At 41.9% G+C, this 1,151,800-nt stretch overlaps 10 protein-coding genes, 1 long non-coding RNA gene, 1 other non-coding gene and 1 pseudogene across 36 annotated transcripts; 4 read left to right on the forward strand and 9 right to left on the reverse strand.

The window, feature by feature from the left end:
- Positions 1-77,339: 77,339 nt before the first annotated feature.
- Positions 77,340-116,466, reverse strand: LOC140489100 (cilia- and flagella-associated protein 95-like). The gene is made up of 6 exons (XM_072588340.1): positions 114,998-116,466; positions 111,788-111,902; positions 109,389-109,507; positions 97,868-97,936; positions 83,572-83,632; positions 77,340-81,505 (listed from the first exon to the last, which is right to left on the reverse strand). Exons 1-6 carry the CDS (start codon positions 115,114-115,116, stop codon positions 81,326-81,328), a joined length of 663 nt encoding a protein of 220 aa, XP_072444441.1. The 5' UTR covers positions 115,117-116,466; the 3' UTR covers positions 77,340-81,325.
- A 2,349-nt stretch (positions 116,467-118,815) lies between these two features.
- Positions 118,816-160,818, forward strand: ptar1 (protein prenyltransferase alpha subunit repeat containing 1). The gene is made up of 7 exons (XM_072588349.1): positions 118,816-118,945; positions 119,970-120,139; positions 124,041-124,107; positions 132,876-132,980; positions 139,261-139,474; positions 140,168-140,487; positions 153,959-160,818. Exons 1-7 carry the CDS (start codon positions 118,851-118,853, stop codon positions 154,296-154,298), a joined length of 1,311 nt encoding a protein of 436 aa, XP_072444450.1. The 5' UTR covers positions 118,816-118,850; the 3' UTR covers positions 154,299-160,818.
- Positions 160,819-171,581: 10,763 nt separating this feature from the next.
- Positions 171,582-375,889, forward strand: LOC140489122 (amyloid-beta A4 precursor protein-binding family A member 1-like). Of its 10 annotated transcripts, none has more exons than XM_072588360.1 (14): positions 171,582-171,749; positions 282,583-283,765; positions 309,292-309,396; positions 311,551-311,616; positions 324,138-324,177; positions 326,896-327,041; positions 335,477-335,509; positions 338,381-338,467; positions 344,208-344,393; positions 347,761-347,940; positions 350,880-351,092; positions 355,904-356,023; positions 360,596-360,736; positions 373,186-375,889. In XM_072588360.1, the coding sequence occupies exons 2-14, from the start codon at positions 282,638-282,640 to the stop codon at positions 373,255-373,257; spliced, it is 2,517 nt and encodes an 838-aa protein (XP_072444461.1). In that variant the 5' UTR covers positions 171,582-171,749; positions 282,583-282,637; the 3' UTR covers positions 373,258-375,889. The 10 variants fall into 10 exon arrangements, with proteins under 10 accessions (XP_072444461.1, XP_072444473.1, XP_072444470.1 ...); XM_072588372.1 differs by having other exon boundaries at positions 311,551-311,583; XM_072588369.1 differs by having other exon boundaries at positions 309,295-309,396.
- Positions 265,617-266,859, reverse strand: LOC140492417 (RNA-binding protein with multiple splicing 2-like). The gene is made up of 3 exons (XM_072591313.1): positions 266,672-266,859; positions 266,426-266,496; positions 265,617-266,227 (listed from the first exon to the last, which is right to left on the reverse strand). The coding sequence occupies exons 1-3, from the start codon at positions 266,857-266,859 to the stop codon at positions 265,617-265,619; spliced, it is 870 nt and encodes a 289-aa protein (XP_072447414.1).
- Positions 375,890-384,513: 8,624 nt separating the features above from the next.
- fam189a2 (family with sequence similarity 189 member A2) lies at positions 384,514-515,996 on the reverse strand. 3 transcript variants are annotated; one of them, XM_072588473.1, is made up of 11 exons: positions 515,416-515,995; positions 503,494-503,550; positions 445,442-445,552; positions 420,364-420,498; positions 417,129-417,236; positions 414,325-414,458; positions 412,812-412,941; positions 396,565-396,646; positions 392,787-392,945; positions 387,320-387,609; positions 384,514-385,322 (listed from the first exon to the last, which is right to left on the reverse strand). In XM_072588473.1, exons 1-11 carry the CDS (start codon positions 515,728-515,730, stop codon positions 385,113-385,115), a joined length of 1,731 nt encoding a protein of 576 aa, XP_072444574.1. In that variant the 5' UTR covers positions 515,731-515,995; the 3' UTR covers positions 384,514-385,112. The 3 variants fall into 3 exon arrangements, with proteins under 3 accessions (XP_072444574.1, XP_072444592.1, XP_072444583.1); XM_072588482.1 differs by having other exon boundaries at positions 384,515-385,322; positions 396,577-396,646; positions 515,416-515,993; XM_072588491.1 differs by lacking the exon at positions 445,442-445,552 and having other exon boundaries at positions 515,416-515,996.
- trnan-guu (transfer RNA asparagine (anticodon GUU)) lies at positions 404,009-404,082 on the reverse strand. The gene has a single exon. It is a non-coding gene; the product is annotated as a tRNA-Asn (tRNA).
- On the reverse strand, positions 424,548-425,462 carry LOC140489219 (beta-crystallin B1 pseudogene; annotated as a pseudogene).
- Positions 515,997-526,111: 10,115 nt separating the features above from the next.
- On the reverse strand, positions 526,112-660,072 carry tjp2a (tight junction protein 2a (zona occludens 2)). 6 transcript variants are annotated; one of them, XM_072588451.1, is made up of 23 exons: positions 659,928-660,072; positions 595,174-595,227; positions 593,945-594,069; positions 588,354-588,456; positions 583,072-583,711; positions 572,026-572,129; positions 569,233-569,386; positions 562,340-562,451; positions 561,421-561,548; positions 560,203-560,281; positions 553,365-553,515; positions 551,973-552,081; positions 549,184-549,406; positions 545,060-545,244; positions 543,014-543,109; positions 542,841-542,920; positions 537,686-537,896; positions 535,899-535,999; positions 534,160-534,384; positions 533,297-533,410; positions 531,627-531,998; positions 529,321-529,400; positions 526,112-526,905 (listed from the first exon to the last, which is right to left on the reverse strand). In XM_072588451.1, exons 2-23 carry the CDS (start codon positions 595,216-595,218, stop codon positions 526,731-526,733), a joined length of 3,612 nt encoding a protein of 1,203 aa, XP_072444552.1. In that variant the 5' UTR covers positions 595,219-595,227; positions 659,928-660,072; the 3' UTR covers positions 526,112-526,730. The 6 variants fall into 6 exon arrangements, with proteins under 6 accessions (XP_072444552.1, XP_072444542.1, XP_072444562.1 ...); XM_072588441.1 differs by lacking the exon at positions 659,928-660,072 and adding an exon at positions 638,370-638,574; XM_072588461.1 differs by lacking the exon at positions 659,928-660,072 and adding an exon at positions 613,414-613,432.
- LOC140489226 (uncharacterized) lies at positions 660,068-676,153 on the forward strand. The gene is made up of 3 exons (XR_011963113.1): positions 660,068-660,263; positions 667,720-667,804; positions 675,089-676,153. It is a non-coding gene; the product is annotated as an uncharacterized lncRNA (long non-coding RNA).
- On the reverse strand, positions 670,382-685,292 carry fxn (frataxin). 2 transcript variants are annotated; one of them, XM_072588513.1, is made up of 5 exons: positions 685,022-685,292; positions 677,003-677,091; positions 674,854-674,962; positions 673,524-673,621; positions 670,382-672,463 (listed from the first exon to the last, which is right to left on the reverse strand). In XM_072588513.1, exons 1-5 carry the CDS (start codon positions 685,241-685,243, stop codon positions 672,316-672,318), a joined length of 666 nt encoding a protein of 221 aa, XP_072444614.1. In that variant the 5' UTR covers positions 685,244-685,292; the 3' UTR covers positions 670,382-672,315. The 2 variants fall into 2 exon arrangements, with proteins under 2 accessions (XP_072444614.1, XP_072444605.1); XM_072588504.1 differs by having other exon boundaries at positions 674,842-674,962; positions 685,022-685,291.
- A 4,494-nt stretch (positions 685,293-689,786) lies between these two features.
- Positions 689,787-849,909, reverse strand: LOC140489230 (phosphatidylinositol 4-phosphate 5-kinase type-1 beta-like). Of its 6 annotated transcripts, none has more exons than XM_072588565.1 (15): positions 849,480-849,909; positions 753,185-753,267; positions 750,943-751,032; positions 749,397-749,527; positions 743,276-743,393; positions 740,082-740,234; positions 734,884-735,183; positions 726,882-727,093; positions 722,870-722,953; positions 720,898-720,946; positions 719,178-719,262; positions 717,379-717,537; positions 713,432-713,576; positions 705,574-705,691; positions 689,787-690,995 (listed from the first exon to the last, which is right to left on the reverse strand). In XM_072588565.1, exons 3-15 carry the CDS (start codon positions 751,030-751,032, stop codon positions 690,993-690,995), a joined length of 1,647 nt encoding a protein of 548 aa, XP_072444666.1. In that variant the 5' UTR covers positions 753,185-753,267; positions 849,480-849,909; the 3' UTR covers positions 689,787-690,992. The 6 variants fall into 6 exon arrangements, with proteins under 6 accessions (XP_072444666.1, XP_072444676.1, XP_072444648.1 ...); XM_072588575.1 differs by lacking the exon at positions 849,480-849,909 and adding an exon at positions 849,283-849,442; XM_072588547.1 differs by lacking the exon at positions 849,480-849,909 and adding an exon at positions 848,760-848,934.
- Positions 849,910-885,945: 36,036 nt separating this feature from the next.
- unc45b (unc-45 myosin chaperone B) lies at positions 885,946-954,169 on the forward strand. Of its 3 annotated transcripts, none has more exons than XM_072588608.1 (20): positions 885,946-886,052; positions 891,511-891,672; positions 892,474-892,510; positions 894,453-894,628; positions 896,454-896,543; positions 899,857-900,024; positions 906,309-906,477; positions 910,805-910,975; positions 911,580-911,751; positions 916,921-917,221; positions 922,943-923,037; positions 926,827-926,968; positions 931,170-931,310; positions 936,659-936,786; positions 941,736-941,802; positions 943,434-943,547; positions 945,383-945,498; positions 950,651-950,768; positions 951,822-951,977; positions 953,565-954,169. In XM_072588608.1, exons 2-20 carry the CDS (start codon positions 891,511-891,513, stop codon positions 953,823-953,825), a joined length of 2,784 nt encoding a protein of 927 aa, XP_072444709.1. In that variant the 5' UTR covers positions 885,946-886,052; the 3' UTR covers positions 953,826-954,169. The 3 variants fall into 3 exon arrangements, 2 of the variants coding, with proteins under 2 accessions (XP_072444709.1, XP_072444720.1); XM_072588619.1 differs by having other exon boundaries at positions 885,990-886,075; XR_011963115.1 differs by lacking the exon at positions 953,565-954,169 and having other exon boundaries at positions 945,383-945,501; positions 950,653-950,768; positions 951,822-951,973.
- An 18,268-nt stretch (positions 954,170-972,437) lies between these two features.
- Positions 972,438-1,148,182, reverse strand: pgm5 (phosphoglucomutase 5). Its single transcript, XM_072588634.1, has 11 exons — positions 1,147,624-1,148,182; positions 1,103,003-1,103,165; positions 1,099,961-1,100,107; positions 1,086,519-1,086,644; positions 1,083,527-1,083,717; positions 1,082,017-1,082,171; positions 1,021,238-1,021,353; positions 999,631-999,766; positions 998,951-999,134; positions 987,535-987,669; positions 972,438-972,965 (listed from the first exon to the last, which is right to left on the reverse strand). Exons 1-11 carry the CDS (start codon positions 1,147,879-1,147,881, stop codon positions 972,876-972,878), a joined length of 1,701 nt encoding a protein of 566 aa, XP_072444735.1. The 5' UTR covers positions 1,147,882-1,148,182; the 3' UTR covers positions 972,438-972,875.
- Between the last annotated feature and the right edge of the window lie 3,618 nt (positions 1,148,183-1,151,800).

Genomic DNA, 1,151,800 nt, shown 5'->3' on the forward strand with positions numbered 1-1,151,800 from the left:
AAGGGAATTGGGATGAGCTGAATGCTTCTTTGAAAGAGCCAGAACATGCAGAATGGGCCAATTGTCTCATTCTATGCAATCAGGTTCTATAGAATGGGTGGATTTATGAACTTGCAGTGCTAAGCTGCATCCAACACTTTTAGTTCAAAATATTAGACTGAAGTGAGTAGAATACACAGCTGTTGTGACCTTGACTGAACCAAAGTGGGCTGTGGGAATAATTAATGAGCGCCAGGAATGAAAATGAAGGGAAATAGTCTGCAAAATAGACCATGTAAAGTTCAATCCAGTTGTTGCAAATAGTTTTGAACAGACGAAGAAAGAATTGAAAGAAGGATGGAAACAAAAAGAAAGACTTGCATTTCTACAGGACCTTCTATGATTTCAGGACATCCCCAAATCACTGACAGTCAAGAACATTTCAAGTGTAACCATTGTTGCAATCCAGGAAATATCAGCAGCCAGTTTTGACTGGAAATGCTATAACTCTAGTACATCAGATGGATCGGTTTTTGTTCAATGTGTACAGGAGGGTTTCCCGACAAAGTATGTTGAAGGGCCGACAAGAGGAGAGGCCACACTGGGTCTGGTGCTTGGTAATGATGCTGGAAGAGCACAGCAGTTCAGGCAGCATCCAACGAGCAGCGAAATCGACGTTTCGGGCAAAAGCCCTTCATCAGGAATAAAGGCAGTGAGCCTGAAGCGTGGAGAGATAAGCTAGAGGAGGGTGGGGGTGGGGAGAGAGTAGCATAGAGGGACTCCCTGAGATTTTTGTAGAGAGAGGAGGAAAACTTCTTCAAGGCAGGCATCCTTGCAAGAGGATTCGCAGTAGGGTTAAAATCAACAAGGTAAAAACAATGACTGCAGATGCTGCAGATGCTGCCTTGAAGAAGTTTTCCTCCTCTCTCTACAAAAATCTCAGGGAGTCCCTCTATGCTACTCTCTCCCCTCCCCCACCCTCCTCTAGCTTATCTCTCCACGCTTCAGGCTCACTGCCTTTATTCCTGATGAAGGGCTTTTGCCCGAAACGTCGATTTCGCTGCTCGTTGGATGCTGCCTGAACTGCTGTGCTCTTCCAGCACCACTAATCCAGTATTTGGTTTTCAGCATCTGCAGTCATTGTTTTTACCTTGTTGATTTTAACCCTACTGCGAATCCTCTTGCAAGGATGCCTGCCTTGAAGAAGTTTTCCTCCTCTCTCTACAAGAATCTCAGGGAGTCCCTCTATGCTACTCTCTCCCCACCCCCACCCTCCTCTAGCTTATCTCTCTATGCTTCAGGCTCACTGCCTTTATTCCTGATGAAGGGCTTTTGCCCGAAACGTCGATTTCGCTGCTCGTTGGATGCTGCCTGAACTGCTGTGCTCTTCCAGCACCACTAATCCAGTATTTGGTTTTCAGCATCTGCAGTCATTGTTTTTACCTGCTTGGTAATGAACCAGGCCAGGTGTTTGATTCAGTTGTAGGTGAGCACTTTGGAGAGAGTGACCATAATTCAGTTACGTTTAGTTTAGCGATGGAAAGGGATAGGTACATGCCATAGATCAAGATGGGGCAAGGGCAATTATAATGCGATTAGGCAAGAATTAGGATGCATAGAATGGGGTAGCAAAATGCAAGGGATGCAGACAATGGAAATGTGGAGCTGTTTAAGAAACAGGTATTGCATGTCCTTGATTGGTATGTCCCTGTCAGGCAGGGAGGAAGCCCTAAGGTAAGGGAACTGTGGTTTGCTACAGAAAGTGCATCTCTTGTTAAGCAGAAGAAGGAGGCTTATGTGTTGATGAGGCAAGATGGTTCAGATGAGGTGATGGAGAGGTACAGATCAGCTCGGACGGATTTAAAGAGAGAGTTAAGAAGAGCAAAGAGAGGATACGGGCAGTCTTTAGCAAATAGAATAAAGTTGAATCCTAAAGCTTTCTATAGGTATGTGAGGAATAAGAGGATGACTAGAGTAGGAACAAGAATAGGTAAAAACAATGACTACTGATGCTGGAAACCAGATTCTGGACTAGTGATGCTGGAAGAGCACAGCAGTTCAGGCAGCATCCGAGAACCAGTAAAATCGACGTGTTGGGCAAAAGCCCTTCATCAGGAATAAAGGCAGAGAGCCTGAAGCGTGGAGAGATAAGCTAGAGGAGGGTAGGGATGGGGAGAAAGTAGCACAGAGTACAATGGGTGAGTGGAGGAGAGGATGAAGGTGATAGGTCAGGGAGGAGGGTGGAGTGGATAGGTGGAAAAGAAGATAGGCAGGTAGGTCAGGTCGTGGGGACAGTGCTGAGCTGGAAGTTTGGAACTAGGGTGAGGTGGGGGAAGGGGAAATGAGGAAACTGTTGAAGTCCACATTCACCAACACTTTCCACCCTGACCTTAAATTTACCTGGACCATCTCTGACACCTCCCTCCCCTTCCTGGACCTCTCCATCTCCATTAATGATGACCGCCTTGACACTGACATTTTTTACAAACCCACTGACTCCCACAGCTCCCTGGAGTACAACTCTTCCCACCCTACCTCTTGCAAAAATGCCATCCCGTATTCCCAATTCCTCCGCCTCCGCCGTATCTGCTCCCAGGAGGACCAGTTCCACCACAGAACACACCAGATGGCCTCCTTCTTTAGAGACCGCAATTTCCCTTCCCACGTGGTTAAAGATGCCCTCCAACGCATCTCGTCCACATCCCGCACCTCCACCCTCAGACCCCACCCCTCCAACCGTAACAAGGACAGAACGCCCCTGGTGCTCACCTTCCACCCTACCAACCTTCGCATAAACCAAATCATCCACCAAATTTCTGCCACCTCCAAAAAGACCCCACCACCAGGGATATATTTCCCTCCCCACCCCTTTCCGCCTTCCGCAAAGACCGTTCCCTCCATGACTACCTGGTCACATCCACGCCCCCCTACAACCCACCATCCCATCCTGGCACCTTCCCCTGCCACCGCAGGAACTGCAAAACCTGCGCCCACACCTCCTCCCTCACCTCCATCCAAAGCCCTAAAGGAGCCTTCCACATCCATCAAAGTTTTACCTGTACATCCACTAATATCATTTATTATATCCATTGCTCCCGATGTGGTCTTCTCTACATTGGGGAGACTGGATGCCTCCTAGCAGAGCACCAATCAACCACACCGCCCTGTGGCCCAACATTTCAACTCCCTCTCCCACTCTGCCGAGGACATGGAGGCCCTGGGCCTCCTTCACTGCCGCTCCCTCACCACCAAATGCCTGGAGGAAGAATGCCTCATCTTCCGCCTCGGAACACTTCAACCCCAGGGCATCAATGTGGACTTCAACAGTTTCCTCATTTCCCCTTCCCCCACCTCACCCTAGTTCCAAACTTCCAGCTCAGCACTGTCCCCATGACTTGTCCTACCTGCCTACCTTCTTTCCTACCAATCCACTCCACCCTCCTCCCTGACCTATCACCTTCATCCCCTCCCCCACTCACCTATTGTACTCTACGCTACTTTCTCCCCACCCCCACCCTCCTCTAGCTTATCTCTCCACGCTTCAGGCTCACTGCCTTTATTCCTGATGAAGGGATTTTGCCCGAAACGTCGATTTTACTGGTCCTAAGAACAAGAATAGGGCCAGTCAAAGACAGAAGTGGGAAGTTGTGTGTGGACCCTGTGGACATCGGAGAAGTGCTAAATGAACATTTCTCATCGCTTTTCACTCAGGAAAAGGAGAATATTGTAGAGGAGAAGAATGAGGTACGAGATATTAGACTAAAAAGGATTGAGGCTGGTTATGAACAGGTGTTATCGATTCTAGAAGAAGTGAAAGTAGACAAGTCCCCTCATGTCAATGAAGGTAGGGCAGTTGACGTGGTATACATGGACTTCAGTAAAGCCTTTGATAAGGTTCCAAATGGTAGGCTGCTGGAGAAAGTGCAGAGGTATGGAATTGAGGGTGATTTAGCAGTTTGGATTAGAAACTGGCTTTCTGAAAGAAAGCAGCGAGTAGTGGTTGATGGAAAATATTCAGCCTGGAGTCCGGTTACTAGTGGTGTGGTACAAGGATCTGTTTTGGGACCACTACTGTTTGTCATTTTTATAAATGACTTAGACGCAGGTATAGGTGGATGGATTAGTAAATTTACAGATGACACTAAAGTCGGTGGAGTAGGAAACAGTTTCGAAGAATGTTACAGGTTACAGGGGGACTTGGATAAACTGCAGGATTGCGCCGAGAGGTGGCAAATGGAGTTTAATGCAGCTAAATGTGAGGTGATGCACTTTGGGAAGAATAACAGGAAGGCAGAGTACTGGGTCAATGGAACGATTCTTGGTAGTGTGGATATGCAGAGGGATCTTAGAGTCCATGTACATAAATCCCTGAAAGTTGCCACCCAGGTGGATAGTGCTGTTAAGAAGGCATACGGTGTGTTAGGTTCCATTTGTAGAGGGAGCTGCAATATTATGCTGCAACTATACAAAACGTTAGTGCGGCCACACTTGGAATATTGTGTACAGTTCTGGTCGGCATATTTCGGGAAGGATGTGGAAGCATTAGAAAAGGTGCAGAGGAGATTTACGAGGATGTTGCCTGGTCTGGAGGGAAGGTCTTATGAGGAAAGGCTGAGAGACTTGGGTCTGTTCTCATTGCAAAGAAGAAGGCTAAGAGGGGATTTGATAGAGACACACAAGATGATCAGAGGATTAGTTCGGGTAGATAGTGAAAATCTTTTTCCTAGGATGAAGATGTCAGCTTGTACAAGGGGGCATAACTACAAATTGAGGGGTGATAGATTTAAGACAAATGTCAGAGGCAGGTTCTTTACTCAGAGCGTGGTAAGGGCGTGGAATGCCCTACCTGCTAATGTAGTTAACTCAGCCACATTAGGGAGCTTTAAACAATCCTTGGATGAGCACATGGATGATGATGGGATAGTGTAGGAGGATGGGCTGAGAATAGTTCACAGGTCGGCGCAACATCGAGGGCCAAAGGGCCTGTTCTGCGCTGTATAGTTCTATGTTTACGTAGCACAAACATACAGATAAAGAGCAGGATAGGCCATTCAGCCTCTCAAGCCTGCTCCATGACTTGATGTGATAATGGTTAATCTGACTGTGGCCTGTTTAACCTCTTGTCAATCAGGAATCTGTCTAACTTAGATTAGATTAGATTCCCTACAGTGTGGAAACAGGCCCTACGGCTCAACATGTCCACACTGACCCTCTGAAGAGGAACCCACCCAGACCTATTCCCCGACATTTACCCCAACTAATGCACCTAACACTACGGGCAACTTAGCATGGTCAATTCTCCTGACCTGCACATCTTTTGTGATTGTGGGAGGAAACTGGAGTACCTGGAGGAAACCCACACAGACACAGGGAGAATGTGCAAACTACACACAGTCAGTCGGGAATCAAACCCAGGACCCTGGTGCTGTGAGGCAGCAATGCTAACCACTGAACCACCGTCTTTAAAATATTCACTGACACAGTCTCCACTGCACACTGGGGAAGAGAATTTTACGACATTTATCCCTGTCTTAAATGAATGATTCCCTTTCTCTTAAACTTAGTTCTATTCTCTACCGCAAGGGAAAGCATTTTATCAATGTCCACGCTATAAATCATCTCTCATTCTTCTAAATTTCAATGGATAAAGGGCCCACCTACCCACCTTTTCTCATAAGATGACCCTCTCACCACAGGAATCAATTAAGTGAATCTTTCTTGGACTACTTCCAATATTATTATAACCTTTCTTAAAGAAAAGCTGTGCACAGTGCCCAGAGATGGGGTAGAATCTTCCATTCAGCAGCAAGCGTGGAAGAGAATGCAGTAAACATTCCAGCCCTTTAACACTTTGTAGTTAAACTGTCTTCCTTGCCGAGACTCTTGGTCAGGCAATTTTTCTTGACTAGGCTCCTGGACTTGGGTGCATTACTCTGATACCGGCAGAGCAGGACAAAACAGAAGAGCAGACCAGAGATGATATGGGCTTTGATGGCTGTGCCAGCATTTATTACTTACCCCTAATTGCCTTTGAGATGGTGGTGGTCAGCTGGCTTCTTGAGCTGTTGCAGTCCACTTTTTATAGCTATTCCCCAGTGTTAGTAGGACAGGACTGATAGGGTCTCGACCCATTGACAGTAAAGAAACGGCTATATAGTTTCAAGTCAAGATACAATGCAATTTGGAAGGGGATTTGCAGATGGTGGTATTCTCATGTATCTGCTGCCTTTGTCGCCCTAGGTGGTAAAGGTTGCAGGTTTGGAAGATGCTGTCTAAGGATTCTTGCTGAGTTGGAACTGTGCACCTTGTAGATGATACACAGAACCACTGTTGTGCTCCAGTAGTGAATAGAAGGAAATGTCGAAGGTGGCTGCTAATAAAGGAGGTTGTTTTGTCCTGAATGGTATCAAGCTTCTTGAATGGTGTTGGATCCGCCTTTATCCAGGCATATTCCATCACACTCCTGGCTTGTGCTATGTAGTTGATGGACAAGCTTTGAGGAGTGAATTAAGGGGTAAGTTACTCAGTGCAGAATTCCCTGCGTCTGACCAACTGTTGCAGCCATTGTATTTATGTGGCAAGTTCAATTCAGTTTCTGGTCAATTGTAAACCCCCCCACCCCCCCGGATATTGATAGCGGGGGACTAAATGATGGTAATGCCATTGAATGTCATGGGGTGATGGAAAGATTCTCTCTTGTTGAAGATGCACATTCCCTGCTACTTGTATGGCACAAATGTAACTTATCATTTGTAATCCATGATTAGTTTTTGACTAGGACATGGTCTGCTTGAATATCTGAAGAGTCATGAATGGAGCTGAACATTGTGCAATCACAGCTAACATTCCCACTTCTGACCTTATGATGGTGAGAAGGTCATTTATGAAGTTGCTGAGATGGTTGAGCACCTTCCAAACTGGCAATTTCTACCACCTAGGGAAACAAAGGCAGCAGATACATGAGCGTGGCAGGTTGAGCCTACAGCACTCCCCTTAGAAAACCCTGCAGGGATGTCCTGGAATGAGATGACAGACCTCCAGTTACTTTTCTTCATGCTAGATGTGACTTCAGGCATTTTCCCTCAGATTCCCATTTACTGGCTCTGCTGGGTCCCTCCTCTCCAGCCTTTCATTTTCACCCACACCTTCACTTACCTATCACATTCCCAGCTACCTTCCCCCCAGCTCCATCCCCCTCACATTTATCTCCCAGAGCCTCCCAGCCCACAAGCCTCGTTCCTGATGAAGGGCTTATGTCTGAAACATGATTCTCCTGCTCCTCTGATGCTGCCTGACTGGCTGCGCTTTTCCAGCACCACACTCTTCGACTCTGATCTCCAGCGTCTGCAGTCCTAACTTTCCACTTAATGCTACACTTGGTCAAGTGCTTCCTTGATGTCAAGGGCAGTCATCTGCACTTTCCCCTGTTAAGTTCAGCTCCTCTATCAACGTTTGAACAGGGCTGTAAAGAGGTCAGGAGCTAAGTGGGCGTGGAGAACCCAACCTGAGTGTCACTGAGCTGCTTATTATTGTGTGAATGCTGCTTGATAGTGCCCTCATTGATACCTGTTATCACTTTGCTGATAATCAAGAGGAGACTTAGAGGCAATGACCTAGTGGTATTATCGCTGGACTGTTAATCCAGAAACCCAGGTAATGTTCTGGGGATCTGGGTTTGAATCCCACGGTGAAATTAGAATTCAATAAATATCTGGAATTAAGAGTTTTAGTGAAACCATTGCTGATTGTCAGGAAAACCCTTTCTGGTTCACTAATGTCCTTTAGGGAAGGAAACTGCCATCCTTACCTGGTCTGGTCTTCATGTGACTCCAGATCCACAGCAGTGTGGTTGACTCTGAACTGCCCTATAAATAAATGCTGGCCTTGCCAGTGATGCCCTCATCCTGTGAATGAATAAAAGAAAGACTGAAAGGGCAGTGATTGGCCAGGTTGTATGTGTCTTCCTTTTTGTGGGCAAGTCGCAATTGGTCAACTTTCCACATTGTCAGGTAGATGCCAGTGTTGTAGCTGTACTGGAAAATCTTGGCTAGGAGTGTGGCTAGTTAATGGAGCACATATCTTCAGTAGTATTATCGTGAAATGGCAGAGACTAGAGCTTTAGATGAATTTGCTGAAGGCTGGCTTCAGTGATGCTGGGGACCTTGGAAAAGGATGGATCATCCACATAGCACTTCTGACTGAAGATATTTGCAAATGTCTCAGCCTTGTCTTTAGTCGACTAGAGAAAGATACTATGCTGAAGAGGTGTATTCAGTTTAATATATCTATCTCCATGTAAATAAAGACTGTTAGTGAAATAAAGAGAGTGAAAAATCCATATTCTAGATGAGGAAGAACTGAGGATGCTCAGAACTAGGAAAAGCCAAGTATAAACAAAAGAGTCTCAAACAATGCAGCTGTAGATGCCCAACACTATGTAGAACAAGAAAGAATACATTCTGACAGCAATATTCTCTTAAAGTAATTGTGTTGTAGCTTCCCTCACTCAGTCATCCTCTACACTCAGTCCAACTTAGACCGTCACCATCCAACCTTACTCAGGGCATGACATAGGCAAGGACCCTTCAGAGAGATCATGGCAGTGGATACTCCAAGAAATTCAGCAAGACGACCATGTCACCTCAAAGTGCAGTCATGAATCTGATGAATATATTGGTCTCTCACATCAACCTTAACTGGAAGGGGGAAACCTAATGCTGGTGAATCTGCACATGATGCAAATGCATCAACCCACCTTTCAAATTCCAACAATTTAATTACAAATATTCATCCCACAGACAGGAACCTGATTTTTGGCATCTTGCTCAATTACGTTCCCATGTCCATCTTGCTTTCTCTCATTCTGGGAGGACACAAGATTCCTCATGTGATCTCACCAACACTATACAACTTGTAACAAAACATCTCTACTTTTATAATCCATTCCTCTTGCAAATGGAAACAGTTTGGCATGGTACAGTGGCTCAGTGGGTAGCACTGCCACCTCACAGGCACCCAGTTTTGATTCCACTCTCTGTGTGGGGTTTGCACATTCTCCCTGTGTCTGTGTGGGTTTCTTCTGAGTGCTCCGGTTTCCTCCCACAGTCCAAAGATGTGTAGGTTAAGTGGACTGGCCTTGCTAAATTGCCTATAGTGTTCAGGAATGTGCAGATTAGATGGGTTAGCAATGGGGAGGTGGGGGGGGGGGTGGTGGGGGGGAGTGGGGTTCTGCTCTTCACTGGGTCAGTGTGGACTCTATCGGCCAAGTGGCCTGCTTCCACTGTAGGGATTCTATATAACATTCCATTTGTCTTCTTTATCATTTGTTGTACCTGAATTTTTTAGATTAGATTCCTTACAGTGTAGAAACAGGCTCTTCGGCCCAACCAGTCCACACCGATCCTCCGAAGAGTAACCCACCCTGAACCATTTCCCTCTTAACACTAACACTAGTGGGCAATTTAACATGACCAATTCACCTGATCTTTTGATTGTGGGAGGAAACCGGAGCACCCAGAGGAAACCCACGCAGAAACGGGGAGGATGTGCAAACTCCACACAGTCAGTCGCCCGAGGCTGGAATTGAACCTTGGACCCTGGTGCTGTGAGGCAGCAGTGCTAACCACTGAGTCACCATGCCGCCCTCTGACCTTTTATGTGATTCGTGCACCAGAACACCCAGATCGTGCTATACCTCACTCCTGCAATCTCTCTCCAGTTAAATCATCTATTGCTTTTCTATTCTGCCTGCCAACTTGGACACGTTCATATTTTCCCACATATACCCCACCTGTCAATTTTGTAAGCTCTCACTGAACCTTTTCATAGCCCTCTGCAGATTCTTCCATACTCCTCGCAATTTAGTCTTTTTGTGTGAGTGACAAATTTAGCAACCATACACTTCTTCCTTCAAGTCGTTATTTTAAATAATTCTAATGAAACAGCATTGATCTGATGTTTTATCTCTGTTTCTCTTTTCACCAATATTGTTGAGCATTTTCCATCTTTCCCTGTTCAATTGTTCGCATCAGTTATAGTTTGCTATCACTTTTGCTAATCAACCTTTTCTGAGATGTTGATCTACTGGATCAGGTGTACTTGAACCCAGGTTTCCCAGTCAGGGGCCAAGGACACTATCACTGTACTACTATTTTGCTGTTATTTAGTGTTACTTTAACTGTGACAACCTGTTTAACATCACTAAACGACATTGCAGTTTGCTTTGCTTTGTGAATGTCAACATGTTGTTCTGTGGTAGTAGAAATTAGACCAAAAAAACCACACATTTTTAAATAAAGCATTGTCAGGAATTAATGTTGCGCTTTCTGTGAATTTCACACCAGAGAAATTTGGGAAGTGTGTTTTGGTTAGACAGTAATGCCATGGGAGAACTGGCATCGGGCGATGGGTTCATTGTTTCGATTTTTGGTGTCATCTGTGACTCAACTTGTGGCACTTTCTCATCTCTGAAGCAGATGGTTTCAGGCTAGAATTTGACTCTAGAAGCTCCAGCACAAAAATTCAGCTCACAGTCCCGGTGCCGCACAATAGACAATAGACAATAAGTACAGGGGTAGGCCATTCGGCCCTTCGAGTCAGCATCACCATTCATTATGATCATCCACAATCAGTATTCTAATTCCTGCCTTATCCCCATAGCCCTTGATTCCACTATCTGTAAGAGCTCTATCCATCTCTTTCTTGAAATTATCCAGAGACATGGCCTCCAGTGCCTTCTGGGGCAGAGCATTTCATACAGTACGAAGGAAGTGCTTCTTAGAGCTTCTGTCTATTGGGTGCAAGATTAAAGGGAGGCTCCATATCTGCCATTTGAGGATGCAAATGATTCCATAATGCTAATTTGAACAGCAAGGGATTTATCCTCAGTCCCCAGGGGACATCCCTCAGCCAACATCACAAAAACAGACCATTTGGTCATTATCACTCTCTGCTGTTTGTGGAAGCTTGCTGCAAACCAACTGGCTGCAGCATTTTCTAAATTCCAACACACACTACTCTTCAAAAATAACTTAATTGGCTGTGAAACACTGTAGGAGGTCCTGAGGTCATGAAAACTGCTCTATGAATGTGTATCTCCCATTTTGTGTCAGGTGAGGTTAACAATTTATTTTCAATGAGTAATTGATCTGTGGCCCATGACAGAAATAAATTACTTGTAACTGGTAGGTGTTGTTTATGAGAGCCAAGATTATTCACTTAGCAGATTTCAACGAGATTTATTACTTGAAACAATCCTATAGATATAAAGGAAAAAAACGAGCAGCATTAAAGTGCTGCATTGGACAGTCTCCCTTCATAACTGTTGGACACATCAAACATCAATGAAGCTGGAGATTTTATATTCTAAGCTAAAAGCTCATAATACAACAACATATTGTACTTATACAGCATCCTTAACGTGGAGCAAACAGGATGGCATAGTGGCTCAGTGGTTATCACTACTGTCTCACAGCATCAGGGACCTGAATTTGATTCCAGCCTTGAGTGACTCTCTGCGTGGAGTTTGCATGTTCTCCCTGTATCTGTGTGGGTTTCTATTGAGTGCTTTGGTTTCATCCTACAGTTCAAAGATGTACAGGTTAGGTAGATTAGCTGTGCTAAATTACCCATAGTTTCGAAGGATGTGCCAGCTCAGTGGATTAGCCATGGTAAATATGGGGTAGGGATCTGGGTAGGATGCTCTTTGGAAGGTCAGTGATGGGCCAAATCACCTCTTACTGACTTTGTAGGCATTCATTGATTCTAAACATCCCAAGGCACTTTGTAGGAGAGATTATCAAGCACGGTGGGCGGCACGATGGCACAGTGGTTAGCACTGCTGCCTCACAGCGCCAGAGACCCGGGTTCAATTCCCGCCTCAGGCGACTGACTGTGTGGAGTTTGCACGTTCTCCCCGTGTCTGCGTGGGTTTCCTCCGGGTGCTCCAGTTTCCTCCCACAGTCCAAAGATGTGCAGGCCAGGTGAATTGGCCATGCTAAATTGCCCACAGTGTTAGGTAAGGGGTAGATGTAGATGTAGGGGTATGGGTGGGTTACCCTTCGGCGGGGCGGTGTGGACTTGTTGGGCCGAAGGGCCTGTTTCCACACTGTAAGTAATCTAATCTAATCTAAGTAATCTAATCTAATCTAATCTTTGAAGGGCTATCTCAAGGTGAGTATGAAGTAGCCAGGCTTAGGATGTGGGGGAGGAATTCCAGCTTATGATGCAGGCCACCACCGGTGAGGTAACCGAAATCCCAGATGCAAGTATTTCTTCCCATTAGTGCCCTGTCTCTTTAAGAATGCAAGAACTTGAGCAGCAGCTCAGAAAACAGCCATGACAGTGGTTTTTAGGTGGAGGATTATGCCAATTGCTTCCAGCCTGATTCTGAAGGAAGTAGAGGACATCTAGTTGTAGTTGTGGATAAATGTCACTTGACATCCAGGTGTACTCACAAGGACATTCACAGAGGAAGTACAGGGGTAGTACACATAAAGCACAGAGCAAAGACTCATCTCTATTGTTCAGGTACTGCATCGAAAAAAATTGTAGAGAAACATTTATCTTTGGCACTTTGGTAGAATTATAGTTCTCAACAATTAGTTGAGATGATAATTTGAGACCACCATCTATCTGCTGTCTGGGCATTAAATATCCAATAACCACTGTTTTGAGAAAGGTCAGGGGAGTTCTCTCCAGTGTTTTGACTAATATTTATCTCTCAATTAATATCACTGTGAAAGAGGACATCTGGTCAGAACTGTTTATGGCACCTGGATGTGTGCAGTAATGAAAATCATGGGATACAAAAATTGGGTAGAGAAGTGTAATTCTGATAGATCAGTCAGGACTTTATTCAGTAGCAAAGCAAGCTTGAGGGGTCAGGTGACCTCTCCTTGCTTCTAGACCATAAGAGATAGGAGCAGAGTATAGACTGTTCAGCCCCTTGAAACTACACTGATGTTCAATAGGATCATTGCTGATCTGACAATCCTCATCACTACTTCTGTGTGTTTTCCCCATAACCCTTGATCCTCTACGTTGTTAAAGTGGCTATTGCATTTTTATACATAACAAGAGTATGTTCACTTTGTACTTCAACAAGTACCTCATTGGCTCTGAAACACCCTGGGATATCTTGGGTTGTGAAAAAAACACAATGTAATAAAATAAGAATTGGAACAAGAGTAGACCCCTTGAGCCTGCTCTGCCCTCAATAAGGTCATGATTGATCTGACTGTGGACTTAACTCCACCTTCCTGACTCCCTTATCTATCAAAACTCTGTCTAACTCAGTCTTAAGTATATTCAATCATCCAATCTTCACTGCTATCTGGGGAAAAGACTTCCAAACATTAACAATAGTGAGAGGGAAGCGATTTATTCTCATCTCCATCTTAAACGTGAGACCCCTGGTTTTTGAAACTGTGTTCCCTCGTTCGAGATTCTGGCATCAGGTGAAACATCCCTTAAACACCCACATTGACACGTCCGCCCAGAAAATGCGCACCTTTCTATTCTTTCAGCAAGCTTGGCAAGCAACGTGGTTATGGCCTAATGTTCTTCGTGTCTGTCGTAAGGCACCTTCTCTGCTGTCAATGTGCATCACAGAAACTGGATGAGATTCTCAGAGAAGCACAGAGGACTGGAGAAAATTCATGCCTCTTGGGTTCAGTGTTTTTAGGAGCCTACTGTGGGGTAGCAGGTAGCACTCTCTCATCTAAGTCCCACTGAACACACTTACATGCCAAAATCTAGGCAGCCTCTTACACTGTGCTATCTTGAAGATAAACAAGAAAGTCCTCTTAGATGTCCTGGACAACATTTATTCCTTGATTAATACTGTTTAAAAAAAAGAGCATTTGGTCATTGCTGTTTGTTAGACCTTCCTGTGCACTACCTGGTTACTTCCTTTCCTATATTACAACAGTAACTGCACATGAGAAGTACTTCCTTACATATAAGCTCTTTGAAATTCCTGCAGTTATGAAAAGTGCTATATAAAAGCAAGTCTTTTCTTGTTAAATGAGGATGTGCATTTATGGCCTACTGTATGAATTTACTGAACATTTTTTTTTCAATTAATCAAGGTTGCATGCATAACTTAAAAATAGACCTTCATTGAAGCCAAAAATGTCATAAAATGGGAACCGTATGTGAATTAATGTCACTCATTCCCCTAAAATAACACCGTCACCTCATAAGGAAGTTTCCTTGAAATATGCTCTGAATGAGATCACCTATTTTAGTGGATAACTGTGTTGAATCTGTAAAATGGCTGTTTCATATTGCTTTCATTATGAACTATTAGATTGTTTAAGAAAAATGTCTTGCTGCATCAGCATAAGGAGAATTAAAAAGATTTCAGCTGCATGTTATGTATGACCCACTAGCACTTGGAGCACTGCATGTTCTTGGCAGGTCAGCACACACACTCCTCATGTAAAATAAATTCTTCAAATCAAAACAACTAACGACTTCTTCAATTTGGATGACTCGTCGAACCTACAATTGTCCCAGTCTGCCCTTCTACCCTGGTTCCAGGTACTGAGTGGGTCTAAACCAAATACATTTTATATCTAGATAGAGTCTTTAATATAGTTAAATATCCCAAGGCACATCACAAGGGTGTTTTTAAATGAATTTATACTTAACAACATAAGGAGATGCTAAGACCAAGTACTTACTCAGAGATAGGCTTAAGGGAGCATCTGGAAGGAGGAGGGGTAGAGAAGCTGAGTGGTATTGTGAGGTTACTCTGACTGCCGTCAATGGAGTGATAGAAATCAGGGATAGTCAGGGCAACAGTTTTGGAAGAGTGCAGCAATTTTGGTTGGTAGTAAGGATAAAGTTGAAAAGCTACGGAGATCTCCACCAGGTGGCAAAGTAGAGAGCTGCAGAAAGAGGTATAAACCTTGGCATAGATGGAGGATGTCACAATGCAGTTGCAGACAAGCTACAGTGGATTGTGAGGATGGCACAGGCCAATGAGAATGAGGTACTGTGAAAGCAGATTTCCTGGCAGCAGTAGGTAGAAGCAGCAGTAACAGCAGGAAAGATAGAAGAGATTATAGAGATAGTGAAGGGATGAGGCAGTGGACGGATTTGAAGATAAGGATCAGAATTTTAACATCAAGGTCTTATTGGACTGAAGACAACATAGATCAGTGAGCGCAGAAACTTGGTTTTCGGATCCAAGTAGCAGAGTTCTGTTTTTGGATAAGCCTGAGCTTCTAGAAGCTGGAAGATGGGAGTCTAGCTAGAAGATTAAGGTAAATACTGATGATGCTGTTGGGCTACCCTTATCTTATCAATGAAGGAGAAATTCTATTAGCATCCAACATAAGATCTAGGAAGAAAGCATTCAAGCATTTCTATCTCAGTACTTAACAGGTACTGAACCCCAAGTACTGCTCGTGTTTTCTGCAACCAAGGACTTTTCAACATCATTTTTTTTGTGCTCCTTTTACCTTCTTGTTTGGTTTTAACAAGACGTGGTATTCCAAAATTATCTTTATTGATAATACTTACAACCAGCATCACCAAGAAGAGATTTTCTGATCATTTTCTCATTGCATTTTGTGGGATTTTGCTGGGCACAAATTGCCTGCTGTGTTTGCTACATCGTAATGGTGACTACGTCGGTAAAGTTTACGGAATCCATATTCACAAATGAAAAGCTGTGTTAGTAGTTTGTTTAGGGGGGTCTTATGAACAGACATTAGCTGAAGAGAATAGCACCAAGTGAGTGCAGAGGTTTGTCAGAAAGAAATCAAGTACAGCTATGACAACTGAGGAGAACAAAAATAGGGTGACTCCTTCGCTAAGCTTTGAGAATCTACAACATCATTGTTGAAGGTAAAATATTTGAATTTTTATTTTTGCTTTTGTAACAAAACAATTTCAACCAACTTTTGTATTATACAAATAGTTTGTGATTTTAATCTTTTGTGTTACATGAACTTTGATGTTTTTTTGCTAAAAGTACACTGGAAACCTCATATCAATATGTTCAAAGGCTGACCATCAAGATAATTAAGTAACAAAGTTAAAGCTTATGGTTTATCAGGCCAGGTTTCACTCTGCCATCTCACTTGTCCTATACTTACATCAACTGAGTTGATAACAATGGCATGTTGCGCTAAATCAGCCTTTAAGTATACAGCAAAAGTCACTCCCTTAATGTCAACAAGGAGAAAAGTTGCAATCATGCTCAATGCTTCAAACTTTTCTTAAAAATCCGCTGTTTCAGTTTCCAAACAGTTAACATTCATAACCTGAAAATAAATAGTCAGAGACAAGTTCTAAATTGTGTTGAAAACCAGCCAAAACAAAATCATGAAAACTTTCCGTTAATGCACTGTGTGCTCAGTTGCAACTCCCATGGAACCAAAGTATTTTTAATCGAAACAAACCTATTTTGGTGAAGCAGCAGAAGTAGTTATAAAAGTGGCTTAGTGACATAATGCAAATGTGCTATTAAAACAGCAGAAAGAATTAGCTTTGGAAGCATTTCTTGGAAACGGTACCCTTGCATGTATATTAAACTGTCAGCCTGCTATTTCGGCCTTGTTGATCTTATCTCTTGTTTAATACACATCTACTTTTAAAAATAAGGAAAAGGGGGAAAGATTGAAAAGAAAATGGATTATGCAGTGCATTGGATAGAACGTGAACCATGCAATTAGATGTCACATTGATTTTTATTGACATGCAAAGTCTCTAAAGCTTCAAAATTAGACCAGGATTTGTGGAAGAAGTACCGGAACAATGCTCATTGTTCTTATAATCAGCCACCCATCCTGTGGTGAAAGAGAACTACACCATGAGCTGTGGATGGGTACAATTGCTGCTGGACAATTTTCACAGTTGCACTGGTAACATTGTACAAACAACACCTCTTCCCTTCCCCTATAGCCTCCTCCCATACGATCCCACACGCAGTGCAAAATGGTGGATTGGCTATGCTAAACATTGTCCTGTAGTGTCCAGGGTCGTGCCAGTTAAATGGGTTTCCCAGAGCTAAAAAATCCCATTTGAGATTACAGGGATAGGGATCTTGGTCTGGGTAGATGCTCTTTGGAGGGTCACTGTAGGCTTGATGAGCTGAAGAGCCTCCCTCTGCACTGTAGGGATTCTGTGATTCTATGAACACTAGATGTCATGACAGTTGACCATGCCAGCCTGGTCCAGGACTGCCACATAACTCCGTACAGTCTCAGCCATCTGAAAGAATGCCCAGGACTGCATGAAAACGGACCATCTTCACTCCACCAGAATCAGAGCCACCATCTTCTCCCCAAAGCTACACATTCACTGGATCTCTGCCACTGCACACATCTCCCACAAAGGCTCTTACTTACCAGCTTCATTATTGCCTGCAATATCTTCCTCACTCACCTTCCAACCCTATGTACCTTACGCACTGCTTAGTCACTCATTTCGAACACCTCCCAACCCACACTCAAAGTTCCAGCTGTGCTACTCACTTTTTTGTCTCCTTTAATACTCGTCCACCAAGTCAAGCGTGTGAGGGAATACCCTGCACTTGCCTGGATGGGTACAGCTCCAATATTACTCAAGCAAAGTTTGACACCATCCAGAACAAAGCAGCCGTTTGATTGCCACCACATTCACAAACTCTCTCCACCACCAATGCTCAATGTGTATATCTACAAGATGCACTGCACAAACTCACCAAGGTTCCTTAAACAGCACCTTCCAAACATATGACCGGTTGGAGCGGTTTGTCTTGGTACACAACTGAACTCTGACCTAGTTAAAAGGGACTTGAATTACCTTTCCCTGTCCTGTCCCCACAAGCAAACAGTTGATAGAGGGTTAGAAGGTGATAGGACAACTTACAACGTGTGTCTAAAATCATAGACACAGCTCTAATTATTAAGAAACACTGACTCTACCTTAAGTGCGAATACTGAAGGAGTACTGAATAGTCAGAAGTATGGTCTGTTGGAGAAAATTTAAAGTGAGATCCTGTCTGCCCTCTCAAGTGGACAGAAATATTCTATGTTGAGAGTATGGTGCTGGAAAAGCACGGCAGGTCAGGCAGCATCCGAGGAGCAGGAGAATCGACGTTTCGGGCATAAGTCCTTCCTCGGTTGCTGCCTGACCAGTTGTGCTTTTCCAGCACCACACTCTTGACTCTGATCTCCAGCGTCTGCGGTCCTCACTTTCTCCAAGAAATATTCCATGGTACTACTGCAAAGAAAAAAACAGGGGAGTTCTCTTCAGTGACCTGCCCAACATTTTGCTCAGCCACCATCACTTAGAAAACAGATTACCTGGTTGTTAATGCTACTTATGGGAGCTTACTGTGTGCAAATTGGCTGCTGGCTTTCCTACATTACAACAGTGACTATACATCAAGTAGCATGACTGTAAACCACTTTGAGAGGCCCTGTTGTTGTGAAAGACATTATATAAATGCAAGTTATTTCTTGTACTTCTTTGCCCAACATGACACAGTATTCCTTGTAGACAAGCAGGAGGCTGGAAGAGCACAGCAAACCAGGAGGCGTCAGGAGGTGGAGAAGTCAATGTTTCAGGTATAAGCCTTCTTCAGGTATGGAGGTGGGGGTAGGAGGAGCTGCATATAAAGAGGGGAGTTATGGATAGGGAGAAGGGCAGAGTGGTGAGGTGTTGATAGGTGAATACAGATGGTAGGTATGACCTGGTAGGTTGATAGCAGGAATCCTGTTGGTAGCTGGAAGGAGGGGAGGGGTGGAGGGATGGAAGAGAGGAGGTGGGGCTGGAAAGGGAGTCGGGGGCAGGTGGAAAGGTTATTTGAAGTTGAAGAATTCAGTGTTGGGTTCTTGGGGCTGTAGGCTGCACAGGTGGAAGCTGAGGTGTTGTTCCTCCAATTTGTGGTTTGATTTGCTGTAGCAATGGAGGAGGCCAAGGATGGACTTGTCAGAGAGGGAGTAGGAAAGAGAATTGAAATCACCGATATAGAAAAGATCATATCGGGAGCACTGAATACAGTAAACTAGGTTGGAGGAGAGGCAGGTGAACCTCTGTCTAACCTGGAAGAATTGTTTGGGACCCTGGCTGGACATGAGAGGAGTGCTCTGCCAGCAGGTTTTGCATCTTTTATAGTTGCAGGGGAAGGTACTGGAGGGTTTGTGAGAGGGTGGCAAAGGGAATGGTCCATGAGGAAGGGAGACAGAGGTGGGGAGGTGTTTGACGATGATACATTGGATGCGGCCATTGGTGGGGAGGAAAGTGAAGACAAGGGATACCATATCTTTATTATCATTTATATATTATCATTATTATTCATCCAGAGAATTTGTTAAGATCTGAAATGCCCTATCACTTCCCATTGGTGCTATCACTTCCCATTGCAACTTTTAAAAGGCAGTTGGACAAGTGATTCTGTCTTCTACTGATTAATTGCTGGTAATATACTACCCCGGCACCATGGGTCCTTGTCTTGGAAGTAGATTTTCATCTGGTGCCTTACAAATGTCTTTAGTAAATCCAAATATATTACATCTATTGGTTCCCCTATATCCTGCTTGTTCCCTCCTCAAAGAAGTCTAACAAACTTGCCAATTTCCCCTTCATAAAGCCATGCTGACTCTGCTTGACTTTATTTTATATTCCTACAAGCTCTGCTATTACAATCTTCATAATTGATTCTTACGTGTTCACAGTAACACATGTTAAGCTAACTAGGCCATAGCTACTTGATTTTTTTGTGTTTCACACTTGTTGAATAATTGTTATATTTGCAATTTTTCAACCCTTTTGGGATTTTCCAAGAATCCTTGGATTCTTGGAAGATTACTACCTGTGCACCCAATATCTCTGTAAAACCTTAGGGTTCAGCTGATCAGGCTCGGAGGAATTTAGCCCCATCAATTTCCTTAGTTTTTTTTCACTAGTGATACTCACTATGTGAACTTACTATCCACCCTGCCCCTTTATACCTTTGATTTTGTAGTACTTTTGGGATGTTATTGAAGGTTGATGCAAAGTATTTTTTCAATTCCTCTGCCATTTCCAGGTGTCCCCTTATTATTTGCCCAGTTTCATTCTTGAAGAAGCCAATGTCCTAGGGAGTGTTGCTGAACAAAGAGACCTTGGAGTGCAGGTTCATGGCACCTTAAAAGTAGAGTCGCAGGTGGATAAGATATTGAAGAAGGCATTTGGTATGCTTTCCTTTATTGATCAGAGTATGGAGTACTGAAGTTGGGAGGTCATGTTGCAGCTGTACAGAACATTGGTTAGGCCACTTTTGGAATATTGCATGCAATTCTGGTATCCTTACAATATATGTTAATGATATAGAAGGTGGTATTAGTAATAACATTAGCAAATTTGCTGAGGATACTAAGCTGGGTGGCAGGGTGAAATGTGAGGAGGATGTTGGGAGATTACAGGGTGACCTGGACAGGTTAGGTGAGTGGTCAGATGCATGGCAGATGCAGTTTAATGTGGATAAATGTAGGTTATCGACTTTGGTGGCAAGAACAGGAAGGCAGATTACTACCTCAATGGAATCAATTTAGGTAAAGGGGCAGTACAAAGAGATCTAGGTGTTTTTGTACACCAGTCAATGAAGGTAAGCATGCAGGTACAGCAGGTAGTGAAGAAGGCTAATAGCATGCTGGCCTTCATAACAAGAGGGATTGAGTATAGAAGCAAAGAGGTTCTTCTGCAGCTGTACAGGGCTGGAGTATTGTGTGCAGTTCTGGTCTCCAAATTTGAGGAAAGACATTCTGGCTATTGAAGGAGTGCAGCGTAGGTTCACGAGGTCAATTCCTGGAATGGCGGGACTACCTTACGCTGAAAGACTGGAGCGACTGGGCTTGTATACCCTTGAGTTTAGAAGACTGAGAGGGGATATGATTGAGACATATAAGATTATTAAAGGATTGGACACTCTGGAGGCAGGAAACATGTTTCCGCTGATGGGTGAGTGCCGAACCAGAGGACACAGCATAAAAATACGGGGTAGACCATTTAGGACAGAGATGAGGAGAAACTTCTTCACCCAGAGAGTGGTGGGTGTGTGGAATGCTCTGCCCCAGAGGGCAGTGGAGGCCCAGTCTCTGGATTTGTTTAAGAAAGAGTTGGATAGAGCTCTCAAGGATAGTGGAATCAAGGGTTATGGAGATAAAGCAGGAACAGGATACTGATTAAGGATGATCAGCCATGATCATATTGAATGGTGGTGCAGGCTCGAAGGGCAGAATGGCCTACTCCTGCACTTGTTGTCTATTGTGTACTGTCTACTGTCTATTGTTTCCTTCCTATTGAAAGGTGTTGTGAAACTTAAAAGGGTTCAGAAAAGATTTACAAGCATGTTGCCAGGGTTGGAGGATTTGAGCTATAGGGAGAGGCTGAACAGGCTGGGGCTGTTTTCCCTGGAGCGTAAGATGCTGAGGTGTAACCTTATAGAAGTTTATAAAATCATGAGGGGCATGGATAGGATAAATAGACAAAGCTTTTTCCCAGGGTGGGGGAGTCCAGAACTAGAGGGCATAGGTTTAGGGTGAGAAGGGAAAAATATAAAAGAGACTTAAGGGGCAACGTTTTCATGCAGAGGGTGGTATGTGTATGGAGCGAGCTGCCAGAGGAATGCTGCCAATTGCAGCATTTAAAAGGCAACTGAATGGGTGCATGAGAAGGAAGGGTTTAGAGGGATATGGGCCAAGTGCTGGCAAATGGGACTAGTTTAAGGTAGAATGTCTGGTTGGCATGGACGAGTTGAACTGAAGGGTCTGTTTCCATGCTGTACATCTTTAAGACTCTATGGCTCTAATGTTCACTTTGCCCTCTCCCTTCATTGCTACACTTTTAAATAACATTTTACTCTCGGTGTTTATATTAGTTGCGAGCTAGCCCTTCCTGTTTATTTTTTGCCTCTTTATTTTTGTTTTTGGTCATCTTTTGTTATCTTTTAAAATTTTCCCAATCCTCTACTTTGTCATTAATTTTGTCCACATTGTATGTTTATTTCTTTTAATTTAAAGTCTTAGAGTGATAGAGGTGTACAGCACGGAAACAGACCCTGCAGTTCAATTCGTCCATGCCAACCAGATACCCTACCTTAAACTAGTCCCATTTGCCAGTACTTGGCCCATATCCCTCTAAACCCTTCCTTCTCATACACCCTTTCAGTTGTCTTTTAAATGTTGCAATTGTACTAGCCTCCACCACTTCCTCTGGCAGCTCATTTCATACATGAACCACCCTCTGAGTGAAAAAGTTGCCCCTTAGGTCCTGTTTAATTTTTTTTCCCTTCTCACCCTAAACCTATGCCCTCTAGTTCTGGACTCCCCCGCCCCAGGAAAAAGACCTTGTGTGTTTACCCTATCCATGCTTCTCATGATTTTATGAACCTCTATAAGGTCACCCCTCAGCCTCCGATGCTCCGGGAAAACAGCCTCTCCCTATATCTCAAATCCTCCAACCCTGGCAACATACTTGTAAATCTTTTCTGAACCCTTTCAAGTCTCACAACATTCTTCCAACAGGAGGGAGATCATAATTGCACACAATATTCCAAAAGCAGTCTAACCAATGTCCTGTACAGCTGCAACATGGCCCCCCCAACTCATGTACTCAATGCTCTAACCAATGAAAGAAAGCATACCAAATGCCGCCTTCACCATCCTACCTACCTGTGACTCAACTTTCAAGGAACTATGAGCCTGCACTCCCAGGGTTTCTTTGTTCAGCAACACTCTCCAGGACCTTATCATTAAGTGTAAAGGTCTTGCCTTGATTTGCCTTTCCAAAATGCAGCACCTCACATTTATCTAAATTAAACTCCATTTGCCACTCCTCAGTCCATTGGCCCATCTGATCAAGATCCCATTGTAATCTGAGGTAACCTTCTTTGCTGTCCACCACACCTCCAATTTTGTTGTCATCTGCAAACTTACTAACGATACCTCCTATGTTCACATCCAAATCATTTATATAAATGATGAAAAGCAGTGGACCCAGCACCGATCCTTGTGGCACACCACTGGTCACAGGCTTCCAGTCTGAAAGGCAACCCTCCACCACCACCCTCTGTCTTCTACCTTCGAGCCAGTTCTGTATCCAAATGGCTAGTTCTCTCTGTATTCCATGAGATCTAACCTTGCTAACCAGTCTAGCATGAGAAACCTTGTTGAACACCTGTCTGAAGTCCAAATAGATCACATTCACCTCTCTGCCCTCATCAATCCTTTACATTACGTCTTCAAAAAACTCCATCGAGTTAGTGAGACATGATTTCCCACTCATAAAGCCATGTTGACTATCTCTAATCAGTCCTTGCCTTTCCAAACACATGCAAGTCCTGTCCCTCATGATTCCCTCCAACAACTTGCCCACCATCGATGTCAGGCTCACCGATCTATAGTTCCATGGCTTTTCCTTACCACCTTTCTTAAATTGTGGCACCCCGTTAGCCAACCTCCAGCTTTCCGGCACCTCACCTGTGACTATCAATAATACAAATATCTCAGCAAGAGGCCCAGTAATCACTTCCCTAGCTTCCTACAGAGTTCTAGGGTACACCTGACCAGCTCCTGGGGATATATCTACCTTTATACGTTTTTCAAGATGTCACCATCTCTTTACCCGCATTCCCTATGTCCTTCTCCACTGTAAACACTCATGCAAAATGCCTGTTTACTATCTCCTCCATCTCCTGCGGTTCCTCGCAATTTGACACGATCTTTAACCTCCTTGGTAAGCCATGGTTAAGTTTGTCCCTTCCTGGAGCCCCTCCTCACTCAGATACCTATTTGTTATGAGTCATGAACTGTTTTCTTAAACAACTATGATTGTTCCCCACTTTTCTTTACTTCTAAACTCTTTTCCCAGTCCAATGCAGCCAGCTTGGCCCTCATCCCTATGTTATTACCTTCATTTAAGCTAGCAGAGGTGTTACTAACTCAAGTTTCTTACTTTCAAACCGAATGCCACAATTTTATAAAGTTAAAAAAAATCACACAATACCAGGTTATAGTCCAACAGATTTATTTGGAAGCACTAGCTTTCGGAGCAGTGCTCCTCCATCAGATGGTTGTGGAGTATAAGATTGCTCTAAATTCTGTGTCTTAAGATCTTAACCTGGTGTTGTGTGATTTTTAACTTTGTACATCCCAGTCCAACACTGGCACCTCCAAATCATGATTACAATTTTATAGCTACTGTTTCTTAGGAGACATATTATTGAGATCATTTATTAATCTTGTCTCATGCATTACTAGATCCAAAATAGTCTGGTGCCTGGTTAAATCCACAACATATTGTTTGAGGAAGCTGTCCCCATTACAGTCAATGAATTCTTCCTCTCGGCTATCTTTGCCTTTAAAGTCACCCTTGATTAATGTAGGTTTTATATGCTCTCATTATCTCTTGATGTATTCTCTGTCCTAAAGCTACTGTTGGGGGGCCTATAGGTTACTTCCATTTAAGTCTCATTCCCTTGTTATTTCTTACCTCTGCCCATGTGGACTCTACATGATCCAATGCAAATTTTTCACACAACATTATTCCTAGTTTAAGTTCACTGATGAACAATATTCAATGTATGTTCTAAATTGGTGTGTGTCTCCACGCAGTGTTCACAACTCAAGCCTTAAACCAGACTGTGGAACTATAGGAACTGAATGAACAGCTCAACTTGTTGCTGTCCAGGTCATAGCCTACTGGGGCATTGAATGCTAATATACTGGCATGCTGCCCAATTTTATGCAGGACTTCCTGTTGTATAGCCACCTACTTTCTTCAGTAGCCTTTCCCCTTTTGAATTGAATTTCTTATCTTCATGATTTAGGACTTGGAAATATAAGGACAATGTTCACTCACTGAGTTGTACCCAAACAATAATTCTTGAGATTCTAAGCAGGATGTTTCCTTTAAGTATTCGAGTTCGACAGCCTTTGAAGTTAGCACTGGATCAGACACACATGTGACCTCAGAACATCGATTGCCTACTTGCTTAGTTGACCTTATAATTATTGACCTTGTGGGGACTGTTACTTCTTTCCCCATGACATATAGAGCACTGGAACATGCTTATGCTCCACATGAGCCTTGTCCCACCCATCGCAAGTCTCCTGTTATGTTGTTAGTGCATGATCTTGCCCTATGGGGAATTGGCCAGTTCCAGTGTACTAGTGATCGGCGTTTGTTTGCACACTCAAATGGAAGGAAAGTATCTTTTTCAAAAAAAGAACAGAAGGTAATCTGATCAGTTTTTGCAATGTTTTACAAGTGGAAGTCACCATAGACAGCTCCCTCATAAGAGTGCACCAATCAACCACACCGCCCTGTGGCCCAACATTTCAACTCCCCCTCCCACTCTGCCGAGGACATGGAGGTCCTGGGCCTCCTTCACCACTGATCCCTCACCTCCAGATGCCTGGAGGAAGAATGTCTCATCTCTGCCTCGGAACACTTCAACCCCAGGGCATCAATGTGGACTTCAAAAGTTTCCTCATTTCCCCTTCCCCCACCTCACCCTAGTTCCAAACTTCCAGCTCAGCACTGTCCCCATGACTTGTCTTACCTGCCTATCTTCTTTTCCACCTATCCACTCCACCCTCCTCCCTGACCTATCATCTTCATCCCCTCCCCCACTCACCCATTGTACTCTATGCTACTTTCTCCCCACCCCCGCCCTCCTCTAGCTTATCTCTCCACCCTTCAGGCTCTCTGCCTTTATTCCTGATGAAGGGCTTTTGCCCGAAACATCGATGTTACTGCTCCTTGGATGCTGCCTGAACTGCTGTGCTCTTCCAGCACCACTAATCCAGAAGCTCCCTCAGAAGAGTTGAAGCTGATGTTCACCACATTTCGGACAAAGGGCCTGGTTGAAAAGCAGAGCCTTCATGGTGGCCTTACAGGGACGGAACCTGTTCTGTTAGTCTGACTCTGCATCACAACACAGCTAACCAACTGCTGGCGGCAACATTTATCCCTCACAAACATCACTAAAAGAAGCAGTTGTCACCAAGGTGCTTTTTGCAGGAATTTGAAAATTGACTGCCACGTTTGCGACATCACAACAGTAACTATATCTCCAGAGGTATTGGTTGTAAAGCAATTTGGGAGGTCCAGAGGTCAGGAAAGGTGCGACATATGTATAAGTCTTCCTTTTGCCTATGCTCACAATATTGAGAAAAAACGTTCACTCTGCAATACACTCCAGTCCTCAAATATTTTACAGTCTTTGTTTAGCTAACACATTGTAGATTATTAAAATATTTTTACTACACAATGAATGCATCACAAACAGAAAACATATTGCTTTAGAAATGTGTTTCATATGTAACCCTGAACTCTATATTCTAGACTCATTGTACTTACTGAATTTACAATGCCACAGGGATAGAAATTGTACATTCTTTATGCCTCAGCACAGTTGCCCCAAACACTATCCCCTTGCTACTTTTCAATTCAGTTGTCAGGCATGGTAACCATGGGCAGTTTATCACAAGCATATACAGTGCAGAGTTTCCAATTCACCTTTGATGTAAAGAAAAATGAGGTCATCTAATGATGTCTTGTTGGCAATAAGTCAAAGAAGTGTACACAAAATCTTCTACACCCTTCATCTGTTCTGTATTCGAATGATTCCTCATGGGATATATTTGCAGTTGGTTTGGATATCAATGTAACCAGCAATTTGTGTTACATGCTCACCAACTATGTGAAAAACCGATTTAAAAAATTACAAGAGTCCATGGAGGGAGCTGTTTAAAAAAAAGTAAAATTTCCTTACCCAATGAAACCCCAATGGATTCTGTTTGTTTTATGGCTTGAGGGATTTTTACCATGGTTTTCCATAATTTGCACATTACGTTTGTGCGTTGCAAAGGGCATAACCATTTCATCTTCCAATTATATTTGTAACCTTTAATATTTATGGTCTGGTGTGTTGCAGAGCCTCACTAGATAATTTCTTGCCTCTGAGTTGAAAGGCTGTGGGTTCAAGCCCTGGTTTCCAAGATTTGAGCACAAAACCTGTGCTGACTTTCCCTGGGCTGGATTTTGTATCACTGCTAGTGATGAGATTTGTGTGGGCATGCTTTACAAGTGCTGCTTATAGAATGTTCTGCAATTTTCCAAGTGGGGATATGGGTGGAGAGATGACCAGCGACCTGTTCAACTCCAATTTACTGCCTTTGTGGCATTAGCCTGATTGCCACTATGGGCATCTCATTGAATCTGATACCACTGTTGGTATGTGCTTGCCACAATTCTTTTTTTGTCAATAGATTTTCTAGGGTTTGTCTGATTTTGTTTGTCTGAACGATTCTAAGGATTTTGCTTCCATCATTCCACCACAGAATAGCATAAGTCCATTCCAGATATTCACTCTGACTAACGAACAACTGCTGTTAGTCGTTTTTATTAAAACAATGTCTTTAGACATATTATGACACACTTCTGGGGTGGGTGGGACTTGAATTCAGGTATCTTGGTTCAGAGGTAGAGTCATTACCATTGCACCATCAAAACCCCTGGGCCTATATGATTATCAACAGTGGAGAATAGGCTGCTGGTATGTCTTATCAGGAGAGACACTTGTCTTAGTTAACAAGACAGTTCATTGCATGATAGTAATAAGTAGGGTTCACATTAACAGAGATAATGACTACTGACTTATAGGAGCTGTACAGAATAAATCTGTTCCCTGAGAAGGCCAGTGTAGAATTCCTTGTCTCTACCCATAGACTACATATAACAGTAATTGTGTAGAGCTAATGCAATCATAGCATTAATTCTTTGAGAGCCATTGCATTGTACAAAGTCTCTCCCAAGTTTTATTCCCATAGTAACTCATCAGGCAATCATCTATTTAACTAATACATTTAGAACAAATCCTGCTCACCCCTCTCTCCCAAGTCACTGCCTTCATAGATGTACTTATTCACAATTTTCCAGAATGTGCACTCTTCAGACTTGGGAAAATGGTTAATCTTTCAGTTGAGGACTGTTAATCTTGGTTCTGATCCATGTATCGTATCTGCATGGAAAGATGTTTCATCTCTTGGATGTCCTTCACAGAGGATGACATTTCATTGCAGACACTTGTTGATCTATTTCTTTCTCTGGAGGTCATAATCTTCTGATTTTCCTTTGGGAGGAATGCTTGCTGCCAGCTAGATGATTGCCTCACAATATCGTCTGAGTTACCTTTAAACTCTAGAGTTTTCATCATAGAGTTCAGCTGCTCTATTGTAACAAGTACTGTCTTCCTTGCAGTATCAGGATTTATGGACCTGACAACATCTTTCTGATTGCAAGAGGTATTCTCTTTTTTAGCATTGTCCTAGATGCTTAAGACTGAGCAATTTTTTCTTCTTTACTGTGACCTGTCTCTGTGAGCATTAGTCTGGCTCACATTGAATTATACACAGTTTATCTCCCTCACTTGTTTGACTATGTAGGATGCCCCTAGTTTGGTGAAGTAGACATCTTCAGTCAGTCGTATTATTATAAGGTTGCTGCTCAGCATTATTGTTGATGCAGCAGAATTGTCAATGTCAGTGACAGTGTGTTCTCCAACTGCTGTCTGCTAAAGATTTGTGAATAAGCTCAAGAGGGTTATATTACTCATTCTTGTTCTTAGTATTTGTTTCTTCTCACAGACTTGACTGAGCCTTTTTTTTTGGATCTTTTGTCAGTGATGACAGGAATGTTTTCCATACCTGACAGTCCTGTATAATCTCAGATTTCACAAGGAGCTATGAGATTATCAATTTCTTTTTAGATATTTGGTCATCATATCTTTGACTGTGGCCTGGCTGTACGCCTGGAACTGTCTAACTGTCCCCGACATATCTCTTCCAATATATCTTGCACCATTAACTTAGAAATAAAACACAGTGATTGGTTAGCACTGCTGCCTCACAGCGCCAGGGTCCAAGGTTCGATTCCAGCCTCGGGCGACTGTGTGGAGTTTGACCTTCTCCCTGTGTCTGCGTGGGTTTCCTCTGGGTGCTCCGGTTTCCTCCCACAATTGAAAGATGTGCAGGTCAGGTGAATTGGCCATGCTAAATTGCCCATAGCATTAGGTGAAGGGGTAAATGTAGGGGAATAGGTCTGGGTGGGTTGCGCTTCGGCAAGTCGGTGTGGACTTGTTAGGCCGAAGGACCTGTTTCCACATTGTAAGTAATCTAATCTGTAAATATAATCCATGAATTAAGGTTGATGGGAAACCAATTCAAATAAAATTTCTAACATCTGGACACAAGAAGCATCCAACGTTGCAAAGTGAGTTCCAAAGCCTAAACTTTATCATTTCATCATCTGGCTAGAAAGGAAAGCCTTTGGCAGCTGTTGCTCCAATCTCTCCATCTTTGGTTGTTTATAGATAAATCAATTTACTACAACAAATAAGAGAATGATGCCTTTTGCCAATGATGTGATCTGACAAAATGCACAATTACGTGCATAAGGATAGGTAGTGGCAGCCAGTTTTAAAACCAACACCCTATCTCCTGCATGGCAACAAACACTTCAATCTAATTGTATTAATGACAGAGGATAGGCCATTTGTCACTGTAAACAAAAGAAGATTCTGTCTCAGTTAACAAAATGGTTTATTGCATAATAGCTCTAAGTCCAGTTCACATCACTTGTCAGGCATAATATTATGGACTGATGGGAGCCTTGCAAAAAAGAGCTGTTAGCTATGAAGGCTAATATATAACCCCTCATCTCCATCCAAAGACTGTGCAACATTGCCACATTGGATCAAGATAATGCATCTTTGACAATACCATTTTCAGGAAGATTTGCTCATACAACATCTGTTAAACTTGATAATAGGGTCTGGAGCAATTAAAGGCTTGTTGCAAAGCTGAATACAGGGTGTGAGAATATTCTGGGGCATGATAGTGCACAGCTGTTGAGACTACAGCAGTATGTACTGTTGTTGCTGGTTTCATGTTTTGTAAAGAGAGGGAAGTTCTGGTGCTCAAGCTGTGGTGCACAATGTTGCCATCTTTAGAGCAGAGCAGGTCATGAATATGATTGGCCAGTTGGATGCTTGTTTGAACTCCAAGATGATTTGCCCCTGGATCTCCTGCTTACTATATTGTAAAAGGAAATGCCAGCAAGACTAGTTATGTCTGACAACACTGGAGGAATGGCAAGTGAGGGTATTGTGTAGATGGGAACTCACTGGTAGTGGCGTTCCCATGAATTTGCTACCTTGTCCTTCTCGGTGATAGAGGTAATGGGTTTGGTAGGTGCTTTCAAAAGAGCTTTGGTGAGTTAGTGCAATACTGTTTGAGATTTCACACAATGCTGCTACTGCATGTTGTGATGGTGGTGTGCATCACTGTGGCCATTGACTGGGTTGGATTTGTCCCTCCCTTTGTGCACAGTTCTGGCTAATTATTGGAGCACCAGTCTTCTGACCTATTGTTAGTACTTTGTCAGAGTCCATAGCTGTTGCAGCATCCAGTGCCTTTAGCCATTTCTACTTCTCAAGCGAAGTGAATTAAATTGATTGAAATTTCGCATCTGTGACACGAAGATTCTTGAAGAAGACTCGGCACTGGTTGAAGATGGACGTAAATAGTTCAGCCTTATCTTTTGCACTAGTGTATTAATCTCCCCATCATTGAGAAGCTGGATGTCTATGGAGCCTTGTCCTCCTCCAATGACTTGTTTAATTGTCTACCACTATTCACAACTGGATGCTTGGCATCCATCGAGAATAAATAACAACAAGAACAAGAAAGTCACAATTACATTTTATAACCATTTCATATGTGGCACTTGTGACAGAACCTGTCCCTCACAGGCTGGTCTCTTGGGCCACAAGCGTGTGAAGCAGTCCCATTCCCAAGGGATTTGACTTGCTGCATGTCCATCATGTTACATGGCTGGAGGGATACCAACAATGAGAATAACTGAACGTAATGGAAACATTTGGGGCAGAAACTTAAGGAGCCTGAGTAACATCGGCTATGTTGAGATTTGTAGCAGCATCGGATGAGTGGTTCGGTGAGGCCCTTCTTGACCTCAGGAACATTTTGCAAGCAGCAAGGTGTATTTCTCACTAGGCAGTGGTGAGTTGCCAATTAAGGAGGAATTATTACTCATTAAATGCCTTAATGGTGATCCAACGCACCTTATTAATATTAAGCCTCCCATCTAAGCAAACTCATCAAACAAGCTAGACATTGAGAAAACTGACTCTAAAGGTCATGGCGGGTACCTGGCGGATTCAGCTGGCCACTTGGTCTGAACATGCCCTATGCTGTGTCTGAATAAAGTGCATCACAGGGCATGAAGAACGGGCAGCAGCTGCATTCACCCCTCATCCACACACATTGGCACCCAGCATTTGACAACACCTCATGACCACCATGGCACCTCTCTGATACACTGGCAGATTCCACACTGGAGACTGGTCAGTGAAATGAAAGCTCGTGGGATACAATGCACTGTGGTGAGTTGGACCAAAAATTGGTACAAGGCAGGAAACATAGGATAGTGGTCGATAAACATTTTTGAGAATGGAAAACAGTTTCATGTGATATTTGCACAGGGGTCAGTGTTGGGGGCTTTGGTCTTTGTAGTACAGGCATATGATTTAAAGTTAAATTTGAAAAACATGAATAGAGAATTCGTAAACATGGAATACAGGGAGACCTAGCCATTTGGTTACAAAATTGGCTTGAAGGCAAGAGACAGAGGGTGGTGGTGGAGTGTTGCTTTTCAAACTGGAGACCTGTGACCAGTGGAGTGCTGCAAGGATAAGTGCTGGGTCCACTACATTTTGTAATTTATACAAAAGACTTGGGTTGAACATAGAAGGAATGGTTAGTATGTTTGCAGATGACACTAAAATTGGAGGTGTTCCTTGAGATCCCTGTAAGTGGAGTCATAGGTTGACAAGATAGTGAAGAAGGTATTTAGAATGTTTTCCTTTATTGGTCAATGCATTGAATATAGGAGTTGGGAGGTCTTGTTGCAGTCGTGCAGGACGTTGGTTAGCCCACTTTTGGAATACTGCATTCAATTCTGGTCTCTGTGCTATAGGACAGATGTTATGAAACTTGAAAGTATTCAGAAAAGATTTATAAGGATGTTGCCAGGGTTGGAGAACTTGAGCTACAGAAAGAGGCTGAATAGGCTATGGCTATTTTCCCTGGCTGAAGTGTGACCTTATAGATGTTTATAAAACTGTGAGGTCATGGATAGAGTGCATTGCCAAGTCTTTTTCCCAGGGTAGGGGAGTCCAAAACTAGAAGGCATAGGTTTAAGGGGAGAGGAGAAAGGTATAAAATGGACCTAAGGGGGCAACGTTTTCATGCAGAGGGTGGTGCATGTATGGAACGAGCTGGCAGAAGAGGTGATGGAGGCAATTGCAACATTTAAAAGGCATCTGGATGGGTTCATAAATAGGAATGGTTAAGAGGGATATGGGCCAAATAGGATTAGATTAATTTAGGATTTTTTTTTCTAATGTGAATACTGATGAAAAGTATGAATTTAGCACTTCCCCTATCTTCTCTGTCTCCACATACAACTTCCCACTATTATCCTTGATTGGCCCTAATCTTACTCCAGTCATTCTTTTATTTCTGATATACCTATAGAGAGCTTTAGGGTTTTCTTTGATCCTATTCATCAACAACTTCTCATGTTCCCTCCTGGCACCTCTTAACTCTCTCTTGAGGTCTTTCCTGGATAACTTGTAATCCTCAAGCCCCTAACTGAGCTATCACATCTTATCCTAACATAAACCTTCTTCCTCTTGACATGAGGTTCAACTTCCTTAGTAAACCATAGCTCCCGTGCTCGACAACTTCCTCCCTGCCCGACAGGTACATACTTATCAAGGATCTGCAGTAGCTGTTTCTTGAATAAGCTCCACATTTCAATTGTGCCCATCCCCTGCAGTTTCCTTCCCCATCCTAAATCTTGCCTAATCGCATTATAATTGCCTTTCCCCCAGCAATAACTCTTGCCCTGCTGTATATACCTATTTCTTTCCATCGCTAATGTGAACATAACCGAATTGTGGTCACTATAACCAAAGTGGTCACCTACCTTCATTACCCAGTACCAAATCTAATGTGGCCTTGCCCCTTGTTGGCTTGTCTACCTCTTGTGCACATTGGACAAAAACTGAACCATCCAAAGTACTTGAACTATAGTATTCCCAGTCAATATTTGTAAAGGTAAAGTCCCCCATAACAACTACCCTGTCACTCTCCCTCCTACTAAGGATCATCTTTGCAATCCTATCCTCTACATCTCTGGAACTATCAGAGGCCTATAGAAAACTCCAAACAGGGTGACCTCTCCTTTCCTGTTTCTAACCTCAGCCCATACTATCTCAGTAGACAAGTCCTCAAACGTCCTTTCTACAACTGTAATATTGTCCTTGACTAACAATGCTACACCCCCTTCTTTTATCATTTTCTCTGTTCTTACTAAAACATCTTCCTCATTTCCCCTTCCTCCAACATCATCCCAGTCCCAAGCCTCCAACTCTGCACCGCCCTCCAGACCTGTCTATCACCTTTCCCCATCTAAACCCCCCCTCCCCACCCCCCACCCCCTCCCCGGATCTATCACCTTCTCTCTCACCTTCACCCACTTATTGCTTCCTCAGTTATCTTGCCCCCAACTCCACCCCCTTCCCATTTATCTCTCAACATCCCCCCACCCCGGCCCACAAGCCTCATTCCCGATAAAGGGCTTATGCCTGAAACATTGATTCTCCTGCTCCTTAGATGCTGCCTGACCTGCTGTACTTTTCCAGCACCACACTCTTGACTTTATTTTTCTAAGCACAGAGGGGGCTGAGGAGTGACTTGATTGAGGTGTTCAAAATAATAAGGGGTTTGGATAGAGTAGCTGGGGAAAACCTATCATCAGGCTCCAGTATGGGTGGCCCCAGTCAAGTCTAGGGATGGGTGGGGGATGAGGTAGGGGGTGGGGATGTGGCTTGCGCTTGAGCCTGAGGTTGGAGCCACTGTGCTCAGGTGAGGGGCTAGGCCAGGGGCATTGGACAAGACCAGCACCACTGTAAGACCTTATTGAGTAGTCAATTGTCAATGGACACAGATTTAAAGTGATTGGCAGAAGCATTAAAAGGGACATGAGGAAAGACTGTTTCCACCAGAGAGGTGGGTGTCTGGAAGCTGTTGCCCAGTTTGGTTGTTGTGGTGGAAACCCACAACTCAGTTAAAAGGAACCTGGAGCTGCATCTGAAGTGTTGTAAACCCCAGCTTCTAGAAAGTGGGATTAGAAAGGGTGGCTAGTTTAGACACCCAGCCCTGACGCAATGGACTAAATAGCCTTTTTCTGTGCTGTAATCATTCTCTGATTCCATCTACTATGTTGAGTGGATTGGTGAAACCCAATTAGATTCGAAATCAAAAATGTCACATCATTCTATTTAAGGGCAGCTTTGACCAGTGGAAAGTTTAAATTTCATAACTTTCTTGCAAAATTCATTCAGTACTACATTTTATACCTCAAAATATTTAGATTGAATCAACCATGGTTGCTACTGAGTAATGTTTTGCCTGTTCCTACTCCTCACCACAAAGCATATGACTCCTGGATAAAACAGATTTGCACCTCAATCATTGCCGTACAGTTCATTCCTCCCTGGCTATATTGCTTTGTTTTTCTCGCTGACACAGCCAGCATTCAAGAGAGCAGAATACAGAATGGAGAGGAAGAGTGACTCTTTAATTTGGAAACTGATCCAGTTATACACACTTTAAAATGTTTTACTTTAAAGAGGCCATTATTAAATCAGAAAGAAAGTAGCTCTGACACAACCCATATAAGATTACCGTTCAAGTTTGAGAGCATCAAACATGAATTATAAGGCCAAAAATAGGGATGGTTGCTGGTGATTGCATAGTGCTCGATACCAAATCTAACTCTTCAACTGCTGAAGCAGTCCATGGCCAACATTCAGGCTTGAGCTGAAAGGGGGCAAGCAACATTCACCCCTAACAAGTGTCAGATATTGAAACAAGAGAGATTGTAACCATCGGCACTTGACGCTCAGTGGCATCACCATCATGAAGTAATTTGCCATCAACACCCTGCGGTTATCATTGACCAGGATCTGAACTGGACCAGTTCCATAAATACCGTGGATACAAGAGCATCTCAGAGGCTGGGATCTCTGTAGTGACTGATACCCCAAAGCATCTCCACCATCTACAAGGTACAAGTCAGAAGTGTACTGGAATACTCTGCATTGGCCTGAAATGAACACAGCTAGAACAACAGCTCGCCATCCACCACCTCTATTTCTGATGAAGGGCTTTTGCCTGAATTATCGATTTTCCTGCTCCTCGGATGCTGCCTGACCTGCTGTGCTTTTCCAGCACCGCACTGACCTAAATTCTGGTTTCCAGGATCTGCAGTCCTCACTTTTGCCTAACCATCCACCACCTTTCATATTCACTCATTCCACCACTGGTGCATAGTGGCAGCAGTGTGTACCAGCTACAGGATCACCACAGCAATTTACCAAGGCTTTTTTTAAAAAGCACTTCTCAAATCCATAACTGTGACCACCAAGAAAGATAAGAGGAGCTAATGTACATCCTCTCTAGTTTTCTTCCCCCAAGCCACACACAATGCTGACTTGTATCTACATTGCCATTCCTTTACTGTTTCTGAGTCAAAATCTTGCAACTCCTTCTCTGATAGCTCTGTGGGTGTACTTGCACCACAGTCCAAAGATGTGCAGGTCAGGTGAATTGGTCATGCTAAATTGCCCATAGGTTAGTTGCATTAGTCAAAGGGAAATGGGCCTGGGTGGGTTACTCTTCGGAGGGTCGGTGTGGACTTGTTCGGCTGACGGGCCTGTTTCCACACCGTAGAGAATCTTCAGCAGTACAAGAAAGTGGCTCACCACTACCGTCTCATGGACAATGAAGAATGTATAATAAATGCTGTTGTTGCCAGCGATGCCCATATTCAGTGACTGAATGTTTTTAAAAAATAGGAGCAAAAAGCAAAACCCAGATATGATTCTGCTCAATGCTATGTTACTTGAACACACAAAGAGGAAAGCACTTCACAATATACAGGATATTATTGAATGTCAGGCTGTTCCAAACAATAAGAACAGACAGTTTCCTATATTGTCATTCATATGGAATGTAATCACATTCATATTTATTTTCCAGGCAATAGGCCAATCAACTCAAATTGCAACTTTCTCTATCTTCTATGATCGACCCTGGGCACTGCCTCGGAAGGATTTCTAGATTCTAAATGGGTTCTGAGGAGATAGATGAGAATTGCTTCATGCTTTTTGCTGACGTGGAGTTTTGTTTTAGATTTGGGAAGTGGCTTTATTACCCCCTAAAAACTGACCGACTGGTTCATTGTGAGGACAGGACAATTCAAGTCCCTTTTAACTGGATAAAATTTCAACTGCATGCCAGGGCAAACTGGTAATCTAGATCAACGCATCTGACAGTTCGTGTATTTGGCACCACCCAACTAATATTCACATCATCTGTACATCTCTCCCTGGTACAGTTGTGCAATGGTGATATTGGAGTTATGCCTCACTCTGGCTTCTGACTATTCAGAAAATTGAAGTGACGCATCTCTGTAAAAAGAAATGCAGAAAGCAATCCAGATGTTGGGTATTTTCCATTCAGCACTCCTTTGTAATTCCCTTTTCATGTGGTGAAGGCCTGCTTCCTATCTTGTTTTGCATTGGCCAGTGCTGTTTTGAGTCGTGTGTCTGGGAATTTCCAAAAAGTATAAACCGGATACCAAATTTGAAAATAGAAGTCATTTATGCTGATGTGAGCACCATATCGAGTTAAGCTAAAACTTTATAAATCACTGGTTTGGCCTCAGCTGGAGTATTGTGGTTTTCTCTGAGCACTGCACTTTAGCAAAAATGTTCACATCTTGGGGAGGGTACTGAACAGATCTACTAAAATGGGGCCAGGAACGAGAGGCTTCAATTGTATAGAGAGTTTGGAGAAACTGGGGTTATTCTCCTTACAGCACAGAAGGTTAAGCGGGAAATTTAATACAAACGTTCAAAATCATGAAGGGTTTCGATAACAAGGAGAAAATTGTTTTCAGGAATAGTTTGTGTTCAGAAATTTAAGGTGAGTGTCAAAACAACTGGCATGTGAAGGAGCTTAGTGGGATGGAGTAGGTAAGGAGGTTTTGTTTAATGGTAAGGTGCTACAGTGTGAAATATATGTGGGGCTGCACAGTGGCTCAGCCTCACAGCACCAGGGAACCGGGTTCAATTCCAGCCTCAGGTGACTGTCTGTGTGGAGTTTGCACGTTCTCCCCGTGTCTGCATGGGTTTCCGTCGGGTGCTCTGGTTCCCTCCCACAGTCCAAAGATGTGCGGGCCAAGTGAATTGGCCATGCTAAATTGCCCGAAGTGTCAGGTGAATTAATCAGAGGGAAATGGGTCTGGATGGGTTACTCTTTGGAGGGTCGGTGTGGACTCGTTGGGCCGAAGGGCCTGTTTCCATACTGTAGGAAATCTAATATTGCCAGAAAGGAGCATAGTCAATAATAGCTTTCCAAAGGGATTTTAATGAATAATTGTAAGTGAAAAAACTTGGCAGCAATTTGTGGAAAGAGAGAAAGAGACAGGATAGACACAATAGCCTCATTCTGTGTTGTAGAATCCCTAATCTATGAATTATGGCTGCTATTTACCTCGAGTATGTTCTTTTTTGCAGGTCTGTGGGGCCTTTATTTCAAATCCTCATGCTGTGTTTGCTCTGATGTTTTTAACATCTGCCTTCAACAAGTTAGACTCTCAGGTTAACATTGTCTCTAAATTCGATGGGACTGGGTAGAGTTAACCAAGACTTTTACATAAAACCATCTTGCTTCTATCAACCTTTCACCTCATTATGTTTTCTACAGCACAGTCTGGCTGAAAAACTTTGTTTAAAATCAATTAGAAATTTTGTTGGCATTTTTTCCCCAAATGATTGCTTCCAAAAATTTCCCAGAGTCTTGGGTTGGCCAAATACATTTGGTCAATATTTCCTTATGTTTTTCCTATTCATTTAATTTACTTCCTGCTCTCTTGATACCTCACCTCTTTTAATTTCCATTGAACTGTTGAATCCCAATTGGCTTCCCTGACCCCAGGCTGAACTGCTGTTGTAAATGGTTCCTTCTCCTTCAAAACAGCCATCATCAGCCCATTCCTCAAAAAGCCTGCTTTTGACTAACCCCGTTCTTCAAAATTAATGAAACTGTTTTCACTTCCTAAATCTCTGCCCATTTTTCTGACAACTCTGTATGCTTCAATCCCTGCAATCATGTTTAGACCGATCCATAACATGGAATGCTCCATAATATAAATCACAAATGATGGATTACTGTATCTGTGATTTGGATAAACTATCCCTCTTCATCGTTCTTGACCCTTCTGCAGCTTGGACAGGAGTTGGTCGCATCAAACTCCAATGAATGCCTCTCCATTTTCATCTAGCTAGGTAGAATTGCAGTCACTAAGTTTCACTTTTCCTTAACCGTTTGTAATCAGAAAATTTAATGACTTCCTTCTTGCTTCCCACATGGTTACCTCTGAAATTGTTGCAAGGATTTATCCTTGGCTCCCTCCTCAAGTGTTGGATGCAGCATCTGAAGACAGTGTCAGTTTTCATATATTCACCAAACTGTGCCTCCTCATAACACCTCACGGACTCCTCCATGTTATAGTTGATGAATACTCCAATTGAGCTTGTAATGTAATCACAGAATCAGGCTATTCACCACATCAGGTCCACACAGATCCTCCAAAGAGCATCCCACCCAGCCCCACGCCTCCTACCCTATTCCCATAACTGATGCACCAAGCCCGTACATCCCTGGACACGATGGGTAATTCAGTATGGGCAATCCACTGGCCTGCACATCTTCAGACTGTGGAAGGGAACCGGAGCACCCAGAGGAAACCCCCACAGACACGGGGAGGACGTGCAAACTCCACACACAGATTCGCCCGAGGGTGGAATCAAACCTGTGTCACTGGTACTGTGAGGCAGCCATGCTAACCACTGAGACAACGTGCTATTGGTTCCTTTACTTTGAACACTCCCAAACATGCTTTCAGGATATTACACTCACTAGTGAAGAAGAACATTGAGTGCAAATGCTGCTGACTCCATCAGAACCATCTAATTTTTTGTTTGCAATATGCAAATTTTGACTTTTATAACATTCCCCTCCCTACCTCAGAATTTTAACATCATAATAATTATCTTTACAAGTGAGTATGTTTAATCTCTTTAAAATATTAAATAACTTCAGCTGTTATGTCACAAATCATTCATTGCACACTTTCAGATATAGTAACTTGAATTTATTCTGTGCCTTCAGCATAATAAAATATTCAAGTTTCTTAACAGGGGTGATCAACAAAATTCAATTTGACACCAAGTCACATAAAAGTACAGGTAACTAAGAGAATGGCCAAAGGTGATCAGCAAGGGGAAGCAAGTAGATAAGAGAAACAACTTAGAGGAGGGAGAGAGAGAGAGAAAGAGAGAGAGAGAGACCAGTCAAAGAAGGGTTGTTCAAGGTTTGAGGCCTGAGACGTCTGACCAGGATCAGAGCAATGAAAATTTGGAGATTTACATGAGGTTGGATTTGAAGGAGCATAGATATCTTGATGGATTCTGGGACTGGCAGAGGATCTTACAACAACACTGCTAGTTTTGCTGCTTTGAGTCGTAATTTGTAAGGCCTATTTTCAAAACAGTGAGTTTGAATAAATGTACAAACCTCTCAGATTCCATTTGGCTAAGGGTGGTGGGTGGAGGAGTAACAGGAGACACATCATTCATTCAAAAAAAAATTAGAAAACTGTGCAACTGGAAGGGAGGTCCATTGTCAGAAACCAGCTCTGCAGGAAATCAGTGCCAGCCCAGCAAGTATAGTAAAACATCAATTGTTCTCTGATGAAATTGGAGAGACTGGAATGATCTACTATGAAATTCCAACATAAATAAATATTTCCACAATTTCATCTTTGTGTAGCCAACATGAATGGACCACCATGAATATTGCTAAGCACTAATCATCCTCAGAGATGTCAGATTAGTTCGGTCGTGACTCATTGTTTACGCTGTTACCTCAGGAAAGCCATCTCTTGGACATTCTTGTCTTCACTCTTCATGTCAAGCAAGCATACCGCCATGTAATTCCAGGATTGTACAATGTGGAAATCTGTCTGGAATAACAATTCAAAATCTGGACAACAAACACCAATCTTCAAACAAAACCTGTTCCTGATTTCGGTTATATATTCAGAGACTTGCTGGCAAAGATTCTCCACTGGCCAGTCACCAACTACATTGTATCTGATAGGATTGTGTACAGTATTAAACCATGAAGGACAGTGAGCTCAGCTGTTCAGCAAACAACTTCATATTGATGAAACTTTCGGCAACGCATAAGCCCAATACAGGAGGTAGAATAAAATATTTTGTGACAGCATTTGATTTTGACGGTGTAGCTTTCATGACATACTTATAAAGTGAGCATTGAACAATTCACCTTTCAATTGTTACAGGGTGAAATTTGACTTTTTCTTGGCTAAATCCAAGTTGCGTTGAGTATTTTGGAGAAATTCCAGCCACAGGATCTAGCGTAATTTTTTTCATTGTATTTCATCCACCTACCTCACCCCGTGGCATCCCCCACTTCAACTGAAAGGAAAGGAGATGCTGTGATTTCACCTAAGCTGAAGAGCTGATGACCTTAAGTCATTCAGAATGGCATGGTATCTGGATAGGTCCATGTGAAATTTCTTCACTTCAAATATGATAGCAACATACTCGCATTTGATTGTGAATTTAAGACAAGAGGCAAATACTACCTGTCCTTCAAATCCATCAAGATATTCATTATGAAATTCCAACTCCTAATCCAACCAACAAAAATAAATAATTGCATTATGTAGGACCTTTAGTGTACTCAAGCATCCAAAGTTTGGAAAGGTCAGGTCCCACTAACTTGATTGAACTTTTGAGGTAACCAAGGTGATTGTGGGTAAAGCAGTGGATTTTGGTCTAAATAGATTTTAGTAAGGCTTTCGATAAGGTCTCTCAGGGTTCTACCAAAAGGTTAAGATGCATAGGATCCATGCTGACTTAGCTGCTTGGATTCAGAATTGGCTTGCCCATAAAAAACAGAATGTGGTGATGAAAGGGTGTTTCAATGTTGAAGGTCCGTGACTAGTGTTTTTTTGCAGAAATCATACTGGGACCCCTGCACATATAAATGTCTTGGATGAAAATATAGATAGGTGGGTTAGTAATTTTGTAGACAAGACAAAGATCAGCAGAGTTGTTGATAGTGTAGAAGGTTTTCAAAGGATAGAGCAGGATATAAATCAGTTGCAACTATGGGCAGAGAAATGGCAGATAGAGTTTAATCCAAGTAAGTGTCAGGTGCTGCATTTTGGGAGGTCAAATGTTAAGGAGAGGTATACAGTTAATGGCAGGACGCTCAACAGCATTAATGTGCAAAGGGATCTTGGGATTCAAGTCCATAGCTCCCTGAATGTGGCGACACAAGTAGATAGAGTGCTAATGAAGGCGTATGGCATACTAGGCCATTCATCCCATCGAGAGTGCTCTGCTGTTCAAGTTGCTCAACTCCATTCTCCCAATTTTTCCCCTTAACCTTAGATCCCCTTAATACTCAAGACCCTATCTATCTCAGTCTCAAAAATACTCAATGACCTGCCCCCCACAGCCTTCTGGGGCAATGAATTCCATAGATTCACCACTCTCTGGCTGAAGAAGTTTCTCCTTACCTCAGTTCTAAAAGGTCTGCCCTTTACTCTCAGACTGTGTCCTTGTGTCCTAGATGGAAACATCTTCCCAACATCTACTCTGTTCAGGCCATTCAGTATTCTGCATGTTTCAATTAGATACCCCCTCATCCTTCTAAACTCCATCAAGTATAGAACCAGAGTCCTCAAATGTTCCTCATATGTTAAGCTTTTCATTTCTGGGACTATTTTTATGAACCTCCTCTGAACACGCTCCAGGGCCAATACATCCTTCCTGAGATAGGGGCCCAAAACTGTGCACAATACTTCAAATGTGGCTTGATCAGAGCCTTATGGAGCATCAGAAGTACATCCCTGCTTTTATGTTCAAGTCCTCTCAAAATAAATGCTTCCTAACTACTGACTCAATCTGCAAGTTTACCTTGAGAGAATCCTGGACTAGAATTCCCCAAGTCTCTTTGCACTTCAGACTTCTGAATTTCTCCCCATTTAGAAAATAGTCTATGCCTCTGTTCTTCCTACCAAAGTGCCTCACACCCTCCCACGCTGTACTCCATCTCCCACTTCTTCGCCTACTCTCCTAAACTGTCCAAATCCTTCTGCAGCCTCCCGCCTCCTCAATGCTACCTGTCCCTCTGTATCATCTGCAAACTTAGCCAGAATGCCCTCAGTTCCTTCATATTGATTGTTAATGTAAAAAATTAAAAATTGTGGTCCCAACACTGAGCCCTGTGGAACACTTGTCATCGGCTGCCATACTGGAAAGGACCCTTCTATCCCCACTCTCTGCTTTCTGCCAGACAGCCAGGCTTCTATCCATGCTAGCACCTTGCCTCTAACACCATGGGCCCTATCTTACCCAGTAGCCTCCCATGCCACATTTTGTCAAAGACCTTCTTGAAGTCCAGGTAGATAACATCCATTGGCTCTTCTTGGTCTAACTTGCTTGTTACTTCCTCAAAGAATTCTAACAGATTTGTCAGGCATGACCTCCCTTGATGAAACCGTGCTGACCTTCCCCTATTTTACCATACACTTCCAAGTATTTAGAAATCTCATCCATCTTTTGCCTTACTCCCTTTTTAAAAAGAGTGTCACATTACTGATTTCCTCTGGGACCCTTCCTCATTCTAGCAATTCCTGAAAGATCACCACTAATATCTCTGCTATCTCTTCAGCTATGTCCCTTAGAACTCTGGGGTGTAGCCCATTTGGTGCAGGTGATTTATCCACCTTCAGGCCATTCAGTTTTTCTAGCACCTTCCCCTTGGTGATGGCTACCATACTCAGCTCTGCCCCCTCACTCTCTTGAATGTTTGGGATATTACTCATGTCTTCCACGATGAAGACTAACGTGAAGTAATTACTTAGTTCTTCAGTCATTTCCTATCTCTCCAGCATCATTTTTCAGCAGCCCAATGTCTACTTTTGTCTCTCTTTTGCCCTCTATATACCAAAAGAAACTCTTACAGTCTTCCTTTATATTACTGGCTAGCTTACCCTCACATTTGATCTTCTCCTTCCTTATTTCTTTTTTTGCTGCCCTCTGTTAGTCTTTGTAAGTTTCCCAATCCTCTGGTTTCCCATTGCCCTTTGCTACATTATATGCTTTGGCTTTTGCTTTTGTGCTTTCCCTGACTTCCCTAGTCAGCCAGGGTTGTCTCATCCTCTCTGTACCATGCCTCTTTTACCCCTCGGGATGAACCTCTCCTGTGTCTCCTGAATTACTCCCAGAAACTCCTACCATTGCTGTTCCACTGTCTCTCCTGCTAGGCTCCTCTCCCAGTCAATCCTACCCAGCTCCTCCCTCATGCCTCTGTAGTTGCCTTTATTCAGCTGTAATACCATTACCTCTGATTCTTTCTTCTCCCTCTCAAATTGCAAAGTAAATTCAAACATATTATGAATACTGCTTCTTCACCTTAAGCTCCTTTATCAAGTCTGCCTCATTGCACAACACTAAAGCTAGTATTGCCTGTTCCCGAAATGCTATCTCATAGACATTCCACAAATTCCTTTCCTTGCAATCCATTACCAACCTGATTTTCCCAGTCCATCTGCATATTGAAATCTCCCATCATCACTGTAACTTTGCCTTTCCTACACATATTTTTTATCTTCTGGTGCATCTTATGCCTTAGCTTCTGACTATTATTTGGAGGCCTGTACATAACTCCAACTATGGTTTTTGTCACCTTTGTGATTCCTCAATTCTACCCACACACAGTGTACACCATCTGACCCTACTTCATTTCTTGCTATTGATTTAATTTCATTTCTTTCTAATAAGGCAACCTCACCCCATCTGCTAAACTTCCTATCGTTTTGCTAGGATACTTATCCTTACAGCTCAGGGGATTGAGTACAGGAGCTGAAAATGTGTTGCTGGAAAAGCGCAGCAGGTCAGGCAGCATCCAAGGAACAGGAGAATCAACGTTTCGGGCATAGGCTTATTCTCCTGTTCCTTGGATGCTGCCTGACCTGCTGCGCTTTTCCAGCAACACATTTTCAGCTCTGATCTCCAGCATCTGCAGTCCTCACTTTCTCCTCGAAGATTGAGTACAGGAGTCAGGATGTCATGTTGCAGCTTTATAAGATTTTCGTTAGGCTACACTTAGACTACGGCATTCAATTCTGTTTGCCACATTACGAGAAGGATGTGGGGGCTTTGGAGAGGCTGCAGAAGAGGTATACCAGGATGCTGCCTGGATTAGAGGATATGAGCTGTAAGGAGAGGCTAAAAAACTTGGATTATTTTTATTGGAATGGCAGAGGCTGAGGGGAGGCTTGATAGAAGTCTATAAAATTTTGAAATGCATAGAAAGGGTTGGCGGTCAGAATCTTGTTCCCAGAGTTGAAATGTCTAATACTGGGCGTATGCATTTAAGGTGAGAGGAGGAAGTTCGAAGGAGATGTGAGGGGTAAGTTTTTACAAAGAGAGTGGTATGAGCCTGGAATGAGCTGCTAGGGCTGGTGATGGAGGCAGATATGATAGGGGTATTTAAAGGCCTTTTAGGTAAACACATGAATATGCAAGGAACAAAGGGATATGGATCAAGGGAAGGCACAAGGAATTCGTTTAATTTGGCCCCATGTTTGCCACAATGTCGTGGGCCGAAGGACCTGTTCCTGTGCTGTACAGTTTTATGTTCCAGATATTTCACAACAGCATTAACAAACAAAATTTTAACACCAAGACATAAGACGAAACGTGAGAACCAATGACCAGAAACTTGGTTATAGTGTCATCAAGGAGGTTTATTTTAAGGGTGTTTCAAAGAACAAAATAGCACAAGATTATAGAGGGCATCTAAGAGCTTGGGGCTTCTGCCTTATCTTTTGCGCCCATGTGCTAGGCTCTTCCATCATTGAGGATGAGGATATTTGTGGAGCATCCTCTTGCAGTGAAAGTTTAATTGTTCGTCACCATACACAACTGGATGTGACAGCACTGCAGAACCTAGATTTGCTCTGTTGGTTGTGGGATTGCTTAACTCTGTCTATCACTGCTGTTTGGCATGCATATTCTCTCTGAGTATAACAATCACCGGGTTATGAAGGCCCAAAGATTAGATTATGAGGAGAAATTACATGAAGTAAGATTATATTCTCTGGATAATAGATTTAATGGAGGATTTGATTAAAGTGTTTAGGACTTGGAAAAGATGTGAGATCGCATTTACAGGGATGGATTGAAGAAGCTGGGTTTTCTCTCCTTAGAGAAGAAAAAGTTGAGAGGATATTACACTAACATTCTCAGTACCATGAGGGGTCTAGACAGAGCAAATAGAGATGGCTGAATCTTACGTTTTTTTGGCTAAGTCTAAATTTCATCAAGGTTTTTGGAGGGATAGACCTAGCAAGTTTTCTTGCTAAGAATTTCCAAAGTGACCTCATGAAATACCTATCCTGCCCCCAATAGCATCCATCATAATCTGCTTACCATGTCCTACTCCCAGAACTACTTGCCACTCAGCAGATATCCTGGAATTTACCAGGCCCCCGAAATATTTTTAAAACTGCTGATACATTTGGATCAGCACTATCAGTTCAGAGCTGCCCTGCACTGATCCTGACATTTGCCCTACGCATGGCAGACAGGGCAAAGTTTGTGCCACAGGGAACTAGGGATCTTGCTGAATCTAGGACTTCCTCTTTCCCCAGGTCCAATAGTGGAAGCCAAGGCAATGGACCATGCCAGTCCAATCCGAGGTTGCCACCCAGGTTAGAACGGTCTGAAACCTTTGGAGGAATGCCGAGCACTGTTATCGTAGAATCATAGAATATGCAAGCAGGCGATTCAGCCCTTCAAATCCACACTGCCTCTCCGAAAATCATCCAGCCCAGACCCACCCCCTACCCTATCCCTGTTTCCCTGCATTTCCTATGGTTAATCAAGCTAGCTTGCACATCCTTGGTTGCTATCAGCAATTTAGCATGGCCAATCCACCCGACTGCACATCTTTGGATTGTGGGAGCAAACCGGAGTACCCGGAGAAAATAGATGCAGACAAAGGGAGAATGTGCAATCTCCTCACAAACAGTTGCCTGAGGATGGTGTTGAATCTCTCAGGTCCCTACTGCTATGAGGCAATAGTACTAAAAATTGAGCCACTGTGACTCCATAGGAAAAAGATCAATGTCCTTCACCACTCTCTCAGCATATGAGTCCCTATCTTCTCTTCAATACCTCACACTCACTCTATCTCTGTTACTGTATCACATCCCACCAAGGCTCAAACTCTTCCACTCTCATTATTATCTGTGTTATGGACTAGGCCAGACCATTGAAAATATTTTTGAGCAGGCAACCCAGACCACAACTTTGCAATTTGTTTCGGTAAGTGTACAGTGAAAATTACCCAAAGTAAGCTATCTAGGTTGACTACCAGCGTTTAAAACAGGCAAAATTACACAATGAAACACAAAGAACAAAATAAAGAAACTCTACAGAACTCAGTCTATCCAAACTAGACTTAATCATACTGTTCCAAATATACACAATAATCCCAATAACCGAAACCCCCTTAAAAGACAGCAAAAATAAAAATAGAACAGATGCTTACAGGTTAAAGTTAGAAGGACTGAAAGAGAGAGAGAGAGTTTCCACACAGCTCACTGTTGAACTCCTAACTAGTTCTGGCCTGAACTGAACTGCTAGAAAGCTGACCACTCCCCTTTCATTATACAGTTCACTTCTAAAACATGACCATTTTGGCCTGAAGTCTCACCTGTTTACATATAAACAAAAGGCTTCTCAAAATCCTTTTCATCTCAGTCTGATCAGAGCCTGGTCCGGTTTATGATCCCTCTGACAAAAAATGAGGGATGCAGTATCCTTGAGAAAAGGAACAGATTTTAGGAAAAAAAGGACCAGCTTTGTGACATCTGCAACATCTTCCCAGACTCACTCTCACCAACCCATCATCTGACAGCAGTAACCTGGCATATCTTCTGCAATGCCTACTCACTCATCTCGCAGCCCACACACCTGCACCAAGAGTAACAGCCGTGCCACACGTCTTCATCTGCCTTAATATCTGCCTCCCTCTCATTCTGAAGGAGCATAGCCCCCAATAAGGCAGAAGGAGTCAAGATGGGTTCAACACTGAGTTCCTCACCCCTTATATGGAGAAGATCTGAATCTGACCACTCCAAATGGCTGACTTGAGTACTGGAGGCTTCCCTTGACTAACTGTGCCAGAACTTAATGAGTTAAAGCTATCCCCCTTGACCTGCCTGTGCTAAATGGCAAAGGAGGCAAAGAATTAATATGAGCCTGGTATCTCTGGCTAAGGAGGAAACATGCAAAAGACAGGGCAATGCAAAGCAGGGATGCCTTGAATATCCAGAGAGGGTCAGGAGAAGTGAGCACTCTGCTAGTGAATGAAGTTCCCAGAAATGCAGCCTAGACCTGTCTGTGAGCTGGATGTGTGTCCCTGAGTCCTGGCTGCAATACTACAATGATAGTTACTGATGTAGCCAAAGTTTCAGCTTTGAAGAACAGAAGATTTCTTTAAGTGGATTGGCGATGTGCCATAAAGGTTCTTAGAGGCTGGTATTTGTCCAATGCCAATGTCTATATATATGGTGTGTGCGTGTGTGAGTGTGACTGGTGCCAACGGTATTCTGCAATGTTGGTATTCAGTGTTCAGCATGGCGGTCCTACAGAGCAAGCAGCAAATTGAATTCAGCAGGTGCCCAACTCTGATATCCATGTCACAATTTCTCAATATCCATCTTGTTTGGCACCTTTCGTAAGATAGGAAGCTGGTAAAAGTTGGGCCGTTAGCAGGTCACACAAAAACACAGTAATCATATTTAACTGGCAACTTGCTGCTGCCTCATGAGAAGCTCACCATGCTGTTTCCCAAAAGCACTAGAGATGGGTGGAGATACTCTCAACATTGGACTTCCAATTCTGCCACGTATCGCGCCATGCTCCATGTCACTCAGGTCCCTTTTAAATTCCATCCAGAGAAACTGACCTATTGGCACAAGGTTCAAGAACCAAATTTCACTGGTTTAAGAAGATTGGCAGCATTAATTTGTCTTCTTCTGCTCCTACTTTGTTATTTGGTTTGTATGTCTGTAAGGAGCCATGATAACTTGAGATAAAATCTGTTTATATGATAATCAGTTAGGATCTGGACTGCACCGTGTAAGGTAGTGGTAGTGGCAGCTTCACTTGACTTTTGAGCCAATGACCTGTTTAGTTTTGGCTAATACAATGGAAAATGTGAAACTGCCGCTAACTCTGTGACTTTTGTCCTAGTTCATATGTTTCAGTGAGAAACAAAAAGAGTCTGACCCTTGGGTTCTAGCAAAACTGCAAACGTTGCATAAAATGTCATAATAAAATTGCATGATGGAAAAATAGTTCAAACTTGGAGCATCAGCAAATCCCCAAAAGTCTTTGGAAGGTAAAATGAACATACACAAAGAAATCTCTGATATTTCAATGTAAGGGTAAGACAAACAGCTCCAGTGTGTCAAATAATCTTCTATTATCCTCATAACTCTTCAGGATTACTCTCTATTGAAGGACTCTTGTGTCTCTTACCTCCTATAAACGCCTTTTTTTTGTGGCGTGGAGGATTTACTAGATTGTGATCCAATCTCTTTTGTTCACTAGGGTTTAATCATAGCTCCCAGATATCACATTATAGCATTCTTGACCTCAATTTTCATCTTGACTCTAGCATATTGTCCTGTGTTTCTAAGGCAATGATTCATTTAAAAAGACTTTGATTCATATCTGGTTAGAAATAGAAATAAGCCTCATAATGCAAAAACACATGTCGCTCACAACTTCTTGTTCTGATCAAATTATGTGCCTTTCTGACAACCACACATGGGGCTGGTCTCAGTTACTGATTCACATTTTGACCTCCTAGTGAGTATAATAATCTCCTTGCGCATTGGCAACCTATGCATAAAAACAGATTACTATTGTTAATTCACTGATTATTCCTAAAGGATGGGGTTAGGGTTAGAGTTATCTTATCTTTAAAAGGCTGCTTGGGGAGTGAATGTTGTATCCAAATGTGGTGGTAGAGTTAGAGACAGAAATAGTGGAATTGGAGACTGAGCTGCAATTGGAGGACATGGGGATAAGTTTGAGATCAAGTATGTGGTGATGGTATTGATAGATATTAAGATGAAGATAGAGTTACAATTAGCACTGGTGATGGGAAAGGAGATGTTGAACATATTGAGGGTGCAGAAATGGGTGGATGTGGAACTGACGGTGGGGCAGTCACTGAAGGGACTTGTACAATGCTGGTTACTGAGTAATATCTCAGCCTTCAGCAAAATTCCTTAGGAATCCTCTTGTAGAAGGCTTCTGGAGTGGGGCTGAGCTATAGAAGGAAAATAGAACTGAATTAGGACAGTCAGTGGAACAGGTTAATAGAATCTCCTAGCTCCAGTAGAGCTGGACACCAATGACTTTGTAGATCCAACTGAAATGTCAAGATAAATGCTTGTACCATTGAATGCATCAATGCCCCAATGTTACCATGCTTTAACCATGCCAAGTTCAATGTTCTTTTGATTTTGCAACATGTCTCATTATCAAATGCCTCATTAGCTATGCCAATAGTTCCATGAGGAAATCTTTTGAGGAGAATTGCAGTAGGAAGACCATTGGGCAAACTCAAGGGAGCAGCAAATGGCAGAAAGAGAAAGTGCCCAGGGCTCAAAGATGCCAGTTTTCTTGATTGTTAGCTTGTTCATAAATGGAAAGGAGTCCAAAACCAGGGCCTATCCATAAAAGATAGACACTGATTAAACTACTCGGAATTTAGGAGAAACATCTTTATCCTGGGAGTGGTGCAAATGTCTAGGGTCATATGTATAACATACAGATATAACTAGTCTATCCATTAGGAAATTCAAGAGAATTCTTAATCCAGAGAGTGGTGAGAATATGGAACTCATTATCATAGAGAAAGGAGGTATGGCGATGGGTATACAGGACTTGATTCAAATTAAAGTATGGGCAACAGAGTGTTGAATGGTTGCAAGTTCACCAAAAGTGCAAGGTGGCATGCTGGCTGGGAGTGCATTGAGGCTGAAGGAAACAGAGGCACAGATGTGGAGTCATAAGAAAAGCAATGAAACTGTTACCCTTTGAAAGTATGATGCTTATTATTTTACTGATACGTGCACACACTACATGCCACCTGACATGGCAGATTGGTGTGGTCAGTTAGCTCACCAGGCTGAACAGTTAGCTTGTGGTGCAAAATAACTTCAACAGTGTGGTTGAAGGTAACACTCATGGCCTTTCTCCTCATTTTACCCACGGCATCAACTATGATGAAGCAACCCTCCGACAATGCAGATCATACATAGAGAGATATTGATATGAAATCTTCACGTCCCATAGAAACATTCATTTCTATAGCAGAGCTATCTCTGATCCAGATGTCATAATGCAATCCGTGGTTAGGATTCTATGGCAGCCAACCTTGTGATGGAGCCTCGTACAGAGAGAAGAATTCACGTTTACTTTTAAATTTTTCTTTTATTAGTAATAAGAATAATAAGTTGGCAAAAAAAATGGCTGTTTTGAGCAAGAATCTGACATCCCAACTGGATGTAGGAAGTTTGGTGCCACGAGGGTGGAGGAGTCAGGTGGCATATAGACGAAGTGTGGGGTGAGGAAGTTGCAGGCAGGAGAGTCACATGACTACACCTCTGAGAATGCATTCAACCAGAGTTGGCAACTCGCAGAACTTGGTCAAAACCTTAGCCCTTGGCTAAAGAAAGACTGTAATTCTTTATTTCTGTCTGCTTTATACTAAGAAGGACTGAAATGTTTAACGTTTAACCTATTTAATCACTTTTCTACTTTGTACTTAAGATTTTGTACCTAGATACCTTTGTACCGAAGATGACACTGGGAAGAGCAACTTGTACATGTTTCACTGCATTCCTGTATCACTGTACTTGAGTACCCATGACAATAAACTTAATTCTAAATTGGTGTGTATACATTGATTTTGTTGCATGTCATATATTTGGCTTTGGGACCACAGCCTCCAGCACATTGGAATATGCATCAGAATCATGTGTGTACTATCCATATCGCATGTGAAATTTCATTCAAAATGCGGTGAATTCAAGTGTCATTTATTATGTCAGGTGCGTGGCATTTACAAAAAATTAAGGCAATATTTAAATCTGCTCACTTCCACCACTGCAGTTATAGCAAAGCCGAAGAAAAGAATAATCTCTGAGACTGCAGGAGAATTAAATTGGAAGCCCTTTCAGAGGTGTGACAAAAGTAGACAAATTTAATCACTCTTCCCTTATCCTCAATGACCGCCTAATAAATTATAGAAAATGCCATCGATACTGTAGGCTATTTTTATTGCAGATGCAAGTAAAAGTTTCAGGTTAGGTCGATGTTGTTGTAAATCAGCTTGAAAGTGAACTCTGGATTTATGATAAAGAAAATAAATGAAGGATTAGATTCAGTACTGAAACTGTCAGAAGTTCAATGCACAGTGAAAGACAAATAGAAAAAGGAATGCTCATGAATCTCACACAGTGTTTCCTGACCGACCAGAGAGGGGAGTTTGGGTTGGTAAATGTTTTATGCATTACTGCAAAATCATAATGCTACTGGATATGATTACCCTGGCAAGGGAGATGCTGGTAAGAAACAGACCAGTAAATCACAGTGGCAGCTGTGTATATTGCAGTGAAAACTTCTCTCTCTTTCTCTGTCTCTCTCTTATTTTTGGCCCTTTGCCTCTTCTTTCCATTTTAATTTCCAAAACATTGACCTCAAGTAACTGATGCATCAAATGTAACAGAATGAAATCATAGAATTGTAAGGCTTACAGTACAGAAGGAACCCATTCAATCTCACTTTTAGTTTGTTAACTGAAGTTCTTGCTTTGATGCCACATTCCTGCCTTAACCCCATGTCCTTTAACATAACATAGTGTTACACTGACTATAAACCATGGCACCAGACCATTCAGACCAACTGCTCTCTGGTTCACCTCCTATCCCATCTACTTCAGCTCAGTCATAGAGTCATAGACTCCTCAGCATGGAGATAAGCTATTTGACCCAAACTGGTCCATGTCAACCAAAATGTCCGACCATGCTCACCCAATTTCCCTGCACTTCGCCCATATCCTCCTAATCCTCTCCTATCCATGTATTTCTTCAAATACCTTTTAAATGTTGTTAATGTACGTGCCTCCACTACTTCCACTAGCAGCTCATTCCATATGCATACCACCCTCTGTGTAAGAAAGTTGCTCCTCAGGTTTCCTTTTATTCTTTCCCCTCTAACTTTAAATAGATGCTCCCTGTCCTTGATTCCCCAACCCTGAGAAAGAAAACTGAGTGCATTTACCCTTTCTGTGTCTCTCAAGATCTTATACACCTCTATTAGGTTCCCCCTCAGTCTCCTACGCTCAAAGTCCTAGCTTGTCCAACCTCTCCCTAAAACTCAGGCCATTGAGTCATGGGAACATTATTGTAAATTTCTACTACACTGTTTCCAGTTTAATAACATACTTCCTATAACAAGGTGACCAAAACTGAACACAATACTCTAAGTGCGGCCTCACCAAGGTCCTGTACAAATGCAACATAACTTCCCAACTTCTATACTCAATGCCCTGACTGATGAAGGCCAGTGTGCCAAAAGCCTTCTTCACTGCCCTGTCTACCTTTGACTCCACTTTCAGAGAACCGTGCACCTGAACTCCAAGAATTCTCTGTTCCATTTCACTCCTAAGGCCCTACCATTCACCATGAAAGTTCTACCTGGATTTGACTTTCCAACAAATCTTCCTATTCCTTTCTCTTTCATAATATCTAAATCTCTCTTGAAAGCATCTGTTCAGTTAAACCAGCACCAAGCTCTGAGTAAATAAAGTTCTCCTGATTCTTTTTGTAATTTAGTAGTTGCTTATTAACTACCTTGTATTGATGTTTCATAGTGCGGGGGTCTTCTAGAAGTTAGCTTTACTCTTTCACACGATGTAAGCACCACTGGCTAGGTCAATATTCATTGCCCATCCCTGATTGTCTTTGAGAAGGTGGAGATCAGCCACCTTTTTGAACAACATATTGTAGGTATATCAACACTGTTTTTAAATGGTTTTTGGTCCAGCAATAAGTTTCTATTCACATCTTTCTGTGACCTCTCTCAGGTCTCCTCCAAATCCTCCCTTATCCACAAAATAGAACTATTCAAGCTTTCTCAATAGCTCTCCTTTCTGTTTAGCTACCGCCATAGTAAATCCAGTTCCCTTTAAAGGAATACTTTATTTCCTGTGTCGTAGCCTTGTCCATTAAGGTAGAGAGAAGGAACTTATACTTTTGTAGAGCCTTCAACAGCCTCAGACCATCCCAAAGTGCCTTACAGCCAAAGAAATGCAGTCACAGTTGTGACGCTGTAAACTTTGTCAATCCTATCACGCCATGACAATAAATCTTGCATCAGTTTGTGACTGTAGATGTTCATAAAAAGTGAAGCATTCGGCACTAATGTATTTTATCCATGTCCAATTTGTTGGGCTCCTACAGGTTGATAAGTGTCCTTGGCTGGATGGTAGAGGAAGAACTAATTAAGGATGTCAAAAAAGACCAAGCCAAGTTCTAGACAACAAACGGGGTTCAGGGTTATTAGAAAATCTCCAAGGTGACACTGTACTTCTCTTATTTTTGGCCTTTTGCTTCTTCTTTCCACATTAGTTAGATGGATCAAAGATCTCACCCTTCCTATCTTCTCCTGTAATTCAGTTTAATTGGGTTTGAAACCCTGATCTGCACCGTCGTTACCTCCCAGCTCAGTTCTTGCAGAGCTCTCTTGGTTGGACTCCTACCTTATGTCTTCCATAAATTTACTCATTCAAACTCTGCTGTTCTCATCCTAAATCATAACAAGTGCCATTCATGCATCACTCCTCATGTTCACTGACCCAATCGAGAAAAGACTTGACTTTTTAAAAAATCACGCTTGTCTTCAAATATGTCCATACGCTCATCCTACACTATTGCTGCAATCTCCCTCAGCCATCGGCCATACAGGTTCTCTGTACTCCTCCAATTGTGGCCTCATTTGCAATCCCAGTTTTTAGTGCCTCTCCATTAATAGCTACCTCAGCCCCAAAATTTGTAATTTCCTTCCTGAACTTCTTTTCCCTCTCTACTTCCCTCTCAACTCCTTTGAGGCACGCATAAAGCCAAAGACTAAACTTTGGGTCAACTGTCCTAATTTGTGGCTTAGTGACAACATTGTATCTGATTATGTTCCTATGAATTGCCTTGAAATGGTTGACTATGTTCAAAGTGCTTTACAAATGCAATTTTGTATTGGAAACTACTGCAATGCTGCCTGTTGTGATAGTTTTGAGATTTAGGCTGATCCAGTGAGGTGGAGATGGTACTATGGTTATGGAATTGATTGGTTTCCAATCTTCAGTGGGACACTGTATACAATGTGTGCACTTCTGAATTGAAAAATACTTTGCATTCCTCAATAGCTGAGGTAACATATATGAACTAAGAAGTTATCCATGGGAATGTGTGTTCATTTTTCCTGTTGGTATAACAAGGAGGTTTTCCAAAATCATGGAAACATATTTGTTCTCTGATTTCTGTGGAGGGATGTGTCACCACCCACTGTTATCCTGGTTCAGGGTGGGATTTAATTGCTAGTGTTCAGGAAGGTATGGAGTGGAAGTTATTGACATGATTACAGTGAAACTTGTAAATCATAGATACTTTTGTAAAGCCACCTTATTTATTTGGCCTTATATTTACAGGCACCCTTATTTTTAAAGTAATCCCTCAAAGGTTTGTAAAAGACATTCTAGCAGAATAAAGAGTTCATTAGCTGGCAGTAAAGAAACAACTCTCACTCTGGGACAGAGCTGTTCAAGCAGTCATTCCCAGAGATATTGTCAACATATTGTCTAGCTATCACCATTGTTAACAGCTAACCCGAGAATGCAACTTTAAAAAAAAGGGTTTTGTGATTTACACATGAAAGAAGTGAAACTATCACTGTATTCTAACAGATGAAAGGCTTAACAGACAATCAATTTTTCAATGTATACAGTTACATCACACTGCAAATGTTTGCTATAAATTCTGTGTTACAATTGAGCCCTCCACAATCACCTGATGAAGGAGCGTCGCTCCGAAAGCTAGTGTGCTTCCAATTAAACCTGTTGGACTATAACCTGGTGTTGTGTGATTTTTAACTTTGTACACCCCAGTCCAACACCAGCAATTCCAAATCATTCCCAGAGATAGAATACTTTCTGTGCTGCTGTGCATGCTGGGTAATGAGTTTGCCATTCCTCAGAAGCTGTTCCTTTCACTAAATCTCTAGCCATCTAATGTTGACCTGCCAAGATTAGCATCTTGTGAATTGGTAGCACAGGATGAATTGATAGTGGTCCTTGCTCAGCTGTCGCTTTGCCAAAGGCCACATTCCATGGTTTAAGTTATTAAGGCTGTCTGTAGTTTGTGTCATTTTTTGCAGATCTTTTTGTTTTGGGAAGATGTTTGTACAGATTTCCATGTACTCACAGGTATTTTCTGATGCAAGAGGAGAATTAAAAATGATTTAATCCAAAAAGATGACTTAGTGGGTAACTTTTTCACTGTCTCAGCTGACTCAATATTAGAGACGCCAATAGAGATCCATTTCATGATCTGTTATTTTATGCCCTCCATACTCCACCCATCATGAACAAATTGGCAGTTGAACAGGCAGTCATAAAATTGAGTGGAAAAACGAAGGACACTCTGTTACTCACCTGCCTACTGGAATCCTTACATCAATCAGACATTTATTAAACAGCCTGTCATTCTGTGGGCATATCAAAGCAAAATAATTGCCTCTCAAGAGTCCTTTTCTACTTCCACTGAGGTGCCACACAACATGACAAAGACCAACAGAACTTGCTGGCAAAACTCAGCAAGTGGAAAGAAATCAGTGTTAATGTTTCAAGTCCGGTGACTTCATCAGAATCCTGATTCACTGAATCACTGGGCGAGCAATCCATGACCCCAGGCTAATCTTCTGAGGACATCGGTTCAAATCCCACCATGTGGTAAGCTGGTCTAATAGCAACTGTGTAACCTTTGTCGATTGTTGTAACAGCACAACTGGCTCACTAATATCCTTCAGGGAAGGAAACTGCCATAATGATGTTGTCTGATCTACAGATGACTGAAGTCCCACAGTAATGTGGTTGACACTTAACTGCCCCTCTGGACAATTAGGGGTAAGCAAGAAATGGTGGTCTTGCCAGTGACATCCACATCCCATGAACACATTTCAACAAAGCATGTCTTGTAATGTAGTCACTGTTCTAATGTAGATAAGAGAAAATTTACCAGGATCACTATGGATGGCTATCATCCAGAGAGCTCACTGGAAAGTGTGGACATCAGCACTGAGCTCAGCAGTGAGGCTTTCCAGAGCCAAATAGCTTGTTGAAACTACTATCTCAGCCACATACCAGAACCAGAAGGAACCACTTAGGATGGCTTTGCCAAGCAATTAGATCCTGGTAAATCTATCCAATTGCTCTCCACATGTCCACAGGCTTCTGGGAAGGAGAGTTCCGGAGATCTGCTCCCCTTTGTGTGAAGAAGTGCTTCCTGACGCCACCCCTGAGTGATTGGGCTCTGATTTCAAGGCAATGGTTTGTTTAATGAATGCAACGTGATGCTGCATTACAACAAAACTAGGCCAAGGTGTCCAATTATTTGTAGGGATCTTCTTAAAGGTATTGTTTGGAATTACAGTGTTACTAAATTAGATTAGATTACTTACAGTGTGGAAACAGGCCCTTCGGCCCAACAAGTCCACACCGCCCTGCCGAAGTGCAAACCACCCATACCCTTACATCCACCCCTTACCTAACACTACGGGCAATTTAGCATGGCCAATTCACCTGACCTGCACATCTTTGGACTATGGGAGGAAACCAGAGCACCCGGAGGAAACCCACACAGACACGGGGAGAATGTGCAAACCCCACACAGTCAGTCGCCTGAGGCGGGAAGTGAACCCGGGTCTCTGGCGCTGTGAGGCAGCAGTGCTAACCACTGTGCCACCGTGCCACCCACCGTGTCAGGCTTGGCATTAAATATCACATAAGAAAAGCAAGAATTGTTAAAAAATAATACATACTAGAAGCTCAACAGGTTAATACACATTTTAAAAGAGAAGGAATGTTTGGTCCTCATCAATCTTTTAAAACCAGTGCTTAAATTTGCCACTTGCAAATTTCTGTTCTACTCTGATAAAATGTTTATACCAAACTCATTACTCATCATCTTTTTATTTAAGAGGCCCTGAAGCTGTTGTGGTTTCCATGGCTTCTGACATCTGGCTCTATTCTTTCTTCTCATCTCAAAACAAATCAGAGATCAAATGTTTTCATGGAATGTCCAAACATCAGGAAAGGATCAGCTGGTCTCTCAAACTGATCCAAAGTTTAAATCCTTAACCAATCCTCACCCTCACCCCTATCCCCTTCGCCGCCTCCTCCCTGCCTCCCATTTGTTTTCTCCACCTTCTCGTCACCACTTTCCAAATGTACTCAACTTTACCCTCCTCCTCTCCCTCCTGTTCTCTTCTCCGCCCCTCTTGCTCCCCCCATCCTTCACTGCTCCCCTACCCAATTCCCCAATCCCTCTTCTCTTGCCCTCTCTTTTTCCCCTACTTCCCAATCTCTTTTGTATCTTGCCCTTTATATCTCTCTGGTCCTCTTACTTCAAATCCTTCATCTCCTCACTCATTTTGCTCTCATGTTCCTCTGTTGTCTACCCCTACCCCTCCAACTCTCTGCATCATCATCTCTCTCCCCTCCCTCACTGTTTCTTCCTCTCCATTCCCCTATTTCTTCTCCTTGCTTCTCACTCCTTCATACTCTCCCTTCTTTGCCTACCCCCCCTTCACTCTTTCCTCTCATTCACCTTAACGTTTTCTTAACATTTTCACCTTCATTTCTCTTCACCCTTTCTCCTTCATCCCTCCTAATCCCTTTCTCCTTCTCCCCCTCTCCTCTCCTATCCAACCTTCTTCCTCTTCACCGTTACTCTTCATTCCTCTTTTATTCTCTCCCCTCCCCTCTACTCTTCACAACCCCCCTCATCTTTACTCCTTCCTCTATATCTCCCTTTCCTTCTCTCCAATACAACCCCTCCCTCTCCTTCACATTCTTCACTTAGCCTCTCTCTCTCTCTCTCTCGCTGTCTCTCTCTCTCTCTCTGTCTCTCTCTCTCTCTCTCCATCAACTACATAATGCCTGGGAACTAATAAGGGACTAATAAGAGAGGAAACATATTGGAATATTCCTCTCTGACCTGCCCCCACCCTTGAGTGATGGAAACCAGACTATGAAACTATCCAGACCATGAGCAATCTATAGAGACACATCTCCAAGTGCTGAGTGCACACTAAGAGTTCCACACTGCAGCAGAAACAGTCTGAAACCAAAATCCTTGAAAAGCTCACATAGCTCTAAAAACCTTTATTCGAATCGGGTCAGAGCTTGGCTCTGATTGTGTGCAGATGATTTATGTAATATCCCTGTAGGCTTTCCAGAAAAATTCAGTAATGAGACAGTGACCTCTTTCTGCTATGTCAGGCCATTGTTAGTGTTATTGTCAATGACATGGAGTGCTTAATTCCCCCCAAGCCTCGTCAGTATTGGACGCCCTGCTGTAGAATAAAGCCAAAAATAACAACAGTGCGGGTATCATCACAAGGAAATCAGACATCCACCAAATGATGGATTACTAAAGAGAAACTGGGACCACAGAGTGAGCAGGCAGGACAATAAATATTTCCTGCTTAGATCAGCAGTGATTGCAGATGTCACAGTAACTGTTTCCTTCCTCTATTGCCAATTACACAAAGTACACTTGACTTAATACAGCGGAACCCCCTCCCCCCTCCCCATGGGTGCATCACAAAGCAAAGGATGAGAACAGAGTGAAGGGCAGTGGATGGACAATCAATACAATTGTATTCTGGATTAGTGGTGCTGGAAGAGCACAGCAGTTCAGGCAGCACCCAAGGAGCTTCAAAATCGACGTTTCAGGCAAAAGCCCTTCATCAGGAATAAAGGCAGTGAGCTGCTGTGCTCTTCCAGCACCACTAATCCAGAATCTGGTTTCCAGCATCTGCAGTCATTGTTTTTACCCCAATACAATTGTATTGTTTAGTCATGGCCTATAGGCATATCTAGCTAGGCCAACATTTGTTGCCTGTCTCCAATTTACTTGGCGAAAGTACTGGTGAGCTGCCTTCTTCAACTGCTGCAGCTAATGGAATGGTAGGTACACCCGCAATGCTGTGAGGAAGAGAGTTTTCAGGAATTTGACCCAGTGATGGCAAAGGAATAGCGATATAATTAGTCAGGATGGTGAAAGGAAGGAAACTTACAGGTGGTGGTGTTCCCATATATCTACTGCCCTTGTCCTTTTAGATAACAGAGGCCATAGGTTTGGAAGGTGCTGGCAGAGGTGATTTAGTGAATTGCAGTGCATCTTGTAGATGATAGACATTACTGCCAAAGTATGTCAGTTGTGGGCAGAGTGAATGCTTAAAGTAATGAATCAGGTGCCAATCAAGAAAGTCCAGAGAAATATGTTTATTGCAGCTTTTGATGATGGGAAGCAGGACAAAGATAACTGAAGGCTTTTTGCCATCAGCAGTGGAGAATTGGATAGAATTATACAGAAATGAATCAGTCCTTGCAGCCCATTGCGCTGCCATTTATGTGGTACCCAAGCTTCCTCCTAAGCTATTACATTTTACCATGTCACCACATCTTTCTTTTTCTCTTTCCCTCATATCTCTGTCCGACTTCCCTCGAATAAATCTTTACTCCTCACCTCAACCACTTCCTGTGGTAGGGACTTTCACATTCTCAACACTCTCTCTGGGTAAAAAGGTTTCTCTTGAATTTCTATTTGTTTATTAAAGAAGAGATTTGGGCCACAGATCTGAAGGTGTAGCAGAAGTAGTTTGGTGTGACACCATGACAGGATTGGTAAATCACTAATAGGTATCCTCAAACATCAAACAGTTTCTTTTATTTCCCACTAGAACACCTGACATCATAAAAATAACAACCTCTGTCCTTCGTGGGTAAACTGAACTCAGACTCAGCAACACTTGTTCATAATTTATCTGTGGCTCTTTGCATAGTGCCCTTGTCCCTGTGTCAGAGGCTGTAGGCTCAGTCCCACTGCAAAAACCTGAGCACAACATCTCGACCTGACACTCCCAGTGCAGTGAGAGACAGTGAGGTCTGCAGATGCTAGAGATCAGAATTGAGAGTGTGTTGCTAGAAAAGCACAGCAGGTCAGGCAGCATCCGAGGAGCAGGGAAATTGACATTTTGGGCTGGAGAAGAGCTCCATTGCAGTACTGAAGGACCACTGCCCAGTTGGTAATGCCATTTTTTAGATGAGACATTGAACTGTGGTTGTGTCGGCATCCTGGGGTGGACACAAAAGGCCTCAACACTGATATTCCAATGAAGAGTGCAGATGAGCAGAGAGACCTCGGTGTCCATGTACACAGACACCTGAAAGTTGCCACCCAGATTGACAGGTTGATAAGAAGGCATACAGTGTTTTGGCCTTTATTAATAGAGGGATTGAGTTCTGCAACCAGGAGGTTATGCTGCAGCTGTACAAAGCTCTGGTACGGCCACATTTGGAGTATTGTGTACAGTTCTGGTCACTGCATTATAAGAAGGATGTGGAAGCTTTGGAAAGGGTGCAGAGGAGATTTACTAGGATGTTGCCTTGTATGGAAGGAATGTCTTACGAGGAAAGGCTGAGGGCCTTGAGGCTGTTCTCGTTAGAGAGAAGAAGGTTGAGAGGTGACTTAATAGAGACATACAAGGTAATCAGAGGGTTAGATAGGGTGGACAGGGAGAGCCTTTTTCCAAGTATGGGGACGGCAAACACTAGGGGACACAACTTTAAAAAAAACGAGGGGAGATAGGTATAAGACAGATGTCAGAGGTAGTTTCTTTACTCAGAGAGTAGTAAGGGTATGGAATGCTTTGCCTGCAACGGTAGTAGATTCGCCAAGTTTATGTGCATTTAAGTCGTCATTGGACAGGCATATGGACGTACATGGAATAGTGTAGGTGGGATGGGCTTCAGATTAGTATGACAGGGCGGCGCAACATCGAGGGCCGAAGGGCCTGTACTGTGCTGTAATGTTCTATGTTCTAAGTTCTAAGTTTTCCCCAGTGTCCTGAGACCAATAGCATCACTGAAAACAATCAGATTATCTCTCATTTATCTCACTGATGACTGTGAGATCATCCTGTGCACACATCGGCTGCTGCATTTCCCAAATTACAACCGTATTTGCATTTGATTGGACTGGGACTCCTCTTTGCCAATCAAGGTTCACTTGTACAGAAGTCTTAACTTTAATTAGTTCCCAATTGGAAGCAGCATCAGAATGTCCCCAGCTCTTGTTTCTTGTCTCCATGGGGAACGTTCTATACTAAATGTAGAAGCCTTTGCGATGAAAGCACCAGGAATACAGGGCTTAGTTTAATTGCGGCTACCTAAACATTGCTAAATCTATTGCATATAGTGATCCTAATAACTTTCAATTCCAAATGTTATGACAGTGACAGATTTAAGGTTTTTGGCAAAAGAAGCAAAAGAGATATCAGGAGAAACACTTCCATGTTGAAAATTAGAGTGCTCTGCCAGAGAGTGTGGTCGAGGCAGGTTCAATCACTGCATCCAAGAGGAATTTGGATTGTTATTTGAAAAGGAAGAATATGACGGGTTATGCGGAGGACATGGGGAATGGCGTTACATGCATTGCTCATTCAGAGAGCTGGCACAGACAAATTGGGTTGAAGATCCTTGTTCTGTGCCATAACGTGATTCTGTGATTCATGCTAGATGGAAAGAAAACCTTGGACCGAAATTGTGGTGCAGAGTCTAAGATTGTCTAAGTTGATCCAAATTCCCCATTCTTTTAAAAAATCTGTAGTTGAACCTAGTTACAGTGAGGACTTCTGAATTGGCATTTAGTTCTCCTTGTAACAATAACAGATGAGAGAAAATATGCTGATTTCCATTTGTACAGATATGACTGTATTGTATTAAACTTAGAAAAACAAAGTGAAGCAGACACAACATGAAAGGATCAGCAGAAATGTCTCCTTAGTGTGTTGATCACATCATTATTTGTTTTGTGATCACCCAAACTGCTTAAAGAAGTCCATATGTGCAGCCAGTAATCCACATATTGGTTAAACATTGCATAAAATCATAAAATATCATGATGTAATCAATGGCAGATGGCAGAGGTGGGGGAGGTGGGGGGGAATGGAATTCTGTATTTTCCTTCCCAACAGAGGAGCATGTGAAACACATTTCTCCTCAAATACAAGACCCACCAAGCACATTGAGAGACAGCCAAGACTTGAATAACAAATAGTGCAGGATTGTAACATTATTAAATAATGAAAGTAAATAGATATCTCTGCTCCTGGATCATTATCTGGTGGCAGTTCTGCCCAGTCAAAAAGTCACTATAGTCTGCTCTCTCATTAGGGAGAGAGAAAAATGATGAGATTAACCTGAAGGTCACCACCACACAGATGAGGGGCAAGGTTGAGAGGGCTGGGCTTATGTGGTGCTGTTAATCAAACCTGCACTGTTAAGATCACTGTGTGATATATACCAGCCATCTGGGTTAACCGAACCCCTTCTCCCTGATATAGACAGGAGATGTTTAAGTTTCCACCTGCCATCTCAGAGCAGAGAAGAGCTTTCCTCAGTGCCCTGGCCAATAGTTACTCCTTATCTAACAGAATGAGAAAAAGAAAACAATTATCTTGACTTGTATCTCATTGCTGTTTGATGGAGGGTGCTTTGTACAAATTGGCTGCTGCACTTCCAAGTTTAAAGCAGCAACTAAAATTCAAATGTACCTCCCCGGCATGCAGAGACATCCTGAGGTAGTGAGGGATTCGACATGAGTGTTGGTCTGTCTTTAGTTTCAACAATTCTCCTCTTGCAACAATGTAGCTTAACTATTGCACGGGACAAACCGATCGTTATCCCTTTATTTTTGTACTCAGTGCTGAAGATGATAAAATGTCATATGTGATTAATCTCCATGTTGGTTTTATCTATGAGCACTCATATTCCCAGGGCATTCTGGCTCAGCTATATACATACTGTGACTAAAAAAGTACTTCAGAAGTTGGGAATTCTGTGGAGAGTTACCAATTTCTGTCTTCCATCATCTACCAGGTACAAGTTCAGAGTGCGATGGAAGACTCTCAACTTGCCTGGATAAGTTCAGCCCCAACAACAGTCAAGAGGTTTGACACAGTCCGTGACAAATCAACTCACATGATTGGCATCCAGTCCATCGCATTCAACAATCAATCTTCCACCACAAACACACAGTGTCAGCAGTCTGCGACAACTACAAGATGCACTGCAGATACTCAGCAAGGCTCTTTCAACATCTCCTTTCAAAATCGTGACCTGTACCATCTAGAAACACAGGGTAGCTGATACAATAGGAACACCACCAGCTACAAACTCCCCTCCAAGCCACATATTATCCTGATGTAGTACAAGTTCCTTCACAATTGTTGGTTCAGAATCCTGAGACCCCCTTCCTAACAGCAATATATGCAGTCCAAGGTTTGTTGTAGTGCAAGAACACTGTTCTTTGGATATATATATAGGTGGACAATAAATGACAATCTGGGATTCTCACAACTTGTGAATGAATATTTCTTAAAACATCTGTGTTAAAACTTTGGTCACTTTATTCATCCACTCTCGTTCACATCCTCCACTGCCATAACACAAATTTGTTTTATTTTGGAATTGGTAATAAAAGCAAATGGGATCCTTGGATTCATGAATAGAGGCATGAAGCACAAAGACAATGAATTTTGCTAAAACCTTATTAATTAATGGACAGGCCTCTGCTGGAATATTGTGTTCAAGTCTGGGTACTGCACTTTAGGATGAATGTCAAGCTTTGGAGTGAGTACAGAAGAGATTAATGAGCATGGTATTAGGAATACAGGATTTCAGCCAAGGTGGAGAGACTAAGAAAACTGAAATTGCACTTCCCGGAGTGGAGAAGATTAACAAAAGAGAGGTGTTTAAGTTTCTGAGGGGTTTGACAGGAGGGTCAATAACCAGGGGACACAGTTTTAAGGAACTGGCAAGAGTTGAGATGAAGACAAACTTTTTTGACACAGCGAGTTGTTATAATCAGGAATGCACAATCTGAAAGGACAGCAGAGGTAGAGTCAATAGTGTCTTTCAAAAGGGAATTAAATAGGTACTTGAAGAGGAAAACAATGTAGGGCTATGTGGAAGAGCAATTGAATGAGACTAATTGGATTGCTCTTCTAGTGGGCCAAATGGCCTCCTTCAGTAATGCATGATTTTATAGTTATTGAAATGCTTGACAGAAAATATTTGCTTCACTATCTTAGTCCAGCATTGATCTGTCTGTTTTGAATTTAGATTTTCAATCTTATCATACTGCCTAGTAATGCAGAAACTTGCAATCCCATTTGTGAACAGAATTGTAATAACATTATTATCAGCCTGTCATCTCCAAGTCAGATGCCAAGTTCCATTGCTTAAGTCAGAATGTTTTGTTTCCTTTTCATAGTTACAATTACAGCAGAGTCTGAAACATAAAATAAGTGGCATCCCAAGCAACAACTTACCATTAAGCTTAACTTAACATTAAGTAACGTTTTATGGCATTACCACATGGTCCAGAATTATAAACAGCTAGCACAACAATAATACTACATCGTTCTGAGTGCACACTTGGGAGACTTTGTAAACTGCATTTTCGCAGGGGAAATAATTTATGTTTCAGTTGACAGATTCTTCGATAGAAATATATTAATAAACCCTGAGGAATAAAAGAATGCTTGAATGACAATTACAGAAATTGAAAACACCTTAAAAAAAAGAACTGGAAATATGATGTTGATTGTATTTTACCCAGCCACCCGTGGAAAATAGAAACATTGAAAATTTAATATAGAGAAGGAGCTCATTTAGCCCATCCTATCTATTGCCATCCTTAAATGAACTCCACAATCTAGGTCGCTACCCAGCCTCTGGTCTGTTCCATGCATGTTACAATGTTTCCAATTCATATTCCAGTCATTTTTAATTGCAATGACAGTCTCTCATCTTCCTGTGCTTTCAGGCAGTGAGTCAGACACCAACACAGTCAATTTTGCTTTAATCCTTCTACCAATGACTTTAAAACTAACCTCTCAGCTGTTGAAATGCATCCAACTGATCAATTCTCCCTAGGTCTGCCATAATTTTAAACAGCTCAATCAATCTCCCCTTAATCTCCACTGTTTACATGGTAAATCACACACTGCAAGTCAGCAGGAACTGGGGGCATGGATAGCAGTGAAGAGTCCCAGTTAAAAGGTACAAGACAACTCTGCGTCACTGGAGCGGGATGCTGAGTGCTTGGAGTCAACAGTTGCTGGCCCAGCAGAATATCTGTGAGGCTGTATAAGCACTTCAAGAAGTATTGCACACAACTGGAGAGAGACTAGAGTCTGTCTCAATGATGTGTACCATGGTACTCATATGGCCATGGACTTTGATGGGAAGAGTGTTCACCAGCATGGAATCATCAGACAGGTAATGTAATGCATTCTGGTCTTTTCCAATGGGACAGTGTACAGTTTGCCAGTTTAAAAAGGGAAGTCTCCCCCTGGTGGTTCAACGTTCCACCGAAAGTTAACATGTTCTTCATTCTTGATTATCGGGGAAGTCTGGGTGGACTAGGAGAGGAAAGCTTGAGAAAGGCCATGTAAGCATTGCTCAAGGTGCTTCCACTCCTGTCACTAAGTACCCGCATCCCCTCCCACAAACTCTCACTAACTCCAGAGCTTTCCCAGTCACATGCTAGCTCCTGTCCCAATGGCTGTGTCTGCCCTGCACAGGTCCAGCTGGGGCAACCTTTCATGGGACCATCACACACTCCAAACCATTGGCCAAGGGCATCTTAGTCCACACAGCAGGGCAATGAGCATCTAAGCCTGCTGAAGCCACAAGAGTTATAAAGAGGATTAAAAAGAAAAGAAAGGAAAAAGGATTTGTAATTGGGCCAATGGCAGCAGTAATGGGGAAATTGTGCTCTGTACTATTGGAACAGTTTACGTCTGAAGCATGCTGGCACCAGTATTCTTGCAAACCACATAAACTAGGGAAGTATAGAGGGAGTTATACAAAATATTAGTGCAAGGATCAAATGTGGAAAGATGTGGTATATCAAACAGTAGAGACAGAGAAGAAAATAAATTAACAATATGAGAAATGAAGGTTTGAAAATGGCAGGAAGGTACAGAGAGAAGAAACTAGGAATACGCCAACATTCAAGACTAAGTATTACAAAAATTAAAAACAGACAAACTTAAAGGCACTGAATGTAGAATCAGAATGAAGAAAACAATTATGCACATTGAATTAACTATATACATATAACCTAATAGCCTTTATGGAGACATGCCACAGGCTAACAAGGACTGAGTTCTGAATATTGAGGGGTTTATGACATTGGAGAAAAATAGGAAACTAGGTAAAGTTGGAGGGATAGTACCGTTAATTAACTCTGGCATTTGTGCAGTGCATAGAGGTAAACTTTGTTCAGAAGATCAGAATATCAATTCAGTTAGGGTTGAGATGAGGAGAAAGGTCTGTGTAAAGACTGTTTTTTAAAAACATTTTCCTGCATTTTTAATTATAGACTTAAATGAGAAAGTAACTTTTTAAAACCAAGGATTGCTGTAATATGACTGAATGTTGACACTCATTGTCGGCACTGTTTACACAGCTGCTTATTTGAGCAGTGGTTAACAATTGCAGATGAACTGGAGCTGAGGGGCTGTGTACAGATCAAACTTTGTTTGGCACAAGTAGCTGATTGGTCTATGACCAGTTATTGGTGACAAAGATCTTCCTCTTGCTCCCAACTATTCAATTTGTTCTCAGGTAGCTGAACAGGACAATTTTGGACTGTGAACAAGATACAGGGAAGATATCAGACCTCCACCAGCACAGGAGTTCTCTCTACAGTAAAACCCACCTTAAGCCTGATGAAAACCAATTTATTTTTCCTTAAGCAGTTGGTGTAAGCTGTGACTTTTAATTAAATTTTAGACTTTTTATAAGTGAACTAGCTGCCTTTTGCAAACCAGTGGAAGCATCTAGAGAAGGACAACCAAGAAGTACCATCTGATCAACATGAGATAGATCCTTCTTACTAGTAACAAATAGTAAGTTTTGTTAAGTACAGAAATCTGGCCTGTGCTCTAAGTCAGCCTGGGTATGAAAGTTAAGTAAATTGGGGGTCATTTGCATACTTGTAAATTTTTAAAACTTTTGTGATAAGACCAGGAATAACAGGGATTTAGTTCTAGTGCACTATTCTCGTGAAACATGACATGTAAGAGAAAGAAGTAGCTGGTGGGAGTTGTCCACAGGCTTTCTAACAGTAACCACTATTGAGGACAGAGTATACTAGGAGATATATGGTATGCTTGTGATAAAGGGATGGCATAATTATAGGCGACTTTAATCTGCACACAAAATGAAAAAATCAGATTGCAGTAGTAGCTTAGATGAGGAGACATAGGATTTTCAGATAGCTTCTTAGAGCAGCACCTTCTGGAACCAACCAGACAGGAGGTTAAACTAGACTTGACACTGTGTAATGGGATATAATTAATTAATGACCTCAGAGTAAAGGCATCTCGAGACAGCACTAGCCAAAATATCATTGAAATCTATATTCAGTTTCAAAGAGAGGGTATTAGTTCTCAAATTAATATTTTAAACTCAAATAAGGGCAACTATATGGTGTGAAAGCTAAACGAGCTGAAGCGAAATGGCAGACTAAGTTAGGGCATACATCAAAAGAGATGCCAGGCGTTGCATTTAAACATTTCAAACTACTCAATAAATGTATTTCTAATGTTAAAAAAGTTCTAAATGGAGAATCTACCATGCGTGGTTAACTAAAGATGTCAGGGAAAGCAAATAAATGTGCCAAAATGAGTAGCAACAAAATGATTGGTCAGATTATAAAGAAGAGGATAGAATGAGAGGATGAGAGGACGCTAACTAGGAATGTGAAAAAAGCTTCACCGGGTATTTTAAAAAGGAAAAGAGTAAGAAAAGTGAGCGTAGTTCTCTCCAGAGTGAGAATGGAGAGTTAAAAGGAGATAAAAAGAAAATGGCAACAAAGTGAAAAGAATATTATGCTTTGTTCTTCACTATAGAGAGTATAAAAAACATTCCAGTAATATCAGTGAATCAGGAACTGGAAGGGCGAGAGGAACTGGGTGAAATTATAATCTTGAAGGAAGACATACTAAGCAAACTGATTGAGCTAATGGTTGGTACATCTTCAGGTCCAAATGGATTTCATCCCAGGCTCTTAAAAATGGTGCCTAATGAGGTAATTTTCCAAAGTTTCCTAGATTCAGGAAAGATTCCATCAGACTGGAAATTAGCTAATATAATCCCTATGTTCCAGAAGGATATCATTATTTATGGAAGAATGGACATTCATTGGAAACAGCTCAAAGAAGCTTTATTAGATTAATACCTGGAAGGAGTCGATTATTACATAAGGATAGGTGGGACCAATTGGACTTGTTTCTCCTGGAGTCTAAAAGAGCGAAGGGGTGATTTGATTGAAGTAGTCCTTGATTGATCCTGAATGCCTCTTACAGTTAGGGGTCGCAAACTGAATTTTGGAACTTGGTGCTTCAGAGGATGCTGGAGATAGGGTCATCAAATATTTTTATGACAGATTTTATTTTCCCAAAGAGATCAAAGATTATTGGAGTAAATGGGAATGTGAAATCAAATGGGTCAGATGATGAATGGTGGGGCAGGCTCAAATGGCAAATGGGACACCTCTACTTCAATTTCAAATATTTGTACTTGTAATCACCATGTCAGAAACTGTTAACTCACAGTAATAACCCCAACTCCAACATCACTAACTGGTTACTAGTTACCTGCCTCTTCATATCCTGGTTCCTTGATCATCTGCATATTCTCTGAAGGAATTATTACTTCAGCAGGTGGTTAGGGAGAAAGCTATTTGTGCTACTGCCCTTGTTTCACATCTGAGATCTAAGGACTGCTGTGACAGCTGCAAAATGCAGATCAAAGTCAAAATCCTCAAGTGTGGAGTTTGCACGTCTTCCCCGTGTCTGCGTGGGTTTCCTCCGGGTGCTCCGGTTTCCTCCCACAGTCCAAAGCTGTACAGGTCAGGTGAATTGGCCATGCTAAATTGCCCATAGTGTTAGGTAAGGGGTAAATGTAGGGGTATGGGTGGGTTGCGCTTTGGCGGGGCGGTGTGGACTTCTTGGGCCGAAGGGCCTGTTTCCACACTGTAAGTAATCTAATCTAATCTAATCTAAAAAAATGCCAAAAACGTCTCCTTATTAATGTCAATAATTTCCGAAGCAGTGAAAACACTCCGAGAACAAATGCTATGAGCAAAATACTTTCACTTAGGCAAAGAAACAGCTGTCAGATCTCAATATTTAAAGGCTCTTTTGCCTGACAATTCCTCAGCCCCACAATTTCTCACCTTGTATCACCTGGCAAACAATACCTACTTAGCAGTCATCTGCTCAATGACACCCAGTTTGGGTTCTGTCATGGCCACTCAGCTCCTGACCGCATTACAGCCTGAGTTCATAAATGGACAAAAGAGCTGAATTCCAGAGGTGAGGTGACAGTGACTGACTGCCCCTTGACATCATGGTCTAGGACACATCCTGCAGAGATGTCCTGGATCTGAGCCAACTGACCTCCAACAACCTCAACCATCCTCCTTTGTGTCAGGAATGACTCTGACAAATGAAGAGATCTCCCCTATTTCCATTAATTCCAGTTTTGGTTAGGCTTTTTGGTACCACACTCAGTCAGATGATGGTAAGGGCAGTCACTCACACTTAAACTTGGAATTTAGCTCTTTTGTTCAGTTTGACCCAAATCTGAAATGAGGTCAGAAGCTGAAGGGACCTGGCGGAACGCAACTGAGCATCAGTGAACAGGTGATTGCTCAGCAAGTGCTGCTTGACAGCACTGTTGCCAAAGCTTCCATAAATTTGATGATGATTGAGAGTAGACTAATAGGGAAGTAACTGGCCAGGTTGGATTTGTCCTGCATTTTGTATACAGAACATACCTGATCAGTTTTGCATATTGCCAGGTAGACGCTAGTTTTTATTAACTATGCTGGAACAACTTGGCTAGGGGCACAGCAAGTTCTAGAAAATAAGTCTTCAGTACAATTATCAGAATGTCGTCAGGGTCTGTAACCTTTGTAGCTAATGTCATCAACCGTTTTGTAATATCACGTGGAGTGAATAAAATTGTCTGAAGACTGGCATCTGTGATGCATCTGAGCTACTTGTGCTGTGCGTCGGAAGTGAATCATCTATTTGGCACTTCTGCCTGAAGATGGTTGCAAATGCTTTAGCCATATCTTTTGAAATAATTTGCTGAGCTCTCTCATCATTGGGGATAGGATATTTGTGGAACTTTCTCTTCCTGTTAGTCAATTAATGGATGTGGCAGAATTCCAGAGCTTTCATACGTTCCATTTTTTGTGGGATTGTATAGCTCGGTCTATCACATGCTGCTTGTTCTGTTTGGCAAGTAAACATTTTTATGTTTTTGCTTTATTTGCTGGCATGCATTGACACTCCTAGCATGCTCTCCTACACACTGAAACAGGATGGCCCATCAGCTTAATGGTAATGGCAAAATTGGAGATCTGATGGACCACGAGGTTTGAGATTGTGGTTGAATACAGTTCTGCAGCTGCTCACAGTGTAATTTTTTTTATTATTAATTTATGAGATGAGGGCATCGCTGGCTGAGGCCTGCATTTATTGCCCATCCCAGAGGGTAGTTAAGAGTCAACCACACTGCTGTGGGTCTGGAGTCACATGTAGGTCAGACCAGGCAGTTTCCTTCCCTAAAGGACATGAACCAGGTGGGTTTTTCCAACATTCGACAATGGATTTGTGATCATCATTAGACCCATAATTCCAGATTTTTATTGAATTCAAATTCCATTATTTGTGGTTTCAGGATTCAAAGCTGGGTGCCCAGAATCTGATTTGGCTCTCTGGATTAACAGTCCAGCAATATCGCCATGAGGCCATCGCCTCCTCGAAATGATCCCCAATTCTGTGTTGCTGGATTTTTATCAAAGCTATCCAATTTAGCACAGTGGTCGTGCGATAAAACACAATGGAGGGTATCCTCAATGTGAAGAAGGTCTCTGCAAAGAATACGTGCTGGCCACCACTTACCAATATTGCCATGGACAGATACATCTGCAACACTTCGGTGATGACAAAATCGAGAAGGTTTTTCCCTCTTTGCGTTTTCTCCACAATCTGATCATATTGCACATACAGCAGCTATGTTCTTTAGGAGATAGCCACATCAGTCAGTAGTGATGCGAATGAACCACTCTTTGAGGTGAACATTGAAGCCAGCCACCCAGACCACATTCTGTTTGCTTGCCAACTTCAATATTTCTCCCAAATGATGTTCGACGTGGGCCAAAGTAGGGTAGGGTTGGGTGGGGAGGGGATGAAAGCTGGAGGTAGCAATCAACAGGAGACGACTTAACCTGATGCCGTGAGACTCCATGTGGTTCAGAGTCCACGTTGAAGACTCCCAGGGCAACACTGTCCCAATTGCTTACCAAAGGACCTCCACCTCTAGTTAAGATCTAACCACATTGCCATGGGTTTGGAGTCATATGTAGGCTACACCAGGGAAGGATTTTCCCTGAACCACTTCAGTTTATGACAGTTGAGGATAGTTAACCAGATTGTATTAATTGAATGAAATGCCACAAACTGCCACGGTGAAATCCCCATGTCAGTTGATTATCAGTCCAGTGGCATTACCACCACATCATCACTTTCACTGGAAACTGCATTTTATGCATTTTAGACCTGTCTGCCCAACAGGACTTCCTATAGGCTATTAAACACACCTAAGTTAAATATAGAGATGGTGGGTTCCTTATGGTTTGCTGACCACCAGCAGCTTCTAGTATTTTAACCCACCCACGTCAACAAGTTAAAATTCAACTCTCCCTAAGACACCAGACCACTAGTTGATCAAATGTTTATAAAATGTTTTTGTGTACAATTTTTGGCTTAAGTGATTTATTTCTGTCACAATGTAATTGGTACCTTTGGAACATTTGGAACAGGAAAAGCCCTTGAAACCTGCTCTGCTTTTCTAATTTAATGTGATTTACTTTTAAAATTTGAGTTAAGTAACTTGGTCCTGGCCATTTCAACCACAGACTGAGCCTTGAGTAACACAGAGTGCAGAAAAGAAAATGCAAGGTTTTCTGAGTAAAGAGACATGGAATGGAACAAAGAAGCTCATGAGAATTTGCATGGCAAAGACCCCATTAATTCTTTCTTTCTGCAGTTGGTACATTATGTTCAGATTACATCAGGCCAGCCTACAATCATAGTGTGGAAGTAGGCCATTCGGCTCATTGAGTTCATACTGACCCTCCATAGATTTGACCAAATTTGGAAATTATTTTTAACTGGCCTAAATCAGGACTTATGGGGGCAGTATTTGCATCAAACCCATCATTATTCAGACCATCATTGACCTCCAACAACTCTAATTTTAACTCGGAGATGGAGGCTAACTGGATAATCATGGTGCCAGCATGAAGACAAGAGCTGAAAATGTGTTGCTGGAAAAGTGCAGCAGGTCAGCCAGCATCCAAGGAGCAGGAGAATCGACATTTCAGGCATGAGCCCTTCCTGAGCCCGAAACATCAGTTCTCCTGCTCCTTGGATGCTGCCTGACCTGCTGCACTTTTCCAGCAACACATTTTCAGCTCTGATCTCCAGCATCTGCAGTCCTCAATTTCTCCTGCCAGCGTGAAGACAAGGAAACTTATTGCACACTAGAGGGCATAGGTTTAAGGTGAGAGAATTTAAAAAGAACCTGAGGAGTAACATTTTCATGCAGAAGGTGGTGTATGTTTGGAACGAGCTGCCAGAAGAAGTGGTGGAGGCTGGTACAATTGCAGCATTTAAAAGGCATCTGGACAGGTATATGAATAGGAAGGGTTTAGAGGGATATGAGCCAAATGCTGGCAAGTAGGACAAGATTAACTTATGATATCGGATTGGCATGGACAAGTTAGATTAAAGGGTCTATTTCCATGCTGTACAACTCAAGAGTCTCTGACTCCTGGCACTACTGTTAATAAAGCACAGAGTGATTCAGAAAGGATGATGGGAGCTGACATAAGTTATCACAATACAAAATGGCAAATAAGGTGACAGAAAGATAAGGGAAGCTGGGGTTGTTCTCCTTAGAACAGAGATGGTTGAAATCATGAACCATCTTTTTAGAATAGATCAGAAAGCATTTCCACTGACAGGTGACATGAGGAAAATGTATTTTAGCTTGCATGTTGGCACAATCTAAAATGTGCTGTCTGAAAGAATAGTGGAAAAAGAGTCAATAGCAACATTCAAAGGAAATTGGATGGAAGTGTGTTTGTGGTTTTACAGGACCATGGAGAAAGAGCAGGGGAATGGGTCCAGTTGGATAACAATTAAACAACACAGTGTATTGAATGGGCTTTTTTCCACATTGTACCATTTTGATGGAGCCAAATCTATTATAAAATTGTGTCTATTCAAATGGAACTTGTCTAACAGTGTTCAGTAGCATGTTTTGGAGGAATAGATTAGATCAGTGATTATATAATGAAGAAAATTTAGCCAGTGGAAAAATAATGTCACTTAGTGGTTGCCATGAAGGAAATATTATCAATTATAAATACGTGTTCAGGTCAAGTGGAAAGTTACTCATGTCTGCAGAAGATTGTCTTCAGCAATGATCCTGCACAAACCCCACCATAAGAAGTGTTAAGAGCCGCTACATAATTTAGTTTGCCACAGAATGACTTTACCTTGGAAACTGCAGCTGCCCACAGGCCAAAAACAGATTACTTCTGTCAGGCCAAAAACCAGACATCATCAAGGCTATTTTTCTGTTCTGCCTTTCCTATTTGCTCTCTCCCAAGCAAAGAAGAACTCCTTATTTTCCTCTCTAAAATGCTGCAAAGTATTCAGCAACTTCTGATTATTAAATCAGGAATAAGAAAAACTAAGGGTTAAATTATAAGGACAAGTTGCATCGATGACACTTGCATTCTCTTTTGTAGAGAAGAATATGGAGTGATCTGATTGAGGTGTTTACAGTGATTAAAAAGGATTTGATAGACAAGAGAGAGAGAGAGAAAAAATCTATTGATTATGGTGGGGGAATCTAGGAGGGGGACAACCTTAAAATGACGTCATTCAGGGGTGATGTTAGGAATCATGTCTTCACACAAAGGGTTGTGGAAATCTGAAACTAATTCCCTAAAAATCTGTCGAGACTGGGGGCTAATTGGATTGTTTGGAATTATTTTAGGCAAAGGCATTAAAGGTTATGGATTCAAAAGGAGTCAATGGAATTCAGACAGCGATCAGTAATGATTTAATTTAAGCGAATGACAAAACAGGTTCAAGGGCCTCTTTCTGATTCTCTGTTCCTCCCAATGATTCAATATTTTGATAATTTGGAACTTTTACTGCCTAGAAGGACAATGGCAGCAGAGATATGGGGACACAAACACATTGAAGTTCACCATTAAATCACATATCATCCTGACTTGGAAAAATATTGGTCATTCCTTCAATATTAAAGTCCTGTAAATCCATACCCAACAGCACCACAGGAACATCTTCATCAAACAGATTACAATAATTTACGATGATGCTCAGCTGCTAGCTTCTTCAGGACTATTAGGGATGGGTAACAAACATTTACCTTGCCTGCATTAGTTATAATAGTGTAAAAAGGACTGAAATTGGGCCAACTAGCATCATAAACATTTCTTAATTTCCCAATGTTTCATCTGTGTCTTCCCTCTTGCTGTGTCTGGTGCTATACATCATTAACAAGCTCTGCTTTCATGATGATATTGCTCTCCTACCCCTACACAGGACTGATGCCATTGGACAGTTGACGATGTTTAGCAGTAGCCAGCAGAGTACTGAAGATATAAAACTATTTGCCAGCTTAATACTTTGGGACTAGATATTTATCAAAGGCATTTCAAGATTTTTAAAATTCATTTTCTTGGTGACAATTGATGGGAAGCAGTGAGGAATATTCTTGTATTTAAACACCAAGAAGGCTTAGGACAGGTTCAAGTCATTAGGACAGGTTCAATGAAGTTGTCAATAAATGGTACATTTTTTTTCCAAATTCACCTTTTGATTGTCTCTACTGAATCCCTTGCATTATCAGTGATAGTGAGCACCCGGTGTGTTAGAAACAGCTGGGAACTTCCCTGGCTGCTTCTGAGGACACTACCAATATTCAGCATTTGATGACACAGCCTCCATTTGTGCCAATTTGGGGACGGGTTGGGGCATAAGGCTGTTCACTGGAAGCACCAGCCCATCCCCTATCATTGCCCCTGACACCCCTGAACCACCTCACCCGGAGAGAAAAAAAATGACATCATCGCCCCAGAAAAACTTAACTGCTTTCAAGTACATAACTGCACAGCTCAGCTCTCCCAGAGACTGCAGGCCTCTGACTGGCTGGCACACTCATACTGGGCTAGGCTGCAGTGGTGAAGCTCGTGGTTGGATGAGGAGCTCACCAGACAGCACTTGGTGTGTGGTCTTGCGATGTTTCTAACTGGCAGTGGCCAGGAGTTAATCACTCCTGATGTCTGTGTCCCAACACAGTGCACAAAGCAGTAAGCACCATGACGTGGATTTATAGTAAACAAACAGGCCATTCAGTCAAACTGGCCCATGTTACTCTTTGTGCTTCTGTATTTCCTTTCAATCTATTGCTCCATTCCTCTCTCCCTCATGTGCTCATCCAGCTTCCCCTTCAAATGCACATAATCCCGTGGTCTCAACTACTGCCTGTGATAGCGAGTTCCACATTCTCACAACTGCATTGGTGAAAACCATCTGGGTTATAATAGTGACGAGTTTGGATTTATGGCCCCTGCTTTTGGTCTCCTCCACAAGTGGAAACATCTCTATGTCTAGCCAATTTCCCTGTTGCATAAACATGGATGGGACTTGTGGCTTCGTCAGTTACTGATATTACAAGGGATACAGTGGAGGTTGCTGCAAATTAGATTGCAGAAATTGGCACCAGTTCCTGTAATTAGTGGTCACATCTATCATGCATATTCCTCACTGCTTTTGGTTCAGGTGGAGCCATGGGTACATCAGCCCATAGATTCTGAAGCAGGCATACCAGTTGAGGGAAACATTGCCTAATACCTCCTCTTCAGTCTATTCTTCCATGTAATTCTTCTCTGTACATTTCTGGTAAGATAGTCATATACAAGGATGAATGGGTTCCCCAAAATCATTTTCTGCACAAAAGTGCAGAAGCACTAAAGCAAAAAACTCTAAGGTGACTCTTGAAGTACTAACAACAAACCTATGGTACAAAAAGATTGCCATAAAAGAAGTTTAGAAAGTACCTGTGTTGCCTTCCTTAATTCTCATGCAACACTGAATATCTGCTTTAACAAGTGTGCATTCTAAGTGCATTACACCAGTTGAGTTTAAATTACTGACAGTCATTTAAAAGGACTTAAATATTGTTGAAGAGAGAGCTATGCTGCTGAAGCTTTTTGTCTTGCACTTGTCATGAATATAGGAGAGTCTACAGTTCCCTACACTGATTCCTCCAGGCCAGTTAGAGATGACTTACCAACCAATAGCACCTTTCTTTCTGTATTATAAATTATTGTGATTGTTTAAAATTTGGCATTCTTGCATTTTTCCTGATAAGTGTAATGTGAAGTTTCAATAATGGGTCACTCCTTTCAGTAATATTCAAATTATTGTCCATATAATCTCCAAGTGTGTAGCCAATGACAGCATCCAGTATCAGATACAGTTTAAAATAAGTACATGGGCAAATGTGTCAGGATCTGAGCATTTTCTTCCACTGCTTCTCTATTTCCAGAAAGCCATCAGAATACAAAGCAATTACATTTTACAAAAGCAAAGCACAACAGATACTGGAAATCTGAAATGGAAACCAATATTGCTCGAAATGCTCAGGAAGTCTGGCAGCATCTATGGAGAGAAAAACAAAGTTTGCATTTCAGATCAATGGCCATTTTCCCTTCCTGATGTAAAGTTGTCAACCTGAAGCATTGACAGTAGCTAAACCTCCCCTGGCAAATTACCTGCAAACCACCCTAGCACAGAAATGATTGTTATTATTGTGTGAATCATCCAACAAGTTTTGGTGATTGTTAATACATGAGGAATTTCTCCTTTGTTATATATTCTCCCATTAGCCTCACAAAAAAGATGCTACATAAAGGCAACTTGGTGTTGTTGGGAGACATAAGGATTCCTTAATCCAGGAATTTTCAGGCCAGTTCATGCTGAATCTAGAGTCTACGTATGACAATTTTGATCAGGATTTCTATGTCTAAGTAAATGTTGTGGCTCAGTTTTCTCGTCTCTTATTCACACAGCACAATGTCTGTGGAACACCAAAAAATGGGGCAAACATAATTTATGCTTTTATCATCTGTTTTCATTAGTTTCTGTCTCAAACTGAAAGGAGACAACAGCAATTTGTTTTTTTATTAGCACACTTATCACAGTAAATATCCCAAGATACTCCAACACAAATGTTACCAACAAAATTACACCTTTTATTATTGACTTGTGGGATACGAGTGTCACTGGCTGGCCAGCATTTATTGGCCATCCCACATATATCAGGAGGTATTAGGCCAGTTGACCAAATATTGGGTCAAAGGAGTAGGCCTTAAGGACTCTTAAAAGCAGATAGAGAAGCAGAGAGGTTTAGGTAAGGAATTCTGGACTTTTGGGCCCAGGCAATTAATATCGTGGCTATTGGCGAAGGAATGAATGAAATAAATCAGGAATGGTCAAGTGGCCAGAATTAGGGATCAAATGAGAGCCTCCATGGAAGGACAAACTAGAAAACAGTTTCTATTACTTATGTTTTCCAAATGAACATTTCAGCTGGACATGGTACAAAAATACTTCTGTTAACCTTAATAAAATAAAGATGTAGACCCATTTCTTGAAAATCTATTTTTTCTAATGATGTGGTTACCAAAAAAAAATGAAGTAGATTTTCCACTGAGGAAATGGAGAATATTTTGCTTTGTGGTGCATGGCTCAAGATGACTGAAGAGCAGGAGCTCTGATATATAGATTATAGACCTGGGGATTAATGTACAAAATTATCTCGATTATTCTGAGTCACCGATTATTTTGCAAGTCTGCAAAGGACCGTGTGTTCTACGAGGGTCCTATCTCAAATTTCCAACTCAAAAAGAACTGCCCCTGAATTCCCTTCATGATAAAATGGGCCAGTCCCTTGAGTTCTGCCACAGGGGAGACTGACGAAGCTGGAATTGCTCTCCTTAGAGCAACAAAGGTTAAAGGGAAGATTAATAGAGGTGTTCAAAATTGTGAAGAGTTTGAGTAGAGCAAACAGGGAAAAACTACTGCCAGTGACAGAAGAGTTAGTAACCAGACTTCACAGATTTAAAACGATTGGCAACATAAGAAAGCACTTCCTTTATGGAATAAATTATGGTGATCAGGATTTCTATTCATGAATATGTGGTGGAAACAGAATTGGATAAATACTTAGAGAGAAAAAAAAGAGTTACAGGAAAGTGCAGAGCGTGGGATGAATTTGAAACCTCTTTCAAAGAGCCAGCTCAGGCATGAGTGGCCAAATTGCCACCTTCTGTGCTCTATCATTCCAGGATTCTGGTTGCTCTGGTAATTCCAACCAAACAAAACAAAACTCCCAAGTGGCATGATACTGAAGAACTGTTTTCCCCTATGCAGCTTGAGGTACTGGAGGAGGCTGTCATTGCAGACTTTGAACCCAGAGAGATGCCCCATCAGTAGCCCAGCATTTAAAGTGGTGAAGGTGGGGAGGGTAAATCAGGATCTGATGAGATCCCTCTCACTTGAAGTGATGGGAGGTGCCAAGAGGAAGCAGACGGACTACTTTTCTCCACAAAGACAGAACCCTCTACTGATACTGGATAGTGTCATACCTAACGTTTTCCATGAGATGAATACCTGCAAAAGTTATATTATTCAAAATATCCCCTCAAGTCATGATAGCTTCCAGCATTGAAGTCACTGATAACCTTAGCACTTCTTAGCAGCCTTAATGCTGAAGCAATGTCTCAAGCTGTCTTCACGAGGTTGCACAGTTCATAAGAGACTTCCCACAATGTGTGACAGCTGTAAGTAATGAACTTCTCCACTCAGCTCTCATCACAAATACATTACATGGAGTTACACAGATTCTACAGCACAGAAACAGGCCACTCAGCCCAAGTGATCTCCTTTCACCTCTCCTCATCTCACCCTATCAGCATATCTTTCTATTCCTTAATCGCTTAAGTGTTTATACAGCTACCTGTAAAATTCATATCCACTCCCCGTGATAATGAGTCCAGATTCTCAGCACACTCTGTTGGGTTTATTGGTGACAATCTTAGATTGATATTCTCTCATTATGACCTTTCCCATAAGTGGAAGCATACATCCATCCTATCAAACCCCTTCAATTTTTTAAAAGACCTTAAGGAAACAAAGGCTTTGTCAAACAGTTATAATTTTAAAGAGTGTTTTAAGAAGGAGAGAAAGATGGAGAGGTTTCCTAAAGGTAGACCAAAGCTTAGGATCCACACAGCAATAGGCAGGGATGCCAATGATGGGAGCAATTAAAATTGGGGATGCTTAAAAGGCCAGAGTTGGATAAGTGCAGAAAAAAATAGATTGGAATGGGGTTAAGAATGATGACAGAAATGGAGAGTTGGAATGACAATTTTAAAGCTAAAGCATTGATTAACCAACTCAATAATTTACAGAACACAATGGGTGATGGGTGAATGGAGCCTGTACATTTACAATGCAGGCAGAAGTTTGGATAAGCTGAAGCTTAGAAAGGGTGTGAGATGCGAGGTTATTCAGCAGTACATTGGAAAATTTGTGTTGATGCAGAATGCCCATATCCTAGCAATGGAAGAGAAACAGACCCACTAGACCCAGAGTCAGTTAATCACTGAATAACAACACTGGGATTAATGAGATTACTTGACTGTCTAACATACCTGCCTCTGTTGCCAAACAATTCTGTATTCTATAAATTGAAGTCTCATACATTCACATTTGTTCTTAATTCTGTACAATAGAATGTAAATTACTTACATGCTTATTTCTTTCACAGTATGCATCAATGGGTAAAATATTTTTAAAATGATGAATGCAGTCAAGTATGCAATCTACATATAGGTTGATCAATTATCACAATTCTATTGATTATGGAATTTCAATTGTAAAGATTTCATTGAGTTTGAACCAACAGTAGGGAACTTTTCTCTGTTTATAATGCATTTCTGCAATCTGCAAACAAACCTTTGCTCAATTGTTCACAGCAACTGAAGCAAGAAATGTTCCAATCTGTTTATGGTCTTTGACAATGATCTTGACTTGACTTTTGACAAATTCAGCTGGTTAAATGTTAGTTGGTCAGGCAGTTATACAACTCATTCATTCCAAGCCCCCAGGCTTGGAATGGTGGAGGAAGGGGAAATCACATTCTGTGCAACTTTGACCAACTGTAACAATTTAAGAAGCAGTAGGTTATACCTTCATTGCTATTTGCTTAACAAACAATCTCAGTGCAATGGTCAACTGTATTATAAAATTGCTAAAAGCAATGAATAAATTGAGACGCACTGTCACGGAAATACACAAATAAAAGTAAGTGCTCCTCTTCAAGTGTGAAGGTTCATGGTGAAGATTGCAGATTTACTTCAAACGAGTAGCTATTGGGTTGGACGGAGGGAAGAGGGCTTTCCTGAGTTCAGAATTGGCATATATTCCGCTCTCATTCATCCAGGTGTTCCGGCCATGGCGACGGTAATCATCTGTGTCAACAAATTGTGAATGGCATCTTCTATAATCAACAGATTCCTTGGGAACCTCATCCTGTGAGCAGAAGAGGAGAAGGGAAGAGGGGGATGAAGGGAAAATCCTCACAACGTATGAAACAGGCTGAGTGGACTAAAGTACATTCCTGCCTGGTGATTTTGTATGCTCAGAATGATTGCCAATATGGAAAGTAAATTTGTAAACTGCTTTGATCAATCTCAGTAATGCAAGTAAAATTACATTAACCATGATCATTGCATGACACTTACCCTTGCGATCCTACATTTACCTACATTGTCCTGAAGCTAGAAGAGTTACATTTTGAGGACGGATTGCACAAACCCATTAGTCATTTGGGAGGTCAATTTAAAGCTTGAAAATGGCACTGATCGATTTTTGTTAGCCATGGCTATTCAGGGTTACAGAGCTGGGATAAATGTCAAAGTCTAATCATGATCTCATTGAATGACATAACAGATTTGATGGGCTGAACAGCCTCCTCCTCTTCTTGCAATGATTCAGAGGGCAATTGTTCCTCAGGGGATCAATCACATGATGTTTGTCTCCATCATAGTCACGTAGTTTAGTGCATGGTTCCACACCAATAGGTGTTGTGTAGGAAGTTGCAAGCACCAAGGACCAACAAGAGAAAGGGAAAGTGGCTTTCAGGGAAAACTGAAATTTGGAGGGGAAGGGTGGAAGGAATTTGGGCTCCACCTAAAACTAATAATAACTCATTGCTATTATATCAACAACTATCTATGCGAATGTGTTTGGCAGTGTGCATCATTTTCAATCTGAACCTGGGAATTACCTCCATTGTTGCAGAGAGAGTGTGGCAGTTGGATATGGGTTTGTGAAGCAACACAGAGAAGCAAATATTTTATTTGTCTATTGTCATTCATGATGTCAGCACACCATAAATACTTTATGGGCAATGAAATATTTTTGGAGTGTGGTAGCCAATTTATGCACAGCAAGATCCCACATTAGATTAGATTAGATTATCTATAGTGTGGAAACAGGCCCTTGGGCCCAACAAGTCCACACCGACCCTCCGAAGAGAAACCCACCCAGATTGATTTTCCCTCTGATTAAAGCACCTCACACTATGAGCAATTTAGCATGGCCAATTCACCTGACCTGCATATCCTTAGACTGTGGGAGGAAACCGGAGCACCCAGAGGAAACCTACGCAGACACAGGAAAAATGCGCAAACTCCACACAGACAGTCACCCAAGGCTGGAATTGAAGCTGGCACCCTGGTGCTGTGAGGCAGCAGTGCTAACCACTTAGCCACCGTGCTGCCCCAGTGATCATCAATGTGATAATCTGTTTTAGTGACATCATTTGAAAGATAAATAACATTCTAGGAAATAGGGAGAGGTAGCAACATAGAATCTTTCTTGTTCATCTGAGGCCTTAGTTTAACTCATTTCATCAAAAGATAGATGACATCTCTGAGCATACAATACCTCTGAATCTTGTACTCAAGGCTGTTGGCTGTTGGAGTTAAACTCACCAACATTTGACCCTGAGGCAAGAATGCTATCCAATGAGAAGTGGCTGACAATTGACGCTTGTCATGCTCAGAGCTTCTCCTGTTTCAATAGTTTAATGGTTTGCACTGTCAAAGTTGATATTATGTCAGTACTTTCCAGCTTCCACGCTTTGTGTTTTGCATTGGTAGAAAAATTATAACAAAACTGGAAGAAACTGTTAATTGCAATTTTATTGACAGCAGAGAGATCATGTCTGCCTAAAGTGGCATCTAGGCACCCACATCAAGCATATTCATTCTGAAATATTCAGAAAAATACACACTGTACTGTAGTACCTTATGTTTTGGTTTTTAAGCATAAACATTTCCACTTGGCAGTGCTGTAATGGAAAAGATTACAGAGGTGCCTAATTACTGGTGTCACAGTGGTCGGATGATGACGGTGGGCCAGCTTCTGCTAGCTATTAAGTCCAGTAGTCTTTATGGATGCCAAGGTAAACAATACTGAAGCACTTGGGGAGGTGGGGGCAGGGGTACAGGAATTCGACATTTAGCAATACAGTGCATATAAATATGCTTACAGCTAGGACACAAAGTTAGCAGAAGTCAAGTTAAACTTACTGGAGCCGGAATAAAATTGAGCGGAGGCATAAAATCATAATTATAGGTTGTCTCTGCATACCTGAAAAGAGATAAAGATAGAACAGAACTAACACCTGTATATGAACAGAGTAAAACAATTGGCATTGACAACAGAAATTGATGGAAGAGCTCAGCCAGCATCTGTGGAGAGATGTCAGAGTTAATGTTTCAGGTCAAGTGACTTCAAGGAACTTCAGAATTGAGGAAGGGTCACTTGACCTGAAATGTTAGCTCTGATCTCTCTTCACAGGCGCTGCCATACCTGCTGAGTTTTTCCAGCAACTTCGGTTTTTGTTTCTGGTTTACAGCATCAACAGTTCTTACGGTTTTTAAAACAATTGGCATATTCATAGAGAAAATCAAAAACTTTGCAATTTATGATGTGTGTGTCACATTTCACTCAGGATGCAGCAACATGCACTTTTACAAGTTATAGTCCAGAGCAATGATTAGTGATGGTAGAAGTGGCTCCAATTTTATTTCCATCACATGACTGATGAGAAATCTCTCCTGCTCTTGCCACCTGCCATTGGCATGTATTGGAAGGAGTGACACTCAACCTGTCTGGCTCCATTATAATTGCACCTACCTTGACCATCAAGTCCTGGGGTGTGAGTTGAACCAGATTGACTCAGAGGTAGGTATGCTACCCATGTTGCCACAAGACCTCTAATCTGCAGTGAGATGCCCTTTTTATTAATAACCAAGTAACTTTTCTATGTCCTATTTCAGCATGTCTTGCTGCAACCAAAGACAGAAAACATGAGTGTGATTTTTCTTTCAGTTTCCCAGGACAACAAAAGTGGAATATGGATTGGAATTCTCCCACATTCAGGTGAAATGTCTTTAAGTGAGATTCATGGTGTCTGATCCACCAGGGCTCTTTTCTCATGCAGTCAATTCATTACCAATGCAACTGAGCTCTAGAGGACCCATCTTATGGAATCACATGGCAGGAGAGGTGGAAGTGCATTCATTGTGACATTCATGCCAGGAAAGGAAAGGAAAGCTCACTCCTCACTCTGCAGGCAGGGAGCCAGACATGCTGCTGGTCTGGCTGGCAGAGAGGAAGGTTAACCTTTTACCTCTGGACCACCACTAACCCAAGCCAGTTTGGACCCAGATAGCAACCCAGGTCAGTACTATGTCCTGAGTCAGAAAGGACACCCAGCAATGAAGGAAGTTGTCCCTGATCTACTGTACTCTTCAAAGATAAAGGCAAACACCTTCTCTCTGCTACTTAATGCTTGCGTGTTGCAACACACTAACTCTGCCAATGATCTCGCCTCTCACAATTGCATGCATCACACCCAATCGATGGTTCTCACCCACTGCTAATCCTTCCTGTCCTCTGCACTTTCTACTAACTCAGTAGCTTTAGCTGTCCACCTCTCATTTACATGAATCACCACCAAGTACTGTTCCATCCACTTTCACCACCCTCAATCCTTTTGCTTAATTGCCACACAGACTGGCACACAATTAGGCCAAGACAACAAAGAGCAGCTGGGGGGGGGGGGGGGGGGGGGTGGGAAGAGGGTGAGGGAGTTGGGGGTTTTGGGCAAAGTGGTAACCATCAGGCTAATCACTTCCCAGAAGGAGAAACTTCTCAAATGAACTGAAGTGTGAATGGAGTCAATTGCCAGTCAATCCAGGAAACCTCATAATACTGCTCAGTGTCACTTGCCCATCAACCAACAAGGCAAACGCACTCTCAATCCACACATGCTTTTACCCTCTCAAACATCTCATTCTCAACTGATTCCCTTGCGCAATCATGAGAGACACCCAGTGTACCACTAAGAAGGATCAGCACCAAAGATTGTCAGCTCCACCTCCACCTCTAAGGAGCTCTCCGCTGAACACTCTGAAATGTACTGCTAAGGTATTCAGCTGGACCCGAGTCCAGCTCACAGGGTTTCACCTCAGTGGGTACACTCGTTAGATTAGACTCTGGAGCTCAGTTTGGGGAGTTAATCACTGACTGGTCTCCTCAGCATATTTGAGCAAGGAACACCCCAGTGGTCTCTGGCACTCAGAGGACTCCAGAGATTATCTCAGTTATTAATCATTGTCAAATGCACAAACAGACACAAGAAAAGCCAGCAGGTTTGTCAGAGATACTGAATAAACTGGATCAAAGTTTGGTGGGATCCACCAATGTTGTCAGAGCCGTACTGGCTCCAGCATGCACATATTTGTCTGTTTCTCTGCATGGACAGGTTAGTGACTACCATGGACACTACGATCCAGTCATTTCTGCTGGTTATGTGCATGGACATGCACTCCATCACTCTAGCCATGGGGACTCAGCATCAGATGGCAAGATGAGAGAGACTGTGATTTCGCTCCATGTACTTCTGACTGCCAGGGAGACAAGGGGGTACCAGCTGAAGGAGAAGTCACACAGCAAACTTTCAGCTCTCTGACCTTACACCAGGCTTCCTCCTTCCACATTGTCACCTGACCTGCGACATGTTTCCAGCGTTTTCTATTTGATGTTCAAGTTCTTCATTTGAGGGTATGATGGAAGATGAGAGAGTGCACATAACAATATAAATAAGCTCATGCTAAGAGATGTGTGCAGGCTCTTGGAACCACATCTTCCAATAAAATTCCAGTCCGCGCTTGTAAAGTTTATTGAATAAAGAGAATTTAATATCTGTATGGAGAAGGAGTTCCTAATCAACAGCTTCAATGCTTTGTAATGACCTCTTAATGTACATTCTTGATAGTAATACTAATGCAGTAATCTTTAGCTAAATTTAAATGTTCAGATGGCAAATGCAATCTATAAGAAAGGACATTAAGAACAAAGTTTTCATATTGAGTGAGAGATTACACTCAGACTGCCTTAGTTTAAGGCAACACTTTCTTTTCCTATCAGCAGGTTCCTTCTATTATCAGTATTCCGCTGCCATTATCAGTGTTATACAGGCATTATCAGTATTATGTTGTGTTTTCTTTATTGCATAAAATAAAGAGTTGACAGCCCTAATAGGGGCCATAAAGTAAAAGTGGAAATAGTGATTCTCCATAGGAAAAGCTCCACAAACCAAACCAGTATTCATTACACACAAGGAATGAGTTTTGAAGAGATTTACAAGAACAGTAGTAGAGAAGAGCGAATTAACTTCATGGAAAGAAACGTTAAAAAATACAACTGCTCCAGGCAGGAGAGAGAGAAGGTTAGGTTTGTTATGTGCCTGTGGAAACAACCAGCTTGTACCTCAGGTAGAGTACTGCCACCAACCTGTCTTCTTAACCTCACAGAGTCCTGGAGATGTACAGCACGGAATCAGACCCTTCAGTCTAACTCGTCCATGCCAACCAGATATCCTAACTTAATCTAGTCCCATTTGCCAGCTTTTAGCCCATATCTCTCTAAACCCTTCCTATTCATATACTCATCCAGATATCTTTTAAATGTTGTAATAGTATCAGCTTCCACCCCTTCCTTGGGCAGTTCATTCCATACACCATCACCCTCTCCGTGAAAAAGTTGCCCCTTAGGTGTCTTTAACCTATGTCATCTAGTTTTGCAATCCCCTACCCTGGGGAAAAGGCCCTGTCTAATTGCCCTAGCCATGTCCCTCATAATTTTATAAACTTCTCTAAGGTCTCTCAGTCTCTGACAATACAGGGAAAATGGCCCCAGCCTATTCAGCCTCTACCTATAGCTCAAACCTTCCAACCCTGGTAACATCCTTATAAATCTTTTCTGAACCTTTTCAAGTTTAACAACACGTGTCCTACAGCAGTGAGACCAGAACTGAATGTATATTCCAAAAGTGGCCTAACCAACTTGGTGTAGGTAGCAACATAACCTCCCAACTTCTATACTCAATGCGCCACTCAAGGCAAGCCCAACAAAAGCCTTCTTCACTACCTTATCTACTTGCGACTCCACTTGCATGGAACTAGGAACCTGCATACTAAGGTCTCTTTGTTCAGCAACACTTCAAAGGACCTCACCATTAAGTGTTTAGGTCCTGCCCTGATTTGCCCATGTAGCAGCTCACATTTATCTAGACTAAACTTTTTTCTGCCCCTTGGCCCATCGGCCCAGCTGATCAAGGTCCCATTGTAATCTGAGGTAACCTTCTTCACTGTCCACTACACCTCCAATTTTGGTGTCATCTGCAAACGTACTAACCATACCTGCTACATTCATATCCACATCATTTAGATAAATGACAAAAAATGGTGGACTAAAAGAAAACATTTCAATCAAGTTAAACAACCCCTTGTGGCGCTCAAAACAAAACCAAAAATTTAACAGTCAATCTAAATTTACAAAACTAGAACAGAAATTTATAAAGATCTAATCAGAATAATATTATCCAGGATGATGATGCATCATGTCAAAGTCTGGCAGCAATGAGAACTCGTGCTCTACTCCATGATTCTCCATTCATGACTGTATGTCTTCATCAGATTGGATGGGTCTTAAAACAGTCTTCAATATTAACTCTTCCAGAATCATTACCCGACTCAACAGGGATAAATTTAATTGAATAAAAGCAGAATATTTCACAAGTTGAAAATTTGAAATAAAATAGTGAAACTCAAAAGTTGGGAGCATCTGTGGAGACAGAAACAGAATTAATGTTTTGAGTCCAGTATAACTCTTCTGCAAAACTGAAAGGAACTGGAACATTATGGTTCTCGTTCTTGAGAAAGGGGGAGGAATAGCAAGTGGAACAAGTGGTGAGCATGCCCAGAGCAAAAGAAAAGCAGTGATAAAGGTAGGTAAAGGAGTGAAAGATATGTAAAATAGGTGTAAATGTTAGCTGAGGAAAGGAGAAGATGAGAGCTGCGAGAAGAGCAAACAAGAACATATGAGCGAGGAGCAGGAGTAGGCCATTCAGCCCCTCAACCGTGCCCTGCCATTTGCTGTGATCATGGCTGACCTCATCGTGGCCTCAACTCCACTTTCCTACCATTCTCCATAACCCTTTGGCCCATTACAAATTAAAAATCTGTCTATCCCCCCCTTAAATTTACTCAATGTCCCAGCATCCACCACACACTGAAAAAGTAAATTTCACAGACTTACAACACTTTGAGAGAAGTAATTTCTCCTCATCTGTTTTAAATCTGCTACCCCTTATCTTAAAACTATGACCTGTTGCTCCAGATTGCCCTACATGATGGAACATCCTTTTGACATTTGCTTTATCGGTCTCCCATAGCATCTTACATACCTCAATTAGATCTCCTCTCATTCTTCTAAACTCCAGAGAGTGTAGGTCTAAACTGCTCACTATCTCTCCTTAAGACAACCTCTCATTGCTGGAATCAATGGTGTAAACCTCCCTTGAACTGCCTCCAATACAACTGCATCCCTCCTCAAGTGTTGGGACCAAAATTGTACGCAACATTCCGGGTGCAGTCTCACTAATGCCTTGTACAGTTGTAGCAACACATTCTGTCTTTTATACTCTATTCCTTTAGCAATAAATGCCAAAATTCCATTTGCCTTCCTAATTACCTGCTGGACGTGCACATTAGTTTTCTGCGATTCATGCACAAAGACACGCAGATCCCTCTGCACCAAAGTACATGAAGGTTTCTCACCATTTAGATAATAAGTTGCCTTTCTATTTCTCCAGCCAACTTGGATAATCTCACACTTATCTACATAAACTCCATTTGCCAAATTTTGGCTCATTCACCTAACCTATCCATATCTATTTGTAAATTTCTCACTTCTTCATTGCAAACTTACTTTCCCACGTACTTTCATGTCATCTATAAATTTAACGGTAGTATTTTCTAGTAAGGCCAGTGGATGGTGATGATGGGAGAAACGTGCAGCATAGAGGTCATACTCTGAAGCTGTGGAACTCAATATTGAGACTTCAAGGCTGTGAAATATCGAAGGGTAAAATGAGTTGTTGTTCCTCCAGCTTCTGTTGAGATTTGTTGGAACACTGTAGCAGACCAAGGACATTTTTTCCTTGTAAGTATAGATAACAGGTCCTATAACAGTTCTGAATACTCTTTGCAGGGAGAAAGAAATCAAACCCATTGGAATTTCACTTTCCTCAGAGCTTCCCTGCAGTTGCAAAACAAAGGCATTTTCTACTCATGTAGAAAACTATTTACATTAATTTTGAGTCGGGGGAGGGGGGGGGTCTAAGAACTTAGCAGACCCTCATTATACATTGCCAAAAGACCTCAGACAGTGGTCTCTCCCCACTGTGTCTTGGCAACAGCTACCCCCAGCTTTAATGTGTCTCTTAGTACATAATCCTGGATATTGGAATGTGCCGGTCTGCAACAGTCGAGGTCAACTCTTTCCACTGGAATAACAACAGGTTTCAGGCAGACCAAAAAGTGCCTTTCACCAAGTTGATGGTCCTCCAGGAGCAGTCGATGTTTGTCTTGGTGTGGATCCCAGGGAACAGCCTGTAAAGCACAGAGTCCTGAATCGTGGAGTTCTCAGGATGAACCTTGGCAAAAACCATTGCATCACTCTCCATACCTTCTTTGCAAAGGTACATTCCAGAAGTAGATGTGAGAGTCTCCACACCAGCACAGCTGCTTTGCGGGCAGGTTACAAATGCTCATGAGTCTGCGCACTGACAGAGGATCCAAGCAGAAAATGGTGTCATCATCCATGTACAACGAGGCCTTGACCCGCAGGCTTTAGTGCCTAGAATAGTCACCCCTCTCAGGCTCACATCTTAATGAACCTGATGAACTCAGCTCTATAGAGACTTTAAAGACTCTGTACAAACAAGGCAGCAGAGAGTGGGAAGCCCTGCCTGACTGGGCATACATGAAGGATCTGATGGGCAGTGCCCTTTCCACAAGCTGCCAAGCTACTTCTTGGTACTCGTTGCAAAGTTCTGGTAATATTCTGCTAAATGACTTTGGCAGTCTGCTCAGAAACCCTGGTCTTTCCCACAAGGTCTTGAGGATGCTAAGTGCTGACCACTTCCTGATAAACTTGTGGTCCAAGCTGATTTTCTTTGCAAGTTTTTCTGTGAAAGACAGGTGATACAGAATGCTCCAACAACTTGGACCACTCTGTGGCACTGAGGCCAGGCCCATCCTTTGCAACACCGGGGACGGGTAGAACCTCAATACATGGTGACACTTGGTGTTCGCATACGGAGGGTCTATTCACAACTTGATGCAGCCACACACAGAGGTGGCCATCAGGAAGAGGGTGGCATTGTTCCCCCCTTATTCAGACCTTTGTATATGTCTCTGTGGACACTGTCCAGCTTTGACCTCCAGATAAAATGGATAATGACTTGGGTGACAGCAAAAGCACAGGTTCAAGGGAATGTGCTAGACCTGTGCCACATACAGAAACACCAACAGTACTTCACACCTAATGCTCCCACCTGCCAAGTTTCTACCTCACCCTGGTGATACACTCCTCCCTAGACTTTGCACATGCCCTGACCCCTCTATACTATATTCCCAGCACCTTCCGGTAATCTGTCCTGACAGTGAAGGGGATAAAGGATCTGTTGGCCCAGGTGCCAAAGAACATGGCCTCGTTTTTGCCTAGATTTACTTTGGCTCCTGAGGCCAGTTTGAACTGGTTACAAATGCTCATGAGTCTGTGCACTGACAGAGGATCCAAGCAGAAAACAGCATCATCATCCGTCTACAGGGATGCCTTGACCTGCAGGTTTCTACTGCTGGAATAGTCACCCCTCTCAGGCTCACATCCTTCCTGATGAACTTGGCTCTGTGGAGACTCTACAGACTCTATACAAACACGGCAGCAGAGAGTGGGAAGCCCTGTCTGACTCCAGATCTAATCAAGAAGCTTTCTGATTCCCACCCATTGATTGAGACTGCACTAATGACGTTGGTGTAGAGCAGTCAGATCCAATTGCAGATAACCTCCCCAAAGCCCATTTTGGAGACCATGTCTCTCATGTAGATGTGTGATATCCTGTCAAAGGCCTTCTCCTGGTACAGGTTGATGAGACAGGTGGCCACCTCCCTGTTCTGCACATTGGCGATCGTATCCCTGAGCCTCTCAGAGATCTTCCTGTCTGGTACAACGCAGGACAGCAATGTTAGCATGGGAGCAAGATGATTTAATGAAATGGCAAGCTACTAGCAATGTTCTACAAAGTGGTCTCCCAAAATCTATTTGGTCTGGCCAATGTAAAGGTGACTGCACTGAGAGCAGCAAATACAACAGTCTAGTTTGAAAGAAGTACAAGTAAAGCACAGCTTCACCAGCAGGGTGAATTTGGGACCTTGTACGGTAAGGAGGAACGTGAGAATGGGTAAGCATTTTGTTCAAACTTCTGAGGGCTGTTGACAGAGAAAATTGGGAGAAACTGTTTCCACTGATAGAAAGGTCAGTAACCAGAGATCACAGATATAATGAAATTAGAAAAACAACCAGAGTTGGGGAAAGTGAAGAGCCTTTATTTCATACAGTGAGTTATTGAGACCTGGAATGCACAGCAAGATATGGTGGTGGAAACTGATTCTATGCTAACTTTCAAAAGGATTTAATAAACACTTGGGGAGGAAAGAATTTGCTAGGCTTTTGGGAAAAGGTAGAGGAGTGGAGCAAATTGGGGGGTGGGGGGGGAAAAGCTTTCTCCATGATGGTGTGAATCTGGGTGCCATTTTCCTCTGTAGCAGTTGCTGAAAAGCAGCTGATATGGCTCACAATGTCAAAACAATCATCTCAACTCTAATTTAGGAAGATTACAGACAAATCACGAAGCTAACTGATAAGGAATTTATACTTACAATAAACTTAAAATAGTAAAATACTTTTCTCTTGAGATTGAGCTTTTGTCATGCATGGCTCAGACTCAGATGTCAACTCTGAGGTAAACCAATTCAACCATTAGTTCAGCATCAATGTGGTGTAAAATATAACCACAGACAACTGTTCCTCACTTGAATTTACATGAGCAATGACTAATGTTAAGCTAACCACAGATACAAGAATATTTGTAATTTTACTGTAAATCATCTGATTTCACCCCCCACCCTGGCGGGGGGGGGGGGGGGGGGGGGGGGGGGGGGGGGCGGTGGGAAAGGAGGAGGAATTTGCTACAGTTGTATAGTTTTGGCCTCCTTATTTAAAGAAACAATGTCAGAAGACGTTCAAAGGAAGTTCAGTCCACTGATTCCTGAGGTTATCATATAAGGAAAGATTGGTCTTGTATCCACTGGAATTTATAGGAATGGGAGGTAATTTTATTGAAACACATAAGATCTTGAGGGACTTGGCAGGGTAAATACTAGAAGGATGTTTCTCCAAGTGGGCAAGAGTAGAACCATAGGATACAATTTAAAAATAAGGAGTCACCGGTATAATAAGAAGAGTTTTGATGTACTCAAGAGGGTTTGAAATCTTTGGAACTCTCTTCTCCAGGCAGCTGTGGAGACAGGATCATTGAATATGTTTTTAAGGGAGGGATAGATAAAATCTTGATTAACAAGGGAGTCAATGGGTATGGGGAATTAGTAGGAAAGTGGAGTTGAAGCCACAGTCAGGTCAGCCATGATCATATTAAATGGCTCAGCAGGTTCAATGAGTCTGAATGTTCTATTCCTGCTCCAGATTAGTATATTCTTTGGTTCACTAACAGTTGCAGACACCCATCCATTTAACAAATAAACTTTATGAAAGCATTATGAGATTCATGTAAGTCATGATGATGTAGATTAGAATCCCTACAGTGTGGAAACAGGCCCTTCGGCCCAACAAGTCCACACCGACCCTCCGAAGAGTAACCCACCGAAACCCATTCCCCTACCCGATATTTACCCCTGACTAATGCACCTAACTTATACATCCCTGAACACTATGGGCAATTTAGCATGGTCACTGTAGGAGGAAACTGGTGCACCCGAAGGAAACCCATGCAGACACAGGGAGAATGTGCAAACTCCACAGACAGCCCGAAGCTGGAATTGAACCTGGATCCCTGGCAGCGTGAGTCAGCAGTACTAACCACTGAGCCACTGTGCCAGATCACATAACTCTGCTATCAGTAACAGAGAAGACATCAGTCTCGAATAAGCACATGGACAGGAGAGTTCTACATGTCAATGCTAGAGAGCTGTATTTGATACCCTAATACAAATGTAAATAAAGAATGATATTGTACACAAAAAGTTGAAGAACATTGCTTGGAGATAAGAACCAAACAAGCACAGGGATAGTGTAAGTACATACACCCACAAGCTGAGGGACTCCAGGCCTGTATCTTAACGTGCAGGTAGCAGTGTGGCTTAAAGCCCATCATAGAGCATGGTGACAGTGAGGGAAAAATACCCCAGAGTTAGCATCTGAAGCTAAAACAGAATCTAAAGGATAGAGCTGAAAAGGGAACACACTGAACAAAAGCCAAGTCCTTTGAAGAGTTTGAGCCAAAAAGGTGGAAAATGAGAAGACTACAAATGCAAGGGAAAAGACCTCAGAAGACTTCAATTATGGGGCTACAAAACACCAAAACCACAAAGGACAGAAAAAAAGACCCTCAGAAAACTTTGAAGCCACGAACCAGCAATATTCTGGAAGACAGTGAAGGATCAGAATACATTGTCGGTTAGAAGCAAAACCCAAGACCTCATCCAGGTCAATCAGGCATGGTAGGCCCCAGGGATGGCAACTGCAATAGAGATCCTGCTATTATCTCATGCATCTGACATGCAGTGAAGACCAAATTGGGAGCTCAGGAGCTCCTGAAGCAGCTACTTCAGTATTATAGAATGGCTTCAGCTGTGTATGCAAAGTATTGCAGTATACACATTTGGAGTACTACATACAATTCTAGTCCTCCTGCCCTAGGAAAGATGTTATTACATTGGAAAAGTTGCAAAAACAATTTATGAGGGTATTACGGAGACTGAATGGTTTCAGTTATAAGCAGAGGCTGAACAGGCTTGGACTTTTCTCCCCTGGAGCGTGGGAGGCTGAGGGGTGATCTCATAGAGGTTTCTGAAATCACGAGAGGCATAGAGAAGGTGAATAGCCAAGGTTTTTTCCCAAAGGTAAGGGAGTCCAAAACTATATGGCATAGGCTTAAAGTGAAAGGGGAAAGATCTGAAAAGGACCGGAGGGACAAGATGCTAGAGGAAGTGATAGAGATGGGTACAATTACTACATTTAAAAGACATTTGGACAGGTACATGGAGAGGAAAGGTTGAGAGGGATGTGGTCCAAATGCAGGCAAATGGGACTAGTTCAATTTCAGAAACCTGGTTGACACATATGAGTCGGGCTTGTTTCCATGCTGTACAGCTCTGACTCCAACGGTCCTGTAAACTCAGCCTGTTTTCATTTTCTGTAGATCCAAAGTTGATGATATTCTGCTAAGACATAGCATGGAAGAAAGTACTTCAGAACTTTTAGTATAAAGAGGGGTTAAAAATGGATGTACCAGTTTTAGAACACAACCTCAGGCCAAACAAAACCTCTCGAGGCCACAAGAAAGTAAACAACTACAGAAAACCCCACAGCAAAAAAAGCAGCAGAGGTTTTACAATTGTAGAAAGAGAGAAACATTTTGTCTACTTTAAAGCCTGAACAGATAGTCTGGTTAAGGGACAAGAAATCAGATGCTATGGTCATCAGAGAAACAGATCAACTAAAGATCTTATATTGTCAGAACACCTTCAAGAACATTCAGGAGGAATAAGAAGAATTGATCTTACTTGAGACAAGAACTAAGACTAAGTATGATTTTCACAGAATATGAGACAGCCACATCCACCCTACATCAGACAGTGGTCAGAGTAGTGCAACAATTCCAGACACAGTACAACACCATCACCCTACTGTAGAAAATTGCATTTATTTCAATGCAAGGGGCCTAACAGGGAAGGCAGATGAATTCAGGGCATGGTTAGGAACATGGGACTGGGATATCATAGCGATTACAGAAACATGGCTCAGGAATAGACAGGACTGTGTTCAGGATACAAATGCGACAGGAAGGACAGAAAGGGAAGCGAGAGAGGAGGGGGAGCGGCGTTTTTGGTAAGGGATAGCATTACAGCTGTACTGAGGGAGGATATTCCTGGAAATACATCCAGGGAAGTTATTTGGGTGGAACTGAGAAATATGAAAGGGATAATCACCTTATTGAGATTGCATTATAGACCCCCTAATAGTCAGAGGGAAATTAAGAAACAAATTTATAAGGAGATCTCAAGTTATCTGTAAGAATAATAGGGTGGTTATGGTAGGGGATTTTAACTTTCCAAACATAGACTGGGACTGCCATAGTGTTAAGGGTTTAGATGGAGAGGAATTTGTTAAGCATGTACAAGAAAATTTTCTGATTCAGTATGTGGATGTACCTACTAGGGAAGGTGCAAAACTTGACTTACTCTTGGGAGCACTTTGGGGCCTGTGACCATAATTCTATTAGTTTTAAAATAGTGATGGAAAAACATAGATCAGATCGAAAAGTTGAAGCTCTAAATGAGAAAAAGGCCTAATTTGATGGTATTAGGCAAGGACTTTCAAAAGTTGATTGGGGGCAGATGCTTGCAGGTAAAGGGACAGCTGGAAAATGGAAAGCCTTCAACTCTGTGGGAAACTAGGGAAGTGATTGCTGAGATATTTGTATCATTGATAGTCACAGGTGAGGTGCCAGAAGACTGGAGGTTGGCTAACATGATGTCACTGTTTAACAAGGGTGGCAAAGACAAGCCAGGGAACTGTGGACCAGTGAGCCTGACGTCGGTGGTAGGCAAGTTGTTGGAGGGAATCCTAAGGAATAGGATGTACATGTATTCAGAAAGGCAGGGACTGGTTAAGGATTAACTCCATATAATGCTTGGATTAAAATAATGTCTGTGTGTGTGGGAAATCATGTCTCACAAACGTAATTGAGTTTTTTGAAGAAGTAACAAAGAGGATTGATGAGGGCAGAGCAATAGATGTGATCTATATGGACTTCAGTAAGGCGTTCAACAAGGTTCCCCATGGGAGACTGATTAGCAAGGTTAGATCTCACAGAATACAGGGAGAACTAGCCATTAGGACACAGAACTGGCTCAAAGGTAGAAGACAGAGGGTAGTTGTGGAGTTTTGCTTTTCAGACTGGAGGACTGTGATCAGTGATGTGCCACAAGGATCGGTGCTGGGTCCACTACTTTTCATCATTTATATAAATGATTTGGATGTGAGCAGAAGAGGTATAGTTAGTAAAGTTGCAGATGACACCAAAATTGGAGGTGTAGTAGACAGTGAAGGTTACCTCAGATTACAACAGGATCTGGGCCAGATGGGCCAATGGGCTGAGAAGTGGCAGATGGAGTTTAATTTAGATAAATGTGAGGTGCTACATTTTGGGAAAGCAAATCTTAACAGGACTTATACACTTAATGGTAAGGTCTTAGAGAGACTTTGTGAGTGCAGGTTCATTGTTCCTTGAAAGTGGATTCGCAGGTAGATAGGATAGTGAAGAAGGCGTTTGGTATGGTTTCCTTTATTGGTCAGAGTATTGAGTACAGGAGTTGGGAGGTCATGTTGTGGCTGTATAGGACATTGGTTAGGCCACTTTTGGAATTTTGCATGCAATTCTGGTCTCCTTTCTATTGGAAGGATATTGCGAAACTTGAAAGAATTCAGAAATGATTTACAAAGATGTTGCCAGGATTGGAGGATATGAGCTATAGGGAGAAGCTGAATAGGCTGGGGCTGTTTTTTCTGGAGCGATGGAGGCTGAGGTTTATAAAATCATGAGGGGCATGGATAGAATAAACAGACAAGATCTTTTCCCTGAGTTGGGGGAGTCCAGAACTAGAGAGCATAGATTTAGGATGAGAGGGGAAAGATTTAAAAAGGGACCTAAGGGGCAACCTTTTCACGCAAAGGGTGATGTGTGTATGGAATGAGCTGCCAGACGAAGTGGTGGTGCCTGGTATAGTTACAGCATTTAAAAGGCATCTGGATAGTTATATGAATAGGAAGAGTTTAGAGGGATATGGGGCGGGTGCTGCACTGATTTAAGCTTCAAGGTAGGACATAATGACAAGTTTTAATATAATGAGTAGTCATGGCAAGTGAGTTTATTAAAAATGTACAAACCTACTAAATATTCCAATAGGCCCATAAATACCAACCCATTATACAATGGTGCAAACTGCAATCTGCAGAATGAAAAGGAAAATTTTAATTAGGCACAGGGTTAATTTAAGAATAATATTGAAATGCATATACTACCTCAATATGTAGCCAAATGTTTACTTTATTTCAAAATGCTAGTCCTTCTTAATTTTAATTTTATGTAAAATGCAAAAAACAACTTACAGTTTTGAATGCTCTGGAGGATGCCTTGGCAGAGCTGCATTTGCCTTTGTATTGAGGCCGCCGATTGTTCTGCAAATTGAACAGGAAACTCAAAGTTCAGCTAGTTATCGTTTATTGATAAATCATTAATATAGTGATGACAATATAAAAATAAGTTATCATAATTCATAACATTGTTATAGATTATCATTCTAATAAAAATGAAGCATAACATTTAAAAAATGCATAAAGAACTTTCAGTTTGCAAATAATTATATTAAGTTGCAAAATGCAGATCTCTATAATTTGCAGAATAATAATGAAACATTTACTGCTCTCTATAATTTGTATTGAAGTCTATAGATCAGAACTTATAGGAGTCCATTAAATTCTCAGTTATTTACATAGCTTTGCAAGTTTTGTAAAGAAAGACATTGGATTGTTTCAAAGCCTGTTCATTCCAGGTGTCCAGGACAAAGGTGTCTTTTCTTCTTAATTCCATCACACATTTACTTTTGTGTGATTGTGGGAAGATGTAGTGGCTATGAGAAGTGGAATGTCAGAGTTTTCTCACAAAGCTCAGACAGAACTTTTCCCATCTTTCAACAAGTGAATACATGCTCACTTATATAATAATACACATTCCCAGCAACCACCATCACTAGTTAAATACTTACAGGCTCTTCAGAGTCACTGCTTCATGGCTCACTTCTTGTGCCTCATATTACTTGAGAATGCATTCTCCTCTGATAATTAAATGGCGACATCTGAAACCAAGCTGCTGAGTATCGTTTGGGTTGTTCTGCAATCAGCAGACCAGTATTATGAACCAATACAATACTTACATACAATGGATGCTGAAACTCAATTGTGTGACAATTCGTCAACTTTCATTCTCAAAAATCTTTTGCAAGCCCCCATCCCTTCCCCATCTTTGAAATCGCCTCCAATCCAACAACCTTCTTCAACATACTCTTTAAAACCAACCTGTTTGACCAAGCATTTGCTGCATGTCATAATAACTCCATATAATACTTGGATTAAAATAATGTCTGATATTATGAGGGCCATTTAATTGTATTCAAGATGCTATATACAGATACTTCTCCACGTCAATATTGTTACTCAAGTTCTGAAGAGTCTCTATAATCATATGTACTTTTGATGGTTATAGGAAAGCTGGATGAAATGGAGGGAAGTTGTCCAAATGGGATAATTATGATGAACTTTCTAACATGTTTATTTTTAATTCAAAATTCTTCCAGCCAAATTATCCACCACGTTGATGTAAACATTCCTACAAGCTATTTTATTCTGGCAGAATAATCAAATGACTCAATTACACAACTCCAGCAATATTCACAGTGCTAATGTAACCAGGGATCCAGACAATAAATCCAGCCAGTTCATCCAAGAAAACATTGCTCAGTTTATGAGCACCTTATAAATTATAGTGGGAGTAGTCATTCCCACCAGCAGCTTCTGCTATTTTGTATTGGCTTTACTAGTGCAATTTGTCCAAGAGCAACCAAAACAACACAAAAAAAGCAAGGAATTTCAGTGTTAATTATGACCAGTGTAAATCAAGTTTTTGTGGCCTCTTCCCCAGGTTTAAAAACCAGGACTGGATGGTGTCCCTCTCCACAAAAATGGCCAGATCCCCAGATTAAAATAATAAGGATGGTGAGTTTTCTGTAATTGCGAATCATTGAGAAAACTTTTCACAATGAGCTGGTAGTTTTCAATGCACAAGCACAAGTTGGCTCATTTTAAAAGCTTTTAAATATTAAAATAAAATTGTTTTACCAAAGAAACTGACTTACCAGTTAAGCCATTAAATGTTTTGTTTTCACGTTATGTTCACTGATTTTTAATCAGGAAACATTAATTTAAGATGCTCATTTTAGTAATAAACACATTGATCAAATTACACCAGATTATTACTTTTTAATTTATCAAAAGAATATTCTACAAAGCAAAGTTAAAAATTGTGGTCTCTCACTGCAGCCCAATATCACTGGTTCATGGAAGATTTTATCTGCATGGTAATGAAAATGAGTTTGCGCTGAAACTTAAACCATAACTTCACTTTAAAAATTGGTATGTCTTACTAGCGATGCCATAAGGATAATGCAGCATTTCATAAATTCTACTTTTAGCTGTACCGGTCGGAGGACTGTGAGGACAGATTGGTGAAGATGGAGTCCTTTCTTAAGACCCTAGGGCCTTCCAGGAGTTAACTTCAGAGCAGGCGTCTTTTCTGAATGCCTGACAATCCAAGAAATACAGGAGGTGGATAGACAGCTCCAGAGTGGCAAAGTGCCCAGCCCAGAAAGATTTCAAAGTGAGATTTACAAGGAGTCTACAGATACGCTGAGGGGGGGGGGGGCACTGTTGGATATGTACAACTACTGGTACAGTCAGGACTGCCTCCCATCCTCTCTGAGAGAAGCAAATATTTCTCTTATTCTCAAGAGAGGGAAAGTGCTACAGGATTGCACTTTGTACAGGCCCATACCGTTACTAAATGCGGATTTTTAAATTCTGTCAAAAATGCTGGCATTGAGGTTAGAGACAGTTTTGCCCTTCATTGTAAAGGAGGACCAGACAGATCGTAGCTCTACTAATAATATGAGACTATAAAACATGGTCAATTCCGGGCTTGGTAGTCTCTCTGGATGCAGAGAAAGTATTTGACTGGGGGGAGTTGCCATACCTCTTTTATGGCCTGGACCTTTTTTGGTCTTGGAGGGGTTTTTGCCAGGTGGGTGGCAGTGTTATATAGTGACCCAAAAGCAGCGGTTCTCATTATTGGTATAAGGTCAGACAATTTGAGTATCGGCGAGGCAGCTGACAAGGGTGCCCTCTCTTGCCATTATTATTTACATTGGTGATTGAACCACTGGTAGAGGCCATCTGGAGGGATCCCAACATAATTGCCCTGGAAGTAGGATCAGGCAGGCATATGATCAGCCTTTACACGGATGACGTTCTTCTCTTTTTAACTTATCCAATTTCATCTGTGCCCCATTTAACACAAGTGATTCATTTACTTGATTCATTTTTGGGGTATAAAATTTTATGAAGTCGGAGGCCATGCCTGTGGAGGTACCTTACTAGAACGTCCAATCTTGGGGTGGTCACAGTGAGGTTTCCTGTATTTAGGCATTTATATCATCCCGGCCTTTAGTCAATTATATAAAGCTAAATTTATGCAGTTGCTAGATAAGATAAGACAGGACCTTCAGCACTGGGAGGATCCTCCGATATCCTGGTTGAGTAGAATACCTCTGGTCAAAATGAATGTTCTTCCTTGTTCATTATATCTCATGCGAATGCTGCCTTTGATGCTGCCTAGGCAAGCACTACGGAGGGGAGACTGGACGCCTCCTATTAGAGCGCTTTAGGGAACATCTGCGGGACACCCGCACCAATCAACCACACCGCCCTGTGACCCAACATTTCAACTCCCCCTCCCATTCTGCTGAGGACATGGAGGTCCTGGGCCACCTTCACCTACACTCCCTGACTACCAGATGCCTAGAGGAAGAACACCTCATCTTCCACCTCGGAACACTTCAACCCCAGGGCATCAATGTGGACTTCAACAGTTTCCTCATTTCCCCTTCCCCCACCTCACCCTAGTTCCAAACTTCCAGCTCAGCACTGTCCCCATGACTTGTCCTACCTGCCGATCTTCTTTTCCACTTATCCACTCCATCCTCCTCCCTGACCTATCACCTTCATCCCCTCCCCCACTCACCTATTGTACTCTATGCTACTTTCTCCCCACCCCCACCCTCCTCTAGCTTATCTCTCCACCCTTCAGGCTCTCTGCCTTTATTCCTGATGAAGGGCTTTTGCCCGAAATGTCGATTCTACTGGTCCTCGGATGCTGCCTGAACTGCTGTGCTCTTCCAGCACCACTAATCCAGAAAGCACTACGGAGGCTTTACAATTGGCTTGGATCTTTCATCTGGCATCATAGGCGGCCTCTTATTAAGCTGGCCAAATTGCAGCTTCCACAGAGGATGGGAGGTTTGGTTTCCCGGATTTTAAGAAATATCAATTGAGTTCCTTACTATCCTATGTGGCTGACTGGGCTTACTAGGACCCGCGGTCAATCTGATTGGACATCGAGACTTCCCAGGCAAAATGCCCCTTCATTGGCTGTTTATGGACAAGATTCATTTAAGATGCGTCTGGACAGATGCGTGAGTAGGTGGGGAGCAGAGGGATACAGATGCTTAGGAATTGGGTGACAGGTTTAGACAGTGGATTTGGATCAGCTCATGCTTGGAGGGCCAAAGGGCCTGTTCCTGGGCTGTAAATTTTCTTTGTTCTCTTTGTTCCAAGATGAGGACTGTTATGGACCATTGCAGAAATTCAATTGCCCTTAACACAGTTAAAGCACGGAGAATGATGTGACAAGATTAAGGCAACTTAAAAAAAACTTCCCCTTTCATTCCCATAGTAGGAATATTAGGATTCTGGCCAGTGTCAATGGACTCTGGCTTTAAGCTCTGGCAGTCTAGAGGAGTCTCCTATTTGGGAGATTTATTTGATGGGAAGTCATGATGTCTTTCGGGCAGCTGAGTCAGGAATATGAGGTATCCAGGAGGGACTTCTTTCATTACTTTCAGGTTAGGGACTTTATACAGAAAAAGACTATATTGATGGTTAGTCCCTATAGGTCAGATATGAAAAGAAGAGTGCTCGGTCTACGGGCGCTCTCTTGGTCAGCACCCTCTATCACTTGTTAGGAGGCAATGTTTCGAAGAACATTGAGTGACTATGCGGAATCTAGACTCGGGAATTGGGGGTGGCACTCTCATCAGAGGCATAGGAGGATATTTGGGAGAACATATGGAAGATTTTGATTTGTAATAGGAAGCAGGCTCTGCAAGTGAAGGTACTCCACAGTGCTCATTTGGCACCAGAGGGGCATGCAAAAATTAAGACAGGAGCGTCCCCAATGTGCTCCAAATGTAAAACAGATGTTGGCACTCTTACTCATTGCATGTGGTCATGCCATAAGCTTCACAGGTATTGGAGTGCCATTGCGAGTATTTTGGAAGAGGTCTTCACAATTGAGGTTAAGTTGGATCCAGTGTCCCTCCTTTTGGATTTGCCAAATCTCCCTTCTTTGGACATGCATGGGAAGAAACTATATAATATTCTTTCATTCTGTGCGAGGAAGAACATTCTAATCAGCTGGGTGTCAGAGAATCCCCCAGGACTCTCGGAGTGGTGTAGGTTAGTTATGAAGTACATCCCCCGGACTTCCTTATGAGTATAGTGCACTAGAACTGTTTTAATAGGATGTGGCGGACCTTTCTGAACTATATAGCTACAGACGTGTTGGGTATGTTGGTCAGGGCCTTTGTGTAGTCATGAGGGCTGTGTCTGGCGGTCCGGGGACCCCTGGGAGGAAGAATCCTGAACAAATACGGGTATACCTACTGATGCTCCCGGTGATGGGGGAATTGCACTAAGTGCATTAACTTAACCGAATGCAATTTAATATACCTTGGTTTAATTTAGTTTTTCTTTTAGTTATTTACTGAATTGCAGATTTTGTCATTTTTTTTCTCTCTCCTCAGTGGTTTGTGGAGTATAGTAGTTTGTTTGTTTACTGTTATTGCCATTATATTATAAGGTTGCTATACTGTTTTGTAGTGATTTTGTACTTTTGTAAAAAGATGAATTATTTTCTTAGTATTTACAAAAACAGAAATTGGTATGCCTAGCTCTTCAAGTGCACTCAAAACAGAAATCCTACCTCATGCATGTGAATGAGTCTGAAGGTATTCACATTTGATCATGGGATGCGAGTGTGATGAGCTAGGACAACATTTATTGCCTATTCCTAATTGCCATTGTGATGTGACATAGGTTATTTATATATATTTTAATATCGTGTATTATTGAGATCAGAGTTATAAATTTTAACTAGTGGCATATGGATTTTACAAAAGGATTTAGTGAATATCTTGTCAGTATTTCTGTAGCCATGGTGACTTCTTTTAAAAACATCTTGGAGAGTAATGGGTTTTTCTTACATTGTTCACTTGTAAACTTTTCCCAAAGTAAATTGTTGGGCATTACATTCAATCTCAGAATGTCAGGTTTTGCTTTCTTTTGATCAGGGCAAACACCCATTGCTTGATTCTTAAAACCTATTTTGTTTGTGCAATTTTGATTTAGGTGATGTTAAATTTGCAAGGCAGTCGCTTCTGAGAAAGGGAGAAGTTGAAAATATATGACCTTTCCAGACCAGAAGTGTTTAGTTAGAACACTGAAATTGCGATTAGAGCAGAGAAAGCTTACACTCAGTTACGTAACATACTAAGAAAGAAGCTATCAGTTTCTCCTGACAAGGAATTGAAGTCACAGCTAAATCATATCCTATGTGGGATAGAAAAGGTCATTCTCTATGATGTTTGAGTACTGTAATGGGATTTGTTGGAACTGATGGGATTACATTTTTATTGTGCATTTCAAGATCTCATATATATTGCTTTTTTTCCTACGTTATTTTGATTAGTAATCTTCTTCGAATTGATAAAGCCAAATTTGCAACAAGAAACTACCTCACTGAATCAAAAATAAAAATGAAATACTACCTCTCAAGCCAGATTTCAATCTGGCATCTTCCTTGGCCAGTAATGACATCAGCTAGGATCATCATAATTGAAAAGATGGTAGTGACCTGCATTTTTCAATCATAGCAGTCTATGTGGTATGGGTACACCTATGATCAGTAAGGGGCTTTCCCAGGTTTTGACCAGTGACAGTGAAGGAATGGTAATATTGTTCCAAGTCAGGATGGTGCAAAGCTTTAGGATAATCTACAGAATGCGTGATTCCCAAGTATCTGTTGGTCTTGCCCTTTTATATGGTGGATATATCATTGTTGGTTAATTGATGCCATTGCTGGGTGTTGCAGCCAGGGCAAAAGCGACACTGGCGACAACTGTGGTTCAAACAGTCACCAAATAACTTTCAATTTAAGGCTAAAAATGGGTAGGAAAAATTTCATCTTGCCATGAATGTGTGTGTCAGAGTGGAGTTGCCTAGGCCAAGATCGACATAAGTTGGAGTATAGAAGTCAGCCTGTTGAAAAAGAGAAGGGAGAGGGTTTTCAAGTGACCCATGCCTGGGGGCAAGGAGCATTTGCACTGGAATGGTTTCACTTTGCAAACTTAGTTTCTTTGATAAGTGGAAAAAAAATTAAGATTTAGAAACATAGCTGCTACAATCACTTCAAACTGATTGAGTACCATAATTTCTCAGTTAACTTTGCAGATGCGTTCTTGAGAAGTTCAATTTTAAGCGAATAGGGCTTTTCTTTTACAATCAGTATAAAAGCTGCAGTTGGCTTTCATTGAACCTTTCTTGTCAGAAAAACGCTGAAACATTAAAGTCTTAACGTGAAATACTACGCATGTGAAACTCATTTGTAAATTACTTCTAATAATTAAGAATATTTTAATAAAATAAAAGAAATATGCCAACTCTTTTTACTGACTTAATACTTTCCCCCTCTCCCGTAAGTCAGCCCCTCTGTCGAACAAACTCGCCCCCCTCCCTTCCTAACACTTTTCCATTACCTAGCCTCTTGCTCACTGATTGTCCCATTAATGGACTCTTCTGCCCACTAACTCTCTCTCATTTGCTGACTGTCTCCTGCTCCATCTTGGTTCTCTCCTGTTCATTGATCATCCTGCTCATCAGCTTTCCACTCGCTGGCCTGCTGTGTTACTGGCCATTTTCTTCTCCTGCTCACTTTTCATCCTCTCCTTCTTCTACTGCTAGACGACTTTCCTGCTTCCTTCCCAACATGTTCTCCCTCTGCAACTCTCACCTGCTTCCAACTCTCACCTATTGATTCTCTCCCTCCACAACTCTCTTTCCTGCTCAAAGCCTTCCCACTGGCTGACCCTCCAATTTGCCAGCCTTTGGTATTCATTCTCTCCCATGCCTTTCCTAACACTCTCCCACTTGCTGACCTTCCCATTTGCCACCTCTCCCTCTCCCAAACTTCCTCTTGTTCCATTTCCAACTCTCTCCTATTAAATGACACTGCTGCTGGCCAAAACTGCTACTGGCTGACATCTTCCCACTTGCTTCCTCTCCTGCTCACTGTCTCTCCTGCTCATTGCTTCCTTCTCCTGAATGCTCACAGTGAGGAAACAAGAAAGGGAGTCAGAATAGCTAGGAGTGTGTTTGAGATAGAAATGCAATACTGTTCCAATATCATTCCTAGTTTGCTGTTGGCATGTTACTTCTAACATGAAGTACTGATTTTGGGTGGGGTGGGGGGGTTGGTGGTGGAGGGATTCATCTTTACAAAAAAGGCAGTGGAGACCAGACTGTTACCCTATAAGCTCATAACATTGCGTTAAACTGGAGCTGAGATTGAGTGTTGAGATGTTGTATAGAAACGCAGTTACTGACAAAAAGACAAAGCAACGTTCAGAGCTGTGAAAGTGCCACTAAAAGCATTTGAAGAGCACAATGCAGATATAGGCACAGTGGGCTGAGGGGCCTCTTACTGTGTAGTAAGCCATCTGTGAATATGTGAATTATTTAGCTCAGCTCATAGAACCCTGTGCAAATAGGAGATTGGATTGTATTTGGCCTAAGGGATCCTTCAGTGAGAGCACATCCATTGACAGAGGAGAAGCATACTCTCAGAAGAGTGATTAATAGTTGTAGAATTGCCAAGGTTGTAAATCTGAAGCTCCAGCACATTCATGGCAGAACATACTAGGCCTTTCATTATTTTGGTTGACATTCCGGGTCCAAAGGGCAGAATAATCATGAATAAAAGGCAGAATGAAAATACTGCAGAGGACATCAAGCAAAAGGAATGAAGGCATGTCCAGTGTGGAAAACAGCATTTTCACAACAATAAACTGAATTATTTTACACACAGGTGTAAAAGTTAAAGTCGCCATTGTCCGAGGGGACCAGAGCCCTGTTGTCTCAGAGAGAGATTTAACCTGAGGGTCACCACACCTCAGACAAGAGACTAGGTTGGAAAGTTGGGAAGAGAGAACAAAGAACAAACAACATTACAGCACAGGAACAGGCCCTTCAGACCTCCAAGCCTGCACCAATTCAGATCCTCTATCAAAACCTGTCGTCTATTTTCTAAGGATCTATATCCCTCTGCTCCTTACCCATCCATGTATCTGTTCAGATACATTTTAAATTATGCTACCCTGCCTGCCTCTACCTCCTCCGCTGGCAATGCGTTCCAGGCACCCACCACCCTCTGTGTAAAGAACCTTCCATGCATATCTCCCTTAAACGTATCCCCTCTCACCTTTATCTCATGACCCCGAGTAATTGAATCCGCCATTTTGGGAAAACGCTTCTTACTATCCACCCTGTCTATACCTCTCATGATTCTGTAGACCTCAAATCAGGTCCCCCTTCAACCTCCATCTTTCTAATGAAAATAATCCTAATCTACTCAACCTCTCTTCATAGCTAATGCCCTCCACACCAGGCAGCATCCTGGTAAACCCCCCTGCCCCTCTCCAAAGCATCCACATCCTTTTAGTAGTATGACAAACAGAATTGTATGCAGTATTCCAAATGCAGCCAGACCAAAGTCCTATACAAACATAACATGACCTGTCAATTCGTGTACGCAATACCCTGGCCAATGAAGGAAAGTATGCCTTATGCCTTCTTGACCACTATCAACCTGCATTGCTACCTTCAAGGTAAGCAACGGACCTGAACACCTAGATCTCTCTGTACATAAATTTTCCCCAGGGCTCTTCCATTTACTGTATTGTTTGCTCTTGAATTGGATCTTCCAAAATGCATTATCTCATACTTGCCCAAGTTGAACTTCATCTGCCATTTCTCCATCCAACTCTCCAATCCATCTATATTCTACTGCATTCTCTGACAGTCCCCTTCACTATCTACTACTCCAGCAATCTTAGTGTCATCTGCAAACTTGTTCATGAGGTAACCTACACCTTCCTCCAAATCATTTACGCATATCACAAACAACAGTGGTCCCAACACAGATCCCTGTGGAACACCACTGGTCACAGTTCTCCATTTTGAGAAACTCCCTTCCACCACTACTTTTTGCTTCCTGCTGCCCAGCCAGTTCTATATCCATCTAGCTAGTATACACTGGACCCCATGCAACTTCACCTTCGCCATCAGCCCACCATGGGCAACCTTATCAAACGTGACATCTACAGCCCTTCATTCATTAATCAACTTTGTCACTTCCACAAAGAAGTCTACTAAGTTGGTAAGATATGACCTTCCCTGCACAAAACCATATTGCCTATCACTAATAAGCCCATTTCCCTCCAAATGTAAATAGATCCTGTCCTTCAGTATCTTCTCCAGCAGCTTCCCTACCATTGACATCAGGCTCACTGGTCTATAATTACCTGGATTATCCCTGATATCCTTCTTAAACAAGGGGACAATACTAGCAAGTCTCCAGTCCTCCGGGACCTCACCCATGTTCAAGGACGCTGCAAAGATATCTGTTAAGGCCCCAGCTATTTCCTCTCTAACTTCCTTTAGTAACTGAGGATAGATCCCATCCGGACCTGGGAACTTGTCCACCCAACACTTTAGAATACCCAACACTTCCTCCCTCCTTATGCCAACTTGACCTAGAGTGATCAAACATCTGTGCCCAACCTCAACATCCGGCATGTCCCTCTCCTTGGTGAATAGTGATGCAAAGTGCTCATTAAGAATCCCACTCATTTTCACTGACTCCACGCATAACTTCCCTCCTTTGTCCCTGAGTGGGCCAACCCTTTCTCTAGTTACCCTCTTGCTCCTTACATACAGCTTTCAGAGTGACGTCAGGGAACTGAACCCACACTGCTGGCATCACTCTGCATTGAAAATCAACTGTCCAGCCAACTGAGCTAACCAACACAACTGTATGGCTAAAAGAAAGTAGGTACAGAATGCTGTTGGAGAGATATCCGCCCAAGGTTCAGAGAAATCATACAACAGATTGGTTCAGTTAGGTCAATGGGTGTGACACAGTTTGTAACAGTTGGAATAATGACTGCAGAAGGAGAACATCAGATCAGCATATCGTTGGAAGGCCACTCCAAAATGGTACAGATCAGGTCTCACACAATGGTATAGCAGAGATCTTGACTCTAAGGACTGACTTAGCTTCATTTTATCTGTAACGCTAGAACAGATAGAACCAGAAATTGAAATCTATAACTATATCGCCACCTACTGACACAACTACTATGAAAGATATTGTTGTACTTGCATGGATAACAATTTACATTTCATAAAGCCTTTCTTGCAGTGAAACATGCCAAGTTACTTCAGAAAAATGATTATTAAACAAAAGTTGACAGCCAGGCACATCAAAATTTTAGCACATGTAAAATAAAGAAAATAAATTGGGCCTCGTCATAAGTATAATTTATCAATACAGATGATTACACTTGAAGAGTTTGCAAAAACCTTTAAGGTTACATTAATCAACTGCAGCATTCTCTCAATGACTTACCTCTTACGAAGTTCTTTTACCGCTGTTTTCTGATCCATTAATGGCATTTTTTCCCTGAGTCGATAATCGTCCTTAAAACTAATTTGAGACATGAATGCCTCTGACGTGGTGCTCCAGTCCTGCAACAAAATAAAAGTCAGATTTTAATTTCATGTACTGCTTCTCAGACTGAAGAAACTAGAAGTCCCACAAAATCTCCGTTAAATCTCAACATTGACCAACAGAAAGGAATACAGGAACACTGGGATGTCCCACAGACTTGTGAGCCTATACTGTCATTCTGTTGGAACATGGCTGATCTGTATATTAACATTGGTACTGCAACCATTAATACCTATAATCAGCAAGAGTCTTGTTAACCACAAAATTTTCAATTGGCCCATAGCCTCAAAAGTTTTCCAGGATAGGACAGTACCAGATTTCCATGAGCCTTTGTGCAAAGAAATGCTTTCTGAATTAATACCCAAGGATCCTTTCAGTTCAACTCAACAAAGAGTGGGAAATTGAAAATAATATAATGGGATTAATGTGAATTGATGCTCACAGCAAAAGTTGCTTAATCTTGAGAAATTATGAATACGAGAAGAAAGTGAGGACTGCAGATGCTGGAGATCAGAGCTGAAAATGTGTTGCTGGAAAAGCGCAGCAGGTCAAGCAGCATCCAAGGAGCAGAAGAATCGACGTTTCGGGCATGAGCCTGAAGAAGGTGGTTTGGGGTCAGTTTCATTTTTATTCCAGGACTTACAGAAGGTTTTCAGTCCTCTATCTTTTCCTGATAAATATTCAGCTTCAGTGTGTCAAAAGCCTGTGAAGACCCACACTATAATTCAGAATTTAGAAGGTTCTAGATGAGCATTCTTTCTAAGCTGTGTGGCTGCATGCTGGTCGGTGTGCTGGCGCGTTGACTTCTAGTTTTGGAATTTGCTGCCAAATACGGAGATCGGCACACTGAGGAAAAATATTTTAGAAGGAGCATTGTTTCACAGGTCAGGTAATTGCCCTAAGGAAATTTCAATTTCCTGGACAATATCTGCAGAGTTAGCTATGTCAGGATTTCTGCATGGTCCTGATGTTCACCTCCAGTCTTCAGTACTGCAAAGACCATCTCCTCAATGGAATTCCTCGGTTATTGTCACAGAGACTTTGTGGAGGACCAGATCACCCTCATGGGTGATGCTTATGGCACTCCCTAGTATTTCTTTCAGACCTATATGTAGACAGATAGCCCTTGTTTAACATCTTCTGCGAACATTAATACCACCAACAGTGCAGCATTCCTCAAATCTACACTAGGAATGCCAGTTGGTTTATATGCTCAACCTTTTTGAGACTGGGACTCGAACTCACAATATTCTGGGCTCAAGTTTACTTTTATGGAGGCGGAAAAGTTTTGAATGAATTATAATCTCCTCCTGAGGCCGCAGAGTGAGAAAGTCTACCCACCAAGTCTGGAGGGAAAATTAACTCCAAGTCAAATTATCTCCAAGGTCACAGTTTATTCTCTAATGATTCACATGGTATATTAATACAAATCATATTGCATCTTTGAAGGTTATTCCTAAAAATGGGGAAATCTTGTTTTATCATGGTGAATGGACCAGTTTGTACCCAGAAAGATCCTGCTCCCATCATCAATTCGCTTGGATGTGTATACAATCCATCAATACAACAAGCTTTGCCAAAATCTATTTTGACACCTTTGAGTACAGGAGTTGGGATGTGATGTTGAAGTTGTATGGGACATTGGTGAAGTTTTTTCTGGAGTACTGTGTCCAGTCTGGTCGCCCTGTTATAAGAAAGATATTATTAAACTGGAGAGGTTTCAGAAAAGATTGACCAAGTTGTTGCTGGGATTGTAGGGTTTGATTTATAAAAATAGACTGGAAAGATTAGGATTTTTTTCACTGGAGCACAGGAGGTTGAGGGGTGACCTATTTGAGATTTAGAAAATCATGAGGGGCACAGATAAGGTGAATGACCAGGATCCACTCCCACCCCCCTCAAGACTGGAGGAGTTCAAAGTTAGGGGGCATATTTTTAAAGTGAGGTGAAAGATTTAAAAAGGACATGAGGGCCAATCTTTTGTTTAGACAGAGAGTCATTGGTGTCTGGAATGATCTGCCAGAGAAAGTGACGGATGCAGGTACAGTTACAACATTTAAAAGACATTTGGATACATTTGAAGGTTTGGAGGGAGACGGACCAAGCTCAGGAAAGTGGGACTGGTTTAGTTTGGGGAACATGGTTGTGCGTGGCTGGTTGGACCAAAGGGTTTGTTTCCATGTTGTATGATCAGGAGTCAAATAGTGGATCTTAGCTCATCAACCTAAAGATAAAAATCGATCAAAAATTACAAAGTTGAAACAATATACTCATTTAATGATTCAAATGTCACTTACTCCTGGGGGAACACTTATAAACCGTTTGTACGTTGAGCGGTGTAAGTTTTTCCAATATCCCTCTGGGATAGCATCCATATCATAATCTTTAGGTTCTGCTTCTCTGTGCTGATACCTGCAAATGGAAAGATATGAAAACTCTTGACTCAAGATTGGAAAAGCACAGCAGGTCAGGCAGCATCAGAAGAGCAGGAAAATCAGGCAAAAGCCCTTCATTAGGAATGAGGCTGGGAGCCACGGGGGTGGAGAGATAAAATGATTCATAGTCATACAGCATGAAAACTCTTGAGTCCATTTTTTAAATTATTAATTGAAGGGATGTGGGCATTGTTGACCAGGCTAGTATTTATTGCCTATCCCTAACTGCCCTGGAGAAAGTGCTGGTGTGTTGCCATCATAAACCAATGCAGTCCATGTGGTATATCCACAATACTACCAGGAAGGGAGCCCTCATTTTTTGACCCAGCAAACAGTGAAGAAACAGTGATGTATTTCCAAGTCAGGATGGAGTGAGATATGTTGAGGGTGGTCTTCCCATGCGTCTGTTGGCCTTGTTCTTCTAGGTGACAGAGGTCATAGGTTTAGAAGGTGCCATCAAAGAAAACTTGGGCTCCAAACTCATCGACATTTACAGCACTAAAGGAGGTCATTCACCCCTTCACGTCTATGCCAGTCAACAGAGATCTGACTATATTGATTCCAACTTCCAGCTTTTGGCTCATCGCTCTGGAAACTCTGGCAAAACAACTGAATATCTAAGTACAACTAAAATGTTATTAGTGTTTCGGACTGCCACCACCTTTTCAGGCAGAGAATTCCAGATTCCTCTTACCCATGGCGTGAAAAAATTGTATTCTCAACTCTTACCTCTTACCTTAACTCTCTGCCCCCTGTTTAGTGACTCCTTGAACAATGGAAAAGATGCCTTCCTATCCATTCTGTCCATGTCCCTCAATCTTCTACATTTCTATCAGGTCTCTAAGGAAGACAATCCCAGCCTATCCTCATTTGGAGTGAATGTTACTGCCTTGGTGAGGGTGCAAAGGAAATTTTCTCGAATAGTATCTCGGATATGAGGGATTTCAATTATGTGGAGATGTCAAAGCATTCTCCTTAGGACAAAGAGGGCTAAGGGGAGATTTAATAGAAATGGGCAAAATCCTGAAGGACTTTGTTGGACTAAGTAAGGAAAAACTTTCTGGTGATTGGAGGGTCAGTAATCTAAAGATTCAGATTTAAGGTGATTGACAAGAAAGTCAGTAACATTTTGTGATCTCAAACTCGTTGCGTAAAGGGCATTGGAAGCAGATTCAATAATATCTTTCAAAAGGAATTTGGACAAATACACAAATATTCGACAGGAAAATACTGTTGTTGAGGAAGTAGGGGTAGTTGGATCTGTTTTACATTTAGCATTGGCAAAATGGGCCAAATGGCCTTTTTCTTTGCCCTCATGCTTCCCTGTGACTCATGATGTATATTTAAAATACAGTTTAATTTGTAAGATACCTAATCAGAGTGGTTAGATTTACGTCATGTGAAAAGCACGCATGCAAGCAGTGGACAGGGGCAGCAGTAGTTGGAGTGAGCAGAAATACAGCTCTAGACGATAAACACTACTGATCCAAAAGAGCAACTGGGACAGCACTAAAGCAAATGGTTAACCTGGGTCAGAAAGATGGCATCAACACTGAAGAAGACTCCACGTAGTTTCCTCAGTGTTCAAGGAATGCTTATTCATGGCTTTAGCCAAGACACCATTGCAGGACAAGTTGAGTTAGCAAGTCCCAAGAACTACCTCAGCTGGTACAGAGATTGTGGTTGCACTGTTAGTGTCATACAGAAGAAAAGCACAGAGAATCTCAAGGGGTCAGACCTCTCCTGTTTCTGTAGCAAGACCACCACTAAGTCAAAATGCTGTGGATTTGAGTTTCACTCCAGAGTCATGAAGACACAAGACCAAAAGATACAAGATATAGGAGCAGAAGGAGGCCATTTGGCCCATTGAGTCTGTTCTGCCATTCAGGCTGATCTGATAATCCTCAATTCCACTTTCCTGCCTTTTCCCCATAATTCTTGATCCCTTCACTGATTAAAAATATCTGTCTCAGCCTTAAATAATACATTTAACGACTCAGCCACACCAGCCCTTTGTGATGAAGAATTCCACAATTCACTACAACTTAAGAGAAGAAATTCCTCCTCACCTTTGTCCTAATGTGTGACCCCTTATTCTTGAATCTTGCCCGCCAGTCCTAGATTCTCCCAGGAGAAACAACCTTTCCTCATCTACCCTGTCAATTCCCAAAGAATCTTGTATACTTCAATAAGGTCACCTCTTGTTATTTTATACTCCAATGAGTTCAGGCCCAATCTACTTAAATTCTCCTCATTAGATGGTCCCTCCATACTTTGGATCAGTCTAGTGAACCTCAAGTCGAGGATGGCACTATCAGTGCAGCACTGAGGGAGCACTGAAATAACAAATTAAATCAGTTCTGAAGAGGGGCCACTAGATTTGAAACCTTAACTCTGTTTTCACTCCACAAATGCTGCCAAACATAGTTTTGCCAGCAAATTCTGTTTCTGTTTGTTTCAGATCTCCAGTATCTGTAGTTCTTTGTTTTATTATATCAGTCTTCCCCGTTTGATTGACTTGCTTTTACTTTAGAAGATAAGAAACACGAGTAAACCATTTAGCCCTTCAAGCCTGCTCCCATTGCTTCTACACTGAGAATACAGTTACTTCCTAATGACTTAGCTATGCAACAAAGACAAGTGAATGTTGCTTTGTAAAGCTAAGAGAATATTAGGGCAAACTGTGTGGCTACACCTCCTCTACAGTCCTCTGGCACTCCCACATAAATGACAGCAATGCCATAGCCCCAATGCAACATTCACAGCAAATTGTGGCCCAATAAACAAACTGTCATAATGTACAAGCAATGCTGACAGCACACACAACCTGTTCTCTGCCACCCCACCCTCTCTGTCTTCTCCAAACTTTGTGTCGACTTGATTTATAAAGCTGGCTGAACTACCCTCTTTGCCATTAGGATCATTTTCAGCATTAACAGAGGAAATAGAGCTGCAACATCCCAGAATACTCAATGGTAATGTACCAAAACAAAAGTGCTATTGTGGTTCCTACTGCCTTTATATTGAAGAAGCTATTCAAAGTTTAATAAAACTTCCAAATTGACCTCTTACCAGTTGCAGACTAACACGGGCCTGCTGTATTTCTTATAATTCGAGCGGAGAGTAAGAGAACCTTTTCGATCTGGATTATCCAGTTGAAAGTTCTGACGGATGTTCCAGTTTGCCCACATCGTGCTGCCCCACTAACCTTGGTTGGCTTGTGTGCTCACCCAAACTCTATCCACTGCTTTAGCCTCGTTATTTCCCTGCACCTCTCTGTCTCACCACACTCTTGTTATGGCTTGCTCCTCTAGCCAATAATTCCTTGGCACTTTCTCAGAAAGTACCCTTTCTCAATACTCTCTTAGTTTCTTTGATCTCTCCTGTCTTTTTCTCTCAGCTTAGTGCTGTCTCTCAATAATTGTCACAGTCTCTCCAATCTCTTGTTATTTCTTATCTTTCTCTCTCAGGTTTCTGCCTCACTTAATTCTCTTACTTATATTTGATGCATTTGTCTCATTTGTCAACTATCTTTCCCTCCCTTCCTCTGTTTGGTATATTTGCAACTCTGGCTGTTAATAAAATTTGTTGCCTTTACTGCCTTATCTGCCGTTATACTTTGTCTTCTCTCTGTCTGTTGCTTTCATTCACTTGATATCTCTCATTTTCTAAGCATCATTTTTCATGTTTCCTGCCTTTACTTTCTTTTAATTCTATTTGTGCTGGCTACCTTGTTTTAAATATCTTCCTCAATTCAATTCCTCTACCCCTTCCAATCTCCCTCTGATAGAGGCCTTCACACACTCCCTCTGATAGAGGCCTTCACACACTCTTTTGTCTCCTTCTTAAAGAGTACCTCTACATATCCTTTGCTCTAACTATTGGCTTATCATTACCTCCTTTATGTATCCTCTGCCAGTTATGGTTTTCTACAATGGTCATCTATATTCCTCCTTCTATCAGTTTATTCTATTAGCACTGTCTCTCTCTTACCAATTGTCTCTGTTGCTATCTCACTTCCTTCTGAATAGGGCTCTTATTTCTATCTGTTTCTCAATTCTCTCCTATCTCCCTCTCTCATCATCCCACCACGCAGTTGTCTTTTTAGATTTTGCCTGTCTCTCTTTATCTTTTTCAATTCCCTTCTATCACCTCTCAGTTCCCTCTACTTTTCTTATTTTAGTTCCCACTACTTCGCTCTCTCTTATTACTTTCCTGTCTCCCCTTCAGTCACCTGCTACCTCTCTCCTATTTCTCTTCTATCTCTCCCTCTGTTTCTTCCCTGCCACAGAGTGCTCTCCCTATCAATACAATCCTAGCTGTCACTCACCTCCTCTGCCTATCTCTCAGTTCCCTCCTAGCCCACAGTTGTCTGTTGTTGTTATTATAGTTACACCTCTCTCTCCCTGTCTTTCTTCCTCTCTGTAGCTCTTTAAAGAGACACTTTGCCCAGGGCTAAGTGAGGAGTCTGCTCGCCTTCTAAAGTAGCGCCGACTTTGCACTGGGCTTCGAAGCCGGCGGCTCTGAGGTTTATCCCAAGCAACAAAAGTGACTGAAACAAACGTTGTCCGGCGTTAAAATAGCAAAGCCCTGCGCACATTGCAATCATTTAACGCCGTTGCCATGGACGCTTGGGGCGGTGAACACTGAGTGGCCTTAAACGGAATCCCTACGCTGCTGAACTATTTCCCCAAAGTTGGCGAGTTTGCAAAAGTTGGTTGCAATTTACAAATTAAAATGTTCGATTTTAAATAAAGGTTTTATTTAATTTGTGATAGAGAAATAACAGTTAAGATTTGCAATAGGAAGGTAGCCACACATCTCCAGCCTGTACTGTGTTTTATGTATGCAATGTAATTACTTTTAAAAAGTGTCAGTTTGACTTCTCATGGTAAAATGCGTGTATTTTTAATATATTCAGCTATCAATAATATATTCAAACTCAACTAGACTCACCACATAAAGGCAGTGGCTACAAGAGCAGGTCAGAGGCTTGCAGCACTGCAGAGAGTAACTCACCTACTCACTCCCCAAAGCCTGTACACCAGCTAAAGGCAAGTCAGGAGTGTGATGGAATACTCCCCACTTGCCTGGATGGGTGCAGCTCCAACAACATTCAAGAAGCTTGACACCATCCAGGACAAAGCAGCCTGCTTGTTTGGCACTGTATACACACACATTCACTCCCTCCATCTACAAGATGCACTGCATAAATTCACCAAAAATCCTTACAAAGCCACAATCGCTTCCATCTAGAAGTACAAGGATAGCAGATATATGGGAACACCACCAACTTCCCGCTCCCGTCCAAGCCACTCACCATCCTTGGAAATGTATCACTTGGTCAAAATCCTGGAGTCACATTGTGGGTCAACCCACAGCAGGTGGACTACAGTAGTTCAAGAAGGCTGTTCACTATCACTTTCTCAAGGGCAGCTAGGGACGAGCAACAAATCGTCAGCCAGCAATGCCCGCATCCCACAAATGAGTGACAAAAAGTTTAAAAAACATTCAAGGTCTCAATCTGTTCATGATCTCATTGAATTGTGGAAAAGGTTTGAGGGGTTGAATGGCCTCCTCTTTGTATTCTTTCCTCATTAACAGTATCCCTGCTCTTTGTGTCAACCATTCCATGTGGTAGCAAATTCCACATTCCCACTCTTCTCTGGCTACAGAAGCTTCTTCCGAATTTCCTATTTGACTTATTCCGGGACAGTCTTATTTTGATGGCCCTACATTTGTTCCACTCCACTACCTATCTTTATGACTACCCTGCCAAAGCCACTCACAATTTTCAGGTGAATTTGTCACTGAGCCACAGAAAATAGGACATTTAGCTAAAAATCTGACCAAATAGGTAGATTTTAAATGGCATCTTGATGGATGATACTTAAGGATGAGGAAGACAGAGAATATTCCAGAACTTGGCACGCAGGTATCTGAAAGCTGGAGCGATGAAAATGGAGGACATGTATTTGGCCATTCCAGGAATCTCCTCTCTGAACCTCTGCACCTCTTATGCCCCTTTAAAGATGTCCCTAGAATCTCTATGTCTTCAATCATTTGTATGCCACTTGTTCCAAAAGTTCCTAATGTGCCTCATTGTCAAATTTTGTCTGACAGTACTCATAAACTGCTGCTTGATAGTGTTAAAGGAGCTACATAGATGCAAGTTATTGTTCATGACATTGAAATAATTCAATGTTGCCCCCTGCAGTTAGTGTTAACACATAATGGGTGGCCATTCAGCTCATCCTGTCTAGTCTGACATTCTTAACATCCAACAGATACTTGGATTTGAACCTCGAGCTTCCATCTTAGAGGCACCTGTGACACAAGACATGTCAGGTAAAGGTACATACGTCCTAGACACTATCACAGAGGGTATAAAGTAAGTGCTTTAGGCAGGTGACCCAGAATTGGATGGGTCTACCGAGCAAAATCGACAATCCAAATTAATTGACCCTGAAGCCCGTTACGATGTCTTGGGGATGATTACAAGTCGCTATATAAATGCAATTGGTTTAGTTATAAATTACTTGTTTGCGAAGGGGGTTGCCATGGTGAGGGCAAATGGGGATGGGGGAAAATCAAGCCTTCCAAATGTTTACTCATGTGGATTTTTGAATTTCATCGTTGAGTTGAGCACCTAGTTATTTGGGGGGGGGAGGGTATAAAAGTTGTCTGAATATAATCGGGGAGAAATCTTTCTTTTTCTTTTTAAGTTGTAAGTTCTGTCCTTTAAAATTGCAGAATCCCCAGGGGAAGGTTTTGCAACCAGGGGCTGAAGGTAGACCTCTGCCACCTTTCTGCTGCCCCGCTCCGTGGTCTGTTTTTCCAAGAACTTTTCAGTTCTCCCCTAAAAAAAAATATACAAATAAATGTTTGTCATGCCCCGGAAGTGTTGCTGCAGCCGGCGAGTTGAATGAGGAAGATGGCAGAGTCGGAAGAGGAGGTGGACGTTTTGGTTCAAAGGGTTGTCAAAGACATCGCCAACGCGTTCAGGAGGAACCCCAACATGTAAGTGTCGGCGTGCCGCAGTCCCGCGGGTGCATTGCCCACTGCCCCGGGGAGGGAGGGAGGGAGGTGAGACCACTGAGCTTCAGACAATAGCGCAGCCTGATCAATCCTCACTGTCACTGGCTGTTTTTAAAACAACCCAGGGGCTGGGAAAAGGGCAGTAAAAAGACAGAGCCTGGCGTTAGCCTCCAAGAGTCTCTCCTCTCTGAACATCATCAAACTTAAAAAAAAAAGCACAAGGTCTCTCTTTTTTTTAATTTCCAGATTGCAATCACAAACCGGCTGCCTGCTGGTCGCCGATGTAAACATCAGGGCACGATGCCGTTTTGTCCTTTTGTACATCTGAATTCTCTATCACTTGTGAATCCACTACGTTGGGGTGGGGTGGGGTGGAGGAGGCTTGATTGTCTCCTGTTTCAAAGTGACCCACTGACCTTTTTTAAAAAAAATTATAAAACACCCATTTTTTTTCCCTCTGACATTCACATTGAAAAATATTGTAAACGTGACTGTTTCTGTTGTCCTTCCGAGAGGATGTGGGCATTTGTCAGTGCATTTCCAATCAGCTCATCTTGTATGTTGATTTTTATTTTGCAATGGCTACAAAGGGAGGGAGGGGGGGTGGGGGACGTTCATCCCTTTGACCTCTTCCTAGCTCTGTACAAGTTATCTAGTTGCACTCCCTTTTTTTATTATATATTGTTCTGTGGCCTAGTATTCATTCTCCAATGCCTCCAGTGAATATGCCTCCACCACGTTCTCAAACAAAGCGTTGCTGACCCCAGCCATTGTGTGAGGACAGATTTCCTTGTGTTACCTTTCATTATTTTGGCCATTCACTTTAAATTGGTGCCTGCTGTTTCTTGACCAATTCAGCCAATTGGAGCACTAACTGGATGTGCAAAGACCAACTTGAAAAGCAAATTCAATCACGGTTTACCTGTGAAAGTAGCCATTTTTACTTGTGCTTTACTTCCTGTGTGGACACAGGGTGTTTTTAATTTCTTTTCCTGTGTTTTTGCAGTGATGAAATTGGATTGATTCCATGTCTTGAAGCCCGGTACAATCGGAGTCCTATAGTTTTTGTTGAAAATAAGCTTGGTGTGGAAAGCTGGTGTGTTAAGCTTCTTCTACCCTGTGTCCATAGCAAACTTGTTCTCTATAGGCAACGAAAGCTGTGGTTAGACAGAGATGGTAAGTGATTGCTATTTTACTAGCTGTTCAGCTAGACTTGCAATGAACAGTGAATTTCTTTTTTCTGTGACAGTATCCAATTTTTCAAGTATTGAAGCTCAGTGATAGTTTGCATTTATATAAAACTTCAAAGGATCAAGGTTTAAAAAAGTTCTAAAGTGGAATGTTGTCAAAACAAAATTTGACGCCAAAACACTTGGCCTGCTGTATGAAAGCTTGGTCTCAGGAGTGGATTTCAAGGACAGTGGTAAAGACATTGACGTGGATATGTTCAGGGATATGTTGGTGAGCTTGGGGCCTTAATGACTGGAGGCATGGCCACCATTGGAGTGATTTATCAATCCAGGATTTACCAGGAGTCAGAATTGGAGGAGTATAGAGATCTCAGTTGTTGGATGGCTGGAGTAGATGAAGAAGGATTTGAAATTTGGGTCCCAAGTTGAAGTATTATGGGACTTAGGTGTGATGGTGTTCAGTAGTCAAATTAGCAGAGATATAAAGAAGTGCAACTGATCTTCCAGAAATAACTAGCTGATAAATAACTGTGAGCGTGTGTATGTTGAGATGCCTTCTTAATGCAGGCCTATTTGATCTGGTTTTTGAAGTTTGAATTGTGCTTCATAAAAATCCACTCTTTCAAATTTATACGGTCTGTTTCCTGCGGCTGGGTAGTCTGTGTCTTTCCTATTCAGTATTATATCAGATTTCTCTAGCCTTACAGTTTCTGTCTTTCTCCCCACGTGGTGGCATTCCCTTTCACTCGGTATTTCAGCAATAAATTCCTCGTGGTATTGCAACAAATGTTTTTTTGGAACAACAATATAAAGTGCACCAACTGGGAATTTTGAAATGTTGTTCTTTCCTAAATGCTTGTTCCAGGTTGAAACTTCGTGCTAATTTTTTAAAAATTTAATGCTGGTGATGACAGATAATCTGTCAATACTTGTACCTATTCAACGATAATGTTAAGTTTTGGGACCTGGAGAAATTAATGACTAAATTGTATAACCACTTAAAAGTCTCTGTTTTTGTTCTCTTTCTGGGTAGCCCCTCTCCCTAGTAATCAGATGCTAAATTGCCATTTTAGCTTTCAGGTTTCTATCTATACATATGCAGAATTGGCACATATCTTTACATTTTTCTATTTTTAAGAAGTAACAGGATTAATTAAGTGGTTAAGTTTTTTGAAGAAGCAGCTATTGTAATCACAATGTGATTTTCTTTCTAGTCTCTATTTTAATGAGTAGCAATTTTACAGAATGCTTTTCAGAATGATTACAGTTTATTAAAGAAGATGAACACCTATTTTACAATCTCTATTATCAGAAGATTTTCATTTCTATTCCACAGTCACTCATGTTTTGATTTCTGTAATCTTTATCTCAGATCAAAAAATCAGTCTGAACAAGTGAATTTTATTTATGCCAAGCTCTGGTAAATGTAGTTTCATTGGAGCCTATCCTTGACTGACAAGAATTTATCAAGGCTGCAGGTGATGGAGAATTATAGTGAAGCCAAGTGTTCAACACAATGCACACACATGTGCAGGCATGTATGTGGTGAACCTGTTCCTGTTGCGGTTTCTGGGTTTTTTCCCATCTGTACGTTGTTAGCTGTGACACTGAGCTTAGATTCTTGCTGCTGTGTCAGTTGGTTCCATTCCCTATCCAAAGACTCCAGCACAATCCAGTTTGACACTCTCACTTTTCTGGGGAGTGCTGCACTATTGGAGATGCTGTCTTCCAGATGAGATACTGGCTACCCTCTCGGGTAGACATAAAGGTCTCAATGCATTATCCGTTTGAAGATCAGCAAGTCCTTTGTATTCTGGACGTGCATTGGATCTTCAACCAACCTTGTGCTTTTGACAAAAGAAAACTTATTTAATCTTTGCCTAGCTACTGTTTCTGGGATCCTTTGCTTGGTACAAATCGGCTGCCATATTTTCTACACTGAAGAGATGACATTTCAAAATTACTCCTTCTGTTTGGACTCTTGTAAGCTTGTGAAAGGCACCGTGTTATTTTCATTCTTAATCAACTCTTCTTCTGATTATGTGATCAGTACTATTGGTGTTGAGTGCTGGTCTTTGCCCCTTCCTCCTGTTGTCTTCGGTCTAAGGGCAGCAGTTAAAGTGGAACCACTCATCAGTAGCACACAACAGTAGTAATGTGAATTCCTGTTTGCTGTCTAGATGTTTGTGCTGTCCTATAATATTGGTACAAAGAATATCATGGGAAGAAATTGAATTAGTGTTCTGATTTGCTGCACATCTTGGTCCATATCAGAATAAACACAAAGGCAAAATAATGTGAATTTTTAAAAATATAAATATTAAGTATTGTAAAAATCTGTTTCATGTTGATAACCTATTAATTAGAATCAAATATTCACTCTAAACTTATTGTTAATCAGAAACCGTCAAAAGCCAAGTTCATTTGCACAAAACCAAGAAATTAGTACTTCCTCATTGAGACAGTTTCACGAAAACAGTTTCAAGATCTTTTCTCTCCTTGACTCTTCTTGGAAAATCATTCCATTTATTAATCTGGAGCTCTTCCAGATGTCTCTGCCCTATGCTTTCACTGGGTGCAGCATGTCCTAATTATGCAGCTTTATTAAAGGTTGCACTCCTCATTTGGCTGTTTGTTTTTTTTTGAAACACTTTACTGTCTTGCGGTCACCTCGTCGTAGGGTAGAAATAGACAGCGTCTTCAATCTTTGCTTCTTTTAGCTTTTGGACTCCTTTCTGAGCTCTTTAGCTTGAGCTGTCTCCTTGAGTGGCTGAACTGAGTGTAGCCCTGGTCTGACCATTGCAGTGAACAGTTTAGATCAAACCTCAAATTTCTTCATGTTTCTCATTTCTGACATCAGCGTGTCTTTTCATTTTAAATGTAGCCATTGCCATTTAGTTTTTAAGCATTATTTTTTTCTGACTGGATTACAACAATTTTGAATTCATGTGGCACCTCTAACATTTTAACACCCACCCCCCCCCCCCCAAGATATTTTTCAAGAGCAAGCAGACAAAATTTGACACTGAGCCACATAAGGATTTTTTGGGACACCTGGCCAAAATGCTTTAGTTAAAAAGACAGGTCTTGAGGACAGGGATGGAGGTTTGGCGATGGAATTTCAGTTTAGTTCCAAGGTAACTGAAGCCTTTCCACTAGTGGAGAAACAATTAAAAATCAGGAATGGGCAAAAGACCAGAATTGGCAAAGTGCAGCATTCACAGAGATGTAAAGGACATTATGGTGATGTTGAGGGTCGAGTCTACAGAGGGATTTGAACACCAAGACGACAGGTTTGTGTTGTGGCATGAGAGGATAGAGAGGCCAGTGAGCCGAGGTGGTGATGGATGAGTAAGTTTGGGTTTTTTCTTCCAAAGTGGAGTGCAAAACTTCTGATGAGCTGAAGTTTACAGGGAATGGCAAGTGGGAAGCCAGTCACGAGGGTGGGTGCTGGAATCATTCAGTCTGCCACTTTAGCCATGGTTGAACATTCAGTTTGATTGGTGAGATTTTGCTGAGATTTGGTGTGTAAACCAACATTTCTTTCTTCGAACAGAAGCATCCTGCATCATGGCCATCCTCACTCAATTGACAATCTGTATATTTATTCTTGTCTTGTAAGCAGTAATGAATTCTGATCCACCCCCAACTTTTCCAAATATAGCATTTTATAGCTCCTACATTCTAGAAAATTAGATTTTGAAGTTTGGACTATCTGCAGCTTGATAATTTGCTAGTGTCTGCAACGGAATTGGATTTAATGGAAACCTGTTCAATTCCTGGCACAGATTTTTGATTCATTTTATGTGAATATACGCTGTTAAATAAGATTGGTTAATACATTTTTGTTTCTTCCTCTCGCCCCCACATCTCTCCCTCCTCCTCAGCACTGACTGATCTCACTTGTACTCTGCTGCTTCTAAATCCAGACTTCACAACTGCCTGGAATGTCAGGTATGTCACAGTCAGCAAATGTCAATATCCGTGGCTGATTTGGATCCGAAACCTGACTCCACCGTGGCATTTATGACTAATTAATGTCTTTTAAAAGCTGTTGTGTTGTTCGCTCGTGGTGGAGTTACTTTCTGAAATTAGAGAAATGACATGCCTTGCATTTATATGGCACCATTCAGAAAGTGCCAAAGCCAGTTATGACTGAAAATTACTGTCACAAAGTGCAGTCAAATAATTTGTGCTCCGTAACCTGACAAAAAACGCACTGGATAACGAACAAATAAAATCTGATATCGATCAAGATACCAGGAAGGACTCCTGGCTCCCTTTTCTATTTTGCTTGAGTAGCAGCAATAGGATCTTTTTGATGGGTCTGAAAGGGGAAGACATTATCTTATTGGAGCACGTTTCAACCAGGCTTCTCCAGCATCCCAAAAGATTTTGTACTGTTTTCAGTTCCCAATTTTTTTTTTCCCCTAATATTGGTTTACATTGTGACAAGGAGGAGGCAGAGCAGGTTGGAGTTCCACAGAAGTTTGCGATTTATTTCAGAGGTACTTAATTAAGGAAAAAAAGTTGAAACCCTCTGATTTAGTGTTTCATCTATAAGCTAGCACCTCCATCGAATCAGCATTCCTCGGGTACTGCACTCGCTATATCCGTCTAGGTATTGTGCTAACGTTTCTGGAGTGGGTCTTAAGAGTCATACAGCACAGAAATAGACCCTGCAGTTCACCCAATGGATGCCGACCATAATCCCACACTAAACTAGTTCCACCTGTCTTCACTTACGATGGCTCAGTGGTTAGCACTGCTGCCTCACAGCACCAGGGTCCCAGGTTCGATTTCAGCCTCGGGCAACTGTCTGTGTGGAGTTTGCACATTCTCCCTGTGTCTGTGTGTGGTTTCCTCCCACAGTCCAAAGATGTGCAGTTTAGATGAATTGGGCAATTTAGCATAGCCATAGTGTTAGGTACATTAGTCAGATTGAAATGGGTCTGGGTGGGTTACTTTTTGGAGGGTCGGTGTGGACTTGTTGGGCTGAAGGGCCTGTTTCCACACTGTAGGGAATCTAATCTAATCTAATTATATCCCTCCATACATTTCTTACTGATGTTGTAACTGTACTGGAATCCACCACTGCTCCCTGGAAGTTATTCCACACACAAATCTGTTTGTTTCTTTTCTTAAAAAAAAGCCCCTTATGTCTTTTTTTAAAATCATGCTCCTTTCACCTGAGCCAGAAAGTTCTGGCTTGAAGATGGGGGAGCCCTACCCACAAGAATGGAATTAAAATTGCCTTTCTGTATTGACCAAGAATATTGGCATGTAACATTATTTTTCTGATGGTAATTAATTGATGCTGCAGAATTAGGCACTGATAACTCCAGTACTAATGTTCTGAGGATTCCACTTGAAACTCCCTTTACACAGAGGATGGTAAAATGATGTAATTAACCCATTTCCATTAACGTTGCTTGGGCCAAGTGGAAGACTTGATGGCACAATAAATGGAGGGATGTTAGAAAATGATTTGAATAAGGATCCATGGCGTCTATCCCTACTGTTTTCTGCAGGCTGCTGGTGACTGATCGTTGCAGCTCACTGGATGAAATTATATAGCACTTTTTTTTAATGTAGCAAGAATTACAAAGGACCTTTTTATGGGGTGATGGTGGTGTAGTGGTGATGTTACTGGGCTAGTAATTCAGGGAGGAGTAAGTTACTGCAGATGCTGGAATCTGTACTGAAAATAAAAAAATGCTGGAAATCACAATGGGTCAGGCAGTATCCATGGAGAGGGAGAGAGAGAGCAAACTAATGTTTTGAGTCTAGATGAGGGTTATCTAGACTCGAAAGATTAGCTTGTGTGCTCCCTCTGTCCATGGATGCTGCCTGATCATTGATTTCTAGTTTTTTTTTGTTTCAGTAATCCAGGGGCCCAGGCTAATGTTGTAAAGTCATGAGATCAAATGGCACCACTGTGCTGCTTAAATTTAACCAAAAAAAAATTGAGAATTGAAAGGCAATCAAACTTGTTGTAAAAACTCACCTGCTTCATTCATATCCTTTTTAGAGAAGCAAATCTGCTGCCCTTGCTTAGTATGGGCCTGCAACAAGGTACAACAATTAACTCAGGCAAAAAAAAACAGAAGTTGCTGGAAAAGCTCAGCAGGTCTGGCAGCATCTGTGAGGAGAAATCAGAGTTAATGTTTTGCATCTGGTTACCCTTCCTAGTTGGAGACAGAAAAGACTGCAGATGCTGGAATCCAACGTAGACAGACAGGAGGCTGGACGAACACAGCAAGCCAGGCAGCATCAGGAGGTGGAAAAGGTGGTGAAGAGTCTTGACTTGAAACTTTGACTTCTCCACTACCTGATGCTGCCTGGCCTACTGTGTTCATCCAGCATCCTGTTTGGTTGTGTTGAAATAGGCCTAGCAAGGTAACTGTACAAGGACAGTTAGGAATGGGTAACAATGATACCCATGTCCCATGAAAGAAGTTTTTTTAAAAAATCACAGGAAAGATTATTCAACAAAACTTGATACAGTGCCAGATGAAAGACTGGAACAAAAATCTTGGTTAGGGCGACACGTCGGCTCAGTGGTTAGCACTGCTGCCTTGCAGCGCCAGGGACCAAGCTTCAATTCCCACCTCTGGCGACAGTCTGTGTGGAGTTTGCACATTCTCCCCGTGTCTGTGTGGGTTTCCCTGCTCCTGCTTCCTCCCACAATCCAAAGTTGTGCAGGTTAGGTGAATTGACCATGCTAAATTGCCCGTAGTGTTGGATGCATTAGTCAGGTGTGGGTGAGTGGGTCTGGGTGGGTTTCTCTTTGGAGGGTTGGTGTGGACTTCTTGGGCTGAAGGGCCTGTTTCCATACTGTAGGGAGTCTAATCTAAGAAGTAGATTTTAAGCAGTGTCATAAAGGAGAATCAAGAGGTTTTGGGAAGGGAGTATGAGCTTAGGGCTCAGGTGACTGAAGAGACAGTGCTGTTGATGATGGCGTGATTAACATCAAAGATGCATTGGAGATCAGAATTGAAGGAGCAATTCAATCTGCTTGACTAAAAACATTTGGGCAGAATTTAAGACCATGCAACGATTTGAGAACAATGTTTTAATGCTTTCTAGACTAGATTTTAATTAGTCAGGAACTCCCCATCACTTGTGACTTCCCTTGACATAAAAGAGCCTCATTACATCCTATATTTGCTTCTGGGATGTGTGGCTAGCACAGAGTAAAACCTGCTGACCCCTGAAGCAAATTGTTGGTAGGCACCAGAGTTAAAAGGCCCACCTTGGTTCTATGGCACTCAATCTCCGTTATTTTAGAAGCTGTTGGATCCTTTAGCTCCCACCCTCCCACTCCATGCCACCTCATGCAATAAATACTGCAGGAAGACCATAAGACACAGCAGCAGAAATTAGGCCTTTCAGCCCATCAAATCTGGTCCACTATTCAATCATGGCTGAAAAATTTCTCAGCTGAAAATGTGTTGCTGGAAAAGCACAGCAGGTCAGGGAGCATCCAAGGAGCAGGAGAATCGACGTTTCGGGCATAAGCCTTCCTGTTCCGTCGATTCTCCTGTTCCTTGGATGCTGCCTGACCTGCTGCACTTTTCCAGCAACACATTTTCAGCTGTGATCTCCAGCATCTGCAGTCCTCACTTTCTCCCTGAAAAATTTCTCAGCCTCATTTTCCCACCTATTCCCCGTAACCCTTGATCCCTTTGACAATCAAGAATCTATCTAAGACCATTTTAAATACATTCAATGACCTGGCCTCCACAGCCTTCTGTAGCAGTGAATTCCATAGATTCACCACTCTCTGATTGAAGAAGTTTCTCCTTATCTCCATTGTGAAAGGTCTTGTCTTTACTCTCAGGCTATGCTCTCTGGTTCTAGTCTCCCCTACCAATGGAAACATCTTCCCAACATCCACTCTGTCCAGGTCATTCAGTATTCTGTATGTTTCAGTTAGATCTCCCCTCATCCTTCTAAACTCAGAGTATAAACCCAGAGGCCTGAAATGTTCCTTGTGTTAAGCTTTTCGTTCCTGGGACTATTCTCGTGAATCTCCTCTGAACATGCTCCAGGGCTAGTACATCCTTCCTGAGATAGGAAAACTGTGCACAATACTCCCAATGTGGCCTGACCAGAGCCTCCGAAGTACATCCCTGCTTTTATATTCAAGTCCTCTTAAAAATAAATGCCATCATTGCATTTGCCTTCCTAACTACTGACTCAATCTGCAAGTTTACCTTGAGAGAATCCTGGACTAGAACTCCTAAGTTTCTTTGCACTTCAGACTTCTGAACTTCTCCCCATTTAGAAAATAGTCCATGCCTCTATTCTTCCTACCAAACTGCATGACCTCACACTTTCCCACGTTAGACTCCATCTGCCACTTCTTTGCCCACTCTCCTAAACTGTCCAGATGCTTCTGCAGCCTCCCCTCCCCAACCATGCCACCAGTCCCTCTATCTGTCTTTGTATCATCTGCAAACGTAGCCAGAATGCCCTCCGTTCCATCATCTAGATCGTTAATGTATAAAGTGAAAAGCTGTGGTCCCAGCACTGAGCCTTGTGCAGCACCGCGTGTCACCGGCTGCCACCCTGAGAAGGATTTTGTTGTAAACTTCTACAAGAGAGCTCTCACCTCCGCACACTTGCTTCTGAAAAAACGTCAGTGTGAAAAGCATTCAAGGATTTTAAATCTCATCCCCCCCCCCCCCCCACCAACTGCTCAATTTCTCATAGAAAACATCAAGCACTTATTCAGTAACTCCATCAAAGACAATTGATCCTTTAATACTCTCTTTCGCCTGTCAGTCAAATTGAGCTAAGACCATCTGCTGAGGAATGGTTCTGAAACTTGGCCAAGCATTCATAATAGGAGAAAGTGAGGACTGCAGATGCTGGAGATCAGAGCTGAAAATGTGTTGCTGGAAAAGCGCAGCAGGTCAGGCAGCATCCAAGGAGCAGGAGAATCGACGTTTCGGGCATGCGCCCGAAGAATTCCTGAAGAAGAAGGGCTCATGCCCGAAACGTCGATTCTCCTGCCCCTTGGATGCTGCCTGACCTGCTGCGCTTTTCCAGCAACACATTTTCAGCAAGCAGTCATAGTCTCAGTAACTGCCCTTGGGAGATGTCAGCAGTGAACACTACTGAAGCTGCAGGAATAAATGGTATTAGCTTTCTATAACCTACACTAGGTGGCATTTTGATCCAGGCAGTCCAGCAGAAGATGACTCTAAAGGGGGGCTTCAACATTTTATTTCATCTTGAATAGGCTGGACATTTAAATCACTTTGGATTGTGACAGCTCAATAAATTTTGTTTTTAACCTCCCCTTTTAAGGGCATCCATGTCTATTCCATAAATTTGGGACTCTCACACTGCAGATTAAGACATCTGAACCAGCGGTCCATTTGAACACTGTGCTAATTTCAAATAGTCAGCTTGTGTTTCATGTCCCCATTCTCTGCCCCTAGAAAATGAAGTTGGGATCTATTGGCAATGCGGGATGGACTCCTGCATCCAGGTCCCTGCATCCAGGTCCCTGCCTGCCACATTGAAAGGTCAGTCAGCTTGGTTCCATGCAAATCCAGTCCTTTGACTGTGGATAGCAGCTGAGTGTTGAAATCCAACCACTACCAGAAAAGTGTAAATTTTGAGCTTAATAGGAATGTATTCAGTAGCTTCTGATGTGCTTTATTCTGTTTGGCTTCCTCCCAAATAGTACCTAAATTGTTTGCTTTTCTAAATGTTATGACTTATTTAAATTTATAAACATAGATGTATGACTTGTGAATGAGTGTACAGATATAGACACCAGATATTGGATAACCATGGAGATTCAGGGAAGGCGTCTTTACTTGTCTATGGTTTTTCTTCTCCGTCTGCCCTCAGTTTCACTCTCCCTCTTTCTTTTCTCTACCCAGAATTTGGACAGTAATTATCTCGAGCCTGTTTAATCTAGGAGTAGTAATCTTATTAAAATTAAGAGCTGTATTTACTTTTCCCAAACCATGTGCAGTGTATGTGTCTCTGGTTCTGTGATGTGAAGATGCTGGTGTTGGACTGGGGCGAGTAAAGTCAGAAGTCATATGACACCAGGTTATAATCTAACCGGTTTATTGGAAATCGCAAGTTTTTGGGATGTTGCTCCTTCACCTGACAAAGGAGCACCGCTCCAAAAGCATATAATTTCTAATAAACCTGCTGGACTATAACCTGGTGTCCTGTGGCTTCTGACTCTCTGGTTCTGGACAGCTAAACAAGCTTTGAGTGGGAGGGAATTTCACGTGTGCCAATGTATGCACTTTAAAGGCAACTTTGAACCCTGCTTCTTCAATTCCGAACTCTTCACTGTGACTGACCCTCTGATTTGAATTTTTTTTCTTCAAATTTTAACATCTATAGATAATGGATGTAGGTTTGCTGGCTGAGCTGCAAGTTTCATTTTCAAAATGAACCTTCCAGCTCAGCGAGCAAACCTACATCCAGAACCTCAACTTGAGCTATCAATCTTCTCAACTCGCTATTATATAGATAAAGTTGTAATATAGCATTAAAGCCTAGGAATTGTAGGACAGTAAGGAATACACAGTGAGTGGTATTGCACAGCTAGATTTTCATGTTTCCGAACACATGGGATTAATTAAATAACTCTTTCAAAGAGCTAGCATGGGTATGATTGATCAAATGGTCTCCTTTCTTTTCATGCTGTAGAATACTAGGTCTTGGAACAGGCTTTGATATGCCTGCTCAGAGACTCGGCTGAGTTGAATTGATTACTGGCAGTGCAGGTCATGTTTGGGTCTAAGTTTCAAGGCTGGAAGATAGTGCCGTGGTGGTAATCTCACTGGGCTAGAAATCCAGCAGCCCATGGTAATGCTGTGGGGACACTACCACTGCAGCCAGTACAATCCAGATTTGGTTCATAAAAACCTGGAATAGAAAAGTAGTCTCAGCAAAAGTGACCAGTACTGCCATCTCATTTAAAAATCCATCCAATTCCCTAATGTTTGTTTAATTCAAAACTGCCACCTTTTGCCTGGTCTAGCCTCCACAGGATTCCAAGCCCACAGCAATGTGCTGGTCTCTTGACTGTTCTCTGAATAGTCTAGCAAGTCCAATCAGTTCGAGGGCAATTAAGGATGGACAAGAGTGACTCTCCTATCCCATGAACAAGTAGAAGAGAGATAATTGTGGCAAATATTAGGCCAGCCTCCACCCCAATCTGATTCTGGCCAGTAAAATATGGGTAATGAAACGGGCACTTAATTGGTCACTGACTCGTGCGTGAGTGAGTGTTGCATGCAGATGGACAAAGGAAACCTGCTTTCTAGTACCTGTGTTACTTCATAAGGTGTCATTCTTTCCCAGAATTCAGAATATGAAACTATAGACCGAGTGGAGTCTGTATAATCTAATTGTATTTTAATATCGAGAACTTTACTCGAGAATGGATGTTTTACACGAGGATTGAGGAGCAATTTTCTGACCTGGTTCATAATTTTACACGGTTGCTATGATTATATTGGCTGAAAAACTGTCTCCATTACCCGTAGAGTTTTATTTGAATTGAGTCGGGAGGTCATGTTGTGGCTGTACAGGACATTGGTTAGACCACTGTTGGAATATTGAGTGCAATTCTGGTCTCCTTCCTATCGGAAAGATGTTGTGAAACTTGAAAGGGTTCAGAAAAGATTTACAAGGATGTTGCCAGGGTTGGAGGATTTGAGCTATAGGGAGAGGCTGAACAGGCTGGGGCTGTTTTCCCTGGAGCGTCGGAGGCTGAGGGGTGACCTTATAGAGGTTTACAAATATGAGGGGTATCGATATGGTAAATAAACAAAGTCTTTTCCCTGGGGTTGGGGAGTTGAGAATTAAGAGGGCATAGGTTTAAGGTGAGAAGGGAAGGATATAAAAGAGATCTAAGGGGCAACTTTTTCAAGCAGAGGGTGGCACGTGTATGGAATAAGCTGCCAGAGGAAGTGTTGGAGGCTGGTACAATTGCAACATTTAAAAGGCATTTGTATGGGTATATGAATAGGAAGGGTTTGGAGGGATATGGGCCAAGTGCTGGCAGGTGGGACCCTAGATTGGGTTGGGATATCTGGTCGGCATGGATGGGTTGGACCGAAGGGTCTATCTCCATGCTGTACATCTGACTCTGCCAGGAGTTAAATCCCACGCATACTTGCCCCAAAGTATCCTATTGTCCATTTCAGACAGCAAGGAAGAATCAACCATATTGATGTCTTGACTGGAGTCTCAGGCAGACCTGATAAGGATGTTAGGCTTCCTTCCCAGAAGGATATTTAGTGGCATAGATTTTTCTTGTGACCATCTAATTGCTGCTTCATCCCATTTTTTTGTTGCTACCAGCATTTAATTGCTAGGTTCTGTTTGTTCTTGTTTAACAAATGCTAATCTCAAATGTTAAACCTGCAATGTTGGGATTTTGAACACTGTCTCTCATTCTCTGAAATGATAAAGCAAGTCTCCAAGTTACTATTATAAGCAGCTAAAACTAAAAAGACTGATTTAATTGTTATTGTAGAAAACCAATTAAAGTACTGACATATTAATATTCACGAAAATGATCTTGCTGATACTATCATTGACGTGTGTTTAATGTATCTAACACCGACTTGACAGTTGTGTATGTGCTGGCTTTTTTTTTTGCCTAATTTTAATAACTGGAATCTACTTCATTTGATAACATGAGAGAATGATCCTGAAATATTTTCCAGAAAGGAACTGGTGCAGTTGGGAGCTTTAGATCCATTTAAGGATTTGTATCTCGGAAAATTGGCCTTAACAAAGTTCCCTAAAAGTCCAGAAACTTGGATTCACAGGTTTGTAAAAGAACACATCGTGCAATATTTTTGAAATGTTATTTGAATTATTTCAAATGTAATTGAACTTTTCTGTCCATTTTAATGTCTCACCTAGAATGTTTTAGTTGTATTACTTGAGAAACTGTTGTTCGCAAATACTCTTGGTGGGATCAAGGATGGCACTTTTTTTTTTAAAAAGACTTGCTTCACAGGAGGCATTTTATTTGAGTAAAACATTTGTCCTACTCTTGCTTCTTAGCTTCCCCCAATCTCCATCTGTCTGATTTCTATATCTCTGCTCCCTGGATTATAAGATTGCCATTATAGTTATGGGGACGTAGGGGGTGATTCAGCCTGTTGAATTTCTTTTCTTCCTTGAGTTATGGCAAATCCGGCAATTGTCACCCATCCCAGATTATCCTTGAACTGAGTCGATTATTCGGCTGTAATAGATGACTGTGAAGAGTGAACTATGGTTCGGAAGTAGACCAGACCACTTAGGAATGGCAGATTTCTGTTCTTCAGAGATGTTGTCAAATCCTATTCAGTTCACTAATGGTCACTGATGGTTGCCACCGTGGTCAGCACTTTCGAGACTAGTGTTTAATTTCTCATTTTTATTATTTGAATTTAAATTCCACCAGTTTCCATGTCGGGATCTGAGCCTTTGTCAGAGCTTGGTCCTCTAGTCCAGTGATATCATTCTGACTGTTACCTCCCATTGCTGATCTGCATTCTAGCATCACCTGCCAATCTTGACATACCTACTGATACTCTTGGCCGACATCTGTAAATCTCTGGTTTTAAATGGACGAATTATCCCAACTTTCTTTTTTAAGGAGGTGTTGGTGGTTTTGTTTAGTGGGAAGAACTTCTTCCGCTCACTGGAATTGGCTACTGCCCAGGTGTGACTCTGCTGTAGATTTTTCTTTCTGTGAGATTCAATATCCTCCACTTGCACAGTTTGAAAGTCTATGATGGCTGAGTGCGACATGATGGGTAACATTTCCCCAGTCTATTGCACTTAAACTGCATGTTGCAATGTTCAGTGTCACCATGACCCTGTAGTATGTGAATGAAATATATTTGCTGAAATGTCTTGAGGTCACTCTCTATCTCACATTAATTCTTTCTGCTTTTAGATGGGGAGTGGGGGAGCGGAAAAAACCCTTGATGGCTCACTGAAGCTCCTAGCCAGCCTGGACGAGAGCTGAATGTTAATTAATAGCTTTCTTTCTCCTGACTGACACAATTGTTCAGCACATGGTTATAAAATTAACTTGGTTAAAGTCATATTCTTCCATCTATGACTGGAAAACACCACCTTGTTCTTTACGTTAAGAATATTTATTTGCTTCAGTTAGGAACAGGAGATGGCAAATAGCCTCTCGAGCATGTCTTGTCAATCAGGGACTTCCTGTCCGAACTCTGTGTACTTGTTTGTAATTCGCACTGCACAGCATCGGACACTTCTGAGAATTCAGTTCTTGCACTGCTGCTGGAATCTTAGTTTTATGTCAAACCTTGTCTTCAGAAAGACATTTTCTTCCCCAATAATATTAGAGGCTAAAATATTAGTGTCTTGATGGACCCCTTTTGTAAATGTTAATCTGCTGAGTTAAGATTCGTTAATACAATTGAAATGTGATTTATGAACATGAATGATACCCTCTTTATTTCGTCTCTTTCTGTCTTCACTAACCCCTCCCCCGACCCATCACGCTCCCCACCCCCCACCCCCATCCCCACCTCCCCACCATGTCTGTGGTACCTTATGTATCGCAATATATGTACCCCATCCCCCACCGAAGGGGATTTAAAATCCTCGGCCAAACAAGCATGAGGAGAAATCTGATAAATTCCTCTTTCTGTTGTCTTGGTGACCAAATCTAACCCAGATCGTTGCTCTGCTCTGACCATAATAACGAAAGCTCTTTTCAATCTATTTTAAGACTAGATCCAGAAGAAATAGACTATTCAGCTTGCTTTATCATTCAATAAGATCATGTCTAATTTGACTTGAGTCTCACCCCAACTTATCTGTCTGTCCCATGTTCCCTTGTCAATCAAAAATCCATCCAAATAGCCTTAAATGTATTCCATCCCCCAGCCCCCAATGCTCTCTGGAGCAGAGAATTCCACACTACGTACACTCCGAAATTCCTCCTCCTCTCAATCTTCGAGACCCCTAAATGAAGTACCTCTGGGTGGAACTTTCCGCAAGAGAAACATTTTGGGCCACTTCAAAAGTGTTTCATTTTGGGAAGGAACAAAATTTTGGCTCACTTTCCTCTTTTTATTTAATGCTTGATTACAACAACTTGTGTTTATTTCGCACTTTTTTTTATTGTTTATAAAATATTCCAAAGTGTTTCACAGGTCACATTATAAGATAAAGTGTGACATTCAGCCGCATAATAACTGGATCAGATGACAAAAGTTATTGGTCAAGGAGGTTGGTTTTAAAGGGCATTTTAAGAGGTGTCAAGAATGAATTCCAAAACTTGAAATTGCTCAGGGAATTGAAACATGGCCATTGATGGTGAAACAATTCAAATCCTGGATGTGCGAGTGGCCAGAATTAGAGGAGCAGAGATCTGAGTAGTGAGCAGAAAGAGATTAGAAAGATGGGGAGACTAAGTATTGCACCTGCACATCCATCAATATCATTTATTGTATCCGTTGCTCCCGATGCAGTCTCCTCTACACTGGGGAGACTGGACGCCTCCTAGCAGAGCACTTTAGAGAACATCTCTGGGACACCCGCACCAATCAACCACACTTGTGGCCCAACCTGTGGCCCAACATTTCAACTCCCCCCTCCCACTCAGCCAAGGACATGGAGGTCCTGGGCCTCCTTCACCGCTGCCCCCTCACCACCAGGAAGAACGCCTCGTCTTCTGCCTCGGAACACTTCAATCCCAGGGCATCAATGTGGACTTCAACAGTTTCCTCATTTCCCCTTCCCTCACCTCACCCCAGCTCCAAACTTCCAGCTCAGCACTGTCCCCATGACTCGTCTTACCTGCCTATCTTCCTTTCCACCTATCCACTCCACCCTCCTCCCTGACCTATCACTTCATCCCCTCCCCCACTCACCTATTGTACTCTATGCTATTTTCTCCCCACCCCCATCCTCCTCTCATTTATCTCTCCACCCTTCAGGCACTCTGCCTGTATTCCTGATGAAGGGCTTTTGCCCGAAACGTCGATTTTACTGCTCCTCGGATGCTGCCTGAACTGCTGTGCTTTTCTAGCACCACTCTAATCTAGACTAGGTATTGCACAGTCAACGTAGCCCATCAGTAAGAACAGATGATAGGAGAACTTGAAATATAGGCATAGAAGTTGTAGAAGTAGTGATAGAAGACCTGATTAGGGATAATCAACATGGCTTTGTGCGTGGAAAATCATGTCTCACAAACTTGATTGAGTTTTTTTGAAGAAGTAACAAAGACGATTGAGGGCAGAGTGGTAGATGTGATCTATATGGACTTCACTAAGGCGTTTGACAAGGTTCCCCATGGGAGACTGATTAGCAAGGTTAGATCTCGTGGAATACAGGGAGAACTAGCCATTTGGATACAAAACTGGCTCAAAGGTAGAAGACAGAGGATGGTGGTGGAGGGTTGTTTTTCAGACTGAGGCCTGTGACCAGTGGAGTGCCACAAGGATCAGTGCACTCCAGTGCATTACATAAATGATTTGGATGCGAGCATTGGAGGTACAGTTAGCCAGTTTGCAGATGACACCAAAATTGGAGATGTAGTGGACAGCGAAGAGGGTTACCTCCGATTACAACAGAATCTTGACCAGATGGGCCAATGGGCTGAGAAGTGGCAGATGGAGTTTAATTCCGATAAATGCGAGGTGCTGCATTTTCGGAAAGCAAATCTTAGCAGGACTTATACACTTAATGGTAAGGTCCTAGGGAGTGTTGCTGAACAAAGAGATCTTAGAGTGCAGGTGCATGGCTCCTTGAAAGTGGCACTGCAGGTAGATAGGATAGGATAGTGAAGAAGGCGTTTGGTATGCTTTCTTTTATTGGTTAGAGTATTGAGTACAGGGGTTGGGAGGTCATGTTGCCGCTGTACAGGACATTGGTTAGGCCACTGTTGGAATATTGCGTGCAATTCTGGTCTACTTCCTATCAGAAAGATGTTGTGAAACTTGAAAGGGTTCAGAAAAGATTTAGGAGGATGTTGCCAGGGTTGGAGGATTTGAGCTACAGGGAGAGGCTGAACAGGCTGGGGCTGTTTTCCCTGGAGCGTTGGAAGCTGAGGGGTGACCTTGTAGAGGTTTACAAAACTGAGGGGCATGGATAGGGTAAATAGACAAAGTCTTTTCCCTGGGGTCGGGATATCGAGAACTAGAGGGCATAGGTTTAGGGTGAGAGGGGAAGGATATAAAAGAGACCTACAGGGCAACTCTTTCACACAGAGGGTGGTATGTGTATGAAATGAGCTGCCAGAAGAAGTGGTGGAGGCTGGTACAATTGCAGCATTTAAGAGGCATTTGAATGGGTATATGAATAGGAAGGGTTTGGAGGGATATTGGCTGGGTGCTGGCAGGTGGGACTAGATTGGGTTGGGATATCCGGTCGGCATGGACGGGTTGGACCGAAGGGTCTGTTTCCATCCTGTACGTCTCTATGACCATGACACTCTGACCTCTGGTGTATGGAGATTGGAATGTGGGGGACCAGCCAGAAATGTATTACAGTAGTTGAGCTCATGAAAGCAGGAATGCGAGTTTCAGCAACAGCTAAGTTAAGGTGGAAGCAATGTTGAGCAATGAAAGAGGTGGAAGCAGGTAATCTTAATGATTGAGTTTGGAAGCTCATTACAGGAGTACAAACAGACTGATTTAATCTTAGATTGTTACCAAGATGAAGAATGGACTTAGGTGGGGAACAGAGTTTGGAAAGGGAATTGAAAATGATGGCTTCAGTTTTCCCAGCTTATCTCCTCCAACCTGTCACTCTGCACGATCAGGGCTCAGTGGCCACGTTCTTTTTGCTTGTGACACGAATTGAATTGTCTCTACTTGCACCTTGCGAAAATAATTGACACAATTCCAGGTCCAGAACGAAATATTTAAAAGGAACATGGTGTCTGTTTGCAATCTATCTAATCATACATCGCCACCTTTAAAATTTGTTGTTTAAAATTTATAATTTTTATTTACAATAGTGTCAAAGTCTAATTACTTAGTTTGACAAATGAAAGCGCTACCTAATTTTGTGAAGTCCTGTTTTACTGTTTGTTCGCCATGTATTTAAATTGTCCATTGAAGAACCTTATCTCCATAATTCAGCGGTTGCCCTTGGGTGTTGACATCTTGAGCAAGACTGTGTAATCTTCAGCTAAAAGTAAAATTGAAGGCTGAGGGATAATTAACATTGGGGTGTGCAGATATAATTCAGCCACTCGGTACGTTGAGACTGTGCTGTCTGTTCTAAAGAGCAAACCAGTTGGTTCCACTCCCCTATTTCCCCATTTTTCTCCAAGTATTGGTTCAATTCCTTTTTGAAAGCTTCTATTGACAATAGACAATAGGTGCAGGAGTAGGCCATTCAGCCCTTCGAGCCTGCACCGCCATTCAATATGGCTGATCATTCCTAATCAGTATCCTCTTCCTGCCTTATCTCCATAACCCTTGATTCCACTATCTTTGAGAGCTCTGAATCTGTATCCACAATGTCAACCATTGCTAAAGTAGGTTATTTCTCATGTCCTCCCTGATTCCTCTGCCAGTCAACTTAAATCACCCACTGGAAACATTTTCTCTTTATTCACTGCATCAGAACCCGTCACAAGTTTATACATTTTTATCACAACTCAGCTTTTCCATCTCTGCTTTGAGCAGAACAACTCTGACGTGACTAGTCTTAGTGTAACTGTAATTCCTGTAAACAATGTAATAAATCTCTTCTGTGCCTTCTCCAGAGATTGAATATTCAACTCCAGCTGGAGACTGAACTGTGGCTTTTTATCCATTTTAAATTCCCTGTTTTTCTGCTCTGTGGCTCTTTGAGAACCTGGGTTTAGTAACTGCTTTGGTAATCTGTCCTGCCTCATTCAGTGTTTGATGTACAAATGCTCCCAGATCTCTCTCCTCCTTGAACTCCTTTTATATTATACCATTTAGCTTCTCTTTTAAAGTTTGGTTAGGAAGATTGAATTACTTCACATTTTTTTTCTAAATGCTGCTGCATCTGACATTCAGGTTTCTAAAGTTAAGCTTGCAATATGCCGAGTTTAGTCTCTAATAGTTGTGCCATCTTTGTTCCTAAAAGGCGTTGGGTATATCAGAAGGTTGTTCAAGAAGCCTGTCTTCCCAATTTGAGGAATAACGCCAACCTGGGAGTTCTGTCAACTGAACAAATGCATCGAATAATCCAGGATGAGATGGCAGTCTGCACTGATGCTGCTGGCAGGTACCCAAGCAATTACAATGCCTGGTCCCATCGCATTTGGATCCTTCAGCATGTAGCAAAGTGCAATCTTAAGGTACTCTCCTCACTCCTGGCTATAAACCAGCACAGAAGTGTGTGTGTGTGTGTGTGTGTGTGTGTGTGTGTGTGTGTGTGTGTGTGTGTGTGTGTGTGTGTTTATTTGACCCAAATGGTGTTTGTGTTACACACTACCTTCCTCCCACACCTCTTATCTCGATCAACATGTTCTTCTGCAACATCTCTTCTCCCCCGCCCCACTCCCCCAACCCATCCCCACGATTACCCAGTTTCTGATGGACTTAATGCTGCTTTTTTGCCTCATTCGCTTCCTCTGGTTGTGAATTCCAAATTCTCACCACTCTCTCTTGTTAAATACATTTTTCCCGAATTCTGTATTGGATCTATGAGTGCTAATCTTATCTTGGCTTTAAAAACAACGTGCTGGAAATACTCAGCAAATGTGGAGATCGAGACAAGATTGCTTTCTCATCAGACTTTAACATTCACAACCTGAAAGTGTTATCTCTTTCTTTCTCCCCACAGTTACTGTCAGGCCATCAGATTATTTACAGCATTTTCTGTGTTTTTATTTTCGATCTGGGTGTTTTACTTGGGTTTTGTATGGATCGCTTGTTCTTGGGCTTTCACAGCTGGGAAATGTCTTCTGTACGTCTACCCTTCCACTTCTGCGGAATTGCAAATTGTTTGCTTCTTGTTTCAGCCTTTCTTTCTTTTTTTTTCTCCTCAGATCCTCCTTGACGAATTGTCCAACACCAAGTACTGGGTGTCCACCCATGTCTCTGACCACAGCGGTTTCCATTATCGCCAGTTCCTGCTGAAGTCTGTGGCGGGCAGTTCAAGAAATGCAGCCATTGCAACCGCTGGGGGTCTGGTGAGGAAGTCCTCAAGTAAAGACCTTTGTGCCAGTCAGTCTACACCTGCGAAGGAGGAGGGCATGTCAGCAGAGACGTACACCGTAGACGTGCCCCTCATGATTGAAGAGGAAATGGAGCTTTGCACTGACCTCATTGAGTCATACCCAGGCCACGAAGCTCTGTGGTGTCACAGGTAAACTGACTGACTGCTGTGAACGAACCTTCTTTTAGTTTCTTTTGAAGTTAGGATATTCTTTTGAGTTTCTGTTGGAAGAGAGGGGAACACCGGTGAGAACAGTGACTACAGTCTTATTTCCAGTTTGTTTAGCTGTTTCAGTGGTTGTGTTTTTAGGTGAGCACTATGGGCCAAGGCAGAATAACCGTATATCATTACCTCAGGGCACCTTGAAGCACTTTACAGTCGTTGAAGTATTTTCAGAGTGTGGTCACTGTTAGAATGGAGGAAGCTCAACAACCCAAATTTATGCATTCTCACATCCCAAAAACAACAAAGTGATAATGATCAGATAATCTTTCATGTTTACACTGAGGAGATCCAAGTATTCTCCAGGCCACCCCAGGGATAATTTTCCTGTTCCTGTTTGAAATAGGAGCAGGAGATAGGTCACTGGGGACCCTGCAGCTTAATGCAGAAGGTCTCTGACCGAGTGCCTCTTTGTAAAAACACTGCCTGTCCAGGTGACCTCTGCCCCAGCCAGGAGCTGGGCAATGTCCCTCTTGACGTCAGACAGCATATCCCACAGGGGCCTACTTTCCCTGAAGAAAAAAAGAGGATTCCTTCCCAACACGTCTTTAAACTCAAGAATACACTGGGACAGTCAGCCTACATTTGTGTTCCAGCGTCTGCATTGGGACAGCTTCCTAACTCTGACGCACAACCTGAACCACTATTCAACCGGGCACAAACTCTGAGCAACTGATCCCAGTAAAATACTGCGGGAGTGCTGCACTTCTGGTGTGTCTTCTTTCAGGTGAGTTACTTAAACTAAGGCTCTCGGGTGGACGTGAAGGGTCCTGTTTTGAAGAGCAGAGACGTTCTGGCAAATATGTATCCCTCAAATGTTGCTGTGGTTATTATCATGTTTTGCTGAGTAGGTTTGAGGGGCTGATTGGCCGGCTGACATGCTGTTTGTGGGAGATCCCATGTTGTCTTCCTAAATTGGAGGTGCAATGGACAGGGAAGAAGGTTACCTCCGAGTACAATGGGATCTTGACCAGATGGGCCAATGGGCTGAGGAGTGGCAGATGGAGTTTAATTTAGATAACTGTGAGGTGTTGCATTTTGGGAAAGCAAATCAGAGCGGGACTTATACGCTTAATGGTAAGGCCCTGGGAGTGTTGCTGAACAAAGAGACCTTGGAGTGCAGGTTCATAGTTCCTTGAAAGTGGAGTCACAGGTAGATAGGATAGTGAAGAAGGCTTTTGGTATGCTTTCCTTTATTGGTCAGAACATTGAATATAGGAATTAGGAGCTCATGATGTGGCTGTACAGGATATTGGTTAGGCCACTTTTGGAATATTGTGTGCAGTTCTGGTCTCCTTCTTTCTATCAGAAGAATGTTGTGAAACTTGAAAGGGTTCAGAAAAGATTTACAAGGATTGTTGCCAGGATTGGAGGATTTGAGCTAGAGGAAGATGCTGAACAGGCTGGGGCTGTCTTCCCTGGAGCGACAGGCTGAGGGGGTCACCTTACAGAGATTTATAAAATCATGAGAGGCATGGATAGGATAAATAGACAAAGTCTTTTCTTTGGGGTGGGGGGAGTCCAGAACCATAGGGCATAGGTTTAGGGTGAGAGGGGAACAATTTAAAAAGGACTTAAGGGGCAACTTCTTGATGCAGAGGGTGGAACGTGTATGGGATGAGCTGCCAGAGGAAATGGTGGAGGCTGGTACAATTACAGCATTTAAAAGGCATCTGGATGGGTATATGAATAGGAAGGGTTTGGGGGGGATATGGGCCTGGTGCTGGCAGGTGGGACTAGATTAGGTTAGGATATCTGGTCGGCGTGGACAAGTTGGACCAAAGGGTCTGTTTCTATGCTGTACGTCTCTATTTATGGTGACTGCATTTTGAAGGACCTTCAGTGGCTATGAAGATCTGTTGGATATCCTGAGGGTTGCAAAAGGTGCAATAGCAATGTAAGCATCTTTGATCACTGTTTGCTTTAGATCAGACTTTGGTGTCATGACCTCCAGTAGAGTCTTGTGCAGCAGCAGAAAGCCATGTTTCTAGAAACTACGAGGCCCCTTTAAATATTTGTTCTTTTTTGGAATTTGTGGGTGTTGCGTAATGGACGACCTTGACTGGTCTTGCAAACAAAAAAGGGACGGTGGAAAAAAGTAGATGTAGTTCTAACTCACCCAAACACCACTCCTGTTGTCTGCCGAAGGTTTCCTTTCTGCTCGGCATCTGAAGTCTATCCACCTCCACCCTCACCGCTGCCTCCAACTCCTCGACAATGAAGATCTCACTCCCTCCCCTAGCATCCTGCTGAGCAGTTCTCATGCACCCCAAATCTTAACTCTGTTTGTCTGTCACAGTCTGAAATGGGGTTTCAAGGGGGTATAATGTTTGGGAAGCACTGCTTTAGCTCTGACTAGAATTGTAGCTCTTAAGCAATACCACCAGGTGGCACCAAAGTAACAAACTCATTGATTGCTTGACATAAGAATTAGGAGTAGGCTGTTCAGCCCCTCGATCCTGCCCTGCCATTTGATGCAATCGTGGCTGGTCTCATCTTGGCCTCAACTCCACTTCCCTGCCTATGCTCTATAACCGTTCAACCCATTACTAATTAAGTACCTGTCTATCTCCTCCTTTTAAATTTACTCAATATCCCAACATTCAGTGCACTTTGGGCTGCGAATTCTATAGATTCGTGAGCTTTGAGAGAAGTAATTTCTCCTTATTGGTTTTAAATCCACTAAAATTATGCCCTCATGTTCTAAATAGCCCTGGATGAGGAAACATCCTTTCTACGTCAACTTTCTTAATCCCCTCTAGCGTCTTAGACGCTCCGTTTTTTTTTTACATTTAACTTTGAAAGTCTCATGAAACAATTCAATATTCTTTAGCAAAAAAAAAAGTGGCTCCCTAATCTCTCAAAATCATATAGCATGTAAGAAGACAGTTCAGCTCATTATGATTGTACCAGTCCTTGGAAAGAGTTATCTAATTAGTCCAATCACCCTCCCTCACATTGCAGGGCTAATCAAGAAGAGTATTTCCCTGAAGCACTTACCTAATTCGCCTTTTGAAAGATAATATTGTCTGCTTCCACCACCATTTTTAGTCCGTGCATTCTAAATCACAACCTGCCGTGCTTATTTATGAGAACATTATCCTCCTCCTACCTGGTTCTTTTGCCAATTACCTTTAAATTTGCATAACGTAAACACTACTGTTTGCATCACCAATTCTGATCCAGCCTGTTAATCTCTGTAAAATATGGATCCAGTGATGCATTTGTCACTTCAACTTACGGAGAAAATAATTGAAGTCAAGGTAACCAAAACAGTTTAATTTCAAATTCTTTGAACAAAGAGAGTTCCTTTCAATATTTTACACTGTTTTAAGTGTGAAAGTACAGGTTAGCAAGTACCTTGTTTGCAGCATCCTGCAAGCTGTATAATTTCTATAGACGAGATGGACAAGGGCAACAGAGAGATGGAAACACCAGCTACCTTGTGAAGGTAGTTGCAATCCTGTACGATTGTCTGGAAAGGACTGGGGCCTTTGGGTTAGGTGTGGTGGGATTACGAGTTGATGGGATCAACAGGGCTTCTACCGAAGTCACAGCCAAACACTCTGATTTTCTTTTTGTTACAGTCTCCCTTACTGCTTTACTCTTTTTGTCTCTTTTGACAACTTTTGACAGTATCATTATGCTTAGAACCAAGGAGGAGGAAAAATAAGCGCTCAAATTCCTTTAGCTTTCATGAATCTGTGGATGTTTAAAGTTAATGTAGGAAATATCTGACCAAGAGCTGCCCCTGAAAGCACTGACCTTCCATGTGGTCTGATCCCCGCAATTGAGGACTGTTCCATTCCTTTTTAAAGGCAGAGAGTCAACATGCAGCATCTTGCAAAGGCTCGCTCCTCTCCGGGAGAAAAGATTAAATTCGTAAAGTCTGAACCCCATCTCATCTTTAAAATCTGGAGTCCGAGTGTGACCAAGATAAACTCTGATAGGTCAAATGAGTCTCCGCTACGGCTAAAACAGTAGCTCGTGATGCGACTGCGATAAGTTGCTGATGTGCTTTATTTGAAAGTGAGTGGGCAATTTTGAATGGATAAAGCAGACTCTGTTGAGTTATAATAGATTCCGATGGGATATTTTTAAATTCTAATTTGTCTGGCACATGTTCATTTTCCAAACACAAACAAAATTTGAAAGGTGCTAGAAATTCTCAGAATGAAGGTGTAAAAAGGGAAAGAAAGAAGTAATGTTCATCTTTCAGGATAATGCCAGTTATCAGAATTGGAAACGTTAATTGTAACAAATGAAGAGAGTTGAGGTAAGAACAACAGACATCACCTCTGGGGCCTCGATTATTTACAATCTAGTCAATGCCTTGGATGAAAAGGCCAGAATTGTAGCTAATTGACACCAAGGAAGTTAAGAAACTAGTTTTGTCAAGTGAGAACTGCAGATGCTGGAGGTCAGAGTTGAAGAGTGTGTTGCTGGAAACGCACAACAGGTCAGGCAGCATCCGAGGAGCAGGAGAGTCGACATTTCAGGCATAAGCCCTTCATTAGGAATGAGGCTTGTAAGCCAAGGGGGCTGAGAGATAAATGGGAGGGAGCGGGTGGGGGTGATGGTGATCGGGTGGAGCAGATAGATGGGAAGAAAGATAGTTAGGTAGGACCGTTCAAGAGTGGTGCAGAGTTGGAGGTTGGGTCTGGAATAAAGTGGAGGGAGGGGAAATAGGGAAACTGATGAATTCCACATTGATCCTGTGTAGTTGAGGCGTCCCAAGGTGGAAGATGAGGTGTCCTTCCTCTCCGCATTGGGTGGTTAGGGTTTGACGATGGAGGAGGCCCAGAACCTGTATGTCCTTAGCTGAGTGGGAGGGGGGAGTTAAGGTGTCCCACTCCATCCCCAATCCCAGATCAAGTCTACACCAGGTCCTAGCTCCCAGCCAAGGACATGGCATGTTTTCACCATGCTCCCCACTCCAGACCTTCCCCTCACCTGAGGACGAATGATCAGTCCTTAACAAAGGCTTGGCCTTCATCCCCTTGTGCTCCCGGATCGAGAAACTCGACACGCTTTGTGACATTGAACAGTTCTTTTGCCGCCTCCACCTCCAGACCCAACGTTTTCCACCAGGACTCCTGCCCACGGTCTGAGGACCCCTTCTCCCATCTCCAACATAGTCCGTCCACTTGCACATCCCCTGCTGGTCTGTTACCCGCCCTCCATCTCTTCATTTTCCAACTGCTGCCGTGACATTGACCGCCTCAACCTGTTTTTCCCCCCCCCACCCCCACCCACTCCAACCTCTCACCCTCACAACGCAAGCTCTCCACTCCCTTCGCTCCAACTCCAAACTCACTATCAAATCATCAGACCAACTCCTCCTACTGCCCCCTTGACCACCACCTCACCTCCCATCATCTCCCAGACCATCCAAAACCTTGTCACCTCAGGGGATCTCCAACCTCGTAGTCTGGGAACCCCGCCCCACCCAGTTCTACTTCTGACCCAAAATTCACAAACCTGACTGCCCTGGTCGACCCATTGTCTCAGCCTGCTCCTGCCCCACCGAACCTATCGGTGCATACCCTGACATCATCTTGTCCCCCTTCGTCAGGAACTCCCCACTTATGTTCAGGACATCACCCATGCCCTTCACCACCTCCATGGCTTCTGTTCCCCTGACCTCCAACTCCTTATCTTCACCCTGGACATCCAGTCCCTGTACACATCCATCAGCCATGACCAGGGCCTCTAAGCCCTCTGTTTCTTTCTCTCCTGCCGACCCAACCAGTACCCTTCCACTGACACCCTCATTCGACTGGTTAAACTGGTCCTCACTGTCAATACTTTCTCCTTCCAATCCTCCCACCTCCTCCAGACCAAAGGGGTAGCCATGGGCACCAGCATGGACCCCAGCTATGTCTGCTTCTTCATCGGGTACGTGGAAAAGTCAATCTTCCGCAGCTACACCGACACCTTTTTTCCTCTCTACATCGATGGCTGTATAGGAGCCACCTTGTGCTCCCATGTAGAGGTTGAACAGTGCATGAACTTCACAAACATCTTCCACCCCGACCTCAAGTTCACCTGGACCATATTGGACATCTCCCTCTCCCTTCCTGGACCTCTCCAACTCCATTTCTGGCAACTGATATAACACAGGCATCTACTACAAACCAATTCCCACTTTCTTGGACTACACCCCCTCCCACCCTGCCTCCTGTAAAGACATTGTCCCTTATTCCCAATTACTCTGCCTCTGCCGCATCTGTTCCCAGGAGAATCAGTTCCACCACAGAACATCCCAGATGGCCGCCTCTTTCAAAGACCACAATTTTCTCTCCCATGTGATCGATAATGCCCTCCAGCGCATCTCCTCCACATCCTGCACCTCTGCCCTTGGACCCACCCCTCCAATCACAACAAGGACAGAACCCCCCCAGTCCTCCCCTTCCACCCAACCAACCTCCTGATATACCACATCATTCTCCACCATGTCCACCATCTACAAACAGATCCCAACACCCAGAGGTATATTTCTCTCTCCACCCATTTCTACATTTCAGAGAGGCCATTCCCTCTGCGAATCCCTTGTCAGGTTCATGCTCCCCCCCCCAACCAACACACTCTCCCCTTCCCTGCCACAGCAAGAAGTGCAAAACCTGCACCCATATCTCCCCTTTTACCTTTGTCCAACAACCCAAAGGATCCTTCCATATCTGACAAAAATTTACCCGTACTTCCACACACATCATTTACTGCATCCGTTGCCCCCAATGTGGTCTCCTGTACATTCAGGAGACAGGATGCCAACTCGCAGATAGTTTCAGAGAACATCTCTGGGCCACCTGCACCAACCGACCCCACCGCCCTGTGGCTGAACATTTTAACTCCCGCCTCCCATTCTGCCAAGGACATGTGGGTCCTGGGCCGCCTCCATCGCCTAACCCTAACCACCCAACGCCTGGAGGAAGAACTCCTCATCTTGGGAGCTTCCAACCAACCACGGGACCAGTGTGGAATTCACCAGTTTCCACATTTCCCTCCCTCTTATCTTATCCCAGTCCCAACTTCCCAACTCAGCACCGCCCTCTTGAACTATTCCACCTGTCCATCTTCCTTACCATCTAAGCACTCCACCTTCCTCTCCGAGCTATCACATTTACCCTCACCTTCATGTACTTATGACATTCCCAGTTACCTTGCCCCCCCCACACCCCCACCACCCCCACCACCACCATCTCCCCACCACCACCACCACCTCCCATTTATCTCTCCGCCCCCTTGGCCCATAAGCCTCATTCCTGATGAAGGACCTAAGCCTGAAACATCGATTCTCCTGCTCCTCGAGTGCTGCCTGATTGTGGTGCTGGAAAAGCACACTCTTCAGTGTTGTGAAGTAGGGGTAAAAGTGAATGGGCAAACATCTGCCAGATGGAATATAGAATGAGAACTTTTCCATTTTGACAAGAGCAGCAAAGCAGCACGTTGTTCTAGTTGGACGGTGACTGCAGAATTCTGTTAGACGGATCTGGGTGTTTTAGCACATGAATCACATGGTTACTTTCCAGATATAGCGAGTGATTAGAATTGGGTTTTCTTGTCATGTATTTTCACGTACAGAGATACAAGGTACCTGTGTACAACATCTTAGCAAGGGAATGTTGGTGTTTATCACAGGATATGTAATATAGACATAGGGAAGTTCTACTGGGGCTGTACAAGATATTGGTGAGACCAAATTGGAAGCACCATTTTTTCATCTCCGTATTGGAGAAGCAGTTCATGGGCACGGTGGCTCAGTGGTTAGCACTGCTGCCTCACAGCACTAGGGATCCATGTTCGATTCCGGCCTCAGGCAACTGTCTGGGTGGAGTTTGCACATTCTCCCCGTGTCTGCGTGGGTTTCCTCCGGGTACTCTGGTTTCCTTCCACAGTCCAAAGATATGCAGGCCAGGTGAATTGGCCATGCTAAATTGCCCAAAGCGTTAGGTACATTAGTCAGAGGGAAATGGGCCTGGGTGGGTTACTCTTGGGAGGGTTGGTGTGGATTTGATGGGCCGAAGGGCCTGTTTCCAGTTTGGGATAGTATGCTTTGATATTTGGATTAATGATAAATGATCTTATAGAAATGAGATCTTGGGGAAAAAATCTGGTTGGATACCAGGAAAATGTTGCCTTGTGAGGGAGATCCCAATCCAAGAGCACGTGGTTTTAAAAACCAAAAGGTCATGTTTTCAAAACAGGCGAGGATAACTCATTTCGAGGGCTATTAATCTGTATTTTCTGGGGATCAGAATTTCAATGAAGGCTGTCTATTTGAACTTAATCAAGACTGAGTTGGATAGATTTGAGATAGGCAAGGGAGTCTAAGGTTATGGTGGGGGTGGAAGTGAGGTGGGGTAGGCCAGGAAGGGGGGAGAGATAAAATGGCGCTGACACAGACTGGAAAGTGGAATTAAAGCCCCAACTGAATCAGCCATGACCCTTTCAAATGCCAGGACAGGCTTGAAGGGCGAAGTGGAAATTAGGAAAAGGAATAGGCTATGTTGTTAAAAGGAAGGATCTGTAATGGGATGGAAAGCCAGAGATTAAATGACAGAAAAATGATGGTACATGTCAAAACTATTGGTGATGGGACAATGATGGAGATACCTGCCATGTAGAAGCATGACTGACTAACCTGTGAGTGGTTGCTTGTGAGCTTGCAGAAATGATGGGGAGGGAATTCCCTGTTCAAAGTCATTCCATGCCTGATCAATTCATGCAGCATCTGAAAGGGAAGGATGGGAAATCATCTGGGAGCCCCACTCACTGTCTGCCCCATTGGTCTTCTCTCGAAGTCTTATAACCGAATGTCAATTGCTATCCCTCATAACCTAGGAAAGTAGATGCGGATAATGTGAAACTGAAATATCCAACAAACATTTATTCCAGTTCACTATTGTCTACAAGTAATAACATTTGCAGGAGACAGTGAGGTCTGCAGATGCTGGAGATCAGAGTTGAGTGTGTGTTGCTGGAAAAGCGCAGCAGGTCAGGCAGCATCTGAGGAGCAGGAAAATCAATGTTTTGGGCTGGAGCCTTTCATCAGGAATGAGGCTGGCAGCCTCAGGGATGGAGAGATCTCTGGATGCTGCCTGACATGCTGTGCTTTTCTAGCAACACACTCTCCACTATAATAACATTTGCAGGCTAGTATCGGACTACCTAGTTTCAAGGAGCAGAATGTTTCCATTAAAGTGTCACATTTCAAGTGATCCTGGTTAAGGTGGTCTGACACCTTTTATACCCACAGGTACAGTGACAATCTCATGGGCATGTCTCTTAAAGCTGTACTGACTGAGACATTACACAGCCCTCACCTCCTGCTCCTCAATCCCTTCCCAGCCTTCCTGTGCCTGAAATCCAGCGATGGAGTGAGAATTGTATCGGGAGCAACTGCTGTCTCCCCACCGATGCTGCCATTACAGTCGAGCTGCTGGGCTCTGATCAGTCTTCAGCTCGAAGGTAAAACCTGCTGCTCACCTGTTAACTGCCAGGGTGGCAAGGAGACAATGTAGGATCTTTGTCAGTCCTCCCGCTGATCCCACACGTCAATTGTGGCTGGTCATTTGGTCATGTTTATCAGTAAGCCAACAAGGCAATTAGTCTTACACTTGCTCAGTTACTAGTTTGCATCACTTCAACACTGGGTATTGTGCAGTGGCTGTATTCTCACACTCTTTCATTAGAATTTACCTCTTTGTCTGTTTCGAATATCTCGCTATCACAGTTTGTTTGATAGCTCCTAGCTTTATGTGAGCCCACATTCCTCTGATCTCTATTTCCAAGCGTCACTGTTACTACATAAAATACCAATGCTCTGAGTCAGAGGTGTTTGTAAAAGAATCGGCTGAAGGTTTGCCTCCAATGGTTTCAATGGATGGGTTGCACCTGAACTGGAGGGGCACAGCTATCCTGAGTGAGAGGTTTGCTGGAGCTCTTCAGGAGGGTTTAAATTAATTTGGCAGGGGTTTGGGAACCGGCGCTAATGATCTGAGGATGGAGTAGCTAGTGAACAGCCAGATACAGCATCCAGACAGTCTGTGAGGAGGGATAGATGGTTGATAGGGCAAAATTGCAGTCAGTGTAATGAGTTGAAGTATCATGAATAACTGGGATGAACTTAGAGCGTGGATCAGTACTTGGAACTATGATGTTGTGGCCATTACAGAGACTTGGATATCACAGGGGCAGGAATAATTGTTGAATGTCTCAGGGTTTAGATGTTTTAAAAGGAATGGAGCAGGAGGTAAGAGGTGGGGCATTGCTAATCAGAGATAGTATCACAGCTGCAGAAAGGGAGGTCATCGAGGAGGGTTTGTCTACAGAGCCCGTATGGGTGGAAGTCAGAAACAGGAGAGGAGCAGTTATCTTATTGGGAGTTTTTTTTTCTACAGACCCCCTACACAGGAGCAGATTGGGAGGCAGTTTTTGGAAAGTTGCAGAAGTAACAGGGTTGTTGTCATGGGTGACTTCAACTTCCCTAATATTGATTGGAACCTCCTTAGTTCAAATAGTTCAAATGGAGCCGTTTTCATCAGGTGTGTGCAGGAAGGATTCCTGGCTCAATATGTAGATAGGCTAACTAGAGGGGGAGGCCATATTGGATTGGTGCTTAGCAACAAACCAGGCCAGATATCAGATCTCTCTGTGGGAGAGCATTTCGGTGATAGGGAGTTGTGAACATTGACCTTTCACTTTACTCATGGAGAGGGATAGAAGCAGACGTTATGGGAAAGTATTTAATTGGAGGAGGGCGAATTGCAATGCTCTTACCCAGGATCTGGGGCACCCAAATTGGGAACAGATGTTCTCAGGGAAATGCTTGACCGAAATGTGAAGGTTGTTTAGGGAGCACTTGCTGATAGAGCTGGACAGGTTTGTCCCACTGAGGCAAGGAAGGGATGGTAGGGTGAAGGAACCTTGGGTGACAAGGGATGTAGAACATCCAGTCAAGAGGAAGATGGAAGCTTACATAAGGTTGAGGAGGCAAGGATCAGACAGGGCTGTAGAGGGTTACAAGGTAGCCAGAAAGAAACTGAAGAATGGACTTAGTCGAACTAAAAGGTTGCATGAAAAAGATTTAATGGGTAGGATTAACGAAAACCCCAAAGCGTTTTACACTTACGTGAGGAACAAAAGGATGGCCAGAGTGAGGGTAGGGCCATTCAGGAATAATGGAGGGAACTTGTGCCCGAGTTGGGGAAGTCCTTAATGAAAACTTTGCTTCAGTATTCACTGCTGAGAGGGACCTTGTTGTTTATGAGAACAGCATGAAACAGGCTGATACATTTGAACAAGTTGATGTTAAAAAGGAGGGTGTGCTGAAAAGTTTGAAAAACATAAGGATGGATAAGTCTCCCAGGCCAGATGGGAAATGCCGAAGGTTACTACAGGAAGTGAAAGAAGAGATTGCTGTGCATTTGGTGATGATCTTTGCATCCTCACTGTCCACTGGAGTAGTGCCAGATGATTGGAGGGTGGCCAATGTTATTCCCTTGTTCTAGAAAGAGAATAGTGATAATCCTGGGAATTACAGATCAGTCAGTCTTGCGTCTGTGGTAGGCAAATTATTGGAGAGGATTGTGAGAGACCGGATTTATGATTACTTGAAAAATCATAGTTTGATTAGAGATAGTCAGGATGGCTTTGTGAGGGGCAGGTCATACCTCACAAAACTTATTGAATTATTTTGAGGATGTGACAAAATACATTGAAGGTAGAGCAGTGGATGTGGTTTACCTGGATTTTAGCAAGGCGTTTGATAAGGTTCCCCGTGGTAGGCTCATTCAGAAAGTAAGGAGGCAAGGGATACAATGAAATGTGGCTGTCTGGATACAGAATTGGCTGGCCCATAGAAGACCGAGGGTGGTACTAAATGGAAAATATTCACCCTGGAGCTCCATGACCAGTGGTTTTCTGCAGGGATCTGTTCTGGGACTTCTGCTCTTTGTAATTTTTGTAAATGATTTAGATCAGGAAGGGGAAGGGTGGATTAGTAAGTATGTCGATGACACGAAGGGTGGCAGATAGTGTGGAGGGTTGTTGTAGGTTGCAGTGGGACATTGACAGGACGTAGAGCAGAGTTGAGAAATGGCAGATGGAGTTCAACCTGGAAAAGTGTGAAATGATTTGATTTGGAAGTTGAGTACAGGGTTAAAGGCAGGATTCTTGGCAGTGTGGAGGTACAGAGGGATCTTTGAGTCCGTGTCCATAGATGTCTCAAAGTTGACAGCAAGTTGATAGGGTTGTTAAGAAGGCATATGGTGTGTTGGCTTTCATTTGCAGAGGGATTGAGTTTAAGAGCCACGAAGTTAGGCTGCAGCTCTATAGAGCCCTGGTTAGACCACACTTGGAATATTGTGTTCAGTTCTGGTCGCTTCATTATAGGAAGGATGTGGAAGCTTTAGAGAGGGTATAGAGAGATTTGCCAGGATGTTGCTTGGACTGAAAGGCATGTATTATGAAAAAAGGTTGAGGGAACCAGGGCTTTTCTCATTGGAGTGAAGAAGGACGAGAGGTGACTTGATAGGTGTACAAGATAATGAGAGGCATTGATAGTGAATTGTCAAAGACTTTTTTCCCAGGGCAGAAATGGCTATCACAAGGGGGCATAATTCTAAGGTGATTGGAGGAAGGTTTAGGGGAGATGTCAAAGGTTGGCTCTTTACACAGAGTGGTGGGTGCGTGAAATGCACTGGCAGTGGTGGTAATAGAATCAGATACATTAGGGGCATTTAACTGACTCTTGAATGGATGATAGTAAAATGAAGGGTATGTAGGATAAAAGGTCAGCACAGCATCGAGGGCCGAAGGGCCTGTACTGTACTGTGCTGTACTTCTATGCTCTGTGTTCTAAGAGGGGGAAAATGCAGTCTGTAAACCTCTGCAGCTTGCCATATGTATTAAGGCATCTTCCTGTTTGATTCCTACTATTTCCTGCCATAACCACAAAGGGTTAACAAACTTCTTTTGATATCTGAACGCCAGCTGATAATTAGTGCGCACGAGGTAACGCAAGCTTTGTCATTGTTCCTAAATCATACTGGAAGAATAGGTTCAAGGATAGGTATATGTAAGTATACCCATTGTCACACCACTCACTCCTGACTGCAATCTTGATATGATCTCACCATTTATCCAGTCACAAAACATGTGATCTGAGAAATCTTTTCAATGAACGTTGAGCATTTGAGTATCAAGGTACTTTTAAACTTCTGGAATGACCAGACGTAACACCTGTGATGTGCTGTGCTACATTAAACGCACTATGTAACTGGCAGCTGTTGTTGTAACTGATCCAGTTATATTTATTGCGGAGAGCTGCCAAGATTATCAGTAATGATCTCACGTCCTGCAGATTTTAAGCATCTGTTTTTCTGCCCTTTTGCAGGAGGTGTGTTTTCTACCTTTGGCATTGCTGGAACAGAGAGCGTCTTCAGGTCCTGTCTGATCCCAGCAAGAGGAGCGATGGAACAGTGGACAATGTTCAGATGGCCACTTCGGACAGTTACTCCTTTCAAGGCATGGATGTTGATGGTGTGGCTGACACAGCCAAGCAAGGCTATACGCAGGAAACCAAGCGCCTCAAACGTGGCCCTTCGCTAGACTTGAACAGCTTGCTGGAAGAACACCGATTCATTGATACAATCCTAGCCAATTGCACTAATATAGAGCAAGCCAGATTTGCTAGTGCTTACAGAAAGTGGTTAGACGTAGCTATAGGTCAGTAGTTGAGTCTAATTCAGATGTTTTTAAATTGGTCTTAAATCCCATTCCCTAACACAAACACTCACTCACTCACTATTCTGGTTTAAGCAGCTATGTTGCATGGCACCTTTTTTAAAGGGAACATTCATACTTTGTGTTCAATTTAAAGGGTGTACTCACTGGAACTTTTTTTTAAATAAAGCTATGTTTTATGGAGGTTTGTTCAACAGAAATGAACTTGCAAATTGAAATGTTACACATTTTCAAATCTCAGTGTTAGAGAGGGACTTCTCACTTTAAGTATGAAAATATGTCTAACTTTGTGCATTACCCATTTTTATCTCTATGCTTAAGTGATCAATCAAATGGCTTTTTCTTGTAAGTGTAACTGTGAAAATTGGTTATTTTCCACACCTCCCAAGCAAGAAATCAGACTTGGCAATGTTTTGTTTTTTTTTTGTTTTGGTTTAATCCCATCTGAATATATGAAGGTTTAGTTAACTCGTCACCGATTTAATATTTACCTACATAATAAAGAATGGTTCTTGTTCAGGAGTCAATTTTGGATAATGAAATAAGTAGGCAACATATGACTCCACTACAAACCCAACTCACTTGCTGAATTCAATGCCTAACTTGCATTGTGAAAATTGTTGGGCAATCTGGATAGAGTATTGGCTATGTAACTGACAACACAGCATTTGGATACATGGGTCTTTTTTCCAGTTGAGAAACTATAACTAGTCAGATCATACAAGCACTTGAGTATCTGATTTACAGTCTGTATCAATGACTTGAATGAAAGAAGTGAGCATATTGAAGCCAATCTAGGGGTTGGTACAAAAGTTGGGCAGGCAAGCAAATTGTGGAGGACGGAAGAGTTTGCGATGTGATGTAGATCGGATAAGTGAATGAGCAAATACTACTTCGTAGGAGGAATATTAATGGAGGTTCTCTTATTGGAATATTTGATGGAATTCTCAACCCAGGGAGAGATGTAGAGATTAGGGCCTTGAAGATATTCAAGGCTGAATTGTCAGATTTATAACCTGTAAGGAAGATGGGTTTTATGGGGCATAGGCAAGAAGGAATACCTGAGATGGGGATCAAGTCTTATTGAATGGTGGTGCATTTGAGAGACCATATGCTCTACCCTTTTGTGTTTTCTACTTCTTTCCTCTTTTAATCCTACACAGATGTGACTTTTTAAACACTAAGTCAGGTCAGCATGTTGAATGTTGAGATTTGGAGGGGGTGGGGGGGAGAAAACTAATCTGTCCAGGTAATCTGTTGCTGCAGCAGTACAGTGAACAGTAAGTGCCTCATTATAGAACAGTATGGTGCTTGTGTTGGATCCATTATACATGGCATCTCAGTCTCCAATTTCATTCTTCTTTTCTCCCCTGTTCGGCACACCTTTGCTAATGCCTGTAAAGCTGATATATCTGGTCTTGTTCAAAGCGGGACTCAATCAAAAGTGGCAAGGGTTGAAAAGAAAAGCTATTATTGAATAAAGGGTTGCAGTTTGCTGATGCTTTAGCTGCAGGGCAGAAATTCAAGGGGACTAGGGTGGAGAGAGTCTGCCCTCTCCCCTCTCTTCTTCTAGCTCCCTCCCCTCGACTTGAAATTCAGTGATAAACTGACAGACACAAAACTGCACCTCAGGAGTGCAGCTAGATCCCTGGACCCATGTCAGTTGCTGTATATTTTGTGTGTGTGTATGTTTGGGGGGGGGGGGGGAAGGTGGAGAGGTTCCCTCTCTGCAAAGGGCAGCCTCCACAAATAATAGCCCCTTTCTTCCAGCCACTTTATAAACTTTCCAAAACATGGGCTTCCCATCTCTGCCCGTGTCTTATTTGCACCAACCATATTATGGTATTGGTAAAGTAACATTGGGATCAGTTTGAGTTCTTCGCAACCTCCATTATTTATTTATTTGTGTGTGGTTGACTTTAGGTTCCCATCTGGTTTTATGGTGTTGAGCCTGGAGTTGGTGGCACGCTTGTTGTGAGCTGGGTACTCCAAAAGCTATTTTACATATCCCCCTCCCCATCCCCATCAAAACCAAACCAACAGGGCCATGTAATATCCGATGTGGTCTTTTTGTCGTCATCCTTCCAAGTGGGACAAATCCCAACCGATGAAATGGGAAAACAAGCAATCGCTTGTAGTGTACGGATCCAGTTTAATGAACTTAAAGCACAATCTTAAAGGAACCGTGTTATCTACAATTTTCCCTCCTGTCCATTAAAATCTAAGTGCAGCAGAATTACAGAGTGAAACAGCAGGGAGGGGGAGGCCATTACCTGCCATAACTGTCCTGTGCTTTTGAAGAAACAATCCACTTAGTCCCATTCTATTTTTCCCCATTGCCCTGATAAACACTTGAAGGAGGGAAAAAAAGACAATCCCCCTGTGAATTTTCTTTGAATCTACTTTCATTACCCTTTCTGACTATGCAGTCTAGGGCATCGAAATTGTGACCTGTATGGAAAGAGAACTTCCCTCATATCCCTCTCTTTTCTGTTTACATTTGACTCCTAATTTGACCAGTGACCTCTCCATTACTAATATTAAATATGTTTGTTCTCCTAAAAGTTCTAAAGTTTGTTGAGTTTTGTTTCAACTTGTACATTAAACGCAAAGCTCACTCCCACGAGAGTGCTAAATACAAACTCCGATGTCAAATTCTTTCAAAGGAGACAGGTTCTTCCAACAGCAGATGCTATTTTGCGTCATTTATAATATAAGAATATAGTTGTAGCTTGTGTCTTGTACAAACCCATCCTCCCATCATTTCTTTATTCATATTAGCAGGTTATTTGAGTGAACAAGTATGGTTTTAGTTTGAACATGAGCAAATACAATTCCCTGGTGATGTAACTGCTTGTGAGATTGATTCTCACTTTGCTTTCTCTGTTCTGTGAAAACAATATACCATAGCCTAGTTCCAATAACACGTAGCCTTATTGTTTAAATCATTGGAATTATTGTACTGTGAAGTAAATTGTCTTTATCTTGAGTGTTGCTGAAAAAAGACATTTGCTGAGGCTTTTTGTAATGTAGTTGTTGACAGTTCTCAAGAAATATTAAAGGGGAAATGCCATACTGTATGAAAGGAGAGTACTGATTGTTGGTAAGTGATTTCTAGTAGAGGCATTACCCGAGAGAATGTACTAGTTAAATGATGACTGTCAGAACCCACCATTCCTAGCTTAAACTCAAAACTGTGTCCAACATTAGATGTGATTCTATGAGTGGATAACAATTAATAAATACTCCTGTGGGTATGAAGATTTTGCTGAAACTAATATAGGATTGTCATTTGAGCATGCAGTGTGATGCACTTGTGTGTACTGGAAGCTACACAAATTAAAATACAGGATTTTGTACTTTATTGTTGGAAAGAACATGTAATATGTACATCAGTTTCAATACTATGACAATAATGTGACAGCTTTCTATGGTTCATTGAACAAGGTGTTGCCCTGAGAAATCAGACAATCTGTCTGATTTAAAATTTCAGTAAAGCTTGGTAATTAACTGCCAGTCATCATCAAACTTGCGTTCACCTTGGCACCATCCTTACCAATCAGATTCCACTTAACAACTGATCATGCTTCTCTCACACAGTATAAGCATTGTTTCCATCACCTTGTTGTTTCTTACAAACTGTCCTAATAAATAAAGTTGAAAACCTTTTTTAAAAAAAAAGAATTTTCAGCAGTACTCAAGTTCATAACCCTTTTGGACTATAGCTATCCAGATGTTAGGATTAATAACAGGATGGTTGAACATAAAAATGTGTGGATTAAATTAGTGTGGTGCACTTTTTAAAGGTAATCCAATTTACAAATTTGCTTTGTTTTAAATTGTAATTGTACAGTTTATTTTACAATACAACACAAGTACGAGAAATGGGAACAAGAATAGATCATGCAGTTTGTCAAGCCTGCTCTGTCATTTAGAATGATTGTGACTGATGTGAGCTTTGACTCACTTTCCCACTGATTCCCCATAACTACCATTGAAGAAAAATCCCTCTATCCCAACCTCGCATTCAATCTTTGACGAAGCATTCCCAAAAGCTAATATAGAGACTTTCAAGCGTTCCTACTGCGCTGAAAGAATTAATTTCTCCTTTTATATCAGTCCTGAATAGTTGCCCCCTTTCCCTGGGACTGTATCCCTGTGTTTTAGATTCCTAACCAGCCAAGTTATCTCTATGCTGCATCCTCTTCAGAATCTTGTATGCTTCAATAAGAGTGCTTCTTCTAGACTCCAGAGATTACAGACCCAAAACAAATGCATAATCTGAAGGTGGCCATTAAATTGTTTATGTGAAAATAGAAAGCAAATGTTTAGGTTGACTCTGTGGATGTTCTTCTGTCTCAAAAGTGGCAAGAATAAATTGTACAACACTGCAAGGTGCATGAGTAGAAAGTGCTGGTGCAATGACAGCATCGTGACTGCTTCAGTGTCATTGAAATGTGACATGGATAACAAAGTTCACAGCACTAACATTGCACCCACTGAAAGTTCAACATCGATATACTCAGCATATTTTTAGTACAGACACTATCTTTGATATATAACTTGAATATAGTGTGTATATGCTTTAAAATAGAAAATGCATTAATGCCAGACCAGTTAAGTGTTTCCAGCATTTACCCTTTTTTATATTTCAGGTTTCCAGCGGTATTTTGCTTTTGTAGTAATTTTTGTTTGTGACCCTTCTATAGGATTACTACTTGAAACACAACTCTACAGCAAATTAATCTTCCCCCAAAAAATGTTTTCAGGGAACATTTTCTTACAAATATCATCTGTTCTTCACATCTGTAGGAATATCTAAATGGATTGTTTTAAAGTTGCCCTTCCGTTTGACTTTCCGAATTTCTGTAAGGTATTGTGAGCCATGTGTGGTCCCTCTGTGCAATTTCTGAAGACATACTAAAATGGTAAAATTGTTTTTTGTTTGTACAGATCTTTAAGATAATAAAGAAGCAATATTGAAATAAATCTCACTTTAGTACTGTAACAAAATTGGTAACTGATCTTGGCAGCTTTATGGCATTAAGTTGTGCATTATATAGTCACACAGTTATTGCTGGATAATGATGCGCATTATTTTACTGTTGAAAGATGGCAGATTTGCCTTTCATTGGAATTTATATTTGAGTGGGCTTTCCAGAGTGCCAGTTGTATTGAAAAGTTAATTCTAAGGTTGATGCACACCTTTTAGTGAATTTAATTGCTTTTTCAACTTCTGCTAACTTTCAAAGAGTTGTGTATTTCTTTTATGGCCGTCCTGCAAATATCAGTGCCCTTATCCATGTGGGTAGGGAAGCGGGCGAACCAGGAAGAGTGGTCAAATATAGTTTGGATCCTTTTACATAAAGAGGAAGAAGGATGTTTATAGTTAAATTAACGCAGATTGTTTGGAGCAGGTATTCTGGTTCTAGGGACTAAAACAAATTAATGAAAACATTCTGCAGGTAAGGCAGGATCTGTGGAGAGAGAAACAACATTAATAATGTTGTTGATAATTTTCATTTTAGAACTTAAGAGGTTAGATGTAACTGGTTTTAAGGTTAAGGGTGAAAAAAAAGGTGTTAACAAAAGACCTTGGTAGATATCATCTAAAATGTAAGTTTGGATGACAGGAGATATTAATTGAGAGAAAGAATGGTGCTGCAAGGCAAAAAAGGATGGTAATGGGACAAAAAAATAAATAAAAGACAGAACCAGAGGAGCTGCTTTCTCAAATAAAATGGAAGCAGAGGTTATGATTCAAATTGAACTTGATACTGAGGCTCGAGGCTAAATGCTTGATTGGAAGGTTAGCATTAGTGTTGCCTGGGGACCAATAGGAAAGAGCATATTGTATTTTTCATAAGATACAAAGTTGCAAAAATGTAGTTTTCATTCAAACCACTTTTTTGAACCTTGTTCATACTTAGAACTTAACAAATACAGTTAACAGAGGAAAGGTTCATGAAACCGTTTTGGAACAGTTGAAAGAAGATGGTTTTAGAACTTATTTTGGTGGTTTGCTGTTTGAATAACTAATTCAAGTCAAAGAAGAGAAAATTGGATCTTTGTTTTAAATTATCCATTGGAGCAAAAGTTTCCATTCTGACCTGTTTAGTTGTACCAACTTCATACAAGAAGTCCCGGCAACTAAATAGGTTCTCTGTATGTTTTAGTAATACTGCATGCTAGCTGTGTTCCAGTACATAAAGACAGAAAATTCTGTAGAAACAGCCTCAAGACACAATAGTCCTATGCAAGAGGTTTTGTTCTAGCTATCATTGTGTTTGTGCCATTGAGTAGCACAGAATGCTATTGTGCTGCTGTCAAAATTAGTATTGTTACATGGCAATGACATTTGTTATTTATTATTAGGTGTGTTTTATACCTGTATACAGATTTCAAATCCATATTTGGAAAGTGATGTAGTTATTACATTGGATTGTAAATTAACTTTCTATTTATTCTGTAGTGGAGATGCTTTTAATAAAATGTTCTCTGTATGATTTATCTACTTGTAACTAATGGACTTATTGTAATTATGTAAGTGCTTTAATATGTAATCTGTTAAAAGCTTTTGCACTGGTCTGCTCATGGAAATTTGTTTGAGTATTACAGAACTACACCCTAAAGCAGTGCTGCTTTTTACATCATCCTGCACTAGCAATTGTCATATTTTGTTCGTCTGACTGAAACCATAGAACTATGGGGGGGTGCCTTAAGAGGGTTTTGGGAAAGAGATAACGAGGACAAAGAACTCATTTTAACCTTGCTTATGTTGTTTTATTTTTTTCCCCAATTTTTTGGATAGTCTTGTCATTGAATTTGAAAACCTCGTTGGAAATCTTATTCTACAACTCCAATACGTCTTCCTGAGAATTCTTTCCAGTGTCTTAACAAAATAATGGAAGCATCACTTTAGTGCTGCCAAGTTTTACAAACGTTTTGGGAAATTCTGTTTCTGATCCAGACTGCAATAACTTGTGACACAGTCAACATCACCAGTTGAATCTTGAGCAGAAATGTAGGTTTTCTTTTTAAAAAATGTTAGGATCTACATTTATCCATCTACCTCTGACAGAACCAACATGTTAGACTTTTGCTAAATATCAACTTTTTCGAGTTGAAATAAATGCTGGAGAAGGAGGACCGGTAGCAAATGTAATATTCTCCTCTTCACCCATCAGAGATGAGGAGATCGTTTATCTTCTGGCATGCAAGATAAATCCAAATGAGGTGCTGGGATAAAATGTGTTAGATGTTGTTAGTTCCGTGTCATGGTTTAGATATAAATAAATATCTCTGCTAACATCAGCAGGCCTGTTTGCTGCAACGTTCCCTAACCAAGGAACGTGCAGCACAGGAATATGTCATTCAGGACAACCTGCCCATGGTTTATGTCCACATGCATTTTCTTTAATCCCTCTTCATCTCATTTGAAACGGCATATCTCTTCTATTCCTGGCTTCCTTATCTTTGCCTAAACTGTTGTTTGCTCCAATAGTTTCTGACATACATCTGATTAGCACCTTTAACAAAAATACCTCGCCTATGCGTAGAAACCAACAGGACTTCTACAGTTTAGAATTAGAATACGGTTTATTGTCACATGAACCCACATGAGTGCAGTCAAATGTTTACAAAGCCACCACTTACTGAGCCCTCTTAAGTATAAAAGTACTTATGTATAGTATCTTAGGAATAAAGAACAATCAAGAAATAAAATTAACAAGTTCAGTATTACAGTCCTTCACACCATCATAGGTGCAAAGTACTTAACTACTAAATTTTAGGAATAAATTAGAAAAATAAAGAAATAAAAAGTTCAGCATTTCCTTCCCGCAGACCGTGCCAGGACGTTATCTCCAGTCCATGCCAAGCTCAACCTTATACTGCACAAAGGATGCAACCCTGCCCTGGGCACCAAGTTTAGTTATGTCTCATGTCTGGGCCATTGAAAGAAACCTGCTCCATCACAATCATAACAAAAACACACAATGATCCCACAATCCTTCAAAGCTAAGTTAGCAAAAGAGAACGATCTGACAAAGGTTTAGACTTTGTTTTAATGGATTGATTAACACTTCCAATTACCAAGGCTTCCAGTCTTTGTTTGAAGGGCTACATCCCAAATCCTAAATGCTGAGTCTTTAAAGTGTCAAAAATATCATTAACACAACGATTTATTGTTGTTGTCTTCCTTCCATCTTTGCAAGATGGTGGACATCAAATCAAATCGCTTGGGGATGGGGTAGATTTAGGTGGTACAGCTTGGTTGATGGCTGAAGAGATCAATCTATGAAACGTTCTGCCGCAAGTGTTGTGTATGAAGGGGTTATCAGGTATTTGTTTTTAGTTTTAGTGACTGTTGAAAATTAGTGACTGAGCGTCATGGTGGTGCATGCAGATCTACAGGTGATGTTGACATTTTTCCTCTTTCATCAGTTTATATCTACATGTTGTAAATATGGATGTCCTTCATATCAGAAAAAATGAAAGAAAGAACTGTGGATGCTGGAAATCTGATATTAAAACAAAAATTTCTGGAAAAACTCAGCAGTTCTGGCAGCATCTGTGGAGAGAAAGCAGAATTAACCGTTTGTGTCCAGTGGTCCTTCTTCAGAACATTAGTTTTTGGTAATGAAGAAGGGTTACACGACTTAAAATGGTAGCTCTGCTTTCTCTCCACAGATGCTGCCAGACCTGCTGAGTTTTTCCAAAGCAGAGCGACCATTTCAAGTCCTGTGACCCTTCTTAATGATCAGAAACTAATGTTCTGAAGAAGGACCACTGGACACAAACTGTTAACTCTGCTTTGTCTCTATAGATGCTGTCAGAACTGCTGAGTTTCTCCAGCAATTTCTGTTTTTGTTCCTTCGTGTCAAATGTGTAAGCATCCTTGAGGCAGAGCTTGGGTGTCTTACCGGTCTTCTGGCTCCAGCTGTCTCACTAGAGCAGAATATCTTTGGATATGTGTTTTTCTCCTATCGTATCTTGAGTCAGCAAAGTTATCTCTGCTTAATGAGTGCTGACATTCTCAGGATTTCTCTGTTGAGGGCATTTTGAAAAACAAACTATTCCTCATAGCCAGGCAATTAAAATGTTAAACAAATATTGAAATGACTGGCAACATGCAGATCAGATAGTATTTCTGCTCAGGACAAAGCGTTTTTTGGTATCCTTCAGTAGTCAAAAATCAAATGACAAACAACTGAATTCACAGGATCAAAGACAATGAGGGAGTGATAGCTGTGTGACCATTGGATAGTGAAACAGATCCTATTTGTCAAATAGTGGAAAAAAACTGTACCAAACCAAAAGATCAACTAAAGCAGTAAGAGGCGCAGGAAGAGATTTAAAAATTCAAAACCCAAAGTTCAGCTTTCAAAATATCTGATCGATATAATGGAGTTCATCAGTTTTGGAAAGAGCAATCAATAGCTCCACAAGCAATGATATGATCTGATGTAAGGTCTTCAAATATTAATTTTTAAAAACCATTTAAATGGAAATTTGTGCAAATGAGGGTCATTCCTGTTCACAGCTTTCTTTTGTTTCAATTGCAAAATAGAATCCAGATTTTGGTTGAAATGGAATCAGCTTATCTAAATATCTTTCACAAGAAACAAGGAGCAAGGGTAAAGGGACTGCCATCATTCTTGAGCAAGACGGTCTCTTGTATTCTGCATCCTGCTCACTCCCACAAGTGGACCTCACATACTATATGATTTGACCTTCATCTTTTTTCTTCCTACATTAGTTAAATCAATGTGTGGATGAGAGAGTGAAGCCTAGGATGCTCATGCTATGCACCAGATATTCCATTGGCGCTGCCAGTGAATTCACTTGTCCTGAGAGACAGCAGATAGAATCAACACATCTTACTGAAACTAGACTTAGACTTCATATCAATAACTGCTTTGTTTACACAAAAATACATGAATGGAAAGTATGCAGTTTTCACAAGAAGAATATATTTATCTGTGCAGAATCTTTTGAAATACTATCATTATGCAACTTATGTAACTTATGAGTACTTTCAGTAGTTGAACCCTTTGAAACTAAGTTGGTCCAGACTCCAGATACACCAATAGTGGGCATTAAAGTTATGAAGTTTGGCAATAGGGGAAACATAGTTAATTTCACTTTGAGGGTGGGGAATCTGAAACTAGTTGACATGTATATAAAATGTTCATAAAGTTAAAAAGGAACTCAGGAGACATTCTTTAGATAGATAGTGGTGACAGTGTGGAACACATTGCCAGAAGGTCTGCTTAAGGAAAACCACAGAAATGTGTTTAAAGGGAAGCTAAGTAAAAACATGAGGGAGAAAGGAAGTTGCTTAGGTGTAATGGAGGAGGTTCATAAAGTGCATAAACAATTGCATAGACTGACTGGCCTACTTCTGTGTTTTAAGCGATATGAAACTTTCAGATCAGAGTTGCAAATGGAAGTAGATTTGTACTTTGGCTTGAATGAAATGTCGTACAGACAATGCTTACTCCAGGCAAAAAAGTTCTTAAATTCTTGCCTGCAGAGGAAGAATATAGTCAAGGACAAAGTTAAAAATCACACAACACCAGGTTATAGTCCAACAGGTTTATTTGGAAGCACTAGCTTTCAGAACACTGCCCCTTGAGCGGCGCCCCTAAAACTCGTGCTTCCAAATAAACCTGTTGGACTGTGATTTGGTGTTGTGTGATTTTTAACTTTGTCTGTCTCAGTCCAACACTGGCATTTCCAAGTCATAGTCAAAGACAGTATCCTTATCCAAAAGGGAGTGAAACAAAAAATAGGGAACCATAGACCAAGTACTTAAAATTTCTCATTGGGAAATGTCAGAGTTTATATACAGGATGTAATAGCTGTTCATTTAGAAATACATGATAGAATCAAGCAGAATTAGACTGACTTCATGAAGAGGAAATCATCTCTGACAAATTTATTAGAATTCTTTGAGGAGGTAACAAGCAGGATAGATAAGAGGGAACTAGATGTGGTAATATATTTGGAGTTCTAAAATGTTATTTGACAAAGCACCACACACAAGGCTGTTAATTATGTAGTAGCCTGTGATATTGAAGGTGGTATATTACCTTGGATTGAGGATTTGCTGTCTAATTAAAGACAGGAGTGGGTGCATTTTCAGGATTGCAACTCGTGACTAATGGAATGCATTGGGATCAGTGCTACAGCCACAATTACTTGCAATATGCGTTAATGACTTGGCTGAGGAAAGTGAATGTACTCTTGTCATGTTTACAAATGACATAAAAATAGGTGAGATGGCAAGTTGTGAGGATGACACAAAAAGGGATATAAACAGATTAAGTGACTGGGCAAAAAAACTTGGGAGATGGAATATAATGTGGGAAACTATGAGTTATGAACTTTGGCAGGAAGAATAAGTAAGCTAAATATTATTTAAATGGAAAAAGAAAGCAGGAAGCTACAGCACAGAGGCATTTGGGAGCCCTTGTGCATAAATCACAAAAAGTTAATATACAAGTTCAGTAGGTCATTGGGCAGGCAAACGGAATGTTAGTGTTTATATCAGAAGGAATGGAACATAAAAATACTGAAGATTTGCTAAAACTATATAAGACACCAGTCAGACCACATCTAGAATACTGTGTACAGTTTTGGATCCTTTATCTATGGAAAGAAATACTAGCATTGGAGGCAGTCCAGAAAAGGTTCACTAGATTGATTCCAGGTAAGGAAGGATCTTCTTATGAAGAGAGATTGAGTAGATTGGGCCTGTACTCATTGGAGTTTAATGGAATGAAACACAACCATTTTGAAACAGATATGATTCTTAGCAGATTTGAAGAGAGCTTGTTTCCCCTTGTGACAGAATCTAGAACCATAGGGAATGACCGCAGAATATGGGATTGTCCATTTAAGACTGAGATGAGGAGGATTTGTTTTTGTCTCCGAAGGTAGTGGATCTGTGGAATTCTTTATTGCGGAATGCTGTGGAGGTTGGATCATTAAGTATAATCAAGGCTGAGATAGATAGATAGGTTTTAAATCAGTAAGGATATCAAGAGTTATAAGGAAAAGGCAAGAAAATGGAGATGAGAATTATCAGATCAACCATCGTCTCACTGAAAGGTGAAGAAGACTCAATGAGCTGAATGGCCTTCTTCTCCTCCGGTGTCTGTGCAATTTTATACCATAGAAAGTGATTGAGGACAAGACTATATGTGTTTACAAGAAGGAGTTAGATATAGCTCTTGTGGCTAAAGGGATCAAGAGATAAGGTGGGAGGGCTGGATGAGGGTATGGAACTCCATGATCGGCCATGATCATATCGAATGGTGGGCAGGCTTGAGGTGTCAAATGGCCCACTCCTGCACCTACCGTCTCTGTAGCTATGTGTCTTATGGTCATTATCTAGGTTGTGAGAGGGATGAGGGAGGTGGCTATGGGTATACAGATGTGTTGAAAATGATTTGATTGGTATAGTAGATATTCCAGTAGAGCTTGAGGGATATTTACTCTTTATTGTAATTATGGCGTAGAGATTGAGGTAAGCAGCATGAATTAAAGATTTGGGGGATTTCTGATCTAAGTACCCTTGAAAAAGAGTTGTAAAACCAATAATAAATCAATGTCCTGACCCTTTAATGTAACATACACTAAACTGAAAGGCTATTTAGCCCAACTTGTCTGTGATGGTGTTTAGGCTCCACATGGGCCTCATCCACCTCGACATTATCTCACCCTAACAGCATTTTTTTCTACTCCTTTCTCCCTCACATACATATCTAATTTCCCCTTAAATGTATCCGTGTTATTCACTTCATTCTTCCATGTGATTCAAGGCAGAGATCAAGACTGAATTTTCAAGATTGTTGGATTCTAGAAGAGACAAAATATATGGGGATCAGGCAGGAAAGTGGACTTAAGACAAAAGATTAGTTATGTTCATATTGAATGATGAACTCTATGATCTGATCTTGCTTTTGTTTCTTACGTTCCTGTCCTCATTCTCACCACATTCTGAATAAAGAAGTTTCTTCTGAATTTCCTATTATGACGGTATGGTGATTAGCACTGCTGTCTCACAGCGCCAGGGACCCAGGTTCAATTCAAGCCTCAGGCGACTGTGTGGAGTTTGCACATTCTCCCCATGTCTACGTGAGTTTCCTCCAAGTGCTCCGGTTTCCTCCCACAATCCAAAGATGTACAAGTCCAATCCCCATGTCTGCGTGGGTTTCCTCCAAGTGCTCTGGTTTCCTCCCACAATCCAAAGATGTACAACCATGCTAAGTTGCCCATAGTGTCTGGGTAGGTTACGCTTTGGAAGGTCAGTGTGGACTGGTGGGGACAAATGGCCTGTTTCCAGACTGTAAAGAAACTAATCTAATTACCATCTTACATTCATGAACTCTATTTTTGGACACCAACAGCAGAAACATTTCACAGAAACCTCTATCACTTATGGATTTTTAAATTGGGCAGTGGATTTGTTGTCCTGTAGGAAATACTCAAGGTTTTTAACTTTCTTATATTTTCTATGTTCAGCATTCTACTGTATTCACAGTAGCTGAGAGACCAGATGTCTTTTGGATTTATAGATTAACTGCACAAATTCTCTAATTCAATCTGGTTGTAGGATTTTACCATGAAACAGGCTTCTTAACCATGTCAATCTCAATTAATGCTGTGGCAGTCTGCCACTGTTTCAGTGCATTGTATCATGAGCCCAGTTGGTACCTAAACCTCAGGAGATGCCGTATTGACAAAAGCAAAGGGATTTAAGGTTTTGACGGAGCGGAAAGAGAGTTTCTTCTTGTGGGGAAAAGCATAAGTAGGGGTCACCCAGGCAAGACAATCATCAAGGCATCCAGTAAAGAATTCATAAGATACATCTTCACTCGAAGAGTGAAATGAATGTGGAACTCAACTACAGGGATTGTTAAAGAAAATAGTATAGACGCATTTAGGAGGAAGCTGGACAGTCATATGAGGAAGAAGAGGCTAGAGGTCATCTGGATAGATATAGATGAGGTAAAATGGGAGGAAGCTGGAGTGGGAGGAAAGAAAACACTGGAACAGACTAGATTTGTCAAATAGCCTGTTTCTGAACCTTCTAAACTGTGTAATTTTATGTATGCAATCATTCACAAACACAAAATAGTAGAAGTTGATATTTCTTATGTAATATCAGAAGTAGGTGGCAAGAGTTTTGTCAAGTGATGGATAATAATTCATATTGTGTCTTTAACACAGTAATCTGTCCAAAGATGATCCACAGAGTGTATTTCAAAATTTAACACTGAGCTGCACAAGAAACATTAGGGCAGGAGACAGAAGCAATCAAAGACTTAGTTTCAAAAGAGGGGAAACAGATGGAGACAGAGACTCAGGGGCAGAATTCCAGAGCTTAAGGCCTCACCACTTGAAGCCACAACTGCCCGATTACAAAAAACAGGTATTATCATTTTTTTTTAATGTGGCTTTATTAGTTTCTCTCCACTTCTACTTTTCCATTTAACCTATGTACATAGATTCCACTTGTGTCAGTTGATGTTTTCAGGACCATAACATAATTTTAAAATTACAACTGCTTCAGATGAGAAACACATGGACAACAAAACAGCAAGAAAGCAATTACGAAACAATGTATTTTCACTTTCTTCAGGAAATACTTTGAATTAAACAAATGTGCTCATTCCCTGCTCTAGAATGTTTTGTATCAGAAGCAAATGATTTCTGTACATTTAAGTAAGAGACAAGCACACACCACAGATTGCTAAGCAGTTCCATTCATTAAAAAGGTTAAAATTAACATAATGCACTAACCTAACCAAATTACAGCCCTTTAGATGGCAGTTCTGCAGCAGTTATTTCCCTGTGGACACAGAAGGTAGTTTCTCTTTAGGATCCCTGACATCAGGGTGTGTTGGTACTGAAGAATGGAGAAACAGCATCTGCTACTGCAGAGCTGAGAGGCATCACTCACTATAAACACATTAACCTGGAGAGATGGAAAACAGTGAAGCAGCTGCAATCCAATGCTTACATCAAATCTGCACAGCCATGCAAAAAAAAAATTCCTTGCATTTTGTATTGCATGTTTAATACAAGTGATAAATTCATCAGTTATTTTCCTTTATTTTTAAACATTTTACCCAAAAGTATATACCTCTGTATTTTGTGAAATTTTCCAGAATATAGAAATTGCTACCACAAGGAGTGATTGAAATGAATAGCGTAGATGAATTGAAGCAGACTAAAACAGAAGTTGCTGGTTAAAAAAATACTCAGCAGGTCTGACAACAATTGTGGTGAGCAAGCAAAGTTAACATTTTGGATCCAGTGACCCTTCCTCAGAACTAGTTGAGTTCTCTCTGCTGAGTTCTTTTCCAGTAATTTCTGTTTTTCTTGTTGATTTCCAGGATCTTTTGTTTTTGTTTTGCATTTAAGGAGGAGCTGGATGACCACCTGAGGGAGAAAAGACTATGGAGATATTCTGACAAGGTGAGATGAAAAAGGAATGAATAAAGATCCATGTGGAGCATTAACACCAGCATGGACCCGTTGGGCTGAATGGCCTGTTTTTGTGCAATAAGTTATGTGAAACAACAATTGTAGGGCTGAAGCACAAGGTTCTCCTTATGCCTATGTATTCTATAGTGTAGTAGTCATCACATTCGCTGAATGTGCAAAACATCCCCTGTTCAAAATCAGACAGAATGATCAGGCTAACTTGGGGCTCAGTTAGCTGGACAGGGTTTCAGAATGGTGGAAGTGGGTGCTGCAGATGCTGGAGATCAGAGTCAAGATTAAAGTGGTGCTGGAAAAGCACAGCAGGTCAGGTAGCATCCAAGGAGCAGGAAATCAACGCTTCGGGCAAAAGCCCTTCATCATTCCTGAGCTGGTTTCACAATACAGAGTGACACTAACAGTGTGGGTTCAATTCCCCTAGTAGTTGAGGTTACCATGAAGGACTCCTTCTCAACTTCTCCTCTTGCCTGATGGTAAGTCACTACCAGACGTCTCTCTCTGGTGAGTGAGTGGGACCTTGGCAGCATTACTTTTGTATCAGAGTTGCAAATGACTTATAAAGACTGTCAACATATCCTATTTCCCATGCAGACTCTGTAGCTACTATTTATTGTTAGTTCCTTTACCAGCCAAGTTAATAAACACATTTTGTCCAATTGATAAGTATTTTATCTCTGCTCTGTCTTTAAATATATGTAATTCCTTGGCTTTGAAGCTCAGCAACAACCTGAGGTGGTGAAAGATGCTGAGGAAATGAAAGTCTTGATTTTCTTTCCTCTTTGATCCATATGCAAAAGCTGTTTTCCAATTTAAGCAAAATCCCTGTGGCCATTTGGGAATCTATCAATAATCTTGCATTGTGCTCAAGGAAAAGTTGCACAGACCATAAAACCCTTGCAATGAGCTAGGAACTGCAGACAGGGAGGAGTGAGAGAGCAGGAAACTGCAAATATTATTTCCCCACCCGGTTTCTGAGCATGTTTCGATGAGGTTCCACAAGCCTAAATCTCTCTGTGTGAAATAAAAGAATTGGACCCCATTGCTGGTATTAAACATGTGATATTACCATGTTAAGCCTCTATCATCAGGAAAGTTGCAAGACCTGAAAGGTGAGGTCAGTATCAAGTGTTGAGTGATGGATAGAGGATAGAGGATAGAGATGGACCCTCAGTGTGGGAGTGATCCCTGGGTGTGACAATGACACATGAACTTTGGAGATTGACTCCGAGGTGACATCTGGGGTAAGTGGAGAGTTATACCTGAGTGCTGGCGTGATCCCTGGGGACTGCAGCGTGAGAAGGACCACTGGGGAATGGAGAATTAGTGCTGTGTGTCAGAGTAACCCATGGGGAATGAAGAATAACTCGAGGGTTGGATGATCCCTGGAAGTGAAAGCGAAGACTGGGGAATGGAGAGTGAATCTGAGTGTGACAGTGAGAGTGATCTGGGGACGGAGAATGATCCCTGGGTGTCAGAGTGACAATGGGGAGGGTGCAGAGTGACCCCTGGGTGACACAGTGACCATGGGATGTGGTAGAGAATTACCCCTGGGGGTGAGGGTGACCACAGGGGATATGGAGAGTGACCCCTGGCTGTGGAGCAAACATCTCAGACACTCCTGAGTCCGGGCCTGCGCAATGGTCCACCTTGCCGGGCCCGGCTCCCACGCATGCGTCTTGAACGCGGGCTGCCGGAGAGCCGCCGGCCGCCGGCCCCCACGCGCAGGCGCACTTCCCCCTGCAGCGTCTTCGCGCACCAGGGCCACTTCCTGTCTGAGTCCCTCTGCAAATCTGAGTGTGTCTCTGCAAGAACCACAGGGAGGATCAGCTGGCAACTAGAGAGCTTTAAACAATTACAAGAAAACGGGCAAAGTGCGCGCAATGCAATCACCTCCAGATCTTGAGGGGCTTTAGGAATCACAGGTATGTAGCAGCAGGCTTCTGGCTCCAATTTCCCTTTTTTTTGTGCAAAACGCTTTTAGTCATTTGCAGAGTATTTTGCGACAGATGTAAAAAAGGTGGGAGAAAGGATGCAGAAATCCCCCTACACACTTTCGTGCAAGAAAATAAACACATCAAAAAAAAAGCACCTTTAAAGCAGAGCAATTCAAGCGTATTTTTAACTTAGATATCATGCATATGATCCTCCAATCTGAATTGTGCATTGACTGGAACATCCTAGAGATGGTCCATCTTATTGTGAAGATGCTGTTCTCGCCCATCAGTTTACTGAGGATCATGCTGCAGTAATGCTTTGTTGTGTTGATATGGCATCTTTCCTGAGAATGTACAGTAGCAAGGTTATGGCAGACTGCAAACAGAAAACCTTTTTAAGATCTTGTTTTTGCCTTTCATTTGTTGGTGTGCTTACATGTGTATGATATGGGGAGGTGGGGAAAGAAAACCTATGTTGCATTGTCTTAACCCAGAGAGTGATGAATCTATCTTACAGTAACAAGATTTCATACATGATCCCACCTGTAAGCTCACTGTGAATTCTCCCAAGATCAGGCGGGAACAATTCCTCTGTTTTTAAAGGCTAACATGGTTACAGTATTTGATTTGCAAATTGTAATTATTTCAGCAGCAATGATAACCAACAGTGACTCAAGCAACATCATCATGATGATCTAGAAAACATCTCTGTGCATTTTTAGCAAATATAATAGCCATTGTTGCTGTTTTACTGGAATGCCAATTTTACGTTTCACATAACTGTACATAGGTTAAAAAAATACTATCTCTAGTTCAGAAGAGAGAAAGTGTTTAGATTCTACAGCTTTTACACAACACCATGTGTTGTATTTAATTTTGACAAGTGTCTGAAGGACATTTCATTCAGTTTCTTTCATTTGCCAATAATAACTTGAATGAGTCAGGAAGATAAAAGATTTGGTTAAGTAATATCCACCGTATGTTACATGAATGATAAAGTCCATAGGAGTATAAGATTAAAAACTGATTAATTGATCTGTGCGAGATAAACAACAGACTTGAAATTTTCAACCTCACTCTTTTGCAAATAGGCAGTTCCATTCATTCAATGGATGTTTGATTTTGAGGAATGACCTCTTCAGTATCGTGCTGCTTCTTGTTGATATCTGCAGATGTGGGTCAGCTTTCAGATGTATGCTTACAATATCCAACTCTTCCTCCCTCTGTCTTGACTGCTTCACTGTCTGTGATGTTAAATACTTTGTTCAGCATCCAGACTTGCAGAGCCATGCTTCGGTGAAATACTGAGAAGACTGATAATACCACAAATTCTGCTGCCTCACCATCAATTCTGCCCCTTCCCCAATAAAGGCCTCCGGTTGAATTAAGCTGTTGGCAGCTTTGCTGTTATATTTGACTCTGAGCTGAGTTTCTGACCACATGTCCTGTGCATCATGAAGGCTGCTTGCTTGCATGTGGTCAGCTATTCTGACCCCATTTCAGTCTGGCTGTGGCTGAAGCCCTTGTTCCTATCTTTGCCATCTTCATACTCAACTATTTTATTGCTCTCCGATTTTCTGCGTTATGTAAATGTAAGCTTTGCTGGCCACGTCCTAACTCTCACTAAAAGTCTCTCGCCCTTCTGCTTGCTGAGCAACATTGGCTCACTGGCCTCCAGAACCTCAGATTACAGTGTATCATTCTCGTGTTCAAGTAACCTCATGTTTTTGCCCATTCTGTGTCTGTAACCTCCTCTAGCTTAGTAATCCCTTGCTATATGCATCCTAACTCTCACCAAACTCTGTTCACCCATAACTGAACTGCTGTGAGCTGGGAGGAGGCCATTCAGTCCTTAGACCCAGCTGTATCACTCGCTCAGATCATGTCTGATCATCTACTTCAAGTTAATCATCATGTTCAAACTCTTTATCCCTTAATTCTCTTATTACTCAGCAGTTCATGCTTAAACAACACCTTAATTTTAAAATTCTCATCCTTCTTTTCCATTCTCTCCATAACCTCACCCCTCTGTGTCTCTGTAATCTCCTCCAGCCCTATACACCTGTGAAATATCCACACTCCTCCAATTCTGGCTTCTTGAACAGCCCCAGTTCTAATTGTTCCACTGTTGGTAACTGTGACGTCAAATGAAGGGAATTCCAACAGTCTGGAATTCCCTCCATAAATATCTCTACCTCTGTCTCTCCTCCTTCGTGGTGTTCTCATCGTGAGTACAGTCATCTAAAGCCAGGTGTGCTGAATGCATGATCCATCTGGAGTTTCTCCTGAAATCACATCATTGCTGATCCCAGACTTTAAGCAACTCGATTCATTTTGTGTTACCTAGCAAGGGCTAAATGCACATAGGAAATTGCAAAGGCGGTGGGACCTGACAACATTTCAGTTATAATAAGGAAGGCTTGTGTTCCAGAAATAGCTGCTTTTCTAGCCAAGCTGTTTCAATATAGTCCAACACCAACATCTACTCAACAATGTGGGAAATCACCATGGTTCATGAAAAGCAGCACAGATCTAACTCAGCCAGTTCCTATGGCCCTATCACTAGCAAGGAAATGGAAAATTTCATTGATTGTACTATCAAGCAGTACAGCCTCGCTTAGCTTAGGTTCTGTCAGGGCCACTCAAGTTTGATCTAGTCTGATCTCCTGACCTCCTCATAGCCTTGATTTAAACATGGACAAAAGGGCTGAATTCCAGAGGTGAGGTGAGAATGACTGTCCTTGACAGTGACTTTGTGAGAGTGACGTTGCCGAGGGTGGCATTAAGGAGCCCTAGCAAAATTGGAATGGGTGAGTATCGGAGCACTCACTCCTCTTGTTGGAGTCATACTGGCACATAGGAAGATGGTTGTGGTTTTTGGAAGTCAGTCAGCTCAGCTCCAGGACATCTCAGCAGAAGCTCCTTAGGGTAGTGTCCTGGGCTCAACCATCTTCAGCTGTTTCATCAATGATCCTCCATCCATCACAAGGCCAGTGGTGATGATTGTGCAATCATCAGTACCATTTGTAATTCCTCAGATGTTGAAGTCGTCCTTGTGTCCATATGAGGCAAGACCTGGACATGATTCAGGCTTAGGATGATAAGTTGCAAGTTACATATTTTCCTTGCAAAGTCAATGACAGTACATTGCTGAATCCCCTACTAATAACATCCTGGGGATTACCATTGATCAGAAACTGAATTGGAACGGCCATATAAAAACAGAGTAGGCCAGGGTCTTGTTATTCTTTGATAAGTAACTGACATCCTGATCCTCCAAAGTCTGTTCACCAGCTACAAAGCATGCATCACATCCCATGGGAGATAACAAAAATTTCTGTTATTTGTTCAGTGTCGCATTTAATTTGATAACACTGTCATGAATGTCCTAGGATGTTTACTACCTTAAAGGTGCTGTAGCAACATGGGCAAGTTCCTGAATTGATTTGTTGATGGTATGAATTAAAACATGCAAATAAGAAGATAGAAAAGCTTTAAAATTAATTGCCTTTTGTTCTTTGGTGTGGAATTCTATTAATCAATCTCATTTGTATTCTGTCAGCTGTGTCTGAAACCAGTAATACCAGTGTGTTGTTCACCAAGTCAAATTATCCCTTCACCGCGTGACATTATTATTATGTAGCATGGTGCTGTCGCACAGAAGGAGGCTATTTGGCCCGTCAAGCTTGTGCAAATGTTTTTCTCCACATGAGCCTTCTAGTCTAATTTCACTGTCCTGCCTGCTTTCTGTCGTTTTCATTACTTTTCAGGCATCTGAGTCTAATAGCATTTATTTTGGATGTGTTGCCATGGGGAATATATAAGAAGTAGGAGCAGGAGAAGTTGTTCCACTCTGGAGCTTGCTCCATCATTCAATAAGATCAATGCTGATTGAGGCCTTAACTCAATTTTCCTTTCTGACACTCAAAATTCTGGACTCCGCTGAGGGTGAAAAATCTGTCTAACTCAACTCTGAGTGTATTCTACGACCCAGCCTCCAATGACCGCTGTGATGGAGAACTTCTACAATAAATGATGCATTGAGAGAAGAAATGCCTCCTCATCTGTCTTAAACTTGAGACCCCTTATTTGTAAACTGTGCCCCTTAGTTCAAGATTCCCGTACAATGAGAAACGTCCTCCCATCATATATCCTCTCAGAATCTTAACTTTCAATAAGGTCACCTCTCATTCTTCTCAACTTCAATGGGTATCGGCCAAACTTTCTCGACTTTTCCTCAGAACTGGACCTTCTTATCTAGTGCACCTTCTTTGAACCTCCTCCGATGTGAATAAATTTCTCCTTATGTAGAGTCATAGAGATGTACAGCACTGACAAAGATCTTTCGGTTCAACCCGTCCATGTTGGCCAGATGGCCGAAATCAATCTAGTCCCATTTGGCCAATTGCTGTCTAAACTCTTCCTATTCGTGTATCCATCCAGATGCCTTTTAAATGTTGTAGTTGTACCTGCTTCCATCACTGGAGTATTGTGCACAGTTTTGGTCCCTTTATTTGAGGATAGATGTAGAGACATTGGAGGCAGTTCAGAGGAGGTTCACTAGATTGATCCCAGAGATGAGGAGTTTGTTGTATGAAGAGATATTGTACAGATTAGGCTAAACTCTATGGAATTTAGAACAATGAGGGGAGATCAAATTGAGGTTTTCAAGATGATAAAGGGTGTGGATAAAATAGACATGGAGCGGATGCTTCCTCTTGTGGGACATTCTCAGGTGATAGATCATAGTCTTTGGATAAAGGGTAGCAAATTTAAAACAATTGAGGAGCAACTACTTCTAAAAGTTTGTACATCTGTGGAATTTGCTACCCTAAAGTACAATGGATGCTGGGAGAGTGAGTATATTTGAGGAGGAGTTGGACAGACTTTTAATTGGTAATGGGTTATGGACAGAAGGGATATGGACAGAAGGCAGTAAAAAGAGGGTGAGGAACATATTAGCCATGATTGAATTGGAGAGCAGACTTGATGGGCCGAATGGCCTATTCAGCTCCAATATCTTATGAACTTCCTCTGGCAGCTCATTGACACCACCCTATGCGTGAAAAATTTGCACCCTAGGTCCCTTCTAAATCTTTCTCCTCACAACTTAAACCTGTGCCCTATAGTTTTGGACTCCCTTACCCTGAGGAAAAAACCTTGACTATTCACCCTATCCATGACCCTCATGATTTTATAAACCTCTATAAGGTCACCCCTCAGCCTCTGATGCTCCAAGGAAAATAGCACCAGCCTATTCAGCCTCTTCCCTCTAGCTCAAACCCTGGCAACATCTGAACCAAAACTCTGCATGGTACATTCTGTGTCCCATGACCTCTGTAGCAGATTTTTTAGAACACCTTTTTAATTCTCTTCTGTAATCACCTTCAGCTCACCATCTCTCTGAGATTTCTAGACTCATTCCAATCTGACACCTTGTATATCCCAAATTTTAATAGCTTCACCATTGGTGGCCATACCTTCAGCTGGCAATACTCTTGAATTCCTTCCTTAAATGTGTCTGCCATTCTCTTTTTCTCTCCCTCTCTTCTCCATTATAGCCCTTCTTTTAGACTGCCGCTTAAAATGACCATTTTGCCCAAATTTCTGGTCACCTGCCCTTCTGTAGTTTGGTGTGAAATTTTATGGTAACACTTTTGCTGAATGCAGTTGGAACGTTTTACTGTATCAAAGTCATTATACAAGCACAGGTTGTTGTGGCGAAGAGCATGCTTTTCCCTTATGTTTTTTATTCCATGTTTTATAACCTCTTGTGCCTGCTCTCTTTGGCCTTCATGACTCAGCCCCAAATTCAGCTCTTCTTGAACATTTGACCAATCTGAGAGTTAGACATCCAGGTTTGTACCACACAGTACAATACATTGATAACTTTGCTGTTGCAGGAAGGCCTGGGTCCATGTTTTACTGGAAAATTGCCCTGTGACGGGCAATTCAGAGCTGGAAAATTTGGAAATTGTCCTGATCTGAGAAAGGAATGTTTGAAATTTGGCAAACTCGATTGCAAAGTTTGCAAATGAGAGGGCAAACAAAGTTGAAAGTAGATTGCAGCAGGAATCCTTTACAAAATGACGGATTTTAATGTTTTCTTGACTCGTTTCCTCATGCTCTTGCCCAATTGACTAATCTTTGCTGACACTAAAGTGTGCATTTTTCAATTGGAAACATGCTATGAAAATAACAAACCTTGTGGCCTTCTAACCGCCCTGTTCTTTATCTAGACAGCCAAATCTGTAAAGATATTAATCATACTGTGCTGTTGGCTGGGACATGTAGTCTATAAATCTAGTTTGTAGATCCATATTCTTTCGGTGAGGAGATTGCACCATCTGCTCTGGAAAGTTGCGAGCAGCCTCCTGACACCTCTCGAGGCTAACCCTGCAGAGGTAATTGTGTGCTGTTGGTATCTGATCGAATGTGCTATAGCTCATTGGGATAGGCTATGACAGCTGAATTAAATTACATAGAATTACAACATTGAAACCAGCAATTCAGCCCAATTGGTCTTTCCAGCGTTTATGCTCCACATGAGCTTCCTCTGACCCTCCTTCACCTCGCCCTGACAATATATTCTTCTAGTCATTTCATTTATCCAGCTTCCCCCTAAATTCATCAATGGTATTAACTTCAGGCACTCCCTGTGATTGTGAGTTCCATATTTTCACCGCTCCGTGGATAAGGAGGTTTCTGCTGAATTCCCCATTGGATTTGTTAGTGACTTACATAGATTTAGTTTTGGACTTGCCCATAGGTGGAAACGTTTTCTGTATGTCTCCCCTGTCAAACCCTGTCATGGTTTTAAAGATCTCTCAGACAAGGCTATTTGTTATTGCTTTTCTAGGGAAGCTCAGACTTTTTATCAGGTTTTCCTGATGGGGTTTACTTCTCAGTTTGGGTACCATCCACTAAAAAACTCTTGGACCTTCTTCTGTGCTTGCGTCATTTTTTTTGTAATACAGTGAGCCAAGATTTTAACTTCCCAAGTGGGTACCACACATCGTTAATTTTCTTTTATTGCTGGCTGCCTCTGCTCTCAGTAGGCAGTAACAAACCCTTGAGCAGAAGGTGTGATCATAAAGTCATAGAGATGTACAGCATGGAAGCAGACCCTTCGGTTCAACTCGTCCATGCCAACCAGACATCCCAAACCAATCTAATCCCACCTGCCAGCACCCGGCCCATATCCCTCCAAACCCTTCCTATTCATATACCCATCCAGATGCCTTTGAAATGTTGCAATTGTACCAACCTCCACCACTTTGTCTAGCTGCTCATTCTATACACGTACCACCCTCTGCATGAAAAAGTTGCCCCTTAGGTCTCTTTTATATCTTTCCCCTCTCACCCTAAACTTATGCCGTCTATTTCTGGATTCCCCCCACCCCAGGGAGGAGACTTTGTCTATTTACCCTATCCATGCCCATCATAATTTTGTAAACCTCTGTAAGGTCACCCCTCAGCCTCCGACGCTCCAAGGACGACAACCCGAGCCTATTCAACCTCTCCTTATAGCTCAAATCCTCCAACCCTTGCAATGTCCTTATAAATCTTTTCTGAACCCTTTTAAGTTTCACAAATCCTTCTGATATGAAGGAGCCCAGAATTACTCGCAATATTCCCAAAAGTGGCCATCAGCCATGATCTTTTTGATTGGCGGCGCAGGCTTGAGGAGCTGAGTGGCCGCCTCCTGCTCTGGATTTGCATTTTCAGAACCCCCACACTCACATCACAAGTCATGTGATGTTGCTGTAACATGATTTCCTTACATAAGCCTGTGTTTTGGTTCATAGAACATAAGAGCAGGACTAGGCCATCCAACCTTTTGAGCCTGCTCAAATGGCTGATCATCCAACTGAGTCACCTGTTCCTGCTTTCACCCCATACCCTTTGATCCCTGTAACCCTAAGAACTATATGGATCTCCTTCTTGAAAACCATGCAGTATTGATATTTCCATAGGCTCACTACTCTCTGGCTGAAGAAATTTATCTCTATCTGACACCTAAATGGCCTGTCCATATGCTTAAACTGTGAGGCCGGTTCTGGACACCTCAGTCATCAGGAACATCCTTCCTATGTTTAGCCTGTCTAGTCCTGTTAGATTTTAAAGGTTTCTAGGAGATTCCCCCCCCCCCCTTCATTCTTCTAAACTCCAGTGGGCATACCCCAAACTCATCTGGTCTCTCTTTGTAGTTCAGTTCAGTCATCGCAGGAGTTAGTCTGGTAAATGGTTGTTGCAGTCCTTCCATAGCTAGAACATCCTTTCTCAGACAAGAAGACCAAAACTGAACATAGTATTTCAGGTAAGGTCTCATTAGGATCCTGTTCAATTGCATCAAGGTATCCCTGTTCCTGTCCTCTCAGCTCCTCTTGCTATAAAAGCCAACATACCATTTGCTTTCTTCACCGTCTGCTGCACTTGCATTCCTACTTTCATACTTGCATTCCTGATGAAGGACTTATACCCAAAACGCCGATTCTCCTGCTCCTCAGATGCGGCCTGACCTGCTGTTCTTTTCCAGCACCACACTCTTGACTCTGATCTCTCGCATCTGCAGTCCTCTCTTTCTCCTACTTTCATATACTGGCTCAACAGATATTTGTATTTCTCTCTCCATTCATTGTCCTTCAGGCCATGGACAGCAGATTAGAACTTTGTCTTTGAAGTTTGAATTCAAAGATGGAAATGTTGTTTCTTTCCTTTGTGAGATTCCATTGTGAGTTGTAGGACTCTGTGGTATTTCACTTCACTCCAGGTCAGGAATGATCCCCACCAGGCTCTGTATTTACATCGATGCCCAAGGAAAATACGCAGCTGCTGAAAACCCAAAAGAGAAACAGAAAATGCTGTTCGTGTTCGGGAGGTCAGGCAGCTTCTATGGAGGGAGAAAAGCATAATTAATGTTCTAGGTGGATGGCCTTTCTTCAGAACTGGAAAATATTAAGAATCGTAGCAAATGATTCTTTTGGATTGCTGAAGAGGGGGCAGGGTAACAGCAGAAGGGAAGGTCTGTGATTGGAGAGATTAAGTAATAAAAGAGGCATGACGGGCCAAGCTAAAAGAAGACTATAACAGGACAAGAAGCAAATGAGGGTGTGGTTGGGATTTACAGAGTTATCGCAAACAGCTACATTCCGAATAAAGGGAGACAAAGTCTGTGACCTGAAGCTGTTGAACTTGATGTTGTGTCTCGAAGGCTGTTAAGTCACTCATCGAGAGATATGGTGCCTTGAGCTTACATTAAGCATTACAGGAACAAGTAGGGAGGCTGAGGTAAGAATGAGAGTGAAGTGGGGAATTAAAATGACAGCAGACTGAAAGCTGGGGGTCAGATTTATAACTCTACAAGTGCATCCTGCAAGAGCTCTCTGCATCATGGATGAGACCCCGTTGTGAAAAGAGTAACTTGGAAGGAGAATTTAGGGCCTCTTAACAATGACAGGAGAGAAGGTAAAAGGGCAGGTGTTGAATTCCCTTGTCCTTTCTCAGCAGAGTGTCAGAGATGAGGGATGAGGTGTTAGAGTGAATCAGGGTGCCATAGAGGGAAGCATCTCTTTGGAATGACGAAGGGGAGGAGAGGTGGAGATATGTTTGATTGAGGTGACAGAAGTGGAAAATGATGAACCATTCAGTAAGGAGGCTGGTGGAACTGGAAGATTCAGGGCTGAAGGTGATTAGAGTAGAGGTGTGTGTGAAAGAGAATGGACAGGATGTAGTGAATATCAATTGATAGCCTATCCAAACAAATAGAGACAGAGAAGTCAAGAGAGGGAAAGAAAGATCTGAGATGGACTATGTGAAGGTGAGAGAATCAGAGGTAAAGTTGAATAACCTTTTCAGCATGGAGAAAGAGTAGGAAATGGCAGTGGTGTCATCATCACTGTACCAGAAAATGAGATGAGAGTAGCCCAATTAGGGCTGCAATAAAGAATGTTCCTTATAATCTACATATAAGGCCCAGGATCAGGGCACACCAGGAATATTGTGTGCAGTTTTGGACTCCTTATCTGAGGAAGGATGAACTTGCTATAGAGGGAGTGCAGCAAAGGTTTACCAAATTGATTACTGGGATGGCAGAATGAAGAGTGATTGGTTTGAATTAGTTAGGATTGTATTAGCTGGAGTTTAGAAGTACGAGGGGGGCGATCTAATAGAAACCTACGGAATTCTAATAGGACTAGACAGGTTAGATAAAGGAAGGATGTACCCAATGGTGGGGGAGTCCAAAACCAGCAATCAAAGCATAAGAGTAATAGGTAAATCTTTTAGGCCTGAGATAAAGAGAAACTTATTTTATATTCCTCACCCAGAAAGTGGTGACTCTGGAATTCACTACCACAGAAAGTGGTTTAGGCCACAACATTCTGTTTTCAGGATAAAGGTAAATATAGTTCCTGTAGCTAAAGGGATCAAAGGGTATGGGGATGGGGAGGGAAGGATTAGGGTACTGAGCTCAATGATCGGCCATGATCAAATTGAAGAGTGGAGCAGGCATGAGTTGTCAAATGGCCTAGTCTTTCTCCTATCTTCTGTATTTCTCGGTAGGATTAGTTTGGACTCTGACTGGTTCCCATATTTGGAGAAACTGAAAACAGTGGAAAGGAGAAGTTGTTCAATGTGAGAACAAGTTCAGCCAGGCAGAGGTAGTTGGTAGTAGGCATGGACCAGTCAGTTCTTTGTTCAAGGAGGAAGCGGATGTGGGATTTGTAGATCCACTTTGCTTGATGTGGTCGAAGGGTTTAATTGGCTCACTGTGATAGAGGATAAACCACTATACATCTTAACAAGATGTGGTTTATTGTGTGATAGCAAGTGTGGAGAAGTTATAGTAGCTAGCTGACTTTATCTCTGAGGAGACCTGTGGACATAGATCTGCACTGTGTAAGATTTAAGATGTTCTATCATATCCTGAACCAATCCTATAAGACATCATCTAATTGGGTGGAGTTTAATGCAGCCTCCAATATTAACCCTTTCAGAACCATTGACTTATACATATTCCCTAACTTTTATTCCCCATGTTGGTATTTGTATATTTGAATGTATGGTTAGCATTTGTACATTTAAGTATATAGTTACATTTGCCATGATTCTATCTCCTGACAACTTTCTGACATTACAAATTTGAGAGGTCTGGAAGTTTCAGAATTCATCCAGAAAATATTTACTTTGCACATGGAAGATTGGCTGTGACCAGCTTGAGGACTATTGACCTTGATTCTGATCTTGAGGGAGTGGTTGCTTGCAGTGCCAGTCATGTGGGTTACTCTGTCCTGGATGGTGTCAATCTACTCGAATATTGTTAGAGTTACGCTCATCCAGGCATTTGGGGGGTATTCCATCACACTCCTGAATTGTAAATGGTGAATGGGGGCTTTAGGGAGTCGCACACCACAGTATTCTTTCCTCTTCTAGCCCCTGTATTTATGTATCTAATTTAGTTCTGTTCCTGGTTGGTAGTAACCCTCAAGATGTTGGCAGTGTGGGCAATGTCATTAAATGTCAAGAACGCATGGGTAGACACACTTCTGTTGGAGATGGTTTTTGTGGCACAAAGTTGTCAGCCTAAGCTGTCAAACCAAAATCTTCCAAAAGGAATGAGAACTAACCTTGTTGCTAGCTTAATGGTAGCTGCCAGAATCCACAGCTGGCATCAAGTTTAGTGAAGACTCTACTTTTCTAAACTCTTATCTACCGTAGATATAGGGTAGATTTCCCTTTCTATTGCATCGTTGAGCTCTGCAAAATGCATGCCACCATGTAATGGTAAATATGTCATGACTTTTTTTTTCAAGTTACATTACATGTAACAAATGAACATATAAAATAAAAACAGTAGTTGGCCATTCAATAAGATCTGGTTGTGTTTTAGATTCCACATCCCCAGCTATCCTTGATAAGCTTTGATCCCCATGCCTAACAAGAATCTATCAGCCTCTTTGTGAAAGTATTCAATAACCCTACTTCCACCGCCTTGAACCAGGGAGTTCTAAACTTGCACAAACCTTGAAGAGAAAATGTTTCTCTTTATCGCTGTTGTAAAAGGACCGCATCCAATTTTAAAACATTGCTCTCTCGTTTGGACTGACCCACATTTCCAAGAGGAAATGTGAGGGATCTGACATTGTAGATGAGGAAATGTTTGTGCCCCTTGTGAGAGAGTCTAGGACCAGAGGGCATAAACTCAGAATCGCCATTTAAGACAGAGATAAGGAAAGATTTCTCCTCTCTGAAGGTAGAGAATCTGTGTAAAACAGACTTTTAATCAGTATAGCATTCAAGCATTATGGGGGGAAAGGCAGACAAATGGAATTGAGGAGTATGAGATCAACCATGATCTTACTGAATGTCAGATGGGCCATATTGCTGGATTCTGTTCTTATGTCTTGTGATCATATGGATTTGACAATATCTAATGATATCTCTATGCCTTTATAAGATCGAGCATTTTGATATCTTGCAAAATGTTTGTCGAAATAGTTGAGCTTTCAAAACTTTCTTTGCAGAAGCTGGCCTGAAAGCTGGCATGGATGCAGAACTTGAGGAGGATACAGAGGTGTTTCAGTGGGATTTGGACACATTGAGGGAATGGGCAAATCTGTGGCATTTGAAGAATAATATGGATAAAAATGAGGTTATCCACTTTGGTATCAAAAACAGAAAGGCTGATTATTATCTGAATCACAATGATTGGAAAGAGATGGTGAAGAAGACAAATTATCTCTCTCTTTCTTTTCTAAACTCAAGTGGAAACATGCCATACCCTTCCAACCTATCCTTATGCGACAACCCATTTATTTATGATGTTAATCTAGTTAGCTACTTTTCAACTGCCACCAATCCATTTATATTGTTCCTGAAATAAGGACAACAAAACTACTCAATGTGCTTGCGATTTGTCTCATCAGTGTCTTGTATAAATGTAGCACTCTTTAAGGTTCATTCCCCTTTGTAATAAAGACTAACATCTCATTAACCATCTTGACTACATTCTATACTTGCATACAGCTTTTTGAGGCTCACGCACTGGGACACTTAGTTCCCTCTCCACCCCAGAATCCCCATGTCATTCGCCATTTAAGGACTTGTCTGTTTTTTCATATTCCTGTCAAAATTAACAATGTCACATGTTTTTCAATATTATACTGTGTCTCGTATGCCTAAGCATTTAAATTCTCTATTTCCATCTGCAAACTTCTTACATGTTCTTAACACACTTTCTATTTATCTTGGTATCAGCTGTGAATTTACCTACTATGCCTTCACTCCATCGAAATCAGTGATGTCAGTTGTAGAAAGTTGAGGCCCAGCTCAGTCTCCTGTGGGGCTCCACTCATCATATCCTGCCAATCAGACAAAGGCCCATTCATGAATATTCTGTTTTCTGCCAAGCAGCCAATCTCCTATCCTTGCTAACATGTTACCCTGTGCGTCGCGAGTTTTTATTTTCCGTAATAGCCTTTGATGTGCCACCTAATCAAATACCTCTGGACCTCCAACTGTGGAACGTTTACAGTTCGTGTTGTTCCTTCAAATAATTCCCATAAATTATTTAAATATGATTTCTCTTTGTTGAAATGATGCTGACTCTTGTTGATTCCTTTGAGTTTTTTTAAAAGTATGCAGCTGTAATCTCTTCAGTGATTGATTCTACCACCTTCTCCATGATAGATGTCAAGCTGCAGTTCAATAATCTTGAATAGAAGGATTCTGTTTTCTTCTTTCCAGACTGATTGAACCTTTTCTGATTGGAAGGGATTTTGGAAATTTGACAACCAGCCATTTGCTAATTCACTTGTAGCTTCATCGTTTTGCTTAGTACTGATTCTGTAATGAGATAATTTAACAAATTTCCTGTCACAGGAATGTTTTTGTAGCTTCTAAAAAGAAGACAAAAGCAAAGTATTTGTTCATTTTATCTGTATTGTCTTATTATCTACTATTTACTCCCCGTTCTCACGTTCTAGAAGACCAACACTCATTTTACTTTTTTTCTTTTTAAATCCTTATTAAAATTGTTGCTATCCATTTTTAAATATCTATCTAGCTTCCTGTCATGCTCTAAGTTCTTTCTCCTGATTAACCTTTTCCATCCCATTCTTTGTATTGTGACCAATCATCTGAAGCAGACAAGGCTATGTGCCAAGTGCTGGAAAATGGGATGAGAATAGTTAAGTGGTGGTTTTTCATCAGCATAGATTTGATGAACTGAAGGTCTGGCCAGCCTTTATTGCCTGTCCCTAGTTGCCCTTGAGAAGGTGGTGGTGCCCCCCCCCCCTCCTTTCTTGAACTGGTGCTATCCACGTGCTGTCATTTGATCCACAATGCCCTTGAGGCATGAATTCCATGATTTTAAGCCAGTGATAGTGAAGGGACTGGATATATTTCCAAGTGAGGATGATGAGTGGCTTGGAGGAAAACTTGCAAGTGGTGGTGTTCCCATGTGTCTGCTGCCCTTGTCCTTCTAGGTGGAAGTGGTCATGGTTTGGATGGTTGTGTCGAAGAATCTTTGGTAAATTTCTGCAATGCGCCTTGTAGATAGTACACGTTTCAGTTTCTGCACAATGGTGCTGGAGAGAGTGGATGCTTGTGGACCTGATGCTAACTGTGATGATGCTGTGGCTTTAAGAAATTATTTAGTCCTTTTTTTTAAAGAGAGATTTTAAGGCAGAGGCAACAAGTGGTCTACCAGAATCACGAGAGTAAACAACTTGTGAGGCCTTGAGTGTTTTTTAATTTGGAACAATAGAAGCATCCTGAGTTTGTGTGGCCAAATTCCTGCAGAACTAGGATCCTTGGTTTAGCTTTCAGTCCTGGGTCAAGCTTCTCGAGAGTTGTTGGAGCTGCACCTGTCCAGGCAGAATGAGCAGCACGGTGGCACAGTGGTTAGCACTGCTGCCTCACAGCGCCAGAGACCTGAGTTCAATTCCCGCCTCAGGCGACTGACTGTATGGAGTTTGCACATTCTCCCCGTGTCTGTGTGGGTTTCCTCTGGGTGCTCCGATTTCCTCCCACTGACCCTTCACAACCACAACTTAGGTGCCAGGTATATCTCTAACCAGCAGAGAGATTGCCACCTGATACCCATTGATTCCAGTTTTGCTTGTGCTCCTTGCTACCAAGGGCTGTAACTCTCACCTCACCTGAACTTTTTCTGTGCCACAGACCTCTATGACTGTATGACTCAACTTTACACAATTAAATGATGTATTTTCAATTTTGATGCTTTCCCTAACTCCTTTAGTTGACCTCAGATGAATCTTGATGGTAGGAATACACTTATGTAATGACACACAAGCTAACCATAATAAAAACATTTATTTAGCATTTTCGCATTTGCTGGACATCACAAAAGACTTTACAATCCAAGTTTATAATCACTGCTGTCATTTAGGAAATGTGTATACAGTAAGTTCCCACAAACAGCGATGTGATAATGACAAGATTGTTTTTAACGAATGTTGTTTAAGAGATACTGGCCAGGACACTAAAATCAAATCTTCTTCATACAGTGCAATAGGATCTTTTGTGTCCAAAGAGGAGGAGTCTTGTTTAAAATGACTTTATAAAGCAGCAGCTGAGACAGGGCAATATTCCCTCAGTACTGCACAGGGAGCCCAGTTTGAATTTTGAAAAACAAAATACATTCTGCAGATTATACCTCTATTCCCTAAAGCTTAGAAAACTGAGAGATGAACTCATTAAAATTCTTAAGAGGCTAGACAGGGTAGTTGCTTGGAAGACATTTTTCCCATCTGGGAAAGCCAGAATGAGGAGTCTTAATATCAAAAGGGATTGAACATTGAAGACACAGATGAGAAGAAATTTCATACGGTCCAATGGTTGTGAAAATTTGTCATTTTCAATCTTGGAGAATTATAAATGCTCACGCATTTAATATATTTGAGACAGCTCAAGGGACTTTGGGTGCACTGGGACATGGGGATAAGGTGGTAAACTGGAGTTAATCATGATGAGTGGTGAGCCAGTCTTGAAAGGCTGAATGGCCTCGTCCTGCTATTTGCTGTTTTAAAATATAAAAGGACAAAGAGCTTTTGCAGCATTTAAACAGCAGAATCAGAGCATGACTATATAGAGGATGCATTTTTTTTTGCCATGTTGTTGAAAAGTGATGGTGACAGTGAAGTGGTGATATGGATGTACTGGAGGAGGAACGAGTGTTTTGATCATTTCTGGAAAGAATGGGCAGATCTCAAGTGGATCAGTCACTGCATTTTGGGGACACTCATGGAAGAGGTAGAAGAGACTTTAATCACAGTAGAAGTTTGTGAGACTTTGAAACTTAACTTACTTTCCGAGAGAACAGTGGAGGCGGAATCATTGAATATTTTTAAGGCAGAGATCGATAGTTTCTTGACTAACAAGAGAGTCACTGGTTTCTCAGACTGGGTGAGAGTGTGGAGTAGAGGCCACAAGCGGATCAGCTGTGATCTTACTTTGTGGCCTAGTCCTGCTCCGAATGTGTATGTAATTCCCCAATCCTCCTGAAGTTTGCCAATTAACCCAGCAATGAGATGATGGTCAGTTTAACAACTCGCTGAAGATGACAGAGAAACTGATGAGCTATTGATGAGGTAGGCTAATATCAGTCACAAATCCCCCTGAATATTCATAATTTGAGTTAAGACTAGTTAGTTAAAGACGCACAATGCCATGAATTTTTGAAGAAGTGATTGGGACAGACGGTTCAGTGATTTCCAAACCTTACTGATTGCAAATCCAACTTCCAGATCTGTCAGCTACCCCCACATCCAACCAGAATTCAGGCTTAATAGCTAACCCCATTTACGCCCCAGTATTGTACAAAATGTACATACTATAATGCTCTGTGCACAACTTAAACAATGGTGTAAAAGTACTCCTTGCCATTAATGTGATGGAAGAAGTTGTTTCTTGGAGCATAGGTGTGTATATTTTGGGAGTGTTAGTTTGAGTGATTGATAATGTTTCGGTTTTATTCCAGATAGCGGGGAAGTTGTAACCAAACCTCGACACTGTGAGGAAGAGCTGTTCGTACTTGGACAGAAAACTTATCCAAGTGCTGTGATTGGAAGCCATTTGGAAACGTCCAGCTAGATATCTTGTTTCTTTTTCAATCAATATATCTCGCAGCATTATGACAGCAGAAATATTTCTGAGATTGGGGCTGGTTTAGCTTTTTGTCTTTCTCATTGAAGAAACATATTCACGCCATTGCCTAAGCGGCTCAGTGTGATATCACCTTCAACACTGTCCTGTGAGTGCTGTTTATTACTTGCCATGATTTCTTGGGTATTTTGGAAACATTGTGTTCTTTTCCTATGCAAAGCCAGCACACATTTTGACTTTATCTTTGACTCAACTTTGTCCTGAATGTTGGAGCTGTCTCCTTTGAGAGAACTCTACAGTAACCTGGCCTTGGCCTGCTGCAGCAAAGTCTGTGGATTGTGCTGATTGTCTTTTCATGGATTCGATCTTGGTCATTTAGGGTTTGGGGCCTGCACACTTAGAAGCTGTAATGTCTTACTAGACTGTTACTGTTATGAGTTCTAGTCTGTCCTTCCTAGAATAAGGCTCTCTCAATTTCTTCAATACTCTAAATTCTTTATTTATACTAAGATATCCAATATAACAGAATACAGCTCTGCAGTACAGTTTTTCTCTCATGCTGAACCTTGCTCATGTTTGTCTCGGCTCTGCTCATGCCCGAACAGCAGCAGCATTTACGTTGTCATTATTGGTGCACTATATGTCACTATCCTATTTGCGATTTTTGAGAAGATTTGTAGCTCAGGTTGACGATATGTCTGCAACTTAGCTCGCTGAGCTGGGAGGTTTGTTTTCAAATATTTCAGAAGGACACCACTTTGACTGGGACAACACACACATCCTGGGACAGGCGAAACAGTGGCACGCACGTGAATTCTTAGAGGCATGGCATTCTAACCAGAACCCCATCAATAAACTTATCAATTTAGACCCTGTCTACCTTCCCTTGGGAAAAAAAAATGAACATGACATCACTCACCTTAAGAAACCAATACCTATAAATAGAGAGGCGGGACATACCACCAGCACTTCACCAGAGACTCTCACTGGTGATGTTACCTAGTCATGGTAATGAAACGTCTGAAAATAAACCTTGCAGTTCAGCAAGCCAACTTACATACTCACTATATAGATATTATTTAAACCCAAACCTTGAAGTCCTAGGTGTTATGTCTTTAGCAGAGAATATATCTGACAAGTTGCTATGAGAGTTAGGCCACAAATGGGTTTCTGGAAAGAATAATTTGACTTCATACTGTTCCTGCCCTGCCTCTGACTGTTCCCAACAGTGGTTAGCACTGCTGCTTCACAGCGCCAGGAACCCGGATTCAATTCCACCGTCGGACAACTAGCTGGGTGATGTTTGCATATTTTCCCCGAGTCTGCATGGATTTCCTCCAGGTGGCTCTGCTTTCCTCCCGCAATCCAAAGATGTGCAGGTTGGTAGAGTGGACATGGTAAATTGCCCCGTAGTGTCCAGAGATGTGCAGGCTGGGTGGATTAGTCATGGGAAATGCAAGGTTACAGAGATAGGGTGGGGTCTGGGTGGAATGCTGTTTGGAGCGTCAGTGCAGGCTTGATGGGCTAAATGGCCTCTTTCTGACTTTAGGGTTTTTATTATTCTGTGTTGAAGCAAAGTGTGATGAGCCAAAGCCTTGCCTTCAATGTGCGTGTGGCGTAAAACAATGATTTTCTTTGTCTTTGTTTGTGGGATGTTGGCATCACTGGCTAGGCCAGCCTTTATTGCCTATCACTAACTGGCCTGAGGAAGGGGTGGTGAACTGCATTTTTGAACCTCTGGAATCACTGGGGTACACTTACTATGTTGTAAGGAAGGGAGTTTCAGGATTTCAACCTAGCAACATATTTCCTGCTCAGGATGGTGCATGGCTTAGCAGTGAACTTGCAGGTGATGGTGTTACCCATGATGCTGTGGCCCTTGCCCTTCTCAATTGTAGAGGTTATGGAGATTTTGAAGGTGTTTTCTAAGGAGCATGTCGTTGCTTGGCACTTAAATATCATAACTGTTACTTTTTACTTGTCTACCCACATCTGGAGATTGTCTATATCTTGCTGCATTTGGACGTGAATTGCTTCAATATCTGAGGAGTCGTGAATGGTGCTGAACCATGTACAATCATTAACGAACATTCCCACTTTTAACCTTGCAACGAAGAGAAGGCCATTGGCAAAGCAGGCGAATATGGTTGGGCCTGTGACACCACACTGAGTATCTCTGTGTTGATATCCTGTGGTCAAGGTGATTGACCTCCAAGAATAACAGCAATTTTACATTGAGTATGACTCCAACCAGTGAAGAGCTTTCCTTTGATTTCTACTGACTCTTGTTTTTCTCAGGTTTGGTTGAGTGCAGCCTGTGTATCAAGAGCAGTCACTTTCACCTCTCTCCTTGAACTCAACTCTTTGTCTGTGATTGGACCAACACTGTAATTAAATAATTGTCAGATAGATGCAAGTATTATAAATGTACTGGAACAGCTTGGCTACCGTTTGGCAAGTTCTGGAGCGCAAGTCTTCAGTACAATTGCCAGAATGTTGACAGGGTTCATAGCCTTTTCAGTATCCAGTGCCAACCGGGTGAACACATTGACATGTGTGATGCTGGAAGAAGTCAGATGAATGATCCTCCCAGCGCTTCTGGCTGAAGATAAATGCAGTTTTTCCAGCTTTATTTTTTGGACTGACATAGTGGGCTCATCCATCACCAAGGATGAGGATGAATGTGGAGTCTCCGCCTCTTGGTAGTTGTTTAACTGTTCACCATCGTTCCACGACTGGAGAGGTATAAAATACTCTCCCTATTTATTTGATTCCCCTCGCAACAAATAATATTCTGTTAGCGCTTCTGATTACTTGCTGTGCTTGCCTATTGACCTTTTGTGATTCACGCACTAGAACACCTCTTTGCCACTCAGAGCTTTGCTATCTCTCACTACTTAGATAATTTAAAAAAATTCTTCCTCCCACATGTGAAATGGGAAGCGATTCCACTAAATCTCCTCTGATTGACAAACTGGAAGTGACAGGACTGTAGAGCTTACTTCTGATATGTTGGTCATGGGATCACCAAGCCCAATCTAATGTCTGCTGCTTCTGCTTGGCTTCACCAGGTTGATACCTTAGATTAGATTATTTACAGTGTGGAAACAGTCCCTTCGGCCCACAAGTCCACACTGACCCTCCAAAGAACAACCCACTCAGACCCATTCCCCCTACATTTACCTCTTCACCTAACACCACGGGCAATTTAGCATCGCCAATTCACCTAACCTGCACATCTTTGGACAGTGGGAGGAAACCGGAGCACCCGGAGGAAACCCACACAAACACGGGGAGAATGTGTGAATTCCACACAGACAGTTGCCCGAGGTGGGAATTGAACCCAGGTCTCTGGCGCTGTGAAGCAGCAGTGCTAACCACTGAGCCACTGTGCCTCCCTTTATAGATCTGCCTGATGCTGCTGTCCGTATGCCCTAGTGTACTTTTCATTGAATGTGTTGGATATTCCTGGCATGTGGTCATACCTTGTGATTGAATAGAATTTGGCTGCTGATGGCCTACAGCACCTCATAATTGTCCAGTTTTAAATTTAGTGAAATCACTTCCCATTTCACAGTGTTTAATGTGGGAGGAAGAATTTTTTTAAATTATCTAAATAGTGAGAGATAGCAGAGCTCTGAGTGGCAAAGAGGTGTTCTAGTGCGTGAATCATGAAAGGTTAATTGGCAAGTACAGCAAGTAACCAGGAGAGCCAACAGAGTGTTATTATTTTTTGCGAGGAGAATTGTATAAGTAGGGAGGTTATGCTTCACATATGCAGAGCATTGGTGAGGCCACGTTTGGAGTACTCTGTACAGAATTGGTCACATTATTTAAGAAAGGATGTAAATGGTTCTGAAGTATTTCCGAGACAGTTTTACTAGACTCATACCTGGAATGAGAGGGATGTCTTATGAGGAGAGGTTGGATAGGCAAGGCTTATTTCAGCTGGAGTCCAGAGTTTGGTGCTGGAAAAGCACGGCAGGTCAGGCAGCATCCGAGGAGCAGGAAATCGACGTTTCGGGCAAAAGCCCTTCTCGGGTGCTGCCTGACCCGCTGTGCTTTTGCAAGCACCACACTCTTGACTCTAATCTCCAGCATCTGCAGTTCTCACTTTCGCCTTGTATCTGCTGGAGTTCAGAAGAAGGTTGTTTCCTTTTGTGGGAGTATCTAGAACTAGGTGAGATCATTATTTATAGTAAGGGGTCACCTATTTAAGACAGACATAAGGATAATTCTCATTTCAGTGAGGCAAGAGTGCCTTCGGAACACTCCTTTCACTTAAAAGTGGTGGAGGAAGATTCTTTGAAGAATTTTTAAGGCATAGGTTGATAGATTCTTGATAATTAAGGGCATGAGATGTTCTTGGAGGAAGGTGGCCATGTAGAATAATCAAAAGGATGTTGTGAAACTTGAAAGGGTTCAGAAAAGATTTCCAAGGATGTCGCCAGGATTGGAACATCTGAGCTATAGGGAGACGCAGAATAGGCTGGGGCTATTTTCCCTGGAGCATTGGAGACTGAGGGGTGACCGTATCAAGGTTTGTAAAATCGTGAGAGGCATGGATAAGGTAAATAGACAAGGTCTTTTCCTCAGGGTGGGGGAGTCCAAAACTAGAGGGCATAGGTTTAGGGTGAGAGGACAATGATTTAAAAGGGGACCTAAGGGGCAACTTTTTCGTGCAAAGTGTGGTGCCTGTATGGAATGAGCTGCCAGAGGAAGTGGTGGAGGCTGGTACAATTACAACATTGAAAAAGCATCTGGATGGGAATATGAATAGGAAGGGTTTGGAGGGATATGGGCCAAGTGCTGACAAATGGGACTAGACTAGAATTTAGGATATCTGGTCAACATGGATGAATTGGACTAAAGGGTCTGTTTCTGTGCTGTAAATCTCTATGACCCTATGACTCTGACTTTACTGAGTGGTTCACGAGACTGATTGACCTGCTCCTGCACCTACATAGTTTGCTCATAACTAACTGAGTTACAATCACTAGGCAAAGGTAAAGTTGCCATGGTCCTACACGACCATAAGGCTTCTCTGTTATTAGAGAGGTGTTGGTTTAAGTTGACAGTCACCACGCCACAGGTGAGGGGAGAGGTTGAGGAGGAGAGGCCTTCATTGTAACCTCAGCAGGAACTGAATCTGTTCTATAGGCATCACTCTGCACGGCAAGTCTGTCAACTGATTACTGTCACTTAAATGCTCTCCTGTTGCTATTCCTTCTACCTCCCTAGCTTCATTTCCTACAACCAAGTCCAGAACTGTGCTCTCTTTTGTTGTATTTGCTACACATTGGCCAAAAGCATTGTCCTGAATGTATCTCAAGAATTCTATTCCCTCAACCCCTTTCTCAGCAAAGTTATTCAAGTTCATATTGGACTCATTAAAATCCCCTGTTGTTTTTGTATTTCTGAGATTTGCCCAACCCTACCAGCCCTCCCTGGGCATCTGTTGTATTGTTCCAACATTGTGAGTGCCCCCTTTTTATTCCTTAGTTCAATCCATATCGCCTCATTTGTTGGTCATTCTGACATAACTCTCACGGTAAGGAGAGAGTGTATTTATTTGATCAAAATTGTCACTATCCCTCCTTGTATTTATCTCCTGTCTATCCGGTCCGCAGACTCTATAAACAAGAACTGGTGCCAGTAATGGCCCTTCTGAAGTCATATTTCTGTGATAGTTATGATATTGTACTGCTACCTTTCTGTCTGAACCTTCAGCTATAGAATCATAGTGTTGTAGAGCATGGAAATAGACCCTGGTCAAACCAAACCATAATCCCAAACTAAAGTAATCTCACCTGTTTGCACGTGGCTCAGATCCCTCCAAACATTTCTTATTCATGTACTTATCCAAATCTTTTAAATATTGTAACTGTACCTGCATTCACCACTTCCTCTTAGGGTTCATTCCACACACGAACTCAGCTCTATGTAGAAAAAGTTGTCACTCATGTCCTTTTTAAAACTTTTGCCTCTAACCTTAAAAATATGTCCCCTTGTCATGAAATCCTGCAGCTGAGTGAAAAGGCACCTATCATTCACCTTATCTATGCTCCTCATGACTTTATAAATCCCAATAAGGGTCACCCCTCCACCTCCTACGCTGCAGTGAAAGAAATCTCAGCCTACCCAGCCTCTCTTATAATTCAAACACTCTCGCATCATCATGTCTTCTGAACTCTGTCCAGCTTCCTATAACATGGTCACCAGAACTGGATGCAGTACTCTAGTAGTGGATTTTGTCTGTATATTTGCTACATTCCTCACTTATGATCCCCAAAGTTGAAAAGCGTGGCGCTGGAAAAAGTACAGCAGTATCCAAGGAGCAGGAGAGTCGATGTTTCAGGCTGGGTCCTTCATCAGGATCCCCAAAGCCAAACTATACCCTTCTGCTCTTCCCCATGGCCCCTCCAAACCAAGCTGTGCCTGTCAACTCACACTCTTTCTTCCTCATGGCAACCTGTGATACTTCCATGCTTAATCACATTGTGAAGTCAAGTTAGCAAAGTCTTCCCTTGGGTAAAGCTTCTTCAACAAACTAATGGATGCTTGGACTTCCAACCAGGATGACCCTGCAGGGTGCAGCTCACGATCTACTCCAGAAAACACCCTTATCACAAAAACTGGGGTGCCCACATCCTGGAATCAGGTCCCAGTCATTGTTTTAAAGCTCATGGTATCACACTGAGTTTGCAAAAAAATCCAGTCTGTTGTAACCAAATGATGTTGTATTGGATTTATGAAGCTGTCAGGCAATTGGAAACTCAACTCCGCTGTTGATTTGGTCGGCAAAATCTAGCAATGAGAAAAAGCATTGTAAATCGAACTCATTCCCAAGTCAGTAATTCTATGGGACACTGTACTGTTTGACAAGGGCAGTAACTGAATTAATTTTTAGACTCTCTTTCCATCTACGTGCTTACCATTTCTGCAGCCTTGAATAGTATTAGCTCCTGTGCTGTGATGTAGGATTTTATAGCTCTGTAACATGAAAAGTATGGGACTTCTAAGGTCTTAAGTTATCAGCAGCAAAGAAGCACAGTATTTGTCTTTGTGTTGACTGTTAAGCTCGCTTTTACAGGCAGTATTGAGGTAAATAGTGTATAGATGCATTTAAAAGAAAGCTAGAGAAACGCAGAAGGGGAAGGGGTTATATCGATAGATTTAGATGAAGCAAGATAAACAGAGACTTGAGTGGTACATGAACACTAGCAATGACTATTTGGGTCGATTGGCCAGCTTGATCAAGTGTCTGTGTAGAGGAGATGGTTTCAGGCTATTGCTGAACAGGACTGCACCACACAATGCAATGGCTGCAGTCCAAATGAATCCCATTGCAGAATAGATTTGTCACTTTTGTATTTGTCTGATGATATAGTCTATTTTTCACTTTGTGCCAAGGTTTTGCTTCACTGGCTGAGATTCTTGCGTTGAATCATTGCACGTTGCCTGTGCAATTTCAGTGAGTGATTTCCATCATCACTTTGCCTCATCACTGAGTTCCTCTTGACACTATCCATCTTTAGCCATCTGCCCATTTCTCAATATCTCAGCAGGCACAATCACAGTGTAGAGTCTAGGTTTACACTAACATTCTCCATGCCACCAGACACCAACTAGGTTCAGGAGCCACCAGCCCCACAAACAAACTAGCTCCCCATATCCCTTCAAAGAAGCACCAACTGCTGCAAACATTCTCTCAAACAAATATGATCTGCTGTGACAGGATTTAAACGTGGGTCCCCAGAGCACTACCTGAGTCTCTGCATTAGCATTCTGGCGATAATACCACTGGGCGGTCACCTCCACTTGTGGACATAAAGGGATTTGTGGCACAATTTTAATGCAGATCAAGAGAGTTCTCCCTGTTATCTTGTTCAATAATTATCCCTTAACTGCCATTGCTAAAAGCACATTGTCTAGTTAATATCAGATTGTAGTTAGTGGGTGCTTGCTGTGCATAAATTGACCGCTGAATTCCCTACATCCTACGTCTGACTGCATTTCTGAAATATATTAGTGCTTTGGGTTGACCTGAGGTTGTGAATGGCGCTACAGAAATGCGAGTCTTTCCTGTGAAACTCAATGTTGAGTAGACATGACCTTGTGTTGCGTGGAGAGCTGAAGCAGTGTGCATTGCAGGATAGCGATGCATCGATGTGTGTGTGTGTGTGAACTGAATTTCAATCCACATTTTATTGTCCTACCCATCCTGCGAGTACAAAATGACTCACTCAGCACTTGTGCTGAGAAACGCTTCTGTGCAATAAAACTGCAAAGCACACAGTACTGAAACAGCTAGGTCACTTTTTTATGAATAGTAAAGGATTTGTTTGTCTTACTTCTGTTGCACAAACTGATTGTTGGCAGTGGGACACAGTGAGGGTGGCTTACGTTAGGTCAGCAGTCGTTTTGTGATATGTGGTGTCAGTTGCTGTGTGCTTATCTGATTGTGAGAGAGAAAATTGCCTCTTGGACACTGGAGGTTGAGGAGAGTGCCCTGATAGAGGATGTTCAAATGATCGAGATGCAGAACATAGAGAAAATGTTTGCACTTGAAGAATTGTCCACGATCAGAGGCCATCAAATGAAATTGTCAGAAGTGACTGATCACTCACGAATTCAGAGGAACTCCTTGAGCTAGAGAGTGGCTAGAATGTGGAGCTTGCTACTACAGAGAGTGGTAGAGGGAAATGGGTGAATGCTGTAGAGAGATTTAAGGGGAAGCTGGGTAGACATGTAAGGGAGAACAGAATAGAAGGAGAACATTTTGGTAAACAAACAATGGCAGGATTTATACAATTAAAAATAGAGCGTTCTTTGTGTTGTAGAATAGCTAGGGCTTCAGACAGATAATTCTTTGAAGTTTGCGTCACATGTAGACAGGGTGGTTAAGAAGGGGTTTAGCAGACTTGCTTTCATTGCTCAGACCTTTGAGTATAGGAGTTGGGATGTTGTGTTGAGGTTGCACAGGACATTGGTGAGGCCTCTTCTGGAGTACTACGTCCATTCTGGTTGTCTTATTACAGGAAGGATATTATTACGCTGGAGAGGGTTCAGAAAAGATTTATCAGGATGTTGCTGGAAATGGAAGGTTTGAGTTATAAGGAGAAGTTGGATAGATTGGGGTGTAGGAAGGTGAGGGGTGACCTTAGAGAGGTTTATAAAATCATGAGGGGCATAGATAAGATAAATAGCAAGGGTCCTTTCTTTAGGTTGGGGGGTTTCAAGACCTTGGGGCATATTTTTAAGGTGAGAGGAGAAAGATTTTAAAAAGGACATGAGGGGCAGTTTGTTTTTACACAAAGAGTAGTTAATGTGTGGAATGAACTGCCAGAGGCAGTGGTGGACGAGGGTACAGTTGCAATGTTTAAAAGACATTTGGGTAAGTACATGAATAAGAAATGTCTGGAGAGAAATGGGCCAGGAGCAGGCAGGTGGGACGAGTTTAGTTTGGGATTATGGTTGGCATGGACTGGTTGGATCAAAGGTCTGTTTGCGCGCTGTCTGACTCAATGACTCACAAAAAGGGTGAGATAAGGTATTATCGACAGAAGCTTGTGTGGAGCTTAGAGACCGACATGTTTTCAGACATTCGTTCAACTCTCTCTGAATCAAAATGCATGCTGGCTCACACCTGTACTTTTCCAGTTGAACACACATGCAGATATTGTATTTTTCACTTGTGTTAAGAATTATATTTTAGAGATGATACCTTTCCATATTTAAAGTGTCAGATCATTGAATCAAGGGTTCAGAGTTCAGGACCTGGTCAGGTGAAGACTAATGTTGGAGATGCTGGAGATGCTGGAGAAATAGAGTCGAAAAGTGTGGTGCCAGAAAAGCCCAGCAGGTCAGGCAGCATCCAAGAAGCAGGAGAGTCGATATTTCAAACGTTAGGAAGTGGAAGGGGGCTGTGAGATAAAAAAGCAGGGTGGAGCTGGGGGGGAAGGGTGCTGGGAAGGCGATAGGTGGATGTAGGGGAGGGTGGTGCGGAAAGGTGGGAAGGAAGATGGACAGGTCAAGAGGGCAGTGCCGAGTTGGAGGGTTGGATCTGGGATGAGGTCGGGGGAGGGGAGATGAGGAAACTGGTGAAGTTAACATTGATGCCGTGTGGTTGAAGGATTCCAAGGCAGAACATGAAGCGCGCTTCCTCCAGTTGACGAATGGCTTGGAGTTGGCAGTGGAGAAGGCCCAGGACTTGTACATGTCCTTGATATGGAGGGATGGGGAAGGGTGAGACTATGGAGAGAGGTACTGGGTACCTCATGTCAGTCACAGGGGTGAAGGATGAATGGGACTTGCTTCGAGAAAGGAACTGAAAGGATTAGTGTAAATGAGATGTGTTCTGAGCGAGTGGCTAATTTCCTGAACTTTCAAAATCAGAATGACTTGGTTCTGAGGACATTGGATATTTTACTTGGCAGATTCAAAAACATAATTCGAATTCAAGCCTTCGATATGACTGAAATTTTTGATGCATTAAGTTGTGTATTCTTCCCTTGATGATTTCTGTATTTTTCCATTTTTGTTGATGTTCTCTGCAGTAAACAAGTCTCTGAATAATATTCTGCCTCAGTAATCCGCAGTCATGATCTAGTAGCAAGTACTTTTACAGTCACTGGTTTCCTCACAGCTTTCTGCTAGGCTGACAGTGAAGCACTCCCTCAATACCTCCCCTCCAACTGTGCAACACTCCCACAATACTGACCCTCCAACTGTGCAGCACTCCCTCAGTGCTGCCCCTCCAACTGTGCAGCACTCCCTCAGTGCTGTCCCTTCAACTGTGCAGCACTCCCTCAGTGCTGCCCCTCCAACTGTGCAGCACTTCCTCAGTACTGCCCCTCCAACTGTGCAGCACTTCCTCAGTTCTGCCCCTCCAACTGTGCAGCACTTCCTCAGTGCTGTCCCTTCAACTGTGCAGCACTCCCTCAGTACTGCCCCTTCAACTGTGCAGCACTTCCTCAGTTCTGTCCCTCCAACTGTGCAGCACTCCCTCAGTGCTGTCCCTTCAACTGTGCAGCACCCCCTCAGTTCTGTCCCTCCAACTGTGCAGCACTCCCTCAGTGCTGTCCCTTCAACTGTGCAGCACCCCCTCAGTGCTGTCCCTTCAACTGTGCAGCACCCCCTCAGTTCTGCCCCTCCAACTGTGCAGCACCCCCTCAGTGCTGCCCCTCCAACTGTGCAGCACCCCCTCAGTTCTGCCCCTCCAACTGTGCAGCACCCCCTCAGTTCTGTCCCTCCAACTGTGCAGCACTCCCTCAGTGCTGTCCCTTCAACTGTGCAGCACCCCCTCAGTTCTGCCCCTCCAACTGTGCAGCACTCCCTCAGTTCTGCCCCTCCAACTCTGCAGCACTTCCTTAATACTGCCCCTCCAACTGTGCAGCACCCCCTCAGTTCTGCCCCTCCAACTGTGCAGCACCCCCTCAGTTCTGCCCCTCCAACTGTGCAGCACTCCCTCAGTGCTGTCCCTTCAACTGTGCAGCACTCCCTCAGTACTGCCCCTCCAACTGTGCAGCACCCCCTCAGTGCTGCCCCTCCAACTGTGCAGCACCCCCTCAGTTCTGCCCCTCCAACTGTGCAGCACTCCCTCAATGCTGCCCCTCCAACTGTACAGCGCTCCCTCAATACTGCCCCTCCAACTGTGCAGCACTCCCTCAATGCTGCCCCTCCAACTGTACAGCACTCCCTCAATGCTGCCCCTCCAACTGTACAGCGCTCCCTCAATACTGCCCCTTGCAACTGTGCAGCACTCCCTCAATACTGCCCCTCCAACTGTGCAGCACTCCCTCCGTACTGCCCCTCCAACTGTGCAGCACTCCCTCAATGCTGCCCCTCCAACTGTGCAGCACTCCCTCAATACTGCCCCTTGCAACTGTGCAGCACTACCTCAATACTGCCCCTCCAACTGTGCAGCACTCCCTCAATGCTGCCCCTCCAACTGTGCAGCACTCCCTCAATACTGCCCCTTGCAACTGTGCAGCACTCCCTCAATACTGCCCCTCCAACTGTGCAGCACTCCCTCAGTGCTGCCCCTTCAACTGTGCAGCACTCCCTCAGTGCTGCCCCTCCAACTGTGCAGCACTCCCTCAATACTGCCCCTCCAACTGTGCAGCACTTCCTTAATACTGCCCCTCTAACTCTGCAGCACTCCCTCCGTACTGCCCCTCCAACTATGCAGCACACCCTCAGTACTGCCCCTCTAACTATGTAGTACCCCCTAACAGTACTGCCTTTCAAACTGTGTAGCACCTGCTCAATACTGCCCTTGCATAGGTGCTCATTCCCTCAATATTGCCCCTCCAACAGTGTAGCATTCCCTCAGTGCTGACCCTCCAACTATGCAGCACTCCCTCAGTGCTGCCCCTCCAAGAGTGCAGCACTCCCTCAGTGCTGCCCCTCCAACTGTGCACCGCTTCCTCAATATTGCCCCTCCAACAGTGCAGTGCTCCCTCAGTTCTGCCCCTCCAAAAGTGCACAGCTTCCTCAGTACTGCCCCTCCAACAGTACAGTGCTCTCTCAATACTGCCTCTCTAGTGTCACAATGCTCCCTCAATATGGTCCCTCCAACAGTGCAGCACACCCTCAGTGCAGACCCTCCAATGGTGCAGCACTTCCTCTATGTTGCTACAAGCCTCAATTACTTATTACGCAATTGTGCAGCGTTCCCTCAGTACAGACCCTCCAATGGTGCAATGCTCCTTCTTTATGGACCCTCCAGTGGTGCAGTGCTCCCTCAGTGCAGACCCTCCAATGGTACAGTGCACCCTCAGTATGGACCCTCCACTGGTGCAGTGCACCTTCAGTGTGAACTCTCCAATGATGCAGTGCTCCCCCAGTATTGCCCCCTTGGGATAGTGCAGCTTTATCTCTGTACGGTGTCTCTGCAGCTGCAGCGCTCTATCATTACTGTTCATTAATGCAGCACCATGATGAATCCATTATCATGTATGTGGTGGGGATCACCATTGACAAAGAATGCAACTGGACAGCCATATCAAATACGAGAACATTGTACAAGAACAGCTCAGAGGTTGGGACTCAGCAGGGAGTAGATCACCTTCTGGTTCCTCAACTCCTGTCCACCATTACAAGCCCCAAACCAGCAGTGTAGTTAAAGACAACTCCTCCAACAATTAAGAAGCTCAGCACCATCCAGGTCAAAGCACCTCTTCTGATTTGTAGCCTATCTAAAACCTATGTACCACCCTCTTTCATCATCAGATGCTTAAAATTTCTGAATCAGAAATTATAAGTGATAACAAAGCAATGTTTTACATTGACTTGAAACATTTGTTTTCTGATGCATTACTTGAACAGATTTATATGTTTTTTATTTGAGAAAGTAGCAATATTTAATTTAAAATAGCTCAGTTAAACAGGCAGCTGCCTAGTAGTAGCAATTATGCAAATCCCTTGCCTGAATAAGGCATTGATTGCTGTAGCAGGAAGCTAAACTGGAAGGTGTCTCATCATAGTGTCATCTCAGAAAGGGATTTTAAGAATGCGTGGTAAAGGTGCACAGTCAGTATGAGGGAGACTTTGCCTGAGGGAGACTGAGGCTGTGTGAATATATCTGGGAGTTGTGTTCAAAGTGGGAATTGGGTGCAGAGGGGTAAAGAGGTGTTTAAAGCAAGTGTTATTTCAAGAAATAAAATGTGCTGTGTGGGGAGTTTGGTGAAAAGAGGGGAAGTGGTGGCTTTTTTCTTTTTTACAGTAAGTGTGTTAGTCAGTAAGAAACTACTACTAGGGACAGTCTTTAAAAGCATGTTATTTTTAAAGAAATAGCTATACTTGGATTTAATGGAGAAACGCCAAGAATAGGGGAGTCAGGGCCAATCGTATAAAGTAATATAAGTAATCTTCAGCAAAAGAATGTTGATATCAGGGACGTATAATGAAAATATGGCAGCTCAGCTCAGTCAAGTAGAATGTATGGCTTGTAATATGTGGGAAGAGCTTACTGGTCTCCTAGATGGCCACACGTGTGGCAAGTGCTATTACTGCAAATACTCATGCTCTGGGGTTCACAGCTGGAGTAACTCCAGGAATTGATCCCTCCCTCACTGGTGCCAGAGTCAAGGATGTCACCAAGAGGCTGCAGGATCAGAAGACATTCAATAAAGTGCCACATAAAAGGGTTTTGTACAAGAAAGGAGCTTACTCTATTGGGTGGCGGGGGCGGCTCGGTGGGTCAGTGGTTAGCACTGCTGCTTCACAGCGTCAGAGACCCGAGTTCAATTCCAGCCTCTGGCGACTGTCTGTGTGGAGTTTGTACATTCTCCCCGTATCTGCGTGGGTTTCCTCTGGGTGCTCCGGTTTCCTCTCACAATCCAAGGGTGTGCAGGTCAGGTGGATTGGCCATGCTAAATTGCCCACAGTGTTCAGGGATGTGTAGGTTAGATACATTAGTACATTAAATGTAGAATGATGTGGAATGGGTTTGGGTGGGATACTCTTCGGAGGGGTCGGTGTGGACTTGTTGGGCCGAAGGGTCTGTTTTCATACTGTAGGGATTCTTTAAAAAAACATAGTTACTGAAGAAGGGGATACTCATTTAAAACAGACAGGCAAAGAAATTACTTCTCCCACAGGGTAGTGATTAACGATTTGGTTCGAGTGACCCTTTACTGGATGTGGAACATTAAATCTGATTTCTTTCCACAGATATTGCCGGACCTGCTGAGCTTTTCCAGCAATTTCTTTGGCCCATCTTTTCCCTGTTGGTCATATAACCCTTATCTAGTTGCATTTTCCAGCACTTGACCCAGTAACCTGTGTGCCCAGTGTTTCAACCATTCATCTAAATACTTCTTAAAAGTTCTTGATTGTTCACAGCTGTACCATCCTTAACTCCCCTATGTGCCTCCTGTCCCTTATCTTAAATCTGTACCCTCCCATCCTGGTTATTAAACTCTCTAAGGCACAACACTTCATCACGTCTTACACCTTGACCATGATGCCTGAGCCTTCATTGCTGTAAGGAAAACAATCCCAGCTTATTTAGCTCCATTTCATAGCTGAAACACTGCAGCTCAGGCAACATATTGGTGAAGTAAAACCAGGTTGCTGGAGAAGCTCAACAGCATCTGTGGAAAGAGAATCACGTTAACATTTTGAGTCCAGTAAGAACCGTCTTCGCAACTGAAAGGGGTTGGGATATGGTTGTGACGATATTGGCCATAAGAAATAAGAACAGGAGTAGGCCATTCGGCCCCTCGAGTCTGCTCAGCCATTCAGTAGGATCGTGGCTCATCTGTGACAGGGCTTAGAGGGCAGCGGCGAGGAGGAGCGAGTGGAACAGATTGAATGGATGCCCAGAGCAACTCACAGGAGGGTTGCTAATGGTAGTGAAGGAGAGATAGAGATGTGAATGCAAGTGTGAAAAGGAGCAAAAGGATCCTCTCACTACTAACAGCAAAGTCAACAAGGCCTGATCTTGGGGGAGGTGGGATGGGAGTGATGGTCTGAAATAGTGGAATTTAAAATGAGTTCTTATACGTAAGACACCTTTCAGTAAAATAGGTGCTATCCAGCTGAGCCATGCTCAGTTGTGCCTTTACTTGACTCTATGGGTTCTGAAGAAGGGACAGTGGACATGAAATGTTAACTTTATTTTCTCTCCATACATGCTGCCAGACCTGTTGAGTTTTTTTTCCAGCACTTGCTGTTTTTGGTTGGTTGTGGTTTTTAGGTTCTGCAGTTTTTGGGTTTTTTGCTGTTTTTATCACTGATCATCTGGGCACTACCTTCCAGAGTGACTTGGGTTTTATTCTATATTTGTCTGTGCATCACCCATTATTGTACCTCCACTCTGTATCCACCCACTCCCCTGCTAATTTAGTTTAAACCCCCATTGTACCTCCCCTCCCTAACCCAATGCACTTGTACAGTCTTCTGTTTCCCCAGTGTTCCGGAAATCTAAGCTGTCCCTCCGAGTTCAGTTCTTCAGCTATGTTTTCATCTACACCTATTTCTGTACTCACTAACATGTGATACTGAGAATAATCAAGAGGTTAAAATCTAGGAGGTCTCTTCCATCTGCTACCTAGCTCCATAAATTCTAGTTGCTGATCTCAGCCCTCTACCTACCTTCGTCCTTGGCACTAATATGAGCCACAGCCATTGACTGTTCACCCTCTGCTTTCAGAGTGCCCTGCAGCCATTCAGTGCCACCCCTGATGTGATAAACCATTCTGTGGACACAGAAAGGCCTGTCTGAACCTTTCTCTATTGACTTTCCTATCACTATTGCTCTTCCTCTGTTTTTCTCTTGGGAGCTGAACTCGGAACACTTCGTGCTCACTTTTTTTTCAATTCAGAAAAAAAGCTGTTCTTGAGTGAGATGCATTCTGAGGCACTCCTGGTTGCCTGTTTGCCTCTCCTGCTTAACAGCCACTCCTTTCCTGACCTTTCTATTCCCTTCCAGCTCCTTGAGGTATCAGTGACGCGTCTAAAAATGTGCTGTCTACAAAAACCATCAGCCTCCCAGATGGACTGCAGCCGATATTCAGGCTCCAAACTCTGGTGCTCAAGCTGGTCCAATGGTGACACTGCTTGAGGGTACAGTTGCCCAGACTGCCCAGCCATGTCTATGCACCAAATGGGTCTGAGCTCCCCTGCCATGCCTTTAATTTAGATAACTCTTAACCAGAATTTAAGTAGGGATATTATTTAAGTTTCTTGCACTATTGACTTGAAATTGTTGAAAAGTAGAAATTCTTTGCCCTCACTGACAAATTAGCTCCATCCTCTGTGCCTATAAATTCTTTCTTTCCCTTTGTGCCAGTTTAGAAGTTTACATTTCACAAAATCACTGCGGTCGAAACCAAAGGTTTCAACAAGCAATCGGTTCCTGACTTTCTGGTGATGCCACTCTGACTTGTGTGGAACTCAGCTGAGCAGCTCTGGACAGGGCTGCCATGTGGATCTGATTCCCCTCATGCCCACAAGTTAAAACAGTATCTTGAAATAAAATGCTACATTTGCAGCAAGCGGTCCTAGCTCTTACACGGGATTGGCCCTCAACATTTCAAACTCTCACCCCTCCTTCCAGCAAATGGACAGTGTTACCACACTGCAGCAGAGTACTCCCTAATCCACCTTGGCCCTCTGTTACAGAGTCTTCATCTGTCATTTGACTGAGCAAGGGTGAGCCAGTGGTCACGGTGTGCATTGACTTGAGTAGGAAGGGGGATATGGTCCTGCAATCAGTATTTAAGGAGATGGGTAGAAAATTAACAAGAATAGAGTGATCTCCAGATTATTTCCAGTGTCATGTACAAGTGAGTATAAAACCAGGCATGGCTGAATGCAGAGATGGTGGAAGGGGAGGGCTCTAGATCCCTGGAACTGGCCCTCATGAAGATGGCGCCACTACAAGCCGGATGGATTGCACCAGGACAGAGCTGGGACAGAGGTTTTTACAGGGTATTTTGCTCATGCTGTTGGGGATGTGCTTTATACTAACTTGGTAGGGATATGGGAACCAGGAGCGAAGAATGCGAAGGTTCCCAGAATACTTGGAAAGATGGAATCAGTCGTGTAGAGAATAGTGAGCTAAAAGGTGAAGTCGGAGTAAGGGAGAAAGAAATTAAGTCCCAAGCAGAGTTGACATGCATGAATGTAATTACATGGCATAGGGTAAATAAGGTTGGAGAGTTATAGACATAGGTTGCAATGTGGAAATATGATGTTGTGGCGATAACAGAGATCTGGTTTAAGAAAGGGCAGGTGTTTACAAAGGATAGGATAGAAGGAGACATGTAGTATTCATTAAGCAGAGTATTACAGTGTTGGAAAAAGGGGACATTCCAAAAAATTCAAGGACAAAATCAAATTGTCCAGAGCTAAGGAGCAACAACAGTGTAATTCCATTGTTTAGTGTAGTCTATAGATGGTCAGCATGTTGGAAGGATGTAGAGAAACAAATGTGTAGGGAACTTACAGACAGATATCAAAATTCTAGAGTAGATCTAATGGGGACTGTAAATACTCAGGTATAGGCTGGCATACTGGTTGTGTAATGGACAGAGAAGGGCAGTGTTCCTAGATTGTATTCAGAAGAGTTTTTTATGGCATGTGTGTCCAATCCAACAAGAAAGGATGCATTGTTGTACCTGATTCTTGGAAATTAAGTGGGTCAAGCAGATCATGTGTCAGTAAGGGAAATTAGGAGACACTGATTATTGTATCGTTACGTACAAAATGATTGTGGAGAATGACAGCAGTCATTTTGGTGTAAAAATAGTAAATTGACAGAGACCTGACTTCAATGGGAGAAGAACAGAGCAGATCCAGATAGATTGGAACCAAAGTTTGGAAGTAGAAACTGTAATTGAGCAATGGGCTCTATTCAAAGAGGAGATGACTCGGGTACAGTAAAGGTACAGTTCCTCAAAAGCAAAAGAAGTAGAATAAACAATTTCAGAGCTCTCTGGTTGACAAAGGAGATAGAAATTAAAATAAAAGAAGAAAACGTGCTTACGGCAGTGTCACATAGTAAATATTGTTGAGAACTTGAGCTGAATACTGATGGCTGTGAAAGGAGGTGATAAAGCAAATGTGAAAAGCAAAGAGGAATTGCGAGAAAAGACTGGGGTAGCTAACATAAAGGGGAATCCCAATGTTTTCTCTAGATGCATCAAAAGGGTAGTTAAAAAGAGGAACAGGAACAATTGGGGATCAAAAAGATTGGTGACATAGTTGAAGTGTTCAGTGAATACTTTGCAATATATTTTTTACCAAGCAGATAGAGATAGCCCAGGCTGTGGTAACAGAAGGGGAAGCTATGTCACAAGGAATATGCAAGATTGAAATGGCTGAATTGTTGGTACTTAAAGTTGATAAGGCACTAAGATTGATGGGACGCAACCAAGGATATTGAAGAAACTAATTGTGTAAAATGCAGGGTTACTGGCATTGCAAGCTTATGTAAACTCAGTGGAGGTCCCAGAAGACTGGAGAATTGCAAACATTATGCCCTTGTTCAAAAAAGGTTGTAACAATTAGCCTAGTAATTACAGACCAATCAGTTCAGTGGTAGGAAAGCTTCTAGAAACAATTATTTGAGATAGAATTAGTAGTTATATGAATTATTAGGAAGAACCAGCATTGTTTCTGAAATTTTAACTAACTTGCTAGAATGTTTTGAAGAGATAATACAATGGCTCAATGAGGTTAATGCTGTTGATGTGCTGTATATGGACTTTCAGAAGGTGTTTGACACAGTGCCACACAATAGACTATTGAGATAAGTTAGAGCTTATGCAGTAAATGAGACAGTAGCAATATGGATACAAATTTGACTGAGTCAGTGGATATTTTTCAACCTGGAGAAGGTGCGAAGTAGAATTCCCCAAGGTTGGTATTGTTCTTCCTGTTATTTATTAAAGAGTAGTTCTTGTATGCAGAGGACAGTTTCAAAGTTTGTAGATGATACGAAACTTGAGAGTTGTGAAGAACTACAAAGGTACTTTGACAAGTTCCTAGAGTGGGCAGATAGGTGGCAGACAAAGTCCAATGCAGAGAAGAAGAAGATAAGGGTGGCATGGTGGCTCAGTGGTTAGCACCACTGCCTCACAGCACCAGGGACCTAGGTTCAACCCCGGACGACTGTCTGTGTGGAGTTTGCACATTTTCCCCATGTCTGCGTGGGTTTCCTGCGGCTGCTCCGGTTTCCTCCCACAGTCCAAAGAAGTGCAGGTCAGGTAAATTGGCCATGCTAAATTGCCCATAATGTTCAGATGTGTAGGTTAGGTGTGTTAGCCAGGGGTAAACATGGGATAATAGGGCAGGGAAATGGGTCTGGGTGGGTTACTCTTTGGAGGGTCGGTGTGGACTAGTTGGGCCGAAGGGCCTGTTTCCACACTGTAGGGATACTATGATCTACGATCTACGATCTATGATTACACATTTTGGTGGAAGAACCTGGACAGCAAATATAAAATACAGTATACGGTTTGAAAGCAGGTGTACGAGCAGAGCAACATCATCTATATTTGCACAAATCCATGGAAGATGGCAGGGTAGTGGAGAGAACAGTTGATAAAACATTCAAGAGTCCCTGGGGTTTATTATTGGGGGCACAGAATATATAAGAGCAAGGAAGTTCTGTTGCATTTGTATAAGACACTAATAAGGCTTCAGATGGGGGTTTGTGTATAGCTCTGTGCCACAGTATAGGAAGGTTGTGAGCACACTGGAGAGAGTGCAGAAAATATTTACAGGAATGGACCCAGGGATGAGACAATTCGTTGAGGATATGTTGGAGAGATTGACACTGTTCTCCATGGAGGGAATAAGGCTAAGATCTGACAAAAGTTTTCAAGATCAGGAAGGGGCTGGATAAATTAAATAGTGAGAAACTGTACCCACTTGTAAAAGAATCAAGAACAAAAAGACATGGATTTGACCGTGATTCGGAAAAGAAGCAAATGTGATGTGACAAAAATCTTTTTTAACACCGTGCAGGCAATTTAAGTTGAGGCATTCAAGAGGTCATTGAGTTAATTGTTTCTATTTAAGTACAGTGGAAACTCGATTATCCGAACGTGATGGGTGGGCAGTATTTTGTTTGGATAATCGATTATTCGGAGCATCAATTGAATGCCTTTCCTTTGGGGCTCGGAGTTTTTAAAGTCTGCTCCACGTTCAGGAGACTACGTTCAGCACAGCGCGTGAGGCCCTGCCCCCATCCCAGTCCAACCCCGCCCACCCCCAACACAGCCCCCCAGCAGCTGCCTCTGTGGGGTAAGTCTCCAAATAGCACTCATACACACAGCCACAGCCACACACACAACTTTTTACTGCAAATGTTTGACAGCTTCCACGTTTGCCCTCCACAGGACAATGTTAGAGAGATTATTCCTCCGGTTGGGGGGGGTATTTAGGGTACACCCCTCTGTAGAACTCCAGGGAAAGTGAGAGAGAGAGGGCAGTCAGTCATTTGGAGACGGTGCCTGTTTAATAACTAAACAAAAGATGTCATCACTGTTGGAAATACGTCTTTGCTGTAATGTTTCTGTTGGGACCTTGAGATGTCCTTTGGATAATCCGATTTTCGGATAATTGGTATTCGGATAATCGAGGTTCCCCTGTAATGTGCAAGGATATGGAAAAAAAGGCAGGATAATGACTCAAAGACATGAAACTCATTTGGAGAGCAAGTGTAGATGCGATGGGTTGAATGGCCTTCTTCTGTGCCACAACTCCAACATGATTCTGTGATATTTGAGAGATGCCGCACCTAAGTAGTTCAATATTTACAGATTCAGTAATATTGCTTTTGCACTTTGGATCTATTCAGTTCCGTCATGAACTCCTGTGCAATATTTTGAGGAAGTGCCGCTTTTGGTTAAAGTATGCTGGTTTTTAATCTGTGGTGTTGCTGGGATTTTGTCCAAATATAATGATACCATGTGCATCTTAGGTTGATCCAGCAAAGAGACCACTCAGCCATTCAAGTGAGCTATCCAATTTGTCCAAAGCTTTTGCTCTTTTCCCATGATTTTCCTGTACAAGTATTTATCTTGTTCCCTTCTGAAAGGTACTAATAAATGTGCTTCCACTGCTCTTTCAGCCATCCCAGTCAAATTGTAACTAACTGCACCAGAAACAATTCTGCTTATCCACCTCTTGTTGTTTTAATCAATCATTGTAACACTATCTTTCCTGGTTAGGAGTGTTTCCACATGTGAAAACAGCCAGCTGAGTAGCGATATTTGGAGACCTTAATTACCGCGATATTTGGTGCTTTTAGATATTTTCTTTGAAACCTGTTCAAAGATGTCATTACACATCCTCTGGAGTAGGTGGAACTTGAACCTGGACCTCCTGCCTTGGAGGTGGGAACATTACCACAAGAACCCTAAGAGCCGTGAAGGCTTCATGTTTTAGGTATAAATATCCAGCACCTGGAGAATAGATAGTTTCCCCATTCATTCTTGATTTGAGCATTGCTGTCAAGGTCACTATTAATTATCCATTCTTAGTTGCCCTTACAATTAGAACATGATTGTATTGCCAGCAGTTCAGAGAAAGTTCACTGGGATGACAAGGTTTGTACCTGACAAAAGGGTGAGCAGACCTTGGCCTGCACCCATTAGAACCTAGAAGAATGAGAGGTGATCTTATTGAAACATAGAGTCAGAAAGATGTACAGCATGGAAACAGACCCCTTTGGTCCAACTCGTCCATGCCGACCAGATATCCTAACCTAATCTAGTCCCGTTTGCCAACACTTGGCCCATATCCCTCTAAACCCTCCCTATTCAGAAATATTTTGGGGGACTTGAAAGGGTAATTGCTGAGAGAATGTTTTCTCCATGTGGGATAGTCAGTAATGAGAGGGAAAGTTTCTAACTGAAGGGACTTCCGCTTAAGGCAATGAATTAAGGCCTCACACAGATCAGTGAACGGTCTTGTTGAATGGTGGAATAGTTGCAAAGAGTCAAATGGCTGACTCTTGATGCCAACTTGTGTGTTTGTGTGTACAGAGGGAAGGCGGACTTTCTTCTCTGAGGGGCGTTAAACTTTTGAGGTTCACTACTCCCGAGAGCAGTTGTGCCTGGCTCATTGAATATGCTTAAGATTGAGGTAGATTTTTGATGGACAAGTGAGCCAAGGGTTATGGTGGGTGCAAGCTGGAAAGTGAAGTTAAGGCACAGTCAGATCAGTCATGACCATATTGAATGGGAGAGCAGGGTCAAGGAGCCAAATGGCCTACTCCTTCTCATTCTTGTACAAAGTGGTAAAGGTAAAGTTGCCTTTGTCCTAGGGGACCTTAGGGCTGCTATATCATAGAGAGGAAACTCTGGTGGTGAACTTAACCCGAGGGTCCCCACTCCTAGGGTGAGGGGTGAGATTGAGAAGATGTGATCTTCATGAAAACCTCAGCTGGTGTGGTAATTGAATCCGTGCTATTGGCATCACTCTGCATGACAAACCAGCTGTCCAGCAAACTGAGCCAACCTACTCCTGAAGACGATCAACCACCGTCATGAACTGCAGCTGAACCACAGTGCTGTTAATAAAGAAGTTCCAGGATTTGGACAATGGCAGTGGAGGGACAGTGTGGGTGGCACGGTGGCACAGTGGTTAGCACTGCTGCCTCACAGTGCCAGAGACCCGGGTTCAATTCCCGCCTCAGGCGACTGACTGTGTGGAGTTTGCACGTTCTCCCCGTGTCTGTGTGGGTTTCCTCCGGGTGCTCCAGTTTCCTCCCACAGTCCAAAGATGTGCAGGTCAGGTGAATTGGCCATACTAAATTGCCTGTAGTGTTAGGTAAGGGGTAGATGTAGGGGTATGGGTGGGTTGCGCTTCGGTGGGGCGGTGTGGACTTGTTGGGCCGAAGGGCCTGTTTCCACACAGTAAGTAATCTAATCTCAAAAAAAGGAACTATAGTTCCAAGTCAGGGTAGTAGGCAAATTGGAAATGGTGGCATTCCCAAGCATCTGCTGCCCTTGCCCTTCTAGGTGGCAGAGGTCATGGATTCGGAAGGTGCTGTTGAATGACCCTTAGTAAGTTGTTGCTTGTCGATGGCACACACTACTGCCACTGTGTCTCAATAGTGGACGGAGTAATTCTTTAAGATGGTGTCCTGGGATGTATTGACTGTACAGTAAATGGTAAATAAATCAAATAATTTCATGAATCATGAAAAATAAAATTGGCCAATGAATTGTTGATTGTGAAGTAAGACAGTAAATAATTTAAACCAGGACCCAAGCTCAGAGCACATTAAATAGAACCCTGATTACTACTTGTATACTGTATCACTATTCATTATGAATGAGATTAATGCCTATGATTAATTTGCAAGTGAGTCATATGGCACTGTACATATAAAGCGTATTAATAAAAAAAAAGCTAAAAATAATGCCAGGTGGAGGCTGTAGTGCAGTGGTGATGTCAGTAGACTTGCGAGTAAATCAGAGTCCTTAATATTCTGGGTAATAAGTTCAAATCTCACCCTAGCAGATGGCAAAAGTTGAATTCAATAAAAATCTGGAAATACATGTTAGTCTAGTGACAACCTTGCAGCCATGGTTGATTGTCATAAAAACACATCTGGATTGTTCATGTCCTTTAATATCCTTACGTTGCCCTTACCTGATCTGGCCTCAATGTGATTCTAGCCCCACAGCAACCTGGTTGACTCTTAACTGCTCTTTGAAATGGGAGAAAGTGAGGACTGTAGATGCTGGAGATTTGAGTTTAGATCAGAGTGGTGCTGGAAAAGCACAGCAGGTCAGGCAGCATCCGAGCAGCAGGAAAATCGATGCTTTGAGCAAAAGCCCTTCATCAGGAATGAGGGCTTCTCATTCCTGATGAAGGTCTTTTGCCTGAAACTTTGATTTTCCTGCACCTCGGATGCTGCCTGACCTGTTGTGCCCTTTGAAATGGCCAAGCAAGCACTTAGTTCAAGGACAATTAGGGATGGGTAATAAATGCTGGCTCAATAGCAATGCTGACATTCTGTAAATGAATAAAAAGTGTGTCACGTTGTTGCAGGTCTTGAGTGACAGCCTGAGTAATATCAAAATTGACCAAGACTGACAATTACCTCAGGTCGATAGCATAGAAACAGGCCATTTGGTGAAATGGTCCCTCCTCCAACCCAGCCAATCACAGCACCATCCTTTTCTTTAACCCTGTCAACCTTGATTTGAGGGAACTCTGTATTAACCAGGCCTTGGCCTGCTGCAGCTAAGACTTTGGATTTTGTTTCTCCCCAAGACGTTTGGCTCCTGATTGGCCATTCCTGGATTCTATACTGTCTCTGTTGTTGAGGCTGTATGGCATCCACACTTGGAGACTATCCTATCTTACTAGGCGGTCACTGTTTTGAGTCTCTAACATGCCTAGGTTACCCTTAGAGTGAGGCTTACTCAATCTCTTCAGTACTGAAAGCTATTTATACTGTGACATCCATCATGCTGAATACAGCTCTTGAGTTGGTTGTTTCTTCTCTGCTCCTCTTCAAATCTTAATCACTTGTTTGCTTCTCTCAGGGTAGCATGATTATTTACATCATTGTCATCAATGTATTCATATTAAGAACATATCATTCCATCCCTTTCTCCCTCATGTATTTATCTAGTTTCTGCTTAAATGTATGTACTGTTCACCTCAACCACTCTGTATGGTAATGAATTGCGCACACTACTCCCTGAGTGAAGGGTTTCTTTTGAATTCTCTACTGGATTTATATGTTACAATCTTACTATTTAGCTCCTGGTTATGGTTTTCCCTCACTAGTGGAAACATTTCTCCTGTGTTTACCAATCGATGCCCTTCGGAACTCCAAATACCTAGACCTTGATCAATATGTGAGAGAGAAGAATAGAAGAAATGTTGAGGGGATGGGAGAAAGTTGAGTGGGAGGAGGTCCATATGAAGCATCAATACTGATATTAACCACGTTGCTAGAATGGCTTCCTTATGTTCCGACCCAGGAGGAATTCTGTGTGGAGGTGCACTCTATTTAAAATCAACAGTCCAGGCTTACTCCCAGTTTTTGATGATTAGGTAGGAAAACTTCAGGTAACACGTGGGGAAGAGAAATTTGCTACAAGTTACTCCGGAAGTCTTAGCAATGAATCAGTGGAAATTGCTATTGCGTTGTGGAAATGATAGCTATTAGCTTTTTCTTTCAAAAAACGTTTAGACATCTTTAGATCCTCCTACACCCTCCCTATGAGGCCTTTGTACTCCTGCAGTTCTCTTGTTTTCAACACAGCTGGATTATCTTTTAACCCTAAACTCTCGACACTTTCACATGTAATCACACGACAAAATGAAACCAGTTTGATCAAAACCGTAAAGGATAATTAATGCTCTCTGATCTAGACCCAGTACTGTACTTTTAAGAGTGTCCTTTTCTTGATTAGTCTGTGGTTTGGTTCTGTTGTTTCTGTGAGAGGAGGAGGCACAGTATTCTGCAATAGACATATCTTTTTGTCAAGCACACTTATTAGCAAGCAATGGAGTTGTGAGGAAGGCACTTTATCTCCAGCAGGATGGCCTTCAGTTATGCTTTACTGTTCCGTGCTGTGATGAGACCATTGTTAATGCATAATTAACACTCATAACAATCTGCACGTAGGTACGTATCCTACAGGATAATTAAACAGCCCAGCCAAAACAGTATGTGGTCTGCTGGGATTTTGTGCTGCTGCAATGGTCCACTGACCTTGCTGGTTTCAGTCAGGCCACCTGGTGAATGTAATTCAACGATAACCCCACCTCCCATTAATTGAATTGTATACAGGCAGTGAGCATTAACGTGAATCCCTATGACTAGGTATAGACTAAAACAGTGGTTGTTGAGTTTTGAGTATGTCTCCTCATGTGTAAGTCTGTAAATAAATATGTAAGAGTGTAAAGATTGGCTCCAGTTCTATTCTTTACCAGCTATTTGTTTTGGAGAATGATATACTCCTTCAAGCTCTACAACTTCCTTATAATTTCTGATACCTCTGTATTCCTCCCATGTTAACAGTTTGTGTCTCTCAGTCAACATTGAAATGGAAAGCAGTTTATCCTGGTATAAGCCTACAAAATGGCCACACGCGTCACCATTGCTAACCATGCCTCCAACTGCCTGGACCCTGAACAGTGGCATCAGGTTCTCAGTCCTCACCCATCTCCAGCTCTCTTAACCCTCCTTTGATTTATTTTTGACCAAGCTTTTGGATGCTGTTTTAATTCATTCATAGATGTTGCTGGTTAGGCTGAGATTTATTTTCCATCACTAGTTGCTGTTGAGGTGATGGGGAGTACATGTACACATGCACGCACACGCGCACAGACACACAGTAATATAATCCCATATCAAGACAGTGTGGGGATTGAAGAGCAACGTGCTGATGGTGTTTCTGCTGAAGGAACCTTTGTGAGTTATTGTCCCTGGTACCTGCTTGTGTGGCAATAATTACACCTGTGAAGGGTCTTGCAACACTTCTGTTATGTTCAAGGTGTTCTATAAATGCACTTTCTTCCTACTGTATGATTCTATTTTCCTTTTTATGAAGAAATACCCATGAATGGTATCAGAGTTGAATAGATGGTGAAAACAGAGGGATGGCATGGTGGCTCATTGGTTAGCACTGCAGTCTCACAGCGCCAGGGACCCGGTTCATTTCTAGCCCTGGATGACTCTGTGTGGAGTTTGCACATTCTGCCTGTATCTGCGTGGGTTTCCTCCAGGTGCTGTGGTTTCCTCCCCCAGTCCAAAGATCTGCAGTTTAGGTGGTTTGGCTGTGCTAAATTTCCCCATAGTGTCTAGGGCTGTGTAGGCTAGGTGGATTAGCCATGGTTAATGTAGGATAACAGAGTAAGGGGTCTGGATGGGATATGCTTCAGAGGGTTGGTGTGTACTTGATGCGCTGAATGGTCTGTTTCCATCACTGCAGAGATTCTCTGATTCAATTCTAACTCTCAACATTGTCTGTTGAACCTATATTGAAAGCCTGCAAGGCAATTTCACAGGACCAAAGAGCAATCAAAGCTATCTGTAGCATTTGAAAACTTTTGACATTGTCATTGTGGCTGCAACAAGACATCAAATTACTTGTATTAATTGAAATGATTGTTAACAATTGAAATTGGGGGATTAAGAGAGACATCTGTAAAATTGTTAAATAATTCTGAAATTGCATTCAAGTTTCAAACGTAATCCATCATTAAAAAGCAAAGCACGGTCTATTAATTTTCCTTATCTGATTGACAGCGCTCTTAAACTGAACAGTGCCTTATTTTTTCTGCTAACTGAATTGCCTGACTTGCATCAAATTTTGCAAGACAGGAACAGGCGATTCAGTCTGAATGGTTTATTCCCTGCTCCCTCTTGGGCTGATATAGTTTCCCCTTAAGTGTATCTATAGATCTTTTTAATCAACTGGTTCAGACATCTTATAACACACCTAGAGCAGCTTGAATCAAGAACCTATTAAACCATACCATAACACTACCACTGCCCCAAGATAGCCCTTAAATGAATCAATCCTATTTGCTTTCAACCATTCACTACGTTAATGAGTTCTAGTTCTCAGCACTTTTTGGGTGAAGTGATTTCTTCAGAATTCCCTGTTGGATTTATTACTGACTACCTTACGGTGATGACCATGTGTTTTTGTCTCAAATGGAGTGAAAATAAGACAAAGCAAAATGAAAACTGGTTACCACACTACCAAAAGGATGTGCATGCTTTGGAGATGGTACAGAAAAGGTTTACCAGGCTGTTGCCTGGTCTGAGGGATTTTAGCTATGAAGAACCGTTTTGTTTTCGCTGGAAGTCAGGAGATTGAGGGAGCAACCTGATAGAAGTTTAAAAAAAGGGTCAGTGGCATGGATAGAGTGGAAAGTATAAGTCTGTTTCCCAGGTTGGAGGAGTCAATAACCGTGGGACACGAGTTCAACGAAAGGGACCTCCGGCAAATGGAACACCTTTAAAAACGAGATAGCTAGAGTTCAAGGTCTATATGTTCCTGTGTGGGTGAAAGGCAAGGTTGACAGGAATAGGGAACCATGGGTGACAACAGATATTCAGGCTTTGACCAGAAAAGAGGAGGAGGTATGGCGCAGGTTTCACGTATTTGGAAAGCTAAGGACTGATTAGGAATTGTCAACATGGCTTAGTTTGTGGGAAATCATGTCTCACGAACTTGATTGAGTTTTTTGAAAAAGTAACAAAGAGGATTGATGAGGATAGAGTGGTGGATGGCATCCGAATGGACTTCAGTGAGACTTTTGACAAGGTTCCCCATGGGAGACTGATGAGCAAGGTTAGATCTCATGGAAATACAGGGTGAACTAGCCATTTGGATACAGAACTGGCTCAAAGGTAGAAGACAGAGGGTGGTGATGGAGGGTTGATTTTCAGATTGGAGGCCTGTGACCAGTGGAGTGCCACAAGGATCGATGCTGGGTCCACTGCTTTTTGTCATTTATATAAGTGATTTGGATGTGAACATAGGAGGTATAGTTAGTAAGTTCGCAGATGATACCAATATTGGAGGTGTAGTGGATAACAAAGAAGGTTACCTCAGAGTACAACGGGATTTTGATCAGATGGGCCAATGGGCTGAGAAGTGGTAGATGGAGTTTAATTTAGATAAATGCGAGGTGCTGCCTTTCAGGAAAGCAAATCTTAGCAGGACTGAATGGTGAGGTCTGAGGGAGTGTTACTGAACAAAGAGACCTCAGAGTGCAGGCTCATAGCTCCTTGAAAGTAGAGTTAGAGATGGAAATGATAGTGAAGAAGGCATTTGGTATGCTTTCGTTTATTGGTGAGAGCATTGAGTACAGGAGTTGGGAGGTCATGTTGTGGCTGTACAGGACACTAGTTAGGCCACTGTTGGAATATTGTGTGCAATTCTGGTCTCCTTCCTATCAGAAAAATGTTGTGAAACTTAAAAGGATTTAGAAAAGATTTACAAGGATGTTGCCAGGGTTGGAGGATTTGACAAATGGGGAGAGGTTGAATAGGCTAGGGCTGTTTTCCCTGGAGCGTAAGAGGCTGTGGGGTGAGCTTATAGAGGTTTATAAAATCATGAAGGGCAAGGATAGGATAATAGACAGTCTTTTCCCTGGGCTGAGGGAGTCTAGGACTAGAGGGCATAGGTTTAGGATGAGAGGGGAAAGACATAAAAGAGACCTAAGGGACAACTTTTTCATGCAGAGATTGGTGCGTGTATGGAATGAGCTGCCAGAGGAAGTGGTGGAAGTTGGTACAATTGCAGCTTTTAAAAGCCATCTGGATGGGTATATGAATAGGAAGCATTTGGAGGAATACGGGCCAAGTGCTGGCAGGTGGACCTAGATTAGGTTAGGATATCTGGTCAGCATGGATGAGTTGGACTGTTTCTGTGCTGTACATCTCTGTGACTCTACATGTGAGGCAGGTTTCTCACACAAAGGGTGGTGAGTGTCTGGAAGGCACTGCCACAGGAGATGGTGGAAGCATTCAAGAAGCACCTGAACGAATACATAAATAGGAAAGAAACAGAGGGATGCAGATCCTGTCAGTGAAGACAGTTAAAATGGAAGGGCAAAATATGTCAGCTCAAGCTTGCAGGGCCAAAGGGCCTGTTCCTGTGTTATATTTTCCTTTGGCCGTCATTCTGTTTGTTCTTTGACTTGCTTCGCAGAATCAATGTGGCAATCTGTTTGAAGGTAAATTTTAAGTATTTTTGCCTGTGAAGGGAATCTGTACTGAATGGCTAAATAACATATCCAAAATGTCATGTCTCACTTGGAATGCGAATCATCTTTATTGTCTGCTTTCTAAATATGTCCTTCATGCTAAAACAAATACTCCCGAGGACTAGAATCTGCTTTCGGATTGATTGGATTGTTCAGAATTTTTTTTAGCCCTTCAGGTTTTTCTAATCTGCTCCAGTTGCCAAGTAGGTCTATTCTCCAATGAAGTCACACCAATTCAGGGATAATTAGAATTATTGAGCATCAGAGGAGGTACTTCAGCTCACTGTGCCTCTGCCGTCTCTCAGCAAAGCTGTCCAATGTAGCCCTATTCCCTTGTTCTTTCCTCATAATCCTGTAAATTGATCCTCTCCCAATGTAGGTCCAAGGGCATATTGAAAGTCACTATGAAATCTGCTTCTTTCAGGTCACGAATTGCAAATCATAAATTCACCAAGTAAATAAATTTCTGTTTTCCCTTGCATCACTTTATAAATTATTTTAGACCTGTGATCTCTCATTAACAACCCATTACATGAGAGAAACATTCTTCCTATTTGGTCTGTCAAAACCCCTCATTTTTGGATACTGAGAGTCATAGCACACCACTCTTCAGTCTAACTCATCCATAGTGACCATATATCCTAACCTAATCTAAACCCGTTTGTCCACATTTGGCCCATATCCCTCTAAATTCTTCCTATTCATGTACCCGTTCAGATGCCTTTTAAATGTTGTAATTGTACCAGCCTCCAACATTTCCTCTGGCAGCTCATTCCATACATGCACCACCCTCTGCATGAAAACCTTGCCCCTTAGGTCCCTTTTAAATTTTTCCCCAATCGTCCTGAACCTACGCCCTCTAGTTCTGGACTCCCCCCACCTCAGGGAAAAGACCTTGTCTATTTACCCTATCCATGCCCCTCATGATTTTATAAATCTCTGTAAGGCCACTCCTCAGCCTCTGATGCTCCAGGGAAAACAGCCCCAGCCTATTCAGCCTCTCCCTGTAGCTCAAATCCTCCAACCCTGGCAATATCCTTATAAATCTTTTCGGTACCCTTTCAACTTTCATAACATCCTTCCTATAGCAGGGAGACCAGAAATGCACACAATATTCCAGACGTAGCCTAACCAATGTCCTGTACAGCCACAACATGACCTCCTAACTCCTGTACACAATACTCTGACCAATAAAGGAAAGCATGCCAAACGCCACCTTCACTATCCTATCTACCTGCGACTCCACTTTCAAGAAGCTATGAACCTGCACTCCAAGGTGTCTTTATTTCGCAACACTCCCTAGGACCTTACCATTAAGTATATAAGTACTGCTGTGATTTGCCTTTCCAAAATGCAGCACCTCACATTTATCTAAATTAAACTCCATCTGTCACTTCTCAGTCCATTGGCCCATCTGATCAAGATCCCGTTGTACTCTGAGGTAACCTTCTTCGTTGTCCACTACACCTCCAATTTTGGTGTCGTCTGCAAACTTACTAACTATACCTCCTACATTCATATCCAAATCATTTCTATAAATGGTGAAAAGTAGAGGACCCAGCACCGATCCTTGTGTCACTCCAATGTCACAGGCCTCCAGTCTGAAAATCAACCCTCCACTACCACCCTCTGTCTTCTACCTTTGAGCCAGTTCTGTATCCAAATGGCTAGTTCTCCCTGTATTCCATGAGATCTAACCTTGCTCATCAGTCTCCCATGGGGAACCTTGTCGAATGCCTTACTGAAGTCCATATAGTTCAAGTCTACTGCTCTGCCCTCATCAATCCTCTTTGTTCCTTCTACAAAAAATGCAGTCAAGTTTGTGAAACATGATTTCCCACGCACAAGGCCATGTTGAGTATCCCTAATCAGTCCTTGCCTTTCCAAATACATGTAAATCCTGTCCCTCAGGATTCCCTCCAACAACCTGCCCACCACAGATATCAGGCTTGCTGCTCTATGGTCCATGATGTCTCTGATCATGTTTTTGGGATCCTTCGGGGGGAGGGAGAGCAGCCCCGAGTCGTGGTGCACATTTGCACCAACGACATAGGTCGGAAGAGAGATGGGGACTTGAGGCAGAAATTCAGGGAGCTAGGATGGAAGCTTAGAGCTAGGACAAACAGAGTTGTTTTCTCTGGTTTGCTGCCTGTGCCACGTGCTAGTGAGGTGAGGAATAGGGAGAGAAAGGAGTTGAACACGTGGCTACAGGGCTGGTGCAGGAGGGAGGGTTTCGGGACTTTGGATAATTGGAGCTCTCTCTGGGGTAGGTGGGACCTCTACAAGCAGGATGGTCTTCATCTAAACCAGAGGGGTACCAATATCCTGGGTGGTAAATTCGCTAAAGCTATTAAGGTGGATTTAAACTAATACAGCAGGGGGATGGGAACCAAAATTGTAGGACAGGTACAGAAGAGGATGAGAGTAGGGAGTTCCAAAAACAAGTATCTGACACTGGCAAGCGAGAACCTGGATTGAAATGTGTGTACTTCAACGCGAGGAGCATCCGAAATAAAGTGGGTGAACTGGCAACGTGGGTTGGTACCTGGGACTTCGATGTTGTGGCCATTACGGAGACATAGATAGAGCAGGGACAGGAATGGCTGTTGCAGGTTCCAGGATTCAGATGTTTCAGTAAGAATAGAGAAGATGGTAAAAGAGGGGGAGGTGTGGCATTGTTGATCAGGGACAATATTACAGTTGTAGAAAGGATGTTTGGGGACTCGTTAACTGAGGTAGTATGGGCTGAGGTTAGAAACAGGAAAGGAGAAGTCACCATGCTGGGAGTTTTCTATCGGCCTCCGAATAGTCCCAGAGATGTAGAGGAAAGGATAGCAAAGATGATTCTCGATAGGAGTGAGAGGCGCAGGGTAGTTGTCATGGGGGACTTCAACTATCCAAATATTGACTGGCATCACTACAGTACGAGTACTATAGATGGGCCAGTTTTTGTCCAGTGTGTGCAGGAGGGCTACAAGGGGTGAAGCCACATTAGATTTAGTACTGGGTAACGAGCCTGGCCAGGTGTTAGATTTGGAAGTAGGTGAGCACTTTGGAGACAGCGAGCACAATTCTGTCAGATTTACTTTAGTGATGGAAAGGGATAGGTGTACTCCACCGAGCAAGAGTTATAGCTGCGGGAAGGGAAATTACGATGCAATTAGGAAAGATTTAGGAAGCGTAGAATGGGGAAGGAAACTGCAGGGGATGAGCACATTAAAAAATGTGGAGCTTATTCAAGGAAAAGCTCCTGTGTGTCCTAGATAAGTATGTACCTGAGGTAGGGAGGAAGATATAGAACACATGAGCCGTGGTTTACTAAGGAAGTGGAATCCCTGGTCAAGAAGAAGAAGAAGGCTTATATTTAGGACAAAATGTGAAAACACAGTTAGGGCGCTTGAGGGTTACAAGGAAGTCAGGAAAGACCTAAAAAGAGAGCTCAGAAGAGCCAGGAGGGGACAGGAGAAGTTGTTGGTGGATAGGATCAGGATAGGTATGTCAGGAATAAAAGAAAGCCGAGAGTTAAATTAGAGCCAATCAAGGATAATAATGGGAAGTTGTGTGTGGAGTCAGAGGAGATAGGGGAAGCACTAAATAAATATTTTTTGACAGTGTTCACTATAGAAAATGAAAATGTTGGCAAGGAAGATACAGAGATACTTGATCTAGACTAGAAGAGATTGAGGTTCATAAGGAAGAGGTATTAGAAATACTGCAGTGTGTGAAAATAGACAAGTCCCCTGGGCCAGATGGGATCTATCCTTGGATCCTCTGGGAAGCAAGGGAAGAGATTTCTGAACCTTTAGCATTGATCTTCAAATCATCATTATCTACAGGAATAGTGCCTGAGGACTGGAGGATAGCAAATGTGGTTCCCTTGTTCAAAAAGGGTAGTAGAGACAACCCTGGTACTTACAGACCAGTGAGTCTCACTTCAGTTGTTGGTAAAGTGTTGGAAAAGGTTATAAGAAATAGGATTTATAAACATCTAGAAAAGAATAATCTGATCAGGGACAGTCAGCACGGTTTTGTGAAGGGTAGGTCGTGCCTAACGAATCTCATTGAGTTTTTTTGACAAAGTGACCAAACAGGTAGATGAGAGTAAACCGGTTGATGTGATGTACATGGATTTCAGCAAGGCGTTCAATAAGGTTCCCCACAGTCGGCTATTATACAAAATGCGGAGGAATGGGATTGTGGGAGACATAACAGTTTGGATCAGTAATTGGCTTGCTGAAAGAAAACAGAGGGTTGTAGTTGACGGAACATGTTCATCTTGGTGTCCAGTTACTAGCGGCGTACCACAAGGGTCGGTGTTGGGTCCACTGCTTTTCGTCATTTTTATAAATGACCTGGATGATGGCTTAGAAGGGTGGGTTAGTAAATTTGCGGACGACACTAAGGTTGGTGGAGTTGTGGATAGTGACGAAGGATGTAGTAGGTTGCGGAGAGACATAGATAGGATGCACTGCTGGGCTGAGAGATCGCAAATGGAGTTTAATGTGGACAAGTGTGAGGTGACACACTTTGGCCGGAATAATCGGAATGCAAAGTACTGGGCTAATGGTAGAATTCTTAGGCGTGCAGATGAGCAGAGAGATCTCAGTGTCCATGTACACAGATCCCTGAAAGTTGCCACACAGATTGACAGGGTTGTTAAATAGGCATACAGTGTTTGGCCTTTATTAATAGAGGGATTGAGTTCCGGAACCAGGAGGTTATGCTGCAGCTGTACAAAGCTCTGGTATGGCCACACTTGGAGTATTTTGTACAGTTCTGGTCACTGCATTATAAGAAGGATGTCGAAGCTTTGGAAAGGGTGCAGAGGAGATTTACTAGAATGTATGGAAGGAATGTCTTACGAGGAAAGGCTGAGGGCCTTGAGGCTGTTCTCGTTAGAGAGAAGAAGGTTGAGAGGTGACTTAATAGAGACATACAAGATAATCAGAGGGTTAGATAGGGTGGACACGGAGAGCCTTTTTCCAAGTATGGGGACGGCAAACACGAGGGGACACAACTTTAAAAAAAACGAGGGGAGATAGGTATAAGACAGATGTCAGAGGTAGTTTCTTTACTCAGAGTAGTGAGGGTATGAAATGCTTTGCCTGCATCGTTAATAGATTTCGCCAAGTTTAAGTGCATTTAAGTCGTCATTGGACAGGCAAATGGACGTACATGGAATAGTGTAGGTGGGGTGGGCTTCAGATTAGTATGACAGGGTGACAAAACATCGAGGGCCGAACGACCTGTACTGCGCTGTAATGTTCTATGTTCTATGGTTCCCTGGCTTGTCCTTACCACCTTTTTTAAATAGCGGCACCATGTTAGCCAACCTCCAGTCTTCCGGCACCTCACCTGTAACTATTGATGATACAAATATCTCAGCAAGAGGCTCAGCAATCACTCCCCTTGGTTCCCACAAAGTTCTAGGGTACACCTGATCAGGTCCTGGGGATCTATCCATTCTTATGCGTTTTAAGACAACCAGCACCACTACGTCTGCAATATGGACATTTTTCAAGATGTCATCATCTATTTCCCTACATTCTATATCTTCCGTGACCTTTTCCACAGTAAATACTGATGCAAAATACTCGTTTAGTGTCTCCCCCATCTCCAACGGCTCCACACAAAGGCCGCCTTGCTGATCTTTGATGGGTTCTCTTCTCTCCCTAGTTACCCTTTTGTCCTTAATATATTCATAAAGTACCTTTGGATTCTCCTTAATTCTATTTGCCAAAGCTACCTCGTGTCCCCTTTTTTGCCTTCCTAATTTCCCTCTTCAGTATATTCTTACTGCCTTTATACTCTAAGGATTCACTTGATATCTGATGTCTATGGCTGACAAAAGCTTCCTCCTTTTTCTTAAACAAAACCTCAATTTCTCTAGTCATCCAGCATTGCCTACATCTACCAGCCTTGCCTTTCACCCTAACAGGAATATACTGTCTCTGAAGTCTCGTTACCTAATTTCTGAAAGCTTCCCGTTTTGCCTTTGAACATCCGCCCCCAGTCAACTTTTGAAAGTTCTTGCCTAATGCTGTCAAAATTGGCCCTTCCTCCAATTGAGAGCTTCAGCTTTTAGATCTGGTTTATCCTTTTCCATCACTATTTTAAAACTAATAGGATTATGGTCGCTGGCCTCAAAGTGCTCCCCCACTGATGCCTCAGTCACCTGCCCTGCCTTATTTCCCAAGAGTAGGTTAGGTTTTGAAGCTTCTGTAGTAGGTACATCCACATACTGAATCAGAAAACTTTCTTGGACACACTTAAATTCTTCTCCATCTAAAATCTTAACACTATGTCAGTCCCAGCCTATGTTTGGAAAGTTAAAATCCCCGACCATAACCACCCTATTATTTTTACAGATAATTGCTGCTACATCAACTAAGACTATATCCCTTTAAAGCCAAATGCACGCACCTTCAAACACAGACAGGCCTAATGGCAAACATGTAACCGTAGACGATGGTCGATAAAAACCCCCTGCAGTCCACTAGTGTCCTAGTGGAAGGAAACCTGCTATTGTTACATAGTCTGACTTACATGTGATTCTGGACCTGCAATGATGTGATCGACTCTTGGCCCCTTCTCTATTAGCTCAGAAGCCATTTTAAAATTCAACCAAATTGATTTAGATCCGGAGTCACATATAGGTCAGAATGGGAAAAGGCAGCAGATTTCCCTCTGTAAAGAACATGAATGATCCAGAAAGTTGTTTACAACAATCAATGGTTGTTGTCATAGTAACCATCCCTGAGAAGAGCTTTACACTCCAGATTTATTAATTAGATTTGAGAAAATTTAAATTCAATGTCTTAAATATTCTTTATTTTAATCATTCCACTAAAGCTGGGTTATGTCCTAAAATCTGGAATACCTGTCCGAAACCCCTCTGCCTCTCTACCTCACATTTTTTCCTTCAATATACTAATTATAGCCTACCTCTTTTCTTCAGGCAGTGGATTAACTGACCTAATATCTATGCATGTGTGTTTGTTAATTGTTGTTTGATTATTGCTGCAATGAAGGGTTCTGGAGAATTTCACTACATCAGATGCATTATATGAATTCATGTTGTCGTTATGGCTTTATCCTAGTTGCAATTGTATAAGCCTGTGTAACAAACTGGAAAATAGCTGGCTTGTGAAATTGTGCTAAGTCTGAGGTAGAAAATAGGATTCTGGAAATGGAAAGGGGATATGGGAAAGATTCTGATGAGTTGGGATTGAAGGCCCAAAGAATTGTAGTAGTCCTTTTGTAAAATTGATGGAAAAGTATCCTGGAATTGTTTTCACAAGCAAAGAGTTGTGTTTATCGTGGAGTAGTAACACTGCAGTGCTGTTGCTTGATAATCACTAAGCTGAGCACATGCTGCTTCTTACTCCACCATTGGTGTTGATATAGACATAAGGTGCAGGTTCTTCAGTTCGATCTTCCCCAGAATCTTTAAACTATGAATTGTCTAACCCTCCAGGTTTCATTCTGTTTTTCTAATTGTCTGTTTTCTAAAGTGAACCTTGCCAGCATGTATAATATGCAAAGTAAATTTGCTGATCACTCATTGGTTCCAGGTATGGCAGTGCCTTGATTTTTAAAATTCTTGTTCTTGTTTTCAAGTTATTCCAAAGAATTGTGGTGTAATTCCCTCTGTAACCTCCTCCAGAACTGCAATTCTCTGTGATCCGTATATTCTAATTCTGGCCCCTTGCATCTGTATGACTTTAATTATTCCAGTGTCGATAGCTGTGACTGGTTGCCTGGGCATTACGTATTACAAGCTCAGAGCATCACGTCTTTATTAAACTGGCCATAAGATGCCTGCATGCAGTGAATTGGTTCCTCCTGCATTGTTTGTGTGACTGATAAGCTTGGAAGAAATTTTGTCAATGATTACATTTCAATCTGACCATCCACACAAAAAAATACAAATGAGTTGCCCAGGTCCTTCGTCATTTCCGTCACCTCCAAACGGACCCCACCGCCAAGGATATATTTCCCTCCCCACCCCTATCAGCATTCCGGAAAGACCACTCCCTCCGCGACTCCCTTGTCAGATCCACACTGCCCACCAACCCAACCTCCACTCCCAGCACCTTCCCCTGCAACCGCAAAAAATGCAAAACTTGCGCCCACACTTCCCTCCAAGGCTCCAAGGGATCCTTCAATATCCATCAGAAATTCACCTGCACCTCCACACACATCATTTACTGCATCCGTTGCACCCGATGTGGCCTCCTATACATTGGGGAGACAGGCCGCCTACTTGCGGAATGTTTCAGAGAACACCTCTGGGACACCCGCACCAACCAACCCAACCACCCCGTGGCTCAACACTTTAACTCCCCCTCCCACTCCGCCAAGGACATGCAGGTCCTTGGCCTCCTCCATCGCCAGACCATGGCAGCACCATGCCTGGAGGAAGAGCAACTCATCTTCTGCCTAGGAACCCTCCAACCACAAGGGATGAATACAGATTTCTCCAGATTCCTAATTTCCTCTCCCCCCACCTTTTCTCAGTCCCAATCCTCAGACTCAGCACCGCCTTCTTGACCTGCAATCTTCTTCCCGACCTCTCTGCCCCCACCCCCTCTGCCCCCGCCCCCTCTCTGGCCTATCACCCTCACCTTAACCTCCTTCCACCTATTGCATTCCCAACGCCCCTCCCCCAAGTCCCTCCTCCCTAACTTTTATCTTAGCCTGCTTGGCACACCCTCCTCATTCCTGAAGGAGGGCTTATGCCCGAAACGTCGATTCTCCTTCACCTTTGATGCTGCCTGATCTGCTGCGCTTTTCCAGCAACACATTTTTAAGCTCTGATCCCCAGCATCTGCAGTCCTCACTTTCTCCTCCTTGTACAAACAACAGGTCTCATACATTAACAACTGTTTGTTCCTCTAGCAGTTCCTCATTTGTTAGTCTCTTTACATACATGCCATGTGTGCAGGTTTTCAGCTTTTCATCCAGTCGGTCCACTGTTTTTCATCATTTATATAATGATTTGGATGTGAACATAGGAGGTATAGTTAATAAGTTTGCAGGTGACACCAAACTTGGAGGTGTAGTAGACAGCAAAGAAGTTTACCTCAGAGTACAATGGGCTCTTGATAGATGGGCAAATGGATTGAGGAGTGACAAATGTAATTGTACTAGCTTCCACCACTCCCCCTGGCAGCTCATTCCATACATGCACGACGGTCTGCATGAAAATATTACCCCTTAGGTTCCTTTTATATCTTTCCCCTCTCACCTTAAACATATACCCTTTAGGTAATTGTGAGGTGCTGCATTTTGGAAAGGTAAATCAGGACAGGACTTTATTCACTTAATGGTAAGGTCCTGGGAGTGTTGCTGAACAAAGAGACCTTGTCCTGCTGGTTGGTAGTTCCTTGAAAGTAGAATCATAGGTAGATAGGATAGTGAAGAAAGCATTTGGTATGCTTTCCTTTATTGATAAGAGCATTGAGTATAGGAGTTGGGAGGTCATGTTGCAGCTGTATAGGACATTGGTTAGGCCACTTTTGGAATATTGTGTGCAATTCTGGTCTCCCTCCATTTGGAAGGATGTTGAGAAACTTGAAAGGGTTCAGAAAAGATTTACAGAGATGTTGCCAGGGTTGGAGGATTTGAGCTACAGGCAGAGACTGAATGGACTGGGGCTATTTTCCCTGGAGCGTTAGAGGCTGAGGGGTGACCTTATAGAAGTTTATAAAATCTTGAGGGGCATGGATAGGGTAAACAGACAAGGTCTTTTTCCCAGGGTGAGGGAGTCCATGGCCTAGAAGGAATACTTTAGGGTGAGAGGGGAAAGATAGAAAAGAGACGTAAGGGGCAACTTTTTCACGCAGAGGGTGGAGCCTGTATTGAATGTGCTGCCAGAGGAAGTAATGGAGGCTGGTACAATTACAGCATTGAAAAGGCATCTTAATGGGTATATGAATAGGAAAGTTTTGGAGGGATATGGGCCAAGTGCAAGCAAATGGGACTATATTAATTTAGGACATCTGGTTGACATGGATGAGTTGAACTGAAGGGTCTGTTTCGTGTGGAACATCTCAATGACCATATGAGTGGTGCTGGGATAGGAACATTTATAGCCGTTGGCTTAGTCTGTGCTTTTGGCTCTGGCCTGCTTCTGTGTTCAATTTCTGTAGTTTCCTTTGGCTCTTAGCATCTTTCAGCAGTTCTGAAAATCTGTGTTCCTCTTTTAGTAGATATGCTTCTATACAACGCTTTAACTCTCAATGGCAGCTTCACTTTCAGACCATCTTATAAGCACACAGGACAGAAGTCTTACATGTGATGACTACCTATGTGGAAGTGACTACCTTACATAGAACAGAATCTGTATTATGATGGCTATCTACGTAGAAGTGACTGTCTTACATAGAACAGAATCTCTACAGTGTGAAAGTAGGCCATTTGTTCCATCAAATTCACATTGACCCTCCAAAGGGCAACCCAGCCACATCCACCCTATCCATGTAACCCTGCATTTCCAATGGCTAACCGACCTAGCACATCTCTGAACACTATGGGCAAATTAGCATGGCCAGTCCACCTAACCTGCACTTCTTTGGGCTGTGGGAGAAAACCAGAGCACCCAGAGGAAACCCACACAGGCACAGAGAGAATGTGCAAACTCCGTACAGACAGTTGTCACCCAAGGCTGAAATCGAACCCGGGTCCCTGGTGCTGTGAGGCAGCAATGCTAACCACTGAGCCAACGTACGGCAGATGTCACATGAAGTGGTACTTCAGGAAAGATATTTGCTCATGACTGTATTTTAATCCATACACTAAATTCTAGAATGCCCTCCCTGCTCCTCTCCTGTCTTTGTCTCACTTCTTTAAGATGCTGCTTGAAGCATTTGTCATTGCTGAGGTCCTAATATCTCCTCCCACAGCTCACTGTCTTACATTTGTCTGACAAAGGCCTGTGGAGCACCTTTGGATGATTAATATATTAAAGGCACCTCATGAATGTGGGTTGTTGCCATGCTAGTATTCAGTAATTAGAGCACAGCTGCTGTGTATATTGTTGACATATGGAATTTGCACTCCCAGTGCACACACTGCAGAACCCGATCATAAACACATAGCCCGAGGGAAGGGAACACAAGAATTGCAACGATTATTAGATTTAAAAAAATAAATCCTTGTTGTCTGTTTTTCTGGTTAGTGTGGTTGTAGTTTTCTTCCATCCCAGGTGACTGTAGAGTGAGTAAGGAAGCTTAGAATACGTATTTGCACTTCAAGTAATTGTCGGTTCAGAAGGCTAATTATATAATGCCCATCGTGACCTCGGGATATCCCAAACCTCTTGCCTATCCAATAAAATACTTTTGAACTTTAGTTTACCGTTGTAATGTAGGAAGTACGGCAGTCATTTTACACAGCAAGATTCCACAAATAGCAACATGATGACGACCAGACAACCTCTTTCATGCACATTGCTGGAGGGATAAACTTTGGCCAAGGCTCCAGGAATGTCTCCCTTACTGCTTGTTAACATAGTACCCTGGAATTGGTTACATCTATCAGAAAGGACAGCCGGGGTCTTGGTCTAAGGTCTCTTTGAAAAGCTGACACCTTCGACATTGCAGCATTCCTCAGCACCATACCAGGAGTGTCCATCAAGATTTTGTGCTCATGTCTCTCAAGTGGGACTGAGACTGATTCAGAGGCAAATATACTGGGCACTGATTCAGAGATAAAAGTTAATGAGTTATTCCACTGCAAAATCAGTTGATACCTGTAATAATAATTAAATGGCGTTTAAATTATCCTTGTGGAGGGAAAAAAAATCAACAGTACTTGTTAGATTCTAGGCTCTGTCTAAATCAACATTGAAATTAGTTCCATTTCAAATGCTTTAAATACAATTTCTATTTTTGTTCTATGTGCCTTTTGCACTGAATGCTGTGCTGTTAAAATATATATTTGAGAAAGCAGATTGCACTGTTACAGCTGCAATTATGTTTAACTGCTTGACGTGTTTAGGTTTTAATTTAATTTCCAATCTTTTATCTTGGAGTCGTCCCGTTGGCTTTTGTTCAGTTCCTTGCTTTTTTCAAAAAAATTTTCTAATCAACCTGTTCAGAGATATTATTACATATTTCTGGAGCAGGTGGAATGTGAATCCAGGCTTCCTGGCCCAGAGGGAGGGACACGACTGTGAGCCCCACTTCAGTTCCTTTGTTAACTGCTACAGTCCAGCATGTTGGAAAATAGATGCCCATGGTTTTGTATTCAGACCATCTGCAGCAGTCAGCTTCAGGCTAACCCCTCCCAACCTGGTAATTTTTGGAGAGGTTAGCATTAAAACTAAATAGAAAGCATAGAAAGCAGGAGTGGGTGTTCAGTACTGCGATTCTGCTCAACTACAAGTCTAAAAGGCCACATTTGTATCAATTCAATGCAATTGCAAACTATTCATTGAAAAAAATTTAAGCTACTAGTGTTATTGTTTTTTTTCAAAAGTCTCAGGCTGTGAAATCTATAAAGTAAAACTATTTTGTGCAAACTAAGTTCTTTTACTGACTTTATCCTCCCTTGTTTTTATCTCCTTTTTTTGTCACACTCTCTCTCTCCCTGTTCTTCCCCCATCTCTCTTTTACCCCCATCTCTCTTGCTGTTTCTTCCCCACCTCTGTTTCACCTCTTTTCCCTCTCTCTCTCCTCCTCCTCCGCTCTCCTTCCACTACCCGCCTTCCGTCTTTCCCTGCCACCCTCACTGTTTTGACCCACGCCAGTCCCAGGCCCTAGGCTAATCCAGGAAAGGACGGCAGACTTTGCTTTCCAAAGAACATTAGTGAACCAAATATGTGTTTCCGATCTTTGGCAATAGTTATATGATCAGAGTTTATTGAATTCAAATGTCACCATTTGCTATTGATATTGCCATTAGGTGATTGGCTGCCTTGTCTTGGTAGATACCCGTTGTTATATGTGCTAGAATACCACCAGCCTCTGTGGGTATTATTGACTGCCACCTTTGACTGGAGCTCAGGACCTATTTGGTTTATAGTGGTAAAGGAAAACCATTAATCGGCATTAATGAGAAGAGGTTCTTACCTTAAACTAGGTGTCATTTACTGCTCAATCGCAATCACTTATAAGTTACATTAGTGACACAAACTGAGATAATCAGGCGATCTGTGGAAATAGATATTCAGTATATCTAAATGCTAAGATTTTCTGCTGTTACCTGTCCATATCCTAATGAAATCACTGTGGGTGGAGCTTGATGAAATTTCCAACTTTATAACATTAATTCTTCCAAAGGACCAGGCCAGACATTGCTCTGATGATTGAAAGAGCGAATGGCTGTCACCAGTTCTGTCAAACTGGAACAGGTACAGCCTGTACACACGTTCCACCCATTCATACAAGCTCATGGCCGTCACATTAACATATGATTCCCTATCCTTTGCAGATAGAGAGAATATGTGTGGACACTGCAGCTGTTTCACCTCAACAAAGCAATTGACAGCCAGTCTGTGGTCCAATTGCCATGGCAATTAACATCTTGCCCAATCAGAATTAACCTGCATGGTCTAAATTTAGATAAAAGGGCGACTCAGCGGTCAGCACTGCTGCCTCACAGCACCAGGGACCCGGGTTCGATTCCAGCCTCGGGCAACTGTCCGTGTGGAGTTTGCACGTTTTCCCTGTGTCTGCGTTGGATTTCCTCCAGGTGCTCCGGTTTCCTCCCACAGTCTAAAGATGAACAGGTCAGGTGAACTGGTCATGCTAAATTGCCCATAGTGTTATGTACATTAGTCTGGGGTAAGTATAGGGTAATGGGTCTGGGTGGGTTACTCTTTGGAGGGTCGGTGTGGACTTGTTTAGATTAGAATTAGAATAGATTCCCTACAGTATGGAAACAGGCCCTTCAGCCCAACACGTCCACACTGATCCCCCAAAGAGTAACCCACCCCAGACCGATTCCCCTACATTTACCAAATGTTGGGCCAAATGGTCTGTTTCCACACTGTAGGGGGTCTAAATCTAAATTTAAGCAGAGCCTGGCAGTTAGTAGCTAATCATCATCTAGCCGGTGCATTTGATCCACCAATCAGAGTCAAGTTGCCAAGCAGTCAGCCCTTTTCCCATAACAGGGTGAAATGGTTGATTTCCCTTAACATTTGAATATCTTGAGAATTGTCCTAGGCTGGATTAAAAACCAGATGGAATGTGTCTTCTTTCAGCAATATTGAAGTTCTGTACTACCAAACAACAATTAATACCGATATTATCCTTCTAATAATGGCTACAAATACTTGCTTTTATTTAGCACCATGTGATTTCCTTACTCTATTAATAGCATTATAGAACGTAGGGGTAAAAGATGTAGGGGCAAGGTTATGCCAGTCAGCCTCTCAAGCCTGCTCTGCCATTTGATAAGAACGTTACTGATCAAATTGTGAGCTGAACTGCACATCCTCCTCTGGGTTAGCTGTCACCTACAGGCTATGTGTCTGGTGATGAGGGTCCACCTCCCCCCTCACTATTCAATTCCCCCTCTTTCCCCAGCCTCTTGATGTGAATACACATCCACCTGTTTGAAAAGTTAGTCACTGGTATCCACTAACCCACATTCCAGCAGAAGTGTGCATGATCAACAGCAATCACCATGAATTTATATAGCACCTTCGGTGCAGTATAATGCCCCAAAGCAGAGGAACAATTGCCAATCAGAATCTGACAGATTCGCTTCAAAAGACAAGTGAATAAAAATCTGGCAGAGAACTGGGTTTTGAGGAATGTTTTGAAGGGCAGAGAGTTGGAGAGATTTAGGGAGGGAATTCCAGAGGTTAAGGCCCAGCTAGCTAAAGGCACAACCATTGACAGTGAAGCCATTAAAATCTGGAATGCTGAAGAGACCAGAATTAGAATAGCATTGATATCGTAGAGTTAGAGAGGTCTACAGCACAGAAAAGGCTCTTTGGTCCTTCAGGTCTGCACTGATCAAAACCATGCTCTGACTATTCTAATCCCATTTTTCCAGAACTTAGGCCATAACCTTCTAAACCTTGGTATCCCAAGTGTACATCTAGATACTCCTTAAATGTTAGGGCGTTTCTGTCTCTACCAGTCTTACAGGCAATGACTTCTAGATTCCCACCGCCCTCTAGGTCAAAAAATCTTGCCTCACATCTCCTCTGAGCCTTTATCTTAAATCTATGTCCCTGGGGCTGGTCAGATGGGCTAATCAGAGGCAAATGGAATTCATTCTGGATGAGTGTGAGATGATGTGCTTGACCAGGACGAAACAAGATAAGGGAATATACGATGAATGGTAGGATCTGGGAAGCAGCGAGGATCAAGGGACCTTGGTGTGCATATCCTCTCATCCCTTCAGGTAGCAAGACTGGTGGATGACGTGGTGAAGAAGGCATACTGGATAGTTGTCTTTATTAGCTGAAGCGTAGAGTTTTAGAACAAGGGGTTTATGCTGGAACTGTATAAAACATTGGTTAAGCCAGAATTAGAGTATTATGTGCAGTTCTGGAATCCACATTATAGGAGGGATGATTACAATGGAGAGGCTGCAGAGGAGATTTACCAGAATATTTGCCTGGTCAATTTGTTATGAATAGAGATTGGATCGATTGGGGTTATTTTCATTTCAGCAGAGATAATGGGGGGGGGGGGGGGCACGTGATTGAGATGTATAAAACGGAGGGGCATAGACAGGCAGACAGGAAGAAATAGAGACATAAAAGCACAAGAAATGGGAGTGGAAGTAGGCCATTCCATTGTTCAATCAGGTCATAAACCTTTGTTTCCTCGTCAATCAAAACTCTGTTAAACCTGAAATATATTCAATGACCCAATCTCTGCTGCTCACTGCGGAAGAGAATTCTAAACAATAATGACTCTCTGATAGAAGAAATTCCTCCTCATCTTTGTTTCAAAAGAGGGACACTTTATCTTTAAAGTATATTCCTTGTTCTAGGAAGTGTCAAATGAGTTGAGCCTGTGTATCAGCAAAGCGTCATTTGAAAAAGATGTTTGTTTGACAGTTTTCCAGGCAGTGAGTAATGGGGTGAATTTTGCAAGCCTGCACCAAGGAACTTTACCAATGGTAGGAGTTGTTTCAGACACACGTCGTGCCACAGTGAAGTCAGTTAAAATACTGCAAGGTCTCACATTGGGCTGGTTTTCCACACTATTGGTGCACTTACCCAGTAACCCACAGGGTGAACAAGTGAGTGAATGAGTGGCTGGGTGAGAGACTAGACCAAAAGGTATAGGACCAGAGTTCGGCCATTTGGCCCATCCAGTGTGTTCCACCATTCGACCATGGCTGAATACATTTCTCAACCCCGTCTTTTTTTGTTCCCCCCCCCACCTCCCCACCGTAACTAATCAAGAACCTATCTATCTCTGTCTTAATACACTCCTTGACTTGACCTCCACAGGCTTCTGTGAAAATGAGTTCCACAGATTAACCATCCTCAGGCTGATGAAATTCCTCCTTATCTCAGGGGTTGTCTCCTCACTCTGAGGCTGTGTCCTCAAGTCCTAATCTTCCTTACTGTTGGAAACATCTTCTCCACATCTACTATCTCCAAGCCTCTGAACATTCTATCAGTTTCAGTTAGATCTCCACTCTTCCTTCTAAACTCCATTGAATACAGACCCAGAATTCTCAACCACTCCTCATATGAAATGCCCTTTATTCCCAAGATCTTTCTTGTAATCTCTTGATCTCCTTTATGAATGCTAACATTGCATTTTCCTTCCTAACGGCCACTGAATTTGCATGTTAACCTTAAGAGAATCCTGAACTAGGACTCCAAAGTTCCTTTGTGCTTCAGACTTCTGAAGTCTTTTCCCTTTAAAAAAATAATTCTACGCCTCTATTGTTCCTAATAAAGTGCATGACCTCACCCTTTCCAACATTGTATTCTGTCTGCCATTTCTTTGCCCACTCTCCTACCCTGTCCAAGTCCTTCTGCAGCCTCTCCCTTCCTGAAGACTATCTGCTTCTCCATCTGTCTTGGTGTTATCTACAAACGTAGCAACAATGACCTCAGTTCCTTCATCCAGATTGTTAATATATAACGTGAATAGTTGTCCCAACACTGATCCCTGTGAAACTCCTTTAGTTACTGGTTGCTACCCTGAAAAAGACTCCTTTGTCACTACTTTGTGCCATTTGCCAATCAGCCACTCTCTATCCATGCCAGTACCTTGCCCCTAATACCATGGGCTCTTATTTAGCAATGTCCTGTTTGGCACCTTGTCAAAGGCCTTCTGGAAATTCAAATGGATCATGTGCACTAACTCTCCTTTGTCTAACTTTCTTGTTACCACCTCAAATAATTCCAACAGATTTGTTAGGCATGACCTCCCCTTAATAAAGTCATGCTGTCTCAGCCCTATTTTACCATGCACTCCCAAGTAATCCATAATCTCATTCCTAATAATGGGCTCTTAAATCTTATCAATGACCAAGATCTGACTAATCTGCCTATAATTTCCCACCTTCTGCTTCTCTTCCTTTCTTAAACAGAGCCTCCCTGAAGGATCCACATCTGATGCCTCCACAATTTCCTTCATCTCCTTCAGAACTCTGGGGTGTAGTTCATCTAGTCCAGATGATCTATTCACCTTCAGGCCTTTCAGCTTCCCCAGCATATTCTCCTTAATGATGGCCACTCCACTCACCTCTGCTGCCTGACTCTCTTGAAGTTCTGTAATGCTACTGGTGTCTTCCAGTGTGACAACTAATCCAGAATATCTATTCAGTTCCTCTGCCGTTTCTTTGTTCTCCATTACTACTTTTCCAATGTCCAATGTTGCCACTTTTTTTTCCTTTTTATGTAACTAAAAAAAAGCTCTTGCAATCTTCTTTTATGTTACTCGCTAGCTTACCCTCATATTTCATCTTCTCCCTCCTTTTATGGCTTTTTAGTCATCCTCTATTGGTTTTTAAAGTCTTTCTAATTCTCGGTTTTCCACAAATCTTCACTACGTTGTATGCTTTCTCTATTGCTTCTCTGCTGTCCCTGACTTCCCTGTCAACCTCGGTTGCCTCTTCCTCCCGTCAGTGTGTGTTTTTCCTTGGAATGAACTTCTACTATGTCTCCTGAATTACCCCCTATCGGCGCTGGTCTATTGTCTTCCCTGTGAGGCTGCCCTTCCAATCAATTCTGGCCAGCTCCTTCCTCATGTCTTTATAGTTACCTTTACTCAATCGTAATACCGTTGCATCTGATTCCAGCTTCTCCCTCTCAGACTACAACGATGACATTTATCATCTTGTGGTCACTCCCCCTAGGAGTTCCTTTACCTTAAGCTTCCTGATCCAGTCTGCCTCAATACACATCACCAAATCCAGAATTGCTTGTTCCCTAGAGGGCTGTACCACAAGCTGTTCCAAAAACAATTGTAGGCAGAGCATGAGTTCCTTTACTTGGAATCTGCCACCATCCTGATTTTCCCAGTCTACCCATATATTGAAGACCCCATGAGTGTTGCAATAGTCTGAGTGAATGGTCTGCTAGGTAAATGTGTGAGACATACAGCCAACGTTGTCTTTCTCCTCTGGCCTCAAAAATATCAACAATACAGGTTGAGTGATTAGGAAAGTTCAGGCAAAATGTACCCCACTTGCATGTGAATTCTAGTGAGGCCAGTTCAGAATATGCCTCATCAGATGTGAACCATGTGAACTCTTAGTTTTAGTCTAACTGTCTCATATTCAATATGTCAGCTTACCTTCAGCAACATGCACATGCCATCATTATGGTCACGTAGCTTTTGACCTGAGGATATAAAAATCTCTCACTCCATCCTACCTGGGGCTTTGAATCATGATATGCTATTGAAAGTATGATGCTTTGTTATAACCTGTTAAACAGACACTGACATGCCTGTGAATGTAGTGTTTGCACATAATAACTAATTGTAATAATCTGTTGGATTCATTTATAACATGACATCTGTGCTTTGTTTTTATGTTTCAGTGTACAATGTAGGCCTTATGTCAGGTAAAATACCCTGCTTAAAGCAAAACTCATTATTGCTGCTGATTTGGACTTGGGCCTAATCCTTTTCTATCTGACTGTTGAAATGTGCCCCTTGCCCCCAGCCCCATGTGAAAGTGATGGACAACCCTGCTGTACATGGTACACTTGTCTCACTGATATGTTTCTGTCCCCCTCGAGATAAAAAAATCTTTTTCTCAGGTATCCTCATCTTAAACTTATGCCCTCTTATTTTAGACAGATCTGCCATGGGGTAGAGGGTCTCATAATTTACTCTGCAACACATTTCATTACAATACAGTGAATTCTTTCGTCCAAGTCACTGATACAGATTGTAAATAGTAGAAGGCCTCGAACTGATGCCAATGGCACTCTACAAGTGCCAGTTTGAGGTGGAGGTGATTATAGAGGTGGGGAGGAAGAACAATATCGTTGGAAGCAGAAACAAGAACAGGAATTTTAAAGATTTCATTTCAAGCAAAGAGAAAACAAAATAAATTCAGGTGTGGGGTCAAAGGACAGAAGGGAAGTAATAAACTATGTTTTTCAATGCAATGGAAAATTGATGAGTTTCTTCATTACTGTGTTTTTCATTTTTGCCAGCTGCTTTGTGAAATCTTGTGCTGTGACACAGATTGTGCTCTTCACTAACTGGCACAAAAATCCATAGAATTAAGTCGCATAAAATTTAAATATTAATAGGTCTCATTGCACTTTGATACTTAACACCCACAATTTTTATTCAATTCAGCAACATGTTACCAAATTATGCATTGTGAACATTTTAAATTTGATCCACTTGCACATCATCTGTGATTACAGAGAGGGTCGGGTGTTTAAAATGGGCCCTCCCACTGTATTTGTTAAATTTTTATCCTTAAACCTCTGCACATCTCTCTCTCTCTCTCTCTCTCTCTCTCTCCCTGTAAGACATTAAAAATCTCACACCAGGTTATAGTCCAACAGGTTTAATTGGAAGCACACTAGCTTTCGGAGCACCGCTCCTTCATCAGGTGATTTTAAGACAGCACTTAAAATCTAACTGTTTAACTAAGCTTGTGTCACCTCTCATAAATCTCCTTAAATAAAACATTTCCAGATTCTGTCTGATTTGTGTTCCTTGGAAGTACCTAGTCACATTTCACTACTCTGGATATATTTTGCTATGTAAATGCAAGTTTATTTTAGATTAGATACCCGACGGTATGGAAACTGGCCTTTCGGCCCAACAAATCTACACTAACTCTCCGGTGAGTAACCCACCCAGACCCATTCCCCTACCCTATATTTACTCCTGACGAATGCACCTCATGGGCAATTTTGCATGACCAGTTCACCTGAGCTGCACATCTTTTAGATTGTGGGAGGAAACTGGAGCACCCTGAGGGGAGAACATGCAGACATTGGGAGAATGTGCAAACCCCATACAGACAGTCGCCCGAGGCTAAAATCGAACCCAGGTCCCTGGTGCTGTGAGGCAGCAGTGCTAACCACTGAGCCACCGTGCCACCCTTATTGCAGTCTTTTTTAATAACCTCAGGAAGTCGTTTGAATTCCGAACGCTTTCAAATTGGAAAGTATTTTTGGTAGAGAAAGCTGACACCCTGGTGTTATCAGCAAATACTTATTTCTGAATCAACATCACTGGAACAGATTATCCTGCTCATTATCAAATTGATTTTTTTCATGGGAGCTTGCTGTGTGCAAAAACTGGTGCCCCGTTTCTTGTACTACAATTAGTGTCTACATTTCACAACTACTTGTTAGCTGTGAAGTGGTGGGGAGGTCCTGAGGTGGAGAAAGGTTCTATAGAAATGAAAATTCATTCTTTATTATATGAACATATGTGACAGATTTCTGAGTTTTCAGAGGCATCTGCTTGCCATTCATAGGACAACACGGTCGCTCACAGCGCCAGGAACCTGAATTCAATTCCTGCCTCAGGCGACTGTCTGGGTGGAGTTTGCTCACTCTCCCCAGTCCTGCTTCCACACTGAAGGGATTCTCTGATTCTAGTCTTGCCTGTGGTAGCCCTCTTGTGTGGCTGATGCTTGTTTTATGTTTGGGCCATGGATGTTTTTCTTGGTTTTGTTTGTGGTTGATGAGTGTTGCCTTGCCCGGTTGTAAATATAAATTATTACAAAGTCAGGTGCTCTGTTCGGCCACAAAGTGGTGATGGGTGTGAGTTGTTGCTCATTTCTACATTACCAGTTCTGACCAGGGTCAGAACTAAGATTTGTATGACTCATTGTCAAGCCAGGGCAATTTAACTGATATGTTCGATTTACCCTATCAAAGGTATTCCGTGATAGTGAAGCACGGTGGCTCAGTGGTTAGCACTGCTACCTCACAGTGCCAAGGACATGGGTTTGATTCCAGCCTCAGGTGACTGTCTGTGCATTCTCCCCGTCTCTATGGGCTTCCTCTGGGTGTTCCGGTTTCCTCCCAGAATCAAGAGGTGTGCAATTTAGATGAGTTGGCCATGCTAAATTGCCCATAGTGTTCAGGGATGTGTAGGTTAAGTGCATTAGGCAGGGGTAAATACAGAGTAATAGAGGAATGTGTCTGGGTGGGATACTGTTCAGAGGGTCAGTGTGGACTTGTTGGGTCAAATGGCCTGTTTCCGCACTGTAGGGAATCTATGATCTGTGATCCAAATGGAGCTCAGTTAGAGATTGGATATAATCTCAATGAATGGTGGAACAGGCTAAAGGGTAGGTGGATGCGTAGATCATTGCTACATAGCCCCCTCTCATGTTCCTTTTTTTTGGAGAGGTGTTGGTCAAGCCTTATACTATGTTCCAACTCGCACCCCCCTCCCTCCACCCCTTGATGCTAATCTGCATAATTGAGATAGGTGCAGCATACTGGGGGAGGGAGGTGGAGAGGGTTAAGGAGGAAATTCCAGACTTTGGGAACGAGACAACTGAAAGTATGGTCACCAATGATGGTGCTGAAGAGAGGAAAGTGAGAGGCCACCCTGAGAGGTATGCAGATATTTTGGAGGGATTTTGCCCTGCAGGAGAGCACAAGAGATCAGGAAGAGTGAGACCACAGGGAAAGACGAGGACAAGACTTTTAAATTAAAGTTGAGGCGTTCCTTAACCAGAAAGCATTGTAGGGTCAGCAAGTGAAGGAAAGGAAGATCTTTGCAACTTGGTGCAGCAGAGCTTTGGCTAGGCTGAAGTCTACATGGAGTGGAAAGTGCCGGTTATCCTCGAGAGTTTTGGAGTAATGAAGGCTGTATACTAAAAGCTTTGGACACTGATTTCCATTATCAGTGAGCTGAAGCAGTGGAGGTAGGTGGTCTTTGTGATGGAGAAGATAAAAATTCTGAGCTCTGGGTCGGAGGTTATGAGTCATCTAACTCCATGTCAGAGTGCAGCCCGATAAAAGGATGGAAGCAGTGGAGTCATAGAGATGGTATAGCACGGAAACAGATCCTTTGGTCCAACTTGTCCATGCCAACCAGATATCCTAACCTAATCTAGTCCCATTTGCCAGCACTTGGCCCATATTCTTCTCAATCCTTCCTATTCATATACCCATCCAGCTGCCTTTTAAATGTTGTAATCGTACCAGCTTCCACCATTTCCTCTGGCAGCTCATCCCATACACGCACCAGCCTCTGCGTGAAAACGTTGTCCCTTAGATCCCCTTTAAATCTTTCCCCTCTTACCTTAAACATTTGTCCTCTAGTTTTGGTCACCCCCATCTCAGGGAAAAGATTTTTCTGTTTACCCTGTCCATGCCCCTCATGATTTTACAAAACCTAGAAGTTTCCGCTTTCGCCTCTGACACTGCAGGGAAAATAGCCTCAGACTATTTAGTCTCTCCCCACTTCTGCTGGTTGAATGCTGTATTTGGAGAAGCAATGTGACAAATTGGAGATAGTGGGAACACTCTGGAAATATACAACACAAAGAGTCACATAGTGTGATAAAGCCAAAGTAACCAGTTTTGATGAGGCCCTTCAGTGGGTTGTAACTCATCATGAGCTGTCAGCCTTTGGTCACGTGGTCCAGACAGTGTTATGTTGACTGCCTTCATTCTGAAGAAGGGCTTTACCTGAAATGTCGACTTCTCCACCTCCTGATGTTGTCTGGATCGCCGTGGTCCTCCAGCCTCCTGCTTGTCTACTTTTCACTCTACTCAACAGGTTCAATCACCGTTTCAACTAACTAGGCAGTGTGTTACAGTTAATTCAGGGCTCTGTGACTGCTGTAATCTAGAGGTAAGGATAGTGATGGTCAAGGCTCCAATGTCTTCCCATCATGTGACTGTCCAGGAATCTCTTCTCTCCCCCCCCGCCCCCCCCGCCCCCCTCCGCCCCCTCCGCCCCCCTCCGCCCCCCTCCGCCCCCCTCCGCCCCCCTCCGCCCCCCTTTAATGCCTGCTGTTGGTGTGTGTTGGAGAGAGTTATAGATTTTTTAACCATGATATGAACCTGGGATGGAAATTGAAACCAGAGCTTTTTGCTCAGGGTCAGGGACATTACTTACTAAAGCACTGCTGAACTGTTAATTGCAGGTCAATTGTGGTTAAATATATGCAGGTGGAGGGTATTGATTGGGTTGGTACTTGAACATACATAAAGAGACATGTACTGATACTGTTAGGAGAAATGTACTTGTAATGTTGCATTTTGAAATGTAAATGGAATGAAGATTGGTGCTGGTTCAATTTTACTTTGACCAGCTCGATGTCAGAAGTTGGTTCAGACACAGCTTGAGAATTCTGTGAAATAAATGCTTTTAAAAAGCCAGAGACATGATCTGAGGTTTTTTCTATGCAGCAGGGTCGTTGTGGTCTGGAATTGGCTGCCTGAAGAAAGGTTGTAGAAGCACGTTCATTGTAACTTTCAAAAAGGAGTTGAATAAGTACTTTAAAACAGGAGCTCTGGGGAACAGGATTAATTGGAAAGCTCTTGTAGAAAGTAGGCATTGGTACAGTGGGATATATGGCCTCCTTCAGTGAAGTGATTCTACAGGATTGGACAGCTCCCTGTTTAGTATGCAGCAATATGTGTTGTCACATTGTGTATGCGCATCGATCTACAATCGCATTTTTTTAAAAAAAAGCTTGCCCTGTTGTAAAGTATTGCTCCTTCGCTTTCATGCGTGTGAGAGGGATTGTGCAGCTTGAACCTGCATAGTTAATCCAGGAAAGTACGCTTCAAAAATGTCTGGATTCCTGAAAGGGAAGCACTAGATCAAAATCGTTTGCTATGTATTTATTTTTCTCTGCAACTTTTTGAGGTTTGAACAATGGCATGGTGCATCACTTAACCCAATCAACACAGGGTCAGACAGGAACTAGCTATTCAGCCAGTTGATGCATCGAGAAATGAATTGTTTGATTCATTGTTTTGTGATTGAGGTTTTATTGTCACTTGTACTCAAGCACGGTATAGATTAGAATTAGAATTAGAATTAGAATCCTTACAATATGGAAACAGGCCCTTCAGCTCAACGAGTCCACACTGACCCTCCGAAGAGTAACCTACCCAGACCCATTCCCCTACCTTATATTTACTCCTGACTAATACACCTGACACTATGGGCAATTTAGCATGGCCATTTCACCTAACCTGCACATCTTTGGACTGTGGGAGGAAACTGGAGCACCCGGGGGAAACCCATACAGACACGGGGAGAATGTGCAAACTCCACACAGTCGCCCGAGGCTGGAATTGAACACGGGTCCCTGGTGCTGTGAGGCAGCAGTGCTAACCACTTAGCCACCGTGCTGTATGCAGTGTCGCCATTACTGGCACCATCTTGGGTACAAAGGTACTTAGGTACAAAATCTTAGGAACAAAAATGGAAAAATAAAGAAATAAGTTAAAAGGTCAACACAATAGTTTTTCTTGGTATAAAGTAGAAACATAAAGAAATAAAGTTAAATGTTAAAGTTCTTTCTTAAGCCATGGGCTTGCACACGCCCCATGTGGGACTGTCCCCACCAGGGGTCGCTCTTTCTTGCACTGGGCTAAGACCCGCCTGAACTATACTGCCATTGTGCTCAGGCTCAGGCTGGGGCCTAGCCACTGCAATGCTCCATCGCTGCTGCTGCCTCCACTCTGAGCTCTCTCCAGAAGGTAAGTTTTTTAAAAAAAGAGAAAACGATAAAAGAAGAAAAATAAAGAGAAATGGTTGAAATGGACGAGACCCTGGCTACTCTGCCACCACCATCTTGCAAAGGTTAGAGGTCAGTGCTGTCCAGAGAATAACCAGAGCTCACTGTGTTCCTGTAAATTCCCAAGGCCATGCCTGTTTGTCATCTTCTCTTTGTGACTCAAAGCATTTTTGGGAGACAGTGCTGGTTAGCATTTTGGGAAATTGCCAACTTGCCCTTTTTCTGTACCCACTTTAAGAATCTGATTCTGCTGTGGTCCTCCATCCTTCCAAAGCCAATGTGCTGATCAACAGCAAACAGTGTACACTGTCACTTCTGGACTGGGAGCAGAAAAGGACCAACTGAGCAACTTACGAAAGCACTGACTAGCACTGTCTCCCACGAATGCTTCGAGTCACAAAGAGAAAGAGATAAACAGGCAAGGCCTCAGGAATTTCCAGGGAATTCTCTGTACAGCACTTCTAAATCACATAGGTTGACGATTTAAACAATCAACTGATTCATTTTGCAAATGCTTCAACTGATACACGGTGGCAGCAGTGTGTACCATCCAAGGGATGCACTGCAGCAATTTGCCTTCCAAATCCATGATCTCAACTATTTAGAAGGGTAAGGGTAGGGGTCGCACAATGACTTGCAAGTTCCCCTCCAAGCCACTCACCATCCTGACTTGGAAATAGATGGTTGTTCCTTCAATGTCGCTGGTTCAAAATTAAGATGCTGCCTCCCTAACTGCACCGTGGGTATGTAGGGACTCAGGAAGGTGACTCACCACCACCTTCTCCAGCACAATTAGGGATGGACAATAAATGCCGGCTCAGCCAGTAATGTCCAAGCCTTGTCAAGAAACCTTAAAAAATCTTCATAATATTGCCATGGTCTAATGGATTAGATTGTGAAGAGAATATTTCTAATTGAGGCTTGTAGTCGTGGGAAGTGAAGCTTTGAGGGTTTGTGTTGGGTAAGTAGAAACTTTGCGGATGGTGGAGTCTAAGACAAGAAGCTTCTTCATCCAGAGAGTGGTGCAAATTGGCAGATGCTACCAAAGGGCATGGTTGAGTTGAGGGAAGGGAAACTGGATAAACACAAGGGAAAAGGAATTAGAGGACTCACACTGTACAATTCGATCAGGAAGGATAGAAGGGATGTAAACAGAGTGTTAGAGAAACAAAGCTGACCTGTGCAGTTTCTCTCTCCAGAGAGAAACTATTTATTAACCAGTACTTATGGGACCAGGAGTGTGCTAGTTGGTTAAATATTCTGGATATTCAAGAGGTCCACATAATCGATGTAAAAACACACTAAGTAAAAAAGTGTAATGGAGTGGTATGTTCGCTGTTATGCTTTATTTACAACATAAATCGCTTAAATAATAATGCAACTTGTCCTAAAATAAAACTTACTGGCAGAGAGCATCCTCAACTGACTATTCAGACATCGTGGTTGTTTGTGGTATTTGAGGAGAAATTGACTCCAAATTGAATCAGCCTTTAACATTTCAAAGTTAAAAATCACGCAACACCAGATTATAGTCCAACAGGTTTAATTGGAAGCACATTGGCTTTCAGAGCATCGCTTCTTCATCAGGTGGTAGTGGAGATCTCAATTCCAACACAGAATTCATGTAAAACTCCGTTATCTCACTTTTTAGATTAGAATCAATCTAACCATCATGGCATAGACAGAGAACACAGGGGGCCAACACCTTCAACATATTAGGTAAAAACAATGACTGTAGATGCTGGAAACCAAATTCTGGATTAGTGGTGCTGGAATAGCACAGCAGTTCAGGCAGCATCCAAGTAGGTGCCACCGCAGGAACTGTAAAACCTGTGCCCACACCTCCTCCCTCACCTCTATCCAAGACCCTAAAGGAGCCTTCCACATCCATCAAAGTTTTACTTGCACATCCACTAATATCATTTATTGTATCCGTTGCTCCCGATGCGGTCTCCTCTACACTGGGGAGACTGGGCGCCTCCTAGCAGAGCGCTTTAGGGAACATCTCCGGGACACCCACACCAATCAACCACACTACCCCGTGGCCCAACATTTCAACTCCCCTTCCTACTCTGCCGAGGACATGGAGGTCCTGGGCCTCCTTCACCGCCGCTCCCTCACCACCAGACGCCTGGAGGCAGAACGCCTCATCTTCCGCCTCGGAACACTTCAACCCCAGGGCATCAATGTGGACTTCAACAGTTTCCTCATTTCCCCTTCCTCCACCTCACCCTAGTTCTAAACTTCCAGCTCAGTAACTGTCCCCTTGACTTGTCCGGATTTGTCCTACTTGCCTATCTTCTTTTCCACCTATCCACTCCACCCTCTCCTCCTTGACCTATCACCTTCATCCCCTCCCCCACTCACCCATTGTACTCTATGCTACTTTCTCCCCACCCCCATCCTCCTCTAGCTTATCTCTCCACGCTTCAGACTCACTGCCTTTATTCCTGATGAAAGGCTTTTTCCCGAAACGTCGATTTCGAAGCTACTTGGATGCTGCCTGAACTGCTGTGCTCTTCCAGCACCACTAATCCAGAACCTTCAACATATTGTCTAGCTATCACCATTGTTCGCAGCTAACCCGAGAATGTAACATTTTAAATAAAAGGTTTTGTGATTTACACATGAAAGACGTGAAACTGTCATGGTATTCTAACAGATGAAAGACTTAACAGACAATCAATTTTTCAATGTATAATTTCAGTTACATCACACTGTAAATTTTTGCTATAAATTGTCCATGTTTGGACTGAGCCCTCCACTACCACCTGATGAAGGAGCGACGCTCCGAAAACTAGTGTGCTTCCAATTAAACCTGTTGGACTATAACCTGGTGTTGTGTGATTTTTAACTTTGTACACCCCAGTCCAACACCGGCATCTCCAAATCATGTTTAACATTTCATGTGGTCATTGAATTGAACAATAAGTATATTTACAAACTGTAATAATTGGACATAATAATACAGTAATCTTCCTGGTATTTGAGGTGTATCTTGCTGATTTATCCCAAGTGCTGGTTCATAAGGTGCTGGTTAAAATAAGATCACAGTACTTACAGGTGATGTTCCTTGCAATGTTTCCTGCTGCTGTGCAGACTTCCAAAATCTGTGTGTAGCAATAGCTTCTGGGAGTGGAATTCTTGCACTAGCACCCCAATTGAGATATGTGGAGTTTCCCAAAAGACTGTGTGGACACACAGGTTAGAGGGAATGTTACTGCCAGGTCAGCTGACATTCTCCAACTCTTTCTGCTTTTTTTTTCCTGATTTCCAGAAGTACTTCGCTTTTATTTAAGGATGGAAGGAAACTTGAGAAGATCATAAATCCTACTGTGCGGGCCTGTTGATTTCAAACTATATATAATGTAATTATATGACATAAACTAAGGCAGCTGGTTGGAATTAAGATGCAAATTGAGATGCAGACAATATGATTGAGTGGGTGAACAGTGTCATGAGACTGAATAACCTCCAGTTTCTATGATGCAGTGCAGTGGTAGCAATGTCTTTCAGGTACTGCTAGTGACTACATTGACTAACTGAATGCAACCCACTTTTTAAAACAGCCCAACTTGGGCTGGCATGGGCCAGCGGTGGGTGGAATTTCCTGGAAGTCCCAAGTGCAGAAAATGACACTGCGGTTAATGCTATCAAATTTATCCCTGTGATTTTTTGCATTGTTCACTTGCGACATTATTAGCACAAATAGACCTCAAATTAATTACTGCCAATGTATTGTACAGTAGTGTCCTGAGAACACACCGAGGTAGACCATGTGACCTATCATGCCTATTCTAGCCTTCTGAAAGAGTTATCCAGTTGATCCTAATTCCCTTTCTTTCCCCAAAGCCTGGGATTTGTTTTTTTTTTGTTCAGTCATGAACCTCCATTTTAAAGGTTACTCTCGAATCTGCTTCCACTACACGGCAGCTTTTCCAGATCACAACTCGCTGCATAAAACAAAAGTTCGCATCCTGCCTTAAATTCATGATTCGGAGATGTCGGTGTTGGACTGGCGTGTACAAAGTTAAAAATCACACAACACCAGGTTATAGTCCAACAGGTTTAATTGGTTTAATTGTGCTTCCAATTAAAGGGACTTAAGAATCATAGAATCCTTACAGTGTGCACACAGGCCATTTGGCCCAACAAGTCCACACTGACCCAGGTGTTGTGTGATTTTTAACTTTGCCTTAGGTTCATTTGCTATTCACTTTTTAAATCTCTGTCTTCTGATGACTGATGCTCCTGCCATTGGAAGCAGTTTCACCTGTCAAAGCCCTTCATAGTTTTGAACATCTCTGTCAAATTTCCTCAAACCTTCTCTGCTCTATCGAAGCCAAATCCTGCTGTTTCTGCATTACGTTATGCAACCTCATGCTTTTTATGGAGGGCAATCTAGGTGCCCAATGTTTTAAGCTTGAAGGATCCGTAGTATTTCTGTGCATCAAGATGTATAACAATTCGGCTAAGTGTAGTTCAGGCCTTGATAAACTTTAAAGGATGCTCACTGCCAAACTACAGACACCTCAGTCACACCAAAATCCGGTGACTTTTAGGCAAAGCCCTGAGAGTCATACAGCATGGAAACAGACCCTTTGGCCCAACTTGTCCATGCTGACTAGGTTTCCTAAACTTGTTGCCAGGGGAATTGTTGGATGCAGGTACAGTCACGCAGCATTTAAAAGACATTTGGATAAGTACATAAATAGGAAAGGATCAGAGGGATTTGGCCGAATGCAGATGAGTGGGACTAGCATGGTTTGGGAACATGGTTTGATAACTAGTCCCATTTGCCTGCATTAGGCCCATATCCCCCTAAATCTTTACTATCCATGTACCTGTCCAAATGTTTTTAAATGTTGGAATTGTACCAACCTCCACAATTTCCTCTGGCAGCTCATTCCATACATTCACCATCTTCTGCAAGAAAACGTTGCCCCTATGGGGTTGCTCAGTGGTTAGCACTGCTGCCTCACAGCAAAGGGAGCCAGGTCCAATCCCAGCCTCGGGCAACTATCTGTATGGAGTTTGTACATTCTCCCTGTGTCTGCATCAGTTTCCTCGAGGTGCTCCGGTTTCCTCCCACAGTCCAAAGATGTGCAGATTAGGTGAATTGGCCATGCTAAATTGCCCATAGTTTTCAGGGATGTGTAGGTTAGGTACATTAGTCAGGGGTAAATGTAGAGTAATGGGGGTAGGGAAGTGGGTCTGGGTGGGATACTCTTCAGAGGGTCTGTGTGGACTTGTTAGGCCAAATGGCCTGTTTGCACACTGTAAGGACCCTATGATTCTTAGGTCCCTTTTATATATTTCCCCTTTCACCTTAAACCAATGCCCTCTACTTTTTGATTCTGCTACCCTGGGGAAAAGACCTTGGTTATTCACTATATCTATGCCTCTCATGATTTTATAAACTTCTGTAAGGTCAGTCCTCAGCCTCTGACACTCCAGGGAAAACAGCTCCAGCCTATTCAGCCTCTCCCTATAGCTCAAATCTTCCAACACTGGCATCATTCTTGTAAATCTTTTCTGAACCCTTTCAAGTTTCACAAAATCTTTCCTCTAGTACGGAGAGCAGAATTGAACACAGTATCCCAGAAGTGGCCGAACCAATGTTCTGTACAGGTGCAACATAATTTCCCAAATCCTATGCTCAGTGCATTGACCAATAAAGACAAGCATACCAAACACCGCCTTCACTATCTTGCCTACCTGTGACTCTACTTTCAACGACCTATGAACCTGCACTCCAAGGTCTCTTTGTTCAGCCACACTCGTCTGGACTTATGCAGTGTATAAGTCCTGCTGTGATTTGCCTTTCCAAAATGCAGCACCTCTCATTTATCTAAATTAAACTCCATTTGCCACTCCTCGGCCCATTGGCCCATCTGATCAAGATCCTGTTGTACTCTGAGGTAACCTTCTTCGCTGTCCACTACACCTCCAATTATGGTCTCATCTGCAAACTTATTAACGATACCACCTTGTAATTCAAGGCTACCAGGTTACATCTGTGTAAATCTTTTTTGCATCCTTTCCAGTTTAATAACATCCTTTCCATAACTGGATGATCAGAATTATACACAGTATTCCAAATGTGGTCTTACCAATGTCTTGTACAGCTGTAACATGGCATCCCAACTCCTACACTTGGTTCTGACCAATGAAGGCAAGCGTGCCAAATGTCTTCATCTTCCATCCTGTCCACTGGTGACACCACTTTCAAGGAACTATGTATCTGCGTTCCTAGGTCTGTCTGTCCGACAACACTCCCCAAGGTCCTACCACTAACTGTGTAAGTCCTGTCCTGATTTGCCTTACCAAAAGGCAACACGTTACATTATCTAAATTAAACTTCATCTGCCATTCCTTAGCCCTCTTTCCCAGTTGATCAAGATCTCATGGTACTCTTAGATAATCTTCTCACTGTCCACTACACCACCAATTATATTGTCATCTGCAAACTTACTAACCATACCTCCCATATTGTCATCCAAATTATTTACATAAATTATGAACAACCCTGTACCACCACCCTCTGTCTCTTACCATCAAGCCAATTTTGTATCCAATTGGCTATCTCTCCCTGAATCCCATGTGATCTAACTGTACTCACCAGTCTACCATACTGAACCTTGTCAAAGGCCTTGCTAAAGTCCATATAGACAATATCTACTGTCTTCAGAAGATAAATGCCTTCATTTATCTTCTTGATCACCTCTTCAAAAAATTCAACCAAATTAGTGAGACTTGATTTCCCATGCACAAAACCATGCTGACTATCTCTAATCCATCCTTGCCTTTCCAAATGCATCTAGATCCTGTCTCTCAGGATCCCCTCTAACAACTTGCCCAGCATTTAAGTCAGCCTCTGCCTGAATGTGCAGGGATAAATCTATATTGGTGTATTATTTTCTTCAATCCTGGAGACTCAAGCTAGTCTTTGCAAAGAGTGAGATGGGTGTGGGTGTGGAGACATATCACTGAGTGGCATATGGTTTTGGCGCACTCCTTTGCTGACAGCTCAAATGATTGTGCTCTTCCCTTGCGTTGCAGTTATGCTGGAAGTATTGTTGGAAATCCTGGGTTCCTGTTTTCCATCCTTTCTCTGGAGATTATTAAAAGACTTGAAAAATAAGTTACATTTTATAATTGGAAAAAAAACCTCAAGATGCCACAAAGCACTTTCCAGTCAACAATGTATTTCTCAATTTTAGCAAATGCAGCCCCCCCCCCACCTGTGTACAGAGAAATCCCACATCTAGCAATGTCATAACCAGTTTTTGTGATGCTGGTTGAAGGATAATTGTTGTTGAGGATACTGGGGAGAAGGTCTCTCCTCGCCTTTGAACTGGTGGCAATGGGGTGTCTTCTATCTGTCTGAGCTTTCAGAAAAGGCCTCAGTTTAGCATCTGATCCCTCAGATGGTGCCTTCAACAGTGCAGTTCCCCCACCCCCCCACCCCCGCCCCCAGTACCCATGCTGGCGTGTAAACCTATGTTATGCACTCCAATGCAATACACCTAAAAGTTACATCAGGTGGATGTAAGAGTTTAGTTTCCATGGTACTGTCTCAATGAAGAGCAGGAGAATTCTCTCCACTGCCATGGTCAATATCAATACCAAATGAGCTCCAAGGAATCATTCCAGCCAATTACTAATTAAATTGGACAGGCAATCCTGCATTTATATAGAACGTCTTTCACAACCTCAGTATGTCCCAAAATGTTTTACAGCCAATGAACTGACTTCTTGAAATCTGGTCAAGTGTTGTACAGTTGGCAAACTGGCAGCCAATTTACTCACAGCAAGTTCCCACAAATCGTAATGAGCAGGTAGCCTGCTTTGAAGGATGGTTGAGGGATAAATATTAAATAGCTCGCTGTGGAGAACTACCTTTCTTCTGTGAAATAGTGACCATGGGATGTTGTGTGCACACTGGGATAAGCTGGGTCTTAAATTAATATCGCGTCTCAAAATGAATTAAAAACTTCCCAATGATCAGGATTTGTAGACCATCATTGCTGCGGCAACTTGGCAATTACTCAGATGAATGCTACAGACTAATTTCCAACCATTTTATTACAGCAATTCTCATATGCCTGCAAGCTAACATTATCAAACTTGTCTGAAACGCATTCCATAAAGCTGTCATTGCAAGAAATATATTTTACTTGCTTTGGAGTGCAGGAGATGAATCAACTTTGTACAGCCAGTGCTGTTAAAAACCCCAGATTAGCAACTTAACGACTGCTTTTTACTCGGCAGGGTTTTACTGTATGGCGTTCATATAACACAACATATGGAAGAACGCCTGATGAGGAAATATTTAAATTTTTTACATTCTATAATTAAAATTCTCCCTGCTGTGATTTTGCAGTTTTGTGATTTTATTTATGAATATTGAATTTTTCATCGAATAAAAGAAAGATTTTGGTGAATGGGTATTTAAACAAAAATAGCAGGTTTGAATCAACCTGCTTGAGTGTCTTATGACATGTCTCCAGGGCCAGAGACTTGAACCTGGACATTGTGGACCAGAGATAGGTATGCTACCACTGCACCAACAAAGGCCCTATCTCTTGACATTTCTTTTAGCAACAGCACAAACTCTTTTATTTTTGGAAGTCTTCTGGAGAATTTCTGGAATAAATGTTAAATAAAGTCTTGACAAATGTCTCCGAAATTGCAAGCAGCTCCCAAACCGTCAAAAGGGTTTGTTCACACCCAGTCAGCTGCTTATTGATGGAGAAGGGGTTAAATTGAGTGCTTCACGCTAACGTTTTCTCGGAGGCTCCCTTAAATGAGTGCTAGTGGACAATTGAAGTGGTAATTGGCTTTTCAGCACTGCTCTGGTTGGTCACTTCAAGCAGTGGCTTCAGTTCATTTATCAAGAAAGTGCCTTGCTTCAAATGCTTATAGTCTCCGACAGTGTACAACACCTAACTTATAGAACGAAAGCCTCTTTTGATCATTTAGAGGTAAAGGCTATTGAACCTAACATGGCTGTCACTTTTACCTTGGTGCATTCCATTGACTTTCACAGGCTGGCACTCTCGCAGGAGTTGTCACGTCCCCTGCTGCATGTGACATAGGTTAGGAGCCTGGTTCACTGCTGCTAACGGCAAAACACCCGTCAATCCAGCAGCAGATGGTCTGTGGCTCTGAAGACAACATTGGTACACTCGTATCTTCCAAATAAGCTTAAAACTTTGATCAGACCTCTGAGGAGCTGTGAGATAACTGGAGAATAGTTCAAAATTTACTGACACCTTCTGAATACAATTAATTTCCTTGCATAAGTATCAGACTGACACATTAAGAAAATCATACGCAAAAATAGAGTGCATTTCAATGTTTGTATGTCTGTTTATCTACTTAGAGTCATAGAGACATATAGCACAGAAACAGACCAATGCTTGTTGAGGATATGCCTGCTAGATATTACCTGCATACAAGCCACTGGCTATAAAATGAATCGTTCCTTGTATTTATTGTAAAGTTCTTTCACTGCTGGTTATAATAGTTGCATTCTTGTTTTCAAATGCTTCCAAGGCCTCAACACTCTCTACCTCTGTAACCTCTTGATGAAGGGCTTTTGCCCAAAACATCGATTTTCCTGCTCCTCTGATGCTGCCTGACCTGTTGTGCTTTTCCAGCACCACTCTAATCTCCAGCATCTGAAATACCCACTTTCACCTCTGTAACCTCCTCAAGCCCTACAATCTTTCAAGTGATCTTCACTTTAACTCTGGTCTCTAATCACTCCCATTTTAGTTGCTCCACCATTGGCGGCTGTCCCTAATACCTGGAATTCCGTCTCTAAACCACTCTGCCTCTTTCTCATTAAAACTTGACTTTTTCGACCAAACTTTTGACCATCTGTTCCAATATCATTGTGATTCATTAGCAAATCTCTCCTGGGAAGCATCTTGGGAGATGCTTTATGACAATCATAGAGTCATAGAGATGTACAGCATGGAAACAGACCCTTCGGTCCAACCCGTCCATGCTGACCAGATATCCCAACCCAATCTAGACCCACCTGCCAGCACCCGGCCAATATCCCTCCAAACCCTTCCTATTCATATACCCATCCAGATGCCCCTTAAATATTGCAATTGTACCAGCCTCCACCACTTCCTCTGGCAGCTCATTCCATACACGTACCACCCTCTGCGTGAAAACATTGCCCCTTAGGTCTCTTTTATATCTTTCCCCTCTCAACCTAAACCTATGTCCTTTAATTCTGGACTCCCCGACCCCAGGGCAAAGGCTTTGTCTATTTATCCTATCCATGCCCCTCATAATTTTGTAAACCTCTATAAGGTCACCCCTCAGCCTCCGACCCTCCAGGGAAAACAGCCCCAGCCTGTTCAGCCTCTCCCTGTAGATCAGATCCTCCAACTGTGGCAACATCCTTGTAAATCTTTTCTGAACCCTTTTGAGTTTCGCAACATCTTTCCGATAGGAAGGAGACCAGAATTGCATGCAATATTCCAACAGTAACTGAACCAATGTCCTGTACAGCCACAACATGACCTCCCAACTCCTGTACTCAATACTCTGCCCAATAAAGGAAAAGCATACCAAATGCCTTCTTCACTATCCTATCTACCTGCGACTCCACTTTCAAGGAGCTATGAACCTGCACTCCAAGGTCTCTTTGCTCAGCAACGCTCCCTAGGACCTTACCATTAAGTGTATAAGTCCTGCTAAGATTTGCTTTCCCAAAATGCAGCACTTCGCATTTGCCACTTCTCAGCCCATTGGCCCATCTGGCCCAGATCCTGTTGTAATCTGAGGTAACCCTCTTCACTGTCCACTACACCTCCAATTTTGGTGTCACCTGCAAATTTCTAACTGTACCTCTTATGCTCGCATCCAAATCATCTGTGTAAATGATAAAAAGTAGAGGGCCCAGCACCGATCCTTGTGGCACTCCACTGGTCACAGGCCTCCAGTCTGAAAAACAACCCTCCACTACCACCTTCTGTCTTCTACCTTTGAGCCAGTTCTGTATCCAAATGAATAGTTCTCCCTGTATTCCATGAGATCTAACCTTGCTAATCAGTCTCCCATGGGGAACCTTGTCGAACGCCTTACTGAAGTCCATATAGATCACATCTACTGCTCTGCCCTCATCAATCTTCTTTGTTACTTCAAAAAACGCAATCAAGTTTGTGAGACATGATTTTCCATGCACAAAGCCATGTTGACTATCCCAAATCAGTCCTTGCCTTTCCAAATACATGTACATCCTGTCCCTCAGGATTCCCTCCAAACAACTTGCCCAGCACCAAGGTCAGGCTCAGTGGTCTATAGTTCCCTGGCTTGTCCTTACCGACCTTCTTAAACAGTGGCACGTTAGCCAACATCCAGTCTTCCGGCACCTCACCTGTGAATATCGATGATACAAATATCTCAGCAAGAGGCCCAGCAATCACTTCTCTAGCTTCCCACAGAGTTCTCGGGTATACCTGATCAGGTCCTGGGGATTTATCCACTTTTAACCGTTTCAAGACATCCAGCACTTCCTCCTCTGTAATCTGGACATTTTGCAAGATGTCACCATCTATTTCCCTACAGTCTATATCTTCCATATCCTTTTCCACAGTAAATACTGATGCAAAATATTAATTTAGTATCTCCCCCATTTTCTGTGGCTCCACACAAAGGTGGCCTTGCTGACCTTTGAGGCGCCATATTCTCTCCCTAGTTACCCTTTTGTCCTTAATATATTTGTAATTTTAAAAAATATATTTTATATTTAAATTGTAATATTTAAATGTAATTTTCTAGAGCCAAGGGGTAAAGGAGCAACCTGCTGATATTGGCATGAAAGAAGCTCTTTGCACTGGGTGAGATAAAGGAGAGGTAGGGAAGATTAACTGCAGTTATCCAAACTGAGAAATGAAGATAAATGCAGGTTGAGGGAAAATTAGAGGCAGCAGATCACAATCCAAATAGTGACATTCACCATGACATTTAACATGACAATCTGTTAAACTGTGTAGTAGATCCCATGCTGAAAATGTGTTGCTGGAAAAGCGCAGCAGGTCAGGCAGCATCCAAGGAACAGGAGAATCGACGTTTCGGGCATAAGCCCTTCTTCAGGATTCTCCTGTTCCTTGGATTCCTGAAGAAGGGCATATGCCTGAAACGTTGATTCTCCTGTTCCTTGGATGCTGCCTGACCTGCTGCGCTTTTCCAGCAACACATTTTCAGCTCTGATCTCCAGCATCTGCAGTCCTCACTTTCTCCTAGTAGATCCCATGCCACTGTTAGAGATAAGACGAGGGAGTTTTCCCTGGTCTCCTCAGGATCAGTGGTCTCTCATCTAATATCATTCAAAAAAAATCTAATGATTGCCAGACCTTCAGTGGGAAGAAACTCCCCTGCATCTCAGCTTGAAATCACTATCCGCTGACTCTGAGACTAGAGCAGATTTGTGCGGAATTGGGAATATGCAGTTTTTGCCATTAGAGGAAAGGGAGCTGGATGTAATTCATCCAGGAGGGAATATCCCAACTCTGCAGGGTCATTTGAATTCCGTACCGGGTTTGAGAAGAGTCTCAGTTTGGCTGATGCAAGGACTTTAAACTGCATCTCGGAGTCACGAATCAATGAAGGAAATGTAAACACTCTTGGAAGACCAATGACTTCAATTGTCACGATCTAAGGGATTTAAAAAAAAATTCCCCCACCCATTAAACTTAGGGATGGGAAGTGAGAAACAGCTGCAACTATTAATAAATTGTGCCCAAAAAAGTGCCACGGATGACCATCTTCAATGAGAGAAAATCTGACCATTCCCTCTCGCTATTTAGTGGCATTACCATCACTGAAGGCCCCACTATCAACATCCTGGGCTTGTCATTGACCAGAAGCTGAACTGAATTGACATATAAATAATGACGACATACAAATCCTGCAAGTAACTCACCTCCTGACTCTCCAAAGCCTAACCACTATCTGCAAGGCATAAAGCAGGAGTTGTGATGGAATACACCCCAATTTGCCTGGATGAGTGCAGCTCCAACAACATTCAACAAATCTGACACCATCCAGGATAAAGCAGCCCGCTTGATTGGCACCACATCCACACTGTCTGCCACATGTTCAGTGTGCTCCGTCTACAAGATACACTGGTGCAATTCACCAAGGCTTTTTAGACAGCTCCTCTAAACCTACTATAGAAGGACAGGGGCAACAGCTCCTTGTGGACACACCACCTGCAAGCAACCCCCAAAACCATGCACCATCCTGACTTGAAAATGCGTCACCATTCCTTCAGGGTCGCTGAGTCTAAATACTGGAACTCCCTCCCTAACAGCATGGTGGATGTTCCTACATCACGTGGACTGCAGAGGTTCAAGAAGACAGCTCATCACCTTCTCCAGTGCATTTAGAAAAGGGTAATAAATGCCAGCCCAGCTAGAGATACCCACATCCCTTGAGTAAATCCAAAAGACCTGCACAAAGACACCATTTTTTACACTAGAGGTTTACAATAGAATCATTGAATCTTTACAGAGCAAAAAGAGGCTGTTTAGCCCATTGAGTCTGCACCAACCCTCCGAGCTGCATCCCACCCAAACCCTATCCTTGCAATGCCAAATTTTCCATGGCTAGCCCACCTAACCTGCACATCTTTGGACTGTGGGAGGGAACCGGAGCAACTAGAGGAAACCCACACAGAGGAAACGCAGGGGAGAATGTGCAAAACTCCACACAGACGGTCACCCAAAGCTGAAACCAAACCTGGGTCCCTGATGCTGTGAGGCAGCAATGCTAACCACTGGGCCAACCTCCCGCTTAAGATTTGAAAGCTTTGACTGGAAGATTTTTATCCCCTCCACTATCAAGCAAGCAGGAATAACAGCTGTACTAGATTGTTAAATTTTTTTCCCATGTCCACATAAATCCTGAGCTGTGCCCAGAGTGCATGCTGGGTAAGTGGCTGTTAAGTTGGAATGATTGGAGGAGATGAGGGGTGATGGGATGGGTGGCATGAGTTGACGTTGAACTTGGGAGGTCGGACTTGTGTGTGGATATGTGAGGGCTGGAGAGCCAAATGGCTTCTGAAACAATTGGGGACAAAGTTCTGGAAAACAGAGGTGGGCCTTCTAATGAGCCTGCCGTAGTACTTGCCTGTCCCTATGGCAACATATGATCTCCTTCTGGGGTTAGCAATTCTATGACTTAGGGGACTGCTCAGGAACTTGGATCCAGTGAACCAGGAAATTTCTGAGCCGTAGTCCTGGCAGCCAAAATGCAGCACTATGTTTCCAGTTCTAGACACTGCAGCAAAGGGGAAACAACCTGTCCAACCGTACTGTCGCGGTCTGTGTAAGAGTTGTTTGTTTCAATGAGATCACCTTTCATTCTTCTAAACTCTGGTCAAAGGCTTACTTATTGGGATTCTGCATTTCAAAGGCTTTTTGTTTGAAAGGGAAGCCTTTGGTACACATATAAATGAATTCCTGTTCACTGACATGTGTCAGAATTTACTTAAGAAGTGCCACAACATTGAATTCAGAAGTCAAGAATTGTGTATATATAACGTTTGCCTTTGCGTAAGGTCATATTTGAAATATTTTTCTGCCTTGGTGTTAAGAGCAGATTCCTGGCATATAAGAACATGTGTACCACAGAAACCTACCATTTGGCCCAACTGGTCTTAGCTGGATTTTTTGCTCCATACCAGCCTCTCCTCACCCTACACTATATATTCTTCTATTTCTTTCTCCTTCATATGTTTATTTACTTTCCCCCTAAAAGCATCTGTAGTCTTCACCTCAAATACTGAGATGGTGCGTTCCATATTCTCAGTATTTTCCATGTAAAGGTGATTCTCCTGACTCTACCCTTTTTGTTTCAAATGTTAACTCATTAACAGCCCCTGATTTATGTTTCCCTTTGAGAGAAAACATCTTGGCCAATGATTGTAAATCCAGAGAGTCAGAGAATCATACACCATGGAAATCCACCCTATACACCAACTCGTCCTCATCAACCAGATATCCTAAACTGATGTCATGTTGAAAGCTTGGAAGCTCATATTGGTCAAGTTTTAAGTGTTCTTACTCTATGAGAACATTTCAGATGTGTAGGAAAAAATCAGACTTTAACATCATGGTACTTTATTTAAAGCACGGACAGCTGCGAACAACTTCACACCTTACCCATTCCACAGGCAAACTGGCGGGACTTTTCATTCTTGCTTGCGCACCAACTCTGGAATTAAATGCCCAGTTCTTGGGTGGCATTGACTTGAGGAAGAATGGCTGTTCGGATGCCAGGAGTTGCCCAGCTCCTTTTTGTGGTAACCCTTTGAAGCTTCCAATCATGCGTAAGCTGGTGTCACATTTTACTAATTCGTTCATGGACTGTGTGTCTTCCCCATTGACAAGATGGTGTTGAGCCCCTTCTTGACCCTCTGCAGTGCACAAGTTGTAAGTATATCCTGTTGTTAGGAAGGGAGTTCTAAGATTTGACTCAACAACATTAATGTGGTGATAATAGATTTCCAAGTCAGGACAATATGTAGCTTGAAGGGAAACTTGCAGGTGGTGGTGTTCCTATTTCCTTGTCCTGGATAAGATCGCGGGTTTGGATGGTGATGTTGGAGGATCCTTGATGAGTTGCTGCTATGTGTTTCGCAGATGCAACACAATGCTGCCTCTGTATGTCAGTGATGATGGGAGTGCATGTTGAAGGCAGTGGATGTGGTACCAGTCTGGCAGGCTGCTCTGTCCTGGATGGTGTCAAGCTTCTTCAGTCTTGTTGGAGCTGCACTCAACCTGTTTTTGGAGATGTCTGCCTAAAGGTTACTGAGGCAAAATTCTCTAATAAAAGGAGCTTGTGTATTTCACATGATCTTCCTACCTGAGGGATATTAGGCAGGGCATTATGCCTGATGTGGAAAAATAATGCAGATTCAAACTCAAAAGGTCCCTGGTTGCACATTCCCTTGTGGAATGTGACGTAAAAACCTGTTCTGAAGGATTCAACGACAGGAGAACAAGGCTGAATATTTAACTGAGCATCCAAGTCAGCTGCCCAGAGAATCAGAGGGGAAATGAGAAGAATTTTTTTTAATGCAGTGAGTTGCTCTGATCTGGAAGGTGGTGCCTGAACTAACAGACAAAGCAAGTTCAGTGGTAACTTGCTAAAGGGAATTGGCTAAGTATTAGGGAAAATTGTGCAGGGTTATACAGAAAAGAAAGGCATTGAGGCATCGTTAGACAGCCCTTTGAAAGAACAAGCACAATTGATAGTGTAGTCACAATGGGCCAAATAGCCTTTTGTGCTGTAGAGTTCTGTGATACTAGGCACATTAGGGTTTAGGTGAGGAAAGTAATATAATTACAAATTAACTCTTCTACATCGTGGAGACAGAGCGTATACTCGCAGAGTGCTTCAGAGAACATTTCCAGGACACGTGCACCAACCAACCTCACTGCCCTGTGGCCGAACACTTTAACTCCCCCCCACCTCCCAGTCTGCCGAGGACATGCAGGTCCTGGGCCTCCTCCACCGCCAAACCCTCACCACCCTACACCTGGAGGAAGAACACCTCATGTTCTGCCTTGGGACCCTCCAATCACATGGTATCAACTAACTTCACCGGTTTTCTCATTTCCCTTCCCACCTTATCCCACTTCCAACCTTCCAGCTCAGCACCGCCCTCATAACCTGTTCATCTTCCTTCCCTCCTATCCACTCCACCCTCCTCTCTGACCTATCACCTTCACCCCCACCTCCATCCACCTATTGCACTCTCAGCTACCTTCCCCCTAGCCCCATCCCCCTCCCATATATCACTCCACCCAGCCTCATTCCTGACCAAGGGCTCTGGCTCGAAACGTCTATTTTCCTGCTCCTCGGATGCTGCCTGACCTGCTGTGCTTTTCCAGTGCCACACTCTCTACTCTAATTTCCAGTATCGACAGTCCTCACTTTTGCCTAATTACAAATCTGTCTAGTTTCAATTTTTACAAAAAATTGTACTTTTTGATATTTCTTGGTGATTTTGATAGCTGTTCAATTTGGATAATTATTTACTTGTTGCTATGAACTGACCTTGCAACAATCCTCCCCACTAAGTCAATTCCTTGTAAACACAATACAACAGTTATCAGAAATAACCTTGATTATTAATCTGTGCAATATAAACCTCATTCGTACCAATCAACATAGCTTTATAGGAATAATTTACATTTATGTCGTATCTTTAACACAGTAAATTTAGAATAGATTCCTTACAGTGTAGAAACAGGCCCTTCGGCCCAACCAGTCCACACAGACCCTCCGAAGAGTAACCCACTCAGACCCATTTCCCTCTGACTAATGCACCTAACACTATGGACAATTTAGCATGGCCAATTCACCTGACCTGCACATCTTTGTATTGTGGGTGGAAACCGGAGCACCCGGAGAAGACTCACACCGACACAGGGAGAACGTGCAAACTCCACACAGACAGTTGCCCAAGGCTGGAATCGAACCTGGGACCCTGATGCTGCGAGGCAGCAGTGCTAACCACTGAGCAGCCCCATTGTCTCAGGGTGCTTCATGGAGAAGATATGTGAGGTAACATTAGGGCAAGTAATCAGGAGCCTGTTCAGAGATCTTGGCTTTAACAAGCAACTTAAAGGGGAGGGGGAAAGAGTGAAAGTGGGAGATTGAGGAGTAGAATTTTTGAGCTTGAGTCTAAGAAACTGAAAGCATGGCTGTCAATATTGGTCAGATTAAAATCGGGAGATGCTCAAGGATAAAAGTATCCTGTACGATTGTCAATATGTTTCATCACATAGAAGGGCTATGATGAACTGCTGCTGTGCCATTAGGGACAGTGGCATAATTTCACACTCTATAATAAATAGAAATATGGTTTAAAAATAGTATGCTCTTACTGCCTGAATATGTTCCATGTCTTCACACTGTAGAGGTGTTGTATAAACATAGATGTTAATAAGGATCATTTCAGTATAATTTGAAGTGGATTTATAGACCTTCCCATCACTAAGAAAGGAAAAAAATAGAAAGAAAATGTTTGGAGAGAGGGTAAAAGTAGCTCATTCCCAGCGAATTTTCCAAATTAGGCAACACACTAGAAGACACGAGATATCAAATGTTCAACTCCAGTTCTGCCCCTGTGGTTCACTTCTGATTGCCTGATGTTTGAATCAGCCTCAAACCCCCATTTGCTTCACTGCTGCTTGTTGTATGGTCAATCATTGATTCTACAGCAGAACAGGCCATTCAACCCAACTGCTGTATTCTAAACTCTGTGAAATGCGCAAACCCCCACCCACACTACTTCACCTCACCTAATCAGCAGTATTTTCTCTTCCTATCTCCACCACATGCTTGTCTTCCCATTTTAAACACCCATACTGCTTACTAACTGGTGACCAGAATGACAGACGTTTTCCATTCAAAGAAAGTAATGTCATGCACAAGTGCATTCCCTACCTCCCAATGAGTCACTCATTGTGCTGCGATTTAAAGCACATCTTAGTTTATAACACTTCCTTTGTTACCTTTTATGTCGTCAGATCATCTGGCAGTTTTACAGTGAATGAAGTATCCTTTTGAAGAGCTTGTCATGATTATAATGTTGGGACTGCAGCAGTCAATTTGTGCATAGCAAACTCACAGACAATGGGACAATGGCTGTTTTTGTGAAGTGGATTAAGGGAGAGATATTTTTACACACTGCCCTTTTTCAGTGATCTTGCAGTGAGATATTTTACCTCCATCTGTCAGAGCAGGTGGGACCTTGCTTTTATGCCTCATCTGTAAGGTTCATTGCTATCAAAGTCCAGGGCACTTCACAGAACCAGATGTCAGCCAGCAATGAAGACTGAGCCACAGGGAGGAGTTGCTGGAATTTATACTTTGGCCAAAGAGATCATGTACAATAACAATATAATCTTTAATGTAGACAATGAAGGAGCTTCAAAATATAACAGTTGGAAAGAGATGAATGCATATTTCAGGAAGGACAGTTGAAAATTTGGCCAGAGACCCTGGGTGTGAGGGGGAGGGGGTGTGGCCTAGTGATATTAATGGCCCTTTTTTTGCTGTAGAAATAAATGACTGAAGACACAGCCAGCTGAACTGTTAATCCATAGACCCAGGTAATGTTCTGGTGACCAGAGTTCAAATCCCACCCTGTAGATGGTGGAATTTGAATTCAATAAGAAAAAACCCCGGAATTGAGTCTAATGACGACCATGAATCCATTGTCAGACAAACCTATCTGGTTCACTAATGTCCTTTAGGGAAGGAAACTGCTATTATTACCTGGCCTAGCCTACATGTGACTGCAGACCCCCAGTAATGTGGTTGACTCAACTGCCCTCTGGAGAATTAGCCATAGTTAATAAATGTTTGACACTCTCATTCTGTGAATAAAGAAAGAAAAAGGACTTGAGAGGAGGGAACTAGAGACATTTTTAGGGTTTGCTCCCTATTCAGAACTATAGTAAAGGGAACTGTAAGACACAAGAAGCAATGCCCAGAATTGAGGGTTCAGGAATTGTTCCCTATTTTTGTTGACCTTTATCCATACAAGCTGCTAAGAACTATATTCTTCCAGTTCTGGCCTCTGAGTTTTAATCACTACAGCTGTCTGGGTCAAGTTGTGACATTTTATTTCCTTCATTCCTTGAGAACATACATCTTGGACTCAGTGTAAATTGTTCCTCTTAAGCACAATGGGGCATTTGAATGCAATAAAGACACTATATCAATGCAAGTCAAATGTGGTCATGGGCAAGGATGAAGAGTTGTTAGATAATCTGTATACTATGAAGGTTATACTGAGGCAGAGTATGCAGGACTGTGCTGTGATCTGTTTGTCCTGCACAGACCTAACTCAAGGTTACCACTATCAGTAGAGATTGCCTTTTTAAAGCAGTTTTCCAATACAGTGATTGTAATTGCACAGATGGTTACATTACTGGTGTTGCAATTGAGATTGGAGCTTTGAGGTCTCACCTACAAATAATTTGCAGAGTGGACTTTAGGCATGAGTAACCTCTCACTGTTTGGGAAGATTAAGGTTATGAAATGTGACTAGAATAAGAGATCCTGTATGTCGAGGCAAAAACTGATAACATGAAATTGCATTGATATAGTGCCTTTACTGCAATGAATACCCTTGATGCTTCAGAGGAGTAATATCAGGAAAAAAAGATGATATTAAACCAGCTAAAGAGATTTTAGGTCAGATTCATAAGCAACTGATAAAAATCTGAAATAAACAAGTGCTAGATCATTCACTTCTGTCCATTTAGCTGTAAAATGTTTGTTCAATATGGTTTTGGAGAGAGTTTGCCTCCATCAGTGTGTTCTACTGATGAAGCAATACTTATTTTCTTGTGGTACAAGAGAAACATGTGGACATTATGGTATTGAAGAATTCACCAAACCTTTACTATAACTAACCATTATATATAAATATTCCTTGGGCATAAGTATTTAGGTCCTGATTGTGCCTCCAACATAATGATCAGGTCAAAAAAAATGGCCCATGTGAAAGTAGGTGGAGTTTGAGGGTGAGGTAAACTTAATGATGCTGAACAAATTTGGAGCAATTTGGACACCTGGGCGCTATTAGGTTCTTGAGATTAAGATGTGATGCATCTGCAACATACCAACTTCTATGAACAGCCACAATTTATTTCAGCAAGTACAAGCTTTTGGAGGATCACTTAACGCTCTTTGTGATGCTTGTGTAGCATGTCAAGTGAGGCTCCCGGAACAAGGGAACCATCCTCCCCTTATACAGGGTTTTACATCACAGTCAGTCATGCATGCAAGATCCAACCCCCACCATTCCCCCATAGTCATATGCTATCCGAAAACAAAGTAAAGCAATTAGATTATTTCCAGAAACAAAATGAGATTAGGTTATTCCTCAAAACATTAGATTGTCACATCCTACCTGCAAGACAGAAACCCTCCCCTCCCCAGACATCCAATGTCTTACATGTCAACATAACAATTCAACCCTTTAAACATCTCATTCCCTCCTTTTATCATTCCATGATAACCAAGTAAATGGGGCTGAAACAAAGATGCTACCAGTTTATTTATAAGAATCTGACAGCCACTATTTAAGTAAGTTATTGACACAACATACAGTGATTATAACAGAATTGTGGGAAAAAAATGTTCACCAGTAAAGTTCTTAAATCCAGTCCTTTGATCACTCACCTCCAAGTTGAGTGGAAGTAAACCAGTTGTCCAAAAAATCTCTTTCGGTAAAGTCCAACCTGAAAACAAATTCCAGTCTCTCCTTGTGTATCACTCCATGGAGAAATGTGAGTTCTTGGATAAGATCAGTTAAATACTTAACTGATGAGACTTCCATCCTTGTGGAGATGCTTCAGATGGATGACACCAGCACATCTGAGTGTGAAGTGCAGCAGCAGGGTAGGTGAACGCAGTATGTGAAATGGCAGGGGCCAGTTCTGTTGTGTACAGGCAATAGGGAGCCCAGGCTTCTGGACATGCAGGAATCAATGCTGTTCCTGCACGGTCATAGGGGTCGTGTGCAATGAAGTGTGCTCCCAAGGCAGGATGCATATCTGTGGGGTTAGGTGTAGCTGTCAGTTTGCTTTTGGCTATCATCTTGTTCACCTTTACAAATTCCACCCAGAGAGTCTGAGGATTTTCAGGATCAAATAGAATACTGTTTAATGCATTCTTTACTGCTTCTGCACTGCTGTCAAGTGTAACAAAGCCAACTGGCTGTTTTGATGTTAGCTTGACCAGCGAACCTGCATATTCCTTAAATGAAGGGAAGAGAAGGTAAAGCTCACGTGATTTAATATTCATAGGAAGGCTATTGATGGAAAGCACATGAACCTCTTCACTGTCGGCTTCATCAGTTTGTGGTGGTGACTGGGAAGCTGATTGAATCTGTTGTGTCACCCTCCTCTGGGCAGGTGGTGCTGGTAAAGTGTACAGGTCACCAGAATGGGTGTAATATGTTCCAGCGTTAATTGTCTATCTGAAGTGCTGAGGAAGGTTCCCAGGAATGTGACTTGGTGCTGAGTGTGCAATGGGTGACATTTCCAGGGGGCTGGCTAAGTGGAATGGGACTTTGATCAAGTTGGAGGGGCAGGTGGTGGTCTGAAGGCATGCTTTACCTGTGAATGGAGAGGTGTTAGAGACGATGTTAGCTGCTGAAAGTATCCTTGCATTTCCTCTCTTTGCCCACCTTGACCAAGAAGGTATCAGAATGAATACAGTCAACAAGCATTGGTAACAAAGATTCAGGTGTACACACTTGGCCAACTGGAATGATCCAGAGGCCTTTGACACAGAGTGCAAACACCCATTTGTTTTTTTTTCAGGGTCAGGGGCATCTCCCTGTAAACACTGCACAGGGATACCTGTTTGAGGCAGATAATCTATTTAGCACCTGCTGGTTCAGAGGACAATAGAATTGAGCTGTTACTGCATTTTTGGTGGCTTGATCAGCTCTGGCATTGCCAGTATCCTTATTGTCTATTACGTGGGTAGCACATTTGATTATGGTCAATTGCTTGGGGAGGATGGATTTGGAGGAGATCTCAGACATCGTGAGTTCTAAATAGGTGTCCAAGGTCAGAAATCCACTTTAGATTCGATTCCCTACAGTGTGGAAACAGGCCCTTTGGCACAACCAATCCATACCGACCCTCCGAAGAGTAACCCACCCAGACCCATTTCCCTCTGACTAATGCGCTTAGCACTATGGGCAATTTAGCATGGCCAATTCACCTGACCTGCACATCTTTGGACTGTGGGAGGAAACCGGAGCACCCGGAGGAAACCCACGCAGACACGGGGAGAATGTGCAAACTCCACACAGACAGTCGCCTGAGGCTGGAATCGAACCTGGGACCCTGTGCTGTGAGGCAGCAATGCTAACCACTGAGCCACCGTGCCGCCCCGATGTGGCCATAGCTGGTCATCTGTGTCCTTATTTTGAAGGATTGGCAGACCAGACGTTTCAGGAGGTACCTCCATCTTATTCCCATGCAATAGTCCGGATTGGTGTTTCAACGCTGATCCCTTTTTGTCTCTCTATTTTTCCTCTTTGTTTACACAATCCCCACACTGACTCTTCAGCACCACTCAAGACTTAGGGCTTCCCTCGTGATCACACTGATCACTCTGTGGTGTGTTATTCTTCCAGCTGGCCTGTTTAGATTTGTTATTTCCTCAGTAGTCTCTCCATGTGGATATTAATGTTTTCCACTTTAGTCCCCCTATTATGTTTCCAAATTGCCTCCTCTGCTTTTAAAGATTTATCTATGTCGCAAGTTTCTCCTATCATCAAGTTTCATTTCCCAATTTAAGCATCCTGACAGCAGCCTGGCCCATTCCTCATTTTGGGATGTCATCCCGGCATAACTGATGCAAAGTAGTTTCAACACTTTTTCAAATGTTTGTCCCATTTTTGAAGTCTCAACTTCCTAACTTATCTCTATTTAAAGTGCCCTCAATCTCCACACCCACTTCAGTGTCCTGACCTTAATGTGGGAAAATTTCCCATTGGTCTGAGGCAGGTTGATTGAGACAGACATTATCCTTTATCATATGTACTATGTTCTGGGGCCTCAAATCCCATGATTAGAGAGATCTAATCACCAAATTCCAGGGGTCCCTAACCTCCCTGGGGCAAACTGGTTGCATACAAGTGAGTAAGTTATTTCAGAAATTCCATCACTACAGAATCCCAGGGGATGAAGAGTTTAGTGAGGGAGATCAAGGTAAATCTTAGTGGGCCCATCTGTCTCTCATTACCGTCACACAGGTGATCACTTAATCTGCCTAGAAGCTCCATAAATGTTGGAATCCCACTCTTGTCACCAAATGTTAGGTTGCCTTCTTGAGATTCTTACATGTTTGATACAACTGCAACATGCCAACTTCTGTCAAGAGCCGTGATTTATTTCAGCAAGTCCAAGCTTTTGGAGGATCACTTAATACTCTGCTGCTTGTGGAGCATGTCAAGTGAGGCTCCCTGAACAAGGGAACCATCCTCCCTTTATATAGGGTTTTACATCACGGTCAGTTATGCACAAAAGACCCTGCCACTCCCCCATAGTCACATGCCACCCAAAAACAGTGTAAATGGATTAGATTATTTCCAGAAACAAATGAGAGATTAGGTTATTCCTTAACAGTATTTAGAGTATGATTAGATTACCACATCCTGCCTGCAAGACAAACCCCGCTCCTCCCACAACATCCAATTCCTTGTATTCAGAACAAATTAGCCCTTTAACTTCTTAGGGACGGTGGGAAAAGCCAGACCAGTCCCAAGCAAACTAGGATGTCTGTATCACCTTGCTTACTGATTCTGCCCCGACTCATTAGTTTTGAACTCCTGTCCTGATGTGCATGGTATTATTTAATAAAGTGAAATTAGTTTATGATGTTATGAAAACTACAGGTTAATGAAAAGATGGTGGGGGTTTAGAGGAAGGTGAATTCTTTTTAACTCCTCCTTGGGTGATATTCTCTCATTCTCAGAATGCGAGTCTTGCTGGCTTGGTCATTTATTCATCATCCCAAAACCCTTTTGCTGCCAATTAGGAGTGGAGTTTTTGTAATGGTTTGGATACATCCTGATGTCTTACAAAGACCATTTCCAAAGGCAGTTAAGAATTGCTGCGGGTCTGGTCTTATAGGTTGAGCAGATGAGGAGAGCATGCCAACTTTGCTGAAGGACTAGTAAACCAGATGGGTTTTTAACATTAATCTCAGTTTCAAGTTGTCATTACTGACCATGGCCAGTTTTGTGATTTATTTCAACACCAAATTAAAATACAGATTGTCCATGTGTGATTTTAACTCACAGCTCTGGGTTAAAAGCCCAGGAACATTAACTATACATGGATTGTTCTGTGTTTTAAAATAATCTTTCCTTAATGGCAACTCTTCTCTTGCAATTACTCATCTTTAGAAATGCAGCAAATCTGATGAATGAATACTGGTAATTGGGTGCCCTGACTCTCAGCTTGATTGCCCTACAACCTCCAGGCAGACCTAAAATGTCCTTACCTTCACTTAAAAGGTAAAGAAATAAATTGCATGCGGTTCTGGCAGCCAATAAATCAAGACATATTCCAGCTATTTTTGAAAAAAATGTAGTTACTTATATATTGTGGCAGCTTTTCTTTGGGGTGGGGATGGGGTGTGTGAAGTTAGCTCAGTTGTCTGACGAGATACCAGTCTAATGCCGCAACATTAGGTACACAGTCTCTGTTCTGGCCTGGCTTTTCATTCTGGCCTGTGCCCCCTTGCCTGATCCCACAACAAAATGAGGGCCTTCGTCATAATGTGGCAGCCATCAAGTAATAAGGAGAAGAACTTGGAGAAGTCACTCTTGTATGGAGCATGTCAGCTAATTTGTGTACAGCAAGCTCCCACAGCAGCAAGGAGATAATCTGACTTTAGAAGTGTTGGTTAGTGAATTGTATATTATCCAGAACACCTAGGGATATGCTCAGCTCTGTTTCAGAATAATATTCAGGCAAGGTCTTATTGTCCATTTGAAAAGGAACCTCATTTAAATATCCCAGCTGCAAGATGGCCTGCCTGACAGGGTCATCTGGGTTTGTGCTCAAGCCTCAAGTGGGTCTCAGGTGAGAGTCCACCCAGTTGAGCTAAAGCTGATTTTTAAAAAAAAACACAGCTAGTAAATCAAGACATGCCTGTTTTTGATAAAAAGTGTGAAATGGTTGCTGGTTCTTTGCAAAGGTAAATTTGAGATCACTGCATAATGGATACAGTCTGCTTCTGTGACCAAAGGAGCTTGGCCTGGGGAACAAGCTGTGCCGCTAAACACTGATCATTTGTCAGGGTAACAGCAGGACTGTGTGACAATTATTTTGCATTGGGGACAGCCCCATGACAGGGCCTGATAGTAGCAATATAATCCTTTCTTTGGAAACTGGGGCTGAATGAAATGTAGAGCGAAGCAGTGAAGGTCACCTCTGGCTGATGTTTGAGGGGTGGTATTGTAAATGAAATTAATTTTGGTCATGCCTTTGGGGAGGCCTCACTAATGAATTGATGCCTCTGCTTAAGAGGCAAGCCTGCAACACAGAGTGGAGGCTGTACTGGAATAGCTGCAAAGCGACTGTGGATTCGGATCCTGCGACAGTTTGTGAAATGGAATCTTTTTAAAAGAATTCTACCTGGCTGAGGGATGGTGGCAGGAAATAAGTGCCCAAAGCTGGACACGAATGATTTGTCACCACTCTCCTGTGAAAAGGAGTGAAGAAATAGAAACAGGAGGCAGCTTTTGGACCGTTGAGTCTGGATTAGAGTAGTGCTGGAAAAGCATAGCAGGTCAGGCAGCATCCGAGAAGCAGGGAGATTGACGTTTCGGGCAAAAGCCCTTTTGGACTGTTGAGCCTGTTGTGGTAGTTACGAAGATCATGGCTGATTTTGAAGTGGCTTTAATTTGTTTATGCCTATCTCCCATAACCCTGGACCCTTTTGTCAGTCCAACGTAGCCTTGACTGTATCCAATGACCCAGCCTCCACTGCTCTGTGGAGCGAATCCACATATTGGTGACTCTCAAGAAATTCCTGCTTTTCCTAGTCTTAATGGAGACACCCAATGTTTTTAAAAAATCATGCTTTTTCTTCTAGGTTCCTTCATAGGTAGAAAATTCTCTCACCATCTCATCTGGTCTACATGTGACTCCAAGTATCACACTGGAGTTAAGCCTAAATGCCTTGAGGCAGTTAAGATTGAAAAAGAGATGTTTATTTAGGTTGTAACTTTGCTTGTTACGCTGGAAGATTTGTTCTCCGATGTTTTGTCACCATGCTAGGTAACAGTGAGCCTCTATTGAAGCACTGGTGTACTGTCCCACTTTCTATTTGTCTTGGACTGTTGTGGTGAGTGATATCACTTCTGCTTCTTTGATAGGTTGGTAAATGGGGTCTAAATTGATTTATTTCTTGATGGAGTTCTGGTTTAAGTGCTGGGCCTCTAGGAATTCCTGTGTCTTTGTTTAGACAGTCCCAGGGTGGATGTATAGTCCCAGTCAAACTGGTGTCCCTCATTGTGTGCAAGCATACTAGTGCTAGTTGGTCATGTCTTTTATTGGCTAGTTGGTGCTCATGTATCCTGGTGACTAGTTTCCTGCCCATCTGTCCAATGTAATGTTCGTTGCATGACTGCAATAAGCCTTAAAATTGGACAGACTGGTAGGAAACTAGGCAGTAAAAGACATGACCAACTATCACTGGTATCCATACACTGACAATGAGGGGCACCAGTTTGACTGGGACAGGTTAAACAAAGTGTTATGACAGTGTAGACGCGTACTATATCTTTGAGTGTGGAAGCTGGCTCGGACTGAAGGCACAGAGTGTGCTGAACAATTAAAAAATGCACCACTTGGTTGTGAAACAAATAGCTGGGAACTGAGTTGCCATAGTATTCAAATTCAGCCAGCTTAAATTATGCCACAAAATACCAAAATCCATATCAACTTTTAATTTTAATGCTTTGACAAACCAATGAGATGTTCGGATGTTTTGGGGTACATAAAATCGGACATTTTGAACAGTTAGCCAGAGGGCAAAGAGCACCAACCAACGCAGAAACAGCTTGCAGAGCCCTTCTCTGAAAGGTACTTTTCATATTCAAATTATGAAGCAGAAGACCAAAGAAAAGACCCAGGAAAGTACAGAGAAAGATACCAAAGGAAACAGTGATAACTGCCTGGTTTTGAAAGTTGATTTTTTGTAAACTTAATTGGGGGGGGGGGTTTATCAGATCAGTGTGTTGTTGGAGAGTGGGAGATAGACAATTTGTTTAGACAGAGGATTACTGTGTAGGTAGTTGTTGTTTAATGTTCTTTTATTTCTGAGTTAAAGAATAAATTGTTAAAATTTTCTTCTTTACATGGAAGGATTTTTGTAGCTCTTGGTCACTCATTTTAACAGATTATGAGGTGAGTTTTACTGTAGGTCTGGTTTACATTAGTAGAAGGGTTTACCCTTGTCATAACAAAATACATGCACGGGGATTCCTTGAGACCCAGCATTCAAACCAGAACTACATCAACACTGATTTGGACCCCATTTGCCAACCTCTCAAAGAACTGGAAGTGATATCACCCACCAAACAGTCCAAGACAAATAGAAAGCAGGACAGTACAACAGTGTTTCAATGGAGACTCACTGATGATGTTGTCTCGCATGGTGATGAAATGTCCGAGAACAAATCTTCTAGACCAGCGAGTAAACTTACAACCCGAGCTACAAATCTTCACACAAAAAAAAAACAGACTTTGTGTAGTGCCCATTAGTGATCTGAATATTTCAAAGCATTTTATAGCCAACAAGTTGCAGGATAAACATTAAGCAGGGAAAATTCCACCGAGCTTGCCTGAAATTGTGACCACAGGATCCCTTCCATCCTCTTGGGAGGACAGACAGCTAGTTTTTCACTGGATCAAAATACTGGAATTCCCTCTAAGGGCATCATGGATCAACCTGCAATGCATGGACTTTCAGAGGCTTAAGATGACAGCTCATCACCCTGTTCTCACAGGTGACTAGCGATGAGCAGCAACACCCACGAGTGAATTTAAAAAATGAAGACTACAAGAAAAAGGAGCAGAAGCAGTCCATTTAGTCCATGAAGTCAGCTCCACCTTTCAATGCAATCATGGTATTTGAAATTCTCAACTCCTTTCCTGCATTTTCCTTAAGTCTTGATTCCCCTTACTGATTAAAAATCTGTTTTTTTCCTCAGCCTTGAATTCCTTGAATGACCTGCCTCAACAGCCCTCCAAATAATTCCACAAATGCATTACCCTGAAGGGAATTTCTCTCATCTATCTCAAATGTGCGACCCCTTATTCTGAGATTATGCCTTCTGGCCCTAGACAACAGGAAATCACCTTTTTTTTTGGAACCACCCTGTAAAGTTCCCCAAGAATCCTGTATGTTTCAATAAAATTACCTCTCATTCTACGAAACTCCAGTGAGTAGAGACCCAGCCTGTCCTCTCAAGATGGTCCCTCCACATTGGAATCAGCTGAGTGAAGCTTCCGTGGACTGTCTCCAATGTCAGTTTATCTTTCCTTTAGAAAAAGCAGACCAACACTGATCACTATTTTAGGTGCTAACTCGTGCTTAGCAAGACTCTTTTTATTCAATTCCTTTTGAAATGAAGGCCGACATTCCATTTGCCTTCCTTATTATCTCCTGAAGGTGAATGCTAGATTTGAGGTATGTGCACAAGAACCACCAAATCCCTATGTGCTGCACCTTGTTTCAGTTTTCCCCATTTAAATATTAACCTCCTCCATTACTCCTGACAAAGTGCATAGCCTCACATTTCCCATGTTATATTCCATCTGGCAAGTCTTTGTAGACTTGTTTAACTTGTCTGTATCTCTAGACTCATTCTCACCACTTGCTTTCCCACTTATTTATGAGTCCGCCACAAACTTGGCTACCCAAGTCATTAATGTTGTAAATAATTGTGTTCCCAGCACTGATCCCTGTGGCACTCTACTGGTTACAGGTTGCCATCCGTAAAAGGCCCCCACTTATTCAAGTCTGTTGGTTAGCCATCCTGTATCTACGCTAATATACCATCTCCAATACGGTGGCTTTTACATTGTTTAGTCTAATGAGTGCTTCCTTACCAAATAGGTATGGAAATCCAAATATATTTCATCCACTGCTTCCCCTTTATCCATCCTGCTTGCTACTTCCTCAAAGCATCCTATTAAGTTTGTCAGGCATGATTTCCCCTTCATGAAACTGTGCTGACTCTACTTGATCATATGTATTTTTGAAATGCATGTAATTTCTATTAAATCTTTATAATAGGTTAACATGTCATTGGAGAAAATATCTAATTAATCAATAGTTGCCTTTATTTTTTAAAAGAGAATATTACTTTTTCAGTTTTATATGCCTCTTTTATTAGAAAATTTCTATCGGTGCATCCTCTAATTTTAGCTACTTTTAATATCTCTCAGGTCCAGGAGACTTATTGCTGTTTAATTCTATTCATTTCCATCACATCTCTACTGTAAACTTGTATTTATTTTCTATCCTGTTTTTGCCCCTATTATTCTGTAATTTGAGTGCTATTAGCGTGATCTACTGTGAAGACTGTAATGTATTTTCTCAACTCCTCTCTGCCATTTCCTGGTTCCAGTTATGGTTTACCCAGCCTAGTTCTAAGGGGCCTATATTATACTTTGGCCTCTCTTTATGTACTTAAAAGAAGCTCTTGAATATTAATTGCAGGTTTGCCCTCAAAGTTTATCTTTGGTTCATTTTTAAAACATTCCCAATCTTCAGGTTTACGACTAATCTTTGCCACATTTTTCCCCCCTCTTTCAAAGCCTTAACATCCCAGTTAACCATGGTTGGCTTATCCTTTTCCTGTAATCCTCATTTCACTCATCCACAAGACCTTCATAACTTTTGGATGAAGGGAAGATGATAGTCTAGTGATAATGCCACTAGGCTATTAATCCAGAGATCCTGGTAATGTTCTGGGTACCTCAGTCCGAATCCTGCCATTGCAGTTGGTGGAATTTGAATAAATATCTGGAATTAGTAGTCATAAAGATCATTAACAGTTGATTGTTGAAAAAAATCTGGTTCACTAATGTCCTTTCAGGGAGGAATCTGCGGCCTGTACCTGATCTGGCCTACATGTGTGACTCCAATTTGGTTGGCACTTAAATGGCCCATTAGGGATGGGTAACTGGCCAGTGGCACCCATTTCCTGTGAATGAATAAAACAAGAGGCAGCAGCTCCTCGATTGTAATCCCCTGGATCATCATACGCATCCTCTCCTTGAACACAGACCAACATTGAATGATCTAATATGAGGGATGTGACTGCTTTCGAGGTAAGCATTCAAGAACTTTTCCCTTCCCTGATGTGGTGCAGTGTCTGCTGCTCGGATTCCAGCTCAATGCTGATCCAAAACTTTCTCAAGCTGCAAACATTTCCAACAGATATGTTTGTTCTGGTATCCAGCAGTTCACAGATGTTGCAGCAGCTGTGCATCCCTCATTTGATTTAGTTTATAAAGTGATAACTTTAGATTCCCTAGACTTTACACTGCATTGTTACTTTCTCATTTTAAAAAATGAAATCTTCTACTTCAAGTCAGAAATGTACAGCACAGAAACAGACTGTTTGGTCCAACTCATACATGCCAGCCAGATATTTAAATAAATCTAGACACATTTGAGCTGTATCCTTCTAAATCCTTCCTATTCATATACATATCCAGATCTCTTAAATATTGTAATTGGACCAGCCTCCACCACTTCCTCTGGCAGCCCATTCCACACATGTACCACCTTCTGCGTGAAAAAGTTGACCCTTAGGTCTCTTTTATATCTTTCCCCTCTCGCCCTAAACCTACACCCTCTAGTTCTGGACTCCCCCATCCCAGGGAAAAGACTTTGTCTATTTATCCTGTCCATGCCCCTCAATTTTATCAACCTTGATAAGGTCACTCCTCCACCTCTGACTCTCCAGCCTATTCAATCTCTCCCTATAGCTCAAATTCTCCAATCTTGGCAACATCCTTGTAAATCTCCTGAACCCTTTCAAGTTTCACAAAATGTTTCTGAGAGGAGGGAGACCAGAATTGCATGCAGTCTTCCAAAAGTGACCTAACCAATGTCCTGCACAGCCACAACATGACCTCCTAACTCTTACACTGTCCAATAAAGGCAAGCAAGCCAAACACCCCCTTCACTATCCTTCAACCTTTGACTCCACTCCAAGGAGTTTGTTTAACAACACTCCCCAATACCTCACCATTAAGTGTACAAGTCCTCTCCAGATTTGCCTTTCCAAAATGCAGCCTCTGACATTTATCTAAATTAAACTCCACTTGCCACTCCCCAGCCCATTAGTTAATCCGATCAAGATCCTATTGCACTGAGTGTTGAGGAAAATATCAAGTCTCATACTTAGATTCTTGTTTCAAGAAATTCTCATGAATTCATGAAGAGGCTGCTACACTCTTCACTGTCTCACAGCACTCTCTCCAGCTGAAGAGTTGGCCCATATTTATACAATGATACAAATAACTTTGCTTACTTCCACACTTCACCTTTGTTCTTTGATGTTGCTCAAGGACATAGAAAGTAACAAGTTCAAGATGCACTCCCTATGCTTCAAACTATAGTTACACAACCTCAGTTGTTATCGGGAGCAGTGTTTTCCACTACAGACGTCAGCCTGAGAGCCAAGATACCTTTTACCTTGGTCAAGTGTACTATTATGTAGCAGTATGCTACATTCTTACTACTTCCACACTGGAGGTAACCTTCTTCATTGTTGACTGTTGACTACACCTCCAATTTTGGCATCATTGGCAAGCTTACTAACTATACATCCTACATTCACATCTAAAATGTAAGTGACAAAAAGCAATGGACCCAGCACAGATCCTTGTGGCAATCAACTGGTCACAGCCCTCCAGTCTGAAAAGCAACTCTCAACCACCACCCTCTGTCTTCTACCTTCAAGCCGGTTCTGTATCCAAATGGCTAGTTCTCCCCGTATTCCATGGGATCTAACCTTGCCAACCAGTCTACCATGAGGAACCTTGTCAAACCTTGTCAGATCCCATCCACCTCAATCCTCTTCATCAAGAAACTCAATTAAGTTATTGAGACAATTTCCACCACACAAAACCACTTTAAAAAGTAGCTATGTTTAAGAGAAACAAGAAAACAAAAAAGCATCCTGGGGATCTAAAGCAAATTGGAGATCTTTGTTTTAGTTCACAGGCTAGAAATATTCACTGTTCCTACTTACTAATCAGCCTCCTTCCCTGCACTTCCACCACACTGTGGCTGTGGTTTGTGATGTCTCTCTAGCAATGGCCTCCTTTTATCATCTCCCACCTTGGAGAATTTATTTTCTGTAATAAACTCGAGTTAAAGAACATCAGTACCCATTTGCATCAAATTCCCACTTAAAACTAAATTTCCAAGCATATATTCACTCAGACCCCACCCCCACCCCCACCCCATGCAAAATGAAATGGAGAGCCTTCGTGTTGGTAGTGTTGCAGCTTACATTGGAAGAACAGTGGGAGGGTCTCTCATGTGTTTGGGCCAACAATCATACTCAACCACCAAAACTATGAAACACATTGTCAGATCATTCCCACTTTAGAGACTTGAGCTCATAGTCTAGGAAATACCATGTTTTGGAAGAGACTCCCCGTCTACCCAATCATGGGTGGATGTTAAAGGTCTCCATTCACTCCAGATAGTTCTTCTATAATGGGATGGTTGTGTTCTTGTGCAACAATTTGTTAGAGAAAGATCGCACTTTAGAAACAGCACTTAAAGTGTTGGCAATATAATTGCTTTACAGCCAATACACATTGTAAAGGTTTGCGCTTTCGCAACAGTGTCCCAAATTCAGCAATTGCATTATAGCGAATTCACGTTAATGAAACGTGCATTATAGCAGAACAATATGTATTTTAAAGAAGAACAGAAGTGTTTTCCTCGCTTGTCCTGGACAATGTTTACATCTTAACCAACCTTACTTTTGGGGGGGGAATGAACTACCTGATTATACGCTTCATTTTTGTTTTTGTGGGCTTATTAAATGCAATTATAACTAAAAGTTTCTTCCATAATGACTGTGACTAGGCTTCATTAAGTAGTTGTGAATTACAGGGTCACATCTCTAAAATAATTCAAAATGCATATACAGTAACTATCTCAAAAACAATGTAAAGAATGGGAGCGAGAGGAGGTCCTTCTGCCCATCAGTGCTGCTCCGTGGCCGTATCATGGCTGATCTTCTACCTCAATTCTTCACACTGTCCCCGTACCCTTTAATTCCTGTAGTATACCAAACTCTTAATGATCTCTGACGTCAGTGTCACGACAGAGCATCCACAGCCGTCTAGGGTGGAGAATTCCAAAGATGCTTTGAATGAAGAAAATTATTCTCATCTCAGTCCAAGATGAATAAACTTGTATTCTGAGGCTGTGCTTTCTTATTCGAGATTCTCCAGGTAGGGGAAACATCCTCCCGGTATCTGCTGTATCAAACCTTGTAAAAATTCTGTGCGTTTCAGTTGGATCAGCTCTCATTCTTTGAAACCCTGGAGAAAAGAAACATCATCGACTCGATTTTTCCTTGAATGTCACTGACCTGCTGCTGAGAGAAAGTTAATTGCTTTTCATTTGAAGAGCTGCCGATTAAATTTGAAAATATCTCCTCATTTTGCTGCAGGATCCAATTGGGATGGTTAGAAAGAAGCTATTAGCTCTGGTGGAGGCAGTGCAGAACAAACTCAACATTAGAACTAGGCCATTCTGATTGATTCCTTCGCACTAAGGAGAATGGAAATCTTTATCTCTCTTGTCTACAAAGCAAAGAAACTCAGGGTCAAATGGAAAATTTCAAAATGAAATTGATTGCTTTCACTAGGCAAAAGAGTTCAAGAATTTTAAAAATGGATTTAAATAGTAATTTTCACTAATATCATACATCTCAAAGCATGATGTACAGTTTAATTTCTGAAGTGTAGTTATTGTATTGTAGGAAACACAGCAGTCAATTAGCACACGACAAACTCCCAACAGTAGCAATGCATTGACGACTGGGTAATCTACTGTTATGATGTTTGCATTGAAGGAGAGATAATCGCCAGGACATGGAGGAGAACAGCCTTGCTCCTTTTCACCCCTAGTGCTGTGGATATATTGAACTCACCTGATATGTCAGAGGGCAACTTTGGTTTAACATCTCATGTGAAAGTATGCACCTCTGACAGGGCAACAGCCCTTCAATACTCCATTGGCTTGCTAGCTTCAATTCCTATGCTGAAACTCTACTGTCAGACTGGAACCTTGAAACCTGTAATTCAGACATGAGCATACTACCTGCTGAGCTACAGCTATGGAACCAAATTGTATCAGCAACAAGGCAGCCATCTTCTAAGCGAATGGTGAAATGGGTTGGAGGGGCTGATAGATCCATTCATGAACACTCATTCTCCCCACCCCCCACCCCCCACCCCCCCCCACCCCCCCCCCCCCCCCCCCCCAATCTACCCTGCAGTAACCTTCTGGACAGTATTCCTGTGGGATAGCCTGAGTATTGGACACTGATGTGTTTTATTGCTGCAGTGAAAGCCCAGATTTCCTCAGCCATTATTAACGCCTCTCAAGGGTACTAAATTAGATTACTTAATTACTTACAGTGTGGAAACAGGCCCTTCGGCCCAACAAGTCCACACCAACTCTCTGAACAGCAACCCACCCAGACCCATTCCCCTACACCTAACACTACGGGCAATTTAGCATGGTCAATTCACCTAACCTGCACATTTTTGTACTGTGGGAGAAAACCGGAGCACCCAGAGGAAACCCACACAGACACTGGGAGAATGTGCAAACTCCACACAGAGAGTTGCCTGAGGCAGGAATTGAACCCGGGTCTCTGGCGCTGTGAGGTAGTAGTGCTAACCACTGTGCCACTGTACTATCATCCAAACCACATAGCAGGAAGACGCAAGCCACTTCCTGACTATGAGTACTGTAACAGTTAGGATTTATTTCATAGCCTTGAATACTAAAACATCCCAACATTCTTTACAGTAATGTTGCAAATCAAATTTTGATGCAGAGCTACTTGCCATATTAGAAGAGGTGGGCTAAAGCTTGGCCATAAGAGGTAGGTTTTTACAGAGCAGCTTAATGGAGGAAAATAAGACCGAGAGGTTGAGAGGTTCAGGCAGGGAGTTCCTCAGTTTACAGCTGAGGGAGTGACTTTCAGTGGTGGAGTGATTTACGTTGGGATGTGTTAAAAGCCAGAGGATGGTAGGGAACTAGGATGGTTTTGGGGTGGGATGAGGTTACAGAGATAAAGAGGGATGAGAGAATTTGAAATTGAGGATGAGAGATTTTAATACTCAAGGAAGTTGGTTTGACTTAAAGATAATGTCAGCTTTTGAGTCAAAGGGTGATGGGTGAATGAAATTCACTGGGAGGAATGACAGGGACAGTCAAACATTGAAAGACCTTCATTTGGTGGAGGTTGGTAGTTTGGAGGTTAGGCAAAAGTGTTATGGCACTTCTTGGCAATTCATAGGATGCGTGTGTCACTGGTCAGGCCAGCATTTATTGTCCATCTCTAATTGCCTAGAGGGAAGTTACGAGTCAACCACATTGCTGTGGGTCTGGAGTCAATGTAAGCCAAGACCAGGTAAGGATGGCAGTTTCCTTCCCTAAAGGACATTAGTGAACTAGGTGGGTTTTTCCAACAATTGACAACAGTTTCATGATCATTATTAGACTGTTAATCACATTTTTAAAAAAAAGATTAATTCAGATTCTTCCAACTGCCATCGTGGGATTTGAACCCAGGTCCCCAGAACATTACCTGGGTCCCTGGATTAATGGTGTAGTGATAATACCAGTGGGCCAACGTCTGCCCAATTAGAATTGAAATCTTTGTTTTTAATTCAGTGACTGGGACATCACTGAGAGAGTCAGCATTTATTACCCTTGGAAAATAACTGAGTGGCTCACTAGGCCATGTCAGGGGGCAATTAAGAGTCAACCACATTGCTGTCAGTCTGGAGTGTGCATGAAGACCAGAACAGAAAAGTATGGCAGATTGGTTTCCCCAGAGGGCTTTGGTGAACCAGATAAATTTTGCAGCAGTCCGATTTCTGGTTCTGTTGAGATTATCACTGTTCTTTCTTTACCTTTCTCATTTTTGATTTGGAAAGTTGAGCTGAAATTGAGAATTGAACTTTGAGCAGCCCCTTGTTTTGGACAAGACAGTAAACAAATGGATGTTTGTTTATGAGAACTGGCCTGGAAAGATATTGTAGTTAGTTAGTTATAATTAACATTGCAGATCTTTCAGCTCCAGGATGTGTTACGCTCAAGGGCCCAGCAGCTGGTTGGATGTTGCATTGGTCGATCAAGGGGAGGTTAGAGCTAATCAGCCAACACACAGCTTGTGGAAAAATGAGAGAGAAGCCAGAAGCTGAACTGGGCTATGTGCTTGGAAACTGCTGGACTAGAAAAATGTGTTTGAGTTTTACTCTCTAGTTTTATATTCAGTTAAAGAATTATTGAATATTTTGAGAAAAGAATCCCAGTTTGTAAGAAAGAAGTGACGATGTGTTGGAGCCTGCAGGAAGCTGTTTGCATTGGCTGCTGTCTTCAGAATTTAAGCAAAATACAATCCCATGTGCCTGTAATACAACCCATCAGTCAAGGAATTTCCTAAAGGCTTTGTACTCTTTGTAGAAATAGTTAGCAAACTGGCTTGTTACAACTTCTTACTTTCTAGTTTATCCTTTAACTGGGTATGTGGGGGTGTGTGTGGGTGTGTCAATCAAAGAAGAGTAGCTTTAACTCATGAATACTAGTTAATTACCTTATTAGTTAGCTTTGCTCGACTAAAGTTACAATGTTAATAATTCGTTAATTTCTGTCTAAGTCATAAATTTAGTGTCTGTAATTGGCTGTTCTTAAACTTTGAGGATCGTCAGCTGTGTTGTGAATTCAGTATCAGTGAGTCTCATTTGGGCAGGCTAGCTATCCCTTTGTCTGAACAGTACTATTCTAGATTCATCGAATTAACAGGATATAAATCTCACAGCTGACATGCTGGGAGTTGAACTCACATTTCCATAACATGAGCAAGGGCACATTACCACATTCATTATGCTATCATTTCTCATTGTCAAGGCTGGAGGTAAGAAAGCCATGCGTGAGGGTTTCAGCAGTCAGAGCACTGGGCTATGGGTGGATGTGGGCAAATGCAATGGAGGTAGGTTGTTTCAGTGATGGCGTTTTGAACGTAATTTCAGATATCCTGACCAAGATTTGTCCAGGAACCAACATCCAAAACCGGACCAATTGGTCATTGGCAACATTGCAGTGGACAAATCAGTTCCCATTAGATACTTTATTGGGGTGTGAAGCCTTCTGAGACAATAGAGGTGCTGAAAGGTACCCTAGAAATGGGAGTCTTCCCTTTGATAAAGAATGCATTAAAAAATATGATCAAAGTGTGCTGGAGTGGTTGGCTGATGAGGGAAATGTAGCTAAGCGAGGTGTTCATAGAATGAAACAGTGAAACACAACCCTAACTCTAACTTCAATGTTTCAAGTGAAGAAACGCTTAGGTCCATTGTGAGGTCTGGTGGAAAGAGCTGTAATGTCTGCTTTCCCTTCAACTGCACAACATTGACTTCCTTACTTTTGTTTTGTCCCTTTCTGTGCATCCCAGGGAGAGCCGCCGGAGATGCTGCCAGTGTAGACAGACCAGCTCTGGGCATTCCGACATGAACCGACCAGAGGAGGCGCTGGAGACGGACGAGGAACCGGGGAGTGAGGACGTTAACGAGGCAGTGGAGGCTGATCTCCAGCACTCTGAGGAGGAGGAGGAGGAGGCTGGTCGCCGCGGCAACAGCAAGCGAGGAGGACGGGCACGGCTGGCGGATGAGGAGGGCACCCTGGCCAGGTCTGCCAGCACTGAAAGCGGCTTCCACAACCACACGGACAGAGCCGAAGGCGACGTCATCTGCACGCACGGCGACCCCTACGGGTCCCGGGAGAGGTTGCAGGACAACGGAGAGGAGGACGAGCGTTCCTACGCCGTGCACTGCCGGCCGGAGGCGGAGGAGTACACGGAGAACGCCGAGTCGGAGCACGTGGAAGCTGCTGACAGCCGGACTCTCCCAAGCGTCCTGCACTTTGACATGGTGGACCGTGAAGGGCTTCTGGGCTCGGCCTACTCGGGGTACGTTTACAGCCACCACCCATTCCACCGTGGCGAAGACCAACAGTACGCCGAGCCCTACGACGACTATGCGGCACAGGAGCACGTTTATGAGGAAATCGGCGAGGCGCCCGAACTGGACGGCGGGGAAACCCTCCGGCTGTACGAGCAAGAGAGGGAGGAGGCTGAGCACTACCGCAAGGAAGCCCTGGGGGCCAGGCTGCATCATTACGACGAACGATCGGACAACGAGTCGGACAGCCCTGAGAAGGAGGCCGAGTTTGCTCCCTACCCTCGAATGGATAGCTACGAGCAAGAGGAGGACATTGACCAGATCGTGGCGGAAGTGAAGCAGAGCATGAGTTCCCAAAGCCTCGACCGGGGCTGTGAGGAAATGCCAGAAGCTGAACAGAACTCAGGCAGTGGGCAGGAGGCCGACGATGTCATGTCTGCGCTGAACTCCCGGTCTGTGTCTTCCACAGGCCTGGGAGAGCCTCTGAGGCATACCAGAGAACAAAGGGATGCCATTTCTTTAGCTATTAAGGACATCAAGGAAGCAATTGAAGAAGTAAAAACCAGAACCGTCCGATCACCTTACACTCCAGATGAGCCAGCAGAGCCCATCTGGGTTATGCGACAAGATATTAGCCCGACAGCAGAATGTGAGAACCAACTGGTGATGGAAGGAGACGTAAGTACCTGAAATCTCTGTGAAGGTTTTAGTTTGTCAACACTCCTTGAAGTACTTTGAATCTGGTTGTGCAACAAGTTGTAGTACCTGAAATAAAATTAGAAACTGCTGGATAATCTCTGGTTTCTGAAGAAGGGTCACTGGACCTGAAACATTAACTCTGATTGATCTCCACAGACTTGCTGAGATTTTCCAGGAGTTTCTGTTTTTGTTTCAGATTTCCAGCATACGTAGTCCTTTCTGGGTTTTTTTTTTTGTCAAGGTGTAGTACCGATGAGTTTTGGTAAACTGTGCCACATTTACCTTATTTGGTATTCTCGTGATGACAATGAGACAAATCCTGAAGGGTAAAAATTTACTCACTATGAGTAAAAAGGGTCACTGGGCTCAGTTGGCCATTTAAAAAAATTGAGCACCAAGTCTTGCCCCTCAGTCTCCTCCTTTTGTCAGAAACCCCAGAGAGCAAGATACACCTCAGAGGGATCTAGGGAGGGGCTTCCAGGGCCTCAGAAGTCAGGCGGAGTATATTTGGGTAAAACAATTAAAACTGAGGCTGTGTTGGAGAGCAGAGAGAACCTGGAAGATGATGGGTCTGGAGGGGGTAGAGAGATATAGGGAATGGTGAGACCAGGAAGGTATTTGAATAATTGAATGATGCTGTTAAAATGGAACTGTTGCTAGGCTGTGAGCGACCGAAGATCAGCAAGTACAAGGGAGGTGGATGAGCAGATGTGATGCAAGTCAGGACAAATGGCAACCACATTACCCACAACAGAATCCCACAAACAACAGAGAGACTTCCATCTGCAGTGAGAGTAAGCTCAGAGTTCAAATTCAGACTGGTGTTTCTGGATACACTTGTGTTTAAAATGTGACAATTGAAAATATTAAAAGTTGCATGCAAAGCACTGCTAAGGTCAATGGCAATATACCATTGAGCCAGCTGTAATCCACTGGGGAGCACTGTCACCTCGGAGCCAGAATGTTGCTTCCTCTTCAGAGATTCAAGGATAAACCTAACTGAGGGGCAGCTGCAGTGCTGAGGCAGCCCCATTATAGGTAAGACATTTAACTGCCCTCCCAGATGGGTGTAAAACATCCTATGACCACTACTTCAAAGAAAAACAAGGCGATCAATCTCCCAGGTATCCGAGTCAACCTTCGATCACCATTCATAAAACAGATCAGAATTAAAATTAGCTTTATTGTCACATGCACTCAAATGAGTACGGTGAAAAGTATACAAGTTGCCATTTAGAGTGTCAACTTAGGTACAAAGGTACCTAGGTACAACTTCTTCAGTTACAAGGTCTTAGAAAATGGAGAAATAAAGAGTCCAGCATTGCAGACATAAAGGTTCAGAACAGCAGGCTTCCAACCCAGAGCACGCTGGCATCAAGCCTCCAGTCTACACTAGGCCGGGCTTCACCTTGAGGTCCTCCAGGTTGAGAAATCACTGTGGAATCACCTGAAGACTGGGAGACCACAGTGAGGCCATGCCAGGCCAAGAGATCGCCATGCTGGGCTGAGACGATGCCACACCTGGAGGCTGTCGGGGAGGGTCCGCTACACCAAGCCGGATCATTATCACACTGTATTTTGTGGGCTAGTGTTGTGTGCAACATGACTGCCGTGTTTTCTTCATTACACCAGTGGTTGCTACAGTTCCAAAGTACTTTCTTGGCTGTAAAGCCATCATTGGTGCTACATAAATGCAATTTATTCCTTTTGGGGTAAAGCAGGCAGGATAAACCAGACATTGGCTAGTTAGCTGACACTTCTGGATTTTGTATGGCAAAAGTGTACTCTGGATGAAAGCAGCCTTTATTTTTGACCTCAAATGCAAAAGTGCACAGGGCTAATCCACCAACCAGAGCACCGTCAATGAAAGTTCAGATGAAGATTGAACAAATCTTGGTGAGGCTAACCTGGAGGTGGCACTATAGTGCAGTATATCCTAGCAAGGTCCTATAGGTGAGTGACTGGCTTGAATTATAGCTATCGTTAATGAATTAATTCCTGCTCATGTCCTGCAGGCATTGTATTTGGAAGGACTGACATAAATGCTGTCAGCGAGAGATGAATGCAAGATGAGGTTTAGGCTCAGGATAATATTTTACAAAACGAGTGAATGAATATTAAAATTTAGACACGGGTGATTAAAATTTATAGGCTTTATTAATTTGAAGTACTGTTGAGCGCAGTCACGTTTTAAAACTCGTGGATAAGAATTCTTATCCTAAATTTTATGCAAAAGCTCAGCTTTTGGAATGGTCTGCTGACCTCAGTGATGTACAAAAATACTGACACCAACTGTATTACAGGAAGAAATTGATGTTGTAAAGAACATAAGGAGGAGATCAAATCTGTGACCGTAGTTATTGACTTCTCTGCTAATGGAATTGGGTCCTTCCTATCCACTCTATCTAGACCTTGTATAACTTTCACCACCTTTAGAAAATCCCCCAAAGACCCTCTGTCCCACTGAAAACAGTCACAGGCATTGTGTTTCCTCATAGCTAACATTCTTACTTCCTGATAAATAGATGAATCCCCTGGACCTGATTAACTATATCCCACGACATTGTGGGAAGCTAGGGAAGAGATTGCTGGGTGTCTAGTGGAGATATTTATCTCATGGACATCCATACATGAGGTTTTGGAAGGCTGGATGGTCACTAATGTTGTGTCATTAGTTAAGAAAGGCTGCAAGAAAAAACCAGGGAACAAAAAACTGGTGAGCCTGACCTCAGTGCTGGGTAAGTTGTTGGAAAGGATTCTGAGAGACAGGATCCACATTCAGTTGGAAAGGCAAGAACTGATTAGGGATAGCCAGCATGGCTTTGTGCATGGGAAATCCTGTCACACAAACAGGAAGATGATGATAAATGAAGGCAAAGCGATAAACGTTTCTACATGGACGTTAGCAAGGCCTTTGACAAGGTTCTGCGTAGTAGAGTGGTTAGCAAGATTAGATCACATAGAATCCAGGGAGAGCTAGCCAATTGGATGCATAATTGGCTTGATTGTAGGAGACAGAGTGGTGGTAGAGGGTTGTTATGCAGACTGGAGGCCTGTGAACAGGGGTGTGCCGCAAGGATCAGTTCATTATTATATAAATGATTTGGATGAGAACAGAGGAGGCATAGTTAGTAAGTTTGTGGATGATGCCAAAATTGGCAGTATAATGGACAGTGAAGATGGTTATCTAAGAGTTCACTGGGATCTTATCAACTGGGCCAGTGGCTGAGAATGGCAGATGGAATTTAATCCAGATAAATTCAAGGTGTTGCATTTTGTTAAGACAAACCAGGGCAGGACTTGCTGAGTTAATGGTAGGGCCCTAGGCATGTTGGGATACAGAGAGTCCTAAGGGTGCAGTTACATAGTCTCTTGAAAGTGATGTCACTGGTGGACAGGGTGGTGAAGAAGGATTTGGCACACTTGTCTTCATTGGTCAGAACACTGAGTACAGGAGTTAAAATGTCATGTTACAGCTGTACAAGACATTGGTAAGGCCACATTTGGGGTACTGTATACAGTTCTAGTCACCTTGCTATGGAAGCATGTTATTAAATTGGAAAGAGTGCAAAAAGGTAGTACAGGAGGTTACTGAGATGAGAGGGTTTGAGCCATAAGGAGTGGCGAGATAGGCTGAGATATGTTTTCCTGGAGCATAGGAGGCTGAGGGGTGTATAAAATAATGGGGTCATAGATAAGGTGAATAGCCAGGTCTTTTCCCCAAGGTAGCAGAGTCCAAAACTAGGGTGACGGGAAAGATTTAAAAATACATCTAAGGGGCAACATTTTCAAATAGAGTGATGTGTATATCGAATGAGCTGTTGGAGGAAGTGGTAGAGGCCAGTACAAATACAACACTTAGAGTCACAGAGATGCACAGCACGGAAACAAACCAACTTACCTATGCCAACCAGATATCCTAAATTAATCTAGTCCCACGTCCCAGCACCTGGCCCACATCCGTCCAAACCCTTCCTATTCATATACCCATCCAAATGCCTCTTAAATGTTGCAATTGTACCAGCCTCCATCACTTCCTCTGGCAGCTCATTCCATACATGTACCACCCTCTGTGTGAAAAAGTTGCCCCTTAGGTCCCTTTCATATCTTTCCCCTCTCACCCTAAACCTATGCCCTCTAGTTCTGGGCTCCATCACCCCAGGGAAAAGTCCCCTATCCATGCCATGCCTCTCATAATTTTATACCTCTCTAAGGTCACCCCTCAGTTTCCGAAGCTCCAGGGAAAACAGCCCCAGACTATTCAGCCTCTCCCTATAACTCAAATCCTCCAACCCTGACAATATCCTTGTAAATCTTTTCTGGACCCTTTCAAGTTTCATAACATTCTTCCTGTAGCAGGGAGACCAGAATTGAACACAGTATTCCAAAAGTGGCCTAACCAATGAACTGTAGAGCACAACATGACCTCCCAATCTGTACTCAATGTTCTGTCCAATAAAGGCAAACCTACCAAATGGCTTCTTCACTATCCTATCTACCTGTGACTTCATTTTCAAGGAACGATGAACCTGCACACCAAGATCTCTTTGTTCAGCAACACTCCCCAGGACCTTACCAGTAAGTGTATAAGTCCTGCCCTGATTTGCCATTCCAAAATGCAGCACTTCACATTTATCTAAATTAAACTCCATCTGCCACTCCTCAGCTCATTGGCCCATTTGATCAAGATCTGTTGTGGTTCTGTTTGCCGAGCTGGGAATTTGTGTTGCAGACGTTTTGTCCCCTGTCTAGGTGACATCCTCGGTGCTTGGGAGCCTCCTGTGAAGCGCTTCTGTGATGTTCCCTCCGGCATTGTAGTGGTTTGAATCTGCCGCTTCCGGTTGCTAGTTCCAGCTGTCCGCTGCAGTGGCCGGTATATTGGGTCCAGGTCGATGTGCTTATTGATTGAATCTGTGGATGAGTGCCATGCCTCTAGGAATTCCCTGGCTGTTTCATAATAGTAGTGTTGTCCCAGTCGAACTCATGTTGCTTGTCATCTGCATGTGTGGCTACTATGGATAGCTGGTCGTGTCGTTTCGTGGCTAGCTGGTGTTCATGGATGCGGATCGTTAGCTGTCTTCCTGTTTGTCCGATGTAGTGTTTTGTGCAGTCCTTGCATGGGATTTTGTACACTACATTGGTTTTGCTCATGCTGGGTATTGGGTCCTTCGTTCTAGTGAGTTGTTGTCTGAGAGTGGCTGTTGGTTTGTGTGCTGTTATGAGTCCTAGTGGTCGCAGTAGTCTGGCTGTCAGTTCAAAAATACTCTTGATGTATGGTAGTGTGGCTAGTCCTTTGGGTTGTGGCATGTTCTCATTCCGTTGTCTTTCCCTTAGGCATCTATTGATGAAATTGTGGGGGTATCCGTTTTTGACGAATACATTGTATAGGTGTTCTTCTTTCTCTTTTTGCAGTTCTGGTGCAGTATGTTGTGGCCCTTTTGAATAGTGTCTTGATGCAACTTCTTTTGTGTGTGTTGGGGTGGTTGCTTTCGTAGTTCAGGACTTGGTCTGTGTGTGTGGCCTTCCTGTATACCATTGTGGTGAATTCTCCGTTAGGTGTTCTCCGTTAGGTGTCATCACGTCTAGGAATGGGAGTTGGTTGTCCTTTTCTTCTTCTGTAGTGAATCGGATTCCTGTGAGTGTGGCTTTGATGATCAAGATCTCATTGTACTCTGAGGTAACCTTCACTTTTGTGTGTCGTCTGCAAATTTACGAACCATACCTCCTATGTTCACATCCAAGTAATTTATATAAATGATGAAAAGCAGTGGACCCAGCACCGATCCTTGTGGCACACCAGTGGTCACAGGCCTCCAGTTTGAAAAGCAATGCTCCACCACCACCCTCTGTCTTCTACTTTTGAGCCAGTTCTGTATCCAAATGGCTAGTTCTCCGTGTATTCCATGTGATCTAACCTTGTTAACCAGTCTCCCAAGGAGAACCTTGTTGAACACCTTACCGAAGTTTAAAGAACATTTGAACAGATACGTGGAATAGAAACAGTTTAGAGGGATATGGGTGAAACACAGGGAAATGGGACTAGTTCAGTTTAGGAAACCTGATTGGCATGGACGAGTTGGGCCGAAGGATCAGTCACCATGCTGTATAATTCTGTGACTGTATATAACCCTCTGTAGCCTTTCTAATGTAATCACATTCTTTCTATATTACTGGGAACAGTACAGTGTCCAGTGCTCCAGCTGTGATCTAGCTCATGTATTATACCGTTTGAGCGCATTCTCCCTGCGCTTATCATGCAGGTCTTGTTCATTCGAAGAAAGTGCCTTATATGCCTGTTTGAATTCTATCTCCCTGCTTTGCTACCTCCAGGAATCTCTGGTTATATACTTCAAATTACGTCTGTTGTCTACAATTCTTAATATCCTCCTGTTTCTTGTATATTCTGCAGTTTTGTGTGTCCTCCTCAAATGCATTGCCTCTCGCTCATCCAGACTGAATTCCATTTGCCACTTCTTGGTCCACCTGAGATCTTCCTGTAGTCTTCTCCATTGTCAACCAGAAGACCAATATTTTTTATCAAACTTCTCAATCAGACTCCTACCAATTAAGGGTAAATTATTGACGCCATGAACTGCGAGGGGCCCAGTATGAAGCCCCACAGACACTCTTGTGTTGTGCTAGCTATTAATAAAACATTATGATTTCAGCTTCAGAAGCAGAAACTTTCTAATAAAAGAGTTGCCCTAATTTTGAAGGTTATTGAGGAGCATTTAGACATTGTAGGTGTGAGCTAGACTTCAGGATCCATATTAAGCATCTGTTTTGGCTGATGCTTCATAAATCAGCTTTGCAAAGCCATCTGTTAAGTGAAGAGTAAATCTATTTGGCAAGGGGATAGAGGATTAGCTAATGACTTTTGCCTCAATCTAAAAGAGAACTGGGACATTTTTCTTTGGAGACAGAGTTTTATAAAATTCTTTTCATTTTGAGATATAGGTGTCTCTGCTATTTATTGGTCATTAGTAGATATCCTTGAGAAGTTGGAAGGGTAGGAATTATTTCGGATTTCACTCCTCCCGCATTAGATGTTTAAGTGGAATTCGTAGAACTGAAGTCACCTTGACTGAAAGCCATTGGGCTAATTTGTTTTGTTTGATATTCAGCCGAGAAGTAAGACCCGAGCTTCCACAGTATCGCCAGTGGCACCAGATCAGCCGTTTTTCCGTCTGGCCATACTGTTCAATGAAGACTCGGCTGCACCGTCAGGAGAGCTGCTGAGGGAAGTCAGACCCCCCCCCCCCCCCCCCCCCCCCCCCCCAACCACCGAGCCTCCGATAAGCATGTAAATTTTTTTAAAAGGCATTCAGGGGAAATGTTTATAATTATCAAAAAATCATTCTGGAATAAAACTAAGGGAAGGAGCCTGCAGTGAAGCAAAGACGTTTCCACTTGTCATGAAAGGCATTCAAATAAAGAATTCAAGAAGTAGTGAGCTACTTTGCTTTCCAAGCCTTTAATATTTTACATAGAACGTGGAGCAGACACCAGGGATTCTGCCCAATTGCTCTGATTTTATACTCTACGCTCATCTCTCCACTGCCACTCCCTTTATCTTCCACATTTATCTAGTTTTCCAGTAAACAGAATGTATAGTGTAGTGATAGCCCTGAGCAAAGATTTTGCAACCCAAAGGCATCGTTTACAACCAACGAGCTGCCCCTTGAAGTGCAATCAGCATTGTAATTGAGGGAACTGGGCAGCAATTTGTGCACAGCAAGGTCCCACGAATAGCAATGCTGTAATGACCAGGTAGCCTGTTCTTATGGTGACATTGATTGAAGGATCAATGTTGGCCAAGTACATCACTGGTGAGAGATCTTCCTTGCTCTTAGTTCACCAGAGAGGACCATGGTTCAGTGCCTCATCTGAAAGACAGCACTTCTAACAGTGCGACATTCCTTCAGTTGTGCATTGAGATCCCTGCTTACATATTGTGTGTGTGTCTCTCCAGTGTGACTTGAACCCACAGTGACTAATAGATTGTACTGTTTTATAGATGTCTTTGTCTGTGTGTGTGCATTTTTAGAAACCTATAAAGTTTGTGTTTTTCTTATGCTGGGAATCCAAGAAAGACTGTTGTGTTGAGTATTAAATCTAACTGGAAACTGCTTTCAGTCAGCCAGCTTGTTGCTTACAGTAGAATTGATGACTTCACTTTGCTCCCTGATCTCTTTTGAGTGAGCCACTCACAAATGGGTGGCAGTCTGGGACTCTATAACTTATCTCAGTGTGCTACAGAAAGAAAATTTGAGGCAAGGGTCTAGCTAATGTGTGCCATCTTGTAAGAATTAGTTTCAGTCAGACATTGCAACAGGGTGGATTCTGGCTTAATTGCAATGCCCCGTGTAGTCAAATAGCTTACTTCCATGCATGTAGAAAGAAGAACCTCTTGATTTCAGTGGGCACTTACTGTTTATAGAATCTTGTCTCAACAAGAGTTGAATACTTGAGAAATGTTTTGTTGTAAAACACCCAATGGGACAGGTTCCAAAGAGGAGTTATTGCACTAGAAACATTAACCCAGTTTCTTTCTCCACAGCTGTCAGTCTTTAGACTTTTGTTTAGATAAAATTCCCTACAGTATGTAAACCTGCCATTTGGCCCAACAAATCCACCCCGACCCATTCTCCTACCCTATATTTACACCTAACACAATGGGCAATTTAGCATGGCCAATTCACCTGACCTGCACATCTTTAGATTGTGGGGGGAAACTGGAGCACCTGGAGGAAACCCATGCAGACGCGCGGAGAATGTGCAAACTCCACACAGACAGTCGCCTGAGGCTGGAATCGAACCCATATCAGCACTGTGCTAACCACTGAGCTACCGTCCTGCTGAGTTTCTCCAGCACTTCCTTATTCTTACCCAAAAGGACTGTTCTCTGTAAATTCCTATAGACTTGTGTCAGTCTCAGCTTAATGGGCAGCCCATTAACCTCTGAACCAGAAAATTGTTCAAGTCCGATCCCTGCACTTTAGCACAAAGATTAAGGTGACACAACCAGTGCTGTGCTATCAGAGTTGATGTTTTGGGGTGTGATAGCAACACAGCCTGGGATTCTTTTCACTGGAGTGTAGGAAGTTGAAGGGTGACCTTATTGAAATTTATAAAATCATGAGGGGCATAGTGAGCGACAAGGATATTTTCCCTTGGGTGTTCAAAACTAATGGGCATATTTTTAAGGTGAGAGGAGAAAGATTAATAAGGACATGAGGGGCAAATCTTTTACACACAGAATGGTTCATGTGTGGAATGAACTGCCAGAGAAAGTGGTGGATGTGGGTACTGTTACGTTTAAAAGACATTTAGATAAGAACATGAATATGAAATATTTGCAGGGATATAGGCCAAACGCAGGCAATAATCCCAAACTAGTTTAGTTTGGGATTATCGTTGGCATGGTTGGACTGAAGGGTTTGCTTCCATGCTGTATGATTCTATGACAATGTCCAGTCTACTCTCTAGGTGAGTGTAAGATACCCAAAATCTTTTGAAGAAGTTTCAAGATGACATTTTTAAAGGAGAGTACTGGGTATGGGGGGGGGCGGGGGGCGGCGGGCGGCAGGCGGAGGGGAGGGGAGGGGAGGTATTTATCCCTTAACCAGCATCACCACAACAGATTTTCTTCTTGTTATCACATTGCTGTTTGTGGAGGCCTGTTGTGCAGAGATTGGCTACATTACATCAGTGATTGCCATTAAAATTAGTTGCAAGTCACTTTGGGACGTCCTCATGTCCTTCAGGGCACTATGATATAAGTACAAGGCACCATCCAAACTCAGTTTGAGGGTTCTCAGTTTGAAGCTTAATGGTGCAGGTTGATCAAAAGAATGTTCCAGCGGTCTCGTGGTCAGCCCTAAGTTAACCTAAGCCTCTACTGCGTCTATCCCAACCCAAACTAATCACCCCATGCTCACTGCATCAACTACATTGTGTTATGAGCAAGTTAGGAGAGGTGAACTGACTCCTTTCCTTATCCCATTGTTCTATTAGTGACAGCAGAGATTGAATTTTTAAAAATGAAGGCAATATTGTCAACATACACCTTGGTACCAGAGACAAGGGTTCCACAAACTAACAGGTAAAGAACTAACAAAAAACATGAAAACATAGATAGACCCCTCGAAGCCTGTCAAAAGATATCAAACTCTGCAGTGTTTAATTTAAAAGCATTTTGGCCAAATAGTTGGATTCAGAAAAAAAAATACTTATTCACAGATTGTCCTGCAAATCTCTCTGTTCTGAGGAAGAGTCATACATTAACACTGTTTCTCTCTCCCCAGGTGTTGTCAGATCTGCTGCGTATCTCTTGCATTCCCATTGCAGACACAGTCACAAGCTACTGTCACTGAGGTTACTTCTTGGATTAGTTATAGCTAATTAAAGTCTCTTTTTTTAAGAGAGACAATGTAGATTGTGAGAGGAAACCAGAGCACCCGGAGGAAACCCACACAGACACACCCTTAAATTATAACGATGTAGTCTTCCAGTGAATTGTCACCTCAGGAGTGTTGATGAGAGTGGATTCAGAGAAATAGAAAAAAGACAGAGACTGTTGTCCTGTGGAAGGGCTTCTCTGAACATGCTCACAACCAATAATTTTGTTTCAGGCTCACACACTGGGTCATGTGGCCTCTGGAAACATTGCAGATTCGTTGTCTCCATTCAGGTAGATTGTGTTCTTTGAAAATACAACATTGTTGCTCCAGTGGCCAACTTCTCTGTTTTGAAAAGTGTCCTTTTCTAAAATATCAAGATTTTGTAGTCCGATATAACAAATTAATAACCATGTGGGGTGGCAAGGTGGCTCAGTGGTTAGCACTGCTACCTCACAGCGCTAGGGACCGGGTTTGATTCCTGCCTCGGGCAACTGTCTGTGTGGAGTTTGCATGTTCTCCCTGTGCTGTGCCTGTGTGGGTTTCCTCCGGGTGCTCTGGTTTCCTCTCACAATCCAAAAGGTGTGCAGGTCAGGTGAATTGGCCAGGCTAAGTTGCCCACAGTGCTAGGTGCATTAGACAGGGGCAAATATGGGGGAGGGCAATGGGTCTGGGTGGGTTGCTGTTCGGAGGGTCGGTGTAGATTTGTTGCGCCGAAGGGCCTGTTTCAATAGTGTAGGGTATCTAATGTAATAACCCTTCTTCATAGACTGACTGCCCTTGACATTAGGGCAAAATTTGATTGGGTGTGGCATAAAGGAATCTTAACAGAACTGAATTCTGATCAATCGTAATATAACAAAACAAAATGGAAAATGGGCTAAGTTCTCACCGGTTGTAGTCGTACCTAGTGCAACGGAAGACAGTTGTGGTTGTTGGAGGTCAGTCATCTCAGCTCCAGGAAAACTCCTAAGTCTAGTGTCTTAGCTGCCTCCTCAATGGTCTCCCCTCCATCATGAGGTTAGAAATGAGGATGTTTGCTGATGATTAAACAGTGTTCAGCATCAATCATGACTCCTAAGATACTGAAGCAGCCCACGTCCAAATGCAACAAGACCTCAGCAACATTCAGACTTGCATTGATAAGTGGCATGCAATATTCAGTATCAGGCAATGACCATCTCACAAGATAGAGTCCAACAATTGCCTGTTGACATTCAATGGCATTACCATTACTGAATTGCTCTCTATCAATTTCCTGGTGGATACTAATGACCAGAAGCTGAACTGGTCAAGCCTTATTAATATAGTGGCTGCAAGTTTATGTCAGTGGCTGGGAATTCTCTGCTGAGTAACTCATTTTCTGAACACGGCCCACCTCAAAACCTGTCTACCATCTACAAGGCACAAGTGCAATGGAATACTTTCTATTTGCCTAGCTAGGTACAGTTCCAGCAAGACACAAAGTGCTCAACACCATCCAGGTCAAATCATCCTATCTCACGTCTTCAACAGTCACTCCTATCATACCACAAGATGCACTGCAGTAACTCACTAAAGCTCCTCCAAAAGCACATTCAAAACTTGCAGCCTGCACCATCTAGAAGGACAAGGGTAGCAGTTACATGGTTAAACCACCTCCTGCAAATTCCCCTCCAAACCATCCTGTCCTGGAGATATATTCCTGTTCTTTAATTGTCATAGGGTCAAAATCCTGGAATATCCTCTCTAACAGTGAGTGAGTACCCCTGGTTGAAGGAAATGGTTCACTATCACCTTCTTTAGGTCACTTTCAAATAGACAGTAAATAATGGTGTAGTCATCAATGCCTACATCCCATCAATGAATACAAAACAACTTGATTCCCAATCTGGCATAACCTTGGTGTCAGAATTGTTCAGATCCCAATATGGCTTTATCCCTTGCTATAATTGTAACCTCCTTAGACCTAAACCCACCCCCATTGGTGGTCATGCCTATAGCTGTTCAGTAAGGATCTGAAAGAGTTAATGATTGATTAACTGCAATCTGGACCTTTTACAGTGGTGATGTCATGAAGGTTTGATGGGAAGCTTAAACTAGGACCGTGAAAGAGACAAACTGAAGAGTGAACCCTCCCAATGGGGTTGTCATAGTGATGTTGAACCTATTCTTATAACGAATAAATAATTACAATGCACCAAGTTACATCTTGACTATTGCTGAAAAAAGACTTCTTTTTGTCTTGCACCCACTGAAGCAATTCACAAACATACCAATCAGATGAAAACCAACTATTGGACTTTATCACAGGAGAGTACTGATTGGTAATCAAGTTGACTCTGACTGATAGAGGTATTGCCATGGAGAATGTAGCAGTTAATGATGATTGACTGTTAACTATCAGGCTTTGTTTAGATTTTAAACCAGGCAGATTGACTGATTGGTCAGAGCATGGCTGTCCTCTGTTTTGTTGAGTTGTAATAGGCACAGTGCAAGTACAGACTCTTTCTGTCTGCAAAAAATCAATAATTTGAAAGGTAACCACACATGAGCCAAACTGAGAAACCTAAATTGGTTCTCAGCGTAGTTCTTCTCGCATGTGTGATTATATAGCAAGTGTTGTCCACCTTTGCAGAGTCACCTCTGATGTTGCATACATGTGTTGCGAGTTCTACAAACATGGGCTGGTTAGTGCCTTAATTGTTGTTAACCGTCAAAGGCATGTGCTGTTTGATATGATTTGCCAGTTTTTTTGGGATGTGTGGACTAGGTAACAGGCAGGTAAAAACAATAACTGCAGATGCTGGAAAGCAAATACTGGATTAGTGGTGCTGGAAGAGCACAGCAGTTCAGGCAGCATCCAACGAGCAGCGAAATCGACGTTTCAGGTGGCTTTTGCCCGAAACGTCGATTTCGCTGCTCGTTGGATGCTGCCTGAACTGCTGTGCTCTTCCAGCACCACTAATCCAGTAGTAGGTAACAGGCATCACACCAGCAATGAAATTCATACACCACAGCTTCGCCTGCTGTTCAGAGCATTTCCCTTTTCAGGGTAATTAGGTAGACTAGGCAAGGTTGAGGACCAAAAGTGACTGCTTTTAAGGCCTCTCTTGATTTTGCTCAGTATATAGTGAGAAAGGAGCTGATCAGGGCGGCTGCTAGCTTACAAGATGACTTTGAAGCATTCCTGTTTGAGCATCAAGTTTGCCCAGTGTACAGATGGCTCAGGTAAAAACAATAACTGCAGATGCTGGAAACCAAATACTGGATTAGTGGTGCTGGAAGAGCACAGCAGTTCAGGCAGCATCCAACGAGCAACGAAATCGACGTTTCGGGCAAAGCCCATTCATCAGGAATAAAGGCAAATGGGAATTGTTCGGTTTAGGAAACTGGGTCAGCATGGACAAGTTGGGCTGAAGGGTCTGTTTCCATGCTGTATGCCTTTAAGACTCTATGACAGAACGATACCTAACCTTCTCCTCCTTGCATATCTCTGCCATGTAGATCATACATTTGAATCTGCAGCTGATGGGCCACAGGCTCACTGCCTTTATCCCTGATGAAGGGCTTTTGCCCGAAACGTCGATTTCGCTGCTCGTTGGATGCTGCCTGGACTGCTGTGCTCTTCCAGCACCACTAATCCAGTACAGACGGCTCAGGCCCTATTCATAAAGTTGCCAATAAAGACACTCTTGTAGTACACAGAACTGGAGGAATCACCAATGTATATACTAACTAATGAAGGTAGGTTTGCCGCAGACAATAGTAGAGAACACCCTAACTGTTATCTCAACCAGGAAGGAGGTCAAGAAAAGGGATCTCACTTGACTGTTCCGTTTCAAATGTGATTTTGAGTGCAGGATGGTGGCCCATCAGCTGCAGATTCAAATGTATGATCTACATGGTGGAGATATACAAGGAGGAGAAGGTTAGGTATCGTTCTGTCATAGAGTCTTAAAGGCATACAGCATGGAAACAGGCCCTTCAGCCCAACTCATCCATGCTGACCCAGTTTCCTAAACCGAACAATTCCCATTTGCCTGCATTTGGCCCATTACCCTCTAATCTCTCCTATCCATGTGCCTGTCAAAATGTCTTTCAAATGTAGTTGTGTCTACCTCTACCACTTTCTCAGGCAGTTCATTCCAAGTACGCACCACTCTGTGTGAAAAGGTTGCCCCTCGGGTCCCTTTTAAATCTTTCCCCTCTCACCTTAAAACTATGCCATGTAGTTTTGGACTCTCCTAGTCTGGGGAAAAGACCTTGGCTAATCACCTTATCTATGCCACTCAAATTTTAGAAGCCTCCATCAGGTTACCCCTCAGCTTCCTATGCTCCAGTAAAAAAAAACAAGCCTATCCAGACTCTTCTTATAATTCAAATCTTCCAGTCCCAGTGACATCCTTGTAAAACGTTTTTGGGCTTTTTCCAATTTAATAATATCCTTCCTATAGCAGGGCAATCAGAACTGTACACAGTACTCCAAATGTGGCCTTACCAATGTTTTGTACAGCCGTAACATGATGTTCCAACTCCTCAAAGGCAAGTTTTTTGTGCAAGAGAGCAAAGATGTCTGCAAGGGTTGGGTCTAGCGGGGATCCCATGGCAACACTATCTGCTTAGACAGAGTATCATTTAAACTGAGCTGACCTGCACGAGTCCATAAATTCATTGAATACTAATCCACACAATGGTGGCTGGCCCAGATTGCTGTGATGTGGTGCTGCAGTGCAGATGTTGAGGTCTTCCTTGAGTGAATACGAACATGTGTGTGCTACTGTTTCAACTCCCAAAAAAGATTCTAAACTACTAAATGACAATCAACTTCATCTTGTTTACTATCTCCAAGACTCTTCCAGTTTGACTTAGTGGTGACTACCCTTGCAAACGCTAAACCATTGAAACCCCTAAAAACATCCACACATTTAGAAAATATAATTGGCAGCACTGACAACAGTCCCTAACTTGGAAGTCTTTCTCTAACCCTTCCTGTTTCTGTATGTCTGTCTGCTCCTTTGAGATACTTGCTTACATCTGCCTTTTTGACCAAGTTTTCGTTCGCCTAAAAATATCACCTCATGTGGCTCAGGACCAAATCCTGTTTGGCAACACTTGTACGATTTGCTGTCGAGATGTTTGCTGTGTTAAAGGTGCTATGCAAATGCAAGTTAGCATGCAGAAAAGGTGGGCACATGAAGCCTGGAAGTAGGGACTTGTACTAATTTGTTGGTTTTAAAAGGCTGTGGACTATAGTTTGGAAGGGACACCGAAAAGTATAAGGGTTTTATTGAAGGTTTAAGAAGAGGAAGCAGTGCGTTAGGTTTTTGATTTCAGCTCAAGAGTCTGTTGAAAAGGTGCACAAGCGGCTTTCGGTCTATTGTCGGATTGTGGATTGAGTGGACAGAAGTCTGACCATTTGTCCTTGGGTTCACAGTCAAGCAGCACGGTGTGGATATAGGGATAGTGTGGGAAGGTAGGCTTGAGATGGAGGGTGTGCCATGATCCTGTTGAATGACAGAGCAGACTTGAGGGGCTGAATGGCCAGGTCCACTCCTGTTTCTTATGAGGCTGGAACTTGGAACAAAATGCCAGCTGCTTTAGTAAAGACATGGCTCTGAGGCAGTAAGATTCCTCGTGAATAATTAATTGTGATATCCGGCAAGGAAGATAGATTACCTTTCAAATTATTGTTGAACCAGAAACACATAGGGACACTGTCATAAAAAATGTGAATACATAGTAGTCGCCTACACATTAAATCTCTGAAGACTTGCCTCTAATAGCTTCCTGGCATAAGGTTATTTTTCAGTTTTATCAGCAGCTGGAATGAACTGGAGTTGTCAAAATCTTTGACCACATCACAAATTCTGTATCCTCGAAATCATTGAATTTAGCTGTTCTGCTTTGAGCTCTGGTTTTCTGTTTGTGTGAGTTGAGTTTTTGACTCATGTCCTGGTTATATTCACACCTCGGGGTCAGGAGCTTACGTTCCATTCCAGTTAAATCATCCTGAGCACAACGTGGAGACTGACCCGTCCAGTGCAGGTGCTAGGGGGGAGTGCTGCACTGTCCTCGCTTTTGTCATTCAGATGAAAAGTTAAACAGCAATGTCTGGTGGAAGCACCACATCTAGTTGGCAGATAGAGTGCATTTGGGTTCAGGTGTGACCCAAGAAAATAGAGAGAGAGAGAGGGGGAGAGAGGGTAGTGAGGAGGTGGAAGGACAGGGCGTTGAGGAGGAAGGAGAGAGCGGTGAGGACGAGGTGGAGGGAGAGGGCGGTAAGGAAGAGATGGAGTGAGAGAGCGGTGAGGAGGAGGTGGAGGGAGAGGACGGTGAGGAGGAGGAGGAGGGAGAGGATGGTGAGGAGGAGGAGGAGGGAGAGGATGGTGAGGAGGAGGAAGAGGGAGAGGGCGGTGAGGAGGAGGTGGAGGGAGAGGACGGTGAGGAGGAGGAGGGAGAGAGCGGTGAGGAGGAGGTGGAGGGAGAGGGCGGTGAGGAGGAGGTGGAGGGAGAGGGCGGTGAGGAGGAGGAAGGAGAGCGCGGTGAGGAGGAGGTGGAGGGAGAGGACGGTGAGGAGGAGGGAGAGGACGGTGAGGAGGAGGGAGAGGGAGAGGGCGGTGAGGAGGTGGAGGGAGAGGGCGGTGAGGAGGAGGAGGAGGGAGAGGGCGGTGAGGAGATGGAGGGAGAGGGCGGTGAGGACGAGGTGGAGGGAGAGGGCGGTAAGGAAGAGATGGAGTGAGAGAGCGGTGAGGAGGAGGTGGAGGGAGAGGACGGTGAGGAGGAGGGAGAGGGAGAGGGCGGTGAGGAGGAGGTGGAGGGAGAGGACGGTGAGGAGATGGAGGGAGAGGGCGGTGAGGAGGAGGAGGAGGGAGAGGACGGTGAGTAGGAGGAGGAGGGAGAGGGCGGTGAGGAGGAGGTGGAGGGAGAGGGCGGTGAGGTGGAGGTGGAGTGAGAGGGCGGTGAGGAGGTGGAGTGAGAGGGCGGTGAGGAGGAGGTGGAGGGAGAGGGCAGTGAGGAGGAGGTGGAGTGAGAGGGCGGTGAGGAGGTGGAGTGAGAGGGCGGTGAGGAGGAGGTGGAAGAGGGAGAGGGCGGTGAGGAGGAGGTGGAGGGAGAGGGCGGTGAGGAGGAGGTGGAGGGAGAGGGCGGTGAGGAGGAGGTGGAGGGAGAGGGCAGTGAGGAGGAGGTGGAGGGAGAGGGCGGTGAGGTGGAGGTGGAGGGAGAGGGCGGTGAGGAGGAGGTGGAGTGAGAGGGTGGTGAGGGAGAGGGCAGTGAGGAAGAGGTGGAGGGAGAGGGCGGTGAGGAGGAGGTGGAGGGAGAGGGCAGTGAGGAGGAGGTGGAGGGAGAGGGCAGTGAGGAAGAGGTGGAGGGAGAGGGCGGTGAGGAAGAGGTGGAGGGAGAGGGCGGTGAGGAGGAGGTGGAGGGAGAGGGCAGTGAGGAGGAGGTGGAGGGAGAGGGCGGTGAGGAGGAGGTGGAGGGAGAGGGAGGAGAGGAGGAGGTGGAGGGAGAGGGCGGTGCGGAGGTGGAGTGAGAGGGTGGTGAGGGGGAGGTGGAGGGAGAGGGCGGTGAGGAGGTGGTGGAGGGAGGGGGAGGAGGATGGAGAGGGAGAGGGCGGTGAGGAGGAGGTGGAGGGAGAGGGCAGTGAGGAGGAGGTGGAGTGAGAGGGCGGTGAGGGGGAGGTGGAGGGAGAGGGCGGTGAGGAGGAGGTGGAGGGAGGGGGAGGAGGATGGAGAGGGAGAGGGCGGTGAGGAGGAGGTGGAGTGAGAGGGCGGTGAGGAGGAGGTGGAGGGAGAGGATGGTGAGGAGGAGGTGGAGGGAGAGGGCGGTGAGGAGCAGGTGGAGGGAGAGGGCGGTGAGGAGGAGGTGGAGGGAGAGGGCGGTGAGGAGGAGGTGGAGGGAGAGGGCGGTGAGGAGGAGGTGGAGTGAGAGGGCGGTGAGGAGGAGGTGGAGTGAGAGGGCGGTGAGGAGGAGGTGGAGTGAGAGGGCGGTGAGGAGGAGGTGGAGGGAGAGGGCGGTGAGGAGCAGGTGGAGGGAGAGGGCGGTGAGGAGGAGGTGGAGGGAGAGGGCGGTGAGGAGCAGGTGGAGGGAGAGGGCGGTGAGGAGGAGGTGGAGGGAGAGGGCGGTGAGGAGGAGGTGGAGTGAGAGGGCGGTGAGGAGGAGGTGGAGGGAGAGGGCGGTGAGGAGGAGGTGGAGGGAGAGGGCGGTGAGGAGCAGGTGGAGGGAGAGGGCGGTGAGGAGGAGGTGGAGGGAGAGGGCGGTGAGGAGGAGGTGGAGGGAGAGGGCGGTGAGGAGGATGAAGAGGGAGAGGGCGGTGAGGAGGAGGGAGAGGGCGGTGAGGTGGAGGGAGAGGGCGGTGAGGTGGAGGGAGAGGGCGGTGAGGAGGAGGTGGAGGGAGAGGGCGGTGAGGTGGAGGTGGAGGGAGAGGGTGGTGAGGTGGAGGTGGAGGGAGAGGGCGGTGGGGAGGAGGTGGAGGGAGAGGGCGGTGAGGAGGAGGTGGAGGGAGAGGGCGGTGAGGAGGAGGTGGAGGGAGAGGGCGGTGAGGAGGAGGTGGAGGGAGAGGGCGGTGAGGAGGAGGGAGAGGGAGAGGGTGGTGAGGGAGAGGGAGAGGGAGAGGGCGGTGAGGTGGAGGGAGAGGGCGGTGAGGAGGTGGAGGGAGAGGGCGGTGAGGAGGATGAAGAGGGAGAGGGCGGTGAGGAGGTGGAGGGAGAGGGCGGTGAGGAGGTGGAGTGAGAGGGCGGTGAGGAGGTGGAGTGAGAGGGCGGTGAGGCGGAGGTGGAGGGAGAGGGCGGTGAGGAGGAGGTGGAGGGAGAGGGCGGTGAGGAGGAGGGAGAGGGAGAGGGCGGTGAGGAGGAGGGAGTGGGAGAGGGCGGTGAGGAGGAGGTGGAGGGAGAGGGCGGTGAGGAGGAGGGAGAGGGAGAGGGCGGTGAGGAGGTGGAGTGAGAGGGCGGTGAGGAGGTGGAGGGAGAGGGCGGTGAGGAGGATGAAGAGGGAGAGGGCGGTGAGGAGATGGAGTGAGAGGGTGGTGAGGGAGAGGGCAGTGAGGAGGAGGTGGAGGGAGAGGGCGGTGAGGAGGAGGGAGAGGGAGAGGGCGGTGAGGAGGAGGGAGAGGGAGAGGGCGGTGAGGAGGTGGAGGGAGAGGGCGGTGAGGAGGAGGGAGAGGGAGAGGGCGGTGAGGAGGTGGAGGGAGAGGGCGGTGAGGAGGAGGGAGAGGGAGAGGGCGGTGAGGAGAAGGTGGAGTGAGAGGGTGGTGAGGAGGAGGGAGAGGGAGAGGGCGGTGAGGAGGTGGAGGGAGAGGGTGGTGAGGAGGTGGAGTGAGAGGGTGGTGAGGAAGAGGGAGAGGGAGAGGGCAGTGAGGAGGAGGTGGAGGGAGAGGGCGGTGAGGAGGAGGGAGAGGGCGGTGAGGAGGAGGTGGAGGGAGAGGGCGGTGAGGAGGAGGGAGAGGGAGAGGGCGGTGAGGAGGTGGTGGAGGGAGAGAGCGGTGAGGAGGAGGTGGAGGGAGAGAGCGGTGAGGAGGAGGTGGAGGGAGAGGGCGGTGAGGAGGAGGTGGAGGGAGAGGGCGGTGAGGAGGATGGAGAGGGAGAGGGCGGTGAGGAGGAGGTGGAGGGAGAGGGCGGTGAGGAGGAGGTGGAGTGAGAGGGCGGTGAGGAGGAGGTGGAGTGAGAGGGCGGTGAGGAGGAGGTGGAGGGAGAGGGCGGTGAGGTGGAGGGAGATGTGTTGCTGGAAAAGCGCAGCAGGTCAGGCAGTATCCTGAGCAGGAGAATCGACGTTTCGGACATGAGCCCTCGTTCAGGAAACTGAAGCCCTGAAGAAGGGCTCATGCCCGAAACGTCGATTCTCCTGTTCCTTGGATGCTGCCTGACCTGCTGCGCTTTTCCAGCAACACATTTTCAGCTCTGATGTCCAGCATCTGCAGTCCTCACTTACTCACAGAGGAGGAGGGAGAGGCAGGTGAGGAAGAGGTGGAGGGAGAGGCAGGTGAGGAGGAGGTGGAGGGAGGGGGCGGTGAGGAGAAGGATGGAGAGGGAGAGGCAGGTGAGGAGGAGGAAGAGGGAGGGGGAGGTGAGGAGGAGGAGGTGGAGGGAGGGGGAGGTGAGGAGGAGGAGGTGGAGGGAGGGGGAGGTGAGGAGGAGGTGGAGGGAGAGGGAGAGGGAGAGGGAGGGGGTGGTGAGATGGAGGGAGAGGGAGGGGGTGGTGTGCCAATTTCACGAAGACTAACGCATGGTCAAATGCAAACTATCCAAATGGTGAATTAAATTTAGTTTCCCTTCCCCAACAGGCCGGACAATATATCAAACAAAATAACAAACAATACTTGCAAGTTCTTCACAAATAACTGTGATAGATTGGGAAGTTAGTAGGATTTATAGGACAATTGCCATCAGATTATATGTAAAATGTTGTCTTGTGCGTTATCTGTGTAAGTTGTGCATTTAAATTGCAATTGACCCTAAATTTCATGCTGGTGTTTCTGCTGCGCATGAGTCTCCTATCACCTTTCTTCAGCTCATCTTCCCAACATATCGTTCTCTTCCTTCCTTTCTCACGTGCTTATCTAACACTCCTTGAAATCCATCTACGTTGAACTAAAACTTGAGAACCTCCATTGCCTTTCTTTACTTACAAAATGAAATAAGTAGCAGTTTGTGTTGATCGATTCGAAAGAAAACATTCATAGTTACTGTCGATACCAGTAAGGTGTCCCATATCTCCCAGCTCTGTCTCTGCAATGTATGGTGTCATGTGGCAGGGTATGATTTGTTTTCTCTTAGCCAGCGTTAATGCTGTCAGATTTATTTTTGTTTTGAAGGTAGAAGAGTGATGCTGAGTGGTCAAGAGGGAAAATAAATAACTGGCCTGTGTGTTGGTACAAAATAAAACAATGAGATGCAAAATCAACAATGAAATCTGGGTCATGATGAAATGTACAGCATTTCTGGAATCATATAACACAGGTTGACTATACATACCATAACTAAATATATAGCAGGTCTATAAGGGCCGGGAATAATTCGACTTTTAAAGAGCCAGACTATATACAGTGGGTTGAATGGACTTCTCTTCTGCTGTACAATTATATGATATGCAGTAATCAGTGCCATTATAAAAATATTAATCATAATAGATGACCATACGGTCCCTTGAGTCTGCTGCACCACTTAAAGAGATCATGGCTGATCTTCCTGCTCCTCGGATGCTGCCTGACCTGCTGTGCTTTTCCAGCACCATTCTAATCTAAACTCTGGTTTCCAGCATCTGCAGTCTTCACTTTTGCCTAGTTGACTTCTATCTCAAAAAGACATTCCCACACTATGTTCTATCCCTTGACTTCCTAAATGCTGAAAAATTGACCAGTTACATTATTGAATATGCATTCAGTAGCTGAGCATGCAGACCCTAGAGTATTACAAAGGTTTTTGGTTATAGAACATCCCTGTAAACCCTTAACTACGTGCAATGGTGAGTCCATTTTCCAATATCGAGGTCTAAATTACAGTTCACAAACAAATGAGAAATGTGGTATCTGAATTTTAGTGCCAGTGTGATGCCAGGTACATGGGTTGTAAGTTTTAACAGCTGATGAATTCTATCGACAGCACATCCCTTCTGTAAATTGACCATACATAACCAACCCATGCTTGCAAATTGCAGAATTTAATAACGTTTGATGTAATTCCTCAATTCGTCAGCACTTGGTGAACAATCCCAAATGTGCGGCTAATTACAATTAAAAACAACTCAAGATTATCAGTCAGACTCACAATTTGGCTCTCTCACCCTTGACCAACAATGTGTAAGTACACATGTCAGAATCTGCCCTCTCTAAGTTCCAGTTCAGGCATTGTGACCTTTTTTAAAAATTAAAAATGTGAGGTGCAGTGATTCCTTAGTGGTTTCTCAATGGCAGTACCTCGCCCAATCATCCATCACTTGCCAACTAACCTGTGGCCTTTCCTCATGCAGGGTAAAGTGTTGTAATCCTTTAGATTTTGACATCTTTGAGTTTAGTCTGTTGAGTGCAAGATGAGAATCTTTGACAGCATGCCTTTTTCGCCTTCAATAAAAGTTAAGTTCTGTACCAACAGACAGCAATTTAATTTATTAGACTTCTTTAAGAAAACAAAGTCATTAAAATTTGTAATCTTTTTTTCTGAACACATTGAACATATGGTCCAGGCTCAGACAGTGCAAGCACATTGCCTGCTCTGGGTTTCCGATAGGTTGGAATGCGGTGGAGATTAATTCTTGATGATGAGTGTAGACTGTAAGGCAAGTTAAATTATTTGGGTGAAGTGTTATTATTGAGAAGCCTATTTAGGGGCTGAGTTTTATCCAGAAGTAAATACTGAGTTCAAGAGTTTGTTTTTGCAAGTGATCAAGACTGTCAGAAAATATTTGTCAGCTGCTTGATTATATTAAAATGATACCACAGCCATTCCTTGCCTCTGTTCCATGATTTTTCCACCCTATGCTTTATTCATGCCTGTTACCAATTAAGCTCTTCTTTAAATAATTGAGTAGGTGTTAGCTCACCAGAACAATAGAACGAAACACAGCCAGTCCTTGGGCCCTGGGAGTGAAGGGTTCTTGTTCCAGTATTTTGTGGGACCCAACATTCCGTCTGGGTGTGTTGTGGCTGTGCTTTCGTATTAACTAAATCATGTTTGTCAGGAAAGGGTTTTTTTTAAGAAGTGCTGAGTGGCTGGGTCTAGATTTGAGAATGTTTTCTTGAGTTCAAGCTTTCATCAATTATTAATAGAGCATAACCATGTTTGCTCCTCACCTTGACTCATACCATGACGGAACCTATGTTTAACCCACTGAGGCCTGTCTTATATTAAATTTGCGTCCCTTCACCCAATTGGAAATAAATATCTTTAGAAATCCCGGATTTAAGTTACCAGACTTCAGGATTCAACCCCTGAGCTACAATAGCAACTCCTATTCACGTCGCTCAGCCAATGTAGGAAAATGTCCCAAGGCATCTCGCAAGTGTGTGATCAGACAAAAGGAGGCCCTGAACCACACAAGAAAGTTTTTGGACAGCCGACCAAAGGCTTGGTCAAAGAGGAAGGTTTTCAGTAGCAAATTAGAGTAGAAGAGGGAGCCAGGGAAGGTTGGGAGCCAGACAGGCAAAGGCACAGCTATCAACGGTGCAAGAATTAAGAAAGGTCAGATTGGAGGCATGCAGAAATCTCAGAAGGTTGTAGGGCTGACAGAGGGAGGAGAGCAATGCCACAACACTGCACTAGACCAGAATAAATGGAGGTAAGTTTGAGATGAGTGGTTGAGAAGTGTTGCTGACATTGGGATTACAAGTGCAAGGTTTGATGAGCAATCCAATTTATCTGAGGAAAGCCATCTCAGTTGCGGAAGAACTACATTAGCTAAATAATTCTTCTGTTATTTTCAAGCTGTATCTCTATGGGTACCTCTTCACTCACCCCAGACTCAGAAAGTTGTGGTTCAAGTTTCACTCCAGAGACCCCAGTACATTGACACAGCTGGTGGGGTACTGAAGGAGAGTTGCACATTCGGATGTGCTGTCTTTCAGATGAGGCTTTAAGCCAAGTTCTCACATGCCGACTCAGTTGGATGTGACAGAATCCCCCAGCCGCTATTTTGAATCCCACTGGGAGATTTGTCCACCCCTAATGTTGTGAGCAATATTCATGTCTTGAGCAGATTACCTGACTGTTATCACATTGTAGTTTGTAAAAACTTAAGTGTGTTCAAATTGATGGCTGCATTTCCTACCTTACAACAGTGACCATGCTCTTAAAAAGCATTTGATCCATTTAAAGTGCTTTACAGCGCCCTGAGGCCATGAAAGATGTGACATAAATGTACGTCTTTCCTTTGTATTTAAAAGTACAGATCTGTTATTGAAGGAATATTGGGGAGCATTGACTGAAACACACATGTTTGCAGACCACAACCGTTACCTCCTGTGGTTGGATTGCCTCAGATGCCAGTGTTTTGCTCACAAGCATCAGCACAAAATAGTTCACTGGCAACTGCACCTTGTAAGTGAAGATTAGCTGCATGTGTAAAGTTGGTAGTGCAAGGACCGGTGGCAGAAGGTGTGGAACAGTGGGGTCGCTTTCTGATTGCTCCAGAAAAAAGTTGATATCGGCAGGAAGGGCTGAACGGTCTTGTGTGCTGTAAACTGGTTGTGGGTCTTGATAAAATTGAATCCAATTTTTTCAAATCCCATTAAAATGGAGCCCATTCTTTAAGCAAAATCAAGTGCATGTTCAGCCTGAAAATAGCCACTCAATTCGTGGAACTGTTATCAAATCCGTTTGCATGCTGAAATTCCGTCTGATGGAAATTGCTTGTTAGTTCGAATACTGCACAGAGATAGGAAGTCAGTGCAGGGTTAAACCCTTGATGCGAAACCTGACAGGCTATGGGTTATCCCATTTCAAGTCTCACTAGCTCAAGGTTCTGATCACACTGTGACACCAGCTCATTATCTACTGATCCCTGCACAGGATATCGACGATCGACAGGGGGCTGAAAGCAGCAGCAAGAGACGAGACCAAAAGAGGCAAAGGGAAAGGGACTTCAACTGTAAACAGAATGGAAAACTTCTGGGTCTTTCCAGTAGATTATCAGGATGAGGAGGTTTGTCAGAATTGGAGGGGTCTCAGCATCAATTTCTAGCAGATTTGAGATACTTTAATATGAGGATATTTAGTTTCTTTTCCCCATTTTGAGATTTATTACAATTGACAGAAAGTGCAAGCAGTAACTGAGCAGTTTTTAACAATATTTCTGTTAACAAAGATTATTGATGAAACAAATGCATTACTTTCAGAAGATCAAATGCATTTGCAAAGTACTCTGTTTTTTGGGATTGTAATTGGAAAATTTTGAAGCAAGCAATCACTAAAATTTGTCCCAGTTGTGTCTATTTTCAAGTTCAAATTTCCACCTGACTTTTGCATTTATCCCCATTGTATATTGTAACAAGAATCGTTTGTGTGGTCTCAAAACTTGATGATTTCTTCCCACTGTGTTATAGGCACCAGCAGGGAATCTCCATCTGGAGTGGCTGTAGTGCGAGTGAGGTTTTGTAAATATGTTTTTTTTTATCTCTCCTTCTTCCTCACCCGCCTTCAGCAGTCAGCGTCACCCGGTTCCTCTTCCCCCCGCGGTGCAGAATCGTCAATGATGCAGCATCGATCCGATTTACATGATGCAGCAGAAACATCAGCGAACCGAGAGGTACACACTGCACTTAGCAGTCTTGAATTTACATTACAACCAAGGCCTTGTAGTTATCTTCCCTAACCCCTGAAACCTCAAGCTGTGCTGTTGACCTGTGACGATTTTATTTCGCAGAAAATTGTTCACGGTTCTCTCTTGCTGGGAATGCCCCTCTCTCCTTCAAACCTGTCGTCATCATCCCTCTCCTTCAAGTAAAAACATTCACTGCATCTCCAACTCCCTTTCCTTTCAATAGACCTTGATCATCCTGTCATCTCCCAGATCCATGCCCGTCATTCCTGAAACTCTATGATTGAATCCCTCCTGTTAGCTTTCCACCTTGCCATACCCCCCGAGACAGTTCTTGTCAAAGCTTGAAGTGGCATCGTATGTGATTGTGCCAAAGGCAGACTTGCCCTTAAGCTATCTACATCCTCTTCGCCAATGCCACTCTTGTCCATCTGCTCTCACTGCCTCCATTCTTATTTGTCAATTCATAGCCAGAAAGTTATTGACAATGACTTCTCTTCCCAATCTCTCACTGTTACTTCTGGTGTCCTCTATGGAGCCATTATTTTTCCCGCACATCTATTTCTCATCTCCATCATACAAAAACACAGTCTCAATTTTCATATCCACCCTGGTCACATCCAGCTTTACCTCATCACTGTCACTGTCGCTAAACTATCTGGCTGTTTGACCGACATCCAGCACTAGATATTTCCCTCAACTAAATATTGGGAAAATTGAAACTATTGTTTTCAGTTGTTCCTACAAACTCCATTCCCTAGCTATTGACTAAAGCTTTCTCCCAGGCAGCTATCTGAGACCGTGTTACATCATTTCCAACCTTTTTGTCATAACCGAGCTGAGGTTCTGACCTCGCATCTACATCATCACCAGTCCTTATGTTTCCACGATCGTGACATTGCCTGGCTATGTTCCTGGCCCAGCTCCAGCTCCAGCCTATTCCTTCCCAAAATCCTCTCCTTGCCTTTGTTCATAGAATAGAATCCCTACAATGTGGAGAGCATCCCACCCAGATCCATTCCCCCTACCTTTTGTAACCCTGCATTTACCACTACTAATGCACTTACCTTGCACATCCCTAAACACTATGGGCAATTTAGCATGGCCAATCCACCTTATCTGCATATCTTTGGACTGTGGGAGGAAACCGGAGCACCGGAGGAAACCCACGCAGACACAAGGAGAACATGCAAAACTCCACACAGACAGTTGCCTGAGGCTGGAATCGAACACAGGTCTCTGGTGTTGTGAGGCAGCAGTGCTAACCACTGTGCCATCCTATTTTAATTTGAGACTTGCCTTTTCCGACGTTCTCTCTGCTGACCTCTCATCTTCCATCCTTCATCAACTCAAGAGTGTACTGAGCTTTGTACCCTATGTCCTTACTCTCACACCAAGTCTGTGTAGCCATCACCTCTTGTGTTTGCTGACTAACACTCTTTCCCCAAACTAGCAACATCTAAAGTCATTGCTGCATGGCATGAGCCTCCCTATCTGTCAGCTTTTCCTGCCTTACTGTTCCCACAGAAATCTGCCTCCTTTAATGCTAGCCTCTTGAGCAACTCTGATTTTAATTATTTCTGCATTAATGCCCATGTCCTCAGATGCTTTGACCCTAAACCGTTGAATTCTCCCCCATCCCCTCCCTCTCTGCCTCTGTTCCACCTTTTAAGGCCCACCATACAATGTACTTCCTTTCCTCATTGCACTAAATGTCTCATTCTGGAGTACTCTGTCAGATTTTGTCTGCTGATTGCTCCCGTGAAGTGACTTGAGGCATTTTATACAATTAAAGATCCCATAAAAATATAAGTTACTGTTGTTGCAGTATCTTCAAAAAGGTGCCTGATGAATCTCTAACTGCGCTTGAAGCAATCACTTAGGAAATGAAAAAAATGGAAGTAAGTTTCTCTTTTCGATTTAGGTGCAAAGACACTTGTCTTTGTCACAAGGTTTGGTCACAAATGCCAGTGTGAAATTTTCGATTGTTGTATGTGACAATCAAGTTACATTTTGAAAACCAGGGGCACGTTATGAGGACAGCAGCCAGAATTGTAACTGCTGCTGATATGCAATTATATGACTTTGCTAATTACTTTTTTTTCCCCCTACAATTGGCCCTCGCCCGCTCCTCTTCTGAAGGAATTGTCTCCCTTACTGGAGTCCTCTTACATGGCAAGTAATCACACACAGTGCCCATTTTATTCAGTAAGTGAACCTCCTCAGGATGTGCCAGTGAGCTAATCAGTGGTGGAGGATGCTAACAGGCCTGGTCTAATCCTCTTCTCTCTCCTTTCCTCACTAAATGTGCATGCACACATAAGTGTACATTCACATACTTGCACGCATTCATGGTTTATGATAGGGGTGGGTCTCTGGGCTGCCCTCAAGCACTTCTTAATTTTCAAAAACTTTGCTTGGTAGTACAAAACATAAGTTTGCTTGAAAAAAGGCTATCAAAGCTTTTCAACTGGCCCTCATCAGGACAGATATGCAAGAATGCCAAATTTTGAAGCAAGCAACGATATATACTTCATGAGAACAAGGCTGCTGATTGGTTGCTTGAGTTGACTCTGATTGGTTGTGGTGTTGTCATGGAAAATGCACTAAGGAACTTTTGCTCCCCAGCTTTTCAATACAGGTGCAATACCTGCACATGATTCAATTGCCTGTAAAGGACAGGCTTCAACATACAGTGTGGCTTTTTGCAAGCGTATTTGCACCGTGTGCATAACTGGTAATCAGCACCCCTTTTTATCATAGAGGGTAGGTTGTTGTTCTGTGACTGTCCTGAAGAGTGCAAGATAAAAAGCTTCAACTTCATCTCTCCTCTTTTTCGTTTTTCCTTTCTAAACTCGGATTGAAGTTCCAGTCCTTGATTTTTATTGGGCTACGATCAGCTGGCTAAGGGATAAACCAAGTGTCAGCTTTCTGATCCGCTCAGCTGTAGGTGATTGAGGAACTCCCCGCCATTTTCCTGATGCTGCAGGACTTTAATGTTGCTTTCCAATTCCACCAGTGCACCAGGGTCATTAGTTTGCAAACAAAGTTTAATAGAAGTAATCTGAAAGACGAATATGTAGAATTGCCTATACAAAGGAAAATAAAAGACAGCAAAAATAATTATTTCATCAGGCCAGCCCAAGAGCACTAGAAAGGACAGAACGTCATGACTGGATTCTTAGACCCCATCATCGACAGCCATGGATTACCCTCAGAAAGGCTACAGATCAAAAGGCCAAGAAGCTACTATTCTTCTGCATCCCCCTTAGACTGTCAAGACCTATTCAGGCAACATGGCTTAAGTGTTAGTGAGAAAGACATTTACATGATAGAATCTCTGCTCCAGTTCCAATCCAGAACCAGCCCTTCTGGAGGCGGGTGTGTTAAAAATCTGCTTGTCACCTAGGGTTTGGGCTCTTGCCTATCCTTAAATTAAAACGATTTCTGTTCTCTTTTAAACGAGTTGCTCAACCAAAGTTGATGTTTCTTAGGAACTTTAGGAATTTGAGTAATTTTATGATTTGTTTTCTTTCTGATAATTTGCATGCTTGCTTCTAAAAGGCAAAATTCAAACGTTATGCTGACAATAAAACAAAACATGGTAGTGGGAAGTAGAGGACTTGTAGGTGGTGTGGATGGTGGACCTAAACTTTATTGTATACTAACCTGAATCCTATTGTGTTAAAAGTGTGATATCTATTTAACACTGCTTCTCCTTTTTTTAATCATTGCCTTCTCTCATTAAGACTCAGGTAAGTATTTTATATTTCTTTTATATTGGATTTCTTCAAGCCTTTGACATATTCTTTCATTTGACAAATTTGTTTGCGTAGTTGCTCAATGGGTTGAGGATATTGTGAAGAGTTCTGTCTGGACAGTTTCACAGGTGTAACTCTCCTCCCTTAGCTTAAAATATCTGCAATCCGTGATTAGTTTGATTTATCCACATAATAACGGTAATGGTACATTATTCTGCACATCCTGCCAGGTTGTCAGTTGAAAGCTCAAATGGTTTCATTAATGTCTCTTTGGGAAAGAAAATCTGCCACCTTGATCCAATTTGCTCTGCGTGTGACTCCAGCCCTATGTCAGTCTGCTTGATTGACTTCCCGCTGCTCTCTGTAATAGTCCCTGTAGCCCCACAAATGCAGCAGAATCTGGCAACTAGAGACGGGCATTAAAAGCCAGCCTTTCCACCGAGACCCATGCCCTGAAACTAAATCGGTATCCCACATCTAAAATTGTAAATTATACAATTTGAATGAACACAAGTTTTCACATCCATCTTGCTGATTGTCGACAGCTGAGTTTTTAGAAAGGATGCCACCTCAAATATTGTCCAATCAATTCCATCAAATGAATCAGCTCAGCCTTGGATCAGAATTATTTTCAAGGACCTTGAAGCTGCATCCTCCTCAGGTCTTGCTGAGAGGCGAAAGACCTGCCCAGATTTTTACAAAATCTGTGTGGAATGCTCTGCCCCAGAGGGCAGTGGAGGCCCAGTCTCTGGATTCATTTTTGGGTAGAGCTCTCAAAGATAGTGGAATCAAGGGTTATGGAGATAAGGCAGGAAGAGGATACTGATTAGGAATGATCAGCCATGATCATATTGAATGGCGGTGCAGGCTCGAAGGGCAGAATGGCCTACTCCTGCACCTATTGTCTATTGTCTATAAATATCTGCAACAAATCACCTTTGGTTCTGCATTAAAATTTTAACAAGTTACAAGTTTCAATCGAACACACAAGGAGTGAATCAGAAAGGGTTGGCAGTTACAAATTGTGGAGTGAGAGATTTCATCCTTCCGAGAAGGCCATTTGTCCATTGTGTTTGTACTGTTCTGGTTGCAATGAAGTATAATTTTCATCCCATTATCCCTGTTTCTTTTTTCTCTTCCCATTTATTTTGGAATTTTTTTTTAACATTGGTTATTAAGGCAGAGATGGCCACACTTGAGACACTAAGTCTCATATTCGAACAACCCTTTGTGGGAAAATAAATATTTTAATCTCTTCCTTGAAACTTGAAGGGTGAATCCTAAATTCAGAGCTCCTTGGTTCTTTATAAGAATATAAGAATCTTTCACCTCTTCGTTACTCTTTCGCTTTGGGAAACTTACCTTTTTGGAGTACAGTTATATTATTTGTCCTTAATATACCTGCTTCTTCCCAAATTTTATCAAATTGTGCATAACTCTGGGCATGGCATTTTGAAGATGATGTTAAGGCCATGATGAGAAGTATCGCCAGGATTCTACCTGGTATGAGGCACTTCAGTGATGAGCGTTAGAATTAGGTTATGTTGTCATGTGAACAGGAATACAGGAGGACAGTGAACACGTACAATGTCGCCATTCATGGCACCATTTTAGGTTGAAGGTGTACACATACAAAATCTTTGGTAAAGAGTACACAAATGAAGAAATGAGTTAAAAGTTCAACATTACTGTTCATGTCAGTATAAAGTAGAAAATAAGAAATCAAGTTAAAAGTTCCAAATTAAAGTCCATCTTTAACCATGGGCCTGCAGTCACTCCACACTCAGCTTTCCCCTCAAGGGCTCCATCTCCGTCCCGCGCCGGGCCCGGTCCCCCTCCCGCGCCGGGCCCGGTCCCCCTCCCGCGCCATACCCGGTCTCCTGCACTGGGTTCGAACTCCCTCCCGCGCTGGGCGTGATCCCTGCTTGTCCGTGCTCCCCTCTCAGCACTGACTGCCATCCAGTCTCACCACCCGCCTGGCCATATGCTGCCAGAGTCCTACTGTGGTGACACTCCAGTCCCCATCCACTTCCAGGATGTTGCTGACTGCTAGTGTTCTGCCCATGCACACCAGCCACCTGGTGCCTGTCCGGCATTGTCCCCTTTGGCCCCAGCCACTGTTGTCACCACCATAACTGAGCTCCCTCCAGAAAGAAAAACTTAAAGGAAGAAAAAGTGAGCAAAGAAGAAAGGAATGCAGTCGGGCCGGAGCAGCTCCGGCTGTGTGGAGCGACTGCAGAAGCTGGAATTATTCAGCTGATGGCAGGAATGGTCAAAGGGATATCTCATGGAGCTGCTCAGAATAGAGGTGCTTTGACAGAACAGATCTGGAGAACCTGCTTCCTCTGGCAAATAACTGGAGGTGGCAGACTTAAACTAGTTGGCAGAAGAAAAAACCTGAGGGAAAATGCAGATATGTATCTTCATCCAGAAGGTTATGACCTGGAACACACTGACTAAAAGGGCGGTGGTGTCAGGTTCCATACATGCCTGGAGGAAGATCAGTTTGTAGGGAACGGGCTGTTCAAAGGGCCGGCAGATGTCAGTGGGCCAAATGGTGGCCCTCTTGTCTGTCAGGTTCTAAGTTCTCCTGTGGATAAGAAAACACTGTTGTCTTAGTTTTTGGTAAAAATGCATTTTTTAAAAAAAGAGTCGGAACTGACAGCTAGAATGGGCAGCTGACTGCAGACTCAGTACACCGACATGGCACTTAGAATATATTTACTCACTAGCTTTATTCCCATTAAGATTAGATTAGATTAGATTACTTACAGTGTGGAAACAGGCCCTTCGGCCCAACAAGTCCACACCGCCCCGCCGAAGCGCAACCCACCCATACCCCTACATTTACCCCTTACCTAACACTATGGGCAATTTAGCATGGCCAATTCACCTAACCTGCACATTTTTGGACTGTGGGAGGAAACCGGAGCACCCGGAGGAAACCCACGCAGACACGGGGAGAATGTGCAAACTCCACACAGTCAGTCGCCTGAGGCGGGAATTGAACCCAGGTCTCTGGCGCTGTGAGGCAGCAGTGCTAACCACTATGCCACCGTGCCGCCCTTAAAAAACACTGTTTGGGAAGATAGGGACAGGAGGAGGTCATTAGACTACTCAAGGTATTCTGTCATTTTGTGAACTCGAGGCTGATTTAAAATCTAGAGAAGGGAATGCTGAGAGGAGGTTGGACTGAGGAATTTGAAATCATGGAGTATTGAGAAACAGTAAATGAACTGATGCAATTTCCAATATCCGAAAAGCATAGAGAGTTACAGATATCAGTTCAATGTTAGACATCTGTGGGGAATTAGATAACTAATAGAAAGGGAACACAATTGCAGGAATATGAGGACAGAATAGGGAAATGGAGTCTGAAAAGATTCCTCTTCAAAACTGCTAGCAAACTCTCAATGAGCTGAATGGTATCGATGTAGGGATTCTGCAATAGAATCCCTACAGAGTGGAAGCAGGCCATTTGATCCATCAAGTTCACGCCAACCCTCCGAACAGCATCCCACCCAGACCCCATCCCCCTGCCCCATGGCTAATCCACCTAATCTGCACATCCCTGAACACTATGGGCAATTCAGCGTGACCAATTGACCTGACCTGCACATCTTTGGACTGTAGGAGGAAATCCACCCAGACACTGGGAAAATGTGCAAACCCCATACAGACAGTCGCCCATGGCTGGGATTGAACCTGGGTCCCTGGCACTGTGAGGCAGCAGTGCTAACCACTGAGCCACCGTGCTGCCTCAATTGAACATATATAAATTGTATGTTTAAAATATCATACCAATAAATATAATTTAGTGCCTAAATATATCAAGTATATCAACATGAAAAAGCAAATTCAGTTTTTAAAAAAACTTTGAATGAAATTGGCTAGAATGATTTTTTGGAGAAACCGATCAGTGTATGTATTTTCTGTGAATGTGTCACATTTAACATCATTTAAGGAAGGTTAGATAAGCTCACCTTTTTAATATACATGCATCATTTACCTTATTCACAAATCACTGCAGCCTGACATGATGCTTGCAGGTACAGTCTGATATTGTGTTATCCAGTAGTGCTGAGTCAAACCAGCAACGTTGCTATTTGGAGCTGTAATGCCAATAATAGAATAGAGTTGTTCACTGACAAGCCAGCTGTCCCATTTCCTTCCAATTTAACAGAGTCAGATTTCAGCAGTTGACAAGCTCGAAGTACAGTTGAACAAGTGTGACCAAATAATTTCATCTCACTCTCCAGAGTAATTTTGCTTTCCTCCTTCCTTTGGGATGCATCATTCTCTGTCTGAGAATCTGAGCAGTGTTTCCTACGTTCAGAACTGATCTCACAGGTTGGTAGATTTTCCCTTGTATATCTCTATCTCCCAGTCTTCATCACCTCAATCAGGTTGACGGACTTCCTGAGGTATTTACCAATTCTAATCTCCTGTGCATCCTTAATTTTAACTGCTCCATCATTGGCTGCCAGGGCCCTTCACTCTGGAATTCCCTCCATAATTCCCTTACTCCCTCCCTTTGTCTCTCTCCTTTTAAGCCACATTTTAAAACCTACATTTTTACTTAAAAATCATGCAGCACCAGGTTATAGTCCAACAGGTTTATTTGGAAGCACTGGTTTTTGGAACGCTGCTCCTCCATTAGGTAGTTGTGAAGTATAAGATCGTAGGGCACAGAATTTGTAGCAAAAATCATGACTACATTTTTAGCCAAGCTTTTGGTCGTCTGCAAAGTACTCTCATTGTATGGATGAGTGTCAAAATTTGGTTCGTTAATACTTCAATGTAAGGATTTTGAGATGGTTCACAACAGCAAAAATTTGCATTTGTATGATGGCTTCCACGTAATAATTAAATAGTATATTAGAAGTTTTCACATTGAGGCACATAAGGGGATATTAGGATAAGTAAAAGCATGTTTAAGGATTGATTCAAGAGCTGATGGCCAGTTACATTAAAGGCAAATGCAAGTTATTGTTACTTATTCAAACTTTCTGAGAAATTCCTTAATTCCAGCTGTGTATTCATTAGGGGTTTGAGAGGATTACATAGGAGAATTCTGCACAAATGTACTGTTTCTTTTATGCATCCTTTCTCTGTTGGTGTCTGGATGTGGGTGAGACTTCCATTGATTAACTTGCTATCCAATATTGGTTTCTTGGCCATGTTGAGCGAAACAACCAGTGCCTCAAATATTCAGGCTTTCTGCTCGAGAATGCTAGGCAGGGGAAGGAATTAGTCTATGACACCCATACCTCCACACCATTGCGATTCTGATGGGAGACTGGTTTTAAGCTGGACTGAGTGTCCAAAACCATCCCTCCCCCCAACCTCCATTGCTGTTAATGCCAGGGCTATATCCCCTACTGGAATCTCTGCCAGTTCTGTTCAGCTTTCCCCCAGTGCCCTTGCAACACAGATGTGACCAAGAGGACTGAATGCTTCTCTTCAAAGAGCCATCAGTCTCAGTGACCACCAGCCATGGAGAAGGTGACACACTGAAAGAAAAAGATTAGACCAGAATTATTGAAGAGGCATCTTTCTGCCTGATCCATTTGTTTGAGAGTTATTAGCCTGGCTGTATGACTAGGTCTCTGGAGTGAACATGACCCACCTTCTCCGAAATGACATTGATTGTTAGTAGTTTGACTCATTCTGAAGCCATTTCTATTAGAAAGAACACAACAATGAAGGATTGGAGTGCACCAAACGATCCACCATTCAGTAAGATCGTGGCTAAGTTACTACCTCAATATGACTTCCTTGCCTGTTCCACATCAGTCTTAATGCCCCCAAATATTTATCTACAATATCATGGGTGGGTGTCTGATTTTGGTGGGCAGTCCTTTCCCATATTACGGATGAGCTCTGGGGTAGGGAGGAAGGTGGTGGGCTTCCTGCTCCCCCTTGTGTTACATGGCCCCATACCTCCCAAAGGACTCCTGGCAGGAGCACATAATATCCAGCCAGAGGAAACATCCCCAGCGTCACCCACCCTCAGGATTTTAAGTTTCAGTTGGACTATACCTTAACTTCTCTCCGCTGCAGGAAGCATCGACCTGTTGTTTAGATTCCTTACAGTGTGGAAACAGGCCCTTCAGCCCAACAAGTCCATACCGACCCTCCGAATTGTAACCCACCCAGACCCATTCCCTTATTCTATATTTACCCCTGACTAATGCACCTAGCACTATGGGCAATTTAGCATGGCCAATTCACCTGGCCCATACGTTTTTGGACTGTGGGAGGAAACCAGAGCACCCGGAGGAAACCCTCGCAGACACGGGGAGAATGTGCATACTCCACCCAGGCAGTTGCCCAAAGCAGGAATCGAACCCAGGTCCCTGGCGCTGTGAGGCAGCGGTGCTAACCACTTAGCCACTGTGCTCAATCCATTCTTGAGGGACAACCTTCTAATCCCAGGATCTGACCTAGTGAATCTTTGTTATACCTCCTCAGGGCGAGTATTAGCTGAGGCAGTGACGTAGTGGTAATGTCACTGGAATGGAAATGTTCTGGGGATGTGGTTTGAACCCCACCATGAAATTTGAATGCTGATATTAAAAGCTAGCCTAATGGTGACCATCGTTGTAAAAGGTCACTGGTTCACAAGTGTCTTTTAAGGAAGGAAATCTCCCCATTCTTGCCTGCATGTGACTGCTACCCACAGCAATGTAATTGACTCCTCACTGTCCACTGAACAGGTCTAAATAAGCCAATCATCTTTAGGGCAGTTAGCGATGCGAAACATGTGCTAGCTTTGGAAGTGGCATCCATAACCCATGAAAGGACAACGGTTAAAATAAAGTATCTCAATCCTTAGGCATACAGGTCATAAAGCCCTGTACAATAGTAGCAGTGACTTCTTTACCCTTAAACTCCCAAATGGCACATAGATTACAAAATGTACATACACAGGAATAGCCAATAATTAGGAAGGCAAATGAAATGCTCATCTTAATTACAAGAGGAATTAGCTATATAAGTAGGGAAGTGTTACTACAGTGTGTTACAGAGACCACATCTGGACTACTATGTGTTACAGGGGACATAAATTTAAGGTGAAGGGTGGAAGGTATAGGGGGGTTGTCAGGGGGAGGTTCTTTACCCAGTGAGTGGTGGGGGCATGGAATGCGCTGCCTGTGTGAGTGGCAGAGTCAGAATCATTGGTGATCTTTAAGCGGCAATTGGATAGGTACATGGATGGGTGCTTAAGCCAGGACAAATGTTCGGTACAACATCGTGGGCCGAAGGGCCTGTTCTGTGCTGTATTGTTCTATGTTCTATGTATAGCTTGGTCGCCTTACTTAAAGCACAATATAATTGGAGGCAAAAATTCCTTGGCTGATTCTTGGGAATACAGACTACCTTATGAGGAAGGGTTGAGCCTGTGCACAGAAGCTTAGAAAAATGAGAGGTGATCTTGTTGAAACATATAAGATTTTGAGGGTGTTTGACATGGTAATTGCTGAGTGCATGTTTCCCCTTTTGGGGGAATGTGGAATGAGGGGATGCCATTAGAAATAGGAAGCCCCTTTTAAGACTGAGATGAGGAGGATATTTTTCTCTGAGGCTAGTTAGACTCTGGAATTCTCCATCCTGGGGATCGAGGCTGGAATCTTTGAATTTATTCAAGACTGAGTTAGATTGATAAATGAGTCCAGTGTTATGAGGGACAGACAGCAAAATGCAGTTAAGGCAACCATCTGATGAGCATGTAGGAACAAATTACTGCAGATGCTGGAATCTGTACTGAAGACAATAAATGCTGGGGATCACAGTGGGTCAGACAGCATCCATGGAGAAAGAGCAAGCTAATGATTTGAGTTTAGATAATTCTACTTCAGAGCTGAAGTAAAGTCTGGAGGCGACAGCATTTATGCAAAAGTTTGAAGACCTGCCCCTTCCCCTCCTCCCTGCTCACCATCCAAGGGCCTAAATAGTCTTTCCAGATGAAGCAGCATTTCACCTATCCCTCCTCCAATCTTGTGTATTGTATTCTCTACACTGGAGAAACCATACGCAGACTGGGTGACCGCTTTGGGGAACAGCTCTGGTCTGTGTGCACGCAGGACCCTAACCTTCCAGTAGCTAGTCATTTTAACACAGCGTCCTGCTCGCGTGCCCACATGTCTGTGCTCAGCATACTGCAGTGCTCCCTTGAATTGCAGCACAAACTGGAGGAACAGACTAGGCACTTTAGAACCTTGTGAACTTCAATACTGAGTTCAACACCTTCAAATTGTGAACATTTCTTCCCTTTCTTTTAGCTTATTGTCATCTGCACTCTCTCCCCACCCCACTCACTAACCTTTCAGGGTTGTCAGGAGAGACACCATTGTTCTCCCATTCTCACATTGCAAACATTTAAGCTAAACTATCAACATCTTTGGTTCACTGGCACCCTACACCACAACCTCCTCTCCCCCCCCCCCCCCCACCAACCCCGCCATCTATATCATAAATGCTGTCCCCTCCACACTTTACTTCAGCTCTGATGAAGTCATCTAGATTCGAACCATTGGCCTCCACTGTGTCCATGGATGCTGTCTGAACCGCTGTGATCCCCGGCTTTTGTTGTTTTCAATCTGATCGACAAGATCTTCATGTATGGTGAAACAAGCTGGGGAGTGGTGGGAGGTGTGTGTGCAAATAGCCTCATCTTGCTCCTGTTTCTTACAATCCTATTGTCCAAACCCTTGTGATGGAGGTTAACATACCCCTTTGATTTGGTGTACCTGCCTCTTTCATGACTAGGACACAGTTGACAGGCATTGAGTGATTTTTGAGCAAAATGAGTTTTATGTTGTTTTGAGTGAAGTTCAACATATTACTTCTTTAATTATAACAAAGACATCCTGTAAACACAAGTCAGCATGTTATAGGCTGTACCCAGAGTTCATTGAGTATTCCTTTTAAAGTGCTATTGCTCTAGGGTTAATACTTCTGATGAGAACCATAAAGCAGTTAATTTACTGGGTGGTCTCATACTTTGTCTTACAAGTTTCCTTGAGTGTTACTTTATCACATTACTTCTTGTTGGAATCTCAAGCAAAAATACCCTCAGCGTTTGCTGAGGACGTTTATATATTATAATTCTCCTTTGTGTTTGTAAAGTAGTCCCTAACTGATCTGTAATTTTAAAGAAAGCATGCCTGATTCTAATCTTTTACATGTTTGTAATGAATGAATTGGATTCTTCAGAATCCACATTGTTGGGACATTGATATAAATTTTCATCAAAGTGATTGCAAGTTAAAGAGAGCACCTTTACAAGCATCTTGTTGTTGAAGGTAATTGCATAATTTGTATCAGATAAAATTTTCATATAAGGTAAAGACAATTTCCCTGCTCATATCCCTCTGACACTGCGGTTTTCTCCCCTTCAACTATTTATTCACTTTCCTTTTGAAAATTATTTGCTAATGGCAGCCCATTCCAGATCACAGCATCTCACTGCATAAAGAAATTATCCTCATCTGCCCTCAGGTTGTATTGCCAGTTAGTAAAATCCTTATCCTCTTGTTACCCTACTTTTCATAATTAATTATTTTTGATCTAACTTGACTTATCAGCAGCAGATTATGTTTTAAAGAATTCTTGTTGGATCAATGCATCTATAGTCAACCATGATCTGTCAGAATAGTAGAGCAGGTGTGAGGGGCTGAATGGCCTTCTCTCTAGTTCTTTTATTCCAATGGTTCATCTTTCAATTCAAATTTGCTGGCTATCCAATGAACATAAGCTTTCAAAGGCAACAAACTTTTAAGCGACTGCATTAGGAACACAGTCGTTCAAAAATTATTGGGAATACTCAGCATGTCAGATAGAATGTGTGGATGGAGGAAGGAAATTAATGTTTCAGGTTGATGATCATGGTGACTCTTTTTCCTCCATGTTAATCCAGCAAAAGGTAAAAGTAGAAATAGAGAAAGGTACTACAGAGAAAGAGGCCATTCAGCTCACTGTCAAGATTAGAGTTGGTGCTGGAAAAGCAGAGTAGGTCTTTTGCCCAAAATGTCAATTGTCCTGCTCTTCGAATGCTGCCTGACCTGCTGTGCTTTTCCAGCACCATTCTAATCTCCAGCATCTGCAGTAGCCACTTCCATTCAGCTCACTGTGTCTGTGCCAGCTGGTAAAGATCTACTCCACCTAATTCCACCATGCACATTTTGGTCCATAACCCAGAACCGTTGTGGTGTGTCCTGTGCATATCCGAGTACTTATTAGATTACTTACAGTGTGGAAACAGGGCCTTCGGCCCAACAAGTCCACACCAACCCGCCGAAGAGCAATCCACCCACTCCCCTACATTTACCCCTTCACCTAACACTACGGGCAATTTCGCATGACCAATTCACCTGACCTGCACATTTTTGGACTGTGTGAGGAAACCGGAGCAGCCGGAGGAAACCCACGCAGACACGGGGAGAATGTGCACACTCCACACAGACAGTTGCCTGAGACGGGAATCGAACCTGTGTCTCTGGTGCTGTGAGGCAGCAGTGATAACCACCGTGCCGCCCAATGAATGTGTTAAGGGGCTCTACCTTCACTGCCCTTTCAGGCAGTAAATTCAAGAAGCAGCATCACCCTCTGGGTGACAAAGTAATCTCATCAACTCCCTCTAAACTGCCTACTAATTACTTTAAACCTCTGCCCGGTTATTGACCTCCCTACTAACAGAAACCACTCCTTCCCATTTACTGTTTTGACCCCACAGAATTATATGCACCTGAAATGAAATAGTTTTTAAAAAAAGTGATTGTTCATTGGATTTGCTACGGATTTTGACAATGCCTCTTGCCCTGCAGTCTAGAGACTAATTGGATTTCCACTGCTGCATGTGAAGTGGTGTCATCATGTTGGATTAAAATGCTTTTGGTAAAAGATAAGTATTTATATGCAGCATAGTGTGCGGTGTCTGAAGCAGTTGTTCTGTTTTAATTTCAGTCAAGAAAATGTTTGGCTTCCTTTCCAACTTATGTTGAAGGTAAGGTGCTTTCTAATTATTTTAAAGCAAATTCAGAAATCTCTGTGTTGTAGTTACTGTTAAAGTGAACAAGATTGTTTGCCGTTGATCAGGGGAATAATTTGTGCTTTCGTTTTTGTTTAGTTTGAAGTTATGATTGTAGAAATTGCTCTTTAATATTTTGAAGCTTGCTTACATGTAACTGTTCTTGTATTCCTGGATGCATTGTTCTTGGATAAATTTCTTGGATAAATTATCCAATGTTCTTGGATAAATTGACCCAGATTTTTACTTGACAGCAATGGTTAATATTGAGACATTTGCTATTGGTTCACATTGAGATCCTGAGCAAGTTCCTTACTGTGTGTCTGTGTGTGTTATTTTTACCCAGAAAGTTTAAACTTCTGATGGGGTAACACTATCCTGCCTAGGTCCCTCGGAAAATATCTTCATGCCAGAGGCTTGCACCCAGTACATACTCAGTCAATTATCTAACCCTTCTCCTGGGGTAAGCTGTGTTGGAAAAAAGATTAAAAACAAATCTCCCAACACACCTCCCAACAATGCTCACCCTCCCTCGTCTGTGACACTGCTCCCTCTCCCTCGCCTTCCAAAATGTGAAGCCTGCCTCTCTGTGTGGCCCCAGTCAATGTTCGTGCAGTTCATGTGAGCAGTGCGTGTGCTGACGTGGGGACTGTAGGTGGTAGATCTGAAATTCATGCCTCCCCCCCCCCACCACCACCACTGACCTATCCCAGCACAAACCTAACATTTCCACCCTTCACTCCAACCTATCACCATTACCCCCCACCTTGATCTACCTATCACATTCCTAACTACCCACGCCCCTCCCATTTATCCCTCCGACACCTCTGGCCTCCCCCGCCCCCCCCCCCCCCCCCATGTACCTGATGAAGGGCTTTGCCCGTAACGTCAATTTTCCTGCTGTTCAGATGCTGCCTGACCTGCTGTGCTTTTCCAGCACCACTCCAATCTTGACTGTACTTTTTCAATGTCGCATGTTTTTGACCTTCAGACTATTTAGTAGATATTTTAGAAAGATGCTATTATCTCAATGGTCATGGTGTCATGTTCCACTCCAGATACTTGAGCACAAAATTGAGGTTCCCACAGCCAATGCCAATACTGTGGGAGTGTTGAGTTGTCAATGGTGCCATGTTTTAGACGAGATATTAAACCTGTCAGTCGAATTGTAAAGCTGCCAAGACTATCAGTTAGAAGGAACAAAGATACATGGCAGATCTTTATGCATTGCTTTTGGTGGGAACTTGCTGTGGGTACAGTGACTGGACTTCAAAAGTGCTGCATTGGTTGTAATGCCTTTTGGAATTTCCTGAGATATTAAAAGCTGCTATAGAAATCCTTCCAGGATTTGTTAATCTTAAGTCCTAGTGAGGGGAAAGTTTAAAAAAAGAACAGAAATATGCACATTTTAAGAAAATAAGTTTTTTTTTAGTTAAGAAAGAAATATTCGATGATTCCCCTGAACAATTATATTATTGTTTCCAGGATGTGTTAGTTCTGAAATATACAGAGACATGCAGGAAGGAAATGTTTGGTGTGTGTAAATTGTATAAATAGTTTGGTTAGAAGAGGTTTCTTAGATGTAAAGCAACATGAAGAATGACAGCTCAGTGACTAAAAAAAATTCTATAAGAAGAAGCTGGAGAAACATGAGGGAACAAAAGTATATAAAGACCAGACCAGGCTGAAAAGTTGAAATGCCCTACTCTTTTTTTTTTCCCTGTGTTGTAATTTGTGAAAAAGAAAGCTGTGTGCAGAATGTTTTCATGGAAGGATAGACATAGAGAAGTTGTTTCTGCACGCAGGGAGCCCAGAACACTGGCAACCAGTCTCAGGGTCAGGGATAAATATTGAGGACTGAGAGGAGGAGGAATTGGAAAGCTGGTGAATCTTTGGAATTCGCCTGACAGCAGTAGATTGTTCCATCATCCACATTACTTAAAGCTGGGTTGGTCAGCCAGGGATATGGAGAGCGGGTAGGAAAATGGAGTTGGGGGAAACCCAGAATCACCCAGTGGCTGAGCAGGCTCAACAGACCATATGATCTGCTCCCAGAGGGAGTGAGAAGAGCATTGACTATTTGGGCCAAATAGTCCTTTTCTGGGCTGTCCTTTCCGTGTAGCCATCTGTTAACTAATTGTCCAGGATTATAAAGAATACTGGGGCAGACTTTTTATGGTCTGAATCTGGAGTGACAATCAAATGGCATTATTTTAGGCAGCTGAATAGTGATTCACTATTATGCAGAGGCAAAGACGAAATAAGTGGTAGGTGAATAATTTTGATTGTGATACTTTTGTGCTGTCAAAATGTTCAGTGAGATTATTGTTAAGTATAGATAGGAAATAGGCTAGAGGGTAGAACCATTGAATATGACATTTTGGTGACAAGAGACTATTTCTGGTTTAATTTATTCAGAGGGCAGAGGTAATATTCAAAGGATTATCCTGAAGTGCCCAAAAAATGAAAGACTAACTACCACAAACAATAGTTCGGTGAAAAATCTTGAGGGACAGCATAAACAATATTTCTTTACTTTTATTACAGTAGTTCTAAAAAAAACGTATCAGCAAGATTAAAGAGATCATGATTTTTCTTACCTAACCTGACCAAGTTCCAAAGTTATCCATCAAAGTTCTTTCTCATTACAATTTTCAGAGGTGAGGTTGACTGTTTTTGTTTTCTTGTTTACAGTACCTGGACCATGTGACCCAGAAGATCTGATTGATGGCATCATCTTTGCAGCCAACTACCTGGGCTCCACCCAGCTGCTCTCTGACAAAACCCCATCCAAGAACGTGCGGATGATGCAAGCCCAGGAAGCAGTCAGCAGAATCAAGGTGAAAACGTCCTTCTCCACTGTGAAGTCAGTGGCCATTCAACTCATCCTTGACAATTATTATTATCCACAGTTTAAACATTCAGAACTGACGAGAGTTTACTTCCGCAAACAGCAGGATGGAAGCCAGCACCAAAATGAAAATTTGTTTCCAATTTTTTGACCTTTTCACAAAGATTCAGTTGGGTAGACATATGGCTTTGCTTCACAATGAATCATAGAATCCCTACAGTGCAGAAACAGACCCTTCGGCCCAACAGGTCCGCGCCAGGCGGTCTTTTAGATGAGTCATTAAAACCGAGAATCTTTCTGCCTCCTCAGGCCGATGTAAAAGATTTCACATCCACTATTTTTGCGAAGAACAGGGCAGTTCATCCCGGTGTGCTAGCCCAGTATTTGTCCCCTGGCCAACATCACTTTTTAAAAGCAAAGCAGATTTTCTGGTTCTTTTTGAGCAATCTGTTCTCTTATCTATTCATGTGTCTTGGTGGTCAAGTTCTGTTTGATGACCATGTGTGGGAAATGCCTTGGGACATTGTTCCTGCATTATTGCATGCGGCTGTTGATACCATAATAGTGTGTTTAAATTATATTTTCAAACGTCCACAATTGGCCTCATGACCTTGATGTAGCTTCACTCCTGGTCACTAGGATGATTTTTCAGCCACCATCCTCCTTTTCCATTGGGATAGACAGGCACTGCTTTGTCTAATGTGGTAGAGGCAAATGACCAGGTGGTCTTAACAAGAAGAAGCTCCTGCCTTAAACTAACTAAAAGTTAAATCGGTATGATTGACATTTTTACAAAGATTATAATGAGACATAGAGGGTAGGTCTATTGCCTTCGCGACTCCGACCTGGTCTACTTTTCCCCACCCATGATACTACCAGATTGGTGGACCTTAATGCAGCCTTCAGTAGAACCATTATCTTATAGAATAAGTGGTTTAATTCTCACATTGCTTTCTGCAGGATCTTGCTAGGTACACATTGGTTTTCTACATTACAGGTGCAACTGCACTTCCAAAGTTAGTTAATTGGCAGTAAAGGGCTTTGTAAGATCCTTTCTTATTAGAACATAAGAACTAAGTGCAGGAGGAGGCCAACTGGCCCCTCAAGCCTGCTCTGTCCTTCAATAAAATCATAGCTGATCTTTTCATGGACTCAGCTCCACTCACCCACCCATTCACTGTAACCCTTAATTCCCTTCCTGTTCAAAAATATGTCTATCTTTGCGTTAAAAACATTCAATGGAGTAGCCTCAACTGGGCAGGAAATTCCACAGATTCAAACCCTTTGGGTGAAGAAGTTCCTCCTCAATTCAGTCCTGATCTGCTTCTCCTTATTTTGAAGCTAAGCATCCTAGATCTAGTTTCACTCACCAGTGGAAATAAATTCCCTGCTTAAATCTTATCTATTCCCTTCACAATTATATATGTTTCTATCAGATCCCACCGCGCCCCAATTTTTCTAACTTCCAATGAGTGTAGTCCCAGTCTATTCAATCTCTCCTCAAAAGCCAACTCCGTCAACTCTGGGTTCAACCGAGTGAACCTCCTCTGCACCCCCTCCAGTGCCAGTACATCCTTTCTCAAGTAAGCAGACCAAAGTTGTACACAGTACTCCAGGTGTAGCCTCACCATCACCTTGCACAGCTGCAGCATGACCTCCCTGTTTTTAAACTCCATCTGTCTTGTAATGAAGGACAATATCCATTTGCCTTAATTACCTGCAAACCAACTTTTTTTGTGATTCATGCACAAGGACCCCCAGGTCCCTCTGCACAGCAGCATGCTTCAATTTTTCACGATTTAAATAATAATTCATTTTGCTATTATTCCTACCAAAATGTATGACTTGCATTTACCAACATAGCACTCCATGTGCCAGAGCCTTGCCCACTCACTTAACCTATTCCTATCCCACTGCAGACTCTCTGTGTCCTCTGCACACTTTGCTGTACCACTCATCTTAGTGTCATCTGTGAACTTTGACACGCTTACCCTAAATCACTTATGTAAATTGTAAGCAGTCACGGAATAGTGCTATAGAAATACAAATCTTTCTGTCGCTTTCTTTCCCTTCTCTCTTTAGCCCCTCTTTCTCCATTTCACTTTCTTTCTTTCTTTGCTCTCCTGAATCTCTCTTTCACTCCCTCACTCACTCATGTTTTTCCTCTTTTTCTCTCTCTGGCCCGCTCGCCACCTTTCTTTCATTCTCTCATTTTCTCTCTTACCCTTTCCCTCATACTGTCTTCCTCTTGTCCACACACTGTTCTGGTTCCGTGTCGTTGCGGTATTTTTCCCTGTGAGAAAACTAAAGAAAGGATTGCTTTATGAATAAGATTGAAAGGTCGAAAACGCTTAACAGAACTGGACAGACTAGCTGAATAGGGAGTGTCAAACCAGGGAGGACAGTTTCTGGATACAGCATAGAACATTTAGCACTAAGATGAGGCAATATTTCTTCACTCTAAGTGGGCGGCATGGTGGCACAGTGGTTAGCACTGCTGCCTCACAGCGCCAGAGACCCGGGTTCAATTCCCGCCTCTGGCAACTGTCTGTGTGGAGTTTGCACATTCTCCCTGTGTCTGCGTGGGTTTCCTCCGGGTGCTCCGGTTTCCTCCCACAGTCCAAAAATGTGCAGGTTAGGTGAATTGGCCATGCTAAATTGCCAGTAGTGTTAGGTGAAGGGGTAAATATAGGGGAATGGGTCTGGGTGGGTTGCGCTTCGGCGGGTCGGTGTGGACTTGTTAGGCCGAAGGGCCTGTTTCCACACTGTAAGTAATCTAATCTAATCTAAGGTTGGAATTCTCAACCACAGAAGGCTGTAGAGTCATACAGCATAGAAACAGACCCTTCAGTCTAACAGATATCATAAATTGATCCAGTTCCATTTGCCAGCATTTCGTCCATGATCCTCTTAATCCTTCCTATTCATGTACCCATCTAGATGCCTTTTAAATGCCCTAATTGTACCTGCTTCCACCACCACCTCTGGCAGCTCATGCCATACATGCACAATCCTCTGTGAAAATGTTTCCCCTTAGTTCCCTTTTAAATCCTTCCCTACCTTGAGAAAAAGACCTTCGGTACTCTCCTTATCCATATCCTTCATAATTTTATAACCCTCTATAAGGTCACCCTTCAGCCTCAACCCTCCAGGGACAATAACCCCTGCCTATCAGTCTCTCTCTGTAGCACAGGCCAAGTCACCAATAATTTTCAAGGTAGAGGTAGGTAGTTTTAGATTTCAAAGGCATTTAGGGGTGTGGGGAGAAAGCAGGAAAAAGGTATTAAAATAGAAGATCAGTTGTGATCATATTAAATGGTGGAACAGACTCAAATGGCGTATGACTGTTCCTAGTTTCTATGTTTCCTTAAGTTGTGGCAAAGACTGTTATTCAGGTGCCTTCAATCTACATTAATGGCAACACTATTTATAAACTTGAATTGAAATATCCTTAACTGAAGCATCTGGACAACTTCATACACAACCTCTTAAAATCCAATCATTTAGACTCTATTGTGGAACCCCAGTTGAGTTGTGAATCTTTTAAGCAGAGGACTAGTTGTTTATTTCCCTCATGGCTTTTTGCCTGGAAGATTTAATTATGAAATGTGTTTGCATTCCTTTTAAGCACTCCATGATTGTGAGCGATAACATTTTTCAATTTTACACAGTTCTGTGAAATGAATCTTTCAGGATAATCTGTGAACCATTAAACAGTCAATATTGTAAATTACAGTACAGTTCATTTTTAAAAATCTAGTTTTAATCCTCTTGTGGATTTAGTTGATCATTTTTTTCCCAAAGGGATTGAAATGTTCTCTGTTTACTGAGCAGGCCTTCCAACTGTTGGCAGACTACCCAACATATGTATCATCTAATGATTAACATTGAATGACAGAATATGCTTGAGGGGTTATATTGCCTCCAATTGCTTTGTTGGCAAATCGTATCAAATGTTTTGTCTTGGTAAATCATTTGTGACGATTGAAAGCACCATGCACTTTTGAGGGTGTAATGGATCAATTGTATCATACACTGCATTTGGATAAAGTTACAGGATCAGAATCTGATGGACAAACTTCACATACTGAGTAACGGGTCAGTCTTTAATCCAGATGGTATCCTAACTAACCTCCTGAAAAGTACATCTGTCTGAATTTTCCTGGAATATCACCCCTATTAGTTAAACCTTTCCCTTTGCCCTTTAATTTAAATATCTTTTGAACCATAACGACTAGGTGTGTCAACTGATAATAGTGTAACAAAAGAAACAGGATATCTTAGACTTAAGAATATGACAGAACCAACATCCTTATCCACCAATGAGTTTTAAGAATTAAAAATGAGACAGAAGAACAAGTAAGAATTAGATCAAAGACTGAAAGGAGAAGAAAGAATTTTTAAAGCATCTCTAACTCTTCACTACCTTCAGGAATGAGAATCCACAATTTAAACTGCTTGGTTTTGAACCAGAAAGGTTGAGTGGTATTGGAAATCAAAAATTCTCCTCCTTCAATGGACTAAATACAATCCCTGACTTTCTGCAGTGGGTTTAATGGGTCACTGAAGTAAAGTTCAGTGATGTCATCAAACTCTGAGAAGTGAAGGACAGGCAGATATTTTCACAAAGCTAGTGGCAATATGTTCAGCACCTTGTGTCAGTTTGCAATTCTCAGGGAATCTGAGCCATTGCACAGTTTGTTAGGTGATTCACATATCAGTAAGATGATTGTTATTCACTTTTCTGTGACTTGAATAGGAATCTCTTGGCCTTTGTAATTAATGTCTACATAAAGTAGCATCAACGTACAATCTACTCCAAATAGATCCTCTTGCCCAGATTTAGATAGGGGAACTGGGTTTGAATGTTCACACATTTTGTTGGCAGGATTTTTCTTTTATTGGGTGAACATTTGCTCCATTTGACATCCATCGTCATGGACACCATTTGTTTTCCATGGATCCACTCATCAAACCAAACAAAATTGGCCTTTATTTTATGTTGTCCTCCATGGGCTTTTTGTTTCTCTGGAGTTTATGCAGATTGATGGTGACGCTAGAGGAAGGTATGACTAAGACTGAGAGGATGGAATGAATGTGAAAGACTGAACAAGCTGAGGCATTTCCTCTGAAAAAGAGAAGGCTGAGGGGTTTCCAAAAGACATCCATCGAATTATGAGTGGGCGCAGTAGGGTAGATGTTGAGAAGATGTCTCCATTTGTGTAAGAGTCCAAAATGAAATATCATGAAGGTAATATTTTGATTAATAAATCCAATAGGGAATTCAGAAGAAGTTATTTTCCCCAGAGAGGAATTGGAATGTAGAAATCATGGCACAGAAAGAGGCAAATGGCATTGATGCATTTAAGGGGATACTAGAAAAATACATAAGGAAGAAATGAAACAGGATATGCTGATGGGGTATGTTGAATAGAAAAGGAGGGGACTCAGATAAAATGTAACCAGCAGTACAGAGGAACCTCGATTATCCAAACAACACGGGCGGGGAGTATTTTGTTTGGATAATCAAATGTTCGGATAATCGAATGTCGGATAACACAGTTCAGCAAGCGTCGGGACCTTGTGATTTTGCCAGATAATCCAAAATTCGGATAATCAAGGTTCCTCTGTACGTTGTAAGGCTGAATGGCCTAGTTTTGATCTGTACATTCTGCGCAGTTCTGCATGTTTTAGTTGTTTTGAAGAGCTGCAAATTGTTTAACAAAGGTTGCAATAAACACAATATGAGGTGGGCAGGCTGTATCTGTTTGTATTAAACCCTAAATGGTTTTAAAGATAAATTTGGAGCCGTTGTGTTATGTATAAAAAGTCTTGTCCAAATCACCTCCCGTATTTCGGAAGCAGGAGAGGGTGCTTGACAATTAAGATTACTGTCACAGCATAATCCTCAACTGCAGTCTCCTCAGACATGGTTAATACTTCCTGCATATTTAGGTAATGAAGCAGTTCAGAATTGACATGCTTTCTCCATAATGAGGTTAAATGTATCTTTTGCATACACATTGCCTTTGTCGAATATATCACCATAAAATGATGCATTGTGCATTTTAAGAATATTTAATTATAGACTTCTTTTTAGTTTATTGACGAACAAAACAAAACTATGGTATTATTGTGGTTATTCATACCAAAGAATCTTTTTCTAAATTTAGTTTCACTGTTACAGGTTTTGGAAGTTGCAAAGGGATTTGCAAACTTAGTGCTTCTGGTCTTACAAGAGTGGTCTGAGTGGACTGAGTTAAAATACAAAACAAGTTTCTGTTATTTTAATCATTGAATGATACTGCATGGAATGAGGCCATTTGGTCCACCCTGTTGGCAAGTCTATATCAAGTTCCCTTTGAATCTGTTACCATCGCCCTTTCAAGCAGTACATTACAGATCACAGCAATTCACTGCTGCATTTATAAAAAAATTCTCATCTTCCCTCTTGTGCTTTTGCTATCTGAAATGTGTCCTTTTTGTATCTAACTTCGTGTAATTGAAAACCCTATCACCTCTTCACTCCTCAAAAGCATTCTTGACTGGCTGATTTTCAGCTATGATTGAACATGGAGCTGAAACTTTTCTTTGGTGTCAGTTCAGGTTCACTGGCAATTGTGCTATTTGGTAAATTTAGCCATGACATTGAAATTTCACCATGTTTTATTTGCAGCATTTAATTCATGAACTGAACTGTTGATTAAATGTGTCTTTCACACTGGGAGCTGTTCTTGCTTCGTGACGCCTTTATCCTCTTTGATGATAATCTGAACACTCCATTCTTTATGAGCTTTCAGCGCTCTGTGTGTATGTGAGGTGCCAGCGATTCAGTATTACTGGCCGTGGCATCATTTACAATAAGACTGCTCAAGAATTCAAACTGTTTCTTTCTCCCTCTTCCACACACAAGCATTCCTAATAAAGGGTGACCTACTTTTGAGAAATGGAAAATTACAAGCACGGCCAGGTTGTTAGGGCATTTACCCGTCGCCCCAGCTTGTGTTTTTTCTTCCAGTCTGATTTCATTACAGATAGTTGTGATGTAGTGCATTTGGGTGGAAACTTTAGAAGGCCACATATTCTGTGGGGTCAAGAAACAGAGGGATCTGGGAATCATGTACACAAATCACTAGAGATAGCATCACAGATTAAGAAGGCCATTTAAAAGAAGACAAACAAAGTCACGGGGTTTATTCCTACAGGGATAGAATTGAAAATGTGTTAAAATTGTACTGAGCATTACTTAGACACCATTTGAATACTCCATTCAGTTCTGGTATCCATTTTATGAAAGAGATTTAGGGGTGCGGGAAGGGTGCAAAAATGATGGAGAAGGATAATACTACAATGAAGTGGTTATATCAATCAGAAAATTCTAAACAGGGACATTTTTCCATAAAAAAGCAAAGGCTACATATGACCTACTAGAAGTCGTTAAGACTCTGAGGTGTTTGATAAACTACAATTAGAAAGGATGTCTCCGCCTATGGGTAACGCCAGAATTGGGGACCATAATTATAGGATAGACACTAATGACCCCATTAAGGAATTCAAGAGAAGTCGTTACTTGTTTGTACAGAACTTTAGTATTGCTGCAAAAAAGAGGCATGATGTCAAAGGCTTTTGACTGGCACTCATCAGAGCAGAATTGCATGAATACCAAATCTTAAAGGGAACAACAATTTATACTGCCTACAAAGGGGGTGCTGATTGACTGGTTGAGGTGTTGCTTTGGAGAATGCATGGGGGAGCAGTTCACATCCAAGCTTTTGTTTAAATTCAAAGCAGGCAAATCAATTTGATTGTCATGGAGGAACGCACCATTATCCAGAGAGTGTTGAGAATGTGGAAGTCTGTACCACAAGGGGTGCATGAGATGAATAGTGCAGATACATTTAAAAGGGAGAAGATAAGCACATGATGGAGAAATATTAGAAGCCATCAAAAGATATATACTGATAGAGTGAGATGAAGCAGGCTGGGAGTAGGCTGTTAAGGTGCAGAAACACCAGCATAAACTGTTGGGCCAAGTGGCTGGTACAACTACATAATCCAATGTATTTGTAGCAGTATCTTATAATCTTGGATTCTCTGTTTCTCTTGTTTGATTTTTGTTTTGGAAAAATAGCATGGTGTGAAAGTTGTATTTTAGAAAGTGAGTTTTATTCTTAAATCCAACATTTTCTGCCTCTCATTTAACGAAAAGCTAATAAAGGAAAATATTTGTCCTCATGAACATTTGTAGTTCTCATGCGAAAATCAACAATCAAAAGACTTGCTGCCATTTATTTCTGTTACTATTACATGTCCTGTCCTGTGTGCCAATCAAACTTCTCCAATTTGTAATTGCTTCTCAACAAGTTTGTCTGCCAGTTTGACTCTAACCATTCTCCTATCTCTTGTCTATTCCATGCCAAGCAGATGGCCCAGAAATTGACCAAAAACAGGAAGAAGGTGTAGTACCTCATTAGCTTGATGTTGTGCCTGTTGCATTTTGCTTTGTTTCGTGCTTTTTTGGCTAGCTTATTCAAACTTCTGTTTCTTTTTAAAAAGAACATTTTTGCTTACTTTTCTGCATCCAAAGTGACCCACAGAATTCAGTCAAGTGTCACCTTGGTTGTTTCTTGCTTGCAGGTGACTACCGGAGTCCACATTAAGCATCCATTGAACCTTTAGTTGATACACCTTTCACTTCTCAGACTCACTCCTGTAAAATGCTGTTTTAAATTTCATGGCCTGTTGCTGTTTTCGGAAGGTGAAGGACTTGAAAAGGGATATTGTGTTTTTCAAATCACACTGAGTAACCAGTACTTTGCTTTCTTCATTTAAGCTGTTTCTTTTGAGTCTACCGAGTGCTGACTGAAATTGCACCATATTTAAGTGGTGATATTTAATTAATATTATCAAGCAGTCTACTTTTTTTTAACATTTAGCAATATCTACTGATCAATCTTTCATTCCCTTTCTTTCTCACCCTAGTCCCACTTCCTAGCTACCTTACATGAAAGGAAGTCAGTCCTGCCCCCTACCCCCTAGCTTTGACCTTCTGCAGATCGCTGGATGCAGAAAGTTTGCACATTAGTTTTTTTAAGACAAAAATTTGACCATTCCTTTCATTGCCTTTGTTGAAAGTGTATTATCATGTGAGGTTGAATGTTTTTGTGTGTCTCACGTCTTTAAAATAAGTTTTTGTTTTTTAAAAAGCTTTATTTTTGTCAACTGCCAACTAGACTCAGAAAAAGGATGATTTCCAAAACATTTTTATTTCACTTTGTTTTCTGTGACCTCCCACATCTCTCCCCCCCCCCCCCCTCCACTGACACTCTAGCAAAGCAGAACATTGCCACCTTGTTGCTTCTTGAATGTAGCATATTCTGCGCATTTCACACATGCAAAACAGACTTTTATGAAGAGATTTTTTGTTTTGTAATTTTTTACTTTAGCAGCTCCTTGTCGATTCCTGAGTTGGTGCTTTGAAATGAAAAGTGGTTGAGTTGAATTAATTGGGTGCATTTAAGGGGCAGCTGGATAAATGTGATTGAGAAAGGATTATAAGGATAGATGATAAGATGAGGTAACTAGGAGAATGCCAATTGGACTGAAAGGTTTGGGTTTCAACTATAAATTCTGTGTAAGTACTGAACTTACCATGTTAGATTTATTTCAATTACGTTTTCATTTCATTTTTATTATTATCTTTTTATCTCATATTCTTCAGCTTCTGATCATTCCTGTAGTGTGGGTAGGAAACCGACTTATATACATAAACTGTTTCTGCTACTCTAACTCTTAGGGAATCCCAGGCGCAGGTCATAAGGTGAAATGGCAAAAAAAAAACAAATTGCATTCCCTGGACTAGAGACAGTTAAAGGATGATTTGTTTGAGGTTTATTTTGAAAGGTTAATTAGAGAGAAACATTCAAACAAAAGCAACATACTGGGGATGCTGGCAGTCTGAAATAAAAACAAAGTGCTGGAGACTTTCAGCAGGATCTGAGGAGAAAGAATCAGAGTTAACTGAGTTTTGAAGAAGAGTCCCTATTGGACTCAGTGTTAACTAGTTTCTCATTCCGCAGATGCTACCAGGCTTGAAGAGTTTCTCCAGCAGTAGACAGAAGTTTTGTCCGGTGGTAAGATAGAGTCTAGGATAAAGGGGCATTGAAATCTGAGTTGACTCTTCAGGAGAGAAATTAGAAAAAACGTTTTTTGTGCAAAGGCTGTGAAAGTGTGGAACTCTCTCCCACAAAATGATAATAGTTCAATTAATCGCTTTAAATCTAAACTAAAAAGATTTTTGCTAGACCAAGGCATGAAGTTACACTGGAATCAAGGCTGGTGGACTGAGTCATGAGCCATGATTGCACTGAATGACAGGATAAGCTTGAGGGGCTGAATAACCTGCTTCCTGTTCTCATGCACAAGACCAACATTGGGTGACTTGCCTGCACTGTGTTCTGCTTTCTGATGGTAGCATTTAACGTTCAGTTCTGCTTCCTATTGGTAAGCTATAAGATATATCCATTATATTTTGTCATGCAACATGTTAACTGAAACACAGGTCTTATCAACAAACCTAATTTTTGTTTTGTTTGTCTGGATTGTTTCTATACACTATTCACAGTACATTTAAAACCCAGCTCGCTTTCATTTTATCTTTTTAAATAGAATCTAAACCAATCGCATTAACTGGGCTTAAAATACATGAGCATTTGGCTGATGTTGGATCTCTGTCTCGTTCTTCACTCTATGTGCAAATTTAATATCGATTGGCATTAAATTGACACAGCAGTCCGTATTAACTAAAGCTCGGGTAATTGCCTGCCTATCAGTTCAATGTCATGGACTCAGTGCAGTAAGATTTATTGCTTTAACATAAGGCCAAGTCCAGAACACAAGGGCATAAGTCCAACAAATAAAACTAGAATTTCAGCAATGAAGTTAGGAAGCATTTGTTCACACAAAGGATGGTGGAAATCCAGAACACTCTGCTTCAAAGAAACTCATGGGGTAGGAGGTCACTTGAAAATTTTGCGATTTGTGTTAAGAGTATTCAGGAGCTAAAGGTTATAAGATGGTGTTGAAAGACCCATCATGATAAACTGGGAGAATAGGCAAACACACTGCAAATCCCTAATTTCCAACTTTGGAATTAGGCATAGTCTCTTTGTTTTATTATTACTGATAGCAAGTTTGCATGAAAAGTAAGGAGATTGAAGGATGGTCAGTGATTTTACTTTGGCAGTGTCAGGAGTGTTTTATGAGTGATTGCATGTGTCAGGTATCTCCCCGTGATGATCCCTTGAATCGTGTGTTCTCCTATTAAAGGCAGCTGAAGGAGAGGCTCAGCCCATGACTGAAGTTGATCTCTTCATCTCGACCCAGAGGATTAAGGTGCTGAACGCTGACTCGCAGGTACGTGTCAGGACTAAAGTCCTGCATTTATCCTCAAAAGTGACCAGAGATTTAAAACAAAGCCTCACATCAATTGCAGAAATAAAACACTCTGTTTGATAGTTCCTTAGTTTAATTGCATCACGATAACGGATGGGTCCACTGCCTCCCGATTTGGGACCATCTGAGGCAAGTTTATCTAAGGGAGACAATCATTGAATCCCTAAAGTGTGGAAGCAGGCCATTCAGCCCATCAGGTCCACACTGACCCTCTGAAGAGCATCCTGCCCAGACCCACCCCCTTACCTTATTCCTGTATCTTTGCATTTCCCATGGCTGATACACTGACCGACACATCCATGGACACTAGCTGCTCCCTTTAGCTGAAGGTACAAGGACTCGGGCGTTGGAGATTTAAGGCTTTGGACAAGAAGTGAAAGCAAAGACAAATGGAAGTTGAATGGGAGTTACAGGGGTGGAGTGGGAGAGTGGGACTGATCACAATGCTGTACGGGAGATGTGGACTCAGTGGGTCAAATGGTCTCCTCTCGAGTCTGTGTCAATGCATAACCCAAAGTGAAAGAGGTTGGCGGAAGAGGGACACCCTGTTTTGATGCAGTGCAGATTCTGTTTGGTTCTGTAGATTGGGTGTTACAGACCAGGCCAGACCCCCTCAAAACCTTTCAAGAAAGTTACCCAGCCTCTTAAGTTTGCTCATTGTTTTAAGCAGGTGTAACGTGGATATTCCAGGAGGAATGCAGCTGGTCAAACCACTTAGTTTTAAACAAAACAGAATTTATTTACAAGATTACCAAATGAGATACCAGCATAAGAGAACAGAATACCGAATAGTGCAACGTATCTTAAAACCCAGCTGATTATCCCAACTTAATGATGCTGTTCCAAAAACTTGCAACAATCCCATGTACACCCTTTGGCACAAAAGATGAAATCAAACACAGGGTCTTACAGGAGAGATGTCAGAGAGAAGGATCAGCATGAACCTGCTTTCATGTAGCTGTTTCTTGGATCTGCAGCCTCCAAACTGCCTGACTGCTTTCAGAGACAAACTGGACCAAACCAAACCAGAGAAAAGCTGAGCTGGGAGAACTGGCCACACCCCTTTCATTGTACAAGTGTCTTTGTTTTTTTACCTTGACAGCCTTTTGCCTGAGACAGTATCTGTTAGCTATAATCAAACTGGCCCTAAAACCCTTCAACTTAGACTTTTCAGAGTCTGTGTCTATTGACCCCTCTGGAAAAAAAAAGCCAAAGACAATATAGCCTTGTTAAAAGAGCAGCATTGTCACATTGGGAATAAAAGGGAGGGGGGGGGGGGGGTCCTATTGCCCAGCCCATCTCATCTGTTGTGAGAGTGGGTCAGCAACTGGTTAACCTAAAAGATGCCCACCTCGCAGTGATCACCATCTTGGCAGTGGGCTGACCAGATTGAGATCACTCTCAAAGCAGGGGCCTTAAAATCTAAATCCAGTTCATGATTTGTGCAAACTCTGATTTGAACCAGGGAGTCTACGGACTAACCACAGCCAGTGCCCAGTGACAAGGGACCGGTCATGTAGGGAAACTTGGGCTGTCCTTCTCTGAGGAGAGAAGTTTCAGGGAAGATTTGATAAAGTTGTCCAAAATACAGAAGTATTTTGATAGAGTAAAGCCGGGGGAGGGGAGAGAGGGGTGAATGTGCTGCCTGATAGGCCAGGTAAACCAGATTCAGTGGTATCTTTTAAAAAGAAGGTTGACAAATCCTTGAAACGTTTGCAGGATGAATGGGGAAAGAGCCGGGGAGGATTAGATTAGATTTCCTACAGTATGGGAACAGCCATTTGGCCCAGCAAGTCCACACTGACCCTTCATAGTGTAACCCACCCAGGCCCCTTGCCCTACCCTATATTTACCCCTGACTAACGTACCTAACACTATGGGCAAATTAGCATGGTCAATCCACCTGACCTGCACATGTTTGGATTGTGGGAGGAAACCCATCCAGACAAGGGGAGGGTGTGTGCTATACAGCAAGATGTGTCTCCCCACCAGGGCACAGATCCCTGCTGGCTGTGTGTAAAAGAGCTCATCAGTGTGGCAAGTACTGGCAAACTCCACACAGACAGTCGCCCAAGGCAGGAATCAAACCGTCGTCCCTCATGCTGTGAGGCAGCTAACCACTGAGACCGCGCCACCCTAAAGAGTCAGACTACATTAATTCTTTCAAAGTGCTGGCGCCAATATGATGGACCAAGTGGCCTCATATCTTGCTGTACCAAATTATTCAGCAGAGCAATTTCACTCAAACAGCCCAAACTGACAGTGTAGGGTCAGGGAGAGGTCAGAGCCTCAGACATTCCCATCCACCTCCAAGCTGTTATAGGCAATGAAAAAACTTAATGCTTCATTTGTACTTTCGCTGAAAGCCATGCCACTGTCAGTTAGGCTTCACTGGATGGATTTGATGGGATGCAGTCCTAACACATCAGTCGGACTGTTCAGCAGTGAGCTGTAAACAGAGAGCTGTGGCCATGGTCAGTGACAGTTAATCACCTCTTTGCTCTTTGACAAATTAGTTTGTACACCAGACCAGCTTTTTGATTTACAGGTTTTGGCATTTTCCATTTAGCTAGTGGCCGCATGTCTGTGAAATCGTGCTGGAATCTGGGATGATTTCTGTTCACTGCTTTGGTTGGTACATGATGCAGTGGGACTAGAGGTGGGTGTGTGTGGGTGTAGTTCTGTACCTATAATGTGGGTAACAGTTTGTGTGTGAGCGTGGGTGTGAACGCATGTGACAAACTCTGGGTGTGCATGGTGGTGTATTTGCGGGCTAGTGTGCGGGTATGACGGGGATACAATGTGTGTGTGTAGTAACCGTGCATCTGTAAATGCTTGCTTATGTTAATGGATATAGGTGAGTGTATGACAATGTCTAAGTGCATTTGTGGATGTTGGTGTGTGTTTGTGTATGTGTTTGTGGTGGGTAGTTGTGTGTGTGGTAGATAGCTGTTGTGTGTATGTTGGTGGCTGGGTGAGCATCTATATGTCAGTGTGTGTATATATATGTTTGTGGGTGTACATGAGTGTGCGTGTTTGTGGGTATGTGTATATATTTGTGGGTGTGTGTGAGCTTGTATGTTTGTGGGTGGGTGTGAGCTTGTATGTTTGTGGGTATGTGTGTATGTTTGTGGGTGTGGGTGTGAGCATGTATGTTTGTGGGTGTATGTATATGTTTGTGGGTGTGTAAGCTTGTATGTTTGTGGGTATGTGTATATGTTTGTGGATGTGTGTATGAGCATTGTATGTTTGTGGGTGTGTGTATATGTTTGTGGGTGTATGTGAGCATGAATGTTTGTGAGTATGTGTATATGTTTGTGGGTGTGTGTGTGAGCATGTATGTTTGTGGGTGTGTGTGTGAGCATGTATGTTTGTGGGTATGTGTATATGTTTGTGGGTATGTGTATATGTTTGTGGGTGGATGTGAGCATGAATGTTTGTGAGTATGTATATATGTTTGTGGGTGTATGTGAGCATGAATGTTTGTGGGTATGTGTATATGTTTGTGGGTGTGTGTGTGAGCATGTATGTTTGTGGGTGTGTGTGTGAGCATGTATGTTTGTGGGTGTGTGTGTATGTTTGTGGGTGTGTGTGTATGTTTGTGGGTATGTGTATATGTTTGTGGGTATGTGTATATGTTTGTGGGTGTGTGTGTGAGCATGTATGTTTGTGGGTGTGTGTGTGAGCATGTATGTTTGTGGGTATGTGTATATGTGGGTGTGTGTGAGCGTGCATGTTTGGGTGTGTGTGAGCATGTATGTTTGTGGGTGTGTGTGAGCATGCATGTTTGGGTGTGTGTGTGCGAGCATGTATGTTTGTAGGTGTATGTGTGAGCATGCATGTTTGTGGGTATGTGTATATGTTTGTGGGTGTGTGTGTGTGAGCATGTATGTTTGTGGGTGTGTGTGTGTGAGCATGTATGTTTGTGGGTTTGTGGGTATGTGTGTATGTTTGTGGGTATGTGTGTATGTTTGTGGGTTTGTGGGTATGTGTGTATGTTTGTGGGTATGTGGGTATGTTTGTGGGTGTGTGGGTATGTGTGTATGTTTGTGGGTGTGTGGGTATGTGTATATGTTTGTGGGTGTGTGGGTATGTGTATATGTTTGTGGGTGTGTGGGTATGTGTATATGTTTGTGGGTGTGTGTGTGTGAGCATGTATGTTTGTGGGTGTGTGTGTGAGCATGTATGTTTGTGGGTGTGTGTATATGTTTGTGGGTGTGTGTATATGTTTGTGGGTGTGTGTATGAGCATGTATGTTTGTGGGTGTGTGTGAGCATGTATGTTTGTGGGTGTGTGTGAGCATGCATGTTTGTGTGTGTGTGTGTGAGCATGCATGTTTGTGTGTGGGTGTGTGTGAGCATGCATGTTTGTGTGTGTGTGTGTGAGCATGCATGTTTGTGTGTGTGTGTGTGTGAGCATGTATGTTTGTGGGTGTGTGTGAGCATGTATGTTTGTGGGTGTGTGTGTGAGCATGCATGTTTATGGGTGTGTGTGTGTGTGAGCATGTATGTTTGTGGGTGTGTGTGAGAGCATGTATGTTTGTGGGTATGTGTATATGTTTGTGGGTGGGTGTGTGTGAGCGTGTATGTTTGTGGGTATCTATACGTTTGTTGGTGGGTGTGTGTGAGCGTGTATGTTTGTGGGTATCTATACGTTTGTGGGTGTGTGTGTGTGAGCATGTATGTTTGTGGGTGTGTGTGTGTGAGCGCTTATGTTTGGGTATGTGCATATGTTTGTGAGTTGTGTGTGAGCGCTTATGTTTGTGGGTATGTGTATATGTTTGTGAGTGTGTGTGTGAGCACGTACGTTTGTGGGTATGTTTGTATGTTTGTGGGTGTGTGTGAGCGTGTATGTTTGTGGGTATGTGTATATGGTTGTGGGTATGTGTATATGATTGTGGGTGTGTGTATATGGTTGTGGGTGTGTGTGTGAGCATGTATGTTTGTGGGTATGTGTATATGGTTGTGGGTGTGTGTATATGCTCATGGGTGTGTGTGAGCCTGCAATTTTGTATGTGTGTATGAGCGCATGCATGTTTGTGTGTGTGTATATGTTTGTGGCTGTGTGTGAGCATGTATGTTTGTGGTGGGTGTGTGTTAGTGGCTGGGTGAGTATACGTTGGGGTTTGTGTGTGGGCAGTTGGTGATATTGTATGTCTTTGTGTCTTGGTGTAGGCGATCCTGTGAGGTCAAACATGTTTGTATGTCTGTATGTATGTGTGACAGTTTAAGAGATAGCGCTTGTGTTTTGTGTGTTAGGCTGGGGCATGTTGCCTGTTGGCTGATTATGTATGTAATGGAGCTAACACTGGCTAGCACTGTTTGTGAATGAATGCTTCTAAATACGAGCAACCTAAATCCTATGAAACTTTGTAACCCATCCCCACTTATGAAATTGCTGAAACTGATGGTCTTTGAATGTAATATACTGCCATTGTACAGCGCACACTACACACTAAAAATGCAACAGCCTTGCTGATGATTCACATAGTTTTCTGAGTGGAAGGATTTTAAAGTAAATTGCCTCAAATTGCAGTTCAACCATAACCTCAGAGCTTACTGTGAGCAGTTTGAAAAGATTGGAAAAACAACGGAATGTTGCAACAGAGTGATCGAACATTTTACTTTAGTTCTCGCGTGATTGGTATTGCTGAGCATTCTGCTTAATTTCTAACTTGTGACTCCCCTATTCCTTTTCTTAGGAAACTATGATGGACCATCCCTTACGGACTATTTCGTACATCGCCGACATCGGGAATATTGTTGTGCTGATGGCACGTCGACGCATGCCTCGGTCCAATTCCCAGGACAGCGTGGAAGCGTCTCACCCCTCCCATGATGGGAAGAGGCAGTACAAGATGATCTGCCACGTGTTTGAGTCTGAGGATGTATGTAGCACTTATGCCTTTCCAGAAAGGAATGGTGGATCTCAATAGCGTGGATAGATCAGATAAGCTTGAACTGTTAGAGTAGAGAAAGTGAAGAGGAGCAATGACAGAAGTGTTCAAAATTGTGAATTCATGGGCAGAATCTTAACAATTTTTGGCTGCGTCCAAGTTAGCCCATTCTCTCAGCCTTACAACTGTTTAACCATCACAACACACACTTGACCTCTTTCCTAGTTGCATCCTATCTGGACACCCTCTGAGTCAGCACTACCCTGGCCCCAGTGCCCACTGTAGACTGGTATCCTGTTATTGTCTAGCAGGGAAAAGTCACATGCAGGCAAATAATCAGACAAATCCAGACACACACTTTTATTGACAGAAACCAACACAAACAAAACGAGTAGAAGCTGCAGTTTATCCCTCGCAAATCTGAATTTCGGCAGGATGCCCACAACTGCATGGAGTGCCCACTCCCATGACGTTGAACCTGCCCTGCAACAGAACTACTTGACATTATTCTTGTTTGGCACATTTGGTAAGATAGGAAGCTGAGTGTTAATGCAGTGAGTTGGGCCATTAACGAGGAGTTTAACAAGCAATACCACCCCCTTAACCAACAACTTCTGATTGCCCAGTGAGAAACTCGCCAAGCTGCTCAGGAAAAATATGAAACATGGAATGAGATGCTCCTGACCTTGAGATGAGCTACCCTGGACACCTTCTCCAATTCTGCCACAAATAATGTTGTCACTCAAGTCACTCAGACTCCTGTAAGATTTCACCATGAGGAACTATTTACAGCGGCTCAAGGGCACAAAGTTAAGGTGATTGGCAAAAAAATCAGAGATGACAAGAGAAAAAGCTTCTGTATGCAACAAGTGATTAGGATTCAGAATGCAATATCTGTTAGATAGGAATTAACCTGAAATTAATTAATTAGAAATTAAACTCCATCTGCCACTCCTCAGCCCATTGACCCAATTGATCAAGATCTCTTTGTAATCTGAGATAATCTTCTTCACTGCCAACGAAACCAGCAATTTTGATGTCATCTGCAAACTTACTAACCTTGCCTCCTATCTTCTTATCCAAATTATTTTTTGATATACAGACAAACAAAAGTGGACTTGGTACTGATCCCTGTTGGTCACAGGCCTCCAGTCAGCAAAACAACAGTCCACAACCACCCTCTGACTCTACCATCAAGCCAATTTTGTATCCAATTGGCAAGCTCACAATAAATCCCAAGTGATCCATCTTTACTAATTTAGCCAATGAGGGAAGGGACTGTAGTAAACACTGATTATAGGCTACTAAAGAAAGGGAACATTGGGGACGGACCAATGTATAACACACAAGGTTGTCTACTCCCAGCCATCTACCACCATTGACTCTCTCTCTGTGTTGCTTGTCCCTGGCACAGCCATTGCTGGACTTTTATGCACAGAGTTCTCAATGCTTCTTGAAAACTAACTAATACTGCCTAGAATGCCAAGTATTGCTTTATATTGACTTGTGGAGTACACTTAGGTGCTTTATCTTGTTAAAGTTGGCATATAAATGCAAGTTTTTGTATTGACAGGGAAATCTGTGTAATTAGAATTTGGTAGGGGGAGGGCAGAGAGGAGAGACTGGGAAAGAAAAGCTCACACTGCTGAAACTGCGCAGGTTTTGGAAGAGCCAAGATAAAATACTAAGACAAGTGAAGAGGCTTCCTAATTTCTAGGCGTGTTAATGAAGAGGCCACCCAGTATTGCACTGAACCATACAAACCAGGTGATGGTCCTGCCTCTGTAATCTCCTCCAGCCCCACAGCCCTGTGCCATCTCTGCATCTTCTCCAGTTCATGCCTGACTTTCATTGATGGCCCTGACCTTGGCCTTTCTTGAGACCTAACCTCTGGAATTCTTTCCCTGATCCACACCACCTCTCCGGCCCTCATTCTTCCTTTACGAGGCTCCTGATGACATAGCTCCTTGACCAAGTTTTAGGAACATAGCAGCAGCCTCTTGAGCCTGCTCAGTCCCTCTAGATCATGGCTCAGCATTAACCTCAATGCCCTTACTCCAATGCCACCTCTCTATCATTGGGTCCCATTAGTACCTAGAAATCTATCAATTTATGTCTGGAAACTGCTCAATGATTGAGCTTCCACAGCACCATCTAAATGGAGAAACTTCCTCTCAGGCCTAACCAACATGTCTTTTTTTCTGAAACTAGGTTCCCTGATAAACCACGCGGCAGAGGGAACTGTCCTATTTGCATCTACCCTGTCTCTTCTTTTAATAATTTTTTAAGTTTCTATGAGATCACGTCTGATTCTTCTCAACTCCAGTGAATGCAGGCCCAGTCTCCTCACTGTCTCAAGACATAGGACAAGCCCACTATCTCAGGGTTATGTCTGGTGAACTGCACTACACACCCACTATAGCTTGTCGCAGTATTTTCCAATGGGATTTGGTGTTAAATTTTGTTCTGAATGCTCCGAGAAAGGCCTTTCATACGGTTAAATGTGCTAATTATTGTTGCGATACGTGGCAATCTCTGAACTAATTTGAGTTAGCAGAGAGGTTAGATTCCCTACAGTGTGGAAACAGACCCTTTGGCCGAACAAGTCCACACTGTCCCTCCAGAGAGTAACTCACCCAGACCCACTTCCCTCTGACTCGTGCACCTAACACTACGGGCAATTTAGAAGGACCAATTCACCTGAAAGGGTGGGAGAATAGAATGGAGTGGGGGAGGGGGGAGGGTGGGGAAGGGGAGGAGTCAGTCAAGATACCAGGAGATTATGAGAGACTTCCCTATCTAACATTTGCCCACTGAATAAATGTCTGCTTCCAGTTCTCTCTTTCTCAGTTCACTCCTTCATTACCCATTGTGCAGAGAGAGAACTCCTGACCACGATGTCCACTTGTTAATGCTGCTATGCACGGAACACTCTGTGTGAGGTGGTAAATGGTTCATGGTTTCCATGGCATCAGTACTTTTCCTAAATAACTTACAGCTTCCTCTTTGCCAAATTTCTATTTTGTTTCTCTCTCCCCTTTCACTACCCTGTGAAAACCACAGGCAAGATTATAAATAAACTTAGCACACTCTTTACGTGAAACAGTGTTACAGGCAGATGTCAGAAATTATCACTCAAGTCTGCTATTTATTGCTAGTTTTGATTGAAGGTTTCTTGAGATTCATTGTTTAAAGACGGGGGAAGAGACTATCATGGTACTTTTAAATGTTTGTTTTCTTTATTGAAAAACACAAAATTGATATCATCTTGCTGTTAAATCTGTGGCAGTCCTAACTATGCAAAGTTTGGTACAGATCCTGTGTAATTACGATCCTTTCCTTTTTTCCTTCTCTGTAGGCCCAGTTAATAGCTCAGTCCATAGGCCAGGCCTTTAGTGTTGCTTATCAGGAGTTCTTGCGAGCGAACGGCATTAATCCAGAAGATTTGAGCCAAAAAGAATACAGTGATCTTCTCAACACTCAGGACATGTACAATGATGACCTGATTCATTTTTCCAAGTCGGAAAACTGCAAGGAAGTACGTGTGTCTTTGGATTTTCCTGTAATAATAACGGCTCTGCTTTGATGAAGAGACAGAGGGAGGATGATATTTTGAAGCATCTGCTGATTTTATGACCTCTTTCCGAAAAGAATTTTGCGTGTGTGTCTCTGAGTGTGTCTGAGTGTGTGTGTGTCTGTGACTCTGTGTGTGTGTGTGTGTGTGTGTGTGTGTGTCAGTGTTATAGCATTTATTCTGATTTTTAAAGTTATTGATATGTATTTGTACAGTCCAGGGCGGAAAGTTTATAGTTTACACCAGATGAGTTCAGAGGGGAATGGGAGCATAAATTGTTTCACCATCTGCATATGATCGTATTACGTGGTGGTCAAACTTCAGAATTTGAGTTAGGTTTATTGTCACGTGTAGTGAAGTACAAGGCTACAGGAGTGTAGTGAAAAGTGTACAAACTCATCCATTTCCAGTACCATCTTAGGTACAAAGGTGCCTAGGTAGAAATTAGAAAAATAAAGAAAATAAGTTAGAAGTGAAGCATTAAAGTCCTTCTAAAGCAGAGGAAGAGAGGAAAAACAATAAAAGCAGACAGAGCAGATGAGTCCACGATGGCTTCACCTCGAGACCAAGTGTCCGTGCTGGCCTCACCTCGAGGCCGGGAGACCATGCTGGGTTCACCTCGAGGTCGGGAGTCCGTGCTGGGTTCACCTCTAGGCCGGGAGACCATGCTGGCCTCACCTCGAGGCCGGGTGTCCGTGCTGGGTTCACCTCGAGGTTGGGAGTCCGTGTTGGGTTCACCTCGAGACTGGGAGACCATTCTGGGTTCACCTCGAGGCCGGGTGTCCGTGCTGGGTTCACCTCGAGGCCGGGATACTGTGCTGGGTTCACCTCGAGGCTGGGATACTGTGCTGGGTTCACCTCGAGGCCGGGATACCATGCTGGGTTCACCTCGAGGCCAGGAGACCATGCTGGGTTCACCTCGAGGCCTGGAGACCGTGCTGGGTTCACCTCTCGGCCGGGAGTCCGTGCTGGGTTCACCTGGAGGCTGGGAGACCTTGCTGGATTCACCTCGAGGCCAGGAGACCATGCTGGGTTCACCTGGAGGCTAGAAGACCATGCTGGCCTCTCCTTGAGGCCGGGAGACCGTGCTGAGTTCACCTTGAGGGAGGGAGACCCTCCTGTTCACGCAGGGCTTCACATCGAATCTACACTGGCTCAACTCGCTGTCGCCAATGCCAAGGGCAGGAAGTAAGTGGAAAGGAAGTAAAAACGTGAAAATAGGGAAAAAAAGAAGAAACGAAATGGATGGACTGGAGGTGTTCTGGCTGAGGACCCTACTTTGCCACCATCTTGGGTTTTGTGAAAATGTTGGATGAAGTATTTTATAGTTTTATAACCTCTTCATATTCAAGATTTTTTAAAAAAAAATCCCAAAGGAGACAATCTGGAACCCACTGCAGGTCCCATTCAAACTTTGACTGTGTCTACATCATGGTCACGGAATTATACAGCACACAAGAAGAATGGTCACCTACATAGTAACGTTTTGATTCTGCCTTCACAACGGAGGACACAGAGATTGGATCCATTTGGACAATATTCACTGGAGTTTAGTAGACTGAGGGAAGATCTCATAAAACTTGTCAGATTCCTAAAGGTCAAGACAGACTGAACACAGGAAGGATGTTCCCAATGATCTGGGAATGCAGAACCAGGGGCCACAGTCTAAGGACAAGGGCTAGACCATTTAGATCTGAGGTGAGAAGAAGGTTCTTCACCCAGAGAGTGGTGAGTCTGCCAGAGAAAACAGTTGAGGTCAAAGCATTGATGTTTTCAAGAAGGAGATGGAAATAGTTCTCAGGGCTAAAGGGATGTGAGGGCAAGGAGTGAAATTAGGAACTCGGTGTTGAGTGGGATGATCAGCCTTGATTCACTCAGGACGGATCTCCGACAGACACAGATTAGGAAAACTAATGATATTTTGTTGGACAGTTTGAATAAAGTCATTTGTGGGCAATTGCCCAAGATATCATTATGAACTCTTGGCTAAATTTCAAAATCTACAATTAAGGAGGTTCTGAGATCACAATTTAATTGACAGCTTATTGAGACAATAAAAGGTTTAACTATCTATGATATCTGTTTTATATGGATTAACATGAAGGTTTAAAAGCTTTGAATGGATTTTATGAATGGGAGATACTTCTGATATCAGCTGTGTAAGAATGAGAGCTGCATTAAATTATTAAATGTCTTTCCATCTGTACATGACATTTGTAAGATCTACCAATGGTGGATATCAGGTTACTATGGAAGTGGCATGGAAATACTAGGGACTGTGGCAGAGGAGGTGAAACATGGGCTAGCACTAAATTGTCGAGAATGGTATGAAGGGCCATGGGAGGGTGGGTGACTGGAGGGGTGTAGGGGAAGGAGGGCCTGACAATGTCTGAAACAACGGGGACAGAGTGCCATAGAGCTGAGCTGGCACTGAGAAACAAGCTACTTCAGCACTTGGCTGCTCCTGTGGCTTCCTATGACATCCTGCAGGGGACAGTGGTGGGAGGCGCGCAGAAAACATACATTTTGTTTTAACCAAGGTGGATTCTGCGAATCAGAAAATTCTCCAACTCAAGCTATCTGTGTCAGTAGCCAAAATTCAAATAAGACCCTACCAGAAAGAAATGAGGAAGCACTTTGATAAAGGGTGAGAGAGATGTGGAACTCTTCCACAAAGAAAAAAAACTGGTAGTTTGGATCAGTTGTTGGATTTAAATCTGAATTGTGCGAGATGTTTGTTGACTAAAGGTGTTAAGTATGGGGCGAAGGCAGAGTTAAGTCACAAATGATGCCAATGCTAGCACAAGCTCACGGGCTGATTGGCCTCCTCCTGTTACAATGTCTTTGGTAATTTAAATAGAGACATGTGTTGGTGTAACCCTTTTCTTGTTACTCTTTGGCAGGTTCACGTTGATAAGCAAAAAGGTGAAATATTGGGTCTGGTCATTGTTGAGTCTGGCTGGGGCTCCATACTGCCCACTGTAATTATCGCAAACATGATGCACGCAGGCCCAGCAGAGAAGTCTGGGAAGTTGAACATCGGGGACCAAATCATGTCTATCAATGGCACCAGCCTGGTGGGACTCCCATTGTCCACCTGTCAGAGCATCATAAAGGTACATTATCCACTCTTAAAATGCCATAATAATGTTGGGGAAAGGGTTGTATTGATATTTGGTGTTTGTAGTATATTTCAGCCTGCATTTCCATGGCTGTGGTCAAATTTCAGTTGTTGGATTGGAGCATCACTGACAAGGCAGTATTTTTTGCCATCCCTAAGTTGCCTTAGGGAGATTGATACTGAGCTACCTTGCTGAATACCACTCAGTAGCTTGCTAGGCCATTAAAGCCAATCTCGTTTCTGTGGGCTTGGGGGTCTCTTCTGGGCCAGACTGGTTGAGACTGCCAAATGTTCTTCTCTCAAAAGCATGAGGAAATCTGATGGGCTTTTATGACAATCGCGCGGTTTCACATTTATTGTTAACTGAGACTTCTTGTTTATTCCTCAGCTGCTGTGGTGGGAATTGGGCTTACGACTCCAGACCATTAGTCTAGGCCTCTGGATTACTAACCTAGCAACATATCGGTCCGTTACACTGCCATAGCTTGTGTCGTCCTCTGAATGCCTGAAGGCCACACTTGCTGGGGAATTTCTCTGGAGCCAAGATTTATTGCTCATTAGCATATAGAAATTACTGGCCTGGTGGATATCTCAGCATTTAAGTCAATCAGATACTTCTTCCATGCCTGCGGCTGAGTTGGACACAGACTCCGTACTTGCCAAACCTCAGTTCAGCCCGTTGTAGCAATACTCAGTTTATTGCTGTTTTGTGGCCAACACACTGGCGTGATTCCATTTCTGATTGTTGCATTATAGGTTTCATACCATCAGTGACCAATTCCCATTCTTCATCTGTGTGCGTCTCCTGAGCCGGAACTTGATTTTCAGTTCGACAGTAGCAAACCTGAAGTCATCTTTTTCTGAACTTCAGTCAGAAACAGTACACTTTAATTATTGTGCACAACCCCCTTCCTAGCTACGCACACCTCACCCGACTCCCTTCCCGCAGACACTACTGAGAATGCTCACACATGGGAAATTCGTGGTTATGGGGATAGGAAGTTGGGTCTGGGTGTGATGCTCTTTGGAGAGTTGGTCCAGACGCAATGGGCTGAATGACCTTTTTCTGCATTGTAGGGACCCTGTGACTCATGTGCATACAGCACCATGTATACTAAAATTGAATGACATAGAGTAGATTAGCAAGGCTCCCATGCGAGAACGACACACAAAGCGATGCACATGTATACTTGGTCTCCTGTCCAGTCTGGGACTGTGCTTTAATTGCTTATTTGTTGAGTCGTAAAGATCACTTGTGGAACGTTGTGCTTCATGTGTTTCTGTCTCAATCTCAGTGCTGTCAAATAACTCACCTTGACCAGCTTCACTTTTTGAGCTGTTTTTAACCTGATCCGTGTGGAGTCTCCCCTTCCCCATATTGGCTGCTGCCTCCCAGCCTGGTGAATCCTTGGCTTTATTTTCAGATTCTTGCACATGCCCTCTGCAATCTGACCTGGTTACAGTGAGGAGCCTACTCCCTGTGTGTCACCCCTTGTTTCACTGTACAGTGAGGCATTCATTCAAAACAGCAAGTGCAGAATCATGGAATGGTTGCAGAAAATAAAATGTTTAAGGTTTGAAAGTCACAGATTGCCTAAAACAAGCCATTGGGAACTAGTGTGCAGTTTAAAGAAAGTTTATTAAGAAGCATTGGTTTACAAATGTTGCGTAAGTTAAATAGACATGATCTAAATAGGCATAAAATGTGTACAACCTGTAACAAGTGAAAATAATTTATTGGTCCTGAATTAGAATAATGGATGTGGTAACAGGGCCTATTGCAGACAAACAGAAGGGTGGAAGAATATAGCAAGCCAGGCATCAGGAAGTGGAGAAGTCAATGTTTTGTGTATAACCTTTCTTCAGGAATGGTGGTGGGGGTAGGAGGAACTACAGATAGGAAGAGAAAGGGGCAGGGGTGGGGAGAGAAGCGGAATGGTGAGATAGTGAAACAGAGAGATCGTTGGGTGAGTGTACAGGTGAATTGGCCATGCTAAATTGCCCATAGTGTCAGGTAAGGGGTCGATGTAGATGTAGGGGTATGGGTGGGTACGCTTCGGCGGGACGGTGTGGACTTGTTGGGCCGAAGGGCCTGTTTCCACACTGTAAGTAATCTAATCTAATCTAAAGTAATCTAATCTAATCTACAGATTCCATGTAGAATACAGAAGAGTAGAGGTCCTGCACAAGTGTTGGAAAGAGAGGCCTTGAGCTGGGGGATGGATGAGGAGAGGGAATGGTGGTGCCAGCACATTGCAGAGAGGGCTGAGTGGAGAGTCCGGAGAGATCTCATGGCGGTTGATGACAGTCCCCTCAGAGTGGTGTAGTCGTTCTCAATCACATAAACTGATAGCAGCATTTGAGTTATAAGGAGAGGCTGGGACTTCTTTCACTGGAGCATAGGCGATTGAGGGATGACCTTATAGAGGTTTGTAAAATCCAGAGGGGCATAGATAAGATGAATAACAAAAGACTTTTCCTTCTAGAAGGAGGGGTCCACAACTAGAGAGCAGAATTTTAAGGTGAGAGGAGAAAGATTTAAAAGGGACTTGAGCGGCAACCTTTTCACACAGAGGGTGGTTTGTATGTGGAATGATCTGCTGGAGGAATTGGCAGAGGCGTTTACAATTACAAAATTTAAAAGACGTTTGGACAGGTGCATGAATGGGAAACGTTTAGAGGCAAATGGGATTAGTTTGTTTTGGTAACCTGGGAGGTATAGATGTGTTGGGCCGAAGGGTCTGTTTCCACACAATGTGACTCTGAGAAGTTGACCTCCTTGGCTGGAGGTGACAGTTTCTTGTCTGTTTGTTAACAGCAATCTTCTTCCCTCTTTCTTCTTTGCCTTAAATCAGATAAAATATCAGGAAGGTCTTTGCCCTTACTTACATAGGGATTGAAAGTGACAGTCGATTCTGTCTTGAACTAACCAAATTAAGTTGGAGCCAGCATCGGTCTACCTTGAGCAGATCCTCTTGTATTCAAATTTATGTTTTTTTCAATTGAACGAGTTCATTTTGATACCTTAATTCTGGAAGGCTTCTGTCAGTCATTTCATAGGAAGACAGATGGTTGCAGCACAGAATTCATTTGGCCATTGACAAAGGCTGGATATTCAAGACGCGCTCTCATTTTTCTGTCGTGAGTCCATTTAGTCACCTTACTTCCTTGGACTCCCTGCTTATCCTTTATGAGATGAAATCCCACCCGTCCCACCATCAGTATTACCAATGTCTTGTTTCCAATCCAACCTCTCTGCTTTACCTACATCACTGAAGTTCGCCATACCTGGTACCATTTTTTTGAATTTTTATTGCACTCCCTGCATTGTCTTCACATCTTTCCTATAGCACGGTATGTAGATCAATGCTCCAGTTGAGATTAAGCCAGTGTTTTATACAGGGTTAAAATAATCTCTTTTTTTTTTAATCTTGTGACCTTATTGATGATACCTTGGGTGCTGTAACTGCTGTCTTAACCTATCCTGCTACTTCCAATAACTCTTGCAGGTATATATCCAAGTCGTTCTGCTCCTGAGTCCATTACCATCCTCCCTGTTGCTATGATTCCAGCTGATGGTGCTACTGGATGAGCCAACTTCCGGAATGAAATCTGGCTTGATAGATCAGTGTGTTTTTTTTAGTTAATGTGGTGGTCAGTTATTGAAATATAGTCATAAGTGGCTATAACAACAGTTTCCTTAACAATGGAACAGATTTTATTACACAAAAGATGAAAACAAAAAAGATAAATTATCTAAATATAGAACATAATATTGTGTATTAGAATACCCAGTACAGCTAAGTTTCCATTTATTCTTCAAAATCATCACTTTACAATAATTTAAATCCAGGGAAATTTACCTTCCATATCAAGTCTTTAAATTTGACATAGTTGATTCTCAGTTCTTCCCTGTGAACTGAAGTCATCTCACGTGTGTATTCACAGAACATAGAGCTTAAATCTGCTCAGCTTTTTATTAACCTGTTGATTTCTACTCTCCCAGTCTGGAAGTTGCACAAACTAAACTTTTCTAACGAGGTAACTGCACATTCCTGAACAGTGCTTTACTCTTTTTGAAGGAGAGAAACTATATTTTCTTCCAACTCCAATCAGTCACCTCCAATCTGACAGAAACATTTAATCTCTGGAATTCCAGTACGAATGTCAATCTGTGGTTATCCTGAACCAAAAACCAGCCAATAGCTTTTACCATTTACACTGACTGTCATAATTTAGCACAGTATAAACAAGCTTCTATTAGCACACTAGGGATCCCTGCCCTCTAACACATACTGGATTAGGTCACTGTTCCCGAAGGTTTGTCTGATCTGTTTTTTCAAACTCTTCAGAAAATTAACTAATCCACATGCCACTATTTTATTCAAAAAACACCTTAAAAAAAACATATATACATAACATATCATAATGTTCTTCAGGGTCTTCTTTCAGGCCTTCCATATCTGTACATTCAGGCCACATCCCTTCTGAATGTTTTTTCCACTCAGTATTCGATATCTTCCCAAACTTGGTGCTTTGCTATGTGGAAAGGTGATTATATGGTTGGTAAGCTAGGAGCCCACAGACAAGCCATTAGTTAGGACTATGGCTATCAACAGGATGTCATTGATAACCATAGAGGTAAATGGACAGCACTACAAATATGCAAGAGCCGTGAGGGAAGCCAGTTAAACAGAGATGGTTGAAATATTATCCTACATCTACCTCAGTCTTACCTGCTGCTTTGATTCAGAATTCAGTCTGTCAAAGAGATAACCAATGCTATGTGTTTTGTTTTAAATTAAGGGTTTAAAGAACCAAGCTCGTGTGAAACTGAACATTGTGCGATGCCCACCTGTCACTACAGTCCTTATTAGAAGACCAGACCTTCGCTATCAGCTAGGTTTCAGTGTCCAGAATGGCATTGTAAGTGGAATCATGCTGTTTGGATTTTGGTGAAGGGCCATCTATGAAATAGTGCAGGAATGCAGCAATGATGATGGTGGTGGGAGACAAACTGAAGCTAATGAAGTAAATTTACAGCAGGCAGGTGGTGTAGTTGTAATATCACTGGACTAGTAATCCAGGGGTTCAGGATAATGTTTTAGGGACAAGCACACCAAGGCAGACAGTGACATTTGAATTCAATAAAGGTCTGGAATTAAAAAGCTAGTCTATAACTGTCAACTGTAGTAAAAACCCATCTAGTTCACTCATACCCTTCAGGGAATTTAACTGCTGCCCTTACCCAATCTGGCCTACATATAACTCCAGACCCACATTAATGCGGTTGACACTTGACTGCTGTCTGGGTATAACAATGTGTGTGGGCACAATTACAGCAGAGTAAGTCTTCCTGCCCCTGAGTAGCAGGGCATCTCAACTTGGAGCTGCTGGGAAATCAGATTGGCTTGCAGCCCCAGGGCTTCACAGTGGGTGCTGACGGTACTATGACTTGGGTAAGTAGCCGGCATTCTTAGGGAAGGTTTGACGACCTTGAGATTAAAGTCCATGCAGGGAGAAAGGATGTCGAGGTCCAACTTTCTGGGGGAGGTGCCCTGAATGTGCCAAAGACTGTATTCCATTCCTTCCTGCACTTGTAGCAAATTACTTAAACAAACTGCTGCCCATTCTTGCCTGAATAACTATGGCAACTGTATTATGGTATGGACAGCATAACACTGGGGTCAACATATGATAGGTGAATTTTTGATTTCAGCACTTGCTCACCCTCTGTATTATGGAGGTGAGCTCAGGATGGGCTGGAGGTTGGGAGATGTGATGGATTAGCCTCTTGCCCAAATCAGACCCCTGGATGTTTGCAGTTTCCAGCCCCTTGAGTTTAATCCTTGAGACTTCTATGAAGCAGCATTTAACAGGAGAAGGATATCCTAAAGCACTGACCACGAATGTATTTAGGCAGTGTGCGTGGTCTCTCAATCTGGAGTTGTTCTCCTCAACAACAAACAAGGTTAAGGGGAGATTTGACAGAAGTGTTCAAAGCCTTGAAGAATTTTGATGAAGTAAGTAAGGAGAGACTGGTTCCTGTGGTAGGGGAGTTGGTAACCTAAGGCTACAGGTTTAAGGTAATTAGCAAAAAGAAATCAGACAGGAGATGAGGAAACCACCGGGTATTTGAAGGAAAAAATGCAGAAATAGGGAAATAGCATTGGGATTGACAGCAAAGCTTTCAAACAGCAGGTACCAACACAATAGGTTAAATCACCTCTTCCCATTCTAGATCCAGCAACGAGAAAATGAGCTGACAGTCTGTTCCAGTGATTTCTGTCCAGTATCAAATTTTGACCAGGTACTCAGAAAAATTCTGCTGCAATGCCTCAAAAAACTGTACACTAAATTATTAAATACAGCTCCTTCACAGAAAGCAAATTGAAATGTTTATTAACTCCAGTTACAAGCTGAACTTCTCCATCTCTCCCACATCCTCTGCATGACAAACTGTTCAGGCAGCCTAGGGCAAGGGGAGAAGGCTTGTTTCATTTTTGTCAACAGAATTTTGCACAAAGTGATGTATTCATATGCATCATGTTCCAACATGTTCACATTCCAAATCTGTGAAGATTTACCAGAGTTTTTTTTTGATGTAAACAGCAACGGGGATTCAAGAACCAAACTGTCATGTTGCTGTAAAGGCAGCGGTTATTTTTGAATTGAGTTTGGAAGCGAATTGCATGTCACTCAATATCAAAGCCCGACAAATGGAATTCTTCCAATGCCTTACTATAACTGACTGTCTTTACTCCAAATTAGGACACTGTAAGGACGGCCAAGATTTACCCTAGATATTTGAAAGCTCTTAAAAATCCCTCCAAAGACAAGATCAACTCATACGTCAAGTATAAAAGTGAACAGCTCCCTGAGTCAGGATACCTGCATTCAAGTCACACCCCACTCCAGAGGTGTATCCTGACACATCTGAACAAGTTAGTTGTAAAAGCAAAGTGCTGCTGGGTGTGTGGGTGGTCACCATTTTTGTTGTTCACAATGTACACACCTGCACATTATTTATTTATTTATCCATTCGCGTAACTGGCATTTAGTGTCCAAAGGACAGTTAAGAACCAGCCACGTTGCTGTGGATTTGGAGCCACATGTAGGCCAGACTGGGTAAAGATGGCCTAGTGAAGGACATTAGTGAACCAGATGGATTTTCCCTACAATTGGCACTGGTCATCATTAGACTCTTAACTCCAGATGTTTTTTAAAGTTGGATTCAAATTCTGCTGTGGTGGGACTTGAACCGAGATCCCCAGAACATTATCTGGGTCTCTAGATTAACAATCTAGCAATAATACCACTAAGCCATCATCTCCCCTAACTTCTTTGTAACACATCCCATATTATCAGCTTAGATCCCTCCTATCCAGTTGTAAGACACAGATTGGTCAAGCATCCACTGGTGGGGTGGGAATTGGAGGCTGACTACTTATGTCAATACCTGATGAAGGGGTCTTGCCCGAAACATCGACTCTCCTGCTCCTCGGATGCTGCCTGATCTGCTGTGCTTTTCCAGCACCACACTCTTGACTCCTTATGTGAGTATAACATGTTTTGGTTGGAAAAGCGAGGGTTGTCTTATACTTGCCCTTAGTGGGTATTTGCAAAAGAAAACTGGTTTAGTCACCTTGTATGGAATATGTTAAAAAATACACAGGATATTCAAAAGGTAGAATACTGCAGTCTATCCTCCCTATATGTGAGGGTTGTGTTCTTGAGAACACTGCAAATTTTGAAATCCATGAATGTGGAGCTCGTTAAATACAGGTATAAAAATAAGTTAAATTTGTTAAAAAATATCACGGATATGCGTTTTTTTGCCCATGGGTGTTGGTTTTTATTGTAGCTTAATTTTTAGCGTGGATAGGCAAATTTGCAAATTGTGGTTTTGCAGATACAGAGGGTTTACTGTACAGATATTTAAATGTAAATTAATATTTTGAAAAAAGACTCTCAATTAAATTGCACCATTTGTCACATAGCAAAGGGCTATTGTGTTGTTAGAAGCCATTTGTCAAGATTAGAGTGGTGCTGGAAAAGCACAGCAGGTCAGGCAGCATCCGAGGAGCAGGAAAATCAATGTTTCGGGCAAAAGTCCTTCATCAGGACTGAAGGCAGGGAGCCTCCAGGGTGTAGAGATAAATGGGAGGGGGGTGGAGCTGGGGAGAAGGTACAAAGAGTACAGTGGGTGTAAGTGGATGGAACGGATAGGTGGGAAGGAAGATTGGAAGATAGGACAGGTCATGAGGTTGGTACTGAGCTGGAAGGTTGGAACTGGGGTTAGGTGGTTGGGGGGGAGGGGGGTGGGTGGGAGGTAATGAGGAAACTGGTGAAGTCCACATTGATGTCCTGGGGTTGGAGGGTTCCAAGGCAGAAGATGAGGCGTTCTTCCTCCAGGCATCGGGTAGTGAGGGAGTGGCGGTGGAGGGGGCCCAGGACCTGTATGTCCTCGGCAGAGTGGGAAGGGGAGTTGAAATGTTGGGCCACAGGGCGGTGTGGTTGATTGGTGCGAGTGTCCCAGAGATGTTCCCTAAAGTGCTCTGCGAGAAGGCTTCCAGTCTCCCCGATGTAGAGGAGACTGCATCGGGAGTAATGGATACAATAAATGATATTGGTGGAAGTGCAGGTGAAACTTTGATGGATGTGGAAGACTCCTTTGGGGCCTTGGACGGAGGTGAGGGAGGAGGTTTTGCAATTCCTGCGGTGGCAGGGGAAGGCGGGGGGATGTGTTCAGTGGGGCAGGAGGATGCTGAGACAATGGGTCGTCTGGGTGGTCAGGCTTGTGGATCTTGGGAAGGAGGTAGAACCGGGCAGTGCGGGGTTCCCCGACTTTGAGGTTGGAAGCTGTGGGTGGGAGATCTCCTGAGGTTATGAGGTTCTGTATGGTCTGGAAGATGATGGTTTAGTGATGGGGGGGGTGGGGTCATGGTCGAGGGGGACAATAGGAGGAGCTGTGTTAGAGTTGGCATTTGGCTTCAGCGATGTAAAGGTCAGTGCGCCAAACTACCACTGCACCCCCTTTACCTGCTGGCTTGATGGTGAGGTTGGGATTGGAGTGTACAGCAAGATCCCACAATGTGGTCACTACCAGAAAGTCCGTTCTTCATTATTCAGTCAAGGCACCAGAGAGAGCTCCCCTGCTTCTGGTTAAAATTAGTTACCATTAAATCCTTGAATGATTAGATCCTTTAAACCCATCTTTCAGGCTTCAAATTGAAGTCACATCTCGAATTGGAGCCTCAAAACAGTCTTTCTCCAGGTTGTTTTTTTTTTGCTCAGTGCAATATCCATGAGATAAATCCTGGAGATTTCAGACCAATCCTGAGAGTTAATAACCCTCAAAGGGAGCCTGGTTTTGTCCACTTATCCCTTTAGTGTTGAGATGATTGATTGGCAAAGGCTTCCTTTAAATCAAAGGTGCGTTTCATGTTCATCAACTGCACCTTCATGCGTCGATTCATGACAGCTCTCCTGTTTCAGATATGCAGCCTTATGCGAGGAGGAATTGCAGAGCGCGGTGGCGTGAGAGTTGGTCATCGGATCATCGAAATCAATGGGCAAAGTGTTGTTGCGACGCCTCACGAAAAAATAGTCCATATTTTGTCCAACGCAGTTGGTGAGGTAAGGATTCCTGTTCTTCCTGTTAATTGGTGTTTTGATAAATAACCAAGACATCATCTTAATTTCCATCGCAAGTAATTGAAACGCAGAGGTTTTGGCTCATTATTGACAATGAATTCTGAGTGGCATTCGATCTGGTTATCATACCTTAGGAAGTTTTTATTGACCTTGGAGTGGGCACAGTGCGGATCATTGGAACGGTTAAGAGGACAGTTTTCATTCATATGGCTTGTGTTCCCTTCAGTGTCGGAGATTAATTTATTCAGTGATTTGTTAGGGTAGCTAGAGAGGAACTATTTCTTCTGGTGTGAGGTGTCCAGAACAAGGGGGTGGAACCTTAACATTAGAGTGAGGCTGTTCAGGGCAATGTCAGGAAGCATTTAGAGTCAAAGAGCTGTACAGCATAGAAACCGATCCTTTGGTCCAATTTGTTCATGCCAGCCAGATATCCTAAACTAATCTAGTCCCATTTGCCAATATTTGGCTCACAACCATCTAAACCCTTTCTACATACCCTTCCTTTGCCTTTTAAATGTTGTGATTGTACCAGCCTCCACCCACATCTTCTGGCAGCTCATTCCATAGACTCACCACCCTCTGCATGAAAAAGTTACCCCTTAGGTCCCTTTTCAATCTATCCCTTCTCACCTTAAACCTTAAACTTTTTCACACAAAAGACTGTGGAGGCCTAGAATTGTCTCTCTCAAAGAACGATGTTGAGGCTGAGGTGTCAATGAAGAATATCAAAACAAAGATTGATAGTAGATCGAGCAATGATACAGATCAGCCATGATCCATCTAATGTTTGATAGAACAGACTGAAAGAGCTGAATGGTCTCTTCCTGTTGCAATGTCGGTGTTTAGTTTTCAGGATACGTTTTGTCTTTCCTCCTATTCCCTCTGCGCTGGCTGCTTGGGCAAACATCAATTTTTGTAAGTTTTGTCCAGCTTCCAGCTTATGGGAGGTACGGTGGCTCAGTGGTTAGCACTGCTGCCTCACAGCACCAGGCACCCAGTTCGATTCCCACCTTGAGCGACTGCCTGTGTGGAGTTTGCACATTCTCCCCGTGTCTGCGTGGGTTTCCTCTGGGTGCTCCGGTTTCCTCCCACAGTCCAAAGATGTGCAGGTCAAGGTGAATTGGCCATGCTAAATTGCCCGTAGTGTTAGGTGCATCAGTCAGGGGTAAATATGGGTATGGGGAATGTGTCTGGGTGGGTTGCTCTTCGGAGGGTCGGTGTGGACTTGTTGGGCCGAAGGGCCTGTTTCCACACTGTAGGGAATCTAATCTAAACGTGGCTTAATAAGCACCTTTCCTTGCTTTTTGTCCTGTGGGGAAAAGCTTGAAATGTCACCTCTTGGCTTGCTTTACAGAGAAACAGTAAATAAAGAGAGATGGTTTGCACTTGCTAACCCGAAGGCACAGATTGAGGGTAACCCGAGGCATTGTGAGGAAAGTTTTTACACAGCGAGTGATTACAATCTGGAATACAATCTGACTGAGAAGGTGATGGATACAGCTTCAATTTCAATGAGGAATTGGATTTTAAAAAATGAAGCAGAAAGGATTTGGGGGAAAGGGCAGGGTGGAAGGAGTGAGACTAATTGGATTGCTCCAGTACAGAACCACTGCCGACAGAATGATAGGGAAACCAAGGAAGGCTGTTCAACATTTGGTATTTTTGCCAGCTCTCTGTAGGAGCAATTCAGCTCAATGGACGAAACGACTTGCTTCTGATCTATATATTATTCCATAATTCACACATTTGGTACTGGGATGCGAAAGTTCAATCTTTATTCATTTAAAGGAGGTTGGAGCAGGACTCTGATTGTGGAGTCAGTTTTCAAGCTGGGCTGAGAGTGCGCAAGATAGTTAGCTGTAGGCTGTTGATTGGCAGAATATAGACATATGAGTGTGTGGACGTTGATTAAAAACATGGTCATCTCAGCTGCCGTACACTTCACTGGTGTGGCCTCCATTCCCAGGCTTCATAAAAAGATATCTCTTGAATCATTAGTAGTAGTCTAGTGGGAAAGGAGGAAATTGTAATTGCATAACACAAATCAATATTTCAGCAGCACATTTTTTTTTCATTACTAGTGACCTGCATGTTTCCACTATATAAAGACGCCAGTTCCTAGTGAGTGTGAGTCTGCATCAGCAACTCTATATGTAGGATCCCCTCACCTTTGAGCCAGAGGGTTCTGTGTTCAAGTCTTACCCCAGGCTCCTGAGTACACAAATCTATATTGACACTGTCAATGCAGTGCTGAGAGGGCCTCTCTGTCAGAGGTACGAACTTTCAGATCCCATCTGTCCTTGCCAACATATGCCAAAAGGTGAGGTGAGGAAACAAGTAGAACATAAACTTGTGTGTGTAAATGATTACAAACCTGTGCCAAGGACAATACACCAGTTCGTTGAAATCCAAGAGGACATGCTGATCATATGATTGCCGAACTAGAGTTAGACAATCGGCCTGTTTCCATAAAAGAAACATTCTGTGCAATTTCTGGACCAAATGAATCAAACTCAGGATGCAAAGGGAAACATTCTACTTGGTTAGCATTGCTGCTGACATATCTCCTATTCCTTTCTCCCACATGCTTCTCCAGTTTCCCTTTAAATACATCTATGCTGTTTACCTCCCTTGCTTCCTGTAGCAGTGGGGCCCATATTCTTACCACTGTCAGCTTGTAAAAGAATTAGAAACAAACACCTCTCGAAAGGCAACATGATCAGAGCACAGCAGGAAGATGCCCTTGTGTACAGGAAGTTGCAAGGGCAGATGGGATCTGAACGTTCGCACTCCTGACAGAGCAGCCCCCTCAGCACTGCATTGACAGAGTCAATATGGATTCATGTACTCAACAGCTTGGGGTGAAACTTGAGCACACAACCTTCTGGCTTAAAGGTGAGAGGGTACTATCTACAGAGCTGCAGCTGCAGACTCATGCTCAACAGGAACTGGAATCTTTACATAGTTGAAACATATGTGTCATTAAAAATAACCAATAGTACGTCCAAAAAATTGTGTTTTGGAATTGCCATTTCCTTCTTTTCATTTCCAGTCACAATCTAAGTCAGTTTTCTGAACTTGTAGGAGTGAACACTGTTATAGAAAAGAATGATCAAAGAAAATGAACACAAAGATTGGGGGAGCTCATTAAGAAAGGGGAGCATTTTTATTGCCTTGTTCATTCCACCTTCCTGTCTATCCCATGTTGCGTGATCCTGTTGTTTACCATGAATCCATTCTGTTTCTTCAAAACTTTGACAATATCTTACCCCTGGCCAAGAAAGACAGAGAACATAGCATGCTGAATCTTGATGCAACCGTGTGTGGTAGTGACCTAGGGAAGGATTAGAAAAGTCCCTGTGACTGTAGGCATGTGTGTGGGTGGATGAGATGGTGAGAATGGATGGGGTGGGGGCTGTGTGTGGGTTTCTTGTGCGGTTGAAGGGATTTGGGTGAGTGCGTGGGTAAGGCAGTGTGGGTGGGTGCATGGGTGATGGAGTGTGTGTGGGTGTGTGGGCAAGTGTTTAGGTGAGGGGCTGTGTGGGTGAGGGGGTGTGGGTGAGGAAGTCTGAGGGGGGTGAGGGAGTGTGGGTGGGTGTGTGGGTGAGGGAGTGTGGGTGGGTGTGTGGGTGAGGGAGTGTGGATGGGTGTATGGATGAGAGAGTGTGGGTGCGTGTGTGGGTGAGGGGGTGGGGTGGATGTTGAGTGAGGGAGTGAGAGTGGGTGTGTGTGAGGGAGTGTGGGTGTGTGAGTGAGGGAGTGTGGGCAGGTGTGTGGGTGAGGGAGTCGGTGGGGGTGGGTGTGGGTGAGCGAGTGTGGGTGTTTGGGTGAAGGAGTGTGGGTGGGTGTGTGTGGGTGAGGGTGTGTGAGTGAGGGAGTGTGGGTGGATTAGTCAGTGACAGATTGTGGGTGGGTGGGTGAGTGAGGGAGTGTGGGTGTGTGTATTGTGAGGGAGTGTGGGTGTGTGTATTGTGAGGGTGTGTGGGTGAGGGAGTGTGAGGGTGTGTGGGTGAGTGTTGGTGAGGGTGTGTGAATGAGGGAGTGTGGATGTGTGTGTGAGTGAGGGTGTGTGGATGAGGGAGTGTGGGTGTGTGTGTTGGTGAGGGTGGTTGTGTGGGTGAGAGGAGTGTGGTTGCGTGTGTTGGTGAGGGTGGGTGAGGGAGTGTGGGTGGGTGGGTGGGTGAGGGAGTGTGGGTGGGTGGGTGGGTGAGGGAGTGTGGGTGGGTGGGTGTGTGGGTGAGGGAATATGGGTGAGGATGTGTGGGTGGTTGTGTGAGTGGGTTCCTGTGTGGGTGAGGGAGTGTGGATGCGTGGATGGGTGGAAATGTGCATGAGGTTTGTGTGTTTCTTGTGTGCATGCGGAAAGTGGTCTGTGGGTCAGGGAGCTGGATGGGTATGTGATTATGGTGTATGGGGTTCTTAAGCGTGTTTGGGTGTCGAGGTAGTAGGTAGGGATTAGCAGCATAGCTGTTGTGTTATTAACCTAGAATTCCCGAGGTTTGGATTAACGACTGGGAAATGCGAGTTCAAATTTCATTACAGCTGCTGGGAAATAACTCTGAAATTAAAAGATTTTATCAGTAACAGTGCCCATGAAACTTCCAGGTTGTCAGAAAAATCCATCTAGTCCATTAATTTTTTTGGGGGGGGAATGAAATCTACCACCTTTACTCTGTCTGACCCACATATAAACTCCAGATTATAGCAATGTGGCTGACTTTTAAATGCCTGGCAAGCCTCTCAGTTGTATTCATAAAGGTGACTCTTCTCAAACACAGTTAGTGATGGACATCAAATACTGGCCCAGCCCACATCCTGCGAATGAACTGTTAAATAGAGGCAAGGATGAAAATGCAATTCTTCCTGGTTGTTCAAGATGTCGCAAGTCCAAAATAATTGCTGTATCAGGAGTTGTAACCTAAACCATCTGTTGCAGGGCTTAACCAAGTTAGCAATGTTGGAAATATCTATGATGTTATCACTTATAAACTTTGGATCAGATTGTGCCTATAATGTGATTGAAGCTGATCCCTAGAATGTGGTCAGTAAACGCAATTAGCTGTCCGATTGGTTACATCAGAATTGCCCTTGAAGTCACCTTTGGTTTCTTTAAAACAAAAATTCCATAGACTGAGGTGAATGTTAAGCTGGGTTATAGCTTTCTCATTAGAAGCTGTGAAAGCTGCATGTTGGTCCCTGTCCAGACATTCTCCTCCCCCGCCCCCCCCAACCTCATCAATAATTCTTTCTTCTAAGGTTACAAGGAGAACAATTCAGCTGTCATGTCAGGAATTGGTCACTTACAGAAATTGACCCAATATCCCAATGATATTAACATCTACAAAATGGTTTATATTTGAAAAAAAATTACTGTAATAATAAAGAGAGACGGAAGCTTCATTTAAGTAGCACCTTTCATAAAATCATAGAATTTTACAGTACTGAAGGAGGCCATTCGACCCATTGTGTCTGTACTGGCTCTTGAAAGATCTACCCATTCTCTAGTCCTATCTCTGTAAGCCTCTAAGTTATTCATTTTCAAATATATATCCAGCTCTCTTTTGAAATCTCCCATGGAATCCGGCTCCACCACTCTCCCATACAGCACATTCTAAATCCTAACAACTGAGTAAAGAAGTTTCTCATCATCTCATTCCTAACTCTCTTGCTGACAATCTTGAAATTGTGACCATTAGTTACTGACATACCACCTAGATGAAACAGAATATCTTCCTTTACCCTGTCAAAATTGTTCATAATTTTGAACTTCTCAATAAGGTCACTTCTTAATCCTCTCTGCTCCATGGAGAATAAGCCCAATCTCTCTAATCTTTTCCTGTATCAAAAATCCCTCATTCCTGATATTATTCTGCTTTGTCTCTCTGCAGGGCTCTAACATCCTTCCTTAAACAAAGTGCCCAGAACTAAACACAAAGTGCCCGAATGTGGTCTGACCAATTATTTAAGGTTTAGCGTCACTCAGATCCACCTGCTCATTTACTCCCCTCAATGTTGTACCATTTGAGCCTGTATTGTCTCTCCATTTTCTTCTACCAAAATGAATTACTTCACATTTCTCTGCATTGAAATTTATCTGTCAGGTATCACTAGTCACTGGCTTCCATCCTGAGAAGGACCCTTTTATCTCCACTCTCTGCTTTCTGCCAGACAGCCAAGCTTCTTTCCATACTAGTACCTTGCCTCTAATACCTGGGCCCTTATCGTACTCAGTAGCCCATTGTGCAGCACCTTATAAAAGGCATTCAGGAAGTCCAGATATATAACATCCATTGTCTCTCTATGGTCTTACCTGCTTTTTATCTCCTCAAAGAATTCTAACAGATTTGACAGGCATGACCTGCTCTTGATGAAAGCAGACTGACTTTGCCCCATTTTACTATGATTTTCTAAGTAATCAGAGATCTCACCCTTCACAACAGACTCCAAGATCTTATCAACGACTGAGGTCAGGCTAATCAGCCTGTCTTCTATGACTAAGCCAGTTCTGTATCCAACTTATTGGCTCACCATGCATCCTGCGTGACATCAGCTTTTGTATCAGCCTGCCCTGAGGGATCTTGTCAAAGGCCTTGCTAAAATCCACTTACACAACATCTACCACACTGTCCTCATCAATTATCTGTGTCACTTCCTCAGAAAACTCAATCAAGTTTTGTGAGACATGACCTTACCTGCACAAACCCATGTTTCCTATTGCTAATAAGTCCATATTTTTCCAAATGTGAGTAAATCACTTTCAGAGGAATGTGCTGCTCCTAAACTCTAATGAACTGGTCTTTAAAAGATTCTCACATGCAGATATGGATTTACCCTCAAACAGCCACCTCCAATCTACATGCCCTAGTTCCGGTCTAATATTATGGTAGTTAGCCTTCCACCAGTTTAAATCTTTCACCTGAGTACTACGCTTATCTTTATCCATAAGTAGCTTAAAACTTAGGGAATTATGGTCACTATTACTTTCATCATCTGGCTGCTCCTTCCCCAGTACCAGTATGGCATGGCCCCTTCCCTACTTTGACTATTTGCATATTGTCTCAAAACAATATCCTGGGTGCATCTAACATGCCCTATCTCTCCCTCCCCACAATCCAAGCCCCTGGCATTAAATAAGTCTCAGCCATTATAGGGGAAACTAAAATCCCCCACCACAACAACACTGTTGTTTTTATATTTGTCCATAATCTGTCCAACTCTCTATTCTTCTGTCTCCTGTTGGGAGGCCTATAGTACAATTCTATCAAAGTGATTGCACCCTTCCCTATTCCTGAGCTCTACCCATATGGTCTTGCTGGATGAACCCTCCAAGGTGTTCTCCCTCAATATTGCTGTGATTTTCTTCATTATCAATCCCCTCCCCACCTCTTCTACATCTCTCTCTATCTCGTTTGAAATATTTAAATCCTGGAATGTTAAGCTGCCAGACTTGTCCCTCTCTCAATCAAGTCTCTGCAGCAGTATGTATCAATCCAAGCTCTAAGTTCATCTGCCTTACCCATCATACTAAAACAATGCACCTGACATCTCCAGTCTTGCCATTTTCAGTAACATCTCTCTGTCTGATCTTCCTCTTAGCCTTGCTAAGATCACCTCTGACTCCTCCTCAGTCATTATACTTGCTGACCTATTAGTCTGGTTCCCACACCCTGCCACACTAGTTTAAACTCTCCCAAGTGGCAATACAAAACCACCCTGCCTGGATCTTGGTGTCCCTCCAGTTTAGGTGCACCCCATCCTCTTGTCTCACCTGCTCCAGAAGGCATCCTAATGATCCGTGTACCTGAAGCCCTCCATTCTACACCAGTTCTTTAGCTACGTATATAATTGTATTATCTACTTATTCCTAGCCTCACTGGCATGTGGCATAGGAAGTAATCCCGGGATTACAATCCTAGAGGTCCTGCTTTTCAACTTCCTATTTAACTCCCTGAGCTCCCTTTGGAGGATCTGATTTCTCTTTCTGCCTATGTTAGTATCAACCACTGGCTGCTACCCCTCTCACTTCAGAATATCTTGTGCCCTCAGATATCCTTGACCCTAGCACCAAGAGGGCAACACAGCATCCAGGAGTCTCCCTCGCAGCCATGGAAATGTCTGTCCGAGTCCCTGATTATAGAGTCTCCATCACTCCAATTTGTTTACACTTCGACCTGCCCTGCTGTACAACAGTGCCTGTCGTGGTACCTCTGATCTAGCTTTTGTGCTGCTTTCTCCTGAGAAGCCATTCCCACCCACCCCTCACAGTCTCCAAAACGGTATTTCTGTTTGAGAGGGGAACTGCTACAGGGGAACTCCACTGCCTGCCCACGCTTACTCATCTTCCTGGTGGTCACCCAACTCTTTGTGTCAGCCTTTACTGGTGGTGGGACCAGCTTGCTAAACATGCTATCCACACCATTCTCAACCTCAGGGATGCTCCATAGTGAGTCCATCTACAGCTTCTGGCACTCCATGTGGCAAATCAGGAGCCGCAGCTGAACACATTTCCTGCGTACGTAGTCACCATGGACACTGGAAGTCTTCCTGACTTCCCACATATTGCAAGAGGAGTATTCCATAAGGCTAAGTTTTCCTGCCATTTTGAACCTCATCAACCAAATCAACCTTATCGATCACAGACAAAAATCCAGAAACTAATTACGCAACCCTCTATACACTCATACACTTAATGGTAAGGTCCTAGGGTGTGTTGAAGACCTTGGAGTGCAGGTTCATAGCTCCTTCAAAGTAGAGTTGCAGGTAGATAGGATAGTGAAGAAGGTGTTTGGTATGCTTTCCTTTATTGGTCAGAGTATTGAGTACAGGAGGTCATATTGCAGCTGAACAGGACATTGGATAGGCCATATTTGGAACATTGTGTGCAATTCTGGTCTCCTTCCTATTGTAAGGACTTTGTGAAACTTGAAAGGATTCAGAAAAGATTTACAAGGATGTTGCCAGAATTAGAATTTGAGCTATAGGGAGAGGCTGAACAAGCTGGGGCTGTTTTTCTTGGAGTGTCGGAGTCTGAGGGGTGATCTTAAAGAGGTTTATAAAATCATGAGGGGCACAATAGGGTAAATAGACAAAGTCTCTTCCCTGGGGTGGGGGAGTCCAGAGCTAGAGGGCATAGGTTTGGGGTGAGAGAGGAAAGATATAAAAGGGACCTAACAGGCAGCTGTTTCATGCAGAGAATGGTATGTGTATGGAATGAGCTGCCACAGGAAGTGATGGAGGCTGGTACAATTGCAACATTTAAAGGGCATCTGGATGGGTATATGAATAGGAGGGGTTTGGAGGGATATGGGCCAGATACTGGCAGATGGGACTAGATTGGGTTGGGATATCTGATTGGCATGGACGGGTTGGACCGAAGGGTCTGTTACCATGCTGTACATCTCTATGACTAGTCACCAAACCCAGGCCTCCCATTCCTGCTTAGCAGTCTAAAAAGACAAAAAGTAACTATTTTATCTCTCTCCAGGCACTACACAGTCAGTGTGCAAACCTGGTTCCTGAGCAGTCAAATCTACATGGTGACTGAGCCAGCTACTGCCAGAATCCCACTCAGTGGCTTCTCACCAGCTCTCTCTCTTACCTCCTCACTCTCCAAAGCCTTTCCTCCATCTACCAAACCGAGCTCAACTCCATAATACCTCGAACTCAGAACCATCCAAAACAAAGCATCCTGCTTGTTTAAACACTTACTTCCTCTATCACTGACGCACTGATGTACTTCAGGAATTCATCGAGGCTCCTTTGACAACACCTTCCAAAACATGTGACCACTCTATCTAGAAGATCAAAGGCAACAGATGATGAGCACACTGCCACCTTCAAGTTCCCCTCCAAACCATGTGCCATCTGACTTGGAACTGTATCACCCATTTCTTTATTGTTGCGAGTCAAAAACCTGGAAACAGCATTGTGGGTCTACCTGTGCCCCAAGGACTGCAGCAGTTCAAGTATGCAGCTCACTCCCACCTTCTCCAGCGCAATTAGGGATGGGCAATAAAAATTGTCCTAGCTAGTGGCACTCTCTCACTGTGAAAGAATATATTTTAAAAATTATATGTTATTTTTCATCAGCCTTGTCAACTTTATTGTCACTTTGCATGACTTGGTTATATGAGCTACCAGTTCTTTCTATTCCTGGCATCCCTCTTGTTTAAATTACTTCTCTTGATCGCTTCCAAAATGCATCACATTACACTTCTCTTGAGTTATGTTTCTGTGCCATGTCTCTGCAGGATCTATAGGTTCCTTTTCCCATCTCAGAGGATAACATTGGCACCTCTGAACTGTAATGACTGCTGACGTCAGTGGATTGAATTTCCTTCTGTTGAAGCTAGACATGTAAACAAGTGCAGATTGGTCATGAGCAGATGTCTCTGCACAGAGATGAAATGACTGCCCCTCCACACTCTGTTTGTGTTTGTGTGTGTGTGTGTGTGTGTGTGTGTGTGTGTGTGAGAGAGAGAGAGAGTGAGAGAGAGATGGAAACCTGCCAGAGAACCTGCTATGCCTCTTGTAATAAGCTTGTTCTTTGGAAAAATCTTTTTGAAGAAGATTATTGCATTTGCAATCATGCAACTGTCTAGTTTGATCTGCCAATAGCCATGTTTTTAGAAACCAAGATTCAAATAGCAGCTGTAGGAATGAAGAGGTGCATAGTTCTTTGAAAGTGGATTTGCAGGTAGACAGGATGGTGAAAAAGGCATTTGGCACATTTACATTCTTTGAGAACATTTGAGTTTAGGAGTTGGGGAGGTCATGTTGCAGCTGTACAGGTCATTGGTGAGGCCACTTTTGGAATGCTGCATACAGTTCTGGTCACCCTTCTCTACGATGGATGTTGTTAAACTTGAGAGGGTGCAGAAAAGATTTACAAGGATGTTGCTGGCACTGGTGGGTTTAAATTATAGGGAGTGGCTGAATAGGTTGGGGATATTTTCCCTGGAATGTCAGAGGCTGAGGGTTGACCTATAGAGGTTAATAAAATCATGAGGGGCATGGATAGAGTGAATAGCTCAGGCCTCTTTCCTAGGGTGGGGAAGTCCAAAGCTAGAGAGCATAGGTTTAAGGTGAGAGAGGAAATACTGTATTTAAAAAGGACCTGAGGGGCAACTTTTTCATGCAGAGGGTGGAGCGTTTATAAAGCGAGCTTAAAAATGAAGAAGTTGAGGCAGGTGCAATTACAACATTTAAAAGGCGCTTGGATGGGGACATGATTAGAAAGATATGGGCCAAATGCTGGCAAGTAGGATTAGATTCGATTGGTATGTCTGGTCAGCGTGAACAAGTTGGACCGAAGGCTCTGTTTCCACGCTGTATGACTCTGTGACTCTATATCCACAGAAATTCATTTGATTAATGCAAAGGCCATTCACCCCACTGATCCTCATGAGCCCCCTCCCTCCCTACCTTATGTCCATCTATCAACATTTCCTTCTATTCCTTTCTTTCTTCTGTGTTTTGCAGTTTCTTTTCAGATCAATTTTGTCTCAACCTCTCCCCACGATAGCAAATTCCACATTCTCACGACTGTCTGGATTGAGAATTTCCTCCTGAATTCCCTTCTGGATTTATTAGTCTCCAGTTTTTGGCGCCTAGGTTCAGCCACTCACACAATATTAACATCTAAACGTTCAACCTACTGAGCACATCATAAATTTGAAGACTTCCATTGGGTCACCCTTTGGCCTCCCCTTTTCTTGATTAAAATAAATAAGTTTCAAAAGAAAAATGCAGAAAATGCTAAGATTAATGTTTCAGGTAGGAAATAGGTTATAATTTTTGGCTTTTTATTAGTCTTTCAATCACATTGCACTTCCTTACTTCTTTGTCAAGCCCTCTAGATCTCTAAGATCTCCAATTCTGTCTTTTTTGCATATCTCCCCATTATAACCATTCCATCACTAATGGCTGTAGCTCAGGTACTAGGCCGTGAACTCTGAAATTCCTGTCCTCAACTATTCCATCTCTCTCTGCACCTTTCAAAATCAATAGTCACACAACATCGGGTTATAGTCCAACCGATTTATCTGAAACCACGGGCTTCCGGTACCTCACTCCTTCTTTAGGTAGCTCCTTTCAAAACACTTCATAAAGTATCTCTCTTCAGTTGTCATTGTATCTCCTTATGCGGTTTAGTGTCGAATTTTGGTTGTTAACATTCTTGTGGTCCAGCTTGGGACATTTTACTTTCAAGGTGGCAAGTTAGCGTTTGGTTCCATCTCGATCTTCTCTGTAGCTGCTGACCGGTCCGCTGTGTATATCCTTCATGTTCATGTTTGGTTGTGATCTGCAAATAAAGATTGTTTCAACACTGTATGCCACTATTATTATAGAATCGCATCTAGGATTAGTCCTGGATATCCTGGGCATTGGATATGTCGAAGTTGTACTGATCTCCCTCTCTTTTGCCCTAGATCCACATGAAAACAATGCCTGCTGCTATGTACAGACTGCTGACTGCGCAAGAACAACCAGTTTACATCTGAAAGGGCTGTCACGATGACCCAGTGTGCAAAGTGGATATGTCTGTGTGGTTTGATTGTGTTAATCATTGCTGCCTTCCTGCAGCAGCAGAAACTACAATATTTTTTATTTAAACATGCTTGGTTTGACAAAAATCTGTTGAAAAATCTTTGATGCCTTTCAGAGATGCAGCTTTGTTGGTTTATATAGAATTGAACATAAATATATTCCCACAGACTAATTCTCAGTAATCCACAAATAGGTAAAATAACTGAGCACCTATATAGTTTGATGTTATTTAAGAGAGAACCTTTCACAGTAACCATTTCAGCACCATTGATGACGTCATTAGGAAATGTTATTTAACCTAAAAGAACTGGCTATGAGCATTTAGAAAGTTGTGAAACTTGTATTACGGAGTGTGTTCTACTAAGAACGACTCAGAAACATCCAAATTTTCATTGTTGGCATTTTAAAAAAAAATCCCAATGTTTTTCCTGATTTATTTACCATTCCTTCCCTGAGACATTCCCCAGACATTGATGTGTTGTTTAAAGTAGTTGTTATTTTGAAAATATTAATTGGTTTTGTTTTCTTCTATTTCAATATTTTAAAGCCATTTACTGATACACTGTGTGAAGCTAAGATCATTCCATTGACTCCACTTTATAAAGCAAAAGGCTGTGGGACATAATTATCTTTGCTAATTTTAACAAATCTGTAGCCAAGATTATAAAATGGGGAACACTATTTTATACTCAGGTCTATTTTTTTTCTGTAAGCATAAAAATCAGCAAAGAGAGGCAAATACCCCCCTCCCTAAATATGTTTACATTATTCCTTTATTTGTAATTTAAAACTACATTGGCACGTTCTAGTTAAACTATGTTCTATTTTGCAATGTTATGGTGCGGGAGGTAAGAATGGTTTTGAAGAGGATTTTCGGGTGACTTAGAAATATGATATTGTGAGTAATATTTTCACGTCAGGCACCCTGCCTTCATATTCTGCAACCTGAAATCTCATTACTTAACTTCCTACATGGCTAATGTGGGCATCTAATTCCGTGTAAGAGAATTTTACATGCACACTCCTGCCCTTCACATGGAGAAAAGGCTAGGATGCAGCCATTATTTCATCCTGAGTGTGATGTTGTTTCACTCAGAAAGCATTGGTTTCGCACAGGAAATTCCGCACTCCACTTAAATTCATTACTCAGACATATTGAACCACCTGTACAGTGCTGTGGGATTAATAGCTGTCAGCTTTACAGTGCCATGATGTATTTGGTGGCCTGCACTTTAAGGTCTAACATTTCTACTTGTTGAGGACAAGTTTAGGTAGCCATGTAAATAGCTCTTTAGAAGAAGTGATTTCGAATTGTACAAGATGTCTTTTCATAGCAAGAGTTCACACACCACACTGAAGCAGAAAATACGAATCTTAACGTCTGCAGCAATTCAATGTGAGCATAAGGTTAGCCAAAACTGGGCAGTAATTATTAGGTAATTAAAACCACTGGGTTTATTTCCATTTGATTAAGGTGAGGATGAGGTCTAATTAAGACTTGTTATGTACCCTATCAGCACTAGTTTCACAGTCGCTAACATCATGGTAATGGAACATCCGTTTCATTCCTCATCTATGGAACTGAGTTAGAGCTGAATAGTTTATGAATGGAATTGTCAAGGTTCACCCCCTACTTCAGATCAACATCACCCTGTTTACATGCAAATCAAAAATATTAACCTCACTTAGAAACCTGTCAGACTTTGTAGCATCATTACTTGAAGTAATTATAATGGCATGGCACAAACTAATGGGTTTCAGTCATCCAGTGACTTGGGTGTTGATAGTTTGTAATCAGATATCTGCAGCTGCTGACGTGAACTTAATGTAAATATCTTATGCAATCCTAGAACATAACATTTTTTTTTGTCCAGTGGTGCAATAGCAAATAACATTAAACATCAGGAAGTTATAATGCTGCAGTGTAATAAAGCTGTTCCTTGTAAAGTTATGTAACAGTTATACATTTCAACTAATGTATTAATTACGATTGTTGGAATAATGCACTTCTTATGAATGTAGTTCCTATTCCAGTGTTTGTTTTGTCATAAGTTCAGATATTTTTCGGTGTTTATGATGCAGCCGCAATATTTGTTTATTTATTTTACTATTAAGGATATATTTTGGGGTTGGGGGGGAGAGAGCAAGGGGGACAAGAGTCGTGTGTCTAATGATTTACATTCCTTTTCCCATTTTTCCATGTTTAAAACAAATGAAATTCCATAAACTTGTTGCAACGGGCTAAATGTTGGTTATTCTCTTTTTAAAAGAAGTAAACTCGATCAGATAATATATAAATACAATCTATATGTATGAATACATATATATATCCTAACTGGATTATGGGGAGAGGGGGGAGACTTTCTTCACAATGGGGTCGTTATTAACTCTCAAGTGGTGTGACCAATTGGGTCTAGTGATTAAAGGGGTTGAAGCTGTCTTGAAGTCTCAGCTTCCTTTATTAGGGAATGTGGGATGCCAAGGCATTGCCGTAAAACAGCCCATTAGGTGGAGTAGGTGCAAGAGGAACGGAGTCAAAATGTGGCTCTGGAAAAGCACAGCAGGTTAGGCAGCATCCGAGGAGCAGGAGAGTCACCGTTTCAGGCATAAGCCCTTCATCGGAGCTTATCACATTCCTAGTGAAGGGCTTATGCCCAAAACCTCAACTCTCCCGCTCCTCGGATGCTGCCTGACCTGCTGTGCCTTTCCCAGTGCCACAGTTTTCGACTCGGACTCTCCAGCATCTGCAGTCCTCACTTTCTCCTAGCAGGAAGAAAGGAGCCGAGTGGATCAATCAAACGAGAAAGGCCTAGATGGTTGCCTAGAAGGTTTGGGGGTTACCTTTCACCATGCCGTCCTCTTTGTCACCAGTCAATCACGTCCAGGAATTTTCCACCTCTACTCTAAAGTAGCAACTGGGGTCCCATACATGTTCCAGAATGCCAGTGTCGTTATAGATGGGTGCCTGTTGGTCGAAACAGATTGGCTGGCTCACTGAGGTGGGGTGAAAGTGTCTTCTGAAAAGCATCTTTAAATACTCCTGAGGTTGCTGACTCTCAGAGTTCAAAGATTGATGTCTAGGTCACTGCTACAAGTGAGAAACGACTGGGAGGTGGTGGGGGCAGGGGAGGGGTGGACATTGAACAGATCATTTTATTTGACATGTCCTTTCAGTGTCTTAGTTGGAACAATCCAGGGCGGGGTTTAAGTGCTAATGATCTCCAGGAGTTGGCAGTCTATGAACCAGCCTGATGTGAGGCTGATTTCAGAGTTAACGTCGACCCTAAGGAGTTTAGATGTGACTGAGCAGAGCAAAATGACAGTGTTCTTTGTATCCTATTGAAACCTAACTTACTTTCGGAGAGCGAAACTCTGTTTGTTCATAATATATTTCATGTGATATATAAAATATATGTATTTTAACATCTCATTTTGGCAATACAAAGCAAATGAGAGACGGGGTGGAAAGAAACTTTGAAAAATAAATCTCTATTCCATGCCTTACCCCTCCTTTGAAAGTACATTGGGTGAAGACAAAAACCTGTGCAGTGAGCAGGCAACGCACAGCGATTGACAACATTCTATCAGTTCAGTTCAAATAAAAGTGTTTTCTCACATGTAAATGGTCAGGTCAGGCAGCATCTGCATTGGGAGAGGGAGAGGGAGGGCGAGGAACAGAGTTGACATTGCAGGCTGGGTGGCCAATTCTTCTGAACTGAAAGCGGTGCATCCATTACATCGATATTCTGGTTTTATGTCAAGTTTCCAGACGCCTGCAGATTGCTCTGCCATTGTTTCTCCTGGCTTACTCCCAATGTGGCATTAAACCATGATAGAGTCCAGGGTGGGGTGTGGGGGTTTGGCTTCAGGCAAAGTTCTTTAGAGAAAGGGCCAAAAGAAGCATTGTTTCATTTCAGTCCAGATAGTGAAGGGCAGTGTTTTTGAGAAAAAAAGAGGTTACCACATGACAGCACTGAGCTGATCTCCACAAAGTGAATTCAATGGGTTTTTTTAGAGGAGGGGAAGGGGCACCTATCTCATCCACCCACCCCCTTCCACCGACCCGGAGTTAGTTACTGACCTTCCCTGTATTGGTTGTTCATGGCCTCCCATGTCTCTACTGTGACTGACATTTCCACGTGTTGCCTCTCTGTAGCTGCCGTGCTGTGTGTTGCATGTATTTACCTCTGTAACAGATTGTGTTCTGACACCTTAAGCACAGGGCACGTGTCTCGCAACTCTGACCAATAAAATCTACCAGAAACCAATGAATTTATGGCCTCAATTTGTTTAAGATATCAAACCTGTCATTGGCAATGTTTGCATTTAGGTGAAAGCTCTTGGGAATGGTGATCCAATGACTGGTAAAAACAATGAATTCCTTTATTTAGGTGTAAGTAAATCCTGCATGGTTTATTCCTACTTCTAATTCCCCTGTTAAGAATCAACTGGGTTCAATGTCTCTGGATGCTGGGGTACAATTCAGGTATGTTGGGATGCAGTCTCAGGATTGTTGGGGTGCAGTCCCCGGATTGTTGAGATGCATTCCCGGGATTGTTGGGGTACAACCAGGCATTGTTGGGGTGTAGTCCCAGGCATTGTTGGGGTGTAGTCCCAAGATTGTTGGGATGCAGTCCCAGGATTGTTGGGGTGCAGTCCCAGGCATTGTTGGGGTGCAGTCCCAGGCATTGTTGGGGTGCAGTCCCAGGATTGTTGGGGTGCAGTCCCAGGATTGTTGGGGTGCAGTCCCAAGATTGTTGGGGTGCAGTCCCAAGATTGTTGGGGTGTAGTCCCAGGCATTGTTGGGGTGTAGTCCCAGGCGTTGTTGGGGTGCAGTCCCAAGATTGTTGGGGTGCAGTCCCAGGCATTGTTGGGGTGCAGTCCCAAGATTGTTGGGGTGCAGTCCCAGGATTGTTGGGGTGCAGTCCCAAGATTGTTGGGGTGCAGTCCCAAGATTGTTGGAGTGTAGTCCCAGGCGTTGTTGGGGTGCAGTCCCAGGCGTTGTTGGGGTGCAGCCCCAGGCATTGTTGGAGTGCAGTCCCAAGATTGTTGGAGTGCAGTCCCAAGATTGTTGGGGTGTAGTCCCAGGCATTGTTGGGGTGTAGTCCCAGGCGTTGTTGGGGTGCAGTCCCAAGATTGTTGGGGTGCAGTCCCAGGCATTGTTGGGGTGCAGTCCCAAGATTGTTGGGGTGCAGTCCCAGGATTGTTGGGGTGCAGTCCCAAGATTGTTGGGGTGCAGTCCCAAGATTGTTGGAGTGTAGTCCCAGGCGTTGTTGGGGTGCAGTCCCAGGCATTGTTGGGGTGCAGTCCCGGGATTGTTGGGGTGCAGTCCCAGGCATTGTTGGGGTGCAGTCCCAGGATTGTTGGGGTGTAGTCCCAGGCATTGTTGGGGTGCAGTCCCAGGCATTGTTGGGGTGCAGTCCCAAGATTGTTGGAGTGTAGTCCCAGGCGTTGTTGGGGTGCAGTCCCAAGATTGTTGGGGTGCAGTCCCAGGCATTGTTGGGGTGTAGTCCCAGGCATTGTTGGGGTGCAGTCCCAAGATTGTTGGGGTGCAGTCCCAGGCATTGTTGGGGTGCAGTCCCAGGATTGTTGGGGTGCAGTCCCAAGATTGTTGGAGTGTAGTCCCAGGCGTTGTTGGGGTGCAGTCCCAGGCATTGTTGGGGTGCAGTCCCAGGATTGTTGGGGTGTAGTCCCAGGCGTTGTTGGGGTGCAGTCCCAGGCATTGTTGTGGTGCAGTCCCAGGCGTTGTTGGGGTGTAGGCCCAGGCATTGTTGGGGTGCAGTCCCGGCATTGTTGGGGTGCAGACCCGGGATTGTTGGGGTGCAGTCCCAGGATTGTTGGGGTGTAGTCCCAGGCATTGTTGGGGTGTAGTCCCAGGCATTGTTGGGGTGCAGTCCCAAGATTGTTGGAGTGTAGTCCCAGGCGTTGTTGGGGTGTAGGCCCAGGATTGTTGGGTTGCAGCCCCAAGATTGTTGGGGTGCAGTCCCAGGCATTGTTGGGGTGCAGTCCCAAGATTGTTGGGGTGCAGTCCCAGGCATTGTTGGGGTGCAGTCCCAGGATTGTTGGGGTGCAGTCCCAAGCATTGTTGGGGTGCAGTCCCAAGATTGTTGGGGTGCAGTCCCAGGCATTGTTGGGGTGTAGGCCCAGGATTGTTGGGGTGCAGTCCCAGGCATTGTTGGGGTGCAGTCCCGGGATTGTTGGGGTGCAGTCCCAGGATTGTTGGGGTGTAGTCCCAGGATTGTTGGGGTGTAGTCCCAGGCATTGTTGGGGTGCAGTCCCAAGATTGTTGGGGTGTAGTCCCAGGATTGTTGGGGTGCAGTCCCAAGATTGTTGGGGTGTAGTCCCAGGATTGTTGGGGTGCAGTCCCAGGCATTGTTGGGGTGCAGTCCCAAGATTGTTGGGGTGCAGTCCCAAGATTGTTGGGGTGTAGTCCCAGGATTGTTGGGGTGCAGTCCCAGGCATTGTTGGGGTGCAGTCCCAAGATTGTTGGGGTGCAGTCCCAAGATTGTTGGGGTGTAGTCCCAGGATTGTTGGGGTACAATCCAGGCATTGTTGGGTGCAGTCCCAGGCATTGTTACAAGCCTTCCAGTACTTCCTCCATTAACCGTTCCTCAGTGTTGCACTTCAGTGTGAACATTGAGAGACTTTTGAACATAGGGAATTCTAATTGATCGTGACCAATTTGGTTTTCAGTCATAGTTTGATTTGCTGACACAGAATGTTAGACAGTTATTTACTCATTTGTATTAACTATCTATGTCAGTAACTTTGATTCCCCCACCTTTTCCTGCCAGTGCCTGTATACTTTGAAGTGTATATAACCACAATTTTCAATGACCATCCTTGATCTCCCCATGAAGGAAGTATGTTTGAGGCGACATGATAATTTAAATGAGGTAAGAGCGAGTTAGCAAACAGATTTCTCCACTTTTACTTTCAGGGGAAATCGCGATCAGGTGAGATGTCAAATAAGCTGGCTGCTGATTCACCGTCACATTGCTGCACATCCTTACACAAGTCAAAATCTACCCAGCTTCTAGAAAAGGTCACTCAATGCTTTCCCAACAGTCCCCTGCCTGGTTTCTCACCTTCCAGTCCCTGTATGATCCAGCTCATCAAAAACCTTTGCTGCCCACGTCCTAAACCACACTAAGACCTGGACACCCATCAATCATTCCCTGTGCTCACTGAGCCTCACTGGATTCAGGTCCAAATGCTCATACTCATCTTTCAAATCCCTCCATAATGTTGCCTCTTATTTCCAGTCTGCTTCGGTGTCTCAACCCTTTTGGGGTCTCTGCAGCTGACTAATTCATAGAATCCCTACAGTATGGAAACAGGCTGTTTGGCCCAATAAGTCCACACCTACCCTCCGAAGAGTATCTCACCCAGATCCATTCCCCCACCCTATTACTTTACATTTCTCCTGACTAATCCACCTAACCTAAACATCCCTGAATACTATGGGCAATTTAGCTTGGCCAATTCACCTAACCTGCACATCTTTGGACTGTGGGAGGAAACGGGGAGCAACCAGAGGCAGCCTACACAGACACAGGGAGAATGTGCAAACTCCACATAGACAGTCGCCCGAGGCTGGAATTGAACCCATGTCCCTGGCGCTGTGAGACTTGGTTCCCTGGTTTTAGTTGCTCCACCATTGGTGGCAGGGCCTGAAGTTCTGCAATTCCATTCCTAAAGCCATTCCTAAATAAGATTCTTTAAACTTGTCGTTGACCAAGTGCTAAAATCCTCTTAAGCAGCTCGCTGACATTCATGTGAAGGAACTTGGGGCATCTTGCTGCACTAAAGGTGCTTTATAAATGCAAGTTGTGGTAACCACACAGAAACAGTGAACTAGAAGAGTTTTTAGCAATTGCCTGCACACAAGACCAAGTTTGAAATATGCCTAAAAACTGCCGTAGTAATTTAAAACATGCCATACATTACACTGGGTAACCAGTGTAGTGTGAATCCTTTTTTGATTTTTGGGGAATTTGCTGGTCATTTCTGTAGCATGAAATATTTCTTTCAGATGAAATATTTTGAAATGGTGCTGTAGCCACTTCCTCTTGGACACTTAGCCTCAGGGACCCTGGGCATCGCATCAGCATTCAGACCTGAGATGTGTTCTGTGATTGTTCAGCCTCCTTCGCAAACTTTCTCTCAAGTGTTAAATCTGATCATTCCTTCTCACCACAGAAACAACAGTTTGCAAGGAAGGTGTGAACAAAATTATACAACAGTTCGACATATTGCAACAAAAAATGGGACCATCTGAAGCAAATGTTTGATATAGAGAAAAACTAGATTCAATCAATTTCTTCCCAATCCAGTTAAATATATACATGAAAATATGGCCCCTTTTATCTGTTTACAATAATCTGATTTTCAGTCATAGATTGACTCGCTGACGCTAGATTTTAAACAATCGTTTGCTCAGTTTGTATTAACTATCTATGCCAGTAACTTTGATTCCCCTGCCTTTTTCAGCCACTGCCTGCATACTTTGAAGAGTATGTAACCATCCTTATAAATAATTTAACCTAATTTATTGGGAAGAATCCGATCTAACCAAATAGATTAGATTAAAGATTGATTGCATGTTTCCATAGCTACAGAAATTGTCTCATTTCAGTAATGATTATGGAAATGGAATCTAAGCACACCAACATGATTGAAAGACTGAGTTAAATGTGCAAATTCATCCATTTCACAGACAAATCTAAGGTGCGGCAGAGGCCAATTGGTCTATGTGAATGCTTATGAATCTCATTCCAACTCTCTTCATCCCCTCCTATCTTTCTTTTCCTTTCTCTTCCCCAGTGTGTTCATCCAGCTGCCCCCTGAAGGTATTTAGACTCTAGGCATCTCAGTGGTACAGTGATTAGCACTGCTGCCTCACAGCACCAGGCAGCTGGGTTCAATCCCAGCCTTGACTGTCTGACTGTCTGAAGTTTGCACATTTTCTGTGACTGTGTCGTTTTCCTCCAGGTGCTCCAGTCCAAAGGTGTGCAAGTTAGGTGGATTGGCCATTGTAAATGAGGGGTCATAGGCATAGGGTGAAGGTTATGGTCTGATGTTCTGAGGGTTGGTGTAAAGTTGTTGGACTGAATGGCATCTTTCCACACTGTAGGGATTCTATGGTTCACTTACTCACCATTTGATGTGGTCTCAACACTTCACATCCTTATCAGCTTCTTGCCCATAATAACTTTGTTTTGTACAAATGAAATATATGGACCATGTTGACACCACTTTATTAACTTTCCGAAGAGCCTCACTTCACTATTGCCATTACTGGAAACTCTGAGCTTCCTGGATGGATCTAGTCACGGTCAGAAAATAAACACACAAAGTATGCATTTGGAGACTGTGTTAGTGTAAGCAGTTACTACACTGTTCTTCGAGTCAGGTTTAATTCTGGGCTAGATTCAGTGTCAAAGATTGACAGAAAGGAAGTTGTCCATTGATAAGAAAGCATAGTCCCACATTCAAACGTTGAAAGTTTTTAAAAATTTCTTCGTGTGGTATCAGCATCACTGTTAAGGGCAGCCATCCCTTTTGCCCTTAAACTGAGTAGTTTACAGGGCTGTCTCAGAGTTAACCATGTTGCTGTGGGTTTGGATAGGCCAGACCAATTCAGAATTGGGAGATTTCTTTCCTTGAAGGACATAGATTTGGATTAGATAGGTTTTTATAATAGTTGATTTATTATTCATTGACTTTAAATTATACCAACTGCTTTGATGGATTTTCCATCCAAACCGGCACTACCCTGGTTCTCTAGATCACCAATCCTGTAACATAACCAGGATGCCATCATTTTCTCCCCATGTGCTAGAAAGAAAAATCCTATTAACAGACAGACACGTTTTCTTGAGGCATGTATAAAACTGAATACTGAATACATTATCTTTCTTTCCTTCAAGTCCAACTCATAATGCCTAATTTTCTGCCACACATAAAGCAAGGATGCAGGTCCTACACCCAGCCTGGCTAGATTGGGATCAAAATCTATGCAATTAGCACTAATCTGATCTACGTGGCCATCCAATCAACTGGGCAAAACACCCCCATTCCTCCACAAACTACAGCCCTTCCCACACCCACCAACCAAACTACCTACTCTTCCCCACACTCTGAGCAAAAAGCCCTCCTACACATCAAACATCTCTCTCTCTCTTTCTCCCACCACCCCCCCCCCCCCCCCCCACAAAAAAAAAGTGAGTGTTACTGTGGCAGCTATCGATCATGATGGTTGACGACCTAATGTTCTTGCCAGCTGCCAGAAACTCCAAGGCTGCCCAGGATTCACTCACTCTCTCCTTCAGTGAGTGCTCTGTGTTAGAAGAATTTACAAGTTGATACTTAACCTGCATGTACAGGGATGTATGAAAAATGGGCGTGTAGGGAATAAACGTAAAGTGTTGCTTCACGCAGGTTCTGCTTTCAGTGCAATTACACACTTCTATCTTTCCCTTCAAGGTAAGAAAGAACATTCATTATTAGTGTCCTTCCCAACTGCAGCTCTCCAAACCTTAAACTTCTCTTTGCTAGACCTGTCACAACCCATTCACTATGTTCTCTTATCAGCATTTATGTAGCACCTTTTCTTGACCTCAGGACATCCTCAGGCATTAACAGTGAATGAACTGTAGTTACTGTTGTCGGAAAGGTGGTAGGTAGTTTGCAGATACCAAGTTTCGACTAGTTGTTGATGGTTTCTAAGCAAGAGATAAATACCGGACAGAAAGTTCAGGTGAATGCTCTTGTTCGAGAATGGCAATAATGGGGATTTTTTGACGTCCGCCTGAAAGGACACACAGGGCCTTAGCTTAACATATCATTCCAAAGGCAGGACCTCCAGCAGTTCAGTATTCTCTCAGTACTGCACAGGAGTGGCAGCTTACAATTCTGTGCTCAAGTCATTGGAGTCACATGACCACAAAACTCAAGGACAAGATTGCTTCCCATGGTATACAACATCACATCTAGAAACAATATACTTAAGTAACAAAGTTTCAGCAGTGCCACTGGCAATTTTTCTTCATTGTTGGGCAAGATCAGACACGCGCTTCAGTGCAATTTCCAGTCACCTAGAATTTTCCAAAGTAGATTAATGAGTGTGGGAGATGTTTATATAATAGTGTGTTGTGTGACAATCTAAATAGAATAGGAATAGTTGCAGTATTTTTATATATAATCTATATTTTTCTCTATACATATATAACATTAAAGATTACAAACCTGTTAAATCATTTGTTAAAATTTTAAACAAAACAGTACTACAAAATGCAAAGGACATGTAATTATTCAGAGCAATAAAAGATACAAAGGAAAACCATCAGTGTTAAACCTGTCATCATGCTACCTTGCTGGACCTAGCAATTCCTCATTTTCTGTTTCAAATAAAGTGCCCTTTGACATGATGAGGCCTAAAGAGCAGGAACAGAAGTAGATTTTGCTTTAATGAATCTGGGCAGTTTCGAGAGTCATTGGCATTGTTCACTGACCAGGAACTTGAGATGAGGGGTCTTATACTTTCAAACACCATGACATTTTACAACATAAAGGACAACTTTCACTATCTCCCATTGAACTAAGTGCATTTTGAGCAGTTTATCGCTGAATAAGTTACACTTGCATACTGTACTTGGTTCTCCCATATGTTAAGTATGATTCTATGTCAGTGTTTCCTCATATTGCACTCCCATCCTTAAACTAGTTTCCCTCCCAGGCAATATTAGTTACTGGCATTTTGAAGCTGTGTCCTGGCTCGAATTGCACTTTGAGTAGTCCTGTATGTTTAAAGCACAGTCTCTTGCATCACACCGACCAGACTGTGAGGTCTCTCCTGATGGCTTTTGTGCTCGCTGCTTCCGTCTCCTGATTCCGACTCCGTGCTGGCAAATGTGCTCAGATCGCCGCAGCTCTGCAGATGCAGCAGTTGTGCATGGCCCTGCGTCTGGGGTGTCTCCCTGTTTGAGATGTTGTGTTCGGAGCTGCCAATGATCGCCTATCCAGAAAGAAAAACACAGGTAAAGCCCGGGTAGTCAAGTTGCACTCAGCAGTTCCCTCTCCAGAATGAAGCAGAAGTGAGATTCCACATATTGTGTGGAACATTCCTGAGAATTACTGAATGATGTTGTACTAAAAGAGACCAATCAGCCAAACATATCTTTCAAAAGAGTCAGTACAGGTGTCAATTAGTTCCACTGTACTCTTGGTCAATTGCGCATGGCCCTGCAATTTTGAATTCCTTTTAAAGTTTACTGTTGAATCTGTGGAGACAGGGGTATTGTCACTGGACTAGAACTCCAGAACCCCCAGGTTAACGTTCTGCGAGTACATGGGTTTGAATCCCATCGTGGTAGATGGTGAAATTTGAATTCAATAAAAATCCTGAATAAAACCTTAGTGTAATGATGACCACGGTAAAAACCCATCTGGCTCACTAATGTCCTTTAGAAAAGGAAACTGCCATCCTGACCTGGTCTAACCTAAATGTGATCCCAAATCCACAGCAATGTGGTTGATTCTTAGCTGCCCTCTGGGCAATTAGTGATGGGAAAGAAATGCTGGCCTAGCCAGTGAGTCCCAGATCCTATGAACAATTTTTTTTTAATTGTGTATATAAACTTAGTTCTTTTACTCATTACCTGAAGGTTGTGCCCTCTGGTTACTTACCCTCCTGCCCTAGAAACAAATTTCTCCTTATTACTCTTCTTAAAACCCTTCAATGTTTGGAATGTGTCAATTGAATATCCCCTTAACCTTCTCGGTTCTAAGGAAAACAGCCTGGAGTTTCTCCAGTCACTCCACACACTGGAGTCTCTCACCATTCTAATTAATTCCTTCCGCACACTTTAGGCCTTTGCAGTGTTTTTAATATCTGGTCCCCAGAACTGGGCAGATTTTTCTAGGTGGGGTCTAATTTGAGGTGAAAGGTCACTGCCCTGAAACATTCATTCAGTTGCTCTGATGTTACTTTAAAAATATGTAAAAATTCCCTCGTTCATTGTCTCCTAATTCTCAATTACTTCATCGTTTTTTGAAATTCTTATCCATGTTAATAACCTGGCGCATTACAAACCGATACTATCGATAGCACACATATAAAGCCACAATCCCATTCGTTATCTACCTGGGGAGTATCCAACGGAAGAAAAATATGTTGTACATAGAATTTCACAGGACAGACCAGGTCATTATCCTTCTCTCAGTGGTAAGATGAGTCCTTTAATGTCTACTTGAGGGGCATATATGATCTCTATGTAATGTCTCCTCCAAAACAGCACACCTCGAGCAGTGTACTGCTGCCTCAGTACTGCATTGGGAATATCAGCTGGATTTCAGCTCCATTGTTTGGGTTTATTTAACTCTCAACTTCTTGCTATTTTTCTTTTCATTTTCTCATAATAAATGTAAGAAATAAAAGCAGGAGGTGACCGTTAGCTCCTTGATCTTTCGCCGCCATTCAACAAGGTCATCACTGATTTGATGTGACCTAAAGTTCACTTTTCCTGTCTGCCCCCAAAACCTTGACTTACTTACAAATCAACAATCTGTCTCCCTCCGTCTTGAATATATTCGAAGATCCACTCCCCAGTGCTTTCTCTGGAAATGAGTTCCAAAGACTTACTCCCCTTGATGGGGAAAAAAAAAGTTCTCCTAATCTCGGTCTCAAATGGGCGACACGTACATTGAAAGGATTTGAAACTAGATCCAGGTTCGTCCCCAAGAGGAAACATCCTCTCAGCATTTTCCCTGTCAAGCCACCTCTGAATTTTAAGCTTCAATAAGGTCATCTCTCATTCTTCTGAACTCCAGTGAGTACAAGTCCAACCTGCTCAACCTTTCCTCAAAGGAAATTTCCCAAATCACCTGCCAATCTAATCTAATTTACAGTATGCATTGGAATCCTTCATAGCCTGATCGATCCTCTTTGATATATAGATGTAGCATCCCAGAGACAGTGAGAACTAAAACGCAGTTGCAATGATTGTCCCTTACCTGATCGAGTATGTTAGCACTTGCCACTGCCTCCTCCATGTGTTCCTCATCAGACTGCAACACTGATCGAATATTTTCCACAAGTTCCTGCACCTCCGGGGTCATAGTGCATGACGAGTGCTCCAAGAAGCTTGCAACCAGTAACTTGGTGTCTCTGTAGCTGCTGTAATCCACCAGTGACCTGGGCCTTGACCTGGGAGTTCCTGACCTGTGACCCCTGCGCAGGGTCACAACCTGCATATCTGGCCTCTCGTCTGTTTGCGTCGCTGCTTCGCAGCTCACCACCAACTCTTGAGTAAAACGGAAAAAAATTTGTGAGAAGGAGAGAGATGGTGCAAACCAAAAAGAGGGCAGTGGGTATCAAAATGGATGCTGTGGGTAGGAAATGGGAAGCCAGGAACTGAGGACAACCTAGGTTTGTTAGTGTTAACCCCATGCAAGCTGCAACCCAAATGTGACTTGGAAGGCAGGGAGAAGCAGCCACGATCTCACGGAATGGCAGAACAGACGCAGTGGGTTAAATGGCCTGTTTCAGTCCCTATGTCTTATGGCCTAAGGTAGTCATGAGGGCTCCCAATCCTCCAGAATTGCTCTGGAGTGTCCAGAAAATGAAAATTTGTCACCAAGACCCAAAGACAAATGACCGGGGCTGAAGAATATCACCAGGGAATTGAAATCCAATTGATTATGAAGACTGTGACCACGTCACATTTGGTGGGGCAGGAGATGGACATTAACAGGTCAAGTGTCAATGTTGGGCATGGATGGGAGCAGTTGGCAACAGAAAATCAGTAGTTCAATCATCCTGAATTACAGTTTGCAATCTTGAGAAAATAATTTATTGCTATCTGCATTTTGTGCACTTCCCACAAAGTGCAGATCTTTGAAAACATATCTCAGGTCATTTCTAGGCTGACACAAGAATTCGGAGCAATGTGTGGGCAAAGGGTACATGCTTAGGCGGTGTCTAACCCCCTGTCAGGTCCAGGACAGGCCTGAGGAGAGGTAAAAGATGGTCCTCTGGGAAAGGATCCATTACTTTCCAATAGGGGGCATTTGTTTCACATTGGGGGTAAGTTGAAAATCAACCTACAAGCAACCAAAATCATCTGGCCGCCCCGTCAGAGTGGTGGGCTGTTCATCAGGGTTTGGACGTCTGTACAAACCTCTAAACATGAGAAAGGTCATAATTATCAAGCTGAACTTGTCCCACCAAATTAGATATTAGTCAACAATAACTTGCATTTATAGGATATTTTAGATGTCCTAAAACAGCCCAAGGTGCTCCAGAGGAGTATACAGAAGTCACATAAGGAAAGATTAGGACAGATTCAGTCAAAGAGGTGGATTTTATCTTAAAGAAGTAGAGAGGTGTATGGGGCTGGGGGTGGTGAGGGGTTGTTTTGGCAAGCTGAAAAAATGGAATGACTTCAAAACAAGGCTGAGAATTTCAAATTTGAGGCTTCACCAGTTTAGAACATAATTTATTTCGGCAGGTACAGAGACTGGGTAAACTGTACACATTCACATAGGATGTCAGTCATTTTCAATCTTCGAGAAACTGGGATAAAGTGACAATGGTAACATTTCAAACTCTCGCTACAGGGAAAGAAAGAAACGTGAAACTAAAGCCCTTGCATGAAATGAAAATGTATTTTATTAATAAGATACGAGGAAGTAATTTCAAGGTCACAACCTAATCTCAGGTTTCAGATAGCAGCCACAAACCTGAAAAGTATTAGTTTCCTGGATCTCAATCTCATGGGTCAGATTAACAGCTTGCGACAATACATGACCTCAGTCTGTCTCGAAAGGGGAAAACCAGTAGCAGAAAGTGAACCAGGCTGTTTGCAATCTTCAACACGTGAGCTAACCTTGCAGCCCTGTAGTTTCCCACCATCACTCAAACCATTTCCATCTTCATAACATTGCCTACCTACCTCAGTTCATCTGCTGAAACCCTCATCCGTACCCTTGTTAATTCTACAAATGATTTTTCCAATGCTCACCTGCATCTCCGATCCTCATCTCCCATCCTCTGTAATCTTGAATCTACCTAACTGGTCCAATGCTGATAGTCCTCATTAGTATGCACTGTCAAAGCATAACTAAGTAATAGTGAGGGTGAGAATGTGTGATTTTTTTATTTCAAAAATATACTTTATTCATTAATGATTTGATGGTCTGTACATTGGATCATGCCATACATATGTCCATATTTACAAACACAGATTCGACTTTATCCTTGTCCTTTACAATCCTGTGCATTTTTCAATCTTGTATATATACATATATTTGGCTGAGGCATCAGCAGAGCCCAAAAAAACGTCTGTATGGGCCCCCTGTTCTTCTTTAGGCAGGCCGATCTTACACGGTGGTCTTTCCCCACCGCGCCTTGGCGGCAGCTGCCCCAAGCTTCAGCGCGTCCCTCAACACGTAGTCTTGGACCTTGGAATGTGCCAGTCTGCAACACTCGGTCGGGGTCAACTCCTTCAGCTGGAAGATCAACAGGTTTCGGACCGCCCAGAGAGCGTCCTTCACCGAGTTGATGATCCTCCAGGCGCAGTTAATGTTCGTCTCGGTGTGAGTCCCGGGGAACAGGCCGTAGAGCACGGAGTCCCGCGTCACGGCGCTGCTCGGGACGAACCTCGACAAGCACCACTGCATTCCTCTCCAGACTTCCTCTGCATAGGCACATTCCAGAAGGAGGTGTGTGACAGTCTCGTCCCCCCCACAGCCACTTCGAGGGCAGCGTGCGGTGCGGCAGAGAGTCCGGGCGTGCATAAAGGATCTCACAGGCAGAGCCCTTCTCACCACCAGCCAAGCCACGTCTTGGTGCTTGTTGGAAAGTTCTGGCGATGAGGCATTCTGCCAAATGGCTTTGACAGTCTGCTCAGGGAACCGCTCGACAGGATCCGCCCTCTCCTTTTCCCGAAGGGTCTCAAGGACGCTACGTGCTGACCACTTCCTGATGGACTTGTGGTCAAAGGTGTTTTTCCTCATAAATTTCTCCACGAAGGACAGGTGATACGGAACGGTCCAACTACTCGGAGCGTTCCGCAGCAGCAAACCCAGGCCCATCCTTCGCAACACCGGGGACAGGTAGAACCTCAGTACGTAGTGACACTTGGTGTTTGCGTACCGGGGATCCACGCACAGCTTGATGCAGCCACACACAAAGGTGGCCATCCGGCCCTCTCACATCTCAGTGGTGAGAGTCTTGTCTCAATGTCCAGGACCTCATTATGAACACACAACTTTTCAGTCTTGATATCAAGATTTGATATCTTACGCAATTTTCCTGATATTCTCACAGAGCTCACATTATTCAAGGCCTGGAAAGGTTCTTCCCTTTAAAACGTGTGAAAATCATTATTAAATCAGCTTCCGTCCTGTCAAGGAACACATTTCTGACCATGCATCAACATCATGATACTGCAACTTGAACTGGAATTGGACGGAGGTGGTTAGGAGATTTTCTGAGCATTTAAAGCCTGTAGCTAAAATGTTAGTCTTTAACAATGTCCATGAGATCAAATGTACTTCTGCACCTAATACAAAATGGACAGTGCCCTGTCAGTGTAAATGCCACTATTTCTCTAGTCTACCTTTCATTCACTCTATCCCTGCCACTCCACACAGGTCTAAGCAACATTAATAGATAACTCCTACAATGCAAGCATCATGTCCACTCAATGCTCTCATTCACCTCACACTCTACACTATTAACCCCTTCCTGCCTTCTGTGCTTCTGCTCACTCACTGGCACATCTCACCATCTCTCCTGCTCATGTGTTACTAGTAACTGTACTACCATCCACTTCCACCAAGTTCAATCCTGCACTGAGTCTCACTGCTGGAAAAACCAGCTCCCATTTCCCTGCAATCCTTAGACTGGAGGAATCTAAATCCCTGAGGTCAGGTAAGACCAAACACCTGATTGACTAGCCAATGCAATGCAGGTACATGCAAATAAGGTAGTCATCCACCAATAGCAAGATTCTGAAATTTCCATGTAAATCTTCAAGAGAAAAGGGGAAAAAACATTTGATGTTGAGATTATGATGTTTTTTCACTCTCCATATGTTCCCGCTGTTATTCAAAAAACTCCAGGAAGAGGTGCAATCACCAAGTGGAGTGCTTTGCTTCTTTGAATCGAGTGCATATGCAAAAGGGCGGCACGATGGCACAGTGGTTAGCACTGCAGCCTCACAGTGCCAGGGACCCAGGTTCAATTCAAGCCTTGGGTGACTGCCTATGTGGAGTTTGCACATTCTCCCAGTGTCTGGGTCGGTTTCCTCCGGGTGCTCCGGTTTCCTCCCACAGTCCAAAGATGTGCAGGTCAGGTGAATTGGCCATACTAAATTGCCCATAGTGTTAGGTGCATTAGTCAGAGGGAAATGGGTCTGGATGGGTTACTCTTTGGAGGGTCGGTGTGGACTGGTTGGGCCAAAGGGCCTGTTTCCAGACTGTAGGGAATCTAATCCAAGTGAAATCACATTCTTCAATCTACTTGAGCCAAACCACGATATCTGGAATCTGGCAATAACACGCCCAACATCGTAACCTGCACAGAAACAGGTCAGCATTCTCTCTAATCCATGCTGGCTTTTATGCTCCACTCAACCATCCCTCCATGCCCAATCATCTCACCCTATTAACATCTCCTTCTGTTCCTTTCTCCCTCATGTCTTTATCCAGCTTCCCTTTAAATACACTATTCATCTCATCTATTTCGTACAGCAGGAAGTGCCAACTTCTCACCAGCAGTGTGCAAAGGAGTTGCTCCTGAGTTTCCTGTTGGGTTTATTAGCAATGACCCCTGCGCAGATAGACTCAGTTCAGGTCCTGCCCAAACTGGTAACAAGCTCCTGGTGCCTTACACTTTTAACTATTTTAAAGACCACTATCATGCCATTTTTTCTTCTTTGCTTTTCTGGAGAAAAGAGCCCAATCTTTTCAATCATTTTGAGTCCACCATTACAGTACCATTCTTGTGTTTGTGTTTGGTTCCTTCCAAAGTGCCCAGAGTTGAAATGTCTAAAACTAAGGGCCATGTGTTTAAGGTGAAAGGGGGACAGTTCAAAAGGAAATATATGGGGAAAGTTTTTTTACACAAAGTGCTAGGAGTCAGGAACATACAGCCAGAGGAGATACGACAGGGGTGTTCAAGGGACCTTTAGATAAGCACATGAATATGCAAGGAATGGAGGGATAAGGACCAAGGTGAAAGTGAGGACTGCAGATGCTGGAGATCACAGTCAAGATTAGAGTGAGATGCTGGAAAAGCACAGCCGGTCAGACAGCATCTGAGGAGCAGGAGAGTCGATGTTTCGAGCATAAGCCCTTCAGCAAGAAGAGTCCTCACTTTCTCCTAAAATGGAGACCAGTACTGCATGTGTAATCTCACCAAGGTTCTACAATTTTCAAAGCACCAGCAACCCCTCTTTCGCGTTCCACTTCTTACCTTCTATAACTAATTCTTGAAGCAGTGGGTCACTGTTTGATCCGCTGAGCCCTGACCTGCTCGACTTGCTGCATTCTGTTCCAGAGTGTCTGCTCCGCGGTGGGTGCACAATGCATAACTGCAGCGGGTCACTGAGAGCGCCCCCCGGAGGATTGTTCTCTGCAAAGTAACGCAAGAAATAATCACCTTCAGTAGTTATAGTGGAAACTAACCCCAGACCCAATTCTCCTTTAAGTCATAGCTTAGTCTCACCTCGAGTCAGAGGTCATGGAACCAAACCTCACGCCAGACTCTTCAGCACAAAGTTAAACCTGATGAAGCTGCATGAGATTTTAAGCCAAGATTCCTCTCTGGTGGATATTAAAGACTCCACCGTCACTGAGCCAAAATTTACCCCTCACCCAGTACCATTAAAGTAGATTAATGTATGAAATCTTGTGCACACATTAGCTGTTATGTTTCCTACATTATTGTAGTAACTACACTTCTTTGTGGGCTTAAAGACACTTTGGGATGTGCCAAGAGTTTATTACTATGAAGGGACAGGACTAAGGACATTGGTTAGGCCACTGTTGGAATATTGCGTGCAATTCTGGTCTTCTTCCTATCAGAAAGATGTTGTGAAACTTGAAAGGGTTCAGAAAAGATTTACAAGGATGTTGCCAGGGTTGGAGGATCTGAGCTATAGGGAGATGCTGAACAGGCTGGGGCTGTTTTCCCTGGAGCGTCGGAGGCTGAGGGGTGACCATATAGAGGTTTAAAAAATTATGAAGGGTATGGATAGGGTAAATGGGCAAAGTCTTTTCCCTGGATCGGGGAGTCCAGAACTAGAAGGCATAGGTTTAGGGTGAGAGGGGAAAGATATAAAAGAGACCTACGGGGCATTTTATTCACACACAGAGGAAGTGGTGGAGGCTGGTACAATTGCAACATTTAAGAGGCATTTGGACGAGGTATATGAATAGGAAGGGTTTGGAGGGATATGGTCCGGGTGCTGGCAGGTGGGACTAGATTGGGTTGGGATATCTGGTTGGCGTGGACCGAAGGGTCTGTTTCCACGTTGTACATCTCTATGACTCTATGATAACTGGTTTATCGAGAACTGGGATGGGTGTGGGGAGGGTGATAGGAGAGGGTAGATCAATCTTGGTAGACCTCATCCCACTTCCAGACAACTGCTCAATAGCAGGACTGACAGAAACTCCCATGCTGAGCTGAGAATGATGTAACATTTAGGATTAGCATCGAACAAGAGAGAACATTATTTGAAATGGGGTAAATCATTTTTCTCAGAAGCATGGAAGCTGATTGAATTATTATGTTACAGGAAGGAAGAGAAGATTGCAAAGTACAAAGAAGATCTATAAGCAAGTTGCCGGGGAAGGAGAGGTTTTGTTATGAGGAAAGACTGAGTCATCTGGTGTTGCTTTCTTTGGACGAGAGGAGCCTGAAGAGGCACTTAATTGAGGCATAGCGGGGTTGACAAACAATGGATTAGGCAGGATCCGATTGCCCTTCGCAGAAAGGTCAATAACTAGGGGTCCCAGGTTCTAAGTGATTGGTACAAGGACTAGACTGGAGTTAAGGAGAAATTCTTTCATCCAGAGGGTGGCGGTCTGGAGTTCGCTGCCTTGGTGGGTGGCAGAAATGAAAACTCCTGACACATTTCAAAAACATTTGGATACAAGTGGAAAACCTTGGGGCCTAATGGCCTCCTCCTCTGCTATAGAGGGTTTCACATTTCAGCAAAATAGGCCTTTGTAGCAGAATGTCATTTCAGAAGGAGAAAAAGGCCAAAACAGGGCTTTACAAAACATTTTCAAGTGTTTACAGCGCAGAATCAGGCCATTTCAGAACAACGGTCAGTGTTTACACTGCACACCTACCTCCTCCCATCCCTACTTCGTCTCTCCTCATTGCGGTAGTTTTAACGGTAGATATTTGGGACCTTCAGCAACAGGAAGCTCATGGATTGAGCTTACCCTGATGGCACAGACCACTAAAGCCTGGATTGAGCTGAATGTTAGAGTTGAAGAAATTAACCCTGAGTCTTTATTCAGTCAGGTGACCATAGTCTCACTCAGCAAGGGCCCACTGGTCCTCGCAGGGGGTGCTCATGTTGAAGAAAGGGGGACACTTTGGTTTCGGGCTTGGAGGATGCTCTATTATACCCATGGAGTTATGTGGACTGAAAGAGACAAAGATAAGAGGGCAAAAATAAAACAATGAATTTAAGATGCTGGAAGTATGTCAAACTGATGAAATCCAACTTGAGTTTCGTTCTTGATTGATCGTGGTTTTTATTGTTGTGATCCATTGTTAATTTAGCAAGCAGGCAGCTACCTGTTCAGCAGAACTTGCAATATTAAATCATGTAGCAGAGAGGGAAGCCATTTGGTCCATTGTGCCTATGCTAACTCTTTGAAAGAGCAATCCAAATACTCCTATTCCTCTTCACTCTTTTGTCATTGCACTGCTATGTTTTTGTTTCCTTTTTATTAGATTCCCTACAGTGCAGAAACAGGCCCTTCAGCCCAACAAGTCCACACCGACCCTCCGAAGAGTAACCCCCCCAGACCCATTCCCCTACTAATGCATCGAACACTATGGGCAATTTAGCATGGCTAATTTACCTGACCTGCACACCTTTGTCCTGTGGGAGGAAACCGGAGCACCCGGAGGAAACTCAGACACAGACACGGGGAGAATGTGCAACCTCCACACAGACAATCGCCAGAGGCTGGAATTGAACCTGGGTCTCTGGCACTGCGAGGCAGCAGTCCTAACCTCTGAGCCACCGTGCTGCCCATCTTCCCAAGCTTTCATCCAATTCCACTTTTATACCATAGAATCTGCTTCAGATCTTTTCAGCCAGTGACCATGGCTCACTGTGTGAGAAAAACCTCTCTCTGTACTCATAGCATGGTGCATGTGGTTTGAGGATGAAAGAACTGAGGCTGCTAAGATGAAGGGGAGAAATATGTACCCAGTCTGTTTTGGAATACTGGGAGGTGAAAATCTCTTGGTATCTAACACTTCTATTGAGGCGGGTGTTGGGTGAGGAGAAGGTAGGAATTCGATGAACTGCTGCTAAAACCACAGAGGCAGCTAACACTTTGTCCTGTGCAACCACCAATACATTCCATCTCCAAACCAAAGACTCTTAAGAGTTACTGAATCCCTCTGTTGTTCCAGCAGGGGAATAAAGGAGGGATTGCCAACTCTCTAGGATTGCCCTGGAGTCTCCTGGAAGAAAAGCTGAACACTACTGCAAGTAAAGACCCAGGAGGAAAATCATACAGACATTAAAAGTAAAATCTTGGAACCCTTCTGTTTAGGCCATTTGAGTGACAGTCAAGTCCAATCTTATTGGCTCACAAAGTTGCTGCTTGTTTTCCAATTGGTTGTGGTATGGCAGGGGTGTCAGAAAACCTGACTCGTCGAAGAATATGTTGCTGGAAAAGCACAGCCGGTCAGGCAGCATCCGAGGAGCAGGAGAATCGATGATTCAAGCATAAGCTTTTATCAAATACCGATGAACAGCTTATGCTCAAAACATCGACTCTCCTGATCCTCGGATACTCCCTGACCAGCATCATGCTCTTTGACTCTGATCTCCAGCATCTGTAGTCCTCACTTTCCCTCCTGACTTGTCAGATGGCCCATGAGAGGCTGGACTGGTTTGTGGCAGGGGACCACGTGAGAGAACCTCCAGGAAAGGTCCCAGCAGAGTTGGCAACCCTGGATTTGGAGAGAGGACAAAATAACATGATGTTACCGCGGCCTTTACCATCCGATGTTGCACATGCTGCTCTTTCAGATGCTCCGTCCATGACCTCGGTGGCTTGCAAGCTCGAAACCTGACAACACAAAACTGTCAAGTTAAAACAGGTAGTGTTCATGGCCCACTGCAATTTCAAAGAGATCTTGATAAATTTGCTGGTGGTTTTCTCACGGCCACTTCACCCCTTGAGAGGAACTGAGACAATGTCTGCTGTGACTTAGTGGGACACACTCTTTAATCTTCAATCAGAAGTTCGTGGGTTAGAATCCCACTTCAAAGACTAGTCCAGGCTGACATTGTCTGAGTCTAAGGCACCTTCTTTCAGATGATACTTTACACTGAGCCCCTATCTGCTCTCTCAGCTGATGCAGATACCACAGACAAACAAAGAACACCAGAAAATTTCACTTGCTGGTCAATAATTAGCCCACAAATCAACAAGGAAAACAAACCTCATCATCATCATCACCTTGATGTTTGTGGGATCAGTTGTGTGCAAATTGGCTGCCACATTTCCTACAACAGGAACTATTCTTCAAAAGTATTTCATTAGCCGTAATGTACTTTGAGGCATCGGAGGTCCTGACAGGTGCTATAAAAATGAAAGCCTCTGGTTGTATTTGGAAGTATTGGATTCCAGCATCATCTTGATAGACTGTCTTATTATATGGACCTAGACACAAAGCTTTTCACCCAAATTTCAGCAAAGACACAAAGGAAAGAACAAAGAACAAAGAAAATTTACAGCCCAGAAACACACCCTTCGGCTCTCCAAGCCTGAGCTGATCCAAATCCACTGTCTAAACCTGTCGCCCAATTCCTAAGCATCTGCATCCCTCTGCTCCCCACCTACTCATGCATCTGTCCAGACGCATCTGAAATGAATCTACAGTGCCTGCCTCTACTACCTCTGCTGGCAATGCGTTCCAGACACCCACCACCCTCTCTGTGTAAAGTACTTGTCGTGTGTATCCCCCTTAAACTTTTCACCTCTCACCTTGAAAGTGTGACCTCTCGTTTTTGAATCCTTTATCCTGGGAAAAAGCTTATCTCTAACTAGTGAACATCAAGTGTTCTAGAAACATCAAGTGCATCAACGGGCATTTATGAGATGCATATTGTCCATTGCTTTGTGTGGTTTCATAAGGTCAATGCAGAGGTACTTAGTATTTAAAATAACTTATAACACGGGGTACAAAAACTTACAGCACCTTGCAGTAAGTGTTCGTAGTTGTAGGAACTTTGACTCAGTATTGAGCTGCACCCATCGGGGAAGGTTACGACACTACTCCAGGAGACGGTCACACCCCTTAAGTTTGGGTCTTCTGACAGGAGAGGGTGTGACTACAAGTGAGGCAGATAAAAGATCCAAGGCTGGAATACAGGAGCCTCATCCTTTGCGATTGTCCAACAGGTTTGAAGATTTTTGTTTCAGTTTGTTTGGATGAGAGTGAGGGTTGCAGGGTGGATGTGCTAACTGACCATGGCACTGTGGTACAGGAAGAAATTATGTCATGATAGTTAGGGGACAGTATACGGAGGGAAATTGACACTGTTCTCTTCAGCAAGAAGCACAAGTCCAGGCTGGGTTACCTGTCTGATGCCCAGTTTCAGGGTATCTCCCCTGTGCTGGAGATGAACCTGCAGTGGGAAGGGAAAGATCCACTTTGTGGACACTTTGACATTGCAGGGCAGCATGGTGGCTCAATGGTTAGCACTGCTGCCTCACAGCGCTAGGGACCTGGGTTCGATTCCAGTCTCGGGCGACTGTGTGGAGTTTGAACATTTTCCCTGTGTCTGCGTGGCTTTGCTCTGGTTTCGTCCCACAATTCAAAGATGTGCAGGCTAGGTGAATTAGCCGTGAATTAGGTGAATAAGTGGGCGGCATGGTGGCACAGTGGTTAGCACTGCTGCCTCACAGCGCCAGAGACCCGGGTTCAATTCCCGCCTCAGGCGACTGACTGTGTGGAGTTTGCACGTTCTCCCCGTGTCTGCGTGGGTTTCCTCCGGGTGCTCCGGTTTCCTCCCACACTCCAAAGATGTGCAGGTCAGGTGAATTGGCCATGCTAAATTGTCCGTAGTGTTAGGTAAGGGGTAAATGTAGGGGTATGGGTGGGTTGCGCTTCGGCGGGGCGGTGTGGACTTGTTGGGCCGAAGGGCCTGTTTCCACACTGTAAGTAATCTAATCTAATCTAATCAAAAATTGTCCATAGTGTTTAGGGATGTGTAGGCTAGGTGCATTAGTCAGGGGTAAATGTGGAGTAATAGGTAAAGGGAATGGGGCTCGGTGGGTTACTCTTCGAAGGGTCGGCATGGACTTGTTGGGCCAAAGGGCTTGTTTCCACACTGTAGGGATTCTACTCTATTAATAACACAGGAAGAGGTTCTGTAGACAATGTATGAGAAATTAGGTGCCAAATTCAAAAGCAGAACCTCAAAGGTAATAATGTCTGGATAAACTAAACAAGGGGAGAGTTGCAAGGGATCAAGCTGGGCAAATGTATCAAATCGAAGGAGAGTGTCGATTTAGGAGAACAAAATACTAATGTGGAAAATGACGATCAGGGAAAGATAGGAAAGGACAAAGAGAGAAAAAAACTAAGAATATATCAGCTGTCAAGACTAGATGCTACAAAGATAATAAGAAAACTCAAGGCTCTTTGTCTGAATATATGTGTTATTCATAAAAAGTAAATGAATTAATAGTGCACATTGACATGAATAAATATGATCTGGATTATCTCATGGAATGATGGCTACACAATTAGAAGGACTGGATTCTCAACATTTAGGAGTACAGGAAATTCAAGAACAGGAAGCTAGGTAAAGGCAGAGAGGTAGTGCCCCCATTCAAAGATGGTATTGGTGCAATAGTTGGAGATTACCTTGGATCATGAGAAAAGGACGTAAAAACAGTTTGGGTAGAGATGAGGATTAGAAGGAGAAATAAGTCACTAGTCGGAGTGATCTACAAGTCCCCAAACAATATCCATGATGCAGCAAGAAATACGCCAGAAAAAATACTGGGTGCTTGGAATAAAGAGACAGCACTAATTATGGGAGACATTAATCTCCATATAAAATGGAAAAAATCATATTCGCTACAGTACCTTTAATGACAGACAGATAGAATGTTTTCAAGATAGTTTCTTAGAGCATTACGTCTGTAACCAACCAGAAAGCAGGCTACACTAGACTTGGTATTGTGTAATGTGATAGGATTAATTAATTCATTCATAGTAAAGGCACCGCTCTGTCACATTTATCATAACATGATTGAATTTTATATTTAGCTTGAAAGGGAGACAAGTGAGTCTGAGAGTGAATAATGGCAACCATGTTGCCATGCCATGAAAACTGAGCCAGTTTAAGTATATTGGGATATTAGAATAGATGATTGATGAATAGAGAAGCAGTGACAGAATAAGTACATTTCAACTGTGAAGAAAAATTTCAAGAGAAGGAGCCACTAATATTAGTTGGCGAAGGTAAGGAAAGCATCTAACTCAGAAGAAAATATGTATAATTGTACAGAGTGACTGGTCAGAATATAAAGAATAACAGAGAATGACTAAAACACTAATCAAGGAAAATAAATTAAGTGCGCAAGGAAATCAGCTAGAAATGTAAAAAGAGATAGCAGGAGTTTCTATAGGTTTATAAAAAAGAAAGTCAGCTAAGTATTAGTCCTCTGGACAGTGAAAATGGAGAGTTAATAGTAGATAATAAAGAAATGGATACAATGAATAAATATTTTGCTTCTTCACTATAGAAGATACAAAAACATGCTGGCAATACCTTTAAACCTGGAGGTTGAAGAAAACAAAAAGAGAACTTTGGTGAATTAATAGTCCCTAAGTAAGAGGTACTGAGCAAACTGGTGAAGCCTTAAGATAATAAATCTCCATGATTAGCTTAATCCTAGGATGTTAAAAGCTGGGTCTAATGAGGTAGGTGTATTGGTGTTAACTTTCCAAAATTTGTTAGATTCTCAAAGGTTCCATGATACTGGAAAATAGCAAAAATGGCAGAAAACAGAGTATGCATAAATTGGTATTTTCAAATTGGCAGGATGCAATGTGTGGGGTCCTATAGGAGACTGTACTGGGTCCCCACTTTTTCACAATGTATATCAATAACTTAGATGAGGGCATTGAAGGTTTGGTGGCTAAATTTGTAGATGACACAAAGTAAAAGTGCATGTTGGGAAGATGACCTAACAATGATGCAGACCAACATACGACAGATTGAGTGGGTGGGCAAATATCTCACAGATGGAATACAATGTGGGTAAATGTGAAGTCGTTCACTTTAGGAGGAAGAATGAAAATAAATCAAGTATTATTTAAATGGTAAACAGCTGTAGGGATCTGGATGTTTTAGTATGTGAGTTGTAAGAAGTTAGTATGCAGTTATAGCAAATGATTCAGAAGGATGATGAAGTAATACTCCTTTATTACAAGAGGAATTGAACATAAAACATTAGAATGTTATGCTTCAGGGCAGTGGTGAGACCAATTCTTAAATCTGGTATTGTGTGATTTTTAACTTTGTACACCCCAGTCCAACAATAGCATCTCCAAATCGCATCTTAAATCCTGTGTGCTGTTTTGGTCTCTGTCCTTTAGGAAGAATGTAAATGATTTTGAATAATACAAAGGAGCTTTATTGGACTAATAGCCACAATAAATGGATTGTCTTTTGAGGAGAGGTTGAACAATCTGTGCTTTTCGCTGGACTTGAGAAGAGAGAGGGGTGATTTGATGGAGGTTTGTAAGTTCCTGAAGTCTTGACAAGATGGACATGGAAAAGATGTTTCCTCTTCTGGGTCAGTCCAGAACTGAGCAAACAGGAAGGGGGCAGGCAGTGTTTTGAAATTAGGGGGCGCTATTTTAGGCCAGAGATCAGGTGATTTTCTTTTTCTCTCAGAAGGATGTGCATCTTTGAAAACACTGCAGGGTCATTGTGGAGTCATTAAATATTTTAAAGACAAAAGTAGATAGTGGATTGACTGTTATTTAAAGTGGATCAGGCCAAGCCCAAATTATTTTTGTTCAGACAGACCAATTTCCATGGCTGTAGTGGAAAGAGCAGAGGGGATTAACTGTATAAGTTTTTAAAAAAAAGAGTCCAGCATGGGCAATTATTGGGCTGAATGGCTTCTGTGCACAGTATAAGATACTAAAACAGAAAATATCAAATTAGTTTCAAGATTACTGTTGTTTTTAATGTTAGTGGCTGCAGTTGAAGCATTTTTTGCATTTAGATGGCACCTTTCATACAGGAGTGTTACCAAGCAAGACTTACATTGAGCTACATGGGAGGGCAGTCAACAATTGTTTGATCAAATAAGTAGGTTCAAAGAAGTGTCATTGAGGATGAAAGAGTGGAGAGGAGGGTTAAGGGTTAAATTTAGGGCTTGATAATTGAGGATATGGTAGTGATGGAAAGGGAAATATCACCCAAGTCAGAATTACCCTAGTTGTCTCAAAAAAAAGGTGCTTTAATTGAGCGAAGGTATCAGGAAAATATACATCCCTGAGGAGAAGGAGGTGGCCGTGTGCTTGGGTGGATTAGCCATGGGACATTGCAGGGTTACAGTGATAGGGTAAGTGGATTGCTCTTTGGAGGTCAGTGTGGACTCAATGGCCCACATGGCCTGCTTCCACACTATAGGGATTCTATGATAAGTTAAGGAAAGCATCAAACCTAAAGAAAAAGCATATAATGTGCAAAGATGAGTGATACTTCAGATGACTGGTCAGAATATAAAGCATAACACAGAATGGCTAAAACACTAATCAGGGAAAATAAATTAATGCGTGCAAGGAAATTAGCTAGAAATATAAAAAGAGATAGCAAGAGGTTCTATAAAAAAAGGAAACAGGAAGACCTAGATTTAAGTGCAATCTGCCACAGAGTTTTATGTGATGTTTGAACAGGCTGATTATAAAAAAGATACATTCCTGGGGATTACACGGGCTGAGCCTCATATCGGATGAAATAGAATAGTGATGTGCCTCACGTTTTCAATAGTAGTAGTTCTGATCCTTTTGCTATTGACAAGTCTTTTTTTTAGATCTATACGACCATAAGACATAGGAGCAGAAATTAGGCCATTCAGCCCATTGAGTCTGCTCCACCATTCAATCATGGCTGATAAGTTTCTCAACTCTATTCTCCCAGTGACCCTTGATATTCAAAAACCTATCCATCTCAGTCTTAACTATACTCATTGACCTGGCTTCCACAGCCTTCTATGAATTCAATGAATTCTCTGACTCAAGGACGGTCAGTCACATCCATGTAATTGTTTCAACTGCACCAGGTTACTACTTCTAAAGATTGATCAGAGTTTCCTGCTGTTCACATCTAATTGTTCTCAATTTCTCAGAAATTGCAGTCTGGAAAATGAGAGCACCTCATTCAGCAAGTGTGATATGGTGACTGAAATATCCAACCCAACTAGATAGCACCACCTGCCATATTGCAATTGGTATTGGAAAAGCCTTCCTGCTTGAATTAGCAACGCTAGCTGGATGTGACCCTGAAGGTTTCCTCACTAGTTTAGACAGCCCGACCCCACTTCCTGCTATTCCTGTACCACAGCGTTAACCCTGTCCACACTCACACCCTAAATTCCCATCCCCACTTCCCATTGCTCTTCCCTCTCTCCATTCTTCCTCCCTAGCCACCCCACCCATTCCCCAATTCCTGCTTTCCACTTCCCCCTCCCTAGCTCCCTTATCTCACATCCCCCCCCTTCCATTTTATGTTCTCTTTTCCCTTCCCTTCTCCCTCTTTCCCCACTCCCCATTTATTCCTCAGGATTATAGGCTACCTATGCAATGCCATGGGAAACTGACTAGTAAAATGAGTAAAGGATTAAAAGCAATATGGAGAAAAAGACCCTTAATGCTGACCAGATTTCCTAAACCAATCTAGTTCCATTTGCCAGAATTTGGCCCATATCCCTCTAAACTCTTCCTATTCATATACCTATCCAGATGACTTTTAAATGTTGTAATTGTACCAGCCTCCACCACAAACTTGAAAGGGTTCAGAAAAGATTTACAAGGATGTTGCCAGGGATGGAGGATTTGAGCTATAGATTAGATTCCCTGCAGAGTGGAAACAGGCCCTTCGGCCCAACCAGTCCACACTGACCCTCCAAAGAGTAACCCACCCAGACCCATTTCCTGCTGACCAGTTTACTTAACACTATGGGCAATTTAGCATGGCCAATTCACCTGACCTGCACATCTTTTGGACTGTGGGAGGAAACCCACGCAGACACAGGGGAGAATGTGCAAACTCCACACAGACAGTCACCTCAGGCTGGAATTGAACCTAGGGCCCTGGTGCTGTGAGGCAGCAGTGCTAACCACTGAGCCACCATGCCGCCCCAAAACGGTAGGAGCGAAAACAACAAACTGTCCGTCCCAGGGTGGCCTTGAACCACCAACCTTTCGGTTAACAGCCGAACGCGCTGACCAATTGCGCCACAGAAACAGATCTTAAATTGCGCCACCGAAACAGGTCTAAAGGGAGAGGCTGAATAGGCTGGAGATGTTTTCCTTGGAGCGTCGAAGGCTGAGGGCTCACCTTATACAGGTTTCTAAAATTATGAGGGGCATGAATAGGGTAAATAGACAAGGTCTTTTCCCTGGGGTCAGGGAGTCCAGAACTAGAGGACATAGGTTTAGGGTGAGAGGGGAAAGATATAAAAGGGACCTAAGGGACAACCTTTTCACGCAGAGTGTGGTGTGTGTATGGAAAGAGCTACCAGAGGAAGTGGTGGAGGCTGGTACAATTGCAACATTGAAAAGATGTCAGGATGGGTATATGAATAGGAAGGGTTTGGAGGGATATGGGCTAGGTGCTGGCAGGTGGGATTAGACTGGGTTGGGATATCTGGTTGGCATAGACGAGTTGAACCAAAAGGTCTGTTTCTGCGTTTTACATCCCTATGATTTCGCTTGGCAGCTTATTCCATACATGCACCACCTTCTGCATGAAAAAGTTGCCCCTTAGGTCCTCTTTAAATCTTTCCCCTCTCACCCTAAACCTATACCCTCTAGTTTTGGACTCCCCTAACCTGGGGAAAGGATTTTGGCCATTCATCCTATCCATGCCCCTCATGATTTGATTAACTTCTGTAAGGTCACCCCTCAGCCTCTGACATATCTGCTATCACTGTCAGGGGTCAGTGAAGGCACAGAGAGGATGGCTTGCTTCTCCATGTTGATCAGTGATTCGTGATTCCCGACACCAAGGCAGGAAGTGCGTGTGTGGCCTTGACTAATTCTGCAGCCAAGAGCACGCATTTCCTTCTGAGGGACGTTAATAAATTAACAAAGAAAAGAAAACTCTGGCTCAGCGGAAAATAACAGCGCAAAGGAAGACAGAACGTCACAAAGAACTTTGCAACCAACGAAATAATTTTTGAAATGCGGTCACTGTTGTAATAGAAGAAACATAAGCAGCCAATTTACACAGCAAACTACCTCAGAAAGCAATGAAACAATGCCAGATTTTTCTTTTAGTGAATAACGATAAATATTGGGCAAGACATCAAGGACAGATCCCCTGCTCTTCAGTGAATTAATGGCAGTGGGAATTTTGTTTTTAATAGAGCAAAACTACCAGCTAAGTTCCTCAGTTTAACATATCGTTTGAAAACCTGCGGTGCCCAACAGTGCAGTACTCTCTCCGTAATGCAGAGGATTTACCCGCCTAGATTACTGACCTCAAGTGTCTGGAGGCTTGACTGACTCAGAAGTGAGAGAGTGCAGCCTACTGAAGATGTCACAACTGACCCAAGTTTGACCTGTTTAATCAGGACGGCCTCAGTTTTGATTCTTGCTGTATTCTGAGCTTTGTGATTTCACAGTGATGGTGATAATGGCAATGGTTCAGTTTGAAAGGCTAACATCTGAATGGGCACAATGGGCCAAACTGCCACAGATCTATAGCAGTCCATCCACAGGCCTCAGTATCCTCTTGCTCTGGAGACAGAGAGAGAGAGAGAGCAGAAAGAAATGGGGCAGGATTCCCACTGCTGACCGTTACCCTGTGTGACCTATCATCGGTCACAGATAATGTAGAAGAGTGAGTTAGAATGGACTATGAGATGCTACCAAGAAAAACTTTTCACGTCAGAAACAGTTAACAAGGAGATATACAGGATCACAGAAGGCTAATGTCCTCTCAGGACTTCAAAGAAAAGAAGTTATAAGACCGCACCCAACCAACAGCTTGCATTTATGTAGCACCTTTAACATAGTCCCAAGGTACTACAGAGGAGAAATGAGACTGAGCTGTAAAAATTGGGATAAGGACAGGGGAATATGGGGGTAATATTACTGGATTAGTAATCCTGAGAGCCAGGTTAAAAGCCCTGGGTACCAATACACTTCAAGGGAAGGAAGTCTGCCCTCCTTCACTGGTCTGGTCTGATTTCACATATGTAGCAAACCACTTCATTCATAGCAGTTAAGGACGGGCAAGGAGTATTTGAATGTTTCTGTACTGGGGCCACTATAGCAAGCCCAGTGCACAGGAGAGTGAGCCCTGGTGGGGAAAGCCCAGTTCGGAGCATCCCAGTTGGGCCCATGGTTTAAGAAAGGACTGGAATGTTTGACTTCTTAAACTTCATTTTTCTACTTTTAAACTGTAGTGCTGAACTTTTCACTTTTTTTTTTACTTTATTTTTCTACTTTTGTAAGAAAGAATTTGGACCTAAGTACTTTGCATCTAAAATGTGTGGCGTGACATTGTACACTTTTCACTGTACTCTTGGACCACATACTCGAGTACACGTGACAATAAAATCTAAATCTATGAGCAAAAAGGCAGCAACTTTAGACAAAAAGAAGTATTTGATGGGAGGCAGCTGGTTTGCTTCCTTTCAACTCCACCTATGCCCTTAACTCTTTCCCTTTCTTACCCTTGGTAACTACATATTCCACAGAATCAGAAGGTTTTCAATTTAGATTAGATTAGATTCCCTAAAGTGTGGAAACAGGCCCTTCGGCCCAACAAATCCACACAGATCCTCTGAAGAGTAACCCCCCCACCCCCCCACACCCATTCCCCTCCTCCCTACTAATGCACCGAACACTATGGGCAATTTAGCATGGCCAATTCACCTGACCTGCACATTTTTGTACTGTGGGAGAAAACCAGAGCACCCGGAGGAAACCCACGCAGACACAGGGAGAATGTGCAAACTCGACGCAGACATTCTGCCCGAGGCTGGAATCTAACCTGGGTCCCTGGCACTGCAAGGCAGCAGTGCTAACCACTGAGCCACCATGCCGCCCTATTTGTACAAAGCGGAAAAGTAAAATGGGTGACACATAGCATACAGGCCAAACCCCGTCTCTCTCATATCAAACTTCACCAGCAACCATTCAATGGAGAAAGTTATAATCTTATAGCACACACCGAACACGTTAGGATGGACAATGCCTGGCTGTTGGAGGAAGGAAGTGTTCAGGAATAAGTCAATCCTCCCACACTGTTGTACTGAAGAGGTTACGATGTAGATGTTGCTTACAAAGCAGGGGAAGATGTTTAAACACAAGCTTAGTGCCCGGGTCACTGCCACATAACAGCTAGAAACAGTAATCAGAAAGAGAAGTAAAGCTAAGAAATGGGAGCAGATGGGTGCTCTGGTTTTCTCCCACAGTTATTCAAACCCAGCCACAATTCCACAAAAAGTGTTGCAGTCTCCCCGAATGTCATCATTTTGGAAGGAAGATCAAAAGCACAGAAAATTATTTAAATGAAGAAAAACTACAGAAAGGGCTCAGGGGTGCCTTGTACATGAAACACAAAGGGACTGGGGGGGGTACCTTGTACACAAAACACAAGGTTAATGCACAGATAATCAGGAAGGCTACTGGAATGCTGGTCCTTATTTCATGCGGGTTGGAATACAAGAGTAGAGAATTCTTACCTGCAACTGTACAAAGTGCAGGTGAGACTACATCTGGAGTACTGTGTGCAGTTTTGGTCGGCTTATCTAAGGACATTTATCATTTTATTGGAGGTATTTCAGTGAAGGTTGATTTGGATGATCCCTGCTATGGGGAGACTGTCTTATGAGCAACGGTTAAACAGGTTGGGACGTTACTCATTGGGGTTTAGAAGAATGAGAGATAATCCACCTGAAACATAGAGGATTCTTAAGGGGCTTGACACAGTAAATTCTGAGAAGTTGTTTCCCCTCATGGGAGAATCTAGGACCAGAGATGAGGAGGAAATTCTTCTCTTAAAGTGTAGAGAATCTTTGGAAATATTTGTCACAGACAGATGTGGGGGCAGAGACCTTATAAATAGTTGAGACAGAGATAGATAAATTCTTGATCAGTGGGGGAACTCAAGGGTTATAGTGAAAATGCAGCTAAGTGGATTTGAGGCATGTTGGATCAGGCTTGATGAGGATCTGAAGGGCCTACCTACATACATCTTATGGTCTTATCATATTGAATAGTGGGGCAGGCTCGAAGGGCCGAGTGGCCTACTCCTTCTTTGTAATATCAAAGCGCAGCAGTGAGTGTATGCACAGCAAGATTCCACAGATGGTAATGTGATATACACTACAGTATTCACCCATGCCCAGGAGCTGCATTCAAACCAGTCCTAAAACATCCGATTCAAACATCTAGGGGAGTGGAGGATGGATGGGGACTGCAGTTATAAATCAGGTCCAGCTCCACCAGATGGAGCATGAATCCAGGCCAATGCAATACTGAAGGAATACTGCACTCTCAGGGGTGACAACCTTTCAGATGAGATGTTAATCCTCTCTGATGGATGTAAAAGATCCCACAGTCACAATTTCAACAAAGAACAGTGGAGTTTTCCTCGGTCAGCATTTATTGCTCTCCCACATCACAAAAACACCAGGTCGCCTGGGGTCACTGTCACACTGCTCTCTGTGGGAGTTTACCATGCAAAACCTGCCCAGTGTGTTTCCCTAAATCACTGTGACTACACTTCAACAGATCCTGAGTTTGCAAAAGGTTCTATACAAATGTAACCTTTTTTTAAATTACTATGATAGGCTGCATCCAAATTAGAGGAGGGTTGTTGAGCAATCCAGAATGTTGTTAGATTAGGTGTGAGGATTTCATGGTATTTGCAAAGTATAGTCCTGCAACTGATCAAAATTCTCATTCTGGCTTTCAAATCCCCCCATAGGGTCCCTATAGTGCAGTGGTAGTGTCCTGCCTCTGAGCTAGGAGGCCTGGGTTCACGAACCACCTGCTCCAGACATGTGTAATAACATCTCTGAACAGACTGATTAGAAAATCTCTCTAATCCCTCCGAGGCGTCACCTATTCCTATCGCTGTAACTCTACCAGTCCTACAACTATCTGCACTTGTTTTTTAGATTAGATTCCCTACAGTGTGGAAACAGGCCTTTTGGCCCAAACAGTCCATACCCACACCCAGATCCATTTCCCTCTGACCTAACACTATATGACAATTTAGCATGGCCAATTCACCTGACCTGTTCATCTTTGGACTGTGGGAGGAAACCGGAGCACCCGGAGGAAACCCACGCAGACACGGGGAGAATGTGCAAACTCCACACAGAGAGTCACCTGAGGCTGGAATTGAACCTGGGACCCTAGTGCTGTGAGGCAGCAGTGCTACCCACTGAGCCACCCTGCCCACCCTCTCTAACTCTGGCTTCCTCAGCAAATCCCAATTTCCATCACTCCACAACTGACCGCCATGCTTTCACATGCCAGGGCCCGAACATGGATTTCTCCTTCTACGCCTTCCCACCTATCTCTCTTCTCCTCCTTAAAGCCTACATCTTTGACCAAATCTTTGGTCACAATGTTCTAATATCTCCCTATGTGGCTCAATGACAAATTCAAGTGGATAATATCTCCTGTGAAACACACTCTGACAGTCTACCACATTAAAGATGTTAAACAAATGCAATCTGCTGTTCTAAGATTGGGTGATCTACAATGGGAATGGGTCTGATTGGAAGTTATCTTCATTTCCTTCGTGTATTCTTATTAAAGCCGACAGCTGTTAAATGGGTTTTGTTCTGCACAACAAAATTGATCAAAATACGTAGCCCTATTCATTTGTGAGGAAGCTGGTTCTGTTAAGCACAATCATTCCAATTAAAGCGCTGTCTTATAACCACATAATCCATCTCTGTCTCTCTCCAGTGCAAATAACATATTGTTCAGTTAGTTGGTGGAATTCAGCCAATGTAAATATTAAAATCTAAATACTTCCACTAATAGAAAACTATCCGAGTATCATCATAGTAAATCAGTGTGTATTTCCTTTGAAATTTGACTTGAATTATCCCGGAATAATCCTGTGACCCCCTTTTGTCAACAATTGCCCTACAAATAGCAAATGGAAAAAAATCTTCCATTTCCATCTGATCAGCAAGTTGAAGAAGTCTTTCGAAAGAGATTTCTGACTTAAGCATGGAGTAGGAGAAAGCAAGGACTGCAGATGCTGGAGATCAAGAGTCAAGTGTGTGGTGCTGGAAAAGCACAGCAGGTCAGGCAGCATCCGAGGAGCAGGAGAATCGATGTTTCGGACATGACTCCTTCATCAGGAGAGTACAATATTCTTAACAGACGACAGGACAAAAAAATAATTATTTAAAGCTGTAAAACAGAATATAGAGGGCTTTCCTCTTTATAGATGGATTCGGATTTGTCTTTGGCTATTTGTTGATCATCTGTAATTACGTTCCAGAAGGTGGTAGTGAACTGACTTCTTGAACCGCTGCAATCCATCTATCATGTAGGTACTCATGTTGGTGAAATTCTTAGCCTCAGACTGGCTTTTGTTTAGCCACATTATTTATCTGGCTGGTCCAGTTGAGTTTCTGGTCAATGGTAACCCCAGATTTGAGAATGGGGGTTGCAGCAATGGTAATGCCATTGAATGTCAAGGTGTGATGATTCAATTCTCTCATTTTCAATCTCTTGTTCCATTTGGATATGGACTGCTTCAGTATCTGAGGAGTTGCTCATGGTGCTGAACATTGTGCAATCATCAGCGAACATCCCACTTCTGACCTTATGGTGGAGGGAAAGTCATTGTTGAAGCAGTTGAAGATGTTTGGGCCTAGGACACCACCAAGTGGAACTCTTGCAGAGATGTCCTGGATCTGAGATGACTGACAAAAAACAACCACAACCATCTTCCTCTAAGCTTGGCTAAAAGCTGACATGTACAATAAGAGAGCCTTAGGAGGAAGCCAAGGTGGATCATCCACTTACACTGAACTGAAGCTTGTTACAAATACCACAGACATATCATTTGCTCTGCTGGGATCTCCCATTATTGAGGATGGGGACATTTGTGGAATCTTCTCCTCTTCCAATGAGTTGTGTATCTAGTTGTCACCCTAATTCACAACACAATGTGACAGGACTGAACAGCTTGGATCTGATCTGCTGGTTCTGGTTATGCTGGGCCATGTCTATTGATTGTTGCTTATACTGTTTGTTGCATAAACAGTCACTTATAGTTTAGCCAGGTTGACATTTTATTTTGAGGTATACCTGGTGCTGTTCCTGCCATGCTCTCTTCCACAGTTCATTGAACCAGGGTTGGCCTTGGCTTGATGGCTGTGGTAGAATACAAATTGTCCAGGCCATGGGATCACAGGTTTTGGTTGCGTATATATCCTCCTGGTGCTGATGGACCACAGCACCTTATGGATGCCCAGTTTTGAATGGCTATGTCTCTTTGAAATCTATCTCATTCAGCATGGCAACGTTACACAAAATACTATAAAGTATCCACAAAGTAAAAACATAACTGTCTCCACAATGGCAGTGGCCATTCCAACCATGGACAGATGCATCGATGAACGACAGATCTGTCTTGCGACAGGATGTGGTCAAGTATTTTTTCCCTCTTATTGATTCCACCACCTCCTAGTGCAGGCCCAGACTTGGAACTATGTCCCTTTGGGACTAGGTCAGCTCAGTCAGTCATGGTGCTATCAAAATTCTATTAGTGACGGACATTAAAGAGCCCACCCAGAGTACACAATGTGCTTTTGCCACCCTCAGCGCATCCTATGAGTGGTGTTTCACATGGAGGAGCCCTGTTTCATCAGTGGTGAGAGGAGGGTGAAGGAAATGTAGTAGAGTCAGCTAGAGATTTCCTTGCCTATGTTTGACCTGATGCCATGAGGTCCAGAGTCAATGTTCAGGAATGCCAGGACAATACCTGCCTGACTATATATCTGGGGCAAGGATGGTGATGATGGTGTTGGGGTTATAGTAAGGTATGAATCCATGAAAATGACTATTGACTGGTGTATGCCTAGTCTGTGGGACAGCTCAAATGCCGAGGACACAAGGTCTCTGTTGTTTTTTAAGGAGTACGCTCCAGGGCTCCATGTACTGTTATTGTTTCTGGTGCCTTGGTTGATGCTAGGTGGTCAGTTCAACATTCAACCCCTTTTATCAGATTCTATAACGGTTTGAAACAATTGATTTCAGGGACTTTGAATTGATTTCAGAGTTACCCAAATTGCTGTAGACTGGAGTCACGTGTAGGGCTGACCAGGTGAGAATTGCAGGTTTCCCACCCCTGAAGACTATTTGGAAACTGATGGGTTATCACAACCATTGCTCCATGGTAAATATCTGATTAGTCGTACTTCCACATTTCTAATTGATTCCAAATTTTACCATTGGCCACTTGGTCCCAGTGCATTAGCCTGTGTCTCTAGGTTACTTGCCCACTATTCCATTGCCTTCCCCTTTGTGTAACCGCAGCATGTGTAAATCCTGGTTACCTTCCTTTCAGTAATGGTCCCTCAACAATGATGGTGACAGATCTTCACGACGGCTGTTAAGGTGAGGCAATGGATGAACAGGGAATTTCCTTTTCCTGCTGCCTGAAGTTGGGTCAGATGTGGGGTGAGGTCTGAGGCAGGGAGATCTACCTTTGCTGGACTACCTCCCTTCATCCCTGGTGGGAGGGTCACTGTAAGTGGACAGCGAGGGAGAGAGGGGTTGTATGCAGAGACTGGGCTCCACCATTCCCCAACAGGTTTAAAGTGAATGGAACTGAATGTGAGGCATGGCAATATAATCACTGCAATGACCCCCAAACCTGCCTTTGTGAAATGAACCTCTGTCCCTTTTTCCAAAGCACGCTCCTCAGTCTCTTTCGGTTGTGCTCATTAGATAAACAAAGAGGGCGTTTACATTACTGACCTGCGCATCATTTGGATTGCTCACCACAGCCTCATATGGGGGAGGCGGTTCCACAGGACAAAACACTTCAATCCCTTTCATTCTGGTCGCATAGATATGTGTCAGGGGAATTACATCATTGCTAAGAACCCTGCAACAATGACAGCAATAACAGTTATTTTTTAACTAATCTCAACTAGTTACGAAGCGAACTAACAAGATAACTGATGGCAGCATAACATCTTAACAAATGTATAGTAAAAGAAACCATTTAAATGAAAGCAATCTCGATGGCAATCTTACCATCACAGGAACTTCAATAAAGTCACCCCCTAACCTTGCCTATTCTAGCTATTGCAAACCAAGTTCATGTACTCTTGAATTCTGGGGGACACTCTGGTGAATTTGATCTAAGGCTAATAGATCCTTTCTAAGATGCTGAACTAGAACACTACACAGCCCTCCGGATGTAAGCTGACCAGAAATAAACAAAATTCTGCAGCTGCTGGAGATCTGAGACAAAAAACAAATATTGCTGGCAAAACACAGCAGGTCTGACAGCATCTATAGGAAGAAAGCACAGTTAATGATTCAAGTCCAGTGACTCTCCTTTGGAATGGTTAGCAGCAAGGAAACAGTAGTACTTCTGCTGGAGACAAGTTTGGAGGAGGGGATTGGAGGTGGAAGGGGAGAGAGGTGAGCTGATAGGTGGAGACAGAATGCAGAGAAAGAGGTAGATAGATAATGGATAGCAAGCCAGGACAGAAGAAAAGCTGAATACGTGATAATAAAAACTGAGTGTGGGAGAGAGTGAATGAGCTGTAATGAAAGCAACCCATATAATGTTACAATGGGACTGGGAGTACGTGAGAATGGGTGACTGTGTTAAAAGCAGCCCGGATCAGAATAGAACTGGGTGCGGGGTGGGTAAAACACATACAAGGATGGAATCAGGCTTTAAAGTTATTAAACTCAAAGAGGAGTCCTAGAGACTGCAGGATCCCCAAGTGGAAAATGAGGTGCTGTTCTTGAGCTTGTGCTGAGGTGCACTGGAACAATACAGCAGGCCCAAGGCAGATTTGTTGGCATGGGAACACAGAGGTGTGCTGAAGTAGTGAGCAACTGGAAGCTCAAAGTTATTTTTGTGGACAGGACGTAAATGTTCTGCGAAGCGTTTCCCACTATTTCCTTGCTAACAGTTCTGAAGAAGGGGCACTGGGCTCAAAACATTAACTCTACTTTCTTCCTACGGATGCTGACAGACCTGCTGAGTTTCACCAGCAATTTCTGTTTTTGTTATAGTCTGAACAGAACTTCGTTTAGCTGGAACAAACTTTCTTTCCTTTTATATTCTAACTCTGTTAGACTTTTGGAATTATACCTGACCTTAGTGATCAACATGCATGGAGCTCCAGATCTCTTTAGACCTTCACTATTTGAAGCATATTACCATACAAGTTTGAGTTAGCATAGAAAGGGTTCCATTTTGTCTCCTAGTAAGAGGTAATAAGGTTGAGAGGGTTACTTTCCTTACCGTGGATTAATCCTGGGAGTGTAGGAACAGAAAGTGGAGAAATATGGAGGAGGAGGAATGGGTGGAACAAATTCATCTGGATCAGGTAACTGGCGAGTTCCTTCAGATTCTTCTTGGGGAATCTGGGCTTCAACCTGAAAACACATGAAACAACAAAGAAACATGAGATAGATATCTCGCTATGGAAACCAGGAAACAACTCAGAAGAGATCTTCATTACATAAATACCTGCAGTACAATGAGAGGAAAAGGCAAAAACACCACTTTATAGCATTGATGCTTAAAAAACAGCAAATGCTAAAACTGAGTACAGCAAACCTTTACTAATCAATGGAAAAACACACACACTTAGTAATAGAAATGTAATGCAGTGGGTATACATGTTGCTGTTATACTTTATTTACAGCATAAATCACTTAAATAGTAATGCAAACTTGCCCTAAATAAAACTTAGTGGGACAGCATTCCCACTCGCACCCTCAACTGACTTTGCAGTGATAATACAGTGAACTATTTGTATTTGAAGTATATAATCTTAACCGGTTTATCAAAGTCCATAAGGTGCTGGTTAAAACAAGGTTGCTGTATTTTTCTCCGATGGTGGTTCACTAACAAACAGCACTAGAGAGTCGGAATAGAACAATTCCAAAAGACCATATGATATTGGGGCAGAATTAGGCCATTGGGCCTATTCAGTCTGCCCCACAATTTGATCATGATTAATGTATTTCTTAACCCATTCTCCCGCCTTCTCCCTGTAACTCTTGATCTCCTTACTAATCAAGAACCTATCCATCTCTGCCTCAGATACACTGGAGACTTAGCCTCCACAGTCTCCTGAAATAATGAGTTCCACAAAATAATCACCCTCTAGTTGAAGAAATTCATCCTCATCTCAGTTCTAAAGGGTCATTCCTTCACTCAGAGGCTCTGCTCTTGAATTACAGACGAGTAGAAACATCTTCTCCACATCCACTCTATGCAGGGCTCTCAGTATTCTAAGTTTTAATCAGATTCCTCTCATCCTTCTAAAGCCCATTGAGTACAGACCCAGAATCCCCAACCGCTCTCGATATGACAAGCCCTTCATCCGCGGGATCATTCTTGTAAACCTCCTCTCTACCCTCTCCAATGCCAGCACAACCTTCCTTAGACACAGGAACTGCCCATAATATTCTAAATGCCGTCTGACCAGAGGCTTATACAACCTTAGCAGTGTATCTCTGCTGTTGTACATCCTTTTGAAATGAAAGCTAACATTAAATTTGCCTTCTTAACTGCCAACTGAACCTGCATGTTAACTTTACTGGGAACAAAGAAGAGGAATTAGTAGAAGCCTTTTGTCTGGGAACATTAGTACCTTAAAATAGGTTCAGGGGCTATAAGAGGCTTCCTTCCAATATTTCTGTGACCTGAATTAGACCTAGCCCTCACTTCACAGCTCACCTCTTCACAGCTTACCTCAGAGATGTGGTCTAATCAATAAAACAAAATAGACCTAACTCCACAAATAAAATATAGAGGAGAGACTACATAACAGTACAATCCCTACCTTATAAAATTCGTAAACAATGTGTTAATGATTGAGAATTTAATGAAGTCAACCTGACAACAAATAATCTATGAACTATGATACAATATATAAATTTCATTTCTATTCTATAAATCAAGGAGGCCTGTGCTTTGCAACTCAGCGTTTAAATAGTGATATGCTCATTATTATGCATTATTATTGGTTTATACTTTATTTTTATGTTAATGATTGCCTATAACTACGTTATGAATTATGCCTACTCCTTTTATTTGTATCATCATTACAATTCAGTTCCTTGCACCAATGATCCATCTATCCAACTTTTGGTCCAAATCTATCACCACCTGACAATGGCTCACTATAAGACATAGAAGTAAGGGCTTCCAAGTCTCAAAATTGTTTAGATAATGCTATCATTGTCTCTTGGAGTATTACTGAATGAAGTCCTCAAATGAAAAGAAAGAACCTGGACTTATTTGGCCCCTTTTACATCCTCAGGACACCCCAGTGTTTTCACCAATGAAGCATGGTACCTCTTGAAATATAGTTATTTTTGTAATGTAAGAATGGCAGCCAATTTTCACATCACAAGATCCCATAAGCAGCAATGAGAGCACAACTAAATAACCTATTTCTACTCGTGGTGAGTGAGGGATAAATATTGGCCAGCATACTGGGAACAATTCTCCTGCTCTTCTTTGAATAGAGTCATGAGACTTTTCACATCCAACTGAGAAAGAGGGCTGCCAAGGCCACAGTTCCAACATACACTGATGACAGTGCAACACTCTCCCACTGCTGCATGGAACTGTCAGCGTAGATTTTGTGTTCAACACTCTGGAGTGGGACTCAAACCGATGACCTCCTAACTCAGACAGGCGAAACTGAGGACTGCAGATGCTGGAGATTAGAGTCAAGATTAGAGTGGTGCTGGAAAAGCACAGCAGGTCAAGCAGCATCTGAGGAGCAGGAAAATTGACATTTCGGGCAGGAGCTCTTCATCACGAAGGGCTTCATCCTGATGAAGGGCTCCTGCCCGAATTGTCGATTCTCCTGCTCCTCGGAGGCTGCCTGACTTGCTGTGCTTTTCCAGCACCACCCTAATCTTGACTCCTAGCTCAGACATCAGAGTATAACAGATTTTCATTGGGATTATGTCAGGTTGAGTGAGGCAATACTGGACTGCTGGTATCGAACCTAAAGAGGAGCAGTGTCAGACATTTTGGGGAATGGGAATGCAAATATAAATATAAAGAGTCAGTAGTCTTACTGTCTGTGGTCGTCGGCCAACAAATATCTGGAGATATTGTAAAGCAGCAGCTACAACGCACACTGTGGTGGTCAAAGCATTCAACACACATATGGCAAACAGCAAGTCCTGAAAACGAAAAAGGAAATGTTACCATGCAATGTTAAACCAAGAACCATGGCTGACATTCTGTAAATACTTACATATTAATGCAAGATGATCAAACAAGACCCAACTGAGAATTCAGCAGAAACTTCTTTAACCAGAGACTACTGAGAAGGTGGAACTTGCTACCATAGTGAGTCATTGATGTGATTGATATGGGATAATAGGGGAAGCTTGAGGGAGAAGTGAACATATGGTCATGCTGATCGAGTGAGATGAAATAGGGTGGGAAGTGGTTGGCATGGAGCAAAAACACTGACACAGTCCAATTTGTTCCAAGTCTGTGCTATAGACTCTAGATAACTTGATGCACTTGAACCCAAGGTTTATTCCTGTAACTGAGTGACTTAATATGAAGCATAATCTGATGAACCATGCAAACTGTCAAACAGGCTGGTTGCTCAGTGATCCAGAACTGCTAACAAACCTCCAAAATGTTATAAAACATAGTGCTTTTCAGGGCATGTGTGTCATTTTCCACAATGACAAACAAAATCACTTAAACTTTATCTGAGTTAGAGCAGAATGCTGTGAAATGAAACCGGGTTGTTAAAGGTAACAAACATGCGTGCTAATTTCTAGTCAATTGGAACGTGCAGAGTAACTGGTAAAAAGACGTCTTTTCCAACTGTTAGAGACAGGTGTCAAACCCAGTGAAGGCATGTCCTATTCATAACTCCAAATATGGACTGTATTCCTGCGGAAACCACTTCAACTGCCTCTCAATTCTTAAAATGGATATGTACAAGCAGTCAAGATGTCTGTCAAAGTGTCAGGTAACACTTATAATTTCAAAACAGAACAATACAAGCTTCTGGAAAGTTCCCAACTGACTCAAGTTAAGTGGATGTCTTTGAATGGACATGGTTAGACAAAATTCACACCTGCCACTGTTTGAGGTTTACTCAAAACAGAGGATCAGTGGACTTCTCGATCTTAGGTTTCCAGTATTGAGATTTAATAAAAGAGATCTGATGAGACCATGCGTTAAGTGTAAAGGACCAACATCCATCTCTTATCCTTCAATGATGTCTTTGGACTTCCAAACCATTTTGGTTCGCAAATTGGTCATGTGACTACAATTGGCTGGAAATAACATTTACTCACCCATGGGCTCAGAAAAGACCCGAGCAGTCTGCAGACGACATCAAAGAAACAGAAGCTGTAGCAAAATACTGTGCTATTTTTTCCATATTGTGTGCTAGTGTTATTACGGTTTAAATTAACCACATGCAAGAACACAAACATCTATCAGTGCAAAAAAAAATTACTGGTTAGGGATGGAGAGGGAAAGGAATTAAGAGTTTCAGTTCATCTCCCTTACCCTGATCTTTCATCCAATTAGATCCTGACTGATATGTACCCTAACCCCATCTTGATGCCTGGATTCTATACCTCTCAATGTTAATGTTCAAAATACATGGGAACGGTAGACAAATTTATATGTGAAAGTCCTAAAGTCTCCTGGGAACAATCAATCATGGGGAGCAACAGTGGAAGAAAAGTCACTTCTCTAAGTAGAGATGACAGAATTGGATCTTCCTCCAATCAGATAATGTCCCTCTCTCACATATGCCACTGGGACAGAAGCAGCCTGTGTGATTAGGGTTAGGGGGAAGGTGAGTGGTGGCAGTGAACAAGGATGTCCAGACCAAAGGAGAGACGACCAGAGCCCTTGGTGAGGGAGACAGGAGACGAGGTTGGTGCCCAAGCAGTGAGGGTATTTGGAGAGGAGGGGAGCAATGCTGGAAGGGTAGGAGGGAAGTTTGCGGAGGTAGACGTGTGGCTGGAAAGGTGGGGGGGTGGTGGTGTTGGAAGAGACTACAAATTGGGATGGGGGGTCAACAGAGTGGAGGGTCAAAGGTTGGCAAAGGGGGAAGAAAGTCTTAAAAGGGGAAAAGGTAGCTACCAAAGTGAGAGAGCAGTTTTCAACTTTTCAATAATGGGATATTAAGCTAAACTTGAAATCCTAAAGGTCATGAATTCCTTGGGGTGAAAATGTAGTGGATGCTATTGTAATAAACACTGTCAACTGGAAATTTTTATTCCTGAACAGTTTTATTTCATAAAGATTTGCATTTATGTGTTGTCAGATCTCAGTGCATCTTGCATACTATGACAACACAAAAGCTGTCTTAGAGGCAAACATGTAACCTCTAAGCACTGACCTCACTAGTCCATGGAAAACGTGTTTAGAGCAATGCTTTTTTGAGCAGTGATGTGTGTCAATGATTTAGTTTTTTAATTATTCACTTTTGCTTGCTGTCTTGTGCCAATTTAAATCTTGTGCTGCCTCATATTAATGTTTTCCTTATGCATTGAGTCTTTAAAGTTGAACAGACTGATGTTGATTGTTTCGGATGTCAATGAATAATTTTAATTCTGTTCCTGTCTGAGTCCAAATGCCACATATACCAACACAAATACAGAAGGAACAGCTACAAACTGAGTGGGCCGTCGAATAAAGGAGTTCATGCCAATGGAAAAGTAACTCCTGAAAACATGAAAAGTAGCCTTTGAGAAAGTCTCAAGGGGAACCCTTGAATAGAAATATTTTGACCCTCAGGTTAACAACGGTTTTCGCCAGTCTCAATGACTTTGTAAGGGAGAGAGAAAGTTCCAGATTTCCACTGCCCCTTGTTTGAAGAAGTGCTTCCTGGCATCACTGCTGAACAATCTCTCTCTAATTTTAAGTTATTTTCTCTTGTTCTGAACTCCATCCCCCATGACAGCAAACAGTCCCTGTTAACCCAACTTACACTGAAGGTGTTTGCGAGGGCTGAGCGGCTTCCACAGGCTGTGGCCTTTGGCTCGGTATCATCTATCGGATAATTTCTTTCACAATGACTAGTTAACATTCAGTGAGAGTTACACAAAGAAACCCTGACTTGAGGATCTCAAACCTGTACAGAATTCAAACGTACTTTGTGTTTTGAAGCACTTCCTTCTTGTGCCTGGACTGGCAGAATGAATACTGTTCCTGAGACTCTTGGTTTACTTAATTGGTCAGGATTTACCCAGAATCTTGGCCTAGCTTTCCAAAGACATTTTGCAGTTTCTCAGCGGGTTCCTCATTATGTCTGAACTGTACCTTGAGCACAAGTCGCACAGTGTCACAGGAGACCGATAGAACCGGGTACAATATTAGTATCTCCTTCTTGTCACTGCATTTCACTGCCTGGTTGTCTTCACAGCAGAAACAACTGTTGCCCTCAACAACCTTGACCTTTAAGAGGAAACAGGAAATGTTATTAGAAGGGTCAGTAAGAGTAGCACTGGGCAGCCACACAAATTAGGTAAAAACAATAACTGCAGATGCTGAAAACCAAATACTGGATTAGTGGTGCTGGAAGAGCACAGCAGTTTAGGCAGCATCCAAGGAGCAGCGAAATCGACATTTCGGGCAAGATGAAGGGCTTTTGCCCGAAACGTCGATTTCGCTGCTCCTTGGATGCTGCCTGAACTGCTGTGCTCTTCCAGCACCACTAATCCAGCCACACAAATTATACAGTCTGATACATTCATTTGTTAACTGGGAACTCAAACCAAATATACATATTGCTGGCTAGTATTATCTTAGAATATATACAGAGATGGTTGCTTCATGGGTAGGGACATTAATGGAGAGCCTGTCTTGCCATTCATGGATGTGAAAGCTCCTTTGGCCCAATTTGTTTTGAAGAACAGGATAGCTCTGCCACCTAGTTAGAAGGCTGTGGCGTGGGTCCCACTCATGAGAGCACATAAATGTGGACTGACACTCTCAGTTCATTTGAGAGGGAATGCTGCATGTTTGGCAATACCACCTTTCAGATCTGACATTAAATTGAAACCCCATTTGCCCATGAGAGGCACAAGATCTCATGATTCTGTTTTTCAGAGAGCCAGACATTTCTCCCTTGATGTTCTGGGACCAATAATTTTCCCTTAAGCAACATCAGTCAGTATCAAATTCTGCTTGTAGACATCTTCTTTGTGTAAATTGTCTGCTTCATTTCCCACATTACAACAGCAGCATATGTACAGGATTGGCTGAAAAGTGCTTTGAGATGTCCAGTGATTGCGAACAGTGCTATGGAAATGGAAATCTTCCTCTTTTAGTCAACAACTGATTATTACTCAATAGATTCTATAGAAGCTTAGATATCATGTTTCAACTATACAAACGCTTGTTTAAACCACACCACTGTTCAGATCTGGGCATCACATTATGGGAAGTTGGTACTGGTGCTAGCAGCCATACCATGGAGATTTGCCAGATTTATATCTGGACTCTTAAAAGATACATTACAAGGAAAAATGATACAAGCTCAGTTTCTAGATGATCAAGGGGTGAATTGATTACAGTTTTCCCAAAATATTCAGGGTGTTTATCACATGGATAAAGAGAAACTATTCTTCACTGCTTGAGAGTCTCTGACTGCCAGTGACACAGGAGTAAATCACCTCCTCACCCAGAGAGGAATGGAATACAAGGTTTTAAGATGACACTGCAGCAATACTATACACTGCTGCAACGATAATTAGATTAGATTAGATTACTTACAGTGCAGAAACAGGCCCTTCGGCCCAACAAGTCCACACTGACCCTCCGAAGAGAAACCCACCCAGACCCATTCCCCTACATTTATCCCTTCACCTAACACTACGGACAATTTAGCATGGCCAATTCACCTAACCTGCACATCTTTGGACTGTGGGAGGAAACCGGAGCACCCGGAGGAAACCCACACAGACACGGGGAGAATGTGCAAACTCCAGGCAGACAGTTGCCCGAGGCGGGAACTGAACCTGGGTCTCTGGCACTGTGAGGCAGCAGTGCTAACCACTGTGCCACCGTGCTGCCTATAATCACAGCTGCTAATCATTTATTATATTTTGGCTATATTAACAGCCATTTTACGCTTGATAAAGAGTTTCTGCTTCTATGTTTCAATCATCCCTAAAGTGTTTGGGTTCAAAAATATACAGTAATACATGGCTGAATGGGTAACACTCTTGCTTCTGAGCCAAAAGATGTGGGTCTATACTCCACTCAGGAGACTTGACCACAAACATGGGGCTGACACCAGTGCAGCACTGTGTCAGTACCTCACTGAGGGTGTGTTGCGCTGTTGGAGGGTCAGTACTAGGGGAGTGCTGCACCAATGAAGGCTCAGTATTGACAGAGTGCTGCACTGTTGGAAGAACTGTACTGAGGAAGAACTGCACTGAGGAAGAACTGCATGATCAGAAAGTCAGTACTGAGGGAACTCTGCACTGTTGGATGCTCACCACTGCAGGAGAGCTTCATTATCTGAGAAACAGTATTGCTGGAAGGGCAGTGTTAAGGGAGTGCTGCACTATCAGCGGGTTGGTACTGATGGAGCCCTGCATTGTCAGAATCAGAACACAACTCCAGAGAGTGGTCCCAGGGAGAACACAGTCTCAAGGAGAACAAGATCTCAGAGAGTGATGCAGAGAGAACACAATCACAGCGAGAACACTATCCCAGACAGAGATCCTGGAGAGAACACGATCCCAGTCAGTAATCTGGGAGGCAACATGATAATAGACAGTGATCGTAGCGAGCATATCATGTCAAAGAGTGATCCCAGCAAGAACACAATCCCAGACAGTGATCTGAGAGAACATGTGAGGTGTTATATTTTGGCAAGGCAAACCAGGGCAGGACTTACACAGTTAGTGGTGGGGTCCTATGGAGTGTTGCCAAACAAAGAGACCTAGGGGTGCAGGTATATAGTTGCTTGAAAATGGCATTGCAGGTAGACAGGGTGATGAAGGAGGCATTTGGCATGTTTGCCTTCATTAGTCAGAACACTGTATACAGGAAGTGGGACATCATATTGCAGCTGTACAGGACATTGGTGAGGCCACGTTTGGAATGCTACATACAATTCTGGTCACCCTTCTGTAGGAAGGATGTTGTTAAACTTGAAAAGGTTGAGAAATGAATTAAAGCATGTTGCCAGGACTGGAGAGTTTGAGTTATAAGTAGAGGGTGAACAGGCAGGGCTTTTTTGCCTTGGACGGTTGAATGCTGAGGCATGACCGTACAGAGGTTTGCAACATCATGAGGGGCATGGGAAGGGTGAATAGTCAAGGCCTTTTTCCAAGGGTGGGGGAGTCCAAAAGTAGACGGCATTAGTTCAAGGTGAGAGGAGAAAGATTTAAACGAGACCTGAGGGATACTTTTTCACACAGAGTATGGTGCTTATATGGAACGAACTGCCAGAGGAAGTGGTGGAGGCTGGTACAATTACAACATGTAAGAGGCATCTGAATGGGTAAATGAATAGGAAGGGCTTAGAGGGATATGGGCTGGGTACTGGCAGGTGGGACTAGGTCAGATTGGGCTTGGTGCAACGAGTTGGACCAAAGGGTCTGTTTCCTTGCTGTATAACACTGTGACTCTATGACTGAGATAGTGTTGCACTATTGGACAGTTGGTGCTGAGGGAACACTGCATTGGTGCAGGGTCAGTACTGTGGGAATGCTTTACTGCTGGATATTTGATTCTGTTGGAGTGCTGTATTGTCAGCATCAAACTGTGGAAGTGCTGCCCTGACAGGATATTGCTGAGGGAACACTGTATGTCAGATGGCTAGCAGTGACAGAGTACTGCACTGCCAGAGGTTTCGTGCTGAGGGAACACTGCACTGTTAGTGAGTCAGTACGGAGAAGGGCTGCATTGACGAAAGGGCAGTGCTGGGAGAGTGTTGTACCATTGAACAGTTGGTTCTGAAAGAATTTTGCATGATCAGAAATGTTACAATCTAGATAAGACATTAAACCAGGGCCCTGTCTGCTCTAGCAGTGGTGGATTTAAAGCGTCTCATGGCGGTTTTCAAAGAATTGATTGGTGCTTCCCCCAGCTGTTCTGGCCACTATTTATCACTCGACTGACATCATTAAAAGCAACAAATGCTGACCTTGCCAAACCTGCCCAAACGGTCTTGCTGTTTGTGGGAGCTTGCTGTGTGCTGATTGGCTGCTGTCCTTCCTCTGTTACAACTATGACCCCACTTCATAACTATTTCATTGACTGTGAAGTGCTTTCAGAACGTCCCGATGTCATGAAAGGCACTAAGACTATCCTTTAACTTATTTAAATCAGGGGTCACAAGTTGTGCCATTCTGCAGACTCCTAGGAGAGTCGGCCCTAGATGCCCTGATTTGCCCGATGTATGTATGACCACGCATGTACCTGCTGAACTATGTCCAGCACCATGTAGAAAGAACTGTGAAGCAACACACGAGAACAGGACAAAAACATTTCTCTTTCATTTAAAGTGAGTTTATTTTTCTCCAGCATTTCAACGTTCCCTGTTTCAATTCATTGACAGAACATAAAGCACCACTGCAATGCACTGCATTGTTTGCAATGTCTGGCGCTTGTTTTTATTTAAGTAGTGTCTGCCTCACCGCACTCACTCACTGACTGACCGAGCCGACGTCACTCCGTGAAGGGATTGGGCTCGTCTTTGATGCCTAGACAAAGCAGCCAACCTTGTGCCACTGCCCGTCGCGGATTCGGCGAATGGACTGAATCTCTGGCTTGCGGCCGCCCCACTGGTTCCAGTGCCTGTAGTCATTCTTCTCGAACACGTACTGGTAGCCACGGTAGCCCGGGTACTGATAGCCCACCCAGGTTCCGCAGACCACGCTGGCGCTGCCAACTCGGTTGGTGAAACCGTAGGAGTACAGGCTGGGCACGTCGTTGTCGACGATCTCCATCTTGCGGCCCTTGAACTCTGCCATCTCGTACAGGCAGATCTTGTGCTGCTCCGAGTCCACCAGGACGGGCCTGAAGGACATGATGTACTCGCTCCTGTGGCTGTTGGACCATGAGTCCCAGCGAGGATACTCACCCCTCTCCAGGACAAACATCTCCCCGCAGAATCGGGCCTGCTCATAGAACACCCAGGGCCCGCAGTCAATGCGAATCGAGCCCACACGCTCGAAGCCACTGTCGCACAAATTCATGCACTCGCCGGAGAATTCCTTACAGCGGCCCTGGAAGTTCTCCTGCTCAAAGATGCACACCCTGTAGTTGCTCACCGACCCTTCGAGGGGCCTGGGCTGCAGCTCCTTGCGCTCGGACTTGGGGGTGGTACGACTCGCCTTCTCCGACATGGCTGCTCCAGCTCAATTCTCCTCCAAGGCCCCGTCTGGTGATCAGTGGCTGGCCGGTTGCCTCTTTTATACTCTGCTCTGAGCCGAGTGCGGGGATTACCCAGACACAGAGCAAATGCAGAGTCGACAGATCCGAGAGAATGAAAACCCCTGTCATCAGGAGGGAGCGCACGTGACACAGAAAGAGAAGAAAGGAAAACAGAATGAGAGAACGAGAGTCAGCAAAACTCAACTCACAGCGCAGAATTCTGGGAATAGTACTGAGGGGACAGGCCACACTACAAGCATCTCTAATGGTTATACCTGCACAGATCTAACTATCCACTGTCATCACCACAGTGCAGACTTGTTATTATTTCCAGACAATCTGATACTCCTTAAGAAAAATATTTGCATTTCCACAGCACCTCGCACTGCTTCAGGACTTCCCAAAGTGCCTTACAACCCAATGGAGTACGTCTTGTAATCATTATTGTAGCATAGTAAATTCCTTTAATTGATGTTGTATGGGCTAGACACCGGTCAGAACACCAAGGGAAACTCCCAGTTCTTGTTCAAACCTGTGCCACATGATCCCTTGTTTTCATTCAAGGGTATCCGCACCGTCTCAATCCGAGCGTGCAGTGCATGTGTTGTACTGTACCTGCAATAATCAGGCTGGGTGCTGCATTGCACTCCCTGGAGGAGCTGTACACCCAAAACCCTCTGATTCAAAGGTAGGAGCGCTACCCACTGATCCATTCTTTTCAGCTGGTGCTATCAGACCAGTGCCAAAAATCACCTAATCGTTATGGTGCAGAAGGAGGCTATTTGGCCCATCATATGTGCACCAATGCAATGCCATAGCACCCTTTGACACTATGTCTTCAATCGTATTGATTGATTACAAAAAGAAATACCATTTTCAGCTTCTGGATAGTAGTGCTGCGGTAATGTCACAAGACCAGTGATCAAGAGAGTTGAATTAATAATCGAGTGATGAAAGTTCAAATCCCACCACAGCAGCTGTGGGAATTTTGATGCAATGAAATAACAAGTAAAATTTTCATCTTGTTGGTTATAATTACAAAACCATTCGATTGTTTTAAAAACCCATCTAGTTGTCTACTGCCTGTCAGTGGAGGAGATCTGCTACACTTTTACTAGGTTGAAAATCTGGATGCAGCAATGTGGTTCACTCTTAAACAACAAGCCAATCACTTGTAAATGGGTCCTCATCATCAGTTTCTCAAGGGCAATGATGATGGGAAATATATGCTGATTTTGCCAGTGGCACTCGTGTTCCAAGAATGATTTCGTTTTGAAAATCAAATTTATCATTTGCTCATATGCTTTGAATTAAGCAACAGATAAAATGCAACGATTTCTGTTTAGTGTTTTTAAGAATGACCATTTCACTGTGATTGTAGTCAGTGTATTAAACAAGTGGAAGCTACCATTCCTGCCACCTGTGGGTGAGCAGCAGGTTTGCAGGATGCAGATATGTATTTCGCTCCAAGGTAAAAATTAAAAAGAATAGAGGGTGGGGACCTCCAGGAGGCTAGGAGATCTTACAACCCTCAAAGCAATGAAAAAAGGATTGAGAATCATAGAATCCCTCTGGTGTGGAAGCAGGCCATTCAGCCCATCAGGTCCACATCGACTCTGCGAAGAACATCTCACCCAGACCCACCCACTACCCCATCCCCGCAATTCCCATGGCCAACCCACCAATCCCTGGACACTACGGGCAATTTAGCATGGCCAATCTGCCTAGCCTGCACATCTTTTGACTGTGGGAGGAAACTGGAGCACCCAGAGGAAACCCACTTAGACACGAGGAGAATGTGCAAACTCCACACAGAGAGTTGACGGAGGCTGGAATCGAACTGTGAGACAGCAGTGTCAACCGTTGGGCCACTGTGCCACCTGCTGTAATGTCTTTCCCAACTTCAAGGCACCCCAACTTTCCAGCCAAACAAGTACTTTCAAAGCATAATCCCTATTACTGTGAGCACCAATGTGGGCATAGATATTAACCAGATAATTTGTTTTTTTATTTAGTAAAGTTAGTTTCGAGATAAACACTAGCCATGCTAATGGGAGGAGCTTTCCATTTTTCAGTATAGGAGATAAAACTGGAGTCGATTCTTTTTAGACATTCAAAGCTTTTATTTACAGATAGAAACATGACAGGCAGACATCTACAAACCCAATGATCCCGTTTTAATCTGCTCCAATTTACAGGAGCACAGTGAATCCACAGTTAATGCTCATCACCTGAGCACAGTTCAAGAATTAACAGTCTCTTGTTCAAAACAGCGGCACTGGGATTTGTACCTACTGAATGGCTCCTTACTCTCCAATAGGTTTCCTGACGTTGGGGCCATTTCTAGTGTGCAAGGCCAAGCAGCTTAGTTCATCACAGCCAGCATTAGAGGGAACAGCCTAAGAAGTGGTGGTACTTACACAGTGCTGATCATTTCTGGGGTACATTGAAGAATCGTTTCACAAGGTAACATTCCACACTGCCAGAGACACTATCACATCAACTCATCTACTCTACAAAATGCTGCAATGTGAGTGTCAGCTTTGAGAGATATTGTCTAATACATTATGTATGTTATCTATTGGGTTTAATGCACGGTGCTAATACACAGCACAGGAGAAGCAGCATACAGTACTAAGCTCATCATGTCTGTGCCACCTAGTTAGCACGAATACATAAAAAGAGGAGAGTGCTTGCAAGGTTATGGAGAAAGAGCAGGGGAAATGGGGTTAATTAGATTAGATTAGATTAGATCCCCGACAGTGTGGAAACAGGCCCTTCAGCCCAATCAGTCCACACTGACCCTCCAAAAAGTAACCCACCCAGACTCATTCCCCTCTGACTAATGCACCTGATGCTATGAGCAATTTAGCATGGCCAATTCACCCTAACCTGCACATCTTTGGATTGGAGGAGGAAACCAGAGCACCTGGAGGAAACCCACGCAGACACTGGGAGAATATGCAAATTCCACACAGACAGTAACCCGAGGCTGGAATTGAACCCAGGTCCCTGGTGCTGTGAGGCTGCAGTGCTAACCACTGAGCCACCGTGTTAATACAATAGCCTTTTTGAAAAGGCTGGTGTAAACACAATAAGTCAAATGGGCCTTTCTATTTGTTGTACAATTCGCTTAATTACTTTCTGGTAAATCAAACTGCTCTCGCTGAGTAAAGAAACCTGCAGCAATTAACCTACAACTGCTAAATGGTATAGTGGAGGTCACTAAAGATCAATCACATAAGGTCCACTGACTGCGAGTATCTGCCACAAGAACAGCTACAAATACACGGTGGGCACAGAAATGGCGGGTTGCAGCAGTGTCTGCTATGGAGTTCCCGTCAAGTGCTAGCAGTGTGAAGCACTTTTACTTTCGGATAGTCTAACTGGTGCATCTTTGATTCTTGTCCTGAAAACATAGTTGCATCTTTTGCTTAAATAACCAAACCACTACACCCCATTCTCATTGCCCTAGGGACACAGCAATCTTCAAACCTCAAAGCGGATCACAAAATGGTGGAAAGTCTGGGAAGCACTGCTCAAGAGACTCAGCACCATTCAGGACAAAACGGCCTGGCACCACATCAACCATCACTCCCCTCCACCACTATCACACTCTGGTAACAGTTTGCATCATCCACAGGATGCACTGCAGCATCTCAGCAAGGCTCCCCAACAGTATCCTCTACACCAGCTACCTCGAACATCTAGAAGGACAAGAGCTACAGATACATGGGAACACCACCACCTCCAAGGTTTCTTCCAAGTCACTCACCATCCTGACTTGAACCTGCATCACCACTCCTTTATTGTCGCTGAATCAAAATTTTGGAACTCCTTCCCTAATAGCATGGAGGGTATTCCTACAACACATGGACTACAGCAGTTCAAGTGGGCGGCACGGTGGCACAGTGGTTAGCACTGCTGCCTAACAGCGCCGGAGACCCGGGTTCAATTCCCGCCTCAGGCGACTGACTGTGTGGAGTTTGCACATTCTCCCCGTGTCTGCGTGGGTTTCCTCCGGGTACTCCGGTTTCCTCCCACAGTCCAAAGATGTGCAGGTCAGGTGAATTGGCTATGCTAAATTGCCCATAGTGTTAGGTAAGGTGTAGATATAGATGTAGGGGTATGGGTGGGTTACGCTTCGGCGGGGCGGTGTGGACTTGTTGGGCCGAAGGGCCTGTTTCCACACTGTAAGTAATCTAATCTAATTAAGGCACCACCTTCTGCAAGGCAATTGAGAAAGGACACTAAATGCTAGCTCAGCAAGTGATGCCCACTCTCTGTGACTGAGTATATAAAAAAAGAACTTGCTCTCCCAACTGTAATGAACAATCCTTTGTCAAGTGAGCTAACGTAGTCTCTACCCAGGACCGTTTAATAACATGAATTGGGAATCAGTGTCAGAATTTGAACATTGAACAGTACAGCACAGTACAGGCCCTTTGGCTCCTGGTGTTGTGCTGACCTTTTACCCTACTCTAAGATCAAACTATCATCCACGTGCCTATCCAAGAATCGTTTAAATGTTCCTAATATATCTGACTCGACTACCATTGCTCTCTGCATAAAGAACCTATCACTGATATCTCTCCTAAAACCTTCCTCTAATCACCTTAAAATTATGGCCCCTTGTGGCAGCCATTTCTACCCTGGGAAAAGTCTCTAGTTATCCACTCGATCTATGCCTCTCAAAGTCTTATACACTTTTATCAGGTCACCTCTCATTCTTCTTTGATCCAATGAGAAAAGCCTTAGCTCCCTCAACCTTTCTTCATAAAACATGCTCTCCACTCCAGGAAGCATCCTGGTAAATCTCCTCTGTACCCTCTCTAAAGCTTCCACATTCTTCCTATAATGAGGCAACCAGAACTGAACTGAAATATTCCAAGTGTGGTCTAAGCAGGGCTTTATAGAACTGCAGCATAACCTTGCCGTTCTTAAACTCAATCCACTTGCTAATGATTGCCAGCACACCATATGCCTTCTTAACAACCCTATCAACTTGGGTGGCAACTTTGAGGGATCTATGGACGTGGACCCCAATATCTCTCTGTATCTCCACACTGCCTAGACTCCTGCCTTTAACCCTGTAATCTGAATTCAAATTCGACCTTCCAAAATGAATCATTTCATATTTTTCCAAGTTGAACTCCATCTGCCACTTCTCAGCCCAGCTCTGCACCCTGTCAGTGTCCCGTTGCAACCTACAACAGCCCTCCATTCTATCCACAATTCCACCAGTCTGTCATCGGCAAACTTACTAACTCACCATTCCCCTTCCTCATCCAAGTCATTTATAAAAATCACAAAGAGCAGTGGTCCCAAAACAGATCCCCATGGAACACCACTGGTCAGCGAACTCAAGGCTGAATACTTTCCATCTACTACAGCCCTCTGTCTTCTATGGCCCAGTTAAATCTGTATCCAGACATGAAATTTCCCTGTGTTCTATGCCTCCTAACTTGCTGAATGAGCCTACCTCGGGATCCTTATCAAGTGTCTTGCTAAAATCCATATACACCACATCCACTGCTCTACCTTCATCAATGTGTTTTGTCACATCCTCAAAGAATTCAATAAGGCTTGTGAGGCATGAACTGCCCCTCACAAATACATGCTGACTATCTCTAATCAAACTATGCTTTTCCAAATAATCTTAAAGCCTGTCTCTCAGAATACTCTCCAATAATTTGCCCACTGCCGACATAAAACTGACTTGTCTGTAATTCCGAGGATTATCCCTATTCCCTTTCTTGAACAAGGGAATAACATTAGCCACCCTCCAATCATCTGGACTGTGAGGATACAAAGATCATTGCCAAAGGTGCAGCAATTTCATCCCTCGCTTCCTGTAATAACCTAGGGTATATCCCATCTGACCCAGGGGACTTATCTAACTTTATGTTTTTCAAAATTTCCAGCACATCCTCCTCCTTAACATCAACCTGTTCTAGCATATCAGCCTGCTTCACACTGTCCTCACAAATGACAAGGTCCACCTCATCAGTGAATACTGAAGCAAAGTATTCATTAAGGAACGCCCTTTCCTCTTCTGACTCCAGGCACAAGCTCTTTCCTCTATCGCTAATCTGCCCTGCCCTCACTCTGGCCATCCTACCGGCCAAGGTTTTTCATGCCCCCTTCTAGTTCACCTAAGTCCATTCTTCAGTTCCTTCCTGGCTACCTTATAACATTCTAGAGCCCTGTATGATCCTTGCTACCTCAACCTGAAGTAAGCTCCCTGCTTCGTCTTGACTAGATGTTCCACATCTCTTGTTATCTAAGATTCCTTCACACTACTTTCTCTTCCTTGCCACAGTCACTTGTGGTTGTTGGTTCAATCTCCATTCCAGAGACTACCCTTTGAAATCTACGGCTAATTCTCACTGGCATGCAGGGCTGAAGGAATGTCACACTATCAGAGGTGCTTTTTTTTGGATGTGATATCAACTGGAAGGTTTACCTGGCCTCTCACTTGGGCAGGACAGATCCCATGGTGCTATTTTCAAGGAGGACAGAGGAGACCTCCCTGGTGTCTCTGCCTGCATTTACCCTTCAACCAACAGCATTAGAAAAACTAATCACTTACTTGGCTGTCACATTGTTATTTGTGGGAGTCTGCTATGTGCAAGTTGCATGCCTGATTTCCCTCCAATAGTGACAGGACAACAGCTTCATCTGCTGCCAATTATGTTGGGATGGCCTGAGGCTAAAAACAGAGCATATGATAATGCAAGTGCAAAGATAATTCTTTCTTTCTTTCAATTTAACACAGCAGGAACAAAGGAACTGATCTGAATTTTAGCCATTTCACACAGGCACTGCGGGTTATGTCCAAAGAATGCAGGGTTGAAAGTACCCACTTGCCATATTGTTGGGATATGTATGCTGCAGATCGACTCACATGCAGCCAGAAGATGTTTAGCCATTAAGTTTAACGGAGATGAGGGAAAGCTGACCTAAATACATACATTCCGTGCGTGAACCATGGACCACAGGTGCAGTATGGGGAAGGATTTGGGACAGGATGATCCTTCAAGTTACTTGTCTTTGGCCCAAGCAGATGCACAGCACAAAAACAAAGTTTCCCAATGTTGTGCAACTCCAATTTCATTAAAAACAGATACACATTTAAAAACTGTAACAGTGATTGCTGCTCCTTCAATGATCCGGTATTGAGATGATTAAAGGATATGACCATCGCGTTCCTTCAAGCATTAAGACAACTCCCAACTTAACTTGTTAAGTTTAAATCCAAGATAGATAAATTTTTGTAAGCAGAAGTATTAATATGGACCAGGGGCAGGTATATGGAATTAGGCCACAGATCACCCATAATCTCACTGAAGGGCAGAACAGGCTCAGGGGCTGAATGGCCTACTCCTGTTCCGATGTCCATCAATATTTTCCCCACTGAGACACACATCTTGCTGGAACAGTAATGAAATGTCAGCAAAGAGCTGTTATTAATGCCAATAATAAGCATAACTGCACTTTAAAAGAGTCAGCAAAATAAGGACAGGCTGAATGATCTTTTACAATGACATTTTGAGATATGCCATGGTTTGCGAATATCTAGAACTTGCTGCTTGATTTACTCCAATTTAGGGCCGCACATGGTTAGCATTGCTGCTTCACGGGACCTGGGTTTGATTCAACTCCAGCCTCGGGCGACTGTGTGTGTGGAGTTTGCACACTCTCCCTGTGTCTGCATACGTTTCCCCAGTTCCTCCCACAGTCCAAAGATGTGCAGGTTAGGTGAATTAACCATCCTAAGTTTCCCATAGTGTTCAAGAATGTGTAGGTTAGGTGCATTAGTCAGGGGTAAATGTAGAGTAATAGGGAATGGGTCTGGGTGGGGGGAAAAGGTGTGGACTTGTTGGGCTGAAGGGCCTGTTTCCACACTAGGGATTCTAGGAATTTTCCAAATGGATCGAAGCTGATCGAAGTATAGAATAGAACTTCAAAATGTCATAGACAATGTGGTGGAATGGACGGAAAAATGGCAGATGAAATTTGAGAGAGAGAAGCGTGAAGTGAATCATTTTCGTAGGGAGAGTACAGAGACACCATGCAAAATAAAGTAGTTAGATGAGCACAGGGACCTGGTTGTATATGCACATAAATCATTAAAAGCAGCAGGACAAGTGGAGAGAGTAGTTAATAAAGCATACAACTTTATTTGCAAGATGTTACTAATAGAAGCATACAATAAGAACAAGAAGTTATGTTAAACCTGTATCAAACACCATTTTGCCCTTAGCTGGAGTATTACATGCTGTTCTGGCCACCAGACTTTAGGAGAGATGTGAAACCATTACAGAGGATGCAGAAAAGATTCATGAAATTGGTCCCAAGCAGAAAGAACTTCTGCTACACACGAAGATTGGAGAACAATGACTTTTCTCATTGGAGACGATTAAGAGGAGGGTTTATCAAGATGTACAAACTCATGGAGAGTTTGGACAGAGATTGATGGAAGGAATGAGAACTGGAAGGTGACTGCAAGGTGACTGGAAAAAGGAATAGCCACACAAGGAAGAACAGATTTATGCAGTGAGTGGTTAGGATCTGGCATTTACTGCCTGAGGATGTGCTGATGGTGGGTTCAATCGAGGGCTTGAATCGCTTGCTGAAAAGGAAAATTTTACAAGGAAGGCAAGAGTGTGATACTCGGCCAGTTGCTCTTGCAGAGAGCCAGCACAAAGACAACTGGTCTCATGGCCTCCTTATTCAATGGCTATTGTTAAGTAATGTCTATTCCCTAAATCAGAAAGTGATTTTCCCTGCAAAAAGTGAATGGCTCTTCATGAATGTATAAAAAATAAACTCCTAATATTTTACATGTTACTTTTTCTGTTTTTGTTCTTGTTTCAATCTTTCCATTTCTTTCTGTGCCCAATTTCATTCAAATGTGTTCCATCTCCTTCACTGTCATTCTTCTCTTTGTTTTTCAATCATTTACAGAAGTCTCAGACATCCTGTGGTCCTCACTGCACCATGAACTATACCTCAAGATATTTGAGAGTAAATATGCATTTTCTTAATGGGGCTAATCACAAGGTGGCCCACTGTCACAATGCATGGGCAATTTGCAACGTGGGTGTGTGCGCGCGCGCGTGTGCAGATACCTTGATGTGTGCGTGTGCACACATAATGTCCGTCATTTTTCACAGTGGATTCTATTTCTCATTCACAAGTATAATTTTTTCCATTTTATATCTACTCAGCATACCTTGTGTGAAATTACACCATTTAACATAATGTCAATGTAAAATTATGCACACGCATTATTTATTACCTATGCCTTGGCGAAATGAATGCATCAGAGAGAAGCATCTCTGATTTTCTTCGAGAGAAGATTTTGTCTTTAATGACAATACAGAACATTATACAGCTCAGAAAAATCCAATTATATTGCTTTCATCAATTTTGATAAAGGTTTTGACACATACGTCTCCCATGAAGGATTATTCATTATACTGTTGGATGCTTTCTGACCTTCTTACTGTTGTCTCTTACAATTCTGCATCCCAAGATTATCGTTTAAGTCAAGTCCCAGCTCCTGAAGAGTTTAAATTACTCTTTGCACTGATTAAATAGATTTTGACCAAGATCCCAGAAGAATCAGAAAACGTTTTTTGCAAATATTTTGTCAACTACAATCACAGAATGACAGAGGACAGAAGTATGGCCCTTCATGTCTGCATTGGATCCCTGAAAGAGTTACCCAATGCTTTCTTTATTCTTTCAGTGTTTGTAGGCATCACTGACAAGACCAGTATTTTTTAGCCCATCCCTAATTGCCCTTGAACTGAATGGCTGTGCTAGGTCCATTTCAGCAGGTAGTTAAGACACTCAGCCATATTACCATGCACCTGAAGTCACATGTAAGCCAGACCAGGTAAGGATGGCGGAGTTTCTTCCCCAAAGGACACTGATGAACCAGATGGGGTTTTATGACAATATCCGTCACAGTCATCATTAATGAGATGAGTTTAATATTGCAGATTTATTAGTTCAATTGAAATTCCTTCAGCTGTTGTGTTGGGATTTGAACCTGTGTTCAATAACATTAATACCACGCTACTGTCTCCTGTCCCCCATTTCCCTTTGCTTTCCCACGAAAACAGTTCTTGGTTTAGAGTGGGTGTTGTGTAGATGTATTAGAATGATACCTGGGCTCCAAGTGTTATGTTCCAAGGAGTGTTACACAGTATTTGCATGTGTCATATTCACTGGAATTTGGAAAGTTGAGTGATAATTTGATCAAGGTTTGTGCGAAATTTGCAGAATGTATAGTAGAGAGAAGCTATTTCTACTGGCTGGGGATTGTAGCACTAATTCTAAAATTTAGTGCCAGACCTTTCGGTTGCATGGAAAATTATGGAGAAGGATCGGTGCTGGGTCCTCTACTTTTTGTCATTTACATAAATGATTTGGATGCGAGCATCAGAGGTACAGTTAGTAAGTTTGCTGATGACACCAAAATTGGAGGTGTAGTGGAGAGTGAAGATGGTTACTTCAGATTACAACAGGATTTTGACCAGATGGGCCAATGGGCTGAGAAGTGGCAGATGGAGCTTAATTCAGATAAATGGGAGGTGCTGCATTTTGCGAAAGCAAATCTTAGCAGGACTTATAAACTTAATAATGGTTCTAGGGAGTGTTGCTGAACAAAGAGACCTTGGAGTGCAGGTTCATAGCTCCCTGAAAGTGGAGTCACAGGTGGATAGGATAGTGAAGGCGGCGTTTGGCATACTTTCCTTTATTGGTCAGAGTATTGAGTACAGGAGTTGGGAGGTCATGTTGCGGTTGTACAGGACATTGGTTAGGTCACTGTTGGAATATTGCGTGCAATTCTGGTCTCCTTCCTATCGGAAAGATGTTGTGAAACTTGAAAGGGTTCAGAAAAGATTTACAAGGATGTTGCCAGGGTTGGAGGATTTGAGCTATAGGGAGAGACTGAACAGGCTGGGGCTGTTTTCCCTGGAGGCTGAGGGGTGACCTTATAGAGGTTTACAAAATTATGAGGGGCATGGATAGGATAAATAGGCAAAGTCTTTTCCCTGGGGTCGGAGAGTCCAGAACTAGAGGGCATAGGTTTAGGGTGAGAGGGGAAAGATATAAGAGAGACCTAAGGGGCAACTTTTTCACACAGAGGGTGGTATGTCTATGGAATGAGCTGCCAGAGGATGTGGTGGAGGCTGGTACAATTGCAACATTTAAGAGGCATTTGGATGGGTATATGAATAGGAAGGGTTTGGAGGGATATGGGCCGGGTGCTGGCAGGTGGGACTAGATTGGGTTGGGATATCTAGTCAGCGTGGATGGGTTGGACCGAAAGGTCTGTTTCCATGCTGTACATCTCTATGACTCTAATGTTAAAAGGGTGAGGAGAGCTCAGAACTTCTTAAGGTTTCCCGAACAAGTAATAGGACAGATAGTGTGGAAAGTGTCAGGAATCTAACTTCAGGCACAACTCCAAAGAAGGGGCCGTCACTGCAAGACAGAGTTGTACTTAGATGCCTGCAGCAAATGAAACAAGGTTAATGAAATTAACAGGTACAGGTACAATGTTGAGGGTATCGCAGAGATGTGGCTACAAGGGGATCCGGGCTGGAAACCAAACATCCCAGGAATATCGAAAGTGCAGGTAGATGGGCAGGGGTGGGTAAGGCTGCCTTGTCAGTAAGAAATGAAATTAAAGCAGCAGCAGGAAGTGATATAGACTTGGAAGGTGTAGAAACTATGTGGGTAGAGTCGAGGAACTGCAAAGCAAAAATGAGCCTAACAGGAGGTGTGTACAGGCCTCCTAGCAGTGGTCAGGATGTAGGGAAGAAAATAAATTAAGAAATAGAAAAAGCATTTAAGAAAGGTGCTATTAACAATAATTGTGGGGTCTTCAATATGTAGTTGGACTGGGAAAATCAGTTTGGTAGCGGATCCCAAGGAAAGGCATTCATGGAGTGTCTATGAGACGTCTGCAGTTTTTTTGGAGCAGCTTGTGGTACAGCCCACTAGGAAATAGACAACTCTGGATTTGGTGATGTCGAATGAGGCAGACGTGATTAGGGAAGTGAAGGGGAAGGAACCCCTAGATGGAAGTGACCATAATATGATAGAATTTATCCTGCAGTTTGACAAGGAGAAGTTTGAATAATACGTAATGGTATTAAAATTGATTAAACTCCCTCATATAAGTGTGGAGCTGGCCAGAGTAGATTGGAAGGGAGGCCTAGCATGGAAAATGGTGCAATAGCAATGGCAGAAATTTCTGGGGATAATTCATTGAGCACAGCAGAAATTCATCCCAAGAAAGAAGAGACATACTAAGGGGAGAATAAGGTAACCATGGCTGTCAAAGAGGTCAAGACAATATGAAAGCAAAAGAACAACATAAAACGTGGTGAAGATTAACAGGAAGCCAGAGGATAGAGAAGTCTTTAGAAACAAGCAAAGGATAACTACAAGACCAGTAACAGAGGGGGTTAAATATGAGGGTAAGCTAGCTAGTATTATTGAAGAAAATTGCAAGAATGTTTTAGATATATATATACGTAAAAGAGGCATGAGTGTACTTGGACCACTGTAAAATGATGCTGGAGAAGTAGTAATGGGGAACAAAGAAACGGTGGAGGAACTGAATCAGTATTTTGGCATCAGTCTTCATAGGGGAAGACGCCAGCAGCATACTAGATCTTCAAGAGTATCAGGTGAATGCATTGTTCATCACTAAGGAGAAGGTACTGGGGAAAGGTCTGAGGTGGATAAATCAAGGAGACCAGATGGACTAAAGTCGAAGAATGTGACTCTAATCTCCAGCATCTGCTGTCCTCACTTTCTCCCAGATGGACTACCTCACAGAGTTTTGAAGGAAACAGCTGAGGAGATTGTGGAGGTATTGGTGGTGATCTTTCAGAAATCACTGCAGTCAGGGAAGCTCCCAGAGGAATGTAAAATGGCAAATGTAACACCCCTGTTTAGGAAGGGAGGGAGGCAGAAGACAGGAAACTATGAGAAAGTTAGCCTGACCTTGGTCACTGGTAAGAATTTAGAGTCCATTGTGAATGGATGAGATTGTGGAGTATATGGAAGTGTATGATAAAATAGGGCTGAGTTAGCATGGCTTTCTCAAGGGGAAGTCCAGGCTGACAAATCTGTTGGAATTCTTTGAGGAGGTAGCAAGCAACTTAGACAAAGAACTGCCAGAAGACGTGAACTATTCAGATTTCCAGAAGGTCTTTGACAAGGTGCCACATAGGAAGCTCTTAACTAAGATGGTGCTAGGACATGGTATTGGCATGGGTTGAGGATTGGCTGATTGGCAGAAGGCAGAGAGTGGACATAAAGGGGTCTTTTTCAGGATGGCAGCCAATGATTAGTGAAGTTCAACAGAAGTCAATATTGGGTCTGACAACTACAGTCATTTCTTTTGTAGTGCAATAGTCACCATTCTTGTGCGACCCTGCAAGAATTATGCAATACGGACAGCACTTAAAGTGTTGGTGGTGCAATCGTGCTATAGCCAACAAGTGTTAAAAGTTCACACATTAAAAACAGTCCCCTATTCGTCAATCGTGAAATGTGATGAGGATGTTAGGGGATTACAGGGTGACCTGGACAAGTTAGGTGAGTGGGCAGATGCATGGCAGATGCAGTTTAATGTGGATAAATGTCTGGTTATCCACTTTGGTGGCAAGAACAGGAAGGCAGATTACTACCTCAATGGTATCAAATTAGGTAAAGGAGCTGTTCAGAGAGATCTGGGTGTTCTTGTCCACCAGTCAATGAAGGCAAGCATGCAGGTACAGCAGGTCGTGAAGAAGGCTAATAGCATGCTGGCCTTCATAACAAGAGGGATTGAGTATAGAAGCAAAGAGGTGCTTCTGCAGCTGTACAGGGCCCTGGTGAGACCACACCTGGAGTACTGTGTACAGTTCTGGTCTCCAAATTTGAGGAAAGACCTTCTGGCTATTGAGGGAGTGCAGCGTAGGTTCACGAGGTCAATTCCTGGAATGGCAGGATTGCCTTACATGGAAAGACTGAAGCGACTGGGCTTGTATACCCTTGAGTTTAGAAGACTGAGAGGGGATCTGATTGAAACGTATAGGATTATGAAAGGACTGGACACTCTGGCAGGAGGGAACATATTTCCGTTGATGGGGGAATGCCGAACCAGAGGACACAACTTAAAAATACGGGGTAGACCATTTAGGACAGAGATGAGGAGAAACTACTTCACCCAGAGAGTGGTGGCTGTGTGGAATGCTCTGCCCCAGAGGGCAGTGGAGGCCCAGTCTCTGGATTCATTTAAGAAAGAATTGGATAGAGCTCTTAAAGATAGTGGAGTCAAGGGGTATGGAGATAAGGCTGGAACAGGATACTGATTAGGAATGATCAGCCATGATCATATTGAATGGCGGTGCAGGCTCGAAGGGCAGAATGGCCTACTCCTGCATCTATTGTCTATTGTCTAATCGCATTACAGCGAACTTGCATCGACGAAACATGCATTATAGCAGAACAACCTGTATTAACATTAACGTGAGTAATCTAGGTGAAGGAACTGAGGGCACTGTTGTTAAATTTTCAGAAGAGAGAAAAATAGATGGAGGGGCAGGTAGTCCTGCTTGAGGAAGCAGGGAGGCTGCAGAAAGACTTGGACAGGCTAGGAGAGTAGACAAAGAAATGGCACATGGAATATAATGTGGGAAAGTGTGAGGGCATGCACTTTGGTAGGAAGAATAGAGGCAAGTCTACTTTCTAAATGGAGAAAAGGCTTCAGAAATCTGAAGGACAAAGGTATTTAGGAGTTCTAGCTCAAGATTCTCTTAAGGTTAACATGCAGGTTCAGTTGGCAGTTGGGAAAGCAAACGCAATGTTAGCTTTCATTTCAAGAGGGCTAGAATACAAGAACAGGAATGTATTTCTGAGGCTGTAAAAGGCTTTGGTCAGACCTCATTTGGAACACTGTAAATGGTTTAGGGCCCTATATATTAGGAAGGATTTGGTGGTGTTGGAAGGAGTTTAGAGGAGGTTTACAAGAATGATTCCAGGGATAAAGGGCTCATCTTATGAGGAGCAGTTGAGGACTGTGGGTCTGTACTTGATGGAGTCTAGAAGGATATGGGTGAATCTCATTGAAATTTCCAGAATACTGAGAGGCCTGGATAGAATGAAAATGGAGAAGATGTTTCCACTAGTAGGAGAGACTAAGACCTGTGAGCACAGCCTCAGAGTGAAGGAACGACCCTTGAGAACAGAGATGAGGAAGAATCTCTTCAGCCAGAAGCTGGTTATTCTTTGGAACTCATTGCTGCGGAAGGCTGTGGAGGCCAAGTCATACAGTATATTTAGGACAGAGATAGATTGGTTCTTCATTAGTAAAGGGATCAAGGGTTATGGGGAGAAGGTAGGAGAATGGGGTTGAGGAACATATCAGCCACGATCAAATGGCAGAGCAGTCTCAATGGACCAAATTGCCTAATTCTGCTCCTATGTATTATGGTCTTTTAGGAATGAAATTCAGAAACTTGTCACACATAAATGGTGATAGAAGTTTTGGAACTCTCCTTGACAAATGGCAACTGATTCGGAATTAATTGTTAACTTTAAATTGGAGGGCAATAGATTTTTGTTTACAAAAACTTAACAAGCTTTGAGATGTATAAAAGTACATCGGATGATCTCACAGAATGACATACAATTATAAAAGGTGTGGAAGGCTTTCACCTGTGCCACAATCTCTTAATTCTGCAAAGTATTTCTTAAGTTCTACTTTTGTAGCTTCATAGGTTCTTACTGGATCTTAAAAGTGGCAGAGTGATATTAACAACAATCTTAGTTAAGACTAGATTACTTAGAGTGTGGAAACAGGCCCTTCGGCCCAACAAGTTCACACCAACCTGTCGAAGCGCAACCCACCCAGACCCATTACCCTACATTTACTCCTTTACCTAACACTATGGGCAACTTAGAATGGCCAACTCACCTGACCTGCACATTTTTGGATTGTGGGAGGAAACCGGAGCACCCGGAGGAAACCCACGCATACACAGGGAGAATGTGCAAACTCCACAGAGAGAGTCGCCTGAGGCAGCAGTGCTATCCACTGTGCCGCCCATTATTAAAAGCAAAGCAAATTGACAAATGACGACTAACCTATAAGCGAATTGATACGCTGTATGGAATCCCCGTGTAAGGCCCTTTAAAAACAATTCTACACTGATTATATTAAGCTGAATGTCTGACTAACTATTTTTTATTGCCTGATAAACTACACAAGACTCATTTCATACTTCTCCTCAAACTCAGAATTTATTCATTGGTACAGGCAAGATGTCTGTAAAGGAGTTACTGGGGCTGATAAATTAAATATTAAGTTGAATGTTAAATAATCCATGGTCTCTATTTCAAAGAAAAAAAGGAAAAGAATTTGTCCCAGAGTCCTGCACAATATCTATTAGTTTAAGGAAGAGTGACTGAGCTCTCCTTAATTTCCTAAACAATATTTACCCCTAAATCAATATTATAAAGAAGAACAGAAGGTGTGGTCAGTGGGATCTTGCTGTGTATAAAGTGTTTCTCTCCATCCCATCATTGGCTGTGATGTAAAGAGATAGTGTAAGTTGCCACAGGAATGTTTTTTAAGTTTAAATTTCAAACACTATACTTTGTTCAAAAATTCCTTTTTCTGCAATGCAGAACCTAGTTTTTAAACTGAGGTGAATTTAGTGAGATTGAGAAGATTTATATTCTGTGCTCAGATCTATCAGCAACTGTGTGGGTGCTACACACACACGCATACACACACACACGCACACACACACATGCCTGTCAAACAGCTGTGAGCACACTCCGAGATTTGGGATAACAGTTGTTCACCGGAGGTGACTGTGAGGTCAAATATCTGGAGTTTGATGGCTCTGACTGAGGAGTTATGTTGCAGATGGTGTTAATGCCTGCATTCCTAGGTTTCATTGTGATTACAGCGAGGACAGAGTGCGGTGAAGCACAATGCTTGTAGGATGCTCTGCATTTCATTGTGACTTTTACTGTTCCCTATGCAGGAGGAAGGAATGGGCATTTACTGATGAAAGACTCCAACTGAAGTTCCAAAGGTGAAAAAGCCGGGTGGTACATTTCCCTCAAAAGGTCGACTGGGACCATTTATGAAGCAGCAATGCCATTCTCCGAGCTATTTTAACAAAAGCAAAATACTGCGATGCAGAAGATCTGAAATCTTAGAAGTGCCGAAGAAATTGATCAAGTTTGGCAGCATCTCAGGAGAGAGAACTAGAGTGAATGTTTTCTCCAGATGCTGACAGACCTGCTGAGTTTCTCCAGCACTGACCAATTTCCCTACAGCATTCAATTTGTGACAAAACAAACGTAAACCAGAAAACAATGCCCATTGTGATTCCAAATCCTTTGGCTTACAAAGGCTCCCAGTCTGATAGTACTTCCATTTTAAAATTCACTTCTTGTCTGCAAGCTCACCAATGGACTTGCTCTTTATATCTCATCCCATCGCACTTCCCTTTAATATCTTTGTGCTCCCCTAATTCTGGTCTCTTGCTCATCCTGGATTTTAATCACTGGTTGAAGTGGCTTCACCAACTGACTCCATAAGCTCTGGAATATCCCACAAATGTCCTCACTGTTTGTTACTCCCTAAAACCAACCTCCTGAAGAAAGTTTTAGTCGCTTTTTGTTTCACTCATTCACGGGGTGAGGCTGGGTCAGCATTCACTGCCCATCACTAATTAGCTAGAGGGCAGTTAAGCATCAACCACTTTGTTGTGGGTCTGGAGTCACATGTAGGCCAGACCAGGTAAGGAAGAAAGTCTCCTTCCCTATTGGACATAAGTGAATCAACAATTAGATTCTTAATTCCAGATTTTTTTTACTGAATTCAAATTCCACTATCTGCCATGGTGGGACTCGAACCCAGGTACCCAGAACATGACCTGCATCTCTAGATTACAACTAAGCCAACACCTCCCCTATATGGCCTAATATTACATTTTGTGGCTTAGGTGTCAAATGTTATTTGATGCTGCTGCTGTGAAATATATAGAAATGCTCTTAGATGTCAAAGGAAATACAATAAATGCAAGTTGTTGTAATGTCAAGGAAAACCTTACGAGGTGTAGCAGGGTTCAAATCCTGTTCTCTTCCTCCCCAGGGACAGGCGTTCTAAAATACTTGATATATTTTTAGTTTTTGCAGGAGTCATGAAGCCTCTCACATTGAGCTTATGCATCTAAAAGTACGTGGTTAGAGGCAGTGCTCGCTCCAGTTTGGAACTCTTACTAAAAGAACGGATGAGTCATTAACAAGCACTCTCAAGATCACATTCTGTTCAAAAGGAAAAGTAATTCTGTGACGGTATGCTCCTAGTGAGAAGTCAAGGATTGCTTGACAGTGACACCAGCAAAGGATTAAAGAGGGCTGATTTTAGTATAAAATGTAATCTTTGGACCAGGCATCAAACCTCTCATTTATCTATTTCAAGGTTAAAACAAAGGCCAGTTCTGCCCTCACAAATAAAAGGTTCCATTGCACTATTTCAAAGGAGAGCAAGGCAGTTCTCCGTGAATACTTGGCCCAAGCCACATCACAAATAAACAGATTATTTGATCTTTTGTACAATGTTGTTTGAGGGATCTTGCTGCATGTAAAGTCACTACACTTCAAAATGTCCTCTTTTGGTGGTGAAACACCTTGAGACATCGTGAGATTATGAAAGTGTATTGTAATATGCAAAGCTTGTCACATTCTTTAAAGGTAGGAGTCACAAATAGAAAACTGGAGATAGATTAATCACCTCCTTCACAGAAAGCCAGTGTTAACCACAGTAGGACTTCCCAAGATGAAACATGCCACCCACTCTCAATTAGAATCAATGGATGACATGACACAAGTAGAAAGATGTGAGCAAAATGGCTTAATATCCTGCTAAAAAAAAAATCATTCAATCCCTCTCTTTTTGTTCAGCACTCATGTGGATTGATCCTGGTGTTCTTTCAAAGTTTAAGGGAAGATATAATAGAATCATACAATCCTGACAGTGTGAAAGCAGACCATTCAGCCCATTGAGTCCACACTGACCCTCTGAAAAGCATCCCACTCAGACCCACTCCCCTACCATTATCCCCACAACCCTGCATTTCCCATGGCCAACACATCTAACCTACACATCCCTGGATACTATGGGCCATTTAACATGGTCATTCCACCTTGCCTGCACACTTTCGGACTGTGGGAGGAAACTGGAGCACTCAGAGGAAACCCACACACCCACGGGAAGAATGTGCAAACTCCATACAGTCACCTAAGGGGTCCCTGGCACAGTAAGGCAGCAGTGCTAACCACTGAGCCACTGTGCCACCATCCCACCCTTAGATGTATTTGTGTTGTAATAGATGTATTTGAAATCATGTTGAATTTTGGTAGTGTAAACATGGAACTGTGTCCACTTCCAGGAGCATTGGTAAACAAAGAACAGAGTTAAGATAACTGATACAAAAAAGGGGAATTCTTTTTCATGCAATGAGATGTGAAATCTGGAATGCAGTGCCTGAGAGGGCAGTGGAAGTAACTTTCAAACAGAACATATGGAGCTATGGGAAACAAGCTGGGGAGTGGGACAGATTGAATAACTCTTTCAAAGTTAAACATGTGAGAGATAACAGAATGGAAGGATGTGCTGAAATGTTTATGTAGGAATGGAGGAGGCTACTGTGTAACATAATCAGCAGCCCAGGCAAGATGGGCTGAATGGTCTCCTGTGCAGTGTAATTCTATGCTTGCTCTATGATTGGTGGAGGAACCAGACAATTGCTAACTACGAATACAACTTCTAGTTCTTCAAAAGGTAAACTTTAACAATTCACATAATTCCAAATAGCTGATTCTGTTAGCAAAGTCTGTCATCATCAACCTCAACCGCCACTCTATTGCTAATCAATAAGAATATCAACTCTATCACACTCACCAGCTCACAGTCCACGATGCCAGACACAAACTGAGCGCTCTGGCATGAGAGAACGAATCCAGCCAAGTTCAGCAGGACACAGACAACGGACAGTAGGATGAACAGGTTTACCTAGAACAAGAGGAGACATCAATGAACAAAGGGCTGCTCCATCATCATTCTCACACAAAACAACACAGAAGTTCGCGTACTCCAGTAAGGGGGACAGCTGTCTGCAAGAGGGCAGCAGGATGGGCCCTCTCTACATTTCAACAGTGGAGACTGCTAAACATCTTTACAAGCTCAGGAATGGTGGGAATATAGATCATGTTTCCAATTGTGGGGAAAAACCAGAACTAAGAACTAAATTTAAGGTTAACAATTCACCAAAGCTCCTTCGACAACATCTTCCAAAGCCATGACCACTTCCATCGAGAAGAACCATTAAGATACCTCCAAGCTACTCACCATCCTGAATTGGAAATATAACACTGTTACTTCAGGGGCACTGGGTCAACATCCTGGAAGACTCTCCCTAATGGTATTGTGGGTCTACTTAGTGCAACGGATCAAGAAGGCAACTCACCAATACCCTCTGCAGGGGACCAAGGAAAGGCAATAAATGCTAGTCCAGCCAGCGACGCCAGCCAAAAATGAAAAACTATTAATTCCAATGAGAAATTCAGGAGACATTTCTCTGCCTAGTGAATGGTGAGAACTTGCTACACCAAGGCACAGTTGAGGCAAATAGCATAGAAACTTTTAAGACAAATTAGTAATGGATAAACATGAGAGTTGGGGCAGAGAGGAAAAGCCAGATACTGACCATAGGCTCTAAGACTATAAAACATTGGAGCAGAAGTAGACCATCTGGCCCATCGAGTCTGCGCTGACATTTTGTGAGATCATAGCTGATCTGATAATCCTCACCTACACCTTCTTGTTTTTTCCACATAATCAATGAGAGAATCATGGGATTAAAAATCTGCCTCAGCCTTGAACAGAGTTAAGGACATAATTTCCACACCTCTATTTGATAGAGAATTCCTCAGTGTCAGAAGCTTCAGAGAAGTTCCTTTCTATTCCTGTCTTAAATGGACAACCCCGGACTCAGAGACTATGTCCTCTGGTTCTGGACTCTTCCACAAGGGGAACCAACCTCCCCATTTCTACCCTGTCAAATCTCCTAAGAATCCTTAATGTTCCAATAAGATCGCCTGTCATTATTCGAAACTCAACTCACTCAACCTCTCCACATAAGAGAGTCAGTCCATACCTATAAGACCATAAGACATAGGAGTGGAAGTAAGGCCATTCGGCCCATCGAGTCCACTCCGCCATTCAATCATGACTGATGCGCATTTCAGCTCCACTTACCAGCGTTCTCCCCGTAGCCCTTAATTCCTCTAGACAACAAGAATCTATCAATCTCGGCCTTGAAGACATTTAGCGTCCCGGCTTCCACTGCACTCCGTGGCAATGAATTCCACAGGCCCACTACTCTCTGGCTAAAGAAATGTCTCCGCATTTCTGTTCTGAAATGACCCCCTCTAATTCTAAGGCTGTGTCCACGGGTCCTAGTCTCCTCGTCTAACGGAAACAATTTCCTAGCATCCACCTTTTCCAAGCCATGTATTATTTTGTACGTCTCTATTAAGTCTCCCCTTAATCTTCTAAACTCCAACGAGTACAATCCCAGTATCCTCAGCCGTTCCTCATATGCTAGACCTGTCATTCCAGGGATCATCCGTGTGAATCTCCGCTGGACACGTTCCAGTGCCAGTAATGAACTTTCTCTGGACTGCCTCCAATGCCAATATATCCTTCCTGAGGTAAGGGGACCAAAACAATATTCTAGTTGTGGTCTAATTAGTGCCTTATATAGTTTTAGCAAGACTTATCTATTTTAGGAAACAGGAATGGGCCTGTTCTGCACCTCCAGCCTGTTCTGCTACCATTCAATAAGATCATGGCTCATCGGAGGCCAAACTCCAAATACCTTCCTTTGACTCACATACCTGCCTTTGGCCCATATCCCTAATACCTTTGCTTAATGAATATGCACCTATCAGATTTAAGACTAACAGCTAATCCTGTATCAACTGGTGTTTGTGGACGAGAGCTCCAAACATCTACCACCCTTCATGTTCAGAAGTGCTTCATATTTCCTGAACAGTCTGGCCCTAATTGTTAGATTGAGACCCCTAATTCTAGAAACCCCAACCAGTACAAATAGTTTATCCTTATCTACCCTGTCTTTTCTGCTAAATCTGTCAATGTCATGGGTTCAATCTCCGAATGGGCAATGCTGCTGGTTTCCACTCCACAAATTTTACACTCCATTCTCTTTGGAAAAAAGCCAACATCTCATTTGCCTTCGCTATTACCTGCTGAACTTGGATGCTAGCTTTTTGTGATTTATGCACTAGGAACGCCAAATGTCTCTGAGCTCAGCTTTCTGAAGTCATTTCTCAATTAAATAACATATAGTTTCCTATAATCTTATTGATATAAGAAGAGGTTATTACATAACCATAACGTGGGCAGCCCGGTGGGTCAGTGGTTAGCACTGCAGCCTCACAGCATCAGGTACCCAGGTTCGTTCCCTGCCTCGGATGTCTGTCTGTGTGGAGTTTGCACATTCTCCCCATGTCTGCATAGGTTTTCTCCGGGTGCTCCGGTTTCCCCCCTCAGTCCAAAGATTAAATTATTAGATTACATTAGATTCCCTACAGTGCGAAAACAGGCCCTTTGGCCCAACAAGTCCACACCGACCCTCCGAAAATAACCCATCCAGACCCATTTCCCTCTGACTAATGCACCTAACACTATGGGCAATTTAGCATGGCCAATTCACCTGACCTGCACATCTTTGGACTGTGGGAGGCCCAGGTTAGGTGGATTGGCCATGCTAAATTGCCCATAGCGTTAGGTGCATTAGTAAATTTGGGGGGGGAATGGGTCTGGGTGGGTTACTCTGTGGACTTGTTGGGCCAAAGGGCCCACACTGTACGAAATCTAATCTAACGTCACATTGTCTTCATTATATTCCACAGCCAAGTTCTTGCCCACTCACTTCATCACTTGCTTATCCTCTGTACACTTTCTGTAGCATCCTCACCACTTGTCTTCCCACCTATTTTAGTGTCATCTGCAAACCAAGTGACAGTACACTCACATCCTTCATCTAAATCATTCATATATATTGCAAATAAGTGTAGCCCCGGGTACACTTTGATGCTCCACAAGTTATAGGCTTCCATCCAAAACATGTTCCTCTTATTCCAACTCTGTCTTCTAGTAGTTAGCTGATTCTCTACCTATGCCAATACACTTGCTCTAACACCATGGGTTTTTACCTTAATTAGTGTCTTTATGTGCACTACCTAATGTGCATTACTCAGAATAGTAGGTGCGTGGAATGGCATGCCTGTAACAGTAGTAGACTTGCCGACAATAAGGGCATTTAAATGGGCATTGGACCTGCATATGGATAATAATGGAACAGTGTAGGTTAGATGGGCATCAGATTAATTTTGCAGGTCAGTATAACGTTGAGGGCCAAAGGGCCTGTACAATGCTGTAACGGTCTATGTACCTTTTTAGATACCTTTTCAAAATCAAATATATTACATCTAATGACTCTTCTTTATCTATACTGCTTGTTACTTGCTCAAATAATTCTAACAAATTAGTCAGGCATGATTTCCCTTTCAGGAAGTTGTGCTGACTCTGGTTGGTAATAGCATGGCCCAATGATAACAGTATTTCCAAATGCTCTGCTTTTGCATCCATTATAATCAGAACTGTTGACATTCCCAGCAGCTAAAATTGATAATATATATTTAGAGAATGTTTGGAGTAAATGCAACATAACTTGATAAACAGTTTAGACATATTTAATGCATACATACATTTTCATACACTGATTGCAGCTCCTAGTTTTCCTAGCACCTATCCATCTTTCTGAGGAGCAGCTGTCCTAAGCATTGGTTAAATGCACATATATCGTCTCATCACAAATGATAACCATCAGAATTTCAAACTGACTGTCAGCATGTCAATGGTCACTGACAGCTATTACCATCAACCCTTTGTCCTGGTCTGAACCACAGTCATTCGATCATCGAATTCAATCCAGACTGGGAGGTGCTCTCTTCTCGACTTCCAGAATTAATAGGGGAAATACTTCCAAACAAAACCAACAACCCAACACACACGTGTGTGTGTGTGTGTGTGTGTGTGTGTGTATAAATATATTTTCAGATGCATGCATATACAGATGGGCACATATACACAACACATACATGCACCAAAACAGATAACACAGGCCCATATATACAAACACAGCATACATTCTCAAGTATTCACACATAAACACACAGTTAGAGATATGAACAAGATACTCAGATACAGAGACACTGAGACAGGGACGAACATATATAAACTTTGACAGATGTAGGTCACAGACGTAATGGACTAGACACAATATTTCAATATTTGTGGAAGCATCTAGCTTCTCATCTTAATGAAAATCTATGATACACAGTAACTGGCTTAGGAACAGACAAGGTCAAAATAACAGAGATTATGGGAGAAGGAATTAATAATAATAAGGAAATACTATTTTAAATCATGGCTAGGGATAAAGCCTCAGTCTTGGACACCAAATTGGGTCGTTCGTCATCTCAGCAATGATATATATTACTGACTGCTAACACAATGAAGGATTGATTCGTCACACTAGTAGCTAGCTAATGTGTGGTTAGAAAATACATTCACAGAATAATATTACTTACCCAAATCAATGTCACTAAGTCCCTCCATATCCATGTTGTGCCCTCATTCAGCAATCTCCTTCATCATTGTACCCACTTCTTGAATTTCTGTTCCCTTGTTAACTAATTAAAGCTTTTAGGAAGGGATATACAATGGGCTGAATTGTACATTCATTTTGTTAAGTGCGAGTTACAATGACATTTTTGGAGGGATTTGCACTGAGATTTCATGCCATGTCTTACTGAAAATAGCTCATTACCTACCTACCCCACATCTGTGGCAGCTCTCACATCCAATTCAATCCTTATCTTACTACATGAGGTTTCTGGAACAAATCCAGATATCCACTAATAGACCTGCATCCCTGGTACCTCGGCTGCTGCTGTACACCTTGGCATTCTGAAGCCATCTTGCTTATCAATGATATTTTCTGAAGATAATCGGAGAAGGGGAGGATGACACCATGATTCTCCAACAGGGACTGGCAGGTCCTGGTTGAGAGGTTGGTACAAAACAGACTTCTGGAGGTGGTCATGCCACCAGACCCTGCCAGCCTGGTCCGAGGCCACTTCTTGGGTCAGTGTTGTCACGATGAGAAACTAATAACAGCAAATGTTCGAGTGAACCAGCCTGTGATTGGGAAAGCAATTCAATCCTCTCTACTTGTAGGCAGCTGTTCTCCCATTGGACACCTCAGTGATTGAATTTTCTCAGGCAGTTTTGGTGGGATACATTTGCCCGGTGTATTTTGAGCTCTGGAAAAAAAAAAAATCCACAATCTCTCATCATCTAGAAAGACATGCTCCCACCCAAGTTGCACACCATCCTGAGTTGGAATTATATTGCCATTCCCTCAGTATCGCAGGGTCAATATCCTGGAATGTCTTCCCAACATTGGGAGTAGCCCAAGGATTGCAGCGGTTCAAGAAGGCAGCTCACCCTCACCTTCCAAGGGCAATGAGGGATGGGCAATAAATGCCAGCACAGCTGGAATACCTACAACTCACAAGAGAATGCTGCAAGAAGGGTGGAAGGAAGAGAAGCTGCAATAGTGGCTGGTGGTTTGGGAGGTTGCAATGGAGGCGAGAGGTAACATACTCAACTGGAAAAAAAAAGTAACAAAAGTAAGTTATTTGCATTTCAGTGGCAGAGAAGCATTATATCTCACAGAATGTACAGCACAAAAAATGCAATTATAGCCAATGGCTTTATGCCAGCGTTTTTAAAAAAAAAATTCATGGCATATGGATGTTGCTGGCTGGGCTAGGATTTATTTCCTATCTCTAGTTGCCCCTTGAGAAGGTGGTGGTCAGCTGCCTTTGTTAAAGGCGACAGTCCATGTGCCGGAAGTTGACCCACAATGCCCTTTGGGAGGGAATTCCAGGACGTTGACCCAGTGACACTGAAGGAATGGTGATATATTTCCAAGTCAGGACAGTGAATGGCTTGCAGAGGATCTTGCAAGTGATGGTCTTCCCATATATCTGCTTCCCTTGTCCTTCTAGATGGAAGTGGTTGTGGGTTTGGAAGGTGCTGTCTCAACAGTCTCGATGAATCTTTACAGTGCATCTTATAGGAGTACACACTGCTGCTACTGGGTATCCATTGAGGAGGGGGTGAATGTTTGTCGGATGCTTCATCTTGGATGGTGCAAATCAATGGTAATGAATGAGCTCCTTCAATCTCTACTTCATTTAATCCTGTCAGCAAATCCTTGTACTCCTTTCTCTCTCTCTCTTTCATTAGAATGTGAGAAGCAGGAGAAGCTGTTCTAGATACCTTGAATGTCTGAGAGCAATGCTACAGGGAATTTAGTTGTTTAAAGTTTGCTCTTTAAAGTATTGCATTCTGCTTCTTACAAATGTACTTGTAAAAAGAAAACTGCGCTCCCTTTAGTTTTTCCCTTCAAGTCAGCTAGACTGGTCTGACAGTGAAACTACCAGAACATGGTATAATGTATGTGTCACTAAGTAAGAAGGGTCTGAGCGAGACCTCCTGGACTCAGGGAGGGTTGCACTCTATGAGATGTTGACCTTTAAATATATAGTGACCTTGCATCTATTGAGAAGACAGTTTGCACCATAGTGGTCAACTCTGTGTTAAGTGTGGCTTGGTGTGGGTCTGAATCACAATCTCTTCTGCACATGCTTCAGCTTCAGAGGAAGATAATGATACATGATTCACCAGCCTCTGTTTTCTCCGGGTCCTCTTCTCAATCAGCTGAGCTTCGTTTCTGTTCACCTCTTCCAATGCCCTTTCAAATAGTCAGCCTGCAGAGTTCATACCAGTAACTATGACCTAGCTCGATGAGTCCTAGTGTTGACGTCTGCCATGTCTTACCTATAGGCTTCCTTGTAGCAGAGGTATGGACACCCAAGAAGTCATGAGCTTGTGGTCATTTCACCATATGGAAGTTCTTTGGTTTCCAGCCATCATCAATCTGATGAGTGTAGCCAAACCAGCGTGGACATTATTGGTTTAGTAATGAGTGCTTGCTGGTGGAATTAGCACAATCCAGGTCCTCCAATTTGGAGACCTTGCCCTGCCAAGGAGGTGCCAAGGAGATTTTTGAGTTAGCAATGGTCAAGCCTTTTCTCCTGACCAGCACATGATGTTCAGCTCTCCTCAAAGATGCAGGCTTGGTAAACTCGCAGTTAGTTGTTCTGAGTCAGGCATTCTTCTACTCAGCTTGGACATAACAGCTGCAGCTACATTTACTGATTTCAGCGCCAAGTGACACAATGCTGACGACCGTGGAGCTTAAATATGTAAGGCGATCAACAACCCCCAGCATTACATGGTCAATGCTGAGAGATGGCAGTATGATGACGTCCTTGGTCCATGACATGTCTGATGTTGATGGTCAAACCAAACTCCTTACAGGTCTGAGAGAGATTGTCTATTTGCCACTGGAGGTGTTTCTTCGTCTGGAATGCTAGAGCAAAATTATCACCACACAGCGACTCTCCATTGAGGACTTGCTGAGCCTTTTGTCCTGGGTGAGCAACACTGATCAGCTTTCCAGTAGTTCTGCAACTAAGTACCCTCTGTGATAACCTGAAAGCATTTGACAGCAACAAAACCAAAGGGTGTCGGTGCTAGAACACAATGCACGCAGAAGTGGATTTCAGGCTGAGAATGAGGTCAGCCATGATTGTATTATGAGGTGGAGCAGTCTTGAGGGGATGAATTGCCTATTCCCGCTCCCTACTTCTGGCAACCCTGTTTGACCCACTGAAGATGCCAAAAGTTTACAATGTTGGCCTCTCTGTTGCCTGAGGGAGTGTTGCACTGTCTGAGATGTCATCCTTTGACTGAGATTTCAAGGAAAGTCCCATCCCAAATGGATGCAAAAGATCCATGACCACAGCTTAGAATAAGTATTATGGTGCTTGACTGTCATTTATCCTTTAACTAGTACATTATGATCAAATTCATTCATTATTCATAGGCTTTGGACATATAGTCGGAGGTAAAACACTTAAGAGTTTTGGGGAAACAGTAACTGAATAGCTTCAGTTAGATTCACTGCTGGGACATGGGTGTCATTGGCTGGGCCTGCATTTATTGCCCGTCCCTAGTTTTGATTTGATTTATTACTATCATGCGCACTGAGGGACAGTGAAAAAATGTTGTCTTATATGCTTTACGGGCAGATCATACTGTACAATCTGAGCAGGGTAACAGAACAGAGTGCAGAGTACAGCTGCTGAGAAGACACAGAGAGGGATCAACACTAACATTAAAGAGGTCCATTTCTCTCTCATTAAGCTGCAACAAGAAGGCGAGAACCATTCTGTACGCTTTGCAAGCAATGCAACAGGGAATTTGCTCGCTTTAGGTTTGCTCTTAAAGGATTGCATTTGTCTCTTACAAATGTACTTATAAAAAGAAAACGGAGCTCCTTTTAGTTTTTTTCTTCAAGTCACCTGGACTGACCTGACAGTGAAACTACCAGCCATGGTACAATGTAAAGCCCTACTCACTGAGTTAGAAGGGACTGAGTGAGAGTCCCTGGGCTGAGGGAGGGTTGTACTCTGAGGTGCTGTCTGAGGATCTTTGGTGAATTTCTGCAGTGCATCTTATAGATAGTACACACTGCTTCTACTGAGGTTCGGTGGTGTTGTTTCTGCAGGAAGAGCCAATCAAATGGCCTGCTTTGCCCTGGATGGTGTAAAGCTTCTTGAGTGTTGTTAGAGTTGCACTCATCCAAGCAAGTGGGGAGCATTCCATCACACTCCTGACTTGTGCCTTGTGGATAGTGTGCAGGCTTTAGGGTAAGTCAGGAGGTGAGCTATTCCCTGCAGTAATCCTGATCTCTGATCTGCTCTTGTAGCCACTGAATTTACTTTTGCATTATTCATTGATGGGGTGCGCACGTCACTGGCTAGGCCAGTATTTATTGCCCAGAGGGCAGTAGAGAGTCAATGCCATTTTTGTGGGTCTGGAGTCACATGCAGGTCAGACCAGGTAAGGATGGCAGATGTCCTTTCCAAAAGGACATTACTGAACCAGATGGATTTTCCCAATGACCAGCAACTATCTCATGACTATCATTAGACTCTTAATCCCAGATTGTTTTTAAAATTGAATTCAAATTCCACCATCTGCCATGGCAGGATTTGAACACAGATCACCAGAACATTACCGGGGTCTCAATTAATAGTCCAAAGAAACACACTACCAGGCCATTGCCGCCCCCTCCCCCTCCCCCCCCCCTTTAAATGGCAAATCCATTTGAGGTTCTGGTCAATGGTAATCCCCAGGATGCTGACCTTATGATAGGAGTAACTGATGTTGTTTGAGCCTAGGACACTATCCCGAGGAATTCCTGCAGCAATGTCCTAGAGCAGAATGACTGACCAAAAACAACTACAACCATCTTCCTATGTGCCAGGTGTGACTCCAACCAGTGGTGAGCTTGACCCTTAATATTCATTGACTCACGCTTCGCCAGGGCTTCTTGATGTCTTGATGTCTTGACATCACTCTCACCCCTCCTCTGGAATTCAACTCTTTTGTCCATGTTTGAGAAAAGGCTGTAATGAGGTCAGGAGCTGAGTGGCTTTGGTGGAATCCAAACTGGGTGTCACTGAGCAGGTTATAAAGTTATAGAGAAATAAAGCATGGAAACAGACCTATTGGACCAACTCATCTTTGCCAACCAGATACCCTAAATAAATCTAGTTCCATTTGCCAGCACTTAGCCCATATCCCTCTAATCCCTTCCTATCTTTTTAATTTGGAGATTCTGGTGTTGGACAGGGGTGTACAAAGTTAAAAATCACACAACACCAGGTTATAGTCCAACAGATTTAATTGGAAGCACACTAGCCTTTGGAGTGTCGCTCTGAAAGCTAGTGCTTCCAATTAAACCTGTTGGACTGTAACCTGGTGTTGTGTGATTTTTATCTTTTTAATGTTGTCATTGTACCCACCTCCACCACTTCCTCTAGCAGCTGGTTCCATACATGCACCACCCTCTCTGCATGAAAAAGTTGCCCCTTAGGTCCTTTTTAAAAACTTTTCCCTTCTCACTTGAAACCTATAGTTTTGGATTCCCCCACCCCAGGGAAAAGACCTTGGCTATTCACCCTATCCATGCCTCTCATGATTTTATAAACCTCTGTACGGTCAACCCTCAGCCTCCGACGCTCCATGGATACAGCTCCACCCTATTCAGCCTCTCCCTTTGGCTCAAATCCTCCAACCCTGGCAACATCCTTGTAAATCTTTTCTGAACCCTTTCAAATTTCACAACATCCTTCCAATAGCAGGGAGAACAGAATTGCACGCAGTATTCCAAAAGTCGCCTAACCAATGTCCTGTACAGCTGTAACATGACCTCCCAATCCCATACACAATGCACTGACCAATAAAGGAAAGCATACCAAACAATTTCTTAACTATCCTATCTACCTGCAACTCCGCTTTCAAGGAGCTATGAACCTGCACTCCAAGGTCTCTTTGTTCAGCAACGCTCCCCAGAACCTTACCATTAAGTGTATAAGCCCTGCTAAGATTTGCTTTCCCAAAATGCAGTACCTCACATTTATCTAAAATTAAACTCTATCTATCACTCCTCGGCCAATTGGCCCATCTGATCAAGATCCCATTGTACTGTGCGGTAACCTTCTTCATTGCTCACTACACCTCCAATTTTGGTGACATCTGTAAACTTACTAACTGTACCTCCTATGTTCACATCCAAATCATTTATATAAATGATGAAAAGCAGTGGACCCAGCACTGATACTTGTGGCCCACCACTGGTCACAGGCCTCCAGTCTGAAAAGCAACCCACCACAACCACCCTCTGTCTTCTACCTTTGAGCCAGTTCTGTATTCAAATGGCTAGTTCGCTCTGTATTCCATGAGATCTAACATTGCTAACCAGTTTACCATGAGGAATCGCAAATGACTTACTGAAGCCCACACAAATCACATTCAATGCTCTGCCTCGTTAATCCCCTTCATTACTTCTTCAAAAAACTCAATCAAGTTAGTCAGACATGATTTCCCACGCATAATGCCATGCTGACTATCCCTAATCAGTCCTTGCCTTTCCAAACACATGTAAAGTCTGTCCCTCAGGATACCCTCCAACAACTTGTCCACCATCGATGTCAGGCTCACCGGTTTATAGTTCCCTGGCTTGTCCTTACTACCCTTCTTAAATAGTGGCACCACATTAGCCAAACTGCAGTCTTCTGGCACCTCACCTGTGGCTATTGATTATTGTTGAGCAGGTGCTGCTTGATAGCATTGCTGATGACATCGCCCATCACTGATGATTCAGAGTAGACTTCTGGGGTGGGAATTGGCTGGGTTGGATTTGTCCTGCTTTTTGTATACAGCACGTACCTGAGCAATTTTGCACATTGATTGGTAGATGGCCAGTATTGTAGCTGTACTGGAACAGCTTGGCTAGGGGTACAGCAAGTTCTGGAGCACAGGTCTTCAGTAATATTGGCAGCATGTTGTCAGGGCACATAGTCTTTGCAGAATCCAGTGTGTCCGACCACGTTTTGATATCACTTGCAAAGAATCGAATTGGCTGAACAGTGGCCTCTGTGATAGTGGGGACCACTGGAGGAGACCTAGAACTTTAGGATCTATCTAAAAGTACAGACATGATGGGCCAAAAGGTTTAAATTTGCTATGGGTCATTGGCACATTAGTGCTTGTGGGAGATGATTGCACAAACTGATTGCCACATTTCCTGTATTCACCACTGACCACATTTCCAATACTATACCATGGGGTCTGAAGCACTTTGAGATGACGTGAAGTAGTGAAAGGTGCTATATAAAATGTAACACTTTCTTTCACCAAGGCAGAGTATAATAGAGGGCAGACAATCAGGAGACAAGAGTTTGCAGTGTGATAGAGTGCATTCAAACATGTAGGCCAACTGATCCCAACTGGATAATCTTTATGAGCCAACAAAACAACTTTTTGGGATCATGAGATGGTTCTCTTTTCCAATACCACTAGCAAGAAATTTGTTGATTAATGGTAGCAGGATGTGTTCCTGCTAAAGTTACAGGGAGCTCCAAACAATGTTTATTTTGTTATAGCTTATCTTTCCAAAGATAGAAAACCTACATTTATATTGCATCTTGATCCCTTAAGGATGCGCCAAAGTGCTTACCTCAACTAATGATGCTCACTGTTTTGAAGGACTGTTCTGACCTGCACAGTTGGCCTCAAATTACCCTGAACTTGTACTGTGTAAAGCTATGGATGCTCCAGGTCATGCAGTACTGTCAAAACTCAATGTGTGGCCCAGAAAAAGACAATTTGCTTCTTTGAATCCATGGTTAAAAAGTACTAATCAGAGTGTAACTGGCAAGGTGTATCTAAGGGGCAAGAGAAAAATTGAGTGAAGTGTAAATGAAATAACTCTGTAGAGGCTGATATCCTGTCACCTAGTCACCCTCTACTTACACTTGGAGAGTCCTTGACACTGATCCAGCTCCCTCAGAGGCAGCTCTCAGAGTGAACAGAACCTCTCACACTCCTGTTCTTTTCCTTTTTTAAAAAAAACAGGAAGAAAACCCAGAAAAAAAAGCACAACAAACAATAAAGAAAACAAAGTCTAACTGAAACAAGGGGGAGGTACAAAAAGGAAAACTCGCCTCCTCAGTAGGAAACACCAACAGCAGTAATGAATACACTGACTGTGTGGGTCAGCCAGTTCAGACGTCAATCCCCGCCTCTGCCAGCTCCCAGAGTGAACAGAACCTGTCAGCCAGGGCTCCCTGATTTTATCAGGTTAACAGCTCCAATTAGGGAACTTACACTCTACGAGATCCATCTGACTGACCTTGTTATAATCACTACATCCCTCTCCCTCGGAGTCCGCGGACATATGCCAGCTCTTTTTTTCTGTAGCTCCTCCTGCGGTGTTCTGGCACTTGGTTCTCCAACTCTGTCTCTAATACAGGCAATGTGTAACACACAGTAGCTCGCATCTTACGCCCAGAGGGCGTCAGCAGAAATTCATTCTCCTCTTCAGGTGGCTAAAGCATCCAGGCTGCGACATCTGCTGTGTCCTTCTCTGATTCCAAGGTATCTTCAATGTTCGATGGAGAGGGTGAATCCACAGGCTCTGTCACAGTCGGAAAGGCAGTCAGGGGGCTGGGCACGTTTTTCTCCTGCCCTGTTTGAGTTTGCACTTTTCATATGCTTGTTCAGGACCATCACACCTACCTGAACTGTAAACATCACTGGACCTGAGCTCACACTGACCATGCCGCTTACCCATGCAGGGCCATTCCCATGGTTCCTACACCAAATGTTATCCTCTGAAGTAAACTGTCTCTCTTCCTTAGCAGAGTCCTGTGTCCAGCATTGGCGTTTCTGATACCGTTTCAGCCTCCCCGTCCAGATCCAGGAAGATCAGATGTAACCTGGTGTGGAGTTTTCTCCCCATGAGCAACTCAGGTGGAGCTATCCCTGTAGTCGCATGAGTGATGGTCCTATAATCGAACAGGACCCAGGACAGTTTGGTATCTAGTTAAGGTGTAGGCTGTTACTTTAAGTCTATCTTCAAAGTTTGGACTGCTCTTTCTGCCAGACCATTGGATGATGAATGGTAAGCAGATGAACTTATATATTAAAACCATTTGACTTTCAGAAATATTCAAATTCCGGCTGGTAAATGAGACCCATTATCTGTGACCAACACTTCCAGGAGTCTCTATATCACAAAGGACACACACAGTTTTTCTATTGTCATCCCCAAGTTTAATTAATGAACTCTGTGCATGTCCAACCACTTTATGCGGGTGTTCACAATGATTAAGAACATTGAGCCCATGAAAGGACCTGCATAGTCAAGGTGTAACCAAGTCCGGGGTTTACTTGGCCATTCCCATGAACGTGGGGGAGCTCCTGGTAGTAATATTTGTCCTTGTTGGCACTCTGGGTACTGCCCCACTAACACAGCTATGTATGCATCCAATCCTGGCCACCAGACATAACTTCTCGCCAACATCTTCATTTTGGAAACTCCTGGATGACTCCGGTGGAGTTCAGCCAGAATCTGGCAGCGACCTTTGCTCGGGACAATCACTCTTGCACCCCATAATAAAATGCCAACCTCTCCTGTGATCCGGTCTCTCTGGGTCCAAAGAGAGTTTCAATTCTGATTGTGGTGGCCCTTTGGTTTCCCCCATCACCTCCAGCTGTTTCCGTTTTGTCAGGACCAGATCTTTCTGCATCCAAAGTCTGATATTATTAGCTGTGACCCAAAGTGTATCCAAAAAATTTAAAACCACTACCAACACTTCCAATGGTAGTACCACCAGTGGTGTATCTGCCAGTGGGAAGCAGCTCAATGCATCTGTATTTGCTACTTGGCCTCCCAGACTGTGTTCCGGCTTGTAATTATACGCGTTTAGTATTGGACCCCACAGCTGAATTCAGCCTGAAGCTATTGGCAGCATTGCCTTGTTAGTTTTAAGCTGACCTAGCCAGGATTTGTTGTTCATTATTATTACAAACTTACATCTGTAAAGACATTGGTGGAACTTCCTGACTCCAAATATGACTGCCAAACCTTCTTTCGCTATCTGGGCATATTAACACACTGCAACAGCCAAAGTCCTAGATGCATAAGCTATTGGCCGTTTCTCTCCATTGGGCCACCTATGAGTTGAGAGACAGTGAGGACTGCAGATGCTGGAGATCAGAGTTGAGAGTGTGTTGCTGGAAAAGCACAGCAGGTCAGGCAGCATCCGAGGAGCAAGAGAATCGACGTTTCTGGCCAGAGCCCTTCATCAGGAAACTATTCCTGATGAAGGGCTCTGGCCCGAAATGTTGATTTTCCTGCTCCTCGGATGCTGCCTGACCTGCTGCGCTTTTCCAGCAACACACTCTCAACACCTATGAGCTAATACTACCTTGTACAGGGAAGCATCACATGTTAGTAGCAGAACTTGCTTGGGATCATAGCTTGCTAACACCTTCAAGGATGATAGCTGTTTCTTCACTTTCCTGAAAGCTATGGTTTGGCTAAGTGACAATTTCCTAGGCTGACCCTCTTTTAAGAGTTGATGCAAAAGTGCCAGGATGGAGACCAGGTTATGTATGAAATGTCTGTAATAATCCACCAGCCAAGATAAGACTTGTGCTCTGGTACTGACGTGGGAGCCAAGACACATTTGATTACCTTCACTGTATCTTCCAATGGGTGTAACCCAGTCTTAGTGACTCTGTAGCCCAAGCAGGTCAGTTGGGGTACCTGGAACACAGATATTTCCCTTCTAATGCATATGCCCGCATAGGAGTAACGTATAAGAACCACGTCCAAGTTCTCCAAGTCTCATCTAACGTAATTGCAAATATACATGGCTCATGTCCAGTTTTATGAAGGAACAGCCTCACTACCAGTATTGTATATAAATTCTCTATGTGAGGCATTAGGTATTTATCCAGCTATGAAAAGAGGCTTACTATTTGCTTAAAATTTTCACAAAGGCAAACCAACCCATCAGACTTCACAGTTGGTACAACCAGTGGTGCCCATTCCACAAACTGTACTGGTTTGATGATTCCTTCGCTTTTCAGCCTCCTGATTTCCGCCTCTACATTTACCTGTAAGGCAAATGACATTGGGTGGGCCTTGTAGAATCATGAATAGCTTCCTGGTCAACGTGCAATATGTCCTTGGCTCCTTTGATAGTCCCTAGACCTTCCTGGAAAATGTTTGGGTATTTAATTAGGACTTTGCTCAGGAAGCCATTTTCAAATCAAAAAACATTGAGCCAATCTAGATGAATCTTTCTCCACAACTTCACTCCATCAAACTTGGGCCGGAGCCTTTTGGCTCTGTGTTCACTGTAATGGCTATACTGTTATCAACCCCCATTAGAATCGGGTGACCATTTAACCAGACATTTATTTTGAATGGTTTTGATTTGAACATTGCTACCAATTTAACTGTTCCAAACCAGCTGTAGGTGGACACTCCAGGGTGTGCACTCTCCTGGACACTGGTCTATGAATTCTCTTACTCCATTAGATTCTTTTGCTATCCTGAGTCCACATACCCGTATGACTACAACGTTTTACCGGCCTGGATCCTGAAGAAAATTTTAACCATTTGGCAGAGGCTTGGTTTTGTTTTGGGATTTTGGAGTCCTTCTGTTCAGGATATGCCCTGAGTGAGCTTTCACTCAAGTCATGTTGCCTAAGCTCCGTTGGCCTGGTGAGGATATCCATCAGAATACTCTGCACTTACCGTATCTTCCAATGAAAAAGCCAGGTGTGGTGCCTGTTTGAAGTCCAGTTGGGCTTCAGCTAGTGGGCACTGCACATGTTTACATCATTAATCCTATAGTCTCTCAGCATCTCATTAAGGGTTATACTAAAGTCACATGCCTTGTCAAAAATCCCAGAATAGATTCCCCTAATTCTCGAATTGCCAAGTAAAACCAATATCATCTCAGAATTGGAGGCAACTTGGAGTCATAATTTTCCTTAACTAAATCCATCAACTCTTGAAAGTTTTACTAGCGTGTGCCTCAGGAAACGTTAGGTTCCTAATCACCCACAAAGATGCAGGTCCACAAGCTATCAGAAGATTGTCCAGAAAAACATAACACATTTCTTCCACACACTGGGCCCAGTTTTTGACAGCAGGATCGAACAAGTCAAGCTTCCCAAATAACAGAATAATGCCAGAAATGCTGACCTCAACTCAAAGCCAACTATTGGGAGCAAATTTCTTCAGGAGCACGTTTTTCTCTCGCCGCCACTGAAATGACTCCACGGAGAACGGTATCCCATCACCAAACCACCCTTTATTTACACACTGACCCAGCTCCCTCCAAGCCAGCTCTCAGAGTGAGCAGAACCTCTGACACTCCTACTCAGTCAGCCAGGGCTCCCTGATTGGACCAGGTTAACAATCCCAACAAGGGAGCTCCCAATCTATGAGGTCTACCTGGCTGACCTCATTACAATCACTGCAGTAAAGTCAGCCTCAAATTCACAAATGTCACTTTCTGCTCTCCTTGCCCAGCCACCAATTCCAACCCCTCCATAACTTATAGAACCAGAGTACAGAAAAACTCCATTCTGCCCATACTTTCAAAAACATTTATAGAATTAATTCCTGCTTTTTCCTCTAGCCGTGCAACATTTTCCTTTTTAACAATATATATTTATTCAATCTGAATTGAAATTTGCTATTAAATCTGTTTCCATCAACCTTTCAGGCAGTTCATTCCAGATCTCAACAATTGCTGCATTAGAACTTTTAATCAAGCAAACCCAGAAGGGGAATGGAAGTGCTTTTCATAAAGTTTTCAAAATGGCAATAAAAATAAAGATCTTGGACCCATGCTCCTTTTGTATTTCATCAAATCTAATATGTGCCTTTATCAATAAAATCATAAATGAAATTGCTATTTTCCTCACAATAGATGCATCATCAGTCAGCACTGGAGTATCAGATAAACATTCAGAGAAATCCACAGAATCACATCAAATTTATAGTACAGAATCCAACTGGTCTGTGTTGGTGCTTATGCTTCCATCCATACCCTCCCATCCCAACTTAATTTGACCCCATCAACATATTCTTCTGAATGCTTTCTCCCTCATGTGTTTATCTAACCTCCCCATAAACATATGTTGCCTCATCCATCCCCGGCAGTAGTGAGTCAGGTCATCACTATTGAACAGAATAGCTTTTTGAAAAAACTCCATCATCTGGTGAGAGCAGTTGCCATTTTTTGTTGAATAGAACCCCTACAGTGTGGAAACAGGCCATTCAGCCCAACAGGTTCACACCAACCCTCTGAAGAGTATTTCACCCACACTCTCACACCCCCACCTTATAACCCTGAATTTTCCATGACTAGTTCACGCATATCCCTGGTTAATCAATCTAACCTGCACATCTTTGTGATTATGGGAGGAACCAAAGCACCCAGAGGAAAGCCATGCACACAGGCAGAATGGGCAAATTCGAAACAGACAGTGCTCGAGGCTGGAATCGAACCTGGGTCCCTAGTGCTGTGAGGCAGCGGTGCTAACTGCTGGGCTACCGTGCTGAATTTATTAATACAGCTTGTTTAAATGAGGCATTGCTTGCTGACACTAAGTAGTGTGCATATTATCAACAATATCTCTTATAAATGTCAATAGAAACAATTAGAAAAAACAATTAACGTTAATATTTTAATTTAAAAGCATATGGGCTAACAGAAATAAATCTTAAAACAAAGGAGAAATTTTGTTTTGAATTTCAAAAATCCTTTCACTATTGTGCACTTGAAGTTGACAATAATTGGCACTGCATTTGTTAAGAATACTAAGAGCATTTTACTAAACCACAAAATTGTGATATTATCTTATAGTGGTCACATAAATAAAGGGTAAAACAAAGTAAACCTTTCTTTTAACATTCAATAATCATCTTAATATTGTGCCTATCTGCACAGAATGCCAGTAAACATATCTCTTTAATTAACCTCTTCCTCTGACCTAAACCTGTTACTTCAGTCTAGACAAATAAAACTTTATTAAAGGTACCTTTCATTGCACAGACAAGGCCTATTCAATGACATGCAGTGTGTTGCAATTGGACAATGATAAGAGTATTTCATAAAGTACACAGGGTGAAATGAAGTTGATTGAGAATCTTCTCCAAAGACTTAGAGAGAGAGGCTTGTTTGTTTAACCTCTAATATTAGACCATAAGACAACTCTGGTTCCATGGCAATATCCCTCTTCTGGTTCTCCAGTGTGTAAAAGAAATGCTGAGAAAGCTTCTCTCATGTTCGAACATGACTACATGGCCAGCAAACTTCCATTTAATTTTTATTCCCTTTTCACAGAAGACACTGCACTACTAAATCTAGTTCATCAATCTCCTGTGATGTTATCCAAATCAGACCACCAACCTGAAAATGATCACATGGACAATCACAATGCACAAATGGTCCCCAAATTTGCACAAGGGCCTCTCCCTGAGTCTATCTACCACGTCCTCAGGAGATGAAGAATTGGTCACGGGCCACATGCTGACACAGAGGTGTCTTTGGGCAGCATCATTAGTGGCTGTGCAGTCTTCTTCAGGATACCCTCTGCTCAGCCCAAATGGGGCTCAAGAAGGTTCTGTAAAAGTAGGTTGTCTCACTTTCACCTGGCAGGGGAACCACACCCACTGACGTCACCACCTCTCTCGAATTAAAACTCAAAATTTTGCAACTTGGAATGTTAGAACATTAGTGGGCGGCACAGTGGCATAGTGGTTAGCACTGCTGCCTCACAGCACCAGAGACCCGGGTTCAATTCCCGCCTCAGGCGACTGACAGTGTGGAGTTTGCACATTCTCCCCGTGTCTGCGTGGGTTTCCTCCGGGTGCTCCGGTTTCCTCCCACAGTCACAAAGATGTGCAGCTCAGGTGAATTGGTCATGTTAAATTGCCCGTAGTGTTAGGTGAAGGGGTAAATGTAGGGGTATGGGTGGGTTGTGCTTCGGCGGGTCGGTGTGGACTTGTTGGGCTGAGGGGCCTGTTTCCACACTGTAAGTAATCTAAAAACCTTCAAACATATCCTTCACAAGAACCATCCAGGTCCCAAACTGACAATGTACCCTCAGTGAGTTCTGGGGAGGGGCACTGGCCATACAAGGATTTGGGGGATTAGATTAGATTGCCTACAGTATGGAAACAGGGCCTTCAGCCCAACAAGTCCCCACCGATGACCCTCCCCCTACATTTACCCTAAACACTTTCAACAATTTAGCACGGCCAATTCACCTGACCCGTGCATCTTTGGATTGTGGGAGGAAACCAGAGCACCTGGAGGAAACCCACGCAGACACGGGGAGAATGTGCAAAGTCCACACAGACAGTCACCCAAAGTGAGAATCGAACCCGGGTACCCTGGCGCTGTGAGGCAGCAGTGTTAACCACTGAGCCACCGTGCCGCCCAACGAACTTTCTGCTGGAAAGCAGAGGCTGAGGGCAACCTTCATATCCATGGAGCTGGTTTTGCCATTTGGAATACAATCTTGATTGCCAGTTGTCAATGTTTTTGAAAATAACTTGTTCAGAGATGTTATGATACACATCTGGGTCCGGTGGGTCCAGACGGATCACCCACTGTACCACAAGAGCCCATAGCTCCCCAATGAAAGGCTGATGACTTTCACCTGCAGCTCGGCAGTAAGCAATGTGCCACTCCACCAATCCTTGTCTCCAATTAAGATTTTGAGGAAAAGGTCTATACTATTGATGCCACAGTTAGACTTTAAAAGCCAGTGCTGCCATCCCAGGAATCAGTCTGACAAATCCTCATTACACTCCCTTCAGAACACCGTTCCTGAGATAAGGAGACCAAAACAGCACACAATACTCTAGGTGTGGTCCCAACAAATCCCTATACAATTCCCTGGCCCTGACTGCTTCCTGTTCAGATGTCCAACCCCACTATACCTCCATCCCCCACTCCAGGGCTGTCTGCAAGCTCTTGGCTTCTTTCTCCATCAGAGGCCTGAACACTACCCATCCACCCCACTCTCCTGTGCCTAGCTGAAATTATTCTCTCACTGAAGTTTCTCCTTTAATTCATCTCACTTTTGCCAAGTCAAAGGAGTGGCTATGGGCACCTTCCTGGGTCCCAGTTATGCCCTGCCTCTTTATGGAGTATGTGGAAAAATCCTTGTTCCAGTCCTACACTGGCTCCCTCCCACAACTCTTTACATGGTTCATCAACAACTGCTTCAGTGCTGCTTCATGTTCCTGCCAGGACTTTGAAAACTTGTTCATTGGGCCTCCAATTTCAACCCTTCTATAACTCTCACTGTCCATTTCCGACACTTCCCTTCCTTTCCTTTCCTTGACCTCTCGGTTTCCATTTCAGGGAATAAACTGTCCCCCACCATCCACTACAAAGCCACTGATTCTCATAGCTAACTTCACTACAGCTTGTCACACCCCACGATCTGCAAGGACTCCATCCCACACTTCCAGTTCCTTCACCTACGTTGCAGGTGTTCAGATGATGCCATCTTCCAAAACAGTGTAGCTGACATGGCTTGCTTCTTCCATGACTGTGGTTTCCCACGCACTGTGGTTGACAGGGCTCTCAGCTGCATTCTAACCTATCACCCATGCTTCCATCTTTGCCCCTTCCCATCACTCACAACAGCGTGACTGGTCCCCCGTGTCCTCACTTTTCATCCCACCAGCCTCTACATTCAAATATTATTCTCTGCCACTTCAGATAACTCCAGTAGAATGCCACCACCCAACGCATCTTCCCCTCATCCCCCATCTGCATTTCTCAGGGATTGTTCCCTCCAGGAACATTCCACAACTACCAAGAGCAGCCCTCCACCCCCCACCTGACCCCCCACCCCCCCACTACATGTAACCATTGAAGTTGCACACCTGCCTCTTCCCCTCCTCCCTGCTCACCATCCAAGGGCCTGAACAGTCTTTCCAGGTGAAGCAGCATTTCACCTATTCCTCCTCCAATGTACTGTATTCACTGCACCCACTGTGGCTTACTGAAGGCACCAAACGCAGACTAGTGACCGCTTTGCAGAACACCTCCTGTCTGTGCTCAAGCAGGACACTGACCTTCCCATAGTCAATCATTTTAACACAGTGACCTGCTCGAACGCCCACTTGTCTATCCTTGGCATGCTGCAGTGTTCCAATGAAACACAGCGCAAACTGAAAGAACATCATCTCAACTTCAGACTAGACACTTTCCAGGCTTCTAGACTTAGTATTGAATTCAACACCTTCAAGCTGTGAATCAACTCCCAATTCTCCTCTTTCTTTTAGCTTGACCTGTTACTGCTCTGTCCCCTCTCCCCACTTCAGTGGGACTGTCTTCTCTTTCAAGTCTGACAGGAGACACACCATTGTTCTGCCATTCTCACATTCTAATCACTTAATCTGAACTATCAACATCAGCTCTCTAGACCCCACCAACGGCACCCAGACCTCTGTTCATAAACTAAACTGAGAACCTCAGACATACATAACCTAAGGTATACAGGTGGCCAGTGTCATTGTCCACTCTGCCCCAGAATTGCTCGCCACTTTCGGTCTCACCAATTCTGCATACAAGAGACTAGATTGATCTGTGAATGCTACCAATACAAAACTCATGTTCCAATCCAGGCCAGGCCAGTCAAAAGTTCCAACTCTCATATGTGCCAAAGGAGTGATGCTAGAATATTCTGAGCACTTCCCATACCTTGTCAACCACTTCCAAAAAAGATCACAATCAAAGAGGAGATCCAACACCAGAGCTGCTGCATTTGCTCACTCTTCAATAAATTGCAGCAACGAATGTTTTACAAAGAAGTCAACAAGTGTTTTAGTGTACAAGGCAACTGTCCTCATAGAATCACAGAATCCTTATTGTGCTGAGAGGGTCATTTGGCCTGAAGATCTTCTTGAAGCAGTCCAACATTCAGATTAATGATTCAAAATAGCAACATTTTGTACATCAAACTATGCCACTAATTCCAAACATTTTGCTAACGTGGGCAGAATGGCAGCAGAGAAGGAACGCACAGGAAGCAAATCCTGTATTCCGGATCCTAGCGCCTTGTGAGCGATCTTGCCCAGTGTGCCCAACCACAGGTTGAGAATTGGTCTTTTCAATCTCATGATGGCCCACGGCAGAAACGTGCAACCCTGAGTAGATGTTATTCTCAAACTGAGGGGCAGCTGACCCTCTCCTGCTTCTAAGACAACAGATCCTGGGTCAAGGCCTACACCAAAGACTTGAACACACAAACTGAAGTTGCCACTCCCAGTGCAACAGTGAGGGCGCACTGCATTGCCAGAGTTACTGTTCTACACGAGACACTAAAGTTAGGTGGATATAAATAATTCTATTAAAGGCAGCTGGGCAGTTCTCCTGGGAATTTTGGCTAATATTTATCCTTAATCAATACCACTGAGAAACTGATTATCTGGTCATTGCTGTTTGTGGCAACTTTCTGTGTTGTGTTTCCTACATTACAACAATGACTACACTTCAGAAAATACATCATTGGTTGCAAAGTGCTTTGGGATGTCCTGAAATCCTGAACACTGCTCTAGAAATAAAGTCCTGATTTATGCTTACCGATCTGTTCCATTTTAAGATACAGAATATTTGCATACATGTTCGGTGCAGGAGTAGGCTATTAAACTTATTGATCCAGCTCCATCAGTAAGATCATGGCTGATTGGATTGTGGTCTTTTTCCACTAGCTTGCCTCACCCTTTGGTCGATCAAAGACCACATCTTTAAAACCATTCAATGACCCTACTTTCAGTACTCTCTGGGGAAGAGAATTACACAGACTAATTACCCTCAGAAAATAAAATCTCATCACCTCCATCATAAAAGTGGCATCCCTTAGTTTTGAAGTTGGTCGCTAGTGCTACTTTCTCCTATAAGGGGAAACATTTTCTCATTAACCTCCTGTCAAGTCTCCTCTGGATCTTATAAGTTTCAATATGTTCACTTCTCGTTCTTTTAAACCACCCCAAACTTTCTGACTAAGGTAAGCCCTTCATCCCAAGTGACTGTGTGTGTTCGTGTTGCGCGGGGGCTGGGGGGGGTGGTCACATGAATCTTCTCCGTGCTGCTTCTCATGCGATTACTGTTTGTCCTTTTCATAAGTAAGGAGATCAAAACTGCACACACTATTGCAGATGTGGTGTCACCATGGCAAACTATTTCCTTTCCCACAAACTTTGAAGAAATAGGCCACCCTGTAAAATAGCCAAATTTAATCTTTACGGCCAGAGACTTCCTGCAGTCCACAGGGATAGATCCCATGCTGCTCTCCTCACTGAAGTGAGATCAAGAGTTTAAGACCCAGGCAGCTGAAGGCACAGACTGTCAATAGAGATCCAATTAAAACTGGAAATGCTCCAGAGGTGTTAAAGGACCACAGAGATCTCAGCGGATTATAGGCCTTGTCATGAACTCGTCAACCGAATTAGGGGAGTAGCTAACTACAGGTATAACGTCAAATAAGACAGCATGTTGAAAATTCTGCATGATCACTAAGATAAATAAACAAAGATTCAAGGTATCAACGTAACATTATCGCAGGCATTATTCAACCCTGACCAGTGGCATTCCAGAAATGCCATTCCCATGAGTGCAGCCCAACTTGAGTGAGTGTCATTTGATCGTCTATCTTTGTAACACTCAAACTCAATCTTAACAGATTATGCTAAAGATCCCTTTCCAAGAACAGAATTGATGTAACATGAACTGATTTTGATAATAATCTCTAGCATTCTGTCCCAGCTTTGCCTAATATGTGACAATTTCATATTTTGATATTTTTTTTCCCAAACTATTTGAAAGACCAGAGGTTTGGCTTATTGTCTAATGTCCTCAAGATGCATTTCGGCACTTGGTTAAACTACTTCCCACTGCCTGGAGGGCACACTATGCCACATCAGTCTCCCCCTACCATGGCCAAGTTACATTCTTGGAAAACCTGGTTCCCAAATCTGGTTGGACGCTTCAAGAACTTTCAATACATGATCCTCTACCTTCAGCTATCCCTCCCGCTACCTTCAAACCTGACATGCAGAGTCTACAATGTCCAACTTCACAGCTCCCCCCTTCCTACACACAATCAGAAAGCAGACTTAGGATGATTTCCTATTTAAAAGTCTTTATTCCCTCTCCAGTTTTATTCTAACTATAAAACATGAATGTAACTGTCTTTAATAAATTCCTCATCTGTTCATTTATTACTATGAAACTTGACTATTCCAGTGTACACCAGGCTGACCTCCCAGATTTTACCGTCCATAAACTTGAGATTATTCAAAACCACACTGGCTGTATCACAAATCACAAACCTGTTTCCCCTGTCATTCCTGTGAGCACTGAGCTACTCTGGCTCCTGGTCAGCCACGGTCTTGATTTGAACATTCAGTCTTTCAAATCACTCAATGGTTTCTCCCATGACCCAAGATTTCTCTGGTCTATTAGGCATTCCAGTTGTAATCGCTCCACCACTGCCAGTCATAACGTCTGCTGCCTAAACCCAAATCTCTGGAATATTAATCCTACACCCGACTATCGCTCCCCCTCACTTTTCTCCATTGAGACACTCCTGACCAGACATCAAATATCTCCCAGTGTGGCTTGGTGTCAAACTTTTGTTTTATAATGCTCCTGCAGAGCACCTCAGGACACTTCATTACATTAAGGTCAATCTATAAATAGATGTTGCTGCTGTTGTTCAAAGCAAATGGGAAAAGTCCCAATTGTTTTTAATATCCTTAGTCTTGCTGCTCCCAGCAGCATTCTGGAGATAAAGTTAAAAGTCTGGCACACCCTCTTTAGCTGCATAGAGTGTGTAGTTATAACAAACATATTGCAGCAATTCAAGATGTCAGACCACTAAAACCGCCTCAAGTGCAATTAAGGATGGACAATAAATCCTGGCCTCGCCAGTGGCATTCCCATCCAAGAACACATTTTATAAAATTTCAGCACATGCAGAATCACAAGTACTCATGGGGCAGAACTCAGGAGGAAGTATTAACTCCAGGAGAAGATTAAAAGCTACCAATGTGTAGACCAAACAGGGTCACACCACCCAATGGTGCAAAATGGACAATTAGAAACAGATTCACAGAAGCTGATGGGAAGCATAGAGACAGACCCCATAATGCACAGAATCATTACAATACAGAAGGAAGCCATTCAACCCATCATGTCTACACTGGCTCTCTGAGCATTTTGACTGAGTGCCAATCTCTATTGCCCTCATAATGCTACTTGTTTCTATCTAAGCTTTGCTTCTATATAAATACCCACCTTGAATGCTTCAACTGAATCCACCTCTGCTATGCTTCTAAGCTGTGCACTCCAAACAGTGTAAAAAAAGGTTTTTCTCCTCACTTTGCTTCTTTTGGAAAAACTTTTTAAAATGGCACCATTTTCCACACAACCCTCCTCCCAACTAGTTCAACTCACCCAATCAACACATCCTTCTATTCCTTTCCCTCTCATGCTTTTCTCCCTATGCTTCCCCTTAAAACAATCTGTTATTTGTTGCAATTGCTGTGTTGTTCCACATTTCCACTACCCTCTGGGCAAAGACCAAGAACTCACACATTCCTCTGGAATTCATCAGTGTCCATCTCACAATTAATGACCCTAGTTTTCATCCTCCCCGCAAGTGGAAAGATCCCTGTCCAATCCCCTCAAATTCAAAGACCCTGTCAGTTCACCCCTCAGCTTTCTTTCTATTGGAGAAAAGACATCTCCAGCCCATTCAGTCTTTCATTATAAATATTTCATTTCTGGTATTATTGTTCTGTAATAATGTGCTTGAAGTCTCACCTGTGCTTCTATGTCCTACTTGAAGGCTAGACCATTTGCAGTTTGACCAACACGAATGTCCGGGGGCTGTTTAGTACTCGTAAGAGAGAATATTAAGTCTAATAAGGGGAAAGCATTAACATCAGATCCCCATCTGAACATTAAGCTGCCATTAAACAATTCTGAGCCCCAGATAAAGCTGCTGATTTCCCTCACGCTGGTCAGGGTGCAGCGTTAGAGCTGACAGCCATCCTCCCCAGGATTTGAATCCCTCTCACCTATTGAGAGATAGTGAGGCCATTAGTGACAAGATGAGATTTGACTCGTGTGTCTCCCTCACGTCAAAGTCGACCAGTTCAGTAATAACTCATTGTCTGACCTCCAAAGTTAAATCACCATCTTGATCTCATCTCCGAGACAGTATGGCAGAAAATGAATAGAATCACGATTCACCACTTTTTATTTTCCAGCCTCATTTCCCTCATTTTTAAAAGAAAAATCATTAAGCACTGTCTGAAGGCTGCACAGTTGAAGATGGAAGCTTAAGTCAAGACATTAAAGTGAGAAGACTAGTCACATGGGATCCATAGTAAATTGGTAATTTGGATACAAAATTGGCTTGGTCATTAAATTCAGGATAGTTGTGGACGGGTGTTTTTCTGAATGGAGGCCTTTACCAATGGGGTTCGGCAAAGATCAGTACTGGGACTTCTGTTGTTGTAATATATTATATATATATATATAAAACGATTTGAACGCAAACGTAGATAGTCCGATTAGTAAGTTTGCAAGCAACATGACAATTGGAGGCATTGTGGATAGTGAGGGAGGATATCAAAGGATGCAACTGGATATAGATCAACTGGAACATCGGGAAGAAAAATGGCAGATGGAGTTTAATCTGGACAAGTGGGAGGTGTTGCATTTTGGGAGGTTAAATGCAATAGGAAATGAATGGCGGCACCTTTAGGTGTTTGATGTACAGTGGGATTTTTGGGTGCAGGTCCATAACTCCCTGCAAGTGCCAACACAAGTGAATAAGGTGGCAATGAAGGCATACAGTGTGCTTGTCTCCATCAGTCAGGGCATTGAATATGGAAAGTGGCAAGTCATGTCGCAACTGTATTAGACTTTAGGCCACATTTGGAGCACTGTGCACAGTGCTGGTCGCCACACTATCGGAAGGATGTGGAGGCTTCAGAGAGGACAAAAAAGAGGTTTACCAGGATGTTGCCTGGATTGGAGTGTAAGAGCTATAAGGAGAGGTTGGACAAACCTGGACTGTTTTCTCCAGAGAGGTGGAAGCGGAGGGGTGACCTGATAGAAGTATATGAAACAATGAGGGGCATGGATACAGATGATAGCAGAGTCTTTTCCCCAGCGTAGAAATGTCAAATATTAGAGGGCTTAAGGTGAAGAGGGAAAAGTTTAAAGGAAATAGGTGAGTTTTTTTTTAAAACACAGAAGGTGGTAGGTACCTGGAGCACACTGTCGGGGGGTGGAAGATAGATAAAGGCATGTAGAAAGACACATGAGCGGGCAGAAAATAGAAGGATATATGTCATGTGCTGGCAGATAGGATTAGTTTTGAGTAGCATCACATTCAATGCAGACATGATGGGCCACAGGACTTGTCCCTGTGCTATACTGTTCTAAGAGACCAGTTCGACTTGTAGATGCGAGTAAAATATTTCACGACATTATTTCAAAGATGGGTAGGGGCAGTCTTTCCTGACCAGTATCTTTTTCTTTAATTCCATGATCCAATGATTCAAGTAGAGTTCTGGCCCTGCAGGGCGGTTACAGTTCAGACAGCAATATTACTGTGCTCCTCAAGGCAGGGAAATAGAATCAGGTTGGAGATCTGTGGATGGATGGTTACTGCAGCTTCAGACAATCAGACCCTGTACACAGTCGTAAATTAATGTTTCACAGACTGCCTCGCTGATGAGAGAACAGCTCATCAGAATGAAATATAGACATCCTAAAAACTCAAGGAAATGCAACAAAGGGCCTGAAGCTTGTTCGGATGGATGGTCATTTTGGCTTGATTTGTAATCACTGCCGTGATGGTTGTCAGTGGCATCAGTCTTCCCCGTGAGCTCAACAGGAAAGCAAGCTGCCCTTCAAATTCTGACAATTCACGTTTCTCCTCCAATAACAACACAATTTATACAGTGCCTTTAACACACTAAAATATCCCAAGGCATGTCATTGGAATGCTATCAGACAAAGCTTGAAAGGAGTATCAGGAGATATTCCACTCAATAGTGAAGCAATTAAAATTGGGGGTGCAGGTGAGGTCAGAAGTGAAGGAGTGCAGAGATCTCGGTGGGTTGCAGGGCTGGAGAAGCTTACAGTGAAAGCATAAGCCTACAGTGGCTATATAGGCAAGAATCTAAATTTGACATTGGGCTGTTTCTGAGTTGGTAATCAACTTGGGTCAGTGAGCACAGTGGGTAACAGTCAACGGTGGTAGGATAGGACAGGATGCAGGATAGGACAGGCAGCAGAGTTTCGGAAGAGTTCTGATTTACAGATGGTGAAAGGCAGCCAGGATGTGGTAGACTGCATAGTGGCAGGTAAGCTGACCTCAGGATGAAAACAGGCAACGTTTCTAATGTCCATTTTTCTTTATTTATTGAAGAGACTGCTGGCTGGGCCGGTATTTATTGCATATGCCTATTTACCCTCGAGACAGTAATGACCAGTTGCATCGTGTACTGCAGTAATCCATGGGATGTAGGAATACCCAGAGTGCTGTAAGGGAGGGAGGTCCAGGATTTGACCGAGTGACAGTAAAGCTCAGGCAACTGCAGCTAAAATAATGTTATCAAAATATGTAAAACATTCCCTTCATGTCAATGAAACAATTGTATTTCAACGGGCAACACTGAATTGACTGATTTACAGGATCTACTGCCTATGTCCAGTGGAGCCTTTGCCCTGAACTGCTTTTACTTTTGCAGTTTTAGTACTCTGACAGCAGTGGTATGTACAGAATTTCACATTTTGACTCTGCAAGGATAAAAACAGAGGCCCACTCTAAATCTCAGCCAGGATGGCAGATGTCTTGGACAGAAACACACATTTTGATAATGTTATTTTCACTGCAGTTGCCGGAGCTTTATTGTCACTGGGTCAAATCCTGGACCTCCCTTCCTTACAGCACTCCGGGTGTTGTCTTCAGCTTCTTAGAAACCTTCTGCTGAGTCCCCATTTGGAGATGCACTGAGGATGTGCTACTCTGTTGGAGGTATCTTCTTTTGAGTGACACATGTGGACAGTAGAAATAGGTGGAGTAGACCTTACTGCAAATATGGTTGATCTTTGCTTTCAACTCCACGTCCCCATCCACTTTCCTAATCACTTGATTCCATAGTGGAAGAGTCTATGGATCTTAATGGATTCAATGATAGACCATCTGGAAGCCTCAACAGGCAGAGAATTCCAAAGATTCACAACTCCTTTGAGTGAAGAAATTTCTCATCATCTCAGGTCTGTATGATCCGTTTCTTATCCTTTGTCTATGCCCCAACTTCTAGATGTCCTTGCTAGGGGAAACAACTTCTCAGTTTCTTCCCCGTCAAATCCCCTCAGAATCCTATATTTTTCGATAAAATCATTGCTCATTCTTCGAAACTTCAGAGAATACAGGCCAAATGTACTCATTCTCACCATGGGACAATCCTCTCAACAGAGGAACAGAATTAGTATTTGTGGGACAGCCACCAATATATGCATCTTGACTCACAGCTCGCTCTGATCACTAACTCCATCTCGCTGAGCTTCGCCTGAGCACTTGCTTCAACCAAGGAAGAGAGTTCAGCAGCAGGAGAGGCAGTGAGCGAGGAATCAGCAAGAAGGATCATAGCTGATCAGATTATTCTCAATCTACACTCCTGCCTTTACCCCAATAACTGCTAGTTCCCCTCCTGATTAAAAATCTGTCCATCCCAGCCTTGGATATACTTAACGACTCAGACTCAACAACCCTCTGTGGCAAAGAATTCCTGAAAAATAAAAGCTTCCTGATTTCGGTCTTAAACGGGTCACACCCTACTCTGAAATAATGCCGTCTGGTCCTAGACTCTCCCACAAGGGGAAACAAACCTTTCTGCATCTACCGTGTTAAGTCTCTAATTATCTAATATGTTTCAATTCGCCAGTTCACTTGAGCTTATTATGCTTTTATGTCCTCATTAATGCTTTTATTTAAAGTTCTAAATACTAATTTTGTATCCATTCTCCTCAAAGTTCAATCAGGTTATGATTGCTGCTACCCAGTGGTGTCTTCACAGGGTCAGTAGAGCATGCTCTCTGGTAGGCTCAAGTATATGCTGTTCTAAGAAGATTCTTCTTTGAGATACTGAACGTGGGGTCCCCAAATTACTTTGTCTTGTCAACAAACCAAAGTACATCATCTCCATCATTTCTTTTAAGCCACAGATGTACCTATAGATGATAAATGGTTGAACATGGGGTCCTTTGTACTGATTTGTGTTGGTTTAAGGGATAAATAGGACATTTTCTGCGTAAGTGGAGTGCTGCAAGGATCCATGCTGGAGCCTCCACCATTTATCATCTATAGGTACATCTATGGCTTAGAAGAAATGACGGATGATGTATTTAGGTTTGCTGACAAGACAAAGTAATTTGGGAATGCAAGTTGTGAGAAGGACACAAAGAAACTGCAAAGAGGTACAGGCAGGTTAATTGAGTGGCCAACAACACGGCAGGTGGGGTATATTGTGGGAAAGTGCAGAACTATTCAATTAGACATGAAGAAAACAAAAAACATGATTCAACAGAAATGAAATTTGGTCATATTGATGCTTAGAGGGACCTTATGCAAAGAATACAGAGAGTAAGCATGCAGGCACAGCAAGCAATTAGGAGGACAAATAGCATGTCAGGCTTTGTACAGGGATTAGAGTACAAAATAAAAAGTGTTGTTACAATTTTCCTGGGCTTTGTTGAGACCTCACCTGGAGTAGTGTGTACAGTTTTCGTCTCTGTGTTATTGCACGTACCATATATACTCAAGTAATTGTTGATTTCTTGTATAAAGTAATTCCAGCTTTTAGTTAAAAAATCCGAACTCTTTCTACTCACTAGCTGCTCAATGCCTCACCCCATCACCAACTCTCTCTGTCTCACTGAAATTCCCACTCACTCATAGGCTGATTAAAAACTGGAATTCCAAAGAATTGAAACCAGACCAGCAGAAGGGCAATTTTAGATTTGTAGAAGTCTCCAGGATGTGAGGGTTGGAAAGCATTCTCCAGGACATTAGAGATGAGAAAAAGCTATTTCAGTAGTCCAAGGAGGAGGATTGGAAAGCGTCAGTGAGTTAACCTGCATAAACATATCTCTGGGAGAATATTCAGAAAGTCAGTTGGTAAGAAATCTTAAACTGAAAATACTTTCCTAAGTTCAAAATGTGCAAAAGTTATTGCAGGGAAAAGGACTGAATTTTTGTTTTGATTGTTCTTGCTTAGATTGCTCTAGATTTTATATATAGATAAAACAATATTAATCTTTTCTTTCTTCGTGTAATAAACGTATGCTCTTTCATTAAAATGCAATTGTAGCCTCATGTGACTATATTCAGTGATTAACCACCACTTTAACAAAAGTGCAAACATTAAACATATGATTGATCCAGCCAGATCTAGAGTCAACATGGTATTGTGAAAAATAAAGATATATATAGAAATCGCACTTAACCAATTTACTAAAATTCTTTGAGGAAGCTACAGCTCACAGAATCAGAGTGTTATGGCACAAGATGAGGTCATTCGGTCCAGCATGCCAATACGTGTTCATTAGAAATTTTTTTAAGAATCCCTACAGTGTGGAAACAGGCCATTCGACCCAACAGGTTCACACTGACCTCCTGAAGAGTCACCCAGACCCATTCCCCTACATTTAACTCTTACCTAATGCACCCACACATCCCTGAACACGGTGGGCAACTTAGCATGGCCAATTCACCCTGACCTGCACATCTTTGGCTTGTGGAAGGAAACCGGAGCACCCAGAGGAAACCCACGCAGACACAGGGAGAACGTGCAAACTCCACACAGACAGTCACCCGAGGCTAGATTTGAACCTGGGTCTCTGGTGCTGTGAGGCAGCTGTGCTACTGAGCCACTGTGCCACCTTAATTAAATGAATATCATTACCTAGTGCCAATCTCTGGTTGCTTTCCCCAAACCCTTGCACATCATTTTCATCCAAATGATCATTCAATGCCCTCTTCACCGCCTCAATTGAATCTGCCTCCACCACAACTACAGGCCGTGCATTCCATACCCTAACCACTCACCCAGTGAAAAACAGTTTTCCTACTTCACCCTTGTTTCTTTTGCAGATCACTTTAAATCGGAAGTTTAAAGCAGGGTCACTGGACCCAAAACATTAACTCTGTTTTCTCTCCCCAGATGCTGCTGGACCAGCTGAGATACTTCAGCAATTCCTGTTTTCATTTCAGATTTCCATCATCTGCATTTCTTTATTTAACTTTACATCTACTTTACTCTAAATCTACATTCTCTTGCTCTTTTTCCTTTACTAGGACATTTTACAAAGAACAATACACCACAGGAACAGGCCTTTCGGCCCTCCTCACCTGTGCCCACACATTTTGCCCTTCCATGCTAGAACTGTCTTCACTTACAGGATCCGTAATCCCTGTATTCCTTTCTATTCAAGTATTTGTCCAGATGCTTCTTGAATGCTACTGTTGTGCCTGCTTCCACCACCTGAAGAAGGGTTACACTCGAAACGTCGACTTCTCCACCTCCTGATGCTGCCTGGCTTGCTATGCTCCTCAAGCCTCCTGCTTTAGATCACAAACAGCATTGATCCCTGTGGAACACCACTAGCCACAACTTTGGATTCCAGCATCTGCAGATTTTTTGCCTCCACCACCTCCTCTGGTAGCACGTTCCAGACACTCATCACCACTTATGTGGAAAACTTGCCTCACACATCTCTTTTAAAAATCCCTCCACCTTGCACCTTGAATCTGCATCCTCCAGTTACTGACCCTTCCCACCCTGGGGAAAAAGTCTCATGTCTTCCACTCTATCCATGCCATTTGCAATCTTATAAACTTCTATCAGTCGCTCCTCAACCTGTGTTCCAGTGAAAACAAACCCAGTCTATCTAATCTTTCTTGATAGCTAAAATCCCCCAAATCAAGCAACATCCTGGTAAACCTTCTCTGTACCCTTTCCAAAGCATCCACATCTTTCTGGTAGTGCGGTGATCAGAACTGTACACAATATTCGAAGTGTGGCCTAACTAAAGTTCTATAAAGCTGCAATATAACTTGTTTATCCTTATACTCAATTTCCCCTCCAATGAAGGCAAGCATGCCACAAACCTTTCTTCACTACCTTTCTACCTGCACTGCCACCTTCAGTCATCTGTGGACCTGCACACCCAGATCTCTGTGCATATCAATACCCCTAAGGGTTCTGCTATTCACTGTATAATTTCTACCTGTACTTGACCTTTCGAAATGCATCACCTCACAGCTGTCCGGATTAAACTCCATCTGCCATTTTTCTGCTCATGCTTCCAAGTTATCTATATCCTGCTGTAACCTCTGACAATCCTCCTCACTATCCGCAACTCCAATCTTTGTATCATGCGCAAACTTACTAATTAAACTAGCTACTTTTTCCTCCAAATTATTTATTTAGATCACAAACAGCAGTGATCCCTGAAAAGCATCCTTCCACCGTTAACCCTCTGTCTCTTATGACTAAGCTGGTTCTGTTTCCATCTTCCCAGCTCACTCTGTTACTTCACCTTTTGTAGCAGTCTGCCATGACGGACCTTGTCAAAGGCTTTACAGAAGTCCATGTAGACAACAACAACTGCTTTTCCTTCATCAACCTACTTCCGATAAGTATTCTCCTCAAAACCCTAATCAGGTTAGTGAGGCACAATATCCCCTGCACAAAACTATGCTGTCTATCACTAATAAGTCAATTTGCTTCTGTCAAGACCCTGTCTCTGAGTATCTTTTCCAATAATTTTCCTACCATCAATGTGAGACTCACAGGCCTGCAATTTCCAGGATTGTCCTTCTTAAACAATGGGACAACATTGGCTATTCTCCAGTCCTCTGGGACCTCACTGGTGGCTAAAGAGGATACAGAGATGCCTGTCAATGCTCCAGTAATTTGTTGTCTTGCCTCCCTCAATATTCTGGAATAGATCCCATCAGGACATGGGGACTATCTACCTTAATACTTTTTGAGACATGTAACACCTCTTGCATTTTAAAAGCAATTTGGCTATTCAATTTTCTCCCTATCTACAATAGTCTGTCCACTCATGATTTTGGAAACCCCTAAAATCTTTTCTTAGCCTTCTTCTCTCCAAGGAAAATAGTCCCAACTTCTTCAATCCACTCTCAGAACTGAAGCTCCTCATTCCTGTAAACCACTTCAGCATTCTCTCTAATGTGTTCACATCCTTCCTAGAATGTGACACTCAGAACTATACATAATACTCCAGCTGAGGCCTAACAAATGACTTATACAAGTCTAACATAACCTCTTTGCTCTTATATACTTTACCGCTTTTAACAAAGCCAAGGATACAGTAAGCTTTACTTAACTGTTCTCTCCACCCACATTCAATGATCTGTGCTCATTGGTCCCTTTGCTCCTGCAACCTTTTTAGGCAATATACAATAAGGAGAACAATTCTTTCAATTTTCTTCAAACAAGATGCATCATCTCACAATTCTCTGCCTGCTCTTGCCCACTCCACCAACCTGCCTCTGTCCTTCTGGAGTTTTGCACTGTTTACAATTCTTTCAAGTTTTGTCATCTGCAATTTGAAATTGTCCTCCGCACATTTCAATATAGATCTATAGATCATTAATATATTAATATACTGTGTGTAGCCCTGGTTGCCCTGTTATAGGAAGGATATTATTAAACTGGAGAGGGTTCTGAAATGATTTACCAGGATGTTGTCGGGAATGGAAAGTTTGAGATATAAAAATAGACAGGAAAGGCTGGGACTTTATTCACTGGATCGTAAGAGGTTGAGGGGTGACCTCATTAAGATTTATAAAATCATGAGGGCCATAGATAAGGTGAATGACAAGGGTCTTTTCCCTAGGGTGGGGGAGTTCAAAACTAAGTGGCATATTATTAAGATGAGAGGAGTAAGATTTAAAAAGGAAATGAGGGGCAAATGTTTTAACACAGAGAATGGTTTGTGTGTGGATTGAACTGCCAGAGAAAGTGAAGAATGCAGGTACAATTAAAATGTTCAAAAGACATGTGGATAAGTTCATGAATATGAAAGGTTTGGAAGGAAATGAACCAAGTGTCGGCAGGTTGGCCTAGTGTAGTTTGGGAATATAGTCAGCGTGGACTGGTTGGACTGAAGGAATTGTTTCCATGCTGAATGACTATCAGGAAAAGCAGGTGCCTCAATACTAACCCCTGGGGAACTCTGCTACAAATCTTCCTCCAGCTAAAAAATATGCTATTGACCATCATCCTCTGTTTTGTATAACTCAGCCAACTTTGTTTCCATGTTTGTACTGACCCTTTTATTGTATACTCCATAATTCTCCTCAAGTCTGTTGTCTTTCATTGTATCAAACACCTTCTAAAAGTCATTGTATACGAAACCAACAGCATTACCCTTATCAAAGTTAAAAATCACACAACATCAGGTTATAGTCCAACAGGTTTAATTGGAAGCACTGGCTTTCGAAGCGCTGCTCCTTCATCAGGTGATTTTGATGAAGGAGCAGTGCTCTGAAAGCTAGTGCTTCCAATTAAACCTGTTGGACTATAACCTGATGTTGTGTGATTTTTAACTTTGTACACCCCAGTCCAACACCGGCATCTCCAAATCACGATTACCCTGATCAAGTCTTTCTGGCACATATCAAAAAATCTCCAACAACTTAAACATGATTTCCCCTTGAGAAATCCATACTGACTCTTCCTAGTCAATCCACCTTTTCTATGTAACTACTAATTCTATTCTGAATAATTGCCTTTGAAAACTTCCCCAGCATTGATAAAGGGGAACAAGTGGATATACTGAATTTAGATTTCCAGATGGCATTTAATAAGCTGTCACTTCAAAGACTATTGCAGAAGATTAAAGCTCACAGGGATCAGTGCCAGGGCCTCAATGTTTTACAGTTTCTATAAATGACTTGGATGATGCCAAATACATGATTGCTAAATTTGCTGATGTCACAGAAGTATTACTAACTTGTGAAGTGGCTAGGAGGTAGTAGGGGCTGCAGATGCTGGAGAAGTCAGAGTCAATGAAGTGTGGCACTGGAAAAAGCACAGCAAGTCAGGCAGCGTTTGAGGAGCAAGAGAGTCGACACTTTGGGCTTAACCCTTCATCAGGACGGAGGAGGGGGTAGCGGGCTGATAAATAAATGTGGGAGAGGCTACGGGAAAGATATTTAGAATGGCAATTGGCGGGCGATGGGAAGTGGGAGTGGCTAGGAAGATGGACAGGTAGGTCAGTTCAAGAGAGTGAAACCAAGTTGGAGGGTTGGATCTGGGATGGGGTGGGAGGAGGGGGGGGATTTGGAAACTGGTGTATTCAGTGTTCATGCCGTGTGGTTGTAGAGTCCCGAGGTGGAAGATGAGATGTTCCTCCTCCAGTTCATGGGTGGCCTTGTGTAAGCGGTGGAGGACGCCTGGAATAGATATGTCCTCAGGGGAGTGGGAGGGAAAGTTTTAGTGGATGGCCACAGGAAGGTGGGGTTGGTTGGCGCACACAGACCAGAGACGGCCCCTGAACTATTCCACAAGTTTCCATTTGGTCTCTCTAATGTAGAGAAGACCACATTGAGAGCACCTGACACAATAAGTGAGGTTGGTAAATATACAAGTAAATCTTTGCTGGATTTGGAATGACCCTTTGGGGTCTTGAACCAAGGAGAGAGGGAGGTGTGGGCGCAAATTTTGTACCTGGGCGGAAGGTGAAGGCGCTGGGTGTGGAGAGGGAGTTGGTGGGGAGTATGGAGAAAGTGAGGACTGCAGACGCTGGAGATCAGAGCTGAAAATGTGCTGCTGGAAAAGCGCAGCAGGTCAGGCAGCATCCAAGGAGCAGGAGAATCGATGTTTCGGGTATGAGCCCTTCTTCGGTGGGGAGTATGGACCTAACAAGGGAGACGCAGAGGGAACGGTCCCTACAGAATGCACTCGGGGTGGAGAGGGAAATTTATTTTTGATGGTGGGGTTTGACTGTAGCTGACAAAAATGGTGGATTTGGGGATTAGTAGGGTGGAATGTGAGGGTGAGGGTAATTCAATCCTTTTTGCATCTGGGGCATGGGGTTTGAGGACGGACGTGTGGGAAATAGAGGAGATGCGATTGAGGGCATTGTTGTTAACAGGAGAGGGGAAATTACGGTCCTAGAAGTAGGAGGGCATCTGGGGTCTTCTGGAGTGGAACTGCTCTTCCTGGGAGCAGATTCGACAGAGGGGGAGGAATTGGAAGTAAGGAGTCACATTTGTACGGGGGTGGGGGTTGGGATGAAGTGTCATCAAGGTGGTTGTGGGAGTCAGTGGGTTTGAAATAGATGTCCATGTGAGTCAGTTGCTGGACTTTCGGAGGCCACAAAGGGATATAATAATTTAAGTATATGGATAAAGATCTGGCAAATGGTGAAAGATGTGGAAAAATGTGAGTTTGTCAATTCAGTCTAGAAGAATAAACAAAAAGGAATCTAAATAGTGAACGATTATAGAACTCTGAAATGCAGAGGGAGCTGACAGTCCTAGCGTTTGAATCACGAAGGTTAGTATGCAGCTACAACAAGCAACATGAAAACCTTCTCAAAATATTATAAGTTGTGAGCAGAATTGAATACAAATTTGGGGAGGTTATGATTCAGTTACACAGAACATTGGTGAGACCCCATCTGCAGTTCTGTACACGATACTGGTTTTGTGTATGGGATGTTATACAGTAGTTACACTGGAGACAGTTCAGACAAAGTCTACTGAACTAATACCTGGAACAGCATTTTGTTTTATTACGAAGGCATGGATTAGGTTAGGTTGTATTTGCTGGAGTTACAAGAATAAGAAGCAACATGACCAAAATACATATACAATCCTGAGGGATCTTGACTGGATACACTGCTATCCCCTAAACACCTAGGGGTATGCTGAACAAAGGATTTATATAGCAGCGTCAACATCCATAAGCTATACAAAATTAGAATGACTAAATCACAGAGAAAGTCAAATGCGATGTCTGGTCTGTAATGAATTAAGGCTAAGAAGCCTGGAGTATTGGGAAAGAGGGAGGAAAGTCAATCAACAGCTTAAAAATGCGATGCTTAGGCAAGATCCTAAGGGTCAATCAAGTCGGAAAAAGAACTAACAGAGATATACTGAATGAGTTTGGGAGAATGAGCAATCTTTTCGTTAATACCAAAAGACAACAAATGGAGTTATTCATGTTATTGTGCAGGATGGTCACAGTGTCTAATCATCACTGGAAGGATTAACAATCAAAGATGATCAAGAGGCCATCAGTGATGGAAGCAGCTCAGACAATATGAAAGACTGTTTTAACCACAACTCTAACCACAAGGTCATCCACTGGGATTTTGCTCAGACTATCTGGAAGAACATGGTCATCCATATCACTCAGCATAACGTGTAGACAAAAACAAAACCATACCAATCAGAAAATTAACCTCTATTCATCCTATTTATCATTTAAAAATATGACATGTTACTTGTATGTCACAAGAACATTAACACTGTAATTAACTAATCACAACATACATTAATCATGATATCTCTTTACAACTTAGACAATAACACCGTGCACGTAAGCCCCAAGAGATATGACAGTCCTCTCGCTGTACAGGACTGTGTTACAGTCTATTATATTATCCTGTATCTCTAAGATACATGTCACCTCAAAAATGTGCACTTGTTGCCTGAGGTGCTGGGGTCATTATAATTGCCAGTTTCTGTCAGAATATTAATTGTACTGATACATTTTTTAAGAAATGGCTTAAAAATAATTATAAAGCAGGGCAGAAACACTGTACACAATCAACTGTTACTTCCTTTGCCAAACCACCAAATAATACCCCACCACTCCCTTGTCAAAATTATCAAGCATCAGCCATGGTTCAGTGGGTAACACAACAACCTTGCACTCTTAAGGGTTGTGGATTCAAGTCCCAATGCAGAGATTTGAGCCTAAACTCCAGGTTGGTAAATCCCATTGCTACACATGTTGAAATGAGGTTACATTTGCATTTTTTTAAACTTAAAAAGATCCTGTGGTCATTATCTTCAAGAAGAGTGGAGTGCCCTTCTGACTGCCTTGGACAAATACCTTTTTCTCATATAAACAAATTGGCTATTTTCACATTAATATTGCGGCATCTTTCTGCACATAAATTTGCTGCTGCATTTCCTACCTTAAAATAGTAACTACACTTCAAAAATACTCATCTAGCTGCAAAGGGCATCCTGATATTGTGGAAAGTGCTACATAAATTCAAGGTTTTTTTTGTTAAAAATTAGGATCTACTGATCCCTCTCAAGTTCATTTTTAGCCCAGCTGAACAGAGAGCACCATAACTGAAGCATCAGGAATTGACCCATTGTGACAGCTGAAACTCCGAACTTCTGCTGGTTTGAAGATAGAGCTGTTTTAATGATTCAACATGTTACAAGAGAAGCATGACTCCAGACACAAGAATGCTCTAACATGTACACATGCGTGCACACAGACACACACACACACACACGCAGAAAACAGGGTGTTAGAAGGTGGTTTGAAAGGGCTTGAATATGAGTGACTCTACCCACTACACTTATGACACATCACTTGGTAAAGCTTTCTTGCATATCCTTCGATGGGGACAGACATGTCTCAAGTACATCAGCATCTTTACTGGTTAGATTAGGTTAATTGCTGAGGGAACCAATTTTGGGTCCAATTCACATGACAATAGAGGCCCTGAGGCTTCAGCGCATTTTCCACTGGCATTCAGCATGACATCAAGGCAAGTCACCTTGATGGTCAGCAAATTGGTGTGAAAACAGATTCCAATAATTTTCTGCTCCAAATCAAGCACCCTAAATTTCACCGCATGATTAGGCTTCTTGCACTAAATTCTCAAGGAGGAGATGATCAATTACTGCAATGAGTTTTATACTTGCTGGATTTCCACTGGCAATGTTATTAGGGGGAATATGTTAGAATGAGAAATAAAAAGGCACAGCCTGGTACAGAGGGGATCAAAGTTTGTGAGAAGATTTGTAGCTCGGGTGCTCGTTGTTGTGGTTCTGTTCGCCGAGCTGGGAATTTGTGTTGCAGACGTTTCGTCCCCTGTCTCGGTGACATCCTCAGTGCTTGGGAGCCTCCTGTGAAACGCTTCTGTGATCTTTCCTCCGGCATTTATAGTGGCTTGTCTCTGCCGCTTCCGGTTGTCAGTTCCAGCTGTCCGCTGCAGTGGCCGGTATACTGGGTCCAGGTCGATGTGTTTGTTGATAGAATCTGTGGATGAGTGCCATGCCTCTAGGAATTCCCTGACTGTTCGCTGTTTGGCTTTCACTGTGTCTGAAGATTGCTGGCAGTACATGCTGCAATTACTATGTTTTAGACCAACTTGATGAACACTTTTTTTTGTTGACCGTTGGTCTGAACCCACACTCCAACCATCACCACAAGCACCCAACGTTTTCACCACTGGTACACAGTGACAGCAGTGTGTACCATCTGTAAGATTCACTGCAGAAACAGCAAAACATGTAACCTCAACCATCTAGAAAAGCAAGAGCAACAGATGCATGGGCATCTCACCACCTACAAAATCTCGGTACCCCCTCTCGAATAGCACTGTGGGTGTACCTACACCACACAGACCGCAGCTCTTCAAGAAGCTGCTCCCAAAAATTAGAACCAGACAATAAATGCTGGCCTGGCCACAATAGACCCTGCAAATAAATTAGAAACACAAGACAACGTTCCTTTTGCTTCTGACTACTTGTGGAAGCACACATCTAACTTTGGAGCAAGACTTACGTTGCATCAAATGGATAATGAAAATGACAATAGGATACAGAGGATTTATAAATTAAAGGAAATACTGCATTCAGTGCAGTGATAAGCTAGGACTGATGTAAACAGATGTGAATGGCTCTGTTCATGGTCTATGGCTTCTATTAGATTCTATTTGATAGTGATCTGGATTACTTTTACCTATGACTTGGATGCAGGCATATATGGATGGGTTAGTAAGTTTGCAGATAACACTAAAGTCAGTGGAGTGGTGGACAGTGTGGAAGGATATTGCAGGTTGCAGGGGGACTTGGATAAACTGCAGGATTGCGCTGAGGGGTGGCAAATGGAGTTCAATGCAGCTAAATGTGAGGTAATGCACTTTGGGAAGAATAACAGGAAGGCAGAGTGCTTGGTCAATGGAAAGATTCTTGGTAGTGTGGATATGCAGAGGGATCTTGGTGTCCATGTACGTAGATTCCTGAAAGTTGCCACCCAGGTTGATAGTGTTGTTAAGAAGGCATACAGTGTGTTAGGTTTCATTGGTAAAGGGATTGAGTTCCAGAGCTGTGATGTAATCTGCAACTGTACAAAACACTAGTGTGGCCTCACTTGGAATATTGTGTGCAGTTCTGGTCGTCCCATTACAGGAAGAATGTGGAAGCATTGCAAAAAGTGCAGAGGAGATTTACCAGGATGTTGCATGGTCTGGAGGGAAGGTCTTATGAGGAAAGGCTGAGGGACTTGGGTCTGTTCTCATTGGAGAGAAGGCGGCTAAAAGGATATTTAATAGAGGCATACAAGATTATCAGAGGATTAGATAGGGTGGACAGTGAGAGTCTTTTTCCTATGATGAAGAAGTCGGCTTGTGCGAGGGGGCACAGCTGCAAACTGAGGGGTGATAGATTTAAGACAGCTATCAGAGGCAAGTTCTTTACTCAGAGAGTGGTAAGGGCATGGAATGCCCTACCTGCCAATATAGTTAACTCAGCCCCATTACGGAGATTTAAATAGTCCTTGGATAAGCACATGAATGATGGGGATGGGCTTAGTTTAGTTCACAGGTTGGCACAACACTGAGGGCCGAAGGGCCTGTTCTGCACTATACTGTTCTACGTTCTGTAAGGGTTGGTGTTTTTGGAGTTTGACAACCTGATCTCATTTGTTAGTTTACACATTATGAATCTTGGCTCTGATGATTTAGGAATTGCATTGCATGCAATTGTAGCTTTGATATAGCTGATGCAAAGGATGGCTTATAGTGAGTAGTGAGTAGAGCATGAAATATTAACTTGATGCCCTGTGGTGGATCAGCCTTGCATATATTTTCTTAAAACAGGCTAATGTTTTGAATCTAGAATATGTTTCATCAGAGCTGAAATGAAGTGTGGAAGGGACAGCATTTACGCAATGGTTGGTGTGGTGGGGTGGTGGTGGGGGGGGGGGGGGGGGGGGGGGATGCTAGTGGCCGTGGGTGCACAGTGCTGATGGAGAAAAGATAGTCCAGCTTCAGTATTCAGAATGTGAGAATGACAGGACAATGGTGTCTGTTCTGCTGGACTTGAAAGGACAGTGAGTAGAGGGGAGGACATGATAACAAGCTAAAAGAAATGGCTTCCGCCCTTGCCCCTTTCCGTCACTCACAACAGCATGATTCGGTCCCCCTTGTCCTCACATTTTATCCCACCAATCTGTGCATTCAAAGGATCATTCTCTACCATTTTAGATAACTCCAGGAGAATGCCACCACCCAACACAGCTTCCCCTCACTCCCCCGTCTGCTTTTCGCACGGATCATTCCCTCTGGGACAGCCTAGTCCACTCCACAGCCACCACCACCACCACCCTCCCGTCTCCATAGCACCTTCCTAGTAACTGCAGAAGGTGCAACACCTGCCTCTTCCCCTCCTCCCTGCTCACCATCCAAGGACCTAAACAGTCTTTCCAGATAAAGCAGCATTTCACCTGTTCCTCCTCCAATCTTGTGTATTGTATTTTCTACACCCAATGTGGTCTGCTCTACACTGGAGAAACCAAACACAGACTGGGTGACCGCTTTGCGGAACAGCTCCCGGTCTATGCACAAGCAGGACCCCAACTTTCCAGTAGCCAGTCATTTTAGCACAGCGTCCTGCTCGCATGCCCACTTGCCTGTCCTCAGCATGCTGTAGTATTCCAGTGAAACACAGTGCAAACTGGAGGAACAACAACTCATCTCTAGATTAGACACTTTACAGCCTTCTGGACTTAATGTTGCATTCAACACCTTCAAATTGTGAACCAACCCCCATTTCCTCCCTTTCTTTTAACTTATCATGTCCTCCCCTCCTCCCATTCCACTTACTGTCCTTTCAAGTCTGGCAGGAGACACACCATTGTTCTGCCGTTCTCACATTCCATCACTTAATCTGATCTATCAACATTTTTCTCCATCAGAACCATACACCCAGTACCTCCATATCCCTACCCCTCAAAACTATAGCATAAATGCTGTCCCCTCCACACTTCACTTCATCTCTAATGAAGGGTCATCCAGACTCAAAACATGAGCTTGCTCTCTCTCCATGGATGCTTTCTGACCCACTGTGATCTCCAGCATTTATTGTTTTCAGTACAGATTCCAACATCTGCATTAATTTGCTCCTATATTCTCTAAGAGTTGTTTTGACTAACTTTTTTTTTGCTTCGGTTAGACTAAGTGCCTCGATACTATGGTATTAGTAGAGACGGAAACAGAAGCATAGATTCTTTCAGATAATATTAGCTCCAAATATGGGGAGGCGATAGCAAAGTGATATTGTCACCGGACTTGTAATCCCGACACCCAGGTAATACTCTGGGGGACGTGGATTTAAATGAGCAGATAATGGAATTAAAATTCAAATAATCCAGAATTAAAAATCTAATGATGATCACGAAACTTGTCAGTTTTGGAAAAAATTCATCTGGTTCACCAATAGCCTTTAGAGAAGGCATTGTGCCATTCTTAACTGGTCTGGCTACATGTAACCCTCTACCCGCAGCAACATGATTGGCTCTTAACTGTCCTCTGAAATGGTTGAGCAAGTCACTCAGTTATACAAAAATGAAACTCAATAATGAAATTGGATGGACCACCAGTTATTGACCGAAACACTGGAAACAATCCACGTCAACAGTGAGGTCATGAAAGCACAACAATGTCTCTACATCCTCAGGAAACTCAGCATGTTCACGAAGACTCTTACCAATTTTTATAGGTGCACCATAGAAAGCATCCTATCTGGATGCAGCACAGCATGGTTTGGCAAATGCTCCTCTCAAAACTGCAAGAAACTACAGATAGACAGTCATGAACACAGCTCAAAACATCTCACTATATGGCATGACAACAATAAATCAAACTCAAACAATAGCAAACTCAACCTATTGGGCAGAGAAATCTGGGAGTACAGGTCCATTGCACCCCGAAGGTTGCTGCCAGATGGACAGAGTGATCAAGAAGGCATATAGTATGCTTGCCTTCATTGGACAGGGTTTTGAGTATAAGAGCTGGCAAGTCATGTTAACATTGCACAAGACATTGGTTCGGCTGCATTTAGAATACTATGCACAGTTCTGGTTGCCACATTACCAAAAGGATGTGGACGCATTGGAGAGGGTGCAGAGGATGTTGCCTGGTATGGAAGGTGCTAGCTCTGAAGAAAGGTTGAGTAGGTTAGGTTTATTTTCATTAGAAAAAAGAAGATTGAGGGGGGACCTGATTGAAGTTTACAAAATAATGAAGGGTATAGACAGGGTGGATAGAGACAAGCTTTTTCCCAGGGTGAAGGATTCAATAACGAGAGATCACGCTTTCAAGGTGAGAGGTGGAAAGTACTTCACACAAAGGGTGGTCGGCGTTTGGAACGTAGAGGTAGTAGAGGTGGGCGTAGAGGTGGTAGAGGCAGGCACGGTAGATTCATTTAAGATGCATCTGGAGAAATGCATGAGTAGGTGGGGAGCAGAGGGATACAAATGCTTAGGAATTGACCGACAGGTTTAGACAGTACATTTGGATCGGCTCAGGCTTGGAGGGCCGAAGGGCCTGTTCCTGGGCTGTAAATTTTCTTTGCTCTTTGTTCTATTTGATCCTGCCAAATCCTTCTTACTAACATCTGGAGGCCTGTGCTGTCTCACAGACTGGTCAAGTAACAGCCTAACATGGTCACACTCTCAGAATCATACCTTACAGACCGTGTCCCATATACCACTGTCACCAGCTCTGGCTATTTTCTGTCCCACCCGCAGGACCAACCCAGCAAAGGTGGCAGCAGAGTGGCACACAGTGGGTGGAAGTTGCCCTGGCAGTCTTTAAATATCCCCACGTGATCTCATGGCGTCAGGTCAAAGGTGGGCAAGAAAACTCTGACAACCAAGCATACCTAAATATGAGGTGAAAGTGAGGACAGCAGATGATGGAGAATAGAGTCAAGGGTGTGGTGCTGGAAAAGCACAGCAGGTCAGGCAACATCACCTGAGTCTTCTGCTCCTAAATATAAGGTGTCAGCCTGAAGCTACAAACAGGAGTACTTGAATTGACCATGCGAAATTGTCCATAGTGTTAGGTGCATTAGTCAGCGGGAAATGGGTCTGGGTGGGTTACTCTTCGGAAGGTCAGTGTGGACTTGTTGGGCCGAAGGACTTGTTTCCACACTGTAGGGAAATCAATCTAATCTAATCAAACAGCATAGATAGATGTTTGAACAGCAAATGAATGAAGGGCTATGGTGATCAGGTGGGTAAGTGGAGCTGAGTCCACGAGAAGATCAGCCATGATTTTACTGAGTGATGGAGCAGGCACATTGAGCCAAATGGCCTACTCCTGCTTATGTTCCTATAAGCAGCAAGTGATAGACAGAGCTAAGCAATCCCACAACCAACTGGTCAGATCTAAGCTCTGCGGTCCTGCCACCTCCAGTCATAAATGGAGGTGGATAATTAAACAACTCACCGAAGGAGATGGCTCCCCAAATATTTCATGCTCGATAATGACAGAGCCCAGCACATCAGCACAAAAGATAAGGCCGAAGCATATGCAACAACTTTCATTCAGAAGTGCCAAGTAGTTGACTTATTTCGGCCTCCTCTAGAAGTCCCCAGCATCACAGATGCCAAGCTTCAGTCAGTTCAATTCACTCCATATGATACCAAGAAACGGTTGAAGGCAATGGATACTGAAAAAGCATTCAGCACTGACCACACTTTGGCAATAGGAGTGAACTTGTCACTCGAGCCCAGCTGTTCCAGTACATTTGCAACACTGGCATCTACCCGACAATGTCTTACCCAGGTAAAAGCAGGACAATTTAATCTGACCAATTACCACCTTCCAGTCTACTCTCCATCATCAATACAGTGATGCATTGCTGCAATAATATAGCATAATAGGCCAGTATTATAGATCACCGAGTGCTGAGAGGTAAAAGTTCAACATGTGCCAATTCTAATTTGTGCAGATGTTGATGAAAATTCAGACTTAACATGTTCCTCTAGGATAAGGAAATTTATTTTTCCTTGAGATTAGCACTGGGAGTCAAGGAAAGGCCCTTTACGAATATTTGTTTCATTTTTGGTATATTGCAAATTCAGTTACACCATTAATGTTGGAAAGATTGTATAATTTTAACAATTCTCAGTGAATTACAGTATATAACGGGAGTGCTGGGGATTTGAGGTATAGCCTACACTGCGTTCAATAAACTTGATGAAATAACTCTTCTTACATTACTCAAGACAATTAATGAAAATGAAACTTCGTCATGTCTAATCTATGTAGATCAACCTTGATTAATGGTATCCTACAGATATCATTTCAGAGCTCAAAACAACATAAAAGCCACTGTATTGCACAAGTGTTTGATCTTTTCTCTCCCTATATTTATCCTTCAGATGTTTAATACGTATTGCCAACCATGTATTTAACCAGTTCACCTTAAAGGTGTTTCCCTCAACCTAGAATTAGTCCCTTTCATTACAAACCTCTTCACATTCATTAACATTGTAAATCAAAGGTGAACAGCAAAGATTTAGATGACAAGATACCACCTATATTCAAAAGAATGTGACAAAAAGCCAAGACAAATGGAATTATAATGTTTTGGTGATGCTCAGCTGGACCTCTAAAAAGTGGAAGAAAGAAAATATTTAATGCTTTTAATAAATTATCAGAAATGTGGTTTCTTCTACTCTCTCCACATTTGTTAGACTTGTTCTGTAACTAGAGAATTGTTGACATTTTAGTGTTTGAGGAAAAGCAGTGGCAGATAGAGTTCAAAGTGGAGAGGTATGAGGTCATCAGCTTTGGTACCACAAACAATAGGTCAAAGTGTTCAGCGGACACAGTAATATAATGGGAATGTCACTGGAGTTGTAAATCTTGGCTAATACTTGGAGGGACCTGGGTTCAAATCCCACAATGCCAGTTGGTGGAATTTAAAGCTGGAATTGAATGGTGATGGTGGCCAGGTGTTGAAACTTACATTTTTTGTGTTGTTTCAGTTGGACTTTAAAAGGTTTTCTGCCGCAAAGATTTCTTGTCATAGTTTGTCATACTTGCTTCATCAATTACCTACGATGCCTCAACAACATCCCTCTCACACAATCCTAACCTCATTTTACCACACGACATTCCTGGAACTGACTGACATTCCCAGTGCTAGTGTCCTCTGTATTAACCTAACGTACGCCCAGACAAGTTCAAGTAAGTCCAGAGGTGCCCTGCACAGTTCCTGGTATTTGCCCCAAACATGACAGACAAGGGAAATTTCATGCCAAGCTTTGCAGGCAGGGACCTGGAGCTCTTGCTGGACGGGGTGGTGCAAAGGTGGGATGTCGTCTCCTCCCAGGACCAGCGGAGGAGGCTTGAACCCCAGACCATGCTGGCCTGGTGTAATTTTGCCACTCGGATCAGTGTAGTCTCAGTTGCTGAGAGGAGCAAGCAGTGGTGTAGGAAGATTATCAATGACCTTTGCGAGTGTAAATGCCACTATCTTCTCTCTCTCATCTATCGCTATCTCTGCTATTGTACCCACCTCTCACCAAGGCTCATGTCTTACAACTCTCACTAGTGCCTGGCAGCATCTTCCCTCGCTCACTCTCATTCACCCCAATACCCTCTCGCCAAGGCACCACTAACACCAACATCCTTGGCACCCTCTCCATTGCCAACTCACTCACTTTGGATGCATCCCCACCTGCACTGAATGTAACAGCTGTGCCACCCACTTTCGTCTCCTTAATACCTACTTGTCCCTCATTCCATGAGGTAAACAAGGCAGAGAGAGTCAAGACGTGTGGGGTGTTGCCTAACATTTGGCTCCTCGCTCCTAATGTGGAGAGGATCCTGATGCTGACTGCCTTGAGCAGCTGACTGACCACCTCCAAGCTGTTATCACTGGCTGCCCTGGACTTACTGCACTGGGACCCCCTGAGCAAAGACTATGCCCTTGACTTGACTGAGGACTGCTAATAAATACAATAAATCCTGGCTTTGTGTTTGAGCTAAATGACAAGGCAGTACAGCAATGCTAAGAGTCTGCTATCTCTGGTTGAGGGGTTAAAGAACAAACAGGCAAGCCAAGGTAGTGCAAGACAGGGATACCGTGAGCACCTAGGGAGGCTCAGAACGAGGGAGTGCTATGACAGCAAGTGAACAAAAGCCACTGTTTTGCACAGACTTGCAGGTTGGCCCAGCCTGAGCTGGGTGCATATCTCTGAGCAGACAGTGTCCTTCCTGCAGCGTTGCCATGATATTGGTTGGTGTAGCCTGAAGTGCAGCATTGACATTCTTTGGAGAAGTCAGTGAGCTGAAGCGCTCTGACTTCTGTGTCAAGAATTCTCAGCATTAGGTTTGTTTGGCATGTCTGCTTTTAGTGAAAATATGGTACATGAAAGACGGAGCGAGTTGCTCTCAGTGTCAAGCTTGGCTTCACCAATTCCACCATGGCCCACATCGTTCAGACCCCTTGAAGATTCCACCCCCTGAAGCTATGGTCGATTGTCATATAAAGTCGTTGGGTTCACTAATGCCTTTTAAGAAAGGAAATTCTTAACAAATTTCCTAATGGAGGCCATCCTTACCTAGCCTGGCCTCCAGACTCACAGCAATACGGCTGACTTTTAACTACCCTCTGAAATGGCCCAGCAAGCCACTCACTTCAAGCGCAACTAGAGATGGGCAACAAATGTTGACCTTCCCAGAGCCAACCAGATTACATGAAAAGACAAAACAAAACTTCTCAAGGGCGAGAAACTGGAGGAGCAGAATCCAAGTACTGTTCCCGAGAAAGTTCCCTCAAATATGGAAGATTAAGCACCATCAAATATGGAATAGAACTTAAAGTGATTAAAGGATTGATGGAGGTAGATAAGAAATTGTTTCTTCTGGTAGGAGGCAAAACCTTACAATTAGTGGCAGGCCATTCAGGGCTGATGTCCTACTTTTTAACACAAAGGATAGTAGAAACATGGAATTGGTAGATCATTACAAAAACGGAAATTGCTGTCGAAACTCAGCAAGTCTGGCTGTATCTGTGGATAGAAAGCAAAGTTAACAATTTGGGTGCAGTGACCCTTCTTCAGAACTGCTGAGCTTGTCCAGCAATTTGTTTCAGAATTGCAACATCCGCAGTTCTTTGTTTTATTTTATTGATAAATTGTTGTTGGGCAAGAATATTCAGGTATATGGAACCAACGTGGACAGATGGACTTAAGTTACAGGTTATTGAGTGATGGAACAACTTTCAGAGATGGAATGGCTAATGAAATGCCTGTCAGCATTTTGACAAGCTGGATGGTTGCCAGTTATGACTTTTTACGAGAGGTTGCTATGGTAATCTACGCACAGCTTAACTTCACAATCATACCATACAGCTTTGCAAGAGGGAAGTGGAGACTGAGGCATCTCCTGAGGCACAGAGTTTCTGGCAGCGTCCAGGCAAAGTGCCAGTGCCGAACTGCAGGAAGTGTTCAGCTTATCAAGGAGCTGCATGCAACAGGCAAACTTGGGAAAAACAAATGGTATCCAGTTAACAGTCATCAACGAATGTATTGAAGCTAACATCATATTTACAGATGATAGAACTGGAAGAAATGGGGGTATGAAAACGGGCATGGGACAGCTCCAGTATCGTTCTGGAGTCTCCAGGAATCCGTTATTAATCCGTCACAAGCATCCATAAGAGCAATTATTTGTCGTTATTTTTCATTTAATTTGTCTGTTGGCTAGTTTTTTTTGTTTGAAACAAAATGAGAGCTGAGAGATCTGATTAGGAGGTTGCATGTTTAAATCTTCAGAACCAGTCCAGCCAAAACTGGCAACCCAAAATTGAGATGGCGAATGAATGCTTGAGCTTGTGGGTAGACTGGAGTTGGCTGTGGGAACACAGAAACCGTTACAGGAGAGAGACTGACAGTGTCGGAACAGGGTCGAATGGAAACAACATGAGAACATAATACATTTGAGGAACTATCCCCACCCTGCTCCAATTTAGCTTGTTACATTTGAACCATCTATATTAGGCTTTCACTAAAATTAGACAGCACCGCTTTCTGTCAGTTATCTTAGACCATGAGAAAAAATATCACAAGAACTTCACTGCTCATAGGAATAATGAAGTGTAGAAACCTCCAGAAACACACTGAACATTTTCTGTTATTGGTCAGAGCACTGAGTACAGGAGTTGGGATCACGTTGCAGCTGTACAGGACATTGGTTAGGCCACTTTTTGAATATTATGTGCAATTCTGGTCTCCTTCCTATCGGAAGGATGTTGTGAAACTTGAGAAGGTTCAGAAAAGATTTACAAGGATGTTGCCAGGGTTGGAGGATTTGAGCTATCGGGAGATAGAGTCATACAGATGTACAGCATGGAATCAGACCATTCGGTCCAACTCATCCATGCTGCTCAGATATCCCAACCTAATCTAGTCCCACCTGCTTGCACCTGGCCCATATCCCTACAAACCTTTCCCATTCATATACCCAACCAGATGCCTTTTAAATGTTGCAATTGTACCAGCCTCCACCACTTCCTCTGGTAGCTCAATCCATACACATACCACCCTCTGTGTGAAAAAGTTGCCCCTTAGGTCTCTTTTATATCTTTCCCTTCTCACCCTAAACCTACGCCCTCTAGTTCAGGACTCCCCCAAACCAGGGAAAAGACTTTGTCTATTTATCCTATTCATGCCCCTCGTGATTTTATAAACCTCTATAAGGTCACCCCTCAGCCTCCAACGCTCCAGGGAAAACAGCCCTAGCCTATTCAACCTCTCCCTATAGCTCAAATCCTCCAACCCTGGCAACATCCTTGTAAATCTTTTCTGAACCCTTTCAAGTTTCATAACATCCTTCCAATAGGAAGGAGACCAGAATTGCATGCAATATTCCAAAAGTGGCCTAACCAATATCCTGTACAGCCGCAACATTACCTCCCAACTCCTCTACTCAATACTCTGACCAATAAAGGAAAGCATTCCAAACATCTTATTCACTATCCTATCTACCTTTGACTCCATTTTCAAGGAGCTATGAACTTGTACTCCAAAGTCTCTTTGTTCAGCTCCACTCCCAAGGACCTTACCATTAAGTGTATAAGTCCTGCTAAGTATTGCTTTCACAAAATGCAGCACCTCGCATTTATCTAAATTAAACTCCATCAGCTGCTCCTCAGCCTATCGGCCCATCTGATCAAGATCCCATTGTAATCTGAGGCAACCTTATTCGCTGTTCACTACACCTCCAATTTTGGTGTCATCTGCAAACTGACTAACTATACCTATTATGCTTCCAGTTGTTGCAAGAAATCTTCTTTTATCCTCGGCAGAAACATAGTGCAGGAACAAATTACTGAAGATGCTGGAATCTATACTGAAGATAACAAACACTGGAGACCACAGTGGGTCAGACAACATCCATGGATAGTGAGCAAACTAACGATGAGTCTAGATGACTCTTCATCAGAGCTGAAGTAAAGTGTGGAAGGGACAGCATTTATGCTATGGTTTGGAGGGGGTGGGGCTGAGAGATGTTGATAGTTCAGATATGCAGATATGGTAATGTCGAAAACAACTGCAGTTGTAAATGTGAAAAAAAAACAGAAAACAGAAAATGCTGGAAATATTCAGCAAGTCAGGCAGCATCAGTGGAGAGACAGAAATAAGAGCTCTCCTGAAAAGATATTGACCTGAAACGTCAACTCTTTTTCCCTCCTATTACAGATAATTTCATGTTTTAATTTGGAGCAAATTTCGACTTTACGCTGAAGGCAACAACTCACTTGTATTGAGTATGTCCTGATGAGAAATAAGATCATCCAGAGATTGAGGCTGATACTTTTCCACCCAGGGAAGATTTCTGATGTTGAATAGGCCAGGGCTGTTTTTCCTGGAGCGTTGGAGACTGTGGGGTAGCCTTATAGAGGTTTATAAAATCATGAGGGGCATGGATAGAATAAATAGACAAAGTCTCTTCCTTGATGTGGAGGAGTCCAGAACTAGAGGCCATTGGTTTAGGGTGAGTGGGGAAAGTTATAGAAGAGTCCTAAGGGGTACCTTTTACACACAAGAGAGTGGTACGTGTATGGAATGAGCTGCCAGAGGAAGTGGTGGAGGCTGGTACAATTGCAACATTTAAGAGGCATTTGGATGGGTATATGAATAGGAAGAGTTTGGAGGGATATGGGCCAAGTGCTGGTACGTGGGACTAGATTGGGTTGGGGTATCTGGTTTGCATGGAAGAGTTGGACCAATGGGTTTGTTTCCATGCTGTACATCTCTATGACTCTATGACTTTCTAAGTTGACTTGCAGAGTTGACCTTACTGTTTAGTAAATGTGGTTACCAGGAAGGAATATTGGCAGAATATTTTTACCTCTTAAATGCTGGCATCTTCATTATTTAAAAGACAGATTTGGTCTTACACAGCGCCTTTCTTGGCCACTGGATGTCTCAAGGCACTCGACAGTCAAGGTGAAACAAACTCGCTACCACAGCCACATTTGCTTTCGCAGTGCCAGCCTCCATAATCAACTCATCCCACACGGACTTCGGACCACCTTTAAACCAGCAGAGTTCGGACCCGAACAGGACAAACAGTACAGACTACAGATTCAAAAACACCAGCAACAGTTCTCCTTCAAGATCCTCCGCTCCACGCTTGCAGCAATGCGCCAGCACCTAACCTCTCTACAGTCAGTCCTGCCTCAGCTGAGGGCCACACTCTCTCAGAATTGCAAAGGACCCACTCTGTACTACATCCTCAGGAGAATTCATACTCTCAACAAACAGTATTTCAATTTCATCTCAAACATCAAAAACTGTAAGTACAACAAACTTTTATCCACCCACCTCCATAACCAGTGCTCCTCAAAAATTCAAGAAGATTCCCCTGGCCTCGGAAACTAATCAGATGCCATTAGCCATGCGGCTGATGCAGCTGTCACCCCCACGCTGATTGATGATGTCACTTCCGCCCCATCTGGCCACTCCCACAACCACTTCCACCCCTCACAATTCCTCATGCATCACACGTGACATCACTTCCGCCCCTCACATCATCGCTGATGCCACACGCTCAGTGACTTCCGCCACCCCTACTGCCGTGGTCACCACCACTTCTGCCCCCACTAGTGTCACTCACCTGCATTCTGCTGACACGCCCCCCACAGACCCCACTGTCACTATCCCCACCCCCCAGAACCCCGAGGGGAACATTATCGCTGCTCATGACTCCACCCCCATTCCCCCCACCACCACACCCACTCCAGTTACAGGTTCGGCTCCCACTCCCAGCTCTACACCCACACCAGATCCCAGCTCCCGGCCCTGCCGAGTTTTCACCATCCCTCCAGACCTCCCCCTCACTGAGGATGAACGATCAGTCCTCAGCAAAGGACTCACCTTCATCCCTCTCCGTCCACACATCAATGAATTTAATACATGCCATGACGTCAAACAATTCTTCCATCGCCTCCGCCTCCAAGCTTGCTTTCACAATCAGGATTCCTGCCCACCTTCCGAGGACCCCTTCGCCCACGTCACACACGCTGCATCCACCTGGACACCCCGCGCTGGCCTATTACCTGCCCTCGACCTCTTCATTTCCAACTGCCACCGGAACATTAACCGCCCCAACCTGTCTACCTCCCTTCCCCACTCCAACCTCTCACCCTCACAACGCGCAGCCCTCCAATCCCTCTGCTCCAATCCCAACCTCACCATCAAGCCAGCAGATAAAGGGGGCGCAGTGGTAGTCTGGCACACTGACCTCTACACCGCTGAAGCCAAACGCCAATTTGAGGACACCTCTTCCTACTGCCACCTCAACCATGACCCCACCCCCCGTCACCAAACCATCATCTCCCAGGCCATACAGAACCTCATCACCTCAGGAGATCTCCCACCCACAGCTTCCAACCTCATAGTCCAGGAACCCCGCACTGCCCGGTTCTACCTCCTTCCCAAGATCCACAAGCCTGAACACCCTGGCCGACCCATTGCCTCAGCATGCTCCTGCCCCACTGAATTCATCTCTACCTACCTCCACACTGTCCTATCCCCCCTAGTCCAGGAACTCCCCACATTTGTTCGAGACACCACCCGCGCCCTCCACCTCCTCCAAGACTTCCATTTCCCCGGCCCCCAACACCTCATCTTCACCATGGATATCCAATCCCTCTACACCTCCATCCGCCATGACCAGGGCCTCCAAGCCCTCCGTTTTTTCCTCTCCCGACGTCCCCAACAGTACCCTTCCACCGACACTCTCATTTGTTTGGCTGAACTGGTCCTCACCCTTAACAATTTCTCCTTCGAATCCTCCCACTTCCTCCAGACCAAAGGAGTAGCCATGGGCACACGTATGGGCCCCAGCTATGCCTGTCTCTTTGTTGGCTATGTAGAACAGTCCATCTTCCGTAATTACACCAGCACCACTCCCCACCTCTTCCTCTGCTACATGGATGACTGCATTGGCGCCACCTCGTGCTCCCATGAGGAGGTTGAGCAATTCATCAACTTCACCAACACATTCCACCCTGACCTTAAATTTACTTGGACCATCTCTGACACCTCCCTCCCCTTCCTGGACCCCTCCATCTCCATTAATGACGACCGACTTGACAATGACATTTTTTACAAACCCACCGACTCCCACAGTTACCTGGATTACACCTCTTCCCATCCTACCTCTTGCAAAAATGCCATCCCGTATTCACAATTCCTCTGCCTCCGCTGTATCTGCTCCCAGGAGGATCAGTTCCACCACTGAACACACCAGATGGCCTCCTTCTTTAGAGACCGCAATTTCCCTTCCCACGTGGTTAAAGATGCCCTCCAACGCATCTTGTCCACATCCCGCACCTCCGCCCTCAGACCCCACCCCTCCAACCGTAACAAGGACAGAACGCCCCTGGTGCTCACCTTCCACCCTACCAACCTTCGCATAAACCAAATCATCCATCGACATTTCCGCCACTTCCAAAAAGACCCCACTACCAGGGATATATTTCCCTCCCCACCCCTTTCCACCTTCCGCAAAGACCGTTCCCTCCATGACTACCTGGTCAGGTCCACACCCCCCTACAACCCACCCTCCCATCCTGGCACCTTGTCCTGCCATCGCAGGAACTGCAAAACCTGTGCCCACACCTCCTCCCTCACCTCTATCCAAGGCCCTAAAGGAGCCTTCCACATCCATCAAAGTTTTACCTGCACATCCACTAATATCATTTATTGTATCCGTTGCTCCCGATGCGGTCTCCTCTACACTGCGGAGACTGGGCGTCTCCTAGCAGAGCGCTTTAGGGAACATCTCCGGGACACCTGCAGCAATCAACCACACCGCCCTGTGGCCCATAATTTCAACTCCCCCTCCCACTCTGCCGAGGACATGGAGGTCCTAGGCCTCCTTCACCGCCGCTCCCTCACCACCAGACGCCTGGAGGAAGAACGCCTCAACTTCCGCCTCGGAACACTTCAACCCCAGGGCATCAATGTGGACATCAACAGTTTCCTCATTTCCCCTTCCCCCACCTCACCCTAGTTCCAAACTTCCAGCTCAGCACTGTCCCCATGACTTGTCTGGACTTGTCCTCCTGCCTATCTCCTTTTCCACCTATCCACTCCACCCTCCTCCCTGACCTATCATCTTCATCCCCTCCCCCACTCACCCATTGTACTCTATGCTACTCTCTCCCCACCCCCACCCTCCTCTAGCTTATCTCTCCACCCTTCAGGCTCTCTGCCTGTATTCCTGATGAAGGGCTTTTGCCCAAAACGTCGATTTCGCTGCTCCTTGGATGCTGCCTGAACTGCTGTGCTCTTCCAGCACCAGTAATCCAGAATCTGGTTTCCAGCATCTGCAGTCATTGTTTTTTACTTTTTTGAAGTATAGTTTGTCTTGTTTGCGGTAACCAATTGTTGCATAGTGAGAGCCCACAAACATCAATGTGATAATAGCCAAACAACCTGTTTTTGGTGATAGCAACTGAGGGATAAATATTAGTCAGGGTAGAAAGGATAAATCTTCTTTGAAATAATGCCACATCAGTGTTTCATACCATCACTGGTATTTTCAAAAAAAAACTTTTGAAGTTATAAAGTGTCCCAAAGTATGATTATCAGTTAGAAATGTAACAATGATACAGCATTAATTGCAACAATGGATCATGAAAACAATACAATGATCTAAACCAGCATAAGAAAATGCTAAACTGAATTGCAAGGAAGAGATAAATCTTATCTTTATGCACACAGTCACTAACTGGCTGTGGGTCTGATTCCAATCATATTAAGCACACACATCTTCACCTGATTGCATGAAAAGAGATCAACCAAAAACCCAAATGACTTATCTGATAGAGTAACGGTGAGGGCAGTCAGGATAAGGTGATTGGTGTTGTGTATTTGGGCTTTCAAAACATTTTTGATAAGATCCCGTGTAATATTAATATATTCACAAAATTGGATAATGTAGGGTTAAAAGGGCAATGACTCCATGGATACGGTGTTGTCCAGGCAATAGAAAACAAGAGAGCAACAGTGATGATTGTTGGTCACGTTGGGAAGACTTTCAGGGTGATGGGGTGAGATGAAGAGAAATCTTTTCATGCAGAAAATTGTCATAATCTGGAGAATGCTGGCTGAAAAAGCAGTGGGAATTGTTTGAATAATAACATTATGCTCCGAAAGTGAAAAATACAGCTATGGGGAAACAGTGAGAGAAAGTGACGAACTCTTGAAAAGTGATAGCACAGATATGACATACTAAATAGTTCCTCTGTGTTGCATCATTCTAAGATGCTATACTGTGAATACATTGACTTTTCAACTAATGGCTGGTGTAGAATAAAAAAAATTTCAAAATATTACTTACCAATAATAGCATTGGCCTTTTCCATGTAGTTAATCCTAGAATTCCTGAAAGTATCACCTGTAAGGAAAGAGAAATTAGGATTGTTCTCTGGCTCAAACAAATTTCAAAATAAAATCAACGAGGTAATGTGTGGTAAGAAATATACACTGGACACGCTGTGAAAGCTTTTCATTGGAACATAATCGCAAGATTGTCAAACATCCTAGGGTTAATTTGGGGGTGGCACGGTGGCTCAGTGGTTAGCACTGCTGCCTCACAGCACCAGGGCCCCAGGTTTGATTCCAGCCTCGGGCGACTGTCTGTGTGGAGTTTGCATATTCTCCCCGTATCTGCGTGGGTTTCCTCCGGGTGCTCTGGTTTCCTCCCCCAATCCAAAGATGTGCAGGTCAAGTGAATTGGCTATGCTAAATTGCCCATAGTGTTAGGTGCATTAGTCAGAGAGAAATGGGTCTGGGTGGGTTACTCTTCGGAGGGTTGGTGTGGACTGGTTGGGCCGAAGGGCCTGTTTCCACACTGTAGGGAATCTAATCTAATCTAATAATTTACGCTGCATAAGTAAAAAAAAGTGCTGATTGGGTGACAAATTGACTCTGATTGGTCAAGATGTTGTTATGCAGAGTGGACCAAGCAACCACTATTGTCAAAATTTTGCTTAATTTGAACGTGATGCAATTCTTCAACACACTCCTGTTGTTTCCTTTAAAAATGTGGCATTCTTGCGTATTTGCTAATGAATGCATGATAAACAGTTTCACTTACATGTCTCTACATTTTGAAATTGTATAAGAAATAGGAACAGGAGTAGACCAGTCTCTTGAGCCTACCCCTCCATTTAATATGATCATGGCTGATCATCAGCAAAATTTCATTTTCTTGGCCAATGACAGTGAATGAAGTAATGGTGAACACGCATGTAATTTTATGGGGATTTTGAAAAACGGTTATTTATGGTGAGTTCCAGTAAAACCAGAAAAGACTAAGGAGAACTTTAAGGAGGTACTCAAAATCAGGAAGTGTTTTGATGGAGTAAATAAAGAGAAAATGTTTTCAGTGACAGGAAAGTCAGCAACCAGGGAATACAGGTTAAAGGAAATCAGCCAAAATAACAGAGGGTGCATAGAAAAGACATCCTTTTACACAATGGGTTGGTACGCCCTGGATTACACTACTCACAAGGGCATTGGAATGGGATTTATTAATAACTTGATTTATTAATAACTTTTAAAATTGCATAAAGACTCGAATGGGAGAAAATTGTTGGATGATGTGGAAATGAATAGAACAATGGAACTAACTGGAAAGTTCTCAAACAGCTTTTGCAGAAATGATGGAACAAATGGCCTCCTTCTGTGGGCTAGCATTCTACGATTCTGGCTACTCACACACACACAACAGGAATCAATTAATGGGGAAACTGTCCTATTCTGAGAATCCAAGTGATCAGAATTATCAGAATATAAATGAGAATATGAGAACTTGTGCTCTAAATTCTGTGTCTTATGATCCTGCCCCACAAGCTATCTGAAGGTGGAGCAGCACTCTGAAAGCTAGTATTTCCAAATAAACCTGTGGGACTATAACCTGGTGTTGCGTGATTTTTAATGACAATGGAATAGTTAATGGAGTTGAAATCTTGTTGATGGACTGTAATACAGCTCTGTGAGATACTTAGACAATGGCAAAATGTGTCTTTGGAAGGGTTGAGGCTATTGCTTTAGCATAGGGCAAAACAAAACAAAAGTAATTCAACAAGGTCTATCAAAAATGGACAATAATACAACAATTGGACAGTGAAAACCACAGTACCAAGTCCTGAAGCCATCACTGACATTACAACTTACATTTTTCTTCAAATTAAAAGATGAGGAAAGTTTTTCTTATTCGTATATGCATCGACAAAACATTTGGAAGACCTTGCCACAAGAACTTCCAGTTGGTTTATATTCTTGCCCTGGCATGACTGAAGTTGCCAGTATAACGGAACACAATGCATACTCATCAGGTCAACATCAGGGAAATTAGTTGGCTTCCAATCTGTCACTGCAGCATCAACACGTGCAGTTTCTGGAACTCTCTATATTTATGCTGTGGTTCAACACAGATTCCGTGTACATTAATCTCCTCAGCAAGAGCTAAGAGGATAAAACAAGGAATGTAAGGCACAGTAAGAGACTTTTCAAATCAAGTGATCTATGCTGATAGTCCCATGTTTGTCATATTCTCTCACTCCTCTTCATTGCACCCCATCAGCAAATCACTCCCAACTATGCCAAAGAAACGAGAATAGAAAACCGTTAAGAAAATTCAAATGTAGAATGGATGGACAAGGAAACACAAATCTTACAGATTTGGGATCTTCATGTCATGTCTGATTTGTCAATGCAATTCTTCCAGATGGCATAATTCTAAGTAATTATGTAGTTATTTAATACCCTAGCCAAACAATAGGAGTTGGAGAAGGCCATTTAGTTTCAGGGGTCTGTTACAAAATTCATTAAGATCATGGCTGATCTGTAATCCTTCTCCATCCATCTGCCTTTGCTCCAGTTCCCTAACCAAGATTAATTAATCTTAGATTTAAAATTAGCAATTGATCTAGTATCAATAATTGTTTGCAGTATACAGTTACACCTTTTCAATACCCTTATAGAATAGAATAGAATCCCTACTGTGTGGAAACAGGCCGTTTGGCCCAACAAGTCTACATTGACTCTCCGAACAGTAACCCAGCTAGGGCCATTCCTCTACTGCTTCACACCAGACTAATACACCTGACCTACATATCTCTGAACATTATGGACAATTTAGCATGGCCAATTCACCTAACATGCACATCTTTGGATACCCATTGCATTGAAATGTAACCTACTTTTACTATCGACTTCCCATCAGGGGACAGTTCTCTCTACCTACTTGGTTTGCTATCCTTAATAGCCTTAAACTTTGATGAAGTCACATCCACCCTATACATCCCAATCTACACCCTGAGCTGAAATGACACTCAGGTTTTGTCAGCATCGAGGTTGGACGGCAAACCCAATGTTCATACATTGGCCGAGAATTTGACAAAACTGCCAATTTTATAACCGCAAAGTTCAGCATCATTACTGTGCAAATCAGATAGCAACTTCTGGTGTCTGCATTTGAGCAGGTAAACAGAGGAAGTTGGAGGGTTTTTGCAGTACTCACAGTTACGATCAACACAGTCTCCGGGATTTGACATGAACTTCAATCAATTATGTACTATTATCATTGTGAAAGCCACTGAAAAGTTTATTAGGTCTTCTGCAGTAAGGGTAATTAAGTTTTTAAAAGGTGTGCTAACCTAACATTAACCCTGAAAAAAAATGTAAACACTGCAGATTGTCATTCACCTATTAAAATAATAAATATAGCCGTCTTTAAAAGTCTCTAATATTCCAGCTCCTACAGTGATCCCATGTCCCAGTCTTCAGTTTGTTTTACAGTGAATTATCAAAGAGTAAATTTTAACGCTTTACTCTCTGCTTTGCTGTCTATGAGAATTCTTCAATCTGTTTGGCTGACTAGCCAGCTTGATGGCATTAATGCTTCTGGATGCCACAGTTGCAATACAGATGGTGCCAAGTGGAAATTAACATCCTTATAGTGATTACCTATGCCATGTGTTTTCAGATACCATTGCCACAGCATCTTTGATATTGACGCAGCATTTGACTGCGTGTAGTATCAAAGGGCCTAAGTAAGAGTGGAGCCAATAGAAATCTGGGAGAAAACTCTTCGCTAGTTAGAATCCGACCTGACTCAAAGAAAGATGGCTGTAGCTGTTGAAGGTCAATCATCTCAAACCCATGATGTCTCTGCAGAAGTTCCTCAGCTGATTATCCTACCTCAAACCATCATCAGCTGCTTCATCAATGATCTTCCCTCCACCATCAGGTCAAAGGAGAGGACTTCACAATATTCTGCATCATTCACTACTACTCAGCTACTGAATCAGTCCATGTCAAATGCAGCATAGATAACATCCTGGCTTCAGCTGATGAATAACAAGTAACATTCACATACAAATGGCATGCAGTGACCCCATCTCTAGAGTCCCAGCAATTGCTCCTTGATATTCACTAGCTTACCATCATAGTGGGAGATTCAGTGACAATCATTGACTAGAAACTGAACCAGACCAATCATATAAATACTGTGGCCAAAAGACATAGGTCAGAGGTTAGAAATTCTTCAGCGAGTAACTTACCACTTGCCTCCTCGAAGTCTGTCCCCCATCTACAAAGCACAAGACCAGTCTGAAATGAGTGAATACTATTCACTTGCCTGGACGAGTACAGCACCAACAACAGTCAAGAAGCTTGACACCATCCAGAATAAATCAGCCCTCTTGACTGGCACCACATTTGAAACCTTCAACATCTGCTCCCTCCACCATTGATGTACAGCGGAACATGGGAACTATCTGCAAGTTGCAACGCATCATTTCACCATGGTTCCTTAGACAAAACCTTCCAAAACCATGATCTCTACCACCTAGGAGGCCAAGAGTGACAAATGCATGGGCAAACTTCCACCAGCAAGGCTCGCTCCAAGACAATCCTGTCCCTAACAGCACTGAGAGTGGAATCAAGTGGAATGAAGTGGTTCCAGAAAATAGCTTATAACTAACTTGTCAAGGGCAGTTAGGGATGGGCAATAAACATCAGTGACACCATATCCTGTGAATGAATAAAAAGTGTTCTGGAGCTTGGAAGAATTAGCGATACCAGTTGTTACAACATATAACATTCTTGGGGGGTTTGACAGAAGAAAGAAAAGCTCACTCAGTTGAGACTCTTGTTTCCCCTGATTGTAAAGTTTAAACTACAGTCTCAGGATGAGAGATCAAGCATACAGCACTGAGATAAAGAGGAATCTCATCCCAGTCTGGTAACATTTCCAAATCTGATTGCTCAGCACGGAATGCACATCAGTTTAGTGAAGTAGGAAGCTTGGAATATCCATAGATTATTTCACACCATTGCGACACAGCTCACATAGGTGTGAGCCTAAGCTTTTGTCAAGAGGTTGGATATCATCGTCATTACAAGAATGACAGCAGAGGCCTGAACCCTTAAGTTATGCCATTTCTTGTTTTTGCAGCAGGATAATTGTGAGCAGACTCTACGTTTCCCAACCATGGCTTTCGCACAGCCTGGACAGCTTCAGGAGCAGGGCAGTGTATCAGAGTTTCATAGATGGCTGCAGGCCCTGTGGGCACTATGCGATCTTTCAGGTTCTTTCGGAAACAATCTTTGATGTAGGTGGTCAGTGCTAGAATGTGATGCACTCCTTACAGAATCCAGCTGTTCGACATTAAGGATAGTCTCTACTACTGGGGATATGGGTTGCAGGATAAGTGGCTCAAAGATACTTATAACACACAGACAAAAGTGGAATTAGTCAACAGTTGACTGCCAAGCATGAAACAGTTTCAGAATTTTGGAAACGGCAGCGATTTTTGCCGTATACAAAATCTTCGGGAGTGAGTCGAAAAATATGGTGCTGGAAAAGCACAGTCGGTCAGACATCATCCGAGGAGCAGGAGAGTCAATATTTCCAACATGAGCTCTTCATCGGGAGTGAGTCTGAGTTAGTGTAACTGTAGAACTGGGTCAGCCAGGCTAAACATGGGAGCCAAGTTGTTTCAGGAGTTTTGTTGTAATGTCATATTCTGCTGCTTTCCCACATTTCAGGGCCCTTAATGCTTTCTTCAGTTCTATGCTAACTCCATTTAACCATTGGTCATTGTTTGGGCTCAGGTATCAGGATGAGATAGACCCACTCTAGGAGCTGTTTACCATTACTGTCTGGTGAATAATCCTAGCCAGTGGAGGAGGCTGATGCAGTCTCACATATAGGTGACTGAATGAGGCAACATTGGTGGAACTTGCTGCTCCCAGCTGGCACTTGGAGCCTGAACACAAATGCAATACAGAAACCATCAAACCAAACAATGTCATAGAACAGGATTCAAGACAGACGTGGCTGGATCAGTAACGCCATGTCAGAGATAGATGTCCCAGCTGTGTTTAGCCTTTGTCAACCCTTTGATACAATAGTGACCTGTTTCTCTTGGATGCAATGTCAATGGAGTATTGGGTGGCGGAATATTCAAAGAGGTTTTGTTTGGCAGCCAACTGCACCTCAATATTACAGTGTAAGATTCAGAGAGCGTGCCTTATTACCATAAAACCAGAGGGTTGCTCAATGCTAAGAGTTGTAGTTCTGGGGAGGATTGGCAGCTTTGTCAGAGTCCTTGAATATTCTCTTGGTATTCGGTCAACTGGTAAGACCATTTGCTTCCTCAGGGATGCTAGAGTACTGATGGGGGAAGCAAAATGCAAATCGTAATGCATTGTCCCCTTCTCTCCTTTTTTCAGACACTCCCTAAAACCTGTGTTTTTGGACAGGCTTTTGGTCACCTAATGCCTGATCACATGGTTTAATCCCAACTATTTTAAGATGCTTTATGGTGTTAAAAGCACTACATAAATGCAAATTGTTGCTCTTCATGTATAGAAATGGAAGATATATTGCTGAATCTGAAAGACGTATAACCAAGCACAACTTGCTCAAAATGTTGTGCTGGGAAAACTCGTTGAATATGGCAAAAGTGAGGACTGCAGATGCTGGAACCCAGAGTTTGAATTAGAGTCGTGCAGGAAAAGCACAGCAGGCCAGGCAGCATCCAAGGATTGTCCCAAAAATTAGGAGGGGTGTGCAAATGTTCAGTTTCATCTGGGAATTACTGATGGTTCAGAGGAAATGAGTAACCAAATACTCGGTTCGAAATTGATGGTTTGTAGTGAAATAAACTTTCTGAAAATAATTCAGATCTGTTGAAGTTCCTTATACCTGAAGAGAAATCTTCTGTTCCGCCCTTGCCTAAAGCACAGGTGTACATTGAGAACCTTCAGGTGTCTTATGCTAAAGAAATACATACCAATCTCATGCAGTGGCAAGTTATATCATGTGAACCAGTCAGTCAACCAGACATACTACTGTTTCTCAGCACTCCCATAAGGACTATACAACAAAAGTGCCTAGGGTAGACATTCTCACGCAAGAAGCCAATTACATTCACTCACTGTCACAAAAAGCAGATCTCTCCATTGAATTCGCTACATGACTAAACACATATGTATACTCTGCTCTGAGCCTCAATTCCTTACCGCCTTATCCTGATCACCATGACCAGCCCACTCTTTCGCATGGAAAATTCTTCATCCTCTCAATAGTCTTGATAATGTCCACATATTATCCAAAATGGGAAGGATTTGGAAGGATATGGGCCAGTTGCTCACAGGCGGGACTAGATTGGTTTGGGATAACTGGTCGGCATGGATGAGTTGGACCGAAGGGTCTGTTTCCGTGCTGTACATCTCTATGACTCTAAATTATTCCAGCCTTACCTTGTATATTTTTCTGCCCGCGATTGCAAGTAGAAAGCAAAAAACAAATCAAAAATTCTGACATTTTGTACTGTTCCTACCACAGGACAAATTGTAAAACTGCTGTCCACAATGCTAATTACGTATAATATTACCTCCCAAAGGAGTACCAATATTTGAGGTACTACTGGAAAATGCACAAAACAACCCACACGCCTACTGATTGTCAAGAGCATGTCAGATGCTGGCTCAGGTTAAAACAAATGCCTGACTCTCTCCACAGGACTATTAACTATTTTAGAATATATATCTGCTTTGAAGTTAACAGACCAGGAAAAACACAGGCCTTTCAGACCCACTGGTCAAAGCAAGTGTTTACACTCCACGTGATCTCCCCACTTTCTTACTTCATCTCTTGCTTTCAGCATATCCTTCCAATTGATTAGATTAGATTCCCTACAAGTGTGGAAACAGGCCCTTCGGCCCAAGTCCACACCAACCCTCCAACCACCCAGACCCATTCCCCTCTGACTAATGCACCTAACACTATGGGCAATTTAACATGACCAATTCACCAGACCTGCACATCTTTGGACTGTGGGAGGAAACCAGAGCACCCAGAGAAAACCCGTGCAGATATGGATAGAATGTGCAAACTCCACACAGACAGTCGCCCAAGCCTGGAATCGAACCTGGGACCCTGGTGCTGTGAGGCAGCAGTGCTAACCACTGAGCCATCTTATCTCCCAACGCTTGTTGTAATATCTCTTAAACCAGCTGAGTGTCAAATTTTGCCTGGTGAGTTTCATGTGATTTGCTCTATAACATTTAACTATATTATATATGATTTAAGCTTTATTGTCACATGTACTCAAGTACAGGAACACAGAGAAAAGTGTACAATGTCGCCACATAGGGAGCATCTTAGTTATTAAGGTACCGAAGTACAAAACTTAGGTAAAAGTAATAACATAGAGAAACAAAGTTAAAAGTAAAGCATACCATTGTTCTTAGTAGAAGTAGAAAAATAAAGAATTAAAGTTTAATGTTAACATTATAGTCCTAAATGCAAGTTGTAAACTGAAAACACAGCATGAGCTGCTACAGAGAAGGCTTGTCCCAGAAACTCAATATTATTAAAAATAGGTAGATCAGGGAAAACAACTTCCCAAAAGTTCAACAATCCCAATTCAAAACAACATGACATTACAGCAGAAAGAACTATACCACAAAGGTGATTACATAATTAAATAAGTTACACAATTACCAAACAATTCATGACATTTAGCCGTGATACTGTTCTTAAGTACTCAGAATAGAGACTTCAAATTGTATTTCAATATCCAGCGATAACAGAGTAAACTTTCAAAACGTGCTGATGATCATCCCAAGCTTGGAGGTGTGGCAAGTCGTCGAGAAAAATGTTAATCAAATCCAAGTGGTCATCAGTAGGGTTGACAAATGGGCCGGTGAATGACAGATGGAACTTAATACACACAAATGTGAGGTCATCCATTTTGACAGCAGGAACAGTGAGAGGCAATATTGACTGGCACAGTTTTAAAGTGTTCAGGGGCAGGGGCACCTGGGGGAGGGGGGTTTCTTGTGCATAGATTCGAGAAGGCAGCAGATATATAGAGAATAATTAATAAAGAATATGTGATCTTGGATTTTATTAGAAAGGGTATTGGGTAGTTACTCAGGGAAGTTAATTTGGATCTTTATAAAGCTCTGATCAGAGCAGTGCATGGGAATCTGATTGTCCACACATTAGGAATGATGTGAATCCTCAAGAGGATGTAGATGAGATTTACCAGAATGCTTCTTGGAATGAGGAGCTTTAGGTTCTTCATGAATGCAAGGAGATTGAGGAGAGGTTTGACAGAGGTGTACAAGACTATTCCAACACTTACAGACACAGAGGGAAAGTTTTGGGGAAGAACTGCCATGGAACGGGGGAGGGGTGGAGAACTATGAGGAAGAACATTTTTATGCAACAAGTAATGATGTAATGACCTAGAACTCTTTGCTCATGAAGCTGGCATTAGAGGCAATAAGTGATTTCAAAAGGAAATTGGATAGGCACTTGGAAGAAAAAAAAACTTGCATTGGCACAGGGGACTGAGCGGGAGAAATGGGATTGGCCGGACTGCTCCATACAAAGCTGGCATGTACTCAATGGATCAAAGAGCCTCTTCCTGTGCATTAACCACAACAACTATGGGCATAGTGTTCGTTGTATGAAGTGTCTCAGGTTGCTTTTTTCTGCTCTTATAGGTGATATTTAAATGAAATTTGTTTCTTAAAATAATATAGAGGAACTAGAGAGAGTGCAGATAAAACTAACAAAGAATAAAACCAGAAATCCATGGCTATACACATCAAGAAAGGCTAGAAAAGTTGAGTTCTCTAGGGTAAAAGAAAAGACAGCTGAAACATGGCCTAATACAGGTCTTTAAATTATCTAAGAATTTGAAAAGTGGATACAAAGACAGGGGTTTCTCTTGTAGTGAAGAGCATAAGTAGCAGCCATCAATACAAGGTAGGTAATACAATACAGAAGAGGCAAAAACATTGTGGATGCTGGAGGGAATTCAGGAGAAATCTCTTTAACCAAACAACGGTGAGAACGAGGATCTTGTTAACACAGGAATGATTACAACAAGTACAATATCTCAAATCCAGTATCCTTGTGCCCAAAACCACACTGGATTCTGGATTTACAAGATTTTGGGTCAAGCCGTATTAGCTGGGCTCCAGGTTTACTTGGTGTGCAGGGCAAACCAGTCAAACTGGTAACTGGTCTGGAGCCACAATGGGCTTGGCTAAATTGTCCAGGTAAGTCTTTTAAAATTGTAATCAATTATAATTGACACATGGACAGTTATACAAACTGTATAACCAGAAGACATAGGAGCAGAGGTCAGCCATTTGACCCATTGACTTTGCTCTGCCATTCAATGAGATCATGATCTGATCATTCTCAACTCCACTTTCCTGCCTTTTCCTCATAACCCTTGATTCCCTCACTAATTAAAATCTGTCCATCTCAGTCTTGAAAGCTTTTAGTGACCCACCCTCAACAGCCTCTGATGAAGGAGCAGCGCTCCGAAAGTCTTCCCTGTGTCCACTCCAGTCTAACACCGGCACCTACCTCCTCATCATGGAGAAAAAACACCAGCATTTATTGTGCATCTTTCACAACCTTGAGACAACTCAAAAGAGTCCCATAGCCACTGAAGTGGAAACTCCCACAGACAGTGTGGTAGTTATCAATTAATCTGTGTGTCTTAAGGACACTGTAATTGTCAGGGAACTAAGGAAAGCTCTCCAGATCGTCAGATTAGTCCCAGGAGATCTCAGGTCCACCTGGGATGGCCAAACAGCAGAGCTGACAGTACAGCCCTCCCTTAGCACTGTAGTCCAAGTGTCCGTCTGGCATTTTAAAATGGTTTATAGAGTGCAGCTCAAAGGACCAACTTTCTGACTCAGAGGCAGAAGTGCTACCTAGTGAGGCACAGCTCATTCTTTTAGATGCTGAGCAATGTGCCATGCACTTCCAGAAATTCTATTATCCCACGTAAGTTCCTGCTATTCTTTATTCTTTGACAATGTTGCAAATATCACACGCACTGTCCTCTATGATGTCAGAAGCATAAGTTGCCTACAATACTATCCAATATTTCACAACTTAAATATGTGACTTTAAAATTCAAAACGTTGAAACTGCTCATTAACCTTGTCTGTTTAAAAAAGGTATCCATCACGGATTTCAAAACTGAATACTTTAAGTAACACCGCCAAAATGTTAGTTAAAGAGCAGCAACTTCAGAAAGATACATCAGGATTTAATTAAAACTGCACAACTTTAATTTGCACGTGTAAATGTAAATTGCTAGGTGAGGATAATATCTATATAGAATATTGTTTAAAACCAAAGGAAGAGAGGCAGAATAGAATAAACGACATGGCAATTTGCAGGGCTGTTGGGGAAGAACAAGGAGAATGAGCCTAATTGGATAACACCTTTGAAGATCCAGCACAGAGACAAAGGGCCAAACAGCCTCCTTCTGTGTCGTCAGATTCAAAATTAGAAAAGAATGAGTCAAAGACACTGAGGAAGAAGGCCGGAGGGCAAAAGGGACCAATGGTTGCACAGAATTTACAAAAAAAACCAGCCATTCGGCCCATCTTTATTTTTAAAAAGTCTATTGATGTTACCATCACAAAAATAGAAATAACTGGTCGTTATCACATTGGTGTTTGTTGGAACAGGGTTCAAATTGGCTGTTTTGCATTACCACACTTCAAAAGAAACTTTGAGATGGTCTGAGGTCGCGAAAGGCGCTATATAAATGACGCTCTTCCAACTGGACCAAAAAAAACCCACAACCGAATTGGTAAATGCAACAGTCCGAGTACGACAATCTGGGCACTGCCGGAGCACAGCCGAGAGTTAATTCAGTGTCAAACTTATGGAGAAAGTTTTCGTTGCTAAACTCACCGAGGAGCCGGCCCAGAAGGGACAGGAGTTCCTGACGTTGGGGGACTCGGTGAGGGACAGAGCCCCGAAACTGAGAGACACGATGGAGAAACCCAGAGCGATCTGGAGCAGTCCCAGAGCGAAGAGGGAGCGGCCGTAGAGCGGGCAGTGCAGTGGCTGGCGTGCCGGGCTGGTATTGTTGCTGTTACTGCTGCTGGAGTGCAGAGCCCCCGGCCATGACACACACCGAGCCCGGTTCCGAAGCGGTGGCTCCCCGCTTGGTGTGGTAGCTTGCACTGGGCAGCAAGAAGTGGGCAAGACCACTGGCAGTGACATCCGGCAAGAGAACAGAGAGAGAAAGACAGACAGAAAAGGTTGACTGTGGGGCTTAGTAACCCACAGTCACACCCCTAACAGAGAAAATCACAACGTTTTCTTTGGGAAGCCCCTTCAGTCCCCCAAATCACTCAAAAGCCATTTGCAAGGAACTGCCTTTTAGGAAATGCATCGCTCTCCCAAGTCGCGGTACGTCCCACTTTTCCAACTTTTTTTTTAACCCTCCCCTTGTTTTCCAAAGTGGCTGAGTTGAGTAGTTTTAAAATAACTCCAGGCGAGTTTGGGATTGCATTACCAGATCTGGCACACACACAGAAGCCAGTCACTTTCAAAGGAGACTTTGACCCTCCGAGGCAGCCACAAGCAGTGCTTTTAAAAAAAAAGAAAATAGGAAACCTAATTTTTAAGACTTAAAAAATAAATTGAGTTTGACCGAGCTAAATACTTTTTTAAAAAATCCTCCTATTTAATTTTTTTGCGGGCTGCAGTAGTTATTCACCTTCCTCGTTCATCATGAATTAGTAGTCCCAGTCGCTTTACAGCCAGATGGGGAATACAAAATCAACATGAGCGGAAAATACCGAGCACGTCAATATTATTGGCATGAAATTTCTTTTGAACGGGTTTCAGAAATGGAGGTCAAACAAGGTATCTTGTTTTGACTACATCCCTGATTGAAGGGTGGGAGGACAGAGTGCTTTGTTGGGTGTAAAATAATAACTTATTTACCTGCAGTACCATTAACATGAAACATCGAAGGGACCTCACAGAGTACCATCAAAGTACCAACTACAAAGGGATTCACAGAAGACAAAACATGCTGGGACTGTACTCCAGGGGAGTTTAGAAGAATGTGAGGGAATCTCATTGAAACATTTTAGACTCTTAAAAGGGCTTGTAAATGCTGAGAGGGTGTTTCCCCTCATGGGGGAGTCCCAGGCCAGAGTGCATAGTCTCAGAATAAAGAGACACCAATTTAAGGCTGAGATAAGGGGAATGGATGTAAGTTTGCTCGCTGAGCTGGAAGGTTAGTTTTCTGACGTTTCGTCACCAGACTAGGTAACATCAGTGAGCTTCTAGTGAAGTGCTGGTGTTATGCCCTGCTTTCTATTTCTGTGTTCAGGTTTCCTTGTTGCTGATGTCATTTCTCTTCTTTTTCCCAGAGAGTGGTAGATGGGGTCTAACTCAATATGTTTGTTCATAGAGTTCCGATTGGAATGCCATGCTTCTTGAAATTCTCATGTGTGTTTCAGTTTGACTTGTCCTAAGATGGATGTGCTGTCCCAGTGAAAGTGGTGTCCTTCCTCAGGTGTATGTAAGGATACTCGTGATAGTGGGTCATGTCTTTTTGTGTCTAGTTGATGTTCATGTATCCTGATGGCTCGTTTTCTGCCTGTTTGTCCAATGCCGTGTTTGTTGCAGTTCTTGCACAGTATTTTGTAAATGACATTTGTTTTACTTGTTGTCTGTATAGGGTCTTTTAAATTCACTAGCTGCTCTTTTAGTATGTTGTTGGGTTTCTGGGCTACCATGCTGTCAAGAGGTCTGAGTAGTCTGGCAGTCATTTCCAAGATGACTTTGATATAGGGAGAGAGGGTAGAGTCTCAGGATGCATTGTGTCTGCTTGTTAGGGTTAGTTGCTGAGAAATCTGTGGCTTGTGTTCATTGGGTATCTGTTCTTTTTGAATACTTTGTATAGATAGGTTTTCTTCTGTGCTGAAGTATATGGTGGCTCGTTGAAATAATGTTTTAATGCAGCTTTGTTTTGGGTGTTGGGATGATTGCTTCTGTAGTTCAGTATTTGGTCCATATATGTTGTTTTCCTGTAGACACTGGTTTGAAGTTCCCCATTGGCTGTTCGATCTACTATGACATCTAGGAATGGCAGTTTGTAGTTGTTTTGCTCCTCTTTTGTGAATTTTATGCCTGAAAAGATATTATTGATGGTTTTTAAGATTTCCTCTAATTTATTTTGTTTAGTGATAACAAAGGTTTCATCCATGTAGCGGAGGCAAAGTTTGGGTTGGATGGTTGGCAGAGCTGTTTGTTCGAGTCTCTGCATTACTGCCTCTGCTAAGAACCCTGATATCAGAGATCCATGGGTGTTCCGTTAGTTTTGTTATTTAAAGTGAAGTGAGTGGTAAGGAATAGGTCCACTAGTTTGATGTTGTCTTTGCTGATGAAGTATCTGATAATGTAGTCAGAGTTTCCTTGGCCAGTTTGTTGATGGATATGAACAGGACTGTAATATCGAAGGAAACCATTATTTCATCCTCTTCTATCTTGGTGTCTTTGGTGTTCAGGAATTCTTGGGCGGAGTGAATGGAGTGGCGTGGTTCTTCTACCATGTGTTTTAGTCTTTGGTGTAGCTCCTTGGCAAATCTGTACATTGGTGTTCCAGATAGTGAGACTGTGGGTCTGAGGGGGGACTCCTGGTTTGTGACTTTTGGGTAATCCATAGAATTATGGTGTGTTGGATCCATCTGGTTTCATTTTCTGGAGGTTTGTCATGTTTATTTGTCCAGATTTCTGAAGTTTTTTGAGTCGGGATGTGATTTGGTTCTCTAGTTATGGGGTCAGGTCTATCGCCAGCTGTTGGTAAGTGTCAGTGTCTGCAAGCAGTGCATTCGCTTTCTCGGTGTAGACTTTTTGGTTTAAAATGATTGTGAAGCATCTTTTGTCTGCAGATGGGATAACAATGTTTTTACCTTTTTTTTTGAGTCCTTCTAGTGCTTTCCTTTCTTGTGTATTAAGTGTGTTTTCTTCCTTTTTCCTGCTTAATGTTGGTGTGACCCTCTGTCTGATGGTTTGCTGGGTTTCTTCTGTGAGTTTGTTGTCTTTCAGTGTTGTTTCTAATGCTGCTAATAAATCTTTCTTGTCCGCATCCCGGAAATTGTACTTTAATCCTCAGTGTCTGTTAAGTGTTGGTCAGATAAATTATTTTTAATCCATGCTTCTGTTGTTAGTTTGTGTGAGGGGGAATTTCTTCCAAGGGTTGAGTCTTTGGAACTCCTTGCCAGAGAGCTGTGGGGGCAGAGTTGTGTTGTGTGTTTATGGCTGAGATAGATACATCCCTGATCAGTAGGGGAATAAGAGTAATGGGGTTTGGGGAGGGTGGATGCAGGAAATTGGATGTGAGAAACATTGGATCAGCCATGATCCTATTGACTGGCACAGCAGGCTTGAAGGGGCCAAATGGCCTTCTCTTGTTCCTATTTCTTGTGGTCTTATTTACCAAAGATAATTGGGAAAACGTTGGTCAAAGTGGAGTTTAAAGAGCAGAGACAGAGGGCTTTCCAGAGCTTGCAGGCCAACTGATGCTACAACAGGCACTGGTGGCAAAAATAAACCAGGGGGGAATTGCACAAAGTCAGAATTGAGGGAGTTCAAAGAACTCCAGAGATTTGTAGGGATGGAGACAGCCACAGACATTGGCATAGTTAAGGCACTGGAGAGATTTGAATAAGAGAATGTGATTTTTAAAATCAAGGTGCCACTTGTTGTGGGAGCCAATATAGGTGAGAAGTGAACAGGACTTCAAAAGTGTGACTGGATGAGCAGGGTGTGAAATGTGAGACCAGCCAGGAGAGTGTTGGAATAGTCAAGACTAGAAATTAAGATGGTATGGCTATCACCGTTATCAACAGCAGCAAAAAGAGAGGAAATTAGCAACGTACAAGTGTATGATTCTGGAGTGATTCAGCAATCAATGCTGTAAAATTTCATGCTGTTTGGAATTTAACAATGGATAAACACATTACAGAATCTTCCTAGATATGCTTTGGAGATGCTGGTGTTGGACTGGGGTGTACAAAGTTAAAAATCCCACAACATCAGGTTATAGTCCAACAGGTTTAATTGGAAGCACTAGCTTTCGGAGCGCTGCTCCTTCATCAACCACCTGATGAAGGAGCATCGCTCTGAAAGCTAATGAGCTTTCAATTAAACCTGTTGGACTATAATCTGGTGTTGTGTGATCTTTCTAGATAGAAAGACATAGCAGAAGTACAGAAGGCATAAAGTGCTAAAATGAAGATTAATTACAGAGAATGTGATCACACAGAAAAAAGCTGTTTGCTCAACTGAACAATGTTTATGCTCCACATGAGCCTCCTCCCACCTTATTTCATCTCACACAATCAGCATGTTTTTATATTCCTCCAGCTTCCCCTTAAACACATCTGTGCTACTTACTGCAACCACTCTGCGTGGTAGCAGAATCTACTTTCTAAGTAAATATATAATTACCTGGTCTTTACTGTAGCAGAGCACCTATTAATGGCTACGATTTGTTAGGCTTGAACCTTGTACACAGCTTAATACTGTAAATGTTTAGCATGGGCACTTGCTGAAGGTACAATCTGAGAATGTAGCAGCAGGGAAAATCAAACATCGGGACTTTGAATGAACAGGGCAAGCAACTGGCTATTCAAAACAAATAAATTAAAGGATAGGGACATAGAGTACAGGATCTGAACAAGGAAATGTACATTAAGTCAACACCTAGACAGTTACAGAATAAGAACATTTACAATTTCATGTAAAGCTCCAGCTGTTCTGCTCAAATTATCTGCATCAAACTCCAATCCTTTAAGGCCAAATAAATGTAACTTTTGGCCTGTGTGCAGTCACCCATTAGGAACTAAGTTGAAATTTGAACGAATATTGAGGCTCCAAGATTGGTCCCCAATGATTCTTTTGACATCGGAACTTACCAGTTGTCTCCATGTTGCTGCTTCTTCACTTTTCCCCCCCATTCCTTATCCCAATTCTTCTTATTTATACTATAAATTACAATAGTTTGAAATTTGCCATTCTTGCATTAGTCCTGGTGAACCCAAGTCAAAAAGCTTCAGTAACATTTTTCCTTTTTTTTTTCAGCAATATCTAGTTTTATTTGTTTTTTATCTGTCTCATACCAAGTTCAACCTGAACATTCAGTTGAGAAATGTTGATAATGACGTGACAGAGAAGGGATGAAGGTGGCTGTTCTCACTGGCAGTAAGTGTGAGAATGTGATCTTCAAAGACATCCTTCTGATTTTCCTACTTGCCTTTCATCTTGATCCAGACCTAATTCTTTCCAGTATTTTCTATTCTTCCACCACTGCTTCCATGAAGAATCCCTCCTACTCCTGTCTCCAGTCCTTCACCTCATCTTTCACGCTTCATCCACATCATACACTCTGCAAGTATGTGTGGAAAGTCCAGAAGTTCCCTTAACTGTAATTTATTTCCTTCCTCATCTTCCAACCTCTTCATTTTCCTAAAATGTGGGCTTTCGAAATTGTATTTATTTGCCTATGTTTCTTCAAGAAAAGAAATAAAGTAGAAGTTTGGGGTGGCATGATGACTTAGTGGCTAGCATTGCTACCTCACAGCATCATGGATCTGGGTTTGATTCCACCCTCTGGCGACTGCCTTTGTGGAATTTGCACGTTTTCCCCATGTCTGCCTGGCTTTCCTCCCACTGTCCAAAAATGCACAGGTTAGGTGGATTGGCCATTCTAAAATTGCCCATAGTGTCTAGGGATGTGTAGGTTAGGTGGATTAGCTGTGGCAAATGCAGGGTTACAGGGATAGGGTGGGGGGGAGAATGTTTTTTGGACAGTCGGAATGGATTCGATGACCCAAATGGCCTGCTTCCACACAGTAGGTTCTATGATTCTAGAATGAGGAAAAGTATTCTGTTGTCCTGCTGTCTGTAAGATGTAAGAAAATATAATTATTCCAGTTGCTAAATGTGAAGCAAAAACTGGTGAGATGAATTGGAAATTTTGTTCAACATTCAACAATCTAAAAATATAACAGAAGGAAAAAATCTTTTCAGCTTAACATTGAGGTTTACAAAGCAGAAGCTACAACAGAAATATAATCAGTAGCTCCTCCTCCCTACCAAGCCCTGTATAACTTCTCTTTTCAAAATCAGTAAAGCTCTGTGTTTAAAGTTGTTCACTCTCTATTACAAGTAAGTTTTGACAAACAACTGCTCAAACCACCAGGTACTAAAAAGAATATTCCACCTGGCTGTACATTACTGATACATCTTAGAAATGTGCACTTTCAGAATATTGAAGACAAATTCAACTAAGGGCATCATAACTGTGGAGAGAAAATAAATCACATTTGAGCATATACTTTTGGTAGAGACTGAATTCCTCAAGTTTAAAACAAAGTCAAATGATTAATTTACTAATCCCTAATAGTGTAATGACCAAAATAGCATTGGCTAATCCGGTTAGATAAATGTGATATAAAACAATGGTTGCTATTATAACCTACTAGTGTATGAGGAAGCAAAAAGCTTTGCTTTCAAATAATCCAGTAATTTCAATCCACAGAAGATAGTAAGGGGGGAAAATGACAATGAAGCAAATGGACTAATTTAAACATTGTGGCAATGTGTATTCAGACCTCACCATGGCAGCTAGTGAAATTTAGTTTCAGTTATCAGTCTCTAAAATCAAGCTAAACCATGAAGTTTACATTTAACTTTCCTCTTGTTTAAAAAAATTGGTATGATGCACTAATATCCTTCACAGAAAGAAATCTGCCATTCAAATCTCCAGTAATGTGGATGACTCTGAACTGACCATGTGAAATGGCCTAGCAAGCTGCTCTATTTAAGATTTGGAGGTGCTGGTGTTGAACTGGTGTGGACAAAATTAAAATCACGCAGCACCAGGTTATAGTCCAACAGGTTTATTTGGAAGCACAAGCTTTCAGAGCACTGCTCCTTCAGCAGGTGGTTGTGGAGCATAAGGTCATAAGGCATAGAATTTATAGCAAAAGTTTACAGTGTGATGTAACTGAAAGGTCTTTTTCAATACATCATTTCAGTTGCATCACACTGTAAACTTTGGCTATAAACTTATACTCCACAACTACCTGAAGGAGCAGTGCTCTGAAAGCTAGTGCCTCCAAATAAACCTGGCAGTGTGTGATTTTTAACTTTGTTCATTATTTAAGGGTAATTAATACTGGCTACTCAGGCACTACCTGGCAGTTGTAGTGCTAAAGAATTGTGTATCAGAATGAGCTGCATCTCTACCGAAGTTTTTGAAGTGCAGCTCTGATGTTGGAACAACATGTGTCAATTAGACAGATTTGGAAAATAACCCAAATAAATTCTAACCATAGGAGAACTGAAACCATTTACACCCTAGTCCTCCATCTGCATTCAGCCTCCTCCCAAGTGTTGCAGAAAATGACAAAAGGACACATTAGTAATACTATTAAACTGAATCATCAATTCGCCAGTTCTGAGGAAGGGTCACCAGACCAGAAATGTTAAATCCAATTTCTCTTCACAGGTACTGCCAGACCTACTGAGCTTTTCTGGCAAATTCTGTTGTTGTTTCCATCAATTTGCCAATGTCCTATTCACCCACACTCAAGCTTACTAGATTTACTAGAGTCACGTACTTGTCTGAACACAGTGATCCAGATGGACTGCCTAAGGGGGATGGTTTGGAGAGGAATGGGGAGCAAGTGAGAAGAGAAAGAATCGCTGATAAAGGAACTATAAGGAGGTGAGAATGAGCTAGTTGTGCTGAAAGCAGACTATGTCATTGAGGGGGTCTCAGGGGTGGGCGTGGGAAAAGGGATATGAAGGTGGTAGCGAGTTTTGAGAAGATTTGTAGCTCAGGTTGAGGTTCTGGATGTGGGTTTCCTCTCGGAGCTGGAAGGTTGATGTTCAGGCTCTAAAATTATTGTACTCTGTATGGAGTTCTGTAAACTCCAGAGTCCTCGCAGCAAAAAAAAAATTAGTCACAGTTCTTCCAGCTTGTGCTGAGCCCCATGTCTGGAGCCCTGCAGCATATCTGAGACAGATATGTTGGCCAGGGAACATAGTGGTGGGTTCAAACAGCAGACAATTGGAAGCTCAGGGTCATTTGTCTGGACAGAATGTAGATGTTCTGCAAAGTGGTTACCCAGTCTGCATTTCATCTCCCCAAAGTAGAGGAGTTCACAATGCGAGCAGGGAATACGGTAGACTAGGATTGAATGAAATGCCAATAAATTGCTGTTTCACCTGGAAGGTATGTCTGGGGCCTTGGATAGTGAGGAGGGAACGAGGTAAATGGGCAAATGTTAGACCTTTTATGATCACATGGTAAGGTGTTCTGGGAAGGTATTGGGAGCAGAGGAGTTGATCAAGTTGTCCTGGAGGGTACAGTGCCTATAAAATGTTGTTAAGGGAGGGGAGGGGAATTGTCTGGTGGTGGTAGTGGTATCATCTTGCTTGAGATGGTAGAAATGTTAGTTCACGATCCTTTGGATGCAATTGCTGGTGGTGAAAAGTGAGAACCAATGGGACTGTTGTGGAAGGGAAAAGGGGTGAGGGTAGAAGTACAGGAAATGGGTTGGACACAGCCATCAGCCAGGTTATAGTCCAGTTTTATTTGAAATCACAAGCTTTCAGAGAACTATTCCTTAGTCCGGTGACAAACATACAGTGCTCTGAAAGCTTGTGATTTTAAATAAACCTGTTGGACTATAACCTGGTGTCGTGTTGACTTCTGACTTTGTCCACCTCAATCCAACACTGGCAGCTCCACATCATGTTAACCATGGTGGCAGGGAATCCCCAGTTGAGGAAAGAGGTCGATGTTTGAAGGACTCCTGTGGATGATGGCATCATCAGAACAGATGATAGAGGTGGAGAAACCAGGAGAAGGGAATATAGTCCTTACAGGAAACAGGTCCTGGAAGCTGAAGCAACCAGATACGGAGTTGTTCCATAAGTAGGTGCAGCAAGAGATGGAGGTAGATTTCAGAATGATAGTTCAAGGGAGGGTGTCAATTTGATTGTGTAAAACTTTGACATTGAACAGTTCTACAAATATAAATGTATTTCAAAAGGAAACTGACTATCAACTGGTGCACAAGTTGGGAAGAATACTTTTATTTGCCATGAGAATTTAACTTGAGCAGTTGAACAGTGGATGGTTCAATCATTAGACTCAAAAATATCTAAATAACTTCCAACTTCAAATTCTGATCCATCTAACATTTAAAGTGATAATTCCAATAAATCACTGTGCATAAACTGACCACCAGGTTTCTTACATGGTCACATTTGCAAGTCTTTGGGAACACCCTGAGAATGCAACAGTCTGTCTCTTTGTGCTTTAGGTGAAAAACAAAATTGGACCAAAATGGCCCTTAGTTGACTTCCACTAAATGACCATATGACTAAGCTGCTTAGGAGATAAACCTAGTAGGTCCCTGTTTGAGTATTTTCAGTTTAATTTTAGAACAAGTTGGCAGACAGAAACATCTCTTAACCATGAACTCTGTAAATGAACTCTGCAAATGAACTCTGCTTAACACTGATGCCTTGCAGCATCAGGGACCTACATTCAATTCGAGCCTCAGGTGACTGTCTGCGTGGGTTTCCTCCAGGTGCTCCAGTTTCCAAAGATGCGCAGGTCAGGTGAATTGGCTATCCCAATTTGTCCCATAATGTCCAGGGATGTGCAGGCTAGGTGGATTAGTCATGGGAAATGTGGGCTTACAGTTAGGGTGGGGAAATGGGTTTGGGCAAGACGCTGTTCAGAGGATCAGTGCAGTCTTGATTGGCCAAATGGCCGCTACCTGCACTGTAAGAATTGTATAATTTGAAATTCTGTGTGCTGTCTAATAAGAGTATAAACCCCTGAAGGACACCTAATAGTGAGTTCAAACTCTGGCATTGCCAAACTGAAGAGAAGGAAAAAGGAGGTTTTATAAATCAAGGCTCCAGAGTTAAAGAACAGTGGATTCAGAACAGTTCTGACCCAAGGTGGCTACACTTAAGAATGTACTTCTGAAGGGACAGTTTACAACCATGGGACATTTGGAAGAAATTTGAAGAGACAATGTTACTGAAAGTCAGTGGAAGCCCCAAGAAATTTCAACCATTGTACTAAAAAGTATCCTGAGATCAGTTGTCCAATGTTGAAGAGACATTTGACTTGAGTTTTTGAGAGTATAAATCAAATGGGTGTAGAATGATAAACTTTAAATTAAAAGCAATTGCATTAAGTCAGTGTCCATTGAACTTTCAAATATAGTTGTCTTAAACAGCCAGTTAAAGTGTAGTTACTGGTATTCATGTTCTTAGATTTGTGTTGTAAAATTCTTGTGATTTAAACATGAAGTTTGTGGAGCCATTCTTGTGGTAAATACTTGGGTTTTCAGATTTCCAAACAAAACCTTACTGATGTTTATCACGATCCTAGTAATAGGTACAATGTAAAAAAAAATCTTTTATATGATAGAAAATTTTAAAATAGGCAAGAGGTAAAGAAATGCATGGAATCTTCCAAACCAGGACTTTCTAAAAACTTAATCTAAATCCCATGGCCTTGGTACTTTAAAAAGGAGGGTAGCAGAAGTGACACTTAAATACAATTTATTTTATTTGATCAGTTTAAAAACAATATCCTTTTCAATAGGTTAGAAGACAAAACAAAACTGTGCAAAACACAGACACACATCAATTACAACTGGCAATACAAAATTAGATATTTTCTCTCTGGTCCCTACAAGCACTTTATACCACAATGGTTGATCAGTTAGTAAAATAAACCACTCAAATCAAACCAATATCCAGTGTCATTACCATCACCAAATATATCTTTTTGTTCAAAAAAAAGAGAGAGAGAGAGGGGGCATGGAGAAAGGCACTTGTTACTGTTCAGAACTCTAATTACTTAAGAGTATCTGGTCAGTTCAAATACTTTATTGTAATTTGCTCTTTATCTTGAATTGCAACAAAAAAAAACTTCAATCAAATGATAAGGGAAAAATACAGTAAAGGCAGTTAGAATAGCATTTTGTAAGGTATAAAGTAGGTTATTCCATAAAGACCTATCAAAATAAAAATGCTGCCACAAATACTTAGCGAGTCAATCAGCAGCTGAAAATTCAGGCACCAACAGACCCGCTGTCCATTTCCAGCTTGTGTATGTAAATTTCTGTTTTTAAAAAAATTTGGATTACAAAATATTTTTTCTACAATTCGGTGTCCCTGTATTTGGTTGGTTGCACTGCATGTTGTCCATAGTAACCACGCTTTGAATGGTCAGCTAATTGTCTTCGATACTGCTCATCCTCCTCCTCATCACTGTAAATGGCTCCAGTGGGATCATGGTAGGTTTGTGATGGGGGCTTCTGTGGTTCAGGAGACCTGGAGATTTTCACAGGAGAAAATAAATATTCAGTCATTAAAACTTAATGATCAAACAAAACCTGAAAAGTAGAATGGATCAGTGAGAAGCAACAAACATTGCTGAGATATAAAAAAAACAAAGGGCTGCAGAAACTCAAATGAGTCTGACATGATCTGTGTAGACAAAGTTAATGTTGAACTCAAAAAGACTTCCAAACTGATGCTGTCCATTTAGGATTGTGGCAGCAGACACAACTGGGGGCAGCACGGTGGCTCAATGGTTAGCACTGCTGCCTCACAGCACCAGGGACCAAGGGTTCGATTCCTGCCTCGGGCAACTGTGTGGAGTTCTCCCAGTGTCTGTGTGGGTTTCCTCCCACAATCCAAAGATGTGTGGGTTAGGAGAATTGGCTGAGCTAAAATTGCCCATTGTGTTGGGTGCATTAGTCAGAGGTAAATATAGGGTAGGGGAATGGGTCTGGGTGGGCTACTCTTCAGAAGAGTGGTGTGGACTTGCTGGGTCGAAGGGCCTGTTTCTATACTGTATTTTCTTAGATTTAGATCTACTTAAAACTTTACACTCCACTACTTTAATTCAGTCACCACAGCATGAAAAAACACAAACTTCTGTTAACTGTGAAATGCTCTGAGGTGTCTGGAGATGGTGAAAAAAGGTTCTATATAAAAAATGTTCATTTATTTATCCTCCCTATGCTGGCTAATGCAAGTTTTGACTAATCACTGGAAAGAAAACATGAACTCTTTAATTTACAACTTCCAAATTCTCTTTAGATTTTCTCCAAGGAGACACAATAATACCAATACTAATCCCAGACAGGATAAAGATGTTGAGAATTTAGCTATAAAACATTGGTAACCTGAGTTACGTTCACAGATTAACCTTTTCTAAAAACAAAGTTTTGTAATTTACATATGAAAGAAGTGAAACTAACTTAAAATTCACACAACACCAGGTTATTTTTAAACTTTGTACACCCCAGTCCAACACCAGCATCTCCAAATCTTGGTCACTAACAGATGAGAGTCTTATCTTTTGCTATAAATTCTGTGTTTTATAATTGTGTACTCCACAACCACCTGATGAAGGACCAGTGTTAGATTAGATTAGATTAGATTACTTAGTGTTCTGAAAGCTAGTGCTTCCAATTAAGCCTGTTGAACTATAACCTGGTGTTGTGATTTTTTTTAAACGCCATTTTCAGTGTACAAGTCCTGACTTTTGGTTGAAACCACTAGATGGAGTGCCTTTCAAAGGCTGGGCTTTCCAGTTTAGGGATATGAGAGAGAAAAGCAGCCATAGGAGGAACCTGTGTCAACCAATACAGAACATGAACCGTGTCCACCCCTCCCATTCCCATCCAGGAGAACAACAGAACAGGGAGAGCTCAAAGCACTGGATTTAAAACAAAAATCTCACCAATATATATAGTTCCAGCAGCAGAATACAAGTCAAAGGGACATGCAACCAAACTCCAGTCAGAAAGCAACCATGGCATGACGTGACCAGTTTATTACCAAAACTCAAGGGAGACAGTGGGAAGAGCAAGATCATGACAGATCTTAATCTCATTGACGGACATTTCAACCATATTACTGAATACCCTTGCACAACTGAAATTGCAGTCTCGGAAACTTCCAACAGACCCCGAGCATTCACATGCTTTTGGGAGGAAGAAAGAGTGGCTTTTTTCTTTACCATCCATTACATGAAGTGATTTTTTTTTTCACTCCTGAGCTCTAATTTTAAAAGTTCTGACCCCTGACACTGCTCAGCCCCTGCAGAGGAAAATATTTCTCTCTGTCTAGCCTATCAACCCCTTCAATCAAAGTGATTCAATCCACCTTCTTCTAAGATTGAAGCTTTTAACATGATTAAAAGAAATCAACAGTTTCTCTCTATCAAACTTATTTCTTTGGCTGGGCTGGGGTAAGGGGAGCCCACAACAGGGGCACTGGATTAAAATTACAACGAAACTGTTCAGAGATGCTATCAAGAGACGTTCTTCATACAAATAAAAGGGTTGTGGAAATTTGGAACTCTTGCTCCCCCACACCATCCGATATTTCCTTCAAACATTTTTTTCTGCTAAGCTCCTTATAAAAACGGAAGCCAACGCATCGGAATGCTGATTGATGTGCATAGAACCTTCGACGAGTCACACAGCTTAGAGAGAATCTTTGCCTCCTCTCCCACCCCAAACCAAAAATAAACCTGTTTAGGGTTGAATTAACGTTTTCAAAGTTAAAATTAATAGATTTTGTTGGGTCAGAGTTTACAAAAAAAAAGGTAGGAAAATGTTACAGCATATAAAACAGAGAAGGTAAATGGAGTAACAGACTCGAAAGGGGCTGAATGGCCTTCTCTCGTTCCACTTGCTAAAAGATGAAGCATCGATGAGTACTTGGTCTTACCTTTGGAATTGGGGCTGTTCAGCTTTAGGTGGTTTTACAGGGACTGCATAAATATCCGCATATCTCTGTGCTAATTCCAGCTGTAAATGCAAAGAAGGAATTTATCATTTTCAAAGTAGACATTAGGATGTCTGCATCCAATTCACAATGCTGACTAAATGTAATGTTTGAAAGGTGGAGGACAGGGAGAGAGGTACAGTAAAAGAAGTGCTCAGTTGATTTTATTTCTTTTTGTATGTTTAGAAATTTCACCAGAAAAATCTGGACACAATCTTCTGATCTCTGGTTGTTAAAAGCCAGCTGCAAGAGGGAAGATTGTGTAAGGGGGCAGTGGAAATGCTGACATGCAGATCTAGTTGGGAATTGCCCTGGAAGCTCGAATTCATAGAATCCCTAAATTGTGGAAACTGGCCATTCAGCCCATCGAGTTCACACCGACCCTCCACACAGTATCCTACTCAGACCTCACCCTATCCCTGTAACCCTGCACTTCCCACTGCATGCAGCCTTGCTGTTAGAAATGGAAGATCCAAACCACTGAACTGCAAAAAAAAGCCTAAATTCTTAAGTGTTTGTCTTAAAGCAGTTAGGGGGAAAACTTAAAACTTGCTCTCCATCTTATTGAAAATCATGGTGCAAAACAGACTGCTTTGAAAGAATCATTTAATTATTCTCACTCATATGCTTTTCTCCCACAACTCTCTTTTAATTCTTTCCCTCCCTCAACTAATGTATCCAATACCCTTCAGAAGATTATTGTTGAATTTGTTTCTATTGGTAACATTCTAGATCAGAACAGCTTGTGCTTCAACAAACAAACCTCATCTAATTTAAATTTCTTCTGCTAATGTTCTTAGATTTGGTTCTGTGAAGAGTGCAGATAATCAACAGTGATAAATAAGGAACCCTCTTATTTAAGAAACGTCTAAAACACAGCGCAAGTCAACGTAACTGACCTGCTTCCAAACTAGTGGTGATGTTGAGTAAGTGAAAAGTCTATCATCTGAGGTCAACCAGATTAGATTGTTGTTTTTTTTTAATCCCATGACCACACATTAAGCTCAGATTGGTTCTTCAGGGGAAGCTCAGGCTTAATTATTAAAGCCTCTGGGCAGTTTCCAAACCTAGCGGTAAATTCCAATAATTCTCTGCATAATCACGCTTCAGCTAAGAGATAGAATCTTCAGTGAGAGAGAAAAATCAGGAGCAGTATTCTGTATGTTGCTGCCTAACGTGCTATTAGGCTGAAGAGAACCTGAACATAAACCATGGTTATTTTTGCACCAGTGAGTCAGAACGAGTTTAAACTATATAACTGATTAGGCAAAGTTAAATCAAGGAAAGGTCAACTCTTATGCTTCAATGGTTATTTGCCATTAATGGCAAGAGCTTCGTGGATAATTTTCAGGCCTCTTGCACAGAAGATGGATTCCAGTTTTCACAGATAGGTTTTCAAACATTTTGATTTGTCAACAACGCCATTTGCTCACATTCTTTGAAATTGCTAATCGAATGGCTGAATGGATATTGTTCACTAACATACACTCCGCTCTGGAGTTACCACGCTGAGGGAACCCACTGGATTTTCACACCATTGGGATCAAAAAGGGAAGTCAGACAGGGGGCATTATGATGCATTCATGTAGCATCTTGAAAGCATCAAGACATTCTACAAGCAATTACCTGACAAAACACTTAGTGTGCTCTGGATCAGGTTATTAAAACAGGTGACTAAACATTTGGGTAACTGAATAGATTTTGGGATGGGGTAAAAAAGAAATGAATTGGGTAGAGGGAATGGAGAGGTTTAAAAAGGAGAGAATTAGATAACTCGGCAGCCAATGAGTGATTAAAATCGGAGTACACAACACAAAAAAATGATTGCTGCTGAAATTCTGACAGGAGGGTGCAGCAAAGTTGAATCAGAGAATATATCCTAAGTCTTTAACACTGAGAGGACCATCACCAATGCACCCCAGCACTGCCAACTCCACAGGGAAGGCTGTTTAAAAAGTAAGGGTTCTTCTATTAAAACAAAAAAAAAAGAGGAGGAAAGGGTTTCTTCCAACAAAGTTGTTAATCTCTGAAGTTCTCTAGCCAGAGGGACATGGAGTTTGGGCCATCGCACGTGTTTGAACTTGTCAGATACATGTTTAATTTATGTGGTGGCCAAGGATTATTGGGGTTAGGTGTAAAAATAGAATCAAAGCAACAGCTATTATCTTAGCGAATGCTGCAGGAGGTTTAAGGGGCTGTCTTCCTAGTTATGCTCTTATGGCCTTTAAATAGTGGTAGGACTGCCTTACTCTCGCATTCTGTGCTTCCTGAAGTTCTTGCAGCCTCTGCACTCTAGCTTTGTGGTCCAATTTCTCAAATATTTTCACTTTGCCCAGCACGGACTGCTGTTCATTGCCTTCACCCAGCTCCACACTGTAGTCTCCTTCCTCTTCACCGGCAGGCGGCATGGCTGGAACAGGGGGTTTCAGCGCCGTCCGAACCCCAAAGGAGGGTTTTAAAGCCACGGGAGGGGGCTGCGGCTTGGAGGGTGGGATGTCCTGACCACGGGGATGCTCGCTGCTCCCAGGACTTGGGCTGCTATATCGAGAATCATATCCACGACTGGAATCATGATACTGCCTTTGTTGCTCTTTTGGATACGAGTGTACTTCAACTTTTGCCTTAAAAATGGGAGACAAAAGAATATACAAGTGTTAAATCAGATCCATTTGCTATGATCTTCAACTGACATTTTGCAGCTTTCAATTCACATCATGGTTTGTGCATAAGCAAGATCCCACATCACCAACAACAACAGCAAAGTTATAATGACAAGATCTGGTTTAAGTGAGTCAGTAAACGTTGAAAATACTCAGCAGTTCAATGTAGAACAATGCTAACTTCAAAGTTCCAGGCTGATACTCCTGTATCAGAACTGGGAAAATGGTGGAGTAGCAGAGCTGCAGTGATTATGTTTCTGGGCCAGGAGTCGTGTGTTTAAATCCTACCACAGTGGCATCAGAGATGTATAGCATGGAAACAGATCCTTCGGTCCAACTCGTCCATGCCAACCAGATATCCTAAATAAATCCAGTCCCATTTGTCAGCATTTGGCCCATATCCCTCTAACCCCTTCCAATTCATATATCCATCCAGATGCCATTTAAATTGTACCAGCCTCTACCACGTCCTCTGGCTGCTCATTCCGTACATGCCCCATCCACTGCATGAAAAAGTTGTCCCTTAGATCCAGTTCCAAAAAAAGGACAGGATAGAAGGCAAATGGGATTAAAATTAATGTCTTCTGTATTCCATTGTACTTCACTGCTGGCCATACAGCTGAGCCCAAGGTCAGAACATAGCCCTCTTCATTCTAAACTTCTGCCTAGTTCCTACCTGTTAGTCATGCTGTTGGTCGCCTCTCCTCACATCACCTTTTGCGGTCAAACTTTGCTTTACACACATTCCTGTGAAGCATCTTTACATATTTTTATTTCAACTTGTATTTGCACAGTTCTATTACTGTAAAGAATCCCAAGATAGCAGCATTTTATAAAAATCTGACAGCACACTGTACAAGGAGATACGAGAATAGACAAGTAAAAGCCTAGGTCAAAGAGGTAGGTTTTAAGAAGCATATTCACCAGGGGGAAAGAGAAGTGCAGCAGTTCAGGGAGGGAATTCCAGAATTATGGCCCAGCTAACTGAAAGGACCAGTAGTGGTCAAGCAATTAAAATCAGAGATCTACAAGGAGGCCAGAAGTGGAAAAGTTGGTTACAATGCTGTAAATGGTTCCATGAATAAGGAGCAAAGGCCATGGAGGGATTTGAAAGGAAAGACAATTTTAAATCTGGGATGTTGTCAGACCAAGAACTCAGGTGAGTGCAGGAGTGATGGGTTCTGCTTAAAAATGATCATAATGTAACAAAAGCAAGAACAGATTTTGTACAAAATCAAGTAATTAATGATGCTCACTACCTTTGGAGGTTCAGGTTTAAAATCGGGAGGGGGGCTGGGATCTCTCAAGACTTCCCTGCTACCAGCTCTCCTCATTTGACCTCTTGCTATGGCTGGTTCTGGACTCTGTTTCCGCTGAAAATAAAATCAGATTGTTAAGGTACTGAACAATCTCAAGATGCATCTAAACTATTAGTTCCCCTAGAAACTATAAAGAGACTAACATTTATAATTCAACTCAACAACTTTCAGGGGCCCAATCTCAACACAATTGGTCACTGTAGCCACATTATCACTTTGTCAATCTTGTACAAATATGCAGAATTTTACATATCAACAAATACCTTTAATATTTGTTAAGAATAAAGTACCAAGAAATCTGAAGAAGGGTCACTGAAACCCAAAATGTTAACTCTGGTTTCCCTCCAGAGGCTGCCAGACCTGCTGAGCTTTTCCAGCAATTTGTTTTTGTTTCTGATTTCCAGTATCTGCAGTTCTTTTAAACCAAGAAACCTTGTTGTACCGGGTTGCCATTTACATGTTTGTAGGGTAGATTTGGAAAATCCAAAGCTTGAGCTTGGAAATACACGATGTCCCCTCAAAAATCCAGTTGTTATTTCACTCCAGATGGAGACAGAATGTACAATTCTTGGAGATGATGAAACGAAGAGAATGGCTATGTTTGAGGGGAAGTTGGATTAACATGAAGGAGAAAGGAACAGAAGGTAACGTTGGTAAGATGGGAGGAAACTCACATGCAGTTAGGTCAAATGGCCTGCTTCTGTGCCTTTAATCCTCAGCATAATCATTTAATGTGCGGGAACCCTTCACATTTGAAGTTAATGTTTACTCCCAAACACAAATCTAGATTGCATTGCTCTCACCTCATCAACATTTATTGGTTCCGATGATCTAGCCACAGAAGAGACAGGAGGCTCATTGATTGGTTCATCCAGCTCATTGTCTGTGTAGGCTCCACCCTCTGTGTCTGTATCATCGTAGTCACTCATGAGTCGGCTGTCACAGCTGAGGTAGTCCGCTCCCATGGCTGACAGATAAGACATACGATCATCATGCATCTCAAGGTCTTCATCTCCTAATCCATCAGCCTAAAATTAAAAAGATAGGACAAGGTAAAGCATCATCCTGAAACAATATTCCTGTCCACATGAGAAATTTCTATTCCCCACACCCCAAAAGGTAAATACAGATCAACAACTACTGGCTGCTCTTTGTGGGGAAGGCAGTGGGGAGAACAGGAAAGGGAGATTTTCAATCATACTTCCTCTTAAGAGGATGCTGGATTCCTCCAATTATCCCCCAAGAGCTTCAGAATATCTTTGGTTTTCTCCAACAAGAGCAAAGCAACCAGGTGAGTCATATTCTGTGTGGGAAAATACTAAACTATGCTCAGTTCCTCTCAAGAGCAAGGAGGATTTTCCCAACAAAACTAAAGTGTTGATCAAAAATTTGATCTGGTTATTTTTGTCAATCAGTACGTTAGGGCACCAAAATCTTTTCAACATGCTGGTTTCATTTATAAATCCCAAGTATTAGAGCTCATTAAAATACTGGGCTCCATTCCAGAATACAAGCTGTGGTGTTCTGGTATTACAAGCATTTGCAAATAGCTGTGCTAATTCTTCAAAGAATCCAAATGATTTGTGAATAGTAGCAAGATTATACAACAGTAACCGGGATAAATATGCTTCAATGGCCCATCAATTCTTCCAAGTTCAGAGCAGAACTAACAAATTGCAGTTACCTAGAATAACCCATAAAGCATGGTGCAGTTAATAATTTGGATAGCCCATTGGGAAAATCCTAAACACGTTTTAAAACTATGCACTATTAATGCTTTGTAGGAGGCATATTTAATTATGACTAAGGTTAATTTAATGAGGAAATCTATGGGGAAGAAGTGCAAGTTCAGTTATGGTCACTGGAGTATAATCAGAACGGGGATGCAGGTAGAGGCAGGGAAGGGGAAGAAAACTCATGAAACTTGCACTTAATTGAAATGTAGTTAATCTAAAATGGATGGACAGGTAAATGACAAGGGCAAGAGAACACATACCATATGTAGAGTAACACTTACTCTTATCCAATTTTCTCTTAAGAGGAGCAGCCTGTATATCTTCTTAAATGCGGTCATTCTTTTGCAACACAAAGGTGTTAATTACTGACCAGCAGAGCTCAAATTGATAAATAAATTTTATAGCAGGAACCAAAAAAATTTTGGCTCCATAGATAATAAAACACTGCATTAAACAAACAACCTGCTTGATGAAACTGAGTGCTACACAATGCATAGCACAGAAAAAAAAGTGAAGTTAACTGTTGCCATAGTCTTAAAGACCATTGGGCTGCTCTCTCTCAGGGGTGAGAGCGGGAGAGATGACTGGTGGTGGTTTAACCCCAGGGCCACCGTGACTTGGGAGAGGTGGAGAAGTTGTCCCCTTCGTGGTCACCTCAGTTGGTGAGGGAGTGTATGACTGGCTATATATGCATATTATGACTAGTATACACTGTATGTAACCATTGATATCCAAAAACAGTTAGTGTTAGCCTAAGAAATGATGGTACAGCAAGCGGTGCAATAAGAGACTCATTCAATACATACCTTGCCTTCTGAAACCCAAACAGCAGAAGCCTGGTGATCTCTTATCAAATCCTTCAACAATCCATACCAACCATCGTGTGAGGAATTCAGATCAATTGTTTCTGTAATATTTTAAAACACAAAGAAATTCTCTTTTATCCACACAAGAATTTGGAAGTAATTGCATAGTAGGAAAAAGAAAATTTGTAAAGAAGTAAATCCAACACAATAATACATTCAAGAACACACTGGGATACATCTGTCATTAGCAGCTTTAGGTCAATCTTCAGGCCAGTACAAGAGTTATTACATATACTTTACACCACAAACACGCCATTCTGCCTAAGTGGTCTGAGTGAACATTTAAATGCTTCTCAGACATTCTCCCATCCATATAACAGCAAATTTATATCAGCATTAAAACTAGTCCTCAACTTCAAGCCTCCTATCTACTGCACTGTCAGAGTCTCACAACATTTCTTATATCCCCCTGGATAATAAGGGAGGAAAAGGCCACCTCCACTTGCACATTTCATCTCGCTTTCATTTTTCAGTCAATGGGCCTTTGAAATCCTCCCCTTCCATTCTGTTCAGGGAATGTAAGTACCTATGGCTGGGACAGTATTTAATCACCTGTACCCAGTTCCCTTAAGTTGGCATTGGTGAATTGCCCTCTGGAATTGCTGCAATCCATAGGATACACACAGACATATTATTAAAATTAAACTGAAGGAACAGCAATAAATTAACAAGTCATAATGGTAAGTGGTTGGAAGGGAATTTGCAGATGATAGTGTTCCCACGTGTCAGCTACCCCTGTCCTTCTAGATGATAGCCATTGAGAGTTTGGAAGGTGCTGTCAAATGAATTGGAAGTTCTTTCTAAGATGAAAAAAGTGTGCTGGAAAAACACAGTAGGTCATGCAGCATCCAAGAAGCAGGAGAATCAATGTTTCAGGCATAAGCCCATCATCAGGAATGATGAACCTTTCACCAGGGCTTATGCCCGAAATGTCAATGCTCCTGCTCCTCTGACGCTGCCTGACTTGCTGGGCTTTTCCAGTGCCACACTTCTTGACTCTGCAGTCTTCAATTTCCCCTAGTTCTTTCAAAAAGCCAATACAAACGGGATGGGGGAAGATGTCACTTTTTGTGCTGTTTTCATTTTTAAAAATTCATTAATGTGATGTGAACATTGCTGGTTGGGTCAATATTTATTGCCCGTCCTTAGTTACCCTCAGGGTGGTAGTGGTGAGTCCATGAGGTATAGGTACCCTGACAATGTCAGAAGGGAGGGGGTCGCAGGACTTTGACCCAGTAACACTGAAAGATCAATAATATATTTTCAAGACAGATAGTGAATGGTTTGGAGGGGAACTTGCAGGTGATGTCCCCATGTATCAGCTGCCTTGTCCTTCTAGATATGGGTTTGGAAGGTGCTGTATGCAGACTCTTGATGAACTTGTGACGTACCGTTTAGATGGTACACTACTGCTACTGAACATCAGTGAAGAACGGTATGTGTGTAGAAGTGGTACCAGTCAAGCCGGCTGCTTTGTCCTGGATGGTGTCAAACTTCTTGAGTCTAATTGGAGCTGCACCCATCCAGGCAAATGAAGTGAATGCCATCTCACTCCTGACATGTGCCTTCAAGATGGTCGATAGGCTTTGAGGGAAGTCGGGAAGTGAATTACTTGCTTAGGATTCCCAGCCTCTGACAATCTCTCATAGCCAGTATTTATATGGCAAGTCTAATTCAGTTTCAAGTCAATGGTACCAAACAATGGTGCATGGAGTAAGATTTCTTACCTGTAAAAAGATAAGAACAGCTCTTTCTTAGCTTGACTGCCTGATCGTAGAGTTTCTTGGAACTCTTGGTAGAGCCTGGGTTCAGTCTCTGTCTCATAGTTTTAACACCTTGCTTGTTGTCTGGGTTGAAGAAGATGACAATAGGGTACCACTGCGTGTAGTTCAGCAGATCCACTGCCTTGGGTGTTACATCCAGTAAAGCATGCTTATCCTGTTAACGAAGGTTCACAATGTCAAGACAACAAGTGCACGATGGACAAATTAAGTCTCTCTCTCTCTCTCTGGAGAATCTAAGATCTTGCACCTCAAGGTGGGGTGCAAAGACTATGGTTACTGCTCACAGAAGGGGCCACTCAGCCCATTGTATCTGTGCTGGCTCTCAGCAAGAGCAAACCAGCCCATGCCCCACTCACAGAGTCATGGAGGTGCACAGCATGGAAACAGACCCTTCAGCCCAACCCATCCATGCCAACCAGATATCCCAACCCAATCTAGTCCCACCTGCCAGCACCTGGCCCATATCCCTCCGAACCCTTCCTATTCATATTCCCATCCAAATGTGTCTTCAATGTTGCAATTGTACCAGCCTCCACCACTTCCTCTGGCAGCTCATTCCATACACTTACCACCCTCTGTGTGAAAAGGTTGCCCTTTAGGTTTCTTTTGTATCATTCCCTTCTCACCTTAAACCTATGCCCTCTACTTCTGGACTCCCCCACCCCTTTGTCTATAGAGACTTTGTCTACTTACCCTATCCATACCCCTCAATTTTTTAAACCTCTATAAGGTCACCCCTCAGCCTCCACACTCCAGGGAAAACAGCCCCAGCCTTTCAGCTTCTCCCTATAGCTCAAATCCTCCAACCCTGGCAACATCCTTGTAAATCTTTTCTGAATCCTTTCAAGTTTCACAACATCTTTCTGATAGGAAGACGACCAGAATTGCACGCAATATTCCAACAGTGGCCTAACCAATGTCCTGTACAGCCGCAACTTGACCTCCGAACTCCTGTACTCAATACTGTGACCAATAAAGAAAAGCATACCAAACACCTTCTTCACGATCCTATCTACCTGCGACTCCACTTTCAAGGAGCTATGAACCTGCACTCCAAAGTCTCTTTGTTCAGTAACACTCCCTAGGACCTTACCATTAAGTGTATAAGTCCTGCTAAGCTTTGCTTTCCCAAAATGCAGCACCTCACATTTATCTGAATTAAACTCCATCTGCCACTTCTCAGCCCACTGGCCCATCTGGTCAAGATCCTGTTGTAATCTGAGGTAACCTTTTTTGCTGTCCACTATACTCCAAGCTTGGTGTCATCTGCAAACTTACTAAACTGTACCTCTTGTGCTCACATACAAATCATTTATGTAATTGACAAAAAGTACAGGACCCAGCACCGATCCTTGTGGCACTCCACTGGTCACAGGCCTCTCAGTCTGAAAAACAACCCTCTACCACCACCCTCTGTCTTCTACCTTTGAGCCAGTTCTGTATTCAAATGACTAGTTCTCCCTGTATTCTGTGAGATCTAATCTTGCTAATCAGTCTCCCATGGGGAACCTTGTCAAACACCTTAGTGAAGTCCATATAGATCACATCTACCGGTCTGTCCTCAATCTTCTTTGTTACTTCTTCAAAAAACTCAATCAAGTTTGAGAGACATGAATTTCCACGCACAAATCCATGTTGACTATCCCTAATCAGTCCTTGTCTTTCCAAATACATGTACATCCTGTTCCTCAGGATTCCCTCCAACAACTTGCCCACCACCGACATCAGGCTCACTGGTCTATAGTTCCCTGGCTTGTCCTTACCACCCTCCTTAAACAGTGGCACCGCATTAGCCAAACTGCAGTCTTCCGGCACCTCACCTGTGACTATCGCGGATACAAATATCTCAGCAAGAGGCCCAGCAATCACTTCTCTAGCTTCCCACAGAGTTCTGGGGTACACCTGATCAGATCCTGGGGATTTATCCACCTTTATGTGTTTCAAGACATCCAGCACTTCCTCCTTTGCAATATCAACATTTTGCAAGGTGTCACATCTATATCCCTACAGTCTATATCTTCCGTATCCTTTTCCACAGTAAATACTGATGCAAAATACTCATTTAGTATCGTCCCCATTTTCTGCAGCTCCACACGAAGGCCGCCTTGCTGATATTTGAGGAGCCCTATTCTCTCCCTAGTTACCTTTTTGTCCTTAATATATTTGTCAAAACCCTTTGGATTCTCCTTAATTCTATTTACCAAAGCTATCTCATGTCCCTTTTATGCCCTCCTGATTCCCTCTTAAGTATACTTCTACTTTGTTTATACTCTAAGGATTCACTTGATCTATCCTGTCTATACCTTACATATGCTCCCTTCTTTTTCCTATCCAAACCCTCAATTTCCTTAGTCATTCGGCATTCCCTATACCTACCAGCTTTTCCTTTCACCCTGACAGGAATATACTTTCTCTGGATTCTCATTATCTCATTTTTGAAGGCTTCCCATTTCCAGCTGTCCCGTTACCTGCAAACCTGCTCTCAATCAGCGTTCCAAAGTTTTTGCCTAATACCATCAAAATTGGCCATTCTCCAATTTAGAACTTCAACTTTTAGATCTGGTCTATCCTTTTCCATGACTATTGTAAAACTAATAGAATTATGGTCGCTGGCCCCAAAGTGCTCCCCCACTGACACTTCAGTCACCTGCCCTGCCTTGTTTCCCAAGAGTAGGTCAAGTTTTGCACTTTATCTAGTAGGTACATCCACATACTGAATCAGAAAATGTTCTTGTACACACTTAAATTCCTCTCCATCTAAACCCTTAACACTATGGCAGTTCCAGTACATGTTTGGAAAGTTAAAATCCCCTATCATAGCCACCCTTACAGATAGGTGAGATCTCCTTACAAGTTTGTTTCTCAATTTCCCCTCTGACTATTAAGTTGTCTAAAATACAATCCCACTCAGTTTCAAACTCACTCGGTTTAAAAGTTCGCCTGGATTTCTGGGACATTCTGAGTGTTGGCACAAGCCTCAAGACCTCCTTACTGCAGAATTGTCATAAACAAGAGCAGAGCGCAAAACTATCCCAGAGGAACCATTTATCACGTGGTTCCTCAATATGTATAGGCTTAGACAAGTTTCCTGGCACTTTAGATTCTCCTTTGAGCTGCTCTGAGTGTTGGGCATTTTTGGTGTTGGAGGGCAATGCTCAGAGTTTCTCCCTCACTCTCAATCCTCTAATTTGTTTCATTGGTCAGTTCAAGTCGAAGGTTTCCGAACAAAATAAAACTTTGATTTCCTTTGTATCAATGTAGTTGTAAATCATTATTTGGAGATAGCCATCAGATAGCTGCAAGACCTTCACTAATTGGTGGGACGGGGGCAGGGGTGGGGGGGAACGGTTATGGAACCCCAACTGAACAAGACAAATCAATTTTCTGCAATGTCTAAACAAAGCCAGATGCAAAGACTTCTCAAAAACACACAGTCATTCAATGGGGTAGGCCTCTTGTCTCAATCTGCAAATCATCAGTTGAAGGTTTGCTCCTAAGTCTTCACAGCAACATCGTGCAGCTCACATTTTGCTGTAGTAGAGGCAGTGCTACACTGTGCAGAGAGAGAGAGAGCGAGAGCGAGAGCGAGAGCGAGAGCGAGAGCGGTGTTATCTGAAGCCTTATCTGCCCTCTCAAGTGACGTTATTTTTTTTGAAGGAGCACAGATTCTCCTTGCTCTCATTAGTCAATATTTCTCCTGTTTTGACTGGAGTGGATGATTTGGTTGCACTGCTGTTTGTGGAACTTTGTGCATACAAATTGGTTGTTGTGCTTTATACATTATGTGGTGATTACAACAATTAAAACATTTGTTGTAAAGTATTTTATGATATCCATAGGCTCAAACATAAATGAGCCTTTTCTCCCACTCCTCTGATTTATAAATGCATCTCTTTAGTAGAAAAGGGAATCCAATGCATTTGTTAAAAAAAGGAGTAAATGATAAATGCTCTGCTCTAGTTTCAAGTCTAAATTACAGAAGGGATCATATTTAGAAATGTTAAGACAGGATTATTTAGCTCCATGCAGGTCAGGCCTTCTAATAATCTAATTAGCATTAGAAGCAATATAAAAGTTATAGGAAGCTGCAAGTTTCTAGTTTTCTCAAGCTGAGTACCACCATCCCAGCTGCCCTACACTTCCCACTCCCTCACCACACATTAGTAAGATCATTTTTCAAAGGAAATTCTGAAATTCTCAGAATTCTGAAAGGAATTTCCTTACTTGAACATTATGCTGGCATGAAAGACAAAAATCAGTAACATGACTAGGAAGGGTAGGCAGGCAACTTGTTTAATAGTTTCTGCATTAATATCAATACAACCTAATAATTGGAGGACACCGATTACAAGTGCTGAGTGTCTTAACACTTTTGTTTCAAATACCAGACACCATTCAATTATTGAAAAGTATCACTCAAGATCTTGACGCCAACCAGGATTGAAACAGTCTATTGGATCTACATCTTGTCCACGGTGCCAAGTGGCAGGCTGGATACCAAATACAAAATGCAGAGCAGCAGCTTGCTAATCCTCCTCTAACAGCGCCTTCTAAACTGTTGGCCTCTATCATCAAGAAGGACATGGGGCAGCAAAAATACAAGAACACTGCTTTCTGCAAATTCCCCACCTAGCCACATGCCAACCTGACTTGGAACTACTTAATTGTTCTTTGAATGTACTGGGTCAAAATCCTGGGAGATCCCTTCAGGACAGCACCATGATTGCATTTGCCCCTCATGGACTACAGCGATTCAAGGGAGTTCGCCACCATCTTAGAGGGAAACTTGGAAGGGCAATAAAAGAAACTGACTTAGCCTGCAGTGGTCAGACCCCTGCCACCGAACAAAACAAAACGTCTACATTTGAGAAGTCCGTGCATTCATCCACTTTTTTCATGTTTACCCATTTTATAAGTTAACAGATTGTGTAATAAGATACTGTTAACATTGCAACTCCTCTATTCCTAAAAAACGTATTCCACCAATTCTGCCTCAAGTATCCTCGAATTTTATCACATCACCCAATGTCTTCCCCATCTTGTTTTACTATTGTCAAAAGGTATAGTGAAATTCAAGTTGATGCGCAATTATTCTTACCTCTTCAATGATCTGTCTGACTGTGTTTAGTCGAACAACACCAGTTGACTTTTCAGAACCTGCATCCCTCGGTTCGGTTTCTAAAAAATTAAAATTTACCATGGAGTTAATTATCTTGTGGAGATAACCCAGACGTCCATTGAAAACTATATGTGCATGAACAATTTACTTACTGGCAGTTTTGTAGTTGTCAGGTAATTCTGTTGCCAGTTTCTCTGTTGCAATGTCAGCGATGGGCCCAAAGAGCACCACAGGCCTCCTAAACCCAGCTAAAAATACAAAGGCATGTAAATGGAAACATACATTGGTAAAGAGCTCACATTTAAAAATACAGCATCCTTTGGCAACAGATTCTTTCTCCCCTGTGAAATTAATGTTTTAGTGATGTTGACTTGGGGATAAATAATTCCCAGGTCACTGGGGATAACTCCTGTTCTTATTTGAAAATCCCATGACCTTTCCATATCTGTCGGAGGATAACACAGGGATTAACATTTCAGCTGGAAGACTTGACCTCTCAGCAGGCTCAGGAATATCGGTTTGGACAATGTGCTCAAGTCTCCGGAGTAGGATGGACCTGGTGATTCAAAAACCAAGTCTGCCTTTTAAAGTTAAAGTTAATGTCAAATATCCCAGAACCACTATTTTGAAGAACGAGACAGACACAGAGACACACAGTCCTGCCCCAACGTTCAGCTCTCAATATGACTAACACAGAATACCCAGTCATGATCACATTTTGCAGGACTTGGACAAAAAGTGGCTGCTGCGTTTCTTACATTGAACAATGACAAAACTTCAAAAAGTACTTCATCTGGTGTAGAGTGCTTTTTAAAGTCATCATGGTGTGACAATGCTGCTCCTTTAACAAGATTGCGTTGTCCTTGGTTTTTTTCTCCCCCAAAAGTGTTGCGCAAGACAGAGTTGCTGAAATGTCTTGGTTGATCTTCTTGAAGCAGCTTTTAAGTTCAAAAAAAATTTGTACAATGAAAGGGGAGCGGCCAGTTCTCCCAGCTCAGCTTTTCTCTGGTTTGGTTTGGGTTTTAGCAGTCAGACTGTGCAGAGCGAGCAGTCAGGTTGAAGGCTGCTGGTGAAAGAAACAGCTACATGGAAGGCGGTGTTCCATGCTGAGTCCCTCTACCATCTCTCTTGCTCTCTCCTGTAAGACCCTCTGTTTGATTTTCTCTCTTTTTTGCTAGGAGTGTTTGTGGGGATTGTTGCAGGAATTTGGAACAGCAACACTGAGTCGGGATAGCCTGTTAGGTTTTCGGATAAGTTGAGTTATTCTATAATCATTCTTTTGTTTGCGTTTCATTCGGTACTCTTAAATAAATTCTGTTTTGTTCAAAACAGAAGGGTTTTGACCAGCTGCATCACTCCTGGAATATCCACTCTGCACCTGCTCAAAACAACTCAAAGATTTAGGGTCTTGGTTACCTTGTTTTGAGGTGGTCTGGCCTGGTCCATAACAATGGCCCTACCAGACCAGAGGGTGGCTCTCATTCTAGAGATGACAGGTGGCAATCTAACCTGAGGGTCATCACACCTGAGGGGCAGCACGGAGGCTCAGTGGTTAGCACTGCTGCCTCACAGCGCCAGGGACCCAGGTTCAATTCCTGCCTCAGGCAACTGTCTGTGTGGAGTTTGTACATTCTCGTGTCTGCGTGGGTTTCCTCCGGGTTCTCTGGTTTCCTCCCACTGTCCAAAGATGTGCGGGTCAGGTGAATTGGCCTGCTAAATTGCCCATAGTGTTAGGTGCATTAGTCAGTGGGAGATAGGTCTGGGTGGGTTGCTCTTTGGAGGGTCAGTATGGACTTGTTGGGCCGAAGGGCCTGTTTCCACACTGTAGGGAATCTAATCAAAAAACCTTAGGCAAGGAGAGAAGTTGAGAAGGAGAGTCCTTCATGATGACCTCAGCTGGTGTGGGAATTGGACCCACATTGTTGGCATCATGCTGCGCCTCATATTATAGAAGGCTGAAGAGCACAGCGGACACTGACAGTCAATGCAGTAATGATTATACATATTAAGTTTTCTCGGCTTTCACCCCACTAACTATTTCTGATTAAAATCAAAATAGAGTTATTTTAGATTTAGAATGTACCTATTTGTTCACAGCACATTTCTTGTGAGGGAGTAAAACTGGAAAATCTAATTACTTCCAAGGGAAAAATGAATGGTCATAAGATGCATGCAACTAATACACCAATTTCTCATACCCTCACGAAGAACAACCCTCTCGTAAGCTGGGAACTTTGTGCCAACCGGGACAGCTGTAAGGTCCTCACGACTCTTCCGCAGATTCTTCTTCATTGCTGCTCTCTGACCTCGTGACCTCCAGAAGTCTCCCCGGTCACTGGTGTTTGCTTTCTGGACATTCTGCACGTTGGCCATCTGCTCAGCTCTGGCGAGATATTCATTTCAGAGACAGACTGTTATTATGCAGGGACTGGATCACAAAATGCACAGAGTTCTGTGAAACTCACTGCACTTTGGTTGAAAACATTAAAATTGAAGCCACTGAGACCAAGAAAATATATTCAGAAATATTCCTTTTTGCTTAAAAAATCAGAGCATCATAAACTCAAACTGGATCAGGAGTGGGCCGTTCAGCCTCCAAACCTGCTCCAGCAATGGTCCTATCAGTACCCCATTCTCATTTTCTCCCTGGATCCTTGGATTCCTTTAGTCCTAAGAAGGGCTATAATTGTTGTGGTTCTGTTCGACGAGCTGGGAATTTGTGTTGCAGACGTTTCGTCCCCTGTCTAGGTGACATCCTCAGCGCTTGGGAGCCTCCTGTGAAGCGCTTCTGTGATCTTTCCTCCGGCATTTGTAGTGGTTTGAATCTGCCGCTTCCAGTTGTCAGTTCCAGCTGTCCATTGCAGTGACCGGTATATTGGGTCCAGGTCGATGTGTTTATTGATTGAATCTGTGGATGAGTGCCATGCCTCTATGAATTCCCTGGCTGTTCTCTGTTTGGCTTGTCCTATAATAGTAGTGTTGTCCCAGTCGAATTCATGTTGCTTGTCATCTGCGTGTGTGGCTATTAAGGATAGCTGGTTGTGTCGTTTCGTGGCTAGTTGGTGTTCATGGATGCGGATCGTTAGCTGTCTTCCTGTTTGTCCTATGTAGTGTTTTGTGCAGTCCTTGCATGGGATTTTGTACACTACATTGGTTTTGCTCATGCTGGGTATCGGCTCCTTCGTTCTGGTGAGTTGTTGTCTGAGCGTGGCTGTTGGTTTGTGTGCTGTTATGAGTCCTAGTGGTCACAGTAGTCTGGCTGTCAGTTCAGAAATGCTCCTGATGTATGGTAGTGTGGCTAGTCCTTTGGGGTTGCGGCATGTCCTCGTTCCGTTGTCTTTCCCTTAGGCATCTGTTGATGAAATTGCATGGGTATCAGTTTTTGGCGAATACATTGTATAGGTGTTCTTCTTCCTCTTTTTGCAGTTCTGGTGTACTGCAGTGTGTTGTGGCCCTTTTGAACAGTGTCTTGATGCAACTTCTTTTGTGTGTGTTGGGGTGGTTGCTTTCGTAGTTCAGGACTTGGTCTGTGTGTGGCTTTCCTGTATACCATTGTGGTGAATTCTCCGTTCGGTGTTCTCTGTACCATCACGTCTAGGAATGGGAGTTGGTTGTCCTTTTCTTCCTCTCTAGTGAATCAGATTCCTGTGTGTGTGTGGCGTTGACGATCCGGTGTGTGTTCTCTATTTCTGTGTTTTTAAATGATTCAATCAATAAGCACATCGACCTGGACCCAATATACCGGCCACTGTAGCGGACAGCTGGAACTAACAACCGGAAGCGGCAGAGACAGGCCAATATAAATGCCAGAGGAAACATCACAGAAGTGCTTCACAGGAGGCTCCCAAGCACTGAGGATGTCACATAGACAGGGAACGAAACATCTGCAACACAAATTCCCAGCTCGGCGAACAGAACCACAACAACGTGCATCCGAGCTACAAATCTTCTACCAAACTATAATTCCTCCTTGAAAACATTCAATGTTTTTCCCTGAATCCTTTTTGCAGCATAGAATTCCACAGGCTCACCAATCACTAGGTAAAGAAATGTCTCCTTAACCCAGTCCTAAATGACCTACCCAATTTCCAAAAGACTGTGACATTTGGTTCTGGACTCCATAGTCGTCAGGAACATCCTTCCAGTGCTTAACTGGTCAAGTCCTGTTATGATTTTATAGGTTTCTAGGAGATTCTGCCTTATTCTTATAAACTCCCGTGAATATAGTTTTAACTGATGCAGTATCTCTTAGAATCAGAGTCATACAGCATGGAAACAAACTCTTTGGTCCAACTAGTCCATGCCGACCATCTTCCCAAACTAAACAAGCCCCACCTGCCTGCAATTGGCCCATATCCCTCCAAACCTTTTCTATTCGTGAATTTATCCAAAATGTCCTGCATCCACCACTTACTCTGGCAGTTCATTCCACACGTGAAGTGTGTGTAAATAGTTGTTGTCCCTGGCATCCTTTTTAAAATCTTTCTCCTTTCACCTTAAAAAATATGCCCCCTATACTTGAACTCCCTCATCTTAGGGGAGTAAAGGCCTTTGCTACTCACTTTATCTCTGCCTCTGAAGATTTTATACACCTCTAAGGTCACCCTTCAGCCACCTAAGCTCCAGTGAAAAAGTCCCAGCCTATTTTTATAACCCAACCTCCCCATTCCTGACAACTTTCTGATAAATCTTTCCTGAACCCACTCCAGTTTAATAACACCCTTGCCATTGCATTAATCAGTCTGGTAAACCTTTGTTGCAGTCCTCATACTAATACAGATCATTCTGCGATAATAGGTGTTTCACCAGCACAAAGTGGCTATAAACGTGATTGATGAATTGTGGACATTGTCTGGATATTGCAAATTTTCTATTGAATGAGTACAGTGATTTTCTATTAATGATCTTCTACAGCACGATTTTGTATAGAGGTTTTCCACTATGCGATTTTCTGTAACACGAGATTGCAGAGGAACATGACTGTCATGTTATTGCAGAATGACCTGTACAGCTTTTTTCACTGGTAAATACAGTCAGAGTCAGAGTCAGATGTATAGCACAGAAACAGACCCTTCAGTCCAACCCATCCATGTCGACCAGAGATCCCAGCCCAATCTAGTCCCACCTGCCAGCACCTGGCCCATATCCCTCCAAACCCTTCCTATTCATATACCCATACAGATGCCTTTGTTGTAAAAGTTCAGACAGTGATGCATTCAAGAATTGAAAGCAAACATTTCTGTTTTGTGAGTTCTCTCAATAATCTCCTCCAGTTCTACAACCTATGATCCCAGCACATCCCCAATGTTCAATGCTTTGAAACTCTCAGCCCTCTGGCTTGTAAACAATGGAAATCTCAAGTGAATCATTCAGATTTTTGTTGTTTTGCCAAGTCTACAAATCATGTCAGGCACCAAACTGGCAAAGTCACTTTATCTGACTAGTTAACTCTTCAGATATCAAATCCAATAACTTTTGCGAAAGTAACACATGCATATATAATTGCACCCTTTCAGATCTAATTCGTCAAAAGAAGAAATGCAAGGAGCAGACCGATTTGTTGCAGCTCCTTTCTTCCCCCCCAAACCCCCCCCGCCCACCCCCAGCCCAAAAAGAACATTTTAACTTGAAAAATTTGAAAGCCAAATACCATCAAATATCAATACTTTGACACTTGTGAAAGAGGCTTCTCTGTTCAATTCAGAGACACCCACTGTTCTCTAGCTTCTCAACCGCTGATCTGAAGCTTAGGAAAAAAAGTTTTGGCCACAGAGTCTACAGCATAGTGAAACAAGCTAAGAGTCTCTGAACAAGGAGTCAGCCATTTTGGACTGATATGAGGAGACAGGTCTTCACAAAAAAGGTTGCGAAGCATTGGAATTCTTTATCTCTGAACTATGGATAGTCTGGCGATGAGTTTAAGGCAGTCCCCAGCTACAAACGGGGTTCTGTTCCCAAGTTGACTTGTATAAAAGTCAGAACATAATGCAGGAAGATAACAAATAGCTGTTTGCAAGCACAGGAAATGTTCACACTGTGGATCTTCAATGCATGAGATCGCATCCGAACAGCAAACGTTCACAAATCAGGGATCCCCACCCCTGTAGTCAAAACAAATGTAACTAGATATCTGGATGTTGAGGAAATGAAGGTATCCAAGGTCAATTTAGGAAGGTAGAGTGGAGGTAGAAGATCAGCCATGATCCCATTGAATGGCACAGCAGGTTAAGAAAGGGCCAAACACTTTGGCATTGCTCATCTTGTTTTTGAAGGGAATAAAAAAAATTAGTGCTGACACCTCATGTAATATTTCAAAACTTACCTGCTTTTATTTGGAATGATTCCTTTTTCTAGTTGTTTGATGTTGTCTGGAGCAATGCGGACTGCTAACCAATTCCCCAGCTTCCCGTTGTATAGAGTATCTAAAACCTTGAAGACATCTCCTCGACTGAAGTTCAAGCTTTGTGGGCTCTCTTTTTCATATTCAAAGTGTGTCCTAATGTAGAACGAGTCACCGCGGCCAGAGCTGATAATCTCTTTGTACACTGGGAGGGTGAAAGAGGGGGGTGGGGTGAGGTCACATATAGAAGTGAACAATTTTGATTTAACATTCTCAATTACTGACTTTATATACAATATAACATAATACTAATACAATAAAAAGGCAGAGATAATTGCCCAGTAAAATAATGACAAGTTACAGGTGTGAACATGTTATGAGATGCTATACAATCCCCTTATTCACAGCTCAACTTCATCTTAGAATTTCTATTGTCTAAATGAGGGAGTGTAAAGAATATGGAAAATCGGGAACATTTTTAAACTTGTTCAGCCAACTAAAGACAGATAGTCACTACTAGGACAGGTCAGGGGTCAGGAATTCTGCAGTAACCAACTCACCCCAAATGTTTTACAAGGCACAAATTAGGAGTGTGTTAACACGAACGCAGCTTCAAAACTCAAAAAAGGTCAACAGCGTTTAGGATAAATCACCTCACTTGATCACAATCAAAAACCAATCCTCTGCCATCTGGTGCACACAGTCATCATTGCAGCAGTGAGTACTATCCCCAAGATGCACAGCAACAAAACACCAAGGCTGCTTTGACAGTATCTGCTAAATCCGCAAGCTCTACCAACTGGAAGGACCAAGCCAGCGATCACATGAGAAAAAACTTCCACCTACAACGTTTCCTCCAAAACACAAACCATCTCGATTTGAAAAGACACCACAGTTCCTTCACTGCTGATTAGTAAATATCCCCCATTCCCACCCAGTCAAGACCACTCCAGGCATCCTTATTCCACATGAAGTGCAGTGGTTCAATGTGATATCTCAGTAACACCTTCCCAAGGGAAGGTCACAGATTCACAACAGTGTTATGGCACAGAAAGTGGCCATGCAGCCCACTGTGTTCACACTGCCTCTTCAAACAAGCAGAGTTACTGGCTGTGTCTGAGCGTTTTTAAACGGGAGCATACTGCCTAACATGGGGGTCGAATCCATGACCCTGACATTAAGACTCTCATGCTCTATAGACTGAGCCAGCCAGGCCACAGTTAGCTGGTGCTAATCACCCCCCAATAAATGCTAGCCTTCTCAAATGACACACACATTCCATGATTTTTTTTTTTAAAAAGCAAGTGCTATTCTACAGTCTCCTCTTTGGAGATGAATGCTTCTTTAAAACAGAGGCCAATCAAGTCAAAAATCATTGATCTTGATGGCTACTGACTGTCCATTATTTTCCACAAAGTAGTGATATTAGATGGATGGTCATTTTGGTTAAAAAGGTAATTAATCTTTGCATTCCGTAGCAGGGAGGAGAAAGTGAGGACTGCAGATGCTGGAGATCAGAGTCGAGAGTGTGTTGCTGGAAAAGCACAGCAGGTCAGGCAGCATCCGAGAAGCAGGAGAGTCAACGTTCGGGCATAAGCCTTTCATCAGGAATCTTGATGAAGGGCTTATGCACAAACATTGATTCTCCAGCTGCTCGGATTCTGCCTGACCTGCTGTGCTTTTCCAGAAACACACTCTCTATTCCATATCTGGGACCAGGTTAATTCTTTTTTAAAAATGGCTGTATTTATGGGCAACTGCACCACTAGGTGGAGCAACCTGTACGGAGGCGTTAAAAATTAGAGTATCGCTTAGGGTTTGATGTACAACTAACTAGACTCCTATTGACTGGATTCCCTTTTCCTGGGGAAGGTTATAATCATTCATTCCTAATACAATCTGTTGCGAAAAAGAAAGTCTATCTGCCAAAATGAAGGTCTCCAACCAAGTGTTAAACATTACAGCACCCAAAACGCAGCTCTATTGAATTTCAGAAACAAAAACAAATGCATTCAATAAAAACCAGAGGGAATTGCTGGAAATCAGAACTAAAACCAGAAATTGCTGGAAAAGCTCAGCAGGTCTGGCAGCATCTACGGAGAAAGGTCAGAGTTAAACATTTCAGGGATCCTTCCTCAGAACAAGGTATGCAATGCGTTACGGAATTCAACGATGTAACTGCCATTCGCAAAGATTTTTTTTTAAAGTCTGATCAAAGGATGTGGCTACCTCTGTGCCAATATGTTGTGCCCAACCCTAACTGCGCTTGATCTGAATGGCTTGCTAGGATCATCTCAAGACAGTTGAGAATCAACTAGACTTGTGGATTTGGAGTCATGTATAGGCCACACAAGGTAAGGAAAGTCTGATATCCAAAATGACAGCGGTTGCATGGTCTCCTTCAAGTTCCGATTTTTACCTATTTCAGATTTCCCCATCCACTAAGAACCTTGGGCGACTGTGAAGTTTGCACATTCTCCCAGTTTCCTCCGCAGTCCAAAGATGTACAGGCCAGGTGGATTAGCTATGGGAAAGGCGGGGTTACAGGGACGTGGGGGTCTGGCTGGGATGCTTTTTGGGGGGTCAGTGTAGACTTGATGGGCCAAATGGCCTGCTTCTATAATGTAGGGATTCTATGATATGATGATACAGAAGCAAAGTACTATAGGGGAGCCTGCAGACAAGAAATCCTGACTGAATTCTTCTGTACAAATAATTGTCATTGTCCATCTCCTTTTATGGAAGGAAATAGCTTTTGGTCAGTTACTTACCATCATATTTGCTCTGAGCAAGAATGGTTACGTCATCACCCTTGGGGATTTCTAAAAGGTAGAGGACAGCTTCCTCACGCACAATACTACGGAAATCCATGGAATTGATCTAGTTGAAATACACAGATTAAATACAGAAATGATAACATTATTACCCATTCGTAAAATTCATAGGCTTACTCACTGCAGAGAAATTAAATTTAAGAAAACAAAAAGTAAAAATAAGCTGCAAACATCAATATGCCCAACAGATGCTTCTGGTGGAGTTCACCTTTTAAATCACCTTTCACTCCACTATCATAGTATCACATGCCACAGAATGGGGTTGTGTGGCTCATCAGGTCAGTCTTTTAAAAAGTTATCCAATTCGCCTCTTTTTCTCTTTTCCTATAACTCTGCAAAACTGTTTTCTAAAGCATTTTCCCATTTTATTTTCAAAAGTTACTGTTCAATCTGCTTCCACTACCCTTTCAGATCACAAAAACTAACTGGACAAAATAAATTCTCTGGAGTTTTGGCTATTAAATCTGTATCCCTTGCTTATATTTAAAAAAATACCTGCCACCAAAAGCTATTTGTATTTATTTACTCTCAGAGCTCAGTGTATCACGTAATAGCTACTTTAGCCTGAGATGGTCTTCTCGGAATCATTTTCGATAGGGACACACTCCCCCAACGCCAGTCAGTCAATCCTTGGCAATTTATCCTTTAATTAAGATTAAATCTTAAGATTTAAGATGCAACAAGATTTACAGACGAAAGGAAAGGATAATTCAAGTGCACTACAGATAGAATTCTGAGACTTTATAAAAGTTTTCACAAGTATATCAATCCAGAATTGTGTTAATTAATACAATTCCATAGCTACAGTTGAAACAGCTCGTCAATGATTCCTTCAATAAATCTGCTGCAATCTGCCGCTCAATTGATTCTTCCAACATGGAGGTAGAATAGACATGAACTTGCTTTCTGTTTTTAAAAAATAGTTTGGTTTCTGCCACTGGAACCTAAATAACCTTTCTTGAGAATCACATTTAATTTTATTATAGCCGGAAGAGTTCAAAATCAATGTCACAAATCAGACTTATCTACAAGCTGTTCCAGTTTTTAATAGATAGTATTGTCATTAAAAACACCCATATCACACTCAAACAAGTCAGGAACCAAGTGGATCAGAGAGAAACTTCCCAGCTGAAAACAAATCTGATGTTCTAATCCTAAAACAGTTCACTCACTCATTCACTGCTCCAAAGTGTCGCATAGTTTCTCATCTAAATTTAGAGCCATTTATTATTCCCAACTCAACCTTGGTTCATTTCACAGCTCGGACCTCTTTGAATTCCCCAAACCAGAAGATGTGGATTTTTAAATCGCCGATTCCCCTATCTTTACCTTAAGCAGTTGATCTCCTTCCTCGAGCCCTTCATTCTCAGCAGGACTCCCATCTTGTACGCCTGCCACGAAGATGCCGACATCATTACCACCAGCTAGCCGGAGGCCCACGCTGTCACCTTTCCTGAACTGTACCATTTTTGTACCAGGTCTACAGGGGAAGGGAGCAAACGAAAATGATCATAAAAATGCCAGCGAGTTACCGTTCAGCTATCCTAAATACTCTGAAAATGATTCGTCGGGGTGTAGCGTGCAAATTTAACACTATGGTATCAAGAGTTTGCACATGCTAGTGAGAGTATTCAAATGCTTCAGGGGCTTGTGAGGAGAGCGTGAGAATTCCAGAGCAACTATTTCTAAACAGCTACTGTCTCCAAAAAACTAAATTCTATATTTGTAGTGTATCAAATTTCTCGATTATGAAAATGGAAATGAATTTGCTTTTTTTTAAAAATATACAAGTGATTTGAATTTCTATCTTCATCCCATTTGCACTCCTCCAGCACTGTGATTGTAACCACCTCTTTGGACTATAGCAACAATTCTCACTCCCTGTGAATGAATGTAAAAATTCCCAACCACTTATTTCACTAAAAATTTTATCACACAAAATATTTGAAGAATTTTATTTCCTCATTTGCTGTCAGAGAAAAAGTCTGATGTGATTGATGGCTTATCCTCATCGATAATATCATTGTTGCTGGATGTCTGGGGATCCCCCTGATTTGATGTCAAATTCAAATGGGGCAACACAAAAATAGAATTCCACACCACCAAAATTTGCTAGAATTTTGTGAGCAGCTTTCTTAGAAATCAGCACTGACATTGTTGCGCCACTAAAAATCACAAGTCAGTATGGTTTATTTATAATCTGAGGAACTTTGCGGTGTATTAATTGACTGCTGCACTGATCTCTGTTACAATAGTTGGACTTCAGAAGTAATTTATTGCACATGAAGCATTTCATAATATCAAAGATATGGAAGCACATTACATAAATACAGAGACGTTCTCTGGAAAGAACAAAATTAAGGATTGTAGACATGAGTCACTCACGGATCAGATGAGAAACTCAAGAGAAACTGCTTTGCTCAGATAGTGACTACAAAGTGAAGCGTGTTATCATATTTGTAGTGAATAGCATGAAGGAAACAGGATTGAAGGATACACAGATAGGGTGATATGAAGGAGGAGGATAAATGCCTTCCTGTAAGACAAAGAACTGCAAAGGTCTGAGCAGATACGTATTACAACAGCCACACCAGACGATACAGAGGAACCTCGATTATCTGAAGGACATGGGTTGGGAGTATTTAATTTGGTTAATCGAATTCCAGATAACAGTTTAGCCAAGCATCGGAACTTGGCAATCTTGCCAGATAACCCAATATTTGGATAACTGAATGGCAGATAATCGAGGTTCCCCTGTATTAGGGCATGTTCCCAAATGTTGATCAAAAGACGGAGCTTTCAAAGATCATTGTAAAATAAAAATATTGAGAAGCACAAAGGCTTGAAGAGGGAATTCCAGAGTTCAGGGATCAGCCACTAGTGGAGTAGCAATGAAAATCATATATGTGCAAGAGCTGGAGCAGAGATCTTGTGACAGCTGTCAAGCTGAAACAGTAAGTAAATACGTAAAGACACTCTCCTCCGGGATGACCCTGAACTTAAGAAATTAAAGACAAATTACCAAGTCACTGTGCGCAACCAAGAGGAAAAAAAAATTGCAAATCAATCAGAAGTGCAATAAAACATGGATTGTGGGTCTCTCCGCTAGGGCAAAATGCCCAGAAGGCCTGATTTTCCCGGGACCTAGCCAACTCCATTTTCTCAGGGGTTGGGGAGGTAGGGGAGAAGGAAAATAGCAGGTGGGTTGGAGGACAAGATTTGGGGTGTTTAAAAGGCAGAGGAGGACCATTGTGCCTTTCCTACTACTACTAAAACTTCATCAGTGCAATGTTATTGAAGCTTTCCACCCAGACCACCTTGGCATCCATTCGCCTTCACACACATTGAGGGCCCCACCACCCCCCCACCCCACCCCCACACCCCCACCCACCCCCACCCCCACCTTTCATATAAATGCACGAACTCTCTGCAACCAGGGGGAGCAATTAAAAAGCATTATTTTAACACTAGCTGCTGCCTTCCCTTAAAGTAATTTTTATTAAAAGCACATCACTTTCCATGAAAAAAACCAAAAAAGACTTGCACAATCCAGTTTTCATCTCCTACTACTTCAGATCTTTCTGGGAATACAGTACTGAGTTTGCTGCTTCCATATACAGATTGTTATTTAACCACTCGAATTAAAATGTCGATTAAGAGGAAGGAACATTATCCAACTAGTCCCACTCACCCTGTCTTTACTTGAAGAGTCAAAACAGACATGTTAGTGCAGGAGGAGGCTATTGCAGTGTATGATTACCAGTGACTACCTAGTTGGTTCATGTTTGAAAGGAAAACTCACCTTCATGTCAGTGGCAATATAGGTCTCTAACATGGTCATGGACAGTTTGTAAATGCTCAATCAGTCCAAAAGGAGACAAGTATTCATGCTGGGAAATGCTTAGGAGCCACCAGACAATATCAGTTGCAGCAACAAAATATATAACTTACTGTCAGAAGCAGAGACCCAGCCTGCATTTGGCAATGATTAGATAATGTTTGAGGCAAAACAAATTGGAAATAGGCAGCATTTATGGATAACCGTGCAACAATGTACTGCACTGTATCTTCTAATTCACAGCTGAAAATGTGTTGCTGGAAAAGCACAGCAGGTCAGGCAGCATCCAAGGAGCAGGAGAATCGATGTTTCGGGTATGAGCCCTTCTTCTAATTCACCTCTCCTCTTCTAATTCACAGCCTAGGGTCGAGTGGGTTGAGAGATGGAGGTGAAAGAGATAAGGAATAAGCAGAAGGAGTCACCAGGGTTAAAGCATTCACTGTTAAAAGGTGGCCTGGCATTGCTATTACTCAGGCAGCTGCTTTAAAATCTTTCTTCCTCCTTGAAATGCAATGTTATCAAGTCAAATAATGATTCGAAAGTGATGAACTCCAGAGTCACTCACGGAATTAAAATAAGAGATGCACACAAGGCTGGTCCACGAACCTTTAATGTTACTAAATGTCAATAAAAGAAAGGTTTTGCACTAAAATATGCCACACCATCTGACAGTTCCATATGGCACATGAGCATAGCCCACCTGATCAGGACGTCTATTTTTCTATCCCCAAATACTTATTTAGTTTCTATTTACGTGAGACTGTCATTCACTTCAATGATCCTTGGGGTAGCAAGTTCCACTTGCATATGATCCCCAGGAATTCCCCAACGGATTTATTAGGCGCTGGCATATTTATATGTCCTAGTTTTGAATTCTTCAAGTGGAAAGTAGCAACATTCAACTTGCTCAGCCAACTCCATCACTTCGGATGCAGACCTTCAACTTGCTAAGGTTTTCTACACCAGCAACACACATTTCTACAATGCAAAACATCCCAAGACTTTAACCAGGAATATTATAAAACAATATTTGATAGCAGCTACATTTGCAAGTATTAAAGTGTAAGGGGAGCAAGTGTAATTAAATACTGATGGAAAAAAAAATAAAGTTTGGGAATGTTTAATGGGGAGAAAAGCAAACACCAAAAAGGTTTGGGGAGAGTAAAATAATCCTGGTAAAGATCTCCAGAAATCAATCAAATTATTGTTTGTTAACATTCTTGTCAAGTGTCTTGGGTTCAAACTCTCTTGGTTTTCTCTTGCCTGTGCTGGCTTCTTGTACTGCACGGACCCCGTAAGGATGGCCACGAGGGCTAACATTTACACACCTCAAAAGGACAACTTCATCCTACATGGCCTTTGTACAATGCAATCCCAATTGCAGTGTTGCATGTACCCATATAGCTTAGAGGAGACATTGCTATATAAATACAGGCTGTTGTTGCCTTGACAAATTAACCAGCAATATGGTAAGTGAGCACGAAGGTGGACAATATCTAACTCTTTTTAATCTCTTATTGTTATTCAGTGACAACCCAAATCATTGCACACCCAGTCTCTTAGAAAAGAAGAATAAATGAAGAGAAGTCCAAAGAATACTTACTAGGAAAAATATAAAACAAGCTCTGACACCAAGCCATTGAAGGCCAGAAAACTGAAAGTTTGGTCTGAGTTTGTCTCCGGGAACATTAAGCTGCCAGTCCTGTCCATCCCTGATCTATGTTTCTGTAGTTGCTCTGACAGCCCAGTCCCAAGTTCCTAACCTTGCCCGGAGTTCATCTGCCTTCCCTGTTAGACCTCTTGCATTGATATAAATGCAGTTTAAATTTTTTTTCGATTAGATTACCTACAGTTTGGAAACAGGCCGTTCGGCCCAACAAGTCCACACCGACCCTCCAAACAGCAACCCACCCCCCTACATTCACCCCTGGCTAATGCACCTAACACTACGGGCAATTTAGCATGGCCAATTCACCTAACCTGCACATCTTTGGACTGTGGGAGGAAACTGGAGCACCTGGAGGAAACCCACACAGTCCTACCCTGACTGTTTGACTCACTTTTTTCACAACTGTACCAGTCTCAGATTGATCTCTTATCTCACTATCTCCCTGGGTCCCACCTCCCCATCTTATTGGCTTAAATCTTCCTGAGCAGCTCTAGCAAATCTCCCTGCCAGTATATTAATCCCCTTCCAATTCAGGTGCAATCAGTCTTACTTGTTCAGGTCACTTCTACCCCAAGAAGGATTCCAATGATCCAAAAATGTGAATCCTTCTCCCATACACCAGCTCCGCAGCCATGCATTCATCTGCTCGATCCTCCTATTCCAACCTCATTAGCTCATAGTGTCGTCCCATTTCCCCCCCAGTCGAAACAAAACGCTCAGAGACATTGTATAATTTTATCTCCTTCATCTTTATTCGGGCCCTGGAGGGAGAGAGAACGATTGCACAGGGACGAGTTCGCGGTCTTCTATGGAACAGCAGTTTCTTAATGAATTATACAAGTCATTTTACAGAGAGGAGCATCCAGATAAAGCAACATACACGCTGATTGGGTGATTTTTACAATCAACGAGTATCAATAGTAAAGATTAAGCCATCTGCTGTTGCACAATGAATGTTCTTAACCTTAACTGGCTTCACGTAATAAATACATTTCACCTTGTTAAATGACCTTCTATACTGAATGCTTCCAATATGGTTAAATGGGTCTACATATTGAATGCTTTTCCACCTTGTTAACCTATTACAGTTAACAATGAGGTGCTGGAGGCAAGGGTAAGTTCTTATCTGATCTGAGTCATGCTCAGTTGAACCTCTTGTTTCACAAAACTCAGAACTTAACTCTTTCCCTGCCTGCTTATATCCTATACACATTTTCAGTAACACTAGGAGTAATCCAGATATTACTATTCTCAAGGATCTCCTTTTTAAATTCCTGCCAAACTCTCTATATTCTCCTTTCAGAATCTCATCCTTTTCCTTTTCTATGTTATAAGTTCCAATGTGTAAAATGAGCTCCTGCTCAGCTCTCTCCCTCTTTAGAACACTCTTCACTCTCAGACATCCTTGATCCTGGGCACCAGAGAGGCAATCTACCATTCTGATTTTTTGCTGCTGGCCACAGAACTCAGACTAGAGAGTCCCCAAACAGAATCGATCTCTTGGAACCCAGTGTACACCTCATTGCATTACAGCTAGTCTCGACACCAGAAACTTGGCTGTTCATGCCACATTCCGCTGAGAATCCATCACACCCTATATTTTTAAAAACAGCACACTTGTTTGAAATGGAGATTGCCACATAAGACTCCTGTACTACCTGCCTACCTCTCTTACCTTTCCTGGAGTTAACCTATTTATGTGACTATATCTGCTTTTTTCTCGTCCTATAGCTGCTATCAATCACTTCCTCTTGCTCTTGCAAATTCCTCGTTGCCTCTAACAGTTGCTCCAAACGATCTATTAGATCTGATAGGATTCGCAACCAATGGCAATTATTGCAGATATAATCCTCAGTAACTCGTAAAAACTCTCCCAAAACTCCCACATCTGACAAGAGCAGCATATCACTCTACTCAAGGCCATTTTTTGCTTCTTCCAATCTGCAGACCCAGAAAATACCACACAGTCTTATTCCTCTACAAAAAAACTGCTCCAGGCTAACAATTCTTATGACTTATATTTTTAAGCTTAATCAAGAAACTTACCCGAATAAAAACATATAATCAAGAATGAACCCACTCTTCACTACTGCAGACTCCCCAAGGCCACACAAAACTTTTCACTTATCTGTCTCTGTGCTGTGACCTCTCCCAAACAGGTTCCTCAAAGATCAGTTATGAATCTCACTGTTCGTTAATTTTCCTAGACTCACTCCAGTTTCCAGCGATACATGAATTCAAACAGCAAAGGCAGTAATTGCGCAGGTTCACCTGTTGTGCGTCAGTTCGTAGTGTGGGTTTCTTCCTCCCTCTCCTGCACAGACCAATTGCTGCCTTTGTCTGTTCCTCTCCCTCTTAAGAGTGCCATTGTTTTGACTTTTATTCCCCTCCAAAGTTCCAAAACAATGCAACAGCATATAAAACCGTAATCGCTGCTCCTGGAATTCAAGGAAATCACATCCAACATCTAAAATACCTCAAAAAGGAGCAGCCTGTTACAGTCAGAACTTTTTCCCATCCTCCTCTTGGATTACCAAGAATCTGGGAGGATCTGGCTCTAATTTTTTTAAGACCATAATCCTGGTCCTAGATGTCCTAACGAGCACGTAGAGCACTTTTCTTCACCTATCTGATCAGCTTGTCTCAATATCTTGACTTACCCATAGATTTCTTCATCCTCTGGACTAGGGCGTAGAAATTTCTTAGGAGCTCTCACAACTGGTTCTTCTACTTTAGAGTCTGTTAAAAGAAACCATTAAGAGACAAAAATACACTGCATTAAAAATTCATCTGCAAATACTTCAAAAACAACATAAAGGCCCCTCCAGCTTCTTCTGAAAGGTCGAGAGCAAAGTGCCGATTTAGAGATTAGGAAATGATGATACATAGCACAAAAACCTAAAAGCACCTCATTTAGCAATTTCCATCAGTGCTCCCAATTTGTACAACTGGAAAGCAGAAGGTGATACAATGAAACAACACAGAAGGCAGTGAGTTAACCATCTTGTCTGCATCAATTCTTAGGAAACATAGTATGACCTGAATGCTCATCCCTACAGCTCTGCAACTACTTATTCCTCTGTCAACTACTCATCAAACTTCCTTCAGAAGGTCACTAATTAATTTGTTTCCACCACCCTTTCACATTACAGATCATAACATTCTGACTGTGTGAAAAAACAGCTCTCGACTGCCCTGCTCATGAAAATTGTTTGGCCATAATACCAGCTTGTAGCAAGTCTTCAAAATTAATTTTCTCCTTAAACTGCTCTAAAGATTTTTTCCCCAAATGTGAGTGAACTTGGGGAAATAAAGCAGCAACGTTTCATAGAATATTCACGAACGTTATACCCAGAGACAGGTCCTTGGCTCACTGTCTGATGATACTTCACCCTGAATCATCACCTTTGTCGTTTTAGAGTCAGTGGTGCCTTTGCCTTTGCCTTTTAGGGCAGAGTGAAGAGACAGCCCTGAGGCCTCACCTTGACTGGGAGTCGAACATTGTTGGCATTAAATGTAACCCATGCATCGAGCTCACCAGCCTCCTCATACATCAGCAGCAATATCACTAAAGTCAATGAATTGGAACCAGGCATTCGAGTCCTCCTGACTTTGTGGTGTAGAATCCTCATTTAAACAGTGAGGAAGTGAAAGTTGCTACAATCCCAAAGGATCTTCAGCTTTGTCTAACCTGAACATCTCACGTCTCAAGGTTGAGAAGGCACAGCCTGCACAGTGAGCTCAACCAGTACAGGCACTGAATCCATATTGTTGACATCACTATCAAGAACCAGCAGATTGAGTTAATTGGCCTGCATTTAAACCATACAGATACACAGCCCTGCCCAACTAACTTGGGATGTCAGTGTTGTGCCTACCTCTGTAGTCATCCTCATCTAGCTCTTCCTTCTCAGAGTCAACAGCAGCAGGCAAATCACTCTTTGTTGCAAAAGGAGTGGGCATGGCTCCCATTCGTGCCAATCTATGGGCAGGCTCCTCTCGAGAACTGAACAAAAACAGTTACAAATAACCAACCACATGAAAGAGTTATCCAAAGAGATAGAAGAACTCAATTGACAACAACAAACAAGAGAGGAGAGAAATAAACAAACTGTCACTGTTAAAAACAGAAAAGATTCATTATTCAGGTGGTATCTGTTTGTTAAAATGATCAGACATGAGGAGGGAAGCAAGATCATAAAAGATTAACTGGAATTACAAACATTTCCATCTACCTCTTGCAAGGTGAATAGAACTGGTCATTTGAGGGGCAAGTCAGATAAATACATAGGAGAGAAACCAATGCCAGGGAATCTTGAGAGAACGAGAACGAGTGTGGTGGGAGCAGGCTATTGTAGGCCACAAGACCAGCAGATAGCCTGCATTCTGTGCTCTAAACATGGTCACACATCAAAAATTAAAGTAGATTTGTGTTGCAAACAAAAAATCAATTCCTGTCAGCCATCATACATCTTGAATCTGACTTCTTGTCATTGCCTTTTCTCGTTAGCAGTTTCATGGCAATCAGGATTGCTTTGATAATTAAAAACTATCATCTGTTTATTTCGGGACCAGTCTAGATGTTAATACATAGAACTTTCTTTTCAGCATTATTCAAATACATGTTGCTGAAGTTTTTTATCTTGCACACAATCAGGACCACAAGAGATTGTTGCAAGTGCCTTTGATATGCAAGATAAAAGGAGTCAACAACATGCCTCCCTTTACTCTAATATCCAAAAAATATGCTTTTATTTTTAAGTGAAAAGAATTAAGTTAACCAGTAGTAAAAGGTACCTTTTCTTGTCAACAATTCTTCCTGAAGAATGAGAGGAAACATCTGAAGGTGGTGATCTCCTTTCTTCTGGAGGTGGTGAATAGGAGGGGTTTGATTCAATTTCAGAAATATCTAAACCAAAACAGATAATTTTTAAGAACTATATACACCACTTCCTTAAATACACCATGCGTGATCAATATAAACTCAAACAGAAGGTCAGTTGGATAGTGTTTACACTATTATCCTAAAATCAAAGAATCCCTACAGCATGGGAGTAAGCCATTTGACCCACCGAGTCCACACCAACCCTCTGAAGAGAGTTACACCCAGACCCATCTTTTATAATCCTGCATTTCCTATTGCTACTTCACCCAGCCTGCGCATCCCTGGACACCATGGGCAATGTTGCATCTGTGTGTGTGTCTGTCTGTGTGTCAACCAGAGAAAACCAATGCAGACTCCAGACAGACAATCACCTGAGGGTGGCATTGACGTGACAGTGCTAACCACTGTGCCACACTAAAATCATACATTAGGGTGTATACATTAGGAGAAGTGCAGGAATACCAAATTTCACGTGATCAAAACAATTTCTATCACAAGGGATTGTTGAGCGAGGTGCCATTTTTGTATTTGTCCTGATGAACATAGAACATAGAAAAATACAGCACAGTACAGGCCCTTTGGCCCTCGATGTTGCGCCGATCCAAGCCCACCTAACCTACACTAGCCCACTATCCTCCATATGCCTATTCAATGCCCATAAAGAGGAAGTGTCCACCACTGCTACTGGCAGGGCATTCCATGATGAGTGCAAGGTGAAAAGTTTCTGCTACATTCCTCTCCTCAGTAAGATTTTAAACAAGCAATTAAAAATGAAATCTAGGGCCTCAGAGTACTAGCCCAAGTGATTACACCATGACACCATCATCTCCCCATTCTAACAAGAGAATTCAGCTGGGAAGAGTGCGAGCGGGAGGTATAAGTGAGCAACAGATTATCCCCAATCATTGACTTTTTTTATTTTTGACCAAGGTGTCTCAATTAAACAGATATTGACAAGTCTACCCTGTAAATCACAAGTGACATTATGCTACCATTATTGCAGCAACACAAGTTTAACGTGGAAAGCACTTCATTTTGTGCTGACGCAGTACAAATAGAGCTTTCTCAAATATTCTGTAAAGTCAGAGTGTCATTCAGCACAGAAACAGACCCCTCAATCCATCTTGTCCATGCCGATCAAGTTTCCCAAATTAAACTTGTGCCACTTCCTTGTGTTAGGCCCAGATCTCTGTAAACTTCTCCTATTCATGTGCCTGTCCAACTGTGTCTTAAATGTTGTAACTGTACCTGTACCTAGCACTTCCTCTGCCAGTTCATTGCACGTACGAACCACACTGTGACAGAAAAGGTTGCCCCTCAGGTCCTTTTTAAAAATTGCTCTACTCTCAGGTTAAAAATAGTTTTGAACTTCCCCATTCTAGGGAAAAGATCTTTGTTATTCATCTGGTCTATGCCCCTCATAATTTTACAAACCTCTAAAGGTCACCCCTCAACCTATGTTCCAGTGAAATAAGTCCCAGCTTATCCAGCCTCTCCTTATAACTCAATCCCTCCAGTCATGGCAACATCCAAGGTAAATCTTGTGTGAACCCTCTGCAATTTAGTAATATCCGTCCTACATCAGGGCAACCATAACTGCACACAGTACTCCAAAAGGTGGGCTTACCAATGTCCTGTACAACCTCAATATAACGCTCCGACTCCTATACTTAATGGTCCAAGCAATGAAGGCAAGCATGCTAAATGATCCTTAACCACCCTGTCTACCTGCAACGCAACTTGTAAAGAACTGTGTACCTAAATCCCCAGCGGTCTCCAGTTGACAACACTACTACTCAGGGCCCGACCATTAATTGTAAAAGTCCTGCCCTTGTTTGTTGTAGCAAAATACAATAGCTTGCATTTATCCAAATTAAATTCCATCAGCCATTCCCCTCAGCCCATCGACTCAATTGATCAAAATCCCTTTATAACTTTCGACAACCTTCTTCACTGTTGACTATACTGCCAATCAATCCTCATTACTAAAGTTTCTCTTTCCTGGAAGTGTTCTTGTAAATAATTTCTCCACTCTCCCAATGCATTCACATTTGGAGGTAGCAGAGAACAATGAAATAAAAAGCAAAAGGTGGTGGTGAAGTAGTCAAACTAAACTGCACTCAGACTCTGCACAGCTCACCCATTTGAAAGCTGAAATACAGTTTTGTCAGACAGTTTGATACTCTACCATTCTAGTTCAATAAGCAGAAACACTAAACAGGCTGGGGGAGGGTGGTGGGGGCTCTTCTCTACAGTGGGAGGATCTGACACAGGTTTTAAAAATTATCAAGAGTTTAACAGAATTCATGGACAGACAACAGTTCCACTTCTTGGGGAGACCAGAACTAGAGACCATCAATAAATAGTCATCACTATTCAATCCAATAGGGAAAGCAGGAGAAAACTCTTTATTCAGAGTGTGTTGAGGAAGGGGTGGCTGAGGCAAATAGCATTTGCTGGATAAGCATGAGGGAAGAAAGGAATGGGAGGATGTGCCAATACAGTGAGATTAAAAAGGGTGGGATGGAAGCTAACATGAAGTACAAATACCAGCATGAACCATTTTCAGTGTTGTACATTCTTTGTGGCAATAGAAATTTCAACAATCAGATAAGGAAATAATTTCATCCTTTAAAGTGAATTCACCAGCTGGATTTATTGACTAGAGCAAGGTAATGGTCTATCAGAAACAAAAAAAAATCAGAAACAAAAAAAATTAAATGTTTCTTGTCTTCTATCCTTATTGGGTGTGCAAGCATTTAAACTGGTTATTACATGAAGACTTTCTTCTAACGGCCTATATTTTAAGCACAGCAATGAAACAAACACTAAGCGACCGGAAATAATTCTTTCTTACCTACATTACCAAAAATGCTACACTTGCAAGGCAGCAAGATAGTAAACAATGCTAATCAAAAATATATTTGAGGAAATGTTATTTCCATGACCACAAATCAGTAACCAACAAAGTAGGAACCAAATATTTCAAAACAACAAAAATCAGTTTTTGGGACATTTCCTGTAGCGTGAAGCTAAACAATTGTTTAGCTAATAAATGGAAAGGAATTTTTGTTATTAGTCTAAAAAGAATTGAGGGGGGAAATATGTTTGCTGTATGATACTTTTGAGAGTTGGAAAATGTCCCAGAAGTCACCAAATGGAATTCCTAGAGCAATAAAAATAGTTAGTTGTTGCCTGCCATATTTATTGATAATTAAAAAAGGTCACTAAATGACAAAGGAGAAAAGATACTGGATATGCCTTTAGGACTGTTTCCCCAGATCAGTACATTTTTAATTCAGAATTAGAATTTCATTTGGAGGTCCAGATCTGCATGAAGTGAGGAAGTAGGCATGGCAAGAGGAAGAACACGATAACCGTAATCTTCAGAACTAACGAAAGAACTGAAAGGGAAGAGGTTTCAAATATAGACAATCGCAAAACAAATGGTTTAAAAAAAAAGGAGATGCAGTTGCACTTTATCCACAGTTAGAATACTTTAAAGAAGAATGCCAATAATATTTTTTTTAAAAAAAAGGTGAAACCAAAGATTACAGCGCCAGAGACCCGGGTTCAATTCCCACCTCAGGCAACTGTCTGTGTGGAGTTTGCACATTCTCCCAGTGTCTGCGCAGGTTTCCTCCGGGTGCTCCGGTTTCCTCCCAGTCCAAAGATGTGCAGGTTAGGTGAATTGGCCATGCTAAACTGCCCGCAGCATTCAGTGAAGGGGTAAATGTAGGGGATTGGGTCGCTCTTCAGAGGGTCGGTGTGGACCTGTTGGTCCGAAGGGCCAATTTCCACACTGTAAGTAATCTAATCTAATAATTAAAATCTACACCAGCACTTACACCCATTTGGCACATTTGTTATGAAGGTGTAGAGTTGTACTGTACCTTTAAAAGGGAGAGAGGAAGCTAACAAGGACTGACTGAAAGCAGTGTCCTGAACAGGGTAAAAATGTAACACTTGGTCAAAACAAATAACAAACAAATTCAAGTTCAGCCAGTTTAAATTGTGCCCCAGATACTAAAATCCAATTGGATTTGAATTTTACTATTTGGGATGATATCAAAGCAATGAAATGATCTGATGTGTTGGGGTATAAAACCAGACATTTTGAACAGTTAGGAGGAGAACTGCCGAGAAAACCAACAAGTATCGATGCTAGCCAAATAGCTGCCTGAAAGGTACCTGTTCATATGAAAGACCTGGGGAAGCAGAATACTGAAGAAAAGACAACAGAGAAAAATCTGCAGAGGAAGATACAAAGAGAAGATTCGACAGCTAGCTGGTTTTGAAGCAGGAGTTTTTTTTGTAGCTCTTAAATCGGGTTTTTTTTAAAAAAAAAGACCAGTATTGTAGAGTGTGAGGTAAAAGATAGGTTTAAGAGAAAGGAGTTGTAAATAATTGTTTAGTGTTTTGGACTTAAGAATAAAATTGTTAATTTTTACTTTAGTGACCTCTGGGATAGTTGAAATTTAACAGATTACAGCGAGAGGTGAGTTTCTCGGTCTGTCAGGTTTAAATTAGCAGAGGGATGTACCCAGTGTTATTTACATTAAAAGTAACAGTTTTAACATAAAATATTCTGATGTTTTTCAGAGGAGTGGTACCAAACAAAATCAGACAAAACCACTGCGATATTGGAACAGATGCTTCAACGTTCATTGGTGTTTGAAGTTTTTGTGTCTGTCTGTTAACTCATCTCTGTCCTGTGTGTTACTTGTCAAGCCAGAAACTAACTAAATTAAAACAGGCAGCTAGAAACAAGAACAGACTTTTAAAAGCACTGTTTGGTCTGATCTCTGCACAACATGAGCCAGTGACCAGTACAAGGTGAAAAAGAAACATCCTTAGTATGTGAGGGTACTGCCAGGGCTAGAGGTACAGAGGAGTTTTTTTTTGTACACAGTTTGGTGATGCAAGAGGATACCAAAATTATAACAGGCTTTCATAAATGAGTAAACTCATTCCACTAATTAACAGCTTGCATTTAGAAGACATCAATTGATTAGGGCGAAGAAACAAGAAGAGAGCGGTTGTAGGAATGTGTATTCTCTACACAAAGAATGTTAAGGTGCATGGCAAGCGAGCAGAAACAAGTTCCACAAGAGCTTTTTGAAAAGCTGAACAGTCAAAAATGAAGGGCTTGGGACCAAATAACTCCTGTTTATGCAACTACAATCATGTTTTTTTTTGGGGGGGGGGGAAAAGAGGAGGGTTGGTTGGATTTTAAAAGTGCTACTTAAAACAAATATTTGATATTTAATATCATTCTTATACAAATCTGAAACAATAAATAGAGAACAAGTTTAATTTTTAATACAGTATTTAAAAGACATCCAAACAGTCCTTTCTTTAGATCTACAACATACTGCATTTATACATGCATAGATTTAATCTTTTATTTTTGTGCTTTCTAAAAAAAACTGGACTGAAATGAGAAAGTTGTTTGACAAACTAGTGTTTGAAAGCAGGTCAGCAGATACCCTGGCAGGCATTTGAAGCTGGAACTGAAATTCGGATTGCAGATGATCGAGCCAAGGATGTGTACTGATGCAACTCTTATTGGTCACCAGAAGCTGATTGGCCAGTGGATAAATGACTGTTACCAATGGCAGAGACCTTGCCAATAACTGTGCTTGCGTCGCAGGAGGCTGCGCAGCTTGGAGCTCGAGGCAGAGCATGAGCGCATGTGACAGCGAGAGACAGCGTGCGAGTGAGTGAGTGAATGAGAAGACAGATAGAGCGCGATCATATGAGAGAGAGAGAGAGAGAGAGAGAGAGAGACACAGTGAAAGCATGTGTGAGAGCATGCGACAGTGAGAGACAAGCACGAGAGAGTGAGACAGACAAAGTAGTATGCAGATATTCTCCCAGCCCTGCAAACAAAACCTCAATTCAAACCTGAAGAAAACCCTGTTACCTTTCCTGGTATCAACTGCTGTGCACTGACTTTTGAATTGATAAATCAGAGGCAGAGATATTTTCTAAGTGAATCAGTCAGCAGTTCTTACAAACAAGTGAAAGCTTCCAGAGAAAGATACACCTGAACAATGAAGGGGTCTGGCTAGCTGAGGGTGGATCATTTCAACACTGGAACCAGGAAGCAAAAACCAAATTGAACCAACTTCCTGGCTTCTCTACTCCAGAAAAAATATTATCCTTACTTGTTTATTTGTATAAGGAGGGAGCTTATAAAAGGAGATTAGAGATTTACTTAATGTTATATGACAGTGATTTATACCCCTGTACACTAGTTACTTGTAATAGCCAGAAACCCAGTCAGTGCTTCCTATCAAACTTGGGTTGAAAAAAAAAATCAGGGAAATTTGAGTAGTGTATACTTTAAAAACAACTTTTTATATTTGGTGCAACTCCAGAATTGAAAAGGCTCAATTAACAGTGTGCAACATAAGGTACCTTCACCATCAAAATGTTTAAGGCACTTCACAAGAGCAATGTACAAAATAAAACAAAGAAATTCTGGCACTGAGCCATAAGAAGAATGGGACAGACAGTCAAAGAGGTAGAACTACAGGAGCATCTAGAGACGCCAAGGGAACTCCAAAACTCCGGGCTGCCAACTATTAAAAAAATTAGTAATACACAGAAAATTCTGATCTGAAAGATCAGACAGATCAGGGGATTGTAGGAAACATGAAGAGAAGAAAGAAGGGATCTGAACACGAGGAAGACAACCTTAAAACATTGCTGCATTCCTGAAGCAGGAGGAGTCCATGTAAGCCAGTGAGCACAGGATGGTGCCGAGTGAATGAGGCATTTTTAGAAAAAACAGTCTCACCTTCAGGATCAGAATCACTATCATCCATGGGCGGGATGCTGATCAATGTTTGTTTACTGTCTCTTTGGACAACAAGCTGTAGCTTCCCTCGTGATCTTTCAATCAATTTCCGGGCATCTGCCAGGGACATGTTTTCAGTCACTGTCCCATTGATCTGTAAGAAACAAAAATAAAACAAAGCTGATCACTATAACTTCCCCAATTTGTTATACAGATGTTGGATATTGATGGAATAACATATGTTAGATAAGTTTTAAGAAATTATTGAATTATTGCACATTAATTATCCATTTAACTCATAGTAGAATGTTACTAGATAAATGCCTAATTAATGATATAATGATTTTTACCACAGCACAAATCAATTTCTCCAGACTAGAAAGGCAAACATTTTGAATTGTTCAATCACAATAGTACATGCAGTAAATCTTGAGATTTATTAAAATGTTTTAAATTTCGATAAAGTTTTTCTTTTAGGGGTATGTTTTGTGGCAAAGATAATTTAACTGCAGACTGGAGTGAGTGGGAGACCTATCTGCCTCTTTTTGGAAAGCCCCACCAAACAAAATGGCTCTCAGATTGTTAAGGGATCCAGCCATGGGACCAAGATCCCAGAGGATTGAAGGTCCACCCATCAACAGCAGCCAACCAGACACCAGCAGCTTTGCTGGATGAAAGTGACACTAGGTAAGCAGTGACTGCTGCTGGTTCATACAGTTAGTCAATGTCCACTATCATTGCTGGATGCCAGGTCACAGGGAGAAATGAAGGCAGTAGGAAAGGGCTGAAGTATTGATAGGAAACATTGGGTTATTCTCAGCAGCTGACCCTTGTCCCATCTTCCTGCTGCCCGTGTCTGGGGCAGTATGGTGGCTCAATGGTTAGCACTGCTGTCCCACAGCACCAGGTTAGATTCCAGCCTCAGGAAACTGTGTGTGGAGTTTGCACATTCTCCCAGTGTCTGCGCAAGTTTCCTCCGGTTTCCTCCCACAATCCAAAGATGTGCAAGTTAGATGAATTAGCCATGCTAAGTTGCCCATAGTGTTCAGGGCAGTGTAAGTTAGGTGTGCTAGTCAGGGGTAAGTATAAAGGATAGGGAATGGGTCTCGGTGGGTTACTCTGAGAGTCCATGTGAGCTCTTTTGGCTGAAGGGCCTGTTTCCACACTGTAGTAATTCTAATTCTAATTAGAATTCTGCCCAGAATGCCTATGAATGAACAACCTGCCCGAAGCCCTACAAGCAACCCTGCACGGATTTGTTCATCATAATACCAGTGATAATGGGGTGAGCTCCATTACATGAATACCAACTGCCTGGCATTCACGTTGCAAACTTGAAATCCCACCTCTCTGCACTCCTGCCAAACATATATGGGATGTAGGGGGCATTAGGTTCCACCTTTTGTTCTTTTATTCTCTCACTATCCAATCTTGCTTCGTCTTTTTATTCCCGATTCCTCTCTATCCACCTGATTTTCATCTCAATCCCTAAATCTCATTGGTTAAGGAGATAGACTGATGACCCAGTCATTCACCAAGGTCCTCTAAGTTCTTGCCACACATGATCAGCTCTCACTCCCAGCTGTTACACTGCAAAACATTGTGTGTTGAAATAAACTGACAAGACACATTGAGATATTTCCCAGTACAGCATGATCTGACCCTTCAGTTTTACAAGCCATGCCAATAAGACAGACACTGCTGCATATGGAAATTTATTATGGGAATAAACAACATGAATAAATTATATTAAGAACATAAGACACAGAAGTAAGGCCATTCAGCCCATTGTGTCCACAGCGCCATTCAATGAGATCATAGCTGATCAGATAATCCTTTCCAGCCTTATCCCCATAATCCTCAATTCCCTTTTGGATTAAAACATCTCTCAATTTTGAATACACTCAAGAACCCAACCTTGACAGATGAAGAGTTCCACAGATTCACTACTCTTGAAAAGAGATTCTTCACTCCTCTTAAAACTGGTAATCCCCTTAACATTGAATTGGCAGGACAGAAGGAACTCATTTTTCTGCTAATGTTGTGAACATCAAATGTCACGTGCAATGGAAAATGTGAATATAATTAGATGCTACTAAGTATCGCAAGACATGAATACTAGAACAAGTGAGGGGAGAGCGAAACAGACATCAAGAATTAAAATAAAAAATTGTTTGAATGGACTTGAAAACACTATGCGAATTCCTATTGTACTAATTCCAAGAGCACTCTCGAAAATCACTAAATACCAAAAAAGGCAACAACCACAATTTTAAAGATTACTTTTCAATGTTAAAAGGACGATATACTTTCAGTTCTCTTCACTCCGGAAGAGCAGGATAATTGGGACTGTCTTCTTTCGAAAGTGAACTCTAATGTGTGACGTCACGGGAGTTTTCGAATTGTGACAGGGGAAACAAATGGAAGATGTTGTGTTTTATTTTGCGGAGAAGGGAGGAGGGGCAATAATTATACAAGATAGTTACTGATAAATCCAATAGGTCATACAAGAGAAAACAAAAACTGTCACCTAAGGAGTGGTGAGAGTTTCCCCACAAGGTGTAGTGAAGGCAACTGACTTTGTCTTCTCTAACTTCGCATTGATCACAAGTGGAGAGGAATGCTATTGGTTGGAGAAGAGGAGAGTGGGAGGAAAGGTTCCTGGGGAATAAAAACCTGGCATGGATCAGCTGGGGCAAATGGCCTGTATATATTGCAAAATTCAATAGAATTCAGAAGCAAAGCCCATTTTCCACAAAATTAAAAAAAGAATTTCCAAACTTAAAAACTTGCCTTGAGAACAATGTCACCTTCTTCTAAGTTTCCATCCTTTGCTGCCAAGCCACTTCCAGTCATCTCTTTAATGAAAATCTGGCTGCCCAATCGAAGGCCATATTCTATTGGATACAGTTGAGAAAGGTTTAAAATATACAGCAACATAATATAAAACAAAGACGGCAGATGCTGGAGATCTGAAGCAAAAATAGAAATTGCTGGCCAAACCCAGGTCTGGCAGCATCTGTTAGAATATATTGTAATTGAATGTTACATTGATGTTATGTTGTCCAAGTGCACTTTTTGTTCTAACCGCCAATAAAGCAGATAGACATCGAGAGAGCCACTTATGGAGAAAGTTTATTAGAAATCATTCTAAATCTCTCTCTCCCTACAATCAGTTTGTTCTGGATTGCTCCATCTCTCCAAAGGTTTCAAACTCAAAACCACTATTTTGCTTATTAAAATAAAACTGCATATTAACACTTTGATATGACACCTTCCCTTGCATTGTTTTGTTATTCACTCATGGGATGTAGAGATCACTAGCCGGCCAGCATTTATCATCCATCCCTAGTTGCCCTGGAAAAGGTGGTTGGGATCTGCCTTCTTGAACCGCTGCAGTCCACATGTTCTAGGTAGGCTCTCAATGCACTTAGGGAGGGAACTCCAGGATTTTTACCCAGTGACAACAGTGAAGGACAAAGGGTGCTTAACGGCCTGGTATGGAAACTACAGAAAGTTGAATGCACAGCCCAGACCATCAGAAAAGTCAACCTCACGTCCATGGAGTCCATTTACACTTCACGTTACCACAATAGGCCAAAGACCCCTCCCACCCCAGTAGTGCTCTCTGCCATCAGGCAGAAGCTTCAACACACATACCAAAGTTCAAGAACGGCTTCTTCCCTGTAGACATTCAGCTGCTGAATGGACTTTCTAAACTTCAAATAATGTTAATCGTGTTAATGTTGATCTTACTTTTTAATGTTGATCTTACTTTGTGCACCTGCTGTGCGGTTATAGCCTGACTATGCCTCAGTCTAAACACCCTATGATTAGTAAATCATTGTTTACTATGATCTGCCTGAAAAATGTGTTGCTAGAAAAGCATAGCAGGTCAGGCAGCATCCAAGGAACAGGAGAATCGATGTTTCGGGCATAAGCCCTTCTTCAGGAATGAGGAGGGTGTGCCAAGTACTACTCGCAAAACGAAGCTTTTCATTGTACTTTAGGCACATGTGTTAGGCCACTGTTGGAATATTGCGTGCAATTCTGGTCTCCTCCTTATCAGAAAGATGTTGTGAAACCTGAAAGGGTTCAGAAAAGATTTACAAGGATGTTGCCAGGGGTGGAGGATCTGAGCTACAGGGAGAGGCTGAACAGGCTGGGGCTGTTTTCCCTGGAGCGTCGGAGGCTGAGGGGTGACCTTATAGAGGTTTACAAAACTGAGGGGCATGGATAGGACAAATAGACAAAGTCTTTTCCCTGGGGTCGGGGAGTCCAGAATTAGAGGGCATAGGTTTAGGGTGAGAGGGCAAAGATATAAAAGAGACAGAAGGGGCAACTTTTTCACACAGAGGGTAGTATGTGTATGGAATGAGTTGCCAGAGGAAGTGGTGGAGGCTGGTACAATTGCAACATTGAAGAGGCATTTGGATGGGTATATGAGTAGAAGGGTTCGGAGGGATATAGGCCAGGTGGGACTAGATTGGGTTGCGATATGTGGTTGGCATAGACAGGTTGGACTGAAGGGAATGTTTCCATGCTATACATCTCTATGACTATGTAATTACAATGTATCACATCAAATATATTTCCAAGATAAGAGGGTGAGTGGCTTGCAGGGGAACCTGTAGGTGGTGATAATTGTCCTTGTTCTTCTAGATGGAAGTAGTTGTGGGTTGGAAAGGTGATGTCTAAAGTTCCTTGGTGAATTTCTACAGTATGTCTTGCAGACAGTACACACTCCTGTTAATCTGTATCAGTGGTGGAGGAATTGGATGTTTGAGGAAGTAGTGCCAATCAAGCAGTTGCATTGTTCTGGATATTATCAATTTGAGTGTTGTTGGAGCTGCACTCAGGCAAGTGGAGAGTATCGCATCACATTCCTGACTTAGGCTTTGTAGATAGTGGACAGCTTTTTGGGAGAAGTGGGTACTGCAGATGCTGGAGATTTGAGTCAAGATTAGAGTGGTGCTGGAAAAGCACAGCAGGTCAGGCAGCATCTGAGGAGCAGGAAAATCAATGTTTCAGGCAAAAGCCCTTCATCCAACAGCACTCTAATCTTGACAGCTTTTGGGGAGTCAGGTGGCGAGCCTCTGACCTGCTCTTGACCATCCATATAAATACACAGTGTTTATCAGTTGAGTTTCTGGTCAATGGTAGCTCCCAGGACATTGATAGTGGGGGTTTCACTGATTGAAACACCACTGAATGTCAAAAGGGCAAAAATATGGTTAAGACTAAAATTGGGCCCTTGAAGACAGAAACAGGGGAATATATTATGGGAACAAAGAAATGGCAGAAGAATTGAATGGGTACTTCAGATCTGTGTTCACTGGGGAAGACACAAGCAATCTCCCGGAGGTAACAGTGGCTGAAGGACCTGAACTTAAGGGAATTTATATTTGCCAGGAATTGGTGTTGGAGAGACTGTTAGGTCTGAAGGTTGATAACTCCCTGGGGCCTGATGGTCTACATCCCAGAGTACTGAAGAAGGTGGCTCGAGAAATCATGGATGCGTTGTGATTATTTTCGATAGATTCAGGATCAGTTCCTGCGGATTGGAGGGTGGCTAATGTTGTACCACTTTTTAAGAAAAGGTGGAGAGAGAAAGCAGGAAATTATAGACCAGTTAGTCTGACCTCAGTGGTGGGAAAGATACTGGAGTCTATTATAAAGGATGAAATTACAACACATCTGGATAGTAGTAACAGGATAGGTCAGAGTTGACATGGATTTATGAAGGGGAAATCATGCTTGACTAATCTTCTGGAATTTTTTGAGGATGTAACTCTGAAGATGGACGAGGGAGATCCAGTAGATGTAGTGTACCTGCACTTTCAGAAAGCTTTTGATAAAGTCCCATATAGGAGGTTAGTGAGCAAAATTAGGGCACATGGTATTGGGGGCAAAGTACTAACTTGGATTGAAAGGTGGTTGGCTGACAGGAAACAAAGGGTAGTGGTAAACGGCTCCATTTCGGAATGGCAGGCAGTGACTAGTGGGGTACCGCAGGGATCAGTGCTGGGACTGCAGCTTTTTACAACATATGTTAATGATATAGAAGATGGTATTAGTAATAACATTAGCAAATTTGCTGATGATACTAAGCTGGGTGGCAGGGTGAAATGTGAGGAGGATGTTAGGAGATTACAGGGTGACCTGGACAAGTTAGATGAGTGGTCAGATGCATGGCAGACGCAGTTTAACATGGATAAATGTATGGTTATCCACTTTGGTGGCAAGAACAGGAAGGCAGATTACTACCTCAATGGAATCAATTAGGTAAAGGGGCAGTACAAAGAGATCTGGGTGTTCTTGTACACCAGTCAATGAAGGTAGGCATGCAGGTACAGCAGATAGTGAAGAAGGCTAATAGCATGCTGGCCTTCATAACAAGAGAAATTGAGTATAGAAGCAAAGAGGTTCTTCTGCAGCTAAACAGGGCCCTAGTGAGACCACACCTGGAGTACTGTGTGTAGTTCTGGCCTCCAAATGTGGAAAGACATTCTGGCTATTGAGGAAGTGCAGCATAGGTTCATGAGGTCAATTCCTGGAATGGCAGGACTACCTTACGCTGAAAGACTGGTGCGACTGGGCTTGTATACCCTTGAGTTTAGAAGGCTGAGCGGGGATCTGATTGAGACATAAGATTATTAAAGGATTGGACACTCTGGAGGCAGGAAACATGTTTCCGCTGATGGGTGAGTGCCGAACCAGAGGACACAGCTTAAAAATACAGGGTAGGCTATTTAGGACAGAGATGAGGAGAAACTTCTGCACCCAGAGAGTGGTGGTGTGTGGAATGCTCTGGATTCATTTGAGAAAGAGTTGGATAGAGCTCTCAAGGATAGTGGAATCAAGAGTTATGGAGATAAGGCAGGAACAGGATACTGATTAAGGATGATCAGCCATGATCATATTGAATGGTGGTGCAGGCTCGAAGGGCAGAATAGCCTACTCCTGCACCTATTGTCTACTGTCTATTAGATTCCCTTATTGCAGATGGCCATTATCTGGCATTTGCATGGTGCAAATGTTGCTTGCCACGTGTCAGCCCAACCCTAGACATCGTCCAGAAACAGTTGTATTTGAATATGGACTGCTTCAGTATTGGAGAAGTCATGAATGAACGCAAGGGGATGTTCACAGATGACTGCACAGTTCTAACCTTCTGATGAAGGGAAAGTTATTGATGAAGCAACTGAAGGTGGTTGGGTCTAGGACATGACCCGGAAGGTCTCCTGCAGAGAAGCCCTGGACCGGAGATGACTGATGTCCACCAACCACAACCTTGCTTTTTGCCAGATCTCACTCCAACCAGAGAGTTTGCCCCCAGTTCCCATAGATGTCAGTTTTGCTAGAGTTGCTTATGCCACATATTGTTGAATGCGGCTTTGATCAAGGGCTGTCATTCTCACCTCACCTCTGAAATTCAGTCAATAAAGAACTGCATTATTTTCTTCCAATATTAAGGCAACTAAGATCACAAAATGACAAACTGAAGAATGAAACATTTTGAAATAACAAAGTATCATCACCCAGATTACATAAGAGCCCACTCTCACCTTCTACACGAGAAGACACTTAAAGCATTTTCTTCCCTCACTCAGATTTAAAATTGCTCCGCTACAAAAAGCTGTGGCTTCAAAGCTCTGGAATTCATCCCGAAATTTTCCTTCTGCCTTTAAGACACTGCGTAATAATCCCTTTGGTCAAGATTCTTGCAACTATCCAAATATCCCCTTATGACTCTTTGGATTGATGGTAGCATCCTGTCAGTGGCAAGTACCACATGAATTGCTATTGATAAAAGCAGTGTGAAACAGCTAGTTTTACTTGTTGCTCAAACCTTCCAGAGAAGTCCTGCCTATCACACAAGTCATTGGCGTGTGATATGAATTTCAGAGGTAGTGAGAAGCTAGGTAGGTAGGCCATACTTCTACAAGACACATGGATCACATTCAAATAGTGCACCTCTTCAGCTGTTTGCAACAAGCAAGGTGCTAGTTAAACCCAAATGTCTGTGCTTTTAAAAACAAAACATGGTTCAACATTAGGCACGATTTAGATGATTAGGTTATTTAACAAATATCGTCCAGAGTATGCAGAGGTATGCCGACGACCAATTTTGGATTGCCAGCCTTGTAGTGTGGCACGTATATACTGAAAGTTAAGTATTCAAATACCAGGGCCCCCTTTGTTTTTGCAGAAAGAACCCGCACAAGTTGTCTGTATGACTCAAGAATGAAGACTGTGATTGTTGTTCTCTGGTTCATTTCTCAAAGCAATGCCTTGACTCTGAATTGATGTTCCATTTAACCAAAGCTTGGCAATTAACTGTCAGTCATGCTTGTTACGTTCAATGTGGCAACACCTACAGAGTCCACTTCCAAACCAATCAGCATTTCCTTTCAAAAAGGGAATAAATATTGTTTACCCTTTAATTTTGGTATTTCTTGCAAAGTGTCTTCAGTGCAAGACCAAAACAAAAATCTTTTTCAGCTATATTTAAATTCTGTACTACCAAGTGACTAAAACTTACTTCTCCCCATTATAAGTACTGTTGGTTAAAACAATTTAAAGAACTAAGCCTAAATAATACACATCAAATAGGAGCTTACAAATGATAACAGTTTGAAAATTTGCACAAAAAGGATAGGTTAAGCAAACCTCAGTTGGGAAAAGAGGTTAAATTTATACCAATTTGTCTTCCCTCTCTCTCTCCCCCTCTTCAGTGCATAATCGCTGAAGTCAGAATTTGCACTCCCTATTTTTAGCAATGGACGAGCTACTAGTGGAGCAGTTGAGCCATTTTTGCCTTGCACTGTTGAACAATCCATTGAAACATGGATGGATGTGTCACAGGAATGGAGGCTGCCAGTTCCCAGCTCTCTCTCGCTCTCACAGGGGGAAAATAGCAAAAAAAAAAGAATAGATTCAAAAATTGGCTGCAATGACAGGAACACATTCACTCCTACCTTCTCCACTGTACAAATCAGGTACGTCACCTTAAAATGATCAGACATCGATACTATTTGAAGGAGTCTGGTGTTCAGTCCAAATCAGAATCATACAGCACAGGAGGCAGCATTGGCACATTGAAATCATGCTCACTCCCCATGCTACTGCCCTTCCTCTTCAATAATCTATCCAGCACTCTTTTCAGAGGATCTCCTGAATGCTTTGCCACCCTTTTGGACAATGCACTTAAAATCATAATATACAACCTCAGCTCTCCTTTTGGCTCTTGTGCCTTTGAATGCCTCTTTTGTTATAGATTCCCTGTCAGTGGAAACTTATTTTCTCATTATTAATTTGTGAAGCATTTGAAAGTGTAAGCTCCAGATGGGCTGGTTGATTGGCTATGCTAAATTACTCAGTGTTCACTGGTGTGTAGGTTCGGTGCGTTAGCCATGGGAAATGTAGGGTTCCGACAGTGGTGGTGGGGGGTGGGGGGGGGGAGAAAAGAGTGTGGAGAACGGCCTGTTTCCATACTGTATGGATTCTAACTTCAGCCAATATAGGGATTGAACTCTTGCTGCTTCACAAATCAAGACTTTGCAGGATTTATATCGGTCAAAAAGCCTCCAGATTTTTAAATCAGTGTAATAAAATGATTAAGGGATTATGAAGATAACAACGGCCCAGATTTTGGTCCCCTACTGCCATTATACATCCAAAACCTTTCCAAATTTTCCAATATAAACATGATCAGATTGTACTCAAAAGGTAAAATGGAGTAAAGTGGCAATATATTACAAGATAAATATTGCCAGAGTTTTGGCTTAACGAGCGAAAGTCACAGGTTACCATCCCATCATGGCAATTAGCCAACTTAAGTCCTTTATCAATAAAAGCCATGTTATTATTAACAGCATACAAAGCTATTGAATTGTTGTAGAACCCAAACAGGTTTACTAATGTCCTCACAGGAAAGAAATCAACCATCTTTACTCAGTCTAGCCTGAATGTACTTTGACTCCCTATGAAAAAATTTAATAGCACTAAAAACTGCTACACTCTCGTGGCTCAAGAAGGAAGCTCACCACCTTCCAAGGACAAATAGGGATTGCTAGTTCCATGTGTCACCCATGAAGGAATTAAACACAAATACAATGCAAGTGTTATGTCGGAGACTGAACAGGCACAGCCCTAAATTGTCAGGCATCTCCTAGTGGCCTGGCACAAGAAAACTTGTACATTATCACAGATATATTTAGGGGTGGCCGTGGTATAGTAGTAATGTCTAATAGCTGGAGGATACTGATACAAATCCCACCTTCAGCTGGAAATTTAATTCAAGATTTTATTAATTGAATTTAAAACTGGTTTAATGGTATCCATTTCAGATCAGAAAATCCTGTTCAGTTTGCCAATATCTTTTCAGAAATAGACCTATAGTCCTTACCTAACCTGGCCAACACAATCCTCAACACCACCCTCTCAAGTGGCCTAGCTTTAGAATTTAAGACGACTAAAAACAAGACACATCACTGCTTTGGCCCTCAAACTCATTTCTTGGGGGCTGATGCCAAAAACTGGGACAATGCACATCTTTGGACCGTTGGAGGAAACCCTAGCACCCGGCAGAACCACACACAGACACAGGGATGATATGTAAACTCCAAACAGCTGGCCAAGGGTGGAACTAAATCCAAGTCCCTGGTGCTGTGAGGCAGCAGTGTTAGTAACTCAGTCATTGTCTACATGGTGGGATTTGATGAGTACGACCATCAGTAAAGCAGACCCAGCAAAGGTAACAGCACAATGGCGTATACACACACACACACACACGATCCCCATGAAGTCTCAGGTAAAAACTGAGAAGGAAACTGCCTGCTGCTACGATTTCTCAGGGTGTTGCCTGGGCTGGAGGGCTTGAGCTATTGGGGGTGACTGAATAGGCTAGGGCTTTTTTTTTAAAAAAGACCCCCGTGGAGCGTCAGAGGCGGAGGGGTGACCTAATAGAAGTTTATAAAAATCATGAGGGGCATGGATAAGGCAAATCGCAGTGGTCTCTATCCCCCACTAAGAGAGGGGAGTCCAAAGCTAGAGGGCTATAGATTTAAGGTGAGAGGGGAAGATTTTAAAAAAGGGATCTGAGAAGCAAATTTTCATGCAGAGGTTGGAGCGTGTCTGGAACGAACTGCCAGAGGACGTGCTGAAGGCTGGTACAATTGTAATAGTTAAAAAGGCATCAAGATGGGTATATGAACAAGAAGGGTTTGAGAGAGATATGGGCCAAATGCTAGCAAAAGGAACTACATTAGTCAGCATAGATAAGTTGGGAGTGTTTCCAGGCTTTACACCTCTAAATGGATCAGTACACCATGTTAAATACCACTTAGAGAGGACAGAGGACAACAAGGACAGAATGGCCTCTGGTTGGGAAACTTTAATGCCAGTCACCACGAGTGACTACTTAGTAACACCACTACTGACCAAGTTGGTCGAGTCCTAAAGGATGTAGCTGGTAGACTAGACCTACAGCAAGTGGTGGTGAGGGACCAACAAGGTGACATGACATACTTATACTTGTTCTCAAGAAAAACCTCCTGTCGCAAATGCACCTGTCCATGACAATACTGATAGGAGTGGCCAGTTCTTGTCTAGTGTTCTCATTGAAGATATTTCCTATTATGTTGTGATAAATGGTACAGACTTTGGAACAGACATAGCCACTCAAACCTATACATCCATGAGGTGTTGTGGACCATCAGCAGAATTATGTTCAACCACAATCAGTAACTGTGTGGCCTACATATCTTCCATTCTATCAAGCCAAAGGATTAAGACAAAGTGCTGGGAAAACCCACCAGATTGGACAGCATCTGTGAAGTTTCTGCTAAACAGTTACATTGAACTTGACATTTTAACTTCAGTTGAAATGTTAACTCCACATATGCTTCTCAACTTGCTGAGATTTTCCAGCACTTTCCACTTCTAGTTCAGATTTCTGTTGTATTTTGCTTTTAATTAAAACTGATTATCAATCGTGGTTCAAAAGAGCTCAGGAGAGCACACCAAAAGATGAGGTTCAATCTCACGAAGCCACACAACACAAACTACTTGCAGGTTGCTGTTGTTTAACATACCAATCGGCAAAAGTTAAATCATTCCACAGCCAATGGTTCAGATCAGAGCTCTGTAGGTCCTACTACTTTCAGTCATGAATTGTGGTGGACAATCAAGGTGGGACAGCATTATATGCACTTCCCATCCTCAATGATGGGAGCCCAGCACATTAGTGCAAAAGATAAGGCTCAAGCATTTGTAACCAACGGTCCCAATTGATCTCAGGCTCCTCCTGAGGTTCGCAGCATCTCACATTCCAGTCTTTAGCCAATTCAATTCCCATAATATTAAGAAAGGGCTGAAGGCATTGGATAGTGCAAAGGCTACAGGACCTGAAGAGATTCTGGCAATAGTACTGAAGACTTGTGCTCCAGAACTAAAAAAAAAGTGTTCCCCTCACCAAGCTGTTCACGTACAACTACAATATTGGCATCTACAGGGCAATATGAAGAATTGCCCAGACATGGTTTGTTCCATAAAAAGCAGGACAATTCCAAAACAGTCAATTACCTCCCCAAAACGAATATACTTTCAACCAGTGATTAATTTGCTAAACTGGTTTCCAACACTTAAGTAGCTATTCACAATTTGACATAGCAGGACAGATAAACTTAGATCTGATCGGTTGTTTGTGGAATCACTTAGCTTAGCAAATGGCGTACGCTCAGTAATTAACTGTTCACTAACTTTTAACTCTAATCTGATTTACCACTGTTTGCCATTGATAGGACACTGATCTGGACCGGCCATATAAATATAATGGCTACAAGAGCTGGTCTGAAGCTAGGATTCCTGTGGTAAGTAATTCACCTCCTATCTCCCACCTAGAACGTGCAGGTCAGGAGTCTGATCAATACACCCCACTAGCTTCAACAACATGAGGAACCTGACACTATCCAAGACAAAACAGCCTGTTTGACTGGCACCCCCATCCAACATTCACTCCCTCCACCAATAAGAGTATTAGCAGAGGGCAACTTCAACAAGATGCTCAGCAACTCATTTGATAGCAACTTCTAAACTTGTGACCTCCACCACCAAGAAAGTGGAGGGAAGCTGATGAATGGGAAAATGCCTGTCTTCAAGATTCCCCTCCAAGTCACACACAATCCGGACTTGGAATGGTATTGCCATTCCTTTATGGGTACTGGGACAAAACCCTGGAATTCCCTGAATGATTGTTTAAAAACTCTCAATAATGTCTTGCACAAGAAAACCTCAAGCAATTAAAAAAAAAATCACTCATGGAAGTCGCTGGCTGGGCCAGCATTTATTTTCTATCACTAATTATCCTTAAGTTGGCAATGAGGTGCCTTTTTGAACCGCTACAGCCCATGTGCTGTAAGGTATACCTGCAATACCATTAAAGAAGGGAGTTCCAAGACATTGACCCAGTGAACAGGAATATAATTTCCAAGTCAGGATTGGTGAGTGGCTTGGAGGGTAACTAGCAGGTAGTGGTGTTCCCATGCATTTGTCCCCTTGTTCTTCTAAATGGAAAATGGTTGTGGGTTTGAAAGGTGCTGTTTAAACATCTTTAGCTAACCTTGCAAATCTCTAAGTTACTCTCAATTTCAAGATTTTTAAATTCTGTGTTACTGATCGGCTGCAAATTAATGCCAATTTTAGGGGACAACCTTGCAATTACCCAGGAGAATGATTATTGCTTCAAAATTACTCTCCAAATATTTTGCTGAATTAATCATTTCGAGAGACCAAGAGATGTAAAGAATGCAGGCAAAATAAAGGCACACTTCTCACCTTCATTGGGTTTGCTCTTTACAAGCATGACTTTGTATGGCTTGGGTAATCCATAAGAATAGGAGGAGGATTCAGGTGATGGGCTCCTGGATTTAAGCCGATCCCGGCTTGGAGCTCTTGCTGGCTCTCGGTAATGGTCGTAGGCTCGATCATAACCTCGATCATCGTCGTATGTCCGGCCCCGCCCACGGTCACGGTCACCATGCTCGTAACCTCGATCGTCGTACACCCGCCCTCTACCTCTATCACCATGCTCGTAGCCACGGTCATCATCATACACCCGTCCCCGGCCAGCATGCTCGTAACCTCGATCATCGTCGTACAACCGTCCCTGGCCTCGGTCAGCATGCTCGTAGCCACGGTCATCATCGATTATTCTCCCCCGGCTGTGATCCCTGCTGTAGCTACGATCTCTGCTGTGGGCTCTGTCGTAGCTCCTGCCACGCTCTGTGTCCCGGCTGTAGCCTCTGTCGGGACTCCAATCTCGGCTGTAGCTGCGGCCTCTGGGCCCCCCGTCACTCCTCTCACTCTGAATGCTGTGCTCACTTCTACGGTCATAGTCATCTGCTATCTCAAAGAAGTTACTTTCGGGTTCAGTCAGTGGCGGCCGAGCTGGAACTTTCCGACCCCGTTTCACGACCTGTTGAAGAAAGTTTGACAATTGGCAAGTTTAATTTGAATTAACCAACCATCGAGACTGAATAATGCACTCTGGAAATCTGATCAGTATTAGAAATAAGTGATGGAATGGTTGTTTTGACCTTTTTAGTAAAAGTCATCTTCTGCCTTATTTTTGGCTTGTTGGACCATGACCCTATCCCTCAATTCCCCAAAGTGTTAAGTTCAGCCTTAAATATCGTCAATACCAGTTCACTGGAGGAGTGAATTCCAACGATGCACAAACTTGACTGAAAAATAAACTTTTCCTCTTTTCTGTTCAGAATAGTCAGTCCATTAAGTTGGAGATGGTGACAGTGTATGTCATGTTGTAGGAAATATTTTCTCAGCATCAACCCAAACCAAGAATTATACAATTCAATCCTAATATCAAATGCCAAAAAATGCTCGAAACATAAAAATTTTTAAAGAAGGTAGGGAAAGCAAAAAATAAATTGCTAGCAAGTAATAAAACATTTGTTTAAACACAGTTTGTCATGCAGGGAAGCACCATTTCAAAAATGAAAGCTGTGCAAATTCACTTTCCCAAAGACTCGTTACACGGCATCAGCCAGATTAGAGGGATGGAGATGTAGGACGTGCTAGAGATTGAAGAAACAAGTACATGCCACAAAGATTCATCAATAAGGAGAACAGGCATGAAATAATTTACTTTATACACATCCAGAACAGGCCCAGAGGGAACATGTAATATTCAAGATTAGAGAAGGGACGGTGGGATTGATTGGTGCGGGTGTCCCAGAGATTTTTAGTGGTCCTCAGCTGAGGCATAGCTAACTATGTTTTTTTAAAATGTGGTCCTCACCTCCCTGTTGCTGAACATTTCAACTCCCCTCCCACTTTGCCAAGGACATGCAGGTTCTGGGCTTCCTCCATCACCACTCCCTCACCACCCGACGCCTGGAGGAAAAATGCCTCATCTTCCGCCTCAGGACACTTCAACCTCATGGCAAAGTGGATTTCACCAGTTTCCTCATTTCTCCTCCCCCAACCTTACCCCAGCTCATCACCATCCTCCTGACCTGTCCCACCTGTCAATCTCCCTTCCCACCTATCCGCTCCACCCTCCTCTTTGACCTATCACCTTCACCCCCCACCTCCATCCAACTATTGCACTCTCAGCTCCCTTCTCCCTAGCCCCATTCCCCCTCCCATTTATCTCTTTCTCACCCTCACCACCCCCCCCCCCCCAGGCTCCCAGCCACATTCCTGATGAAGGGCATTTGCCCGAAATTTCAATTTTCCTGCCCCTCAGATGCTGCCTGACCTGCTGTGCTTTTCCACTCTAATCTTGACTCTAATCTCCAGCATCTGCAGTACCCACTTCTGCCTGGAACATGTAATAGGACCAACCGGAAACCAATCCAGAGAAAAATGTGTATGTACACATTAGACTAAGTCACCAAGTGTTACAGAACTGAGGTAGGTCGATTGAATCAAGAGTCAGACCAGTCACATTGGTCGAATAATCCAAGAGCTGAAATATCTCCTCTGAACCCACACTGCGAAATACCAGGCAAAAGTCATAGTAATCTTAGCAAAGAGAGACATGCAACAGATTAAATGATTTACCAGCCAATATATTTGTGGGTTTTGACTGAATGTTTAAAAATAAAACTAGTTCTTTACTGTTTGCAAAGAAAAATCAAAGTGGCCTGCAAAACAGTTTTGAAATAGACAAGGAAGAAAGAGGAAAAGTGAAGTGAATGGGACAATTTGGTACATTTTAATTAACTCGGAGGTGGTAAAGGAGAAAGTGGCTATTTCAAGTCATTACGTCAGGACACAGATGTCTCGGTCCTCTTCAGCATCCCATTTTCCATTATTCCACCATTAGCAGCTCTAGTATGTGGGAGTAATTGCTGATATTATTATTATCATTAATAATAATAATAGTCAGATTATACTGATGTCACATCATGTGCAGTTTGAGCTCTCGCGAACAAGGTTCTATGAAACATGGCTCTACCATGCTTCTGATGACTATTTATTAACTACTTACACAATACACAGTTTTCCCATGTATGGTGTCCAGTCCTTGCTAAGGCTAGGAGAACATACTTCATGACATTAATGCAATTCTCTACCTACTTCTGATCATCTGTCCAAATATGACCTTGCTTGGTTCAGTATCAGCTATATGCTAAACACCTGCTTGGGGAGATTTTAAATTGTTCAATGATGCAACATAAAATGGCAACATTTATTACTTTTACTCTTATGCTGATTGTTAGGATATTGAGCTAGCATTGACATCACATCGAGGAGAGGTTAGAGATTTTAATCTAAAAAGTGAGATAACAGAGTTTTACATAAATTTATGCAGTTTTTGAGCTCAGAGTTCTACATGAATGTATGCAGTTTTTGAGCAAAGTGCAATGTAACTCTGCAAGTACAAATTCACCCCACAAAATATATGTGTGCATGTGGGTCTTTGTCTGTGTGAGTGGTGGGGGTTGAGAGTGTGAGAGAGTGCGCGAATAGTGCAATGGTGATCACCTGTAATGTGACATGAACCCAAGGTCCCGGTTGAGGCCCTCCCTATGGGTACCGAACTTAGCTATCAGCCTCTGCTGCCTGTCAGGTTAGAGATTGCCATTGTAAAATACTGGCTAAAAACCTTAAACATTTCAGCAAGCCAATTCTTCTGTCACTGGAATATTCCAAAATTGCATACAATTTGAACAGTATCCCGTTACATTTCTGAAATTGGTCTGAACTGATTAAACAAACAATAAATTAATGATTCCTCAAAGTGTTTAGGTTTGCACAATTATTTTTCATCGCTTCATTCAACTATATAATACTCTCAAAGAGGAATAGAGGAATGCTTGAGAAAGGAAATAATGGGCCAAAAGACATCCTTCTGTGCTGTTTCATTCACTGATTCTCAGTTATATGGTGAGAGGGTACAAGAATGCAAACTCTCCAATTAAGCTTTTCATAAGGCACTTTACAAAATTTCATAAATATCTACAGATTGATCAAATGGAAGTATGCTTGACACTAATTTAAAACCCAGTCTTATAGCAAAGCACCAGATTTTTAGCATTCAGTGATAATTCTGTTGATTGTTCTTGGGAACAGCGAAAGTGCAAGGTGAGGAGGTAGATAAAAGTTTAAATAAAATTGGGAGGGGGAGCAAAATCAACGACATAAAAGACTAAAGCACAAGCTGAAACCCAGAGGAAATGGGAAAAAAATATGTTTCTTCCGCAATTATTCAGGGTAGGCATCATTCAATTTAAACCTACGGCTGGAAATTTAATCTGTATGATGAATGGATTCTGATAATTGCATTATAGTCACTGGAAAATTGATTTTTCAAATCCCTATTTTTATCCAAGCCTTGTCACACAGTTAGTGAAGAGACTGTACTTAGAACCACTTAAACCAACCATTGATACCACTTAAACCAACCACTGATATTTGAATGTTGGCTGAAATGCAATAAAGCATATACAAGTTACTGTACGTGTTGCAAAGCCACTGCTGCTTAAAGATCCTGGACAATAGCATTTTACATTGCTACAAGAATATCAATGTCTGTCAATATTAGCATGGATACTCAGGGAGAGCATCACTTATTGTTGACTAGTTTCCATGGCCCTGTTAATATTGACAGAGACACTGGAAAATTTCTACTTCAAGCAAAGAAAGTGGAGATTTAATAGAGATGTCAACAACATGGAGGTATTAGTGTACAGTAAATAAAGAAAAACTATATTCCCTGCTTGGTAGGCAATTGGGTAAAAGGAAACATGAGGAAAAAAAATTGTTAAAGGGGAGAAAGAAAGTGAGTTAGGATAGAAGACAGTGGACCCTGATTGGATAGTAAGTTTTCAAAAACAAGGAGGGAATATTTGAAGGAAAAAAGTGCAGAACTCTGGCAAAAAGACAGGTGGAGTTCATTGGACAGTGTATTTATGGGATGCAGGTGCTCTGCCCTTTAATGTAGTGACAAGCCTGCCTTCTTGAACTGCTGCAGCCCATTTGGTGGGATAAGAGAGGAAGTTCCAGGACTTTGATCCAGTGACAGTGAAGGAACAACAATGTATTTCCACGTCAGGATAGCAAGGATCGGAACCTTGAGGCCATGGTGTTTCTATGTAACTGCTGGCCTTTTGTCCTTCTATTTTTCTAATAGGTGCTGTTTAAAAAGAGCCTTGGAAAGCTATTGCAATGATTTGCATAGAGGGTGTACACTGCTGCCATTTTGTAGCATGATTACTTTAAATCAATTTATGTTTGGCTGCCTGTGCTCATCCAGCCCACACAGTATAGATGCTAATATGTCCAAAAAGACAGCATCCACTTAGTTGGTTTTGCAACTTCTGCCTCTTTTTTTCGTATAATTTTGCCCCTTTATCATATTCCTGTTTGCAAGTTACTAGTGAATCTGCTTTTACCCATGTTCTAGGTTACAACATCTTGTGCATATAACAGAAACACTTTCTGGTTGTAATGGGACTAATCCCAGTCAGTTTGACCATTCACTCTTGGCTGCTTTTCAGTGGTGAACATGGAATCATGGACATTCCACAATAAAAAAAAATACCGGGCCGAGAGATCTTAAAATAAAAAAAAGAGTCAGTATCACTTACAATTTGAGCTACCTTCCCACATTTTCTCAACTGTTGTACTGCAACAGAGTGAGGCACATTTTCCATCGGAAATCCATTAACATTTATGACACGGTCATTTTCTCTATTGAGAGAGAGAAAACATTCACAATTATAGAACTTGCATTTCTAGTAAATACAATTTGATACACATTCAGAAATAACTACTCCAACATTCTAAAATCCTTTGAGTTGAAAATTTGGAAATATAAACACATTCATTTTAAACGCTACTCATGAAATGCAATAAACAATTCTCTTCATTTGAAATACCAGATGCTTTTGAAGTTACACAATTCCAACTACCTCTTATTTGAATCTGGAATCATACTTGCCAGCTGTGACTCATATGGCATCATTTTCACCCCAGTCAAAATGTTCAGGTCCCACTACAAAGGTATGCAGAACATTACACTGCAATACAGGCCTTTCGGCCCTCGATGTTGCACCAATCTGTGAAATTAAATTTGAAGCCCATCTAACCTACACTATTTCATTCTCATCCATATGCCTATCCAATGACCATTTAAATGCCCTTAAAAGTTGCCGAATCTAATACTGTTGCAGGCAGGGCTTTCCACGCCCTTACTACTCTGAGCTGAAAATGGGTTGCTAGAAAAGCGCAGCAGGTCAGGCAGCATCCAAGGAGCAAGAGAATCGATGTTTCCGGTATGAGCCCTTCTTCAGCTCATGCCCAAAACGTCGATTCTCCTGCTCCTTGGATGCTGCTTGACCTGCTGCGCTTTTCCAGCAACACATTTTCAGCTCTGATCTCCAGCATCTGCAGTCCTCACTTTCTCCTTACTACTGAGTAAAGAACCCACTTCTGACATCTGTCCTATATCTAACACCCCTCAATTTAAAGCAATATCCCCTCATGCTAGCCATTGCCAGAGGAAAAAGGCTCTCACTGTCCAATCTAACCCTTCGATTATCTTATGTGTCAACTGAGTCAGCTCTCCACTTCCTTCTCTCCAACAAAAACAGCCTCAGTTCCCTCAGCCTTTCCTTATAAGATCTTCCCTCCATACCAGGCAACATCCTAGTAAATATCCTCTGAACTCTTTCCAAAGCTTCCACATCCTTCCTATAATGCAGTGACCAGAACTGTACACAATACTCCAAGCATGGTTGCACCCTCTACCAATAAAAATATGCTTTTTTAATGACCCTATCAACCTGTGTGGCAACTTTCAAGAATCTACATACGTGGACACACAGATCTCTCTGCTCATCGACACTACCAAGAATCTTACCATTAGCCCAGTATTCATTATTTCTGTTACTCCTTCCAAAGTGAATCACCTCACACTTTTCCACATTAAACTCTATTTGCCAGCTCTCAGCTCTGCAGCTTATTTATGTCCCTCTGTAACCTACAATGTCCTTCATCACTATCCACAACTCTACCGACATTAGTATCATCTGCAAATTTAATAATCCATCCTTCTATGTCCTCATCTAGGTCATTTATAAAAATGACAAACAAACAGTGGACCCAAAACAGATCCTTGCAGTACACCACTAGTCACTAAACTCCTGGGTGAATATTTCCCATCAACCACCACGCTTGTCTTCTTTCAGCAAGCCAATTTCTGATCCAAATCGCTAAATCACCCTCAATCCCATGCCTCTGTATTTTGTACAATAGCTTGACATCCAGCATAGTAGAGGGAATGCTGCACTGTCAGAGATACCACTTTTTGGATCAAAAGCTAGACGGAGTCCCTGTTTGCCATCTCAAATGGGCATACAAGATCTCATAGGAGAAAGTGAGGACTGCAGACACTGGAGATCAGAGCTGAAAAATGTGTTGCTGGAAAAGCGCAGCAGGTCAGGCAGCATCAAAGGAGCAGGAGCTCCTGAAGAAGGGCTTATGCCCGAAACGTCGATTCTCCTGCTCCTTTAATGCTGCCTGACCTGCTGCGATTTTTCAGCATACAAGATCTCATGGCAATACTTTAGAGCAGAGGAAATATATCTGCTGCTCTGGCCAAGGTTTACCTTTCAACCAACATCAATAAAAGCTTACTGTCACATTGCTGGCTGTGAACAAATTCCTCCACGGCTACACACCACTACGTGTAAACTACTTTGGGATGTAGTGAGGTCATGGAAGGTGCCATAGAAATGACACAGTCTGTTAAATATAGTTGACGTGAAGCTTCAAAATATCTCATGTTATCACCAATAACTACTTTTATACAACCTATGTGAAGGACACAGAACATCAGGAAACAAATATTGGGATAGAAACTCCCAAAAAAGAGATCACTGACTATTAAAGTGTTTCATGTTAAATCCCCAAATCAAGACTGGATTAATTTCTCTCAAACATCATCCACTGCATCAGTCTCATGTCAATCCAAAAGATCAACATAAAGCTTTATCAAATTAAAATAATTACTGTAAACTTTACTCTGGGGTGTGGATGGAGAAACAGTGCAGCAAAGTGCTTCACCATTTGTAAAAAGACCAAATTTTGGATTTGATTTTTGCCCAAAGTCTCAACCATTCATTATTACTTTTAAAGTTGTTTCAAATGACGGAAGTATGTTCACCGAGGTCAGCCATTTACTGTGCATCCCCTATTTGTGATGATCTACCTTCCCCTATCACTGCAATCCATATTACATACATTCTACCCACACTGCTGTTTTTGTTTTGGGGTTCATGGCGTGTTCCAGAATGGGAATTGATGGGGCAACTGACAGGGTGCAAGCGAGATTAAAAAAAATGCAACTCCAGAGCCAGGGGACAGAAAAAAGAAACTAAGTAAACAGCATAGACAAGCAATCATAAGGAACAAAGGAGCCTTCATTGAAGCAGATTATTTGCAAAAATCAGCAAGGACACCATTTTAAAAAAAGAACAACTTCTTATTTGAGCAAGATCATTGAATATTAACTAGAGATTAATGGAGTAACATCAGACATGATTACAAGTTGGAGCGTCTTCATTAGTTGTATTTAAATGATTATGAGGATTTGAAGCACTCATCCAGAGGTTGAGGTATATAGAATATCGAAATTTACTCATGCATATAATGGAGAGAGGTCTCTGGCCAATTTTAATTACAGCAAAAATATTTATACAACACTTTTGTCTCTTTGTATAATTACAAGTTGGGCCCTTTATACGTGTCCCATAAACATACACGGCGCAGAGAGAGACGCAGAGTACAATGTGTACGCATGTGGCACATGTGCGTGTTGGGGTGCGGGGGTGGTGGTAATAAAATATGTGAAAGAAAGCCAACATGACTGATACTTTTTTTAAAATTATGCAAACAAAATCTTCTGACTAGAAACAGAAAACCTGAAATATCACCCATGGGAAGGAATTCACTAATAAGTTGTTGAACAAATCCAATTTATAATACTCCCCTTGAAATGCAAAAAAAAAGGACAATGGGGCTCAAATCCTTATGTACTTGTGTCGCAACACAAAAATCTGCTTTCCAAGATGAAACAAAAGTATATTTTACTTTTTATTATAATGTATTGGGTTTTAGTTAACGACTGTTCCCAAGTCAATAACAATTATTCGTGGTTGCACCATTTGTTTCTCATTAGTTACAGCAGCCTTATAAAGCATGCTGAACAAATTAAAATGACAATATGCCTTTGGCGAGAGCAAATTCAGAATTCCCTGTGCAATCTGCTTTAGATCCCCACTTCACACAGAAACTCTAGGGAGTCTTACAGGCAGAACTATCATATAACAAGGTTAAAATTAAAAGCAAGACACATTTATCTTAATTCTCTCAAGCTCTCATCTATACACTTCACTTTCTAACTGCTAACAACTTAAGTTTTCTAATGTTCTTGTAACACAAGGTTATTACCTCGATCAAAGCTGAGATATGACGTGTTATAGATCTCACAGGTGATTATGGACCCACAGCTCACAAAGTTCTCCAATATACAAACAATTCCTCATGTGGCTGGATCTGTTATACATCAATTGCTAGAGACCAATTGCAGTGATTGTTTCACAACTTTTAATTCTCATATCAAACCTCTGCCAAAATGCAGGAATGAAATAAGATGGGCCTGAGAATCTGACATTTTGGTTAAATGATTTTCATGCCCCTAAACTTGATATTAGATTAGATTACTTACGATATTAGATTAGATTGCTTACGATATTGTGATGTGTGATGGACACATCATCTTTAAAAGTCACAAATCTTACATTGCTGACAGTCACTACTCACTATACAGGATATAATGTATTGTCCACAACTCTGCAGACAGGATACAGCAGAAGTGCTACAGGTCAGACATACTTACATAATCGTCAATTCATTGGGAGGCTAAAACTACAAAACAGACTTCTACTAGCGTAGCCAGTTTGTGTGTTTTGGTTAGACTTGTGTGTTTGGGTTCTGGAAGCTGAATGTGGGGAAAATCCTCTTAGATTCGGCAGAAGATACAAAAGTTTGAAAATATGCACCAATAGATTCAAAACAGCATCTTCCCTGCTGTTATCAGACTTATGAAAGGACCTAATTAGATCTTTCTCTGCAGCCATAACACTATATTCTGCATTCTGTTCTATTAACTTGATGCACTTCTATAAAAGGTATGATTTGTCTGGTTAATACACTCAACAATACTTTTCATTGTATCCCAGTACATATGAGGACAATAAATCAACTCAAAATTGAGTATCAAAAGACAACGATTGGATTCTCTTGTTGGAGATGCTCATGGTCTGGAACTAGTGTGACAAGGATATCACTTGTCCCATTATCCCTTTTTGTTACAGAGTTCAAATCTTAAGCTGAAAATTGTTCCTGTAAATAAAACATTTTGGAATCATAAATGAAACTGGTGGACCCATAGACCCGGGCTCAATTCCCGCCTCAGGCGACTGCCTGTGTGGAGTTTGTACATTCTCCCAGTGTCTGCGTGGGCTTCCTCCCACAGTTGCTCTACAAACCAACAATCCAGCCAACAGAGCTAAACCAACTCCCAAACATTATGTGGGGCTTATACTTCATATTAGAGATTTAATTATATAGCAATAAGAAAGATTTTTTTCACAGTTTTAGCTACTGGCGTTAACTTTCAAAAGATGTACAAGCTACAAAAGTAAATCCTTATCACAAGATCGTAGACTATGGTGAGCTGTTGGTGCAGACTGAAGTTACTTGTAGGCTCAAAAGACAGGAAGGAGGAAGACAGATCATTGTTGAGTGTTGTTTGAAGTATACATCTTGATCAAGACACTAGAGATTTCTTCTGTAACATTGTTTTATGCGCACTTGAGATGGTAGACCAAGCTTCAATTTAGCATCTTATCTGAAAGTCAGCATCTCTAACAGTGCAGCACTCATGCTGATGGCATTTCAGCCTGAATTTTGCACTCAAGTCCATGAATGAGACTTGAATCCTTAACTTTCTCATTCCAAGATCAGAGGGCTGAGAGTGCTATACACCAAGTCAATATCCTTTATAAATCGCACACTAAAATGTTAAGTGGAGCTCTCTGCCAAAATCACTGACTCCGCACTTAAAATGCAGATATTGCCACTCACAAACCAGACCTCCACAAGGTTTACTTACTGCAGTAGCCCATCGGCCGGGCCTCCTTCCAAAACATCAGAGATAATAATGGAGGTTTCACCATTCTCAAAATTGGGGTTATCTCTTCCTCCAGACACTGCTATACCAAATCCCCTCTTAGAGTCCTAAGAATTGGGAAGGTGAGGAAAAGAAAAGTTAGGAAATTTTGCAAAATATTGACCGGTGTGTGAAAATCAAAACTTATAATTAAAAAGGTTAGAAAGGCAAAATGAGAAGAAAAGAAAAAGATCAGAAGTCACTTTAGCAATTGGATAACTGAACAAAAGACAGCTGATTTTTTTTTAGCAAGACAATCGGGTAAAACATGGCGATCAGAATCACTTGAACATTCAAGAACTTTTCCAATTGAAAACTGATTACAGTTTGATCCATGGTCGCATCAGACTGTACTTGTATCTTGACTGAAGATTTATGTTTAAAATAGGCAGGTCAGACAATGAGAATTCAGGACTTTACCGATAAGAGCTTTTATCCCATTTGATTTCAAAATGTGGGAGACACACAAGATTGTACTATGAACAGAACTTTTAAAAATTATTTTGCAGGACATGGGCACCACAGTGTTTGAGTTCAGGCAGCATTCGAGAAACATCAGAAATGTCGATTTTCCTGCTCCTTGGATGCTGCCTGACCTGCTATGCCTTTCCAGCACCACTCTAATCTTGACTCGAATTTCCAGCATCTGCAATACCCACGTCTGCCTAGCCAGTGTTTATGCTGATTCCTAACTACCTAAGTTGCCTTCTTAAATACTACTGAAGGACTTGAGGCCATTACAATGGGCAGGGACAAAGAGCTAACCACATTGCCATTAACAGGCTGTGAAAGACCATTAGATAATGCTTACATAAAACAGAACTTGCAAGAATAAAAATATTTCCTGGAAAATGAGACCTCAGAAAATCTATGGCACAAAAGAAATCCATCCAACTAGAAGCACAGCAAAGAAATTACAATAATGATTCTATAATGTATTACATTCCAAGCAAGTTACAGAATGAATTACAAGTGGTTTTAAATACTGTCTAAAATTATTTATAATACCAAAGGTCGAATCATGGTAAACATTTAAAAATTAAGAGTACTCATAGGAACAGGGAGATGGCCATACTGCTCATGGAGTCTAAGCCACCATTGAATTTGATCATGCCTGACCTGTATCAGATCACCATTCCTTGTAAAGCTGAACAAACCAGAGAAATACTTACCTTTTGTAAAGTCACAGTAAACTGCTCCCATATCATCTCCTCCATGGTGGTGGTCTGTGGAAAAACAAAGGCAATTAACATTCAATCCAATGGATCCATTTCAATAGTTACACTAGTTTTGCCAGCTTCCCTTGGAATGCACCTACACTATCCACCTCAACCACCTCCTAACCATTTTCTGGGTGAAGCGTTTCTCCTACTCTACTAATTTTATTTGGACAATCTTACTTTCATGATGCCTAATTCTGGTCTTAGCAGGAAATGGAACTAGCTTCTCCACATTTAGTCTCAAAACTCCTCAATGGGCTACCAGTGTAACACTTTTCACCCTTGTTTTTATCCTAAAACAAAATAGCCCAACCACCTGTTCACCCGTTCACGTAATCATAACTTTTCTGTTCTGATACAAGTTTGCAAAATCTTAATTTACACCTTTCCCAGTGCATTTGTATCCTTAGACCCAAAACTCTTCTTTAGACAAACTTGGAGAACAGTGCAGAGTCTGTACAAGTTTGTTATAACAACTTCCCTGCTTTTTTAATTCTACTACTGCAGAAATAAATCCCAGGTGATTTGTTCAAGTAAAAAGAAAAGCTTTATTTGATGGCATCACAACTCAGAAGTGGTGTACCAGTTTCCCTAGATTGCCCTCTACTCTATTTCGATATCTATTTTCCAAGGAAATATGTACTCTTATCAACATTTATTGCTTCACACTGTACCTACGCAAAAGCTTGTGTTACTAAATGTGCAAATGTAGCAATGAGCATGATTGAATCACAGTCCATGACGTTCTGTCATTTTCTGCATGTTTGCTGATTTTAGCAAACTTAAGCTGTGTTGTAATGGCAAAAACCATCTCAAGTGGAAAATGGGTGTAATTATTTGGTTGGACCAGTTTAATGCTTGGTTACAGTGGCTTGCACAGGAACTCAAAAAGGGATAATACTTGCCTGTACTTTAGGAGTACAGCCATGTAAAGAAAGGAGTAAAATCAGCCAAAAAGATATCTATAAAACAAATGTTTCCACCCATAATAAAAAAGGTACAGCTGCTGTCTAAGAATATTGCTTTCACAAAAATCAGTGAAAACACCAACCCAACAGAATGGTCAAATCCCAAAAGATGACTTTTTCTCTCTTTAAAAAAAATTGATCCAACTGCACAAACTCAGGCTCAAATTCCAGGCTGATCCTCCCAGAGGAATGCAAAATTCCCTCAGTATTACCTCGGATTCTGTTAAACTGAAGTCCTAAGCTTCCCTCAGGTATATATAAAAGGACAGCATAGCTGTTATTCAGCAAACATTCCCCAGATGTCCTAACCAATATTTATACTTCAACGCACACCTTGAGAAATAGTTCATCTTGGCATCATCACATTGATGTTTATGGGATCTGGAAGAACAGAAGAGGGCCATACAGCACGTTGAGTCTAAGCCACCACCCACTCAATTTGGCCACACCTGACCTACAACAGATTTCGTACCCTTTAAACTTGAAGAAACTGAGAATTACTGACAGCACTGTGACTCAGTAGTTAGCACCACTGCCTCACAGTGCCAAGGAACAGGGAGTGGATTCCAGCCCTGGGCGACTTGTGTGAAGTTTGCGCATTCTCTCCACGTCTGCGTGGATTTCCTCTGGATGCTTCCAGCTTCCTTCCACAGTCCAAAGATGTGTAGATTAGGTAGATTGGCCATGCTAAAATTATCCATAGAGTCTAGTGATGTGAAGGCTAGGTGAATTAGTCATGGTAAATTTTGGGAATAGGTTTGAGTGTGGGATGCTCTTCGGAGGATTGCTGTGGACTTGATGGGCTGAATGGTCCACTTCCAGACTGTGGGGATTCTATTATTATTGTCAATAAATAGCTCCCGTAGTCAAAATTCTAGGATTCCCATGAAAAAAGCAGCGCTTCAGTGCTTTTATTTATATTGCTTTTTAAAAATAACAAAGGAGTAAGAATGTGGAAAAAAAACAAAGACTTGCTCACCGAATTCAAAAATCTCATAACTACACTCACTCATGTCATAAATCTCACCTGTCTAATTAAAATTCACGATTCATAATGTAAGATTTTCAGTGGGGAAGAATCTCCAAATTAGTAAAGGGATAAATGGGAGAACATTTTGGACACAGCCCTTCAGAACTACTTCAAATTTCACCACATTTCACAGCACAGAAACAGGCCATTCAAACTAAAGCAGACGAAGCCAATGTTTTATGCTCACGATCAACATACATATTTCCTTCCTTCCTCCTCTGATGTTTCGCTAGCTCCGCTTCAAGGCATCTATCAGACACCTCACTATGCCCTAGGATAGTGAATCATACATTCTCAGGTGAATCAAGTTATTCCCCCCCACCCCCCCCACCAAACACCAGATTTTGTTTATTACTTTAATTAATACATACAGCTGCTTGTATGAAACAGTCGTACTAAGTGAAAGAAAGATGCAAACTTTTCCACCTCAAATGGAGGCCTGTGACCAATGGAGTGCCACAAGGATCGGAGCTGGGTCCTCGACTTTTTGCCATTTATGCTTGCATCCAAATCATTTATAGAAGAGATACAGTTAGTAAGTTTGAAGATGACACCAAAATTGGAGGTGTAGTGGACAGCGAAGAGGGTTACCTCAGATTACAACAGGACCTTGACCAATGGGCGGAGAAGTGGCAGATGGAGTTTAATTCAGATAAAAGAGAGAGAGATGCTGCATTTTTGGGAAAGCAAATCTTGACAGGACTTATACACTTAATGGTAAAGTCCTAGAGAGTGTTGCTGAGCAAAGAGACCTTGGAGTGCAGGCTCATAGCTCCTTGAAAGAATTGTCGCAGGTAGATAGGATAGTGAAGGTGGCGTTTGGTATGTTTTCCTTTATTGGTTAGAGTATTGAGCACAGGAGTTGGGAGGTCATGTTGCGGCTCTACAGGACATTGGTTAGGCCACTGTTGGAATATTGCGTGCAAGTCTGATCTCCTTCCTATCGGAAAGTTGTGGTGAAACTTGAAAGGGTTCAGAAAAGATTTAAGGAGTTGCCAGGGTTAGACAGTAGTCATGATTTGAAGATGCCGGTGTTGGACTGGGGTGTACAAAATTAAAAATCTCACAACACCATGTTATAGTCCAACAGGTTTAATTGGAAGCACTAGCTTTCAGAGCACCGCTCCTTCATCAGGTAGTTGTGTGATTTTTAACTTTAGCTAGGGTTGGAGGATTTGAGCTACAGGGAGAGGCTGAACAGGCTGGGGCTGTTTTCCCTGGAGTGTCAGAGGCTGAAGGGTGACCTTATAGAGGTTTACAAAATCATGAGGGGCATGGATAGGGTAAATAGACAGACAGACAGTCTTTTCCCTGGGTGGGGGAGTCCACAACTAGAAGTCATAGGTTTAGGGTGAGAGGGGAAAGATATAAAAGAGACCTAAAGGGGCAACTTTTTCCACACAGAGGGTGGTACATGTATGGAATGAGCTGCCAGAGAAAGTGGTGAAGGCTAATACAATTGCAACATTTAAAAGTTATTTGAATGGGTATATGAATAGGAAGGGTTTGGAGGGATGTGGGCCAGGTATTGGCAGGTGGGACTAGATTGGGTTGGGATATCTGGTCGGCATGGATGGGTTGGACTGTTTCCACGTTGTACATCTCTATGACTCTATATACCATAAATAACCATATATTCATCGATCTCTTCACGAATCACAAATACAGAAACTGTTCTCCAACTTACATCTTCAAATGGACGAGTGAAGGTTACAGAAGTGACGGATATCATGGTGTTTCCCGTATGATTAGATTAGATTAGATTCCCTACAGTGTGGAAACAGGCCCTTCTGCCCAACCAGTCCACACTAACCCTTGAAGAGTAACCCACTCAGACCCATTTCCCTCTGACGAATGCACCCAACAGTATGGGCAATTTAGGATGTCCAATTCACCTGATCTGCACATCTTTGAACTGTGGGAAGAAACCAAAACACCCGGAGGAAACCCACACAGACACGGGGAGAATGTGCAAACTCAACACAGCCAGATGCCAGAGGCTGGAATTGAACCTGGGTCCCTGACGCTGAGAGTCAGCAGTACTAACCACTGAGCCACCGTGTATATAGAATGGTGTAGCACAGATTCAAGCCATTTGGTCAAACTGATCTATGCTAGTGCTTATGCGCCAAAAAAAGTCTTCTTCCAACCTATCAATGCATCCTTCTATTTCTTTCATAGTCATTTCTATATTTACGTTTCCTTTTAAGTTCCTCAATGCTGTTCACTCGACTGCTCATCAGGGTTAGAGAATCCCACTTTCAGATGTTCGCTGACCCAGTTCTTAACTTTCACAAATTATTCCTCTTATTTGGCTCAGTTACTGGATTTGTTTTAATGGTAAAAAAGGAGAAAATCTTTGTACTTTCAAACAAAGGAGCTGAAAGTGAATGCACTGCAATACAGGCTAGAAAACGTGGACTCCCTGATGAACAATTACACAGATTACAGATTCATTAAACACAACCCCTTTAAAACATGCAGAGTTTTGTTAAGTATCATAGCTGAGCAGAATGGACACAACAAGAGACGAGAAATAAAATAATTCCTTCAAGATTCATTTAATAAAAAGACTTATGTGTCAACATATATTTGTTATCAGGAGATTCATTAGTAAGATTTGTTTCAAAGTAAAATGGAAAAAAGAACCAGAGAAGAATGCTTTTTTCGACCTGCACAGCACTGCTCAGAGTCAGAGTCAATAGTAACATTCAAAGAAAGGAAATGGGATAAATCTTTGAAAAAGGAAAGTTTTTTTTCCACAGCCCTCGGGAACGATCAGTCTGAGAAAGACCCATTAGACAGATAGCTGCTTCAAAACCATCAGCATGAGGCAACCATTTGATCCATTGTGCCTGTGTGCTTCGTCAATCTCAAATAATAACACAACCCATCAGTAAAATTAGTCCACAATTCAGCAATTTAAACATGCATGCTGGACAAATGTAATAAAATAGCTGAAAATATTACACAGCTTAAGAATTATTTGACTAAAAGCTTCACATCGTACACACAGCTGGTGTTTTATAAAAATTGAATTGCCGTCACAACAATTAATCTCTTAATTAGGCATCATTACACCAGTTTAAACTGCAACAGCAGGCAATCGTTAGTCCAAATTTTCAACTACCAGGTGAAGGGAACTGCGAGCAGTTAGTTATAGGATTGAAAGGAACAAGCTACAGAGACAGACCATCAAACATTAGCCAAAAAAAAGGGTCGAATGACTCACAAGACCACTGTAGAGTTTGAACGAATGCATCAAATTGGCCCATTTTCTCTGCAGTGTTTGGATGGACTTCATACTGAGATGCAACACTACACTGTAGCAATCGCCTACAACTAGTCAGTCCTAGCTCTGAGAATCATCCATTTCCAGAAATCATCAAGCTAGATTATGTAAGCTTAATACATCGCTGCCCTACATGTAGCGCAAATCCTGCCAGTTACAATTGTGCTGGGAAGGCAAAACAGCCCATTCAGGACACAAGTCAGTCACAATCAGAACCTTGGCCGCCACACTGAATTTAGGACATTTTACACTGTACATACTAAGTAGGGCGATGCTACAAAAGAATGGAAAAGTTATGCTAATCTCATCAAATGTTGAAAAGTATGTATGTGTTTCCTACTAGCCATTAACTTCAAAAAGGAAGTTGATTTTTTTTTCTTACATCCACTGTTATGAAGAAACAAACAAACAGTCTCAACAGCATTACAACAAATGGGATTAAGTCTGTGAACTGGAGGAATGAGCCAGGGCTCCACATTAACTATTCACTGTCCACTTGGTTGATTCCACCCTGCAATTAAATCTAGTTTTCTTTCAGCTCAGTGTTTCCAGAAACAAACTTTCTATTGACAACAGCAACTTACACGGTTATATTTTATGAATTGTTCAGAACAAAAACTGATGTAAACAAGCTATGACATATCAGAAGAAATGCTAGTTACATGTTATTAAGGAGCATCGATCTCACCTCGTGGCGGTGGTTTGGTTCAGTTTGGTTTGTGGGGGCTTGGCGTTGAGTAGGGTGAGGTTCCTCTCTTTTTTCCCCACCCCCTCAAACAGTTGCCAAAAGTGGGGTCAATTGAAAATTTCAAAAACAGAGATTCTTCCAAGAGAATGTTATCAAGAGTTACAGAACAGGGTAGGTGGTCGGAGTTATGAAGCATGTAAGCCATGATCTCATTGAATCACGGATAGGCTGAAAAAGTACAGAATAGCCTAATGTTCCTACAGATATATATAGGATCTGCTAGGCCACACTTGATTAAATCAATCACAATCTCCCATGACTTTCAAAACCTTACATTTAACTACTACTACAAACAATCTTTGTATTTCTGCACAATTCACACATTAATATGCTGCCTCTGTCCCGAATTGGTCAAACTTCATTAAACATTCTGGACAGCAGAAGGCTACCAGAATTTAAACCAAACAGGTAGCTCAAAATGATTTTGGTCAAATCGGGAGAACTGACAACAGAATAATGAAACTTTTTTCTTGGTCAGTCTTTTAAAATTGTACCGGAAAACAAAAGGAGAAAAAAAAATATTAGTAGTAGAGTGTAGACTTTATCCCCTCAAAAAAATTACTGCATGTTTGATACTTAAAGTAAGCAACATTATCAAAATTGGTTCACAGGTCTAACACTGATTTACAAATAAGAATTTCTCTATACAAAATGTTTATATATCATATCAAATCTGCAAACAGATTTAGTAAAATTGAAAATGTCCCAAGTAAGAGAGAGAGAGTTTCAACAAAGACAACCAAGACAAGTGTTTTTTCCCTATGGCAGGCATCACTGAATTTAAACCTTGAACAACCTTTGAATGCTCCATGCCTTTCAGAACTGGAATTCATTAAAATGATCTTTATTATATGTGCGGCTGATAGAAAGCTTGGAGAAATTGGAGAATTTCCAATGGATTTAGAAACAGAACCTGGCCCAGCATATTTCATTTTTGCACAATGAGAAACAGGAAGAGGCTATGCTGTCCTCTCAAGCCTGTTCCACTATTTAACGAGATCATTGTTGATCTGCACCCCAACTCAGAACCATGGCACATAAAGTCACAATTGATATTGTTACACTACAATTAAAAAAACACAGCGGACTTTAAATTGACCCCAGGCTCAGAAGGATTTTTAAAAATGTTTTTTTAAAAAAAACGAGAGAGTGGGCATGCAGACACTGTAGTAAATGTTGTTCTTTCATGACAGTACCAAAAGCTGCATTACGCAAATCCATTAAATATTGTAACAAGCAGTTCGTATTTCAAAAATGGTATACAAGCCAAAATCAAGCACTTCGGTAAGGAACACACACATATCATACTAGTACTTTGAAGCATAATCCATATTAAAAGCATGAGTTTTGAAAGGTACAACCAAATAGCACGAAAAAAAGGACCATTTTCTTGAATGAGGTCATCCAAAACTTGGATGAACTTGCGATGACACTAATCGTCCAACCCAAGCACATTTGGAACCCATTAAAATCACCACGGTCGGGTGTGTTTCTGCACCACAGATGCCGAAGATGAACTATTCTTCCAGTCGTGAATAAACATCGCCTGCTGATAATGAAAGAAGAAGTTTCATCTGCACTGTTGAATTCAAATATTAATTGAAAATGTCACTTCATTTCCATAAAAGAACAGGAGCAATCTTCCAACTGTCTGATGACTTGATGCCCAAGTTAAATAAAGATGCAGCAACAAGCACAGTTGGTTTTACTCAATTATTTTTGTTTTTGGCTTAATGCTGTGGTGTCTTGGAGGATGACTATCGTCGGGGAAGGCCAGCAAGAACACTGTTTGAAAACACTCATTAGGCCTCAGCTGAAGAACTGCATCCAATTCTGTGCACAAAGCCGTTAGAAAGCATGTCAAAGCTTTAGGGAGAGGGAGAATGGAGGGGAGACTGGTGTCAACTTCACAACATCCAAACAGGACATTCAGCACAAATCACCCAAAGGTGAGGGACCTCAGTAAAGCGGAGAGACTGGAAAAACGGAATTGCTGGCCTTGCAAACAGGAGGCTATGGGGAGGTTTGATCAAGGTGTTCAAAATCAAGTAGGGTTTTGTAGAGTAAATAGAATATAAAGAAACGCTTTTCAGTGGCATGACAATCAGTAACCAGGAGGTTAGAGATTTAAAAATTAACCGTCAAAAGGAGCAGAAATTTAGTTTGTGCAGCAAATTATGATCAGGAACGCACTGACTGAGGGCATTTCGGAGTCAAAATTAACCTTCAAAACAAAAATATCAGATTCAGTGATCCAATTTGATAGTTCTGTCAAAGCACTTGATGGGTTGAGTGACTTCCTTTTGTTTTGTCTATGATTCTAACAGGGTAAAAGTTAAAACAAAATTATTCATTTACCAGACAGTAATCAAATAAAAACTGCACCCATCACCAATAGCTAGAATATCTTGCAGATCACCTACTATATCCAGTGGCCTTTGAAGCATTTGCAAATACAATTTTAAAAAAAACTGCTGTAACAAACAACTCTCTGAAAACATGTTGAAACAGTTCCTGTCATTTACTCCACCCAGGAGTATTAAAGCAAACAATGATAATTTGAAGAGAGGAGTTAAGCTTGCAATTTGATGCAATCTTGCTGCTGTCTTTTTGGAGAAATCATATTCACATCATCAGTCTCTGCCCACACTCCTTCACCCTCAGGCCTTTGAAAAGCTACACATGTCCATTAAAATTAAATGCACTGAAGTCCTGTTATTATGCACTGTACAAAGAGAACAATTCTCATTAATACAAGTAAGGCCTTCCAATGAGTCACCAGTTGGACAAAGCACCTCAGTTTTTGAAGACCAATGTTTGTTAGAGAATCTAAGGCAGCTAGCCAAAGCTATCTACATTACCATTCAATTCATTGCTTATTTTTCAAAGCATGGCAGTACAAATAAGTTCTTCAGTTAATTTTACATTTTATACAATGTTGACATATTTTATTCTGTTTTAAGAGTCAGCAATTAGGATTCCAGAGGAAAGAAAATAAATCCTTAAACTTCTGTTAGAGTAATACAGCTCAGAAACAGGCCCTTCGGTCCAACCAGTCCATGCTGGTCATAATCCCAAACTAAACTAGCCCCATTTGCCTGCACTTAGCCCATATCCCTCCAAAGCTTTCCTACTCACGTACTTATCCAAATTTCTTTCAAATATCTAACTGTACCTCCCATCCACCACTTCCTCTGGAAATTCATTCCACTCATTAAAAAAAAATTGCTCCTCATGTCCTTTTTAAAAAATCTCGCATCTTTAAAATAAGCCCCTAGTTTTGAAATCCCCCATAGGAGGGAAAAGAAAAAGAAAAAGGTAGTTCGATTCTAAAATCTCTGGTACCGTATTTTATCCAAAAACTGATCTCATCAAAAGGAAGCTTCAGTGCATTATTCCACGTGTGGACTAACCTGAAGTTAAGAGGATTTCAAGATTGTCTTGAAATATGTAATCAGCAATGCTATCGAGTTCAAATTGAAAGTACTTGCATTTGTATAGCATCTTTCACCACCTTCAATTTTTCAACAGCAGCCAATAGAAGCACTTCTGAAGTGTAAGCACTAGCTAGAGGCAGGAAACATCACTGCCAATTTGGGAATAGCAAGGTCCCACAAAAATCAATGCGGTAATTACCACATAACCTAATCTACATTTTCAAAAGGGGAGTGATAAATGTTAGTCAGAAACTCAGCATTAAAAATTGTAAGACGAATGGAACAGGGTGGTGAGTCTGATTGTGTGTGGGGTAAGATCTGCAAAAAAATCCAATTTCTAATCAACCTATTCAAAGAGATATTACACATCTCTGGAACAGGTGGGACTTGAACCCAGACCTCCTGGAGGCTTGGTATTTAAACTGTACCATTGAAACTATTTTCCCTGATCTCTAGATCGCCACATTAAATCTGAGATATTACAGAAACAGACCAGGGGGATAGGAATCAAACAAATAAAAAATTCATAGGCACAAACATGCAAAAACTTGCCAGACAGATGGATCCTTTTAAAACAGTAATGTCACCACCCTTGCAAACTCTTATCAGTATATGAAAGACAGCAGGCATATTAATTGTGTTTGACATCATACTTCAGTTTGGCTTCAAGCACAAGTAAAGTCTCTTTCAAATAAGTAACAGGAATTTTTTTTCCATACAACAGAGTTTATATGTGATTGCTGTGCAGTTGGGCAATGTCTCCAATCTGAAAACCGAAGTCCCAGATTCACATTTCTGCCCCCATCCCATGACTTGGGCAGTGTGTTCTGAACACAGTCAAAGTACCAACCAACAAATTTTTCCAAAAACGCACAACTGATCAGTCATAAGATGGATCCCATACCATCACAATCCATAGCTGCAAGTAAACTCTAACAAGTGCATGTTGCCACATCAAATTAAATTACAAGGTGAACTGTAACAGACTACCACTATCCAGATTGCAAAAATCAGACAAAACCAAACTTAGTGCCCTTGGACTGGGATTTTCCAATGCCATATCATATGCACCCCAAATATTGTTGACTTTCTCCTTCTGCAGTTATCACAAAGATTGTCGACACATTGTCACCTCCACAAACCCCCAATTCATTCAAAACATATTCTGTTGTGCACCAAGGGCACTCTCTCATCCACATGTACTTTAAACTGTCCAGCACAAACTTTCAAAGCTCTTCATTCTCTCATTTGCCTAGTGCTACCTTCCCTACTCTGCAATCTGCTCCCATCCTTCAATTTTTAGACTCAGAATTTCTGAGCACTTACTCTTTGCCGTCAACAACCTTCATTTCACTCTGTGGAACTCCCTAATTGCTCAGCAAATCCTCTTGAAATCCTCCATTGAATTCTATCTTCTGGAACAAGTTTTCAGTTACCTCCCCCAATGTGCACCGTGGCTAAGCTATAAGATAGGAGGAGAATTCAGCAATTTGGTCTATCAAGTCTGCTCCAACATTTGATCAGAGCTGACCCCGCTCTCCTGCCTTCATGTAACCTTTGATCCCCTTACTAATCATGAACTTTATCTGTCTTAACTACACTCTCAGCCTTCTGCGACAATGAGTCCCACAGATTCACCATCCTCTGGCTGAAGACATTCCCATCCAGGCCTGAGTGTTCTGGAGGTTTCAATGGAGATTCCTTCCCCACCCAGAGCCCTCAAATCGCTCTTCGTATGACAAAGCATTCATCCCTGGGACCGTTCCCTTTAGCCTTCTTTCGACCCCCTCCATTGCCAGTACAAGGCAAAGCATGCATATGCACAGAGAATACACAGCCACTTTCAGGACAGCAGCAACATGCAGAGTATTCAGGCCATCACCAACCACAGAATAGCATCGCCTGCTTATGCTGGCGATGCCTCTCTCCCGGATGAGTTGAGCAACTTCTACACATGGTTTGAGGCACGAAATGACATAGCAGTAAAGGAATTCCACCTCTTTCCCCCCCCAACCCCCACCCAAATGACCAGGTGCTGTGTCTTTTGACAGCCAACATGAGGAAAACCCTATGCAGACTCAATCCATGTAAGGCTACTGGACTAGATAACATCCCTGGCAGAGTGCTCACAGGATGCTGACAGACTGGTGGACGTTCTCATGGACATCTTCAACATCTCCCTGCACCATAGTCCCAACGTGCTTCAAGGCTACTACCATGGTCCCCGGGCCAAAGAAGTCTTCAGCATCCCGTCTCAATAACTATCGCCCTGTTGTGCTTACACCCATCATGAAGTGCTTTGAGAGGCTAGTGAAAAGGCATATTAAGACCTTGCTGCCCCCCTCACTGGGCACCCTGCAGTTCACATATCAACCAAACCGCTCCACAGATGATGCTATTTCCACCACTGGCCCTCACCCACCTGGAGAAGGACACTTACTTCAGACCACTGTTCATAGACTTTTCTGCATTCAACACCATCATTCCTCAGCACCTGTTTGGGGAGCTGAGCCTGCTGGGCCAAAATACCTCCCTTTGTAACTGGATCCTGGACTTCCTGACTGCGACACATCAGTTAGTTCAATTGGGTACAGCATCCCCCAACACCATCACACTGAGCATGGGGCGCCCCCCCAAGGTTGTGTGCTCAGTCCACTGCTGACACAACTATGCAGCGATGTATAGGTCAAATCACATCATCAAGTTCGCTGATGAAACGACTGTTTTGGTCTCATCAGCAGGAATGATGAGTCAGCACGGTGCAGCAGCTAATGTACTGGTACACAGCCAACAACCAGTGTCTAAACATGGACAAGACGAATGAGATGGTTGTTGACTTCAGGAGGGCACGGAGCGACCACTCTCCGCTGGAAATCGAAGGCTCCCCCATGGAGATTGTGAAGAGCATTAAATTTCTTGGCATACACCTGGCAGAGAATCTCACCTGGACCCTCAACACCAGCACCACAGCCAAGAAAGCCCAGCACCATCATGCCCAAGTCTCTGTGCTTCAGAGTTGCAAAGCCTTTCCCCCATTTAGAAAACATTCAGACTTGTATTTTTCCAAAGTGCATAACCTCACACTTTTCCATGTCGTATTCCATTTGCCACTTTTTTGCCCACTCTCGTGCCTGTCCAAGACCTCCTTCAGCCTCCCATCTCCTCAACATTATCCTTGTATCTTTTTGTATCACATCAAACTTAATGCCCACAGTTCTTTTGGCAAGGTTGTTAATTTCCTATTTCCTACGCAAGCTGAGGAAAGCCCACTTCTCACCTCCCACCGCCCCCATCCTCATCACATTCTACACAGAAGTACCCGGAGCTGCTGCTTCACTGCCTGGTTTGGGAACTACACGGTCTCAGATTGTAAGCCCCTACAACAGATAGTGAGGAAAGCTGAGAAGATCATCAGGCTCTCTCATTACAGACACTTACACCACATGCTGCATCCAACATTATTGTGGAATTGTGAATGAATGAAATGAATGAAATGAATGCATGAATCAACAAATAGAATATTTGACTCATTGAATGAAGGCAGGAGGGAAAGTGAGTAGAGTCTTCCGAATACCTGAGCATTCGGTCTCTCACAGCTAGACTGTACACCAGTTCCTTCCCCCAAGCCATCAGGCTCCTTAACACTATGACTGGACTCTTTCCCAACTGAAATTCTTTGCACAACTTCAAATTGCTGCTGGAAAAATGTCTATTATTTATCATTCTTCTATTACACAGTATCTTGCATGTTTGGCATTTCTTATGCACTTAATGCCATGCAAGTGTACGTAGTTTGTGCTGTCAGTGTAGCACCCTCGGTTCTGGAGGAACACACTGTCTTGTTTTTACTGAATCATTTATATATGGTAGAAATGACAAATAAATAGCTACTTTCTATTCTTCCTCTCGACCTTCCTCAGATAAAAAAGGGATACAAAACTGCTCACAGTATCCAGAATGTGGTCTGACCAGAGCCTTCGATAGGCTCAGCAGTACATCTCTGCTCTCTTATTCACAGACCTCTCTAAATGAATGCTAACGTTGCATTTTCATTCCAAACTGCCAACTGAACCTTAAGAGATTGTTGAACTAGAACGCCCAAGTCTCTCTGTGCTTCAGATTTGCAAAGCCTTTCCCCTATTTAGAAAACAGTCAGACTTGTATTTTTCCAAAGTGCATAACCTCACACTTTTCCATGTCGTATTCCATTTGCCACTTTTTTGCCCACTCTCGTGCTTGTCCAAGACCTCCTTCAGCCTCCCACCTCCTCAACATTACCTATCCTTGTATCTTTTTGTATCACATCAAACTTAATGCCCACACAGTTCTTTTGGCAAGGTTGTTAATACACAATACAATTTATTGGTTTAAAATTTACATGAAAACACCTTTACACTAATATTAGACACTGGGAATTATTTTGTTACCTAGAATGCATAGTACAGAAACAGGCCATTTTGCCCAACTGGTCCATACTGGCGTTTATAATCCACATGAGCCTTCTCCCGCCGTCAGCATGTGCTTCTCCCTCATGTGGATTTAGTTTTCCCTGAAGTGATTCTCTGCTATTTGCTTCAACTATTCCACATGATAGTAATTTCTACATTCCTCCCACCTTCAAGGTAACGAAGTTTCTCCCAAATTCCAGATAAGATTTATTAGTGACTAACAGAGCTTGGGTTGGCCAATAGTGGAAATACCTTCTCCACGTCTCTTATTAAACCACTTCATTATGTTGCTGCTGATATAGCAATTCAGCACAAGCCCTGACATGAGATACCAGCAATGCAGGATCAGCGCATTAAACATGTCATCATCTGCCAATGTTTTTCTGTACATTCCTTTACTGGCACAACATCCAGTATGGACGCTGTCTTCTAGTGGAAGCTTTCACAACTATGTTCTTCTGTGGTTTCATAAGGGTGCAGTAGGATATAGGAGTTCCAAAATAGGAACAGTGACATTTACTCATCTATACATCAACATCAAAACAATTACTTTAAAATTATTAAACTCAGATTTTGCTGCTACAGTAATGGAGATTTTAAGTACTTTTACCATCTTAAGTTATCCCAACAATTTGTTAGGAGGATAAGACGTCTCAGTCCTAGGCTCAATCATCTTCAGTTGTTTCATTAATAACCTCCTTTCCATTACAAAAAAGGGCAGAAAAAAGGAGGTTTGCTGATGATTGCACAATGTTCAGCACCAGTCATGACTTCTCAGACACTGATGTAGTCCATGTCTCAATGCAGTGAAACCTGGACAATAGCCAGGTTTGGGCTGAGAGGTGGCAAGTAGTAATTGTGCCAGAAATATAGCCATCACCCCTTGACATTGCTCTCACTGAATATTCCTATTCACAATGTCCTGGGTTTATCATGGATCAGAAATTGAACTGGACTAGCCATATAGATATTACGCTACAACAATCTTGCAAGGAATAACTCACCTGACTCCCCAGAGCCTGCCCACCATCTACAAGGTACAATTCAAGAGCGTGACTGAATATTCCCCACTTGTCTAAAGGGTGCAGCTCCAACAATCCTCCTGAAGCTCGACAGTATCCAGGACAAAACAGCCTGCTTGATTGGCACCCAATCCTCCAGCGGCTCAGTAGCAGTAGCGTGTACTATCTACACAATGCACTGCACAAATTCACCAAGGCTCCTTAGAGAACACCTTCCAACTAGAAGTACAAGGGGAACACCACCACATGCAATTTCCTGTTCAAGACATTCACCATCCTGATTTGGAAATATCGCTGTTCCTTCACTCTGTGAATCAAAGAACTGAAACTCCCTCCCTAATAGCATTGTTGGTCTTCCGATGGTGTATGAACTGCAGTGGCTCCAGGATGCAGCTTGTCAGCATGTTCAAGAGCAATTAGTGATGGGCATTAAATGCCAGCCTAGCCAGCAATGTCCACTTCCCACTAATCTTTGGAAAAATTAGGAAATTGCTGCAAGTTTCTTGATGATTTGTATGACTGTGCTGTCAATCTCTGGCAGTCCTCAGTTCTCTGGGCCTGTTACTTAACAGTGTAAAGATGAAGAAAATGAAGAAATTTGTTTTTTCTGCAATGCTGTTCAGCCAGAAACAGGGGCGGTGGGGGAGGGGGATGTTGAATTCTCTCAGAGTCAGAGTCATACATACAGCATGGAAACAGAACCTTCGGTCCAATCCGTCCATGCCAACCAGATATCCCACCCCAATCTAGTCTCACCTGCCAGCACCCGGCCCATATCCCTCTAAACCTTTCCTATTCGTATACCCATCCAAATCCTTTTTAAATCTTGCAACTGTACCAGCCTCCACCACATCCTCTAGCAGCTCATTCCTTACACGTACAACCCTCTGGTGTTAAAAAGTTGCCCCTTAGGTCTCTTTTATACCTTTCCCCTCTCACCCTATCCTTCAACCCTGGCAACATCCTTGTAAATCTTTTCTGAACCCTTTCAAGTTTCACACCTCTACAAGTAGCAAATTTTTCTTAGATTTTTAATTTTTTTAAAAATTCTATCACATTGTGCCATCTCTCTCCCCTCATTATTTGTCTTCTGTTCCTGAATTGACTGCAATTCAGCAGATTTCCTTCTGCTGGAAAACACTTCCTTAATTGCTTTTTGAATCTTTGCATTTCATTGGTTAAAAAAAAAAGAGAAGATGGTTTGGTTGGTTCCAGATACTCACCACCTTACCATGGCATTCAGATCACAGTTCCACTAAAACTTTCAACTACATAAATTTCCCTCCCAAAAGCTCAAAACTCCATCCTCCTCAAACAAAATAATTATCCCAGAATCTTAAAACAAACTTTCAATTCTCAGTTAAATGTCTCCTTTATTGTTTCAGTAATCATTTTCCTTTGCAGGGGCGGTTCATAGAAGACATTTTTTTATCTTAATGTCACAATATTATTGAAAACGATATATTGGTTATACTCAAGTAAATATATTGAATTTGCTCATTTAAAATTTTACAACTTCACAAAGAACCAGTACAGAATGCTGTTTCAGGATTAAGTTTTCCTTGAGTAATACTAGCAATCTAGTAATGTTCCTATTCATTATACTGCTGTTTAACAGGAATGGTAGAGACAGATATGCACTATATACAGCATCTTTCACAATCTCAGAATGACTCAGGACCTCTTGACAGCCAAATGGAGTACTGTTTGAAGTGTAGCTACAGTTGTAATCTAGGAAAATTTGCAATCAATTGAGTGCAGCAAGATCCCACAATCCATCATTTTAGGAGGAATGAACATTTGCCAAGTCAATGAGGATAATACTCCCAAGCTCTTTGAAATAAAAATCGTGGATCATTTTACAACAATCCAAATGGGCAGACAAGTCCCCAGTTTATAGAGTCTCATCCAAGAGACAGCAACTGCCACAGCGCAGCACTGCTCTACGAGAGTGGTAGTTCAATGCAGATGTTCAAGAAAGCATGTTGGAGTACAAGGGTGGGAATTAACTGAGCAGTCCACTCAAAGTAAAAAATGTCTGCACAAGCACAATATGTTAAATGGCTTTCTCTTGTATTCTCCAATCTTATAAAGCCTCTGAACCCACAATCACCTGAGGAAACAGACAGCATGCTACTCAGTCAGCCACTTGCATAGTAACTATTTTTCATGAATATTTAAAATTTTAAAAGTTAGCAATAGCAATTCTTTGTATAAAACTGTTTCTGCCTGAATGCAACAAGGTAAAGGAATTAAGTGACCATACAACTTAACTGCTTGTCACCAGGTAAGTCACTTATTTACATAAACTAGTATCACATTATACACTATTGACCTAGAAAGACATTGATGGATTAAATAAAAAAACCACATTAAACTTTCTGACAGATTTCAGTTTCTGCCTTCACTTGCACACACCACAGACAGGGAGAGAGAAACAAACATTAAAACCCTACCCAGTTGAACACACCTTTTCTGATTTGGCAGTGTACAACCGGTACAACGCTAACAAATAGAAGAGAAACTCTCCTTATCAAAACCGAAACTGGAGATTAAAAATACTTTAAAAAGTCTAAAGTCTTTATCAAAGTAGAGTTTTGAAAAAAAGTATTACTACTCCTGCAGAACACTTACCTGGTCCTGGAACCTGACAGCCATCTTAAATAGATCAACAGACAGGTTTAAAAAAAAACTACAGGAAACATGAAGGAGACATCTAGGGCTTTCTCCTCAACACCTGGAGACTCCCAACTTTTCAAAACTTGTATCAAAAAATAAGCAAGTTTTGATGTTTAAAAAATTCTTGTGTGCAAAACTTTCCCTTGAAATTTGAAACAGGGTTCACCTCTGGTAACTTATTTTAATAATAAACAAAAAAAAGAGAAACATTTGATAAGAGTTTGCCTTTTTCACTGCTGCCTTTGTTGTTAGTGGCAGTCAGCAATACCTTGGCTTCCCCCCCACTACTGAATCCACACCTTGACTCAACTCAGTCCCCAGCACCCAGGGACAAACCTAGACACCCGTCCCCCCGCAAAAAAAAAGACAGACAATCTCCTTAGTCCAGCATCTGAAGATTCAATTCAGGTTAAAAAGAGAAATAAAAAGTCGCCACCGCTTTCATCGCCCTGGGGACGAATGTATTAACTGTAAAACCATATCCGCCCGCCCGACTGAACATTTCTGACCTTTCAATCGATGAGAACCAATAAATTTTCTGGAAAAAAAAAGTTTGTTTCAAACTCACTTTTTTGGGAGAGAATTCACTTGAAAGTTTGACTCAATCATGAGAGAGAGAGAGAGAGACTCAATCCTCGTTGACTTAGATCAGCGTTCGGTTCACTTTTGTTTTAAATCATTGATCTTGTTCAAACTGAAGAGAAAGAGAGGAGCTGCCAACCCTCCAGGATTGTCCTGGATACTGCTGGAAGCTACACCCAAACAGCAAAATATGTTTAAACTTCCACAACAACCCCTCCTCCCTGAAAAATAAGCCTTACATATATTTACTGAACATGTTTTCAAATTGTTAACTCATTTTGTAAAGAGTATAGTAGATGGAAAAAATGCTATTCGACTGGATGCAACAGTCAGGTGAAAGATTAGGGGATTAAACTTCCAGGACAGCATCCAGAGTTGATAACCTGACAATTAAAATGCTCCAGGAACGTGCTCAATCTTTGTAGCACGTATACTTACAGTGTAGGTCAACAAAGTGGAAGTACTGTGGGTATAGTTTACATAAGTGTGACGTTTCTGCCAAAATTGTTTCATCTGAAAAGACCATTAATCTTTCAACAATTAAGTATTATTCTTGGTGTTAATAACCTTGACACAAATTGTACACTAAAGCAAGCTTGCAAAGCACCACCAGAGAAAGCCATTTCAGCAGGGCCAACAGAGAGAGAGAGAGAGAGAGCACTTTGCTTGTGCTAGTGCTTTGAAAGAACTATCCTACTGGAGCAAAGTAGCAAGATGTTCTCTTGGCCCAGCAATTTATTTGCTTTTTAAATATGCATCACCTTCCTTTAGAACTGTTATTGTTGAATTCACTTCTAGATCACAACAACTGGTCTAAAATCCCACTGGTTTTGTCAGTTACCTTAAAATTGTCTGCCTTGCTCATCAAACCTTTTATTTATTTATTAGATACAGTGTGGAAACAGGCCCTTTGGCCCAACAAGTCCACACCGACCCTCCAAAGAGCAACCCACCCATACCCATTCACCTACATTTATTAAAAGCAAGGAGCAATCTGACAGATCCGTTTCATCGCAGAATGAAAGATTGATTTCCTCGATTTATCGCAGTGCTTTCTGGCTGTAGAAATAGTTTCTTCCAATATCTAAAGCCCCTAATAAACGAGAATGACTTTCAGCAAAATCTAGCAGATTTTTAGACCTATGTAAATTCCTACTTTTTTTTGGGCAGTTAAGTGATTTGTAAAACAGTCTATATATGCTGCACCAATGCAAACTTCAGCACCATTGACAGAGTTAACCCTTCCACCTAAAGGCTTTTTTTTTTACAAAGCACCTATTAAAAACATGTATTTGAGACCAATTTAAAACCAGGCAGGTTCATTACGGCTATCATTCAAGATTAAAACCACTAATCCAATTGAATGATTTTTCAAATGTAACCAACCAGTCATCTGATTATTAGGATTGGATTAATTCACTGACATTCAACCAGTGAACTTAAAGAAATGGCTTGCATTTTGGCAACTGTTGCCCATGATGACAGAATTTTGCACAAAACTAATAATGCCATCTTCACTGGTGTTTTCTGGACTGAGCCATGCAAAAGATTATTCAAATGTAAGTTTTAAAAAATTGAGGTGGTGGATTAGAACTCACCGATCATTTAGAAGAGAGATCCTGGTCACTTCACAAGGGATCAATTAGTTACTGGCTCATAAGGATTTCAAGGAACATTTCCCTTTGCGAGGACAAATTATAGAAAGGTGATATAACAAATTTTATTTCTTTGGTACCTTTCCCATCCTAAAGCACCTCACAGGACCATTAACATTATTTGACACTAATTCACACAGGTATTATGACAGCTAACCAAAGACTATGTCAAATAAGCAGGCTTTAAAAGGGAGCATAGATGTAAACAGACCCTTCAGTCCAACTCGTCCATGCGACCAGATATCCCCAACCTAATCCAAACCCATTTGCCAGCACCCGGCCCATAGCCCTCCAAATCTTTCCTATTCATATACCCATCTAGATGCCTTTTATAATGTTGCAATTGCACCTCCACCACTTCCTCTGGCAGCTCATTCCATACACGCATCCACCATTTGCATGAAGCGGTTGCCCCTTAGGACTCATATCTTTCCACTCTCACCTTATTCCCTCTAGTTCTGGACTCCCCCACCCCAGGGAAAAGATGTTGGTTATTTATCCTATCCATGCCCCTCATGATTTCATAAACCTCTATAAAGGTTATCCCTCAGCCTCCGACGCTCCAGGGAAGATAGCCCCAACCTGTTCAGCCTCTCCCTATAGCTCAAATTCTCCAACCCTAGCAACATTCTTGTAAATCTTTTCTGAACCCTTTCAGGTTTCACAACATCTTTCCAAAAGGAGACCAGAAATGCATGCAAAAGTGGCCTAACCAACATGACCTCCCAGCTCCTATACTCAATACTCCTGACCAATAAAGGAAGGCATATCATACGCCTTTCTCACTATCCTATCTACTTGCAACTCCATTTTCAAGGAACTGTGAACCTGCACTCCAAGGTGTCTTTGTTCAGCAACACTCCCCAGGACTTTACCATCAAGTGTACAAGTCCTGCAAAGATTTGCTTTCCCAAAATGCAACACCTCACATTTGTCTAAATTAAACTCAGTCTGCTATTACTCAGCCCATTGGCCCATCTGATCAAGATCTAGTTGTAATCGGAGGTAACCTTCTTCACTGTCCACTACATCTCCAATGTTGGTGTCATCTGCAAACTTACTAACTAGACCTCTTATGTTCATCTTTCTTGCTAAAAGCATCTTTCTCTCTAAGCATCTTAAATAAAAAGATGCTGGGATGTGGACATTGCTGGCAAGGCCATTTTTTTTTGACTATCCTTAACACTCGTGAACAGAGTAACTTGCTGTGCCATTTCAGTGGACAATTATGAGCCAATCACCCTGCTACAGGTTTGGAGTCACATGCCAGCCAGACTAGGCCAGGTAAAGATGGCAGATTTCCTTCACTAATGGACATTTAGTGGAACAGATTTTTTTTAAAAATAGTAACAATCATTGTTAATAATGGGGACTTTGAAATAGACACTAACTCTACATTCCAGATTTATTATGGGATTTTAACTTGCAACACCAGCAATTGTTTATTTAAAACCTATGCCCCCAGTACATTGGTCTGGACTTCTGCAGTTCTAGACCAGTGACATTACTACTAGGTCAACATCTCTCCCTCTAAAAGGGACAACTATAGTGCTAGAATTTAACCTTTTAAGTCAAAGGCAGTGAGGGAATGGTCAGCAGTGATGAAGAAAAATAAATGAGGGATGTGCAAGAGACCAGAACTAGAGAAAGATGCTTCAGAGGGTGTAGACTGGAGATAGTGAGGAAAGGTTGAGGCAAGGAAAACTTGATTTTTTTTTAAATTAAAAAGACACATTCTTACTGGGAGCCAGTGCAGTTTAGTGAAAGACATGGGTGCGTTAGGCTAAAGGCAAAGTTTTAGAAATCCTCAAGTTTACAGAAGGTTTAAAGGACAGGCCAGCCAGAAGACAGCATTGGAATGTATTAAAACAGTGTAGTTGTAAAAGCTCCATGTATGGAAACAGAATCTTGTGATCGCATACAATCTACAGAAAGTTGACAGGATCATTTCTCAAAAATGCAAGTTAAAAAATGGCAGAGTGGATGCTGTCTGAACTGCTGTGCTCTTCCAGCACCACTAATCCAGTATTTGATTTTCAGCATCTGCAGTCATTGTTTTTACCTTACAAACTATATGTGTCAATTAAAGCATTGTGAATAATTCTGGGCACTGCATGGATGTTGAAAACTTAGTGTGCAATGGAGAATTATTAGACTGTATTTACATCTACATTAGCCTGGCTGCACCTGGTACAGTACTTTCATGGCAACCCATCTGAAGTGGTTTGCACTTGCAGTAATGGTGACTGGTCTAATAATAATCATCCCACGCCAAGTTCACTAGCTTGGTAAAAGGGGCCTTTCTCATATCTGCCCAGAATGCTCTGGACTCCAGAACCTGTGCCTGGCCAACACTGCACTGCTGTAACATGAATGACCAAGGGTTAGGACCATGCCATTATTGCATCATCTACAATAGAGGTGTGTGCATTGGCCTATTCTAGTCATACAATGCATGAAGGTCTTAAATTAAAAAGAATACTCAGGCAGTTTGCTTTAAAGTTTAGTCTCAGGATATGAATATCTTAAGGGTTATAAAATGATGGGTAATGGCAGCTATTACATAGTCAATTTCTTGAGATTTAGTCAAATATATAGAAATAACAATGTCTAATGGATGATAAAGAAAAAACGAAGTAAGAGGCAATTCAGTTCAACTAGTCCACGTTGGGACTTTATGCACCACAGGAACAGAGCAGCACAGTGGTTCAGTGGTTAGCACTGCTGCCTCAATGCTAGGGACTCTTGATTCCAACCTCAGGTGACTGTGTGTGGAGTTTGCACATTCTCCCAGTGTCTGCATGGGCTTCCTCCAGGTGGTCCGGTTTCCTCCCATTGTCCAAAGATGTACAGGCTATGTAGATTAGCAATGCTAAATTGTCCATAACGTCCAGGGATGTGCAGGCTAGGTGGATTAACAAGGGATGTGCAGGTTTACAGGGATAGGGTGGAGGGAGGGGGCAGTCTGAATGGGATGTTTTTCAGAGGGTCAGTGTGGATTCGAAGGACTGAATGGCCTGCTTCCACGCTATAAAAAGACTCTATGAAGAACCGCCTCTCAAATTTTATCATGCAACATATCCTTCTATTCTTCAGTCATAGGTTTATTCAGCTACTCCTTAAGTGCTCCAAAACTATTCACCTCAATCACCCCATGTAGTCGAGTTCCACACTCTCACCAAGGTCTGGATGAAGAAGAATTTTCTTTCCTGAGTTGTCTAATGGTGTAGTGTTTGGCTCAAAGCCCTATTTGAAAATTATTGCAGTGAAAACTTTTACCCCTTGCATATACATTTCACCTATTTAGGGAACTATACTTTCTATCCAAGTACAGTTAATATTAGTTTAAAATCAAGCAGTTTTATATGTTGCTGCATAGTTGGTTATGCTCCCTTAATCTTTTCCAAAATAAAAGTGGAAATATACTCAATAAAGCTATTTTTCCTTTTCCAAGCTATACACAAACAATTTTCCATCTCTGAAACACATTTCAACAAATTCTTTTGCACAGAATTCTGTGGGAAATACAGATTGAGAAAAGACATTGTCCACATAGAACTCGCCTCTCCCCTTTGTTATTGTTTTTCCAGTTTTATTCCCATCAGAAACATGGTAGAGGCTGGTCATAAAAATTCTTCCACAGAAGTGTTGCCAGGTTTTCAAGGAAACCAAAACATTGAAGAAATTCAGCCTTTTTTTTTAGGGCTTTTATTCCCAGCACAATGCAGTGCTTCTCTCCTGAACGTACAGCAAGTACTGAAACAGAGTGTTAGGCAAAGGTGCCAACAACTTGTTTTAAAGACATTAATTTGTACACGTTTTGGTTACATAAACATCAAGTCTTTGCTCAAGTTTCACTGCAGGGTCATAATGAATAGAAAAATAAACATCAAAGTCTAGAAATCAAGTTTAAAAGAAAATCAGAAAATGTTTGCACATTGCAGACAGATGAGTCATCACATCTAGCTCTATCAGGTTCTAATTAAGACGACACAAACTGTCATATTCTGAATATTGTTGTTACAAAAATATACTGATTTGCATTAAGCAGTTAAACAAATCGAATGTTACAGTAATCCAAAGCCCTGCCCTTGAAAGAAAAAAGGGTACATAATATGTCAGTGGAATATGTTCCGGTGTCAGTTGTGGCTCAGTGGATAAGATGCTCACCCGAGTCATAAAGATCACGAGGTCTTAAGTCCTAATCTAGGGGTTTTGGCACAAATATCCAGGACACCACTCCTGGTGCAGGATTGACAGAATCTCAGTTAACATTTCTGGTACTTTCCTTGACTAGAAATGCAGATGCAGAGAAATCACTCTTTTAAAAAAAAGAAATATGAAAAGCTCAAGCAGCTAAAATTTCTCTCGTCTTTCCTAGCCATTGGTGAGACTTAAAATGTATCAAAATTGAGGGACTCTCCACCAGGATCAACAAAACCTTGAAAATTCTTCTTTGCTGGCCCCACCCACCACATGCCTGACACAAAGTACTGTAGTTCAACAGCCCATATTGACCATGACTTCTAATAGACAATAACTACTTTTTGTTTTGCAGGTGGTTATCACTGGCCAAGTCAGGAATCAGTTTCTCTGTGTAAAACATCCCAAAGTGCTTCTATTACTCTGAGTCACATCTTGAAATATTAGGTGATAAGCTCGCTCAAAGAGAAAAGGTTTTAAAATGGCATCTTTAAAAAAAGAAGAGGAGAAAGGGATGCAATTAAAACTAAGCAGGTGAAGACACACTCGCTAATGGTCCAATAATTAATACTGGGGATGCTCAAGAGGGCAGAACTGAAAGATTGCAGAGGTCTCAAGATTGTAAGGCTGAAGTTAGGACTAGGCAGGGGAGGGAGGGTTGGAAAGTTAGGGGGAGAAATGTGTCTATTAGTAGAGTTTTACTATAAAAAAAGATAAACAAGCTCCAGCTTAGTCAGTTTATTTTGACCTTGAGTTTAGGGCAATCCTGTGATGTCCTTGGAATTGGATAGCTGTATAGAGCTGTGCTCCTGACCAAGGAAGAGTGACTAGTTAACTAGGTTACCTTAGACTGAAGACTTGGCAATAGTCCCAGACCAGAATTGTTGGGATAAAACCCTAAAGAGATTACTTAAAGCAGGGTACATTCAAGCAGATATGTGATGTGATAAATCCAGGAAGAACCTATCTTCAGTTCCAATCTAAAAGATAAAGTTACAAGTGACTTAAACCTTATGAGATGTTAGATAGAGTGACTGGTCGGAGAAAGATGTTGTTTTGGTTACTAAACAGAAGTGTTTTTGAAAAGTTAGAAAGGAAATAAAACGTAGTATTTTGAGTCTTTACTTTTAAAGGAAAAATCATTGAATTTTTATTACAAGCAGATGGTTTGGTTTATTCTAATTTATCTTCTTCATATCTTTTGTTAAGAAATACCTTTCAAAAATGTTATTTTCTTTCATGATGAGAATTTGCATTATACATTATATCATCTGCAAACTTGCGGATGATCTTCAACTTGCATTTAGTTTGCACTTTGCGCTACTTCAACATAACCCTGAAGAAAAAGTGCTAATAAAATACAGGAAAGTGGAGAAATCACTAAATATAGAAAATAGCAACCAGGTTTTCCACTCAAGATCCCAAAAATATCAAATGTAATTATCGGTTTTTGTGATGTTGGTAAACACTGGCTTCAAGACAGCAGGAAGAAAGCCTCACCTCTCCTTAGAAATAGTGACAAGTCCTTCAGATATACCTGCTGGGATCTTGATTTTCCTCTTTTGTAAAAACAAACACATTCTATTCATAAAATTTGCAATCAAATGCAGTAGTATTTACATTTAGCAAATACATTATTCTGGGATATTAATCTAATATCTTAAGCAGAGGACTATACCTTTGACAGTGCTAGCATTGACAGAGTTAGACGATGGGCTATTTTTGCCTATACCTCTCCTCCCCTCAACCCCACCCCCAACCCAAGACAAACTCTTGTAACCTTGGTTATAAAACTTATGCTGAAGAAAAGTACATGTCCACCAGCATTATAATTTCCAAGATAATGCTACAGCCAGCATTACTAAAGACAGAACTGGACATCCATCGCAGAGAGAAGTCTCACTCTTCAGAGTGCTTGCTGTTGCTGTCCCACCCAGTGGGCTGCTCTGTAATGAGCGCTGTCAGGACTGCAATCAGGCCTATGGAGAGCACCCCACTGGTCAGCAGAGTGAAGCAAATGTGGGGTGTGGAGGGAAAGGGGGCTCTAGACCATGACAGATGGGTTTGTTTGGAATGCAGAGTCTGCAAGCACAATGAAAGGAATGGGGAGGGGCTTCTCAAAAGATAGTACCCTTCCTTCTCACTGCTTCTAAACCTTTTTTAAAAAATCCGGTCTTGTTGTGTTCTCTCACATAGTCAGTAACACTTTTAGAGACATGCTCATGTTATTACCACTATCATAATATGTGACTGGGAATGTAATGGTATCATGCTCCAGCTTACCCTGGGAACATGAAGTGTGATACTAGTGGAAATGTCATCTAACGCTAATAAAACATTCCTATACAATAGTTAGCTGCTATAAAGGGCGGTTGTATTTTTAAATACCATGATATTCACACCCAGTTTAGATTAGATTCCTAACAGCGTGGAAACAGTCCCTTCGACCCAACAAGTCCACACCGACCGTCCGAAGAGTTATCCACCAAGACCCATTTCCCTCTGAATAATGCACCTATCACTATGGGCAATTTAGCCACTGCTGTGAGGCAGCAGTGCTAGCCACTGAGCCACCGTGCTACAAAGGATAATTAAACACAGCTGCACAGGAATTCCTGATGACGAGCTTATGCTCAAAACATCAACTCTCCTGCTCCTCGGATGCTACCTGTCCGGCTGTGCTTTTCCAGTGCTACACTTTTTGACTCCAATCTCCAACACCTGCAGTCCTCTCTTTCTCCTATATTATAGCATGGGCAAGGTAATACGGGAGTCAACTGAAACTTTTAAAGATGCTCCATTAACTCTTAATTTAGATAATGGCAGGTGGGCTGCAGATTTTCACCCAAATTCCAAATCTTCAAAAACAAAATCACAATGAGCTAGGCACCCACCTAGTTTATGCAATATCCCGTACTCCTAAAATACATCCCTGTCCCCCCACACACAACCTGCAGGGCCATGTCAAATCCAGATCTTGGGCTGAAAATCAAACCCAGTCGAAGGGGATTTTTTTTGGGGGGGGGGAGCGAATAAGAGGGATCGTGCAGGGATAAATCATCCAGTTTCAAGCCTGAATTCAACTTGTCATCATTATGATTTTAAGCAAATCAGTAAAGATAAAACACAAGTATTCTAGATACAGGAACAAGTCTAACAACATAACAAGCAAGTCTGAAAATAAATTCAAATTCAGTCTCCAAGGTAAAAGAAAATTTAAATATTTTTAGGACAACTTATACCAATCACGTTGGAGGAAAATATTCAAACCCAATATTTTTGAAAATAAATTTTTCAGAACAAACTAAACCATTTTTCTAAAAAAAGGTAAATAATTGGTTTCCACAGATTAGGTATTTGCCAAGGTAAACCATCCTACGTCTCTCAGCTTGGAGATTTTACTGAAGCACAAGTTCCTTGCAAACAATGCACTCTTGGTAATGTCAAAATCTGATTGCAAGATAAAACAAAAAAAAGAGTACAGATAAATAAATCTTTGTAGACTAACAGGCATACACTGCAATCTAAACTGGAATTTGCAGAATGTTATCACCATCAGCTACAGAGGTCATGGTTTGAATCACCCAACATGAAAAATATTGACGTCACTTCTGTAGCTGTTCAAGACGCTTGTGCATTGAAAATTGAGCCACACAAAACTAATCCTTTACATTTAATTTCTATATAACACTCTTGGGAGGACTTTGGCGAGGATAAAAGAGATATGCTAAAATTATTCCAAAAATATGGGGACCGCCTGGAGAATCTAGGGTTGTTCTTTGAGTGGAGAAAACCAGCAGGAAATTGGGTAAGTCAGAGTTCTGCAGAAAAATTGTGTTGGCACCAGCCAAAAAACTAGCACCTAACTATTCCAATCTCATTTTTAGCAATTGGTATATAGCTTTGTATACTGACATCACAAGTAAAAGTCAAAATACTTCGAAATTTTGAGGGTCTCTGTCTCTACTGTCCCAGCAGGCAAGTGATTCCAGATTCCCACCACCACCTGCGTGAAAGGGATTTTCCCCTCCTCACATCTCCCGAAGTCCTCTGTCCCTTACCTTAAATCTATGGCTCCTGGTCACTGATCCCTCCACCAAGGGAAAAAGATTCCTTTCTGTCTACCCTCAATTTTATCCATCTCAATAATTCCCTCCTCTGCTTCCCCTACTCCAACAAAAACATCCATGGTCTAACCCTAATTTCTCTTCATAACTAAAATTCTCCAGCCCAGGCAACATCCTGGTAAATCTTCTCTGCATTCTCTCCAGTGTAAACACATCCCTGTGAATTCCAGAACTGCATACAGTACTCTAGCTGTGGCCTAAACAATGTACAGTTCCACCATAACCTCATTACTCTTTAAATATCTTGCCTCAGCTAATAAAGGAATGCATTCTATTTTCCTTAACCACTTCAATCTATCCTGCTACCTTAATGGCTGGTAAACATGCACACCAAGCTCTTTGATCCTTGGTGCTTCCTGGGGTCAATTGTGCATAGTGTCTGGTTTGCTTTGCCCAAGTACATCACCTCACAATTATCTGAATTGAATTCCATTTGCCACTGATCAGCCCATCTATATCCTCCTGTAATCCAAGATTACCCTCTTCATTGTTTACCACCAATTTTCATCCACAAAACTTACTGATCAACCCTCCTACATTAAAGCTCAAATCAGGAATATATGCACCACAAACAGCTAGGATCTCCACTCTGATTCCTGATGAAGGGCTTTTGCCCGAAACGCCGATTTCGCTGCTCGTTGGATGCTGCCTGAACTGCTGTGCTCTTCCAGCACCACTAATCCAGTATTTGGTTTTCAGCATCTGCAGTCATTGTTTTTACCTCCCTGTGGAACCCCACTGGATACACAGACTTGTAGTCCACAAAAACGATCCTCAACCATCGCCTCTGCTTCCTCCCACTCGGCCAATCCTGGATTCAATTTGACAAAATTTCCTTGAACTCCATTGGATTTTTACCTTTAAATGATCAGTTTCCCATGCAGAACCTCATCAACAGCCTTGCTGAAGTTCAAATAGATTAATCAAAAGCATCTACACACCTGGTCACCTCTTCAAAAAATTCAAATCAAGTTGATTAGACATAGTCTCCTGTGAACAAAACCATGCTGACTGTTCTGGATTAATCCCTGCCCCTCGAGGTGCAGATTAATTCTGTCCCTCATGATTATTTCCAATAGTTTCCAATAGTTTAGACTGACTGGCCTATAGTTTACTAGTTTATCCCTTGCTCCCTTCTTTAATAATAGGATCCCATCTCCTGTCCTCTAGTTCTCTGGCACCTCTTCTGTGGCTAGAAACAAAATGAAAATGAATGCTGCTGCCCCTGCTATTTCCTCTCTTCACTCACTCAACAACCTGGGATACGTTTCAACTGATGGTGGAGATTTGTCTCCTTATAAGCCTGTCAGACCATTGACAACCTTCTCTGATAAGCTAATTTCATTCCTATATCACAGTCTTTCTCCCCGATTCCTATACCCACACAGTGCCTCTCACCAGTGAGCACCAACACAATGCATTCATTTAGAACTCTATGTCCTCCAGCTCCTCGCACAAATTCCACTGTGGCCCTTAATGGGCCCTAACCAATCAAAGTCTAAATATCTTTTTCCTCTTAAGTGTACCCATGAAACAATTTCAGATTTTCCTTTATTTTAGCTGCCATTATTTTATCACGCTTCCTTTTCACTCTTACTTTCCTTGCACATTCTATATTCCTCGAGGCCTTCTGTTGTTTCGAGCTATTAGTATCTCCCTTAAGTCTCAATTTTTTTCCTTTTTACCCAACCCTAAGATATCCAGGGCTCACAGGATTGATTGATACCACCTTTTATCTTCATTGGAAGATGCTGGCCCTGTACTGACCCCACTTCCTTCTTGAAGGAGTCGTCTTGCTGTGTCAGAGACTTACCTGAAAGTAAACTACCCCAGTCCAGTTTGGCCAAATCATATCTGATATTAAAAGCCTTCCTTTCCCCCAGTTTAGAATTTTGATTTCAGGGCCATTTTTGTCCTTAATCTTGAATCCAAGAGTTATTATCACACTCCCCACTGATACTTTGATAATTCAACTTGATACTTCCCTGGCTTCATTATCTAAAATTAAAGTCAAGGATTGTTCCCTCTCTTGTAGGGCCTTGTTTGTACTGGCTTAAAAAAATCTTTCCTAAATGCATTTGAAGAATTCTGCTCCCTCTAAACCTTTCACACAATGGCTACCTCAGTTAAGCGTTGGGGAAATTTAAATATCTCCCCAACTATTACTACTCTATTAGTTTTACACTTCTGAAATTTGCTTACATACCTTCTCGGTCGTTCCTCTGACTTTTTTGGGGGCGGGGGGTGAATTCTTTTGTACACTCCCAATGTTATTGCTTGTGTTCAAGACAAAGAATCCTGATCAGTAAAACGTTCGCAATGGTTGAGCAGTTGGTAAACAGCAGCACAGACTTGGAGAACAAACCAATAATACAAGAGGAAATAGTTTTTAAGATATACACAAGTTGTCTATATTTGGATTGTAGCACCCAAGACTGGTAGATATAGACAACGCAGCAAGATGGACATTTGAGGAACAAAAAAACTCAAGGATGTAGAGAGATAAGAGAGCCAAGGATTGTGACTGAATTGTTCTTCAATAAAACAAAAAGGCACTGACTCGATTAGTCAAATGCCTTCCAGTGCTGCATTATAGACACATTTAGAAACAAAAATAGATCAATTGTTTACAGCACAAAGGAAGAGACCATTCAGCCAGTCATATCATGCTGGCTCTCCGCCTTGTGCCATTCCCCCCACCTCTTGCCTGCAACCCTGCACGTTCTTCCTTTTCACATAGCAATCCAATTACCTCTCTTTAAAGCCTCAACTGAATTTGCCACAATCTCAGACAGCAATTCAATTCCCAGCCACTTGCTGTCTCACAAAAAAAAATACCCTCGTGCCACCATTTTGTTTTTTGCCAATTTCCCCGATCTGTTCCCGTTCATTCTTGCTCCTTCTACCAGCATCAACATTTGCTGAGACGTACAACAGGATTAGCAGGCATGAAGGACAGACAGACACCAAACAGGTCTTGCAGAATTCAGCAACAGCGGAGGGTTTATGTAGAAGCAAAAAATGTCCCAAAAATATTTTGTAGGAGAGATAATCAAATAGTCTTGCAAGAAAAATAACTTTTAAAGTTGCTACATTGAATATTCCAGAAACAGACTGATTTGTTGCTGATTTTGATATTTTGTGTGAAGGGGTGACTGAAAAGTTCTGCATTACAAATATGTAATGAACCCGGAGGGATTTAGAATCATAGAGATGTACAGCATGGAAACAGACCCTTCGGTCCAACTCATCCATACCGACCAGATATCCCAACCCAATCTAGTCCACCTGCCAGCACCCGGCCAATATCTCTCCAAACCCTTCCTATTCATATACCCATCCAAATGCCTCTTAAATGTTGCAATTGTACCAGCCTCCACCACTTCCTCTAGCAGCTCGTTCCATACACGTACAACCCAGTGTGTGAAAATGTTGCCCCTTCTGTCTCTTTTATATCTTTCCCCTCTCACCCTAAACCTACACCCTCTAATTCTGGACTCCCTGACCCCAGGGAAAAGATTTTGCCTATTTATCCTATCCATGCCCCTCATAATTTTGTAAACCTCTATAAAGGTCACCCCTCAGCCTCCGACACTCCAGGGAAAACAGCCCCAGCCTGTTCTGCCTCTCCCTGTAGTTCAGATCCTCCAACACTGGCAACATCCTTGTAAATCTTTTCTGAACCCTTTCAAGTTTCACAACATCTTTCCGATAAGGAGACCAGAATTGCACGCAATATTCCAACAGTGGCCTAACCAATGTCCTGTACAGCCGCAACATGACCTCCCAACTCCTGTACTCAATATACTGACCAATAAAGGAAAGCATGCCAAACGCCTTCTTCACTATCCTATCTACCTGCGACTCCACTTTCAAGGAGCTATGAACCTGCACTCCAAGGTCTCTTCGTTCAGCAACACTCCTTAAGTGTTACCATTAAGTGTATAAATCCTGCTAAGATTTGCTTTCCCAAAATGCAGCACCTTGCATTTATTAGAATTAAAATCCATCTGCCACTTCTCAGCCCATTGGCCCATCTGGCCCAGATCCTGTTGTAATCTGAGGTAACCCTCTTTGCTGTCCACTACACCTCCAGTTTTGGTGTCATCTGCAAACCTACTAACTGTACCTCTTATGCTCGCATCCAAATCATCTGTGTAAATGGCAAAAAGTAGAGGGCCCAGCACCAATCCTTGTGGCACTCCACTGGTCACAGGCCTCCAGTCTGAAAAACAACCCTCCACCACCACCCACTGACCTCTACCTTTGAGCCAGTTCTGTATCCAAATGGCTACTTCTCCCTGTATTCCATGAGATCTAACCTTGCTAATCAGTCTCCCATGGGGAACCTTGTCAAACGCCTTACTGAAGTCCATATAGATCACATCTACTGCTCTACCCTCAATCTTCTTTGTTACTTCTTAAAAAAACTCAATCAAGTTTGTGAGACATGTTTTCCCAAGCACAAAGCCATGTTGACTATCCCGAATCAGTCCTTGCCTTTCCAAATACATGTACATCCTGTCCCTCAGGATTCCCTCCAACAACTTGCCCACCACTGAGGTCAGGCCCACTGGTCTATAGTTCCCTGGCTTGCCCTTACCACCCTTCTTAAACAGTGGCACCACGTTTGCCAACCTCCAGTCTTCCGGCTCCTCACCTGTGACTATCGATGATACAAATCTCTCAGCAAGAGGCCCAGCAATCACTTCTCTAGCTTCCCACAGAGTTCTCGGGTACATCTGATCAGGTCCTGGGGGTTTATCCACTTTTAATCGTTTCAAGACATCCAGCACTTCCTCCTCTGTAATCTGGACATTTTGCAAGATATCACCATCTATTTCCCTACAGTCTATATCTTCCATATCCTTTTCCACAGTAAATACTGATGCAAAATATTCATTTAGTATCTCCCCCATTTTCTGTGGCTCCACACAAAGGCCGCCTTGCTGATCTTTGAGGGGCCTTATTCTCTCCCTAGTTACCCTTTTGTCCTTAATATATTTGTTAAACCCCTTTGGATTCTCCTTAATTCTATTTGCCAAAGCTATCTCATGTACCCGTTTTGCCCTCCTGATCTCCCTCTTAAGTATACTCCTACTTTCTTCATACTCTAAGGATTCACTTGAGGCTATCCTGTCTGTACCTGACATATGCTTCCTTCTTTTTCTTAACCAAACCCTCAATTTCTTTAATCATCCAGCATTCCCTATACCTACCAGCCTTCCCTTTCATCCTAACAGGAATATACTTTCTCTGGATTCTTGTTATCTCATTTCTGAAGGCTTCCCATTTTCCAGCCGTCCCTTTACCTGCGAACATCTGCCTCCAATCAGCTTTTGAAAGTTCTTGCCTAATACCGTCAAAATTGGCCTTTCTCCAATTTAGAACTTCAACTTTTCGATCTGGTCTATCCTTTTCCATCACTATTTTAAAGCAAATAGAATTATGGTCGCTGGTCCCAAAGTGCTCCCCCACTGACACCTCAGTCACCTGCCCTGCCTTATTTCCCAAGAGTAGGTCAAGTTTTGCACCTTCTCTAGTAGGTAGATTCACATACTGACTCAGAAAATTGTCTTGTACACACTTAAGAAATTCCTCTGCATTTAAACCTCTAACATTATGGCAGCCCCAGTCGATGTTTGGAAAGTTAAAATCCTAGGGTTTTGGGCGTGTTAACCTCCTCCAGATTCAAACTGCCCTCACTATCAGCAATTCTGCAATTGCAGTTGCCCCCTCAGAAATACCGTCTACATGTTAGAGATATTTTCATCTGCAATTCAATTGTCAGAACAGGAATATCTGATAATGTTTTGACATGTGGTACAGTTTAAAATACAAGATCCAAATTCCTGACAAAGCCGCAAGGATATTCCACTGGACATCCCTGGGAAAATTTAATTATTTTGCTTCTCAAGTTTCCTCAAAATAAATCTCAGTGGAGCCCAAAATACATGAATTGAGCTTCATAATTCAAGGGGAGACAGAGTAGTGGTAATACAACTGGACTAGTAACCCAAATGCCCCAGTTATGCTCTGGGGCATTGGCTAAGAGCCCACCACAGCTATCGGTGATATTTGAATTTCACTAATAAAATCTTCAATTGTAAGCTAGTCTCAGTAATGGTGACAAGACCACTATCATCAATTGTTGTTTAAAAAAAAGGGCAAAGTGGCTCAGTGGTTAGCACTGCTGTCTCAAAGTGCCAAGGACCTGGGTTCGATTCCAGCCTCAGGTGATTGTCTATGTGGATTTCGTCTCAGTCCAAAGATGTGCAAATTAGGTGAATTGGCCATGCTAAATTTCCCAGTGTTCAGGGAAGTGTAGGCTTGGTGCATTAGGCAGGGAAATGTAAAGTAATAGGGTGGGATCCTCTTTGGAGAGTCAGTGTAGACTTGTTGGGCCAAAATGCCTGTCTCCACACTGTAGGGGTTTTATGAATACTGATTTCCCTCAGGGAACAAAGTCTGTTTTTAACCTGATCTGGCCTACGTGGGACTCCAGACCACAATGTGTTTGATTCTCAACTTTCCTCTGAAACGGCCTAGCAAGCTATTCAGTTCAAGGCTGATTAGGAACAAAAAGAGGCAAACACCAACTTTACCCATGATGCCTCTAATCGGATCAGAAATCCCATAAGGGGAGCTCTAAACTGCACTTGTGCAAAACAAAAACTTTGATTTCATGATTAGAAGACATTGGAAAGTAAGTTCTGAGTGAAATGCAATTCTTGCTATTTTGGAAACACAGCAACCCATCTCTACACAGCAAACTGGCACATGCAACGTGATTAAGGGCCAAGTAATGTTATATGAGGAAGTAAGGTTGAGGAAGTGAATGTTGAGAGGTGCCTCAAGCATTACCCAATATAATCATTGTGTGATTTTGGAGAAGATGATTTGCAGCTCAGGTTGTAAGTTTGCTCGCTGAGCTGGTAGTTTTTTCGCTGTGGAGTCTGGTCCATCGCCACCTGTTGGTAGGTACTGATATCTGAGAATAGCATGTTTGCTTTCTCTCTGTACTGTGTTCTGTTCAGGATGATGGTTATGCACCCTTTGTCTGCCAGTAGGATTATGATACTTTTGTTTTTTTGAGTCCTTCCAGAGCTGTCCTTTCCAGTGTGTTGAGGGTGTTCCCTTCTTTCTTTCTGCTTAGTGTTTGTCCTACTGTCTGTCTGATAGCCTGCTGGATTTCTTCCACAAGTCTGTTGTCTTTCAGGGTGGATTCCAGTGCTGCTAGGAAGTCTTTTTGTCCACGTCCCTGTAGTTGAAGCTCATCCCACGTACTAGGATGGCTTTTTCCGTGTCTGAGTGCGGTCGGTCCGACAGGTTCTTTATCCAAGTCTCTAAATTGTCTGTGTTATTGCTGTGCGTAAGCTTGGCCAGATTTTCTTGGAGGGCTAATCTTTTCTGTGTCTTGGTCTGCTGTTGTTTAGTGTTTAGATTAGATTAGATTCCCTACAGTATGGAAACATGCCCTTTGGCTCAACAAGTCCACACCGACACTCCAGAGAGTAACCCCACCCAGACCCATTTCCCTACCCTATGTTTACCCCTGACTAATGCACCTAACACTATGGGCAATTTAGCGAGGTCAATTCACCTGATCAACACATCTTCAGATTGTGTTGATTGCTCATTCTAGCGAACTTGTCCATTCATGGTCAGTCACGTTAGTTTACAGAGCTTCTTGACATGAAGTGTCTCATTCGCTTTTGTGAAATCTATTGTGGGCATGATTTATCATTTCTCATGGCATCCTGCGGCCGTAGTGTTCTGCTGTTCTTCTGGCCAGAAGAATAACAAAACACTACGGTTAGTTTGTGTTTGACGTATCTTGGTTATACCTGTTTCTCAAGGCATTTGTGTAGGAAGTACAGTTGTTGGCCGGTAGTGCTCCGTTGGATGGACTTGGTTTCCCATCTTCCGGCTAGTTTGAGCGTATTGCGTCCATTGTGGCGTTTGAAATTTTGAAGAAGATTTGTAGCTCAAGTTGTGGATCGTTTGTAAGTTTGCTCGCTGAGCTGGTAGAGCTCATGTACAATATAAATAGGGACTAAACAAACATGGTTACATTTTGAAACAAGCCAAGCTAAGAAAGTTATTCAAAACTTCTAGGAAGCAATCTTAAGAAAACCAATGCAAAAATACAACAATTTTAAACATATTTATGACAGCAGATTTCTTTCCCCAGCTAACCTATTCCTTAAATGGGATGCGGGCACTTCTGACAAGAGCAGTATTTCTTACCCCTCACCAAGTTCCCTTAAATTGAGTGACTTGCTCGGCCATTTCAGCAGGTAGTTAAGAGTCATCTGCATTACTAGGTTTGAAGTCACATGCGGGTCAGACCATGTAAAGATAGCAGATTTTCCTTCCTTGAAGTTTATAAGTGAAACAGATGGTTTTTACAAAAACAGAGAGCCTCATGGCACCTTCGCTAGAGCTAGCTTTGAAACCAAATTAATATATCAGGAATTAAGTCCCACAAGCTGCCTTGGTAACATTTGAACCAATGGTCCGAGAACATTAGACTGGGTCTCCGGGTTACTCGTCCAGTAACACTACCACTGCACCATCTCCCCAAAACGAGACACCAATATTACGAAGAAATATTCCAGCATTTGAAACAATACTTTGGTTAAGTGAAAAGAGGATATCCCTCAAAAATGCAAGCTTTGAGCCAAAAAAGAAGTTGGAAATAAGGGACCTGTATTACATAGTTACTTCTCAAAAAGTATTCAACCAAAGAATAACAATTTGTATTTCAAACTCCTTTAATGTAAAGCATTTCACTAAATTATTTATCAAATCAAATGCCACATAAGGAGTTACGAGCACAAGAAATCTAAAAGTAAGGTCAAAAAGATAGGTTTTCAGAAATGCCCCGACACACACAGAGATTAAGGCAATGGTAGCATGACTGCTGACAGGGCAATGATTAAACACTGGGCAAATACAAGAGCCCAGATACTGTATGTTGGTGGGTTGTGGAGCTGCAGAAAGTTATGGAGATGGGAGATCGAGAGAGGCAAGGCTGTGGAAGGGCTTGAAACAAGAACGAAGCAGTCATTGTGAAGCTGGTGATGAAAAAAGGAAACTGGTTTGAAAAAGACACAAGTAGTATAGCCAATTCGGGTAACTAGAGATCCATTAATTTTGCATCAACAAAACTGGAAAAGTAATAGGAACAATGAAAATTTGAAGATTACCTGTGCAAGTTAAATAATCAACTGCAATCAACACAGTGCTGCCAGCGGTCACCCTTGACCTTTTGTCGGAAGGTTCACAATAGGCTGCTCTATGACATAATGAACCCAAACTTCCAGAAAGCTTTTGCTAAAGTTCTGCATAAAAACGGCTGACACACAACTTCAAGTCAGTGGGTATTGTAGTGTGGGTAAGAAATTGACTGAGAAAGGTACAAGCCACAATTATAATGTCAAGGTCGAAAGACGCCCAGAGTTTAAGCTAAAGTTGGAGAGTTGATATACAAATTGAGTGTGTAAAACTGTCAACAAATTCTGAACAAGTTAGGGTCTTTACTTTAGACAGGAAAGATGGAGAGGTGATAGGTTTGAGTATGTGGAGCACAGGAGAAAGCTATTCCAGGCAAAGGTGAGGACTGCAGATGCTAGAAACCAGAGTTTAGATTAGAGTGGATGCTGGAAAAGCGCAGGTCAGGCAGCATCCGAGGAGCAGGAAAATCGACATTTCATGCAAAAGCCCTGCATCAGGAAAACTATTCCACCCAAGAAGTTGGAGATGTTTATATTCCCCATGAAGATGCTTCCATTTATTATAGATTCACTTAACAGGAGTAGTAGTTACAGCAGCAAGAGACATTCAGAGAGGCATTAGATGATCATTTGAATAGAAAAGATGTGCAGGTTTGTGGGGAAAAGCCAGCAGAAGAGAACCAAATCATGACAATAATTCTGAGAGCTGCTGCAGATACAATGAGCTGAGGCCTCCTTCCATGAAGTAATAATTATGAAATTCTGTAAACAGAAGGATACAGAGAGGGGAAGATGAAGAAAACAAAATAGGGAAAGACTCTGTGGCAAAAACAAGAGGACTGACATAAACTGTACTAGTTTCTGTGCTGTAAATTTCTACATAATTCTATAGCCCCCCAGACAAACACTGAGAAGGGGAGGAGGGGTGAAAGAGACATTTATTGCCTAGAGGGTGGTCATTAAGCCCATCATGCCAGCTCCCTGCAGAGCAATCTAGCCAGTACCATTTCCACATTTGGTCAAAGCCCTGCTCATTAGTTTCCTATAAGTACCATCATTCCTTTCCAAAATCATTGACTGATTTTGCTTCCACCGCCCTCAAGAGCAGCAAGTTCCAGATCATTGTGATTTATGATTAAAAAGTTCTTCCTTGGCCCACGAGCCTTAAGGTGAATCTAGAGTGGACTCCCACCTTGACAACCTTGAGGTGAAGCCCAGCGTGGTCTGGAGGAGAGGTGCTGGCATGGTCTGGGTTGGAAGGACTGTTAACCTGAACTTTTTATTTCTGTAGTTTTTTAATTTAGTCCTATGATTTTGAACTTGCATACCCTAAGGTCTGTAAAAGGTAGACTTTTTATTTCTTTATTTTTTCCCCTTAGAATTTGAAGAATCGGTGTCAAGAGTGTAGTGCTGGAAACACACAGCAGGTCTGGCAACATCCAAGGAGCAGAGGAATTGATGTTTCAGACAGAAGCCCTTCATCAGGGATTACGCCTGAAACAGTGACTCTCCTGCTCCCTCGGATGCTGCCTGACTGGCTGTGCTTTTCCAGCTCCACACTCTTGACACAGATTTCTAGTATCTGCGGTCCTCACTTTCTCCTACTTAAGAATTTGTACCTTGGTACATATGTACCTAAGATGACACCATAAGCAGTAACTTGTAAACTTTTCCCTGTACTCATGCAAGTACATGTGACAATAAGGCTAATTCTAATTCCAATTCCTCATATGCCCATGTAATTCTTGCCCAAACTTTAAATATGGGTCGACTAGTCTTGGTCACCTATGAAAATGTATTTCCTCATCTAGCTTATCTAAGCCCATCATAAACTTCAAACCTTGACGATTTCTGTGCCTCAAGGCAGAAACTGGTCAAAACATTCATTCCATGCTCATACAAAACTATAATTAGCTTTCAATGACTGCACTTTAAGCAATAACTCAAAATTTCCTAAATAGTACATGCTGTCATTTTTTCTACTACAGATGCCAAACCAACATGTGAATTAATGACAGATTTATACTCAACATTTTTCCTTATAGAATCTAGCATTGCAACAATTACGATGTATTGAGCATCTTTTAAAGCAGATTAAGACACGGTCATAATCAAACAAGATCTGGCACTGAGCTCCACAAAGTATATACAGTATTGGGACATGTAACCAAAAGCATAGCAAATACACAACAATTCGGAGAAGGAGTAGGCGCTATCACTCAATGAGATCATGGCTGATCTGAGTGTGGCGTTAACTCCACTTTTCCATCTGCTCCCTCATAATCCTGGACTAGCCTGTTGATCAAAAATCTGTAAACCAGCTTCAAACACATTAAGTGACCCAGATTCCTCCATTCTCTGTGGGAATACCAAAGACAACTCTTCAAGGACGAGTGCCCTCTCACCTTTGTCCCAAATATGCAAACCAAATAGGAATCTGTGGTTCCCAGATCCAAATTTGCAAAAAGGAGAAACATCCCTCAATATCTGCCCTGTCAAACCCTCTCAGAATCTTACAGGTTTCTCAATAAGATGCCATAAGATTATCAATGATTTTTCCACTGGTCAGAGGTTAAAAAAGGCAGCAGAGTCTTAGTACAAGGGGCCACTCATCAGGATCAAAAGAAGCAGGAGAAACCCCCTCACTCAAAAGAGCCACGATTCTTCTAAACACTACATCCCAGAGGGCTGCATATTCTCTATAGTGGATTACAAGCGAGCCTGGAACAGGAAAAAAAATTCATGGAATCAAGAATTATGGGAGTGAAATCAAAAAGGGTCGAGGGAGAAGTGAGGCTTTATGGAGAAAATATAGCAAGGTTTACAATGGGAATTCCCGAGTTAAGGGCCATGTGGATATTTGCAATACTCATGCATTGTTGCACAATTTTGGTTACTCTTTCAATTATGTTATTTTCTAATGATTTTCTTCCTAAAGAATTACATTGCTGCAATAGACAGAAATTAAAGCACATTATATCTATCTCAGAACATAGTGGTGGTGTGCTATAGCTCACTTGGGATGCTAGGAAAACATGCACATTTATATCTATTTTGCATTCTGGATCGATGAATAGTGACAATCAAGAATTCAATGTTTAGGTTTAGATTTAGATTTAGATTAGATTCCCTACAGTGTGGAAACAGGCCCCCAACTAATCCACACCGACCCTCCGAAGAGTAACCCACCCAGACCCATTCCCCTCTGAATGATGCAGCTAGCACTATGGGCAATTTAGTATGGCCAATTCACCTGACCTGCACAGGTTTGGACTGTGGGAGGAAACCCACACAGACACGGGGAGAGTGTGCAAACTCCACACAGACAGTTGCCTGAGGCTGGAATCGAACCTGGGACCCTGGTGCTGTGAGGCAGCAGTGCTAACCACTGAGCCACCGTGCCGTTTCCACCCCACCCAATGTTCTTACTCTCACATGTACAACCAGGAATCTCTCTCACTCTGATCATCTGCATCATCAACCACACATTCACTGGCCATCAAGTCCTCGTGTAAGGTTAAAAGATTTTATGGGAATCTCTCTCTGAACATTAAAGTAATATCAAAGGGTTAAACTGCACTGACTGAATGTTCTGGAAGTGGGTGGGGGCAACAGTCAGGCAGGAATGCGAATGACACCCCCACAACAATTAGACAGTCATTTGCTACTACTCCCCCTACTATTATCAAATTAAACTCTCATTCAATCTCTTCCATACTTTCATAGCAATCCCCAGCCAATCAGGTTTGCTTGTATGATCATCCCCAATGCTGAGGCGTATCACACCTACATTGTCTGAGGAAGAAATAGAACCCAAACTCATTTGCAGGGTCACCCCAAAACTAGGACACATCGCATCTACATTATCTTGGGGAAATCACTGAGTCAGGAGATCATCAGCATAACGATTCTCCAGGATTAGGGCATTACCATTATCTCAGAGAATGATATCTCATCTTACCATTGTACCTGGGGTGACATGTGGTTTGCAGGGGTGAGGGGTGGGGGAGAAAGAGAGAAAGTGGCTAGTGTATCGGTAAGCATTGCCAACTGACCTCTATGTAAAAGGAATGTATTTTCCTTGTTCAGGGTCTTTTTTTTGACTCGACTTGACATGCCTGAGAAAGGGTCAAAAAGGGGTCACCTAGCTTGTACAAGCTTTAATAAACTAACTGTTTGCAGAAGTCAGTGTGTGCAAATTGCATCTTGTATGTGAAACCTCAGGAACAGAACACTAGAGTCCAAATGAAATACAGAACTACTGATTCATACGCAGGGTGGATATTCACTGCATGTCATCCCAAAGCACTGAGATTTATTCCACTTCACCCATATTTGTGTTTCTTTTTGCTTCAAGGAGTTATCTACTTGACTTTCAAATTAAGAATGTTAATCTCCATTTATGACAAAACATTTCATATCCATTCATTACACTAATCCCAAACCTATGTCTCCAATTACCATTGACTAACAATTTTCTTTATTTACCTTTGCACAAGCCATGAAGAATTTTGAAAAGCTTTTACCCATCTGCGAAAAATTTCCCACTTTAAAGAACCTTCCTTCATAAAGTACAACCTTTCATTCACGGTTGAATGAATCTGCACTGTACCTTTAACATGACAGGCACACTTCCTAAGCAGAGTGCCCAAGCTGCACACGATATTCTAAATGTAACTCAACCAATTCAAATAGTACTTCCTATTGTTATTTAATAAATAACATTCCCACAAATCGAAGCCAAAAATCCACCGCATTGGTATTCAATAACAAAGCCTTCCACCCACCCACCACTATACTGACATTTTCCTAACTTATCTCTCAAAAGTAAATTGACCAGCATATCTGTTTGCAGGGCTTAGAAGTTTGTGGACCCAGCACATTATTTTTAATGTAAGAAATCCCACCCTTAATGGCGAAATTAACACATTGTAAAAAGTGAGGTCTTCCATTTTTCAAACAACACACGAGAAGACGGAATGGTTGACAAATAAGAGTGCGAGGCAGAGTGCAAACAGTCTCGTTCAGTTCCTGAGGAACTTGCCTCTCTTAGCAAACTACTGGTCACTCATTCCCACTATTTCAACACACACAAAAAAATCAGAGTTTGAGGTGATCACTCCCTCTACAGATGGCGTTTAAACCGTGCTTAAAATAAAGAGGGAAAGCACGTTACTTCATCGGTCAAAGCAACTAAATCCCTAGTCACCGAATTCTTTCATTCACTTTCATCTTAAATCAACGCACTACTCGAACAGATAGACAATTGCAACAAGGTATGATGCTCATCTTTTGTGCACTGCGGTAACACAGATTCCAACTCTCAGATTACACTTGGCCCAGTTTTTTTAAAAAATCAGATTCAACCTCTTATTAATCACATTTACAATACATGGCGAATCGACCCATCGTGCCATTGCCAGCTCTTTGAAATAATTAAGTTCCATTCTTTCCGCAAAGGGCCTTACAATTACAAAGTGTACGTACAATTTAATACTCAGCCAACTTTATTTAATGCTAGGATTAAATTTAATCCATTATCATGGGAACGCTATTTCACCTAGAAGAGGGGGAGAAATGTACGCATTAAGCTTAAAACAGGGTTTAATGAATTGTTTCCCCCCCCAAAAGGTAAACTGTTTCTTAGGTTAAATTGCATTGTTTAGGCGAAACACAAAGGACGGAAGGAATCGGTCAAAAAGATGCTAATTAATTCACCTCGCCTCTCCTGACGGGCATTTCCTGATGAAACGACGAGCTGGATTTGTTCCCAGCTGTTTTTCACATTGGAATTGGTTGGAATCCGTACTCAGACAACTTCTCCTTCCCCCACAATAAATTGAATTACAGATTAAACATAAAAGTTGTTCTTTTTTTCCCCACCCCCACTCTGTGGAGGCTTCCCTGAAACTCACAGCTCAGCTGCTCACAACATTCTTATTCAAGGTTTGGGAGCATCCACTGCAGCCGAGGGGGAGCAGGGAGGTTGATGCAGGGGCACATCGACCTCGACCGAAGGGCTCTGAACCTTCATCATATCATTTATTAGAAGGCATTCAATTCTTTTCTTTCATTGTATAAATGTGTCGTAGAACATTTTAAAACCGGTGGATGTGCCACCCCTTTACTCTGTGGAACCCCCCTCCACCAAACGTGTGCTGCTCCACATGTAGCAAAGGTTGGGAACGCCCAGTATAAATTTGGAAGTCCGTGAATGCTCGTGTTCCAAGGATTCAGCGACAAAGTTCGCATTTAGAAGAGGAATGGGACATGAAAATTGATTTCATGAAATGTTACCAAAACGGTCAATGAGTCATCTTCGTGTCTACTGAGTTGCAGGGTTGGGCGTTCAAATCCCTCGCACACAAAATTCAGGCTAATAGTAAAGGACAGGTGCTTTCTCTCGAATGAGATAATACATTGGCTCTCTCCGGGGGGAAAAAAAAAGATGAAGAGAGGTGGCGTGGTCCTGGTCTCTCTTCATCTCTGAACCAATATCAGGAAAACAGGTGGTCAATCTTACATTTCTATTTATGGGAGCTTGCTGTGTTTTGACTCTTCGAAGTTGGCAATATTTCATTGCCTCTGGGGAGTTGAGGTCGTAAAGATGTGCAAGTTACTTAGACTCGCACAATGAGGTTTATAAATTCAAATTATGATATTACTGTAATAGTCCTGGCAGTGCCCACTAAACAGCAAAAGCATTGAGTCAACTGGCACCATATGTACTCCATGGTCACCTCTGTGCAGAAGGTCCAAGCATCAGAGTCGGAGAGGGATGAGGAAGACAAGACAGGGGAACATGGGTGAAATGGGGTAGCTTATCTTTTCCCACAAATCCCTAAACATTATGCTAGAGTTCCGCTTCTCTGCAAAATAACATTAAACTTGCACATGCCCCTAAGGAAGGTTCCTAAATCAAAGCAAGCAGGCACTATGAGGAAAACTACATAATATACCAGATGTATTCAACCAAAAGGCACCATTAAACTAAATGTTGATGTCATGATGGACAACATACCCAGCAAGAAGTGGACAGCATTCAGGCTTGGAGTCAGATAAGAGGCAAATAAAGTTCATGTCACACAAGTGCCAGATAATGAACAAGACAGAAGTGAACCATCTCACCATAACAGTCCATTGCTGAACCCCACCCCAGCCCACTGTGATCATCCTTCCACCACTGGCCAGAAATTTAACTGAACCAGCCACATAAAATACTATGGACAAAAGTCAGAGGCTGGAACTCTGCAGCAAGTTATTTATCTATTCATGTCTCAAAGCTCAGCTACCATCTACAAGGCATAAGGCAGGGGTTTGATTGAATATTTTCCACTTTCCAGGATAAGCAACTCCATAAAAGACTGAAGAAGTTGTGTATCATCCAAGACAACACAATTTATTTGATTGATACCCTACCCACCACCTTCAATATTCACTGTCTTCACCACTGATTCATGATGGTAACAGTCTGTCCCATTACAAGAGGCACTGCAAAAACTCATCAAAATTTCTGCAATGGCATCTTTCAAATCTGTGACCCTTGCCAACTGGAAGGACAAAGGCATTAGATGCATTTCTCTCCAAGCCAGACAACATACTGACTTGAAAGTATATTGCCATCTTTCACTGTTACTAGGTCAAAACCTCTCTCCCTAACAGCACCTTTTGTGTATCTAAATCACAAAGACTGCAATGGTTCAAGAAGGTAACTCACCATCGCCTTTAAGGATCAATTAGAGGTGAGAAATAAATGCTAGTTTTTCCAGCAACGGTCAAATTCCATGAAAGAATCTAAATAGCAAGAACTTACATTTATATAGCACCTATAATGTCATAAAGCAACCCGACATGTGTCATAAGAGCAAACTGCTGACCCCACCCTAAAATGATAGGCCTAAGTCCAGTTGGAAAGCACTAATTAGAAAATAATAATCAACAAAATTAATAAAGTGAAAGAAAAACTAGAATTGAATTTTGTTTTGTTTCTTAAAAGAAAATCATGTGAAACCCTGTAATTGAATTAAAATGAATTTATTGTCATGTGTACCGAGGCACAGTGAAAAGCTTTGTCTTACAAGCAATACAGGCAGATGTGTGGTAGGAATGTTGTGTAACGTGACCAGGCTAATGACACTTGCTGTACCCTGCTTGGTCTGAAAACAACATTGATCTTTAATCTTGGCTTTTTGACAGATTCCATCCAAGTGGAAAGAATTGATACTGACTGCTCAAACTATTTGAATTATCAACTACTGAGGGTGATTATTAAAAAAAACATTCACTAAGATCTTGGGATGTATTTATGCTAGGATTGGTGTCTGTAATTCAGATCCAGCTGTGTCACCATGTGTTTCTGGAGGTTTTGTCACAAGAACCCTTATAACTGTTTGTCCAATATATCTAATTTTCACAGGCTTGTTAAAAACCTTAATTTGTTTATGTAATTTAATGATTCAGTTGATTGTCAAACTTGCATATATTTGGCCACTTTTGGAATATTGTGTGCGATTCTGGTCTCCCTTCTATAGGAAGGATGTTGTGAAACTTGAAAGGGTTCAGAAAAGATTTACAAGGATGTTACCAGAGTTGGAGGATTGAGTTATAAGGAGAGGCTGAACAGGCTGGGGCTGTTTTCCCTGAAGTGTTGGAGGCTGAGGGGTGACCTTATAGAGGTTTATAAAATCATGGGGGGGCACAGATAGGGTAAATAGACAAGGTCTTTTCCCTGGCATGAGGGAGCACAGAACTGGAGGGCATAGGTTTAGGTTGAGAGGGGAAAAATTTAAAAGGGATCTAAGGGGCAACTTTTTCACGCAGAGGGTGGTGCGCATATGGAATGAGCTGCTAGAGGAAGTGGTGGAGGCTGGGACAATTACAACACTTAAAAGGCACCTGGATGAATAAGAAGGATTTAGGAGGTTATAGGCCAAGTGCTGGCAAATGGGACTAGCTTTATTTAGGCTATCTGGTTGGCATGAAGGAGTTGGACTGAAGGGTTTGTTTCCATGCTGTACATCTCTATGACTCCTTAACATGATAACATCATAATCTTATGCTTCTGAATATACTACTATACTGACTATACTGCAGGTTAGAAGGGCTGAATGGCCTACTCCTACACCTATTGTCTAAGTGCAAGCGTAAAACTATGGCAAATTGATTTCAATGAAAGTTAATATAAAAGTAAATATATTTGGACTTAAAAAAATACAAAGCAGGATTGCTTCTAAAGGTTGGAAAGCTAGAACAGTAGAGGCCCAAATAGACTTGCCAGTGTAGGTACATGTCATTAAAATGTCATGAATTAGTATACAAATAAGGAAATTGATTAATTTCATACTGGGCTATAGATCCAGATGTCCATATGCAAGGGGATAGATGTAATAATTGAGCTACAGAAAACCCTATATAAAACACCTGGAACAGTATTGGGCTCTGCAACTCAGGAATTATATATTGGCAATGGAGGCAGTGCAACATCGATTTTACTAGAATGATATATGAACTCCAAGTGTTACGTGAGGAGAAATTACGCAACCTAAAGTTGGATTGCCTTAAATTTAGAAGATAGTGGGGTGATTTGATTGAAGTTTTACAACTCTTAAGGGGAACAAAAAAGGTGGATAGAGAGAAACTCTTTCCTTTGGTCAGAATGTCTAAGGCTAGAAGACAGAGTTGAAAAGTAACAGACAGACTTTTTGTCTGCAAGCATACAATATTAGATTAGATTAGATTACTTACAGTGTGGAAACAGGCCCTTCGGCCCAACAAGTCCACACCGCCCCGCCGAAGCGCAACCCACCCATACCCCTACATCTACCCCTTACCTAACACTACGGGCAAATAGAATAGTAATTTATTGTCACTTGTATTTTTAAAAAAATACAGTGAAAAAGTGTTTTAAGTCACCATACTCCAGCCCTTATATTAATAACAAATCATATATTTCAAACGGCAGATTCAAACCACTACAAACACCGGAGGAAAGATCACAGAAGCGCTTCACAGGAGGCTCCCAAGCACTGAGGATGTCACCTAGACAGGGGGCGAAACGTGTGCAACACAAATTCCCAGCTCGGCGAACAGAACCACAACAACGAGCACCCGAGCTACAAATCTTCTCACAAACTTTGAACTTCTATATTTTTATACTGCAATCCAACATTCTATTTGCTGTCCGTATTACTTGCTGAAAGTATATGCAAGCTTTTTTGATTTGTGGATGAGGACTTCTAAATCCCTCTGTTCTGTGGCTTTGTGCTATTTTTTTCAATTTACATAATGTACATAATTATGGCACCAGTACCAATATAGAGTCATAGAGATATACAGCATAGAAACAGATCCTTCAGTCCAACTTGTCCATATTGACCAGATATTCTTTATATATCTAGTTCCATTTGCCAGCATTTGGCCCATATCCCTCTAAAGTCTAGTAATATACCCATCCAGATGCCTTTTAAATGTTGTAATCGTACCAGCCTCCACCACTTCCTCTGGCAACTCATTCCATACATACACAACTATTTGCATGAAAAGGTTGCCTCTTAGGTCCCTTTTACATCTTCCCCATCTCACCGTAAACCTATGCCATCCAGTTTTGGACTCCTCCACCCCAGGGAAAGGACCTTGTCTATTTACCCTACCCATGCCCCTCACAATTTTATAAATCTCTATAAAGTCATCCCTCAGCCTCTGACTATCCAGGGAAAATAGCCCCAGCCTATTCAGACTCTCTCTATACCTCAAACCGTCCAACCCTAGTAACATCCTCATAAACCTCTTCTGAACCCTTTCAAGTTTCACAACATCCTTTTTACAGGAGAGAGACCGGAATTGCATACAATATTCCAAAAGTGGCCGATATCTGTAGCTCTCCAAAAGTTACATGTCGCCATCATCCCAACTCTCTGTCTTCTATTAGATAGCCAATCCTCTATCCCTCTAATATAGCATCTCCAATATCAGGGGCTCTTATCTTACTAAATAGTCTTACTTATGGTACCTTGTCAACTCCATCTTAAAATTCAAATGTATTCCATTCACGTTCTCCCTTTAGTAAGTGGCTGATATATTCATATCAAAATTTGCTAGTGAGCTGGATTAGCTAGGTCTACTTGGTTGAGTACTTTTTTAAAAATCATATAGAAATTGGATTACATGGTTATTTTGCTATTTGGGTTAATACTTTTGGTAATAACACAAATAACAACTTGCCTTCACACTGTACTTTAGCGTTGTAAAATATTTAAAAATTCACTGGATCATTAACAAACAAAATTTGGCACCAAGCCTTATGGGGAGATATTAGGGCATGTGGCAATGAGCTTGATGAAAAAGGGAGGTTCGAAGGAACATCTTAAAGGGAGGAGAGAGAAAGGTAGAGAGTTTCTGGGAGGGAATTTCACAGTTTGAGGTCTCAGAAATGGAAGGCACAGCTACAAGTGGTGGAACATTGTAAAATGGGCAATGATCAGAAGGTAGACACTGGAGATCTCAAGAGGTCTGTATATTACAGAGTGATTGAACAGGGAGGACAGGAATGGCATTAAACAATGATGAGAATTTTAAAGTTGAGGCATTGTGGAACCATGTAAGAGAAACAATAGGAGGAAACCATCTTGTAATGTGCTCAGTTGAGCCAATCACTGATGTGAAAGTAGATGACTACTCACGAAATCATCTGCACATACACAATGAAATGTTATTTTCTGACAGGGACTCATCCAACTTAATTATTTGCCAAGGAAGTGATTTTATTGCCCATCATCTGGAAGTAACAAGGGCAAATATTCCAAGAGTAAAACAACCGTTTTCAATATAACTCATCAGGCAAAAGCCAGGTCAACGTCATTGTAAAATAGAATATGAGTTCTGCAGATGCCAGTCTTTCTCTTTGAGAATAGGCTTACCTACGGTGTCTTTTTCAGTAGTTTCTTTAGTCATTCTGGAGCTGTGAGCAACCCTGGCAAAGCCAGCATTTATTGTCCATCCTTAAATGCTCATGAAAAGGTGATGATGAACCATCTTCTTGAATCACTGCGTCTGTAGGTAATGCTACTTTGTTGTAGTTATTCAGTACAAATTGCGAAGACATTTCAGAGGACAGTTAAGGGTGAAGCACATTTTTGTGGGTCTGAAGCCTTATATATTTCAGACCATGTAAGGTTCGCTAATTTCAAAGAACAAATAAAATTTACAGCCGGGGAACAGGCCCTTTAGCCCTCCAAGCCTGAGCTGATTCAAATGTACTGTCTAAACCTGTCAGTCAATTCCTAAGCATCTGTATCCCTCTGTTCCCCATCTACTCATGCATCTGACCAGACGCATCTTAAATGAATCTACCGTGCCTGCCTCTACCACCTCTGCTGGTAATGCATTCCAAACGCCCACCACCCTCTGTGTGAAGTACTTGCCGCGCGTATCCCCTTTAAACTTTCTATCTCTCACTTTGAAAGCGTGACCTCTAGTTATTGAATTCTTCACCCTGGGAAAAAGCATGTCTCTATCCACCCTGTCTATACCCTTCATGATTTTGTAAACATTAAATCAGGTCCCCCCTCAATCTCCTTTTTTCTAATGAAAATAAACCTAACCTACTTAACCTTTCTTCATAGCTAGCACCTTCCATATCAGGCACCATCCTCGTAAACCTTCTCTGCACCCTCTCCAAAGCATCAACATCCTTTTGGCAATGTGGCAACCAGAACTGTACACAGTATTCCAAATGCGGCCGAACCAAGGTCTTATACGATGTTAACATGACATGCCAGCTCTTATACTCAATACCCTGTCCAATGAAGGCAAGCATACTATATGCATTTTTGACCACTCTATCCACCTGTGCAGCAACCTTCAGGGTACAATGGGCCTGCACTCCCAGATCTCTCTGCCCATCAACTTTTCCCAAGGCTCTTCCATTCATTGTATAATTCACTCTAGAATTAATCTTGCCTAATTGCATAATCTTACATTTGGCTGGATTGAAATCCATCTGCCACTTTTCTGCCCAACTCTCCAGTCTATGTCCTCCTGTATTCTCTGACAGTCCCTTATGCTTTCTGCTACTCCACCAATCTTCGTGTCATCTGCAAACTTGCTGATCATACCAACAGTGCCCTCTAAATCATTTAGGTATATTACAAACAACAGTGGCCCCAACACTGACCCCTGTGGAACACCACTGGTCACCTTTCTCCATTTTGAGAAACTCCCCTCAACTACTACTCTATCTTCTGTTGCTCAACCAGTTCTTTATCCACCTAGCTAGAACACCCAGCACACCATGTGACTTCATTTTCTCCATTAGTCTACCATGGGGAACCTTATCAAAACGCCTTAATAAAGTCCATGTATATAATATCAACAGCCCTTCCTTCACCTATCAACTTGGTCACTTCCTCAAAGAACTATTAAGTTGGTAAGACACGATCTCCCCTGCACAAAACCATGTTGCCTATCACCGATAAGACCATTCTTTTCCAAATATAAATAGATCCTATTCCTCAGTACCTTCTCCAGCAACTTTCCCACCACTGATGTCAGGCTCACTGGTCTGTAGTTACCCGGAATATCCCTACTACCCTTCTTGTATAGGGGGACAACATGAGCGACCTTCCAGTCCTCCTGCATCTCACCTGTATTTAAGGATGCCACAAAGATATCTGAGGGCCACAGCTATATCCTCTCTCGCCTCCCTCAGCAACCTGGGATAGATCCCATCTGGTTCTGGGGATTTGTCCACCTTAATAACCTTCCTTCGTTATCCTTTAGTGGACCAATCCTTACTCTAGTTACCCGCTTGCTTCTTATAAGAATAAAATGCTTTGGGATTCTCCTTAATTCTGCTCGCTAAAGCTATTTCATGAGCCCTTTTAGCCTGCTTGATTCCTTGTTTAAGACTTGTCCTACTCTTCCCATATTCTTCCAGGGCCCGTTCTGTCCTTAGTTGCCCGGACCTTATGTAAGCTTCCCTTTTCCTCTTGGCTAGTTGTACAATTTCTCCGGTCATCCACGGTTCACAAATCTTGCCCTTCCTATTCTTTGCTTTCAACGGGACATGCCTATCCTGCACTATCTTTGAAAGCCTCCCACATCTCAACTGTAGACTTCCCTTCAAATGTGTCCAATCCACATTTCTGAGCTCCTGCCTAATTTTGATATAATTGGCCTTGGCCCAGTTTAGGAGAAAGCGAGGACTGCAGATGCTGGAGATCAGAGCTGAAAATGTGTTGCTGGAAAAGTGCAGCAGGTCAGGCAGTATCCAAGGAGCAGGAGAATCGACGTTTCGGGCATGAGCCTTTCTTCAGGAATGAGGAAAGTGTGCCAAGCAGGCTAAGATAAAAGGTAGGGAGGAGGGACTTGGGGGAGGAGCGTTGGAAATGCAATAGGTGGAAGGAGGTTAAGGTGAGGGTGATAGGCCGGAGTGGGGGTGGGGGCAGAGAGGTCAGGAAGAAGATTGCAGGTTAGGAAGGTGGTGCTGAGTTTGAGGGTTGTGACTGAGACAAGGTAGGGGGAGGGGAAATGAGGAAACTGAAGAAGTCTGAGTTCACAAGGGATGAACTTAGACTTCTCCAGTTTCCTCATTTCCCCTCCCCCCACCTTGTCAGTCCCAACCCTCGAACTCAGCACTACCTTCCTAACCTGCAATCTTCTTCCTGACCTCTCTGCCCCACCCCCACCCCCACTCCGGCCTATCACCCTCACCTTAACCTCCTTCCACCTATCGCATTTCCAACGCCCCTCCCCCAAGTCCCTCCTCCCTACCTTTTATCTTAGCCTGCTTGGCACACTTTCCTCATTCCTGAAGAAAGGTTCATGCCCGAAACGTCGATTCTCCTGCTCCTTGGATACTGCCTGACCTGCTGCGCTTTTCCAGTAACACATTTTCAGCTCTTGGCCCAGTTTAGTACTCTTCCCTTAGGACCACTCTCTTCTTTATCTATGAGTATACTAAAACTTACAGAATGGTGGTCACTGTTCCCAAAGAAATCCCCCACCACAACCTCTACCACCTGTCCTGGCTCATTCCCCAGTACCCGGTCCAATATGGCCCCTTCCCTCGCCGGACTATTGACATACTGCTCTAGAAAACTCTCCTGGATGCTTCTTACAAATTCTACCCCATCCAGACCTCTGACGTTAAGTGTATCCCTGTCAATGTTGGGAAAATTAAAATCTCCCATCACCACTACCTTATTGCCTTTACACCTTTCTATAATCTGTTTACCTATTTGTTCTTCTACCTCATGCTCACTGTTGGGAGGCCTGTAATACAGCCCCAACAGTGTAACTGCACCCTTCTTATTTCTCAGCTCCACCCATAATGCCTCACTACCCAAGACCTCCATAGTGTGCTCCTTTAGCACAGCCATGAAATCGTCCTTGACCAGCAATGCAACTCCACCCAACCCCCTTTTAATTCCCTCCCTGTCCTGTCTGAAGTGTCTATACCTTGGAACATTTAATTGCGAATCATCATGCCCTTCCTTCAAATAAGTATCTGTGATTGCAATAATGTCATATTCCCAGGCACCAATCTAAGCCCTAAGTTCTGCCTTACACACTATACTCCTTGCATGAAAGTAGATGCATTTCAGGCCACCAGTTCTTTTGCGCTCATCTGCTCTCTGCCTACTCTTCCCTTTATTAATGCTATCTTCATAATTCTTACAGTCTCCAGTCTCCACCTTGCTGCCTACTTGTTTTCTCTTCTGGTTCCCAGCCCCTGCCACATTAATTTCCTACTCTGAAAGTTATAGAGTCATAGAGATGTACAGCATGGAAACAGACCCTTCAGTCCAACTCGTCCATGCCGACCAGATACCCCAATCCAATCTAGTCCCACCTGCCAGCACCAAGGCCATATCCCTCCAAACTCTTCCTATTCATATACCCATCCAAATGCCTCTTAAATGTTGCAATTGTACCAGCCTTCACCACTTCCTCTGGCAGCTCATTCCATTCACGTACCACCCTCTGTGTGAAACAGTTGCCCCTTGGGTCTCTTTTATATCTTTCCCCTCTCACCCTAAACCTATGCCCTCTAGTTCTGGACTCCCGACTCCAGGGAAAAGACTTTGCCTATTTACTCTATCCATGCCCCTCACATAATTTTGTAAACCTCTATAAGGACACCCCTCAGCCTCCAACGCTCCAGGGAAAAAAGCCCCAGCCTGTTCAGCCTCTCCCTATAGCTCAAATCCTCCAACCCTGGCAACATCCTTGTAAATCTTTTCTGAACCCTTTCAAGTTTCACGACATCTTTCTGATAGGAAGGAGACCAGAATCGCACACAATATTCCAACAGTGGCCTAACCAATGTCCTGTACAGCAGCAACATGACAGTTTTCTTTAATCACAATCCAGTAGCTTCATAATCACTATGATTAGTAAAAGCTTTGTATTCCAGATTTATTTATACATTTGAATTCAACTTTTTCAGCAGCTAAGGTCAGGTTTGAACATATGATCATTTCTCCATACTTCCAGATTATCAGTTTCTAATGGTAATGCTCTGTACTGCATGATATTATAATGTTTTATTTATCCACTTATTTTCATTAACTTTTCTTTCTAAATTTCCCCTCCCACGACCCGGCCAACTTCACATTTCTTTCTTTATAGAAAGAACAATTGTTCTTTCCCAGCTGTGCATTCTGATAATTGTCTCAGTGGTGTCTCGAACGAATGTGGCGATGTTGGTGAAGTTGCTGAACTGCTCAACCTCCTCGCGGGAGTATGAGGTGGCGCCGATGCAATTATCAATGTAGCGGAGGATGTTGGTGAAGTTGATGAACTGCACTCACGCCCTCCACCTCCTCCAAGACTTCCTTTTCCCCAGGTCCCAATGCCTCATCTTCACTATGGACATCCAATTCCTCTACACCTCCATCCGCCATGACCAGGGCCTCCAAGCCCACTATTTCTTCCTCTCCGATGTCCCCAACAGTACCCTTCCACTGACGCTCTCATTCGTTTGGCTGAACTGGTCCTCACCCTTAACAATTTTTCCTTCGAATCCTCCCACTTCCTCCAGACCAAAGGGGTAACCATGGGAACCCGTATGGGCCCCAGCTATGCTGTCTCTTTGTTGGCTACGTAGAACAGTCCATCTTCCATAATTACACCGGCACCACTCCCCACCTCTTCCTCCGCTACATTGATGACTTCATCAACGCCACCTCATGCTGCCGCAAGGAGGTTGAGCAGTTCATCAACTTCACCAACACATTCCACCCTGACCTTAAATTTACCTGGACCATCTCTGACATCTCCCTCCCCTTCCAGGACCTCTCCATCTCCATTAGTAATGACCGACTTGACACTGACATTTTTGACAAACCCACTGACTCCCACAGTTACCTGGATTACACCTCTTCCCACCCTACCCTCCTGCAAAAATGCCATCCCGTATTCCCAATTCCTCCGACTCCGCCGTATCTGCTCCCAGGAGGACTAATTCCACCACAGAACACACCAGATGGCCTCCTTCTTTAGAGATCGCAATTTCCCTTCCCACGTGGTTGAAGATGCCCTCCAATGCATCTCATCCACATCCCGCACCTCCGCCCTCAAACCCCACCCCTCCAACCATAATGAGGACAGAACCCATCGGTCCTCACTTTCCACGCTACCAACTTTCGCGTTAACCACATCATCTGCTGACACTCCTGCCACCTCCGAATGGACCCCACCACCAGATATATATTTCCCTTCCCACCTTCTGCAAAGACCGTTACCTCCGTGACTACCTGGTCAGGTCCACGCCCCCCCCCCAACAACCCATCCTCCCATCCTGGCATCCTCCCTTGCCACCGCAGGAATTGCAAAACCTGCGCCCACACCTCCTCCCTCACCTCCATCCAAGGCCCCAAAGGAGCCTTCCACATCCATCAAAGTTTCACCTGCAAATCCACCAATGTCATTTATTGTATCCTTTGCTCCCGATGCAGTCTTCTCTACATTGGGGATACTGGATGCCGCCTCACAGAGCACTTCAGAGAATATCTCCAGGACACCCGAACCAATCAACCCCACTGTCCTGTGGTCCAACATTTCAACTCCCCCTCTCACTCTGCTGAGGACATGCAGGTCCTGGACCTCCTCCAATGCTGCTCCCTCACCACCCGACACCTGGAGGAAGAACACCTCATCTTCTGCCTTGGAACACTTCAACCCCAGCACATCCATGTGGAGTTCACTAGTTTCCTCATTTCCCCTCCCCCCCCAGTCTACCCCAGTTCCAACCTTCCAGCTCAGCACTGTCCTCATGACCTGTCCTACCTGCCAATCTCTCTTCCCACCTATCCTCTCCACCCTCCTCTCTGACCCATCACCTCCGTCCCCACCCCCATTCACCTATTGTACTCTTTGCTACCTTCTCCCCAGCCCCAAACCACAACCCCCCCCCCTCCCATTTATCTCTCCACCCTGGAGGCTCCCTGCCTCCATTCCTGATGAAGGGCTTTTGCCCGAAACATTGATTTTCCTGCTCCTTGGATGCTGCGTGACCTCCTGAGCTTTTCCAGCACTACTCTTATCTTAAAAAGGATGTTGCCAGGATTGGAGGGTTTCTGGTATAGGGAGAGGATGAATAGACTGGGGAATATTTTCCCTGGAGCATTGGAAGCTGAAGGGTGACTCTCTTGAGGTTTATAAAATCATGAAGGGCATGGTTAGGGTAAATAGACAAGGTCTTTTCCTTGGGGTGGGAGAGTCCAAAATTAAAGGGCATAGGTTTAAGGTGAGAGAAGAAAGATTTAAAAAGGATGCAAGGGGCAACATTTTTATGCAGAGAGTGGTGCTGATATAGAATGTGCTCCCAGAGGACGTTGCAGAGGCTGGTACAATTACAGCATTGAAAAGGCATCTGGATGAATACGAAGCGTTTAGAGGGATATGGGCTAAATGTTGTTAAATGGGACTAGATTTGTTTAGGATATCTGGTCGGCATGGACAAGGTAGCAATGTGGGTTTACCTACAGCACATGAACTGCAGTGGTTCAAGAAAACTGCTCACTACCATCTTTTCAAGGACAACTAGGGATCGGCAATAAATGCTGACCCAGCCAGTAATGTCGAGGTCCCATGAATTAAACAATTGCACAAGTTCCAAATTCCGCGCCCCCACCCTGGCATTTCCCTGTTGCTCCTGCAAGTTTTTCTATTTGAATAATTACTCAATTCCCATTTGAAGATCATTTTTGAAACTGCCTCCATCACATTGTTAGGCAGTGCAATCCAGTTTGCAACCACTGACATGTTAAATAGCACTTTTTTCCTCAAGTCATTTCTGGTTTCTTTCTCAAATTACCTTCAGGGGTATCCTCTGGTTCTCAACCTTTCCTCCAACGGGAATAGTTTCGTTCTTTTTCCTGTCTAGATTGAGCAATTTGCACCACTTTTCTTTGAAGACACACACCAGAGGGCATTGGGAATTCCTTTGCTGTTGACGTCCTTAGTTTTCACCTTTAGAAATGATCTCTAAGTTATTCTGTTCAGGTTTTACAGCACGCACACTGAGCAAATGCTATGATGTCAATATTCTTGATTGTGCTGAGGCTCCACACAAACAAATTTCACTGATATCCTTTCCTTTATAGCAGTGCTTTCCACCTCCTTCTGCACGTTAAGGAAAACCTGAATATCCTTTCTGCTGTACCAAGTTTCAGACTGAATAAGAATTTGTACACTTTCAATAAATAGATCCATCAGGCTTTAGAGATCTACATCGTACAAGTCCAGTTTAACTCCAGGTTACAAAACAAATCTTGGTCCAGCAATAAGAAAGAAAGACTTGTATCTATATAATGCTTTTCACATCATCAGGATGTCACAAAGCATTTTACAGTCAATGAGGTAATATTGAAGTACAGTTGTTGTATATGTACCTTGCTTTAAAGAAAGTTAATTTTTAAAGGACACCATGTATTGTGAATCTATCTGCTCGTTAGCCTACAGCGAGTTTGCAAGCTGCATCCAGAAGTAAGTCAGTTTGCTATGATGGTTTCTTCACAACATATTATTCTGTTTTAAATAAACTAATCCACAGAGTTAATCAATCCTGACTAGCAATTGATAATTAAACATCATTAACATGACATACAATGCAATAATTCCTTCGTTAGTCTGTCCTGTCACTTGCAATGATTGTGTACAAATACCCCTTGTTCCTAGTCTCTCTTTTCTTTCATCCCTTTTAAAACAGTACACTTTCTTCCCCATTTTCTTAGTTTTTTAAAAAGTTAAATTGAATACACATTACTTTTTTTAAAAAAACAAGGCTCTATGATTTATCCCCAGTGAGTTCCTCATGGAGGCATTGAAGAGGTTAAGTTCCAATTCCTGGATACCCTAGGGGACTTCTAAGAAGTTGGCAACACTACCATCCCATGTCACAGTGTGATCTTCCTTTGGTCTGTCTTCAGGCCGGAGCCCAGGTATGGGTGGACATTCGCACAATTTCTGGGTCTTCTCCAACCACTCACTAATTACTGCCCAACCCCAGTCCAGGCCCCAGTGATAGTCAGGGTGAAGTAACTTTGGGATAGATTATTTTTGACACTGAGTAGTTGCTCATGGTGCACTCTTGAGTCACTTGTGACAATTGTCATTCCTAAGCATTGCGGTCAATTGCCATCTTATCATAATGCTTTCTACTGTCAAAACCCAATATCATTTTGAAACTGACATTGAAAGCCTCCTTCAGTAGTCCTGCACAAGAAAGATCTTAGCTCCATGCTTAACTAGTTGATCTCACAAAGAGTGAAAGTTGGTGTCATGCAACTGGTTTCAGTTTACATAAACATTGACAGAATTTATATGCCATTCAGTTCATCTGGTCTAGATCCTTATTTATACATCATAGAAATCTTCTCCCACTCTACTTGCTTCATCAAGTCTCATCATTGTATCCTTCATTTGTGTTCTCCCTTATGTATTTATCCAGCTTCCCTTAAATATTCTATTCACCTTAAACACTCCCTGTCGTAACAAGTTCCTCATCTTTAGTTCTGAAAGAGATTCATTTTCACTTCAAAACATCAAAGGTGCCTTCACTACACCAGCTGCCACACCTTTTGAGTTTTCCAGCACTTTGTGTTTTTATTCCACATGCTCACCACTCTCATATTGACAATGCTTCTCCTATATTCCCTATTGGGTTAATTCAGGACTACCTTGTATTTGTGGACTCTAGTTTGGTCTCACCCAATGTTCACATTCTCCACCTATCCTTTAAAAGTATTCTGTGATTTTAGATGTTTATCAGGGTCATCCTTCGGTCTTGTTTGAGTCTGGTCTTAATGTTCTTTCCAGTTGTGAATGGAAGGGATGCTCGGTGCTGGATTGGGGGTGTCAGTTAACTCATTTGGCTGGTTTGGATGCAGAGTGGTACTAGACGCGTGGTTCAATTTCTGTAACAGCTGAGATCACCATAAAGGTCCTACTATTTCAATATCAGCTGATGGGTGATTAGACTTAGGTCTAATGAGAAAGCTGCCAATGGTCCTCTGGGATTGAGGGAATTCTTATTCAGATAGCACTTCCTGTTTGCAGTATGTAGGAGCCTGAATCACCTCTGTTAATAATTGGACTGGGGAAGGAACAATGGTGACGTCTCAGGGAAGCGACAGGGGTTAGGAAATGGGAAATGGATACCAATGAATTGGGGAAGATAAGGACACTTAATGAGGTATTATGTATTTGACGGCTGTTAGTTCTGAGATTGTCACTATTAAATTTGAGAAGGAAAACACTTTTAGGATTGCTGCTGGCAGTCACTGTTTAGGGATCTTTGTGTGGACGTTGAATAGGAGTCAGGATGGTGATTGGACTGTTGCAGCCTCCACTCTGCAACATAACCAGCAGCACTGATTGTTAAGACTTCTAAAGTAAGGAAGGTAGTTTCAACAACAACAACTCAAATTTCAAGTCAGGTAAATTGCAGTCAGGCATTTCTAGTACATAGTGAGCAAAAACTGGGAACTTTGTTGGCATGTTGGAAGCTATTATTAAAGAAGTTATAACAAGATACTTGGCTAAGTTCAAGGTAATCAGGAAGAACCAACCATGGTTTTCTCAAGAGAAAATCATGTTTAACTAATTTATTGGAGTTCTTTGAAGAAGTAACTTGTGTTCTAGATAAAGGGAAAACAGTGAATGTAATGTATTTAGATTCCCAGAGGCATTTGATAAGGTTTCAGAGCAAAGATTATTGTGGAAAGTAAAAGCTTATGATATGGGGGTAACATATTGGCATAGATGGAAGATAGGTTTGCTAAGAGAAAACAAAGAGTAGGAATAAGTGGGTCTTTTTCATGAGTGGTGTCCCACAGGGGTCAGTGCTATGGCCTCAACTCTTTACAATTTGTATAAATAATTTGAATGAAAGGACTGAAGGTATGACATCCAAATTTGTTAATCACACAATTATAGGTAGGAAAGTAAGTTGTGAAGATTCCACCCTGACCTTAAATTCACCCTCCCCTCCCTGGACCTCTCCATCTCCACCAACAATGACTTACTCAACGGTGACATTTTTGCAAGGTTTGTGAAAGTGACATTTTTTACAAACCCACCGACTCCCACAGCTACCTGGATTACACTTCCTTCCATCCTACCTCCTGCAAAAATGCTATCCTGTATTGCCAATTCCTCCGCCTCCGCCGCATCTGCTCCCAGGAGGACCACTTCTACCACAGAACACACCAAATGACCTCCTTCTTTAAAGACCGCAATTTCACCTCCCACTTGGTTGAAGGTGCCCTCCAACATGCATCTCATCCATGTCCCACACCTCTGCCCTCAAGTCTCACCCCTCCAACCGCAACAAGGACAGAACCCCCCGGTCCTCACCTTCCACCCCACCAACTTCCACATATCGTGCATCATCTGCCGATATTTCCACCACCTTCAAACGGATTCTACCACCAGTGATATATTTCCCCCCCCCCTCCCCATCCGCTTTCCGCAAAGACTGTTCCCTCTGTGACTACCTGGTCAGGTCCATGCCCCCAACACCCACTCTCCCCTCCTGGCACCTTCCCCTGCCACCGCAGGAATTGCAAAACCTGTGCCCATACCCCCTCCCTTACATCTGTCCAAGGCACCAAAGGAGCCTTCCACATCCATTAAGGTTTCATCTGCACTTTCACACATGTCATTTATTGTATCTGTTACTCCTGATGCGGCCTCCTCTACATTGAGGAGGCCAAATGCCTTCTCGCAGAGCACTTTAGAGAACATCTCCGGGACAGATGAATCACAGATTTTGCAAGTAATCAAGTAAGTTAATAGAATGTTGCAATTTATTGTGAGGAGAATTGAATGCAAGACGAGTGATGTTATGCTTCAGTTATACAGGGCATTTTTGAGACCTGATCTAGAGTTTTGTGTACAATCCTGTTCACCATACTTTCTGAAGGATTTAGAGTGTTGGAAGCAGTTCAGAGAGGGTCTGCTAGTCTAATAACTGGAATGAGCATATTGCTTTGTGAGGAAAGTCTGGACAGGCCACGCCTATATCCTCTGGAATTGTCAAGGTTGACACTTGAAACATAGAAGAGCCTGAGGGGACTTGACCAGGTAGATGGAGAAAGTATGTTTCCTTTTGTAGGAGAATCTAGAACGAGGGGTCATAATTTAAAAATAAGAAGGTGCCCATATAAAACACAGAGACAAGGAAACATTTTTATCTCTCAGAGGCTTGTGAGTCTTTGGAACGGCCTTCAACAGACGGTAGATGCAGAATTTTAAAATATTTTTAAAGTGAGGTAGATAGATTTTTGATTATCAAGGGTTATTGGGGAATTGCAGGAAATGTAGAGTTGAGGTTAAAATTAAATTAGCCATGATCTTACTGAATAGCAGAGCTGGCTGAAAGAGCCACATGTCATACCCTTGTTCCTTGTTCGTATGTTCAACTCACTAGTCCAGCTGCACTAAGGGAGTTTAAATCTTCTTTTGGTGTTGGCGGAGTTCAACTATGTAAGGAGAGACTGTCAGTGCAACTTGGAGACTCCCCATCATGATCATTGCATGAGTTACTGAGTGAGCTAGGATAATTATTATCGTTTTTTGTAGAAAAGGAAGAAGATCTGAATTTTAAAGGAAGTTGTTAGTTTATTGAATGAACGTGTTTTATTGAAGTAGTCGTCATTGGTTGTTAATCTGTAACCAACTTTTTAACACACCCATTTTGTGTCAATGCTGAAGGTGGACTGCAATTCATGAATAAAAATCAGGAAAGTTAATCAAATAAAAGGTGGCACAGTGGTTAGCACTGCTGCCTCACAGCGCCAGAGACCTGGGTTCAATTCCCGCCTCAGGCGACTGACTGTGTGGAGTTTGCACATTCTCCCCGTGTCTGCGTGGGTTTCCTCCGGGTGCTCCGGTTTCCTCCCACAGTCCAAAGATGTGCAGGTCAGGTGAATTGGCCATGCTAAATTGTCCGTAGTGTTAGGTAAGGGGTAAATGTAGGGGTATGGGTGGGTTGCGCTTCGGCGGGGCGGTGTGGACTTGTTGGGCCGAAGGGCCTGTTTCCACACTGTAAGTAATCTAATCTAATCTAAAAAAAAAGGTTTGTACACAGTAAGCAGGAAGCACAAGATATTCGAAGAGCAAAAACAATTAACATTCAAAATACTCAGCAGGTTAGACAGCATCTGTGGAGGAAAACAGTTAACAAATCATGTTGAGATGACCCTTCATCAGAACCTGACTATCTCAATCTGAAACATTAACTTTGTTTCTCTCCATAGAGATGGCCAGACCTGGAAATAGGTTGTTGTTTTTTTTAACTTTTCCCATTCAGGTTCCCATTTCAGCATTCCCAGTGCAATGAAATTGCAATTACAGGTGGCTGAATTCGGATAACCCTAATTTCCGATTGTGATGAAAATGTCTTGCTAGAGCACAGAATCATGAGGAAACCTGCAGCGATGGCTGAAAAATGGTCTTTCCCACAGCTTGAACGAGAATGCGCTAAGAAATAGTTTTAACTTGGATGCACTGGATTGTTTTCCTGACTTTTTCCAGATTGTTCTTTAGCATTTAAAGATGAAACAAGTATAGCGGGATGTGAAGCAACGAGTGTGTCACTTCTATGGTCTGTCTCAACTTGGGTGGCACTGAAAAGCTGCCACTTCTTGTGAAACTATATTGCTTTGTGAATGTTAGGGCACTATCCAAGCAGCATGTGGCTAACAAAACTACCTGGATGACCTCCAGCATTTTTGAGGCATGGATCAGGAAAGTGGACAAACTGTAATTATGAAAGAAATAGAAGGTTATCACACTCGTTGCCCTGATGAGTCTGATGAATGACTGACTGCCTGTTCACTCTACAGCTGCTGAAGCTACATCATGTTCTGGGATGTCATACTGCAGCACAAAAGCATGGAAAGCATGTTTGACTGTATTGACGATAAAGGGCACTGGCCTGAAGACAGCATGTTAAGCAGAAAAAGACTCCTGAGCTTTTCCAGATAAACTCTCAATGTCTTTTTACAATGCCTTTTACTCTCAAGCCATTGTAAGCGTGTTACATTGGGGTTCCTTTGACTAACTCAAAGCCCTGCTGAATGTGAATTAATGGGTGCTCTGCAATTTGATCAATCATACTGTATTATGCTTTTGTCTTTCAATGTATTGAGGTCAAATGACATGAAGATTAAGCAATAAGTATGATAAGTATGATTGATTGTTACTTTTTCTATTCTGACCAATGATCTCACAAAGTTGTTCAGATGTTGATCAGAGTGCCATGCACTGACTTCCAGTTTTTGAAGCTGTTAATGAGCAAAGATCTTGAAATTCGTCAAAGTAAGATAAAGAATACAGTCATGTTGATTCTAAACTAATGTATAAACAACAATGTACATTGATGTAGGATCTTTAAAGACGCAAAAATATCCCAATGCATTTCACAAACCAAAAGCAAACAAACTTTGATTCTGAGCCACAAAACAAAACCCCGGAAGAGTAGCCAGAAGCTTTATTGAAGAGGTAGGTTTTAAGCAACATCCTAGTGGGATAGAGAGAGGCTTGAGGGAGCCTGTAATACAGGCTAGGGTTGCCAGTGGTGGTATGGTGAAAATTAGAGACGCATAAGAGGTCAAAATTGGAGAAGGATAAACATTTCAGAGGATTGTAGGGCTGGAGGAGGTTACAGTGTTGTTTTTTTATGGCCTGTTGTCAAATTTTGTTTGATAAAGCCATTGAGAAAAACTTTGCATAATTTCTACAGCATTAAAGGAGCAATATAAGAGTACACTACTGTTATCGGCTGGTTCAGGGCAATATTGGCAAATACCGGTGTGAAAATTACTTGTCCCTGCTCTATAACGGTGAGTGAAATTGGGAACCAAGAAAAGCGAACGAATATCTTTAAAGAGGTTTTCATGTAGCCACTGGCTTAATGAGCAGACAAAATTGGTCCAACATTTGAACTTGTGTTAATCCCAGTGCAAGCAATGCCAATAAAGTTTGGTGTGTCAATGTGCGCAGTAATCACAATATATATTCACTCCAAGAATACAAATTTCACTGTAAAGTTAGAATTAAAAAGGAACTCTGTTGACACGACAAGCATAATGTTGATAAAGGTTCCCCCTTGTGACTGGATGTACTAATATTTCTGTTGAATGAATATAACAGAATCAAGTCTAAATGTTTCACCTGCCTTGAGCAATTTGCTTGCCCATTATGCAGCTTGAACGCTGAGCAAAAGTAGTTTATTGGTTATGGGAGAAGGATCAGATTGTAAAATGTGGAACAAAGTAATATTGTCAGGAGAGCTTACGTGGTTCATGGTTTTCGCCATTTCTGCTTGATAATTAGTGGTATCAAATTACATTGTGCAGTATAGAGAACCCAACAAAACAAAAACGCTGCTGAAATTCTGCTTTTGCAAACTATGACCCTGGTAATTTGTACAGGTATTTGGTGCCCAATAATAGATGAAAACAATAAAGTTTTTAATCAATAGAAATAAGCACTAGGTGCTGCTGAGAAAGGCTTGTACACCAACACAGTCAGCATTTCTCTAGATGAGGAATTTGACTACTTCTTCCAAGGTCCAAGTACATTTATTAGTTTTCTCACAACTAAAACTACAGCCAGAAAACAGCTTGCTATTATAAGACAAATTGGATAATATTTCTTTGTTCATACACTTGATTTACTTACTGAACACACCCATCCACCTAGAAATCGTGCTCTTAATCTCACATACAATGTTTGTGATAATAAAAAAAATTATACTGCACTTACTTAACTGCTGTAAGTCGAGGAGGTAATACCAGGAGCTAGTCTCTCTCAGTTTCTGGTTTAACTCCAGGATAATTTTTGTGGTTGTGGGCTCACCCGTGATCAGAAACAGTCCTCTTCCTGTTCAGCACTGAAACTGGAATGACATGACTCACAGCAACTTCCTCTATGAATCACCAGAAGGTGTTTCATTAAATCATGCAGTCACCAGGTAGATTGCCTTAAATCTCCGAATCATTCTGCAAGTTGAGACCATTAATGGTGAACTATTGCTGATACTGAAGTTGCAATAATGGATTTTCCAGTGGGTACATTCCTGCTATTTCATTAAACTTAGTGGTGAGTGTTCAATAAACCTGTAAATGTTTTGTTACAGTTAAAACTCACTGAGAATACACAAGAATTTTATTTTGCTCTGTCACCATTAAGTTACTTCTAGTTATAGTTCCATGGTGTAGTATACATTGTAAAAATAGTGTCAATCTAAACAGTCGCTCAGAAATTCTAAACTAATGCCAAATTTGCTTTAATCAGTGTGTAAAAAAATCTGAAAGTCATGGTAAGCATTAGATACACTGTGAGTTACTTTTTGAAATTCTTTCAGAGGATGGAAGCATTCCTGGCTGGGTCAGCATTTGTTGCTCATGTTGATTTGGCCTTGAGATGATAATGTTGAACTTACTTCAACCACTGTAGTCTATGAGGTGTAGGCTCTGTTGTGAAGTGAGTTCCAAAATTTTGATCTGGCAACAGTGAAGAAACGGTGCTACGGATCCAACTCCACATGTTGTGTGGCCTTTGTTCAGACAATCTTTACTTTTTAAAAAACACTTTCTTTCTTTTTTTTTGCATCTTTTCAGAACTGCACTCTGAACAGCAGCTTGTTTTTTTTCTGAAAAAGAATACTGATGTTTGCTGTTGGGCACTCAACTGGAAGGATAATGCAGATTAATTACTTTTCTAAGAACACTCACAGCGAGATGTTGTGATGCTCAGGGACTGGCAGCCATTTTGATGTTGAATTGGTCAATCAAGGGAGGGCCTGTGCTAGCCAGCCAACCACAGAGGATTTTGAAAAAGAAAGAAGATTGAACTGGCTCTTACTAGATTTTGGGCAGGGCGCAGTATTACTTCAAACTGATATTGTAGTTGCCAGACATTGTTTCCTTTGGTTTTGCTTCTGCTGGTTATTCTCCAGAGACCAAATCGTTGAAAGTCCTAGGAAACAATGCCAGTCCATAACAAATATAATCAAAAGAACTGCGGATGCTGTAAATCAGAAACAAAAACAGAAATTGCTGGAAAAGCTCAGCAGGTGTGGCAGCATCTGCGCAGAGAAATTTGAGTTAACTTTTTGGGTCTGGGACTTCAGTTCTGAGGAAGGGTAATTCTGATTTCTCTTCACAGATGCTGCCAGATCTGCTGAGCTTTTCCAGCAATTTCTGTTTTTGTATAAGAAAAAGGAAATCACCCCAGAGGTTTGGGGATGCTGTTTACATTGACTGGTGACTTCAGAATTCAATCAAGACACAGTCATACATGCTTGCAGTACACCCCCATCAGATGTCATGAAAGCCTGGTATTCATCTTTGAAATGGTTAACAAACTTGCAAGTTATAATTCTTCTTTTAAAAAGGTATCCCTTAACTGTGTCTCTCTGCCCTCTGTAGTTGTGTGTAAGGCTTTGTGATCAAAGAGGATTGGGCTTAGATTGTTGATATTAGTTAGGTCACCTTGTATTCCACTAAAGTTACATTCTTAATAATAAGTTGTTAACTTTTGTTTAGTTATAAACCTGGTATCAAAGATCTGTTATTTGTAAAGTCTGGTTGGAAACACATGAGCAATTTTGACGATCACTGAATGTTCTAATCTCACTCTGTTGTGATTCCAGTGTTGGGGAGCTAATTTGGTCTGCCTTATCGTACCTGTGTCTTAACACCTGCAGGTGGCAGTGTTCCTATATACCTGCTGATCTTTTTCTAGCTAACCGAGGTAAAGACTGAGTGCTTATGGCGCTCCATTCTTGGTCTTGTGAAACCGTAACTCACATCATTAGGACAATGCCAGTAATGCAATTGACAGCCCTAACTAGAAACACAACCTATACCGTGTATTCAAAAAGATGGGTACCCAATGAACACAGTCCACTGATTTCTCAGCAACAAACCCAAATAAGCAGACAAAACACATTCAGAAACCCTAGCCACTCTCCCCTACATCAAAGACATCTCAGAAATGACTGCGAGACTACTCAGACCCCTTGGCACCATGGTAGCCCACAAACCCACCAACACACTAAAACAGCAGCTAATGAACTTGGAAGACCCTATATAGACAATGAGCAAAACTAATGTCATTTACAAAATACCATGCAAGGACTGTAACAAACACTACATTGGACAAACAGCCAGAAAACTAGCCACCAGGATACATGAACACCAACTAGCCACAAAAAGACATGACCCTCTCTCACTGGTATCCTCACATATGGATAAGGAAGGACACCACTTCGACTGGGACAATACATCTATCAAGCCAAACAAAGACTCGCACAAGAATTCCTAGAAGCATGGCATTCCAACTGGAACTCTATCAACAAACACATTGATTTAGACCCCATCTATCACCCCCTGAGGAAAAGAACAGGAAATGACTTCACCACAGGAAATGAAATCACCAACCCAAAGAAACCCAGACATATAAATAGAAGGCAGGAATTTTCAGCATTGCTTCGCATGAGGTCCACTGAAGATGTTACCTAGTAAGGTAACAAAACGTCTGGAAATGAACCTTTCAGCTCAGTGACCAAACCTACATCCAACACAACCTTGAAGACCAAAAAAGTGAATCATTTATGACTGTGGAGTTTCTTTTCTGCAGACAGTAAATAGTTATTGGAGTATTTTTTAAAATCAGAATATTACTTTTTATTTTGTTTATGGACCTAATTTGACTCTTATTTACTTCACTAATCCTCCTTTGTTTCATTTTATATCCTAAATCTCATCATTAAGGAAATTGTCCATTCAGTTTGGCATCTATCAGATCTTAAATTTCCCTGTTGATAGTTGGTAATTTATATTTGGAACAATTTGTCGGCAAAAATTATGTGACCTTAAGGATCAGGGAAAATGTCCCACTTCCCACATGTGATAAGGGAATACCGGTGATCATGGGTGATTTTAATGTGCATATAGATTGGGCAAATCAAATTAGCCACAATGCCAAAGAGGATTAGTTCCTGGAATGTATACAAGATAGTTTTCTTGACCAATATGTGGAGAAACCAACTAGAGAGCAGGTCGTCTTAGACTGGGTACTGTGTAATGAGAAGGGAATCATTGCTAGTCTGGCTGGGCAAGACCCTTTGGGGGTGAGCAACCATAAAATGATAGATTTTGATTTGGAGACTAAGGTGCTGAATCTTAATAAACTATGAAGATATGAGTGAGTTGGCCTTGATAGACTGGAGAGAGTTACAGTGGAAAGGCAATGACAAACATTCAAGGAATGCATGGGGCACTGCAACAAATGTTTATTCCTAAATGGCACAAAAGCAAAATGGGTAACAGAGCCAATCCATGGCTTACAAAGGAAATTAGAGATCGTATCTTATCCAAGGAAGACTGGCAAAGAAAAACAATAGGTCTGAGGATTGGGAGCACTTTACAATTCAGCAAATAAGGACCAAGGGATTGGTTTAGAAGAGGAAAATACAATGCGAAAGTAAGTTTTCAGTGAACATAAAGACTGACACTAAGAGTTTCTGTACATACATGAAAACAAATAGATTGGTGAAGACAAATGTAAGTCCCATACAGACAGAAACAGGGGAATGTCTAATTGGGGGCAAAGAAATAGCTGAACAATTGAATACATACTTTGGTTCCCCCTTTACAAAAGATGACACAAATCAGATACCAGAAATGTTGGAGAATGCAAGATTTAGTGAGAGGTAAGCACTAAGGATGATCATTATTAAAAGATAAATAGTGCTGAGAAAATTGAGGGGATTGAAGGTGGATAAATCCCCAGGGTCTGATAATCTATACTGAAAATGTGTTGCTGGAAAAGCGAGCAGGTCAGGCAGCATCCAAGGAGCAGGAGAATCGACATTTCGGGCATCAGCTCTTCTTCAGGAATCTGGATGATTTTAATGTGTATATAGATTGGGCAAATCAAATTAGCCACAATGCCAAAGAGGAGTAGTTCCTGGAGTGTATACAAGATGGTTTTCTTGACCAATATGTGGAGAAACCAACAAGAGAGCAGGTCATCTTAGACTGGGTACTGTGTAATGAGAAGGGAATCATTGCTAGTCTGGCTGGGCAAGACCCTTTGGGGGTGAGCTTCCTGAATTCCTGAAGAAGGGCTGATGCCCGAAACGTCGATTCTCCTGTTCCTTGGATCTGCTGCCTGACCTGCTGCGCTTTTCCAGCAACACATTTTCAGCTCTGATCACCAGCATCTGCAGTCCTCACTTTCTCCTCTGATAATCTATATCCCAGAGTACTTAAAGAAGTTGCTCCAGAAATGGTGGATGCATTGGCAGTCATCTTCCAGGATTCCATAGACTCTGAAAGAGTTCCTGCAGATTGGAGGGTAGCTAATGTCACTCCAATTTTCAAAAAGGGGAGCAGAGAGAAACCAGGGAATTATAGATCACTAATATCGGTAGTGGGGAAAATTCTTCAATCTATTATCAAGGACTTTGTAGCGGAACATTTAGAAAGCAGCGGCAGAATCAGAGTTAGCGTGGATTTATGAATGGGAAATTATGCTTGACAAATCTGTTAGAACTCTATGAAGATGTAATGAGTAGAGTTGACAAGGTGGAGCAAGTCGATGTGGCATATTTGGACTTCCAGAAAATACTTGACGAATACCTGCATAAGAGATTATTGTGCAAGATTAAAGTGCAATGGATTGGGGGAAGTGAACTGAGATGGATAGAAAACTGGTTGGCAGAGAGGAAGCAGAGTATGGAATTAATGGGTCCTTTTCAAATTGGCAGGCAGTAACTAGTGGGGTGCCACAGGTATCACTGCTGGGACCCCAGCTATTCACAATATATATTAATGATTTGGATGAGGGAACAAAATGTAATATCTCAAAGTTGGTAGATGATGCCAAGTTGGGTGGGAGGGTAAACTGCGACGAGGATGCAGAGATTCTTTGGCATGATCTGAACAGGTTGGGTGAATGGGCAAATTAATGGCAGATGCAATATAGTTTGAAAAAAATGTGAAGTTATTCCTTTTGAAGCAAAACCAAAAAGGCAGATTACTACTTGAATGGGGAGAGGGGAGTCTGCTGTGGGACCTGGGTGTCTATGTACACCAGTGGTTGCAGGTTCAGCACGCAGTAAAGAAGGCAAATGGTATATTGGCCTTCATTGCGAGAGGTTTTGAGCACAGAAGCAGGGATATATTGTTGCAGTCATATTGGGCATTGGTGAGACCACGCCTTGAATATCGTGTGCAGTTTTGGTCTCCTTTTCTAAGGAAGGATGCTCTTGTTCTCGAGGGATGCAGCGAAGGTTTACCAGGCTGATTCCAGGGATGGCAGGACTGACATATGAGGTGAGATTGATTGGATTAGGATTGTTTTTGCTGGAGCTCAGATGTGTGTTCTCATAGAGACTTATAAAATTCTAACAGGACTAGACCGGGTAGATGCAGGGAGGATATTCCCGACGGTGGGTGCTTCTAGAATCGGGGTCACAGTCTGAGAATTCCAGGTAGACCATTTAGGACAGAGATGAGGAGATATTTCTTCACCCAGAGTGGTGAGCCTGTGGAATTCATTACCACAGGAAGTAGTTGATGCCATAACATTGAATGTACTCAAGAGGTGGCTAGATATAGCAGTTGGGGCAAATGGGATCAAATGTTAGGGGGAGAAAGCAGGATTAGGCTATTGAGTTGGACAATCAGCCATGATTGTGATGATTGACGGAGAAGGTTCGAAGGGCTGAACGGCCTCCTCCTGCTCCTATCTTCTATATTTCTATGTTTCATGGCACTCGCCAGAAGGTGCCCTGCTCCACTAATTTGACCTTCAGTGAATATTATTAAAATATAAACTTTAGGTAGAAGTTGGCACCATGAGTTATTGTCCACAATTATTTTCCTCAAGCCAGCAACTACATTTCAGTCAAGATGCAAGATGTGAACCTGTCTCAACTTCAAGAAACTCAACAGATTTATGGAAATCATCTTTTCTTCTCAAGTATAAACTATTTTGGTTAATTTCAAATTATTTGGGGATTTTTTAGTGGGGTTCTTGTGATGAGGCCTAGCGAAATTTATTGCCATAAATTATCCACCTTGACTCTACATTTAGCTAACCCGCTCCTGTGGTGTCCCTCTCGACCAATTCTAGCCCCATCTTATCCCAAGTTGTTCCTGAAACAACCTACCATTCTGGATATTTGTTGGAAGACCGAGCACTTCTGCTATATTTAAAAAGCTACTGTATGCACTTACTAGTGTTGGCATTCCGAAGCTGCCTTGCTCATTGATGGACAGATTCTGAAAATGTCAGAGAGGGAAGATGGCATTGTAATTCTCTCGGGGACCTGAAGGAACTGGTGGTAGAAGTGGAGGATTGGCAGAGGTGGCCATGACACCAGACCCTGGCATCCTGGTCTGTAGAATCACAGAATCCCTACAGTGTGGGAACAGGCCATTCAGCCAAACAAGTCCACACTGACTCTCCTATGAGTAACCCACCCAGACCCATTCTCCTACCCTATTACTCTACATTTGCTCCTAACTAATGCACCCAACCTACACATCCCTGAACACTATGGACAATTTAGCATGGCCAATTCACATAACCTGCACATCTTTGGATTGTGGGAGGAAACCCCGCAGACACGGGGAGAATGTGCAAACTCCACATAGACAGTTGCCCAAGGCGGGAATTGAACCCGGGTCCCTGGCGCTGTGAGGCAGCAATGTTAACCACTGAGCCACTGTGCTGCCCTGTAGTTATCACATTTTAGTGCTGTCTCAACCAGGTTGAGGAATGGCCAGTAGTACCATAAGAAAGTCAACCTTTTTCTGCTCTGCCAATGTAAGTGCCACACTCCTTACACTTCAATCCATCTCTGCTACTGCACCCACCTCCCACGAAGGTTCATGCCCTGCTACTTTCACGGTTGTCCTGTAATATTTTCCCTCACCTGCTCAGCATGCCCCCCAAACCATTCTGCATGACTTGTACTCCCTTCTCACTCCTTTGGAAACTTCACTACCTTTCAGTCACCTGCAGTAACAGCTATTTAGATTAGAGTGGTGCTGGAAAAGCACAGCAGGTCAGGCAGCATCCGAGGAGCAGGAAAGTCGATGTTTTGGGCAAAAGTCCTTCATCAGGAACAAAGGGCTTTTGCCCAAAATGTCGATTTTCCTGCTCCTCGGATGCTGCCTGACCTGCTGTGGTTTACCAGCAACACTCTAGACTCTGATCTCGAGCATCTGCTGTCCTCACTTTTGCAGTAACAGATATACTATCCAATTTTACTGCTCAATGCTTCCTTTTATTTTGTTACAGAAGACAGCCCATAACAGGGCAGAAAGGACCTGAATGGGTGGGGTGTGACTGATATTAGAATTCTCAGCACATACAAGGATCGAATCCTGGTGCTTACGGAATGTCAAGGCATCCTTGTCCCTCTAAATGAATAAGTAGCACTCTTCAGTCCACTGCAACTTTCAAAGAAGCCACTGTCAGTGTTATTCTTTGCATACCACTTTTAACAATGTACACTTTCTCTTTTATTCTGCAGGTACCAGCAGGATTTCTAACACCTCTGCTAGAAGCCACCTCCTTGGCTCTATGGATGAGAATTTGGAGGCCTCAGAGGAAACACTGTAAAAAGACTATGTTTTTGTATTTTTGTTTTTTTTAAATTGTGAATTGAAATAGGAAAAGGATTTTTTTAAAAACAAAGGATCGTGGAAAAGATTAATGCATTGTTCAAAAGCTAGTTATCCAACACTCATTGTCAGTGCTGTTTGAACTGCTGTTCAAGCAATTAGGAAGCTAATTACAGATAGCCTGGGGTCAAGGGGTGTGTGTGAATGAAGATTTGGCTGGCAACAAGTTTCTGGTTAGTCAGGGCAATGGTTACCTTTTGTTGGCCTTCTGCCTGCTAACAATGAGGTGATTAGCTCCTGGATAGCTGAACAGTTTGTGGCTGTGAATACTTGGATCAGAAGCCATCAGATTTTCAAAGATATACCTTTTTTCTCCAGTGACAAAAACCTCAAGCATTAAGGAGACATTAAACCAATGTCCCCATCTGTCATAGAGATGTACAGCATGGAAACAGATCCTTTGGTCCAAGCCGACCAGTTATCCCAACCCAATCTAGTCCCACCTGCCAGCACCCCGCCCATATCCCTCCAAACCCTTCCTATTCATATACCCATCCAAATGCCTCTAAAGTGTTGCAATTGTACCAGCCTCCACCACTTCCCCTGGCAGCTCATTCCATACACATACCACCCTCTGTTGTAAAAAGTTGACCCTTAGGTCTCTTTTATATCTTTCCCCTCTCACCCTAAACCTATGCCCTCTAGTTCTGGATACCCCAACCCCAGGGAAAAGACTTTGTCTATTTACCCTATCCATGCCCCTCATAATTTTGTAAACCTCTATAAGGTCACCCCTCAGCCTCCGATGCTCCAGAGAAAACAGCCCCAGCCTGTTCAGCCTCTCCCTCTAGCTCAAATCCTCCAACCCTGGCAACATCCTTGTAAATCTTTTCTGAACCCTTTCAGGTTTCACAACATCTTTCCGATAGGAAGGAGACCAGAATTGCACGCAATATTCCAACAGTGGCCTAACCAATATCCTGTACAGCCGCAAATGGCCTCCCAACTCCTGTACTCAATACTCTGACCAATAAAAGAAAACATATCAACACTTTCTTCACTATCCTATCTACCTGTGACTCCACTTTCAAGGAGCTATGAACCTGCACTCCAAGGTCTCTTTTGTTCAGCAACACTCCTTAAGTGTTACCATTAAGTGTATAAGTCCTGATAAGATTTGCTTTCTCAAAAAGGAGCATCTTGCATTTATCTGAATTAAATTCCATTTGTAACTTCTCAGCTCATTGGCCCATCTGGTCAAGATCCTATTGTAATCTGAGGTAACCCTCTTCACTGTCCGCTACACCTTTTGGTGTCATCTGCAAACTTACTAACTGTACCTCTTATGCTCGCATCCAAATCATTTATGTAAATGACAAAAAGTAGAGGACCCAGCACTGATCCTTGTGGCACTCCACTGGTCACAGGCCTCCAGTCTGAAAAACAACCCTCCAACACCACCCTCTGTATTCTACCCTTGAGCCAGTTCTGTATCCAAATGGTTAGTTCTCCCTGTATTCCGTGAGATCTAACCTTGCTAATCAGTCTCCCATGGGGAACTTTGTTGAACGCCTTACTGAAGTCCATATAGATCACATCTACCACTCTGCCCTCATCAATCCTCTGTTACTTCTTCAAAAAACTCAATCAAGTTTGTGAGACATAATTTCCCACGCACAAAGCCATGTTGACTATCCCTAATCAGTCTTTGTCTTTCCAAATATATGTACATCCTGTCCCTCGGGATTCCCTGAAAAATATGTTGCTGGAAAAGCACAGCAGGTCAGGCAGCATCCAAGGAGCAGGAGAATCAACATTTCGGGCATAAGCCCTTCTTCAGGAAATCATTCCTGAAGAAGGGCTTATGCCCGAAACATCGATTCTCCTGCTCTTTGGATGCTGCCTGACCTGCTGCGCTTTTCCAGCAGCATATTTTTCAGCTCTGATCTCCAGCATCTGCTGTCCTCACTTTCTCCTCAGGATTCCCTCCAACAACTTGCTCACCACCAATATCAGGCTTACTGGTCTATAGTTCCCTGGCTTGTCCTTCCCACCCTTCTTAAACAGTGGCACCACATTAACCACCCTCCAATCTTCCGGCACCTTACCTGTGACTATCGATGATACAAATATCTCAGCAAGAGGCCCAGCAATCACTTCTCTAGCTTCCCAAGAGTTCTAGGGTATACCTGATCAGGTCCTGGGGATTTATCCACCTGCTGTCCTCTGAGGTGGACATGTAAGATCCCACTACTATTTGAAGAAAAGCAGGAGAGTTCTCCCTAATATCCTGTTCAGTATTTATCCTGCAACTCACATCAAAAAACATATCTTGTAAGTTTATTTAATTGTAGAATCTTTCCTTGTGGGATCAGAGAGAGCACCTCAGGACACTAGTAGGTAAATCTTGATGGTACCTTCATCCTTCTCAGCAGTCACCAATCCAATTCAGTCCGGTGAATGTTATATTCAAAACAATAAGCAAGTGCACATTTTGGTTAAATATGCAGGTTATAACATGACATGTATGTTTCTAATATAATGAAACAATTCATGATTTTCTAGTTCCCATACATTTCTGGGATTTTATTGAAAATCAGATTCTCATAAATAAATATTTTCTTGTTGGTTCCATTGGCCCAATTCCCATTTTATTACAAATGCTTTCCTGAAATTTACATAATTGCTGCACTAAGTGTACATTGATCAGGTAATGCACCTTATCATAGCCAAACTCTAAAATCCAATCTACCATTGCTCATCAAAGTGTTATTATTCAGAATGGTTGTGGGTGGTTGGAATACCTGATGTGCAGCCAGCTGCTACAGATGGGGATAGTTCAAAGATTACTATTACTGAAAGTCACGAGGTCTTGAATAGTGCTGTGGGAGTGAATCTGCCCTGGCCTGAGAGGCCTGGGTTTAAATCCCACCTGCTCTAGAGGTGTGTAATAACATCGTGAACAGGTTGATTAGAAAAATAGGTTGGTGAAACTCATGAGGTCTTCTGTGGTGCAGTGGTAGTGTCCCTATATCTGAGCCAGGAAGCCCAGGTTCAAATCCAACCTGCCCCAGCATGTGCAATAACATCTCTGAATATATTGATTAGAAGTATCTACTGAAGTGTTCACCAGGAAGAGGAGTATTTTGTTTATGTTGATAGGGGCTGGTAAACAAAGCTAAGTCAGCTTGCCTTTCTGTGAATTCATGGCAACAACGACCAATCACAGATACCAAATCATGGATAGAACAGAGATGGGGCTTAGAAATTTCACACACCAACTAATGTAAAATAGAAAAAGCTGGAAATACACTGTAGGCCTGTCAGCATTTGTGAAGAAGGAAACGAGAGTTAATATTTCAGGCCAACATCACTAAGTAAGGATCCAGTTAGAGTGTAGATTTGGAAGGCTAAATGTCAAATCATACCCACAAAACTGGCAAGCAACACTACAGTGTTGATTCCTTCGATCTCATCTCTAACTATTTTGCAATACTACACTTGTTTATTTTCGATTGTCTACCCACCCAACCAGCTCCTGCACTGGTGCTTTATTTTTCTGAGGTGGGACAAATGCCTATGGTTACCGTTGAAGAAATTATTTTTGGTGAATGAAAACAAGCTAAAGCTTACTCTACCTTTCAAATGGCAGGTAGGTTTCCCAGCAACGATTTAAGGACAAGGTGTCCTGTCATCTTGGATGAAAAGGGCAATTTCAGTTGTTGTGGAAACAAGACCAGCACTCTTTTTTTGCTGAATCCTACTGTGGAGTACAGAAATCTGACTTAATGAATAGCTTGAACAATGAATACAAGAAAATAAAGGAGAAAGTTAAAGTTGTTCCACATTATATGCTTTTACATCGTTTGGGTAAATTGACTTTTGTGGACTTATAGCGGGGACCTGGAGTTAGAGCTGTAGCATTATTTCTCTCCCCAATCTCCACTGGAGATTTGGATGTGATGAGTTTATGTAATTGGTCCTTTTCAATATATCATAAAATACACTCAAACCTAAATTTGAAAAAAAAGAAAATTTGAATTGTGCGCCTGTAAAACTATAAAACTTGAGGAAGCTGTCAAAACGGACAGGGAGTAGGTGAATCAAACACCCAGCATTATTATTGCTTGATATATATTCTATATTTTGCTTGAGTATCATAAATTTAGGAAAAAAGCAAGCATATTATCTAGGAACATCAGTAGGCACTTAATACTATTCACAATTAATTCAGGTACAGAAAGAAATCTTATTAATTTCATTGTACAAAATAAAATTCACTTTTACAGATTTACTGCAATCAAAGAATCTCAAGCCCTTTGGCAGTAAAAGACTCCACTGAAAAGGAGAGCTCCAACAGGGCAGTTTACTTTGGGACAACTTGCGGTCTTTACAGCATGCCAGAAACTGTCACAGGAACAAGAGATTCAAACATAATAAATCCAAAAGTATTTAGCTTTTATAAAACAGCTTTTGGAAATAGTTCTTAGATTTTTTTTGTTAGGTCATACATCACTGACATCTGCTACTGAAAGTACATCCACTTGGGTCTTGAATGTTGTAGAGAACTCCTTCGTGAGCAGACCATGTAAACAAATTCCATCATGAGAATAGACCCATTTTTTCCCGGTCCAATCGTATCGCTTAGGCCCACTGAGGAAAAATGTAGAGAGAATGGTTTGATGAAAATCCATGTACATTTCTAATCCTTACATCACAGTGGGAGGGTCTCAGCAATATGATAGCCTCTGGACTCTCACTTAAGTAGACATATCAACAAATTCACTAGCTGCCTGGAGAGCAGGAGTGGGATTTTGGTGGCAAACTGATTAGATTGTAGGAAGGCAGCCACGTGTAGCAGAAGCTCACTCCAGATTCTTGCTCGAGGTGTTTTAACAATGGAGAAGCCATCATACTCTCCACAAACTCTTCTGGCTGCTGGACTTCTTCTGCTATGATTCAGCTGTCAGACTGCAGACTTTGCAAGGCTGGGGTGAGGTAAGGATCAAATCATGGTGCTGATAAGGTCATCATGATGCTATTTTTGATTGTTAACTTGGACTCTGCCCTCCTTATCATGAAGATTATAGGAATGCAACAGGTTGGAGCTGGGAGATTAAGTTATCTTATTTTTAATCCCTCTCATATCATGAGTGCCAGTTCTTCCAGCTTCAGTCTGTTCCCCTGACATGCAACACGGAACTCCATCCCAGCTTCTCAGTTAATGTTCCAAATCTCTCTCTCTCTCCAATTTCAGTCCTCAAACTGCTTTTATACTGAGCCTGTTTTTTGTGACTACACCAGTACCAGCTCTATGCCCTGTCCTGTTCACCCTGGGGCTCCAGCAGACAATGCCTTCCTGGGTATGCACGTATACACACTTTTGGATGAGAGAGTGCCACATTTGACTTTATGACTCTACTCACTGGTCATAGCTAGTGAGTGGTGCTCATTGGTGCATAGCCCACAAAGTAAGGCAACAGTAACAACACTAAGACGTTGGTTTGCAATTACGCACCAACCCACACAAAATTTGTGTGACTTCAGAGAGACAGAAGCTGGCTCTGAAAAGAGAGGCTGTCATAAGGAGTGTTGCATAAGAGAAGGAATTGTAAAACTGATCAATTTTTCTATGAGCCACATTTTTTTTTAAACTGCAAGTTGCCATTGTACAAGCTTATAAAAAAAGCTTTGGTCCACATTCTGTATATACCTGATGGGAGATGATAACCAGATTTGTCGGTTTGGAGTCTGTTTATTAATCACATATGTCCCCAAGGGTTCTCCCATATTTATTGTCAACACACCATTCTGAAAAACAATAAAAATACATTGAGTCAGGAGAATATTTAACACGTGCTAGTTGCCCTCCTGTGGACCAAGTGGAGGTTTCAGGAGAAGATGGATTCAAAAACAGGGAGTAATTAGAGGTAATTAAACACAAATAATGTATTATGGAAAAAAAAATGTTTCTTTGTTATAATGAGCTAAACGCAAGTGCAAATACTTGATACTGAATTTAATACTTTGTATAATATCAGGAAAAGAAGTTTCCACATTAGTTCCCTTTGATCTGAATTAAGAGACTGATGTGGAACATAAAGCAGTACTCTGTTCGCTTCCATTTGTTTTCCAATATCAGTCTGTTCCGCATAAATCATTTTTCTCTGAAAAGATGTTTAAATAACATTTTCATTTATTTCAATCTATTTTATTCCTGATTATGATTTATTTTCTTTAAACAACATCTGGTTAACTGTGGTAGTTATGTCTGAAGAAATTATTGAATTTGTTTTCAAACCACTTCCCACACTGTCATCAGCATAAATGCCACCATTTGTTATTTTCAGTTTCTCAGAAAGGGTCACTGAGCCCAAAATGTTAACTTTGTTTTTCTCTCTACAGTTGCTGCTAAACCTGCTGAGTTTCTGTAGTACTTTGTTTCTGTTTCAGATTTCCAGCATCTGCAGTTCTTTGTTTTTATTATTTCAGATTCTGCTCACTTGAGCACTCCTGGTTTTAATCGCTCCAGTGGTAGTCATGCCTCAAGCTGCTTTAGCCATAAACACTTGAATACCATGCCTAAGCCTGTCAGCTTCTCAACCAGTAAAGTTCAACTTAAAACCTAAAATTCTTTACAAAGTAGTTGATACAATTTCTAATATGTGACTTAGATGTGATTTTGTTTTGTTAACTGTTCATGTGGAACGCTTTGAGCTGTTTATGATAAAGGAACTATACAAATCCAAACTGCAGTTATATTTACTAACATGGTGTTCTATGTTAATAAGTGATGTTATCCCACTGTCAGTGTTTCAATATGATTATAAGTATTGGGCAATCAACTTATTAATTATGAATTGGGAGCAGTGATGATCTTTGGTGTGATGGACAAGTATTTGGCCTCCACTTGGCAATTTCCTTAAAGATATTATCACATGCTTCTTCATAGCTGGCTGTATTGACAGATAATCAATAGCAGCAGCCTGCTCCATTTACATGGCCACCAAATGCAGTCAGTTGAGTTTTACCGCAAATGTTACATCATAGTCTTTTGGAACAAATGGTTGATCTCCAAGATCTTCAAAGAAGTCAGCTAAAAGGTCCAATGTTTCTTCTGCAAGTCTCTCATATGTGGCTTCATCCAGTAAACTGCAAAGAGGAAGAGTAATGATTTAAGCTCATCATCTTCCAAATACTTAAATAAAGTGTCTTTACAGGAGAGAATGTTATGGTATGCCAAAAATTATTTCTTTTCTTTTCCTTTCTCTCCTACAGGCAGCTTAATTCAATTTCACTCAAGAAAGGAAAAGATGACCATTCGTACTTCTCATATTTGTTGTTACTCAATTGGGTTTTTGAGTAGATGAAACCACCTTCTTCAAACCAATTAAATCCACTAAGTAAACAATTTAGGAGGAAACTGCAGCATTTGACCAGAAATTTTATCAGCCCTTTATGGATTCATGTAACCACAATTCAAGTTCAAAAGAATAAGGACACTCCCTTTCCTGAAATGCTTTTATTTTGTATGATATACTTTCTTCAAGCATTTCACATGCTATCGAGCAAGTCACCTGCTTAAGTGGAAGCGTATCTTGCATCATTATTGGTTACTTGTTTGTGCTATATACCTTTTGGTAAACTGGACACTTTTTTTTGGTACAAAATCTTTTTGTGTGGTGTCAAGAAATTAGGCTCTCTGGCATCACGAGTAGGGATGGTGAATTGGCAGTCCTGACACAGTGGACAATACTTTGCCTCTGAGTCAGGATGTTGCAAGTTCAAATTCAGTTTAAGGCTGACACTCTCGTTGGACCAGGATGTTGTTGGGTATGGAAGGTTTGAGTTATAAACAAAGGCTTGATAGGCTGGGAGTTCTTTCACTGGAACATAGGGGGTTGAACAGTGACCTTATAGAAGTTTATAAAATAATGAGGGGTATAGATAGAGTTAATGGTTGTTGTCTTTTCCCTAAGGTGGGAGATTTCAATGTGGGGGCACATTTTTAAGGTGAGAAGAGGGATTTATAAAAATTAGGGGCAATTTTTTTTACACAGAGGGTGGTTCAAGTGTGGAATCAACTTCCAGAGCAAGTGGTGGATGTGGGTACAATTACAAAGTTTAAAAGACGTTTGGATAAATACACAAATAGGGAAGATTTGAAGGGATTTGGGCCAGGAGCAGGCAGGTGGGACAAAATTAGTTTGGGATTACAGTTGGCATGGACTGGTTGGACTGTTTTTGTGCTGTATGACCCTATGACTCTATGTAAAGGGAAATTCTCTCCAGTGTCCTGGTCAATGTATATCCTTCAATCAACACCATCAAAATAAAGAAATGTCTCTGGATATTATCAAATTATGTGTACGGAGGTTGCTCTTTGTAAAGTGGCTTTATTTCTTGCGTTATAACACTGACCACATTTCAAACATATTCGCTGGCTGTAAAGCACAATCAGACAAATGAAGCAACATAGTCCCAGTCAGCTGGACAACAGAAGAGAGATGCTGAAAGGGGATGGTCTGGCCAACCAGATCAAAGGCTGTACATGTCAACAGCAAGGAAGAGGCAAAATGCACCATGTGTACAGTCACAATGATCTGGAAATGTGACTGATTTGACCCATTTAGTTCCTGTCGTAGGGATGTCAATCTGATGAGAGAGATTCCGATGGAAAATTGTGAGAAAGACGAGCATAGGACTTGGAAGAAGATCTAGAAATTGGAAATAATGTGGTAGCTTGGAAGGAGGAGGGTCGAAGGTGAATTTCTTTAAGGTGCAACTCATGGCCACACTTCTGATTGGGTGTTAATCACTAATTGGACAGCAGAAACCATTTGTAATATCATTTAGCATGAAAGGTGGCAAAAGTTGTCAACTAGGATGGGGTGGGATCAAGTATGAACAAAAATGAATAGAGACTTGCAATGTTAACTTCTTTGACATACACATTGAGTCAAAACAATGTTTTGTCATCACAGTTCATTTGCGCCCTGACAGAGAAATCAGAAAAATTTCAAGGCATTCAGATCACTAGGTTTGTTGAGGCTGTACCAAATGTCAAGCTTTCATTATTTAGACACAAATGAAATATTTGACTAGTTTTACAAAAAGGATCAGCAAACAACTTTAGCACTGTTGCTTTATCACACACACATACACACAAAGCCTTTTGTCACTTAAGGATACCTTGCATTTTCCATTCTTCTCAAAGTTGATGAATGAATTTCCTTCCTCTGCAACTGTAAGTACCTTAACCTGTCTGAATGCTGAAAACCCTACAAAAGATAAAAACATGATTTAATTGTCAGTGGGATGAGTAAAAAAATATTCTATGCAGGTGTAAAAAAGGATTTCATGCTAATGTCTTGCCAAAGACTCCAGCACAAGAGGAATTCCCTTCCTTGAGTACTAATTGGTATTTTTTCACATTAAACATAAAGATAATTAATGTTAAATCTCCCAACCTTTGTGAATTGCAACTTGTAAAGCTAAACAGACTATTTCAGGTTAACAATAATAAAATAAACCCTTAAGAGGATAATAAGGGCAAATGTTCTAGAGAAATGTGATAGCTGATCAGAATTGTAAATGTAGATCTCAGTTGGGGCACTAATGCAGAGCGTACTAACCTGAGTTGGAATATTAACAGGAATGTCTATGGCCCAAGGAGGGGGAGAAAAAGTAAATCAAAATAAGATCCCTGTTTATAACTGCTATTTAGGGAACCTCATTGTAATGTGCAAGTTTTTTGTGATTTCCTCTTGACCAAATATTGTAGTCTGCTAACAAACACAGCAATCACTATTTAGGCCGATGGAGAATGGCTGTTAAGGTACTGATAAAACTGTACTACAGCAAATGATACTTCCAGGAAAAGAGGAGTAAAGAATCAAAGGCTTAGATTAAAAGTTAAACATTGGAAACTTAGTAAACAAATGGCTAGATTGTGAGTTTCAGCATGAAATAGTGAATAAAACAGCTTTTGTCACTAATCAATAAATTTTAATTATTTACCAAATACCACTTGACATCTTTTTGTAATTAGATATAAAGGAGCGAACCATTTAGCTACCTCACCTTAGATAATTATTCCCTCATGTTTAAATGACTCTTTCTTCACAAGCAATGTTATTACCCCTCCTTAAAACAGCCATAGTTACCCTCTTTGATGAATGCCCATAACTTCAACTTCCCAATTTTGTTCCCTCAATGTCTAATAATGTATCTATGTTCTCATCTCTTTCACCATTCTGTTCAGATTCCTAATGTTTGCTTTCTATCCTATACAGCTGAGAGTGTGCTGATGAAAGGAATAAACGACTTATTCCTTGCAATGGCTTCCTCTCCTTAGCATTAGCACCTTTGAGACTTTTGACCTGGTGAAATTTTTCCACCATCTTTTATTTACATTTAGATACTCAGCTTCTGCCATATTTTAATTTTGTTATTGCATGTCAAGGTAAGTGCAGAAATGTGTGGTGCCTGAACAGTTATCAGAGTTCTGTATTACAGGTGTTTGGAATATAGCAGGGTTTGGTGTGTGGCTGCTTAGGTGTAGAATGAAAATTAACAGTAAGACAGTTTTGCAATCAAATTTATGGTCCTTTGAAGAAACCCAGGCAATTTCACTTAAGTAGGTCCTATTGTATTGAAGTTATAAATATTGTGACAAATTAAATTATTTGATTATATGCACAGTGAGTGCAATCCAAAAACAATGTGAAACATTTCAATCCTTCACATGCATTCACGTCTCTACCAGTTTAAAAGAACTGGAAGTATAGATGCAACTTGGGGCAAAATATGGCATGCTTAGCCCTGTGCAAACATGAGACTTAAAAGCTAAAGTATCTTTTGCCTTTCCTTTGTTTTGTGATGGGTGTAGCTCTATACTGTGCTACTCATTTTGAATGCAGTAGTTCTATAAAGAAAGAGGAAAAATACAGTACATAACTGTTGCCCTGCTGTCTCTGGCAGCATGTATTAAAATTCTGTGTGAAGCTCCATCTGGTGGAATATAGAGGAAACAATGAGAAACAGGGTCCAGGAGGCTAAATAAATAGACAACACAGATTTGAGGTAATTACCAAAAGAACGAGAGGCAACATGAATAAAATTAACAAGTTATGATCTGGAATGCACTACCTCAAGAACAGTAACTTTCAAAAGTGAAATTAAATAATTAATTGAATGGGAAAAATTAATTTAATGGAAATGGGCAAAAGAGCAAGCAAGAACTGAAAGCAATTGCATTTCCCTCTTAAAAAGCCAACATTTTCACAAAGGGCCAAATAGGCTCCTCCTGTTGTGTATGATTTCACAGGACCATTCTCAAGTAGTGCCATTATCTGTAGATTTATTAATTCCTATTGGAGGCTCAAAAAAGACTTGATTTTCCTAACATTTTGACCAATTGTTAGCTGACAACAGTCAATCTCAGTGAAACTAAAAATATTTATAGCAATAAGTATCTTTCTATTGTTTTATGATGGAAAGAAATTTATAATTTCCAAAGGCATTTCATAAGATGTCATATAAAAGATTATTGCACAAGATAAGAGCTCATGGTATGCTGGCAATATAGTGGGTAACACCCAGAATGTGGACAATAAGTTTTTTTCAGTTTGGAAAGATGTAACTTGGAGTGCCACAAGAATGAAGAGCACGGACTCAATTCGTTACAATATAATAATGAGATGGACGAGGGGTCAGAATGTAATTTATTTAAATTTGCTTATGATACAAAAATAGGTGGGTGGACATTTTGTGATGATTACATAAGAAATCTGCAAGGAAATCTGAAAGGTTGTGTGAATGGACAAAAAGAAATTGACAGATAAAGTTTAATATAGGAAAGTTTCAAGTTGTGTACTTTGGTAGGAAGAATCAAAGACAGACTATTATTTAAACAGAAGGAGACTACAAAAGGGAGGGAACTGAGGGAACCGGGTGTCCTTGTCAATGAAACACAAAAAATTGCCAGGTGTAAAAAGCAAACAATTAAGGAGGCAAATGAAATTTTGACATTATTGTTGGAAGTCTTGTTACAACAGGGTGTCGGTGAGGCTGCACCTGAAATACAATGTACAGTTCAGGGTCTTGTACTCAAGAAGAAATATATTGGCATTGGAGGCAGTTTTAATGAGGTCCAATAGGCTGATTCTGTGATGAATGGGTTGATTTACAGGAACAGTGAAAGAGGTTTGGTCTTCATTTGTTCGAGAAGGAGAGTGATCTCGTGAAAAATGCAAATATCATGAGGGTGCTTGACAGAGTAATGTCAAGAATATGTTTCCACTGCTGGTGGAATCTTGAATTATGGGACATATTTGCAGAACAAAGGGTCACTAATTTAAAATTCAGCTGTGAAGGAATTTAGTTTCTCAGAATAGTAAACATCTGGAATTCTCTAGCCCAAATATTTATGTAGTCTAGATCGTTGAGAACATTTAAAAAGGAGGTAGATAGATTTTTGAAATGTTGAGAAGTTGAGGGTTATGATGAACATCACAAAAGTGGAGTTGAGGCCTGGGGTAGATCAGCCATGAACCTACACAACGATGGGGTAGGATTGAGGGGCTGAATGGCCTACTTTTGCTCTCATTTCTTATGTCTGTGGTGAGGAATACAACTCCATCTCTATCATTTTTGTGACTCTCTCTGGCGGAATGTCATGGTTTTTCCAAGAAGAGGACAGTAGTAATTGTCACGAGATCAGCCAGGTGGGACCACAGATTTTGAGTTCCCTGATTGGGGCTGTTAATCTGGTCCTTCAGGGAGCCCTGGCTGACAGATAGAAACAGGTGTATGAGAGGTTCTGTTCATACTGACAGCTGGCTCTGAGGAAGCTGCATCAGTATTAAGTACTCTCCATGTGTAAATGAAGGGTGACTTGGTGACAGGATACTGGTCACTGTGGAGTTATTTCAAGGACCTTTGGAAGTCACAATTTTACTGCCAGTTTTGAAAACAAGAGATACTTTTGTCATGTTGTATTTAGCATCTGAATCAAAGCTGGAATCAGAGCATGTATAACCAGAGTAACTTCATAAAAAATCAGTTTTTATTTTAAGCTTCATTGAAGTTACAATCAAAAGAATAAAGATGCACTTTCAAGGTGTACAGAAACCTCCCTTTAACATGGAATAAAAATCTTTCTTAGGTGCTTAATGGAAGCATAATCGGCCCAAAATGGATGACAACACAATACAAGAGATTTAGAAGCGAATCCAAAAGCATGCTCAAAGTGATGGTTGAAGAAAGATATTAAATTGTGCAATGTGGCTCAGTCAGTATTACTTTTTGCCTTTTAGTCAGAAGATTATGGGTTTGAGTACTTCTCCAGAGACCTGAGCTCAAAATCCACACAAACACAGCCAAATGCAGTGCCGAGGGAACATTTCATTTTCAGGAAGTTCCATCTTTCAATTGTAATGTTTCCTCAGATGGATACCATTATTTTGAAAAAGAGTAGGTGGACACACTCCAGTGTCCTTGTCGATACATTTTCATCAACCAACCTCTCAAATAGATTGTTTGGTCATTATCACATTGGTGTTTGTGGAGGTGCAGTCTACAAATTGCTGATGCACTTCATTATTACAAAAGTGAATGGACTTCATTGACTGTGGGGTACTTTGGGATGTCAAGGTGGTGGAAATACAAATTTTTCTTTAAAATAGAACATGGAGTTCATGTTGGGGATTCAGAAACACAGAAGCTAAATGACAAAGGTTTCAATTCTAGCGAATGCATAATAGCCACAATTGGAGGAATGCTAAGATACTGGATGGTTACATATGATTATATAGGGTATAAACGACACAGAAACTGGCATTTGGCCCAGTCACTACCGATATTTAGGCCATGCTAAAGAGTCATAGAGATGTCAAGCACGGAAACAGACCCTTTGGTCCAACTTGTCCATGCCAACCAGATATCCCAACCCAACTTAATCCCACCTGCCAGCAGCCGGCCCATATCCCTCCAAACCCTTCCTATTCATATACCCATCCAAATGCCTCTTAAATGTTGCAATTGTACCAGCCTCCACCACTTCCTCTAACATATACAACCACCCTCTGCATGAAAAGGTTGACCCTTAGGTCTCTTTTATATCTTTCCCCTCTCACTCTAAACCTATGCCTTCTGGTTCTGGACTCCCCCAATCCCAAAGAAAAGACTTTGACTATTTATCCTATCCATGCCCCTCCTGATTTTACAAACCTCTATAAGGCCAACCCTCAGCCTCCAATGCTCCAGAGAAAACAGCCACAGCCTGTTCAGCCTCTCCCTATACCTCAAATCCTCCAACCCTGGCAATATCCTTGTAAATCTCTTCTGAACCCTTTCATGTTTCATAACATCTTTCCGATAAGAAGGAGACCAGAATTGCACAAAATATTCCAACAGTGGCCTAATCAATGTCTTGTAGAGCCGCAACATGACCTCCCAACTCCTGTACTCAATACTCTGACCAATAAAAGAAAGCATACCAAACGCCTTCTTCACTATCCTATTTACCTGCGATTCCACTTTCAAGGCGCTATGAACCTGCACTCCCAGGTCTCTTTGTTCAGCAACACTTGCTGGGACCTTACCATTAAGTGTATAAGTCCTGATAAGATTTGCTTTCCCAAAATGCAGCACTTCGCATTTTTGTGAATTAAACTCCATCTGCCACTTCTCAGCCCATTGGCCCATCTGATCAAGATCCTGTTGTAATCTGAGGTAACCTTCTTCGTTGTACACTCCACCTCCAATTTTGGTGTCATCTGCAAATTTACTAACGGTACCTCTTATGCTCACATCCAATTAGTAAGTACCTGTTAAATACCTTTTAACTAGGCCATTATCCCTTTCGGAAATTAACCACAAAACAGTTCTTCCACGAAATTGCATGAGTGAATGAAACTCACACCGGCAAATAGTAAACAAATCTCACAACCCTGCTGCATTAACCAGATTAATATTCTTTATTTTATTATTAAGTACAGGTACGATTTCTAATTCATTTAGAGCACATAGGCCCTAATATTTTTACTAACAATTACTAACTTAAAAGACAAAAGAAATAACACGTCTTAATTATGCAAGCAGACCGTCACACACTCTTAATCCCATCAGAAGTAGCAGCCAGCATTTAGCACATTTTAACCTGTCACCCAGAACAGAAGCCCTTCAAACCTTTGTGTACTATAGATAAAATAATGTAACACCATAGTAATAGAATTTTAATAAATCTCAGAACTGTGTATAAAGAGGCTCTTGTAAGAGCTGCATTTTATTGCCACCTCAAACTTGTGCTGTGATTGCTGAAAAAAAGAGACTATTTTCACCACTCAATAATTCTGGTCATTAGTTGAACATGATTCTACACCATCACCAGTAGGAGAGAATCTAACCATATTCCATAGACGTTCAATAGTCTCACCAAAGCTGAGTCTTCCTTTAGCAACATCCGGGTGTTACTCATGACTAGATGCAAAACTGAGCCAGTCATATAAATACTGTGGTGACAATATAGAGGCTGAGAATTTTAAGGTAACTCCCTCCATGCAACTCCACTTCCTGGTATCCGATGATACCCAGGAAACCTGACACCATCCAGGACAAAACAGCTTGAGTGATACGCTGTCCATCAGATTCAACATTTAACTCTCACCATTGCCAGCTTATAACTACAGCAAAATTTCTATATACAAAATACACTTCAGTATCTTGCCAAGCTTCCTTTGACAGCACCTTTCAATCCTGTGACATGTATCACCTTGAAACACAAGGGTAGCAGATGCATAGAATACCACCGTCTGCAAATTCCTCTCCAAGTCATACAACATCTTCACTTGGAACAACATTGCCATACCTTCTCTATCTCTGGGTCAAAATCCTGGAACTCACTGCTTTACAACACTCTAGATGTATCAACACTACATGGACTAGGGCATTTTAAGTGGCTCCTTGAAAGAGAAATCAGGGTGGTCAATAAGTACCACATTGCTAATTGCAGCCATATAGCACAAATTAATAAAAAAGATGCTATCCATCAATTAAGACATTAAACTATGACCTGTCTGTATCTCAGATGAAAGATAATGGACAATATTTTGAAGAATATGGAAGTTTTAATTGGCACTGTGATCAATATTCATCCCTCAACTGACATCACTAAAACACAGTATTCAATAATGCCACTGCTGTTCACAGGAACTTTCAGTGTGCATATGTTTCCACGACACTTCAGAAAAGTGCTACATTGGCTGTAAAGCATTTAATACCACATTTACATTACAGGATTTATCATTAATACCAACTTGGGCCACTTAAAACAATCGATCTGAAATCCTAATTTATTTTCATAAAGAGTCATACAGCGCACAGAGAAGCCATTCGGCACATGTACTGCAATCTTTCTTTGCTTTCACTTGTTTCAGTGGGCTTCTGATACCGGACGATAGGTGGCCAGCAGAACAGAACACTTTTCATGCGGACAAGATCAATCAGGAAGCGGCCACCAGGAGACCTGCTGGAAGGGTGTCAAAATCCTGAGGAGCTACTCAGAATGGACAGGGAGAAAAACGTTTATGTTGGTGTAAGGGTCCAGAACCAAGAGACAGAGATTTAAGCGAACGAACAAAAAGCGCTGCAGGACGTTTTTTTCATGCGGACAGTGGCTCGGATCTGGAAATGCAGCGGCATATGATGCAGGGTGAAGCAAGTGATCAGAAGAGAATGTAATCTCTTTATATCCACAGGTAGAAAGGAAATATGCAGAGGAATGTGACCCTCTGTCAAACAGTACAGACACAAAGGACCAAACAGCCTCTCGCTGCAACAAAACCACAATAAGGTGCCACACGAGCTCATTGGCGCAGCCTCCAATGCCGATGACCTTTAACCCCGGCTCAACCCTACCGGAAGAGCCGCTCTCTGAGCAGTAACCAATCGGCTTTGGTCAGGGAGAAGGGGGGGCCGGACCTTAATTGATGACACAAGAACCAGCCTTTGAGGATGCAGTCCACGTGACCTTCCAAAGCCCAATAGCAACACAGCTCGTGATGTTGGTGTGGGGTGCTTGATGGCATCGGCTGTGCTTCACGCGCGGGTTCCCATCCTCAAATGGAGTTTGAATACATAACGGCCATAACGGTCAGTCAGGTGACACCCGCATACATACAAATGAGCACCTCTAGCGCTCCTACTCACCGTGGAAACCGTGTTGAGTGGGAGAATTGTTACATGATGAATTTCGGGGACTGTCGTTACTCTCAGATGCCTTGTAAACCTGAAGATCGAGTGGCATAAGCCCCGATTTAGAAAACCCGCCATTTGCCACCGGTTTGGATGGTGGGGGATGTGAAGGCCAACGATCACATCGGCCCTCGACTCGCACTCCTTGTGTGAGGAGCGAGCGGCAATGTTGCGCATGCAAGCATGACCAAGGGTGGAGCGGGGCTGACAGACGTAACAGAGGCTACGGTGTACACGTATATGGGCGGGGAATCGGGACGTGCTTACATCACCAAAGCGATGGGGGCGCGGCTTGAGTGGCGATGCTCCGCCCCCAGGGAAATTGGAACTTAAAACCTGGAAGGGTTGAGCAGGTCAGGCAGTATGTGTGGACTGGTATTTCAAAAATTTTACAAGGACGGAAAAATAGAGAAAAATCTGAGTGTTTCCAGCACCCGCAGTATTGTGCTTTTAAATTAATTCAGATTTACGTAACGCCAAACTATTTATACAGCACCTTTCACAACCTCTGGACATTCAAGATAGGCGACTGAGCAGATTGGTTCATTCCCTCCCTCCCACCCATTCTGTGGGAAATGAGAAATAGGGTTTGTCACTCAAGCATAAGAGGTCGTCTTTTAACAATGAGATTTTTTTTAAACTTAGACAAGACTGTAAATCTCTGGAATTTCTTTTTCCCAGAAAAGTGGACGCTGGATCACTGACTTTGTTTAAGAGAGTGTCGAATAGATTTTTGATAGACAAAGTGGTCATGGAGCTCAGGAAGAATAGGGAGGTAAAGACCACAGCTAGATCAGTCATGAACCCAAGTCTCGGAGGGCTGAATGGCCTATTCTTATTGAGTTGGCTCTGCTAGGAATGTAACAAACATAGCAAGCTTCTGCAAATATAAGTGACTAGATAGCCTCTTTGCAATGCAGATTGAGGACATAGGGAAGACTTTTCTTTAAATCATACCATTAGGATTTTTAAAATACAGAAGTTTAAGGCAGATCTTGAAAATCTGAATTACAGCAAATGTTTTTGTAAATCTAGACAACTGGCTTGACATCAGAACGTTGACGTAGAAGAACTAAGGCAAAGCTTTTCACTGTGCCTCGGTACATGACAATAAATTCAATTTAATTCAATTCAAGTCAATTCAACCGCAGACTCCAGTTTCCAAGTTGTGATATTTGAAGCTTGTAAACTAACAGTCAGGGCCAGATTAGCCATTGCTTTTTGGAAAAGTGTTGAAGGAGGATGACTTAGTTAAAGATATAAGTTTTAGAATGAATTAGTGAAATTTGGTTTAAAGTCTAGGCATTGGACACTTTTCAGAAAATAATCTGAATTCTAAATTTAAATATTTGAATTTGTAGTTTATTACTAATCAGACAGTGAAGATCAGTAACATTTCAACAATATGGCTTGCATGTTATATGAATTGCAAACTAACGCACAGTTTTCATTAGGGGCAGTTTTATAATTTATGACACTAAGCATCCCTGAAAGTCAGTTGAGTATGTCCTTAAATTTCTTAAAGAAAAGGATAGAGATTCTATTTAAAACAAGGACATCATCGGTTTACTTTTTTTTGAGATCGCCTATCAAGTGATCAAACTCAAGTCTGGAACCATGCTTGCAATCAGGATAATTCAGTTTAGGGTGATTAGCCCTGCAACTGGAGGAGCCTGATAAGGAATCTTAAGTTTAATTCCTGAAAATCTACAGTCCATCTAGATTGTTGTGGGGGTGGGCATGTTCTGATGAGTACCAAGAATTTAGTACAAATGCTCTTCTGCTTATTTCTGAAATGTCATGTAGTGTTTGTTTTAACAAAAACACAGGTTGAAAGAAAATGCTGCAGAGATGCTCAGAACCAGGCTGCTGAACAAATAATCCAGAGGCCCAGTTCCTTAATCCAAAGAACATGGGTTCAGATCCCATCACACTTAAAGTCTGAAATATGATTCAAAGAAATTTGGGAATGATAGGCTAATATCAGTAAAAGTGAGGATGAAACTTGTTGGCATAAGGCTAACCTGTTTATTGGGATGGAGATCTGCCTGCTGTACAGGTGACTTCAGTCTTATATCAAAGTAGTTGACACTTAATTGGCATCTGAAGTGCTCCAGCAAGGCATTGTTGTAACAGAATAACAAGGATGAACAATAATGGCGTATAGAGAAGCTTTGTTAGACTAGTGTACAAATTGGATTAGACCACATTTACTTCCAGGCTGCATCTTAAAACAAGGAAATAAAGGCATTGGAAAGGACGGTTTTAAAATATAATTCACAAAGACAATGGTAGTACTGAGGATTTTTGTAACTGTCTGGAAAGAGTAAACAAGCTGTCTTAAGAAACATAGGCAGAAGTTGATCCTGCAGATGCTGGTGATTAGAGTGGTGCTGGAAATGCACAACAGGTCAGGCAGCATCAGAGGAGCAGGAATATCGACGTTTTCGCCAAAAGCCCTTCAAGAATGAGATTTTCCAGCACCACTCTAATCTTGAATTAAGAAACATGTCTACCCAGAGTAGTGAGAATGTGGAACTCACTACCACGACTTATAATTGATGTGAATTGTGTAGCTACATTCAGGAAGCTAGATAAATACATGGAGGAGAAAGGAATAAAAGCATATGTTGGTGGTAAGTTAAGGTGAGGTGGGATGAGATGAATATGGAGCATAAGCAGATGTAGTGTAAATGCTGGCCTTGTCAGAAGAACCCATATCTTAAGAAAAACACCTCCAATGTCTCATGCTTCAGTGTCATCACTCAATACACCAACAAGTATACTCAAGATATCTCGTAGAAACGGGTAGTGCAATGGTTAGCATTGGTGCTTCTCATTGCCAGAGACCCAGATTCAATTTCAGTCATGCGCTACTCTGTGGAGTTTGCATATTCTCCTTGGCTGCGTGGCTTTGTTCTAGGTGCTCAGTTTTTCTACCATAGTCCAAAGACGTGCAGGTTAGGTCGATTGGCCAGCTTAATTGCACATTTGTCCTGGGATGTGCAGGCTAAGCAAATTAGTAAAGGGAAATGCAGGGTTACAGTGATGGAGTGGGGGTAGGGGTAGGTTTGGGTGGGATATTCTTTGAAGAGTCAATGTGGACTGAATGGGCCTAATGAAGGGATTCTATGATTAAGACTTATATATTTAAAATAGTATCTGGAAGGCAAGGAGCCACAGGAGTTTCAGCATCACTGACTACATGCAGAGGTACTATGGATATTCTGAGGAATTCATAGCCAATTTATTGTCAACAAGTCTCTTGCTTCCTTTTTATGCTTTGTATTCACAGGTGAATACAAAGGTGAAAGTTCTCCAACCTCAACTGCAGTGGTGGATGCATTTGTACATTGTGATGGGTTATCAAAACCATGCTAAGCTCATTAATTATCTTAGCATTCAAGCATCAACCAGCATACATAAAACTACGAGTTAGAAGCAAGAGTAGCCTCTTAAGCTTGTTCTATGATTTTACAATCATTCCAAATCTGATTGTAACCTCAAAGACATATTCCTATCTACTCTGATAACCCATCGCCCACTTTGCTAACCCAAGGATATATGGAAACTGAGATTCTGAATATTTCTAAAGACAGAGATTTTCAAAGTCTTACAGTGCTCAGAAAAAAAATGTTTCAACACTGTCCTAAATGGGTGACTGCTTAATTTTGATTAGTGACCTCTTGTCATAAATTCTGTCAAGAGGAAACATTTTCACATTCAATATGTTAACACAAACAGGTTAATTTTGGGATCTGGGGCAGTGTAGAGCTGCTATAGTAACCTATTCAACTGGCCCAAAAACAATTATAAAGTGAGAATCAAATTAATTGAGGAACAATTGTAAAAAAAGAAACTATTACAAATGGAGATCTTAAATGGGGACAATAATGACCAAATAGGATTTGATCTTTTTTGACCCTACTTTGCCATGCCTTATTTTACATAAGCACAAGGTCAGAGGGCATTCATCAACCAAGCCTCTGTGAACTCCAGTGTACTAGATTCTTCTTGATGCAGTGAGTAGGGTATAGGCTCTCAGACATTATGATTCAACAGTGAACTGGAGTAGCCAAATAAATAACATAGCTACAATAACACTCAGAGGCTAGAAATCCTACAGCAAATTCCTCACTTTTTAACTTCCCAAAGTCTGTTCATCATCTGCCTGACACAAGGCAGGAGTGTGATGGAATATTCTTCACTTGCCTGGATGAGCGCAGCTCCGATAACAACACAAGAAGCTCAAAATCATCCAGGATAAAACAGGCATTCAATCCCTCATCACCTAAGCTCAGTGGCAGCAAGACTCCTTAAACAACAGCATCTAAATTCACAGCAACCACCATCTAGAAAGATCGATCACCAGATACATGGAAACACCACCGCCTGCAAGTTCTCTTTCAATTTGCATGCTATCCTGAGCCAGAAATAAATAGCTGTTCCTTCGGTGTCGCTGGGTCACAATCCAGAAATCGCTTCCCTGAAAATGCTGTGGATCTACTACATCAAATGTTCTGCAGCAGTTCAGGATAGTGGCTCTTCACCACCTTTTCAAGAATAACTGGAGAGGAGCAATAAACACTGGCCCTGCCGGTGATACCCTGCATCCCCTGAAATGAATTTTGAAAAAGTGGGTTAAAAGGAGATGCCAAATTGATACCACATCAATAAAATGTACACCACAAGTTGAAAATCAGCCAATAATTTTCTAGAATTAAGTTCAACTTGCTTTTATTAATTCTTTGCTGGTCATTTCTTTCCAAGTGCTTTTTATTTGGTTCAGACCTGATCGACAAAACCGAAATTCAGTTTGCTCAGATGCTGTAGTGCTAAACAATGTCCACCAGGGGATGTCAAACACATCCCCTTCTCATAAGTTGTTTCCTTCTAGAGAAGTTACAGCAAGACATAATTTAAATAAACATAAAGGTTCAATAATGTGTAACATTTAAATAATCTGATACAAGTTTTTTAAACATATGATTCTACTTCAGAACGGCAGCAAAACTTAAGTCCTATACCACCTACGGATATAATATGCAGCAAAAATTTTAGCAGGCCATTCAAGTGTTTATACTATACACCTTGGAAGATAATTTTGTCAAATAATTCTATACAATACTTCTTTAAGTGGACATTAAGTTATAGGAAGCATCTCTCAAGCAAACTCCTTCACAATTTTAAAGATATTTATTTACAGAGACTTTTAAGACGACCCCAAAAGACTTCATTAAAATAGACCTTTTGTCATTTTTTTTTAAAATAGATATTGAGATGAAGTACACACATTTCTGTAAACATTTTTTTCTGTTTCAAACTGACAGGTAAGCAAAACTAGGGATTCTAGAGTAACTTAATGTAGTCATGTGCAAACATTGCAATTCAATGCAAGTACAAAGTAGACAATTTTATCCAGAGGCTGATTAAAAGACTGCTTCTTAGGAAATTTAGCAAAATAGAAGAGTTAACAATTACGCTTCAGGCATAAGTGTTTTTGGCATCTGAGAAAAACCTTTTTTTTGAACTGCCAGACACTGAAATGTATGCAATCAAAACTATTGAAGTAACAAAATATAAATCTGGTAGAAGTTCAGAACCAGTAGAAATGACGAACTCTCTTCAGTTGGTCAGGTGGAATCACAAAAATGGGGAATAAAACTGCATCCATATAGCAGCAATACAGACTTAATGCTTAGGTATGAAATGTTCCTTGTGAATCCTGTGCCATTTAATGTCAGTTCACAAAAGTCTATGGCATGTGCCAGAGGTCATGCAATCCTGTTTACTAAACAGGATTTCCATCGGAATTCTTCATGAGTCGGAAAGTACAAAGTATCCTTCTTTTCCAAGTGAAAGAATGGGCATCTTGGATTTATATTCCTCTTCTCCTGCCAAACGTTGAATTAATCCTTCATGCGGTTTACTAGATTAAAAAACAAGACAAAAGTAGCTGCATTAAAAAGATAGTAATACTGCAACGCTACTTTGTTTAAAAATGACATTTTAGTGCCCTAAAAATAAATAATTTCATGAATATACTTTGCAGATCCCTTGAGCAAGCAATGACAAAATAACAGCGATATTTGTGAAATATCCATGTGAATATAGACATTTATTACACGTCAGATTTGACAAGTTAGATTTGTCTGGAAGTTAAAAGTTCACACATTTTTAGATCTTATTTTTGGAACACATCTCAAATTCAGTGGGCAGTGTTTGAGGTGAGGTTACAGCTAGCTGGAAAGTCCACTGTAAATGTGCCACTCTTCCTATCATCAACGTAAATCACACTTCTTTTATCTAGATTAGATTAGGTTCCCTACAGTGTGGAAACAGGCCCTTCTGCCCAACCAGTCCACACCAACCCTTGAAGAGAAACCCAGTCAGACCCATTTCCCTCTGACTAATGCACCCTTCAGTATGGGCAACTTAGCATGGCCAATTTACCTGGACTGCACATCTTTGGACTGTGGGAAGAAACCGGGGCACCCGGAGGAAACCCGCACAGCCACAGGGAGAATGTGCAAACTCCACACAGACAGTTGCCAGAGGCTGGAATCGAACCTGGGACACTGGTGCTGTGAGGCAGCAGTGCTAACCACTGAGCCACAGTTTTCTGCCAGCGGAGTAAGTTTAATGACTCCCTAGCTAATACATGGTTTGTAGAGACCAGAAACAGCTTACAGTTCTTTCACTAGGAGAAGCATTCAATATCAGTGGAAAATTACTTAACACCGTGGGCAGCACAGTGGTTAGAACTGCTGCCTCACAGCGCCAGAGACCCGGGTTCAAATCCCATTCTTCCAGTGTCTGTGTGGGTTTTCTCCGGGGTGCTCCAGTTTCCTCCCACAGTCTAAACATGTGCAGGTTAGGTGAATTGGCCATGCTAAATTGCCCGTAATGTTAGATGAAGGGGTAAATGTAGGGGAATGGGTCTGGGTGGGTTGCTCTATGGAGGGTTGGTGTGGACTTGTTGGGCCGAAGGGCCTGTTTCCACACTAAGTAATCTAATCATAACAGAACACAGTTACTGCATAATGCCAATAAGACTATTTAGATTTTGTTTAGGCTTTCTGGTTTGAATCTCAATCTACATACTGATTCTTTTTCTGAAGTAGTAATGGTTTCAAAGTAAAGATCAAAAGCTGAACAGATGAAACATCATGTTCTTCAATTCAATAAGTGAGCTTTGTATAGAATATTGTTGAAATGCAGCAATTCTGGAAGGACCCAAATCTAATCTAACAATCTCCTTTGCCAATATCAAACTGTGTTAACGTTCAATTCATGTTTTTTCCAAAACGTACCACTGTATAACACTGTGATGAATACCAAGAACTTTTGCAGTCCTTTTGGGTTGGAGGGTGGGGAATAATTGTTGCCATCTTGAAAAAAAAACACACTCCACCATCTTTGAACTATGATATTTGAGAGAGGGGCTTCATCTGTTGGGTCATAAAGTAATTTCTGCACAGAAGGATGCCATTCTGCCCATTGATCCAACAGTGACTCACTTTCAAGCAAACCAGTCAATCCTATTCTCCTGCTTTGTACCTGTAGCCCTGCACATTTATTTCATTATCCAGTTTTGTTCTAAAAAAATCATTACCTTAACTTTCACCATTTTTGTGAAGTACAAAGTTCCAGAATATTGCCACTTGCTGAGCAAAAGTATTCTTCCTACTATACTCCCTGCAACTTTTGCCAAGAGCCTTTGAGCTGTGTCTTCTAATCTTTGAACTACCAGCTAAATCTAAATTTGTCATGACCTCTATAAAATCTCCTCTGATTTTTTTTTCCCCCAAGGAGAATAAACCCATTTCTCCAATCTAACATTTCCAAAATCTCTCATTCCTTGAACCAATCTGGGCTCGACTCTGCCATTTTCATTGAGATTTAATTGCTAGGTTGATAGGTCAATGTAACAGAAGACTGTTGCTTCCTTCCTTCCAAGGTGCTTGGCTTTTGCTCAGGTACTTCCAAAAAGGAATGCATTTGAGATAAGGAAATCTGGACTGGGGGTATCCTGCTGTTAATATGTTTTATGTTGGTGCTAGAATATGTTGCAACTGTCTGTCCTAGAAACTTAGGAAATAGAAGCAAGAGTAGACCATTCAGCCCTTCAAGCCTGCTTTGCCACTATGACCAACTAGCCTGTTCCTACTTCCCCAACCACCTCCCCCCTCCCACTCCTTTGATCCATTTAGCCCTAAGTGTTATATTCAACTCCTCCTTGAAATCATAGTGTGTTTTGGCCTCGACTGCTTGTGTGGTAGCGAAGTTGCGAATTTCACAGGCTGATTATACTCTAGCTGAAAGATTTTCTCATCTTCGTCCTAAATGGTTTATCCCATAATCTGAGACTGTGACCCCTTGTTCTGAACTCTGCCACCATCGGGAACATCCTTCCTGTATCTATCTGGTCTCGTCCTGTTAGACTTTGATCTGTTTTTAGGAGAACCCTCTCATTCTTTTGAACTCCAGTGAATATAATGTGAACTGATTCAACCTCTCAAATGAGAGACTCGCCAAACCAGGAATCAGCCTGGTAAACCTTTGTTACACTCTATAACAACAGCATTCTTCCTCAGGTAAAGAGTCCAAGGCTGCCCACAATATTCCAGGGGTAGTCTAACCAAAGCCCTGTACAATTGTAGCAAGATGTCCCTGCTCCTGTACTCCAATCCTCTAAGTTTGAACACACACACACACACACACACACACAGGATAAGGAACAGGTTCTTGCCAGCCGTTATTAGACTGATGAATTGACTCTCTAACTTCAAATAATGACGATCTTGATAATGTTGCCTAGCACACGCCCTATGTGACGTAACCTGTATGCCTCTAGTTAAAAAGAAAATCACAACATCAGATTATAGTCCAACAGGTTTATTTGGAAGGACTGGCTTTCAGAGTGCTGCTCCTCCATCAGGTGGCTGTGGAGTATAAGATTATAAGACACCGAATACTCCACAACCACCTGATGAAGGAGCAGCATTCCGAAAGCTAGTGCTTCCAAATAAACCTGTTAGACTATGACCTGGTGTTGTGTGATTTTTAACTTTGTACATCCCAGTCCAACACCAGCACCTCCAAATCATGTATGCCTCTAAATTTTTTTCACCCTGTGATAGGTGTCCTTGTTGCTTATTATGATCTGCCTGTACTGCTTGTGAACAAAAGCGTTTCACTGTACTTAGACACATTAAACAATAAATAAATCAAAATCACAAATCAAATGAAGGCTGATGTATCACTTGCTGCACTTGCATGCTTAACTTTAGCGATTGGCGTACAAGAACACCCAGGTCTTGTTGCACATTCTCCCCTTTCACATTATAGCCATTTGGATAATAATTGGTGTTCCTTTTCTTGCTACGAAAGTAGATAACTTCATTTATCCAAATTATATATATTGTAACTGGCATGCATCTGCCCACTCAGCTTGTCCAAATTGCACTGAATCATCTCTGCATCCTCAGCTGACCCTCTTACAGAAATTTGTCACTTGCAATCTAACCAGATTATTCTTAGAATAACTGTGACAAACCACTTCATGCTTCATCACATGTTGCATTACATAACTTGCAAAGGTTGGGATTTGCCTTTTTTTTGTAGAAATTCTGCTTTATCAGATTTCCAAACTCATTAGCTAATTCCAAGCCACACATCTCCTAAGCACTGATATTAAGTTATTAATTGAAATACAAATACAGTTTTTAAAAAATACATCGTTATGCTTACTAAAAAAAAGTTTTATGACCAACAAATTTTTATAGGGAAGGAAAAACCTTTAAGATGGTATATCATGCTAGTATTTTCCACTGCATAACAAAAACAATATTGTGATGACTATCAAAAGAAATATGGCTCTAAATGTAATTTGCTCTTACATAGGGACTTTAGTCAAATGCACCAGTATCAAAGGTAACTTAAGACAGTTTACGGCAATGGTCTATAGTTTCAGCTATTGCATTAAGAGAATTATGTGTCAGCCATTCCAAATAACTCATCTTAAACAAACACAATGCTGGAGAGACTCAGTAGGTCTGGCAACACAGAGGGGAAGAGTTAGTGTTTTGAGGCCAGCATGACTCTTCAAAAGCTTTTCATCTTTATTGTCTAGGAAATATTAAGCGCACACAAGATATATGAACTCCCTAGTATTATTGAATTATTAAATAATCTCCAAAGATAGCTGCCTTTTCAGCTTGTGAGTAAAGAGAACAAAAGTTAGTTGACGGTGACTCATTACATCTTTGAAAGGAAGACTCAATAATTCATGAATCCTCCAGATTCAACAAATGTCAATAAATTTTTCCCATCACACTTTAAACTCTCCTACTCAGGTTCCTAATAGAGTCCTTGGTTTTAGCTTTTCACGCAAAAGCATTCAATTTATGAACATACTCAGACTCATGATATCTAAACCCAAAACTTTATAGCATTTCATGTTGCAACATATACATGTGACAAAGGCCATTTTCAGTCTTTATTCTTATGATTGTCATTGGTTGGAATTTTAATTTACTGCCTTCAAACAGCAGCTGCACAATGATAAATTTCATTCTATATTTTTCTTGTATCATATCTCTGCAAGTATGAACACAAAAGGTTAGTAATGTAGAAGTAGTGCTTTTAGAATATCTACAGCAGGCCACTTGAGTCTCACTTGAAAGAGACTTAAAGACAGAATCCAGGACGACATTTAGAGTCATAGAAATATACAGCATGGAAACAGACTTCGGTTCAACTTGTCCACACCAATCAGATACGAACTGAAAATGTGTTGCTGGAAAAGCACAGCAGGTCAGGCAGCATCCAGGGAACAGGAGAATCGAGGGGTTATTCCTCGGGCATAACCCGAGGAAGGGCTTATGCCTGAAACATCGATTCTCCTGTTCCTTGGATGCTGCCTGACCTGCTGCGCTTTTCCAGCAACACATTTGCAGCTCTGATCTCCAGTCCTCACTTTCTCCACACCAATCAGACATCCAAAGTTAATCTAGTCCCATTTGCCAGCACTTGACCCATATCTCTCTAAATGCTTCCTATTCAAGTATATATCCAGATGCCTTTTAAATGTTGTAATTGTACCAGTTTCCACCACTTCCTCTGGCTGCTCACTCCATACACACAAGACCTTCTGTGTGAAAAATTTGCCCATTAGCTCCTTTTTAAATCTTTCCCCTTTTACTCTAAACCTATGCCCTCCAGTTTTGGACCCTGCTACCCTGGAGAAAAGACCTTAGCCATTCAATCTATCTATGCCCTTCATGATTTTATAAATGTTTAAGTTCACCCCTTAGCCTCCGACACTTCAGGGAAAATAGGCCTGGTCTATTCAGCCTCTCCCTATAACTCAAACCTTTCAACATGGCCAACATCTTTGTAAATCTTTTCTGAACCCTTTCAAGTTTTGTAACATTCTTCCTATTGCAGGAAGACCAGAATTGCACTTAGTATTCCAAAAGAGTGCAGGAGTGAAGGAATGCTCAACTGTTGAAGGTGCCATCTTTCAGATCAGACACAAAACTAAGCTCGACCGTCCTTTCAGGTGGAACTGACCTCCATTTCAAAGAACAGCAGGGTCCACCTTCCCAGTGACTTGGCTAATATTTATTCCTAAAATCACTTAAGACGATTGAGGCAAGAATTGCTGTTTGCAAAATCTTGCTTTGTACAAAGTTATTGCCATGTTTCTAACATCACTAAGCAGCATGATGGTGGAGAGGTATATGGGATACCCTGAAATCATGGAAGATCAACAGACATGCAAATTACTTTATCTTCTATAATAAAGGAGGATCAACACTTCCCTGCCAATATTTTATGACAGTAGTATCCGAAATACCAGGTAGATTTCAATATTTTAAACCATGCTAATTTTCACCATACAATCCCTGCAGCACAACACTGGAATGCTATCCCGACACTCAATAAAGAAGTGACTTTACAGCTACATGCAAGCCTATAACTTTCGCCCATAAATCCAATTGCCCAACCACTGTACCACAGCACATTTAAAAGAAGTTAGGTTTCTCAAAATTATAATCTCCAGAGAACAGCCACTGTGAGCACTGATCCTTGTTTCATGTTGGAAGCTCCACTGGGCACCTGATTGTGTCAGCGTGTAAAAAGATCTAACCTTGCTGCAGCACAAATCCAAATGTCATACAACAGATTTAGACAGCAAACTCTCTGGCAGCTCACACCAGATAAATAGCCATCAGCAAAAGTACCTCACGAAATGGACTCAAAGCCAGTTTGTATTGCATCTAGCCAGAGGTATGATTCCACATAATGTACACACATTTAAAAAAATTACCAAAGTAATTAACTTATTGCATATCAATTCTTATACCAAATGGAATTGTCATTCTCTTACTAACTAGTTTAAACAAGTAAGGTGGGGAGGGATCTGGTAACAATGACATGTATGAGAGATTTGAATAAACTGAATAAATAGATTAGAGGTCATACCAAACTAAGTAACCAGTGCAAAAAATGGTCAGAGAACAAAACAAAATTCATTCTGGGGATGTGGGCATCACTGGCTGGGCCTGCGTTTATTGCCTGTGCCTAATTGCTCAGAGGACAGGTAAGAGGCAACCACATTGCTGTAAATCTAGGCCAGACCAGGTAAAGGTAGTAAATTTCCTTCCCTAAAGTACATTAATGAACTAGAGCAGTCTCCACTTGCCTGGATTGATGCAGCTCCAACCACATTTAAGATGCTTGACACTATCCAGGACAAAGTAACCCACTTGAATGGCACCACATCCACAACCCAACTATCAGCAATGGTTTCATGATCATCATTTTTTTGTAGATTTTTATTTGAATTCAAATTCCACCATCAACCATGGCTGGATTTAAACCAAGGCCCCCAGAACATTACCTCAGATTCTAGATTAATAGTCTAGTGATAATACTGCTAGGCCATTGCAACTCTGTAAAACGGTAACATAATAGAAAACGCTGGGGGGGGGTGTGGAGGTGGTGGGAGAGAGAATAGAAGTGAAGCAGGAAACCAATTAGAGTTATTGGCTGAGCAAGGAGCTTTCCTGCTGAGATTGAGGTGAATCTTCAATGTGGTTTGAGTATTTGTGCAGACATTACTGGGATAAATGAATTTTACTGTTTTTGCAATATCATTCCAAATAATTTTCCTATAGTGTAATAAATTACATGCTTCTTTTCTGAAAATAAGCTGTTATGTTCTTTTACTGATAGCCTCTTGGTAATGGTAGCTAAGACATATTCATGGCTGTTTGCACAATGTTCAGAACCATCTGCAACTCCTCAGATACTGAAGCAGTCTATGTTCAAATGCAACAAGATCTGGATAGTTCTCAGGCTTGGGCTGAGAAGTTGCAAGTAACATTCACGCCACAAAAATGTAAGGCAATGACCATCCCCAATAAGAGAATCTAGCTGCCACCCTTCACATTCAATGGTGTTACCATCACTGAATCCCCCATGATCCACCACTATCAATGGGTTATCAGTGACCCCAAAAACTCAACTGGACTCACTACATAAACACAGTGGCTATATGAGCACATCACAGGCTAGGAATACTGACCTCCTGATTCCCCAAAGCCTGTCCATCATCAACAAGGCACAAGTCAGGACTGGGATGGAGCAGTCTCCACTTGCCTGGATTGATGCAGCTCCAACCACATTTAAGATGCTTGACACTATCCAGGACAAAGTAACCCACTTGAATGGCACCACATCCACAAACATCCACTCCCTCCAACACTGATGCTCAATAGCAGCTGTGGCGCTATCTACAAGATGTGCTGTAGAAATTTACCAAATATCCTTAGACAGCATCTCCCAAACCCAGCATCTCTTCTAACCAAAAGGACAGATGTAAAAAGGATATGAAAGACAACCGTTTTAAACAGAGAGTAGTGTGTATGGAATGAATTGCCAGAAAAAATGGTTAATGCAAGTACAGTTACAACATTTAAAAGACATTTGGATACGTACATAAATAGGAAAGATTTGGAGGTACAGGCAGGTGGGACTAGTTAATTGGGAACATAGTCAGCGTGGACTGGTTGGACCGAAAGATCTGATTCCATCCTGTTTGACTATAAGGATAGCAGATACGTGGGAACACCACTACCTGCAAGTTCCCCTCCAAACCACTTGCCATCCTGACTTGTAAGTATATTGCTGTTCCTTCACTGCTGTTGGGCCAAACTCAGAATTGTGGGTCTACCTACAGCACATCCATGATAGGGGTACAAAATGGTAGATCACCACCATGTCAAGGACAACTAAGAACACGTACTAAATGCTGGCCACCCGGTGATGCCCACATCTCATGAGTGAATTTTTAAAAACTCTATTATTTGAGCTTATACCATTTTAGCATGCAGAAAGATTTCCGATTTTCCCCTTGGTTTGTCTTCCAGTTACAGAGGCATCTACCAGTTGAAACAGTTTACCCCCATTAGCCTCTCAAAATTGGTCAACATTTTGAGCAGTTCTGTTAAATTTCTGTTTAGGCAAGAACTTTCAAAAGTTGATTGGGGGAGACTATTTGCAGGCAAAGGGGTGGCTGGCAAGTGGAAGGCTTTCAAAAATGAGAGTCCAGAGTCAGTATGTTCCTATTAGCATGAAGGGAAAGGCTGGTAGTTGTACAGAATGCTGGATGACTACAGAAATTGAGGGTCTGCTCAAGAAAAAGGAAACACATGGCAATTATAGACAGCTGGGATTGAGTGATTCCCTTGAAGTAAAAGGGCAGTTGGATTATACTGTAGGGAAATGAAGATGGCAAAAAAAAGGGACATGAGGTAGCTTTCACAAATAAGATTAAGAAGAATCTAAAAAGATTCTACAAATGCACTTTCAGGGCTAAAGAGTAACTAGGGAGAGAATAGGGCCTCTTAAAAATTAACAAGGCTGTCTATTTGTGGAAGCGCAGATGGTGAGATACTAAACAAGTATTTTGAGTCAGGATTAACTTGACGAATATGGAAGATAAAGAACTTGGAGAAACAAACTGAGATATCTCAATGTGTCCATATTACAGAGGTAGTGATAGTGGATGTCTTGAAATGCAAAAAGGTGGATAAATCCCCCATACCTGATCAGGTGTCTCCCAAAACTTTGTGGAAGTTGGGAAGTGATTACTGACCCCCTCACTGAGATATTTTGAGTCATAGAGTCTGAGAGATATACAGCACAGAAACAGATCCTTCAGTCCAACTCATCTATGCTGACCAGATATCCTAAATTAATCTTGTCTCATTTGCCAGCACTTAGCCCATATCCTAAAACCCTTCCCATTCATATACACATCCAGATGCCTTTTAAATGGCACTTTAGTCCATTCACACACCACTGTGAGAAAAAGTTGTCTCTTAGGTCCCATTTGAATCTCTCCCCTCTCACCTTAAACCTGTGCCTTCCAGTTTTGGATTCCCTTACCCTTGGGAATTGTATCATCAATAGCCATGGGTGAGGTACCAGAATACCTTAGGGTGCCATTATTTAAGAAATGTCATAAGGAAAAGCCAGCGAACTATAGACCATTGAGCCTGACATCAGTGATGGATAAGTTGTTGGAGGGGATTTTGAGGGATAGGATTTCCATGTATTTGGAAATCCTAGGACTGATCAAGGGTAGTCAATATGGTTTGTTCATAGAGAACTAGTGTCTCACTAACTTGATTGTATTTTTTGAAGTGACAAAGAAGATTGGTGAAAGTTAAGCAATGGGCATTGTCTATTTGGGCTTCAGTAAGGCATTTGACAAGGTTCTGCATTTTATATTTTTCAAGGTTAGATAACATGGAAAACAGGAGGAGATAGCCATCTTGATACAAAATTAACTTGAATATAAGATACAAAGTGTGGTGGGAGGATTGTTCTTTTTTGACTGGAAGCCTGAGACCAGCTGTGTACCGCAAGGATTGGTGCTGAGTCCATTATGCTTTGTCATTTAAATGTTTTGGATGAGAATATAGGAGGAATAGTTAGTAAGTTTGCAGATAACACCAAAATTGGAGGTGTAGTGGACAGCGAAGGAGATTACTTCAGAATACAACAGGACCTTGATAAGATGGACCAATGGGCTGAGGAGTGGCAGATGCAGTTTAATTTAGATAAATGTGAGGCGCTGCATTTTGGAATGGCAAATCATGGCAGGACTTATACAATAAGGTCCTGGGGAGTGTTGCTAAACAAGGAGACCTTGGGGTGCAGGTTCTTGTTCTTGGAAGGTGGAGTCACAGGTAGACAGAATAGTGAAGGTGTTTGTTACACTTGCCTTTATTGGTCAATGTGTCACGTGTAGGAGTTGGGAGGTCATGTTGCAGATGTACAGGACATTGGTTAGTTGACTTATGAAATTCTGTATTCAGTTCTGGTCTCCCTGCTGTTGGAAAGTTGTGGCAAAACTTGAAAGGGTTCAGAGAAGATTTACAAGGATGCTGTCGGAATTGGAGAGTTTGAGTCATAGGGAGAGGCTGAATAGGCTGGGGCTATTTTCTCTGGATCATCAGAAGCTGAGGGGTAACCTGGTTCATAAAATCATGAAGGGCATGGGTAGGGTGAATAGTCAAGATCTTTTCCCCAGGCTAGAGGTCATAGGTTTAGGGTGAGAGGGAAAGATATACAACGGACCTAACGGGCAAAGTTTTCACACACAGGGTGGTGCGTGTATGGAATGAGCTGCCAGAGGAAGTGGTGGAGGCTGGTACAATTAGAGCATTTAAAATGATTCTGGATGGGTATATGAATAGGAAGGGTTTAAGAGTGATCTGAGCCAAGTGCAGGAAAATGGGACTAAATTACTTAAGAGTATCTGTATCAATCGTTTCTCTATAGAGAGATTGGAGATTCTCTACTCCATTTAAAATAAAGGGAGAGTGGAATTTTGCATGAATATGCTAAGCTTTTGAACATTAATTTCTGCAATAAACTTCAGGATGACTGTTTACAGTACCAGGTTTCGATCTGACAGCAGTTGTGGTATATCCTGGTATTGTAATAAAGAGGTGGTATATTTAAACTGCCACACCTGCGAAAACAATCTGAGGCATCTGAACAGTCCATATTTTACATTTTTGTCACATTTTCTCTTTCATTAGGTGTTTAAACCCAAGTTTGTGGATCGTCCAAGACTTTTCAGTGAGTTCCCACCAACAGCTTTTCATTATATTTCTGATTTTTTAAAACATTATGCTAGTATGTGTTCTCGTAATAATAATAAAATAATAAAAAAACCTCCTCTAACTGCATGGTTTTCCTTTGAATTGTTGAAGTGGTCTTTCATAAATAAGGATAAACAGTTGCCAGGACTGTGCAAATTTTTGAGAGAGTCCCTTGCATCAATAAAGGTTAAAAACCACAAACTGTATTGGTAGTTGGTTTAAGTCCCCCACATTAGGTGGGAATACCCAGTGCAGTACTCTTGGTTGGGGGCATTAATCAGAAACCCAGTCTGTTTTCTTTGCTGGATGTAAAACTTACATGGGTAGAATTAGACTCAATGCCTTTAGTAAGAACAAGGCTACAAATATTTACACCCTCAAAAGACATGAACTTGTCATTATCACACTGCTGTTTGTGGGTGCTTCCTTGGTGAAAATTGACTTGTGCATTTCCTACAGTGCAACCCTTTCTCTCTAAGTGGCAAAATGAAGGCTCTTTGTATCTGCCATAACAAAAGGAGAATAAAATCAATAATTAAATTCTGAATAAGTTGAAATAGCAAATAAAAAAGGAAAACAGTATGGGGGAAATCATAGAATCCAAATTCTAACTCTCACCAGTTTACAAGTCAGTCCCTTACTTTCTGGCTTGAAGTTTCAGTAAAAAAATCCAAGGGAGTCTTATGCATGTTTGAATTGTCCTCCTATATTTACAGGACATAAAAAAATGCATGAAGTACTTATATGCAAGATAATAGGCTGCATAAAAGCATGCACAGATATAACCATTAGAATTTACATGCTTGCAATTAATTTAGAATTCAACACAAAAATCTAATTCAATGTGTGTGTTTTCTAATAGATTTAAAGAAAATCAAGAAGTTGCAGAGGGAATAGTTTCAGGCAATTTTGGATTAGCTTTCTTTCAATTGCATAGATTTTTCATGCAGAGGAGAAAAAGTTTCTGAATATTTTCTGAGGTATTCTTCATTTCTTCTATTATCTTTCAAGAAAAGCACATCTTGAATGTGATGCACTTCTAATAGTGGCCACTCACCCCTTTGAATGTGGACACCATGTGAGATTCCAATGTAACAAGAGACATAACAATTCTACAAAATGTCAATTCACATTTAACACATCTGATCTTTGTTATGGTCACAATTCCCTAAGGAGATATAGTTAAAAATCACACAACACCAGGTTATAGTCCAACGGGCTTATTTGGAAACACTAGCTTTCGGAGCAGTGCTCCTTCATCAGGTGGTTGTGGGGCATAAGATCATAAGAGACAGAATTTTTAGCAAAAGATTATCCAGGAAATGACATCACTAACCTAAACACATAAATCGAAAGTGGGGGATAACACCAGCACTTCACTGGAGGCTAACTGATGTTACCCAGTATGGTGACAAAATGTCTGAAAATGAACCTTCCAGCTCAGCGAGCAAACTTACATCCCATACTTTGTAACTTCAATCCTGAAAGTCTGACTATTTTTCAATCCTGATCAGGGGAAGTCTATTAACTCTACCCATTTACATTAACATCTTGAAATCCTGGATTCGATGGTAACTGAGGTGTGGAAAGAGTTTTATTCATCTACACAAGACCTCTCAATTAGTTTACAAACTCTCAACAGTTCGAGTTCCAGGTTGGATTAACACTTTGATTCGGTTTTGGTTTACCTTTGTCATCAGGCGCTCGAGGTAACTTAAATTTCTTAGTCATCTATGCAATTTGGTATGTTATTGGTGTTGGGGGTGACTACAGCATAGCCTGTCCCTTCCATTCTGATTGAAGATTGCCATTTACAGACATGTATAGTGAGTACAGAATTGTGTATATCAATTTGATATCTCATTCACCAAACGACTAAATGATCAAAAAACATTTTTATTCACAATGCACTTTTTTATAAAACCATATCCTAAAAAATAATGAAATACCTTTGCATCAACAATTACATGTACTTTTAGTGTACTCTCAGAAATATGCTGAAAAGATCAGTTAGTTAAATTAGATAATACTGATTTCCATGTAAACTAATAATGGATAATGTAATGGAGATGCTATTTTTGGATGGGATTTTAAACTGTATTTTCCTTTCAGGTGGGTGTTAAAATATTTTAGAGCATTATTTAAAACTGAAAAGGAAATTCTCCCTGGAATTCTGACCAATTTCCAGTTCTCCAAACAATATCACTGAAACAGACTATATGGTCATTATCTCATTGCTTCTCAATCCTTTCGAGAATAGTTATACTTCAAGAGCACTGTGGAACATTCTAACATTGTGAAAGAGGCTCTGTAAACTCAAGTTCCTTCTTTGTTTGTACTCATGTAATTTTCTTTTAATCTGATTGGTGATAAATATGACTGGCTTGAACTCTTCATAGGACAATGACAAGCAGTTGTTTTCTTTCTAGTCTTCACTTGGTACTTGATGCTGCATTCTGCTATGTTCTAAATAAAAAGTAATTTTGCAAAGTAAAGTAACACATTGTAAACCAAAGTTCATTTAAAACTGCCGAGCCTTCCAAACGGACACCCCCATTAAATAGTACAAAATTTCCAACACAAAATTACATGAAATCAAACAAATCCACATCTGCCATAAAATTTGCCCTTGCACATAAACTCATTGCGAATTTTTCATAATTGTGCACTTTTCAAAAATCTTTTGAAATTTCATCTAATCACAAGTGACTTTCTCCCTCCCTCCACCCCCATTACTGTGAAAAATCACTTCTCCATCACTGAACATCCTACGCCTTTAATCTATTTGCTCACAGGAGTCAAATCAAGCTAAAATAATTCATCAGTGTTCCAATAATTTCTAAGTGGTTTATTCTAATTTACCACCTGCCTGGAAAAGTGGGTCAGGCTGTGCTGGGGCAGAAGTAGACAGTGTTCAGTGCCAACATTGGCACAAATCCAAAATGGCCAATTTGGCAGTGAAATAAAACAAATTTAGGAACAGAAAGAAAACTTCTCAAACTAATCCGGATATATCTTAGTTCACTTTTTATAGTTAAGTTATTCAGGTTCAGTACAAGAGGAAAATAAAAGCTGCATATGTCATTTACCTCAATTAATATTTTGTCCATAAATATCATCTGAGTAAGTGATGAATCCCATGAAGAATGGATTTGTGAACATGCCAATTACCAAACTGAATTACAAAAGATAAAGTAATTCTTTAACAATTGCTGGCTTGGAGGTATTGCATTTGAGATTTGTGCGATTAAGATAGAGCAACAGTAAAGAAGTCCCATGTTCCTCATGTCCAGGACATACCTGTGAGTAGGTACTTACCAAGTGAATGTCAAATTCAGAATCATCATCATTTTCTATGTCTAGTGTACTTTGCTCCAATGTTAAACAGATTGCGCTGTCTTCCAAAGTAACAGTAGAACTAGTTGGGTTACCCTCCCTGAAATTACAATTTTAACAAAGAATTAATAAAGATAGTTTGCTATTAGCTGGTAAAACGACGACATATAGTTTGGCACCCAGTATTACATTTTTCATAATCTATAAAGCAGCTAATTTTGATGTTGAATGATCAATATTAGCTTGCAACAGGGAGGGACTGCATTTCATATTTTTCTTATTCTTGGGATTAGCACGTCACCAACAAGGCTACATTAGTTACCCATCCCAATTGTCACTCAAACTCAGTGGCTTGCTAGGCCATTTTAAAGGGTAGTTAAGAATCAACTGATATTGTGGGACCAAATTACTGCAGATGCTGGAAATGACAGTGGGTCAGGCAGCATCTGTGGAGAGACAATAAGCTAATGAGAGCTTGGATGAAGAGTCATCCTAGACCCAAAATATGAGCTTGCTCTCTCTGCACGGATGCTGCCTGAACTGATGAGATTTCCAGGATTGTTTGTCCTCATTACTGTGGGTCTGGAGCAACATGTTCACAGGAGAAGGATTTCACTGAGACCAGCATTTATTACCCATCCCTAATTGCCCAGAAGGCAGTTAAGAATCAACCACATTTTTATGTATCAGGAGTCACTTGTAGGCCAGACCATGTAAGGATGGCAGATTTCCTTCCCTAAAGGGAATTAGTGATCCAGATGGATTTTCATCAACAATGGTTTCATGGTCATCCTTAGATACTTAATTTCAGATTCTTTATTGAATTCCAATTCAATGCCATGGTGGGATTTAAACCCAGCATAAGAAAATTAGTCAAGTTTCTGGATTAATAGTCTAGTGATAATAATACTAGGCCATTGCATCCCCCAATGTAACCAGTAGGTTGATATGACAGTCAATGATAATTTCATGGTTACCATCACTGAAGCTAGCTTTCAGTTCCCCACTTAATTGAGTTCAAATTGCATTAGCTGCCACAATGGGATTTTAACCACTGCAGTAACCTGGCCTTCTGGGTTACTTGTTGTGGTTCTGTTCGCCAAGCTGGGAATTTATGTTGCAGACGTTTCGTCCCCTGTCTACTGGGTTACTTGTCCATTGACATTACCTCCATGTAGCTGTCTCATATAATCCCTCCCCTGCCATCCTTGCACTCAGGCTCAGACCTAATAGATTTTCAATGAATAAACAGGACTTCCACCATGATCATATCAAACACTATTTAAATAGCCCACTCCTCTAATCTGTTGCAGTTGGGTCTAGAAGAATGGTTTCTCAATATTGTAATCTTTTCATGTCTATGACATTAACTCTCGCTGGAATATGGTAAATACCAACTTTATCTTGGTCAGGTCTTTGTCTCTATTTTCTCAAGTTGTTGAGTGGCTGTGATACGCTGACTCCAAAAGCACAAGTTCAATTCAGGTCCCTCTTCCTCAACCTCTCCCCTTGCATAAGGCATGGTGACCCTTATATTAAACCACCAACTCATTGTCCTGCTCTAATGAGAGAGCAGTTTTGTGCTGCAATAAGACAATAGTGTCTGCATTTTTAAAAAACTATTCCAAGTAATCAGGTGATCTTATAAACCTTCTCAATGATATAGTCTTCCATGTTTGTGTTCACATTAACCTTTTACAGTATCTGTATCATAACTGATCTAACAGTTGCACTGAAAAGTGTGTCTACTTTTTTGCCTAACCATTGTAAATCCTGCTAATTCCACATAGATTTGCCAACACTAGATGGAGGCATTTGATGTAAAACGAATGGCTGCATGCTTTTTAAAAAATTATTGGGTGCGTTGCTATGGAAACTGGTGTTCTACAAGTTGTATCATGAGTGACTGTAGAATTGAATTCAATGAGGGTGGCTTTCTTCACCACACTCTCCCTACAAACTTCACCTGGCTAGGGACTTTTCATATCAACGGACGCTCCCTTCCACTTCTGTACGACTAACACAGTAGCCCTTTCAAACTTCAAATTAATTCAAAAGGATCACAAAACCAAAATTGCATCATTTACTCATTTTGGGAAGCCTCCGATCGTTTTTGAAAAGCTGTGAATAGCTTGGGAACACAAGATTTTGTTCTAAACTAGTCTTCTTTCTCTCATAACTGAATGGAGGATTCCTAAACGCTGCATTTAATGACTCACTCCAAGAAAGAGAGAGAGAGAATGCTGAGACCCAACAGTTGTTCCTTTATATCACTGCAGCAGCTGCCTTCGAAACAAACATTGGGAGTTTCTCTTTGGTGTCAGTACCAAATTAATACCAATTTGTGTGTGTAATTGGAAGTCATGAGCAAATAGAAACAATAAAGAACTACCACCGCAAATTGGAAAGGAGGTACTCTCGGCTAGGAAGTGTAACAGACTGGAAAAGTGCAGATGAAGATTGGGGGGGGGGGGGGGGGGGGAGGGAAGAGTCGAATGGTTGAATCCATTTGAGGACTAAATCTTGTAAAGAAGTTACTGTATTCATATGTAAAAGATAAACTGTGTCTTTTTGAAAGATACACAGATTCTACAGAAATACCCCAGTATATGAATTTGTAACAGGTTGTCAATGTACTAAGTTACCACATTTCTCAGCTGATCTTTTAAATGAAAAGAGTTCAGATTTTCAGCACATAGATGAATTCACAACAAAGGCAGAAACCTCCAGAAAACAATGTTCAATTTTCCCTCAGATAAGCTACAATCAGTAAACTCCTAAAGTAAGAACTGATTAAAGCACTTAATACAATACTTATACCTTGAGGAAGAACCATCGATTCAGAAGAATAAAACATGACAGTACTTTCTCAAAAGGATAAAAATTATTTAAAAACTATTTTCAGATCAGATTCCACACAGTGTGGAAACAGGCCCTTCGGCCCAACAAGTCCACACCGACCCTCTGAAGAGTAACCACCCAGACCCATTTCCCCCTGACTAATGCACCTAACACTATGGGCAATTTAGCATGGCCAATTCACCTGATCTGTACATCTTTGGGCTGTGGGAGGAAATCAGAGCACCAGGAGGAAACCCATGCAGACACGGGGAGAACACGCAAACTCCACACACACAGTCACATAAGGGTAGAATTGAACCCAGGACCCTGGCGCTGTGAGGCAGCAGTGCTAACCACTGAGCCACTGTACCACCCATGGAGCTTTTCATCTTACTCATCAACACAAGTCACAAGAGATACCAAAGTAAAGAAAATATTTATACTGTATAAGTGTGCAGATTGGTTGGCAAGTGGATAACGATTTGTAGAGGGACTGCCATGAACAGTGTACCAGTTAGATGACGACTAACAGTCAACTGCCAAGATTTGTCTAAAGTTTAAAGTAGGCAAGTTAACTCTGATTGGTCAAGGCCCTGTTTGACCTAGTGACTCCAGAGCCAAAGCAGTGTGATCAACTCCTAACTGCACTCTTGTAATGGCTTGCAAGCCATTCGATTTGTATTGGGAATGGTAATAGATACTGACCTTGCCAGCAATGTCTACATTAATACTTTAGTTGCTCATCACCCCTGAACTTCCCAAATGGCTGATGCTCCAATTGTGACAATTTTGGCACTGGAACACATATTTTTACTTCAATAAACTGACTTTGGGAATTCTGACTGAATGCTATTATTTCACAGCAGAAGTGTGAACACATACCCTACATATTTTAATCAGAAATGCAGGAGACATTTTCCTGTTACTAGGATCTTGGCAAGACTGAAGAAGAATTGCTTAGCAGTGAATGAGGTAGTGACCTTGGTTAATGAAAAAGAAAATCCTGATCAGTAATAGGCGCTATATAAATGAAAGTTTTTCTGCCTTCATAAAAATCAGAGGTGCTGCAGGGGAAATTTAGAGTTAAAAATCCACCTTGACGCAACCACAACACGAGGGGACAAAGCAAACAAGAAACCAAAGCTTTGGCTAAAAAGGCCTTATTATCAGCAGGGAAAAAAAAAGATTCAGCAATGGTATTAAGTGCTGCATTATCACCACCCAGCAATTTTGAATGTTTCCTGTATCCATCTGTGTAAAGCAAACAGTGTAATGTGAGTGAAAATAATATTATTGAGCGCACATCATTGACATCTTGAATCAATTCAGTATCCCTTTTCACCACTTGCCCCAGCTGGTCATTTCTGTGTCCACCAATTAAAGTCACAATTAGAAATATGGAACATATTCACACTGGGGAGAGAACTGTCCTCATGACTGTCTTTCTAATTGCCTGGTCAGCAATGCACCACTTTATGCTCAAAGATTGGTTGTTCTTGAAAGTACCAATGTTGCAATATGAACAAAATCCTCTAAAATCCACTATAAGATTACAAGAAACAAGTACTCCTTTGTTTGAGTTGTAAATGTGTTTTGTACTATACCAAGCAAAGAATATCACTTCTTTGAGCTCTACATTGAGGACTGGTCCATTTGAGTTTGTATAGACTGTAACAAAATTAGTAATCAAAGACTTGTCATTAAAAATTGTACTGTTTGTTGGAACCTTAGAATCCCTACAGTGCAGAAAGAGGCCACTTGGCCCAGAGTCTGCTCTGACTCTCCAAAGAGCCCTGTAACCCATCGCTGAACCACCTAATATGCACATCGCTGGACTTTACAGGGCAATTTAGCATGACCAATCCACCTACCATGCGCATTTCTGGATGCAGACACAGGAGAACGTGCAAACCCCATACAGTCACCCAAGGCTGGAATTGAACCAACATCCATGTTGCTGTAAGGCAACAGTGCTAACCACTGAGTCACCATGCTACCTGTGCTTTGTTTCAAGATATGAGCAGGAATATAATGTAGATAAAGAGAAACTGCTTCTGCTTTTTTGGGGGAGTTTAAGATGAGTATCTGAAATAGAGAGCTGAACCTATCAAGAGAGAACTTATGATAGACCACGACACACAAAGGAAGTTATAATTTTGGAAATCACTTTTTGTAAATTACTGCTGATGCTAGATCAATTGTTAACTTTAATATCAAAATTGGTAGATTTTTATTAAACAATGTTATCAAGGATGGAGTTAGGTCACAAATCAACCATAATCTCAATGAATTATGGAACGGGCTAGAGGGGTGAAATAGTCTCTTCCTGCTCCCACTAACTTTCCCCAATGTGTTTACCTGATAAATCAATGGGTAAGTACATTAACTTCACTCTGTGACATCTATGTAAACACTGAGTCTATTGGAGAGTCAACAGGACTCAGACTACAACATCCTTTATTATGCATTAAAATGCACATATTGGATACTAGAATTTGCTTTCCATTTACCCCTAACTAATGATGAGCATCAACAGCTTCACTCAAACCTCAAACCAAAATCCATCATCAGCTGCATTTGCCAAATTCTCCTGATCAGCTTAAACTGAAAATTATGTTTAGGAGTCTGTTGCATGGACTTAATCTAGACACGGAGCTTCCCTGCCCGTCCCACACACACACACACACCCTCACCACCACCAAAGATAAAGCAAAACAATTTTGTATTAACTTGCTTGTACTGTAATATATACAAATAGGACAAAAGCCTTGGATCCAATTTATATGGCTTTTAATTAAAACATCGTAGTCCTGAGAACAACATGACCAATTTTAAAACAATACTTTATCATCAGACAAATAGTTATTAATACTTCAGAACAGAATGGAACTTCAGTTTTCAAACAGATATTAACATCTGTGCAAAACAGTCATCCACATAGATGATATATTTGAGATTTACTAGCATCTTCCTCTGTCTGTTCATATGGTACCTATAATGAATCAAATCCAGCAACTGAGTGGACACAAAACCCTAATGGAGTCTGAAGAGAAAGCTTAACTGTGGGTAAAATGTGTTTATTGCCAGTCAGCAAAATTCTTAATCTTCCATTATATTTTGGTCTTTATAGCTTCCTCTTCAATCTTCTGTCAAAATCAATCCTTTGTGATCTGCACATTTCCTTCTTCATATCATATTAGAATTGCAAGTACCTTGGTCTTTCTTGGTGTGTAAAATGAATTGAAAATAGATAACATTTCCAGTCACCAAATAACACTGCCTATGCATATTGCTTACATTTGCTAAAAATTGTCTCTAATTGCATGTTTAATGCTGTAGGTTTTCACACAGAAACCACTAGCTTGCAGATCCAGGACAATGATGTGCAGCAGGGTTGGTTCACACAATTGTTTGGGCTCACACAAGTCCTTTAATAGGGAAGGAAACATTTGGACGATATCCCCTTCCACCTGCTCTCTGGAGTTTAAGTGACCACCTCCTTCATTTGCCTTGCTGCCATGATCATGATGATATTTTTATACAAATGAGTTCCCAGCTTACTCATGTCTTCTTCATATTCTGGTTTAAGACTTTGAGGATTTATCTCAGGATTTGGACTGATTTCAGATTGAAGATCATCAGCATTTCAGAGTAGGCTAGTCTTTTCTTGGTCCTGGTCTTTTTGTCCATCACTCGGTTTCTTATTACAATGTGTGCTCAATTCTTTGGGTTGTAGGCATGTTGTTTATTACTGTGATTAGGGCCCAGACTGAAGTCAACTCCATGCAACTTAAACACTTGTAACACTTTACAAACAGCATCGAGGGCATCCTTTGTGTTATGTAGCAACCTGAGATGAATAATACTGATTATACCTCTGTGATTTTACATACCCCACACCAAATCTTAAGATCTTTCAAAGTGAGTGTAATTAAATTGTGAACTAAGGGCACTGTTGTGCAGTGGTTAGACCAGATAACCATAATAGTGCTGCAAATCCATCAGTATATGCTATATTCAAAATTAAATTTCAGAAGTGAAAGAACAGGGAGTTAAATCACCCAAAGAGACTTTAGTACTGGATATCAAAGTTGAAGAGATCTATTTTAACTTTTGCAACATGTTCCCTGTAATATCACCATGCAGAAGCTGGTTAGTAGATAGTAGGGGTGCGAGCTATATATCTTTTGAGAAAATACAAACTTTGACAAGTTTACAGAAATGGGTGTTCACATGATATGTGATTGAGAGATTATAATTGTGCACTCCACCTATGAATGGCCTAACAAAATCAAGCTCCCCAGCAGTTTCAGTATTGTTCACAACATCACGTGGCATTTTACGCGTTACTCTAGTAACATTTGCCACTATGTCAAATTAAACTATAAAGAAAAAAAGCCACAAGGCACACAATACAGGCTGTTACCAAAATGAACCTGTAATATTGGAGAGGAAGAGAAAAAAAGTATTGTTAACAATCCAAAAAGTAAATCCTGCAAAGTTCTTGTTGATACAGTTAACATGGGCAATTATTTTCAAATTCGCTCTCAAATGCAACAAGGCAGCACATGATACCAATAAGTGAAGTTTCCAGAATAATGAAATACAATTTAAATTTCACTACTATCATCAGACTCAATCTCAAGAGTGAGGAATGGTGATGGAAACAGATTACACAATAAAAGGTAATGATCTGTTTCTATTCCCTAATCAGCAAGAGGGAAGAATATATCAAAATGTCAATCACAAACCTTAAAACATTTCAGATCAATTTAGTGCTTCAAAGCATATAAAATATTCAACATCTGCCACAATACCAGAGCTCATATTAAACGAGCTATAAAGATTTGCACAGACACACTATTGGAAAAGTTTTTAAACCTGACATTGGAGGGTTTGATATCAATGCAACATTTGGAAATTCAGCAGATTGTAATGTGCCAAATTAGAATACAATATTCAACAGCAAGGATACTATACAAAGTTACGGGATTCGTACTTGTGTGAAGAGTTTGCAGTTCCTTCAGATGGTGTCTGTTCATTCAGAAATAAGGACGTTGAGGAAAGGGTGGTTGCTAAGGAGGCTGCTTCATATAACGATGTAGTGCTGGGGAGCAGGTCCGGTCGCCTACGATATCCTATTGCTGCCATGATGAAAACAAAAGGTCTACGTTAAGAATTTCAAAATGTTACGACTATTAAGTATCCAATTAACCTGCTCTTGAATTAATTAGAATTATTTAAATAAGGCCCTGCTTATTTAAGTGAGTTCCTCCTCACTTCTGGTGCTCTATCTGACCCACCCACACGTCCCGAGTTTCCTCTGAATGGTCCCTACCTCTGCAGCCTCTCTCAGCCCGTACAGTCGTTCAATCTCTGTGATCCTGACTCTGGTGCCTTGCATACACCCAACTTCCCTAACTTCATCTTTAGCCACTGAGATCTTAAGCTCTGCGCTTCACCCTCTCCTCCTTTAAGATAGCTCTGCCTGACCACTTCTCTACTCATTATCCCAATCTGACCACTGACTGCCTACCAAATGACCACATCCTGACCCATCATAGCATCCCCCACACCAGACCTACACATCCCACCAACCCTAGATCTCAACCTGACCAGATCATCGCCAACCTATCATTCAAGTAGCTTCTCATGACCACCTCCCTACTGCCTCCTGTCCCAACACAACCTGATGATCCAAGCTGCCCACGCAAAATGGCCACTACCTGACAAACCGCTGACTACCTCCCAATCTAACACCACCAGCCCACCTGACTACAGTCCCTGACCCAACCACCCACCTATTTGCCTACCTAATCCCTACCTCCCCTAAAACTAGTCACAACATTTAAAACCTATCTTCAGAATCCCATTTAAAGTATCAAATTATCTAAAAGGGGTCTATGTTCCTTTCCTTTCCCCACCTCTATTTCACTCTCCTAAAAACTTAGGGTTGCTGCCTTGCACACTTCTTTGCCAATAGGGATTGGAAGATCCAGGAAGAAATATGAAACATCAAATTGGCAGAAAATCTTTCCAGCCACCATCTGCTCATCATTGCCACCATTTGGAAGATCTGGCCTGTTGTACAACTATTATAATACTATGTGAGCAAATTTGAAGCTTACATGAATGAAGGAGAACAATAAGATAGTGTGGGTCAAAATTACATTCCCTATCCTGATTATGAGCTGTGTAAATTTTTTTTCCCTCATGTCGCCTCTGGTTATTTGTTTTGCTCTTCCGCTTTCCAACAATGGGAATTGTTGCTCTCAATATCCTCTGTCCAGACCTCTCCTGATTTTAAACACCTCTATCAAATTCACTTAAGGTCTTCTAAAGAATGCACAATGGCTCTGTGCAACTCAGCTAATCTCACTTCCCCAGTCATCCCCTGTTGCCCTGCAAGTGCCTATCCAATTCCTTTTTAAAATGATGATTGGATCTGCCTCTACAACCATCTCAGGCAGTGTATTCATATACTAACCAATCAATTAAATAATTTTTCCTCATTTCACCATTGGTTCTTTTGCAGCATTACCTTCAATCCCTGTCCTTTGGTTCTCAACCCTTGCATCAACGGGCATAGCTTTGCTATAGGTAAAAACCCTCCTCTCATTTATCATTCACTCCATCCTCCTCCCTGACCTATCACCTTCATCCCCTCCCTCACTCACCTATTATACTCTATGCTACTTTCTCCCCACCCCCACCCTCCTCTCATGTATCTTCCAGCTCAACACTGTCCCGATGACATGCCCCACTACCTGCCTACCTTCTTTTCCACCTATCCACTCCACCTTCCTCCCTGACCTATCATCTTCATCCCCTCCCCCACTCACCCATTGTACTCTATGCTACTTTCTCCCCAACCCAACCCTCATTTATCTCTCCACCCTTCAGGCACTCTGCCTGTATTCCTGATGAAGGGCTTTTGCCCGAAACATCGATTTTACTGCTTCTCGGATGCTGCCTGAACTGCTGTGCTCTTCCAGCACCACTAATCCAGAAATAGCTTTGCTATATTGACTCTCTCCAAACTTTTCCTGGTTTTGAAAATTTCAATCAAATTTCCTCTCCCCATTCTCTGCTGTAATACAAAAAATCCCAAATTCTTTAGTCACTCCATTAAAAACGGATGTCATCATGTAGCCCTGGGTACCATGATAATAAATATTTTCTGTCATTTCTCTAATAGCTTAACATCTTCCTTAAAGAGTGTGGGGTCCAAAACTAAACATAATGCTTCACATGGAAGCTAATAAATACCTAATCAAGTTTACTGTAGCCTCTTCGCTTTTGGACTCATTGCCTCTAATTATAAAGCCCAAGATCCCAAGTGCTTTTTAACAGTTTTCTCAAACTGACACAAAAGGTTCCTGCACCCCTTTAAAGGTGTGTCACTTCATTCATAGAAAAGTGAAAGGCATGGTGGCTCAGTGGTTAGCACTGCTGCCTCACAGTGCCAGAGACTTGGGTTCGATTCCACCCTTGGGTGACTGTGTGTGGAATTTACATGTTCCCCATATGTCTGCATGGGTTTCCTCCCACAGTCCAAGGATGTGCAGATTAGATGGAATGGCCATGATAAATTGCCAATAGTGTCCAGTGATATACAAGTGAGATGGATTAGCCATGAGAAATGCAGGGTTACAGGGGTAGAGTGGGAGTGGGATGCCTTTCAGAGGATACAGTGTGGTCTTGATCAGCTGAACGGCCTGCATCCACACTGTAGGGGTTCTGAGCTGATTTTGTGAAAAAGGTCAAACTAAACACTTGTTGAGCTGCAACTGCAGTATTGTATCTGATTCTGTGAATCACTCTTCAGGAGGGGTGATAGAGAAAAGATTTGTGTGAACAGTTCCTTGGAGAAGGGAACTTTTTCAAAATCATTATGACATTTATATAGAATCATTGAATCCCTACAATGCAGATACAGGGAGCACAGGGAGAACATGCAGACTTCACAGACACTCAAAGCTGGAATCCAGGTTGCTGGCATCATAAGGCAACAGTGCTCACCACTGAGCCACTATGCCACCTCCATTTTAACTGAACAGATGCACAGAAGTTGTTTCCTGTTGTAGGAGGGTGAGTAACCAGGGGATATGGATCAAAAGCTAATCAGTGAGGGGCGTAATCAGGTGGTGTCGGGTAGGGGGAATGGAAGGAATTCTGCAGGAATTTGTAATCTGGAATGTGATGACTGAAAGGGTGGTGGAAGTATTTAAAAATAACGTTCCAAAGTGAATTAGGTAAAAGCGAAGGAAAAATTTGGAGGGTTTCTAGGAAAGAGTGGGACTAATCAGAATTACAAGGCTACATTTTCTTTCCAATTGTAAAAGGTTCAATATGAAACAACATGGGACAGGCTTGTTTTTAAATTCACTGTTCAATTGCACTTCTTGGAAAGTTAGATTCATTATTACAAAACAACATCCCAACCTATTCAAGTCTAAAGTCAATGGATACACACCCATACACACGTACGGTGTCTGATCTCACCCTCACCTCATGGAGATCTTTGACAAGCAGCTCCATTACAAGTTAGTGTTCAAATGGAAAATGTTTACAGACACACTGTTTGCAAACTTGACACATCCTAGAATGCCTTCCTTTCAAAGAAAGAAAACAGTTGACCGAAAATCCAAAAGAGGCATTAAAATGACTGATTTCATACAGGACTGTTGAAAGTGGGACAAATCCATTGATACACAATGATTAAATTAAGTTATTTAATCAAAGTTTTCTTTGTTAAAGAATATTTTTAAAACTAAGCTTTCAATGGTCCCACAAAAACAGTTTCAGGATCTACATTCTTATTGTGTCGTTGATTAAACAATTAACTTTTGCCATTTAATATTGGGGGTTGGGGAATAAGAGAGGCTGCATTAACTCCAGATCAATTAAGCTCTCACTAAAGACAAATGAAGTTCCATGCATTACCTTCTCCATCAAGACTAAAATAGCTCCTGGTTCCAGATAGCAGCTCATTCTTTCCCTCAGTTGTATCCTGCATTGTTCCAGAGGATGAAACTTCTTGTCCTATGTATTTTAAAGCCGGAATGGAATTGCGAGCCTTCTTTGAGGGAGACGGCCGCAATGCTGTGTAGTGAAAAAAAAATATTGGATCTCACTTGAAAGACAACTTGAAGTACATACTTAATTCCATTTAATAAGGCAGCATTGAACGTGTTGCATTCTTGAAGGACAGACAGCAGTTCTCACTACGGTCATTTGTTGAGAAAGGCAAAGGTAAAGTTTGCTTTGTTTCTATCTGACCACAGGGCTGCTCTCTCAACTAGACAGAGTGTGGTGGTGGTTTTACTGGAGAGTCACCATACCCTGTGAGGTGAGGGGAAAGGCCGAGAAGGACAGTCCTTCACAGGAACCTCAGGCAGGGCAGAAATTGAACCCTCACTATTGGCATCATTCTTCATTGCAAACTAGCCATCCAGCCAACTGAGTTAACATTAGCTTGCCTTTTCTTATTTAAAGACTTGTAGAAATTCTCACCATTTGTTTTCATATTTCTAGGCAGCTCTCTCATATTCTAATTCCTTCTGCAACATTTTTGAGACAGTTTTTCTACTTTTCACAACCTGTTCAATTTTCTGACCTACCACTTCATTCAGAGATTTGCAGTGTTTCTTTCAAATTGATGCTATCCTTCACTTTTTTACTTAGCCATGGATCACTCAACATTCTTCGGGCCTCTCCTTTTCACTGGGACAAATCTTTGCTGAGAGTTATTTAATATCTCCTTACAATTCTGCCACTGCATGTCTACTGTATCACATTTTAACAGAGTTGCTCATTTTGGTCAACTCGACAGTCAAACCCTTATAATTATCTTTGCTTTTGTTTAAAAAACTACTCTTAAACAAATCACTTGCAAACTGAATGTGTAATTTGAGCACATTACTGTCAAGGTTGTCTACAGGTCCCTTATTTTGAGGTTATTGATTAATCCTGCCTCACTAAACACCTTGTCTAAAACACAGTCTGCTCCCAAGTTGGCTCTAGAAAATACTGCTCTAAGAAGTTATCTTGAATACACTCTGAATTGATTTTCCAAGCTAATTTTGTCAATCAGAATTTCCCCAAATTACATGTACAATACAAAGTCCTCCATGATTACTCTTCGCTCACACCCCATTTATTTATTCTGGTATACACTGTCCTGCAACACTGGTTAGTGGGCCTATACACTACATCCACAAGTGATTGCTCACCTTTCTTGTTAGGTTGATAGATAGGATAGATTACAGATGTTGGAACTGTTCTCCTTGCACAGATAAAGGCTTAGTGCAAATCTATTAGAGGTTACCAAATCATGAGTAGAAAGGGAGAAACTGCTCCCGCTTGTAAAAGGAACAAAAATGAGCTGGCACAGAGTAAGTGATTTGCAAAAGAAGCAAGGTTAATACGGAAAAGAAAAATTCAGCATGTAGTTAAGATATGGAATGCACCGCCTGGACGTCTGGGGGAGGCAGTTTCAACTGAGGCATTCAAGTGGGCATTGGTCAATTATTTGTATAAAAATGAAAGGCAAGGTTTTGGTGTAAAAGCAGGAGATTGGCACAAGGAAATGATGCTTATTTGAATAGCCAATGCAAGCACAATGGGACAAATGGCCTCTGTTGAAATAAACTCTGAGAAAGCAGAGAAATAAAGTAAGTAGCTATCAACATATTTAAACAAGGCAGATTGCAACGAGCCATCAAATATTCATTGGTACTCACACAGGGTCTTCTTAAATACTCGACTACTCATAAACTTTAAAAAGCGGTCAGCGTAGAATCCTGGTCTATGGACTGAAACTGAGTCCTATGGCAAGAGAAAAGGGAATTATGGACGAGCCATGTCTCTCCAAAGTATTGTAGAATTGCCCCTGAAAAGGCTTGGCAATCAAAGAAAGTGACTGCATCGGTGCTCCAGTAGATTTTGCTCAGCACCATTTTTCTCGACATCACTACTATTTGCGAACATATACAGCACCATGAGGACACTCTGCCTCATCATACAACTTTCCCTCCTTCTTCCTCAGAATAAGTAATTTATTATATGATTTCTGATTTACTGCATCCGCAGTCTTTTCAGTTTTTAATTTATTACACAGCCTGCTCAGTGCCATGTTTTTGAGAATGCACCAGCCTTTTGTTAAAGCCAACTGAATTTGTCAATTAACAGCTATAAAACAAGTTGTACCACCAAGGCAGAACCTGCCTGTCCACTTTCCCTCATACTTCACAAGATGCTATCATGATAAAAACCTGGAATAGGGGAAGATAATCTGAAAGCTTGCCCTCATCCTCTATGGCATTGTGTGTGTCAATGTACCTTGGCAATGAACCTTCACAACTAGATAGTTAGACTTTGGTGCCTAACACAGTGCCAAGCAATACATAGCTGAGCAACATGGCATGATGAATTGCTTTAATGATATCCTGAAACAGATTATATCTATTAGTCACTCTTATGCACTGACTGTCAGATATTACGGTGCCAACAATCTTCCAATCTCAGCCAGTTATAGCTCAAGAAAATATTTCTCCTTACACAGCAGAATCAGGATCATTGTTCGGAACTAATCCCTCTCCTGTTTCTGAATCTCAATCTGCATCAGTTGAATTGTGGAGACAGCTTAAAATTCTAGATACAATTTATTAGGTTACAACCTTCGTGATACCAACCTCATACCAAAACAATCCATATTCAATTTATCTTTACTAAAAAGATGCACGACCTTCACTGAAGTCATAGCTATGTACTTGGAACATCGGAATGCAATGTTCAACATTTGTATAACTTTTGAAAAGGGCTATTTTTACCATAGATAAGACACGTCTATTTTAAATTGGAAAACAATAATGTAAACAAAGCACAGGATGTATTTTGAGCACATTAAGCCTACATGAAGTAAAAAGAGCGAGAAAGTGCATTATTACATTTCACCTCACAGCATGTCCCCCTCAAGCAAGACAGAATATTGCTCAAAGATTATAAGTGTAAAGAGTTACTAATGAATCCAATCACAAACTCAAAAACTTTTTTTTAAAAACCCAAAAAATAATGAGTCTGTGGAACTCATGACAGCTGGGAGTGGTTGAGGAGACAGAAGCAAACATTAAGATAAATACAAGTGAGAAAGGAAATATGTTGATAGGAGAGATGAAATGGGGTGAGAAGAGGGTCACATGCAGTATAGACCAAATGAACTGAAATGTGCTTTACATTCTAGATAATGCAAGAAGAAATGTGGCACATTTACATTTGTTTATCAAATTATTGCTTTCATCTTCTTACTATTCAATACTAAATTACAGAATGAAAATACACAGTGTTTTCTTCAACGTTTTCATTCCCTTGAGGGCCACTTTCCCTTAGCTGCTGCTGTTAAGTAATTACATCTTTTCATTTAATGTTACTTTAGTCATAAAAATAAATTAAATGCAAACATACTCCATCATAGACGAGTGCTTTCCAAGAGTGTTCCAGCTTCTTAATGAACCTTATGGGGAGAAGTAAATTAGTTAAGTATTTGAAAGCAGAAATTAATTGCAATTACATTTTGTTTTGAACCTGTAAATTGAAAGTGTATTCCATCTCTGCTAAATGACATTTACAAAAGTGATTTCTTATGCACCAGATGAGAAATAAAGAAAACTAAGGGACGGAACAGCCAATTTCTAACCACAGTCTGTTTCGAACTCCCAGTTTATTATTAAACACGGTTGGGATAACATACTAGCTACACATCGAAAATTCTATTTCTCTGGGTCCAGCAATATACCAAATAACCTTGATTATCCGAATGAGGTGGGTGGTGAGTATTTTTTTTAGACAAGATTTTTTTAGATTACCGACAGTGTGGAAACAGGCCCTTCGACCCTCTGAAGAACAACCCACCCAGACCCATTCCCCTAACTAATGCACCTAACACTACGGGCAATTTAGCATGGCCAATTCACCTTACCTGCACATCTTTGGACTGTAAGAGGAAACCAGAGCACCTGGACGAAACCCACACAGACACGGGGAGAATGTGCAAATTCCAAACAGGCAGTTGCCCAAGGCGGGAATTGAACCTGGGTCTCTGACACTGTGAAGTAGCAGTGCTAACTACTGAGCTACCATGCTGCCTCGTAAACAAAGGAAACCATACTGAATATAATTACATAAAAAAGCATGTTTACAGAGCTTTTATCTCATTCAATTGATAAAATGTGTACAAGGACTGGATATTGCATAAAAATTCACAATATTTTAAAATAAAATCACTTTTTGGCTAGAGCTTGACTGAAGTCTGAAATTTTTCACTGACATTTTCCTCAGTTTTATCCTGGTCCTAGAGAGCAGCCAACATCTTTCTGTTTGGTGTTGTCCTGCCATCTAGACTAACCATGCGGTATCCCTTTCTCCTCAGCAACCGCCAAGCCCTTAGAGAGAGGCACAAAATACAGGGGGAGAACAACACAGGGGTAGATATTTTCACTGACTTCAGTTTCCATCCTCACCAATTTTTTTTTAAAAAGAGGATAATGTTTTCCTCACATTTCCTCCTGTTTATTTCACATGTGCTAACTCTCTGCGATTTGCTCTCCCCCACCAAAAAAATTTTCTTGTCAGCTAAAGATATTGAACTACTTTTTGTTTGGGGAAAAAAAAATGTTGTCATGGGATAATAGGAGGAAAAAGCAATGGAAGTGAAAAGTGCGAGTGCATTTTTTTTTGACCTAACTTTTCAGAGAATGACCTGAAGAAAAAAAATTGTTGGGTTTGCAAAACGGAACGAGTCACACAGAGTATATACTTGAAGTTAATTATTTATTAAATCATACTTGCATCTATATTCCTGTTCAAATTTATAAAATGATGCATTAAATGGATGAGGAATAGAATGTTTCTATTTCAATTGAAATGCATATACTGGAACCTTGAGATCTTGTTAGGATAATCTGAAATTCAGATAATTGATGTTTGGATAACCGAGGCTGTTCAGTACTTCTATCTCCGAGGACCATCTCCCTACCCTAATGTAGCCCTATGGAGTCTCTTGCTGTTGGGCACACATGGACTCTTGAGGTAAAAATAACCACTTAACCCCACTTCGCAGGTTGGAACTGAACTCAGTGGGGAGCAATCAAAAACATTGGTCCTAGATATGGGGTGTGGAGATGGTGGGACTTGTTTTTTTTTAGAAAGGGAGGAGGAAGTGCTTTATATTTGGAATCTGAATCAAATATTTGACTTCAAATGAATACTCAAAACTAGTATCCACCCATTTTCCAAATGAAACCTTCAAGACACAAGTAACTAACTTGTGGCTATATTCATAATTCTCACTTACACTGGTATGAAAGTCCTGTCTGGGACAGTGAAAACACCAACAACTCTCACAGAAGGAAACTAATCGGAAACATGCAGTCGATACCTGTAAGACTGTAGAATGTCAATAATGGCCATGTAAAGTAGAAGTCTCTCGCCTTTATTATTTTTGGCTGGTATACCACCCATTCTGGAAAAAGAAGACAAGAACAATAAGAAATATAAAACAAAGAATGGTTTAAAAAAAACAAAGAGGGAATGGGTGTCTAACTCAATCACACTCATTACCATTCATGGTTAGAATTACTTTCCAGGAATTATCAGAATTATATTTAATATAGCTGAAAGCCCTGAACTCTGGATTAAATACACTCAAAGGTTTCATTTTGGAATATAGTTCTAGATATCATTGATATTTCAATGTACGGGTTATAAAGACCAATCAGGTAGTGTCTCCTCTATTCACACAGTAAGTTCCTTGGAGCCTGTTGGATTACAGCTGACACCTATTGTAGTTTCGCCCATCACTGCCAGCGATCTAAATGCAATGCTGCTTCAACATTTCTTGAACAGTTATGCACTGGGTCATAGTAAATTGCCAGATTCTACCATTCATCACCACCCGTGGTGCGATGTGCCATGTTTTGAAGCTTGTACACTTAAACAGTACATAACTAACAGTTCCTTTAATATCGCTGAGTCAAAGTCCTGGAAGTCCCTCCCAGACAGCATCATGGGTTAACCCACAGCACATAGACTACAGCGATTCAAAGAGGCAGGTCTCCACCACCTTCTCAAGGGCAACTAGACACCAGCAATGAATGCTGACCCAAGTAGCAATGCCAACATGCCAAAAAAAATTCCCATGTGGCAGCAAGGTTTGAGGTCCAAAGAATGTTTTGAATCCAATATCCATCAATTTGCCAAAAGATAACTGCAAGGTGGAAATAGCCAACTCATGGCTATGCTTTATACACAAGCATCACCTTCACTGGTATGAAAGGCCAATCTTGGATAGAACGCTTTTTAAAATCAACCACAATCTGATTGGTCAGAACGGGCATGTGAAGGTGAATGACCTCCTCACTTTTTTTGTGAACCCAGTGTCAGCAAGCAACATTCCCAAATGGATTGTGTTATACAGTGTCTAAAGTAACAAATGTACAAAGGAAACACACGTGATAAAATAAATATCCAACAGTGTCAAAGGGCAGCATGGTGGCTCAGTGGTTAGCACTGCTGCCTCTCAGTGCCAGGGACCCAGGTTCGATTCCAGCCTCAAGCGACAGTCTGTGTGGAGTTTGTACATTCTCCCAGTGTCTGTGTGGGTTTACTCTGGGTGCTCTGGTTTCCTCCCACATTCCAAAAAGGTGTACTAGTCAGGTGAATTGGCCATGCTAAATTGCCCAGTGTTATATGCATCAGTCAGGGATAAATATAGGGTAGGGGAATGGTCTGGGTGGGTTACTCTTCGGAGGGTCAGTGAGGGCTTGTTGGGCCGAAGGGTACGTTTCCATACTGTAGGGAGTCTAATCTAAAAACCGTGATAGAAGACTGTGGAATATCCAGATTTTGAAGAAAGCTTTAATAAACAGAATAGTAGCAAGGTGGAAGCATTTAAGAATGATGTTTCAGAGAATGACCAAGGGGCTGAAAGTTTGGTCACTGGTGCTACAGTGAAGGAGATATACAAGAGATAGAGTCCAAGGAAATACACATGTATAAAAGTGTTAAAAGACAGTAGGGGTGAAAAATAACAGAGGTACAAAGATAAGAACTTTGAATTAAATAACGTGAGATAGAAACCAGAGAAGGTGACCGATGACATTATCAGGTTGATATCCTGATAATTCTAAAGTTACTAATCTGTGTATGGATAGAACTTGAGAGACTGATAAGGAGGACTTTGTCTCATCACTAGATCCATGTCAGGCAAGGCTGATCCAATGAAGTTGTAAAAATCCATTTAAACAAAGAGATTTTATCACATCCGTATGTGTTGGAACAAAGTGGGCCATTTCCCCTTGTAAAGCAACTTTGAGGTGGTATATTCTGTTGCACGCAAGATCATTTTAAAATGTTATCTTAAAAACAGAAATATTATATTCTTAATCAGGTTATCTATAGCCTCTTTTGACCATGATTCAATCTGGGTAATTTTTTTCTATCAATTGGACACATGTCACAGGAAGCACCAGTCTGATGACAGTGGATTGAGAGTAGGATTCTCCATTCACAATATCAGGAAGCACCTACAGCACGATGCTATATCATGGAGCTTCACACAAATCTAAGCTAGCCATCATCAATATGTTGTTCTTCATTCTTCAAATACACTTAACCCAAGATGTGCAAATGTATAAGTAGCCTCCCAAAATGGGAGTATTGCACTCTCCCATTGCATCAGTTTTTGGGCACTGATGGCAAATCTGAAAAAGTAAAGCAGCTCCATTGCTTCAATGAAATAGATTCAATATGGCAGCGAAATTAAACCAAATAAAATAACAGCATTTTAATCCTTTAACTTAATTTCTATGTAATACAGAATTCAGATTTATATAAACTAACTTAAAGCTCTTAAAGCTACATTTAAACAAGAGATTTATAAAAACCAAGTCAATTCTATGGAATTGACTTGATAAAGATTAGAAGGGACTCTTTGAATAATAGCTATTAGCATAAGCACATAAGCATTCATGCAATGAATAAAAATTAATGCATCCTATCTATTCTTCTACCTCCAAGCTTAACCAGCCTATCATTTAACTCCTTTCTTAACACTTCCAATGTGCATAGAAATAAAATGCTAAATAAAATCAACTGTTTACTACTGGTGTCTGAATTTTCAAAAATATCAAAATATTACAAGTTTATGTTTTATTTGCTTATAACTCTTGTTTGACTCATCATTTAAACAATACTTTGGATCCAATTGATCCTTGAAACACCTGATAAGACTTCCATTTGAACTTGCTTCTTTTCAGACTTTATATCCTTAGCTCTCTAATTGTTCTCACAGTTCATCATCTTCAGATAGGAATTATTTGTGTTCGCCTTCATCAAAAAGTTGAACACAATCAGATACTTATTGTTTCCAAATTGATCGGCACAATCAGGAACAGTTAGATCCTTGGTCAACTGAAGAATAATGAGGTAGATGATACAATTCATCAGGCAGGCAATCAGCAGGCAGTGCAGTAACAGAACAAGTAACTGCTTTGATTGGGAGCTGTCCTTGGCTTTCTGTTAGAAAGACACTGTTCCACAAATAAAGTGATAAGGAAGGCTCATGGAGCTGGTAATATTTCAGTACCATACTTTTCCTGATATGAATTTGGAGATATCTTTCTAAAAGAAATGCTGTTCTATGACTGTTCTATCAGAGTAACAAATACTGCATAGTGCTATCAGCTGAGCAAGGAACATGTTAACTCTGCTCGTAGAATGACATTTTAAAGATAAAGGTATTGATGCAAATGCACAAGTTCTTACAGATTCGACACTGTGTCAGACTCCAATCTCCAAGTCATAAAGTGGATATGGAGGTACTGAAAAAGCTACTAAAACAAAATTTACTAGAGCGATACCAGAACCGAGTGTTATAAATGATCAGGAAGGTCCAAACAAACCGGGAATTTATTTTCCCTCTTAAAAAGCAGCACATTTGATGGAAAAACTAAAGATACTCCCACTTATGCAGGAAGTCCAAAAGTGGGGGCCAGAAATAGAGGATAGTCACAAATAAATCCAAGAATTCAGGAGAAATTTTACCAAGAGTGGTGAATGGAACTCACGTAGTGCTTCAGTTAACTGATTGAAGGGGAAACAGATGAAGACATGAGGGAGATAGAAATAGAAAGATAGACAAAAAGGAATGGGAACATCAGTAATTCAACAGCTTTATTGTTATTATAAATTAAAAACTAAAATCAGCCTTTCATTCCCAGTTTATAAAATATCAAATTCTGAAATTGCCAAGGTGGCATTTGAACCATGAACTAGAAGGTAAAACCTCACAGCTGCCTCCCAACTACAAGCCTGGGACTCCACTGCTAACAAAGTAATCAGTTTCACCAAGGAGAATAACAGCCAAGGAAGAGGGCACTAACACAACTTACATGTCATCTGTTCCAACAGATTCTCCTGATTTGGTTGCACCTTGTATAGATTCCAAAGCTGTGGAATACAAGACCTTCTGCACTCCCAGGCGTTTCCCATCTGTGGTCATCTGGAGATTTTCTGCTTCTTTTTCCTTCTCTTTAACAGCCAGGTCCAAGTTATGAATTCCCAAAAGTAAACTGTAGTCCATGATTTTGAAACTTTCCAATACCTGAAAGCATAAAAATGCCCAATTATTATTCAGCTGCAGATGGAATCAATATAATTTACTGAGTCACACAAGTTTGAAATCACTGGGTTAGTGGCAATTTCAATGCCCAAAAGAGAAAGTGAAAACATAGGAACACAAAGAAGAATTAAAATACCCAGGAATATTTACACTGTTAAGTTATATAGCAATTTTCACAGTGTGAAAAAAAAAACCAACATCCTTCACAGGAACACATTAAAATTTGACACTGTGCTACAGTTTAATGAGAGCACCAGGAGTAAAAACCTTGTTTAAAAGGTTTACAGGGAGAATCCCAGAGGTAACCGGAGAACATTTTGGAGAGACTCAAAATATGAACAGCACAACCTTGGATCAGCTTATGCTTATGGAGGGTGACAATGGGTGACCAGGCAAAGAGCACAGGAACGAAATGGTTGCCTGAGAGTTTCAGCAGCAGTTGAACTGAGGCAGTGAAGAAAGCTTGCCATGAAGAATGCAACAAATAAGCCTTTTTGAGCCTTGGAATAATCTGGTAAATGTTAATTGTGCTTTGAACATCTCCTTGAATTGCTTGGGAGAATGCCAACACCACTTTCTATATACACTGACAGAATCAAATGCCTCCTGAATGGACATCAACGCAGCTCCTTCAAAAGGAAGTAAAACTTTTCTTCTTCTCCTACCTGTTTACTGTCAAGCCTGATTGTCATTTTCTCTCCTTTAAGATGTTTCCCGAACCCTTTCTCCTGGAGCAACTTTCTGGTTACCTCTCCCAAATGTGTTAAATTTTGCCAGATTTTTATTGTCACCTATTTTCAACATGAACTTTGAAATATTGCTAGCTTTTGAAATATTTCAAAAAATTCAATTTAATCTGGACAGCTAGCAATCAACAATCCTTCACAGATGAAAGGAATATGCCATTTATTTTCTTCCTCAGTGACGAGTTCCTGACCTCAACTATGAAGGGGAAGCAAACAATTAAACTGTCCAGAGGATACAAGGGTACTCAATGAATGCCACAGACAAAGTGTCCTTAATGCTCCTTTGCTAAGTGTTGTCATTTTGCAAATAAAGCAAAATTGTTTTCAAACAAAAAAATCTCTTTACAGGCAAAGGATCCAATTTCAGCCTTGAAAATGTTGCCAGTCTTGTTTCACCACTATGAATGTAATCACATCACCTTTAACCTTCAATTTCTTTTTCAAAAAATGTCACAAAAATCACCTAGTTTATAACAGCTTCCACTTTCCAGTTTCTCCCAACAACTGTGTTCGGGGCAGATTCTCCTCTTCAGAGGAGCATGTTCGCCACTCCCAGATTTTTAAACTTGAGCTTTCGATCCCAATGGTCTTACTGTTGTTCATCTATTGGAATGGCACTGCCTCTCATGGATGCTAGCAATATCACGCTAGCTTTCTTTCTCCATCTTAAGTGAATGCGTTAAGCCCTGCCATTGATCAGCGGAATCGGGGTCACAATCCTCAATACCTATGTGTTGTCTCTGATGTGCAGTGTCCAGAATGGACTGTAGGCCATAGATGCAGTATAAACACAAGATTGAGGGGTGATCCGACCACAAGTATCTGATTGTATTGAAAGTTTTTTGGAAGGCGAACATAAAAATATCAAAATGGATTAATGGGCCGAAGGACTGAACCAGCTTAATGGGTTAACTAGCCTCTTGTTTCTGTGCACCTCCTACAGCTTGAGTGGTTTTATGATTCCCCCCAAAGCCTGGGCTTTGTTGCCGTCGCCCAGACACCGGTATGTGGGAGATAATAAATCATAAATGAACAAGCAGCTAGAGAGAAGCAACCAGAAGTTACTGACAGCAAAAGCAATGATGCATTACAACTGTGATTGCAGATTCTCAAAAGTGCTTCATTGGTTGTAAAGGTGTGACATTGAGGACGTCAAAGATGCTATATAAATTAATTTTTAAAAATTTTATAACAGGAATGGGGGGGGGGGGGGGCAAAATGGGAGGAGGGTAGTCTAAAAAGAGTGCAGGGCCAGGGAAAAAGGAACAGACAGATGGAGAATGAAAACCAGCCATGATGGAAGGACAACTGAAATTTAGCTGTCAACTTTTTTTTAAAGTTGAGAGTTCTTGTAAAATAAATGTTTGAAAATGGCATTTCTGTCCTTGAAAACTTTGTTCAAACATGATTTGGAGATGCTGGTGTTGGATTGGAGTGTACAAAGTTAAAAATCAAATAACACCGGGTAATAGTCCATGGCAGCATGGTGGCACAGTGGTTAGCACTGCTGCCTCACAGCGCCAGAGACCTGGGTTCAATTCCCGACTCAGGCGACTGACTGTGTGGAGTTTGCACATTCTCCCTGTGTCTGCGTGGGTTTCCTCCGGGTGCTCCGGTTTCTTCCCACAGTCCAAAGATGTGCAGGTTAGGTGAATTGGTCATGCTAAATTGCCCGTTGTGTTGGGTAAAGATGTAAATGTAGGGGAATGGGTGGGTTGCGCTTCGGCGGGTCGGTGTGGACTTGTTGGGCCGAAGGGCCTGTTTCCACACTGTAAGTAATCTAATCTAATCTAGTCCAATAGGTTTAATTGGAAGCACTAGCTTTCGGAGCGCCTTTCCTTCATCAGGTGGTTGTGGGGGACACAATTGTAAGACACAGAATTTATAGCAAAAGATTACAGTGTGATGTAACAAATTATACATTGAAAAATACCTTGATTGTTTGTTGAGTCTTTCATCTGTTCAAATACCATGATCGTTTCACTTCTTTCATGTGTAAATCACAAAACTTTTTTTTTAGAAGCTACATTCTCAGGTTAACCATAACAATTGCTGTTAGCCAGACAATATGTTGAAGGTGTTAGCCCCCTGTGTTCTCGGTCTGTGCCATAATGTTTAGATTGATTCTAATCTAAAAAGTGAGATAAGGGAGTTTTACATAAATTCATGCAGTTTTTGAGCAAAGTACAATGTAACTCTGCAAGTACAAATTCAACCCACAAACGTATTATGTATGTGTGTGCATGTGGGTGTGCATGTGTGTGCGTGTGTGTGTGTCTCTCTGACTGGGGTGGGGGGTTGAGAGTATGAGTGAGTGTGTATGTGCATGTGGGTTTAGAGTGTCTTAAAGTCTGTGAGGGGGTGCATGTGCGAGTGTGGGAGTGTGTGTGTCTGTATCTGTGTCTGGGGTGGGGGGGGTTGGGAGTGTCTGTGAGAGAGAGTGTATATGTGTGTGTGAGCATAGAGTGGTCTGTGAGGATGCATGTGAGTATGTGGGAGTGTGCATCTGTAAGAGTGTGAGTGCCTGTGTGCGTGCCTGTGTACACGAATGTCTGTACATGTGCGCGGTGTGCGTGTATAGGAGTGTCTGTGTGTGTATAGTGCAGTGGTGTTCACCTGTCGTGTGACATGAACCCAAGATCCTGGTTGAGGCCCACCCTGTGGGTATGGAACTTAGCTATCAGCCTCTGCTCGGCCACTTTTCGCTGCTGCCTGTCCCGAAGTCCGCCTTGGAGGATGGTCACCCGAAGGTCCGAGGTTGAATGCCCTGTGCTGAAGTGTTTCCCAACTGGAAGGGAACCCTCCTGTCTGTTGATTGTTGTGCGGTGCTCATTCATCCGTTGTTATAGACTTTGCTCGGTTTCCCCAATGCCTCAGGGCATCCTTGCCTGCAACGTGTAAGATAGACAACTTTGGCTGAGTCACATGAGTACTTGCCATGTACAGGGTGGGCGGTGTCCACACGTGTAATGGTGGTATCTATGTCCACACTCTGACCTGTCTTGCAGCACCTACAGTGACAGGGGTGTATGGAGTTGTCCTGAAAGCTGGGCAGCATGTTACGAACAATGATCTGTTTGAGGTTTGGCGGTTGTTTAAAGGCAAGCAGTGGAGGTGTGGGGAAGGTCTTGGTGAGGTGCTCATCCTCATTGATAATGTGTTGCAGGTCACAAAGAACATGGCGTAGTTTTTCAGCTCCTGGGAAATACTGAACAACGAAGGGTACCCTGTCGGTTGCAGCACGTGTCTGTCTCCTGAAGAGGTCATTGCGGTTCCTTGCAATGTTGGAACTGGAGGTTGATGAGTTGGGCATCATACCCCGTTCTTATGAGGGCATCCCTGAGTACTTCCAGGTGCCCGTCATGTTCCTCCTCATCTGAACAGATCTGGTGTACGCGTAGGGTTTGTCCATAGGGGATGGCTGTTTTAATATGTTTTGGGTGGAAGCTGGAGAAGTGTAGCATTGTGAGGTTGTCTGTGGGTTTGCAGTAGAGTGTGGTGCTGAGGTGTCCATCCTTGATGGAGATGCATGTATCAAAGAATGAGACAGATAGTTGAGAGTAGTCCATGGTGAGTTTGATGGTGGGATGAAACTTGTTGCTATCATTGTGTAGTTTTAGCAGTGACTCCTTACTATCTGTCCAGAGGAAGAAAATGTCATCAATGTACCTGGTGTATAATGTTGGTTGGAGATCCTGCATAGAGAAGTCTTGTTCGAACCTGTGCATGAAGGTGTTGGCATATTGGGGTGCAAATTTGGTCCCCATGGCTGTTCCATGTGTCTGGATGAAGAACTGGTTGTCAAAGGTGAAGACGTTGTGATCAAGGATAAAGCGGATGAGTTGTAGGATGGTGTTTGGAGACTGGCAGTTGTTGGTGTTGAGTACTGAGGCTGTTGCCGCTGTGCCATTATTGTGGGGGATGCTGGTGTAGAGTGCAGAAACGTCCATTGTGATGAGGAATGTTCCCGGTTCGACTGGTCCGTGGATGCTGAGTTTCTGTAAGAAATCCGTAGTGTCACGACAGAACCTGGGGATCCCCTGTACAATAGGTTTCAAGATGCCTTCAACATAGCTCAAAAACTGCATGGATTTATGTAAGACTCTGTGATCTCACTTTTTAAGATTAGAATCAGTCTAAACATTATGGCACAGACAGAGAATACAGGGGGGGGGGGGCGGGGGGCTAATACCTTCAACATATTGTCTGGCTAACACCAATTGTTACAGTTAACCTGAGAATTTAACTTTTAAAAAAACGTTTTGTGATTTATACATGAAAGAAGTGAAACGATCATGGTATTTGAACAGATGAAAGACTCAACAAACATTCAAGGTATTTTTCAATGTATAACTTCAGTTACATCACACTGTAAATTTTTACTATAAATTCTGTGTCTTACAATTGTGTCCTCCAAAACCACCTGATGAAGGAGCAGCGCTCCAAAAGCTAGTGCTTCCAATTAAACCTGTTGGACTATAACATGGTGTTGTGTGATTTTTAACTTTGTTCAAACATGATTGTTCTTTGAATAATCTTGCAAGTTACTTTTGAACAGGCAAGCAGTGGCTTTCAGACAGACCACAAACTTTATAGTACCCTTCTATTCCAGTCTCCTACCACTCCTTTTCAATTACAATTCCCATGACCTGAACCTTTTAATGTTTAAACAATTGCATCTTTCTCATTTCAGTTCACTTTGCAGGCGTCACATTTGGCAACAAAATCCATCATTCAAAAAGGTCACTAACAATATACTATGCACAAACTTATATACCATGATTCAATTTAATACTATAAATCTTTAAGTGCATCAAGCAAACAGATCAGAATGCATATGAAATTGTACATTGAGCACCCAGAGTGCTCATGTGGGATGAATGGCACAGAAAAGTTTTACATTCTCCTCCCATCCGACAGGGAGAGAGAAGGAACCACTTACGAGTACAGCATGTTTCATAACATCCAGATGGCTTAAAGAGCTTTACAGTCAAATTAAATCTCTATCGCAATGCACAAGGTTCTCTAAAACATGTTTGTGCTGAGTTCCTTAAAGAGGGTTTGTCGACCTTCCAGACATTTTTTGGCTCCACAGCAAGCAAGTTTAAACACCTTAAATCTCAGAAATGTGTTTCTTTAAAAGAAAACTGATTTTATTTAGTTTTATTTTCTTTCAACACTTTCATCCATCAGTTCAGAAAACACATGAGCTGGGTAGAAGGACACTGTTTGACAGTCAAGGATCACCCAAATGAATCATGAAACACATTCCTTTCCTCTAAGAGAGGAGAATAGGCCCCTTGACTTGGTAATGGGAGGGATGTGGAGGGAACCCATGTGACAAATCTCTGATTCTATACCCAGTTGGAATGCGGGGACTACAAATACAGCTAGCAATTTCAAGTGAAAGATTAAGGGGAGTTAATTCCAGAACTAGAGGGCATAGGTGAGAGGAAGTGAAGACTGCAGATGCTGGAGATCAGAGCTGAAAATGTGTTGCTGGAAAAGCGCAGCAGGTCAGGCAGCATCCAAGCATTCCTGAAGAAGGGCTGATGCCCGAAACGTCGAATCTCCTGTTCCTTGGATGCTGCCTGACCTGCTGTGCTTTTCCAGCAACACATTTTCGGCATAGGTGAGAGGGGAAAGATATAAAAGAGACCCAAGGGGCAACTTTTTCACGCAGAGGGTGGTACGTGTATGGAATGAGTTGCCAGAGGAAATGGTGGAGGCTGGTACAATTGCAACATATATGAATAGGAAGGGCTTGGAGGGATGTGGACGAGGTGCTGGCAGATGGGATAGATTGGGTTGGGATATCTGGTCGGCATGGACAAGTTGGACCAAAGGATCTGTTTCCATGCTGTACATCTCTATGACTCTATGACTTTTACCACACTGGTTTGGGTGCCAATAAGGGGGTGGCACGGTGGCTCAGTGGTTAGCACTGCTGCCTCACAGCACCAGGGACCCAGGTTCAATTCCAATCCTCGGGCAACTGTCTGTGTGGAGTTTGCACATTTTCCCCTTTTCTGCATGAGTGTCCTTTGGTTGCTCCGGTTTCCTGCCACAATCCAAAGATATGCAGGTTAGGTGAATTAGCTGTGCTAAAATTGCCCATAGTGTTCAGGGATGTGTAGGTTAGGTGCATTAGTCAGGGGTAATTATAGAGTAGGGGGGAATGGGTCTGGGTGGGTTACTCTCTGGAGGGTCGGTGTGGATTTGTTGGGCCAAAGGGCCTGTTTCCACACTGTAGGGATTCAAACACTCAAACTGGCTGTTATTATACCATGCTTTGTCCCATTGGCAAGGAATGGAAACTGAGTTAAAACCAACCCCTTTAATATGTAGGAGACACTGAAAAACTGAGATACCCTCTCTGGATAGGTTTTTCTAGATCGTACAGCACTGAAACCTACCATTTGCAATCAAGTCTCAAAGTTAGACAGTGCTATCCTTTCCTCCTCCTGTATCTATTTTGAAAAAAAAAAATTGAAATTCCTAATGACCCAGATTTTGCAATGTTAACTATTGAGTGGAGGTGGTTCCTTCTAACCTAGAAATCTGAAGAGGAATAGATATATTCCTAGTCTAACTCTTGCAGTAAATTCAGGAGGCAAGCAGTAATTTGGCTTTTATTACAAGAAGTTTCGAGTAGTGGTGCAAAGAGGTCTTGCTTCAATTGTGTAGAACATTGGTGAGATGGCACCCGGAGAATCCTGTGCAGTTTTGGTACCCTGTGCTAAGAAAGGATAAACTGATGACAGAGTGCAGAGGGGGTTCACTAGATTGATTCTTGGCCCATCTGATCAATATCCCATTGTACTGAGATAACCTTCTTCGCTGTCCACAACACCTCCAAAATTTCATTTGCAAACTTATTAAATACTGGGCTAACATCTAATTGAAGTCAAGCATTGTTCAGAATGTGAATGATAACATTTCTTTATATTTCTACCCAATGTATTCTGTCCAAAGGTGCACAAAGCTTCAACAATGAATTGCAACAGTAATTTATGTCATACATACCCGACAATCCCTCTGAAGTGTTTTAATCAATGCATTATAAGTCTCAGCATCAAAAAATAGGCCATCTGGTGTATCCTGTATAAAGTCCAAGTCTTTGAATGTGGGTATATCTTTTTCTCTCTCTTTCCTGGAGGCCCTCCGTTTATAAGTTGAACCCTTCAAATCGTACTTATGATGCATCCGGACAGAACGTGGCAACACATTGTTCATAACTACAATTCTTATGTTAGTACCTCCTGACTGCATACAGTACAAGCCATAAAATTTTGGCAGAAGTGTCCGAGGATTTTGGTTTAAATTCTGCAAAGAAAAGAAACATTGATCCAGATCTTCTTTTAAAAAAACAACTGTGTGGATACACTTTAACAATCGCAGCAGCAATCCTAATTGTGCACAATGATCAAAGGCAATTCAAGCACTCACATAGCAGGCAATGAAACGGATAGAGTTGATTTTAATTGAATACAGACATGGAATTTAACAAATCTTTTTATAGATTAGGCATAAATATAATCCCAAAAACACAGAAGATATGTAGGCTTTGAAGTGTCATGTTGACTAATTAAAACTGGATTTGGACCTGTTAAAAAATAGTTCAGATTGAGCCTCTTATCTAACGTACATTTATATTAGTGAGTTTTGAGAAGATTTGTAGCTCAGGTTGAGGTTCTGGATGTAGGTTTTCTCAATGAGCTGGATGGTTTGTTTTCAGACATTTCCTTACCATCCTGGGTAACATCATCAGTGAGCCTCCAGATGAAGCACTGGTGGTATGGCCTACTTTCTATTTGTGTGGTTAGGAAACCCAAAGAAACCTAAACACTAACAGAAAGCAGGCCACGACACTAGTGCATCATCCAGAAGCTCACTGATGTTACCTAGTATAGGGATGAAACATCTGAAAACAAACCTCCCAGCTCAGCGAGCAAACCTACATCCACGTACATTTGTTTGGATTATACATTAACCATATTGTTAAGTATCGCATCTGTCTTCTGTAAATCCCTTTCAAGCTTTTCTCTGGATTTTGTCTGGAATTGAATTTGGCTCAGTAATTACATAATACTAATTGCATAATACTAATTGCATAATACTAATTGCATAATACTAATTGCACTTCCTCGAACACTTGATTCAACTTTGCCAGACTCAAAAGATCTTTTGTTTCTTTATCTATAAATTACCAATCAAGCAATAAGGATTGAAGCTTATTCCCCGCTCTCAGCCAGAAAGACAGCTTTGTAATATAACATGTAGCTGACAAAAATCCTCAATGAGTCAGATGCAATTCTGTGTCTGGTCAAAATGCTATAACATTTCTACAGCATGAACTGGTCAGCCAGTACGTTCATGGTAAAGCATGAATGATCAATTAACCAGGGACAAAAAAACACAACTTACGTGATAGGGAAATGTCAATGGATTTAAAATAAGGAACAAACTCAGACACAAAGATCTGAATATTTCAGGTTCAGTCCTCATTCTGAAGGAGATGCCACATCTGGGCTGATGGAGGGCACTTACGTTAGGAGTGGAAAAATGACCAAGAGCTTGTGGTATCAATGACCCACTGAAAACACAGCTTCGGGTTTTTGGCACAAGAACTGGATTGTGTTTGTTATGACACTTTGTGGACACTTTATTGGAAAGAGAGACTCAAGAGTCTTATCACAAAACCAAGGGCAAAGAAGAAAACTTGTAGGAAGAGGAGGAGAGGTCATATTTATGATCCCAAAACTCAACATGTCCCAAGTGCACAATCTTTACACGTGAATGCAGATAATCACAGGTGAAAATTATGAATTGTAAAAGGAAAGACACAGCATGTTTATTCATTTTCTGCAGCTTTGGAGTCATCTCAACAGGGCATAGATGCTTAATGAGAAAAAGAATTAGGTTTAATCAAATTTTCATTGAAGTTTAATATTAGACATGAAACTTAACCCATTCCCTTTCCCTCCTTATGTCATTTCTCAAAGGAGAGGAAAAGAGAAACTATCGTTAATGTTCTAGAACTATGGATAGTCACTGCCTTCAGATGTCAGGTGAAGTTTGGCAGTGCTGTCATTATGTGGAGAGACTACAGAAACTAGGATTGGTCTCCTTAGGACAGAGGTGGTTATGAGGAGATTTGATCAAGATGCTCAATTATAGGGATTAAGCCAGAATAAATTGAGAAATGGTTCCCGTTTTCAGGAGGCTCAGTAACTCAAGGACAAAATGAAGATAGCTGGCAGAGAAACCATAGAAACGAGGTGACAGTGTTTCTTCTAATTGAATGATGATAATCTGCATTGCACTTCTAAAAGAACTATTAGAATCAGATTCAACTGACTTTGAGGAGAATTAGATGCTTGAAATAGAAAATTTTGGAGGCCAATGAGGAAAGGATTAGAGATGGGACAGAACCAATTGGACAGCTCTTTCAAATAGGCTGGACTGGTATGGTGAGATGAATGGCCAATTCTTGTGGTGATAATGCACATAAATAAATTGAAATGCAAAAATCATTTATGGATGTCATCACAACTAGCACTTTTGATACAAGCACTGTTGGTTCTAGCTGCCCTGCATGGCTCCTGATGTTTGTCCTGAACATGGTAGAGATGGGAAATTTGGTGTTTTGCTTTGTGGGCAGGCACCTGGAGGTTCTGGTGGATGGGGTGGTGCAGAGATGAGACTTCATCTTCTCCCAGAGCTGTCAGTGGAGGCCATAACACCAGACTATGCCAGTTGGCTGGAAGTTACCACTCAGTCAGCTATATGAAGGAATGCACAGCAATGCAGGAAGAGGGTCAATGGCATTCTCTACTCTGCCAGTATAACTGGCACACTAACTATCTCTGCTACTGTACCCACAAGCCATTCTCACTCATACTTGCAACATCTTCCCCCTCTCACTTCCATCCACCCCAACCTTGCTTGGCCACTATGCTGCCAACTTACTTGCTTGAGACACCTTTCCATCTACATCAGCGCATGCACAGTTGTGCTAACCACACTCTTCTCTATTAACATCGGCCTCTCTTTCCCTCCAGGAGGAAATAACCCACAATAGAACAGAAAGAGTTCAGACTGGTGGTGGGCTGCTGGACATTCAGCTCTTCACCTCTCACAAAGACAGCATTATAACTCTGGTCTCAACAAGCAGCTGACCGCCCAGAGTCCATGCCCCTGGACTGGTATCAGAGGCTGCCCTCGAGTTGACAGAAGAGTGCTGATAAATAAGATAAGCTTCCTGGCTTTGTGTCGACATGAAACAGCAGAGCAACACCACAGTACGCTGAATCTGGGCTCTCCGAGCCTAAGAAACAAGGTGCAAAAAAGCCAGGCAGGGCAAATATGTCATGAGCGCCCGGGTCGGAGCAAAGCGAGTCAACACTAAGAGAGCAAGCAAACATCCTTGAAATGCAGCCTGGTCCACCCTAAGCCACATGCATGTCCCTGAACACAAAATGTTCTTGCTGCAGCATTACAACGATAGGTGCCATTGCTCTGTGCAGTATTGAAGTGTAGAAGTAAACTAAGTGAATCAGAGATGGGCTACGAAGGTTCTTAGTGGCTGGCACATGTCAGACACCAATGTCCATGCATATGGGGTGCATTTGGCTGGTGCCCTTGCAGCATACCAAGATGTTGGTGCCTCGTGTCCAACATGGACATCATTTGGTACAGTGAGCTGAGGCTGCCAGGTACCCACTCTGATCTCTAGGACAAACATTCTTGCCACCTGGTAAGCTACCATTGAATGGTTCAAATGAAAGCTGTATATTAAGGAGCCAGACCTGCAGTTTAGATTAGATTACTTAACTTTACTTACTTACTTAGAGTGTGGAAACAGGCCCTTCGACCCAACACGTCCACACCGACCCACTTAAGCGCAACCCACCCAGACCCATTTCCCTAAATTTACCCCTTCACTTAACACTACGGGCAACTTAGCATGGCCAATTCACCTAACCTGCACATTTCTGGACTGTGGGAGGAAACCGGAGCACCCGGAGGAAACCCACGCAGACACGGGGAGAATGTGCAAACTCCGCCCAGTCAGTTGCCTGAGGCGGGAATTGAACCTGGGTCTCTGGCGCCGTGAGACAGCAACGCTAACCACTGTGCCACCAAGCAAGATTACAGGCACTAATTCCCCTTCATAGGGAACTCACCTTAACATCCATTAGATTAGATTACTTACTTAGTGTGGAAACAGACCCTCCGGCTCAACAAGTCCACACCAATCCACTTAAGCGCAACCCACCCAGACCCATTCCCCTACATTTACCCCTTTCACCTAACACTACGGGCAACTTAGCTTGGCCAATTCACCTAACCTGCACATTTCTGGACTGTGGGAGGAAACCAGATCACCCGGAGGAAACCCACGCAGACACGGGGAGAATGTGCAAATTCCACACAGTCAGTCGCCCGAGGTGGGAATTGAACCCAGGTCTCTAGTGCTGAGGCAGCAATGCTAACCACTGTACCACCGTGCCGCCTTATGCTGCCGAAGGGCCTGTTTCCATACTGTAAGTAATCTAAAGATCTAATCTAATCTAATCCATTACTTAAAACGTGCCAGAGAGTCATAGAGGAGTTGAGTTGTTCCTGACATCAAGATCAGCCTTGCTGAACTTCCCTTGCGATTCTGCCCCATTTCTAAACACAGGCTGAAGATTCCACCCTATGTCAATTTACTCTCCCTTCTTCATGGCCAGCTTTAAAACCTCCCCATGGCCTAACCTATTTGCTACATAAACTTACGTAGGTCCAAAAGTTGTCCCATTAGTGCTCGAGTGAACCACCTTGTGAGTATTTCACATTAAATCATTGGATTGTGCAGCACAGAGGGAAGCTCCTCAACCTCTCAAATCAAGGCCAGCTTTGTCAAAACCTTGCCCATTTTATCCCACTTGCCAACTTTTGTTATCCAATCCTTGCAATAATTAATCCTTGCTTAATTCCATTTTGAAAGCTATTATCAAATCTTCTTCCACTGCATGTTCCAACATTACAAATGTCAAGTTCATAACATTGATAGAGTGATCTTATTTTAGAAGGTACTTTGCTTGACTTAATTTGTTTGGCTTTCAACTGACTATTTTTAATTCAATTTCACAATTTTAAACGATCTGTTGATGTGGCCTCTTTTAACAGATTTTTTGCACAAAATTTAGGAATCCCAAAATACTTAAGACTCTTACCATGTAATAGCCAGGCAACAGCTTCTGTAAAAATTCTGCTTCTTTATGTTGCACAGTCTTTATGATGAATTCATCGTCACTTGTGACGTAAAATAAAGACCCGCTAGCGCCAGGATTAGAAAGTTCAATCAGCGGTTCGTTGCATAAGGAATACTGGTGAGAAAGGCAGATTTAAAAAAAAATTAACATGCTTAGCTTCCAAAACCACGAACAATGTAATTTTGCTAATTGAAATTACATTTTTCATCACATAGCTGAAATACCGCTGACTGACAAAGCCATAACTCAACCAAAGCACTGAGTTTAAAAAGAAAGCTAGTATAATTATTTTTAATCCAAACTGATCTGAGACAACCTTACTAGAATTAATCCACAATAATGTCATAAAGGTTTTAAAATTTGCAGACTTTTTTTTTCCAGGGAACATGGAGGATTCTTTTTTAAGAAGATCCAATATTCAAAGTTGCTGTCGACATACAAAAGAATGCATCACACAGCAGCCATTTGGCCTATAAAGTCAGTGCTAGCTCTTTTTAAAGGACAGTACATTTCTATCCAATACTCAGCTGTTTCCTTCATAATTTAACAAATAAATGTATTAAATGCTGTTTACACAGACATTTGTGGTATACGTTAATTTAAAACAAATAGGCAGGATGAATTTAAATTATATGGGTCCTAGCTTATTTCAGAACAGGTACAGGTTGACAATCCTTTATCCAAACTCCAAAGCTTTTTCCTGAACATTTGTTTTCTCAATAACCATGTTGTTTGGCATGTAAACAGTTAACCCAACTCCACACCCACTCGACCCACTCAGCCGTGACCTTGCGGTGAGGCCCAGCACTGGCAGGCGTCAATGCTATCTCAGCCCTCGGAGTAATCACAGGTGCTTCTGTTACTTTACTATGAAAATGCCATTTAATCCTTTATTCAAAAAAATTCCAAAGTCCACAAGAAAGCCGGTCCCAAGGGTTTTGGATAAAGGATTGTCTACATGTATTAATCTGGAATACACACACAAGCTCAAAGCAAGTTAATAAACAAATACACACAACAAAGTTTTAAAAATAGCTAAACTAATGCTAATTAATGCTTCCCCATTCAAGATCTGTTCAGCACAGGAAGTTGATTTTTTGACCCAACAGAAGCTGGTGCAATAGAAGGATAAAATAGTATTCATACTTGGACTGTGACTGTTCCGTGCCCTGTCATAGTAATTACAAGGTATTCATCCTGGAGTCCTGATCCTGGAGTGATCGGTCCATTAGACTTTTTCTCTCAACCTTCAGACAGAGCATGTTTTACTATGACTTGCTGCGAGTGACAACCAATAACTGTGCGATGAGAATAAAAGACTATCTAGGACTCAAGTAAACCTCAGGATCCACCACTAAATCTCAATAATTAAAAGGAAATTTAAGGACGGGAAGGACAAGAAGGAAATCAATTGAAACAGTCAAATTTAGCAGAACCCCTAACTTTCTGCATTGAGAGCTACAAAAAATGCAGAAATCCAAAGAGTTCTTAAACATAACTGCAAGGTTCAAAGGGAGATGGAATTATTTAGAGGTTAATAATGGGGGTAATAATCAGAACTTTTGGTAAGGAACAATTCAAAGGATCACTTTTTCTCACCGTTAGGTATTTGATGATTTGTGCATTGCATAAAACGTCATTATTTTGTCTGGCCCTCTCTGCATGAAGCAACTATATTCCTTTCATTCCCACTTGTGAAAAGTTAGCAACCGTTGGTGAGACAAAAACAGAAACTGCTGGGAAAACTCAGCAGGTCTGGCAAGATCTGGGCAGAGAAAGTAGAGTTCATGTTTCCAGTTTGGTGACCCTTCATGTTCTGAAGAACAGTCACTGGACACGAAACCTTAACTCTGCTTTCTCTGCACTGATGCTGCCTGACCTGAGGCATTTTTCAATCAATTTCTGTTTTTGTTTCTGATTTTCGCCTTTTTGTTCAGCCTTCGAGAATGGAAGAACTGCATATGAGAGGAAGTAGTTTGTTGAACAAGTCTGGACACTGTGTGCCATGTATCCCTTGTACTGTAACAAGCTCATGCTTGACAGGCAAACTACTGAAAAAAAAAACTACGTGCATTCATTCCAATCTGCGATATCCAAAGTTTTCATTCTTGGGACCAGAATAACATTAACTAGTCCAAAAAGGTCCTTTTTTTTAAAGAAAAGGAAACAGTAACCCATCTACTCAGCTTCTCATCATAACTTATTTCTTCCTTTTTCCAGAAAGGAATCCAACAATCTTTTGAATCTGTATGTGCTTTCATCAGTTTACCCTGGAAATATATTCAAGCTCTGTTGTGGTTTTGAGTGAAATTTGGATTCATCTCTGAACAGGTTAACAGATCACATTTATCAATTCAGCTCATTTTTTTTAAAGAAGTCTTTTTTCTTAAATTAGCTTGTTTTAATCCAACAATACGTCATCTTTGAAATTCTCAACCTTGTTTTCAAATTGCTTATTTTCAAAATCTCTCTATGATCTTCCTCCCTTTCTCTGTTACTCCTGCCCTTCAACTCTCCAAGATATCTGGGCTCCTTTAATTTTGACCTCTTTACGCTGTCAATTTTAATCACTTTATCCTTTATGTTTGTGCCTTCAGCCTTGGATGCAAGCTCTAGGTGTCCCTCTATAAACATCTCCACCTATTTAATTGTCTTTCCTCTTTTAAATCTTTAGATAAACCTTTGATCACCTATCTGATCAAGTGGCTCAGACAGCATCCGAGGAGCAAGAGAATTGACATTTTGGGCGTTAGCCCGAATCCTGATGAAGGCCTTATGCCCGAAACATTGATTTTCCTGCTCATCGGATGCTGCCTGACTTGCTGTGCTTTCTCGATTCTAATCTCCAGCATCTGCAGTCTTCAATTTCTCCTATCCGATCGTGTGGCTCATGGTCAAATCTGGTTTTATAAATTGGTCTTTGAGACACCTTTTATTACAAAAAAAGATGTTATGCAAGTTGGTGTAGATAGGTTTGTTGAGTTCTGTAGCCTTCCTTGACAGTAATGATTAATTGGCCAGGTCACAGTATTCCAGCACAAGGTAACACCAAATGCAACAGAACAATGCCTCGTATTGCAAGCAACTAATTCAATAACATTTTTCATAAGACTTTCTAAAAAGGTAAAACTGCAGCATTACAAAATGAAACTCACCAAATAATCATCTGGCTTTATATCAAAGAGTTCTCGGAAATAGCGGAATGCTAACGGAGCATACGTCTTGAATCTGAAGTCTGGGTAGCGATGTGCAGGTGTAAGATTACTTCCTTCGCTGAAAGTCATCATGAAGTAACTTAATGATCGTTAGTCACTTAATATCTTGCTATCAACATTTATTTTTAAAAATAAGCATTCAAATATATTAAATTCCTTTGTAAGTCCACGTCCACCAGATCAATAGCTTTGCTCTCATCAACCTTTTTCTTTACACCTTCAACAAACTCCAGCAAGTTACTTAAATATGATTTGCCCTGAAAAAAAAAATCTATGCTGTCTCACCATTTTACCATGGGACTATTAATTGCTTCCAGAAGTTTCTCCATCATCAAAACTAAATAGAGTGGTCTGAAATTGTTGGGCTTCTCTTTGCATGTTTTGAACAAGGTGTAAAGTTTACAATTCTCCAGTCCTCAGGTGCCACCCTGAATTCAGAGAAGATTGAATGTGTGTTGCCAGTGCCTCTGCACTTTCCATTGTCACTTCCTTTATTGTACTTGGTTGCATCTCATCTGGTCCTGGTACCTTATCAACTTCAAATGCCAGCAGCTTATCCAATGCCTCTATATCAATTATAAACCCCGCTTATGATTGAGGTTCCTTCTGTTATTATGGCCTGGACACATCTGCTTCGTAAGTAAAGATGGATGCAAATACTTTAACACCTCAATCATGCCTCTTGCCTTTTGTATAAATTTCCTTTCCAATTCTCATCGATCCTACTCTTCCTCCTACGTTTCTTTTTTTTACTATTGATGTCCTTACAGAAGGCTTTGCAATTTTCCTTTAGCAGCCAATCTTTTCATTACCCCACTTTTGCTGTCTGGATTTTCTATCTCCTCTGTTCTGAACTTTGTATTCAGCATGGTTCTCTTTTAAAAAAAAACACCAAACACTGTCAGAAGCACATGTTTTCTTCTTTAACTTACTTTCTATCTCCTGAGTCAGTCAGGTAGCTCTGGATTTGTTTTTCATCCCCTGATCAGTTATTAGTTCATGCACTGTGAAGGTATATCCCCACTTTGTAAGGTAGCCCATTGCTCAATTATTGTTTCTCCTGCCAACGTTTGGATTCAGTCTGTCCAGCCCAGCTCTGTTCTTGCCCTATTGAAGTAAGCTGTTCACTAGTTGATTATTCTTTCCTGAACTGACAAGAGTCATTTTCTTCCATCATCCTAAACCTTTAAGTATAATAGTCCCTGTCTCTGAAAGGTTCCCCCAATGATATTTGCTCTTCTTGAACCAACACATTCCCAAGAACCAGGAAAAACAGAAACTTAAAATGCTGGAGAAATGCAGCAGTTCTGGCACCATCTGTGGAAAAAAAAGAGTTACTGTTTCAAATCCAGTGATCTTTCTTCAAAACTAGGTCTAGCGGCGTCTTTAAGACAGGTCCAATGCTACCCTCACACATACCACTATCCCATTCTAAAAATGCATAATTAAAGTCCCCTACAATCCAAAGCCATTCTTCCACTACCCCCCAATGCCTTCCTGTTTATTGTATATTCCCTTGATGTGTTTACAGTCCCCAATACATAACCTCAATTCTCTTCATCGAATACAGTTTGCCACCATTCCATCCACTCAACCAAACTAATATAACCAGCCATCCCATTCACATAAATTGTTTCCTATTCTTAAAAACAGTCCCCTTTTTGTCCCTCTAGTCTCTGCGCCAGTTTTGGATCTAATCATCACTTTTCTCCGTCAGCATCTTATGGGCTCTAGTTTCTCTGATCAGTCTGCCATGTGTTAACTTTTCAAATGTCTTACAAAATCTCATACAGACACCATCCATTGCATTACCCTCAATCACTCAACTTGTTATTTTGTTGACAAATTCAGTTTAGTAAAATATGACCTTCCCCTGAGGGACCATACTTGATTAATCTGTGCTTTTCTAAGCAACGGTTAATCTGCCTCACAATATTGATTCTAGGAATTTGTTGTACCATGGAGAATGGACTGACTGGCCTATACTTAGTGTCTCTCTTGCGTCATTTTTGAATAATAATATAATGTTCACAGACCTCTAACACCTTGTTGATAATCTAGTGAGGACTGGAAAATGATCCTCAGTGAGATTCCTTCCTGGATTCCTTTAAAAGTCTGGAAACAATTCATTGGGATCTAAGGATTTATCCAGTTTCAAGTCAGTCAGTCCCCGGGGAAATTCCCATCTCATTACACTTATTTTTAATCTAATGTTTCCTCCTCCTCTAACTAGAAAGTCTATATAATTCCTCTCCTTTGTAAAGAAAAAGAGACTCAAAGTACTCACCACAAATCTTGCATAAACCATCAGCATTCATGCACAGGTTTTCATGTAAATCTCTGATAGACCCTATCACTTCCTTCATCATCCTCTTGCTCTTAAACAAATTGATTAAAAACTCTTTCGACATTCCTTCAATTTTACTAAATAATTTTTCAAATTTGCTCCCCTAATTTCTTTTTTTTAAAAAAACTTTTCCCTGTACTTTCTGCACTCTAGCCAACCTCAAGTTTTAATTCATTTCTGTGATCATTCACTATTTTTCTGCTATATAATACTGAATAACCAGGCGATTCAAAATTTGATAGCATCACCTGCTTTCTTTACAGCTGCATAACTACTGGGCTGAAATATCTTTCCTAGCAATGTCTGCTGCTGATTTTTCTTCAAGAAGCTGTAACCAGTCCATTTTTTTCTAGATTATCTCTCAGCTTCACCCGTTTTGCCTTCTCCCAATTTGGAACTTTGACTCCTGTTCCATAATGGCATTAAATCTAACATCATTATGATCATTAGCTGCAAATGGTCACCCATTTCTACATCATCCTCTGGCCCAGCCTCATTCCCTAAGTCGGAATCTAGAACTGCACCTTTCGCATCTTACACACTGGCTAAAGAAAGTTCTCTTGAATGCCGTTCACGAATGTTGTGCCCTCTGCCTTTCAGCCAGTTTAGATCCCAGTGGAAATTTAGGTAGTTGAAGTCTCCAACTGTTATTGCCCTTTTGCTTTTGCATTCAGAAATTTGGGGACATACTTGCTTCTCTAACTTTCTACTAGTATTTAAAAGTCTATCATACATACCTAGTTGTGTGGCTGCTCATTTGCTTGTTCCATCTCAATCATACAGCCTCATTTGATCGAGCGAACTTAGAGACAAAGTAGGATACCTAACCAAATGACAATTCACACATTCCCTCGTCCTGCTAATTTCTTTTGAAACTACTAGAAAAAATCATTCTTCCTCTCTTTCCAGCTCTCCTGAAGCTTATCCTTCTCAGTTTTCTCCTGCCTCTGCCCATTTGGAGTGAATGGCCACTCCGCTCAATATTAAAAATTAAGTGAGCAGCGCACCAGAACTGGAAGATGCTTTGTGGAAGCAAGAACACACCAATTCCAAGGTGACAATGTTGATGATTTATCAAAAAAGTAAGTTTTCCCTGAAAGGGATGGTAAAGTTTACTCATTCCAGATGCTTTAGAAAATCCTATCAAAGTCAAGCCGCACTATATTGAAGGATCACAATCTACTGCAGTATTGAAGGTGCACTAAGCTGTAGAAGCTGCTGTTCTTTAGATGGAATATTCATCAGAACACAAGAACATAGAACATAAGAACCAGGAGCAGGCCTTCCAGGTCTTCAAGCCAGCTCCGTCACTCAGTAAGATCATGGCTAATCTTTTCATGGACTCAGCTCCACTTACCTGCGTTTTCACCATATCCCTTAATTTCTTTATTTTTCAAAAGTGATTACTGAAGTAACGTCAACTATTTCACTGGGCAAGGAATTCCATAGATTAACAACACTCTGGGTGAAGAAGTCCCTTTTCAGTCCAGTTCTAAACCTGCTTCCTCTAACCTTGAGGTCATGCCCTCTTGTCCTAGTCTCACCTACCGGTGGAAACATCCTATCTATTTCTATTTAATTGATTCCCTTCACAATTTTGTATATCTCTAGAAGATCTCCCCTCATTCTTCTGAATTCCCATGAATATAATCCCAACCTACTCTGTCCCTCCTCATAAGCCAACCCCATCAACTCTGGAATCAACCTAGTGAGCTTCTTCTGCACCCCCTCCAGTGGTGGTATGTCCTTTCTTAAGTAAGGAGACCAAATCTGCCCTCTGAGGATCCTTCTGTCCTTTCTAGTCAGCACAAGCGCTCCTTTGGTCACTAATTCAAAGTAGCAAAAGAGTTTTCTTCAGTGTCTTGGTCAACGTTTATCCCTCAACCAATATCACATTTTATCGGCTCATTATTGTATTGTTTGTGGGATCTTGCTCTGCATTAATTGTTGCAGCCAATGACTCTACTCCAAAATAATATACACTAGCTCTGATACACTCTGTAAACACATCTGATGTCACTGAAGGTACTAGGTAAATGCAATCCTAGTTTTATTTACATGCTGCAAAGCTTTTGATTGTCACTGCCTTTCTTTGCTGGAGCTCTGACATCTATATCAACTTTCAAGGACGGGTCCTGGACATTTAATAGTATTTACTTGCTGCATTTAAATAAGTGCTGCAATCAATAACCAAAAAAAAACACATAGCACTTCAAATTTCTTGAAGCCAACATTTGCAGACACGTAGCCATCCCTAATCACAAATAAGCAAAGTATTGCACTAGACATTGATAAAGAGTTTACAATGGTTTTGTTTTGATATTTTAAGATACAAATGTGACTAGCATAAACGTGGGTGTTCTGTCAACGTCCCGCCCTCAGTATCAAGAAGAGTTGGAAAATCTAACAATCTCAAAAAAATCATGTGCATATAAATGACACCTTTAATGCAGAAAAACATTGCAAAGGCAAGATCAGATAAATGGGCAAAGTGCCAAGTGAAGAGATATTAGAAGCGGTGCCCAGGAAAGAGGGGTGGGAAGGTGAATCAATAAGCAACTATTGACCAGAGTTTCCTCTCATTTGTTTTTTTTTTCTAAAATGAGCTGTGTGTTCTTGCTAAAATCAATGCAAAATCCACTTTCAAAAAGACAGCAATTAAAGATTGGGCAAGACCTGTGAGAGAATATGTAATAATCAGAAAAGGTAACTAAAGTCACCATGCCAAAGTAAATGGGGAAAGTTACAGTAGAGGAGGCAACAAATCCATTGGCACTTGATGCCGAAGCAGGAGGGGAACGAAATTGGACAAGTTCTTGTATATGCAAGGGGCTAGATTAGGGTGGTGCTGGAAAAACACAGCAGGTCATCCGAGGAGCAGATGCTGCCTGACCTGCTGTGCTTTCCCAGCACCACTCTAATTTAGACTCTGGTTTCCAGCATCTGCAGACCTTGTTTTTACCTTCTTGCACATGCAAGCTGTGTGAAAGACTAAAAAGGTTGTTCATTCAAAAGTGGAGAAAAGAATGAGCCAGGTGCTGGTGCAATTCCAGGTAAGTAGACCGTATGCCCCAATGACAGGTTGATTAAAGTAACCTGCACATTTCTTTGCCTTTTTGCAATGGGAGAGGACAGATGGTACTCGTTCAAATCAGAGTTAACGTTTCGGATCCGGTGACCTTTCCTTAGAAATATTAACTTAGATTTCTCTTCAGAAATGCTGCCAGACCTGTTGAACTTTTCCAACAACTTCTGTTCCTGATTCTTTCGGTTTTTACTTCATTATTGTGTTTCTGTATTAGGGTTAGAGGGGCAAAAAAAATACTGGGATTGGAACATGGACCACACGGAAGATACTCACCAACATGGACTGAATGAACTAAATGGCTTACTTCCAGATGAAATTTTCATGTGATGCAAAATGAACAAAATGTTTTTAAATTTGGAATGAGAATACCTTTCCATAAGCAAATTTAACACAACGATTTGTGTTTTTTCCAAATACACAAATGACCTCCAGGATATAAGCAGAATATATTCCCTACAACATAAAATTAGCAAAATCAAAAAAAAAATGTCATTCATATTCTGAAAACTTCCTGTTGTACAGCCATCATGTGTTCAAGGTATCTCCATTGTATAATATTATCAAATTCCAGAGATAAATGTGGAAATGTTTCAAGAGAGAAAGACTTTAAGAAACTAAAACCCAACCTTGGTAGAAAGACACTCTCCACAACGTAGAAATCTTGCATAAGCACATCCCTGCCTGGTTTTGATGTGAGGTTCCCAACAGCGTATCCTATTCCAAGTTGGATAGAGCCTTGAAGTGCAGATGATGGTGTCTGCATCAAAAATAACAATAGAACAACTCATGGTTTCTATGAAACCTTCTCTGCGCATTAAACGAGGCTGTTTAAAACCAAAATAATTTATCATAACAAGTCACTGGAAATTTCTGCAACACAAAACACAGAACACTCCAGTCATATAACTGTGATAGAGAGCGAACCCTCATCATAGTATTGATGCAATCTTGAACATTCTAGTCATGAGCTAAGAAGTTTAAACTAGCTGACCAGACCCCTTCAAATCCCAATCTTCAAGAAAAAATATCACGCAAAACAAAAAAGTTCCATCCCTGCTGTAAATCAATTGGTGAAGGATAGAACTGAAGTCAATATTTTCACACTATGATCTTCTTTTTGACAAATTAGAAGCAAAAAGTTCATGCACAAGTGTTGGAGTGCAGGTTCATAGCTCCTTGAAAGTGGAGTCGCAAGTAGATAGGATAGTGAAGAAGGTGCGCGGTATGCTTTCGTCTATTGGTCAGAGTATTGAGTACAGGAGTTGGGAGGTCATGTTGCGGCTGTACAGGACATTGGTTAGGCCGTATCGGAATATTGCGTGCAATTCTGGTCTCCTTCCTATCGGAAAGATGTTGTGAAACTTGAAAGGGTTCAGAAAAGATTTACAACGATGTTGCCAGGGTTGGAGGATCTGAGCTATAGGGACAGGCTGAACAGGCTGGGGCTGTTTTCCCTGGAGCGTCAGAGGCTGAGGGGTGACCTTATAGAGGTCTACAAAATTATGAGGGGTATGGATAGGATAAATAGACAAAGTCTTTTCCTTGGGATCGGGGGAGTCCAGAACTAGAGGGCATAGGTTTAGGGTGAGAGGGGAAAGATACAAAAGTGACAGAAGGGGCAACTTTTTCATGCAGAGTGTGGTACGTGTATGGAATGAGCTGCCAGAGGATGCGGTGGAGGCTGGTACAATTGCAACATTTAAGAGGCATTTGGATGGTGATATGAATAGGAAGGGTTTGGAGGGATATGGGCCGGGTGCTGGCAGGTGGGACTAGATTGGGTTGGGATATCTGGTCGGCATGGACTGGTTGGACTGAAGGGTCTGTTTCCATGCTGTACGTCTCTATGACTCTAAGTGCTTAGGGGTCTTTATAAGGGATGAAAGTGAATCCCCATTTCATAGAGCTCGACACAACTAACTATAAAATTGAATACTTTACATCCACAAACCTTAACTAAAGAGACTTAGCAACCTCTTTAAAAATAATCTATGTAGTAGGGTGAAAAAACCTGTTTACTACTCAACATTTCAGTGTGATAGCACGTAATTAGTTTTGTCCCTTGGAGCAGGCAAGTCAATAAATCTAATTGGCAGAAGTTAATTTCCATGTTTGACACCAAGAGCAAGCAGACAGTGGTTAGATACAAAGGGTTGGCATTGACAGTTTTACCTTTTTGTAAATCTTCTCCTGAGAGTTGCCTTCACCACTGTGCCCATTTTGCCTAACTGCAGTGTTTCTGGTTTCAGTCGTGGAAGTCATCTAAACAAACATTTAATGTTTAATTTATTTCAAATTACACCTTTATGAGAAATAAATACACATATCAGTAGTTATGTAAAGTTTTATTCATTAGCACATAAAAGAAATGTACACAGTACTTCTTCCCTTGGACAGCAAAGATTCCAAATTATTATTCCCGAAGCTAGATTGCTGAACTGTAGAGACTTGTAGTATTCAATTAAGGCGATAGGGGCCTCAACTGATACCTGAAAAGTTGGCAAGAGCCCAACTCTCTTGGCTCACTGCATTAAAACTCTGCAGCAAAGGGCTATTATGAGATCAAAGGGCCTTAAGGATGAAGGTCCTTGTCAGAGGACAGCAACAACTCTTTAGTGCTCTGCAATGGCCTGGGGTGGGGTGGGGTGGGGGATGGGGGGGGGGGGGGGGGTAGGGTTGAGGGTTGGCAGTGAAGACAGCTCTTAGCAAGCTGTCCCCTGCCTTCCTGCCAGTCTCAGATAGGGTCACATATTTATCACAGGCAGCAGTTAGTTCTGCCCTGACAGTGGTCTGCTTGAACCTCTCTTTACATCTAGGAAGATAGGAGTATTTGTGAAGCAAGCTGCTCAGTCTAACCACAAAAACGTTGGAAAACGTCAGGCTTGAAATGAATTAATTAGGAGCTTCTAAACAATCAGACAGGCCAAAAGGAAATTACGTATTAAAAACGTTATTCCACTTGAAAAGAGGAGGAGAAATTGGTCATCACTGAGCACATTCTCTATTCACAACTTATGAGAAACTCCGGGTATCCACTGGTAGCTGGGACCAAACAACTCAAGTGATCAAAACATTAACAAATGTAAAGTTCAGACTTGAACATTGATTCAGACTCCTAATGAAGAAGCACAGTTCTCAACCAGACATTTTAAATCTCTGGTGAGATAACATCCAGATTATCTATGGATTGAAGGATAAATATAGGCCAGGCTATTAGGGAGAACACTTCAAGAGATGCCCTTCTTCAAAGGCTGTGCTTTGGGACCTTGTATAGTTATCTGAGCTGGTAAAGGGGAAAATGGAGTCCCGACGTTTAACTTCCTACCAATAGCGCCAACAGTACAGCATTCAGTTAGTATCACACTGGAGCGCCAGCCTGAATAACATACTGAGAATAATTTAAATATGCATTTCCAAATATGCATTAATCACACGTATTCACAAATCACAAATGGTATTTGAGGCAGAGGAGGACATCATTTTAAAATTAAAAGGAAAATTGATAAGCTTTTGAAAAAGGACAGATAGAAGTCGACTAAACAGCTAGCACAGCGAAGAGGTGGTGGACTGAACTGCATTCTCTTGAGCTGTAATTGCTATCATTCTGTGATCTGCATGCTTCACTTTGAGATTTGTACTTTGTTTGAGATACATACCCTATGCTACAGAACAATTAAGAGTGTTATAATCTTTTCATGATCCCTGATATTCAACACCATTCCTGGCTTAAAGTAGAAGTGTTCAAAAATGCACATTATAAATGGGCACAAATAGGTACCAGTCCAGACTAACTGCACAAAAGTGGGGACTTGGTACACCTTTTGTTCAACAAGATGGTTTGTCCCTTTACATTTATTTAGTAAATGGAAGTGATAACTTTTTATTCTAAACATTTTAGAAATTTCCTTTTGAGAAACCAACCTCTTATCTGCAACGTGGGGGCAAGAGAACAAGCCCTGGAGGGGAAACCCAGTATGTAGTGTCAGCAGGGCCGTGGCTGAACTTTTAACTTTATTTTTTTACTTTTTAACCTAAGATGTTCTACCTAGGTACCTTGTGCCCCTGGCACTGGGCATTGCGACTTTATACACTCTAACTGTATTCCTGTATCTCTGTTCTCGAGTACAAGGAGACAACAAAATATAATTCTAATTATAAAAAGTTTGAAATCTTGAAGTTGTGTTTTTTGATTTGGCAAGTATGTACCAAACAGTCCCCTCTAAAGCAATCCAATTTTGTCCACTATCAGTGTGGCAGCTTTCCAAGAGTCTCATCTAATACAAATGCTTAAATTAATATTTCTGATGGGAAAAATTTGGAAAATGCATGCAGACATTAAACTTTTTAAACTGCATTCCCAATACATATTTGCTTGGCTCCAGACGCCAGAATAGAAATGTCATTCATTTGTTACCTTTATTGACAATAGGGTTCAAGTCATCTGAAGCTGTTCATGATGGGCTCCTTCATTGACAGAGTATGTAGTTCTTGCACATGCTGATGAAAATGAAGCATATATGAGAATTGTCACAAGATCTATACAATAGTTATGTACATTTCTATAGTATTTTCAATGCACTTCACAGGAACAAATTATAGTATGCTATCGACTTATGCAAGGAAATATTAGGGCTGGTGACCGAAAGGTTGGTCAAAGATGTAAGTTTTAATGGAAGAGAAAAGTAGAGAGAATTAAGATAGGAATTTCACTGTCCAGGCAGCTGAAGGCAAAGCCACCAATTATAGTGGGGGGGGGGGGGGGGGGGGACTGCACAGGAGACCAGAACTGGAGGACTACAGACATCTCAGGGGATTACGAAATTGAAGGATGTTATAGGAATTGAGGGGGATGAAGCCATGGAGGGATCTGAAAACACAAGATAATTTTTAAAAATGCAAGTTACTAGTCTTGGAGCCAATATCAACCACAGAACAGAACCAATGATGGCTAAACAGAACTTGGAGTGTTGGGACTCAGGAAAAAAGGGTTTTTAATAAGCTCAGTTTTATGAAAGGCAGAAGATGGGTGGTCAGACAGAAGAATAGCGGAACTAGAAAAGGTCAATCTGGAGGTAACAAAAGCATTGGTTCTACACAGCAAGTAGTTATCACTCTACAAAAAGCTCCTGCAGGTGAATTTATTTTCACCAGCATTTAATATTTACGATTCCCTCCTCCTCAGCATTTCTGAGCTAAAAGGTAGAAGAATTAAGAGAGAACTTGGGTCACATCTGAAAATGTCAGGAAAAGTAGCAAGCTTTGAAATAGATTTGAAAAGGGAAATGGTTGAAAAGCAAATAGTTGAAAGGCAATGAAATGTCAGCAGTCAATATCAAAGTAGGGTAACAGCACGCTGCCCATCTGAAGGGTCTCCAATATTTTTACAAAATTCAAGGATACAGAATTGTACAACATTTACTCCAGTCCAAGCAGGACCATTTGACTGAATGAGAAGCAGAACAAATGACTAATTCTTCGCTGGTTCCAAATTTTGCAGTGTTGCTAAAGCAATTATTGTTCTTTTAACATTTAAAAATAATTTAAAAAAATACAATGAGCAGCTACCAGTATGCACCAGAGCAGAAATTGCTTAGAATTTGTATGGTAAATAATGTCTAAAGTAGAATTTTTAGTAATCTTTCATTGGAAACATTACATTTACAATGTGACGGCAAGAAACTTACAAGTATTCAACTGCCCTAAGTTGAATGCTGAGGAATTATGAGAGAGAAAGATCTTCATCCCTGAGACCTCTACTTTATGAGATTTTGCCTGGTCATGTACATTACTATAAAAGCTTGGCTATCTGGAAAATGTGTTGTCACAAGTTGCGTCAATGACCTTTGAGGAGAATGTTTTTATTATGCAATGGCTGTTACGACCTGCCTCTAAGGTACTGCCCGAAAGGGAGGCAGAATCACATTTAATTCTGACTTTCAAAACAAAGGATTGAATAAATATTGAAGGGAGGGGAAAACTGTGAAGTTCCATATCAAGACAGAATCAGTGGCAGTGACAGGGGTGGTGGGATGTCCGACTAATTGGATTGCTCTTTCAGAGAGCCAGTTTAGGCACAGTAGGCCAATAGACTCTTCACGTGTTCTGACAGATCTATAAATTCATCCTTTCCAGAGGGCTGCTTTCTACTGAAATCAATGTACTTGGTTAGGATGCAAGTAGAATGCAAGTCATTGCATTCTGACCAGAAATTGATATCTGTATTCCAGCCTGAAAGAAAGAACTACAGCAAAACGTCAGGCAGTATGCTTTTGGCAAGGTGCCATCAGATACCTTAAAACATAATGATCGATATTTAAAATCATTCCAAATAACTTTACAGATTATGAAAGCACACGTTTTTGTAACTAAACTATTTGTTACAAACTCTGCTAAAATAAAACATGTATTGCTGATTTTGTTCCTGTTTATTTTCAACAAGGATGTTATTTGTCCTCAACTCCTTTGCTGCCTAAAGACTAGAATCTGGAACACGAGGTTCATTTGAACTCAGCTGTTTAACTATAGCAACAAGGATTTCTGTGGCTAATATAATACCCTCATATACGGTACTACACATTTTATCTCACATTATTAGTTCTCTGGGAGTAACAATTAATTTTCAGGAGAACACAAATCCCATTTGCTGAAGCAATTAAATTGTAACAAGACATCAGGCTAAACAAGGGGAGTAAGAATAAGTTTGCTTTCATAGAGAGGAAATGCAAGCCTTACCATTGAAGTGAAATGAAAGGCCATCTGACTGCAAAGTACAACTCATGACCCTCAGGGAATAAAATGTGACATGACTGCTCTCCAAAAGGCAAATGTGAACAAGTGCAGAAATATAGATTTGTGCTAAAATGTTATGCTGCAGAATTCATATAAAACCCACTACAAATGTGCATCTTTTAGATGAAACTTCCATTCTTTGAATTACACAGAAATAGGAGGCGGCCATTTGGCCCTTTGAACCTGATTTGCCATTCAACCTGACCACGGCTGATCATTCAACACAGTGCCCTGTCCCTGCTTTCTCCCCGTACTCTTTCAACCCTTCAACCTTATGAAATATACCTAAATCCTTCTTGAAAATGAGATATTTTTTGGGCTTAAACACTTTCTGTGACAAAGAATGTCACAGGCTCTCCACACTCTGGGTGTATTAATTCCTCACCTCTAATCGAAATATCCAGTTCTGTAACCTTAGACTGTGACCCCTGGTTCTGGACTCCCCATTCATCAGAAACATCTTAATTATGGCAAACAAAACATTATATGCTTGAAAACAAAGTATCTGAAGGGAAGAAAGAATCTGAGATTTGAGAATGTATCGTCCTACTTAGGAAAGTATTTGAAGAAAACCTGACTTCAAAATTAGATTGTGATGCCACGTTGAACTGTCAAATTACCTGCACTGTTCACCAAATCAAAGCTGTAATCCAGTTTCAAGTGTTCAATACAAAGTTTTTTTTTGAGTATTCAGTTGTACTGTAGGTTGTCGTGTTCTGCAAAGTTTCATTTCGCATTAAAATAATTTCTCTAAAACACTAAGCACCTGTTGTCAAATAACCAATCACATTTAGCTATGGAGAACAAATTGAATGATTTATAGTTCTCAGGCAATACAAGAGGTACCTTTTGATTAAGATGCCAAAGTTCTTCAAACAATATATGGCAAAAAAAAGTACAAAGGTGACTTGATACACACACAGAAATCATTAACAAGTTTCCAAATGAGCAATACAAACCAAAGGGTGACTTCACAAGGAATAGTTAAATTTAGTGTACACTGAAGAAATACAAAATCGCTTGAACAAGTTGTTCAGTCCTGCTTAGTTCTTAAAACGGTGTCTTTTATCTATCACACTCCAACCGCAAATATTTTGTCTGTTGATTTTAAGTAAGGACAAAATAATGCCAAGGCTCTTTCCATGCTTGATGTGTAACAGGAATAACTAGTTCAATAAAATTCTCTGCCCAAGATAACCTTAAAGTGATGCTTTCCGCAACATCTTAATTACATAATATATGTCTCCTTCCATACATGACACTGTATAAGGGACACAAGGTTCCCCTTACTGTCCAGTCCAGTTGAATTGAATTAGCTTGCGAGAGAGCTGTATTTTCCTATAAATTTCCTGCCCCGCCCATTCTCCCTCAGTGGCAAGAGGCAACTGCTTTCAGGAAGTTTGACTCAAAGGCAATGCTTGCATCCAAGTCAGGATGACAATGTGACAAGGAGAATACCTTTGGGAGATGACACTACCCCTAGGACAATGATACTCATGTCCTCCCCTGCAGTAGTGTTCATGAGGTTGGGAGATGTTAAAGTTACTGAACTGCGTCCAGAAGACCACACTGTGGAGATGGTTTGTTAGTGATGGATGGGGTGGGCAAAGGGCTCAGTGCAGAGTGCTCATTAAATAAACTGCTTTGCCTTGGATGCTGAAAAGCTTCTTCACTGTTATGGCCAGTTGTGTATTCCATCAAATTCTTGACTTCAGTCTCATGTACAGTGAAGAGGCATTTAGTGGGTCAGGGGTATTAAGCATTCAATTGAGTAGCCAACTTCTGACCTGCTCGTACAGCCACTTATTAGTATGGCTAGTCCAATTAAGTTTCTGGTCAATGGTGTGCTCCAGAAGGTTGACAGTCATGCTTTTGAAAAAGTTGATGAGAACAAATGTTCTCTACCAATTGTCAACTGAATCTTGGTATTTCCAGGTCCTGCTATAAAAATGCAGCTATTAAATGTTTGCATCCTGCACTTTCAAAAGAAAAGCTTTGAACAAGGAATGGGTGGTGCTGTTGTTAGAATACAAAGAAAAAATTGACCTTAAGTTGACGATTCAGCCCTTTAGATCCTGTTCTACCAGCCGTGAAAACCATGATCTCCTACCTGAACTTTATCTTCCCATATATCCCATAGCTCTCAATTCCCTCCAAATCTACCAATCTGTCTTGAATATCTTCAATTGAGCATCCACAGACTTCTAAGGAAGGCAATTCGAAAGATTCACAACTTTTTAAGGGAAGAAATTTCTTTCACCTCAGTCTTAAAAAGGCCAATCATTTGTTTCTAGACTGTGACTGTGCTCCAGACCCTCCATGAAAATGTTAAGCATCACTGAGAGGATTTACCAAATCGATCTCAAGACAAGGAGGGCTAATCTGCATTCAAAACACAGTCACAATAATTCATCAGGTAGTTATGAATAGCATTTTTTGAATGGAAATGGCCTATCAAAGTCAACTTAACAAATGTCAATTTCCAAAAGTAGCATATTATAAACACTCCTTTGTATTGCTCAGTGCAATAATCTGATATGAGCTATACTGAAATAAACAAATGGGGGAATTGTTACAAAAAAAACTAATACATTTTAAATTGTTTGACCTCATAGTATTGCAAAATTCACCGCAAATTTAATACTTTTAGGAGTGTCATCGCTGTTACAATGTCACCCAGAATTTGACTGGGCTAAATTCAGTGGTTCTGGTTACTCAGATCTGAATAACTTATGTATACTTGGGTGGACTGAATCTACTGATACACACCACAATCCCAGTAATAACAATAGAACTATCTTGCACCTTCATGCAGATTTCTCAAGTCTTTCTAAGATATAGACCAAAAGATGAAGCCATTTCACTACATCACATCTAAAGATGATCAATCTCATCAAATTCACCTACAGCTGCATCCATGACTCTCATACCAGGTAATGATACGTGCCACTGGTTTACTCTCAGCTGTTATGGCACGCTAGCCAACATATAATAAATTGTCTCAGTTCCTAAAATAAAGTTTGTTAAAGCAATCCCTTACCATTCAAATCCCAATGTGACTGGCTCACAAACAAACTCTTATTTCAATATAAATCATAATATTCAGCATCACTGACATTTCATGATCATTACTGCAGGAAGCGTTTCAACGAACAGCAAAAACATTTCCTACTGACGAGACTGACAATCACTCTTTTCTCCACCCCTCAGACAGGCATTTATCTATGAAGCAAATAGTCCCACCTCATTCGATCCAGTCCCCAATTACACAGCGACAGTACCAATATGACTAATGCCTCCTTATGCTCTTACAGTGCAACCCACTCAAAGAACTGGAGCCACATGACAAAATGGGGGGAGGTAAAAGAAAACCACTGATGTTCTCAACTCAATAGCTGCTTCTGTAGGTGGTTTGACTAGATTACTAATGTTAAAAATGTGAATTAATACCACCAGAGTGAATTAGAAAGCTTAATACTACATATTGCTTTATTGGGATATGCTATATAAGTACCATTGGACTACTGTTCATCAGTTGCTACACTGTGTTTGTGACAAAGTGAGAAATTGCTTGTACATTTGAAATTGGCAATTAGGAGTATATTACAAAAGGTTCAGTGCAAGTATTAATAGTGTAAAACAAAAAGAAAAGCACCAGGGATTCTGGAATTTGTATGCAGGAACAGAGAATGTTGGAAATACTTAGTAGGTCCAGCTACTCCAGCAGAGTAGCTCTCTCCACTCTCTTATGTGGAGAGAGAAGCAAAGTTAATGTTTTAGGTTGAGGTCCAATACAAGATCACTGAAATACTGTTTCTCCTTCTCCACAGACACAGGCAGATGAGAGGACTTTCAACATTTTCTGTTCTTATTACAAATGGCTAAGAATAACAGCTTGCACTTATGTAGAGTAATCATTCCCCAAAGCATTTGAAAGGAGCATCAGTCACAATGTTGCACTATATCACATAAGTCAGCATTACAGCAGATGTTTGAAAGCTTGGTCAAAAGATAGGTTTTGTCAGTGGCCTACTCAACGTGGTGATTCAGAGCTAGAATGTGGATTTATTGATCAAATAGAAGAACTACAGGTAAACTGGTCAACCCATGCTGAGCCTGGAAGATGCACAAACTGTCCTCCAAGAATGCACTGAAACTGTAGCATGAGGAAATTACAGAAAGAATCGTGTGGAAACATACCAGCTCAAGATGAGTAAGCGTCAGGAGTGGTTCTTGGAAATACAATTTCACCCCCACCCAAAAAGAAAGTTGGTGATGAGAACCTAGCACTAATGAAAAGGAGATGAGTCATAGATCCAAAGACAAAATAGGAAACACAAAGCAAAGAGTGATCAATTCACATCTTAATAGATAGTATTCTGTACCAATTGTAAGTGCTTGTATTACCCATTTGCTTGAATAAACTATAACTTAGTCTTGTATTAATCTGCATGAACAATTGTTATTTGGAATAGCACAAACACAGAAAGAGATAAGCAGTAGTTTAGGGAGGGAGTTCCTGATCTTAGTGCCCAAGCAGCTGAAGGCAAGACACCATTGATGTGTTGACTAGAAGAATTGCAGATAATTCGAGAGGTTTGTATAAGGTTACAGAGATAACAAGATGCAAGTCATGGAAGGATTCATACAAAAGGATGTGACTTTTAATGGAGAGGTATTGTCAAACTAGGAACCATTGAGAGCACAAGATGGGCAAATAGAAATTGGTGTAAAATGGTACTTGGGCAGAGTTTTGTGAGAATGAACAAGAGGATTTTCCCAGAGCTTACAGGCTACATTCAAAGTGCTTAACTCAATATTTGACCTGGTGGTTATCTTTCCAAGTTATCAAAGAACTGCCTCTCAGAAATTCTCCTCTCTGATGTGTAGCAATTTAGGAATGGTTTGCAAACTTCACAGAAACAGATTAAACAGAAAACAACCTTTGAAGTGGAAAAGAACATTTATTGATCATTCAACAATAAAAAAATTTCATTAAATATCAGTGCAAATTGCCTTCAGGTGAAAACTCATGTATTCTGTGTGTTGGTGCGAAATGAAAGCTGACAGTGTGTGTAAAATAGGCCATTCAACCAAGTGGTCTAGGTTGGTGTTTATATTCGTAGAAGTCTTCTCTCGACCAACTTTACCTCGCGCCACTGGCCTTACCTTCAATTACTTCCTCCTTTGTGCGCTTATTCAGATTGCCCATAAATGTATGCCAAATACTATACATTACAGTTTTCACCCGTACCATTCTGTGATAGTGAGTTCCACATTCTCAACACTGCCAAGTTGATATTTCTCCTGAAATTCACTAACCTGCTTTCTCTCTAAAAGAAGTGAAAAGTGATCAAGATCTTATTTTATGAAAAGAGAGATGAGCCCTAGATTGTTCAGTATTGCAGTCACGACAAACAAATCCAAAATTCTTTTAGAAATATTAAGGGTTTTTAAGCAATAGCTGGGAAATGTAGCGTAGTAATTGTAACGAGGTCAGCCAGGGTGGACCTCAGAATATGGGTACCTTGATTGGACCAGTTCCTGGCCCAATCGAGGAGCCCTGGCTGACAGATATAAACCGGAGTGTCAGAGGTTCTGTTCACTGAGAGATGGCTCTCAGGGAGCCAGACCAGTGTCAAGTATGATACACATGTAAATAAACAGTGAGTTGGTGATGGGATACTGGCCTCTGGAGCCCATTTCCTGCAGGAAAATACCTTTATGTTAAAAAAAAGCCAGACATTTTCAAGCAAAAAGTAATGACATTTGACCAAATACCATGCAAACATTATTTCTCATTTCTTGTGAAATATACAAAATCATAATCCTTGAAACACCAACAAAAACTTGCTCATATAACCGCATGTCCAATATTTACATTCTTGTCCTTCTTTTAAGCAAGATGGTTGACAGTAAAGCAACATGTTACAGATTTTGCCGATTGCCTCACCTCTCATGTTTACAACAGCTGCATTGGTACAGTGCCTTAAACCCAGTGAAGCACCTCAAAAGGATGGTTTTAGTGACTAAAACGGAAGAATCCAATCAAAGAAAAAGGTGCTGCCATGTAATAACTGTCCAGTGGTGCCTGTTGTCATAAAGTCATGTGAAACATACTTGTATAAACCATGGATTGTAGAAAAGCCCGAGAGATGTCAACAGTGGTTCAAGTAGGTAAGCAATCTGTCTTTAAATCAGATAGTTGACCATTTTGGATCCATGCCGCACTCCAGGAACTTGGATACAGATCTGGGCTGACACTCCAGTATCAGTCTTGAGGAAGAGCTCCAGTATCAGAGGGTGCCATTCTTTAGTTGGCAAATTAAATCAAGGGTCATCTAGCTTAAGTAGACATGAAAGATCCAGTGGCCACTAACATACACAACCAACGTATCCATCAATGTCACACAAACAGATAATAAACTGCAATATTTGATCTTTATCACTCATTGCTGTTTGAGTGTTTAATTGTTCTTCATAAAGTCGTACATTACAACTGTGATAGTGCTTCAAAATGTACTGTGACACTTTATTGAATCTCCTGTGTTGCATCATAGGAGTCATCTTTTTCTACTAAGGTGACTGCCATTGTAATCTTGATCGCCTTTAGTCAACTCCTCTGGTTGCATGGGACTCATGTTGAACAAGGCACGTGGAATATCAACACATGTGATACTCTGCCTGTCGGAGCCATCCTAACGGGATTCAAATTTCACTGGATGGGAGACTTCGGCTTCTGTAAAGGAATGAAACCATTTGAGCTTATTGCACAATCCCATGGTATAGGAGATGGCCTTTAGTCCATCGTATTGTGGCTCTGAAACAGCCTTCCAAGTAGCCCACTCGTCTGCTCCTTGCTCCATCAGAGTCATACAGAACCTTCTATCCAACCAGTCCATGCCAACAATAATCCCAAACTGAACTACCTGCACTTGTCCCATACTCCTCCAAACCTTTCTTACTCATGTGCTTATCCAAATGTCTTTTAAATCTTATAAACTTCATCCCATTATCTAATTCCTTTATGAAAATATTCCATTGCCCTTTCAGGCAGCACATTCCAGATCATTACAATTTGTTAAAATTCTCATTTTCTTCTCTTAGTGAAAGAGATTTTATTGAAAGCCATTTTTTTGGATTCAGATACTACAGTAACAACTTTGAGCACAATGATAACTACGACTATGTGTCATTGACTTGTAACTCCATAACTAATCTAGTTTTTTTAATATAAAAACATGTAATATGAGCATTTCTCATAAAAAACAAAACGTACTGTGAGACGGCATACTTTATAATAAAATGAACTGTTTTATTTGTAAATTGAATCTAGGAACTGTTTCAAATGCCACAGTTTACATTTAAACTGGTGTGGAAAAGGATAGAAATCTTAAGATAGCCAAACTAGTCTAAAAGAAAATAATGGGGCAAGAGATTCATTGTGACTCTAACAAGGCCTCAGGCAAAACTTGACAGCCCAGTTATTTATCTCCTGGTACATAGTGCATTTCATGACTCAACGACATCCCAAAGTACTGTGTAACCAATGACATACTTTTAAAGTGTGGTCACTGCTACAATGAAGCAAGTTGAACATAGCAAGTTCCTAAAAAGTGTGTTGTGATAAATAACTAGTTCATCTGTTTTAGTGATGCTGATTAAGAGTTAAGTTTTTAAAAAGGACACTAAGATAAAGACTATGTTTAAAAATACAGCCATGAGATCCTTTACATCAACTGGAAGGGAAGACAGAGCCTCAGTTTTAAATCTTATCTAAAGACGCACCTCTGACAGTGCAGCACTCCCTCAACATCAGAGAGGATCAGCCTTGTGTTTGACTGCGAAGTATTGGAATTGGACTTGAACCCACAACTTTCTGTCTCAGCGGCAAGAGTGCCAACAACTGTCATGGCTGAGAATCAACAATACACATGAGAATTTATTTGAAAACAAATTATATAAGTTTTTGATTATTAAGCAGGACAATTTAATGGTTTACTACAGATATCGACTTTGGTCATCAACCACACGCTTGCAGTAGTAACAAAGGTGAACAGTCTAACACATGCTGAAAGAATTTAGCAAGATTCTATTGTTCTTCATAGCGACATTGCAGATTGGTGAAGGCTGTTGTTGGAATAATAATGCACAGTAGGAGGCCATTTAGTCATTGCATTCCTGCTGCCTCTTTGAAAGAATTAATCAATTTGTCTCACTCCCCTGCTCTTTCCCCATGACCCACAAATCTTATCCCTCAAAATGATTTATCCAATTCCCAATTTAAAGTTACTTTTGAATCCGTTTCAATCCAAAGCATCAGGTAGCATAATCAAGATGGTAAAACTTGCCACATACAATAAATTCTAATCTCCTCACTTGCTCTTATGTCAAATACCTCAAAATCCTTGGCCCCTTGTTGCGATTCTCCTCACTTACCAAGTGAAAAACCTTCCTCACCCTGTGAAACCCTATCAAGTGAGATATGTTCTTGTGAGCAAAACATCTTGGATAAGGTAGGTAGACATTAGTTTGTTCCTGTAGACTTTCTTTTGTAAATCACATAAGCTGCTATAGAAAATAAAAGAGTTCATATCACATTATAAATGTAAGCACCTTGGAAAGTATAGAGCATTAGAAGGAATTGGTTGCATATCCACAGATACCTGAAGGACAGGTAGACAAGGTGGTGGAGAAGGAATATCAGCTGAGACATAGAACGCAAAGGCAGAGAAGTTACTCTGGAACTGTAGAAAATGCTGGTGATCCCACAATCGGCATACTGAGTTCAGTTACAAAATCATAGAGAAGTACAGTGCGGAAACAGACCCTTTGGGCCAACTCATCCATGGTGACCAGATATCCTAACTTAATCTAGTCTCACTTGCCAGCACTTGGCCCATATCCTTCTAAATCCTTCCTATTCATATCCCCATCCAGATGCCTTTTGGTTGCTGCAATTGTACCGCCTCCACCACTTCCTCTGGCAACTCATTCCATAAATGCACCATCCGGTGTGTGAAAAAGTTGCCCCTTAAGTCCCTTTTATATCTTTCCGCTCTCACCCTAAACCTATGCCCTGTAGTTCTGGACTTTCCCACCCCACAGAAAAGGACCTCATCTGTTTATCCTATCCATGCCTCTCATGATTTTATAAACGTCTACAAGGTCACCCCAAATCTTCTGACACTCCAGGGAAAACAGCCCCAGACTATTCAGCCGCTCCCAAAGCTCAAATCCTCCAACCCTGGCAACATCCTTGTAAATCTTTTCTGAATCCTTTCAAGTTTCACCATTTCCTTCCCATAGGAAATTCTGGTCATTTTATAGGAAAGATGTTTTTACACTAGTTAAGGTGCAGAGGAGACTTACCAGAATGCTGCCTGGGCTGGAGGTTTGTCTACGAAAGTTAAGAAGTGGATTTGCTTGGGTTGTTTTCCTTGGATCAATGAAGATTGGAAAGAACTTAGGTTATGGAGTGACATAAATAGGACAGTTAGGAAAGCACTTTTGTCCCCCATCAGTAAAGGGGTTTAAAACCAGGGGACATAAACTTAAAGTAAGAGATAGAAGGCAAAGAGTAGAGTTGAAGAGAAATATTTTTCCCATCCAGAGTGTGGAGGAAGTCTGAGATTCACAGCCTAAAAAGGGTAGTGGAGTCAAAAACTTTTATAACTTATTAGTGGTATTTAGATATTCACTTGCATTGTTTAGCTTCCAACGTTATGGTCCAAGTGCTGGAACACAGGATGAGTCTAGTCAGAATGTAGCTGAAAATGTGTTGCTGGAAAAGCGCAGCAGGTCAGGCAGCATCCAAGGAACAGGAGAATCTACGTTTCGGGCATCAGCCCTTCTTCAGGAAAATGTAGTCAGAACGTAGTTGACCAGCATGGACACAATAGGCTGAATGGCCTGCTCCTGTGTTGTAAACATCTAGAATCTATAATAATGCCACACAATAGGGACTAGTGAAAGAGGCAGCAAGTGAATGGGGATGTGATTGGGAGGGAAGGAGACAGACAGAATGACAAACAGGGAGAGATAGAAAGTGACAGACAGCAAAACCAGAAAAGAAAAAGGATTGACATTCACATCACCTGGAAATGATGACTACTGAGGTCTAATTTAGTGATTTATGAAACATTTACTGGTCTATAAATTCTTTGTTGTTTTTGTACTGAATGCCTTTATTTATAAAGCTAAGAATCCCATACATTTAATTGATTTTGCCTTAACCTCTGGCCCATGCCAGTTCCTGGAAATATTATGGAAATTTAGACCTTTCCAAGTTGAATTAGTGGAAAGAAGCCAACAAAACCCACAACCACCTGATGAAGGAGCAGTGCTCCGAAAGTTTGTGCTTCCAAATAAACCTGTTGGACTATAACCTGGTGTTGTGTGATTTTCAACAAATATAAATGTTTTCAGAAAATGCTAGGAAGCTTCCAGGATTATTTCCAGGGGAAGGGAAGAGGAGGAATTAAAGAGCCCCATGTGGAAAACCAGTGCATCCCTTAGAGATGAAAGCAAGCTATTGATTGGTGAAGGAAAATGTAATTAAAATAGAACATTGTCACAATGACGTAAAAATAGCAACCCTGCTGCTGCCTTTCAAGAAATGTCGCCCTACAACATCTTGCGCATGTGCAAACAGATAAACAGAGTACTTGTGCTGCTGTCATCTCAAACAAAACGATCAAATCTACAAGGGAGAATTAATGTAACTTCAATAAAATACTGGGATGATTGTATACTGATCTCAGCCCATCTGTAAGACTGTAGCTTTTGTCAAGGAATGGAGAAAGTATTTTTAAAATTTTCACATCAGGTATTTGAAACCCAAAAGACAGATGTTGATTGGGCTGAGAAGTGACAAGTAACATTTAGCTCACACAAGTGTCAGGCAATGACCATCTAAGAGACAATCCATCACTGAATCCTCCACTATCAACATCCTGGGGAGGTTACCATTGGCCAGAAACTGAATTGGATGAGCAATGGCACAAGTGACAAGTGTGGGTGGAATACTTTCCACGAGCTGAAATGAATGCACTCCAGAAAAACTTATAGGCTACTTTGTCCTGGATGGTGTCAAGCTGCTTGTGACAGGCACCATATCCACAAACATTCATTCCCTTCACCTCTGACCCAGTAGGAATGCACATCAGCTACAAAAGGTACTACAGAAATTCTTCAGAAAAAAAAAGGCCTTAGACAGCACCTTCCTAAAACACAACCATTTCCACCAAAAAGTACAAGAGCAGGAGATATAAGGTACACCAATTCTGAAAGTTTCCCTCCAAGCCACTGTCCATCCTGACTTGGAAATATATTGCTTTTCTTCAGTCCTGATGTGCCAAAATGCTGAAATTCACTGCCTAATAGCATTGTGAGTCTACTTACAGCAAATGGATTGCAGCAATTGAAAAACACAGCTCACCATCAACTCTTAAGGGCCATCAGAGACATGCAGTAAATGCTAGTCATGGCAGTGACCACCACATCTCAGGAGTAAATTTTCAACAAGATTAATTGTGACTTGACTATATTTCCCTCCTACCTTTACAAACCTTGCCCTATGCCCTTTAAACTCGAAATGATGTTTCTCAGTTGACAGAGATATAGGTGAGAACATGTAATTAAATGTGTAAACTAGATGTTGAGCAGACTGCTCAGAAATGCAGGCAACAATTGCTTACTGGCAGCCCTGCCTTTAGCTGCCAAAGCTGCAAGTTTTGAATTCTCTCCCTAAGCCTCACTTGCTCTTTTCTCCTTTACAATTTTTGCCTTGAAAGCTGACCTTACCGTACTTGCCTCATGCCATTATTTCACTCAAGTTGAATTGTGCACCATAACAATCCTCCATGAAGAATTTGCGACACTTTACTTCATTACCAGGTAGAAATAGTGAGATAATTGCTTCAGAGGTTTCTCCAATGACTGACAAGAAGCTTGAGGTTATTAACTTTTTCTAGGTGCATACCTGGAGATTAACATGTGATCTCCCAGTGTAAACTATTCCATGCCTATGCTCCCAGTGGTCTATTCCCAGGTGTACTATTTTCCCCCACAGTTAACCAGAAAGGGATCTTTCTTGTTTTTTTTATTGTACCTAATCAGATTCATCTCTTTGGCAATCCTTCCCTGCCTCCTGCATCATAACTACCGTAATGCATGAAAGTACTGAAAGAAAAGTAAATAAAAATCAAACTTTGCTTCATGCCTCCCCTCAAATCATTCTTCAGTTCCCCACACCCCCCTATTCTCAACAGTACCCTGAAGTTTAAACTTCAATTCCTGCAGACTCCAGGGCAACCTTAGGAGAGCTGAAAACTCAAATGCTTCATGAACAATAATTGTGCATTCTGTTGCTCAACATGTAAACTAGTTATATCAATTAAAGAGGCCCCACTGTTCTTGATTTTCAATTTGATAGGAATGTTTTTACTAAAGATTAAAAAACAAAAAAAAAGGAAGCATGTTAGACAGCAAAATAATGAAGTAGAAATAAGGTATTCAAGTATTTTTTAAAAATCCTTAATTGATTTGCAGAAAACAAGCAGACTCAAAAAAACAAAAATTTGGTTTTTATGTAGCTATACTATCACTCTGTCCATGAATTTTCAAGTTGAGAGTGTGGTGCTGGAAATTTCAAAGCTGATGTTATCTTCACTCCATCTTTATTTAGTCACAGGCCCAGTTAGTTACTCCAAATCTCTGACTCCACTGAACAGTTATCAATTCTTCAGAATTGCTCTCGAGTTTTAAGAAATTCTGGGTTTAGTTTCGTCAGCATCACAGACAAATATCGATATTCTTCCAGCAATAACTAGCACAGCCCATGTCAAACCAGGTATTATTTGTTTGGGTATTAGTCCCTGATGAAAGCTTCAATGGAAATAACCTAAAGCAGCTCTTGAATATTTCATGTGATTGGGCAGGGAATGTGTCTTTGGACAGCTCTTTCCTCTGTAGGATTGTTCTTGTTCTTGCATCGAGCTGATCTACTTCACACCAGCTACACCACTTCCAAAAATCACAGAACATTGAAACAACATGGAGAGACAGGAAAAGCTGAGACTGCTCTCCTGAAAGAAGGTTGAGGGGAGATTTGATAGGGATGTTGAAAACCATGAGGGGTCTGCACAAAATAGATGGTGACAAACACTTCCCAACGGTGGAATGAACCAAGAACTAGAGGACACCAACTGACGATGAATGATCAAAGACACAAATGGCAACATGAGGGAAAACTTCAATTTGTGGCAGCAAGTGAAGATGATCTGGATTTGTGATGGAAAAAACAACAACATTTAAAAGAAAATTAGATAATTATCTGAAGAGAAAATGCTGCAGGGCTAAATGGAAGACAGAGTGTGGTACTCATGGAGATTTTCTTCCAAAAGTCTGGCAGTGATGGGTCAAATGGCCTCCGATGTTGCAGCAGTTCTATGAACTGTATAACCTCGTACTGCAGTTTATGGCAGTCTTCTGCATTTAGGAGAATTAGATATCTTCCAGGTCCATAAAGTAAGAAGTGGATCTCGTAAAAAGTAGAGATCACAGCTGTTGAAATAACATGTCCCAAATCCTCTCTCCAATCACATCTTCTGCCATTAGCTGCCACTGTTTGCTATCCCTTCCTTCTCTCAAGCATTTTGGACAATTCAGTGTGTTAACATTTATCAAGGAATACTTGTCCAGTTACTTTTTCACAAGCAACCCAAATGAGATTTAAGTCTTAGAGGGTTATCATGCTTCAGGATCTAATGTCTACAAAACAGGGGGAACACTGTTTAATATTCACAAATTGATCTGGAAACAATTATGCAGAGCCACAAAGTCAACAGTGAGGTGCTAGAAAAGCACAGCAGGTCAGGCAGCATCCCAGGAGCAGGAGAATTGACATTTCGAGCATAAGCCCTTCATCAGAAAGGGTCCATATCGTCTTGCTAGTCCTCCAGCTCTCAGCATCTTGTGTTTATTTGTGGACATTCCAAAAACATCAAGTCAAGACTTGGATCCGTCCTCTGTGATATTTTCAAGCAACACTTCAGAAGTCATGAAAATTGTAACTTATAACACACTAGCAGATTAACCAGAAGTGATGGGAAGAAAAGCAAAGACTATTGCAATTTCTTACAACTTCTCAAGCAATTCTACATTTTAAGCTTTCCTTTCAAACCTTTAATACGTGTGCTCTATAAATTGAGCTGAAAGCTAATCTTTAAACTCCTGTTCAGTTCACATCAAAAACACTTAAACAAGCTGGTATACTTTATGCTGTTTGTCCCAGGACCAGTCCATTCAATCCACCTATTGAAAAGCCAGTTTTTAAATGAATTTCAAATGGTTATAACACACTAAAAGCCTGCTCAGTAATTCTTTTGGAAGCTTTTGACACCCTTCCAAAGCAGTGGTTACCAAGTCACATAATAATTTGCCTGAAATATTTTTCACACTTTTGATCTAATCTAGGACTTGGTTCTTTTAATATTAAAATACTTTGGCATGTGTTTTTCTATCCAGTGCCAAGAGCAAACAGCGTGGGACTAATCAGTCCCAGGAAATCTCCTGCTGTTTATAGAATGACACAATTCAGGAGGCCGCCATTAGTCCATCATACATTCTCTAGCTCTGATAGAAAGAGCTTTCAGATTAATTCCGTTGTCTTTCCTCCTGTTCAAGCTATTTGTTAGTGGGAGTAGAAAGACAGCATCTTGCTATAAGGATTCAATACTACTTCAATATCCCAACAGCCCTGTGAAGAGATGATGAAATAACATTAAAAGAATGATGTTTTCACTGCTTCCTGACACTGTACATACACAGACCCGCGCACACACTGTATCCTGGTTTCAAAAGAGGACAAGTTAAACCTGAAGTAGGAAAGATTGATAAGCAGGCTCAATGTCCTGGAAACACTCACTGGTGCCTCTCCAGGATGGAGTCCAAACCAGGAGCTCAGATTAATATAGTAGCTTTTATCTAAAGTAGAAACATGCTGCAAATGACAGAATTATTTCAGGATCGCCACCTGCAGCATTTTGCTTTCCTCCAATTTACATTATATAACCATTCATCTGACCCCGACCATTCAATATTTCTAGAGGTCTCAAAAATAAGCGAATGCATTTCCTTACCTCACACTATTCCAATTTGGAATCTCCCACAAGGTAAAAACTTCCTGATACACAATGAGAATTTGATAAGCAAATACTCAAACATTGAACTCTACACAGTTGAACTTTGCTTGAAATTCCATCATGCAATGGGCCACACCCACAACTGACTTCTCCAGTAAACCCCAAACTAGTTGCAACATCATGCAGACACATACTGTTGCAAATAGTTTGGGTTTACTGTAGAAACCAACTGTGGGTGTGCCCCATTGCATGATGGAATCTCAAACAAACAGAATTCTACTGTTTCAAGCATTTACCAATTTCCTCCTTAGAAAGGGCTGGAGGAGCAAACTAACAAACGAAAAGCGACTTTCATAATCTTGGAGTGTCCTTGAGTGCTTTACATCCAATGAAGAATTTCAAGTAGAGCTGCTGTTGAAATGTGGGAAATGCAGCAGCCAATAGAACATTGCAAGATCCCACAAACAATAATGAGATAATGACTGAATAAATATGTTTCTTTCTCAATGATGTGGATCCAGACATTAAGACCAAACCAGACCTCCTCTCCTCAGTAAAAACAATGATTGCAAATGCTGGAAACCAGTTTCTGGATTAGTGGTGCTTGAAGAGCACAGCAGTTCAGGCAGCATCCGAGGACCAGTAAAATCGACGTTTTGGGCAAAAGCCCTTCATCAGGAATAAAGGCAGTGAGCCTGAAGGGAGGAGAGATAAGCTAGAGGAGGGTGGGGGTGGGGAGAAAGTAGCATAGAGTACAATGGGTGAGTAGGGGAGGGGATGAAGGTGATAGGTCAGGGAGGAGGGTGGAGTGGATAAGTGGAAAAGAAGAAAGGCAGGTAGGACAAGTCATGGGGACAGTGCTGAGCTGGAAGTTTGGAACTAGGGTGAGGTGCTGGAAGGGGAAATGAGGAAATTGTTGAAGTCCACATTGATGCCCTGGGGTTGAAGTGTTCCGAGGCGGAAGATGATGCGTTCTGCCTCCAGGCGTCTGGTGGTGAGGGAGCGGCGGTGAAGGAGGCCCAGGACCTCCATGTCCTCGGCAGAGTGGGAGGGGGAGTTGAAATGTTGGGTCACGGGGCGGTGTAGTTGATTGGTGCGGGTGTCCCAGAGATGTTCCCTATAGCACTCTGCTAGGAGGCGTCCAGTCTCCCCAATGTAGAGGAGACTGCACCGGGAGCAACGGATACAATAAATGATATTAGTGGATGTGCAGGTAAAACTTTGATGGATGTGGAAGGCTCCTTTAGGGCCTTGGATGGAGGTGAGGGAGGAGGTGTGGGCGCAGGTTTTGCAGTTCCTGTGGTGGCAGGGGAAGGTGCCAGGATGGGAGGGTGGGTTGTAGGGGTGGGGCGTGGATCTGACCAGGTAGTCACAGAGGGAACGGTCTTTGCAGAAGGCAGAAAGGGGAGGGGAGTGAAATATTTCCCTGGTGGTGGGGTCTTTTTGGAGGTGGCAGAAATGTCGGCGGATGATTTGGTTTATGCGAAGGTTGGTAGGGTGGAAGGTGAGCACCAGGGGCATTCTGTCCTTGTTACAGTTGGAGGGGTGGGGCCTGAGGGCGGAGGTGCGGGATGTGGATGAGATGCGTTGGAGGGCATCTTTAACCACGTGGGAAGGGAAATTGTGGTCTCTAAAGGAGGAGGCCATCTGGTGTGTTATGTGGTGGAACTGGTCCTCCTGGGAGCAGAAATGGCGGAGGCGCAGGAATTGGGAATATGGGATGGCATTTTTGCAAGAGATAGGGTGGGAAGAGGTGTAGTCCAGGTAGCTGTGGGAGTCAGTGGGTTTGTAAAAAATGTCAGTGTCAAGTCGGTCGTCATTAATGGAGATGGAGGGGTCCAGGAAGAGGAGGGAGGTGTCAGAAATGGTCCAGGTAAATTTAAGGTCAGGGTGGAATGTGTTGGTGAAGTTGTTGAATTGCTCAACCTCCTCATGGGAGCACGAGGTGGCGCCAATGCAGTCATCAATGTAGCGGAGGAAGAGGTGGGGAGTGGTGCCGGTGTAATTACGGAAGATCAACTGTTCTACATAGCCAACAAAGAGACAGGCATAGCTGGGGACCATACGTGTGCCCATGGCTACCCCTTTGGTCTGGAGGAAGTGGGAGAATTTGAAGGAGAAATTGTTAAGGGTGAGGACCAGTTTGGCCTAACGAATGAGTGTCGGTGGAAGGGTACTGTTGGGGATGTCGGGAGAGGAAAAAATGGAGGGCTTGGAGGCCCTGGTCATGGCGGATGGAGGTGTAGAGGGATTGGATATCCATGGTGAAGATGAGGCGTTGGGGGCCGGGGAAACAAAAGTCTTGGAGGAGGTGGAGGGCGCAGGTGGTGTCTCGAACGTATGTGGGGAGTTCCTGGACTAGGGGGGAATAGGACAGTGTTGAGGTAGGTAGAGATGAGTTCAGTGGGGCAGGAGCACGCTGAGATAATGGGTCGGCCAGGCTTGTGGATCTTGGGAAGGAGGTAGAATCGGGCAGTGCGGGGTTCCCAGACTATGAGATTGGAAGCTGTGGGTGGGAGATCTCCTGAGGTGACGAGGTTCTGTATGGTCTGGGAGATGATGGTTTGGTGATGGGGGGTGGGGTCAGGGTCAAGGGAGCGGTAGGAAGAGGTGTCCTCGAGTTGGCGTTTGGCTTCAGTGGTGTAGAGGTCAGTGCGCCAGACTACCACTGCGCTCCCTTTATCGGCTGGCTTGATGGTGAGGTTGGGATTGGAGCAGAGGGATTGGAGGGCTGCGCATTGTGAGGGTGAGAGGTTGGAGTGGGGAAGGGGGGGTAGACAGGTTGAGGCGGTTAATGTCCCGGTGGCAGTTGGAAATGAAAAGGTCGAGGGCAGGTAATAGGCCAGCGCGGGGTGCCCAGGTGGATGCAGTGTGTTGGAGGTGGGCGAAGAGATCCTCAGAAGGTGGGCGGGAGTCTTGATTGAGAAAGTAAGCTCTGAGGCGGAGGAAGTAGTGTTTGACGTCACGGCATGTATTAAATTCATTGATGCGTGGACGGAGGGGGATGAAGGTGAGTCCTTTGCTGAGGACTGATTGTTTGTCCTCAGTGAGGGAAAGCTCCGGAAGGATAGAGTCAGAGATGTACAGTATGGAAGCAGACCCTTCGGTCCAACCTGTCCACGCTGACCAGATATCCCAACCCAATCTCGTCCCACCTGCCAGCACCTGGCTCATATCCCTACAAACCCTTTCTCTTCATATACCCATCCAAATGCCTCTTAAATGTTGCAATTGTACCAGCCTCCACCACATCCTCTGGCAGCTCATTCCACACACATACCACCCTCTGCGTGAAAAAGTTGCCCCTTAGGTCTCTTTTATATCTTTCCCCTCTCACCCTAAACCCATGCCCTCTAGTTCTGGACTCCCTGACCCCAGGGAAAAGACTTTGTCTATTTATCCTATCCATGTCCCTCATAATTTTGGTGAAAACCCGGCAGGGCTGAGATCTGGTGTGGGTGTGGAGCTGGGAGTGGGGCGGAGCCAGTAAGGGGAGTGGGTGTGAGGGTGGGGGGAATGGGGGTGGAGTCATGAGCAGGGGTGGTGTTCCCCTCAGGGTTCTGGGGGTCTGGAATGGTGACAGTGGGATGTGTGGGGGGCGTGTCAGCAGAATGCCGGTGAGTGGCGTTGGTGGGGGCGGAAGTGGTGGCAGACACGGCAGTAGGGGTGGCGGAAGTCACTGAGCATGTGACATCAGCGATGATGTGAGGGGCGGAAGTGATGTCACGTTTGATGCAGGAGGAATTGTGAGGGGCGGAAGTGGTTGTGGGAGGGGTCATGATGGGGGCGAAATGACATCATCAATCAGCGTGGGGGTGGCAGCTGCACAAGCCGCATGGCTAATAGCATCCAAGCAGTTCCAGAGGCCGGGGGAATCTTCTGGAATGTTTGAAGAGCACTGGTTATGGAGATGAGTCGACAAAAGTTTGTTGTACTTACAGTTTTTGATGTTTGAGATGGAGTTGAAATACTGTTTGTTGAGAGTTTGAATTCTCCTGAGGATGTAGTACAGAGTGGGTCCTTTGCAATTCTGAGAGAGTGTGGCCCTCAGCTTCCCCTTCCTCCACCTCACCCTAGTTCCAAACTTCCAGCTCAGCACTATCCCCATGACTTGTCCTACCTGCCTTTCTTCTTTTCCACTTACCTATCACCTTCCCTGACCTATCACCTTCATCCCCTCCCCCACTCACCCACTGTACTCTATGCTACTTTCTCCCCACCCCCATCCTCCTCTAGCTTATCTCTCCATGCTTCAGGCTCTCTGCTTTTGCCCGAAACGTCAATTTTACTGCTCCTCGGATGCTGCCTGAACTGCTGTGCTCTTCCAGCACCACTAATCCAGACCTCCTCTCCTACCTGCTGAAATAGCAACAGTAGAACTTTTACAATTACCTGGAAGAGCCGAAGGCATCCCAGTTTAATGTCTCATCTGAAACATGATACCTGCAACAGTGCTACATTCCCAAAGTACTGTACTGGAGTGTCAACAGAGATTATATGCCCACAACCTACTGATGCATGGAGAGTACTTCCCATTTAACCAAAGTTAAGACAGAGAAATAAAACATTAGATTGAAATCACATTCCACCTACTCAAGTGCCTCACTGTACAGGTCAGAAGAAATGTTGACTTAATTACAAAACTAAAACTGACAGACTGTTCCTTGTAGTTATGGTGTTACAGTATCTATAGGAGGTAAAGAGACTTGTGTTGTCAAGGTGTCAAATCTCCATTGGGTTAGGCTACACAAGTGGTCATGTGATCCTAAACATGGAAAATGGTCTCTTATGTAAGGATAGCTAATTATTTAGAATAAACATCTGAAAATAGGCAAAACTGTAACAGTTGACATTAGCAGAAAACTACAGGCTTGATATCAAAAATATCATTTTTATACTAGAGTGTTTAAATGTTCAAATGGTAAAACAGCAGTAACAAGCATACACAGCAGTTCACAGTTTAGTATTTTGGTTCAGGGATAATAAATCAAGGTACAAAGTTCAATGCTTACAGAGACTGACAAACAACAATTTTCAGGGGTGTGCCAAGAAAGAGACTGTTGGACAGCCTCAAAGTAGATGAAGCCTTTGAGATTTCTCATACATTGTAGACTGTACTCTCACCGGGCTTTTACATCTAATTGTAGACTACTTTTATTCTTACAACAGGACTACTGTGAGATTTACTGAATTTAATAGTTTTTATAACAAGTGTTTGTTAAAAGTTTTTTAAAAAGTGACGTGATCTGGAATATATTGCCTCAAAAAGTTTGTTTAAACAGATTCAATATACCTTTTTAAATGAAAACTGGGTAAATTCTGCAGAAGTCCAATATAAGGTGGGTCAACATACTGCAAATTTGCATTCAGTACTCGGTCTCATGGCTTCCAAAAATAGACAATCCAATGCAATGTGCCAATTCCCAAGGGTAATTATCACTACGACAAGAATGTGCAACGATAATTGCTTTACTCATAGGTAATTTACATAGATACAGAAAGGAGGTGAGTTTGTGCAAATGATGTATGCAGTTCCTGCAGAAATTCTAGGAATCTTCTGCTGAAGTTCTGACAGATAACGGAAAAGGGAGCTGAAAGTAACATTATCTCTACCTGCACAAGTTGCCATTTCCTGCAGCCCATCAGCTTGGTTAAATAGGACGACTGGCAATTACATTCTCCAGCCAAAATGTAGGACTTTTGCCCTTTTTAATTTTTGCCTCAATCTCACGCAGCTATTTGATTTTAAAAAGCACACACTATGAATAAATACACAGATAGTGGAGACCAGCAATCAGAATTCGCATTCCCACTGAAAGAAAACTGATTACAGTAGTTGATCATGCAACCATACCAGTTATCATGTCAGCTAAATTTTTTTGGACTCCAACATCCATGCTATAATCAGACTTACACTGTAAAACTAAAAGTTGTCAGACTTGGAGGAAGGGAAAGGGCTAATTGGATAGCTCCTTCAAAACATCAACACAGGAACAACGGGCTGAATGGAATCGTTCACTTTGTGGTGACTGTAGATGAAGTGATAGAGGGATAACAATTCGTGCAATAGCAAATCGACACACTTCAGAAAATAGGCAAACAGAAAACAAAATTCTCTCTTCAAAGCGAAAAAAGTATTTAAAATGTATTTTGGTAAACTTTGCAGGAATATAATTTTTAAAGGCACTGCTTATAATAGAAAAATCCTGTAGTATTTTATTGCCACATGCTGGAGAGCAGTTGAAATAAAAAGTCTTTAATATGCTGTGCTGTAGGAATCAAAGATGGCAAGAGATGATTCTATCATCTCGGTAAGGATTATTTGGACCTCTTACCTTCGATTATTCTAATATGTAACAATATTTCCAGTTGTACAATTTTTATAGTTCCAATTTCAACTAGAGAAAATAAATGAGTCATTTATTACGCTAATTCCATGATTCAGATTCTACATCCAATTTCTATTTAAAACCATTCTTTCCACTTTCACCCAGTGGTACTGACCAGGATGAAGAAAAATACTGGTTGTACTTTGCTTGACATTCTTTGTATGCAAATCATTTTCTGGATAATATATTCAAGTCAAAAAAAAGGAAAAAAAAGCAAAATTAAACCACATTCAGCAATGACTTGTTATTTTTCCAAAACAAAGCGAAATATAACAAAATATTTTGAATAGCAGCTATGCTTCTCAATTCTGATGTGACCATATTCCCGGAGTTTCTTCATGTGACTTTCTGTTGCTAATGTCTCCATCCTCATTTTCCCAATTGGCCGGCAGAGGCAGGATGTGATGCGGTGCATTATATGCGGTGTAGCTAATGAAAACATGAATATTCACGACCCAGCTGGTTTCTTAGAGCCCAAGCAGTTGTTCTACCTACTTCCCCATCTCCAATCTACTCAAAACTAAGTTAAAATTTTCCATGAAATTGAAACAAAAACACATCTTCAAGGCCCCAATCTTCTTTTTTGCCCTGTGTCTTGCTGTATCCCAGAAAAATGTCAAGTTAAGAAGCTTTTAAGGAATATTGACAAAAGTATTATATTGGTCTTGTAATATATACTTAATCTACATCCAAATATAGGTAAGAATCTTTCAAATTAATCTGAACAGGGCCTTAGTTTAATGTCCTCTAAGAGATCATTTGTTTTGGGGGAGGGCTGCCGAATTTTGTATAAGCTAGAAGATACTGAAGAGGTTCATTGTGACATCAGTAGAGCAGGTAGGCTCTCATTCAGAGCGTGAAGACAAAGGGTTCTATTCCTGTTGTCAGAGCAGATGTATCTGTACCGGCTCCCCAAGGTCTTCATAATTATACCTGACCAACGATGTTTTACTTATTGTTATCACATAATAAATCTTGTTGTTCAAGAACAGTGCTTCTTCTGTGGATACTCGCTCTCTCTCATCACTGAATGGGGGCAAGACAAAACAAAGACAAAAGAGGACTGGTGGAAGTGAAACAGCCCTCAGCCAATAGCACAATATACCAGAAGATGTCAGCAATGGCTATCCAGGAAAATATCACACTGCTTATTCGTGCCTCATAATAGAACATGCACGTTTAGAGTTTTTTTTAAAAGAGACAAAGTGCCCAAAGTAATTGCAGCCAACAGGACAAGAACATACCATACCAACAATGAGTTTAAAAGTAGGTCCACTCAGGGCATTAATACACCACCCAGCTTTCAGTAAATATTACATATTTTGATTAAAGGACCAAAAGAAAAAGTGTCTTTCTCATAAATTGAGAGATTCAATAGACTGCTTCATCATCAATTTCTTCCTGCAACTGCTCCAAATTGTGTAGTTAGCACACTTTCCACTGTAAGGATACTGCAAATAATCTTCCACAATAGTAAAAATAAAGGCGGTTATACACTCCAAAAGATGAAACTGCACTCCTTCTACCCTAATCTGACTGTCTCTTCAAATGTGCACCGAATTAGCCCATCAGACCACTTACTTGGACCACTTTATGAAAATAATTAGGATTGGGCAATAAATGATGACCTTAACAGGAATACCCACATACCAAGAATGAATAAAGCAAATAAAACGTATTAGAGGGATGGAAGTGACTGGCGTCATACTATAATTCACAAATTAGAAACATACGAGGTCACAAATAATGCCATCATTTAACTCCCTGGACCACATGGCTCACTGGTTAGCACCCTTGCCTCACAGCGCCAGGGACCCAGATTAGATTCTAGCCTCGGGCAACTGACTATGTGGAGTTTGCAAATTCTCCTAGTGTATGCGTGGATTTCCTCTGGGTGCTCCAGTTTCTTCCCACAATCCAAAGGTGTGCAGGTTAGACAAATTGGCCATGCTGAATTGCCCATAGTGTTCAGGGATGTGTAGGTTAGGTGCATTAGTCAGTTATAAATATCGGTGATAGGATAGGGGAATGGGTCTGGGTGGGTTACTCTTTGGAGGGTTGGTGTGGAATTGTTGGGCCGAAGGGCCTGTTTCCATACTGTAGGGATTCTAATTCTAGATTTGTTGTTGCATGTCTATAGAGGATCTTCACTTCAGATGAAGTCTGGGTCACAAGTTCCTGATCCAAACACAATCTACACAAAACAAGTCCCTTTGTTTTGTTACTTTAGCTACTAGATCACACCATTCGACTTCATTTTCAATTTTTAAACCCATCCTGACTTCCTCCCCTTTCCTGAGGTGAATTAAATCTTATCATTCAAGAATTGAAAACAGATTGATATTGCACAGAACTAATTATACAGTGCTTGAATAAAAAGAATTGATGCATTAAGAGGAAGCTAGATAACTGAGGGAGAATGGAACAGAAGGATAACTTGATAGAGTGAGATAAAGTTAAGGTGGGAGGTGGTTCAAGTGGAGCGGCAATGACATGGACCAATTTGGCCAAATGGCCTGTTCCCATGCTGTAAATTCTTGAGACAAAAGCTAACAAACCTGATGTTATAATGACAAGGGTCCCAAACACACTAACTCAAGATCTTGTTAGGGTGGCAGATGTCACTGCGATCTGTTACCTTTCAGGTCTTAACACACAGGGAACAGCGAAGGAAATGAGAAAGGTGGGGGGGCCTCTCATTGAATGATGGGAACAATAGTCTGATTCTACAAACAATGAGATTGAAGCACTGGGAAAACCCACGTTGTAGAAAGAAATCAAAATAGTTCATGTCAATTTCGGTCCAGACTGATAAATAAAGAGGGGAGAAGTGGCTCGGGGAAGCTGGTGACAGAGCTACAGAACGGGGTTGGGAGAGAATGGAAATTATTTAAAAGTTGTTAATGAATTAATTGATTGGAGTATTAAAAAAAATCTTAATCACCAAGTTAAATTTGTGATAATGTATTAGTGGACAATTAACCTGCAGATCCATCAAGTTCTTGAACAGTATCTTGTCCTTAACCTGGTCTTTTTTATGCAAATCAGAATGGAGAAAATTAACCAGAAAATTCTGCTGATTCACACTTCATGGTTCATCTAGCTCTTTATCCCCTGAATACACTGGGCAATTTCCTCAAAGCATATTGAAAATATGTCAGTCTGTTATCAATAAGAATCCAGGAGGCATACATCCTTTACCACTGATCCAGTTAGGAAACTGAGTAATATCGCAACAGTTCTTGATATCTTCTGTAGTTTTCACTCACTCCCAAAAACTCCAGGAATTGGACTGTCTTTTTAAATTAACAACTTGTGGTTAAACTAATAGCTCCTCAACAACCATCTTCCAGCCATCTCACTTTTCATTTTCACTTCTTGTGTCCTTCTGTAAAGCACAAAATTATCTATATTTTGTCAATTGGTTTTGACTTGAGACCGCTGGGAGTCTCAACTATGAAAATATTAGAATGAATTGTTTGTTTTAAGGGTGAAAAGGATAATTTTTTTGACCATATATATTGAATGCTGAACTGGCATACCAGACCCAAATTGCACAACTTGAGAAGAGGAACTGATATTCAAACAGATAAATTTGGATCAAAAACAGAACCAGCCAGAGACACTCGCCATGTCTAGCAGCATTTATGAAGACAGAGTTAACGCTTTGTTGTGTCACCTGGATTTAAAATATTATTTTTTTTTCTCTCCACAAAAGCTGCCAGACCCACTGAGCATCTCCACGTTCTGTTTTGATTCCGATCTCTGTCGACCACAGTCACACATTTTATTTTAGATCTATCTGAATTTCTACAATAAAGAGCAAGTAACTCTCATGGTGACCACAGAACTGTAGATTGCTGTAAACACATGTTTCATAAATGTCCTTTAGGGAAGGTAATCTGCTGTCTTTCCCCAATCTGGCCGAGATCTGACTCCAAAATATGAACCACGTTGCTGACCCTTAACTGGCCTCTGAAATGGCCCAGCAGGCCACTCAGTTGTATCAGATTGATCAAAACTAAAACCAGCTGGCACCAACAAGCCACTGCATATAACAAAAGTATGCACTGCCTCAACCACCTTTACAAAGTTTTTCCCTCTAACATTTAGGACTTGCAGCAAAATTGGGGTAACAATTCCGCAATCTGATCAAGTCACAGCTTAAGACAGCTATGCTCCTCTACCTTACAGACACCACCACCATCCCAGAGTTTGTCCTTTCCCAGTAGGACAGTCCTATCAGAGATGGCAGTGTGGTGGCACACTATTGGAAGAGTGTTCCCTGGGAATCCCTTAACATGGATTCTTAACACAATGAAGTGTATTGGCATCAGGTCAAACATGGGCAAAGAAACCTTATGCTACCACCCCAATACCCACCAGCTCAATCAGTAGTGTCCTTGTTCAACTTTGTCCCATTTAACTTTGCTTTTAAGTTAACAAGGTCTTCAATCTCGGAGTGTCATGAGGTTCATTTTAACACTATTTATTTTGTGACCGAATTAGCTCCATTTCTGAGCAGCCCTTCCTGCTCCGGGCAGCCTACAGCCGAAGGACTCAACATTGAATTCTCCAAATTCAAATAACCTCCCTCCCTATCCCCCAACTCCCTTCCCAGCCTCTCCTCCTTCCCTTCCACCAACCGGATCCATTCCTCCCATCGACCAACCAGGTCGTACCCTTTATCCGTCTTCACCTATCCCCACTTCACCACCCAGTCCTGAAAAAAAAAAGAGTTGTACCCAAAATGTCGACTTTTCCCACCTCTTGGTGTTGCCTGGCTTGCTGAGTTCTTCCAGCCTCCTGCTTGTCTACTTTCTACTGTCTAACCCTGTCCCAGTGTCTGACCTACCCTTGCTGCTTCCCTCTCCTGGAGCCTGCATTTTCTGATCTGAAGCTGGAGCTCCAGGTATGTGGAAGTGCAGATCCCAATATTACAGAAGTGCTGAGCTGTGGCTGTCATAACCCAATGTTTAGCTCAAAGCCACTCTTACTATGCCTTGTGGACAACACTCATCTCTAGAGCCCTCACTCTCAACTTCAGCTTTACCAGGGCTTAGTGTCACACATGCTACAAGTCAACTTTCAAGTCAAATACCATCCTGACATGAAGGAGCAGCAAAATATTTATGTTGGAACTCCATCTCTAAAAACGGTGAGTTTACCTATGCCACACAAACGACAGCCATTCAAGACAGTGGCCCACTAGCACTGACTCCAGGGTTGGACAATAAACACTGGCCTTGAAACCAATGAAAAAAATGCTAGCTACACAGAGATAATTTGAATCCAAATGTGAATTGATGTGCTTAACATTTTTTACTGAAAAAAAACAAGTGTAATGTTCTTGTCCAATTGGAACTCCAAATGTTAAACAAGCCTCAGAACTGATATTGCATTTAACCATGTGAAAAGATACACTTTGGAAGTCGTAACTAGACAAGGGAGCGCACATACAGCAGAACACTACAAAGCCCAGAGGAACAGAGAGACCTTGGGGTGCTTGTTCACAGATCCCTGAAGGTAACAGGATAAGTTAATAGGCTAGTTAAGGGGAAAAATGGGACACTCACCTTTTATCAGTGAGACATTGATTATAAGATCAGGCAGGTTACGTTGGAGCTGTATAGAACACTGGTTCAGCCACAGCTGGAGTACTGTGTGCAGATTTGGTCACCACACTATAGGAAGAACGTGATTGTTCTGTAAGGGGTGCAGAGGTGGTTTCCCAGGACGTTGCCCAAAATGGAGCATTTCAGTTACGAATGGCAGCTAGATAAGCTCAAGTTGGCTTTGTTGGAACAGAGAAGGTTGAAGGGGGACCCAAGAGGGGGTGTATGTTAGGATACTGGGGCATGGACTGGGTGGATATAAAACAGCTGTTCCCTTTGGTCACAGGGTCAAGAACAAGAGCAATGTTTTAAAAGTCAAAGGCAGGAAGTTTAAAAGGAGATTGAGGAAAACATTTTTCATCCAGAGTGTGTGGTGGGAGTTGCAGGGTCGTTAAGGTGGGTAACCTTACAATCTTTAAAATGTATTCGGATAAACACTAAGTATCATCCTATTCAGTGTAGATAATGAGACGAATGTAGGTAGTAGTGTACCTTTGTCCAGTACAGATTGGATGGGCCGAATAGCCCCTGCTGTACAGTATGATTTAACTGTCTACATAGAGTCAGAGTCAAAGAGTCTCTTCAAGCATGTAATCTGGTAATTAAAATGTGAGATTTGAAAAAACTCAGTTATTAAAATGTTCTTTGGCTGTGAATCCACAGCAATGCAGTAGGGTCTCCCATTAGAATACCTCACTTTTGCTTTATGGGAAAAATATTACTTAGGTGATGTTTGTGTTTGCTGCACCAAAATGACCCAATCGAATTGAGCCAACTGCTCAATTACAGGCTGATCAACCTTTTCGGTTACGAAACTAAATCTACTGAGAACTTGAAGGCATTTTGCACGGATCACAACTAAAGTGACGTTTTCACATGACCAAATTTTGGCCCATGTCATATTTTTGAATTCAAAGCAGGAAGCAATTGGTCTTGTATTTTTTTTTCCACTTTGCCTGGCTTTTGAAAATACAAAGGCAAACTCTGGAACAACACAGAATACCAGAGAATCAGTTCCTGCCAGTCTGAACACGTCATGGGTAGGAATCAAATTATAACCAAGGAATGCAGCAAGGGCATTAAGCAGTTACCAATTTTGAGCAATCTTGGGGAAATAAAACAAACATCACTTGTTCAGAAACCATATCCTGGGAAAGTTGTTCGGGTCGCCATTTTTATTCACAAATCCTAAACCAAGGAAGCTCAAAGCACACAAGATTGGTATTTTGCCCTGACTGCTGGAAACTTTTTGATAGTTTTAAATGAGAAATGCTGAGTCAGGTAATGGCACTAAGAAATGAACACAAACTTTTAAAAAGTCAGGCAAACTTGACATGGGCACTTCACAAGATAATGACCCAATGTGGTCATTCAGGTCATTTAAATGTACCCATCCAGAGAGATCGCAAAAAAACCCTTGCTGTAGTTTATTCTGTTTTTATTTGCCTTCATGTATCCTTATCTGGAAGCTTATTCTACATTTTGATTATTTAACATTTTATGACTGTCATCTAAATTAAACTATTTATTTGTATCAGGCTGTTTGAAATATTGGTATTGTAACTGATTTCAAGTTGAGCTTTCAAACACATATGCATACCATCATTAAGACCTTCACATCTCCACAATACTGCCAGACTCTGTCCTGCCTCAGCACATCTGCTGTGAAAACCCTCAGCTGCTGTGGAAGGGTCTGAAAGGGTTACTATTAAGGGATGACAATAAAAACCACCCACTAGGGTGGAGGTCACGTGGACTGGTCAGCATAACAGCTTAGATCTCACTCCTTTGGCATCCAAACATCTGATCAAAGTCTCTGTTGACAATGTCATCCATAATTAATTACAAATATGTAATAAACTAAATTTTGCTCATACAAGAAACTTATCCACATAGCGATTTTCCTCCACCACCACTTTAAAACCAAACAGACCAAATAGTTTCATACATCTAAAGAGAATAGTGGTAACAATATGCATCGTGAGCAGCAGCTCAGTGTAGTGAGTTGGCCTGCCGATGTTATTCAATACTGTTGGCTTGTCTCAATCCCTACAAACTTGAGACAATCACATGACAAGTCCTGTTTATCCAACAGCCCTGTACTCGCTTGCCCACATTTCTCACCCAGGACACACTACTTCAATGTTAAAATTGCTTACGTCCTCACTCATTCCCATCTCTAACCACTTCAGCCCTACAGCTCTCTGGTATATTTGCATTCGGACATCTGGAGCATTCCTGATGTCAATTGTTTCATTAATGGTGGTTGTGTCTGAAAATCTGGAAGTCCTTTCTCAAATGCTTTTGGAGGTGTTGGTGTTGGACTAGCATGGATAATGTTAAAAATCACAACATCAGATTATAGTCCAACAGGTTTATTTGGAAGCACTAGCTTTCAGAGCGCTTCTCCTTCATTAGGTCATGATTTGGAGATGCTGGTATTGGACTGGGATGTACAAAGTTAAAAATCACACAACACCACCACCTGATGAAGGAGCAGTACTCTGAAAGCTCGTGCCTCCAATTAAACCTGTTGGACTATAACTTGTGATTTTTAACCTTCATTAGGTGATTGACAATTGCCTGATGAAAAGGCAGCACCTCAAAAGCTAGTGCTTCCAAATAAATCTGTCTGACTATAACCTGGTGTCTGAGATTTTTAACTTCCTCAAATACCTCTACTTTTGGTTATTAGAACATTGCCTGATCTGCCCATCTGACCATGATTTAGCCATCAGCTGCTGTGTATTAAACTGAAAAGATTAATATGTGGACTCACAGCAAGTAGCAATTATTGAATTTACTTTGGTTACACCATAGTCAGCTCCACACTTTCCTTATTTAAAAATTGTACATTAAAGATGTAAAATTATACATGTACTCTGCAAAATTGTGTACATATGACTAAACATACAGCAAATTCCGAATTTTAATCAGTTAGCTTACATATATATTTTATCTGATTGTAGTAAAATAAAACTTTAATTATCATACTAATTCACACATAAATAAAAAGTGCTGTTCGTTAACACCTGTGTATTTAGCAAAAATATAATTGACAAGAAATAAATTAAATCAGCATTTTCTTCTTCCTTCCTACACATTTTTAATTATGCGAATTGGCTTCTTTCCCTTTCTATCATGGCATCGCATTTTATTTCTATTAGCTTGAAGTTGATCTCTCAAAATCAACTGCGTCAAATCTGACATTTGACTTTAACTACCAAATCCATTTACTGCCTGCAACTGCGAGAATGATTGATTTGTCTTAAGCAAACACTTGCTATAATGGCGAATTCTTTGAGACACTCAACATTCAATCTTTGTGATTTTGCACCTTCTTCCTGTAGGATGATTTGGACTATTGGAGGTTTCTCACACACTATTTCCAGACTTCCTCTTTCAATCAATAACCTGTGTGACACTGAAGCAGTCTCTCTCCAGCCTTCATTAAATGTGTGAACGCACCTAGCATCATTACGACAGTTTTATTCATCATGCCTGGGTTTTCATGACTCATTTTTAATCTGCGCTCTTTTCCCTTTCTTTACAATTAAATAGCTGAATATTATCCAAAGGGAAAATTTAAATGCTAACTCATAAGGAAATCAACTTTTGTAGAACATGGGGGTATTCTGCAAGGGAACAGAAAATTGTCTCGCCTATAATGAAGAGAAATATGAGAGTTATTGCCCAACCGGTCACCAGCAAATACTTGTGCCATCTCTCCACCCCTTTCCCGGTTCTGAAAGGTTATGCCTGAAATGTTGACTCTCTTGCTCCTCAGATGCTGCCTGACCTGCTGTGCCTTTTCCAGCACCACATGTTATTGACTGATTCTCCAACATCCATTACTATCCTTACCATCTCCAAAGATCTCCTTCCCAACTGTACACTCCCTTTCGCACTGAGTAATTGACTCCATTTCAAATCTTTCAACTTCTTCTGATATAGTACATGGAACATTATCAGACACCAATACCTCTGGCAACTCTTAAAATATGACCTCTCTTCTCAAATAATCAATTTTAATAGATGAAGACTCATTTATCCTCTTGTTGTAGCCATTGACCAAAACTCTTTCAAACATGCACTTGTTCCTCTGACTGATCATGAAGGGAAATGAACAATAATTCTATCATTTCTTATTCTAGGATATACTTCACTATTTTTCACAAGTTCTTTATTTAATGCTTCTAACTGTGCCTCTGGTACTGGTCAAGCCAAAATATTGCCTGCAAATTGCCTTTACCATGTTTATTTTATCAATTGGCCTTCCTTGCTTAAAGTTCATTTGGGCCCTCTTAACAAGTTCTTGGTGTACAGATATATGAATGTTGATCATGGCTCTGCTCGATTTAACCACATTTTCTGAATCCAGCTCCTTCCCTTCACCCAGACTGCACCTTTCGCTATTACTCAAAGTAACAGGGGATACATTATATTTCACTCTTATACTAACTTGACCTAGAATATTGGGATACTGTTACTCCAGTAACTTGTCTGAAGTACTGTAAAACTGGCAAGGAGGTGTGACATAGTATTTACTGTACTCTCCATGTAAGATAACAGATATTGCTGCAGCTGAATTTCTGACGTCCATTTCCAATCTAATTAATGTAATTATACCTTCAGCCCTTTTACTCATATTCTTAATCACATCACCCTTTGTTCCCAGGTCAATCATATGCACATCTGAAATGCATACTGGGATCTAGAACCTGCCTTTATTTCTACTTCCGCATGTTAGCTAGCTGTGATCAGCTTTCTCAGAAGCGTAATGATTTTACTGGAAACTGGTGCATGTCGAGGTTTGTTGGCTAATATAAGAATAGGAACAGCTAAAAGGTCTGATTCTGAGACTATGAAACTGACTGACATGACCTGGATTTTATGGAAATCTGCTGGACCATTTTTACTGCCTGTAAAAGATAACGTTTACATGGATGAGAGACTATTTTTTGCCAGATCCATGGCTCTGGCTTCATCTCATGCCTCCAGCCAAGTCAGCTCATTGCTTTTGCTCAAATGGTTTGGCCTTGATTTACTTGCTTTTGAAGCTTTTCCCTCATTCGTGGGAATGTGGCCAACGCTGGCTGGATTAGCATTTAATGCCCAACCCAAAACTGCTCTTGGGTTTGGAAAGTGCTGTTTGTGCAGCCTTGATGAATTTTTATAGTGCAGTTTGTAAATAGTACACATTGCTGATACTGAACATCAGTGATGGAGGCGGTGAGTGTTTGTACTTGTGATATCAACTAAAGTGGGTTAGCTTTAGCTTGGATGTTGTCAAGCTTTTTGGGTGCTGTTGAGCTGCACTCATCCAGGGAAGTGTGGATTAGTCCATCACACTCTCGACTTAGGCTATGGGGTGTCAGGAAGGGAGTTACTCACTGCTCTGACCTGTCTTGTAGTCATTGTGTACACACATGAATTGGGGGCTGGTTAGCTCAGTTGGCTGGACAAATGGTTTGTAATACAGAGTGACACCAACAGCATGGGCTCAATTCCTGCACTGGCTGAGATTATCATGAAGGTCCCACCTTCTTAACATTGTCCCACACTGGAGTGTGGTGATCCTCAAGTTAAACTCAATGAGGGTGCTGCCCTATAGACTATGGCGACTTTACACATAATTTATATATGACTACTTCAATTCAATTTCTGGTCAATGGCAATCTCCAGATTGGCAGAGGTGTGTACTGTAGATGCTGGAGATCAAAGTTAAGATTAGAGTGGTGCTGGAAAAGCATAGGAGTTTAGGATTCCTGATGAAGGGCTTTTGCCAGAAACGTCAATTTTCCTTCTCCTCGGATGCTGCTGAATCTCCAGATTGTTGATAGTGGGACAGTGATGGTAACACCATTGAGTGTCAAAGGGCAATGGTTTAGATGATCTCTTCTTGAAGGTTTTAATTGCCTGACACCGTCACATAATTGCTTATTAGTCGACTTGGACTGCTTCAATGTCTGAGTCATCGTGAATGGTGCTGAACATTGCACAATCTTTGGTGAACATCCCCACTTCTAACCTCACGTTGGAGGGAAGGTCACTGATGAAGCAGCTGAAGACAGTAAGCCAATGTCATGAAGAACTTCCATGACAATGTCTAAGGTTAATTTCCAAGTTTTCACCATATACAGAGTATTAAAAGCGCTTCTTCTATTCAAGAATGTAATCAGCAACAATATCATATGACAACAGATTCCTTTGACAAAACATAATTTTTGGGATTCTTGGACAACATTGGATGAGCACCATCTCAAAATGGTCTGGCCTCATCATGGTGAGGAAAACATTTACTCTATCGTCATCTCCTTTATTTGCTTTCACTCAAAACGTGCAAACGTAGTTGTAACTAAATCGGTTATGGCCGAATTCCCCCATTGCACCAAGTATGGCCTCGGTCCAATTTTTTATTCTCTTACGTTTTATGCAAACTTACTGAGCTGCACCTCATTACAATGTGCATCTTTCTGCTGAAGTTAAAGTTAACTCTTAAAGTTAACTCTTTCTCTGCACAGTTGTTCCCAGGCCTGCTAAGTTTTTCCCAGTACACTATTTTTGTTTCAGATCTGCAGCGCTTTGTTTTGTAAAAGGTCAAGTTGTTTTTGCTTGAATCCATGTTTCTTTATTTTATACCCACTTCGAGTAACATTCCAGGTTAAGTTTTTTCTTTATCCTTTAAGTCCTCGGTAGGGTCAGCCCTCAGTCAGTTCCTTTTATGTAATGAAACGACCATGTTTCAGTCAATGTTTCTTACCATTCAAGTCCTATTTGATGCTCAGCATCATTCAGGCATCAGGCATTGTAAAGTTGGTAGCACGTTCTCATTCCAGTGAGTAAAGAACAAAGCTAGACTGATGCTCCAGGACAGTACAAAGAGAATACTGCATGGTCAGCAATTCCACCTTTTTGGTTGAGATGTTAAAATTAAGCCCATCTGCTCTCTCGGGTGGCAAAAATTTCATATGGGACATGGAATCATCCGAAACATCCGAAACCCGTGTCTGTGTGGGTTTCCTCTGGGTGCTCTGGTTTCCTCCCACAGTCCAAAGATATGCAGGCAGGTAGATTGGCCATGCTAAGTTGTCCACAGCGTTAGATGCATTAGTCAGAGGGAAATAGATCTGGGTGGGTTAATCTTCGGAGGGCTCGGTGTGGACATGTTGGGCCGAAGGGTCTGTTTCCACACTGTAGGTCCTCAGCAAAGGACTCACCTTCATCCCCTCCATCCACGCATCAATGAATTTAATACACACCGTGACGTCGAACAATTCTTCCGTCGCCTCCGCCTCCGAGCTTACTTTCACAATCAGGACTCCCGCCCACCTTCCGAGAGCCCCTCACCCACCTCCAACACACTGCATCCACCTGGACACCCCGCGCTGGCCGATTACCCGCCCTCGACCTCTTCATTTCCAACTGCCGCCGGGACATTAACCGCCTCAACCTGTCTACCTCCCCCCCCCCCACTCCAACCTCTCACCCTCACAACGCGCAGCCCTCCAATCCCTCTGCTCCAATCCCAACCTCACCATCAAGCCAGCGGATAAAGGGGGCGCAGTGGTAGTCTGGCGCACTGACCTCTACACTGCTGAAGCCAAACGACAACTCAAGGACACCTCTTCCTACTGCCACCTTGACCATGACCCTACCCCCCCATCACCAAACCATCATCTCCCAGACCATACAGAAACTCAACACCTCAGGAGATCTCCCACCCACAGCTTCCAACCTCATAGTCCGGGAACCCCGCACTGCCCGGTACTACCTCCTTCCCAAGATCCATAAGCCTGACCACCCTGGCCGACCCATTGTCTCAGCATGCTCCTGCCCCACTGAACTCATCTCTACCTACCTCGACACTGTCCTATCCCCCCCTAGTCCAGGAACTCCTCACATATGTCCGAGACACCACCCACGCCCTCCACCTCCAAGACTTCTGTTTCCCCGGCCCCCAATGCCTCATCTTCAATCTTCACCATGGATATCCAATCCCTCTACACCTCCATCTGCCATGACCAGGGCCTCCAAGCCCTCTGTTTTTCCTCTCCACACATCCCACACCCTTCCACCGACACTCTCATTTGTTTGGCCGAACTGGTCCTCACCCTTAATAATTTCTCCTTCGAATCCTCCCACTTCCTCCAGACCAAAAGGGGTAGCCATGGGCACAAGTATGGGCCCCAGCTATGCGTGTCTCTTTTTTGGCTACGTAGAACAGTCCATCTTCCGTAATTACACCAGCACCACTTCCCACCTCTTCCTCCGCTACATTGATGACTGCATTGGCGCCACCTCGTGCTCCCGCGAGGAGGTTGAGCAATTCATCAACTTCACCAACACATTCCACCCTGACCTTAAGTTTACCTGGACCATCTCTGACACCTCCCTCCCCTTCCTGGACCTCTCCATCTCCATTAATGACGACCGACTTGACACTGACATTTTTTTTACAAACCCACCGACTCCCACAGCTACCTGGATTACACCTCTTCCCACCCTACCTCTTGCAAAAATGCCATCCTGTATTCCCAATTCCTCCGCCGGATCTGCTCCCAGGAGGACCAGTTCCACCACAGAACACACCAGATGGCCTCCTTCTATAGAGACCGCAATTTCCCTTCCCATGTGGTTAAAGATGCCCTCCAACGCATCTCATCCACATCCCGCACCTCTGCCCTCAGACCCCACCCCTCCAACCGGAACAAGGACAGAACGCCCCTGGTGCTCACCTTCCACCCTACCAACCTTCGCATAAACCAAATCATCCGCCGACATTTCCACCACCTCCAAAAAGACCCCACCACCAGGGATATATTTCCCTCCCCACCCCTTTCCACCTTCCGCAAAGACCTTTCCCTCCGTGACTACCTGGTCAGGTCCAGGCCCCCCTACCACTCACCCTCCAATCCTGGCACTTTCCCCTGTCACCGCAGGACCTGTAAAACCTGCGCCCACACCTCCTCCCTTACCTCTATCCTAGGCCCTAAAGGACCCTTCCACATCCAAAGTTTTACCTGCACATCCACCAATATCATTTATTGTATCCGTTGCTCCCGATGCGGTCTCCTCTACATTGGGGAGACTGGGCGCCTCCTAGCAGAGCGCTTTAGGGAACATCTCCGGGACACCCACACCAATCAACCACACCGCCCCGTGGCCCAACATTTCAATCCCCCTCCCACTCTGCCGAGGACATGGAGGTCCTGGGCCTCCTTCACGGCCGCTCCCTCACCACCAGATGCCTGGAGGAAGAAAGCCTCATCTTCCACCTCGGAACACTTCAACCCCAGGGCATCAATGTGGACTTCACCAGTTTCCTCATTTCCCCTTCCCCCACCTCACCCTAGTTCTAAACTTCCAGCTCAGCACTGTCCCCATGACTTGTCCTACCTGCCTATCTCCTTTTCCACCTATCCACTCCACCCTTTCCTCCCTGACCTATCACCTTCATCCCCTCCCCCACTCACCCATTGTACTCTATGCTACTTTCTCCCCACCCCCACCCTCCTCTAGCTTATCTCTCCATGCTTCAGGCTCACTGCCTTTATTCCTGAAGAAGGGCTTTTGCCTGAAACGTCGATTTCGAAGCTCCTTGGATGCTGCCTGAACTGCTGTGCTCTTCCAGCACCACTAATCCAGAATCTGGTTTCCAGCATCTGCAGCCATTGTTTTTACCTCGGTAATCTAATCTAACCTAATCATGTGGAATCCTGATTTATGCAAGATCCTGCATTACAACAGTGACTAGATTCCAAAGTACTTAAACCGTAAAATCTTTGGGCATCCAATGGTCAGAAAGGCACTACATAAATGCAAGGCTTTCAGCTCTCCTCCAATCAGCAATTCCAACACATTATCTATATTGAACATGAACAGAGAGAGTGCACGAGAGACTCTGGTCAAGCGTGTCGCAACATAATGTAAATAATTTATGATCTAGACCAAATTAAAAGATTTGAGCATGTGCAGATCGTGCCGTTTCACATATTAATACATTAGTTAGCAACAAAATTTGAAACTTCAATTGAATATCTTGTGACAGTGTGAAAAATCTATTAGTTTCCACCAGAGGCATTGAAAGACTTCAGCAGATTTACCCTTGTTGCAATCTCCAGTGTCCTTCCACTCACTAAACACAGGTTCATTTACCTACCAAAGTTAACGCAAATTCAAAAAGCACAAACCAAGAACTCGTGACCTTATTCCCCCACAGGCATCAGCTGGTATTGTCTCTTGAAAAGGTTACAGCTAAGTTTCTGGCAATCTCTCATCAAAGGGTTATTCTTTAGCAAGGAGGCTAATGGGGTGTGTGTGTGTGTGTGTGTGTGTGTGTGTGTGTGTGTGTGTGTGTGTGTGTGTGTGTGTGTGTGTGTGTGTGTGTGTGTGTGTGTGTGTGTGTGTGTGTGTGACACACACACACACACACACACACACACACACACACACACACACACACACAGTGGCCAACACAGAGGTGAATAATTTGGCTACATTTAAGCAAAGACTAGATAATTGCGTAAGCTAGAAAATGATAAAAGATGATAGGATGAGAATGGTAGGAAGTGTGTGTGGAGCATAAACACTGGTCATGGATGAGCTGGACTGCATGGCTTGTTCATTTACTCTCGATTCTATGTACTTCGATTCTCACCTCAGAAACTTGACTCAAAGCCAAGCAAAGAACACAAGTTTACTTAATCAGCTGTTAAGAGTCACATATAAAATGACTGCATACATTTGATCAGCCTTCCAGCACAAAGAGTTCAAATCAAATATTTTTCTATTAACAATGAAACCTTATACAGAGATCAGAGACTGGGATGGGGGTTGGTGGTGAGCGAAACTGGAGTTCAACACAGTTATAACATATTCTCAGAGGCTCTTGCCCATTCTATTATACAATAGCATATTTTACACCTGATATAATTGGATCCATTGACGACAAAGTGTTTGAAGACCTGTTTTTCATACCCAGTAAAACCAGACAAAAAAGAAAGGATATTTGAGCTGAAATAGTATCAGCTCTGTACCTTGTTGATAGACAAATGATATGACTTAACACAAGGTTTCTGCAAAGTGCATGGCAGCCAACACCAAAACCAACAGTTTATGTTGAGATGGTCAGAAAATAGAAAGGCCAACATTAATTTTGCAAGTGCAATCAAGCAAGCAATGGACAGCAGCTCATTTTCCTGAGGCCTAATTATACCGAGAAATGTACTTTGGTTGCTATAACATGATACAATGGATTGTACACACCTCACTATCTCCAACTCCACTCTACAGTTTTGTACCTGCTCCTGAAAGTCTGGCTGCCTTCATTTTGCATCTTCACACATTCTCGAGACACAAACTTGCCCCCCATTAAAGAACGCAGACTTCACAATAAACTTATATGAAAAGTCACTTACCCCTTCGACAGTGCTATCCAACCAAACAATTTCTAAATCTATAATTACATTTAATTTACAACATAGTGTTATGAAAACTTCAGTTGTTTATATGTAACCATTATATTGTCATATATTTGTATCACAAACTGTATGCTAACCAATTCTGTATCTTCATTGAATTGTTTTATAATAAATTAACAATTTTGTTTATTAAAAGAAACCTAGTTAATGGCTAATTATAAGTGAAATATAGAAAAAGCAGGTGGCTGGCCAAATCAGGAACCAAGTAAATCAATTAATGGTGTGGCAGTGGGATTAAAAGAGGGACAGAGCGCTCCTCCCACCTCAGTCGTAACAATAGAAACAGACAACTTGAGACAACTGGCTCATGCTGGTGTTAGTGTTCCAGAAGATCCTCCTCCTACAGCCCTTCACCCAATTCTATCAGCACATTCTCTATTTTTTCTCTCTCATGTGCTTAACTAACTTTCTCCTTAAATGCATCTATACTATTCACCTCAACCACTTCACACGAGTTCCACATGTCCATCACCCTCTGAGTAATTAAGCTTCACCCGAGTTTCCTGTTCAACTCCTTCATGACCACCTCATGTTATTGAGCTCTGGTTTGGGTCTTCCCTTATTTCTATCTACTTGCTTTCAGGAGAATCTAGCACCAGCTGAAGGCAGTTCCAGCAAGGAAAGGTAGAGACCTGTAGAAAAAGGATCTGATTTTTAGAAATTTGCCAGACTTCAAAACCCTGCCAAGAGGTGGGGTTGGGTAACATAGAAACATAACTAGGAGCAGGAGCAGGCCATCTGGCCCATCGAGCCTGTTCCGTCATTCAAGATGATTATGGCTGATCTTTCTGTGGTGTCAGCTCCACTTACCATAACCTTTAATTCCTTTACTGTTCAAAAATCTATCTTGGCCATAAAACATTCAATGAAGTAGCCTGAACAGCTTCACTGGGAAGGAAATTCCACAGGTTCACAATCCTTTGTGTGAAGAAGTTCCTCTTCAAGTCTGTTCTAAATCTGCTTTGCCTTATTTAGAGACAATGCCCCATTGTTCCAGTTTCACCCGCCAATGGAAACAACCTCCCTGCTTCTACCTTCTCTACTCCCGCCATAATTTTATATGTTTCTATAAGATCCCAAACCCTCAATTCTTCTAAGTTCCAATGAGTACAGTCCCAGGCTATTCAATTTCTCTTCATAAACCAATCCACGCATTTCTGGAATCTATTTGGTGAACTTCCTCTGCACCCCCTCCAGTGCCAGTACATCCTTTCACAAGTAAGAGACCAAGCCCGTACACAGTACTCCAAGTACGGCCTCACCATCACACTATACAGATGCAGCATATCCATCCCTCTAGCAGTGAAGGACAATATTCCATTTGTCTTAATTACCTGTTGCACCTGCAAACTGAATTTTTGTGATTCATGCACAACGACACCCAAGTCCCTCTGCATAGCAGCATGCTGCAATTTTTCACTAACTAACTATAATAGACTATTTTGTTGTTATTCCTACCAAAACGGATGACTTCACATTTACCAACATTGCACTCCACCTGCCTTACCCTTGCCCACTCACTCAACCTATTTATATCCCTTGCAGACTTTCAGTGTCCTCTGCACACTTTGCTCCACCACTCAACTTAGTGAGCTCGGACACACAATATTTGGTCTCCACTCTCAATCATCCAAGCCGATAGTAAACAATTGTGGTCCCCATACTGATCCCTGAAGCAAACCACTAGCTGCTAATTGCTAATCAGAAAAACACACATATATCTCTGCTCTTCGCTTTTAGAAGCAAGGATTGGTAGGGTGGGGGTCCTCAGCATTGCCCCTTTCTGTACACTAATACTGCACTATTCTTCCACAATATTTAACATTTATCACTTTACGAACTTCCAGATAATAATGGCAACATCACTTTTCATTCACATGTTTAACATGGCAATCATCCCAAGGTACTTAACCAGAGTATAGCTGACAAAACCTTGGTTACTGAGCCAATGACAGAGACATCAGAACATGCAGCAAAAAAAAACAAACAAGCAAAGGTCAGGGAAATAAGTGCTTTTTCTTTCGTTTCTTTACTGGCCCGATTACCATCGCTGCTAGCCTTTCGCCATCTTTGCTTTCCAATATTTATTCCCTCCAGCACACACAGCTACAGCAGTACACGAGAAAAGTTTGCACTTATGTAGTGCCTTTCTCAACTTCCCAAAATGCCATACAATAGATTAGGTACTTGTAAGAAAAATGTAGTCACTGTTGTAATGTACGAAACCCACAGTATCCACTGTATGCACAGCAACTCCACAAAGAGTGGTCAGAAAAAGGCCAGGTGCATTTTGTGGTTTTGGTTGGGGCATAAGTGCTGGCCAGACTTGAGGGGAAAGTTTCCTGTCATTCTTAACAGTGGCACAAAGTACTTGATGTCCAGCTGAGGTAGCAGATGGAACTCATGGTTTACTAGTTCACAACTGCAAAACTACATGTAGAGACCAAAATTCAATATGTAAAATTTTAATAAAAATATGAATAAATTAGAACTGACAGTAGCTGCCGTATAAGCAAGTCGCTCATTTGTCAGAACAATGCATCGAATATTTAGATTTGGACAGGGTACAACCTGTATCAATACATTTCCAACATGAGATACAGAACACGCATTCAAGTTTAACAAATGGGGGATATCCTTAGGCTTGAAATATTATGATCCCAGATGATGGTCTTACTGAACAAGTCAAATTCCAGACTGAAATTTGGCTCGATAGAGCAGTGTGTTTTTTTTTGGCTTTATTGAGATGGTCTTTCATAGAAACACACGCACAATGTTGCTGATTTGGGGAGTTATTAAACGCAAATTAAATTAAGATAAAAATAGAATAAACCAAACTATTTTCCATATAACACAAGTTTGAACATTTTAAATCATGGTAAAATACAATTAATTCCAATAGCACCCATTTACAGTACTAACATCAGACAGAATCCCTTTTCTACAGGTTTTGCCCTAACTGATCTTTCAATTCCTGGTCCCAAGAATGTGACAGCCTCTTCTTTGAGTCTTTATACAACTTAGCTTAGGCTTTCTCAGCTTCAAATCACCCCTTTAGGGTTTTAAACAAGCACTTATTTTCTGGAACTTCAATCTAAACTCCTAACGTTAAGTTAAACCATTTCTTAACAGTTCTAAACTGTCTCACTTCATGACAAACTAGTTTGCCTATCCAGCTACAACCTTTACTTCTGAAAACAAACCAAAAAGCCTTCTTCAAACTACGGTTGTTCTCCCCAGGCCAAAAATGCACATTATTACAGATACTTCTAACTGAAACCTAATATCGTCCCAGTTCCCCTTCAGTTGAAGCAAAACGCTCAGACTGTGTAGTTTTACGTCCTTCATCTTTATTCTGGGCCCTGGAGGAAGACAACAATCGCCCATGTACACAGGGACATGAGTTGTCTCTCTTCTCTGGAACAGCAGTTTCTCAATGAACTATAGCGTCATTTTACAGGGAGGATCATCCAGATAAGGCAACATACACATTGATTGAGTGACCGTTATAATCAATGCGTATCAATAGCAGAGATCCAGCCTTTACTGTTATACTTGTTAACTGTATTCATACAATGGATGCTTTTCCCCTTCTTACCTGACCTTGTATACTGAAAGCTTCCGATATTAATAAATGGCTCCATATAATGACTGCTTTTCCACCTTGTTAACCCATTAGCCTTGCCTCCAGCATCCCAATGTTAACTGTAAGTTCTTATCTGATTTGAGTCATGCTCAGCAGAACCTCTTGTTTCAAAACTCAGAACTTAACTCTTTCCCTGCCTGCTTATACCCGACACACACACACACACACACACACACACACACACACACACACACACACACTCTCTCTCTCTCTCTCTCTCATTCCCTCCTTTTACAATTTCATGATAACCAACATGATGGCACTACTAGCCTTCATAAGACTCTGACAAGCAGTATTTAAGCTATTGACACACAGCATCCAATAATTATAACAAAAAATTACTAGCCCATTACAGTAATTAGAGTTTGAAGAATCCTCTCATGTGGAAAACAAAATTCACCAGTAATATTCTTGAATCCACAGTCCTTAGTGACCACTCCATCCCCTCCAAGTCAAATGGAAATGAGTCAGTTCTCCAAAATCTCCTTTACTAAAGTCCAACCTGAAAACAAAATTCAGGTCTGTTCTTGCATCACCCCTCGGAGTAATCTGATTTCTTTGATAAGGGCAGTTCAATGCTTCACAAAACTGACGAGACTTTGATCCTTGCAGAGATGCTTCAGATGGAGGATACCAGTGCATGAGCCTGCAGTGCAGCAGCAGGCGAGGTGAACGCAGCATTCTTTGCTGCATCTGCTCCCTCTCTGCTGTTAAATGTAACAAAGCCAAGTGGATGTTGTAATGTTAGCTTCATCAGTGAACCTTCATATCCATTCAATGATCAAAAGACAAGGTAAAGCTTAGGTAGTTTAAGGTGCGTAGGAAGGCCATGGGCAAAAAGCGTACGGACCTCCTCTTCACTGTTGTTAGCTTCTTCACTTTCCATGCTCATGATTGGGGAGCTGATTGAATCCGTTGGATCAGGTTGTGGAGGGGTGGGCAGTGATGCGAAAGCATGCTTTACCTGTGAATGGAGAAACTCTGGAGAAGATGTCAGCTGCTGAAAGTATCTCTGCATTTCCTCTCTCATTCCTTCCTTGCGAAGGTAGTTATCAGCACAGACACTGTCACTCATTTAACTTGTTGGGCTGAAGGGCCTGTTTCCAAAGTAATCTAACCTAATCCAAATTGTGTCTGCTTATTTCAATATTCTTTGAATTCTTAAAGTCTATTACGCTGTTCACTATTTATGACATAATCAAGTTTTATACAATCCATAAACTTCTAAATTGTTCTGTCTAAATAATTCAGTCAATTGTAAAACAACAATCAATGGTCCTAAAATCAAACCCTCGGGAGACCCCATCCAGGTTATTCAGAAATTATTTCCTTTGAACAATCGATGCTTGACTAACGTGAAAGCTGTGAGGAAAAGTATTTCAAAAGTCTGGAACAGCAAGAAAACAACAAAATGTTTCCTGTGCTTTAGCAATTGAAGAGGCAGGTTCAGTGCAGATTTAAATCTCAAATATTTGTGGGAGATAAATGCTGAATATTTTAAAGTATGTTCTTCAAATGAAACTTCCCAAATAAAGCAGTCGGAATTACAGTGGCAACTTTGGTAGAGATCAACATTCTTTGAATTTGCAATATGAAGGTGACCAATGAAGTCTTAACAATAATTAACAAAACTGAAACAGCTCAGCTCAAAGTTCTAATATTCTCTCGAAAATCTTAAAACACCAAACTAAAAATGCCCTTTTCTTTTTGTAAACACTGTACTTTAAAAACAAAGATATTATAATACACTATGCTCATCTGATTAAAGCATGACCCCTGACCCAACTTTTTTTTTAAAACAGGCATTGCAGATTTTCAAACATGTCAGGGGCTCAAAGCACTCAGTCAATGTGTTTTAAGGGTACAAGTTCGATAATTTTAAAAAAGGACATAATGTTGTACAATTCCAATTCAAAAAAATCTGCCCAATACATAGCCCACAAAACACATTTAATTGAGATCCTGATTCAAACGAGGAAAACATTTCCTTAAAAGGATTTTCTGAACCAATATTTTAACAAACCAAAACTTTTAAACATCAAACACTCTCAGCATGGCACAATTTATATTGAAACGTTCCTTTTTCAACCTTATTAGTACAACCTTAATTTCAGCGTTTCTTATTTTATTTACTTTTTTGCATTCTTTCACTGCATTACATTTATAAAAAAGAGAAAGCCCTGGCAGCAGACCACATGGTGCCGCAATCTAAGCCACTTCCTTCCCCTAGAACAAAGACTCAGATACTCAAATTTTGCCACTAGGGGACTTTAATCCCTTTCTCACCTTACTCCTCACGTAGACTTGAATCCCACTTAAACACAGAAAACCTAAATCCCAATGAAACACAGCAGGCTCAAAGCTCAGCACAGCGTGGAGGTCTTGAACCTCAAATCAACCAACCCAGTAGACTCAAAACCCTGTGCCACGCAGAGGACTCAAACCTCATTCAAACCCACCCCAGGGGACTTCAACCACAATATCATGCAGAGGATTCTAACTGCAATCACACTGCCCAACCCCCAATGCAGTGCAGTGGACTCAACCTCTGCCTGCCAGTGCGATTGCAAAACTGTCTCTCTTGAATGAACTCATTACCATTTCAGGAATCCTTAGATTAGAGAGTGATCGATTGAGGGGACCATCTCCGGCACACAGGAATATCGAGAGGGGCCAAGGTTCCAAATCTAATCTTGTGAGCCTGTCTGTCTCGAGACACCGATATTCCGGGCAATTGCTGACAACATCCTATCATAACTATTAGTTTGAATCCTGCCGACTACGCCAATATTGTTGTCCCGCTCCTCCTTCAGTCGGAGCAAAACACTCAGAGATACAGTATAGCTTTAGCTCCTTCATCTTTGTTCCGGGCCCTAGGAGGAAGAGATAATGATCGCCCATGTGCACAGGGACATGAGTTCTCCGTCTTCTCTGGAAGAGCAGTTTCTCAATGAACTATATAGTCATTTTACAGGGAGGAGCCTCCATAGAAGGCAACATACATATTAATTGGGTGACATTATAATCGAGTATCAATAGCAGAGACCAAGCCCTTTACTGTTTTACAATGAATGTTCTTAAACTTGTTAACTGGATTCATACAATGGATACTTTTCCCCTTGTTAGCTAACCTTGCATACCAAATGCTTCTGTTATTGTTAAATGGCTCTACATAATGACTGCTTTTCCACCTTGTTAACCCATTACCCTTGCCTCCAGCAGCCCATTGTTAACTGTAAGTTCTTACCTGATCGGAGTCATGCTCAGCTGAACTTCTTGTTTCACAAACTTCAGAACTTAACTCTTGCCCTGCCTGCCTATACCCTATACACATTCTCATTAATACATGACACTGTTTATGTTATTCACTCAAAAACTCTTTCCAATGTAAACAAATTCCCATTAAGAACTTTATGTCTTTTTTTAAAATAAAGAAACGAAGGTTCCAAAAAGCTTCAAATGTTAAAGTTAATCATTAAACTTCTTCACACATGCAGACCAGGTCCCAAGTAACCTCTTGGGTCCCGCAGACCCAAGTAATGTTATGGGTACCAGGTTCATATCCCACAGTGGCAGATGATGGAATTTGAATTCAATAAATACTTGGAATTAAGAGTCTAATGAGGACCATGAATCCATTGCCAATTGTCAGGGAAAAAACCCCACCTGGTTTACTAATGTCCTTTAGGGAAGGAAGTTGCCATCCTTAGCTAGTTTGGCCTACATGTGACTCCAGACCCACAACAACATAGTTGACTCTTACCTGCCCTCTCAACATTTAGGGACTGGCAATAAATGCTGGCCAAGACAGTAGTGCTGACATCCCGTGAATGAATAAAAATGCCATTAGTTCAAACTCCAATCTTTAAAATAAATGATATTAAAACCTACATAAATCACAGCCCGACATCCAATGGTCACAATTAGCTAAAGAGATAGAGGGGACATGATGATTTACACACCAGTTATGATCTGAAAAGTCAATGAAAATAGATTCAACATACAAACTTTTTAAACAAGAACTGGTATGGCCACGACAAGCTGAATGGTTTGCTTCTGTGATGTATTTTGTAACTACATACACAAAATGGAATAATATTTTAAGATCCTGTTGCAAGTGCTTCACATTTAACCAACCTGAAATACAAGTTAGGTATGAAAATAAAATCCCACTGATACAATGCTTCCTCATCCTCTTCCACATCAGTAAATCCAGTTTCACCCACAGTTTTCAGGGTGCAAGGTGACAATTCAAGTGTTTTTTGTTGTATGGGTTCACCTCCCCCTGACCCTCTGCCCCCAGCACATCAGTCCCCATCAAGAGCTATATCAGCATATTGAAATAAACAGAAGAATCCAAGAGGGATGAAGGTGGAATCATATAAATATCTAATGCCTCAGGTCACATACGGTTGAACTGCATTCCAGAAACTTTAGTTATGGTAGGAAATCTCTCTGGTTTCAGTCAACCTCCAACAGCGAGACTGGCAGTATAATCTTTAAGGAGAAGGCTTCCTAATCGTCCAACCCTGCATTCGCCACATTAAGGAGGATGCCTTCATGTTCCTAATCCTGTTGAGCCTTGCCAGCCAAAGGCTGTGCAGCTTTGGACTCTGTCAACGTACTAAGAGAGGTGGGCACTGCTGACATGGGCAAGGGATATGTGGCACCCTGAGAAAGGTGCAAAGAGGCTGATATGGAGCAGGAGCATTGCCATGGGTCAACATCCATAGCTGAACCATTGGAGGTCAACCCTGTTCATGATCCAGGGACATGTATAAAGAGCATTTTGCATGATTTTCTTTCCCCAATCAGCTTCCTAAAAGGTACTAATTAAAGAATTCCCAGCAAGCATTATTGTTTAATTGACAACTCTGGATAAGCCCATTAGCACATATCACTGTACATTTTTAGGTCAAAGATTGCTCCCTTCAGAGAAGTGGGAAGGCAGTGTTATACATGCAATATTACTGCATTAGTAAACCAGAGGCCTAGGCAAATTGTCTGGGGATACAGGTTCAAATCCCACTACAGTATTGAGTGGCATTTACATTCAATTTATAAAGCAAAATTTTAGAAATGTTACAAAACCAAAGCCAACTGTCATTTAAAAATTCTCAAATTACCAGAAACAACAGAAAGGATGTAATTTCTGACAATCTGATGAAATTATGGCTGATCTGTGGCTCACTTTGGTCGTGGACAGAATCTTGACAACCTCAAAAGTTAAAAACCGAACGAACACCAATTGTTAATTGAAGATGAGAATTCTAAACTACTGCTGTATTGAGAAGACAAATGTCTTCATCTTAGATTAGATTATATTCTCTACAATGTAGAAACACGTCCTTCGGCCCAACAAGTCCACACCGACCCTCCAAAGAGTAACCCAACCCCCTCTGACTAATGCACCTAACAACGTTGAACAATTTAGCACGGCTAATTCACCTTAACCTGTACATCACTGGAATATGGGAGAAAACTGGAGTACTCAGCGGCTTCACACAGACAAGGGGAGAATGTGCAAACTCCACATGACAGTCGCCCAAGGCTGGAATCAAACCTGGGACCGTGGCGCTGTGAAGCAGCAGTGCTAACCACTTTATTCCCAAAAGGTCTGGCTTTAATCATTAGGCAATATCCCCTAGATCAAAACGTGCCTCCAATCAGGAAAGTAGCTTCCCCTTTTCTATCCTATTAGCTCCCCTTTATATCTTGAAAGTTTGATCAAGTGAATGCAAATGTTTTAAATCCCAGGGAATACAACCCTGGTTTATATAAACAGGAGCAAATTAGTACAGATGCTGGAATCTGTACCAAAAACAAAATGCTGGAGATCACAGCAGGTCAAACAGCATCCATGGAGAGAAAACAAGCCAACATCGAGTCTGGATGACTCTTCATCAAAGCTGACATGAAGTCAGCTTGCTCGCTCTCCGTGGATGCTGCCTGACCGGCTGTGACCTCCTGGTTTGCATAATCCCCTTTAGTAAGCTGTCTCTTAAGCTGTGGGCGGCACGGTGGCAAGTGGTTAGCACTTTTGCCTCACAAAGCCAGAGACCCGGGTTCAATTCCCACCTGAGGTGACTCTGTGTGGAGTTTGCATATTCTCCCTGTGTCTGCGTGGGTTTCCTTCAGGTGCTCCGGTTTCCTCCCACAATCCAAAAATGTGCAGGTTAGGTGAATTGGCCATGCTAAATTGCCCGTAGTGTTGGGTGAAGGGGTAAATGTAAGGGAATGGGTCTGGGTGGATTGCGCTTCGGCAGGTCGGTGTGGACTTGTTGGGCCGAAGGGCCTGTTTCCACACTAAGTAATCTTGCAGTCTAGATATCATTCTGGAACATCTACGTTCTGCTCCCTCTGGGAACCAAGATCTTCCTTCACAACATATAGCCCCCAGAGCCTCTCTTACTGTATTCCAGCTACATCTTTGTATAGATGAAGCTGGACCTTGCCCCTTGTATTCTGTTCCCCTCGATGTAATGCAGCTGGCTGTGCCTACACCAGCTCACTGAATGAGCACCTAACAAGCTTGTTATCCTGTTCAATAATTCACAACTATCAACAACCTTCCCCATCCCCTTCAACTAAATTAAACTAAAAAAAATCTAACAGCCTGAGAAAAGGTACACATCCTCTGATTTTACTCCTTGGATGTTATGGAAGAGGACATTAATTTTAAATCTTTCAAAAGTGCTGTACAGTCCTGAAGGAATGGCAAACTAACCAGAGAGTTGTGTGGAAAGTAAAATTTCTCTCAAATAAACAATGTAGCGACCCATTTAAAATCGGTAAAGCGAACCACCTTGCTGTTCATCGGAAAGAAATTCTTATGAATAAAAATGACAAAAAGTTCAAATTAACCACAATCCCATCATTTCCATCACATCATAGCATTATTCAGCATAGAAAGGGGGTGGTGGGGGATGTCTCATCAAGTTGGTGACAGCTCTCTCAAACAGCCATGCTGTTAGCTCCCACATCTGTGCTATTCATTCCCCATAGACCTGTAGAATATTCCCCTCACATTTATCCAACTTCAGTTCAACAGTAGCTTTTACTGGGTGTTTATCACTATATTAGGCAGGGCATTCCAAACTCTTGCGGATATAAAAACCATTTTCCTTTATCTATGCCTCTGGCCCTTTTGCCAATTATCTCATAGCCAGTGACCTTTCAGCTACTAGAAACCATTTCTCTCTCTCTCTCAAACCTTTGATGACTTGCTGTAATGCCAGATCCAAGCGGGTAAATATAATAGCCCATAAAGCTCTCAGGATAGCAACAAGCCTCTGCTTTTTTCCTCCCATGCCAGAAGAAGAGCCTGACAGAAATTGTTTCAGACGCAACTCAAGCAAAAAATGATCAAGCAAGCCGAGGTCAAGTCAAACAAAATGACAAGACAGTGCAAAGTGTAAAAGCTCGTAATGCCTGCATGTTTACATATGAGCAGAACACCAGCCTTAAATCAATGGAGTTTATGCTCCAAAGAAGCAGCCAGACCCGAAGCTTAGTGATCGAGTTCAAACCTCAAGTAGGATATCAACTGCAGGCCAAATAGTTTGAAATTCTGCATATCTCATTGGAGTCTGCCATTAATCACAAACAATGCTGTGCAGCAAGAGTCAAGGGAAAGCTTACTGCGCTGTAGAACAGAGACCAACTAACATCAACAAATAAAAGGAGAGATAGACTGAACATCACACAATGTACTGCAATCAAGGCCATAGCAACAGGGAATTAATCCATTTCACTGTGGACTTGACATTCTGTGATGCCCTTCAGGATGCTCGCGTCCCTGCTGTGACATATTGAAACAAAAGATCCTACATCTGTATTTCTTTAACACGATTTTAAAGAGGAGCAGGAGAGTTCTTCTCCAACATTGCGAAAACAAATACTTTGTAATAGAACATGCTGAGGTGGCTCGACAGGGTTTATCTGAGAGCATGTGGGCATTGAGAACTTGGTGGTATCATTTCAAAACAGTAAGTCTCTCATTAAGGACAATGATGAGGAGAAATTTCTTCCCCAAGCGTCACTAATCTTTGAAAGCAGGGGAGGCTAGGTTTCTGAACATAATCAAGTCTGGAGTTATCCAGAGCTTTGATCTTATCCTTTGTAATTCTGATTTATCACATTTATGCATATGGAAGTTTGCTGTATCAAAAGTGCTTACTACATTTCCTTCACTGAGATGATGACACCTCAAAATTGCTGAAAATTTTTTGGGGGGATCTAATGGTCATAGAACGACGTTAAATTTAAGTCTTTTGGAAGAACTTTACAATCCGTTTGAAGCTTTTAAGTGCAAATGCAAGAAAATACTAAACTTTTTTAAACATGCCCAAGAAAACCAGGGTCAAAAGTCCACGATTGGTAAGGAACATATTAGTAAGAGAATGAATTTCTACTTCACGCAGCTATCTAAAAAACGTGTTGCTCCCAAACTAAAAACTATTAAGTGAGACTTTGCTTATTCTTCTGCAGGACATGGCCAATTCTTACTGTTCATTCCTAATCACCCAAGAGATGGGAATGGTGAGCAACCTTCTTGAAACATTGTGTATACCTATACCACATGGACTGTATATTAGTAAGTTCCAATCCTTCAACCTTTTTCTCAAGTCAGGATGTTGTATGGTTTGGAGGGAATCTTGCAGATGATGTTCCCATGTATCTTCTACTTAAGTCATATCTTGTTCTAAGTCATAGAGTTTCTGGGTTTGGAAGGTACATCAAAACAGCCTTGGCGAGGTGCTGCAGAGCAACTTGTGCATGGTGCACATACTGCTGTCACTGTATATCAGGGGTGACTATTTAAGGTGAATGATTAATTTAAAAAAAAGACTAGAGGCCATATAGATGCTGCTCTCCCAAAATGGCCTCATCCATTTGGTAATCATATCCTCACAGGATAAACAGGAGCAATTTTACTCAAAGTACAACATGCAAATAGAACATGTGGAGGTATATCCTTCTTTCAACTATCTTAGGGTCTTCCATTCTCAAGTGCTGAAATAGGGCCAAATTTCCATACGTTTTCCACAGTCTAACAATCCTCTCTTTCCTTTACTTTTCTACTTGACCTGATTTAATTTTAGATCCATGTTAAATGACTCAACCACTGGAAACAGTCGGTTTCAACCTACTCCATCCTATTCAGTCATACGTTAAAACATTTCTATCAAATAATCTCACTTGCTCTGATGAGCATTGCCTCACGTTTTCAAGCATTTTGTCCAACCTGGATTTCCTCATTTGCAGCAGAGCCCAAATGAATCTGATTTCCAGACTCTCAATTGCCTCAATATCTTTCCTGCAACTTGGAGTGCAAAACTACACGAGACTTTAAATGAAATATTGCAAAAAGTTTATCCATAGAGGTGGTAATTTTATTGGGGATCTTGACAGACTGGTTGAGGAGAAGGCAAAGCCAAGAACTTAAATAAGTTTGAGTAAACAATTTATTACATGTTAATACTAAATATGGCTATTAAAGGCAATGACACTTACATTAGGCTCTGCCCTTATAGTTACACCAAGCAAGGGCTAATCTGTTTAATGGGTTAATGTTCATGCACTCATATGAATCTTCCAGTCAAGATTCTTGCAGTTTGGTAATCTTCCAGAGTTTTAACTCTGCCCACTCTGTGCTACATATAGCCAGTGGGATGTACGTTTTGTTGCAAGATGGTTCTAGGATAGGAAAATTCTTACAGAAATGGCACCAAAATAATAATGTTAGTTTATCATACACTTTTAATATAGTCAGTCAAACATCCCAAGATGTTTCACTGAAGTGGTTACCAAACAATATTTGACCCAGAGTTACATAGGAAAATCTTAGGATTAGTGACCTAAAGCTTATTCCAAGAGGCGGAATTCATGCAACTTTAGGCGAAGAGAGAGTGGGAGGCAGGCAAGTTTAAAGGAGAGAATTCTCAAGCTTATGGCCTGGGCGACTGCAAACACAGCCAACAATTGAGGGTCAATTTAAATCAGGGATGTGAAAGAAACTGAAATTGGAGAAGTACAGCTATTTCAGTAGCTCTGCATTTCAAAATCTATATCTCTTGCCAGAAAACACTTGCACATGCCTGCCTTTCCCAAAACAAACAGTCTCTCCATCAGAGTACTGCTTTTAACCACAGATTGCTGATTCTGAGGCCTCGCAGTCATTCATTTAAACTGTGGCTATCACTTTAAAAATAAAAGTTTCACCTAACATCTATTGAAATGGGAGCAGCACGGTGGCTCAGTTGTTAGCACTGCTGCCTCACAGCGCCAGGGACTTGGGTTCGATTCCAGACTCGTGCGAGTGTCTGTGTTGAGTTTGCACATTCTCCCAGAGTCTGTGTGGGTTTCCTCCCACATTCCAAAGATGTGCAGGTTATGGTGAATTGGCCATGCTCAAATTGCCCAGTGTTCAGGGATGTTTAGGTTAGGTGCATATGTCAGGGGTAAATAGCCTGATAGGGTAGGGACAATGGGTCTGGATGGGTCACTCTTGGAGGGTCGGTGTGGACTTGTTGGGGCAAAGGGGCCTGTTTCCACACTGTAGGGATTCTATGATGCTATGAAATGGAATTTAACTTGCTACATTAGTGGTCCATACCAACATTTGTATCAACAAATCTTGACTGCAGCTTCAAGTTATGCACAATGCATCTATTTTCAGTCATGTCCCAGTGTTTGATACCATCCTTATGTCTGAATCATGAAATGTTACAGTACAAGAGAAGGACTTTGTCCCATTGTGTTAATGCCTACTTTCACTAAGATTGATCAGTTAGTTCCACTCTGCAGGCCTTTCTCTATAACCTTGCATATGCTTTCCCTTGAAGTATTTATCCATTTCCCTTTAGAAAACTACAATCGAACCTGCCTCAATTATTCTTTCAGGCACTGCATTCCAGATCCTAATCACTTGATGCAGTGAGAAGTAACCCTGGCACAGAACCCTGTTGGCAGATATCTAAATATGATGTATCTGCTTCTAAATATGACTACACTGCTTGCTCCTCTGATGGGTTTTTCAACAAACACAGTCTCATTATAATCCAAAGCACTACAGTCAAATCAGAACACGCTTCAAGAGGTTTTATCACTCCAACTGATCTAACTCCCACATTATTGGGTGCTCAGCATGTCCAGCCTTCCCACAGTATGTTAGAAAGCGAACAAACTATTATCGCCTAATCCGACTGAGCGGGGAAATGGTGGCATTGTGGCAATATCACTGTACCAGAAATCCAGAGGCCCAGGTAATATTCTGGGGACAAGAGTTCAAATCTCACCACAGCTGCTGTGAAATATAGAGTAAATTAATACATTTGGAATATAAAGCCTCAAATTGCTGGGGAAACTCATTTGGTTTACATGTTATGGAAATAAATCTCTCACATTTACCCTGACTGCCATATATGCTATTCTAGATCCACACCAATGTAGCTCACTGTTCTCTGCTGAGCAGACCACTCAGGTCAAGGGCAACTACAGATAGCTAACAAATACTGACCTTACCAGCTACGCCCACATCCCAAGAAAAAATTCAGTCATCCAAGGCCTGAATTTCTGTTGCCAGCTGCCTTTAGTCAGATTCAGTTTTCAGTTGTGGGTTGTCCAATACTCATTTTAAACCAAATCAGGAGGGGGCCTAAAGGATACAGGACTCTCTGGGATAGTCAGATACTCTTCTGGATAGGTCCAGGGACACCTCTGGAGAGGTAAGTTATCCTTTGGGATTGTTAACAAAAAATGCAAATGTTCATTAAAAAAAAAATTCAATACACGTATTATAACTGACAAGGGAACTGTCAAGGGAGCTTTCAATGTCCTATTTACAGTTCTGAAGAAAAACATCTGCAGTAAACAAAAAATATGCTCGTTATTTTACTGACTGTTCATATCAGCCTAATAGTTATTATATTTGTGCTCCATGACTGATTTTACAGCCTTTTATCACAGTGGGGTGGCTATCAGTTCACAGTTCGATTGTCAGCTCCAAATGTTTATGACGTCGTTGATGGGAGCCTCAAAAATATTGTTTTCTTGTAAGGATTGATTAGTTGAAGGAAGTTAAATGTAGTGAATCAGCTTTAATCAAAGGCTTTTATTTTAAACAAAATAGTTCATCATTCGTCAATAGACAGGTGACTCATTCTAGCTCAGCACATCTTGAAACCTGGCCCATAGGTGAGCTGGTAAGCAGAGTGTAAGGGCAAGTAGTGAGGACGTAGGGCAACAAGATGTGGCACTAAGATTGCCTATAAGCCATAAGGGTCAATGGCGCTGGGTAGAGGGGTATGGGCTGGCATGGTAGGAATGAAAGACTATGAAGGGATGTAGAGGGGTGTGAAGTGGCCTCACGTTGCCTTTGACAGGGCACAGATGTATATTTTGACATAGACAGCCAGTGTTAGATGTCTGGGGTTTGAGGAATAAAGCTGGTGGGCGGCACGGTGGCACAGTGGTAAGCACTGCTGCCTCACAGCGCCAGAGACCCGGGTTCAATTCCCGCCTCAGGTGACTGACTGTGTGGAGTTTGCACATTCTCCCCGTATCTGCGTGGGTTTCCTCCAGGTGCTCCGGTTTCCTCCCACAGTCCAAAGATGTGCAGGTCAGGTGAATTGGCCATGCTAAATTGCCCGTAGTGTTAGGTAAGGGGTAGATGTAGGGGTGGGTTGTGCTTCGGCGGGGCGGTGTGGACTTGTTGGGCCGAAGGGCCTGTTTCCACACTGTAAGTAATCTAATCTAATCTAAAGCTATTTTTGTTTGCATTTTTGTTCCAGCTACTGGTAAAAGCGGAGAGTTGGAGCCCCAAGCAACTTCTGTGGCTGCCTCCAAAATTGTTCTCATGGAAGGGGAGGACAACTGACCAACTCCTATGAACACCATAGCCACCTGCTGGACCAAAAATCTAACAGTGTGGAGCACTGTCTTTCAAGTTAGGTGCCAGAACTGGAACCTTTCAAATTAGGTATACTGCTAAAGGGTGGCATGACAGGTCATGTATAAACTCTTATGACACCATTTATAATAAAAAAGGAACAGCATGTTTCATGCAAGAGCTACAATAAAATATTATGATCCTGATCATAATGAATTATGCCCATGGAATACTAATTCTATACAAGTTTCAGACTTAATTACTTAAGCAGAGCCTAACAGCGAGAGACAACACAATTACTGATCCAGAAACTGAATGAAGCCTGATTGAATCTTTGTGAGTATAACTGAACTTAAATACAATTTCTCAAGTCGACAAAATATTTTTGAATCTGCTTTTCATTGCCAACTGTAGGCATGACTAGATTCACAAGAAGGATTCCAAGGATGAGGAACTTCAGTTCAGTTAGACAAATTGGGATGTTTTCTTTGGAAGAGAGCAGGTTATTTGATAGAAGTCTTCGTTATCATGAGTGGTCTGTTTGGGGTTGACAGGAACAAATTGGTGCACTGATGGGAAGTTCAAGAATGAGAATTCAGGCAAAAGTGAAACGAGGATCAACTTTTTCACACGAGTGGTGAAGATCTGGAATGCATGCTCAAGAATGGAGGCAGGTTCAATATTTTTAGAGTCATAGAGTCATCCTTGTGACATTCCAAAGGGAATCGGAGGGTTAGCTGAAAAGGAATAATGTGCAAGATCATGGGGTGAAGGGCAATTAGTGGGGATGTGAATAAGACCATAAGACATAGGAGTGGTAGTAAGGCCATTCGGCCCATCGAGTCCACTCCGCCATTCAATCATGGCTGATGCGCATTTCAGCTCCACTTACCAGCATTCTCCCCGTAGCCCTTAATTCCTCTAGACAACAAGAATCTATCAATCTCGGCCTTGAAGACATTTAGCGTCCCGGCTTCCATTGCACTCCGTGGCAATGAATTCCACAGGCCCACCACTCTCTGGCTGAAGAAATGTCTCCGCATTTCTGTTCTGAAATGACCCCCTCTAATTCTAAGGCTGTGTCCACGGGTCCTAGTCTCCTCGCCGAACAGAAACAATTTCCTAGCATCCACCTTTTCAAAGCCATGTATTATTTTGTACGTCTCTATTAGATCTCCCCTTAATCTTCTAAACGCCAACGAATACAATCCCAGTATCCTCAGCCGTTCCTCATATGCTAGACCTGTCATTCCAGGGATCATCCGTGTGAATCTCTGCTGGACACGTTCCAGTGCCAGTATATCCTTCCTGAGGTGTGGGGACCAAAACTGGACACAGTACTCCAAATGGGGCCTAACCAGAGCTTTATAAAGTCTTAGTAGTACATCTCTGCTTTTATATTCCAACCCTCTTGAGATAAGAGACAACATTGCATTCGCTTTCTTAATCACAGACTCAACCTGCATGTTTACCTTTAGAGAATCCTCGACTAGCACTCCCAGATCCCTTTGTGCTTTGGCTTTATTAATTTTCTCACCATTTAGAAAGTAGTCCATGCTTTTATTCTTTTTACCAAAATGCAAGACCTCGCACTTGCTCACGTTAAATTCCATCAGCCATTTCCTGGACCACTCTCCCAACCTGTCTAGATCCTTCTGTAGCCTCCCCACTTCCTCAGTATTACCTGCCTGCCCACCTAACTTCGTATCATCGGCAAACTTTGCTAGAATGCCCCCGGTTCCCTCATCCAAATCATTAATATATAATGCGAACAGCTGTGGCCCCAGCACCGAACCCTGCGGGACACCGCTCGTCACCGGCTGCCATTCTGAAAAAGAACCTTTTATCCCAACTCTCTGCCTTCTGTTAGACAGCCAATCCTCAATCCATCCCAGCAGCTCACCTCGAACACCATGGGCCCTCACCTTGCTCAGCAGCCTCCCGTGTGGCACCTTATCAAAGGCCTTTTGAAAGTCTAGATAGACCACATCCACTGGGTTTCCCTGGTCTAACCTACTTGTTACCTCTTCAAAAAATTCCAACAGGTTTGTCAGGCATGACCTCCCTTTACTAAATCCATGTTGACTTGTTCTAATCAGACTCTGCTCTTCCAAGAATTTAGAAACCTCATCCTTAATGATGGATTCTAGAATTTTACCAACAACCGAGGTTAGGCTAATTGGCCTATAATTTTCCATCTTTTGCCTTGATCCTTTCTTGAACAAGGGGGTTACTACAGCCATCTTCCAATCATCCGGGACCTTTCCTGACTCCAGTGACTCTTGAAAGATCTCAACCAATGCCTCTGCTATTTCCTCAGCAACCTCTCTCAGAACTCTAGGGTGTATCCCATCGGGGCCAGGAGATTTATCAATTTTAAGACTTTTTAACTTTTCTAGCACTATCTCTTTCGTAATGGCAACCATACTCAACTCAGCCCCGTGACACCCTTTAATTTTTGGGATATTACTCATGTCTTCCACTGTGAAAACTGACGCAAAGTACTTGTTAAGTTCTCCTGCTATTTCCTTATCTCCCATCACTAGGCTCCCTGCATCAGTTTGAAGTGGCCCAATGTCTACTTTTGCCTGTCGTTTGTTTCTTATGTACTGAAAGAAACTTTTACTATTATTTCTAATATTACTGGCTAGCCTACCTTCATATTTGATCCTCTCATTTCTTATTACACTCTTTGTTATCCTCTGTTGGCTTTTGTATCCTTCCCAATCTTCTGATTTCCCACTGTTCTTAGCCACTTTATAGGATCTCTCTTTTTCTTTAATAAATTTCCTGACTTCCTTTGTCAGCCAAGGTTGTCTAATCCCTCCCCGGTTAATCTTTCTTTTCTTGGGAATGAACCTCTGTACAGTGTCCTCAATTATACCTACAAACTCCTGCCATTTTTGCTCTAGTGTCTTCCCGGTTAGCCTCTGCTTCCAGTCTATTTTAGTCAGTTCCTCTCTCATGCCTTCATAATTACCTTTATTCAACTGTAACACTATTACATCAGATTTTGCCTTCTCCCTTTCAAACTCCAGACTGAACTCTACCATATTATGGTCGCTACTTCCTAAGGGTTCCCTTACTTTAAGATCTTTTATAGAGTCTGGTTCATTGCAAAGCACTAGGTCCAGAATAGCCTGTTCTCTTGTGGGCTCCATGACAAGCTGTTCAAAAAAGCCATCCTGTAAGCATTCCATGAATTCCCTTTCTTTAGATCCACTAGCAACATTATTTACCCAGTCCACCTGCATATTGAAGTCACCCATGATCAATGTAACCTTGCCTTTCTGACATGCCTTCTCTATTTCCCGGTACATGTTGCGTCCCTGGTCCTGACCACTGTTAGGAGGTCTGTACACAACTCCAATTATGGCATGAGGTGCCTTGTTCATTCAGAGCTGACAGATACAAGATGTCAATTGCTTCTCTCTGTGCTGCACCAATTCTGTGATGACGTAGTCACTCTTTATATTGTGCTGAATTCAGCATGTGACCTGAGTCACAATTTAGTTTAAAAAAAAAACAAAACTTAACTGGATGCTTCAGGCAAAAAATAAGAACCTTTAATGTTGTTACACAATTAGAAATAAAAAAATTGGTCAAGGAATGCAAAACTTGAATACTGTATTGTATTAATATAAAACGTATACTGATGTCAAATACTAAACATCTGATACATTGTAGTGATTAATTATTGCCCCAAACAAAACGTGACACCACCCAATACAAAACTGCGTTTGTAGTTTGAATGCATTTTATGTACATTATAATTGTTTATTGATCCCTGCCATTTAAAAATTTTAACTGCCCAATATTTCAAATTAATATTTGCCTAGAATGATGCAAAGAGAAAATACTTAATTGTTTATACAGTACTTTTATTGTAACAAAATATCAAAGATAAGTGAACTGCTTAAGGTGGTGTTTGGCTATCTATCCTATGATATGGTCAGAGGCAGGTTTTAGGAAAACAATTGAAGAAAGTTGAGGTGCAGTGGTTTTGAGAGGTAGGGAAGGCATTATAGATCATAGACCCTAGGCCATTCAATAGGATTGCAGTGATCCTTGACCACAGTTCCACTTTCTTGCACCAAGCCCTAAAACGTTCAGAGAGGGAAGTGATAGGTTAGAATGATGGGGGACAGTGGGTAGAAGGCTATGCAGAAATTTGAAAGAAAAGATGAAAAAAGTTTAAACAGAAAAACAGGCAATTGAGACAAGCATAGGGTGATGGGTGAATGGGACTTGGCATGAATTTCGGATGAGCTCAAGTGGACAAAGGGTGTGAATTGGGAAGTAAGTCAGAACAGAACATTGGAATAGTCCAGATAGAACAAAGGCACGTGTGCAAGTTTCAGTGACAGACTAATTGAGGTAGGAAGTGAAGCTGTGGCATTAAGGTGGTGGAAATAATTACAATAATTTGAAGTGTAAACATATTTATCCAAAATAATACAGGAAGCATGTGCAGCCCAAATTTAAAAGTTGAAGTATTTATCCATATCTCCACATTGCCAAGACTCCTGCCTTTAAACCTTATAATCAGAATTCAAATTTGACCTTCCAAAATGAATCATTTCACACCTTTCCAAGTTGAACTCCATCTGCCACTTCTCAGCCCAGCTCTGCACCCTGTCAATGTCATGTTGCAACCTACAACAGCCCTCCATACGATCCACAATTCCACCAGTCTTTGTGTAATCGGCAAACTTACTAACCCACCATTCCCCTTCCTCATCCAAGTCATTTATAAAAATCACAAAGAGCAGTGGTCCCAAAACAGATCCCCATGGAACACCACTGGTCAGCGAGCTCAAGGCGGAATACTTTTCGTCGATCACCACCCTTTGTCTGCTATGGAGCAACCAATTCTGTCTCCAGATAGCCAAATTTCCCTGTATCCCATGCCTCCTTATTTCTGAATGAGCCTACCATGGAGGAACATTATCAAATGTGTTGCTAAAATCCATATGCACCACGTCCATTGCTCTACCATCAAAGTGTTTGGTTACATCCTCAAAGAATGTAATAAGGCTTGTGAGGCATGACCTGCCCCTCACAAAGCCATACTGACTATCTCTAATCAAACTATGATTATTTGGAAAAGCATAAATTCTATCTCTCAGAATCCTCTCCAATAATTTGCCCACTACCAATGTAAGACTTATTGGTCTGTAATTCCCAGGGTTATCCTTATTCCCTTTCTTGAATAAAGGGAATAACATTGGCCACCCTCCAATCGTCTGGTACTACTCCAGTGGAGAGTGAGGATGCAAAGATCATTGCCAAAGGTGCTTCTCCTCAAAACCTTGGGGATATCCCGTCTGGCTCAGGAAAAAGAATACTTTTATAATGTGCCAGTAAGGCCTCTTGTGATGTATGATAGTGTCCATATCTCTGAGCCAGGAAGCCTGGATTAAAATGCTACTTGTAACAATGTCTCCGAACAGGTCAGTTAGAAATTACCTATAACACGACAGATTCAATCATCATTACTAAATACTTGCAGCCAAGCAGAGGATGCAGCTTATAACCTTGATTAATTGTTAAACTTTCAAAAGTTGTTTAATATTTAATCTACAAAACAAAATGCCTGTAATTTTATATAAAACACCTAATCAAATCAATTGGATAGAATTCAGACCAGTTTGCCAAAGTCTACAATCGTAGTCACTACATAAAGTAATTTTGCAATCCACATTGGTTATCTTCATACTGTTTTGTATCAGTGCTCTACCTTTTGGCACCTTCATGTTAAAAAAAATTTTGAAATACTTAGTTTAATGTCTCCATGTTCCAAAATTCTCAGATATTGCAGGTGGCCATCAATTTTTCTTGCTTTAACGTGGAAGTAGTGTGTCTTCGGGGGATGGTGAATTTCAGTATTCAAACAAAATAGCAAGATTAACTAACTTGGAAAGGATGGAATTACATATTATAGTTCTCTTGGAATAGTATCAACGTCCCTGGGTTCATCAGTGACCAGAAACTGAACTATCCATAAAACTACTGTGCCTACAAGAGTAGGTCAGAGGTTAAGAATTCTGCAGTAACTCACCATCTGATTTCCTAAACCCAATCCATCATCTACAAGGCAGGAGTATGATGGCATACTTGCCTGGATGACTACAGCTCAAGAAGATGGACATTATCCATTTGGGCGGACACGGTGGCTCAGTGGTTAGCACTGCTGCCTCACAGCGCCAGGGACCCGGGTTCGATTCCAGTCTTGGGCGACTGTCTGTATGGAGTTTGCACATTCTCCATGGGTTTCCTCCGGTGCTCCATTTTCCTCCCACAGTCCAAAGCTGTGCAGGTCAGGTGAATTGGTCATGCTAAATTGCCTGTAGTGTTAGGTGCATTAGTCAGTGGGAAATGGGTCTGGGTGGGTTACTCTTCGGAGGAGTCAGTGTGGACTTGTTGGGCTGAAGGGCTTGTTTCCACACTGTAGGGAATCTAATCTAAAAATCTAATCCATGATAAAACAGCCATTTTGATTGGAACCCCATGCACCACATGCATTCCATCTGTCACCGATGCACCTTTCAAATCTGCAACCACTACCACCCAAAAGGACAAGTATAGGATCTGCATGGGAGTACTATCACCAACAAGTTACCGAGCAACTTCCTACCAACCAGCTTGGAACTTTATTGCTGTTCTTTCATTGTTGCTGGGTCAGACTTCTGAAAACTCCTTCCTAACTACTTGGGTGTACCTACTCAATATCAACGGCCGCAGCTCAAGGTGAGTGCTCATACAACTTTCTCAAGGACAAATCAGGGTTGGGAAATAAATGTGGATCTAGACAGCAACAGCAACATTTTGTGAGCTCAAAAAAAAATGGTGCAAATGACCATGTCCACGTTACCAGAACTGAGAAGTTACACAGATCAGGACATCCAGCATCTCTTGTTTCCAAATAGAAGACTCACCTGGTTTGAGATATTTAAACTTATGAAGTGGTTTGATAGTGCAGATTATTACTGATAGGTATACAATTCTGACAGGGCTTTACAGACTGGATGTAGAGATGATTTCCCTCAATGCTGGGGGAGGGGGCAGTCTAGAACAAGAGGTCATGGTTTTGGAGTATATAGAAGACCACTTACGAGCGAGAGGAAAAGAAATTTCTTCAGAGGACAGTCACCCTGTGGAATTTTCTTCTACAGAAGATGGTAAAGGCCAAATCACTGAATATATTTAAGATTATATAGTTTTCTAGATAAAAGGTACCAAGGGATAGCAGAACAGCACGGCTGTATGATATTGAGATGGAAGTTCAGGCAATTGTACTGATGTACAGCAGGCATATGGGTTGAATGGCCTTCTCTTGCTTATTTTCTGCAGTGCATACGGCAGGTCAAGTCTAGGGTCAATTATAATCACTCATCAATTGAATAGAAAATTCAGGGGAAGTTTATTTACCTAGAAAGCGGAGAGAATATAGAACACACTGCCAAAAAGGGAGGAGTTGAGGAGGATAGTTCATATTAAGCTCTAGGTGCCGACCATGGTGTGCTTGCTACCACCAATCTCTTCTCTTTTAAATAAATGCTGAATATGTTGATAGCCCCCATAATAAAAAATTAGAAGATCAAAAGGAAACCCACCAAATTTAAAGTTAAATGTCATTCCAAGGGGTGCAGTGTATTCCTGTGGAGCCCAGTAGTCTCTAAATGCCTCTGGTGGACAGTCTGAGGCTGGTGGCCTGCTTAATGATGAATAGTAGAGGACTGACCCCCGGAGTCTTAGCAGGAAGACGCACGTGTTTTGCATTAGGTGTAGTTTATTGCAATTTTTGTTTATTTTCAATATATTTTCACACAGAACTGAACATTTTCTATCATCACCAAATCACACTGCCTCACAGTGCCAGTGACCCAGGTTCAATTCCAGCCTCAGGCAACTGTGTGGAGTTTGCACGTTGTCCCTGTTTTAGCTTGGGTTTCCTCCAGGTGCTACAGTTTCTTCCCATAGTTCATAGTTCAAAGATGTGCAGGTTAGGTGAATTGGCCTGGCTAAATTTCCCACAGGTGTCCAGGGATGTGTAGGTTAGATAGATTAGCCATGGGAAAGACAAGGTTACAGGGATTAGGACGTGGGATGCTTTTTGGAGGGTTGCTGTTTGGAAAGTCAGTGTGGACTGAATGGGCCGAATAGCCTGCTTCCACACTGTAAGGATTCCACGATTCTATACAAGAGGTACTTTTCACCCTTATCTACCATTACTAAATCACTTGTGTTTCCAATTGATTATTGGAACTGCAACTCCCCATTGGGGCAGTGCAACAACAGCAAAGGTGAGGACAAGATAGGGACAGAGAGCAGGGATAAAATCAGAATCGAGTTGGAGGGGGAAGCTTATTGCATGATAGTAATAGATAATTAACATCAATTAGTTAGACATAATTACAATCATTAGGAGCTAGGTATGTCACGTGTTTCCCCATTGGGACCTCATGAAAGACTTTCTCCATTCAAACACGAACTACATCATCAGGTTGGAGCAGCTAATGCAACTTCAGCATTAACAGTTCCAGAACTATTATCATCTATAACAAGTGGAGTAGATACATTGAAGAGGAAGCTAGAAACACATGATGGATAAAGGCCATAAGCTGTGAACTGACTGAGTGGCAAAACAAGTTGGAGGATCTGAATTCCATTGTCTTGCTTCCCTGTGTTCACATACACACGTTTCACAACTTTACATCAGTTGTGAAAACTCCCATTCTTGCCAATTTACCTTTGGGTCACCGAGCAGGAAACTCTAAATCAAAATTCCCAACCCCAGGATCAGTCAATTGCACACTCAAATTACACCATAACTGGGGCCCCTCCCAACATCCAAACAGTAGAAATGTAAAACTGAAAACAGCAGAACGTTGTCTTGAGAACAAGTACAAATTAGGGATTGAGCAACCGACTTGTCATAGAAAGCAAACTTATTCCACACCCTAAAAAGAAATGTGGTCATTCTACTCACTCGCTTTTAATATCTGCTCATGTCAACAGACTGAAAAGATACCAAGATTAAATAATATTTGTCAGTGTGCAGCAGGCTGCGTCTAACTTCTGCAGCAAGCAAGCGTCATGGCTACAGGCCCAAGTACTTCAAAGTAATAAAGCCATTTGTTGCTAAGGTTACTCCAACCAAAAGCTGCATGCTTTTGTAATAATTAAGCACCAGTTCTTCTGTACTGTACATGCTCCACAATACTGAGAATGAGTAATGGCTCCTCTGACAAACGTTCACTATATGGCAACACAATGGGAAAGAAAAGAAAGCTAGAGGGGTAAAAGTTCGGCTGATGTTTTGGACACAACCACTTTAGTGATAAATTTCCCAAAATGTTTACCATGTTTCTGTTTCTAGTAATAGACAGAGTACCAAGATTGAAGGTCATTTTGGAGAGAGGGCATGGAAAGAGGGAAGAGAGATAGATTGAGAGATTGAATCGGGAGAATTTCTTTTTGGATGCACTGCCTCAAACAGCAGGGGAAACATCCACTATTAGTTTTATCTTCTTTTGAAAGTTAGAGGTCAGGGTTTCAGGAGAGAGGGGGAACAGATTTAAAGGGGGGCAATACTTTTTTCCCCCCAGAGGGTGGTGCGTATATGGAATGAGATGGCAGAGGAAGTGCTGATGCAGGTACACAGTTACATTTAAAAATCAGTGGACAGGTACATGAATAGGAAAGGTTTAAAGGGAAATGGGCCAAACACAGGTAAATGGGACTAGCTTAGTTTGGGAAAACCTGGTTGGCATGGACAAGTTGGGCCAAAGGGTCTGTTTCTGTGCTGTATGACTAAGATTGGATAAAGGGCAAGAACTGGAGGTTTTGGCCAAAGAAGAGAAGTGGGATTAATTTCAATAATGACCTCAAAATATATATCTAAAAAGGTAAATGTAGTGTGGTTTCTCCAATGTCAACCAGAAAGTAAAACATATTGCAATTCTGACAGTTAATAAATTCAGGTGAATCACTGAGAATAACCTGTATTTATATAGCAGCTTTTTGCATAGAAAGATATTCCAAGGTGCCTCTGAGCAATGACTATCAAGCAACTTTTGACACCAGGCTACGTAAGATGATACCAGGGCAGCTAATCACACTTGGTCAAAGAGGCAGCTTTTAAGAAGTATCTTCCAAATGAGACAGTGAGGCCAATGGGTTTGGAGGATGAATTCCAGAGCTGAGAACCGAGGCAGCGAAGGAAACAACTGACAACGGAGCAATGAAAATCAGGGAAGTGAGAGGTGCCAAAATGGTGGAGTGCTTTGGGGATGAGGCAGGCGGCAGAGAACGGTTGAAGAGGTTGGCAAAACAGGGAGTGAAGAAGGTTATGAAGGAACCTGAAATCACGGACGACAGTTCTCAGGTATGAGCAGAACAGCAAGCTATCTATCCTTTTAATTTTTCACCATAATTTATAAGGAGCTTAATTACCAGAATTATAAATGCCCATAAGTAAAATACAATTAAAAACTAGGCACTATGTCATTCAAGAGAGATGGACATTTCATTTGACAATTCTTGCTCTGAATTAGTGAACAATGGATCCATTCAACCACAACTGCCAGGTAGAATCAGATGTACATTTGATAACGTGACTGCTATAATTACAACTGCACAATGCTCCACATAATGGGAAATAAATAATGTAGAATATATCTCATTATGAACGATTGAGATCAAGATACACTCACATTGTAAAATCCTTGTGAATCATCTGGTTTGGTTAAGGTTACCATCTAATACCTTAATAGTCTTAATCATCTCAGGTGAACTTCTATTTTGAAAATCAAGGTTGCACCTCAGACTTGTTTAAAATATTGAACTTGTATTAGAATTTACAGCAGAGAAACAGACTATTCAGATCAACCAATCTATGCCAGCATTTATGCACTATTCAAACTGCCTACCATTCTTCCTCAAACCCAATCAGCATGACCCTCTTTTTTTTCTCCCTCTCCTTCATTATTTATGTCCCTCTCAAATGAAAGTGTACAATATTTTCATAATTCGCTCACGTTCCACATTCTCACCACTCTCTGGGTAAACAAGTTCCTTATAAATTCCTTATTTGATTTTAGTGATGACTATCTTGTATTGACAGCCATTATTAGGAAAAAAAACTGTCTCCACATCTACTTTATTGAAACTTTTCAATATTTTAAAGATGTCAGGTCACCGGTTTTCAAGAAAAGACAGAACAAGCCAGTGCATCCCTCTACTGATATGGTTTAACTTCATAGTTCTGGTATCATCCATGTAAATCTTCTATGCACCCTCTCAGTGCTACTATATCCTTTCTTAAACATGGCAACCAGAATTGGTACACAGTGGTGTGGTGGTAATCTCACTGGGTTAGTAAATCAGAACATGGATGCATATCCCACCATGGCATATAATGAATGACATTTTAAACTCAAAAGTTTGGAATTCCAAAAGCTAGCCTATTAACAACCTCACAAGCAACGTCAATTGCTTTAAAATGTTTTTTAAAAATCTGGTACATTCAGGGATCCTTATGTTGCTCTAGGTCTGCACTTCACTCTGGACCCATAGCAACGTGTTTGACTCCCAAGTGATCTTATTAATCACAGTCACCACTTGTTATTGATTTAATTGTACTCCCAGTGGCTCCAATTGATATACCCCACTTCCCCATCATTTAAATCGCTACCCTTTGGAAGGAAACTATGTATTGCTGGCTCTCTGCAAGACAATCCATTCTGTTACTGTCTGATGTGATTTTAAAGAAAAAAAATCACAGGATCTGCCAGCACTTATTGCCAATTCCTAGTCGTCTTCAAGAGGTTTGAGGTGTGCTGCCTTCTTGAATTGCTGCAGTTCGTTTGATGTACGCAGATGCAAGATGCCGCTCGGGAAAGAATTCCAGGATTTTTGACCCAGAGACATTGAAAAAACATCGACATATATCAAAATCAGGACAGTGACTGGCTTGGAGGGGAATTTGCAGGTTGTGAGGTTTCCATATATATTTGCTGCCCCTGTCCTTCCAGGTCATAGAGTTATAGAGACGTACCGCATGGAAACAGACCCTTCGGTCCAACCCATCCATGCCGACCAGATATCCCAACCCAATCTAGTCCCACCTGCCAGCACCCGGCCCATATCCCTCCAAACCCTTCCTATTCATATACCCATCCAAATGCCTCTTAAATGTTGTAATTGTACCAGCCTCCACCACATCCTCTGGCAGCTCATTCCATACATGTACCGCCCTCTGTGTGAAAAAGTTGCCCCTTAGGTCTCTTTTATATCTTTCCCCTCTCACCCTGAACCTATGCCCTCTAGTTCTGGACTCCCCCGATCCCAGGGAAAAGACTTTGTCTATTTATTCTATCCATGCCCCTCATAATTTTGTAAACCTCTATAAGGTCACCCCTCAGCTTCCAATGCCCCAGGGAAAAAAGCCCCAGCCTATTCAGCCTCTCCCTGTAACTCAGATCCTCCAACCCTGGCAACATCCTTATAAATCTTTTCTGAACCCTTTCAAGTTTTACAACATCTTTCCGATAGGAAGGAGACCAGAACTGAACACAACATTCCAACAGTGGCCTAACCAATGTGCTGTACAGCCGCAACATGACCTCCCAACTCCTGTACTCAATACTCTGACCAATAAAGGAAAGCATACCAAATGCCTTCTTCACGATCCGATCTACCTGCGACTCCACTTTCAAGGAGCTATGGACCTGCACTCCAAGGTCTCTTTGTTCAGCAACACTCCCTAGGACCTTACCATTAAGTGTATAAGTCCTGCTAAGATTTGCTTTCCCAAAATGCAGCACCTCACATTTATCTGAATTAAACTCCATCTGCCACTTCTCAGCCCATTGGCCCATCTGGTCCAGATCCTGTTGTAATCTGAGGTAACCCTCTTCGCTGTCCACTACACCTCCAATTTTGGTGTCATCTGCAAACTTACTAACTGTACCTCTTATGCTCACATACAAATCATTTATGTAAATGACAAAAAGTAGAGGGCCCAGCACCAATCCTTGTGGCACTCCACTGGTCACAGGCCTCCAGTCTGAAAAACAACCCTCCACCACCACCCTCTGACCTCTACCTTTGAGCCAGTTCTGTATCCAAATGGCTAGTTCTGCTTGTATTCCATGAGATCTAACCTTGCTAATTAGTCTCCCATGGAGAACCTTGTCGAACGCCTTACTGAAGTCCATATAGATCACATCTACTTCTCTGCCCTCATCAATCTTCATTGTTACTTCTTCAAAAACCTCAATCAAGTTTGAGAGACATGATTTCCCACACACAAAGCCATGTTGACTATTCCGAATCAGTCCTTGCCTTTCCAAATACATGTACATCCTGTCCCTCAGGATTCCCTCCAACAACTTGCCCACCACCGAAGTCAGGCTCATTGGTCTATGGTTCCCTGGCTTGTCTTTACCGCCCTTCTTAAACAGTGGCACCATGTTTGTCAACCTCCAGTCTTCCGGCACCTCACCTGTGACTATCGATGATATAAATATCTCAGCAAAAGGCCAGCAATCACTTCTCTAGCTTCCCACAGAGTTCTCGGGTACACCTGATCAGGTCCTGGGGATTTATCCACTTTTAACTGTTTCAAGACATCCAGCACTTCCTCCTCTGTAATCTGGACATTTTGCAAGATGTCACCATCTATATCCCTACAGTCAATATCTTCCATATCCTTTTCCACAGTAAATACTGATGCAAAATATTCATTTAGTATCTCCCCCATTTTCTGTAGCTCCACACAAAGGCTGCCTGGCTGATCTTTGAGGGGCCGTACTCTCTCTCTAGTTACCCTTTTGCCCTTAACATATTTGTAAAAACCCTTTGGATTCTCTTTAATTCTATTTGCCAAAGCTATCTCATGTCCCCGTTTTGCCCTCCTGATTTCCCTCTTAAGGATACTCCTACTTTCTTTATACTCTAAGGATTCACTTGATCTATCCTGTCTGTGTCTGACATAGGCTTCCTTCTTTTTCTTAAGCAAACCCTCAATTTCTTCAGTCATCCAGCATTCCTATACCTACCAGCCTTCCCTTTCATCCTAACAGGAATATACTTTCTCTGGATTCTTGTTATCTCATTTCTGAAGGCTTCCCATTTTCCAGTCGTCCCTTTACCTGTGAACATCTGCCTCCAATCAGCTTTTGAAAGTTCTTGCCTAATACCGTCAAGATTGGCCTTTCTCCAATTTAGAACTTCAACTTTTAGATCTGATCTATCCTTTTCCATCACTATTTTAAATCTAATAGAATTATGGTCGCTGGCCCCAAAGTGCTCCCCCACTGACACCTCAGTCACCTGCCCTGCCTTATTTCCCAACAGTAGGTCAAGTTTTGCACCTTCTCTAGTAGGTACATCCACATACTAAATCAGAAAATTGTCTTGTACACACTTAAGAAATTCCTCTCCATCTAAACCTTTAACACTATGGCAGTCCCAGTCTATGTTTGGAAAGTTAAAATCCCCTACCATAACTACCCGATTATTCTTACAGATAGCTGAGATCTCCGTACAAGTTTGTTTCTCAATTTCCCTCTGACTATTGGGGGGTCCATAATACAATCCCAGTAAGATGTTCATCCCTTTCTTATTTCTCAGTTCCACCCAAATAACTTCCCTGGATATATTTCCGGGAATATCCTCCCTCAGCACAACTGTAATGCTATCCCTTATCAAAAATACCACCCCCCCCCCCTCCTCTCTTGCCTCCCTTTCTATCCTTCCTGTAGCATTTGTATCCTGGAACATTAAGCTGCCAGTCCTGCCCATCCCTGAGCCATGTTTCTGTAATTGCTATGATATCCCAGTCCCATGTTCCTAACCATGCCCTGAGTTCATCTGCCTTCCCTGTTAGGCCCCTTGCATTGAAATAAATGCAGTTTAATTTATTAGTCCTACCTTGTCCCCGCCTGCCCTGACTGTTTGATTCACTTCTGTTTTCAGCTGTACCTGTCTCAGATTGATGACTTTCCTCACTATCTCCCTGGGTTCCCCCCCGCCCCCACACCCACACCTTACTGGTTCTAGCAAATTTCCCTGCCAGTATATTAGTCCCCTTCCAATTTAGGTGCAATCCGTCCTTCTTGTACAGGTCACATCTACCCCAAAAGAGATTCCAATGATCCAAAAAAATGTGAATCCTTCTCACATACACCAGCTCCTCATCCATGCATACACCTACTCTATCCTCCTAATCCTGCACTCACTAGCTCGTAGCACTGGGAGTAATCCAGATATTACTACCCTTGAGGATCTCCTTTTTAAATTTCTGCCTAACTCTCTGTAATCTCCCTTCAGAATCTCAACTTTTTCCCTTCCTATATCATTGGTTCCAATGTGGACAATGACCTCCTGCTGGCCCGTCTCCCCCGTGAGAACATTTTGCACCCTCTCTGAGACATCCTTGATCCTGGCACCAGGGAAACAACACACCAGTGTAGTGATCATGGATTGGAAGGTGCTGTCTAAGGAGCCTTGGCGAATTTCTGCAGTGCATTTTGTAGATCATATATACTGCTACTACTGTGTATCAGTGGTGGAGGGACTGAACTTCTTGGATAGGGTGCAATTAGAAGGCTGCTTTGTGCTGGATAGTGTCAATCTTCTTGATTGCTGTCAGAGCTGCACTTATCCAGGCAAGTGGGAAGTACTGTATTCCATTTCAGTCCTAACTTCTGCTTTGTGGATTGTGAGGTCAGATGGTGAATGAAGTTTAGTAGGACTCACAGCCACTGATCTGCTTTTGTAGCCATTGTATTGAAATGGCTAGTCCAGTTCAGTTTCTAGTCAATGGTCACCTCCCCCACCCTCAGGATGTTATTAGTGGGGGAATTTGGTGATGGTGGCAGCCAATGAATGTTAAGGGGACAATGGTCATTGCTTGGCACTTGTGGTGTGATTGTTACTTGCCACTTGTCAGCCCAAGTCTATATATTGCACAGGTCTTGCTGCATTTGGAGACAGACTGCTTCAGTATCTGAGTTGTTATTGGTGGTGCTGAACACCTGCAATGTGAAAATCTCCACTTCTGACCTCCTGGACGACGGGTCACTAATGAAGTAGCTGAAGATGACTGGTCCTAGGACACCCCCTTGAGGAACTTGTGCAGAGTTTCTGTGGCTGAGATGACAAACCTCCAACAATCACGACCATTTACTTAGGACACCAACTAGCAGAGTTTGCCCAGCACCCTAGCCCTCCCAGTTTTATAATGGTTCCTTGAGATCACACTGAGTCAAATATGGCCTTGATGTCAAGGGCAGTCACTCTCACCCCACCTTGAGAATGCAGTATTTTGGTCCATGTTTGAACTAAGGTCCATGTTTGCGATAAGGGCAGGAGCTGAGTAGCCCTGGTGCAATCCGATCTGGGCATTAATCAGCAGGTTATTGCTAAGCAAGTGCTGCTCAATAGCAGCACCTTCTATCACTTTACTGATGATTGAGAGTGGACTCAGGAGGATGAAATTGGCTGGGTTGGGTTCATCCTGCTTTGTGTGTACAGGCACATATCTGTGCAATTTTCCAAATCATTGGGTAGGTCCCAGTGTTGTAACTGTACTGGAATAACCTAGTATAGGGTCCAGCAAGTTCTGGCACACAAGTCATCAGTACTATTGTCCAAATGTCATCAGGGCCCACAGCTTCCAACCATTTCTTGATATCACCTGAGCTGCTGGGGACCTCTGAAGGAGGCCAAGATGGATCATCCATTTCGCACTTTTGGCTGAAGATTGCTGCAAATGCTTCACCTTATATTTTGCACTGATGTGCCTGGGCACCCTCATCATTGAAGATGAGGATACTTGTGAAGCTGCCTCCTCAAAAGTAGATTAATGTCCATTGCCATTCACAACTATGTGGCAGGACTGCAGAGCTTGGATCTGATCTGTTGGTTAAAGAATCACTTATCCTCATCTGTCACATGATACTACACTGTTTGGCATGCACATAGACCTGTTTTGCCTAGACGTCATATGTTTTGACCTTATTCATTAATCTATTAACTTACTGAAGGCCTTATAGGATCTACTGCAATACCTTTTTGTTCAATTTCCCCCGTGACATCAAAACTGGGAACTTAACATTCAGGGATATGTGACCTTTCACAGAGACAGGAAGGGTGGAAAACACTGTGGTAGCACCAATAATCAGAAAGGAAGTGAGGATAGTTGAGACAGATAATCGAAGCTTAGATGATGTACTGTCTATTTGGGTTGAGGTTTAAAAAAAAGAACAGCAAGGGAAAGAAGGAATTAGTAGAAACAGTGCACAGGAATTGTTGGAAAAACTGTAAAATCAACAAATAAGAGGAGCATGTAAGAAGATTAGAGAAATAACTACGCTGACTTTAATAAAAACAGCCAAGGTAAATTGTGAAAGAAAGCTAGCACAAAATATCAAAGAGAGCAAAAGCTTCTATAGGTTTTAAGAGAAAGAGAGACGCTAATGTGAATGTTGATCCTTTGGAAAATGAACCAGAGTGTTAACAGTGGGGAACACAGATGCCATGTCAATACTTTGACTCACTTTTCACAGTGGAGGACAATAGTTGAATCCTGTCAGAACGGGCAAGTCAGAGGCAATAGATAAGGTAGAACTTTTTTTTCCCCTATCATGTTGATTGTTCTAAACAAGCTATTAGGATTGAGGACAGATAAGTCCTCTGGGCCTGATGGCCTACATTCTAGAGTATTAAGGAAGTGGCAGCAGAGAGAGTAGATCCATTGGTTATGATATTCCAAAAATCCCTGGACACAGGAAAAGGTTCCAGTGGATTGGAAAATAGCTAATATAACACCCTTATTCAAAAAGGGAGGGACGCAAAATGTGAGACGTTACAGATCAGTTAGTTTAACATCTGGTGTTGGCCAAGTGCTAGAATCAATTAGCAAGGAAGCAAAATCAGGACATTTTGAAAGTCAAAATGCTATCCAGAGTCAGCATGGATTTATGAAGGGCAAATCAGACTTGACTAACTTGCGAGAGCTCTTCAAAGTAGTAACAAGCAAAATGGATAATGGGGGTATTGTAGATGTAATTTATCTGGACTTCTGGAAGGCTTTTGATAAGGTGCCGCACAAAAGGTTAATTCGCAAAGTTGAATCATATGGGATTAAGGGTAATTTATTAGCCTGGATGGCTGGCTGGCTGATAGACAGAACAGAGTGTCGGGATAATTTTTTTTCCTGGATGGCAAAATGTAACTAGTGGGGTGCCATAGGGTTCCATCTTTGGACCCCAGATATTTACAATCTACATTAACACCTTGGATAGAAAGCACTATAGCCAAATTTGCAGACAAAACAAAAATAGGCAGGATGGTAAATGACAATGAAGAAATAAGAACCTTACAAATGGATATAAATAGATTAGGAGGGTGGGCCAAAATGTGGCAGATCGAGTTTAATGTGGATAAGTGAGAGGTCGTGCATTTAGGTAGACAAAACGTGGGAAGCCGATCTATGATCTTAATGGAGACACACTTTGGGGTGCCCTTGTACAGAGGGATTGAGGTCTACTTGTTCATGAGTTACATAAAACTAGCATGCAGGTACAGCAGATAATAAAGCAAGTGAATGGAATGTTGACTTTTATAGCTAAATGAGTAGAATATAAAAGGTAAGGAAGAATTGTTGCAACTATACAAGGCATTGGTGAGACTAGGTTATTGTGCACAGTTTTGGTCCCCTTATTTGATGAAGGATGTAGTGGCATTGGAGACAGTTCAAAGGAGGTTCACTAGATTGATCCCAGAGATGAGGAGTTTGTTGTATGAAGAAAGACTGAACCGTTTAGGAGAATGAGGGGAGATCAAATTGAGGTTTTCATGATGATAAAGGGTGTGGATAAAATAGATGTGGAGCAGATGCTTTCCATTGTGGAGCACTCTAGGGCAAGAAGTCATTGTCTTAGGATAAGGGATAGCATTTTTAAAAGCAGAATTGAGGAGAAACTACGTCTCTTACAGGGTTGTAAATCTGTGGAATTCACTACAACGAAAGTGCAGTGAATGCTGAGTAAATTTGAGGAGGAGTTGGACAGATTTTTAATTGTAATAAGTTGAAGGGATATGGAGAGACGGCAGGAAAATGGGGGTGAGGAGCATATCAGCCATGATCGAATTGGGGGGCAGACTTGATGTCCTAATTCTGCTCCTACATCTTATGAAATAATAACATTGATTAGGTAGCTATGTCAATGCATTCATAGATTGCATTAAAGATAGTTTCCTAGAGCAATGTGTCACAGAGCCAGCCAGGACACTAGCTTTCTTGGATCTGAATGTGTAATGAGGAAAGTTTACTAAATGGACTCAAGTAAAAAGATCCTATGGAAAGAACATGATAGAATCTAATATTAAGTTCATGAGTGAGAAACTTGGGTCAGAAACAATTGCGTTTAATTTGGAGAATCATAATGAAATGACGATAAAACCAGAAAGTGAAACAGCTGGGTAGATTAGCAGATGAAAACCGAAAGTACTGTGGATGCTGTAAAATCAGAAACAAAAACATAAGTTGCTGGAGAAGCTCAGCAGATTTGGCAGCACCTGTGGAGAAAAATCAAAGTTAATGTTTCAAATCTGATAATCCTTCCTCAGAACTGCTCTGGAAGGGTCACAGGACCCGAAACGTTAATTTTGATTTCCCTTTACAGCTGCTGCCAAACCTGCTGAGCTTTTCCAGCAACTTCTATTTTTGTTTTGGATAGATTAGCAGGATTGATGGTAAGCAAGCAGTAACAGATGTTTAAGGAAGTAATTCACAACTTTCAGTAAAAGAAAATACATCCCAGTAAGGAAAAAAGATTGAGAGGGGGATAAATCTACCATGACTAATCAAGGAAATTAAAAGTTTAAAGAAAAACCATGGAAGGAGGCCCAAACCAGTGATAGCCCTGAAGATTGGGATAAATTCAGAATCCAGCAAAGGACTAAAAACATTATAATAAGACAGAAAATAAACTACAAGGCAAACTAGTAAGGTACATAAAAACTGACAATAACAATTTCTTTAAATATATAAAAAGGAAGAGAGGTCAAAGCGAACATAGGCCCTTACAAAACAAATCTGGGGAAATGGATGTGGGGAACAAGGAAATGGCAGCGTTAAATATTTTACATCAGTATTTATGGTCAAAGATACTGGGAGCACATCATTACTGTTAAAGAATATGGGGAATTAATTAAGTCCTATCACCTTCACTTGAAAAGCAATTTTGACAAACTAAATGTGACTAAAGGTAGACAAGTCTCCTGGCCCTGTTGGTTTGCTTCCTAGGATCATAAAAGAAGTAACTGTAGAGATACCAGATGCATTGGTTGTAATTTTCCAAAGACTGTTGGATTATGGAAAATTGCCAATGTGACACTCCTATGCTCAGTGAGGGAGGCATGAAACAGGTAACTGAATGCTGAATAACCCAAGTCTGTTGTTGGAAAAATGCTGGAATCAATTAAGGAAGTTACAGCAAAATATTTGGAAAAATCAAAAATAGAAAGGCACGATGGCTTTGTGAAAGAAAACTTGAGATTGATGAACCGTTTTTCCAAGGAAGTCTCAACCAGAGTGAATAGAGGGGATCTAGTAGATGTGTTGTATTTGGACTTCCAGAAGACGTTTCACAAGGTGCCTAACAAAAGTTTCAGTCTAAGATAACAGCATAAAGTATTGGAGGTAGTACACTGGCATGGACAGAGAATTGGTTAATGGGCAGGAAACTGCGTGGGAAGAAAGGGTTCTTTTTCAGGTTGGTGACCCGTGAGGTTCCACAGGGATCAGTGTTGGGAATGCAATTGTTTACAATATACATTAATAACTTGGAAGAAGAAAGTGAATATATCATAGCCAATTTTGCAGACAAAAGTATTTGGAAAGGCAGGTGGGTGAGAGGGATAGAAATAGCTTACAGGAGAGGTATTGATAGGTTAAATCGGCAAAACGTTGTCAAATGGGGTCCAATGTGGGAAAATGCAAAGTTGCTCATTTTGGAAGGAAGAACAAAAGAATAGAATATTATTTAAAAAGGAGAAAAAAATGCAGAAGGGTACTTGTGCATAAAACACAAAGCTACACGGGCAGCAGGTAATCAGGGAGGCTAATGGAATTTTGGCTCTTATTTCAAGGGGTTGGAGTAGGGAAGACTTACTGTAACATCTAGAATACTGGGAGCAGTTTTGTTCCACTTATTTAAGGAAATTATCATTTTATTGGAGGCAGTTCAGGGAAGCTTCATTACGATGATCCCTGATATGAAAGGATTGTCTTATGAGTAAAGGCTAAACCAGGTTGGGACTCTACTCACTGGGAGTTTAGAAGAATGAAATGTGATCTCTTTGAAACACATAGCATTCCTAATAGGCTTGACAGTGTAAATGAAAGGATAAACCCCCTCACATTGGGCGGGGGAGTGAATAGCAAAGCAGGCTCAAGGGGATGAAAAGCCTACTCCTATTTCTTGACGGAGTAAGTCAATTAATTTTGTCATCCTTTTTGAAATCCATTCTGATGAATATTACAACGTGGATTGTTTTCAGTTTATTTTCTCCTTTATTAAGGGTTCTATTATGTTTTTAAACAGTGTTAAATTGACTTACCAAGAATTCTAGATTCGTGGTGCTGGAAGAGCACAGCAGTTCAGGCAGCATCCAAGTAGCTTCGAAATCGACGTTTCGGGCAAAAGCCCTTCGATTTCGAAGCTACTTGGATGCTGCCTGAACTGCTGTGCTCTTCCAGCACCACTAATCCAGAATCTGGTTTCCAGCATCTGCAGTCATTGTTTTTACCAAGAATTCTAGGCATGTTCTAGAAAAGACATAACATCAGCCATGCACCAATCCTCCGAGTCATAGAGGTTTAAAGCAGTGAAAAAGGCTCTTTGGCCCATTGAGTCAGTGCCTGTTAAAAGCTCCCAGTTAAGTATTCTAATCAGAAATAAATCTTTTGAACAAAGAAGTACCTCTGCTGTCTCTTCCCTCGATTTATTTTTAAAATATGCAGATGTAGTCTATTCAAATCAGAAGTTTAATCTTGTTTGAGTATGGTCAGTTTATTTAATATTACTTCTCTTTATTTTAAATTGGAATCTCATTTTTTTTTAGTTTGCACACCCACCCTCCTCCCCCTCCCCACTTTATATCCACGAATTTTCTAAGTAAAATAGTGAAGGATAATAATTATTTCCTACTTCTGCCATGCTGCCTGTGATTTTATCCTTGAAAAATGTCCATATTACTCAGGAGGAAGTGCTGGATGTCTTGAAACACGTAAAAGTGGATAAATCCCCAGGACCTGATCAGGTGTACCCCAGACCTCTGTGGGAAGCTAGGGAAAGTGATCAGCTGGGCCCCTTGCTGATATTTGTATCATCGATAGTCACAGGTGAGGTGACGGAAGACTAGAGGTTGGCTAACGTAATGCCACTATTTAAAAGTAGGAAGGACAAGCCAGGGAACTATAGACTGGTGAGCCTGACATCAATGATAGGCAAGTTGCTGGAGGGAGTCCTGAGGGACAGGGTGTACATGTATTTGGAAAGGCAAGGACTGATTAGGAATAGTCAGCATAGATGGGATTTCCCATGCACAAAGCTAACGAATTTGGTTGAGTTTTTTGAAGAAACAAAGAGGATTGATGAGGGCAGAGCAGTGGAACTTCAGTAAGGCGAGCGGCAACTGGTTAGCAAGGTTAGGCCTCATGGAATACAGAGAGAACTAGCTCAAAGGTAGAGGACAGAGGGTGGTGGAGGAGGGTTGGTTTGCAAACTGGAGGCCTGTGACCAGTGGCATGCCACAAGGATTGGTGCTGGATCCACTACTTTCTGTCATTTATATAAATTATTTAGATGTGAACATAGGAGGTATAGTTAGTAAGTTTGCAGATGACACCAAAATTGGAGGTGTAGTGGACAGCAAAGTATTGCAACGGAATCTTGACCAGATGGGCCAATGGGCTGAGTGGCAGATGGAGTTTAAATTTAGATAAATGCGAGGTGCCGAGTTCTGGGAAAGCAAATCTTAGCAGGACTTATACACTTAATGGTAAGATCCTAGGGAGTGTTGCTGAACAAAAAGACCTTGGAGTGCAGGTTCATAATTCCTTGAAAGTAGAGTTGCAGGTAGATAGGATAGTGAAGGAGGCATTTGGTATGCTTTCCTTTATCACTTAGAGTATTGAGTACAGAAATTGGGAGGTCGTGTTGCGGCTGTACAGGACATTGGTTAGGCTATTTTTGGAATAGTGTGTGCAATTCTGGTCTCCTTCCTATTGAAAGGATGTTATGAAGCTTGAAAGGGTTCAGAAAAGATTTACAAGGATGTTGAAGGATTTGAGCTGTAGGGAGAGGCTGAACAGGCTGGGGCTATTTTCCTTGGAGCATCAGAAGCTGAGTGGTGACCTTATAGAGGTTTACAAAATCATGAGGGGCATGGATAGGATAAATAGACAAAGTCTTTTCCCTGGGGTGGGGGAAGTCCAGAACTGGAGGGCATAGTTTTAGGACAAGGGGAAAGATATAAAAGGGACCTAAGGGGCAACATTTTCGTGTAGAAGGTGGTATGTGTGTGGAATGAGCTGCCAGAGGAAGTAGTAGCAGCTGGTACAATTACAGCAACTAAAAAGCATTTGGATGGGTATATGAACAGGAAGGATTTGGAGAGATATGGGCCAGGTGCTGGCAGGTGGGACTAGATTAGGTTGGGATATCTGGTGCGCATGGACGAGTTGGACCAAAGGGTCTGTTTCCATGCTGTACTCCTCTACGACTCTATGATCCTGTTCCCAGACAATTACATTTCTGAAGAATATAGCAATTTTTAAGAATATCTTTAAGTTTGTAATTCCTTTGTCTTCCTGTGTTTAAAAAATTCTCCCCATGTCTTTGCATTCTCCCTCTTTTTGATCTTGCTTTCCATCAACATATGTTGCCTCTTTTCACTCAATTTCTATCATGGGTTTTTATGCATCCTACAGTAAACTTATCTGGTCAAATGAATGAAGCAGTCTTCATCCACCTCAAGAGAGTAATTTAATGTCCTGAAACAGTCACCAGCTGCGATTCATTTGAAAAACGATAAAGTGAACAGCCATTTGTGTATTCCCTTTGATGTAGCACCTTAAATGGAGACAAAAACTGGATTCTTGAGCCAAAGCAGATATTAGGAGGAGCAACTGAAACTTGTTCTTAAAAAGAAGAAGATGGATGTGTAGCAGTGATTGAGAAAGGAATTCCAAACAATCAGGCTGGGAGGACACAGGCACAAGGTTGAGGCCAGCCGAACAGCAAATCCAGGAGAGAGCTCCAACACTGGTCAGAGATGGAGAAAGGGAGACTGTAGAGGGAGATAAACACAAGCATAAGAATTTTACATCAATAGGTCTTGGTTCAATAATAGGCACGAAATGGTGCCAATACTTTGAGCAAACAATAGCCTTCAAACAAGATGGGAAAGATTAGTCTGACAATTTATGGCCATATAAATGAGCTGCATGTTTGACATTTGATGTTTACAAAATCCATCTGGAAAAAGGTATTAATATCATCAATTGCCTATATACAGATACGGTCACAGAGATGCCAGTAAGGTGTCCAGTGATGAATGGAGATTGTAAATACATTTTCTCCTATCCAAACAAACAATAAGGACTCCTACTCCAATGAATTTTAATAAATGCAACTTCTGATTTTCTAACCCTCCACTGACAGAACAACAAGATGCACATTGGTGTCTTTAGCCACATATGATCAGCCCAAACTCGGGCTCAAGCAGCTCAACTCAATACACGAGTTCTTCTACAAGGCTCCCTGCTGCCCCAAGCAATACCTTTTTTTCCAACTGCCCAAGTATTTGCACTGCTTTGTACAATTGCTGTGAAATAGCAGCAAAGTCAGAGGTGCGCCAACAAATCCAAATTGCAATCAGCCACCCTTATTATTATTATATATAAAGACAGCTTCATGACATCTCAACCATTATTTATTTAAAATCATTAGATTATCTCAGTCTCCTATTAGAATTCAGATTTTATTGGAAGGATGGCTGAAAGAGTCCAAAGTATCTGTCTTTCCACAAGCAAGGTTAGAGACAAAACAAAACTGCAGATGCTGGAATCCAAAGTCGACTGGCAGGCCAGGCAGGTGGTGGAGAAGTCAACCTTTCGGGTGTGATCCTCCTTCAACCCTTCTCCACCTCCTGATGCTGCCTGGCTTGCTGTGTTCTTCCAGCCTCCTGTTTGTCTACTTTCCACAAGCAAAGGCTCACTTTAGTGAGAGGTGATGACATTTCAGGACGAGATCAATATTTGTTTACCAGCAACTTTAATATTACAGCTCATACGCAATGATGGTGCAACATAATCTAATCAGACAGCAATTAATTCTTATTGTGCGGTGAGGTTAGTGAGGGAAGCTGGTGAAGCAGGCCATTTCCAAACTCTCTCTTGCTAATTTCTCTCACATTTAATTTTCCTTAGCTATTATCCCTGTGGCTTTCAGTTAACATCGTAATTTGTATTAATTATGCTCATTTATGTCATCAATTATGTTCATTGCAAACAGGACCCATTGTTTCAAGGAAATAAGAGGAAGAAGTACCTTTTCTTTTCCCTGAATTAGAGGATGCAACAGCAGTTCTAAAGAAAGAGACATGGGCAAAATATGCAAATTAGTTCCAATTTGCATCTAGGCACCAAAGGAGCAGGAGAATCGACGTTTCAGGCATAAGCCCTTCTTCTGGAATGAGGAAGGTGTGCCTTGGCACACCCTCCTCATTCCAGAAGAAGGGCTTATGCCTGAAACGTCGATTCTCCTGCTCCTTCGATGGTGCCTGACCTGCTGCGCTTTTCCAGCAACACATTTTTAAGTTCTGATCTCCAGCCCTCACTTTCTCCCAATCTGCATCCATACAAGTACCAAACAGATGGAGTCACAGGAGGTAAATAAGTGGCCTGTAGGATATTTGTGTTGGTGACATTAGTTTGGAACCCAATTCTGTGTGTGGGGATTATAGAATCACAGAATACTCACAGCTCTGATGGAGGCCATTCAGCCCATGTGTACTTGGGCATACACTTCCCATCCTTCACCTTTTCCCTGTGGGCCAGCAATTTTCACTTGTTTTTTTTCCCGCCCCTCAGGTAATTATCAGATTGTGTTTTGAAAACGACAATTGATTCTGCCTGTACCACACAGTCCATTCCAGATCCTAGGCATGAACGATGCAAGAAAGATTTTCTGCATGTCGTCATTGCCTCTTTTGTCAATCACTTAAATGGATGTTCTCTTCACTGTTCCAGCAACGGAAACAGTCTCTCCATATTCTCTGGCCATACTCACGATTACAGGTACTACTTTTGAGAATGGCTTCCCAAACTTAAGTAGAATAGCTGAACCCTTTCCAAAACATCACATAACAGAGCTTCCTCATTCTTGGAACCACATTCGTAAATCTTATCTGTATCCTTTCTTAATGTCTTCACATTTTCTGAAATGTGCTGCTCAGAACTGGGCATAAATATTCCAGAAGAGGCCTAACCAGTGTTTTATATAAAAAGGTTCAACAAAACTTCCTTGATTTTGTACTAGCATTTATTACACAGTTAAGCAGCATCTATCTTTTAATATCACCCTTGTTTTCAAAACCCTCCATAATCTTCATTCCTCCCAATCTCTGAAATTGTTTCTAGCAACAGAAGCCTCCGATATTCTCACTTCTCCAACACTTTTTTTTCTGTGCTGATTTGATTTCAGTTGTTCCCCCATTGGTGGTACTTCCTTTCTCTGGCTAGACCCTTAACTGTAGAATTCCACCCCTAAACACCTCCATGTTCCACGACTCCTTACTCCTTTAAAATATCCTAGAAATTCCACTTCTTTGACCAAGCTGTTTGTCATCTGCCCCAATCTCTCACGTGGCCCGGTTTCATACTTGGCCTGATAATTCTCTGAACTGCCGCGGGTTGTTTTGCTCCACTAAAGAGGTTATAAAATACGCAAATTGTCATTGCATCAATTGTACTGAACAAAGGGCATGATTTATCTCTGGGTGTCAGGGAAAATCGTACAGCACAGAAAGTAGCTATTCAGCATACTGTGCCTTTTTAAAATATTTTATTGATGGGATGTGGGCACTGTGGGCTAAACCAGCATTTATTTCCCAGAGAACAGATCAGAGTTAACCAGATAGCTTTGGGGTGGAGTGTGGGGGAGGGTCTAAAGTCACATGCAAGAATGATTTTCTTTCCTGAAGGACATTAGTTTTTTTAAAAAAAGTGGATTTTTATGACAATCAACAACTACTGCATGGTCACCTCTAGCTTTATATTCCAGATTTGTATTGTATTCAAATTTCACCATCTGTTACAGCATGATTCAAACCCATGTCCCCAGAACACTAACCTGGGATGCTGGATTTTTGTCCAGTGAATTTACCAGTATCCCACTGACTCTCCCTCCTTGAATGAGCTTTCCAATTAACTCCACTACCTTGCTTTTTCCATACAGCCCTGAAAACTGCTCTTTTTGAAGTGTGCATCAATTTATCATTTGAAAGTTATTACTAAATCTGCTTAACACCCTTTCTGACAGCGCATTCCAGATGATAACAACTCACTCCATTAAAAACATTTCACGTCTTGGCTGGCATTTTTCTCAATTATCTTAAACCCAGCTCTTCTGGTGACCAAATCCCTGCCCCCACTCCTGTTGTTGAAAGTTGGTTCTTCATTTTTAAAAAAGACTAACTAACTTTTTTAAAAAAATTAAATCGACTTGTTGAGAGGGGTTATTACACACCCCTGGAGAAGGTGGGGCTTGAACCTGAGCTTCCTGGTCCAGGGGTTGGATCACTGTCACAGCACCATATCAAAGCCCCTTCATTATTCCAAATAACTGAAGGATTCGCAAAAACCAAAAATCACTTCCTTCCTGTCAAACTGTAAAACAAAAGTCGAATAAGACTTTATTTTGTGCAAAATTACATGTACAAAAGAGATTAATTACTATAGATATTTCCAACCAACTCAATAAAAACAACGTTGCCAGCGTATTATACAACAGCTGAAAAATGTGTATTTATGGTTATCAACTCCAAGTGAATGTAGTCCTGGAGCTTTCATTACCTGTTCTACCATCACAATCCTGCTATTGGGCAAATTGTCCAATTGCACCTTCCCAGAGCCAGGGGCTTTTTGACAGACACTCAAGAAGCATCCATTAATCCACCACACACCCTCTCCAATCCCCTTTTAAAAGGATAAAGGACGAGAAGGGGGTCGAAGAAAATGAAAGAAACATTGTTTTTCACCATCCTATAATATTTTTCATGGTCCCTACTCACGGGAATGAATAGAGATGAATGTTCAAATCGGAGGCACTGCATGGGTCAAACTTACATGCATTAAAATAAGCAGAACTAATCCTCAGTTTGTTTAAAACTCCTCCATCGCGATGTGATATCAAATTTATGTTATAATAGCCACTTACTAAACTGTGTTTTCATCCTAATTAGATGACGATTGCAGTTTCGCATCATAGCCAAGAAAAATTTTTTTTAAAAAACATGACTCTCCATGGAAACTAATACCAGGTTTCCTGGGTAACAGGAAGCTCCCATCTTTCATAAACAAGTCTGTTTAGTTTAATTTTTTTTAAAATGCAAAAAATATTTTTGAAAATTAAACTGCAATCAACATTTTTGAAGCCGTTTAACTAATATCTATTAATGGAGCAGCATTTGATAGCTTTCGCAGAATTTGTAATGTAAATGCTTGGTGCAATTTGATCTACATAAACCTCAATTTCACATTCAGTATTGCTTATCTATTACCACTACCAACATGAATTAATTTCAAACAATGGGCAAAAGAGAGTTTAATGTTGAGTGTGTGTTGCTGGAAAAGCACAGCAGGTCAGGCAGCATCCGAGAAGCAAGAAAATTGACGCTTCGGGCTGGAGCCCTTCATCAGGAATTCATCAAGATTCCTGATGAAGGGCTTCGGCCCGAAACGTCGACTTTTCTGCTCCTCAGATGTTGCCTGACTTGTGCTTTTCCAGCAACACACACTCAACTCTGATCTCCAGCATCTGCAGACCTCACTGTCTCCTAATTTTAAAAAAAAGTTTAGTCCAGCACTATTTCTGCGAAACGAACAGAGGAAGAGAAATACAGATCAACCAAGCACTTGGATTTGATATTGTAATTATAATTATAATATTTTGAAGTTGGATTTTTCTGCACTCCTTGTGGATCTGAGAGACTTGCACTGCGCCAGCGCCTTCAACAAACTATGAAAATACTGCAAAGATTTTCTGCCAGTGAAGTATATGTAGCCACTGTTGTAATGGAGGAAATATAATACCTAACAGCAAGCTCTCACAAATAGCAGTATGATAACGACTAAATGTGGTTGTTTCTGTGATGTTGGTTGAGGGATAAATATCAAGAGTTCCCAAATGTCTTCAGACTAGAGTCAGAGGTCTCTTACATCCACATGAGGAGGTTTATTACATCATGTTAAAAATGGTGATCGGAACAGAAAACTAAAGTTTCCACTACACACCTGACTTGCTAAAATAATGGTCGGGAGAAGGAATAATGACACAAGAAATAGACACCAGCCACTGGAGCATTAGTAAGGCTTTTTGGACTAGTGAACTTTCATTAAAATGTTTGTGCGATGAACAATTATCCCACAGAATTTTTCTTTCTAATTTTTGAAGAACTTACAGCACAGTCAACTTATCTCAGGCACAGGAAAGAAAACAGAAGTAGATACTTCAGCTGAAGAATATGAAAGACTTGCACAGTGGTAAGCATCGCTGCCTCGTAGTGCTAGGGACCTCTGTGTAGGCTTTGCACGTTCTCCCCATGTCAGTATGGGTTTCCGCCAGGTACTCTGGTTTCCTCCCACAGTCCAAAGATGTGCAGGTCAGATGGATTGACTATGCTAAATTATTCCATATTGCCCAGGTACATGTAGGCTAGGTGGCCTAGCAATGGTAAATGTGGTGTTACAGGAATAGGGCGAGGGCAGGTGAGATATTCCTTGGAGGATCAGTTCAGACTCAATGGGCCAAATGGCCTTTCTGCACTATAATATCGTGCTCTGATAATTCTATGATTATGAAAGGGGCAATTACTGGAATTGGAGGGAATTAGAACTGACTAACTTTAAAGAGAAAGAATGTAATCAAAAATTTCCACCTTACAACTAAAGTTGTGTCCCCAATTCTGGACGTTGTATATTAGAAAGGATATGGAGGTTTTAGGGAGACAGCAGAAAAAAGTTACAATAATATAGTTACAGGAATGAGGGAGTTCTGATATGTGGATGGACTGTGAAGCTTGAAAGAAGATTTGATAAAGGTGTCTGAAATTAGTCACATTCTGAACAAAGTATAAAAGAAGAAATTGTTCCCATTTTGCAGAAGGGTTAAGTCACAGAGTCATACTGCATGAAAGCAGACCCTTCAGTCCAACCAGTCCATGCCAAACACAAAGCCAAACTAAACTAGTCCCACTGCCTGCTCCTGGCCCATATCCCTCCAAATCTTTCCTATTCATGTACTTATCCAAAATGTCTTTTAAACATTGCAATTGTGCCCACATGCACCAGTTCCTTAAGTTCATTCCACACATGAACCACCCTCTGAAAAAACTTTTGCCTCTTGTGTCTTTTTTAAGTCTCTCTCTTCTTGGTTTAAGAACTGGGGGATGTCACTTGAAGGTAAAACAACAAACAAATGAATGACGACATGAGGAAAAAACTAATAAACATAGCCAATGGTTCTGGTCTGGAATGCTCTGCCTAATACAAAATAGCAGGGGCTAATTCAATCTTGGCATTCAGAAAGAAACACTTGGAGAAAACGTTTGCATTGTAACTGGAAGGGGAAGGGGAGTGGGACTAGTGAGTTGCTCTTACAGAGAGAAAATGGGTTCAAATGGTGACCTTCAACGTTGGAACCATTCTGTGATTCATTTAATGATTTTACCAAAACATTAGGTTCAGCAGAACAAGGAAAAAACTCAAGAACTCACTCCACGTCTATTAAACCTGGTGAGATTTAAATGACAGATTTGCTATTGCATTTTGAAATGTTGTGAAAACACAACAGCTCACAGTGAAGGGAAAATTATAGCAGTCAGTTGCAAACGAACAAAAATTGAGAAATTGAGAAATAATCCTCACTAAACATAACCCTAAAACAAACCATAAAGGGATGCATTATTTAATGAAAGTTGATTTAACCATTTTCCCCAGCAAAAATAAAGTTCTCCATTTTTTAAAGAAAGTTATTTTTGCCTTATCTAGGGCATGACTGACTTTTCAAGATGGGTAAAATGCACAGTGATGCATATCACAAGACTCTGAGGGTCACCAGAGTCTTACCAGACCATAGGGCTGCTCCCTCATCACAGTGTTGATTAACCAGGCGGCCACCAGACGTGGGGAGAGGTTGAGAAGGACAGTCCTTCATGGTAGCCTCAGCTGGTGTTGGGAATTAAACCCATGCTGTTGGCATCACACAGAGTGTTACAAGGGGACATAAATTTAAGGTGAAGGGTGGAAGGTATAGGGGAGATGTCAGGGGTGGGTTCTTTACCCAGAGAGTGGTGGGGGCATGGAATGCGCTGCCCGTGGGAGTGGTAGAGTCAGATTCATTGGCGACCTTTAAGCGGCATTTGGATAGGTACATGGATGGGTGCTTAATCTAGGATAGAAGTTCGGCACAACATCGTGGGCCGAAGGGCCTGTTCTGTGCTGTATTGTTCTATGTTCTATGTTCGCAAACCAAGTGTCCAGCAAACTGAGCTAAACCAACCGAGTTTGGATGGGCCAGAGACTTGGCTGCCCGTGTGTACAAGCCAAATAGCCACTTGTAACAAGTTTCAATGACAGATGAAAACATTTCGCACAATCTAACTTCCCTCACCACCTGAGCTACTTGAAACAATGCAAATTTTCCTTGTAGTGAAGCCAAGATTCATAAGGTTCAGTGTGTTCAAGTCCCAGAGGAATCTAAGATCAATGTCTGCAGTGAGACAGAGTACTGAAGGAGAGCTGTACTGTCAGAAGTGTTATTTTCTGATGAGAATTAAACCAAAGTTGTCTGGCCTTTTGGAGATTGAAAATCCCGTGGGAAAGGGAATTCTCTCCAGCATCCTGTCCAATATTTATCATTCAAAACAAACTGATTATTACATTGTTTGCGTGAGCTTGCTCTGCACAAGTTAGCAGCCACATTTTCTCCATTTCAATAATGATTATTCTTACAAAAAGCTCCAGTAGCTGTCCAGCAACATAGAATGCCCCAAGGTTATTAAAAAAAAGATTTACATGCAAGTCTTTTCTTCAAGAAATCTCTTTTTTGCCTCCCTTCACAAAATTCTGAAAGCTGTGAACACATCTGTAATTTCTTTTCCTCTCTCTTACCGACCTGCTCAGGAATGTTATTGAGCATTTCAGGAACAGGTGGGATTTCATCCCAGGTCTCCTGATTTAGTGATAGGGATACTATCACTGCAGCACAGAATCCTCTTGCCATTTGCAAACTATACTAGGTTGAAGGAATTTCAGGTGTCTAATTGAAACTAAATGGTATCATGTGACAATATGACAAACAATGCAATTCCCAATTATGACCCTTAAATTATACAGCCAAATAAGCTCTTTTAACATTCAATCCAAAGTACAGTTGGAGGAGGAAGGAGGTTTAATTTTAAGACAGCAACGCTATGTGCTGTACTGTGGAAATACTTGGAAGGGTACATTTGTCTTTCATTATGTCTCATTTCCCTAATTTATCCATGCACAAGAAATGGTTTGGTTCTCAAATTAATTTACGTGCAGAATCAAATTATGTCCTTCTTCGTTGCAGATAAATTGAGCAAATCAAATGCCAATAAAAGGGCGTGCTGCTGTTACGTAAATGGCCACATGCAAACTTCAATATAATTTGAATTTTTGCAAATCACATGAGCAAAGTCTATCTCCATCATTTCAGCTTTTTGTATGGCACATCATCTGTCTGCATGCACCTATGATGTAAGGCTTTTTAAAGTAGCAACTGATACTCTCAACTAGGTATATTCATGTTCTTGGGAAAACTTCATCAATACGAGAATAACTCGTTTTACCACTAACTCGCAAGTAGTTAACAATTTAAATCAAATTTAACAATTTTACAATTCACATAATCTAGATGTTATTTGCTCCAGCAAGTGACAGACTCGGTGGATTCTACCTTACTCAGACACTGGAACTCTACAGTAGAAATGCAACAACCTCGCATATTTAATAACATCCCAATGCATACCATAAGACTGCCATCAAGCACCAGGCAGCATCTCAGTGTTCATGATGCCTCTGAGCACACAAGAGCTTCCTTTCAGAAGAAACGTTAAGCCAAGACCCTCTCAGATTGACATAAAAAGCATGTCATGGCACTAGGGGCTGTTTCCTAGCCAGTATGTAATCCCCATCCAGATTATCTGGTCATTACATAGTTGCTGTACTTGCGAATTTGCAGCACATTCACACTTTTCAACAGAGACAACACTTCAGACTTGGGTGCAAAGTGCTTTGGGACATCCTGAGGTCATGAAATATACTACTGTATAATAATCATGTTCTACATGTCAAATCCGTGTGTTCTGTTTTGGACTTTCAGGCACCATAAGTCATTTTGAATAGTGGTGCCCTTGCTAATGACTTTGCCGTTTATTTCTTGCAGAAAGCAAGAAGATACATACACCTTGCAAGATATCCTGTGCGTTCGGAATCCCACAGTTAACCTGCATGAGGGTGAGGGTCCCCACACTCCTCACCCCAACCGATTAGAGTCAGCTGATATCCCCACTGAGAGTGAAACAAACATTGCACACATACTGTTGCCTGGCAACTTGAGTGTGCTGAGACCCAACACTTCGAATATTCTACAGCAATGGCACAGAATAAAATATACACACTTGGTACTGTACAATACGAAACAAATGGTCAGCTAGAACATTCAGGGTTTCTCCACACCTCGTTCCACTCACCTATTTATCTGAATAAAAGGTCACCAGAGCTTTCATAACCTTAAAAGATGCTATATAAATGCAAACCGTTGTTCTCAAAACCATCACTTACTTTCATGATTAATTTATTTTATTCCTTCTAAAATCCCCTCTTCAGGGGAAACGTGCAAAATCCCACACGCAGAACACACAAATAAATGTTCCTGTGAATTTTTAGCAACTTGATAAACCAATTCCAGAATACCAAAAAAAACAGAATGCAAAACCTCAACAAGAAGTGTACATTAATAATGTTGGTTTATAAAGTAACCTGAAATGTCAGGTGCTGATGATTCCCCATATTAAAGGAAACCTTTGTGCTAGAATGGGGGGAGGCAAGGGGAGAAAACATTAATCTTACTTTTGCTTTCAAGTCATGAAGGACATGATCCAGTCATATTCCACAGAGAGGGTTCTGAAAGGCCAGAGACTTTAATCTGTTTTCATTAGCTGTCAAACAATTTGACGTAAACGGTTGGCCAATATCTTAGTTTTAACTTTCCACTACACTTTCACAGCAGCTAATTCTTTATACTTAGTCCAAGAACTTCCATGGGAGTTAATTTAAGCAACAGGCAACCACTTGTGTTGCTATTAACTCAATTTAAAAGTAATTCAGTATATTAAATTGGAACTCAAGTAAAATATAAATCCAACTATGTTAGCCTTTAATGGCACAACTGGGACTATTAGTTTGCAAGATAGTTTATTCCATGTAGGAGACATAATGCTCATGTGAATGTCATCTAGTAATAAAATTAAAACATGGGAAATGTCAGTTTGAGCAATCCATATATTTCTTCCTAACCATTGATCTGAATCCAGAAGAAAAACAGATACCAGCACAATTTAAAACACAAACCAGGGTGCACATCCAATATAGGCATGAATAAAATGCTAACCTTCAGAAACATTCACAACTGACATCAGAAACTGGACTCCCCCAACCCCCTGCACTTTCCACTGAAGTGTCTCCAGTCTCCACTTCTCAGAAGAATTTAGCTACATCCATGATGTTACAATAATTGCACAGTACTACAAATTTATTTACTTTTAGAACGTAAACCAAATGACAAAAGAGGTTCAAATAATCAAAGTGCAATTCCTCTCCAGCACCGAAGGAGTTAAAAGACCATGTGATTTTCCCTGAACTATTAAAAGTGTTATTTAAATATACAGTCAAATCTGATTATTACATGCACATAACCTTGTGGTTATTTGTTTAAATTTGTTGTTCAGCCGGATCTATGCAGGTATCAGGTATTACATCACCAGATGATGTACATTAGGTTACAGGTTCAGTTGATACACAAATTGTAATAAACAACTTATACTTGAATTGTAAGTATCAATTAGAAATCTGTAAATGATTCAGCTGCTGTACCATATTCAGGGAAAGATGCTTAAACCAATGTAAGCAATTTTACAATTTGCCTATTGGCTACCTCTGACTTCAACTTGCTACAAGTCTACCTCAAGGTGACAGGGTGAGAAGACAATACAACAGGCATAGCACGTGAATATTAACCTATATTTGCCACCAGCCCAAATTATGTACTTTGTTAGATAATATCTATTCCATATCTGTGAAGATGACCTTCAATAACTTCCCTGCCCTCACCATCACCTGCTTGTTTCACAGTACTACTACACAAACTACCTGTTAATGGATCACTTCAGGGCAACATTCTGAAGTTCTGGTTTTGTTTTTCTAATCAATTACCCAGCCAACTGTTATCAAAAATTCACCTCTAACTTGCACTGGCCTATTTTCAAATTTCTCTACCTCCATCTATCCCTATAGGTGCAACCTCTTTCAGCCCTACAAAATATGATATCTCTGCACTCCTCCAATTCTAGCCTCTTGGCCATCCTTGATTTTAAGTCAACCACCATTGCTGTGCTCTCAGTCACCGAGATGACATTCACATGAGCATTATGTATCCTACATGGAATAAACTAACTTGCCTCTTCCATTCTCTATCCCCCTCTATTTCTGCAAAGAGGCTCCTTAAAAATTAGTTATTTGGCTTTTGCCACTTTTCCTAATATTTCATACTGTATCTCAATACTAAATTTTGTCTGATAACGTTTCTGTAAAGCATCATAGGATTTTTAACCATATTAAAATCCAAGTGATTGTTTTGTTGAGGGAGCAATGACGTCGCTACCTTTGGAGAACAGTTCCCTACATTTCACTAACCATCTGATGACTTTTCAAAGGCAAAAAATAGATGAAATTATTATTGTTATGCAATACTTTTTTAAAAATTAATTATGAAACAGAATTTATTAATGTAAACCAAGTTAGCCACAGCGCACAGCTCCTTTTATTGTGGCCAAGTAATTCTGTATGTCAACAGAAGCTGACGACATTCAACTATGTGAGGCTTGAACTTTTAAAAAAAAAGGAGCACTATTGACAGACTTGACTATTTTATAAACAGTTATGGATTTCCACAACCATTCCTGCCTGAAATGCAACAGTGGGACTATCGGTACAATTTGCAAAACAGAAGCTGTCTTGCTGGACAGGAGAGGACGATGATGTATCTTTACTAGCTTGGCAAACTCTGCAAGGAGTAGAAAATGAGAATTTGGAAGTCACCTCCAGGATTGTTTCATAACATTTACACACCTCTATTGATAAGATTAGTATGCCTGCCTTGTCAAAGTACAGAAAAACAAAATTGCTTTAAAAAACACTCAATTATGCAGTAACAATTCATTTTAAAGTGACATTTAAAGGAAAATTAAAAGCTCAATTTTAGATTACACATGCTTCCAAGGATTGCTTTACAAATACATAGTTAAGAACTGTTTAAGTCAAGTCTAACCCCATTGAAGGAAATTGATTAATTGTTGCCTTTAAAGATTGAATCACTTAATCTATTCTTTAACCATAGCTAACACAAAGGCTCCTGTGGTGCACTGGTAGTATCCCTACCTTTGAGACAAGAAGCTAAGGTTCAAATCCCACCTGCTCCAGAGAGGTGTAATAACAACTCTGGCCAGGGTGATTAGAAAGTAGTCATATAGAAAAAAAAAGCTCACTTCACCAGAATAAGGGATGAAATCACCACCCATAAACCTTCTGGCCATTTAGAAAGAACAATGGAAGCTTCAGAAGTTGGAAAGGAGTGTTTTAAAAAAAACTACACCGATACAGATTTTAAAAATTTTTTCCTTGATTAGACATTTATTTTCAGTTACACTTTAATTGCAACAGTTTTGAGCAAAATTGATACAAGTTACACAAACATTTTATCAAAATGTACACATGACCAAAACAAATTCAGACAGGGTCCTTTTCAACCGTGGCCTTAACAGTAAAACTCGACAAGGCAGTTCTATTTTGTAATGAAACAAAGTTTGTAATGCCAGAAAGAAACATTTGGCTAATACTACTGAGAGTTAAAAATAATGCTAGCATTATTTCTCTGCTCTAAAAAGAGGCACATTACTCACTAGCAACATTGGATGGCTAGGTCCCTACCACTCCTTCAACGTTCGTGTAAATCGATTATAAGACTTCCACTAATTAATTCATTCCAAAAACAATTTCACCTTTAAAAACCTGACGCATCTGGCATTGCCTCTTATTCAGATATCAGTATTCACAAGAATCCATGTCCAGCTGTGGTCACAAGAACTGGACCTTTCCTAACATAAGTTTTTAAGCAAAAAAAAGCACATCTTTGCTCAATGCACCTGCCAGAAGAATTCGAACCTTAGCCTCGGACCAACAAGGCATTCAAACAGCATAATACATCTCCACTGACATGACAAAAAAGACAAATACACTCAGCATCTTTCTTCTCCTTTTTACGTACATTTTGTTTCTCGCCTTGTTTCTCTGCTGCTCGCCTGTAGTTCATTGTCCCCTTCCTCTCTCCATTTCCCCCTCCCCTCGCTGCAGTTTATTTACCTGCAGTGCTGCCTCTGTGTTACAGGTGTGAATGTGTTTGGCTTCTCCCAGGGCCCGGGGCTGCTGCAGCAGAAGCAGCTCCACTCCTCTCTCTTTCTCTCTCTCTCTCTCTCTCCCCCGATCTGCCCGTTTGGCGGAACGCGGGGACGCGCCTTGCAGCCTCTGCGCGCCCCCGCTCCCTCCCCCTGCACAAGCTATTGTTTGGTCCAATGTCCCCACGCCGGTGCACAGAAAGAGCCCAGAATTCCCGCAGTGATATAATGCGTGAACAACAACAATAATATGCCTGAGCAAGGTTGTTGCTGTTAGGCATCTTCACCAGGACGGGAGTTGGTTTTGTTTGTTTGTTTATTTATTTTGCAGCTCCTCATTCGGTTCCCCCAGGGAATCTAAGACCATTGAGATGGTAGCGGAGGTTTCTGTCTCTCCCTCGCTCCCTTAAAAGAATTGCAGCAATAGCCCTTCATTACCCGTCAGCATCGTTCCAGTTTCAGCAATGTAATACAATTTACATCTTTCTCACCTCTTCATCCAAGCGATAAATCCTGATTTGTAACAAGTTACATTTCCTGCTTGTATTTAACCAGCAAGATCCACCCCTCCCACAGTCCCTTGTCCAGATGTAGACCCGGGGAGAGAGGATGCCGAGATTTATAATCAGTGAGCACGACACAAATCTTGCAATGCCATTTGAGCTGTACCTATTTATTTTTAAAATACCTTTGCCTTTAAAAATAGGTCACATTTTGAAACCAAGGGGAGTTTCAGCACGCTCCTTGCTGAGAGTCCTGTTTCACAGCTCCAGAATGCTTTCTCCTTTCCAGGTCGAAAACTCACTTTGCAAATGATTCCCCCTCACAACTAAGTTCCCGGTTTTCATTCAGTTGCCACAGAATGCTTAAGGAAGAGAATCCTCGCCACCAACACAGGAGTGAAAAGAACACCCTCTACTGGCTGCTTCCAGAGTGCCAAAGCTCCAGCTGCAGTTCACCTCTGTCGGAGAATCACAAGAACCAAACAGCACTGAAGATTGTCGTTCATTTCCATTCCGCTTTCTCCACAGCACTACAGTTTATTCCTTCTCCAGGATAGTCCTCCACATTACAACCGGGTCTGCACTTCTAAAGGGTCTGGACAAAATACTGGAGATTTGAAAGTAAAAGACAGAAAATGCTGGAAATACTCAGCGGTTTAGCGTTTCAGTTCACCAGAATGGAGTTCTGAGCATTTAAGGCGATTTCTCTCTTTTACTTCGAAACGTACTTTACTGGCTGTATAGACTTTGGGATGCCCTTGAGATTTTGAAAGACACTTTATAAATGTCTGTTTGTCCTTCCTTACATATATGATATTGTTTGGAATCTTCTTCCACTGGCGTTTCAAATCAATACAACTCACTGGGTAAAAATATCACCTTATCCCTGCTTCTGGTTCTTTTGCCAATTATTGTAAATTATGTCCTTTGGTGACTGAACCTCCTGCAACTAGGAAAAATTCCTCCCTTTTCCTGTATCAAAACTGATCAAAAACAAAGGAGGGACTAAAGTTAGGAGCAATACACTTTTTCTATAAATTGGCTTTTCACAACTCCTGAACACTACCAATGTGTGATGCATTTTGCCTCTGGCTCAGCCACCAATTTTCTTCCTCATTGGTTAGACCTTAATACTGAACCTCTTTCTAATTTTCTTTTGTTGCAAAAAAACTGTTCTTAATCCAATCAAACTGTGGAAGAAAACCATACCTTGGAGCGACAGCCAGCATGACAATCTCAAACCCTAGATTAATGTTGTAAAATCTTTTAGATATCAATACTGTTGCAACAGTGTGAATGCTAATGTGATTCTATGAATCAGGCAGAAAACTTGATTGCCAAAACCAACAATTGTACTTATAGCCTTGCTGTAGAGATTGTGGAGTCTTTGCAAAACTTTCAATTTAAGTTTGTACCTCACTTGCTATCTCTGCTGCATTTGAATACCAATTCCCTTGTATCATTATTTTTCTGCTGTCATGCTCCCATACTCCTATGACTCCTCCACTTTCTAATATGCCTTCTCTAAGCAGACTCTGTTCTCTCCTTCAGGTCATGTTGATTTCTTGTACTCCTTTATCAAGTTCCAATGTTCCTAGCAGTGTAATTGACATTTTTTAAAAAAAGATGATCTTGCAAGACACAAAGTTACCTATTTCTTCAACACATTGATCTCACAGTCTGAGGTTTACTAAAAATGAAAAATCAGGGATGTGTTTTAATGTTGATTCTCTTTTTTTAAAACAAAATGCTCACATCATCAAAAAGATTTAAAAAGGAGAACAGCACAGAAAGAAATCTTTCAGCTCATTATGCTGACAAAAAATGTCATTCCAATCCACTTCTATGTTCAAACTCTTGGTCTGTAGCCTTGTCAGTGCATATCAAGATTACTTACACTGTGGAAACAGGCCCTTTGGCTCAACAAGTCCACACCGACCCTCCGAAGAGCAACCCATTGCCCTACATTTACCCCTTCACCTAACACTACAGGCAATTTAGCATGGCCAATTCACCTAACCTGCACATCTTTGGACTGTGGGAGGAAACTGGAGCACCCAGAGGAAACCCACTCAGATACAGGAAGAATGTACAAACTCCACACAGACAGTTGCCCGAGGCAGGAATTGAACCCAGGTCTCTGGTGCTGTAAGGCAGCAGTGCTAACCACTGTGCCACCGTGTATTTCAAAAATACAATGAGAATTTCTGCACCTAACAACCTTTCAGATAATGATTTCCATTCTCTAGGAGATCCACTCTCCCATCATTCTCTAGGAGTTCCGGTCTCCCATCATTCAAAGCAGTGATCAATATTTATCCCTTCAACAATACTGGTTGCTTAAACATATTAATAGTTGGTTAATAAATAGATTTTATAGCCATTATTCTATTAGGGTAGCGAGTTTTTAAATACGTAAGATATTCTACATTGCTTATTAGTTGCTGGAGTCAAAGGTCTTCTTAAGATTACTCTTTAGTCACTATTCTATGAACATTTTACACCTTTCAACTTAATATCAGGTCTGCACTGTAGCAATTTCTCTTCAGAGTCTTGCCATCATGTCAGCTCTTACATCACTATTGGCATAGCTTACTATTTACACATTTAAGTATCTACCCTTTACACTACATCTACCTCCATTTTGCTGTCTTTGTACAATATTTACATTCTCCAACAATTGTTACATTGCTGACTGCAGAGGGCTTACTATGCACACATTGGCTGCTAACCTTCATACATTACCACAGTGACGACACTTCGCTGCAAAGCCTTTTGGAATAGTCTGAGGTTATGAAAAGCCGACTCAAAATGCAACTCCTTCTTTAATACTAGGTTGTGTCGCTGAGCCTATTTAGGAGGGGGTATGATCAATACAGACGTTTCATCCTATTGTATAAATGTCTGGTTTACTGGTACAGGCAGGTTTAAGTGATTGCCTTTGACCAAATGCTTTAAGCATTACATTTGTAATTTTTCTTTTATTACAGTCTGAAGAAAGAATAGCCATCGCATTGTTGATTAAAACAGCAGTACATTGGTCATTTTTCTATTATTATATCTATAAAAAAGAACAACCATTGTATTGCTGATTAAAATGGTGAACTAGCAGCCACCAATAATATGTAAAAACCTTGCTGAATCTGAAGAACTGTCAACTATTTGTATGAGTGATGACTGCAGTAATTTAAGATTGATGGGACTATAAAAGGAAATAGTCTTAGTTTCTGCAGTTGAACAGATTATGTAAATATGATCAATGAACCATAGAAAAAAATTACACTACTGCTATACAAAGTAGGAGATACTTCAACTCAATGTAAGCCATCATTTGCTCAGAAGCAACTACAGTATAACTTATTCAATTATGGAAACTCAAGCTCACTTTTCTATTGCACTATTGAATGTTCTATATCCCAGGCTGATAATGGGGATCAGATGTGAGGTTGGATTGTATCTCACCAGTTCCCCTGGACAAGCTTTCAACTCGCACGTAGAGGCTACACAGATGAAAATTTGCTAGATAGACAGATAAACTTGCAGTAATGGAAAACTTTTGACAGGTCATTCCAAATCACTTCATAGCCAATGAAGTACTTCTGAAATGTAGTCATTGTTGTCATGTGGAAAATGCTGCAGCATATTTTCAAGACGTAAGCTTCCACAAACAGCACTATATTAATGTTCAGATAATTTGATGCAGTGATGTTGGCCAGGGCACCATGGAGAATTCCCTTCTCGATTAACCAAATAGGGCTGTGAACTCATTTATATCCACCTGAAGGAACAGTCAGCACTTAGTTTTAATGCCTTCTCTGAAAGATCATTCCTCAGACAGTGCAGCACACCCTCAGTACTGCATTACAGATGTGCCTGATCTTCTGGGAATAGATGCATAGATAGACTTTGACATTGAATTCCAGGAATCAGGCAGTAGTTTCACTCACAATAATTTTATGTATCAGATGAGCATTGCTATTGCTGTAGTACGTTGGGACATTTTATTGGAAAAATATAAGTTACTATAATGTATTTGTTAGCTATCTGGCTGTGTTAATAAATAAAGTCAATAATACATGAAGGAGAATTATTCAAAATGACTTTGATTGATGAGACAGTGTGGTCCAGATGTACTGAGTTCAATGAAGTTCTGTCAGAGAGAAAGGTTCCTTAAGTATTAAAGCTCATTTAACAGAAAATTATTGAAATTATGTGCAAAGTGCATCAATGCAACAAGTCAACTTTCAATAAAGCTTGTAGACAGAAAGAGAAAGAAAATAAGTTCCTCACCAGAAATTAGCTCTTAGTTAATAAGGGTGTACAGCGTTCCAGCTGTACATGACTTAAAATCACTGAAGTGATTTAACAGACTATACAGAACTATTCAGTAGTTTAATGAGTATATACTAGGAACACAGGGATGGGAATAGGCCATTTGGCCCATTGAGCTAGTTCCATCATTCATTTAGATCATGGCTGATCTGTGGCCTAATTCCATATATCCCTTATTACCATTACTTTAAAAAAAACTATCTATTTCAGATTTAAAATTAACAACTGATCCAGTATCCGCTAGAATCATAGAGATGTACAGCATGGAAACAGACCCTTTGGTCCAACCCGTCCATGCCAACCAGATATCCCAACCCAATCTAGTCCCACCTGCCTGCACCCGGTCCATATCCCTCCAAACCCTTCCTATTCATATAACCATCCAAATGCCTCTTAAATGTTGCAATTGTACCAGCCTTCACCACTTCCTCTGGCAGCTCATTCCACACACATACCACTCTGTGTGAAAAAGTTGTCCCATAGGTCTCTTTTATATCTTTCCCCTCTCATCCTAAACCTATACCCTCTAGTTCTGGACTCCCCCACCTCAGGAAAAAGACTTTGTCTATGTATTCTATCCATGCCCCTCATAATTTTGTAAACCTCTATAAGGACACCCCTCAGCCTCTGACGCTCCAGGGAAAACAGCCCCAGCCTGTTCAGCCTCTCCCTATTGCTCAAATCCTCCAACCCTGGCAACATCCTTGTAAATCTTTTCTGAACCCTTTCAAGTTTCACAACATCTTTCCGATAGGAAGGAGATCAGAATTGCATGCAATATTCCAACAGTGGCCTAACCAATGTCCTGTACAGCCACAATATGACCTCCCAACTCCAGTACTAGTCAGGTTTATAGTAAATTGACTATTTCTTTTCATCCAAATAGACATTTGAAACCTGGCGTTGGATCTTAAGTACAATTTAAAGATCTTCTTTGAACAAATGCAATGGGCGCATTCTTGCGATCTAAGTTGACTGGAGAATGTAGGTCACAAACTGGGAATAAAGGGTCAAACATTTAGGACTGAAATGAGGGAAATTGTCTTCACTCAGTAGATTGTGAATTTGTGAAATTCTCTTCTGTGGAGTTCAGAACATTAAGAGAATTATAGTGCAGGAAAGTAGAAATTTAGGTAGAAGATCAACCCTGATCTTACTGAGTGGCAAAATAGAGCCAAATGACCTAGTATGTTCCCTGTTCTTATGTCTTTCAGGGTAGTGTGCGAAGTGGTTTTGGATTTCACTTACATTTTAAAATTTCTGGGTCTTATTTGTTCCTGTTCACTCAAGTATGACTAGATTGTGGTGATATTATAATGAACAAGCAGAAATTTAGTCCCCTGAGTGTTTTCACAATCCCCCTCCCCCATACACTTAGCTGACAACTGTGTGGGAAAACAATTTAAAAATTCAAACATTTTTGAACGACTTTCTCAGTTCCAGACTACAGATTATTATAGTCCAGATTTCGAGATGAGAGATGGCCTTGGGCTACATAACATTGGCATACCAACCTGATAATGATATGAACAAAGTGTGAAGGCTGCTTTTCACAAACCCAGCTGCAGGAAGTGTTATTAGATGTTGCCATGGCGACTTCTTGGCTTCCTACCTCACACCAGGATGGAAAAAGAAAAACACTTAACTGGCCTGGTCCATCATAAGTCATCATCACTGGGACTGTAACATCTTTTGGGATGTGTTGCTGTGAAAGTAGTAAGGTCTGCAATCTGCATCAATACTGAGATCAAATACAGAAACACTTCATGCAGAAAAAGATTGGTGTTAAAACTGTAATTTTTAATTAGTCCAAATTTTCCAAAATAGCTAGGACATTCCCAAAACTAAGGCTAGCTGTTTACACATCTAGTTATTCCAAAAAAAAAATTGGAGCTCTGGAGAATGTGCAGGATGATGCCAGAACTGAGTAGTTATAACAAACGGGCTGACCTGATAGGGTTTTCAGTAAGATAGATGTAGGGGAGCTGATACCTGTTGTTAGAGAGACAAGAAGTATGAGCCATAAATATATGACAGTGATTACTAAATCCAATGAAGAATTCAGGAGAAATCTCCTTATCCTGAGAGTGATGACAGTGTGCAACTCACCACCATGGACAGTGATCGAGACAAATAGCATAGATGCATTTAAGGAAAACTTGGAAAACTACACTAAGGAGAACAGAATAGAAGACACTATTGGTTGAGTTAGATGAAGTACGATGAGAGGAGGCTTATGTAAAGCATTAACATCAGCATAGATCAATTTTCATGCTGCATATGTATGTGATTCTATGGTGATTCCCTGATAAAATAGATTCATGAAGTAAAAATATGCTGTGTTTAGTATACATTAAAATCAATCTTTGTGCTTCCTTATGATGATACCTCAAGATGCTGGAAGTGGTTTTGGAAAACAGTGTATTCAGAATAATGTTTTATGAGAATGTTTCTGCTGTTGAAAAGCTGTTTAAACTGTAATGACATTATACTGTGAATGACGCAAAATGATAAATATCTTTACTACTGCTCTAGGCATTAAATATTAAAGTCAAGGAACATGAAAAAAAAACAAAGCCAAGCCCTACTCACAAACATATATTATGTTTGTTTGCATTTTTTGACAGAAATTCCCAAGATACCTCAATGAGCCATGATTTTAACCAAATGGATCTGACTAGTAAAGTGATTTTCCAATTAAAACAACAAACTCGATAGTGTTGTAATCTGGTGATCAACAATCGCGAGATGAAACTTTTTTGTGAGTAGTATCACATTTCACATAAGATAATAATTAAAAGATTATGTTGAGGCAGCCACCATGAATTATTGCCCTATAATAAGAAAGACTTTTTATAAATTATACAGATTTATAAAATAATTTATAGAAGCGTTGGTTCATGCTGATGCTAACACTCCACACAAGCCTTAATTCTCTCACTCATACTCTTCTACTCCTTTCTCCTTCATGTGTTTATCTAGCTTCCCCTGATCTGCAACAGTATTGCTTACCTTAACAAATTCCCAAATTAGCAATTTCCACATCCTCACTGCTCTCTTACTGACGTAGTTGTTCTGAATTTCCTTATTGGATTCATTATTGATTAGCTTATATTTATGACCCACAAGTTCTGGTCTCCTCAATAAGTGGAATTATCTGTTCTACATTCACTTTATTGAGCCTTTCTTTAAAAATAATGTTTAATACTTCTATCATTTCTCCATCTCAGCCTTCTCTTCTAATAGAAGAGCACCAGCCCATTCAGTCTTTCCCAATTGTTATAAATTCACAGTTCTTGGTATGGTAACAGAGGAACAAGAGCAAACTAGTTAGCTTATCAAAGCTGTGTCACCATACAATCAGATCATGGCTGAGCTGTGAGCTAACATCAGATATCTCTCTTTGGCCCATAACCCTTAATACTTTTGATAGTACTACAAGATGGTCATGTCACCTTTTCCATTGCACTTGCATGTCATGATTGTTTTTAATTACAGATGAGGATAAGAGTAATACCACATCAACCTAATAAAGCTATCAAACAGGACTACTTGTGAACTAAGCAGCATAAGCAGCAAATGATAAACAGAGTTAAGTGATCCCACAACCAACAGATTAGATCTAGGTTCAACAGTCCTGCCACATATAATAATGAATGATGGTGGACAATTATACAACTCACTGGAGGAGGAGACTCCACGAATATGCCCATCCTCAATGCTAGAAGAGCACAGCACATCAGTGCACAAGGTAAGACTGAAGCATTTGCAGCAATCCTTAGCTAGAAGTGTGAAGTGGATGATCCATCCCGGCTTGGTTCAGTGGTGCCCAGCATCACAGAAAGTAGTCTTCCGCCAATTCGATTCATTCCACCATGATTTCAAGAAATGTTTGACGGCACTGGATACTTCAAATAGACCCTGACAACATTCTGGCAATAGTTTTGAAGATTTAGAGTCCAGAATTTGCCATTCCCCTAGCTAAGCTATTCCAGTACAGTTACAATACTGGCATCTACTCAACAATGTGGAAAATTGCCCGGATATATCCTGTGCACAAAAAAGCAGGAGAAATCCAACCCAGCCAATTACTGCCCCATCAGTCTACTCTCAATCATGAATAAAGTGATGGAAGGTATCATCCAACAATACTATCAATCTATCATGCTGTCACTAGGCTTAGTGATACCCAGTTTGGGTTCTTCCAGGGCCACTCATCTCTTACCTCATTACAGTCTTGGTTCAAACCTGGACAAACATGTGGAATTCCAAAAGTAAGGTGAGAGTAACAGCCCTTGACATCAAGGCCACATTTGACTGAGTGTGGCATCAAGGAGCTCTAACAAAACTAGAATCATTGATGATTCCTTAGATACTGACGCAGTCCATGCTTAAATGCAACAAGTTCTGGACCCTATCCAGGCTTGGGCTGACAAGGGGCAAGTAACATTTGCACCACATAAATAGTAGGCATCGATGATCATTATTAAGAGACAATCTAACCACTGTTCCTTCACATTCAATGGTGTTATCACTGCTGAATTCCCCATTGTCAACATTCTTGGGGTTACCATAAACCAGAAACTCAACTGGATTCACCACAGAAATACATTGGCTCCAACAGCAGATCCAAGGTAGGAATACTGCAGCGAGTAACTCACCCCCTGACTCCTCAAAGCTTGTCCACCATGTACAAAGCACAAGTCAGGCATGTGTTGGAATGCTTCCCACTTGCCCGGATGGGTGCAACTCCGACAGCGCTCAAGGAGCTTGACACCCATCCAAGACAAAGCAGTCTGCTTGATTAGCACCACATCCACAAACATCCACTCCCCCCTACAACTGACACCCAGCAGCAGCAGTGCGTTCTATCTACAAGATACACTGCAGAAATTCACCAAAGGTCCTTATAGAGCAACTTCCAACCCCACAATCACCTCCACCTAGAAGGACAAGGGCAGCAGATACACGGGAACACCATAACATGGAAATTCCCTCCAAGTCACTCACTATCCTGACTTGAAAATATGTTACTGTTCTTTCGCAGTCACTGGGATAAGATCCTGGAATTCTCTCCCTAAGGGCACTGTGGGTCTACCTACAGCACCATGGATTGTGGTAGTTCAAGAGGCAGCTTCCCACCAGCTTCTTAAGGACAACTAGTGACAGACAGATTGCCCACACCCTCTGTGTAATTATTTTTAAAAACCTATTTTAGCTGCTTACAGTAATATGCTGACTCTCAACAGCACCAATAACTAAACATTAACTAAATGCCATTACTTGTTTATGTGGCTCTCAGCCAGAGGCCAGGAGGATGCCAGATTCAAACGCTTAGTTAATGCAGTTGATCACCAGATCTCATTGTCAGGTGTTTTAGGACTACTTATGACTACTCTCTTCATTGTGACTTATTAGTTTGGGTGTTATTGCATGCATTGCTGCTTCTGTTTGTTCTGATAGACAGTCTTTCTTCATAGTTGTCATTTTCTGTTGTTTCAGCTCACTGAGCTGTTGATCCTGGTTTTCCTACTGTTTTGCCATGGACATTGTCTGAAGCTGAACCAGATTATTCTCAAGCTCAGTATCCTGTTTGCCCCTGAGATTTGCTGTCACCATCCTGGCAGGGATCTATAGAGCCTGGTTGCCTAGTTGTCTAGAGGAAAGTCTCTTGGCAACTAGAGGGCATAAATTAAGGGGGTAATAGGGGAAAGATTTAAAAGGGATTTAAGGGGCAACATTTTCATGCAAAAGGGAATGTATGGAATGAGCTGCCAGAGGAAGTGATGGAACATGGAATAATTACAACATTTAAAAAGCATCTGGATGGGTATATGAATAGGAAGGGTTTAGAAGGATGTGGATCAAGTGCTGGCAACTGGGACTAGATTAGATTAGGATATCTGGGCAGCATGGACAAGTGGACTGAAGGGTTTGTTTCCGTGCTGTACATCTCTTTGACTCTATGACTCTAAGTTGGGCGGGGCCTTTCTTGATGTCAGGAACAACTAGTTGCATTTACAAATAGGGTTCCAGTATCGAGACAAACTTCTTTTTAGGGAGGGGTGAGATATCTCTTCAATGGGATTATTTTTTATTATCGGTCACCTTAATTGAAAAATCTCACCTCATGAATATGTCACTTCCTGTCCTACCACCCGCAATGAGGAAACTAGATGTCAACAATTCCCAATATGAAAGTTGGAGTGGGTACCTGGTGACTTGGTACTTCCTCCTCCAGACCATCATGTTAGACCATCAGTCACACTTCTGACTTGTGCCTTGTAGATAGTGAACAAATTTTGGGGAGTCAGGAGGTGAGTTACTTGCCACAGTATTCCTAGCCTTTGACCTGTTATTGTAGGCATTGTATTTTTACAGATAGTCCAGTTAAGTTTCTGGTCAATGATAACCCCAAGAATGTTGATAGTGGGGGATTCAGTGATATTTAAGCTGTTGGATGTCAAAGAGTTGGAGTTAGATTCTCTTCCATTGAAGATAGACATTGCCTGGCATTTGTGTTGTGTGAATGTTACTTGTAAAGTTTCAACTCAAGCCTGGATATGGTTCAGTTCTTGTTGCATTTGGACATGTACTGCTACAGTATCTGAGGAGTTGTGAATAGCGATGAGCATTGTGCAGTCATCAGCGAGTATCTCTGCATTCAACCTTACGATGGAGGAAAAGTCTTTGATGAAGCAGTTGAAGATGATTGGGCCTGGGACATGACCCTGAGGAACTCCTACAGAGTTGTTCTGGAACTGAAGTGACTGACCTCCAACAACCACAACCATTTTCCTTTGCGCCAGGTTTGACCTCAACTAACAGTGAGTTTGCCCTTGATTCCCATTGACTCCAATTTTGTCTGGACTTCTTGATGTCAGACTCAGTGAAATGTGGCCTTGATATCAAGGACTATCGCTGTCACCTCACCTCTGAAATTGAGAACTTTTGTCTATTGTTTGAACCAAGGCTGTAATGAGGTCAAGAGCTGAGTGGCCCTGACAGAACCCAAATTCGGCATCACTGAGCAGGTGCTACTTGATAGCACTGTTGACGACACCTTCCATCACTTTACTGATGATCAAGGGTAGGTAAATGGAGTATTAATTGGCTGGGTTGGATTTGTCCTGCTTTTTCGTGTATAGGAAATACCTGAGCAATTTTCTGCATTATTGGGTAGGTGCCAGTGTTGTAACTGTACTGGAACGATTTGGCTAGGTTTTCATGGAAATATTCACAATTCCTTTACTTAAAGTTTATTTTCCCTCTCTCCTGAACCTAGTATTCCCCTTCCTCCCTCATCTTGTAACCATGTGAACTTTATGAGCAATTTTATAGTAAACTGGTTTTAACTTTTTGCAGATGAGTGAATTTTGACAGGGTTAAAATCAGGCCCACTGGATCAGGTAAAAGATTGTGAAAGAGGGCGGGTGTTGCTGGAGGGTGGAAATGTGATTCTAATCTTCTTTGGCAGACAGGAAACTGAAAGAATTGGGAACAGTGTTGATTTTACTCTCCATTGAAGTCAGCAATGACATGGATAGGTGCAAAATCTGCATCCTGCAATTGCCAATCCCTTGGGGTCAGAAACTTGTACATCATGTTAAAATGAACCATTTTGCCACAATTTGAGGAACGTTCTAGAGGACCTGCTGGTAGTTTATAAACATTTTATCATGATAATGAAAAGTAAAGTGAAAGATTGGTTTGGGGGAAAATGACACCGTCATCGGAGCTTAGAGTCATAGAGATGTACAGCATGGAAACAGACCCTTCGGTCCAACCCATCCATGCCGACCAGATATCCCAACCCAATCTAGTCCCACCTGCCAGCACCCAGCCCATATCCCTCCAAACCCTTCCTATTCATATACCCATCCAAATGCCTTTTAAATGTTGCAATTTTACCAGCCTCCACCACTTCCTCTGGCAGCTCATTCCATACATGTACCACCCTCTGCGTGAAAAAGTTGCACCTTAGGTCCCTTTTATATCTTTCCCCTCTCACCCTAAACCTATGCCTTCTAGTTCTTGACTCCCCCACCCCAGGAAAAAGACTTTGTCTATTTATCCTATCCATGCCCCTCATAATTTTGTAAACCTTTATAAGGTCACCCCCTCAGCCTCCGACGCTCTAGGGAAGACAGCCCCAGCCTGTTCAGCCTCTCCCCATAGCTCAAATCCTCCAACCCTGGCAACATCCTTGTAAATTGATCTTAGAATATTTAATCTTGTTAATCCTCTCGCCACATTAAAAAAAAATGAGTGTGATGCCACAATGCCTTCTGGCAGTAGTAAAGAATGACTGGTGTTCCTTTCCTCCATATTCAACAGATAGCTTTTCGTACTGGCATTTTCGAAGATGGACCTGAAAGTTATTTCCTTTCTTTCAAAGGGTGGAATTTAGGAGCTAATGTCTGTGCCAAACAATCAAAAATGTCATCTCGCAGAAGGATTGTTCTGATTTTCTGAGCGGTTACTCCTATGCTGATTGGCAGGTGGGGTGTTATTCCATCACCATCCATTGTACCTTTAAGACATTTAAAATTAAATATCAGGCTGAGTGCATCCTGCAGTCACACCTTAACGTCTACATCTGTTTAAATGAACAACTTAAAAAACTCAAAGGTAACTCCAAAACAATGTGGATTTACATGGTACCTTTTACAACTATGGAGGGTATGACAGTGCAGATACTGGGAAGATGTTTCCTCTAACTGGGGAGATTAGAACTGGATATCACTATCTCAAAATAAGAGATCCGCTATTTAGGACTTCAATAAGGAGATGTTTCTTCAGTCAGAAGGATAACAGTCTTTGAAATTCTCTCTGCCAGAGCTTTTCTGGCATCCAGTCTTTCAAGACAATAGATAATTTTTAATGGACTTGAAGTTGAAGGATTTTGGATGTCTCAATTGTTTTTAAGAGGTCAGAGAAAAGATAAAGAACTTTTATTAACAAGGTATCTCTTACAGTCATAGAATCATGGAATTGTACAGTATGGAAGCAGATTTTTCAGTCCAACTCATTCATGCTGACCAGATATCCTAAATAAATCTAGTCCCATTTGCTATGGATACTGCTTCCAGTATGTGGAGACCTGCCGGAGTTAACAAACTGCCCAGCTCATCACTCCAGTTTCTGAGAGAAATTGCATGAGAATCCGAATCAGTCTCTTGAAGAGCAACAGGAAAACCTTTTGATGCTATGTTTCCTGAAGAAGTTGAGTCTGCCAAGATTCCAGAGACAACTGCCTTTGTTTGGTGACATAACACCATAAGACCTTGAGACATAGGAGCAAAAATTAGGCCATTCAGCCTGCTCTGCCATTCAATCATGGCTGATAAGTTTCTCAACCCCATTCTCCCGCATTTTCTCCATAATCCTTGATCTCTTGTTACTCAAGAGCCTATCTATCTCAATCTTAAATATACTCAATGACCTGGCCTCCACAGCCTTCTGTGGCAATGAATTCCATAGATTCACCACTCTCTGGCTGAAGAAGTTTCTCCTTATCTCCATTCTCAAAGGTCTTCCTCTTACTCTAAGGCTATGCCCTTGGGTCCTAGTCTCTCCTACCAATGGAAACATCTTTCCTCATCTACTCTATCCAAGCCATTCAGTATTCTCTATGTTTCAATTAGATTCCCACCCTCATTCTACTAAACTCCATCAAATGTTCTTCATATGCAGAATGTCAGACTGACAGCTGATTGCGCATTTCAAATCTTTTACTTTTTGTCTTCAAGAACCAAATCATACTGGCCAAAAGTGTGTTTTGTTCCCCCACAGGTTAATCTCTGCAGAGAGAAATCTGTTAGTCATAGAGTTATAGAGTCCTACAGCACAGAAACAGGTCCTTTGGCCCAAACTGGTCCATGCTGACCAAAACATTCACCCATGTTCTTTCCACTTTACCCTTTCAAGTAGCAATTAATGCTAAAACTTGGGAGTAGATGTAGTCCTGTTCCTAGAAGATGTATCAGGCTTATAGAAGACAGTGGGAAATTTTTCCAAAAAGCTAAATTAACATCAAAAGGGACACACTGCAGTGAAAAAAAACAACTCTGCTTTGAAACATTTTGAGGTGTATGCTCATCTGGGGAACACTTGTTTATAATAATCATAATTCCTTAACCTTTCTGACACAATTCAAAACCCAAAATGTAAGATTGTTTTGCAAGTGATTACATTTACAGCCTCATCATTTAAAGATTCACATTGAACAGAAAACAAATGTAATTTCTGATCCTTTATTAAGAATTTAACCTTGTCTGAATTATCTGAATAACAAGAAGGTACCTGAAATAACTGTATACTTTACAAGTTAAAAAAAAACACAATTGAGACTCAGTGTGTAAATGTGTCTTAAATATTTTTATATTTATATTCTTGTCTACAATTGTAATGAAATGCATTGAAAATGAGGTTTCTTTTTTAAGGCTGGAGGTGTTGTAAGGGGGGAAGGGAAAGTGAAAGCGACAGGGAGTATGGAGGTAAATGGAAAGATAAGCAGCAGGATAGCATGTTTCCAGGCGGATTTAAAATTGAGGCAGACTGAGAATGCAGAAAAAAGCAAGGATAACTTAGGACATATGACTTCCAACATCTCTAATGATAAGGAAGTTAGCATTAAGGCACTTTACCTGAATGCTCGTAGCATTCATAACAAAGCCGATGAACTAATGGCACAGATAATAGTGAATGATTATGATGTAGTAGACATCACAGAGACTTGGTTACAGGGGGGTCAGGACTGGCAGTCAAACCTCCATGGTTTTTCAACTTATCGAAAAGACAGAGAGGTGGACAGAGGGGGTGGGGTTGCCTTGTTAGTTAAGAACAAAATTAAATCTATGGTATTGAATGACATAGCGTTGGATGATGTGGAGTCTGTGTGGGTGGAATTGAGGAACCACAAAGGCAAAAAAACCATAATTGGAGTTGTGTACAGACCTCCTAACAGTGGTCAGGACCAGGGACGCAACATGTACCGGGAAATAGAGAAGGCATGTCAGAAAGGCAAGGTTACATTGATCATGGGTGACTTCAATATGCAGGTGGACTGGGTAAATAATGTTGCTAGTGGATCTAAAGAAAGGGAATTCATGGAATGCTTATAGGATGGCTTTTTGGAACAGCTTGTCATGGAGCCCACAAGAGAGCAGGCTATTCTGGACCTAGTGCTTTGCAATGAACCAGACTCTATAAAAGATCTTAAAGTAAGGGAACCCTTAGGAAGTAGCGACCATAATATGGTAGAGTTCAGTCTGGAGTTTGAAAGAGAGAAGGCAAAATCTGATGTAATTGTGTTACAGTTGAATAAAGGTAATTATGAGGGCATGAGAGAGGAACTGACTAAAATAGACTGGAAGCAGAGGCTAACCGGGAAGACACTAGAGCAAAAATGGCAGGAGTTTGTAGGTATAATTGAGGACACTGTACAGAGGTTCATTCCCAAGAAAAGAAAGATTAACCGGGGAGGGATTAGACAACCTTGGCTGACAAAGGAAGTCAGGAAATTTATTAAAGAAAAAGAGAGATCCTATAAAGTGGCTAAGAACAGTGGGAAATCAGAAGATTGGGAAGGATACAAAAACAAACAGAGGATAACAAAGAGTGTAATAAGAAATGAGAGGATCAAATATGAAGGTAGGCTAGCCAGTAATATTAGAAATAATAGTAAAAGTTTCTTTCAGTACATAAGAAACAAACGACAGGCAAAAGTAGACATTGGGCCACTTCAAACTGATGCAGGGAGCCTAGTGATGGGAGATAAGGAAATAGCAGGAGAACTTAACAAGTACTTTGCGTCAGTTTTCACAGTGGAAGACATGAGTAATATCCCAAAAATTAAAGGGTGTCACGGGGCTGAGTTGAGTATGGTTGCCATTACGAAAGAGATAGTGCTAGAAAAGTTAAAAAGTCTTAAAATTGATAAATCTCCTGGCCCCGATGGGATACACCCTAGAGTTCTGAGAGAGGTTGCTGAGGAAATAGCAGAGGCATTGGTTGAGATCTTTCAAGAGTCACTGGAGTCAGGAAAGGTCCCGGATGATTGGAAGATGGCTGTAATAACCCCCTTGTTCAAGAAAGGATCAAGGCAAAAGATGGAAAATTATAGGCCAATCAGCTTAACCTCGGTTGTTGGTAAAATTCTAGAATCCATCATTAAGGATGAGGTTTCTAAATTCTTGGAAGAGCAGAGTCTGATTAGAACAAGTCAACATGGATTTAGTAAAGGGAGGTCATGCCTGACAAACCTGTTGGAATTTTTTGAAGAGGTAACAAGTAGGTTAGACCAGGGAAACCCAGTGGATGTGGTCTATCTAGACTTTCAAAAGGCCTTTGATAAGGTGCCACACGGGAGGCTGCTGAGCAAGGTGAGGGCCCATGGTGTTCGAGGTGAGCTGCTGGGATGGATTGAGGATTGGCTGTCTAACAGAAGGCAGAGAGTTGGGATAAAAGGTTCTTTTTCAGAATGGCAGCCAGTGACGAGCGGTGTCCCGCAGGGTTCGGTGCTGGGGCCACAGCTGTTCGCATTATATATTAATGATTTGGATGAGGGAACCGGGGGCATTCTAGCGAAGTTTGCCGATGATACGAAGTTAGGTGGACAGGCAGGTAGTACTGAGGAAGTGGGGAGGCTACAGAAGGATCTAGACAGGTTGGGAGAGTGGTCCAGGAAATGGCTGATGGAATTTAACGTGAGCAAGTGCGAGGTCTTGCACTTTGGCAAAAAGAATAAAAGCATGGACTACTTTCTAAATGGTGAGAAAATTAATAAAGCCAAAGCACAAAGGGATCTGGGAGTGTTAGTCGAGGATTCTCTAAAGGTAAACATGCAGGTTGAGTCTGTGATTAAGAAAGCGAATGCAATGTTGTCTCTTATCTCAAGAGGGTTGGAATATAAAAGCAGAGATGTACTACTAAGACTTTATAAAGCTCTGGTTAGGCCCCATTTGGAGTACTGTGTCCAGTTTTGGTCCCCACACCTCAGGAAGGACATACTGGCACTGGAACGTGTCCAGCGGAGATTCACACGGATGATCCCTGGAATGACAGGTCTAGCATATGAAGAACGGCTGAGGATACTGGGATTGTATTCGTTGGAGTTTAGAAGATTAAGGGGAGATCTAATAGAGACGTACAAAATAATACATGGCTTTGAAAAGGTGGATGTTAGGAAATTGTTTCTGTTCGGCGAGGAGACTAGGACCCGTGGACACAGCCTTAGAATTAGAGGGGGTCATTTCAGAACGGAAATGCGGAGACATTTCTTCAGCCAAAGAGTGGTGGGCCTGTGGAATTCATTGCCACGGAGTGCAGTGGAAGCCGGGACGCTAAATGTCTTCAAGGCCGAGATTGATAGATTCTTGTTGTCTAGAGGAATTAAGGGCTACGGGGAGAATGCTGGTAAGTGGAGCTGAAATGCGCATCAGCCATGATTGAATGGCGGAGTGGACTCGATGGGCCGAATGGCCTTACTTCCACTCCTATGTCTTATGGTCTTATGGTCTTATGGTAATGGCTTCAATTTATGGACTTGAATCTGAGGGATTGTAAATACCTGGCTTTTTTGTAAAGAAGTAAAGAGAGGACAGGTGAACTCTTTGTTTAACAAGGCATTTGTTGGTATTCATGTGTCTTATCATAACAGCATGTTTACTAATGACCCTCCACCTGGATTTACGAATGTCAGGTTGAAGTGTGGGCTATAGATATTATTTAGCCAGTTGACACCAAAGTGAAAGATCCGAGCTCAGCTGTCCTGGTTTGAAAAAGTCCCTTGTCATGAATCCTGATTATCCCCTTAAAGAGCTATTGGAGACCTTCTCAGCACTGTGTTTCCTGAGAAGCTGGATCTGCCAAGATGCCAGAGACAACTGCCTATGTTTGGTGAGACACGTCTACAAATATCCGACTAATGGACATTTAAGCATCTCAAATCTTATCCTTTTTTCCTTCAAGAGCTTAAATTAGTTGGCCCAAAAGTGTTCGTTATTCCTTCCTAAAATAAACCACTGCAGAGAAGTCTGCTTTGAATAGAGTAGAATAGAATCTCTATGGTGTGGAAATAGGCCATTTGGCCCAATGAGTCCCACCAACCCTCGAAGAGCATCCCGCCCATACCCATCCCTGTACCCCTATATTTCCCATGGGTAATCCACCTAATCTACACATCTTTGAACGCTATGGATAATTTGTTTTCTGTTTAACAACCTCTGTTAGTTTGTATGTGTTATTAGAGAAAGTAAACGATTGGCTACATTGGGAACCAGCTAAAATAACTACATATATGTTGTGATCCATGGAGTAGTGGAACTGGAGGAAAACAGTGTACTCTCCCCATCACAGTTGTAACAAATGAGCGGAGCTGCCTCAAGGAAGCTTCAATTTCTTATATTACATGGGGGTGGACTCAGGCAGCACCACATTCAATCACAGTCCAGCCAATATTCAGGTTCTTCAAAAAGCAGTTGCCTATCTCCCTAATGGCATGAAGGGTTGCTAATTCTCCAAGATCACCTTGCATACTCAAGGAGCTAAAGATTAATCTCCAAAACTCTGTATGGAACAATTCAGGTAATACATTGTTGGAGTAGTATTTTGAAAGACATTTCTCGATTGTTTACTGTTTTTGTACATATTTGACACTAGGGAAAAATGAACATACTGTTTGTCTGACAGTCAATTGGATAACCAAGGACTGAATTTAAATTGAAAAATAAACAGGTGGATTTGAGTTCAGCAATGGGTTGAAGTGACAGATACCTGTTTCCTGATCCAAAACTATTTAAGTTGGAAAACCAGAGTCGAGAGTGTGGTGCTGGAAAAGCACAGCCGGTCAGGCAGCATCCAAGGAGCAGGGGAATCAACTTTTTGGGCATAAGCCCTTCATCAGGAATGAGGTTTGTGAGTCAGGGCTGAGAGATAAATGGGAGGGGCTGGGGTTGAGGGGAGGTAGCTGGGAAAGCGATAGGTAGATGAAGTTGTGGGAGAGGTGATAGGTCAGAGGGGGCAGCGATGAATGGGTCCGGAGGGTGGTGCCAAGTTGGAGGCTTGGGACTGGGATAATGTAGGGGGAGGGGAAATGAGGAAGCTGTTCAAATCCAAATTTTCCCATGTGGTTGCAGGGTCCCAAGGCAGAATACCTCCAGGCGTCGGGTGGTAACGATTTGGCAATGGAGGAGGCCCAGGATCTGTATGTCCTTGACATAATGGAAGGGGGAGTTGAAGTGTTCAACCACGGGGCATTGGGGTTGGTGGGTGAGGGTGTCCCGGAGATGTTCTCTGAATCGATCTGCAAGAAGGTGTAGAGGAGACAACACCGGGTGCAACGGATGTAGTGGATGACATTGGTAGAGGTGCAGGTGAACTTCTGATGGATGTGGAAGGATCTCTTGGGACCTTGGATGGAGGTGAAGCGAGTGGTGTGGGTGCCGGTTTTGAACTTCCTGTGGTGGCAGGGAAAGGTACCAGGAGTGTAGGCTTTTGGGGTGTAGACCTGACGAGGGAGTTGCGGAGGGAATGGTCTTTTTGGAACACTGAAAGGGGTGGGGAGGGAAATTTATCTCTGGTGGTAGGCTCCGTTTGGAGGTGGCCGAGGATGATGCGTTATATGCAGAGGTTGGTGTGTTGGAAGGTGAGGACCAGAGGAAGTTCTGTCCTTGTCACGTTGAGAGGGGTGGGGTTCAAGGACAGTGGTGTGTGAAGTGGAGGAGATGCACTGGAGGGCATCGTCAACCACGTGCGAAGGGAAGTTGGAAGAAGGAGGGCAGCTGGGACTTTCTGAAGTGGAATTGGTCATCCTGGGAACAGATACGGCTGATTCAGAGGAATTGGGAATAAGGGATGGCGTTTTTACAGGATGTAGGGTTGGAAGAGGTGTAGTCTAGGTAGCTTTGGGAGACAGTTGGCTTGTAGTATGTATATGTGGTTAATCGGTCGCCAGAGACAGTGATGGAGAGATCCAGGAAGGGTAGGGAAGTTGCCAAGGTAGTCCAGGTGAATTTGAGGTCAGGGTGGAAGGTGTTGGCAAGGTTCAACATCCTCTTGGGAGCACGAAGCGGCGCCGATACAGTCATCGATGTAGCAGAGGAACAGGTGGGGGGTGGGCCAGTGTAACCGCAGATGATGGACTGTTCCACATATCAGACAAACAGGCAGGCATAGCTAGGTCCCATGTGGGTGCCCATGGCTAGCCCTTTGGTTTGGAGGAAGTGGGAGGATTGGATGGATAAGTTGTTGAGAGTGAGGACCAGTTCAGCCAAGCGGATGAGGGTGTCGGTGGAAGGGTACTGGTTGGGATGGCATGAGAGGAAGAAATGGAGGGCTTGGAGACCTTTGTTATGGTGGATCGATGTGTACAGAGATTGAATGTCCATGGTCTGCCCTGGTCAACCTATTGTCTCAGTGAACTCATCTCTTCAAACCTCCACACCATCCTGTCCCCCTTAGTCCAGGAACTCCCAACTACGTTCATGACACCACCCATGCTCTTCACCTGCTCCAAGATTTTCATTTCCTGGCTCCCAGTGCCTCATCTTCACCATGGCCTTTCCCTCCTGCTTCTTGTAAATACTTGACACATTCCAGCATCACTTTGATAAGATGCATCTGCGTATCTCCGGCCATGCCAGGCCCAGTCCTCCTTTTAAGAGAACCAGCCAACCTCAGTGTTCCCTAATGAAAGCTCAGAAGTCTTGCCTGCAAATCTCTAATGGGTCGATGGTTCACTGAAGGATGTGATACTAACAAAGATTTGCTGATGAAAAACAACATCATTTCCTGATGGGGGAAGATTTTCCACAGCTTTCACTTCAGACAATTATATCAGCACCTCGTGGGAAAATGAATATAAAACGAATGTTAGAACAGTCATTATGTGTTTGCAGAAATGCAGAATATTCAAACAAGAAATTTTTTTTCTCTTGTTTCAGGCATTGAGGAATGCAACCTACAACATCTCAGAAGTACCCAGGCCCCTCTGGAATCTTTCTCCTCTCTCCTTCCCTCTGTCTCCATCCCCTTCTCATAAACCCCCTGCTTCTTAGATATTCACTATCCCTTCTGACCTTCCACTCTCTGATGCTGAACATTCTTTACTCAGCAAAGGTTTTATCCCTCACCTCAATAATGTTAAACCTTTCTTCCATTGCCTTTGCCTCCATGCCCATTTCTCTGGGGCAAGAGCCATCTCCCTGTCCCACAAACCCCTTCACTCGCCACCAACACACTCCCTCCACCTGGACCACTCCCTCTCATCTTTTACCTGCACTCAATCTGTTCACCAAGAACTGTCAATGTGACATTTGCTGCCTCAACCTCTCTGCCCACCTCAGCCCACCCATTCCAACCTAGCTCCCTCGAAGCCTATTGCACTCCACACTCGCCGATCCAACATTGACTTTGTTATCAAGCCTGTCGACAAGGTTGGTGCTGTTGTTGTCTGGCATACTAACCTCTCCATTGCAGATGCTGAGCACCAGCTTTCAGACACCTCCTCCTATCTCCCCTGGAACATCATCCCACCATTGAATATCAAGTTATTGTGTTTGTGAGCATCACTAATCTCATCTTATCTCTGGATCTCCCTGCCCACAGTCTCCATGCTCATAGTCCCCCAACCTTGCAAAGCCCTATTCCATCTTCTTCCCCAAATCCAAAACAGGATTGCTCGGGCAGGCCCATTGTGGCTGCCTGCTCCTGCCCCAAAGAACTCATCTCTTCCTAACTTGATATTTTTTTCCCCTTGTCCAGTCCCTTCTTACTTTCATCCATGATTCCTTTGATGATTTACATCAGTTTTTAGAATTTTCAGTTTGCAGGTTCCAGCTGCCTCCTCTTTCCCATGGACATGCAATCTCTCTACACGTCCATCCCCCACCAGGATGGTCTCAGGGCTCTCTGCTTCTTCCTGGACCAAAGGCCTGAACCTTCCCCACACAGCACCACCCTCCTCCGCCTGGCCGAGCTCATTCTTACCCTGAACAATTTCTCCTTTAACTACTCTCACTTTCTTTGGATCAAACAGATGGCTGTAGGTACCCACACTGGTCCCAGTTATGCCTGCCTCTTTGTCGGGTACGTGAAACAATTCTTCTTCTATTCCTGCTCCGGCCCACACCCACAAGTCTTTCTCCGATGTATCGATGAAATCATTGGTGTTGCTTCCTTCACTGGTCTGGAATTGGAAAGATTTATCAACTTTGTTTCCAATTTCCACCCCTCTTTCACCTTCACCTGACTGATCTCTGACTCCTGCCGTCCCTTCCTCGACATCTCTGTTTCCATTTCTGGGGATAAGTGGGCCACTGTTATCCATAGCAAACTCACCAATTCCTACAGTTACCTTGACTATACATCCTTACACCCACCTTCCTGTAAAGACTCTATTCCATTCTCCCAGTTTCTCCATCTCGATTGAGTCTGTTCTGATGATATTATCTTATGCAGGGTGGGGGGGGCAGCCTCAGAAATATCCACCTTTTTCCTCAACCAAGGGATCTTTGTTAAGGTGGCTGACAGGTCCTCAGAGGTGTTTGGGATCCATCTCCTGTATTGCTCCCCTCAGCCTTTCCCATCCATGCCACAACACCAAGACCACCCCCCTTGTCCTCACTTTCTACCCCATAAGCATTCACAACCAAAGCTGCAATTTCCGCCACTTATCAGGGGAAGTGAATGGCCCAAGACTGCAAGAAATTGTGAAGAGTCCAGTCCATCATACAAACCAACTTTCCATCCATTGACTCCGTCTACACTTCCTGCTGCCTCAGGAAAGCAGCCAACATCATCGAAGACCCCTCCCACCCCAGTTATACTCTCGTCCATCCTCTCCCATCAGGCAGAAAGTATAAAAGTTTGAAAACACATACCAATAGATTTAAGAACAGCTTCTTCCCCACTGTCATCAGATTTGTTTTTACTGGACATCTCAAATATTAGAGTTGATCTTTATTGGAATCTTCTCTGTAATTGTAAGACTATATTCTGCATTCTGCTCTATTACCCTGACATTCTTATGTAAGGTAAGATTTTCCTGAATAACATGCAAAACAATACTTTTCACTGTATCTCAGTACATGTGACAATAATAAATCAAATCAACTCAAAATGGCAATATCGCTGAACCAGATTCAGATAATTCAGATAATTCAGAATTCAGATCCAGATAATGTTCTGGGGACCCAGGTTTGAATCTCAACATAGCAGATGGTGGAATTTGAATTCAATTTAAAAATCTGGAATTAAGAGTCTAATGATGACCATGAATCTGTTGCTGATTGTCAGGAAAAATCCATTAGGTTCACTAATGTCCTTTATGGAATGAAACTGCCATCCTTACCTGGTCTGGCCTACATGTGACTCCAGACCCCCAGCAATGTGGTTGCCACTTAACTGCCTCTGCAGAATTAGGGACGGACGATAAAATTTGGCTTAGTCAGCGACACTCTCATTTTGTGAATGAATTTTTAAAAACATCCAGCAGAATGCAACCACCAGACACATATTTCCGTTCTCTCCCTTCTCAGCATTCTGCAGGGACTACACCCTCTGGGACACCCTGGCCCATTCCCCCTCCACTTCCAATACACCCCTCAGGCACTTTCCCATGCAATTGTAGAAGATGTAACACCTGCCTGTTTACCTAATTCGTCCTCGCTACCCAAGATCCCATACACACTTTACAAGTGTAGCAGCGATTTCACTGCACTTTACTCAATCTAGTCTATTGCATTTACTGTTTATGATGCACTCTCCTCTATATTGGGGAAATGAAGCACGCAGACTGGGTGATCACATTGGTGAACACCTACGTACTCACCACTAAAATAACCCTGAACTTCCAGTTGCCTGTCACTTCAGCAAATCACTGTGTTCCCATGCCAACATCTCTGCCTTGGGCTTGCTGTAGTGTTCTAGTGAGCCTCAGCGCAAGCTGGAAGAACAGCATCTCATTTTCCACTTAGGATCCTGCAGCCTTTAGACTCAAAATTGAGTCAAACAGTTTTAGGACCTGAGCACCTTCTCTCATGTGCTTTTTCATCTACTTATGGTCTCCATTCTCATTTCTTTCAGCATGGCTTACCATTATCCATCTTATTGTCTGTATCTCGACCTCTGCGTTCAATCTTCACCTATCGCCTACACCTTTACACGACCACCCCCCAACCCCAATGACTGTCTTCAGCATACATATCGACCTTTTCCTATCATTTCTGAAGAAGGGTCACTGGACCTGAAATGTTAACTCTGCTAGCGAGTTTTGAGAAGATTTGTAGCTCAGGTTGAGGTTCTGGATGTAGGTTTGCTGGCCTAGATGGAAGGTTCATTTTTAGACGTTTCATCACTATTTGAGGTAACACCTTCAGTGAGCCTCCGAATAAAGCACTGGTGACATGGCCTGCTTTCTATTTGTGTTTAGATATCCTTGGGTTGGTGATGTCATTTCCTGTGGTGACATCACTGCCACAGCTGCTGAGTTCCTCCAGCAATTTCAGTTTTGTTTCAGATTTCCAGCATCCGAGATTCTTTGTTTTATTGCAGAGTACCTGCATTCCTTAAGTAATACTGCTGCCAATATGCCCTCAGAAAGCTTTTTTTCCCCTTCTGCCTCTCGCAACACCCACAGCTGAAGTGGAGGGAGCTTGCTGCTCTATTTGCCCCGGTGACTGGGAAGGCTTTGGCTAGCATCCTCTGGGGTTCAGAGACTTCAAGGGCCTGCCCTGCTGGGGGTCTCCTGCATGAGCACGACAGTGTCTTCCTCAGCCTGAGGGGGTCACTGGAGAAAGGAGTTGGAGGGGGAGGATAACTATGGAGTGTCCTGAGTAAAAGCTAAAAATCACACAACAGCAGGCTATAGTATAACAGGTTTATTTGGAAGTACTAGCTTTTGGAGCGCTGCTCCTTTATCAGGTAGCTTGTCATCTGATGAAGGAGCAGTGCTCTGAAAGCTAGTACTTCCAAATGAACCTGTTGGACTATAATTTGGTGTTGTGTGATTTTTAACTTTGTCCTCTCTAGTCCAACACCAGCCCCTCCACATCCTGAGTAAAAGCAGAAGGCCATCACGGCAACGTTGATGAGGTTGGCCGAGTGGTGAGAGACATGGTTGTCTCGAAAAGCGCAGCTGGTCAGGCAGCATCCGAGGAGCAGGAAAATCGACGTTTCGGGAAAAAGCCCTTCATCAGGAATGATTCTATCCTTATGAAGGGCTTTTGCCTGAAACAATGATTTTCCTGCTCCTCGGATACTGCCTGAGCTGCTATGCCTTTCCAGCATCACTCTAATCTAGATTCTGATTTCCAGCATCTGCAGTCCTCACTTTTGCCTTGGACATTGGTTGGTCTGGCATTGGGTAGCAGTGAGGCGGTAGCGGAGGAGAATCGACCCAACAGCAAAGATAGTGCCTGAGGATCGGTGACTTTGATGTTGGTTTGGTCTGGCATAGATGGTGGCGAAATGGTGGTGGAGGGATGATGGTGCCAGTGTTGTGGATGGTGATGAGCTGGCTCAGGACCTGATGGACTCCCTTCAAACTATATCTTTGTTCTCTTTTTCCCTCATTCTTAAATTATGCAAAATGGTGCCATTTCTAGGCAACTAGTGAAAGGTTTTCTCACATTTTATTATGTTCTTACTGTTAAGGAGAGGCTAGAAAATGTTGGGTTGCTTTCTCTGGAGCGGCGGAGACTGGGGGGCGGGGTGGGGGGTAGACTTGATAGAAGTCTATAAAATGATGAGATGCAGAGATAGGGTTGACGGTCAGAATCATTTTCCCAGAATCGAAAGGTCTAAAGCTAGGGGGTATGCATTTAAGGTGAAGGGGAAGATTCAAAGGAGATGTGAGGGGCAAGTTTTTTTAAACACAGTGTTAGGAGTCTGGAATACGCTGTCGGGGATGGTGGTGGAGGTAAATCTGATCGGGGTATTTAGGTACTTTTAGATAAGCACATGAGTATGCAAGGAATGGAGGGATATGGAGCAAGGGCAGGTAGAAAGGATTAGTTTAATTAAGTGTCACGTTCAGTGCAACATTCCTGTGCTTTATTGTTCTATGTTCTATGTAAAGTACACATGACAATAAAATCAAAATCCAAAAATCAAAACTGCCAGGGTATTTGCATGTTATTACACCTCCTTGTGGATGTTTGGTGTATACTTGACATGAAAGTTGCACCAGGAGTGACATTGAGGTGCCTCATTTCCCTCTCGCTTTGCCATTGAGGCTGTGTATCCATGGTGACAGTGATGGAGAGTTCTTGTGGACAAAATCGGCTGCCAGCCTGTTTCCATGGAGACAGCCAAGCTCTCGCATGCTGGAAACATTGTGGGACTCAGAAGGGGGACAGAATCCTCGTTCTTCAACTCCAATTGAGTTAGGGTCTCCTGCACAACCGCCCTGCCATCTCTCTCTCTGCAGGTTGAGTAGATCACTTACTGTTGAATACAGAGGGGCATCTACTGCATAGGGCCATGTCTCTTATACTCCTCTGAATATGGAAACCTCAGTCATTGTCTGCCCCTCCACTGTTAAATGGCAGTGATGTGCTCACCATAGTGGGTTTCTGAGACTAATCAAGATAGTGTAGCCAATGAGGTGACTGTCTCTGTGTTGGTGGAGGGCGCAGATGAAAATTTCCTTCTCTGAGGTGTCAGAGCCATCATCCTTAGTGGCACTTCTGCTGAGGGGGAGAGGCTGAGACCTCTGTCAGTTGCTAATAACTGCAGAAGAGATTAGAACTGATTAGTTGGTGAAGATGCACAGTCCCTGACAGAGATGAATGCGTGACACTGACTGCATATATGAGTACAGCAGCACGATAGTGCTCCAACCTGGCTTCCTGGTATATTCCTATTTCCCCATTACAAAGGAGAGATACCCGTCTTCCTTCTGCTTGCTCCTCAAAGTGCCTAAGAGGTCTTGTATCCAGTAACCCGTCCGCCACTTTTGCTCTGTGGTTGTGGGCAAAATTGTTCTACAATGGAAGAAATAGAAAGGACTGAGTGTGCTGGCAATTTGTATACATGAACTGCGCAGAGGGTTTTCCCTCCCCAGTAAGTGCGAAGGAATCATATTGCCGAAGAAGGATCAGAACATTTAAAGGTGAGGGGCACATCATGCATGTGACGTTGAGGTTTGCAGTCAATTGCCCAACATGCCATGCCTGAGCAGTCTCACGACTAGAATGAATGGTTCCCCCTGTGAGTGTGAGCTAGTAGTGAGAAGATGGTGCACTTTCCCTTGTGGTGTTATAAGAAGGGCGTTAATAAGCTGGAGTGGGTTCAGGGCTCTGGGCAGTCTTGTAGAACAGAGAGAGTTGAGATTCCGGTGTATAATTCTTTGGTACTTGCACCACAAGTAGACAAGGTGGTTAAGAAGGCACTTAGCATGCTTACCTTCATTGCTCAGAGCCTTGAGTATATGAGTTGGTACATCATGTGGAGGTTGTACAGGATGTTGGTGAGGCCTCTTCTGGAGTACAGTGTGCAGTTCTAGTTGCCCTGTTGTGGGAAGGATATTATTAAACTGGAGACAGTTCAGAAATGATTTACCAGGATGTGGTCAGGGATGGAGGGTTTGAATTACAAAAATAGATTGGATAGGCTGGGATATTTTCACTGGAGCATAGGAGGTTGAGGTGTGACTTTATAGAGATTTATAAAATCATGAGGGGCATGGATAAAGTGAATAGCAAGGGTCTTTTCCCTAAGGTGGGGGAGTTCAAAACTAGGGGGCATATTTTTAAGTGAGAGGAGAAAGATTTAAAAACGATGAGGGGCAACTTTTTCGTACAAAGCATGGTTCATGTGTGGAATGAACTTCCAGAGAAAGGTTTGGATGCAGGTACAGTTCCAACATTTAAAAGAAATTTGGGTAAGTACATGAATAAGAAATGTTCAGAGGGAAATGGACCAAGCACAGGTGGGTGGGACTAGTTTAGTTTGGGATCAACATGGACTGGTTGGACTGGAGGGTCTGTTTCCGTGCTGTATGACTCTATGACTCTAAGAATGCAGGAAATCTTTCATTCTGTTTTGTTCAGGCTGCTCACTTTTATCTGCTTGCTCATGCTCTTGCAACAACCATCCAGCTCTGAATGGGAGAATCTTCTGGTGCCACTCAGTGGGGAGGTGGGGTGAGCGGGTTGTCTATTCTTTCCTGGTCAGCCTGAAGCAGACTTGATCATAATCAAAGAAGCATGGCCGAACCATGTGATAACCTGTTGCCTCCTATAGAATATGCAAGTTCTTGGCTTGCAGTGAATGGGGAAGTGCTGTATGGGTGGCCTTCATATATTGAGCTTGAACATTTGACCCCAGAAGTCCTGCCAAAGGCTAGCAGCTCCTGCCTGTCGTTCAGATGATTTGCTTATTAGCTCGCACAACAACTTGCTTCCCTGTATAATGAGCTGTCGAGTGTGTAATTGTACGAGATAATTCACCCCCTCAACCTGGGCTATAGCAGAAACAATGACTTCTAACCTGCCATTCTTTAACATCAAAATGGACAGCCCTGGCCATAAAAACACAGTAATCTGTCCAGAGCTGTCAGAGATACAAAATATATCACACACCCCAGTTTCCAGTTTTCTGACTAACTCGCTCCCTGAGTGAGGTGGGAGGGGGTGAGAGCAGTAAAATTTCTCACCAGGAGAAGCAGGGTTCAGCCTGAAGTATAGTGAGTGTCTGAGCCCTGGGTATTGGAGCAGCCTTGCCCTTCGCTGCTCTCAACTTGGCTGGGAGTACAACAGCAGGAATGTGGGGGAGGGATAGTGAAAGGTAAGAGAATGTGCAACATTCCCCAATACATGTCCAACCTGAGGTAGCTACCCAAATTAATGGAGATAGCTAAGCTTTCACCCGTTCAATTCCACTCTGAATGTAGTTTAAAAAAAATCACACAACACCAGATTATAGTCTAAATGGTTTACTGTATTTGGAAGTACAAGATTTTGGATGCTAGTGGGGCAGGATCATAGGACACAGAATGTTTAGTAAAAGATCAAAGTGTCATACAGCTGACGCGATGTATTGAACAAACCCAGATTGCTGTTAAGTTTTTAATCATTTAGAATGTGGTTATAGGTTTGATTCATTAATCTATCAATCCCGGAACTTCTTTCAAGTCACATTGCCGAGATAACTTAAGGCTTTATACAAAAAAAAGTGACATCTCAGCTCAAACTGTATATAGTTTATGATCTTGAGATCGGAAATTTTTTTGTCTGCGGGGGGGAGGGGATTGAAACCTGAAAATCCGAGTATTTTGCTGATGGTATGAAGTGTCAGGGTTCACCGTTTAAAACAAAAGGATTCCATGGTGACAAAAACCAAAGAGAATTGATACTGAAAACTGCACTTCACACTAAATAAACTAAAATACTTTAGATGCTGCAAATATGAATAAAAAACACAACAGTGGAGAAACTCAGCAGCTCTGGCAGCATCTGTAGAGAGAGGAACAAAGTTAACATTTTGAGTCTGGTATGGCTCTTCTCTATAGGCCCAGGAGGTCCTGGACCTCCTCCATCGCCACTCCCCCACCACCCAACATCTGGAGGAAGAACACCTTATCTTCCGCCTCGGGACCCTTCAACCCCAGGGCATCAACATGGACTTCACCAGTTTCCTCATTTCCTCTCCCCAACCTTCCAGCTCAGCACCATCCTCATTACCTATCCCACCTGTCAATATTCCTTCCCACCTTTCCGCACCACCTCTCTGACCTATCACCTTTACCCCCACCTTCATCCACCATTGCACTCTCAGCTACCTTCTCCACAGCCCCACCCCCCTCCCATTTAGCTCTCCATCCCCGTGGCTCCCAGCCTCATTCCTGATGAAGGGCTCTGGCCCGAAACGTTGATTAACGTCGAACTCAAGTCCCTTTTTACCAATTCTTCACCAATTCCCCTCATCTCCGCAAACATTATAGTTTCTCACTGTGGACAGCATGCCTTTGAGACAGTCTGAAACATTGCTGCACTCCAAGTATATGACTGAGGTGGTGCCTCATTGTCGAAGCACCATCTCTCACCTGAGACATTGAGAACTGCCCACTTAGGTGGACATAAGTGAACCCATGGTGACAATTCCAAAGAAGAGCCTGGGAGTTTTCCCTAGCGACTTGGCCAATATTTACCCCACAACTAGAACATCTGGTCATTGCCACTGTAACAGTTTGCTGTTTGTGGGAGCTTGCTGTGTGCAAATTGGCTGCTCTGCCCCCTGTGTACGGCAGTGACTACATTTCAAGAGTTTTCTTTTAAATTCACTCATGGGTCGTGGGTGTCACTGGCTGGGCCAGAATTTACTGCCCATCCCTATTTGTCTGGATAAGGTGGTGGCGAGCTGTCTTTTTGAACCATTGCAGCCAATGTGGAGTAAGCAGATTTACAAAGCAGTTAGAGAGTGATTTCCAAGATTTTGATTCAGCAATACTGAAGAGATGGCAGATAATTCCAAGTCAGGTTGATGAGTTGTTTGGAAGGGAACTTGTAGGTGGTGTCATTCCCATGTATATGTTATTCTTCTCCTTTCACATGAGAGGGGCTGTGGGTTTGGAAGGTGCTGTCAAAGGAGTTTTGGTGAATTTCTGCAGCACATATTACAATATGCTGTTATAGAGCATCGATGGTGAAGGAAGTGAATACTTGTGGATTTAGTGTCAATCAAGCAAGCTGCTTTGTTCTGGATGGAGTCAAACTTCTTGAGTGTTGTTGGAGCTGCACTCATTTAGGCAAGTGAATAGTGTTCTATCACACCCCTGACATGTACCTTTTAGATGGTGGACAGATTTTAGGGAGTTATGAGGTGAGTCATTCGCTGTAGTATTCCTAGCCTCTGATGTGATTTTGCAGCCATTGTGTTTATCGGGTAATACAGTTGAGTTTCTGGTCAATGGTAGCTCCCAGGATGTTGGGAGTGGGGAATTCAGTGATGGTAACACAACTGAATATCAAGGGACAATGATTAGAATCGGTCTTTTTGGATTGCCTGCCACTTCATAGAACATAGAACATAGAACAATACAGCGCAGAATAGGCCCTTCGGCCCTCAATGTGGCACTGACTTATGAACTAATCTAAGCCCATCACCCTACACTATCCCATCATCATCCATATGCTTTTCCAAGAACTGTTTAAATGCGGCTGAGTTAACTACATTGGCAGGCAGGGCATTCTACGCCCTTACCATTCTCTGAGTAAAGAACTTGCTTCTGATATCTTATGTCTTATATCTCTATGTCTTAAATCTATCACCCCTCAATTTGAAGCTATGCCCTTCGTTCAAGCAGATGTCATCATCCTCGGAAAAAGACTCTCACTGTCCACCCTATCTAATCCTTTGATTATCTCATACGTCCCTATTCAATCGCCTCTTAGCCTTCTCCTCTCCCACGAGAGCATACCCAGGTCCCTCAGCCTTTCCTCATAAGACCTTCACTTCAGACCAGGAAACATCCTGGTAAATCTCCTCTGCACCTTTTCCAATGCTTCCACATCCTTCCTGTAATGGGGCAACCAGAACTGCACACTATACTCCAAGTGAGGCCACACTAGCGTTTTGTACAGTTGCAGCATGACATCATGGCTCCGGAACTCAATCCCTCTACCAATAAAACCTAATGCACTGTATGCCTTCTTAACAGCACTATCAACCTTGGTGGCAACTTTCAGGTATCTAAGTACATGAACACCAAGATACCTCTAAATATCCACACTACCAAGAATCTTTCCATTGACCCAGTATTGTGCCTTCCTGTTATTCTGCCTAAAGTGAATCACCTCATGTTCATCTGCATTTGCCACCTTTCAGCCTAGTTCTGCAGTTTATCCAAGTCTTCTTGCAACCTGCAACATTCTTCCACACTGTCCACCACTTCACTGAATTTAGTATCATCTGCAAACTTACTAATCTATCCACTTATGCTTGCATCCAAGTCATTTATAAAAATGACAAACAGCAATGATTCCAAAACAGATCTTTGTGGCACTCCACTAGTAACCAGACACCAGGCTGAATATTTTCCATCAAACACCACTCATTGCTTTCTTACAGAAAACCAGTTTCTAATCCAAACTGCTAAATCACCTTCAATCCATTCCTCCACATTTTCCCCAGTAGCCTGCCATGAGGAACCTTATCAAAGGCTTTACTGAAGTCCATGTATATCACGTCAACTACTCTACCCTCATCCACATGTTTGGTCACCTTCTCAAAAAACTCAATGAGATTTGTGAGACACGACCTGCCCTTGACGAATCCATGTTGACTATTTCCAATCAAATTGTCGCTTGCAAGATGATTATAAATCCTATCTCTTATTATCCTTTTGAAAACTTTTCCTACAACAGATGTAATGCTCACTAGTCTATAATTACCTGGGTTATCTCTACTGCCCTTCTTGAACAAGGGCACAATATTTGCAATCATCCAGTCCTCTGGTACTAAACCTGTAGACAATGACAACTCAAAAATCAAGGCCAAAGGCTCAGCCATCTCCTTCCTAGCTGCCCAGAGAATTCTCAGAAAAATCCCATCCGGACTTATCTACTTTCACTCCTTCTAGAATTGATAACATGCCCTCCTTACTAACCTCAATCTTTTCTAGTCTAATAGCCCATATCTCAGTCTTCTCCTCTACAATATTCTCTTTTTCCTGAGTGAAAACAGTTGAAAAATATTCATTTAGCACCTCTCTGATCCCCACAGGATCCACACAACTTCCAACTTCTGTCTTGGACAGGCCCAATTCCTACCCTCGATATCCTTTTATTCCTCACATATCTATAGAAAGCTCTAGGGTTCTCCTTTATTCTACCTGCTAAAGACTGCTCATGTCCCCTCCTTGCTCTTCTTAACTCTTTCTTTAAATCCTTTCTAGCTACTCTGTAACTCTCCATCGCCTCATAAACCATGATTCTTTTACCTTATCACTTCCTCCTTGCTTGACAGGGACATACCTATCAAAGACACACAATATTTATTCCTTAAACCAGCTCCACATTTCCATTGTCCCCATCCCTGCGTTTTGCTGCCCCATTCTATGCCTCCAAAGTCTTGCCTAATAGCATTATAATTGCCTTTCCCCTATCTATAGCTCTTGCCCTGTGGTATGTACCTATTCCTTTCTATCGTTAAACCAAACGTAACCGAATTATGGTCACTCTGTCCAAAGTGCTCACCTACCACTAAATCAAACACCTGACTGATTCATTACCAAGTACCAGATCCAGTGTAGTCTCCCCTCTTGTTGGCCCTTCAATATACTGTGTCAGTAAACCCTCCTCCACATATTGAACAAAAAGTGATCCATCCAACATTCTAGAGTTATAGCATTTCCAGTCAATGTTGGGAAAGTTAAAGTCCCCCATAATGACCACCCTGTTCCTTTCACTCCTGCCCGGAATTGATTTTCCAATCCTCTCCTCCACATCCCTGGAACTTTGCAGAGGCCTATAAAAATACTCCCAGCAGTGTGTCCTCTCCTCTCCTGTTTCTAAACTCAGCCCATACCACCTCAATAGATGAGTCCGCGTCAAATGTTCTTTCAGCCACCATTATACCATTCTTGACTAACAAAGCCACACCTCCCCATCTTTTACCACCTTCCCTGATCTGAATGAAAGATCTAAACCTTGGAAACTTCAACAATCATAGAAACCTGACAGTGTGGCAGCAGGTCATTCAGCCCATCATCTAACCTACACATCTTTGAAAACCGGAGCACCTGGATGAAATCCACACAGGCACAGAGAGAATGTGCAAACTGCACACGGACAGCTGCCTGAGGCTGGAATTGCCCCTGAGTCCATGTTGCTGTGAGGCAGCAGTTCTAAATATTGAGTCACTATGTCACCCAAACTTGCATGATGTGAATGTTACTGGCCATTTTTCAGCCTAAGGCTGCATATGGTCTAGGTCTGATGATTTGCGAATATTCTGAGCATTATGCAAACTGCAGCAAACATCCCCAGTTCTGATCTTATGTTGGAGGGTAGATCATTGGTGAAGTAACTGAAATATTTGGGCCTAGGACAGTACTCTGACACACTCCTGAAGAGATGTCCCGAAACTGACATGATTAACCTCCAACAACCACAACCATCTTCCTTTGTGCCAATTCTGATGCCAACCAACAGTAAGTTTTCCCCTTGATTCCCATTGACTCCAGTTTTGCCAGGGGTCCTCAAATGCAACCTTCATGGCAAGGGCAATCACTTGCTCTAAAGCATTTTATTATCTTTCTATTGTTCTGAAAGGTGCTATAACAATGCAAGTTCTTTCTTTTTTCCATTTGTTCTGTACAGAAAACAGAAAAACAGATATATCGCTATTCCATTGGTGAAATCATTGTGGCTAAGATTGAAGTTGCTGCTGGAAAAATTGCAGTAAAATTACCATAAAAGATCTTTAAAACTTCAATATTGCAAAAATAAATCTACATAGGAAATAACTGTAGGAAGTGGCATAAAAATGTTACAAATGAAAAATGTACTTTGGTCAATAAAGGAACTTTGGATTGGACATTAGTTCCCTAGAAACTCTGGATGCCCATTTTGCGTGAAAGTCTGCCTAGCTGAGTACAGTGAGCACTAAACTATGAAGAAGCTGTGTATGTGTCAAAAGAACATTCTTTTATTGCCGAAAAAGAGACATGTGGGTGGCACAGTGGTTAGCACTGCTGCCTCACAGCGCCAGAGACCTGGGTTCAATTCCCGCCTCAGGCGACTCTCTGTGTGGAGTTTGCACATTCTCCCCGTGTCTGCGTGGGTTTCCTCCGGGTGCTCCGGTTTCCTCCCACACTCCAAAGATGTGCAGGTTAGGTGAATTGGCCATGCTAAATTACCCGTAGTGTTAGGTAAGGGGTAGATGTAGGGGTTTGGGTGGGTTGCGCTTCGGCGGGGCGGTGTGAACTTGTTGGGCTGAAGGGCCTGTTTCCACACTGTAAGTAATCTATATATATAAAAAAAATGTTCCTTAAGCTTCTTGTTTTGTATATACCAGGACAAATGCACGAATGCCAAATTTGAAATTATCACAACAGCTTATATTACTGGAGGAAAGGGCACTGGTTGGGTGGTAAGTTGACTGTGGTTGGCTGAGATGTTGCCCTGAAGAAAACAGCAGGGAACTTTAGGCTCCCTATTACATAGAGGTCTGGGGGCTAATTGTACCTATCACATCCCCAATCCCTCCACTCTCAGTGAAGCAGTTTCAAATAATTAAAAATCCATCTTAATCCTGAGTAATTTCTAAGACATTAATCTTTAATTCTTGCAGATGCCAGAGAAATCCGGGAGGATTGGCAATGCTTAATGACATCCCTGTGCTCAAGATTTCAATCATGCCTCTGCTATGTACGATAATCATTGGCTACTATTCAGCACGTCTATCCATATGATTCATTGAAAGGTGAGATTTAACAGTATTTTGTTTTTTTTAGTTCACTCATATGATGTGGGCCTCTTTGGTCACACCAGCAATAAATGAAGAACTTCCCAGAGGATAGGTGAGAGTCAACCTCATTGCTGTGAATCTGGAATCACATGTAGGCCAGACCATGGAAGATGGCAGATTTCATTCCCTAAAGGTCATTAGTGAACCAGATGGGTTTTTCCAACAATTGACAATGGTTTCATGGTCATCATTAGATGATGAATTTAAGATTCCAGATTCTGTAAGTTGAATTCAAATTCCACCAACTGTCATCATGGGATTTGAACCCAAATCCCAGAGCTGAGTTCTGGATTAACAGGCTAGTGATAATATCACAAGGCCATAGCCTCTTAGTTAATTCTGTCACACGCTCTAACAACTACAACTTATGTTTGTGCAGTACTACTAGCTGCGTGCATATTGAGTTTCACTTCCTTCAGAAAATTCAAGAGAAGTCAGAAGCTGTGTTTTAATCCTAGTGACGTATGCCAATGAATGTATTGAAAAAAAAGTCACCTTTCTGGAAGTTACCAGAAATCTCTGGAAGAGGCAGCTGTTAACAGTTGTCTCGCTATCAGTCATACCATTTGTTCCCAATCCTCAGCTGTCTGGCTGTTCTCAAAATAGAAACGGACAGCGCTAACTTTGTTTAAAAGGGGTCTGGTAAACATTGCATATAAACTATTTTGAGACAATTGAATCCAAATGGCCCTATGATTAGTTTCATATGGTATTACTGTTTTCATATTGAATGTATCAATGTCATCCACTGATGATTGCAAAGTAGTTGTTAATGCATAGGTTTTCTGGGATCAATAAATGCCCCCACTGGTGCCTTTATCATTACTCTGGCCTTGGCCCATTTCAGTGAGATATATATGAACTGAACAGGTCAGATTAGAAGAAGTGTGACGCTGCATACAATATCCAGATCAAATTGGTGCTACACCTTCAACAAGTCAACTGCAGACGTAAGAACCTTTTTCGGAACTTTGTATGTGATGTTTTTTACTTCTTTCAATCAGCTAATTTGCAAATGTCTGAAAAAGTACAAGTAAAAAGAATAAAATACTAAAGTAAAACAAAGTTCAAAACAGGAAAAACAGGTGGACAGCAAGATTATAGCTGAGCGTAAATAGAATCTTTCTCAGTTCTATTGCAGATCTCCATAATCATTAATGTCTTTAAATACAATCTGATGTCTGGCTTCAAGTTCTTTTTACTTTAAGTTGCATAAAATTACAAAAGTACAACGAAGTTTTGATGCAGCCAACTGAACTAACAATTAAATACTTTTTGGACAATTGTTTGGAAGGGCACACTCTCAGCAAATGCTGCCCAAATATGGTAGGTTATGAGGCACTGAAGTTAGCAAGATAAGCATTAACCAAGTGGGATTGTGAATTTTATAAATGAGGCCTTCCTTTGCTGCTGTTCTACTGTTCACAGTTTCAGGCTGGTAAGCTCGACAAAGATAGTTGAAACCATTTTAGTTTGGTTGTTTTTGTTGTATTGATAATGGCAGTGACGAAATGTTAGCTGCTCAGACTTTCTTGAAGTGTTTTGGTTTGGCACAGATTGTGATTAGAATATAAAAGGACTTGTGATAGCAGCATTCCTGCCTGCAGAGTGAAATCTCAGCTCTCTGACCTTCGGTGATGAGAGTTTGAGAAATGTTTTTGTTTCATTTTCCAATGTAAGTCTTGCTGAGACACAAACAATAACTTCAAAAGGATCTGAACTGGGGAGAACATTTGATCTTTCTAGGGCAACCTAATGGGAATATAATCTATCAAAACAACTCCAGCAAAACTAAATAAACAGTGAGCACGTGTATGTTCAATTTAATTTTGCAAGAAACAAAATAGTGATTCACATACATGGGTATAAAGTTAGTATTCAGCTAGATTCACATTGCCCTTTTCTGATCAACAATGGTGAATTCGAGTTAAGTTTCTGTTGAATTTAAAGCAAAAAGGAACAGTAGAATAACTGAATGTTATAAATATGATTCTTCAGTTTTGAGCCTGAAGCCGTAACTCATTTGAAATGCTCTTGGATAAAATCATTCCTAAATATGGTTTGGAGCTTAATTTTTTCAGGGAGAAAGGTTAATTGAAGAGGAGACTTTGGGTTTGGGAAAAAATGAAGTTGGCTGTTTGTACGTCACAGAATTCATGAGATAGCAATAAATGGATAAATCCTATTTCCTTTTAAGGAGCAAAACATTACAAAACCAAGTGAAATATAATATGTAATAGGTTGTCGGGGCAACTTTCAATGTGAATGTCCAACGTTATAAATAAATTTGAAAAGCTCTGCATCATGCTTTTCTTCTCACAGCTATATTTTCTCATAATTGAAAAATAAACAGGGTAGTTCCCAATATGTTTTGCTCTGAAATTTTAAATGACATGGTTCATGAAAATGTGATTTTGTCAAGAGAAATGCCAACTATAACCTGGTGTTGTGTGAATTTTAGCTTTAACCTGCAAAGTGTCAGAGCTACGTATGGCTTATTGGGTTGCATTTTCAGATGGTTGTGGGTTCAAGTCCCACTTCAGAGTAACGTCTGGGCTGGTCCTTTGCAGAGCAGCACACTAAAGAGATTGTTGAACTGAACTTTAACGGAGGAAATCTGTTAATTTGATAAACTGAGGAGTCTGCCCTTTGAGGCAGGTATAAATGATCCTTAGCATTTTTTTGAAGACTATCAGGGGCAGCATGGTGACTCAGTGGTTAGCACTGCTGCCTCACAGCACCAGGGTTCAGGTCCGATTCCAGCCGCGGGCAACTGCCTGTGTGGAGTTTGCATATTCTCCCCTTGTCTGTGTGGGTTTCCTCCGGGTGCTCTGGTTTCCTCCCACAGTCCAAAGATGTGCAAGTAAGGTGAATTGCCCATGCTAAATTGCCCATATTGTTAGGTGCATTAGTCAGAGGGAAATGGGTCTGGGTGGGTTACTTTTCGGAGGGTCGGTGTGGACTGTTGGGCCGAAGGGTCTGTTTCCATACTGTAGGGAATGTAATCTAATCTATCAGGGAATTTCTTCTGTCAATATTCATCCATCACCTGACATCACTAAGGTTGGCTATCTACTCATTATCATGTTGAAGGAGCTTGCTGTGTGTAAATTGGTTGCTGTGCTTTCTACATCTAAACACATCAAAAGTATTCACTTGACTGCGAAGCACCCTACAATGCCCTGAAATTGTGAAGTGTGAGAAAAGCAAATTGTTCTTTTCTCTGTTGCTGGGATTTATTGGGGCTGATATGCTTGGGATATTAAATATACCAGGCCCAGCCATCATGGTTTCATGGATTGCCTTTGGGATCAAACAATTAATTGGCAAATGTTTGCGACAGATTTTTTTTCACCATAACCCCACACATAATAACTTTTTCCAAATGCTTTGCAGCAAGCAGGAAAGGGCAAGTTTTGATGGCATTTCCCTGCGCTCTCTTAATCTGATATAAAATCTATTTAGCCAAGCTTGTGGTCACCTGTTCTAATGTCACTTAATGTAGCATAGTGTGAAACCTGTGCCTGATTGCCTTGGGAGATTTAACTGCATTAAGCGTGAGTTATTGCCAGTAATCATTTAGAAATAACATAAAACCTACTGGTTAACAAATTGCACATTTAAAGAAAATACTTCTTAATTGTTGAGGAATGAGGTGCGGGGGGCAGGGGTGCAGGTAGTGGAGGGTAAGGGAAAGCTTGCTAAGTCAAACATAACATCAGATAATGACATACACACAGCCATTTACAGGAAAAGAAATGCTGAAACATGACATACATCACAGAGATAATGGTTGGAGGTCTAGCGCACTGCAGGTTCCTTCTCAATTGTACCTTAGCTTTCCTTTACACCCAAGGTTTGGTACAAGCCCCAGGTTGTAGGAGGTAGTTCACTGCATTTTGTAAGAATGAAGCCCAACAAAAGATGTTAAGAGGAATCCTGACACCCCAATATTGCACGGCTGTATCCCACTAACAGATGGCATGAAGCAATAAAGGAAACATTAGAGTTTACCATGCAGCGTCTGAAAATTGCTGCTTCAGTTCCCCAATTCATAGACACAATCTGTGCCTAATTCTGGCAAATTACTTTACATAAGACATAGGTGCAGAACTAGTACATTCAGCCCATTGAATCTGCACCACCATTCAATGACGTTACGGCAGATCTGAGAATCCTTAACTTCACTTGCCTGCCTATACCTTATAGTCCTTGATTCTCTTACCGAGTAAACATTTGTCTCCCTCCTGAATATACTTAACAAACCAACATCGACAGCCCTCTATGGTAAAGAATTCCACAGATTCACTATGCTGTGAAAGAAAAAGTTCCTTCTCAGCCTCTTATTCTGAGATGATGCTGTCTGTTCCTAGATTCTCTCATAAGAGGTAAAAAAATCTTTCCACATCTATCCTGTTAAGGCCTCTAAGAATCTTAAATGTCTCAGTAAGGTTGCCACTATGCTTCTAAATTGCGACCTGATCATGCCCAGTCTTATGAGGATAAGACATAAGACAGTCCCTGGTGTAAGCCCAGTGAACCTCCTCTGGACAACCACAAATAACTTTCTTTAGATAAGAGGCCATTGTTGTGGTTCTGTTCGCCGAGCTGGGAATTTGTCTTGCAAACGTTTCGTCCCCTGTCTAGGTAACATCCTCAGTGCTTGGGAGCCTCCTGTGAAGTGCTTCTGTGCTGTTTCCTCCGGCATTTATAGTGGCCTGTCTCTGCCGCTTCCGGTTGTCAGTTCGAGCTGTCCACTGTAGTGGCCGGTATATTGGGTCCAGGTCGATGTGTTTGTTGATAGAGTCTGTGGATGAGTGCAATGATGGCACTCATTCACAGACTCTATCAACAAACACATCGACCTGGACCCAATATACCGGCCACTACAGTGGACAGCTCGAACTGACAACCGGAAGCGGCAGAGACAGGCCACTATAAATGCCGGAGGAAACAGCACAGAAGCGCTTTACAGGAGGCTCCCAAGCACTGAGGATGTTACCTAGACAGGGGACGAAACGTTTACAAGACAAATTCCCAGCTCGGCGAACAGAACCACAACAACGAGCACCCGAGCTACAAATCTTCTACCAAACTTTGAATAAGAGGCCATAACGTGTTCATAGTATTCCAGTTATGATGTGATTATTGACTTGTATAGTTTCAGCAAAGCCTACCTGGTCTCATATTCCATTCCATTTTAAATAAAAATCAATATTCCACTTGCCTTCCTGGTTTCTTATTGAACTTGGATGTTAGTTTGTTTTTTTGTGCTTCATGGATGAAGACTCCCAAATCCCTCTGTTCTGTAGCTTACTGCATACTTTATCCACTTGAGTAATATTCAACTCCTCTATTCTTTTGCCAAAGTGCATAACTTCACATTTCCCTACATTATCTTCCATCTGCCCACTTTTTGCTCACTCACTTACCTGTGAATATCCCTCTGGAGGCTCAATGCGTTATCCTAACCACTTGCCTTCCCACTTATTTGCGTGTCATTAGGAAGGATGGCAAAGCCAAAGAAAAGGTGTAGAAGAGATTGACTAGAATAGAACTGGGAAAAGGGTTTTCTTACGAGTTGAGAGCTGAGGCTGACATTTTACTCTTTAGAATAGAGTGTGTACAAATAACCACCCTGATGAAGGAACAGCGCTCCGAAAGCTTGTGCGTCCAGTTAAACCTGTTGGACTAAAACCTGGTGTTGTGTGATTTTTAACTTTGTTAAAATAGAGATATTCATACATATGAATGTTATTTAATAAAGCAAATATGGGGAATTAGAGGATGCAGATTTACGATAAATCTATATCCACTGATTGTCCATGTTTTCCTACAGAACAAAGAGAGGAATAAACTGGAGGAATTTCTTTTTTATGCCATGAGTTGATTTGACCTAGAAAGCACTGCATAAAAGGGCGATGGAAGCCAATTCAATCGGAACTTTCAAAAGGAAAATGTTTATAATCACTGGAAAGGAGAAAAATTCACAGAATGGGGGAGAAAAAGGAAAAAACTAATTGGAGAGCTCTTTCAAACAGTTGGCACAGACAAAATGGGCCAAATGGCCACCTTCTGTGCTGTATCATTCTGTGAATTTATGAATAATGCAGTTAACACCCACACGAGTGTGAGAATTCAATAATTATTTTAAGGTATATAAGAGAAGTACCAATTCTTTATACAGGGAGCTGGAAAGCTGAACTTGCATAGAGTGTGAAATGTTTTAATCCTATGCAGACCCATGTAGTTCCCTCCTTGCAGTAACACTTGTCCATTCAGTACATAGCAAGCAGAAAAACCAACAAAAGAATTGAATGGCTGCCCTCAGACTATATTTCAGTGCTACTTTCTCTTGTGATTTGATTATCTTTTTTATGTAACCTTTCTGCTTAACATTGCTTTCAGATGGAGGATCCACTTCAATTAAAGGAGAATGGCAATGAATGCTTTCAGAACAAAGACTACGACAAAGCAATTGAATGCTACACAAAAGCTATTCAACTGACCAAGGACAAGAAAGTCCTAGCTGTACTTTATAGAAACCGAGCAGCGTGTCATTTGAAAAAGGTCTGATCTCAATGTTCTTTTTCCACGAAACAACTAACGTCATTATTGGCAAATGCTCATTCATTCTGTGTTTTGGTATTTTGATGCAATTAAAGTGACACATACATATTGATATCACTGAGTGAGTGTAAACAACATAATGTGGGTGGTCTAACTCAATTACAATGCAACATGGCAGATTTCAGTCTGAAATTGAAGGTCGCATATATCAATCTTGCAGCTGAACTTTGGTTTCCTGGAGTATAAAATTGCAGGATGGGTGGGTGGAACTTTCTCTGTTGCCAATTTGTTGCCCTTTACATCCATTAACAATTTCATTATAAGGACCATATATTTATGTATAAAGTAACTGCTCATGGTACACCTCCATTATAATTCCCCGGGATAAGTATCAGATTGTCATTCAATAAACTGGCAGGAATGAACTCATAAAAGTTAACCTTTTCCTCCATCAATGTGCTGCATCTGTTTAAGTGACCATCATCACTGTTACTACCCTGGAGGCCAAACAAGTGAAAAGACTTTCTACAGTGTTGGGAGGCCAGAAAAGCTGGCATTGTTGTCCTTACAACAGAGAATGGTAAGAGGAGATTTGACAAAGGCATTCAAAATTATTAAGAGCTTCAATATAGCAAGTAAGGAGAACCTGTTTGTGTTGGCTGGAGGGTCATCAACTGTTCGCAATTGTTTTGACCAATATTTTTAACTATATTGCAGTGAACTGTATGAAAGATGGCTTAGAAAGATCGTAACATCCACGAGTCATATTAAAACCTCCTTATTTCTTCTTCTTCCTTAAAGGAAAATTATGTGCCTGCTGCCTCAGATGCCTCAAAAGGTAAAGCAACCTCTCATTTTTCAAACTGACAATGCTTTGATTTTAAAATTGTCATCCTTGCTTTTAAACCCCTATATGGCTCCTACTCCTTCCCATCTCCATAATCTCTTCCAGCCTCACAGCCCTCTGGTTATCTGCTCTCTGCCAATTGTGGAATCTGATGGATCCCGAATTTCCGTCATTCCAACACTGGTAGGCATGCCTTCAGCTGCCTGGCCCCTAAGCTTCGAATTCTATCAATATCACTCTCACTGTTACCCTCACTCTTTAAGTTGGTCCTTAAAACCTAACACTTTATATAAGCTTTCGGTTACCTATCCCAACATCACTTTACACCACACAACGCCAAATTCTATCTAAGAATACTTCTGTAAAATGTGCGGGATGTCCCACTATAGGAAAAGCACTAGAGAACATAGAACAGTACAGCACTGGAATGGGCCCTTTGGCCCACGATGCTGTGCCGACCATGATACCGAATTAAACTAATCCCTTCTGCCTGTCCTTAGTCAATTTCCCTTCATTCCTTGCATATTCATGTGATTGTCTAAAAGTTCCTTAAACATCTCTATCGTATCTGCCTCCACCACTACTCCTGGCTGCGTGTTCAAGACTCCCACCACTCTCTGTGTAAAGAAACATGCCCTTCACATCTCTTTTGAACTTTCCTCCCTCTCATCTTAAATGCATGCCCTCTAGTATTAAACATCACAACTCGGGGGGAAAAGATTCTGACCGCCAACCCTATCTATGCATCTCATAATTTTATAGACTGCTATCAAGTCTCCCCTCAACCTCTACTGTTCCAGACTCAGAGTCGTAGAGCTATACAGCACAGAAACAGACTCTTTGGTACAATTTGTCCACGCTGACCAGATATCCTAACTAAATCTAGTACCATTTGCCAGCATTTGGCCCATATGCCACTAAACTCTTTCTATTCATATACCCATCCAGGTGCCTTCTAAATGTTGTAATTGTACCAGCCTCCACCACTTCCTCTGGCAACTCATTCCACACATGTATCATCCTCTGCATGGAGAAGTTGTTCCTTAGTCCCTTTTAAATCTTTCCACTCTCACCTTAAATCTATGATCTGTAGTTTTGGACTCCCCCCATCCCTGGGAAAAGACATTGTCTATTTACCTAATCCATGCACCTCATGATTTTATAAACGTCCATAAGGTCACCCCTCAGCCTCCAACACTCTAGGGAAAACAGCCCCAGCCAATTCAGCCTGTTTCTGTACCTCAAACCCTCCATTTCTGGCAACATCCTTGTAATTATTTTCTGAAGTCTTTCAAGTTTCACAACATCCTTCCAATAGCAGGGAAACCAGAACTGAATGCAGTATTCCAAAAGTGGCCTAATCAATGTCCTGTACAACCACAACATGACCTCCCAACTCCTATACTCAATGCACTGAGCAATAAAGGCAAGCATACCAAATGCACAAGCCAATCTACCTGGCATTCCACTTTCAAGGAACTATGAACCTTCTCTCCAAGGTCTCCTTGTCCAGTAACACTCACCACGACCCTGCCATTAAGTATATAAGACCTGCCCTGATTTACCTTTCCAAAATGCAGTACCTCACATTTATCTAAATTAAAGTCCATCTGCTACTCCTCAGTCCATTGGCCCATCTGATGAAGATCCTGTTGTACTCCAAGGTAACCTTCTTTGCTATCCACTATACCTAGAAAACACCCTGAGTTTTCTAGCCTCTCCTTCTAGCTCATACCCTCTAATCTAGGCAGCATACTAATAAAACTCTTCTGCACCCTCCCCAAAACCTCCACATCCTTCCTGTAATATGGCAACCGGAATTGAACGCAATTGAGCACTATAGAAATAAAATATATAAATTATTGTTATACTGTGACAAATGGTGATTGACTTGTATTTATCTTAAAAAATAATATATTGTTCCTCTTGTCAGCTATTGATGTGGATGCATCAGACATCAAAGCACTTTATAGGCGTAGTCAGGCACTGGAGAAGTTAGGGAAGTTGGATCAAGCTTTCAAAGATGTCCAGAGATGTGCCACCATGGAACCTAATAACAAAACATTTCAAGAAACCTTGCGACGTCTGAATCATGACATTCAGGAGAAGGTGAGAATTGAAAAATTAATTGTTTATTTAAAACAGTACAGTTTTAGTGCTACATCTGGAGAATTGAGGTAATAATTCAAGGGCGATTCTTTTATCTCTTGGTATGATATCCACCCAAGCCCTCTGAAAAATATATTGAAATTCTTTTTTAAGATTAATGGACAATTTTACAAATTTCAGACTTAAACAAATTCTTCTTTATGAAGTAAAATGTCAACAAACCTGTCAAAATAGTCGTCAATGTTTTGAAAATTCTGCATCATTACAACGGTTTGCAACTTTGAACATTTGTTACTGTGTAATGTAAGTGGAACAATGCCAGCCCTTGCCATTTTTATTTGTCCAACTCCTTTGCCTACGTTCAAACAATAATCATTTAAATTCAGGAAACAGGAATTATCCACAATTGAAGTAATGTGAACAGTTCTCATTTTTATATAACAAATTCAACTTTAGTCTCCCTGCTGTAGGAAAGCTGTTGTAAAACTTGAAAGGGTTCAGAAAAGATTTACAAGGGTGTTGCCAGGTTTGGAGGGTTTGAGCTACAGGGAGAGGCAGAATAGGCTGGGGCTCTTTTGTCTGGAGCATCTGAGGCTGAGAGAAGTTTATAAAATCGTAAGAGGCACAGAGACGGTCAAGTCTTTTCTCCAGGGGAGTCCAAAGCTGGAGGACAAAGATTTAAGGTGGGAAGGGAAAGATTTAAAAGGGAATTAAAGGGCAACTTTTTCATGCAGAGGGTGATGCGTATATGGAATGAGCTGCCAAAGGAAGTGGTGAAGGCTGGTACAATGACAACATTTAAAAAAGCATCTGGATGGGTGAATAGGAAGGGTTTAGAGGGATATGGGCCAAATGCTGGCAAATGGTACTAGATTTATTTCAGATATCTGGTCGGCATGGACAAGTTGGTATGAATGGGCTGTTTCCGTGTTGTACACCCCTATGACTGTATGACTCTAAGTTCGTTGAGCCCCATCTCAAAGTTGAGATCAACTGGTGGCATCTTTTATTCTTTTTGCAGGAGGTATAGTGAGACTCTTGCTAGGCAGCAGTGTGGACCATGAGGTCTGCTTCCATGCTGTATATAATCTATGACTTTCTAAAAAAGGATATGATGATAGTGGAGAAGATCCAAAAGTCTAAACTCAGAACTTGAAGATTAATTCTATCAAGAAAGATTCAATAGCTTGGATCTCTTTTCTCTACAAAATGGAAGCCTGAGTGGTGACTTGTTAGAGGTTCCTAAAATTATTAAAGTGTTTGATACAGCAGATGGACAGACAGGAGATAATTTTGATTTGTGGGAGGGGAGGGGGAAGGTGATAAAGCAAAACAAATGTCTTTAAATACAGGACAATCAAGAAAGAATTCAGAAGAACATTGTTATGCGAAGAGTGTTGGACTTTATATGATGCAGAGTAATTGAGGTGAATATACTGACATATTTAAGAGAGGTTAGACAAACCCATGAGGAAAGATGGTGTTCACAGTGTGAGATGAGGAAACTCAAGTGAAGCATAAACACCAGCATGGAGCAGCTGGACAGAAAGGCTTGTTTCTGTGGTGAAAAGGTCAATATAATTCTTCACACATTGATGCAACAGATCATAGCTGTGTGTAAACTCTGAGACAGCCCATTGAATGAGGGAGGATCCCATTCTTACACAGATCCTGTTCCATGTTTTTGGATCTTTCAAGATGGGTCATTCACATGGTCTGATGTCTGTACTTTTTAAAATAGAGCATTTTACTTTTTATACTTACAATTTTTACATTTTGCTCACTATGCTTGGAGTAATAACAATATATTGTTTTCCTCCAACAGCTAAAGATTCAGTTCTCCACAGATTCCAGGGTCGAACGGATGTTTGAGATCTTGCTAGATGAGAACATTGACAAAGAAAGGAAGGAAAAGGTGTGTCTAGTTATCAATTTTTTTAATATGCTGGCAGAGTGGGAATTGCTCTTTTCAAGGTGTTCACCTCGTCTTCTTTCTAGGTCTTCCCACCTCCCTGAACATGAACTAAATGCTTCAGTTTTAACAAGGATGCAAGAACAGAGAGACCTAGAGATGTGTGCACATAGAGTAACTTTGACACCAGCAGAAAACATTGAAAATCATGTTAAAAAGGCAGATGGGACCTGTAGCTACATAAGCAGAGGCCTAATGTATAAAAGCAAGGAGGATATACTAAATATTTATAAATTATTGGTTAGATAGCTTCAGCTGGTGAGCACAAGCTGGTGTATTCTGTATCAAGGAAGATGTCAAAGCCCTGACAAAGACACAGAGGACATTTACTAAAACGCCACCAGGGATTAAGGAGTTCAGTTATGTGAAAAAAAAACTTGGTGTTGGAATTGTTACAGTGAACCTCCAAATCAGCCTCACTAAAACAGGACCAAAGGGTCTACTTCTGAGCTCTGTATGCTTTTATAATATTGATGCCTCCTGCTGTGCACAAATCAAGAACATAATAAATAGGAGTAAGCCATTCAGCCCCTCCAAACTGCCCTACCATTGGATAAGATCATAGCAGATCTATCGCAGATCTCAAATCATTTCTCATGCTAGCTCCTCACAGCCTGCAACACCTTGATATTTCAAAAACCTATGTGCCCCCTCTTTTTAAATACTTGAAGTGATCTTGCCTCCACAATTCCCTGGGGTATAAAATTCCAGACATTTATCACTCTCTGGGAGAAGAAATTCCTTTGTAGCTCCTTTTGAAACAAGTATCCATTTGTTCTGTATTTAGTTCGTGATTTTACTAGTTGTAGGAACAACTTCTCAACATTTACTCTGACCTCAGAATTTTGCATGTTTCAGAAAGATCACCCCTAATTCTTCTAAGCTCTAAATAAAGATCAAACTTGTTAAGCTGTTCTTGATCAATCACTGCAGGAGTGATCCTAATGAATGTATTTTGAACAGCTTCCAACTTCTGATGGCCTCCAATGCCAATTTATAGGGGGTCCTTTAGCTCAGTGGCCTGGGTGGCTGGTTTGAGAAGGTCTACCAGTATGTGTGAAGAGAGAAACAGATGTAAAGTTTCTTGCACTTAGCAAATTAATTCTTGTTTTTCCAACTTCTTGATGGCTGGTTCAATACCCAGGTCCTACCTTCTCAACGTCACCCCTTGCCGGAGGCATAGTGACCCACAGATTAAACTCTTCGCTTGTCTTCTCTCTCTGATGACAGAACAGTCCTGTGTTACTAGGGCAACTTTAGCTCTATCTAATGCCAATTTATCTTTTCTTAAACACATGGATTAAATTAACAAAGCACTTAATTCCAAAATAGCCCATTCCCAGTAGGTAGGCAATATACTGCTCTAAGAATAAATGGGTCATTTTTAGAGGAGCAGGCAGTGATGAGTGGAGTGGCACGGGGTTCAGTGATGGGGCCCCACCTGTTCACAATATACATTAACAGTTTGGCAAAGGAACTGAATGCAATGTCTCCAAATTTGCAGATGATGTTAAACTGGGTGGTGGTGTGTGCTGTCAGGAGGATCCTAACGGGTGGTGGGGTTACTTGGACAGACTGGCTGAATTAGCAAAAACTTGGCAAATGCAATATAATGTGGATAAATGTGAGGTTATCCACTTTGGTTGCAAAAACAGGAAGGCAGATTATCATCTGAATGGTGGCAGTTTAGGAAAAGGTGAGATGCAACAAGACCTGTGTGTCATGGTGGAACAGTCACTAAAGGTGCAGCAGGCAGTGAGGAAAGCTAATGGCATGCTCTCCTTCACAGTGAGAGGATTTGAGTATCGGAGTAAGGATCTCTTGTTGCAGTTAAACAGGCCTAGGTGAGGCCACACCTTGAGTATTGTGTGCAGTTTGGTCTCTTAGTCTGAGGAAGGGCATTCTTACTGTCGAGGGAGTCGAGTGAGGGTTCACCAGACTGATTCTCAGGATGGCAGGACTGACATATGAGCAAAGACTGGATCAACTGGGCTTGTACTCACTGGAATTTAGAAGAATGGAGGGGGAGGATCTCATAGAAACCTATAGAATCCTGATGGGACTGGACAGGCTAGATGCAGGATGAATGTTCCCAATCTTGGGGATGTCCAGAACTAAGGGTCACAATCTAAGAATAAGAGGTAAGCCATACAGGACTGAGATGAGGAAGAATTTCTTCACTCAGAATTGCAAACCTGTGGATTTCTCTCCTGCATGAGGCTGTTAGGGCCAGTTCATTAGATATATTCAAGAGGGAACTGGATGTGGCCCTTGCAGCTAAAGAGATCAAGGGGTATGGAGAGAAAGAGGGAATGGGATATTGAGATTGCATGATCAGCCATGATTGTATTGAATGGTGGTGCAGGCTTGAAGGGCCAAATGTCCAACTTATTCTTTCTATGTTTCTAAGAAGCAATCAAATTCATCTTCCGTGCTAACCCTGTCAATCTGGTTTGTCCAGTCACTATACAGATTAAAACCAACCATGACATTTGAAGTCCCCGTCGTTCACACCTCGATTGTTGCTGATTTATACTTTGTCCTAAGTGAGACAACCCTACAGGAGTCTATAGGTGACTTAGACCATGACCTCTTTTCCTTGCTATCCCTTAATTCCACCCCAAGCGATTCCAGATCACAGTCTATTGGACCAATTAACATTGCCCACCATCAGCCCATATCTCTTGATTTAAATCATCTGCCAAATCAAAAAATGTAGAAACAATACCTACCAATCACCTACCTGTGATGTCAGAGTTAAAGTCTGAGAGGTACAACAGGTTGAAGGGACTTTCTGCTGCTGTTTTTCCTAATCTCCTGCTGTTGCTGCCTTTCTCTCACAGGTCCCCTCTCCCAGTCTGCTTTACAGTGAGGCTGACTCACTGCACACTTCTCCCAGTCACATTGCCAGCACAAGAGTGACTATATTCCAAATTCACAAATCTTTGTAAAGTGCTGAAAGTTATAAACAATGTTTTATAAATGCAAGTCTCTTTTATTGGTTTCCTTAATTTTTTTCTTTGTTTCTCTCACTTTGTCTTTTCTACTTTGAATCTTTCCAGTTCAAAATGCAGCACAGGACTTGAAGACGCAATTGTGTTGACTATTCTTTGATTGCTCAGCAAGGGGATTTTTTAAAACAATTATCATACCACATTATGCTTGCTAGCAACCATCAAGCATCATGATGTGTTGAGATAACTAGTTTGAAAAGTCTTGTGAAATAATCTCCCTTCAATTTTATTTGTTTTTCCAGGCTGCCAATAACTTGATAGTACTGGCAAGAGAAGATGCAGGAGCTGAACGGATTTTCGCAAACAATGGTCTTAACCTGTTGATGCAGCTTATTGATACCAAAATGCCAGAGATGATGATTGCTGCAATAAGGACACTTTCAGGAATGAGCAGTCGCCACAAGTCACGGGTAAGATGTCAACTGACATTGGATTACATTGTATGTACAACATAGAAACAGACCCCTCAACCCATCTGTTCCCTGCTAATGTTTTTGTTCCATGTAGGCATCGTCTCCATCTCATCCCGTTCTTTCTTCCTTTGTGTCTATCCAGCTTCCCCTTAATTGCATCTACATTGTTCATCTAAACTACTCCCTGTAGTAGTAAGTTCCACACTCTTCACCACTTCCTGGGTAAAGATGCTTCTCTTGAGCTCCAAGTCGGATTTTTTAGAGTCTACCTCGCAAGTAGAGACCTCTTCTGTACAACTTATCTCTCAAACACCTTCAAAATTCTTGTTGTTGCCCATTGCCCTTTAAAACATTCTCTTCAAGCATTTATTCACTTTCTTTTTTGAAAGTTACCAATTAATCTGCCCAACTTCCTTTTCAAGTAATACGTTCTATGTCACAAAAACTCACCATCTAAAAATATGTTTCCTCATAGTATCCCTGCTTCTTTGCATACAATTTTTGTACTTTACTTACCAACCTTCATGCCATTGAAAACAGCTGCACCCTTTATGGTTTTGAATTTTTAAATTTAATCTATATTTAACCATCACTACTCTGAAGACAACCATCACTGCTCCAAGCCTCAAATTCATTATGATTCACAAAACTGACCATTAGAGCACTTGGAACCTAATTATTGACTTGTTTCAAAAATTTGTTAGCAGGTAGAAAATTGAGAGTAGTAATATGTAGAGCGTGATCAAAATTGAAATAAGTAACATAAGATCAGTGCTGCTGCTTAACTATTCACCATATTTTTAAATGACTTCATATCACAACAGAGAACCAAATATTGAATTTTGCTGCTGATAATAAAGATTGAAAAGGTAGAGATGACTGGAGCATAAAATTACAAACTGCCATTGATAGGTTAAGTGAATCAGCAAAGGCGTGGCAGATGAATTTCAATCCAAGTCATTCTAAAACAACAAGATCTGATTGTTAATTATTTGGTGAAAAGTTGGGAAGTGTGAAGGATGAAAGAGGATTAGAGATTAATATACACAAATTGCTAATATGTAGTGGTCAGGGACTAAAAGTAATCACAAAAACTAATGGAATATTAGACCATATCTAGAGGGTGAGAAATAAACAGGAAGAGATTTTGTTACAGCTAGTCAAAGTTCTGAGCAGACCACATCTGGTGGTTTGTGTACTGGTCTGGGTATTGCAACTTGGAAAGGAGAGATTAGCCTTGGAAGAAACACCACAGTTTCAACAGCATGTTACCAGGGCTCCAAGTGTTACAATATGAGGAGGAATCGCATAAACTAGGGTGATATTATCTGGCATATAGAAGGTTAATGGGTGATTTGATTGTGGGACTTCGCATTTTGGAAGGAATTAATAAGATAGATTAGTTCTTCCCAGATATTTTCCCCATTGTGATCCAGTATCATTTTGTGGCTTGAAAAGTATTGCAAGCCCTGAGTGAAAACTGAGAGCGAGAGCCTGTGAGAGCAAGAGCAAGGCTGGTATAACTTGGTCTGAAATCCACAGCAGCCAATACGGCTTTAGATCTCATGACTTCAAACCTTTAGCTTGTGACCCCATTTGGGGTCCGAACCCCCACTTTGGAAACCTCTGGGATAGAAAGCGCATGGAAACATAACCTTAAATTCAGGTTCCAGACATTAAAGGAAGAGACTAGGGAACACTTTTTCACACAAAGAGTGGGTTAAGTGTGGAGATCTCTCCTGCAATTTAACAGTTTTCAATATGAGATTTGTAATTTCTTTTAGGAGAAATTATTGAGGGATATAGAGCCATAGAGTCATACAGCATAGAAACAGGCCCTTCAATCCAACTCGTCCATGCTGACCATATTTCCCAATCTAAGCTAGTCCCACTTGTCTGTGTTTGGTCTATATCCCTGTAAACCTTTCCGAATCAAGTTTCTGTCCAAATGTCTTTTAAATGTTGTAACCTGCATCTAACACTTCCCCTGGTAGTTTGTTCCACACGTGAACCACCCTCTGTGTAAAAATGTTGCCCTCAGGTCCCTTTTAACTCTTTCTTCTCTCACCTTAAAAAATAGTTTTGAACTCCCTCACTCTAGGGGAAAGACCTTTGTTATTCACCTTATCCATGCCCTTCATGATTTTAGAAACCTCTGAGGTCATCTCTCAACCTCCTATACTCCAGTGAAAAGTCGCAGTCAATCCTATAACTCAAACCGTCCAGTTCCAGGAACATTCTTGTAAATATTTTCTGAGCCTTTCCAATTTAATAATATCTTTCCTATAGCAGAGCGACCAGAACTGTACACAGTATTCTAAAGGTGTCCTTGCCAACATCATGTTCAACCCTCAACATGACGTCCCAATTCCTATACTCGATGGTCTGAGCAATGTAAGCCAAGGGAGAAGAATGGAATAATAGAGAAAATCAGCCAAAGGGGAGACAGCTTTAAACTAATTAGAGAGGAGGAGGGTTTGGGAGAGTGGAAATGTAGGCTTACAAAGTAAAAGGACATTAAAGCGTTACAGGGTAGTTATTTGCATAACAGCATTCAGAGTGGAATAGGAAGGGACAGAATGTACAAACATGAAAAAACATATGGCTAAAGGAGGAAAAATAGGAATAAGGCAGAATTAATGGCTCTATACTTGAATGCATATAATATTTCAGAACAAGACAAATAAACTAAAAGCTCAAATTGAAGTTAGTGGCTATGTTGTTACAGAGATGTGGACACAAGGGGATCAAAGCTGGGAACTTAATATTCAGGAATATATTAATTTTTAAAAGAGAGGCTGGAAGAATCTGGTAGTGGAGTAGTTTTGTATTTCTGGGATGGAATAAATATGATAGCAAGAAATGATCTTAGATCAGAAAATATAAGAATTCATATGGATGGAGGTAAGAAATAACATGGAGAAGAAGACATGGCTAGAAATAATCTCTAAGCCTTCTGACACTTGGTCAAAAAATAACTCATGAAATAATGCGGGCATGTAAAAAAGACAGTGCATTAATCATGACTGACTTAATATTCATGTGGATTGATGAAGTCAAATTGACAGAGATAGCCATGAAGAAGGGTTCATAGGGTGTATTCAGGACAGTTTCCGAGCATAACATATTGTCGATCCAAATAGCGATCATGCTATATTGAACCCCATATGTGTAATGAGACAAGGTTAATATATGACCTCTAAGTAAAAATTCTTCTAGATATAGTGACCATAACATGGTAGAATTTAACATTCCTTTTGAGAGGAAGAACCTTGACTTGAAAATAATTATGCTAAATTTAAATAAAGGCGATCACAAAAAGAATGAAAGCAGAGCTGGCTGGAGTGAACTAGGAAAGAAGTTTAGCAATAAAAATGTTTGAGGAATAATGGCAGAGACTTAACAACTTATTTTGTGGTTCACAGCAAAGATACTCCAGAGAGGAAGAAACATTCTAGGAAGCAGTTAAGTCAACCATGGTTAACCAGTGAATTTAAGGATAGCATCAAATTGAAATAAAAATACGTGATTAGTAGTAAACCAAAGGATTGCAAAAGTTTCAGAAAATGAGAAAGAAGAGTTGGGGGATATAAACTACAAGCATAACCTTGCAAGTATAGGAGTATTAGGATAGACAGTAAAAGCTTCTTTCTCAATATGAAAAAGAAGAGTGAGGCCAAAATGAACATCGGCCCCCTTAGAGAACAAAGCTGGAAAAATAACAATGGCAAACCAGGAAATGGAAAGGAAGTTGAATAGATACTTTGTATCAGTCTTCACAGTAGAAGATGCTAATAATGTTACAAAATCACTAAGTAATGAAAGAGGCAAAAGGGGGAGTGGAAATACATAAAACAATTATCGTTACAATTTATTAGAAAAACTAATGTGGCTAAAGACTGATGAGAACCGTAAACCTGATGGAATGCTTCCTAGGATATTAAAGGAAGTAGCTACAGAGATAATGGATGCAGTAAGAGCAATCTTCCAAGAATCTTTAATCTCTAGAAAAGCATTGGAGAATTGAAAAACTGCAAATATGTATTCAAAAAAGGAAGGAGATAAAGGATAAAAAATATGTCACTATATTCCAGTTGGTTTAATAGCTGTTAATGGGAAAATATTAAACTCTACTGTTAAAAAAATGTACAAGCAGAGATGTTGAAAATATATAATACAATCAGGCAGAGTCAGCATGACTTTACAAAGGGGAAATCATGTCAAACAAATTGTTGAATTCCTTGAGAAGATCAATAGAATAACTGAAGGGGTTGCGGCAGATGTAATGTATTTGGAATTTCAGAAGATGTTTGATAAGGTACTGCATGTTAGACTATTTAATAAGAGCCCATGATATTGTGGGTAAATTATTAGCATGTATAGAAGATTGTCTAACTAATAGAAGATAGGGAATTGCGTTAAGTGGGTATTTTCAGGACAGCAACCTGTAACTACTAGAGTGCCATGGGGATCAGATTACAATATATGCTGATGATTTGGATGAGGAAAGATCTTGTACTATAGTTAAGTTTGTGGATGACACAAAAATAGATGAGAAGATAATTAGTGAGGGTGACATAAACAAACAGCCTACAAAGAGCTGCAGACAGGATAAGCAAGTGGGCAAAAACTTGGCTGATGGATTGTATTATCGGAAAACATGAGGTTATGCACTTTGGCAGTAAGCATACGGGAGATGAATATTATTTACGCAGAGAAAAAGTGCAGAGAGCTACAGTACAGAGGAACAGAGGGATCTTGGTGTGCAAGTACATAAATCCCTCAAAGTTGCCACCCAAGTGGATAGGGTTGTTAAGAAGGCATATGGTGTTTTGGCTTTCATTAACAGGGGGATCGACTTTAAGAACTGCGAGGTTTTGCTACAGCTCTACAAGTCCCTGGTGAGACCACACTTCGAATGTTGTGACCAGTTCTAATTGCCGTACTATAGGAAAGATCCAGAAGCTTCGGAGAGGGAGCAAAGAAGGTTTACCAGGATACTGCCTGGACTGGAGGGCTTGTCTTACAAAGAGAGGTTGACTAAGCTTGGACTTTTCTTGTTGGAGGAAGAGAGGTGACCTGATCGAGATGTACAAGATAATGAGAGGAATAGATAGAGTCAATAGCCATAGACCTTTCCCCAGGACAGGATTGACTGGTACAAGGGGTCATAGTTTTAAGATATTAGGAGAAAGGTATAGAGGGTACATCAGAGGAAAGTTCTTTATCAGAGAGTTGTGAATGCATGGAATGCATGGCCAGTGGTGGTGGTGGAAGCAAAGTCATTAGGGACATTTAAGCGACTGCTGGACATGAACATGGCTAGCAATTAGTTGAGGGGTATGTAGGTTAAATTTTATTTTACATTAGGATTAACCCTCGGCACAACACTGTGGGTCAAAGGGCCTGTTCTGTGCTGTACTTTTCTATTTTCTATGTTCTATCTGGAAGTCTTCACCCCTGAATCATTAAATGTTGGCATGTAAGTTCATCAGGTAATAGGGAAGGCAAAAGAAATATTGGCCTTTATTTCAAAGGGAATGGAATTAAAATTAGAGAAGTCTTTCTTAAACTATGCGATGCACTGGACCACACCTGGAGTACCATGAGCTGTTTTAGTCCCCTTATGTATGGAAAGGTATATTGCATTGGAGGCAGTCCAGAGAAGATCATTAAGCTGGTTCTAGGCATGGAGGCATTATATAATGAAGAGAGGTTGAGTCAATCGGAGAACTCCTCAGAGTTTAGAAAAATGAGAGTCGACCTTACAGAAACTTGCAAGTTTATTAGGGGGCTTGATAGAGTAGATATGGAGAGGTTGTTTCCCTTTGTGGGAGAGTTAAGGACGAGAGGGTATTATCTCAGGGGAAGGGATTGCTCATATAAGACAGAATTGAGGAAGAACTTCTTTCAAAGTGTGGTGAATGTGTGGAATTCTGCTTTCGAGGCTGGGACATTAAGTTTGCCAAAACTGAAACAGACAGATTTTTAACCGGTAAGTGAATCAAGAGTTATTGACATACGGCAGGAAAGCTGAGTTGAGGATTATCAGATCAGGCACAATCTCATTGAATGACAGAGCAGACCTGATGGGTGAATGGCCCACTCTGTTCCTGTGTCTTAAGGTCTTATGTTTTTAGCCATAAATCATTGATTGTCAGAACTGTTGGAGGGACCTGAATAACTTTGTCTTGTTCATAAGTTTAATTAGCATCTCTGTGTGGTCTGTGGTGTTATTAAGAGAATTGGAAACTAATGTGATTGTGATTTTATGTCTGCAGGCAATTGCTGTGTTACATTTCATGGGCTTGAACAAGATTTGCAGTCTTATGGCTCTGGACAATGAAGACATCGCTTTGGCAACCTCAAGTTTCTTCCAAACAATCCTAGATAACTTTGAAGGAGTAGATAGTAAGGAACATCGTGGGAAGGATGAAGCTCTGGTGCTGGGTATGTAAAATGGTGGTTGCAGATCTGCTTGTAGACACAACTGAAGATTTCTCTATCAATGTTAGATAATGGGCTTAAAGGCAAGCACACCGCACATAACTCAGTTACAATTTCATTATAACTTACACTGTGCTGCTGTAAACTACACAGTTATTTATTTCCTGGCTATGTAACTGCTATCCCAGGGCAGCAGTTCTCAGAATGCGGTTCGATAGGGGTGGTGGTATCTATAGGGACTTCCATAAGAATATATGAAGGAATAGGCTATACCACCCTTTAGGCTTGCTCTACCATTCATTACAATTAAAGCCTAAGGGATGGTATAGCCTATTTTCCCTGAGATCCACTTAGCTACCTGTTCCTCATCTCCTTTGATTCTGTGAGAGACTAAAACATTGTCTACTGCAGCCTTGACTATACTAAATGCTGTAAGATTACTCATCTTCTAGGGTAGAGAATTCCAAAGATTCCCAATCCTGTGAATGAAGACAAGTCTGCTCTTCTCGCTCCTCAATGATTGGCTCCTTATCTGAGACATGACTCCATGTTCTAGATTCCACAGCCAGGTTTAAGCAATCTCTTGGTGCCTACCTTGTCAAGCTCCAGAAAATATGAATCTAATTTACACAGCCTTTCATCCAAGAGAATCCATTCTTTCCAGGAATCAATGGTGTGTCTCCACAGCAAGATGATCCTACCTTAAATATATGTACTCTAATAAAGTGGAGCACAGCATTTTGCTACATCATAGCCCTGCAGAATTCTAGCAAGACTTCCTTATTCTTGTTCTCCGGTCCCTTGCAATAATGGTCATTATGTCACTTGTCTTCCTAATTGCTAACTGTACCTGCAAACAAATTTTCTTATGAATATATCCAATTCTTAAGTTCCAACTAATGTTCGAACTTTCTTGCCTTTAAAAAATTTTCTACTTTGTGATTCTTCTTAGCAAAATGACTAACCGTGCCCACATTGTATTTTATTAATTACCTTGTGCCCAATCACTTAACCTGTTTATACCTCTTTTTAGCATCCTTATATCTTCCTTGCAGCCTACTTTCCCATATAACATTATATCTTTGGTAAACCCGAGTACATTACCATAGGTATTTGTCAAAGTCATTAACATAATATGAAAATAGCTGACTGATTCCTGAACCATTCCAATAGTTACAGCCTGCCAAACTGAAACTGTCCAGTTTTTGCTGCCTGCCTATTAACCTATGCTTTGGCTTTGCTAGAATATTCGCCCAACTTCATTAACTTTTATCTTATATATTAATCTTAATTTATATTTGGCATCTTTAAACCTTTAGTGCCTTTGGTAATCCATATATACTATATTGACTGGTTCCCCTTTACCTCCCACATATTCTGCCATTAAATATTCTAAAAGTTTCCAAACATAATCTCCTTTCCATAAAATGTTGACCTTATCTGATCATAATATGATTTTTCTGACTTCCAGTTTGCCAGGAAATTTATTGAAAATGCTACAATGACTGAAGCACTGCTGTATCTTATAGTCCACTTACCCAATTAACCTGAGCCAAGTCTCCATTTCATACCGATGAAGTTAGTTATTTGTTTGGGATTTGGTATGTCACTGTCAAATTTAATATAGAATTCAATTGCATTATAATCGTCTTTTGCAAGAAGAACATTTGCAAGGGTAATTAAGGCTAGGCAACAAATGTAAGCTTTGCCAGCAATGCCCACATTCCCATATTATGAAGTTGCACTAACCAAAATATTAATTGATAATGACACTGACTTGACAAACCTGTATGCATACTTATAATCATGAATGCTTTGGAAAGAATATGATCTTTCCAAAATATTCAAGATAGCACTGTTGATGATGTTTTCCATCATTTTACTGATGAGCAAGAGTAGATTGATTGGGATGCAATTGACCGAGTTGGATTTGTCCTCCATTTTGTGTGCAAGATATACCTGGGCAATCTTCTGCATTGTCAGTTAGATACCAATGTTGTAACTGTATTGGAAGAGCTTGGCTATAGAAGTGGCAAGTTGTTGAGAAGAAGTCTTCAGTGCTATTGCCTGAATGTTGTCAGGGCCCATAGAATTTGCAGTATCCAGTGCCTGTGGCCAGGGTTGGAGGATCTGAAGGGAGAGGCTGAGCAGGCTGGGGCTGTTTTCCTTGGTCCATCGGAGGCTGAGGGGTGACCTTATAAAGGTTAACAAAATTATGAGGGGCCTGGATAGAGTAAATAAGCAAAGTCTTTTCCCTGGGGTCAGGGAGTCCAGAACTAGAGGTCATAGGTTTAGGGTGAGAGGGGAAAGATATAAAAGAGACCTAAGGGGCAACGTTTTCACGCAGAGGGTGGTACGTGTATGGAATGAGCTGCCAGAGGATGTGGTGGAGGCTGGTACAATTGCAACATTTAAGAGGCATTTGGATAGGTATATGAATAGGAAGAGTTTGGAGGGTTATGGGCTGGGTGCTAGCAGGTGGGACTAGATTGGGTTGGGATATCTAGTTGGCATGGACAGGTTGGACTGAAGGGTCTGTTTCCATGCTGTGCACCTCTATGACTCTGAGTGAATCGAATTGACTGGAGACTGGTATCTGTGATGCTGGGTACCACTGATGGAGGTCGAGATTGAATCATCCACTTGGCACTTTTGGTTGAAGATTGCCCCCTCAGCTGGAGATACCAGGCTCATATTACTGCTGTCTTGCTTTGGTGTTTAATGCTAACATAATGGAAGGAATTTCATTATGATTGTTAGAAGTCAAATCAATCAGGATCAGCATCCCTTGACGGAGAGGGGGTCCTGGCACAGGAAGTCAAGGGCAAACTCTGATACCAGTCCAGGGGCTTGGAAATTCAGCCTCCCGAGGCAGTCAGAGTCAGTATCCTCTGAGGAGCCAAATGTTAGGTGGCACACCAACTGGCTTGACTCTTTCTCCACTATTGTGGGCTTTGTTTCTCCTGGATGAGAGAGGGGGTCAAGTGTTAAAGGAGATGAAAGTGTGTGGTATAGCTGGTACTCCTGGTGCAGTTAGGGAGGTGTCCTGAGCGAGTGAGTAGGCAGTGCAGAGGGCATGCATGGTGTGTGGTGTCAGGAGTTGTGGTGGGTGATAACGACTGAGGGAACACGTTGCAATTATTAGTAAGAGTGGTAGAACATAACCCTTGGTGGGAGATGGGATAGAACTAAAGCAAGATGGTGGCCATTATGCTGACATTGTGTAGAAGGTCATTGACCTTCTTCCTACAGGCTTTCCTGGACAGTTGAGACTGCACTGATCTGGGTGACAACCTCTAATCAGACTGACATGGTCTGGTATCATGGCCTCCATTGCTGATCCTAGGAACCTGCCCATAATGTGGGCACTGATTTCGCTGTGTCTGCCAAATCCAGGATAAACATCAGGAACTGTGTAAGGCAGCTCCGCATTGTCAGAACTTGATCAGGTACACATCAGCCTTTTAAAGATGGCGTGGGCACAAGGCATGCCGCTGAATTTTGGGATACCTATTGAGCAGTGAGTTATCTTAGGAATGGCGAGTCTTATGATGGGGCTGGAATTGGATGTGAGAGCCCCGACAGGGACAGGGTAGGTAGCTAATGAAGTGAGTTTAGTAAGATATGGCGAGAAAACTCATTAGACCTCATGGCAAGAAACCCTCCAAAAACTTCAATGCAAGTAAGATTCAGTCCTTGAGTCTGTTTCCAACACTCTTTCAAACCATGCAATCACAAACATAACAACTCAACTATTTCATAGAAATTCTCATCTCTATTCCTTTTTTTGACAATTATGTTATGTTAATGTACACTGATTTCTGACCTTTCTGCTAATGGGAACATTTTGTCCCTAATATCTGTCATGGTTTTGAACATCTTCGTTGAACCATCCCCTCACCTTCTCTGCTCCAAGATGTACAAAGTTATAAATCACACATTACCAGGTTATAGTCCAATAGGTTTAATTGGAAGCACACTAGCTTTCGGAGCGATACTCCTTCATCAGGTGATAGAAGGAGCCTGATGAAGGAGCATTGCTCCGAAAGCTAGTGTGCTTCCAATTAAACCTGTTGGACTATAACCTGGTGTTGTGGGATTTTTAACTTTGTACACCTCAGTCCAACACCGACATCTCCAAATCATGATCCAAGATGAACAGTGATAAGTTTCTCAAATACCTGATTCAAGTTCTTTATCCCTGGTACAATTTTAGTAAATCTTTTTTGTGTCTTCCCTAAAGGTGTACATTTTTGACTGTATGTATGATGATGTGAGATTGTTGATGACATCAAAGGTATTGTAAATCTGTTTTATCTTCCTCATACAGACACCTCTAAGGATGTCAAGATGATCATCAGGCACCTTCTGGAAATGCTGACTCTCAAAAATGTCTCAGGTCATGGACGGGATCAAGCACTTAATCTGCTGATCAGAAATGTGCCTCGAAAGGACCTGGACATTAAAGACAACACCAAAAGCTTGGATACAATTGATATTGGTGCGTTCATCCTTCATTATTTTGGATTTCTGATTTTCCCAGCCCAAATACCTTGGACAACTTTGCCTTGCAGATTCTTAGTATCCTGAGGCACTGTGGAAGGAAATTTCTCTACTTATGCCAGTATTAAGTGTTAAGTTCCGTAGCTCCCACAGGACATATGTTAATCTAAAACAGGACATTTAGCTATTCCTTGAATTTACCTTCAATCTCCACAGCTTTTTAGCGTAGAGTGCTCCACATTTCTATTCCACTTAAGTGTGAAAGTGTACTTCCTGATACCACATCTGAATTTTAAGATTATGTGCATGGTTCTGATTCCACAGCACCAGATCAGCTCTCTCTGTCCACATTAACTCTATTTCTCTCCCCATAGTGCAGACAGGCATGCTGGATACTTCCAACATTTTCTGTGCTTTATTTCACCTCGTCTGCATCCACAGACTTTAGCATTTCCGTTGGGTTGTCAAAGTGACGTATTCTTAGGTCACTTAAATTGTCATTTTAAACTAGGTTTAGTGGCACAATATAAAGGCAGTTTTGTGAATCCGAAGCTGCCAAAATCTTTCTGTATCCAATTCACAAATGTAATTTTCCATTTCAGGCTTGAAGAAGATTTTAGAAGTGGGAGGGCAATTTCCTGAACTGCCCAACTGTCTCCCCCTGACTGATAATACCTGCCTCACTGCTTCCATCTTACTCAACAAGCTCTATGATGATCTTCGCTGTGATGAGGAGAGAGCTACTTTTCGAAAAATCTGTGAAGAGTATATAACGTAGGTAGTGTGAAGAATCAGATTAGCTAATCAATTTAGACTTCAGTTTGACATGTTTATTACAACCCTTAAGGATGTTTGCCTTTATTGGTCAGTGCATTGAGTAGAGGAGTTGGGAGGTGATGTTGCAGCTATACAGAACATTTGCTAGGCCACTTTTGGAATAATGTGTTCAATTCTGGTCTCCCTGCTATAGGAAAGATGTGAAATTTGAAAGGATTCAGAAAAGACATGGATGTTGCCAGAGTTGGAGGGGTTGGGTTATAGGGAGGGGCTATTTTCTCTGGACCATTGGAGGCTGTGGGGAGAAATTATAGAGTTTTATAAAATCATGAGGGACATTGTTAGTCAAGGTCTTTTACCCAGAGTAGGAGAATCCAAAACTGGAGGGTATAGGCTTAAAGTGAGAGGGGAAGGATTTAAAAGGGACCTAAAGGGCAACTGTTTTCATGCAGAGGATGGTGCATGCACAGAATGAGCTGCCAGAGGAAGTGATGGAAGCTGGTACAATTACATTTAAAAGGCATCTGGATGGGTTTATGAATAGGAAGGTTTAGAGGGATATGGGCCAAATGCTGGCAAATGGGACTTGATTAGTTTAGGATATCTGGTCAACATGGATGAGTTGAACCAAAGGGTCTGTTTCTGAGCCGTATATCTCTATGATTCTATGTTGCGTGGTTACAATTTGATTGGTGTGGTCATCCTTAGGTAGGGCATGGTACAAATGCATGGTGGTTATGAACAGAAACATGAATTGCCTGAGGGAGCTGGAGTAGAAGCAGAGGCAACCTCAAAATTAGTGCTCTCCCAGATAGCAGCTAGTGTTCCAGAATATCTTGTCCCAGTGTCCCAGTTTTTAAAGTGAAGGAGGAGGAAAGGGGCCCTTGTTGAGTTTGTTAATCGGTAGGGAGGGCAAGGAGACAATGTCAATTTATAAATAATCATTTGGTCATTTGGCTACTTTGGTGACGCTGCTGGCCTCTGAGGTGCCGTCTGCTCTGGAAACAGTGGCAGGCCCATTATGGCTGCCTCCTGCCTTTACCATTCATTCTCCCCAGGCAGCCCCTGTCTCCTGGTGATGATTGCCTCCACAAATTGAACCCTGGGTCACTTTTTTCCGTTTGGTGATAGCATCGTGTCAGCAGGTGTGAGGTGTGGGTTCATGACCTGGAAATTATCTGGGTGTTGGATTGCTGATCCCAGATCGATCAACAGGTTTTCCATTATTGGGACTAGTATCGCAGAGGCTTGGATTATTGAATGGGAGGCATGAATTCAAAGCTGGCCACAGATGGTGCGGATTTTCGGTTAATTATGTACATAGAGTCACAGAGATGTACAGCATGGAAACAGACCCTTCTGTCCAACCCCTCCATGTCGACCAGATATCCGAACCCAATCTAGTCCCACCTGCCAGCACCTGGCCCATATCCCTCCAAACTCTTCCTATTCATATACCCATCCAAATGCCTCTTTCAGGGATAGTGACCCTGAAGGCACCAAATCATCAATAAAATCCCTTGGTTCACTAATGTGAACAGGATCTCCAACTTTACCCAGTACAGGTGATTCCAGATTTACAGCCAATTTGGTTTCACTCTTAACTACAGCCTCTAATGGTCTGACAGAGCTTTCAGTTGTATTCAAGAACTACAGGGAGGACAATTAGGATTGGGCAGTAAATTGCCAATGACTGTTATACTGTGAAGGATTATAAAAAGGAGTCTACTAGTAGTTTGCCCAAGGAAGACTTTACAAGGTAGTGGGCATCAGCAGGCTACCCGAGGGAGACCGCATTGGCTATCCATGAACATACGTTAAAATTCAGGGTCTTGGCCAGTTTGCAATTCCTGGAGTCAGCAGGATCATCGCAAGAAGGAGCAACAATCAATAATACTGAAAGATTAACAGACACCTGGGATTGGTCCTGGGTCTTCCTGATTGATATGGTTTAACTGCAGACTGGATAATGAGGTCTGTGGCTGAATGTATGGCTCTTGTTGCCTTTGTGAGTTCTTGACCCATTTCAGAAACATGAACATATAATATAGGTTGACATTCCCTACTCTCAGGAGGTGTCATCTTTCAGGCAAGTTGTTAAAGCAAGGCCTGTCGGCACTCTCAGATAGATATTGGAGAGACCATGGCATCACATTGAAGAACAGCAGTGGAGTTCTTTTCTACTGGACAATATTCATCCCTCAACCTACCAGAATTCATTGGAAATTATTTCATTGCAGTTTGTAGGATCTTGCTGCATACAGAATGGTTAACTATGCTTCCTGTGCTACAACAGTGATTGCATTTCAAAAAGTACTCATTTTCAATACAGAGCTTTGGGATGTCTTGAGGTTGCGAAGAAGTGCTATATAAGTGCAAGCCTTCCTTTTTTTGGCTTGACAGAAGTATTTAAAATTATGAAGGGATTTAGCAGGGATGATGTTGAAAAGATGTTTCCTTTGGCAATGGGCTGCATAGGGGTATAAAACAAATGAAAAGGAAAGGGGTATGGTGTCCATTACCTTTCCATCACTGCTGTCGGTTTGTCATCTGACCCACCCTTGGGCAAACCCTTGAGTAATCAAGATAGCCATTCCTGATTAGACGTCACTTGAGTCTATCAAGAAACATCTGCTGGCCTGCCTGCAGACCTAGCATTGGGGTGAGGCACTCTTGACTGGGCAATAAATCAAGGGACAGCTTCCATCCACACTGAAACCACCATTAAACTACTGTTTTGTGCAACGATCTGGCATAGGTTATTGTGACAAATCTATTTCAGAGTGCTAGCATCAACTCATTTCACTCCCCTGAACATTTCTCTATTGTGGAGAGAATGAACAATCGATGAATATTTATACAGTGCCTTTCAGAAGATCAGGATAATACTAATCAAGCTACATTCAATGGAATATATTTGCACTGTTATCACTGTTGTAATGGAAGAAACATTGCACCAAATAGCATAGATTATTTGTGATTGTATGTCTTACGTTAGATATGCAGGGGCAAATATACTAATTGAAGAAAAGATAATGATAAACAGAATTTTACAATCAAACACATTCAAAGGTTGGAATTTTCATGACTGTGGAACTGCTTTTAGCTGATGCCTGTAGAAAGTGATAACGTTTTGAAAGAAATTAATTCTCCCATCCCTATCACCAATGAAAGGAAACCACTAACAAAATATATCGTACTGTATCAAGCAAACCAAAATCAACATAATTGAAAAATTTATTAACAAGCAATGATTTTAAACACACAAATATATTTCACTTTAAGCTGATTCCACAATTGCAGCTGCAAATATGGAGAGTCCCAAGGTTTTTCCCTGTTCAGCACGCCAGGTCAAATCTTACAAAAGTCTTTAATAACCTTTACAATTCGTCCAAGCTTTCTAAAAATAATTATCACTGCCAAGGCAGAGAAAGAACTATTTCTCTGTCTGGTCAGGTGCTCAGTTCAAGCAGCATCAGTTTACAGAGACTCCTTTGTTTGAACTCTTGAATAAATGCGAAGTTGAGTTCAGTTTGGTGAAATTGCCCTCTACTGAGAGTTTGCTTTATTTGTGACCAAGAGATTGGACTCTTCTTTCTTTACTCTAATAGAAACAGAAACCTTAAAAATCTTTTGCTTGGACATTTTCATAAGCAATTTTCCCTTCTTCTTCACAGCATTAAATTCTGTCCTGAGTTTCTGTGCAAGATGTTCAAAAACTACAATTGAACGCCTCAAAGGGTCTGAATGTACTTTTACTTTAGTTGACTTTCATGTCCATAGCAACCTGATCACAAGTGCATTCTCAGAACTGAGATGTGTGTGACATACATTTCTCAGAATCCACTTTCACTTTGGATTTAGCTATCACAAAAAGAAAATAAAGGCCTTTTTTCCAAGGTGCATTGCTCATATTTCAGTGGAGAAAAATGCAGAAATATTCTTTTAGTAAACAACACATTTTAAACTTAAATTACTAGAAACAGAAATCAAATTGAACAAACAGTGACCTATTTAACTAGTATGAAACTTTATCATATTCAGATAGACCTTTCACCATGTGATTTATTTCAGGAAGTATAATGACCATGTCCAAACTGCATCAATTTACATTCAAAGTCAGAAATTCCTTATTGGCAAATCACTGAGTGCCAAATGTTCTAGTTGGTTGAGAAACAGCTCATGTACTGATAATAAAATCAATAATAAGATCACACCTCTGAAAATCTAACAATGAACATTTTACTGAACAGAGTTTAACTAAGATTTTAATTTTAAAAATAAAATTCTGCTTTAACAGTGTTCACGACAACATAATTTATGGAAATATATGTGGGCCTAATCTAGTTCTACCATATCTTGTGTGTATCTACCTTGCTGGGTAATTTGTCATTGATGGGCTACTCGTAGAGAATGAGGAGCTGGGCAAAAATCCTTCAATGAACAAATACTGAACAGACAACAACCTTCTTAAAAGCATTTTACGTGACAGAAGGTGAGAACTATGAAAGATTTATATTATCGATCTATATCAACAATCTATACTGAAGTAACAATTTAGATGTAGATGTAGGGGTATGGGTGGGTTACGCTTCGGCGGGGCGGTGTGGACTTGTTGGGCCGAAGGGCCTGTTTCCACACTGTAAGTAATCTAATCTAATCTAATCTAAAAAAAAACATATTTTTAACGTAGTGAAATGTGCCACGCATCAGACAAAATGTAACAATGAGCTACATAAAATCATTGAAGCTGATGACCAAATGTTTGGTCAAGGGAAACCTTCAAGAATGAAAGAGAGGTCGAGAGGTGAGACTGTTTATGGAGGGTAGGGCAAGACATCTGAGAATATGGCCACTAATTTTGGAGTTCAACCTGCTCAAGAGGCCACAATTCGGTGAGTGCAGGGATGCTGGAGGATTGTGCGGTTGGATAAGGCTACAGAGAGAGGAAATGGTGAGACCATGAGAATTCTAAAGTTATGGGTTTGTTTCCGAATGGGAACTAATAACAGTCAGAGGGAGCAGGGGTGATGGGTTAACAGAAATTGGTGCAAGTTAGGACACAAACAGCAGGGTTTTTTTAACTGATCTCAATTTAGGCCGAGAAGAAATGATCAGAAGAAAAAAAGTGCTAATTGTTTATTTGTCTGTTGAATGACACTGCAGGAGCAAGTTTGACCCTAAGGACATGGAAAAAAATTTACACGCAATCCAGTGTGTGTCTGCACTCCTTCAGGGACCCTTTGATGTTGGAAACAGCATTCTGGCCATGCAAGGTGTCATGGAGATGATGGTCGCATTGTGTGGCTCAGAGAGAGAGATTGACCAGATGGTAGCAATAGAGGCCATCAACCATGCAGCAAGCAAAGCCAGCAGAGCGAATTTCATCATTTCTAACGGGATCACCTTACTGAAGGATATGTATAAGAAATCAACTAATGATAAAATCAAAATCAGAGCATTAGTGGTAAGTTTTATTAAACAATATTGCTGGATTTTGTCATTTCCTTGTTACTCAGTTGCTGTGGTTTTTAGTCTAACTTTGCCCAAAGTTGGTGAAATGTAAGGTAGAGAGCCTACTTTAGTTTACTGCCTTTCTATCACTTTTTGTACATTTCATATATTACATGGAAAAAATGGTTGAAAAATATTTCTCAAGTTGGCCTTTAGCTACATTGCAAGTGGAAATGGCCAAGTAGGTTTGTCCTTTGTCATTAAACATGCAGGAGATGATTATTTTATAATCTGATTGTGCCATTAAAAATAAAGTATGTATTAGTGTGCTGTTCACATTCTGTGATACTTCCTGGTTTAACCAAGGTGTAAAAGGTTCACATGAAGTCATATTAAAATTGAAGATGGCATAGGTTTAGGGTGAGAGGGGAAAGATATAAAAGAAACCTAAGGGGCAACGTTTTCACACAGAGAGTGGTATGTGTATGGAATGAGCTGCCAAAGATTGTGGTGGAGGCTGGTACAATTGCAGCATTTAAGAGGCATTTGGATGGGTATATGAATAGGAAGGGTTTGGAGGGATATGGGCCGGGTGCTGGTAGTTGGGATTAGATTGGGTTGGGATATCTGGTTTGCATGGACAGGTTGGACCGAAAGGCCTGTTTCCATGCTGTACATCTCTATGACTCTATGTAGTTAATCTGTATTTTGGGTGTTTTTGCAAATTGGTCCCTTAAATATCTGCCAACATTATTTAAATATCTTCATTCTTTCCAAATCATGTTTGGAGCTCCATATAATACTATTATATGCTATTTGAAATAATCTATTTTACTAAACTTTAATTTTCAAATTAACTGGAATTTACAACACTGAAACAGGTCATCTGACTCAACTGGTCTCTGCAGGTATTTGTGTTGACACTCCTCTTCATTTTAACCCATTAACATGTTCATCGATTCCCTTTATCCCTCAGGTGTTTATATGATTTCCCCTAGATGCATCTGTGATATGCATCTCAACTACTCTTTGCAACATCGCATCACTTTTTGGGGAAAGAGGTTTCTCCTGGATTTCCTGTTGGTCTTATTAGTGACTGTCCTGTATTAAACCCAGCTTCTGGTCTCTCCCATCAATGGAAACACTTTCTCTACATGTAGCCTAGAAAACACCTTCATAATTTTAAGGATGTCTATTAGTCCATTACTCAATTTTCTCTTTTAAGTGAGAAATGCCCTACCTTGCGTGATCTTACAGGGCAGACTAAATCAATGTGCAACTCATGGAAAATGACCCCAAATTAAACTTGCTTATTTGGATAGACACATAGAAACAAATGGCCACAAGAGGTTGCTATTACATTCCTTAATGAATATATTACACAACATTCAAAATTCCATCCAATTGGCACATGTCTTGTTTTCCATTTATTTACAAGTTTAACCTAATAATTGGTTTTCTATTCCTAAGAGGTTACCTTCTTCCCTGAGTCAAACTTTCAGAGCTTGGAGAAGGACCTTGACTGAAACCAAGGGGAGGTTTTCTCTGATAACGTTCAATTGAATTTGTCCTTCATCAAACATGTAGGCCTGACTCTGACTCCAATCTGAACTGCTTTCTAATTTTGTTGGATTAACTATTAGCATGCTACTTGTATTCCAATTCATCAGTTTCATTTGATTTTTCCCAACTCCCTTCCTTTTCAAGAACTTGTGAAGATAAAGTATAACCTGCATGTCCAGATCTAACCTTTCCACTATCAAACATCTTGACTAAATATGTGCAAGAACCACATACTTTTACAGCTCTCCATGGGAACCGCTTATAAAGACATTCTTTCACCTTGTGCTTCAACTTCTGTTTTTTTCTCTCACTCAACTCTGCTCATGACTCTCTTTCTCTCTGAATTACTTTTCTTCCACTGTCGACAGTATGTGACTTCACCAATGAAAACCTTGTTCAAGGCTGTCTTCTAAGAAATAATTCAGCTGGCTTTCTACCAGTTGGAGAATGTGGTGTGTTACAATAAATAAACAAAAAGATCACCAGTTTGTGATTCAATGAAATTTGGCATTTCTTTCAGTTTCTATCCTGCATTTGTTGAACAAGAGAATGTTAACAATTTGTACTGTGTGCTCTGCTGCTCCATTTGAAGCAGGGTGAAAAGGTAGAATACTAATGCATTTTACCTTGTCATTCTCATTAAACTTGAAAACTCATTTGAAGAAAACTGATGTCCATTGTCAGACAGAGTTTCCTCTGAGCAACAACAAAAGCAGCAATCAAACCATGCAAAAACTTCTAATACTTTCCAGGTTGTTTGATTCATTGGGAATTTCTCAATGTACTTTGAAAAGCTACCTATTGCAATAAATGGTGGTTGACTTTCAAATCCTGTATAACCAAAGTGTAGTCTCTGCCATGCTCTAGTTGGCCATTTCCATGATTGCATCCATACCCAATCACTGTTCTTACTATGTACTTACCCAGCCATGGCCACCAAAGATAATTCCTTGCTCTACCCTTTAAAAATCTCATCCTGAGATCATGTAGCTCACATTGCAACTTATTTATTCACTATCAGGATATGAGCATCACCTACTGGCTGGAATTTATTGTCTAGCCCTGGCTGCCCTTGAGAGGATGATGGTGAGCTTCCTTCTTGAACCACTCCAGTCCATGTGCTGTAGGTAGACCCACAATGCTCTTAAGGTGGCTAATTTCAGGACTTTTATCCAGCATTTGCAGTCCTCACTTTCGCCGCAGTATCCCTAGCCTCTGCTATTCTAGCCACTCTGTGTTTACACGATCCTAGTTGAATTTGTTTAGTCAATGCTAAGCCCTAGAATATTGATAACAGGGGATTCAATGATGGTATCACAGAATGTCAAGGGTCAGTGGCTAGATTGTCTCTTATTGTGGATGTGGTGAGCTCATTCCTGATGAAGAGCTTATGCTTGAAAAGTCGATTCTCCTGCTCCTCAGATGCTGCCTGACTGGCTGTGCTTTTCCAGCACCACATTCTTGACTCTGCAGTCCTCACTTTCTCCCTCTTATTGTGGATGGTCATTGTCTGGCACTTGTTACTGGTGTATGTTGCATGCCACTTTTCAGCCAAGCCTAGATATTGTCCAGACCTTGCTATATTTGAATATGAACTGCTTCAGTATCTGAGGAGTCACAAATGGTGCTGAATATTGTACAATCATCAGCAAACATTCCCATTTCTGACCTTTATGATTGAGGGAGGGTCATGATGAAGAGGTTCAAGATGGTGGGGCCTAGGACACTACTCTGAGGAACTCCTGTATAACATCCTGGAGCTGAGATGACTGATGTCCAACAACCACAACCATTTTTCTATGTGTTGGGTATAACTTCAATCAGTGGACTCTTTGATCCTAATTGACATTGATTCCAGTTTTGCTGGGCTCTTCAGTGCCACACTTGGTACAAGGTAGCCTTGATGTATGGGGCTGTCACTTGCAGGTCACCTCTGGAATTCAGCTTTGTTGTCCAGGTTTGAACCAAGGCTGTAATGAGGTCAGAGCTGAGAGACTCTGGCAGAACCCAAACTGGGCGCCATTGAGCAGTGCTGAGCAAATGCTGCTTGATAGCACTGATGATGATATATTCCACCAGTTTACTGATGATCAAGCCGTGGCTGCCTTTGAGAAGGTGGTAGACTGATGGGGCAATAATTGATTGAGTTGGATTTCTTATATACAGAAAATACCTGGACAATTTTTCACATAGTTGGGAAGACGCCAGTGTTGTAACTGTACTGAAACAGCTTGGCTAGGGAAGCGGCAGGTTCTGGACCATACGTCTTTAGTACTATTACCTAAATGTTGTCAGGGCCCATAGCCTTTGCAATATCCAATACTTCCACTTCTTAATATCATGTAGAGAGAATCGAATTGGCTGGAGACTGGCACCTGAGATGCTGGAGATCACTGGAGGATGCTGAGATGTATCATTCACTCGGCACTTCTGGCTGAAGATTTCTGTGATTGCTTCAGTCTTATCTTTTGTACTGATGTGCTGGGCTCTTCCATCTTTGAGGATGGGGGTATTTGTGGAAGTTTCAATGAGAATCTCACTTCATAAGACTCAGCAAGTTGTTTCAGACTCTCTTCCCAAACTTGCCACTTAATCTGTCCTCCTCATCCATGCAGAGGGGCTGAGTGGAGTGGTTGAATGATTACTGCCTGGGGAGCATGCCCTGAGATGTTGGTGAGAGCTGGAGGCTTAGAGGAACTGGTGGTGGGCTGGAGAAACAAGATTACTGCACTGTGTCACAAAACTAGTCCCTTTTTTTCTAAAAGCTGTTTCTTGGCTCAAGGAGACTCTGTCGTTAATATTTTTTAGAGGGGCAATAAACCAGGCCGGACTCTGATCAGTCTGGTTTGGTACAGAGGTGAAAAGGATTTTGAAAGGCCTTTTCTTTATATATAAACAGATGAGTCTTCAGGCCAAAGTGGTCATGCTTTAGAAGTGACCTGTGTAATGAAATAGGAGTGGTCAGCTTTCTAGCTAGCTGAGCTGAGCAGTTCTGGTTCAGTCTTGAACTGGGAAGTTCAATAGGGAGCTGTATGGAAACTCTCCCACTTTCTGCCTTCAACTTCAACCTGTAAGCATGTGTTCCATTTATACTGGGTTTTAAAGGGAGTTTGCTTATTGGGACTATTGTGTGTATTCGAAACAACATAATTAAGTCTATTTGGATAAGTTGAGTCCTGTAGGGGCTCTTTATTCTGTTCTTTGTGTTTCATTGTTTAATTTTGTGAATAATTTTTCATCTGTTTTAAAATCTAGTAGTCAACCGAGCTACCTTACGCCAGGTAACTTTCACTGTACGCTTACCGAAACAAATTGCAAAGTTAGGTCTAGGGCTGCCTGCTTAAGGATGTTTTGAATGGTCTGGCCTTGTCCACTACAACTGGCTTTGATGTTGGGAATTGTTGTCGTCTAGTTTCTATCTGGTGGTTGGGAGAATTGGAAACTGCATATTAATGAGGTGTGATAATGTGCTGATGAGGATGACCATGGATATAAATAGGCATTGCACAGCTCACTAGCAAGTATTTTGTCTTGCTGTTCAACACTTGGTTGGAAAATGCATTATTTTACTTTAGACTTTGGGAAGCTCTTCACTGCCAATTTCCCGTGACTCTCCCAAACCTCTGCCCAGTAATCTCTACCTATATGCCTGTTTATGTACTGACCTGTGACTAACAGGTCAAATCTCCACCAGTTGTCTCTCTCTAATAAGACTGTGCAATTTTACCTTTTTATTTAATGTTATACCAATAAACAGACAAAATTAATGCCCATCTCTGCATTCAGGCTATAGCGACACCAGATCAGAGCTTTTGGATCCAAATAACCGTTGAGCTTATGATCAATTTTGATGGTGGATTGATGATTACAGAATTAATTAGACATCTTCTAAATCCAAAATCAAAGATAATGCTTTACTCTATCTGAGCATAATTTTACTCACCAATGCCGAATGTACCTGAGGCAAATGTAATTGGTTTCTCTTCACCATTATTCAACTGTGGGAGTTGGTGGGTTTGTAGAAAATGTCACTGTAGAGTCGATCACCATTGATGGAGAGGTCCAGGAAGGAGAGGGAAGTGTCTGAAATGGTCCAGATGAATTTAAGGTTGGGGTGGAATGTGTTGGTGAAGTTGATGAACTGTTCAACATTTGTGTGTATTCCTGATAGGGTCTGTGTAAGCTTGGATCAGCAGGGGGTACTGACTACAGCCTGAGGCAGTTCTCCGAAGGATCCACTGAAAAACTTGCAAAACAATGCAGAAAGTAAGTATCTCAAGTACAGTATTATAACAATAACTTGCATTCATATAGCACTTTTGATGTTGGAAACAGGCTCAAGTGCTTCACAGGAACATTATTGGACAGAATTTGACAACAAGTCACATGAAAAGATATTAGAACACATGAGCTTGGTCAAACAAGTGGGGTTTAAGAAATATTAGAAAGAGGGGAAGAGAGATTAAGAAGTTTAGGGAGGGAATTCCACAGATTTGGCTCCAGGCAGCTGAATGCACAATGGAGGTGTGATAAAAATTATAAGTGCTCAAGAATTCAGAATTAGAAGAATGCAGATATCTTGCAGAGTCATAATTCCGCAAGCAATTAGAGAGATTAGCGTGGCAATGGGAGGATTTGTACTGAAGAATGAGTGTTAAAATTGAGATACTGCTGGAGCAGGAGTCAATATAGGTTGGCAAGAAGTCTTGCATATTCCACCTTTCTCTGATGGAACATCAGAAATTTGCTCTATGTTAACTCCAACTTTTGTGATATATAGGATTACAAATTGATAATGATCTGAAAGAACATTGATAGAAATGGGTCTCTGAAATTTTGATGAAACTGTACCTCTCTTTATCATTTTTTAACTAATTTTGCCAAGGTACTATTAACTGCACTAGACAAATATTTAACAAAGTGGGAAACATTGTGTGGTTAGATAAGGAATTGAAGATTATGTGTAGTTTGTGTGATGTTGTCATATGAAGTTAAAAATCACACAACACCAGGTTATAGTCCAGCAGGTTTAATTGGAAGCACTAGCTTTCGGAGCGCTGCTCCTTCATCACCACAACCATCTGATTTTTAACTTTGTACACCCCAGTCCAACACCGTTATCTCCAAATCATGGCTGTCATACGAGCTTGTGTGGGTAAGCAGGTCATTTTTAAATTACATTCTATAACTAAACTTGGTGAAACCTTCATGTACAAGGCCACAGATCCATGAAGGTGTCAGTACAGGTCGACAGGGTGGTGAAGAAGGTATACGAGATGCTTGCCTTCATTATCTGGGGCGTAGAATGTAGAAGCAAGGAGATCTTGTTACAACTTAAAAAAAACATTGGTTAGGTCACAGATGGAATACTGTCTGCAGTTCTGGTCACCACACTTGCGGAAGGATGTGATTGTCTTGGAGAGGGTGCAGAGGAGATTCGCCAGAATATTGTCTGGGATGAAAAATGTCAATAATGAGGAGAGTTTGCATAGGCTGGGTTTGTTTACTTTGGATTAGAGGAGGTTGAGGGGAGTCTGATTGAGTTAAAACAAAATTATGAAGCGTAGGCAGAGTAGATCATGAAAATCACTTCTCTGAAGGATGTAGCATGGTCGCTCAGTGGTTAGCACTGCTGCCTCATAGCACCAGGGACCTGGGTTTGATTCTAGCCTCGGGTGACTGTCTGTGTGGAATTTGTGCATTGTTCTCGTGTCTGTGTGGGTTTCTTCCCAATGTTCAAAGGTGTGGTGGACTGATTAGGTGGATTAGCCATGCTAAATTTCCCATAGTGTCCAGAGATGTGCAGGCTAGGTGGATTAGCCATCGTAAATGCAGGGTTGCCAAGATAGTTCAGGGGAGATGGGTCTGGATGGGATCCCCTTCGAAGGGGCAGTGTGGAATCGATGGGCTGAGTGGCCTGCTTCCACACTGTAGGGATTCTGATCTAAAACCAGACAGCATAACTTTAAGCTGAGGAGATCTAAAAAAGATTCCTTCACCCAGAAGGCTGGTAGATAAATGGAACATGCTGCCTGAGAGGGTGGTGGAGGCAGGTACTCTTACAACATTTCAGAAACGTCAGGATGTGCACTTAAAATGCCGGGGCATAGTACAATATGGACCAAGTGCAATGGAATTAGAGAGGTTTGGTTTTGTTGGTCGGCATAGACATGGTGGGTCAAATGACCTGTTTCATTGCTGTATGATTCTACGACTGAAAGAATTGTTCAGCATTATTGTGGCAGGCGAGATAAATAAATGTATTTCAAAATTTAACAAACCCTGTTTTGACTGGCATATAATAAATGATAAACCGGCAAAATGTATATACATCAAATACGTGAAGTTCACTGTGTTATTTTGTCCAATTATTATAGTTTTTAAAGTTTATTTACCTTTAATGTAAATATATTTGTTGTTCAATCAAATGGCCACATGAATTAGCAAGTCAATTTCCCCTCAAATACCGCGATTTACCGCAGTGTCTGAGTAGTCAGTCGAGGGTGCTAGTGAGAAAGCTCTCTGCCAGTAGGTTTTATTAAAGACAAAGTTGTATTATTATTTTAGTGATTTAAGTAGTGATGTTTATCTCCCCTGCATTTGGTCTCCATTACTTAGCGCGTGTTTTTACATTGATTATGGGAACCTCTTGATCAACCGGAATGTTTAATCAACTGGCACATATAATGCTGGTTAATGAAACGTTTGCCATATTTTACATGGACACATTGGTATTTCTAAGCTATGGATTTGTGTGTCAGCTATGGGTCCTTGGATAGCATTTATGCCCCTAAACTGGAAGATCGTGAGACATATTTGGGAGGTGATGGCCTAATGTTAGTCTGACTGGACAATTGGCTGGACAACACCCCAGTGTTGTTCTGGAGACTCAGGTTTGATTCCTGTGATGGCAGATGGTTGAATCTGAATGGATTCAGAAAATAATCTAATGATGACCATGAAGCATTGTTGATTGTTGGAAAAGCTCATCTGGTGCACTAACAGCTTTTAGGGAAGGAAACAACCATCCTTACATGGAGTGGCCTACATGTGACTCCAGACCTACAGCAGTGTGGTTGATTCTCAACTGCCCTCTGGGCAATTAGAGTGGGCAATAAATGCTAGCCTGGGCAGTAATGCTACACTCCATGAATGAATGAAGGAACAAATAATACTTGAGTAGACAATGTAGACTGACGCTCCCAATGAAATACTGAAGGCATGCTATAATGGCAGGGGTACTGACTATCTGTTGAAATGAAAACTAAGGCCGCAACTGCCTTCTCAAGTGGATGTTATAGATTCTATGTCAATCTTTTTGAAAAATAGTTCTCTCCAGTGTTCTAGGTAATATTTATCCCTTAATTAGCAATATAAAAACATGCTTGATTTCTTTGTTACTGTAACATCAGTGTTTGAGGGAACTTGTTGTGTCCAAATTGACCGCTGAACCACTGACATGGATAACGCCGTGCTCATGAGTGACAAGTTAAAATGAGAAAAATGTTTTTCCTATTCATGTGGGAGACACAGAGAATAAAACCTGATTTAAAAAGATAAACGGTGTCTCAGTGGTTAGCCCTGCTGCCTCACAGTGTCGGGTAGTTTGTGTGGAGTTTGCACATTCTCCCCGTGTCTCCGTAGGTTTCCTCCGGGTGCTCTGGTTTCCTCCCACAGTCCAAAGATGTGCAGGTTAGGTGAATTGGCCATGCTAAATTGCCCATAGTCATCAGGGATATGTAGGCTAGGTGCATTAATAAAGGGAAATGTAAAGTATTAGGGTAGGGGAATTTAGAACTGGGTGGGATACTCTTCAGAGGGTCAACGTGGACTTGTTGGGCCAAATGGCCTGTTGCCACAGTGTAGGGATTCTATAAAAAAATTCTGATATTTCTCATACCCACCTGTGAACCAGACAGCTTCATGATGAGAGCAATCAATGGACATCAGAACATGAAAAGTCAATTCCTGATTTAAATGTCAAGATATGCTTTATATAGATTAATGTGAATAAAATTATTTTTTACCATGAAATGAATTAAATTCCTTTTTTAGGTGGCTATGCAATCAAAATATTGACATTCGTACGAGAAAGTGGGCGATTGAAGGAATGGCTTACCTGACACTGGACGCAGATGTGAAAGATGATTTTGTAGAGGATGAGCCAGCGATGCAGGCAATGTTTGAGTTGTCAAAGGTAGATGCTCTCTATAGTTTCATTTCAATGTATTATATCGTATTACAACCTCCTTCATTGTAAAGATCACTGAATGAGGAATGTGGTAGTATTTGCCTCTTTTGCTTCGTTATGAGGATCTTTCCAGCTTCTTCTCAGCTGAGTCCACCCCTCTCCCAGTGATCGTCTGAGGCTGAAACAAACTTTTCACAACCATTGTGTCTTAAGTGACCCCAAGGTGAGCTTCCAATTTTATGTCTTTTACATCGTAATGCCTGTTGATTTCCACCTCTGATTTCCACATTTCCACAACATTGCGTTGGCTGCTGTGAGCCCTTGCCATGCCTTTGTTAACCCGACACATGGATATTCCAATGCACTGGCTGATGTCCTTTCTTCCACTGTCCATGAACTTGAGTTCACCTTAGATTCTGCCATTTGTGTCCTAATTTGTATCAAATGCTGTTGAACCATCAACCCTGCGCTCACTGACCCTACATTGATTTTCAGTCAAGCAAGACCTTGGTCTCAAAATTCTCATCCTTGTTCTTAAATCCCTTCATAGCTTCACCCCTCACTTTCTCTGCAATTTTATCCAATCTCACAAATCCGGAGATGTTTGTGCTCTCTAATCTCAGCCTTCCCAGTTTTAAGTTAAAAATCACACAACACAGGTTATAGTCCAACAGGTTTAAATGGAAGCACACTAGCTTTCGGAGCGACGCTCCTTCATCAGGTGATAGAGCTCGCTCCGAAAGCTAGTGTGCTTCCAATTAAACCTGTTGGACTATAACCTGGTGTTGTGTGATTTTTAACTTTGTACACCCCAGTCCAACACCGGCATCTCCAAATCATTCCCAGTTTTAACCATTCCACCTTTATATCTATGTCTTTAGCTGCTTGGGCCCTAGTGTCTGGAATTCCCTCAAACCTTTCCACCCCTAACCCTCTTTCCTCATTTAAGGATTTATTTAAAGTGACCTCTGAACAAGCTTATGGCCACAGGTCTTAATATTTACAAGGATGTTGCCAGGGTTGGAGGATTTGAGCTATAGGGAAAGGTTAAGTAGCCTGGGGCTATTTTCTCTGGAACATCAGAGGCTGAGGGTTGACCTTACAAAAGTTTATAAAATGATTGAGAGACATGAATAGGGTGAATAGTTAAGATCGTTTTCCCAGGTAGGAGAGTCCAAAAGTAGGTTTAAGGTGAGAGAGGAAAGAGATAATAGAGATCTAAGACAACAGAGGGTGACATGTTTATGGAATTGGTTGCTAAAGTAATGGAGGCTGGTACAATCACAACATTTAAAATGCAGCTGATGGGTACATGAATAGGAAGGGTTTAGAGGGATATGGACTGAATGGGACTTGATTAATAGAACATAGAACATAGAACATAGAGCAATACAGCACAGAACAGGCCCTTCGGCCCACGATGTTGTGCCAAACTTCTATCCTAGATTAAGCACCCATCCATGTACCTATCCAAATGCCGCTTAAAGGTCGCCAATGATTCTGACTCTACCACTCCCACGGGCAGGGCATTCTATGCCCCCACCGCTCTCTGGGTAAAGAACCCACCCCTGACATCTCCCCTATACCTTCCACCCTTCACCTTAAATTTATGTCCCCTTGTAACACTCTGTTGTACCCGGGGAAAAAGTTTCTGACTGTCTACTCTATCTATTCCTCTGATCATCTTATAAACCTCTATCAAGTCAAAATTTAAGATATCTGGTTAGCATAGACAAATTGGACTGAAGGGTCTGTTTCCGTGCTGTACAACTCTATGGCTCTATCTCCTGATATGGTTTGGTGTCAAACTTTCCTTTCTAATAAATCTAGATTAGATTACTTACAGCGTGGGAACAGGCCCTTCGGCCCAACAAGTCCACACCGATGCACAACCCACCCAGACCCATTCCCCTACATTTTACCCCTACCCCTTACACTACAGGCAATTTAGCATGGTCAATTCACCTAACATGCACATTTTTGGACTGTGGGACGAAACCGGATCACCCGGAGGAAACCCCTACAGACACGGGGAGAATGTGCAAATTCCACACAGTCAGTCGCCTGAGGCGGGAATTGAACCCAGGTCTCTGGCGCTGTGACGCAGTGGTGCTAACCACCGTGCTACCATGCCGCCCATAAAGCATCTATGAAGCATCTTCAGATTTTTTTCACATTAAAGATGCAATTTAGATACATGTTTTTGTTTTCTACATATTTAAAGTTCTGATTACAGCTGATACCCTCCAACAGCCAAATGCCATTACCCCATTGTATTAAATGAATGTTAGAGAAAGATTCACCTGAATGGTGAGTTTTAAACAATTTCAATATGACATGGAGAGAGATCCTATTGCAATGTGATTATATTAAATTGTGGAGGCAAAAGTATAGTCACTGGATAAAACTTCATGAAATTCAACTGGATAAAGAGACTTTAAACTATTTACTTTTGTCATGAATCTCTCTCTTTTGCACTAAATCACTATAGTGCAAAAGAAGGCTATTTGGCCCGTTATGTCTGCATCAATTCTCTAAATGAGATTGCGACTTAATGCTATTCTCCTGCCTTTTCTCTGAACTCTGCATAATGTTCTTATTTAAATAACTACCCTTCTTGAAGACATCATTGGAATCTCCCTCCACAACACACCCAGACAGTGCATTCCACATTCTAACATTCACTGTGTGAAAATGTTTCTTTGATATCATACTTAATTTACAAATTTAATTCTGTCCTCTTGTTCTCATTTTATCTCAATCTGATGAATTCTTGGGCTCCAATTACTGCGATTTTTATTCAACTGGCAGATCTGTTTTTCCCTCTGCTACATGGAGAAGGAATCCTTGGTGAAACTATCATTTCAAACTGGATTTTACACATTCATTGTTGAAAGATGATTAAAAAGAGATTAAAGCCAACAGATTTGCCAATTTTGGTTAGTTCAGGCTAGATCAACATGTGATAGAACACAGAACAGTATAGCAGAGGAACAGGCCCTTTGGCCCACCACATCTGTGCCAACCATGATGCCATTCTAAATGAACACCATCTGCCTGCGTATTTCTGCCCTCTATTCCCTGCATATTCATGCATCTGTCTAAATGTCTCTTAAATGTTGCTATCATATCCACTTCTACCACCTCCTCTGCTAGCACGTTCCAGACAGCTACCACACTGTAAAAAAAAATCTTTCCGCACAAATATCCTTTAAAGCATCCCCCCCTCAACTTAAACCTATGCCATCTAGTATTTGACTTTCCATGCTGGCAAAAAGACTCCGATTATCCACTGAATCCATGGCTCTCAATTTTATAAATTTCTATGAGGTCGCCTCTGATGCTCTCGCAAAAAATCCAAATTTGTTCAACCTCTCCTTATGGCTAGTACACTCTAATCCAGGCAACGTCCTGGTAAACCTCTTTTTCAACCCCTCCAAAATCTCCACATGCTTCCCATGGTGTGGCAACCAGCACTACATATAATACTCCAAACGTGGCTTAACCAAAGTTTTATACAACTGCAGCATGACTTGCCAACTTTAATACTCAATGTCCTGACTGATGAAGGTAAGTATGCCATACACCTTCATTACCACCTTATCCACTTGTCATTTTCAAGTGAAATTAAAACAAATCATGAGTGACCCCAGTGAACAAATCATGAGATGGAGTTTTTTTCATATTTTTACAGGATTTCCTGCACAATGAAGTTATTTATTTTGGTAATGATTTTCTTTAAAAAATCAAATTGTTGAATTTTAAATGGGGCTATTTTTTACAGAGCACTTTGCTTCTTATCATATAACAAGACAGAAGGGAGGTCATTCAGCCCTTCATGTCTGTGCCCGCTCTCAGTTTGAATAAATCCCCTAGTCCAATGTTCTTGCCTCTTCTCCGTAATTCTGCAATTATCTTCCCTTCAGATATTTATCCAATTCTCTTTTGAAAACTGTAACTGATTCAACCTCCCCCACACTCTCAGGCTGTGAATTTTGGAACCTAACCACTTGCTGTTAGACATCATTTTTCCTCTCATGTCGCCATTTCTTCTTTTGCTAATCACTTTGAGTCAGTGACCTTTGATTCCCAATCCTTGTGCAAATGAGAAACAGCTTCTCCCTCTTTACTGAGTCTAGACCACTCATGATTTTCGGCACCATGATCAAATCTCCTCTTAATCTTATCTCTTCCTTCATTCCAACAGTCAGCTGACAAGACAATCCTTTATGCTGTAGCTTCGATCCTGGTGAATTGCACCAACAGTTATGATGTCAAGGAGAAAATCCCAGAGCTGGTTGAGTTGGCAAAGTTGTCAAAACAGCATGTGCCTGAAGATCATCCAAAGGTAAAACAAAACAAGATTTACATTTATATAGTACCTTTCATTACTTCAACTATCACAAAGCACTTTACAACCAATGAAGTAATTGTTGTAAGTTGAAAACATGTCTGCCAATTTGCACCCAGCAAATTCCCAAAAGCAACAATGGACACATTTTCTTTTATTGATATTGTTCGAAAGATCAATGTTAGCTGAGCACCAATAAGAACTCTTCCATATAATGTCCATGGGATCTTTTGCATTCACCCGAGGTGGTAAGCGAGCCTCCAGGTAATCATCTCATTTGGAAGATGGCATCGCTGACAGTGCAGCACTCCTGGAATACTGGACTATGGGTCTAGCCTGAATTTTCTGCTCCAGTCTCTAGAATGGAACTTGAATGATTTGATCTGGAGGTGTGAGTATTACCTTCTGAGTCCTGATATGGAGGTGCTGGTGTTGTGCAAAGTTAAAAATCACACAACATCAGGTTATAGTCTAACAGGTTTATTTGAAAACATTAACTTTCGATGCACTGCTCCTTCATCAGGTGGTCCTAGCATGTACAGTTGTCTTCCATTGCATCATCTCATGCTCAGACACAATTTCACACTGATTCTCACTCAGACTTCAGATGCACATAGTTAAAAGATTAAAATATAAAACATCTCTGCCAATCTTACCCCTCACACACACCTCTCACTTTTCATGCCTGATCCATGCCAGCCTATGCCCCTGTATCCATCCCTTTATGTCTCCATGCCAATCTATATATCTCCCATGGTCCCTCACATGTCCAACATCCCCAAGACCCACTAAGGTCCCTATGCCAACTATGATACATCTCATTCACTATCTTTTGGTTTTCTCTCTCCATGTCAATTCACCAATTATCCAGCATGGAGATAACTTTATCTCCTGTCAGAAAGCTTCTTAGGTTATCAGTCTATTGATGATGTTACCATTAAAAAAGGACACCCTCATTGATACAAAAAAAATCCAATGTCATTAATTAATGCCGTTTGAAAAGAAACACTTCAAGTGCTCAATGCCTTATGTAAACAAACATTTCACTCATGTGCCTTACCCTTAAGTTTGTAATTTTTTATGTCAGTAAATAACCACTTGGAGCTATCCACCATGAGACATTCTTTGTGAAATGCCACTTTGGGAAATCAGTCATGCAGCACAAAAGCTGTAATGGTTTTATGTGATAGGCAGGCTGTGATACCTAGTACCAGCGTATGTAATTCTACTCAATTTTCCTGGAGCCAGTTCTTTGTCAACTTTGCCAATCCCAATCAGTTCATGCATTCTTCACATACAAGTAAACTTTTTTCACAATCCCTTTGCTTCCACTCAAGGCATCTGGGGACCAGGTTCAAAGGGGTGCCTTTTCTCTTCAAAATGTGAGAAACATGAGCCATTCCTTCAGCCCTCACTGTTCACATCCCTACACCATATGCTCCTCATGTCACACTCTGACCCTCCAACCATCCGCACGGCTCCTTACTCCCTTATGGCAGCTTCCTGCCTACTTCCACCCACCATGAGTTTCCCCTTCACCATCATTCTCTCTAAGCTTCATGGCCGTGTATGCTCCAAGGTTCTGTGCAATGCGATGGGCACCTAGCATTGACTTCTGGATCTGGAAGTTGCTGCCCTTCATCAACAATACCAATTCATTGTTATGGACTAGGCCAGACCACCCAAAACATTCTTGAGCAGGCAACTCAGACCATAAATTTGCAATTTGTTTCCGTAAATATACAGTGAAAATTACCCAGAGTAAGTTACTTAGGTTGACTACCAGGTTTTAAAACAGACAGAAATTTATTTACAAAATTACACAATGAAACACAAAGAACAGAATAAAGAAACCCTACAGACCTCACTATCCAAACTAGATTTAATTATGCTGTTCTGAATATACTCAACAGTCCCAATAAGCGAACCCCCTTTAAAAACGTTTTAAAAATGGAGCAAATGCTTACAGGTTGAAGTTAGAAGGACAGAAGGAGAGAGTGAGTTTTGCAACCTGTTTCCACACAGCTGAACTCCTAACTAGTTTTGGACTGAACTGCTCAGCTAGAGAGCTGACCACTCCCCTTTCATTATACAGCTCACTTCTAAAACATGACCACTTTTTTCCTGAAGTCTTATCTGTTAACATATAAACAAAAAGGCCTCTCAATACCCTTTAATCTCTGTAACAAACCAGACTAATCGGCACCAAGAGTGTTTTTGACCCCTCTGATAAAACACCAAGGACATAGAAAAAGAACAGCTTTTAGAAAAAAGGGACCAGCTTTGTGACATCATTGAGTATCCACATATATCCAATCTTATTGAAAACAAAATGTGGAAGTGAAACAGTTAAATAGGATCCCCTTTCCTCAATGTCTCCGTTTAAATTTCAACCAGGGGATTCTCTTTTGTCTGCCTCCACCTTGCCTTCACTGGTCAGCATATACGTTGAGATTCCCATAGTTTCATGCACTTAAAAGGTTGGCCTTATTGGCAAAGTCATCAATAGGGCCCTTAGTGGTTCAGTGTGCAAACCTGATGTTGAAATAAGGCACATCAAACCATCCTGCAAGATAATGGCTATCCTTAGCCGATCATTTTGGGCTGCAGGTCACACAAACTCAAGAAATACTTTAAGGTCACTCCAGGACTGAAAAGTTCCCAGTCCAGTTCAGATTATCCTGCAAGGGAAAGATAGTTCTAAAGTTGAAGCTAACTGTTTCCCGCTGTAAGTAGGTAGTAACAACACAGATGCTGTTTGCCACAAGCAGGATCTTGCCATTAAGCCAAAAGGTGTCCTGTCTATCACACAACTGAGTAAAATGGTATATGAGTAGCAGTGTCAGTGTGATTCCAGGTGTGCAAATAATGCATCCCAAAGACTGCAGATTATGTCAAGTAGCATATTCCTTCATTTGCTTGCAATCAGCAAAGTACCAACCATAACAACCAGCTCACGCTTCCAAACTCACAACACAATCTCTAATGCCCGATGTAATTAGCGAGTTTTGAGAAGATTTGTAGCTCTGGTTGAGGTTCTGGAAGTAGGTTTGCTTGCTAAGCTGGAAGGTTCATTTTCAGATGTTTCATCCCCCTACTAGGTAACATCTTCAGTGGGCCTCAAGCAAAGCACTGTACATGATTCCTGCTTTGTATTTATATGTTTGGGTTTCCTTCGGTTGATGATGTCATTTCCTGTGGTAATATCATTTCCTGTTCTTTTTCTTAGGGGGTGGTAGATGGGGTCTAACTCGATGTGTTTGTTGGTAGAGTTCCGGTTGGAATGCCATGCTTCTAGGAATTCCCATGTGTGTCTCTGTTTGGCTTGTCCTAAGATACGTGTCCTAAGCAGTGTCCTTCCTTATCTGTATGTAAGGATATTAGTGAGAGAGGGCCATGTCATTTTGTGGCTAGTTTTGTCCAATGTAGTGTTTGTTACAGTTCTTGCATGGTGTTTTGTAAATGGCATTAGTTTTACTTGTCTGTATAGGGTCTTTCAAGTTCATTAGCTGCTGTTTTAGTGTGTTGATGAGTGTGTGGGCTTATGTGATGCCAAGGGTCTGAGTAGTCTGGCAGTTATTTCCAAATGTCTTTGATGTAGGGGAGAGTGGTTAGGGTTTCTGGACATGTTTTGTTTCTGCTTGTTTAGGTTTGTTTCTGAGAAGTCAGCGGACTATGTTCATTCCAACTGGAACTCTATCAACAAACACATCGAGTTAGACCCCATCTACCACCCCCTGAGAAAAAGAACAGGAAATGACATCACCACCGGAAATAATACCACCAACCCAAAGGGACACAACATATAAATAGAAAGCAGGAATCATGTACGGTGCTTCATCTGAGACCCACTGAAGATGTTACCTAGTAGGGTGATAAAATGTCTGGAAATTAGCCTTCCAGTTTAGTGAACAAACCTACATCCAGAACCAGATGTAATTCCATGACTGGGCAATTTCGGTGAATAATTCTGTGCATGTGAGAAATTACACTGACAGCCAATTTAGGATTGTTAGTTAGTCACTGATGTGAACTAGATATATACCGATAGCAATACACAGACAGAAAGAACATACTATGCCCACTTCCATTCAATAAAATAGGTGACAACCATTTGCTGCTTTATTTCACAGAGCAATGCCCTGATCAAAGTCAAGCTGCTTTTAAATTTTTTTAATAAAACCTGGCTGATAACTGTCAGTCAGTGTTAATGGGTGCATTTGCCATGGCAACACCTCTACCAATCAGAGTCCACTTGACAACTAATCAGCACTCTACAGTTTAGATATTGGTCTTTCCCTTGAATCAATAGTCCTGTGAAATGTTTTAATGAGTGCAAGATAAAAAGTTTTGACTAGCATATTTTTTTCAAGCAGAAGAAAATAATTATTTTACTTTAAGTTCCATATGCAGATTACATTCTATTGAGAAAAGCAATTGAGAAAAACACATTTTGACACTTCTTGAGACTGATTACACTTCTACATACTTTTTGACAGGTTGTATCAAGTTGGACAGTTCCAAAGGACTTTTGGACCTTTTACACTCAAACCACATATAACAACCTAAAGAACAAGAACTCCCAAGCATCCCTGATTGCCTCCCAAAAAAATTCCTGAACCCCTACCACCTCTATCCATAGAAAAACCCCAGCTCTCCAGGTATCATGGCAATCCAAAAGCAATGCATGGAGAACAGACCTCTGTTTACCCGGTCTAATCTTCCAAATCTGATAGGAGTTATAGAGTCATACAGCATGGAAACAGACCCTTTGATCCAACTGGTCCCTGTTGACCACATCCCAAAGCTAAACTGGTCCCACTTGCCTGCGTTTGTCCCATATTCCTCCAAACCTTACTAAGGGTTATTTCCAATACTTATCCAAATGTCTCCTAAATGTTGTATCTATACCTTCAACCTCTACCACTTTATCTGGCAGTTCATTCCCCTCATGAACCACACTCTGTGTAAAACATTTGCCCCGCAAATGCTTTTTAAAGCTTTCTCTTCTCACCTTAAAAATATGCTCCCTAGTTTTGAACTCCCCCACCTAGGTGATCTTGGTGGAGGTGGGCTAATCATTTCAATGATCAGTTACCCCCACAAACTGTAAATGCTTGATCGGTGGCCTGCTCTCCCCAGTCCCACCCCCATGAATATGAGAGATTCTATGTTTGTAAGTGGGACTTGGGATTCCCAACATCTTCCAGCATTTTCACCACAACAGAGACCTCTCTTGTCGCGGTGAAAATCAGGGCCTAACTGGGCTGAAAAAGAAAAAGAAGTTATTTTAAAAATGTGAGATCATTTTAAATGTGAATTGATGGTTGCTGGTGTTGTTACAGGATAAGAAAGACTTTGTGATGATGCGCGTCAAGCGTTTGATCAAAGTTGGTGTTGTCTCTGCCCTTGCAGTCATGCTGAAGGCAGACAGTGCCATTCTAACAGACCAGACCAAGGAGCTCATGGCCAGGTAAGATATATGTCTCAGTTTGGCTAAAGACCTAAAGGGAAGGAACACGGTTAAACCTGAATAGGCAGATTGAGCCTCAAATTAATGCATCTCCTGAATGATGAAATCTCCGACTGCACAGCACTCCCTCTGTACTGCACCAAAGCTTCAGGCTGGATTATGTACCTTCATGGTAAAAACAATGACTGCAGATGCTGAAAACCAAATACTGGATTAGTGGTGCTGGAAAAGCACAGCAGTTCAGGCAGCATCCAACGAGCAGCGAAATCGACGTTTCGGGCAAAAGCCCTTCATCAGGAATAAAGGCAGTGAGCCTGAAGCATGGAGAGATAAGCTAGAGGAGGGTGGGGGTGGGGGGGAGAGTAGCATAGAGTACAATGGGTGAGTGGGGGAGGAGATGAAGGTGATAGGTCAAGGAGGAGAGGGTGGAGTGGATAGGTGGAAAAGAAGATAGGCAGGTCAGACAAGTCAAGGAGACAGTAACTGAGCTGGAAGTTTGAAACTAGGATGAGGTTGGGGAAAGGGAAATAAGGAAGCTGTTGAAGTCCACATTGATGCCCTGGGGTTGAAGTGTTCCGAGGCGGAAGATGAGGCGTTCTTCCTCCAGGCGTCTGGTGGTGAGGGAGCGGCGGTGAAGGAGGCCCAGGACCTCCATGTCCTCGGCAGAGTGGGAAGGGGAGTTGAAATGTTGGGCCACGGGGCGGTTTGGTTGATTGGTGCGGGTGTCTCGGAGATGTTCCCTAAAGCGCTCTGCTACGAGGCGCCCAGTCTCCCCAATGTAGAGGAGACCACATCGGGAGCAGCGGATACAATAAATGATATTGGTGGATGTGCAGGTGAAACCTTGATGGATGTGGAAGGCTCCTTTAGGGCCTTGGATAGAGGTGAGGGAGGAGGTGTGGGCACAGGTTTTACAGTTCCTGCGGTGGCAGGGGAAAGTGCCAGAATGGGAGGGTGGGTCGTAGGGGGGTGTGGACCTGACCAGGTAGTCACGGAGGGAACGGTCTTTGCGGAAGGCGAAAAGGGGTGGGGAGGGAAATATATCCCTGGTGGTGGGGTCTTTTTGGAGGTGGCGGAAATGTCGGTGGATGATTTGGTTGATGCGAAGGTTTGTAGGGTGGAAGGTGAGCACCAGGGGCGTTCTGTCCTTGTTATGTTTGGAGGGGTGGGGTCTGAGGGCGGAGGTGCGGGATGTGGACGAGATGCGTTGGAGGGCATCTTTAACCACGTGGGAAGGGAAATTGTGGTCTCGAAAGAAGGAGGCCATCTGGTGTGTCCTATGGTGGAACTGGTCCTCCTGGGAGCAGATACGGCGGAGGCGGAGAAATTGGGAATACGGGATGGCATTTTTGCAAGAGATAGGGTGGGAAGAGGTGTAATCCTGGTAGCTATGGGAGTCAGTGGGTTTGTAAAAAATGTCAGTGTCAAGTCGGTCGTCACTAATGGAGATGGAGAGGTCCAGGAAGGGGAGCGAGGTGTCAGAGATAGTCCAGGTAAATTTAAGGTCAGGGTGGAATGTGTTGGTGAAGTTGATGAATTGCTCAACCTCCTCGCGGGAGCATGAGGTGGCGCCAATGCAGTCATCAATGTAGCGGAGGAAGAGGTGGGGAGTGGTGCCAGTGTAATTACGGAAGATCAACTGCCCTACGTAGCCAACAAAGAGACAGGCATAGCTGGGGCCCATACGTGTGCCCATGGCTACGCCTTTGGTCTGGAGGAAGTGGGAGGATTCAAAGGAGAAATTGTTAAGGGTGAGGACCAGTTCGGCCAAACGAATGAGAGTGTCAGTGGAAGGGTACTGTTGGGGACGTCTGGAGAGGAAAAAATGGAGGGCTTGGTGGCCCTGGTCATGGCGAATGGAGGTGTAGAGGGATTGGATATCCATGGTGAAGATAAGGCGTTGGGGGCCGGGGAAACGGAAGTCTTGGAGGAGGTGGAGGGCGTGGGTGGTGTCTCGAACGTATGTGGGGAGTTCCTGGACTAGGGGGGAATAGGACAGTGTCAAGGTAGGTAGAGATGAGTTCAGTGGGGCAGGAGCATGCTGAGACAATGGGTCGGCCAGGGTGGTCAGGCTTGTGGATCTTGGGAAGGAGGTAGAACCGGGCAGTGCGGGGTTCCCGGACTATGAGGTTGGAAGCTGTGGGTGGGAGATCTCCTGAGGTGATGAGGTTCTGTATGGTCTGGGAGATGATGGTTTGGTGATGGGGGGTGGGGTCATGGTCGAGGGAGCAGTAGGAAGAGGTGTCCTCGAGTTGGCGTTTGGCTTCAGCGGTGTAGAGGTCAGTGCGCCAGACTACCACTGCGCCCCCTTTATCCGCTGGTTTGATGGTGAGGTTGGGATTGGAGCAGAGGGATTGGAGGGCTGCGCGTTGTGAGGGTGAGAGTTTGGAGTGGGGGAGGGGGGACGACAGGTTGAAGCGGTTAATGTCCCGGCGGCAGTTGGAAATGAAGGGGTCGAGGGCAGGTAATAGGCCAGCGCGGGGTGTCCAGGTGGATGCAGTGTGTTGGAGGTGGGCGAAGGGGTCCTCGGAAGGTGGGCGGGAGTCCTGATTGTGAAAGTAAGCTTGGAGGCGGAGGCGACGGAAGAATTGTTCGATGTCATGTCGTGTATTAAATTCATTGATGCGTGGATGGAGGGGGATGAAGGTGAGTCCTTTGCTGAGGACTGATCGTTCGTCCTCAGTGAGTGGGAGGTCTGGAGGGATGGTGAAAACTCGGCAGGGCCGGGAGCTGGTGTGGGTGTGGAGCTGGGAGTGGGGTCGGAGCCAGTACCTGGAGTGGGTGTGATGGTGGGGGGAATGGGGGTGGAGGCATGAGCTGGGGTAATGTTGCCCTCGGGGTTCTGGGGGGTGGGGATAGTGACAGTGGGGCTGTGGGGGGCGTGTCAGCAGAATGCAGGTGAGTGGCGCTGGTGGAGGCAGAAGTGGTGGCGATCATGGCAGTCGGGGTGGCGGAAGTCACTGAGCGTGTGGCATCAGCGATGATATGAGGGCCGGAAGTGGCTGTGGGAGTGGCCATAATGTGGGCGGAAGTGACATCATCACTCAGCGTGGGGGTGGTAGCTGCGTCAGCCGCATGGCTAATGGCGTTTCCGAGGCCAGGGGAATCTTCTGGAATGTTTGAGGAGCGCTGGTTATGGAGGTGGGTGGATAAAAGTTTGTTGTACTTACAGTTTTTGATGTTTGAGATGGAATTGAAATACTGTTTGTTGAGAGTGTGAATTCTCCTGAGGATGTAGTACAGAGTGGGTACTTTGCAATTCTGAGAGAGTGTGGCCCTCAGCTGAGGCAGGGATGACTGGAGAGAGGTTAGGTGACGGCGCATTGCTGCAAGCGTGGAGCAGAGGATCTTGAAGGAGAACTGTTGCTGGTGTTTTTGAATCTGTAGTCTGTACTGTTTGTCCTGTTCGGGTCCAAACTCTGCTGGTTTAAAGGTGGTCTGGAGTCCGTGTGGGATGAGTTGGTTATGGAGGCATGCACTGAGGAAGCAAATGTGGCTGTGGTACCGAGTTTGTTTCACAACATGGTTGAAGAGATTCAGAGCAGAGGAAATGACCTGGGAGTTGCAGTGGGAGAGGGACTCCCTGAGATTCTTGTAGAGAGAGGAGGAAAACTTCTTCAAGGCAGGCATCCTTGCAAGAGGATTCGTAGTCGGGTTAAAATCAACAAGGTAAAAACAATGACTGCAGATGCTGAAAACCAAATACTGGATTAGTGGTGCTGGAAGAGCACAGCAGTTCAGGCAGCATCCAACATTGGGGAGACTGGGCGCCTCGTAGCAGAGCGCTTTAGGGAACATCTCCGAGACACCCGCACCAATCAACCAAACCGCCCCGTGGCCCAACATTTCAACTCCCCTTCCCACTCTGCCGAGGACATGGAGGTCCTGGGCCTCCTTCACCGCCGCTCCCTCACCACCAGACGCCTGGAGGAAGAACGCCTCATCTTCCGCCTCGGAACACTTCAACCCCAGGGCATCAATGTGGACTTCAACAGCTTCCTCATTTCCCCTTTCCCCACCTCATCCTAGTTTCAAACTTCCAGCTCAGTTACTGTCTCCTTGACTTGTCCGACCTGCCTATCTTCTTTTCCACCTATCCACTCCACCCTCTCCTCCTTGACCTATCACCTTCATCTCCTCCCCAACTCACCCATTGTACTCTATGCTACTCTCTCCCCACCCCCACCCTCCTCTAGCTTATCTCTCCATGCTTCAGGCTCACTGCCTTTATTCCTGATGAAGGGCTTTTGCCCGAAACGTCGATTTCGCTGCTCGTTGGATGCTGCCTGAACTGCTGTGCTCTTCCAGCACCACTAATCCAGTATTATGTACCTTCATATTGCAGTAAGGTGTGAAGACTTGGCCTTTTAACTCAGAGGCTAGGTGTACGATCATTGAACCAGGTCAGCGCATCAACACCATTAAGCAATATAGCCATCAGGCAGGTACTGTTACCAATTTCCATTGCCAGCTCCCAGGGATATTCTCTTAAAGAAAGACTTGCTTTTATGTAGCACCTGTTATAATCTCAGGACATGTCAAAGCTCCTTTGTGATTTTGTTGAGGGATGCATATTGGCCAGGAGACCAGGGATAACTCCATGACTTTTCATCAAAATAGTGGCTCAGGGATTATTTGCATCCGCTTAAGAGTGCAGACAGAGTTTTGGTTTGGTTTATCTGGAAACCAGCTCCACTGTCAGTGCAGCAGTCCCTCAGTACTGCCCACTGAGTGTCAGCTTGGATTTTAGCTTGAATCTCTGGATTGGGATTTCCTGTCTCAGAGGTGAGCGTGCTGCCTACAGATGCCTATTCATTTCAAACATATGCAACCAGCCACACTATATCCTGTGTACTGCACTATCAGTATTACATAACTGAACAATATTTTCATTTTAAAAGCATTATATCTTTCTTTAAACTGAATCTAATTTCAATTTGGTTCTTTAGGGTGTTCCTTGCATTGGTTGAAGATGTTAGAGATCGTGGTAAAGTTGTGGCACAAGGTGGTGGAAAGGTAATTACACAGAATGGCCATCAAACTTCCATCATAGAAACAGGCTATCTGACTCAACTGTTCTATCCTGGGGTTGTTGCTCCACACAAGCCTCACACCCCACCCAACTTCAATTCATCCTATCAGCATATTCTCGATTCCTTTTTCCATTGTATGACTTGTCAGTTTCTCCTTAAATTTATCAGTTTACCAATTTAGTGTGGCAATGGGTTCCATATTGCCATTGCTCTCTGGGTTAAGAAATTTCTACTGAAGTTATTAGTTACTATCTGATATTTAGGCCTCCTAATTTTAGTCTCCTCCATCAGTTGAAACCTATTCTTCATGATTATTCTGTCAAACTCCTATCTTATCTAAAGGACTTTTATCTGGTAACACGTTAGACGGTTACTTTCTGGGGAAAATACTAATCCCAGTTTATTCAATCTTTCCTGTGAAGTATAAACTTTTGGTTCTGAAACCATCATTAAATGTGATGCGTCGATGTAAATCCTTGAAGATAGGCATTATATTGCAGCTGATTAAAATTGCATTGGCTGAGTATTGTGAGTAGTTACAATAATGATAGCTGTACGTGTTCACAGTTATGAACAGGAGAGAATAACCAGATTGGGTTGTATGTGCATATGGACGGTAATGAATAATTAATTAGAGATGTGGTGAATAATTAATTATCAATGAATTACTTGATAATTACATTACATGTGGTTAAAACCTTAGCCCAGTACTCCATAGCTAAGCACAACTATTGCGACATTTTCAACCTAACTTTAATAATCAGTGCAAAACAGAGCCTAATAAAAATTAAGAACAAGAATTGGCCATCCAACCCTTGCAGTCTGCTCTGTCATTTGATACAATCATGGCTGATCTCATTTTGGCCTCAACTCCATTTTTCTGCCAGCTTACTATAACCCTTCAACGCATTACTATTAAAAACATATCCATCTGCTCCTTAATATTTCAATTCATAATGAATGCAAGGACTATATTAACACCTTTGATAGCACGAGGATGTGTTAAGCTTCACAATATGGTGGTCAGTAATTATCAGAGAGATTGGGGAGAGTGGACATTTCCCATCAGTCCATTATTGAATCATTTTATTTTTTGATCTGATAGTTGGAAGAGAAAGTATCTTTCCTTCAAAGTGATTCCATTATCTTATGAAATCTATGGAGCAGGCCTTCCAAACACATTAGCTACCTGACAAAATAAAACAGCAGAAGGAGTAAGCACGGTTGACTTAAAATGCAATGAAAAGCAAATAAAAAAAGGAATCTTTTTTAAAACGTGAAAAAAAGACATCAATCTATTCAATATCCCTTGATCTGTTCTGCAATTGCTTAAATAGATGCCTTTGGTCATCAACGATGTATTGGAATACTAAGAGTAACAATCAAGCTAAAAGAAGTCACTCTGTCACTATGAAATTAATGAAAAAGAAACATTTTAAAAGTTTTATGGAAGCTTCTCAGAAGTAGGTTTAGGTAAATGGTTCTTTTATAGAGCCACTATAAGTAATTAGAGTTCAATGGCTTTCATACAGTTAAATTGTAGGATTCCGTCGTCTCTCTTCATAAGGCATATTCTCCCTCTTCATTCTCTCACCTGTTTATTTTCTTTTTCAGACCTTACTGCCTCTTGCCCTACATGGCACAGACATTGGTAAAATTAAGGCGTCCCATGCACTTGCTAAGATTGCTGCCATCTCTGACCCAGAAATAGCCTTCCCGGGTGAAAGGGTAAGTGGGACAGTATCAAATTGATGACATTAAAGTGAGAGATATTACATGTCCTAGGTAGAGTTAGGACTTATTCAGTTGAGTATAATCTTTAATGGAATTGCATTTCTAATTATTGCTAAACAAACTCTTTGGGACTGAAAATTAAACTTGATGAATGTGGAGTCTCACCTTTTAATTATTATTGCATACTAAAAAAAACAAATGTGTTTCTTTTAATGTGCAACAGTAATTAAAAGATGAGACTCTGCATTTATTAAGTTTAACTTTTTAAATATTTATTTTTTGCTTTATCCATTCCTTTACATTCCATCTTTAATTTCACTCTCTTTATTTTGCTTTCTGTACCTGATTTAATATTGAACTAAGTACTCTAATTATCTAGATTTTGTGCTGCTTATGAATAATTTTTTAATCTGATTGTATCACCCCAAAACAATGTTGCTTGTGCTATTAATGTTGACTTGAGATGCCCTATAGAGAGGGGTGGGATGTTGCATCATGAGCTGGCAGTAATTCCTGCTGCAGAGGCCTATGGGCAGTTCACAGGTGAGTGCAAGTGTAATGATCAAATCGCATTATTTATTGCCACTGAGAGTAGAATATCAGCCTGATAATCAATCTGGTTTTCAGCCTAGGTGGCACAGTGGCTCAATGGTTAGCACTGCTTCCTCGTGGCATCAGGGAACCAGGTTCAATCCCAGTCCTTGGGCGACTCTGTGTGGAGTTTGCATGTTCTCATTGTGTCTCCATGGGTTTCTTCCTGCAATCCAAAAATGCGCAGGTTAGGTGAATTGGCCATGCTAAATTGCCCATACTGTTCAGGGATGTATAGGTTGGGTACATTAGTTGGGGTAAATGTAGGGGAATTGGTCTGGGTGAGTTAATCTTTGGAGGGTCATGTGGACTTGTTGGGCCAAATGGCCAGTTTCCATACTATAAGGATTCTGTGACATCTGTTATGGACTAGGCCAGACCACTCAAAACATTCTTGAGCAGGCAACCCAGACCATAACTTTGCAATTTGTTTCAGTAAGTGTATCGTAAAAATTACCCGGAGTAAGTTAGCAAGGTTGACTACCAGGTTTTAAAACAGACAGCAATGTATTCACAGAAGTACGCAATGAAACACAAAGAATGGAATAAAGAAATGCTACAGAACTCAGTCTATCCAAACTAAACCTAATTAAGCTGTTCTGAATATACACAACAGTCCCAATGAACAAAACACCTTAAAAAAAACAGTAAAACATTGAACAGATGCTTACAGGTTGCAGTTAGAAGAGCAGAAAGAAAGAAAGAGAGAGAGACTTTCTTAGCCTATTTCTACACAGCACACTGTTGAACTCCTAACTAGTTCTGCAGTGAACTGCTCAGCTAGAGAGCTGACCACTCCCCTTTCATTATACAGACCTCTTCTAAAACATGACCACTTTGGCCTGTAGTCTCATCTGATTAATATAAACAAAAAGGCCTCTCAACATCCTTTAATATGTGTACCAAACTAGTCACCTTGGAGCCGGGAGAGTTTTATGACCCCTCTGAAAGAAATCAAGGACACAGTACTTTTCCTTAAGAAAAGTAACAGCTTTCAGACAAAAGAGACCAACTGTGTGAGACTTCTAATTCTATTCCCAGAAAGGAGAGTGTTTCAAATAGGAGTCTTTCTGAGTAAATTATCTTGGTGTGACAGCAGAGTTCCAAAAAACTTGTTTCATCTCCCATAGCATGAATAAGTATCTTTCAAGAAAATGTTGTGCTTCAGTCATATATAATAAATCCATGCAACTGTGTCAAAATTAATCATAGAAAATGTATCTTTTTGGTACTTTCAGATCTACGAAGTTGTGAGGCCACTCGTCAGTTTGTTGAACACAGAGCGAGATGGTATACAAAACTATGAAGCCCTAATGAGTCTCACAAACCTTTCTGCAAAAAGTGAAAAACTAAGGCAAGTTCACTTTTGATTTTATTCAATTATACAAATAAGGGTTTTGCAAATTGCTGTTTTGAAAGATTTAATGCCATTTGTGTATTGCAGAATCTGACAACACAGATGGAAGCCATTTGGCCTATCTTTCCGGTGCTGGATTTTAGCAAGTGCAATCCAAATTATCCCCTAGCTCTGCTTTTTGTCCATAGCATTATTCTACTTCATATTCATTTTATTTTCAAATGTTTATCCAATTTTTAAAAGTTATTATTTAATCTGTTTCTGCCATTTTGGGCAGTTCATTCCAGATCACAATTACTTACTACCTTAAAGAAAGATTTGTTCATCTCCTCTCTAGATAACTTGCCATTGGGCTCTGAGCACTTCTTGGCTCACAGCTCCAACAATTACACAGTATCACTTCTTTGGTGATTGTGATTTTCCAGAGTTCCTCCCTCCTTCCATCTGCTGATTTAACATTGCTCTTGGGATGATACTCATATCCTCTATAGAGAAAACTGGTGAAAAATACCTGTTCAGTTTGCCTGCTTTCTTGATTTTCTATTATTAATTCTTCAGTCTCATTTTCTCTGGACTAAAGCTCACTTTATTAATTCTTTTCTTCTTTACATATTGATAGAAACAATTCTTATTTGTTTTTATTTCAGGTTAGACAATAGGTGCAGGTGTAGGCCATTCTGCCCTTCGAGCCTGCACCACCATTCATTATGATCATGGCTGATCATCCTTAATCAGTATCCTGTTCCTGCCTTATCTCCATAACCCTTGATTCCACTATCCTTGAGAGCTCTATCCAACTCTTTCGTAAACGAACCCAGAGACTGGGCCTCCACTGCCTTCTGGGGCAGAGCATTCCACACACCCACCACTCTCTGGGTGAAGAAGTTTCTCCTCATCTCTGTCCTAAATGGCCTACCTCTTATTTTTAAACTGTGTCCTCTGGTTCGGGACTCACCCATCAGTGGAAACATGTTTCCTGCCTTCAGAGTGTCCAATTCCTTAATAATCTTATACGTCTCAATCAGATCCCCTCTCAGTCTTCTAAACTCAAGGGTATACAAGCCCAATCGCTCCAATCTTTCAACATAAGATAGTCCCGCCTTTCCAGGGATTGACCTTGTGAACCTACGCTGCACTCCCTCAATAGTCAGAATATCGTTCCTCAAATTTGGAGACCAGAACTGCACACAATATTCCAGGTGCGGTCTCACCAGGGCCCTGTACAGCTGCAGAAGAACCCCTTTGCTTCTATACTCAATCCCTCTTGTTATGAAGGCCAGCATGCTATTAGCCTTCTTCACTACCTGCTGTACCTGCATGCTTGCCTTCATTGACTAGCGTACAAGAACACCCAGGTCCCTTTGTACTGCCCCGTTACCTAACTTGACTCCATTTAGGTAGTAATCTGCCTTCCTGTTCTTGCCACCAAAGTGGATAACCATACATTTATCCACATTAAACTGCATCTGCCATACATCTGTCCAGAGGTTAGCTTTCCCTCCCGCTCTGTTTCCATTCTTCCATTTTCTGATTATTCTTTGTGTTTTATTTCTATATTCTGCCCTACTTTTGCACAATTAAAAGGTTTTTATTTATGTTTTATACTATCTTTAACATTTTTTGTGAGTAACAGATGGTTTGTAACCATTCCTTAGGTTTTTCCTAACTCTTTGGAAAGTATATATTCCGTGTCTTTTGAAATATACTCTTAAAGGTCTGCCTCTGAATCTTTATTAACTTGTCCTTTAATCTAATTTTTGAAAGTCAAGTCACTTTAGACAGCCATGCTTTCATAACTTTATAATTTCCCTTGTTTAAATTTTAAAAAATCTCCGACCCATCCTTTCCCCCTCAAAATGAATGTAAAATGCAATCATATTATTCTGCTGCTACCTAAGGGCACCATCACTATGAGATCATCAATTAACCCTATCTTGTTGTACAATGGCAGGTATAGCCTACATTCTAAGAAACTATCACAAAAGCATTCTAAGCTTCTCATCTTCATTACTTTTTTCCACTCAACTTTTCTAGTCAATATACATAGATTATTGCTGGGCCTTTCTCACATTATTTTTTTCCTTTCTGCTTCACCCTACCATATAGCCATTGTTAAGAGAACCTGTATAAAATTCCCACAAGTGACTTTGTGCATTTACCTGTTCCCGTTTCTATCCAAACTGTTTCCCAATCCTGGTTTCCTGAATTAATATAATCTCTCTCCATTGTGCTAATACCTTTATTAACTAACAAACCCAACAATCACCTATTCCTAGCTTCTAAATGTCCTCGAGTCTTTAAGACTCATGCCCAAATCCATGTTGTCCAGGGAGGGGTCTCAGTTACAAATGGGATCAGGTAGAGGGAGGTGTCATTGGGTTTGGTGTATGTGTGTGTATATCAGGTCAGAGTGGAATGGTGGGTGCCACATCTGGTGGAATTGGGTACAAGGTTGTTAGTTCCAGTGGGGTCAGTTCAGATAACAAAGGGTAGATGGAAGGATGCTTTTTCACCTTTTAGGGACAGGACATTTAGGACTGAGATAAGAGGAATTTCCTCACTCAGTGGAAGATGAATCTTTACAATCTTCTTCCCCAGAGGGCTGTGGAGGCTCAGTCAATGATTATGTTCAAGTCACAGATCGATAGATTTCTGCAGACTAAGAGCATCAAGGAAAATGGGGAAGGTGCGAGAAAATATTGTATCAGCTTTGATTTTTTTTTAGATTAGATTACTTACAGTGTGGAAACAGGCCCTTCGGCCCAACAAGTCCACACCGCCCCGCCGAAGTGTAACCCACCCATACCCCTACATCTACCCCTTACCTAACACTATGGGCAATTTAGCACGGCCAATTCACCTGGCCTGCACATCTTTGGACTGTGGGAGGAAACCGGAGCACCCGGAGGAAACCCACGCAGACACGGGGAGAACGTGCCAACTCCACACAGTCAGTCGCCTGAGGCGGGAATTGAACCCGGGTCTCAGGCGCTGTGAGGCAGCGGTGCTAACCACTGTGCCACTGTGCCGCCCACTTTGAATGGAGTGTGCTGAAAGCATTGAGTGACCTACTCCAACTCCCACTTGTTAAATAATGTTGCACCTTACTCATTGCCTCCAAATTCTTTCATAATCTGAGAGCCAGAATTGCTTACTGTTTCAAATCTTGAACAGATTTTATTCTACAAATGATACCTAATGGAGTGATTCTGAATGAAGTTTTTAATAAGTAAGTGTGTTTTTTTTAATGCAATGGAGTAAAGCAGCTTGCAAACATTAAGTGTATTTGCACATACTGCAAATGTCAAGTCAAAGCATGATGAATGGGTGTGCATGAGTGCTTCGGCATACTAAGGGCATTTTCCTAGGCATCAATTGAGTTGGTATTTTGCATTAATGGATCAATTAGAGATGAAAATGAAAAATAATGTACACGGCTGCAGAAAGGTCTGCTCTAGTAGAGGTCCAACATCAGGGATAGTAGGCTATCTTTTGTCTGATTTACCACCTGAGTACATCACAAGACAATTAAAGCAGAATGCTGAAAATGGTGGGCAAGTTTGACAGCATCTACGGAGAATGTAACACTGCGAAGGAAATCACAGAGGACAGGGTGCATGGGAGAAATCTGGCAGCCATCCAGCTGGTTGGTTAGAAATCTAACAAACCTGGTGCCCACACACTATAAATAAATAAAAAGAAGGGCCAGCTGAGCTTGTTAAATTGACCCTGTATTATTCCACCTACATCACAATATGACTATTGTCAGAAGTCAGGCAGGTGTAGGATGCACAGACTTTTTTTAAGTGCTTATAGTAGCAGGAATAAACAGGGTGCTGATGTTGGAGAGTACCCATTGCCCAATTGGCGAACACCCTCAAGAAGATAGCACCCTATTTTCCTTCCAATCTTCATCTTTAAATCCCACCACTGGATTGTTAGTCACCTCCATGTCCTTGAGTTGAGAAAACAAACCCTAGCCTAAAGCCCCTGGGCATACCTGGATTGCGGTCCATGGGGATGCCTGCTTGGGCCTGCCCATGGTTCTGATGTGCATGCTAGCAAGCACTTGTGGGACTCCATAGGGTGGTCCTTCCGCTTAGTGAGGCATGAAATTCCCACTTGGAATTCATTCAGCCCTCCCACAGAGGAGGAATAAAGCATACTGCACCTGACGGTGGGGGGAGAAAATTCCAGTAGTGGAGAATCTTGGGGATGAACCATCCCAGTGGCCATGTGCAGGTAGAAGATTCCACCTACCCACACCCTATTGTAGCTTTTTCAAGTCTTATTAATTACCTTGTCCCATTTTCTAACATTTTTTACATCAGCTGTGGTACAGGGCTAACATTCTACCCTCTGAGTCAGCAAGTTCAGAGTTCAGGTCTGACTCCACAGCCTTGAGCTGTAAATCTGGCCTGATACATTCACTGTGATACTGTATGAGTGCTACAGTATCAGAGGTACTGTCTTCTGCATGACCTGTCCGTCCTCCCAAGTAAGTGTAATCAATCCCACAACACTATCAGTCTCCATAGTGTCCTGGCCAACATGTATCCCTCAGTCAAAAAGTCACTTATCTCACTATAAAAGCAGATTATTAGATTAGCTTCCCTACAGTATGGAAACAGACCCTTCAGCCCAACAAGTCCACACCGACCCTCCGAAGAGTAACCCATTCCCCATATTTACCCCTGACTAATGCACCTAACACTATAGGCAATTTAGCTTGGCCAATTCACCTAACCTGCACATTTTTGGATTGTGGAAGGAAACCAGAGCATCCAGAGGAAACCCACACAGACGCGGGGAGAATATGCAAACTCTACACAGATGGTTGCCCGAGCCTGGAATTGAACCCGGGTCCCTGACTGTGAGGCAGCAGTGCTAACCACTGAGCCACCGTGCTGCCCATAAACTACCATGTTTCCCATAGCCGCCGTGCTGCCCGTAGCCACCTTGCTGCCCATTATCTGGTCATTAATGCCATTGTGACTTGTGGGAACATGCATGCAATTTGGCTGGTGTATTTCCTTCATTACAACAGCGACTAGACTTCAGAAGCACTTTGTTATGTTTAAAGCACTTTGTGGTGTCTCACAATTGTGAAACCTGCTCTATAAATGGAAGTCTTCCTTTCTCTTTTTAGGCAAAAAATAATCAAGGAGAAGGCATTACCTGAGATTGAATGTTACATGTTTGAGGAACATGATCAAATTCGACAAGCAGCCACTGAGTGTATGTGCAATATGGTTGTCTGCAAGGATGTAAGTGAATACCAACAGAAAGTATTAGTGTGACTATTATTCAAAATTAAGGGGCAAAAAGTGGATATTGTTTGTCAATTGTGAACAGTCTTAGAAGTGAAAATAGTATGGGAAAGGGATGTATTTAAAAGTTCCTTTATCCTATAGAAACTGATCCAATATACAAGTTAAAATGAATATTGTCCAATTATCACTCAGCCACAACTTAATCTGTTCCACTGTTGGCCCAGATTTTGATCTAGTGAGGCATACCACTGCTTGTCATGTTACTTATATCCTTTCCTGCACCTTTTCTCTTCAAATATTTTGCAACATAATTTATTGAGAGTGTAAGTTACCAATGGTATAGCAGGGACAAATGGAACCTCAGTGAACAACAGAACAGTCTCTCTCTTCAAAAGGTGAGATTTATGGATTACAAAATAAGCAGTTGAACAATGGAGAAGGACATAATGTGAATTAGTTTTGAGAGAGGTCTCAAAAACTAAATAAAGAAAGAGAAAGAAAGACTGAAGAGGAACAGAGAGAAAAAGAAAAAAAAAACATGGAAGGGAGATTAATTTGAAAGAAATTAACAAAACTTCCAACAACAATGCACATCATGCATGAGAGAGACTCAACGACGGAAATTGTTGAAGAACTTGATTGCCACTGTATAAATTGCTATTAGTGTAAAGGACTTACACTGTTAATTACCAGCCTAACTTCCTGCAATGAGTTTAGAAACAATTTATTGTGCAAATCTATTATTAGAAATAACAAGGAGGCTAAAGATGAGATGCTGTTTGTGTGAAGCAGAGTAGATCAAATGGCAAGTTCTGGAGATTCACAACTTACACTGTAACTCTTCCCTTTGCCCTGAACTTGGTGATGTGTTCTATTAATAACAGCCTGTGTCTTTAACATGCCAATTGTGTCCCAGCAAGATCAGTCCCAAAGTACTATTGAAGAATGGTTATTATTAATAGTGTAAAACAATTAGACTCTCTTAAGATCGAGCAAAGTACTTCCACAGCAGTCATTAGAGCCTGAAGTCCTTCTGTCATTATTAAGGTTCAAGAACGTTTTGTGGCTGAAGGAAATGACCGAATGAAGCTATTGGTACTACTCTGTGGTGAAGATGACGTAAAGGTCCAGATGGCAGCTGCAGGAGCTGTTGCCATGCTTACCGCTAGCCGGAAGGAACTCTGCCACAAGTTGACAAGAGTGGTGAGTGTCATCTGTTGGCAATTGTAGGACTAGCATGATCCTATAATCCTTTACATTAGAAAGAGCTTGCATTCATATAGCAACCTACAAATGCTTTACAACCAATGAAGTGCTTCTGAAGCACAGTCAGCATTGTTGAAATATAGGGAGACACAGCATAACATTAAGTAGGCCCAATCTGCCCTCTCGAGTGGTCATAAAACAAAATGGCTATTATTCAACAAAGAATAGGTGGAGTGACCTAGCTAATATTTATTCCTGATGAACGTATTCAAGATAAATTATCTTCGATCTTGCTGCTTCATTTTGTACATTACAACACGCACAGCATTTCATGTGTACTGTATTCGCCACAAAGTGCTTTGAAATGTCTTGAAGTTGTGAAATTCTCTGTAGAAATGCAAGGTAGTCAATACTTCACATGATAATGCCATTGGGTGTGCCATCAGTAAAAAGCACCAAACTTGCGTGCTCTTGTAAACCATAGCTGTTCAACCTTCTTGACTTTTCTGAAACCCGTAGACTATATTAACCCCCTCCATTGCATCACCACCATTGCTTAGCTGGCTGGGATTGCTCCTCACCTGGATCCTCTTATCCAAACAGAGAATTACCTGTACTGACTTCTCTTCCCATTCCAGAACCATCACAACCCATTTTTGGCCTCCCAATATTTCCCATCTATATGTTCCACTTGGCAACATCATAACTTCCACTTGTACACAAGACCAGAAAAAGTAGGAAAAAGAGTAGGTCATTTAGCTTCTCAAGTCTCCTTTGCTATTAAATTTGATCAGATAGAGCCTTCTGATTCGACTCTACTGTTCTGCTCAGCCACCATATCCCTTAATTCTATTCTGAAAAATCTATTGATTTCATACCTTAACTATATAGTATCCATGATGAAATGGAGAATTGAAATTTCTCCTCATCTCAGTCCTAAATAATTGATGTCCTTGTCCTAAAAGTCTGCCAACATGGACCTCAAGCTTTAGACACTCCAGCCAGGGGGATCAACTTTTCAGCATCTATCCTTTGAAGCCCATTTAAGTTTCAATGAGCTCACCTCTCATTCTTCTTAGCTTGAGAGAGCATGGATCCAATTTGTTCAGCTTCTCATCCAGGGACAATGTCCTCTTATCCCTGGAACAATCTGATGAACATTCATGATGAACTGGAGCTGACCATTTCAATGGCCTTTCAAATTCCACCTTCTGTAATCTTGAGCCAATCTAAAACTCAGCCACCCAAACACTTCTTTGCACCACACTCCATTTCCCCCACACCATTGCGCTAATCCACACTGGTTCCCAGTTATGAGCATTGACTCAGACTTAAAATTCCCATCCACATTTTCAAATCCCTTCATTGTGACATGCCTCCCTATCTCTAACATTCAAATCATTAATGACAATCCATTCCTCAGTCAGTCACTAGTAACTCTCTTGGCCTTATTTGACCATGCTGCTATTTTGGTTCTCACATGGTCCCCGTAGCCATAGTGCCTCACAAGAGTTTGTGGCTAACACATTGGAGCAGACTTTTGAAGGAATCTTGACTGGATTTTGTTTCTGTCTTTGTGCACAGACTGCTCAGTGGCTCGAAATCTTGCAGCGACTCTGTATCCACGACAATGTGGAAATTCAGCATCGAGGCCTGGTCATTGTTTTCAACTTGATGGAGGCAGACAAGGAAATTGGCAAAAAGCTGATTGAGAGTGAAATGCTGGAAATCCTGACAGTCATTAGCAAATTGGAAAATAATGTAAAACACCAAGAATGTATCAATGTGGCTCGTGAATGCTTGACTAAAGCAATGGATTACTCTCTTATTAAACCAACATCTTAGTCTGCAACATAAAGAGCAGCCAGTGCAAATGGCTTAGATATCAGAATTAGACCACATTTTAAAAAGTAACTGGATATTTACTCAAAGCCTGTAACACTCCAGATGCTGATTATTTATCAAGCAAATTAACATTTTGACTGTGTTGCACGAACATTAGAAAACATTTGTCAGTTTGAAATAATTATTTTACTTCATGCTTGCAACAAGACTTTAACTGGAAAACACATAAAAAATGAGTAAACATGCTATTTTTAATTTTACATTTGTCTTTTTACTGTATTACTTTGAATACCGAGGACTGGAGCCTAAACTTTCTTTGAGCAAGTAAAGAGATTACTGTTAAACTGTGTCATTGAATTTTTTTACTAATGTGTGCTTATACCCTTCTTAGACTTTGACCCAAAGCAACAACTTGCATTTATATTGTATCTTTAACACTGCATAGGTTCCAGAGATGATAAGAATTATCACTAAAAATTGCCACATAATGAAATTTAAGACAGGTGACCAAAAGCTTGGTCACAAGTGATAGGCTTTAAGAAGCATCATGAATGAAGAAAAGAGTTTAGGAAAGAAATTTAAGCACTTAGAGTCCTGGCAACTGAAGGCACCTTGATAGTCATGCTGTGGCTCAAATTGGGCATTTCTAATAGGCCAGATTTGAATCTACAAGAGGTTACAGAGGTAAGGAGGGGCATGAGCATAGAGAGATTTGAAAACACAATTGAGAATTAATGTATTATTGTGATATAAACTCCTGGGTCTAATGCTACTGCTAGTATGACATAGTCTTGAGTATTGCACAATATGCTAGCTCATGTAACATGTATAACACATAGATATGGGTTCCTGTAAGATACTTGCCTTGAAGTTTATTTACAACATCTAATGTTTAGACAAGGCTAAAATATCACAGATGTCCACACAGTCTTGGTTCTATGCTTACTGATGTTCTGTACATCACATAAGCAACTGATTAAACAATGACTCCAATATATTGAGAGCGAATGACTGCATGACACATCTTGGTGTTATGTAGCTGTCTTAAAAAGATACCATGCCTTCCTGGTTTTATTCTTTGCCTTAATACACAATTGCCTCTTTTCCCTTTGAAAAATGGCAATGCCATTCCATTAGATTATTTAACTACTAAATGGCAACTATTCCAATATAGTAACATCCCATAAACACACCCCTTAGCAAAGACAAATTCAGTAAAACAGATTATCTCACATGCAATGTTTCTCCAGTCCAGGAGAGAAAAACAACAAGAGAAAATTCTGGCAGAGAGAGAAAACTCAAACATTTGGCTGTAAAAATGAGAGATATATGGCAACTTCAAAACCCGAACACTACTGAAAGCTCAACTAAACCTTGGTTCTGTGGAAGTCTAGCTTCACCCCTTCTGGCTACTTCTATTGTTCCCATTTTTTTTAAAAACCAAGACCTCACAAGCTGTTTACATTATTGGATTGGAACAGACTGTTTGGGACCTCAGTCTCAATTTCTCCTTATTAAAAAAAACCCCAGAACAAAATACATCTCTTAAAGTCACTGTACCGTCACACCATTCAACCCTTTGAGACTGTCCAGCATACAATAGTTGAAAGCATCAGTAACACTCAATAATTACATTATATTCAACGTTTTTGTGTTAATATTGGAACCTTATAAGTGGTTGATTGGCTACACATTGTCCAGTGGGTTAACTAATCACTACATTTGGCAAATTTGCAATGCGTATGTAGGAACTTGCATTTCTGATTAATGGACACAATGATTCAGCATATGATCTCAATCCTCATATGTGGGTGGTGCATTTATATGAATGTTAATCTTTGAATGATTGTTGCTAAAATGTTTTGTTGAATTTCTTGGAATTAGAATTAGGTTTAATGTCACACATACTCAAGTATAGAAGTACAGTGAAAAGTTTACCATGTCACCCCATGTGGCTCCATCTTGGGTACAAAGTACCTAGGTACAAATCTTAGACACAAAATACACAAAGGAAAAAAGTTACATTACCTTAAAGTTAAATAGATAAACATGACAGATGGCCTGCAGTAGATCAATGCAGGAGGTATTCACATGTGATCTGACTGGACTCGCAACTCGCTGACCATATGCACCCAATCCCAGTGCAACAACCGCCCCCACTTCAGGCCGCCAGCTCTGTGTCCGTCCCCTTTCCCCTCGGGCCTCCAACCCACTGGCCATACCCACTGCTCCCCCCCCCCGGCCTCCAGCCCACTGGCTACACCCACTCCCCTCAGGCCTCCAGACCACTTGCCACACCCACTCCCCACAGGCTGTCCCTGCTCCCCCTCTAATCCACTGGCCATACCCACTTCCTTGGACCTCTAGCCCACTGGCCATACCCACTGCCCCCCTAGCCTCCAGCCCACTGGGCACACCCACTCCCCACAGGCCTCCAGCCCACTGGCCACACCCACTCTCCACAGGCCTCCAGCCCATTGGCCATACCCACTCCCCCCAGGCCTCCAGCCCACTGGCCATACCCACTCCCCTCAGCCTCCAGGCCACTGGCCACACTCACTCCCCTTGGGCCTCCAGCCAATTGGCTGTCCCTGCTCTCCTGGACCTCCAGCCTGCTGCCCGTCCTTGCTCCCCCCAGGCTTCCAGCCCACTGCCCGCCCCCACTCCTCCAGCCCACTGACTGTCCCTGCCTCCGGCCCACTGGCAGTCCCTGCTCCACCGGGTTCCCAGCTTGTTGCCCATTCCTGCACCCCTGGGCCTCCAGCCTGCTGCCCACCTCCACTCCCCTTGGGCATCCAACCCCAATGGCTGTCCCTGCTCCCCCCGGGCCTCCAGCTTGCTGCCTGTTTCCCACTTCCCATGGACTTCCAACCCACTTTGCTCTGGCCCTCAGCCACTCCAATGATGTCACCACCACTCCAAAGGTAAGTTAGCTTAAAATAAAACTACAAAAGTTTAAAAAAGATCGAACAAGAAATGAAAGAAAAAAAATGAACAGATGGAATGGAAGAGTCCTGAGCTGAGGAGCCTGGATGCTGCCTAAGCTGTCACCACCATCAAAATTCTTTTTGATAATCTGAATGCCATCCTGATTTGATCACTGAACATGGCTCAATGTTTGGTTAATAAATATGTATGTGTGAAGTGCTTTGCATGTACCATGTGTGAGGTGTTTTTTCCTCTAAAAGTGGTGCTTGTAGCTAAAACAGCATTTCATAGCCTTTCCTGTGTCATCAGCAACCTATGAGTGACAGCGGCACATATATAGGGGAACTGGAACAAAGCTTTAATGTGTTCCTTGTTCCTGATATGTTGGATACTTTCCTGTGCTGGATGCCTGCATATCTATCAATGTCAGATTATACCCATTAGTATTTGCTGGCAACAATTATGCGAACATAAATGCTCGACAACATCAGAGTGGTTTAGAATACCTTTTAACTGAGGAATTAGAGTGTTTCTGAAATGTGAGATCATGGGTTTAGAGTTGAGTTGTAGTGATGTTTGTGCTTCGTAAAGTAGGTCAGAAAGACAGATATTTAAGTGTGGAACAATTAGAACTGGCACACTGGAGATCTATGACAGTCGCGTGACAGGGACGTGGAAATAGTCAGCCCTTCTGTAATTCATGCGCAGTATTGGTATCTTAACACTTCATCATGACTTTATAACCATCAATAACAAAATGTCACATAACAATGCATAACAAAAATGCAAATAATTTTATTTTTTGAGCTTTCAATTGATACCCTCACTCCTCAATGGTTTTTTTTGGGAGCAAGATCCATATTTCCACCCTCCTTTGTGTGAGTAATTCTCCTGATGGCTGTATTTGTAGGTGGTAGGATGCTGCCACCATTCCTCTTTTCTTGACTGTGTCTAAGGGCCTATTTAGTTCAGTGGCATTGCAGTAATATTTCTAGAACTGGTAAGCCAGGGCCACGGGCAAATGTCGATGACAGCTGGTGACATTAGAATCTAATTAAATCTGGAATTCAAAAAAACTTAGCCTTATGGTAACCATGTACAAAGTGTGGCACTGGCAAAGCATAGCAGGTCAGGCAGTATCCGAGGAGCAGGATAGCCAACGTTTCGGGCATAAGCCCTTCGTCAGGAATGTGGTGGGGGAAGCAGGCTGAGAGATATATAGGATGGTGGGGCTGGGGGAAAAGTAGCTGGGAAGGTGATAGTTGGATGCAGGTGGGAGGTAATTGTGATCGGTCGGTGGGGAGAATGAGTGGATAGACGGGAAGGAAGATGGACAGGTAGGACAGATCAAGAGGATGGTGCTGAGTTGGAGGGTTGGATCTGGGATGAGGTCAGGGGAGAGGAGATTTGGAAACTGGTGAGGTCGATGTTGATGCCGTGTGATTGAAGGCGGAAGATGAGGCATTCTTCCTCAAGCCATCAGGTGGCTTGGTTATGGCGGTGGAGGAGGCCCAGGACTTGCATGTCCTTGGGCAGTGGGAGGGGGTGTTGAAGTGGTCAGCCAAAGGGCAGTGGGGTTGTTTGGTATGTGTGTCACAGAGATGTTCCCTGAAACACTCTGCGAATTGGCGTCCTGTCTCCCCAGTGTAGAGGAGACCATATTGAAAGCAACGGACTCAGTAGATGAGGTGGGTGGATGTGCAGTAAAATCTCCATCAGATATGAAAAGATCCTTTGAGGCCTTGGATGGAGGTGAGGGGGTCGGTGTGGGCATAGGTTTTACACCTTGTGCGGCGGCAGGGGTGAGGAGGTTGGGTTGGTGAGGAGCGTGGACCTAACGAGGGAGTCATGGAGGGAATGGTCTCTGCAGAATGTAGATAGGGATGGGGAAGAAAATATATCTTTGGTTGTGAGGTCTGATTATAGGTGGCAGAAATGGCGAAGGACAATGCACTGTATCCGGGGATTAGTGGGGTGGAAGCTGAGGACCAGGGAGGTTCTATCCCTGTTGCAGTTGGAAGGGCGGGCTTCAAGGGCAAAGGTGCATGAAGTGAAGGAGATGTGCTGGAGGGCATTGTTGATCACGTGGGAGACGAAATTGTGGTCCTTGAAATAAGAGGACATCTGGGATGTCTGAGAGTGCAATTCCTCCTCCTGGGAGTTGATATGATGGAGGCGGAGGAATTGGGAGTAAGGGATTGCATTTTTACAGGAACTGAGGTGGGAGGAGATGTAGTCCAGGTAGTTGCGGGAGTTGGTGGGTTTGAAATAGATGTCCATGTTAAGTCGTTGCCAGGGGACAGAGACAGAGAGGTCCAGAAAGGAGAGGAATGTTTGAGGTGGTCCATGTGAACTTGACATCAGGATGGATGGTGTTAGTGAAGTTCATGAACTGTTCAACCTCCATGTGGGAGCATGAGATGACAACGTTACAATCATCAATACAGTGGAAGATAAAGTGGGGATGGTACCGGTGTAACTGCTGAAGATGGACTATTCCGTGTATCATGCAAAGAGGCTGGAAAGCTGCAGCCCATGGCTACCCCTTTGGTCTGAAGGAAGTGGGAGGATTTGAAGGAGAAGTTGTTGAGGGTGAGGACCAATTTCAACAATTGAATGAGTGTGTTGGTGGCGAGGTACTGGTTGGGTTGGTGGGAGAGGGAGAAATGGAGGGATTAGAGGCCTTTGCCATGGCAGATGGATGTATATAGGGACTGGATGTCCATGGTGAAGATGAAGTGTTGAGGGCCGGGGAATCAAAAGTCACCCAGTAGGTGGAGAGTATGGGTAGTGTCCCGAATGTAAGTGGGGAGTTCCTGGACCAAGGGGGGCAGAATGGTGTCGAGATATGAGGAGAGAAGTTCGGTGGGGCAGGAGCAAGTGGAGACATCTGCAGTCTTCACTTTGACCATGTAAGAATTGCCAACTGTTGTAAAATCCATCTGGTTCACTAATGTGTTTTAGGGAAGGAAACCCTTACATGGTCTGGCTTACATGTGACTTCACACCTAGAGGGTGGTTAACTCTTAACTGCCCTCTGAGTTAATTGGAGCCAAGGGCAATTAGGGTTGGACAACAAATCACAGCATAAAACAAAACAAGTCTTAAAAAAAAAGAGGCTCTTGTGTTAAGATATAATATATTGCATGATTCATTAACCAGTAAGGTCATTAGGATTATTAGGATTAGTGGAAGACATAAATAACATCAAAATCGAAAGCTATTTTCCCATCCAAGATTGTGTGATATCTTCAGATTAGATGGAGTTTAATTCAGTCTCCAATGTCAATACTTTCAGTACCATGACCAAATCAACACTGAAGTCACCTTGAAAGACCTGACTGTAATTTTAATATCTATAACTTCCTATTGTGATGATTCACTATATTGATAGATGGGCAGGAATTATTGTAGTGTTGGACATTGTAGAATGGAAATAGGAAATTAAGAAGGTTCACTGAATCCTGCAATACAATGACCACCTAATCCAGCCTGACATCCCCAGCACTGAGAGACCATGATACTATTGGAGGTGCCATCTTTCAGTTAAGACACTAAACCAAGGCCCTGTGCATCTTCTTAAGTGGACACAAAAACCCCACTACACAAGCATTTCCTTCTGGGATTTCGCTGCTTTTAAACAAACTCTTCCTACTGTGTGTGGAATCATAAATAAAATACATCCCAAAATGTTAAACTAATGGCAATGGAAAATAAGTAGCCTCCTCCCTTATGACCCCAAGCTAACCAGGGCATCTTAGCATATTTGCAGCCAAAGTTCTAATTTACTTATCTGCTGATTCATGCTCCGATCTGATATCACCTATCAGCACTTCACAATATATCTCATTGTCCATGCTCCAAGTATTGCAAAGTTCTTGGCTCGTTTCACTGCACTGTTTTTATTTCACTACGTTGATGTTATTCCTAACTGTAATTAGAGCACATTCTTTAATTATTGCCAAATTGTTTGTTGAAAAAATTGTGGACCTTTATAAATAATTACAGTTGGCAGATTTTAAGTGGGATATACGGTTAAACAGCAAATTAAAGAACACTCCAAGAATACCAATACAATATTATGGGTGATTATTTTTGGCTCTTGGTTGCCTAGCTGTCAATTCTGGAATTCTCCTCCTAAACCATGCAACCTCACGAGCAAGTATAAGCACTAGACCAGCTGGCTTCTTTTTGTTCTAGAAAATCTTAGGTAAAGAATCTCAAAATCCAGAACATAAGATCATAAGACAATAAGACATGGGAGGAGAAGTAGGCCATTTGGCCCATCGAATCTGCTCTACCATTCAATGAAGCCATGGCTGATCTAATAATCCTTGACTCCACTTCCCTGCTCTTTCCCTGTAACCCTTGATTCTCTGACTGATAAAAAATGTCTATTTCAGCCTTGAATATACATAAATATCCAATCCCTATAGCCCTCTGTGATAAAGACTTCCATTGATTGACCACCTTAAGAAAAAAAAATCCTCCTCATCGCTGTCTAACTTGGTTTAACTTTGCAAATACCCATGAATCCTTGAGGAGAATCACAGAGTAGTGTTAATACTTTAACAATCCACATAAATTCGAGTTTACCCGGGCTCAGTTGTTGTGTATTCACCACCTGATCTTGCCATCTCGCTTTCTGCCTTTACCTCGCTTGCTTGCTCGTGAATTGCAAAATCGCTTCCTTGTGAAGCTGTGACATTTTCAGCAACTGGAATGATTGACAGGCTGGGACTCCCTTCTCCAGTAAGGAGAGGACAGAGGGGTGACTTGATAGAGATCTTTGGAATTATGAAAGGGTTGTGATGAGGTAAACTTAGAGGCGATGTTTTCAATAATGGGCAAGATCAGATGTGGGGACTGTAAATAATAAAACAAAACAGTGGGAGAAAATTTAGGAAAAATGTCCTTACCTGGAAAGTGTGGAATTTTCACATGGAGGGGTTGAAGAGAATAACAGAATGTATTTGGTCAGATTTATCCTTTGCACCAGGTGGTATCTTTGGCAGAACAAGATCATTAGCTCAGATATATGCTAATTTCATTAAAGTACTTGGTATTGCGAAACCAATGATATTTGTCAGCTGGTTGATGGCTGAATACTCAAAGATCTTTTTTGCACGAAACTAGCCATTAGATCACTAACCCCTGGGTGGCTATATATGCACCACAAGGATTTCTGCAAGCAAGATATAAAGATGGTGGGCATCGACAATGACAGATGGCCATGACCACTGGACGCTGACAATTTGGAGGTCTAGTGGAAAAGCTGAATGGAAAGGAGAAGCTCAGCTGACCAAACAAAGACTGGCAAATCATATACATTATTAGCCCATAGTCCTCCTCTGCAGCAAATGTAGCACAGACTGCCATACCAAGCCCCATGAGACAATGCTTGACAGAATTAACCACTTCAGTGTACACCATCATTTGACGAGATGGAAGGCTGCAATGATGAAAGAGAAAACTAGATCAAATTCTATTTATTCTTTAAGACTGATGTCTCTGTTCCAGTTTTAGTTTGTAGTTATCGGTTACTTGATATCCGTTCCTTTTTAACACAAGAACACAACTAAAGGAATGTGCCTTATGGGGATTTACCTTATTATCCATATGCCAGAATGTATATCACACTTGCAAGTGAGTGCTTTGTTTAAATACCTTGTCTTCAATAGTGCACTAATTATTGAACTGTGACCAGTAATTGGAGCTCTCATGATGGCTATAATGTTGGCTCCCACAGGGTTCCAAAGTTGGAGGTCTGGATCAGCTTTTAAATGATTGATGAGTTTGTATGAATAAGTATGAATATATAACCTGGGATTAAGAGGGGAACAATATGGTTATCTCCCAAACTCTGTGTGATTGCAAGTCATGCTTGGTTTTATTCTATGCTTGGATTCAGTAAATATTGATATAAAAATACTGTCAGCTCAGGGAAAAGCAGCACATGCCTGGATGTTAAACATTTATAGCACTAAACGATTGAAGTTTAAGACTTCAATTCTGTTCATGGAACAACTAAGCAACATGTTAAGTGATTAAATCCTGATTCCAGCACTCTTCTGTAATGGTCCATGACAATGGCTTGGTGATGTTCCCAAAGCCAGTATTCAGGGAGTGCTGCACTGACAGGGTTATTGGCTTTTGGATGAGATGTTGAAGCAAGGTCCTCTCAGGTGGATGCAAAAGATCCCATGGCTAGTATTTTGAAGAAGGTCAGGTCAATTCTCTCCATACTTGACCCTCAACTAAAATCACAATAGATCAGTTTCTGGTCTGTGACAGTGACTACACCTTAAACAGTACTTCATTGCCTGTAATGCATAATGGAACACCTTCAGATCAGGAATGATGCTATGTTAATGCAATGTCTTTCTAACTCACTACCAACAGCGTTACTGGATTTCAAATGAAGTTTTGAATGCTCTGACAGTGGATTGTGAAGAGAACATTAATGCACAAAGAGTCAGTGGTTAAAACAAAAACTGCAAAAATCAATCCTTCAACACTGAATGCCCCATGTGGAGATTGTGCTTCACTTCAAAGCGAAGTTTTCATTGCTCAGTTGTGATTGCATTACTTGTAAGTCATGGATCATTCCATGATTGACAATGAAACAATGGAAACGTTGATTCTCCAGCTCCTTGGATGCTGCCTGACCTGCTGTGCTTTTCCAGCACTACACCCTCAACAATGAAACAGTAATGCTGTTCACCGGATTCTTGCTCTCCACAATAAGTAACAATCTATTACTTCTGTAACAACTCTTCATATTTACATGTTTATAATTAACAGTCCTAAGTAGAGAACAGGATGTTGTACAAGTGTGTAAGGATCTTAAAGGGCTAATACTGAAAGTGTCATAACCATCACCTACCATGATAATGTCATATGGCTTTGGTGGGAAAATAGCTTAGGATCTTAAAATAGTAAGACTTGCCTTCTGGTTCTTCCTTATAGCCTCTATGACAATATCCATCACATCAGTGTAGATTATACAGAGTTACTATCATGCAATCTTGTACAGGTAGTTCTCCTATAACATCATAGTTGTGTTCCAGCAAAACCTCGTTTAATAGAAATAATGGGGCCTACGGGAAAAGTGAGGAAGGGGCAGACCAGCAAAAAACATCACTCACAATCTCTCTAAAATCACCCAGAAGGCTAATGCAAATTATAGCACAGCCTGAGTAAAGGTTTAAATCATATTTATTAATGAAACAAAAGTAAATTTAACATATTATATTGAAAAAATATTGTTAATGCAGGGATTGAGGGTTTTCATCATAGAGTCATAGAGATGTACAGCATGGAAACAGACACTTCAGTCCAATTCATCCATGCCGACCAGCTATCCCAACCCAATCTAGTCCCAGCCCATATCCCTCCAAATCCTTCCTATTCATACACCCTTCCAGATACCTTTTAAATGTAGCAATTGTACTAGCCTCCACCACTTCATCTGGCAGTTCATTCTCAATCACAATCCTCTGCGTGAAAACGTTGCCCCTTAGGTCCCATTTATATCTTTTCCCTCTCACCCTAAACCTATGCCCTTTAGTTCTGGACTCCCCGACCCAAGGAAAAGACATTGTCTATTTACCCTATCCATGCCCCTCATGATTTTATAAACCTCTATAAGGTCACCCCTCAGCCTCCGACCCTCCAGGGAAAACAGCCCCAGCCTGTTCAGCCTCTCCCTATAGCTCAAATCCTCCAACCCTGGCAACACCCTTGTAAATCTTTTCTGAACCCTTTCAAGTTTTGCAACATCCTTCCGATAGGAAGGAGACCAGAATTGCATGCAAATTTCCAAAAGTAGCCTAACCAATGTCCTATACAGCTGCTACGTGACCTCTGAACTTCTGTACTCAATACTCTGACCAATAAAGGAAAGCATACCAAACGCCTTCTTCACTATCCTATCTACCTACGATTCTACTTACAAGGAGCTATGGACCTGCACTCCAATGTCTCTTTGTTCAGCAACACTCCCTAGAACCTCCCCCTCTGACACCTCAGTCACCTCCCCTGTCTTATTTCCCAAGAGTAGGTCAAGTTTTGCACCTTTTCTAGAAGGTACATTCGCATTCTGAACCAAAATATTTTCTTGTCCATGCTTAACAAATGCCTCTCCATCTAAAACCTTAACACTATGGCAGTTCCAGTCTATGTTTGGAATGTTAAATCCCCTGCCATAACCATCCTATTATTCTTACAGATAACTGAGATCTCTTGACAAATTTGTTTCTCAATTTCCCTCTGACTATCAGGGGGTCTATAATACAATCCCAATAAGGTGATCATCCCTTTCTTATTTCTCAGTTCCACCCAAATAACTTCCCTGGATATATTTCTGGGAACATCCTCCCACAGTACTATCCCTATGCTATCCCTATCAAAAATGCCCACTCCCCCTCCTCTCTTACCTCCCCTTCTATCCTTCCTGTAGCATTTGTATCCTGGAACCTTAAGCTGTCAGCCCTGTCCATCATCACCTTCGGGTGTGGTTGTGGTTCCAGAAGTGGATGGCTGTGGTTGATTGTCTTCTGCCTGTTTCTTGGGTGTTGGTTTAAAAAAGACATCCATTTTTTGCTGCTTTGCCCTTTATCTTCTATCTTGAAGAAGCTGTTCATAGGGTGCCAGATAAGATTTTATTGAACGAACAGCTCCCCTGCTGTGTTCTGTGCTGTAATCATTGTCCTCAAGAACTGCAAGTGCCTCACCCAACTATTTTTTACTGGCCCTGACGTAGACACCTAGAGTACACTTAGGGTAACCCTTCAATGCTCATGGATTGGCAGACTGGTACACCACCACAGGCTTAAACTTTACGTATCCACTGGCATTGGACCCAGCAGCACATTTGTACAATCCTTTGCTACCTTAAAGCCTGGAGCATGTTCTTCATTCTTAGAAATGTCAGTTCTTGCTAGCATTCGCTTCCAGTATATACCTGTTTCATACACATTGAAGATTCAATCTAAGGTGTAGCCTTCTGTGTCGATTTTGATTGCTATGGGAAGAAATGCCAGTGCACGCTCCTCATCTGCGCAGGCAGATTCACCGATTACATTATGGAATGCATAACGGTTCTTAAAACCAGCAAACCACCCACTGCTAGCACTAAAGGCAAGTACATCTGCAGGATTTTGAGTTTTTCTCTTTAGAAATTCACAAATGGATAGGGCTTTCTGTTTTATGGTAAGAAAGGTTGTCCCAGTTTGCTTTTTGGTTTGATCTTCTATCCACACAGTTAGAAGCCTCTCCATCTCCTCAAGTTCCTTTGACCGAGACCTCACAGGTTTGCTGGCACTCAGGAATCGAGCTTCTCTGCCAGCGTTATAGTCTTTCTCTTGCATTCTTATCAACAGGTGCTCCTTGTTAACATTCTTGTCACTATGCCCCTCCAGAATGCAAAGGAGAAGATTGTGTGATTTGCAGGTACAAGAACAATGTAGGAAGGCAAATGGTATTTATAAGAGTAATGCAGTCCTGCAGGAATTATAGGGTTTGTACAGGAATTATAAAAGAACATTCTTGCCTCAGAGGGAGAGCAATGAACATTCATTAGTTTAATTATTGAGATGAAGCTACTCAATGTATAATACTGTACCTCTCACATGCTCTGACGGCAGCTGCTATTGGCACAGAATGAAGCGTGCACAACGACCCCTGCTAGAATCATACTACTGCGATAAGAGGTAATCCGTTCCGAAAATACTGTTCCATAGTTCATCAGCGATGAACTACCTGTCTACGACGAGAGTCCCTTCATGACAGACTACCATGACATTCCTCTACCACACTAGTCTTTGTAGACTCTACACTGGCAGAAATTTGACCTTCTGGTGAGCAGTAGCTCAGTCAGCTCATGCAACATGATGAGCAGTGGTACAGATAGGTTGTACAACATGGTGGCAAGTTACACAGATTTCATTTTGTTTCCTAGTGCCACAATGCTGGCAGCCATGGAGATCTGAGGGTTACTTCCAATACAGCTTAAGCTGCTGGTATAGACAGTCAGCAACTGGAAGAGCTGAACATTCACAAACCCTACATGGTGGCAAGATGCAACAATGAAGAATCTACAGTCAGTGATAAAAATATTTCAGACCTGGTGAGAGATGTCAGGTAGTAGGAGTGTGTTTGGATTGCCCTGAAGCTGGAGTGTTTCTAATTTCAAGGTAGTTACAAATTGCATCAAATGCTGATGGTCTGTAGGAGTGGTCCCTAAGCGGGGGCTTTGGAATGTTGGAGGCTTCGTGAGTAAAGTTTAAAACCCTCATGGGCAAGGGAAAACTTTTATAAAAGGTGCAAATTTACAGGTTGGGAAAGTGAAACATAAGCATTGGACAAATCAAGCATCACCAGCAATTGTGAGTTGATACTACAAGGAACAGCTACAATAAGGAAAATCAAGGACAATAAAGGCAATTTAAAATTAGGTTGTAGACTTGGGAATATTATGAAATTAGAATTAAGACAATAAAGGGGAATTTTAGAAAGCTAAGCAGCCAAAGCCTAATGAATAAAATGAGGTTTGGAAACTATTGAAAACTCAGAAAAGCATGTAACACTGATTTGAGAAGATCACAAATAGTGGGATCATCTCGAAAAATTTATTAAAGGAATGGATTCATTCGGAATAACCATTAAGGTAGTGGGAATGATTTATTTGGGCAGCCTTGGGCAGGATCCATCCAGGAAAGCCATGAAAAAGATTTTCTATTTTACTCGCAAAAAGTAGCATTCCTTCATTTTAATCATAGGAATGTGGAAAAAACTCCAATACACAGCTGCATTGTTTTTCTGCAAAAGTAAAAGTCATTAAAGCAAAGAAAATAGAAAATCACATTAGGAAGACATGGTATCAGAAATAATATTGCCAGGAAGATGTAATTTCGGAGATGGGCCAAATAGAAAACAGAATTGGACATTGTGTTGAAAACAATTCTTAAATTACAGAACAGCTTCCAAACCCAGATAGTGAATCATAAGCCAAACTATTTAACATACTTCTGTATATAATTGAAACTGTAACTGATGATGTTATAGCTCAATAAGTTGTAAAAATAGCTCAACAAGTTGTAAAAAAAGCTCAACAAATACATTTGATGCAGTTCTGAAAGCCTTTGGCAATTGCTTCAACCTCAGAAACTATAAAAAGCTTGGGAGAGCAAGATTTAACCGAAGGGTTTGGCTTCTGGTTAAATCCTTACAACCTCCTTCCATGTCTTCCAACTGGATTAAAAATAATCGCTCAGGATGGACCCTCTGACAGTGCAGCACTCCCTCAGTAGTTACTCTGTAGCAGTGCAGCAGTCTGTCAGTCTTGTCCTTCCAACAATATGGTGCGTTCTGTCAGTACTGACTATCCAAAAGTGTAGCCATCTCAGTGCTGGCATTCCAAAGGTATGGTAGTCAGTACATCATCTAACCATGCAGTTCCCTCATTTGGAGGGAAGTTATGATGTAGTGGTATCATCACTGGACTATTTATCCAGAGATCCAGGTAATGTGCTGAGAACACCAGATTTGAATCCCACCATGGTGGAATTTGAATTTAATAGAAGTTTGTTATTAAGAGCCCAATAATGACCATGATGCCATTGTTTATTGTTGGGAAAATTCCATTTGGTTCGCAAATGTCCTTTAGGGAAGAAAGCTTAAAGCTATCCTTACCTGGACTTCACCTATGTGTGATTCCAGAGAAATTGGTTGAATCTTAATTGTGCGACAAAGCTGTTCCTCTAACAAGGTTAAGCAGTCCTTGGCTCGTTTTTTTCAGAGAGGTCATAAATGACACAGACTCCAAAAGGTCTGGGGGTTGAAGAGTTTAATGGCCAATCTTTTTATAGCTGACAGATACTGCCTCAGTAGAGGCTTTCAAGTTAAAAAAAAAACTTGTACAATGAAAGGGGTGTGGCCAGTTGTCCCAGCTCAACGTTTCTCTGGTTTGGATCATTTTTAGCAGTAATGTGAAAAAAGAGTTGCTTGACCCATAGAAGCAGGTCCAGGCTGGTAGTCTCACTCCCTGACTTCTATCCTGTAAGAACCTATGTTTGATTTTACCTTTTGTGCCAAGAAATGTTTATGGGGATTGTTTTTGGAACAGCATCATTAAGTTGGGATAATATGTTGGGTTTTCGGAGGGGTTAAGTTATTTGGTATTCTGTTTTCTGCTGCTTGTGTTTCATCAGTAATCTTGTAAATAAATTCTGTTTTGTTTAAAACTAAGCGGTTTGTCCAGTTGTTTCTCTCCTGAAATATCCACTATACACCTGCTTAAAACAACGAGCAAAGTTAGGGTCTGGGCTACCTTCTTGAAATGTTTTGAGTGGGTCTGGCCTTATCCATAACAATTGCCCTTGGGGTAATTAAGGGTGAGTGATAGGTGCTGGCCTGGCAATGACAACCACACCCTGGGAATGAATTTTTAAAAAGGCCATTCAATCTTGAGCCCATTTAATGTGATTGTGGTGGATTTGCAACTTAACTTCACTGACTTGCCTTTGCCCCATTTCCTTAATAACATGAGTTAACAAAAAAGATATAAATTAGCAACTTTTGAGAAGATTTGTAGCTCATGTTGATGATAACTATGTAAGTTAGCTCACTGAGCTTGAAAATTTGTTTTCAGACGTTTTGTCACCATATTTGGTAACATCATCAGCAAGAGTCTCTGGTGAAGTGCTGGTGGTATGTCCTGCCTCTCTATTTATAGGTCTTACTTTCTTGAGGTGGGTGATGTCACTTTTGGTAGGGAAGGTAGATAGGGTCTAAATCAATATGTTTATTGATGGAGTTCTGGTTAGAATGCCATGCATCTAAGAATTCTCATGCACATCTTTGTTTCACCTGTCCTAGGATGTGTATGTTGTCCCAGTGAAAGTATGTATGTCTGTATGTATAGAAACTAGTGGGAGTGGGTCGTGTCTTTTGGTGGACAGTTGGTGGTCATGCATCCTGGTGGCAAGTTTCCTGCTAGTTTGTCCGATGGAGGGTTTTTTACAGTTCTTGCATGGTATCTTGTTAATGACGTTAGTCTTGCTGGTGGTATCTATTGGATCTTTTAGGTTCATTAGTAACTGTTTAAGTGTGTTGGTAGGCTTGTGGGCTACCATGATGCCAAGGGGTCTGTGTAGTCTGGAAGTCATTTCTGATATATCTTTGATAGTAGGTAATGTGGTTATGGTTTTTGGTTGAATCGTGTCTGCTTGTTTGGGTTTGTTTCTGAGGAATCGGCGGATTGTGTATATTGGGTAACTTTTTTTTGAAAACGCTGTATAGATATTTTTCTTCTGTTTTTTGTAGTTCGTTGAAGTGTTGTCTTGATGCAGCTCCTTTTGTGGGTGTTGGGATGATTGCTTCTGAAATATTTGGTCCATGTGTATTGTTTTTCTGTAGATGCTGGTTTAAAGCTCTGTGTTAACTGTATGTTCAACTGTCACATCTCGGAATGGGAGTCTGTTGTCATTCTCCTCCTCTTTTGTGAATTTTATGCCTGTCAAGATATTGTTGATGGTGTTGTATGTCTCCTCTAATTTATTCTGTTCTGTGATGTCAAAGGTGTCATCTACGTAGCACACATAAATGGGAGGGCAGCTTGTTCAAATCTCTGCATTACTGCTTCCTCTATGAGCCCTGATATTGGTGATCCCATGGATGTTCCATTGACTTGTTTGTCGGTTTTGTTATTGAATGTGAAGTGGGTAGGGAGGCACAGGTCCACTAGCTTGAGGATGTTACCTTTGCTGATGAAGTTGGTGCTGTGTGGTGTTTGTGGTCCTGGTTTTCCTAGTAGTGATGCCAGTGTTTCTTTGGCCAGGTCAATGTAAATTGATGTGAAAAGGGCTGTAGCGTCAAAGGAGACCATTATTTCTCCCTCATCTACCTTGGTGTCTTTGATGCTCAGGAATTGTTGGGTGGAGTGCATAGAGTGACATGAATTTTCAATTACTGGATTAGTGGTGCTGGAAGAGCACAGCAGTTCAGGCAGCATCCAAGTAGCTTCGAAATCGACGTTTCGGGCAAAAGCCCTTCTTTTGCCCAAAACATCGATTTTGAAGCTACTTGGATGCTGTCTGAACTGCTGTGCTCTTCCAGCACCACTAATCCAGAATCTGGTTTCCAGCATCTGCAGCCATTGTTTTTACCTCGTGAATTTTCAATTAGGCATTTTAGTTTTTGGTGGAGTTCTTTGGCTAGTCTGTGTGTCGGTGTACCAGGTAGGGAGACTATGGGTCTGGGGTGGGGTGGGGCTAGTTTGTGTATTTTGGTAATCCATTGAAGCATGGTGTGTGGATCCATCTGGTTTCATATTCTGGAAGTCTGTCCTGTTTCGTTCTCCTGATTTTTTAAGTGCTGTGAGAAAGGATGAGATTCTGTTCAATAACTGAGGGGTTGGGTCTATTGCCACCTGCTGGTAAGTGTCAGTTTCTGCCGGTAGAATTCTGCCTTTTTAAGGTAGTCAGATTTTTTTTTAAAATAATGGTAATGCGTCCCTTGTCTGCAGGAAGGATAACCATATTTTTGTCTTTTTTTAATGTTGTTCTTAGGTTTTATTTTCTTGAGCATTAAGTGTGTTCCCTTCCTTTTTCTGGCCTAATGCAAGAGCTTGTCTTATGCCCTGCTGTGTTTCTTCTGAAAGACCATTATTTTTTAAAGTGGATTCAAATGCTGTGAGGAAATCCTTTTCACTTGTGTCTTTGTAATTGTAGTTTAACCCTCTGACTAGGACTGCTTTTTCTGTATCGATAAGTGGATGCTCTGAAAGATTTTTTTATCCAAGCATCAGTGTTGTATGAAGCGTATTTTTGTAACTTATCTTGAAGTGTGAGTTTTTTCTTTTTCTGTGTTTGCTGTTGTTTAAAGCTTATGGTTCATTCTAATAGATTTGTCCCTTCAAGTTCTGTCATGGCAAGGAACAAAGTTTTTTGGCGCAAAATCTCCCGTTTGTATTTATGGAGTTACTTGTGAGCATTGTTTATCATTTCTTTAAGCGTTCTGCTGCCATTTTGTTCTGCTATGTTTTGGCTATTGGGTTATTGAGGGGTTGTTTGTATTTTATACATTTAGGAAGTACCTGATTCCTGCTGGAAGAACACTTAGTGAACACCAACTGGCCACCAAAAGACCTGACCCATTATCACTAGTTTCTATACATACAGACAAAGAAGGATACCACTTTGACTGGGACAACACACACATCTTAGGACAGGAGAAACAAAGGCACGCACGAGAATTCTTAGATGCATAGCATTCTAACCAGAACTCCATCAATAAACACATCAATTTAGACCCTATCTACCTTCCCTTGAGAAAAAAAGAACCGGAAATGACATCACCCACCTTAAGAAAGCAAGTCCTATAAATAGAGAGGCGGGACATACCATCAGCGTTTCACCGGAGACTCTCACTGATGATGTTGTTGAGTATGGTGACAAAACATTTGAAAACAAACCTTCAAGCTCAGCGAGCTAACTTACATACTTAGAAATATAAATCTCAGATTTAAAATTAACAATTGATCCAGTACAAATTGCCACTGATACAAAGAAAATTCCAATTTTTTTTACTATCCAGTGAGATTGATCTTGTTTGTATGAAATCATGATTTATTCAGTGAAAATAGTCACGATGTGATTTAACTATCAGTAAGTTATCAACACGTTTGTTACCAATATATTTTAATATTTGTGGGATGGGGAGAGGAAGTTGACAATATATTTTTCTTAAATGATGGTTTACAATAATATAATTGTACAAAGCCAGTGGGCAACTTTTAACATTGAATCTGAATAAAACGTTAAGAGTAATGCACAGCCTGTCCCATATAGTGAATGCTAACTCAAACAACACATGTCATGCAAGGATAACACAGTGGCCCATTATAAAATACATCATTGTTGTTAACATCAGGTATGTTAATATTGTTAATGTAAAAGCAAAAAAAAAGAACTCTACAACCTCATTGTTTGACAAATGGTTACTTCTCTCTTCCCTTTTATTTGTTAGCAATTGGATTTGAAGCTGTGAGCAGCCATTATGAACAACAAAACATAAACTAGAATCTCTCTTGGCCCCTAGGGAGTTGTTGGCACATGGCTCTCAGGTGATGACTGTAGGTCCTCTCCTGCCTGTTCGATCATGGATCTGAGACAGCTTGAGTGCGATGGCGATCAGTGGACCCAGTACAACCTATAGAGGAAAAAAAAACAGAGTTTGGGAGAAGGTTTGTAGCTCGGGTGCTATAAATGCCGGAGGAAACATCACAGAAGCACTTCACAGGAGGCTCCCAAGCACTGAGGATGTCACCTAGACAGGGGACGAAACGTTTGCAACTCAAATTCCCAGCTCGGCGAACAGAACCACAACAACAAAAAAAACAGAAACTGTTGCTGAGCAGCATCATTTCTGAAAGTCCCTAATAGGAGTTCAATCACAGGAGCACAAGGAGACCAATCAGCCTCTCAGAACTGTTTCTGTCATTCAATTCGATCATGGCTAAGAAGAACATAAGACTACAAGATGGAGGAGCAAAAGTAGGCCATTCAGTCCATCAAGTATGCTCAATGAGATCACAGCTGCTCTGATAATGGACAGAGGCATAGAATCATACAGCTCAGAAACAGATCCTTCGGTCCAACCAGTCCACACTGGCCATAATCCCAAACTAAACTGGTCTCACTTACTACGCTTGGCCCCTATTGCTCTAAATATTTCTTTTTCATGTACTTAGCTAAATGACATAAATGTTGTAACTGTACCTGAATCCACCACTTCCTCTGGCAGTTCATTCTACACATGAACCACTCACTGTGTAAAAATAGGTTCCCTCATATGTTTTTTAAACGTTTCTCCTTTGACTTTAAAAATATGCCCTCTATTCTTGAAATGCCCCAATCTAGAGGAAAGACACCTGCCATTCACCTTATCTATACCCCCCATTATTTTATAAACCTCTATAAGGTCACCCCTCAACCTGCTATGCTCTAGTGAAAGAAGTCCCAGCCTATTCAGCCTCTCCTTGTAATGCAAACCCTCCATGCCTGGTAACATCCTGGTAAGTCTTTTCTGAACCTCCTGCAGCTTAATAATATCCTGCTTATAACAGGGCGTCCAGAACTGCACACCACTTTCCTGGCTTATCCCCTTGATTCCCTTACTGATTCAAAATTCATCTGTCTCAGCCTTGATTATATTTAATGACCCAGTCTTGACAACCTTCTGTGGCAAAGAATTTAATAGATTGATTCCAATTACTGATAGTTGCTATTTACAGCCTGACTTCAACCCTAGCTCCAGTTTCCATCCGATCTCCTTGGTTCCCAGTACAATAGTTCAGCAAAAATTTATCAGACTCAGTTTTGAAATTTTCACCTGACCCTCCCCACTTCAACACCATCAAATGGGAAAGAATTCCAACTTTCCATTGCCCTTTGATGAATAAATACTTCCTCATATCACCCCTGACTGGTCTGGTTCTAATTTAAAGGTTCTTCCTTCTGGACTTCCCCATCAGAGGACATAGTTTCTATTGACCCCATCAATTTGGTTAATTAACTTCAACATTTATTCTTCTACACTGAAGAGAATACAAGCCTGGTTTCTGCAAACCATTCTCAAACTTTAAAGCCTTTAGCCCTGAACTGTTCTGGAGAATCTATGTTGCACCATTTTCTGGGCCAAGTATGTATTTCTCATTTAAAGGGATAGGACCATTTTCAAAACACACTAAGAATCAATTTTAAGATCAACTCTTAAAACAAAAAGACTCCTGGCAGCACAATGAAGACCTACAACAACTTACATTTATATATAACACTGTTAATGTTATAAGGTGTCTGCTATCAAACAAAAATTGACACCAGGACACCCAAAGGAATAATATGGCAGGCGATCAAAAGCTTTTGAGGAGAGTCTAAAGAAGAGAGTGCTGAATTGCTGACAAAAAGAATTAGGGAAGGAGTTCCTGAGCTTAGGCCTAGGGTAACACAAGGCACTTTCATCGAAGTTTAGAGTCTTGGCCTATACAAGGATGTAGGCCTCCCTCAGTGAACTGTCAGCCTGGTGCTCCTCTGCCCTTACTCCCACACTCAAATTAACTTTCTAGAACAAATACAGTAAAGTGGTCCCACTCTAGCTCCAGTCTCAGCCTCAATTAATCCCACTGCTCTGCTTCTGCAGCACCATGTTCCCTCAGAACCGCATAAATTTGTGTGCACCACCACAACACCTCTTTTGAGACCTCAATCCATATCATAAGACCATCGAACAGGATGACTAGTTTTTCCATAACCATGACCAGTGGGATGGTCTATTTCCTCCCGCGTGCATCTCGGATTGAAATTAACTAACGTATTCTGGATTGGTTTAATATAAATAAATATCCTACATTTAAACGTATTAGCAGAGTTACTTTATAAGAAGGAGAACACATTACAATGCTGATTGCACATAACATCCTCATTGTAATACATTTTTCACAGTATACTATATATATTGCATACATATTAATGTGTAATATTGCTGATATGACATGACATCATACTGTGTTGTCTTGAAACAAAGTAAATGATATTGGGGGGCTGGGTACACATTAGGATGTAGGCAGTAGAGTTAATGAGCTATGAGAACCAAGTATTCTTTTTATGTGATATGTATATAAACATCAATGTTGTCTGCTGATAATTCAAAGTTGTTGACTTAAATTATCTGGTATTACACAATTATGCTGTGCTATTTACATAGCTTGCTTAAAAATATTGTCTACTTCAAATTCTTGAAGCTAAAACTAGTGGCTTTGATTTAGAAATGGACAGTTTTCATAATAGTAAATTGTAAAAAGATGATGTAGAAGTGCCGGTGTTGGACTGGGGTGTACAAAGTTCCTGAAGAAGGGCTTATGCCCGAAACGTCGATTCTCCTTCTCCTTGGATGCTGCCTGAGCTGCTGCGTTTTCCAGCAACACATTTTCAGCTCTGATCTCCAGCATCTGCAGTCCTCACTTTCTCCTGTACAAAGTTAACAATCACACAATACCAGGTTATAGTCCAACAGGTTTATTTGGAAGCACTAGCTTTTGGAGCGCTATTCCATTATCAGGTAGTGAAGAAGCAGCGCTCCAAAAGCTAGTGCTTCCAAATAAACCTGTTGGACTATAACCTGGTATTGTGTGATTGTTAACTTTGTAAAAAGATGGATAAGCAATAAAATTGGCATCACAGTCTCTCTCCACACTGCCCTCCTCAGGTTCTGTGGTGGTATTCTCAAGGCTGTAGACATATATAGAACAGTAGAAGAGGTAAAAACAATGACTGCAGATGCTGGAAACCAGATTCTGGATTAGTGGTGCTGGAAGAGCACAGCAGTTCAGGCAGCATCCAAGTAGTTTCGAAATCGACGTTTCGGGCAAAAGCCCTTCATCAGGAATAAAGGCAGTGAGCCTGAAGCGTGGAGAGATAAGCTAGAGGAGGGTGGGGGTGGGGAGAAAGTAGCATAGAGTACAATGGGTGAGTGGGTGGGGGAATAAAGGTGATAGGTCAAGGAGGAGAGGGTGGAGTGGATAGGTGGAAAAGAAGATAGGCAGGTAGGACAAGTCCGGACAAGTCATGGGGACAGTTACTGAGCTGGAAGTTTAGAACGAGGGTGAGATGGGGGAAAGGGAAATAAGGAAACTGTTGAAGTCCACAGTGATGCCCTGGGGTTGAAGTGTTCCAAGGCGGAAGCTGAGGCGTTCTTCCTCCAGGCGTCTGGTGGTGAGGGAGAGGCGGTGAAGGAGGCCCAGGACCTCCATGTCCTCGGCAGAGTGGGAGGGGGAGTTGAAATGTTGGGCCACGGGGCGGTGTGGTTGATTGGTGCGGGTGTCCCAGAGATGTCCCCTAAAGCGCTCTGCCAGGAGGCGCTCAGTCTCCCCAATGTAGAGGAGACCGCATTGGGAGCAACGGATACAATAAATGATATTAGTGGATGTGCAAGTAAAACTTTGATGGATCTGGAAGGCTCCTTTAGGGCCTTGGATATAGGTGAGGGAGGAGGTGTGGGTGCAGGTTTTACAGTTCCTGTGGTGGCAGGGGAAAGTGCCAGGATTGGAGGGTGGGTTGTTTGGGGGCGTGGACCTGACCAGGTAGTCGTGGAGGGAACGGTCTTTGCGGAAGGCGGGAAGGGATGGGGAGGGAAATACATCCCTGGTATTGGGGTCTGTTTGGAGGTGGCAGAAATGTCGGCGGATGATTTGGTTTATGCGAAGGTTGGTAGGGTAGAAGGTGAGCACCAGGGGTGTTCTGTCCTTGTTCCGGTTGGAGGGGTGGGGTCTGAGGGCGGAGGTGCAGGATGTAGACGAGATGCGTTGGAGGGCATCTTTAACCAAGTGGGAAGGGAATTTGCGGTCTCTAAAGAAGGAGGCCATCTGGTGTGTTCTGTGGTGGAACTGGTCCTCCTGGGAGCAGATCCGGCAGAGGCGGAGGAATTGGGAATACGGGATGGCATTTTTTCAAGAGGTAGGGTGGGAAGAGGTGTAATCCAGGTAGCTGTGGGAGTCAGTGGGTTTGTAAAAAATGTCAGTGTCAAGTCGGTCGTCATTAATGGAGATGGAGAGGTCCAGGAAGGGGAGCGAGGTGTCAGAGATGGTCCATGTAAATTTAAGGTCAGGGTGGAATGTGTTGGTGAAGTTGATGAATTGCTCAACCCCCTCTCGGGAGCACGAGGTGGCGCCAATGCAGTCATCCATGTAGCGGAGGAAGAGGTGGGGAGTGGTGCCAGTGTAATTACGGAAGATCAACTGCTCTACGTAGCCATCAAAAAGACAGGCATAGCTGGGGCCCATAAGTGTGCCCATGGCTACCCCTTTGGTCTGGAGGAAGTGGGAGGATTCAAAGGAGAAATTGTTAAGGGTGAGGACCAGTTCGGCCAAACGAATGAGAGTGTCGGTGGAAGGGTGCTGTTGGGGACGTCTGGAGAGGGAAAAAGGAGGGCTTGGAGGCCCTGGTCATGGCGGATGGAGGTATAGAGGGATTGGATATCCATGGTGAAGATAAGGCGTTGGGGGCCAGGGAAACTGAAGTCTTGGAGGAGGTGGAGGGCATGGGTGGTGTCTCGAACGTATGTGGGGAGTTCCTGGACTAGGGGGGATAGGACAGTTTGAGGTAGGTAGAGATGAGTTCAGTGGGGCAGGAGCATGCTGAGACAATGGGTCGGCCAGGGTGGTCAGGCTTGTGGATCTTGGGAAGGATGTAGAACTGGGCAGTGCAGGGTTCCCGGACTATGAGGTTGGAAGCTGTGGGTGGGAGATCTCCTGAGGTGATGAGGTTCTGTATGGTCTGGGAGATGATGGTTTGGTGATGGGGGGTGGGGTCATGGTCGAGGGGGCAGTAGGAAGAGGTGTCCTCGAGTTGACATTTGGCTTCAGCGGTGTAGAGGTCAGTGTGCCAGACTACCACTGCGCCCCCTTTATCCGCTGGCTTGATGGTGAGGTTGGGATTGGAGCAGAGGGATTGGAGGGCTGCGCGTTGTGAGGGTGAGAGGTTGGAGTGGGGGAGGGAGGTAGACAGGTTGAGGTGGTTAATGTCCCGGCGGCAGTTGGAAATGAAGAGGTCGAGGGCAGGTAATAGGCCAGCGTGGGGTGTCCAGGTGGATGCAGTATGTTGGAGGTGGGCGAAGGGGTCCTCGGAAGGTGGGTGGGTTCTGAATCTAGGGACAGCTTTTTCTATCGATATTGATTCTCACCAACTCTGTCTCCCAAAGTGCATTATATCAACACTATTGGCGAGTCCATGGAATCCACAAAGCGAAGAATGTATCCATGAAGAAATAAAGGAGAGAAAGACTTGCATTTGAATGGCACCTTTCAATACTGTGGATACTGGATAACAGAATTTTATTTTAGAAAAGTAAGTGCTGGAGAAACTCAGCAGGTCTGCCCTCATCTGCAGAGAGAGAAACCGAGTTAATGTTGAGTCTGATGTGATTATTCTGAAGAAAAGTCCATTCAGACTTGAAATGTGAACTCTTTCTCCACAGGTGCAGCCAGACCTGCTGACTTTCTCCAGCAATTTCTGTCTTATTATTGGTTAAAAATAATCAGGTGACCAACTTTTAGTGAAGCTGAATGAAGCATAACTATTGGTTATAGCTCCTACGATGTTCTTTGAATAGTGGCTGTAAGATGTTTTAATTTCTAGCTGAAAGACCTGGCAGGACTCATTTTAATTGTCTGAGTTGAAACGCAAAATTTCTGACAATATAGCAACAATTTGGTGTCAAATGGCAGGGTATGTCTAAGACCTTGGTGTGTGAATGGAATCAGCAACATTCTGATTCAGTGGTACAAGTGTTAAAATTGACATACTGGAGTCCAAATGATGTCTTTAAGATTCTGGTGAAGTGAGGATCAGTACTACATCAGCAGGTTGTTTAACGTGGAGTGAGAAGATAAAAATCACATACAAATTCAGAACTATCAAGTTACAAGTTGGATTAAAGCTTATAGCAAATTTCATTCCCCATGTAATGGAAACAAAGGGCAGGGTGATATAGACCAATCTATTAGGGAAAAAAAACAAGAGTGAATGATAACCGGTATTAACTGGTTTGTGCTCGCCTCTGAGTTAGAAGACAGTCAGCCCAAGCCCCAGTCAGATGTTTGGACAAAGACACTAGAATGACAGTAGGGTTGCAGTACCAAGGGAGTGCTGCAGTCAGAGGTGTTGTCGTACTCATGAGACGTTAATCCAAAATCTTGCATGTCCATTATTATAGATGGAAAAAATACCATGGCACTGATTCTAAGAAAAGCAGTTCCTTAATGTCTTTGACAATATTTATCTCTCAACAGCACGAAGAAAAAGATTATGCACTTGTCACTTTGCCATTTGTGGGAGCTTTCTCTGTACAAATTGGGAACCATGGCTTCCACACTATAACAGCTACTACTTTCAAAAGTATGTCATTAGCTTTTAAGAGCTTCGGTATGTCTTACAGCCTTAAAGGTGCTAAATAAATGCAAGCTTTTCTTTCTCTATAGAATGCTTTAATTGTGCTTCAATCACAGTCAGAATAATTAATAAAATTGAGGACTGTATTTTATAAGCCCCATGATTATTACAATATAAAAATCCAATCCTGGTGTTAAAAAACACAAGACATATATTGATTTTGAAGCAACTACACAGCAAGACAACAAAATCCCATTCTATTACTGTAAATTATGCAGAGAGGAATAATTGGTTTCAATGACTATGCTTTTACTGTTAACAGCATTGCAAAGCCCTTTGAAATTGTGATGTAAGTATTTCCATGCGGGACCTCTTGAGAAATTGTGATTATACAAATGAATTTTAGCACAATTTTAAGAACATTTTGGCACAAAGTCTTCCCAGAGACAAAATAGAATGTGGCCTTAAACCAACAGAGAAAATGCTGGAAAATCTCAGCAGGTCTGGAAGCATCTGTAAGGAGAGAAAAGAGCTGACGTTTTGAGTCTAACTGACCCTTTGTCAAAGTCTTGGGGGTGGCATGGTGGTTCAGTAGTTAGCACGGAAAAATGTGTTGCTGGAAAAGCGCAGCAGGTCAGGCAGCATCCAAGGAGCAGGAGAATCGACGTTTCGGGCATAAGCCCTTCTTCAGGAATGAGGAGGGTGTGCCAAGCAGGCTAAGATAAAAGTTAGGGAGGAGGGACTTGGGGGAGGGGCGTTGGGAATGCGATAGGTGGAAGGAGGTTAAGGTGAGGGTGATAGGCCGAAGAGGGGGTGGGGGTGGAGAGGTCGGGAAGAAGATTGCAGGTCAAGAAGGCGGTGCTGAGTTCGAGGGTTGGGACTGAGATAAGGTGGGGGGAGGGGAAATGAGGAAGCTGGAGAAATCTGCATTCATCCCTTGTGGTTGGAGGGTTCCTAGGTGGAAGATGAGGCGCTCTTCCACCAGGTGTAGTGTTGCCATGGTCTGGCGATGGAGGAGGCCAAGGACCTGCATGTCCTTGGTGGAGTGGGAGGGGAAAGTGTTCAGCCACGGGGTGGTTGGGTTAGTTGATGCGGGTGTCCCAGAGGTGTTCTCTGAAATGTTCCGCAAGTAGGCGGCCTTGGAGGGAAGTGAGGGGGGAGATGTGGGCGCAAGTTTTGCATTTTTTATGGTTGCTGGGGAAGGTGCCAGGAGGGGAGGTTGGGTGGTGGGGGGTGTGGACCTGACGAGGGAGTCACGGAGGGAGTGGTCTTTCCGGAACGCTGACAAGGGAGGGGAGGGAAATATATCCTTGGTGGTGGGGTCTGTTTGGAGGTGGTGGAAATGACAAAGGATGATACGATGTATCTGGAGGTTGGTGGGGTGGTAGGTGAGATCCAGCAACACATTTTTCAGCTCTGATCTCCAGCATCTGCAGTCCTCGCTTTCTCCTCAGTAGTTAGCACGTCTACCTCATAGCACCAGGGACACAGGTTTGATTTCACTTCACACGACTGTCTGTGTGAAGTTTGCACATTCTCCCCGTGTCTGCGTGGATTTGTTCTGGGGAGCTCCGGTTTCTCTCCACAGTCCAAAGATGTGCAGATTGGTGAACTGGCCGTGCCAAGTTGCTCATATTGGGTGAAGGTGAGGACTGCAGATGCCAGAGATCAGAGTCGAAGATTGTGGTGCTGGAAAAGCACAGCCAGTCAGGCAGCATCTGAGGAGCTTAGTCCTCACATCAGCTAATGGGAAACATTTTTCCTTGTTGTGGGTGCGGCCTAACCAGGGTGAATTGAATTGAGCATAAAAAGAAATTACAGAAAGCACAGACATAATTGGTAATGCACATTCTGAAATTCCTGATCGTTTTGCCCTGTCTCAGTTGATTCCATCTATGTGGTGATGATGCAACAAGCTGGAAAAAAACACAGGGACTTTAGTCATAATGTTTGTTCAACCTACTGCTGACCTCACAGAAAAACATTATGAGATTGTGGAATGGAGATTGAGAAATGTTTTGAAGCATGAGTCACCTCTGCCTCCTTGTGGCCGAACAGGTGTAAGTGCAACAGCCACTGAGGGGTGAAAGTTTCTGGGCTACCATGTTCAAGTCCCAACTGCTCCAGAGATGAGCCATAATACATCTGAAAAGGTTGATTAAAAATATCAAAAATTAGAGCTAGGCTGTCCCAAGGTGAAGTCAGGAAGCACTTCACACAAAAAAGCAGCAGTAATCTCAAAGTCTCTTCCTCAAAAGAGCTGTTGAGGTTGAAATTTTCAAAACTAAAATTGAGAGGTTTTTGTCAGACAAGGGTATAAAGGATTATGAAATCAAGGTTGGTGACGGAATGAAGACACAGATCTTCCATGGCCTGACCAAGTGTTGGAAAAGCTCCGAGGACTGAATGAATTGTTTCTATTCCTTTGCCAGCTACAAGATTAGGTGCCACTGTTCGTAGAACTAGACAGCATGGAAACAGACCCTTCGGTTCAACTTGTCAATGCCGACCAAAAATCCTAAATAAATCTAGTCCCATTTTCCAGCATTTGGCCCATATCCCTCTAAACACTTTCAATTCATATATCTATCCAGATGCCTGTTAAATGTTGTAATTATTCCAACATCCACCACTTCCTCCAGCAGCTCATTCCACACATGCACCATCCTCTGTGTGAAAAGGTTGCCCCTTAGGTCCCTTTTATATCTTTACCCTCTCATCTTAAACCTATGCCCTCTAGTTCTGGACTCCCCCATCCGGTGACAAGACCTTGCCTATTTACCCTTGTACATGCTCCTTACGATTTTATAAATCTCTATAAGGTCGCCCCTCAGCCTCCAACACTCTAGGGAAAATAGTCCCAGTCTATCCAGCCTCTCCCTTTATCTCAAACCATCCAACCTTGGCAACATCCTTGCAAATCTTTACTGAATCCTTTCAAGTTTCACAACATCTTTCCTATGGGGGGGGGAGACCAGAATTGCATGCAATACTCCAAAAGTGGCCAAACCAATGTCCTGTACAGCTGCAACACAACATCCCAACTCCTATACTCAGTGCATTGACCAATAAATGCAAGCATATGAAATGCCTTCTTCACTGTCCTATCTACCTGCAACTCTACTATCAAGGAACTATGAACCTACACTCTGTTTGTTCAGCAACATTCCCCAGGACCTTACCATTAGTGTATAAATCCTACCCAGATATGCCTTTCCAAAATGCAGCACATCACATTTATCTAAATTAAACTGCATTTGCCACTCCTCAGCCCACTGTACTCTGAGGGAACCTTCTTCGCTGTCCACTATCACTCCAATTTCAGTGTCGTCTGCAAACTCCTATGTTCACATCCAAATCGTTTTTATAAATGACGATAAGCAGTGGACTCTAACCTTGCTAACCAATCCACAATGAGGAATGTTGTCAAACACGTTACTGAAATCCGTATTGATCACATCCACTGCTCTGCCCTCATTAATCCTCTTTGTTACTTCTTCAAAAAACTCAATCAAGTTAGTGAGACATGATTTCCCATGCACGAAGCCATATTGACTATCCCTAATCAGTCCTTGCCTTTCAAATACTTGTAAATCCTGTCCCTCAGGATTCCCTCCAACAACTTGCCCACCACTGATATCAGCCCCACTGGTCTATTGCTCGACCACCTTTCTTAAGTAGTGGCATCACGTTAGCCAACCTCCAGTCTTCTGGCACCTCACCTGTGGCTGTCGATGATACAAATATCTCAGTAAGGGACCCAGCAATCACTTACCTAGCTTCCCACAGAGTTCTAGGGTACACCTAAAAAGGTCCTGGGGATTTATGCTGGCTATGTCCTGTTAACCATTGCATCCCCAGAGTGTGGTGCATGCTGGGACACTGAGTAAATTTAAGATGGAGATAGACTGAGTTTTAATTGGTAATGGGTTGAAGAGGTAAGGAGTATGATAAGGAAAGTGGAGTTGAAGCCATGATGAGATCAGCCATGATCGTAAGAAATAGAGGAGCATGCTCAAGGCTCTGAATTGCCTCCTCCTGCTGTTAGTTTTTTACATATTTATGTTCTCTGTAATCTCCTCCAACACTACAATCTTCTATGAGCTCTGTGTTCCTCCAGTTCTGATTTCTTGATATCCCCAATTTCAATTGCTCAATCACAGGTGACCACGTTCTCAGTTCCCTGGGGACTCACTTCTGCCATTCCCTCCCGAAATCTATATCACTTCCTGAAAGACACTTGTTAAAACTCATTATTTTTATCAAGCTTTGTCCACCAGCCCGAAATGCCAAAAGTTGTTTGGTAATTGATCCCGTGAAACAGCTTAGAAGGTGTTGTTGAGTTATAGGTGTGACACTAATGCAAGTTGGTTGCTGTTAGTTGGAGGAGGAGATGCATTTTTGGGCCTTAACAAGTAGTTGAACAGCTTTAAAAAAGATTTTATCTGCTCATCTGCGAAGATACTCCCAACTCATTTCATTACAGCCGAAAGTGATAACTAACCCAGTGCTCCTGCTTCTTCCAGCCTCCTGCCTGTCTACCTTGGATTCCAGCATCTGCAGTTTTTTTGTCTCTAACCCAGTGGAGAAGCTGCTGTGCAGAACTGTGCTTATTGAGTTATCACCTATCACCAGGGTTTGCATCATGTTCTCTGGTGCCTGAATGAGCACTCTGTAACCTTGCAAACTGAGGCCGAGACTGGTGGCTGTTTTACTCTGCACAGCTTTTTTCCTTTTGTGATCTGAGCTTGTTACTAAATTGTTCTACAACATTTTATTAGTAGCAATAAAAAAAACTTTGAATTGTGGATTGACAAAGAAGGAGGCCATTCAGCCCACGATGCCTCTGCCAGGTCTGTCCAATTAGTCCCACTCCCCAGGGCTCTTTCTCCACCGCCCTGCCACAATTTCCTCGAGTATTGTTTCAATTCCCCTTTGAAAAGCTATTACTGAATCCATTTCTCTTTCTCTTTCAGGCAGCAAGTTCCAGATCACAGAAACTCGACGTATCAATACATTTCTCTTCTTCTTCCCTCTGATTAATTGCCACAGGAAACAGGATTTGATATACAAGATTAGATTAGATTACTTACAGTGTGGAAACAGGCCCTTCGGCCCAACAAGTCCACACCGACCCACCACCCACCCATACCCCTACATTTACCTAACACTACGGGCAATTTAGCATGGCCAATTCACCTGACCTGCACATCTTTGGACTGTGGGAGGAAACCGGAGCACCCGGAGGAAACCCACGCAGACACGGGGAGAATGTGCAAACTCCACACAGTCAGTCGCCTGAGGCGGGAATTGAACCCAGGTCTCTGGTGCTGTGAGGCAGCAGTGCTAACCACTGTGCCACCGTGCTGCCCAGATTCCAGCTCTTCAATCCAATCCTTTGGTTTCAGCATCACTGAGTGTGATTTTTGAAAGGCAATCTATTTGCCAGGCAATAGGTTTATTTCAGACTCTAAAACAATGATTCACTGTCCAAAAAATACTGGGAATAAACTACACGAGCCAGGCTCTGCTGTGAGATATGAGTGTGTCCAATGCAGGATCACACTTTGTAGGTAACCTGTGGCCATCCAGGATGTGCTAATACAGATGAGGAGGAACATTTCATTTCAAAGGCCTGTTTGTTCATATAATTCTCTTCCAGTGAAGCCTGGGTCAATGAACATATTCAAAGCTAATGAGGCTTATGTTAGGGAGTCAAGGTTTATGGGGGACAGGCAGGAGAATGGAGTTAGGACCACAATCAGAACAGCCATGATAGGATTGAGCAGGCTTGATGGGCCAAATAGCTTACACACTTGCTTCTCTTTCATACGACCAGAAATGTTGAGAATAGCTGAGCCAGCACAATGGTGGTATAGCAATTATCATCCCAGAGGTTAAAGATCTTGGCAAGGAGGCAAACAGCTCCTCACTTACAAATTCTCTGGCACTAAAGCCTGCCTGTGAACAGTTGTCATCCCCTCAAGGACTGTTCTTGGTAGCTGAGAATGTTTCACTGTTATCCTTTTTAAGGAGAAATGCCTTAGTGAAGCAGTAGTGTTGGGGGTGGGAGGACAGGGGGAGTGGTGGTTTACTGTAACTCTAACTCATCTTCCATCAGGAAATGGATGGGCCTGGTTTGGCCTCTCCCACTGACAGAGAATTAAACATGACAGCAACTTCTGTCTGGTTTAAAATGGTCCCACAGTGTTCTAATTAAGGGGGAAGAGAATTACATACCATTTTCATCATCCTATCGTTGCACAGAATTAACGCGCTGGATTTCAAAAACATATATTTAATCCTCTGCATTCTGTTCCATTTCAGTCAGAAAAACATATTTACTTGTTATTTTAATCTTTTTAATATTTAGTTATTGACAGCAAGGGCAGAGATTCAATGTTCTAGCTCAGTCTGTAATGCAAATTAAAACTCTTATTCTTGTTTTTAGATTCTTCCATGCCCTAGTTACAACATTATCTCTGTAACCAACTCTATCTCCTACAGCTCTCTTTACATCTGTAACCTCCTCTAGTTCCAAAGGTCCTCCCTCTCCCTGTAATGTTTGCTCGACCCTCCTTCTCTCTCGCTCTGCAAACTTTTCCCGTCCCTACAACCTTCCCGATCTCAAACTTCTCCAGCCCTATAATCGTCTCTAACTCAATATATTCTTGCTGTAACATCCTCGCCATCTCTAACCTCCTTGAATACATCCAATCCTCTTTGAGTATGACCTCTTGCAACAGACCACCATATTTGTAACCTTCTCCAATCCACCTTATCTCTGTAATCTCCTTCAACCCTCCTTCTACGTTTGACTAAATCTGGTCTTTTGTACAACCCTGATTTCCTTTGGTCTACCATCAGTGGCTATGCTATCAGGGCAATAAGTTCTGGAATTCCCTCCATTGGATGGAAAATGAATTCCACAAGACTGTGGTGGAGGCAGATTCAGACTTGGCTTTCAAAAAAGATTTGGCTAAACATACAAAAAAAAACTTTGAAGGACACAGGAAATGGACAGGTGAGAAAAATATAAACATACAAATTAGGAGCAGAAGTAAACCATTTGGACCTTGAGCTTGCTTGGCCATTCAATAAGATTGTGGCTGATCTGTCTGATGTGTTTCAAATTCTACATTCCCATCTAGTCTTCATAATGCTTGATTCCCCTGCCTAACAAGAATCTATCGACCTTTGAGTTAAAAGTATTCAATGACCCCCAACTTCACCACCTTCTGAGGCAACTAGGAACTAGAAATGGGCAGAATGCTCTTCTTCTCAATGTTGTAACTACCATAAGACTATAGAATTTTCTCTGCCTCTCTATTTTCCTGTAAGATGCTCCTTGAAACCTGCCTCTTTACCCAAGCTTTTGGTCATCAATCCCAATATCTCCTTATGTGGCTCCATTTGAAAGTTTTGAGTTTGACAACAATCCTCAGAAATATTTTGCAATGTGACAGGTGGCATATGAATGCAAGTTGCTGTCATGATAATTTTAGTTAAAAGCAATACTGAATAAAAAAAAGAGGAAATGCTCATGGATATACTTTGATCCATTATTTAGTGCTAATCTGTAATATTTTGTTGTTTCCCAAAAGTGAGTTGGTGAACAGTGGTGTGAAGATTCTCTCCTTTAAAATTAATCTCTCTGATCAATGTTGTTAACCCTTATCTAATCACACTTCTTAGCCCCAGTGTCTATTTCTGACTGATCATGAATTTACAATGTACCTTGCGATGATTTCACTTCTATCTTAGTTACAATATAAATGTCAGACTGAACAATGTAACCTCTGTAAAACAACCTATACTTCAGTTGCTCGATTTACCTGTGGCTCCCTGTCAATCTTGCTGGGGTCCCGCTCATAACTCTCCGCATAAATCCTGATCGTAGATCCCATACTCCCGGTCCCGCTCAGTCTAAATATGATTCTAGAATCATCCGTGAATATCAATCTCAGGCCCTGTGAGAAGGAAAGTAGAAGTAGTTATCACAAGGAAATTTGTAGTGGGGTAACACTGCTACTGGTAGCTTGTACAAATACCTGTAATGGAAATAATTTATTTCTGTGGCTCTCAATCGAGTGCTTTAAAAGGAAGAGGTTACAGCAAATGTCTTGACTCATTGCTGAAATTCTTGTGGTGTTGTCCAACAGCTGAGAATAGTTAGCTACAGGCCTGGAAAATCCCTAGACCAATATCATTCTCAGCTGAAAGGACATCAACTCCAATGCTGACTGGAAAATATGACCAACGTATGGTGTTTTCTTACCTCATCATACTGCTGAGAATGGTATTACCCATGCTAAAATGGTGGTTTTGTAAAACAAATCAGGCATGGAGTTGTCAACCTTCTAGGATTGCCCTGGGGTCTTGATGAATTGAAGATTGATCTCCCTAATAGGTAAATTAATGATAATGTCTTGTTCTCTTCAGAATGCAGTTTATCTAATCCAAAAATATTGGAGAGGGAAGAAAAAGGTTGTCTGACTGGCACTCAGGAATCATCCAAACAGCAAATAATCAATCTGTTTGTTTTCAAATTGGCTGTAGAAAGTACTTTTGGGAAAGATCAGAGGTCATGTGATGGAATCCTGTGGAATTTGAAACCCTAAGCAAGTATTGCTGAAGCCTCTAAAGGAGCTAGGGGTGAGATTTATAACATATCAATGAGGCCTCATAATGTTGGCAGTGGATTGACTGCCTATAACTTGTACGGTAGCCTGATTTCTTGGGGTCAGTTAGTTGAGTTGGCTGGATGACTGGTTTACCATGTAGAGTGACACTAACAGTGTAGGTTCAGTTCTCGCAGTGGCTGAGGTTAATGTGAAGGACTCTCCTTCTCAAACTTTCCCCTCACCTGAGGTGTGGTGGCCCTCGGGTTAAACCACCAGCAGTTACCTCTCCCTAATGAGAGTGTAGCCCTATGGTCCAGTAGGACTATGGTGACTTTTGCGCTCTGATTTCCATGAATCCCTCTACAAACACCATGGAAAGGACCTTGCTGTACATAAATTATCAAATCACCAGGGCAATAGCACTAATTTCCCAAATTAAATGTCTGTTGGGCTCAGTGGTTAGCACTGCTGCCTCACAGCACCAGGGACTCGGATTCAATTCCCGCATTGGGTGACTGTGTGGACTTTGCACATTCGTCCCGTGTCTGCGTGTGTTTCCTCCAGGTGCTCCAGTTTCCTCCCACAATCCAAAGATATGCAGGTCAGATGAATTGGCCATGCTAAATTGCCCATAGTGTTAGGTGCATTCGTCAGGAGTAAATATAGGATAGAGGAATGGGTCTGGGTAGGTTACTCTTTGGACGGTTAGTGTGGACTTGTTGGGCCGAAGGGCATGTTTCCATACGGTAGGGAATCTAATCATGGGAGATAGCAGAGGATAGAAATATCTCCCATGCTCAAAGCAAGAGATTCCAAGATATTTTCATTCTAGTATACACATCAAAGAAATAAAGAACTCGATTTATGTAGTGATTTCCACATCCTTAGAATGTTCCAAACAACTTCAGAGTCTATTAAATTCTTTTTAAAGTGTAATCATTGCTGGATGTTACCACAAACAGCACAGTGATAATGACCAGATCATTTGTTTCAGTGATATTGAGTGAAGGATAAATGTAGGCCAGGTCAATAAAGAGAAGTTTCCTCATCCTTCTTCAATCTAAGATGTATGGGATCTCTGACATCCACCTGAGAGGAACGAGAGGGCCTCAAGTTTAACTGGAAGATTACTCTTCCAATAGTTCAGCACTTTTTCACTACTGCACTGGGAATGTCAACTTAGATATTGTGCTGAAGTCTCTGGAGAGGAACTTGAACCCACAACCTTCTCAGCGCAGAGAGGAATACTCACTGAACCATAGCTGAATGCAAAATGAGACCTATTTAAGAGACAAGGATATACTAGGGCTGTAATTAGGGAATATCAGTATATTTTTACATACAAAACATTGAACATTCCCTGCAGCATTCTCTAAATACATAAACATCGACATTTGGTACATTGCTCTAAATTAGAATGAAAAATTAATTCAGTCAAATCCTTCAAAAGTTAGCTTCAGGTTACAGAGAGAAAATGAAGTAGTTCAGAAAACGGAATCATTTATAAAGATTGTTAAAATATAAGTCAAACTATATTTATAAATGTGTGTGTGGGTGGTTGCTGGGAACAGTATTTATTCTCATCAAGAATAAAGTTGGATCATGAGATCTCCCGGACTAGTTTGATAGCCTGAGGGGGCAGAGGGAGGCATTCCCCATAGAATCTGTTTCTTTGTTGACTCATTCCCCTCCCCCCGCCCCCCATGTCTGCTTTTTTCTTGCCTCCATTGGAAATTTTAAGGCAGTTGGGCATAGAATGTGAGAAGGGAGTAGGGTGACATGGTGGCACAGTGGTTCGCACTGCTGCCTCACAGCGCCAGAGACCCGGGTTCAATTCCCGACTCAGGTGACTGACTGGGTGGAGTTTGCACATTCTCCCTGTGTCTGCGTGGGTTTCTGCCCACAGTCCAAAGATGTGCAGGTCAGGTGAATTGGCCATGCTAAATTGCCTGTAGTGTTAGGTAATAGGAGTATGGGTGGGTTGCGCTTCGGCGGGTCGGTGTGGACTTGTTGGGCCGAAGGGCCTGTTTCCACACTGTAAGTAATCTAATCTATGTGAGATAGGGGAAAACATGGAGAGGGAGTGTTTTGGTCATGATGTTTCACTTTCATAATGTGAACCAACTACCAGACCATATTGTATGTTTGTATGAGAGGAACACTTCCATTTTAATACAGATAGAGCACAGAGAAGCATCAGGAAGGTAGCAAACCGGAGGGGGGGGGGGGGGCAGCAAAAAATGCAGGAGCACCTGGCTGACATGGAAAGGAGGAGGAAGGGGAAGGGATTGGTCCCATCTGCAAATGTGTCAGCTATGCCTCAATGTGTAGCACTTCCACCACTGAGTCAGAAGGTTGTTAACACAAAATGCAGGCCTATGCTGAGGGAAATGTCTTCATAGAGTCATACAGGATGGAAACAGACCCATCAGTCCAACCAGTCATTCATCTTCAAGCATTTATCCAATTCCTTTTGAAATTTATTATTGAATCTGCTTTCCCTGTCCTTTCAGGAAGCTTGTTCCGGATTATAACATCACTATGCCAAACATTGTTCTCTTTTGTGGCTTCTTGTTCTTTTGTTAATTTTTAAAAGTGTGACTTGCCTGGTTGCTCACTCTCTTGTCACAAGAAACAATTTCTCCTTATTCACTCTATTAAAACCAACTATTATTTGCACACCTTTCTTAAATCTCCTCATAAGCTTCTCTCTGCTCTAAGCAGAATAATCAATTTCTTATTAATAATGACCGACTTGACACTGACATTTTTTACAAACCCACCGACTCCCACAGCTACCTGGATTACACCTCTTCCCACCCTACCTCTTGAAAAAATGCTACCCGTATTCCCAATTCCTCCGCCTCCGCCGGATCTGCTCCCAGGAGGACCAGTTCCACCACAGAACACACCAGATGGCCTCCTTCTTTAGAGACCGCAATTTCCCTTCCCACATGGTTAAAGATGCCCTCCAACGCATCTCGTCTACATCCCGCACCTCCGCCCTCAGACCAAACCCCTCCAACCGGAACAAGGACAGAACGCCCCTGGTGCTCACCTTCCACCCTACCAACCTTCGCATAAACCAAATCATCCGCCGACATTTCCGCCACCTCCAAACAGACCCCACCACCAGGGGTATATTTCCCTCCCCACCCCTTTCCGCCTTCCGCAAAGACTGTTCCCTCCACGACTACCTGGTCAGGTCCACGCCCCCAAACAACCCACCCTCCAATCCTGGCACTTTCCCCTGCCACCACAGGAACTGTAAAACCTGCACCCACACCTCCTCCCTCACCTCCATCCAAGGCCCTAAAGGAGCCTTCCAGATCCATCAAAGTTTTACTTGCACATCCACTAATATCATTTATTGTATCCGTTGCTCCCGATGTGGTCTCCTCTACATTGGGGAGACTGGGCACCTCCTAGCAGAGCGCTTTAGGGAACATCTCCGGGACACCCGCACCAATCGACCACACCGCCCCGTGGCCCAACATTTCAACTCCCCCTCCCACTCTGCCGAGGACATGGAGGTCCTGGGCCTCCTTCACCGCCGCTCCCTCACCACCAGACGCCTGGAGGAAGAACGCCTCATCTTCCGCCTCGGAACACTTTAACCCCAGGGCATCAATGTGGACTTCAACAGTTTCCTCATTTCCCCTTCCCCCAACTCACCCTAGTTCTAAACTTCCAGCTCAGTAACTGTCCCCATGACTTGTCCGGACTTGTCCTACCTGCCTATCTCCTTTTCCACCTATCCACTCCACCCTCTCCTCCCTGACCTATCACCTTTATTCCCCCACCCACTCACCCATTGTACTCTATGCTACTTTCTCCCCACCCTCACCCTCCTCTAGCTTATCTCTCCATGCTTCAGGCTCACTGCCTTTATTCCTGATGAAGGGTTTTTGCCCGAAACGTCGATTTCGAAGCTACTTGGATGCTGCCTGAACTGCTGTGCTCTTCCAGCACCACTAATCCAGAATTTCTTTTGTCACCCCACTTAATGAAGCATCCTTTGAATGGTTCATCTCATGTCACAAATGACACCAGTAGGTATTGAATTGAATTATGAAATAGCACAGAAAGAATTTATTCTGTGCATCGAGTCTTTTGAAGAGCAATCCTGTCAGTCCCATTCCTACACTCTTTCCCCATATCCTACTATCATTTTTCTCCTTCAAGTGTTTTTAAATTCCCATTTGAAGGTTACTATTGAATCAGTTTCCACTAAAATATCAGGCAGTGAATCCTAACCACATGCTGCGTAGAAAAAGGTTTGTGTCATGGTACCCTTACGTCTTTTGCCAACTGTCTTAAATTTATGCCTCTCCTTGGCCCCTCAGCCATTGAAAATAGACATCACGTTGTCTAAACCCCTCAGTAGTTTCAAAGCCTTATTGAATCCCTCCGTGGACCACATTCCTCTCAGGAAAACTATCCAGTTTCTCAATTGACCAACTCAACTGCATTTCCCCATCTATAGAATCATTCCAGTGAAACTAGTTTTGTTCCAGTGTTCCAGTGAAACAAATGCACCACTTACACCATCCTCAATTATATATGATGCAATCACAGGGACATTTATAAAATGTAATGTAAATACTTGTCATAGGATATATAACATAGATTTTGAAAAACGTAATGGAGACTAAATCTACAAATCCTAATTACAGAGAATGCAACTAGACCTTAAGTTCATTTCCTGTGCAATGTTGCATCGCTATGTTTTATAATGATGCAAAGAATTATAATGAATACAGGAAGTGTGGCATGATTATTGTGAAAAGGGACCAATTATATATTGGTTCTTTGGATTTTACATATATTAACCCCTTCCTTCTTGGTTTTGAGAATACCATTGCAGGATTTAACGTGCTCAGTTTAGGAACTCAGGACAGGAGGTGGTTCCTGTAGCTAGTTCAATATTCAATTAGATCATAGCTAATCTATGACATCACTCTATACATCCAGCCTTGTGATTTTAGCTAACATAAACTTCAAAGATTTGGCACAGACATGCTGGCCAAATGATCTCTGTCAATGTTGTAAGATTTTATCAACTGACTTATTAATATCAATTCGCCAACTGTTATGAACAACTGCTATTTGTGGAAGAGAAATCTAAACTTTGACCAACTTTTGCATGGGAAAATACTTCCTAATTTCACTCATCAAAGGCCTGACTCTAATTGTTACATTACACCCCCAGTTCTAAGCTCTCCAGACAGTAGAACAGTATGTAACTATGTTATATCTAATATATTGAATAATTGAATAAATCATCCTTAATCTTCTAACCTCTAAACCGTATAATCTAAATTGTGTGTTTTCTCCTTGTAATTTAACTTGCAGAGTTTAGGTTTCATTTGGGCAAATCCGCTGAAAGCTCCCTCCATAGACAATATATCCTTCCTATGGTGTGCTGCTGAGAACTAGAACCAGAGAATAATTATAGTGCAGAAGGATGCTTTTTGGTCCATTGTGGTCATGTTGACTTTGAGAGCAACTCAACTGGTCCTTTATTCCTATAGTCCTAAAAATCTTTTTCTTCTCTTCAGATAATTATCAATTCAAATCTGAACACTGCACTCCAGGAGCAAGTCTGACCAAGGATAACCTCTAAACACACGATGTAATCTCTTGAGTGCCATGAAGTTTAAATAAGACAGCAATCAGATATCACTGAGCAGCCTGGCTGGGATACTTTGGATTCCTGAGGTGGCCTCAGACATTCCAGGAATACATGAATTGGAATATCAACACCAAGCAGATTGTTATGATTGTAAGGTTGTTAACTTCCCCTCCATGTTAAAATCTGAATATCATCGGCCTGTCATTAAAAGTTGGGATAGAAGCCCATGACAATACAAAGCTTTATCGCCCTCAGAACATCCCAAAGTGCTTTTCAGCCAATGGAGTACTGCTAAAATGGAGGAAACACAGCAGCCAAATTGTCATTGCAAAATCTCACAAATAACAATAAGATATTTGATCTGGTTTATGGTTTTCTACATGTTGGACTTGTAACATATACCTTAGAAAGTTGGCTTCTTGTTGAGTCAGATATCTTGAAGTTTATTAACAACACTAATTACATGGTTACAATAGCATAGACTCATACATATGCAGGTCTGTACTTACCGACATTACATACATCTTACACACAACTGACTGGCTACATTTCCTCTATTACACAGAGAGTGACTTCAGGTGAGATGGATAACTTTGAGTAAGAATATCACATGTTGTAATGTTATAGCAACTCTCTTTAATGTAAAGGCCTTTCAAGTATGGAACTTATATAGAGTCATAGAGATGTACAGCATGGAAACAGACCCTTTGGTCCAACCTGTCAACGCCGACCAGATATCCCAACCCAATCTAGTCCCACCTGCCAGCACCCGGCCCATATCCCTCCAAACCCTTCCTATTCATATACCCATCCAAATGCCTCTTAAATGTTGCAATTGTACCAGCCTCCACCACATCCTCTGGCAGCTCATTCCATACACGTACCACCCTCTGTGTGAAAACGTTGCCCCTTAGGTCTCTTTTATATCGTTCCCCTCTCACCCTAATCCTATGCCCTCTAGTTCTAGACTCCCTGACCCCAGGGAAAAGACTGTCTATTTATTCTATCCATGCCCCTCATAATTTTGTAAACCTCTATAAGGTCACCCCTCAACCTCTGACGCTCCAGGGAAAACAGCCCCAGCCTGTTCAGCCTCTCCCTGTAGCTCAGATCCTCCAACCATGGCAACATCCTCGTAAATCTTTTCTGAACCCTTTCAAGTTTCACAACATCTTTTCGATAGAAAGGAGACCAGAATTGCACACAATATTCCAACAGTGGCCTAACCAATGTCCTGTACAGCCACAACATGACCTCCCAACTCCCCTATCTACCTGCAACTCCACTTTCAAGGAGCTATGAACCTGCACTCCAAGGTCTCTTTGTTCAGCAACACTCCCTAGAACCTTACCATTAAGTGTATAAGTCCTGCTAAGATTTGCTTTCCCAAAATGCAGCAAAACGCGTTTATCGGAATTAAACTCCATCTGCCACCTCTGAGCCCATTGGCCCATCTGGTCCAGGTCCTGTTGTAATCTGAGGTAACCCTCTTTGCTGTCCCACTACACCTCCAATTTTGGTGTCATCTGCAGACTTACTAATTGTACCTCTTATGCTTGCATCCAAATCATTTATGTAAATAACAAAAAGTAGAGGGCCCAGCACCGATCCTTGTGGCACTCCAGTAGTCACAGGCCACCAGTCTGAAAAACAAACCTTCACCACCATTCTCTGTCTTCTTCCTTTGAGCCAGTTCTGTATCCAAATGGCTAGTTTTCCCTGTATTCCATGAGATCTAACCTTGCTAATCAGTCTCCCATGGGGAACCTTGCCGAAAGCCTTACTGAAGTCCATATTGATCACATCTACTGCTCTGCCCTTATCAATCTTCTTTGTTACATCTTCAAAAAACTCAATCAAGTTTGTGAGACATGATTTCCCACGCACAAAGCCATGTTGACTATCCCGAATCAGTCCTTGCCTTTCTAAATACATGTACATCCTGTCCCTCGGGATTCCCTCCAACAACTTGCCCAGCACTCAGGTCAGGCTCACCAGTCTATTGTTCCCTGGCTTGTCTTTATCGCCCTTCTTAAACAGTGGCACCACGTTTGCCAACCTCCAGTCTTCCGGCACCTCACCTGTGACTATCGATGACACAAATATCTCAGCAAGAGGCCCAGCAATCACTTCTCTAGCATCCCACAGAGTTCTCGGGTACACCTGGTCAGGTCCTGGGGATTTATCCACTTTTAACCATTTCAAGACATCCAGCACTCCCTCCTCTGTAATCTGGACATTTTGCAAGATCTCACCATCTATTTCCCTACAGTCTATATCTTCCATATCTTTTTCCACAGTAAATACTGATGCAAAATATTCATTTAGTATCTCCCCCATTTTCTGTGGCTCCACACAAAGGCTGCCTTGCTGATTTTTGAGGGGCCGTATTCTCTCCCTAGTTACCCTTTTGTCTTTAATGTATTTGTAAAAACCCTTTGGATTCTCCTTAATTCTATTTGCCAAAGCTATCTCATGCCCCCGTTTTGCCCTCCTGTTTTCCCTCTTAAGTATACTCCTACTTTCTTTATATTCTTCTAAAGATTCACTCGATCTATCTGACATATGCTTCCTTCTTTTTCTAAAGATTCACTCGATCTATCTGACATATGCTTCCTTCTTTTTCTAAAGATTCACTCGATCTATCTGACATATGCTTCCTTCTTTTTCTTAACCAAACCCTCAATTTCTCTAGTCATCCAGCATTCCCTATAACTACCAGCCTTCCCTTTCACCCTGACAGGAATGTACTTTCTCTGGATTCTTGTTATCTCATTTCTGAAGGCTTCCCATTTTCCAGTCATCCATTTACCTGTGAACATCTGCCTCAAATCAGCTTTCAAAAGTTCTTGCCAAATACCGTCAAAATTGGCCTTTCTCTAATTTAGTACTTCAACTTTTAGATCTGGTCTATCCTTTTCCATCACTATTTTAAAACGAATAGAATTATGGTCACTGGCCCCAAAGTGCTCCCCCACTGACACCTCAGTTACCTGTCCTGCCTGAGTTCCGTTTTGCACCTGCTCTAGTAGGTACATCCACGTACTGAATCAGAAAATTGTCTTGTACACACTTAAGAAATTCCTCTCCATATAAACCTTTAACATGATGGCAGTCCCAGTCGATGTTTGGAAAGTTAAAATCCCCTACCATAACTACCCTATTATTCTTACAGATAGCTGAGATCTCCTTACAAGTTTGTTTCTCAATTTCCCTCTGACTATTGGGGGCTCTATAATACAATCCCAAAAAGGTGATCATCCCTTTCTTATCATAATACAACATTCCCTCTTTTGTCTTTAAAGAATTTGACAGAGGCTGCTTGGACTTCAGCAAGGGTTTTGATAAGGTCCCACATGGGAGACTGGTAGCAAAGGTAAAAGACCTTAGGATTCAAGGAAACTTGACAAACTGGATTTATGATTGGCTGAGTGGCAGGAAGCAGAGGGTGATGGTTGATGGATGTTTTTATGACTGGAGGCCTGTGTCCAATGGGGTTCCACAGGAATCAGATTTGGAGCCCTTACTGTTTGTGTTATACATTAATGATTTAGGCTTGAATAGAGGAGGGCTGATCAGTAAGTTCATGGATGATTTGAAAATAGGTAGAGTGGTAAATAATGAAGAGGATAGGTTGTAGGAGGATATAGACTGGCTTGTCATAGATGGGCTGATCAGTGACAAATGGAATTCAGTAAGTGTGAAGTAACACACTTGGGCAGGAAAAATAAGACAAGCAAATACATGAGAAGGACAAGGATCAGAGAGATCTTGACATGCATGTCCATCAGTCCCTTAAAATAGCAGGATAGTAGATAAGGTGGTTAAGAAGGCACATGGGATACTTTCCTTTATTAGCCAAAGCAGAGAGTTTAAGAGCAGGGGGGGCTTATGCTGCAACTGTATAAAATATTAGTTAGGCCAGAGCTGGAGTACTGTGTGCAGTTCTGGAATCGACATCCTAGGATGGATGGGATTGCATTGGAGAGAGAGCAGAGCAGATTTATTTTATTTGTTGCCTGTGCTGGGAGAGTTTTAGTTCAAAGACAGATTGGATAGACTGGGGTTGTTTTCCTTGCAGCAAAGGAGACGGAGGAGACATGATTAAGATTATCCAAGTAGACGGGCATAGACAGGGTGGACGGATCAATGGAGGGATTAATGACCAGGGTGCATGGATTTAATGTAAGGGGCAGGGACGTTTAGAGGGGATGTGAGGAAACCTTTGCTTTCACTCAGAGGGTGGTAGAAGCATAAACCTTCATAACATTTAAGAAGTACTTAGGCATACACTTGGAATGCCAAGTTATACAAGGCTGTGGGCCAAGTGCTGGAAAATGGGATTAGGACAGTCAGGTCGCTTTTGTCCAGCACAGTTTCAATGGGCTGAAGGGCCTTTTGCTGTGGTGCAGACCTCTAAAAGAAGTGACAGCGACACAAGGAAAAGCTTTCTCGTGCAGCAAATTGCTGAGATCTGGAATACCCTGCCTGAGAGTGTGATGGAGGCAAATTCAATTGAGGCATGCTAGAGGAAATTAGATTGTTACTTGAAAAGGAAGAATATACATGGCTTTGGGGAGAAGATAGGAGAATGGGACTAGATAGATAACTCCCAATGGGCTGAATAATCTTTTTCTGGGCTGTTACCATTCCATAATTGCATTAATAGACTGGATGGCCACTGTTTTGGAAAATTGCAAGGGGATTCTCCCCTCTATCCTAGCCAATATTTAATCCTCAACCAACATTGGCAGAAAACTGACTACCTGGTGATGATCAAGATCGTTGTTGGTGGAATCTTGTCATGTGCACATTGGATCCTATCGATATACATTATTATGGAGGCCAATTGGCTCTTGGTATGTCTTGAGATTGTGAAAAGTATTGCAAAAATGCAAATTTTCTCTGTTAGGGTTAATGCAAAAAATACTCCTTCACCACTGCTGACTAGTCCCATGAAGAGAATAAGTACAGAATAGCTTGACCACTCACCTGGTTCCTGGTCACGATGCCATCCACGGGATCTGTGTACTCAAAGTTTTCAGTTTTCTCCACTGTGTAGTTGTGATTGCCAACAGCGAACTGTTGGTTTATGAATGATCGTTCTGTGACGACAGCTTCAAGGTCCCTCATTAAATAGTAGGCAGCTCGTGGGTCAATATCTTCATAATCAAACCTAGGCATAAACAAAAAGCAAGTTCAGGTAAGGAGCTGAGGGGAAAGCAGTGAAATTAAAGGAAATAAAAGAGCAATGGAATATCAAAGGATTATAGATCATTTCCTTTTCATTTCACATTTGGGAACGTTACTATCATTAGAAAAGCTAGTATTTATCTTTAGTTGTCCCTTGGGTAGGTAACATTAAGTCTGCTTCTTAAACTTTAGACCATTTGGTGAAACTGCACTGTTTCTTTGAGAGTTCCTGGATTTTAATCCAGTGACTACGGGTGTGTGGTCACTGGACAATGGGGTGGGTTAATGTGCAATTGTATAAAGAACGTTAATTTAGTTAACGGTCCCAATGATTCAGAACCCAAACCAACTGAGTTACAGAGGAAACTGAATGGTGACTGACAGTTCAGGGATAAGTCTGTCTAACATGGAACAATAATGACCTCAGTTGCAAGGTTGGAATATGAGCCGGTGTCTCCGAGAGTGGATGCTGAGCTCACCTGCAGTAGTAATTCCGACCAAAGCGGGCCCAGTGCTCCTTAACAATCTCCTCCACACTCCGCTTTCGAGCTGCGATAATAGACAACCACGCAAGGACAGCCCAGAGACCATCCTTCTCCCGAATGTGATCAGACCCTGTGATACACAAAATAATTTAAGAGTTTTATGTCTAAAGCTGGTTTCATACTGGAGTTCCTTGAACATACAAACGATTGGCAGAGACATTGGCTATTTAGCCCATTGTGCCTGTGCTGGCGCTTTGAAATAGATGCTTAATTAGACCTATTGCCTTGATATTTACCAAAAGCCCTGCAAATTTCTCCTCTTCCCACATTTATCTGATTTCCTTTTAAAAATTGCTGTTGAACCTGTTTCTACTGCCCTTTCAGACGATCACAATAACTTGCTGTATAATCCAAGCTCTTTACATCTCTTCTCTCATTCTGAGTCTCTGAAGAGTTTTACCCAGAAAGAACACATGAGGAAACTTCTGTTATTAATATTTTTCTGCAAGCATAAATCCTGGTTAGCCAAGCAGCTGGACAGAGGAATTCACAACAATGTCTATCAGGAATGATCTGCTATAATGCCCAATTCAGTTATTTCCTACAAGGAATATGTCTTCTTTGTTTAAAGTCAAGGCAGGATAGTTGTTCTGAACTTTTCTGTTTCTATTTTCTAAATTTTTCCTACAATCTATATTGCTGGACTTTTCATTTCTTTATTTTTTTTAATTTTTCTCCCCCATGACCTTGTTCTGAACTATTTCTATTTAAGTACCTTGTATCTAAGATGACGTTGTCAGTGGTGACTTATAAACTTTTCACTGTACTCATTTGAGTTGCTGGGTTCAGAGGAAAATTACATAATTCATAGATTATCTTTAGGTTATTCTAATTATTGAAATCATTGCTGCAACAAACTGAAGCTTTTTTAAAATTTGTAATGCAATATGGATGGTTCTAACATTTTGATCCAGAATAAGATGGCTGGGGTGCAGAAGCCAGTGGGTTGCTGGGGGAGGGAGCACAATGAAGCAGACACACAGAAGGTATGTCGTGGGCACAATGAAATTCCTATTTCTGTTAAGCCTCTCAATCATAAAACTCTTAAGGGGCCTGACAGGATAAATGCAGAGACATGTTTCCTCTTGGCTGTGGAATCTAGGACACAGGGACCACAGTCTCAGACTGGGAGGTTCACCCCTTAAAACTGAGACAAGGAGCAATTACTTCAATCAGAAATTCAAGAATTTTTAGACTTCTCTGTGGATGCGTCGTTGTTGAATATATTCAAGTTACAAGTTGATACATGTTTGGATATTGTGGGAATTAAGGGATATAGGAATGATTGTGGGAAGATAGAATTTACATAGAAAATCAGCCATGATCTTATTGAAACATTAAGCAGAATTATGGTTTCAAATGGGCTACTCCTGCTCCTGTTTCTTATTTTTTGATAAGACCATCCTCAGGCTCCTATATTGATGAGAATACAAGCCTAGTCTCTGCAACATGTCCTTTTATTTGATTAACACTTCTAGTACTGGTATCATTACTGTGGATCTGCAATGCACTCCTTATAAGGTCAACATATGCTTCCTGTGGTTTAGAGCAAGAACTGAACACATTACTTGACAGCACTTCTCCCCATTTGTCTTTCAACTTTGAGATAAAGGCAACATTCCATTAGTCCTTTTACTGAATGATTCAATGCTTGGTCAATTCACAGTCATGAAAGATGTTACAGGCTTTTCAAGCAACAATAATCAGTTCATGGTGACTTTGACTTGATTTTGCATTCACTGTTTTACTACAGCAATGCTGATTTTGCATAGGCAAGGGCAATTTATTACATTGGAAAGCATATGATCAGCTTTGTCCAATACTGAGCTATGTGACCACAATAACCTCACTGTGTGAACGTAAATCTGTTAACAATTGCTTGTCCACAAACAGACTCTAGCTCTTAGTTGGAGCCTCCTGGTGAAAAGAATTGCAATGGTAAATCTTCTACTGTAAATTGTACTTAGATAAGGGCAGGAGATGGGGGTATTGCTGGCTAGACCAGCATTAAATGGCCATCCCTCAGTCCCTTCTTGAACTGCTGCAGTTTTGTTACTTACTGATCCTACCAAAAACTTGTATTTATATAGTGTCTTTAACCTACTAAAGTGATCCAGGGCAATTCATAGGAGTATGATCAAATAGTATTTACATTGAGCCACATAAGGGGATATCAGGACACATGACCAAATGCTTGGTCGAAGAGATAGATTTTAAGGAGTGTCTATTGGTGGGGAGAGAGGCCAGGGAGATGCAGTGCATTAGTCAGAGGGAAACAGGTCTGGGTGGGTTGTTCTTCGGAGGGTCGGTGTGGACTGGTTGGGCTGAAGGGCCTGTTTCCACACTGTAGGGAATCTAATCTAAATCCCTGAACACTATGTGCAATTTAGCATGGCCAATTCACCTAACCTGCACATCTTTGAACTGTGAGAGGAAACCAGAGCACTCAGAGGAAACCCACACAGATATGGAGAGAATGTGCAAACTCCACACAGACCGTTGCCCAAGGCTGGAATCAAACCCAGATCCCTGGCGCAGTGAGGCAGCTGTGCTAACCACTGAGCCACCATGCTGCCCTACTGAGAGAGCACCACTGAGGGAGTTGTGGTGTGTCAGTTGTGAGAGAACATGCACTGATGGAGTGTTACTGCTAAAGAAATGCTGCACTAACAGAAGGTCAGTGCCAAGAGAATGTTACACCATTAGACCTTCAGTACTGAAGGCACACAGAAGTGGCAGAGGTCAGTGTTGAGACAGTGCTGAACTATTGGAGGGTCAGTCCTGAGTGAGCAATATACATTTGGAATGCACAGTACTGAGGCAGCACTGAACAGACAGAGGGTCAATACTGAGGGAATGCTGAACTGTCAAAAGGCCACCACTGAGGGAGTGCTGCACTGTCAGAGAGGCAGTTTTGAGGATAGAATGTGACCAAGCTGGGGACAGAGTGTGGGTGCGAGAGTCAGTTCAGGTACTAAAGTGACATGCCTAAAAGGTAGTGTCAGTACCATTCCCATGGGCTCTGATCATAGGACATTCACTGGTGGAGTGCCCAGAGTCCTCAGGACAATGACTAAACCTACAACATTTCAGTTATCCTCACTGGAAGTGATCTTAGATGTAGAAGGTAGGGGCAGCTGAGACTCTCACACAATATCCTTCTATTCCCTTCTCCCTCATATGTTTATCTACCTTCCCTCTCAATTCCATTACAGTGTTTCTTTTAAAATCATTCATGGGAGGTGGGTGTCACTGCTAGGCCAGATTTATTGCCCATCCCCAATAGCCCAAAGGGCATTAAGTCAACCACATTACTGTGGGTCTGGAGTCACATGGAGGCCAGACCAGGCAAGGATGGCATTTTCCTTCCCTCAAGGACATTAGTGAACGAGATGGGTTTTTCCGACAATTGACAATGGATTCACGGTCATCATTAGACTCTCAATTCCAGATTTTTATTGAATTCAAATTCCACCATCTGCTGTAATGGGATTCAAACCCAGGTCGCCCAGAACATTACCTGGGTCTCTGGATTAACAATCCAGCGATAATACCACTAGGCCATTGCCTCCCTAGCCAGTCCCTGTGGTAGTGAGGTCCAGATTCTCACCACTATATGGATAAGGAAGCTTTTCCTTCATTCTCTGTTGGATTTATTAGTGACCACCTTATATGTATAATCTCTTAGTTTTTGTATCAGAGGTGCAGACAGATAATTACAAAGCCCTATGAAATGCAAGCCATGATGTGGAGGCGCCAGTGTTGGACTGGGGTGAACCAAGGCAGAAGACACACGACACCAGGTAATAGTCCAACAGGTTTATTTAAAATCACATGCTTTTGGAGTGCTGCTCCTTCACCAAGTCACTTCACCCGACAAAGGAGCAGAGCTCCAAAAGTGTGTGATTTTAAATAAACCTGTTGGACTATAGTCTGGTGTCATGTGGCTTCTGACTTTATGAAATATAAAGCCACTAAGGTCTGAGTTTGGGACATTCACGTCTAAAAGTTTGTGGGAACTATATTAAATTGTAGGCTAAATTGTGGGCTAATGGATGAAGTTTAAAAAGCTATGATTGATTACTGAGGAGCAGGGAATGTTGCTGTGGAACCGTTCCTTAGGAGATGAGAATACATCAGTATAGTAGATCAGATGAAATCTGTGATGAAAGTGTGTTTGATTGGTCCAATGTCTTTGTATCAGATCTAATTATATGTAATTACAGTATTCGCTCATTGCGGCTTGCTGGCTGACGATTTGTTTAATTGTTTAATAGCTGCTGCTTTGCTGGTTTGCACTGCTGCAAAGCTTACATCATGACATCAGTACTTTGCCATTTGCAAAACCGGCAAGCTGTAAGCATTCTGACAAAAATGGAAGAGTTTTTAAACTGTGCTGTCAAGGCACTGGCTCGATGCCAGAGAAGCAGTCTCCTCAGTAGCTCATTAAGGAAACTTCTATCCTTTTATAGCCGCAGACTTTGAAGAAACCCTTTTAGCCTGTCAGGGAGATATCAAGATCTGCAAAGTGATTCTGCTAAATGAGCACTGCCCAAATATTTATCCCAGGCTTTTAGATATATGGACAACAGCAATTCCAACATCAGCTTTGCGTGGATAAGTGAAAGACAAAGCACATTCTGTTGAAACAATGTTTAATTGAATTTGTATTACCTAATTGGCACCAATCCCTGATTTAAATTACTTCACCGCTGACAGTTATGTTCTCAGCTTGCTAAACCTAAATTCTGGAATTCTGCCTGTATCTCTCGACTTTTCTCTCCCTCTCTCTCTCCTCCTTTCTGATTCTTCTTAAAAGTCTACCTCTTTGAGCAAACATCTCGTTGTCTGTCCTAATATCTCCTTATTAGTTCACTGTTGATATTGGTCCTGCAAATAATGTCTTACCATTTGAAAAAGTGCTATATTAATGTACTTGTTGTTGTTTAAATATTGCTCTACATTTAGAGTCAAGGTTAGAGTGATGTTAATCTCCAGCATCTGCAGTAACCACTTCTGCCTTGCTCTACATTTAGTCAACTTTACACGATGACATCCACCTCTACCTACTACCCACTTCCCAGCGATCTCCAAAAGGCCCCTGTCTTGTCAGATTCTAATTCCAACATCCAGCTTTAACTTCACAGATTTTTGTAGCATGTGTGGCAATGGAAGAGAATGTTTTAACCTTCACAATCCAAGGCTTGCATTCAGAATAATATGTTTATTGTGTATATCCAGTATTGTACCTGTAATGGTCAGGGATGCTCCAGCATGCTTTTCTCATGGGGGAAATGAGATAGAAATCACTCAGGGTCCTTCATCAACTTTAAATGCAAAGTGTAAACACTACTTAATGTCAAAGTTTGTGATGTATCTGCTCTCAACAACAATAGCTTTCACTTATGTAGTGCCTTTAAAATGCCTAAAAGTGGCTCCACAGGGGCATAATCAGATAAAACAAAATTGTGGCTGAGTCACATATGAAAATATTAGGAGAGGTCAATGAAAGGTTGGTCAACAAGGTAGCTTTTAAGAAATATTACAAAAGATGAGACGGGGTAGCAAGAGATGGAGAAAAAGTTGAGGGAACTCCAAACTCTAGCTGCCTACGCAGCTAATGATGAAGCATTTTAACTTGGGGATGCTCAACAGATCTGATAGAATTGGAAGAGTATGCAGATCCTGGAGTCTGCTGAGGATTAAGAAGATTACCGAGATACCGAAGGTACAAAACCAGCCAAGGATAAACTTGTAAACAAATTTAAAATTAAGGTATTGCTGAACTGGGAACTAAATCCTCCAAATGTGTAAAGTGAGAAGTGGTCATTTAGAAAACATGGCCTTGCATTACTGCAGTAATTAATACTCAGCCATCAGAAACTAAAGGGTAGAAAAACAGAGTAAATGTTATTTTTTTAAAATTCCAATATGGGTCCAACAAACAGATTTTGAATGATTCTGGATCCAGTGTTAAGCTTGATGGGGGACACCAATGAGTGAAAAATCTGAGACTCAAGCTTTTCATTGTTGTTTTGGAATACTGTATTTCAAATGGTACCCAGCCTTAATATAATATCAGAAAGTGAAGTTACAATGTGAGCCAAGCTGCTCTTTATGAGTAGGGTGTGATAGGCACTTGGCCATGTGCTATGAAACAAAATCAGGAAAGTTCTGGTTACATCCTTAGTTCAATACTATATCTCTTTCAATCATCTCATTGGTCTCATGGTGTCAGAAGGGCCATTGTTCACTCTTTGTCAAAGCAGCACAGGAATTAGTAAGGTCATTTGGGGCACCAGATCCATGTCTTTGAGAATCCCATGATAAAATAAATGAAGAAATAAAGACATAACACTGGATCATAATTCTATCAGTAATACTGCAACAATAACCTTTTAAAAATCTTGGTATCATTGCAGAATGTCAGTACTGAAAGATGGGCCCTCCCATGTTTGTACAGAAACTTGGTTTAAATTGCACCATTAACATCTCAAGGATATTAACATCCTGTTTTAATCCATGTGGGGGAACTATTAGCCAAACTAACAAAATTTGTCAAATGACCTCCTAATGATGCAATTAGTCATCACATTTCAGTTTTTTGCAACTTTTTACTTTAACAGAAAAAAAACTAATGCAAATTCAACATGGATTAACAGAAGAATGATGCTTCAAATAAAAGATTAATTTAAATCTTTAATACAACAAGGAAACATCAACTGCGAGCATTTTCCTTCAGCGTATACATCTTACATAACATTAAAAATCACACAACACCAGGCGATAGTCCAACAGGTTTATTTGGAAGCACTCGCTTTCGGAGCGCTGCTCCTTCATCAGGTGGTTGTCCAAAAGATAGTGCTTCCAAGTAAACCTGTTGGGCTATAACCTGGTGTTGTGTGTTTTTTTAACTTTGTCCACCCCTGTGAAACACTGGCTCCTTCAAATCATCTTACATAACTACACGATTCAACAATGTACTATTCTTTCTTCACACAGAGTAGGTCAAGAGCCCATTCAAACAGCTTTCACCCCATGGTTTTGGGTATGATTATGAAGGCACACTTCAATGAACACTCCTTCCTTCAGGTCATGGCAGCACCAAATGATGCAGCTTTTCTGAATTTATTTTCAACTGACCAACAAGTAGGACCCTGGTTCATTGTTTGGCTACCACTTCCAGCAAAACATGAGCCCATTAGTGTCACCAAGCTATCCCCACAGCTCTTCAGGTTCCAGACCTAACTAGCTTGCAGAGTGTCTCAAATAGCTTCTTTTCCCTTTAAACATTAAAAGTGACCACATTTGAGAGAAATGAGATTTTTCTCTTCTCAAGAATTCAATGAACACATCTCTTCTGTCTCTGGTTGCTTTCGTTTTATGTTTGCACCTATGTCTTGATCACTTTCTCCCTGCAGCTCTCCTATCTTCTTTCCAATAGAAGCTTCTTTGTTTGCCTTTGACGTTCCTGCATCTATGCACTGATTGCCTTCACCCTCCAGCTCCACAGCTTGTAGCTCTCCTTTGGGAGTTCACCTGTCTATTAAGTTTACTCCAAGGTTAAGAGCTCCCAGATCACATGGAACAGTATTTCCTATTCTTCAAAAAAAATTAACAATTCACTTCTTTGGAATTGGTGAAATATTTTCACATATCAATTACAGGTTCAATAGTTTTTTTTAAAGGAATCACAATTTTTTTTCATGCTGTACTGGTTCTGGGTCCAAGGTTTTCACAATCCCAAAAAGCTTCACAGAGCTTATAAAGCAGAAAAATGATATTATGCCTCGTAAAAGACCTTATAACAGAGACAAAATACTGCTGGATAAGGACATAAATACATTTACATAGCACCTTTTACATCCACTGGTTGTCCCAAAGCAAATTACAGGCAAGCAAGTGTTTTTTATGAAGTTTAACAGTGTCATAACACAAGATCCCACAAATAACAATGTGAGAATAGCTAGATACTCTATTGATTTAGGGACAACTATTGTCCATGATGCTGGGATAGCTCCCTAGTTGTTCTTCAAAATAGTGCCACAGGATATTTTACATTGAGAGGGTAAATGAGACATCAATTTAGTATTGCATCCAAAAGATTGTGTTTCTGACCATGTGTTATTCTCTCAGTACTTGAGCATAAGCTTAGATTGTTTTGCTTAAGTCCTGGAATGGAACATGAGTCCATAACCTCTGATTGAAAAGAAACTGCAGCCAATTAAGCCATAATTCCAAATTATAGAACCGGGGTTGGTAGATAGAGTTAAAGGACAAATCATCCCTTATTTATGTGAATGATGGAACAGGTTTGAGGGGCTAAAACACTAAATATTGTCCCAGTGTTCCTCGTCTATCCTCAAAACTAAAGCATCTTATTACTGTCTATTTTAATAAATCTCTTCTGATTGATTAATCAGAACAGTAGTTTGTCATCCTTTGGCATCCACCTTAAAATAAGATTATGCAGATTGTGACACAGTAGACAAACATCTCCATGTTATTAGCATGGCTAGAGCTTTACTTGAATACACACTTATTAGAAATCACAGTTATGGTGTGCACGATTTCCCCCTTTGTCATTGCGCAGGTGAACAGATTTATGTAGATTTAGCATGACTCCTTATGTATGCTCTTGATATCTCAATTAAATAAGCATCTACTGTTCATCAGGTATAGGAGCATCATGGTTATGTTACCTCATTAATGAATCTTGAGGCCTGGACTAATGATCTAGAGAGGTAGAAGTTTCAGTTTAAACACCCCTGCTGCCAGATTTGAAGGTTGCAGTTGTCATTTTAATGGTAACAGTTGAATAATCATTTGATCATGAGAGAGTGATTATGTCCATGGGCTAGTTTATTTAAAACAATAAAATATGTTGTAAGTTATGAAGCAGACATTGCAGCAACTATTTCATTTCGGCATGACCTGCATGGAAACCCAAAGCAGACTAATTGTCAGGCAGAGTTGTAAAATTGTATGCGCACATGGAATCCTTAGAAGTGAATTCTCTTAAAGACAGTGTACACATAAAACTGGTGGCCTTTCACCTTCCTGACCACTGCCTGTCATACATTTTACTGCTGGAAGGGTAGGTGTCATACAACACCATAGCTCTTGGGTCTACTGAGAGACTTAACTGGCAAATTAACCTTCACTTTAAGGGCCTCATCCCTCTGCCACCCACAGCAATGGGAAGCCTGTGTGATACATCAAACTCAGAAAGTGGCATGTGTTGATGATGAACAAGGGAAGGAGGAGGAACTCTTTTGGGTACATCAGAGGTATCAAACACCAACATCTTCCATTAACATTACTTCCAATGTCAAATTGCTGTGGGACATCCACAGTGGTCAAGAGCAGCACCCTCTTTTTAAGCTGATGGCAGTGGATTGCTGGGACCTCAGAAATCTGTAAAACCCGGCCCCTGAGTTCAAATCCCACCTTAGCAACTGGAGAATTTGATTTTAGTTAAGTACCAAATGTGAAGTGAAAAAAATCAGCCCAGTTATGGTGATCATGAAACTATCACATCTAGTGCTGCTCCTTCATCAGATGCTCCTGAAGAAAGAGCAGGGCTCCAAAAGCTAGTGCTTTCAAATATTCCTGTTGGACTATAACCTGGTGTTGTGTGACTTTTAACTTTACCCATTTCTTGTTTTTCAGAGACCTCAGACCCACAGCAATGCAACTGTCCTCTGAATTGGTCCAGCAAGTCATTGAGTTGAATAAGAATGGGTAATAAAAATTGGTCTTGCCAGGTAGGAACACAACCTCCAAATGACTAAGAAAAAGTTATTTTTGTGATACTTATATACTTCGTTTCAACTTGTTCTCACACATTGAAAGAGTCTTGTAGCTGAACTTTTGCTTCCTTACATTTTTTAAAAAATGTGCTTTATAGTATAAAAACAAAAATGTGCATTTCAGTCATCCCTTTCACATTGTCAGCATACTTGTATGACTTTAAAGCTAGTGAAGCTTAGACACTTGAAATATAGAGAAAGTTGGTAGCCAATTTGTGTGCAGAAAACTCTACAAGCATCAGCAAGATAAGGAGCGTGAAATCTGCTTTTTTACTCATTTTGATTGAGGGACAAATACTAATTTAGGAAACTAGAGAGAACTCCCTTTCCCTTCTTAGAATTAGTCTTTTATTTCCACCTGAAAGATCATGTAGGACTTTGGGTTTTTAATAAGTAATATCTTTAGGTAATGTCAACTTTATTCTAACATTGACATGTGCACACATGAATCCATGGGTAATAATCGCTTGGATCATGTGACACACTCACCAACATTTTTGCCTATTTCAGAAATATACAATTTGAACATGTGGACTTTTGACAGTCAGGATAGTCCAGGCTAATGGGAGGCAGACAGGAGACATCAGTGCAAAAGATAAGGCTGAAGCATTGGCAGCAATCTCAGCCAGAAGTGCCGAATGGAAGATCCATCTTGGCCTCCTCCTTCAGTATCACAGATGCCAGTCTTCAGCCAATTTGATTCACTCCACATGATAAAAATTATTAGTTGAAGGCACTAGATAATGCAAAGGCTTTGGACTCTGAAAACATTCTGGCAATAGCACCGAAGACTTGTGTCCCAGAACTTGCTGTACTCCTAGCCAAACTGTCCCAGTACAGTTGTAACACTGGATCTACCCAACGCTATGGAAAATTGCCCAGGTAATTTCTGTATGCAAAAACCAGGATTAATTCAACCCAGCCAATTAATGGCCAGTGAGTCCACTCTAAATCATCAGTAAAATGATGAAAGGTGTCATCAACAGCAATAACCTGCTCAGCAATAACCTGCTCAGTGGCGCCCAGATTGGGTTCCGCCAGGGCCTCTCAGCTTCTGACCTCATTATAGCTTTGGTTCAAAAATGTATGAAAGAGCTGAATTCCAGAGTTGAGGTGAGAGTGACAGCCCTTGATATCAAGGCTGCATTTAACCAAGTCTGGCAGTAGCCCCAGCAAAACTTGAATCAATGGGCATCAGGGGGCATACTCTCTGCTGGTTTGAGCCATTCCTGGCATATAGGAAAATGGTCATGGATGATAGAAGTCAATCATCTCAGCTTCATGACATCTCTGTAGGAGTACCTCGGGGTGGTGTCCTAGCCCCAACTATCCTCATTGTTTCAATGACTTTTCCTTCATTATTAACTTAGAAGTTGGGATGGCTGCACAACATTCAGCACCATTCATGACTCCTTAGATACTGAAGCAGTCCATGTTCAAATTCAGCAAGAACTGGACAATAATCAGGCTTGGACTGACAAGTAGCAAGTAATATTCATGCCACACAAATACTACACAATGACTATTTCCAATAAGAGACAACCTAACCACTGCCCATTGGTTCAATGGTGTTACTATCACTGAATCTCCCACTATCAACATCCCTGTATTATCAGTGACCAGCAACTCAACTAGACTTGCCATAAAAATACAATGGCTTCAAGAGCAGGTCAGAGGCTAGGAATATTGCAGTGAATAACTCACCTCTTGTCTTCCGAAACCTATCCACCATCTACAAGGCATACAAAATGTCCAAATTACAGAGGAGGAAGTGCTGGATGTCTTGAAATGCATAAAGGTGGATAAATCCCCAGGACCTGATCAGGTGTACCCGAGAACCCTGTGGGAAGCTAGAGAAGTGATTGCTGGGCCTCTTGTTGAGAGATTTGTATCATCGATATTCACAGGTGATGTGTCGGAAGACTGGAGGTTGGCTAACATGGTGCCACTGTTTAAGAAGGATGGTAACTTTAGACCAGTGAGCCTGATGTCGGTGGTGGGCAAGTTGTTGGAGGGAATCCTGAGGGACAGGATGTACATGTTTTTGGAAAGGCAAGGACTGATTAGAGATAGTCAACATGGCTTTGTGAGTGGGAAATCATGTCTCACAAACTTGATTAAGTTTTTTGAGGAAGTAACAAAGAGGATTTATGAGGGCAGAGCAGTAGATGTGACCTATATGGACTTCAGTTAGGCATTCAACAAGGTTCCTCATGGGAGACTGATTAGCATAGTTAGATCTCACGGAATACACGGAGAACTAGCCATTTGGATACAGAACTGGCTCAAAGGTAGAAGACAGAGGGTGGTGGTGGAGGGTTGTTTTTCAAACTGGAGGCCTGTGACCAGTGGAGTGCCACAAGGATCGGTGCTGGGTCCTCTACTTTTCGTCATTTATATAAATGATTTGGATGCGTGCATAAGAGGTACAGTTAGTAAGTTTGCAGATGACACCAAAATTGGAGGTGTAGTAGGACAGCAAAGAGGGTTATCTCAGATTAAAACAGGACCTGGACCAGATGGGCCAATGGGCTCAGACGTGGCAGATGGAGTTTAATCCAGACAAATGCGAGGTGCTGCATTTTGGGAAAGCAAATCTTAGCAGGACATATACACTTCATGGTATGGTCCTAGGTAGTGTTGCTGAACAAAGAGACCTTGGAGTGCAGATTCATAGCTCCTTGAAAGTGGAGTCGAAGGTAGATAGGATAGTGAAGAAGGCATTTGGTATGCTTTCTTTTATTGGTCAGAGTATTGAGTACAGGAGTTGGGAGGTCGTGTTGCAGCTATATGGGACATTGGTTAGGCCACTGTTGGAATATTGCGTGCAATTCTAGTCTCCTTCCTATCGGAAAGATGTTGTAAAACTTGAAAGGGTTCAGAAAAGATTTACAAGGATGTTGCCAGGTTTGGAAGATTTGAGCTATAGGGAAAGGCTGAACAGGCTGGGGCTGTTTTCCCTGGAGCATCGGAGGCTATAGAGGTTTACAAAATTATGAGGGGCATGGATAGGGTAAATAGACAAAGTCTTTTCCGTGGGCTCGGGGAGTCCAGAACACGAGGGCATAGGTTTAGGGGGAGAGGGGAAAGATATAAAAGAGACCTAAGGGGCAACTTTTTCATGCAGAGGGTGGTACGTGTATGGAATGAGCTGCCAGAGGATGTGGTGGAGGCTGGTACAATTGCAACATTTAAGAGGCATTTGGATGGGTATATGAATAGGAAGGGTTTGGAGGGATATGGGCAGGTGCTGGCAGGTGGGACTAGATTGGGTTGGGATATCTGGTCAGCATGGATGGGTTGGACCGAAGGGTCTGTTTCCATGCTGTACATCTCTACGACTCTACGTCAAGAGTGTGATGGAATACTCCCAACTTGCAGCTCCAAAAACACTCAAGATGTTTGACATCATCCAGGACAAAGCAGCCTGCTTGATTAGCACTACATCCACATGCATCCACCACTCTCCACCACCAATGTTCAGTAGCAGCATACCTACAAAATGTACTGCAGAAACTCACAAAAAAAATCATTAGACAGCATTTTCTGAGCCCGTGATCACTTCCATGTAAAAGGATAAAAGTAGCAGATACATGGGAACATACCACCTGCTAGGTCCCCTCCAAGTCACTAATCATCCAGACATGGAAGTATATATATATCACCTTTCCGTCAGTATTGCCGGGTCGAAATCCTGAAATTCTCTTGTCAACATCATTGTGGGTCTACCTACAGCATGTGGACTGCAGCGGGTAAAGAAGACACCTCACCATGACCTCAAGAGCAACAATGGACAGGTAATAAATGTTGTTCTGGATTAGTGGTGCTGGAAGAGCACAGCAGTTCAGGCAGCATCCAAGTAGCTTCGAAATCGACATTTCGGGCAAAAGCCCTCAATGTTGGTCAGCCAGTGGCACCCCACATCCCAGGAGTGAATAAAAATTCACTCATCTCTGACCTTATCAAATAGAGGACCAAGTTTAAAAGGCGTTCAATAGCCTACTCCTATTCCCAAGTCCAATGTTGTAAATCTGGATTCTACTGTGGGTTTTTCAGTGTGCACAAAATATTCCTTTGTTATTGTTCAACATCTGTTTCAGGCAGTGTTCCTTAGAGATGTCACAAACATTTGGATCAAGACCAGATGTGTACTGCTCAGCTGTGAGCAAATTATTCTCAGCATATTTTATGTAACTCTCTTACTTCACATTTTTGTTATATCAAGAATGTATCGCAACACATAATTAACTAACAGGAACAGGTTTGTATTTCAAGACAGTAGTTCTCTAATCAGTTTAATTAGTTCTGAAAGAATGTCTTTCAGTAATTTATATCCGGTCTGTTGTAAAGGCAATATCTGAGCATTTTTACAAACGAAATATTAAAATTGTTCACAAAACCAGTTCCAATTTCAGGATCCAGGCAGTCCATACTGACTGAGTTTGGCTCACAGTCTGACAACATGGTGATTAAATATTCTCAATGGCTGACATGGTGCCTACTCCTTCCTGAAATCTCTCCACTTGTCTCTCCTCCTTTGAGACACTCCTTCATCTGTCTCCTCATGTCTGTCGTGTTGGTAAGTTTGTGTTCAGTAATGCTCCTGGGATCACTCTGGAATATTGTACAGCATTCAGGGGACCACATAACCATATTGAGAGGGTGACCTTTTGAATGAGGCCAGATTGCATTTTGAAGTTAGTAAATGCCAAGTCCAGGCCACTCACTTAGATTAAAGATTAGGAAACTATTTAGCAGAGCTATCCATAGCACTGACTCGCTCCCCTGCAGTAAAAACTCCTATTTGCCAATCAGAACAGGATCACAATTGTCAGTGATAGCTCTTTAAACTGAAGAAGGCTAGAAGGAAGAGTATTCATTTTGCAGACAAAGAAAACTAAAAACAAGTTGTTTAAACACATCAAAAATGAAGAGTGTTTGTATAACTTTAACCATCTATGGTTGCATAATATTGACCTTGAAAGCTAAATTCACCAGAATAATACTAGGACTAAAAGGATTAAAGTGAGAACAGGCTACATAGAACAATCATGCATATCATTGAAGTTAGATGATTAGAAATTGCATTAATTTAGTGTTTACAGAATTTCTTAGGGTAGATGGACCATTCTGGACCAGAACAAAGAGGAATAAATTTAGAATTAGATCCAGCCTCATTACAGCTGATGAGAAAAAGCACTTCTTCACACAAAAGGTAGTGGAAATCTGGAATTTACCTTCACCTTACAAAACAAAAAAAACTTGGCAAGAGGTCAATTGAAAATTTCAAAACTGAAATTGATATTTTCTCATCAGTCAATGTTGGGAAAGCAAGGCAGGTAGATGAGATTAATGTACAACCACCCAGGATCTAACTGAATGACAGAACAGGTTTGAAGGGTTGAATGACCTTCTCTCTTCCGAGGATAACTGATCTTTTTCCACACACTTAAACAATTAGCAAGAAGTGACATTACCTCATAAAACTGACACCTCAACAATAAATTAGCTTAGATCTTAAATTTTGAGCCATGAGCTTGAAATAATTAATATTCCCAGGCTGAATACATGGCTAATTTTTCCCTCTGAGTCAGAAACGTGCAGATTCAAGTCATACTCCAGAAACTTGAGTACACAGACTATGCAGACACACCCTGTGCAGTACTGAGGGAATGGTGCACTGGCAGTGGGGCATCTTAGAAGGAATGCTGCATTGTCAGATGGGCAGTACTGAGAGAGCACTACATTGCTGGAGGTGCGATATTTTAGATGAGATGTTAAACTGACTTATTGTGAAGATAAAGATACAATCGCATCATCTTGGAGAAATAGATGTTGTTAAACTTGGGAGAGTACAGAAAGATTTGTAGGGATGCTGCTGGGACTGAAGGGTTTGAGTTATTGGGCTGGGCTTTCTCCCTGGAGCACTGAAGGCTGAACGGTAACACTATAGACTTCTATAAAATTATGACAGGCATAGATATTAAATAGTCAAAGTCTCTCTCCTAGGGGGAGTCCAAAACTAGATGGCGTGGGTTTAAGGTAAGAGGGGAAAGATTTTAAATGGACCTGAGGAATAACTTTTTCAAACAGAGATTGGTATTTGTGGTGAAATGGTGGAGACAGATACAATTGCAATATTTATAGAGTCATAGAGATGTACAGCACAGAAATTGGACTCTTCAGTCCAACTCATCCATGCGACCAAATATCCTAAATGAATCTAATCCCATTTGCCAGCACTTGGCCCATATCCCTCTAAACCCTTCCTATTCATATACTCATCCAGATGCTTTTTAAATGTTGTAATTGTATCAGCTGCCACCACTTCCTCTGGCAGTTCATTCCATACACTCACCTCTGTGTGAAAAATTTGCCCATTAGGTCCCCTTTCAGTCTTCACCCTCTCACTCTAAACCTATGCCCTCTATTTCTGGATTCCCCCCACCCCAGGGAAAAGACTTTGTCTAGTTATCCTATCCATTTCCCTCATGATTTTATAAATCTCTATAAGGTCACCCCTCAGTCTCCAACATTCCAGGGAAAACAGCTCTAGTCTATTCAGCCTCTCCCTATAGCTCAAATTCTTTAAACCTGGCAACATCCTTGTAAATCTTTTCTGAACCCTTTCAAGTTTCACATCCTTCCAATCGGATTGTACGCAATATTCCAAAAGTGGCCGAACCAAGCCACAGCATGATCTCCCAACGCCTATATTCGATGCTCTGACCCATAAAGGTTAAAAGGCCTCTGGTTGGGTATATGTATAGGAAGGGTTTAGAGGAAAATGGGCCAAATGCTGGCAAATGGGACTAGGTCAGATTGGGATGTCTGGCTAATGCAGACAAGTTGGATGGAAGTGTCTGTTTCCATGCTGTACAACTCTATAAGTAAAAGAGGTTTCTCAACAATGGGTGATATCCAAATCTCAAAGAATATCATTAAAATAGATGATCGAGTCATATTATGTTGCTAATTGGGGAAGAAAGCTGTGTGCAAACTGAGTGTTGCATTTCCCAGGTTACAACAGTGATCACATTTCAACAGTCCTTCATTGACTGTGAAGTACATTGAAACAACCTGAGTTATTGTCCCTGCACATATAATGTCTGTCTATCTATCTCATGAGGCAAAAGTCAGGCTGTCTTGAACATAGGTTGATTCATGCTCTTTCATTCAGCCCAATTTAGCAGGTGGATATTTATTTTTCAATAAATGCTCCAAATAACATCAACAGCTCTCAATCCTGCCTGAAATGAATAAACATCCTCCCTCAGTTTGCTCCATTAATAGTGAAGTCATGAAAGCTGCAAAGGAAATGCGAGTTTTTTTTTACTTAAAGAGCTGGTATGTAATGAAATCTATTTTCTATAAGGCATTTCTCCCCCAGGACACCCTAGTTGGTGTTCCTTTTGGAGTTAACTGTAAGAGCTGCAGCATCATAGATATATGTAATAGTCCTAGCTGTAAATTCATCGGCCTTACCTTTCATACTCCTAAGCATTTAAACAAATGCACTTCAGACTGCAAATCCTGCTGTTTTTAGTCACTAAGTAAAAACTCAGAAACTTAGAAACAAAATGCATCAAATAAAATCAGTCATCGCATCAACTCTCTCTAAAAGTCGGTTAATGTATTCACGTCCTGAAACAGCCTTCATTGCCCAAAAGGAAAGCAGTTGCCCGAGGTGAACAGCTTCCCCATGCTGGCTGGCATATAACGGTCTCTTGCCTCCCAGTGCCATCAAAATGATTTATGGACAGAAGTTTCAAAGAAACTCGAGCTCACAGAACATTCAAAAGTTGCAATTTAGGAACATATTTGTCACGTATAACTGAGTTAAGTGGGTGAGTGCTACATGCAAGCACAGATAATGGAAGACACTCACTCATGTTAGAAAGGAAATTGATCTCACATTTTCGAAACAACAAGCTTTGGGAGAAAGAACACCCAACTGGCTGTGGCCCTGCTGTCTCGGTGATTGGATAGGCTTCAGCCAGAGCAGTAGATCAGCAAGTGAAATGTCAGGGGAGGAGTTAGAGACTAAAGCCAGTAAAGCTAAGAGGAAGAACAGACAGGGAGAAGTGACTGAAAACAGCAGGATTTGCAGTCTGAAGTGCATTTGTTTAAATGCTTAGGAGTATGAAAGGTAAGGCCAATGAATTTACAGCTAGGACTATTTCATATATCTATGATGCTGCAGCTCTTACAGAGACTTGGTTGCGAGAGGGACAATAATGGCAGCTTAATGTTCCAGGATTTGATGTTTCAGGCAAGGTAGAGAGGGATGCAAAAGAGGTGGGGGAGTTGTGTTACTGATAAGGGAGAATATCAAAGCTGTACTGAGCGAGGACACTTGGAGGGCTCATCTAACGAGACCATTTGGGTAGAGCTCAGGAATAGAAAGGGTGCAATCATTTTGATTGATTTGTACTATAGGGTTCCCAACAGCTAGCAGGAGAAAGAGGGGTAAAGAGGTGGATGGATTATGGAAAAATTAGAAAATAACAGGGTCGTTGTAGTGGGTGATTTTAACTTCCCACACATTGACTGGGCCTCCCTTAGTATCAGGGGCTTGACTTGGAAGGTGAATTTGTTAGGTACATCCAGGAGGATTTCTTGAAGCAATATGTAAATAGCCTAACTAGGGAACAGGCCGTGCTAGACCTGATATTGAGAACTAAACTTGGTCAGATGATCAAGTTTTAATGGGAGAGCATTTTGGGAACAGTGATCATAATTCTATAAATTTCAAGTTACTTATGGATAAGTATAACAGTAGTCCTTGGGTGAAAGTTCTAAATTGGGAGAAGGTTAACTACAACAACATTTGGCAGGAACTGTTTGTTTGAGGGTAAATCTACATATGTTATGAGGGAATCTTTTAAAGACCAGTTGATTAGAGTTCAGGACTATGAAAATGAAAGTTAAGGATAGCAAGATTTGGGAATCTTTGATGACAAGAGAAATTGTGAGCTTAGTCAGAAAGAAAAATGAGGCGTATGAATTTAGGAAACTGAAGATAGACAGAGCACTCGAGGAATATAAAGACAATAGCAAAGAACTTAAACAACAAGTTAGGAAAGCTTAAAGGGGCACAAGAACCTGACATTCTATCCCAGAATGCTGAGGGAGCCCAGGGAGGAAATTGCTGGGGTCTTGAATGAGATATTTGCATTCTCTTTAGTCACAGATGAGGTCCTAAAGGACTGGTGAATAAACAATGCTGTTCCTTTGTTTAAGGGCAATAGGGATTATCCAGGAATTTATAGACTGACAAGATTTATGTTGAGAGTAGGAAAATAACTGGGGAGGCTTCTTGCGAACAGGATTTCTTCACATTTGGAGAAATATGGGCTTATTAGTGTTAGGAAACATGGCTTTGAGCAGGAGAGGTCGTGTCTGACAAATTTGATTGAGTTTTTTGAGGAACTGACAAAGATGATTGGTGAGGGCAGGATGGTAAATGTTGTCTATCTGGATTTTAGCTAGGCCCTCATGACAGGTTGACACAGAATTTGAAGTCACGTGGGATCCACTGTGAGTTGATAACATGGATACAGAACTGGCTTGGTCATGGAAAACAGAGAATAGCAGTGGACAGATAATTCTCTGACTGGAGATTTGTGACCAGTGGTGTTCCACAGTGACCAGTGCCAGGACCCCTGTTGTTTAAAATATATATAAATGATTCGGAGGATAAAGTAAGTGGTCTGATTAATAAGTTTGCAGATTACATAAAGCTTGGGGGAGCTGTGGATAGTGAGGAGGATTGCCAAAGAATACAGTAGGATATAGATATACTGGAGATGTAGGTAGAGAAATGGCATGCGCAATTTAATCTGGACAAATGCGAGGTACAGTTGTTCTGCTATAACACATGATTCATCAGTGTGAATTGGCTATAATGAGATTGATGAATTGTGGATGTTGTTTGGATAAGGCAAACTTTCTGCTGAACAGATATAGCAGTTTTCTATTAGCAATCTTCTACAGCGCAATTTTCTATAGCACGAGGTTGCAGAGGAACACAACTGTGGCGTAATAGCAGAACAATCTGTAAGACATTTTGAAAGATCTAATGCAGGAGAACAGTACACAGTAAATGACTACCCTTAGTATCTTCAACAGATGGAGGAATCTGGACATTAGGGTCCACATATCCCTGAAAGTGGCAACACAAGTAGAAATGGTGTCAAGAAGGCCTACGGCATGCTTGCTTTCATTGTTTGGGGCTGAACAAGTCATGTTTCAGCTTTATAGAACTTTAGTTAGGCTATATTTGGAATATTGTGTAGAATTCTGGTCACCACACCACCTGAAGGATGTGGAGGCTTTGGAGGAGGGGGATACAGAAAAGATTTACCAGGATGTTGCCTAGTTTGGTGAGTATTAGCTATGAGAGATTGAACAAACTCTGTTTTCACTTGAACATCGGATGATGAGGGGCAACTTGAAAGAAGCTTGCAAAATAATGAGAGACATGGATGGAATAGATAGTTGGAGTCTTTTTTCCCAGGGTAGAAAGGTCAATTACTAGGGGACAGAGGTATGAGGTAAATGGGGATACATTTAAAGGAGGTGTGACAGGCATGAGTTTTACACCAGGGTGGTTAGTGTCTCAAAAATGTAGCCAGAGGAGGTGTTTAAGAAGCAATGTGACAGATACACAAATAGACAGGGAATAGAGGGAAATGGACTGCATCCAGGCAAAAGGTTTTTGGTTGAGAAAGGTATCATGAGTATTGCAGGCTTGATAGGCCAAAGGGCCCATTCCTGTGCTGTATTCTTTGTTCTTTGTTCAGCTCATCTTTACGATGATCTGACTGGTTGATATGGATGTGGGAGCTAATTTATTTTTTGAAATGCTAATAAACAAAGACATGGTTTAAAAAGCGAACAATTGGCATGCTGTGCAATTGATGTGAAGGCTTGGTGAAAATGGACAGGTTGCCTCCTCTGTAGTAACTTACTGGATTCACAGTGAGTACAATACCAACAAGGGAATGAGTGGTCAATGAAAAGGTTGCGACTTTGCTACAATACATCAATCTGAAACCAAGGACGCAAAGAGTGTTTGAAGCCTTGTGTTGGTCTTGACATAAAGCATTCATTTACAAATAGAGCCTCAGTGGCAAAATGTGAAAGGTTCACTTACATTTTCAGTAGCTGAAACACTCGCAATGTAATTGTTCAGAGCAGCATTTCCTCTGATGCACTACACAGAATTGTGTAGAATATACAATACAGAAACAGGACATTTAGTTCAACACTAAACTTCTCCCACTCTTTTTACTCCATCTAGACTGACACATCATTGCAGTATTGGTGGAGTGCTGCACTGTCAGAGAGGCCACCTTCCGGATGAGACAATAAACCGAGGCCCCATTTCAGCAGGACATAATAGAATTGAAGATTTGAAAAAGCGTTCTCTCCAGCATCATGGTCAGTACCAAGTACTGAAACAACATCAATAAAGAATAGATTTTTTGGTTATTATCACATTGGTGTTTATGAGAGCTTCTTCTGCTGTGTTTCCTGCGTTACATTACTGACTGCACTACAAAATATATTTCATCAGACGTGAAGCTCCTCAGGATGTCCTGACTTTGCGAAAGGTGTTCTAACAATCCTGTCTGATTTTCCTTTATTGAATGTCACCAGTTTCCCTCTGCAAAAAATGCATCACATCAGTGGAAATGAGTTCTGCAAAAAGAACAGTTCATTACCTGTACCAAAGCTCTCCTCTCCACAAAGGGAACACTTCCCAGCATCCATCAAATTCCCAAAGAATTTCCAGCCTGTCGGAGTTTCATATACAGGAATCTTCATGACTTTTCCTACCCTATGAAAATAAAATGAGCATGTTTGTTTAAGTAAATGGACTGAACACGCGACTTAGAAGGTTGTGGGTTCGAGTCCCACTTCAGACAATCTAAGCTGGCATTCCCTTTGCTTTATTGAGGCTGTGCTGAACGTTTGGAGGTGACGGTTTTTGGTTGAGGCATTGAACTGAGCTCTGTTGCAGACATAAAAGACCCAATGGATGCTGTTTTGAAGTAGAGCACGAAGTTCTTTCTGATATCTGACCAATATGTATCCCTCACACACTATCACTAAAAACAGATTATCCATTCATTATCACGTTGTATTATGTGGGATCACGCTGTGCGAAAATTAATCACCGTAGGTCCATCAATACAACAGTGACCACACTTCAAAAGTGCTTCACTATCTGTAGTACGTTTTGAGATGGCCTCAGGTTGTGAAAGGCGCAATATAATTGGAAATCCTATTATCATAATGTCTTCCTAAGAAGCAAAAGACTGAATTTTCATGAGGGCTGATTCAGGAAACCTTGCAAATTTGTCTTGCTTAGTAAAAGGCCCCTGTATGCTAGATTTTCATTCCACACATCAAAGGTAGGATGGAGTTGGGCCCACCACATTCAAAGGCAGGCCCAAAGCAGCTCTGCAAGTGAACGGTTATTCAGACCGGTAGGCTGAAGTGCCCACCTCTGTTTATTAAATCAGCCAATTTTAATTACAGTGTTAGGCCCTCACTCATTCAACCCCTGCATTTTTCATCTAAACCCATGCCTTTCATGTGCCCTTCATTCCCCCAATTAATGCCCATACATCTTCCATTCCCTCCCCCCCCCCCCACCCCCCCACCACAACCCCACCCCCACCATTCCCTTCCATGCTCCCACTTCATCCTCCATATTTTTTCACCAGTATCCACAATGGGCAAATCTCAGGATCTCTTTGAAACAGATGTTAACAAAAATAAACTTCTAACAATCTAAGCTCATTCAAAGTCACTACACTGAAAAAATTCTTATTTAAGAAGGCAATAAAAAATCCCTTGTTTGGTCAATCTGTTGTAAAAAGAAACAAACATCTAGATCAGTAACTACAGCAAAGGCTATTCTTTTAATAAACTCTGGCAACTGTTTGTCAAAATGTTTCATTCTGGATCTTTTAATACCCAACGAAGCATTCATAATGCACTCAACTATCACTACACAAGTTCTCAGGCAGTGTTTTCTTCAGTTTTGGATGGATAAGAACATGCTTATTAATATGAAACTAGCTGTAATTTATCTTAGGCTTGTACAATACTGGTCAACCTATATATGTCGGATAGAGTCTTATAATGTTGCAGTTGAAAACACATCTAACTTGTAATACAGCATCCAACCACAGCAACAGAAAGTTTTTTTTTAACTACAGAGTCTGTCAAATGAAAGAGTTTTTATTTTGGTTTCCCATTTCAGAGTTGGACTGAAGTGTCTATTTTCATGCTATATAACTCAATGGCTCTCTGACTGGGATTTCCTATGTGTTTTGCACATGCTCTGACAAGTTGTGAAACACATCTACTAAAAGAAGGGAATGGACTACACTAAAATTACGGGGACGTGTGAACTGCTCAACCCTTGCAATGGAGTTGGCAAGTCATGGAGTGTTGTGTGAAGGACTACTGTCCACACTGTTAACTCACACTGGAAAAAATTGTCAGAAAGAGGAATAAGGGCAAGAATTCTGGAATCTAGTGCCTGTAAACCAATGTTGCTCTAACTCTGCAAACATCCGGGCCAATAAGTATGGGAAGATGATGTTCTATCCGATTCCATGCTCCGTAGGACTAGGGCCGGGTCTTAGAGTTCTCTCTTTTTTTTAAGCAAAGTGATGTTTGCACTAACAGTTACAATGGCAGCAACAGTTTAAATTCTCCATACCTGTAACATTAAGCATACTATGAAACAAGAATTTGCAAGCTAAGGTTAACAAACCTGTACACTTATCGTACTGGCTAATAAATTAGCACTACCATGTTATAGATGCATGGCTGACGCAGACTCTCTCCACTGTGTATATTGTTGTACTACATTCAGTTCTGGACACCAGACCTGAAGATTGTACTAGCCTTGGAGAGAGTGTAGTGCAGATTCACCAGAATGTTACCAGAGCTACAAGAATTATGATAACAGGTTGCTTAGACGAAGGTTACTTTCTATTGAACAGAGAAGATTAAGGGGTGATCTAACTGAGGTGTACAAGACGATTAGGAGAAAATGAGGAATGCAGATGCTGGAGGTCAGAGTCGAGAGTGTGATGCTGGAAAAGCACAGCGGATCAGGCAGCATCCGAGGAGCAGGAGAATTGACGTTTCGAGCATATGCCCATCATCAGGAATGAGGCGGCTTATGTCCGGAACGTCGATTCTCCTGCTCCTTGGAAGCCTCATTCCCGATGAAGGGCTTATCTCCGAAATGTCGATTCTCCTAATCCTCAAATGCTGCCTGATCTGCTGTGCTTTTCCAGCACCACACTCTCGAATCTGTATAAGAAGATTGAAAGATTTGGTAGGCTAGTTAAAGAAGGATATTTCTTCTAGTGGGGGAATCCAGTACAAGAGGGCAGAACCTCAACATTTGAGCAAGGCTATTTGGGGAAGTATCAGGAAGAACTTCTTCACATCAAAGACAGTGGAGGTCTGAAACTCCATTTCCATAAAAACGTTGTTGAAGCAAGGGATCAGTGGAAAATGAAATTGACAGATTTTTAGAAGCCAATGTGATTATAGTTTCTGGATCCAAGATAGAGTTAAGATGCAGATCAGCCATGACCAAACTGAATAGAAGAACTGATTAAAAAGGTTGAAAGACTTCTTCTGCTCCTCGGTGTGCACCCCTCTAGAAGCATGGAATTGGTATCCCTTTTCTTTATTTTGCTATCACAGAGGTATTATTCAAGGAAACATCTCTTTATCTGCACCAAATGTATCTGGGATCGGAAATTCTGGTGATGAATACTCTGCTCAATAAAAGGGATTTTCCACTGTGAATTTCCAGTGTGCACAGTCATGATGCTTCTCAGGTTTTGAGTCATTCTTTCCAGAAGGCCTTTATTCCCTGTGCTGTTGTCAGAAGTCTGTTTTTAAAAGTTTTGTGATGAATACAACTCAGATTATCCTGAGGAACCCAAATTCTAACACCCCATTCATAGAGTCATAGAGATGTACAGCATGGAAACAGACCCTTCGGTCCAACCTGTCCATACCGACCAGATATCCCAACCCAATCTAGTCTCACCTGCCAGCACCCAGCCCTTATCCCTCCAAACCCTTCCTATTCATATACCCATCCAAATGCCTCTTAAATGTTGCAATTGTACCAGCCTCCACCACTTCCTCTGGCAGCTCATTCCATACACGTACCACCTTCTGTGTGAAAACATTGCCCCAGAGGTCTCTTTTGTATCTTTCCCCTCTCATCCTAAACCTATGCCCTCTAGTTCTGTACTCCCCGAGCCCAGGGAAAAGACTTTGTCTATTTATCCTATCCATGCCCCTCATAATTTTGTAAGTCTCTATTAGGTCACCCCTCAGCCTCCAACGCTCCAGGGAAAACAGCCCCAGCCTGTTCAGCCTTTCCCTATAGGCTGAACAAATCATCCAACCCTGGCAACATCCTTGTAAATTTTTTCTGAACCTTTTCAAGTTTCACAACATCTTTCCGATAGGAAGGAGACCAGAATTACATGCAATATTCCAACACTGGCCTAGCCAATGTCCTGCAACAATATAGCTGCAACATGACTTCCCAACTCCTGTACTCAAAACTCTGACCAATAAAAGAAAGCATACCAAACACCTTCTTCACTATCTTATCTACCTGCGACTCCACTTTCAAGGAGCGATGAACCTGCACTCCAAGGTCTCTTTGTTCAACAACACTCCCTAGGACCTTACTATTAAGTGTATAAGTCCTACTAAGATTTGCTTTCCCAAAATGCAGCACCTTGCATCTATCTGAATTAAACTCCATCTGCCACTTCTGAGCCCATTGGCCCATCTGGTCCAGATCCCGTTGTAATCTGAAGTAACCCTCTTTGCTGTCCACTACACCTCCAATTTTGGTGTCATCTGCAAACTTACTAACTGTACCTCTTATGCTCGCATCCAAAACATTTATATAAATGACAAAAAGTTGAGGATCCAGCACCGATGCTTGTGGCACTCTACTAGTCACAGGCCTCCAGTCTGAAAAACAACCCTCCACCACCACCCTCTGTCTTCTACCTTTGAGCCAGTTCTGTATCCAAATGGCTAGTTTTCCCTGTATTCCATGAGATCTAACCTTGCTAATCAGTCTCCCATGGGGAACCTTGTTGAATGCCTCACTGAAGTCCAAATAGATCACATCTACTGCTCTGCCCTCATCAATCCTCTGTGTTACTTCCTCAAAAAACTCAATCAAGTTTGTGAGACATGACTTCCCACGCACAAAGCCATGTTGACTATCCCTAATCAGTCCTTGCCTTTCCAAATACATGTACATCTTGTCCCTCGGGATTCCCTCTAACAACTTGCCCACCACCGATGTCAGGCTCACTGGTCTATAGTTCCCTGGCTTGTCCTCACCACCTTTCTTAAACAGTGGCACCACGTTAGCCAACCTCCAATCTTCCGACACCTCACCTGTGACTATCAATGATACAAATATCTCAGCAAGAACCCCAGCAATCACTTCTCTAGCTTCCCACAGAGCTCTAGGGTACACCTGATCAGGTCCTGGGGATTTATCCATCTTTACCCATTTCAAGACATCCAGCACTTACTCCTTTGTAAGATGGACATTTTGCAAGATGTCACCATCTATTTCCCTACAGTCTATATCTTCCACATCCTTTTCTACAGTAAATTTTGGTGCAAAATCTCATTTAGTATCTCCCCCATTTTCAGCAGCTCCACACAAAGGCTGCCTTGCTGATCTTTGAGGGGCCCTATTCTCTCCCTAGTTACTCTTTTGTCCTAAATGTATTTGTAAAAAGTCTTTGGATTCACCTTAATTCTATTTGCCAAAGCTATCTCAGATCCCCTCTTGCCCTCCTGATTTCCCTCTTAAGTATACTCCTACTTCCTTTATACTCTTCTAAGGATTCACTTGATCTATCTGTCAATACCTTACATATGCTTCCTTCTTTTTCTTAACCAAACCCTCAATTTCTTTAGTCATCCAGCAATCCCTGTACCTACCAGCCTTCCCTTTCACCCTAACAGGAATATACTTTCTCTGGATTCTCGTTATCTCATTTCTGAAGTCTTCCCATTTTCCAGCCATTCCTTTACCTGCGAACATTTGCCCCCAGTCAGCTTTCGAAAGTTCTTGCCTAATACCATCAAAATTGGCCTTTCTCCAATTTAGAACTTCAACTTTTAGATCTGGTCAATCCTCTTCCATCATTATTTTAAAACTAATAGAATTATGGTTGCTGGCCCCAAAGTGCTCCCCCACTGACACCTCAGTCAGCTGCCCTGCCTTATTTCCCAAGAGTAGGTCAAGTTTTGCACCTTCTCTAGTAGGTACATCCACGTACTGACTCAGAAAATTGTCTTGTACACACTCAACAAATTCCTCTCCATCCAAACTCTTAACACTATGGCAGTCCCAGTCTATGTTTGGAAAGTTAAAATCCCCTACCATAACTACCCTATTATTGTTACAGATAGCTGAGATCTCCTTACAAGTTTGTTTCTCAATTTCCCTCTGACTATTGGGGGGGGGTCTATAATACAATCCCAATAAGGTGATCATCCCTTTCTTATTTCTCAGTTCCACTCAAATAACTTCCCTGGATGTATTTCTGGGAATATCCTCCCTCAGCACAGCTGTAATGCTATCCCTTATCAAAAATGCCATTCCCCCTCCTCTCTTGCCTCCCTTTCTATCCTTCCTGTAGCATTTGTATCCTGGAACATTAAGCTACCAGTCCTGCACATCCCTGAGCCATGTTTCTGTAATTGCTATGATATCTCAGTCCTATGTTCCTAACCATGCCCTGAGTTCATCTGCCTTCCCTGATAGGCCCCTTGCATTGAAATAAATGCAGTTTAATTTATTAATCCTACCTTGTCCCCGCCTGCCCTGACTGTTTGACTCACTTCTGTTCTCAACTGTACCAGTCTCAGATTGATCTCTTTCCTCAGTTTCTCCCTGGGTCCCACCCCCCCACCTTACTAGTTTAAATCCTCCCAAGCAGCTTTAGCAAATTTCCCTGCCAGTATATTAGTCCCCTTCCAATTTAGGTGCAATCTGTCCTTCTTCTACCCCAAAAGAGATTCCAATGATCCAAAAATGTGAATCCTTCTCCCATACACCAGCTCCTCAGCCATGCATTCATCTGCTCTATCCTCCTATTCCTGCCCTCACTAGCTCGTAGCATTGGGAGTAATCCAGATATTACTATTCTCAAGGACCTCCTTTTTAAATGTCTACCTAACTCTCTGTAATCTCCCTTCAGAATCTCAACCTTTTCCCTTCCTATGTCACAAACATCTGATTGAAAATAAATCACAGATTAAAATTTCTCTGGAGACAGAGCAATCAAACATTTGGGCTTGATATGCACACTCTCTAGTCTTGCAATACTTCTTGACCATTCTTTGTAGCTGTTTTGTTTTAGCAAGACAGCAACCAAAGTCTTTAGATCCTATCCTCAATGCAAATTCCATTCTCCTTTAAAGTAACCATCTCAGGCCAAAAGACACTGTCTCTAACTACTCTGTCCCCAAATTGATCTTCCAACTTTATATCCTCATCTGATCTTTGCAGCATCTATTTGGTTTACTTCAGCTTATTTCCTATTGAACCTTCATCAGTGAATCTGCCATCTCCAGACAACATGGGCTGTGTTTAGTGGAGGTGACAGGGGTCTCGCATGCTGTCTGGCAAGCAAGAACCCATGCTGGCTCTTTTCAGAAAAGCATATCACATCAAGTATCGATCAGGCAGACCTACTGTGGAATTCCCGTCTGATCCAATTGGAGGCCATCAGCTTTTACTTGCACAGTAGTGTCAAAGATAAGGCTGTGACTACACGAGTCAGAGGCCCAGAATTGGCAATAAACCAAGGCATAGGTCAGGGCTGGTGAAAAATCCCGGGGTGAATGTCCCAAGTTGTGAGGGATTCAGTGGCAAGGACACAGTGGTGACTTTCAAGCACCCTCCCTCCCCAACTTCCGAATTCCACGTCTCTCCATCAGCAATTTGAATGACAGAATCCCCTAGCAACAGGGTCTGTTTTTCAGGCTTCACACCCTACTGCTGAATGAATAGGAACAGGATGAGGCTATAAATTTGGCATTAAGTACCCACTTGTGTGTCTCAATTTCTAAATTTGTGGATAATGTCAAATTGGGAGGGCATGGTCAAGACTGAGGAGGATTCCAACAAATTACGTGAATCTGCATACAGTTGGCAAATTAATTCCAACACACAAATGTGTGAGGGATTGCATTTTGATGCAAAAATGAGGAATTCATTGACTACTTGGAAAATCAGACTCTTAATGGAACAGAACGGTGAGGAGATTTATGAGTACAAGTACACAGATCATTGAAACAAGCAACACTAGTTAAAAGGCTAGTAAAAGAAATTAAGCCTAAGTGTGATTTCTAGAGGGATTGAATCGAAAAATAGAGAAATAAGTGCTAAATCTGTATTGCACTGTATCCGGAGTTCTGTGTCATGTGTTTTGAACTCCATATTACAAAAAGAGTACAAAGACACTGGAGAGTAACTCATCTCTTGACTCTCCAAAGCTAGTCCAACATCTAGAAGCCACAACTCATGAACTTTTAACACTTGCCTGGATGAGCACAGCTTCAACAAAACTCATGAAGCCCAAAATCATCTGGGACAAAGCAGCTCACTTGATTGGCAATCCATCCACCACCATCAACATTCACTCCCTCCACCATCATACACTTTGTAACAGCAAGAAATACGAATATTGCTTCCCATTGTGGAAGAGACTGGAATTTGCAGAGACGTAATTTTTACAATAAAGGTGTCTCCAATTTAAAAGGGAAACCGAGGATAACTTTTTTTCCCTCAGACGGAACTTGCTTTCTCAGAAAGCACTGGAGGAAGAGTTATTTGAGAAACTTTAAGGCAGTGGTGGATAGATTCTTGGCTTACAAGGGAGTCAGTGGCTGGCAGTGGTAAGCAGGAATGTGAAATTGAGGTCACAATCAGATCAGCCATGAACTTATTGAATGACAGAAAAAGCTAGAGGGGTCAAATGGCCTAATCATGCTCCTATATTTTATATTTGCATGCATAAGTATAAAATGCGTTGCAGCAACTCACCAGGCCCATTTGACAGTGACTTTCAAACATGGGGTCTGTACCCCCTGGATGGAAAGGGGAGTAGATGCAAGGGAACAACACCACCTGCAAGTTCCTCTCCAAGCCACACACCATCCTGACTTGTAAATATATCACCAGTCCATCACTGTTGCTGGGCCAAAATCATAGAACCCCCTTTCCTAATAACACAGTGGCAATCCACATGGTTGCATTGATTCAAAAAGGAAGCTCAGCACTAATCTTTCAACCGCAAATAGGGATGGGCAAAATTTGCTGGGCTGCCCATACCCCATGAAAGAGTAAAAAAAAGAAAATGGCAGCCATGATTTCAGCCACACTAAACTCTGGAATTCCCCACTTAACTTCACCAGCTCTTTCAATTCCTTCAAGGCACACCCTATAACTGACTTCTTGACCTAACTTTTCAACACCTGTCCTGAGTATCTCATTATGTATCTTGGTGTCAAATTTTGTCTGATGATGCTTTTGTGTAACACTGTGTGAAGAAAAGTCATTGAAGGGGACAGCCTCAAAGAAGAAAAATACTTGCAAACCTCCCCCTGAATCTGGAAACAAAATTGAACAATGAATCCATCACTACTCAACCATATTGAGCGACATTCATAGAGGATCTATGCATCTGATCACTCCTTTGTCTCTCTTCACCCATAACTCTGACTAAATAATTCTGAACATTAAGTGAACAAAACTTAAATCCATCACTAAGTTAAAGTAAAGAATAAAATTTTTCTTTCCTAACTGTATATACATCTGGAATACTCTGTGCAGGTTTCATCTCCAAATCTAATGGGGGACATATTTGCTGTAGAGAGAATGAATGATCAGTAGACTTGTTCACTGGCATTAACCCCTTGTGAGGAGGCACAGAGTATACTATGACCATATTCCTTGTTGTACAGAAGAATGAAAGATTATCTCAGTAAAACATTATATTTTTAAGATGCTGTATACAGAGTAGACGCTGTGAAAATATTTCTGCTGGTAGGGGAATCCAGAACATGGAGTCATTGTCATAGAATAAGAAGTTCGTCATTTACATTGAAATGAGAAGAAATACTCAAAGGGTAGTGAATCATTGGAGTTCTCCACCTCACATAACAATGGATACTCAATCATTGAGGATACGCAAGACATAGTTTGACTGACTTCTGGGTACCACACAAATTAAGGATAATGTGGGAAGGTGAAGTTGAGGTAGAAAATCAACCAAGATCTAACTTTATTGGTGCTGTATGTTCAAAAAGTCAAATGGCCCACTCCAACTCCTTTTTCTCCTGGGCTTAGGTTCATATCATTAACTATAAATTGAATGCAATACTTACATATCAGGTTAAACCATTGTGGGAGGAAATTGAGGAAATGTGAGGCCCTTTCTAACTTGAGATGGTAGAAAAGAATGTATCATTTTATCTCTCCATAAATCAAAAAAAAAGAGGTGAAATAGTCCTCCCAGGTTCCTCCCTCAAAGGGAATAAGAACCAAAATCTGTTTCTCTTTATTTTGTTTGGACCTCCTTTGAAAAATCAGGAATGTAATCTCTGGATTTAATCTAAGCAGAGGGGTCTAATAGAGAGAGTGACAAACTAAATACAGCAAGATAATTTCTATTTGACTATGAATTGGAATTATAGTTTTAAAAGATGGAACACAATGTCTTAATTTTCCCTAAACTGTTATCTTTGTCCCCCATTCTCATTCTTCTAGAGAGTCAATGAGGTAAAGAAATCTTGTCCACAGCATACAAAGGTAATCATTCCCTTGTAACAACAGATGGAAACTGGAGCTGGAAGTAGTGGAGTGCGAGTGTGTGTGTGTGTGTGTGTGTGTGTGTGTGTTTGTTTGTGAGAGGGGGAGAGAGAGAGAGAGAGAGAGAGAAAGGTGGTATAGAAATGCAGATTGTTTCTTCCTTTCCTTCCTACAGCCACAGAAACCTAGCTGACCACTTCAGCACCAATGCAGCATAGACCTGTTCCTGTCGCATAGATCTGCCTCAGCTTCCTTTGGACTGAATGTCCATTCTTGAATGAAAATGTCAGATGGCTTACAGTAAAACGTTTTTTTCAAACTAGGGAGCAAATGTAACAATTATTTAGTAATGGTATGTGTATCATGAAATGCTACAACATAGAAGGATGCCATCCATTCCACTGTACCTAGTCTAGCCCCTTTGAAAGAGCTATTTTGTTAACCTCATCCTCCTGTGCTCAGTACATTGCACTGCAAATGTCCCTTTTCAGATGTTTATGAACTTTCACTTTTGAAGGAGTTTGAGTCCATTATACTTTCAGACCATGCTGTCCAGTTCATCATAGTTCTCTGCACAAACATATTCTTCTCATCTGCCCAGTAGTGCTTTTGCCAATTCCTTAAATCAATGTCCTTGGAATGCTGATCCTTCTTCCAATGATTTTAAACATCACACTCATAACTTTACTGAACTTTGTCAGCTGTAAAGAAAACAATCTTATTCCTTCTAGCATCTCCTTGAAACTGAAGTTCCTCAACTCTTGAACCTTGTCTGCAGCCTTTTTAAAGATTTGACATCCCCCTGAAGTGTTTTGCCTCAAATCGAACACAGTACTCCAGCAAGGCGGCTGGGTGGGGGAGGGGGGATGTGAGCGGGGGAGACCAGTGACTTGCATCAATTTAACATTACTTCTTTGATTTCATACCTTCGACCTCATGGCCCTTACAATATTTATTAATCCTGTCTATTCACACTGAGACAGCTTTGGCTAATGAACTGCAGCTAAAACTGAGACATGATTTAACTGTGTTTATTGCAGTATAAAAGTTTGCTTTGTCTCTTGCCAGGACTGTTAATCCCGGTCCATGAAAAGTGTGCATTCAAATGTCAAGCTACGATAGTCATGCTCTTCATTATATTTTAGGTTAGGCCTGCTTAACATTGTTTGGTGAAGGGAACTAGCACAAAAACTCAGTTAAACAGAGTTTTTTAAGGCAAGTGCTGATATAAGATGCTAATCAGAAAATGAATCATATTTTCAATAGTAGGGAGGTTAAAGCGAAATAGATATCCATTCAAGCAATTTTTCATTTAAAAACAGGAACTTGTGGGTAGCATGGTGGCACAGTGGCTAGCACTGTTGCCTCACAGAGACCCGGGTTCAATTCCCGCCTCAGGCGACTGACTGTGGAGTTTGCACATTCTCCCCGTGCCTGCGGGTTTCCTCCGGGTGCTCTGGTTTCCTCCCACAGTCCAAAAATGTGCAGGTTAGGTGAATTGGCCATGCTAAATTGCCCATAGTGTTAGGTGAAGGGGTAAATGTAGGGGAATGGGTCTGGGTGGGTTATGCTTCAGCGAGTCGGTCTGGACTTGTTGGGCCGAAAGGTCTGTTTCCACACTGTAAGTAAGCTAATCTAATCTAATCATATAGTACATTTAACATGTAAAGTCTCTAAGTACTTCACATGAGCATTACCAGATGACGAAAGTTGACACTGCGCCACATAAGGAGATATGAAGGCAGTTCAATCGATGAGGTAGATTTTAATGAGCAAATTAAAGGAGGAAAATGAAATAGAAAAAAATTAGGGAGGGAATTCCAGAGCTGAGACCTCAATAGCGATGAGATTGAACTGATCTATGAAGGGAGATCAGGGAAACCGCGCCTGATGAGAGGTGGTCTCATTGAAACTTAAAAAGATAGATAGGTAAGATGTTTCCACTGCTTGGGGATTCTAGAAACAGGAGGCACAAATTTAACATAAAGGGATGCCATATAGGACCATGATGAGATTTTGTTTTACTCAGGGAGTTGTGAGATTCTTTGAAACTCTCCACCCCAGAGGGCTCTGGCAGCTCAGTCATTATTATGCTTAAACTAGAGATTGGTAGATTTCTGACAACCAGTGGAGTAAAAGATTATGGAGACAGTATGGGTAAAAGACATTCAAGATTTTGATTTGCCGTGATCATTTTAAAATATGGAGTTGACCCCAATGATTTGAATAGCCTATTCCTGTTTCTACGTTCCTAAAGGCATGCTGACCCATTACTAAATCAAAAGAAATTGGAAGTTCAAAAGGATTAGAATTGAAGTGCATAGATGGGAGGAGGTTCCAGAGATGGGGAAGGCAATACTGGAGGAATTTGGACACAAGGAGAAAGTGAGGACTGCAGATGCTGGACAGTCAGAGTTGAAAAATGTGGCACTGGAAAAGCACAGCAGGTCAGTCAGCATCTGAAGAGTAGGACAATTGACATTTCGGGCATAAGCCCTTCATCTCGAATATAGAGGGGAAAGAGGGCTGACAGATAAATAGAAGGGTGGGGGTGGGATTGGGGGAAGGTGCCTGAGAAAGGGATAGGTGGATGCAGGTGGGAGGTAATTGTGATAGGTTGGTGAGGAGGGTCAATTGGATAGGTAGGAAGGAAGATGGACAGGTAGGGCTGGTCAAGAGAGCGGTGCCAAGTTGGTGGGTTAGATCTGAGGTGAGGTGGGGAGAGGGGAGATTTGAAAACTGGTGAAGTCAATGTTGATGCCGTGTGGTGGGAGGTCCCGAGGCGGAAGATGAGATGTTCTTCCTCCAGTTGCCGGATGGATTTGATTTGGCGGTGGAGGAGGCCCAACACTTGCATGTCCTTGGGGGAGTGGGAGGAAAGTTTCAGTGGTTGGCCACTGGTTTGGTGCATGTATTCCAGAGATGTCCTCTGAGCCGCTCCTCAAGTTGGCGTCCTGTCTCCCCGATGTAGAGGAGACCACAGCGAGAGCAACAGACACAATAGATGAGGTGTGTGGATTTGCAGGAAAACCTCTGCCGGATTTGAAATGCCGCTATGCCTGCCTCTTTGTAGGATATGTAGAACAGTCCAACTTCTGCAGTTACACTAGCACCATCGCCCATGTTTTCCTCTGCTACATTGATGACTGTATCGGCGCCATGTTGTGTTCTCATGAGGAGGTTGAGCAATTGATCAACTTCACCAAGACCTTCCACCCTGACTTTAGGTTCACATGGATCATCTCAGACACCTCCCTTCCCTTCCAGGACCTCTCTGTCTCTGGTGAGTGACTCAATATGGACATCTATTTCAAACTCACTGACTCTCGCAGTTACCTTGACTACACATCCTCCCATTCCACCCCCTGTAAAAATGTGATCCATTACTCCCAATTCCTCTGCCTCCACTGTATCTGTTCCTAGAAGGAACAATTTTACTCCAGGACATCCTTGATGGCCTCCTCTTTCAAGGACTGCAATTTCTCCCCCCACATGATCAACAAAGCCCTCCATTGCATCTCCTCTACTTTCTGCACCTCCGTCCTTGAACCCCACCCCTTCAACCGCAACAACGATAGAACCTCCCCTGGTCCTCACCATCCACCCCACGAATGTCTGGATGTATTGCATTATCCTCTGTCATTTCCACCACCTACAGTCAGACCCCACCACAAAAGATATATTCCCTCCCTACCTATATCTGCATTCCACAGGGACCATTCCCTTTGTGACCCCCTTGTTAGGTTCACGCTCCCCCCCACCCACCAACCCACCCTCCACACCTGGCACCTGCGCCCTTACTTCCCACTGCCTTCATCCAAGTCCCTAAAAGATTATTTCACATCTACCCACCTCATCTACTGTGACTGTTGCTCTCGATCTGGTCTCCTCTACATTGGTGAGACAGAACGCCAACTCAAGGAACAGTCTAGGGAACATCTCTGCACCAATCAACCCCAGCACCCTGTGGCCAACCACTTCAACTCCCCTTCCCACTCCCACAAACACATGCAAGTCCTGGGCTTTCTCCACCGCTAAACCAAAGCCATCTACCAATTGGAGAAAGAATGTCTCAGGATCCTCCAACCACACAGCAACAACATTGAATTCACCAGTTTCCAAATCTCCCCTCCCCCCACCTCATCCCAGATCCAAACCTCCAACTCAGCATGGCCCTTTTGACTTGTCCTACCTGTTCATCTTCCTTTCCACCTATCTGCTCCACCCTCCCCACCAACCTATCACAATTATCTCCCACCTGCATCCACCTATCGCCTTCACATCTACCTTCCCCCAGCCCATCCTCACTCCTCTATTTATCTCTTAGCCCCCTTCCCCCTCCATATTCCTGATGAAGGGTTATGCCCGAAACGTCAATTCTCCTGCTCCTCAGATGCTGCCTGACCTGCTGTACTTTTCCAGTGCCACACTTTTTGAATTTTGACATAAGAATAAAGAATTTAAAATGGATCCATTGCCAGATCAGCAGCAAATGCAAAATGTTAGCATGGTTGTTAATTATGCATTTTTGTAGATGTGCAATTGTACATATTTATGTTTAATAGTACATAACTATTAATAGTGGGCAAATGCTAATTGCAGATTCATTCATTCCCCTGCAAATAGGAACAAATTAAAACAGGAATTGTTGAACCACAAGGTACACGTTTGTAATGTCAAAAATCGTTATGAGAATGCCTAAAGATTTGCTCTACCGCTGGGCTTTCTGGAGTGGAATAATTGTGCAAGTTCAAATACAAGTAGTAAAGTTTTGCATGCCTCAAGTTTATGTTCTGAAAAACTGAAAGGCAAAAATATCGTTATCTCATGGATACAGTAATTTGGAAAAACAGCACACTTTTCTTGCAACAATGGCTCTGAAAAATTGAAGCATTTGAATTGAAGCTCAACTATGAAACACTTCCTAAAATCATACCTGTTCTCACTTTTCCCCTCTATTACATGAATTGGCTCTGTCGATATTCTGAGTTGACATTGCTTCTGGCTAATAATTGTATGTGAGGTTTAGAACTGACTTCCTGCAAAATCCTTCACCATCATCGCGCTGCATCAAAGGCATTTAATAAAAACCAGCTGAGAAATATTCATAAGAACTGTAAAGGACAGAAAGTTAACTTGACTATGACTTTAGCTTTCCCACTCTGTTCATGGTGGTATTAGGGGAAAAAAGTTGAATTAACACAATCCAGTGATTTTAAAATGTGCTTTAAAGTGCCAAGGCATATTCAGACCTGCATCCCTTTAAGTTTAATCAATCATTTACGTAGCCACAATCCAATCTGGTTAGTTTATTCTGACCCCTAACTTCTTCCTTGTTATTAGCATTTCTTGAAGCGTATTATCATTGGTAGTCTGGGGACATTGCTTCTATAATCTGAGATGCATTTGCTTTCAATTTACTGCATTTGAGGAACATGTAGAAAGGAAGGCCTATAATTGATTCAAAAATGATAATGGAGGAGTCAGCCATTTGGGCCCACTCTATCATTCACTAAGATCATGGTCGACATGGTTGTGACCAAATTCCACTGTCCTGCCAACCCCATTAACTTACATTCCTTCTCAATGAAGGATTCTTCCACCTCAGCCTCGAGCATATTCAATAATTCAGCCTCCACTGCTCTCGAGGCAGAAAATTCCAAAGATGAATGACCCTCTGAGAAAAGAAATTCCTCCTCATCACGACCTTAAATGGGAGGCTTCCTTCTTCTGAAATTGTGCCGTCTCGTTCAGGATGGCCTCAGGAAGATTATGTCATTTATTTTTCTTCTATCAGATGAAGTAAATGGGATGAAGGTGATTTTTTTTATTATTGATGTCGTTATGTTAGTATTAGCAAGGGAACTTTTCATCCCACAAGGAGAGGCAGAAGAAAAGACACAAAGAAATGGAGAAAGGAACAGAAGGAGGTATAGTTTCTGAGATAGAAAAAAAAAACAAGAGAGAGAAAGATGTAGAAAGAGAGAGAGAGATAAAGTCCAGAACTAGAGGGCATAGGTTTAGAGTGAGAGGGGAAAGATTTAAAAGGGACCTAAGGGGCAACTTTTTCATGCAGAGGGTGTTGTGTGTATGGAATGAGCTGCCAGATGAAGTGGTGGAAGCTGATACAATTACAGCATTTATGGGTACATGAATAGGAAGGTTTAGAGGAATGTGGGCCAAGTGCTGGCAAATGGGGTAAGATTAATTTAGGATGTCCGATTGGTACAGATGAGTTGGACTTAAGGATTTGTTTCCATGCTGTACACCTCTATGACTCTAGGTACAAAGGTGGAGATAAATAGTGAGATGGAAAAAGAGAAAGAAATATATTGAGCCGACAAAAGGAAATACAGAGAGATAGAAGAAACAGGGAGCAGATTGCCAGAGGAGTACTATCAAACCCTGCCAGCCTAGTCTGAAGTTTCCACCTCGGTCAGTGCTATCTACAGCATACAGAATAACAACCAGCAATGTAGAAAGCTCATCACTTTCTCCAATCCACCAGAGTTAGGGCCACATCCTTCTCTTTGCTGCCTCACCTTCGCTCGATCAGTGCACTGCACACACCAAGGTTCCTTCCAAACCACCCTCAGTATTGGCACCAACCTCTTTCTTCATCACTCTGCCCCCTCAGGCTCCCACAGCACCCACCCTGAGTGTCCTCTTTCCTGCCTCCTCAATCCCTTGGAAACACCTCACCACCTTTCCCCACATACACCGGCACTAAGAAGTGCGCCACCTGCTGTCATCTCACTCTTCCACCCCCAAAGTCTTCTCATTACAGGAAAAGACAGCTCATTAAAGAGCAGAGAGAGCTGGTGTTGGGAAGATGGTGGTGGTGGTATTGGTGGGGGAAGAGTGGAATACTGCCCGACTTCTGTGTCCTTACCCACGAAGAGGAGAGAATCTTGGCCCTCACGGGAGAGGTCCAGCTCTGCTCCTGCAGGGATGCCGAGAAGTCCATGTCCTGCCAAATGAGTAATTATCACTTTGCAATGCCACTGTTATTGTCCCAGCACAACCTCTGTTAATCTCAATCATTGCACACACCACTTCTAATCAGTGGCCGTGATGTTGTTTCTCTCATCAGTCTTGCAGGTTCTGCTAGTTTCCCTAGGAGAAACAGTCTAGTGTGGAAGAAGCTTCTCCCTGGACCTTTGAGGTTGAAAGAACCTCTGAGGATTCATTGGCAAGCCTGCCTCCTGCACATCAACCCCTCACCTGCCCTGACACTGACACCATTGAAGGGAACCGTACACGTAGAGAGTATGGGAACACATTCTGATGAGTATCACACAGTGACAACTCTGCAGCTGCCTGAGGTAGTAACACTCCAGGCTGCTGACTCTCAGAGGGCTGCCAGAGACCTCAGCATCGGGTAGGAGAGGACCCTGTGGTGTCAGTAGTCATCCCCATGTTCATGGAGGAACAGGAGCAGCAGACTGGGGTGTGCAATGTAATGGCCCTCATTGCCTGGAAGCTACAGCAGGGCAGTGAGTCATGGCAGGGTGACAGATGCCAGAGAGAGCTGAAAAATGTGTTGCTGGAAAAGCCCTGAAGAAGGGCTTATGCCCGATACGTCGATTGTCCTGCTCTTGGGATGCTGCCTGACCTGCTGCGCTTTTCCAGCAACACATTTTTCAGCTCTGATCTCCAGCATCTGCAGTCCTCACTTTCTTCTAGCTGCCAGAGAGAGCCAGACTGATCACTCGCAAGGGCAGCTGGAGCAGGCCACACACCTGCACTGCATCGCCCAGCCTCAGGACTGAAAGCATTGCGACAGAGTGATGGGGAACCCTGACCCCAGTCCAGGTGTCCCCTCCTCAGAAAGAGACAGGCTCTACCTGCAGGTAACCATAAGTCTCCCCAGTGGCATTAGTCCTAGACTGCCCTGCCCAGGACTTGCTGCTTACGGACTAACCAATGCTCACCCCCTGGACTGCAGTGGGACCCATGACCTGAGACTTTCCTCTGGTCAGACGCCTTACTCTGGCCAGTGCCCTTTCCATATGTGATATCACTCTTGACTTACTGAGCCAGGACTCCCTGACTGATGGCAGCCTCCACGCACTTTGGTGTGCACTAACCCCTAATGACTTTGGGGCATGGGGTTTGTTTGCTGGGTACACTGCTGGCACCTGGTGTGGGTGTGCAATTTATGTAGCAATCTGCCATACAGCAAGATGCGCATCTCATAGACTGAGAACTGCTGAGCAGCAAGGCAGGCTGTCTGGTTGTGTGACAGTGCTAATCGACAGCAAGGCATGAATACTGGGACCATGTAGGAAGGTGTTACATAAGCAAGTGCTATTGGAGCAAGTGAGCATCCACGAGCTGTAGTCTGGTTCAGTCTATGAGCTGGGGTCCTTTCTATGCAAACTGTCCTCATTGCAACCTTTCAATACCAATTAGAATCATAAAATCCCTATAGTGTGGAAACAGGCCTTTCAGCCCAACAAGTCCACAATTGCTGCTGAGTTCTACAATGCAAATCTGTGCTTCCAGACTATGCTGCCAGTGAATAGCAGAGTTGCCATGATATTGTGATGGGCTGCTGGTCTGGATGTCAATGTCCATGGACATTGGATGCCGCCTGTGCATCATACTCTGAGATATAGCTGCCTGGTATCCAGCAAGGAGAATGATTCAAAGTAAATGGTGAGCCAAATCTTGTTGTACTGTCTGGTTTCCCTGTTTGCAAGATTGGTAAACTGCAAGTATGAATACTAATAAGGTGAGTTGTGGAGTTAACAAGGCATTTAACAAAATTAATCACTGTAAAATGAGAACTCTCTGCTGCCTAGAAAGAATCTCATCACACTGCTTGTGAAAAACTTAAAAGATACAATGGAGGGCTTGTGTGCTGCAAAGGCAGTGTCTGGGCCAGAACGTCTGGGTAAAAGTCCCACCTGCTCCAGAGTTATGTAATAACACCCCTGAACAAGTCGATGAACAAGATCTAAAAGCTGGAGGGAGATGATCGCAATGTCGAGTTGGACCTTACTATCCTTGTCAACTGTTCCTGCCACATATCTCACTGCAGCAGATACCCTCAGACTCCTACGAAATTCTGCCTATAGACGTATAAAGAGAGCTAAATAAACTGCACTCATATAGCACCTTTTACAAAAGCCATTCCATGGAAGTCTGAATATTTTTGTCAGGAAAGGCAATAGCCAATGTGTGGACAGCAAGATCCAGTTAATCTGTGCTAATAGTGTCTATTGACAATTGATGTTGGTCAGCAAGTTTAAGGAGCTTTCTCAATCAGCAGTTACTGATGATTATTTTGCTCTTGCCATTCACACCTCCTTTAGACATAACTTCTTGCTCTTTACTTGCCCCATTAACATCTCCTTTTGCCTTGTACAATAATTCCTTTAGTTATTTATTCTTTCTTCCCTTCCACCCTGTCACTAACCTACCCTTTTGTTCCGTTGACAATTGGACATTGGTTAGCAGGTTTAGGGAACTCTATGCTCTGTAAACAATTCCATGTCACAACTTTGGAGCGTTGAAACAGATTATTATCACATTGTTGTTTGTGGGACCTTCCTGTGCACAAATTGGCTGTTGTGTTCACTTCATTACAACACTGCCTAAAAATCAAAACGTATTCCTGTGGGAGCAAAACACTTTGGGATGTCCCAAAATCGTGAAAAGTGCTAGAGATAGCAAATATCTTTAAAATTCCCATAAATTGATGTTATTTAAGGGCTTTGTGGATTTCTTTTGAATTGAGAAAAGGACTATTTATGTTCTTTTTTATTTTTAATGTAAACAAATTGAACACTTTAGTAAAATCCGATTATTGTCAAGAATATGATTCCTGACCATAGCACTCCCACTAATAAATTTCAGTTCTGTCTCTCGACAGACATTTATTTAACCAAGTAATGACTAGAGTTGCTATTGTAGCTCTGGAGAGCAGAAAACTAAGCTTTATTTGGAGCTTCAAAAATCATGTACTCTGTTTATTATCATTATATGTGTCATGTTGTATTTTCCACTTCCACCCAACAGCTCCTATGGTATTTTTTTCTTCATTTAAGAATGGGAAAGGTTCTGAGAGGCACCTTCAAATATTTTCCTGGTGCCCCTTGTTGTTTTTCTTAATCTAGAAAGCCTCCTCCAAGTTTAAGAAACCATCTGCAGCCTTTCATTGGACAGGCAACCTGTCTCCTCGTCAATTGTATTTGTCAGGGAGGGGCAGGATGAGGGGGGAAATCCCAAAGGTTGACTATTTCTCAGCATCCCACCACTCCAGGAATGTGTTGTGAAACCAGAAAGAGCTCAACTCCCATTTCCTGTCTCTCGAGGGAAAATTCAGTCCAACTTTCCATTTACACGAGGAGTTAGAGATACAAAAAAGTGGAGAGGGAGGAAAGAACAAAAGGTGGATCACGGAAGACATTAAACAACGAATAGGAAGATGGTGTAAAATGGTTGGATCACTTTCTCAATCAGCAGTTGCTTATGATTGTTTTGCTCTTGCCATTCACACCTCCTCTAGATACATCTTCTTGTTTTTTTTATTTGTCCCATTAACATCTCCTTTCGCCTTGCACTATAATTCTGTTTGCTATTTATTCTCTCTTTCCTTCGACCCTGTCACTAACCTTTCCTTTTGTTCACCCACCTCCTCCCCCAACCCACCCCATCTTCATACAGCTCCAGTTCCAGATTTTTCCTGTTTTGAGGAAATATCATTAGCATGAAATGTTACCTGTTTCTTTTTCCACAGATGTTTCTGATCTCCTGTCTGCTTCCAGCACTTTCTGCCTTTAGTTTAAACATGTATATCCAGTTAGTCAGAGAATAAAATAAGTAAATATGTAACCTTGTCTGTTTTGTAATAGTTTCTTTCTGTCTACTTTAATACTCACTGTGCCTGATTAAAGGGAAAAGGGTCTGTGGAGTTCTGTGACTGCAGAAAAATAAATCAAACTTCCTCCAATGTGCTGTCTAACATTCAGCACTGTATACAATCCCAATGTATATGCTAGTCTCCAAAGCTAAATACGGCATGTCACAGTTAGTAATAAAACAGAATGTATGACTTTCCCCAGACTCAAACTGAACAGTTGTAGTTACAAAACCAAGTTAAGTCTGTAGCAACCTCACTCCACACTGGCAGCAAGTCACTAACTATAACTATGATATGGTTACTACAATTCACAGGTTATTATCTCTTGTTACACCATTGCAGTGTAGTACAGGTACACAATTCTTTATCAGAAATTCCGAAATCTGAACTTTTTATCGTGGAGCATGGAGTGTCATTTTGGCATGCGAACAGGTGACCCAACTCCACACCCACTTGAACCACATCACTCAGATGTGATGTGGCCCAGCACTGGCAGGCATCAATTGTGTCACAGAGCTCATACTGTTCACATGTGCGTCTGCTGTTAGGTATTTTTTTTTAATTTCACTGTGAAAATGTCATTTATTCCAAAATCTGAAAAATTCCAAATTTCCATAACAACTGGCCCCAAGGATTTTGGATAAAGGATTGTGTACCTCTACTGAGAGAATGGTATACCATCAGAGACTTGGTTTGCCATCCCCTGGAAAAGGTTCTGTAGCTACTATCTGAATAAATATCAGAAGAGTTCATTGAACGTTTTCGAGACATTTTGAATTTGACCAGAGAGCAGGCTATACTAGGCCTGGTTTTGGGCAACAAGACAGGCCTTGTTCATGACTTCAAAGGTGACCTGAGGTAGCAGCAACCAAAATATGATTGAATTTTGCATTCAGCTTGCAGGAGAGAAGAGTTGGTCCAAGACTAGTATTTTAAACTTAAATAAAGGCAATTATGAAGCAATGAAAGCAAAGTTGGCTGAAGTGAACTCAAAAATTTAGATAAGGTTTAGATCAATAGAGATAAAGTGGCAGACATTTAAGGGGATATTTCAGAATGTATACGATAGATATATTCCCATAAGAAATAGGGCAGCATGGTGACACACTGCTGTCTCACAGTGCCAGGGGCCTGGGTTTGATTCCACCCTCAGGTGATTGTGTGGAGTTTGCTCATTCTTACCGTGTCCACAATGACATCCTCTGGGTGCTCTGGTTTCCGCCCACAATCCAAAGAAGAAAAAGAAATACAGGTTCGGTGGATTGGCCATGCTAAAGTGCCCATAGTGTCCAAGGATTAGCCATGGGAAATATAGTTGCAGGGATGGAGTAGGGGGTTGGTTTGGATGCAATGCTGTTTGGAGGGACTTGATGGGCCAATTGACCTCCTTTCATACTGTAGGAATTCTATGAAAACTTTCAAGGGGAGAACCCACCACTTGTGGTGAACCAAAAAAAGTTTATGCTAGTATCAAACTGAAATTAAAAAGTATCTAGTTTCATAAAGGTGGGTCAGATGATTAGACAGAGTATAAAATGCAAAGAGCAACTGAAAGATTAATAAAGGAAGAAAAATTACAGAATGACAGGCAGTAAGCCAGAAATGTAAAAGTTAGCAAGATCTTCTATGGATATTTTTAAAAATTGGTTAACAAAGTGAGTTTTGGTCTCATGGAAAGTGAAGGATTATTAAGACAAAATAATGAACTGAACCAGTGTTTTGTATTAGTCTTCATTACAGAGATTACAGGTAACATCTTCACAAAATTTGAAAGTCAGGGAGTAAAACTGAGGTAGGGACGTAATAAATTATAGGCACCCGGGGAGTGATGTTGAGTGAATTGTTAGAGCTGCAGGCTAACAAGATCACAGGTCATTCTATGGTCTTAAAAGAAGTGATTATTGAGGGAGTTGATGTATTAGATGTAATTTTCCAAAATTCACTTGATATGAAGAAGATTTCGTGAGACTAGAAGATGGAGAATGCATTGTTTAAAAATGGAGGGAGAGAGAAAGCAGGAAACCGTAGGACAATTAGCTTAAAATCTATCATTGGGAATATGTTAGGAGCTATTATTAATGACATCATACAGATGTATAGGATGGAAACAGACTCTTTGGTCCAACTCGTCTATGCCGACCAGGTATCTTAAATTAATTTAATCCCATTTGCCAGCATTGATTCCATATCCCTCTAAACCCTTCCCATTCATTTACTCATCCAGATGCCTTTTAAATGTTGTAATTGTACCAGCCTCCACCACTCAGAAAGATTCAAACCAACCTACCAGAGACAACATGATGTTGTGAAAGGGAAATTATATTTAACCAGCTTCTTGGAGTTCTTTGAATTAATAACGTGTTGAGAATACTGAACTTGGATTTCCAGAAGAAATTTGAGCTGCACCAAAAGTTTATGTGGAAAATATGAGCTCATTGGAGTTAGATATTGGTGTGAATAGATTGGCTAGGTAATAGGAAACAGAGAGTACCATAAGAATATAAGAACTAGGAGCAGGAGTAGGCCATCTGGCCCTTTGAGCCTGTTTCATCCTTCAATAACATCGTGGCTGATCTCTTCATGGCTTCAGCTCCACTCATCCACCCTCTCACCGTAACCCTTAATTCCTTTATATTGTTAAAAAAATCTATCTTAACTTTAAAAACATTTACTGAAGTAGTGTTAACTACTTCACCGGACAGGGAACTCCATAGATTCACAACCCTCTGGGTAAAGAAGTTCCTTCTCAATTCAGTCCTAAATCTGCTCCCCTGATTTTGAGGCTATGCCCTCTTGTCCTAGTTTCATTGCCAGAGGAAACATCTTCTCTACGTCTAATTTATCTATTCCATTCATAATTTTGTATTTTTCTATAAAATCCTCCCTCATCCTTCTAAAATCTAATGAATATGATGCCAGTCTACTCAGCGTCCTCATAAGGCAACTCCGTCAACTCCGGAATCAATCTAGTGAAACTTTCTGCACCCCCTTTAGTGCTAGTGCATCCTTTCTCAAGTAAGGAGACCAAAACTGCACACAGTACTCCAGGTATGGCCTCACCTGCTTTTAAACTCAATACCTTGAACAATGAAGAACAAAATTCCATTTGCCTTTCTAATTACCTATTGTACCTGTAGACCAACCTTCTGTGATTTATAGACAAGGACACCCATATCCCTCTGCACAGCAGCATGCTGCAACTTTTTACTATTCAAGTAATAATCCTTTATACTGTTATTTCTACCAAAATGGATGATTCATATTTATTAACAATGTATTCCACCTGCCAGACCTTTGCCCACTCACTTAAAGTATCTATGTTCCTCTGCAAGGTTTCTTAGTCCTCTGCACACTTTGCTCTGCCACTCATCTTAGTGTCATCTGCAAACTTTTACACACGACGCGTGGTCCCCAACCCCAAATCGTCTATGTAAATTGTGAATAATTGCGGTCCCAATACTGATGCCTGAGGCACACCACTAGTTACTGATTGCCAACCAGAATAGCACTCATTTATCCCCACTCTTTGCTTCCTGTTTGTCAACCAATCCTCTATCCATGCTAATACTTCACCCGTAATTCCATGCATTGTTACCGTATGCCTCTTGTGCCGCACTTTGTTAAAGGTCTTTTGGAAATCTAGGTACACCTCACCTACTGGGTCTCCATTGTCCATTGTGTTCGTGATGTCTCCATAGAATTCCAAAAGATTAGTTAAGCATGACCTGTCCTTCATGAACCCATGCTGCATGTGCCCAATGGGACAATTTCTATCAAGATGTCTTGCTATTTCTTCCTTGATAACAGGCTCAAGCATCTTCCCCACTACAGAAGTTAAGCTAACCAGTCTATAATTCCCCACCTTACATCTACCCCCTTTTTAAACAGTGGCATCACATCTACTGTTTTCCAATCTGCTGAAACTGCCCCAGATTCCAGCAAATTTTAGAAAATTATCACAAGTGCAATTGCTATTTCTCCTCTCAAATGTTTTAGTACCCTGGGATGCATTCCATCAGGGCCAGGAGGCCTGTGTATTCTTAGCTCCATTAGCCTGCCCAACACTACCTGTTCAGTGATAATGATTGTTTCCAGGTCCTCACCTACCTTTGTATCTTTGTCAATTACCGATATGTTATTAGCGTCCTCCATTGTGAAAACTGACACAAAATACCCATTCAATGTCTCGGCCATTTCATCATATCCCATGACTAAATGCCCCTTCTCATCCTCTAAAGGACCAACATTTACTTTAGACACTCTTTTGTTGTATATACTTATAGAAACTTTTGCCATTTGTCTTTGTATTGTGTGCTAGTTTTTCTCATGTTCAATCTTACTCTTCTTTATAGCTCTTTTTGTGGATCTCTGTTGATCTCTAAAGCCTTCCAACCATATAGTTTCTCACTAATCTTGGCCACTCTTTCAATTTGATAACCTCCCTTATTTCCTTAGACACCCATGGCAGATTACCTCTTTTTTAACAGTCCTTCCTTTTCACTGGAATATACTTTTGCTGAGTACTTTGGAAAATTGCTTTGAAAGTCCTCCACTGCTCGTCAACTGTCCCACCATAAAGTCTTTGTATCCAGTCTTCTTTAGTCAACTCCTCCCTCATCCTATTGTAGTCTTTCTTGTTGAAGCACAGGGCGCAGGTATTGGGTTTTATTTTCACACTCTCCATCTGTATTCTAAATTCAACCATATTGTGATCACCTCTTCCATGAGGATCCCTAACTGTGAGGTCATTAATTATTCCTGAGTCATTACACAGGGCCAGATCTAGGATATCTAGGATAGATGGTCAATTTCAGGTTGTCATGATTTAATGAGTGGTATGCTACAGGGATTAGAACTGGAGCCTCAATTTGTTTAAATTTATATAAAAGATTTGGTTAAATGGATTGAAGGTTCATTCCTAAATTTGCTATGATACAAAGGTGTGTTGTGAAAGTAGTTGTGAAAAGGACATAATATGGGCTGCAATGGAAGACAAATAGGTTAAGTGACTGGACAAATATCCAGTAAATACAGGATAACATGGGAAAATACGAAATTGCCCATTTGACAGAAAGAATAAACAAAAACCTATTAGATTAGATTCCCTACAGAGTGGAAACAGGGCCTTCGGCCCAACCAGTCCATACCAACCCTCTGAGGAGTAACTCACTCAGACCCATTTCGCTCTGACTAATGCACCTAACACTAATTTAGCATTGCCAGTTCATCTGACCTGCATGTCTTTGGACTGTGGCAGGAAACCGGAACACCCTGAGGAAATCCACGCAGACACAGGGAGAATGTGCAAACTCCACACAGTCACCTGAGGCTGGAATTGAACCTGGGACCCTGGTGCTGTGAGGCAGCAGTGCTAACCACTGAGTTAAAGATTAAAGCACTCTAAGATGTGGAAGGATCTGGGTATCTCCTGCATGGATTGCAAAAGGTTGGTTTGCAGGTACTGTAAGTAATTAGAAAAGCTAATAGAATATGATTGTTTATTGAAGGGATATTTAGTACAAATTTAGGGAGGTTATGCATCAGATATATAGGGTACAGTGGTACCTACCTCTGAACCAGGGTGTTCAAGCCCAGCTGCTCCAGAGGTCTGTAATAACATTTCTGAACAGATTGATTAGAACATAGGTTAAATTTTTAAAAATCTACAGGGCATTGATGAGGCCTCATCTGAGTACAATGTGCAACATCAGTCTCCTTATTTAAGGAAGGATTTAAATATGTTGGAGGAAGTTCAGACAATGTTTTTGAGATGTTTACCTGAAATAGATGGATTGTCTTATTAGGGCAGGATGTATAGGATGGGGGAGGTTAGAATAGTAAAAGGTGATTCAATTGAAACATATAAATATTCTGAGAAGCCTTTTTAAGATGTGTCTGAAAAGGATGTTTCCTCTTGTGGGAGAATCTAGAACCAGAGATCACTGTTTAAAAATAGGGTGTATCTCATTTAAGACAGTGATGAGTATTTTTTCTCATGGAGGACTGTCAGTCTTTGGATATCTCTTCTTCAAAAGGCAGTGGAAGAAGTGACTTTAAATATTTTTATGGCAGAAATATACAAATTCGTGACAAGAAAGTATGTGAAAGTTTATCAAGGGTAGGTGAGAATGTGAAATAATTTGATCAGCCACAATTTATTGAATGACAGAGAAGTTTTGATGGGCTGTTTGGTCAGTTCCTGCTCCTGATTTGTGTGTGAATTTTCTCTCTTGTAATGGATACAATATTTATTTCTCAATCAAGTATAATAAAACAGATTACCTAGCACTTTATTAAATTGCCTGGCTGTGAAAGCTTGTGGTGCACAAGATAACTGTTATATTTCCTATATTATGACAGGGACAACATTCAGTAGCTGTCATCTAGACTTTGTGTTCACATGCCTCTGAATCCTGACCTTCTGAATTAAAAAGCAACGTACAACACACTGAACTACAGATAACCATTTTCTATTTAGACCCTCCCTAGTTAGAGAAATTCTAACACTTTTTGAAGATATGCTTTTTATAATCTACCTTTTATTCCATTTACATGAGACCTTTCAAACCTCTACTGCCTAAATGGTGACACATTCATGTGCCTTTAATATGTATATAATATAAATATAAATATATAACATAAATCACTTTTATAAATGATTTAGATGCGAACATAGGAGGTATCATTAGTAAGTTTGCAGATGATACCAAAATTGGAGGTGTAGTGGACAGCAAAGAAGGTTACCTCAAGTACAATGTGATCTTGATCAGATGGGCCAATGGGCTGAGGAGTGGCAGATGGAGTTTAATTTAGATAAATGCGAGGTGCTGCATTTTGGAAAAGCAAGTCAGAGCAGGACGTCTATACTTAATAGTAAGGTCCTGGGGAGTGTTGCTGAACTAAGAGGCCTTGGAGTGCTGCTTGAAAGTAGAGTCACAGGTAGATAGGATAGTGAAGAAGGCGTTTGGTATGCTTTCCTTTCTTGGTCAGAACATTGAGTACAGGAGTTGGGAGGTCATGTTGTGGCTGTACAGGACATTGGTTAGGCCACGTTTGGAATATTGCATGCAATTTTGATCTCCTTCCTATCAGAAGGATATTGTAAAACTTGAAAGGGTTCAGAAAACATTTACGAGGATGTTGCCAGGGTTGGAGAATTTGAGCTATAGGGAGAAGTTGAATAGGGCAGGGCTGTTTTCCGTGGAGCATCAGAGGCTGAAGGGTGACCTTATAGAGGCTTATAAAATCATGATGGGCATGGATAGGATAAATAGACAAAGTCTTTTCCCTGGGGTTGGGGAGTCTAGAATTAGATTGCATAGATTGAGAGGGGAAAAATATAAAAGGGACCTAAGGGGTAACTTTTTCACGCAGAGAGTGGTGCGTGTGTGGAATGGGCTGCCAGAGGAAGTGGTGGAGGTTGGTACAATTCAACATTTAAAAGGCATCTGGATGGGTATATGAATAGAAAGGGTTTAGAGGGATATGGGCCGAGTGCTGGCAAATGGGACTAGATTGGGTTTGGATATTTGGTCGACGTGGATGAGTTGGACTGAAGGGTCTGTTTCCGTGCTGGACATCTAAATGACTATGACTATAACTGTTGAGGAGGTGTGCAGCATCTAAATAAATTACACTGACTAAACAGGAGCAGTGGTAGTGTCCCTACCTCCAAGCCATCAGAACTGGATTCAGGTCCAACCTGCTGAGAAGTGTGTCACAGCATAGGTTGATAAAAATAGCTACAGACTAGACAGTTAGATTAGATTCCCTACAGCGTGGAAACAGACACTTCGGCCCAACGAGTCCACACTGACCCTCCAAAGAGTAACCCACCCAGATCCATTCTCCTCTGACGAATGCACCTAACGGTATGGAAGTTTAAGCATGGCCAATTCAGCTGATTTGCACATCTTTGGAGCACCAGAGGAAACCCACACAGGCACAGGAAGAACGTACAAACTCCACACAGACAGTCACCCAAGGATGGAATCAAACCTGGGACCCTGGTGCTGTGAGGCAGTAGTGTTAGCCACTGAGCCACCCAGTAACTCATTTTTTAAATCTCAGCCATGGTAGCAATTAGTCCTAACTTCAACCTATTCATGTATGTGCTCGGACTTGTATGTTTTAATGTGTAAGTGTGTTTTTGAGTTTATGCCTATGTGTTGGCATTGATGAGCATGTGTCATGCATTTGTGTTTGTGTAAGTGCATGCATACTTGTGTATCTGTGGTGGAGTTGAATAGATTATAAGTGACTCCAATGTTCACTGCAGTTAAATAGGCCATTAGCACTCATTATTGAAACCATTTGAGTGCATTACTGGGTCAATTGTGGAATATATGAGACTGCATGGTGGCTCAGTGATTAGCACTACTGCCTCACAGTATCAGGGATCCAGGTTCAATTCCAGCCTTGGGCAACTGTCTGTGTGGGTTTCCTCACATAATCTAAAGATGTGCAGGCCAGGTGAATTAGTCATGCTAAATTGGTGCATTAATCAGGGGAATGAGTCTGGGTGGGTTACTCTTTGGAGGGTCAGTGTGGACTTGATAGGCCAAATGGCCTGTTTCCATACTCTTGGGAGTTTAATCTTCTTGTTAAATCATCCAGCAAAGAAATGGACCTATCCTTCTTTAACAGAACATGAGTTTACCCAGCTTCCCTTTAAATGTATCTGTATTATTCACTACATAGACTAACCACGGTTGCAAGTTCCACTTTATCATCCTGCTCTGGATAAAGAGATTTCTTCACATGTACACATATCTTTTGACATGTATTAAAGTTACACTAATTGTTATAGCAGCAATAGAGTTGATGGTCAGAATCTTTTTCCCAGAGTTGAAATGTCTAATACTCGGGGCACACATTCAAGGTGAGTGAGAAAAGTTCAAAGGAGATGTGAGGGGCAGGATATTTTATACAGTAAATTATAGTAATCTGAAACCTGCTGCCAGGGGTGGTGGCAGAAGTGATCAGGGCATTTAAGGGACTTTTGATAAACACATGAATGTGCAAGGAATGAAGGGATATGGACCAAGGGGCAGGCAGAAGGGATTAGTTTAATTTGACATCATGTTCAGCACAATATCATGGGCCGAAGGGCCTGTTTTTGTGCTGTACCATTTATTGTTATATGTTTAACAATGTAAGAGCTAATTAGTTTTGATTAATGAGATGATAAAGACTGGAATGCTGAACAACTTGGATGTCACAAAGAACTGCTATGATGATGAAAGGCACCAAGAACAGTTTATGATCAATGCTTTCATTACAATCATGTATAAAGTGACACTCCCAAGAATATTTTTGATTGTGCAAAGCCTTCTCAATAATAATATGATTGCCAGGTTGGTAGAAGACCAAACAAAAACTTGCACTCATTTCACATGCTACGCGGTCAATGAGGTATTTTTCTTTGAGATGTAGTCACTATTGTAATTTAGGAAACATGCAGTCAATTTCCACACAACAAGCTCCCAATGACCAGATAATCTGGTTTAGTTTCTTCGTGATCCTGGCCGAGAGGTCAATATTGATTGAGGCCACCAGGAAAATCTTCCCTACTCTTCCTCAAAATGACACCATTTCTGTCCATTCACAAGGGCAGGTGGAACCTCAGATTAACTTTTTGTCTGAAAAACAGCACCTCTGACAGCATAGCATTCCTTCAGAACATCACCACGAATACCAGTCAAGTCACCGGAGTGGGACACAAATCCAGAGCTATGTGACCAAGATAAGAGCTGAGCCACAGTTGTGTAACTAAATGAAGTAAGGAGATGTTTGTATTTTCTTACGTCCTATCAGTGACTACGTTTCAAAAATAGTTCTTCGACTGCAAAGCAATTTGAGACCCATTGATGTCATGAAAGGCACTATACAAATGCAAATCTCTCAATTTTTCCTTTATAGCATTGCCAACTAATAAACAAACAAAACAAAAGCCACATTTTTCAATAAAGACAACACCCCTTTAAGATCATCTGCTGTGCTCTGGGCAGATTTTTCATGCATACTTTATGAGTCCCTGACTAATAATGAACCCTTTACAGTTTATTTATTGTACATGTTTTCTGCATAATCCACACATAGGCTGTAGTGGAGAGAATCCCCACTGTGTCTTCTATCTCAATGATAAATATGTGTAACTCCCATTTGGTGTAAAGTTTTTAGCAAAACCAAAGTATTCAGGTCAGATGGGAGGATGCAACATTCTCCTGAATATTTTATGCATGTATTTTGGCAGTGCCAAACATTAATTACTCGCATTCTCTCACTGTGCTATTCCTGTTACAACAAGCTAGGCTTCACTTTGCTTTGCCAAATATTCAGAAACTCCCACTGGGCATAAAAAAGGTTTCTTGTTTCCATCGAGTTTATAATCTCACTAGTGAACTGCAGTTGAGGGGGAGGGATGAGGAGATTGCTGGACACAGTTTAGCTGTAATCTGTTCCTGTTTATCTATCCATCAGGACATTGCTGCCCCCTCTCCACCCTCTCTCCACTCTCCACTACATGCCTTTCACTGGAAAACCAGTTACATTGAATGCACAAAGACCAAGCATTTTTGCCTCATTTAACACTTCATAATCACATTAAAAGAAACATATTGAAACTGTGCATAGTGAAAGGAATATTCATGAAATAGGAAACAATTTATGAAATTACTCCACAGAGGCTAGTATCCCGTTACCAAGTCAGTCTTTATTTACGTGTGGAGAGTCCTTGACGCTGGTCGAGCTCCCTCAGATCCAGCTATCAGGCTGAGCAGAACCTTCAACACCCCTGTTTATATCTGTCATCCAGGGCTCCTTGATTGGACCAGTCAGGGAATTAATATTCTATGAGGTTTATCTAGCTGACCTCATTATAATCACTATGATTTGGAGCCGGAATAATGGTGGTTATTTGACCCCTTGAGCTTGCTCAGCCATCGTGGCTGATCTTCCATCTTAACTCAGCATTCCTGCCCAATCCCCACAGCCCTCTCCACTGTCAGTGTCCAAAAAGCTATCAATCTTTGTCTTGAGTATACTTGATGATTAAGCATTCACAGCACTCTGGGGTCAAGAATGCCAAGGATTCACAGTCCTTTGGGTGAAGAAATTTCTCCTCATGGAGTGTCAGTTCTTTGAATGAATTATCCAGTTAGTCCCACTTCACTACTTTCTGCATAAATCAAAAACATTCACAGGACTAAGTATCCATTTCCTCTTTTGAAAGTTACTAAAAACTGCTTCCACCACGAGCACATTCCAGGGGGTCATAACAATTCACTGCATATAAAAATTCTCTTCTCCTCCCCTTTGGCAATTATTTTAAAGCTCTGTTCTCCAATACCAACCCTCCTTCCTAATTTTGAATACTGCTCTTAAATCTTCCCTAAAATGTCTCTCTCTAAGGAGAACAGTCCCAGCTTCTCTGGTCTCTCCACATAATTGAACTCCCTTATCCCTGATAATATTCTAGTAACTGTCTTTTGCACACAATCCAAGGCCTGGACAAGAAGTGCACTGTCTAGCATTGGATACAGTTCGATATTTTTTTCCCAATTCATCCTGCTACCTCTTCAACTCAGTAACTCTTGCAGGCTCCACATGCACAATAAGCCCTTCAATAACTATTTTCTATTTGTGAACTTTTACTCTTTCTCCATATATTCTCCTTCACCCTTACAAATAGAGATGCAGCGATGTCGTGGTAATCTCATTGAACCAGAGACCCAGACTAATGCTTTGGCAATGTAGGTTTGAATCTAGAATTCCCTCCCTAACCACATTGTCGATCTACCTACAGTACATGGACTGCGATGGTTCAAGAAGGCAGCTCATCATCACCTTCTCAAGGGCAAGTAGGGATGGACAATAAAGGTTGGCTCAACAAGTGACCCTCCATCCCGAGAGTGAATAAAAAAAATTCCACCTTCGCAAATGGGGAAATTTTAATTCAATGAAATCTGGAATTAAAAGCTAGTCTAATGGCCATCATCGAACCATGATTCATTCACAGTGTTCTTTGGGAAAGGAAATCAGCAATCCTTACTTGATCTTGCCGATATGTCACTTCAGATCCATTGCAATTTATTGGTAGCACCATTACTGACCTAGTTGGCCAAGTTCTAGAAGACATAATTGCTAAGTCTGGTCTGCAACAAATGGTGAGAAACCAACAAGATGGAGAAACCTACTTAAACGTGTCCTCACCAACATAACTGTCACAGGTGCCTCTGTCCATAACAGTATTAGTTGTAATGACCACCACATAGTCTTTGTGGTGAAGTTTCATCTTCACATTAGAATATCCATCATCGTATTATGTTATAATGTCAACATACTAAATGGTTTAGATTTCAAAGTGATTTAGCAACTCAAAACTGTACATCAACTAGGTGCTGTGGGTCATCAGCAGCAGCTGAATTGTATTCAATTACAATCTGTAGCCCCCATCATTAGATCAAACAATGGGATGTTCACTGATAGTCACGCAATGTTCATTGCCACTCACCATTCCCCATGTACTGTAGCAGCCCATGTATATTTGCAACAATACCTGAATATCATCCAGGCTGGACCAATAAGTAGCAAATGGCATTTGCACTACACAAGTGTCAGAAATGACAGTGCCCATCAAGATAGAATCAAACCATTTCTTCTTGATGCTCAATGACAGTACCACTATGAATTCCCCAGTTATCAACATCCTGGGATTAATCTGGTGGACCTTCATTGTATTCTCTCTGTGACAAAGATGTAAGGAGACCAAAACACCCACAATACTCCAGGTAATTCGTCACCAAGGCTGTCAACTTCAGCACAAGATCTTCACTGCTGTTTTGAAGCTGTTTTGCAATGAAAGCTAAAGTGCCTTTTGCCCTCCTACTTAGTCCCTGCACCTACTGTTCACATTTAATGAGTGATAAACAAGGACACTGAGATAGTTTCACACCCGCACTTTCTGACCTGTCACCATTTAAGAGGTATTCTACCGTTCTGTTTTTTAATCAAAGTGAATAACTTTACACTTGTTCACAAAATATGCCATTATCTTACACCATCATGAGATGTGATGGGGATTTGTCTTACAACAGGAGGATGAAGAGACATCATGTTAAACTGTGTAACAGTGCGAAGAGTCTGAACATTAGGAGGTTCATCTATTGTCAAAGCATGTTTCCAGAATCTATTGCCAGCTGTATGGTTGGCGTTTACTCTTTTCAGCTGAGTCTGCTTCATCGGTTTCTGACAGGGATAGAGATGACATCAAAATGAAGATCGATATCTTTACGGGGAACACTTGGTTCATAGGACCTCCAGAACAAATCACGACGGTCTCAGTGAGCCATAGAGGAATTGTGGAGAATTACCTATTCCTCTTTTTAACCCTTTTTTTCTGAAGTGTTTCTGTGTTGGCCTCTTCCAGAAAGGTGACAAGGCAGAGGTGTAAGGATGGGAGATTTTGTTTAGTCATGATACTCTTACCATCAAGGGTATAGGCCAGCTTTGTGGGAACAGCTGGTCTCCTGTCCATCATGTTAGTCATTCAAAGGCATCACAGCTGCACCAGAGTTTGTTTGTATTTGATCTGGTAGATTCCAAAAGAGGGTCGAGGATATTCAGAATCAGGAATTAGCAATCACAGATTTGACATATCCCCTTGCTCCCAGGGGCACTGAAACTATTGGATTACCTTGATGAGTATGCTTGCTAATTCAAATTCGGTATCAAATCTGTAACATGATTCTGACTCAGTGCAATACAAGCGAGTTGCTTAATCAGTTTAAACTTCAAACTGGAACATTCACTGATACAACAATGCGGTCAATCTGTCTGTAACTGGGGACAGATAATAGCCACAGCATGTAGCCTGCATGGATCAAGCTTGGACCAACTGTTAACTCAGAGCAAAAATAACCCAGTATTAAATTGCAGATATTCCAAAGCAAAGCCTTAAAATAATCTATATGTAAAGACTATGGCATGACTAGGTTTATCTGTGCAACTGAACAATGGAGAGTGGCAGCGCTCAACACCAAGACAGCATTTCACCAGGTTTGGCATCAAGGGTCCCAGCAAAAAATAATGTTAATGGGAACTGAGAGAACAAGTCTCCACTGGTCAGACTATATCCATCAAAAAGGATGATTTTATATGTCAATATATAAATTAGGAGCAGAAGGTTGCTATTTGGCCCCTCAAGCCTGCTCCACCATTCAATAAGATCTTGATTGATCTGTTTGTATTTCAATTTCCACATTATCATCTACTCCCAAAGGCCTTTGATTCCTTTGCCTAACAGAAATATATCTACCGATGCCTTAAAAATCCCCCATTATCAACATCCTGGGGGTTACCACTGAAATGAAACTGAACTGGCCTATATATATGGCTGCACAGCAGGTCCGAGGCTAGGAATACTGCAGCAGGTAACTCACCTTCTGATTCCCCAAACCCTGTCCACCATCTACAAGGGACAAATCAGGAGTGATGGAATATTCCCCACATGCCTGAATGAGTACAGCTCTAACACTAAGCTGGACTCTATCAGCAACAAAGCAGCCCTACTGTGTGACACCACAATGACAAACATTCAGCCCGTCCGTCAATGTTCAGTAATAGCAGTGTAAACTATCTTGAAGATGCACTGTAGAAAATCACCAAACATCCTAAGGCAGTACCTTCTAAACTGATGACCACTACCATCTGGAAGGACAAGGGCAGTAAATACAGAGTAACACCATAACCTTCAAGTTCCCCTTGGAGCCATTCATAATCCTGACTTAGAAATATATCACCATTCCTTCAGTGTTGCTCGGTCAAAATCCTGGAACTCCCTCCCTCAATGACATTGTCGGCCTACCTTCAGCAGTTCAAGAGAGCAGCTCAAGGGCAACTAGGGATTGGCAATAAATATTGGCTCAGTTAGTGATATCCATATTCCACAAATGAATGAAAACAAAAACAGTGACCCCATCTGCACCACCTTTTAAAGTTGAAATCCAAAGTCATACATCCCTCTGAGGGGAAATATTTCTCTTCATCTTTGCCTAAAGCATCAACTCCTAATCTTAAAACAGTGACCCCAATTCTGGAGACACTGCAAGAGGAAACATCCATTTCCATGCCCATCTTGTCAAAACCATTCAGAACTTCAGGATCTTATATCCCTCAATTAAATCCCTTTTCATTCTTTTAAACTCCAATGAAAACAAGCCAGGTCTGTCCAATGTTTTCTCATAAGGCAGCCTGTTAATTGAAGGTATTAATTTACTATCTGTCCTGTGAATGTCCTTCAATACATTTACATTCTTCTTGAAATAAAGTGGCCTAAACTACACACAGCATTCGAGACACGGTCTCACCAATCCCTGTGTAACTGAATGTATCATTCTCTGTGTCTATTTCAGATTTCTAGGATTCGCAGTACTTTTGCATTTACCCTTCTTTTCATATACTGTTCCTCATGAAATAAAGGATAGCATTCCATGAGACTTCCGAACCTCTTTCTGTACCTATATTCTAACCTTTTATGGTGGCTCAGTGGTTCGCACTGCTGCCTCACAGCGCCAGGGTCCCAGGTTCGATTCCAGCCTCGGGCAACTGTCTGCGTGGAGTTTGCACATTCTCTCCGTGTCTGCATGGGTTTCCTCCGGGTGCTCCGGTTTCCTCCCACATTCCAAAGATGTGCAGATCAGATGAATTGGCCATGCTAAATTGTCCATAGTTGATAGAAGCATTAGTCAGAGGGAGGTGGGTTACTCTTCGGAGGGTCAGTGTGGACGTTTTGGGCCGAAGGGCCTGTTTCTACACTGTAGGGAATCTCATCTAATCTAATCTTTTGTGACACTTCCATGAGATCATGTGCATCCCTCTGCACCTTGGAACTCTGTAGTTGTTCTCCATTTAGGCTGATCTGATAATCCCAAACTCCACTTTCCTGTCTTAACCTCATAACTCTTGATTCCCTAGAAATCTGTTCATCTCAATCTTGGGTGTACTTAACAACTCAATCTCAACAGTCTTCTCTGGAAAGAGTTCCACAAACAAAGCATAAATCAGGAAATAATGGAGATGTATAAGATGGGTAATACAATTATCGTGGGTGATTTTAACCTACATATTGACAGAAAAACCAGATGATCATGGATAACAGGGAAGAATAATTTATACAGTGTATCAGTCATTGTTTCTTAGAGCAGCATGCTGTAAATCTTTGGAACTGTCTATTTTAGATCTAGTAATGGATAATGGCATAAGATTAATAAGAGTTACAGTTAGTCGGGTAGATACCTGGCATATCTGGCCAGGAAGAAGAGTGCCCCCCCCAGTCTGTTACATCCATCAGAGAGTGTGCTGGTACTCTTACTTGCAATTTCAAAAAGATTAATGTGGCATTTAGGAAATTCTTTTCTGAGTTGTACCGGTCGGAGGACTGTGAGGACAGGTTGGCGAAGGTGGAGTTATTTTTCAAGAACTTGGACCTCCCAGGTGTAACTGTGGAGCAGGCATCCCTTTTGAATGCCCCTCTGACAATCCAAGAGATACAGGAGGCAGCAAGGCAGCTCCAAAGTGGTAAAGCACCTGGCCCAGATGGATTTCAGAGCGAGTTTTATCAGGAGTTCATAAACATGTTGGTTGGGCCAATGTTAGAGAAGTACAATTATTCGTACAGTCAGGACTGCCTCCTGTCTTCTCTGAGAGAAGCTAATATCTCCCCTATTCTCAAAAGCGGGAAAGCCCCAGAGGACTATGCTTCGTACAGGCCCATATCATTGTTAAAAGTGGATTTTAAAATTCTGTCAAACGCTGGCATTGAGGTTGGAGAAGATCTTGCCCTGTATTGTAAAGGAGGACCAGATAGATTTTATTTCACAAGTCCTCTAATAACATTAGAAGAGTGCTGAACACGGTCCACCTGTGCCAGCAGAGGCTGATTCCAGGCTTGATAGTCTCCCTAGATGCAGAGAAAGCGTTTGACTGGGTGGAGCGGCTGTATCTTTTTTCTATCCTGGAACGGTTTGGTCTTGTGGGGTGGGTAGGGGGAGGAGGGTTTTGCCAGGTCAGTGGCAATATTATATAACGATCCTGAGGCAGCAGTTCTCATTAATAGCATAAGGTCTGACAATTTTAGTATTGGTAGAGGTAGCCGACAAGGGGGAGGTGATGAGAGTGGACTAGGCAGATTTCACGAAATATCAATTAAGTTCCCTGTTATCCTATGTTAATGATTGGGTTTGCCAGGACCCAAGGTCAATTTAGCCGGACATCGAGGCCCCCCAGGCAAAATGCCCCCTTATTAATTTGTTGTTCATCAACAAAATGAGGACTGTCATGGAGCATTGCAGAAACCCAATTGACCTTAACATGGTTAAACCATGGAGAATAATGTGACAAAGTGAGGGCAATTTATATAAAACTTCCTTTTTTACTCCCATAGTAGGAATGTCAGGATTTCGGCAATGATCTTTGGATTCTGACTTGAGGTTCTGGGAGTCTAGAGGAGTCACCGAGACCTATTTTGGGGGGGTCATGATGTCTTTCGATCAGCTGAGCCAGAAATATGAATTGTCCAGTAGGGAACTCGGTCGTTATTTTCAGATTACGGATTTTATACAGAAAAAGACTACATTACTGGTTAATCTCTGATGTGGAGAGGAGAGTATTCTCACGATCAGTACCGTCTACCACTTACTAGGAGGTAGTGTCTTGAAGGACATTGAATGGCTGTGCGGGATCTAGACTCAGGAATGGGGGTGGGTGGAGATCTCATCAGAAGAACAGGAGGATATTTGGGAGAATGTGAGGAAGATTTCAATTTGTAATAGAATGCAGGCTATGAAACTGAAGGTTCTCCACAGGGTCTATTTGGCTCTGGAGCGGCTTGTGAAATTAAAAAAAGCAATGTCTCCAATGTGTCCCAAATATAAAACAGATATTGGCACTCTTACTCATTGCTTGTGGTTATGCCACAAGTTTCATAGGTATTGGGGCGCTATAGCAAGTTTCTTGGAAGGGATCTTGGGAACCGAGGTCAGGGTAGATCTGGTGTCCCTCCTCTTGGGTCTGCTGAATTTGCCCTCTTTAGATGTGCATGGGAAGAAACTGTTTAATATTCCTTCATATTGTGCAAGGAAGAACATTCTGATGAGCTGGATATCGGAAAATCCCCCAGGATTTGTGGGATGGTATAGGTTAGTTATGGAACATATCCCCCTAGACTTCCTCACAAGTATGGTGCACCAGTAAACAGAACTTTTTTATAGGACATGGCGGCCTTTTTTTGAATTATATAGATGAAGACTTGTTGGCCATATTGGTTAGGGCATTTGTATAGCCGCAAGGGCTGCATCTGCGGGGCCGGGGGTCCCTGAGTGGAAGAATCCTGAATAAATACAGGTGTGCCAACTGAAGCCCACGGTGTTGGGGAGCTTTGGTGGGGTTGCGCTGAGTGCTGAAATTTAACTTAGTTCAATCTAATTTAGTTTAGTTTGTTTTGTTTAATTATTTATTGAATTGTAGTATGAGTAGATTTTTTTGCTCTAACTTGTCTATGAAGTAGAGTAGTAGTTCATTTATTGTTATGGTTGTTACACTATAAAATTGTTATACTATTTTACAGTAATTTTATAAATTTGTAAAAAATTCAAAATCTTTTTCAGTAAAAAAAAATGTAAGGTTTACAGACAATGATTGTCTCAGGGTTAGCAAACACAACATGGCGGAATTTCAAATTCTGTTTGAGCAAGAGTAACTTAGGTCTCAATCCAATGTCCCCAACTTAAATAAGAGCAATTACAGAGGTATGAAGAGAAAATTGTCTAAAGTAGGCTGGGAAATAGATCAAAGGGAAAGTCAGTAGATAAGCAATGTCAGATATTTAAGCAGATAGTCAATAATACTCAGTAAAACATTATTCTGGCCAAGCAGAAAGGACTTGATGAGAAGGAGGAACCACTTGTGGTAAACAAAGGTAGTTAAGGAGATTATCCAAAGAAAAACTAAGGCATACAAGTGATAGGGCCAGATGATTTGGAATTTTTTAGGCGTCAACAGAAGATAACTTAAAAGTTAATAAAAAGGGAGACCATTAGTTATGAAAGTAAATTGACAAGAAATATAAAAACAAACAGCAAGAGCTTCTTTGGTTAAATAAAAAAAAGAGATCAGCTATAGTGAATGTGGGAGCTTTGGAGGATGCAACTGGGGAACATGGAAATGATAGTTCATTTAACCCAATATTTTCCATCAGTCTCCATGGTGGAGGATCTCAAAAGAATCAGATAAGCAGGGTGCTAATGGGAGGAAAAGGCTCCATCATGACGGACAAAGTACTTGACAAATTAATGGAACTGAAGGCAGTCACATCACTGGGGTCTGATGGCCTGTCTCCAAGGGGTTTAAAGGAAGTGCGGAGATGGTGGAACCATTAATTGAAATATTTTTGAATTCACTTGATACCAGAAGGATTCCAGAAGATAAGAAAGTCATTAATATAACACCCTTATTCAAGAAGACAGGGAGACAGAAAGTGGAAACTATAGGTTAGTTAACTTAACATTGTTGAGAAAATACTAGAGTCCATTATTAAGGAGGAAATAGCAGGACACTTCAAAAATGTATAACGATCAAATAGAGTCAACATGGCTTTGTGAAAGCAAAGTCATATGTGACAAATTTGCTAAAGTTCTTTGATGATATAACAAATATAACAAGTATATAACAAGTAAGAGGTGAGAAAGTGGAATTGGCAGATCTAGTGTATTTGATTTTCTCGAAGACATTTAATAAGTTACCATATTGCATAAGGTAGAAGCTCAGCGTTCTGGACTTAACTATTAACATGGATGGAGGATTGTTTAGCACACAAAAGACAGAGATTTGGGATTAATGGGTCATTGTCAGGTTGGAAAGATTAAACTAATGAAATGCCACAAAGATCAGACCTAGGACCTCAATTATTTACTAGCTGCATTAATGTATTGGAGAGGGGACAGAGTGTAATTTTACCAAATTTGCTGAAGATGCGAAAATAGTTAGGAAGGCATGGTGTGATAAAGACATAAGAAGTATGCAAAGGAATATAGGTTGGTTGAGTGAGTAGGAAAAAGACTTGGCAGATGGAGTTTTATGTAGGAAAATGTGAGGTTATGCACTTTGGTAGGAACAAACAAAAGGCAGATTATGGTCTGTAATAGAAGTAGGAGGAGCAGCAAATACTGAGTACTTTTTAAAAAATGGATTAAACTGGTTATATCTTAAGCCCAGATCCCATGTTCTCAAGAAAGAAAATATGGTGATGGACTAGAAAAGACCATTTGGTCTATCTAACCAGTACTAGATTTACAAACAGAATGCACAGTTCTCTGTGTATCATTCCAATTGATATTTTTACAACAAATACTTCCATGAAGCCTTGTTAAAATTATTGGTTATTGATCATTCAGGACAGACCATGCCAAACACTTGAAGTACAGACTGTAGTTATGCTGCTTCTATCGGTTTCAGCTAAGCACTTGTCGAGTTACAATACTGAGTCTGCAGGCCAGAGTTATGTTGGAAGCTGTACTTTCCATATATTCGGAGAAGATCAGCATTTGTTGAGCATCCCAAGGTTGGCACGAGATGCCATTAGTGGGCCTTCTCGTGGGAGCCATTGGTGTTCATGTGGTGACAGCATTCCTAGCGTAGTCACAAGTGGAGAACCTTTTGTTTATTCATTCATGGAACATGCGCACCACAGGCCAGGCCAGCACTTATTACCCAGAGAGCAATTAAGAATCAACCATATTGACTGTGGATCTGGAGTCTCATTTGGGCTAGACCAAGTAAGGATGGTAGATTTCCTTCCCTAAAGGACTTCAATGAACTAGATGGGTTTTTCTGACAATTGACAACAGTTTCACGGTAACCATTACATTCTATATTCCAGATTTTTTTACTGCCATGGCAGGATTTCAACCTGTGTTCTCAGAACATTAGCTCTAGATTAATAATACCACCAGGCCACAAATAATAGAGAGAATATTAATTTTGTGTTGCTATAGGAACAATTCTCAGTTATCCTGCTCTACAGCTTTGGAGGGAACTTGCAGCTGATGCTTTTCCGACAACATTGAGGTTTTTCACCTCTACTGTGATGGGATAGAGATTTAAAAAAAGACTGTGGATGCTACTGGAATTAACTTACAGAGTTACTCTAATGCATCTTTTAAAGGAAAGACTCCTAATTTGGCTTTACAGCCAATGGAGAACTCTTTGAAGTGCAGCCAGTCCTAATGAGACAGACAGGCCAGTTGACTAGTGCACAACAAATTCCCATAGAGAAGAATGCCATAACAAAATAGTCTTTTTTGATGTTGAATGAATGATAAATATTGACCTCAGTAGACTGCAACGTCCCTGTATTTCATTAAAATTAAAGCTATGGGATATTTTACATCCATCTGAGGGGCAGGCTGGGAATCTGTTTACTATTGCATCCAAACAACAATGGGTAAAACATTTGCCTTTAAAATTGTGGATTCAAATTCCAGCTTCAAACTTGAGCATGAGAAACAAAGTGAGCAACCCAATGCAGCAGTGAAGGAGTGCTTCACTCTGGATGAGAGGAGATGTTAAACAAAGACCCTTCTGCTCCCTCCATGGACGTAAAAATCTCACAGCACTAATAAAGAGAAGTAGGTGTGTTTGCTTCAGTAAGCGGTACAATATTTATGCATTCATCAAATTAAGGGATTATTTGGTCATTATTATGATGTAAGCTTGAGGCTTACGGTGGCTTGGCGGCTCAGGTTGGTATGTTTGCTCAGTGGTTAGCACTGCTGCCTCACAGTGCCAGGGACCCAGGCTCGATTCCAGCTTGGGGCTGTGTGGAGTTTGCACATTCTCCCCATGTCTGCGTGGGTTTGTTCTGGTTTCCTCCCACAATCCAAAAGATGTGCAGGTTAGGGGGAATTGGCCACGCTAAATTGCCCATAGTGTTCAGGGATGTGTAGGTTAGGTGCATTAGTCAGTGGTAAATATAGGATAACAGGGTAAGGAAACGGGTCTGGGTGGGTTACTCTTCGAAGGGTCGATGTGGACTTGTTGGGTCAAAGGGCCTGTTCCCACACTGTAGGGATTCTATGATTCTATTAACTAACTGCTGTGTTTCCCGCATTACGATAGTGATTACACTTTGGTACTTCATTAACTGTCCTTTGGAATGTCCTATGATTGTGAAAGTTCTTTCCATTTTCACTGGCAGTGCAACATTAGGAGTACTGGCATAGATTTTATTTTCACTTTCAATCCCACATTTAAGGGCACATGAAAGTGAACAGGTTATCATTTATGTTGATGATTGACTAAATTCAAAGCTTGCCACACAACACATTGTCCAAATGCTCAGGTGATTAAGGATTCAGTTGACAGCAGTACACATGTTGTTTAAAACACAGTGCTCCTTCAGTTCTGCTACATACTGCAACCACACTGTGCTGCTGGTGGAGCATGTGCGGAGTTCTCCTCACAGGCTGCTAATTGTTAATGTGAACAGAGCCAAGGTCAGCCTTTTACTCACATTTATAACATTGAAGGGGCCCACAGCTCTCCTGGCAGACAACTGCATTCACAGCAGATGGAGCTGTACTACAGATGGTGTTAAATCCCCACTTCTCACCCCTCCCCCTTAACAAGCACCCAAATCCCTTTACCCATACCCCACCGACATCAGAATATCATAAGACTATTGGACATCATTTTCCACTTGTTTATTTCGTGTGTTGTACGCTCAAAGCGTATAACTCCCTGCCCTCTATGTACCTATGCCCCCATCTCTTGCCAGCCCCCAAAATTAATTTCTGAAGATGAAGCTGCTTTGTAACAAGTTTTCACCTTTAGATTCAGTGTCGCTTCAGTCAAATACAGGTATCTGATAGTTGATTGTTATATTTTTAAGCAGGGAGTTGCTGGCGAGTTTAATCAAAATTAATGTAATTACTGGACAATCTAATTTCTTTGTGTTTCGCCTGGGACCATGTTACACCCGAAACTGGTGGTGCAACCGCAAGTGAATAAAGACCAGATGACTACTTTGTCCATGGTTTTCAATTTGTGGATTATAAAGTCGCTAGCTCAGCTATGAACCCAACATTGTGCAGCAGATCATGTTGATTCTGGACCAGACAAAAGCAGATGTTTCCTCTTGGTTTATGAATGGCTCCCAGGGGAAGTGTTTTACTCCACTCTGATAACTGAGCAGGCTGCATGTTAGGACATAATGTGCATCATAGTGTCAATATTGCAGTTCTTGTTTTTATGACATAATACCAGACATTCCCTAGAACTAGCCCAGAAGTTCCCCAGAAATACCCCAAGGTATGTCCCAGGAATGCATTAGCAATACTTGAGCTACACAGTAGGAGTATTCTGGCTATACACCCGAAATACTCTTGTTATACCCTTACGTACAAACGTAGTAAGTTAGGAGCAGATATAGACCATTCAGCCCTTCTAGCATGTTCCACCATTCATTAAAATCATAGCTGCTCTGCTTATGTTTCAAATTCCATATTTCTACCTCTTCCTGATAACTCTTGATTCCCCTGCCTACCAAGAATCTGTCTAGCTCTGTCTTACCAGTATTTGATGACCCCACCTCCACCATCTTCTTAGATAGACAGTCCAACCCTCAGAGAAAAGAATTCTCGTTATCTCTGTCCAAAAGGGTGACCCCTAATTTTAATGCAGTGCCCCTAGTTCAGGACTCACCCACAACAGAGATCACATTTTCCATATCCACTTTGTCAAGACTATTCAGAGTCTTATACACTTCAATTAAATCATCCCTATTTTTCTGAACTCACACATAAACAAGCCCTACCTGTCAAATCTATCCTCACTCATTCCATAAACTTCTTCTGAACTGCTTCCAGTGGATTTTCATCCTTCCTTAAATAAGAAACCAACACTGCAAACTATATTTGAGATGTGGTTTCACTTTGCCTTGTATAACCAAAGTAGAACACGCTTACTTTTATGTTCAATTCCTCTTGTAATAAAGGGCGCAATCCCAGTAGCCTTCTGGATTACATGCAGGACTTGCACACTAATCTTTTTAGATCAGTAAGCCAGAACATCTAAATCTCTCTCAGCCTCTGAATTCTGCAATCTTTCCCTGTTTAAGTAATACTCTATTTTCTTTTTGTTCTTCTTGTAAAAGTGAATAACATCACACTTTTACACATAATACTCCATGTGCACATTCATTCAACCTATCGATATCCATCTACAACTTCCTATATCTTCTTCAAAGCATACCTTCATACCAATCTCAATGTTGCCTGTGAATTTAGCTACTGTGACTTCACTCCATCTAAGTCATTGATGTAAATTGTAGAAGGTTAAGGACCCACCATGGACCCCTGTGGGACTTCCCTTGTCATATCCTGCCAAGCAGATAAAGACCCATTATGCATCCACTCTATTTGCTGCCAGGCAGCTAATCTTCTATCAATGCAAATATGTTTCCCCACACACAATGAACTTCAATTTTCTGCAATAATCTCGAAAGTGGCACCCTATCAAATGCATTATGTAAATCTAAGTATGCTACATCTCTCCGTGGTCAGTTCTGTCTCTGTGGTAGTCTGGCTCAATGCCCAGTCAGAGAATAATGATTTTATTGTTGCTGTGTGAACTGTCAAATTAAGGCAAATTTCTTAACTTTGCAGAATCAATTACGCTGCCTTGTTATCCTCATGTGAGTGTAAGTTGTGGGTAAAAGTGAATTAAATTTGTTTTTAGCCGGCTTTTGTGGCACAGTGGTAGTACCCTACCTCTGAGCCAGCAGGCACAGGTTCAATTCTCAACTGCAAGAGGCGTGTCTTAATATCTGTTAACAGGTTAATTAGAAAATATTCAGTACATCTCTAGGCTTCTCTTTCTCCACAGCACATGATACTCTGCTATGCTGACTCTTCCAACTACCCTTGAGTTTTTCCAAGTTCACAGCCACAGTCTCTTTAACAATTGATTCTAACACTTACCCAGTGATAGATATCAGGCTACCTTGTTATAGTTTCATTCCTTCCTTCTTGAATGCAGAGGGATTATATTTGCAACTTTCCAGTCAGATTTCCCTGTCCTGAATACAGGGAAGTTTGGAAAATTAATCCACTACTGCATTTTTAAGGCCCTAGAGTCATAGAGATTTACAGCATGGAAACAGACCCTTCGGTCCAACCTGTCCATGCCGACCAGTTATCCCAACCCAATCTAGTTCCACCTGCCAGCACCCGGCCCATATCCCTCCAAACCCTTCCTATTCAGATACCAATCTAAATGCCTCTTAAATGTTGCAATTGTACCGGCCTCCACCACATTCCCTGGCAGCTCATTCCATACACGTACCACCCTCTGCGTGAAAAAGTTGCCCCTTAGGTCTCTTTTATATTTTTCCCCTCTCACCCTAAACCTATGCCCTCTAGTTCTGGACTCCCCGATCCCAGAGAAAAGACTTTGTCTATTTATCCTATCCATGCCCCTCATAAGTCTTTTGCCCTAGGATGACTTCCTAGGAAAGAACTAGCAAGAGCCGAGATGTTTCCCCATGTGGTACCTTTATTCTACAAGTCTATCACAGAATTGCTATAACTTTGCTGCTGAAGGACCTTAGACCTTTGATGTCACACACTACGAAAAGAAAATCCCACCATAGTTGTGTGTATGTGCAGTTATAATCATAGAATCATGCAGTACAGAAGAGGCCCCTCAGTCAATCAAGTTCATACTGTTAAAAATATACTACTGCCTTCACCAGTTCCACTTTCCAGCACTCATAGAAAATATGTCTTTTATTCAGAAATAATCAACTGCTGCACAACCAAACAATTATTTATTCATTAGGTAAATTTAAATTCACATTGCTACAGAGGTGGGATTTGAACTTGCAACTGCAAAACATTAGAGCAGTTATTAATCCAGGAATATTACTACCATGCTACTATGCCCTGAAGGTAGGTTGGCTATGCCAGATACCGCCTCATGGTTCATACATACTGGCACTACACTTTCAGTGCTTGTCCTTATAACTCAGTGCATTAAGTATAGGAATTGGCAGGTCATGTTGTGGCTGTACAGGACATTGGTTCAGCCACTTTTGGAGTATTGCATGCAATTCTGGTCTCCCTGATATAGGAAAAATGTTGTGGAAACTGAAAGGGTTGAGAAAAGACTTATGAGGATCCTGCCAGACTGGAGGATTTGAGCTATAGGGAGAGGCTGAATAGGCTGGGGATGTTTTCCCTGGACTGTCAGAGGCTGAGGGGTGACCTTATAGAGGTTGACAAAATCATGAGGGGCATGGATAGGGTAAATAGACAAAGTAGGGCTTAGGTTTCAGGTGAGAGGGGAAAGATATAAAAGGGACTAAGGGGCAACTTTTTCACGCAGACAGCAGTGCGTGTATGGAGTGAGCTGCCAGAGGAAGTGGTGGAGAATGGTAAGATTATAACATTTAAAAGGAATCTGGATGGATATATGAATAGGAAGGGTTTAGAGGGATATGGGTCAAGTGTTGGCAAATGGGACTAGATTAGATTAGGATATCTGGTCAGCATGGACGAGTTGGACCGAAGGGTCTGTATCTGAGCTGTACATCACTATGACTCGATGACTATGTCAAGGCCTTGGAGAGGGCATAAAGGAGGTTTATCAGCACGATATCAGAAATGAGGAGCCTAAGTAGTGTAGTGGGCTTGTTCTCCTTAAAGCAAAGGGGAGTCCCAGGAGATGTACTCAAAATTAGATGGGTTTTGATAGATCAATTAGGAAGAAATTGTTTCCTCTGGGATAAGAGTCAGTAACTATAGGGCACAAACGTAAAATAATTGGCAAAAGAAGCAGACAGGAAAATAGGAGAAAGTTCTTCGCACAGAGAGGTATATAGGAACACAGGAATGTAGGAAAAGGAGTAGACCATTCAGCCCCTCAAGCCTGCTCCACCATTCAATAAGTTCATGGCTATCTGCAGCCAAGCTCCATATACCTGCCTTTGCCCCTTATCCTTAAAACCTTTGCTGAACAAAAATGTATCTATCTCAGATTTAAAATTGACAACTATATCAGACATCCACTTTTATTTGTGGAAGAGAATTCCAAACATCGAACTCCCTTTGTGTGTGTTTAGAGGTCCTTCCTAACATCTCTCATGAATGGCCTGGCCCTATTTCTCAGACTATGCTCCTAGTTCAAGAATCCTCAACCAGTAGAAATAGTTATCTTTATCTAGCCTGTCTTTTCCTGTTAATACCTTGAAGACTTCGATCAGACCACCTCTTAATCTTCTAAAATGTAGGGAAATTAGGTAATCTCTCCTCATGGTTTAAACCCTGAAGTCCAGGTATCATATTTGTACATTAACATTGTAGTCCCTCCAAGTCAATGTACCCTTGCTAAGATATGTTGCCAGATCTGCTCACACCACTCCAACAGGGGTCTAACCAGGGTTTTGGCTAACTGCAACATAACCTCTGCATTCTTGTACTTCAGTCCTTTAGCCTTAAAGGTCAATATTCCATTAGTTTTCTTGATTATTTTCTGCAACTGTCCATGACATTTTAAAAATCTATGCACCCGAACCCCCACGTCTCTTTGGATATTCATTGTATTCAACTTCATCCCATCTAGAATACAACCCGATCTATCCTTTGTTGGTCCAAAATGGATAACCTCACACTTGGTTATACTGAAATCCATCTGCCACAGTTTTGTCTACTCATATAGTCTATCAATATCCATTCGTAATTTTACACTATCTTGTATGCTATCTAATGCCACCTAACTTTATATCATTACAAAATTTGGTTATATGACTTTCCATGTCAGTACTCAATGAGTTAATAAATTGGGATCCTAATAAAGACCCTTGTAGGACACCACTAGTCACATCCTGATAATTTGAGTACCCACCCATTATCCCTACTTTCTGTCTCCTGGCACCAACCAATTTCCCAGACAAGTCAGTAATTTGCCCTCAAATCCATGGGCTTTTGTCTGAGTTAACAATCGCTTATGGGGGACTTCAGCAAATACCTTCTGAAAGTCCATATAAACAATATCCATCAACATTCCCCTGTCAACTATCTTAGTCACCTCTTCAAAAAAATTCAATCCACTTTGTCGGTCATGACCTACCTGTCTTGAATCCATGCTGACGCTCCTTGATTAACTGAAAATTTTCAATGTGTTCATTTACCCCGTCTTTGATTACAGAGTTCATCAATTTCTCCACCACAGATGATGGCAAAGTGGACTTTAATTCCCTGCTTTTCCTTTTTTGCCCTTCTTAAATAGTTAGAGCTCTACAATATGCTGCCCTACTGTCTTTCACATCCTTGAATGGAAATCATCAGGACCTGTGGATTTGTCATTCTTTAATTCCAGTAATTCCTTCATTACCAATGTTTAACTTGCATTGTTTGTAACTTATTTAAATTATTTTGAGGAGAACCATTAGTGAGCTTGTGGATGACACAACATTTGGAGGAACTGAGGATATTGAGGAAGAATGCCAAAGGATACAGTAGGATATTGATAGGTTGGAGATTTAGGTGGAGAAATGACAGGTGGAGTTTATTCTGGACAAATTCAGGGTGATGCATTTTGGAAGAGCTATTGTAGGAGGAAAGTATACAGTAACTAACAGAACCCTTAGTAGCATCAGCATACAGAGAATCCCTACAGTGTGGAAGCAGGCCATTCAGCCTATCAAGTTACACCGACCCTCAAAAGAGCATCCCACCTAGACCCGCACCCCTACACTATCCCTGAAATCTGCATTTCCCATGGCTAATCCATCTAGCTTGCACATCCCTGGGCAATTTGGCATGGTCAATCTATCTAACTTGCACATCTTTGGACTGTGGGAGAAAACTGGAAAACCCAGAGGAAATCCACACAGAGATGGGAAGAGTATGCAAACTCCACACAGACACCGAAGGATGGAATTGAACCCAGGACCCTGGTACTGTGAGGTTGCAGTACTAACCACTGAGCTACCATACCACCCTAAGCACCATTCAGGTCCACAATTCCCTGAAAGTGGCAACACAAATGTATAAGATGGTCAAGAAGGCAAATAGCTTACTTTTCTTCATTGGTCAGGGCATAGAGTATAAAAATTGGCAAGTCATGTTGCAGCTGTATAAAACTTTTGTTAGGCTGCATTTAGACCAAACTATACACTAAACACATGCTATGTGTATAGTTTGGTTGCCACACTACCAGAAGGATGTGGAGGCTTTGGAAAGTGTCCAGAAACAGTTTACCAGGATGTGGTCTGGTTTGGTAGGAATTATCTATGAGGAGGGATTGGACAAACGTGGTTTGTTTTCACTTGAACATCAAAGGATGAGGGGCAACCTGACAGAAGTTTACAAAATTATGAGAGGTATGGATAAATGGATAGTCCAGGGTAGAAATATCAACTACTTGGGGTTTAAGATAAAAGGGGCAAGTTTAAGGGAGATGTGAAAGGCAAGTGTTCTATGCAAAGGGAGGTAACTTCCTGAAATGTGCTGCCAGAGAAGATGGTAGAAGTAGATATGATAGCAATGCTTAAGATGCATTTTGACAGAAAAAATGATTAGGCAGGGAATAGAAGGATATGGACTGTGTAGAGGCAAAAGCTTTTTAGTTTAGAAAGGCATCATGTGTTGGCACAATCTTGGTGGGCTAAAGGGCTGTTCCTCTGCTGTACCCTTCTTTTGTTTAATTTTATTCAGTCCTGTTCTCAACCCATTATTTATTTCCTTGTGACTTCCAAGAGCTATCCTCCTTTTCTACTGTAAATACTGAGGAAATATAATTACTCAATATGTCTGCCATTTCCCAACAGTCACTGACATCATCCCCACTTTCAGTCTTTGGTAAGTTGACATTGCTCCTGACCACCTACTTTCCCTTTATGTTATTATATCTTGTTTTCTTCTTGATTTTGATGTCCCAGGCAAGTGTTTTTTCATAATTCCTTTTAGCAGCTCTTACAGGTTATTTTGTGGCCTTTTTCTGGTTTTTGTATCTTTTCCATTCAGCAGGACATGTGCTTTTTCTTTCTTGCATTTTTGTAAGCCCTTTCTTTTAGTTTTCTTTCTGTTTAGCTGTCCTATATCTCTTTAGTTGTCCATGGGTGTTTTTTTTTCCTATAAAGTGCAGCTTTTCCTTGCAAGACTATGAACCGATTTTGTATTGTGTTAAAAATGTCTTTAAACATCCTCCGCTGTTCTTCAGTTGGGTTTCATCCATTTGTAGATGTTCCCATTTCACTGTGAACAGTCTCTAATCCATCTTGTTAAAGTCAGCCTTACCTAAGTCTAAAAATCTAGTAGCTGAATCATGCTTTTTAATTTCAAATGCTGCATTGAACTAGATCATGTTATGATCGCTATTTGATTAATATTCACACATAATTAGGTTACTGATTAAATCTGACTCATTCCTCATTGCTTGTCCCCTTGTTGCATCCAGGTGCTACGGGTGCAGGTGCTTGTCTGTCTCTCCCACTTTAAGTTAAAATCCACATTAATACTATGGTTTTGCTGCACACCTGACTAATTTCTGCATTTATACGATTTAGAGCTTCAGAGTTCCTATCAAGGGGTCTGTACACAACACCTAATGACAGTTTTATGTCCTTTACTGTTACTTATTTCCTAGGAGAAAGTGAGGACTGCAGATGCTGGCGATCAGAGCTGAAAAATGTGTTGCTGGAAAAGCGCAGCAGGTCAGGCAGCATCCAAGGAGCAGGAGAATTGACGTTTAGGGCATGAGCCCTTCTTCAGGAATGAGGAAGGTGTGCCAAGCAGGCTAAGATAAAAGGTAGGGAGGAGGGACTTCGGGGAGGGGCATTGGGAATGTGATAGGTGGAAGGAGGTTAAGGTGAGGGTGATAGGCTGGAGAGGGGGTGGGGGCGGAGAGGTCGGGATGAAGACTGCAGGTCAAGAAGGCGGTTGCGAGTCTGAGGGTTGGGACAGGCCGCCTACTTGCGAAACATTTCAGAGAATAACTCTGGGACACCCGCACCAACCAACCCAACCGCCCCGTGGCTGAACACTTTAACTCCTCCTCCCACTCCGCCAAGGTCCTTGGCCTCCTCCATCGCCAGACCATGGCACCACAACGCCTGGAGGAAGAGTGCGTCATCTTCCGCCTAGGAACCCTCCAACCACAAGGGATGAATGCAGATTTCTCCAGCTTCCTCATTTCCCCTCCCCGCACCTTAGCTCAGTCCCAACCCTCAGACTCAGCAACCCTCAGTCCCATCTTAGCCTGCTTAGCACACCTTCCTCATTCCTGAAGAAGTGCTCATGCCCTAAACGTTGATTCTCCTGCTCCTTGGATGCTGCCTGACCTGCTGCGCTTTTCCAGCAACACCTTTTTCAGCTCTGTTACTTATTTCCACCCACATAGTCTCCGTTGAATGCTTTCCCTCATTATATTTTCCCTCATGATTAATTTTGGTTGAATCAATAAGATTATTCCATCCACTCTGTCATTTTCCTGGAAACCTTTTGTTATAATCTAGAAGACGATACCTGAAAAAAGATGGTTTAATTAGATTCACCAGGAACTTTCCAGAAGAGAACTGATTTGCAGAATTATCAAGAGAAAGCTGGATATGGGACTAAATTGGATAGCCTTTTCAAACAGCCAACACAAACATAACGGACCAATTGGCTTCCTATGGCATAAAGTTCTATCAGAGTATAAAATCCTATAGTGATCAATAGTATCTGGATTTAAGTTTGCTCATTTTCAGACGTTTCATCACCATACTAGGTAACATCATTAGTGAGTCTCTGGTGAAGCGCTGGTGTTATGTCCTGCTTTCTATTTCTGTGTTTAGGTTTCCTTGGGCTGGTGATGTCATTTCCTACAGAAACCTGCAGACAAATCAACGGAATACCCATGGGATCTCCAATATCATGCGCCTGAAACCCGGGTTCAATTCCCGCCTCAGGCAACTGACTGTGTGGAGTTTGCACATTCTCCCCGTGTCTGCGTGGGTTTCCTCCGGGTGCTCCGGTTTCCTCATACAATCCAAAGATGTGCAGGTTAGGTGAATTGGCCATGCTAAATGTGTTACGTAACGGGTAAATGTAGGGGCATGAGTGGGTTGTGCTTCAGCGGGTCGGTGTGGACTTGTTGGGCCTGAGGGCCTGTTTCCACTTGTAATGTAATCTGTAATCTAATCTAATCATGGTTCTTAGCAGAAGCAGTAATGCAGAGACTCGAACAAACAGCCCTGCCAACCACAAATCCAAACGCTGGGGCCACTACATGGATGACACCATTATCATCACTAAACAAAACAAATTAGAGGAAACCATCAAGCCCATCAATTATATCCTTACAGGCATAAAATTCACCAAATAGGGGGAAAACACAACAAACTGCCATTCCTACATGTCACAGTAAAACAGTCAATTGGAACTTCAAACCAGCATCTACAGGAAAACAACACATACAGACCAAATACAGAACTACAAAAGCAATCATCCCAACACCCACAAACGAAGCTGCATTACAACATTATTTCAACAAACCACCAATACTGCAGCACAGAGGAGCAATAAAAAGCAGCGGGAAATCATCTATACAGCATATTCAAAAAGTACGGGTACCCAATGGACACAGTCTGTCACTTTCTCAGCAACAAACCCAAGCAACAGACAAACAAGCATCAAAATGCATCCAGAAACCCTACCACTCTCCCCTACATCAATGACATCTTGGAAATGACTGCCAGATTACTCAGACCTCTTGGCATCATGGTAGCCCACAAACCCACCAACACACTAAAACAGCAGTTAGTGAACTTAAAGGATCCTATAGAGGCGACGAGCAAAACTAACGGCATCTAGAAAGTACCTTACAAGAACTATAACAAACACTACATTGGACAAACAGGCCGAAAACTAGCCACCAGGATACATGAACATCAACTAGCCACAAAAAGACATGACCCATTATCACTCGTATCCTTAAATACAGATGAGGAAGGACACTACTTTCCCTGGGACAACACATCCATATTAGGACAAGCCAAACAGAGACATGCACGAGAAATCCTAGAAGCATCGCATTCTAACCGGAACTCTATCAACAAGCATATCGATTTGGACCCCATCCACCACCCTCTGAGGAAAATCATGAAGGGTATAGACAGGGTAGATAGAGACAAGCTTTTTTCCAGGGTGAAGGATTCAATAACAAGAGGTCATACTTTCAGGGTGAGAGATGGAAAGTTTAAGGGGGATACACACGGCAAGTACTTCACACAGAGGTTGGTGGGCGTTTGGAAGGCGTTGCCAGCAGTGGTGGTAGAGGCAGGCACGGTAGATTCATTTAAGATACGTCTGGACAGATGCATGAGTAGGTGGGGAGCAGAGGGATACAAATGCTTAGGAATTGACTGATAGGTTTGGACAGTACATTTGGATCAGCTCACGCTTGGAGGGCCGAAGGGCCTGTTCCTGGGCTGTAACGTTTCTTTGTTCTTTCTTGAAATGACATCACCAACTCAAGGAAACCTAAACACAAATAGAAAGCAGGTTTGGGAGTTGCTCTTATTCTCAAACTCCACTATCCTTGCAGTCACCAGGTTAATCCCAGTATGTTTTGCGGAGTTTCTAATTTACCTAACTGTTAGATTCAAGAAAACGGAAAACACTGACCTGGTTTTTCTCTCACTAACACCACCACCCGCCTCCACAGTCAATCACTTCACTTCACCACAGTGTCTTCTACTGAGAGACTACTACAGACCTTGAGGATTTGCTGCTTTTGAAGAACAAAATAGGGTAATTCAACTGGACAAAACTCAGCTATTTGACTCGACAACAACTTGAAATTACATATTAGCTAGTATGGTGACAAAACGTCTGAAAGCAAACCTTCTAGCTCAGAGTGCAAACTTACAGCCAAAACCTCAATCTGAGCTACAAATCTTCTCAAACTTCACTGATGAATAGTGTATTTTGATTAAAGTGACACAAAAAGCCACCCAAAATTATCACATTCAAGCATGAATGTTTTACTAGCGAAATGTAATTTTGACTTACCACACTTTGGACCTTACTCACCATTCTAGATCTTTTCATCTTTTAATGGCCTTCATATGTGAAGTTATTGCTTATAAGACAATATTCCAAAACTGCCCTTTCTTTTTCCCACATGTCCTACAAAATTCATACAGAGGAAGCTGGATTCTCACTACAGATTCCTAATACAACGGTCACTTGTCACATCACATGAATTCTCCATCTATGGCATATTGGACAGTCAGATTTTGTTATCACAAACACATGGAAGACTAGTGCTTCTCATTAATCCAGTGTTCTATCTCCCCCCCCCCCCCCCCCACCTTGGTTTTCACACTGTATCTCCAAATCCCTTTCTCCCATGCTCCATGTACCCTCCATTAAAGGAATGGTACACAAAATTCATTTCACTACTACCCACCCAGAGACTTTGCATGGGCTTTCAGGTGGCAATTTAATATTTGGACATCTGTTCCAGTGTGGCACACTGTCTGGGGAATCTGTAACTTATTTGGGCAAGGTAAACAACGGAATGGCTCTTCAATCGCTCTACTTGGAGAAACCCCACTGAAAATCCTTTTTTCCTGCAATGTTGCGTTTGCATGAAGAAATTTGACTGAAAACTAGAACGTGTCTGAAGAATATTGCTGCAGCATATCAAAAATGAGCTGGAGGAAAGGGATTTTGTTTTCACAACCTCCACAGTAGCTAGAATACTTAGTCAGAAACAACTGCTAAAATGCTCCACTCATCACCCCACCCCCAATCTAAAACTGCTTCCAAGTACCACAAGTTAGTTTATTTTACTTTTCTTTTTATACTTACACATTTAGATTCCCATGTTCCAGCTAATTATAGTTTCGGTGTAATTTCAAGTTGTTGTCGAGCCAAATAGTTGATTTTTATCTATTTTATTGCCCTATTTTGTTCTTCAAAAGCAGTAAATATTCTAGGCCACTAGTAGTCTCTCAGTAGAAGACACTGGTGAAGTGGAGTGATTGACTGTTGAGACGGGTGGTGGTGTTAGTGAGAGAAAAAACAGGTTTTCCGTTATTCCATCAGACAGGTAAATTGGAAACTTCGCACAACATACTGTGATTAACCTTTGTGGTGACTGCAGGGGGAGTGGGGTTTGAGAATAAGTGCACTTTCCCAAATGGGTCATAGCAAAGTGCAAAAAAGATTCATACTGCACAACATTCACTGCTTCGATGGGTCATGTTTTTGAAAGATATCCGCTGCCTATTGAAATCTGAAAATTAAGATTTCCTGAAATGGACTCAGAACCCCAGTTCCCCTACAACCCCAAGACTGCCTACTTCTACTGCCATAAGATCACCCATCCTTGCCCCTACCCCGATTCCTGAGCTCCTAAAATCGATCCTGCAGGCTTTTGTCAACCACCCTCCACCTCACCACTGCCCTACCCAGGGCCCAAACAATCCAATGCTCCCCTTGCTGCCATCTTGCACTCTCCATAAATGGCCAATAGTGGGCAAGTGAAAACAAAAATAATCAGCAACATACGAAGTCAGATTTGGAGGAGTGCAGGGATCTCGGAGGGTTGCAGTGCTGCAGTAGGTTGTAGAAATGGGAAAGGGCAGAATGATGGAGGTGTTCGGAAAAGAGGTTGAGAGTTTTGAATTGGAGGTATCAATTGCTGAATTGAGAGCCAACAAAGGTCACTGAGCAGAATTGGACATTGTGTGATAGGATATATGCAGCTAGTGTTTAGATAAAATCTATTCATCACGTGAAGCACTCCCATCATCTTGGGGGAATATTTCCTCTGTTTGAGTTCATACCGAGATCAAACCAGCTCCTTTCATTTAACTTAATTAAATGTCCTCCAAAGACTTGATAATCAAGAAGAAATATCTCTGTATCTGTATCAGTTATCATTCACCTTAGCTTGCAGCCAAAAAAAAATACTTTACTTAAACTGAGCAACCAGCACAGTGGTACAATAAGCCAGGTTTTGAGACATAGTACAAAGATTTGAAAACAAAATCTAAAAGAGTGTAACACTGTTGGAGTATTAGTGCTGAGGGAGTGCTGCAGCAAGCTAGTCAGTAATCAGCTGTGTTTTACTGTCAGAGAGTCGGTACTGAGGGATTATTGCACCTTCACAAGGTCACTACTGAGGAACTACCACACTATCCCTAATCAGTACTGAGGGAGTGCCACACTGTCACAGGGTCAGTACTGAGGGAGTGCCACACTGTCACAGGGTCAGTAGTGAGGAAGTGCCACACTGTCACAGGGTCTGTACTGAGGGAGTCCCACACTGTCAAAGGATCTGTACTGAGAGAGTGCCGCACTGTCACAGGGTCAGTACTGAGGGAGTGTCACCCTGTCACAGGGACAGTACTGAGGGAGTGTCACCCTGTCACAGGGACAGTACTGAGGGAGTGTCACCCTGTCACAGGGACAGTACTGAGGGAGTGTCACCCTGTCACAGGGACAGTACTGAGGGAGTGTCGCACTGCTACAGGGTCAGTACTGAGGGAGTAAGAACAATGCAGTTTTTTAATTGGACTGGTCAATATTCATCCCTCAACACAAACATTAAAACAAATTATCTGGTCATTGAGACATTGCTGGTTGTGAGTACTCACTCCGTGCAAAAATACGTAAAATCGTCTTCACTTCAAAAGGGCTCTTTAGTTAACTATAAAACATAAGACATAGTAACAAAAGTAGTCCATTTGGCCCAGTGAGTCTGCTCTACCATTTAATTAAATCATGGCTCTTAATTAATCCTCAACTCCACTTTTTCGCCATATGTCCCTTGATTCTTTGACGAGTTAAAAATCTTTCTATCTTGTCTTTCAATATTCCTAATGGCGCAGTCTCGACAGGCATCTGCAGTAAAGAATTCCATAGATTCATTACCCTCTGAGAGATGAAATCTCTGTCTCAAATGGGCAACCTTTATTCTGAGGGTGGATTTGACTGGAATGGCTGAAGAAAGGAATTTACCAGAAAGATGAACATTCAGTAAGGAAAAAGGATAGTAGGAAGGGGATAATACAAGCTTATGCAATATGAATATAACATGATAATCTGGAGAACTGTGAAAATTTTAAAAAACAACAAAAGATAACCCAAAAAAAGTCAAAATCTCTTAGAGGCTAAACAAGCAATTGATATATAAATTACAGTGAAAATTATTTGACAAGGCGAATAGATAAAAGGAAAACCAGTAAATGTAATATATTTGGATTTCCAAAAGATATTCGCTTATTTTAATTTATTTTTATTTTGATTTTACTGTCCTGTGTATTTTATAGTAAGAATACAATAAATACAGTGAAAAGCTTTCATTTGTCGCTATGATATGGCGCTGTTTTGAATAATTTAAGACTAAGGAAAGAAAAGTTATAGTTTAAAGAGTGTCCATTGGTCATCGATAAGGTACTGCATTTAAAGCTACTTAATAAGAGTCCATGGTGTTAGGAGTTTTATATTAGCATAGGTAGAGCATTGGCTAAATAATAAAAGACAGATTTAGGAGGTCATTTCTGTTTTTACTTTTGTTACTATGCCTGCTCTTACTCCTTTGTTATTCCTCTTTTTCAGTTTAGCACAGTTGTTTCTGATCCAGTTTTCACAATGTCAAACTGAATGCTAAATTCTATTATGTTATGCTCACAATATGTTATAGTTTCCTACAGGATCTTTTACTCCAAGATCATGGAATTCCTGCAGTGTGGAAAGATGGCATTTGACCCATCACTGACCCTCTGAATAGCATCCCACCCAGACCTAGACCCATAATCTATCTCTGTCATCCCACAATTGCAATGGCTAACCTATCTTGTGTTCACATCCCTGGACAATTTAGCACGGTCAATCCATCTAACAAGCACACCTTTGGACAGTGGAAGGAAACCGGAGCACCCGGTGGAAACCCAGGCAGCCAAGGGGAGAATTTGCAAACTCCACATAGACAGTCACCTAAGGCTGGAAATCGAACCCAAGTCCCTGGTGCTGCAAGGTAGCAGTGTTAACCACTGAGCAATCATACCAGCTCGTTTGTTTTATTCTCATTTATTAAACCTGCCTCATTACAGTTTCACAGATTCCGAATTGCATGAGCTCTGGTTTGGAACCACAGTATATTGCTCTAAGAAGCTGTTCCAATAACACATTATAAAATCCTCCTTATGGCTACCTCTGCCAATTTGATTTTCACAGCCTAAGTCAAGGTTAACATCATCCATGATTAATGTACTGCCTTTTTTATATACCATAGACACACAGAAACGTAGAAAAGATTGGAGATAGGAGCAAAACACTTTTCACTGTATCTTCCTAGATATATGTGACAATAAAATCATTCGTCATTCATTCATTCAGCTGGAGTAGGCCATTTGACTCCTCAAACCTGCCCCACCATTCAATGTGATCATGGCTGACCATTGACCTCAAACCATAACCTTGCCATCCACCCATACTCCTTGATCCCTTTAGCCACAAGAGCTAATACAGCTTCTTCTTGAAAACACACAATATTTTGACCTCAACCACCTTTTGTGGTAGTGAATTCCACAGGGTCACCACTCTCTGCGTGAATATATTTCTCCTCATTTCAGTCCTAAAAGGTTACCTTCATCCCTAAATTATGACTCCTGTTCTGGACTCCATCCCATCAGTCACATCCTTGCTGTACTAACCTGTTTAGTCCTGTTAGAATTTTACAGATTCATTCTTTTGAACTCCTGTCCAATCCATAACTGACTCAATTACTCCTCATACATCAGTCCTACCATCCCAGAAATCAATTTTGTTGCACTCCCTCTGTAGCAAGAACATCCTTCTTCAGATAACAAGACCAAAACTGCACACAATATTCCAGGTATGACCTCACCAGTGTCCTGTATAATGGCAGTAAGAACATCCTTGTTCCTGTACTCAAATCTCACTACGAATGCCAACATATAGTTTGCTTTCTATAATGCCTGCTGCATCCTCTTGCTTACTTTCAGTGATTGGAGCATAAGCACATGCAAATCTCATTGAACATTCCCATCTCTCAATTTGTAGCCATTGAAATAACAATCTGCCTTCCTATCAAAGTGGATAACCTTACAGCAACCCACATTATACTGCATCTGCCCACTCATTCAACCTGTCCAAATTACAATGCAAAAATAGCAATTGACCTAGTCATCATTATGGAGACCAGTTTTTGCATTCCAGATTTATTAACTAGAATTCAAATTCCATGAGCTGCCGTGGTGGGATTTAAACCTGAATCCCCAGAGCATTTGTCAGGGACCTCTGGTTTTCTAGTGCAGTGATGTTACTACTACACTACTATTTTATTCCCTGATTAGCTTCTGACTTATTCTCCACCCTACAGTATAGCCATACTGTTAGGAACCTGTAGACCACTTCCATCAGTATCTTATTCCCCTTATTATTTCTTATCTCCATCCATACGAGTTCGACATCTTTCAATTCAAGATCACTGTAAAGCACTTTGGTATATCCTGTGATCATGGCAGAGATGCTATAGAAATACAAGCCTTTCCTTAACTGATAAATGCTCCTTGAAAACAATTTAAGATTTAATTATTCATCAGAGTTGAGAGTGAGTCATCTTCTGCTCCTCACCTGTCTAGTGCTGTACTGGTGGGCATGCTTCTTGCAAATCCTCGAATTCCTGTCTTCTGGAAGTACGGAATGCAACAGATATTTGCTGCAATCACGGCAACGGAGTCTGAAGGATTGACGAAGAACCCATTTCGGCCAAGAATCATGTTACGGTCCTGTTAAGAAGAGAATGATCTCCTTTAATTTCTGTGATTTATCCTGGTCTTTAGTTCTGTCATTTGGTTTCTCAAGCCTGCACCATACTCTTCCATGGAAACAATTTTATTGAATCCTACCCCACCCCCAGCTCACCAATGTTCATTGTTTTACTTGCATTCTGGGAAAAGGAGACAATTAACTAACTTAAAGAGGAAGACATGAGATGAAAGGTTTCATTTTTAGATCTATTTTGAGATAAATACTGTACTGCAGATACCTTATGAATCAATCCCTTTAGCAGTATGATTGCTAGTATTTTGAAGTTTCAGTTAAGAAAGCTAATTGCAAACTAAGAATTATGATTGTTTAAGTGATTGTTTTGCTGTTTCTTTGAAAATGTGGAAATACTATATCATACAATGAACCCCCTCCGCCTCTCCCATGTCTTTACATTCTTAGCTTTGGCACCACAGAAATTATTTTTGGAAGAATAACATTGGTTTTAAAGGTTCTCTCAGGTTCAGAAGAAAAATCATGAATGGCAGCCAAATTCTCATGATTTAGACTTTAAAACCGTCACAACTGCTCCTGTAAACTGTTGGTAACAAGCACTCTGTAAGCCCATTTTGGAATCAATATATTTCTCACACATAGTTGCATTAGGACCTCCAAGGCTATGAATGCTTAGTAGAGGTTTCTTCAGATAAGCATTGCCCTCTACTTGAAAAAGATATGATAGAAATGTCAGGATCAGAAAAGGTTAACGTACAGGAAAGTAGTTAGAAGCTATAATCATCCAGGACTTACTGATATGGGGAAATGTAGCAAATTTATTATTTTGTATTGCTACACAAAGACTGGTTATACTGATTATGTTAAGCACATCAAACAGTAGCTGTTACTTTGTAGATTAATTCGCCATCTGTGAAATTAAACTGCTTTCTTATCCATGTGTGTATTTTAATTGATGTATTTGGCTTGATCAGTTTTCAAAAGATTGAAACAACACACACCTAAGACATATGTACAAGACACAGACAAATCATGAGAGGCTCTTACAGCTATGCCCCTGTTTATTGCTGTGGATCAATTAGACATGAAGGGCTTTTGCCCGAAACACCGATTTTCCTGCTCCTCGGATGCTGCCTGACCTGCTGTGCTTTTCCAGCATCATTCTAATCTAGATTCTGATCTCCAGCATCTGCAGTCCTCACTTTTGCTTATTGGGCAATTCAAGCAGGGCCCTCAAACACAAAAAAAAATTAAGAGTGCTGATGGCAGCTTCCCTATGAGTCAGAATTAACTCAGAAAAGCTTTAATTAATGAAATGATCTATCTGCAAGAACAAGTATAAATTGAAGTAATATTATACCCCGTCTCCATCAAAAGCTGCTCCAAACCCATATTCTCCTCCTTTCATAGCCTCGAGTAGAGAAGTAGCATATGTGAGATTTGGGTCTGGGTGCTGTCCACCAAAATCCTCCAGTGGCACACAATTAACAGCAGAGTTTGCAGGAGCTCCGAGCTCATCACAGAGTATCCGCCTGACATAAGGGCCCATAACTGGAAAAATAAGAAAAACCATAAATGATCATTGTCCAGCAAATGCTTTGATTAACATAAGAAATAGGAATTACAGAATGCCCCATTGCCAGTCGAGGGTGCTTAGCAGTTCAGTAAGATCATGGCTGACCTTCTACATCAGTTCTAACTTCCCCTCTGATCCCCATTCTCATTGATTCCCTTACAGCACAAAACCTACTGCTTTCAACCCAGAATGTACTCATCCACCACCCTCTGGGATAGAGAATCCAAACATTCATTACCCATGGCATGAAGAAACTTCTCCTCATCTCAGTACTAAATGACCAATCCTGTATCCCATGATGATGCCCCTAGTTCTGGTCTCCATTCAGGGGAAACAGCCTCCAGCTATTCAGCGAGTCAAGACATCTCAGAATTTGTGTTTTTCATAGATAAGTATGTCTTCTGATTAACAATCTGAATTGTCAAGCTAATGACATTCTTTACAAAAATGTCAGTACCTAACAAAGCTTTACTTAATCTATTATTTGGATACCAATAATTAAAACATTCTCCTATGAAATCTTCCTAATTATTCTCCCTAATCCAGTGGAAAGACTTTTACTGGCCTTGATTATCCTTGACACAACTCACAGCAGAGTTATAATTGAACAAATAAAGAGAAAGTTTGATCACGGAATGCTCCTCCAACATCATGAAAATACCAGAAGATACCAGGAATCGCACGCTCCTTCCTGAAGCTGGCACTGCCGACATCCATAGGGTTGGAGTTAGAAGCAATCCATCATTTGTGCATCCACAGTTCCCAGAAACAGCGAACATTTAAATGGATAGCCAGCATACTATGTTTGAGAGTTCAGGTAAAAAGGACTACAGGAGGTTAGTAGAGGTAAGAAACCATTTGAGATTGTGAAAAATAGATCTGCTTGTACATAAGAAGAGCATAAACTCATTGCTTTACTCTTTCATGGGATTTGGGCATTGCTGGCTAGGCCAGCATTTGTTTCCTATTCCATATTGTCCTGAAGGCAGTGGTGAGCTGCATTTGTGATCTACAGTCATTGAAATGTAGGGACACCCACAATGCAGTTTGGGAGGAAGTTCGAGAACATTGAACTAGCAGTAAAGAGGGAGTGGTGATACAGCTCCAAGTCAGGATGATATGTGACTTGGAAGAGAAATTGAAATTGGTGGCACTTCCTTGCATCTGCTGACTTTGTCCTTCTTCGTGGATAGAGGTTGGGAGCTTGGAATGTACTATCATAAGAGCCTTGGTGAGATACTACGGTGCATCTTGTAGATAGTGCACACTATTGCCATTCTGTATTGTTAGTGGAAGGAATGAAAATTTAAGGTTTTACGATGGGTCTCAATTAAACAGACTGCTTTGTCCTGGATGGTGTCGATATTCTTGAGTGTTGGTGGAGTTGTTACATCACACTTCTGAATTGTGCCTTTGCAGATAGTGAGAAAGGAGGTGAGCCACCCACTGCAGAATTTCAAGCCTCTTGTAGCTAAGATAGTTATATTGCTGGTCCAGTTCAGTTTGTGGTTAACAATCACCTCCAGGATGGTGTTAATGGAGGATTCAATTATGGTAATATCATTGAATGTCAGGAGGAGATGGTTAGATTCTCTCTCGTTGGAGATGGTAATTGCCAGGCCCAAGTGTGACATTAATGTTATTTGCCACCTATCAGCTTGAGCCTGAATGTTGTGAGGTCTTGCTGCATACGATTACACTGCTTCAGTATCTGAGGGGTCATGAATGATGCTGAACATTGTACAGTTATCAATCAACAACCCCACTTCTGCCCTAATGGAGGAGGGAAGGTCATTGATGAAACAACTTAAGGTGGTTGGGCCTAGGACATTAAGGAGGATGAGAAGAATGTCACAAACACTTTATCCATCTAACACTAATGATAATGGGCTGAATGAATTAATTACATTGTGTCAGTAACAAGAGCCATTTAACCAAAATCTCTTCTTAAAAATAACATCTTTCAGACTGATGTTCATTTGATATCATCAGATGCTGAACTATTACTTTAAAGAATCATTGAATTATACAACATAGAAGGAGGCTATTCAGCCAATTAAGTCTGTGCTGGCTCTTTTGAAGAACAATCCAGTTCACCCCCATCCCTGCCCTTTCTCACAGCCCTGTAGTTATTTCTCCTTCAAATATTCATCAATTTCCATTTTGAAAGCTACAATCGAATCTGCTTCCACCACTGTTCAGGAAAATGCTTTTGAGATTCAAATCACTCGCGTAAATACGTTTTGCCTCATGCTATCTCTTTTTTGTTTTGTGAATCATCTAAAATCTGTCCCCTCCAGCTAGAGGAACAGTTTGCTCTATTTAAACATTTTGACCACCTCTATCAAATCTTCTTTCTTTTCTTTGGTCTAAGGAGAAAAAAGCCTCCTTTCCACTCTGCCATATTAACTGCAGTCACTCACCACTGATACCTTTCTAGTAAATCTACTCAGCACATTCTCTGAGTCTTTAAGATCACAGCACCAGAAGTGGGATCCTCAGATGTTCCAGTTGAGATTGGAACATGTCAAGATAGATGCCTGCCACAGGGTGCCAAATGGGTGATATTAGATTGACTGCCTGACATTCACTTCCATTGTAATCAGGGGAAATGCCAGAGTTCAATTCCATTTTGTCATCTTCAGAGGCTATTGAATAACATTCTTTTTTATTATAGATTATTTATATTAGCTTCCACATATGCCACTGAAAGGTGCAACAACAAAGGAAAAAACAAAACATAAAACAACTGTTAATCCTTAAGAAGTATACTTGCCTCCATGCATAGCATCAATCCTTATTTTCAGTTGGTTGGGTCCAGTTAGTAATCCCTTTATGGCAGTGAAGTCAAAGATGGTTCTCAGCATGTTGAGGTAAACCTCTACTGTGTCCACAATTTCAACTAAAGTGGTGGGAAACAATGAAGTGCTGATTAAAATTAGCACCATGGGAGTAGCCTCCTCTTGCAGCTCATTAATAGGTATTTGACATTCCTAAACTGTGACTGTGATGTAGGGATGGCAATATTTCCTCGACAACCTATAAAAATTGCACCATCAGAAAATTCTTCAAAGTCTTCATGCTAAACATTCATGGAAATAACTATACAGGATCTTAGTAAGACCACAACTGGAGAATTGCTGTTTTGATCCAAATGCAGCAGAGGTTCAGGAGCCTGATACTGGGAAATGACACCACTGTCTCATGAAGAGAGATTGGTTTGACTGGAGCTGTAGTCACTAGAGTTTAGAAGGATGAGAGGGGGTCTGATTGAAATGTATACAATCCCAAACAGGCTGAATAGTCTTGATGCTTTCCCTGGTGGGGAGTCCACAACCAGGACGTCAAAGTCTCAGGATATGGGGTAGGCCTTTTAGGACTGAGGAAAAATGTCTTCACCCAAAAGGCTCATGGAAATCTGTGGAATTCTCTATCACAGAAGGTTGTAGAGCCTAAGTCACTGAAAATATTCAAGAAATAATGTTTCAGTTTTTAAAAGCATCAAGGGGGTATGGGGAGAAAGTGGGAATATAGAGAATCAGCCCTGATCATATTGAGGGTGAAACAAGCAGGAGGGACCAATTGGCCTACTCCCTCCCAGTTTCTACATTTCTAGAATGATCTCACTCACTGCTGACCAGCAGATGAGATCTCAGGGCAGATGCAAGGTATGAAAGAATAGGACTTGTAGCACTGTGTCAATCCTACCTTTGGCCAGAAAGAAGCAGAGCAAGGGAAAAAAGCTTTGAAAGATTGGGTTATGCAGCAGAGTTTGCAGCAGTAGATTTCAGTAGCAGTTTGTAATAATTACAAAATTATGTTATCATCTTACTGTGAGCTCCTCCTTACTGTGTTGAAACCATTCACTCCTCATCCATCCAATTTAGCAAACATAGTGTCAGTAAGTAATGTGTTGAAGTAACAATAATATAATAATTACATGGAAGACTATAAAAGATCAACATTTACTGTGCTTTCACTTTTTCAAAGGAGTGAACAACATTTTCTGGGCAGATAATCTCATTGAAATTTTTTTTAAAAATAGGGTTCACTTTTTTTTGATAGGTGCAGATAATTGCATTTTGGGATTTGCAATCATTCTTTAAATTTCTCTTAGCTCCACTCTCCTGACCTTTGTCAGCATAGCTGAGAAGGTCAGTGACTTCTGATACTCTTTCTCTAAACTAGCCACCCTCCGATGTACAAAAGCGATTGGCTATGCCTCTTTTTTGAGTTTAATTCTCCTCTAGTTCTGGCCTCTTGAACATTTTAAACATAACAGAACTGGAAGCTGTCCCTTCAGGTGTGAGGGTACAAAGCTTTGGAATTTCTGCTGTAAACCTCTCCAGATCTCTAGTTTCCCTCTTCCTTTAAGACACCAATTAAAGATTACCTCTCTGACCAACCTTTTGCATATCCATCCAATATATGATGTAGTTCAGGGTTAAAATTTCCTTCATAGTACACACACACAAAACACACATGGCAAAGCTACTCATGTTTCATTTCAGCTCTTTACAGGCTTCCGAATTCAACCTTGTGTCCAACAATTCCTCATCGTAAAATCTGACTCCACTTTCCAGACAGCAGTTACTGGTAATGGCATTGCTGTTGTAAGATTCAACTCCTTTCAACCCATCTTTTGTTTCTATACTTGCCCTGTTGTCATCTGGTTTTGCACCACACACCCCTTTTTTGTCATTTGCTTTCTCCTGCCTTCCACCCTGTAACAGACCCTTCCCCTTTTCCCTGCTTCAGTATTTGCTTAAAACCTGTTACACTCTAAGTTGGTGTTGTGTGATTTTTACTTTGTCCACCCCAGTCCAATATCGGCACCTCCAAGTCACCTCTAACTTTGCCAGTTCTAATGAAAGATCATCAACATGAAATACTAATTCTGTTTCTGTCTCCACAAACAGTGCCAACTGGATGAATGTATTCAGCATTTTCTGTCTTTATTAATGGATGTTATGATTACGTAATGGAACACTTTTCCATTTCGGATTTTCAGTATCAGAATCAAGCATTTGACTAAAGCGTAATAAAGCCAAATGCGGCTTTGCCTTAATCCTGCCTTCATAAAGTATTTCACACTCCTGTGTCACTGTGACTTTTTCCACATCAGTCATCTGAACTAAATTAGCAATTTGTTATTAAATATTGAGTAACTTTATGTTTTGAATGTAGTGCCAACTCCAGCCTCAATTAAAACTGAAATTAATTTAATGCAAGACATCACCTACAGGAAGATTACACCATACTAGCATATTAAAAACTGATATTGTTGTTCAGTGATGGACAAATGATGTATATCCATTTGTGGATGAATTATTGATCTTTCATGCTTGTTACATCAATTGTATCTGCCAAACTGATGCCAAAAACTGAAATTCTGAGATGAGATGGAGGGAATAGGACAAGACTTGCATAGAATATAAACACTAATATGGAATTCGTAGCCTGTTCCTGTGCTTTATATTCTATAGAAGATTGTGCAAAGAAAGATATATTCAAAAGGACAGTTGATAACATTAAAGCTATTTTCGATCAATTCCAGATACCCGACTTTTGCCTAAATTGCTAATTTGTGTCAGGCTTTATTCAATAGATGATGGCTGAAACATTTATTTCAAAAACAGCTGAAGTCAACACCTGTGCAACCTCAATCATACTGTCCCAAGTTTCCAGGTCACAGGTCACTCAAAGTTTCTAGTCAGTTATTTGCACAATTATTTATTTCTTTAGTAAAGTTGCTGTTGTCGGTTTTACAAGTAGGACACCCTTTTCAACTGCTTTCATACTTAAAACACACTTGAAGTTTACTAACATCCCCACCACAGGACTCTCCTATCTACCTCTAGGCCAGAAGGTCTGGGTCCAAGGTCCACCTACTCCAGGTATGCGTTGTATTCCTGAAACAACCTTCCCAACACTATTGTGGGTGTATCATACTACGTGGTTCAAGAATGCAGCCCACCACCAACTAATCCAGGGAATTAAAGATGTGCAGTCATGCTAACCCATACAGTGAAGCTGATATTCTGTGAATGAATTTTTAAAATTATCTGACAGTGATGATGAGGCAATGTAGACAATAGCTATTGTCATATACTACACTACATAATGAAGGTCATGGTGTTGCAGTTCCATTCCAGCAACTTGAACACCAAATCGAGACAAACATGCCAAGTGTGATAGGGTTAGGGTTATCCCAGTCCCGAGGGAATGTTGCACTGTCAGAGATCTGCCTTTCATTTGAGTTGTTCAGATGGCACTCTGTCTTCCATCTCATGTGGACATAAAAGTTCCTATAGACTTTTCAAACATGTGCAATTGAATAAAACCTGACAGCATGCTGCTCAAGGAAATATTAGGAAAGGCAACCAATCACTTAATGAAAGAGTTAGGCATTTGGATGAATAGTGGAGGCAGAAAGAGACAACAGGGGAATTCTAGATCTTGCATGTTCATGGCAGCTGAAAGCATGGCTAGTAATGGTGGGATGGCAGAAATTATGCAGATGAGAGGCTAGAATCAGAGGAGGACAGAGCTCACAGAATGATTCAAACCACATTCCCTCTAATGACATTGTCTGCTGCACAGGCATTTGAAGTCCACCCATAGCAGCAGCTTTTGCAGGTGGAGTTCAATCTGTTGGCATTCCAATCTACTTCCATGGAACATCTGAATCTTGGTTCCAGAGTTTGGGAAGGTTTCTAGTGTCTGGATGTCAGACTGAGATAGGTCAGTTTTGTTGATTCATATTGACAAACATCAACAGTGGCTATTTGCTCTTTTCCAATATCATTGTAAACTTGCAGCAATACTTTCACTGGACATGCTAGATTAGATTCCCTACAGTGCGGAAACAGACCCTTCAGCCCAACCAGTCCATACCGATCCATTTCCCTCGGACTAATGCACCTAGCACTTGGCAATTTAGCATGGCCAATTCACCTAACCTGCACAGGTTTGGATTGTGGGAGGAAACTGGAGTGTCAGGAGGAAACCCAACGTCGACACGGGGAGAATGTGCAAACTCCACAAAGACAGTCGCCCAAGGCTGGAATTGAGCCTGGGACCCTGGTGCTGTGAGGCAGCAGTGCTAACCACTGAGCCACCGTGCTGCTAGTGCAAGTCCTCAGGCCCAAATTCATGATAGAAAAATATTTAACAAATATAAGAAATAAAGACATGGGGAATAAAAGAGAAGGAATGGAAATTGTAGAAAATAAGAGAAAAATGAAAAAGACAGAGCAGATAGAATATATTTTACATTTAGAAAATATCCTACAGGCACAAATCTTGAGATCTACAAGATTGTGTCTCAGAAATGACTTTCAGTTCAAGTTGGGTAGCTGTCAACAGTTTATAATTTCTCAAATCCTTAAATGTTTTCTGAAGTTGTTCCTGTATAACATAATGGTCCTGAGAGAGTTAATGTTGATGTTGCATTAGCTCCACCTAATCTGATGATACTACACACCCAGTTGAATTTTCCCATTTGCAGTGAATAAACGTCTGTCTGCCATGGTGGAGGCAAATTTTCACCTGCAATCTTCCACATTTCACCTCATTAATTATGCAACTGAGCTACTGGTTGCATTTCTCTGGGAGTTGTTTGCCAAGCACACAGCAGAGTTTCTAACCACCAGAATACCTTCCTGCTTCCAAGCCTTTGGTGCCATCTGTAAAGCCCAGCTGCATGTCACTTCTGATGTTGCAGGCCAAGAACTCTCTCTGAAACTGTGCAGCTTGATCCTGAAATGTCTCAAAGGAAGGGCAAGCCAGCTACCCACTTCCAGGACAGAGATCTAGAGGTGCTGGTGAATGGAACAGCAGCCCTTTTCTATGTTGGCCACAAAACAAGACTTTGTCAGCTTTGATAGAAATTGCACTGCAACTTAGTGTTGTGTCCCAAGTTAAAAGGGATACTCTGCATTACTGCAAGAAAGGTCAGAGATCTGCACCCTTTAAAGCTAAATGACACAAGCATCTATCCCCTACTTCACCAAGGCAGATGGACTGAACCCTCTGTATCAAGTGCACCTTCAAGTTTGAACGGGTCAAAACAATGGTTAGGGGCAGCATGGTGGCTCAGTGGTTAGCACTGTTGCCTCACAGCGCCAAGGACCGGGTTCGATTCTCATCTTGGGCAACTGCCTGTATGGAGCTTGCACATTCTCTCTGTGTCTGTGTGGGTTTACTCTCACAATCCAAAGATGTGCAGGCCAGGTGAATTGGCCATGCTAAATTAGTCAGGGGTAAATATAGGATAGAGGACTGGGTCTGGCTGGATTACTCTTCAGAGGGTCAGCATGGGCTGAAGGGCCTATTTCTATAGTGTAGGGAATCTAATTTCATCTAACTATTCTAAACCCATTTTCCAGCTGTCGGCCCAGAATATGTCAGCATCATAAGTACACATCTAAATACTTTTTAAATGTTCTCAGGGTTTCTGCCTCTGCCACTTTTACAGGCAGAGAGTTCCAGATTCCCACCATCATCTGGAAGAAAAACACTTTTCCTCCCAATTCCTCTAAAACCCCTGCCCCTGAAATCTTTGCTCCCTGGTCATTGATGCCCGGAAGAAGGAGAAACGTTCCTTATGATCATGTCCTTTTAAGGACTCTTGCCCACAACCTCCTCCCATACTACTAGTTCTACCTGACTTCTGTTCAACTGCTCACTCATCCCTCATCATCTCTCCTATTCATGCATGACCACTAACTGCTATGCATTCATTTGCATTATACTCAATCTCTCCTTTAGCCTCACTGGAGGAAGAACTGGACCACCCTTCTAGGCTGATGTCTCCACAGCACTGATGTACCTGTAACTCCCAGACTGTTTGCATTTGACCTGTTGGACTGATTCCACCAATCCTGCCACAGTCTAATTCGACAAGAGTTTTTCCTGACTGTGACAGTATCCCCTGACTGACCGCATCTCCCCTTCATCCAGTTTAGGACTGTTCCCCTTTGCCATTCACAGATTGCCATTCGCTACAGTGTTGAGTGTGATGTTGGAGGAAAATACAACCAAGCTATTGGGTGCATTTCTCTGGTGTTGAGGTAACAAATGGACATATTCATCCACTGTCAGATTGAAGGGTTTGTTTGTCAGTGCTCCCCAGTATCATGAGCAGACTGTCTTTCCCTCTAGGCTACAAAGTAATTTAAACCGCAAGGCAGCCTGCGACTAAGCAGCCAGGCAGAGGCTGGCAGACTGTAAGTTCGTACTGAAGTCAGAGAGCACTAGGGAAGTAAGCTATGTGCTGCATGTGGCGATGTCAGCACACAGGCAGAGTGTGTAGATGCATGGCTCTCCCTGTGCATGGTGACCTTACAGGATCCTGCACCTCAGCTCCAATGTAAAGTGCTGAAGGCCTGAAGAGTTGGCTGAGCTGGTCCAAAGGCAGATGTTAAGATACAGGATCAAATTACTGCAGAGGCTGGAATCTGTACTGAAAACAACAAATGCTAGAGATCACAGCAGGTCAGACAGCATCCATGGAGAGAGAGCAAGCTAACGTTTCAAATTTAGATCAGAGCACCATCGAGGCACATAGTGACCATGGGCCATGGTAGCACATTGTGCAGGAGACGTAATGGCATGATGGGCAAGGACTGGTTTTCAGCGAACTGCAACCCGCCAGGTATTGACTCTGTTTCACTTGTCGGGAAGTTGCACTGTACAGTTTCTGAGTGGAGGAGAGCAGAATCAGAAGTGGGATGTTAAAAATTCTAAGTTTTGACTTTAATGTGATTCAAATATATGGAAATAAGGAAAGCAGAATCAGAAGTGGGATGTTAAAAATTCTAAGTTTTGACTTTAATGTGATTCAAATATATGGAAATAAGGAAGTTGCCACTCATGGGTGAGGTGCTGAAATCACAATCTAAGACTTGAGGGTAAATTGGGAAAAGTTTTCTCAACAGCGAGAATCTGATCTTTTCATTACCGCCCCCAGTTTGTCAGCACATTTGCCCATCTCCTGGTCATACCAGTGAGGGCAAATTGTGTGGCTGGAGGCAGTTAGCTCTACATTAGTCTTTGCAATGAGCAGGTATATTTTGTACAGTTCCTGAGAATTTTAATAATTATACCTGACTTGTAGCTGTACATATTGCTCTCATGCAATCTTAGAACGGGGCATCTACCATTGATGATTAGACAGACCCTAGACAAAGTATAGACAAAAGAAGATTGATAGCAGTGAACTATCTCAAACAATTCTTACTCTGAACCATATACTGGCAAAGGTAACATATGCTGCATGTTGCCATTAGTGGCAGTCAGGATAATACAACAAATAAAGTTTCAAATGGACTGGGCAGCTAGTTTGGCACAAGAGGAAAGGCAAGTCTTTAAGATCAGCCTGTCACAGGTTTCAGTATCTTTGCTTCACAGGATGCAGTGCTGACCTCCAGTGAAAGAAGGTATTTCAGGAATTGTGTTATGACGCAGATTAATTCCCATGATTGCATTGGGTTGATCCTCCATGCCTCATGTTGAAGCACCATCATTGGTTGCAATCAGTAGCAGGATTTGATTGAAATCTGTCACTGATGGGGCACGTCAGCGGCCAATTCAATGCAGCTGTCTCATGTCACGTCCACTCAGCACTGCCTTGAGGAAGAATGAGCCAAGTGGGAGTCAGAGGTATGTGACCCTTCAACTTACAGGAGCCAGTCAAAAATTCTGCCAGTGTAACAGCTGGGTGAAAATTGCAGAAACTTATCTTTGCTCCACTCAACCTGACACGCACATACAAATGCAGGAATGTATTTTCATCCCCTTCAGAGAAGTAATGACCCCAGAATGACGCTGTTGGTCTCACTGTTCAATTAATGCCAATGATTAGTCTGCTGCCATTTTGAAAAGGTCCTACTCATAGATGCCTAAAGCACTGTCCTTTTTAGCAAGTGGCCCCTTTTATTAGGAAAATTAGGGGTCCTTTTCTGTAAATGGGATTCCTGGGATATTTTAATTTGAAAAAGATAACAGCTTTTGCTGTGATCATTTAGACTAGCTCCATGGGTGAGGAGTAAAGGCCTTTTCATAGAAACTACAGACCTTTTCCAACATGTTCCACCATTTAATTTTATCTATTCATACCTCTGTCTATCCATCTGTGTTCCTTACCCCTCATACTCCATTGCTAACTAAAAAGCTATCAATCTCGTTTTAAATGTTCAGTGGACCCTGGACTTAACTATTCTTGGGGACAATGGTTTCTTGACTGGATGGATGGCTTTAATTTTAAGGTTTTACCTCTTTGGACTCACCTACATCAAAGGAAATGCTGTTGCTGTCTCTATGCTATCATCATTTTTAATCATCTTAAATAATACATTTAAATCACTCCTCAATATTTTATCCTTGAGGAAATAAAAGTCTACAATTGCAGCTTGTCTGTATAATTTGACCTTTTTGTCTTTGCCAGTCATAGATTGTTTTAACTGACCATAGGAGAATAAGGGAGCTCAAACATAATCTTGTCCACAGACTCACTGGGACATGCCACCAACACATTTACAACACACCCAGTTATCCACCAACCACACTCCCACCAAAAAAAAAATTCTCCTTACCAGCGGAATCTCTTGTCTCAATTGTCAGTGGTTGACTTACCATAATATGCGATTTGGCAAGCTCTGCAAGTTCACTTAACAAAAGGAGCTAAGGGACTAGAATCTCAAGGTCACAGTTCAGTAGCGGAACGGGGAAATGGGGAGTCAATCAGTTACAGGTAATAAAGGAAGAACTGGCATTATTATAGCACCTTCTGTGACCTCTAGATCTCCCAAAGTGCTTCACATCCAATGAAGTCCTTTTTGAAGTATGGCCATTGTTATGATATAGGAAATGTTACAGACTATCTGTGCACAGCAAGATCCCACAAACTGCAAAACAACAATGACAAGATATTGTGCTTTTAGTGAGGTCTGAATGGGAAATTTTGGTTAGGACGTCGGAAGAGCACACCTGCTCTTTATCAAACTGCAAATACAGTGTCTGAAATCCAGCTATCCAAAATCCAGACATGTCAGCAAACTCGGCATTTTTGTAAGTGACCTCACACATGAATTTTGATTCTTAGTTAATGAGTAGCATATACTAGTCTGCTTTCCGGATGCAGCATAGTGATGTTAGCCAACAGTTGGGTTCCAAAACCCAGAACCCAATCTTGTGCAGCCGGTGACTCTTGTTGCAGGTGTGTTTGTCTGGGACACATGATGCATCTAGGGCCTCTCATGCGCCACAGAATGTATGTTCCATGTAGCTTCACTGCACTGTCATACCTTACCTTTAAGATTATCATAAGTAAAATACAGAAAACAGCTTCTGACCAACTGGGTCCTTCTCCTACACTGGAATACTGACCAGATACTGAAAGATGATAAAAGTAGAGAAAAGGAACACAGTATCCTTACATCACCAAACTCTCCACTCACCAAACTCATAACTGTGTGATCTTTTTTCAATGATCACTCATGACTCAGGGGGTGTGAATGTAAGAAACAGCTGGCAATAACAGATTTCAAAGTTCAATACTCCATGTCCACATCTTGACAACATCTTGAACAATGTTACTAACAAACTCTGAAGATTACAAAGGTAAGGTAAATCAATTAAATATATTGCTATCAAAGAAAATTGTGAAAGGAACGGTGGTAAAAAAAATTGCTTATAGCAATTTTTGTTTTGAATTTATGATTGAGCGCTGGTCAGATGAATCAACTCCAGGGGTACACAGGGTTGTGGATTTTAAAATGAAATAAGATCACAGTTGGCTCAAACTTCAGGAACTTCCTCCCCAGCGACACAGTGGGTGTACCTACACCACACACAATGCAGCAGAAAGCTGTTTAACATCACCCTCAAAGGCAGTTAAGAATTGACAATAAATGCAGGCTGAGCTAGCAATGCTCACATTCCATGAGTCCATCATAAAAGCATAAAACTTGCAGCTTGAAGGCAAAACTAATATATGTAGATTGACTGCTCCCTGTACCAACTACCCAATTTTCAACTCATGCTGAAAATTGAGCCACAATAAATCTTCAGCAGGAACATTTCCTAAAATGATCACCAATTCAAATGTTATGACAATTGCAATAAAATAGAAGGAAAATACAATGGATGCAGGAAATTTGTAAGTAAAATAGAAAAAGCTGAAATTATTTGTCAGAATGCTGATGTTCCATCAATAATTTGGGTAATGTTTCTAATCTACTGCGTTGTGGGCAACTATTATGAAACTCTCTGAAGTTTCAGCTTTTTACGGGCTTTCCCATAGGGTTCCTGATGCAAGATGATGCATCAATTTCTTGATCAGTTCCTGTGGAGTTATGTTTTGGGCATTCTTATGGTCCTGATGTCCACCTCCAACCTATGCTGTGGAAACAAATTTCTGGGCAATTATCTCGTCATCATTGTCTTGTTGACTGTGATGTCTTGCTTTGCACAATTTTCTACTTTACAGTAATGACCACACTGAAAATGTACATCATTGACTTTACAGCTATTTTCTTATGGCCTGTGGGGCATATTCTTAAGGTGAGAGGAGAAAGATTTTAAAAAGACACAGGGGGCATTTTTTTTTTGCACTGAGAGTGGTTTGTGTATGGAATGAACTTCCAGAGGATGTGGTGGATGCAAGTACAGTTACAATGTTTAAAAGACATTTAGATAAGTACATGACTAAGAAATGTTTGGAGGGATATGGACCAAGTGCAGGTGGGTGGGTCTAGTTTAGTTTGGGATTATGGTCGGCATGGACTGGTTACACCAAAGGATCTGTTTCTGTATTGTATGACTCTATGACAATGACTCTATAACTGGTGCTACAGAAAAGCAATATTTCCTTTCTGTTACTTGAATTAGAAACAATTGTACACCCTGAAATGGGAAGGGAATACGATGAAAACAACATGTTTAAACAGAAAGCATCATGTTAAAAAAGGAGCAAATACCACAGTTCAAGGACTTGCTGAGCATAATGCGCTAAAATTGGAGGTCATAATGATAACATTCTCCAAGCAGTTTTTGGCACAATCATTGCCTCTGAGCTAAAATTCTGGGTTCAAGGCCCACTCTAGACTTGATTGCCAAGGAAGGTGCATTCATAACATGCTTAAACAGGGTTGATTATCATCTGTAAATCCTTTACCATGCTTATGGGAAGCAATAAGAATGGGAGTCTCTTGGTCAATCATGCTTAATGCAGAATGACATCTCTTGTTGTTTTATTGTCTCAATTCCAGACCAAATAGGTAGTATACCTCTAAGACAGATTTGTGAATAATGGCATGTGGCATACTAGTATAAACATACCCATTTTGCGTTCATTGAGTGCAATATATTCAATCAGTCATTTCTGTGTATATACTACACCACAACATCTGTGAGCATGACTATTTTTAAGTCTTTGACATTATAGCAGTGTAAATAGTTAGTGTTAATGCAAGGCATCTGTCTCAACAAGAACCTAGTCTTTGTGATATATGTTTTCAGTATATGTTTTCACGAAGGAGATAGATATAGTTCTTAGGCTAAAGGGATCAAATGGTATAGGACAAATGTGGGAACAGGGTACTGAGTTGGATGAACAGCCATGATCAAGTTGAATGATAGAGCAGGGCTGAAGAGCCAAATGGCCTCCTCTTGTTCCTTTTTATCTGTTTCTGTATTAACATGAGCTAATGTATAGGGCAGTACATAAACCATATCATGCCGGTGGTGGTGTTTAACACAATAAACCAGATCATTCCTCAAGCTGTAGCCTCTGGTTTCAGGCTAGTGACCTGCTCCAGGGAAAGAAAGCTACAGAAATAGATGTAAACACATGCTTTATCTGCCTCACAACATAGCAGGTCTTCTACTCCCTTTGGCTGGAAGATGTCAATAGTTGCATTACAGCATATGGAGAGGATTTTGGATGAGAACACTCTTCTACATATTTCTTCACTTTCATGCTGTCAAAGATGGCTATGTCAGAGCAAGTAAGGAAATGTAGTCTTGGCGTCGCTTAAACAAAATGTAAATGATTTTCAATCTTAGAAACAGAAGATCAAAGAAAAGAAAGAAAGCTTTCTGCATAAGTAAGGATTCTGGATTAGTGGTGCTGGAAGAGCACAGCAGTTCAGGCAGCATCCAAGTAGCTTCGAAATCGACGTTTCGGGCAAAAGCCTTTCTGATGAAGGGCTTTTGCCCGAAACGTCAATTTCGAAGCTACTTGGATGCTGCCTGAACTGCTGTGCTCTTCCAGCACCACTAATCCAGAATCTGATTTCCAGCATCTGCAGTCATTGTTTTTACCTCTGCATAAGTAAGGAGACAAATCAAATTGCAACTATTTAGTATTTTATAGCCAATGAAACATGACATGAAAGACAATCACTGTTAGGACATGTGTCAGAAAATACATATACAGAGAGCTCTCACAAATAGCAGGGCAATTGATAATCAATAAGCTGTTAGATGAATATTGGCCATGGCATCTTCAAGGAACACTACTTTTTATGTTGTCCTGAGTGGTTAGATAAAGCCTCAGATTACCATTTCATCAGTGTATGATAGGGTAGCACTTCCTAACTGGGGACATTAGTTGAAATACTGACTTTCAATTACTGTCTTGGACATGAAACCTACAGTCTTCAGACTCAAAGAAGGAAACCAACTTTTTTAAAAAATTCATTTGCGGGACATGACTGTCTCTTGCCCATTCATAGTGCCCATTATAAAAGAAAACTTAACTAAGAGTGGTGACATACAAATCCTTTATAAAGCTGGTACCTCTCAAATGTCGCAGAAAAAATACAGATATTCTTTGTTGACAATCTACTTTTCCTGTTTCCCATCTTTGACTTTCATAGTACACTCATTTCCATGTGAGGATTTCTGACTAGGTCGATGTTATTTTGCTAGACCACTGCAACATTTCTATGAAGGAATTATTTAAAAACTTAACGTTGGAAAGGCAAAGTCCATTCACCTGGAATCCAAGAGCTGCTTCAGTCCCCTTGTGAAATGACACCAATTGGGACCACGAGATGAAATCTCTCCCAAAAAATGAAACTCAGCTCAAATTTAGAATTGCAATAAAAGCAGGAAATTCTAGAAATACTCATCAGTTCAGCTTTCAAAATATTTTGCTTTTGAGTTAGAATTTAAGCTTGTTGTAAAGATGTACACAATCATTTGAAGTACCTCTAAAGGGTTTGAACTTGTTCTCCAGATCAAATTCTTGCCTGCCCAATCGGGAAAGGTTTATTCGCAGATCAGGACAGATGGCAAACTCTTCTATTGTCTTACTAATCTGGTAGATCTTTTCTGTCACTGATTCAGATGCTGGACCTACGAGAGCAAAGCAGATAGTACAATTTATTTCAAAATACTCACGAAACTTAAGCATACACATTTGAAATGGGCGAACAAAACATCCCTGATTTATTTCTAAACATTTGTCACTGGAATCTGTAGAACGAGATTGAAAATCTAACTTTGCATTATAATGAACATTATTGCTCACTTTCAGACTAGAGGTCCTGGACTTTTAAAGAATCATTTTTATTTCAACGAGCTTTAGTTGATGGCCCTCGGAAATCTCTGCCTTCCTCAAATTCTGATTCTTTCATGCCACTGATTTTAATATGCATTCAGCTCTGGAATTTCCCTCCACTCAGCATCTTGGCCTCCCTAATGTCTGTTTTACCTTGAGGTGTTCCTTAAAATCTATATCTTCAGCAAATTTGACCTATTAGTTCCATATGTGGTTTAATGTCTCAGCTGAAAGATGGCAGTGTAGAATTCCCTCCTGGACATACAACAAAACTTGCTTTCATATAGCTGACCAAATCCCCACAGACTTAGATTTTAAGGAACATCTTAAGGAGGAAAGAAAGGCAGAGAGGCAGATATGTTTAGGAAGGGAATTCCAGACCTTAGGACCTAGGCAGCTGAAGGCACAGCCAAAGTTAGTGAAGTGACAGGAATCCACAAAAGCCCAAATTGGAGAAGTGCAGTGAGCTCGGAGGGTAATAGGGTTGGAGGTTACAGAGATAAGGAGGGTTGAGGCCATAAATGAATTTGAAAACAAGGATGACATTTCTTCAATTGAGGAGTTGTTGAATAAGAAGACAATTGGCCCTTTCATATCTATCCCAGATGTCTGCAAGAGCTTGTCACACATCCCACCTTTACCCCATAGTCCAACTGCTCTTTTCTCTTCTGATAATGATCCAGTTCCCTTTTGAAAGTCACAAGTGATTCTACTTTCATCACACTCTCCCGCAGAATCCAAATCTTATTCACTTATTGTATAAAGATAGCTCCTCCTCATATTTCCTTTGGTTCTTTACCAACCATCTTCAATTGAAATCCTCTGCCTCCTGAAGCCTTAGCAAAAGGGAACAGTTTCTCCCTAGCTACTCTGACTGGAGCCCCCAGGATTTTGAATCCCTCTATCAAGTGCCTCTATCTAGCCATTCCCTCTTCAATCAAAGGTAACAGCTTTCCCAATCTATCTTCAGAACCAAAGTTCCTCATCCCTGAAACCATTCTTATTAATGTTTTTTTCTGCATCCTTTCTAATGCCATCCCATCTTTCCTGAAGTATAGTGACCAGCATGGACACAAGATTCCAGCTGAGGCCAAACAGTGTTTTATAAAGGTTCACATAATCTCTGTGCTGGTTAACTCTATACCTCTTTTTATAAAGGCCAGATCCCATATGTCCTGAGTATTTCATCAACTTGTGCGCAATAACCTCAGATTTCTCTGTTCTAATGTCACCCACTCACCATATTATTTTCTATTACCTCTACTTGATTTTTTACCAAAACATATCACTTCAAACTTTACTGCCTCAATTTGCATCTGCCACTTGTCCTATTTCAATAGCTTCCGTTCTCTTCCACATTCTCTTCAAATCTATCATCATCCTCTGCATGATTCACATTACTTGCAAGTTTTATGCCATCTACAAAATTTGAAATTGTGTCCAAGTTTAAGTCCTTACAAACAAAACAGTGGTCCTGGTTCTGACTCTGAGGGAACTCCACTATGTAGTTCCCTCCTGCCTGAAAGTCAACACTTCACTATTTTAAAAAAGGGCTTCCTGTAACTCAACCAACTTTGCCGAAATTCTGTCATTGTTCCTCTTATTCCACAAGCTTGACATGATTCACATTAGGATATGGGTACTGGAGTTTGGATGAGCTGAAGTGCTTATGTTGTTACAAAAGTAAAATGGTGTGGATGCTTGAAATCTGTAATAGGAACAGAAAATGCCAAAAATACTCCAAGGTCTGGCACCATCTGTGAAGAGGGAAACCGAGTTCGTGTTTCATGTTGCTGACCTCTTGCAAGAATTGGGAGCAGTTCAAAATATAATGTGTTGTGCTGTGATATTATTGGTCTTTCAGTTAAACTCGAAATACCTTATCTTGCCTATCAGTTCCTTACAACGCAATACATTCCCAACAAGGTCTCCATGCTGAGGGATAACATCGAATAACATTACATAATAGGACTAAATTCGTTGCTATTTTTCATTTATTATAAGACCACACTTGGGAATTTATGAAAGATAGAAACTTATCGTCTGGCATACCATTCACTTGATGGTAACATCAGTGAGCCCCTTGAAGGGCTTATTGGCTCACAGCTTCATTCCTGGTGAATCTATTATCCATCACTGTGTGTTAAAAGACCTTCCTGTAAAGACAGTCCACACACTCAGGAAATCCTGCAGTTGCGTATTTAACAGGACAGGATGACGCTCAAATTTCTTGTCTGGGGAATTATTCCATGATCCACGAACTTACAGCAGGGCTGCTGCGCTTTCTTGAAGTGAAAAGCTGAGCCAAAAATGAGTTTGAAATTTTGCAGTCCCTGTACCACTTGTGAACATAGCTCTCTCAGGAAATGTGGGATCATGGAAAAGTCCCAAGAGCGTTTACTGATTTAAAAACTCATAGCTGTTTCTTAGCCGTTCTTTATGATTTATGGTAATGTAAATCAATTCAGAAAAGAATTTAGGAGCAGAGGAACATTGGAACTGGAGGCAACAATATAACCCCATAATTTTTATCTAATAACACTTGAGACACTTATTATATTAATTTTAACAAGAAACCCTAACTTTAAAATGTTTTAGAGGATGTTTGATCATTTTTTATTCTAGCATGTAACTACATCGACCTCATATTACCATCTCCTGAATGAACAACTGTATCTGCTGAGACTCACCTCCATTTGCTACGTTAAACTTCACTCCAAAGTCACCAGCAGGTCCTCCAGGGTTATGACTTGCTGTAAGAATAATTCCTCCAATGGCCTTTATCTTTCTGATGATGCAGGACACTGCTGGTGTGGACAGGATCCCATGCTGGCCAATCACCAATCGCCCAATCTGAACAACGTAAAGATTGCATTTAAAACAGTGTAAGAGAATTTGCTCTTAAACTCTTCTTTGAATGGTAAGCTTAGCAAATGACACATTAAAGAATCAATTTTTGCTACAAAAAATTTAGAAGTAGTTAGAGCACAGTAACAGGCCAGTCAGCTTTGCTGGTCTATGATTGTAGGCAGAAGTGGGTATGCAGATGCTGGGGATTAGAATGGTGCTGGAAAAGCACAACAGATCAGACAGCATCTGAGGAGCAGGAAAATTGATGTTTCAGGTGAAAGCCCTTCATGAGGAATTCCTGATGAAGGGCTTTTGCCCGAAACGTCAACTTTCCTGCTCCTCGGATGCTGTCTGACCTGCTGTGCTTTTCCAGCACCATTCTGGTCTGTGATTGTGTCTATCTCACCCCTACTTCAACCCACCTTGACCAATATCTCCTATAATCTTACTTCCCTCATGCACTTTCTATTTTTCCTTGAAATCATCCACATTATTAACCTTAACCACTTCCTGAAATGGCAGGTTGCATGTTCTTTACTGCTTTGCACAAACAGATTCCTTCAATTTCCTATTAAACTTTAAGTGATTATTTTATACTTTTGCTTTGGGTCTCCACCACAAATGGAAGCATCATTGCTGTGTCAACCTTTTCTGACAACTCTGTCATGCTAATGTTAATGTGAGATTTGTGGGTGGAAGGATCTGTTACCATTCCTGTTTCCTTTGACTGGGACTAAGAGCCTATTTGATTCACAGTGATACACAGTCATTCACTATTGAGTCTTTATAAAGAGAAGCTCTTGTTTATCAAAAAGTGTAGTTTGTTGCATGATTGCAGTTAGGTACAAGTTTGGCTTCTCGAGGTGTAGGTGATCGCGCCCTACCTGTGATTGAGGTGATATGAGTTCAAATCCAATATGTTCCGGAGGTGTGTCATAACATGTCAGAACAGGTTAAATATATTAGCCAATTAGACAATGAGGGTCAGACTATGAAGTGGATGTAGGTCTGCTTGAAATCCTCAGAGGTTCTGCCTGATCCCTAGCCAAGCCCATATGGCATTATCAAATCAGACAGAGCTTAATGCAGTGTCTAATATTAACCCTTTTAGAACTATTGCCTTTTACAACAGACCTCCATTAGGTCACCAATTTAAAGTGACAACATCCCATCTCATCAGTTACATACCCCATTATAAGGTTGGAAGTGGAGACGTTTACTGATGATTGCACAATGTTAAGCATCATTCACAACTCCTCAGATATTAAAGCTGTCCATGTCCACATGGTGCAAGACCTGGAAAACATTCAGCCTTTGGTTGCTAAATGGGAAGTAATGTTCACGCTAATCTAGTGACCATCTCCAACAACAGATAACCTAACCATCGCCCCTCAACATTCAATGACATTTCCATGAGTGCCGAAAACAAGCTTAACACCATCCAGGCCAAAGCAACATATTTGAACATTCACCATCCCCAGCCTAAAGTAGAAACAATGTGCAATATAAACAAGGTACACTGTACCGCTCAGCAAGGCTTCAGCAACAACACCTTCTACACCTGCAACAGACACATGAGGGACCTACAACTTGCAGGTTCCTCCCCAAGCCACACACTGTACTGACTTGGGAATGTATCACATATTCCTATATTGTTCCTGAGTCAAAATCTTGAAACTCCTCTCCTAATAACAGCATGGCTGTCACTACACCTGACAGACTGCAGAGATTCAAGAAGACAGCTCAGCACCATCTTCTCCAATCATCTCCTGCCATGATTTCAGATTCCCAGCATTCATTCCCTAGATTTACTGCTCATTGAGACAGTTTATCCATCTGGTCATCTGCGAGCAGGAAAACTATTTGTAAACATTTAAAAGACAATTTGTTTTTAATTTCAATAGGACATCTATGAAACACACACTTCTGGGTTTGCCAATGGATGTTCAGATGCACCATCCTCCTTTGCCCTCTTTCATCAGTCAGTGCTTAGCCCTGAGTTGAGGTTACTGCATATCAATTCTTAGCAGCACAATTTCAGAAGGATGCAAATGGCTGGGACAAGATACTGTGGAGATTTATTAAAATTGTACCATTGCTGAAGGATTACAGTCATGAGTAGAGCTTAGGGAGGTTAGGACTATAGCAGAGAAACCTCAGGAGAGATTTAATAGAGGCCTTCAAAGTCACAAAGGATAGTGATAGACTGAATAGGAAGAAATCATTTCTAATAAGTTGGTACAGTTAATAATCAAAAGACAAAGATTTAAAGTGATTGGCAAACAATCCAGGAGGCAGATGTGGAGCATTTTATTTTTGAGCTATTGTGATCTGTAAGAGTGGTCAAAGCAGATTCAACAATAACATTGAGTAAAGGATTTTGATTGGTACCTGAAGGGACAAAATAATTATGTATAATTGTACAGGTCTTCCAAAGGGCTGGCACAGGCATGATGGTTCAAATGGCCTCCTTCTGTCTGTCAATAATAACGCTATGTGAACTCAGAACAAAGCGAGCAATATCCTTGTCCTTTCTCAAACCCCTCCAAGCAGGAGACACTTTCTTGAACACATAAAGATGTTATTGTGCTAACAAGGGTCACCAGGTTCACTTACTCTCAAAGCTGCTGCGTTGTCCAAAACAACTGACCCCTCCCCCATCACTGAAGCAGAAAAACACTCTGGATTTCCTGAGTTCGGAAGTCATAAAACAAAAAGACAAATAAAATTTCTTCTTCTTCACTGTTATTTTGTGTCACAGCAGTGAGACAGTGAGCATATTTATTTTTCTAAGTAATTGATGTCCTGTCATGGAGGATAGGTTGTTTTTGCAGCAATAAAGCATCAGTGTTTTTCAGAGCACAACCCTTGCATTAAGGATCACTTGGTGTTGCTGAAGTCAGCTGACACAGACTTAGGTTCCAGTCTTCTCTGCAATTCAATATTATTTGTCCATCTTCACTGAACAATCTGCTGAGATGAGATAATAAGATGAACTAGCTGGTAGCCTTTAGCAGTGATCAGCATCAATATTATAGACTGTGCTCCGAACTGAAGGTAAACTTTCAATGCCTTGTTATGGACCAGATCAAGCCCCCTCAAAATATATGAAGATGAAAGCCTAGACCCTAGCTTCTTCTTATTTTAAAGGTAAGTGTAAAGCACTGTGTTCCAGATGCAATTCGATTGGTCAAACTACTTAACTTTAAGCAAAATATGCTTTATTTTTACATTACATTAAACACAAACAACATAAACATAAAATAATTGTCTTAACTATAACTCTATTGAAATCTTAACAAAATAATATATTTACTACTAATTAACTGTTTCAATATAGTAACATCCCATAAACACACCCTTGGCAAGACAAATTCAGTAAAGTAGATTATCTCACAGGCAACTCCAGCAGCAGGAAGAGAACCACAGCTTTTAGCTCTAACAAAGAGAGGAAGATAAGGGCTTCCACATCCAGCTTCAAGACCCCACCAGCTGCTGAAAGTTAAAACTAAAAATCCTGGGTCTATGGGAGCCATTAAGGTTGCTCCTACAGTTCCAACTTTAAAAACACACAAGGCCCCACAAACTGATTACTGTATTGGCTTTGAGCAGATCACTCACTACCTCTATCTCAATCTTTCTTCATTAAAAAAAACACAAGGACAAAATACACCTCTCAAAGCCATAGTATTGTCACACTTGTGTTAACCTGACTCCTCTTACTTTTGTTATTCATCGTTACTTCAACAAATCATGTGCTTATCTCCATGTGAATAAAACCATAAGGAGGAGGTCTCTTGGCACAGTGAGGCTGCTCTGTCATTCAATATGATCTTGTCATGGCTCTATTTCTGATTCTTGCTAATTTGTCAATCCTTTATACAGACTACTATATTAGTAAAAACACGATAAGCCTTTACTTTGTGTAGTAACCTTTAACCAAGCCTCTTGAATGCCTTTTGGAAATCCAAATACACCACACCTTTATCCATACTCCTTGCTACACTTTCAAAGGACTCTAACCGTTTGTTCATTTGCTGAAAAGGCCAAATTTTGTCAAAGCTTTTCCATCTTGTTCTCATCAGGACAATTCACAAAAGCACCACTTAAGGGGAAAACCAACATTTAAATTGCATGAAAGGAGGGTGTTGATTGGTGGGTAAATGAACTCTGATTGGTAGAGGCATTACCATGTAGAATACACCCATTAATGCTGATTGACAGTTAACTGCCAGGCATTATTGCCTGCAAACCTGACTGACAATCCTAAATTAGTTGTCACTGTAATTCTTCTCAGACTCGAAAGTATCCAGCCACTGCTGCCCATCTGACATTGACAACAGTGTTGCAGGTTTGCAAGTGTGGGCTGATTGGGCACATTCAGTATCTGGATCATATCATACAGCCAAAAAGACAAGCTGTATGATATGATCCACTAATTTCTGTGAAATACATCCGACATACCCAGCATTACACTGACAATGGAATTCATATACAATATTATTCTTTGATATTCCTTCCACCTTGCAATAAATCCAGTAAGATTGATCAAAGGCCTTGAATTGGTATTCTTGATAATTTTGTCCTGATGAGTGCAAGATGAAAAATTATTTTTAAAAGTATTTTTTTCTGCAATACTTAAGTTCTGTAGTAACAAATGATTTAAATGTGATTTCCCTTTGACAAAAACCATGTTGATTCTGCCTGATTGTATTATGATTTTCTGAATGTTTTGCTATTGCCTCTGTATCAGACTCAAAATGAGTGTCCTTGTCATAAATTTATACAAGAGCCTGGTTGGGCCGCACTGAGAGTGTAGTGTACAGTCCTGGTCTCCATACTTTAAAAGTCTATACAGACACTAGGGAACATGCAAAAAAGATGTCATGAAATTGGTACAGTGCTTTAGTGATAGAGGTTTCAGGATGGACTGGACTAGTTGGGGTTCTTTCCTTTAGAACAGATAAGACTTAGAGATTTTTTTAAAAAGTGCTCGAGAAACCATAGCAGCCTTTATCAAGAGAGAGAGAGGGAGAGAAATAGATTTGGTGTTTTGAGTTCAATATAGCCCTCTTTCAGAACTCTGAATGTTTGTTAAGGTTTGTATGCTCTAACAGCTCATTTCATACCAATATGCCTTGGAATCTTTCCCTCTGACCTCATCCCTTCTTCTGATCCTATCTCTTATTCTGTATTAGCTATACCCTCTGACTTTGTACTTCCTGTTGCTGGATAACCTGCACTCATTGTGGTTTAAAAAAGAAATTTAGATTCTCCTGCATCTGTGGCACTTTTTAGTGATAACTTAGAGGTGATTTCATGGAGCTTTTTAAACTCTGAATGGGTTGGAGAGATAGGTTGGGAGAGAATATATCCAAATGATGAAGAATCTAAACACAAGATTCCTGTTAACAAATCCAAAAGGGAAACAAGGGGACATTTCTTTACTCAAAGTGATTAGAATTCGCTGCTACTGAAAGTGGTTTAAGGAAATAGCTTAGATGCTATTAGAGGAAACTAGAGGAACACATGAGTAGGGGATAGAAAGATATGGTGAAAGACTCAGGTGAGTAGATAAAATGTGGAGAATATAAACACCAACATAGACTACTTTGGGCCACATGTCCATTTTCTGTGTCATATGTACTATATCATTCTGTCACTTACTTTTCTTTGTGGATGAAATTTAAGTATATTGTGTTTTTTGGCATTTAAGTTAATATTCCTCAGAAGTTTCACTAAGTCTATTTTCAACACGTTGATACAATCAGAATGAAGCTTTGACAGGAGCAGTGAGTGCTGACTCTCTGTACATCTTGAAGGATGATTTAAACTGTTTTCCATCCAGCATAGAAATTAAATGGGATACAGAGGGTTAAAAGAATTGTGAACACTAAGTGGGACAATTAGCCATACATCATAAAACAGGACCTGATCATATTAAATGGGAGCAGATGTAAGGAGCCACACAGTCTATTCTTGCTCTAGCTTCTTGCTTTTATTTTTTTCTTCTTTTTCTCTTTGTTTAACCCCCACACTACCGCCTAACTGCGGTAGTGCTTATTTTTTTCCCCAACACCCATGGTGTGTGTATGCAGGTGTGAGACACAGTGAGAGACACAAGGTGCATGAATCTTTTATTCAATTTCCACCACCAGGAAGATAGGAAAACACCCGAGAGGCCAGTGACAAGCAGTGCCCTTCACATCAAAGGGCAGTGCTTTGTGATCAAGCTTCTTGCTTTTATACTGGAGATAGACTTAAGCTGATAGGCAAATGAGCAGGAGGTGGCAAGAGAAGAAGTTATTTTAATCAGTGAATTGCTGCATTATGGAATGTGTTGCCTGAAAGGGCCATAGAAGCTAATTCAAGAGTAATTTCCAAAAAGGAATTGAATAATTACTTGAAAGGGAAACATTGTGGGGCCGTGGAGAAAAAGCAGGAGGTGTGGATCTAATTGAATACGCTTCCAATGAGCTGGCATGGCCATGCTGGATTAAATGGCCTTTTCCTGTACTCTACAATTTGGTCAATGTGATCTCCTATGGGTTTAGATCACCTGAAGAGGTTATAAAAGTAGTTATTTTCTTCTTTACCTTTATTTTTCCTCCTTTTGCTAGGTAGAGGGTTGCAGTCAGAAGGAAGGGATGTAAAGATAACATCTAGTCACAAAGTTAAATTCATCGTTGGGTGTGGAACAAGTTTGGTGGAATGACTGGTCAAATCCATAATGTTAATTTTGCATTTTTTTGTAGATCATAAAGGGTCATGTTTATTACGAATAATGCCAGGGTTAAATTATTCTGCTGTTTGCACTGGGTGAGTTCCAGTGAATTAACTGCAAACATGCAAATATGCAGCTGTGCTTCAAGAGGCTTTCAAACCAATTTTCCCCTTGATACTCTCAACTGGATATTCAGGGTCAGAAACAGACAAGCAGGAACATAACAGCAATATAAAAACAGATGTGTCAAAGTACATTATCCAACTCTTACCGATTTCTAGCATCTTCCTGATCCTTGTATGCTCTCTGCTTTTGCTTTGGTTGTGTCAGCATTGCATTCATTTACTGCCAACCTTTATATGGGTGAACTGCAAGCTAAGCCAGACATGATCTGCTGAGATGGTGGCCCTGACAACGTAAGTGTTTAAACACAAATAATTCAAAAATGGGTCTGGACGATTTCAAGTAATAAGGCTGTGACTACTTTCTTTGGCAGCTTCTCCATCGTGGGATTGTCCTTGGGAAGAAAGATTGTTGATACATTGATTTGAAACAAATGCTCCTTGTGGTTTGTGTGAATTACTACCTCATGTTGTATCAATGGCAGAGAGCACCAGATACTTGCTCTTCATAATCTCAGTCAAAGAATTCAAAATTTCATAGTTCTGGATTTTACATGAAAATAAAGCTGTAGTAATAACAGACTTGCCCATTGATGAGCAAATCATCCAACATGCTCAGGGGACGAAGACACCTGTAGTGAAATGTCAATCTCCAGAATTTGCCAGTTAATTTACCCCACTCCTTCGACTGATTCAAAGAAACAGCATCTCACCCTCATATGCCTTGCTATTTTTAAAAAGTTACTAGATTTGCACATTATTGCCTATTAAATTAATGATAAATTAAAGGATAAAAGGAGTAGTAGACAGAGCCCGTGAGCATGCTCTGGCATTTAACACAACCATGGCTCATCTTCAGCTTCAATTCCACTTTTTCACTTGCCCCTTTAATCCTCATTTCATAAGAATCCAAAGCTCTGGTGACTTCTGTGTTGAATATCGTGAATGAACGACCATCGACAGGTCTCTGGGGTGGTTAAGTCTAAAGATCCAAAGCCCGATGAGAGGAGAAATTTCTCCTCATTTTATTCTGAAATAAATGACTTCTTATCCTGAACTATGACTTTATGTTCTAGTCTCTCCAGACAGAAGAAACAGAGCTTTTTTCACATTTGTACATGGGATGTGGAACTGCTTTCTAGGCCTTGGGCCCCATACCTCGGGAATGATGTATTAGCCATGGAGTGAGTCCAAAGGAGGTTCACGAGAATGATACCAGGAATGTAAAGCTTTACATATGAGGAACGTTTGAGTACTCTGTGACTATACGCAATGGAGTTTAGAAGGATGAGGGGGTATCTGATTGAAACTTACAAAATACTGAATGGTCTGGACAGATTGGACATTGAGAAAATGTTTCTATTGGTAGGACAGACTAGGACCCGAGGGCACAGCCTAAGAGTAAAGGGAAGACCTTTTAGAAAGGAGATAAGGAGAAACTTCTTTAGCCAGAGAGTGGGGAATCTGTGGAATTCTTTGTCACAGAAGGCTATGGAGCCCAGGTCATTGAGTATGGTTAAAACAGAGATAAAAAGTTCTTGATTGCCAAGGGCATCAAAGACTACAGGGAGAAAGCGGGAGAATGGGGTTGCAAAACCTGTCAGCCATGATTGAATGGGAGAACAGACTCGATGGGCCGAATGGCCTAATTTCTGCTGCTATGTCTTATGGTCTAATCACAATGCTGTAATGAAAGGAGTTTCAGGATTCAATGACAGTAAAAGCATCATTGATATAGTTCCAACTCAGAATGGTGGCTTTTCTTCTTTATTTCTTCATGGGACGTGGGTGTTGCTGACAAAGCCAGCATTTCTTACCATCCCTAATTGCCCCTAAACTGAATGGTTTACTCATCATTTCAGAGGGTAGTTAAAGGTCAAGCACACTGCTTTGAATTTTGAGTCAAATGGAGTTTAGGTTACCTCAACAGTTTCTACAGGCACCTTCTGGTAGAGGGACTTTAGAGACCCCCCCCCCCCCCCCGCCCCAACCCAGATGGCATTCTGTGCCCTTGCTATTCTTGGTGCTTGTTCCAAATGCCGTTCAATTCAGAGGAGGAATGATTCATCAGCTGAGGAGGGCTGGTATGTAGTATTCAGAAGGAAGTTTCATTGTCTATATTTGACCTGATGCCATGAAAATTCATAGGGTCTGGAGTCAATATCAAATAGTCCCAGGACAACACCAATCTGACTACATATCACTGTAGCACAACTGTTGAATTCCATCTGGCAATGGGACATATCCAGGAAACATAATGGAAAAGTCTGCTACATGCATTGGAAGATGTGTCTTATTGAGTACGTGACTAGACTGACTATGTGATTCTTGACCTGTTTGTGAGCCAGCTCTCCTAATTTTGGAACAGCTCCCAAATGAGGAGGGGTTTGCTGTTTCAACTGGGTATGGTGCGACTTTGTCTTTTCTGGCATATAGGTCGATGTTAGATAATTTCTTCAGTTTTATTCTTATTCAACACTACTATAACAGTTCAATACAACTGTGTGCCAGGTATCTCACAGCATTAACTGTGTGCCTTCTCATAATCGGATATTTCAACACATTCTCCTTTAATCCTCTGAATTTCAGAGAATGTTGGTCCCTTTACTAAATCTCACCTCATTGGACAACTGTAGGACAACCTTCCCACCACTAGAATAAATCTGGTGCACACATGGTGGAAAGTTAGGGGAAATTATTCCCTGTGTAAATATCCTGTTAAGGAGGTCTTGAGGTGCAGTGGGCAGCATTTCAACCTCCAAGCCAGCAATTCCAGCTTTGTACCCCAATGCAAGGGATTTTCATAATGTAGCCAAACAAACTGATTTTCAGAAATCTTCCCTCATCTATTCTTCCTTAGAATAGGGTGACAGAATCTTTCACATGCATCTCAGAAGGCATTCAGACATTTCAGTATGTTAACTGAAAAACAACATTCTGATAGTGCGGTGCTGACCCTTCAACAATGCCGTATTCCCTCCGTACTAACTCTGATAGTGCAATTCTCTCACAGTACTGATTCTGTGACAATGCAGCACTCTCTCAGTACTGACCCCCTGACAGTGTAGCCCTCCATCAGTACTGACTCTCTGACAATGCAGCCCTCCCTCAGTACTGACCCCCTGACAATGCAGCCCTCCCTCAGTACTGGCCCTCTGACAGTGCAGCCCTTCCTTTGTATTGACCTTCCAACAGTGCAAGCTTCTGTCAGTGCTGACCCCCGAGAGTGCAGCATTCCCTCAGTACTGACCTCCTGAAAGTGCAGCACTCCTTCAATACTGACCCTGCAAAGTGCAGCCCTCTCTCAGTACTGACCCTCCAATAGTGCAACCCTCTCTCAGTACTGACTCTCCAACAGTATGGCACTCCCTCAATACTGACCCTCTGACAGTACAGTTCTCCCTTAGTATTGACCTTTCAACATTGCAGTCCTCCTTCACTACTGACCCTCTGACAGTGCAATTCTCCCTCAGTACTGACTTGCTGACAGTACAACCCTGTCTCTCAATGCTGACTTTCTGACAGTACAGCCCTCTCTCTCAGTAATGACTCTCTGAAAGTACAGGTCATCCTCAGAACTAACCCACCTTCAGTAGGACTGAGCACATGTTCCTCTGACAGTACAACAACATCTCAATCTACTCAGCTGCCCTCTGTGCAACCCTCGCTTAGCAGTGACCCCCACCCTCTACAGCGCAAACCTCCCTCAGTACTGAAGAATAAAGACCGAGGAATTTTATTTTTATTTTAGCTATTTTGGTTTAGTTGAGGGTACCAGGAAATAACAGCCCTCTTCTTCTTTGAAGCAATGGCTTTTGGAGTTTGTACATCCACTCGACAGGGTCTTGATTTAAGATCTTAACAGAAAATTGGAGAAAAATAACAGGAAAAAATAACGTAAATCAGATATGCCTAAAGATGACTGCTTTTGATATTAATGGACAAATGCGTCACACTATTGTACTTTAACTGAGGTGATAATCTATTTCAAATAGTTTATCTAATGCCTGCATTAAAATAGCAGAGAGAAAGGAATGCTGTGGATATTCAGAGTCACAAACAACATCACCATCAGAAATATCCAGCCTTCGCTAGACAGCCAAATACAAATAAAAATCACATAAGGGAGACTACTATAGCATTGTAACTGAACTAATCATTTCAGAGGCTGCATCTTATGCTTTGGAGTCACAAGTTCAAATCCCACTATTTCACTTGGGGAATTTAAGTTCAGCAAAATAAATATATGCAGAATGAAAAGCTAGTATCAGTAATGATGCCTGGATTATCCTAAAAACTCAACAAGCGTATTAATCTCCTTAGGGGAAGAAAATCTTTACCTGACCTGATCGATATATGGCTCCAAACTATATATGGCAGTTGGTGCTTAACTGCCCTTTGAAATCAATTGGTTGTATTTCGGTGGTTCAGCAGCACCTTTTGAAGGGTGAATTAGAATAGACAATAAAATTCTATCCTTGTCAGCAACACCCACATCCTGCAAATGAATTTTTAAAAAGTGGTACACGAAGAGCCATTCATACACAGGAAAAATTTGGAGCATGGGTGAACTAAGATGAATTCTTAACCAAAGAAAAATAAGCTGCTGCAGTTTTGTAAATGAGGTGAAACATTAAACAAATGTTACTGGATAACGTAAAGAAAATTCAGGCCTGAGGTTAGGAAATTCCTCTGGACACACAGACATTTGATTATTCTGCAGGAGAGACTTCCGGCTTGGTAAGGACAAGAATGAACAAAGGCATTGGAATAATTTTAAAAGCAGATGGATGCTGTAACAAGGGAATTTGTTCTTGCAAGACGTGTTGAAATGGTCAAATCTACTCCTTATCATGATCTTTCAATGAGAATCCATGACAATAAGACGAATTCCTGACTGTCTCACATTCTGCAGTTCAGAGATAACCCCACTTGGAACAAGATACCACATCAAAATAATACAATAATAGAACATAAATCTTTAAGCTTCATAAATTCCAACAACAAGGAGCCATGGCCCGATTTTAAAGAGCACAGCAGCCTTGAACCATCCTATAACAGGGATATTTCAGACACCTGCCTAAAACAGATCATTTGTCAACCTTTTGTGTCTGACTTGTGTGTCTGTTGCATTGCCGAACTCCAAACACAGAGTATCCAGTTTCCAGTGCGAGCGTCAGAAAACATATTTTCACTTACGAAATGAGAAATGGAAGTCACTGTTTGGGGAGGTTGAGGGAGGTGGGGAGAGGGTGGTGGTGAAGTGGAGGTGCCAGTTCAAAATAGTTGAGGTCACCTTATCGGCTGGAATTTGCTACCTAAAAGGACAGTGGAGACAAACTCAGGAAGAACTTTAAAACTAGAACTGGATAAATGTTTGTGTTTACAGGTTATGGTTAAAGATTGGGAAGTGAACCGATTTGGATATCTCTCTCAAAGAGCTGGCAGAGGTAAAATGAGCCAAATGGCACTCTTCTGTGCTGCATGATCCTGAGAGTCTTGGGGCTGAATGATACAGCAGACGTCACTCTGTTTCAGTCTCCTGTTAAAACAGAACACTTGAGCTGATTCCTCTCTCCTCAGTTCCAGCTCTTGCCCTTCCTCCTCACCGACTGTTAGTTTCACATAGTGTACTTGTCGTGGGAGCCTCAAGTCATTTTCACGGATGGACATCAAATTCCTCAGCCCAGTTCTTTTTGCAACAGGAATGTTGTACTCTGCATCTCATGTGTAAGAGTTAAAAACCCTCCCCTGCTGCCCCCCACCACCCATTTGCTCAAAATATCTGACAGCTTTTTTTGCTGCAACTATGTGTTGATATTGACGCAATAGGAGCAAAGGGTCATCTAAGGGGCCTCATTCTTCTCTTTAATCAATGAGATTTAAGGATGAAAAGGAAACAGAGCAACAACGGAGAAGAAAATGGGGTGCATTAGAGTCAAAACATATACAGAATGTGAAACAGAGAGAAGGAAAGAAATGTTGGTTTAAGAGAGAGAAAAGATGGAGATCTGAAATGACCTGAAATGGGGCGAGATACTGAAATTGCATGATCAGCTATGATCATATTGAATGGTGATGTGGACTCAAGGATTTTATCTCTCTACCTTGGAGGCTCCCTGCCTTCATTCCTGATGAAGGGCTTTTGCCCGAAACTTTGATTTTCCTGCTCCTCAGTTGCTGCCTGACCTGCTATGCTTTTCCAGCACCACTCTAATCAAGGATTGAGTGGCCTACCCTTGCATTTATTTTCTACATTTCTATGAAATAAAATCAGAGAACTCTGGAAATACTCAGCATGTCAAGCGGTGTCTATGGAGAGCGAAACAGAACTAAAGTTTCAGCTTGGTGCAGGCTTATGTCTGATTAAAGGTCATTAACCTGAAACATTAACTCTGTTTTTCTCTCCCCACAGATGCTGCCTGATGTGTTGAGTGTTTCCAGTATTTTTCTGTTTGTATTATAAATTTAATAAAGTCATGCTGACATGGTGCAATGCATCAGTCAAAAAAAAATCTTGATTGCTTTGCCCAGTTTTCCGCACTGGGCCAATTCTACTCATATTGCTAAGAGCAGCCAGGAGATAGTTCCAAATGCCCAAAGTCTGTTTGGGGGAGAGAGTGGAGAATCATTCATTATTTAGCCTCAAAAGTGACAGGGTGGTAGGGGCAATATCTATGCAACAATACATTAACTAACAAAGGTAAAATAAAGATAAATTATTATGGTAACAATATTTAAATACTTCCTTTAATGTAAAATAAACATCATAAAAGCTAGGAAAATGATTGCTGGTCCCTTGCTGAGATATTTGTATCATCAATAGTCACAGGTGAGGCGCTGAAAGATTAGAGGTTGGCTAACGTGTTACCACTATTTGAGAAAGGTGGTAAGGAAAAGCCAGGAAACGACAGACCGGTGTGCCTGACATCAGTGGTGGGCAACTTGTTGGAGGAAATCCTGAGGGATAGAATTTACATGTATTTGGAAAGGCAAGGACTGATCAGGTATAGTCAACATGGCTTTGTGTGTGGGAAGTCATGTCTCACTAACTAAATTGAGTTTTTGAAGAAGTAACAATTGATGAGGACAGAATGGTGGATATGATCTATATGGACTTCAGTAAGGCGTTCGACAAAGTTCCACATGGTAGACTGATTTGCAAGGTCAGATCTCATGGAATACAGGGAGACTTAAACATTTGTAACTGGCTAAAAGGTAGAAGACTGAGGATGGTGGTGGATGGTTGCTTTTCAGACAGGAGGCCTGTGACCAGTGGAGTGTCACAAGGATTGGTGCTGGGCCCACTGCTTTTTGTCATTTATACAAATGACTTGGATGTGAACATAGGAGGAATGGTTTGTAAGTTTGAGGATGATACCAGAATTGGAGGTGTAGTGAACAGTAAACAAGGTTGCCTCATTGCAACAGGACCTTGATCAGATGAGCCAATGGGCTGAGGAGTGGCAGATTAAATGTGAGGTGCTGCATTTTGGAAAGGCAAATCAGGGCAAGATTTATACACATAATGATAAGATTCTGGGGAGTATTGCTGAACAAGGAGACCTGCAAGTGCAGGTTCATAATTCTTTGAAAGTGGAGGCATAGGTACATAGGATAGTGAAGAAGGTATTTGTTTTACTTGCCTTTATTGGTCAGTACATTGAGTATAGAAGTTGGGAGGTCATGTTGCAGCTGTACAGGACATTGGTTTGGCCACTTTGGAATACTGTGTGCAATTCTGGTCTTCCTGCAATAGGAAGGATTTTGTGAAACTTGAAAGGATTCAGAAAAGATTTACAAGGATGTTCCCAGGGTTGGAGGGTTTGAGCTATAAGGAGAGGTTGAATAGTCTGGATCTATTTTATCTGGAGGATCGGGGGCTGAGGAATGACCTTATAGAGGTTTAAAAAATCATGTGGGGCATGGATAGAATGAATTGCTAAGGTCTTTTCCTGGGATAGGGGAGTGGAAAACTAGAGGGCATAGGTTTAAGGAGAGAGAGGAAAGATTTAAAAGGGAACTAAGAGGCAACTTTTTCACACAGAGAGTGATGTGTATGGAATAAGCTGCTAGAGGAAGTGGTGGAGGCTGGTACAATTACAATATTTAAAAGGCATCTGGATGGGTACATGAATAGGAAGAGTTTAGAGGAATATGACCGAAGGGTCTATTTCTGTGCTGTACGTCTCTATAATGCTAATTTTAATAGACCAAGAAAGCACAGATTCAAACTAATGGAAGGCAACTTGTGAATAACATACAGGATAGACTTCCAATAGATAAGTGAAGGCAACAACCACAGGTCGTTCTGCTATAATGCACATTTCATTAACACAAATTTGCCGTAATGTGATTGACAAACTGGGGGCACTAATTCTAAAGCGTGAACTTTTAAAATGTGTGTTGGCTGAAATGCGATTACATCGCCAACACGTTAAGTGTGATTTTTCTATAATGTGGGGTTGCACAAGAACGCAGCTATCGCGACTGCACACTTAACTGCTCTGAAGAACGTAAAGATGGTCCATTCATCCCCTCCAGCCTGCTTCCCAATTCAATTTGTTCATGATCAATTGTATCTTAACTCTGTCTCAGAGGCGAGGAATACTTTGACAAATAACTCACCTTCTAACTCCCCAATGCCTGTCCACTATCTATAAGGTACAAGTCCATTGTGAGATGTAATACTATCCACTTGCAAGGATGGGTGTAGTTCCAACAACATTCAAGATGATGGACATCATCCAGGATAAAGTAGCTCATTTGATTGGTACCACATCCACAAGAATCCATGCTCTCCATCATTGATGCTCAGTAGCAGCAGTCCACAAGATGCACCACAGAAATTCACCAAAGATCTTCGGTCACAACACCTTGCAAATCCACATCCACTTCCATCTAGAAGGAAATGGGCAGCAGATATATGGGAACACTATCACCTACAAGTTCCCCTCCAAGTTATTCACATTCTTACTTGGAAATATATCACAGTTACTTCACAGTCACTGTGAAAATCTTGGAATTTCCCCCCAAGGGCATTGTGGATCTACCCAAAGCACATGGACTATGGCAGTTCAAGATGGCAGCTCACCACCACTTTCTCAAGAGCAACTAGGGATGGGCAATAACTGCTGGCCAAGCAGCATCCACAAATGATTAAAATAAAATCTATCCATCATCAGAAAGTAATACTTAATATTTTTTGCTGACAAAAAATCTACAGGTGAGAATTTAGTTTGTGTAAAACATACCCATTTGCACAGAATTAACATCAGCAGCCACCCACCAAAAACAACTTCAAAATATTAAATTAACCTCCGATCACAACACCTTTTGTGTGGTTAGTGTTCTGGTTTCTACCTTCCTTTGCATGAAGAGGTCCTTTCTGCCATCACTTGCGAATGACCTGCCTCCAGTGTTAAAGTAAAGCTTTTGTTCTGGATCTAATCCCAGCAGGGCAAATAGTTTCTATATTCTGGATTAGTGGTGCTGGAAGAGCACAGCAGTTCAGACAGCATCCAAGATTTCGAAGCTACTTGGATGCTGCCTGAACTGCTGTGCTCTTCCAGCACCACTAATCCAGAATCTGGTTTCCAGCATCTGCAGTCATTGTTTTTACCAAATAGTTTCTATATATCCACTCTATCATCTTCTTCAATCATCTTAAATATTTCAATTACAACACCTCATAAGTGGGACAATTAACTCTTTCTAAATGCAGGTGACACACATTACTGGCTTGCTCACATTACTTCGTAATCTATATTTTTAAAGCGATTGGATAAATAACTGTGTTATTGAAGTTTTTTTTTAAATTAGTTGTAGCTAACACACAATCTGTACAGTGTGAAAGCAGGCCATTCAGCCCATAAAGTCCACACGATCCTCCACCCTATCGCTGTAACATTGCATTTTCCATGGGTAATCCACGTAGTCTGTACATCACTAAACACTATGGGCAATTTAGCATTGGCCCCCTCACCTAACCTGCACATCTTTGAGCTGTGGGAAGAAACCGGAGCACCTGGCAAAAACCCACGCAGACACGGGAGAACATGCAAACTAGAATCGAACACAGGTCCCTGATGCTGTGAAGCAGCAGTGCTAACCACTGAGTCACTGTGCCAACCTACATGTTATAAGACTTAGATACTTTGGTGATGGACCATTTGGAACCACATACAATGCTAGGGTGTGCTACCAATATGTTGAACTAAATTTTCCTGGCACCATGATGATAGGAGTGGTGGCGGGATTGCTAGGAAAAAACCGGGCGGGTGTTGCTTACGGCCGCTCTGGTGCATTTCCAACTCAATTCCTTGACATTCCAGGACCATCCTGGAGGTTTGCAACTCTAGACTGAATGTTTTACCGATGAAGACAAAACAGTTGCTTGTTTCTTGGCTGTGGAGTGAATTTTAACTTGATATGTCAGAATGGTAAATTGGTTCAGTTCACAGCACTCTCACTGTTAGGTCAGAAGGCTGTGTGTCCAATAGCCACAGCAGGGGATTGAGGTCATATTGCAGTTTGACAGTACTAATAGAGTGTTGCATTACCACAAGTGCTTTAGGTGAAGAGTTACATCAAATTGACAGCACAGAAATAGGCTCTTTGGACTGCCAGATCCAGACTGGTGTTTATTTTTCATGAATCTCTTTGCATCAGCCTTCATTTCATCCCAACAACATATCAATCTTTTCCTTTCTCTATCCTGCTCCTTAAATACATCCATACAATTCTCACCAACCATTCCCCGTGGCAGCAATTGCACGTTCTCAACATTCTGGATTAAAATAAGTTATCCCTGAATTCTCTTTTGGATTTAATTAGTAGCTATCTTATGCTAATGGCAAACAGGATTAATGTTTCGATTTCAATTTGAAGAAGCATCATATTGGACGTGAAACTGTCTCCACAAAAGCTTCCAGACCTGCTGAGCTTTTCCTGCACTTTCCATTTGTATTTCTGATCTCCAGTACTATGCTTTTATGTTTATGGTCCCCTAGCTTTGGTTCGCACCCCACCCCCAAGTGGAAATGTCTTCTCTTTTACACTGAGAACATGCTCTGGTAGTCCTTTGGAAGTTACATGTTCTATAACACAATAAACACCAGAATCCCGGCTGACATGCTTTTCTAGCCATATCTCCATTACTCATTAATTTTATTGCTGTTTTTGGAATTGTACTATTTGAAAAGTATTCTCCCAACTAATAGCAGCCACTGCACATCAAACAGTGATGCATTTTACATGACATGCTTTGAAATGTAATGAACAAGTGACACATTTCTTACTTTCTGCTGCTCATTCTTTTATCTTACTTCACGCCTTCTGTCTGCACAGCTCCCTGTACAAAAAGGGCTGCATATATAGCAACACAATTCCTGGCCAGATGAAGGTGATCAAGTAACTCCCCCATAAATCATGTTTGGAGACCTGCACTGTCCTAAGTGACTGGGGTTGATTTTATGCACATTATTTGCATCATGAAACTACCTTTGCACTTTGTGGAAAAATAACATCATGTTTTTGAGGCAATACTTTGTCATCAGTCATCATCTCTGCTATTGTAATTTGTATAGATTTGTTTTAAATAATTCCTGTTGATGATTAAATACAGGGCAATATTTAGATGGATTCAGTAGAATGGTTGCTGCAGGGAGCTTTTTTAATTGTACTGTGCTGATTAAATAGATTCTATAGACTGTTTTCTGCCAATTAGATAGACTCTGTCAACTGTTTATGGTTTATTACATTGTATTATTTAAATAAACTCAGTAGACTGCTGACTATAATGCACTACTTAGGTAGACTCAGTAGACAGATGGCTATGGTGTGCTGTTTAAATGGACTTAGTAGACTGATGGCTCTAATACAGTGTTTAAACTGACACAGTAGACTGTTGGCTGTAATATATTGTATACATAGATTCAGTAGATTGCTTACTATTGTGACGATGCTGTAACTTTAAGAAGCTATGTTGTCCTGATTGTTTTTTTGAAGAGAGGTTGGAAGGCAGAAGCACTGAGCAGTCTACCAGAACCTTGGGAAGCTTGGGGTTTTTTAAAAACTGCCTGAATGGGTGGGGCCTGTTTTCATAGATCAGGATTTCTGGGTTTTTAGGTTTAGCTTTCCGCAGAAGCTACTGGGGTCTCAATAGATTTAGAAGCATTAGAGAATGTCTCCTGGCTGCTTCTCTCTCTGAATTTTCTCTTGATGTTCTTTCCTGCTAGATTGGAGAACTGCATTGAGAATCTATTGTCCAAATTCTCCTTTTTGCCAAGGGATGTGTTTGAAACAGTAATATTTACTGTATCTATTATTCAGGTAAGTTTTCCAACAGAGTTAAGTTATTCTAAATTCCTTTTTCTTTGGTTGCATTTTAATTACAGCATTTAATAAATTGTGTTTTGCTTAACATCATGTAGTTTGACCCAGTCACATTGCATTTGGAACAGGAACTTCACATTTGCCCTTAAAATAAGAAAAAGTTAGGCTACCTTCTTAAAATATTCTGAGGAGGTCTTGTCTGGTCCATAGTAAGATGGTGGCTTGTTTAAGTAGATTCAGTAGAATGTTGGCTAGAAAGTACTGTTTAAATAGACACCATAGACTGCTGGATGTAATGCATTGTTTAAGTAGACTCACTAGACCACTGGGTGTAATGCACAGTTTATCTAGACTCGGACCACTGGGTGTAATGCATTGTTTGAATACACTCAGTAGAGTGTTGAGTGTAAAGCGCTGTTTAAGTAGACTGAGCAAATTGCTGGCTGTAGTGTGTTGTTTAACTAGTCTCAGTAGACTGGTGACTCTGGTGCATTGTTGGTAGTAGTGTGCTGTTTAAATAGACTATGCTCATGCAGTAAGGAAGCCTCACTGAATGCAAAAAAGGCTGTTTGCAATGAGTGTTCCAACGCTCGCCTATACTGATTGACTGACAAAGCAATGCAAATAGACACTCTGCACAAAAGGAATAGTCACACAAATTAATCAATTTTCCATGAAAGAATACTTATTATCACTCACCTTCCAAGGTCTAGAACCTTAGTTTAAGAACTCCAGCTTTACACTAGTAATTTATTGAAGAAGAACCATTTCTCTGGACCTTACAACGAAGGCAAATATTTTAACATATGAAGAGAATACAACAAGCACAGTGAGTTTTAGAACAAGACATTAGATAGAAGTAATTATGTCACTTTCACAGTTTGCACCCCATCTTTCTGAGGAAATTACTATTACAAATTGTTCATGAATTCTATGCATAAGCCCATTTATTTTGCTCACAATTTGTCTCTGCTGAAATTGATAGTTTACTCTATGATACTTGTGAGGCCCCTAGTTTCTGCCCTTTCTTCATTCTCATAGGATTGAATCATAGACTCATTCAGTCTATTGTGCTATGCCAGCTCTTTGGGCTCTTGCAGCACAGAGATAGTGTCCCTCTGAACCAGGAGACCTGGCCTCAAGTCCCACCTTCTTCAGAAATGTGTAACAACATTTAGATTAGATTATTTACAGTGTGGAAACAGGCCCTTCGGTCCAACAAGTCCACACCAACCCGCCGAAGCGTAACCCACCCAGACCCATTCCCCTACATTTACCCCTTCATCTAACACTATGGGTAATTTAGCATGGTCAATTCACCTGACCCGCACATTTTTTGGACTGTGGGAGGAAACCAGAGCACCCGGAGGAAACCCACGCAGACACAGGGAGAATATGCAAATTCCACACAGAGAGTCGCCTGAGGCGGGAATTGAACCCGGGTCTCTGGTGCTGTGAGGCAGCAGTGCTAACCACCATGCCGCCCATCTCCGAATAGTTTGATCAGAAATATCTACCAACATTGGTTAGAGGAAAGAAAGCAAACTATGTCACCTCTTTGAAAGAACTATCCAAATAAGCCCAATGACCTGCTCTTTCAGCAAAATCCTCCAAATGTTTCCTTTAAAAATATATTTCCAATTTTTTTCGTAGTTATTGTTGAATCTGCATTCCAGATGATACAGCTCATTAAGTAAACTGATTTTTCTTCATACCTTCCCTAGCTTTTTTTTTGCCAAATATTTTAAATCTGTAACCACTGGTTACCAAAATAGTGTCACATAAATATATCTTTTTCTCCTTCTTTATCCATTTCTAAAAATCATTTGACTGATGATTCTACTCACCAACCTCCTTCAGGTTACACAGTCTCTATAATCGTTGTGACTATTGTTTCCCGAAAGGCCAATCTTCTTATTCGAAATGACATATATTTATTTCTTCATGTCCATTGTCTTCTAATTTATACGACTCTGAGCCTCTTGTGAGTTTAACCAAGAGCAGCCATCTTTTACCTTTAATGGTTCCACTCAAAATCTCTTTATTCATTAACACTCCTCAAATTCACTCTTCTTATTCGCTGCAAACCCAATGCCCCTCCACCTCATCACCAAAGTTTCCTCCATTAGATTTGTTTCCATTTTCATGGCAAACACTGACTTTCTCTTCAAGAATGCTCAACTCCCTGAAAAAGTACAGATCAACCAAAATGTTACATCCAAGTATGAGATTACAAGGGGCGATTACGTAAAGTAGATTTGGATTCCCTGAAATATAGAAGGTTGGGAAGGGAACCTTTTAGGAATTTGAAAGAAATTGACACATAGATAACTTTTGTTATTCACTGATGGTATAGGGATGTGGAAGAAAGCCTATAACAATAGTGACAGTCTCAAAATGGAGCCGGGCTATTCTAGGTTGAAGTCAGAAAACACTTCTTCACACGGAAGATGGTGGAAGTGTGGAGCTCTCACACACAAAAAATGCAGTAGATGTTTGCTCAATTAATTATTACTCACATCGATAGATATTTGTCACACAAAATTATTAAAAGATATGGGATCAAGATGAAATTATTGTAAAAATCAGCCATGGTCTGAAGGAGTGGTGAAACTGAATGGCTTCTTCCTCTTATGTGAGGATCTTTGTTCGCAAGAGAGTTCACCTGTAAAGACTGAATGTGCTGCCTGTATACAATGTTATGACACTGTCTGCCAATGCAACCTTCAGACATACAAATCAGTTCCTTTACTGCAGAGCTTGCTTCATAACTTAATGATGTGTTTTACTGTCTTAAGTAAACTGACCCACTGTGTTAATCAACCATTAACATGACATGGTAAACAGTGGTGGAAAGCATTATGCTGATGAAGCTTATTGTGCTTGAAGTGTTCTCAAACAAGTTAATCTACATGTGAAGCACATGGTTGATAGTTTTATATTGTATTAAAGTGCATGAGACAATACCAAATGCTCTTGTTCTTCTAAGCATTGGGAGAGTGATTGAAACCCAGTTGCTGGTTAGTCTGCTATGGATTTTGAAGATGCATGTGGGATTTAGCTCTTTTGGTATTTACAACTTATTACGTGTTTTGCTGTTTTAAATAAGTTGACCCACAAAGAACGTGGCTTAAAAAGGATTTGTTGTAGGTACTGGTTCTCAAACAGACTCGCTACCACAGCCACATCTCCTTCCTCAGCACCTGCCTACGGAACCGACTGATCCCGCACGGACTCCGGACTGCGTTCCGACCAACAAAATTTGGACCCAACCAGGACAACCAGTACCTACAACAAATCCTTTTTAAACCCACTGGTCCTCACCTACCACCCCACCAACCTCCATGTACAGTGTATCATCCACCGTCATTTCCGCCACCTCCAAACGGACCCCATCACCAGAGATATATTTCCTTTCCCTCCCCTATCAGCGTTCCGAAAAGACCACTCCCTCCGTGACTCCCTTGTCAGATCCACACCCCCCACCAACCCAACCTCCACTCCCGGCACCTTCCCCTGCAACCGCAAGAAATGCAAAACTTGCGCCCACACCTCCCCCCTTACTTCCCTCCAAGGCCCCAAGAGATACTTCCATATCCAACACAAATTCACCTGCACCTCCACACACATCATCTATTCCATCCGCTGCACCCGATGTGGCCTCCTCTTTATTGGGGAGACAGGCAGCCTACTTGTGGAACGTTTCAGAGAACACCTCTGGGACACCCGGACCAACCAACCCAACCACCCCATAGCTCAACACTTCAACTCCCCCTCCCACTCCACCAAGGACATGCAGGTCCTTGGACTCCTCCATTGCCAGACCATAGCAACACGACGGTTGGAGGAAGAGCGCCTCATCTTCCGCCTAGGAACCCTCCAACCACAAGGGATGAACTTAGTCAAATCACTCGATCTCAGCCCCGCCTTCCTAACCTGCAATCTTCTTCCTGACCTCTCCGCCCCCACCCCACTCCAGCCTATCACCCTCACCTTGACCTCCTTCCACCTATCGTATTTCCAACGCCCCTCCCCCAAGTCCCTCCTCCCTACCTTTTATCTTAGCCTGCTGGACACACTTTCCTCATTCCTGAAGAAGGGCTCATGCCCGAAACGTCGATTCTCCTGTTCCTTGGATGCTGCCTGACCTGCTGCGCTTTTCCAGCAACACATTTTCAGCTCATACACAAGATCAACCTAGTTAATCTTCTCTGCACTGTCGCGAATGCCAGTATATCCTTCCTTAGATAATGGGTCCAAGACTATTCACAGTATTCCAGCTGTGGTTTGACCAGTGCCTTTTGAATATTTTTTGCAAGGCCTCACAATTTTATATTTCGTTCCCTTTGAAATAAAAGCCAATAAATAATTTGTCTTCCCTATTACCTGCTGAACTTGGATGCTAGCATTTTATAATTCATAAAAAGGCTGGATAGGCTGGGACTTTTTTCATTGAGCAGAGGAGGTTGAGGAGGGTCCTGATAGAAGTTCATTAAATACTGAGAGGTATAAATAGAGTTAATGGTAGTTGCCTTTTCCCTAGGATGGGGGACTTCAAGATTAGGGGCACATTTTAAAGTGGGAAGACAGAGATTTAAAAAAAGACATGAGGGACAAATGTTTTATACAAAGGGTGGTTCATGTGTGGAATGAATTTCCTGAGGAAGTGATGGATGTGAGTGCAATTATAGCCTTTAAAAGATATTTGGATAGGTACATGAATAGGAAAGATTACAGGGATACGGGCCAGGAGCACGCAGGTGAGACTAGTTTAGTTTGGAATTATGGTGGCTTGGACTGGTTGGACTGAAGGGTCTGTTTCCATGCTGTATGAGTCTGTGACTCTATGTACAAAGATCCCAAATCATTCTGCCCTTAAGCTTTCTGCGGTCTTTCCCATTTTAAATAACAGTTAGCTCTTCTATTCTATTCTCTTCCTCTAAAAGAGCAAACCTTACATTTGCTCATGTTAAGTTCCATCTGCCATGTTTCTGCCCACTCATTTAACTTATCTATATACTGACTACAGACTCCTTGCGTTACCCTCATTGCTTGCCATCCCACCTATGAGCATCCTGGATGAACAGTTAATGATTAGACCATTTTCATTAATATGACACTTCTTGTTCCAAATTCCTATGATCAAGGCTATAATATCACTTTCAAATCTAATGACTGTTTTGTATCAGTTCCCGCACATACTTGCAAAGGACAAGTGCACTCACTAACAAGTAGGGATGTCATTAAAGATGATGTCACAACACAGGCACACATTGCACAAAAGTAGTAGCTGAGCTTTGTGTTGGAAATAGCATACAGAATTAAACAAATTCCTGCCTTTATCTCAATTACTCAGACACACATGGTCAAGACCTAGTGGAATAGACAGCAGTAACTTTGTAGAATTCAGGGCAGCCAAGGTAGAGTTGACGCAAACAATCACGAGCCACCTGCAAGAACGAAGAACTTTCATATCAAACATGATTGATTTAGGTTACCATTGATAGGTCCAGGAAAGTGTTTGGAAATTAAAGTCACCTACTGCCTGCTCTTCTTCAATTATTACATTTGCATTTGGGTGTATGTGAACAAAGAGATTATGGTGTATGCTGATACTCTTGTAGCAAACAGTGGGCACCATGAAAAACTGAGATATGTTAACACCTCTGGGATTGCTATTTTAATTTGATTTGATAAGAATTCTATAAAGTTTTGTGGGTTTGTTACTTTTGTTTTTATTATTAATGCTGCTTCTTTCAAAGCATGGCACTAATTTTCCATTTCAAATTGACAAAAGTCTCTGACTATAAAATGGTACACCTAGAGTGCCAATCCACCAATATAACAAGAACTGCAACTATCTCTCTATCCTTGAAATGTCCTTCAGTCCTTCTGAGATACCAGCATTCTTCTAATTCAGGCCTTTTGCCCACCACCCATTGTTCAACCATCCAATGTCATGCTTTTAGCTGTCTGGACCATTCACTCCAGAACTTCCTCTCTCAACCTCCCATCTCTCTTTCACTTTTAAGATGAATCCCTCTGTGTAGCACTTTGTATGTTTAATCAGATTAAAAATTTACAAATAAAAAAAATTTGTGTTGCTGAACTCATTTGTAAGAAACCATATTTTGTGGAATTTTACATATTCTAAGTGAGGAGGTGGAATTGGTCTAATTGGATGACAAGGAAATGTGGCATGGCATATAAAACAGGCTGCAACTTCACCGTGAGATTGATTATCTGCACAGGAAAAGATTAATTTTATCACCTCAATATAGAACAGGATAGTGTTCATTACAGAGGGCTACCAGGAATTATGATTTTCTCATGAAAAACATACAATCATAGAACCACAACAAAATTGAATCTTACAGCACAGAAAGAAAGCCTTCAGCCCTGGCTGACACAAAAGGATGAATGTCAGGGATACTGAGGCACTGAATGCCTGACTCAGTGAGATGCAGTGCTATTGTCAAAGGCTTATGCATTTGTAAATATAGGGTGATTAGTGATGGGATACCTACCTCAGAAGAGTTATTGCAGTGGTGATGAGAGTAAAGCACAATCCTAATGAAGAGTGTACAGCCGTTGAACAACATAATTGAATTTGACAGCACAGAAAGAGACCCTTCAGCCCATCGTGGCTTTGCTGCCTTGTTGAAAGAGCTATTCAACTACTACCACTGCCCCACACTTTACATAGCCTTGCAAATTCCGGCTTGTCAATTATTTATCCAATTGTCTTTTGAGAGTCAGTATTGAATCTGCTTCCAGGGCCCTTTAAGGCAGCACATTCCAGATCACAACAAATCCCTATATAATTAAAGTTCCTATTTATTTTCTGGAAATTTTGCCAATTATCTTAAACCTGTTTCCTTGTTTCTGAGCCTTCTGTGGGTTGAAATTGCCTTTGGATATTCGCTCTATCTCAATCCTGTCATTATTAAAAGCTTTTCAGAATTCTTGTTGAGCTGAGCTTGTGTTATTGGAAAGAAAAGAACTGAAAAGAAACATTTTTCAGATTTTATAAGTTACAGGCACAGATAACATAAAACTTTCATTGCAGGTTTGTAAAACTTAAAACTTAACATGCTGAACAAAACTTCAACTGGAATAATCAGTTCCTACAAAAATTTGCAGTGGTGAAGTAGACAAATGAATAAAAGCAGAAAAGTTCTTTATATGGAAATTACCTGTATATTTGGTTAATAGTAAGACTGAAAGTTAGAAGAATAAGAATAGACAAAGATGATTGAATGATTTCGGAATATAACAGTCACTGATGTTGTGACCTTGAAAAATGTTGTCTTTGGAATGCAACTGGTCTGGGTTGAATAATCTTGGTTGTGATGTCAGACATATTCTAGTGTTATGCTCAACTGTCCCAGAGCATATTATTAAAGCTTCAATTCTCAACTTTTTAAGATTTTCTGTGTTTACCTCCATTGGGATTATAACCCTTAGATTGCTCGCAGCCTGTATATATTTCTGGCATCTTGCCAGGTCATTTAAAAGAAAGCATTTTTGATACACATTTTGAATTCAATGGAATAAATAAACTGGGCAGGTTTGTGAGTGTTACTATCACCCAGTTTCCACTCCTACCTGATATCAACTTCATTTGCTAATCTTGCAATAATGAAACTGCATATCTCTGGATCAGTTTCACCATTTCAGCTTTGACCTTATTATAGACTGATACAATGCAGAAAGAGGTCATTTGCCCTATTGTGCCTGTGCTGCCTGTTAAACGAAACTATCCAATTAGTCCCATTCCCCCTACGGTTTTCCCAGAGCCCTGCAAATCTCCTTACCCTTCAAGTATTCATTCAATTTCTTTTTGAAAGTCATTATTAAATTTGCTTCTTTCAGGGACAGCAGTCCAGGTTATAACTTGATAAATGATATTGTCTTAAACTTGCAGTTTTCTTTTCTGCCAGTTATCTGAAATCTGTGTTCTCTCATTACAGACCCTGCTGCCACTGAACAGTCACTCCTTATCAAAGTCCTAAATGATTATGAATGCCTCCATCAAACCTCTCTTGGCCCCCTCTTCTCTAAAGAGAACGATGCTGTGTAATCTAATAATTTCAAATTTGGTATCAGGGTCAACACATGTGACATAAAAGGGCTTTGCAGTGGTCAGGATTCACAGGCATCCCTGACAGCTCCATTAAACAGCAGGTTTGCATTAAATTGTCAAAACAAAATCAGCATATTTAAAATCTCCATTTACTTTGTTCTTTTGTATCGTGTCCAAATTAGGAATGATACATAGCCTCAGGAACTACATAGAAAGATTGAATTGCAGCATCCGAAAAGCATTTTGAACTGTGTAAGAAAAAACATGAGTTTTGAGTGTGATGCTGGAAAAGCACAGCAGGTCAGGCAGCATCCGAGGAGCAGGAGAATCGACATTTCGGGCTGGAGCCCTTCATCAAGAAGATTCCTCATGAAGGGCGTATGCCCAACTCATCAATTCTCCAGCTCCTCGAATGCTGCCTGACCAGTTGTGCATTTACAGCACCACACTCTCAACTCTGATCTCCAGCAACTGGGGTCCTCACTTTCTCAGAGGAAAAACATTACAAACGCAGAATTACAATGCATTGTACAATGTTCAAAGCAAATACTTTGGCATCCATTTTATAAAAATGATATCATATAAATTATATGTATTCCTAAATATTTGATAACAAATTTCTGAGCTTAACTGAAATGTGATCATTTAGCAAATTCTGTGATTTGCTTCTTAAATAACAAATTTCCCGTTAATAAGACTGGAATTCCCTCTTTATGGTAATTGCAATAAGGTTTCCTGAAAATAAATGTCACTGTACCTGGGCAGCAGTGAATCTAATTGCATTAATGAGCTACTCACAGTAACAGAACACAGATGTCCCATACTGCTATTGTAAAATTTTCTTTAATTCTGTTTTTCAGATCAGATCTGCAGTTACTCCAGAAACATGTGTGATTTCTGTGTTCAGAAATTTAAAACAAGGCATATGCTAACAAAATGGGGGCGATTTGCAGGGCTGGAGAGACCATAGAAAATGAAGGTCCAAGTCTGAGATAACAAGTAATTTAGCACTGAAATGAAAAGAAATTTCTTTACTGAGATGGTTGAGAATGTTGGAACTGTCGACCCAGAAAGCTGTCCACCTGGCCACTCATGTCTAAACTGCATTTTTAAAAAATTTATTAACAGATAATCATTGGATTTTAGGCCAGGTTCAGCTACTTATGGCTGGTATAATTTTGGGATCAATAATTTTTATCCATCTGTTTTAGCCAGAGTGCCATTCAGTACTGATCAGCAAATATAATTAGAGTCATAGAGATGTACAGCATAGAAACAGACCTTTCGGTCCAACCCATCCATGCCGACCAGATATCCCAACCCAATCTAGTCCCACCTGCCAGTGCCTGGCCCATATCCCTCCAAACCCTTCCTATTCATATACCCATCCAAATGCCTATTAAATGTTGCAATTGTACCAGCCTCCACCACATCCTCTGGCAGCTCATTCCATACACGTACCACCCTCTGTGTGAAAATGTTGCCCCTTAGGTCTCTTTTATATCTTTCCCCTCTCACCCTAAACCTACGCCCTCTAGTTCTGGACTCCCTGACTCCAAGGAAAAGACTTTGGTCTATTTACCATATCGATGCCCCTCATAATTTTGTAAACCTCTATAAGGTCACCCCTCAGCCTCCGCGCTCCAGAGAAAACAGCCCCAGCCTGTTCAGCCTCTCCCTGTAGTCCAGATCCTCCAACATCCTTGTAAATCTTTTCTGAACCCTTTCAAGTTTCACAACATCTTTCCGATAGGAAGGAGACCAGAATTGCACGCAATATTCCAACAGTGGCCTAACCAATGTCCCGTACAGCCGCAACATGACCTCCCAACTCCTGTACACAATACTCTGACCAATGATAGAAAGCATACCAAATGCCTTCTTCATTATCCTATCTACTTGCAATGTCACTTTCAAGGAGCTATGAGCCTGCACTCCAAGGTCTCTTTGTTCAGCAACACTCCCTAGGACCTTACCATTAAGTGTATAAGTCCTGCTAAGATTAGCTTTCCCAAAATGCAGCACCTCGCATTTGTCGGAATTAAACTCCATCTGTCACTTCTCAGCCCATTGGCTCATCTGGTCCAGATCCTATTGTAAACGAAGGTAACCCTCTTCGCTGTCCACTATACCTCCAATTTTGGTGTCATCTGCAAACTTACTAACTGTACCTCTTATGCTCTCATCCAATGTCTTGAGCCTCCTAGTTCCAAGGTTGCAAATTCATTTTGGAAAGAACACTTCCTAAATGTTAAAATTATTTCATTTTCAAATTATAGTATTTCTAGACTAATTCTGAACAACTGCTGAGTCACTGAAGTCAACTGCAAACCAAAATGCAAGACAACATGAGAATTCTGAATAGCTCTAAATGCCCACCTCATGAAAATACTGTTGCAAATGTCTAGTTAATGGTTCATGTTGTAATAAGTAATGGTTTTGAAGAAGTTAATGCTATAGATTCAATAAGCTCTAATGATTGCACAAAGCCTTGGGTGAAGAATCAGGTAGTCTAACATAAAGTCGCAACAGAGGTAGATGTGTCACCCTGGCTCCTGATGGTCTTAAGTAATTACACCAAAGCGGTCAATATAATTTGTACCTATCGTTATTATGCAATGAACTGCCTATAGTTATGTAAGACAGATGCCTCTTCTTCTCATGGTTTCACCAATGGTCTGTGCTCTACAACTGATAATGAGAAATGCTCTTAGATATAGCATTGAAGAGAGAACTGGCAGAAAACTACACCTTAACCACCAAGAGCCCAATAAGGCACCAGCAGTTGGCATGACTGTTTAAATCTCTCAGGTAACAATAGTGAAGAGAATCCATTTGACTCTGGAGAAAAAGATACTGAAAAAGTGAGTTTACCGCTTTAAGAAGACGGAGGTATAATAATGTCTCTGACCAGGTTGATTTGAGAAGATCTCATGGAGGCAGGTACATAGTTGAAAGCAGCACTCCAGAAAAAATCCTTCACTTCAGAAGTGGTGAGAGGTACAGAAAAAAAAAGTATGGTTTAGGAAGAGAGTAAAAGCAAATCACACTGGGATAAAACCTAAGAGAAGAAGGCTCTGTGGGAATGACTTGGTGATTTGGGAGTAAGATTTGAGATTTATAATGGCATGAGAGAAAGAAAAATTACTACAACAGTGCAAAAAGACAGGCTGGGATGATCAGAAATGAAAAGGAGTACTTGCCCTTCAAAATAAACACCACTCATGATTCGGCCCCATGGAACAGAACCTCAATAGGTGCAGAAAGGCAAATAAAACATGTAGACAATTGCTACTACTTGGGAAACTCATTTAAAGTTTCAAGGAGTGGCAATAAGTCAAAGGTGTGCTCAGACGATGTATTATTGTTAGAATCTCTTCCTAAAGTCAATATATCCATGTCAAACAATATCTGGAAAAGATACACAAGGCATTCCCAGGGAAAACTGGGGTTCAAAACAACTCCAGTTTCACAGAATTTGTTTATCTCAATGGATATCCCATCATGGCTAAACCATGAATAGGTGCGCTTGTATTCTTCTATCAGACTAAATACTATGACTTTAGAAACAGAGGTTAAAGCATATACCAACGTTTATACATGGTGCAAGTAGGATAACTCTTATGAACACGGGCATGTTACAAGTAGCCCAGCAGCACAAGGAGAATAAGGGATTTGAAATTGTTTACATAATTTGCAATCAACACTTCTTACTTTTGCGCTTATGCGTGTCTTGACCTGGACATCCTTGGATAGCAGAAGAAGTTTGATTAGGTCCAAACTAGGTTCAGAAAAGAAACTATTGTTGACTAACCAGTCAAAAGCTGCAACTGATATTGTGTTCCCCCCCCCCATCTCGTGGTAGAACCCAAACAGGAGAAAGAACCTATCCAAATTATCTATCAAGGCAGAAGAGAATTCTTTCATACTGTCATCAGGGAGGCTCTTTACAGGACTTATTTCTCTCATCATTGCAGAAGATCTCAATCTGTTGTGTCTCAAAGAAAAGCTGTCACTATCAGCGGTGAAAATTGTGCAGAGTTACCAGCAATCCTGCAGGAATGCGACTGAGGATGTTAATACATTTAGTTCATCAAGAAGCCATGCAGAGTGGATGACTGGAGATGGAAATCTAATCAACAAGTTGAAGTAAAAAGCTTATACATGTCAGCACAGATTTATCGGTAGGTAGTGCGTAAAAGCTTGTTCCACCGGACAAGAGATGCATGTGACTTCATGGAAACCATTTCAAGGTCTACAGATTCAGGACACAGTCAACAAGAGGCAGTTGCCTTGTCTGAACACCCTGAATACTGCAAAAAGAGGAATACTTATTGAATTGGCACAATGGCAAAGGATGACATTTGTATTCAGTGAAAATCTGGAATAAAATGCTGGCCAAATAACCATTGTCAATTGGTGAAAAAAGACATCTGGTTCACTAACGTCCTTTGGGAAGGAAATCTGTCACCTTTTTCCCATCTGGTCTAGCCAATGACTCCAGATTCACACCAATGTGGTTAACCTTTAATCGCCCTCTGGGGAATTAGGGATAAGTAGGAATGCTAGCCTAGCCTATGACACCCACATACATGAATGGATAAAAAAAAGTCAAAAAACAATTATCTGGTCCACAAGTCCAAGATACTGCAAAAAAGATAATATTTGTTTCAATAGAGCAGTTATCTGCCATGATGAAAATTCATGACTAAAATGTCCTCCAGATGGAATTATGGGGCAACTACCTGAGTTAACAGCAGGAAAGAGTCCCTCTGTGAAGAAAACACAGGCGGTTGAGAGTTCTCTCAATAAGGTAATGGACCAACTACTACGTTTAGCAGTAATGACACCTTCCACAAAGGAAGGCCAAAAGATAAATGATCGTCCGGTAGGGAAAATGGCTCACAGATCATTCAAAGTCAGGATCTGAATAAAGGTCAACAGTTCTCCTGCCAAAAACCTACCCATCTTCCAAGTCAGGAGGGAATGCTTTCTGGAAGATTTATGCAAAAGCCAGACCCTTGATATCCAGAGTTGGTTTGTTCAGTTGGCTGGTTTGCAATGCACCATGATGCTAACAATGTGGGTTCAATTCCTGGACTATGAACAACTTTCCTCAACCTCCCCCCTTGCCTAAGATGTGGTGACCCTCAGGTTAAACCACCACAAGTCATTTCCCTATAATGAGACAGCAGCCCTGTGATCCAGTAGGACTGTGGGAGCTTCACCTATTAGTGAGGTGGTGCATTTTGGAAGGTCAAGTACTGGTGGAAATTGTACAGTGAATGACAGAACCCTTGGGAGTATTAATATGTAGAGGGATCTGGGTGCATAGGTCCACAGTTGACTGAAGGTGGCAATGCAGGGAGATAAGGTGGTAAAAAAGGCCTAAGGCATGCTTGCCTTCATTGGAAGGGGCATTGAGTATAAAGATAGACAAGTTATGCTGCAGCTTTAAAGAACTTTAGTTAGGCCATACTTGGAATATGTGTACAGTTCTGGTCATCACACTACTAGAAAGATGTGGATGCTTTACAGGGGGTACACGGAAGGCTTACCAGGATGTTGCCTGGTATGGGGGAGTTTTAGCTATGAAGAAAGATTGGATAGACTGGGTTTGTTTTCACCGGAACACAGGAGGTTGAGGGTCAACTTTGTAGAGGTTTATAAGATTGTGATTGGTACGGATTGAGTGGAAAGTATGAAACTTTTTCCCAGGATGGAAGGGTCAATTAGTAGGGGACACAGGTTCAAGGTGCGAGGGGAAAGTTTAAAAGAGATGTGCGAGGCCAGTTTTTCACAGAAAGGGTGGTGAGTGCGTAGAACGCGTTGCCAGAGGAGGTGGTAAAGGAGACAAAACAGCAACATTCAAGAAGTACCTGGACGAACACATGAATAGGAAGGGACTGGAGGGATACGATCCTGTTAGTCAAGACAGTTTTAGTATGGAAGGGCAAAATGTGTCAGCGCAGGCTTGGAGGGTCAAAGGGCCTGTTCTTATGGTGTATTGTTCTTTGTTCTTTGAATTCAAAGATACAGGATAAATGGAGTAGTGGAAAATGTAAAGATGTTAGAACATGAACATGTAAATATTTACATGGAATAAAAGTTAGGGGAGATATGAGGTAATGATTCTGAAAGAGTTAATTTAGAAATTACATTAAGTTCCATTCAATCTGATGACTGCTCACAGAGAATCATGTCTCTCGTAAAAAGTTCTGTTTGAGCCAAATGTGTCATTTCTGGCTGCTGATACTCTCAAGTAATTCTGTTTCACTTGTACCTATAGCTATTTTGCAATAAACTGATTCTTACTATGTAAAACAAGTGCCTCTTTTGTTGATGCTCACTAGTGGTCTATCCTCTATCAATAATAATTAGATAGACCTTAAATTCCACATTGTCTTAAAGTAATCTCAGCCAGGTGGACCTCATAGAATATAAATTCCCTGTTAATCTGGTCCAGTCAGAGACCCTTGGCTGACATAAAAGGATAAATGTTAGGGATATTCAAGCACTGAATGCCTGACTCAGTGAGAGGTAGTGCAATTGTCATAGGCTTATGCATTTGTACATATAATTGGTGATAGGATAGACTCAGACGTACAGCACGGAAACAGACCCTTCGGTCCAACTTGTTCATGCCGACCAGATATCCCAACCCAATCTATCCCACCTGCCAGCACCTGGTCCATATCCCTCCAAACCCTTCCTATTCATATACCCATCCAGATGCCTTTTAAATGTTGCAATTGTACCAGCCTCCACCGCTTCCTCTGGCAGCTCATTCCATAAATGTACCACCCTCTGTCTGAAAAAGTTGCCCCCGAGGTTTCTTATATATTTCCCCTCTCACCCTAAACCTATGCCCTCGAGTTCTGGACTCCCTCACCTCAGGGAAAAGATTTTGTCTATTTACCCTATCCAAGTCCCTCATGATTTTATAAACCTCTATAAGGTCACCCCTCAGCCTCCGATGCTGCAAGGAAAACAGCCCGAGCCTGTTCAGCCTCTCCCTGTAGCTCAAATCCTCCAACCCTGGCAACATCCTTGTAAATCTTTTCTGCACCCTTTCAAGTTTCACAACATCTTTCCGATAGGAAGGAGACCAGAATTGCACGCAATATTCCAATAGTGGCCGAACCAATGTCCTGTACAGCCGCACCATGACCTCCCAACTCCTGTACTCAATACTCTGACCAATAAAGGAAAGCATACCAAACACCTTCTTCACTATCCTATCTACCTGCGACTCCACTTTCAAGGAGCTATGAACTTGCACCCCCAGGTCTGTTTGTTCAGCAGCACTCCCTAGGACCTTACCCTTAAGTGGATAAGTCCTGCTAAGATTTGCTTTCCCAAAATGCAGCACCTCACATTTATCGAAATAAAGCTCCATCTGTCACATCTCAGCCCATTGGCCCATCTGATCAAGATCCCGTTGTAATCTGAGGTAACCTTCTTCGCCTCCAATTTTGGTGTCATCTGCAAACACTAACTTATACCTCTTATGCTCACATCCAACTCATTTATATAAATGAAAAGCAGTGGACAGAGCACTGATACTTGTGGCACGCCACTGGTCACAGGCCTCCAGTCTGAAAAATAACCCTCCACACCCTCTGTCTTCGACCTTTGAGCCAGTTCTGTATCCAAATGGCTAGTTCTCCCTGTATTCCATGAGATCTAACCTTGCTGATCAGTCACCCATGGGGAACCTTGTGGAACACCTTACTGAAGTCCATATAGATCACATCTACTGCTCTGTCCTCAACAATCCTCTTTGTTACTTCTTAAAAAAACTCAATCAAGTTTGTGAGAAATGATTTCCCACGCACAAAGCCATGTTGACTATCCCTAATCAGTCCTTGCCTTTCCAAATACATGTACATCCGGTCTCTCAGGATTCCCTCCAACAACTTGCCCACCACCAACGTCAGGCTCACTAGTCTATAGTTCCCTGGCTTGTCCTTACCACCTTTCTTAAAGGGTGGCACCACATTTTCCAACCTCCAGTCTTCCGGCACCTCACCTGTGACTATCAATGATACAAATATCTCAGCAAGAGGCCCAGCAATCACTTCTCTAGCTTCCCAGAGAGTTCTAGGGTACATCTGATCAGGTCCTGGGGATTTATCCACCATTATGCATTTCAAGACATCCAGCATTTCCTCCTCTGGAATATGGACATCTTTCAAGATGCAGAGTTATTTCAGTGGCAACAAGAGTAAAGCACAATCCTCGAGAAATTCACTTGCAGCAGTCATTTTGAAGTTAGAAGTAAGCATTTTCTTACATCATACGTCACTTTAGGAAGCTCGACCCATTTCACCCTGCTGTCGATGACTGGACCCAGTCATTTTTTTTTGGGCAAACACCATTTATACCAGTGAAAAAGAACAAGTAATTTTTCTGATAGCCTGTGGAGCTTCAGCATTTTTTTGTCATTAGGAGCCTAACTTTCCCTGACATTAAATCTTTTGAGAATTAATTGACATACATAAGGAATATTACAAACCTAAGTCTTCTTTAATTCTGATTTGCTATTACTTTAACTCAGCAATTCAAGAACCAGAAGAACCGCATCAGGGTTTTTGACTTGGTCAATATGACTGGCAGAAGCTTGTGAATTTAGTGTAACCTTAAATGAGATGGCTTAGAGACTATCTAGTTTGTGGGATTAATAATGTGACTGTGCACGAATGCCCAATGGATGAAGCTTAGCTGGACTTCAAATAGGTGCTACAATTGACTTGGGATAGAATAGAATTTGTATAGTGTGGAAACAGGCCCTTCAGCCCAACAAGTACACACCGATCCCCCCCGAAGAGTATCCCACCCAAACTCATTCCCCTACCCTATTACTCTACATCTACCCCTGCCTAATGCACCTAATCGACACATCCCTGAACACTATGGGCAATTTAGCATGGCCAATTCACCTGAGCTGCACATCTTTTGATTGTGGGAGGAAACAAGAGCACCCAGAGGAAACCCACACAGACATGGGGAGAATGTGCAAACTCCACACAAACAGTTGACTGAGACTGGAATCAAACCTGGGTCCCTGGCATTGTGAGGCAGCAGTGCTAACCACTGAGCCACCGTGCCAGCTATATGATTGAAAAATGCAGCAAGTGGAGTACGTGAGTTGCAAGGTATTCTAATGGAAGTGGGCACTCTCGCCAGTCTGCCTGAGCTTGGGAATACCATTTGAATGCAAGCAACTGCACAGCCTCACTCAGAAAATATCCTGATAAGAATAACTCTCGGTCAGCTCACAGCAAAACCTCAGTACAAATTCAAGTCTTGGCCAAACAGTTATAATTTTCTTCAGGATCCTGCCCAGTAGGTCATTGTAATTGTTGTTGATGTGCCGATTCGGGACAGCAACAGAGTCCTGTTAGACTTAAATGGAGTAAGATAATTCATAGGCCAGTATTCAGGAGGGTGTCCAGGAGAGCTCATAACCTGGAAACGTCACCTTAGCAAAACCCAAATCAGAACCATTCGTGATAAATGCCTGATTAAGTGGTCATCCAGTTCAAATGGAGATTGATACTGCTCCAGCTGTACCTGTGATCATAGAACTAGGTTTTAATAAAATTTGCTCTGGACTCCAGCCCTTACCTTTGCGCGAGACCTCGGCTAGATGGTGAACCTATACCAGGGAACCTTTGCAGATTAAGGGTACAATCTCTGTTCTGGTCTCCTATGAAAAGCTGGTTCAGTAGCCAGTGAATTTAGTAAAAGTTTCCAACCCAACCTTGGTGGGGTGAAATTAGTTGTGACAGATACACCAAAATTGGGTCAATGTTTTTTTCAATTAAAAATAGGCTGCCTAAGTGAAGTCCTAATTAAATACCCAAAGACTTGCCAGTTTAGGGACTCTCAGAAGAACCAAAACAACTTTGTATGTTCACCAGCAAGCAATTTTGGAAGGCTCACTCCAGTGCCATTTGCCTTATGGGCAAAAGTAGAACAGAACTCAGAAGACCAAAAAGTGAAGCAATCATCAAACCACTCCAATTCACAGGATGGGCCAATTTTGAAGCCCAATAGGGTTGACTTGTCTTTGTGGGGTTTTTAAACAAACAATAAATTGTTCTTCACAATTGGATAAATATCCACTACCTTGGATAGAGGATTTGTACGCAAAGCTAGCAGGAGATTTGTCCTTCACGAAACTGGACATGAGCCATGTTTACTTGCAATTGTGTTTAACCCAGGATTCTCGGAAGTATGCTAAAATTAATACCCATAAGCCTTTGTACCAATATACAAGTCTAACTTTCAGTGTATTGTCAGCCTGTTCAAATATTCAGCAGACGATGGAGAACATTTTGCAAGGTCTACTTCAGGTTGCCATTTACCTAGATGATGTCCTGACAACAGGAAAACTAATAAGGAACACTTAGAGAACTTGACCAAAATCCTAAGGTGCTTTATGTGCATATGCCTTAGAAGGGAAATATGTGTATTCCTGGCACCCAAAGTGACCTACTTGGGCTACAGAGTCGACAAGAGCAGGCTACACCCATTGAAAGATAGAGTGAGCGTGATCACATCTGTCCAGGAGCTTAGGTAAATTATTATGGCAAGTTCACACTCAACCTGGCATTCATCCTGGCATCATAGCATGAAATCTTAAAACAAAAGGTCAGGTTTGGAAATGGCCTCATAGACAGGCCCTAGCTTCGATGAATTAAAGAATCCACTATCATTCTCAAACATGTATGCACACTATGATCCCAAGAAAGATCTGGTATTGATGTGCAATGCCTCCCAGTATGGCATTGGCATGATATTTGCTCATAAATGGCCCATTACAGAGGAATGGCCAATAGCTTACGTATTTTGAGCTTTTGTTAATGCAGAGCATAAATGCATCCAGATTGAAAAAGGAGGATTGTGGTCATATTTGGAGTCAGGAAGTTCCACCAATACCTTTATGGGTGAAAATTCATGATAATCACAGACTACAAACTCCTATTTAGTTTGTTTAAAGAAGACAAGGCAGTGCCACCAATAACTTTGGGCTGCATTCAGCAGTGGCCTCTTAATTGTGCTGATAATTAAAGGTGAAAGGGCATCACGAATGCCATTGGGGAGAAATGAGTAGCATAAGGAGTGGAGTCAGGGCTGCAAAGTGAGAAAATGAACTGCAAAGGGGGAAGAGAGGCAAAACAGAACATTGAGGCTATCAAGAGGTGTGAGGGCTTGTAAAGAGGAAATAGGGTTTGCAAATGGGAGAAAGCAGTCATTACACAGTATGAATAGATTACAGTGCAGGCCACAGAAAACATGTTTAGAATGACGGTCTTTTGTATATACAGTGTGTTAATTTTTTTTAAAAAGCATATACATAATTCTGTTTCTTGTCTTTAATTGTATGTTTAGGAAATTTAAGTGGTCTCTACAAGCTTATTTTTATTCTGTTTCAGTATGAATCCAACTAATTCAAATGATAACACACAGTATATTTTTACAAAGTGACTGCTTCATCTAATGAAGAAATGAATGAGACTGAAGAAGTCCAAAGATGTGCAGGTTAGATGGATTGGCCATGCTACATTGTTCATTGGGATGTGTACATTAGGTGCATTAGGCATAGTTACAAGGATAGGGTAATGGGGGTGAGTGTGGGTTGCATACTTTTTGGAGAGTCAGCATGAACTTGTTGGGCTGAATGGTCTGTTTCCATACTGTAGCGATTCTATGAAAGCCCCAGAAAACCAAAACCCCAGAAATCAAAAATAGTCCTCCGGAAATTGCAAGAGGAGCCCTAACAAAATATTGAGCCCCGGTCAGTATAATTTCAGTTAATCTTCACTGCACACTAAAGCATTTTGTCCTTCTGAAAGCACTCAGAGGAATTTAACACAATATTCCAGCAAGTACCTAAACACGTATTTTATAAAGACGTGGCATAATTTCCTTGCTTTTTGTGTTCTGTATATACTTACGAAGAAACATACACAGCTTATCCTATCCATTTGGGCATGTGATTCCCCAAATGTCTAAGCACACTTTAAAATTGTAACACCTGGTTGATGTTGTCTCCCTTCATCCTTCCTTTCACAATATTCTTAAAACCTGGACTGTAAAAATTAGGTTCTACCAATGACGTACATGGAATCAGTAGCGCTAGAAAAGCCGCAGTAAGAATTTGGAATCTATATTTAAAGAGATATTTTCTTCAACTTCTCTCTACACAGTTTAACTTTTCAGAATTTTTTGGAGGGCATTGGGGCAGGAATGTCATTAGTAGTGGTATTCCTATCAGTATTCTACAAGCAATGGAGTGCACAAGCAGAATGTATAGCATATGGTATCAGGAATACTCATTACTTCCACTGCACTCTAGTACTGGGTACATCTTACGGCAGTGATAGTAAATGAATGCCTATCAAGGCTGGGGTCCAGCAGGAAATGTTGGAGACAACAGTGCTATCAAAATCAAAAATCAAAAGCAGTGCTATCTCCTCAAGAGAAATAACTGCAAAATACATACTATTCCTCCTGGTCTAACAGAGACCATCAAAATCAGTTTGTAAGAAAATTCTTTATGCAGAGAATGGGGAGGATGTGGAAACTGCTGCTATGCAGAGTGATTGGAGAAAATAATATAGATACTTTGAAGGGAAAAGTAGATAAAACACATTGGGATAATGGAATAGAAAGAGATTCTAATAGTTGGATGAAAGAGGATGGGGGAGGTTTAAGTGGAGCATGAATGAACTGATGAGGCCAACTGGTCTGGTTTCTATATAGTATTAAAAGTGGTGTAAAACACACAGACACTTAATTCCCATCCAAGCTAGCACAGGAAACATTTCCAAGGACATGTTAGATTACTCTCTGCAGATGCAGTATATTGTAGACCAGGGCCAATAGCTTCAATTGCACCAAGTACTGCCACATGTTCTAAGGAAGAATCTTCTCAGACCCAAAATGTTCATTTTGTATATAAGCCACGAGCACCAACAGCAGTAATACGTTTGACAGAATGATTGTGTTTCACAGAATGTCGCTCTCTTGCTTAGGAGATAGATGATTGTGGGTTCATTTCTGTCCTTCATTGGTTTCGTGAAATGCCTTTCTTTTTGACAACTTCAAAGAGTCTACATAAATGTAAGTTGTTACTATTATAGTCTACGACTGCCACTGATTGTGAAATGATTTTTCTGACGCAACAGAATGATTGTAACATTTTATTTGTTGCCTGCAAACTCTGCCTCTATTTTCTCGATGCATGGGTGTTATAAGACATGGATACATGTATTTCCCTTGCTTTAGCCTTCTGTTCTTTCTTTCATTCTTAGAAAGGGCGTCATAAACACGGTCTAAACAAAGCAAGTACTGAATATGCTTACCTAAAAATGGTCACACACTGGGGGAAATGAATGTCTTTTTGTTATGTTGCACATGTTCAGAAATGTATAAAGTAGCCCAAATGACAAACTTGCTACAGTTGAAGATTGGTTCATATACTCTTGAGGTAATAAACCTGCAATTAAGTAACACTTTCCAATCTCAGGGCTTTCCAAAACATGTTACCAGTACAGAGGTTATGCCATATACACATGTACGAATCAGGAACAGGATTAGCCCATTCATATCCTCAAGCACTCTCACCATTCAATAAGAGCATGGCCAATCTAAATCTTCAATCCACATTCTCACCGATCCCTGATAACTTTTTAGCACATGTCTTGACAAGAATCTATCTACTTTGCCTGAAAAATATTCAAGGACTCTGCCTCCGCCACCACTTGGTTAGGCTACAGTGAACCACTCTGATGACTATATCACAAACAGAAGATTGGTATTTGAATAGATTTAGTACCTTAATAGCAGTATAGAGAGGTTATGCCTTTCAGAGAAAAATAAACAGGCTGGGACTTTTATCTCCAGAAAAGAGAAAGCTGAGAGAACCCGATAGAAATGTTTGAAATGATAGAAGGTTTGAAAGGATAGAATTAGTGACCAATTAGTAAGATATTCACTAATACATTCAAGAAGGAACTCAGGAGAAACCTAGTTACCCAGAGAGTGTTGACAGGATGGAACTCACCAGCAAAGACAAAATGAGGTGATAGAATAGATGTCTTTCAGGGTAAGCTAGATCAATGCAGAAAGGAGAAAGAACTGAAAGTTACATTGATAGTTTTAGATAAGGAAGTTTGGGTAGAGGCTTGTGTGGAGCATAGAAATGTTGGGCTAAACAGCATGTTTCTATGCTATAAATAATTAATTCTTCTAACTTGCAAAAGCCCTATCCTGCCTATAAATTCCTCCATCCTATTTTCATGCTGTTGAAATCAAGATCCATCAGTATCCAAATCCTCACCCTTGCCTCCAGGACCAACCAGTTCCTCTTGTCCGCATATTTAATTTCTCTAGTTATCACTTTCAAAGTCTAGGTTCAACATAATTTAATTACAACTGATGTATCCATGTCACTCTTCAAAATTTGAAGATTAAGGTCCTGAATGGGGATGGCACAGGTTCTCCGGTTTCTTTCCACAGTCTAAAGATGTGCAGGTTAGGTGGGTTGGCCATGCTAAATTACTCACGATGTCCAGGGATGTGTAGGTTAGGTAGATTAACCATGGGTGGGATGCTCTTTCGAGGGTCAGTGTAGATTCAATGGGCTGAATGGCCTGCTTCCACATTCCAGGGATTCTATAAATTATGAGTTTTAGCACCTCTGATTAAATTGCAAAAAATGCCACCCAAATTTGCTCAAGATTCAAGATGATATATCTAAGTCAGTGGCAAACATATCCATCTATTTGCTTTTGTTTCAATGTTCATAAAAGAGTGAGGGATAAGGAGGAGGTCAGTTATTATTTGGAAGACTCAAGTCTAGATGGAATAGAGAAACAAAAGGATCTTGGAATACAAATGTATCAATCACTAAAAGTTGTGCAACAGGTTTGCAAGGCCAGAAAAGAAGAAGGATAGCACTGAAAAGTAGAAAGGTCACATCCCTGTCTGGTGGGAAAGAGAAATGCTCTCTTTGGATTCTCTCCATTAACTTGAGCCACTGACATAATGTCGTCACCATGAAATCCAACAAGGAATTAAGCAAAATCTCCACAATGGGTGATGAAAATAAGGAATTAGCTACCTCTAAGGTGACTGAATAGAATAATATAGACACATTGAAGGAGAACTAGATACACACGTGATGGAGAAGGAAGAGTGTTATGATAATAGATTTAGAGGAGGTAAAGTAGAAGGAGGCTTGAGTTGAATTTCAACTTCAACAAGAATGGGTTAGTTCAAATAGCATATTTCAACATCATATATCCTATGAAATATTTCTCTTTTGCCCTGACCCTCCAAATTCTATATCCGCCAAGAACTCTGCACTTCTCCGATTCTGGCCATTTGCTTCCAAGCATTTTAAATCTCTGTTAGCTCAACTGGCGATGCAGAGTGATGCCAATAGCACGGCTTTAATTTCTGCACTAGCTGAGGTTACCATAAAGGCCCTGCATTCTCAACCGTACCCCTCACCCGAACTGTGTTGACTCTCAGGTCAAACTCATCAACTTTCTCACTCTTTAATGAGTCAGTAGTCATCTCAAACTATGGTGATTTTATCTTACTTTCATTGGTGACTGTATCTTAAGCTGCTAAAGTACCAGCTTCGCAATTAGCTCTATCCTCCTCTTTAGGAATTCCTTAAAATCTACATCTCCTCAACTGTTCTAACATCTCCTTTTATGCTTTGGTGTCACGTATTCACACTCCTGTCAAACACCTTGGGACTGTTTAATGTGTTAAAGGTGCTTTATAAATGCAAATAATTGAGATGCTAATTTCCAAATTATGGTGATACTCCCCTGATGAGCTGAACATTAAGCTCAATATCAATTACTGTCAAGTACAAAACTCCCCTCTTCAGAAATATCCAAAGTTTATATTTAGTTTTGTGGAATTAATATACCAGAAAAGATCAAATAGTCTCGGAATCAGAAAGTGCAAAATCCTTACAAAACAAACCTTCACAAAAATGTTAGATCGCTTTTTAAATAAGAAAATCTCCAAAGAAAGGAGAACAAAATCATAAAATGCTACATCTGGCCAACATCGCCACAGGGATGTAAATTTGGAATATATGCAAGATCACGGAAGATAAATTAAAGGCAGCCGAGATGTACTTTCTGAGACATATGATGAAGATTAGTTGGACAACACATGGGAGCAATGAAAACATTTTGAGGAAAAGCAGGCACTCAAGAAGAAATGTTACAAATGATCACTGAGAGACAACGATAATTCCTTGGACATGCCCTTAGGAGGGAAACTGAAACATCTGGTTGCGACTGGTAAAAACTGGAGACTACAGAGCAAGAGGGAGACGAAAAGAGGACATTGCAAAACACGACACCTGAAAAATTTGCCAAATTCAATTTTTTCTAAGAGGTGCTGCCATAGTGATAGCAATGTTACATCATCAAATGTGGCTTAAGATACAGATCCATGTAAAACTTCAAAACATACCAACTGGTTATGCTTACTGAAACCTTCCATGCATTTATATATTAAACACCCCTAGCTGAAATAAATTGATATTTAAATCCTTTCCTTAAGTTTGGGTCTGCTTGAAAAGTGATTCTAAAGCAGGTTAAGAAAAATATGGAAAAATCAACCATTCATATCCAGACTGGTGATTAATTGATTCATATGCTGTTTTTTTTCCCATATCCCAATATATTTCTGTGAAGAAATCTTACGTGTGCCCTCTACTCAATGTACGTGTTGGATTGAAGGTGAGACGTTTCCAATACAGTACCACCACATTTTATGTTATAACCCTAATGTGCCATAAACTTACAGGTATAAAAACAGCGAACTGCCAGTGCTGGAAATCGGAAACAAAAACAGAAATTGCTGGAGAAACTCGGCAGGTTTGGCAGCACCTGTGGAGAGAAAGCTGAACTAACGTTTCGGGTTCAGTGACCCTTCTTCAGAACTGGGGAAACACCTGTTAGTTGGGATGCGAAATTTCAAAAGTGACTTGCAAAAGTTAAGGGGGCGGGGGAAGAAACCCAAAGATTGATATTCCTACAGAAATCTATGAAGAAACATTTTGCTAATGCGATATCCCCCTGAGTTCAAATGGCATTAGAATAATTTTGGGCATTTATGTTTTTTGGAAAGCGTTCTGTCCCTTACCCCGTTGGCAGCTGCCATCTGGACAATGGTCTCTATAGCGGTCCTGCTGAAGTATCTCCCATCACTTCCTACCACCATGGTACAGCCTTGACGGTCTCTCAGGTCTATTGAAGACAGCACACTTTGAGTAAAGTTCTGCAGATAGTTCCTCTTGCTCTCGAACACGGAGGTTTTCTTCCTCAAGCCGCTGGTCCCGGGTCTCTGGTCGTCGTAAGGGACGGTCTGAACTGTAACTACGGGGATGGGGGCGTTTTCCATACTGCCTGAGCTCGCTTCGCACTCGCTGAGCTTCAGTTGCTGTTATATCCTTAGCTCGAAGTCTATCTGGGAGTTGCCAACAAAACACACACACACACACACAACAATGAGCAGAGGAGGAGGAGAGAGGGCTGAACACTTTGAAATGAACTACAGCAGCGAACCAAAAATAGCCCCTGGAAAGAACACTAGAGAATTATCGACTTGCGCCAGTGTTGTAACTGGATGCTGTGTGTGCTGCAAGCAACACTTGTTAGAGGGAATCACTCGCTGTCAGCCCCGAGCACAGCTCCCTCCAAACACCTCCTAATGGGGTCAGGGCTGCTCCAGATCTGTCTCCGCCTTTCCCAACAATAGCAACTTAAACCGCTCCGCAAAAAAACACCGACCTCTGTGGAACTTGACATCAGCATATTCGTTAGTTTCCTCAGGGCTTTACAACTATTCACAAGCACAATTGTGTACTTTTTAAAAAATTGATTTGACGAGATGCGGGTAGTTGCAAAGGCCGTTTATTGCCCATTTCCAGATGCTCTAGAAAAGGAGCTGCTCTCTGGAACCCCTGTAATCGATGTAGTGTAAGGATACTAATAATATCATGAAGAGGAATCCAGGATTGTAACATATCCATAGTGAAGGAACTGAGATGTAGGCCCATATCAGGATATTGTGGGATGAAGGGAAGAATTATCGGTGGTATTTGCATATATCTGTTGTCCTGGTCTTTCTAGGTGGTGGATGAAGCAGGCTTGGAAAGTGCTGTTAACGGAGCCTTGGTAAGTTCTTGCAGTGCATCGTGTAGTTAGCACACACCGCTACCACGATACACAATGGTAAAGGTAGAAGTTGAAAGTGAAGATGGAGTGTCAGTCAAACAGGCTGATTTGCCCTGAACGCTGTTGAAATTCCTGAATGATGTCAGGGCTGCACCATTTAGGCAATTTGCCATTTTGTTTTTTTTCTCGTAATGATGCTTCTTGCTGCCAATCTATGGCTCAGTGGGTAGTAAGTTTATTTTTTGAGCAAAAGTGGGGACTGCAGATGCTGGAATTCCTGATGAAGGGCTTTTGCCCGAAACGTCGATTTTCCTGCTCCTCGGATGCTGCCTGACCTGCTGCGCTTTTCCTGCAAGACTCTGGAGTCAATGGCAATGGGTTCAAGACTCTGGAGTCAATGGCAATGGGTTCAAGTCCCACTTGAGACGAGAGTGCAGTGCGAAGCAAATAATGCATTATTAGGGAGTTCATTTTCAGGGAAGAAGCTAACCAGAGACCCAGTCCACTCACTTAGGTCAATAGTAAAGATTTTACAATACGGTAACCAGTAACTATAGAGGTCCTCCGCATTTTCCTAGCCAATATCCCATATTGACATAGTGATGATTTGATTATTACAATGCTGTTTACAAGATCATGTATTGCTGCTGTATTCCATGTGACTTGAACAAGTTATTCATTTTAAACCACATCCAAAGAACAAGTGGCGCGACAGAAATGCAAATTTAAAAAAATTGGTAGCATCCCCATTAACGTTGGCATTACGTAGAAGTTGGTTATCTTGGTACATACACTGCTGTGCTCTTCCAGCACCACTAATCCAGTATTTGATTTTCAGCATCTGCAGTCATTGTTTTTACCCTATCTTGGTACATCACTTACTCCGGCCATAACATTCCCAAATACTTTGACTTAATGCTTGCTTACTTGATGTAACCCAATAATGAATGTGCTCTCACCCGTACATGCTTTTTTAAATTGTTTCATTTCAATAATTCTATAAAAAATAGTACCCTAACACCTATGTTGGAAAAGAGCACAACTACTGGCCATATTTGAAATTACAAGATTTTAGACAGTATACAACCCAATTCACTAAACATGGAAGACCCAACATTATGACTATGTAGCTGAACTGTTCAGGTAGTATTCCCATTGTTTAAACAAGCTGTGGTACACAATGCGAGTATGCATTGTGTTTAAATAAAGAGATGTTCCTGTTGATGATATTTTTGCCCTCAAATCTCAGACGCCTTAAAATCTTATTTCTTTGACCAAACGTTTGGTCATCTGTCGTAACAACTAGTTATGTGATTCTGTCAGAAAGTGACTGCTCACACTGGTGAAATAATTTTTTTTTTAAAAAAAGTAAGTTAGAGGCACTTTCATAAATCAAATGTAACTTGCTTTTATAAATAAAAACCTTCAAGCCCAATTGCTCCATATGAACCTTCTTGTTTCTATTACCAATAATGGTGCTCTAAACAGAGTTAAATATAGCATTTTGAACCTGATGCTGCTGATATGCACATTGGAATACATTATAACATTTACTTGCAGACAATATAATCCCAAATAGCATAGAACATCACTCAAAACCAAAGCAGGAGGACTTAGGATGAAGCTCTGACAAAATAAGTGTTTTTAGTTAAACTGGAGTCACCCAATGCAGGATCCCAAAGCAAATTCCATTTTGAACATTTGCTTTTTCAAACAAGCCTCCAATAATTTTCTCAGGCAATTATTGAGCATTTAATATATATGCGACTAGTGATTTTTATAATGCTCATTTAGATCTCTCACATCTCTAACCTCCTCCAGCATGCAACCCTGAGATCACTCCACTGCAATTTTGATTTTTACATATCTCCTTTGTAAAGTTACTCCACCACCGAAGTATGTTAAAAAGTTATGTAGAGTACTCAAAGTGGAAGACAGGAAGCTTGAATTTGTTTGTAGCAAAGGTAAAGGAACCATAAATTCGACTCCCTCTAAGAGGGAGAGAACTTTTCTAAGCTTGGAGATTTACACAGAAAATGGTGTCAGTAGGCAGCTGAAAATGTACAGACGTTTCAATATTAGAACTATGTATCAATTAGCTGTGATTGGAAAGCTTAGGCTTGTTTTGATGTTTTGGCAACAAGCTTGGAATCAGCCAAAGAATTTAAACCAAGTATTTGCAAACTGAAAACCAATCAAATTTAAAATCAAACCAATGCTATCGCAATTTTCTTGCATGTCCTCATGGGTATAAAAGACAGAGGACTGAGAGGTGCTAGCCAATTGCCATCTGAAGAGACAGCAAACCTGCCATCTGAGGAATAAATACCTAGCTCTCACAAAATCACTAAGCTCCCTTAAAAAAAACCATAAAAAGGTACCACAGCATTTCTAGCTAAGAGGCCCCATCGAAGAAATTACGGACAAAACATCCCTAGCAGCAGGATCAGTAGAAGAGAGGCTGGAGAGACAGCAAAGTCATAGCATTCCAGAAGACACATTCTACATGAACTTTGAGAGACTACGTTTTAATTTATTGTTTTGTTACTTGGACTTATATAAGTGGGACCTATGTTTACTGGAACACCATACTTGTAGAATTTAGTTCAGTTAGAGAATAGTTAGATTGGAGGGAATTGTTCAGTTTGTTAATTGTTAGGGTTAAATAAATTGTTACTTGTTACTTATAAAAGTATAAGGAATTCCTTTCATTTAACCATTCTTTTAATAGATTACACAGGGCAAGGTGAGCTTCTCTGGGTGTTTTGGTTTAATTATTCGAAAGGAACCTCTACTCCCACCAAAACAGATTGGCGCTGGTGTTTCAATTTAATTATCAGAGGGGTTTGACCTTTCCCCCTTCGTAAAGAGTAGTTATTCCTTTAGATGTCTGCACTCTGGCTTTCTCTCCCTAGAGTTGTCTACGTCTTTGTTCCTCCAAAATGCTCCTCAAAATATAATTCTTTGGCTAAACTGTTCATCTTGAATAACAATTTCATCTTTTTTTTCTAACACTCCAGTGAAGTGTTTTGAATTTAAGTTGTACTAGTTTAAAGATACTAGAAAATAAACAGGTTGTTGTTCAACTAGGCCTCTCTGCAAAGCCTTCTCTTTCCTAGGAGGACATGTGTAATGTAATTCAT

Source organism: Chiloscyllium punctatum, chromosome 2, assembly GCF_047496795.1.
Source record: "Chiloscyllium punctatum isolate Juve2018m chromosome 2, sChiPun1.3, whole genome shotgun sequence".
NCBI classification, from domain to species: domain Eukaryota; kingdom Metazoa; phylum Chordata; class Chondrichthyes; order Orectolobiformes; family Hemiscylliidae; genus Chiloscyllium; species Chiloscyllium punctatum.

Coding starts and splice junctions, on each gene's coding strand:
- LOC140489100 (XM_072588340.1), bottom strand. CDS start 115,116: ATGTGGGCAAACTGGAACATCCGTCAGAACTTTCAACTGGATAATCCA. Junction 83,633..97,867: donor CCTCCAGAGCATTCAAAACT/GTAAGTTGTTTT, acceptor ATCTCTTTTCAG/GTATGCAGAGACAACCTATA. Junction 81,506..83,571: donor TCAATTTTATTCCGGCTCCA/GTAAGTTTAACT, acceptor TTCTGCTCACAG/GATGAGGTTCCCAAGGAATC.
- ptar1 (XM_072588349.1), top strand. CDS start 118,851: ATGAGGAAGATGGCAGAGTCGGAAGAGGAGGTGGACGTTTTGGTTCAA. Junction 120,140..124,040: donor GCTGTGGTTAGACAGAGATG/GTAAGTGATTGC, acceptor CCTCCTCCTCAG/CACTGACTGATCTCACTTGT. Junction 139,475..140,167: donor TAGCAAAGTGCAATCTTAAG/GTACTCTCCTCA, acceptor TTTTCTCCTCAG/ATCCTCCTTGACGAATTGTC.
- LOC140492417 (XM_072591313.1), bottom strand. CDS start 266,859: ATGTCTGAGATCTCCTCCAAATCCATCCTCCCCAAGCAATTGACCATA. Junction 266,497..266,671: donor AGATTATCTGCCTCAAACAG/GTATCCCTGTGC, acceptor TTCTTGGTCAAG/GTGGGCAAAGAGAGGAAATG. Junction 266,228..266,425: donor TAACACCTCTCCATTCACAG/GTAAAGCATGCC, acceptor ACACTTTACCAG/CACCACCTGCCCAGAGGAGG.
- LOC140489122 (XM_072588360.1), top strand. CDS start 282,638: ATGAACCGACCAGAGGAGGCGCTGGAGACGGACGAGGAACCGGGGAGT. Junction 311,617..324,137: donor CACAGTGCCCATTTTATTCA/GTAAGTGAACCT, acceptor TTTTAATTTCAG/TCAAGAAAATGTTTGGCTTC. Junction 338,468..344,207: donor TGCTGAACGCTGACTCGCAG/GTACGTGTCAGG, acceptor TCCTTTTCTTAG/GAAACTATGATGGACCATCC.
- fam189a2 (XM_072588473.1), bottom strand. CDS start 515,730: ATGTCACTGCCAGTGGTCTTGCCCACTTCTTGCTGCCCAGTGCAAGCT. Junction 414,459..417,128: donor TTGGCCGACGACCACAGACA/GTAAGACTACTG, acceptor ATGTGTTTTCAG/GTTGAAGCCCAGATTCCCCA. Junction 412,942..414,324: donor ACTCCCAGGATTAATCCACG/GTAAGGAAAGTA, acceptor TCATTGTTGCAG/GGTTCTTAGCAATGATGTAA.
- tjp2a (XM_072588414.1), bottom strand. CDS start 600,523: ATGAAGTCCATCCAAACACTGCAGAGAAAATGGGCCAATTTGATGCAT. Junction 595,228..600,451: donor TCAAACTCTACAGTGGTCTT/GTGAGTCATTCG, acceptor GTTTTTCCACAG/ACCACCACCATGGAGGAGAT. Junction 536,000..537,685: donor CTGTTCTTATCTTTTTACAG/GTAAGAAATCTT, acceptor AAAATATTACAG/AAACAATTGATCTGAATTCC.
- fxn (XM_072588504.1), bottom strand. CDS start 685,243: ATGCGCAACATTGCCGCTCGCTCCTCACACAAGGAGTGCGAGTCGAGG. Junction 677,092..685,021: donor CACTCAACACGGTTTCCACG/GTGAGTAGGAGC, acceptor TATCTTTTGTAG/GGTTTTCAGCATTCAGACAG. Junction 674,963..677,002: donor AGAAGAATGGAAAATGCAAG/GTATCCTTAAGT, acceptor TCCTCTTTGCAG/TTTACTGGATGAAGCCACAT.
- LOC140489230 (XM_072588565.1), bottom strand. CDS start 751,032: ATGACTTCCACGACTGAAACCAGAAACACTGCAGTTAGGCAAAATGGG. Junction 720,947..722,869: donor GACATTCTACAGTCTTACAG/GTATCGACTGCA, acceptor TCTCCCCATAAG/GTTCATTAAGAAGCTGGAAC. Junction 713,577..717,378: donor TTTTAGTCTTGATGGAGAAG/GTAATGCATGGA, acceptor TCATCATGGCAG/CAATAGGATATCGTAGGCGA.
- unc45b (XM_072588608.1), top strand. CDS start 891,511: ATGGAGGATCCACTTCAATTAAAGGAGAATGGCAATGAATGCTTTCAG. Junction 891,673..892,473: donor CAGCGTGTCATTTGAAAAAG/GTCTGATCTCAA, acceptor TCTTCCTTAAAG/GAAAATTATGTGCCTGCTGC. Junction 936,787..941,735: donor ACCAAGGAGCTCATGGCCAG/GTAAGATATATG, acceptor TTGGTTCTTTAG/GGTGTTCCTTGCATTGGTTG.
- pgm5 (XM_072588634.1), bottom strand. CDS start 1,147,881: ATGGAAAACGCCCCCATCCCCGTAGTTACAGTTCAGACCGTCCCTTAC. Junction 1,103,166..1,147,623: donor AGATGGCAGCTGCCAACGGG/GTAAGGGACAGA, acceptor TACGTTGTTCAG/ATTGGGCGATTGGTGATTGG. Junction 1,100,108..1,103,002: donor GTTTAACGTAGCAAATGGAG/GTGAGTCTCAGC, acceptor TTGCTCTCGTAG/GTCCAGCATCTGAATCAGTG.